General features: G+C 45.3%; 1 protein-coding gene and 1 long non-coding RNA gene across 7 annotated transcripts; both read left to right on the plus strand.

The window, feature by feature from the left end:
• The first annotated feature begins 312861 nt into the window (after positions 1 to 312861).
• STON2 (stonin 2) lies at positions 312862 to 882857 on the plus strand. 3 transcript variants are annotated; one of them, XM_069208355.1, is made up of 9 exons: positions 312862 to 312953; positions 384321 to 384357; positions 573069 to 573230; positions 573344 to 573581; positions 607464 to 607733; positions 629615 to 629809; positions 825284 to 827101; positions 871301 to 871503; positions 882054 to 882857. In XM_069208355.1, exons 4-9 carry the CDS (start codon positions 573494 to 573496, stop codon positions 882129 to 882131), a joined length of 2652 nt encoding a protein of 883 aa, XP_069064456.1. In that variant the 5' UTR covers positions 312862 to 312953; positions 384321 to 384357; positions 573069 to 573230; positions 573344 to 573493; the 3' UTR covers positions 882132 to 882857. The 3 variants fall into 3 exon arrangements, with proteins under 3 accessions (XP_069064456.1, XP_069064457.1, XP_069064458.1); XM_069208356.1 differs by having other exon boundaries at positions 573069 to 573112; XM_069208357.1 differs by lacking the exons at positions 312862 to 312953; positions 384321 to 384357; positions 573069 to 573230; ... (1 more) ...; positions 607464 to 607733; positions 629615 to 629809 and adding an exon at positions 708727 to 708867 and having other exon boundaries at positions 882054 to 882271.
• A 156651-nt stretch (positions 882858 to 1039508) lies between these two features.
• On the plus strand, positions 1039509 to 1046558 carry LOC138260152 (uncharacterized). Of its 4 annotated transcripts, XR_011198818.1 has the most exons (7): positions 1039509 to 1039695; positions 1040025 to 1040096; positions 1040539 to 1041170; positions 1041255 to 1041309; positions 1041923 to 1041946; positions 1044106 to 1044278; positions 1045395 to 1046558. It is a non-coding gene; the product is annotated as an uncharacterized lncRNA (long non-coding RNA). The 4 variants fall into 4 exon arrangements; XR_011198816.1 differs by having other exon boundaries at positions 1040539 to 1041309; XR_011198817.1 differs by lacking the exon at positions 1041255 to 1041309.
• The last annotated feature ends 23620 nt before the right edge of the window (positions 1046559 to 1070178 follow it).

Genomic DNA, 1070178 nt, shown 5'->3' on the forward strand with positions numbered 1-1070178 from the left:
TGAACTAAGAGGCAGTTCAGTAGACATGTAATCCCTAAATGTGGCCTTTATTCTTATTACAGATGGAACAACTTTACAATCTATTAAAGCAAATATAAGAGGTGCTTGTTTAGTGCGCATCCTCAAGTCAAACGTTTAAAAGCAAGTTCATATGTTATGATAAAGAAAAAGGAGTCTCTGTGAAATAACAACTGTGCCTAGGATCACATAATTTGGACAAGCAGGGAAGCCTTTATAGAGTACAAGTTATCTGGTTTAACATTTTGGAATTCAGCCACCAGATGTGTGTGTGTGCTTGTGTGTCTCTCCCTCCCATTTACACACACATTTTCTTCGGTCACAGAGAGAAAAACTGACACAGAAATAGCAGACCTGACTCAGGACTCCCAGACCCAACTAACAAGCCAGAAATGTATTTATTTAAGGGATGTAACACCCCAAGTACCCCCCAAAGCTATGAGGAAAACAGAGATACCCTCCAAAGGGGAGGAATTTGCCATGGACAGAACAGGGAAACAAGATCTCCTCAGTTAAATCAGAAACACCACTATCACCTCTAGATCCTTCCCTGTGTATTCTCCTCAGCAATTAATGTATTAAAAGAAAAGGAGGGAAAGCATAAATGAGAGTATATGTGCATTGAACAAATTGTGCGTCCTTTCTATGTGCTCTTGCTATTAGAAACTGTGTACAGAACATTTCACTCGAAAGCTTTTGTGACAGGTCTATGTTCGGTTCCCTGAATCTGTGACATATCTCCTTGATTTTTCTTTGTGATAGACAGTGCTTAATTTGTAAATAAAAACGTGCTGGTACCCAAAGCCCTTCTCTTAAACATGCGGCTGCTGCAATTAAATCTACGAACACGGAATACCGAGGCGGCGTAATCCTGAAGTCATCTCAGGTCTCTTCAATCCATACAAAGCCACTCCCTGTCCCTTCAGCTCACTCCAGAAGCTTTCTACTTTCTCCCTTTGCGACACTTCTTTGTTTTTCCCTTCCTCTGTCTTTCCCATATGTTTCTTTTGCTTACAGCAAATGCTTGAGGCAGAAGAATAAGACCTGGCCCGCAAAAATAAGTGCTGGTGCTCAGCACCGGAAACAACAAGCACAAGTTAAGCAGTGTCATGGGTCTCAGAATGTTAAAAAGTTCTTGCTCAAGGCATCCTCTTGAATGTTTTCTTTCCTTCTGATATAATTGACTGAAGGAGATAGGAGGCTCTTCTCTACCCAAGCTCCCATCTTCATTGCCACCAGATTCAGAGAGGATGATTTTGAGAAACCTGCCTGTTGAGATAGGCCATCAGCACTTGATTGTCCGTTTGTATTAGGATATGATGAGTTTTCAGTATGTCCTGAAAGAATTTCAAAGCTTCCCGGATCGCTGACAGCTCTCTCCAGTTCGAAGATTATTACCTCTTTTTAATGGATCATTTCAACATGAGCCGTTTGCTTCAACAGCATTACTATCCAACCTGTCAAACTGATATAGTTTGTCAAAACATAAGAGAGGAGAATTGAGTCTGGGAGAAAATCCCCTGGATAATGATGATATTGTTTGCCACCTTAGAACTGAAGTGAAATGTGTTTTGTGAGGGGAGTTTTCTTGTGATCCATTGACAAAGTCTCCAGTACTTCAACAGGGGAATTTCAAAAGGTCCCAGGTGTGGTCTTGCCCAAGGTTCTAAAAACACACAAAAGGCCCTTGCACCCTCATCCAGAGCCTTGCTGTTGCTTCCTTCTGTTTCAGGAGCTAACTTGCTCTGACCTCTAGAAGGTATATTATACCCTTGTTTGTCTTGAAAAGAGACCCTATAAAACCATTCCCTTTGTTGGACTTAATTGGCACTTCACATAGTTCAAAATTGGGCCTTGACTTTTCAGATAGTTTTCTATGATTTCCACTTGCTTCAAAATTCCTTCCTTCGTTAAGCTACCAGAAGCCATTTGTCTAAGTACATAAGTACTTGAAGACCCTGAAGGTGAAGGTGAGACAATTAGCGGGCCATCATTTTCGTGAAGACCCTTGGGGCAGGCTTGATTCCAAATGGCAACAGTTGGAACTGATAATAGGTTTCGAAAATGCTGAATCTCTGAAACTTTTGGTGTTCTTCTGTGATGTGGAAATAGGCATCCAACAAAACCAGGTGGAATTAGAGGGGTTACTTTGTGCAATGAATCAATTTTGAAATTAATGTTTTTTATCCATCTCTTCACTCCCTTTAAGTCTATTACTTGACAAAAAATCCTCATAATATCTTCGGAACAAGGAATATTGTACAGTAGGTGCCTTTCTCCTGTTGTTTTTCTGACACAATTTTATTGCTTTTTTGTCCAGTGGAGCCTGAATAGATGCTTTCATTATATTTCTTTTCTTTTTGTTGGGTGAGTCTTTCATGTAAATCGTCATAGTCCCTGGAACAGTTGAAAGAAACTCTATGATATCTTTCCTCCAGTATTTTCAGGACCTAGGATTCTGAAATAAACCATTCATATTCCTTAAGGAAGCGTGATATCCTTCCTCCAACTGGCCAATCTTGGCCATCTATGGCATAGTCATCACCTTTGCGACTTCCCAGGTAGAGAGGATCTGTTTTTGCTCTCCAACTGAGTTTTGAATAATTTATCTTTTTTGTGTTTTTCCCTCTTGGTTATATTGATGGCTTGAATAATGTCCAAATGAAGATTTATTAGTCTTAAAAACACTGATGATGAAGAAGATCGGATCTCTCTGAATGAGGAGGAATGTTTCTTCTACCTAAATATTCTGTGTAGGTTGTCATCTCGCTTAAGATGTATGAGCTTAGTTCCTTCTTAAGGTCCTTCATCTAGCTCAAAATGTATGAGCTTAGTTCCTTCAAAAGGCATACGTATGGCAGTATTCTGAGCATAGCCTGTATGCCAATCTATTATCAACGCATTCGTTCTTGCTACAATAGTGCCTGTCTCTGATTTCTAATGTCAAATGAAATATCTGATATATATTTCACCTTCTTCTCTAAATTCTTTATCAAGGATGAACAATTCTCACCATTTTGTACTGCCTTAAACAGTTTTTTAACATTAGCATTGATTGTCTATATCATGCCCCATATATTCAGACTTGCATAGCCAGATCAACTCCAGAATACGTTTTTTTCAAAGCTGAGTCTTTCTTTTTATCTGCAGGATCCTTGATCAGGTTCTCTTGTGCCTTGTAAGAAGGCAGCAGGAGGCTGGCTACCAAGGAGTCCACTGAAACTGACTTGGATATCTTTTCTTCCTGCCTTCTAAGGTGTATGGTTCGGGCTTGATTTAGATTCTTGCAGAGGGGTTACTCCGTCACAAATGTGATGGATACCCTGTCTATCTTATTACGATCCTCATAGGCTATAATAAGATCATAATACAGCAAACGGATATTGGTCACATTTGTGACAGAGTAACCCCCTCCGATAGGATTTAAATCAGGCTCAAAGTGTGGTACTATAATTTTATCAGGGTACTTCCATTCCCTTACAACCACATCTATCATGTTAGTGTGTTGGTAAACCAGGTGCTTGTATTTTCACTTATTGCCTTGAGACAGGCTCAGCTGTAGTAGAAGGCACATCATCCTCTGGAAATCCCATGTTATTGCCGTAAATATCCGGAACTAGATCTCTGTTAATGTACTTCCCCTTCATTTTGTCTAGACTCAGCATTTTCACTCTCTAAATAGGATTCCTGCACCATTTGGTTTTCAGATTTTTTGTGAATTTCATGTTGAAAACCCATGAAAGTTTTTAACAAGATCCCTTTTGACTCGTTTCTCAAAAGAGTAATTGTAGTCATGGCTCCTAGACCTCCTTGATCTCTTCGTAGGTGGGGAATCACATCTGGCATCAGAATCAAAAACTGAGGAAGAAGATTCTTCCAAGTGTATTTCTTTTCTGGCATGCTTACCCATAGGAGCAGTACCATTCATCAATCACAACTATTTCTTACATGTTAGTGGTATCTTATTAAAATTTCATAAAAAGTGTGTTGGAACCAAAAGTTGAAATGTGTGATACACATCACGCGTGCTCAAAGTGTAAACAGTACTCCCTTGCACAGGCTGGAGGTGTCAGCTTCCCATATCCACATCTCACATGCGTAAGGATAGGTAATTAAATTCTAGTTGTGCTGTACCGTAACCCTTGACAGGCAAAACACCGCAACATTGCCCCCAAAGGTAAGTGCATTCCTTCACTTCACCATCAAGTCACCTGAGTTGTTGGGGCACGAGCCCGCCGGCCCTCAAGATGGCAGCTTGAACAGACTCATCTCTGGAAGCTGAAGGAACAATATTTGTTACACACAGAGAAATGCAGTAGTAGTTCAACTCAGCATGGCGCCTCTGGTACGAGGAAGCCTTGCTGCATTCTCAAGGAGACTACAGGAGCAAAATAAAGCACCAATCTGCCACTAAGTTCATGGTAGCAAACGTGTGGTTCCGGGAACAAAATGTAGGCCCTATTCATTGGACAACTGCGAGGAGTGAATGTCCCCACTAAAAAACCTCCCCGAAAGTGGAATTTATGTAACTACTGCCACCCCGCCTCCCCACTGTCCCCAACCTGTAAGCATGATATATACTGTAAGAGAAATCCAAGAAATGGGAGCAGATACTGCCTCGTAAGCTGCAACATTGGAGACCGATGGACAGACTGGAGGGGAAAACTGGACACTGCAGCATGGTTACTGCCTACATTAAAACCCAGCCAAGGGAGGCGCTGGAAAGCACAAGAACGTTGCGAGAAAAGAGAAGCGGTGCTAGCATAGCTAGGCTAAGAGACGTGTCTTGTGCCAAGTAAAAAACATGAGTAGGCCACAGGGATGTATGTGAATTAATGTAAAGAAAACTGAGAAACCACTCTGGAGGAAAATAAATCATGGAAAACCAATTTTAAGGAAAGCCAATTTTAAGTAAATACAAAAAAAATCTAAAATTGAAAGAAAAATTTCAAAGGAAAGATAATTTTAGGAAAAATCCAATATTAATTTAAACGTGGGTGGAGTGTAGGACTACTGTGAGATTTTGAGGTTCAGGGATGGGTAATGTTTAAGTTGATGAGTGGTTTATAAGGGTCATGAATAAATGGGGTTCAGGCATAGAAAATGTTTTTTAGGGTTCAGAAATGGCTGGAATGTAGGGATGGTGAGGATTTTGTAGGGTTCATGGATGAGTGGTGTTTAGGTATGTGAGGTGTTTTTATGTTTCAGGGATGGGAGGAGTGTAAGGGTATTGAGTCGTTTTATGGTTCGTGGATTGGGGATTTCAGGGCTTGTGAGGGTTTTTAAGGTTCAAGTAGGGGCAGTGGCTGGGGTGATGAATGTGGTGCAGTTTATTGTGGTGAGGGGGTTTAAGGATTCAGGGATTGGTGGGGTTTAGGTGTAGAAAAGAGATTTTAGGATTTAGGGATAAGTAGTTTAGCGTGATGAAGAGTTCTTACATGTCATGGATGGCTGGTGTTTAAGGGCGGTGAGGTTTTTTTTAGGGCTCAGGGATGGGTGCAGTTTGGGTGTGCTGAAGTGTTTTAAGGATATGGGATACGAGGAAGTTTGGTATAGAAAGCTGTTTAGGGGTTCTGCAATGGGTGGAGTATGGGGTAGTGAGTGATTTTATGTTTTAGGGGTGGCAGAATTATGGGGTAACAAGAGCTTTTAAGCTTCAGGGATGAGTGTAGCTTAACTGTGGTGAGGGATATTAGGGGACATGGATCAATGGTGTTTAGGGGTTGTGAGGGGTCAGTGATGGATGGTATTAATGCATGGTAATGGGTCAGCAAATGAATAGCGTCCAAAGTAATTATTGACAGTGTTTACCTGAAGTAAAGCAATGAAATGAATATCTCAGACAAAACAGTTTCTGAAGTAAGAACTGCAAACATTGCATTTACATTTATAAAATAAGCATTCAAAAGCCAATTTCAACCAAAAAGACATTCTATGAATTGATTTCTACGAAAAGATAAAAGCCATTTGTTCTGACAATTTTCCATTGTACGTGTTAGATGAAATGGTTTCTCGGTAATTGTATTCTGTGAAATCAGTTTTCTATGAAATTACATACAACTAGGCTGCAGCTGAGCAAGTTTTTCACAGAGGGCCCCTGATACAGATGTAGACGGCAAACAGTGGTAAGAGGCCTGGTGAGGGCCGCTGTTGCTCACAAGCAAGTAGCGACGGTAGCGGATCGCGGTCTTCAATAGAGACGCAGGTATTGCCACATGGACACTGCTGATTTGGAAGGCCCCCTTTCATACCTGACAACTTATAAGAAGAGGAAAGTGAGAGATTAAAAAAACGAATTCAGAGAATGTATTTTCCCTCATTGACTTCTATTGAAGCAGAGACAATTTCAAGTGAGAAACAGACAAAATAACTTTTTTTTTTGGGCTTAAATAATCAGGAGTCTTCTGATTCCTTAAATGGTCTACTGCCATATATGCCATTTGGTGGAAATCAAAGGCAGAGCAAGATGGTTAAACAAGATATTTGAGAGACAACCCCCCAAGTAAAAGCAAAAGCTGTCCTATGGAAGTAAGTATCCCCCAAAAACAGCTTAACTCACCCTGTAGAAGCCTGTGCATATATTATACTTCAAATATGGATCATAAGCTAGTGTAAGTGTGTACTGCAACATTTTAGGCCTAATTTATGCCGCCCCAAACGCATAGTGACCACTTTGGACAATTACAGCGAAAGACTCAAAGTGCTCAATAGTCCACCCTCCAGGAAGTGTGTATTTCCCGAGACCCCCACATAGTGGGAAGATGGCAGGTTCCCTATCAATAAAATCTAAGCAACTCCAGGCACTAACACCTCCAAGATTGGCAGCACCACCAATCAGTTGTGCATCTGGTGGAGAAAGTAACACCAAAGGGGACAACACACATATCAATGCTACCTCGCACTAACAAAATGCCCCAAAAAGAAAAAAGTTCACTAAAGAGACTGCATGTGCACGGAGACTCCCTATTGGCAGTCAATGATGGAGGAAACTGGTGGCAGGCAGAACTGCTATTTGAATCAAAAGTGCTTGGAGAGTTCTTGACATAGAGGACCCCCATACAGGCACCAATGCATTGGAACGTAATTGTGCCCCCAGAAGACTCTGAGATGAAAGAACTACTCTGCATTATGCAAGAAATGCTGGCATCTACAGATTATAAAGTAGATGCCCTGAATCAGCAAATAGACACTATGGCTCAAAAAACTGACAAACAGGAAAGGAAAATCAACGAAGCTGAGCAGCATATCTTGATTGTAATTTATCTTGATCATGGAAGACAAATTACACAGCGCCAAGGAAAAATCTGTTGACATGGACACAGTTCTTACTTTTATAAAGGCAAAAAACAAAGATCTTGAAACCAGGTTGAGACATAACAATCTTAGAGTACAGAGTGTAGTAGAATCCACCAACATGGGTTGAATGAAAAACGTTTGTTGAAGAAATGCCGACCGCACTGTCAGGAGCTGACAGCTTTTTCAAGATGTTCATTGTGAACAGAGACCACCACTCTTTTGCCCTGCGCCCTCCACCGGGTGCACAGACCAAACCAACAATATCTAGACTCCTCAATTTTCATGAAAGGGATCTAACCCTCCAACTCCCAAGAAAAAAAAGACCTGCAATAGCAAGGTTGCAGCATATCCTTACATCATGACTTTACACTAGCTGTACAAGTTGCTAGGCAGGCCTACACTAATGCAAAGAAGTCAGTACAACAACTGGACATAACATATGCCAAGCTCTATCCAGCTAGACTGTGTAGCACTTACGTGGATAAACAAATGCTATTTAACACGTTACAACAAGCAGCAAAATGATGAAGCTGCATGAGGAAACACAATGCAGAGAAGCTGAGAGATCTCAAGAACATTCCAACAGCGAATCAGATAGAACCATAATCATTTCACATCTATCCCATGGGACCAATGACTCCTTCATAAAAGGTATAATATTATAGACGGTGGTCAACAATAGATATTCCCACCAGAGTCTGAGATGTAATAGATTATCTCCAGATCCTGTGCTACACAATGGAGTATTCAACTGTGCTCGTGCATACAAATCCCCTAAGGCCATGACACCTACCAAATAGTATATTGAGCTGGACGCAATTGTGTGACCCTACGGTAAACTCTGGGATTTATAGCACATATGATAATTACTTTGTCAGATTGAATATGTTCAGGTAACGGAAAGAAGAGAGGGTCAAAGGAAGTTGGGATGCTGGTGTGGGAGTGGGCACGGCATGTGATGTTCAAATTTGTTCTCAATACATATGATCAAAAACATAAAGGGGGTCATTCTGACCTTTGCGGTAAAAGGCGCTTACCGCCGGTCAGAAGACCGCCATAACGCGGGCGTGGGAAACTGCCACGGTCATTCTGACCCGCAACAGGCAAACCGCCAAAAACCCGCCATCCACAAAAGTCCGCCACACCAACGGCCAGCGAAAAACTGGCGATGACCAAACCTCCACCGTCACGCCAACAGAAATACGCCCATTCCATTCAGGCCCACGAATCCACGCGGCGGTCTTTCAACTGCAGTATTCCATTGGCGGTACACACCGCCGCGGTCAAAATACACACACAGCTCCAAAACACTGCCACATTGGACATTTTGAAATACACACACCTGATACACATACAAACACCACTCCCACACACCCAACACAATATAAAAGACACACCCACATCACCCACAAACCCCTACGAGCACCATTTATTGACTAAGGCCAAAGAGAGACACCACCAGCTAGTACAGAGCATTCACAGGCACATAACACCATCACCCACACAACATCCACGCACAAAACACCACACACCACCACACTCACCACACTCACCACACTCATCACCACAAACACCACCCCACACCTCATCCACACCACCCCATGGCACCCCAAAGACACCCCAGTTTTTCAGACGCTGAACTCAGGGTCATGGTGGAGGAAATAGTTTGGGTATAGCCCCAGCTCTTCGGGACACAGGTGCAGCACACCACCATTGCCAGGAAGATGGAGCTATGGCAAAGAATAGTGGACAGGGTCAAAGCTGTGGGTCAGCATCCACGAAATCGGGACGACATCTGGAAGCGGTGGAACGACCTACGGGGGAAGGTGCGTTCCATGGTATCCAGACACAACATCGCGGTGCAGAAGACTGGTGGCGGACCCCCACCTCAACCCCTAGAATTTACAACATGGGAGGAACAGGTCTTGGCGATCCTGCATCCTGAGGGTCTCGCAGGAGTAGGCGGAGGAATGGACTCTGGTAAGTCTAATCTCAACTACTTCATCCCCCCCCACCCACCGGCATGCCAAATCATACCCCCACCCTACCCCCCCACCCCCATCACACATCCTCCTTGCTAATGTCTCACCATCACAACCCACCCATCCCAACACCAAGCCCTGCATGCGACCACAAACCATGGACACCCATCACCTAAGCATGCCCACTGCACATACCCATCCCCCCCAAACCACCGTCACAACAGCCCCCACAAGGGAATGCCAGCACTGGGGTACACGGTCACCCACCCATTGCACGCTATGGCACACACAGAAGCAATAACCATACTCTTATACCCCTGCAGGACCCGAACGCCACGACACCGCCCAGGAGGGTCCAGAAATGTCCATTCCACCCCCAGAAGAGGCCCACAGTGATGACAGCAGTTCTGTCTCCCTGGACCCAGATGACCAGCCCGGCCCATCGGGGACCTCGGGACAGTCGGTTCCCCTCAGACAGCCACAGGCCACAGAAGACCTACCCCCCTCTGGGAACACCAGCACAGCACCCACCCAGCGGGCCCATGCCTCTGTCTCCAGGACACGTCAATCAGCGGTGTGTCCACCACTACAGGGCACCCAGGTTAACCCACCACCCCAACTACAACAGGGACCTGGGGGCAGTGGTAGTGGGCACACGGTCCAGGGGACAGAGGCCCAGGGAAACAGGGGAACTGGGAGGGTTACTGTGCGACAGGGGGGGGACAGGCCCAGGGAACCCACTCTCCAAGAGGCCCTATCCTCCATCATGGGAGCATACCACCACTCCCAGGAGACGATGGCGACGGTCCTGGCCAGGTTCCAGGAGGTCCAGGTACTGCAGGAGGAACAGTTTATGGGGTTCAGGGAAGAACTCAGAAACATTAGTTCCGCAATGGCCACCATCGTTGTGGCTCTCAATCAGATTGTCAGCACATTGCGGGACCATGTGGCACCACAAAGGGCCCCTGTCACTAGCATGGACCAAGAACAGGCTACCACCTCCGTCGGCGCTAGTGGACAGGAGGCCAGACACAAGAACAACAGGCCACCAGAACCCCACCCCCTGCAGAAGGAGAACCACCCCGCAAGCGGGGCCTGAGATCTAGGAAGAAGACAGAGTAGGATGCCAAGACCCCCGCCAGGAAAGGATACCCCCTGATTGTCATCCCACTGTCCCACATTGTCACCCTGTCCAACCTTAAACTGCCCCTGCTCCACCTTCCACAGGCATATGGACAATGCACCTGTGAGACTGAAAATCTGGACTCTGCCATGGACATTCCTCCACCATCACCTATCACCGAATTGCACCCATTACCCAAAAATGAGCACTTTAATAAACACACTTATTGCACAAAAATAATCTGGAGTCTGCCTGTATTTTTAAACAAATGTATTACACAGAACCGTGCCAAAATGTCCAGTTACATTGTGATGACAACATACCACTGTCACACAGCTGTAGTCCATGGGGAAACAAAGCAGAGGTCACGGAGTGGGGCCCACATCTCTGAAATTGGAAGGGAAAGTCACAACTCAGTTAACATACACTGGGGGGAAACTCAGACAGTAGAGAGGCAGGAGACTTTAAGTAAATGTAAAATGCCGGTGTGGATTCTTACCTGTATGTCATTGAAAATACTGCTGTATTACTGTGTCCCTGTTGTCTGTGTCGTCCTCTTCGTCTTCCTCCTCTTCACTCTCCGCAGGCTCCACAGCTGCCACAACACCACCATCTGGACCATCCTCCTGCAGGAAAGGCACCGGGCGTCGCAAAGCCAGGTTGTGAAGCATACAGCAGGCCACGATGATATGGCACACCTTCTTTGGTGAGTACATTAGGGATCCACCTGTCATATGGAGGCACCTAAACCTGGCCTTCAGGAAGCCGAAGGTCCGCTCGATCACCCTCCTAGTACGCCCATGGGCCTCATTGTACCGTTCCTCTGCCCTTGTCCTGCGATTCCTCACTGGGGTCAGTAGCCATGACAGGTTGGGGTAACCAGAGTCACCAATTAGCCACACACGGTGTCTCTGAAGTAGTTCCATCACGTAAGGGATGCTGCTATTTCGCATGATGTAGGCGTCATGCACTGACCCAGGGAACTTGGCATTTACATGGGAGATGTACTGGTCAGCCAAACAGACCACCTGGACATTCATGGAATGATAACTTTTTCTGTTCCTGTACACCTGTTCACTCGTGCTGGGGGGGACCAAAGCAACATGTGTCCCATCGCCCACCTCAGGGAAAACAATGTAGCTCCGCATGTATTTCAGCAGGGCAGACAACACCTTGGAAAACATAGGCTGAGACATCCCTGATGAAATGGCCACTGTTGTTTGAAATGACCCACTTGCCAAAAAATGGAGTACTGACAGAACCTGCACTAGAGGGGGGATCCCTGTGGGTTGGCGGATGGGTGACATCAGGTCTGGCTCCAGCTGGGCACACAGTTCCTGTATAGTGGCTCTGTCAAGCCTGTATGTCAGTATCACATGTCTTTCTTCCATTGTCGACAGGTCCACCAGCGGTCTGTACACGGGAAGATTCCTCCATCTCCTCGCAAGTCCCAGCGGACGGTGCCTAGGAAGGACAACATGGAGCACAGAGTCAATCAACCCACAGGTACATTCCCACAGCTTGCACAGTACACGATTCTCAATGCATTGACTGGCTTGTATGAGTGTTGATGCAAGGCCTAGGCATGTGTGACGCAGTAGAAATTAAGATATGGGGGCCCTTGAAATGGCGGCTGCCTGACCTGTGAAGTGCGACAGTGGGATGTGAGGTCAATGCGCTGGCGTGGCACACCGTAGCGGTAGGCGGTCAAAGACCGCGGCGCAAAGCCGCATTGGTTAACATTGAACCCTATGGGTTTCAGGAGCCAATGACGATGTGCGCCGGCGGTCGCGGTACGCCCCGCCGCGGTACGCACCGCCGCGGGCGTGACCGTCATTTTCTATCTGCTTAATCACTCGATACCTGATCATCCACAGGAGAGGACCTATACTGCAAGTGCTGCTGTGACCTCGGTCTGGAAGAGACAATGGCTGCTGCGACTGGGGAAAGGGCCCCTGCCTTCACTTCTGAAGAATTGGATGGGGTCCTCCCCCAGTATGCGCTACTCTACGGTCCTCCAGACCAACAGGTAAGTACACTGGGACCATGCTTTGTGGCCAATGCCTGGGTTGAGTGGGGTGAATGAAAGATGGTGGGGAGGGGAGCGAATGAGGCATGCATCAAACGACAGATGAGAGCATGTGCCACATGGCAAGGGTGGGGATGGGGGGCCACTCACATCGAGCATGCAGAAGGTGATGATTTTTTATTTTCTCCCCCTGTACATGTCACATAGGTCAGCGCCCATCAGAAAATCGACATTTGGCGTTCCATCGCCAAGGACGTCCGGACCCTGGGGGTCCACAACAGACGGGGCACCCACTGCCGGAAGAGGTGGGAGGACATCCGCCGCGGAAGCAGGAAGACCGCGGAGGCTCTGCTGGGGATGGCCTCCCTACGTAGGAGGGGTGCCAGTCGTACCTTGACCCCCCTGATGTCCCGGATCCTGGCGGTGGCCTACCCCGATTTGGATGGGCGCGTGAGGACATCACAGCAGACACAAGGGGGTGAGTACAAGCACATTCTGCTGATTTTGCGCACATTGGAGGTGTCTGGGTGGGGGAGGAGGGCTGTGGGTATCCCTAGGCCAGGGCGATTTCTGTAGGCTAGGCCCCTCCGTTAGGCATGGCCCTGTGCTCCCGCCCCCCACCTCTGTAGGTTGCCTAGTACAGCTATTCATGGCCCTGTGTCACCTATGTGTGGAGTTGTCGTCCATAGGCTTGTAGGTCATGTCCCACGGATTGAGTAGTGTACCCCAAGTGCGCGGCGTAGTGCAGGGGGCTTCTGTGTCTGTCCTCTCCTCTCCGCCAACGGTGTCACCAATGCATGCACTCAAAATGTCTTTGTTTCTCCACCCCCCCCCCCCCCTTTTTGGTGGTCTTCCTGTTCATGTGTGCATTAGCATCATCAGGCGGAGGAGAAGTGGCATCGGAGCACGAGGGAGCTGCATCTCACATGGCCATGGAGGGCCATGCAACTGACTCGGATTTCACCAGTGAGGCGGAGGGTGAGGGGAGCTCCACAGCGGGGACACGTGGTGACACCAGCGACACAGACACGTCCTCGGAAGGGAGCTCCCTTGTGGTGGCGGCAACATCCGTGCCCACCGCAACAACAGGTACAGCCGCCACCCAGCGCACCAGCTCCGCCCTCCCAGCAGCCCCTCAGCCTTCGCCCTGTGCCCACTCACCCAGGAAGGTGGGCATCTCCTTCGCCCCAGGCACCTCAGGCCCTGCCCCAGTTACCCCTGCTGCCCTCAGTGAGGAGGTCATTGACCTCTTGAGGACGCTCATTGTTGGGCAGTCTACCCTTTTGAATGCCATCCAGGGTGTAGAAAGGGAGGTGCACCGGAGTAATGCATACCTGGAGGGCATTCATTTGGGTCAGGCTGCCCATCAGCGATCGTTCAACGCTCTGGCCTCAGCACTGACGGCAGCCATTGTCCCTGTCTCCTGCCTCCCTCCTCCAACTTCCTCAACCCAGTCCCACTCCCCTGTACCTCTGCCTATCCCAGACACACCTACAGACCAGCCTGTACACACCTCAACACCCAAGGGAAGCTCATCCAGACATAAGCACCACACATCACACATCACACAAGCATTCACCCAAGCAACATCCACATGCAGACATGCCAACAGCCACTGGCTCCTCTGTGTCCCCCTCCTCCTCGTCTCCCTCCTCCCTCCCTGTGACGTCTCCACTCACACTTGCATGCACAACATCTTCAGCCACTACGTCCATCACCAGCACACCCACCAGAACACTCCGCACACGTGCAGTCACCACCCCACTACCATTTACACGTCCCCTGTGTCCTCTCCCAGTGTGTCTGTCACCCCCTCTTCCAAACCACACAAACGCAGGCAGTCACCCACCCAACAGCCATCCACCTCACAACAGCCTCCAGCACAAGCACCTGCACCCAAAGACACCACACTTCACTCTCCTACAACCACATCCTCTTCCACCACTCCCATACCCACTACAACTACCCGTCCCTGTCTTTCTAAATTGATTTTCCTTTCCAACCTTGACCTCTTTCCAACAACTGACCCACCCCCTCCATCTCATAAGACTCCAATCAGCACCTCAGACACCACAAAACCTGGACCTACAAAGACAATAGTCCAAGGATTTTGGAGTCCACCACCTTCAAGGCCAGCTACTTCGGCTAGGAGTAAAGAGACGGCCAGCCCACCCCCTGAAAAAAAAGCCAAGAAAGCCAGTGCCCGGCGCGAGAGGCCAAAGACAGCAGGCTCCAAAAGCACTACCCTGGCACCGTCAGGGAGTGGGGTGCCACCTGGCACACCGCCAAAGGGAGGAAAGGGCCACAGACGAGCAGGGAAGGGTGGCAAGGGCAGCACGCCCGACAAGTCCGGCAGCAGGCGAGCTGCCCAGGAGGGCCCCACCAGCCCCATTCCAGGTGTGCAGGAGGACACCCACGGGCCCGGGACGGCAGCACAGGAGGGCCCGCAAGCGAGAAGACAGATGTGCACGAAGGGCCCGGCAGCCACATGTCAGGTGGCGAGTGAAATCCATGTAATGGCCGGATCTGGTGACCTGGACACACATGTCAAGCACCGCTGAACAGGGCCCTTCAAGCCAAGCACCGCTGAACAGGGCCCTTCAAGTCAAGCACCGCTGAACAGGGCCCTTCAAGTCAAGAACCGCTGAACAATGCCCTTCAAGTCAAGAACCGCTGAACAGGCCCCTTCAAGTCAAGCACCGCTGAACAGGGCCCTTCAAGCCAAGCACCGCTGAACAGGGCCCTTCAAGTCAAGCACCGCTGAACAGGGCCCATCAAGTCAAGAACCGCTAAACAGGGCACCGCCGTCTCAAGAACCGCTGAACAGGGCCCTTCAAGCCAAGCACCGCTGAACAGGGCCCTTCAAGTCAAGCACCGCTGAACAGGGCCCTTCAAGTCAAGAACCGCTGAACAGGGCACCGCCGTCTCAAAAACCGCTGAACAGGGCCCTTCAAGCCAAGCACCGCTGAACAGGGCCCTTCAAGCCAAGCACCGCTGAACAGGGCCCTTCAAGTCAAGCACCGCTGAACAGGGCCCTTCAAGTCAAGAACCGCTGAACAGGGCACCGCCGTCTCAAGCACCGCTGAACAGGGCCCTTCAAGTCAAGCACCGCTGAACAGAGCCCTTCAAGTCAAGAACCGCTGAACAGGGCACCGCCGTCTCAAGCACCACTGAACAGGGCCCTTCAAGTCAAGCACCGCTGAACAGGGCCCTTCAAGTCAAGAACCGCTGAACAGGGCACCGCCGTCTCAAGAACCGCTGAACAGGGCCCTTCATCTCAAGCACCGCTGAACAGGGCCCTTCAAGTCAAGAACCGCTGAACAGGGCACCGCCGTCTCAAGCACCGCTGAACAGGGCCCTTCAAGTCAAGCACCGCTGAACAGGGCCCTTCAAGTCAAGAACCGCTGAACAGGGCACCGCCGTCTCAAGCACCGCTGAACAGGGCCCTTCAAGTCAAGCACCGCTGAACAGAGCCCTTCAAGTCAAGAACCGCTGAACAGGGCACCGCCGTCTCAAGCACCACTGAACAGGGCCCTTCAAGTCAAGCACCGCTGAACAGGGCCCTTCAAGTCAAGAACCGCTGAACAGGGCACCGCCGTCTCAAGAACCGCTGAACAGGGCCCTTCAAGTCAAGAACCGCTCCGCTGGGCTCTTCAACTCAAGCACCGCTCCGCTGGGCACCGCCGTCTCTGCACCGCTCCGCTGGGCCCTTCAACTCAAGCACCGCTCCACTGGGCACCGCCGTCTCTGCACCGCTCCGCTGGGCCCTTCAACTCAAGCACCGCTCCGCTGGGCACCGCTCCGCTGGGCCCTTCATCTCAAGCACCGCTCCGCTGGGCACCGCCGTCTCTGCACCGCTCCGCTTGGCCCTTCAACTCAAGCACTGCTCCGCTGGGCACCGCCGTCTCTGCACCGCTCCGCTGGGCCCTTCAACTCAAGCACCGCCGTCTCTGCACCGCTCCGCTGGGCCCTTCATCTCAAGCACCGCTCCACTGGGCACCGCCGTCTCCGCACCGCTCCGCTGGGCACTGCCGTCTCTGCACCGCTCCGTTGGGCCCTTCAACTCAAGCACCGCTCCGCTGGACTCCGCCGTCTCTGCACCGCTCCGCTGGGCCCTTCATCTCAAGCACCGCTCCGCTGGGCACCGCCGTCTCTGCACCGCTCCGCTGGGCCCTTCAACTCAAGCACCGCTCCGCTGGGCACCGCCGTCTCTGCACCGCTCCGCTGGGCCCTTCAACTCAAGCACCGCTCCGCTGGGCACCGCCGTCTCTGCACCGCGCCGCTGGGCCCTTCATCTCAAGCACCGCTCCGCTGGGCACCGCCGTCTCTGCACCGCTCCGCTGGGCCCTTCAACTCAAGCACCGCTCCGCTGGGCACCGCCGTCTCAAGCACCGCTAGCTCATTGGCAGAAGGGGCAGGCCCGCATCTGTGTCGGGCAGGGCTGCACGAAGCACTCTGGGCACCATGCCTCCTCCAGAACCAGTGGAGTCTGTAATCCACTTGTGAGACTGTGGCTTTACACTCCCCAGGATGGCACAGTGGGCAATCCACCCACTGTAGAGACTCGTGAGACTGTGGCTTTGCACTCCCCAGGATGGCACAGTGGGCAATCCACCCACTGTAGAGACTTGTGAGACTGTGGCTTTGCACTCCCCAGGATGGCACAGTGGGCAATCCACCCACTGTAGAGACTCGTGAGACTGTGGCTTTGCACTCCCCAGGATGGCACAGTGGGCAATCCACCCACTGTAGAGACTTGTGAGACTGGCTTTGCACTCCCCAGGATTGAACAGTGGCCATGGAGGCCCCTTGTGGATCTGGCGTCGTGGACTCATCTGGCTGAGGTGCCCCCCCTTCCCTTCCCCCTGAGGTGCCTGTAGTTTTGCTATCTGATGCCCCTGCAGTGTTCTCTCCATTGGAGTCGGATATCCTGTGTGGGCTTTGCCTATGTGTTTAGGCCCATTGGCCCACGAACAATGGCTGATACCCAATTTGGACAGGACAATTTACATATGTATATATAGTTATAGATGTTTGATATATTTTTTAACTTAGCCGTACAATATACTTCAAATTTCATGGTCATTTTATTTTGTCTTTGCACTCTTCCGGGGGGTTTGGGGGTGTCACTCTGAGTTGTTGCTCTGCATTGATGTGTATGTAGTTGTGGGTGAGGGTGGGTGTGTCGCGTATGTGTGTCCCCGTAATTTTTTGCCTCCCCTGTGTCGTAGGTGCATTACTCACCGTTGTCTTCTGCGCCGGCGTTCGTGCTCCTGGTAGAGGAGCAGGAAGACAATAGCTGGTAGGATGTGTAGTTCGGGTTCCATGCTGTCCAGATTCCTCGTGGAGTGTGTAGAGGTGAGCGTTTTCCGTTCGTAATGTCTGTTTCCGCCATGTTTTTATCGGCGGGGCTACCGCCCTGGAAAAGGTGGCGGATTGGTGGGTTGTGATAGGGTGGGCGGTACATTGTCTCCCGCCTGTCTGTTGGCGGTGACCGCCGCGCTGTTTGTTTGTCCCGCCGTGGCGGTCGGAGTGTTAAAGTGGCGGTCTCTGTTGGCGGTTTCCGCCGGGGTCAGAATTCCATTTTTTTTACCGCCTGCCTGTTGGCGGGTTGGCCGCCGCTTTAACACCGACCGCCAGGGTTGGAATGACCCCCAAAGTACCATGACAATGCACAAAGCACATACCCAAAGAGGAAACTCCTCCTCGTCTGACAACAGGCAGGTGACATACTCCCACTAGTTGTACATGAGTGACGGAAGTCTGGGTAGTGGATGTTGGAGGGGGGCGGCTGGACACAGGGACAATGGCTGCCATCAGTGCTGAGGCCAGAGCCTGAAATGCTCTCTCATGCCAGAATGAATACCCTCCAGGTATGCATTTGTTTGCTGCAAATGCCTATCGATACCCTGGATGGCATTCAAAATGGTTGATTGCCCAACAGTGAGGGATCTCGGGAGGTCAATGGCCTCCTCACTGAGGGCAGCAGGACTGACTGGGGCAGGACCTGAGGGGCCAGGGGTGAAGGAGATGCTCACCCTCCTGGGTGAGCGGGCAGGGAAACTCGATGAGGGGCTGCTGGGAGGGCGGTGCTGGTAGGGGGGTGGCGGCTGTACCTGTTGTTGCGGTGGGCACAGAGTTGCCCGCCACCACAAGGGAGCTCCCATCAGAGAAGGAGTCGCTGTCACTGGTGTCTGCTCCTGTCCCCGTCGTGGAGCTCCCCTCGCCCTCCGTCCCACTGGTGCCTTCAGACTCCTTAAATTCACCCTCCAGGGCCATGGGGTTGCAGCTCCCTCCTGCTCCGGTTCCAATGCTCCTCCGCCAGATGATGCTAATGCACACAAGGACAGGGTGAGAAAACAAAAAGGGGGGGAAAGGCACAAGATACACACGGTCAATGCCTGCAACACCTCTACTGTTGGCAGACACAACACACAGGGAGCAGCCCTATGCACTAGCGCATGCACTAAGAGTGCAGGGGAAAAGCACATGCCCATGGGGGACTCTGCCTAGATCCATTTCATGCACAGCTGGAACCCATAGGAGCCTGAGTAGGTGTAGAGGGCAACTACCACCTTTGGGGTTGGAGTGGCACCGAGCCAGCAAAACAATGGATGTACCTTGGCGCGTCTGCCCTGGCCTAGGGGAACCCACAGCCCACCGCCCCCACCCAGACACCTTGTCAAGCGCGCAGAGTCAGCTGAATGAGACTGTACTCACCCCCTTGTGGCTGCTGTGATGCCCTCAAGCGCCCATCCAACTCAGGATATGCCACCGCCAGGATCCGGTACATCAGAGGGGTCATGGTGCGACGGGCACCCCTTCCACGTTGGGAGGCCATCCCCAGTAGGGCCTCCGCTGTCTTCTTGCTCCAGCGGCGCAGGTCCTCCCATCTTTTCCGGCAGTGGGTGCTCTGTCTATGGTAGACCCCAGGGTCCGCACTTCCTTGGCGATGGCACGCCAAATACCCTTCTTCTGGTGGACGCTCACCTGGAGGAATAGTGAAGTAAAAATGGATGTTACTCCCCCGTCCAGTTCTTCTCACTCATTGGCCACAAACCTCCTACCCTGGCCCAGAAAAACATACACTCACCATCCTCACATGCTGGCCTGAGCCCCCTCCCTGTCTCTTCCATCCACAACACTCCATACAATCATGTGCCATCCACCATGCACACAGTTTACTCACCTGTTTGTCTGGAGGACCGTAGAGTAGCGTGTACTGGGGGAAGACCCCATCCACCAGTTTGTCCAACTCCTCCGCAGTGAAGGCCGGGGCCCTTTCCCCAGACACTGTAGCCATTGTCGCTTCCAGACGTAGGTCACAGCAGCACTTGCAGTGTAGGTCCTCTCCTTTTGAACCTTAGGTATCAAGTGAGTGAACAGACAGAAAATGGCGGTCACGTCCGCCGCAGTGAGTTCCGTCACCGCCGGCGTACATCGTCATTGGCTCCTGGAACCCATAGGGCCCAATGATAACCAATGCTGAATTGCGCAGCAGTCTTCGACCGCCTACCGCGACGCTGCACAACGCCAGCGCAGTTACCTCATTTCCCCTTGTCCCGCCTTACAGGTCAGGCAGCCCCCATTTCAGGTGGCCACATGGCAGACCAACTAACTGCGTCACAGCACTTTTGGCCAGTAATACGGCCAGACAAAGGCACACAAAGATTATTTCACGATTGTGCCAAACAGCCTTGTGAAACCTATATGGTGTATGACCCTCTGCTCACCCTTCTCCTCCATAGGGCAAATCCGCTGGGGCAGGTGATGAGATGGCGGCATCCTCCGGTGTACAGACCCCTGGTGGACCAGGGATGTGGAATTCCTATCGCCCGACGCCCGGGACATCTTGTTTGGGGTCAAGGACAACAAGTTTTTATGTTTACTTTGTCCTTGGGACAAGTAGGTCCAACCCTCTGTAGCACAAACCCTTTAGCTGCCTGTTTACAGAGAGTGGAACTCTCTGCACTTGAGGTAATGTGTTTCCAAAAGATAATGCTATTCAAACTTGTATTTATGGTTCATTATTTGAAAGCCTTCATTATTAGGGTGAGTGCTGTAAATAAATGTTTTAAGGTCACACTACACTACTGACGTTGGTTCCAGTACAAAAAAAAAAGTGTATACACATGTTTGAAAAGTTTAGGCTACGAGGCTAAGTATAATGCTCCCAGAATGCTCTCTGGTTAGATGCAAATGAAGTGTCATTTAGTAAAATGTTTTGATGCATGCTAGTATTTCCCAAAAATATTTCTAATGGAAAATCAGTGTAACCATTTTCAACACGATTATGGGAAGCATGAAAATAAACAAACACTGACAAAGCCAACTGATCTGACATATTTTTATAAGTCCTTTAGTTTCATCAATGTGTGTCTTGTTTTGACATGGCTTTTGTAACACTTTATTGTTGTGGGAGCTACCAGGCCCTCAACATTGTAACAAACACTGGCAAAAAAAAAAAAAACGTTTTTGAACTCTAAAAGCACACGTTGCCACCAGTGGCATAAAAAGGCCCCGCAGCCGCCCTCCAGGGGGCCCCTTCAGCACAGCACCTGCCCTGAGTGAGTCTGGAGAGGGGGCTACTCCATGTTCTTTGCAAAGGGGCACCCTCCAGTTTCGTTATGTCACTGATTGCCACTGTAGTTCCTGACACTGAACAAAACTACTTTGTGTGCCAATATGCTCCTTGTGGAAGAGTAGAATGCGATCAATCACAGTAAAGCCAGCCGAAAGAGAGAGAAATAGAAGTTTAATAAAAACAAAATGTCTTTGTTAACACCAGACCTAATTAGGGACCAAGACCCACATGTAGGTAGCTTTTTGCATGGACTGCCTGCTCTGAAAAAGTGAAACAAAAACGTTTCATTTTTCATTTTTGTAATGCATCTTATTTTCCTTTAAGGAAAATGGGCTGCATTAAAAAAAAAAAACTGCTTTATTGAAAAGCAGTCACAGACATGGTGGTCTGCTGTCTCCAGCAGGCCACCAGCCCTGTGAGGGCCGCCATTCGCAATGGGGTCGCAAATTGCGACCCACCTCATGATTATTCATGAGGTGGGCATTTGCGAAGCCCTTGCGAATCACAGATGGTGTCAGGGACACCATCCTACTTTCGGATTTGCGACTCGCAATTTGCGGGTCGCAAATCTGAACCTACCTACATGTGGCCCCAAATTCTTAAAGAAAGTCACAAAAGTGCACCCATGGTATGTGTCGTACCCCTATAAAATATTTGTGAACTGTATTTTAGCATGGGTAAATACGCATGTGTAGATTTGCTCATGTGAAAATCTATTGAGTATTTGCAAGTTCATTTTCCCTCCAGCCACTTTCTTCCCAGCCCTGGAAGAAGTTCTAATTCTGCCATTGTCAGGAGTAAATGTCCAACCTTTCTTATTATGGGAAAATATTAGAGAGAAGCTGGTGAAATCTTTAAAACTTGCAGGTTAGTAGGTTTGCAGACTCAAAGGCATTCCAGCCCTGGAACTATTGCTTACTGCTTCCTCCAGCCCCAGTATGCAGATCTGCAGAAAGGTGGCAAAATAAGGAAATTGCTACAGTAGGGATTGAAACTGCAAGTATTCAAGCCCTACTATGGTAGTAGCCCTGGCATAATCAGAGAGGCTATTATCAGAGATCTTACATAATGAGATTGCTGCCATAATTTGGCGCCACACTACATGGCACCAAAGGGACAAGTAGATCTTTTTACAGGACAAGTAGATTTGAGAAGCAACCTGTGCCCTGGACAAGTAGATATTTTAATAAATTCCACACCCCTGTGGACCTGTCGACAATAGAAGACAGACACATCATTATCACTCACAGACTTCATTGTGCCACAATCCAGGAACTGTGCCCAGTTGGAGACAGACCTGATGTCAGCTATCCGCCATCCCACAGGAATCCCCACCCTAGTGCAGGTCCTGTCAGTGCTCCATTTCCTGGGCAGTGGGTCCTTTCAAACAACAGTGGCCATGGCATCAGGGATGTCACAGCCAATGTTCTCTAACGTGTTGTCCAGAGTGTTATCTGCCCTGCTGAAACACATGCGCAACTACATTGTGTTCCTTCAGGTGGAGGATTTGCCCACAGTGAAAGGTGACTTCTATGCCCTGGGACATATCCCCAACATTATTGGTGCCATTGATGGTACACATGTGGCATTTGCCCCCCCCCCCCTCTGCAGAAATGAACAGGTGTACAGAAACCGCAAAAGCTACCATTCAATGAATGTGCAGATGGTGCGTTTGGCAGACCAGTACATCTCCCATGTGTATGCCAAGTATCCTGGCTCTGTGCATGACGCTTACATTTTGAGGAATAGCAGCATCCCTTATGTGATTGGGCAACTCCAGAGGCACCTTGTGTGGCTAATAGGTGAGCCCAAGGTCCCCACACAGTTTAAATAGGTGTCTGGGTATTGGAGAGTCCCTAATGGTTGGAGGATGTCTTACTATTGTCCCTCGATATTTGCAGGTGACTCTGGATACCCCAACCTGTCATGGCTACTGACCCCAGTGAGGAATCCCAGGACAAGGGCAGAGGAACGCTACAATGAGACACACAGGCAAACTAGGAGAATAATAGAGCGCACCATCCGCCTCCTGAAGGCCAGATTCCGGTGCCTCCATCTGACAGGTGGCTCCCTATATTACTCACCGAAGAAGGTGTGCGAGATCATCGTGGCATGCTGTATGTTGCACAACCTGGCTTTGCGACGCCAGGTGCCTTTTCTGCAGGAGGATGGGCCTGATGTTGGTCTTGTGGCAGCTGTGGAACCTGTGGACAGTGAAGAAGAGGAGGCAGAAGAAGAAGATATAGACAACCGAAACAACATCATCATGAAATACTTCCAGTGAGACACAGGTAAGAGTATGGCATTGCTTCTCACATCTCATACTACTGTAGGACATAGCATAAATCTGCCTTTTTACCTCTGTGTATGGACCCTGACATGTCACTTTGGCTTTCCATTTCACAGATCTGGCTCCCACTTGGTGCCCTCTACTATGTTTACCGCGCCCAACAACTGTAACATTGGTATGTGAACATGAACATTGGCATTGCTATATTTCTGAAAGGTTGCAATTACACATTTGTAAAAGTGCAGACTGGCTCCAGATTGATTTGTGATTCAGGGGTCTTTATTTCTGTGCTAATAAGTGGAGGGGGTGTGCAGTGGGCTGGGGTGATGGTGGAGGAATGTCCATGGTAGAGTTCAGTCTCTTGGTCTCACAGGTGCATTGTCCAAGGGGGCATTGGAAGGTGAGCAATGGCGGTCTCAGGTGGACAGGGTGACAAAGTGGGACAGAAGGGTGGCAATCAGGAGAGTGTTATTTCCTGGCGGGGGTCTTGGCAATGTTCTCTGTCTTGCTCCTGGATCTCAGGGACCGTTTGCAAGGTGGTTCTCCTTCTGCAGGGGGTGGGGTGCTGGTGGCCTGTTGTTCCTGTGGCGGGGCCTCCTGTCCACTAGCGCCTGCGGAGGTGGAGGGCTGTTCATCATTCAGGCTAGTGTCAGGGAACCGTTTGTGTGCCACTGTGTCCCTTATGGTGTTGGCCAGGTCTGCCAGCACCCCTGCAATGGTGACCAGGGTGGTGTTGATGGACTTCAAGTCCTCCCTGATCCCCAGGTAGTGTTCCTCCTGTAACCGCTGGGTCTCCTGAAACTTGACCAGTACCGTGCCCATGGTCTCCTGGGAATTATGGTATGCTCCCATGATGTTGGAGAGTGCCTCGTGAAGAGTGGGTTCCCTGGGCCTGTCCTCCTACTGTCGCAAAGCATTCCTCCCAGCTACCCTGTTATCCTGTGCCTCTGTTCCCTGAACCGTGTGCCCACTGCCACTGACCCGGGGTCCCTGATTGTCTTCGGTTTGTGGGTTTGCCTGGGCTCCCTGTAGTGGTGGACACACTGCTGATTGACGTGTCCTGGGGACAGAGGAATGGGCCCGCTGGGTGGGTGCTGTGGTGGTGTCTCCTTGGGGGGAGGCTCTGTGGTGGCTTGTGACTGTGGCAGGGAAACCGACTGTCCAGAGGTCCCTGATGGGCCGGGCTGGTCATCCAGATCCAGGCGTGCAGAGCTGCTGTCGTCACTGTGGGCTTCTTCTGGTGGGGACTGGATATGTCTGGCACCTCCTGTCCGGTGACGTTGGGTATGGGTCCTGTTGGGGTGTAAATGCATAGTTTTAGTGTCTGTGTGTGCCATCTTGTGTATTGGGTGAGTTACCCTCTACTCCTGTGCTTGCCCTGTTGTTTTTGCCTTTGTGTGATTAGTGTTTTGGGGTCTGTGTGCGTGTCTGTACTGGACATGCTTTGGCAATGGGTTGCCATGCTTTGGTGTTGCATGCAGGGCTTGGTATTGGGATGGGTGGGTTGTGATAGTGGGGCATATGTGAGGTGTTGGAGTGATGGGGGTGACTGGGAGGGTGGGGGTATGTGATGGCATGCAGGTAGGGTGGGGGATATAGTAGTAAAGCTTTGCCTTCCCAGAGTCCAATCCTCCTGCTACTCCTGCGAGGCCCTCAGGATGCAGTATTGCCAAAACTTGCTCCTTCAATGTTGTTAGTTGTGGGGGAGGAGGTGGGGGTCCACCACCAGTCCTCTGTATAGCAATCTGGTGTCTGGATACTATTGAAAGCACCTTCCCCCGTAGGTCGTTCCACCTCTTCCTGATGTCATCCTGTGTTCTTGGATGCCGTCCCACTGCGTTGACCCTGCCGACGATTCTCCGCCATAGGTCCATCTTCCTAGCAATGGAGGTGTGCTTTACCTGTGATCCGAAAAGCTGTGGCTCGACCTGGATGATTTCCTCCACCATGACCCTGAGCTCCTCCACAGAAAACCTGGGGCGTCTTTGAGATGCCATGATGTGGTTTGGGTGATGTGTGAGGTGATGTTTGTTGTGCTGTGTGAAATGTTGTGATTGTGTGTGTTCTTTGAGCTGCGTGGATGTTGTATGAGTGTTGGTGTGGTGTGCTTGTGGATGCTGGTGTAGTGTTAGCTATTCTCTCTCTGTGCTTCTTCACAAAAATGTCATTGTAATGGTTTGTGGGTAATGTGGGTGTGTGTTTTTATAGTGGTGTGGGTGTGGTGTGTGTATGTGTATCAGGTGTGTGTATTTTGATTTGTCCAATGTGGTTGTGTTTTGTAAGTGTGTGTGTACTTTGAGCGCTGTGGTGTGTCCGCCAATGGATTACCGCGGTTGAAAGACCACCGCGTTGATTCGTGGGTCATGATAGTGTGGGCGTATTCTTGTTGGTGTGACGGTGTAGGTTTTACTGTTGCCAGTTTATCACTGACCTTTGGTGTGGCGGACTTGTGTGGGTGTCTGTATTGTGGCAGATTACAAGATGTGGGTCGTAATACATGTAGCGGATTTCCGCTGCGGCATGTTGGCGGCCTTCAGCACGGCAGTAAGTGGGATTTACCGCCAGGGTTGTAATGAGGGCCTCTGTGTTTCCAAGACAACATTTTCATTTATGGAGCCACGGAAGAGGAACACAACATAAACTTGAGGAAAGTTCTGAGTAAACTGAAAACAGCGGGACTGACATTAAGGAAGGAAAAATTTCAAATTTGGGTAAGTTCAGTAGATCAGTATTTGGGACATACCATTTCAAAATATGGATTTAAACGTAAAACTTCCCTAGTAGAAGCAGTTAGGAAAGCAGAGGCACCCAAGAATAAAGAAGAACTTAAGTCATTCCTGGGTCTCGCTGAATACATGGGAAAATATGTCAATAACTTCTCAGAAATATCATTTGATCTTAGAGAGTTACTGAAGAATCACATCCCCTACAAATGGATTGAACGTCATGATTGCGCATTCCAAAAGATTAAGCAGGCCATTTTAGCAGCACCATATCTTTGTAACCTTAATCATAAAAGAAAAACTATTCTCACTACAGATGCCAACTGGTTGGGATTGGGGGCAACCTTATCTCAAGTCACTGATGGCAAAGAGAGAATAGTGGCTTTTGCGTTGATGGCCTTAAGCAAAGCAGAATCAAATTACTCGGTCATTGAAAGAGAAGCTCTGGCATGTTTCTGGGCTGTTAAACATTTAAATTCTTTAGCTAAAGAAGGATGGCCAGAATCCAGGAAGGATCTGGATGAGGTCATCAAACGCTACATGGAGGTGAGATACGAAATAAATGAAAATAGGAACTTTGTATTCAGAAATGATAAATTAATACCTCCAGTAAGTTTGAGACACAAAATCATTATGCTTGCCCATGGGGGCCATTTAGGCAGAAGTCTAACCAAATCCCGTGTTAGGGAACAATATCGGTTCCCTAATATGGACTCTGTGATTGAAGCAGAAGTCAAAGAGTGCACCATTTGTGCGCACAGTGACAAAACAAAATTGGTTCGTAAAGCCCCTATTTCTCCTGTATCCATTCCTGACAAGCCTTGGACAAAATTGGCATTAGATATCATTGGGCCAATCAACATGACTGGAGTATTCAAACACTTTGCTTTAGTATTAATTGATTAGCACTCGCATTAGATAACTACAAAGTTAGTCAACCAAATCACCACAGAATCGGTTATTAATTTCCTCAAAGATGTGTTTGCTGTTGAGGGCATACCAGCTACCCTTATTACCGATAATGGTGTTCAGTTGACTTCGTCAGCGATGAAGGATTTTCTCGCTTCCCTCAGTACAAACCACCTCAGTACAGCTCTGTATTGCCCACAGGCAAATGGTCTGATTGAGAGAACCAACCGTATGATCAAGGAGTGTATCCAGTTAGCTAGGGTCAATCAGTTAAATGTTGAAAATGGTATCAGAGACATGTTATGGGCATGTTATACAACTCCAAATTTAGTTACTAAAGTTTCTCCATTTTCAGCGCTAAAAGGCAGGAAACCAAGCACAAAATTCTTTCCTTCCTGGTTAGGTGGAGGGGAGAAAAGTGAACCTGCGCCCCGCATATTAGGCTTAGGTTATCTCTGCACAAAAATGATTATAAAAAAAGGTATGATGTTAAACATGGTACGAAACAGCAACGGTGGGAAGTGGAGGATAGGGTGTCTGTTAAAAAACCCTTTAGGGGAATAGGATCAAATATGAGAGACACCAAATTTATGGGTCCTTTAGGTATTGCTAAGGTGAAAAACAATGTGGTCGTATTGGAAAATGGTCAATGTTGGAGCATGGATAGGATCGTAAAACAGCCTGATGAAGCTTGCGGGTGTAAGGAAGATCCACGGGATCGCGCAGAAGGAGGATATAGTAAAAGAACAAATAGCTGACAAATTAAACCTCCTGTCTGGCATTAAAGGCTATGAGTTTGCCACTTGAATATACATGAACTGCATTTACAATGGTAGTGTCTCCTGAAAATATTCAACGGAAAATATATGTGTATATAGATGATTTGTAACATTTGTTTAGGTTTTGTTGGAAGGGAAGATGTGTTGTATTATACTTTTCTATAAGTGTAAATAATGAAGAGAGTTTATCTGTAAATAAGTTTATCCATGGGAAGAGTTTAGTAGGAAATATGGTAGAAGGTAGTATATTCCATTCCCCTTTTTTTCCCCTTAGAGTTGAACAATCTGACAGTTAGAGGGACAGGAGTTGACAGTAGAATGTTGATGAAGAGAGGTGAAGAGAAGGCTTTGTGGAGAGCTTAAGATGGAGCAGTAGAGATGGAAAATAAAGACTGGCACTGAAGAAACGGTGTGACTTATTACTAAGAGTCTATGGAAGATGTATCACAAGTGAGGGCTGGACAGAAAGGAGGGGAACAGGAAGGTGAATAAGCAGGACAACAAACAGATGAATCAGGGCAAGCCTGAAATGCCAGAGGAAGGAAATGAGAGGGAGAAAATGGGGAAGGAGAGGAATCTCCTCGCAGGCATGAGAACATATATCCAGACTTGACTTGGGCAAATGTTGACAGGTTTAGATCAGATTAGGAAACAGACCAAACTCCGGTACAGGGATGGGCTCTCAAGGATAATAGACCCCTTGTTGATTTAGAAATTCATTGGAAAAGTAGAAATTTTCAAAATGTCCAGGCCTTGGCGGACACAAGAGCGGAGGTCTCTTTAATATATGAAAATCCCCAAAAAGTTCACAGGTCAGCACTACACCATCACAAGATTTGGAGGAAAGAAACCACCCGATGTGCAGACTAACGTTCAAATAAAAATCGGGAGAACGCCAAAAAGAGAATACACTGTTTTGATAGTGCCCATCTTAGAATATATTCTTGGAATTGATATACTGAAGGGAATGACTTTATATTTGGAGGATGGGTGTTATTAATTTGGTTTGAAGAAATACATTTCAGCGGCAGCAGTGAGGGTGGGTCATCTGAAGATACCTCCAGTGAAAGTGCCCCTATCTACCAAGGTAGTTCAGTTGAAACAGTACTGAATTCCGGGAGGGCATGAGGAGATAAGTAAGACCATACTGGATTTAGTAGAGGCAGGTGTGGTGGCCCCGGTCACCACTGCATGGAACAATCCTTTGTGGCCTGTCCATAAACAGGTTGGGAGCTATAGAATGACCATTGATTATCGAGCATTGAACAAATATATACCCCCTTTGACTGCCGCAGTCCCCGACACCATCACTTTAATAGAAAGTATACAAAAACATAAAGGGACCTGATATGCAACCATCAATATTGCTAATGCTTTCTTTTTTATGCCATTGGCCTCTGAGATTCAGGAGAAATTTGCTTTCTCTTACCATGGAAGGTAATTTTAGCTGTTAAGATTGCCTATGGGGTATGTACACAGCCCCACCATCTGTCACCGGCTGGTGACAGAACACTTGGATGAAGTACCTATCATTCCTGGGGTGCAGCTATCTCATTATATCGATGATGTGATGATTCAGGGAGAAATGCAAGAACAGGTGCAGACTTAGTTGGACAGGGTTGTGGAACATTTTCAAAGCAATGGGTTGGTGATAAATCCAGATAAGATGCAATGACTCTCAAAATGTGAAGTTTATAGGGATTCAGTAGAATCAGGGACATAGGGAGGTGTTGCAGCAGGTAAGACAAAAGATACTAGAATTTGCCACACCCCGTAATAAGCAGGAAACTCAGTGATTCATTGGATTGTTTGGCTTGCTTTTGGAGGCAGCTTATCCCTCACGTGAGTCAGATTTTGGCCCCTTTGTACAAGGTGACTCGAAAGAAACATGAGTTTGAATGGGTAGGGCAGCAGCAGTGTGCATTTGAATTGGCAAAGGAAGCACTTCAACATGCTTTAGACTTATGGCCAGTAAAGAAGGGAGACATCGAGTTACATGTGACAGTTCAGGGGCAATATGCAAATTGGAGTATGTGGCAAAAACAAGGAAGAAAGAGGGTGCCCCTAGGTTTCTGGACCAAAAAGTTACCAGACGCTGGAGAGCGGTACACTCCCTTTGAAAAGCATGTTATTTGGCTCTAGTGGATACTGAGCAAATGACAATAGGGCATAATGTGATTCTGAGACCCGAGATCCTGATAATGCAGTGGGTGATGAGTTCACCCAAAACTCACTGAACAGGACATGCACAAGAAGCAAATGTCATTAAGTGGAAATGGTACATACAGGACAGGGCCCGAGTGGGGTCACCAATTTGAGTCCTTGCCCCCTGAGGATAGGAAGAATATATGGTTCACAGATGGTTCAGCAAAGTATGTGGGGGCCAAGAGACATTGGAAGCAGTGTCATATAATCCTGTAACCAAGAAGCTGCTTTCCACTACTGGAGAAGGGAAGAGTAGTCAATACGCAGAAATGTACTCTGTATATCAAGCTCTAAAACAAGAGTTACCTGGGAAATGTCACATTTATACTGATTATTGGTCTTCTGCCAATTGATTGCCCGCTTCGCTTCCCACGTGGCATGCAGAAAACTGGCAAATACATTCTAAGAAGGTGTGGGGCAAAAAGTTGTGACAGGAAATTTGGGAAATGCTAGAGCAAAGTACTGTCACTGTATATCATGTAGATGCCCACTGTCCCACCGACTCACTTGAACAATGGTTTAATTCCCTTGTAGATGAAAAAGACAAAATCTCAGAGGCAGAAGTGGTGACACAGGATTCTGACATGGTGGGGATGGCCAAGTGGGCTCACCAAAACTGCAGACACCAGGGAGAGAAGGCCACTAACAGGTGGGCAGAGATTAGAGGGATGCACATTCCACTAGTTATGATCAAAACTGTTATCATGCAGTGTCCTATTTGTCAACACTCGCAACAGAGATCTGTTCCGCAGACTGTCAGAGGTCAGTTGGGGAGAGGAAAGTTGCCAGAGCATATATGGCAGATTGATTATATTGGGTCACTACCGAATATTCGCCGGTGTCAATACGCCTGCACGATGATGGACACTTATTCTGGCTATCTGATCGCATTTCCATGTAAACGTGCTACTCAGTTCAATGCAATCAACACCTAGACTTGTTGATGTTGTACTACGGAGTTCCACTCCAGGTACAGACTGACAATGGGTCACATTTTAAAGGTAAGTTGGTGCAAGACTACTGTTCACAGCACAATATAGAGTGGAATTATCATATTCCATATTATCCACAAGCTGCAGGATTGATTGAGAGACTGAACGGCTTGCTAAAAGCCCAGTTACGCAAACTAGCTGATGGTGAGTTGAGAAATTGGAAAGATCATTTAAATGAAGCCCTTCAGATCCTGAATAATACACCTTTGACAAATGTAGAGTCTCCTTTAATGCGAATGTTGACCCCAGCTTTACAGATACAACCCGCAGTAGCAACTAATACTATTATGTATTTGGAGACAAAGACAGGAGCGTTAGCTCCTTACCAAATAACACCAGAATCCGCAGGTCTTGATTTACATGCTTTGAACATGTACAGGCTGAAACCAAGAGACATGATGCTCATAGACACAGGTGTTGGGGTACAAATTCCCCCAGAGCATTTCAGATTGATTGCTCCTCGTTCTGGGCTGGCACTCAAGGGTATTCATGTCTTGGGGGGAGTGATAAATGCAGACTAACAAGGAGAGATGAAGATAACTCTATTGAACAGTGGAGAAACTGATTTCATAATACAACCTGAGACAAAATTGCTTAGATTGTCATCATTCCGGTGTATGAAGGAATAGTTAAAAAGGGGACTGCTCCAGCCCTTCTTAGAGTATGTGGGGAGGGAAACCGTGGCTCAACTGACAACAATCTTAGTGCTAAGGTGTGTGTAAAATCCCCAAATCGTCCTCCTGAACCAGAGGAAATCATAGCAAAGGGCAAAGACAACATTCTGTTCGTCATGAAACCAAAACAAAAAAATGGGAATATGTACCAGCCGATAAATGTTATTTGTGAGAATTATCATACTTGTCTCTTTTACAGATCATACTACGACGTGTCTTTGTGCAGACTGCGCTGCATGGTCCGTATTTGGGTGTGTACGAGTGGGGTCAGAAGGGACTAAAAGCCCCCAGCTCCGACATGACTGACCTACAGCACCAATCGACACCTCTACTACACCAGCCAGAAAATGTCTGGATCTACGTAGCACAAACTGTGCTTAACAGATTGGCTTTCTACATGACGAATATGAAAAGCACAGTTGATGTCATTTCCACTTGCTTAGTGGCCATCCCAACTACCACCAGTTTTCTGCTGCAAATATTTAATGCTACCAATAAGGATGAGGCAGTGGAAGAAAGTGACAAACAATAATTTTTTTACCATATGAGTATTGCCGGTTGGGCCAAGAAACCACAGAAGAGAAATGGGACAACCTAAGACAGGTGATGACTTACAATATTACTGCCAGCGTTGTCTGCTACAACCTAACATGAAACACTTACAAAATTGAAAAATGTGATTAAATGCGCCTTGAAGCAACAGTGGAGTCTCCCCAAGTGATCCCATGGGAACAACAAGTACTATGCCAACGAAGAAGTGATAAAATGTGTAAAAATGTAAATAATAGCATGTCTTGCAAGAATATAGGCCCTCATTACACCCCTGGCGGTAAATGCCGCTTACCGCCGTGCAGAAGACCACCAACATACCGCTGCGGCTGCGGAATTCCACTACAGGTATTACGACCCACAGCTCGGAATCCGCCATAATACAGACACCCACACAAGTCCGCCACACCAAAGGTCAGTGATAAACTGGCGATAACAAAACTGACACCGTCACGCCAACAGGAATACGCCCACACTATCACGACCCACGAATCAACGCAGCTGTCTTTCAACCGTGGTAATCCATTGGCGGTACACACCCCCGCGCTCAAAATACACACACAATTACAAAACCACACCACATTGGACAATTCGAAATACACACACCTGATACACATACACACACCACACCCCCACACCCAATCCAATATAAAGCACACACCCACATCACCCACAAACCCTTACTACCAGAAATTTGAAAAAAGGCCACAGGGAGACACTACCTAAAACAACACCAGCATCCATAGACACACAACACCATCACTTACACAATATCCACGCACCTCAAACAACACACACCAACACATCCCCTCACACATCACAACACACACCACCTCACATATCACCCACACCACATCATGGCACCTCAACGACACTCCAGGTTCTCTGAGGAGGAGCTCAGGGTCATGGTGGAGGAAATCGTCCGGGTAGAGCCACAGCTATTCGGATCACAGGTGCAGCAGACTTCCATTGCAAGGAAGATGGAGCTATGGCACAGAATTGTCGACAGGGTCAACGCAGTGGGACAACATCCAAGAACACAGGATGACATCAGAAAGAGGTGGAACGACCTACGGGGGAAGGTGCGTTCCGTGGTCTCCAGACACCAGATTGCTGTACAGAGGACTGGCGGTGGACCCCCACCTCCTCCCCCACAACTAACAACATGAAAGGAGCAAGTCTTGGCAATACTGCATCCTGAGGGCCTTGCAGGAGTAGCAGGAGGACTGGACTCTGGTAAGTCAAATCTTTATTACCAAATCCCCCACCCCACCTACATGCCATCACATACCCATATCCTCCCCCTAACCCCCATCACTCCCAACACCTCACATATGCCCCACTATCACAACCCAGCCATTCTAATACCAACCCCTGCATGCAACACCAAAGCATGGACACCCATCACCAAAGCATGTCCACTACAGATACCAACACAGACTCCAAACCAACTATCACACAAGGACCAAGCCAAGAATGCAAGCACTGGAGTACAGGGTCACTCACCCATTGCACACAGTGGCACACACAGATGCAATAATCATGCCTTTACTCCCCTACAGGACCCCTACCCAACGTCACCGGACAGGAGGTGCCAGACATATCCAGTCCCCCCACAGAAGAGACCCACAGTGATGACAGCAGCTCTGCACAACCGAATCAAGATGACCAGCCCGGCCCATCAGAGACCTCGGGACAGTCGGTTCCACTGACACTAGCACAAGCCACCACAGAGTCTCCCCCCTCAGGAAACACCAGCACAGCACCCACCCAGCGGGCCCATCCCTCTGTCCCCAGGACACATCAATCAGCAGTGTGTCCATCACTATAGGGAACCCAGGCAACCCCACTAACACAGAACAATCAGGGACCTAGGGGCAGTGGCAGTGGCAGTGGGCACACGGTTCAGGGGACAGAGGCACAGGAAAACAGGGAGCTGGGAGGACTGCTGTGCAAAGGGGAGGACAGGCCCAGGGTGCCCACTCTCCATATGGCACTCTCCAACAACATGGGAGCTTACCATCATTCCCAGGAGACGATGGGAACGGTACTGGCCAAGTTTCAGGAGAGCCAGCGGCTCCAGGAGGAACAGTACCTGGGGATCAGGGAGGACTTGAAGTCCATTAACAACACCCCGGTCACCATTGCAGGGGTGCTGCAAGACCTTGTCAACACCAGGAGGGACACAGTGGCACAAAAAGGGGCCCCTGACACTAGCCTGGACGATGAACAGCCCTCCACCTCCGCAGACGCTAGTGGACAGGAGGCACCACAGCAGGAACACAACACCAGCACCCCACCCCCTGCAGATGGAGAACCACCCTGCAAATGGTCTCTGAAATCCAGGAACAAGACAGAGAACATTGCCAAGACCCCCACCAGGAAATGAGACCCCCCTGAATGTCACCCTTCTGTCCCACTTTGCCATCCTTCAACTGCCATTGCTCCACTTCCTATGCCCCTTTGGACAATGCACCTTTGAAACAAATAGACTGGACTCTGCCATGGCCATTACTCCACCATCCCCAGGCCCATTTTACAACCCCCCTCCACTTATTTGCACAGAAATAAACACACTTCAATCACAAAACAATCTGGAGTCAGCCTGTGCTTTCACAAACGTGTAATTGCAATAACCATGGAATATAGCAATGTCAATTTACTTGTGCACATACCGATGTAACACAGCTGTAGGCTTGTAGGAAATATAGCAGAGGGCACAAAGTGGGACCCACATCTGTGAAATGGAAAGGCAAAGTGACAATTCAGGGTCCATACACTGAGTGAAAAAGTCAGACTTATGCTAGCTCCAGAAATTGTATGAGATGTGGGAGGCAGTGACATCTTCTTACCTGTGTCTCACTGGAAGTATTGCATGATTATGTTGTTTCGGTTGTCGATATCCTCTTCTTCTGCCTCCTCTTCTTCACTGTCCACAGGCTCCACAGCTGCCACCAGACCACCATCTGGCCCATCCTCCTGCAGAAAAGGCACCTGCCGTCGTAAAGCCAGGTTGTGCAGCATACAGCAGGCCACGATTATCTGGCACACCTTCTTTGGTGAGTAGTAGAGGGAACCACCTGTCATATGGAGGCACCGGAATCTGGCCTTCAGGAGGCCAAAGGTTTGTTCAATCACCCTCTTAGTTCGCCCATGTGCCTCATTGTAGCGTTCCTCTGCCCTTGTCCTGGAATTCCTCACTGGGGTCAGTAGCCATGACAGGTTGGGGTAACCAGAGTCACCTGCAAATATCGAGGGACAACTGTTAGACACAAACTAACCCTTAGGGACAACCCCATACCCAGACTCCTATTCACACTGTATTGGGTCCTTGGCCTCACCTATTAGCCAACTCGGTGCCTCTGGAGTCGCGCCATCACATAAGAGATGCTGCTATTCCTCAAAAATGTAAGCGTCATGCACTGAGCCAGGAAACTTGGCATTCACATGGGTGATGTACTGGTCTGCCAAACACACCATCTGCACATTCATCGAATGGTATCTCTTCCGGTCTCTGTATACCTGTTCACTCCTGCAGGGGGGTACCAATGCCACATGTGTCCCATCAATGGCACCAATGATGTTGGGGATATGTCCCAGGGCATAGAAGTCACCTTTCACTGTGGGCAAATCCTCCACCTGAGGGAAAACGATGTAGCTGCGCGTGTATTTTAGCAGGGCAGACAACACTCTGGACAACACGTTAGAGAACATTGGCTGGGACATCCCTGATGCAATGGCCACTGTTGTTTGAAAGGAACCACTTGCCAGGAAATGGAGTACTGACAGGACCTGCACTAGAGGGGGTATCCCTGTAGGCTGGCGGATAACTGACATCAGGTCTGGCTCCAACTGGGCACACAGTTCCTGGATTGTTGCACGATCAAGTCTGTGTGTGACTATTATGTGTCTCTCTTCCATTGTCGACAGGTCCACCAATGGTCTGTACACCGGAGGATGCCGCCATCTCAGCACCTGCCCCAGCAGACATGCCCTATGGAGGAGAACAGCGAGCAGAGAGTCAGCCAACACTGAGGTATCCCAAAATGTAATTTGCACAAATTTATTAATCTGCAATGTGCCTGTAACTGTGTGTATTCCAGGCCTACTAGGTGTGACGCAGTTATTATTAATGCCATGTGGCCCCCTGAAATGACAGCTGCCTGACCTGTAAGGTGGGACAAGGGAAATGAGGTAACTGCGCTGGCGTTGTACACCGTCGAGGTGGGCAGTCGAAGACCGCAGCGCATTTCTGCATTGGTTAATATTGGGCCCTATGGGTCCGAGGAGCCAATGACGATGTACGCCGGCGGTGACGGTACGCACTGCCGTGGACATGACTGCCATTTTCTGTCTGTTCACTCACTTGATACCTGACCTTCAACAGGAGAGGACCTATACTGCAAGTGCTGCTGTGACCTCAGTCTGGAAGCGACAATGGCTCATTTGTCTGGGGAAAGGGTCCCTGCCTTCACTTCGGAGGAGTTGGAGAAACTAGTGGATGGGGTCCTCCCCCAGTACAAGCAACTGTACGGTCCTCCAGACAAATAGGTGAGTACACTGTGAGCATGCTGCATGGGCAATGCCTGTTTTGAGTGGTGTGGATGGAAGATACATGGGGGTGGCTGAGGCCTACATGTGCGGATGGTGAGTGTATGTGCGTCAGGGCAAGGGTGGGAACGGGGGGCAATGAGTATGATGGTCCGGACGGGAAAGTAATTTCCTTTCCCCCTGTACCATTCCTCTAGGTCAGCACCGACCAGAAGAAGGGTATTTGGCGTGCCATCGCCAAGGACGTCCGGACCCTGGGGGTCCACCACAGACAGAGCACCCACTGCTGGAAAAGATGGGAGGACCTGCGCTGCTGGAGCAAGAAGACGGTGGAGGCCCAGCTGGGGATGGCCTCCCAACGTGGGAGGGGTGCCCGTCGCACCATGACCCCCCTGATGTTCCGGATCCTGGTGGTGGCCTATCCGGAGTTGGATGGGCGCTTGAGGGCATCACAGCAGCCACAAGGAGGTGAGCTGACTTTGCGCGCATTACGAGGTGTCTGGGCAGGGGAGGTGGCCAGTGGGTTCCCCTACGCCAGGGTGATCTTGGTAGGCAAGGTCCCTTGTGAGGCAGGCTATGTGGCATCCCAACCCCACTAGTGGTTAGAGCCATATACACCTAGTCAGGCTCCTGTGACTTCTAGGTGTGCATCAATTGGGCTTAGATCTCGTACCCCATGGGCATGTGATTAATCTAGGAACTAAAAGTGCATGGCGTAGTGCAGAGAGCAGCTCACTGTCTGTTGTGTCCGCCAACGGTAGTGGTGTTGCATGCACTCAATCAATCAATCAATCAAAAAATTTGTAGAGCGCGCTACTCACCCGTGAGTTTCTCAAGGTGCTGGGGAAGGGGAAACAGGGAGGGGGGCAAGGAGGGTCACTGATCGAACAACCATGTCTTGAGGTTCTTTCTGAAGACCAGTAGGTCTTTGGTTTTGCGAAGGTCGGTGGGGAGGGAGTTCCAGGTTTTGGGGGTGAGGTAGGAGAAAGACCTGCCTCCTGTGGTGGTGCGTTGGATGCGGGGGACTGTGGCTAGGGCGAGGTCAGCTGATCGGAGGTTGCGTGTGGGAGTGAGGAAGTTAACTCTTTCATTGAGGTAGGTTGGGCCGGTGTTGTGGAGGGATTTGTGTGTGTGGATGAGGATCATGAATGTGATTCTCTTGTCTATGGGGAGCCAGTTATTGGATTTGAGGTGTGGTGAGATTCGTTTGTGGCGGGGGAGGCCAAGGACGAGGCGTGCGGCTGTGTTCTGGATTCTCTGGAGTTTGTGTTTGAGTTTGAGTGTGGTGCCTGCGTAGAGGGCGTTACCGTAGTCCAGTCTGCTGCTGATGAGTGCATGGGTGACTGTCTTTCTGGTTTCTGGGGGAATCCATTTGAAGGATTTTTTTAGAGTGCAGAGTGTGTGGAAGCAAGAGGAGGTTAGAGCATTGATTTGCTGTGTCATGGAGAGGGAGGGGTCGGGGATGATGCCGAGGTTGCGTGCGTGGTTTGCGGGGGTGGGTGCGGGGCCTAGGGCGGTGGGCCACCAGGAGTCGTCCCATGTGGTTTTGTTGGGGACGAAGATGATGGTCTTGGTTTTGTTTGAGTTGAGCTTGAGGTGGTTAGTGGTCATCCAGTTGGCGGTGTCGAGGAGACGGCGTGTAGGTTGGTTTTGGCGGTGGTGGGGTTGCGGGTGAGGGAGAGGATGAGTTGGGTGTCATCTGCATAGGAGAGGATAGTGATTCCGTGTGCTCGGAGGATGTGGGCTAGGGGGATCATGTAGATGTTGAAGAGTGTGGGGCTGAGGGAGGACCCTTGGGGGACTCCGCAGGTGATCTTGGTAGTGTTGGAGTGGAAGGGCGGAAGGCGGACTCTCTGGGTCAGGTCGGTGAGGAAGGAGGTGAGCCAGTCTAAGGCTTTGTGGCGAATTCCTATGTTGTGCAGGCGTGTGCGGAGTGTGTGGTTGAAGACGGTGTCAAAGGCTGCGGAGAGGTCTAGGAGGATGAGTGCGACGGTCTTGCCTTTGTCGACTTTGGTCCTGATATCATCAGTGCATGCGATGAGAGCGGTTTCTGTGCTGTGGTTCTTGCGGAACCCAGATTGTGAGGGGTCAAGAGTGTTGTTTGCTTCGAGGAAGTGGGATAGGCGGGTGTTGACTAATTTCTCTGCAACCTTGGCGGGGAAAGGGAGGAGGGAGATGGGGCGGTAGTTGGAGAGGATCTCTGGGTCGGCTTGGGTTTTATTTAGGAGAGCGGTGATTTCCGCGTGCTTCCAGGGGTCTGGGTAGGTGGCGGAGTCGAAAGAGGAGTTGATTATGTTGTAGAGTATGGGGGCGATGGTTGGGCTAGCTTTGTTTTAGGTGCGGTGTGGACAGGGGTCGGAGGGGGAACTGGAGTGGATGGAGTTCATGGTTTTTTAGGTTTCTTAGGTTTCTTCGTGTGTGGTGGGGGTCCATGTGGAAAGTGTGGTGGGGGGTCCTGAGTGGTGGTTGGGTTGGGTGAGTGAGGGGTGTGTGTGGTGGGTGTGTGTTATATGAAGCTGTTGTGGATGTCCAGGATTTTGTGGTGGAAGTGGTTGGAAAGGGCGTCACATAGGGGCTGTGTGTGTGTGGGGTCTATGTTGCTGGCTTTGGGTTTGGCAAGTTCATTGATGATGTTGAAGAGTTCTTTGCTGTTTTGAGAGTTGTTGTCAAGGCGTGTCTTGTAGTGATCTCTTTTGGCGGTGCGTATGAGTTGGTGATGGGTGCGAATGGTGGTTTTGAGGGTGGAGAAGTTGGTTGTGGAAGGTTCTAGTCTCCATATTTTCTCAGCTTGACGGCATTTGCGCTTGGAGTTCAGGGGTGAACCATGGGGCATTCTTGATGTTGCGGGTGGCGATGTGTTTTCTGAGGAGGGCTAGTGTGTCTGCGTAGGTAGTGATCCAATTGGAGAGGTTGTGTGCTCCTGTGTTGGGGTCGTTGGTGTGGGGGGGGTTATGGGCCAGTTGGGAGTTTAGTCATTCTGTGGTGATCCAGAGGTGTTCAGTGGTGTGGGTGTAGGCTATGTGTTGGCTTGAGGTGAAAATTGCAATGAGCGTGTGTCCTGCTGAGTGGGTGGGTGCGGTGATCAGTTGTTTGAGTCCAAGGTTGGTGAGATTGTCTATGAGGGAGGTAGTGTTGTGGTCTTGTGGGTTTTCCAATTGAAAGTTGAAATCACTGAGGATGATTTAGTCTGTGGAGGTGAGGGCGTGCAAGCTGATGCTGTCGGCGATGGTGTCGCAGAAGGCGGGGCGTGGTCCGGGTGGTCTGTAGATTAGTGTACCTCTGAGGGTGAAGTTGTTGTTAATGTGGATGAGGAAGTGGATGTGTTCAGTGTTGTCGATAGTGTCTTGGGAGCTGGTGGTGACTTTGATGGTGTCTCTGTGTAGGATGGCGATGCCACCGCCTGGCCTGTTGAGGCGGTCTTTGAGTTGGAGTTTGTATCCCTTGGGGGTGGCTATGGCTATGTCGGGTTCTGAGGAGGGGTTGGGCAAGGGTTCCGTGAGGAAGGCGATGTCAGGTGAGTGTGATGTGATGAGGTCCCAGAGTTCTATGGCATGTTTGTGAAGGGAGCGGATGTTGAGGAGCAGGCAGTTAAGGTGGTTGTGGTGGGTGGCGTTGGTGTGGTGCGTGAGGGTGTTGTTGCGGGGTGTGTTCTGGTTGTGGGCTGGTGTGCTGCGGGGTTGGTTGGTGGGGGCAGGGTGGGTGAGTCTTGTGTTGGAGGTGTTGTGTTTTTTGAAGGTGGGGTCGCTATGGTTGGTGTGTGGTGTGAGGGATGACGAGCAGGAAAAGTGGCAGGTGTGGCAGGTGAAGGGGCCATGAGTGTGTGTGGGGCTAGATGTGGTGCATGTGGGGCGGGGGCCTGGGTAGAGAGAGTGGAGGGTGAGGGGGGAGTAGGTGTGTCTGAGAGGGCCAGGGGTCCTGGCCCGGACGGGCGCAGATGGGCTTGACTTTGGCGCACCTTCGGCGCGCCAGCGGCACAGCTGCGCTGCGGCTGCCATAAGAGGAGGGGAGGGTGGGAGTGGCAGCTGGGAGGCGGGAGGGCCTGTCGAATGAGAGGGCTTGGGGGTGGGGACGCAGGGGACGCAGTGTCGGAAAAATAGCAAAAGAAGCGGTGAGAAGGAGGGGGGAGGCGGGAGGGGCCGCAGGGGATGCAGCGGCGGGAAAATAGCAAAAGAAGCGGTGAGAAGGAAGGAGGAGGCGGGAGGGGCCGCAGGGGACGCAGTGGCGGGAAAATAGCAAAAGAAGCGGTGAGAAGGAGGGGGAGGCGGGAGGGGCCGCAGGAGACGCAGCGGCTGGAAAATAGCAAAAGAAGCGGTGAGAAGGAGGGGGGAGGCGGGAGGGGCCGCAGGGGACGCAGCGGCAGGGAAATTAGCAAAGAAGCGGTGAGAAGGAGGGGGAGGCGGGAGGGGCCGCAGGGGACGCAGCGGCAGGGAAGTTAGCAAAGAAGCGATGAGAATGAGGGGGGAGGCGGGAGGGGACACAGGGGACGCAGCAGCAGGGAAGGAGTAAGCAGAAAGTGCAGAGTGGAGGTGGCGCGGAAGGCCGGGCGGGGAACGACCTGGCTGCAGTAACAGGGTCAAAGGCTGAACATGTCATTCTTCTGTCCCCCCCCCCCCCTTTTTGTGGCCTCCCTGTTCTTGTGTATAATAGCAGCATCAGGCAGAGGAGCATTGGCACCTGAGCAGGGGGGAGCTGCATCCCACTTAGCCCTGGAGGGCGAAGCAACGGAGTCTGAAGCCACCAGTGGGACGGAGGGCGAGGGGAGCTCCACGGCGGGGACAGGAGGCAGAGACCAGCGACAGCGACTCCTCCTCTGATGGGAGCTCCCTTGCGGTGGCGGGCCCCTCTGTGCCCACCACATCAACAGGTACAGCTGCCACCCCCCTCCCAGCACCCCCTCAGCATGTGTCCCGTGCCCGCTCACCCAGGAGGGTGGGCATCTCCTTCGCCCCAGGCACCTTAGGCCCTGCCCCAGTCAGCCCTGCTGCCCTCAGTGAGGAGACTATTGACCTCCTGAGATCCCTGAGTTGGGCAGTCTACCATTCTGAATGCCATCCAGGGTGTTGTGATGCATTTACAACAAACAAATGCATACCTGGAGAGCATTCATTCTGGCCAGGCAGCCCAACAGAGAGCATTTCAGGCTCTGGCCTCAGCACCGATGGCAGCCATTGTCCCTGTGTCCAGCCTCCCCCCTCCAACCTCCTCCACCCAGACCCAATCCCCTGTACCTCTGCCTATCCCAAGCACACCATCAGACCAGCATGCACACACATCAACACACAAGAGTGGCTCAGGCAAACATAAGCACCACACATCCCTCAGGCACTCACACAAGCACCATACCTATGCACACATACCAACATCCACTTCCTCCACTGTGTCCCCCTCCTCCACGTCTCCCTCCTACCTCCCAGTCTCGTCTCCACTCACACCTGCATGCACTACATCCTCAGCCCCTACCTCCATCACCAGCACTGTCAAAGCCCAGCTCACCTGAGTTCTTGTTCAGTTCTGATGGAGGTTGAAGACAATCCGACCCCACCCTGAAACTGCTTGTTCCAGCACACTAGTTTTTAAAACAGTGCACTAAGAACAGAAGCTCAAGGGAAGGGGGGAAGTGGATAAAATAAAAAAGAGAGACAACACCGTTCTTGCGTTTCCACTGTTGAAGTGCTGCACAAATCTGCGGCCCTTTCTGACTTCTGTAGAAACTGGTGCCTAATGAAATATAAACAAAGAACAGATAAGTGCAACCTATTCCTAAATGGGTTCCTGACTATCCCTTTATTTATTAGAAATTCTCTTCTAAAAGTACCTCTTGGATCCTGGTCTCTAGTTTCCAGGTTTGGAATGTGTTACTGCTCTGGGATGTGTTTTCTATTACTGTAAAGCTTCTAAAACATTAAACAAATACCGTTATCAGAATTACCAATATCAAACATTCATCATAATATAACTAAAGCCTAAATTCCCAATAGCAGACTCACTTTTCCCATATTTCCAGAATCTTTTATAAAACAAATACTGTACTTTTACATCAAAATACAGCATGTAATTTGTGCAAGTCCTTGATTTACTGTTTGCCTTGCTGTTAATGGTTTCCACTGTTCGATTCTTAAAAGTTCCATGAGAAAAAACAATGTTTGCTTCACAAAGTTCTGCAAAATATTCTTGTAACAAAGAGTTTGAATCACAATGTTCGTGGAAGGTATTTCGTTTCAAATTGTCTATACACGAATCCAGAAATTGTTGTCAAAGTTCTTTCAGGTAATAAAAGGTTTTGCACTTACTTGTTGCTGGCAAGAGATACTGATCAGTCTACCCTTGTCTTCTTTCTCTTTTGCAGGTTACTCATAGGAGAGAGGCTGAAGCAAGGAGGAACCGGAAACCGGAAGAAGGAAGAGCCAGAAGCTGCGCCCATTGAAGTCAATGAAAGTCTGTAAAGAGCAGGAGTGCCAGCGCCGAGGAATCTGTTCTCAGGTAAGCGGGAGGTAGACGAGCACAAGCACTGGGTGAGGCTCGGGGGATGCCTTTTATAGACAGGGCTGGGTGTGGTTTGAAGGGCTGGGTGTGGTCCTCACATGCTGCACATGTTCTTGGAAGGTGTGCAGAGCTGGGTGTGGTTTGAAGAGCTGGGTGTGGTCCTCACATGCTGCACATGTTCTTGAAAGGTGTGCAGAGTTTCAGTTATCATACAAATGAGTTGGATTAACACATGGCCTAGGGAGGAGTATTTTAAAGAAGCCTTGGTAAAAGCAAGGCCCAATGTTTAAACAAAACAGCACATTAAACAACATACACAGAAGCCTGGGGGGGGGGGAAGGCGAGATAACAAGAAAGGCTTTCAATAGTAAGTTTAAAAGGGAGCTATTACAGAACCCACTAGTGCAGTGAGAGGGGAAATGCTCTTTGCTGTGTACAAACCCTAACAGTTGCCCCCCTCAAAGGCCCTCCTACAGGACGGGGTTTTCCTGGATTTTTTAAATAAAACCGTCTAATCAGCTGTGGGGCATGTACATATGATGCTGGTTCCCATGAATTCTCAGATTCATCATATCCTTTCCATTCTACTAAATAAAACAGACGTCCACTAATTCTTTTTGAGTCTTTTATGCTTTTCACTTCATATTCCAGATTTCCCTTAATTGGTATGGGTGGAGGTGGTGGTTCAGGTCGGGTTTTTGAGTTGTACGGCTTAAGCAAGGACACATGGAATGTAGTATGTACTGGATATTCTTTTGGTAAATCTAATTTTACTGTTACCGGGTTTACTATGGCAGTTATACTAAAGGGTCCAATGAAACGTGGTTGCAGCTTTCGGGATCCCTCTATGTTTAGGTTCTTTGTGGAGAGCCATACCTTGTCACCAATTTTATACATTGGGGCCTCAGACCTGTGTTTGTCTGCTTGTCTTTTCATGCTTTCCTTGTACTTTAATAAATGTTTCCTGGCTTTGTCTTGTATGTCACCTAACCTCGTTAGTCTATCCGTTACTGTAGGCAACAGGGAATCTTCTAACAAAATGGGTATTGCACTTGGATGATACCCCTGCAAGAAATAGAATGGTGAGCAAAGTAGAGCTGAATGCTCAGTATTATTATAAACAAACTCTGCTACAGGGAGAGCTTCCAACCATTCACTAGAATAATCAGCCAATAAACAACGTAGCGTTTGTAGTAAGGTTTGGTTCAGTCGTTCAGTCTGTCCACCTGTCTCCGGGTGGAAAGCAGTGGATAAGGCCACATCTATTTTCAGTTTTTCACATAATTTTTTCCAAAATCTGGAGTTGAACTGGCTCCCTCGGTCTGACACCACTTTGCTTGGCAAACCATGTAAACGCACAATTTCCCTTATAAAAATATCGGCAAATTCTGCCGCCGTGGGTAATTTCCGTAATGGTACAAAATGTGCCATTTTAGATAAAAAATCCACTATAACCAACACTGTTGTGAAGGATTTTACAGGTGGTAAACCTACAATAAAGTCTACGCTCACAGTGTGCCAAGGTTGTTTGGGTGTTGGCATTGGTATTAACAAGCCGTCAGGAGCCTTATGAGAAGATTTATGTCTTGCACAAATTGGACAGGTAGTGACAAATTGCTTAATGTCCTTTCTTATAGTGTCCCACCAAAAGTGTTTTTGCACATTTTCCAGGGTTTTTACCCAACCAGGATGACCTGCCAACGGTGAGGCGTGATGCCAAATTATCACCTGTGTTTGTAATTCAGAGGTGGGCACTAACAGCATGTTGTCGTGATACAATAAACCTCGTTGTATTGTGTTATGGGAATCCTTTAACCAATCCTGAGGTGCTATTTGCATGTGTGCATTATATAGATCTGTGATGAAATCCTTCTGTTGTACTGGTGCCAACAACTTTTGGGGAGGAATAATGGGTTCTCCTATTTTATCTTGTTCCATGTCTGAGGTATGTCCGTATCTAGATAACACATCAGATTGAATTTGTTGTGCACCTGGTCTATAGGTTATAACAAAGTCAAATGTGCTAAAAAAATTTAACCAGCGCATCTGACGTGGTGTTAGTGCTTTAAGTGATCCAAAAAACTGTAGGTTCTTATGGTCAGAAAAGATTGTAACTGGGTACTTGGCTCCCATTAAATGGTGCCTCCATTCTGAAAAGGCTACTTTGATAGCTAGTAGTTCCCTTTCAGCCACAGTGTAATTTTGTTCAGCTGGCAATAACTTTTTAGAATAGAAGGCTATAGGATGTAACTGGCCATCTACTGCATCTCGTTGAGAGAGAACTCCTCCTAAAGCTACTTGTGAAGCATCCGCTTCAACAAAAAAGGGCAAGTCAGGATCAGGATGTTTCAGAATTGGGGCTGAAGTGAACTTTTGTTTTAGGAGTTGAAAGGCGTGTGCCGCCTCATCAGTCCAAAGAAATCGTTGCCCTTTCCGCAACAAGGTAGTTATTGGGGCCGCAATGTCTGCAAAATGTGCAATAAACCTCCTATAAAAATTGGCGAAACCCAGAAATTTCTGAATATCTTTTACAGAGGATGGTTCTGGCCAATCAGCAATAGCACTGATTTTCTTTACATCCATAGTTATTTCTTGAGGTGACAGGCAGTATCCTAAAAAGTCCACCTTGTTGACATTAAAAGTACACTTTTCTAACTTAGCAAAAAGATGATTTTCTTTTAACTTTGATAATACTGCACGAACATGTTGGGTATGTTCTTCTGAGTTCTTGGAGTAAATGAGGATGTCGTCTATGTATACTATGACACAAACGTCCAGGAATTCGTGTAGGACCTCATTTATAAAGAACTGAAAGGCCGCAGGGGCATTACATAACCCAAAGGGCATTACTGTGTACTCAAATAAACCAAACTTTGTCTTGAAAGCTGTCTTCCACTCATCCCCCTCTTTTACTCGGACCAGGTGGTAAGCTCCCCGCAGATCTAGTTTAGTGTATACAGTAGAATGTCTTAATTGATCCAACAACACAGGTATTAGAGGAAGAGGATATTTATTCTTTATTGTAGCCTTATTTAGTCCTCTATAATCGATACACGCGCGCAGGGATTTATCCGGCTTCGGGATAAAAAAGAGTGGAGATGACACCGGAGATGTGGAATGACGGATGAACCCAGACTGTAGTAAGTCATCTAGGTAGGTTCTTAAGTATTTGGTTTCTTCGTCAGTCAAAGCATATACTCTGTTATTAGGTAAAAGGGCCCCTGGGATAAGATCTATACGGCAGTCATAAGACCGATGTGGGGGCAGCACACTAGCCTTTACTGGATCAAAGACGTCTTTAAAGTCAGAATATTCAGGAGGGAGACTTGGTTCATCTTGTGTAACACTAGCACAGTGTAATACTGTGCTCTGTTCTGTACCTGCTTCTTGATAGCAATTGGTTCTACAGAAAGAGGAATCCAAAGTAACAGTTCTATTCACCCAATAAATTTTTGGGTTATGAGTTGTTAACCAGGGTACCCCGAGAATCAAACCAAAATTAGGAGTATCTATCAGATCAAAGCTAATCACCTCTGTGTGCCCGTTCTGACAGACCATAACAAGTGGACTTGTTTGTTTTGTGATTAATCCAGAGGTCAATTCTGACCCATCCACTGCACATACTGCTTCTGGACAAAGCTTTAGGCACATAGGAAGTCCTAAGATTTCAGCTAACTTATTATCCACAAAATTTCCTGTCGTGCCTGAGTCCAGTAGGACAGGGAGAGAATGCCTCACTTGGGTAGTAACAATGAAAACGACCTGAATTATGAAATGTCTAGGTATGTGCGGTACCCTGAAGGCTGCAGCATTAGAGGTTTGATTAAGATGTTTTCTCGAACAAGTAACCTCTCCCCTTGTCGAGCTTAATCGTTTCCCGATTCAGTTGAGGAGGTGGAGGAAACAGCACCCTTTCGTGGAGTTTTAGGCTTTACTGGACATTCTCTGGCAAAGTGACCTGCCCTGCCACAATATAAACATAATTGAAATTTTCTCCTTCTTTCTTTTTCCTCTGATGTGAGTGGACCTCTGAGTGTCCCTATTTGCATAGGCTCTGGTTCAGGGAGTTTATTATCTGTGTCTTTCTTCTCGTGTCTAATAAAAGTTAACCGTGATTCCAGTTTGTATTTATCTCCCTTTCTTTCTCCTAGTCTATGTTCTAATTTCACAACTAAATCTACAAAGTCCGAATAGTCTTTTGGCAAATCAACGATATGAGCCAGCGCGTCTTTTAACTCGTCTCTCAAACCTTTATAAAAAAGGGAGACACGCTTTTCTTCTGGCCACTGTGTCTCGGTGAGTAAACGATTAAAACTAGTGAGATAGGTCAATAAATCCCTGTTACCTTGTTTAAGATTTAAAAGCTCATTATCACTTGCCTGCATGAAAGTGTGTTTTGCAAAAAGGCTGGTCATGGTACGTTTAAATTGATTCCAATTATGGAGGATGGGATCATCTCTATCCACGAAAGGAATTGACCAATTGGCTGCTGTGCCACCCAAATAAGACAAGACGAATGCCACTTTCGTATCATCAGTAGGGAACTGTTGTGGCTTACAAATGAAGTGTAATTGACATTGATTGATAAAAACATGGAATTTGTTACTATCTCCATGAAAACGTTCAGGTGCTGCTAAGGGCACAACATTAGGAACATTAACAGTAACCTCAACTGGGGAAGGCAAAGTTGTATGTTTTGATGGCGCCCCTGTCTCTGAGGAGGTTTTAAACAAAGGCGTAGAAGCTGTGTTCCACTGAGATCCCCTAAATTTATACCTGCTTAAATCCTGTTTTAAAGAGGTATTCTCCATCTTTAATCTCTCTATTTCCTCTTGCATATGTTGCAAGATGCCAGACACTGATTCATTATGAGCCAAGTCCTCATTTAGGGCCTGCGCCATATCCGTGACGTCAATGCCCTCTATTTCTTCCCCGGTATTCATCGTCCACCAGAACTGAAATTTTTTAAGGCTTGTGCTTCTGTCAAAGCCCAGCTCACCTGAGTTCTTGTTCAGTTCTGATGGAGGTTGAAGACAATCCGACCCCACCCTGAAACTGCTTGTTCCAGCACACTAGTTTTTAAAACAGTGCACTAAGAACAGAAGCTCAAGGGAAGGGGGGAAGTGGATAAAATAAAAAAGAGAGACAACACCGTTCTTGCGTTTCCACTGTTGAAGTGCTGCACAAATCTGCGGCCCTTTCTGACTTCTGTAGAAACTGGTGCCTAATGAAATATAAACAAAGAACAGATAAGTGCAACCTATTCCTAAATGGGTTCCTGACTATCCCTTTATTTATTAGAAATTCTCTTCTAAAAGTACCTCTTGGATCCTGGTCTCTAGTTTCCAGGTTTGGAATGTGTTACTGCTCTGGGATGTGTTTTCTATTACTGTAAAGCTTCTAAAACATTAAACAAATACCGTTATCAGAATTACCAATATCAAACATTCATCATAATATAACTAAAGCCTAAATTCCCAATAGCAGACTCACTTTTCCCATATTTCCAGAATCTTTTATAAAACAAATACTGTACTTTTACATCAAAATACAGCATGTAATTTGTGTAAGTCCTTGATTTACTGTTTGCCTTGCTGTTAATGGTTTCCACTGTTCGATTCTTAAAAGTTCCATGAGAAAAAACAATGTTTGCTTCACAAAGTTCTGCAAAATATTCTTGTAACAAAGAGTTTGAATCACAATGTTCGTGGAAGGTATTTAGTTTCAAATTGTCTATACACGAATCCAGAAATTGTTGTCAAAGTTCTTTCAGGTAATAAAAGGTTTTGCACTTACTTGTTGCTGGCAAGAGATACTGATCAGTCTAACCTTGTCTTCTTTCTCTTTTTCAGGTTACTCATAGGAGAGAGGCTGAAGCAAGGAGGAACCGGAAACCGGAAGAAGGAAGAGCCAGAAGCTGCGCCCATTGAAGTCAATGAAAGTCTGTAAAGAGCAGGATTGCCAGCGCCGAGGGATCTGTTCTCAGGTAAGCGGGAGGTAGACGAGCACAAGCACTGGGTGAGGCTCGGGGGATGCCTTTTATAGACAGGGCTGGGTGTGGTTTGAAGGGCTGGGTGTGGTCCTCACATGCTGCACATGTTCTTGGAAGGTGTGCAGAGCTGGGTGTGGTTTGAAGAGCTGGGTGTGGTCCTCACATGCTGCACATGTTCTTGAAAGGTGTGCAGAGTTTCAGTTATCATACAAATGAGTTGGATTAACACATGGCCTAGGGAGGAGTATTTTAAAGAAGCCTTGGTAAAAGCAAGGCCCAATGTTTAAACAAAACAGCACATTAAACAACATACACAGAAGCCTGGGGGGGGGAAGGTGAGATAACAAGAAAGGCTTTCAATAGTAAGTTTAAAAGGGAGCTATTACAGAACCCACTAGTGCAGTGAGAGGGGACATGCTCTTTGCTGTGTACAAACCCTAACAAGCACACCCATCACCACACACCGCTCATGTGCACTCACCACCCCCACTACCATTCACACATCCCCAGTGTCCTCTCCCAGTGTGTCAGTGAGCCCTCCTCCCAAAGTACACCATCGCAGCCACACATCCACCCAACAGCCATCCACTTCACAACAGCCTCCAGCCCATGCACCTTCACCCGAATTCAGCAGACGTACACCTCCTACAACCACTACCTCTTCCTCCACTCCCAAACCCCCTCCATCTACCTGCCCCAGTGTGTCTAAAAAGCTTTTCCTGTCAAACCTTGACCTCTTCCCTTCACCTCCCCCCCATCCTTTCCCTAGGGCCAGGCTTTCCAGGTCCCAGCACCTCAGCCACCACATCCCCAGGCACAATGGTGCCAGCAACTGCGGGGTCATCAAGTGCACCAACCATCAGGGCTGCCAGTGTGCCACGTAGCGAGGGCAATGACATTCCACCACCTGCCAAGGTTAAAAAGGTGCCCACATCCCAAAGGGAGAAGCCGAAAACACCAGCCACCAAGGGGTCAGCAAAAACGAAAGGGGATAGTGGCAAGACAATTGCGCCACCATCAAAGGTGGGGAAGGGCCAAAAACTGAATTGCAGGTCAGGAGAGGGCATGGTGGCACAGACTGAGGGACCAGTGTCACACCTTCTGTCCACGTCTACGCCAACCTGTACGGTGGCGAACACCTCCACCTGCACCGCCACCACCTCTGGCATGTCTACAGCCGCTGTAACAGTTCCCGGTGGGCAGCCGTCCGAGGCTGCAGGAGACATCCTGCTTTCTCCCTCAGCAGGTGCTGACACATGTCCCACCGCCACAGACCCCGCCGCCAGCATCGCCGCCACAGACCCCGCAGCCAGCACCGCCACCACAGACTCCTGCAGCCAGCACCACCGCCACAGACCCGCACGTCCTCGGACAGTGGCACCACCGCAGACATGCCTACCATCCCCAGTGGTCAGTCGTCCGAGGCTGGTGGTGAGTTCCAGGACCCTGGGCACCTTCCATGAAGCATTATTGTCATCACTGTTGTCACCTGCAGGTGGAATGCGAAGCCGCAGCAGTGTGGGGTATGTCGCTGCCTCCATGGCGTATCATGCTACCTGTACCTCGGCAATCTCGCGGCATACACACCCAGGTGAGGGAATTGTACCGGCCACACTGCACGTGGAGCAGTCTGGGCACAAAGCCCCCTCCAGAACCAGTGGAGTATCACATCCACTACCTCAGTCCTTGGCAGGATGAAGCACTCTGGGCACAAAGCCCCCTCCAGGACCAGTGGAGAAAGGCATCCACTACCTCAGTCCTTGGCAGGATGAAGCACTCTGGGCACAAAGCCCCCTCCAGTACCAGTGGAGTATCACATCCACTACCTCAGTCCTTGGCAGGATGAAGCACTCTGGGCACAAAGCCCCCTCCAGAACCAGTGGAGTATTACATCCACTACCTTAGTCCTTGGCTGGATGAAGCACTCTGGGCACAAAGCCCCCTCCAGAACCAGTGGAGAAAGGCATCCACTACCTCAGTCCTTGGCAGGATGAAGCACTCTGGGCACAAAGCCCCCTCCAGAACCAGTGGAGAAAGGCATCCACTACCTCAGTCCTTGGCAGGATGAAGCACTCTGGGCACAAAGCCCCCTCCAGAATCATTGGAGAAAGGCATCCACTACCTCAGTCCTTGGCAGGATGAAGCACTCTGGGCACAAAGCCCCCTCCAGAACCAGTGGAGTATCACATCCACTAACTCAGTCCCTGGCAGGATGAAGCACTCTGGGCACAGAGCCCCATCCAGAACCAGTGGAGAAAGGCATCCACTTGAGAGACTGTAGCTTTGTACTCCCCAGAATAAAGCAGTGGGCAAACCACCCACTGGAGAGACTTGAGAGACTGTGGCTTTGCACTCCCCAGGATAAAGCAGTGGGCAAACCACCGCCTGGAGAGACTTGAGAGACTCTGGCTTTGCACTCCCCAGGATACATCAATGGGCATGGAGCCCCCTCGTGCGGCAGTGGCGTTGTGTGTTCATCTGGCTGAGGTGCCCCCCTTCCCCTCTCCCTGAGGTGCCTGTTTCATTTTGATCTGATGCCCCTGCAGTGTTCTCTCCGTTTGCAGTCAGGTATCATGTGTGGGCTTCGCCTATGCATTTTGGGCCCAGTGGTCCACCGACAATGATTGGTGCACTATCCGGACTTGTATAGTTGGTGTACATAATTGCGTTTAGTGGATTTTGAACTTTGAAGATGAGATTTCACATGATTACGTTCCTCCAAATCAATTCATTTTGTCCTTGCGTTCTTCCAGGGGTGTGTGTGTGTGTGTGTGTACTGTTGCTGAATGTATTTGTGTGTATGGTGTTGTGGGTGGGGATGGTGGTGTTGCGTGTTGCGTGTGTGTGTCACTCTCTTTTCCCTCTCCCCTCCCCTGTGTTGTAGGCGCAGTACTCACCGTGGTCATCGCCGCCGTCTTTGGTGCTCCTGATAGAAGAGAAGGAAGACCAGCATCAGCAGTATCTGCAATTCGGGCTCCATGGCGTCCTGGTTCCTCGTGGGGTGTGAAGAGAGGAGAGAGTTTTCCCTTCTGTGTACTGTTTCCGCTGTGTTTTTGTTCGCGTTGGTGTTCTGCTTTCCTGCTCTTATCTTATGACCGAGCTTACAGAACCTCTCTGGAATGCACTTCTGAGTTTAAAGAAGACATTTATTGTTATTATTACTTCACCACGAGGTTCTTGAGAGACGAAATTAGTAGATTGGAAACACACGTTCAAAAGTAGTCACAGCAATGAAAGCAAAATATATCAAAGTACTTCTCAGATGCAATGTACACAGCAAATACATGTGATTATATTATAGCATAACTTCAATGCAAAGCATAAAAGTCATCACCATAGGGCAAGGCAGTAGGGCCTATAACTCAGCTTCATCTTTCTGGGGTCTGCAAGTTGATGACTCCGGTTCAACTGCGAGAAAGAGATTTTCTGCCCAAACGGGAGACAGGCAACTGACGTCTCCGTTCCTGTCTGAAGTCAAGATAGTTTCAATCTAACTCTGCTGTAGTCCAGAGCCATCCTTAAAGGCAAACTCAGAGTGAGAACCAAAGAAACTTGGAGAGTGGCCAATCCTCCAAGCCTCACTCGTTCTCAGACTGGATTGAGAGGTAAACACAAAATCTATGTGCTCTTGTCAGCTAGGGTCTGGTGTGAAAAACACAGCTTGGTCTATCATGTGGAAAAACACAGCTTGGAAAAACACAGCTCATCTGCAATGTCTCAACTGCAATGTCTAACTCCACGTTAAAGCCAATAGGCATCCAACCTAAATATCAAATGAAATGTCTAATGTCATGTCAAAGCCAATAGGCAGCTAAACTGAATACAGAATGTAATGTCTAATGCCATGTCAAAGCCAATAGGCAGCTAAACTGAACACAACATGTAATGTGCTACTGGTGAACATTGAGCAACTAATATGCGCAATGGTGAAACACAAAGTCATTGGTCAAACACAATTAATAGCATCCTAGTTGGTTCCGCCCCGGAAAAGGTGGCGGATAGGTATCTTGTGATAGGGTGGGCGGTACATTGTCTTCCGCCTGTCTGTTGGCGGTGACCGCCGCGCTGTTTGTTTGTACCCCCGTGGCGGTCGGAGTGTTAAAGTGGCTGTCTATGTTGGCGGTTTCTGCCACGGTCGTAATCACATTTGTTTTCCGCCGGCCTGTTTGCGGTATTACCGCCGCTTTAACACCGACCGCCAGGGTTGTAATGAGGGCCATAGTGTCTGCTGCTAGTCATATCGAGCATGTCAAGTTACCTGTTAAATGGTTATTTTCTTGTGGAAATATCACATATACTTACATTCCTCCAAATATAACTGGAGGACCGTGTGCTTTCACGTGGCTAGGGCTCATGATGTTTCTATTACACGCTGTATTACATACTTGAGAGACAAGGGAAACAGTTCAACTAAGTGAAGACCGTGATTCTGAAGTTCAGTTATTATCTAGATCAGAATTTGTAAGCTTAGGTTTTTCTATGGTAGGAGTTCTGGGATTAGCTGTTTACAATACTAGAGTTATTAACAAACTAGCATGTTTGATGGTTAATAATATTAATAACACATCTATTGCTTTGGCAGAATTATTTATAGATATGTGAGGCACTAGAAAAGCTGCTTTGCAAAACAGGGCAGCTATTGACTACTTGCTTCTGAAGCACGATCATGGCTGCTCAGAATTTGATGAAATGTGTTGTTTTAACCTGTCAGATCATTCTAAATCTATCCAGTCTAACATTGAAGCCTTGAACGAATTGATGAAGGGAGTGAAGATGTAGACAAAGGGTGGTGGGACTGGCTCTTTAAGTGGCTTCCCAAGTTCGGTTAGCTTCGTCCTATTTTAGGTGGAAAACTTGTAGTAATTTGTATTATAATAATGCTATGTTGCTGTATACAATACATACCTAACCTGTGACTATGTTTAGACCAAAAAGGGTTACTTTCAGACCAGTATGTTATGAGAGACATTGGTCAAAGGGTGGAATGTAATGCTATGTGTATTTAACCACCGACTCCATCTTGACCATTGATGCCATTTTGTGCTCAGCTTCAGTTGCCTTCACAGCGATGGTGCAGGTGTTTACACACAGAGGTTGATTTTCACAAAGAAAGTGTTTTTGCTTTTTTCACCAGAAAAGGGTCATACCGTGTTGGAACATATTACGGGGGATGCAGCCACAATAAGAGGGTACCAGGCTGGGATTGTTTTCATCAGAGAAAGGTACAGCTCTGTCTCTGGAATGCGCATTGGGACCTGGCCAGTTCTTTTGCGTTTTTTGGACACAGACAAAGTACAGCCAGCATTTGATTTTGTAACAGAGGGGAGGGCGTTTTAAAATGCCCTCCTAGCTTGTTTAAGGTATAGAAGACGGGGGAACTTGGTGCTAAGACAGGAACTCACCTGTGGAGCGGACGCACTGCCCAGGAGACTTGTGATCCTATGTGTGGTCTCCTGTCTCAGCTGTCAGAGGGTTCCGCAGCCGTGGTGCTGGCTAGGATGACGGACTTACACCTCATTGTGATGAATTTTAACTTTTGATTATATATATATACCCCAAAATGGTGAAACCCGCTCACCAAACAGCTGCACCGTATCCAAATGTACCATCAACAGAATAACGAGGAAAAATTAATTCTTCCATAAAATTCGTCTCCTTTATTGTAAAATCCGTTGTGAAGAAAACGCTGTCACCCAGCAAAATGTCTACGCGTTTCGGCTAATGCCTTCGACTGGACATTTTATAAATATATATATATATAAATACACATATATTCACTGTTGATGCATTGCACATCGCTGTCTGTGATTGTTTAACTTCTCTGATTCTTCTTGTTTATACACATGTTTTACTTCATTTGAGTTAAATGCTTATTTTCATATATTTGTGTGCTTTGATTTGATATCTGGGAAGTGCCTTAATAAATTAATTACTCAGACCTAGAGTGCTGTATTCTTTGGCATTGCTTCCTCTTAGTTTAAGCAAGAGCTCTACACTAACCAACTCTAGAAAAGCAAGTACTTTCATACGTTCAGTGATATCATTTTTACACCCTTATGCTGCAGGAGGCACATTTCACCGAGGCCACAGACCTAATGCTGTTCAAGAAATGGGCTAACCATTTCTTCAAATTATCATACTCCACATATGCCAGAGGACGTGCAATCCTGGTTAAGAAAGAATCTCGCTCTCTCATCTAATCCAATCAGACACCAACAACATAGGCTGATATGTTATTGTGAAATGCTTGATTGGAGGAAAATATCTTGCAATAGTAAATAATGACAACCCAAAGACTGATGACCCATAATTCATTATTGAATAAAATACAAACAATGTATGAAATCTGTCATATTGGGAGGAAAGTTTCTGGGTGTGGCACAGTTCATAGTTTACAGTTTATATATTTGTAGTTTTTACGTTTTGACAGTAACCTGCCATGCCCAACTCTGAATTGCAGAATATTCCTAATACTGTATGCTATGATATTGTTGAATATTTGCTGCCATGTATAATAACATTATTATGCATTGGCACATCATAATCTGTTGATCATAATCTGCATATTCATGTTGACTTGGCCTTAATGTTATGGACAACTGTACATGGTACTTGTATATGTCACAATTTTCAAGTATACCTGAAACATCATTGCGCAAACAATATGTAATCTCTATAGAAATGACAAATGCCAATAAACTGATTTAAACAAAACAAAATGGGTAGGAGACTTAAACACAATACAAATCCACCGGATAGATCATGGGCCTCATTATGAGTTTGGCAGTCCGAGGACCGCCATGTTGGCAGTGGCGGTGAGACTGCCAACAGGCTGGTGGAGAGGACTGCCAAATTATGAGTATGGCGGTGATGCCAACGGAATACAGCCAAAGCACCGCCAGTGCAGTCAGACCGCCATGGATGATTGGAACCACCAACAGTCCGGCACCAACACACCGCCGATATTTCCGCTGCGGTCGGACCACCACAGAAACCCGGGCGGAAACAAACTGGGTAAAAGGAAACACTCACCTCCAGGAAGCCATACTCGTAGGGAGCCACCATGGATCCACAACTAGACATCATCCTGCTGCTCCTCGTTGAAAAAAGACAACTGAATCATCGCTGACGAGGACAACAGCTACCATAAGTACACACACACTCACCTGTTACATTTATAAAATGTTCAAATCTGTACAGTTACATCACATACCATAGGGAAGATGGTGCGAGGGCTACACACATGTAACAGTACACCAACAAATACACCCACACATACTCAACACGCACACTGCAGCCAGCACACACACACCACACGTCAACAACACACAGTTACACATGGCAACACATTACATGCCCAGCCTCACACAATCCCATACAACATACAAACTCGAAACCACAACACCACAACCGCACAAATATCAACACATGTCTAACACACACAACCGACACTGGCCAGGGACTCGACACACATACAACACAATGTACAACCAGCTGTGATGGAACACACACAATTACAACATCATACAACCTAGCAATCGACACACACATTACAGACATGCATCATATCCGACCTATGATACCATGCAAAATACACGCAGACTCAAACAGTCCAAGCACACAAAGCCACACAGCACAACAACAAACACATATCAACACAAACACAACACAATACCATGACAACATTTATGCTTCATACACATGCTCATCACCCAACACACATCCTATCCCTGGGGGACAAAAGCACTGCACACAACCTCACAGTCTGCTCAAACAATACAGGAAGCATCAAGCCGCACAAACACACAAATATGGGCACACTACCAATGTCAGCCAGGATCAACTCAAACCTAGGAAAAGAAATGCAGGACAATGATGTAAACAGAAACACCAACAACTTGTTGGGTTTAGATTATATAAGTATATAGATAAGATTTAGAAAACAATAGGATTGTTGAAGGCCATAGGCCAGTCCATTTTGCACACTATATGTGCCAAAGGCACTGCATGGTTCCCTACTTGACTTCTGATTGCCATGTAACCTCCACAAGTAGGGGCATCAAGGGGGTAGACAGGCACCTCTGGAATGCGTGGAGGGTGGTGGGGGAGGAGGGGTTTGGGCTTTGGCTTGGAGGAGGCTTGGCTCTTTTGAGAGTTTGACATCTTGGTGGGGGAGGGGCATGGGTACTGGCAGGGGGGGTAGGAGAGGCTTTGGAGTTGGAAGGGATGCCCTTGGGGAGGGAAACAGATCTTTTAGGGGTGTCACAGGGGAGAAAGTAGGAAAAGGTCAAACTCCGCAAGTAAGGTTTTCTTACACACACAGGGACGGTCATAACAAAAGGGTTCGGATGTATAAGGTGTGGTTGTAAGAGGTGTTGGTATGGATGTCTTGGATGCGTTTGTGGGAGGTATGCTTGCGAGTTGTGGGTGTATGTTGGGTGGGTGAGTGAGGGAGGTAATGTATCTTGGGCTGAGGGGGAGCGGTGGAAGTGCTGGGGGATGCCGTGGTGGGCGAGTGGCTGTTGAGGTGGTGACTGCAGGTATGGTGGATGTGCTGCATGTAGGCATGTCTGTGGGTGTGGTGACTGGGGTGGATGTTTAAGGGTCTGCTGTTGTGGTGTCTGTGGGTAGGATAGGTGTGGTGGCTGTAGCACTGAATGTTGGTGTGGTGTCTGCAGGTGTGTCAGGTATTGTGTCTGTGATGCTGGGGGTGGTAGGGGTGTCAGGGCAGGTAGTGACTGTTGCTGTGTATGTTGCTTGTGTGTATGCCGGTGATGTGTCTTGTGGTACTTATGTTTGTCTGCGCTACCCTTGGATTTTGAGGTGGATGCATGTCTGTCTGTTCATGTGCTTTGGCTGGGTCTGGGAAGGGGGAGTCGAATTGAGAAAAGTAAGGTGGAGGAGGGGGACAATAGACAAAGGATGACAGGCTTCCGTCAGTGTAGAGACCAAAGCCTGAAATGAACTCTGTTGTATCTGAGTTGCCAGTCCCTGGATGACATTCACGATGGTCGACTGACCCACAGAGATCGACCTCAGGAGGTCAATAGCCTCCTCACTGAGGGCAGCAGGGCTAACATGGGGTGGGGCAGAGGTGCCTGTGGTGAAGGGGACACCAACCCCCTTGGATGGACGGGCACCGCCAACTGGGTGGGGAGCTACATGGATAGTGGTGATAGAAAGAGAGGTGGCGGACAGAAATGGTGCTGGGGTCGTCCTAGATGAGTCTGCCACCGTCTTGGAGTGGCCACTGAAGGAGGATTCCAGGGATGATGTACAGGATCCGGTCTCCCGCGTGGCACTCCCCTCGAACTCCAGGCCACTGGGTCCCTTGGTATTGGTGTTCTCATGACTGACGGTCCCGTGGACAGAAGCTTCTCCACTCAGCTGTGCCCTGTCTTCTTTGCCTGCAGATGCTGATGCTGCACAACAGAAAGTGAGGTATGTTTATCACATTCTTTACATACCACTTCTATCATACTATACACATCAGTAACATTACATCCAGTTGACCTACACTCTCACCAAGGTAGTACGAGTTAAGTGCCAACATCATGTCACAACAAGATATAATGTATCTCCCTCAATACAAAATATTTTACACACCGGCTAAGATACCTATCTCACACCTACAACCCCATGATATCAGTAGACTTATCACGCTGACCATTCCATGACAAGCTGTCTCCACCTCATGACACAGGGCCCCTAGCTACAGCAACATAGTCAAGCAACAATCAAGCTATAGTTCAGAAATATGACATTGGTTTCCACAATTCATGTACACAAACTCAACACACACTGACAAATAAGCCTAATGTCATGTACCACACAGTTACATATATTGACTAGTGTACTCCAAACAGCCTGGTGTACACAAGCCATAACCACTTCATGTCACTTAGTTAACAATATACAATATGGATATATACAATCATGCAACATCTCTAATTGCCATACTCTAAATCTTTCTAGATGAAAGAGTCTAAACACATGTCACTTACACATGTACCAATAGTGATATATGAAAGCATTGTAAATACATTGTGGACCAAGGCATCTAAGTCATTGTCCTCCTGAAAACAAAGTATATCAGTCATGTAAGGGCCTTATGGGCTCTGAGCATTTACCCACACACAACAACAGCTAGTATATCTTCTGTTTTTAGTCAATGGACATTCTGAATTACCTAATCATGCAATCATTCCATCAATAGCCCAATGACTGACTGGGTGGAAACATCACTATCATCACTATCCACACATCAGACATGACTACCCTTCCATCTGTCTGTGACAAATTTCTGAGGGACAAACCACATCTGATGTTACCATGACAGGTACAGCCACCATGATGCAAGCCAAATGTCTAAATACACATAGCATGCCACTCATGTGCATGTGTACTACCACACATGCACCATATTGATGTCAGTGCAAACAATAGGTATAACCTATTTAGCAACAGAAAATATGTACACAATTGTTTACAATGTGGAATCATGACAGAACCTTTCTATTTACACATGATTTAGGCAAAAAATGCCAAGATGTTAACTGTGAATAAGATTTATTTGAGTATTTATCATGTCTACAACAGTATGGCTGAGCAAAATGCTGAGTAGGCACTTACCACATACTGAACATGAACATGGTACTAACATTCATTGTCCTGACACTAATGTATGTGATCCAATAGGATTCTAGCAATACCTCCATGGTTCCCAACATGTAGGTTGTACACTCAGAAGAGTGATTACAAAGGTCTATGTACACCCCTCTCTTACCAAGGGGGTTCACCTTGTAACAGGTCTGAATAAGTGAAGCAAGTATGTCATGTGAAATGCCAGATGGACTTCACAGCCTCACATGATGTCACTCATCTGTAACCTTTTGAAAAGGAGGAATGACTTCAAATTGGCTGACTCAGTGTTGCACATAGACATGGATCAAAGGGCATTGCAATGGACAGAGAGCAAGGACCTGGACACATTACTAACATGGATAGTGGGAGTATTGGTCTGTAGTTGGGAATGAACAACCACCAGGCTATGAAAAGCTGTATCGTGCTACACATATGATATTGTCACATGTGCATCATTATATGCTTTTGTGCAGAGGGGACAACATAGGTGACTAATATGTCCCTATACACATTAGACACCTGTGTACCATTGTTGGGGACTGTACATCAATGTATCGACTGAAGATCTTTGACCTTTTGCACTTACCACATTGTCAGAGCTAGCAATCTGTTGCATCACACACTAACCTGCTAAAGGGGTAAAATTGTGTTAGGTCTGTACTTAACCCCCTTGTGGCTGCTGTTCTGCCCTCAAACGCCCATCCAACTCCGGGTAGGCAACCACCAATATGCGGACCATTAGGGTGTTCAAGGTCCAACAGGCACCCCGTCCTCGTTGAGAGGAGATCCCCAGCTGGGCTTCTGCGGTCTTCCTGGCCCAGCGTCTCAGGTCCTCCCACCTCCTCCTACAGTAGGTGTTCCGCTGACCCCCATGGTCGTCACTTTTTTGCCAATGGCACGCCATATCCCCGTCTTCTGCTGGGCGTTGACCTGCATGGATGACAAAGACAAGAATAGAATGTCATGTCCACATGCACCACACCAACACAAGCAGGGTGACAAACAAGTTAGTGCACATAGCCATATTCAGACTGCCTTCAACATCCCCTTCAATGATAGATGAACATATGCAGTCAGGCCGTGATTGGTGTTGGAACAGGTATACAACGTGCATAACCAGCAACAGGTGTCAGCCTGTTACATATGACCAGACCACATGCACATCTGCAAAGATGCTATTCCTGGCAAAGGTTGTCATACCACCCTCAGTCATCATGTATTGCAGTCAGTAGGTGGGTCAGGGAACATACCTCACACACTCTCTACTATGTCTACGTACTCACAATCTATCAAAACACATATGCACATGCCCATATACCCACAAATTACCACAAACCTTCATTCTGCCACATTTCCTGGACATCATAACAAACTTTACCCATCATCTATTGCTAGTCATAACAAAGGATGAATGGGGAAATATACAAATGTGCACATGGTGCACTTACCTGTTCCTCTGGTGCACTATAGAGCTGTCCATACAAGGGTATGACCTCCTCCACCAGCTTAGCAAACTCCTCTGGGGAGAAGGCAGAGGCGCTATCACCTGTAAGATGTGGCATGATTGTTCCCAGGGACACTGCACAGCAGCTCAGGATGTGGAGGTCTTGCTGGGAGCAGTGTCAGGAGTCAAGTGAGAGATGAAGTATGAGATGGCGGTCCCGTCAGCCACGTAAGACACCGTCACCGCCGGCGGACATCGACATTGGTGCAAGACCGCCAAAGGCAGCAATGTGTTCCAATGACAATGTCCACCACGGTTGTATCCGGCTACCATCATGATGACTTCCGCCAGCGTAGTTAGGTCATTTCCTAATGTCCAGGTCAGTAGGTCAGGCAGCTGTGATTTTAAGGCTCATAGCTGATCAGAAAAATTGGATCAAAGTTGCGTCACAAGCTGTGAGACATATTTACGAACTTGTGTTCACTGCTGACTGAGCAAACATGTAGGAAAATGCATGATTTATGCACAGGTTGTAAACATTTGGCATCTGTGTCTTATCAATGTAAAACATGGTAAGAATGTCATTATCACAGAAACTTTTAGTGACATCCTTCTCCATTTCCAAATCATGATTGAGGAAAGGGAATTTGATTGCAGTAAGAAGCCATTATTGGTCTAGGTTTGTACTGTGTACAATGTTTCTATAATTTAATGTGGCATGTCCCAGCATTATGTGTAACATATGTATTTTAACACTTACAATGGACAGTATGAGTGAAACACATGCATCTTGTTTTTTTCGTACATAGTTACGCTGGCATGAGAAAAGTGAGAGAACCTCCAGTGTACTGTCCACTAGCAGACCTGCAGACCACAGATAATTTCCATATCATCCAAATCTTCCGCCTGGATAGGCATACAATCATGGATCTCTGTCATTAGTTGGAGCCAGATCTGATGCCTGCCAGTCGTAATCCCTATAGGATACCACCCATAGTACAAGTCATGTCAGTGCTGCACTTCCTGGCCATAGGCTCCTTTCAAAATACCCTGGCCCTAACTGCAGGGATGTCTCAGCCTATGCTCAGTCTGGTTTTGGAGGCTGTACTGTCTGCATTGTTGAAACACCTGGACAGCTACATCAGATTTCCAAAACGTGTAGATTTGGCCCATGTGAAGGCTGATTTTTATGCTTTGGCACCCATCTCACATGTGGTGGGTGCCATTGATGGCACCCATGTTGCCTTGGTTCCCCCAAAAAAACAATGAACAGGTGTTTAGGAACAGAAAGATTTACCACTCCATTAATGTCCAAGTAGTCTGTTTGGCTGACCTCTAAATTTCACAAGTTTGTGTAAGGTACCCGGGGTCAGTCCAGGATGCCTTCATCATGTGGAACAGCAACATAACACTGCTGATGACACAGCAATACACATTGAGGTCCTGGCTGATTGGGAAGTCATATATGTCATGTGTGTCTGCAATCTTTATCTGCTACCAAATGTGTGGATGTCCAAGAATTAAGTTTGCCTCTTTGTAACTATTTCTTACAGGAGGCTCTGGCAACTCAAACCATTCTTGGTTGTTGACACCTATGAGGTACCCAGCCACCTCAGGGGATGTCTGTTTCAATGGGGCCCGTGGAAGGACAAGGCGTGTCGTGGAGCGGACGTTTTTGGCTCCTGAAGGCAAGATTCTGTAGCATGGATAGGTCTGTTGGAGCCCTCTTGCACTCACCCACCGAAGTATGTCAAATTATTGTTGCCTGCCTCATGCTCCACAACCTCGCCCTGAGATGTCTAAACCCATTTATACCAGATTAGTGTGAGCCAGCAGTTCCAGGGGGTGAGAATGTAGATGTTCCAAGTGAGAATGACTATGATGAGGATGAAGCTGGAGACATCTGGGCAGATCTCATCAATCAGTACTTCACCTGACTGTACATATGCCATGTCCCGTAATTTTGCTAACTCAGTGGGGTACTGGGGGCGTTAGGGATGCTTGATAAGGGAGTTAGTATGACCATTAGACAGGTCATTAGTAGCTTCAAAGCACATTACCGAGATGTGCATGCAGAGTACTACATTAAGTAGTGTGCAGCTTTTTGATCGGAATGGTCTAAGTTTGTCACAGTGCACAATCAGTGTTACCCTTGTAAATAGGACATAGCTGTATGACCTTTTACAGTCAATTCCTGCCTTATCTATTACATTATTATTTTGCAGATTATCTCACACGGACATCCTCATTAGGCAATATCTGAAAATGTCACAGGTAGGTGAGATTTGCAAACTGACAAGTGAAGTGAAAATGGGTTGAACCAGGTACTCTCAAACATGAGATTTGTGGTGTGTGAGTTCTATGCCCAGACTCTCGGGGGAATGGGATGGTAGTGTCCTATTCCACACTATAGACCTGTTTGCCAAAGTAGGTGTGCTCAATGGTGCCATGTTTGTGGTCTTGTGTCTCTGACACATGTCATCCTGTGCAATCCATACCCTCAACCATCTAAATGGCTTAATTTTTGTAATACCTTATTTATATGTAGCTGTCACTGTGTTTCCTCATTTCAGGCCACTATGTATGTGTATCAAGACTGACATAGGTGAGTAGCATGCCTACTGATAGCTGTTCATGGTAAGTAGAAGGTTTGATGGCTGGGGTATTTGTACAGACCTCTGTATTATGGGGTATGGGAATTGGGAAGGTATGGTATGGGTATTTGATAAGGCTTTAGCTGATGATACAGTGAACCAGTCTGTTTGACAATTCGAATAGTTAAAGACTGGCATGTTTCTAAATTCTGTGGTATGTGGGGTGCTAGTTATTCACACCTATGCTGAGTCATTAAAGTGAGCAGCAGTACTTTACTGTGTGATCATTTGCATTTCCCAACCTGTAGATAGGAAAGTGCAATGAAAGTGTTAACAAGTTTGTCCATCAGTATCATCAAGTGCAAAATGTACCCTGATTAAACAGTATATGTGAGATTGAACTCTAAAAAGTTGGTAATGTGTGCATTTCTTTTATGTGCAAGAGGTATTGCAGTTAACAGTTACATATAGCAGACAAAATGACGCTCATGCATGATCTGTGGTTTAGTGGTGTTTAATAAGGAGTGCACATTATATGTGGGAATTGGATCAAATCGGATGCTTATAAACAGTGAAGGGTACAGTCATGGTGGATGAAATAATCAGGGTAGCTGCAACAACATTTGGAGTCTCAAGTCCAGTATTCTTATGCCATTGGAAAATGGGTTAGGTAAACATCCACGTTTGTGGGGGGTTCGTCAGCTACAGAGACAGGAGAGTCTGAGGCATGTCCATTCCCTGGCAGGGCCTCCATTCCACTGGCTGCCACAGATGATGAAGGGGCAGATGTCACATTGCTAGTGTAAGGGGCAGCTGTTCTGGACATAACCTACTCAGGGTGGTATTCATGTCTCTGTTTCTCAGCACCCCTGCAATGGCAGCCAAATCAGCATTTTGGGCCTTCCACTGCTGCATCACTTCCTGGTGGTTGCCCCTCTGCAGCTGCTTGATCTCCCCATCATGGTGCGTACCTGACCCATCAGGCTTTGGGGCTGTTGGTAAGTTCCCAAGACTTGGGAAATGGTGTCCTGGCCAGTTGTATCTGTAGGAGCCTCCATCCTCTGGCCCACACCATCCCTCCCACGCACCCTACCCCCACGTGTCTGTGCCCCTTGTACTGTTTACCCACTCCCACTGGTGCCACGTCCATCATTGTCTGGGTTTATGACTGATGACTCAGGTACCTGTACTGGATGGCACTTGATGGTTGACACATGATTGGGGGCGAATGGTTGCCTGAGATGTTTTAGCAGCAGGGCTGGGAGGAGTCGATGTAGGCAGGGTAAGGCTCACAGTTGTTGACTGACCAGGTGTCCCGTATGGGCTAGAGTCGTCCTCAATGTCCACACATCCAGGGGTGATTTCCTCACTGAGGGCTTCATCCAGAGCTCAAGTGTCTGCCTCTGGTGTTCATTCCATTGTCACAATGGTTAGGTTACCTGTAGGAGAAGTGGAATACACAGTTACTGAAAATCATACAAGTGACATCAAACTTTGAACGATAGCCATGATAGGTGACACACACACACAGCATTTACTAGATCAAACAATATGACATTGACACCTGCTTCCAACTCTGGGTTAGAGCTCTATGGTAAATAGAGGTTTCCTATATCATACACCTTGCTACAAGATGTTGGAGTATCTTGCTGGTAAGATATCTGTTCATAGACTCATCTTGTCTGCTAAATAAATTTACATTTTAAAATTATCCCCCTGTAGGGCGTGTCCCGTAGGTTCTCATTATCCTAATGAGACTACTGGATTTGGGCAGCAGAGTCACCTGAATTGTAGGGTACTGAATACAGTCCCACAACATATGACACCTGTCTGCCTAAGCCAGTAGTCTTATTAGAATAATGAGAACCTACATGACATGGTGCCCAACATGGGGCTCCACGTCGCATAGGTTCTCTTTATCCTAATGAGGCTACTGGATTTGGGTGGCAGAATTACCTGAATAGTAGGGCACGGAGTACAATCCCATACTATGTGACGGTCTAATCTGGGTTTTTCCGGCCAACTAAGAGTGCCTCATCTCCACCCAAGAGCGGGGATGATTGTGGCAACCAGGCGCATGACAGAGAGGACTCCTCAGGGGAATCGTGGTCAATCAGATCTCATCCTTTTCGCTCAGTTACATTAGACTCACACAGGCAAAGACAAACAGAAGCAGAGTATACTTCAATAAAGTTTATTGAAGTAACTGCATCTTAGATAAAGTGACATGCATTGCAATAACTAGGATGATAAAACACACTAGAAGCAAAATTGTGACAAGGAGAGTGAAACACAAAAACAGTCCTACCATACTGTCACTAGGGATAATATATATATATATATATCCTACCCAAGCTATGTTAGAGCACAACGTGATAAGCCCTAATCTGCCCTTCAGGTTTCCCCCCTGGGAAGACATCATCCCCATACCTGAGCCAGGAAACCTGTTGTCTAGAAAGACACCGTCCCTAGATAGGCCAGGGATTGGGGAGTCTAAGCAAGCAGCTGTTTTGAAGACGTTCAGCAATCAGTCGCGGTCATCTGGCTGGAATCTCCCTCTAATGTATGGGACAGAGAAGTGTTTTATAATACAACAATGGATGTCCCCACATAAGGATGTGTATATTTCTGTGAATGTCGGATACACAGCATACCACTTTTGCTGGCAACCCGATCTAACTGCAGCCTTGAGGAAAGCACAAGGTGAAATGAATGCATTGCTAAGAACATGATGCTTTCTTAGGCAAGAGAACAACTAGATAGAGAAAATAAAACAACACTGCAAATGTGGCTAATGCTAAAAAAATAAAGCAATGCTGAATAAAATGTAATTGGGCTAAAGTGCACAACGGCAGGCCTAGTTTGCTAAAATAACATGTTTAAAACATTGCTAAAATAGCTATACAACAGGTGTATGGCATCATTGAGTCAACCTACAGCTGGATTATGTACAATGGAAACAGAGCAGGCCAACAGTATGGGAGTAAGCATTATACCTGGGCCTCTGTATGGGTGTAATCCAGGTACATCCAGCTCCCTATATGTGTGTGTGCCCCCCAGGTGAGTGCATTACATCATTTGAATGGAGATTGAAAGACCAGTTTAGCAGGCCACACAGCTGTAGCTGTGCGTTGTATGGTATTGTACTGGCCAATGCCCATAGCATTGCTGTCATTGCCATAGACTGTACAATTGTGGAGCAGTCGGTGTGTTGAATAGTTTGTTAGTTTAACACGCTGGGGAATTTTATTTGTAGTACACTGTTCTGTTTTTCTTTTTGGTGGAACAGTGCCTGCTGGGAGTTGTAGTGCTATCAGTCCCTGTACTATCCATACCATATGCAGATACTGGTGCCCCAGGTGAGTTTAGTTGACATATAAGGTGGCAGAGAGGGGAATTTGGACAGTTAGGATGTCAAAAAGTGATCAGTGATCATGCAAGACAGAACTTTAGGGTGACATTTCCAGTGTTGTGACTTACCCGACTTCACTCCCCCAGGTATTCCAGTCAAGCCCTCAGGATGTCTAAGACCTTCTCCTCCCATGATGTGAATTGTGGGGGAGGAGGTGGGAGCCCACCGCCAGTCTTTCTGACCACCACCTGGTACCTAGCAGCCATGGAACGCACGTTCCCCCTGAGATTGTTCCTTGTGCATGGATAGTTGCCTGTTGAATTGACCACGTCGACTATTCTTTGCTACACTTCCATTTTCCTGGCGATAGATGTTTGCTGGACTTGTGCTCTAAATAGTTGTGGCTCTACTCTGATGATTTCGTCCACCATGACCCTAAGTTCAACATCTGTGAAATGGGGATGTTTTTGTGGGGACATGGTAGTGGTGGAATGACGATAAGGATGTAACAAAATAGGGAAATGTCATTGGTGATGAAGTGTGGGTGCTGTGATGTGAGTGGATGACCGATGGTGTCTAATGTGTGGGGTACTTATTGTTGTGTTGCGCAGGTGTGTGATGTGCGCAATGTGAAGTGTGTAAGGGTGCCTAAGCTGCGGATTTTGATATTTCAATGTGGCCTTTTTTGAGCTGTGTAAGGCGTTCTGGTTGCAAAGGTTTACTGGATGTGAGGGTGTGTGTTTTATAGTGCAGTGTTTAGGTGTGTCGGAGGTGCGTCAGGTGTGGGGTTTTCAAATTATCCAGTGTGGTGTGGTGTATTACTGTGGTGACCGCCACCGCGGTTCGTACTGCCATTGGTCTTCCGCCATGGAAGAACCGCTATAGTGATTCGTGAGTCGTAATAGGTTTGGTGATTTTTTGACAGACTGTGGGTGTGACCGCCTCTTTCCTGTCCTCCAGAGTCCTTGTGGTGTCGGCATTCTGGCTGTCTTTTGGTGGGCTTAGCTGTGTGAGTCGTAATACGGCGGTCTGTATGTCCGCCAACATGGTGGTCTTTTCGCGCCCGCCACCGCAGCGGTCTTACCGTCAGACCACCAAACTCGGAATGAGGCCCCATATGTCCCACAAAAGATGGACCACTGCAGCAGTGGCGACACTTGGGAAAATATGTACTGACCATGAGATATTAAATATATGGAGAACACGGCACCCACAAACATGCGAGGGCACTTAGCACTCAACAGCACACAATAAGTAGTCACGCCTAGACTTCTGGTTGGTAACGTGATATAAGATCATGGGCGAAGAAGATTGAACTCCATCCACAGATATTGCCCAATCACACTCCAATCAGCCTTGTCATCCCTGACTTGCCTGATAGTCCCCTAGGGTGGTCTTAGACTGTGTCTTTAGAGAGGAAGTATACACAGAGATTAAACATTACTTCAAATCTAGGAGTGCTGTCGAGAGTGCTGCCACACCCTAGGAGACTTTTAAAGTAGTGATACGAGAGCAGTGTATAGCTCAACAGTGTAGAGTGCTTAAGACCTTACAGATTCACCTTTCCAGACTGAGGCAAGATACAGGACTGTTCGAAACCAAATTTATTCAGGTAAAAGCAGGAAATATAGGAAAGAACTTCGGAATAAAGTCACTAAATACTACTAAATTTCTAATAGAGAAGCCCACTACCTCTGTACATACACAACTGCATGCTCTTTTGGGAAACGGAGAGGCTGGGTAAGGCCTTAGCTGAGACCATTAAAAATAATCATGGGCAGCCAATAGTATACATATATCAAAGCAACAGATGGATGTCCAAAATATGAAATTGATGTCATAATAGATGTATTCCTTATGTACTACTCCAATTCATAGGCATCCCACTGCTCCGTTAACTACTCACTTGTTAATGAATACCAAGTGGACAAAACAATAGGATGGTTAAGCAATGGTTGCAGAGAGTTCTTGTCAAAACCCATCACAGTTAAGGAGATTAGGGGAATAATAAACACGCTACCTAATGGAAAATCCCCGGGATCAGACTGACTCCTGTCTGAATTTTATGAAGCATGTGCTGCCTCCTGGAAGTTTACGAAGAAGCTCTAGAGACTGGTAGACTCCCATTTTCTATGAGAGACACAGTACTGATAACTCTCCTGAAACCTGGCACAGTTGCAGGAAATTGTGAATTGTACAGACTTCCCTAGTTCATTAACAGTGATACTATAATACTAGCTAAATCACTAGCAAACAGATTGCTCCCACTGCTGCTGGAGATGGCCCTTCCAGACCCGGCAGGATTCGCTCAACATCACATAACATTCACACTCCCCTCGACATACTACACCAAATGAACCCTGAGACTAAGAATATGACAGTCTTCTTAGATGCCACCAAGCATTTGACTCATTAGAATGAGATTATTTTATGTCAATACTATGTTGAATGGGACTACCAAGCCCACTTATGAGTTGGGTACAAGTCCTATATAAAGCTAGGCTATGCATTAATGGCATATCCACTAAAACAATAACCATAGCACGAGGTGCTAGACAAGGCAACCCCTTCTTGCCACATAATTTGTGCTAGCACTCAAACCTCTGGCAGCCAGACTCCTGCTGTGTTACTCTGATTCACTTAGATTTATGGAATTAACTAACCTCCTATTTTTATATGCCAGTGATATAATACTTTTTGTACATGGCCCAGCTCAATGACTGCACCCAATCTTACAAGAATTTATCAAATGTGGCATCTTTACAAGAGTGAGCATAAACTGGAGTAAATACAGTATATTCTCTGACAACCTGTGCGACCATCTTTGATGTATGCTACAAACTTGAACTGTCCGAAGGCCCTAATAAGTACATAGGAATATAAATGTGTCATAACACTGATGAGATTTTGCTTCTCAGTTATGGAACTGCTATCAATAAACTGGAGGAACAAGTCAAGTAATGGATATGATTTCCACTCATGATGGCTAATAGCTAAAATAGTAGGTTTACCAAAATTCCTATTCTGTTTTGTAAATATACATATTCTGTTAAACCCCCCCAAAAAATTCCAAACCTTAACATAATTTCGAGTGACGCTGACACGGGCAGCTAAACATCCTAGATTATCCTTGAAAACGCCGTAACAGCCATTTTGTCGAGTGAGTTTGCTGCACCCAAGATGAAATTGTATTACATATGCACACAGGCTCACTTCACGTACTACTGATATCACCACAGAAATAGAAAAGAATGTTGTAATCCACACCCTGCTAGAATCAATTATCTGTGCTAAGACGCCTCATTCAGCAGAGGAAATAAACAGTATTTTTCACAGTAAAAGCTTGGAATGTACTTAAATCCAAACTCCAGCTGTACATTACATATGTTCCCTCCATTCCCCTGGCACCCCAAAATTTAGGAGGACCGGCGAGGCGAAAGCGAAATCTCAATTAATGAAAATGTACTTAGGAGACCTTCACCCTGATAATGTAGTCATCTCCATAGACTACATTAAAGAACATGCAATGTTGACTCCTTTTCGAATTCATACGTAGCACTGGATCAAACTAACAAGCGGACAGCTAATGATGAGCTCCCACAAGAACCACCTACATTCATACCACTAGACAAACTGATCAAGGTAAATTCTGCTAAAAAACTGATTATGCTGCTGTGCAACAGAACACAGATTGCCGCTCCTACCCACTCTATGCTACCCAGAGCCAATTGGGCATTCTTTAAAGATGAGATCTTTAAACACTGTTGTTCACAAACAGGAGAAATAACACAAAGCCGCCAATTGAGACTAATTCACTATAGATACCTTCAAAGACTCTATTACTCTCCGTCATCTCTATGCTAATGAGGGCTGACTCTCAAAGCTTGGGTCCAACCTGCAGGACACAGGGGCCCTCATTCCGACATTGGCCGGCGGCGGTCGCCGCCGGCCTGTCGGGGGCCGCCAGAATACCGTTCCGCGGTCGAAAGACCGCGGCGGTGATTCTGACTTTCCCGCTGGGCTGGCGGGCGGCCGCCTTCAGGCCACCCGCCAGCCCAGCGGGAAAGAGGCTTCCACGATGAAGCCGGCTCGGAATCGAGCCGGCGGAGTGGAAGCTGTGCGACGGGTGCAGTTGCACCCGTCGCGTATTTCACTGTCTGCGAAGCAGACAGTGAAATACATTTAGGGGCCCTCTTACGGGGGCCCCTGCAGTGCCCATGCCAGTGGCATGGGCACTGCAGGGGCCTCCAGGGGCCCCGCGACCCCCCCTACCGCCATCCGGTTCCCGGCGGGAGAACCGCCGGGAACTGGATGGCGGTAGGGGGGGTCGGAATCCCCTCGGCGGCGCAGCTAGCTGCGCCGCCTTGGAGGATTCCTATGGGCGGCGGTACACTGGCGGGAGACCGCCAGTGTTGCCGGTCCGACCGCGGCTTTACCGCCGCGGTCGGAATGCCCATTGGAGCACCGCCGGCCTGTCGGCGGTGCTCCCGCGGTCCTCCACCCTGGCGGTTTGAAACCGCCAGGGTCGGAATGAGGGCCAGGATTCTTACACTTCGCAGGGGACTGTCTTAAAATTCACGAATTCTGGGACTCTATACAAAAAACTACGGATCTGCTAATTCCATCTATACCACTGACTGCTTTATCGGACTGAGGGAAAACCTAAACATGTGCTAAAAGGGAATTTATTGCCTTAGCACTTTTAACAGCCTAACGGCAAGTAACAAAATACTGATGATGAGAATAGGCCCTAACATAGTAAGCCTGTCTGGCAGATATTATACACTGCAATGAACAACCAGAACTCTATGAGGACCTACTCCCAGCAGCTTCACGTCCTAATGACATTTGGGGCCCCTCTAGCGACTGTTCTTACTGTTGAACAATCCTTTGTTAATAGGTAACTGATGGCAGCTGACTACCACTATATTTTTTTGTACAGGACTAGGGGTCTGATTCTAACTTTGGAGGACGGTGTTAAACCGTCCCAAAAGTGGTGGATATACCACCTACTGTATTACGAGTTCCATAGGATATAATGGACTCGTAATACGGTAGGTGGTATATCCGCCACTTTTGGGACGGTTTAACACCGTCCTCCAAAGTTAGAATCAGGCCCTAGAGGACTGTTTCAGCTCACGTACTGAACAAGATCTATGGCTAACCTTGCTTTAAAGAATAGTTATAACTACTGCTGATACAATTGGCCTGACTTGAAGGGATTAGAGTTTTCATGTGGGATTGGGTGTCGTCTCACTCCTACATATGAGGTGTTTGTCTAATGATGTCACTAGTGTTTATGAAATGTTCGAGGCATGATGCTCACTCACATGTATATTTTCTGACTTTCACTGTGCAAGTTTGAACTGAAAATTAATAAAATCTTTTTTAAGAAAGTCATCTGAGTCTTTGCGTATGGTTCACATAAAATGAGTTCTGGGATCTGCTTATTCTTCCTGGCCTTAAATGCTGTTCTCAGGATGTACAACTTTCCATCTCTGTGCCTGGCACAAAGAGGTCTTATGTTCGTATGTAAGGGATCTGGTTCTGGCAGTGTCCCCTTCTTCCTAACTCCTTGGCTCAGTCATGAGACAGGAAAAAAAAAACAGAAAGGATTATTTACAAACTATGCCTTATAGCACTCTTTGGATAGATGGCCTCCATCATATCCACATGTACGTCTTGGTTTTGTTCCTGTCTTGTGATGGGATACACCTCACAATAATTACTGCAATGAGGATGTAGGGATGATTACATTTCTGTAGAAAGATGAATTCACGAATTTCGGACAGGCTTCACCAACAATCTACTACAATACTCCCCAGTGTTACTGCTCAATCTGGCTAGGAATAAGAAAAGGCCTACTCTTGGACAGCCAACAGATCTTTGCCACTCAGAATTTGGCAAGGACAGAGGCAGAGAGAAAGAATACCTTTGTAAATTTGAGAGAGGTCATGAAACACCTTAATATTACAAATTAGATACTACATCCTGCAAAATTATATACTCAGAAAAAAACCTCTATCCTTGATAACCTGAAGGAACCGAAAAGACATCTACAAAATCTCAAGGACAATGACACAGAAAGACATGAACATTATCAAGATAAACTTTGCTCCATAGATATAAGATCTCACAGACTGCAGTAGTGAGCACTTGAAAGAAAGACCATAAGAAATCCATGGTTCTGTAAAGACCAAAGAAAAATACTTTTTAAACTCCATTGCCATCTATTGTTCTTTCGCAAATGTTCATCGCATTTATTCTTTGGGCATGAATTTTTACCATTCTGTTAAGTAGGTGAGCTGCTGTGGCTTGGACCTGCCTCATCAATTCCTGCTCCACTGACTGTAAATCCTGAGCCTTATTAGGTCTTATACCTATTTTTCCCCGTTGATCATTCGTCTCATCCCAGCCCTCATGTAGCATATACTAGTTCTCTAAATTCTCTGGCTCCTTAGAATATATGTGGTAAAGCAGCAGTCTATTCAAACTGAGGAGTATATTTATTAAACTACAAGTTGATAGGAAATGGAAATAATGACAACCCTCCAAAAGAAGGAAGCATGGACGATCCGTGAAAGAATGATGACGTCGATCCACAATGCTACTTAAAATGGTCCCCTGAAATGTCAAAGGAGTACATCAACTCATCAATCGAAAACAGATTCTGACATGTATGATTGCTGTTATGTTGGCCGTCTGATATCCGCTGCTGTTGCATGGAATTGCCGCATGAGTGAATGGGAAGGCTGGAACGTTTGAGGTCACGGCTGGGTGAGTGAATGGGAAGGCTTGAGCACGTGAGGTAACGTGTGTGCTGAGTGCTGTTTGATGGTTGGCTGAGGGAAAAGAGGTGAAGCTCTGCAGGTGTATCAAAAAAACATTTCTCTTAATTTAACTATGAAGGCAAAAACATAGGCGGTGAAGCTAATGTAGAGTTTAAGCTAGACTATGCCAGTTCTCTTTATGTAATGGAGCCAGATTTTTTGATTCACATATGTTCATGTTGAAAGTCAAACCAACAAAGAAAGCCTTCTGTCGTGTTGTTCACTATCAGCTGGGCTGTTTGGCTGGCAGTTGTATTACAGAATATCTAGAACAACAATATTGGATTACAGAAATATCATGTCAAAATTATCATGTCAATAATATTGTGTACAAAGATTATAAGTAAACTACAGAAATATTTCTTCAAAAATATTGTGCAACAGAATATTGTCAAAAAAATAAGTATATCTTTTTTAACTATGCATTGAATTATAAGAAATATATTTAAAATATTAAATTAGTAAATAATAATATAATTTCAAATAGTTGTAATGGATTATGTTTATTTATATTATTATTTTATAATATATAAATATAAATAAATATCATCCATTATATGAATATATCAAATACTTCCTCTGCCAGCATTTGGACGCTCAGCTGAGACTCCTGTCCTGCCAAGTGGTGCTCTATCCAGTCCCTAGGTCCTTGAAAGGTGGAGCTGGTAGAACTAGGACAGAAATCCACATTCAGGGATCCGTGCAGGAAAAAGTTTGATGCACCACCTGCAACACAGCTACAAAAACAACATGCCACCCACCTCACGGCTGATTTCATCGCATGACCTGCATCGCGGCTGGAGAAACGACACAACTCCCATTTGTGGCTGCTGAAAACGACACAAACCCCATGCAGCGTGTTTTTTCAATCACCATGCGGTCAGATTTCTCACGCATTGTCGCTAGGTTTCAAAGTCATCCTGAACCTGCATGGATCCGAGGTGCCCTGTCCGGAAATCGGCGCATGCCTCTCTTGTGGGAGAGAAAAACGACGCATCGCCTACCTGACTGGAGAAGAAACAATGCATAGCCTCACTTGTGAGTAAGGAATCGACTCATCGCTGACTTTTCCAAAGCACGCTCGTGTGGCTTTATTTTTAACCGCAAACCAGGTACTTTGTGTAAAAACGTTTTCATGGTTTTCTATGGAGTAAGACTCTTTTTCTTTAAAAAAATCATATCTTGACTTGTGTACATTGGATTTTTGTCATTCTGGTCTTGTTTGAGTTAGATAAATATTGCCTATTGTTCTAAACTGGTGTGGTGTCCATTTTGTAGTGTTTGCATTGTATTACTGTCTGTGTTGGCACAAATACTTTACACATTGCCTTTGAGATAAGCCTGACTGCTTGTGTCAAGCTACAAAAGGGGTGAGCAGGGGTTGTCTAAGTGTGTATCTCCAGTGCCCCGACTAGAATGAGGGTCCCTGCTTGGACAGACTGGAAACTGACTGACAACCAGAGACCCCATTTCTCACACTGGTAATCAGTGGTGAGGATAGAACTCGTATTTGTACTTGACATACAGTGATTAAGTTTACACTACTGTTTCCAGCACAGACCATTACATGACCACATACTACTTGATTTAGCTTTTTCTCTTTTTGGACTTTTCTACTGCATTTTTTTGTGATTTGTAAACTTCTCTTGCAAACTCTCTGTTCTTTTCGAAACTTTGCATTCCCACCATGTCTCACTCTGGGGATGCCCTACATGTGGCTACAAAGTCTGTTTTTGAGTTGGAGAAACTGGAGGAGTACACAGTGGCTCAACTGAAGCAGTTTTGTAAGGATCTTGCCTGCCCAATTAAGAGCTCCCCCAGGAAGGAGGAGCTGGAAAAGGCATTGAGGGCCTGGGTGGCAGCAAAGGAGGCTGGGAGGCACACAGCGGAGGAGGAGGAGGGTGAGGAGGTGCCGAGTAATCCAGGTGGTGTAGTGAATGTACCTGTTCTGCCTAGGGTGAGGGTCTCCTGGGCAGGTAGCAGTGTGTCATCCAAAGGTCTGACTCCTGAGGAGTTGCAGGACAGACAGGCAGAGAGGGTGCACCTTTTGGAGTTAGAGAAGCCTTGAGAGTAGCTGTGAGTCCAACTATGACTATAGATTGTCTGCTTGGCTATGACCTGGAGGATTCCCCTTGGAAGGAGGTGGAACACAGGTCTCACTTGGAGATGCTGGGTCTGACTGGGTGTGTGTGTCCACCCAGTCAATGGCAGCCCATCGGGGTGATCAGAAGGCCCTGGAGCCTGAAAGAGTAGCCCAGAAGGAGGAAGGGCAAGGGGCACGGGAAACCCGCCCCAGAAGTTCCCAAGGTGCGGGAGGAGGCTGAACCTAAGGGGGATGCCCCGGAGCCTGCAGGGGAACAGGTGGCTGAACTGGGGGAGGTCCCTGAGCTGACTCAGTGGCAGCAGGAAGGGCGACCCACAAGGGAAGCATTCTGTAAAGCACAGAAGACATGTCCAACTCTGGAGGATTTGCAGCAGCAGGCTGCAGACCAGGCGTCTGGCAAGGAGTCTGGTTCACATCTGATTTATTGAGAGGATGGTCTCCTTTATAGCGAGCCTAAGGTGGCCGAGCCTGGGGCAGCCCGTGTGCTGGTGGTACCCCAGTGCTTCAGAGTCTTCCTACTGGGTTTGGCTCATAATGTGCCTTGAGCTGGACATTTGGGGCAGGACATGACCATTGAGAGGCTTGTCACCCACTTTTACTGGCCCCAAATGCGCAGGCTCTCTGATGCGCACTGTAGGTCTTGCCAAACCTGTCAGGCAAGTGGCAAGAAGGGGGGGGGATATAAGGCTCCCCTCCAACCTTTTCCTGTTGTCAGCACCCCGTTTGAAAGGGTTGGTATTGACATTGTGGGGCCTCTGGATCCTAAGACAGCCATGGGCAATAGGTTTATCCTGGTTTTGGTGGACCATGCCACCCAGTACCCAGAAGCCATTCTCTTGAGATCAATCACTGGCCCTGTGGTGGGACGTGCATTGATGGGGGTTTTTACCCACATGGGGTTCCCCAAGGAGGTGATATCTGATAGGGGTATCAACTTCATATCTACATATATGAAGTCTTTGTGGAAGGAGTGTGGGGTAACCTACAAGTTTACTACTCCTTACCGTCCCGAAGGTAACAGTCTGGTTGAGAGATTCTACTGCACCTTGAAGGGCATGATCCTGGGCCTTTCAGAGCCATTGAGGCATAAGTGAGACGTTTTCTTCCCAAGCTTTCTGTGTACCAACAGTGAGGTTCCACCAAGGGTCTTGGATTTAGTCTTTTTGAGCTGCTGTATGGGCACCCTGTCAGGGGAACTTTGAGTCTGGTGGTTAAGGAAGGCTTGGAGAAGGCCTCCAGTAAGCGCCCCCAGGATGTATTCAGTTACATGCTAGCTTCTAGGAACCAGACAGCCCGCTTTAGGAAGCTCACTCAAGAGAACCTGGAAGCAAGCCAGGAAGATATGAAACGGTGGTATGACCAGAATGCCACTCTGGTGAGTTTCATTCTGGACAAAAAGTGTGGATGATGGCCCCAATGGAGCCTCGCGCTCTCCAGGACAAGCGGACTGGGCCTTTTGAGGTGGTGCAGCACAAGAGTGATGTCACCTATCTGGTGAACTTGCAGACTCCTAGGAACCCTTTGAGAGTCCCTCATGTGAACCGCCTCCAGCCTCACTTTGAGAGGTCTGAAGTGACAATGCTCCTAGCAACATATGATGAGGTGGAGGAAGAGAGTGAGCATCTTTCTGACCTCCTCTCTATTAAGGAGAAAGATGGTTCTGTGGAGGGTGTGAACCTCTCCCCATCACTGACCCCAGAGCAACAGAGGGACTGTCACCAGGTGTTGGGACAGTTTGCCTCATTGTTTTCCTTGATACCAGGGGTCACTCACTTGTGTATACATGATGTGGACACTCTGGACAGTCCATCTGTGAAACATAAAGTTTCAAGGTGACTGACAATGTTAGGACCAACATTAAGGATGAGGTATCCAAAATGTTAGCTCTTGGGGTTATTGAGTTTTCCAGTAGCCCTTGGGCCAGACTTGTGGTCTTGGTCCTAAAAGCAGCTGTTTCTGGTGCCACTCCAGAACTCAGGTTCTGTGTGGATTACCGGGGACTCAATGTGGTCACGAAGACTGATGCGCACCCCCTCCCCCGAGCTGATGAGCTCATTGACTGGTTAGGGGCTGCCAAATATCTCAGCACATTTGATTTAATGTCTGGATATTGGCAGATTGTTCTGACAGAGGGGTTTAAGGGGTTTAAGGGGAGGTCTGCATTTTCTACCCCAGATGGGCACTACTAGTTTTGGGTGGTGCCCTTTGGGATGAAAAATGCCCCTGCCACCTTTCAGAGCTGGTTAACCAGGTGTTGGCTGGATTGGAGGATTTCAGTGCAGCCTACCTGGATGACACTGCTGTGTTCAGCTCCACTTGGGAGAACACCTGCAGCACGTCTGCAAAGTGTTAAAGGCCCTGCAGAAGGCAGGCTTTATTTTTAAGGCAAGTGAGTACCAAATAGGGCATGGTTCTGTGGTGTACTTGGGACACCAGGTTGGGAGTGGCCAGGAGGCACCCATACAGGCAAAGATTGATACCATTCTAGCTTGGGAGTTTCCCAAGACCCAGACTGAGGTGAGAGCCTTTTTAGGTCTCACAGGTTACTATAGGAGGTTTGTCTGTCAAGGGTTATGGAACTATTGTTGCTCTTTTGAATGTGTTAACCTCCAAGAAGCAACCGAAAAACGTGATCTGGACCGAGGCTCGCCAGACAGCTTTTGATACCCTGAAGGCAGCCATGTGCACGGCACCCGTGCTGAAGGCATATAACTTCTGTAAATAATTTGTCGTGCAGAGTGATGCTTCAGAGCATGGTGTGGGAGCAGTGTTGTCAAGACTAAATGAAACGGGTCTAGACCAGCCTGTAGCCTTCATTAGGAGGAGGTTACTTCCCCGGGAACGTAGGTGGAGTACAATTGAGCATGAAGCTTTTGCTGTGGTCTGGGCACTGAAGAAGCTTAGACCCTACTTGTTTGGGACTCACTTCCGGGTTCAGACAGACCACAGGCCCCTCAGATGGTTAATGCAGATGTGTAGTGAGAACCCAAATCTGTTGAGGTGGTCTATCTCCCTACAGGGAATGGACTTTATGGTGGAACACCGCCAGGAACAGAACACGCCAATGCTGATGGTCCGCCCAGATTCTTCCGCCTTAGTGATGAGGACTTCCATAAGGATGGGTAGTTCTACCCACTTTCAGCCGGGGGGGCACGTGTTAGACCTGGCCTCCTTGGCATGGTCTCCCCTGTCTTTTTCCTCTCTTTCCCATGTTTTGACTGTGTGCTGGACTCTGTTTTTGTTGTTTTTTGTTCTCTGGGCACTTTACTACAGCTGACCAGTGCTAAAGTGCAAGTGCTCCCTGTGTAAATTGTATGTTTAATTGTTTTAGCATATTTGATCTACTAGTAAGTCCCTACTAAAGTGCAGTAGAGGTGCCCAAGGCCTGTAAACCAAATGTTACCAGTGGGCCTGCAGCACTGATTGTGCCACCCACATGAGTATCCCTGTAAACATGGCTCAGACCTGCCACTGCAGTGTCTGTGTGTGCAATTTTAAACTGCCAATTCGACCTGGCAAGTATACCCACTTACCAGGCCCAAACCTTCCCTTGTATTACATATAAGGCATCCCTAAGGTAGGCCCTAGGTAGCCCCAAGGGCAGGGCGCAGTGTATGTTAAAGGTGGGACATGTAATGATGTGTTTTACATGTCCTAACAGTGAAATACTGCCAAATTCAGGTTTTACAGTTACAAGGCATATCCCTTTCATGGGTTAACATAGGGGCTGCCTTTAAATATCTTTTAAGTGCCGTTTCCCTTTGGGAGCAGATAGAGATTTGGGGTTTGGGGTCTCTGAACTCAGAATTTAAAAATACATCTTTTGGTAAAGTTGTTTTTTAAAGTGTCCGTTTGAAAATGCTACTTTTAGAAACTGGGCATTTTCTTGCTTAAACTATTCTGTGACTCTGCCTGCTTGTATATTCCCTATCTGGGTCAGATTAACAGTTGGGCTGTTTGTGAATCTCCGCTAGACAGAGACACAAAGGGAGCTGGGGTGTAGTCTGCATATCCCGATGGGCCATGTCTGGGTTAGATTAGAGGAAGGAGTGGTCACTTACACCTGAGTGGGCTGGGCCTACCCTCACACAATGCAGTCTCCAAACCCCTAGTGTGAGTCTGGAGCCTGGCCTAGGCAAGGCAGGATCTTGTGAACAACAGAGACTTTCCTTTGAAGTTTACCAACTTCAAAGGCAGAAAGGGGTATAAGTAGTGGACCCACAACCCTAGATTTTCAGATTACTTCTGGAACCAAGAGGAACCTCTGTCAAGGAGAAGAGCTGGAGGAGATGTACTGCCCCTGTGCTTGTGACTGTTCTTTGTTAGAGTGGTCTGCAGTTGCTACTTCTGCCTGAAGAGGACAAAGACTGGACTTTGTGGTACATTCCTGCTTGTGAAAAATCTCCAAGGGCTTGGACTGAGCTTGCCTCCTGTTTTGAAGTCTCAGGGCCATCAAAGGCTTCCTCTGCCAGCATGTGGACTCTGCTGAGACTCCTGTCCTGCCAAGTGGTGCCCTATCCAGTCCTTGGGCCCTTGAAAGGTGAATCTGGTAAAACAAGGACAGAAATCCACGAACAGGGAGCCGTGCGGAGAAAAATTTGACACACCACCTGCAACGCAACTGTAAAAATGACACGCTGCCTGCCTTGCGACTGATTTCAACGCATCACCTGCATCGCCGCAGGAGAAATGACGTGACACCCGCTTGCGGCTGCTGTAAATGACACAAACCCCACGCAGCGCAGTTTTTCCATCACTGTGCAGCCGGATTTCTCAGGCATCCTCGCTGGGCATCAAAGTCATTGTGAACCTGCGTGGATCTAAGGTGTACTGTCTGGAAATCGGCACATCGCTCTCTTGCATGAGAGTAAAATGTTGCATCGCCCACCTGACTGGAGAAGAAACAGCACGGCCTCACTTGCAAGTAAGGAATCGATGCATTGCTGACTTTTTTGACGTACACTTGCCTGGGCAGCTTTATTTTTTACGCAAACCAGGTACTTTGTGTAAAAACAACATTTCTGTTGTTTTCTGTGGAGTAAGACTCTTTTTCTTTTAAAAAATCATATCTTGACTTGTGTATGTTGGATTTCTGTGGCATTGGTATTGTTTGATTTAGATAAATATTGCCTATTTTTCTAAACTGGTGTGTCCATTTTGTAGTGTTTTCACTGTATTACTGTGTGTGTTGGTCAAATACTTTACACATTGCCTTTGAGATAAGCTTGACTGCTTGTGCCAAGAGACCAAGGTGGTGAGCAGAGGTTATCTAGGTGTGTATCTCCATTGCCCTGACTAGAGTGAGGGTTCCTGCTTGGTCTGAGTGCAAACTGACTGCCAACTAGAGAACCTATTTCTAACAGGTGGTTTTAGAAAAGTAATTTAGGACACTAAGGTTCTGCAAGATTTGAACAGCATATGGTAAAATGTACTCTGTGTCAGAAGTCAGGGTAAGAAGGGACCTGTATCTACAGGAATTAAACAATATCTACATAGACACTGGCAGTAGTGATATTCCTATGATATAAACCAGAGATATTGTAGAATGTATGAAGATATAGTTTCATAGGTTAACCAGATTAAGGTAAGAGACACAGTAGCAAAGGAGGATAGGATGGGTAACCATAATGGGAATTTAAACAATATTTACATAGAAACTCACAGCTTGGCATCTGGAAAAAACAAAACGCTTGAGCCAGTACTTGAATAGAAGTGATACTAAAATAACAGTGTAAGGGGAAAGAAGATAGGGAGCTACAGTTTTCTGAGTCACAATAGTTTTAGACTCAAAAGTTAAAGTCCGAAACAAAGTTCAGTTGGTGAGTCACAAACACTATGAAACCAGAATGGGAATCTCCCAGGACATTGTTCAAGGTTCTTCAGTGATCCTCCAGAGGTTCTTCCTTTTCCAGAATGAATTTCCTCTGTGAAAAAAGCCAGTGTATATAGTTATTGGATTACAGGATGATGTTGGTGCTTCTGGGTATGCTCCTTACTGATAAAAGACAAAAGGTGACAGAAGGAATGCTTGCAATAAGTCCAACCACTGGTAATTGCTTGAGGTAGCTTGTCAACCAAGACTGATTTGCATATTGTTGGGTCGGATCTGAGGTGGCATGGTGGGTAAGATAACGGTGAGTTGGAAAGCTACCCTGAACAATTGCCAGTGGTTAGATTTATTGCAGGATACAGCATTTAAGAGAGGATATCAGAACGAGCTCAGTATTGAAAAGATTTAGTATAAGATGATGTCACATCATCAGTGTTTGAATATTATTGAGGTCTTGGGCTTCGATTATTTTTTCAGGGATTACATTTTCAGCTGTAGTTGAGTGTCATTAGTTCATAAGTGATACAAGAGGTTAAGTTGGTTTAGAATGTAGGACAGAGGTTTCAGGTACAGATTGAAAAGTGTGGGCAAGAGAATTGAGCCCTGTTGCTCCCCTTGTACCGTAGCGAGTTTGGAGAGAGATATGGCTTTTTTAAAGCATTGACACTGGCTATTTGAGTGTGATGAGAACCAGATAAGGGCCACATCATTCAACTACATTCTCTCCTTGGGGATGCTCAGCAGTGTGGTTTATAATGTAAGAGAACCTGACGGGTCATGTAGGATAAATAGTTAGGAGTCTGCTTGTCCAAAATGAGCAGTGCATTATTGACTGTTTTAGAGTTGTGGGCAGCATGCTACATCCTGACCAGACACCTTATTTTATTTTATCAATAAGTTTTCTTTCCTATATAAATATTGTGAGCTGATCCCCACGCAGCCCTTTTCGTCTTTGGCTAGGAAAAACACATTAGAAACAATGTAAACGCTTTTCGTATCCTCTGATTCTGTCTCCCCTCCTTTATTCAGTATAGAGAGACCTGAAATATTTGTAAGCAGTCTAGATTCCTGGGAGAGAGGTTCTCATGTTCATTCAGTAGGGTCTAATAGCAAGGCCGATCTTTTAAAAGTGTGATGCAGACAGTTTCTGATAAATGGATGGATGGTTTGGTCTCAGCAACATTACTGAGTAATACCTCAGGAGTGACCATTCTGAAGTAAAACCAAGCCGCCGTTGATTTCTGCATTTTTTGGGGCTCTCACATCTGTGATCCATGTTTTTGCCTCACTTAACTGGGCTGTGATCTCAGTAAACGCAAACTCTTCTGGGGTGAATTGTATGGAGTGGGCTACTTCCAAGACTAGGAAAGCTGTGTCAATGTTATTAAGGTATCCAACCCATTGCTTGGGTCTTCTGTTTTTTCAGTGTTTACCAATTTAGAGGAATGAAGTGAGTACGGGCAGAGAAATTATCATAAGGACTGGAGTTTAGTCCAAGGAAATCTTCTTTCACAATGAAGAAGTCTAAGAGGAGGTCTACAATGAAGCATTAGGTGTGAGTAGAAATTACACACAATTGTTATCAGCAAAACTATTGCGTAACATGGATCAAATGAGAGATACGGCAGATTCTTTCTGGTTCCTCGGTATAAATTTTAGTGCGTAGGAAAATACTGTTACCAGGAGTCATCAACCTTTTAGTAAAAAAAAATATCAAGTTTTTTCTTGAATGGTTCCTTATCCCCATGTGTGTGACATGCTGCATGGGGTTTTGTAGGGGTGAGTCTAGCATTTTTTTAAATTGGACTGTCAAGAATTGGTAATTTATTTACATTGTTGCATTATATGGAACATTTTTGGATGAGTGCCAACCTTGCAGTTTTTATCTGTTTGATACATGATCCAGTATTCTGGTGGAATCACAAGAAGTAACATTGGTTGAAAAGATTATTTTAGCAAAGTTTCAGTTAGTCAATTGGGCCCAAATTATTTGACATTATTACATCTGCAGTCTCCAAATTGTGTTTTATTGCCTGCATGCTGTTGTGCAAGAGGCACTTCAGTTGGGATTGTTTATTCAGTCAGGTTGTCACAGTGTACACCTTTACCATGACAGTGTGGAACTCATTTTGTTTAGGATCTCAGTGTTGGAGATGTTAAAGAGTCACCGTGGACTGCTGGTTGTTGCTATGTGTGCATATTTTGGAGCAAGTCCTTGATGTCCTTTAGGTGGTCCAGATGTGTAAGGATCTGCTAGTGTAGTGGTCTTGATTATCATGTAATTTTGACTTTAGTGTTGACCTTCTAAGAGAGATTGTATATTGTATTACAACATTGGAATTAGCAATGGCCCATCCGTCTCTGGTAAGAGGTTGTGTTTTGATTGCATTTAGTAAGAGGTTGATCTACCAGCTTTGTTGACTTCCCGAATGGCTAAGCGGTGAATAGTGGAGCTATTTATTTTTGGTTTGTGTTGTAGGTTGAAGGTGTGGAGTAGCATGATTTATCCTATGTGATAAAACAGGGGTGAGGGAAGGTATCTCTACATTTAGGGTTGTGATCCTGGGTTAAGGGAGGACTTTGTTATGATGATTTATCTTTAAGAGGGTAGTCCAGGGAGATCCTACGGCTTGTTGTATGTGCTATGGCCTAATATTAAGACAGGTGGGAGAGTCCTGTATATGATACCTGGTAGTGGATGTTATGTGGGAGTTCAGGTAAAATACAGCATAGGTCCCGCAATGGGCATCCTTCATCATCATTTAGGCCACCATAACAATGAGTTTGTGAATGAGGACACGGGTCCTTATCGGGATGGAGACAGGGAAGGAGGTTGGGGGTTGTTTAGAGGGGTCGAAACAGACTGAATGTGTGATAAGTGTATGTAAGAGGTAGATGAAAGGTAAACTTGTAATTGGACACCATGGAAGAGGGAAAGGGATCAATCAGGGAGAAATGAATATTAAGTTGGGTGAGGAGAGGTCATTCCATGAGGTACTACCAGTCATAAATTGAAAATCAAATAATTCAATATTCTTATTTGTACATTCAGCTATAACCTTGCTGTTATTAAGACTAAGAATGGTATGTTGGCTTTGACAAGACCTAAAGGATGAACAGAGTTTGCAAGTTTACAAGAACTAATATGCATATATTTACATGCATATGTATATGGAGCAAACTTTGTACCTTTACTTTGAGTGGTAAATACACCCATTCCTCTTAAAGAGAAGGCTATGACTTTGCGTGACTGCACATCCTTTGAGAACTTGACATCACTGCACATTACCAATGTCCATTAGTCACCCAGCTGTTTTTATGGCTAGGACGGGCCACTTGGATGTTGATTGCTGATTGGTCAGCATTGGACACAAATGAATGTTTAAGAATTGCTCACAGGTCTAGTGAGTGCGATCACTCCTGGGTCTTTTGCATTGCTCTTTGGGCCCATGAGGCAGGCATACCACATGCTGTATATGTTGTTTAACTTCAATGAAGCTGTTCATAATGCTAGGGATGGGCCACACCATTAATTTAGCAAGCATTTCTCGCATGGGTTCGCTCCATGTCTTACGACAAGAGTGAAGGGAATTGTTAGTGATGGTTGAGACTTAGGCCAGTCTACGATGGAGTGTCCAGTAGGGACAGGAGCTACTACCCACTTTTCGGTGGATGAAGAACCAGGTTGATGGGGGATGAAGGAGACCAGCCGTGGAGCCCAGAAGCTAAAGAGGAGTCCTTGGAGGGATGCAGATGGTGTCCCACATCGTTTGTCGGGTTGCAGATGGTCAGTGGTGTTGGACAACCACCAACAAGGCTTGGCAAATGCAAGAGGAGCAAAAGAAAAATTGCAAGGCTGAAGAGGACCAGCAAGGCCGAGGGGATTCGACCCGTGGAGGGTAGTCCGAGGTGACCCTCAGCAATCAGGAGAGCTAACAGAAGCAGTTGCAGCCCCTCCACAGGCAACCCACTGGCAGCAGGCACAGTAAGTCGCAATGAGGCCCAGTCAGCACACCTGATGAGGAGTACCACGTCGCTGGAGCAGCAGAGAGGAGACTGTACTTGGCAGGAAGAAATGCTGGGGGCCTGGGCTACTCAGAGCCTGAAGATCCCTTGGAGCAGGGGACAACAAGCCTTGGTAACTGCAAGAGTTGCAGTACACAGGGCTACTGTCCTGCAAGGAGAGTCAAGGGCTCACCGCCTCCCAAGTTAGACAGCTGGCACAGAGGACCAAGGGGACTACTCCAGATCATCACTTGTGATGCAGGGTCCACTCATTTCCAGAGGAGAGCAGATCCATGCATTCAAATTGTGTTGCTGTAGGTGCTGGCAGATGCAGGGGAGTGACTCCTTCACTTCAAGGGAGATTCCTTCTTGCTTCTTAGTGCAGGCTGAAGTCTCGGTGACCCCAGAGAATGCGCAGCCAGGGAAAAGTTGCAGTTGCTGGAAGAAGCTGGAGAAACAATGTTGCAAAGCAAAGTTCTCATCCAGAGTTGCAGCTTGTCGGTTCCTGAAGAGTCCAGGCGCAGTTCCTGTGGCCAGAAGTCAAAATTAACAATGGAGAGGAGTCCTGGTGGAGTCTTGCACATCGAATCTGGGGACCCACCCATAAGGGAGTCCCTAAGCAGCCCTAAAAGGGGGATTAGTCACCTAGCAAGGTGACCACCTATCAGGAGGGGGTTGTGGCATCACCTGCCAGACCTGGCCACTCAGATGCTCCCAGGGGCCTCTGCACATCTTGGTTTAAGGATGGCAGAGTCAAGTGGTCACCTGGAGGAGCTCTAGGCACCACCCGTGGGGTGGTGACGGACAGGGGAGTGGTCACTCCTCTTTCCTTTGTCCAGTTTTGCACCAGAGCTGGGACTGGGAATTCTTGCACTGGTGCAAACCAGTTTATGTGAGGAGGGAACCAATTGTGCCCTTCAAAGCATACCAGTGACTTGTGGAGGCTACCCCTCCCAAGCCTTGTAACATCTATTTCCAAGGGACAGGGTGTTGCCTCCTTCTCCCAAAGGAAACCTGTCTGAAGGGTGGCAGCACTGTGGGCTGCCTGGAAAACCCTAGAAGACTGGTAGGAGCAATACCAGGGGGCTCCTCTAAGGAGCCCCCATAGTGCATGGAATCATACAACCATTACTGGCAGCAGTATTGGGGTAGGATTCTGACATGTTTGATACCAAACATGTCCAGATTCAGAGTTACCGTTATGTAGCTGGACACATGTAGCGTGTCCAGTACACGGGTAAAATGGCTTCCCCGCACTTACGAAGTCCAGTGAAATGGAACTGGAGTTCGCATGGGCACCTCTGCTCATGCAGGGGTGCTCTTACACACAGGGACCTGCACGCTGCCCTCTGGGCTACGAGGGTCTACCATAGGGTGACTTACAGTGACCTGGTGTGAAAGGGTGCATGCACCTTTTCACACAGGCTGCAATGGCCGGCCTGCAGACACATTTTGCATGGGCACACATGGATGGCACAATACATGCTGCAGCCCATAGGGAACCCCGGGTTCCCCGATGCCTTGGGTACCTAAGAACCATATGCAAGGGGCCTTTAAGGGGGCATCAGTATGCCAATTGTGGAGTGTACAAAGTCCCAGGCAACCAAATTTAGAGGGAGAGAGCACAATCACTGGAGCCCTGGTTAGCAGCTACCCAGTGAAAACGGTCTAAGCATACTGATAGCAGGCAAAATGTGGGGCTAACCATGCCAAAAAGATTGACTTTCCTACATATCCCCCCACCAAACGAAGGACAATAAGACTAACCTTGCCCAGTTGAGTCCTTATTGTCTAAGTGGAAATAACTGGAGAGTCCATCAGCATTGGAGTAGTTACTCCCAGGTCTATTTTTCCCTGTATAGCCCATTCCCTGTAGGGAGATGGGCCACCCTGTCAATTTGGGGTGCTCTCCTGTTGTGTTCAAACCACATGCCCTCAGATTCTTGAGCTGCAGGTTGCTGCCTCAAGGGTATTAAAGAAGGCAGGATTGTTGTCCCAATGGCTCTAAAGTAGTACAGGGTTGCTGTCCTAAGGGTTCTAGATCAGGACGGGGCTGCTGTCCTAAGGGCTCTAGAGGAGGCCAGGATTATTGTCCCAAGTTCTCTGGAGTAGGGCGGGGTTGCTGCTCTAAACTAGGTTCTACCCAAAAAGTAGGTTCGGCTCCCACAGGGGTGAGATCCTTAATGGGAGGTGGCACAGGGGGTAATTGTATATTCTGCATGTCTCTGTTTTTAGGAGGAGCCTAGGTCATTATTTCAGGCTCCAGTGCTTCTTGTTCCCCTTGCCCTTTAGCCTGTGTTGTGGTTAAGGCAAATGTGTGTTTAGGGATGCCCAGCTTGGCTGCATGGGCTTCCAACTCTACTTCAGCCCATGCTGAGGTCCCCAAGTCATTACCCAAGAGGTACTCTGCAGGTAAATTAGGGGGACACTACAACCTCCTGTGGGCCAGTGACCGCCCCATCTAAAGTCTACCATAGCTATGGGGAGCCACTGAGTGGAGTTACGCACATCTATGACTTGGTACTTGTGACCAAAAAATGTTTTATGGAGGTGACACCAGTTTTTCAGTCACCATTGTGACACTGGCACCTGTGTCCCTGTAGGCCTCAGCCTCAACACCATTTATCAAGGGATGCTGCTGTACTTACCCGTATTAAGGGTACAAGCAGCTAGGGTGGCACAGTCAATGTCACCCTCAAAGATCAACACAGCCTCAGTGGTCTCCATGAATAGCCCAGAGCCCACTACATTCCCCAAGGTGAGCCCAGGTACACTTTTAGACTGACAACTGCTACCACTGTTGTTGCTACTGCTAGGGGCACTAGGTATAGAAGTGGTAGTAGTTGTGGTAGAGGGCTTAGTGCTCTTTTTAGGACAGGTGCTGTCACCAGCCCTATGGCCTTTTTGTCTACATATGTAGCACCAAGGTTTCTTGTGGGAAGAAGAAGAGGACTTAGACTCACCCCAGAAGGGTTTTGTGGGCCTGATGAAGACCCATTTGCTTTGTTTTTGTCCCCACCCTTGTCCTAAATCTTACCTGAATCTTTCTTGTTGTGGGCTCCCCCTGTGGGAGCTTTCCTACTCACCCTGGTGCGGACCCATTTGCCTGGTGCGGACCCATTTGCCTGGTGCAGACCCATTTGCCTGCCTTTTTTCCCAATTCTTGTGGAGAGGTCAGATCAGAGTCCACCGGGTATTGATGCAGCTGATCAGAAATGCAGTTATTAAGAATGTCCGCTCTTAAAATCAGATTGTACAAGCCCTGATGGTCACTCACTTTACTTCCATGCAACCAGCCTCCAGAGTTTTAACCAAGTAGTCCACAAAATCTATCCAATCCTGGGAGGTCTCTTTTTTAGTCTCCCTGAACTTGATTCTATATTGTTCAGTGGTTACCCCAAATCCATCTAAAAGTGCATTCTTATGTGCTTGGTAATCATCTGCATCTTCTTCTGTGACAGTGAGGAGTTTGTCTCTGTCTTTGCCAGAGAAGAAGAGCCACAAGATTGCTGCCCACTGACTCTGAGGGACCCTTTGTACTTTACAGTCCCTCTCCAAGGCAGTAAACCACTTGTGGATGTCATCCCCCACCTTGAAAGGTGGGACTGTCTTACTTATGTCCCTAGAGTCATAGGACTCCTCCCTGACCTTGGTGTCCCTGAAGTTACTGTTGCTGCCACCATAGAGAGCTAGTCCTAAATCCGGTCTCTCCCTTTCCACTGCTAAGGCCTTCCTATCTAGGGCTAACTGCTGCAGTTTCAGTTTGGCCGCCTCCAACCTCAGCTTTCTGAGTTCGCTATCTAGACAATCCTCCCCTGAGTTGGAGTGGTGGGTCCCATCAGACACTGATGAGACATGGGTGTTGACAGATGAGGAGGACCTATCCCCCTCCTAAAAACCCTCTTGGAGTAAAAGTGGGCCTACTTGAGTGACCACCCTTTTCACTACCTAAAGTGCACCTAAGAGGGCTGTGGTGGTCCCCAGATGTTTCCTGGCCCTTCTAAGTGTAGACTAAATCTACCATGTCAGGATTGGAGGGTCAGTTTCTCCTTCTTCCTCCTCCTGGCCGCCTGAGTTTTCCTGGTCAGCCTGGAGTAGTGACCCCAGAAGTACACTCTTGTTGGAATTTTTCCTTGTCTTCAGCTTCCTGGAAGCACACATCTTCCCCAGCTCCTGAAAAGTACAGCTCTCATATTGAGAGTCTGGGACCTGAGTTGTGTTTTCCACTGAAGACATCTTGCTAGAGTGGTGTCTGTGCACTTGAAAACTCTAAGCAACTAGACTCTCTAAAGAGATTGGAGAAAGGGCTATGCTAGACCCCCAACTTACCCAAACTAGGAGACTAGTGATCCTAATCACTAACTGCAGTGTGTTCCTAAAAGACAAGTAGTGGACTTTCCTGTGGAAAATGTCTAGTGACAAGGTGGTAAGGCAATTGCCTTATACCACTGCTGCACCACCAATGTAGGAAGCTGGCCTGGTGTGTGGTGGACACCTATGGTGTTGTTACCTTACACCAGGCACGGGAAACACCCGGAACAACGACTCCTTAACCACAAAGTCGTGGAAAACGAAAGCGCAAAAACGTTTTTGTTTTCCATGACTTCCTGGTTTTCATGCCTTAACCACGCATGTGTGAATCACGTACATGCGTGGTTAAGGCACAGAAGAAGGGAGTCGATGCGGTGAAGGAGGAGGTAAGTTGGGCTGGGACTGGGGCTGTTTTTTTGGGGGTGGGGTGGGGGCTCTGGGTGATTAGGGTTTGGGGGGTCAGGGTGTAGGTTTTAGGGGTGGGTTAGGGGGTTGGGGTGCTTTAGGTTTTAGGGGCGGGGTGATTGCTCGGGGTATTTTAGTTTTTGGGGGGTGGGGGGTTTGGGGTGATTAGGGCTTGGGGGGAGGAGGGGTCAGGGATTAAGTTTTAGGGGTGGGTTGGGGTGCTTTAGGTTTTAGGAGAGGGGGTTGGGGTGGTTGTGGGGGTTGGGGGGGTGTGGTAATTATTAGGGGTGGAGGGCTGGGGGGAAGCATACTGGAACCGTGCATGCTGATCACTAATGCCTTTACCAGGAATGCATTTACAATGAAAAATCGTTGTAAAGGCATTTGTGGTAAAGGCATTAGTGATACCAACAAGTTCGTTGTTCTGAACTCCTTGTTGAGCCATGGGCACTTGAAGCACTTATGGATTTTGAGAATTAACCCCCAGGCACTGATATCTCCTAATAGTTAAGTGGAGGCAGTGTCTATGAAGCCAGGGCTCTCTAGAGGTAGCTGTGGATGAGCAGCTGAGACTTATCTAGGAGACATGTAAAGCTTATGCAATACCACTATAGTCACAGAGAAACATATCACACATAAAAGAACTACACCGTGTTACAAAAAAAAGGTACTTTATTATAGTAACACAACACTAGATTACTTGTAGGCAGTCCCCCCAACTGGAGGTAAGTACACACTATAGATGTGTGTACTGTATATATATATATATATATATATATATATATATATATGTATATATACACACACACAATAGCAATCAGAAATGGGCATAGAAACAACAAGTATTCGCAATACTTAGTGAAAATAGTGAGGGCTCTAGGAGAGGGCCAAACCATATACTAAGAAAGTGGAATGCAAGATACAGTCCTCCACCCAAGGATGTGAAGTTGTTAGAGGGGAGCTGGAAAAACTAGGAACCCCAAGACGTGAGTACCTGAGTGACCTACCTCCCCCTCCCAGCGACCAGGAGAGCAGAGATAAGTACCCGGTCTTCCCAAGGACTAACAGGGGGACTTAGAAAAAGGATTATGCAAGAAAAGGACCAGTCTAGAAGAAACTAGTGGTGGGTTCTGGAAGAAGAGGACCTGCAAAAGAAGGGGGCAGAGCCCAGTCAACGATGGAGTGTCCAGTGGGGGAGGAGGTACTACCCACCACTCGGTGGATGAAGAACCAGGTCGACGAGGGATGAAGGAGACTAGCTGTGAAGACCAGGAGCTGAAGAGGAGCCATTGGAGTGGTGCAGATGGTGTCCCACGTCGGTTGTCAGCTTGCAGATGGTCAGTGGTGTTGGAGAACCACCAACAAGCCTTGGCAAGTGCAAGAGGAGCAAAAGCAGAGTTGCAAGGCTGAAGAGGACCAGCAAGGCCCAGGGGCTCTACTCTTGGAGGGGAGTCCAAGGTGACCCTCATCAGTCGGGAGAGCCAACAGAAGCAGTCGCATCCCTCACAGGCAACCCACTGGCAGCAGGCACAGTAAGTCGTAGTGAGGCCCAGTCGGCACACTTGAAGAGGAGTCCCACGTCGCTGGAACAGCAGAGAGGAGACTGTGTTTGGCAGGAAGAAGAGCTCGGAGACAGAAGATCTCTTGGAGCCGGGGACAACAAGCCTTAGTAACTGCAAGAGTTGTGGTGCACAGGGGTACTGTCCTGCAAGGAAAGCCAAGGGCTCACTGTCTCCCAAGTTGGACAGCTGGCAGAGAGGACCAAGGAGACCACTCCAGACCACCCCCTGTGATGTATGGTTCATGAAGTTTGAGAGGAGAGCAGATCCACACAGCCAGACGTTGTTGCTGTAGGTGCCTGTAGAGGCAGGGGAGAGACTCCTTCACTCTAGTGGAGATTCCTTCTTGCTTCTTAGTGCAAGCTGAAGTCTCGTCGACCCCAGAGGATGCACAGCTGGGGAAATGTTGGAGTTGCTGGAAGGAGCCAGAGAAACAATGTTGCAAAGCAAAGTTGTCACCAGAGTTGCAGCTCGTCAGTTCCTGAAGAGTCCAGTTGCGGTTCCAGTGCCCAGAAGTCAAAGTAAACAATGCAGAGGAGTCCACTTGGAGTCTTGCACATCGGATCTGGGGACCCACCCGCAAGGGAGTCCCTAAATAGCCCTAAAATGGGATTGGTCACCTAGCAAGGTGACCACCTATCAGGACGGGGCTGTGATGTCACCTGCCTGACACAGATGCTCCCAGGGGCCTCTGCACATCTTGTTATCAAGATGTCAGAATCAAGTGGCCAGCTGGAGGAGCTCTGGACCCCAGGAAATCCTTTGTTCTGCCTTCCCCTGTTCGAGCTGGTCATGCGGCAGGAGGCCAGAAACCTGTCTGAAGGGTGGCAGCAGGGTGGGATGCTTGGAAAACCCTAGAAGACTGGTAGGAGAAATACTGGAGGGGTCCTCTAAGGAGCCCCCAGAGTGCATGGAATCATACAACCAACACTGGCAACAGTATTGGGGTATGATTCCGACATGTTTGATTCCAAACATGCCCAGGTTCAGAGTTACCATTATGTAGCTGGACACAGGTATTGACATGTGTACAGTACACATGTAAAATGGCTTCCCCACACTTATGAAGTCCAGTGAAAAGGAACTAGAGTTTGCAGGCTCATGCAGTGATGCTCTCACACACAGGAACCTGCACCCTGCCCTCTGGGCTACGAGGGCCTACCATAGGGTGACTTACAGTGACCTGGTGCAGTGACCTGTGGTGAAAGGGTGCATGCACCTTTTCACACAGGGGCAAATGGCCGGCCTGCGTACACATTTGCATGGGCTCCCATGGATGGCACAATACATGCTGCACCCCATGGGGAACCCCTGGTGCCCGATGCCCTGGGTACCTAAGAACCATATGCTAGGAACCTTTAAGGGGGCATCAGTATGCCAATTGTGGAGCGTACAAAGTCCTTGGCAACCAAATTTATATGGAGAGAGCACAATCACCGGGGTCCTGGTTAGCAGGATATTGATAACAGACAAAAAGTGGGTGTAACCATGCCAAAACGATTGACTTTCCTATATACCGAATCTCAAAATATTGCTTTTTATAATTCCGATATGAATGTCATCTTGTCTGTAGATGCAATCAACTTGGAGGAATTCAAAATAATGTTTGCCCACGTTGGGAGGTTATTTTCTATATTTCAAAACTGGCCACCAATATGATGCCTGTCTTGGTAGCATAAAAAAAATCTTCCAAGATGACGTGCTTCAGAGACATTTTAAGGCATGGGGAAATTGGGCTTTAGCCCAGGGTCCCCACATTTGAAAATGTTCCCTCAAGAGCTTTTCAGAACAGTCCCACACTGTCTAGAGGAAGAATCTTCAAACTGGGGTTGGACCTCCCTAGCCTTAACTGCTCCCATGTTTGTCCGGGGGGGTTTCGACGCCTGGCACTGGCCAAAAGAAGCATCATGCTGATAACCGTGCTTTGTTTTAAGCTGAAAATAATTTGTGGAAGTAAGTCACTCTGGCCCTCATTTGGACCTTGGCGGGCGGCGGAGGCCGCCCGCCAAAGTCCCGCCGTCAAAATACCGTACCGCGGTCGCAAGACCGCGGCGGGTATTTTGACTTTTCCCCTGGGCTGGCGGGCGGCCGCCGAAAGGCCGCCCGCCAGCCCAGGGGAATACGACCTTCCCACCATGAAGCCGGCTCGTAATCGAGCCGGCGGAGTGGGAAGGTGCGACGGGTGCTACTGCACCCGTCGCGTATTTCACTGTCTGCTATGCAGACAGTGAAATACTAGCGGGCCCTCTTACGGGGGCCCCGCGACACCCCCTACCGCCATCCTGTTCCTGGCGGGCGAACCGCCAGGAACAGGATGGCGGTGAGGGGTGTCAGAATCCCCCATGGCGGCGCAGCGAGCTGCGCCGCCATGGGGGATTCAAATGGGCAACGGAAAACCGGCGGGAGACCGCCGGTTTTCCATTTCTGACCGCGGCCAAAGCGCCGCGGTCAGAATGCCCAAGGGAGCACCGCCGGCCTGTCGGCGGTGCTCCCGCCCCCGTTGGCCCTGGCGGTGCAACACCGCCAGGGTCATAATGAGGGCCTCTGTATTGGGCCATCACTATCAACATTTGTCATTTATATCTTGCTGAGAGAATGTGTAAAAAAGAAAGGGACTCCAAATATTACTCAAGGCTCCCTGCCATTTTGGCTAATCACACTGTGGATAACTTTACAGGTTAGTAAGGCCTAGCTAACCAGAATAGTGTGTTTGGCAATCATGCATTTGATTGCATTTTTAAAAAGGATAACAGAATGTTTCATAAGTCTAGACATATTTAAACATTGCCAATTTAATAAAATAAATATGAAACATTCTGGAGGGGTAATTTTTTTTATACACTTGGGGACATGGCATAAAAAAGTTTGAAGACCATGTACCAGGACTTTTAGGTCAGAAATGCTCTCTGTGCTGACTTACTTGAAAGACTTCCTCCTGAGTATGAGCCAGAAGGGCATGCTTCCTTTTTGTACTCGGTTGGATGGAAATGACCCCTTGACCTTTCTCATGGCATTTGTCTTCGCTGTGGGTTTAGGATTCCTTCTCCGTATGATGAGGAGGCAGTATCTATAAAGGAGGTAGCACCTATGTAGGATAACACAGCTCTATATGTAAGAGAGAGTAGTGCTGTGACCAAACCTCAGAAGAAGCTTAAAGGAGTCTTAATAAACTCCAGGTCCCTGATCAAGCACAGTACAGAATTTGCAGATCTGGTGCTCATGTGGGATTTGGATTGGGCCGTTATCACAGAGGCATGGGTGAATTCCTCTTCAGGCCCAGTCCTGGTGGACGCTGTTCCCACAGGTTATGCTATCCTCAGATTGGGCAGGGCAGATGAACGGGGCAGGGTGCTAAGCATTAGTACGTAAACTAAAATATAAGTGCCATATGGAAGTGGTTAAGTATGCAAGTTTATGTGAGACGTTCTATTTTTCTATTAAATCTCAGCTACTGAATTGTTTGTTGGCATACTAGTATATAGACCACCAGGCCGGGTTTTCAATTGACTTTCTTGATTCGATTGAACCTTATCCGACCTAGAACAAAATTACTCTTATGGGTGATTTTAATATCCGTCTCAAAGAGACCAAGTGCACAGACTCTAGAGCACTAAGGGCCATATGTACGAAAGCTTTTTCCCATAGACACAGAATGGGTAAAATCCTTTGGTACATCTGGCCCCTAAGTACCTTAGCCTTCCTGGGACTAGAACAACCGGTGGGATTACCCTAAATGGGGTTTTCTCAAATGATGCTAGGTTGACCATGCACGAAGCAGTACCACTAGGGTGACCAGACCACCTGGCAAGAGTCTTCAATTTGGAACCCTCTTCAACCCAAATTAGTATTTCTGTATCCTCCACTGTGACCCTAAAAAGAAACTGGAAAAGGGTATCAGCAGCAACTTTTGCAAACGCTTTAGGTGGTACCCCTCACTTAAAGTTGGATGATGTGCACTCTGGAGCTAGGAAAGTGGTGGGATGGCTCACTATAACAGCAGAGATGGGTGCGCCACTCAAAAGCAGTACAACTTGTAGGAGGGAGCCCACAGCCCCCTGGTTTACCGAAAGGCTAAGGATACTAAGATTGGGGTGTGGGTGGCAAGAGCGCTGCTGGAGGAAGCATTATGCGGAGTGTGACAAATTGTTTACAAGAACCTCATCAAAGAACATAAACTGGCTGTTAGAAAAAATAAGTCTCTCTTTTATATAACAAATTTAATCTGGCAGTTCCTCCAAAGACCTTTTTAAGCTGATCCAGCAGCTAGGGTCCCCTACTGCGTCCTCAGAAGTTGAGGGCTCAACTGAGATTTGCAATATGTTGGCAGGATGCTTTCAGTCCAAAGCGGTAAACATCTACAAAGAATTACTGTCAAATAAGTAAGAGTAGCTTCCCGACTGTTACAGCTATGCGTCGCAGCAGAAAAGTGGGCAAGTGGGTAGGAAAGGGGAGAAGGCACAGCCTGTATCTTTATTAGAATTCCTTCCCATATCTGTGGAAGAGACGGAGGCTCATCTCCAGAAGTTGAAATCAGGATCTCCCGTAGAGCCATGTTCTACCAAGGTTTGCCAGTTGGTTGGGATTGCAATAGCACCTCCTTTAACTGCAGTCACAAATAAAGCTATCATATTAGGCTGTTATCCTTGGTTGTGGAAAGAGGCAGTAGTCAGGCTGCTCTACAAGAAACCCAGTCTCGATTTCTGCAAATTGAAGAACCATCACCCAATCTCATTGCTCCCTATACCAGCCAAGATTCTGGAGAAGCATCTTAATCATCGTCTAATGATGCATGTGGAGCAAAGGGGACTGTTAGACAACTTGCAATTTTGATTTAGAAGCCAACATGGCACAGAAACTACCCTGATTGCTGCGACTGACAGCATTGGGTGGCTGGTGGACTCTGGCCGGGCCTCAATCTTAAACCTTTTGGATGTGTCTGCGGCCTTTGACACCTTTAACTCCACCCAGATGATAGTGAGTCTACAGGCCCTGAGGATTGGGGGTGTGGCCTTAATGCTACTGGCATAAGTTTTGACGGACAGATTCCAATTGGTAACCATAGGGGATTTTTATTTCTGCCCCGTTCTCACTGCCTTGTGGGGTGCTCCAGGGCTGTTCTCTGAGCCGGACGCTTTTTAATTTATACATTTCTCCACTGGCCAGACTGATTTGGGCATTTGGACTTTAAGCAGTATCATAAGTTGTTGTAAAAAAAAGTGACAAAGTCAAATTCTGAGTCGGGACTTAGAAAAAAAATCAACTTTTTTCACTCAGAAAGTAAAAAAGTGAAAATTCATTGTTTTCTTAAAAAAAGTGACAAAGTCCCATTCTGAGTGGGGACATGGAAAAAATGTAAACTTTTTTTCATCCAAAAGGTACAAAAATGCAAATTCATGATTTTCGTCAAAAAGGTGACAAAGTCCTACTCTGAATGGGGACTTAGAAGGGAATTCAACTTTTGCCTAAGTTGACATGTTTGACAGTTCCCATGTCAGAATTGGACATTTTGAATTTTTTGGATGAAAAGATCAACTTATGTGAAAAAGTGTAAATTTGTCGTTTTCTTCAAAAACGACAAATTTACACTTTTTCACACTTTTTTTTGCAACTCGCAAAACCAAATGCAGAAAGGTTTCTCAGACACCTTCAGAGACTCGCTATGGGGTCGCAAAGACCCACCTCATTAATATTAATGAGGTGGGTCGCAGTTTGCGACCCCATAGCGAGTCCATGCACTCACAGGGATGGTGGCCTGCTGGAGACAGCAGACCTCCATGTCTGTGACTGCTTTTTTTAATAAAGCAGTTTTTTTTTCTTTTTGCAGCCCGTTTTCCTTAAAGGAAAACGAGCTTCAAAAAGAAAAAACTTCCTAAACTATTTGGTTTTCCTGCTCCTATACGACCATCATCAACGCCGGCGGCGAAGACAACGGTGAGTACTGCACCTACGACATAGGGGAAGGAAAGCAAAAGTCAGGGACACACACACGCAACACCCCCACCCCCACCCGACCATCACCCACTACAACACACACACCAATGCATATCCAAACATTACAGTAACAACCCCCAACCCCCCCGGAAGAATGCAAAGACAAAAGGAAATGAGTGGAACCATTGTAATATATCAAAATACAGTAAGCAAATATATATATATATATATACACATTAAACAAAATATACATCACGATTAGTAGTGCAGGTAATGCACCAATCATTGTCCATGGACCACTGGGCCCAAAATGCATGGATGAGGCCCACATCAGATACCTGATCAAAACGGAGAGAACACTGCCGGGGCATCAGATAGAAATACAACAGGCACCTCAGGGGGAAGGGAAGGGGGGGCACCTCAGCCGGATGAGTGCACCACGCCAGATCCACGAGGGGGCTCCATGCCCACTGCTGTATCCTTGGGAGTGCAAAGCCACAGTCTCTCAAGTCTCTACAGTGGGTGGTTTGCCCACTGTTCAATCCTGGGGAGTGCAAAGCCACGTTCTCTCAAGTCTCTACAGTGGGTGGTTTGCCCACTGTACCATCCTGGGGAGTGCAAAGCCACAGTCTCTCAAGTGGATAACAGTCTCCACTGGTTCTGGAGGGGGACTGGTGCCCAGAGTGCTTCATCCTGTTAAGGACAGACGTAGTGGATGCATGTCTCCACTGGTTCTGGAGGGGGACTGGTGCCCAGAGTGCTTCATCCTGTTAAGGACAGACGTAGTGGATGCATGTCTCCACTGGTTCTGGAGGGGGACTGGTGCCCAGAGTGCATCACTCTCCCCGTGATGGTCCCAGTTGCGTCACTGTCCCTGCCGCTCATGGGCTAGTGGTGCTTGCCATGGCGGTCTCTGCCCTGTTCAGCGGTGCTTGCCCTGTTCAGCGGTGCTTGACATGGCGGTCTTTGCCCTGTTCTGTGGTCCTTGCCCTGTTCTTGCCTTGACATGGCGGTCTTTGCCCTGTTTTGCGGTGCTTGCCCTGTTCAGCGGAGCTTGACATGGCGGTCTTTGCCCTGTTCTGCGGTGCTCGCCCTGTTTTATTTTTTTTAAATATATTTTATTAACTTTTCACTGTTTTACATATGTAATACATTTCGTGCCATTAACTGGTTTCCATTAAATTCACATTTGTAACTTGCAGCATAAAAGTCCCAGTATGTTTGATACGCTTATGATTCTTAAATGTTCACTCGTTCCGTGTGTGTACTGGAAACCTAGTTTACTCTTGTGTCTGTTTAACATTTTTAACTAACAAACCCTATTATTTTAACGTGGTGGCGCTATTGTGAGACGGTGCCCTCCATTGCTGGGGTGATTTCTTTTTTCTTCTTATTTTCTTTTTTTTAATTTTTATTTTATTTTATTTTCCCCCAAAGAGGTCGGGCCCGTGCCACCCCAAATCCTTCGTCTCTACCCACTCAGTCTTGGATAACTGTGCCTTGGGACGGATCTGTTTATCCCCTATTGCGTAGTGTTATGCTCGCCTGTTTCCTTCGCTTTTCCATCCCATGTGGTCCCCGACCCTCCTCCCAATCCCTTTCACCTCTAGCGTTACCTCCAACTCGCCCTGTTGCTTCATGTCCCATATCTCTGGTTATTCTGGTCCCACCCCTATCTCCCCTCCTTCTCTTGTCCAATTGTCCCATTCTAATAATATTTCTTCCCAGGCCGGAGCCATAGGGGTTTGGCGCAGGCCCCTCGCTTCCTCGCTCTTTAGCACTTGTAGTTCGGCTCTAGCCCATTTCGTCACATCGCGCCTCCAATCACCCGTTGTTGGGCGCCTGGGGGACTTCCAGCCCAGCATGATCCGTCTCTTATAAAGAGCCAGTGCAAGGTCTAGAAAGCGCCCCCTCACCCTCCCGAGTGGGACACCCAATTTCACACCCAGTAAGCATATAGTTGGGGATAGGGTCAGCTCTACTTCCAATACTCGTGTTAGGTCCGCTAGCGCTGCAACCCATCCCTGCTGGAGTTCTGGGCAGTTCCACACCATGTGATCAAAGTCTGCGCTTACGTCCTCACATCTGGGGCATGTCTTTGGGGTTCCACCGTAAATTAGTGTCAGTCGGTGCGGGGTAAGATATGTTCTATGAATATAATTGTACTGTATGTACCTCAACCGGGTGTTTCGTGAGACCGTCCGGGGGTATGCTAGAGCCCTGCCCCATTCCGTGTCCGTTAATTCCCTGCCCACCGTCCTTTCCCATCTTTCTCTCTGGGGCTGCAGTGCATCCAGTGCTTCCTCATTTTGGGCCCTATAAATTTTAGCAATTAAGTGGGATTCCCCCCCAGATACCAATAGGAGATGTAACACTCTGTGTGTGGGGGGTTCTGCATTAATCGTCCCCCAGTGTTCTTTAAGTGTGTGTATTAGTTTCCGATGTTGGAGGAACTGTCCCTTTGGGACTCCCGCTTCTGTTAGTTCCGTGAATGACCTCATCACCCCCCCTCTGAAGAGCTCCCCCATTGTCACCACACTTGCCTTCTTCCAGGGTCCCAGCCCTAAGCCCACCAGGCTCCTCTCATCAATGTCTTCCCTCAGCACCGAAAGCGGTAGCGCCGGAGAGTATGGCTGTCCTACCCCTACTCTTCTCTCACTTCTCTTCCAGCATGCTGCTGCTACTCTCGTCATCAGACTGTCTGCTTGCTTAGTCCTTTTCATGCTTATCATATGAGCAGCAATCCTCTCTGTTCCAACCTCTCCATGTGTGGTATATCTGTCCAGTTGTCCCCTACCGCTCAGCCATCCTGCAACCCATTGTAATTGGGAAGCTAAGTAATAGAATTCAAAGTCAGGGACTCCCAGACCCCCCAAGTGCGTTGGCCTACAGAGTGTCGAAAGTGCTGTGCGCCTGCGGCCGTCGTCCCATACGAGTTCCCTGATCAGTGTATTGAGTTCGCGGAACCACGTCGTTGGGATCAGTAGTGGTAAGTTTGCAAAGTAGTAAAGTAGGCGGGGCAGTATTATTATTTTAGTCAGTGAGACCCTCGCCATTATGGTTAGCCTCAGGGAACGCCAGAATCTCACAGAGGCACGTAGGGATCGGAGCGCCCTTCCAAGATTACCGTCACGTAGGTCCCCCATCTCATGGAACACCTGTATGCCCAGGTACTTAAAGGTCCTTGGCGCCCAGCCCACATCCATTGGGCACGAGACGGGGCGGTCACAGTTCGTAAGCAAAGGGAAGACATATGTTTTGCCTCTATTGAGTCGCAGTCCCGACAGGGTCCCGAAGTGCTCCAAAGCCTTCAGAGCACAGGGGAGTCCCGTCTCTCCGTCCTTGAGGTAGATAAGTATATCATCTGCATAGAGGGAAACTGTATGTTCTACCTGCCCCCATTGTATCCCTTTACCCGCACCGTCTCTTCGCAGCTGGGCCGCCAGTGGCTCGATGGCCAGGGCGAATAGTAGAGGTGACAGTGGGCATCCCTGCCTGGTACCCCTGTGTATTGGGTAGGTGTCGGACACCGTCCTGCCTGTCCTTACCCTAGCCAGGGGGGATGCATATAGTAGATCCACCCATTTTACCCAACCCTCCCCCAACCCCATTTGCCTCATCACTGCTCTCAAGTAATCCCATCTGATCGAGTCAAAAGCCTTTTCGAAATCTACGGCAAGTAACACACCTGCCTCAGGTTTCACTTCCCTGGGCATATGCAGGATAGCGAATAGGCGCCTTAGATTGAGGGATGTGCTCCGGTTCGGGAAAACCCGTTCTGGTCCTCATGTATCAGCGTGGGTAAGTAGACGAGCAACCGGTTGGCCATGACTTTGCTGAATATTTTGAAATCGTTGTTCAACATTGACAGGGGGCGAAAGTCAGCAACCGACGCCTCTTTAGACTTGGTTTTGGGTAGGGGGATCACCAGTGCTTCCCTCAGCGTGGCGGGCAACTCGCCCCGGCTCAACGCCTCAGAATACATTTTTACCAGTCGGGGGCCAATAAGGTACTGTACTTCTTGTAAAAGTCCATGGGTAGGCCGTCCGTCCCTGGGATCTTCCCGGGTGCCAGTTGCGATATAGCATCACACACCTCCTCAGCTGTCACCGGGGCTCCCAGTCCCTCTCGCTCCTCGTTTGTCAGCGTTGGCAGGGGGAGTCGTTGTAAAAATATATCAAGGGCGGGGACATTCAGTTCACTGGGTTTCCTATATAGGTGAGTATAGTATTCTTTAAAGGCGCCATTTATAGCGCCCGGGCTATGTTTTCTCTCTCCGTCCATGGCTATCACCCTTGTAATAGGCTCACCCTCTCCTCCCGGCCTTGCCAGCCACGCCAGCATTTTAGCTGATCTACCCTCCTCCGAGTGTATTGAGGCCGGGTATTTTTTCATATTATGGCACCGGAGTTGCTCTTCAGCCTGGGAGTGGGCTCTCCTTGCCTGGGCATACCTCTCCTTTTCCTGTTCATCTATTCCCTGTCTCCGTTCCCCTTCATGTATTTCCTTCTCTAGTCTAGTCAACTCCCGTTCAAGTGTACGTCTCACCCCGGTTGTCTGTCCCACACAATACCCCCTGGTTGTTACTTTAAGAGTCTCCCACTCTATGGATCTAGAGTCAGTGGATCCTTTATTAATTTTAATATGGTCAGCTAGGTACATGCGAAGTTCGTCTCTATATGTCTGGTCCTCCAAGGCTCCAGGAGCCAGCCTCCACATCGGGATGGGAGGCCTATCCTCCTTCATTCTCCAGGTCACTAGTAGAGGGTTGTGATCAGATAGCGTACGTCCCAAATACTCAGAGAGGACCATTCCTTGCATTATTGTTGCTGTACAGACCACTCTGTCTATTCTAGTGTGTACTCGGTGGAGTCCTGAATAGTATGAATAATCTTTTTCAGCAGGGTGCTGTTCACGCCATATGTCTAGTAGTCCCCATGTGTCTAGCCATTCCCTTAGTCTTTGGGCTACTTTACATGTCATTGCTCCGGACAGTGGTGGGGTAGAGCGGTTCAGGTCTGTATCCAGTACACTGTTGAAATCCCCACCAATCAAGAGACCTCCCACCCGCTCCCGCGTGAGTTGGCCTGATAACCGTGTCAAGAAAGGGACCTGGTCCTGATTAGGGGCGTATATGCAACTCAGGACAATCGGCAGTCCGGGTAATCTTCCCTCTAAAACCACAAACCTGCCCTCGAGATCGATGTTGGTGGATTCTACTTCAAAGGGAACCCCAGCACGTACCCAGATCAGTACCCCCCTGGCAAATGCCGAATATTCCGTGGCGAACACCTGTCCTCTCCATCTGCGCCTTAGCTTTTCCACTTCCCCTTTTGCCAAATGGGTCTCTTGTAGCAACGCCACTTGAATACCCCTCCTTTTTAGGTAGGACAGTATTTTATGTCTCTTGTTTGGCGTTCCCATCCCTCGCACATTCCATGTTAGTAGGTTATACTCTGCCATGACGGAGGGACAGTCGCACCATTGCTTTCTCGGCCCGCCCCAGTGGTCGGCGTCCCCTGGGTGACTAGATAACTAATCCTGACAAGCCACCTCCCACAATGCGTCACCAAACCCAACAAATATGTAACCCAACTCCCCTTCCCCAGGGCGCCTCTCAAACGGAGGGCTGCCCAAAAAATTGTGCAACCGTGCAACTCAATCAAACATTTAAGTCTAGTTCTCGCCAGTCTGTCGGAAAGGACGAGATTCTGGTTGGGGGGGCCATACCCGGAGAGGCCTCATAATCGCGTTCCTTCCTCGCCTCGGGGTTCCTTTGTGTACTCCAGTATCAAAGTTTGTCCGCCGTCTGCGGGGTCACCCTCGGGAGCATCACCGAGCAGGCCGATCCCCCCGCGGAAGACACCACCGTGTCGTCTGATTCTCCACCTGAGCCCTCCAGAGGTGATTCTTCTCTGCTCATAGAAGCAGCTGCCTCTGTAGCCGCCTTTTTCCCCATCTCCTTCTGTTACTGGGTTGGCGCCAAGCGGAGACGGCCCCCGTTTCGTCGTTTTCCCGAGCCTCGACGGGCTCCACCCCCACTCGGGCTCCCACTCACATGTCGTCCCACCTGGACCCCCCGAGCCTCCAGCCATTCCCACGCCTCCTCGGGGGTCAGGAAGAATGTAGTCTTACCGTCTATTGCCACTTTCAGTTTGGCCGGGAAGAGAAGCGAGTATTGGATTCCCTCGTCCCTTAAGGCCCTCTTAACTGCCAGGAATGAAGCTCGTTTGGTCTGGACGTCCAATGTGAAGTCCGGAAACAATGTCACCTCCCCGTTCGCCACCTTAAAGGGGCCCACCTCTCTGGCTCTTTGTAGGAGGATGTCTCTGTCTCTGTAGTGTAATAGTCTGGCTATTACCACGCGAGGAGGCCGGCCCGGGGCCAGAGGCCTCGAGGGCACCCGGTGCGCTCGCTCCAGAGTGTAGAAGGGGGTCAGGCAGCCCGGCGCCACGACTGTGCGCAACCATTCTTCCAGGAATTTCATCAAATTTGCACCCTCAGCCCCCTCCGGCAATCCCACTACACGCACGTTGTTCCTGCGGCTTCTTCCTTCTGCATCCTCTGCCCTTTGCTCCAGTCGTGCAACCCTGTCCGCAAGGTACGTCACCTCAGCTTTTAGGTCTTTTTGTTGTGGTGCAATTTCGGCCAAGGTGTTCTCTGTTTCCTTTACTCTGTCCACCAGTCTGTGGTGGTCTGCCCTCAGTAGGCCGACTTCAACTGCGACCTGATTGATGTCGCGCTGTAGCGTGGCTTTTGTATCTTCTATTGCACCCAAGATCTTGTCTAAGGTGTCCTGTATCGTGGGTTGTGGAGGGTCCTGTGGCTCCCCTCCTCTGCATTCAACGGGTGTTGTACTGTCCATGGTTTTACTTTTGTGGCGGTTCTTGGGTGACATTAGGCGTTCAGGGGGGCGCGCCGCACTGACCAGGGCGGCTATTGTTATGTTCGCTCTTCCGTTCGGGTCCTCCCCTCCTGATCCAGCCCGGATTGGGTTGTGTCCCCCGGTCTGTGCCTTCACGAACTGCCGGGAGGTCGCCTGTTTTGTTTCTTATGCTCAGGAGGTCCCTTGTGCTCTTGGGGTGTCCCGGATTCCCCCCACCAGTCGGTCGTTCACGCTCACCAGGGCTCAACAGAGGTCCGTATTTCCTGCGTTCTTCCTCACTCAGCGCAGGGTTCTGTTCCACTTGACTTTGTTTGGGGGGACCCCAGTCGGGTCGCTGTTTTTTTTTTTTTTTTTTCCGCCTCCCTCCCCCTCTTTAAGCTTTATTCAGCAGTCTTGATTGCTTTATTTTCTTTTTTTTTTTTTTTTTCCTTCCGGGGAGGGCTCTCCTGATTTTCCTCCTCGTCGTCTGTGTTTTTTTTTTTTTTTTTTTCTTCTCCCAGAGCTTTTCAAAGCTAAGGGGGCAGCGCGCAGGGGGTCCGAAGTCCAGCTCCAATCTGTATTATGGGTTCCGGCCGCCCCTCGACCCAGGGTTCGCCGGCTCCCCTCGCTGCCAGCGCCGAGTCCGGGCCGTGTCTCCGGCCCCGGCGCGCCCCCAGCTCACCTCAAGCTCGAGCTGTGCGCCGAAGCCGCTCCCCGGTCCTCCGCTGCCGTCCCCGGCCGGCCTTTGCCACCTCCGATTCCACCCGCGTAGGGGGTCCGTCTTCTGCAGGTCGCGCGCCTGCACGCAAGTCCCCGGCTTTCCAGGGCGGATCCGGACTCCTGCTCCGGAGTCTCCGACTCCGTCAGGATCAGCACACCAGTGCCCGGAACGGGTTCCACGGCTCCCCTCTGCCTCCTCCGGCTCCCCCGCTCTGTGATTGCGGGATGCCCCGAGGCTAAGTTCGGTATTTGTGAATAAATTGCCGGCCCCTCCGGAGCTCCAGAATCAAGCGTGCGCCATCATCCTTCGCGTGGCCACGCCCCCGGTGCTTGCCCTGTTCAGCGGTGCTTGCCCTGTTCAGCGGTGCTTGACATGGCGGTCTTTGCCCTGTTCAGCGGTGCTTGCCCTGTTCAGCGGTGCTTGACATGGCGGTCTTTGCCCTGTTCAGCGTTGCTTGCCCTGTTCAGCAGTGCTTGACATGGCAGTCTTTGCCCTGTTCTGCGGTGCTTGCCCTGATCAGCGGTGCCTGACATGGCGGTCTTTTCCCTGTTCTGCGGTGCTTGCCCTGTTCAGCGGTGCTTGACATGGTGGTCTTTGCCCTGTTCAGCGGTGCTTGCCCTTTCTGTGGTGCTTACCCTGTTCAGCGGTGCTTGACATGGCGGTCTTTGCCCTGTTCAGCGGTGCTTGCCCTGTTCAGCGGTGCTTGACATGGCGGTCTGTGCCCTGTTCAGCGGTGCTTGACATGGCGGTCTTTGCCCTGTTCAGCGGTGCTTGCCATGGCGGTCCTTCATTGGGCAGCAGGGATGGGGCTGGCGGTCCTTCATTGGGCAGCTGGGCTGCGGCTGCCGGGGCCCTCCTGGGCAGCTGGGCTGTGGCTGGCGGTGGCCTCCTGGCCACTGACGATCGGGCTGCCCTCCTGCGCAATGACTCTGGTGGTGGCCTCCTGGCCACTGACGATCGGGCTGCCCTCCTGGGCACTGACTCTGGCGGTGGCCTCCTGGCCACTGACGATCGGGCTGCCCTCCTGGGCACTGACTCTGGCGGTGGCCTCCTGGCCACTGACGATCGGGCTGCCCTCCTGGGCACTGACTCTGGCGGTGGCCTCTTGGCCAGTGACGTTCGGGCTGCCCTCCTGGGCACTGACTCTGGCTGTGGCCTCCTGGCCAGTGACGATCGGGCTTCCCTCCTGGGCACTGACTCTGGCGGTGGCCTCCTGGCCAGCGGGGATGATGGCAGTCTTCTCCACTGTGCTGCTCCTCCCAGACTTTGGCGATTTCTTCTGCCCCTTCCCCACCTTGGGAGGAGTCACAGCTGAGTGGACACTCCCCCCGGGACCCTTGTGAGCGGCTTTCCCTGGCTGGAGTCTTCCCCCACTCCCGCCGGGCACTGTCCAACTTCTGGTGCTTCACAGGGGGGGGGCTGGCTGTGCTGTGGCTCCGTGTCACACTGGCTGCCCTGGTGCCCGGTGCACTCCACATACCTGTAACAACAGGCAACACTGGTCCCGGAAATATTTTGGCTGAGGTGCTAGTACGGGACCTATGAATTGGAGGGGGGGTGGGAAAGAGGTCAAGTTTGGTAATGAAAAGTTTCTTAGGAACACTGGGATGGGTAGCTGGAGGGGGTCTGGGAGAGGAGGAAGAGGAGGTGGTTGTAGAAGGTGTAACTTTTGTGGCTTTGGGTGCAGGTGCATGCGCTGGAGGCTGTCGTGAGGTGGATGTATGTTGGGTGGGTGTGTGCCTGCGTTTGTGTACTTTGGGAGGGGGTGTCACAGACACACTGGGAGAGGACACAGGGGATGTGTAAATGGTAGTGGGGGTGGTGAGTGCAGGTGAGCGGGTTGTGGTGGTGGGTGTGCTGGTGCGGGACCTAGTGGCTGTAGTGGTAGTGCATGCAGGTCAGAGTGTAGACAAGACTGGGAGGGAGGAGGGAGACGACGAGGAGGGGGACAGAGTGGAGGCAGTGGATGTTGCTGTGTCTGTATGTGTGTGATGCTTGCGTGAATGCCTGTGGGATGTGTGGTGCTTATGTTTGCCTGAGCTTCCCTTGTGTGTTGACGTGTGTGCATGCTGGTCTGATGGTGTGCTTGGGATAGGCTGGGGTACAAGGGATTAGGTCTGGGTGGAGGAAGTTGGAGGGGAAGGCTAGACACAGGGACAATGGCTGCCATCAGTGCTGAGGCCAGAGTTTGCAAGGTTCGATGAAGGGCAGCCTGACCAGAATGAATGCCCTACAGGAATGCATTTGTGTGTTGCAATTCTCTTTCTACACCCTGGATGGCATTCAAAATGGTAGACTGCCCAACAGTGAGTGACCTGAGGAGGTCAATGGCCTCCTCACTGAGGGCAGCAGAGGTGACAGGGGCAGGGGCTGAGGTGCCTGGGGCGAAGGTGATGCCCACCCTCCTGGGTGAGCAGGCACGGGGCGAAGGCTGAGGGAATTCTGGGAGGGCTGTGCTGGTAGGGGGGGGGTGGCGGCTGTACCTGTAGAAGTGGGGGGCACAGATTTTGCCGCCACCACAAGGGAGCTCCCATCGGAGGACGAGTCTGTGTCGCTGGTTGCAGATCCTGTGACCGCCGTGAAGTTCCCCTCGCCCTCCGTCCCACTGGTGTATTCAGAGTCCGTGGTGTGGCCCTCCATGGCCATGTGGGATGCAGCTCTCTCGTGCTCCGGTGCCACTGTACCTCTGCCTGAAGATGCTGATGCACACAAGAACAGGGAGACCACAAAAAGGGGGGGGGACGATAGAAGAAAGACAGGTTGAGTGCATCGCTTACGGCTACCGTTGGCGGACAATACAGACACAGCAGCCCCCTTCACTACGCCGCGCTGTTGGGCTCTACAGATGCAGTACCTGGGATATGGCCTACATGGCTATGGTCGACATCTGAACACATAGATGACACAGGGGCATGTATACCTGTACTTGGCACTCTACAGAGGGGGGGTGGAGTGCCACATGGCCTGCATTACGGAGGGGCCTAGCCTACAGAACTCGCCCTGGCCTAGGGGAACCCACAGCCCTCCTCCCCCACCCAGACACCTTCACTGCGCGCAAAGTCCGCAGAATGATGTTGTACTCACCCCCTTGTGTCTGCTGTGATGCCCTCAAGTGCCAATCCAACTCAGGGTAGGCCACCGCCAGGATCCGGAACATCAGGGGGGTCATGGTGCGACGGGCACCCCTCCCACGTTGGGAGGCCATCCCCAGCTGAGCCTCCGCCGTCTTCTTGCTCCAGCGGCGAATGTCCTCCCATCTTTTATGGCAGTGGGTGCTCCGTCTCTGGTGGACCCCCAGGGTCCGGACGTCCTTGGCGATGGCACGCCAAATATTCTTCTTCTGGTGGGCGCTGACCTACATGAAATGTACAGGTGAAGAAGAGAAGTCATTAGCAACTGCACCCTCGAAGTGAGTGGCCCACATCCCTACCCTTGCCATGTGGCACATGCATTCACAGTCCATCATGCACGCAGAACCGTGGCCCCTTCCTTCTTACAACCAGCCCTCTCCACCCAGGCATAGCCCATACAACTTGCACCCTATGTACTCACCTGTTGGTCTGGAGGACCGTAGAGTAGCGTGTACTGGGGGAGGACCCCGTCCACGAGCTTCTCCAACTCTTGTGCAGTGAAGGCAGGGGCCCTTTCCCCAGACGCACAAGCCATTGTCTCTTCCAGACCAAGGTCACAGCAGCACTTGCAGTGTAGGTCCTCTCCTGTCGAAGATCAGGTATCGAGTGATTGAACGGATAGAAAATGTCGGTCACGTCCACGGCGGTGACGTCCGCGGCGGTGCGTACCATCATCGCCGACGCACTTCGTCATTGGCTCCTGGGACCCATAAGGTCCAATGTTAACCAATGCAGCATTGTGCCGCAGTCTTCGACCGCCTACCGCGACGGTGTACAATGCCAGCGCAGTTACCTCACTTCCCATTGTCCCACTTTAGAGGTCAGGCAGCCGCCATTTCAGGGGCCCACATGGCTTCATTTTCAACTGCATCACACAAACCTAGGCCTAGATTCAACACACATACAGGCAACTTTTTGGATTATGTTTCGTGTTCTGTGTAGACTGTGGGTACATACCTCTGAGTTGTTTGACTCTGTGGTCGCTGTTGTCCTTCCAAGGCACCGTCCGCTGGGACATGTGAGGAGATGGCGGAATCCTCCGGTTTACCGACCGCTGGTGGACCTGTTGACAATGGAGGAACGACATTTAATCATCACCTACAGGTTTGACCGTGCCACAATCCTGGATCTGTCTACCCAGTTGGAGCCTGACCTGATGTCAGCAATCCGCCATCCCACAGGATTCCCCCCTCAAGTGCAGGTGCTATCAGTGCTCCATTTCTTCGCAAGTGGGTCATTTCAAACAACAGTGGCCATGGCATCAGGGATGTCCCAGCCTATGTTTTCCAACGTGTTGTCCAGAGTGTTGTCTGCCCTTCTGAAACACATGCGGAGCTACATCGTTTTCCCTCAGGTGGAGGATTTGCCTACAGTGAAAGGTGACATCTATGCCCTTGGACATATCCCTAACATCATAGGTGTCATTGATGGGACCCATGTAGCTCTGTTCCCCCCCCCACAGGAGTGAACAGGTGTACAGGAACCGGAAGAGTTATTATTCGATGAATGTACAGATGGTATGTTTGGCAGACCAGTACATCTCCCAAGTAAATGCTATGTTCCCTGGCTCAGTGCATGACGCCTACATCCTGCGGAATAGCAGCATCCCTTATGTGATGGATCAACTCCAGAGGCACCGGGTGTGGATTTTAGGGGACTCTGGTTACCCCAACCTGTCATGGCTACTGACCCCAGTGAGGAATCCCAGGGCCAGGGCAGAGGAACGTTACAATGAGGCCCATGGGCGGACTAGGAGGGTGATAGAACACACCTTCGGCCTCCTGAAGGCCAGGTTCAGGTGCCTCCATATGACAGGGGGTTCCCTATTCTACACACCAAGGAAGGTGTGCCAGATCATCGTGGCCTGCTGTATGCTTTACAATTTGGCTTTGCGATGCCAGGTGCCTTTTCTGCAGGAGGATGGTCCAGATGACGGTGTTGTGGCAGCTGTGGAGCCTGTGGACAGTGAAGAGGAGGAAGCAGAGGAAGAAGACATTGACAACAGGGAATCAGTTATCCAGCAATATTTCCAGTGACACACAGTTGAGAATACATTCCTGCCTACTACAAGTACTTTCACACTTCTACCTCTATCCTGTCTGTCGATTTCAACCTTTATATGGTAACTGAGTTGTACATTTCCATTACGGTTTCACAGGTGTGGTTTCTAACATGTGTCATCTGCTTAGATTTCTCATGGACTTGAGATGTGTGACATAGGTATGTTGACATTACATTTGAGAACGCATTTTGTCACTGTCATTGCTAATATACATTTTCTAAATCACAGACTGACTCCAGGTTGTTTTGTGCTTCAAGGGTGTTTATTTAAGTGCCAAATTATTAGAGGGGGGTTGTAAAATGGGGATGGGTGATGGTGGAAGACTGTCCATGGCAGAGTCCAGTCCATGAGTCTCACAAGTGCATTGCCCATATGGGCATAGGAAGTGGAGCTGGAGCAGTTCCAATATGGACAGGGTTACAAAGTGGGACAGTAGGATGACAATCAGGGTGGTCTTATTTCTTGGCGGGGGTCTTGCCATTGTGCTCTGTCTTGTTCCTGGTTCTCAGGGACCGCTTGCGGGGTGGTTCTCCGTCTGCAGGGGGTGGGGTGCTGGTGTGGTGGTCCTGTGGTGGTGCCTCCTGTCCACTAGCGACGGCGGAGGGGGTGGGCAGTTCATCGTCCTGGCTAGTGTCAGGGGCCCCTTGGAATACCACAGTGTCCCTCCTGGTGTTGAGTATCTCCTTCAGCACCCCTACGATGGTGCCCAGGGTGGTGCTGATGGTTCAGAGTTCCTCCCTGAAGCCCATATACTGTTCCTCCTGCAGGCGCTGGGTATCCTGAAACTTGGCCAGGACCGTTGCCATCGTCTCCTGGGAGTGATGGTATGCTCCGATGATGGAGAAGAGGGCCTCGTGGAGAGTGGGTTCCCTAGGCCTGTCCGCCCACTGTCGCACAGCAGCCCTCCCAGTTCCCCTGTGTTCCTGTGCCTCCGTCCCCTGGACCGTGTGCCCACTACCACTGCCCCCAGGTCCCTGTTGTTGTTGGGGTGGTGGGTTATCCTGGGTTCCCTGTAGTGGTGGACACACAGCTAATTAACGTGTCCTGGGGACGGAGGTATGGGCCCGCTGGGTGGGTGCTGTGCTGGTGTTCCCAGAGGGTGGAAGGTCTGTGGTGGGCTGTGCCTGTGTGAGGGGAACCGACTGTCCCGAGGCCCACGATGGTCCGGGCTGGTCATCTAGGTCCAGTTGGACAGAGCTGCTGTCATCACTGTGGGCCTCTTCTGTGGGTGGGGTAGAGATGTCTGGAACCTCCTGTCTGGTGACGTTGGGTAGTGGTCCTGCAGGGGTGGAAAGGCATGATTATTGCATCTGTGTGTTTCATGGTGTGCAATGGGTGGGTGACCATGTACCCCAGTTCTGGCATTCCTATGTGTGGGCTTGTGTGATGATGGTTGAGGGATGTGTTGTGGATGAAAAAAGTTGACATTTTTTATAAGCTCCCACTCAAAATGGGACTTTGTCACTTTTTTACCAAAAATGATGATTTTTACTTTTTCACTTTTTTGAATAAAAAAAGTTTAAATGTTTTCTTAGTCCCCACTCAGAATGGGACTTTGTCAGTTTTTTGAAGAAAACTATGAATTTGCACTTTTTCACTAAGTTGATCTTTTCCTCCAAAAAGTCCAAATGTCCCATTCTGACATGGGAACCAGCAAACACGTCAACTTAGACATAAGTTGAATCATTTTCTAAGAATGGGAGTTTGTCACTTTTTTTTAAAAGAAAAAATTTGAATTTGGATTTTTTTCACTTCTTGGATGAAAAACGTTTGACATTCCCCACTCAAAATAGGACTTTGTCCCAAAAATTACAAATTTCCAGTTTTTCACTTTTTGGATGAAAAAAGTTGAAATTTCCTCTAAGTCCCCACTTAGAATGGAACTTTGTCACATTTTTGAAAAATAAATGATGAATTTGAACTTTTTCACTTTTCAGATGAAAAATGTTTAAATTTTTTCTAACTCCCCAATCAGAATGGGACTTTGTCACTTTTTTGCCGAAAAAGATGAATTTGTCCAAGTTGACATGTTTGCCTGTTCCCATGTCAGAATGGGACATTTTGACTTTTTGGATGAAAAGATCAACTTAGTAAAAATGTGTAAATTCATAGTTTACTTAAAAAAGTGACAAAGTTCCATTCTGATTCGGGACTTAGAGAAAAATTCTACTTTTTTCAATCAAAAGGTGAAAAAGTGCAAATTCATATTATTCATATTTTTTTGCAAAAAAGTGACAAAGTCCCATTCTGAATTCAAACTTACAAAAAATGTCAACTTCTTTTTTACCCAAAAAAGTGAAAAATGGAAATTCATCATTTTTAGCATAAAAGTGACAAAGTCGCATTTTGAGTGGGGACTTAGAAAAAATATTCAACTTTTTTAATCCAAAAAAGTGAAAAAGTACAAATTTGTCATTTATGACAAAAAAAGTGACTAAGTCACTTTGTGAGTGGGTACTTGGAAAAAAATCCACTTTTTTCATCCAAAATGTGAAAAAATGCAAATTCTTCATTTTTTGTCAAAAAAAGTGACAAAGTCCCATCCTGAGTGGAGACTTAGAAAAAATTTCAAATTTGTTTCATCGAAAAAGTGAAAAAATGCAAATTCATGATTTTCATCAAAAAAGTGAAAAATTTGCATTCTGAGTGAGGACTTGAAAAAACTCAACTTTTTTCATCCAAAAAGTGAAAAAATCCAAATTATTTTTTTTTTGCAAAAAAAGTGATACATTCCCATTCTGATTGGGGACTTGGAAGAACTTTTGACTTTTTTCAAAAGTTGAATTTTTTTCTAAGTCCGATCTCATTCTAAGATGGGACTTAGAAAATAATTCATCTTTTACCTAAATTGACATGTTTGCCAGTTCCCATTTCAGAATGAGACATTTTGACTTTTTGGAAGAAAAGCTCAACTTAGTGAAAAAGTCAAAATTCATTGTTTCTTCAAAAAAGTGACAAAGTCCCACTGTGAGTGGGGACTTAGAAAATAATTCACATATTTTCATCCAAAAAGTGAAAAAGTGCAAATTCGTCATTTTTGTCAAAAAAGTGACAAAAGCCAATTGAGAGTGGGGACTTAAAAAAATGTCACCTTTTTTCATCCAAAAAGTGAAAATGTACAAATTCATCATTTTTGTCAAAAAATGACTAAGCCCCATTGTGAGTGTGGACTTAAAAAAAATTTCAACTTTTTTCATCCAAAAAGTGAAAAAGTACAAATCTGTCATTTTTGACAAACAAAGTGACTAAGAGCCATATGTATGAAAAATGGAGTTTGCGAATCGCAAATAGCGATTTTTAAGAAATCGCTATTTCCGAGTCGCAATAGGCCATGTAACAAAATTGCGATTCGGAATTAGCGATTTCTTAAAAATCGCTATTTGTGGTTTGCGAGGCCCATTTACTGAATCACAATTTGCATTATCGCAAATTGCGATTGTTTTGCGATTCAGTAAAAAATCGCAAATTGCGAGAAAGTTCGAGAATGCACACCTGGAGGAGCCTGATGACATCACCAGCAGGAAATGAGTCATCCCTGGCAGTTTCAGGTGCCACACCCAAACTAGCATCCTGAGAGAGAGCAGCCCACCACACAGAGCAGCACTCAGAAGGAGCAAGAACACCTGAGCCAGGATGGACACCCCAGGCTAAGCACAGGAGAAGGCTGAAAGGAAGCGCAAGCTGAAATTCAGAGAACAGGAGCTTGATGTACTAACTGAGGAGGTGGTGAGGAGCCATTACCCCCTGTTTGGAAAAAGCTCACTCCAGGTGCCTGAGAGTGAAAAGAGGAGACTATGGCTGGACATACAGTCCAAAATCTGCACCATTGGAGTGGCACAGCGCTCCATCGAAGACATCAAAAAAAGGTGGTACGACCTTCGGTCCCGTGCAAAGGAGAGGGTGGCAAGGAGACTTGCGGAGGCCAGGGGTACAGGTGGCGGTCCACCAACAGAGGCACCATTAACACCATTGGAGGACCTCGTGGAGTCCACACTCCTCCCTGAAGCTGTGACAGGCGTCACAGAGATCGACACCTCCGGCACACCGAGTACCAGCCAAGGTAGGTGCAATATTGTTTATGTATATGCACAAAAGCCCCTTAGGAATTAGCATGTAATGTGAAACAGTGTGAGAAGTAGTCCAGTCCACATCTTAGAAGCAGCACTACAATGCATTATGGGAGTGGCAGTCCACAACCTAGAACTGAAATTAGCACAACAATGTAATTAAGTATAGTGACACCCAAAGTAACACAACACACACAACACCGTGTAGAGCAGTACCTGTACCTTTATTGCCATAGTCTGACAGATAATGTAACATACAGAACTGACATGCTGCATATTGTTGTTGCAGGTGGGCCAGGCCCAGCAGCCACACCATCTGCATGTGTAGGAGAGACAGACACCCATCAGCCATCAGATTCCAACACCAGTGGGTCCCTCCACATGTCGACTGGACAACGCAGGCCCAGGGCACAGCCACTGCCAGAGCTCAGCAACGACTCTGATGAGCAGCCGGAAGGACCAAGCACACCATCTGCACCAGACAGGTGCAGCCAGATTCCGGAGGGCAGGTGTCGGCCAACCACAGCACCAAGCAGGATTGCGACTGAGTTCTGGGCACAGCAGCATGAGGCAGGTGAGGGTCCCTCCTTATTCGGGGGCCTGGAAGCTGTTATGTTGCAGCAGCAGCGTCTGCAAAATAAGCGGATCCTTGCATTAGACCGAAACCTGCGCAAACACAACCGCAACATGATGGGCCTGCATCGCCAACTTGACTGCCTCAATAGTAATATTGTACAGCTGCGTGAGGGACAGGTGCAGGCTTCACTGGACACCAGGGACCTTACAAGTGCTGTCCGTGAACTGTGCCAGGAGCTGCGCCATGAGAGGGTGAGCCAGCGCAGACAGGAGCGCAGATTCCGTACAATGTTTGGCAGATACTGCCGGTCCTCTAACAGGATGGCAAATTCGACTGCAGTGATTGCCCGTCGCGCAGTGGCTGTGAAATAGCAGCAGGGAAGTTGTCCATGGACTTGTTCAGATCACAAATGTGATTGAACACATCATGGGACCTCGATCAGCCACTCCAAGTGAGCTAGCACTGGGGGACACTGAGGACAGTTCCAGCCTCAGCAGTGTTGCCGTACCAGCAGCAGACACCAGACGGCGCAGTGCCAGGCACAGCACTGCCACTGAAGGTGACAATAGAAGTGCCAGTGACGTAACTGGGCACCCCAGTGGTGTGCGTGGTAGAAAAAAATGACTCTTGCTGCCATTAGACTGCTGTTGCCACTATGAAGAAACAGTGCATAACTCTGGTTATTTGTTGTTTTGCGTTTGTCACATCACCTGTTTCATTTATTACTCACTCGTACATTACCTGACGTAAGGTAATACATTTCTTTCACTACAGGTACAGTTGTCAAAGGATTTGTGTAATTATTACTCACGTCTGAAATGGTTGTGTGTGATGTCGGCACGCCTTTGCCTTCCCTCTGCTGCAGTGGTCCCGTCTGCTGGCTGTAGAGGTGGTATGGGATTGTCATCCTCATCTGATTCAGATTCACATATGTCTTCAGGTATGCCCCTGGTTGTAGCTATATTGTGCAGGATTGCACAAGTAGCCACTATTCTACATGTTGTGCCTGGACTGTACTGTAGTGCCCCTCCACTTTTGTGGAGGCTCCGGAAGCGACTCTTCAGCAGTCCAAATGTGCGCTCCACCACGTTGCGGGTTGCCCTGTGTGCTGCATTGTATCTCCGTTCAGCTGGTGTTGTAGGATTGAGGTAGGGCGTCATCATGTAGGTGCGCACTGCGTACGCACTGTCTCCTGGATGGGACAGAGGGTGTGATGAGTAACTGAGCCATCTGACATGGGTTCGCCATCTATGCACCAGTGTACATAGTGACATTACCTAGTATATATCCTTCACCAAACTCCCCAGCTAGCAGTCTTGTGTGAATCCCGCTGTGGCGAAAGAGGTACGAATCATGTGTGCTCCCTGGGTACCTGGCCACAAGATCAGTAATGATGTGGGAGGCATTGCATTTCACCTGTATGTTCATGGAATGTTGGTATTTTCTGTTGCGGTACACATACTCGGTGGCTGATGGTGGACATATTGCCACATGTGTGCCATCTATGGCACCTAGGACTTGGGGGAACTGTGCTATCTGGTAAAACTCTATCTTGGTCTGCTGTATTTCCTGTGGGGTGTGGGGGAATCTGATGTACTGTTGTAGTTTGTGCAGCATGGCGTTGATGAAAGAATTAAAAAATCAGGAGAGGGTACTCTGTGATACCACTCCAGCTGCTGCGATGACCCCTTGATAGCTCCCTGAGGCGAGTAGGTGTAGGGAGCATAATACCTGCACATGTGTGGGTATGCTGTGAGTCCTTAGTGTTCTGCGCTTCAGTATGGGTTGTAGCTCAGCTATCAGATCAAGTATCATGGCTGAGTTCAACCTATACCTCTCATATATTACCTCCTCTGTCAGGGCAAAAAGTGTAATGCGCACTCTGAAAATGCGCTCCTATCTCCTCCTCCCTCTCCTCAAACCTGCCAAGATCCTCATCCTCCTCGCCATGACGTAGAGTGCAGCCATTGTGAAAAAGAGTCTGAGGCATTCTGGGCCTCTTTATATAGGTTGCACCTGGTTACCACCTGGTTTCAGTTCATGGTATTTTGTATGTGCAAAATGCCATTCTGCGAAAAATCGCAATTTGTGATTTTTTGATGCATCGATTTGCGACTTGGATTTTGCGAATCGCAATTTGCGCCTCACAATTTCCTACTGGAAATCCCGAATCGCAAAATGCGACTCGGAAAACCAGGTCGCAACGCAAAAAATCGCAAAAATTGCGATTTCTTATTTTTGGTCTGCGAATGCCTTTCATGCATCGCAGACCATGTTTTTGCACTCGCAAACGGCTGATTTTTTGCGATTCGCACTGTTTGCAAGTGTAAAAATGTTTCATACATCTGGCCCTAAGTCCCTTTCTGAGTGGGGACTTGGAAAAAAATTCAGCATTTTTCATCCAAAATATGAAAAAGTGCAAATTCATCATTTTTTGTCAAAAAAGGTGAGAAAGTCCAATCCTAAGTGGAGACTTAGAAAAATGTTTAAATTTCTTTCACCCAAAAAGTGAAAAAGTGCAAATTCATCGTTTTCGTCAAAAAGGTGACAAAGTCGCATTCTGAGTGAGGTTTTAGAAAAAATTTCAACTTTTTTCATCCAAAAAGTGAAAAAGTGCAAATTCATCATTTTTGGCAAAAAAGTGACTGAGTGCCTTTTTTCTTGGGGACTTGGAAAAAATGTCAAATATTTTCATCCAAAAAGTGAAAAAGTGCCAGTTCGTAATTTTTGACAAAAAAGTGACAAAGTCCCATTTTGAGTGGGGACTTGGAAGAACTTTTGACTTTTTTCAGAAGTTGAATTTTGTTCTAAGTCTCATCTGATTCTGAGATGGGACTTAGAGAAGAATTCAACTTTTGGCTAAGTTGACATGTTTGCTCATTCCCATGTCAGAATGAGACATTTTAACTTTCTGGATGAAAAGATCAACTTGGTGAAAAAGTGCAAATTCATTGTTTTCTTCAAAAAAGTTACAAAGTCCAATTTTGAGTGGGGACGTAGAAATAATGAGTGAGAAAGTGCACATCATCATTTTCGGCGAAAAGTGTCAAAATCCCATTCCGAGGGGGGCTTAGAAAAAAATGTCAACTTTTTTTGTCCAAAATTGAAAAAGTGCCAAATCATCATTTTTGTCAAAACGTGACAAAGTCCCATTCTGACTGGGGAATTAGAAAAAAATTCCACTTTTTTCATGCAAAAAGTGAAAAAATACAAATTCATTGTTTTCTTAAAAAAAGTGACAAAGTCCAATTCCGAGTGGGACTTAAAAACAATTTCAACTATTTAATCCAAAAAAGTGAAAAAGTGCAAATTCATCATTTTTGACAACAAAGTTACTAAGTCCCATTCTGATTTTGGACTTGAAAGAACTTTTGAGTTTTTTGAAAAGTTGAATTATTTTTCTAAATCCCATCTTATTCTGAGATGGAACTTAGAAAAGAATTCCACTTTTGTCTAAGTTGACATGTTTGCCAGTTCCCATGTCAGAATGAGACATTTTGGCTTTTTGGTTGAAAAGATCAACTTAGTGAAAAAGTGCAAATTCATATTTATTTTTTTTAAAAGTAACAAAGTTCAATTATGAGAGGGAACATGGAAAAAATATAAAAAAATTTCAACCAAAAAGTGAGAAAGTGCACATCATCATTTTCGGCAAAAAGTGACAAAATCCCATTCCGAGTGGGGGCTTAGAAAAAATGTCAACTTTTTTAGCCCAAAATTGAAAAAGTGCCAAATCATCATTTTTGGCAAAACATGACAAAGTCCCATTCTGAATGGGGACTTAGACAAAATTTCCACTTTTTTCATGCAAAAAGTGAAAAAGTACAAATTCATCGTTTTCTTCAAAAAAGTGACAAAATTCGATTCTGAGATGGGGACTTGAAAAATTTCACCATTCTTCAACCAAAAAGTGAAAAAATCCAAATTCCAATCATCGACAATGTGTGTGTGTGTATATATTTATAAATTTTATAAATATATACACACACACAAATTGTCGATGATTGGAATTTAGATTTTTTCACTTTACACACCAAATAGTGAATACGCAATCTTTCCTTACCTGTGCTGTTTCAAAAAAGTGAAATGGTCCTGTGGCAAATACATTTTGAGACGTGGCTCAATATGTCCATAATTATATATAAAGATATTATGTTGGAACAGGACACTGATATGTGTATGAAGATTGAAGATGTCGAACAAGCGTACTATCTGTTGTACTGTGGGGTGGCTGCTATGTAACTGTCATGATGCTGGAGAAGGGTTATCGATTCTGTGTAAGAGTAGTAGTCAAGCCCTTTGACATCTGGGGCAGTGCAATGAAAGAAGGACTGCTTTAAAGACACATTGGTGGAGGCATACAAGTTGCCCAGTCGAAGGAGTAAGTCAGAATGCAATGGCTCCCAGTAGTTGTATGGTGCTTCAATAGTAATAAAAGAAGAATCAAAACACCCTGCTGTGCCTGACTCATGAAACTGACTCATGCCATAAAGTAACTATAACTCACAGCCTGCGCCCATGCCCTCAGCTAACACTGCATAGGCATCCAACCCTATGCCCTGCATGGCGTTTGGCGGTGCATGGCATGGGTTGGCCGCAGGACCTGCTCTGTGGCCTGGCCCTGTGATCAACACCCCTTAGGCACCTAACCCTGCCCAAGTACAACCTTTGCCCTTGCCCTGCATGAGTTGGCCACAGTCAGTTTGCAACATAGAATTGCAGAGGAAACACCTTTGCTTTGCCTTCAATAAGTTGAATAAGTTGTGAGGATTTGTCCTTTACAGAAGCAGAGCTTCAACTGGGGCACCTATTATATTTATATTTGTAAGTGCTTCCCGTTCAGGTTTAATTTCTGTGAAATGAGCATCGTTGCCAGAATGGATCCTCACCTGCTTATTTATCCAAGAAGGGACCACAGATTTGTACAAAATGTCTACCCAACTTTAGGACTTTAAATTGGTTAATTAGTAAGTTCTACCTCATTGAGTAAATGCATAGTGCACATTCTACTCTACCACTACGCAAAGGACCACAAAGTAATGCCTTCAGTGACTATGTCTGACATAATTCTGGTAATTTCACTGCTCATCGAGCGTCTTCCTACTGAAATCTCTCCTAACATGAACCCTGGTATAGATAAGACAGTGAGAAAGAGTTGAATCTCCACCAAACAATTATACTTCCTCTTAAAAACATGAAGTAAGTGCTCCTTTATTTGGTGGAGATGTACTTCTATTTGTCTGCATTACAAAGGTTCGCGGGCCCTTAGGTAAGTTGTCTATCAAGCTGGACATGCGTGGGATGAACTGATCCATACCACTTACCTATATGTGGCTGGGCCAAATGGGCAAAGCTTTGAGGTCATTTTGCACATTTGCATACTTGTAGTGATAAAAAGGATGAATGATGGACTCTGCTTTCACCAGGAGAGCTAATTACATGAACTGAGTGCTTCTTTGTTTGGTGGAGATGTGCTCATATTCCTCTGCATTACAAATGCTTGTGAGGTTGTTTGGCAAGCTGTCCATCAAGCTAGAAAACCACAGGAGAAGCAATGTATATCACTAACCTGTAAGGGATGGGGCCAAACGGGTGGAGCTTCATGGTCATTTTGCGCACTTGCTTACTCCTGGTAATTAAAAAGATAAAGGACACAAGAACGTATTACATGAAGTAAGTGCTTCTTTGTTTGGTGGAGATTTGGTTATATTCCTCTGCATCATGAATACTCGCAGGGCCTTTTGGTAACCTGGGGGGATCTGCCCCACCTGGGGCTAAACTTTAAAGAAGCGCAGGAAACTACTCTTTTTCATTTTTGCTGGGATTCGTGGACCCTCTGAGATTTTGCAGCAATTTAAAAAAAAAAATGCTATTTGGCCCAGGTGGGGTCCATTGAGTCTGCCAGCACCAAGCGTAGGATGTCAGGTTATTTCTACCCTGCCCCCTTTTATTTATTTTTAACTTTAGTTTTGGGGCTCGGCTGAGTCCGAATCACAAAATGGCAGCTAGCGCTTCCTGGTTGAAGTGTTGGCAGCCAATCAGATGTCAGCATGGGACTGTCGAATCGGTAGAGGATCTGCATCCCTAGATATCTATATTGTTTTTCCTTTAATAATTACAAAACTACTGAGCTTGTTTTACACCAAATCACAAAAAAGGGCTCTTTCTGGACCAACAGCTACCTTTCTGCCAAATGTGGTGTAATTCCGTCCAGGGTTCGGGCTGCTCTTTTGTCTGAAACCCCTATGGGAAATTGCATGGGGAAAATGTGTTTTGGGACCCTCCTTTTTCACTGCCCAGGCATGACGGATCACCCCAAAACTTTCAACGCAGCAGCTGTAGTGAGTGCCATACTAGTTTTGAAAATTTCATGAACATTCATCAAACGGTGCCAAAGATATTGGCAAAACAAAAAAACGATTTTCCTATGACAAACTAGCTCCTAACTATAACTACCTACAGGCAACTGCCAGTTGGTAATATATATGAGATATGTGAGGGCATAAGCAGGGCATTGTGGTGGCACAAGGTAGAGTTAACTCAGTAAAGTATAACTTGTGAAGTTTAGTGTATTTTTTATTTTAGATGTGAAGCCATGACTAACATTTTCCCCTAACTAAAGCATCACTTTAACCTTTGCTGTTTTCAGAGATAGATAGATAGATAGATAGATAGATAGATAGATAGATAGATAGATAGATAGATAGATAGATAGATATTTCAATCTTCTCACTCATGTTTTTACACTATACTGGCTACCCTTATTTTTTTACACTACACCATATTTATTTGATATTTTTGTAGTTGACATGCAAAGTATGTAAACTCGAAATTTTGTGTCACAATATTCTTGTCACAATATCTTGTATTGTAGCATTTTTGTTAAATTTAGTTTGCCACATATGCTATGTGGTGGATTTGGAGTGCCAGCTGACCGGCAATTAACTCCCAAGAGTCAATTGCACTGGCTTTGGACTACTAAGGTTAGTGGAAATTGTAAGAGAGATGGTGAGGGTAATGTGTGTTGATAGTGGGATGTGGAACTCCATGAGTGGTCTTCTGGAGGGAGCAGAGGGACGTTATAAAAAGACAAACGGCCTGATTTAAAGTTTGGTGGAAGAGATTACCCCTTCACAAACGTGACGGATATCCTGTCCACATATTTACAATCCCTTAATACCCTATGGGAATCGGAATATGAAGGATGGGATATAGGTGACGTTTGTGATGGAGTAGCCCATCCACCAAACTCTAAATCAGGTCCAAAGTCTTTTAGCTGTAGTGTGAGTGGTGCTAAAGGCACACAGGGGTCCGGTCTGATGGATCAAGGGCTAGTGGTGGTGTTCCTGGAAGAGGCCATCAGGTGTGGTCTGAGAGATCTTAGAAATGCATGAGGATGGTGGCAGCAGGTATGTTAGCTGAGGCTTTCTGAGGTGGAATAGAAGGTGATGGATTGTGAGAGTCACTAGAAGATGGGAGTGGTGAGAGTAATTCTGAAGTTGGTTGAGAATTTGGTTGTTATATGTTGGGTTCTAGGGCTGGTAGGAAGGACAGGATTGGCTCTGATGCATCACATAGGAGCTCTAAGGGCTGACCCTGGTCTAGAGGTAATCCCTAAACATGTAGGATAGTCTGTGATCCAGGCTCATAAGCCAACAGATAGTTTTAAGAGGGTGAGAAGGCTTGCAGAGGGACTCAAATGGCATATGAATATGGGGTTTAGATCGGGTTTTCTAGAAGGACTATAAGTAAATATGATCTAAGAGAACTTGTACCATCAATGAACAGTACACCAGATATTCAGGAAGTATCACCAATTTAGAATGAAGGACATGAGGAAGAAAAGAGACTGACTGAGTTTGAGATGGGTATTAAGGAATCAGATAATCATTGTTTGCAATTCACAAGCACTGTTTTAGAAGGATACGATTTTGGGAGATGGGTGCAGATGGATAAGATGGCAGAGGAGTTTCTAACATACTTAAGGAAACTAGCATACTTATATGTTTGGAGCATCGATAGAGGAACGCATCAAGGACTAATTCCTTGTGCACTGTGAAAGTGACTAGAGAGGATTTGTAGCTAAGAGTCGATCCACCATTGGGGAATGTATTAGCCATGGCCCAGAAGGTGGAACATGTGCTTAAATGTGTCAATTAACTTGTAAAGTGTGCAGAGACAAAAACTGATAGTAAATCTGGGGAAGGATTCAAATGGAGACGTTTCAGATGTAAGCAAATGGGTCACTTGGCAAATTGCAATGGATGTCCAGCTTTCAAAGCTGTGTGTCATCAATGTGGGAATAGGGGTCCTTTGCCATGAGGTGTTGCTGTTCTCCTAATGCCAGTCTCTCACAGTCTGATAAGTCTGGGAAACCTAAGGAGAAAGTTAATAAAAGCTGTGTAGTAAAAGATGTTGGGGAGAAGCTAGTTTTGCACATTAATGAGGGCTGTGTGAATAGCAAAGCACCTGAGAATCACGTTGATAAAGTTAAAGTTACTATTTGACTCCTGCTCAAGGCTCGCTATCATTGATGATGTTTTTTTAAGTAAAATGTTTCCCTGGCACAAGTCATTGCCACATGAATGTCATACCAGGGGTTTATGGAGGGCAAGTAATTAAGGTGCAAGGCTATTTTGAACACTGTGGAGTCTAAAGAGTATCCCATTCCTGCTAAAGTATATGTGGCTTGCAAGGGTGATACTATTCTGGCCTCATCAGAAAGAGTTGGGCATTTACCCGGATCCCAATGTGCAGCCTCAAGTCAGAGTCAGACAAATTATCAAAGGATGTGCTGACTTTGCCAGTGAGTTCCAGGAGGTATTTGCTAATAAGCTAGGGTGGGTCTGAGAATATCTTGATTACATGAAACACAAACCAGCGGCTGTGCCAGTCTTGGCCAAAGCCAGGAAAGTCCCTCAAAGTGTGCAGCAACATGTGTGAAAAGAACTGGAGATTAACAGGAGAAGGATTTATAACCCCACTGGAGGCTACAGCATAGTTATTACCTATAGTGGTGGTAAAGAAACCATCAGGTGCCATTTGCATATGTGTGGATTTGAAGGGTTTCCAATAAGGAGGTGGTGGTGGATACATTTCCATTACCAAACATTTATGTGATGGCTACCATATGTGATGCAATATGTTTTTTACTACACTTGATCTCACATCTGCATATCATCGGATCAGGTTACATCCTGACTCACAGGATCTTACTGCTTTTATAACTCCACTGGGGACATTTACATTTTTGAGGATGCCTTTTAGCCTTATATCAGCAGCTTCTGTGTTCCAGAGGTTGATGGTTTCAGTACTTGGATTGTTGGATGGTGTACAATACTTAGAAAACAAAGTGGTTCACCATGGATGCAATTGGGAAGATCACATTAGAAGAGTTTTTGCCATAATGGATACGTTAAATGAAGTCAGCTTGACGTTGAAGTGTTTGTTAGGGATGACTGAAATTTCCTATTTGAGTCACAATATCACACTTGAGGGAGTTAAACTGCAATCAGACTTAGTAGAAACTATTTCTAAGCTACGCCTCCCAAAGAACAAGGATGAAGTAGTGTCCTTTTTGGGCATGGTTACATTTTATGTAAAATTCATAAATATGTCCAATAAAACGAAGGTGATGCGAAGTTTGCGCTGGAAGGGCATAGAATTTGATTAGAGTGATGATTGTCAGAAATAGTTTGAAGCAATTAAACATGAGTCATGTAATGCTCCCAACTTAAATGCCTTCAAAACACACAGACTAACTAAGATGATTACAGACACTAGTAACAAAGAGTTGGGTGAAGTTCTACTTCAGCTTGATGAAGGGAAGGAGCATACCATTGCCTGTGCATCATGTGCACTGAGAGGGGCTGAGTATAATTATACTATAATCAAAAAGGAGGCATTGTGATGGGCGATCAATAAAGGTCCAGTATATTTTATGGGTAAGAACTTTCACAGTGTGTATAGACCCTAAATCTCTGAAGGAGACTCTTGTGAAAAAAGACTTGACAGTGTTTCAGCCACAAAACATAAATAGGTTGTAGAACTTCAAGAGTACACATTTTCTGTTCAATATGTTCCTTGAGTACAGAATTGTACTGCAGACTTCTGGTCAAGATTGGTTTCAGATGGTCAAGATGCTGATGGTGAGAATTTGGAGGATACCATACTGGCTGATGACAGTGTTTGTGTTGTTACAGATGGGGACATCAGTGAGGAATAATGGAGATCTGAAGTGAAGAAGGATGACACTTTGCTGTCCATTATTTCATACACCATGAATGGGTGGCCTGTAAATAAATAAAATAACTTAGTGGAGGAACTTGATCGTTTTGAATGATCAGGGACAGACTTTCTGTTCATGCTGGGTTACCATTCGGGGGGGACAGCCTGGTAGCACTTGTAAGCATAAGAAGTAGAATTATCAATATGACTCCTGAAGGACATCTAGGGGTCAGTAAAACTGAAGAAAGAATTCAATTAAATTTTGAGTGGCCGGGTTTAGACATCAAGACTGAGAGGATGATTTGTGAATGTCATGAATGTACAGAAAGTGACAAGATACATAAGACTAGGTGTGTGTCCATGGTTTTTTAGAGAACTACCTAGGGGCCCATGGTAAGAAAAAGGTTTTGACCTGATGGGTCCATTGAAGAATGAGAGGGCTATACCCTATTCGTGTATTTTTGTGGATCTGTTCCCAGGTTGGCCTGAAGCAGTGTGTGTGTGTCTGAAATCAGCTCAAGTTCTCTTACAATGACTCTTTAGGAGACAAAGGGTACCAAGCAGCATTTTGACAGACAAAATGGCGTGCAATTTTACACCATGAATGTGGAGGATTTCTTGGTGTCATGTGGGGTGAAACACTAGAAGTCAGCTTTGTGCCATCTCAAATTGAGTGGGTTGGTGGAAAGATTCAATAGGACACTTAAGTAGGGATATAAGATGGGTAAGAAAGAACCCAACTTATATCCCCTTCTTAACCCTCAACCCCTTCTTAAAAAGAATTACAGAATCTCTTAGTTTCATATTGACTCTACCCTAAAAGCATAACAGGAAAGTCCCTGTTTGAACATTCTGGAGAGAGAAAACCCAGTTCTGAGTTTGAACCGCAATGGACAGATTAGAATAAAGGTTGGGTGAATGTCTCTGGTAATGACAACTGGAAAAGCAAAGAATGTGAGCAAATTGTTAAACATAAGATATATTTTGATGCTAGTCATGTTGTAAGAGAAGTGAATGTTAAAGTGGGTGATTGGGAGAAAATAAAAGCTCCATTGGGAGCACTAACTGGATCAAGGTTTACTGTACCTAAGAAAGTTGTTAAACTTTTCATGAATGCCAGCAAAACGAAGGATGGTAGAATTTGAAATCTTAGAAGTGTGGCACTTTTAAAAGATCATAAAGGTGAACACTGAATTTCTGAAACTGAATCTAAAGGTTTTGATAGAATCACAACATCTCTTAGGCATTCATCTAATGGATGTGGTTATCATTCTTCAAGTGTGATGTCAGGAAATTGTAAGTCAAAGAGGTTCTGAAGGATTCCCAATTATCTCCGAAACTATGTAAGAACCCAATGGGACTGTTGGCATAGTGTATAGCATTGTATGTGTGTAACATTAATTGCAGTATTTTCTTGATTATGTTTTTCCTTACCTATATAGGTAAGTCATTTTAAGTTGATTTTTATTTAAAATTGTATAGTTTGTTATTTATTCATTATTGTTCTTCATTTTAAATGGGAAGATGAGTGGTATGGGTGTAAGGTGGAGAACCATTGCTGCATAGCAGTGTTCTAAGTTTTATACACTGGAACACTGAGGGAGATTTGAGTGAGGAAAGTCAGTTTACTGTAAGCTGTGGATAGAGCAGTAATAAACCCTTCTAAACCTGTTACCTACTTCATTGTCCGCGTCAAGTGTAATTTGCTTCAGCACCCTCACCCACCAATGATAACATGCTTCATTATGGGGTCCTATCCTCATTTTGGGAACATATTCTGCTTTAATGGGCTCAACCAACTCAGAGTTTCTATAGATGATGATTCTAGCATGAATCTGAAAACAGTTCTTCTTAAATACTCTAGTGGGCCACCTTACAATTATATTCAGGATGACACTGACAAGGGTAAAAATAAAAAAAGAGGGTGTTAGCAATTCCTGTTATTTCTACAGCTCAAGGTCAGCATTTTCCAGCAACAAATTAAGCCACAATGGGACTGCTGGTTTCTTCAGACTATGGATTCTTTCCACAGACCCCACCCTCAGTGATCTGCACTTCATGTAGGTGTAAAGAGTAATGTTTAAATAAAGAGAAAACATATTTGCAATCTATCAATCAATGTTGATATGAAACACCTAGTGCCTGGTGAATGAAGAATGTAATGCTAGAAATGTAATTGAGAAGACAATAGCAATAACAGAAAAATTCCACGCTGCACGCATGTGAGTCACTACAAATGGAATTGGTGAGGAACAAATCTCAATTTGGGACTGGAAACAATGTACTGTCTTACTCTAAACACAAGGAGACAACATCCCATCGAGGAAGAGGGAAAGCACCATCCTGTAGTCATAACCTGTATGAAAATAAATGCACAAGGGATCGTACACTGAAACTATCAGTACAATGTAAATAAGATGTAATAACGCAGGAATAAGCTCACTTGTGTCATCAAGAAAATGTACTGGTAGTCACACATAATGGCTGTTGTTCCTCCTTGTTATGCTATCCCATTCTTAAACCTGTCTATTTAAGCAGGACCCTGATGTAGACACTGGGAAAGATGTAAGAGGATCACAGATCCTCTCTCAGCCCCTATGGGTGGAAGCTGTCAACTAAAAGGAGACTATCCTTATCACTAGGTTTTTGGTAACTATCAGTACTGTGGAAACCATTGTATGCTACAATTTCATTTTGAGATCTAGATAAACAAATTTGCTATTACTAATTCTGTGAGGTAACTTCAAATAATGTTTTTTAGTGTTTAACCATTGGATAAATTGTGTGACCTGATCTATATTGACCTTCCAGATGATGACTACATTAGGGACATATCTGCATCCCAAAGGTATATGGTAGACATTCCTTAAATGGATTGGTGGCTCCTACAATCTCAAGCATCATGTATAAGATGGTTTATTATAGCCTCAAAATAATTTTTGGTGATTGTTAAATGTGCACATTCTATGACCAAATGAATTTGTGTAATGCACTTCAGTGACATTTAAAAGTATTTAAATGACCCACTATATTTCTTCCTGAGGAATGCTGGTATACAATGAATCTGTGCCAAAGTCCAGCATTAGTTCAGTATCAGGGTCAAAGGAAAAATCAGAGAGCAAGTTGAGCACATCCTTGGTATTTTTGAGATAAGAAGGCAAAGGAACCAATTACAATATCTGAAGCGTGGTTCCAGGACAAATGCCTATTCCAAAAACAATAGGATCTTTGGCAGTGTGCAAAATAAGATATTCCAGGGATTTCTTACCACCAAAAGTTCAGCCTACTTCTTGGTGATCCATCGAGGTCTTACTAGCAACAAGTAAATGATTAGTGCTGTCAGGCTGTAAAATATCACAGTTAAAGATACCTCCTAATATCTAAAAAAACCCTGTCAATGGGCAGAGCTGGACTGTATATCTATGGCTCCATCTCTGTCAGCCGGCTTTATGAACAGATCTGTATTATTCCATAATTCATCCAGTGCCTGTCTCTCCTACCTGGTCATAACTTATAATGTTTTGTACTATGACTATCAATGGATTCAGTCTCCTTGATAAATGCCTGTTCAAATGTGGTCTCCTCTGATGGAATACTGCAGAAAGGAGATTGAAATAAAGTGTTTTTTCTATAATCCAGTGTTAGTCAGGTCTTGTTAGTCAGGAGTTGTGGAAATGTGATAGGTGTCCATGAGAAATGTTAGAATGTGTTTCATGGAACTAGATTGGATTCCATCTTCTTGAGATTGATGTGTGGCACTCCATGCAACAGGCTTCTTATTCTATCATACAAAACCCTATGTGCAGTGTTGATGCAAACATCCAACTCTATAGAAAAGCATGGGTCTAGACTGATGACATACAATGCCAACTCAAGGTCTCAGTTCTTAACTGTGGTCAGATTCTCCATCCAAATTCCTCACACCCAGACTTTTCCCACTGCATACCCCTACCTTTTCTAGTGATTGTATGGATCAACGGTATTCTTGTAGCTCCAAATTTAATCAGCAAATATTCTTCTGCTATACTCTGAACTCATTGGTTAAGGAAGAGACATACAATGTTTTTACTTCTTGCTTTAATGAGTGAAGCTAAATGAATAGATGGATGTTTCACAGGCAAATGCTAATCGGTAGATTCACACAGGATAAAAATAGAAAGTCAGAAATATTTTCCAGATTTTCATCTTTGTAGGGATCTCCATGGTCATTCCAAAATGTTGGAATTACCTGAGTCATTGAGCAACGTGGAGCCCAGTTTGAATTAAAGTTGCACTTTATCAAACTATAAAATAATAGTAGCGTGTGTATCTTTATATATTTCTCCATGGAACCATTGTTCTTCTAGCGAAATACCACTTCATGTACATCCACAATAAATGTTGTGCTATTCCCTTTACTTTCCCTCCCTCGATATTCTCTTACTCCTGCATTTTTACAGTACCATATACGTGTATGTGTGAGGGAAACACTAACTGTTAACGAGTATGTGAATACTAACAAATCTAGGAACTTGAAGATGTTCACTTACCTCTGTGGGATGCCCCATTCTGGAGCACAACAATCCTGCTCTCAGCTTTTGAATATGGCTAATCCATCATACTGGTGAAATTTCCAAATGCATAAGTGGACCTTTTATAGGAAAATTCCCATCTACTCTGTTTTTGTGAATCAAAATGAGGAATTATTGTTTGCTATATTAAAGTAGCTAATTTATACTTGGATGAATAAAAGTCTTCAGGAATAGGACCATCCAAAAGCCTTAGCATTAAGGGTTACTGGTACATGTGCATTCTAATCTAGTTTTTCTTATTTGTAATTTTCTCTGATTAATAGGGGCTGAAGCATAACACCTGTTAAATTTGATGAACAACTTGCGTTTAAGTTTTATATTTTTCTTAATAGTTCTTTTCAGGTCACTATATCCAGGTTATCTGTGACCAATATGTTAGCGATTATATTATTATACTATTCATAATAACAGAATTTAAAAAAGTTTAGGTTTCTATTTTTGCAGCATATCATTTAAAAAACTGGTGATGATATAGCTGGTTATGTGCATAACACATCAACTATATTGATATTTCCAAAATTCTTCCCCAACAATTGAAGTTGATTACAGTGCACAAACAGGCTAAAACCTGGAGAGGAGCCAATAGAGTATAGTATTTTCAGAAAGTATTTTCAATGTTTAATTACCTTCTAAAGAATGACATAATATGCCATAAACAGGCAAAAAATAGTTGGGTCCAGGGAGCAAGTAAGTCTGCCGTTGTGAGCTACACCAAGAGTGTAATTGATTCAGCACTTGGTAACTTTCACAACTATGTGACTCTGTATGCCTAAATGGTGCCTGGGTTATGGGGAAGGTATTCTTGGTCAGATGTGCACACTTTCTCCTGCTAATGGCTCTGTCGGTTACATTAAACAAATGTGTCGTTTTGTACAGTGTAGATGAAGTTATTATGGGAAGTATTACCCATTGTTGTTGTTCTATAAACATTTCATCACCCTTCTGATTCCACTGCTAATGTTTTATTGAAGTCAATTTGAAACAAATAGGTTACCTTTGGCCATTATAAATGCTTGTTAATGTGCAAAGTATCTCATAATCCCAACTGTGTGAAACACATATAGAATATTCTCAATTCCCCGTCGATCTATAGGTATGTTACATTTACAACAGATCATTTTCAATGACTTGCTTATACGATCTATGAATGCATATTCATTTATAACTCATTTAATACCTTTGCATGTGTTGTAAATGAATATGCAAAAAAAGGTTATAAAAACAATTTGTTGAAAATGACCCCCCTGCAGACTGACATCTAATCGCAATTTGGGCACATATCTCCAGGAAAATGCAACTCTGGGTTGTTTTCTGTAAAAAATGATTATTGGCCACCAGAGGGAACTTGTTTATTTCTGTCTGCTTTTCAATGGGGTGAGCAATACCACTCCACAGAGTTATATAAAAACTCTGTGTGATTCTGCAGAGTTCCGCCCTCCGATGTTAGCAGTAAGATTGCAGGACCCACGAAGCGCAATGTATAATTTTTGTAGACTTTTCCCCCTTTTCTTTTCTCTTTTTGGTCAGTTTGAAATTTGTCAAAGTCTGTGCTTCTTCAGGATCAGCGCCCTTTGATATTTCTTGCACTCCATTTGCCACAAACAAGCTGCAAGGCCGCGCTACATGCTGACACCGGCAGAAGTGGCAAGCGCACCATTTGTCTTGCACTGCCAGATGCATTTCCGCTTATTAACTTGGAGTTCACTGCCTCTATTAACCCCCAGACTGGCGGCTTTGTCTTCCCACTCTTAGGCATGTGCGGCTGGGGGCATCGCCACATCCCAGCATAGTGTTTCCAGTGGGGGATAATGTCCCACTTCTGCATCCAGGGGGTGGAGTGATCTAATGGGTCTAAATGGTTTTCTATATGAGCCCCCCCAAGTGTTGCACAGGTTCTCATTATGCTAATGATGCTACATCAACTTGGAGCACGATCACATGGATTGTGGCCACTAAGTATAATTACACACCACATGACGCCTGTCAGCCTAATCCGGGTTCTGTGGCTAACTAGCAGTGCCTCATCTCTGTCTGAGATGATTGTGGCAACTGGGCGCATGACAAGAAAGACTCCTCAGGGGAATTGTGGTCAACAGATCCCATCTCTTTCTCTCAATTACCAAAAGTCTCATATAGGCAAAGACAACAGAGGCAGAATGTAGTTCAATGAGGATTTATTGAAGTAACTGCATCTTAGATAAAAAAACTAGGATGATAAAACACAATAAAAACAAGCAGGTGACTAAGAGTAAAACACAAGAACAGTCCTACCATACTGTCACTATGAGTGATATGTATTTCTCCTACCTACACTATGTTTGAGCACAGCGGAATAAGGCTAGTCTGCCTTTTGGGTTTCTCTCCTGGGGGTACATCATCCCTCATACCTGAAGGAAGAAGCCTATAGTCTTGAGAGACACCGTCCACATGTGGATCAGGGGTCTGGCCGTCTAAGCAAGTAGCTGCAGAGAAGTGATCAGCAATCAGCATACAGTTGTGGTCATCTGGCTGGAATCTCCCTCTAACGTGTCTGGGACAAATGGGTGTTTTTATAATAAAACATCTGACATTCTTAGAAATGTTCCCCACATATGAGTTTGTTTTTCTGTGAACGTTGGAGACACAGCATACCATGTTTGTGGGCAACCCTTTCTGACTGTAGCCTTTGAGAAAGCACAAAGTGAAATGAATGTCCTACTAAGAACGTGATGCTTTCCTAGGCAAAATTATAATGAGATAAAGAAAATAAAAAAGCACCACAAATGTGGCTATTGCTAGAAAAATAAAGCAATGCTGAATAAAATGTAACTGGATTAAAGTGCACAGCAGAAGGCCTAGTTAGCTAAAACAACGTGTCTAAAACAAGGCTAAAATAGCTATACAACACCCTCCCCTTGCCGGTCAAAGGTGGTTTAAAAGCTCAAGATAAAAAAAAAAAAATCTAATAAAACTCATATATATAAAAAAAGAAAATTACATGTATATGTTAATAGTGACAAGTTAAGAGACAGAAAAGGAAAATTTGAACAAGAGATGAAAAAAAATCTAATTAAACAGTCAGTGTCACTTTGGAAATCACCAATTACATCCGGGACAATTAAAGCCAGGAGACATTCCACTTAGGCAGGTAGTAAAAAATACAGATCATATCCAAGGAACGCCACAGAGCACTCGTGTCCAAAGCCTGATCTCCAGCTGAGGCAGGAGCATTCCGTGTCATGCCCACCATAGAGTTAAGAGTTGAGGAATCCACAAAAGGCAACTCATAAGTGGCTTCCCATAACAAACGCACCCTCAACGCGCATGTCTGAGAATGAGCCTTCAACGAGAACATCAACAGATCACCTTCCAATGAAAGTAAGCACTGCGTAGAAAGACAGACTTGCAGTGCACATTCAAAGAGGCCCCAGAGCCATCGAAACACGGGCTGCACACAAATCCAAAACTGTTCGAAATGACAAAGACCAGTCCCACTCTAGTTGTTCCACGAGTGGTGCTCTGAAATACTGCATCATGCGTTCATGACACAGTTGTGCTGGCGGTAGCGCTTTCAGTGCTCCTTGCTGTGATGGGACAGACATTGCACAGAAAAAGAAGCAACAGCAAAATGCCACATATTACAGCCAAAGTAATTGGAAATTCCCCAAAAACACTCAAAAATATTGAATGTATGGCTGATGTTATTAAACAGAGGAGAAGGTGTGAACAAACCCAGAACTAACAGCCTTAAAAAAGTGGGTGATTCCAGTAGTACTGGATGCATGAAATGTTTGTCCCACGAGTTCACCAAAGTGTCGTGGAAAGTTTGTAGTTTGAAGGGACTCAATCTCCGCCAATGACCTCGCAACCTGAAGCGCATAGGTCTAGCGTGCAGATGTAAGTGTGTTAGAAATGGGGTCTTTGGTTGGCAGTCAGGTTATCCCCTGCCCAAGCAAGGACCCTCAGTCTAGTCAGCGTAAAGGATAATCACCCTCAGTTAACCCCTGCTCACCTCCTTAGTAACTTGGCAGGAGCAGGCAGGCTTAACTTCAGAGACAAGGTGTAAAATAATTGAACCAATACACACAGTAAATACAGTACAAAACACCACAAAATGACCCAACACAGGTTTAGAAAAATAGCCAATATTTATCTAAACAAAACAAGACCAAAATGACATCGACATACACAAGTCAAGTTATGAATTTTTAAAGATTAAACTCAAAAAGAGCGTTTAGAAACACAAAAGGCTTTGATGAGATGATAACACGGCGTCGTGAAGGAGTTGTTCCCAACAATCTGACGCCAATGGCGCCAGGTATGGAGTCACACAGACCCCCAGGTACAGTACCATAGTAAAGTGTGAAAACAAGCCAGTGCAGTCGAGGATCGTGATGTCGCTGGATCCGAGGCGGTGCCGGTTCCGGTGCAGCAGGGTGAAGGAGCGGAGGCATCGCGAAGAGGCGTTAGGACATTGCTGCGGAGCGGTGGAGGTGAGGCGGCATTGGTGCGAGACATTGAATCTGCACACTTATGGTGGAGTCGATATACGCTGGTCAAGACGTGGTGCGGTGACGTTCATGGAGTCGCGGACTTCGCGGAGCTGCAGCGATGTTAGGCCTGCGAGGGTCGTCGCACTCCAGCGAGGACCACAAAGTCGGTTGTAGGCAGCATCACGGGATTCGGCAGCGTCGGTCCAGAGTTGTCTGAAGTCGGTTTTCTTGGATTTTCACAAACTTCTCCTTTCAAGCGCCCAGCGACTGGATAGGGCACCACTTGTCAGGGCAGGAGTCTCAGCAGAGAGTCCAGGTGCTGGTAGGGGAAGTCTTTGATGGCCCTGAGACTTCGGAACAGGGGGCAAGCTCATTCCAAGCCCTTGGAGATTCTTCTCAAGCAGGAATATACCACAAAGTCCAGTCTTTATCCCCTTTCACAGGCAGAAGCAGCAACTATAGGATAGCCCAACAAAGCACAGTCACAGGCAGGGGCAGCACTTGTCCTCAGCTCTTCAGCTCTTCTTGGAAGAGGCTCCTCTTGATTCCAGAAGTGATCTAATTTTTAGGGGTTTTGGGTGCTCTTCTAATATACATTTCTGCCTTTGAAGTAGGCTCACTTCAAAGGAAAGTCTCTCTTGTTTGTGAGATCTTGCCTTTCCCAGGCTAGGCCCCAGACACACACCAGGGGGCTGGAGACTGCATTGTGTGAGGGCAGGCACAGCTCTTTCAGGTGTGAGTGACCACTCCTCCCTTGCCTCCCAGCACAGATGGCTCATCAGGATATGTAAGCTACACCCCAACCCCCTTTGTGTCACTGTTTAGAGAGAGGTGCAAACAGTCCAACTGTCAAACTGACCCAGACAGGGAATCCACAAACAGGCAGAATCACAGAATGGTTTAAGCAAGAAAATGCATACTTTCTAAAAGTGGCATTTTCAAACACACAATCTAAAAACAAACTTTACTAAAAGATGTATTTTTAAATTGTGAGTTCAGAGACCCTAAACTCCTCTTTCTATGTGCTCCCAAAGGGAATCTGTACTTTAATAACATTTAAAGGCAGCCCCCATGTTAACCTATGAGAGGGATAGGCCTTGCAAAGTAAAAACCGAATTTGGCAGTATTTCACTCTCAGGACATATAAAACACATTAGTATATGTCCTGCCTTAAACATACACTGCACCCTGCCCATGGGGCTACCTGGGGCCTACCTTATGGGTACCTTACATGTAAGGAAAGGGATGGTTTAGGCCTGGCAAGTGGGTACACTTGCCAAGTCAAATTGGCAGTTTAAAACTGAACTCACAGACACTGCAGTGGCAGGTCTGAGCCATGTTTACAGGACTACTTATGTGGGTGGCACAACCAGTGCTGCAGGTCCACTAGTAGCATTTGATTTCCAGGCCCTGGGCACCTCTAGTGCACTGTACTAGGGACTTACTAGTAAATCAATTATACCAATTACACATAAATTCCACATAGGAGCACTTGCAATTTAGCACTGGGTAGCAGTAGTAAAGTGTTCAGAGTATCAAAAACAGCAAAACAGAGTCCAGCACACATCAACAACCTGGGAAGCAGAAGCAAAAAGTTAGGAGAGACCACACCAAGGATGCAAAGTCTAACATGTGTCCTATCCAGCAGAAAGTAGGGAGCAACTACCCAACCTCATGAGAGTTCTCATCGAAAAGGCGGAAGAATCTGAACAGACCATTTTCATTAGCGAGTTCTGTTCCAGGACGATGTTCCACCGTAAAGTCCATCCCCTGTAGGGAAATGGACAATCTCGACTGTTTTGTATTCTCACCCCTGATCTGCATTAACCATCTGAGGGGCCTGGGGTCTGTCTAAACCCAGATGTGAGTCCTAAACAAGTAGGGTCTTTGCTTCTTCAGTGCCCAGACCACAGCAAAAGCTTCAATGCTTGATTGCACTCCGCCTACGTTCCCTGGAAAGTATCCTCCTGCTAATGAAGGCTACAGGTTGATCTAGGCCCTCTTCATTAAGCTGTGAGAGTACTGCTCCAATACCATGCTTTGAGGCATCTGTTTGCACAACAAACTCCTTGGAGTATTCAGGTGCCTTCAGCACAGGTGCTGTGCACATGGCAGCCTTCAGGGCATCAAAAGTGGTCTAGCAAGCCTCTGTCCAGATCACCTTCTGTGGTTGCTTCTTGGAAGTCAACTCATTCAAGGGGGCAACAATGGTGCCGTACCCCTTGACCAACCTCCTGTAATAGCCAGTGAGGCCTAAAAAGGCCCTCACCTCAATCTGAGTCTTGGGAGACTCCCAAGCCAGAATGGTGTAAAGCTTTGGCTGTAGGGGTGCCACCTGGCCACTTTCTACCTGGTGTCCCAAATACACCACTGAACCCTACCCTATTTGGCACTTGCTTGCCTTAATAGTGAGGCCTGCCTTTTGCAGGGCCTCTAACACTCTGCAGAGCTGCTGCAAGTGTTCCTCCCAAGTGGAACTGAAACCTACACTGTCATCTAGGTACGCTGCACTGAAGTCATCCAGCCCAGTCAACACCTGGTTGACCAACCTCTGGAATGTGGCAGGGGCATTTTGCATCCCAAATGGCATCACTTTAAACTGGAAGTGTCCATCTGGGGTAGAAAATGCTGACCTCTCCTTGGCCCCCTCAGTTAAGGCAATCTGCCATTACCCAGACGTCAAATCAAACGCGCTGAGGTATTTGGCAGCCCCCAACCGATCTATGAGCTCATCAGCTCAGGGGATGGGGTGCGCGTCAGTTTTAGTGACCGCATTGAGACCCCGGTAGTCCAGACAGAACCGGAGTTCTGGGGTAGCAAAAGAAGCAGCAGCCTTTGGGACCAAGACGACAGGGCTGGCCCAAGGACTGCTAGAAAACTCAATCACCCCCAGGGCTAACATCTTAGACACATCTTCTTTGATGCTGGCCCTGACCTTATCAGTTACCCTGTAAAGCTTCTGTTTAATGGGTGGACTTTCCCCAGTGTCCACATCATGTGTACACAAGTGTGTGACCCCTGGGATCAGGGAGAACAGGGAGGCAAACTGACCCAATACCTGGTGACAGTCCCTCTGCTGTTCCGAGGTCAGGGAGGGGCAGAGGTTCACTCCCTTTACAGACACATCTTTCTCTCCAGAAGACAGGAGGTCAGGAAGAGGCTCCCTCTCTTCCTCCACCCGATCATCTGTTGCTAGGAGCATGGACAATTCAGTCTGCTCAAAGTGTGGTTTGGTACCGTTCACATACAGGACCCTTAAGGGTTTCCTGGGAGTCTGCAAGTCCACCAGGTAGGTGACTTCACTCTTGCGCTCCATCACCTCAAATGGCCCAGTCCACTTGCCCTGCAGTGCCCTGGGCTCCACTGGCACCATCACCCACACTTTTTACCCAGGCTGAAGCTCGACCACAGTGGCATTCTGGTTATACCACTGTTTCATATGTGCCTGGCTTGCTTCCAGGTTCTCTTGTGCAAGAGCTCTGAAGTGGGCAGTCTGGTTTCAGAAAGCCAGAATGTAGCTAAATACATCTTGGGGAGGTTTACTAAGGGCTTTCTCTAAGCCCTCCTTCACCAGACTCAAGGGTCCCCTAACCATGTGGCCATACAGTAACTCAAAAGGAGTAAAGCCAAGCCCTTTTTGAGGCACCTCCCTGTAGGCGAACAGAAGGCATGGCAAGAGGACGACCCACTTCTGCCTCAAGGGCTCTGACAGGCCCATGATCATGCCTTTTAGGGTGTGGTTTAATCTCTCAAACAGACCATTGCTTTGGGGGTGGTAAGGAGTGGTGAACTTATAAGTTGCCCCACACTCCTGACACAGAGACTTCATATACATGGATATGAAGTTGGTACCCCTATGAGATACCACTTCCTTGGCGAACCCCATGTGGGTGAAAGCCCCCATCAACGCACAACCCACTACAGGAGAAGTGATTGATGTCAGCGGAATAGCTTCTGGGTACCAGGTGGCATGCTCCACCAAGACCAGGATGAACCTGTTGCCCATGGCTGTCTTGGGATCCACAGGCTCCACAATGTCAATACCAACAGTTTCAAAGAGGGTACTAACCATGGGAAAAGGTTGGAGGGGAGCCTTACATTTCCCCCTACTCTTACCACTTGCCTGACAAGTTTGGCAAGACCTGCAATGAGCATCCGAGTGCCTGTACATTAGGGGCCAGTAAAAGTGGGTGACAAGCTGTTTAAAGGTCTTGTTCTACCCCAAATGTCCAGCTAAAGGCACATCATGAGTCAGAATCAGTAGGAAGTCTCTGAAGCACCACCAGCACTCAGGCTGACCCAGGTTCAGAAACCTTAGGTTCACTATACAGGAGGCCGTTCTCCCAATAAATCAGGTGAGATCTCCTTCCCAGCCCGCTGGTCTGCAGCCTGCTGCTGCAAACCCACTAGAGTAGGGAATGTTTTCTGTGCCTCACAGTAGGCCTCCCTGGTGGGCCCCACTTCCTGCTGCCACTGTGACAGCTCAGGGAATCCCCCAGCGTAGCCACCTGTTCCCCTGTAGGCTCCGGGGTGCCACCCTCAGACTCTGCCTCCTCCCGGACCGTTAGAACTTCTGGGGCCGGTTTCCCAAACCCCCTGCCCTTCCTCTTTTTGGCAGTCCCCTGGGCCACTGTTTTAGGCTCCAGGGGCTCCTGACCACCCTGACAGGCTGCCATTGACCTGGTGGATATGAATACCCACCCGGGCAGACCCAACATCTCCAAGTGTGACCTGTGTTCCACCTCCTTCCAAGGGGAATCCTCCAGGTCATTGCCAAGCAAACAATCCACAGGCATGGTTGGACTCACAGTGACCTTCAAGGAACCTGAAATCCTCCCCCCCCCATTCAAAGGGAACCTGTGCCATTCTGCACAGGCACTCTGAGTTGTCCATTGCAAGTACTTGGTAAAGTACACGGGGATCTATCGGCTGTTCAGACACCAGGTGACTCCTCACCGTAGTCACACTGGCTCCTGTGTCTCTCAGAGCCTCCACCCTCTGTCCATTAATGGTCACCCACTGCCTGTACTTTTTAGCGTGCTAAGGCACAAGGGTTCTCTGGACCATCACACTGTCCCCTACTGAGACAAGGGTCATCTCAGCTGGCTCCCACCCACCTGGAACCAACTCCTCCCCAACCGCTACACTAGCCATACCCTGGGACTGAACACCAATGGGTGCCAGTGTACTCTTGGGACATTTGGGGTCCCCCCTCACATGACCCACCTGGTCACATGCATAAGACTTGCGGGAACCCCCATCCAAAGGTTTCTCTTTGGAGAACCATGGTTTCTTATCACTGGGGGGCTGGGAATCCTGACCCTAGGAACTAGGTTGGGGCCCTTTAGAGAACTCCCCCTGTTTACCCTTACCCCCTCTTTTTTCTGAGAGGGACCCTGCCCACCCTTGGCATGATCTCCCCATACCTCTTTTGGACCCTGGTGCTGTCCCAACAGACCGCTTCCTGCGCAAGCTTCCTGGGGTCAGTCAGCTTGCTGTCAATCAGGTGCTGGCGCAACTCTGGAAAACAAAGACTATACAAATGATCCCAAGCAATCAAATTATACAGCCCCTAAAAAATTGTTACCCTACTGCCCTTCCCCCAACCATCTAGTGACCTGCAAAAAGAATCAACTCATTCCAGCCATGTTTGTGATTCCTTCTTCTTATAGGACCTAAACTTGTCCTTGTGCTGCTCAGGGGTGAAACCATAACTTGTGAGTAAGGCGCCCTTTATGATAGAGTAGGTGAGCCCCTGAGGATCCCCTAAGGATGTCAGAGTATCCCTCCACTTTACCTCAAAGTGCTTCCGCAGACCCACCTCCCGATGTGCTTCAGGGACCAGATTCATATGGAGAGCAGACTCATACCCCTTGAACCACAAGATTATGTCATCCTCCCTCTTGCAATCCTTCACTAGGTCTTTAGGAATGTGCAACCTCCTCTCAGGCTGGACTGTGGTACTGCTGTCACCATCCCTACTGGACTGGCTCCTCTGATCCAGCTCCCTCAAGCTGAGCTCGTGAGCCAGCAGTAATTTTTTCTCTTTTATGGCCATCCTCATCTTTTCCAACTCCAACTGGTGAGCCCTCTCTGCCTGTCTGTCCTGCAACTCTTCAGGAGTCAGACGCTTGGGTGTCACACTGCTACCTGTCCTGGAGACCCTCTCCATGGACATAACAGATCCACCCACTATACCATTTTGAATACTCTGTGCCTCCTCCTCCTCACCCTCATCCTCATCCTCTGTGTGTCCCCCAGCTTCCTTGGCTGTCGCCCAGGCCCTCAGTACCTTTTGCAGCTCCTCCTTCCTGGCGGTGCTCATAATGGGACAGGCAAGATCCTTACAGAACTGTTTCAGTTGGGCAACTGTGTAACTCTCCAGTTTCCCTAACTCAAAAACAACTCCAGTTAGTGCATTTCCATTTTGGGGCATGATGGTGAGTCAAAAAAGTGCAAAGTTCCAAGGCAGAACAAGAATTCCCAAATAGAGTTCAAAGATCACAAGAGATTACCAAAAATATGGCAGTAGGAAAAAAATTCAAAGAGAGAAAAAGCAAAAACAAGTATGTAGTCACGTAATGGTCTACACTGAAAACTGTTGTGTATACTTAATCACTGTATGTCAAGTACAAATAAAAGTCCAATCCTCACCGCTGATCACCAATGTTAGAAATGGGGTCTTTGGTTGGCAGTCAGGTTACCCCCAGAGCCTTTCCCAACAATCCGATGCCAATGGCACCGGGTACGGAGTCACACAGACCCCCAGGTAGAGTACCTTAGTAAAATGTGAAAACAAGTTGGTGCGCAAAGTCGGGGATCGCGGCGTCGCTGGATCTGAGGCGCCATTGGTTCCGGTGCTGTGGGGAGAAGGAGCGGAGGCATCACGAAGAGGCGTCAGGTCCTTGCTGTGGAGCGGTGGTGGTGAGGCGGCGGCGGTGCGAAGCGCTGAATCCACGCACTTTGGGTGGAGTCGATATCCGGCGGTCAGCTCTTCTCCTTGGCAGAGGTTCCTCTTGATTCCAGAAGTGATCTAATTTTCAGAGTTTTTTTTTTTTTTCTTATATCCATTTCTGCCTTTGAAGTAGGCCTACTTCAAAGGAAAGTCTCTCTTGTTTGAGAGATTCTGCCTTGTCCTGGCCAGGCTTCAGACACACACCATGAGGTTGGAGACTGCATTGTGTGAGGGCAGGCACAGCCCTTTCAGTTGTGAGTGACCGCTCCTCCCCGCCCTCCTAGCACAGATGGCTCATCAGGATGTACAGGCTACACCCCAGCTCCCTTTGTGTCACTGTTTATAGAAAGGTGCAAACAGCCCAACTGTCAAACTGACCCAGACAGGGAATCCACAAACAGGCAGAGTCACAGAATTGTTTAAGCAAGAAATGCCTACTTTCTAAAAGTGGCATTTTCAAACACACAATCTAAAAACAAACTTTACTAAAATATGTTTTTTTAAATTGTGAGCTCAGAGACCCTAAACTCCACATTTCCATCTGCTCCCAAAGGGAATTTGTGCTTTAATAATACTTAAAGGCAGCCGCCATGTTAACCTATGAGAAACATAGGCCTTGAACAGTGAAAACCAACCGAAATTGGTAGTATTTCACTGTCAGGACATATAAAGCACATTAGTATATGTCCTACCTTAAACATACACTGTACCCTGCCATGGGGCTGCCAAAGGCTTACCTTAAGGGTGCCTTACATGTAAGAAAAGGAGAGGTTTAGGTCTGACAAATGGGCACACTTGCCAAGTCGAATTGGTAGTTTAAAACTGCTCTCACAGACACTGCAGTGGCAGGTCTGAGACATGTTTACAGGGCTACTTATGTGGATGGCACAACCAGTGCTGCAGGCCCAATAGTAGCATTTGAATTACAGGCCCTGGGCACGTCTAGTGCACTGTACTAGGGACTCACTAGTAAATCAAATATGCCAATTACACATAAATTTCACATAGGAGCACTTGCACTTTAACACTGGGTAGCAGTGGTAAAGTGCTCAGAGTATAAAAAACAGCAAAACAGAGTTCAGAACACATCAACAACCTGGGAAGCAGAGGCAAAAAGATAGGGGAGACCACGCCAAGGATGCAAAGTCTAACAAAGTGCCACATGTTTTTGAAACAATAAAACCTTTAGTCTGCTCAACTTGACAAAATTCACATCAGAAGTAGCAATATCAGGCCAAACGCCTGCTACTCCTTGAAACTGCATGGGGGGGAAAGGACCTTCCCGCAACACGTAACAACTTGAGAGGCCGAAACGACATAAGCTATTCTGGCTCGCATTCCACAAAAGTTCTCACTGTTAAAGAGCACATAGCTGCCATTTGAGAGCACCTGGAACGCAAGTCTAATCAAGGTGACTGGGACTCCCTTCAGATAACAAGCCAAATTTGCCGCAGAGGCACTACATGCCACATGGAAGGACAGCTGTTTACAAACCATCAAATGACTCATAGAAGTCTTGCATTCACCACCGCTAAGAAAGACCTCTTTCATGACATTGAAACATTTGTAAGAGAAAGGCATTTCCCCCATCTCATGTATGTAACTATCTCCAGGCCTTTTGTATCTTCCCACTGGAATGTGTTTCAAACAGGATGTAAATTGAAGTGTTGAAATGGGCAGATTTATAACCCCTTGTATTAGCCATTCAGCAGATGGTATTTCAGCCACAGTAAAAGGCAACTTTTTAATATTCAACATGACATATGCGGCTTCTTTCTTAGCCATTATTTGTTGTTGTTGCGTTAAATTAAATGTTGAAAAAATCTCCCTTGCGCTCACGTGTTGCCAGGGAATGCGACCTGCTTTCAATGTTTGTAGCGTCCATCCTAACTGCATAATGGATCTTAGCTGACTTTGTTCATGTTGCAAGAATGATACATCACTCTGTACTATATCCATTGTAGAGGATACAATATTATTTGTATATTCGGTCGGAGAAGGTGTTAATCCCATTATCTACAACCGCTAATGCTTTCTGTAAAGTTTCCTGATCTATTTGCCTTAACCGGGCAGCCACTTCTTGTTGGGAAAGCTTCCATATTTCATTAAATGCAGCATATTATAAGTTGTCTTCTGGGGCCTCACAGGAAATCTTGTAAATCTGTGTTATTGGACAGGAGACTAAGATGTTCTTTGACAGCATCCAGCGAGGAACCCTTCATCCATTGCTGGCAAAGTTTCCCTACACTATTTGTTGTATACCTGAGTGTTCCGAGGACACATAGCAAGGGTTCTGCCTATTTGTTCTAAGACCCCAGAGGAGTTAACAAAACACCCATTTGTGGCTACAGGCCACAATAACCACCAATCAGGATGCGAAAATGTACCATTCTGGACCCGTTCATTGAACTGATCTCCAGACGCCTTTATATACATTTGACATTTGTAAAATTTAGCAGGGGTGCGAATACTGGGTGCGTTCAATTACTTAATGTTTGCTAAGCCTAAACAACTTGTTTGTTGTACGGTTTCATTTAGAAATATCATTTGGATAGGAATCATGCATGCTCTAAATAAAGCTTCTTTTCCTCTTATTTGCCAATTTTTTGTTCCCCGAACACTTTTTAAGTCTATTGACTTCAACCGGTACTCATAGCCTTCTATAGCCAATCATGAAACAAAGGAATCAGAATAAATCAATTTTGTATCTGTCAATAAAACATGTTGACTTTCCATTTCTGGCAATTTCAAATAATATGACTCAGCATTTTTAACATTGTGCCCAGAAAACTACGCAAACCTTTCAGTATATGTTTTAGAACCGCCTACTGGTGGAGTCGGGCAGTGTTCCCATTGTGTATATTTCAAATTAGTCTTTGGGATATTTGCTCTGTGAATGAAATAATGTCCAAAATAGTTATAACAGAACATATCTCCAAAATTTCCTTTAAATTGGTACACATCTTCATTTTCAAATACTGTAAAATACCGTAGAACAGACATCATAGCATCAACAGTTTTTATATCCCAATCAACAGAAACCACTCCGGGTGTGATTACATCAGTCATAGAGAGTTTGAACACATATTGTGTTTGAATGACCTCAGTAGGCCCATATACATCAAATTATACTTTATCCCAAACAATCCCATCATGAATTAGTATTGCTGTAGTGTTCACTAGGGACAAGTCTCTGCGAATTTTGTGTGAAGAAAAATGTGGTTTTGGTGCCTCTTCCACCCGTTCAACTGCAGAGCGTTCAGGAAGATAATAGCCATGCATAAGGAGAAAGAAAACAATAACAAACCCAATCCATAGGAGGAAGGCAAGTACAGTCAATAAGAACCATAGATAAATCCATGGACGAATGAAATTGTTAATTTTAAGCCAATGTATCAGCTTACGTGCTCTTGACAGTTCTGTTGCAGTAAAGGCAGGTGAGCCACTGAAAGTGTTGTTTACATTTACTAAATACCCAGAATCTGTTTTGCAAAAACTGGGGCTGTGTCTTGAAGAGGAGAACTTGCTGAAGACTCCCTTGGAGGTTCATAGTAAATTATGACATTTGTTTGTGTAGAATTTGTAAGAAATTGCTCAATATTATCATTACTAATTGTAGAAGTAGTTGTTAATGGAACCAATGAAAGCTCATTTTCCACCCTCCCCATGCTGGGAGAGGTGTCAACGTTGCTGTTGAAGACTTGTAGGGAAACATCCTGGTCTGTAGTGGGAGAGATTTGGGCACTACCCAGGAGTTCTCTAGGTCTGCTGTACAGGATCGGCCACAAGGTGTAACTTGACAATATAGATAGAGACGAAAATATTTTCTTTAGAGCAGGCAGTGGTGGTAGAATCAGAGTTCTGGTACTCTGTATTCCCAAGGCTGGAACCGGTGCACTATAAGAAGGACCAAACTCCTTTTTCACAGCAATCTTTTCACGCACTAGATCCCCAAGTTTAGGAATCCAGCCGATAGATGTTATTGGTACATCCCTGATTCCAAAGGAGGCAACATTGGCAGATGCGTTGTCATCACGGAACTGTTGTAAGTCCTGCAAGACAGAGACACTTTCATTTTTGTCAATGGGTGCATCTGCCGCCTTAACGCCAGGACCATCAAGATCTGGAACATACATTCGAGTTCCAAAGAGGCATTCGTATGATGGATTGCCCTCCAGGGACCTTCTGGGAAACTTGTTAAGTGCTCTCTGGACTCCATATAGGTGTGTAAACCAACTATGACCCGTGCCTAATACTCTAGCTGTTAAGGATTGCTTTAAATCTCAATTGTGTTGCTCCACTACACTATTTCCCTCGGGATGAAATGGAGACGAGTAATGCAGTTGGACTCCTAACAAAGCCATGGTGTCTCTGTAAGCTCTTGAGGCAAAAGCAGGGCCCCGGTCCGAGTAGAAAGCCGCAACAGCATATGTGCCTATAAAGACATGCAAATCCTTAATAAGAGTTTGAGCCTCAGCCGAGCATTTTGGCCAAACCCACTGAATTCTGGAGCATGAGTCAACAGTGACTAGAATGTATTTGTATGCACTATCTGAGGTCAAGGGACCACAATGGTCCAAGTACACACATTGCAAAGGTTTGTTGGAAATTAGGAGGGGTGTCAGCGGTGGGCGTTTCACGATGGTCACTTTTATTTGCTGGCAGATGTCACAACAAAGGACATACTGCTTGGTCTGTTTGTAAAGACCTGGCCACCAATAGCGTGAATGTAATATTGAAATTGTATCCGCCACACCAGCATGAGCAGAAGCAACTCCCTCATATGCTGCTTTTATTAATTCAGGTCTTTATTGGGAATCAATCGAACTCCCACACCTGGTACCATTACTTGTGCATCAAACAAGCCTGCCATCCAGGAGGAATATTTAGCAGGATATGCTTTAGGTAGGAGCGTGTCGTCAGCCAAAGCTTCCACATCTGCCAGTGTTTCATCATCCACTTTTAGCTTAGAACGAGGTACTGCTGCAACAGAAGCCAGGGCTACTGCTGATTTGGCTGCTTCATTAGCCAGTGTTGCCTTCAACGTGTATTCCAACATGCTGATGTCCTAGTGTAGGCACAACATGGACATTAGGTAGCATTTCTTTCAACTCTGCTACTTTACCCACAGTAGTCTGTGTTTAACGGTGTTACCTTTTGAATCTCTGAACCCATTTTGGCACCAGTAATGTATGTATTCATTGAAGGACTGGACACAATAATACGAATCACAAACAATCAATGTCATCTGTTCAGGATCCATATGTTCCAGTGCCATCACCAGAGCCTTGAGCTCTGCAAGTTGAGCAGTGCAATTTCCATGAGTCTGCGTGCAAGTATTTTGTGGATGGAACTTGCCATCCTTCATGTAACCACTCACGACTGCACAAGCAGCAGAGTATTGATGTTTCGTTCCTATTGCTGGTTGGGCTGACCCATCAGTGTACAAAATTCTATGATATTGTTCAATAGGCAATGTATTTGCTGTAACTGGATAATCAAGTTCATATTGTAAGAATTCTTTGGTCTGTAATTTGGAGTCAAAAACATAATCAACATCAGTGGCTGCCCATTGGGTCCAACGTGGATGTAGTGCTTTAGCATTTGGAACGCTCACTTTGGTAACAGCCTGTGGGGCTGAAATGGGGGACACTACAATAATGCACTTCCCCTGGGCAAGAGGTCTCTCTTTAAGAACCGCCATCTGGACAGCAGTGAGGATTTTCTCAGTGGGAGCAAAGCATTGTTCAGCTGTAGAGTATAAGTGTGATTTGTATGCAATTGGGACGGTCTCACCCTCATTGAAAGTCACATAGGTGAAACCAATGGCACCAGCAATTACTCTGATGACCAAATGTTTTTTATTGTCACTTGTATGCAAGTGTTTTGCTTCAAGCATGTGTTTTTGCAAAGCTTTTAGAATGAGTGTATGTTCAACTGTCCATAATTTGTTGGTAAAGTGAGTGCGCATTAAGTCGTACAATGGCTTAATGCGTTGTGCATAATCTGGAATATATGTTCTGCCAAAATTTTAAAATCCCAACACTGACTCGAGCTTTTTTATTGTGTTTGGAGGTTGTAGTTGTGTGCATTTTTCTAATAATTACAGGACCAAGATCCTGGCTTCATTGGACAGTTTATATCCCAGAAATAGGACACTAAGGAAGGCTGTTTTCATTTTTTTTTATTTGAAGTTGTAGCCGATTTTGGCACATCCTATAACAATTCGGGCTACCCGTCTTAAATGTTGCATGACGTCTTCGTCTGTGAGATAAATGTCATCCACATATGACAACACCTCAGGGTCAATGTCATGTAGAATAGATGTTACACAAGCTGAGAACAGTCCTGGGCTTTTATTGTACCCATGTGGGAGTCGGCAGAAGTTTTTCTAAGAGCCAAGAACGCTAAAACAAGTTAAGTCCCTATTTTCAGGCACTATGTTTTGGCAGAAAAACCCATTGGACATATCCAGGGTTGTCTTGTATTTTTTGCGCACTATATTGATCATAAGTGCTGTGCTGTGTGCATTTTGTATGGCAAATGTTTTTGTGTGACTGTTTAAATGGCTGTAGTCTAAGACTATTCTAAATGAGTGGTTGGGTTTAGCGACTGGAAATAATGGATTATTCATGAATGAGTCAGAGGGTTCAATATACCTTGGCACTCCAATTAGTTGAGGATTTCCCTCACAGGTGCTTTTGCATCATATTTTATTGGGTATTGAGGTTGAGGTTGGTGTTGGGATTTTATTGGTATTACGTGGTAGGGGGAATCTTTGTCCCACCCTACATGATTGCGATATAACGCAGGTGCCTGTGCCACTGCCAAATCAATGGCGTGCATTTCAACAAGCTTTCTGGAAACAAGGGGTGAGAATGGTTTTTCAATTACATCCACCCCATAAGGGAGATTGCGGATGAATTCTGGCGGCTAATCTTTTTCAGCCAGCAACATATCAGATATAGAAACTATGCGGTCGCAAAAAGATGGTGTCTATCCTACTTTCAATGTCTCCTTCTAACTGAATAGTTATTTGGTACACCCTATCGGGTGTGGAGACACTCATGCCGGCAGTCTCAACTTGTAAGAAGTAATTAGTTGCTTTCACCTCCAGATGCTTTTGAAGAACCTGGTGAACTATTGTGACCTCTGCTGCATTGTCGAGCAGTGCCTGTCCCCACTTCCCGTTCTTCAGTAAAGCCCTCTTCTTGGGTGGCATGTCGGATTGTAACTGCAGCCACCTTTTTCTTTTTGAAATGGGGTTTTTGTTGGGAAAGTTTCTCTTCTTTTTTTAACTGAAACTTCAGACGAGCTATGTGAGTCCTTTCTCAGTTTCACGTATTCAGTTCACTGCTCTGTCCGCCCCCTCTCTCACTGTGTTTTTCTGGTGAGTCCTGAAAGGAACAAGATTAGCGTGTATCAGTAAATTGATATCTGTCAGGTGTTTTTATATTATCCCTATTTCTAAGGTTACACCTATTTTGTGAGGTCTCCGCGTGCGGAGACTCCCCTTTCTTTTTTAGGTGTTTGTTGTTTTTTATCCCAGCGTTTTTTGGAAGCTTCAGGCGCTTGCTTGGTAGTATCTTCATTAGATCTGCCTTGAAAGTGTGGTGTAATCGGACTAGCCCCCAGACTATCTAGACCAATACTAGAATAGGTATATGTGCAGGAACATCCCTGAGCCGCATGCAGACTGCTAGTGTAACTGCTTCCCCTTTAAGGTTACTTATTATGAATGAGGATTCTATGTCAAAATTGCCCATTAATTGCATCCCCCAAATCCAGGGCTGGGGCAGCCCTGTATTCATCTTGAATTAGTTTCAACACCTCTGGAAGACTGGCAAGTGTTGGTGTACCATGTCCGGTAGTATAGAGCGTGGCAAATACTGTGCCCCATGTATTGCAGTTATCAACTGTGGGAACCATCCCGAATGGCAAGCACATAGTGAGAATTCTATGTTTATCCTGAGGACCTGTATGAGGAAAAACTGCTTCCAGCGCATTTATTATTTGAGCTAACCAAAACGGAATTCCTCCTGCTTGGTGGGTACCTTACCCATGATCGAATGTACAGTTGCAGGGTTAATTCCTGGTGTAACTGCATGTTGTTGCACTGGGGCGGCAATGGATTTTCCAGCTGAGTTATCCATTGTGGCACTCAGTCCAAGTTCTATTAGTAATTTTGCTAAGCATTTTTTTTCAGGGGATCTCACTTTTGAATCTATAGCAGACCTATACTAAATTCATTCTAGTGCTCTTTTTTTAGACACTATTACTGTACAGTCATAATGACATGATGCAGTTGCATTGTCTGTACTGATAACACCTTTCATTGTGACCAGTACATTTTGAACATGTTTTTTGAAAAATAGGTTTTGGAAAAAAACAGCCGGCAACAGAAAAACAAGAGAAGGTCACAAATATAGCGTGCATGTCCCAGGACAAAACAAAACGATCTCTAAAGTGTATAAAAATACCTTTAAACAATACCGATGCAGCTTTCATAAAGTTATAGCAAATCCGTAGATAAGGGTTGCCCTGGCCACAAAGTCGCCGGTTTTCCCAGTCAGAAAACCTTGGAAGTCAAGCTTGATTGCACGCCTCCCTTAAAAAGGCACGTAGACTGACGTGTCCGTTCAGCCGCGGTACCCTGAGTGCAGGATAAAAATCAGGCACAGCTGGCCTTGGGCGCAAAGTGCTCTGTAAATCGAAGTTGTTGTGCTTGATTTCAAGCATCATAAAAGAAAAGCAGAAAACAGGAGCCTGGATGACCCGTAAATGGAATTCATTTGTATTTTTATGAAAAGAGATTAACTTACATATATATTGTGCCTTAATGGGATGTGAAAACACACGCTGTGAACAACAGTATCAAACACTGGTACGCTCCAGCCTAAGTTCACTGGTATAACCCATTCAGCTAAAGCATGGGTACTCACAAACATTTCCCCAGGGGCCAAAAGATTTTGACTGAGATGTGACCGAGGGCTGCATTGATAATACAAGGGTGGCGGTTGGGGGGTGGGGGCTTAAAACCAGGAAAGGGGGAGGCGGTGCCTGAAAGGTGGGTGTAGGTAGGGGAGGCGAAGCATATACATCCATTGGCTGGATTGCTTAATGAGAAACCAGAAAACCTGGGATTATTCCGAGCTTCTCTATATTTTGTGATCCTAGGCAATTGTTTAATTTCACTATCCCTCCTTATTCTTCGTTATCATATATAAAAGGACATTGAAATAATTGAAATACTAAACTTCTGTGTGCATTGTACAAAAACTTCTCCTGTGTTTGATTTAATAAACTAATGTTTTATTACTATACTATTATAGGATCCCAGCCCAAAATGTGCACTTAACAACTGACTTGCATTATTTTCAGGGTGTGGGGAGAGAATGAATGTAAATTCATGTTTGAAAACTATTGCTTAAAAAAATACTTCTCAGTGCACTGGTATAAAGTGATGTATTGGGGGAAACGGTTCTTCGTGTTAATGAACTACACTCTTTGAACTTTGAAAATACCTTATATTTTTACACTTTTGCTGCAAGACACTTTAAAACTAAAGTTGTGTCTTAAAGTTAGACTGTGCAGGATAAGCTAGTTACGACCTTTCATGAACTTCAATTAAGCTTTAAATACAGGATTGCCTATCTATTTAACAGTGAAGAAAACAGCAGCCCAGTGCTGCTCTTGACCTGGGGGCCACATGTAAAAGTCAGGTGGGCCGCATGCGGCCCTCGGGCTGTACTTTGAGTATCACTGAGCTAAAGGAAGGTTAAATCCGAGGGGTGTTGAAGGGAGCAGCTCTAGGATGTGCGCCGCACCCACCCTGATAGGGGCCAGCTGGAAAAGAGCATCTTGAGATGTCATTGGCCAATGTGTCTGGCCCAAAAGATCTATAATCGCAGGAACGACCGAAACATAAGTGCCAACACCAATCTGGTTAATATTTTGATAATTGAATAAAGCCATCTGTCACTAAAATCTTCAAAGGATCCCTGAGTGAGATGAGGGATAATTAAATTTTTAAGGCGAAGACAGAAACAATTGAATAATGTGGGAGTTGAACCTTGAGGCAACGAATACTGAGCATCTCAGTGCAAACCTCTCAGCCACGCAGAAGGCTGCACGCAGAACAGAATCGGAGCAGCCTTCCAATTTACGCATTAGCCACGCTAAATAGGAGTTCACTGAGCAAATATACAACTAACGAGGGACTAGCCCAATGCAGAGTCCATGTCACATCACTCGGAACAGGTAGGTATTAAGGCCCATATTTATACTTTTTTAGCGCCGCTTTTGCGTAATTTTTTTATGCTAAAGCACCTTAAACTTACAAAATACATTGTATTTTGTACGTTTGAGCCTGTTTTGCGTAAAAAAAGACGCAAACGCAGCGCAAAAAAAGGATAAATATGGGCCTAAGCGAGCGAAACCACCTGAGGTGAGGGTCAGACCATCTCAGGTCAAACTTCTCAATCCCTAAATTCTTTCATGTGGCTGATAATAGGACTTGCAAACTGCAATATATTAATATAGAGACATATGTAGTTTAAAGAATTATACATTCAGTCTACATTTGAGATGACAATCAAGACTCTCTAAACAGATCATGGATCTCGGTAGAAGCTGTCATTTTTTAAGCCATTCTTCCCTCTGCAGGGAAGATCCCCTTCGCCCGCCATACTCGGCTGAAGCAAGGCCAGTGTATGATATATTATTTTGTACAAACTTTAAGGAGGCCGCTTTGGAGTACATGGACACACTTATCACTCAATGTCAAAAATAATATTGAACTGTTTTGATTTTTGTCTTTTCGGTGCTTTCTTCTGCATTTGGGGAGCACTTTCTTTAAAATGCTTTATTTTAACTGGAGCTGTGTGGTGGTAACGTTTAATATATATTCGTATATATATTTGAAGCACTGATCGCATGACAGATTTCTGTTTACAAAATTACAAACTGTTTAAAAGAAAAACATTTTTTCTGATTGATTAATTCTTTGGCAATATAATTGTTTGCTGGGTCATTTTTTTTAAAACAAAAAAACATGGTAAATGAGTTTCATGTGAATTTGTGCCCCGTTTGTCATTCAACCCAAATTCACGTGAACATTTGGGTTCGCTCTTGTAGCTAGTGATAATCCACCGTGATGCAGGCCCGGGGCAACTGGCAGCATACAAGGACAAGTTCAAAGGCTGCTAGCCAGAAAAACACCCCAGAGCGTTTGTGCCCTTCTAAAGCAGCGCTGCACCATAGCTAGAAGTAGCCCAAGCTACCATATAAACAGTAGTAGCCCAAACTACCATATAAACACACCTATCACCCCCCCCCCCCATAGCTTTCAAAGGCTATCACTATTACACACTGTGGCTGACTTGAGCTAACTAGTAGATACTTGTTTCATGGTCCCTCTTCCTACAAGTGTAAAAGGTGGCTAGAGGTCTTCGCACCCAGCTTCAAGTTCAAAATAAAATAAATTAGGAGTGGTTGTGTAATATTAGTGTGTGGGCGCGTGAAGGGAGCTCGAGCGTTACTCGAGTCCCGAACGCGCTTGTGGAGCGGAAAGACGGTTTAGAAAGTGAGGAGCGGTTAATGAGGGTGACGGCACCGCTTGAGTAGGTCGATTAAACCACGCTTCAACAAAAGCAAACCTGGTTTAATGTGGTTTTTATTACATTCTTTTGGCGACGAAGGTTGGCCTCTACTTATCGACCTACCGAGTGGCGTTTTTTCAGCAGGCTGATATCCGACGAAGGCAGGGTGACGAAGGAAGCTGTTTGTCCGGCCTTCCAGGAACAACGCCTTCTTTCAGGAGAAAGAGGCGTGGCGTGTTATCTTTCTTGAGAGCTGCTGTGTATATTTTTAAAGGGGAGTGTTTTAAAGGTGAAGTCACTCCTGGAACTACCAGTTTCTGCCTGTGATCTTAAAGGAAAAGTCACCCATTAAGCTCCTGCATTTTTACAACGAAAAAGGAAAGGAAAAGGAAAAGTCATTTTGAAGCTACCAGTTACCAAGAATTTAAGGGGAAAGCCACCCTAGAAGTTGCTAGTTCTTGCCATTAGCTGCTGGTTTCCTTAAAATTAAGGAAGAAGTCATCTCTAAAACTGTTATTGTTGGCGGTGAGCGTTTCTGTATATTTTTTTTTTATGTGACTTGATTTTAACGGTGTGCAGTGATAGATATTCTTCGTGTGTTGGAGTCATCAACGTGGATAAGCGTGAAACACTTCACAGCATTGCAAAGATCTTCTTTGCCTGGGATTTGTATATTGCTTCTGAACCTTTATTTTTTTTCTCTTTTGAAGTGTGGGCTCATCTATTTTGTGAGCAATGGAGCACGTCTCAATTACTGCACCACCTTGTTTTCTTATACATCCAGGTACGCCAGCGATCCAGTGGGAGGACTGGATAGACATGTTTGACAACTATTTGTTGGCGTTGGACAGTGAACAGTTTTCTCCTGCACGTAAAAAAGCAATTTTATTGAACTGTCTAGGATCAGAAGCGCAGAGGTTGTTCAAATTTATGCCAGTGGCTACAGACAATGGGGCACGTATTTCTGATGAGTTTAGGGAAGCTAGATTAAGATTGAGCAATAGGTTTGCTAAAGAAACCAATGTGGTTTTAGCAAGGTACAAGTTTTATACCCAACCATAGAGGGTGGGGAAGTCTATTGAAGAATTTGTATCCAGATTAAGGGAATTGTCAGTTAAATGTCAATTTGGAGAGATGTGCGACGAGATGATTAGGGATCAATTAATGGTTCAATGTAAGAGCAGAAAGATTCAAGAAAGGCTGTGGGCTGCTAAAAATCCTTGTTTGAAAGATGCTGTTGACATGGCAAAAGTTGTGGAAGAGTCAGAACTTTGCATGAAAGAGATGGGAAGATATGGCAATGGGAGTAGGGAGCAACAAGTCTTCCAGGAGGTTGTGGGAGACGTCGGAAACAAAAGCAACAGTGTGGCTTTGGTAGAGAAGAAAACACAGGATCTTCTGAAAACCCAGAAAATGAATGCGAACAAGAAGAAGTGTAACAGATGTGGTAGTAGTTTACACAGTAGTGATTTTAAGGGGTGTTTTGCAGTGGGGAAGGAATGTAGAAAGTGTGGGCACAAAGGTCATTATGCGCGTATGTGTGTTGAGTGGTCAAAGTCAAAAGGAGTGGCGGTGTGTGAGGAGAGAGATAAGGTGGTGGACCACATTCTTAGCCTAGGTGAGGTTGATAAAGGTTACTGCGGTAAGAGGGAAAGTAGGCCCAAAGCATGGTTCACTGTTGGAAAGGTGAGTGTTGAGCTGATGGTGGATACTGGATCTAAGTACACAATAATTCCCAAAGATATCTTCATGAAGAATTGGCCTCAGATTGAATTGAAGTCTAAAGACATATGTCCTGGGGGCTACCAAGGGGAGGAAATTAAGATCTTGGGCTTCTTTCCAACTGCCATAGGCTTCAAATCAAGGGAAACCTTCGGCAAAGTGTATGTGGCCGAGTCCGAGCCACCAATTTTGGGTTGGATGCACCAATACGACTTGTATATAATTGTGAATCCCAGAGGTAAGGAACAAATCTTGGTGGTGGATGATGGAGATGTCAATGCGATCCTGGAGGAAGTGGGGGAGGTGTTTCGAGAGGAGTTGGCAGAGTTAAAGGGTTATGTTCATAAGATTCGTATGAAGCAAGGAACCGTTGCGGTGAAACACAAAGTGAGGAAAGTACCTATTGTTGTTAGAGAAGAGGTGAGCAAGATGTTGAAGGATATGTTGAAGGAGGGAGTGATTGAACTGGTTGAATCTCCAGAATGGACTTCTCCATTGGTCATTACGAGGAAATCAAATGGACAATTGAGATTTTCTGTGGATCTCCGCAGTGTCAATCAAAACATAGTGACAGACAACTTCCCTCTACCGAACATCAATGAACTCATTATGTTGCTTAATGGAGGAGTTTTTTTTCTCCAAATTAGACCTCAAAAGCGCCTATCATCAGATACGACTACACCACAATTCACGTGATGTTACAGCATTTATCACCATGGATGGTACTTTCCGTTTTGTTAGAATGCCCTTTGGGTTATCATCGGCTGCAAGTGATTTTCAGCGTATGATGACAAATGTTTTTGAGGGTTTCAGTAATGTCTTATTCTTTCAGGATGACATTTTAATTTTTGCGTCAACTATTGAGGAACATAACCAAATTTTGAGGAAGGTATTAAAGAAACTTTTGGAGGTGGGTCTAACGTTAAGAAAAGAGAAGTGTGTTTTCTTGACCAAAGAGATTGAATATTTGGGACACACCATTTTGGGCGAAGGAGTTAAACCAAAGAAAGATTTGTTGGAGGCAATCAAACTCTCTCCGTCACCAAAGAACAAAGATGAGTTGAGGTCCTTTATGGGTCTCATTGAATATTACTCCAAATTTGTTCAGAATTTCGCTGACTAAACAGAGGGGTTGAGAATATTGTTGCGCAAAGGTTGTAATTTTGTGTGGTCAAAAGTGCAGCAAGAATGTTTTGATAACATAAAGCAAGAGGTGTGTGCTGCAAAGATTTTGGTACCCTTTGAAACTTCTTCTCCCACTATACTGACTGTGGATGCTAGTGTGTCTGGTGTAGGTGCTGTTCTGTCTCAAGTTCACCGTGGTGAAGAGAGGACGGTAGCTTTTGCTTCACGCTCTCTCACTGAGAGTGAGAGGAACTACTCAGTGATTGAGCGGGAGGCTTTAGCAGCTGCATGGGCTGTAGAGTATTTTAGAACATTCTTGTGGGGTATTTCTTTTAAGTTAAGAACTGATCACAAACCTTTAGTCAAGGTCTTATCAGCAGGTGGTGCGGGTAAGTGTTCTGCGAGGTTGGCCAGATTGGCAGCTCGCTTGCAGGAGTATGTATACAACGTGGAATACATTCAGGGTTGGAGGAACATACAAGCTGATGCTCTCTCACGCATGGCTGTGGATTGGAAGTTGGTTGATGGGGAGGCACAATTGTTGAAGGGAGAAGAAGGAGCGGTGGCATTGATGGAGGACTTGATACAACATGGAGTGGCGGCTTTCTCTAAAGAAGAGTGGTTGCAAGGTTTGAGGGATGACTTGGTACTGCAGTGCATGACTAAAATGATTGTTGAGGGAGGAAGAAGAGAGAGTGCTGTGGCAGTGTCTGTAAGGCCCTACATCAAGGTTCTGGATGAGTTGTTGTTTGGGGATGGAGGTGTAATAATGAGGGGTGACAGATTTGTACCTCCGGAAAAGTTACGAAGAAAAATCATACATTTGGCACATGAACGGCATTTGGGACAAACACTGACTCAAAGAAGAGTTAAGGAAAACTTTTGGTGGCCAGGGGTCGATTTGCAAACTGCTCAATGTGGGTGGAAGAGTGTGTTCAGTGTAAGGAAAGTGAAAAAAGGTTAAACCTGGGAAAAGAATCTTGGATGGGACATATTGGGGATCCAGGGGAAGCATGGCACACTATTTGTATGGACTTTATTGGGCCACTGCCCGGTTTGGGCCACGATAAAAAATTTGCTTTAGTCCTGGTGGACGTGTTTTCTAAGTGGTTGGAGGTTGAGTTTATGAGAGAAGTGTCGACAAGAAGTACTATTTCGGTATTAAAGGTTTTTTCCAAAGAGAAGGGTGTCCCCATACACTCATTACTGACAATGGTACACAGTTGATCTCCCTGGAGATGAAAGAGTTTCTGTTAACCCATGGTATCATCCATAGGCGTACTGCACTTTACAATCCCCAAGCCAATGGTATTGTGGAACGTATGAATCGTATGGTCAAGGGTACAATTCAGTTGGCTGTGCAGGGGAACCAAGATGTTAGTTCTGTTGTGCAAGAGGCGATATGGGCTCATCGCACCACGCAGCTGAGAGATAAGGATTGAACACCATTTGAGTTCATGAGAGGGCGTAAGGCCAGATCAAAGTTAGTGCCTGGTTGGTTGGAGGGCGATCGAATCAAACCAGGGAATCAAGTGGAGATCTCACAGACAGGCGGTTACTCTGGTATACAAGATGGTGATTGGGTGAAAGTCAAGGATGGACGTGTGGGTGCAGGTTGGACAAAGTTTTGCGGTCGTTTTGAGGTTAAACACGTAGGAAATGTGTGGGCGCATGAAGGGAGCTCGAGCGTTACCCGAGTCCCGAACGCGCTCGTGGAGCGGAAAGACGGTTTAGAAAGTGAGGAGCGGTTAATGAGGGTGACGGCACCGCTTGAGTAGGTCGATTAAACCATGCTTCAACAAAAGCAAACCTGGTTTAATGTGGTTTTTATTACAGGGTGCTGTTAAACTCTGCCACATGGTGGTTGGCGGAGGCCAAACTCTGCTAACTTTTCAGATGGAACAGAGTTTACCACCCACCCCTACTTTTCAAAAGACAAAAAATGGTGCCACAGAACTCAATCCAGAGCTGAATTTGACCTTGTTTCCACTACAGAAAAAGATATTCACATACAGGTCAGTAAATGCCAACAGGACCACAAAAGGAGAAGAGTCTTGTAACCAGAGCATACAGAAGCAAATAAGCATTGGCACAGCCAATAGATCTCAGCAATACAAGAGCTATTGGCTTTGTCAATTATAAGGTTTTTTAGCCATGTAGTCCAAGAGCACACATTTTATGCAGAGAAACTGTGATTTATCCTCATTTTCTGGATCTGCCCCTTTATTTTTGTAAGTTTTCTATTTAGTACAAAGCTTGTTAAGGCAGCTGTAAAGACACAATTAGACATAACCAAAATGCATATGTAAATACCTAAGCAGATGTTAAGATAGTGCTAAGAGATTGCTGCTGCTTTAATTCAATTAATCCATTCATAAGTAACATGTTTTTCCGTTTACATATTGAAAATAATATTTGCGAGAAACTGTAACCTTCAATGGAGAGGAAGGATAAAGTGTAAAGTTATAGCAGAAACAAAGTCATTTGGTTTCGTGTGTGTGTGTGTGTATGTGTAAGTGTCTGAAGCTTGCACCACAAAGGGTTGAAGAAGAGAATAATGGAATACAATAGGAAAAAAAGCTGCAATTTCATTACACAGCACACATTTGTAGAGCTATCTTTCCAAAGGGTGCTAAACAAATGTATAAACCCTACCTCAATGCAGCATTTGTTTATGATATTACAAAGAAACATCTTTAAAGAACTACAATTAGCTTTTTCTCTTGGACTAAAATAACTCACAGAACAAGAATCTGTCCAAGTATTATTGTAGCTATAAAATATTTCATGAAAACAAATAACTAATGTTTCTTTGTAAGGAAGCTAAGGGAGCACTGTATGCAAGAAACCACTGGGGTGCACACTAGCTGTCTCATGTCAGTGATATTTATGTTGCATCTGTACAAATAAAAAGGTATATGTTAGAAATGGGGTCTTTGGTTGGCAGTCAGGTTACCCCCTGTCCAAACAAGGACCCTCACTCTAGTCAGGGTAAGTCACACACAATCCAAATTATCATGTGCGCACCCTCTGGTAGCTTGGCACTGAGCAGTCAGGCTTAACTTGTAAGGCAATATGTTAAGTATTTGTGCAATAAACCATAAAATAACACCATATAGCACCACAAAAATACACCACAGTGTTTAGAAAAATATATAATATTTATCTGGATAAATGCAGGTCAAAATGATCAAAGATGCAATAAGTAAATGTAGAGATGTCACTGAAAAGTGATATAAAGTGTCTCAAGTCTTTTAAAAGTAAAAAAGTCTCTTTCAAGCACAAAGTACCTGGTTCGCGTGAAAAATCTCCGCAAAGAACCGCAGAAGAGGAGAATCATGGAAACAAAGGGGTGTGCGTCGATTTCTCAAGCCGCACATGGAGATGCGTAGTTTAGTTTCCACGCAGGGACGGCTGTGCGTCGATTTCCAGCGCTCGGTCATGGATCCTCTTTGGGTTGTGGGATTTTCAGACACCCCAGGGATGGTGCTTGGATTTCCTGCACTGGCAGGACGAAGTCACAGGAGCTGCGTCGATCTGGTGGGCGTTGCATAGAATTTTCTACCGCACAGCAGGTGCTGCATCGATTCCTCTCTGGAAGTCGGGCTGCGTCGTTCTGGGTTGGCTGTGCGTTGATCCAGTGGCCCGTGCCTCAAATTTCCAGTCGCTACTCTGGTGCTGCGTCGATCTTCTCGTTGCGAAGTCGGGTTGTGTTGTTCCGGTTTGGCGTGCGGTGACATTTTCACCGCGGTGCAGGCTGTGCGTTGTTTCTGTCAGGCTGTGCGTCAAATTTCGCAGCACAAGGAGTCCTTCTTGAAGAGATGAAGTCTTTTTGGTCTTGAGACTTCAAGGAACGGGAGGCAAGCTCTATCCAAGTCCTTGGAGAGCACTTCTTCACCACAGCCAGAAAGCAGCAAGGCAGCAGGGCAACAGCAAGGCAGCAGTCCTTCACAGAACGCAGTCTGGTGAGTCCTTTGGGTAGCCAGGTAGTTCTTCTTGAGAGGGTGCATGTTCTGGTTACAAGTTTCTTCTCCAGGAAGTGTCTGTGAGGTAGAGTGTCTACCTCAAGAAGTGTCTCATGTCTGTGGTTTTGGGTCCTCTTCTTATACCCATTTTGACCTTTGAAGTAGGCTTACTTCAAAGGAAAGTTTCACTTGTTTGTGAAATCCTGCCTTGGCCAGGCAAGGCCTCAGACACACACCAGGGGGTTGGCGACTGCATTGTGCTAGGGCAGGCATAGCCCTTTCAGGTACGATTGACCACTTTTCCCCTCCCTCATAGCACAGATGGCGCATCAGAATATGCAGGCTACACCCCAGCCCCCTTTGTGCCACTTTCTGGAGAGATGTGCAAACAGCCCAACTGTCAAACTAACCCAGACAGGGAATCCACAAACAGTCATAGTCACAAAAATGGTTCAAGCTAAAAAAATGGCCACTTCCTAAAAGTGGCATTTTCAAACACACAATCTTAAAACCAACTTTATAAAAATATTTATTTTTAAATTGTGAGTTCAGAGGTCCCAAACTTCATGTGTGTATCTGCTCCCATGGGGAATCTACACTTTAATCATGTTTAAAGGCAGCCCCCAGGTTGACCTACGAGAGAGATGGGCCTTGCAACAGTGAAAACCGAATTTGGCAGTATTTCCCTGTCAGGACATATAAAACACATTAGTATATGTCCTACCTTAACCATACACTGCACCCTGCCCATAGGTCTACCTAGGGCCTACCTTAGGGGTGTCTTATATGTAGGAAAAGGGAAGGGCTAGGCCTAGCAAGTAGGGACACTTGCCAAGTCGAATTTACAGTTTAAAAACTGCACACACAGACACTGCAGTGGCAGGTCTGAGACATGATTACAGGACTACTTATGTGGGTGGCACAATCAGTGCTTCAGGCCCGCAAGTAGTATTTGATTTACAGGCCCTGGGCACCTCTAGTGCACTTTACTAAGGACTTACTAGTAAATCAAATATGCCAATCATGGATAAACCAATCGATAGTACAATTCACACAGAAAACATATGCACTTTAGCACTGGTTAGCAGTGGTAAAGTGCTCAGAGTTCAAAAGCCAACAAAAAATAGGTCAGGAAAAATAGGAGGAAGGAGGCAAAAAGTTTGGGGATGACCCTGCAAAAAGGGCCAGGTCCAACAGTATCCATCCATTATTTTAAGATAGACAGGATCCATCTTTCTTAGATAAAAGGTTTTAATGCCCGTATTTTGATTCACGGGTGTCTCAGACTTGTTTTCACTTGTGCCTATATCTGAAAATGCTCATGCTCGCTTTTGACTTCTTCCCATGGTATGACATTCTTAGTGTCATAACATTTGGTTCCAATCATAAATAGCATACACTGAAACATTGTTCCAACAGTAATGCGTACACTCCCACATGGGAGCAATATGGGTAATGAAATGATGAAATATCTCCGGCATGTAGAAATCCAGATAAAGCAGTGTTCGGATGAGAGGGAGATCTGGTTGGGGTTGGGATGGGGCAGGTGGAAGGCCACAGGAGACGGAGGATGGAGCGAGTGAAAACACAAGCACTTGTGTGGCTTGCTCAAACACAAAGAAAAGAGTAGCTCCTAAAACAGGAGCAGTGAATAGACACAAGAATTTGGTCCATGCTCTGGGGGCGGGCGAAACACAAGAAGAGGCATGATCCATGCATGTCATGGACAAATGAGGACAAAGAATATGAGCGAGATGATGGAGCAAGCAAATTATAAGCCTATAGGCAAGGTGTAGCCCACTAAATTGCAAACAACAAGCCTCTTCGAGACAGCACATGCACTGTCTAACCGAGACCTAAAAAGGAAATGCAGTGGTATGTTTCATGAAGAAAAACAAGTTTGGGTAGAGACCATCACTGTGTCAGCCCACTAACTGCTACCAGCTATGCTACAATGAAGCAGGGAATCAAATATAATAAAAAAATATTATAATTGCATTAAAAAAACATTAAACAATGGTGTGTGGTTAATGTAAGCATTTTAAGAGTTCTTATCATTAAGCGTTTAAGGAGTTCTTGTCATTGTAACAGTTTGTGTTGTAAAAACGCAATGTACTTCAATTTGTTGAGTTTGTTTTCATGGTATGACTGATATCCCAACCTTTTAGACAAGGTAATAAAATGTGGCTGGGTTTAACATTCTGACATTCTGGAACCATTAGAAAAATAACTACTAACTGCATTGTTGGCCAATGGCTTTTAATCCCTTACCATTTAGTATACAAAGGGTTGCATATAAAGCCCACAGTTCTTTCAAAAATGAATTGTTTCTGAATCTACTTGATCTGTGTAATGACATTGTACAGACACCGCCATTTAGAATACGCTATGGGCAGAAAAAGACAAATATGTATAAAGATGGGAAGAGAGGTTGACTGGTCCGTCATACAATCTCTCAATTCATGAACCAATAAAAAGGTATGACATGATGGCTAAATGTCTATTATTTAGTCTTGACTGTCCAACCAATGATTTACCAATACATTTCTGGCTCCTACATAGAATAAGACTGTAAGAGACTCCCTTATTAGGATACAGGGTACCCCACCCAACAAGCTGGCATGCTTCATCTTTGGGACCTGCTCCTCATCAAGTGGAGGTACAATACCTGACGGGCATCCTTATAAAGCTCTTTATGGTTAAGTTTAATCCAAAAGTTCAGTAAAGCCAGTTTGGCCTCTTGAACTCCCCCATTTGAGAATTATCCTATTTTGGTTTTGAAGGATGACCTATAAAAGGCCCTAATTTAAGATATTTAGCAGTAGTTGCCTCTCATGGTAAGATTGAAACCCAGGGTGGATTGACTGGACATAATCATCCGTAGAATCTGGTTAGGTCGACATGTTTCTTGCCTCTAAGCCCTTCAGGGACTATGGTGTTCATCAGAACACTTTTAAAATCCCATAATTTAATGATTTGTGGTTGAGGATTATTAAATGGTGGAGGTGGTTCATGTCTTTTTGTGATCACACAGGAAAGAGAAACTTACTTGAGGAGCTGTCCATCTGTTCATGAATGAAGTCTGATTGACAACAAACAGGCATAACATTAAAGATATGCCCAATAAGAAAAAAAAGAAATATGCCCAATAAGAAAACATGATGCTAGCCCACATTAGCATCAAACTTTTAATGACACACAGGCACTGGTATATAAAACAAACACAAAACATCCTGCCAACCCACAGGACACCATGGACCTGCTGCTGCTTCAACTTGGAACCTGCAGATTACGTGAGGGACGTTGCTAGCTACCACCAGCACCACCACATCACTCACCATCACCACCACAGCAACCAGAAAGGCAACGCAGGAGGAGGGAGTGCACATATCGCCAAAGAACAACAATACCTGGGGTCTGAGAAAAAGATATCACAAGATATTACTGTTTGAAGTGGGAGTCCGGCTGCTCCAAGAAATTGCACCAGCTGATACTGCAAGAGCAAGAAGGCATACCAACATTCCACCCCACACAAAGCTCCTGTCTGTGTTGAACATGGTGGCCTCTGGGTCTTTCCAAAGTGGGTGGAATATCCCAGTCCTCATTCTTGCAATTCCTGTTTACTGTACTGGATGCCATCATCCACCTAACTTCCCGCCTCATCCTCTTCCACAACACCCAACAACTCCAACAGGAGATCAAAGATAGGTTCTATGCCATCAATGGATGTCCTCACATTTTGGGTGCCATGGACTGCAAACATGTGCAACTTATCCCTCCTGCTGCTACGGAACACCTGTACCACAACAGGAAGCATACATATTCAATAAATGTGCAGGCCATTGTGGACCATCGGGCCTCTTCACATATGTTCTAACAACATTCCCTGGAAGTTTTCATGATGCCTTCATCTTCAGGCACTCGATCACCAATCATCATTTCCAGGTTGGACAATATGGAATTGGCCTGCTCGTAGGTAAGCCAGCAGACAGTACATAGCACATATAACACATAAGACACATGGGTCAAACTATGCACACAACACACTCTGCACACATTGATAGTCACTCATAGATGACTGCTCAGCAACACATATGCAACATACATTTATCCACAAATCCAATACACATCATAATTTATGGGTCTCCCTGACATTTGCTGCACTAGCATCCAAATCATTGTCCAACTAGTCCAGCTAAAGCACCATAGCTGTGTCATACATTCTGACTCTGTCTTGGTAATTACAGCCATGTTGTGCCATATAGTAAATTCTGCACAACCATGGTGTAGTTAGGAAGGGCAAGGGAGACACATGCCAAGAGATGCATTGAGAGCAATGCACCATGTCCTGATGATATGGCTCTTAGGTGCTCATATACAAGCCCATAGAGCCATTATAATCCCACTGTTTTGTGCTGGTCTGGTGGTCCTGTGAACTGTGCCATATTTACAAGGTGGTGGGCAAGCCACTTTTGTGGCTTTATGCCTCCTTTAAATATGGCCCCTTTTCACGCAGCACTTTCCGTGGAAGGGCGCGCAATGGGTGTTACTGTGGGTGATCCATCCAAAAAAACGATTGCATTTTTGCACTGCCCCACATTTATGGAAAAATTGTAACATAATGCAGCATCTAAAATGTTTACTCCACCCTATGGGTGGGATTACCATGGTGCAAGCAGGAGGAATACCTGTTTTCACTGAATTAATATCCATCTTCTTATGTCTGTTGCTTTCTGTAGCACACATAGGAGTACTACCTATACATCATAGATGGGTCAGGTACAGAAAGGAACATTTCCCTACATATAATTAAGCACAGCCACAACTCAGGCATCTGTGCACCATGGTGCTATGGTGCATATTTGCAGATTGGCACCTTACTCTGTGCCAGTGCAGGGGCTGAGGACAGAAATGCACTGTATCTGGTGGATACGATGCATTGCTGGCTTTTCACCATGGTGCAGGTAAGTTCAGCAACACATTTCATACCTTGCCCTATGCCACAGGACCCTGTAAATCAGCAACAGACTTTGCAATGAATCTGAAGCCACTATGCAACACTTTGCATGATATTTATGCATACACATGCATGTCTACCAGAAAATATAGATAACATCTCTGTGTGCAAAGGAGGTTTACAATGTTCACAGGATGGGGATGGGGACATGCAACACACAGGGCAGAATACCTGTCTCATGGCCCACATAATAGAAACTAGGAGAAAACTCACACAGCATTACTCATTGGAAGGTCCGATGTCATTGGACACACGTACAAGCATCTACAACATCACACACATCTTCCATGGGTGAACTGTCATGCCACACAATTAACACCATCAGCAAGCGCCTAAGCCTGTATCCTTGACTGGAAGGTGTATTATCAAATACAACTATAATTATGCATGGAAATAGGAAACCACAAAAGGCAAGAAGAAAGTCTGTATCCCTACTTCACAGACACATACTAAGCAAGGTCAATTGTTACCAAACTCAAGGACAATTTTGAAATTGTCTCTCTTCTTCCATTGCAGCTGGCCAAGGTTATAGCATCCAGCCCTGAGTGATGGCCCCCATGTACATCCACAGAGTGACGGTGAGGAGGCCTACAATGTAGCGCTAGTCTATACCAGCAATATAGTTGAGCATACATTCGGCATTCTCAAAGCAAGGTTCAGATGCCTAGATGTCTCAGGGGAACTGCTGTACTCATCTCCACTGGTGTGTAAGATCATGGTGGTCTGTGCAATTTCACACAACATATGTGTGCAGACTAATGTCCTCTGGGAGGATCAGGTGGAAGACCACAGGGAGGAGAATGAGGACAATTATAAAGAACCTCAGGATGGGTAAGAACCATATAACACTGCTGGAGCACGGAGACGTGCACACATTGTTGACAATTGTTTCTCCTGAATTTCACACTTGAAATTCAACTTACAAACAACTTATAAATAAATCACTTATTCACACAAGTGTCTTGGAGTATCTGTCACATGCAAACACAACTGCTAATCATACATATTTAGGAAATCAAGACGAGGCCACAACAGTAGGTAAAGAAGTAGAAACATACTCAGGACTTTCTACAACAACACATAAAACAATGAGAATGGAATGTGTGGGTGTAATGTTTGATATGCCAGTGTAACATTCATGTCACACTGAAACATATATGTCACACAGGTCTGTTGGGCTGAAATTTGACAGCAGCCACACTGTCACTCCTTATGAGGAATGTTATCCAAATGTCAGCCCCTGGGACGACAAGAACAGTCAGTGCCCACAATAGTAGGTCAGAGTCAGTAATGTGACAACGTTGTTTCTTCATGTCTCAAGCACAGGTAAAAAAAACATACTAACATGTCACTCAGTGACACACACATGCATGACAAAAAGAGTTTAACATACAGAGGGCACAGCACCAGTATGTCTAGGCCTGTTCCACTCAAATAAGTACTCTTCTCCCTTGTATGTCGAAACATGTTATTATATCACTCATTCCCACGATTAAATCCATGTGTCAATCTGGACACAGACATATTTTCACATGCATGTGTCTACCATAGCTGTCAGGATTACACATAATATCAATCCACACTCATTGTGCATCTCACAAGGGATGTGGAAGCAGCTGTTTGTGAGTGCCCATTTTAAAAACACACCTATTGAAGGGCAGCTGAGACACTTCTGTACTGAACGGGCACAGCCACTTTGTGGAGGTGACTTAGGCCCTCATTACAACCCTGGCGGTCAAAGACCGCCAGGCCAGTTTTGGCGATTGCACCGCCAACAGGCTGGCGGTGCAATCTTGCCTATTTTGACCGCGGGGAAGTGCCGCGGTCGCACCGCCGGGACCGGCGGTTTTCCACCACTGTGGTCTCGGCGGTTTTAATCCGCCAGGGCAGTGCTGCCCAGGGGATTACGAGTCCCCTTCCCGCCAGGAACTGCTATGGAAAGGCTGCCGGGAAGGGGAGTCGCGGGGCCCTTGGGGGCCCCTGCACTGCCCATGCACTTGGGTAGTTTAATTAGCTTAGGATTTTTAGGTTTAGTTTCATAGTTCAATAAATCATTTTACTATTCCTAATATATGGTATACATTCTGATTTTACATTTAGGTGGTAGCATGTAAGTACAGGTCATGTTAGGCACATGCATTTGCAAGTTATAGTTAGTTTATACATGTGACTATGTGTATCCCCTAATGTCATGTACCTGTCATATTGGCAATGGTGTCACATCTTCAACTCCAGATATATTCAAGCAATGTATATGACACTCTGAATGGATACACATACCAGAACAGGCATTCAAACAGCATGTCTCTATATTTTTCAGTAGTGTGACTTGCACTGTCATCATGTCGGAATTGCACTCCTCCTACATCTACATTTTGCGACTGAGACACTCGTGACTGTCCCTCACATCCTTACACATCCATCATTTATCTGTAATGTCAATGGTTTTCCTTTTGCTACCATCTTTGGTAGGCCCAGTCACTAGTGTTGTGATTGCTGTCAGCTATCACATTACATGCATGCTAACTGTCAAATGCCATGCTTAGGATACTCAGGTTCAACTTGCTTGTTCACATCATTATCAGTCATCTCATTCAAGTTGCAGTCAGTGTGTTTGTGATTTTGGGCCTCATTACAAGCTGTCGGTCCTAAGACCGCCAGCCCTGCAGTGGTTGTCAGAGCTGCCACTGCTGTGGCAGTCTGACCGCCACATACAGATCCTGGCGGTCAGACCACCAGGGTTCCGCCATCTCCACCAGGATTGGTGATCCTGACCAGTTGACGGCGGGTGGCCCTGCACTGACCATGCACTTAGTATTGGGCAGTGCAGGGGTCCCCCTGCCAGCACCCTCACAAAGTTCACTGTCTGCTATGCAGACAATGAACATTGCAAGGGTGCTGGTGCACCCTGCATGTGACAGCATTGTCGCCGGCTGGATTTCGAACTGGAGACTATGCTGCTGCTTCTCTTTTTGTGTTACTCCAGTGACACTGTGCCCTTTCACTAATTGTTTACGATGGTATGAAGCCACTTTGGGTCTCTTTGCACCTCACTGTATACGTGGCTCACACCTAATGCAGAGCTGTGTGAAAGAGGGACATGCAATGGGTGTTGCTGTGGACTTACTCATGCAACATCCTTTGCAATTGGTACTGCCTTAGACTTAGAATTGAATGTATTCCTGAGTCAGTGTTTAAACTATGATGTTATCCCATGGGTGTGGTTTGCCTGGGAGAACAGGGAGAAAGACAAATCTTTAGGCTGTTTTTACTTACTGTTTGTGTGCTGTATTTAGCCACTTACATAGCAGGAATGAGGAGTTTTCACTGTTTTATATGTGCAGTGAGGCAGACTTCCTGCTCATAAACATCCAATCCCTGCAATGCAGACGATCTTGCTATATGGTGCAAGTGTGCCTGCATTTGCACTAAACAGGGCATATGCAGACAAAAACATGGTTGGTTATTATCCTATTGCATACAATATTTACATGTGTTTTAGTTATGACACAGCTCAGCACAGCTATCTTGCTTGCGGCACCATGCTGTCCAATTTGTTATGGAACATAGGCCCCTTAGTATATATGCTTGTCACAATGCATAAAGTTCATACAGTTACTGCCTCAGACACAGATTCAAAACAATTGATGTTTAGAGGAAATATATAAGTATGTGAAATTGTGTTATTGGTTGTACTGCATATTATAAGGAGACTAACATTATTAGAGATCTCCAATCCTTAGAAGTCGAGGCATAGTCCAAGGGGAAGCAAGTCATGAGACATTTTTAGGAGAGGAGTGCATCAGTGAGGGGGGTCACAGTGCCAATAGGTAGCAACTGACCAGGATAACAGTTCTCATGTGTGATTCATCAACAGTGGGAGGGTAAAGAGGGGACGTTGATAGATGTTGTAACACTGGCATGATCTTCAACACAGAGCAAGAGAGAAACTGTCCGTGTGCCATGTGGTTTTCATGTGAATGATTTTCCTTCCACATTTTCATCCTCGGATGTATGCGGTACACCTGTGCCATGGGTGATGGTGGTGTTGAAGTTGAGGGAGGCACACACCCATCAGGGGCTGGAGATGTGGATTCAAGGGTTCTGGCAGCTGTCATCTGTAGAAAGATGAAAGGCATCACTGCAGCAAGGAGGTACTGCTGGTTTCGCAACACAGCAGCAATGTCAAAGCGGTAGGCAGCCAGGTTGTCATTGAGGGAGCCCAGCATGGACTCCAGGATAGCTTTCAATTGTTTGATTGTTGTCAATCACGCTTGTGCCACTGTGAGAGGGCAATTATTCAAGCTTCAGCCTCAAGACACCAGCTATGTCAGCCAGGGACTGCTGCAGTCCATGTAGCGGAAAGTGGGTACCTCTCATGGCAGCAGATTTGCACTTATTCGGACTGAGGCACCTATGGGCTACCGCTAGGCTGCTGCCATGGTCTCCATCCCCACCCGCACATGCTGTACCAGCTCCCACTGGACTCCTACCGCTGTAGTTTGGAAGATGATGTCTGGGTCCTGGGAGTCCAGGGCTGTGGATGGGGTGGCAGGTGGTGTGTGCTGTGTGTTGGGTGGTCCATTTGGAGACCACCCAACGCTTAGTGTCCTCCTTGCGACCAGAGATGGTGTCGGAATTGATGCTTTGGAGCTGGTCATCGCCTCCATTGAAGAAGTCCAGGACATGCACCTGGCTGTGAGGTATGGCATCATCCTCTGCAAGGAGATGTAAATATGTCAATGTTGATCTGTGCTAGCTGTTCACGAGTCTTTATGTTGATAAGCATGGCGCACTAAATACACGACTCAGAGCCTTGCAACAGGTCATTTATTTACGGGCCCCTAGCAGCACAATGTACCACCAGGGTGTAAATATTTGGAATGCACTGTTGGCACATTATGGCAGTCCACATTTCCTAGTCTACTCTAAGACATCTTGTGTGTTTTTTTTTCGTGTACTGCTTGTAGACCCTTTTCATGCATTACACTGCATAACAGTTGACAGTTGCGTGGCATAGGTGTTGCTTGGAGTGTTTCCATGCAAACCTCTTGTAAACGTACAGAAACTATTGCATTGCCAGATCTGTAACTTTTAATGAGTGTCACAATCTTCTACCAGCCAACGTGTGTTGTCAGAGTGATTTAAGTTGAACAACTGTCCATGTGCAATCTCCTTCTCACCTCTTATCATGTGTGCTGTATCATTAACCACCCATAGTTTGATGAAACCACCTCTCGCGTATTGGAATGTATAGGAAGGTGTCCCTTTCTACACAACAACACTCATCCATGCAATACAGGCCTCCTTGCAGCTTGGGTGCAAGGGTTCCTGTATTGCACGGCTGAGTGTTGTGCATGAAGGGTCGCCTTCCTGTAAAATCTCATGGAGTTTACACATTCCCGGATATTTGCACCTGGGAATGTTGCAGTTTCATGCACCACCTTAGGGTTTGCGTAGTTGAGACATGGGGTGAGTGTAATATTTGTTTGTCCTACTGATGTCATGTTACCCAATGTGCTGCATTGTGCATCACGCATAGTTAGACACAGAGACCACTTGTGCCTGATGTTGTGCAGGAAGGTCTCCCTTGAAGCACAATAGCAATTATCCCCAAATCACACACACCCCTGCAGCATGGTGCAGGTGTGTCTGTGTAGGCAAATGGCAGCAAAGTTTGCACCAAAAAGACTATAATGATAGAAATGCCCCATATGTTGTGTGTACATCACATTAGCGCCCTATCCCAGTGGTGAAGGTAGGCGTATCCCTGCCCTTTGATGGCCCACCCTGTACAACAGGCCTGGTACATGATGGTCAATGAAAGTTACACATGGCCAGATGGTTCAGTTGCTACAGTGAAGGGAGTTGGAGTGTTGTGATGGTTGTGAAGTGGTCTGTGCATTTGGTGGTGGGGTCAGTGCACATTACATGTGTTTGGTGTTTCGCCACAATTGTGCCTCATGCAACCCTTTCACATGCATAAAAAGCCCCCTATGTTTCTTCCCCTTGCGCCATTAGTTATTAAACACATTTTCCTCCTCGGCAACTTAACGTGTATTTGTTGTTGCTCATCATGTGCCGCCATGTCTTGTCCCTGGACTGCTGTGACCAACTCCTCCGGGATGACCGCTGTCACCATCTCCTTCTGGGGGGCTGGACTTCCACATATGGGATGCAGTGCTACCTTTCAGTTTCTGGCCAGTTTCTCTTTTGTTCTGCGCTTCCAATCGTGCCAACGCTTCTTACAGTCGGTCACGGTCCTCTTCACCTCTGCCACACTGTTGAGTTTATCCACTATCGGCTGCCATATGGCCTCCTTCCTACTTATTGGCACTTTAGAGATGATGAAGAGTTGGTGTTGGGGTTTTATCACCTCTGTGATCAGAATCTGATTCTCCTCCTGACTGAAGTGACACCTCCTCTTCATTTTCCCCTTCTCCGGTGACTCTGCCTGTCCATCCCAGCATACACTGGTCTGATTGGGGTCTCTCCTGTCCTGATTTCTCCATTTTTCTACCTTGTGGCTTCTGTTTGGCGTTTAAGCTGGGTTTTTTTGGAAGCTTTTATGTGAAAAAGTGACGCTTGCACGATTAGTGTAAAAAACCGGGCCTCAAATCATGCTAGTGCCACTTTTACGGCACTACCGTCATTTTTCTTTGTGACATGTCACAAAGGTTAGCGTCACTTTTTTTATGCTACCCATTTCTTACCACCATGCCTCACTGTTTTGTAAATATGGCACAAGCATGGTGGTAAGAAACTACATTAGCCGGCATTCAAATTTTTGACACACAACGGCGCTAGTGCAGTTGTGTACCATTTCTTGTAAATATGAGCCTTAGACAAAAACAACTCTAAAATACAGAGAATATTAACATTGACCATGAATTTAAACAGTAGTTTAAGAAGGAACTAAAAGTTAGCTGAGTATTTTACAGGGTTGTCTACAGGCAACCAAGACAAAAGCTATCTAATATACAGTAACGTTGTTACAGAACCAGGAACTGTAGCCCATCAGAGACCTTACAAGAAACCCGAAGCTTATAGCAAGCTTATACAAGAACAGATTAAAAAGATGCTTCAAGTAGGTGTGATAGAGCTGTAAAAACATGAATGAAGCTCTCCTGCAGTGCTAGAACCGAACCGTGATGGCTCTATACGTTTTAGTATTGTTTTTAGTCATAAACTAAATCTTAACATCTTACTCTTACCCCTTGCCAAGGATAAATGAGATGATTGAAGAACTGGGGGATGCTTGTGTCATAACATTAGATCACACGAAATATTGGTGGAAGATTCCTTCAAACATCTCTGACACATAAACAGGGGCGGCCCCTGCAGGTGAGCGGAGGAACGTCCCCTGCCAAAAAAATGCCCCCTTAATGGGATAATAAAATGGTACAAACTTAGTTTATTACCATTTTATTTTTCAGTGCCCCCTCCTGCCATGCGCTCTTTAAATATCTCTAACCCAGCTGTCTTAAGACAGTTGGGTTTGAGAAAGCACAGGCCTCCAGCGCTCTTGTGAGTGCTGAGAGAGCCCGCTCCCACCAATCCTGATGCTGCTTTTATGCTGGTTACCAGCATGAAAGCAGCGTCAGGATTGGTTAGTGCTGTTTCCTGGTCCCGTGCGTTGGAGCTTCCAGGAGCAGGACGATGCCGTGAGGAAGTCGCCTGAAGGTATATGCCTTTTTTTCATTTTTATTATTATTGTATTCCCCACCGCCCATGCCCCAATGCTGTAAACATAACCTAGCTGCCACTTAACATAAAACAACATTTTTCACTCCAAATGGTCTCTAATAGTCACCTGTACTATCTTTTGAGCTGCATGGAGCCACAGCCACATTTCAGAGGCTTATGAGTTATTTTTTGTCATCTCATCAAGGGTATTTATCTGTCTATTTAGACTTCATAATATTTAGCAAAGGTTGGCAAGAGCATCTTGTACATTTAGATGATACTTTCACCACCTTAAAGAAGGCCCGGCATTATATATACCCTAAAAGAGGAAACTAACTACCACACAAGACCTTTGCTATGTGGATTTATATGATTGTTCTTCCATGAGGAGGAATCAATATGTGACTGACACTTACTACAATAAATGGCAACAGTTGTCTAGCATTTTGTTCCTATCACTGTGTACTGTAAGGGGCAGATTTATGGAAAGTGGCGCTGCACCGGGTGCATTTTTCATGACGCTATTGATGTACTCTGCAGCAGTAGCGCCAAAATGTTAGCGCTGTTCCTGCAGAGTACATAGGGGCCCATTCTAAAGAATGGAAGTCCCCTTTTAATGCCTGCTCTGAGCAGATGTTAAAAATGCTGTAAAAAATGGCGCAAGGAAATATCATAGATTTCCTTGCGCCTTTTTTTCGCATGCATTGCGCCACTCTGTAAATATGGCGCGGGGATTCCGGCCTCGTTGGGCCACATTAACATCATAAATAATGACTTTAGTGTGGCGCAAGGTGGAGCTAAGGGATAATAAAAATATGCCCCTAAGTTGCTATAAAAGACACAAGAACCATAACGTAATAAAAGAGCTGCAGTCCAAAGACTCCGACTACAAAAGGGGGAGCTCATTCCCTTCTTGTGCATGTACAGACATATTGATGTACTTTAGGATGCATTTTGAATTAGACATGACATTGTTTGGGTGAAAACCTGGAGATTCTAATTTTTCCACTGAGCTATCTCGCAATTTGGGAGCTCCCAGAGGAATACGGAAACTAGCGTTTTTCTCGACCATTATTGTCCTTTGTAAGCTATCGAGGAACTAAAGTATCAAATCGACATTGCTTTCCTTCTGGCAACAATACGCTTCTGCTGTGCATTCAGTAATTCTACTAGGCACACTTTTCCCCAGAGGTACATAATCGTATGTTCTGATGTACATAATGCTTTTCCGTACCGTGCTACATAAAGTACTTTAGCTTTTCATGAGGGGGTGGAGAGCTACCTCTACTTCTCAAAATTCCACTTGTAAAGTTTGGGCTCGCTAATCAACAGTTGCTCATTCTTCCAAGCACTATGCAAAAACTAGTGCCTAGTTATAGTCTTGTGTAATTTCAAGCATTTTGAGTTATGCTTGTCACATGAAATTCATAAAAGTACATCGTTGTGCCACGGACATAATTTTAAAGCAGTTCGGGTACAGATCCCACCACAAGAGCACCGCAACAACGTGAACGACAAAACACAGGCGTGGATCTGTTGGTCAGGGCATTTGTCATTTCTGCATTATTTTTAAGAGCAAAATGAAGCTTTGTGTCCAAAATGGAGCGATGGGGCATTTCTCGCTAGATTGCTAAATGCAGATTTGCATTTCACATAATTTGTGTAATGTTTTCAAATTTTCACATAATTATGTGAAAAGGACATTTTAAAAATTGTGCAGATCATTAGCCAATACCATATGATTTGCCTGATTTTACACTACTGAATGTATGCCTATTGTGTATGACAGTTCTGAGCATGTAAGAGGACAGGTCAATGACAGATACATATATGTTTACCAACCCCCAAAATAAACTGTCATTTTCCGTAGCCAATCTGGGTATCTAAATAGAAACAGCTAGAGTACAAAATGTATGCAGTGTTCTATTTTTTCACTGGGGAGGTTGGAACCATGAGGAAAAATAATTGCTTCCATGTGAATGTTTTTATGTGGCATTGGTATTTTTCATATATTCAAGTGTCAGAAAATGTGACTTATGCTACCTGCTTCTATATACCAATATAAAGATATTCTGGACATTGTGAAGATTCCCAATTTGATGATGGGGTAATATTTAAAAAAAGGTGATGCGGCAATGCTCCATGGGGGTTTGAACCTGCCAGGAACTTGTTGCTATTGTTGACGTGGAGAAACCCTAGCTATATTTTAGTCACAAGAGACTAGATAGTGGATTTCACACACTAGATCGATGAACCAAACCTAATCTGTTTTAGGAATAATGTCATTCGAAATACGTCATAGACACATGAAGCATATGATAATCAATTCAACTTCAATAACCACACCAGTTTATTAAGAAGTTAGGGCCAGATGTAGGTAGCCTTTTGCACGTCGCAAAGTGCGAAAAACGCAGTTTGCGACGTGCAAAAGTCCAAACGCAATGCACAACCTCAAATTGCGAGTCGGTACCGACTCGCAATTTGAGGCTGCGACTCGCAAATAGGAAGGGGTGTTCCCTTCCTATTTGCGACCGCATCGCCATGCTGAGTTGCTTTGTGACCGCGAATGCGGTCGCAAACCAACTCGCAGTTACCATCCACTTGAAGTGGGTGGTAACTCATTCGCAAAAGGGAAGGGGTCCCCATGGGACCCCTTCCCCTTTGTGAATGGCAAAAAAAATGTTTTTTCAGAGCAGGCAGTGGTCCTAATGACCACGGCCTGCTCTGAAAAAACCGAAACCAAATGGTTTCGGAAGTTTTTCTTTTTGCAGCTCGTTTTCCTTTAAGGAAAACAGGCTGCAAAAAGAAAAAAAATTGCTTTATTAAAAAAGCAGTCACAGACATGGAGGTCTGCTGTCTCCAGCAGGCCACCATCCCTGTGAGTGCATGGACTCGCTATGGGGTCGCAAACTGCGACCCACCTCATGAATATTGATAAGGTGGGTCTTTGCGACCCCATAGCGAGTCGCAGAAGGTGTCTGAGACACCTTTCTGCATTTGATTTTGCGAGTTGCAATTTGCGCATCTGGCCCTTAGTGATTTATTTCCCTAAATTAACAATGCTAAAGTCACAAAAATAATTCTGAAACCCAAATGATACATGTAGAGAAACAATAGAGGCTGATTCGAATGCCGGATATATCTAAGTTTAATCAATGCAAAAAGGCAAATAATCTCAATGGTTATTACACAAAACCATAGCATCAAGATCTGAGCAAGAGAAATTGAATACATCTGATAATCAATAAGTCACAAGTATCAATGATTATTCATGAGCATGTGAGTAACACCTCACTAACCACTAATTAGCATCAACATGTTGAGCTGCATGTAAAAGTCTTGGTAACACACATTTAGAAAGCATCTCGCTATGGCGCCATCAAAAATATGCAGCAATAATAAACATTTGCAGCTGGTACCTGAAAAACAAAAGACAAATAACAATTTGCAGCTCATATATTTACCAAATCACTACGGTAGTCAGCAACAATGTCTACTTCGTCAGTAGGACACCAACATCAGGCACTAACATCAGTGCAGGAACAGGTATGAGGGTAGGGATAATGGTTTAGAATTTGGACTATGAGATACACTAAACCATGTAAACATAAGTTCAGTATTGAACAGACATAAACTAATGAAGTACCACAATGTCAATAGACTATCTGGAAAACATGAAGTGTCAAACTGACAGATCATAAAATAATTCTCAGGAACTCAGGATACAAGAAAATCCTAAAGAAGAATGAACCTGGATCAATGGTGACTGATCATTAAATTAAACTTGTTAAATGAAAATGATTGGATAAAGTATGAGATGAGAAAGTTATGACCAATCAGAACATTAACAGATATCAAAATTATACAATTTGTTTACTCTTTGCTCTTATATTCGTTGTTATTTCATTGACAAAATCTAAACTAATACATTTGTATCCTGCATTTCCTCTTCTCCAGCTTCATCTGTGGATTCATTGTTGTCACTTCACCAGAATACGAAGTCACAGGAAAACGATTACAAAATATGTTACCACACCATTTTCTTTTCGCTTGAGGAAAGACATACAAGTTAGAAACATAACTACAAACAATGAAGTCAGTCAGACTTCAGAACACACCAGAAACATTTTATACAGCTTACATTGCACAGTGACCTTGCATCTGTGTCTACTTCAGTCCAGCAGAGGCCACTAAATACATGTTTAATTCTGACATTTATTTTAGTTAAGAAACACATTCTGTTGTATAGACAGAATAATTACATCAGCTTAAATTAGCATGGAAAACAAAATATAGGCCTTACATATGATAGTGACTATTCGGTTAGTCACAATTCTCATAAACACAATATTATAATTCAATTAATCCACACATTATTCTGAACGTATAATTACTTAAAGACTAAATAAATTATCAAGAAAAATCTCAGTTCTCACAATCACATTGCGAGGGCTTTGACTAGAGGTCATCTGAGCCCAACACCACTGACAGCACGGTCACATCAATGCTTGTCAGAAGGACTGGCTTCAATGCTCAAGGTGCACTGTGGCAGGATAACGACAAGTGCCGCACATCAGTAGCAGTGGGATAAAAGGGCTGCTCACTCCGCGTGGTGCGGGAAGTACCCAGGCTCTGTCGGGGTTCGAAACCTACAAGTAACTTGTTGCTATTACTATGTGCCTGTACTGGGCCCCTCTAGCAAAAACACCCCAGAAACTGCAGGGAGACCCAACAGAACTAGACAAGTATCAGGACAATCCAAAAAGGCTGTCAATCATCCTATTGGTAGTTGCACACTGTCTAACAGTGCTCCATTAGGGGTCCCACCTACGGGAATACTTAGCGAAGCCCAATTATTCAAACCTGCCTGGGTAGAGCAACTTATAGTGGATTGCCTGACACAGATTAAAGATCTTTTCCAGAATTACTCCCATCTTTGCTCGGCTAGAGGCAACTGAGAAGAAACTAGAAGTTTTAAGAGAGGCCCATACTCGATCAGTGCCAGTAAACGCTCCTGTTCCGAGGAGCTATATGCCCATGCATGAGGTAAGGAGAAAGGCCTTGGGCCCAGCGTCCCAGACCCATGGACAGTCTGGCCCTGACCCCTCCCCTTGTCCATCTCCTATCTATCACCAGGGAAATCAATTGTGTGGTAAGGATGGGAAGTCGACCGAAGGTCACACCGCCAATGGCGAGCACAGCCAGAATAGTAATGTAATTATGTGGGGATTCATATGCATTCAAGGGTGAATCTTTCCAGGGCCTCCTGACTATATTTAGTAATATTAACTAGGGTACTGCACTTGCGTGCAGGACAGAGTGAGACATAGAAAGAGGTTTTTAACTAAAAACCCTTGGGTGGCTTGCGCAGCACAGAGGCTTTCCACTGTCGCCGGCCACCAATATACTTCTTACTAAAGGGTCGTGTGGATAGAGCCTGGTAAAGTGGATTGCGATGGTCACTGCATTATTGTCATCTTTAGATTCCCTTTTCTTGCCCATAAGGTGCTCCAGGGCTGTGTACATAACCTTTTTGTGAGCAGCCATATTGAGTCTTTGCTCTGGTGTACTTTTATAATCCATTTGCTCCACAAAACCACCCTACTCATCAGCAGAAGCAGAAGAGTGGAAACACCTTCTTAATCTCCACTCAGAATTGCTACGAACCACTTGAAAGTGTTGATTGACTCACCAATAGCGAAAGTCAGATATTCCACACTCCTCTGCTTAATCACTCAGTCAGGTCCATCCAGGCACACTGCTCCCAAGTTACAATATGTACCATCCCCTAGTCCAGAGTCAGCAAGGCCTTCTAATCCTAGCCTACAACATGTACCTTCTCCTAGCCTAGAGATAGTTAAGTCTTCTAATATAGCCCCTATTCTGCAAAAAAATGGTATTGCGAGGAGAAACGCCTGCACTGCTCCAAATGCATCAACCAAACTCATCTTTTGGAATGTAGTGGGACTCTCCGCCAAACTAGCTAATCCAGAGTGGTGCAAATTCATAAACAACATGACCTATGTCTTTTCCAAGAAACCTAGTCCATGTTCCCCCTCAACCAGGATATGTAAATGTTGTTAAGCAGGCAGTAACCTCAGTGTTGGGCGGAGGGGGGCTTAGTGATTTGGGTAAAAAACACCATTGCTGGCCACCTGAGGGAGGTCACTGTGAATTCCCAGGATACATAATGTGTCTGCTTCACTGTTTCTCTGGATCCTATCTATTACGTATATGTAATTTATATTACAGGCCACTGGGGAACAAACAGGAATCCACCACTTTAGGCACCTTAGTGCGGGCCTGTCCACTTTACCTGCTACTGCCAAATAAATTGAGGGGTGTGATTTCAACTATCAATTTGAACTCCTCAGTGACAATAGTCAGACCTTTACGGATGATGAGGATGCAGACAGCCTAATGCCTGAGTCATGTATCTCTCCTATTAAGAAAACGTCCCTGGTAGCTTTTCAAATAAATACTTTAACCCTGAACCAGGGATTGCAGACATGCAATGGCAGTGTCAGGAATCCCCAAGGTGCCTCCTGTGTTATCTGTCAGCATCCCCAGGGATTACGGTCAAATCATATCTCTGTTCTTGGTTAAACCTTCATGTTTCTAGGTAAACATAATGTGCTGTGTTGCACAATTGAATTTGTCAATGCTTGTTTTACCAATGCTTGTTTGCTAATGTGAGCAGGTGTAGACATGTACTTCTAATTGGGTGTGGTGTAGACATGTGCTTCTAATTGGGTGTGGTGACTCTTCCATATGTGGAAACTCAACTGCTTTCCTGGTTGGCTATAAATAGCAGAGTGAAGCATGCCTCCCAGCTTGGCTTTGTTTTGCTTCCTGATCTCAGCATTTGATTTGGCAGTCCAGCCCCTGCTGTCATCCTCGTAGTCAAGACTTTTGAGGCAATTCTTTTCTTTGTTCCTGTACTAGCTGACACCAGACATTCCTCCAGCACTCCGGAAAAGACTGCAGCTAAGTGACCAGTATTCTTCAGGGAGTTTGTTCTTTGAGCGCCACGCTTTCCTAGAAACAGCTGGTGTATTTCAGACCTCATATTTTGGCAGAGTGCTTATCTTGAAGAGACAAATGCATTTCTGAAAATACTACATCATTATTATAGTTACTTGCCTAAATGCGCTTCAGGAAATCTGCTTGAGCTCAAGTACTACAAACAGTGACAGTGCAATTTTAAAAGAGCATTTACATGTCTTGTCTTTCTCTAATAGCAAAACTCTTGGATTTAAATTGTGTCATTCATGCCTGTGTTTCAGGTTTGAGGAACTTGCTTTTGAAGGGTTTTTCACACAGTGAAACCAAACCAAACTGTGCCACCCTACCTGTTTAAACCCAGAGTGGACATTTGTATTTCTTGGATTGTTTTTGTTCCTTTTAGTTTAACCCTATGCATGCAGGAAAGTTAAATGTGATATAATTAATGCCCTTGTTTGTCTTTCTTGTGCATGATAAGTGCAACCACAGTTCTAATTGTAGTGTGCAACAGTGAATCTCTGTGAAGCCAGCCCTAGTGTCACAGTATGTATTGTAATGGTACTCAGTTAGGGTTTTCGGTAATGCAGTGTTAGTAATTGTGCCAACAGTTATTATTATCCAAGAAAAGTGCTGGAGCATCCCGGTGTCATTTTACCGCTCCCGTGCCCATATCAGAAAGAAAGATTCAGTTTCAAAGAAGTTGAGTGCACTAACTCTACTATCACTCTGTCAACAATGACCTGACCGTACCCCCTCCCCAAAGATACAGGGTACCTGGCTGGACCGGAAAGATGTAGCAGTGTTTTGTCTCTTTCTCTTCCACTCCCCCTTTCCTTATGGGACATCTGCTGGGGTTTCTGTGTCCACCAGGAAGTGCCGAGAGACGTTCCAGGAGGTCGTGGGCATACCATCGCCCCTGTAGACATCCTGCTTTTCAAATGAGTGGCCCCGTCTCGACATAACGACATGCAGATTGAGTGCTGAGAGACAAGGTAGGCACACATATAATCAGATTAATCACACCAGTGTTGCTCAAATGTGAATTTACCTTGAAAATCAAAAGACAAGAGGTATTTGGCACAACACAAACAGTTGGTTTATTAAACATTACGGCCCGGAGAACAATTACAGAAATGGGGTCTGAGGACTGTCTCAAAGTAGAATCGATCTGAGCAGTGTTTTATACATTTCTCTGGGCACCATAAAATATTTTTAGCATTCCTTTTTAGGTAAAGAATGTGGGCCGTTGTCTTGGAGTCATAAATACAGTCCCTGATAACAAATGCAGGTGGGCCTTGACTATGCATGCACATAATGATTGCCAGTGGGTAACGTGGCCAGATGTCCAGCTTAAGGGGCGCATGATCACTGCATGTTACTGTGCGTGCAATGCTCTGATTATCTGAGTGTTTCTAACTCTCTGTGGCATCTGATTTTATGTGTTTTTGGAATGTGTGCGCCCCTCCGGCCCTGTGTGCTTTATCGGGCCAATTTCCTTGGGCCATTGTGGTGTCACTGAGCCTATCTGTGGTATTGATCAGAGCTTCCTGTTCGTGCATTTGTCTGCTGTCTACGTGCCGCCCCACCTATGACCTGTCAATCACTAACCTCAGGCCTGGGTCTCAGAGCTTGCCTGACCATATGTTTCTTAGTTGGAGTTAATGGAGAGTTCATGATGGGTGAATTCGACAACGGCGATGTGATTTCATTTTTATATCTGAATATATCATTGTGCACATTGACATCAACTTTTCCGATATTTACAGCAGTTTGGTTGATTACATATTGCTGGATATTAGATGGTGGCAGTATTTAATTGACATGGAAGTAATTTCTTGTTCTGATAGTGAACCTAATGCCCTAATTCTTAAGTTGAATATGATTTGCAGTGTGCACCTCAGTATAGAAGTTGAGAACCTGTACAGAAGACTGAGAGTTATTAGCAACAGATGAAGTGTTAAATGATGCAGGGTAAAACTCTCACAGGAGACCATTAGCAGGACTTATAGACTGGTTGCAGATGATATGGAGGGTCTGGTACCCTTGACCTTGGCAGGGGGCACCAATGAGTCTCTGGAGGTGTAGGGGCCCACACTTACTTGTTTAGGAAGCGAAGTAATTACTTCTATATAGAAAGTGGGCCAGCAGTTGGCAGGAACTACCCTCCCACCTGGTATAACACCTCTTGTAGAGTTGTTGAAACAAAATTGGTTGACGCCATCAAGAAGCACCCATCATCAGATGGGGCAGCTCAACAGCTACATAGAACCAACAGGGTGGAGGACAAATACTTTGCAGCTAACTCTCCAAACTCTCTTGACCAAACACACCTGTGATGATTTAGGGCATGATTACGAGTTTGGCAGTCTGTGCACTGCCATGGTGGCGGAGGACCGATCAAAATCAGCTTGGCAGTCAAACCACTGTATAACAATCTTGGTGGACCTATGGAGCAAAGACCATTGCAGTCCCGCCAGCACTGCCAATCATTGCAGACCACCACGATAACGAGGCAGGACAAATGGCCGATGGAGTCATTGTTTCCACTGAACACATTATGATGTTGCACACCGCCAATGTGATTGTGACGGTCCAACCACCATGTCCAAGCTGGAGAAAATGGAGACCATAAAGAAAGGAACTCACCTGCAGGCAGCGTTACGTGTTCTGTGCTGCCATGGAGCCCATCATACATGCCCTGCCGCTGCTGCTCATCGATGGAACCCAAAATCCACTCTGCCATGGATGCAACTGACAGTAAGTAAACACACCTACCTGTGTCATTAACCTTAACAACAGATCATCATGCCATCATCCAGATGATATAGGGCCCACACTACGGACACGAAGTACATGAGTCATTGTATCCATTGTTGGAGTCACAAATAAGGACACATTACCAGCCATTAAATGCCGCCATTGGACAGGTCACTGACACCGCACCGCCACACTACACAAAAACGCACATCTAACCATCTCAGGAATGGGGACAGCGTCACACAAAAGCAACAAAACAGCAACATCACATCTACCAGTACAACTGATACCCTCACATTGCTTATAAGCTATGGACTGTCATCAGTTTGAACATCCATATGTATGGATGTGTCATGGAGAACAATCACGCCTCCCATGAAACAGGCCTGCAATGGACCCACACATCACCCACATTGCAACACAATAGAAGGACAATGGGATGCACAATAGTTAGAGAGACAAATATCCAGCACTCACTATGCAAACAATAGCTGTACAATACGGAGGGCATCAGAAGCACTAATGGAAGGATGCTGCCCTGGGACACAATATACTTTGCACATGCCCCTAGAACAACATTTGCACAGGAACTGGCCCTTCAGGTATCTCAAGGACAAACAATAGTAGAGCTAAGTGGCATGCCTATCTTCATAACGTGGAAGTGCAAGTCAAGAAAGCAAATGCAACTGCAACATCATGGGCCATATGGGCTAGATGAAGTAGCTGCAAGGTACGCACAGGAAATGGACACATACACAGTCAAGTGCAAAGGAGACTAGCACAATTAAACAACCTTCATATCTGGACAATCAAAACTCAAGCCTCCACAAATGAAGCAAATGTACAATCCATATCAGGGGACAAGTCTAACACCATACCTGCTGACATTGGGCAACAAAAGATGAAATACTTACCAAATCAAACATGACACAATGCAATGACACCCCAGTTGGATTAACAAACAAATATCCATACAGTCAACATCTACCTTTGTCTTGGGGAACACCAGCATGTCCCACAAAGTCAGATGTTGCAAACAACAGCCAATGGATCAGCAATCAGGGTGAAACACACACAATTGTATGCATACAACACAAGTTACTCAGGAACAACAAAGGTAGAAAAGGAATTGCAGGACAAATGTGTACCCAAATAAACAACTGCTTGGGTTTATTAACTCAAAATACAGGAGAGCAAAGGCTATTAGCCAGTCTATAAAGATATGTCCTTGCACATTACTGTGCCACATTTGACTCCAGTCACTGCCAGGGAACCTCCACTGGAAGGGGCATTAAGTGGGCAGGCATCTCAAGGATCATCCTTAGGTGGGGTGGGGCCAGATTTGGGATAGGTGGGTTTGGGTGTGGGAGGTTGGGCTTTTTCTTTGGAAGGGTGGTCTTGTTCTGGCAGAAGGGGTCTCGGTGCTTGCTGAGGGCAGGTGTGACAGGGGAGGACTTGGATGTGGAAGGGATGGGTTGGGATGTGGGTGGAAGCCTCTTGGGTTTGGGAGGGTAGTGGGGAAACAGGGGAAAGGGCAAGGTCAAAAAGAAAACTCTCCTTGGGAACACAGGGATGGTCTGCAGAAGGGGTTGGGGATTTGGAGCTGAGGGAGCGGTTGCCTGGTGTGTGGGTGTAGATGCCTTTGGAGTGTGAGGTATGCTTCTGTTGGATGTGTGAGTTGTGTGTTTGGGCGTTTGCATGTCTTGGAGGGCTGGGAGGTGGAGGTGCTGGGTGATGGATGTGTGTGTTTGTTGGACTGGAGTATGTGGGTATGCTGGATGTGGTGGATGTTTGTGCGTCTGTTGGGGTGGTGTCTACGGGTATTCTGGATGTGGGGGATGACTGTGTGTGTTTTGTGCTGTGTCTGTGGGGAGTGTGTGTGTGGTGGATGTGTCACTGGTAGGGGTGTGAAAGGAGCTTTGCTCCACTGGCAGAGCTACTGGAGTTTTTGGAACTCCGCGCTCTGCTTGGAGTGCAGCGTTCATCCAAAAACTCTACTAGCTCCGCCAGCGGAGCAGAGCTCACCCAGTTCTCACTGCAGCCCAGTTAAGGGATGCACAGCACCAGCACAGACAGTTTGCGCTTGCGATGTGCACCAGCCATTACTGGGCTGCAGTGTGCACCAGAGTCCAGGAGCAGGGAGCAGAGGCCAGAGGGAGGCAGTCGCTGTGGACTCAGAGAGGGCGACAAGGAGAGAGGCCGACCCCCTGGAAAACCCAGGTAATTCCTCGTCTCTTCTTTTTCATTGTTTGTGCATACTGGTGCACAAACAAGGACAGCAATGGCAGTTTTCGCTGCCTATGGCCCTGGCCTGAATTCAGGCCAGGGCCGTAGGCAGTGAAAGCTGCCGTTTCAGGCCTCTTGTGCATCTGCCTGTCCTGTGTGCAGTGGACATAGGACAGGCTGGTGCACAAGAGGCCTGGCAGCTTTCGCTCCCTACGGCCCTGGCTGAGTTCAGGGCTGTAGGCAATGAAAGAAAGCTGCTGCTTCAGGCCTCTTGTGCACCGACCTGCATGGCCTGCATGGCAGTGTGGCTTGTGGTGTTTGTGTTGATATGTGCTGCTTATGTGTGTTGAGGTGGGTGTGTGTGTGGATGTGTCTGTGTACTTTGGTCAACTAGGGGAATGGGGGATATGAATTGGGATGAGGTAGGTGGAGGGGGAAGAATGTGGGTGGTGACTGGTAGCCGTCAATGAGGAGGCTAGAGCCTGAAAAGATCTCTGTAGGCCAGACATGGCACTATGAATGCCTTCCACTAAAGTCTGCTAAAGTTGGCTGGCCAAACCCTGGATGGCATTCACACTACCAGTCTGCCCAACAGAGAGGCTCCTCAGGAGGTCAATGGCCTCATCACTCAAGGCAGCAGGGGTAACAGGGGCTGGGGTGGTGCTACCTGTGGCAAAGGAGACACCCACCCTCTTTGGTGAATGGGCACAGCCAACTGGGTGGTGAGCAACAGGGAAGGTGGCGATGGAACTGGGGGTGGTAGACAAAGATGGTACAGGGATAGGTCTTGATGGGTCCACCTCCAATAGAGAGTGGCCACTGGAGGTACAATCCAATTATGAAGATGGTGATCCTGTCTCTCCGTGGGACTTCCATGACTCTGGGCCACTGTGTCCCTCTGTGTCGGTGGTGTCTTGACTGGAGGTACCATGGCCAGATGCTTCCCCCTTGGTTGTGCCCTGTCTCCTTCACTTGCCTGGGCTGATGCTGTGCAGTGAATAGCAAATATTACCATGACGTCAAATAGGCCTGAGCAACAAACTACATCAAAGTGCCTCCTAGATGTACCATACCATATGCATGCATGCCATCTGATATGTCAACAGTTGCCCACAGAAAAGCCAGGATCCCAGACAACTACAATTGCATGGCTGAAGTTGTGCAATCACAGTAATCATTGAAAAAGTAGGAGGCCACATCACCTTCAATGCTTTCCCCCATGGAGCATATCTCAGTTACCTCTTGTGACACAACAGTATGCTGATGCCAACTTCATTCCCACAGATGCCACACAAGGTCATGCAGACATCCATTGGTCATTCACACAGTAACACAACAATACGAAATGATGCTCCTGCAACCTGCCATGTTGCTGATAACAGTATAGTAGCCTGAAGAAGGTGACATGGAAAACTCATGTCACTCTGGAAACAAATCAACAATGCACACATCACCAAGTGAAATGAGTCCTATTGGTGTCATGGAGGTAGTACTAATGTTGTTCAGATACATGATGCATCTAGCATGGAAATGTACACTGTAGACAAAATTTGCTAAAAGTCAGGGAGATATGTCCCTAACATCTACAACACAATGAATCTAAAAGCCCCACGGAAATCACTACTAATGTCTAGCACCCCTACAATGACAGACTATGGTTGCATCAGTAGATGCCATTAGTCCTTTGTATGTTGGAGAGGCACAGAGATTTTAATGTACTTGTAGAAGGCCCTCAACATGTTTTGCCAATGGGAAGCTACATCACTATCTCCATTGCGGTCCAGTAAACCCCGAGGTCTGTGGATGAACAGTTGTGCCCAACCACAAATGACCCCAACATAATTGCAAGTCACTCCATGATGCATGCAAACAGTTAGATAACACACCTTTCCCATGACCCATGTGCAGTGCACTTTTCCATATGATTCCACACCAATTGAACTGAAATGCACATTGTGTATAAAAACACTAGTCCTACCGATCAAGTACCTCCTAGCTGCCACAGCTTCACATGCCAAATGACATGCTATGAAGAGTGAGGGTATGTTTCAGCCAATAATCAATGGTGACACACTCCTGCCTGTGGCACCATATGAAATGTACCTCCATTGCAAATGTCCTATTCCAAACACAGGTTAGCATGCACATCTATGTGAGGGGAATGCATAAATCATCCCATGAACACGGGTAGACAATGCCTGAAACAGCAGTGTATACATTTTGTCAAAAGAGAAAAGGACACATGCTAACATGTAGGTACAAGGAATGTTGGCAACAGTGATGGCACATAAATCATTTCAATGGACTTTCCCCACTTACCAAGGGAAAGTATTGAGCTGTGGCTCACCCAAAGAATAATGCATCCTCTTTCACATGTATGATGGGCATCTTCACATTACAAAGTGTAGTGAGGCACCAGCCCTCATCATACACTGAAGACAAGTGACCTCCGGGGGGCAGATGCCAATTTACACATTTAATCAGACACTTCTTTTCCTTTGGCCTGTAACACTGAGGAATAGTGATTTGTAGCAAACAATTTACACCCACAACAACAGACATTACTTGATTGTTCAATGTACATAGCAATGTGGTGTCCCTGAAGAGAGCAAATTGTTTGTGGAATGTACCCAGTTGTGCCTAGGTCCCTGGGCCAATAGACAAGGCAACTCTGTAAGCACACATTACGGCCCTCATTATGACATTGGCGTAAGTCTTGCTTACAGCCATGCCGACTGTGCCAACATCCCGCGGCGGTATAACGCTACCCATATTATGACCCACACATAGCAATCCGTCACTATACAGACACAAACACAAGTAAGCCAGCCAAAAGGTCAGTGATAAAATGGCGGTAGCAAAACCCACACCGTTACGCCAACAGAACTACGCCTACAGCATTATGACCCACGAATCACAGTGGCGGACATTCAACCGCGGTAAACCATTGGCAGTACATACCGCTGCGCTCAAAATACACACAAACATACAAAACAGCACCACATTGGACAAATCAAACTACACACACCTGACACTCATACACACACCACACCCACACCAGTGTAAAACACACACACATTACCCACAACCCTTTACGACTCAAAGAAATTGACAACTGAGAGAGAGACACACCCACAGAACCAGAGCCAGAGAACACCATCACCCATACACCATCTACGCACCTCACAGCACGCACCCCAACACATCACCCCTCACACACTCACATACACCCCAGGTTCTCAGAGGAGGAGCTAAGGGTCATGGTGGAGGAAATCATCATGGTAGAGCCCTAGCTATTTGGATCACAGGTGAAGAAGACATCCATTGCAAGGAAGATGGACCTATGGCGGAGAATCATGGTCAGGGTTAATGCCATGGGACAGCACTCCAGAACAAGGGATGACGTCAGGAAGAGGTGGAATGACCTACGGGGAAGGTGTGTTCCGTGGTTGCAAGACACCAGATAGCTGTACAGAGGACTGGCCGTGGACCTCCACCTCCTCCCCCCACAACTAACAACATGGGAGGAGCAAGTCTTGGCAATACTGCATCCTGAGGGCCTCGCAGGAGTAGCAAGAGGACTGGACTTGGGTAAGTCAAATCTCTATTACTATCACCCCACCACCTCACATACACCCCACCATCACAACCCACCCATTCCAGTACCCAGCACTGCATGCGCTACCAATGCATGGACATCACTCACAGCCCTGCATGGACACCCATCACCACAGCATGCACACTAGAGAGAGCCACCTGGCCCACAAAATAACTACTCACACAAGGCAAAGCTGACAGGGCACTCAAAACCATACAGGGCAACACACCCATGCACAAGATGTCACACGCAAAAACATTAACACTGCATTTACATCCCCACAGGTCCCACACCCAACGTCACCGGAGAGGAGGTGCCAGCAACAACCAGCCCCCCCAGAAGAGGTCCACAGTGATGACAGCAGCTCTGCTCGCCTGGATCTGGATGACCAATCTGGCTCATCAGGGTCCTCCGGACAGTCTGTTACCAAGCCACAGTCCCATACCACCACAGAGCCTCACCCCTCAGGAAACACCACCACAGCACCCATCCAGCGGGCCCATACCTCTGTCCCCAGGACACGTCAATCAGCAGTGTGTCCACCACTACAGGGACCCCAGGCCACACCACAAACACAGGACGATCAGGGACCTGGGGTCAGTGGCAGTGGCACACAGTTCAGGGGACAAAGGCACAGGACAACAGGGAAGCTGGGAGAAATGCTGTGTGACAGGGGGAGGACATGCCTAGGGAACCGACTCTACAGGGGGCACTCACCAACATCCTCGGAGCATACCACCATTCCCAGGAGACGATGGGCCAGATACTGGCCAAGGTGCAAGAGACCCAGCGGCTGCTGGAGGGACAGTACCTGGGGATCAGGGAGGACCTGAGGGACAGCCGCACCACCCTGGTCACCATTGCAGGGGTGCTGGCAGACTTGACCAACACCATGAGGGAGGCAGTGGCACAACAACGGGCCTCTTACACTAGCCACACTGATGAACAGCCCTCCACCTCCGCTGACGCTAGTGGACAGGAGGCCCCGCCACAGGACCAACAGGCCACCAGCACCCCTCCCCCTGCAGAAGGAGAACCACCCCACAAATGGTCCCTGCGATCCAGGCAGAAGCCAGAGAACATTGTCAAGACCCCTGCCAGGAAATAAGACTCTCCTGATTGTCACCCTTTTGTCACACTCTGGGGGTCATTCTGACCCTGGCGGCCGGTGGCCGCCAGGGCCACCGACCACGGGAGCACCGCCAACAGGCTGGCGGTGCTCCCACGAGCATTCTGACCGCGGCGGTTCAGCCGCGGTCAGAAGCGGAAAGTCGGCGGTCTCCCGCCGACTTTCCGCTGCTCGGGGGAATCCTCCATGGCTGCGGAGCGCGCTCCGCAGCCATGGGGATTCTGACACCCCCTACCGCCATCCTGTTCCTGGCGGGTCTCCTGAGCCGGCGTCCTCGTTGCAGGGGCATTTCCTCTGGGCCGGCGGGCGCTCTTTTGGAGAGCGCCCGCCGGCCCAGAGGAAATGTTAGAATGGCCGCCGCGGTCTTGTGACCGCGGTGCGGTCATTTGGCGGCGGAACCTTGGCGGACGGCCTCCGCCGTCCGCCAAGGTTAAAATCAGGCCCTCTGTCACCCTGTCCACCTTGAACTGTCATTGCACCACTTCCTTTGCCCCCTTGGACAATGCACCTGTGATACAAGGACAATGGACTCTATCCTGGACTCTCCTCCACCATCACCCAAGCCCACTGCACATCCCTATTAACTTGTCAGCAATTAAGCAAACACCCTTTGAAAAAATATAAGTATGTAGTATGTCAAATGATTTAAGTATGTACTCTTTTAACAGTCTGTAGACATTGCAATTAGACTGTACAGTAATGTATACATAGGTATGACCTGTATTGTGCTGCAGTCAATACACCAGGAGCCAGAGTAGGGCACAGATATCTGTGAATAGACATGTCAAAGGGAACAGTAAGTGGCCATAGTAGTGGGAAGAGCAGCCTGCTAGTGGTAATTTACAACACAAAACTGCAATGGAAGGTGAAGTTACAGTGTCTTACCTGTTTGTCACTGGAAGTACTGTTGAATGATAGCTGTTCTGTTGTTCACATCCTCATCCTCTGCCGCCTCTTCGTCACTGTCCATAGGCTGCCACACGCCCATCTCCAGCCTCATCCTCCTGCGGAAAAGGCACCTGGCGTCTCAAGGCAAGGTTGTGCAACATGCAAAGATGATCTGGCACACCTTCTTGGGTGAGTATCACAGGGAACCATCTGTTAGATGGAGGCAACGAAACCTGGCCTTCAGGAGGCCAAAGGTTCACTCTATAATTCTTCTTGTTCGCCCATGTGCCTCATTGTAACATTCCTCTGCCCTTGTCCTGAGATTCCTAACTGGGGTCAGTAGCCTTGTGAGGTTGGGGTAACCAGATTCACCTGCAAATATCGAGGGATACCTGCTAGCCACTCACCCTTAGGGCCAACCCCACACTCATATACCAATACGCACTGGGTGGGGACAATGGGCTCACCTATTAGCCACACCCGGTGCCTCTGGAGTTGAGCCATCACATATGGGATGCTGCTATTCCTCAGGATATAGGCATCATGCACAGACCCAGGATACTTTGCATTCACATGGAAGATGTCCTTTTCCGCCAGGCACACTATCTGAACATTCATCGAGTGAAAACTCTTTCGATTTCTGAACACCTGTTCATTTCTCTGGGGGGGGGGACAAAGGCAATATGTGTACCATCAATTGCCCCAACAATATTGGGGATATGTCCCATTGCACAGAAGTCAGCTTTCACTGTGGCCATATCCTCCACCTGGGGGAATACGATGTAGCTGTGCATGTGTTTCATCAGGGCTGTTAACACTCTGGTCAGCATGTGCCAGAACATTGCCGTGACATTCCTGCTGCCAAGGCCACTGTCACTTGGAAGGAGCCACTTGCCAAGAAATGGAGCACTGATAGGACTTGCACAAGAGGGGGATCACAGAGGGCTGACGGATAGCTGAGATCAGGTCTGGCTCCAATTGGGCACACAGCTCTTGGATTGTGGCCCTATCAAGTCTGTAGGTGAGGACAATGTGCCTGTCCTCCATTGTTGCCAAGCCCACCAGGGGCCTGTGCATGGGGGGATGTATCCATCTCCTATTCATCCTCAGCGGTTGCCATCTAGGGGGCAAAACGATGAGCATCTGGTCAGTTTGCAACATTTACGCAATGTACAATGCATTGCATGTTGTGACAGAAACTGTATGTTGTTGTTTAGTCCCAAAATGTGCTTATGTCTGCTGTGACACAGTTAGGTGCCATGGCCTGCCCTCCCCTGAAATGGCAGATGCCTGTCCTGTGTGGAGGGACAGGTGGAAATGAGGTAATGCTGCTGACGTTTTGCGCAGTTGCGGGAGGGGGTCGAGTACCGCCGTACAACTCCTCATTGGTTATCATTGGGCCCTATGGGTTACAGTAGCCAATGGTGATGCACGCCGACGGTGACGGTACGCACCGCCGCAGACTTGACTGCCATTTTCTATCTGTTCACTCACTTGCTACCTGACCTTCAAGAGGAGAGGAACTACACCGCAAGTGCTGCTGTGACCTGTGTCTGAAAGCGACCATGGCTCGGGTCACTGAGGAAAGGGACCCTGCCTTCATCGCTGCAGAGTTGGAGAGACTGGTGAATGGGGTCCTACCCCAGTACCAATTGCTTTATGGGCCTCCAGACCAACAGGTGAGTACACTGTGTGCACGATGCATGGGGCATGAATGCATGGAGTGCTGTGTGTGAAAGCATTATGTAAGGGGAGGGTGATTGAGGGGTCCTGGGCAACGTGCTGCATGTATGGTGGACAATGTATGTGCGTAAGGGGATGGGAGGGATATGGTGGGCCATGAGTGTAACAGGCTGGACGGTATGACTGATACCATTTTCGATTTTTATTTTTCTCCAGGTCAGCTCCCATCAGAAAAAGAGTATATGGCGTGCCATCGCCATTGCCGTGTGGACCCTGGGGGTCTACGGCAGGCAGAACACCCACTGTTGCAAACGGTGGGTGGACCTGAGAAGCTGGGCAAGGAAGATGGCAAAGGCCCAGCTGGGGATGGCCTCCCAATGAGGAAGGGGTGCCAGTCGAAACCTGACCCCCCTGATGTTCCGCTTACTGGTGGTGGCCTATCTGGAGTTGGATGGGCGCTTGAGGCCATAACAGCAGCCACAAGGCGGTGAGTACAGTTCCCAATAAACTACTTGCACGTGGAGGGGTGGTCTCTGGGTGGAGGATGTGCGTCTGTGGGTGCCCATGGGCCAACCCGGACATTGCAGGGTAGGTTCCATGTTGGGAAGGGGCTGAGGCATTCCACCCCCAAACATGCTAGTGGGCATCCACTACTGGGCAGGGATCTATGGGTCTCAGGTATGTTGCAACTGGCGTTAGGTATTACTGTCCATGGCCTGGCGACTAGCATTGTGACTTGTAGTGTATTACCTAGTGCATTGGGCTGTCCCCTGTGTGTTGTGCATGCCAACGGTGGTGTTGTTGCTGGCATTGACCAAGTGTATCCTCTGTCTCCCCCCCCCCTTTTGTTTTGTCACCCTGTCCTTCTGTGCATTAGCATCATCTGGCGGAGGAGCAGAGGCACCGGCGACGGAGAGAGCTGCATCCCACAGGGCCCATTAGGCCGAATCCACTGACGGTGAGGGCACCAGTGGGAGAGAGGGCGAGGGGAGCACCACGGCGGAGACTGGAGGGGACAGTTCTGAAAGTGATACCTCCTCCGATGGAAGCCGCCTGGTGGTGTTGGACAGCTCTGTGGCCACCCCAACAACAGGTACAACCGCCAACCCAGTACCCGCAAAGCCCTCCCAGCAGCCCCTCAGCAAGGTTCTCATGCCCGCTCACCCAGGAGGGTGGGCATCTCCTTCGCCCCAGGCACCTCAGGCCCTGCCCCAGTTAGTCCTGCTGCCCTGAGTGAGGAGGCTATTGACCTCCTGCGATCCATCACTGTTGAGCAGCCAACCATTGTGAATGCCAGCCAGGGACTGGCAGGGCATTTGCAACATACAAATGCATTCCTGGAGGACATACACTCTGGCATGGCGGCCCAACAGAGATCATTCCAGGCTCTCGCCTCCTCCCTGATGGCAGCCATTGTCCCTGTATCTAGCCTCCCACCTCCAACTTCCTCTACCCAGTCCCATTCCCCTGAACCCCAACCTATCCCAAGCACACATTCAGACCAGCATGTTCCCAGGACAACACACAGGAGTGGTTCAGGCAAACACAAGCACCACACATCATCCCACAGGCAATCACACAAACACCATCCAGAAGCAGACATACCAACATCCACTGCCTCCACTGTGTACCCCTCCTCCTCATCATCCACCTCCCTCCCTGTAGCTTCTACAGTCATACCTGCATGCACTACATCCTCATCCACTGCCGCCATCACGCCTATCAGTACACACCCCTCACTGGCAGTCACCACCCCACATCCATGCGCACGTCCCCTGTGTCCTTTCCCACTGTGCCTGTGCCCCCTCCTCCCAAAGTACCCAAATGCAAGCACTCAGACACCCAACAGCCATCCACCTCACAACAGCATCCAGCCCATGCACCTGCACCCAAACACAGCAGACACCTCCTACAACCACTCCCTCTTCTTCCAGTCCCAAACCTTCACCCTCTTCTGGCCCCAGTGTTCCTAAGAAGCTATTCCACTCCACCCTTGACTTCTTCCCTTCCCCTCCCCCCGTCCTTCACTCCGAGACAGGGTGGGCAGAACCCAGACCAGCACCTCAGCCACCCATTCCACGCCCACTGTAGTTTTGGCAGCTACTGCAGGTGTGAGAGGCTCCAAGGAGACACCTATCAGCACTGGCAGTGTGCCTGCACCAGCTGCCAAGGGGAATGGCAAGGAGGCACCACCTGCTGCCAAGGGCAAGGGCAAGGAGGCACCACCAGCTGCCAAGGGCAAGGAGGTACCACAAGCTGCCAAGGGCAAGGACAAATGGCCTGCCCCTGCAGGCAGGAGGGACAGGAGGCCTGGTGCTGTGATAGGATCTGAGCCCCCACCACCACCATGGCTCTTCAGCTGTCCGAGGCTGCAGGATAAGGGCTGGAGCCTCCCCCCACCACTGGCAGCACCGACACCAGCACCGCCACCTGCACCGACACATGCACCACCACCAGCACCATTGGCAGCAGCCACAGTGGGCAGCCGTCTGAGGCTGCAGGGGAAGGGCTGGAGCCTCCCCCCACCACTGGCAGCACCGCCACCAGCACTGGCACTGCCACCACTGTGCAGCTGTCGTGGCCGGAGGATGGACTGTAGTCCTGCCTCCATGGAGTGCTATGCATTCTGCCCACTGCAAAACTTGTGGGTATGACACACAGGTGAGAGACTGACCTTGCACTCCCCAAGTGCTGCATCACAGGGCACAAAGGCCCCTCCAGAACAAGTGGAAGAAGGCATCCACTTACCCCCTCCTTGCCAGGATAAAGCACACTGGGCACAAGGCCCCCTCCAGAACCAGTGGAAGAAGGCATCCACTCACCCCATCCTTGCCCGGATGAAGCACACTGAGCAAAAGGCCCCCTCCAGAACCAGTGGAAGAAGGCATCTATTAGAGATTGCCCAGGACTAAGCAGTGGGCACACCACCCACTTGAGAGACAGTGGTATTGCACTTCCCAGGACCAAGCAGTGGGCAGACTACCCACTTGAGAGACTGTGGCCTTGCACACCCCAGGACCAAGCAGTGGGCAAACCACCCACTTGAGAGATTGTGGCCTTGCACTCCCCAAGACATCGCAGAGGGCATGTAGCCGCCTCCAGGACCAGTGCTGTTGTACCATCCTCTGGCTGAGGTGCCCCCCATTCTCCTTCCTTTTGTGATTGCATTATTCCTGAGGGGTACGGGGTGGATATGTAATGTTGCATCTGGTTGTGTGTATGGTGTTGGGGGTGGGGTTGTTGCGCGTTGCTCTCATTTTCCTCCCCCCCTCCTCTGTGTGCTAGGCGGCAGTACTCACCGTGGTCGTCGTCGCCGGCGTTGGTATTCCTGGTGTAGGAGGAGGTAGACCAGCATGGGGAAGATCTGCAGTTCAGGCTCCACGGCGTCGTGATTCTTCCTTGAGTCTCCAGAGGTGAGTTCTTTGCCTTCTGTGTACTGTTTCCGTCGTGCTTTTGATGTCATTGGTACCACCCCGGAAAAGGTGGTGGATAGGCCAGTTGTAATACTGTGGGTGGTACATTGTCTTCCACCTGGCTGTTGGTGGTTACCGCCGCAGTGCTTGTTGCTACCGCCGTGGCGGTCGGTGTGTTAAAGTGGCTGTCTGTTTGAGCGGTTTCCGCCGTGGTCATAATTAAATTATTTTTACCGCCGGCTTGTTGGCGGTATTACCACCACTTTATCACTAACCGCCAGGGTTGTAATGAGGGCCTACATATCTACACAAACAGTGATCCATCTACTGTGTCACACATGGATCATCCCTAATCATCAAGGGGAGCTATCAGAACCTAACACATTAACTTGGCAATATGATAGGCAGGGATATGCCCTGTAGTCACCTCCTTGTGGCTGCTGTGCTCCCCTCAAATGCCCATCAAAGTATGGCCGGACTACCAACAGAATGTGTGCCATTAGGGGGGTCATGGTCAAACGTGCAGTCTACCAATGTTGGGAGGACAACCCTAGCTGGACCTCTGCGATCTTCCGTGCCCAGCGTCTCAGGTCCTCCCACCTCTTGTGACAGTGGACGCTTCATGGGCTATAGACCCCCAGGGTCCGCACTTTCCGGACAATAGCTGAGTGACTCACTGTTGCACTTATGTCCTAATACCGTAACAGGAGACTCAGCATATCCAAGCTGACCTTGATTGTTGACGCTGCTGAGGAATCGAACTATGCCAGGGGAAGTCCTCTTGAATGAAGCCCATGGAATAACACAGCAGGCAGTAGAGCCTGCTCCTGAAGGCCAGATTTAGTTGTCTGGACAGGACTGGTGGAGCCCTTGTCTACTCACCCGAGAAAGTGTGCTAGATCCTTGTGGCATGCGGCATGCTTGACAACATTGGCCCACGGAGGAATATCCCATACATGCCAGAGGAGGGGGAGCCTCCAATGCCACTGGGTGAGAACCCTGAAATGCCAACTGAGACAGTAGTGAAGAGGAAGGAGCTGACTTGTGAGAAGATCTCATCCACAGCTACTTCTCATGAGTGTAAGTATGTTATGTGATGTCATAAGTGTGACTGTACAATCAACTGTAGTTGTGAGAATGTGTTTAGTTGAGTGCTTTGGACACAGCTAGGGAGCTGATACTCTGGAATAATCAGCCAAAGGCTGCTTGATAATAGCTTTTGACACATCTACACCTTAACGATGTTACTTTGTGTCAGTTGCTTTGCAGTGCACTTTATTTTCCAGATGCTTGCTATGAGACTTGTGTCATATGTATGGTTTCAAGCCTCAGCTACTTGTTTTGTTTGTTGTACTGTACCTTCACAATGAAATCTTCATATGGGCATTTCAGAGTTGTAACACTGGCAGGTATATGATGCAGTTCTGACATACGAAGTGGACATGGTGTGGTACAGGTAATGTAGGTCACAGAGTTTGGGTGTATGAGACCTGTGCCAAGACCGCTTGCACAGTGTTTGGGTGGAAAGTCAGAAGTGCCCATTGGACTTATTTTGTGTGCTGTGGTGGGCCTGATGCCCATCACGTGTGTCATCATATGGGCATAAAATAGGTAGTTCAGACCACAACCGAGCAATTTTTACTTCACATTGGTTAAACATTCTTTTTGTATGACCTGTATGAAGCTGTAGATGTGTTTCATCATTGTAGACCGCAGTGCCTGTACCACCAGATGCATGGTCTTTGGATTATGGTGGCCCCTGATCAGGGACTGTTGTACTGCCATCTGTCTGTATCTTGGATTATGTGATGTTGAATTACTTTGGTGCAGTTTGTGATAAGGCCAAGCTGATGACATCAACCACATCAACGTTTGCCTATTCTACAGGACAATGTCTGGCAAATCCCTTCCTTCCATGGTCTGGAGGTCTGTACCTGTACATATGTTCATTTACTCTGTATGAGTCAACCATTTATGATTTTCAATAGTTCAGACATATTGACAGCCTATGTTCTGAACACAGTAATAACATTTTTACTTTGGGCAGACATGTGTATGTATGTGCTTGTGTGTGTGGTTGTAATCCTAAACTTGATACTTTGTACCTGCAAGATATCCCATGTTGAATAAATACCTTGGATCATCATTTTATGGTTCAAATGGTCTGACATATCTACATAGCCAGATATGAAATCAAAATCAGCGGACAATGAGTCAGTGAAGGGTAAATGTATTGTGCAGCTATGATTAACATAAAATACACGTGACCATGACTCAACAAAAATTCAAATGTGGAGGCGTCAGTCAAAGTGAATGAAATAATTGGAGTAAATGCCACACCATTGGAAGTTCAGTGTCCAGTATACTCCTCCAATTGGAAATGGTAGGTGGTTCAATATCAGCCCAGAGTGGATCTATGACACACAAAGGAGGTCCTTAAGGAAGAGGGTTATTACTGGCAGTGGTGGGTGTCTTGCCATCCGTACCTCCTGAATTCTTTGCTGGATGTCCCTGCTTGCGTAGGGGGGTGGTGGGAAGTGGATCTTCTGCTACAGAGGCAGGGTTGTCTGGAGATTGTGGTTCCTCTGGCAGGACCTCCCTTCTAGTGGCTGGCACTGATGTTGATGGGCCTGCTATGGATGAGCCCCGGGAAGGGGTAAACTGTTATTGAAAAGCCAGGCTCAGGGTGGTGTGTTTGTCTCTCAACACCCCTGTTAGGGAGACCATGTTGGTATTGTGGCCTCTATCTGTTCCTGCATGTGCCTGTGCATGTCCCTCTGTAGCTGCGTGGTTTCCCGAAGTTCAGTCAACACCAGACCCATCACACCTTCAGACTCCTGAAATACCCACAAGATGTGGCTGATGGTGTCCTGGCCAAGAGCAGCCCCAGTGGCCTCACCGTGCTGGCCCACAGCATCCCTCCCACACACCCTCCCCCATGGGCCTGTGCCCTTGCCACAGGGTGCCCTCTCTACCCTGTTTCTGGACCCTCATTGTTGCACTGCAACTCAGGATCTAGGACTGGGGGGTACAAGATGTTGGACACTGTGCTAGGGACACAGGTTGGTGGCGAATGGTTGCCTGAGATGTTGAAGCAACAGGGCTGGGAGGTGACATTGTGGGCCCAGTGAAACTCACTGTTGCCATCTGACCAGGGTGTCCCACATGGGCCAGAACTGTCCTCCACATCCAGAGATCCAGGAGTGTCATGCGTCATCACTGAGGGCTTCATCCAAGGGAGTAGTGGCAGTTTGTTCTGTGGCCTCTGTGTGTCCACCTGTTGATGTAAAACATGCATTGTTACTGGTTGTACTGTGACATCTACCTACAACGGTGTAGTGTTACAGTAACCAGAGACCTTGGACAAAGTTAAATTGTAGTTAATCCAGTTGTGGTAAGTAACCATAGTATTGGGTGATTTGACAGAACATGTGTAAAGCATGCCAACCCAATTTGACTCAAGCAGCTGCTGAGATGTGCATATTACTCCACTTTTCAGCATGGAATGAAAATGACATCTTGCCACCAGTGCAGCAAACACAGTGTAGAGTCAAGATATTACTTTACCGTTTTGCTGACTAGTTGAGTGGGATGCAGACAGACCCAGGGCTTTGTTATATATGTGACTGGAGTCATCATGTACACAGTACTGTGTCAATGTGTCTGTTGCTGCTGCCAATCTGGTGATGCATCTTGAGCCCTTTTGAATACTTGTAGTACACACTGGATAAGGTGTAATTCCTGTCCGAAATAATTTAATTTGGGGTTACCAAGTCAAGATGGAGCTAAGTAGACAAACGTGTCTCTGATTTGAGCATGATTGCTGCTTGATCACTCCCAGGTGAGTACAATTAATTTGTGAATCATTGACAAATGGGGGTTTTGTAAAAGGGAACACTGTGCTGGTGTTTGGTCTTACAGGAAAAGGGCCTGCTGGGATTTTCTGTCAGGTCACTCCCACTACTCCCAAATGCTTGTCAAATGTTTCTTCCCAGGTGAATAAACTTCATTTGTGCGCTCACTTAAAGATGTATTTGGGCAAGAGAACACTGGGCTGATGATTGGAGTTATAGAAACAGGGCCCATTAGGCTTTGCAGTCAGGTTAGTCCCTCTACTTCCCAATACTTGATAAATGGTATCCTGCCAGGTGAGTACACTTCAATTGGTAGTAGACAAACAGGGGTATTTGGAAGAGTGAACACTGGGCTGGTGATTGGATTAACAGAAACTAGGCCTCCTGGGAGATGCAGTCATGTCACTCCCTCTATTACACACGCTGTATAGATGGTATCCTCCCAGGTGAGTACACTTCAATTGGGAGTTGACAAACAGGGGTATTTGGACAAGAGAACACTTGGCTGGTAATTGTAGTGACAGAAACAAGGGCTCCTGAGAGTTGCAGTCATGTCACTCCCTCTACTACATGCACTGTACACATGGTATCCTACCAGGTATCTTTCCAGGTGAGTACACTTCAATTGGGTGTAGACAAACAGGGGTATTTGGATAAGTGAACACTGGGCTGGTGATTGGAGTAACAAGGCCTCCTGGGAGTCGCAGTAATATCACTCTGTCTACTACATGCACTACACAAATATTGGGTATTACTATCTGTATGCAGACTGCATTTATGTTTGGGCATACAGTTATACGGTGAGACATACCTTGAGTCCTAGAAATATTTATTTGATATTGAGAGACTTACAGGTTCCATTTGGACATATGGTATGGGATGGGTCTTGGTAGCTGTGATGTTGGGTCCAACAATTTGACAGTGTTCACACTCCAATATTCTGGGTATTGAATTGGTGAAGTACATGAACAAGACAGTGGCAAAAGATGAGCTGTGAGCATGCATGATATTGCACTTTTGTGACAGTTGTTGTATTGTGACTTACCAAACTCCATTTCCCCGGGTATTCCTATCAAGCCCGCAGGATGGCGAAGATCTTCTCCTCCCAGGGGAAGAGTATTAATGGGGCGCTGGAGGGCCACCACCAGTCTTCTTAGTATTCAGCTGGTGCCTGAAGGCCAGGGAATGGACCTTGCCCCTGAGTTCGTTCCACCTCTTTCTAATGTCCTCCTTTGTGCACAGGGTGGTGCCTTCCGCATTCATTCTGTCAAAGATCCTGTCCCACATTTCCATTTTCCTACTGAAAAAAGTATGCTGGATTTGTGCTCCAAACATTTTGGCTCTTCCTCCACAGTGACTCTTAACTCATCTTCAGAAAAATGGGGCTTTTTTAACTTGACATGGTAAAAATAAAAGATAAAAGGTGAAAGGTACTTACTTAACAGAACAAGTGCAATAGGGTGTGAATGGAGAAAAGTATGTGCAGGGTGTTCCATGGAATGGTGAAAAAATGGGTGCATGATCCATGTTATTTACAAAAAATGTGCTCTGGCTTTGTTGTCTTGCAGTGGAAATGCAAAGGATTTTGATCTGTGAAGAGGTATGTTTTATAGTGTGCTTTGCAGGTATATCCACTGAAGCAATGTGTGTCAGCTGTGTTGTTTTTTTAATTCATATAATATGCAGTTGTCTGTTACTTTGCTGACCACGAACTGCCATGGTCCTGGCCACCATTGGCTGTCTGCCACGGCACCTGTGTAATTGTAATATGCTCGGTGGTTGGCTGTGGTGCTGACAGTGCTAGACGTTGGACCGCCTATATCCAGGCCGCCGTACCACTGCTGGGCTGTCTTTTTTGCTTGGGGGTCGGCGGTCCTCCTGTATAACTCGTAATAGAGTGGTCTTTTCAGGACTGCCAACATGGCAGTCTGGCGGTCGGACCACCCAACTCATAATCAGGCTCTTAGTGATTACAGTGCAGGAAATACCTCTGCTCATCAGAGGAATTGTCCACAATAAAGTACCTGGACTAGATAAAATTCCTGGCAATCTGTTTTTGAGTGAGATCGGCATTTGAAGAGCTTACTTTTCAGTGGTGTTCACAGCGATTATGAAAGTAGCACCAATACCATCAACGTGGGCAGGGGTTGAAATTATTCCTTTCTTTAAGAGTGGCTTGTGGCATTTGCCCAAAAATTACAGACCAATCAGCCTCATCGATAGTGCTCAGAAGCTGTTTGGCAGTATCATTTTGGATAGGCTGCAAGCATGGCTGTCTACCAAGAAACCTCTATCTCCCTTGCAGGCAGGCTTTAGGGAGTCTGTTAAAACAGTTGACAGTGTCCCACCTTTAGATGATATACTGGAAAGCTGTTAATCTGGGAGGGGGCCATCTCTATCTTGTCGTGGTGGATTTGTGCTCTGCTTTCAATTTAGTCCCAAGGAAGCTCTTGTGGCAGGTTCTTAAAGAGATTGGGGTCACTAGCTATCTGCTGGAGATAATAGTGAGACTGCATGCCAAGATCTATGTGCAAGTGAGGTGCAGCAGCGCAGGCAAACTGACTGACTCATTTCCAGTGACTAGAGGAGTGAGGCAGGGTTGCATGCTTGCTCCAAAGCTCTTCACTATTTACATCAATGGCCTTGTCAACCTTCTAGATCACTGTGAAAATGATGCTCTCAGACTGGCAATCCTGAGGGTACCGGCCCTCATGTTTGCTGACTATACCCTCCTCCTGTCTAAATCTCCCATGGGTCTTCAGAAATTTTCGGACCGCTTTCAGTGCTCCTGCAAATGAAGGGGCATAGAGATCAACATGATATAAACTAAGTACCTGGGCCTGAACCCAGGGCACTCAAATACAGCTAATCCTATGCTAGCAGGGGCTCCCCTTGAGGGCGTGCACACTTTTGGGTACCTTAGCATATCTTTGACAGAGCATTTAGAATGGCATACTCGCATCATGCAGTGCAGGCTGAAGATAGAACAGGTGGTGGGTGGAATTTCCAAGATGTCGCACAGCTCACAGTTTCACCCTGTTTTTCCAGCCCTACAGATTTACAATGGGCAAGCTCTAGGGTCAGCTTGTTATGGAGCAGATCTGTGCGGCCATTTGGGTACATCCACTCTAGTAGCGATAGAAAACCACTTTATACGAGAGGTAGTCAATGTGCCCATAAGCACTCCCCTCCTTCCACTCAGGCTGTGATCATTATCAGATAGATATGGGCTGCCCCCTTCCTTTACTGGCAGAGACTCTGGGCCACACTGGAGCTCCTTCCCTATTGGAATGGGCTTGATGAAATTTTGTGTCTACCAGGTTCGAGCAATAGCATGTGGATCAAATATGTCAAAACAACCTTGCTGGAAATAGTGCTCACTATTATTCTGAATAATCTAGGTGTGGCTTGGGCAGTCACTAAGGGCCCGATTAGGAGTTTGGCAGTTGGACTGCCAAACCGCCAAGGCGACATTCCCAAAAAGCCTTCTGCAACGGTGGTCTCCAGACTGCCGAATTACAATGTATGCAGGCTGAACCGCTGTCTGCCAAACCAAATGGCTTTCTGTCAGCTGTGTGGTGGCATGTAATCTTGACGATTCATACTTCGTGGTTATCATGGCTGTGTGGAACCACTAAACCCACTGCAATAATACAGTCTACGTGCGGTTTCCTTGCGGTGGTCAGCTGACAGTGGTTAGCCGCCACGGTGCCCATTCAGCAAAGTAACAGGCAAGTGCATATTGGATGAATTCAAAAACAGCACAGCTAACATACATTGACTCAGTGGATACACCTACACTATAAATACACCCTTTCCCTGACCATGCTCCATTGTCTCTCGACTGCAAGAAAGAGACTAGAGCCCACCATTTTACTCATCAGTGATAGATAAGGTACCCCCTTGTTCACCAACCCATTTAACACCTTTCATGCACTTCTACCCTTTTATTCCCTATAATACTTTTTTTTTAAAGTAATTCCCTGTCACCAAGTTTAATTTACACCTATGTCACGAGTCAAAAATTCCCTGTTTCTGTAACGCAAACCAACAGACCTCCCTGCAATTGTCTAAATACACCTGTATGTCATTTCTCAAATGATGTACCTTCCCGTGGGAGGTTAGCATTTGTGCAGTGTGGGTAGTCAGTAAGTGACATGACTACAACTACCAGGAGGCCCTCTTCTGTAACATAAACCAATAAGCCTCCATGCAAGTGTCCAAATACACCTGTGTGTCATCTCTCAAATGATGTTCACTTACATTTGAGTGAGCAATCTACATATCATGCTCAACTCAGAGACGTGTCTGTCTACCTAGCTAACTCTTGTCCTGGTATCCCAAATGGAAACTAATGAGGACAGGAATAAAACCTTACCAAGTTTGTACATCAAGTGTTCCTAAGGCATTAAACTGATCACTAGATTGGTAGTGGCAGTTAACACATTGACTCAGCGCTGCTCATATGACGGCTACAGTTACATATCCAACAATGTATCTCACACAACTAGGCCTTTGAATAGTCAAATACATTTCTTCCCTTCTCTGTGTTGGCTTAATTGTTTCTAAGATGTCATATTCATTCCCTCCCCTAAAGTTCAACTGACCACCAAATCTAGGGGCATAGTTATACTCTGTTTGCGCTGGATTTGCGCACATTTTTTTTACGCAAATCGTGCGCAAACTTAACTCCAGAGTTATACATTGGCGCTAGACCCATTTAGCGTCAAAGTTATGGAGTTTGCGTCATTTTTTGGACGTGGAAACCTACCTTGCGTTAATGAGATGCAAGGTAGTGGTTCCCGTGAAAAAATTACTTTTACGCACAAAAATGGCGCACGGGAGGAGGAGGGCCTTAAATAATGTTGCTAAGCCTGTTTAGCGCCATTATTTAATGCCTGGTTCAGGGCAGGCGTTAGGGGGCCTGTGGCCATGTCGGAGACCATGGAAGCAGTCCACAGGTGCCCTTCCCTGCAACCAGGGACACCCCCTGCCACCCTCACCCACCCCTGGAGGACACCCAAGGATGGGGGGACCCATCCCAGGTAAGTAGAGGTAGTTTTTTTTTTTTTTTAAAGTGCCATAGGAGGGACCCACCTTGGGGCCCCCTACATGGCACTGTGCCCAATGACCATGCCCAGGGGACATAAGTCCCCTGGGCATGGCCATGGGGCCGGGGAGCATGATTCCTGTCTATGCTAAGACAGGAGTAATTTCCATGGGGGTTGTGCATAAAAAAATGACGTTAGTCAGGTTAGAGTAAAAAGAAATTACGCTAACCTGACATGCACCATTCTTTAACGCACAACATCCATTCTTCCCTACGCCTCCGCTGCCCGGTTAGCGTCATTTCTTGTGACGCAAACCGGACCTTAGCATCGGTTGGCTTCATTCCTTAAATATGACGCCCGACTGGCGCATAGGAATGTCGGTAGCCGGCGTTAAACTTTTTTACGCAAACCTGCGCTGCACAGGTTTGCGTCAAAAAGTATAAATATGGGCCCTAGTGAGCTGCTTGAGTCAAGTAGTTACGCCAAGCTTCACATATGTCATGTTAACAACTTCAACACCATGGTAACATAGCACAATCAGAAAACCTGCCATTTAAGAGTGTCCAAGGTCTCTACTTGGAGTGACATAAAACCTTTGGATGTAGATTCCACACTTCAACCAATAGTAATGTACTCTATTTCTCAACAGGTCGAACTGGCACAACACCTGGCCAGACATTGTGTACTGACCAGACTCCCAACCCACCTCTGGATAAAGCCCTCAGTGATCGACACTCCCATACATGTGTATGTGGATGACAGTCATGGCCCATTTGGGAAGCCTGGTCAGATGCCAACAGTGAGTCTCACTGTGCCCTCAACACCTCTCACCCCAATTGCTTTAAAATCACATTCAACAATGTGCCCCACCCCAACCTGTGTACCTAGCACAATGGCTACCATATAGTGCCCTCCATTCCTGGATCCTGAGGTGCAATCCAACAATCCTGACACCGAGGCTCCAGGACCCAGTTGGAGAGTGAGACCACTGAGGCCATTCATTACCAGGATTCTTTCAGCCAAGTCTTTGGGGTCTACCGTGAGTCCCAAGGCATGATGGACCAGGTGCTAACCGAACTCCAGGAAATCAAGCAACTGCAGAGGGACATTGAGCCTACATATGGAGGCCCATAACTCCAACATGGCCACCCTTTCAGAGGTGCTGAGGGACATCCAGACAAACCTGAGCAGGGCTTTTCCCCCAACATCTACCCCTTCATATGAACCAACTACATCAATCCCAAGCACATCTGCAGCAGAAACAGGAAGCAAAGCCCCTGCCAGAGGGCCAACCACCATCAGACACCCCTGCTTCTGCAGCAGCGGAACCCCCCCCTTACATTAGCAAGCATGGACCTCCATGTAAGAATCCAGGAGGTGTGGATGGCAAGACACCTACAACTCCCAGCAAAAAAACTCATCCTTAATGTCCTCCTTTGCATGTCACACATATACTCTGTGGACTGATCCTGAACCCCATTCCATTTCTGATGGGGGGAGTATTCTGGACTTTGGACTTGCGATGGTACTCCTATGATTTCATTCACCATAACTGACCCTTTCACTTTTCACTTATGTTACATTTTGCCACAATTTTGTTTTCACCCCTAGCACTGTAATAAATTCATCAGTCATAAACTCATTGTCTGCTGTCTTAAATTTCACATGTAGCAAAGTAGATATGTAAGAATATGTGAACCATACAATGGTAAAATAGCTACTTGTGGAAGCAGGGATATGTTGAGTGCACACAGTGTCCAGCTCAGGATTACAACCATTCCACACAAACTCATACATACAAGTGTCTTGTCAAAGAAGAAATGATATTACATTGTTCAGCTCATAGGCTGTCAATATGTCTAAACATAGCAAATCATACATGATTAAACCATACTGGCTAAGTGATCACATTTATAGGTGCAGACCTCCAGACCATGTAAGGAAGGGATATATCAGACATTTTCTGTTGACTAGGCAAACAATAAATTGGTTGATCTCATCAGCAGGAGCCATACTGCTTACCTCACAAAAGGAATCCAACATCGTATAATGCAAGACTCAGACAGATGGAAGTGCAACAGTTTCTGATCATAGGGCCATTACAATCCAGTGCTTCTGCTTGTGGTGGTCGGACACCAACAAATGTCAGTAATGCACCACAGTAACTTTGGCTTACAATAATAAAACACATCAACAACTACATATAGTTCAGAAGAAAAATAATGTTTAGCCAATATGAAGGGGAACTCACATGAATTTGGCCTAGAACTACATATTTTCTGATCACATGATGACACACATGATGCATGAGGGCTAACACAAAACTAGGAACAAGTCCAATGAAGTCTTCGAAACTTCCATCCTATCACTGCGCAAGCTGTCTTGGCACAGGTCTTGTAGCCCCAAAGTCGGTGACCTATATTCCATGGAACAATTAATTTCCACTTTATATGTCTGAACAGCATCATATCCATGCAAGTGTCACAACACAGAAATGTCCCAATGAAGATATAATGGTGAATGTACTTGAAAAAATGCAAAAAAGGAGTAGAGTTGTGAATTCATACACATGACACCAGCAAATGTCTGGAAAACACAGTCCATGTCATAAATCTCACACTAACAAAGCACCATCTCCAAAATCTGATTGTGTCAAAAGGTTCCTCATCAGGCACACTTTGCCAGTATTTGCCAGAGCTTCAGCTTCCAAATATTTCCAACAAACATACTCCTCACACCATCACAACAAGAGTTCTTTGTACAGTCAAAGTCATTACACCTCATGGCATACTTACACTCATCAGAAGAAGCTGTTGATGAGACCTTGTCTCAAGTCAGCTCCTTCCTCCTAACTACTATCATCTTCATTTGGCATTTCCCAGATTCTCACCCAGTGGCACCACAGGCTCCCCCTCCTCTGGAATTTAAGGGATGTTCCTTCGCAGGGCAATGTTTTGGAACATGCAGCACGGCACAGTGATCTGACACTCCTTCCCGGGTGAGTAGAGAAGGGCTTGCCCAGTCTTGTCCAGAGAGCAAAATCTGACCTTCAGGAGCCCAAAAGCCTGCTTAATTGGCCTCCATGTTCTTCCATGGGCATCATTGAAGCGGACTTCTCCGGGCGTAATTGGATTCCTCAGTGGTGTTAACAACCAAGGATGGTTGGGTTATGCTGAGGGCTCATGTTTTGTAATGGAACATAAATCCACAAAGAGTCATGCGCTTCCTGATTGTAGCGCCTGACTTTGCATACACAAGATCATGACAGAAGTGACTTACCAACAAGCCAGACCCTCTCCGGTTGCAGTTGTGATATCAGTTGGGGTATGGTGCTGGTCCACATACATAACAAAGGAATCATGGGCTGAACTTGTGAACTGGGTACAGACTTTTGTATCGTACAGATTTGACAAGCAGACAACCTGCACTTTGAGCGAATGGAATTGCTTACTCTTGCGATAAATTTGTCTACTGGCATTCAGTGGCTCCAATGCAATATGGGTGCCATCAATGGCTCCCACCACATGTGGGAGGTGACAAAATCCATAGAAGTCAACCTTCACACTGACCAAATCCTCACATCTGGGGAACCTGCTATAGCTGTTAATGTGTTTCATCATTGCTGATAGCACATCTTTTGAAGCACCACTGAACATAGGACCAGATATAGCCACTTCATATTAAAATGACCCTGTGGCCAGGAAGTGTAATACTATCGTGAGTCTCACAATGGGTGTTATATTTGTTGGATAAGTGTTTTGAGGCATGAGATCTGGCTCCAACTGACAGCGTAGATCTTGGATTGTTTGCCAATTCAGATGGAACTACTTTATTATGTCACGTTCTTCCATGGTCTGGAGGTCTGGGAATAGATGACATACTGGAGATTGTCACATACTCCCCCTCCCAGGGTACCTATTTGTGGAATTAAATGAGTTAGAGTATTAGTCACTGAGTCCAGGCCAACATATCCGGTGAATAAGACCAAAGTCATGTGGCACAACATTGCTGACTGGAACTATATTATACCCAGTACACATCAAAACTGCCAACTACTTAAGGTCCAGCTATGATCCCCATGGTTGTCAAGAAATGTTTCTACAACATATATGTGCTCATAACACACCTATCTACTCCTCTTGTGTACCATGATATTGTAATGTATGTTTTGAATGCCAAATAGACCGTCTCCAGCAGGGTACAGTGCACCATGGTTAGATGACATCTGTGGCCAGCAATGCACTACACTGCTGAATGTGTAGGAGATTTGACATATCAAGGGAGCTATACATCTGTTGAGATGTTTCTACACATTAATAGATGTTGTGACGTGATTAACAGCCACCACAACTGTTGTTGAAACTCCCAAAATGGTGGATGCCTGACCTCGTTCTTTGGGCTTTAGGAACCTCCCTCCACAGGCAAAAGTCAACCTCGCAGTGTGTGGTTCCTTCTGCGGTGGACACAGCCATAGGCTAACGTTGTTGACTATGATGGTTGCGGCCCAATGGCTGTGCACCTTGGCAAACATGTAGGCCGCGGTTTGAAAAATAACTCACTTGCCTCCTGCTGCCATCAACACCTTAGCTGCTGTGTGCCACCTCTGGTAGCCATCAAGCCAAGCCAAGTAGTAAAAGCACCCCTGTCTTTTCTCCATAAGAGCTGGAGAAGCGTGTTGAAGAGGTCTTTCCCCTGTATGGTTGGCTCTATGGCTCACCAGAGGAGCAGGTAACTATCTCAAAAACATATTTGACTATGTTCCAAACTATCCTTCCCTTCCTCACAGGCTAAAATGTGCTTCTTAGTCCCAGTGAGTAATTTGGGTGCCTGTTGTCAGAATCTGTGGTCCATACATAGGGTGTACAGGTTGTGGATTGTAGAGCCCTGTACTTCATTGTGTGATGTATGATAAGCCCTAGATCCTACTTGAGTTGCATAAATATATTGTTAGCAATGTGTAAAGTCCGACAAATCACTCAGCCCAGATGAGGCCTTGGCGAACTGTGGTATGAGAGCAATGTAAAACTCATTGAACTCAGAGTGCTACATAACCCTGAACTCACATATATGATGGCCACAGGATATATTGTCCTGCATTGGAGTGATGAAAATGTTCTGTCTATGTAGGTCTTGTATGCTTAGCCTGCAGAGAGCAAGGCTGGTCAAAGTCTTTTCACAGTAAGGGACAAAGCCCAGGCTGGTGCATAGTAATTGTGGCTATGCAAATGTGGCACTGGGCCATTCCCTGTACAACTTCTGATCTTTGGATGTGCCCACAATGAATCTTCAGTTGCAAGATTTGGCCTTAATGCTTTTACATTGACTACATTATGAATGGGACTGCGGTAACATCCTGACATGGTACTCATTTCCATTGACCCTCATTGTCAATGTTTGTCATTGCCTCATAACAGGCCCTTTACTCCCAAACGTCTGTTGTCACCTTTTGACAAGGCATGTTGGTACAGTACAGGAGTACAGGTCTACTGCACAAGTGACAAACCCACAGTGCAGATAGTTAGTTAATGCAGGGGAGGTCATGACATGTGAATCACTAGCTTTGTTACATGCAACCAATCAGACCATACAGACCTTGGTATGTTGAGTGTCATCTCTCTAGGAGTGCCACATGTGGTAAGAGGTGTTTACTGTGATACCAGTCCATACCGCACAAACCCACTTAGAAGTGGTATGAGATGCCATTATGTAGACAACACTTCCACATATCCACAGAGAAGAATCTTTTAGCGACACCCATGACAGCCCTTTCATTATTACCTAAGTCTTAGGGTGTAGTCTGTGGCATGGAAGTCGCTTGTATGGACCGTATGCAGCAGAGAGTCATTTTGCCTGGATGTAAAGGTGCCTGTACAGTCATGCACAATTAGTTTACCCTTCAGAAGGTAACAATGGAGTGTTTCCAAGTGGCTCACATCACAGTACATGTTGCTCGGCCCTAAGCCACATGATGTCAGTGGGCTTGCTAGGTCAGTGTAGACAACAACCAGGTTTGTGGTTAGTGAACAGATGACTACAAAAGTGTGTATTTATGTCCCTATGCTTATCACTAAGTGTGCTTTACTCATGTTGTGGGTTGATAAATGTAAAATGCTTGTGCTAGGTGTTTCTTAAATGTGTGTAGCAATTGTGACCTCTTCATTTGTCTATTGCATCCATACAGGTCAACGACCATCAGAAGCAAGAGATTTGGAAAGCCATCACCCAGAAGGTGCAGACCCTCGTGGGTCTATCACAGGTGGAGTGTCCTCTGTAGAAGAAGGTGGCATGACCTGAGATGTTGGCCCGGAAGATTGCAGAGGTCCAGTTGGGGCTGTCCTCCTAACATGGGTGTGGCGCACGCTGGACCTTGACAGTCCTGATGGCCCACATACTGGCAGTGGCCTACCCCGAGCTGGATGGGCATTTGAGGGGAGCACAGCAGCTACAAGATGGTGAGTCCTGGGCAGATTCATTCCTGTTGCATTGCTAGGTTGATGTGTTAGAGGCAGATATCTCCCCACGAACATTGGAAATGGCCAATGTGCGATACACAAGATTAGTCATTGTTTGTGTAGGTATGATAGTTGGTGCATTGTGCATTGCTTTGCTTCTTGTCCTAGTGACCAGGGACACAACAGAATACAGTCCATTGCCAATATACTCTCTTATGGAGACACATGGCTGAGTGCAGTGGTCAATCATCTCATGTTGTTTGATATTGTGGGTGTCATTATTACCCAACAGTCCACTTGTCTTCTGTGTATCAGCCCCAAACAATATGAGGTAATAGATTACGGTACTCAGCCATGTGCGTGCTCGAGAGTATGTTGGCATCTGTACCCAACATGCCACTTGTATGCAGTGTTGCAAGAGTGCTGGTGCCTCACTACTGTCTCTCACGTGGGGGTGCCATCATACATGTGACATAGCTTACATTGTCCTTTGTGTGCAGTCACTGAGCAATACTTTCCCTTGGCAAGTAGGGAATGCATTTACATTATTTGGGTTACATCACTGTTGGCATCAATAATAGTGCCTACATGTTAGCATGTGTACCTTGCAATTTTGTAGTATCGTGCCCACTACTGTTTCATACATGATCTATCTGTCTTCATGGAATATGTTACCAAGTGTCACACAATATTGGCTGTTTTTACAGGGTCACCTGGTGAAGAGCCAATATCACATGGTGCAACACAATGTGATCTGGAAGCCTCTACAAACAGTATGTTTACAGCTAATGCATGGTGGCCCTATGATGCTAAGATCCAGCAAGGGGTTTGCCACATCCACTGGACATCATTCACAGCCTTAGCAGCTTTTCTTTGTTTTTTGGGGGAGGATAGGAGTGGGTTTCTGTCAGTGGCCAGCCCCTCGCAGTGGCCCCGCCCCCCTCAATCTCGCTCATACGGTGAACAATTCTTTTGAAGCTCGCAGGTCTAAGAATGCTCTCATTTGTAAAATGAGAGTATCTTAGGAAACAACCTTCCTAATTTTGAAGTCATACCAACAATTTCCAAAGCAAATTCAGAAAAATCGAACATAAAATTATACAAAACTCGGAGTGATTGCAGAAGCCAGGGCACGCTTGCGGCTGACGCTAGCTTCAGAGATTCCAGTGTAGCGGCAGGTACACAAGTGCTCAAGGTCCTTGTTTGTCAAGATACTGCGCTCTGTAAGCATTCTCCCTTTATATCTGTAACTTCCCAAAAGTTGTTAAACATCAGTTCATGGTAATTTAGTTCGTAAAAAAGCTACTCTCTGAAGAATTCCTGCTATCCACGAGTTTACATAAAAATCCGCCCTGTCCTCTCACTATTCGTGACGTATGAATGTAATTATTATAACTCTGATACAAGATTTTGTTGGACCACTAGATGGAGCCATAGACTCAAGCATGGTATTCTTTGTATTTGTGTTACTATTACCAGACAGATTCCTAAAGGAAGTACTAGGCAGGGCCCAAGTTCATTAAGGGGAAACAGAGTTATGGTTTCCACACATATTAGTGTAAACAAGATTCACACGAGGCACGGGCGCTTGTTGTAATTCCCAATATTATTTCTGAAATTATAACACAAACAGTCAGCCTTTTTTCATAAACTACATTTTGAAGTTCTTTAGCCGTACTACAGTAGTAGTACGGAAGCACTACGAAATGCTATTCACAGTCCTATGAGTGAGGATCTCCATCTCTCCTGTCTTTTCAATGGGGAGATCCTCACACTTAAAAGTGTACTACTTAGTAGTAAACGAGAGAGGGATCCAGTTCAAGGATTATAAAGTGAAGCATATTACAAAATAGGTGGGATTTAGGAAGTCATAAAGAGGGTTTAAAGGAGGGTTAGGAAGGAGTTAAGAGAAGGAGAAGCACCCATGCAAAAAGGAGTACGTCCATTGCTAAGAGTGGTAAATACACTCCATTTCAAAGCTAGAGTAAGTCCAACACCAAACATGGCCAACCACTGGGTCTACATCACTCTCTCATAGAAAATAATGGAGGGAGGGTCTTAAAAACCATAGGAAATAATTATAAATTAATGTAAATTATTTACAATAGTTAAAAAACTAAATACAGTTTAATATAATGTTAGCTAATGTTTGATTGTTATCTAAAAATAAAACATTTTTATTTTGATTTAACATATTTTAATAAACTTGTTTCATTTGAAAAATAAATGTAACAATCATTTTGATTACAATATAATTGAGTTGGTGTAATGTCAACAATTTGATAGAGGTTCTGCTCATTCTGCGACTTTTGTTCGTTGCTAGTTGAGGAATGCCCTAAAGGATGTCCTACTCTTGGTAAAGCTCTTGAGCCAATGGATAGGGCTCAAAAGTGGCATTAAAATCCCCTGCAATTAGCATAAAGTGAGTGGTGAATCAGCTGGATAAAATATTGTCTAAAGCAGTTAACTATTTAACTATGTGGTTTGGACGGTGCTTTAGAACTGATTTCTTTTAGATAGTACATGGGCAATTATCTTGTGTCCCTGTTACTTCATCACCAGTGCTAGCTGTAAAGGGTTATTTTTATGCATTCGTTTAGTGTGTGCGCTATTTTAACATGAATTTGACAACTGTTTTAAGTTACGATATATGCTTTTTGTCACACTGCGCACGAGCTTCCAATGATTTGACCGTGCTTAAATTATGTGTTTTTTAAATGTGAATCCTGTTCTCCACTTTCTTTGCTGTACGATTGTGCAGGCAGTAGGCTCTTTTTTTGCCAAAGTATGTTATTTGATTTAATATGAAATTGTATTAATTTACAGCACAATCTCAGCATTTTAGATCCTGGGTCGGACTATTTGTTTTTATCTTGATGATGGTAATAACCGTGAAAACTAGAACCTGTAACCACTTTTATTTTCTTGTTGGTTCTTAAATATTTGTATAATCTTAACTTTGTGATGCTGATGATTTAGTAATTTTGGTACCTAAATTTTAAACCATGTACCGGGAGTGTTTTGGCCTATTATTGACCTTTTAATCCCAGTGACTATGGCCTTAGAGAAGCTATTCTTATTTAATGTAAACTCTATTTTAAGTCAGTGTGGTGCTTTGTAAAGCACAATGATAATGAATGCACTTTTCTGTTTTGTCGTTTTATGTGTAAACTTTTATGACCTATGGTCGAAATAAAGTATGATTTGAACTGTAATTGAGTTGGTTTTAGTTACGTCTTTGCATCACTTTTAATAAAAATGAATACACATTCTTTTTACTTTTGGTGGGATGTGAAAAAAACTAATTAAACTTTGGAAAATTGATTGTAATTTAGCATAATATATTCAAACTAATTACATTATACATTTGAATTATTATTAATACAGTAACATTGTTGTGTATTATTCTACATTTAAAATAAATATAAGTAAAACTTACATTCATTTTTAACATAAAAATATTTTACTAATTGTTTTAGTTTATTAAAGTACCAGAACTGAGCTCTTCTTACCGAAAAATAGAGAAAAAGAAGGCAAACTAAAAAAGCTTATTAAACATGAAAAAGTTGGCACTAATAATTTTATGTTAAATATTAATGTAGTTTATTTCGAGATATTCATTTTAAATGTACAACAACATAAAATATGCTATAGCAGTATTAACTTAATTTTGGATTAAATGGTTAATCAATGTAAAAATATTGAAGTAAATTAACCTTGTTTTTTACGATGTATTTAAAAAAACGAAAGTAAAATGTGTATATTCATTATGCATTTAAAAAATCACAAAACGTTATCTAACAAATTTATTTAAAAACATTATGATAATAATTAAAGTTATGTTTACTTTTTACATTATAAAGGTTATTAACATTTTTTATTATAAATTAATAAATTATGTTTACATGTTTCCATTAAATTTCCTTTTGTATATAAATGTAAAAAGTCAAAATAAATACATTTAATTTAACATTATTTTTATTGGGTTCTATTTAAATTTTGGAGCCAATTACGAGTTCGGCGGATGGGAAGACCTGTCCACCAAACTTACAACGGGGACCTCCCTGCTGGCCCCATTACGATTTTCCCACGGACAGAAATCAAGGCTTCCACCCCTCAGCCCAGGGGGAATGTGGTGGTTGCATTGTCCCCGGTTCATAATCGAGCCGGCGGCAATGCTGCCTCCCTCAGGGGGCACTAGCCCTCGTAATGCGCACTGTCTGTACAAACAGTGCACATTATGAGGGTGCTGGGCAGGGGGATCCGTGCACTGCCCATGCTAAAGTCATGGGCAGTGCATGGGCTCCCCTGTGGCTCCCTGCACCTGTTCTCCGCCAGCCTTTTCATGGCAGTGAAACCACCATGAAAAGGCTGGTGGAGAACCAGGTTGTAATCAGCAGGGTGGTGATGAGTTCAGCGCCGCCCTGGCTGATTCTAACCTGCACCGACATCACCCCGTCTGGACCATTGTTCCCGATGGAGATGGCGGTGGTTTGGCGGTCCAACCGTGAATCTCCTAATTTGGCGATCAGATCACCAAACCAGTGGCGGTCATGACCACCACAGCAAGTCTGGTTATCTCTTGACCGCCAGACTTGTAATGAGGCCCAATGCCTCCATTATTTCCTTTTCACGGGTGTTGCAGTATGAGTGTTTGGCCATGTGTGGTGATGGACTTGACACTGCTCCTTTTTTGGCAGTAGCAACTTTCACTTGTTAATTTGGAGTCACCCCCTGTTTCAGGAGGTGGTAACGAATAAGTACACACTCTTGAGCAACTTTACACTCCTAAATGCTAAATGGCCAAAAATAATGCAGTCACTCATATGTGTAAGAGTAGGCTTATATGTGTAACTTACAAGTGTAAATTACCTTTGTGAGGTTTTTAAATAGCACATATTTCTAGTGGTTATCCCGGGTCAGACATACAGAAGGTAAATATACTGTAAATGTCTAGGATCACACTGTACATACCTGGAGGCCGGGGGAGTTGAGACTAGAATGTAGCCTCATTTTTGCAGAGTACTAAATTTGGGCTGTTTAAAAATGTACCATTGGCCTCCATGCCCATTTATTGTTTTGAGGCCAACATTAGCATGACTGAAATATTGTTTACTTGAAAGACTCTGCTTCAGACATACAGTGGCTCAAACACGGCTTGCACATCATCTAGACCTGAATGTCTGCCAACTACCTGAAGCTCAACCAGATCAAGACAAAATTACTGTTAATTGCCAAGAACAATAAACAAGGAAAAAAGACTGTAGGCCTTTTCCATCCATTCACCCCGGATCTAGAACAATGACCCCATAGCCATAAGGACCTCCCCAATTCTGCTTCAGTTTAGGAAGGAGTTGAAAACTCACCTCTTTAGAGAACACCACATCACAATACATTAAACACCCTGATAACAGCTTGCTCTCCTGTTACTAGTTGACTTTGTGCTTGTCTTTGGCCACAAACAGTGATTAGCTATCTTTTGGCTGGGTATGCGCTATATAAATACCATATACATATATAGATACATGCATGGATGCACACATACATACTTAAATACATACATAAATACATACACAAGTGACAAAATTAGCTTTGAGCCTGCTGACATTTTTCGACCAATGCCCTACAGACTATAAAAGACAGTCACACCACATTTCTGTATTTTCACTATGCATAATAGCTGTGCTTGCACACATCCTTTACATAAATGGCTGTATTCAGAATCCCCTTAAAACAATCTAGAATGCAACGCAGTCACGCTTGTGCCAAGGTGTAAGGGTGCCTGTGTTGGCGTGGGGCAGCCCATTGTGCACCAGCACAGGGGAAATGGCAGGAATTTGTCATATTACCTTAAGTATGGTGCATTCCTGCCCTTTCCCTGTGATGCAGAACAGCACAGCAAGGTGACTTGCTGCACTGCGTCACATTTTCATAAATAGGCCCCCATGTTTATCATATGTAACAGTACCCAATGGAAATATTCCAAATGTATTGTTTACATTGTATCAGTATTGATGCAGCTGGTATTCGCCAAAATCCTGCTTCAATCTCTTTCTTTGGACGCTGATTTACATCACTGTGTACTTACCTTTGCTGTTTATTACTCACTGTGCACCTTTTACTTTTAGGGTTTCATCCTCTGTAACGTTATTGAAACATATTTGTCTTGAAGTGCTCTTGTAAGACATCCCTTATGTAAAATGCCCAGTCACCCATTTTTGGCGTTATATAAAACTACTCGTAAATAAAAACAGTAGCAGCAAGTTCCAGAGTTGAAGAAGCTGAATGAAATCAGGCATCCCGCTCGCACTTATAAATAATTGGGAACATTAGATTGACACTGCTTTTACAGCACAGGTGTTAAGGTTTACCTTTAGAAGGCAGGTAGCCAGAGGATAACTGATGAAGATATTATAATACAGGTCACAGGGTTTTTAGAGCAATACATTCACAGAGTGGAAGCCAGTGCCTAAATCTAGATGCTGATCAGATATGGCCTTTTTATCTGAGCCTGAAGACTGCTCCCTTCTGGGTCATTTGCAGCTGATCGACAAGAACCTTAAGAAGGCAGATTTACAATAGATTGCATCAGGATGGCCTGACTTTTATACCCTCCCTATTATCGAAGATCGATTCATCTGAGTTGTTGAGTGCCACATTTACATGACCCTAAACAAATGCCTCCGCATCAAACACAAGACCCCATTTGTTTTCCTCTCCTGTAGGAGTCGAGTTCAGCCGAAAGATGTTAGGCTTTTCAGGAGAGGGCAAGGAGGACGTCCCTTTGGTGACAAAAACTATTAGCACAATTTTGGAATGAGTAAGCTGGATATAGCTGCACTTCATCCAGCTCTAACAGCTTGAGAACCTATGTAAATCGTGCTATTTGTCTGTGTGTCATCTGTCTAAGATAGTGTCAATATTTAGTAATCTGCAACTGGGTAAAACAAGGGACATATATGTTAAAGAGGGAAAAGGGCGAGGCTGACCCCTGTAAAATGTCAAAGTCGGATGTGACGAAATCTTACAGAAATGCACCAAGCTCATCTTGTTGTGATCTCTGTTCCAAAAAACAATAGAATCCATTCTTTTTCAGAGGAGTCTAAAAGTGTGGACAAATGATGCAGAGGAAACTGGTAGTTCACTGTGTAAAAGGATGATGACAAGTCCGTCATCACCAGAAGCAATGGTGCCTACTCATCAAATAACGGAAGGATGTCATCCTTAAACAAGCATTTGCAATGCAATAGGTCTCGCATTTGCTCGACTTAGAGCTGTTAGCATTGTAAAGTCCTAACCAGACTTTTATTGCCACATAGAATGAAAAATAATACAGTTTTACATAATGAGCCAACGGCCACCATGAGCATGAAGGAGACACACAAAAGGAAACAGAAGTTTGCTCGCAGTCAAATGTATTGGCAAAAGTCCAATTATCCATGTAACAGGGTCAATGTCATGCAAAGCGCTAGACTACTGCCCAGCCAGATCATGCTGCATAGCAAATAAACAGAAAAAGTAGTCCAAAAACAATGCGGAAAACATGGTGCCTCGTATGTTTTCAGTAGTTGGCTGGTGCTCTTGAAGAGGGCTAAACACCGGAAAAGGCATAACGTATGCATGCCTTTCACAAGTGAAATCAAGTGCTTTTAAAAGGTAAGCCCACAAACCAACAAAACTGATGGGTGTGGTTAAAAGCCCCCAGAGAGATAACAGCAGCCTACGGCGCTGCACCCTCAACCCAAAAATGAGGGGGACACTTGCAGTCACATGCTGCGCTTTAAAACCGCATTGGCAAGGACACCATTGAGAGGGGCTTGGAAGTGAAGAAGACCACACCCAGACTGAAAATACATGGGTGCCCTCTACGTTGGAGATTTGGAAGCACTGAATATAACAACTAGGGATAGTACTAAAGGCTGTGCGATGGAAGTGGAAGAAGCAGAGGAGAAGAGCAAAACAAAAGAGGTGTGAAATCTCCTGAGACCAGAGAGAGCAAGTGAGGGTGCAAAGAGCACTCTGATGATAGGTGGCAAAAAGCCATCAAGGACAGAGGGTCTTTGAGAGTGTGCATCAGAAGGCCCTTTGTATCAGGAAGGGTAACAAGTGGAGAGGCAGATGTCTAGCACTATTCTGGACTCTTACAATTGCCAAGGAGGAAATCCACAATGAGAGGCTGAGTGTTGCATGTAGTGAATACTGAGAATAAGCGACACACAGCGCAGGAGTCACTGTGATCAGTTTAGTCAAAGAAAAGGCCAATGTGTTGAAAATGTAGACAGTAAAGGGAAATGAACAAGAGGGCGAGAGGGAATTCAGTAAAGCAAAAATACTGATATGTAATTACACATCTGATGTAAAATGATCAATTAAACTCCATTTGCCACAAAGCAAACAATAAACTTCCTACTGACAATGCCATATCTGGGGAGCAACTATCCAGCACCATGTCCTAGGTCAGACAATGTGTAAATGTGAAGCAGATGTAAATGTCTCTTGTTTCTGTCCACAGGTACCACTGCTAATGTCAGCCGGCAGCAGGTTCCACGAACACCCAGTCCTCCACCAGAAGAGGGCCAAAGTGATGACAGCAACTCTGGATGGTTGGATCAGGAAGATCTCCGTGGCCCATCTGGCACCTCTGGCCAGTCACACTGCCCAAGCCGCGCCCAGGCCACGCCAGAACCCCCCTCTACTGAGGCAGATACAACACCAGTCGCCCAGTGCCCCCAGACCCATTACCACAGGATATATCAATCAACAGTGTGCCCACCTGTAGAGGGACTTGAGCCAACACCTACCAGGCAAGACGATGAAGGATCTGGTGCAAGTGGGAGTGGACACACAGTTCCGGGGACACATAAACAGGGGGGGGGGGGGTGAGGGCCAGTGGGAGGTCATCTGTGGGCCAAGGGGTGGGGCAACCCAGAGAACCAACTGCCCAGGAGGCACTATCACAAGTCCTGGAAGCCTACGAAAAATCCCAGGACAGGATGGGCCTGGTACTCACCACTTTGCAGGAGAACCAGAGCCTGCAGAGGGAACACCACCAGGAGGCCATGTAGCAGTGGCAGGCCCACAATACCACCATGGCCTCCATTGCAGGGGGCTTAGGGATATAGCCACCAGTCTGTGTGTGTCCTCCACCCATCAGCAGGCTCCTTCCACTGGCCAGAGTCATGGCCAGCCCTCTACATCTGCTGCAGTCAGTGGACTGGAGGCCCTGCCAGAGGACTCATGGGCCACCAGCTCCCCCCACTCTGTAGCTGAGGGACCCCCCCAGAAACATTTCCTGTGAGCCGGACATCCAACAGAGACTGTAGCCAAGACCAAAACCACTGCCAGGAAGTGACACCCTCCTAACAAGTCTCCAATGTGTGCCACTGACTCACCTTGTTGATTTTGAACTGCCATTGCTTCATTTTCCTATGGCCCCATGGATACTGGACCTGTGCTACCAACTGCTGGGCCACTACACTGAAGACGTCTTCCACCATCAGCCCACTCATTTGCTCTATCCCTTCCTGTTTGTTATGACAATAAACACACTTAAACACAGCTGATGTATTTCTGCTTTCATTCAATCACTATGCAATGTCTGTACTACAATGTGACACTGTAAATGTTACAGGACATCAGTTTCCAACCAAAATATTGACAGCTTCTTGTAATGTTTCTCAGTGTAAGTGCATATTACCATTCACCATCCACCAATCTCAGTGACAGCAGTCAGCAGCTATTCCATGGGCACCCCCTAGTGACCAGTACAAGAATTGTAAAAAGGGTAAAACGTCCATGTCATACACACTGGAGATGGATGATTGTCATAAACATGATCCAGTGTCAAATACCACACTAGATTCACAGGCATCATGCCCTACAAATACAGCGCTGTAATGAACTATCAACATTACTACACATATGACACAACCTCAGTAAGGGGCTTAGGACACTCACCAAGAATAGAGCAATGCTTTGTTGTCTATACAACACTCTCCCCAGCATGGCATCCAGTGCTGTGGAACTGTCAGGCAAATCCAATCACTTAGGTGAAATGTGAGCCCATCAGTACAGCCATTACACCACCAACAGCACTTCCAGACTACAGAGGCTCTCTGACATGTAAAAGTGGTCTGGCCAAACCAATCTGGGCAAACATACAGTCAAAACATAGCAAAGGCAGGGTAACAGTAACCCCATATATCCCTCCTGCACCACTAACCACAATGAGGTGACTGAGCCACAGCAACCCATGTACTACTGAAATGAATTTGAGAGCTGCCACACTGCACCTCACAAGGTGACTGTAAGATGCTCAACCACAAACCTACCTGACTGTCATTGGAAGTACTGCTGAATCAACTGAGTCCTGATGTTCATATCATCCTCCTCCCCACTGTCTTCTGTTCCTTCTGCTCCAGGCCATGCATTAGAAGCCCCCTCCTCTTCCAGTAATGGCACATGCCTTCTGAGTGCCAAATTGTGCAGTATGCAGCAGGCCACGTCTATCTGGCAGACTTTTTCAGGGGAGTACACCAGGGATCCACCGGACATGTGCAGACACAAAAATCGTGCTTTCAGAAGGCCAAAGATCCTCTCTATCGCTCTCCTGGTCCTTCCATGTGCCTCTTGTAGCGATTTTCAGCCTCTGTCCTCGGATTCCTCACGAGTGTCAACAGCCAGGATAGGTTACTGTAACCTGAGTCACATGGGGATGGTGGAATGACACATAAGATATGTACAATAATATAGATGAGAAGGGAAAGGATAGAGGCTGTGACAGAATGTGAATACAAACTTCATACCCACCTATGAGCCAGCCCCTCTCTGTCTGTAGTTGTGCCATCAGGTGTGGGACAATGCTGTTCCTCATAATGTATGTGTCATGCACAGATCCAGGGAACGTGGTAGTCACTTGTGAGATATACTGATTAGCGAGGCATACAATCTGCACATTAATGGAATGATAACTTTTTCTGCTTCTGGATACCTGCTCATTTATCCTGGGAGGCACCAAAGCTATATGTGTACCATCAATGTCCCCAATCAAATCTGCCTTAACTGTGACCAAATCTGCACCATGTGGAAATTTGATGTAGCTATCAATGCATTTTAGCAAGGCAGATAGAACATCCTTCAACACTAAACTGAACATTGTTTGAGACTTACCTACTGCCAAGGCCACTGTCACCTGAAATGAGCCAGTGGCCAAAACGTGGAGCACTGAAAGCACCTGTACAGTAGGAGGAATAGCATTTGGATGACGATTAGCTGGCATGAGATCTGTCTCCAATTGTGCCCACAGTTCTCTGATTGTCACACTATTCAGACAATGGGTTAGCAGTACATGTCGTTCTTCCATTGTAGCCAGGTAAACTAGGGGCCGGTGCAATGGTGCATTCCTCTGCCTCCACGTTGGTCGGTATCTACACATAGCAGACAATACAAGTGGAACAAAATGAATACTTATTGAGCACCCATGTAATCAATCAATCAATGCAGAAATATCAATCTCACAGGCAACCTATTTGCCATCTCTAAACTGGTTGCTCCTACATACTGACGGCCATAAGATACAGCATGTCTACAGCTGAAATGTACAATTAATGGAGACGTGAAGATATGAGTAACAAAACCATATAGTAGTCCACTGTTCCATAGGTCAGACAGTTTTGAGCAGAGCATCAATTACGATGCAAACAGTGTAAGACATTATCATTTCAGATGAGTTGGATCTGGCATGTAGTGTGCCAGATCACACTATGACACACATATTATTGGATACAAGGATAAATTACAGTGTAAAATGGCAGCAATCTGTCCTGCATGCAGGGGGCAGATGGAAGTGATCTCACTCCGCCGGCGTTGTTTGTCATGGTGGTGGGCGATCGGAACCGCCGTACAACACCTCATTGGATAACATTGATGGCTATGGGGAACAGGGACCAATGAAAATCACCGCCGGGGGTGACGGTGAACACCACAGCGGCCGTGACCGCCATTTTCTAGATGCCAATTCACTTGACTTCTGACTGTCCAGCTATCAAGACCTCCACTGCGAGTGCTGCAGTGTCCTGTATCTGGAAGACACAATGGCACGTTCTGCAGGGGATAAGGCCTCAGCCTCCACACTGGAAGAACTTGGGAAGATTCTGGAAGGGGTCCTACCCCTGTATGAACAGTTGTATGGGCCCCAGATAATCAGGTAAGCAGTTTTACTGTATAGTATATGTGACATGGTTGCATGTAATTGCATGAGTGTGCATGCAGTATGTCCTTTTGAGAATGTTGTGTCGTGCAACCTTAATGTGCACATGAGTACGTGCAATGTGTAGCATGACTGTGATATGTATACAATATGTTGTCCTATGCTGTAACTGGTTTAGGAGTATACATAAAATGTGTCCTTATCTCTGTTTTTCTCCTGTAGGTCAGCGCCCATCAAAAGAAGGGTTTGTGGCAACCATTGACAAGGAAGAGCGGACCCTGGGGGTCCATAGCCAGCAGAGCACCCTCTGCAGAAAGTGGTGGGAGGACCTGACACGTTGGGCCGAGAGGACTGCAGAGGTCCCTCTCGGGATGACCTCCCAACAAAGGAGGGGTGCCTGTCGGTCCCTGACCCCCCTGATGGCCCGCAAACTGGCGGTGGCCTACCAAGAGTTGGATGGGCTCTTGAGGGCAGCACTCCGGCCACAAGGGGGTGAGTACTCACAGTGTTCTTCATGTTGGCATTGAGTTGCATAGTGATTGTTTGGTTAGCTAATATCTAGTAGAAGCCCAAGTAACCTCAGGATGGGTTTGTAGCTAAGGTCCTCATTGTAATGCTAATTGCTCTGCCTGATAGGTAGTCGTAAGTAACAGACATGGCTACATATGTTGAGGTGTACATCCTGGGACTAATGTGAAAATTGGTGACTTTCATGTACTCCTCTTTGAACTAGCTATGTGGTATGTTCAGGCAAATGAAGGTTGGACACACACTATCATGGGCTGAGTGTAGATGTCTGTAGGAGGCTGGACTGGCTTGTAGTGAGTACCAAGGGGTACTTGCACCTTGCACCAGGCCCAGTTATCCCTTATTAGTGTATAGGGTGTCTAGCAGCTTAGGCTGATAGATAATGGTAGCTTAGTAAAGCAGCTCAGGCTGAACTAGGAGACGTGTGAAGCTACCACAGTACCACTCAGTGTCATATGCACAATACCATAAGAAAACACAATACACAGTTATACTAAAAATAAAGGTACTTTATTTTTATGACAATATGCCAAAGTATCTTAGAGTGTACCCTCAGTGAGAGGATAGGAAATATACACAAGATATATATACACAATAGCAAAAATATGCAGTATAGTCTTAGAAAACAGTGCAAACAATGTATAGTTACAATAGGATGCAATGGGGAAACATAGGGATAGGGGCAACACAAACCATATACTCCAGAAGTGGAATGCGAACCACGAATGGACCCCAAACCTATGTGACCTTGTAGAGGGTCGCTGGGACTATTAGAAAATAGTGAGAGTTAGAAAAATAACCCTCCCCAAGACCCTGAAAAGTGAGTGCAAAGTGCACCAAAGTTCCCCTAAGGACAAAATAGTCGTGTTAGAGGGAGAATGCAAGGAAAACACAAATCAGCAATGCAACAACGATGGATTCCTGTCTGAAGGTACCTGTGGAGCAAGGGGACCAAGTCCAAAAGTCACAAGCAGCTCGGAGATGGGCAGATGCCCAAGAAATGCCAGCGGTTGGTGCAAAGAAGCTCTTACTAGGCTGAAGAACTGTGAATACTGCAGGAACGACAAGGGCTAGAGACTTCCCCTTTGGAGGATGGATCCCCCACGCCTTGGAGAGTCGTGCAGAAGTGTTTTCTCGCCGGATGGACGCCAACAAGCCTTGCTACACGCAAATCGTGCGTTTGGCGTTTTTGGACGCTGCTGGGGCCCAGGAGGGACCAGGAGGTCGCAAATTGGACCTGCAGAGAGAGGGGACGTCGAGCAAGACAAAGAGCCCTCACCGAAGCAGGTAGCACCCGGAGAAGTGCCAGAAACAGGCACTACGAGGATGCGTGAAACGGTGCTCGCCGAAGTTGCACAAAGGAGTCCCACGTCGCCGGAGACCAACTTAGAAAGTCGTGCAATGCAGGTTAGAGTGCCGTGGACCCAGGCTTGGCTGTGCACACAGGATTTCCGCCGGAAGTGCACAGGGGCCGGAGAAGCTTGCAAAGTCGCGGTTCCCAGCAATGCAGCCCAGCGAGGTGAGGCAAGGACTTACCTCCACCAAACTTGGGCTGAAGAGTCACTGGACTGTGGGGGTCACTTGGACGGTGTCGCTGGATTCGTGGGACCTCGCTCGTCGTGCTGAGAGGAGACCCAAGGGACCGGAGATGCAGCTTTTTGGTGCCTGCGGTTGCAGGGGGACGATTCCGTCGACCCACGGGAGATTTCTTCGGAGCTTCTGGTGCAGAGAGGAGGCAGGCTACCCCCACAGCATGCACAAGCAGGAAAACAGTCGAGAAGGCGGCAGGATCAGCGTTACAGAGTTGCAGTAGTCGTCTTTGCTACTATGTTGCAGGTTTGCAGGCTTCCAGCGCGGTCAGCGGTCGATTCCTTATCAGAAGGTGAAGAGGGAGATGCAGAGGAACTCGGCTGAGCTCATGCATTCGTTATCTAAAGTTTCCCCAGAGACAGAGACCCTAAATAGCCAGAAAAGAGGGTTTGGCTACCTAGGAGAGAGGAAAGGCTACTAACACCTGAAGGAGCCTATCACAAGGAGTCTCTGACGTCACCTGGTGGCACTGGCCACTCAGAGCAGTCCAGTGTGCCAGCAGCACCTCTGTTTCCAAGATGGCAGAGGTCTGGAGCACACTGGAGGAGCTCTGGACACCTCCCAGGGGAGGTGCAGGTCAGGGGAGTGGTCACTCCCCTTTCCTTTGTCCAGTTTCGCGCCAGAGCAGGGGCTAAGGGGTCCCTGAACCGGTGTAGACTGGCTTATGCAGAATTGGGCACCTCTGTGCCCAACAAAGCATTTCCAGAGGCTGGGGGAGGCTACTCCTCCCCTGCCTTCACACCATTTTCCAAAGGGAGAGGGTGTTACACCCTCTCTCAGAGGAAGTTCTTTGTTCTGCCATCCTGGGCCAGGCCTGGCTGGACCCCAGGAGGGCAGATGCCTGTCTGAGGGGTTGGCAGCAGCAGCAGCTGCAGAGAAACCCCAGGAAGGGCAGTCTGGCAGTACCAGGGTCTGTGCTACAGACCACTGGGATCATGGAATTGTACCAATAATGCCAGGATGGCATAGAGGGGGCAATTCCATGATCATAGACATGTTACATGGCCATATTCGGAGTTACCATGGTGAAGCTACATATAGGTAGTGACCTATATGTAGTGCACGCGTGTAATGGTGTCCCCGCACTCACAAAGTTCAGTGAATTGGCTCTGAACAATGTGGGGGCACCTTGGCTAGTGCCAGGGTGCCCTCACACTAAGTAACTTTGCACCTAACCTTTACCAGGTAAAGGTTAGACATATAGGTGACTTATAAGTTACTTAAGTGCAGTGTAAAATGGCTGTGAAATAACGTGGACGTTATTTCACTCAGGCTGCAGTGGCAGGCCTGTGTAAGAATTGTCAGAGCTCCCTATGGGTGGCAAAAGAAATGCTGCAGCCCATAGGGATCTCCTGGAACCCCAATACCCTGGGTACCTCAGTACCATATACTAGGGGATTATAAGGGTGTTCCAGTAAGCCAATGTAAATTGGTAAAAATGGTCACTAGCCTGTCAGTGACAATTTGGAAAGAAATGAGAGAGCATAACCACTGAGGTTCTGATCAGCAGAGCCTCAGTGAGACAGTTAGTCACTACACAGGTAACACATACAGGCACACTTATGAGCACTGGGGCCCTGGGTTACCAGGGTCCCAGTGACACATACAACTAAAACAACATATATACAGTGAAAAATGGGGGTAACATGCCAGGCAAGATGGTACTTTCCTACACAACCCCCCCCCAAACGAAGGACAATAAGACTAGCCATTACCTGATGAGTCTTCATTGTCTAAGTGGAAATATCTGGAGAGTCCATCTGCATTGGAGTGGCTACTCCCAGGTCTATGTTCCACTGTATAGTCCATTCCCTGTAGGGATATGGACCACCTCAACAATTTAGGATTTTCACCTTTCATTTGTTTTAGCCAAAGTAGAGGTTTGTGGTCTGTCTGAACAATGAAGTGAGTGCCAAACAGGTATGGCCTCAACTTCTTCAGAGCCCAGACCACAGCAAAGGCCTCCCTCTCAATGGCAGACCAACGCTTTTCTCTAGGGGTCAACCTTCTACTAATAAAAGCAACAGGTTGATCCTGGCCCTCAGAATTAAGTTGTGATAGGACTGCCCCTACTCCTAATTCAGATGCATCAGTTTGGACATAGAATTTTTTAGAGTAACAAGGGCTTTTTAGGACAGGTGCAGAGCACATGGCCTGCTTCAGCTCCTCAAAAGCTTTCTGACAGTTTGCTGTCCATAATACCTTTTTAGGCATTTTCTTGGATGTGAGGTCATTAAGAGGGGCTGCAATGGAGCCATAGTTCTTAATGAACCTCCTGTAATACCCAGTGAGGCCTAGAAAGGCTCTCACCTGAGTCTGAGTGGTAGGGGGAATCCAATCAATAATGGTTTGGATTTTCCCCTGAAGTGGTGCAATCTGTTCCCCACCAACAAGGTGTCCCAGATAAACCACCTTACCCTGCCCTATCTGGCACTTTGAAGCCTTGATAGTGAGGCCTGCCTTTTGCAGGGCCTCCAAAACTTTCCAAAGGTGGACCAGGTGATCATCCCAGCTGGAGCTAAAGACAGCTATATCATCCAAATATGCTGCACTGAAAGCTTCCAGCCCTTGCAGGACTGTGTTCACCAACCTCTGAAAAGTGGCAGGTGCATTTTTCAAACCAAAAGGCATTACAGTAAACTGGTAATGTCCTCCAATGGTAGAAAATGCAGTCTTAGGTTTAGCATCTTCTGACATTTTGATCTGCCAATACCCTGCAGTCAAATCAAAAGTGCTTAGATACTTGGCAGATGCCAGTGTATCTATTAGCTCATCTGCCCTGGGTATAGGGTGAGCATCTGTTTTGGTTACCAAGTTGAGACCTCTATAGTCTACACAAAACCTCATTTCCTTCTTTCCATCTTTAGAATTGGGTTTTGGTACCAGTACCACAGGAGAAGCCCATGGACTGTCAGAGTGCTCAACCACTCCTAGTTCCAACATCTTCTGAACTTCTTGCTTTATGCAGTCCCTGACATGGTCAGGCTGCCTATAGATCTTACTTTTGACAGGTAAACTGTCTCCAGTATCTATAGTGTGCTCACACCAAGAAGTGGTGCCTGGCACAATGGAGAAGAGTTCTGAAAATTGTCCTAGGAGATTTATGCAATTATCTTTCTGCTCAGCAGTAAGACAATCAGCCAAAACTACACCTTCCACAAGAGCATCTTGTTCTGTGGAAGAGAAGAGATCAGGTAGAGGATCACTGTCTTCTTCCTGTCCCTCATCTGTTGCCATGAGCAGGGTGAGATCAGCCCTGTCATAGTAGGGTTTCAGGCGGTTGACATGGAGCACCCTAAGGGGACTCCTGGCAGTGCCTAAGTCAACCAAGTAGGTGACTTCACCCTTCTTTTCAACAATTGTGTGTGGACCACTCCATTTATCTTGGAGTGCTCTTGGGGCCACAGGCTCCAAGACCCACACTTTCTGCCCTGGTTGGTACTGAACCAAAACAGCCTTCTGATCATGCCATTGCTTCTGGAGCTCTTGGCTGGCCTGAAGGTTTTTACTGGCCTTTTTCATGTACTCAGCCATCCTTGATCTGAGGCCAAGTACATAATCCACAATATCCTGCTTAGGAGCTTTTAAAGGTTGTTCCCAACCCTCCTTTACAAGTGTGAGTGGACCCCTAACAGGGTGTCCAAAAAGAAGTTCAAAGGGGCTGAAGCCCACTCCTTTCTGGGGTACCTCCCTGTAGGCAAAAAGGAGGCATGGTAGAAGGATATCCCATCTCCTGCGGAGTTTTTCAGGGAGTCCCATAATCATGCCTTTGAGAGTTTTATTAAATCTCTCCACCAGTCCATTTGTTTGTGGATGATAGGGTGTTGTGAACTTGTAAGTTACACCACACTCCTTCCACATGGCCTTTAAGTATGCAGACATGAAATTGCTTCCTCTGTCTGATACTACTTCCTTTGGGAAGCCCACCCTGGAAAATATTCCCAGGAGGGCCTTTGCCACTGCAGGAGCTGTAGTGGTCCTTAAAGGAATTGCTTCAGGATACCTTGTGGCATGGTCCACTACCACTAAGATAAACCTATTGCCTGAAGCAGTAGGAGGGTCAAGGGGGCCAACTATGTCAACCCCTACCCTTTCAAAGGGAACCCCAACCACAGGCAGTGGGATAAGGGGTGCCTTTGGAGTGCCACCTGTCTTGCCACTGGCTTGACAGGTTTCACAGGACTTACAAAATTCTTTTGTGTCCTCTGACATCCTAGGCCAATGAAACAGTGGTACCAATCTGTCCCAAGTTTTCATTTGACCCAGGTGCCCAGCTAAGGGAATGTCATGTGCCAGTGTTAGGAGGAACTTTCTGTACTCCTGAGGAATCACTAATCTCCTGGCAGCTCCAGGTTTAGGATCCCTATGCTCAGTGTACAAGAGGTTGTCCTCCCAGTAAACTCTGTGTGAGTCACTGACATCCCCATTAGCCTGTTTGACAGCTTGCTGTCTGAGACCCTCTAATGTGGGACAGGTTTGCTGTGCCACACTCAGCTCCTCTCTGGCAGGCCCCCCTTCACCCAAAAGCTCAGCAGTGTCTGCTTCCAGCTCCTCTGGTGTAGGTTCTGCACAGGGAGGGAATTCTTCTTCCTCAGAAGTAGAATCCACTGTAGAGGGAGGGATAGTAGGAAGTGGTTTGCTTCTACTAGCCCTAGCTTTAGGGAGCACTTGGTCCATTGTTCCAGGATCCAAGCTTCCCTGTCCTTTTTGCTTTTTGGCCTGAGCCCTTGTCAAAGCAAAAATATGCCCTGGGATGCCCAGCATTGCTGCATGGGCCTCCAACTCCACATCTGACCAAGCTGATGTCTCCAAATCGTTCCCTAATAGACAGTCTACAGGTAAATCTGAAGCTACCACAACTTTCTTTGGACCAGATACCCCCCCCCAGTTGAGATTTACAACAGCCATGGGGTGGCTTTGTGTTATGTTGTGAGCATCGGTTACTTGGTACTGGTGTCCAAGTATGTGTTGTTCAGGGTGCACCAGTTTCTCAATCACCATTGTGACACTGGCACCTGTGTCCCTGTAGGCCTGGACCTCAACACCATTTATTAGGGTTAGCTGCTTGTACTTCTCCAAGTTATGGGGGCAAGCAACCAAAGTGGCTAAGTCAATAGCCCCTTCAGAGACTAAAGTAGCCTCTGTGGTCTCCCTAATCAGACCAACCCCAACTAAATTACCAAAAGTGAGCCCAGCTACTCCCTTGGATTGGCTATTAGTAGGTTTGCTCCCACCACCACTGCTATTAGTAGGGACACTAGGTGTAGCAGTAGGGGTTGTAGTGGTAGGAGCTGTGGTGCCTTTCTTTGGACAACTGGGATCTGTTGTCCAATGGCCTTTTATCTTACATAAATAGCACCATGGTTTCTTTTCCTTGTTCTGATTAGAGGAGGGTTTGGGCCCACCACCCCCACCAGAGTGTTTTTGTGGGCCTGATGAAGACTCATTTTTAGATTTGTCCCCACCCTTGTCAGAAGACTTACCATCCTTCTTTTTGTTGCCATCTTTGTCACCCCCTGTATGAACTTTTCTGTTCACTCTTGTTCTGACCCATTTGTCTGCCTTCTTTCCCAATTCTTGGGGAGAGGTCAGATCAGAGTCCACCAAGTACTGGTGCAACAAATCAGACACACAATTATTAAGAATATGCTCTCTCAGGATTAAGTTATACAGGCTGTCATAATCAGTAACTTTACTGCCATGTAACCACCCCTCCAAGGCCTTCACTGCCTGGTCAATGAAATCAACCCAGTCTTGTGAAGACTCCTTTTTGGTATCTCTGAACTTGATCCTGTACTGTTCAGTGGTTAAGCCATAACCATCCAGGAGTGCATTCTTAAGAACTTGGAAATTGTTAGCATCATTTTCTTTTACAGTAAGGAGCCTATCCCTACCTTTTCCAGTAAATGATAGCCATAGGATAGCAGCCCACTGCCTTTGAGGGACATCCTGTACAGCACAGGCCCTCTCAAGTGCAGCAAACCACTTGTTAATGTCATCCCCCTCCTTGTAAGGGGGAACTATCTTATGCAGATTCCTGGAATCATGCTCTTTTGCAGGATGACTATGGGGAATACTGCTGCTGCCACCATGGGTATCTAAACCCATTTTCTGTCTTTCCCTCTCTATTTCTAAAGACTGTCTATCCAAATCCAGCTGTTGCTTCTTGAGCTTCAGTCTGGTTTGCTCCACTCTCAATCTATTGAGCTCCCTTTCCAACAATCTGTCATCAGGGTGGGTGGGAGGGACATTTCTAGATACAGAGGTATGATGGGAATGAACAGAAGGAGACCTGTCCCTTACAGAGGGCACCCTAACAGCTTGGCTACCAGTATAATGTGAGAGCACATCATCAGTATGATGTGATTCAACCTCTGTACCAACTATGCTAGACTGTCTAGTAATGGGCAGGCTGAGAAGTTTCTTTCCTGAACCTTTTCCTGGGGGAGTCCCTGGATCAGATTGAGAACCATTAGCTACTTTTTCTACAGATTGGGCACTTATGGCCTTATCCTGTACTCTAAGCATATTAATTAACAGTTCTAAGGAAGGATTCTTCCCTACACTCAAACCTCTCTCTATGCAGAGACTCCTTGCTCCTTTCCAGCTAAGGTGATCATATGCCAGTTTGGACAGTTCAACTTTTTGGCCTGTGCCAGACATTTTTAGAGAGAGTTAAAGTGATAGACAAAGAGAAAAAAAAAAAAAAAAATTCCGAACTTTTTTGGAAAGACAGAAAAACTTTTTAAACTTTTAAGAACTTTTTGAAAGTTTAGAAGTACTTTTCAGCACTTAGAAAAGAGTGAAAAGAGGAAATGCAAAACTTTTTGGCTATGTGTATATACACTGACCTTGTTTTGTATATTTTTCTCTTATGAAAAGTACAATGACAAGAGTGGTAAGTAGTCTCAAGCACTTATCCCACCACTGCACAACCAATGTAGGAGGCTGGACTGGCTTGTAGTGAGTACCAAGGGGTACTTGCACCTTGCACCAGGCCCAGTTATCCCTTATTAGTGTATAGGGTGTCTAGCAGCTTAGGCTGATAGATAATGGTAGCTTAGCAAAGCAGCTCAGGCTGAACTAGGAGACGTGTGAAGCTACCACAGTACCACTCAGTGTCATATGCACAATACCATAAGAAAACACAATACACAGTTATACTAAAAATAAAGGTACTTTATTTTTATGACAATATGCCAAAGTATCTTAGAGTGTACCCTCAGTGAGAGGATAGGAAATATACACAAGATATATATACACAATAGCAAAAATATGCAGTATAGTCTTAGAAAACAGTGCAAACAATGTATAGTTACAATAGGATGCAATGGGGAAACATAGGGATAGGGGCAACACAAACCATATACTCCAGAAGTGGAATGCGAACCACGAATGGACCCCAAACCTATGTGACCTTGTAGAGGGTCGCTGGGACTATTAGAAAATAGTGAGAGTTAGAAAAATAACCCTCCCCAAGACCCTGAAAAGTGAGTGCAAAGTGCACCAAAGTTCCCCTAAGGACAAAATAGTCGTGTTAGAGGGAGAATGCAAGGAAAACACAAATCAGCAATGCAACAACGATGGATTCCTGTCTGAAGGTACCTGTGGAGCAAGGGGACCAAGTCCAAAAGTCACAAGCAGCTCGGAGATGGGCAGATGCCCAAGAAATGCCAGCGGTTGGTGCAAAGAAGCTCTTACTAGGCTGAAGAACTGTGAATACTGCAGGAACGACAAGGGCTAGAGACTTCCCCTTTGGAGGATGGATCCCCCACGCCTTGGAGAGTCGTGCAGAAGTGTTTTCTCGCCGGATGGACGCCAACAAGCCTTGCTACACGCAAATCGTGCGTTTGGCGTTTTTGGACGCTGCTGGGGCCCAGGAGGGACCAGGAGGTCGCAAATTGGACCTGCAGAGAGAGGGGACGTCGAGCAAGACAAAGAGCTCTCACTGAAGCAGGTAGCACCCGGAGAAGTGCCAGAAACAGGCACTACGAGGATGCGTGAAACGGTGCTCGCCGAAGTTGCACAAAGGAGTCCCACGTCGCCGGAGACCAACTTAGAAAGTCGTGCAATGCAGGTTAGAGTGCCGTGGACCCAGGCTTGGCTGTGCACACAGGATTTCCGCCGGAAGTGCACAGGGGCCGGAGAAGCTTGCAAAGTCGCGGTTCCCAGCAATGCAGCCCAGCGAGGTGAGGCAAGGACTTACCTCCACCAAACTTGGGCTGAAGAGTCACTGGACTGTGGGGGTCACTTGGACGGTGTCGCTGGATTCGTGGGACCTCGCTCGTCGTGCTGAGAGGAGACCCAAGGGACTGGAGATGCAGCTTTTTGGTGCCTGCGGTTGCAGGGGGACGATTCCGTCGACCCACGGGAGATTTCTTCGGAGCTTCTGGTGCAGAGAGGAGGCAGGCTACCCCCACAGCATGCACAAGCAGGAAAACAGTCGAGAAGGCGGCAGGATCAGCGTTACAGAGTTGCAGTAGTCGTCTTTGCTACTATGTTGCAGGTTTGCAGGCTTCCAGCGCGGTCAGCGGTCGATTCCTTATCAGAAGGTGAAGAGGGAGATGCAGAGGAACTCGGCTGAGCTCATGCATTCGTTATCTAAAGTTTCCCCAGAGACAGAGACCCTAAATAGCCAGAAAAGAGGGTTTGGCTACCTAGGAGAGAGGAAAGGCTACTAACACCTGAAGGAGCCTATCACAAGGAGTCTCTGACGTCACCTGGTGGCACTGGCCACTCAGAGCAGTCCAGTGTGCCAGCAGCACCTCTGTTTCCAAGATGGCAGAGGTCTGGAGCACACTGGAGGAGCTCTGGACACCTCCCAGGGGAGGTGCAGGTCAGGGGAGTGGTCACTCCCCTTTCCTTTGTCCAGTTTCGCGCCAGAGCAGGGGCTAAGGGGTCCCTGAACCGGTGTAGACTGGCTTATGCAGAATTGGGCACCTCTGTGCCCAACAAAGCATTTCCAGAGGCTGGGGGAGGCTACTCCTCCCCTGCCTTCACACCATTTTCCAAAGGGAGAGGGTGTTACACCCTCTCTCAGAGGAAGTTCTTTGTTCTGCCATCCTGGGCCAGGCCTGGCTGGACCCCAGGAGGGCAGATGCCTGTCTGAGGGGTTGGCAGCAGCAGCAGCTGCAGAGAAACCCCAGGAAGGGCAGTCTGGCAGTACCAGGGTCTGTGCTACAGACCACTGGGATCATGGAATTGTACCAATAATGCCAGGATGGCATAGAGGGGGCAATTCCATGATCATAGACATGTTACATGGCCATATTCGGAGTTACCATGGTGAAGCTACATATAGGTAGTGACCTATATGTAGTGCACGCGTGTAATGGTGTCCCCGCACTCACAAAGTTCAGTGAATTGGCTCTGAACAATGTGGGGGCACCTTGGCTAGTGCCAGGGTGCCCTCACACTAAGTAACTTTGCACCTAACCTTTACCAGGTAAAGGTTAGACATATAGGTGACTTATAAGTTACTTAAGTGCAGTGTAAAATGGCTGTGAAATAACGTGGACGTTATTTCACTCAGGCTGCAGTGGCAGGCCTGTGTAAGAATTGTCAGAGCTCCCTATGGGTGGCAAAAGAAATGCTGCAGCCCATAGGGATCTCCTGGAACCCCAATACCCTGGGTACCTCAGTACCATATACTAGGGGATTATAAGGGTGTTCCAGTAAGCCAATGTAAATTGGTAAAAATGGTCACTAGCCTGTCAGTGACAATTTGGAAAGAAATGAGAGAGCATAACCACTGAGGTTCTGATCAGCAGAGCCTCAGTGAGACAGTTAGTCACTACACAGGTAACACATACAGGCACACTTATGAGCACTGGGGCCCTGGGTTACCAGGGTCCCAGTGACACATACAACTAAAACAACATATATACAGTGAAAAATGGGGGTAACATGCCAGGCAAGATGGTACTTTCCTACAATGTCCCTCAGTTGACTCCCAAACATGGTATGCTGAGTAGTCACAGTCTGTTGCTGTATCAGTTTAGTGTTGTCAATGGAGGATTGTAAGGGCTTCAAATAGCAAGGTATTTTGTTTTCAGTAGCCATTCCTTTGGTCTGGTGTTTGGCACAGCATACTGTATATTGCTTGTGTATTGTTGTAAAGTGTGGCTCATAGGTGGCGTGTGTGGATATTGACCCTATGCTCCTTTTCTTTCTCCCCCACCCTTGCTCCTTGTCTACCTCTGTCCTTGTGTGCATTAGCAGCATCAGGTGAAGGAGTAGGGGTACCGGTGAGTGGGGAGGCTGCAGCCCACAGAACCCCGGAGGCAGAGTCTACCGTGGCTGAGCGGACCAGTAGGTTGGAGGGCGAAGGGAGCACCACGGGGGTGACAGGAACTGCTACATCTGACTCTGATTCCTCCTTTGATGGAAGCTCCCTGGTGGTGGTGGACTCCTCTGGGACTACCCCAGCAACTACATCATCTGCCACCCCCATTACCAGCACCACCCTCTCTTAATAGCAATGGTATTCTGCTGGAGGACTCATTGATTTATAGACCACCGGGCCCCCTTACAAAATTTGTTCAAACTTGGGTTAATTTGGTAGAACCGATGGTTTTGTCCCCCAAAGCTATTATTTTAGGAAATTTTAATATTCATTTTGATGAGACCTGCAATCCAGTGGTTAGGGAGTTTTTAGATCTTATGGAGGCCCTGGATTGGACTCTTAGGGGGTTATTACAACCCTGGCGGTCGGTGTAAAGCGGCAGTAAAACCGCCAACAGGCCGGCGGTAAAATAAATGGAATCACGACTGTGGCAGAAATCGCCGACATAAACAGCCACTTTAACACTCAGACCGCCACGGCGGAACAAACTAACACTGCGGCGGTAACCGCCAACAGACAGGTGGAAGACAAGGTTCTGCCCACTGTATTACAACAGGCCAATCCGCCACCTTTTCCGGGGCGGATTCACCGCGAACAAAAACACAGCAGAAACAGGACTTGGAAGGGAAAACGCTCACTTCTACACAACCCACGAGGAACCAGGACGCCATGGAACCCGAGCTCTAGATACTCCCAGCCTTTATCTTCCTGCTCCTCTACCAGGAACAACAAAGATGGCGGCGAAGACCACAGTGAGTACTGCACCTACGACACAGGGGAGGGCAAAAAGAGTGACACATACACGCAACACGCAACACTCCCACCCTCACCCACTACAACACACACACAAACCTACATGTAGATACATTAAATTTACAACCCCCAACCCCCCCTGGAAGAATGCAAGGACAAAAGGAAATGAGTTGAACGTTTGTAATCTATTCAAATACAGTAATAAAAAAAAAAAAATGTATATATATATATATATATATATATATACATATATATATATTTACACTATAAACAAATATATACACCAAGAATACAAGTCCAATGTATTCCACCATCATAGTCCGTGGACCACTGGGCCCAAAATGTATGGGCGAGGCCCACACTCGATACCTGATCAAAACAGAGAGAACACTGCTGGGGCATCAGATAGAAATACAACAGGCACCTCAGAGGGAAGGGAAGGGCGGGCACCTCAGCCAGATGAGTGCACGACGCCAGATCCACGAGGGGGCTCCATCCCCACTGCTGTATCCTGGGGAGTGCAAAGCCACAGTCTCACAAGTCTTTCCAGTGGGTGGGTTGCCCACTGCTGCATCCTGGGGAGTGCCAAGCCACAGTCTCACAAGTCTTTACAGTGGGTGGGTTGCCCACTGCTGCATCCTAGGGAGTGCCAAGCCACAGTCTCACAAGTCTTTACAGTGGGTGGGTTGCCCACTGCTGCATCCTGGGGAGTGCAAAGCCACAGTCTCACAAGTCTTTACAGTGGGGGGTTGCCAACTGCTGCATCCTGGGGAGTGCAAAGCCACAGTCTCCCAAGTCTTTCCAGTGGGTGGGTTGCCCACTGCTGCATCCTGGGGAGTGCCACACAACAGTCTCTCAAGTGGATGCCTTACTCCACTGGTTCTGGGGGGAGGGGGCTTTGTGCCCAGAGTGCTTCATCCTGCCAAGGACAGAGGTAGTGGATGCCTTACTCCACTGGTTCTGGAGGGGGCTTTGTGCCCAGAGTGCTTCATCCTGCCAAGGACTGAGGTAGTGGATGCCTTACTACACTGGTTCTGGAGAGGGCTTTGTGCCCAGAGTGCTTTATCCTGGCAAGGACTGAGGTAGTGGATGTAAATCTCCACTGGTTCTGGAGGGGGCTTTGTGCCTAGAGTGCTTCATCTTGCAAAGGACTGAGGTGGTGGATGTAAATCTCCACTGGTTCTGGAGGGGGCTTTGTGCCCAGAGTGCTTCATCCTGCCAAGGACAGAGGTAGTGGATGTAAATCTCCACTGGTTCTGGAGGGAGCTTTGTGCCCAGAGTGCTTCATCCTGCCAAGGACTGAGGTAGTGGATGTAAATTTCCACTGGTTCTGGAGGGGGCTTTGTGCCCAGAGTGCTTCATCCTGCCAAGGACTGAGGTAGTGGATGTGATACTCCACTGGTTCTGGAGGGGGCTTTGTGCCCAGAGTGCTTCATCCTGCCAAGGACAGAGGTAGTGGATGTAAATCTCCACTGGTTCCGGAGGGGGCTTTGTGCCCAGAGTGCTTCACCCTGCCAAGGACAGAGGTAGTGGATGTAAATCTCCACTGGTTCTGGAGGGGACCTTGTGCCCAGAGTGATTCTTCCTGCTTGTGGTGGCTTCAGTAGCGTCGGAAGCTTTGGCGCTCATTGGCCTGCGGTGCTGGTGGCGGTGGTGTCCTTGGCTGCGGTGGTGTCCTGTTCAGCGGTGCTTGTGGCGGCGGTGTCCTTGGCAGCGGTGCTGGTGGCGGCGGTGTCCTTGGCAGCGGTGCTGGTGGCGGCGGTGTCCTGTTCAGCTGTGCTGGTGGCAGCGGTGTCCTTGGCAGTGGTGCAGGTGGCGGCGGTGTCCTGTTCAGCGGTGCTGGTGGCGGCGGTGTCCTGTTCAGCGGTGCTTGTGGCGGCGGTGTCCTGTTCAGCGATGCTGGTGGCAGCAATGTCTTTGGCAGCGGTGCTGGTGGCGGTCTTGTCCGCTGTGCAGGTTTTCGCCGACTTGCCTGTTTTTCTGTGCCTCTTCCCCACCTTGGATGGTGGTGCCACTGTCTTCCCACTCCCAACTGTACCCCTGGGAGAGGCTTTGGTGGTAGATGTTTTGCCTCTCTCCCGCCGGGCACTGGCCACCGTTTTTGTGCTTTTGAGGTGGGGGACTGTCTGTGGTCTGGCTCCTTGGCACACTGGCTGCCCTGCTGCTTGGCGCACTCCAGAAGCCTGTTACTACTGGCACCACTGTTCCTGCAGATTTTGTGGCTGAGGTGCTGGGTTGGGACCTGGAAAGGCGGGCCCTAGGAGACTGAAGGGGTGGGGGAGGTGAAGGGAAGAGGTCAAGATTGGACAGGAAAAGTTTTTGGGACTCACTGGGATGAGTAGATGGAGGGGGTTTGGGAGTTGAGGAAGAGGTAGTGGTTGTAGGAGGTGTACGTTTGCTGACTTTGGGTGAAGATGCATGGGCTGGAGGCTGTTGTGAGGTGGATGGCTGTTGGGTGGGTGGATGGCTCCGTTTGTGTACCTGGGGAGGTGGGCTCACAGACACACTGGGAGAGGACACAGGGGATGTGTGAATGGTAGTGGGGGTGGTGACTGCACGCGAGCGTGGTGTGGTGGTGGGTGTGCTGGTGATAGAGGTAGTGGCTGAAGATGTAGTGCATGCAGGTGTGAGGGGAGCCCAGACTGGGAGGGAGGAGGGAGATGAGGAGGAGGGGGTCACAGTGGAGGCAGTGGATGTTGGTATGTCTGCATGTGTATGATGCTTGCATGAGTGCCTGTGGGATGTGTGGTTCTTATGTTTGCCTGAGCTTCCCTTGTGTGTTGAGGTGTGTGCATGCTGGTCTGATGGTGTGCTTGGGATAGGCTGAGGTACAGGGCTTTGGGTCTGGGTGGAGGAAGTTGGAGGGGGGAGGCTAGAGACAGGAACAATGGCTGCCATCAGTGCTGCGGCCAGAGTCTGAAAAGGTCGCTGTTGGGCTGCCTGACCAGAATGAATGCCCTCCAGGTATGCATTGGTCTGTTGCAACTGCCTCTCCACACCCTGGATGGCATTCAAAATCATAGACTGCCCAACAGTGAGGGACCTGAGGAGGTCAATGGCCTCCTCACTGAGGGCAGCAGGGCTGACTGGGGCAGGGTCTGAGGTGCCTGGGGCGAAGGAGATGCCCACCCTCCTGGGTGAGCGGCCACTGGGCATACGCTGAGGGGCTGCTGGGAGGGCGGTGCTGGTAGAGGGGTGGCGGCTGTACCTGTAGATGCGGTGGGCACATAGCGGCCCGCCACCGCAAGGGAGCTCCAATCAGAGGAGGAGTCTGTGTCGCTGGTCTCAGCTCCTGTCCCCGCCGTGGAGCTCCCCTCGCCCTCCGTCTCACTGGTGGCTTCTGACTCCGTTGTGTCGCCCTCCAGGGCCATGTGGGATGCAGCTCCCTCCTGCTCCGTGGCACTGCTCCTCCGCCTGATGATGCTAATGCACACAAAAACAGGGAGACCACAAAAAGGGGGAGGATGACAGAAGAAAGACATGTTGAGTACGTCCAATACCGCTACTGTTGCCGGACACCACAGACAAAGAAGCCCCCTGCACTACGCCGTGCACTCAGAGTTCCCTAGTTAATCACAGGGACATGGGTTACATGGCCTATGCCTGATTGCTGCACACATGGAAGTCACAGGAGCCTGAGTAGGTGTAGTTGGCTCTGAACACAGGTGGGATGCCACAGGGCCTGCCTTAAGAAGGGACCTTGCCTACTAAACTAGCCCTGGCCTAGGGAATCCACTGCCCACCTCCCCCACCCAGACACCTACAATGCGCGCTGAATCAGCAGAATGAGAGTGTACTCCCCCCCTTGTGGCTGCTGTGATGCCCTCAAGCGCCCATCCAACTCCAGATACGCCACCGCCAGGATCCCGAACATCAGGGGGGTCATGGTGCAACGGGCACCCCTCCCACGTTGGGAGGCCATCCCAGCTGGGCCTCCACCGTCTTCTTGCTCCAGCGGCGAATGTCCTCCCATCTTTTACGGCAGTGTGTGCTCTGTCTGTGGTGGACCCCCAGGGTCCAGACTTCCTTGGTGATGGCACACTAAATATCCTTCTTCTGGTGGGCGCTAACCTACACGAATAGTACAGGGGAAAAGGAGAAGATATAACCATCCGCACCGTCACAGTCACTGGCCCGCATCCCTACCCTTGCCATGATGCACATGCACTCACAGTCATATCATGTACGCCTCATTCTCCCCCCCCCTATCTTACTTCAACACCACTCTACACAGGCATTGCCCATTCGGTATGCTCACAGTGTACTTACCTGTTTGTCTGGAGGACCGTAGAGTGGTGTGTACTGGGGGAGGACCCCATCCAGTAGTTTCTCCAACTCCTCCGTGCTGAAGGCAGGGGCCCTTTCCCAAGACACATGAACCATTGTCTCTTCCAGACTGAGGTCACCGCAGCACTTGCAGTGTAGGTCCTCTCCTGTCAAAGATTAGGTATCAAGTGATTTAACAGAGAGAAAATGGCGGTGACGTCCATGGCGGTGCGTACCATCACCGCCGGTGTACATCGTCATTGGCTCCTGGGACCTATAGGGTCCAATGTTAACCAATGCAGGATTGCGCCGCATCTTCGACCGCCTACCGCGACGGTATACAACGCCAGCGCAGTTACCTCATATCCCCTTGTCCCACATTACAGGTCAGGCAGCCGCTATTTCAGGGGGCCACATGGCATTAATTTTGACTGCATCACACATATCTAGGCCTTGCTTAAACACTAATACAGCCATATATATAAATTTTCAAACAGTTTGCTATAAAGTTGTGTTTACGTACCTCAGTGTTGGTTGGAGGAGCGACATGTAATTGTCACATACAGACTTGATCGTACCACAATCCTGGAACTGTGTGCCCAGTTGGAGCCAGACCTGATGTCAGCTATCCGCCATCCCACAGGAATCCCCCCTCTAGTGCAGGTCCTGTCAGTACTCCATTTCCTAGCAAGTGGGTCTTTTCAAACAACAGTGGCCATTGCATCAGGGATGTACCAGCCTATGTTCTCCAACGTGTTGTCCAGAGTTTTGTCTGCCCTGCTGAAACACAGGCGCAGCTACATCATTTTCCCTCAGGTGGAGGATTTGCCTACAGTGAAAGGTGACTTCTGTGCCCTGGGACATATCCCCAACATCATAGGTGCCATTGATAGGACACATGTGGCCTTGGTCCCCCCCGCAGGAGTGAACAGGTGAACAGAAACCGGAAGAGTTACCATTCTATGAATGTGCGGATGGTGTGTTTGGCAAACCGGTACATCTCCCATGTAAATGCCAAGTTTCCTGGCTCAGTACATGATGCTTACATTCTGCGGAATAGCATTATCCCTTATGTGATGGGGAACTCCAGAGGCACCGTGTGTGGCTATTAGGTGAGGACATGGACCCAATACAGTGTGACTAGGTGTCTTGGTCTGGGGATGTCCCTAAGAGTTAGTGTGTGTCTAACAGTTGTCCCTCGCCATTTGCAGGTGACTCTGGTTACCCCAACCTGTCATGGCTACTGACCTCAGTGAGGAATCCCAGGACAAGGGCAGAGGAACGCTACAATGAGGCCCATGGGTGAACTAGGAGGATTATAGAGAGGACCTTTGGCCCCCTGAAGGCCAGGTTCCGGTGCCTCCATATGACAGGTGGTTCCCTATTTTACTCACCAAAGAAGGTGTGCCAGATCATCGTGGCCTGCTGTATGCTTCACAACTTGGCTTTGCGATGACAGGGGCCTTTTCTGCAGGAGGATGGTCCAGATGGAGGTGTTGTGGCAGCTGTGGAACCTGTGGACAGTGAAGACGAGGAAGCAGAAGAAGAGGACATAGACAACAGGAACACAGTGATCCAGCAATACTTCCAGTGAGACACAGGTAAGAAGACAACACTGCCTACTACATCTGATTTAATTCTTCTACCTCTCATCTGTCTGTCATTTTCACCCAGTGTATGGACACTGAGTTGTCACTTTCCCTTTTGATTTCACAGATGTGGGTCCCACTGTGTGACCTCTGCTTTGTTTCCGCATGGACTAGAGCTGTGTGACATAGGTATATTGACATTACATTGGATATTGCATTTTTCCACAGTTATTGCAAATACACATTTTCGAAAGCACAGACTGACTCCAGATAGTTTTGTAATTTAAGGGTGTTTATTTAAGTGCTAAATAGTGGAGGGGGTTGTACAATTGTCAGGGGTGATGGTGGAGGAATGTCCATGGCAGAGTCCAGTCTATTAGTCTCACAGGTGCATTGTCCAAAGGGGCATATGAAGTGGAGTTAGGGCAGTTTAAGTATGGACAGGGTGACAAAGTGGGACAGAAGGATGACAATCAGGGTGGTCTCATTTCTTGGCGGGGGTCTTGGCATTGTTCTCTGTCTTTGTCCTGGATCTCAGGGACCACTTGTGGGATGGTTCTCCATCAGCAGGGGGTGGGGTGCTTGTGTCGTGGTCCTATGGCGGTTCCTCCTGTCCACTAGCGCCTGCGGAGGTGGTGGGCAGTCCATTGTCCAGGCTAGTGTCAAGGGCCCCTTGTTGTGCCACAGTGTCCCTCCTGGTGTTGACGAGTTCCTTCAGCACCCCTAGAATGGTACCCAGGTTGGAATTGATGGATTTGAGTTCCCTGAACCCCAAATACTGTTCCTCCTGCAGCCGCTGGGTCTTCTGAAACTTGGCCAGTACTGTTGCCATTGTCTCCTGGGAATGGTGGTAGGCTCCCATGATGTTGGAGAGGGCCTCGTGGAGAGTGGATTCCCTGGGCCTGTCCTCCCCCTGTCGCACAGCAGCCCTCCCAGTTCCCCTGTGTTCCTGGGCCTCTGTCCCCTGAACCGTGTGCCCACAACCACTGCCCCCTGGTCCCTGGTGTTGTTGGGGTGGTGGGTTAGCCTGGGTTCCCTGTAGTGGTGGACACTGCTACGTGGATTCGTGGGTCGTGGTAGTGTGGGCGTATTCCTGTTGGCGAGACGGTGTCGGTTTTGTTATCGCCAGTTTAGCACTGACCTTTGGTGTGGCGGACTTCTGTGGGTGTCTAGATTTTGGCAGATTCCGAGCTGTGGGTCATAATAGCTGTGGTGGAATTCCACTGCCGTGGAGGTGTATTGGCGGTCTTCTGCACAGCAGTAAGTGGCTTTTACCGCCAATGTTGTAATGATCCCCTTAGACTCTCGGCAGCCACCCATAGCACGGGCATATATTAGATGGGGTTTTTGCTCGCCCATCTCTACAGTTGGCTGTAACTAATACGCAGCTAAGGTGGACTGACCATCACATGTTAAGCTTTAAAATTGACATCACTCACTTCTCTGCTTCGCATGAATCGGAGAATAAAGTACTGAGGCCATGGAAGCAGATTAAAGTGGAATAACTAGTTCCTGCTTTAGAAGAAGGTTGGGACAGGGCTGAAAAGTTGGCTTGGCCCTTGCTTGATATCTTCCACCAAGGTGTTGAAACGGCTATGGCCCAGTTGGCCCCTCCTAAAGTCCTGGGGCCCGGCAGCCCGAAGAAGCTTAGTCAACCTTGGTTCACTAGTGAACTTAACATTTTTGAGAGAAATTACCAGCAACAGGAGCGCCGGTGGAAATTGAACTCAGTCCCCCCAGAGGAAAGGGCGGCGTTAAAGTCCATCCTTAATGCTTACAAAGCGGCACGTTTTACAGCTAAATCTAACTTTTATACTGCTAAAGTCAAGGAGGCATTAAACGCTCCCCGAAAACTTTTTAAAGTGATAAAAACATTATGCACTCTGTAGGAAGTTGGCTCTGTATGCACTATTTCAAAGTAAGGAATAGTATGCACAGAGTCCAAGGGTTCCCCTTAGAGGTAAGATAGTGGTAAAAAGAGATAATTCTAATGCTCTATTTTGTGGTAGTGTGGTCGAGCAGTAGGCTTATCAAAGGAGTAGTGTTAAGCATTTGTTGTACACACACAGGCAATAAATGAGGAACACACACTCAGAGACAATTCTAGGCCAATAGGTTTTTGTATAGAAAAATAACTTTTCTTAGTTTATTTTAAGAACCACAGGTTCAAGATTTACATGTAATACTTCAAATGAAAGGTATTTCAGGTAGGTACTTTAGGAACTTTGAATTAGCAAAATAGCATATACAGTTTTCACATAAATAATTTCAACAATTTTCAACAGTTTCTGGGGGAGGTAAGTGTTTGTTAGTTTTTGCAGGTAAGTAAACCACCTACGGGGTTCAAGTTTGGGTCCAAGGTAGCCCACCGTTGGGGGTTCAGAGCAACCCCAAAGTTACCACACCAGCAGCTCAGGGCCGGTCAGGTGCAAAGGTCAAAGTGGTGCCCACAACGCATAGGCTTCAATGGAGAAGGGGGTGCCCCGGTTCCAGTCTGCCAGCAAGTAAGTACCTGCGTATTCGGAGGGCAGACCAGGGGGGTTTTGTAGGGCACCGGGGGGGGGGACACAAGTCCACACAGAAGGTACACCCTCAGCGGCGTGGGGGCGGCCGGGTGCAGTGTGCAAACAAGCATCGGGTTTTCAATAGGTTTCAATGGGAGACCAAGGGGTCTCTTCAGCGATGCAGGCAGGCAAGGGGGGGGCTCCTCAGGGTAGCCACCACCTGGGCAAGGGAAAGGGCCACCTGGGGGTCGCTCCTGTACTGGAGGTCGGATCCTTCAGGTCCTGGGGGCTGCGGATGCAGTGCCTTTACCAGGTGTCGGGTCTTTGAAGCAGGCAGTCGCGGTCAGGGGGAGCCTCGGGGTTCCCTCTGCAGGCGTCGCTGTGGGGGCTCAGGGGGTTCAACTCTGGCTACTCACGGTCTCGCAGTCGCTGGGGAGTCCTCCCTGAAGTGATTGTTCTCCACAAGTCGAGCCGGGGGCGTCGGGTGCAGAGGGCCAAGTCTCACGCTTCCGGCGGGAAACGCATGTTGTTTCAAAGTTGCTTCTTTGTTGCAAAGTTGCAGTCTTTGGTGAACAGAGCCGCTGTCCTCAGGAGTTCTTGGTCCTTCTAGATGCAGGGCAGTCCTCTGAGGCTTCAGAGGTCGCTGGTCCCTGTGGAAAGCGTCGCTGGAGCAGTGTCTTCAGAAGTAGGGAGACAGGCCTGTAGAGCTGGGGCCAAAGCAGTTGGTGTCTCCGTCTTCTCTGCAGGGTTTTTGAGCTCAGCAGTCCTCTTCTTCTTAGGTTGCAGGAATCTGTTTTCCTAGGTTCTGGGGTGCCCTAAATACTCAATTTAGGGGTGTGTTTATGTCTGGGAGGGCAGTAGCCAATGGCTACTGTCCTTGAGGGTGGCCACACCCTCTTTGTGCCTCCTCCCTGAGGGGGGGGGGCACATCCCTAATCCTATTGGGGGAATCCTCCATCTGCAAGAGGGAGGATTTCTAAAAGTCAGAGTCACCTCAGCTCAGGACACCTTAGAGGCTGTTCTAACTGGCCAGTGACTCCTCCTTGTTTTTCTTATTATCTCCCCTGGACTTGCCGCCAAAAGTGGGGCTGTGTCCAGGGGGCGGGCATCTCCACTAGCTGGAGTGCCCTGGGGCATTGTAACACGAAGCCTGAGCCTTTGAAGCTCACTGCTAGGTGTTACAGTTCCTGCAGGGGGAGGTGTGAAGCACCTCCTCCCAGAGCAGGCTTTTGTTTCTGTCCTCAGAGAGCACAAAGGCTCTCACCACATGGGGTCAGAAACTTGTCTCTCAGCAGCAGGCTGGCACAGACCAGTAAGTCCTGCACTGAACAATTGGGTAAAATACAGGGGGCATCTCTAAGATGCGCTCTGTGTGCATTTTTTAATACATCCAACACTGGCATCAGTGTGGGTTTATTATTCTGAGAAGTTTGATACCAAACTTCCCAGTATTCAGTGTAGCCATTATGGAGCTGTGGAGTTTGTTTTTGACAGACTCCCATACCATATACTCTTATGGCTACCCTGCACTTACAATGTCTAAGGTTTTGCTTAGACACTGTAGGGGCATAGTGCTCATGCACATATGCCCTGACCTGTTGTATAGTGCACCCTGTCTTAGGGCTGTAAGGCCTGCTAGAGGGGTGACTTACCTATGCCACAGGCAGTGTGAGGTTGGCATGGCACCCTGAGGGGAGTGCCATGTCGACTTAGTCATTTTCCCCCCACCAGCACACACAAGCTGGCAAGCAGTGTGTCTGTGCTGAGTGAGGGGTCCCTAGGGTGGCATAAGACATGCTGCAGCCCTTAGAAACCTTCCCTGGCATCAGGGCCCTTGGTACCAGGGGTACCAGTTACAAGGGACTTACCTGGGTGCCAGGGTTGTGCCAATTGTGGAGACAATGGTACATTTTAGGTGAAAGAACACTGGTGCTGGGGCCTGGTTAGCAGGGTCCCAGCACACTTCTCAGTTAAGTCAGCATCAGTGTCAGGCAAAAAGTGGGGGGTAACTGCAACAGGGAGCCATTTCCTTACACACTCCTTTCAGGCCATCTGATTTGGAAAATTCCCAGCAGTTTTGCGATAAGGTTGCAAGGCACTTTGAGAACAAAATTCTCCAAATACATGCCAATTTTGTTCCCCATGAGGTTTCTAGGGTACGCCCCTCTGTGGTGTCCTCTGATTCTAAAGCTAGTTGCAAAGTCTTATTGGACTTTCACGTCCCAACTCATGACAATATAAAAAAAAATGATTTTAGAAATAAAGTCAGGCTCCCCTTTGGATCCGTGCCCCCCTCCATTTTTAGACTGGCCCCTGACCTGATGGCTTGGGCCTTAGCCCCTATTTTTCAGGAGGTTTTAAATTCTGGAATGTATCCCTCCTTATGGAAGGAGACTATAGTTGTTCCCTTAAAGAAGAAAACGGATGGCGATAGTCAGGATCTAAGCAATCTATGGCCAATAGCGCTTCTTCCTTTTTTGGCAAAAATGTTAGAGAAAATCTTGAATAAGGAATTGGTGAAATTTTTTGCGGAAGGGGGAGGCCTGCACTCCTCTCAACATGGTTTTAGAAAGGCGTACAGTACTGAGACTGCCATGATTTTATCCTCTGATGCGATTCGGAGATTGGTTGATGAAGGTCAAGGGTCCATTTTATTATTTTTAGATCTATTGGCGATGTTTGATACGATATCCCCTTACTTATTGACGTCTCACCTTAGTCAAGCAGGGATCAGAGAACGAGCCCTTAAGCTTCTAGAATCTTTTCTGTCAAACAGATGGACTATTGTAAGTTGTGGCAACTTCAGATGTACGCCTTATCTATTACCCTGCGGGATTCCCCAGGGCTCTTCTTTAAGCCCTACTTTGTTTAATCTTTACATTGCCCCATTAGCAAATATCACCCGATCGTTCAGATTTATCCCGACCTCCTATGCTGATGATACTCAGCTCATCATCCCAATTAAAAAGCCCTGGGAGGAGGTTGCGGATAGGTTCAATAACTGCATGCAAGAAGTCAGTAATTAGATGAAGACAAATTGGCTGAAAATGAATGCCACCAAAACCGAAATTCTCTGTTTTGGGTCGGCAAAAGAGTTATGGAATCCACGTTGGTGGCCTTCAGATTGCGGTATCCTCCCTGTTACCACCACGGTTAGTAGGAACCTGGGCATTTTTTTTGATGACCACTTATCTTTTAAAAATCAGGTAAATCACACCTTAAAGACATGCCTCTGGCTTATTAAAATGCTCAGGAAAATGTTTCCTTACCTCCAGCATGAATGGAGAGTCTCTGCTAATTTAGCATTAGTCATGTCCAAAAGTTGATTATGGCAATGCCTTATTCCTTAATTTGGATAAGGCATTGATCAATAAGCTGCAATTGGTCCAGAATTCAGCTGCTGGAGTGGTACTGAACCTCTCACGGTGGGCATCAGTTAGTGGGAGCCTCAAACAATTACACTGGCTCCCAGTGGCTCTGTGTATTATTTTCAAATCGCTCTGCTTGACTCACAAAGCAACCCACAGGATTGGTCCTCGTTACCTCACCACCAGGCTCTGTTGGCATGCTCCTAAGAGAAATTTGAGGTCTTCCAAAGCCTACAGAATCCAGGTCCCCCGTACTTACAAGGCTAAATGGGGTGATAAAGCCTTCACTGTGGCTGCTGCAAAATGCTGGAATTCGCTGCCTCTGAACATTAGGCAAGAACCCGGTTACTTAAGGTTCAGGAAACTGGCCAAAACATGGCTCTTTCCTCGATAGCCTTTGTTTTGGCTTTTGGTTTGTCATTTTAAGTAAGTCTTCTCGCTTTCCATCGTTTCTGTTCTTTTGGGGGGGGTTTCCTGGCTTTTTGTCTTTTCCCCTTTCTTTCACCTTCTACACTAGTGCTTCGATGCTCTTTGTGAGACGGAATGCGCTCTACAAATATGATATACATACATACATACATACAGTAGCTCCCCACCGAGTTGCCCTTGCCCGCTCACCTAAGAGGGTGGGCATCTCCTTCGCCGCAGGCACATCTGCCTCTGCCCTAGTCAGCCCTGCTGCCCTCAATGAGGAAGCTATTGACCTCCTGAGATCCATCTCTGTGAGGCAGTCAACCTTGGTGTGAGAAAACAGGGCTGATTGCAGAGGCCCCATAACTTTTTGCCCCCATTTTCCTCTTTTTGCTGGTGTTTTCCTGACTTTGATGGTGCCCTGGGTACTGCTAACCAGTCCCAGGGCCTGTGCTCTGAGTAAAATGGATATGCAAATTAGGCTAATTATAATTGGCTAAGTTAACCTACCTATAAGTCCCTAGTATATGGTAGGGCATGTAGGTTTAGGGACCACAGCATAGGTGGTGCACACCTAGGTGCACTGCTGAGGTGCCCAGTGTCATTTTAAAAGCAAGCCTGCCTTGCTGGCTGCTTTTAAATTAAAGTTATATGCAAATTCTACTTTGGAATTAAAGGTACTTCCAAAGTCTTAAACTACCTTATTTTTACATATAAGTCACCCCTAAGGTGTGCCCTATGTGCCCCTAGGGCTGGGTGCCATGTAACTATAAGCAGGGACTTTATAAAAATAGATTTATAAGCCCTGGTGAGGTAAAAACAGCCAAATTCGTTTTTCCCTCATTGAAGTAAATGGCCTTCATAGGCTAGAATGGGCAGACTTTATTTTACATTTTAAAGTCTCCTTAAATGTTACATACCAAGAATTTGGTATCAAATTAATTGTTGTAATAAATCCCACAACTTCCAGTTGTGGGATTTAATATAACTTGTTCAGGTAAAAAGTTTAGACTTTACCTAAAAAGTTGCCAATTTCAGCTCTGCATTGTTTTTGCTGCTGTGCTCTGATTGGCCAGCCTGCAGCAGCTTCTGCCAGGCTGCCTTGATGAGGTGTGAAGTGGCCTGGCTTCACACAAAGGAATGTGCTTGGGGGAGAGAATCTCCCCTCAGCAGATGGTGAGGCAGCAAGGGGGAGGGCTGCCAAACTGGTTTTCAAAGGCAGAGAAGGACATCTGGAGCACCCAGCAACACCCCCACATCCTGCAACCCCAGACAACTAGGTGCCCCCTTGATTAGATTAGGAGAGGGCAGGAGAGGGGTGTGTTTATGATTTTTAGCCACACCAGTGGGTGGGCTCAGCCAGATGTAACCTCCAAAAATCAGGAAGTGGTCATCACAGGGGGACGACCCTGTACCTGATTGGAGGACCAGGACCCCCCTGCTTTTCACCCAGGAGCAAGGATAAAACTGGCAGACCTGCCCCCACACCTCAGATCCCCACCAAATTTCAAGAAGAAAGAACTTAAGGAGAAGAAGGACTGCCCTGCTGGACCCCTGGCCTGCACCTGGAACCTGCACTCAGAAGGTCTGCACCAGCTGCACACTTGGGCTTCACCACAAGAAGGACTTTGCCTGGTTTCAACTGGTTCAAGGAGGGACTCCCTGTTTGCTACAGGTGAAAAATTGCTAACCAGAGTCCCCTGCACCAACTCCTGAAGAAAGCGACCAGCTGACCACTGTCCAGTGGCCAAAAAGGAGTTTGCGCCAGGTGCATTCTGGGAGTTGAAGTCCGCACCCCCCAAGGACCATCACAGAACTTCTGGACCCTTGGGGTGAGCTGTGGACCCCAAAAGAACCTTAAAAGAACATCTGGGTGAAGCCCCAGAAGTTTGGAAAAGATTTGAGAATTTTTGGAAAAAAGCTCCAGAGAGGGACCGACCCGCCGTGGAAATTCTAGCCGGCTTGCCTCAACCGTGACCCGGCCTGACTTCGTGGTTCGTCCCGGTAAAGAAAAACATCCAAAAAAGAGACTAAGTCCGAAGGTAAAAAGTTGACCGGGACCTCCCAGCCATCGTATCCGAGAAGGGCTCCATGGACGTCGGATCAAGATCCAGGTTTACCCCGGTCGAAGGATTTTCATCTCCAAAAAAACGACTAAGTCCGAAGGTAAAAATCACCACCGAGGAAACCGACTTCGCGTATCCGGACAAGGGCTCCAGGAGGTCGGATTCAACTGGCAGGTTCGTCCCGGTGAAGAAAAACTTCAAAAAAGAGACTAAGTCAGAAGGTAACTTTTTAACCGAGGCCTCCCGCGACTTGTAGCCGAGCAGGGCTCCATCGCGGTCGGCCTGAAAGTTTGACTTTGCCCCGGTCCTGGTGCAACCAGATGACCCGATTGGCGCTTTTTGTTTCTAAGCGCTAGAAAATAATAATACTTTAAAAATTCATATCTCCGGTTCCCCTGAACCGATTTTATTCGTTTTTGTGTCATTTTAAAGATAAAAATATAAACTATTTTTATAAATTGGTTTTGGATTTTAAACTGTTTCCTGTGTTTTATTTAATTACTGTTTTGTGATATTTGAATGCTTTACACTTTGTCTCCTAAGTTAAGCCTTAACGCTCGTTGCCAAGCTACCAAGGGTTGAGCTGGGATTAATTTACTGAGACCTAACTGTACCAACGTGGAGGTTAGTGGCTTGTTGCTAGGTGTAGGTACCTACCTGCCCTTACCAATAACCCATTTTCCAACACTTGGTGAATGCCATCCAGGGGCTGGCTTCCCAGATGCAGCAAAGCAGTGCCTACCTGGAAGGCATTCAGGGTGCGTTGGCTGGCCTACAGAGATTGTTTCAGGCTCTGGCCTCCACTTTGACGGCAGCCAGTGTCCCTACTTCTTCCGTCCCCCCTACAGCTACCTGTGCTCAGTCCTAGAGTCCTCTCCCCAACCCATTCCAAGCACACCATCAGACCTACATGCATCCCAGACAACAGACAAGACGTGCAAAGACAAACACAAGCACCCCAGGTCACATCACAAGCATGCACACATCCAACACACACCAGCAAACACAACAACAGTCAATGCCTCCACTGTCTCCCCACCACATCTTCCCTCACAGTCACATCACTACTCACACCTGCCAGCACAGCATCCACACTTGCATGCAGACAGGCACCCTATGCACCACATCTGCACTGACCTGCATCACCATCACCATCACATCCACATGCAGCACACCAACCTCACTTGCAGACACCACCTCAACATACATTCACACAACCTGCCTGTCTTCTTCCAGCCTCTCTCCCTCCTCTCCTCCCAATACACATAAATGCACCCACTCACCCACCCAATAGTCATCCACCTCACACATGCACACTTTGCATCCACCTACATCCATGTCCGGCACACCTACATATCCTACAGGCACTCCCTCTACCTCCACTCCCAAACCTGTTCCCACAATCCACCCCACTGTTCCTAAGAAACATTTCCTTGCCCACCTTGATCTGTTCCCTCCTCCAGCCCAACCCTGTGTTGTCCCTAAGTGTCATGTTCCCCACTCCCAGCCCAGTCTCTCCAGCTCCCACTCCTCCCATGAACCCCCTAGTGTTTCCCATGTCACTCCACCAGCCAAAAAACCTATAAAGCCTCCCTCGAAGGCAGGGGTCTTCAAACTGAGGGGCGCCCCCCCCCTAGAGGGGCCTCAAGTGATCCCAGGGGGGCGCCAGGCTCTGGCCAAAAGAAACATTACACAGATAACAGTGTTTTGTTTTAAACAGAAACATGTTATTGCATTTTAAAAAAGGTAACAGTATTTAACTGCAATGTTTAAATATGTCTAGACATATTTAAACATTGCCATCTTTATAAAATATTTGTGAAATATTCTGAGGGGGGCCTTAATGATTTTTATTTTTCAACTAGGAGGCGCGGCATTAAAAAGTTTGGAGACCACTGCTCTGAGGCAATGACTATAGCCATTCTGCCCCCCCTCTCTAAGATCACTCCCCCACCATCCAAGGCTAAGGCCAAACCCCCCACCCCTTCCCAAACCAAAGCCCAAGGGCCCCTCTTCAAAACATAACCCTCCGCCACCACCCCCACTCCCTGACACCTGAGGTGCCTGCCTGCCCCATTGATGGCCCTGCCCAGTGGAGGCCATAAGGCTGTCAGGAGTCATGTTGGGCCCATGTGTGCATTTAGCAAAAGTTGGACTGGCCAATGGCCCATTCTTGTGAATAGTTTTAATGTTGAAGATTTCCGAAGAATACATCTGCCCAACTGATGACGTTGGTGTTGATTTCAGTGATTTGGCCAGCCTTCAATTTAGTGTGCTAATGTTATTTCTGTATGTTTGGAGCCGTTTTTGAACCCAGTGTATGCTATGGGTGTGCCGTGTGTGTTGGGAGTGTGTGTGTGAGTTTTGGTTGTGACTGTGATTTGTGTGCGCTACCCTGGCCCCTCACACAGTCCTGGATTGTCACCCTCCAGCAGCCCCACCCAGGACACCACTGACACCCCTACCACCCAGTCACCAACATCAGCTCTTGCCAAATGACCCCACACCAGTGTATCCAGGCCACAGACTGGTAGAGCACAAGCACAGAGGCCACAGTCTCCACCTACCAACAGGCAGGATGACGATGGCCCCAGTACATGTGGTACTGCCAGAACTGTGCAGGGGACACAGGCACAGGGGCTAGGCAGTGGGAGGGCATCAGGGGCTCAGGAGGGAGGTCAAAGGATGGATGTTGCTTCCCAGGAGGTGATCTCTGAGGTCCTGCGAGGATACAACCATACACAAGACAGGATGGGCCAGATCCTGGCCATCCTGGAGCAGAGTCAAAGGCTGCAGATAGCCCAGCATCAAGAGACCATGGAGCAGTGGAAACAGCTCAATGCCACCATGGCCACTTTTGTGGGGGTGTTGTAGCACCACTGCCCAACCCAGCCTGCGACCCCCACAAACCAGGAAGCCCCTACCACTGCCCAAGACACAGACCAGACATCAACATCAGCAGCAGCAACTGGACTGGTGTCACTGTCTAAGAACACATAGAAGACCAGCACCCCTACCCGTACAGCCCAGCACCAGACACTCAAATGGTCCCTCAGACCCAGATATGGCACTGGAACACCTGCCAAGACCAAGGCACCCTCAATGAAGTGACTTTGACACAAACTGTCTCCCAAGTCTGCCACTGTGCCACTATCCTCACCGGCCAATAGCAACACAACAATGGACATATACCCACTGCCACCAATCGCTGAGACCATGTAGCCAATAGGGACATCTACCATCAGCCCCCTCCCTATCACTGTAAAGAGCACCAATGCATCTCTGACAACTATTAAAACACATATACACCAATGTCAATGCCCCCTGTCATTATGTTGAATCAATTGTAAGTGTGAATGCATTTGCCAGTTAAATACAAAATCTGACCCTTATTGCAGGAATGGTACCCCGCGCACAACATTGTGTGGAGTGAACAAATATGTTATAAAGTCACATGGCACCTGAAATTCATGTAACAGTGTCAATGGCTACAGACCCCACATCCCCATAGTGAATAAGTCAGACTGACATTATGCAGTGCTGACAACATCATCAGTGAACAGTACCTCATAGTCACTGGAACTATAGTTGGATCAGTTGGCTCCTGGAGTGAACATCTTCCCCCTCTCCATCATCACCATCACTCTCATCCACTCTCAGAGGAAGCTGTCTGGATGTACAACACCCTCCTCCTCCAGTAGGGGGATAGATCTCTTCACAGTCACGTTGTGCAGTATGCACCAGGCCACTACTAATCTACACACCTTCTCAGGGCCATAGCACAGGGACGGTATCTAGCCTTCAGGAGACCTATAGTGCGCTATATCACCCTCACAGTACGTCCATGGGCCTCATTGTAATTCCTCTCAGCATCTTTTCTAGGATTCCTCACTGGTGTCAGGAGCCAATGCATGTTGGCGTAGCCAGAATCACTGGCAAAAGTGTGTGTAACAGGACTGTAACTAACTACCCTCAGTTGCAGACAGCCTGGCTGTCAGCTATGTAAAGAAAATGTGTCAAACACACTCATCTATGATCCATCCTCTGTCCCCTTGTAGTTGTCCCATCATGTATGGCACACTGCCAGGACAAATGAATCATGGACTGATCCAGGGATCATGACATTCACATGTGAGATGTACTGGTCTGCAGTACACACCAATTGTATGTACACCTGTTCACTTACTCTTGGGGGGATGAGATCTATGTGGGTGCCATCGATGGCACCCATCACATGGGGATGTTGGTAAAGGCATATAATTCTGACTTGATGGCAGGGAGTTTAGCACTTTGGGGAAACTTCACATATGTCTGCAGGTGTTGTACAAATTCATCCAGGAATGTGGATAGGATAAGGCAAAACATTGGCTGTGAAAACCCTGCACCCATGCCCACTGTCACCTGAAATGAGCCTGTAGCCAGGAAATGGAGTACAGAGAGCACTTGCACTTCAGTAGGGATGGCATTCTGATTCCGATTAGCCTGTCTCAGTACTGGATCCAGTAATGCACAAAGTTCATGGATAGTAGCATGAGTGAGTCTGTCATTGATAATGATGTGAAGTTCCACCGTGGTCTCCAAATTAATTAGAGGTCTGTACACAGATGGGGCCCTCCCTCGCCACATGGGTCTGTACCTAGGAGGAGTATCAAATCAAATCAAATCATTAACATTTATAAAGCGCGCTACTCACCCGTGTGGGTCTCAAGGCGCTAGGGGGGAAAGGGGGGGTTATCGCTGCTCGAACAGCCAAGTCTTTAGGAGTCTCCGGAAAGCGGAGTGGTCCTGGGTGGTCCTGAGGCTGGTGGGGAGGGAGTTCCAGGTCTTGGCCGCCAGGAAGGAGAAAGATCTCCCACCCGCCGTGGAGCGGCGGGTGCGAGGGACGGCAGCAAGTGCGAGGCCAGCGGAGCGGAGGGGGCGGGTGGGGACGTAGAAGCTGAGGCGTCTGTTGAGGTATTCCGGTCCCTTGTTGTGGAGGGCTTTGTGTGCGTGGGTGAGAAGACGGAAGGTGATCCTTTTGCTGACTGGGAGCCAATGCAGGTGTCTCAGGTGTGCGGAGATGTGGCTGTTGCGGGGTACGTCGAGGATGAGGCGGGCCGAGGCGTTTTGGATGCGTTGCAGGCGGTTTTGGAGTTTGGCTGTGGTCCCGGCGTAGAGGGTGTTGCCGTAGTCCAGGCGGCTCGTGACGAGGGCGTGGGTCACGGTTTTTCTGGTGTCGGCGGGGATCCAGCGGAAGATCTTACGGAGCACTGTAGTGAACACAAATTCATTTGCACAACCTGTTGTGTATGAAACACTGCTGTCAAACATGTAGGTTACACATAAGCATTGTAAGATGTAAAACTGGAGTGACATGTCTTAACTGATACGTCTGGACTATTGTGGTGAGTAAATAGTCATTTGGGCATGCAAATGAGGGCTGGAGTCCACAGGGCCTGCATGGAGCCCATGACCAGGAAATATCGGCGTCGTACTTGCAAAATGGCAGCCCCCTGTCATCCAGATATTTAGCAGTGGAAGTGACCTCATACCGCTAGCAGTTGTTGTGATGGCATAAGGCATCATGATAGCCGGCGGCGGTGATGATGCACACCGCCGCGGAGCGTACGCCATTTTGTCACCCCAGGTTCACTTGACTCCAGGATTCAGTGCATGCAAGTACTCCACTGAGTGTGCTGCTGTGTCCTGACACTGGTTACTCAAATGGCACGAGTCAGGGGAAAGGGCCTCGGCCTTCACCACGCAGGAGCTAGAGAAGCTGGTGGACTGGGTCCTACCCCTGTATGCCAAGTTATATGGGTGACCAGAGGTGCAGGTGAGTAGGCGGATGGGGTGCATGGATGCATGTGATGGTGGTGGATACCTGTATGCATGTGTGCATGATTTGTAACTGCACAGGCATTGAATGTATGACAATCAGCGTAAGTGAGGTGGTGGAATGATGTTGATAAGTGTTCGTCCCATAGGGGACGTATAGCCAGCGGTATCAAATGGGCATTGTCTGACCTCTGTTTTTCTTTTCTTTGTGTCCCCTGCAGGTCAGCACCCATCAGAAGAGGGGACTCTGGTGGGCCATCGCTAACGATGTGCGGACCCTGTGGGTCTACAACTGGCGGAGCACTCACTGCAGGAAGCGGTGGGAGGACCTGTGGCACTGGGCCCGGAAGACCTGCAAGGCCCAGTTGGGAAAGTCCTCCCAATGAGGAAGGGTTGCCCGTTGGGCCCTGACCCCCTAATGCACCACATGGGCGCTTGAAGTCTGCACAGCAGACACAAGGGGGTGAGTACCGAGACCATTGTGTGCCTCCTTGATGGATGGCTGAGTGTGCTGTAGTATGTATGCTGTTTAGTGGCAGGGAGTCTGACTGATGTCTTATAGCAATACGGCCCCCATGGGCAGTTAGATGATAAGGGGCAGGTCTGCAGTTCCTCAGGTCCTTCTGTAATGTGGGAGATGGTTGTATACTAAGGTTGTGGCCAATAGTCAGGGGCATAGGCATGACTATAGCTGTAGGTGCTGCATGTTGGTGTATTAGCTGGGTGGGAGTATGAGTGTACCAGATATGTACATCCATTCATTTGTTAAAATGTTTTCTCCTGTTTTGCCTCCCCACCCCTGTACTTTTGTGTCGTCTGTGTTCATCAGCATCATCTAGTGAGGGAGCAGTGGCACCGGCGAGTGGAGATGCAGCGGCCACAATTCCAAGGAGGCAGAGTCTACCTACGCCAAGGGGACCAGTGGGTTGGAGGGCAAAGGGAGTACCACGGGGGAGGCAACTACCACTGTAGGTAGTGACTGATACCTTCTCCGATTGCAGCTTCCTGGTGGTGGTGGATCCTACTGAGCCCACCCAATCTTTGCCATCTTCCACCACCCCCATACCATCACCGCCCTCCCAGTTGCGCCCCACCCAGTTGCCCGTGCCCACTCACCCAGAAGGGTGGGCGTCTCCTTTGCACCAGGCACCTCAACACCGGCCCCAGTCAGCCCTGCTGCCCTCACTGACAAGGCTATTGACCTCCTGAGGACTATCTTTGTAGGGCAGACAACCATTGTGAATGCCATCCAGGGGCTAGCATCTTTGATACAGCAGTGCAATGCATACCTGGAAGGCATTCACAGTGCCATGTCTGGCCTACAGAGATCTTTTCAGGCTCTGGCCTCCACTTTGACGGCAGCCAGTGTCCCTGGTCTTTCCGTCCCCCCTCCAACCACCTCTACCCCTTCCAGCACCCCACTGCTTTAGCCCATCCCAAGTACACGTTCAGACAGCCATGCACACACCTCAACACATAAGAAGCACACACAGAAACACAAGCACCACGCTTCCTACCACAGGCATACACACAGCCAACATACAAAGGCATACACAACAACATCCACTTCCCCCACTGTGTCCACCTCTTCCGCCTCCCTGTCTGTCACCTCTACATGCACACTCACAAGCACTGCACCCTCATTCACTGCTTCTGACTCCATTCTTGCAGTCACCACAACATCAGACATCCAGTCATGCACCCCAGACACCACACCTGAACTCACCACAACAACTTGGAGTAACACTTGCAGCACACTCACCAAACTTGCAGACACTCAGACTACATCCATTTACACTGGCAGCGTGTCTTGTTCCACTGCGTCCACCCCCCCTCCCATTACACTCAGACGTTCCCAGACACCCAGTCAACACACATCCACTACACCTCAGCATACTGTACAGGCACCTGCATCCACGTCACGCACAGCTACACCTGTTACAACCACTCCTCTACCTCCACTCCCACACCTTCCTCCAGGTCCACCCCGACTGCCCCTAAAACCTTTTCCTATCCTGCGTAGACCTTTTTGAACCCACTGGCCCATGCCACCTCCTTGCCTTGTCCACTCCTTCCACGTCCAAGTCCTCACTTCCCATTCCCATGCCCTTTCTCCAGTGAGCTAGAGGCCCCATGCTGGCCCTGGTCCATCTGCCACCCCCAGGTCCAAGCCCACTCTCCCACCTTCCAAGGCGAAATCAAAACCACCTCCACCTCCCAAACGGAAGCCCAAACCCCCCTCTCCCAAACGTAAGTCCCCACCCCGCCACTCCCTGCCCCTGTTCCCTGAGGTGCCTGGCTGCCCCATTGATGTCCCTTTATGGTGGAGTACCATGTGTACATGTGGGAGTCAAGTTTGGGGCATTTAGGCCCATCAGCCTTTTTGATTTGGACTGTCCAATGGCCTTATTTGGACAATCTGTTGTTCCTGGAGCTGTAATAAAAGTTTGTGTGCTGAGTGTTGGTGTTGGCACACTCTGGATACGTGGTTCTTTCGGTTCATTGTTGGGGGGGTGTTGTGCACATGTGTGTACTTTGTGCAGGTTTTCTTGGCCTTGTGTCAGGTAAGTACCTCTTGCTCTGGGGTGTATGGCTTGTGATGTTGTGAGAGGTTGTGGGTGCATTGCGGGGTGGTTGGAGTGGGTGGGTATGTAACTGTGCCCTTTCTTCCCTTGTTTAGTAGGTTGCAGTACTTACCGTCATCGTCTTCGTCAGCGGTCGCGGAGGTATGTGGCAAGGAGCAGCACTGGCATGATTTCCAATTGTCTCTCCATGTCTGCTTCGGCGTGTTGTGTGTGCCTCCGGTGAGTGTTTCCTTTTTTTGGTTTGTTTCTGCCAGGCTTTGAATGGTGGTGGTTCCTGCCCCAGAACTGACGGCGGTCTAGTGCTTCATTATTTGTTGTGTGGGTAGAGCCTTTCCGTCCGGCCTGAAGGCGGCCTCTTCCGTCGTTGTTGACACTCCACTGCTGGTGGTGAGTGTTTTTCAGGTGGCCTGTTTATAATGTGCTTCATTATTTGGCAGGCCGGACCAACAGCCTGTTGGCGGTAGTTACTGCCACCGCCGGAGGTGCGGTCTTTCCCGCCGTGTTCATAATGGCCTTAGTATCTATCTTTATGTTCACTAAGAAGCTGGGGTCATCGGCCTTTGAGTGCGATCCTCTTTTATCTACAAGGCTAGATGCACTGCGACAACCACCTACTGAGCAAACATATGGGGATTGCAAGACCATGTATTTTTACAATCTGCTGAAAATATTTTTCTCCATAAGTTATTATGCTTACCAGGATGTGTAACCTCCACTATTTGTCAAGAAGAATTAGGGAGTAGATATCTTGTGACACTGTTAAGCTTGTACTAATCATGTTATGGCTGTCTACCTGGTACCTCCGTGAAGCTGCACTGAATAGAGCGGTGATTAAGGGCTGCTTGGCCCTTGATAAGGCCTGTAATAGTCAGTGGCTGCAGTTTGTTAAAGATCAACTGACTAAAACAGTCCACCAAGAGCTTTTTGATAGGTTGCAGAATAAACAAGGGAGATTAAATTGACTATCAAAAAAACACTCCTGGACCATATGCGAAGGGAGAGAGAGGAGGGGGAGTATGGGAAACGGGCAGTAGGAATGCATGCTATGTTGGTGACGACTAGTGACATAGAACCTTATTGACTTATCATTCCTAGCGCACAGCGTTTTTATTTGGTAAGGTTTCGCCTCAAAAGGGCACATTACCTGGTTTAATATGCAGCATTCGCCCAACGTAATAATGATCTAGTAGTATGCCCAGGTGACTCATACATGACCCATTCACAATTACACTTCTTCTTCATTGTCATTTCTTTCTTTTCTTCATTTGTGGCCTTAGTAGTGCACCAAGAAAATCTATAATCAGGCTGTTGCTTAGGACTTTAAATTTTAACAAATGTAGGCCAGCGCTGTTGTGTCTGCAACTGCTGCAAATTGAGTTAGTTTGCAAGGTTTATAGATATATTGCAGGCTGTGTTAAGCTTTGCAGAATTGTGGGCAAATAATGCCTTTGACAGCTGTCTAATGCAATATGAACAATGTATTTCTTGTCTCCATTTCATCCCTTTAGGCGATAGAACTTCAAATGCTTATCTGCTTGTAGCTTATCAACATGATGCATCGTTTTATTATTCATCGATTTTTGCTGGAATCATTGCTGCTATGCACAGTTTGTACATTTATTGTGATATGCACTTAAGGTACTGGACATGCACTTTTCTTTTATGGTTTTCTAACCGAATAAAGTTTTATATTACCACTACCACGTTGAATTTAAGCCAGTAGGTCCATGAAATATCAATGAAAGCAGCCTGACAGACAACACTTGAAGAAGGCTGGCCCACAAAAGGACTGGCGGTACTCTCTTTTATTTACATATCCATTTGTCTAACATGGTATACATGGGGCCAAAACAAAGTTGGGAGCTAATTGGGAAAGCAAAGAAGAGGAGCGATAGCTTTCTGCGTATTCTACTGGAATATTTCGTTTTTTATAATGAAGAAACCCAAATATTGTGTCCAAGATAACATGAAGGTAGCTGTATATAAGTAAATATAGATTTAATATTCTTAACTCCAAAGCTATGTAAACTACTGATATCTATCTAGCTAGCTATCTTCACACACACACACATGAAATCTTCACGATACGTAGATGAAGGCTATGTACGAGAATAATGACTGATTTATAATAAACCAATTGATAGGAAATATTCAGTGTCAACTCCATCAGGTTTGCCACCGTTTCTGCTGATAAGTGGTGCTAAAACCACCAAATACGGGAGTGGTAAATCGGGAAAACCAAGAACTGACTGTGATATTTGCAGATCTTTTACCACTATTCTATGTCATGTAAACACAGCAGAAACAAACAACCACAGAGCAGGTCCTTCTCATCTTGGATGGGGACACTATATATGTATTTCTGGTATAACTGCAGTGCCTGCACACAGTAGTGATCAATCCACTACCAACATTGACCATCATAAGAAGTTAAAAACCACACTGAAACTTACTGCCTAAAGTGAAATTGGAGAGAAGAATCACGGGATAGATATTGTACCATTTCACTATGGAAGCCCTCACCTTACTCTTGAAGTGGCATGTTTCATCCTCAGGCCCCTCTTTTTCAATGGAAAAAATCCAGTGTCAGCTACAACCCAATTGATTGATGGGGATCTGCTTAGGGGATAGTCTTTTGTTATGACTGACAGGATGAGTAGTGATTCCACTCACTATAGGCACCTGGACACCGAGCCTGCCACTTGCCTGCTGTGGCTTTCAGTTTCTGCTAGTTTCAGACTGATCCATTGACACTACAGCTGCCTGTGTTTTCCCGCTGGGGTTTTCCCGACTGGTCTTTCCCATTCACCGTTCTTCCCTTCAACAGAAGCCCCACTCACCCTAGGATCTACTTAAATGCAGGCTGCAGTGCACCTGCACAGTGGACAAGCACAGCGGGCACGCTGTTGGTGCAATGAAAGCGTGCCTAAGGCAAGCCCATCTGAACTCGTCCAAGCATGGAGCAAGCCCAGCACCTCGACCTTTGGCCCTCCCTCCCCCTGGAGATACACCATCGCCGAACTCTACACCTTCAATCCCAGACACCACAACAAACAATGCCACTGCAGTGACCCACACTTCACTTAGGCCCTTTCACCTGCGCCCACTGCCACTTCACGTGCCAAAGCACACACACCAGCCCACCTACCAGCCCCACCCAAACACAACACAGACACCACCTAAACAAAAACACCAACAGGCATTTGCCCTTCACAACATACACTCACTATGCAAGCATTCCACTGAATCATGGGTCCTCATCGCTACCCTTACACCCGACATTGTCTTCCTCACCCAGACCTGGCTGAACCCCACGTCTGCCACAGTCATTGCCACAGCGATCCCTAATGGATATAAAATTACTCTCCAGGACTGAACCAACAAGCTGGGAGGGGGAACAGCCATCAAACACAAAGAGACCATACAGTGCACCACCACCACCGACAACACCACTACCCCCATGGAACATCTCAACTTCAAGCTCCACACAGATGACAAAACAACCATCAGAGGCACCCTCACATACCGACCTCCAGGCCTGCGCTACAGCTTCTGCAACACCATCGCAGACTTCATTGCTCCCGTAGCCTTAGACTATATCCCAGGCATAAGATTTTTTAAAAAAACAAAGGGATAGTTCCCCCATGATAAGAGGTCATTTCATGTTGGCCAGGCTATTATGCTCCTTGTTTATTGTTATGATTCTTGGTCCCCTGACAAACATTTGTTTCATTGCCTGATATGTAACATACCTTAATTGCATACCTCGCCTGGTGGTCTTTTTGTTGTATTTGGGTCTGGTGGCAAAGAGGAGTAAGCCCTCAGTCAATATCCTTACATGGAACAAATTGGCTATCTCTCAGGCTTTTCTGTTTCTGGTGTTCCTCTTCCTGTCCTTATGTTACACTGATCTACTCTAAATATGGTGGCTTCTTGGAAATCAGTAAAGGGTGTGTCTTGGACTAAGTGGACAACATATTGCAAATCACATTTTCACAATCCGATATACATCATTACACACCATAAAAATATCGACAACCCACAACTGCAACATTACAATACACAAATATGCATATACATACAACTTTGAAAGTGTTACAACCACACTTTTAATACAACAATAAACAAATACAAACGTATTACCAACACTACGTAATATAAAAAACAAATACACCACTCAAAACTCTAGAAAATTCAACCATAAACCAAATCAGTCAAGCAATTAACAAAGTAGTATAAAAGGGGGAATCTTCTTCACGATTCTTATGGCTGCACCCAAGTGAGAAAAAATAAGCTACCCGTGCTACTATGAAGACCGACACAAAGCAGGAGAAAATCCAAACCAAAGAGGAAAATCTTATAACCAAAGCAACCAACCCGAAAAAAAGAAGACTGTATCCACATAAAAAATTCAAACAGATGGAAATAAATTGTTTACATTATTAATATAACATCGAAAACATGACAGATAATATATTATATATTGTTTATATTTTTATATCCAAAAAAAGAGTACAATATGTCCAAAGTTGAAACATACATAGATTCCAAGAAAGCTGAATCCCTGCTATTGTACCTAAGCTACACTTACAGCAAAGAATGTAGAGCAGAGAATGTGGCCACCAGAAATGCACCGAATACTACTCACATGGGTGCCATGGGAAGCCAGTTGTAAACGATGAAGTATAAAAGCACCTCTGAACATAATCATCTACCAATTATGGTAGAAATAGAGGTCAGAGATATAGTTCAAGACCTTAAAGAAGCTTCCACAAGTTCGAGTGCTCCAAGTGGAACAGTACAAAATCCCAACATACTGCATAGAACAACTACAAAACTTTATATAGCTTAAAACCTATCTAGTAAGAGATGCTCTGACAAAATGCTCTGAGAAAATATTAAACCCAACCCCAAAGAGAGAGATAAAAATCCCCAATAACTTACTACTTACCCATATAAAATATAATTTCCTACTATGTGACAATCACAATAACAAAAAAATACTAAGGGGCAGATTTAAGAAAAGTGGCATTGCACCCAGTGCAGCGCCACTTTGCTTGCCCCCCCCTTAGTGCCCCACTACCTCCATCATGTGTGTGTCATATTTAAAATACAGCACACCATGGTGCAGAGTAGGGGGCAAAAGCGGCAGAATTTTCCACGATATTGATGTACTGTTCAGAGTTAGCGAAAAAATTCTGGCGCTAACCCTAACAGTACATAACTGCCCATTATAAATAATTGTGTGCCCCCTTTTAATGCCTGCTCTGAGCAGGCGTTAAAAATGCAGAAAATCTTTTAGATTTCTTTGCGCCATTTTTTTTCAGCCCCCCTAACAGGGAAATTTGGCACAGGCATAATGTGGCACAAGGGGTTACAAAGATTGTAAATCTGGTGTGGTGTTTTTGGCCATCTAACGAAACATTAGTGTAAAAACATTACGTTAATGGGCCGTTAGATAGTGCTAGGCCCTCTTAAATCTGGGTCTAATTTTAGTGTTCACCACCTTTTTACCAAGCAAATACCTTCCATGGACAACTGGAAAACAATATTATATCATTGTTACTCTTTTTACTTCTCAATAAACAATGAAATGTTTAACAAAATATAAGACAATGTACTAACTATGAACCAAATACAGTAATCACAGATTCTGAGTATGTTATGATGCATCCACAAACCTAAATCTATCCAAATATACAACTACAAGGGTGCTATTTCTATTTGTAGATTCTATATTTTACAAAGAAAATAAAGATAAACACACTCTTGCAATACTTTGAGGACTCCTTGTACATCATCTCCACCATGCTAGAAACAGAGACCAGGCCAGGTTCCACATTAACTAATGTGTATGAAAGCTCCCTAAACAACAAAACCAAAGCAAACAATGGAGCAGAAGGGTGGTACAACTCATTGAAGCCACAATTTGTCAGACAAAATCCAACCATATGACAATTAATTGTACAAACCTTAAGAACCTAAAAATCCCTATCAGAAACACTAAAGTCAAGAGTAGCCAAAGAAATACTACAGACACATACAATTCTTTGTAAAAAGGTAAAGCTGTAGAAAGAACTACAACTTTTGGAATACACAGATTTCCTAGTATATACACTACTAGAAACAAATAAAGCACACCAAAGTACACAATCATCCTTTTTTTTCTTGAGTGTATAAAGTATATTTCAATCAACAAAAAGAAAAGTACATCACAAATTAAGCACCATACACAAAATAAATATGTTGTTAAAAAACATCGGAATTCAAATACATTTAAACATAATATTAAAATGCAACAACATATTAAAATAAAATAAAACATTCCCTCCCACAAATAAAAATAATGATAAGTAATACTCACAGTTCAGCCACAGATGGGTGACCTTCACACCAATATAAGTACACAAAAGATAACCCCAAAAATAATGTTAAAAAAACACCCAAAAATTAAATTAAAAAAAAATAACTGCATCAAAAATATACTTTAATGTAGTTGTACAAATCACTAAAAATCTTGAATTTGTTTTAAAAAAGCCCCAAATCAGTGATAGCAAAAATATGAAAAAACAGATATTAAAACATATCTCTAAAATTAAAATAAAAAAACATATTCAAAATAAAAATAAACAAAGTAAAGCATCATCTCTCCTGTAAAAGAAAAAGGAAAAAGTACAGAAATAAAATCCACCCATTATAAGCTCAAGTAACATTAAATAAAACTATTAAATAGGATACACATATTAATTTAATACAAATTGCACATATACTAAATATGTGATAAAATACAAGATGTCATGAAAATCCACATAGACATTGAAATCCAGAACATAACCTACTACAAACCAAAACAACAGTAACTAAACATGGCACAGTAACCCCATACATATTGACACTTTTAAAACAGTGCAATTAACATGCATCTCTGGCACAAAGTTATTCCAAACCTACAACTATATTTTATACAGTATGTTAAATAACACTACCTTCATCAAAAACACAACTAACTACCCTAGAAAACACAATCATAAATACTAACAATAAACCTTGAAAGTAATAGTAGCCTTAAAAAGTCTTACCTTAAAATATGATAGGCTCAGACGATGACTGCTCCAAACTTGAACTAAAGAAAAAAGGCTAAAATCATATAGACACTGTCAAAAATGGGTTCTGACTAGAAATAAAAGATAAACTACCCTCCATAGAATTCAAAGGAAATAAAATCTAACTACAAAATATATTTTTCAAAAATGTTCTTCAATACAAAAAAGTACCACAATGTTTAAAATTAACCTAAAAATGTACATTATTTGCTCAGTACAATTTACAAGAAATAGCTAGGTTGCATGTGTGAAATCATTACTATTTTACAAATAACTAAATAATTAAGAAATGTGGTAAAAAAATATGGTAAAGAAATGTTAAAAAATGTTAATGTGTATAATAAGGTAATCACATGTGGAAACATATTCTACATATCATAAATGTTCATGTAAAAATACAAATGTATTAACATTTAAGTGTTATCAAAACATTTCATTTAAAAGTGTGAATATTATGAATATATTTATTTATTTACATGTGAAAAGGATGGGATTTTATAAAAAAAGGTAGCAGAAAAAATAGTGTACTTTAAATAAATAAATCAAGAACAATTGAAAACATAAAGGCCTATTTTACTGTAAATTATATAACAATGATACACAATAATATAAAAAACAGAAACAGGCAGTACTAATGAAGATGCTCACTCGTGCCACTAGGCAGTTAAACATAAAGTTTATTCCAACACCTTCATGACACGGTTCGACTGACTAGTGATCTTGCTCACATCCTAAATTACCCCAGCAAAGGGTGTACATAAAAACAAACAGTGAGATAGTCAAAGGACACAGTGCTTTAAATGTCACAGCGAGTGTGGCAAGTATGACCACCATTTTGAAAGGGGAACCACAGGCCTCTAGCACCCCTCTCTCTGTAGCTAAAGCACCCCCCGCAAACATAGACCTCCATCCAGACATCCGGCTGGATCAGATACCAAGACCAAACCCACTGCCAGGAAGTGACCCTCTCCTGATTTCTCTCCCAAGGGTGCCACTGACGCACCCTGTTGACTGTTGTTCTGAGACAGAACTTCATTTTCCATGACCCTACCCATCACCTGTTTGTCACTCTATGCACAATAAACACTTAGATCACAGAAACTGTATATATGTCTTTATTTGTACATATACATAAGTTTGGGCATCAAAATGTTATGTGGATATGACCCCCTTAAACAACAGGTAGTGTGATGGACAGCAGAGGGAAGCATCCTCTGCAGGAGACACAGTACAACAGACATGTCCCAGGGCAGATGTAAGGGAGTCACTAGTCCAGGCACACACCAGAGTATATCTGCTTATCCAACCTGCAAAAAGACCATAACAGAGACTTCCATCAGGATAGTAGGCATTGTGGCACACAAAGCACATATGCAGTTCATAGTTGTCATGCGCAGTGTAGATTGTCAACTAAACAGGGCACAACAGATGTCACTTTTGCATCACCAGTCTCAGGAAATACATCACAAAACATTGTAGCTGGCACCGGTCATGGGCAAACCTCTACTCTGTAAGCAATTACCAAAGGCTAATGAACATGAATGCCTTAAGCAATACTGTAGATAGGAGAGGCAAAGATTCACAGTACACAGTTACTCTCTGGAATGACATGAGACCAGGAGATTGCAGGACATATAGCACTATACAGGCCTGTCCATAGAAGATGTGATTCTTGCAACCTGCATAGAATACACATGTTAGAGCTGAGATACTTTAACTCTTCACCTTACATGCAATCAGTTACCTTCCACAACACACACATAGGGATAGGAACACATCACACCACCACTGATGATCCAAATCAGGATGACCATTGACACCAATCAATGTGGAACTACAACACTTGCAAATACCCACACAACATACCTCTATGTTAATGTAAGTACTGATTGATGAGCTTAGTCCTAGGGTCAGCTGCACGTTCCTTATCTGCCTCCTTATCACTTTTCATGTTTGCATCACCAGCCACTGGTCCACCTGCCTCCCCATCATTAGCTAGTAATCATATCTGACATCTCAGGGCAAGATGGTGAAGCATACAGCAGGCAACTATGATCTGGCATACCTTTTGGGGAATGTAGAGGAGGGCACCTTTAGAGAATCTGGCCTTCAGTAGGCCAAATGTCCTTTCAATTACAAGCCTCGTCCTGCCATGGGCCTCATTGAAACAGAGTTCCCCTTTCGTGGCAGGGTACCTCACTGGTGTCAACAGCCAGAGAAGGTTAGGAAAGTCAGAGTCACCTGTGTGCACAGAGGTAGGACCTGTTACAATACAGGTACAGCCACAGGGAAGATAGTGATGACAGGTGCCATAACAGAAACACACACATCCAAATGCATACATACCAATGAGCCAAGCCCTCTCCCTGTGTAGTTGTGCCATCATGTGGGGACATTGCTGTTCCTCAGGGTGTAGGAGTCATGCACAGATCCTGGACACTTGGCTGTCATTTGGGAGATGTACTGGTCTGCCACACACACCACCTGAACATTGATGGAGTGATAGTTTTTCCTGTTCCTATGCACCTGTTCATTGGCACTGGATTGAACCAAAGCAATATGGGTGCCTTCTATGACCCCTATCACATAAGGGATGTGTCCCATATCATAGAAGTCTGCCTTCACATAGGCCAAATCAGCACGTTGGGGGAACCTGATATAGCTGTCCATGTGTTTCAAGAAAGCACATAGTACATCCTTCAACACAAGACTGACCATGGGCTGTGACATCCCTGTGCCCACGCCCACTGTATTCTGAAAGGAGCCTGTGGCAAGAAAGTGTAGCACTGACAGGACTTGTACTGTGGGACGGATAGCATAAGGATTGCGTATGGCATGTAATAGATCTGGCTCCAACTGGGTACACAGATCGATGATGGTCAGATAATTCAGACAATAGGTCATGACTATATGCCTGTCGACTAGTGGACGGTACATTGGTGCATGTCTCAATCTCCGCATGACAGAGTATCTAGGATAGAGAGGAGAGAATGTACAATGTGATAGGCACTCCACACATGTTAGCTAAATATGTCCTTATCGTACACACCTAACACTGTAGACATGCTTTGCACTGCTGACACATACTATATTGGGCATGCTGAAGCAGCATGGACACCATCCTTACTGGACCTTGCTGGCCCTGATCAATAGTTTGTGACAGACATTACATGTGTGGTACAAAGACCTATCCTGCACTGACCATATATGTACTCATGCTATATACCCATGTGGTTACACTGCCTATGAGGCTTCGAGTATCTGGACATGCATTTCACCTGACAATCGGCCATATAACGTCTCTGTGTCATGCATGTCACATGTATAAGCCTAACCATGATGGCACAACTTAGGCCTGCTCCACATTCTGGATAAAAAACATGTATGGCGCACTTATTTTGCTGCAGCAAGCCATGACATGTGCATCAAATGGCACCACCTGTCCTGCATGCACTGGACAGATGGAAGTGACCTAAGTCCGCTGGTGTATGTTGTCATGGCGGTAGGCGGTCGCAACTGCCATGCAACTTCTCATTGGTTAACATTGCTGAATATGAGGGACTGGGGCCAACATGATCATTGCCGGTGGTGAAGGTCCTATACGCGGTGGACTTGACCACTATTTTCTGCATCCTTGCTCACTTGACTCCTGACACTCTTGCAAGCAACACCTCTTTGACGTGAGCTGCTGCGTACTGTCTCTGGGAGCCATCATGCCATGTCCTGCAGGTGATAGGGCCCAGCCTTCACACAAGAAGAACTGGAGAAGCTGGTGGATGGGTTCCTACCCCTGTATGGACAGCTGTATGGGGCACCAGAGGAGCAGGTGAGCCCAATGCCATTATCATGTGTGATGGTGTGTGTGTGTGGGTGAATGGCGTAAGTACATACATGCAGGGGGCTTGGAGGTCAATCGTGAGAACCATGTTGATGGCCATGTGTGGGTATGTGTGGGCATTTGGTGAGTCTGATGTTTATAGTCTACTACTGTTGGCATGGTGCCTTTCTCCTTCTGTCTGTGTCACCCATGCAGGTAAAGGCCATGAGAAGAAAGGGATATGGTGTGCCATCGCCAAGCAAGTGTGGATCCTGGGTGTCTATAGCCGGCAGAGCACCCATTGTCGCAAGCTGTGGGAGAAGCGGAGACACTGGGCCAGGAAGACCGCAGCAGCCCAGCTGGAGATGTCCTCCTGACGAGGAAGGGGTGCCCATTGGACCCTGACCCCCTAATGACCTGTGGCCTACCCTGAGGTGGATAGGCACTTGAGCCACAAGGGAGTGGTACTGACTGTATCCAGGGACTTGGCAGGCCTTAAATGGGATTGGGTCCCTCACTGCAGGCAAAGTGACATTGTTGTTTATGATTCATGTTTATCGACAATTGGAAATGGGTATTAGGCACCTTGTTAGAGTATCTTTTGTAGATGTGTGTCCATGCTTTATTGTTAGTGGATGTACATCTCCCATTTCCATACCTTTCCATGTCTGTAATGAGGAGAAGCACTAATGACATAGGCACGCGGGGCTCCATCCTGGCCACATAATGGATGTAAGTGTCTGGATCACCTGAAGGATTGTGTATGACCAGCTCCATTCATCTGCATTAGTGGCTCTGAGGTGTCAGTCCACTCCCATTTGTGTAGCCTACCTGTATATTCTACTGTGTGACTCTCCATTATATCACTAGGACCATATACATCATGCACTGTAGCTGTTATTGACCGATTGTGGGGCTGGCATTACAGTTCCACCCCATGAATGGCCTTCATGGGACAGGAGTATTGGCCTGATAGCTGACTAGGCATATGCAGGTGACCTGCTGACTGTAGGGTATGTGTGGGTAGCCAACCTGGTATACTGATACATGTAGAAATTATGAGGCCTGATTGCACTGTTAATGACTTCCTAGGAGCTATACTTGTGGGTATGTGGCCTTTAAACCTATTAGATGGTACTAGAGGTGGTAAGTGTCCTAGGAGATCCCTAATTTGTCACCATAGTGTTTATATAGCATGTATCATAAAGCCCTAGCAATCCTATGCTGCAATGCTGTGTAACTGCCTACATCATGCCATAATGGACAACTGGGGGCTCAGCTGATGGCCTATGACTATTACAGCTTGACTTGGGTAAAAGGTAGTGGCAGATTAGGAGTGATTTTGGTATAGCATGACACATGGTGTGTTGATGGGATTCACATTTTGTATTCAGTCTCCTCAGGCTGCCTTATGTAGTAGTGGGATGGGTAATTGGTGTACAGCCAGTGGTGTCTGTCCATGTGTGCCTCATGAATGCAAATGTTTCCCTCTGAGATGTATGTTGTCTGGGCTCAGTGACAGGTTTTGCCATTTGTGGAATGGTGTGTGTGAGGCTGGAGTTGTCATGGTGTGTAGTACAACTGGTGTACCTGCATAAGTGGTGGCAATGGAAGTGGTCAATGATGTGATACGTGTGTTCCAGAGGTACATCTGTTGTGACACTGCACTCAGTGGATATGTGATATGTGGTACATGGCCCATTGTAGATGCACTTAGCAGTATGCTGAGTAGTGATATATGTGTTGGGTGTCAGTTTCTCTGGCTATGTGATAGGGTCTGACTGATCACATGGCTATACCACAGATTCACATAGTACATATCAGATGTGAACTATTTGGGTGTCTGACTTGTATTAGCTAAATCCGAGTTGTTCTCCATAATGGCATCACTGTACTGAGCGGCCAGTCGTGACATTTAGGTGATGTATGGTCTATTAGTGGACTTGTCTTCAGTGTAATTGACATATTACAGAGGACATGGACTAATCAGGTGTTGTTACTGTAGAGGGCTGAAGTGGTGTGTTCAGTCAGCTGCACAACCAATGGGTAAAGGGGGGGTGTAGAGAGGCAAGATGTGTAGTTAGACATACTATTGAATCAGCATCCAGGGCATGCTGTGTCAGCTAAAATGGCAATGGTTGGCGTCAGGGGCATGACTCTACTAGTGCAGTCCTACTTAGGTATTGATGTAGGTATAAGGGTTGGCATACAGGTGTGGGTAGTAGTGACATGTAATGACATGATGTAGATCATGTGTATTGGCAAATGCAATTGCTTAGCCATGATATGTATTGTCACAGATGAACATGTTTAGCTGTGTCTATAGGAGGTATATGCTGACCGTTTCATTCCTATCTGTGTCTCCCTTCCTCCCTCTCCCTCTTTTTGTGCACCAGCATTGTCTGGCGAAGGAGAAGGGCACAGGTGAGTGGGGAAGCAGTAGCCACAGGACCCAGGAAGCTGGATAGCCCGGCAGAGGCACCCAGTGGGATGGAGGGTGAGTAGAGTGCCACGGGGAAGACCAGATCTATCACCTCTTCTGCGGAATCCTCCTCCGTTGGACACTCCCTGGTGGTGGCGGACCCACCTGGCACCACCCCAGCACCAAAACACACTGAGAGAGAAAATGTGGGATAGGGGGGGAAACCGAGAACACAACCGTACTCAGCTCCCAAAATCAATACAAAAACACAACTGGGAGTATGGGGTTCTTGTAACGGGGGTGAATCAATAGTATATCAATTATAACACTAGGCCCCTCGTAATCCTCAACTAGAGGAGAGACATGGGTGGACTGTGGTGTGTGGTCAGGGAGGGAAATTTCCTTTACGGACTAGGTGGTCTCACACACTCTATGGTGTCATGCTTCATCATATGACCACCTAGCCCCACCCAGGTAGGACAATGCCACCTGGGCAGACTCAACCTCACTGTTAAAGGAACAGGAGGGAGTGCGTAAATAAATTCTGGTTCTGGAAAAGGGATCCAGCTAGACTAAGAAATAAAAACACCTAAACAGATGCCCATGTGAGAGTTTTTTAATAGGAGGTTCTGTTTGGCGTGATTAAAAAGAAGACTGGGACACCAATGTGAGAGCAATGACTCACTGGGTCGCCTATCTAAAAGGAAGAAGCCGACATGTTTCTGCTATCAAAAAATGAGCTAAGGAAGGTCTCGGTCATTCATCAGGGCGAAGGATCCCTGCTACTCATGCTCAGTGACCGCTGAATCATTAAATAACAATAGTGTAGGAAATAATAAGTGGGTGATACCCGAGTGGGCGGAGGGGCCTACCTTGCCAAGGAAATACCTGGGGAGGACCTAAAGGAAATAAAACAGATCAGACCGGTACTGTGGGTGACAATGTGACTCCGCAATACACAACACACGTGCGAGGGTTCATGCAAGAGGCAGCAGTTCTGGGTACATAAGGCTTAAATCACATGAATAATGGTATGGCACGTCATTGCGTGGAGGAAAATAAAGGGAAGCAATTCTTACCCTATCACAAGAGGCTACTGGCCTCCGGTGTCCAGGAGAGGGGGCGTCCCCTTATAGTCAGACTCTAAGGTTCAGGTTGAAGAAGACAAGTGAAGAAGCCACATGAGAGGGAAAACGGGGGTGAGAAGGGATGGAGGCACCTAAGGATAGGAGGGCAAGACCCTGGAAAATTAGACCCCAATTGGGGTCTAAAAACCAAGAGTAAAGGTTGAGGCATAGACAAGAAGTAAAGGTTGAGGCACAGAAAAAAAGGCACATGCGAAGTAATAGAAAAAGGCTTGTAGTAAAATTGGGGAGAAGAAAGGAAAATAAAGTAACAATAAAAATTAATTAATAAAAACAGAACAGAAACAGAAACAAAAACTAAAACTAGAGGAAGCAAGAGAAAGAAAAAGTAGTGAAAATGTAAGAAGGGGAAGGAAGGCAGCCAGGAGTAGGGAAGGGGAGAAGTGAGGAAGGGAGGGGGAGAAGAGGGAAAGATGAGAGAATTCTTATCTGTACGTCCAATGATGGCCGGCTCACTCACTGCATCAAAGGCGGGCGCTCTCTATGCGCCTAAACCGACCTCTCTCAGGACCGCTTGGATAAAGTGGCCCGAGAGAGACGGGTAGATATAGTAGTCATAATGGGTGGAAATGAGGTTCAGCTGATGGTGCTTACCGTCGCGGCCCGAGGTCTGGGCCATAATTGGATGCGGCGGGCGGAAGTGCGTCCGGCGTCCCCGTGCCACGATACTGTGAGGACAGGTGCCCGGAAGGATTGTAGAGGCTGAACCCGGTGGAGCTACCACTCGGGGCGACTGAAAGAATGGAGGAGAAACGCCCTCGCGCGGGGACAGTGTCATAGAAGGACGCGGTCCCCGCAGAGGCCGCCGGGAAATGTAGTTTCCCGGCGCAAACGATGGGGAATGTCCCCAGTAGTCCTCCGCCTGGAAAACGGGTAGGAGGCAGAAACAGGGAGAGAGAGAGGAGAGGCGGCTAGGGGGAGAAAGGGAAACCGGCAGGGGGGGAAAAAACCCCAGCACCATCTTTGTCCGCCCCCCCTTACTACAACCACCCTCCCTGTAGCTCCCCACCTAGTTGCCCTCTCACCCAGGAGGGTGGGCATCTCCTTCACTTCCCCAGACAGCCTTGCTGCCCTCAGAGAGGAGGCTATCGACCTCCTGGGGTCCATCTCTGTGGGTCAGCCGACCATTGTGAATGCTACCCAGGGACTGGCAGCTCAAGTACAACAGAGCAGTGAGTTCCTGGAGGGCATTCACTGTGCCATGGCTGGCCTACAGAGATCCTTTCAGGCTCTTGCCTCCACTCTGACGGCAACCAGTGTCCCTTTGTCTGCCGTCCCCCCTCCACCTACCTATTCCCAATCCCAAACACCTCTCCCCAAACCCATCCAAAGCACACCTACACACATCACACACAGGCATGCATTCACCGCAACAGACAAGGGTAGCTCAGACAAGAACAAGCACCACAAGACCCACCACCAGCATGCACACAAGCAACAGTCACCTGCAGACACACCAACATCCACTCCTTGCACTGACTCCCCCGCCACCCCCTCCTTCACAGACATTACATCAGACACACCTGCAGCCACCACACCATCATTCACTGATCCAGCCACCAGTCCTATCTTACCCACAGTCAGCACAAGAGCAGACAAACAGACTTCCACCCGAGTCACCACATTCGTAGCCACCACAACCACCAACACTCCCACATGCAGCACATCTAGCATACCTGCAGACACCACCCCAAAAGACAGTTACCCATCCACCATGGCATCTCCCAGCACCTCCTCCTCCCTCCTCCCAAAACACCTACATGCCCGCATTCACCCACCCAAGTGACACCCAGCACCCACAAGCATTCCACGCATGCAATTACACCCAAGACATCCACTAAGACACATCTTATAACCACTCCCTCTCCCTCCACTCTCAAGCCCTTTTGCCATGTGTCTATGAAGCATTTCCTCTTGGTGTTTTCCCTGTTTCTTGCCCCGCTCCCACCCCATGATACCCCCATTCACTCTGAGTTCCTCCCCAAGTCAAGCCCTTCCACCTCCAAGTCCTCCCCTGCCCTCCCGGAGGTGCCCATGCCCATCCCCCTGCCAAGAAGTCTACCCCTCCCAAGCCCAGGCCCACGGACTACCCTCCCAAGCCCAAGGGCCCCCTTTCAAACCCAAGCCCAAGGACCACCCTCCCAAGCCCAACTCCCCCCACCCTTGAGGTGCCTGCCTGCCCCCTTGATGCCCTTTCCCTGTGGAGGTCATTTTGCAGACAGGAGTCAAGTAGGGGCACAGTGAAGTGCCATTTGTGCCATTGGCAGCATGAATATTGGACTGGTAAATGGCGTTATGATTGGAAACAGTTATTTGTTTTTATTCTAGTTCACCTTCTTAATACATCTGGGCCAACCTGGTGTGTTTTCGATGGAAACATACTTGGCCTGCCTTTCTTTCTACATGACTGTTTAGTGTTTGTGGGCTTTGGTTTGTGTATGTGTGACATGTGTGTGTGTATTGGTTGGGCTAGCTGTTGTGCCAGGGCTGCATGTGTATATATGGCCATGCCATTAGTCCCGCTGTCATTGCTGTGTATTGTGTGTAGGATATGTTTGTGTTTAGTACATGCATGTGTGTACCTAAATTCTGTATTGTTGTGCTGCCATGTGTTATGATGGTGTTGTGTGTCCTTTTGTGGTTGTTGTGTGTGTGTCCGTGTGTGTGGTGATGGCTATGTCATCTGCATTGTGTTGTGTGGGCGTGGTGTGCCATATGGAACCTTATATGGCAGTGTGATAGTGTTGATTGATTGTGTGGTGTTGTTATATGTTGTTGGCAGTATGTGTTGTCATGTGTATGTGTGCAGTGAAATTGCTTGCCAAAGCGTTTGCATAGTTGCGGTTGTGATGTTGTGTGACTCGGTGGTGTATGATTGGTTAGAAAGTGGCAGTGTGTGGGCTGGTGTGTGAGTATGGCACATGTGTGTTGGCTGTGGTGTGTGTAGTTTGGGTGTACAAGTGTGTAGTATGTGTGTGTGTGTATGTAGGTGTGTTTGTGTTTGTATGGGTGTGTGGTTACGTGTGTGTGTGTGTGTGGCTGTCGCAAGCCATCCCGCCTGTGTATGTTGTGTGTACGTGTGTACTAATGCCTTTCCCTCCAGTGTGTGCTAGGTGGGTGTACTTACGGTTGTTGTCTTCGTCGCCATCGCTGGTTCCGGAGTCATTGTGTGAGCAGGAGCAGTGGGAGGACTTAAGAGTTCAGGTTCCATGTCAGCTCCGAACAAATATGGCTTTTTTGAAGGTGAGTGTCTCCTTTTATTCTGTTTGTTTCTGCCAGGGTTCTTGTGGCAGTGTGACCGCGACAGAAACCTTGACGGTGTGCAGCCTCATGGTCCCCCCTGGTCTGAAGGTGCCTACTGACATCCACGGTGGCCTGACCACACTGGAGGTACTAGCGGTAGTTTGTCTGTGTTCTGTTGGGAACACCGCCATGGTCATAATTAGGTGATCTTCACCACTGGGCCGTCGGTGGTACGACTGCTGCCGCCAACATGATGGTCCTGAGACCATCAAACTTGTAATGACCCCCTAAACCTTAAAACCGAATAAGAGCTTAAAAAGATTAACTAAGAAAAGTTTGCCCTAATCAAAGAAATACTGTTGATGCATTTTCGCACTCCAAGCCTGGATTATACTAACCCCAGCCTCTGTAGTTGAAGAACCCCCCCACCCTCGCAAGCATGGATGTCCACCAAAACGTCCAGAGGGAGCAGATGCCAAGACTCCAATCACTGCCAGGAAGTGATCTTCTTCTTCCTCGTTTCTTTTGTGTGTCACAGATACACCCTGATGACTGTTTTACAACCACTCTCCATTTTCCAATAGCACAAGGGCATTGGACATAATACTCCAAATGTTGTAGCAGCTACCCTGATGATTACATACACCATGACTGAACCCTTCACTGTTTGCACGTTATGATTTGATTTCATTCCTTTAATTTTCCTGTGCACTTGTAAATAAACACAACTAAACCACATACCTTGTTTGAGATTCATTTTTCAACTATAGTGAACATTTAACTATGAAATTTGTTGCTTACACATGATATTCCCATATGTACCAAATCTTTTAAGTCCCATCTCGCATGTACTGTTGAATCTGCCTCTGATATATGTACAATTACAGAAATGCACAAACTACTATTCCCATTTATTGCACTTTCCTGCACATAGGCTGACAACATGCCAAATATCACACAGTGTAGTGCAGCTTCACAATTTAATGCTTCAGCATAGGGTTGAATAACAAGTACCCAGCACACTAATAAAGTAAGGGACATGTCAGTCTTAGACTATCCAAATAGGCAAACAGATTGGTTCAATGTCTCATCAGGTAATGCCTTATTACATACCCATACCATACCTCCCAAAGGACCATACCTATAAAACAGAGGTCAGTACAACTGTCCCCAGTCATGGAACCTTCCACTTACCATGGTCCGGTATCTGTAGGCATACTACTCACATATGTCAGTCTTGACACACATGCACAGTGGCCTGCAATGAGGAAACACAGTAACAGCTACATACAAGTTATATAGTACCGTCATCAAACCAACAAGAAGATTGAGGTTATGGATTTCACAGGATGACATGGGTCAGAGACACGAACCCAAAGATATGACACCACTGGACCTAGATAACGTGGCACACAGGTCTATTGTGTGGAACAGTACACTACTATCCCACTGTCCTGACGGTCTGGGCATAGAACTCAGACACCACCAATATCATACCATACAATACCTGGATCTATCCATGTTCACTTAACATGTCAGACCTGCAAATCCCACCTGCCTGTGACACAATTCAGAATTGAACACATGAGGATGACCTTGTGAAGAAATCTGCAAAGTAAAAATGTAATACAAAAGTGTAGGCAGGTAATGGTAATGAAGACCTATAAGGACATGTCATACATACACACTGATTGTGCAGTGTGACAAACATTGACAAAGGAGATCATCACGATAGCCACAACTCCATGTACAATTTAGCATGCATACCTTATCTTCGTACTGCTAAGCAACTAAAGAGCTTTCAGGGGGTCATAGAAAGACCCTTCTCAAACATCTCTAAGATCCCTAATAACCCACTGAGGCAAGTATTTTACAGCACAACACATACCTACAGTCAGTTGAAGTATTGGTTTATGAGATCTGCCCGGCTATCTCCACCTTCGTCCTCATCACAGTCATCCTCACTTGGCATTTCTGCATTCTCACCCACTGGACCTGCTGGCTCCCCCTCATCTGGTATATATGGGATCTGATGTCTCAGGTAGAGGTTATGGCACATGCAGCAGGCAACAATGATATGACACCCTTTGGCGGGTGAGTAGAGGAGGGCTCCACCAGACTTATCAATGCAACAAAATCTAGACTTTTGGGGCCCAAAAGTCTGCTCCACAACTCACCTTGTCCTTCCATGGGCCTCATTGAAGGGAACTTCCCCTGGAGTGTTTGGGTACCTCACTGGTGTCAATAACCAGGGACGGTTTGGGTAGCCAGAATCCACTGTAAGAAATTGTTACATGTGTGCAAACACAAATCTTGGACATCCTTACATTTGGCAGCAAACATAAGATACTGACACACATCACATATATGACTTACCAACCAGCCAGGCCCTCTCTGTGTACTGTTGTGTCATCCGCAGTGGGATATTGCTGTTCCACATGATGAAGGCATCATGAACAGAACCCGGGTACCTTGCACATACTTGGGAACTATAGAGGTCCGCCAAACAGACTATTTGGACATTTATGGAATGGAAGTTCTTCCTGTTCCGATACACCTGTTTACTGTCATTTGGGGAAGCAATGCTACATGGGTACCATCAATGGCTCCCACCACACGTGGAGTGTGTGCCAAAGCATACAAATCAGCCCTCACATGAGGCAAATCCTCAAGTTCTGAAAATCAGATGTAGCTGGACAGGTGTTTCAACAGTGCTGAGAAGACATCCTTCAAGACCAAACTGAACATAGCCTGTGACATCCCCGCAGTTAGGGCCACGGTATTTTGAAAGGAGCCTTTGGCCAGGAAGTGCAGAACTGACATAACTTGTACAATGGGTGGAATGCTACTCGGATGACGAATGGTGGGCATCAGATCTGTCTCCAACTAACAACAGAGATCCATGACTGTCTGCCTATCCAGGCGGTAGATCTTTATGGCATGCTGATCCTCCATGGTCTGTAGGTCTGCTAGTGGACGGTACACTGGAGGTTGTCTGACCTTCCTCATTCTAGGGTAACTAGATGAAGGAATATAAGATGGTATGTCTATCAGTCATTGTGTACATTGTAAGTGTGAAAATACATATGCCACACTTGATGCTTGGACATGTCATATGAAATAGTAAAAATATGGTAGACAGGAAATACCTAGGGAAATAATGGCTTAGTGTTGCAATGTTATCCCCTTACCTCAATTATGACTTGAAAACGGATATGCTTGTCACTGAAAGTCTCAGTGATAATGACATTCTTAACATGTTTCACATATAATAGACACAAATACCATCTATCAAAGTGCCATGAGAGTGGAGACTATACCATTAATGATAAATTACCCACATATCATGAATATTACAACATGTCTATTCATTCAGATTTTAAATACATGGTTGCTCAAGACCAGGACTGAAAACTTTGGCGTAGATATGTTTCTGACCTCATGACGCATCTTTAATTTAACTTTTCCGACCATCTCAGGACTTAAAATTGCAGCTGCCTGACCTACTGTACTGGACAGTAGGAAATGACCTACATCTCTCATGGAAGTTGTCATGGTGGTAGGCGGATACTACTGCGGTGGATATTGCCATTGGAACACACTGCTGCCTTTCATACTTCATCTCTCTCTTGACTCCTGATACTACTGCCAGCAAGACCTCCACTACTTGAGCTGCCATGTACTGCCTCTGGGATCAATCATGCCACGTCCTACAGGTGATAAAGGCCCTGTCTTCTCACCGAGGAGCTGGAGAAGCTGGTGGAAGAGGCCCTACCCCTGTATGAACATCTCTATGGTGCACCAGAGAAGCAGGTAAGTGCACCATGTGCACAAATATTTTATTAGCTCAACTATACTTTGTTCTTCTAAGTAAAGGCTGATGGTCAATGTTTCTGATTCTGTCCTTAATGTCTGTAGGGTGCCAAAGTTGTTATATAATGGGATGAGTTCCTGGTCATGTACTTATGTTTGGTGACAGATTTTGAGTCCTGAGACATTGTGGAGAGTGTTTGATGTATATTCCCTGACCCACCTTGTGACTGTTGTACAAGGTCAGTGGCGTTGGTATACCAGCCTCCTCCTGAAATACCATGTTTGCAAATGTGTTTGTGGTCTGGTCATATGTGATAACATGACAGCTGGTGCTTGAGATGCATGTTGTCTGCCTTTTTCCATCTCACATATGGCCTGACTGCATATGCTTATCTATCACTGGAGGGGATGTTAAAGACAGTCTGTGTTTGGCTTGTACTAACTAGTTAGTAAGCATGCCTGTTTTAGTATGGTGCATGTGGCCATGAACATACTTTTTATCTATGTCCTCCATGCAGGTCAACACCCATCAGAAGAAGGGGATTTGGTGTGCCATCACCAAGAAAGTGTGCACAGCTGGCGGAGTGCCCACTGTCGGAAAAGGTGGGAGTACGGACCTGGAAGATCACAGAGGCCCAGCTGGGGATGTACTCCGAACGAGGGCGGGGTTCCCATCGGACCATGACACCACCTAAAGGCCTGCATTTTGGCGGTGCCCTACCCTGAGTTGGATGGGCGTTTGAAGACAGCACATCAGCCACAAGGGGGTGGGTACAGACCTAACTCATGTTTGTCCATTTACCAGGTGATTGAGTGAGGGAACTGAATGTTGGCTCTGACAATGTACAGAGCTGCTGTGTACACATTCATGTACCATGGCCATCTATAGCACACAGGTGTGCACATACAAATGTATTTAGAGGTATGTTACGCAACTATATTGTCCCCTCAGTACAATAGCATATTATGGTGCACATCTGACTGTGTCACATGTCCCCTCAGTACAATAGCATATTATGGTGCCCATCTGACTGTGTCACATGTGTACCACTATGCAGCACTTTCTACTCTGATGATTGTTAAAACACACCAGCAGGTCAATCCTCCCAATGGCATGGTGGTAAGGTGTGTAGGTCCTTGATCTCTGTCCTCTGAAATGTCTCAAGATTCCTGTCTATGTGCAACATGGAGTCAGACATAATCAAGTCACCTCTAGTTTTCTCATGCTTTCTGATAAGTGACAGCAGCATGTGAGGCTGTGATGTCCATCTGACATGTCACTTGACATATAAGGTTACTATCTTCACACCTGTTACAAGGAATTCCCCCTTGGTAAGTGGGGGATGTACAGAACATTTGTGAAGTCTCATCAGAGTAGACAGCATGCATGTTCGATACCATTGAGGTGTTGCAACATTTCTGTGGGCACACATATATTGGTGTCAGAGGCTAGGAATGTTACTGCTGGGCTAATGTTCTGTTACTGGAAGGTGGCCACACAGCATTGTCGTAGCGCATACTGTTGTAGGCATGACACATAGGCAATGGTAGCAGATTCACTGTTATATTCTTGGCAGATGGCATCATCATGTATAAATTGAAAGGTTCAGAAATGAATCAACATTGGAAATAGTTATGTCTACTTGCTGTTGCTATGACGGATGTGGCAAATTAGTCCTGGCTGTTTGGGAACCTAATGTTGGCAATGTCACCGAGGTGGTGCAGGTGTGATAGTTCACATACACATGTTTAAGTGTATCTAGGTTTGTGGCTTGCATCATGGTAGGTGTACCTGTCATGTTAGCAATGCATGTGCTTTGGCCATGAGAATCCTCCATAAATAGATATAAGGCTTGCCATGTCTGATGTATGTGTAGTGATGTATCCACTCAGTTAGTGGCCCATTGATGGACTAATTGCATGATGAGGTAGGTTGGATTGTCATCTTTCTGCACAGTGTAGTAGCCCATATGTAAGGTACACTCTTTTTAACATCTTTTGGTTTGTGTGTGGGACATAGGTCTGACCTTACTGGCCCTTACTTGACTGGTAAAGTTTGTTTTTAGAAGACCAGTGACCTAGATGAATTGGTCGCCAATGTATTTTGAATCCTTGATATATCACCATTGGTGCATGTATGTGTGATGTGTTCTGACTCCTTAACCTAAAATTGAAATATATGACAATTTGAGTTGTTACAGGTTTGCATATATCCATTGTGTATGGTTGTAAGTATGTGAAATAAAAAAGGTATGGTTGTCTGCACTAGGCTTGCTTGCCTTTACTTTACAACGTGTCATAGCCTGGTACATGACATTAGAGTAAAATATTTGTATGTTTTGAGTATATGTTTTTGATTAGTGAAAATCAATTTCACATTCCTAACCTATTGCTTGATTGGTGCTCGACTATGTTGTTGCGACTAGTGAACCTGTATCATGTGGCAAAGATACCTTGTCATAGTATGGTCAGTGTGATTAGTCAACTTCATTCATGGAATTGTAGGTTTCTGTTAGGTAGCTTAGCTGGTATTTAACAATGTTCATATTGAGGGTCATACATCATATTTTGTTGTGACATGAAGTTGTCACTTTACTGGCACTACCTGGGGTTGTTGGTGAACAGGATGTAATGAGACATATGTGTACTATATGATGGAAGTGCTATCTCGTGAATGTGATAACCATACCTGACTATTTGTTTTTCAGCATTGTGAGAGGAGGCCACTTTTTGCATGGTTACCCCCACTTTTTGCCTTATGTTGATGTGTCCTAGACGTTGTAGTGCCCAGGGCTAACTAGGTTCCCTGGGCAGGAGCTCCCTAAATCTGTTGTGATAATTGGCACAGTTTGATACACACTTTAATATCATTGTAAGATCCTAGTAAATGGGCACACCTAGCCAGGGCATGGGATATTAGGGGTAGGCTCCTGAGAGCAGCAGCACTAATTGTGCCACCCTCTAGGGCCCTGCACCCGGATGCACCCAGCACTGCCATTGCAGACTGAGTGATCTTGGGCAAACCTAAAAAGACAAATTCGACATGGCACACTCTCTGTGTGCCCTGTCCACCCTACACTCCATATGTTATGGGTAAATCACCCCTCTGGCCGGCCTTTCAGCCCTAAGGCAGTTTGCACCATACTATATTTGAGGGCATAGTTGCATGAGCACTATGCCCCCACTGTGGCCTTGCCAAACCTGGGACATAGTGAGTGAACAGAGCAGCCATTTTAAGTACATGTAGTGCACACTGGTCAAACTTGAGTTTCCCAGCTATATGATGGCCGCTCTGCACCCTGGGTTGTTTGGTATCAAACAACTCAGGATGATAAATCCAAACTGGCACCAATATTGGATTTATCCCTAAATGTACCCAGGGGTCACCTTAGAGGTGCCCCCTGCAAAAGCTAACCTAACACACATGGTTGCTGACTGGTTCCATCCAGCTTGCCACCTCCAGACAGCCAATATGCAAACCTTGGGGGAGACCCCTGTCTCTCTGGTTTGTAAGACAATGCACTTCCTGGGTGGAGGAGCTAACACCCACTCTCTTAGGAATGTGCATTCCCCTGGCAGTGAGCTTCAAAGGGCTACTGCCCTTGAACCTCGAGCTCCCAGGCCTGCTGCTAGCAGAAGATGGTGTCCCCTTTTGCCAACCCCCATGTTTGGCTGGAGCAAAGGCAGGAAACCATACAAAGGGTAGGAGGAGGGGTCTCACTGAGCATGCACCACCCCTAGGGGCTTGCAGGCGAACTGGAACCTCCATTTAATTTCCCTCCATGTTGGATGGCAGGAAAATAGTCAATGAGGTTTAGGCTAGCCACCCTTCCCACAGAAAGTGGTCTCTGTACTGGATGTAGCCACCCAAGGTAAAGAGTCTCATTGGACACTACCAGGTTCCCCCCAAAATTCCCACTAAATTCAGTATTTAGTGGGCTTCCCTAGACCAAGAAATTAGATTCATCAAGAAGAAAAGAAGACAGCACGAAAGAACCCAGCAGCATGAGAACAGAGAACCTGCTGCACCAGATGAGGCTCCAAAACCTCTGCTTGCTGCACCAGAGTCCCAACCATCGCCGCTGCAGAGGAGCTGACCACTGGACCAACCTCGAAAGACCCAGAGGACTTCCAGGTTTTGCAAATAGCTGAGATCTCCCTCCTGACTGGAGGCACCACTTAAGAATCAAAAGAAACCTGCAAAGAACCAGCAAACTGTTGAGAGTCACTTCACCGACTGGCCGATGTCTCTGCAAACAGGAGTTGCAGCTGGACCGATAACACAACAATGACAGCCCTGATGAGACCACAAAGGGTGCCAACTTTGGTGGCACTGCACCCTCCCGTGGCCGAGCTGTGCTAATACCCTAGGTACTGGCCAGTGCACGTTGGACTACAGGAAAACAGCTCTTGCAGAGCTGCAACTGGACCAGGGGAAGCCTCAGTTGAGGGACTTAAGGAACACCCTGGACCTCCCACCAGAATGCCCTCATTGTCCTGCAAGGCCCCCAGAAAAAGACTTAGCTCCAGCTCCAAAGGGTTCCATGGCGCACAGTATCCTAGACCTCACCCTGCATCTGGCCACCCTGAGCCCTGCATTATGGAACCAGCTGTGTGCCATGGATCCCTAACCCCTTGTGACCTCAACAGCCCAAGGGGACCCTGAAGCACCACTTTTAAATCTGCAAGCCACCTGCTTTTCCAGGTGGCCCCTCCAAGTGGCCCTGTGCCTGTTCCAAGAGACTTTCCAGATCTGCTCCCGCTGGAGCCGCCTGAGGCTGTCCAGCTGGCACAGTTTGCCCGCCATCCTCATCGACCGTCCTGCAAAAGAACAGACTGCTAACCCAACTGTACAATTTTATTTACATTTTTACAGGTGGCCTTCCATTGTTTCCTATGGTGCGTAATTACACACAGAAAGACTAACTTTATTAAAACGTTGAAAAATCATAACTCAAAAAGTACTTAAAGTATCTTAACCATTTTGGTCTTAAAAATTATATAAAACTCTGAAGTATTTTTATAAATTCTGGTCTTGAGTTCCTCATCGAGTATGTGTGGTGCATGATTGATACTGTGAGTGCAACACATGCTTAGCATGTCTCCTGGATTAGCCTAACTGCCCGGCCAGCTAACTTAAAAAATTGGAGCATTAGGTAATCTGATTTTTACCTCTGGAATCCAACATGTGGTTGCCTGGACCCCCTGGACAGTGTGCCTAGCTTTGCACACTACATAGAGGGCCAGCCTTATACAAGCATCAGCACTGGCAGGTGAATGAGACAGGGTACAGCTGAGTGGGGAAGCTTCTGGCCACAGGACCTCCAGTCATGAGAACACCGACAGTGAAGGACCCAGTGGCCCGGAGTTCGAGGGAAGTGCCATGTGGGGAGACCGGATCCACTACATCTTCTTCGGAATCCTCCTCCAATGGCTTCTCCCTAGTGGTGATGGACCAATCTGGGACCACTCCAGGACCATATATGTCCCCCACCCCCCATTCTATCACAGTCCTCCTTGTAGCTCCCCATCCAGTTGGCCTTGACAGCCCATCCAAGAGGGTGGACATCTCTTTCGCCATAGGACCCTCTGACCCAGCCCCTGCTAGCCCTGCTGCGCTCAGTGAGGAGGCTATTGACCTCCTGGGGTCGATCTCTGTGGGTCAGTCGACCATGGTCAATGCCATCCAGGGAATGTCAACTCAAATCCAACAGAACAATGTGTTCCTGGAGGGCATTCATGGCGCACTGGCTGGCCTACAGAGATCATTTCAGGCTCTGACCTCCACACTGACGGCAGCCATTCATCCCCTGTCTACCATCCATTTTCCTCTTCCCAGTCTGAATTCCCCCTTCAGTGACCCAACCAAAGCACACAAACAGACAGGCATGCATCCACCTCAATATCCAAGAGTTTTGCAGACAAACATAAGCAACACAAGACACACCACCGGCTTGCACACAGACAACATCCACCTACAAACACAGCAACCGCCACGACCTGCCCTGACACCCCCACCGCCCCCAGTATCACAGATACAACACCTGACACTCATGCAGACACCACGCCAACATTCACTGATCCAGCCACCACTCCTATCCTACGGGCATACCGCACCCCAGCAGACCCTCAGACATCCAACCCAGTCACCACACCCCCAGATAGCACAATCATTGACACACCTACATGCAGCACCTCCACCATACCTGCACTCACCACCCCAACAGACAGCCACCAACCATGGCATCCCCCAGCACCTCCCCCCTTTCAGCCCATGACACAAAAACACCCTCACTCACCCACCCAACAGACACCCACCACCCACAAGAACACCTCCCACAGACATGCACCCAAGACATCCACACCTAAACACCAGACAACCACTTCCTCACCCTCCACACCCAAACCGCCTTATGATGACCATCCCTGTGTGTCAAAAAATATTTCATTCTGAGTTTGACCTTTTCCAAACTCCTCCCCCATGACACCCCTAAAAGAACTGTTTCCCTCCCCAAGGCCATTCCTTTCACCTTCAAGGCCAACCCTAAACTCCCTTCCAGCACCCAGGCCTCTTCCCCACCAAAAATAAGTCCACCCCTCCCAAAAAGATCTGACCCACTCCCAAGCTAAAGCCTGTGTAAGTAGCTGAAATGTTGTTGTCATGGTGGTGTGTTGTGTTAGTGTTGATATGTGTTTGTTGTAGTGCTGTGTGGCTCTGTGATTTTAGACTGTTTGAGTCTGTGTATTGTGCATGGCATAATAGGTTTGGTGCACTGTGTGTGTGTGTCATGTGTATGTTGATTGCTAGGTTGTTTGATGGAGTAATTGTGTGTGTTTCATCACAGATGGTTGTATATTGTGTTGTATGTGTTGTATGTGTGTGGAGTCCCTGGACAGTGTTGGTTGTGAGTGTTTGACATGTGTTTATATTTGTGCGATTGTGATGTTGTTATTACGAGTTCGTATAATGTATGTAAATTTGTGAGGCTAGGCCTCTGCTGTGTTGCTGTGCATAAGTGTGTGTTATTGACCTCTGGCGTGTGTGTGCTGGCTGCAGTGTGTGTGCTGTGTATGTGTGGGGGTATTTGTTGCTGTATGTGAGTGTGTGTGTCACTGTAGTATTACGTGTGAGTATAGCCCTCGCACCCCTTCCCTACTGTATGTTATCTATCAGTTCAACTTTACATATTTTACAAATGTGACAGGTGAGTGTGTGTACTTACAGTTGTCCTCCTCATCGGCGATGATTCAGTTGTCTTTCTGCAAGCAGCTAGATTACATCTAGCTGTGATTCCATGTGTATGGCTTGCGGAAGGTTAGTGTCTCCTTTTATACTGTTTGTTTTCACCTGGTGTTCCGTGATGGTCTGACCCAGGCGGAAATTTTAGCACTGTGCAACCTCGTAATAAGTCCTGCAGAAACATGGTCTCTTTCGGACTGGTGGTGGCTCTAATCAACCGTGGCGGTCTGGCCACACTGGCAGTGATTTGGCGGGATTCTGAATGGATCACCGCCATTGCATAATTTGGAGGTCTTCTCCGCCAAACTGTTGCTGTTCGGACCACCAACATGAGGCCCTAAGGCTGTGAAAATAGGTCTATCAAGTGAACTCAGCGGGAGTCAATGAATGTGTTTTGTCACTTTAGTGATCTCTGGCCTTCTGGCAAATTGTCATCTATTTAATTCTCCTTGTCCCCTCTTCCTTACCTGTAATCCTCCAAATGCAACAATCAGGTCCTTGTTCCCCCGTTACGTGAGTTATATGGTGCATAATACATCGTAAGAGTAAGCTTAACCTGCCAGATCCAGCTCATACCTTTAGAGTCCAGATGAAGTAGCAGTGACAGTCTTGGAGAATGCCCACACTTCATTAACAGGGTCCTTCCAGAGAAGCCTCACATTACTGGAGCACTATAGCACTGCAGAGCACTATAAGGCATTGTTTTTCTTCCACAGTCCCTTGTTTCTCCCAGTTGTTGAAGACCTTATCAGTGATGTGAACCCATTCTTGTGCGCACTATCCTATAGTCCTTCAGCACAGAGAAGACATTGCAAGAGGACAGCTCACATGGCTGGATTGGTATAACAGTGAGAGGACCAGCCGTCCATACTATTTGAGTCCTACAGCACTGATATAGCACGGCAAGAAAAAGCTCACTGTGCCGAAGTCTTATCGCACTTACAGGACCAAGACACTTCTTGGTGGAAGTTTGTGTCGCTGGAGTTCTGTAATACTCTCTGAGACATTCAGGGGTAATTTCTGCTGCATGTGCCCTGCGGGACCGACAACGCACTTAGCACTGCAAGAGGAGGTTCACACTATAGATCACACTAGGGGGGTCATTCTGACCGCGGCGGACGGCGGTCGCCGCCCGCCACGCGGTTCCCGCCGAAAGACCGCTCCGCGGTCAAAAGACCGCAGCGGTCATTCTGGCTTTCCCACTGGGCTGGCGGGCGACCGCCGAAAGTCCGCCCGCCAGCCCAGCGGGAAACACCCTTCCCACGAGGACGCCGGCTCAGAATTGAGCCGGCGGTGTGGGAAGGTGCGACGGGTGCAGTTGCACCCGTCGCGAATTTCAGTGTCTGCTAGGCAGACACTGAAATTCTTTTTGGGGCCCCCAGGGGCCCCGCGGCACCCCCTACCGCCATCCTGTTCCCGGCGGGAGAACCGGCAGGAACTGGATGGCGGTAGGGGGTGTCAGAATCCCCATGGCGGCGGAGCGCGCTCCGCCGCCATGGAGGATTCTCAAGGGCAGCGGAAAGTCGGCGGGACACCGCCGACTTTCCGTTTCTGGCCGCGGCTGAACCGCCGCGGTCAGAATGCCCAGCGGTGCACCGCCAGCCTGTTGGCGGTGCTACCGCCGACCTCCGCCATGGCGGTAATTATCGCCAGGGTCAGAATGACCCCCTAGGTCTTTAAAGAACTGAGGGAAATCGGTGCCTGACGGGAGTTCACATTACTGGATTTATATAATCAGTGCCACTGGAATTAAGCGACAAGGGAGAACCAAATCATGCTGCAAGGATGACTAAATTATGTGTCAAGAAAAAGCAAAAGATGCATTGTAATGCAGCACCATTTTTGTAGTATTACGTGATTGTTATGTATGGTTCTCACGGAGCCTCTATCCTTAATATCAGTTTCTGAATGTATTAACTCCTTGCCATGCCATCGCAACAGTTGATAACAAGAGGTTATCAACTGTTGTGATGTCATAAAGGCATTGGAGGCCAGTTGACAGGGCTTTCTGAGAGCCTTACAGGGCACCACTGCCTTTCTGCTTGATTGAGAAAGGCAGGAAAGGAAGTGGGTTTTAGTTAAGGATAGCAGCAATATATTTATTTTTCACATTTACATCAGGGAGGAGACGGACTGTTATGTATAGCTCGTCCATTATCCTCTGCCCTTGTGCAGCAGTTGAAGTCAGTGATTTTGAAGGCCATACATAACATAAAAGTATAAATAGGTAAAAATGAATTTCAGGGATTTTTTTTACCTGGGGGTTCTGAGTGACATCATAGACAACTCAAGCTTCGCTCTTATTGTTTTTGATGTCATTCAGCAACCCTTGGTGAATAAAATCACCCTAATTCAGTGTTACCCATCTCTAATTCTATATATTTTGTCATATGTAAACATCTTCACACTGTCTGTGCAAATGTTTCACCTCATTAGTACCTGTTTAACACTTGGGTACAGCAAAAAACAACTGGAAAGTGAACGTTTAAACCATGCAAAAGCCTTTTAAAGCATGGCAACATGTGTCACTATCTTTTCCATACCCTTTATCTGTTTGAGCTAGAAACTGAATTTTATGTTAAAATATATAACTAATGCAGGCGATGGAGACATCTGTGGCAAATCTGGCAAATCCTTAATTGTGCGAAACATAGCGCTGCTTCAGAAAAACATAATTACAGTGGCCCAGTCTATAACACTGAGGATAATAGGGTGAAGTTCACACCGCTGGAGTCCTAAAAACCTGACTGGACACTGCAAAGGATATTCAGAACTACTGGAGTTTATAATAATACTGAAGGAGCAGTGCAAGAGGAACTCACATTGCTGGAGTCTTATAGCACTGAAGGGGTAGTGAAAGGGGAGCTCACACTGCTAGAGTCATAGTACTGAAGGGGGAGTGCAAGTGGAGCTCACACTACTGGAGTCCTTTAGCACTGAAGGGACAGTGCAAGGGGAGTTCACGGTACTGGAGTCCTGTAGCACTGACAGGACTCTGCAAGAGGAATCTCACTACCATAGAGCGCAAAAGCACCAACAGGGCAGTGAAATAGGAGCTTCACACTAAGCATTGACTGTATTGCAGGAAGAGGCTCACAATAACAAGAAGAAAGCTTAGAGGAAGCCCCATGTACTAGAATCATTTGGCCCTGGCCAAGCACCGATAGAGAATGCTGACAATAATAGAGCCCCCTGAACCATTAGGGTAGTGCTACTTAGGTGATAAACTTTACAGTGTGCATCTCATGGCAGGAGAACTGAAAATGAAATAATATGAATGCCACCCTCATGGTATCCCTTGCCCACTCCTTTGTGGGCCTGTCCCTGACGTCTGGCTCAGGAGAGTAGTGACAGTGTGCCATAGACAAAAGCTCACAGAGCATCAGTGCAGCAAACGCACAGGCTTATCAGTTCATTACTGTTACAGACCGCACGGTTATTCATCAGTTTCACACTGTGAGTCTCAGGGCCAGCTTTAGGGCGGAGCGAGCGGTGCGGCTGCACCAGGTGCTGGCCTGGATTAGGAGGCGCTGTGTTTAGGAATAATTTACGAAACGTGCGATTTAAAAGCACCTGCTGAAAAGATCCTTGTGCGTCCAGCCTTCAGAAAGCAATTAAAATGCCTAGATACCTCTAGTGATAAATGTCCCTGCTAGGGAGAGAGATGAAAGTTTTGTCTAGTAGCAACTTTGACTGGGGTAGAGGGTTAATATGCCTGCTGCAGAGAACAGAACTATATTTTATGTGGATAGACGAGTGGGTTAGTAAAGCCAGCCTTTGCAAGCTTTTTAAAACAGATTAATGTATGTGAAAAGGGGGCTATGGAGAGATGAAGGGCATATTTGCCAGGTGGTAGTGAGGGAATCCGATGAATTGGTAATGTGGTGGGGGTGCCAAAAAAGACTGTCGCACAGGTCTCTACCAGCGCTAAATCCGGCCCTCGTGAGTCTGATAGCTGAGGAACCAGACAGGGCCTGAAATAGACCCCTCACAGAACACATGTGCATCGACTATTTCCTTCTCTAACCCCAACCTCTTGAGAGCTTCATTCTTCCTCTTTTCTCTGGGTTTTGCCACGTACTGAAGAACAAAAGCATCACATAAGTGCATAAGAAAAGTTTAACCTACTAGGTTGAAGGCATGACTTACTGAATTAATAGAAATTGGTGTTCTCATGGTTTAAATTTCTGCAAAATTTTCATAAACCACAAACTGTGCAATAATCAGAACCTTTAAAATGTGTTCAGGTAGAACATGCTTTTATTCTGCAGAAGTGTTATTGTTTTCTGCCCAGTCTGTGAGATCCTGACACTATAAGATTTTTCTAAAGATTGTTTCTATTATGACATGTGGGAGAAAGTGCTTAGAAATTTCATAGACACAAGAAGATAGTGTTTTTCCCAATTTAATAGATTTGGGGCCTCTTAAGAGTTTGATGGTCCCACTGCAGGACCACCAAACTTGCGGGGAAGATGCGACCGCCATGGTGGTGGCGTCCCCCCACCCTATTACAATGTTCTTGTAAGTCAGACCAGCAGGATCACTGCTACAAGATAGCACTCTGCTCCCTTAAAGGAGCCGAGTGCTATCTCATTGCACAGAGGGGGTCAGGCCGCCATGAAAAGGCTGGCGGTGAGGGTAATCAGCCAGGCGGCACAGAGTTTAGCTTCACCCAGGCTGAGTACAACACTGACCACCATAGTGCTAACGGCCCCCTAATAGGTACACCTGCAGGGTTGTAATTGGGCAGTAGGACCACTTGGAGTGCAGCGGTCTGACTGTCAATGCAAGTGTGGTGGTCCTCAGACCACCACACTCATAATGAGGCCCTTGGTCTAGAGAAGAAGTTTGGATTTTAAACCAAAGTATTCATGTTCAGTTATCTAAATATTAGTGAGTTGATCACACCTCCTGGCTACTGGAATTGGGTAGGAAATGAGAAAGTGATAATATGAACATATGTGCTAAAATGGCGCAAAAGATATGTATGAGCTTTACCTTATTAACCCCGAGACTAACGCTTCAATCTCCCTGCACCGTTTCAACCGCTATCATTTTTCCATAACCCCTTCTATCTGTCCCCCCGAACAGTGGTTCTCGCAGTGATGATATTTTAAAGTTCAAGGGCTATGGCTCTTTCACAAACAGTCTTACAATCTGCTTCGTGTAGGAGAGAAGAATCCAAGGAATGGAGAGATGCTGCCTGGTCGCGTTCGCCAGGCAGCACGGCTGAGATGTGACTGTTTTGGGACTGTACTTCTGCCTTGTAGATCGCACATGCATTAGGCAAGGGTCTAGTGAAAATGGGCGTATGTTCTGTCTCTCAGTGGGAAGCCCCCTCATCACATCTTGGGTTTGACCCTAAATTCTCCTACAGCTTAGAACCGAGCTGGGGAAAACATTAGGCTGCAGCTAGGCAGAATATATGAGGTTTTGCTTTGGCACTTGAGACTGTGCATGGACATTTAATGCTATGCCTGGGCAGTTAGGGCAATGTCCGGCCATTTACTATGTTATAAGCAATCTGAGACTGTAGTTGGACATTTGAAGTTCTAGTGTGACATATGTTGAGTGCACCCGAGTAAGTAATCACTGCCTCACTGAAATATCCTGGCATGTGAAGGCTCAACCCTGTCAGATCATCGCATCCCCCCAATATAACATTGGAGAACTAACTACGATAAGCTTAAAACTGCTTTAATTATTGTATTGTTAATCTCTTCCTTTTTGTAGTTTTTTATGTCACTGATGTCAGTTCTGTGATGCTATCGAGAGCAAAAGCCATGAGCTATCACATTATGAGAAGTCAAGAGACAAACTAAGCTCATATTATGTCACTTCCTATGTTGTTATCGGAGTTCAAAGCTTGCATTTTGGTGACTGAATGTTCTTAGCAAAACATTTGATGCTGAATTATGAGATTATCATCTTGACCTCATATCATGTAATGGTATGAAGATGAATAACCAATGTAAACCTTCCTTCTTATAGATACCAAACACTGTGCCTGCAGTCATTCTCACCTGAATACATGTGCAGGCATGAGGCGTGCTTGCGTTCGCACTCTGAAAGAGCACCACCATGTTAAGAGCACAGATTGGTACTGAGGATGGCCATCACGGTTTCTGGTGGACTTCTTGATGTTCCTCACTCTTTTGGAGTGTCGATAGGAAACATAGATATACTTTGAGTCTCAACATGTTACAAGCTTAATTTCATGCTCAATGAAAAAAGTGTGTAATTTGTGAACCCCCCATAGCAAATTATGAATGCAATGGCTTCTGACACTAAGTACACAATGCAGCCTTGTGTAGAGCAAGCATCTCACTCCAGAATATTCAGGACGCTTTCTTCAGTCTTGAACTTTCACTAAAAATCATTTTTTACTGCTGTATTAGTGTAGTTAATTGAATTAAAATAGAACAAGACTGCAATGTCCAGAATGCATTAAATTATTACATCAAAGTCCAGGACTGGAAATAGTGTGTATGATTATTAGGAGCCCTGTGCCTTCTAGAGTGTGAAGATGAAGAAACAGATGTACCTTGGGACAAATCAACATTTTCTAATTCAAAAGTGTGACACTAGTCAAGGGTGCATATCACAATGTCCTAACCTGTAGAGCACAGGATAATTGAACATGTAATGGATCCAGTTACCCACTTCCTTACACTTTTCTCAAGGGGTGGGACTTCTGGTTGTGGCTATGTGTGCATTTGATTGCTCCAGAAGCTGCTGCTACATCCAAACGGCCGCACCTGGATCAACAGGTACTAATATTTTTACTATAGGAAATTGCATCTACTAATGTTTTAATTAAAGAATGTTGGGACACGTAGCCTTTTGCACGTTGAAAACAGCGAATCGGGCTGTTTGCGATATGCAAAATGCACTTTCCCATGTACCACCCATTTTTGCGATACTGTACATGATTTACCGAATCGCAAAAAGGGAATGTGACTCGCAATTAGGAAAGGGTGTTCCCTTCCTAACTGCGACTCGCAGTCCCATGTATGATTGTTTTGTGACCGCAAATGCAGTCGCAAAACAAACGCAGAGAGCACCAGTGTCACACTTGTGCTAACCCATCCTCAAACAGGAAGGGTCCCATGGGACCCCTTCCCCTTTGTGAATGTCAGTGAAAACCGTTTTTCAGAGCAGGCAGTTGAAATGCATCTCGTTTTCCTTTGAGGAAAACAGGCTGCATTTAAAAAAAAAAAAAAATGTCTTTATCTAAAAGCATTCACAGACATGGTGGTCTGCTGTCTCCACCAGGCCACCATCCCTGTGAGGGCCGCCATTCCCAAGGGGGTCGCAAATTGTGACCTACCTCATGAATAATCATGAGGTTGGCATTTGCAACCCCCTTGCAAATCGCTAATAGTGTCATTGACACTATACAACATTACGTTTTGCGACATGCAAATTGCAAGTCGTAAAACCAAACGTTGGTACATGTGGCCCTTAGTGTCCGTCGGCTGATTCTGTTCACCAAACATTGTTCTACTTTTTAGGTTAAAGCCTATGAGACAGCACAGCTGTCTGATTTACTAACAACATCTCGGGGACATTCAGAAAGATTCCCTGGGAATGCATTCTGCCCATTGCTTACCATTGCCTTTATGGTTTGTAACTCACATTTGCTGGCTTTCTAGTTCCTAGCTTTGTTTTAGGCTGGCCAGCGTGAGTTCGTCTTCCCAAGGAGTAGAGCCTTTTCACAATACCTCTTCTTGTATTCTTCCATAAGTGCTTCATTCCTTAAACAGGTTTGTAAGTCTTGTTCTCATTTTGTCGCATTTGCTGTGCTTTCAAAGACAGAGGTCAAATGTCATGCTCTGTCTTGTGAGGGAGCTTGGTATTTACTTTTCTTTCTTCAAAGTGACAGGATTTATGGGACAATCTTACTGGATACTGGGGGTTGGAAAGGAGTTTTTTCTAGCACCCAACAGCATTTAAATTAATCGTGCAAGTAATCAATAATGTATCAGAATTAGGAAAGCAAAAATGAAGCACATTCTTGCTAACTCTAAAGTGCATTGGAAACAAATACTTTCATACGATCAAAACAAATCAATATACTAGATAATACCTGTTAGAAATGGGGTCTTTGGTAGGCAGTCAGGTTCCCCCCTGTCCAAGCAAAGGCCCTCACTCTAGTCAGGGTAATAGAGAATCACCCTCAGCTAGCCCCTGCTTACCTCCTTGGTAGTTTGGCACAAGCAGTAGGCTTAACTTTAGAGTGCTAGGTGTAAAGTATTTGTACCAACACACACAGTAACTTAGTAAAACCACTACAAAATGATACAACACAGGTTTAAAAAATAGAAAATATTTATCTAAACAAAACAAGAACAAAATGACAAAAATCCACAATACACAAGTCAAGTTATCACTAAAAATGCAAAAAGAGTCTTCATGTAATTTTAAACACACACTAACGCTGTTAGCGTGAAAATGTACCTTGGGTGTGTCAAAAATAACCCCGCACGGCGAGTGTGCGTTAAAAAGGGCTTTTTATGCATTGATTTCACTCACGAGCGGGATCTTGTGTCGTTTCTCCTTTAGTCGGGTCGGCGTGCGTCGTTTCTTTTTCTCTGCAGGAGAGCGGTGCATCGATCAGGTCAGCACTCTCGGGTCCGAGCAGGCAGTGCGCCATTTTTACACACCCGCGGTGTTTGCATCGGAAATTGATGATCAGAAAACCACGCAGCATGGGTTGCGATCTCACCATCCTCCGTCAGCGATGCTGTGTGTCGTTACTCCAGCCCCGGGCATCGCTCTTCAGGTCACGTTGCAGGCGAGCATCGATTTTCAGCCGCGAAGCCAGCGGCGTGTCGATTTTTCAGCCGCAGATTAGAGCCACGTCGACCTTTTCCCCGCACAGCGTTCTGTGCGTGGATTTATTACTCTTGGGCTGCCAGCTTCTCATTTCAGGGTCCCAGGAACTGGATGGGCACCACTTGGCAGAGTAGGAGTCTCTCCAGAGACTCCAGGGGCTGGCAGAGAGAACTCTTAGCTGTCCCTGAGACTTCAAATAACGGGAGGCAAGCTCTAAATCAAGCCCTTAGAGATCTTCACAAGAAGGAAGGCAACACAAAGTCCAGTCTTTGTCCTCTTAGCACAGGCAGCAACTGCAGCATAGCTCCACAAAGCACAGTCACAGGCAGGGCAGCTCTTCTTCCTCAGCTCTTCTCCAGAGATTCCTCTTGGTTTCCAGAAGTGTTCTAAAGTCTGTGGTTTTGGGTGCCCTTCTTATAGCCATTTTGCCCTTTGAAGTAGGTTTACTTCAAGGAAAAGTCTCTCTTGTTTGTGAAATACTGCATTGCCCAAACCAGGCCCAAGGCACACGCCAGGGGGTTTGAGACTGCATTGTGTGAAGGCAGGCACAGCTCTTTCAGGTGTGAGTGACCACTACTCCCCTCCCTCCTAGCACAGATGGTTCATCAGGATATGCAGTCTACACCCCAGCTCCCTTTGGGTCACTGTTTATAGAGAGGTGCAAACAGCCCAACTGTCAAACTGACCCAGACAGGGAATCCACAAACAGGCAGAGTCACAGAAATGGTTTAAGCAAGAAAATGTTCACTTTCTATAAGTGACATTTTCAAAACACACAATCTTAAAACATCTTTACTAAAAGATGTATTTTTAAATTGTGAGCTCAGAGACCCGAAACTCCACACGTCTATCTACTCCCAAAGGGAATCTACACTTTAATCACATTTAAAGGTAGCCCCCATGTTAACCTATGAGAGGGACAGGCTTTGCAACAGTGAAAAATGATTCTATTTCACTGTCAGGACATACAAAACACATTACCATCGCCCTCATTACAACCCTGGCCGTCGGTGATAAAGCGGCGGTAATACCCCCATCAGGCTGGAGGTAACCAAAATGGAATTATGGCCACGGTGGAAACCGTTCAGACAGACAGCCACTATAACACACCGACCGCCATAGCGGAATCGACAAGCACCACAGCGGTAACTGCCAACAGCCAGGCAGAAGACAATGCACCACCCACACAACATATTACGACCCTATTACGACAGGCCTATCCGCCACCTTTTCCGGGGCAGTACCAATGACATCAAAAGCATGGCAGAAACAGAGCTCAGAAGTCAAAGGACTCACCTAAGGCGACTCAGGGAACATCCACGACGTCATGAAGCCCGAGCTGCACATATTTCCGATGCTCATCTACCTTCTGCTGCATTATGAACAGCAACGCCGGCAGAGATGACCATGGTGAGTACTGCTGCCTAGCACACAAAGGAGGGGGGAGGAAAAAGAAAGTTCGACACACAAGCAACACACAACTCCTCCACCCCCAACACCATACACACAACTAGAAGCACTAACAATACATATTCCCCTCATACCCCTCAGGAATAATGCAAGAACAAAATGATTTGAAGAAAGTGAGTGTAAAACGATAAAATAACATGAATAAGTGCATCAGTATACAAACGTATATTCATATTTACAAATGGAGGGACACTGCCCAGTCCTCAATGTCCGCGGGCCACAGGGCCACAACACATAGGCCAAGGCCCCACCTCACTCCTGCAACAATACGGAGAGAACACTGCAGGGGCATCAGGTCGAAAATACACATGCACCTCAGGGGGACGGGGAATGGGGGGGCTCCTCAGCCAGAAGATGGTACAACACCACTGGTTCTGGAGGGGGCTGCATGCCTTGTGCAATGTCCTGAGGAGTGCAAGGCCACAGTTTCTCAAGTGGGTGGTTTGCCCACTGCTTGGTCATGGGGAGTGCAAGGCCACAGTCTCTCTAGTGGATGGCTTCTTCCACTGGTTCTGGAGGTGGCATTGTGCCCAGTGTGCTTTATCCTGGGAAGGACGGGGTGAGTGGATGGCTTCTTCCACTGGTTCTGGAGGGGGTATTGTGCCCTGTGATGCAGATCTTGGGGAGTGCAAGGTCACAGTCTCTCACTGGGGTGTCAGACTCACAGGATTTGCAGGGGCAAGGATGCACAATGGAAGCAGGACTACATTCTGTCTGCTGGCAGTGATGGAAGTGGAGGTGCTGGTGTCGGGGCTGGCAGTGGTGGGGGGAGGCTCCATCCCATCCGCAGCCTTGGATGGCTGCCCACTAGGGCTGCTGCTGCTGGAAGTGGTGCTGGTGGCAGTGCTGGCGGCGTGGCTGGCGGTGGTGTAAGTGGCGGTGCTGTCAGTGGAGGAGGGAGGCTCCAGCCCATCCCCTGCAGCCTCGGATGGCTGCCCACTGGGGCTGCTGCTGTTGGCAGTGGTGCTGGTGCTGGCAGTGGAGGAGGGAGGCTCCAGCCCTTCCCTTGCAGCCTCGGACTGTTGAACCACCATGGTTGGTGGTGGGGGCTCCGCATGAGTCCCAGCACCAGGCTTCTGTCCTTCCTGCCTGCTGGTGCAGGCCTCTTGCCCTTCCTGTCAGCAGCCAGGGATTTCTCCTTGCCCTTCCCTGTCGCAGCTGGTGGTGCCTCCTTGCCCTTCCTAGACGCTGCTGGTGATGCGTCCTTGCCCTTCCCTGTCACAGCTGGTGGTGCCTCCCTCCCCTTCCCTGTCGCAGCTGGTGGTGCCTCCTTGCCCTTCCTAGGCGCTGCTGGTGTGGCACCCTTTCAGTGTTGCTGCCTGGTGCCCGGGATCCTCTCCCACCTGCAGCAGCTGTCAACACTACTGTGGCACTGTGGCTGTGGACTGGGTGGCTAAGGTGCTTTCCTGGGCTCTTACCACCCTGGCCCGACGTGAAGAATGGGTGGGAGTGGTAGGGAAGAGGGAAACGGTGGAGAGGAAAAGCTTCTTAGGGACATTGGGGCGGGAAGAGGGTGAAGGTTTGGGAGTGGAGGAAGAGCAAGTGGTTGTAGGAGGTGTCTGTCTGCTGATTTTGGGTGCAGGTGCATGGGCTGAATGCTGTTGTGAGGTGGATGACTGTTGGGTGTCTGAGTGCTTGCGTTTGTGTACTTTGGGAGGAAGGGGCACGAACACAGTGGGAGAGGACACAGGGGACGTGTGCATGGATGTGGGGGTGGAGTGTGGGGGTGGTGACTGCCAGTGAGGGTGATAGCCATGATGGTGATGGTGGGAGTGGATGAGGATGTAGTGCATGCAAGTGTGAGTGTAGATGCAACTGGGAGGGAGGAGGACGAGGAGGAGGAGGGGGACACAGTGGAGGCAGTGGATGTTGGTATGTCTGCATCTGGATGGTGTTTGTGTGAGTGCCTGTGGGATGATGTATGGTGCTTGTGTTTGCCTGAACCACTCCTGTATGTTGTCTTGTGTGCATGCTGGTCTGCCTGTGTGCTTGGGATAAGTTGGGGTTGAGGGGAACGGGATTGGGTAGAGGAAGTAGGAGGGCGGAGGCTAGAAACAGGGACAATGGCTGCCATCAGGAAGGAGGCCAGAGCCTGGATTGATCTCTGTTGGGCCGCCATGCCAGAGTGAATGCCCTCCAGGAATGCATTTGTTTGTTGCAAATGAGCTGCCAGCCCCTGGATGGCATTCACAATGGTTGACTGACCAACAGAGATGGATCGCAGGAGATCAATAGCCTCCTCACTCAGGGCAGCAGGGCTAACTGGAGAAGGGCCTGAGGTGCCTGGGGCGAAGAAGATGCCCACCCTCCTGGGTGAGGGGGCATGGAAAACAGGCTGAGGGGCTGCTGGGAGGGCGGTGTTGGTACGGGGGTGGCGGCTGTACCTGTAGTTGGGGTGGGCACAGAGGTGTCCGCCACCACCGGGGAGCTTCCATTGGAGGAGGTATCACTGTCAGAACTGTCCCCTCCAGTCTCCGCCATGGTGCTCCCCTCGCCCTCCGTCCCACTGGTGCCATCACTTTTGGTGGATTCAGTCTCCTGGGCCCTGTGGGATGCAGTTCTCCCCATCACCGGTGCCTCTGCTCCTTCGCCAGATGCTGCTAATGCACATAGGGACAGGGTGACAAAACAAAAAGGGAGGAGAGAGACAAAAGATACCCTTGGCCAATGGCGCAACAACACCACCGTTGGCGTACACAACACACACACAGGGAACAGCCCTACGCACTAGGCAATGCACTAACAGTCACAATGCTAGTCACCAGCCCATGGAGAGGGATACCTAATGCCAATTGCTGCATACCTGAGAACCACAGACCCCTGCCCAGTAGTGGATGCCTACTATGCTGGTTGGAGGAGGTTTACATCAGACCCTGCCCAACATTGGACCTACCCTGCAATGTCTGTCCTGGACTAGGGGCACCCACAGGCCCACATCCCCCAACCGGAAGCCACCCCACCACGCACAAGTAGTATATTGGGGCACTGTACTCACCCCCTTGTGGCTTCTGTGATGCCCCCAAGCGCCCATCCAGCTCCGGCTAGGCCACCGCCAATATGCGGGTCATCAGGGAGGTCAGGGTTCGATGGGCACCCCTTCCTCGTTGGGAGGCCATCCCCAGCTGGGCCTCCGCCGTCTTCCATGCCCAGTGTCTCAGGTCCTCACAACGTTTCCGACAGTGGGTGCTCCACCTGCCATAGACCCTCAGGGTCCGCACGTCCTTAGCAATGGCACACCATATACCCTTTTTTTGATGGGTGCTGAGCTGCAGAGAAATACACATCAGAAAAGGTATCAGTCAGACTGTCCTGCCTGTTACACTCATGACCCTCCATAGGCCTCACATCCCCTTATATACAGACATTGCCCACCATAAATGCACCACGCTGCCCAGGGCCCTTCCACCAACCCCCCCCCCCACACGAGGTCCTCACACACAGCACTCCATGCATTCATGCCCCATGCATCGTGCTCACAGTGTACTCACCTGTTGGTCTGGAGGCCCATACAGTATTCGGTACTAGTGTAGGACCCCATCCACCAACTCTGCAGCAGTAAAGGCAGGGGCCCTTTCCCCAATGACACGATTCATGGTCGGTTTCAGACACAGGTCACAGCAGCACTTCCACTGTAGGTCCTCTCCTGTTGAAGGTCAGGTAGCAAGTGAGTGAACAGATAGAAAATGGCGGTCATGTCTGCGGCGGTGCGTACAGTCACCACTGGCGTACATCACCATTGGTCACTGTAACCCATAGGGCCCAATGGTATCCAATGAGGAGTTGCACGGCAGTTCTCGACCACCTCCCGCAAAGGCGCACAACCTCAGTGGAATTACCTCATTTCCACAAGTCCCTCCATTCAGGACAGGAGGACGCCATTTCAGTGGGGGGGCAGTCCATGGCACCTAACTGCATCACAGAACACATAGGCAACATTTGGGCCTATCCAACAATATACTGTTACAGTCACAACATGCAATGCAGTGTAGTGTTTGTAAATATGGAATACTGACCAGCTGCTCACCGTTTTGACTCCTAGACTGCAACAGCTGCGGATGAATAGGAGATGGAGACATCCCCCCACTGTACAGGCCCCCTGTGGACTTGGCAACAATGGAGGACAGGCACATTATCCTCACCTACAGACTGGACAGGGCCACAATCACAGAGCTGTACGCCCAATTGGAGCCTGGCCTAATCTCTGCTATCCGTCAGTCCACCGGGATCCCCCCCTCTTGTGCAAGTCCTATCTGTGCTCCATTTCCTGGCAACTGGCTCCTTCCAAGTAACAGTGGGCTTGGCAGCAGGAATGTCTCAGCCAATGTTCTCAATAGTGCTGACCAGAGAGTTGTCTGCCCTGAATAAACACATGCTGATTTCTATTCAATGGGACAAAACCCCAAAATTACTAGGGCTATTGATGGTACACATATTGCATTTGTCCCCCCTGGAGAAATGAACAGGTGTTCAGAAATCGAAAGGGCTTTCACTCCCTGAATGTGCAGATAGTGTGCCTGGCAGACCAGTACATCTCCCATGTGAATGTAAAGTACCCTGGGTCTGTGCATGATGCCTTTATTCTGAGGAATAGCAGCCTCCCATGTGTGATGGCTCAACTCCAGAGGCACCGGGTGTGGCTATTAGGTGAGCCCTGATTCCCACCCAGTTGGTGTTGGTGGATGGGTATGGTGTGGGCCCTAAGGGTTAGTGTGTGTCTAACAGTGTCCCTCGATATTTTCAGGTGACTCTGGTTACCCCAACCTCTCATGGCTACTGACCCATGTAAGAAATCCCAGGACAAGGGCAGAGGACCGTTACAATGAGCACATGGGCGAACAAGAAGATTCATAGATAGGACTTTCGGCCTCCTCAAGGCCAGGTTTCGTTGCCTCCATCTAACAGGTGGATCCCTTTACTACTCACCCAAGAAGGTCTGCCAGATCATCGTGACATACTGTATGTTGTACAACCTTGCCTTAGGTCACCAGGTGCCTTTTCTGCAGAAGGATGAGACTGGTAATGGCTGTGTGGCAGCAGTGGACTCTGTGTACAGTGAAGATGAGGAGGCAGAGGATGAGGACAACAGAAGTGCAATAATACGACAATACTTCCAATCACACACAGGTAAGACACTGTAACTTTACTTTTCATTGACAGTTTTGTAGTTGACATTGTCACTGGCAGGCTGATTTTCCCACTTCTATGGCCACTTACTGTATCCTTTGGCATCTCTATTTGCAGATATTTGTGCCCCACTATCGCTCCTGGTGTGTTGACTGCAGCCAACTACAGGTCATTCCTATGTATACATTACTGTACAGTTCTATTGCAGTGTTTAAAGCTTGTTAAACTATTACATAGCTCAATCATTTGACAGACTCCAAACTTGTATTTATTCAAATGGTGTTTATTTAAGTGCCAATAAGTAGAGGGGGATGTGCAATGGGCTGGGGTGATGGTGGAGGAATGTCCAGGATAGAGCCCAGTCTATGTGGATCACAGCTGCTTTGTTTAAGGGGGCTTATGAAGTGGAGCAATGGCAGTTCAAGGTGACAGGGTGACTGAGTGGGACACAAGGGTGACAATCAGGAGAGTCTTTTTTCCTGGCTGGGGTCTTGGCAATAGTCTCTGGCTTCTGCCTGGATCACAGGGACAGTTTGCAGGGTGGTTCTCCTTCTGCAGGGGGAGGGGTGCTGCTGGCCTGTTGGTCCTGTGGTGGGGCCTCCTGTCCACTAGTGGCAGCGGAGGTAGAAGGCTGTTCAGTAGTTTGGCTAGTGACAGGGGCCCGCTGGTGTGCCACTACCTCCCTCATGGTGTTGGCCATGTCTGCCAGCATCCCTGCAATGGTGACCAGGGTGGTGTTTATGTCCTTCAAGTCCTCCCAGATCCCCAGGTACTGTCCTTCCTGCAGCCGCTGGGTCTCCTGCAACTTGTCCAGTATCTGGCCCATCGTCTCCTGGGAATAGTGGTATGCTCCCAGGATCTTTGTGAGTGCCTCCTGGAGAGCCGGTTCCCTGGGCCTATTCTCCCCCTGTCGCACAGCAGTCCTCCCAGCTTCCCTGTTGTCCTGTGCCTCTGTCCCCTGAACCGTGTGCCCACTGACCCCAGGTCCCTGATTGTCCTGGGTTTGAGGGGTTGCCTGGGGTCCCTGTAGTGGTGGGCACACTGCTGATTGACGCATCCTGGGGACAGAGGTATGGGCCAGCTGGGTGGGTACTGTGGTGGTGTTTCCTGAGGGGGGAGGCTCTGTGGTGGTATGGAACTGTGCCTGGGTAACCGACTGTCCGGAGCGTCCTTCGAAGACAAACCATGAATAGTTACCAGTCGTCAAGGATCAATGATTGTGGCAAAGAGAGGGCCTGAACAAGTTGCGCGGAACATATCCTGATTCATGAGGTTTCAAGCTCCAAGAGAGGCACCTGACGTCAGTCTGGAACATAACACCCCAGCAACAGAAATGGATGGGTCTGTAGAGGATGAGGTGCTGGAGCACTGTTCGATCAACCCAGCCCCAAACAACACAGAAAGCATATGTGAAAGATATGACAGTAACTCTGACACTAACCCCAGGGACACCGAATCATTCAACGGAAGAAATTCCCGATCAAGATACCACCTGAGAAGCAACCCTGCACCCTCGACGAAGTTGGGTGATTTCCTGCTATAATTCAGCGGAGCTGATTCATTAGTAGACTTTGCCTTTAGCTAGTTATGTCGTTTTTGTTTATTTGTTGTGAAATTTTGGGAGGGATGTAGTGTTGTGCCCGTCAGTTAACGAGAGTGCGGCCACTACCAAAGAAGGTATGTTGATAGGGGTGTAGCCACGGCAACCCCTATACTGTACTTGTGTTTGGTTTAACCCTAGCTCACAGGAGCCAATAGGAATAAAGTGATGGCTGTGACAGAGGAGAAGTCAGTGAAGACGCGGAGAGTCATACGGGACGGACCTCTCCCTCCGAAGCAGGGTCATCAGGCGACACAAACAACTTGTTGTATGAGTATTCTGTTCATCGCGCAGCACGTTAAAACAGAATACCACATGGAGGTCCCTGATGGACCAGGTTGGTCATCCAGATCCAAGCGTCCAGAGCTGCTGTCATCACTGTGGGCCTCTTCGGGATGGGGACTGGATGTTGCTGGCACCTCCTCTCCGGTGACACTGGATGGGGGACTTGTGGGGATGTAAATGCAGTTTTATTAATTCTGCATGTGACATCTTGGGCATGGGTATGTTGCCCTCTATGGTTGTTATTGCTCTGGCAGCTTTGCCTTGTGTGAGTGATTTTTTGGTGGGCTAGGTGATTGTGTCTAGTGTGCATGCTTTAGTGATGGCTGTCCATGCAGGTCTGTGATGAGGGTCCGTGCATTGGTGTTACATGCAGGGCTTGGTATCAGGAGAGGTGGGTTGTGGTGGTGGGGTGTGTGTGAGGTGGTGGAGTGATGGGATTAAGGGTGGGGGTATGTGATGGCATGCAGGTGGGGGGATAGTAATGGAGATTTGACTTACCAGAGTCCAGTCCTCCTTCTCCTGCCAGGTCCTCAGGATGCATGATTGCCAAGACTTGCTTCTCCCATGTTGTTAGTTGTGGGGGAGGATGGTGGGGGTATGTGATGGCATGCAGGTAGGGGGGTTGATAGTAATAGAGTTTTGACTTACCAGAGTCCAGTCCTCCTCCTACTCCTGCCAAGCCCTCAGGATGCATGATTGTCAAGACTTGCTCCTCCCATGTTGTTAGTTGTGGGGGAGGAGGTTGGGGTCCACTGCCAGTCCTCTGTACAGCGAGTTGGTGTCTTGCTGCTGTGAACGCACCTTCCCCTGCAGGTCGTTCCACCTCTTCCTGATGTCATCCCTTGTTCTGGGGTGCTGTCCCACGGCATTGACCCTGTCCACGATTCTCCGCAATAGCTCTATCTTCCTTGCAATGGATGTCTGCTGCACCTGTGATTCGAATAGCTGTGGCTCTACCTGGATGATTTCATCCACCATGACCCTTAGCTCCTCTTCTGAGAACCTGGGGTGTCGTTGTGGTGCCATGGGTGTAGTGTGAGTAGTGTGGGTGAGGGTGTGTGGGGTGATGTTTTAGGGTGTGTGATGTAAGGTGTATGAATGGTGTATAAGTGATGGTGGTGTGTGGCTGTGGTCTTGTCTGTGGTCTTGCTATCTCTCTTGTGGCAATTGTTTTTAGTCGTAAAGGGCTGTGGGTAATGTGGGTGTGTGTTTTATAGGGTTGTGGGTGTGTGGGTGTGTGGGTGGGGTGTGTGTATGGGTGTCAGGTGTGTGTTATTCAAATTATCCAATGTAGTGTTGTTTTTTAGTGTGTGTGTATTTTGAGCACGGCGGTATGTAGCGCCTATGGTTTAGCACCATTAAATGTCCTCCATGGTGATTCGTGGGACATAATGCTGTGGGCGTAGTTCTGTTGGCGTAACGGTGTGTGTTTTGCTACCGCCAAGTTTATCACTGACCTTTGGGCTGGCGGACTTGTGTGTGTGGCTGTATAGTGACTGATTGCTATGTGTGTCATAATATGGGTAGCGGAAATCCGCTGCGGCGGTGGTGTGTTGGCAGCTGTCAGCATGGCGGTAAGCAGTACTTACCACCAATGTCATTATGAGGGCCCAAAAGTCCTACCTTCACCATACACTGCACCCTGCCCATGGGGCTACCTAGGATCTAACTTAGGGGTGTCTAACATGTAGGAAAAGGGAACGGTTAGGCCTGGCAAGTGGGCACACATACCAAGTCGAATATACAGTTTAAAACTGCAAACACAGACACCGCAGTGGCAGGTCTGAGACATGATTACAGTGCTACTTATGTGGGTGGCACAACCAGTGCTGCAGCCCACTAGTAGCATTTGATTTACAGGCCCTGCGCACCTCTAGTGCACTTTACTAGGAGCTTACTAGTAAATCAAATATTCCAATTATGGATAAACCATTTACTTACACATTTTGTATAGGAGCACTTGCACTTTAGCACTGGTTAGCAGGGGTAAAGTGCCCAGAGTAACAAAAACAGCAAAATCAGAGTTCATCACACATCAACAACCTGGGAAACAGACGCAAAAAGTTAAGGGAGACCACGCCAATGATGAAAAGTCTAACAATGCCACTTCCACACATTATTGTTTGTGCAGTGTGTACTTTTAGCACTAAAACTGTATGTCTGTGCAAATGTAATGGTCATTTCAATTGCAAATGTGTTGTCTATAATGGCAGCCTGCCACTTCACCAAGCATACTCCACTCTATGGCTCTCCACTCTTCTCTGCACCACTCCATGACACAGCCCTATACTCTGTGCCACTCCACTTTACACCACTTCACGCCACTGCACTCCAGAGAAATGCACTCTAAACCACTCTGCACCTCTCCTCTCTATGTCATTACACTATCCCCCAATTCACTGTACTCCTCTCTACTCTATGCTGCACCACTCTATTCTATGACAATTCACTCTACACCACTCTATTCTAAACTGCACTCTTTACCACAGCTCTCCAGACCAGTCCAGACTAGACCACTCCATTTTACTCTGCACAACTCCCCTCTATGCCACTCTGCACCAGTGCAATCTGTACCCATGCATTGTACACCAATGCACTCTACTCTGTGCAACTCAATTGTATGCCACTGCACTCTACACTAATTCACTGTACATCACTCTAATCTACTCTGCACTACTGTACATCTATACCACTGCACTCTAAACGACTTTACTCTATGCCATTACACTCTACACCACTCTACTCTGTGCCATTGCACTCTACCATGCAGCATTGCACGCTACACCACTTCATTCTACCCCACTTCAATGCACTCTACTCCACTCTGCACCACTCCACTCCACTCCATACCACTGCACTCTGTCACTCTACTCTAACCCAATGCATTCTACACCACCGCAATCTACCCAATACACTTTATGTCACTGCACTCTCTGCCACTGCACTCCATGCCACTGCAATCTACACCACTGCACTCTACTCTGCACAACTGTACTCAATGCCACTGCACTTTACACCACTCTTCTCAACACCACTCTACTCTACACCATTGCAGTCTACTCCAGTGAACTCTTCACCATTCTGCACCACTGCACCTACAACGCTCTACCCTGCAACATTACACTGTACTATCTCTACTCCACACAGCTGCATTCTATGCCAATGCAATCTAGGCCACTGCATTTTACACAACTCTACTCTGCATCACTCCACTCTACGCCACTGCACTCTACAGTAGTCCACTCTACGCTATTGCACTGTATGCCACTGCACTCTACGACACTTTATTTTGCAACACTACACTCTAAGCCACTCTACTCTGCAGTACTGCATTCTATGCCAGTACATTCTATGCCATTGCACTATGCATCATTCAACTCAGAATCATTTCACTCTATGCCACTGCACTCTGCAGCACTACTCTGCACCACTTAACACCGTTGCTCTCTTTGCCACACTACTCTACTCTACTGCACTCTAGATGACTGTACTCTACACCACTCTACTCTACATCACTCCACTTTGCACAACTGCACTTTATACCACTGCACTCTACTATGCAACACTTTAGTGTACACCACTGCATTCTACAATGCTGCATTGTACCCCCCTGAATTTTGTGCAGCGGCACTCTGTAGGAAGTTGGCTCTGTATGTGCTATTTCAAAGTAAGGAATAGCATGCACAGAGTCCAAGGGTTCCCCTTAGAGGTAAAATAGTGGTAAAAATAGATAATACTAATGCTCTATTTTGTGGTAGTGTGGTCGAGCAGTAGGCTTATCCAAGGAGTAGTGTTAAGCATTTGTTGTACATACACATAGACAATAAATGAGGTACACACACTCAGAGACAAATCCAGCCAATAGGTTTTTATATAGAAAAATATCTTTTCTTAGTTTATTTTAAGAACCACAGGTTCAAATTCTACATGTAATATCTCATTCGAAAGGTATTGCAGGTAAGTACTTTAGGAACTTCAAATCATCAAAATTGCATGTATACTTTTCAAGTTATTCACAAATAGCTGTTTTAAAAGTGGACACTTAGTGCAATTTTCACAGTTCCTAGGGGAGGTAAGTATTTGTTAGGTTAACCAGGTAAGTAAGACACTTACAGGGCTTAGTTCTTGGTCCAAGGTAGCCCACCGTTGGGGGTTCAGAGCAACCCCAAAGTCACCACACCAGCAGCTCAGGGCCGGTCAGGTGCAGAGTTCAAAGTGGTGCCCAAAACACATAGGCTAGAATGGAGAGAAGGGGGTGCCCCGGTTCCGGTCTGCTTGCAGATAAGTACCCGCGTCTTCGGAGGGCAGACCAGGGGGGTTTTGTAGGGCACCGGGGGGGACACAAGCCCACACAGAAATTTCACCCTCAGCGGCGCGGGGGCGGCCGGGTGCAGTGTAGAAACAAGCGTCGGGTTCGCAATGTTAGTCTATGAGAGATCTCGGGATCTCTTCAGCGCTGCAGGCAGGCAAGGGGGGGGTTCCTCGGGGAAACCTCCACTTGATCAAGGGAGAGGGACTCCTGGGGGTCACTCCTCCGGTGAAAGCCCGGTCCTTCAGGTCCTGGGGGCTGCGGGTGCAGGGTCTCTCCCAGGTGTCGGGACTTAGGATTCAAAGAGTCGCGGTCAGGGGAAGCCTCGGGATTCCCTCTGCAGGCGGCGCTGTGGGGGCTCAGGGGGGACAGGTTTTTGTACTCACAGTCTTAGAGTAGTCCTGGGGTCCCTCCTGAGGTGTTGGATCGCCACCAGCCGAGTCGGGGTCGCCGGGTGCAGTGTTGCAAGTCTCACGCTTCTTGCGGGGAGCTTGCAGGGTTCTTTAAAGCTGCTGGAAACAAAGTTGCAGCTTTTCTTGGAGCAGGTCCGCTGTCCTCGGGAGTTTCTTGTCTTTTCGAAGCAGGGGCAGTCCTCAGAGGATGTCGAGGTCGCTGGTCCCTTTGGAAGGCGTCGCTGGAGCAGGATCTTTGGAAGGCAGGAGACAGGCCGGTGAGTTTCTGGAGCCAAGGCAGTTGTCGTCTTCTGGTCTTCCTCTGCAGGGGTTTTCAGCTAGGCAGTCCTTCTTCTTGTAGTTGCAGGAATCTAATTTTCTAGGGTTCAGGGTAGCCCTTAAATACTAAATTTAAGGGCGTGTTTAGGTCTGGGGGGTTAGTAGCCAATGGCTACTAGCCCTGAGGGTGGGTACACCCTCTTTGTGCCTCCTCCCAAGGGGAGGGGGTCACAATCCTAACCCTATTGGGGGAATCCTCCATCTGCAAGATGGAGGATTTCTAAAAGTTAGAGTCACTTCAGCTCAGGACACCTTAGGGGCTGTCCTGACTGGCCAGTGACTCCTCCTTGTTTTTCTCATTATTTTCTCCGGCCTTGCCGCCAAAAGTGGGGCCTGGCCGGAGGGGGCGGGCAACTCCACTAGCTGGAGTGTCCTGCTGGGTTGGCACAAAGGAGGTGAGCCTTTGAGGCTCACCGCCAGGTGTGACAATTCCTGCCTGGGGGAGGTGTTAGCATCTCCACCCAGTGCAGGCTTTGTTACTGGCCTCAGAGTGACAAAGGCACTCTCCCCATGGGGCCAGCAACATGTCTCGGTTTGTGGCAGGCTGCTAAAACTAGTCAGCCTACACAGATAGTCGGTTAAGTTTCAGGGGGCACCTCTAAGGTGCCCTCTGGGGTGTATTTTACAATAAAATGTACACGGGCATCAGTGTGCATTTATTGTGCTGAGAAGTTTGATACCAAACTTCCCAGTTTTCAGTGTAGCCATTATGGTGCTGTGGAGTTCGTGTTTGACAAACTCCCAGACCATATACTCTTATGGCTACCCTGCATTTACAATGTCTAAGGTTTTGTTTAGACACTGTAGGGGTACCATGCTCATGCACTGGTACCCTCACCTATGGTATAGTGCACCCTGCCTTAGGGCTGTAAGGCCTGCTAGAGGGGTGTCTTACCTATACTGCATGGGCAGTGAGAGGCTGGCATGGCACCCTGAGGGGAGTGCCATGTCGACTTACTCGTTTTGTCCTCACTAGCACACACAAGCTGGCAAGCAGTGTGTCTGTGCTGAGTGAGAGGTCTCCAGGGTGGCATAAGACATGCTGCAGCCCTTAGAGACCTTCCTTGGCATCAGGGCCCTTGGTACTAGAAGTACCAGTTACAAGGGACTTATCTGGATGCCAGGGTCTGCCAATTGTGGATACAAAAGTACAGGTTAGGGAAAGAACACTGGTGCTGGGGCCTGGTTAGCAGGCCTCAGCACACTTTCAATTGTAAACATAGCATCAGCAAAGGCAAAAAGTCAGGGGGCAACCATGCCAAGGAGGCATTTCCTTACACACTCTATGCCACTGCACTCTGCACCACTGTACTTTGTAACACTGTACATCAATGGACTCTACACCAGTCCACAGTATTCTATGCCACTCCACTGTAGGCCACTCTATGCTCTTCTCAACTCTTGCCATTCCACGCTATGACACACCACGCAACTCTCCTCCAAGCCACTAACTTTTAGCCATTCTCCATTCTGAACAGCAGCCACGCTGGAGTACAGCGTAGCTCAAAACACAGGGCAAAGCCAATAGCTTCTCCAATACATGTTCGGATGTGCCATCGCTGTTGCTTTTATCCACTTCCTAAAAACTTCTTTCAAGGGACGAGTCTTTTGGTTGTGGGTAGGTATACATTTTGACTAGTATAGAAGCTTTTGCTGCGTCCAAGTGGACGCACCTGTATCACCAGGGGCTATTATTTTAACCATAAAAAATTGTGTCTACTACTGTTTTAAATAGAGAACGTTGCGTCTGTCTGCTGTTTCTGTTCACCAAACATTGCTCTGTTGGATTCGGGATCCCAATTGTTTGGACATCTGTCTTTCTGAAATTACCATTATGGAAAACACGTGGAAACGCTTAACAGTGCTTAACTAAAACAAGGGGCATGGCTTCACGGGGTGTTTGGGGTGTTGCAACCCCCTAATAAATCTATTCTGTAGTAAATAGTTGGCTACAGGTATTTTCAGTCAGGTATGGTAAAGAGTCTGTCGGATTTCTCCAGGGATGTGTATATACACACAGATAAAAGCACACACATACTGCCACATCTGTTATGAAGGTCTTAAGAATGTTGGTTATTTTTCCAAACTATTATGTTTTAAGTACCCTCTACAATCTGATCTCTGGTACATGTTCACTGCCCCTTAAATTCTGCTTCTGCACTGCTTCTCAAATACGTAAGAACATGATTTGCCAGCATGGTGTTGGAAAAGTTTAAACTCCCACCCTTCTGATATTAATGACCCTACCACCCTTCTGACTAAAACCTGGGAACCTGAATGCTATGAAAGAACAGTCTAGATGCATTTTAATTTTGTCATTTCGAACATAATGATCAGTGATTTTGTAGGTAGGCAAAAGGGTCGAATACGAGGTTCTCGAGACCTGCGTGACACGATGCTGCAAGCAAAAAAGCGTCCCCAAAGCATGTCAGAGGCAGCCGAGCATTGTTTACTGTGGGCTCGATATGAGTCCAATGAATGCAACCCGCTGCACTGCTCCGCACGGAAGGCGTAGGGCAGCTATTTCATCTCGTGCAGTTGAAGCCGTTGCATTTCACATCTGGTTTCATTGTCCGCTAGCATCGGCCAGTCAGGAAGCGACTTTTTATGGAGCTCAACAACCAATCAGCGAGCCTTCCGCTGGGAACCAATGGAAGAACACTGGGAAGCGAAGGACTTCGCGCATCCTGTACATACACAAACACACCATAAGGAGAGGCAGCTGCTGCTTGCTGTGCTGGAGTCCGGAGCTTGAGGATGCGTCGCTGAGTGACAGGTGAGGCGCGCGCTCGGTGGTTGCAGCTGGAGGCAGGGACAGGGCTCAGAACTGGGAAAGGTGCATGCCCTGTGCTTTCCAGCACCGGACAAGGTGCGTGCAGAACGCTACACCGTGGTTGGTGGCTGACAGGTGGGCAGTGATATTGTGCACCACTACCAGCTGGGGGAGCTGCTTCACTTCACTGTGAACGTGCCTGTCAGCTCCGTGTAGGTTGGAGATTAAATGTATTCGCACCATTTTAAAGCACTTTTTAAGTAAGCTCAGCTGGACGCACAATAGAGTATTTTACCGGTCCAGCTTTCTTTTTAAAAAAAGTGCCGACTTCGAAGTTTATTTATATTTCCGATTACACACGTTTAAAAATGAATTTCACATTTAAAAAACATACCTACAGAAATGGTGTCCATGCACTTTAAAAATATCACGCCTTTTTGAAGTAATTAAAATATGTTTCTTTATAAATAAACAGTTGCATTTATGGTCTCTAAAAGACGCTGCAAGATCATGCTAAATTAAAAAATATGTATTATTAGTTCGTTCAGGTTATACTGATGCGTAACTTATGTTTGAGGTGCTTTCTCTGAGACTTTTTTGGTTAATTTGATTAGTGTTTGGCACTGAAGTGAATGTACTACGCCTGATGAGAGGCGTTGACAATGTTTATAGTATTAATATCAAATGATATATCTCTGGTGAACAGTACTTTGCCTCATTGCCACCACGCTTCTTGCTGAGTAGCACTGGCAAATCCAATAGGCTTCGCCTTCTGTACCTATTGGCTTTGCTAACGGTTAGTCACACTGCATAGCATCCTCGATGCTCTGCAGTATGGCTACAATTTTAAAAAGAGAAAAGATTTTGACATGGCTGCCTGCGCTATTTTGAAGGGGCCAGCACATATGTGCGCGTACTTATAAAGTGACACAGGCACTTTTTTTTTAGTTACCGATTCGAGTTGATCAGCAGCTACAAAGTAATTAAAACACAAAAGTGTATTTTTTAAGCCGGTAGAGCGCAGAAGCAACTCTAGGGTAGCAAGGGGGAAGCCAATGAAACGCTAGGGGGGGGGGAGAGGGGGAGGGGGAGATGCTGAAGCAACACAAGATGCATCATCAAAACAGGAGAAGGCACTGGGATGCAGAAGCAACATGGGGTGCAAAAGCTACATGGGAGAGACAGAAGAGGGGGTAGAAGCAACGAAGGACATGGAAACAACACTGGCAAAGGTGGGAGGGGCAGTAGAAGCAACACATGAGTGAGGCAAAAACATGGGCACAGGCGGGGGAAGCAACAATGGGGAGAGACATGAAGGGTGCGGAGAGCATTGTGGAGAGCCACAGGGGTGAGCAAAACAAGGAGGGAGCAGGAAGGAGCACATGGGTGACAGGGAGCAAGGCAGAGTGAAGAGGGAGAGAAGTACACAAGAGAGACAGATCAAAAACACATGCACTCTCATGGAGTGCTTAAGACACAAGAAGCAAGCATTTGCAATGCAACGGGTCTCGCATTTCTCCGAGTTAGAGCTATTAGCAGTTGTAAACTCTCAACCAGACTTTTCTTGCCACATTAAATGGAAAAAAAGAGCGCGATCGTGCTGCTACAGTTCACTTGTAGTGAAACCTATCGGCAAAAGTGCAATTACCTACGTAACCGGCAAAAGTGCAATTAATTATGTAACAGGGTCGATGTAATGCAAAGCACTCGACTTCTGCCAAGCGAGATCGCGCTGTGAAAAAGGATAAAAGGTAGTCCACAAACCGGATGGAAAACAGCGAGCCTCGCATGTTTTCAGAACTTGGTCGATGCGCTCAAGGAGGGCTAACCACCGGAAAAGGCATGACGTATGGATGCCTTCTACTAATGAAAGCAAGCAGATTTTAAAAGGCAAGCCCACGAACCAATGAAAGACACTGACGTGACATGGACAGGGCTCCGAGCCTTTTTCTAACTACTTAAGCATCTCGCAGGCAACACGCATGCGCAAGCGCATGCAACACAGGCTCAACCCAAAAAGGTAGTGCTTGAAAAGCAAGCAGTGTAATCAAAAATGCCAGCCAATCAAAGAGATGGTAAAGAGAGTCAATTCTGCATGCAAGGAACAAACACAAATTTGACAAGCTATGGCACTGATAAGAAGCAGGCAAATGAGAGTGATAGGAAAGCCAGCAAGTTGTAATCAATGGGATGGCTCCAAGGCCCTCTCATTTCTAGACAATAATAATACAAAAGGTAGCTGAATAGTACTGGGATTTCTACTGTTGAGACACGCACATTGTGCCTTTGGAAAATCAGTCTTTTTGAATAAAAGTAAAGCTTTTGTCCGAAGAGTCTTGTTCGTTCATATAGACATATAATGATATGATATCATCACTCTATACAGAATATAACAGATTATTTACCATTTGTGAGCAGTTTTATGCTGCAGACTTTTTGAAAGTGTTATATAAATAGCGCTTTTGTGAAAACGCCAATAGTTCATGAATATGCTTATTACTTTTCTGCATATGTGAGTTACTTTGATGTGTTGTATTTTAATGAATATGCATTTTACAGTGCTGATTATTCCTGACATTTAGCTGTTGTATATGTATGTGGAATTATGGCTTCTTTTCGGGTAAATCGAAATACCTAGTTTTTAAAAAATGTGCATCTATGCATACATAATCCTGGTAAAATGTTCATAGTTGCTTTCATTGCATGCATTTTGACAGTGATCGTCATGTTAACTTGAATTGTCTTCTTTTGGTTTCACCTACATACAGTTTTTAGTTGTCTGTTGTGGCAAGACGTATTGTGTACACCACCAATGCTCAGAGGGGGCTATATGGCAGCCCACTGCTTAACATTGATTGAGTTTGTTGTCTGTCTCATTACACTGCGTCTTATTGGATGGTTTTCCTGCCGGCTCATGTGTTTGTCCTCCCTGCAAAGCATAGCTTCTTAATTTCCTTTTGATGGACGATTTCTGACCTTCAATTACTAACTCTCATTGTCTTTTGCTTTTGACACTCCACGTGAATACCTTTGTTTTTGTTTTCTTCCTCACACCCCCGTGTGTCGCTTCCCCTTCACATTCTCATTGCCGCACTCTCTATGTTGTTCTTCTCACTCTGACCCAGCTCATCTGCTGCTGCTCGGTGGTGTTCTGTTGTTCACATCAGTCCCCCAGTTCCCTGTCCCTCTACTATACACATGACCCTCTCTGCCCTGTTTAATTTTATTTAGACCTGGCTCTAGCCAAGACATTTCGATTTTACTACATTACTTGACTACATACTTATATAGGCTTTCAGCAAGCACTGTTTATACATTGGTCTGTTATTGTGACATTCACATTTTGCTTCTGCCCGCTATAGCAGTTTTTTTGTTTGCCGCTCTACAGTGCCCTATATTTATTTCGAAACTGTAAATTGAAAAAGCAAAATGGCCACCACAATGTAATGATTTAGGTGTGCGTCTGTGGTGCTGGTGGTACACACACAACATCTCGCTGCTGCTTTTTTTGCACCTGCTGAACAACATCAGTAAGAAGCCTTGGCAAAGCCAAAAGTTTAGCCAATATCTGTGAAAGGCAATACCTGTTGCCTTTGCCAATATATTTCTTTATTATGTTGCTGTATTTCACTACCAGCTGCACGTCACTATCAACTGGTTAAACAGAATACAGAGACAATGTAATTGTCTCTTGCCAGTGACGTGATAGCTGTTATCATTAATTAGCCAACAAAGTGGGACTTGTTCCTATTGTTCTCTGAAGAATAAATGGTAAATTATCCCCACTCACATTAAAAAATGTTAAACAAACAGGTTAGCATTTTTTTACAGGTTGTTTGAAGTTAAAGAAAGGATGTAACTAGGTTGTCTTGCACCACTTCACTTTGGGAACATCTTTATTTTGAAAGACATCTTGCAACAAAAGTGTAAAAATGTGATAAGGTCTCTTCATGATTCCAAAAGTGTATTTTATTAACATGCAGAACTGTTTCACCCTAATAAATCAGATACTATCAGTACATTGACAAGTTTGTTTTAAAAAGTGATCATTTTCAAACATGAATTTAGATACATTTATTCTCTCCCCACTCTAAGACAACGACAATAGTGAACTTAGAGACAATTCACTTAAGTGACCCTTTGGCTGGCCTGGGTTTCTATTATACATGAACAACATTATAGTTTATTAAATGAAACACAGGAGAAAGTTTTGCACAGCAGGCATCCCGAAGCCATGTATTTCAAAGTCATCATATGTGATAATGAAGAAGGAGAGAAATTAGAGCAAAACAATTGCCTAAAATCACATAGTATAGTAAAGCGAGGAGGCCAGGATTAACCACACGGTTTCTGGTTCCACATTGTGCAATTCAGCCACTAGATGTATGTGCTTTGCTATCCCTAAACCCACCTCACCTCCAACACACCTTTCAACCACCTTCCGCAACCCTGATGACCACCCTGTTGGCATCAATGCGGCCCTCGTCACAGCACAGAGCAAAGTTTTGGCCTCCGGGAAATTTTTTCTGAGTACCCATAATCTATAATGTACTGGTGATTTATAGACATATTGTTCTGTCTGGGACAGCCACAGCTTTTCACATACAATGTGTGACCCACATGGGAATTAAAAACAACCCTAAGGTTCAAATTTCCATGTGCATTTGCTTGTTTTAATGAAACTTTACAAGATCTGTAATGGTTAATGCATAAGCATTACTTACTGAACTTGGTATCCTCAGCTTCCAGTCGACTGAAAAAGTGCAGATTCTTTGGCTAAAAGTTCTTGCTGTCTACCTGCTTCCTTCTTATGCAGTATGCTGGCTCAATTCACAAAGGATTTGGGTGCAGATTTCCATTTTGTGGGGATTCAAAAACCTTTCCAAAAGCACTTCTAGAAAATTGCAACAAATACAGAATTCAAAGCATAGTCCATGGAATATACCTTCGAATGCTTTACGAGTTCCTAATTAAGTCAATTTGTGGGCCTTTCCTCATGCATATTTTTACATAGTGTATAATTGTCTATGTAGAAATGTGTTCACATGTGTGCAATTGCACATTTCCCTCTTCAGTTTTCAGCACAGGAAAAATACGTGTGTCTGCATGAGAAATTCCTTTCTCTGTGACCTCACAAATTTATGGAGTGTTCCAAGCCTAGAAAGGGATTTAGTCCTGCTCTTGACAAGAGTAAATACATCTATGACCACATCTGTGTGAGGATGGGTCAGATAAAAGTTTGTGAATACTCTCAAGCTTGAGGGATTGTTGGTATTTTCAAACCTTTTAAGGCATTCCCACCCGGGAATGTCGGACTTGCATTGTCTGATATTACCCCATTATGGTGTGATATTCCGCATGGATACATCAAATTCACACTGCGAGATTGAGTAGTGGTTGTTTATGGTGGGACTGCCCGGAAACGTTGTGCACACCAACAAATGCACTTGTTTGTGTGTGTTCACTTTTTCCTGACCCATTCTCCCCTGGAAACACTTGGATTTGCTCTTGTCAAAGGTGATGTGGGATGATATCTGCCCATTACCAAGGTAGAAGTAGCCAGAGATGATCCTCAAAATTGGTGGGTAAATGGAGGTTTCTTCACAGGTCATGCAGAGTGTCAGCCCACCACTGTGCCTGCACTTTGTCTTCTTACATTTGGAGTAGCTTCGTGATCTCGAAGTTGCATGGTATTATTCAGGGCCACTGGAGTTATGCAGCGGAGGACGAAATTAGACTGCAGAACTGATTAAATTACGCAGCTAGAAGAGACACATTTTGAAGCAGCACTACTTCACTATTTTGCAATTTTTACTTGTTAGCACTGTAGGCACAAAACGTTCACCTCCTTAATATCTGTTTTACTCCTAAACCCAGCAATAAGCATCAGAAAGGCGACCTGCTTCTGAGTGGCATAAGGTGTGCAACTGCACGGCAAGAGAGTTGGTAGGGATTTTTTTGTAACATTTGATCTGTATAAGTTAGAGGCAAAATATGTTTAAACAATCTGCAAATTGTTTTGTCGATGATTTTTTTATGTGGCAAGTTCGTCACATCCATAATTATCTGGAAAACCCCATCGCAGCAGAATCAGGTAATTCCTTTATACCTGCTATTGATTTCGGAATCCTATCTACAATAGCGACTATATCCTGTTAGATGAATTGGCTTCCAGATTTCTGTTTGTCGAGGGTACTTCTAGGGGAATCTTCCATGTAAACAATGCTGGTGTTAGTTCATGAACCTGTCCAGATCCAGGATGGTAAAGATGCCAGATTTCCAAAGTATTTGCCTGCACACTTTGATTGGTTAGCATGCTTGGATTACTTGTGCTCTGACCTCGATAATGGTGTCTTCATATATGCACATGCTGGGCACCTCACTCAGTCTAGCATGGAACACATCAATGGTTTCCTTTCTGTGGCCACACCCATTTGATGAAGCATTAGGTATCTCTTGTTCCTGTATTAGCATCTATATTTGCTGGAAAAATAAGTGGGCACAGGGTAGGCTTCAAAGTCTGAGAATCGGCTACTAATGGCCATGAGAAAGGACCTGGACTCACTCTTCTTTTCCCCGCCAGAGCCGGGCAAGCCATGTATTCCACCAGGCATTTCTCTGGTGGGAGGAAGCCCTAGAAGGTCAGTTTTGAATGCCCAGGACTGCTCCTGGCTCCTCTGTCACTTTTCTCAGATCTCCTTAGTTAATAGCAGCAGGTACGGGTGGATTCAAGAGAGAGGAAGAGAGAAGGAATGTGGAGAGAAAGTGTTTAGAGACTGAGACTGCAGAGAGGACAGAAAAATAGAGGATGGATGGAAAGAAAAGGTAGGGCAAGGAAAAGAAGGGAGTTTGGCTGGTCTGAGCATTTTTGCGAGGGCTGCTTCAGTTCCCCAGTCTGATCCTGTTTAAGGCTTGTCAGAAGCTTTTGCGAGGCACAGGTCACAAAGGTCACAAACGTGATGCGGGGTCTTTACCTGCTGTATATCAAGAACATGTCACAAAAGCCTGCTTCTCCTTTGTGATGGCTTGGCCGTATTGCCTTCACATCAACGTGCAGATTCCTGCTTCACTGGGAGTTTTTATCATCCCATCAGAGGAGAAGGAATGGTGAGTCAGATCACAGAAGGAGACAGGCAGTCTTAATGCTGTGAGCTCACCCCCGCCCATGCTCTGGAACACCCCCTTTTATTCTCATGGCACGTCTCATTCACGGATATTTTCTTGAAGCACTCAGTCTCCTTAAAGAGACAGAAGATTACATATCAGCTAAAACAGCATTAGTCTATTAGCAGATCACTGTCGCAGGCTCTCGATCCACTGATTTATTTTAACCTTAATGTGCACATTGGTTTATGTCAAATAGTGGGGCTCACTAATGTTAATGTCCATTTTTTAACTCATTTTTATTTTGTACCCTGGGATGACCCAGTGATTTTAATTTTTGCGACATGCCTTGTTTTACGTTCAATTTCACTGCTGACAAAACCAATGCACGCCGCACATCTCACCCACCTGTGGTTACTTATCAGTTCTTGTTACACCAGAAGGCACATTGGCAAGTAAGTGCACCCACTTTTCAGCTTCATTGATTGTGGGCAAAATGCCAATTTATGTACCGTGAGGGCAGTGTTCCTGCAAAAATGACTTCATCTGGCTAAGTTAGGGTGACTAGATGACTCCATGTCACTAGGACACTTCATTTCCATTACTGGATATTGCTTTGCATATCATTATCAGGTGTATTGGTCTATTTCGCTCAGTTAAAACGAACCAAGACTAGACCTCCCAGAATGCAGTTATATGTAAATGCAAAGTCCAGGGACGGAAAAGCTGTGCCCAGTGATATGGAGCCACCTGATCTCCTTAGGTGGAGGAGACTGCCCTGAAGATCTTAGAGATTTGCCCTTGGGCTCATCCTGTACCATTTACACTTGCAGCCACACCTATTATTGTTTTTGTCTGACGAGGCATCTTGTGTTTTGTTTTGCCATTTATAGTCGGAAAAGCCTGGTGGTCTGTGGGAATCACATATTAATTTCCACACATGAAAAAATGAAAATATATGCCCACCAAAACAAGAGCTAGAGTTTTCTTCTAATTTTGCAGGTATGCTTCTTTGCGCTTGTAAGATGTGATTGACATATGCAGCGTTTTTTAGAACTGTTCTTGCCTTAAGCCAACTGACCCAATATAGCACACATATTCACCAGGCTGCTTTCAACAGTAAGTTTAATTTAAGTGAAGACTCGAAGTCAGACGTGATTTGCTATGAATGTATAATTATAGCATCTAGTACATTCTGACACTCCTTTGACCAGGAGAATTCCTGCCATATCAGATGAAATGTGAGAGGAAGGGAAATAAGGAACCAAAGTCCTAAATATAGTCATCAAATTAGAACAATCATCAAAATGTCACAGATCTCCTCTCCGCCACCTCTCGGTTCTCCTACCTCTTTAGAAATTGGAACTACTTAGCTGGTCTTATTGTTAATTAAAAAACTGCAGTTGGTACATTCACCTTAGGATTGCATGAGTGTGTCATCAGAAAGTCCACTCTGTTCAAGGAAAGCCTGCCCATACTAATTGTCCTTGTTCTCGGCCCCCAGGAAAACCACGGGATTCACAAATAGGAAAAAGCAACGATGCCCTACACAAGGTGAAAGAAAGCTAGCATGCGTTGTTTTATTGTCCAGAAATAATCTCCTGCTTTTGGTGAATGTATTGGTGAATGTCCCATTTCCATCGAAAATATGCTTGCCCTGTCAGCAGAAGCAGGCTTTCCTGCAAATCTATAAATGGCGCTCACAGTTGTTTAGATTTGATCAGGACATTTCTGTTCTGTCAAGTTTCAGCTAGTTTTAATGTTGTTTGCAAAGGTCTAAGCTGTACATTATTTGCGATATATTGCGGCTATGGATCATTACTAGGCACCAGATGTTGGTTCAAGGATGACATGATTACTCCATATTGATTTTGATTTACGTTTGTCTGACTCCCTCTTTCGCATAAGAATGATGGGGAGAGGCCATAGGGTTGGTTCAGAAGCTGGTTCTATGATGTCCTAATGGACAAGCGTTTAATTTTATTCTCCACCTGTATATGAATATTCAGAGACACTTCTTTGTTGCGCACAACCACTATCTAGAATAACTTGTAAATATGGGGGAGATTTTGTAGTTTATCACTCTGTCTAGCCATGGGACCAAATAAAGAAATAGATTTTCTGTGTCTTAGCGCAAAGACTTAAAATATTGTATTAGTATATGATGTAGAGGAACCCTATTAGTACTGCTGACTTAAAATTATTGAAGACGTATTCACTGTCTGCTGATGACCGTATACCAGTGACTGAGTTTAAGTCATGCATTCCTCCCATAATGTTATTTTTCCTCAAGTTCGACACTCTGGTTGGGTCTCCTGCTCAATGTGCTATAGAAATCAAACCATACTTCATTGCTTAGGCCTAAAGAAAGTAAAATCGATTTGGAGTTGATGGTGTTCCCATCTGAAGAGGACCTGATCGGGCATTTTAGGGTGGACTGTTTCTACTGTAGCAAAAGACCTGTGGCTGAATTATTAAGAACTTTCTCAGGAAGGCAAATATGGACGTCAGTTCTAGAAATGGGAGCCTATGTTTTATTTTCAGCAGCCCTACGCTGGCAGGCATGGACCGAAAGCAGCCAGGGAGGACAGACAGGAACATCTGGGAACCTACAGACTGAAAGCAGAATGATGCTCACTGGGTCCTCGGTTTTTCTTCTTACCGCACCGTTCTGTGTTTGGTCACAATTAAATCAGAAAGCGTTTTTTTTCACTATTTCTGAACTGCTGTGCACTTTCACCTGTTAATGTACAAGCAGAAACCCTATCCCTAACTGCCGAGTGAGGAGTTACATCGATTTGCTGCCTCAATGTCTCTCTTCTGCAGTGTCCTCCTTTCTTGTCTCCTCCCTTTGTGTACCCATCCATTGAGATGACAATACTAGATGCCTGGGGATACATTTGACACCCCTCCGGTGTCATGGCGTGCTGGTCATTTCTCCGAAGTCACAATTCCATAGTTCAAATTGTAGCAGCTTAATTTCAAACCGGAATGCGGTATCTATAAATAAAATAGCATGCTTTGCTTTGCTAATACTGTATTCGAATTCTTAAATGGCAACAAATACTTTGAATTTGATATTTAGATTCTACAAATTCCGTATTGATTTTGTCATCATTTATTACTAATAACATTATTGTTATTATTATTATTATTGATACTATTAAAAATAATTGTTATGCCTACCAGTATCGCAAAATACTTTCCTGGGCTGCGGGAAGCAGACTGGGATATTTTTTTTAACGAAATTAGCCTCAACCTAAAGAGTCAAACAGAAGTAAAAGGTGTGGGGATAAGGCAGGGGTGGGGTGAGTAAGAGGGCGCAAGATATCTTTGTGGCAGAGATGTGCCACTTGCTGAGGCAGCCACTGCAACCCCACAGGCAGGGCTCAATTTGTGAAAAACATAAGTGCTGGGGTCCAAATGTTACTGGTAAGCGCGAGAACAAAATGCTATTGAACATCTTCGTGCAAAATACCCAGGATGTGTTGCACCTCGTGCTGATTCAGTCCATCACAAGACACTTCCTGCCCATTATTCCTACTCTTGCAGGTTCCTGCTTTGTCCCTTTTGGTGCAGTTGTTCCATCTTTCTCTTCTACCTTTTTTACCCCTTTTTTTTTTTCCTTTCTTGCTCGTGTTCAAATTCTGATGAGTAAAAATAAGTGGCTGTGTCCAAAATTGAGCGCTGGTGGGATCCACCTGCAACCAGCAGCTCAAACTAAGCACTGTCTACAGGCTACATCATTAACATGACATCAAGGTAACAACATCCGAATATCTGCAGGGTTTCCAGGGGGTTCATTGCACCAACCAGGACCTCCATTGGTGAATGGACAGTGAGCAAAGCAAGGAGAGATGCTGGGAATAGTGATCACTGCTCCAGGATCTCAATAGGCCTAACCTCTCTCAGATCCTCAGGTTTATGGCTTAGGTGGCACAAAACTGGAGCAATGTGTGTTGACAGCCCCAGCTTTAGTGCTGGTGGTGCCTGATGCAACAGTGTTTTTTAAATCCCCTCGCCCTCATGACCTTCTTCTTGGATTCCCTCACTACCACTAGGCAAAAGTGAACCTCATCTCTCAAAAGGCCTTCTCACACATACATTACATTTGACATAAAACGCTGGCACTTCCTGGTTTTATTAATCCACTCAGCTATCCACATATAAACCAGATCTGTTCTTTGCAGCAGGTGCATTAACCCTCAGCGCTACCTTATGGTGAGTCAAAACTGCCACTAGGTAAAAAAAAACCTCAGATCTCTCTCTCTCTAGCAGGAATATTAATCTCAAGAGTTATCTTGACATTTTATTGCTGCCTGAATGCTGGACACACAGGGAACTTTGCAGAAGGTGTTTTAAAGTCGAAAGCTCAACACAGTGACCCCCCCAGAGGTTACTGCCCCCTCTCTAGGTCAGCACCCGGTGCGGCTGCCCCAGTTGCACCCCCTAAAACTGGCCCTGTGTGTTGATCCCAACTTCTTCCACTCCCGATGATGTTCACCTAGCTAGTCAAGTTACCTTCATTAAAATGAACTGGAACTAAACATTCAGTCCCAGTTCAGGACTGGCTGAGTACCTTTGCGAAGAGAGAATCTAAGCAAATACAGTAAACTTTAAAAGGCACGGACTGTAGAGTTAGACTCAAGGGAGCATATGGGCTATATTTAAGACTCTTAACTGAAGTATTCTCGTTGACAACTGCCACAATTGATCTTGCCAACGCTGGTGACTCTGGTGCTGGAAAAGCCAATAGCAGCTACTGCGGTGGAAAGGGGCACCACTGAACAGTGCTTTGGGGCAACCTTCAGCCATCATCAAGGCCCTGTCTTGTGCCTGAGCACTGTGAAAGAGCATAGGAAGGGTGGGATGGTTAGAGACAGGGACATCACCAAGGGTGCTATCAGGCACTAGGCACACCGCCAAGGTGCATCTTGAGTAAGGGTGAGATGGAATTGGTATGGAAGAGCAATAACTAAGGCCTGCATTCTAATGTAATGCTAAGCAAGCAATGATTATAAAAAAACACTAGCTCCGTTATGTCAGCAGTGGAAATATATACCCTATCCAATCAAAGGCAATGGCAAACAAGCTATGCTGCAGCAGAAGACAAGCACAGAATGGAGGAGACATCGAACTGAGAACCGTATTGGCAAGAAAAACATCTAATCATAAGCAAGTGCTGGGGCTGTATGGAATGTAGATCATGACACAGACAGCTGGAGATTTATGTAGCAAGACTACAACCGACACATACAGTGCATAGCTTGATGATTTTGTGGTGCGCTCTCTGCAGTAGCAATCCTCAACAAAATTGAACCCAATAATTGTGGCTTAATATTTGACTGGGGGAGACATTGTAATTCAGGGAAGGCCTTTTTAACTGCTTTAGGCTTCTTACTGTTCGTTTTTCACCTTTGTAACTGAAATCGAACTTTTTTACTCACTTCCTGGTTTTAGGAAGTCCTTTTTAGAGCCGCTATTTTGGTTCTCTAATCTTTAGAGTCTTTGGGCATTCTCCTATTTAAAGCACCCCATGACGCGGACATGCAGTGGACGCAGGCAGCGGGCGTGCACTGGTGCACTGAAGGCAAGCCTGTCTGCGCCCGTCCGTGACCGGATCGTGACCAGCACCAGCCCTGGTGCCCTCTTTCCCTAGGTATTACTATGTCTGCGGACTTTTTAAAAACTTGTATTAAGGGTATTTCACACTGTAATAATACCTTATCCTTATGTGATATTGAGGGCCCGGATCTCTTGTTATAAATATAAAGTATATTTTGGGGTTCACCTCCGCGAGCCGCCAGGTTGACCCTTAAGAGATAGAAATTAGAGGGCGGTCTGATTAATGCTTGATCATTTAGTAAACATTTGAAGGAAAGTTTCAAACTTATTTCTGAGTCTCAGTTTGATTTTTTATCCATCACTGTATCCTGGCTAAATGATTGGTGTGACCCTGATATTGCCCTTGCACTTCCTACAGGTTATACCATCTCCAGGACGGACAGACCTGACTGCCAGGGCAGAGGTCTGGCTCATGTCTTTAGAGAGTCATTTCTGATGGAAACCTTTAATTTGTTCTCCCTAATAGGGACAGAAAGCCTAGGGTTTTGTCTTAGGATTAGTCCATCTCATTCCTTTGCAGGGCCTTGATTTATCGCCCCCCTGGGTCAGGTTCTTCTGTCCTGGCCTCACTTGGTAAAGCTTTAGCTCCCCTAGTGCTCAGATATTCTAACTTCACTATTTTGGGAGATTTTAGTTTCCATCTCGACTGTGCTAATGATCCAGATGTAAGAAACTTTTTTTAGACCATGAGCTCCCTAGGACTACATAAGCTGAGCCCTGGACCCATGCATGAGGGGAGAGGTGCTTTAGATTGCATCTGCTCCAACAACCCTAACCTAGTGCTCCCATTCAGCAAAGTTGGTCAGATCAATCACTAATCCCTTTTAAAATTTCCTAGGAGTAAGGCAATGTATTGTCTTTGACTCCTGATTTGGTCCCCTCACTGGTATTTATGTGGGGCAAGGTATCAACTGATTCTATATTTTTAAAAATGTTATGTGAATCTACCCCCAAGCTACAAGGATATCCCACGGATGATGTAGAGTCCTTCAATATGTGGATATCTCAAGGAGGGGCTAGATTGTTGCTAGTCATATCAACTAGGAAAAGGGCTAAATCTCAACCCCCAGCCCCCAAATTTAATCAAGCACTAAGAGATAAACATCTACGCTGTAAGCAATTGGAAAGGAGATGGCATAAAGCCTACAATTCAGATGACCTGACTTAATTTAGGGCAGCACTTAAAGTCTATCACAAACAGATTAAGTCTGCTAAAAAGGACTACTTTTCCACCCGGATAGAAGAGTCTCAATTTGACTAAAAAGCTAATTTTTAATATCTCAGATTCGTTCCTTAAACCTAGGGCACTGGAAAAACAGATCCTGCCATCCCAAGTGTTATGCAATTAGTTCTCCTTCAATTTTAAAGAGAATGTACAGACTATCAAAAGGGAGTTTGGATCTGCGTCTGCTTCTGTTGACCAACGGGTGGATGAATCTTCGACAGCATGGGCCAGTACTAGGGCAGCCTTTCAAGTCATATCACTGCCCCAGTCTCGTCAGGCTATTTTAGCCTTTAAATCCAGATCACCCTTTGTCCACCTCATGTGCTTCATAAGGTGGTGGAAATAGTTAATCTAGTGATTAATTATCTTCTGAACAATTCCTTGATAACGGTAGAGGTCCCAGCAGACTGGCAAATGGCAGTGGTCAAACCCTTGAAGAAAAAAACCCTAGCTCATTCTGCAACTTTGTCCAGTCTATGTCTGATTTTGCTATTGCTGTCAATGAGCAAAATCATTGGAAAATTGGTTAACTCCCTGCTAATAAAGTACATAGAAGGTGCCCTAAGCATTCCACAGAATCTACTTTGTTGGAAGTCGTGGATACTCTAAAGCTCATGTTGGATTAAGGAAAGAAGGCTGTGTTGAACTTATTGGATCTATCAACAGCACTTGACACCATTTCCCATAATATCCTTTTTCAGCGTATCAGAAATTGTAGGATTGAGGGCATGGTCTTTGCTTGGTAAACAGATGGTCAAGTTGGGCCCTATACTTCGGTTGCAAACTCTGTCACCTCTGGGTCCCTCAGGGCTTATCTCTGAGCCCAGTATTATTTAACATATACATGGCTTCTTTAATCTCCTAGATAACATCTTTTGGAATAGACACCATGTCTTATGCTGATGACGCCCAGCTGGATCGTCGCTCGGCTCAGAGTTAAATTTAAAAAACTGCCTAACTGCTATCACCCATTCGAAGCAAGCCAATCATTTGCAGTGCAATACAGAAAAGACTGAAATGATGCTTCTGGGGAAGTCAAATGGCTTTTTTCCCCTCCACATGGTGGCCTGATATGCCTCCCACCACCCCGCTACTGTGGACGTGGTCAAGAATCTTGTAATAAAATTTGATTCTTGACTATGGTTTCGATCACAGGGCCTTTTGGTGGCAGAGACCTGCTTCCATCTAATAAAATCTTTGAAGAGATTTTTCGATTTCTTGTCTCTCCCTGCCAGGAAAACAGTAACCTGTGCTCTTCCAGTCTGGACTATTGCACTAGCTTGTATGCTGGATCTTCCAAATAGGTTTTGCATAAGCTTACCCAAAAAAGCATCTGCATCTGCAGTTTTGAAAGCTCTGCCCCAGCTGCTTATCCAGAAAAAAGAGTCCCCTTTAAAATCCCCCCGGTTACCTTTAGAGCATACAAAGAAACTGGACCAAATTTCCTTACTACAGGCTTCACCCATTGTACCACGTGTAGATCCCTCTTTTAGACTGAAAACCAGAGGGGGCAAATCCTCTACTGTTCTGGGAGATAAGGCCTGGAACTCTCTTCCTAGCTACTTAAGGTTTAAAGACTCGGAACAAGCTTTCAGAAACTTTTTAAGACATGGATATTCGGAATTTAAGACTTTCTTTGCTATTCTTTAATCTTGTGAATTTTAGTTCGTACCATAAATTGGGTATCCTCACTCCCCTAAGTAGACCTCCCCTCACCATGCTCTGCAATAGCATCAGTATGCTCCTATGGGGGTAATAGTTGCACTCTACAAATAACAAATACAATTCAGATTCAATACAGTATTTCCCTTCTATCTCTCACGAACATGAATATATCTCTGACCGCGATAAGTCCACAATTCTTCTCAACTGGGTCTCCTGGCTGTAGAGGTATGACATCTGCATGGTTGCACATACTTTTCTGACCTCTGCATGCACGTAAGTGATGGTTCTCTTCAGTTTTCCTATAGAAATATTTGCACATTGTAAGCAATCTATTGGCCGCAGACCGTTTTGCTTCTAGTTGGAAGGCTTGTAGTGCTTGAACAATGAAGGACGTCTGTGTTTTATGCAAGAAATATGAAATATTCGTCAAAGTTTCTTGGAGAGCAAGTGAGGAATGTGCCCCTCCCTTCCCTGACAGATTCTATGGGTTTGGGAAAATCAGAAATGTATGTCTTGCCTTATTTCTCTGCAGACACATGGCGCTCGCCAAAGCAAGGAATAGACACTATTTGAAATCCAATAGAATATTTGAGTGAGTAGGGAGCAAAGACTTGTGCAGCTGAATGCCAGAATACCGAATGACTAAGGAAGTCAGGTATCCCCCTTGCAGGAAATGCAAGCTTAAGTTGACCATTTTCTGAATGAAGGAGTGGTATCAGAAAATTCACGTGCTTGAGAATTCCATTAAAATACACAGGAAGTGTGGTTTCAACATGTTATTTTGGCTAGCCAATCAGGAACAACATAGAGTCACACATACATTCTAAAGGCCCTGCAGAATCAGCAAATTTACAGTTTGCCATGTTTCCGGGTGGTGAAATAGTTGTGTACAAAATTAACAAAGGTTTTTGGCATATGTAGCGCCGAAATAGAAGTGAAGCATTAGAGGCAGATTAAGGTCAGAATTCAAATGTCTGCATCTGCCTTGCAGGTTTTGCTACAATTAGGAACCCTTGGATAGGACATATTTGGACCATTCTGTCAGCTAAGATTTTTTCTGTACGAGGGCATCTGATACAGAAGTCACTACAGTGCTGTTGAAATTGTACGGGGCTGCATTTTTAGCAAGTAGTAATAAAGTACTACTGTCAAAGATGGATCCTTTAAGGCGTAGACCATGGAGATTCTGAAAATACATAGGGGCATATTTAAGAAGCCCTTAGTGCCATCTTGTGCCACATTTATGCCACGTTTGCACCATTTTTCTTTTACATATATGTGGCCTTAAGGTGCCATTTCACCCGTGCCATATTTTACAAAGTTGTGCAATGCTTGCATTGCGCCACTTTGTAAACCCTTGCACGTCATTATGCCTGCGCCAGTCATAATGTATGCATGGGGAGCGATGCGGCTCTAGGAGGCTGAAAACAATGGCAAGGTGAAATTTAGCAGATTTCATTGTGCCATTTTTCCCGTCATTTTTAATGCCTGCTCATAGCAGGTGTTAAATTGATGCGCCCACTAAAATCAATGAGCCTCCTTGCACTTTGCTACACTAGTTTTCCATACATCTGGGCCATAGTTTGCCTTGCTTCATTATGGTCCTTGTTTTGTTGTGTTTAGCAAAGAAACAGAAGAATACCAGCAATAGAGTGCACAAAAGAATATTTCAGATAGAATGGGAAATCAACGATTTTATGTAAGTGGAGACAAGATACTTCTTGTACAACTCTGCATGCCGAGCATCCCCACACCGAGTAGACCTCTTCTAACAGGTATCTCACATTCTCGTTGTTAAATATAGGCACATTCTTTCACACAAATAAATCTGAAGTCAAGTGTCATATTTTGTGTAATGTGTAAAGATCTGAAAATAACATTTTCTGCACAATTTCATAGTACCCCTGGGCATCAACAAATCCTTTAGGGTGTTCAGATGTTGGAAATATATGGAGATGGATACATGTGACAGAAGGACATGACCCTGAAGTTACATTTCGTCTTGGCTTCTTTTAGAAACTGGCCACATACATTGCATGAGGTTTTGCAGTTAAGGACGTCACAAACACATTGTCAAAAACGATGTCCCATGTCCTATGTCTTCAACTCAGGAGACCGGGGGAACATGGTTGTATATTCAGCTTTGTCACAAGTACTCTCTTAGAAGAGGGTGTCCGAAAGGAAGTGCCAACTTTTTAATAAATAAAATGTGAAGATGGCCATCTTGACCTCTGATTCTTTGTCAGCCAATCAGGCTGGGGCACATCTACCCATTCACTGCTTGTTTTTTTTTAGTATGTGCAGAGGTTGAAAATAAATAGTCCAATATTGGTGCTGTGGTTGTTCCCACTAGGATCTTTGTGATGGAGAAGTGGATTATCACCTTTATATATTACCCTGTGAAAAAAATAACAATGCAAGAAAATGCATTATGTTCATAGTCTCCCCTATCCTGAAAGATGAAGGAGGTGGTGGTGCTATTAGCAAATTCCTTAACTTTTTCAGAATTAGGAAATATGGGCCTATATTTATACTGTTTGCTGCAAAACTGCACTAATGCAGTTTTGCGGCTAAAAGTTTAGCACCGGCTTGCGTCATTTCACGACGCCAGCTGGATGCCGTATTTATACAATGGCACAAACAGGCACTACGCTTGGGCTAGCATCTAAAATAAAAAAAGCTGCTAGCCGGGTGGGGGTGGCGGTAGGGAAGGAGGGGGTTGTGCCCAAAAAAATACACTAGCCTGGTTAGAGGCAAAAAAATGCTGCTAATCAGACGAGCGTAATTTCTTGGTGCACAACCACCAAAAACATGACTCCTGTCTTAGAAAAGTCAGGAGTCATGCCCACCACCCCAATGGCCAGCACAGGACAGGGTTCCTGGGGCTTGGGGATGGCACCTGTGGACCCATTCCATAGTGTTTAACCATGGAAATGGGTCCACAGGTCCCCTAACGCCTGGTCTGACCCAGGCGTTAAATAATGGTGCTAAGAAAGCTTAGTACCATTATTTATCCCCGCCTCCCACCCGCACATCATTTTAGCACGGGGGATAAATATGGCGCGATGGGGATAGCATCATTTTTTGGATGGGAATGCCTATCTTGCATCTTATTGACTCATGGTACCATCATGCATCCAAAAAATGGTGCAAACTCCAATATTTTGATGCTAGAAATGTCTAGCATCAAAATATAAATATGGAGTTAAGTTTGCGCCAAATTTGTGTAACAAAATGACCGAAATGTGGCGCAAAAAAGTATAAATATGGGCCAACGTTTTTCTATGTGCTTGAGTTTTTTTTAGCTGCCAACGCACTATTAATAGAGATTGTGTGTCAATTTACTGGTATGAAATTGCCCCTAATTACCTATTAATTATACTGCCCTATAAAAAGCTATTAAAATCTACACGTATTTATTATTTGCTGACACGCGCCATTAAAGTAGTTGGAGCGTTTGTGTTTTATGCTTGTCTGTTTGAGAAATTTAACATAAGTATTGAGAATTTTTTATTAAAAATGTATTGACAATTTCAAATCTTCTACCTTGAACGCACACACAGACATTAACATGGAGATTGCATTCATATCTATAATTAGACCTGAATATGTGCCAAAAATCAGTATGTATAGGTGCACAACTAGTCGACATCGACAAACACTTTCAACGTCCAAGTGGCAACCTTTGTAAATAGAAAACAATAGTTCCAAGACAGGAGTCGGTGAATTCCTCGAGGGTGAAAGGGTTAACTGCGAGTGTACGGGTGATTTGGCTCTGGCATTGTCGGATATCCCCTTGGTTGGGACTTTTCAGTCCTGGCTTATCACTCACACACCACGTAATCTTAGGTAGGGCTCTCTGAAGTGTATTTACCCCTTGATGATGCACTGTACAAATAAAGAGTGGAAATGGCGTGAGAATGCTATTATCACTATTAATTATTAATACAGCTGCCTGAGGCTGCTTTCACGCAGAGCTGTTGCCTTTAGTACCTGTGGCACCCAGTATGAACTGCACCAGGCGCCCGTCTCTCTCTCGGGAGCGCAGCTGTCCCTCAGAAGGGTCTGTTGAGCTGTGTGGGAGATGGAGATTGGAGTGGTACCATGGCAACGGGATGCAATGTGGAGACAGACAGAAGAAAAGACAAAATTCAAAAACATGATTCTAAAGTCAATACCCGTTCTTTTATTCCATCTCTACTCTCGTATCTCTTGTTTCCTTGTCCCTCTATCGCACTCAGTCTTTATTCATCGCTGTCTCTTGCGCTCACACTACAATTCTCATCTGAACACTTTCTCGCTTATACATTGAAAATATATCTCGGATGTGAGATAAATAATGCTGGCCAAACGAAAACATGAAAATAAGCTGTGGTATGGGGCTTGTGATGTGCAGTTCTCTGAAAGCTTGAACCTGGCTCTCTCTTGACTGATTTTCACCTCATTGTCTCTCTGACGTTCTCCACTACTCACTTTCTCACTCTCTTTTGCTTACTCTCAATGTATCTGGGTAGCTATTTTTTGTCTCACACTGGTTATTTTTTTAGGTTTGGCCTTAAGACCCATAGTAGTGGACTAGTCTGTCTCCATTTTTCAAGAAGATCCATTATAATATATACTTAAATATATGTGGATAGAGGGGCATCCCTTCAGTGCTCTTCATCAATTGTTCTGGTGAAGTGTCATTCACATTTTGCTTCCTATTACCACAGCATGGGGCAATGAGTCAACCAGTTTCACCCATTTGTCTGATCACATGCACCGCAGAATGTAAAGGAATGCTCTTTCATTTAGATTTCTTTGCAAACAAATGCCTCGCAACTTTTGGCTGCATCTTACATACCCGTAGCAGGCTTTTTAAAGGGCAGACCTAATGGCTTTGCCAATGCATGATTTTCTTTCTTTTTCTAGCTCCTTCTTATAAACACACACAACATAATTTGTAACATACAATTGTGTAAATGTAATTAATAAATATAATTGTGTATTTTGTACCACAGCACTGTTTAACCCCTCCTGTATTAAAAAAATGTCAGTCCAGGGTAGCCGAAACTTCGCAGAAATGTTGGCGGGATTCAGCTCTTGGTCGCAGCCATGTTATTTTCCAGCAGGCCCCATCCTTCCATGGGTTACTGTGTTCATGATGATGCCATCAATAACGCCCAAGGTGGTTAGTTAAAATTTTGTTTCACTTGAAAGTTCTACTTGAAAAGTGTCTTTAACCCATATTCTATTGTTTCACTTAGTTAAGATAATAGAATTTTGGAAATATGAAGCATTATGTGAGAGCACCTTTCAAAGTAAGGGGATGGCCAATTACCTATATAGTTGTATTTTTCTGCCCTTTATAGGTTTTCAGTGTTTTGAATGGCATATGGACGAGAACGGAAAGGCGCAATCACCAGGAGTAATGGAATGCACTTTACCTTTGTATATTCTTGTTAAGGTGCATGAGCTTCATGGACAGTATGGGGCTAAGCTATTGCACCACTAGTATCAAACAGTTTAAAAAAATATTTTGTTGATTATTCCTTTGATAAATTACAGTTATGAACTTGTAAGTCCTATAGTAATTCATGTTTTTATAATGTACAAATTCAGAATTAATGTAATGTGTATTTTCTCATCAGAAAAATAGCTAAGTCTAGGAGGGGATAAGTAAAGTGACTAAAATATCATACAATGACATTTTATATGTATCTATGTCTTAGCATGGAGAAAAGGCTGACAATTTACTACATATGGCATGTCGCTGAGCAGTTATAGCATGAGTTTGGAGCACAGTACATAGCTGATCTCACGGATTGACTGATCCCTAGTGATGTCTCACTGTGTTTGTTGGGGTTAATGACTCGCTCAAAAAAACATAGACAAGTGTCGCAGTTTATTGATCTGGCATTGGTTCCTGCTAAGCAGCACTTTGCAATGTCAAGGAATGCTGCATTAGCACCAGCACTCGGAGACCGGGTGATGGATCTACATAAATGGGCAAAGCCAAGATCAATGCCATGTCTGGTCCAGGTGATCGGAGGGGGTAGGGGGCGGGAGAGGCATGCGGTATGCTAAATAAGACACTTACCTGGAAAAATTATTCCCCAGATCAGGCATGCGCCCTCCATGAACAGCAGGTACAGTGCAGTGGTAGATCAGACTACAGACTGCACAGAAGAAGATGGTGGGTGCTCAGAAGGGGATCGTTGAATGAGGGGAGATGGCATCACAAAATGGATCGCGACTAGGGTGACCACCTGGCATTGAAGCAAATTCTGGACAGGACTGTAAAAAATTCAGGACAAAGGGTCAAAATTCAGGACCAAAATTCAAGACAAAGGGTCAAAATTCAGGACAGAAATTCAAGAACAACCGTCGGTTTTACAGACACACACAAGAGAGGCCATGCCTCACTATTTTGTCAGTGCATTTATTAACTGTTTTTTACATAACACTATTTATTAACTGTGGTCTTTTTGTGATTGCCTCCTGGTATGCTACACTCAGGTGTCGCATTACGTCCTTGTTCAGTAGCGTAGGCCAGTCACCAGGGCCATCACCCCTACCCAAATCTACTGATTCTTTCTTGAAGAGAAAGTAACAGCAACATTTTGATTATGTTTCTGAACATTTTAAAACCCCTGGCAAACAGTGTGGGAAACATTAAGGTAATAAACCTTATGTTAGTTTAAACAAATTTAACAAAAACATCTGGCTTACCCCAACCGCCCATGGACTTTCAACCTAATTTTTTTTTAAAGAGTCAGGGCAGACGGTGTGTGCGACAGTCTCACACCTAATGTCAGGATGTGAGGTACCCACAACCTGTCTGTAGTCTCACAGCACTAGAGTGTATGTCTGGGGCTACATTTATCTCAGAAATGGGAGCTCAGACTGCCAATCAAAGATAATAAAAGAGGAGGATGAAATTGAGATCAAATGGGAGATCCACGGCAAGTGATTCAAAGGGTTGCTGCTCAGAACTGGATAGATAAGGAAGAGAAGAACAAGGTGGGACAATTCCTAAAATCAGACAAGATGGATCCACCAAGACTATCAGAGGTATTGGGTACCTAGGGAGTTGTCTCTGCACACAGGTGAGAAACAGAAGAGCCACTGTCAAGTGGTTGAAGAAGCAACACCCATCCACCTTGGCAAACTCTTCTGGTGCAATGGTCTGCTGTTCGTGCTGTGAAGTGTGAGCAGGGGCCAGACCCCTTGCAAGGTTGTGCAAGGCAATTGCCCGCTTTGTCCATGTCTTTAAATGGTTTTGAAATTGAGCAAAAGCCAAACTAGTGATCTGGGTTATCCCTAAGTGTCAAGTACACATAGAATCTTCAAGATATTTGGGACGTAAATTGCACAAACAAACTGTAAAAAAATGTAAAATATAATTTGTGTTTCTTTAACGTATGGCACTGTTTTCCCCTTTATATAGAATTAGATCTCAGATTGAATTGGGAACCAGTTACGTTTCGATACCTAGTGATTAATATTTACCATTCTCCCACTGATTTCCAGGATCGAAATCTCAGCAGAGCATCACGGTCCATCCAAGCCCAGTTTGCTTTTAGGTCTTCTCTTCTGCTTTCTGTAGTGAGCCAAGTGGCACTAGTGAAGATGGTGTGCTACCCCAATGATAGTATTATTTTGCAAACCTTCTCCTGCTCGTCCTTCATTCCTTCTTCAGCTATGCCACACATCTGATTTGGTTGCTGCAGTGCCATCGGGTAGCTCTTTCCACTATAAAGCTACCTGTGACTGGGGGTGGATCAGGCCTTCTGCACTTAGAACGCTATTATTCAGCTGCACAGGTCCAATGGGTGGCTCGCTGGCTTTCTGCCCACCTCCCTGCATGAGATGGGGTTTATCAGTAAAGACTTTTAAGGAGGGCTTAATGCACTGCTCATTGTTTCCTACTGACCATTCTACAGATCACCATCCGGGGTTATCTTGCACAGCTTTCTCTTGCCTTGCTGGAACCTGTAAATTCACTGACACGAAGAAACCCTGTGCTCTTGCACTACCTTTGCTAAGCCTTCCCACTTGCACAGAACGGCTGTGCTCAGAGCAACTCCATCAGTGGCATGCTGCAGATATATTAAAATTGGGGGATTTGTTTCTGGATGACGAGCTACTAAATTTCCAAACCCTTATGGCAGACTACCATCTTCACCCAGGTCAACTCCTTACTTACAGCCACCTTAAATAATCATTAAAGCCCTATTTCATGTCTGCCACCTAGCACTGACCCTACAAGAGGTGTGCCAGAAGGTCTACACCATAGGTACTGGTGGCAAACTGATAGAATAGATATGCAGACCTTTGCTGCAACATGGAAACCACTCCAGGTCTTCTCGTCATACTACCTGGGTGATTGATTTGGCCAAACCTCTGCAAGGTACGGACTGGAGTAAAATACTGCACTTTCCCCACAATGTATCCCACGGCTGTCACTTTAAGCACATTCAAAGTGCTTCCTTGGGAATGCACTCTGCCCGTTGCTTGCCATTGGCCTTGTGGTTCGCAACTCACATTTTGTTGCTTTCAATTTGCTGGCTTTATTTGTTTTAGGCTATGCAGCTTGAGTTCATTCCTTCCCTTGCGCAAACCTTATTTACAGTATCCTTCCGAGTGCTCCCTTTCGGTAAACAGGCCTGTAAATCCTGTTCTTATCTCATCACATTTGCTGTGCACTCAAAGAACAAAGTCAAATGTCAGGCTCTGATTTCTGTGGGAACTTAGGGGGTTATTCTAACTTTGGAGGAGGTGTTAATCCGTCCCAAAAGTGACGGAAAAGTGACGGATTTACCACCAGCCGTATTACGAGTCCATTATATCCTATGGAACTCGTAATACGGCTGGTGGTATATCCGTCACTTTACCGTCACTTTTGGGACGGATTAACACTCCTCCAAAGTTAGAATAACCCCCTTAGTGTTTACTCTTCTTTCTCTGACTTCAAGGTGAGAGGATTTATGCGACAATCTAGCTGGATACTGGGGTTAGTAAAGAGTTTTTTCTATCACATGACAACATTTAAATAAACTTCAGATATATCAAAATTAGGAGTACAAATGAAGCACATTTTTTTTAATCCTTAACTGTGCTGGAAACAAATACCTTTATATGATTAAAACAAATCATTGCATTAGGTGATGTAATTTCCACACATCATCGTCTGTGCAGAGTACAGTTTGATTTGAAAAACTGTACGTCTGTGCAAATGTAATGATCATTTCAATAAAAAATGTGTTGTCTGAAATGGCAGTGTGTTACTACACTCCACTCTGCACCACTCCACACCACTGCACCCTACTCTGTATCACTCCACTTTACACCACTCCATGCCACTGCACTGCACTCTTCTCCATTCTGAACCACTCCACATTTTGCCACTGCACTCTGCTACTTCACACTATGCCTCTCTACTCTACTCTGTACCACTCTACTCTATGCCAATGCACTTTCCGCCTCTCTACACCACTGCGCTCTGCTCCTCTGCACGCCATACCACTCCAGTCTAGGCAACACCAATCTAGTTCGCACAACTCCACTCTATGTCACTCTGCAACACTGCACTATATGCCACTGCACTCTAAGCTAATACACTCTGTGCTAGTGCACTTTACTCTGTAACACTCAACTCTTTGCCCCTGCACTCTACATCAATACACTGTACGTCACTTTAATCTAATCTGCATCTCTGCACTCTATGCCATGGCACTCTACACCACTTTACTCTATGCCATCACACTCTATGCCACTCTTTGCAACTCCATTCTACCCTGCACCTCTCCAAGTCACTTCACTCTACTGTGAAACAATCTACTTTACGCCACACTGCACTCTGTGCCACTGCATTCTATGCCACTGCACTCTACCCTGAACCTCTCCACTCTATGCAACTGCACTCTACTCTGAAACAATCTATTCTACGCCACTGCACTCTACGCCACTCTGACCAGTGCACTCTAGTCCAATACACTCTACACCACTGCACGCTGACACTTTACTCTGCAACACTTCACTGGCCTCTACTATACTCTACACCACTCTACTTTGTACTACTACATTCTGCACCAATACACTCTATTCCACTTCACTCTATGCTACTCTACTCTGCCCCATGCCACTGCACTCTGTCAGTGCACCCTAAACAGCTGCACTGTATGTCACTGCCCTCTACTCTGCACCACTGTACTCTGCCACTGCTCTCTGTGCCACTCTACTCCACTTTACATCACTGCACTGATACTCTACTCTGCAACATTGCACTCTCCGCCAATGTACTGTACACCAATCTACTCTGTACTACTGCATTATACGCCACTGCAATCTATGCCACTACACTCTATGCCACTACACATAAATTGTGATTATGAGCAAATCCTACAAGTGATTTGGGCGGGCAAATTATTATGAGCTTGAGCTGTGCGGTCATGTTTCCATGGTTAAATCGAACAATCCTTGTCAAGTGTCTTTTTGTATAAGCCCATTATTTTGGCAGAAATGATCCGATCCTTGTGATAGTACAAACACAGGGGCTTATTTACATCTTCTGACACTTTGGCAGCGCATTGTGCAGGCCCATGTCTTCAAGGCCACGCAAAGCCACTTTATGTGGCTTTTCATGGCCTTGTAGATATGGTGTAAGGCAAGGCAGCACAAGTCGCTGCGTTGCCGTACACTGCGTTGGGGGGACGGTTCCATGGGCATTGCAGTGGGTTTTCCCACACAACACCCTTGTGTTTTGATGCATTCCCAGATTAACAAGAATCTGTAAACCCTGGGAATGCGTCATAATCTTACTCCTCCCCAGGGGAGGCACGACAAAGAGAAATATCTTCATTTCTCCTCGTTTTTGACTCATTCTATGTGCGCTGCATTCTGAAGCACACATAGATAAAAAAAGCCTCCTTGGATTGTTTTTGTGTAGGACGGTGTCTCTTGCTGCACAAAAACAATCCTGTCTGGGAAGCAGACGTGCCTGCACCATGGTGCAAGGGTGTCTGCGTTGGCGCTAGGCAGGCCACTGTGAGCCAGCGCAGGGGTAGAGGACAGAAATGCACCATATTTTGTAGATACAGTGCATTTATGCCCTTTCTCTGTGGCTCAGGGCAGCGCAGCATGGTCACTTGTTGCGCTGCCCTGCGCCATGGGGTTTGTAAATAAGCCCCACAGTTCACTGGACTCCTGCCTTGCAACAAGGAAGATTGGGAAAGGTTGGTTCTGCTATAAACAATTAACGTCTAGTCCACTGAATATGTTTACTAAACCACTGTGCGATGTTTGCCTAAAAGAACAGTGAAAAAATGGACATATCTAACTTGTACCACAGTCAGTAAAATCTCATTAGTGGCAATTCCCTTTAATTACGTTTTTTAATTTGACCCTCCCGTATTTTAAATGAATGTTGACAAAACGCCTCGTCTCTGCTTGTCTTTCTGTCATGCTTCCAGTGATATTACTTCTTTTCAACAGCATGAACTGCACACTCCTAATACAAAAGTTTCCTCACTTATTCCACAATGATGCTTGTGGGCTATGCACATATGTCCATGCTTGGGCATGTTTTTCTGCATTCGTGGCCTCATCATGGTCCCTCCCTACATACGGGCGACCAACTCTGAATACTGTGGGCATTTCATTCAATTACGATGTCCAGTTGAACCATAATGGTGAACATCCTTATTTATGTATTACAACCGTTTTACTTTACTATCTCCGCCATTGGCTTAACGGGGGGCAACCCAGAAAACAGTTTGACATTCCTGACATGGTGTTGGTATGCCTGACATTATTATTTTCATTGTTTGCACAATGGTGAAATATTTATTGTAAAGGGGACCCAGTGATATTTACCGCTTTGTTCCATTTAATGAAGTCTCATACTGCTAACTATGCCTTTCTTTTTATATCTATGGTTGATCCATACCGTGCTTTAAAAGCTGCCAGCCTTCTTTTGTGATCAATAACTTATTCATATGTATTTATCACCATTTGTAAACTTACACAATAACTAATAATTTGATAAAGATTTCAAAACTAATTGGTACATTTACAATTGTGGATTCAATGTGTACTTTGGTTTAAAACAATATTCATTTCATGTTTGGCAACTATTGCTTTGGGACCCCTTCATTTTTTTTGGTTTAATTTTATAAGCCAGAAAGGTTGCTCAGTGAGTCAAGTGCTTATCGTTTACATCTGCTGAAGTATGAAAGTACCAAGTTTAAATTCTCCCGCTCCTTCCTTCTGAAGTCAGCAAGTTAAGTACTGTTAAACTGTTCTATTTTAACAGCTGTTATACACAGCCTTTGCACATTGCAAAAACTGCAGTATGAAAAGGTATATAAAATATGTTATTGTTCTTTTGTCCCTTCTCAGATTATTTCACCTCACTTTTGGTCTATCCACAGGAATTAGCTGACTCCTTTTGTTCTTGTTTCTTACTATTTATGTCAACTTCCTAAACCCCTTAACAAACCTATGGTTCCTACCATCATTAGCTGTACTCCTGTTTTCTCACCAATGGCTGCTATACCTACGTCACTCTCTGGTCATCAGCCTTCCTTTAAAAATCCACTTGTTCTTTTCCTGTCAATTCTCTTTCTTAGCACCCTTTTCATTCATCTTTAGGCAACAATTTTCTTTAAAACTGTTGATGGACCTGGCCCTTTTTGAGGGTTCATCCCCAGACTTTTTGCCTCCTTCCTCCTATTTTTTCTGACCTCTTGTTGTTAACTCTAGGACTCTGAGGACTTTATCACTGCTGATCAGTGCTAAAGTGCAACTGCTCTCCCTACTAAATTATGATTGGCTTACACCTATTTAGCACAGTTAATTTACGTGGAAGTCCCTTGTACAGTGGTATCCCTAAATCCCAGGGCCTGTAAATTGTAAAATGCTACTAGTGGACCTGCAGCGCTGCTTGCGCCACCCACTGAAGTAGCCTTTCAGACCTGTCTCAGGCCTGCATGCACAGCAGGCATGTTTGGTATGGTTGTAATGGTAGTGAGAAATGCTGCTTACTGGTGTAGGAGGATTTTTTATTACCATTACAGAAATGCCACTTCTAGAAAGTGAACATTTATCTGTGCTAATTACTCTGGTGTTTTTTCAGCTTGACTCCAATCCACGTCTGGGAAGAGTGACAGTTGGGCTTTGTGCATACTTTTCATACAGCCTGTACACAGGGAGGGTGGAGGTGTCACAGAGCTGCATCTACATTTTGAATGGTCTTCCTGGGCTGAGAGAAGGGGAGGCGAGCACACTTGCATTTGTAAAAGCTGTGCCCTGGCCTCCCACAAAGGGCTAGTTTACCCCCCACTGATGCCTGGAGCCTGTGCTGGAGGAGAGAGTAGACACCCCTGGAACCAGTTGTAACTGGTTGGAACCTCCACGCCCCCTCTTTGTTAAACTTTTCAAAACTGAGTATAAGTACATGGGGATTTTCCCCTTCAAAATGAGACACAGAGACATTTTTAACATACTTGGAACTGGACACAGAATGCTGCTGGAGGGACTCACCAGGAACTGCTTTGGATTGCTGCTGCTTTGCTGACCTGTGACCTGCTGGGTCACTAGGGGGAACTGCCACAAACTGCATCCTCCTTGTGCTGGCCTGCTGCTGGGCCCTGGTGCCCTGTGCTCCACTTGTGTCCTCCTCGGGCTGGGTGCTGTGGCCCCTGACCCCTGACCCCTATGTCTACTTGCTTTGCAGCGCAAAGCAGAGCTTTGCCTGTGGTACAGAGTGCCTGAGGAGCACTCCTATTCATTCTTCTGAGTGCCTTGTGTTATCTTCCAAAAGCGCCTGGATAGCCCTCATCATTTTACTTATCCAGCGCCTTGAGCGCGCTGATAATGCTTCTGGTTTGAGCGCTTTGCGAGCGATTCCCATGGTGTGGATGAAGGAGGAGATCACTGCTGGGGCACGTCCAAAACATGCTCCCAAAAGTACCCCCGGAGCACAAAGGAGCAAGAGCTAAAGCAAACATGCTCTTGGAGGTGCCCCCAGGGCAAAGCGCGATGCGAGGAGCACCCCCGGGGCACAAGCAGGCACCTGCCTTGGTGCCTCCACCGCTGCGGCCCGGAGGGCTGCAGAGAGGCTCGCAACTCATGAGTGGGGGGACGCCTCATCGGAGGCCCCCCTCACCACCAGGAACCTTGTGGGTTCACGGGGGCCCCCGTTGCTGTTGGAGGCCCTCGCAATGGCTGTGAGGAGCATGGACAGGGAGGAAGCCTTATTGGACGCCCCCCACTCCACTGGGCACGGTGTGCCTCACAGGCGGGGCAGTAGCCTCATTGGAGGACCCCCCACCACCAAAGGTGTATTGAAGACACATTGGCAGGCCGGGGTAGTGACCCTCGACAGAGGTTCCCGGCATTGCCCCTGAATATCAGAGCAAAGAAGCTCCATGGATGGGACACTGATGTCCCCGTTTTTGAGCCACATCGTTCATGCACCTAGTGGGTATAGCAGATGGTTCTCCCTGACCTGGGTGAGGATATTGTGTCCTGATAGGGGCATTGATAATGTTAATGTGTTTACTGTGACTTTATGCCTTTCTGGTGACATCTGTTTGTACCAGGATATGTGTATTCTTTTTAGTAATGTTCTCCTGACTACTGCTTATGTTGCAGAATAATTAGTAACCTATGTGTGTAATGTGACTGCTGCTGGCTTTTGCAGGGTACTAATGCTGCTATGTTCTGACAACTGCTTGGGTAGTAGATATTACCGACGTTGTGTTTGGTCTAATCATGTTGTGTACAATACAGTTTATTTTTATATAACTTGGTGTTGTGTTTCCTTTGTGGTGGGGATAGTGCGCCACATGTGTTGTGCAAACACTTTACACATTGCCTCTGGGATAGGTCTGACTGCTCGTGCTAAGCTACCAAGGGGGTGAGCAGGGGTTATCTTGGATGTGGAACTCCCTCACCCTGACTAGAGTGGATGGGTTTTTCCTGGCTTATGTACATACCCTAGTGTTAGAAATTGGGTTTTTGGTTGGCAGTCAGGTTACCCTCTGTCCAAGCAAGAACCCTCACTCTAGTCAGGGTAAGTCACACACAATCCAAAATCAGCCTGTGCCCACCCTCTGGTAGCTTGGCACGAGCAGTCAGGCTTAACTTAGAAGGCAATGTGTAAAGCATTTGTGCAATAAATCACACAATACCATAATATAACACCACAAAAATACACCACACAGTGTTTAGAAAAATATATAATATTTATCTGGGTATTTGCAGGTCAAAACGATCCAAGATGCAATATGAATTTGTAACTATATCACTGAAAAGTGATATAAAGTGTCTTAAGTCTTTAAAAAGCAAACAAAGTCTCTTTCCAGCACAAAGTACCTGGTTTCTGGTGGAAAATCTCCGCAAAGGGCCGTAGAAGAAGAGATACGTGGAAAAATGGTGTGTGCGTCGATTTCTCCCCAGCACACACGAACTTGCGTCGTTATTTTTCACGCGGGGAAGTCGTGCGTCCTTTTCCGGCGCGTGGACAGTCTCTTTCTGTGGATCGCGGAGATTACCAGATGTCCCAGGCCTGTGCGTGGATTCTCCTGCTTGTTTTCCGGCTGTGCGTCGGTCCGCGGGGCGGTGCGTTGAAATTTCTCTCTCACGGCAGGCGTCGCGTCGATTTCTCCTTGGAAGTTGGTCAGTGTTGTCCTTGCGAGGCCGTGCGTCGAAGTTCCGGTCGTCCCGAAGGCGTCGCGTCGATCAGCGTCGGTGTGTGGCGTTTTTCTCACCACGGAACAAGCTGTGCGTCGAAAAATATCGGCGCACGAAGCGTCCAAGTGAAAAAGAGAAGTCTTTTTGGTCCTGAGACTTCAGGGAACAGGAGGCAAGCTCTATCCAAGCCCTTGGAGAGCACTTTTACAGCCAGACAAGAGTTCAGCAAGGCAGCAGGCCAACAGCAAGGCAGCAGTCCTTCGTAGAAAAGCAGACAGGTGAGTCCTTTAAGCAGCCAGGAAGTTCAGCAAGGCAGCAGGCCAACAGCAAGGCAGCAGTCCTTTGTAGAAAAGCAGACAGGTGAGTCCTTTGAGCAGCCAGGCAGTTCTTCTTGGCAGGATGTAGTTTCTGGTTCAGGTTTCTTGTCCAGCAAGTGTCTGATGAGGTAGGGCAGAGGCCCTATTTTATACTAAGTGGTGCCTTTGAAGTGGGGGTGACTTCAAAGAGTGTCTAAGAAATGCACCAAGCCCCGTTTCAGTTCAATCCTGTCTGCCAGAGTCCCAGTAGGGGGCGTGGCAGTCCTTTGTGTGAGGGCAGGCCCTCCACCCTCCCAGCCCAGGAAGACTCATTCAAAATGCAGATGTATGCAAGTGAGGCTGAGTACCCTGTGTTTGGGGTGTGTCTGAGTGAATGCACAAGGAGCTGTCAACTAAACCTAGCCAGACGTGGATTGAAGGGCACAGAAAGATTTAAGTGCAAAGAAATGCTCACTTTCTAAAAGTGGCATTTCTAGAATAGTAATATTAAATCCGACTTCACCAGTCAGCAGGATTTTATATTACCATTCTGGCCATACTAAATATGACCTTCCTGCTCCTTTCAGATCAGCAGCTGCCACTTCAACAGTGTATGAGGGCAGCCCCAATGTTAGCCTATGAAGGGAGCAGGCCTCACAGTAGTGTAAAAACGAATTTAGGAGTTTTACACTACCAGAACATATAACTACACAGGTACATGTCCTGCCTTTTACCCACACAGCACCCTGCTCTAGGGTGTACCTAGGGCACACATTAGGGGTGACTTATATGTAGAAAAAGGGGAGTTCTAGGCTTGGCAAGTACTTTTAAATGCCAAGTCGAAGTGGCAGGGAAACTGCCCACACAGACCTTGCAATGGCAGGCCTGAGACAAGGTTAAGGGGCTACTGAAGTGGGTGGCACAACCAGTGCTGCAGGCCCACTAGTAGCATTTCAATCTACAGGCCCTAGGCACATATAGTGCACTCTACTAGGGACTTATAAGTAGATTAAATAGCCAATCATGGATAAACCAATCAATAGTACAATTTACACAGAGAGCATATGCACTTTAGCACTGGTTAGCAGTGGTAAAGTGCCCAGAGGTCAAAAGCCAACAACAACAGGTCAGAAAAAATAGGAGGAAGGAGGCAAAATGTTTGGGGATGACCCCGTCAAAAAGCCAGGTCCACCATGACCCCCTACCAGCCTAAAGCCAGGGGAGAACAATCACTATCCTGATGTACTTCCCTGTTTGAGGCGACAGAACAAGGACCCAGGCCCACAACAGCAGGGGCATGCTCCAGTTCTTCGCCTTCCTGACTCCAATTGGATCCCTCTGTCCATACTCTCAGGGCCCACTAAGCCAACCCATGGGGAACCTTTCTCCTTACCTGCGGATCCCATCTGTGCAGCACCTAACCTTACTTTGCTCACATATGTATCCCAGGAGCAGGATAGTACCGCCATGACCAACACAGTGGTGTTGCCCACTCTACCCCCGGGGTGTGACACTTGTCCCCACCCCAGGGATTACTCTGTCCACCCGGACAGCAAGCCACAGTGGTTACTGACAGCTGCCAGGGATGAGAGTCAGGCCCCAGGCCTCTCAAAGCTCTCCCACCACTGTGACTGTGGAGAGTGGGGGGCAGAAGCTCCAGGTGCTGGGCACCCTTTAACCACTCTCCCTTCCACCAGGTCAGGGATGACAGCCTGAACCTGGTCCTCCCCTCTGGGGCTCTGTACCCTCCCTCCTGGAGCGGTACCCCCAGAGTCCAACATGGCCAGGGTGCTTATAGAAGTTGCCCTGTACCATTCCTCCACCAGTGCAGGGCTGTTAACCTGCAACTGGCCCTCCAACCTGGGTTCTGTACCTTCAGGTTGGACTAGGGCCCGGGGTGAGGCTTCCCTCCCCCTGCCCTCCCTTCTGGGGTCCAGCACCCTCCAACTAGGAGTGGCCTCTTCAGAAGACAACATGGTAGGGGCACTGTTATTAGTAGCCCCTCCCTCCAGGTCCAGGGGGACACCCTGAACCTGGCCTTCCAGCCCAGGGTCTGTACCCTCAGACTGGATCACTACCTGGCAAACCAGGACTTTCTGGGGGGCACACCTACCCCCCACCAGGTCAGAGTTTAACCTCTGCACCTGACTATCCAACCCAGGGTCACCACCCTGAGGTTGGGCAATTGCCTGGCACACCAGGACTTTCTGGGGGGCACACCTACCCCCCACCGGGTCAGAGTTTAACCTCTGAACCTGGTTCTCCAACCCAGGGTCACCACCCTGAGGTTGGGCAATTGCCTGGCACACCAGGGCTTTCTAGGGGGCACACCTACCCCCCACCAGGTCAGAGTTTAACCTCTGATCCTGGCTATCCAACCCAGAGCCATCACCCTGAGGTTGGACCATTGCCTAGCACACCAGGACTTTCTGGGAGGCACACCTACCCCCCACCAGGTCAGAGTTTAACCTCTGAACCCGGTTATCCAACCCTGAGTCACCACCCTGAGGTTGAACCATTGCTTGGCATGCCAGGACTTCCTGGGGGGCACACTCACCTCCCACAAGGGACACACGGTCCCCAAGGGCCACACAAGAGTCTTGTTGGCGTAGGTCTCCTGACCTCTGCCCATCCAACAGAGTCTGGATCTCCCCCAAATCAGAAACGGTTTCACCTGGGTAATTCCTGGGCGGCTCTGCTCTCAGAGCTAACCCCTGACTCTCCAGGTCCTCCACTGGGGTCCGCAACCCCCTCTCAACCCTCTGTTTGGACTTCTGCACCCCTTCACTAGGAGTGGTACTGCCAGACACCAGAACTGTTGGGATGCTGGCTACAGTCACCCCCCAAGTTCTTCTGACACTGCGGGGCTTCCCTCAACAGCTGGCCCTACGGTACAGGCTAGGCTCTGGGACCTATCTGGTACACTACAATCCTCTCCCACCTCACTTGGTTGGGAAACACCTAGACCACTCCCTTCAGGAGCACCCCCAAATGCCTCTTCAGACTCTCTGGTACTCACCCAGAAGTCTGCCTTCATTGTAAGCTCTCTGGGGTCAGAGAACTCACACTCCACCGGGTGTTGGCGTAACTCTGGAAAATAAGGACCAGACATATGCTCTCTAGCAATTACATCACTCTGCCCTTTACATGTATTAACCACAGTACCCTTCACCCCACCATCCAGTAACTCAGCCTTGGAAAAGCACTCTACCTCACCCTCCTGAGACTGGTGAGACAGTATCTGACTGTCCCTGACACTCAATCCATACTCTTCTGGGATGTCTCTACACTCTATGTCCAGGACGTCAAGCAGGGGGAGAACCCTTTTCTCTGTCACTCTCTGCTAGAGCCAGTAAAGTGTCCCTCCCTCCAGTAGGAAAATGACTCCCTGTGCCAGTTCCGCAATCCTTCTCAGGGACCCCGTGCATAACGGGAACTACCTCATACCCTTGAACCACCTGGGGTGTGTCAACTCCCTTCTTCAAGTTGGGCACCACATCTCTGGGCTTGTGCCCTTCTTCAGCAGTACTGGATGCAAGATTTTTGCTGCCACCATCTGAACTGGACTCAGCCCTTCCGGCCTCCAGTTTCAGTTCTTCACAGCTCAGCTCTTGAGCTGCAATCCTTTCTTTTTCCAGGGCTAAGAGTCTTTTTGCCTCAATCCTTCCAAGATACTCCTCATACTGTTGCTCCTGCCGCCTTTGACCTCAGAGCCATTCATCTCTCTCTGGGTCTCTTTCCTCATCTGAGTAGTCTTCCTCCTCATGTGAGCAGTCTTCCTCCTCATGTGAGCAGTCCTCCTCCTCATCTGAGGGGTACTTAGTCATTTAGTTTCTCTGCCCATCTTTCTTCCCCCCAGACTATGTAGTTATGTAGCATTTCCATCTTAGTAGATCTCCTTGCTACAGGAAGGCCCCATTTTCTGCAAAGCTTCCTTAGGTCAGCCTTAGTGAGGTGGACAGTAGGTACAAAGAATGAGTAGGTACACAATCCCATTCTGATAAGATCTTACCGGCAAAAACCGAAATCCAAAGTCCAAAATATCAATAGTATATCCAGGAGGACATCAGAGAAACAAAAGCAAAAAGATGAAAAATCAAGTTGACCTTCAACTGTGGGTAGGTAGTGAAAGACTTAGCTACTGTATGTCACTGCACAAACACAAGTCCTATCCTCACCGCTGATCACCAGTGTTAGAAATGGGGTTTTTGGTTGGCAGTCAGGTTACCCTCTGTCCAAGCAAGAACCCTCCCTCTAGTCAGGGTAAGTCACACACAATCCAAAATCAGCCTGTGCCTACCCTCTGGTAGCTTGGCACGAGCAGTCAGGCTTAACTTAGAAGGCAATGTGTAAAGCATTTGTGCAATAAATCATACAATACCATAATATAACACCACAAAAATACACCACACAGTGTTTAGAAAAATATATAATATTTATCTGGGTATTTGCAGGTCAAAACGATCTAAGATGCAGTATGAATTTGTAACGATATCACTGAAAAGTGATATAAAGTGTCTTAAGTCTTTAAAAAGCAAACAAAGTCTCTTTCAAGCACAAAGTACCTGGTTTCTGGTGGAAAATCTCCGCAAAGGGCCGCAGAAGAAGAGATACGTGGAAAAATGGTGTGTGCGTTGATTTCTCCCCAGCACACACGGACTTGCGTCGTTATTTTTCACGCGGGGAAGTCGTGTGTCGTTTTCCGGGGTGCGGACAATCTCTTTCTGTGGATCGCGGGGATTACCAGATGTCCCAGATCTGTGCGTGGATTCTCCTGCTTGTTTTCCGGCTGCGCGTCGTTCCGCGGGGCTGTGCGTCAAAATTTCACTCTCACGGCAGGCGTTGCGTCGATTTCTCCTTGGAAGTCGGGCAGCGTTGTCCTTGCGAGGCCGTGCGTCGAAGTTCCGGTCGTCCCGAAGGCGTCGCGTCGGTGTGCGGCGTTTTTCTCACCGCGGAACAAGCTGTGCATTGAAAATTTCGGCGCACGAAGCGTCCAAGTGAAAAAGAGAAGTCTTTTTGGTCCTGAGACTTCAGGGAACAGGAGGCAAGCTCTATCCAAGCCCTTGGAGAGCACTTTTACAGCCAGACAAGAGTTCAGCAAGGCATCAGGCCAACAGCAAGGCAGCAGTCCTTCGTAGAAAAGCAGACAGGTGAGTCCTCTAAGCAGCCACGCAGTTCAGCAAGGCAGCAGGCCAACAGCAAGGCAGCAGTCCTTTGTAGAAAAGCAGATAGGTGAGTCCTTTGAGCAGCCAGGCAGTTCTTCTTGGCAGGATGTAGTTTCTGGTTCAGGTTTCTTGTCCAGCAAGTGTCTGATGAGGTAGGGCAGAGGCCCTATTTTATACTAAGTTGTGCCTTTGAAGTGGGGGTGACTTTAAAGAGTGCCTAAGAAATGCACCAAGCCCCCTTTCAGTTCAATCCTGTCTGCCAGAGTCCCAGTAGGGTGTGTAGCAGTACTTTGTGTGAGGGCAGGCCCTCCACCCTCCCAGCCCAGGAAGACCCATTCAAAATGAAGATGTATGCAAGTGAGGCTGGGTACCCTGTGTTTGGGGTGTGTCTGAGTGAATGCACAAGGAGCTGTCAACTAAACCTAGCCAGACGTGGATTAAAGGGCACAGAAAGATTTAAGTGCAAAGAAATGCTCACTTTCTAAAAGTGGCATTTCTAGAATAGTAATATTAAATCCGACTTCACCAGTCAGCAGGATTTTATATTACCATTCTGGCCATACTAAATATGACCTTCCTGCTCCTTTCAGATCAGCAGCTGCCACTTCAACAGTGTATGAGGGCAGCCCCAATGTTAGCCTATGAAGAGAGCAGGCCTCACAGTAGTGTAAAAACGAATTTAGGAGTTTTACACTACCAGAACATATAACTACACAGGTACATGTCCTGCCTTTTACCGACACAGCACCCTGCTCTAGGGGTTACCTAGGTCACACATTAGGGGTGACTTATATGTAGAAAAAGGGGAGTTCTAGGCTTGGCAAGTACTTTTAAATGCCAATTCGAAGTGGCAGGGAAACTGCCCACACAGGCCTTGCAATGGCAGGCCTGAGACAAGGTTAAGGGGCTACTGAAGTGGGTGGCACAACCAGTGCTGCAGGCACACTCGTAGCATTTTAATCTACAGGCCCTAGGCACATATAGTGCACTCTACTAGGGACTTATAAGTAGATTAAATAGCCAATCATGGATAAACCAATCAATAGTACAATTTACACAGAGAGCATATGCACTTTAGCACTGGTTAGCAGTGGTAAAGTGCCCAGAGGTCAAAAGCCAACAACAACAGGTCAGAAAAAATAGGAGGAAGGAGGCAAAAAGTTTGGGGATGACCCCGTCAAAAAGCCAGGTCCAACACCTAGCCAACCAGAACCCCCATTTCTAACAACTGTAATCACTAGGTCCTTGCTTTTTTTATTTCGTCACATTTCCCCCGCTTTTTGCTTTACCCATATCAGCACCTGCATACATTTTTACCTATATTTCTTAGAGCTATTTTCACACTTTGTCTACAATCGGTTTTATTCAAAGTAGATCGTTACCACCAAAAATCATAGTCTTTGTTTGATTATGCACTATACACAACCATATTTTTTTAATCACTTCTTTGTACAAGTCCATTTCCTTTTACTGACCCCTTACTTTGGAACTCTCTCTCTAGTCATTCCTCACTGTATGTCACTTTTAAAATTGTTTCACTTATAAAAATGTTACTCCCCATTCATCATTTTCTTCCACTCCTCCTCTCCCTAATTCCCCTTCACCCAGTCTCCTCTCTCCCCATCACATTTCACTGAGTATAGTCTTCTGTTGCGTCAAAATGCTATTACTACTGCAACATCATCTAATCTTATTTCCAAGTATTTTTTGCATATTATTTTACTTCTGCTTTTGTTTCTTAATGTATTTTCCAACCACTCATCTACTACCCCTTTATTTCCCATTTAGGCCCACTTTCGCCTCCTTCCATTATGTAAACTTCTTGGATTACTCATTCATTTCCAACCATCAACTCATCTAAATTAGAATTCTATTCTATCACTTTTTCAATCTGACTTTCTGCCCTTTTATCTATGACAGACTTTCCATATCTGTGAGGAAGTGGAATGTTGGTTGAGGTGGGATGAGAACCATTCTCAAGCAACAGCCATAATCCTTGTCAGGATGAACCACAAAAGTCACTAAATTAATCTGTGCTTAGCCCTCTGATAGCTCGGCACAAAAGCAGTAATGCTTAATTGAGAGGCAATGTGTAAAGTATTTGTGCAGCACACAAACAGCAACAAAGTAAAAACACAACACAAGGAAAATCCCACATTAACTTTAAGAGATAGAGTAAATGAGTTAAATAAAATGACACCAAAGTAACAAAAATCCTATTAGTAGAACCTGAGAAATGCAATTTGAAAGATTTAGGGTAAGTATATAGCTAAAAAAGCATAAAGCGCCACTCACGGTTATCTGGTCATGCAAGATCAGCTGAAAGATGTAGCGGGATGCACACTGGGACCACATTAGATCTGCTAAAAAGTTACCTTCTAAAGTCAAGTGCAAAGATGTTCATTATGGTGGAGCCCTTGTAAAGCAGGGAGAGCATTGAGGATGGGTGTCTCGGACGGATGTTGCTGGAGCTTCGTGTTGGCTGTCACCACAGGATGTCGATGCTGTAGATCAAACTGTAGGTCTCACATTGCCGGACATCACTGACGGTCACTGTTATGTGAAGAATCATGTTCACCAGAACTGTCACTTGGATGGGCAGCAAGATCTTGGTGCAAACTGGCCCGTTTTTAGTCGAGAAGGGCCCTCTCCTTTTCTTTAAGAAATAGCTCACCTGATGTCACACCAAGGGTTCAGATATGTCCAGTTGTAGCTACTCAGGTAGGCAGTGGCAGAGGGGCTTCTAGAACTTGTGTCCCTGCAGCTCAGAACAGGTGGACAGCCAGCTGACCCTTGGAGTTACTTCAGCCTTGGGATGAAGGGTACAGTTCCAGTCGTCCTACTCAGAAAGCACAGCAGGCCATCCCGTATTCTGTAGTATCCACAGGTCCAGGAGTGTACTCAAGAGTTGGCTTGAGAGTGCCCTGTTTATACATGGTGCCCACTTTGGAGTTAAATAAACCTCTGGAGTTTCCCCCCCTACAGAGGTGTCTGTAATTTCCTGTCTGCCTGTCCTGCTCCCGGTCTGTCTGGGGGCACATTATGCTAGTGTAAAGCCCTTTCTGTGTGAACTAGGCCAATGCATTTGAAGTGCAAATTTGGTAGGTGGCAGCTTTGCTTCCCCCCATCAAGTCAGGATGGCCCATCATGTTGACACCCATACCCTCAATTGTGATACTGTCTGGGAGTAATGTACAATGGCCATCTATCAACTACCCCTAGTCATGTGACCCAGGAACAGGCTTCAGGCACAAAATGATTAGGACAATAACATTTCTAAAAGTGGCATTTTCAGAATTGTGACTTAAAATCTAACTTTGCCATTAAGGATGGTTTTAAACTACATTTCCTCTGACAACAAACATGACATTCCTACCTGCTTCCAACCAAACGTTATCACTTATTAAATGTAATAAGGTAACCAAGTTATCCTATGTGAGAGGTAGGCCTTGGAATACTGAAAATCAATTAAAACAAATTCACAGCCAGGACATGTAAGATCTAAAAGCACATGTTCAACGTTTTCAGTATAACACACCGTGCCCCATGGGGCCTAGCCTAGGGGTGACTTATATGTATTAAAAAGCAAGGTTTATGTTTGGCAAAAGGTTTATCTTGCAAGGTCGAAATCGCAGTTTGAACACCGCACACGCAGACTACAATGGCAGGCTTGGCTTGAGACATGTTTAAAAAGGCTACTTAAGTAGGTGGCACAATACATACTGCAGGCCCACTAGTGGCATTTCGCTTACTGGACTTGGGTACATGTATTACCTCCCAAAATACCAGCCTATTGAAATGAGGTTCAGAGTTAGTACTTTGTGTGCATTCACAAACATTCCCAATCAAATTACAAACTATTTTTCAACTTGCATGAGTTAGCGTGCAAATCGGTTGTACCACACGCTTTCATAGATGTAGGGGGCTTAGGGAAAAACCTTTCTGCACATGAAAATGAATGTTTTAACACTTTGGTGTCTACAGTGCTGCATGAAAGACTTTATTGTATCTTTCCATGTAACTTTGAGACCGACTTCAAAAGCATACTGCTATTACATTATTGTGGATACGTGTGTTAGGTTTTAGCACAATTATGCTGGAAAACTATGAAAGCAGTTTATTTTCAAACATGAACAATCTATGTTTGTCTGCTGAAGCCCGCTGCACCTGCCGCTGCACAAAAATAAATTGGATGAGGGAAGGAATTTTCAACTGTTCTTGCATATACTATACCTTTTCATGTGTGCACGTGGTAAACAGTATGTGTGTGTGTGTGCTGGTCACCTTCCCTTTATGTTGTTGTGAGTTAGTGAAGTCTGTAAGAACTGTTCCATTATGAAAACACAAATAGTTATAGACACTGGTGGCTACCCCTTCTCCATAGCCTGACATGCCAATGGTGTCCACTGTACCCTGTGGACCTCCTGACTCAGGCGGGCCACCTGAACGGATGCTCCCTCGTGCGTTAAGGCTTCATTTACAGACAAGAGGTGCTTATATCTTCTCAAAGGAGGCTAGTAGGCCTCACCTTTATGATTCCCTGATTTGACTTGTATTCAATATTTTGGAGGGGTCATCTTATCTTCCACACATGATCTTGCCAGAGGAGAACGTTCAGCCTGCTTGCCATGATCGAAAGTGAAGGAGGACTCCATTCACCAATTGAATCCTGAAAGGTCTATTCTCTCTTTGACTGACCCTACGAAAAACTGGAGTAGGACTATAGCCAATACACCTTTTAATGGAGAAGCACATCATCCTTGTATCAGTCCTTTTCTCTCATGAGACGTCATCTGGATGCCAACATGAGGGATATGCTGGTTGGCGCATTTCTTCCTTCGTAGAAACCAGTGCGTGACAAGGTCAGTGAATCTTTGGGCCAGCATTAGCGTGTGGAGAATAAATCATCAGAAAACTCAATACAAAGCTATTCTGTTACACAATATGATCAATGTGACCATACAAGGAAAACTCCAGTCAGGAATAAAGTTAAGGGCTTTCCTACAAACTTAAACTTAAAGTCATGTAGACAACTCTCAAGACAAAGTTATAAATATAAAGTATCACCAAGGGTTGACCAAGGTGATGAAATAAATTCAGGCAAACTAACATTAAGAGAACTAGGCATTCCACAAATGGGTTACAAAGCATCAGCAGAATTACCTGATGTAAAGAAAACAAGTGTTGCCCAGTTTTAATAAGCATTAAGGCAATTTAAACCATCTGATTACAGCTAGTTTGGCCTACAGAGTGGCCAATCAGAGATTAACATGTGCCGGTCAGAACAGATAGTGGCGAAAGACAAAAAGGAAAACAAGGACAGGATCTTGGGCAACAAGTCACTAACTAAAGTGGCCAAAAGAGAAATAAAAAGTGGCAGGCGTTAGCATTTCAGTAGCTCAAAAGACTGCCTGCCTCTTTGGGGTGAGGAATAAATCTCTATGTCGCCGGCAAAGCTCTTCAAAGGAGCAAGGGTAGAGAGGACAATACCTCTCAGAGTCCAATGGGTTCAGCAAGCAGAATGGGATAGGGCAGACAGCTGGAAAGGACAGCTCCTCTCCTCATTGGGTTCTCCTTCCAAGTCCAGCCGGGGAACGATATATTAAAGTTCATAGGGCAAGATGATTCATAAATCCATCGCTCCATATGATGTTGAAGTTGTAACATCCAACAGAAATTCTCAGGGTTTTCCTGACAACAGTGTCCATCTGTGCTCTTCCATGCAGGATTGCAACAATTCCATATTTTGTCAGTCCTAAATGTTCCATCCTCAAGGACGACTTCCCAGGCTAACAATGCATAAAACAATAGACATCTATGACCAACCTAGCATTCTCATGAGAATGAAATCTGGAAGAAAAGTTCACGTTAATAAGATGTCTAAACATTTTCTGCACAGTCTCAAATACAGTACCTAACAGGCCTCACTTAGGCTAATGCAAATTTATTAAAACAGAAAACTAAACCATGCAAATAAAAACATATAACATTCAAATTATTTAACGTTACACTTCCATTAGCATTCATGTTACAATAACTTTTGAATGGGAAATAGTCTGTTAATACATGTCTATTAAAGTGGTGCAGAACTGCATTCCTCTATCTTTGTATACAAAGTTAAAACACTTCTCATTGGAAATCTAATATCCTTTTAATGAATACAATTAGTTTACTCTCTAAAATATAACATAATGACTAATTACATTTTCAAACGTATTTTAATCTCTATGCAACGTGGGTTTCATCAGTTAGTCTAGAGTGAATGCATCTAATATGGCTTCTCAGTGCACTCTTTACAATCAAACTATCAGTACTTTAATTAACATAATGCATAAACTGTCATGCATAGATGATTAATGTGACATGAGCGACAGCACTAAAATTTCTGCTAAATCATGCGCAAAACATTCTGTTAATCCTCTGATTTCCAGGAGGATGGATGTGTTCGCCTGTTACAGAGGTCTCACTGGACAGCAGGCCATGGCTTCGCAAATCTATGCAGCTTAGCAAACACAACTTCTAATATTGACGCTGTGGGAGGTTCAAAATATACAGATCAGGTTTTATTTGGGCATTAGCTGTGGGGTCAGTGTCAACCCGATTCCCCTCCCCTGTACAAGCACCAACTTCTATACTTGTGTTAAGGACAACACTCTAGCGCGTGCTCTTCTTACTGTTCTGGTTTTCTACTTAATAAATATGTCCCTATTACTGGGTTACATGAAGCAGAATGTTCAACCCTATTAGGAAACGTTTTAAATCGGTAAAGTGTGTTGTGAGCTATAATTGCAGCATTTTTGTCCATCAATGTCCGAAAGCAGTCATGCTTTACTGTTTTTCCAGCAAGGGAGTATGTCTTTCAGCAGACTGTTTTCTTGCTTGATTTACTGCTCCAGATTAAGGGAGAAGTGCTTCACAGACTGGGTTCTGATCAGGTCCAGCTGGCCTTTGATCCGGTGACCTTCCCAGTATCTGGGAAATTGAAAATACATTTATTTGAGCTGGTGATCGTGCAAGGGTATATCACCGAAACATGCTGTAATATCGTTTCACACTCAAAATATAAGTAAAAACTACAATGAAAATTAAAATAGCCAGAACTATAGAAGGGGGGGTCAGCTCGCTTGTTTGTGGGGCACATTAAGCTATGGCCTTTACTCTGGCTGGAGTCTATCTTAACAGTATGTGTGCTCCCTACCTGCAAGCTCCTGGAAAGTGAAGTGAATATACTTTTACTAGGGTGATACTATGGCTTCCCTGATCCTTAAATCTCCCCCAGCTCACAAATGATGTGTAATCAGCCCTACTAATCCCCATTAATTAAATTATGGAAGTGATTCAACTCACTTGATCCATCTAATAACGCTCTTAGGCTAACCTACCCAATATTCATTCCAACTACTGAAACCTGTAAATTGGAATATTTTAGAAAATAAAAGGAGGCTTATTTCTGCTGACACAAGATTGCTCTTTGGCTGAGAGTTTCTGCACCCATACTGCTGTGGGTCAAAGAAATTCTATCAACCATATCAAGAGACCCCCTGGTCAAAGAAGATCCACAGTCACAAGCAATTACCTACTCCTGAACATTTCCAAAACAGGAACTATATATCTCAAACACATGATCCTTAAAGAACACTGTGAGACTGTCAATGAAAGTTACTAATTCTGCAGCTGTAGCACGAAGTAAAAAATGGACATAATATTACTTTCAAATAACACATCAACTTGGAACAAACAATTTCAACATCCTGTACAGGTTCCATAGATCCAAAAGCCCTTATTGCCACAAACCCATTGATGCATCATTCCTCTATCAAAATGAAGCAGTCAATCTCCTTCTTAGACAAAGATTTAGGCCTCTGACTCAAGGCTGAAACTATTCAATAATCGCTTCCAGGTTCTCCTAAACATCTTTAGAAACATTTAGACCCATAAATCCACATCTTCCTCTTCCCCACTGCATTAACTCTTGCAGTACCACATATGAGGTCAAATTACCATCTTATTTAGAACCATCCATCCTAGTGAACACATGGCACATCACTCCTGTGACCACAGTCACCACCACCTAAGGGATATGAGACTCCAACACCAAGTTTCAACATTGCCCCCTGACTTCACCACCTAATCACAACAACCACCTGGACCCCCTCTCACCATCAACCAAGAATTAGAACCCTCTGTATCACCCTCCCCCTTCTCAACTACACCCCGCATGGCACATCAGTCTCGAACCTCCGCATGTAGTTCACTATCAAATTGCAGATTTCTCCACCCTGCACCTGGGCCACACCCTATGCACTGAACAACCCCTAGAGTCTCCCATTATCCATCCAAACCCTCATGTGATTGTTCTATGAGCCCATGTCTAGAGTCCCGTAATACAACCCAGGCATCAGATTCATAGCACCCTGGAGGAGAAACTGGGCTCTTTCCTGAAAGAGTTTAGATCACTCTCAATGACTCCTCCACACCAGCTCTTATTTGGCTGCTTCCCATCTCTGTTTCATCTCCAAGGAAATCAGATCAGTTTACTCAAATATAAATGCCCTTCATCTCAAATCTTAATGGTACCCTGCATCAACCACCCCCAATGTATGGGTACGACCAGCCGTCAATAACCAGCAGCTAAATCTCTGACCTACTAAATTCATATAAGACAGGTGAATTAATCAAAACTTACCCCCTAAACCCTTGACCATCCATAGCATCATTAATCTGAGTAGCCGTATTACTGGAAACTCAAAAAAATTGGAGTCTACTTTAATAATGTGATCAAAGTATCCTTCTTCTGTGGTAGTTTTAAAGAGATCCTAACCTACCCACTAAAATGCACCTTACAAAACAACAAATCATCAAGGAAACACAGATTAGACAAAGATAGCTGACTTAGGATGATCGGAAACCTGGACCTTCTGTTCCTCACGAAAACCTAGCTCAATAGCTTTTAATCACCTCATCCCTCCTGAATACTCCATCTTCATCATCAACCCAGAATGTAAAAGTGGAGGTGTGCTGGCCATCATACAAAAAAGCTCTATCCTGAAAACAGACCTGGCAAAAACCTTCAAATTACTTTCGGTTAAACTAAGGATGATGGCAAACACCACCATTAAAAATCACCTCATCTACAACCATCCTAGGCAAAACTTTCCTTTCATGAAAGAGGTATTGATTCTAATTATTAGTCACTCTCAATCCATCTCCAACAATATCTAAGTGACTTAACTTACGCTGGGGAAAACTCCAATGGTGCTTTTGTCTCTCAGTTATTCACATTCCTCACAAACAACAATCTCCAACAGTTTTGTGATTCACTAACACACACCAAAGGTTCGACGTTGGATCCCATAATAGCCAAAGAGGGAATGATCAGATGTCGGGGCTCCCCTTTCCTTTAGACTGCTCAAATCACCTTGTATTTCTATTCACATATTCTATCTCCAGAATCATAAATACTGGGCAACACAAAAGACGTAACATATGGATGAAAGCTACTAAGCACAATGATTCCTCCTTTCTTGCAACTAGTCTCTTCAGCCCTTCTCTACCCTCCTAGTTACCAAGAGATCAACTCCATAACATCACATTAAAACGAAACCATGTCTGTAATAATAAACAAACTTACCCCACAGAAAGCACAAAAACCTAAGCCGAAGAAGTCTGGTTCCTTGTACTACAAATATCGCAATGAAGCAAAAAGTCCCCTTAAAAACTCAGAACACATCTGGCAAAAATCTCCTCGACTACTAATCTTGAACTCCTGTGATTAGAATATACAGTCTACAAAAAGTTAATCTTTGAAGCAAAATCTACTTACTTTAGAACCGAAAATGAGCAAGCCAAAATCAGACCGGAGAAAACAGTGGAACTAGTTGGACAGAATATTAAGCTTTGAAATGTCGCCTGATTAAAATTCCAAAGAAAGGAGTGAAGAATTTAAACCATTCTTTGACAAGCAGCCATTCACACTGCAACTCCACTCAGGGCTAGACCAAATCGTTCAGCCACATGTAAGTGGGAGCGCTGGGTGCTTCAGTGGGGTCTTCGCCTGTTCCTCTCAGTGAGCAGTGCAGCATGGCCTTAGACAGCGGGAACATTGTGGACGGTCCTGTGAATGGGCATCTGGCCTGGTAAATGGACCCTTGGCCGAGGCCATACATGGGTGCATGCAGCTCTGCCCTTCAATGGCCTTTCTGCGGTGGTGTCCACTGCAGCCTGCATCACGTGACACATTGTTTCTGTAGATCTTCAGCTTAGCGGCTTCAGGTCCAGGCCACAGGCTGTAGTATGCCGAGCACCTCTGCTGTGCACAGTACTCTCCATCTGCATAAGGCCTGATGCTTGGTTCCTTTTACTGTCTACCACTCTGTGGACCTGGCTCCTGCCTGGTTTTCACACCCTTAGCCCTGCAGCTTTCTATACCCCTTCGCACCCATCGCAGCCTGGCAGCTAATGCTCTTATATAATCCTGCATAGAGGGCATGTGTATGTGCTCATGATTTGTCCCACTATAATATCAGTTTCAAAAGAAGATACATTTTCTATGTGGGTTGAATAATTTGAACCTGTTTAAATATGCTTAATACACAGCAAAATACCATGTTGAGGTGGCGGACTGATCTTGCCAGTTGCTGGGTGTGCATTGCGGCTTGTTACTGTATGGATCTGGCCCCACATGAGAACCTGAAATGTTGCATGCTCAGAAGTGGCTGTGACAGCATCACTAGCAGCAAATGCCTTTGTTACATGGGAGTGCAAGGAAGTGTAGGTGATATTGCAACATGTGCAGCTGCTAAACTGCACACTGTAGGCTACCAGGCTTTCACACTGTTGGCTATCAGACTCAAGGATACTTATTTTTTCCTGGTTTTAGGATGGAAAATATGCATATGAAAAGAGTATTTAATAAAGTAGGAAAAGGGGAAAGCTCCTTTGTGCCATAATATCATTTTGAAAGGTTAACTATATGTCTTCATCTAAAAACCCACGATTGCTGGGCTTGTTTTTGACTTGTGTCCAGATCAGGAGCCCATAAATAAAAGGTCCATAGTTTTTATGGTTCCACTGTCAATAGAACTCAGCCAATTATCAATAATTGCTGTTCAGACATGCAAATGGATCCTCCTCTGCTTTGTAATTAATACGGGGAGCCAAATCTAAGGAGGAACATCAGAAGATACAGCATTTACAGAATCTCCTTTTCAAATGTACATTATTTCCCAAGTATTTTCTCAAACTATGATCTTGAAATTAATGTTTCATCTGTGTGCAGCTTAAAGCTCTTGATATTCATTGACATGTAAACCAAGTAAATCATGTAGTTTGTTTCTCCCATCTTGCATCCTCAAGCTGTATGGTCAACTTCTGATTTATGCCTCTCCTTTTTTTCCTTCTTTCTTCTCTCTTTCAAATGTCCCATGCTTCCCTTCTATCCTTTGCACATCTGCTCTTTCTGAGCACAACCTACTCTGACACATGCATGTTTGCTTTGTTCTCTATTATTGTGTTTCTGCAAATTTCCCATAACTCATTTACAAGGTGACAATCTTTCCTGCTTCCTCTCATAGTCATACCTATGCAACCTAACAATGCCTAATCTCCTCTAACTCGTTTATTGATCCCACCAGCCTTGTGCATGAGCTCACACGCCCACCAGTAATGATTGCAACTAATCCATAATAAATTAGTTTAACATAAAGAAAGTGGAAAGGCTGCATGGAATTGTTTGCGTGAGCACACAATACTCATCCCAATAACTGGCAGTGACCAATAACACTGGACTAACCAGTAACCTTGGGTGCCGGAGCAGCATACTTGACAGGGGGTAGTAATTGTTGTATAAATGTAATTGCAATTAAAATGAACTACTACTTTACTAGGGACAGACAAGTAAACTGAGAGTGCTAATTGCTGTGTATGCTAATTTCACCCTGCTTAAAAGAGAGACCACAAGCACCTTAGCAATGGTTAGTAGTGGTAAAGTGGACAGAGTCCTGAAGCCAACAGCAATTAATTTAGCATAACATTTGGGGGGGAGGGACTGCCACCTAAGGATGTGAGGCCCAACAATATCTTTATTGACCAGCTTTCTTCTAGACACTCAAAGGTTTCAATCTTGTAAGTCTTTCAGATCTTTTTTCTGCATTAGATAGGACTGCTCATTCAATCTTGTCCCACCCCCTTTCCTATGTTGACATTTCTGATTTGGCTTTTGTGTAGTTCATTTTTTATCCTTCTACTAATGTCTACTTGTTACTGATTGGATCAGTTTTGCAACTTAATCCCTGTTAATTTTGATTTCCCAAGTTGTTTTTACTGTCAATGTATACCACATTTTTCACTTAAAATACCATTTCCATGCAGACATTCCCAAATGCCTACTTCCTTTCTTCATCTTCCACCTCTGGTGACTGAAATTATGGTCCTTTGATATCAAGTCTTGGATTTCCTCCCTCGTCCTTTAACTTTTTTGGTTCAGAATTGTCTGTTAAAATTTTCAAATGAACAAAAATACAACAGAAGGTACAGGAATAAACAAGAATGCAATGTGGCGTTTGAGGAATAAACTGGAGGAAGTAATCAGCACAAAGCATATAATATCCGCCTGTAGAGGCGGCAAATCTGTGTTTCCATTCACTATATGCATTTCAGCCAAACTTGAATTCCAAATATACATAAAACCCTGTAAAACAGAAAATCGGTTCTTTTCGATTGTGGACTGTCATGCTGCTTAGGGCTGCTGCTATTTTGTTTACACCGTCCTTCCTCTCAGTTCTGCACAACACCTTACTATTATTTTAGGCGCACCTCTGCCCTTTCCTGATGTGTGCACCTTTTCTTTCTCAAATCATGTATTATTATGTTTTACCTGAAATTCCGCAGTCATGTTACCTCCCATTTACCTAATCGCTGACTGTAACATTGATACCTTCTCATCTTGAATATTGCTTCTTTTTTCTTGGGCTTCCCACCTACATCGCTCCACAGCACTCTGCTTTTATGCTCTTCCAGAGATTTCTATTCCCTTCTTATATGAGTTAGTTGACTGGCATTTGTTCCCCACCTAAATCTGAGGCTTTGTTTTTTCTTGACATTCAGCTATCATCATGCTCCTTTGTAACTATTATCACTTGTTATTGCACATTCTCCCAATATCCCTACTTTAATCCTCAGTTCCTTTTAGTGTTTCCCTCACTACATTTTGCTAACTATCCCTAGTTCCTTTTAACTAAATACTGAACTCTGCATTCTACTACATCTATTGTTACTTTTCACTGTTGGTTTAAACGCCACTTGCTGAGGCCCTCAACGGAAAATCATGTGATTCTGGGCAAATAACTTGTTCCTCCTGTGTTTAAAAATGTGGCTATGTGAAATAGAAATATAGAAATATGATAAATGTATTGTAATAAGCCAATGTGAATCCTTCTTGATTTATATTATCTTGTATTACCTTCCTACTCCCACAGGAGGTGCATTGCTCCGTTGCTCCCCACCTAGATAGGTGCGATGTGCATGTACTTTAAATACATGTGAATCATTTTTCCCTGTGAATTGTTGCATTTCCTTTGTTCTTGTACATTGTATTATCTGCAGTTGTAAATGAATACAACACTGGAAATGAAATAAGCAGAAACCGTGCAGCGCAACCCAACAGGACAGCAGCGCCAACAGAAAATATTCTTTGCCCATTTATCAAAACACTGGGAGTGCCAAGTTGAGATCCTCTATGAATATATTTTGGAGGTATGGAATGGGTCTAGTCTTATGTTCACAGATGCATTTTATGTTGCATTTTCCTCTGTCTTGTTGAGAGTTTTACTTCTGACGCAATGAAGCAGAGATTAAACTGAAAGTAATTTTGTCGGGAAACGGCCTTAAAAACGCGGCTTGAGTCACGTTGTGCCTTTAAAATGCGGCCCGAACCACGAATGCGTCTTTACCACTCATACCTTTACCACTCAAGTCATTACAACGACTTGCCTTAGGGAAAGTGTTGTTGGACTGTTGTTGGACTTTAAGTCCAACACTTTCCCTACTGTGGCGCTGACTGGAGTTGGTATAGTAAACTATACTATTCCAAAGTCCAGCGCTTTCCCCAAGGCAAGTCGTTGTAACGACTTGCGTGGTAAAAGAATGCGTTGCAGAGACACATTTGTGGTTTGGGCTGCATTCTTAAGGCAGGCACGCTAAAGACCTGCGTTGTTCTGACACACAACCAATTTTGTCCCTTGTGAAAATCATACCTGCCTTCAGTGAGGTTTATTTTCTTGCTCTTTAAATAATGAACCCTAAATGTTATCCAGGTCCACTTTCGACTATTTTCAACCCACCGATCGCCTAGTACCCGAGAAAAAAACTGGACGTGGAAAGGGAATTTTCCCACATTAAGTCCAACAGCTTGAGGATCCAAAGTGTGCACCTTCGCCTTCGACTACCTCAGGGGTTCCTCTTGATGCCAGGTTCTGGTTACGTAGACCTGTGGGGTAACTCTGTTTTTAGTAATAGACTTTTCCTCCACTTTCATCAGTTTTGTGTCTCATTTAGAAACAACTCTTGCAGCTTCCCCTTCATCAATGTTTTTGTTTCCTCCAAGTATTTTAACATTGTTAGTTTATCATGCTTCCCCTCTGAATGGAAGATAAACTGTCCAACAAGGGGGGTTGTGTCAGTGAGTACTGTCTCTGTGGCTTCTGGTCTAGAGTGCTCTGCCTGCACCTTGAACCACTTGGGGTAAAAAAGCCTGTCCTCATTGTGTTCTCTTTTTTGCTTTGAACCATTTGGTCCTTCCACTGGCATTGTTAGTCTCCCTTCTACTGAATCCAGTGAGCTTGTTTTGTTTCCAAGATGAGGACAGTGAGCTTGTTTTGTTTCTAAGATGAGGAGCACCATCAGCACTTCTTGTTACCGCAAAATCTCCACCCTTTAGCTGTGTGGTTTGGAAATCCTCTTTTTTTTATCTGCTCAAAGCTGTAATTGATGGCTCACGGTTCATGGTGCTTCGCAGCTTTCTTGAAAGATCATCCGTATTTGAGAAGCATGGATGCACTGCAAGCATAAGCACTTCAACACTTTCTAACACTATTGGACATCTGACTGAGAAACGATATACCCTGCAGAGCCTGAAGCAATACGTCCTCCCACCTGCTAGCGTCTCACACAATCAGAGACAGGATGCCTGGGTCTTCAGGGGTTACTCTTCCACTATAGAAATATGCTAGACCCTATTCACAAAGGAAAGTTTTCCTGTGTAGATCTCCTTACATGTAGACCTATACCTACCCCCAGGTATAAATCTCCTCATGGATGGACTTCACCTTTTCTATGTGTTATTTTACACCTAACTGAAGATTTATGGATCTGCATCCTCTCAAGTAAGGGGATGGAGATTCCTATGAATCCATTTATGGCGTAAAGTTACTATTAGCAACTTTCTGCCTATTTTGGACATCTGTGCCCACTGGCACAGAGCTCCCTCTCAAAAGTAATGGGGAATTTTAAGAACTATGGGGCAAATTTACAAGCACCTAGCGCCACCTTGTGCTGCTCTAGCATTAAGGAGACCTTTCTCCCACACCGTATTTACAAAGTGGCGCAATTCTTGAATTGCACCATTTTGTAAACCCTTGTGTCACATTATGCCTGCACCAGGCATAATGTATGCAACGGGGGCCGGTCCGACGCAGGGAGGCCCGAAAAAAATGGTGCAATGAAATTTACAACATTTCGCTGTGGCATTTTTCCCATTATTTTTAACGCCTGCTTAGAGCACCTTAATCAATGGGCCTCCCTGTGCTTTACAGCAATGCACCACAATAATGTACAAAAATGTGATGCTATTGTCCTAACAACTTCCATGGTGTTCCGTATTGTAAATATGGCGCAACCATTGTGTTGTTGGGGGGGTGGGGCAGGGGCGACGCAGGAAAAGTGGTGCATTGGGACCGATGCGCCACTGTCTTGTAAATGTGCCCCTATGTTTTATAATGAAAAAATAAAGATTATTATTTAAAAAATACTGTTAAAACAAATTTCCCTAACCTGCATTAAAACAAAAAGCAGTAATGCCATCGATTATGTGATATGATTTTTCATATTGTGCTGTTTCTAATGTGATGAGTATTATCTTGAATGGTATTCTTGTTTACTCTTCTTCTCTTTTCCCCATCGGTGATGTCACCAGAGAGGAGTTACAGTTGCTAACATTTATTTTAGACAATGAACTAAATAACGAAATTCTAATAAAACTAAATATTTTTTACATGATTAGTAAATCGTGTACAAATAAACTTTAACTTAAATGTGCTGATAAAATGATGTGGCTGTGGACACCATTACAGTAAAAAAACACTTCAAACACCGAAATTGCAAGCCATAAACTTTGGTGTGCACGCTGTCATTTTCGTGCTACCTTACTGTATTATTCCACTGAAAGGCTTCAGTTGATGGTTATGATTACAAACTAAAATAATGTGAAATGTACGAGTTGCATATAGCTGCATACCTTTAGCTAAAGCCCCCGAGCACTGCTCGTGCGGCTTTGGCAAGGAAGCAATGAAGTATAACTAGTTTCTATGTCACTGGAGAGTAATGCTAGAGAGAATCACAGGGGCCATGATGGGTGTAGCCGTTTGCTGTCATTACTTCACGGCATACCTGGGTGATAGCGTAATGATGTGTGCTTTTCTGTTTCCAGAACACAGCATTGTTTCAGAATAAAACTGTTCATTTTTTTAAGCAAAAATGCTGCTATCTGTCTCTAATTACAGATAAATCATGTGCAGACCAAAGAATGACCAGAAAACAATTGCCTCTAATTCGTAACCACAATCGCAACAGAAACTGTACCAGAATATTATTAGAGAGAATTAAAAATCCATTCAAAGCGGCGAACAAAAAAAGCATCAACATTGGAAATTACACATGAATATTTCTTAATTTTCAACAACTCACCCAACTATCCATGCGTGGATCCCCATCCATCAGTTAGTTCATATATGTACCTACCGGAGACTCCTGGATATGTTGATTTATCAACTCAGATACTCAAACATCTATTCATCCAGTGTTCAATGTATATAAGCCTACCGACAGAAGGCACCTTCTTAATCTGTTAACCCAGTAACCCATGAGATCGTTCTCAACAATGTGGTTTCCTATAAAATGTTTCCCTTGACAATTTCACCATGTCAAATGCTGTGTAATTCGTACACAGACTTTCTTAAAGAAGCCTTATTACATTTGGCACATAATGCCTTTCTACTCTCTGTACTCTCTGCAGAGAGGCCAAGGAGCGGATGAGCACGTAGTAAGAGCACCTTTAAGACACTTAGGCGCTCGTGCACAAACACACTCACATATATTCTTCACAACTCGCTAGTGCAGGTTGTAGGTAATTGCAACAGTATTTGTGGTACCCATCCCTTCGAAATTCTCCTGGACCCCACGTAAAAACATTTCTAGAAACGCCACTGCTGCTAGGAACAGAGCCAAAGAACCCATTGTAATTTTGACCTAATGTAGCCTGAATTCAATTACATCAACGCTGTAAACTGAAGGCTAAATGCACCTATTTTAATTTGACATCCACGGGCAGTATCCTCCAGGAGAGTGATGTCCGCAATCCTTTAACGAAATTCCACTACTCATAAACGTATTGCTCATTAGAAGATTGAGCGGCCATCCAAGAGACGCTGTTAGAATATCAAATGATGGCTCCATTGTTTTGCTTTATGTTTTTCAAGGCTTTGCAATTAGATCCCAAAGTTAAAATTTGTAAATGTTGCCACTGGGCCAGTGCCAGCCTCTTTCTGGAATGTATTGCCAGATGTTTGTTTAGTCTTTTCAAGTGTCCATTTAAGAATAAACTTTACAAAGCATTCCTCTGGTTAGGAAAATACTGCTTTGTGGGTAAAAAGTAATGAGGTACGCTTCATTGTGGCCCTCCATTGCTGCCCTCCTCTTCTGCATAGAGAGCGGGCAGTAGATGGTGGTGTTCTGTCAGGACTCGTTAAACCACTCATTCTGATCACCCGAGAGCAAAACCTAATTTCTGTAATGTATTTGAAGACTATTTCGTTCTCTTCCTGAAGTTTTACAATCTAGAAAGCCTTACTTAATTATGGATATTCATGGACTTTCAGATCTCATTTCTTCCATTTATCTGAAATAGAATTTATACATTTGTATTTAAGCTAATCCGGGGTAGGTTTGCAAATTCAAATATCAAAGAAAATTTACAAAACATGCTCATAACGAAAGGGTGTTCTTGAGCAGCGAAGATGCATTATGAATTAGTGATGCATGAAAATGTTATTTCACATTATTTATTGACGTTAGAAGAAATATTTTTGAAATCTACTTTAATGGATCATAGATTACACTAATTTTGGTTAAAACTGTCCTTTCTTTTTTTCTGGTGCATTTTAGAAATTCGTTTTTGAAATATGTGAAATGTTTTAAGATTTGGTCTTTATTTTTTGATGAAATGTATCTTTACAGATCTTAGCATATTTGTATTGAATTGATAAGTCTCCATATCGTAAAGATACATTTACAAATAGACTAACTAGTATGAAAATTAATCGTCAGGTCTGGTCAATCTGAAAGCGTCTTCCTTGCTTCATGTGCCAGTAACACTTTTCCAGGACGTGAATGCGGTTACATGTCAGAATAGCAACAACAAAAATGACATCTGACATGAATATTATAGGTGAAATATTTACACACAATAATTTCATTGGGTGCAGATGTTATGTTATTTAATCGAGTGGGGCAGTGATTTTAGGTTAGGGCACATTATTTATGTCAAGCATATTTAGGACACAATATTGTGGTTCAATACCATGTGGGATTCCCTCAGACTTGCATGCCTTTCTCTGTTACACTTTTTTGGAAAAAAAGATGTCCAAATGCTTTATGTATTATATTAGCTGCTTGTAAAGTAGGTTATACTATCTCAGGTGCCTCAAAGAGCTAGAACAACAAAAGGTGTCTGTTCAGCTTCACAGGAAGGAGGAAGCAGGTGAGGCAAGGAGTGGCAGGACTGTCTAGGAGCTACAAATAGGTGGGAGGAATCAGGGCCAGATAGGTACGAAATTGTCGTAAGTGGTTGGGTGGCAATGGAATGAAGGCTTGGGAATTTAGTGAGTTTGAGATATGAAACAAGACCTGCCTGATGCTTAGTAACAATAGCATCCTTTTTGTAGGAAGGAATGAGAGGTCAATGGAGAGTGTCAAGGTAATAGGTGATATTACTGGGAAAAGCCATTGAGAGTTGCTTGTAATAGCCCAGGTGGGCAGGAATGATGAGTGACAAAAGAAACGACAACCCAGGAATTAGGAGTTAACATTTTTATTTTCAGAGCACCCAAAGTTACAATCTCCTTTTAACTGTCACAAATGGATCTGCCCTCCCCCCCCCCACTCACGCCCCCTCCTTCCTGAGCCTCACACTCGACGATTCCCATACAAACATACAGGCACAAATGCACAATTACATCAGGCCATCCCGCATTTTCCTCCAAGGCCAAGATGTATTGCCACATTTCTCCACTTATTTAAGACAACATTCTTCTGTCTAACCAATGCACACAACAACCCATCTAATACACTCTCACTCTGTGAACCACCCCGGAGAACTGCACACACCAAAGACCAGTAACCTACAAATCAAGATGACCATATAATAAAGTCATTAAACAGGAGTGGTAGCCTTACTTCAGTCGTCTGCTTGAAATGTCATCATCCCTGTTGGACTTTTTGCCTTACGCAGGGACATCCCCAGTCTTTTTGCCTCCTTCCTCCTGGTTTTTCTGACCTCTCGCTGTTGGCTCTAGGACTCTGAGCACCTTATCACTGCTGACCAGTGCTAAAGTGCAGGTGCTCTCCCATCTAAAGTTGGTATGATTGGCTTGTACCTAATTGGCATATTTAATTTACCTATAAGTCCCTTGTACAGTGGTATCTCTATACTCAGGGCCTGTAAATTAAATACTACTAGTGGGCCTGCAGCACTGCTTGCGCCACCCACTGAAGTAGACTTTCAAAACCTGTCTCAGGCCTGCTAGCGCAGGGCCTGTGTGCGCAGTTTTCTGCCACAGGGACCTGGCATCTAAACTTACTTGCCAGGCCCAGAACTCCCCTTTTACTACATGCAAGTCACCCCTAAGGTACGCCCTAGCTAGCCCTATGGGCAGGGTGCCATGTATGTAGAAGGCAGGACATGTGCCATATTGCATGGCCTGTCCTAGTAGTGACAAACAGCCTAACTTGGTGTCTCACTGCTGTGAGTGCTGCCTTCTCATAGGATTGCATTAGAAATGCCCTGCCTTATGTGAGGGGTATTGTCTGATTTATGAGGGGTAGCGTAGGCGTGTTTGGTATGGTTGTGATGGTGATAATAAATGCTGCTTATTGGTGTGGGTGTATTTTTTATTACTATCACAGAAATGCCACTTCTAGAAAGTGCGCATTTATCTGTGCTTATGACTCTGGTGTTTTGCAGCTTGACTCCAATCCACGTCTGGGCAGAGTGACAGTTGGGGCTTTGTGCATACTTTTCAGACAGCCAGTGCACAGGGAGGGTGGAGGTGTCACAGAGGTGCATCTGCATACTAAATAGTCGTCCTGGGCTGAGAGAAGGGAGAGGCGGGGCACACCTGAATTTGTAAAGCTTGTGCCCTCGCCTCACACAATAGGGTCGTTAACCCCCCACTGATGTTTGGAGCCTGTGCTGAAAGGAGAGAGGGGGCACTCCCAGAACCAGTTGTAACTGGCTGGAACCTCCTCTCCCTACCATTGTAAAACACTGTAAGAACTGACTATAAGTACAGGGGAATTTTCCCCACAATTTGGAGACTCTTGGAATCATCTTGGAACTGGACACCAAAGGCTGAAAGGACTCACCAGGAACCGCCATGGACTGCTGCTGCTATACTGACCTGTGACCTGCCTGGTCACTGTGAAGGACTTGCCACTTGCTGCCTTTCCCTTCTGCTGGCCTGTAGCTGGGCCCTCCACCTGAGGACCTTGTCTTAAGATTCTGCTCTCCAGGGGCAGGGTGCTGTGGCCCCTGACCCCTGCATCCATTTCTTCACGGGGGGTGCTTCTCCGTGGTTGCGGCTGCCATAGCGCTGATTGCAGCGCGCTTATGGAGCCTTGGGAGCTCGTAGGCTCCTTGCTGCATTGTGCCCCTTTAAATAAGATCACCGCAGCGGCCCGGGAAGCTGGAAGAACACTCGAGCACCGCATCGGGTGCAGGCGAGTGTCTGCTCGGGCCCCAGGAGGGGTCCGATCTTTTTGTGGCTTCACGGCAGGACCAGGGGAAGGCGCGGGGAGTGCCTCCTTCCCCCTGGCCTCTGCGTTAGGAGCAAGACGCTCCTTTTCTGCTGTTAGGTAAAACGGGCATTATTGTGGGCCTACCCCTTGGTGGAAGGGCCCGTGGAGGCCCGGGGGGCCCCCAGAGATCGCAGGTCCCGGGAGGGGCCTGTCATTAAACCAGAGGGGGTGCGTGGTGCACCCCTCCTGCCCTAAGTTGTTTTTGCTGGCTTTGGCCCCCCTCGTGAGGGCCGGTTGAGGCCCTGGGGGGCACCCCGTAATCACGGTCCCCGGAGGGGACTGTCTATATTGTTGGCCTTCTAGGCACTGGAGGTGCCTTCATCCAACCAGGTACTGTTTAAAGGACCAATATAGTTGCAATCCAAAGTTCTTTCTACAGACTTTTGTTTGATTCATATATTACCTACCTGCGTTTGATGTTTTTACATATGTGTATGCAAATGTTCCTTTTATGGACATGCTTGCTAATATGTTTTTCTAACTTGTCATATGTTTTCTAATGTTCCTACTATGGGCATTTTATGATATTCTTATGACAAGTGCTGTGATGTAATAACGTGTTTTCCTGACTACTGCTTATGTTACAGAATACTGAGTAACCTGTGTGTTATGTGTGACTACTGCTAGGTTGCAGAGTAACTAATGTGTAACATTCTGACAACTGCTAAGGTAGCAGGATAGTACTGATATGTGATGTTTGGTCTGATAATTGCCTTGTGTACAATACAGTATATTTTCATATAATCTGGTGTTGTGTTTCCTTTGTGGTGGGGATATTGCGTCACATGTGTTGTGTGTGTTGTGCAAACGCTTTACACATTGCCTCCAGGTTAGGCCTGACTGCTCGTGCCAAGCTACCAAAGGGGGTGAGCAGGGGTTATCTTGGACTTCTAACTCCCTTGCCCTGACTAGATTGGGTAAGTTCTGCCTGGCTGAGGTGCATACCCTAGCCAACCAGAAACCCCATGTCTAACATTGGTCGTCAGCAGTGAGGATAGGACTTGCGCTTGCACAATACCATTGTGACTCATTATTTCACTACAAGGATTACGTTTAGACCATCACATGGTTGACTTCTCTTAACTTTCTCTCTTTGGTCATTTTTCCTGTTTTCAGTTCTCACGTTTGGGTATTGTGGTTGTCACATTTGAGTTATTTGTACCTTTTCAAGATGGGACTTACCTTTGATTTAGAGGACCTGCCGTTTTACACGCAGGAGGAATTAGAGGGGTTCTGTAGAGAGAGAGGGCTGCCTGTAGAAGGGGACCTCAGGAGATCTCTGAATTTCTTTGAAAGGTTTGTGACATATACCCAGGGAGGGAGTGTGCTTAGGGAGTACCCAGAGGATCCTGAGTGTAGCGAGGGTTCCCAATGGGAGGGCTCCCAGACCTCATCCCTAGAGAGTGGTAGAGAGACTGATCAGGAGGGTGAGAATGACCGGTTGGGGACGCCAGTTGACAGGGAAGGCCCCAGTGATAGGGAGTCCCTTGCTGGGTCCAGTGTAAGAAGCAGGGCTACCCCTCATTCCTTGACGCCTGATGAGCTGAGAGATAGGCGGGAAGAGAGGGACCTGAAGTTACAGTTAGCGCGCCTAGCTGTTGAGGAGAGAAGGGCTGAGGTAGAGAAGGCCTTAGTACAGGAGAGGATGGCAGAGGTGGAGAGGGCCTTTGCCAGAGAAAGACTCGCTCTAGAGCGCAGTCTGAAGGTTCTGGAGTCACCAGCGCTGCAGGTGAAGTCCAGTTGTGGGAGCAATGTACAGTGCTGTAGCAAAGATGTTCCTCACATACCCATAGATCTGGTACCTAGGTTCCAAGAGGGGGGGGACATACGTCAGTGGTTAAAGGAATATGAGAGGGCTCTGGTAGAGCGCAGGATCCCTGAGAAGGATTGGGGAACTGGCCTAGGGAGCTTTATTCCTGAGGAGGGGAGGGATGCCCTACTGACTCGAGAAGAGAGTAACAGGGAGGGGTACTCCACTGTAGAAATGCACTGATTGTGAAGTATGGTTTTCCCCCTGAGGAATACAGAAAAAGGTTTAGGGGTGGTAAGAAACTGTCCCACCAGTCTTGGGAGGAGTTTGTGGAGGATTGCTGCATTGCAGTAGATGGATGGGTGAAGGGTAGCACAGTAAACAATTTTGAAGGGCTGTTTAATATGATTGTCAGAGAGCACCTGCTTTGTTGTTGTTTTTCAGAGTTACGCCAACACTTGTCAGTGTGTGAGCTCTCTGACCCCAGGGAGCTTGCAAAGGAGGCAGACTCCTGGTTGCATACCAGAGGGTCTGATGTGGCATTAGGCGGTGTTCCTAATGAGAGTGGTCTAGGTGTTTCCCAACCAGGTGTGGTGGGAAAGGCTTGTGCCCCAGGTAGGTCCCAGTGTATTGGGGCGGGTAAGGCACCCCATGTCCAGTCTCAGAGGAGAGGGAATGGGGTTGGGCTGAGGCCCAGGGTACCCGAGCTCCAGTCCCAGGTCCTGGAGGGTTCCATGAGTGAACGTCAGGAGGTGAGCCTAGCCTGTGCCGTAGGGCCAGCTGTTCAGAAGGATCCCATTTTGTCGTTAGCACTTGGGCGGGTGGCTGGTGATAGCGTTCCGCCGGTCCTAGTGTCTGGTAGTCTGGCTCTACAGCGGAGGAGGCGGAAATCCAGGCATAGGGTTGAGAGGGGGCTGCGGGCCCCAGTGGAGAACCTGGAGGGTCAGGGGTCAGCTCTGAGAGCAGAGCCCCCCAGGAATGACCTTGGTGAGATCATTTCTGGGCTGGGGGGAATCCAGACTCTGTCAGATGGGCAGAGGTCAGGAGACCTGCGCCAGCCAGACTCTTGTGTGGCCCTTGGGGAAGGTGTTTCCCTGGTGGGGGGTAGGTGTGCCCCCCAGGAAGTCCTGGTGCGCCAGGCAACGATTCAACCGCAGGGTGGTGACTCTGGGTTGAATGATCAGGTTCAGGGGGTAAACTCTGACCTGATGGGGAGTAGGTGTGCTCCCAAGGAAGTCCTGGTGCGCCAGGCAGTGGTTCAACCGCAGGGTAGTGACTCTGGGTTGGATTGCCAGATTCAGGGGGTAAGCTCTGATCTGGTAGGGGGTAGGTGTGCTCCCAAGGAAGTCCTGGTTCGCTGGGCAATGGTCCAGTCTAAGGGTGTCGTCCCTGGACTAGATAGACAGGTTCAGGGGGTAAACTCTGACCTGGTTGGGGGGGCGGTTATTGTGCTCACCTCCCCGTGTGAAACTTCTGGTGGCTTCTCCCGAGGTGGGGAGACGGAGGACTCTGGAAGTGGGGTTCAGGGAGGGGGAAGCCCGCCCCAGACCCCAGTGCAACCCAAGGGTGTCGTCCCTAGGTTGGGTGGTCAGTCGACAGGTAGTGATCCTGGGCTGGCGAGAGAGTTGTGCAGGGCTGCTGTACCCAGCACCCTGGCAAGTGTGGATTCTGGTGATACCCCTCCTAGGAGAGGAGGGCGGGATCCTAGACGGAGGGGTAGAGGGAGGAGAGCCTCGCCTCTAGCCCCTGTAGAACCTATCGGTGCGGACCCTAGGTTGGTGGATCAGTGGCAGGGGAGAGCCCCTGAACTGATTGGAAGTGGAGTGGAGACAGGTTGCTTTGCACCTGGGGCTGCCGCCCCCCACTCGTTATGGTTTCAGAGACCAGAGGCTCCTAGATGACCTGGTTCTGGCCATTGGCAGCTAGAGAATCCCCGTGGGTTGGTCTAGGCTGCCTGGGAAGCATTGACAGAGAGATCCAAGTGGAGTCAGGAAGGCGTTGAACTAGAACATGCCCCTGCTGTTTTGGGCCTGGGTCCTTGTTCTATCGCCCCAATCAGGGAAGTACATCAAGGTATTGATTGTTCTCCCCTGGCTTTTGGCTGGTAGGGGGTTGTGTTGGACTTTTTGCATTACGCAGGGTCATCCCCAGTCTTTTTGCCTCCTTCTTCCTGGTTTTTCTGACCGCTCGCTGTTGGCTGTAGGACTCTGAGCACTTTATCACTGCTGACCAGTGCTAAAGTGCAGGTGCTCTCCCATCTAAAGTTGGTATGATTGGCTTATACCTAATTGGCATATTTAATTTACCTATAAGTCCCTTGTACAGTGGTATCTCTATACCCAGGGCCTGTAAATTAAATACTACTAGTGGGCCTGCAGCACTGCTTGCGCCACCCACTGAAGTAGACTTTCAAAACCTGTCTCAGGCCTGCTAGCGCAGGGCCTGTGTGCGCAGTTTTCTGCCACAGGGACCTGGCATCTAAACTTACTTGCCAGGCCCAGAACTCCCCTTTTACTACATGCAAGTCACCCCTAAGGTACGCCCTAGCTAGCCCTATGGGCAGGGTGCCATGTATGTAGAAAGGCAGGACATGTGCCATATTGCATGGCCTGTCCTAGTAGTGACAAACAGCCTAACTTGGTGTCTCACTGCTGTGAGTGCTGCCTTCTCATAGGATTGCATTAGAAATGCCCTGCTTTATGTGTAAGGGGTATTGTCTGATTTATGAGGGGTAGCATAGGCATGTTTGGTATGGTTGTGATGGTGATAATAAATGCTGCTTACTGGTGTGGGTGTATTTTTTATTACTATCACAGAAATGCCACTTCTAGAAAGTGCGCATTTATCTGTGCTTATGACTCTGGTGTTTTGCAGCTTGACTCCAATCCACGTCTGGGCAGAGTGACAGTTGGGGCTTTGTGCATACTTTTCAGACAGCCAGTGCACAGGGAGGGTGGAGGTGTCACAGAGGTGCATCTGCATACTGAATAGTCTTCCTGGGCTGAGAGAAGGGAGAGGCGGGGCACACCTGCATTTGTAAAGACTGTGCCCTGGCCTCACACAATAGGGTCGTTAACCCCCCACTGATGTTTGGAGCCTGTGCTGAAAGGAGAGAGGGGGCACTCCCAGAACCAGTTGTAACTGGCTGGAACCTCCTCTCCCTACCATTGTAAAACACTGTAAGAACTGACTATAATTACAGGGGAATTTTCCCCACAAGTTGGAGACTCTTGGAATCATCTTGGAACTGGACACCAAAGGCTGAAAGGACTCACCAGGAACCGCCATGGACTGCTGCTGCTATGCTGACCTGTGACCTGCCTGGTCACTGTGAAGGACTTGCCACTTGCTGCCTTTCCCTTCTGCCGGCCTGTAGCTGGGCCCTCCACCTGAGGACCTTGTCTTAAGATTCTGCTCCCCAGGGGCAGGGTGATGTGGCCCCTGACCCCTGCATCCATTTCTTCACGAGGGGTGCTTCTCCGTGGTTGCAGCTGCCATAGCGCTGATTGCAGCATGCTTATGGAGCCTTGGGAGCTCGTAGGCTCCTTGCTGCATTGTGCCCCTTTAAATAAGATCACCGCAGCGGCCCGGGAAGCTGGAAGAACACTCGAGCACCGCATCGGGTGCAGGCGAGTGTCTGCTCGGGCCCCAGGAGGGGTCCGATCTTTTTGTGGCTTTACGGCAGGACCAGGGGAAGGCGCGGGGAGTGCCCCTTTACCCCTGGCCTCTGCGTTAGGAGCAGGACGCTCCTTTTCTGCTGTTAGGTAAAACGGGCATTATTGTGGGCCCCCCCTTGGTGGAAGGGCCCGGGGGGCCCCAGAGATCCCGGGAGGGGCCTTTCATTAAACCGGAGGGGGTGCGTGGTGCCCCCCTCCTGCCCTAAGTTGTTTTTGCTGGCTTTGGCCCCCCTCGTGAGGGCCGGTTGAGGCCCTGGGGGGCCCCCAGTAATCACAGTCCCCAGAGGGGCCTGTCTATAAAAGAGAGGAGGTGCATGTCGCCCTCCTCTGACTGCAGAGTATAAGGGAGGCCCCCGTTTTGCGCATAGGTGCGCCGGGGGCCCCATTGTTCGCCTTCTAGGCACTGGAGGTGCCTTCATCCAACCAGGTACTGTTTAAAGGACCAATATAGTTGCAATCCAAAGTTCTTTCTACAGACTTTTGTTTGATTCATATATTACCTAAATGCGTTTGATGTTTTTACATAAGTGTATGCAAATGTTCCTTTTATGGACATGCTTGCTAAAATGTTTTTCTAACTTGCCATATGTTTTCTAATGTTCCTACTATGGGCATTTTATGATATTCTTATGACAAGTGCTGTGATGTAATAACGTGTTTTCCTGACTACTGCTTATGTTACAGAATACTGAGTAACCTGTGTGTTATGTGTGACTACTGCTAGGTTGCAGAGTAACTAATGTGTAACGTTCTGACAACTGCTAAGGTAGCAGGATAGTACTGATATGTGATGTTTGGTCTGATAATTGCCTTGTGTACAATACAGTATATTTTCATATAATCTGGTGTTGTGTTTCCTTTGTGGTGGGGATATTGCGTCACATGTGTTGTGTGTGTTGTGCAAACGCTTTACACATTGCCTCCAGGTTAAGCCTGACTGCTCGTGCCAAGCTACCAAAGGGGGTGAGCAGGGGTTATCTTGGACTTGTAACTCCCTTGCCCTGACTAGAGTAGGTAAGTTCTGCCTGGCTGAGGTGCATACCCTAGCCAACCAGAAACCCCATTTCTAACAATCCCTTCTGCAAACACCCATATCTCTTCTTCCCTCCATTGCTTCCTCATTCAAATTCTCTATACCCAGCATCTCATCACTAACACAACACTACACAAAATGGCGCATTTTGCGACTATTAAAACCCCAGTGCCCACTTTTTATTTGCATTCAGAACACTTCCACTACACCCTACAAACTCTTAATTATTCTAATTCAACTACTGTTGCTTCACGTCACTATACCACACGCTCTCCACATTAATCAGATCAGACCACTTTGGAGCTTCCCGAGCACAAACCTACTCACCTACAGGGACTTGACATTCTAAGCCAATTTCTCGCAGACCGCATATTTCTTGCACCTTTCCTGACATTGGTTCTCACTTTTCTGTGAAATTCTGAAGCGCTTGCTGTCCCTGAGTGTTGTCTGTTCCAGAATCCAACGAGCGTGGACTAGACACCACTTTTCTATGGTAAGCCCGATTTCACAGCCCCTGAATCGACTGTAGAATAAACCTATCCATACGCACTACCTTCGGTTTAGTATGGTGCAACACTGTATTACATTGAACACGACTTTTCTCCAAGAATTTTCTCATCCCTTCTGACACTGAACATAATCTGTTGCCAATCATCTGTTCACTAAGCACAACCTTCGTACAACAACTAGACCTCAAAATGCAATAGCCACTTCCGTTGCCACCACAAACTACATCTCTGACCATTGTGAAATAATTCTCTGAAACGTTAAACATATCTCTGACTTTCTGGAAATACCATGGATGGCCTCATGATGTCTATGACTGGATTCTGTCATAGTTCAGGTGGCAGCCTCACAAACCATTATGTGACAATAAAGAACCCCCTCCCAAATGATATACACACTAGCCCTTCTGACGTTTGTTCACAAGTAATTTTGATGAACATATTTTCCCAATTTGAACTTCAGTCTGCCACGAGGTCATCTCTGTCTCCCAGCGGCCCAGGTATTTTTGCGCTCCTTAGGACAATACAGCAAGTTACTATTCATTCTCCTCCATTTTGCTAGTTAGTATGACATGAGTACACATAGCTGTCAACTCGAGACCACCATTGTTAGTCGGCTTGTCTGTCCTTGCTCCTGCACCAGCGTTTGCCGTGTTAACTTACTGCTCTGTCAGTAGCTGCCGTTTCTGCTGCTTATTATGTTATTACTCTATTTAACAACTGCAGCATTATTGGTATTTTTATGGAATGTGTAATTTGTTTGCCTTGTAAAGTACTGTGATACTAAATTGACATATTCGCACTTTAGAAACGTCGTCTCAACACAACATTTTATGAAGAAAATAGAATGAAAAAATGTGAAAAATAATATATATTTATATTTTTACCTCTAATGTTCATTCATAGGATTTATTGATATATGACGCAGCACCTTTTTGGGTGAAAGTTTCATTAAAATTGAGTTTTCAAAATTTTGAATGTAAGGTCTTCTTATATTGGAATGTTTAAGATTTTATTGCTTTTTGCTATTATTGCTGAACCCATTTACAATTCCGATTGCATTATGCGTTATTTTTACTATTCCTGTTTAAGCTTCTTAGTTAAACTGGTTTTGGAAAAAGACATTTACATTTTGGGAGTAGTACATTTATGTGGCTTGCGCTGGGGTGTCATTTGCCAGGAGGAATCATTCCAGGAACAGAAAGGACTTAAGCAATGTCCACAACCATTCGTAAGTATGCCCAGACCTTAGAGAGACTGGCAGATTGTTCCATAACTTAGAAGCCAGAGCAGAGAAACTCTTCCTTCTCATCAAAGCAATTCTTGCAGAGAATTACTGCAAAAACCATAGTGGATGTGCTTATCTGGTTTTTCTCTGCATTTGCCTTGTTGATCTGTCCAAGGTCACAAAAGTGAGCAAGATTATCCACTTTGTAACCTGCATAGCTCTCTGGACAAGGCTGTGGGACACTGATCAGTATTCAGGTTTCCTTCATATTATTTGGACAGTTAACTCTTTAGACCTGTAGCCAATTTTTAGTGAGAATGTGTTGGAAATGCATTGTTTTACTATTCTTTTCAGTTTCCTGGAAACTGTGTAGGCCTGTGGTGGCACACCATGGAAACATTGAAATATTTTATTAGTGACCTTTGTGAACCTCTGAATTCATAACTAATGTGAGTGAAAATGGGCTACAAAATACACATTTGGCCCCGTCTTTTTCCAAAATATTGTTAGTGAGAAGACCACACTCCTCGCCCCCGATCCTCCCTCCATGAAGTCTGGCCTGCTTGCTTCACTCAGATGCCTAGTGCAGGACAGATACTTAGGTCCCACCACAATGAGGCCCATATTTATACTTTTTTAGCGCCGCATTTGCGGCATTTTTTGACGCAAAAGGGGCGCAAACTTGCAAAATACAATTGTATTTTGTAAGTTTCCGCCGTTTTTGCGCCAAAATGCGGCGCAAATGCGGCGCTAGAAAAGTATAAAAATGGGCCTGAAAGTTCACCGTCATCAATGGTTTAAATAGTTACTTCTTTGAACTTGCCTGTGTGGAGCTTACAAGATCTAGGAGCGCTTTGGGAAACTGATTAAGTGAATGATTTAATGAGTGAGTTAATAAATGAATACAGAACAGAACACTCCTAATCTTCTCTTTCATATGTTTTTAACTGGTGGTAAGTCAGTAACAGCAGGTAATCTGACAAGTGTAACATCCAAAATGCTTCCTGACGTTACCACTCTTTAGTCCATAACTGTGAGGACAGGTCAATTATAGACACAATTTAGTGCCAACCAAAGAGAGCGGATGTGAACCCTAGCTTGACCTTTGGTACCCTTAGCACTGCCCTTGCTACCTTTGTATTTAGGGTACATAAAGGCTGCAACAGGAACAGAAACATTAAAGGGTTCTATAATCCCACTTTAATTTCGGAACCTTTCACCTCGCCATTCCTCTAGCCGCTGATCTGCAAATAGAAGGCTTTGGAGAGAATAGGGAAGGGACAATGGATAAACCAAGTGACAAAAGGGTATGATCCTTTCACTATAGTGCTGGATTGAGTTGCACAGTCAGCAAGATATCTCCAGAGGGCCTGGCCATTGAACACTAGAAGATTGAAAAGTGTACACAAAGCCGTTTGTTGGTTTCTCAGTGAGGGATTCCACCGGATAAGTAATGGGGAGAAGAGGTGGGTATAATGCTCAGTGAACATTTGTGTGACTCTTCACCTGTATGTGTGTGTACATGAATGCATGAAAGAGCAAATTTGCGTATGTGTTTGAATGGGAGGCATGGAAACTCACCCGTACCAATGCGGCCCACCCACGACATAATAGGGGCAGTATTATGACATCTTTAATAGCACTGGGATTCCGGGCAACATCTAACCTAGTGGACACACGCTTAACCCATCAGTGACATTCTGTGGGTTTTTGTAGGTAAAATTCTGGCTGCCCAATGATTTACATATTTGTAGGCATTCTTGGCAAATTCTATCACTGGCATAACAGTAGCTATTCATCTTTTTATTATGGAACGCATTGACATAATTCTGGCTCTCTCTGCCATACCGGTGGTCATATTCTTACTATAGAATAATACCACCTTGGAATTTGATGATGATGACTGGACATACAGGGCCGAATCTGTTAATGTGCTATAACATATGTGAATGTTTTGTGAAAATAAAAATCTGATATTTGGATGCAATTTTTTTTCATTAAACATGAAAGTCTGATATTTTAAGACAAAGCTATATTTTTCAAGGCAAATAGAGAAGCTTGGGTCCAAAAATGAAAACTGTATTGAGATTTTCAATATTTCAAAAAATGGGTTTGGCATTTGATTGATAAAAGTAGAAAAAGCCAACAACTGTTTTGTAACGTAGAAGGTAATTCAGATGCTTACTCATGATGTCCATGTTTCTAGGATTTATAAATATTAAAACGTAACAGGAATGTGAGTAACTATTGAATGATTATAAAAGGTTAAATTCCAGAAAGCAAAAAATATTGTCAGATGCCATCTGAATTATTGAAGGAAAAACATGCTGAAAATTAAGGAGCGCCACGAAGAAAATCCAAGAACAAACAGTAAATGTTTTACCATACTAGAAAGATTAAGTATAATTCCCACATAAAACACAATGTGAAATCTAAATTTGATACACATATTTTACGAAATTGCTCTCAGAACAGATTCAAATCTTTTCCAAATCAAATGATCTGCAGTCTTTTTTCTATTATATATCAGCTTACCAATGTTTTAGTATTGATTTTTGTTGATGCTTTGTGGCAGACCCTGCTAATAAATTATTTATTTGTAAATATGAACCTAGCCTTTTCAACTATTAAGTATTCAATCAACATTCCTTATTTAGTTTCTTCAATTCTTATATCGTACATTAAAGTTTGAGAAAATTAAGCCTGCAAGTTGCAGATACATTACTAGTAACGGAAATAGGGTGAAATAGCTTTCACCTCTCACTTTGTCATATGCCATACAGAGTACCCCGACATGTGATTTTTGAAAATGAAGTCACATTTTCTCAGTTCACTCGTGATAGAATAAGTAGGAAATATCCCAGTTTTACACAAACTAAATGTTGGGTGATCTCTCATAATATGCATGCAAATTTACAACAGCAAGTTAAGTGAGCTGAATTGTAGTTAAAGGATGAGCAACATAAAAAGCAAAATAAAAAGAGAACAGTCATTGTTTCATCAGGCTAGCCGTATATGCTTGGGGTTTGAGGAAATCAGGGCCCAAAATGCATTAAACATGTTGTATATTGCATCATAGAAAGTGCATGTAAAATAACATCCTTTTCGGATTTGCATTCGTTTTCAAGGTTTGGGAGATGTGAGCTTATTTATATCAAATGAAAAGTATATTTGTGTTGGTATATGTCTGTAGTTTCAAACTCAACAAAACTGATATTTTTGACAAGATGAATGCAAATCTGAAATAGGTTTAAAGCTGATATTTGAGTGATTGTAGAGTTTGGGAGACTGGTTGCTGATTTTGATTGATTTCATTGTACTAGATGGCATTTACTTCTCCTTGCTTCTATAACTTGTGCAGAGACATTTTATCATTTACACTGTTAATTCATTTTGATGTTTTCACTATTGCTGTCTGAGGCCTGCTCAAGATTTCTGTAACCTCTCTGCGAAATGATCCTTTGATTTCCATGTAATTGAGAAGTACAATTATTCTCTGAGCTTGTTAGATATGTCTAAGCCTGCTTTCTGCACCTGTGATTGTGCATAGTAGTGCAGCATTTATGTAGAACATCATGCACCAGCTGAAGTGGCAAATTGCTTTCCGATATGTGTGGCATTTGATTTGTTTAATCAGCCCCTTCCATGTAGATTTTACATCATATGTCTAAGAATCCACTTGGAAAGCGTTAAATTGTAGTCAAGAAATTAATTTTGAAAAAAAGTCAGCCATGTGTCCCATCAATCCAGATTTTTTACCTACCTATAATGCACATAGCTCTTTAGCCAAATGTCAGTGGTCATTGTCTTGAAACACTTTAATGTTATGCCACAGGTGTATTGGCAAAAGAAAGACTTGCCTGCCACACCCCAAAATTATTGGAGTATTTGATTAAAGTGATTTTAGAATCTTTTACTTTTTAAGCAGTTTACTTTAAAAGTTTGATGTAAAATACACGATCTGGCCAAGACTTTTTAACAAACATAATCCATCAGGGAAGCGCTGCAAGCAGTGCTGCTCTGGGAATTACGACCTTGTTCTCCGCCAGCCATTTTGTGGCGGTAGCACCGTCATGAAAAGGCTGGCGGAGAATGGGTGCAGAGGGCCCCAGGGGGGCCCCTGCACTGCCCATGCACATTTCATGGGCAGTGCAGGGGCACCCTGGCCAGCACCCTCGCAATGTTCACTGTCTGCTTTGCAGACAGTGAACATTGCGAGGGTGCTGGTGCACCTTGCACCCTACAGCATTGCTGCTGGCTCGATTATGTGCTAGAGACAATGCTGTAGGCTGTTTCCCGCTAGGCCAGCAGGCAGAAACTCAGGCTTCCACTGCTGATCTAGCGGGAAGCTGTTAATGGGTCTGGCGGGGAGGTAGTCACTATGGAGGCAGTCTCCCTGTGGGAAGTTCCGCAGGCAATCTAAACTGTCTGCCGAACTCATAATGAGGCCCAAAGTCTGACTTTACTTACCTTAATCACACCTTTTCTCCTCTCCTGATCACTGAGGGCAGTGGGATGGAGAGGAGAGAAGTAGCTACTTTACATATGCAGTTGCCACTGGACCATGCCAGAACACTGGGGCACAGTTGTGTCACAGCAACAAACTATTGCAGTCTCTTGAAACGGACACACTATGTAACAATAGGAGGGGCATTCAAACTAATTGGTGAGGGAAACACAACAAGCACTTTCAAATTAATAGACCTATTTATTGTTGTTTAATTTTTTCATGCTAAATTATAAGAATGAAATGTGATTCCATATAGTACTTCAGTGTTCTCCATTGTAGTTTGTATATATCCACCAAATTTACAACACAAATTCACAAGAAACAGCTACAGTCTTGTTTTTCATTCAAGCCATGTCAAGTGTATATGCTCCCACCTCACCTTCAAAAGCAATAGGAATTTCTCATTGTCAATTTCACCCTCCTACATCCCTCCACCAAATTTCTGGTTTTGCTTTTTGGGACATTAGAGAAGAGGAAACTGGTATTCTTTGTTTAGTTATGTGCAGTAAATTGTTGGGTATACTTTTTGTAAATTATTTTATTAGATGTATTTTATTTTCTAGGTGAATATATGCCCCTGAGGAAGAGATTTTCGTTCTTGTGAGTATCCATTGTATTTTCTCAAAAATATTTTGTGTACAGTGTAGCTTGTATTGTGTAGCTTGTATTGAATGTGATCTAGGACTCCACCAAAAAGCCAATGAATTGATTTTGGTGGCGTTTTTTAATGAAACCATGTAGCTGAATGGTTTAGCTGCATCTGTGGTCTTTCGATCAGGTTTTCTGAGAGCCTAATGTAGATGAAACTACAATGTTATAGCCATTACATAAAATATCTCTTGTCATCTTACCTGGTGAATAATCTCAAGTTATAAAAGGTGTTTATGCACTTTTGCACTGAGTTGGGATAGATACTTGAGTTCTTCATTAAATAACCATCTATTGTTTTTTGGCTCTTCTATTTGCTTGGTGGTAGGTAGACCAAGACCTGTGGGCCTTGACGAACATTTTGTGAGTGTCATTGGTATGCATTTCGAAGCATACCTGTGACTGAGGGCATTTATAGAAATTGTGTTCAAGGCATTTGGGGGTTGTGGGGGATGCTATCCACTCCATTAAGTGATCTCTGCGGTGAAGATAGGGAGGACTTTCTTCAAGTATGAAGCTACTGGGGCTATGAGTATATTTCTGGAAAATGTATTAATAAAGAATAATAATGGGCATTTCAAGTAGGATATTTTAGTCAGGACTTTTGTAATACTAGGTATTCCCAATTGGATGCTATTACATTGGGGTGCACACGGCTGTGTCGATTTACCTTCCATTAAAACATGTATTTCTCACAAAATGGCAAATGTACATGACTTCTATGTCAGACTATAAAAGGCATGGAGCTTAGACAGCATTCTAGCTTCTACAACACAGTTGTACAGTGGAATCATCAAGTTGTCTCAATTTTACAGAGGACTCCATTTCTCATAGCATATATGTTTTTCTAACTTATAGGCTTTCTTAATTTTAACTAACCACATTCGAATTCTTGTGGTGCCCTCTGTTTCCAGTGGTCTGTTATAAAAGATCTTGCAACTAAAAGGATGACAAGCCCTCGTTTTTGTTGTAATACTTAAAATTGTCCTGTATTCACAAAACTTCATGATAGCACAGGAAAAGGATTAAGGGATACCTTCCTCCCTAGCCATTTACCTAGTTTCTGAAGAGACCAACCCCCTATCGCAGTTCAATTGCCAGAACTGTTCAGATGATATGAATCTATTTCCCAACACTGGCTCCTTGACATTTTGGACCCTAGTCCTGCCTATTTCTATTAGGCCCATGCAATAAGGCAGTGTAATAAACCATCCAAGAGGTGAAGACCAGCATTCTCAAATGTTTGCTCCTCTAATTAGGCTTTACTAAATGCAGACTCTTCTTTTAATGTCTTCAGTTTATTATCATATTAAACTGCCACTTATGCAAAATTACTTTGACTTGGAAATTATTTGCCAACACAACATTTCATTTTCATATACCATTATAGGGAGATTTCTTTGGAAGCCATTTATAAATCTCGGTAGGGTTTAAAAACACACTTGCTGTGGCACCTCGGTATCTCTAAATGTGTCAGGTGGTCTTTAATTAGAGGGTGTGGAGTTGAGGGCCTCTATTGACCTAACAGCATGACAGACATCCTGAAGGCCTTTAAATGATGTTGTATGTCTCAGATGCACTTTGATACATGAACACAAAGTCAAGATTGTGCCTGAAAATGAAGGTGGGCCACTCACTGCTTGATAATAGCATATGGACTCTAAGCAAAGTAGGGTTCTTTGTTGATAGTTTTAAGGTATACCTGACAATCTGCCAATTAACAACTTGAAATGTCGTCCATAAGAGCTTTAAACACAATGATTTAAAGATGTTGTGACAAACTTAAAGTTTGTTCAGTAAAGTAAGTGGGATTGTATGCTGGTGTTGACATACCATACTTGTAATAAAGCAGCTGTTTGGTGAACAGCCACAAATGCAAAGATGAATAAAATGTTTAAGGCATTATTACGCAAGTCAATTTTTCAGTGCCCAACTCTGCCCCTTCCCAATAGCCCTCATGTCTCCAGGTGTTTTTATTCCTGGAAGAGTATTTTGCCAAAAAATGTAACACAAATCTGGTTTCTGTTAGCCTAATTAAGATATTTTAATTTTTAACAATAAACAATAAGATGTGTGTGTCTAAAATGTTCTTGAGGGTTAGATGTGGTGAACACACGCTTTGTAAGTTGGGCATATTTGGATGTAGCTTTAGGTTGTGTTGAAGGTGGGACTAGATAGTTCTGAAAAAGTGAAATGCTTATTTTGCATACGCCAGTCTAGGACTTAAAGAGATTATTCATCAGAAGGACAGGAGGGTCCACTGGAGAGGGCTTTGGTGGAAAATGTGTTACAGAGTATGATCCGACGAGACTGGTGGTGCAAAATATTTTGACCTGATGATGTTCGGACTTGATTCACCCCATGCTGAGAAATAGGTGTGACACAGGGGCACAGTTACAACTCTAGGTCGTCACATGCCAGTGCTTAGTAGTGGCATTCTTGTATTTCGCTTAAAGACTGTTGGTGGTCTGACTCATCGTTTTTGGGTTGGGTGTCAGAATTTACTTTTTTATATCTATTTTGTAAATGTGTAAGATCATTTTTGAGGCTCATTGGTTTATGTCATTGGTGATGATCAATTGTGTGCCAGTGAGTAGATATTTTTTAGATCATTCTTGCAATTTGTGGTACCACAGTAAATTATTAAAATGAGTTACTTTTTGATGACTTGTCCTACAGGCTCTTGCAGACACAACAGGTAATACCATTGTGTGACTAAGGTGGTATATCTGGCAGTGGGCCAATTCAGGCTGGATCTGCAGCTTTAGGTCAAGTTTATATCATTTCAGATGGACTTGGTGGGTGTGAAGCAGGATGGTTCTAATGTAAAACAGCAGCAGGCCAGCTAATGCTTAAAATCAAATTGAAGGCCAATTACCATGAATCTGTGTAGGAGTATGTTTAATTCAATAATTTGACAGCCATGATTACAGGATTATTTACAAATACGTTTTGTGTTTAGAAAATCCCTAAATGGCACTGCAATTGGGTAATTTACTTTGTCATCTGCATGGGAAATTGACTTTTATAGAATGGTATGTCAGTTGGATTTATGGCTGGTGATGTCGTGCAATCTCTGAAGCATAAGTCTCTTGATTGGCTATTTGCGACTCGGCTGGCTAAAGAGAATGTTGAGAGAATTATCTTTGTGTGTTGAAGGGGTTGTTTGGAGTACAACGTATTAGAATGCCTGATGTTTTTTCTTTGTGGGCAGAGTACAGGACCGATCTACCAGAGGTGGATTATTATGCCTCTACGTTTGCTGTTGAGTCTCTTTACTGTTACTAAGCAAAATACCAACCGCCCTTACCCTCTCCCGTGAACATCGCCGTTATATCTTGATTCTCATTTGTCTAGCCCTCCAGGAGACCTGGAATAGATGCTATATATATTCTGTGATAAAAGTACCTCTGGTGGGCTCCAGGACCCCACAGTGGTCAATGGATCATGAAGTTGGCACACAGTTACTGGGATGTTGACAGATCTGGTTAGGTGTCAGAACCTATTTGGAGCCACAGGCAAACAGGAACTTCTGGGCGATTGTGGACATATTATACCGATGTCCCAGGGACTGGCCTGCTATGGCGCAGCAAACTGGGCACTAAATACACCCTTTCCACATTTTATTCCGAAGAATTAGAGCATTCAAAGGTTTCTCAGGAAATAGCGTGAGGGATAAAGACTGAGAACCACTGTGTTTCTAAAGTTGCCCATACTTTATCCTCTCACCATTCAGTGCCTGATGCTACGTCCTTCTCGTCTGGAAATTTAACAAAGCGCTATTGCTGTCTGGAGAGGCTATACCACAACCTCCTTCTCATGCTATTTGTATTATCATGCTTAACAAAAATTAACCCTACTGGTCTCTGTAATAGCATTGGGTCCCCTGCCAGTCACCATACATACAGCATCAACATGACAGACACATGGAGATGTCAGAGCAGAGTCTGAGCATTCCATTCAAGCAAAACCTTACTTGAGTGGGGCCAAAAGGCACCACACTCTTATCTAAACAGGAAAGAATGTCTCTTTAGTATTATCAATCAGGCGAATGGTACACTGCTACCACTGCTTAATCAGTATGTATCAATAAATGGACAGTATTCATGTGACGACCTGAGAGTGTGTTTCATGCATCTCTAAAGACCTCAGTGCAAGATCCTGGGTATCATGGTCAGTTCCAACGTCTTTGCCCCAGCACACATGCAGATTATTGTGTGTGTGCTGGGCCAAGAATATCAGGACACCATGTAACCTGCAACTGAGGTCACTTAGAGCAGGGGTGAACCTCTGCTCTACCATGACTGGGACATCCGTGTCCCAACGCTATGCTAGCACCTACATGGAGAATGTTTGAGCACCTAAAAATGTCCTTGAATTCATTGCAGCCAGATCGAGTTGTACGAAAAACGTCCTCCCAAAAAAGCAGACCTTTACAGGACTCAACATCTTCTGAAAGAAAGAAAGATAATTGTTCTTCATTTCCGAGGTGCACTTTCTGTTCAGCATCAAACTCGCTGGCTGAATTGAGGTACTACATTGAGAAATTGATATGACATTAATCACTGGGTATTGACAAATGCATGGCAGGTAGACTGAGAGGTTACTTATATGCAGTATGTATAGCCTTCAATGCTGTGCCCTGAACAGATAAAGAGAGAATCTCTTACAGAATGTGAAGGGTTTAAGGGTTGCTTCTGGCTTCAGGTGTTTCCATCTAGCAGAGGCAATTGTGATTCAGTTTGCTTAAATCTCCTAATTCATCATTAGTGTGGTATCCACTGCTGACTTCCGAATAGAAGATTAACCTAAACTGCATGATCGCAGTTCAGACCAAATTTTTGAATTACAACATTCAGTTTCATGTAGGCATATCAGTCACCCAGTTGTATAAGGTCATTGTCGGGCGAACTGATATGTGTGTGGAATCTGCTTGAGTTAATAACATTTAATTTTGCTTCTTTTAACACACTTGTAATATGTATTCGTCGCCCATTAATTATGTTGAAACTGTAAAGTGTCTGATCCTGGGATGGCAGAAGCAGCTAAAATAGTTTGAGAGAATGCACTTACCAAGTATTAAAAAAATATCATTTGGGGTTTGCAAAATCTGCAAATTTTCTTTTGGCAACTTTGTGTTTTTTATTTAAAACTCTGCTCAGACAGATGGTGACGTTTAAAAAAATTGTTATCGGGAAGTTGTAGATTATAAGGACAATACCTTTATTTGAAGAACAAATCTGATGTACACATTTTTTCAGGAAAAATCTTCATGCAGGGGGAGATCGACAAAAGTGATAACATTTGCAGCTTTGCGAAAGTATGAAGTTTTTCACTTCAAATGTTGATCGCCCCATAAACGAATTTCACCATGCATTCAGGGTTGCGAGGGATAGAATGCCATCTCATAATAAATAAAGTGTGTTACGATTTAAAAGCTTCCTTATAAATAATGCAGAGCTCGCAAGCTTCCCCGGCACTCTCTTGAGTAGATCATTTGCTGCAGGTATTTAGTTCGGATTCAGGGACTTTCAGTCCTGGCATCCACATTATAGGATAGGCGCTATAAAAACAAATGGACTGGATTAGCTTCTCACTGGTTGAACCGGAAAACTCGAAGCTGCTGCTATTCTTAAATTGTAATTGCTGGAGATTATGTTGGTGAAGCCTTTATCACCATGTCTCAGATAGTAACTCTGGAACCCTTGGTGCTCGTGTGTGCAACTATACCTTGCAGATAAAAATGAATACGTCATCTTGACCCAGATACTATGGGTTGCTTTTTCCACCGAAGCCTTGTACTTTGCTGGTCATGCAAGCGAACCTGTGGAAATGCCACAACGACGATACAATATTGACTTGTAAGTCGCACGTCGCACGTCGCACCACAAGTGCTGCAAATGACATACTTTATTGTTACCCAATTTGTGTCAATTTACCGTGCTAAGAAGGATGGAAGGGTAGGTCAGCCTTGTAGGATGTTTTTTTTAAACTTTATTTTTATTTTAATTAGTGCTTGTAACATTCCGGGATCAAAAGGGCAAACTCACTTACTTCAGTTCTTATACAGTACAGGTTCATCAAAACTTCACAAAGCACCTGTAGCCCAGTTGCCCTTCCTTTTCCTGGTGCAGCCGTAAACCCCCGCAGCCTCGCAGGGTTTGAGCACATGCATTCAGGCACCTCGCATTTCGGCAGCAGCGAGGAACAACTCACTGAGCCTTCCTGCCTGCATGTTACATTTCTCCCTCCTTGCACGCCTATTCGCTGAAGTATATTTGCTGCTGAAGGAACTCTAGCCAGGGAACGTACCTTCACTGACATGTTTCTGTATTCTCCTACAGAACGCTCAAAGAGTTTATTGTATAAAATATAAACACAATTTGTCACTGAAAGACACACAGGGCAGCTATATCACAGCTCTGTGATTTATTTTGCGCGTCTCAGAGTTTCAATCTAAATTGCATCAGTGCCGATGCAGTCGGTTCCCGTAATACAACTGTAATTAGACTCAGCTGGGGGCTCCGAAAAGCAGCAACAAAGTAACTAATTGCAGATGCAGACTAATGAGAGCAATTAGCGCGCCAGTGGCAGCGGTTCTGCGCAGCACATTCACGGATGCCACCAAAGGTTCTGAGCTGGGGGAACTGGCAGCGTCCTTTGAAGGGCTATGGAAGAGCTTGAACAGCTGGTCCCCCCCCCCCCCCCCCCCCCCCCCTATACATGAAGGTCCTTAAGGTACCAATGAGCAAACAAAGAAAACCGGAAGTGTTTTGGGCTCCATCCCTCTTTATCACCACATTGGGGAGGGACTTAGAGATAAGGTAGGAGGGGTTTGCGTAGAACTTTCTGATTGCTTCAGGATGGGTCATGTGGTGCCTGAGTAGAGGATGGACACCGCATAATAGTAAGTATTGGTACAAGAAAAGGGGTTGAGGAGGTAAACCACTTTACAGTCTGTCTGCTGGGCCTGCTCTCACCCCCAACCCCCATCTTCCGCCCAGGTGGAAATGCATAGCCCAAGGCCCTAGTCGGATTGCTCCGACAGGGGACCATACCTGGGCAAGTGGGAGAGTAAAGAGAGTGCTTCCTCACAGAAGGGAGAGGACGACCTCAGACGGAAAACAGATCCCACCACCCAGCAAGAAAGTGAAGTGCTCCATCACCCTCTTGAAGTGATTACTCCAAATGTGACTTCCTTTACTGAAGGGCTGCATTTTAGGAGGATGTAAACATGAGCCTCCTTACCACAGATTAAGCATTAATATTTTTATCTTTCTATTCCCTAGAGTCGTTTTATCTTCTTCAAGAGCATATGACAGTTCTGCCAAGAGCCTACTGCACAGTTGGATTACTTAACAATACATAGAATGGAACAGTAGTTGAAACATGCTAGTCATATCTGGTTATGCCATCTCTGTAAGTTCATTACAACTAGGACCACCATGGTCTCAGCTTTACCTGTGCTTGTACACTATGATTGCTCCTGTATGTCTTTATACTGGAACTAGTTGAAACAATATGATTTACTCCTTTACCTCCCTTCCTTTTGGAGGTAGTCATTTACATACACAACCTTGGGTTCCAGAGTAGTGTGCTACTGGCCTTAAAGCTCTTTAATGCTTCCTCGGGGGTACAGACAGGACCGCCTTAGGGCAGTGCGACTGGTGGGGCCTTACTGGGTGCTGACCTGAAGGAGGGCACTGACCTCGTGATCTCGGAGGGCACTGTGTATAGCAATAACCTACGATTTAAATGCAGCATCTGCTGAGTTCCTTGTGCATCCAGCTTTCAGGCAGCAATAAAAATGTCATGAAAACTCTTCTGATTAATGTTATTGCTAATAAGAGAGATCAGAGTTTTGCCTAGAGGCGGTTTTGACTCACCATAAAGTAGTGCAGAGGGTTAACACTCCTGCTACAAAGAACAGATCTGTATTTTATGTGGGTAGTTGAATGGATTAGTAAAGCCAGCCTTTATCAGCACTTTACAACAATTGAAATGTATGTGAGAGAGGGGCTATGGAGAGATCGAGGTCACTTTTGTACTGTGGTAGTGAGGTAATCTGACAAGGAGTCCATCGTGGGGGTGAGAGGGGTTCGCCAAAAAAGACTGTCGCACCAGTGCCACAAGCACTAATGCTGGCCCTGGGTCCAGAGCACTATATAACACAATCACAGTTACATTTTCCATAACTGCAAGTTCCAGTACTACACCTCTTTTAAGGGTCATACTGCTCAACTAATTCTAGGTGAATAGTTCTATCAAACATGGAAGCTCCTTTTGTGTGTCAATCGATCAGTGATAATCAACAGTACATGCTCATATGTGTTCTATGTCCCTCAGAATATCTCACTGACTGGACATATCTACCATCAATAATTTAGCATTCCCTATGGCATGTTAGGGTGTGCTACTCATCACTTAGTTCTCAGGGCATGCTCAAATCTGTCTCATTGAAATTCAGAAAGTGTGCTCTGAATAATCAACATAAGTTTGCAGGACTGAGGGCATGCTTTGACTTGATGCCAATCACTGAATAATTCCTCCTGATTACTAACAAGATGAAAACTTAAAATACCGAATCTCCCATATCGAACAATCTCTGCAGTCAAGTACAGAAAAAAATATTTTTTTGCGATACATCATTAGACTTTAATATTATCATCATAGAATTTGTTTAGAGAACATAAAATTATGCCATTTCTTGAACTCAGAAAATAAGAAAAGTTTCTAGAAAGAAAGTACACTTCTGTATTTAGAAAACAGATAAGGGGTGGTCGGGCAAAATAGCAGTGCTTAGTTTGAAATAGAATGAATGCCACAGCCGGTGCCTTTACACGTGGACACACCAAATAGCAAACTGTGTTTTCTTGAACTGACCTCATAACTCTTCTATTCACTGCCCTTTTATCTCTCTCTTGCAGGTGCCTGTTTTATCCCTCTGCAATGAGTTTTCCATCTTTCTCTTCCTACTTCTTTCCCCTATGTGTTTTTCCCTCTCTTGCTTTCCTTACATGTCTGATGAGTTAAAAGAAGTGCCGGTCCCCAAAAATGAGTACCGGTGGACTAGTGGTGCGGGAACAATTTTCAGAGTGGGTGTGCTGTCATCAATGTTATAGCAACCAAATCACAGGGATTGTGAAAAATCCAATCTTACTACAAAGTGTAGCAAAGGAGCTGCATTCATACTGCAGGGTAAAAGTGTGGTACGTAGCTGGTGGTGCGTTTTGGAGCAAACTGTCACAAATGTGTTACTAAAGCATGGTGTAGTAATGCACTGCTATTTACAGGCAGCACTTTTTTCAATGACATGGCAAGTACATTTGCAGAGACATGCAGTTTTACTGATAAAATGACAATGTGTGGAAATTAGGTTTCAGTGTAAAATTATCAATTGCACATAACATCTCCCAGCCTGTCCTTTCACAGACCCTGTACTGCAGCGAAATTGTCACATTCCCTCACTTTATAGTCAGAGAATGAAAAGTAAACACCAATCTCCATGTGAAAGGAATAAGCAGCAATTACTCAGAAGACACAGCTTGACATTGGGCCACTGTCTTTGAGATTACAGAAGTGTGACAAGATAATGACACAAAAGAACAATAAAGATGCATCTTTACCGCTATTCACTTTCTGAAATTTAGCATGGTTATTTCTGGGACGTTGAACCACTCCCACATCGCTACATCCTGTGACTAAAGAACAAAAGTCTGAGATGCCACAAACAAGCTATTTGCGATATCTCCATCACAGCAGTTCCTGCCAGTGTTGGACATGTTCGAAGGACAGCACCATCAAACATGATTTTTGGCTATCAAATTTTTCCAAAGTTTTTGTATTTTTTAAAAACAAACTCCCAAAGCTGGAGTTTGTTTTCGAAAAAAAAACCCTCTGATAATGAAGGGTACAACTGCCAAATCTCTTACATCTAGTTAGACAGGCAGTCAAGAAACACCTGTTAGCATACTAACGGCGCCTGGTTAGAAGGTGAGGGGACAAACAGTTTTGTGAGAATATACTTTAATTGGCCATGAAGTTCATTATGAAGTAGGCAGAGTTTTTTTAAAGTTGATCTCTCTTTTACAGAATGCACATGGATGGTCATCACATTTGGTGTGATTTGATCATAATATTTCAAACCACACACCAAACAAGCAATCTTTTTTGACATCTTTGGAGTTTAAAAGAGAAGCATTGCGGTTTCCAGTTTGTAAATTGATGCAGTAATCCAGCTGGAATATGACCACAGCAAAAAGTAGGGAGATTTGCTGGAGGCAGTTTGGGGGTGAAAGATGGATGAATGAATGAATGAATAAATTAAATTTATAGACCGTGAACAGCTGTTCCAAAAGGAGCATCCCAGCGATAGCTAATAGGAGAAACTAAAAGGAAGTGGATCTGACCAGATTAGGTCTCTTTAAAAAGGGTGGTCTTCAGAAGGATCATGAAAGAATCCTCTGACGTAACACTTTTAATATGCTCAGGTAGAAGGTTCCAGAGCTTGAGGCTAGATAAAAGAAAGAGCACCCACCAGCTCTAGATATTTTTTTTTTTTTTACCCCCTCTTGGGATCTATAACTGTGTGCTGTGTGCACCCTCACCTCAGATCTCAAAAGAAAAAGGGATAGCAGGCCCCCTGCTCAGGGCAAGCGTTGCTGTATCTTTGGTGTACCACAGCCTCTCTGCCCAGTATCGAAGCACAAAGCAGCAAACAGGTGTAGTCATAGGACTGCACGCTAACTCCCACAACTTGCTGGGCTCTTGCAGCATCCATCTTCAAATTGTAAATGAGAGACTACAGCCAATCACTATACGTAGGTGGAGAACAACTAAGACACCTTCTGCAGATCTCCCTCTGAGGGAACAAAATCATGTAGATAAGTAATTTAGCTCTATCACTCCTCAGCTCAGCCTGGTCCTGGAGGGTCTAAAAAATAACAAGGAATGAGCTTACCTGGAATTTGATACTGAAAATATCTTACAGAGCCTTACACACATCTTCCCCAAAACCACAACTTCCTGGGCAATACATGAACATATGAATATTGTTTGCTTTCTCAAGCCCGCTTTTTGTATAAGTCACCATTCCACTTTTCCCCATCTTCGCCAGCCACTCCAGAGTCCAATATGCTCTGTGAAGGGAAAAGAGATGGTTTATCCTTAAAGAGGAATACTTGACAGTGCTGTATAAAAGATTAATAGATTGCCATAAAGCTCTTGTCTGTGCTCCCGGCAAGTACCTTCCCCACAGCTCTCCTGACAGTCAAACATTTCTACCTCCTCCATCAGCCAATACATCTCTCAATCTCCTTCTTCTTTAATTTACCTTGAGTTGGAACCTCTTCCCGTTCATTTGAGCCCTTCATCCCAGTGCTCGAACTCAGTGACCAGCTTTTGACTTGCAAATACTTAAATCTTGATATTTGACTTCCCACCCTTTCCTGAAAGTCATCCCAGGACAGCAGCGAGTCCTCTTAAAATAGGTGGCCCCATTTATGGAAACCCACCTCCCTTAGTGGGATTACCAGTGTATCCTCTGCCCAGTCTGGGGAACCAGGGGAATCCCATATGTGTGCATATCTACTAAAATAAGGGAGGTTGGTATACTTTCTAACATGATACCATAGCTCTGCAATGTCTTGCATCATCTTCAACCTCACCTTCTTGTAGAATTTGGGGTCGCCAAACTTGTACTTGAAAGAGGACTTCCCGTTGTTGACATCACTCAGCATAGCCCTCATCAGGTCCCCTATCTCTGAAGTATCCGGGTTAGTTAACAACATTTTATTGTTCTTTAATAGAAAAGCCCACGCACAATACGGAAAATCTGGATTGCCAGCTCCCTTGCTCTCTTTTTCTTTGCAGCTTTTTCCAGGCAATAAGTGCCCCTTTTGAGGCCCATATAAAGCTATTTACCTTACCCTGTAGCTCATTTAGCCATTCCCTCTTGAACATCAGAGGGATGGAATTGAAGATAAACATAAATTTGGGTAGGGTACACATTTTATCGAAATTGACTCTGCCTAGTATAGTGAGTGGAAGGTGTTCCCATCTCTTCATCAATCTGCATCTTTCCTTCATAGTTTTAAGGAAATTTACTTCTGAAAGGTTCACAATATCCTGTGTGATCCTGACACCCAGATATCTAATTTCTTCTTTTGATAGTTCATTTCCCTTTGGTAAGTTCCAAACTATGACCTCTGGTTTAACATTATTAACCAGGTACTCTGCAACCTGTCCAAACTCTGTGGTCTGCCTCTTCAAAACTGAGAGAGTTTTCTGTAGATGCAATGTGTAAACCATGTGGTCGTCTGCATATAAAGCAACCTTTTTGTTGCCAACCATTGCACTTGAAAGGGAGAATACCTTCTCCTTTCTGATCTTGCATACCAGAGATTCTAAATACAAATTGCACAATAAGAGGGATAATGGACACCTCTGCCTCGTTCCCCTAGTTATCCTAACAGGTAAGGTCAAACTTTCATTCACCAAATCTCTGGCAGCAGAATTTTAGTGGATGATTTGTAGCATTTTGCAAAAGCTCTGCCCCAGGTTAAAGATCTTGAACACAGTCTGTAGGTACATCCAATTCACTTTGTCAAATGTTTTCGTAGCATCCAGCATTATCATATCCAAAGCCATGATACAGGTTGTTGCCAAGTTAATTCAACCAATCAGGCCATACGTCATCTCATGCCAAGCTTTCCTCTTGAGAAACCCTTTTTGATCACCATGCAAAAGACCACCAACCACACCATGAATCACAACTCTTTGGGCACTTCCTTGATTTCAAGATTAATGTGACTATGGCCTCATTCCAGGATGGGGGCAACAGAGTACCAGCTTTAAAGATTTCCCTGTATAGCCCAGTCATGACTGATAATATGATGTCACCCAATGCCCTATAAATTTTAAGGGGGGGGCCATTTGGGCCTGCTGGTTTGCCTGATTTGCTGGCTTTAATTGCCTGCTCAACCTCAGCTTGCTCAACTTGACTATTAAGGGTAAAGTTCTGTTCATCACTTAGCATGCTCAAGTCTTTGCCATTTAACCACTGTCTCACCCTCTCCTCTGTTACTACAAAATGTTCTCTATTAAGGTCCTCAAAGGACTGACGGGAAGCATTTTCTATATCTCCATAGTCCCAGTCTTGTTACATTTCAATTTGCTAATAGAATTCCTCCCCAGGTCTTACTTTATCTTCCAGGCTAATAACATCTCGCAGTTTTCCCCATACTCATAATGGGTGGATCTGCTAGCCTCCTATCTCCTGCTAACTCTGCCTTCCAAAAATTCCACCAATGTTTCTTTTGCTGCTTGTAGTGACACCTTCAATGACTCTGTCTCACTGGCATCTAGCAGCTAATGGATTGATTTTCCCTCCACCTCCTTGATTATTTTCTCAAATTCTTTAATCTCCTTGTTATAGGCCTTCCTCTTGAAACAAACTAGGCGAGTGAGTCTACCCCTTAAAAAGCCTTGAAGGAATCCCAAGCCACACTCAAAGATGTCAAACCTTAAATTGATACAGAAAAATACTCTGTTTCTGACCGCAGCTTCTTTACTGCTTTTTCGCCTAATAGAAGTGTGTAATCTAACATCTACCTCCACTGTTCAATTTCCCTATATGGTTTAAGATCGAAACAAATTGCTGAATGATCTGACAAATTAGTCCCAACATGCTGGATATCTAGGGCCAGATGTATCATCAAGGCCATTTGCGATTGGGAAATAGCGATTTTTAAGAAATCGCTATTTCCGACTCGCAAAGTGCCATGTATCACATTTGCGAATCGGTAATAGCGATTTCTTAAAAATCGCAAATTCTATTACCGAATCGCAAATTGCGATACCAGCCCCAATCGCAGCTATGGGCCTGTTGGCCCATATCTGCAAATTTTTAGCATTTCCAAAATTGCGATTTCTGAACCAGAAATTGCAATTTTGGAAATGCAAAACCCACGGGTGCTGGGGGGCTAAGGCCCCCTCTGCTGCACCCAAAACATTTTGGGGGGACATGTAAGGTGCACACATGCCAAAAGGGCACGTGTGCTTTACATGTACAATTTAAAAATGCATGTTAAATGCATTTTTAAATTTTGCACATGGTTACCACCAAGTTCAACTTGGTGGTAATTAGCGATTCCTAAATGCCAAAATCGCATTTAGGAATTGCTTCATACATGTGCTAAGGAATCCTTATTTGCGATTTCTAATTTAGAGACTCCCTATACAGGGTCGCAATTTTAAGGAATCGCTATTTTAGCGATTCCTTAAAATTGCATTCAGGATGTATTTCATACATTCTGAAATGGCATTTTGCATTCGCAAACAGGCATTCGCACCGTTTGCGAATGCAAAATGCTTGCATACATCTGGCCCTTAGAACCTTCTTCCTTAGAGCCTAATCGACTAGGAAATAATAAATTCTTGCCTCATGTCCATATTTTTTGTTATTATAAGAATATACTTGACTTTGCCCTGCCCTTTCTCTCCATACATCACATAACATTAACTGCTTTATTATAGTCTTTAGCAGGGATAACATTTTCTCATTGATTTTCTACTTACTTTTAGACAACCTTTCTGAGACATTATTCAGCACTACATTAAAGTCTCCCGCTAAAATGATGGGATCAGAGAAACCTAATAACTTTGAAAACCTTTCCTTCAAAGGTTCCACATCATCAACATGGGGACCATATTAGCCCACAAGAGTATAAGACTGTTCATGCTCTATCAACTTCGAAATGATCTACCTCCCCGACCTATACATAACACTCGCTTTAATTGACAAATTTGGATGCTTTTTGATCAAGATAGCAAGCCCTTCATTCCACCATTATGATTCAGTTAGGTGTGCCTCCTGTAATATAACAAAATGGGCCAGGGAATCCCTTAAGTATTAAAGCAATCTTTCTTGTATACCCTGTAGCCCAATTATATTGTGCAATATAATTTTTATCGGAGTAGTCATGTCATGGCTATCTTCCACTCACCCAATAAATGCTCCCCCTATGCCTTAATTCCCTTGGTGCACAATCTGAGAGTCCTGAGATATCTGAGATAACTGAGGTTCCTAAGGACCTTTTTCATTTTTTTTCTCTCATATGTTCCCAACGCAGCACCCTCACCTCTACCCCTAAACCCCCATTTACCCACTCAGCCTTAGAGAACCCTTCCTAACTTCCTCATCGCCTAATGCTGCACCCTCCCCTGAGCACACATACTAACAAAGCCTAAAGAATACCAGAAGAAAGAAGACATGAGAACTCTAGCAACATCTGTATAAACATGACAGAGTCCAAACAGACCATAAACAAAAAACACAGTTAACAACCGGTACAGAGACATGAGAGCTCCTGATTGAAAAAAGACAAGACAGCTTTGTCTCAGCTAGTTTTGCCTACACCCCAACCTGCACCTTTCACCTGTACCCTCAATCTCACTGACTTTTATTAATGTCCTTTATTAAGTCATGATCCTCCTTATACTCTCTAAAGTTATGCATCTTGTTATTGTGCATTACTGTGAAAGTAGCTGGAAACTTCAGCTGAACCGTGCCTCCAAGTTTCCTCACTGGATCAATCCTTTTTTCTCAGCTTCCTCTTCCTGTTAAGGATAATTTGGGACACATCTGATCTAACTTAAAAAGCTCCCCCATCTACACTCAGTGATTTGTACCTCAGTATACTCAAGAAGATGTGTCCCTAATTGATATAGGTGTGGAAATTCACTAGAATCTTTCTTGGTTTGCTACTGATGGGAATTTTCTAAAGGGGTCACAGGGGACTCTTTGAATATCTCTAAAAATAACCTCCTCGGGCTCATCCACTTGTACCCCAACCTCGATCATTATCATGACAAAGGCTTTCAGGTAATTTCCATGTAGCCCCTCAGGAGCATTTATTATCCTCAGATTATTCCTCTTTTGGTTGTTTTCCAAATCTGCTAGCTTCACCTGGCACTCCTCCTCTTTTGCTTTTAGATTGTGAATTTCTTTCTTTTTAAGATCAACTACAGTCTTTAAATCACTAAATGCTCCCTCTAGAGCAGCTGTCCTGTCTGCCAAATCATCCACCTTCTTTCCCAGATCCTCGCACATACCCCATATTTTCTTTTGGTTAGACTCAGAAAAGTCAAATCTGGTCGTAATATCTGCTGATAGGGAACCGATCATCGCTTCTATGGACTGTTTTGCCTGTTCTTCTGCTTCTCCTTTTTTCATGCAAAAAGAAGAGATGGTGGATAGAATATTGAACAATGCAAACATTCACCCCCAGTCACAAAGACCTGGGTTTAATCCATTGCTTTTTTGCTCACCACACCACCCCAGTTTGGACCTAGCCATATGCAAATTAGTCTTGATCCTGTTCCTCATGGGGACAGTCCAGCCTAAACTGCCACGCCAGGTCTTCCCTGGACCAGAAACGAAGCATCCTAGGACCGGTTTCGGGTATCACCCTTCATCAGATAGATTAGCTCAAATCCAGTGGCGCAGTAAGCACGGGACCAATGTCTGGGCATACCCTTCCCACTTGGGCGACAAATGATAAAAGAACAGATGATGGACAGAATGCTGAGCAATGCAAACATTCACCCCTAGTCACAAAGATCTGGGTTTAATCTATTGTTTTTTGCTTACCACTCCACCCCAGTTTGGACTCAGCCATATGCAAATCAGTCTTGACCCTGTTCCCCATGGGAACAGTCCAGCACGAACTGCCAAGCCAGGTCTTCCCTGAAACAAGCATCCTAGGGACGGTTTCAGGGTATCACCCTTCATCAGCTAGGCTAGCTGGAATCCAGTGATGCAGTGAGCACCTTTTTCATAGCACCAACAGTTGCCTTTGGGGAAACTGTTTTAGGAGAGTTCTCACTCAAAGATGTAGACTCCTCTACCATAGTCAGGCATTTCTGCACAGCATGATTACCCTCCCCGGGTTCTCGGTCTCGAGAGCCTGAAACCTATTTGGACTAGTAAAGCCCAAAAGTTCCCCAAAAGCAATACATCTTCTTAGTGGAGCAGACCTTTTGTCTCCTGTGATCCTCTGAGGACCTCCCTCTCCCTTCTCCTCCTTACCTCCTAGTTTAGAACATGTGTTTTGGGGAAAACTTTAAAGTAAGTCCTAGGAGATGGGGTAACTTTAACTTTCTGTGCTGGCTCTCTGGAGCACCCCTCTCTACCTGCAAACCCCAGCTTTTTGGAGAAGCCAGGCACTTTATGCCCCTCCTGATGCACCACAAAGCCCTTCTTAGCCATCTGTCATCAGTGGGTCTCCTTGACGCACTGCAAGTCATGGTCTTTCTACACCACTACCTCTCTCTCTTTTGATCTTTCTCCCATGTGTATGTATGCATGTGCTTGTAGTTGTGTATGTGTATGGAGGATAATATATGGTGAAACAAATGGAGTGTAGTCAACCAAAGTCAACAATCAAGGTGTCACGCTATCATGAAATTGTGAAGATAAACTTCACCAAATGGCTGAAATAGTCAAGCAAACAGATGTACAGCAAAGTCTTTGCATATGGTATGCTACAATCACCAAATAAAGCACATGCAAACATAGCAGAACAAAAACATCCATCAGAATGTTTTTCCAATGCCACCCCTGAAACTGTACTTGAACATTAGTGCATGAGTATGAACTCACTTTTGTATGGAACTACAAAAGACACGGAACTACACTCTGGGGAAATCATTATGTATACACAAGTGTGCGAACACAGAACCAGCCTTAAGCAATTTTGATTTGAGAAAGCTGTCCAGCCAAATATATTATAGGTTCTGTACAAAATATAATATAATACATGCCATACATGCACACACTTATACATGCATATCTGCTTCCACACAAAGCCAACAAATCCCCCCCTAGCTTCAAGATGCAGCTAAAATATGGGACAGCAATCAAAGGCATGATAAAATCCAATACACACAACACACTCACTACTGTCCTAAAAATATTGCACAGTATAAACTCTTGGAAGACACCATGCCAATGTGATTCCCACTAAGTCTCTTCTCCCCAAACACACAAACACTTCATGCAATCTAAGCCTGCTACAGTATTGTTTGCACTGCTCTAGCTTACGTTATCAGTAACAAATAGGTAGTATTATACAGTCTCCACTGCATTCTGCCCATTCAATTTACAGAATGCCCCAATCATTGCTTTTGTAATCAACCTCAGCTTTATAGTCCTGCCACACAATTCTTGCTCACATTTATGTAGGTATGTCTGTGGATAATATTTCTATAGTGTGAGCCTAGACCAAAGGCAGTGGAATGCTATACATGGTTAAAGACAAGCATAAAGTCAGCAAGCAATTGGAGCTGAAGATAACTTGTGGACGGTTAAATCATTATGACGTAGTGTTCTTTAAAGAGGTGAGACTGCAGCGCTTCCCTAAATTGGAGCACTGTTGTGTGGTCCTGGTGGATATGCAGATGTTGCTTCAGATCCTGGATGTATAGGTGGAAAATACCTGCTGTCTTGATTTTAGTTTTTTACACTTCTTAGTCTGCATTCTGATGGTGTCCTAACAGTTGGTGGGTTGAGAATCACCAACGATGGTGATCTTGTCTACAAGATAATCAGGGTGATGGATGTGATGGCTTTGTAAGGTTTCCTATTTTCAGTTTCTATTTGTTGAGGATTCTGGTGGATTTATTCACAGTTTTCGATATGTGTAATCATTGCTGGTTATCACTATCTACAATACAACATTTTGTGTCATGCAACATTGTGGCGATGTTGGTTTTCCAGAGCTGACAGATGTTACTTTTTATTACTGTTTGAATGTACAACAATATTGCATGATATTCTTGCAGTGCACATATGGCTCCTTAGGAGTGGTGTGCTTTAAGTCACAGCTGCCTTTTTGGAATGATTTGATGATTAATTTAGGACGCATATAATTGAAATGGGGGGGAGGCCAGTGGAGTACTGTATTATAAAGTGATCCTATACCTTTGGAAAATGGATTAAAACAAATGCATCTAGAAATACACTGGCAATACCTTGGGTGGTCTATGGGCCTGGCAGCTAAGTTCAATAACAACCAGTTAAGTGGCTGTTAAGCGTGAAAAAGGCAAGTTTGAACCTAAAAATAAGTATCAGACAAGAGGTTCAAATATATATAGTCTACAGAAAAGCATGTGTAAATAGTACGAACATAAATATGACAGGATCATGATGTGAGTGGATGTTGACATCATGCCTATAATTTCCATAAGGACGGACTGGACTGAAAAAAACACTCAATAAACATCCAACAGTAGTACGTAACAGCTCGATATGATATATAAGACATTCTATACAGTTTGGGTCGATTCATAGTTTAGAGCGAGGCTGGGTTGTTTAATAAGTACGGATTGGCAACATAAAGGGATGAATTAAACAGTCACAAGACAAACACCGCATACGTATACTTACTCTTGGTGATTTAAAGAGTTTTATTAAAATCCACGTTCAGGGCTTTAGGCCCAATACTAATATTTAAAAATGCTAATAGAATCATTATAGGAATACGTATTTGCTAAGTCATCTCTCCCAGGTAAGCCCTGAGCCCATTAGTTTAGTATTAATGTGAATACATTTGAATTCCCCTGGCGTACAAGTGTCTCACTCAATATAGTCTACAATATAATACAAAATGGGGAATAGGTGGAGTGTCACACTTTATAAGGACAATTATTATTGAACTATTCGAGCACCACAACTGTTGTCAGATTTTGATCCAGTGTTGTATGTATTAATCTAATCGGAGCAAGAGAGGGGAAGCTCTTTCAAGGACCACTCGATCGAGGCTTTTGAAAGCCTGAGGTAAAATTTTAGAAAAGAGTTCAACCCAGACTGACTGATAATAATGTGAGGCTCTAATACCACAGCGATGCCACCCCAAGATGGCTGGCTAGACAGTGACCATAATGGCTTTCATGGTTGTCTCATTGCAGCACATTCAGCTCTAAAAGCCACAGGGTCACTCCCAAACATTTTGCCTTCCTCCTCTTACTTTTTTGCTGAATTTTCTTTTGTTGGTCTTAGGACTCTGTGCACTTTACCACTGCTAACCAGTGCTAAGGTTTGTGTGCTCTTCCCTAAAACGTGGTCAAATTGGTTTATACCCAATTGGAATATTGAATTTACTTGTAATTCCCTTTTAGAGTAGTATACCATACTCCCAGGGCCTCTGAATTAAACGCTACAAGTGGGCTGGCTTCTTCACACAAGGGGACAGCCCAAAATACCCTTGTGTGTTTGGCCAACTATAATTAGAAAGATAAAGGTGCCAACAAGGGATTTGCTTGAAAACAATATTTTAAATAAATTTGTTATATGTTTATGGTGCCCAAAGTGGACATCACAACAGAATTTAATAGTTATTTAGCTTATATAAAATAATTGAAAAAAAGAAAGAAAAATGTAGATGCAGATGTAAATGTTTAAAGCTTATATTTCAAATCGATCAAGCACTCAACACAAAATCCAAGGGGTTCAAAACATAAATCTCAATCCAAATTGACCGTATAAATATAATACAATTCAAATCTTCTCCAGCATATGTCGATGTACAAAATACCCCCTTTCAAACATTCATCTAGAGATTGTCTTTAGAAATAATACAAGACTCCTCATAGATGATAACAATGTTTTTCAAAAGAAAGTTGGGTTCTGCGTCAATGTTTCAGTCTTGGTTGGCTTGCATCAGTGAGACCGTCTTCAATACTGTGTCTTTTTAATGAAGATGAAAGAACCCAAATAAGGCCAGCATTGAACTGGAGTTAAGTTGGCGCAATACCCAGAAATATGTTAAACGTTTGGGAATGCTCAAGGAAGGAAGATGGTATTACCACTTCTACTTTGGGGCACATTTGTCCTCTGAGAGTCTGCTGATTTCTCGCTAAGACTTTAAAAATATATTGACTTTTCAAACATTATATACAACATTAAAGATAACACAAAAATATCTGAAGTGTATTGAATCCCTCAGGATTCAAAAATATTTCTGAGCATTGTGCCATCTTAACACCAGTTCTATATTGGACATCAGAAACAAATAACAAATTTATTTAAAAGATTGTTTTCAAGTAAATCCCTTGTTGGCACCTTGTGAGAAAGTAGCCTCTTTCTAGCCTTGTTATCCCCACTTTTGGACTGTTTGTGAGTGTGTGTCAGGGTGTTTTCACTGTCTCACTGGGATCCTGCCAGCCAGGGCCCAGTGCTCATAGTGAAAACCCTATGTTTTCAGTATGTTTGTTATGTGTCACTGGGACCCTGCTAGCCAGGACCCCAGTGCTCATAAGTTTGTGACCTATATGTATGTGTTCCCTGTGTGGTGCCTAACTGTCTCACTGAGGCTCTGCTAACCAGAACCTCAGTGGTTATGCTCTCTCTGTACAAATTGTCACTAACAGGCTAGTGACCAATTTCACCAATTTACATTGGCATACTGGAACACCCTTATAATTCCCTAGTATATGGTACTGAGGTACCCAGGGTATTGGGGTTCCAGGAGATCCCTATGGGCTGCAGCATTTCTTTTGCCACCCATAGGGAGCTCTGACAATTCTTACACAGGCCTGCCACTGCAGCCTGAGTGAAATAACGTCCACGTTATTTCACAGCCATTTACCACTGCACTTAAGTAACTTATAAGTCACCTATATGTCTAACCTTTACCTGGTAAAGGTTGGGTGCTAAGTTACTTAGTGTGAGGGCACCCTGGCACTAGCCAAAGTGCTCCCACATTGTTCAGGGCAAAGTCCCCGGACTTTGTGAGAGCGGGGACACCATTACACGCGTGCACTACACATACGTCACTACCTATGTGTAGCTTCACAATGGTAACTCCGAACATGGCCATGTAACATGTCTAAGGTCATGGAATTGCCCCCCAATGCCATCCTGGTATTGGGGAGACAATCCCATGATTCCACGGGTCTCTAGCACAGACCCGGGTACTGCCAAACTGCCTTTTCAGGGGTTTCACTGCAGCTGCTGCTGCTGCCAACCCCTCAGACAGGTTTCTGCCCTCCTGGGGTCCAGCCAGGCTTGGCCCAGGAAGGCAGAACAAAGGACTTCCTCAGAGAGAGGGTGTTACACCCTCTCCCTTTGGAAAACGGTGTTAAGGCAGGGGAGGAGTAGCCTCCCCCAGCCTCTGGAAATGCTTTCATGGGCACAGATGGTGCCCATTTCTGCATAAGCCAGTCTACACCGGTTCAGGGATCCCCCAGCCCTGCTCTGGCGCGAAACTGGACAAAGGAAAGGGGAGTGACCACTCCCCTGACCTGCACCTCCCCTGGGAGGTGCCCAGAGCTCCTCCAGTGTGCTCCAGACCTCTGCCATCTTGGAAACAGAGGTGCTGCTGGCACACTGGACTGCTCTGAGTGGCCAGTGCCAGCAGGTGACATCAGAGACTCCTTCGGATAGCCTCCATCAGGTGTTGCTAGCCTATCCTCTCTCCTAGGTAGCCAAACCTCCTTTTCTGGCTATTTAGGGTCTCTGCTTTGGGGAATTCCTTAGATAACGAATGCAAGAGCTCATCAGAGTTCCTCTGCATCTCTCTCTTCACCTTCTGCCAAGGAATCGACTGCTGACCGCGCTGGAAGCCTGCAAAACTACAACAAAGTAGCAAAGACGACTACTGCGACATTGTAACGCTGATCCTGCCGCCTTCTCGACTGTTTTCCTGGTGGTGCATGCTGTGGGGGTAGTCTGCCTCCTCTCTGCACTAGAAGCTCCGCAGAAATCTCCCGTGGGTCGACGGAATCTTCCCCCTGCAACCGCAGGCACCAAAGAACTGCATCACCGGTCCTCTGGGTCTCCTCTCAGCACGACGAGCGAGGTCCCTTGAACTCAGCAACTCTGTCCAAGTGACTCCCACAGTCCAGTGACTCTTCAGTCCAATTTTGGTGGAGGTAAGTCCTTGCCTCCCCACGCTAGACTGCATTGCTGGGAACCGCATGTTTTGCAGCTACTCCGGCTCCTGTGCACTCACCGAGGATTTCCTTCGTGCACAGCCAAGCCTGGATCCCCGGCACTCTAACCTGTATTTTGCACGACCTCCTGAGTTGTCCTCCTGCTTCGTGGGACCCTCTTGTGCAACTTTGGGTGAGCTCCGGTTCACTCCACTTTGTAGTGCCTGTTCTGGCACTTCTGCGGGTGCTGCTTGCATCTGAGTGGGCTCTTTGTCTTGCTGGATGTTCCCTCTGTCCCCTCACACAATTGGTGACATCCTGGTCCCTCCTGGGCCACAGCAGCATCCAAAAACCCTAACCGCGACCCTTGCAGCTAGCAAGGCTTGTTTGTGGTCTTTCTGCGGGAAAACACTTCTGCACGACTCTTCACGACGTGGGACATCCATCCTCCAAAGGGAAAGTTTCTAGACCTTGTCGTTCATGCAGAATCCTCAGCTTCTACCATCCAGTGGCAGCTTCTTTGCACCCACAGCTGGCATTTCCTGGGCATCTGCCCACTCCCGACTTGATCGTGACTTTTAGACTTGGTCCCCTTGTTCCACAGGTACTCTCGTCTGGAAATCCATCGTTGTTGCATTGCTGGTGTTGGTCTTTCCTGCAGAATTCCCCTATCACGACTTCTGTGCTCTTTGGGGAACTTAGGTGCACTTTGCACCCACTTTTCAGGGTCTTGGGGTGGGCTATTTTTCTAACCCTCACTGTTTTCTTACAGTCCCAGCGACCCTCTACAAGGTCACATAGGTTTGGGGTCCATTTGTGGTTCGCATTCCACTTCTAGAGTATATGGTTTGTGTTGCCCCTATCCCTATGTGCCCCCATTGCATTCTATTGGGACTATACATTGTTTGCACTGTTTTCTATTGCTATTACTGCATATTTTGGTATTGTGTACATATATCTTGTGTATATTTGCTATCCTCATACTGAGGGTACTCACTGAGATACTTTTGGCATATTGTCATAAAAATAAAGTACCTTTATTTTTAGTATATCTGTGTATTGTGTTTTCTTATGATATTGTGCATATGACACTAGTGGTACTGTAGGAGCTTCACTCGTCTCCTAGTTCAGCCTAAGCTGCTCTGCTAAGCTACCTTTTCTATCAGCCTAAGCTGCTAGACACGCCTCTACACTAATAAGGGATACCTGGGCCTGGTGCAAGGTGTAAGTACCCCTTGGTACTCACTACAAGCCAGTCCAGCCTCCTACACACCTTTACTTTTCTAACCTGTGGGCAGTAGTACTTATTGTGCCACTCACCTCAGTAGCCCTCTAAAACTTGTCCCAGGACTGGCATTTCAGCCTGAATTTAGTTTCACACTGCCATGTCGAGCTGGCATTTAAAGCCCCTTGCCAAGCCTTAAACTCCCTTTTTATTACATTTAAGTCACTCATAAATTAGGCACTAGGCAGCCTATAGTGCAAAGTGCAGTGTAATTAAAAGGTAGAGCATGTACTTTTAAGTTTCACATGTCCTGGTAGAGAAAAACTCCTAAATTTTGTATTTGTTACAGTGAAGCTACCCCTTCCGTAGAATAACATTGGGGATACTATATTACATTTAATAAGCTGTAATTCCTAAATGAGAGGAGGTGGATATGCCATGTTTGGTATCTTTAGAATTGTATTGATAAGCCCTCTTTAATTGTAAACCTAGGGCATGAGTTATACTTACTTGAGATAACTATAACTATAAAAGGTGAATTTCTATGGTTTTGTACGTTTAAAAAGTGAGCTTAACTATGACATCCCTGTAACCTTTGGTTTCTTTAAGTGACTTTGTATGTTCTTAAAAAATGAAATTCCTAGCTATAATGTACCTGTAACCTTTGTTTTTTTTCAGTGAATTTCTATTTTTTTAATGTAAAGTCATTTTTATTACTATATGCTAATTCAACTACTTCCGTGAATGGCAGCGGTTGGCCACAGGACCTGGCCCGTAGCCAGACCCTGCGGCCAACTCCCGTAACCACCCAACTACCCACGCAGCGCACAGCATTTGGCCAATGTCTCTGTAGTGTGAAAACAGGTGTGAGAGGGCATACCTGGGTATGAGAGTGGCTGTGAGAATGTCTGTCTGGGTGTGAGGCTGGGTGTGTCAGTGTCTTGGTGGGACTGTGAGTGGGTGCATCAGTGTCTGTGTGGGTTGGCAAATGAGTGAGTGTGGGTTTCAGTGAGTCTGTGAGTGTGTGAGAGTCTGAGTGGGTCTGTGAGTGGGTGTATGACGGCCTGAGTGGGACTGTTAGTGAGTATGTAGGGGTCTGAGTGGATCTTTGAATGGGTGCATAAGGGTCTGAATGGGTGTTTGAGTGGGAGAAAGAGATTGAAAGAGAAAAATTGAGAGAGAGAGAGAGAAAGCGAGTGAGAGAGATAGAGAGTTTTTTGGGCTTTGAGGAATGACATGCTAGAATGAGATATTTCTGGACAAATTGAAAAGAAAAATGTATTTGTCAATTAAAAAGAGTGAGATCACTTTTCAGTATGAAACTTAAACTTCCAAAGTTTAAAGAAAACTAACATGGACACACCCGAAGTAGAACCTGCAACTTTCAGTGTGAGGGTCTGTGACATTAACCTTTAAACCATAAATGACTCTTTACTGTGATGCTTCTAGACATACCTATGGCAGTCAACCCGCGCATGCCATTGGAAAGAAACATGAATGTTCCATCACTAGGAAGATTTAACAGTCAAAACACTAGCAAATAAACATATACACTTCCAAGCGATACTAGGATTTGAACCTTCAGCCTACTGTGTGACAGCACAAGACCTTGACCATTAGACCAGAAGTGACTCAGTTCCACTCTGCATCTAAACATAACTATATCATTCATACCAAACATCTTGTTAGTCTGACTCTGTGAAGTAATTGCATGGAGAGACCATTGCAATGACTAACTCTCTCTCTCTCTTCCATCCGTTTATGGGATGGAAGAGAGAGTGACAGGACCACGGGGAGAGCCTGAAGGCACCTGCAGTCCTAGCCAGCTCCCAACATCTTGCAGGAGCCGACATTGCTCCCAAAAGCAGGGAGCTGCTTTAATTAGCAGCTCCCTGCTTGTGAAAACAATGTTTTCATCTGTTTCCCTGCACGCATATTTGCGTACAGGGAAACAGATGAAAGCTGTACTTTCTGCAAATGAGAGCTGTTTGACAGCTCTCACTTGCAGAAAGTGAAGTGTTTGCTCTGACTTAGTGCAATCTATCAAAGCTCAAGCCAAGTCATAGCAAACAGCTATATCCCTAGGGGGAGACTCCTGGACATAGAAGGAGCTGGCCCTGGGAGGGGGGTGGTCCCCAGGGTCATCATTGGCTCCACAAGAGGGACCACGTGGCTCCCCTCCAACCTGTACAGCCCCAGGGAGGTGGTGGTCACAGGGGCTCCAGGAGACACAACGGACCCCTTGCATTCTTTTGTTGGAGCCCCGGGAGGTGGTGAGGCCTGGAGCTCCAGGAGGGGCTGTGCAGCACCCCTGCTTTTAAGTAAACCTTGGCCCAGGGATGTGGCAGTCCTGGGGCTGTGGGTTGAGCAGCCCCCTGCATTCTGTTTGTGTAAAGCCCTGGGGAGGTGGTGGTCCCCGGGGCTGCATGGAGCCAACCCGGCCCCCAGCATTACATTTTATGAAAGGCTTGGGAAGTTGACAGCCCCTGATTTTAATTAAACATTAGCCCTGGGGTTGTGGTGGCACTCGGGCTGCGGGGAGGCCGGATGGCCCCAATGCCTCCCTTATTTAGCCCTGGAGAGGTGGCAGTCCCCAGGGGTTTGGCAGGCCCATGGGACTAGGCCCACCCTGGGCTTCATTAATAGGTGGAAAAACACTCATTAAAAAAAAAAATATATCAAAGAAATCCAAGGATCCATCCAAGCATTTTTATGATGTTTAAAAAATATATTTTTAAGCCCTGGCAGGGTCCCTCTTGTACCACAGCACCAGAGCTTAGGGGTCAGGGCGTCCCTACCCTGGCTCCTTTTCTTTTGTAAATCTTTTTTTCTCAGATTCAGCTGAAGTCGAGTCCTGAGATGGCTGCCAACACTTCCTTGTTGAAGTGTTGACAGTCAATCAGATATCTGCATGGGGACAGTCAGATCCATAGAGGATCCACGCCCATATATATCTATATTATTTAAACTCTAATTTTTCCAAAATTACTGAGTGGATCTAGACTAAATCACAACAAGTGTGCTTTTGGGACCAATATCTAGCTTTCGGCCAAATTTGGTGCAATTCCATTCAGCAGTTCGGGCTGTAGTTGTGTTAAAAAAATTGAAAAATCCCATTGACATAGAATGGGGAAAAAGTGTTTTGCAGCCCCCTTTTTCTCTGCTCCCACTTGACAGATCACCCCAAACCTTTCTAGACAGCAGCTGAAGTGATCAAAGTATAAGTTTTGAATTTTCGTGAAGATTCATCAAACGGGCACCAAAGTTATTAACCAAACAAAAAACGCTCCGTCAATGGTAAAAATGGTCCTAACTATAACTACTTAGTGGTGACCGCCAGGTCGTATGAGTATCCCCATGCATTTGTGTAAGCACTGAGAGAGCGCAGCCCTGCCCCTCACTGCATAAGAGTATAAAAGCTTTGTTGTAATCTGCATTCTTAGTGCCACAACTCAACAGAGATATTCTCTCAGATGTAGGAATGCAATCAAGCAGTTGTTGTCCCATAGTAGCGGAACAGACACATCTTCATTTAAATATTAGTTCCTGTGCATGGCCACCTCCTCTTCATTAAAATATGGGTCCTGGGAGATGGGTCCCTATAGTCTCTTGGAAGCTTGGGCAGGGGATCCATGGGCTCCTCTGCCTAAATGATAAATAGACCACTCCCCTGGCCCACCCCAGAGTTATTTGTTTATTGGAAAGGAGCCCACATTTTAAAACAATGCTTACCACAGATCCTCCACAAATTGGTGGCACATTTTTTTAAAAAAAGGTCCTTCTGGGACACCACTACCAGGTCTAGGAGGTCAGGGTCTACCCAACCCCCCTATGTCTTTGTATAAATGTATATGGTATATATTTCAGACATGCGCTCTCCATATACATGGAAAGAAGGTAGTGCACTCTCAACTTGGTAATGTAAAAGGTTTATTCATCCTTGCTAAACAAGCAGCCACAGAGTTTAACCAAGAGGCCTTGTCAACTTGGATGTGAGTTCTCAGTTTCCATTTTTAATAGTACAAGTGCTTCACAAATAATATAAAAGACATACTCCCATATACATATTGGCTTTGCCATCTTAAAGTGTAGATTTAAAGGATGTAGAGAAAATATTATACATTCTCTTTTCTAAAATCGAACTATGGAGGATTATGGTACTTAAATGTTATTTACATATGAAAATATTAATGTTATTTCATAATGTTTTCTTTCATTGGGGTATACATGGTAAATTCAAACATATGCTAACCCCCCTATCGGGATCCGGTTTAAGGATGTACAAATTAACCTGATTGTCAAGGTTCCAAAACCAGTAATATAGTCATGCCTCTGTAGTCCTAGTGCGCATTCTCCAGTAATTCAATATTCATACACAAATATTTAAAAAATATACTTAGCATGTTATTTTGCATTTATCTTTCACTGTAGCATATACATCAGTATGAGCCCCACAGTTCCTCGTGTTTTTGACCCAACTGCATATTATCTATTCCATCCATCACCTGCCATTGTGTCTTATGATATCCTACTCTATCAATATTACATACATAGCTCTTGTGGGCTTTTGTGAGATGCACTTTAACAAAATGGGAGAATCTCCACGCAGTGTCCATGCACAGTTTTCTCATCAATATTTTTTGGGCAAATGTTGCAGTGATATTATCAATTATGTCATTGAAGATATCATGAGCGATGTAAAATGTGGGGTAATTAGCAGTGCATGGTGAGTTGTAGTTACCTTAGGGAACGAGTTACAGTTACCTGAGGTAACTATAACTATAACTGCTGAATATCTATGTTTTTGTGTGTCTAAATTTTGAACCTAACTATAATGTCCCTAAAACCTTTGTTTTTTCATTGAATTTCCACTGTTTTTTAATGCTATTTCCTAACTATAACATCCCTGTAACCTTTGGTTTTTTAGCGAATTTCACAATTTTTTACTATAAATTGTACCTCGATTTGCCCCATAAGTTCAGTTTACTAATATACATTTTCTCAGGTTTATAAACACATTTTATTCACACATGCATTCCTATTATTTATTTTAAAACTAAAAATGTAAGAATTAAGGCAAGGTAACTTATGTAGTCTTTCTATAAATGCAATGCACAAAGTTTTTCTTTTTTTAAAATTCATTGTATGAATCAGCAGATCCGTCTCAAATTCTTGGACAAATAACAGGTCTGCTGTTATATTGTACACTTTCAATACTAAAACAACAACACATTTAATACAAACATATAATATTGCAATTTCTATAAGTGTATCTGTGGGTGGGTGTGTGAGTGGCTGTGTGAGTAACTGCTACATGGGTGGGTCAGTGGGAGTTGGAGTGTGAGTGGCTGTGTGGGGGTGTAAGTAGGCATGGGAGTGGCTGTCTGAGTAGGTGTGTGTGTTGCTGTGTGGGTGTGGGAGTGGTTTTGTGGGTCTGTGAGTGGGTGTGGGAGTGGCTGTATGGGTCTGTGAGTGGGTGTGTGAATAGTATTGTGGCCTGTGAGCGTTTATGTGAGTGGCTGTATGTGTGTGCTAGTGGAAGTGGGAGTGGCTGTGCGGATGTGTAAGTAGGCATGGGAGTGGCTGCATGAGAAGGTATGTGAGTGGCTGTGTGGGCATGTGAGTGGTTCTGTGTGTCTGTGAGTGGGTGGGTGAGTGGCTGCATGGGTATGTGAGTAGTTTTGTGATCTGTGAGTGGGTATGTGAGTGGCAGTATGTGTGTGAGTGTGTGTATGAGTGGCTCTGTGGGTCTGTGACTCGGTGTGTAATTGGTTTTGTGGGTCTATGAGTAGGTATGTGAGTTGCTGTATGGGTGTGTGAGTGGTTGTGTGGGTGTGTAGGTGGTTGTGTGAGTTGCTGTGTGGGTCTGTGAGTGGATGTGTGAGTGATTTTGTGGGTCTGTGAGTAATTGTGTGAGTGAGTGTGTGAGTGGATGTGAGTATGTAAGTAGGATAGTGAGTGTGTGTCAGTGTTTGAGTAGATGTGTATCTGTGAATGTGTGTATGTGTTTTATTTAATTGGGGTCTAACCCAGGGATCCACCCAGATCTGCCCAAATCGATGAGGTTCCAGAAAGAGCCAGGTGGATCTGCTGGTTCTCACTCACTCAAAAAAAAAATTTTTTGGGACAATTTCTTTCCAAAGAGGGGTCTCTCACAGGCCCCTCCATCAGACCCCGTGGAGTCAGGGTACCTGTACTCTGACCCCTTCAATCACTTTTACATTTTATTTCCCACCCTAGGAACCATATCCTGATACACAAAATGGTGGGCGTAACTTCCTTTCAGGTTGCGTCCACTCAATTACCGCATTGCTGTTGGCACGTGGATCAACCCGGATCTGCTGAGGATCCGTGGCAGATCCTGCGTCTCTAGATATACATGAATCTTTTTACTTCAATAACTCCAAATCTACTGAAAAGATTTACACAAAATTTCAAAAAGTACTCTTTCTGGACCAAGATCTAGCTTTTTGACAAATCTTGTGTAAATCCATTTATCAGGTTAGACTATAGCCGTATCTAGAGTGTCTACAGGAAAATGAATGGTGAAAATGTGTTTTGGGAACCCCCCACCTTTTATCTCGGCTCCCACTCAACAGATCACAACCCGAAACTTTCGGTGCGCAAACTAGGCACAAAAGAGCACTTTTTTGGAAAGTTGTGTGGAGAATTAAAAAACGACGCCAAAGTTATTAGCAAACCAAAAGATGCATTTCCAAAGGAAACATGCTCCTAACTATAACTACCCAGTGCTGCCTGCGACTGGGTAATATCAATCTATCTATCTATCTATCTATCTATCTATCTATCTATCTATCTATCTATCTATCTATCTCTGTCTATCTATCTAGATATCTATCTAGATATATATAGATATAGATACATTTTTTCTTGAATGTTTCATGTGATAGATAGATAGATAAATAGATAGATAGATATATAGATAGATAGATAGATTTCAAATTTCATAAACAAATCCATTTGCCACTTTTTTGTTTCTAACTCTTCATTGAGGTTGAGGCATACAAATGTTGCTGTGCTTCTCTAAAGGGGAAACGTGCATGGAATTCTTCATGAAATTTTAAAAGTGATTAACAGGGTAATGCTGGCACACAACAGGTGACAACGCTGTTAAGACAAATTCCATGAAACTGCAAAGAGTTGAATATACATACATGCATGCATGTGTGTAGATGTATATATATATATATGTGTGTGTGTGTACACGTATTTGTGTGTTTGCATTGAAGTGTATATATGTGTGAGTGTGTGTTTGTATGTATGTACATGCACAGACATTTATAACAGATAGAGTATTTTTTGTTTTTTCACAAACAAAACAATTTTATTAGAAAATAATTACTGAGAAATCATATATGGGAGTATACTACTGTTTCCCATTGTTAAAATGTATTCAGTTACAGTTTTAATGTACTTTCTAATTTCTATGAGCAATAGAATATTAATGGTTAGTTATTCTTTTTTTATTTCAATGTATTTGAAGATTTAATTGTATTTCCTTGAAATTATTTTTCGCTCCAAATGTTTCCTTTCATTTTTTATTTCTTTGTATTTCCTTAAAACTGTCTTTTCTTAACCCCTTCGGTGCCATGGAAGAGCTGGTCTCATCCTCGGCTACAGCGCTGCTATGCTGAGGGCGAGATCACCTCATCCTGCACCTGGCCCACAGTGGGAGCGCTAGCGCCCCCCCTGTGGATCACCCACCCCCCTTCCCTATCCCCTTTTCATGTCTCTCTGAGCATTCCTACAGCATGATTGTAAAGCGATCGTGCTGCAGAAATGCCCACTAGACACAAGGGATGTTTAAAATATTTACATATAAGGGGAGTGACCCCTTAGGCATGGGTCGCTCCCCACCGGGGGGCTTTTTCTTAGGCCGTTGGCGGATCGGCCTATTTTAATTAGGCCGATCTGCCCCCGGGGGGGAGGGGTGGGGGCGTTACAAACAACTAGGCACCAGGGATTTTTTAGAAAATGTATTTACAAATTTACAGATGGGGAGTAACTCCTTAGGCAAGGGTCACTCTCCTGGGGGGCAATTTTATTTTAGGCCAATTCTGCCCCCCTTGGGGGCAGGTCGTCCTACTTTTATTAGGCCAATATGCCCCCAAGGAGGGCAGAAACCACTAGACACCAGGAATTTTTTTTCTTTACTATTTTACGTAATGGGAGCGTCCCCTTGGGAAAGGGCCGTTCCCCATGGGGGCAAATTATTTTAGGCCATTTTGCCCCCCTTTTGAGCAGAACGGCCTATTTCTATTAGGCCCATCTGCCTTCAAGGGAGGCAGAAACCACTCACGCACCAGGGATTGGTGTGAGTGTGTTTTGTTTGGGGGGGCAGCCCCTTGGGCAAGGGTCACTCCCCATGGGGGCACATTACGGTTGGCCATTTATGTCCCCCTAGGGGGCAGATTGGACTATTTTGGTAAGGCCCATCTGCCCCCAAGGGGGACGGAAAGCCTACTAGACACCAGGGAAGATTTTTTTTTTTAAAAGAGGGTGAGGGGATAGCCATTCCCCCACCCCAAATAAATGGGGGCAAAGATGTTCTGCCCACCGGTGGGCAGATGGGGCAATTACCACTGATCCACTCCCAGGGGGGCAAAAAGCCTACTAGATGCCAGGGAATTAAAAAAAAAAAAATGTGTGGTGGTGGCTGCAAACCAGTATGGGCATGGTTATGCCCCCACCCCAACTTAAGGGGGTAACAGTCTTTCAGCTCTCCCCCTCACACTAAAAGATCTTATCCCAATGACAAACAGGAGGACATTTGATTATTTTGGATTTCGATTTTATATTTGGGCCATGTGAGCTTGGCTAACTCTCAAAATCGTCCCACTTGGAATGGTGAGGGCTGCACTTTTTGAACTTTGGGACACTGCCATCCAGAAAAATCTACGAGACCTAAACTCTGAAAACCAAGCATCTAGGTGAGTCCAGTGTGGGTGCTTCACATGCACCCGCACCATTTTCTTACCCACAACGCCCTGCAAACATCCAACTTTGCCTGCAATCACACATTTTCCTCACATTTTTGTGATGGAACTTCCGTAATCTTCAGGAAGCCACAAGATTCCTACCACCCAGCATTGTTGCATCTATGCCAACAAAAATTCTGCCCTTAAAAACATTTTATTTCAAACTGCCCTTTTGCACCCGGTTTTGGTTCCCCCTCAATTTTGACATGTTTGTGGCTCTTCCCTGTCACAGGCACTTGGCCCACCTACACAAGTGAGGTATCAATGTGAGGAATAAAGTGGTATTTTTGCTAAATTTTGAGGTTTGCAAAGGATTCTGGGTAACAGAACCTGGTGAGAGTGCCACAAGTTACCCCATCCTGGGTTCCCCTAGGTGTCTAGTTTTCAGAAATGCCCAGGTTTTCTAGGTTTCCCTAGGTGCTGGCTGAGCTAGAGGCTAAAATCCACAGCTATGCACTTTCCAAAAAACACATCCGATATGAATGTAAAAATGTGATGTGTCCATGTTTTTTTGGGGGGCGCTTTCTGTCGCGGGTACTAGGCTCACCCACACAAGTGAGGTGCCATTTTTATCAGGAGACTTGGGGGAATACAGAATAGAAGAACAAGTGGTATTGCCCCTTGTCTTTCTCTACATTTTTTCCTTCCAAATGTAAGGCAGTGTGTAAGCAAGAAGTGTTTTTGAGAAATGCCCCGTAATTCACATGCTAGTATGGGGACCCCCAAATTCAGAGATGTGCAAATAACCACTGCTTCTCAACACCTTATCTTGTGACCATTGTGGAAATGCAAAGGTTTCCTTGATACCAGTTGGACCTGGCCCTTTTTGCGGGGTCATCCCCAAACTTTGTTTTTTCCTTCCTCCTATTTTTCCTGACCTGTTTTTGTTGGCTTTTGAACTCTGAGCACTTTACCACTGCTAACCAGTGCTAAAGTGCATATGCTCTCTGTGTAAATTGTACTATTAATTGGTTAATCCATGATTGGCATATTTGATTTACTAGTAAGTCCCTAGTAAAGTGCACTAGAGGTGCCCAGGGCCTGTAAATCAAATGCTACTAGTGGGCCTACAGCACTGATTGTGCCACCCACCTACGTAGCACTGTAATCATGTCTCAGACCTGCCACTGCAGTGACTGTGTGTGCAGTTTTAAAATGTAAATTTGACTTGGCAAGTGTGCCCACTTGCCAGGCCTAACCGTTCCCTTTTCCTACATGTTAGACACCCCTAAGTTAGACCCTAGTTAGCCCCATGGGAAGGGTGCAGTGTATGGTGAAGGTAGGACATATACTATTATGTTTTATATGTCCTGACAGTGAAATACTGCCACATTCGGTTTTCACTGTTGCAAGGCCTATCTCTTTCATAGGTTAACCTGTGGCTGCCTTTAAACATGATTAACGCATAGCTTCCCTTTGGCAGCAGATAGACATGTGGAGTTTGGGACCTCTGAACTCACAATTTAAAAATACATCTTTTAGTAAAGTTGGTTTTGAGATTGTGTTTGAAAATGCCACTTTTAGAAAGTGGGCATTTTCTTGCTTGAACCATTTTTGTGACTCAGCCTGTTTGTGGATTCCCTGTCTGGGTTAGTTTGACAGTTGGGCTGTTTGCACCTCTCTCCAGACAGTGACACAAAGGGGGCTGGGGTGTAGCCTGCATATTCTGATGAGCCATCTGTGCTAGGAGGGAGGGGAAGAGTGGTCACTCACAGCTGAAAGGACTGTGCCTGCCCTCACACAATGCAGACTCCAACCCCCTGGTGCGTGTCTGATGCCTTGCCTGGGCAAGGCAGGATTTCACAAACAAGTGAGACTTTTCTTTGAAGTAAGCCTACTTCAAAGGCCAAAATGGGTATCAGAAGAGGACCCAAAGCACCAGAGTTTAAACACTTCTTGAGGTAGATACTCTACCTCACAGACACTTCTGGACAAGAAACCTGCTGGTGGAGAATCTCTGAACCAGACCTGCCAAGAGGAACTGCTTGGCTGCCCAAAGGACTCACTGGGATTGCTTTTCTGACAAGGACTGCTGCCTTGCTGTTGCCCTGCTGCCTGGCTGCTCTCTGGCTCTGCTTAGAAGTGCTCTCCAAGGGCTTGGATAGAGCTTGCCTCCTGTTCCCTGAAGTCTCAGGACCAAAAAGACTTCACTCCTGCAACTGGACTCCTTGTGCGGTGAAAATTCGATGCACAGCCTGCTAAAAATGACGCACAGCCTGTCCTGCGGTGAGAAATTCATTGCACGCCGAACCGGAACAACGCAGTGCGACTTCGCAAGGAGAAGATTGATGCAGCACCTGCGTTGCGACCAGAATTTTGACGTGAGGTGCACCGGATTGGCGCACAGTCGACCCGGGACGACGCAGCCCGACTTCCAGAGAGGAATCAACGCAGCGTCTGCCGTGCAGGAGAAATTTCCACGCAATGCCCAATGGATCGATGCAGCGCTTGTGACTTCGCTCCGCAAGCCCAGGATTCCACGCACAGTCCCCAGGGCACCAGAAACCCTGCAACCCGAAGAAGAACCAAGTCTGCGTGCCAGAAACTGATGCAAAGCCTTCCCCTGCATGGAAAATAACGACGTAAGTCAGTGTGCGAAGGGGCGAAACCGACGCACACCTCCCCGTTTTCCACGCATCGCCTCCTCTGCGGTACCTTGCAGAGATTTTGCACGCGAACCAGGTACTTTGTGCTTGCAAGAGACCTTTATTGTTTTAAAGAAACATTTACATGTTTTACAAAGACTTGAGACACTTTATATCACTTTTACTGTGACATCTCAACATCTACTGATTGCATTTTAATAGTTTTAACCTGCATCTTATCAGATAAATACTATATATTTTTCTAAACACTGTGTGGTGTATTTTTGTGGTGCTATATGGTGTTATTGTATGATTTATTGCACAAATACTTTACACATTGCCTTCTAAATAAAGCCCGACTGCTCAGTGCCAAGCTACCAGAGGGTGGGCACAGGATAATTTGGATTGTGTGTGACTTACCCTGACCAGAGTGAGGGTCATTGCTTGGACAGGGGGTAACATGACTGCCAACCAAAGACCTCAGTTCTAACAATACCTATTTTTCACTCTTTATATTTTACCAAATGAATTGCTGTATACCCTGTATACAATGAAACCCTATTGCAATGTGCAGCTCATTTAATGGCTATGGGTACCTAGGGTTCTTGATATACCTACAAGCCCTATATATTCCCGCAACCAGAAGAGTCCAGCAGATGTAACGGTATATTGCTTTAAAAAATCTCCAGTAGCAGGAAAAAGTTACAGAAGAAAACGTGGACAGAAATGGCTGTTTCTTTAGCTCAATTTCAACATTTCTTTTAATTCAGCTGGTATTGTCTGTAGGAAAACCTTGTAGGATCTACCTAAATGACCCCTTGCTGAATTCAGAATTTTCTCTACTTTTCGAAAATGTTTAGCTGTCCGGGAACCACTATTAGTTTCATACCCATTTCTGTCACTAACTGGAAGGAGGATGAAAACACACAAAAAATGTAAAATGGGGTATGTCTCAGTAAAATGCCGAAATTGAGTTGAAAAATGTGGTTTTATAATTCTAGTTTGCCTGTTCTTGAAAGCTTGGAAGATGGTGATTTAGCACTGCAAACCCTTTGTTGATGCTGTTTACAGGGAAAAAACACACACTTTCTTCTGCAGCCCTTTTTTCCAATTTTTCAAAAAAAAAAACATTTTAGGTGTATTTTGGCTAATTTCTTGGTCTCCTCCAGGGGAACCCACGAACTCTGGGTACCTTTAGAATCCCTAGGATGTTGGAAAAAAGGATGCAAATTTGGCATGGATAGCTTATGTGGACAAAATGTTATGAGGGCCTAAGCGCAAACTACCCCAAATAGCCAAACAAAGGCCCAGCACAGGAGAAGGAAAAGGCCTTGCAGCGAACGGGTTAAAATAGTTTTCCAGGGATTGTTTTCCTCCATTGTGTTTACTCAGTTTTCGTGTTTCCTTTAGTACATATACATATCAAAATATAATATCATGTGGGTGGAAATTTTATCAACATTTAGCAGAGGTTGTCACCAGTGATACAGCTACTGAGTACCCTCAAGTCAGAAACAAACTTATATTATCAGCAGCTTCCTTGTCAACACTATGTGCGATTTAATAATTTATTAGGTGACCTCAGTGTCAGTTGTACCCTGTCCACATATACTGCATTACGTGGCCTGCTGCCCCTTCCATCCTCAATTAACAAAGCCAAATCATGCTAACTCTCATCAACTTCACTCGCTGTGTTGGTTTGGTTCTTACTATAGTTCTTGCTCCACTTTGAAAAATGCCTTCTCTTGAAACACATCCTGACACCAGTACACTCTTTTATACTGGCAAAGGGTTGGTCATCAACACACCCGCAGCACAACCTCCTTTCCTATTTTCCCCTTTCTTCTAAATTAATCCATTTACAGGCTCACCCCAGTGTATGCTGTCAGCAGGCCCTTTGGGCAGTCGCTTGAACATCCCTTTGTTGTGCCATCTATGATGCTGTTCATGTTTAGATACTACATAGAAAATGGCCAGACGACTACCACTTCTACAATCTCGCTCATACATATGATGTAGTAGCACATTGGACTCTTCAGCAGGCTGCAAGACGGAAGACTGCCCTCTTAATGATAGACCCAAAGAGCACTAATTAAACAGCATCTACTAAGGGTGCAATGCACAGTTATATCCACGTGTCCAACCTCAGGCATATGAAGTTTAGGCATGTGTTTCAAAAGTGGCTATTTTCTGTCCCAAGAGGCAACTGACCACTACTTAGGGCCAATATTAATGTACATTTGAGCGCCTCAAACGGCAATGACAGCGGGTTCGTTGTTAAATGCAGGAGGCCCATTTTTTCATTAACTCAGCAACTGGTCGACAGTGTGAAAAATGTATCAAAGCAAGTACTGCAGATAAATGTTAAGAAAATAATTTCTAATGAAACCTTTTCATTGAGGTGAATCTGCAGAGGTAAACACCCTGCCCACAATTGCAAAACTAGGACCCAGAACACATAAGATAAATTGAATTCTAGCAGCACTCCAGACACAAGAATACTGTACACTACTAACACCTATGCACGCACTCAGACACACCAGATTCAGTCCTTCTCCTTGTAGCTCATGTGAAAAAGAGTTGTTCCTCTTAAGTGTTGTGTTACCGGCCCGACAGTAAGCACGGGTAAAACACTAAGAATGACCACAGGACACCAGTTTGGTTTGTGACTGACTGGCGCCAAAACCACAGCCCATATTTATTTGCTCACCCCTTACGTCTGGGGAACCTTGGCATGGACTTGGACGGATTCTCCTCCCAGTTGTACCAGTTGGACAAGTTTGAGGAACAACTTTACAACCAAATATGTGTACGTCTATGGGGAGCACCTTTGCACCAAGTTTGGCCTGTCTCCATATGTATAATTTTGAGGAACAATACGTACTCAAAGACACTAATGCTTTCAAGACCAACATCAAGTTGTGGCGTAGATACATTGATGACATCTTGATTGTATGGCATGGCCCAACACAAATAGGGTTCAGTCACAGCTTGGCTCAATGGACTAGATCCATTTTTAAGGTTCTCCTCCACTGTCTCTACTACCCAACTTCTATTCCTTGATCAATTGATATCTATCAATCACGCTAAACTGGAGACCAGTACTTATCACAAGATAACTGACCGTATCAACCTTCTTCTTTATGAAAGTCATCACCCAAAAGTACTGCGGGATAACTTACCTTACAGCCAGTTCTTACGTCTTCGACGCAACTGCAGTAACAATTCCTCCTTTGCATCTCAAGCAGAAGACTTAACTGCCAAGCTGCTCGACAGACACCATCCATGACAGATTATCAATTCGGCCCGTAAACGCTCTCTATTGGCAACTACACTTAACCTTTCAGAACCCCAACTAATGTGTGTCTACATAAACCCCCCTGTCCAATACCATTAAAAGATTGATCAACAAACGGTGGTCTTATCTTGTGCAGCGGTGGTGAGGTCATTCCAAAACCTCTGTTTGCTTTCAAACGAACTAAAAATATTAGAGACCTAGTAGTTCATACTCGTCCCAGGACTTTGACACCAGAATCGAGACAAACGGCATTGTGGCAACTCCCACCTGTACAAGGCCACCACCCATGTGGGATCTGCAACATATGTCCTCTGACCTCATGTGTAGAATCTCTGGACTTAAAGCCATTAGGTAAATGGCATCTTCTCAAACACACTAATTGCAACACACGGAATTGCATTTATTTGATCACATGTCCATGTCAGTTACGTTATGTGGGCATGACCACATGACCGGTCAAAGTCATAATTAATGAGCATCCCAGTAAAATCAGATGTGGACACACCACAACTAAATTAAGCGTCCACTTCCTTGAAACCCAACATAGTCCCAGCGATCTTTGGTGGGTGCTTCTGGAGGCCACTGGTAGTTTGCACAACGGGTCCAAGAGCTTATTTGACAAAGAGCAACAATGGGTGTTGAAATTAGGGACCCATGTAAAGGGGCTGAACGACAATATACCATGGATGAGTTTTTTCAATGCTTAACTACTAATTTTATTTTATAAATACAAATGCATTGCCACATTGCAGTCGTTTTTGGCAATAATTTTGTTTGTAAACCTTCTGAATGATTTCCCTTCTCAATAGGCCTAAGAGATTTGGCATTCATTAATCATACTAACATATTTATATTTTTTTGTTTTCCCTTTTTCTATGAATTTCTCTTTTATTTACTCCTTTTTTTGGAGCCTGTTGTCTGATTTAAGTCTACTCTGTTGTGACCGTTTTCCTTCTATACAGTCTATCTTGTGCACACAACAACTTGTTGCCCAATTTAAGTTTATATCGTAGTGACTGTTTCCCTCTAACAAAGCTCTTAGCGTGCATACAAATGGCCACCTTTGGGGAACACCTACGGGTGCGATGACTCACGAGTGCTTGTTTCTGTGAGTGGATTGGTCCACGTCAGAGTGCCGTGACCTTTTTACCCAACGACCGCAGCCATCCCGTCACTTCTTGGATTGCAGGCCGTCGGGTAGGTCTCCGGTGGTGGGTGACTCTCAAAATGTGAGTACATTTACACGCCCGTAGTTGTACGGGCTGTTTGATCTGCTATTTAGCTTTAGTTTTTTTGCTATACCTATTCTATTGTTTCTGGCTCAGCGCTCCGTGTCCATCCGATACTTGCGGACAGATCAGTTATCTTCCTAAACCGTGACGTATGCACGGACCTCCACTCCGTTTTTCCACGGGTACGGAGTGTTTAGTCTTACACACTTATGGTTTCAGTCATCCTGTCCTTATTGTTGTGTTTCGTATATATATTTATACAAGTCGTCTTTTTTGTTTTCTAATATTTGACCAATAAGTATGTATGACCCATTTGGCCTTGCCTGAACCCATTTCTTAGAAGAACTTTCCTTATGTTTTTTTTTAACTTACTGTCCTTACAGTTGTAATTAGACACTGTTTTCCTAGATACAATAGATGGATGTGTGTTTGGCTTTTTCCTTCTTTGCAATATGACTATTGCTGGGAAGCGCGTTGTGTGGCGAGGAGGGGGCAGGAGCCCTTTAAACTTGGATCGCGCTCCCGCCGTCGCGGGAAGCGCGTTGTGTGGTGAGGAGGGGGCAGGAGCCCTTTAAACTTGGATCTCGCTCCCGCCGTCGCGGGAAGTGCGTTGTGTGGCGAGGAGGGGGCAGGAGCCCTTTAAACTTGGATCGCGCTCCCGCCTCGCGGGACGCGCGCGGGCGGCACCCGGGCAAAGCCCGGGCCAAGGACAGGCCCGTCCTTGCCCGTCATTGCCAGGAAGAGGCAGGGCAGGGCCACCCCCCTGACATCCATCTAAAGACGTCTGGATCAGGCAGCCCAAATTTACATGGCTACCTGAAGGTACTGTGTCGGTGATTATTCTCCAAATAAAAGGGGGTTTTCGGGAAGTGCGTATTTGACGCGCTCCCGCCTCGCGCAAGGACTGACATAGGCGAATTACGCGCAAGGCATAAGTCAGGCCTACTGCTCTACAACTGCAGGGGGCTCCGTGTGGCAAAAGGCTGTGACTGGACATTTGAACCAAGTAGGGTCTGAGTATAATTTGGTTCTTTTTTTTTCCCCCAGTCAGGGGATCTGAGTCTGATATACCCGTTAAAGAAATATACGGCGCCCTATCTTGGATAAAGGGACTAGCCTGTTAAAATGGGAAAACGTAAGGGAGACAATGGGGGAAGGGAACCCACTCAGGAGGCCCCCCCACCTAGGTTAATAACAAGTTACCTAACGTCTGTAATGGGTGCCATTGAGACAGAGATAGGGTGGGTAGAAGCTACTCTAGAGTCGTCTCTTGAGAAAGCAGGAAAGGCTGGGGAGGGGGGAAGGACTCTGACGGCAACATCACTGCCGAGTAAGACTAAGAAAAGAAACCCTTGTGTAATAACAGAAATTGATTTAATTACTCCTACAACTCCAGAGAGTCCACCCTAAAAAAAAGCAGGCAAATAATTCCCCCCATATGGCAGTAACCCCCATACACCAAGTGGGACCCCCTGCAGATAGGGATGGCTTTGGAAAGTCCTCATCAGGAACTAAGAAGACCAAGAGTAAATGTCTTTCTAAATCCCAAAAAATAAAACAAACTATAGGGAAACAACCAAAAGACTGTAAAAATTCGGATCCAATTAAAACTTGTTTTTTGCAAATTGAAGATCAACTTAGTGACATTAAAAAGTTATGCTCATCAGTTCTGGAGAGAGTGGCCATTCTCGAGCAGAAAGTTGAATCAATAACGAATATAAAACCCAAACCACTGAAGGCAGAATCTCAGAACATTCATCCCATTCCTGAATGTTTACCAGCTCCATCTACTCATCAGCATCAGAACTTTAGAATATCTCCTGCCCAGAACCCAATCCCAAAACTCCTGAACGTAGAGGCTTCACAGGATTCTACAAACCTACAGTATCAGTGGGGTACAAACAAACGGGAAGGCCGGTTGGGCCAGGAGACTATAAATACTCAGGTAGCCTGCCCAAGGATACCATTGGCATGTGCCCCCTATGTTTTAATCTTGGAAAATGCCCCTACATTGGAAAGCACCCACCCCGAGTCCCACATGTCAATGCTGAATAAGGTGACTCATTGGGTAGGAAAACACACAGGAGGGCGGGTTGATTTCCACAGGGACATTCGAACTGTAAGAAGGGTACCTTGGGTTGGCTCATCCCCTAAAACATCACCTGGGGACTGTATTATAATAAATTGTAGGACCCCCTGGACTGTTAATGCTTTGTATCACCTCCTCTCAACTATGAGATCATCTTTAGGGCCTATAAGAGTCCAACGTCTGACTAAGTTTATCCCTCTGTTATCAAATCCATGCTATCCTGATTCAACCTACTCTGGGAATCAGAATCCCAGCAACCTTGCTCTCTCTAACCTCCCTGACACTGCTTTGACATTATCTAATAGGTATGAGACCCTGACCTCACTAGAGCAGTTAGATTGACCACCAGTAACTGAGCCCTCCTTGCAAGGCCCCTTGGAGACAAACGTACTCCCACAGTCCCCCTTAGCATCCAAAGGAGTCCCTGATATACGTGATATACAGGGTATGACACCCCTAGGGATTATTTCATGGAATGTTGCAGGTCTAAAATCAAAAAATCCTGATTGGATAGATTTAGTGATGGGAAACCTTATCATTTGTTGTCAGGAGACCTGGCTCACAGAATCACCACATATTAATGGCTATACCACATATTATGTTCCTGAAACCAAGGCACCCGCAGGTAGAGCTAAGGGTGGTCTGGCCACCTTCTTATCTGTGGAGGCTGGAGGGATGGAAGCACGTGTTGAGGGTAAATCGCCTTTTTTTCTGGCCCTATCTCTGAAATTAGAAGAGCCATTCGATATACTACTGATCAATTACTATAACAATACCTTTGATAACTCGGACATTAGCGTGGTCAGTAGCTTGGAGACCTTAATACATAAGGTAACAGTCTCCAGGAAAAAGGACATAAGAATAGTCTGGGTTGGTTATTTTAATGCCCATCTCTGCGAGCCAGAGTTCCTTGACTGCTGTGGACTCCTGGACGAGAATGACAATCCCATTCAACACTTCAAACATTCCCCGTATGGGAACGCCCTTAATTCCTTGATAACAGTAAACTCTCTTTCCTTTCCCACACCCGCTATTAGAGGGATACCAACATTTGTAAGGGGGGACACTCACACCACTATTGACTATATTATTTATTCTAGAGAACTGTCCCCTATTACAGGACAATTCAGGGTTACCCCGACCTGTTTTAGTGACCATAATCCCTTGTCCATTGTGATTAATTTAGATCTGACAAGTGATTCAAGAAGAGGGAAGTGACACACTGCCATGAAGCTCTCATCCCAAAAAGGGCTCACAATCAAATGAGGGAAGATAAACAGTAATATTTTTTTTAGAGATTTATTTTTGAATAAATAGCCAGACGTTATGACATCTCTGGATGAAAATAAGGCCCCACATGAAATTATTTGTGCATTCTCCTCTCTGACAAAATATATGGCGGAGAAACTACAGCCTCCACGAGCTAATAAAGTCCATGGTCCAAGATGGTTTAACCACGCATGTACCACATCCCTAAGCAAGCTTAAAAAAACAATCAATGCATTTCCCAAAGATCCACAAGCAATTAAGATTGCCAGGAAAAACCATAAAGAAGTTCTTGCCAAAAGGAAAGTTGAACTAAGTGAATCTGCGTGGGAGGAATTGATGGCTGCAAGCAAAATCAAAGATACAACTGCATTCTGGCGTGTGGTTAACTCTTCACTATTGAGCGATAAATATGAGACGCCATGGACACTGTCATTCCAGCCAAGACTTGGGTGGACTATTTTAAAAAATCTTTCACAATAGAGACAAATATCCAATCTGAAATGCTAAATTGTCTAAAACCTGCAGGAAATGATCAGCTAAGTTCGGCTTTTAGTAATATTATAAGCGTGGATGACGTTAAACAAGCAATTCAAGATAGTCCATCTGAGAAAGCCCCTGGCCCAGACAGAATTCCTGCTGACTTAAATAAAGCACTCCCAGATTTCTGGGGTCCACTGCTAACCAATGTCATGAGATCGGCTGTGGTAGGCCCTCTAGTAGACTCTTGGAAAGAAGCGATCATCATCCCGATTTTTAAGAAGGGAGATAGGGCAGACCCCCTGTGCTATCGCCCAATCTCTTTGCTGGACAGTTCAGTCAAAATTACAGGCCGAGTAATTTTAAATAAGTTAGAACAATGGGCGACTGATACTCCCTCTCAGAAATACAATTTGGCTTTCGCCCAGGGGTGGGCACAGTCGAACAAACTCTTAATTTGACACTTATAGTCCAGAAATATACTAAAGCCAAAAGGGGCTGTGTACACTTAGCATTTATGGATCTCTCCTGCGCCTTTGATACAGTTAGCAGGGAGAAATTGTGGAAGGTAATGCTGGGTATGGGCGTGGATAAAGACATAGTTATATTACTTAGTAAACTTCATGCCTGCACAGAGGCTCGGGTCCGTTACTCCCGGGAGGGAGGCCTAACAGAGAAATTCCCCTCACAAAAAGGGGTCAGACAGGGATGTGTTCTTGCCCCTTTCCTCTTTCTCCTGTATATAAATGGGCTGGAGAAATTTCTTTGTGAATCAGGGAAAGATTCCCCATTTATTAATAACTCTCGAATCCCTGTACTTTTATATGCGGATGATGCAGTACTAATTTCAAGGACAGCAAATGGCCTCCAGATTTTATTGGATGCTTTTAATACCTTTATGAGGAAACTTGGTCTTAAAATTAACAGAACTAAGTCATTTGTTATGAAGTGCGGTCCTAAATTAGCGAAAACAAAAAGAATTACTTTAAATGGGCATGAGATACTTAAGGTCCCACATTTTACGTATCTGGGGGTCCCCATTGATGTAGATTTTAACTGGAAGTTTTTAGTTAATATACGCTCAATACAATTCCAAAAAACCATTGAAGCTGTTTTTAGGTTTGCAAGAAGTCTTCGGCATAAACCTGTTAAGGAAATGATGACTGTCTTCACTTCTAAATGCCTCTCTATCGCGACATTTGGAGCTGGGGTCTGGGGGCTAGCAGAATGTACAGGGCTCCAGATTATAGAAAATAAATTTCTAAGAAGGCTACTATCAGTCCCCCAATCTACATCAGTAAAGTTCTGTCATAAAGAAGTAGGTTTGAGATACATATCTAGCTATATAAAACTTCAACCTCTCATACTGTGGGTGAAAATCTGGCCTAAGCCTGAAGCGCTTCTATGTAGAAAGGTGATACAGGACTGTCTCCTTCTGTCACGATTTCTAGATATACCCTGGCTTAGATATGTTTATCTCTCTCTCCTATCATTAGGATTAGGAGATTTTTTCCTCAAACCAGATACTTTAACAAGACAGGACATTAAGAAGGTTAAAGACATATTCTGGCAGAAAAATCAGGACATGGACCCACCCTCTAGTTCAATGAGACTATGGACAAGTTTTGAGACACAACAACTTCAACCAAAGCTGTATCTGACCATCACTAATCATGAGCGACAAAGGTTTTTACTCACAAGAAGTCAAACCAATCTAAGACATTGCAGGCAGCATTTCCAGCTGCTGGAACCTGGTTTAAGAACCTTCCTCCTTTTTGCTGCGATGAAAAGACATCTCAAAGTACATTACATTTTATGCTTTTTTGCACTTTATATACTGCTCCAAGAAAAAGGTTTTTACGTCCGCTATTTCAGTCTAACAGTATTAGAACTAGCCAACTTGCTTATTCCCACTTACATGATTTGGGAAACATGGATATAATCCAGGCTGTGCTAAATTTTATACATGCTGCTTATGGTGTTCGGAAAATGTATCAACAACGTTTTTAGAAATTTTTATGACTGTGAAATCTGTATGTTATTTATTCATTTTATGTCTTTTATGGTCTTTTTGCACCGAATAAAGTAAACTAAAGGAAGAAAGAAAGACTATTGATTTTTCTATGACCTTTAGAGAGTGACGTCAAGCCAGTGGTTCACATATTCCCAAGGAACCTGAGGCCATATGTACGAACACATTTTCCCATTGACACAGAATGGGAAAAACCCTTTGATACATCTGGCCCCTGGTCCCTTATTTAGGAGGTTAAGGTAACATTTTATTGGGAATTTGATCACATTCAGCATGGCAGCACTTTCTCACTGATTGCCACAGCATTGGTAGGTGAGCAAAGCACTTTGACGGTATACATATTGTCCTTTTTCTTAACATATTTTTCTTTTCACAGGTTTTCATCTACTCAGGTTTTCAATAGTGTAGCATGTGATGTAAGTTATTTTTTGTCCTTTATACTCAATCATGGACTAGTATTGTAGCTTAGGAGTTCACTGTTTTGGTCCTGATGAAGCGCCACTTGATCCAGATGGACATTTTTAGGCGCGAAAACATGCTGACCTCACACTATAGCTAGAGGAAGAGTGTCCCTTTTTAGCTGTCTTGGATTGTAATAGTGGTGATACATTGTTTCCTTCCCACTCTCTTGCATTTTTAATCTTGACCAAGGTCCTCGAAGCCCCAATTAAAATGAATTTTGGTTGAGGTTCTTGAGCGAATTTTACCCCTCTTCACTCCTGCTCTTCTTACGGTAGACTTACTTTATCCCCACTATGTCCTATCACAGCACACATTTTTCAAGATATCCAGGAAAGAGCCCCCTTGTGGGGCCGGTCAGACATTGCAGCGCCTTTCTGATGAGGAGCTGGCCCTATGATGAAGCATGATATCCAGTGGATGTGTGAGGGCTCTTGCTTCTAAATTTAGAAGTGCCCTGAGCACCTTTGCCCTGTTTTTTCTTTTTCTTTTTAGGAACAGTGTACCTTTTTGATTTTTTCTATTAGTGCCACCACTGGCTTGCCTCCCACCTATATGTTGCATTTAGGGTTGCGTTTCCTAGGACGGCCTCCCGGTTGATTGGCATGTATTACATGGATGGTGCCTTCTGATTCATCGTCATCCATATCTCCATCACCTTCGTCTGATGTGTGGATCTGTGCTGCCTGCACTGTCTTAGATTGGTTTGACTTCTTGGAGGATGCGGATCTGCACACCTTGGCGAAGTGATTTGGTTTGTTACAATTTGTACACCGTTTCCTCTGGGCAGGGCACTGTACTTGATGCACATATAGCAGGCCTGTGTCGCTGTGCTTGACTTTGTGCATGATTTCTTTTGATCCGCAAGGGCAGTGGTAACTGCCTTCGGTGGTTCAGTTTTTACCGGTCTTTGCAGGGCTGCCCCCATATGAGCTGTGCATACGTTTGATAGCTCCTTGGATCTCCCCAGAAAGCATGTTAGCCAGGGACATCCCCGGTACTTGTAAAATGTTCTCCCTCAGCTTAACCGACTGACAGCCTTAGATAAATTGGGCCCGAATCTCGTCCTCTGCATCCAGCAGGGTGCAGGTGCTCGCAATAGAAGGTGTCCACTGACTCCTCAGGGAGCTTTTGAGCTTGAATTAGGAGGAACCTTTCGTAATCCGGGTTGGCTAGCGGCTCAAAATAGGCTGTGAGGGCTCTCTTTAGTGACTGGTACATGAAAGGCGGCCCTTCTTCTGTGATGGTCTTACTGATCTTGTGGATGGCTGCCCCTCCTAGATGTAAGAGCATGGGGCGACGCCGGTTATTGTCCAAAGCGAAGGCTGCAAAGTATGTTTCCAGTCTCTCCACCCATTCTTTCCACCTAGCCTCCTGGGCTGATGGTGGGCCGTCAATTATGAAGGGATCCAGCGTCAGTACGGACGACATTTCGCAGCACAGGTGATGTCAGCGCCCCTCTCAGTGATCTGTCGCATGATTAGTGTTCTGTACACCTGTGTATTGAGGCCCCTGCGCTCTGTTTGTGATTTACAGGTGCCTCCTTGTAGACCCTCGGGAAGGGTAAACAGTGGGTGGTGACTTGGGTGATATTGACTGGAGGAGGTGTGCTCCTGAGCAAAACAACGGTTGTGTTATTGTCCTGTGGTGTGCTTCACTCACTTGTTGCTTTGTTGAGGAGCAGCAGCTTAGCAGATGCCTGTCCTCTGACAGACTAGTAAACTCAGGCGGTAAGCACGGGTAACACGCTAAAAATGACCACAGGACACCAGTTTGGTTTCTGACTGACTGGCGCCAAAACCACAGCCCATATTTATTTGCTCGCCCCTTACATCAGGGGCTCACCACCTGCACACCTGCAGGCAGAGGGAAACACAGCCTGGACTGGGACAGATTCCCCTCCCAGTTGGACGAGTCCATTCTGCAACATAACATTAAGGACGTCTGTAGTTTTATTTCCTTTGTCGGTTTCCATGTAATGTGCTGCAGAAATTACATGTTGTAATAGTACACATAGAATCCTTGTCTCCTTGAAAGCTGGCAGCCTGATTGGCACATGTTGCTCAGCCTTTTCAGAGTGCTGGCGGAGGTGAAGCGGAACTCTTTCTCTGGGCTTAATCCACGAGACAACAGGGCCCTTCAGGGAACAGACGCTGCTCCTGCTGCCACTATTTCATTAAGTGCAAGAGGAGACGGGCTCTCTGTGTGTCTGGTAAAGGTCACCTCCAGTTACTCTAACATTCAACATATTGTGAGTTTATTTGTCATTCTCCTCGGGAATTTCTACAGAGATACATTTGCCAATTATTTGGACTCGGAGTGCTTTAGTATACAGACTTAAAAAAATTGTTGCAGTTTTTTTGCCCCGTGGCGTTCTCTGCAGGGGGTAGGGGTGGATGAGGCCTTAGGTTACCTAAACTACGTTAGTGCCGACCTTAGTTAGTAGTGACGTGATTTTGAGGGTGAGGGTTAGCCCACTGGAGATGTTCAGTTCTTGCGACCTTAAAAGCTAACCCAAAGACTGGTGTGTGCCCCTGCATGGTGCTTAACAGTTGTGGTTGGATCTTGCACCACACCCTCCTTCCTTTTACAGCTATGTCTTGCTTGTAGGGTCCAAATAGGTGGCAGTTTTGTTGAATCCCTAGTCCTCTCAAGGATTAAGACAGCTGGCACGTGTGTAGCATGTAGATCATTCAAGTTGATGTCAAGGGTAGCAATCTTGGATGTTCTGACAACTTCCCCACATAAGGAGATCGAGAACAAGTCTGATATTGCCAAATTGGATTTTTTCTGGAACATTTCTGGGTAGATTGTTACTTTGTTGGATTAAGTAAGGGATATACTTTGGAGTGTGAATGGGGGCAGCAAAGGAGTTTATTATTATTATGTGGTATGTGGAAAACACTGAGGGCCTGATTTAGAGTTTGGTTGATGGGTTACTCTGTCACAAACATGACGGATATCCTGTCCTCCATAATATGATCTCCTTAGGCTGTTAACGGATCGTAATATGGCGGATGGGATATCCGTCACATTTGTGACAGAGTATTCCCCTCTGCCAAACTCTAAGTCAGGCCCTGAGTTTGGAGGTATGGCTAGTTGAGGTGTATGTTGAGGTGTACTTTGTTGGTTTATGGAAGACTGGGGGACTGTGGTACTTATCTTGAAAAATAACCTGTGTTGAAAATCCATAGAGTCATGGTACACAGAATTTGATAGTGGGGCAGGAATCATGATTTGAGAGATAACTTGATGTTGTATTGATTGTTGAGAAGTTGACTAAGATGGTAGCAGGTCGAATGACATAGGGACACATAGGGGGTCATTCCGACCCTGGCGGTAAAATCCGCCAGGGCCGGGGACCGCGGATGCACCGCCAACAGGCTGGCGGTGCATCCCTGGGCATTCTGACCGCGGTGGTACAGCCGCGGTCAGAAACGGGAAACCGGCGGTGTACCGCCGGTTTCCCGCTGCCCTGAGGAATCCTCCACGGCGGCGCAGCTTGCTGCGCCGCCATGGGGATTCCGACCCCCTTACCGCCATCCTGTTCCTGGCGGTTTTGGCCGCCAGGAACAGGATGGCGGTAAGGGGTGTCGTGGGGCCCCCTAACAGGGCCCCACAAAGATTTTCAGTGTCTGCTTTGCAGACACTGAAAATCGCGACGGGTGCCACTGCACCCGTCGCACCCTTTCCACTCCGCCGGCTCCATTCGGAGCCGGCATCCTCGTGGAAGGGGGTTTCCCACTGGGCGGGCGGCCTTCTGGCGGTCGCCCTCCCGCCCAGCGGGAAACTCAGAATAACCGCGGCGGTCTTCTGACCGCGCAGCGGTATTCAGGCGGCTCCCACCGGCCCTGCGGTTACCGCGGCCGGCGGGAGTCAGAATGACCCCCTTAGTGTGTGGTACAGTGTATTGGGTAAGAAAGGCTGTGATATATTCTCTACAGGAAACAGCCTTTTCTACGTGGGCAGTGCAATGCGTAGCGTAGCCATGTAAACATTACCATGCTTGCCTGAACTAAGTATTTGCCTGATCCATTCAAATGTGTGGTTGAGGCACCATGCATATGCATGGTTCAGGCACACAGCAGGAACAGCTGAGAGAGGAACACAGCGGCTTGGTAAGTGCGGCTGGGGCAGGTGGAGGTATTTTTAAAGGCAGGGCGGGGTATGTTTTAGAGATTGGGGTGGGTGTAAGGCGTCTGGATAGTTTTTAGGACAGAGTGGGGTATGTTTTCAGGACAGGTTTTAGTGTTTAGGGCAGGGTGGGTTTTAGGGTTCAGGGCGGGGGGTGAGGGTAGGTTTTAGGACAGGGTAGGTTTTAGGGTTTAGGGAGGGTGGAGGTCGGGGTCGTTTTTAGGACAGGGCAGGATAGGTTTTATGGTTCGAGCGGTGGGGCGGGGTAGTTTTTTGGACAGGTTAAGGTAGTTTTTAGGACAGGGTAGGTTTTAGGGTTTAGGGCGGGATGGGGGTTCAGGGTAGTTTCTAGGACAGGGCAGGGTAGGTTTTAGAGTTCAGGGTGGGTGTGATAGCTTTTAGGACAAGGCGGGGTAGTTTTTAGGACAGGGTAGCTTTTAGGGTTCAGTGGGGGGTCAGGGCAGTTTTTAGGATAGTGCGGGTAGGTTTTAGGGTGGGGTCGAGGTTGTTTTTAGGACAGGGGTTTGTTTTTAGGACAGGGTGGGGTTAGTTTTAGGGTTTAGGGTGGGGACAGGGTCAGGGTAGATTTTAGGACAGAGCTGGGTTTGTTTTAGGTTTTAGGGCGGGCTTGGGGGTGGGGTAGTTTTTAGGACAGGATGGGGTAGTTTTTAGGACAGAGTAGGGTTTAGGGCAGGGGTTGAGGGTACTTTTTAGGACAGAGTGGGGTGGGCTTTTGGACAAGGTAGGTTTTAGTGTTTGGGGTGTGGGGTTTGGGTAGTTTTTAGGACAGGGTGGGGTAATTTTTAGGACAGGAAAGTGTAGCTCTTAGGGTTTTAGGGTGGGGGGTCAAGATAGTTTTTAGGACATGGTGGGGCAGGTTTTAGGAGAGGGAAGAGTAGCTTTTAGAGTTTAGGGTGGGGCTGGGCGGTTAGGACAGGGCAGGGTAGGTTTTAGGGTTTAGGATAGGGTCAGGGTAGGTTTTAGTACAGGGTGGGGTAGTTTTTAGGACAGGTTAGGTTTTAGGGTCTAGGGCGGGGTTGGGGTAGTTTTTAGGACAGGGTGTGGTAGTTTTTAGGACAGGGTAGGTTTTAGGGTGGGGCAGGGTAGTTTCTGGGTCAGGGAGGGGTAGGTTTTAGGACAGGGCAAGGTAACTTTTAGGGTTTAGGGCAGGGTGTGGGGTCAGGTAGTATTTAAGACAGGGCAGGGCAGGGTAGAGTTTAGGGTGGGGGTCGGAGTAGTTTTTAGGACAGGGTGGGGTAGTTTTTAGGACAGGGTAGATTTTAGGGTTTAAGGCGGGACACAGGGGTCGGGGGCAGGTTGTATCACACAACCACACATGGTGTTACCACATAGACCTTTACTAAGCATGCTTTTACAACAAGATTCGTTGTTAAGCCATACTTTGTTCTGCCATGCATGGTTCTGTCACACAGCCATTCTCTACTGGCATAACGACATGTCGTAATGCAGTACACAGATGTTTTAGTGAAGTGTGTTACCAAGAAAGGAGGATAGATGTGTAGCGTACTGTGTGATGGTGCATTGTGAGTAATTTTCGGTGACTGTTCAAAATGTTTGTTTTCTACTCAGTGGGAGACATTTGGTTTGATATGTGATGTTATGGATTCTGCTGTATGTGTTATATTGTAGAAGATGTTAATCAAAGTGTCAGAAACATATAGGTGAGTGTGCACAGAGAGTGTGAATATGCTCAAACTAAATTTGAAGGAGCACGCCAGATGTAGTGAGTGAAGTGGTGGAAAGCAACATTTTTAAGGAATAGTCTGCATGTGTGATAGCACTGTGGCGAAAGGATTAAGGAATATGGTGTGAAGGCTTTGTTTTGGGCATCAAATTAAATGTTGCGTGGAAGGTGGTTGTTCACTTGAAGAATGTGGTGTGGTATGCTGCTGCCTGGTGTGAATTAGAAAAAGGTGTGTCATGGGAGAATTGTTGCCTGAATCTTGGATACTAATGTTTGTTTGATGTTCTTTTTCGGTTGTGATGTGTTTGAAGTTTTGCTCTTCATGTGATTTTAGATTTGCTAATTTTAAGATTACATGTTTGTGGCTTTGTGTGATACATAATATTGTTGGGTGTTGTGGCCTGGAAAATGGGATGTGGTGAGATGATTAATTTTCTAATGTAGTCTGAAGTGTGTGTTTATAAATCTGTGATTCGGCCATAATTGCTGCATCTGTTATGCAGTCATGGTTCGTGGGGATTAAAAGGGGTGGTGCAGCACTTGGCAGTGGGAGAATGGGGGGAATAATAATAAAAACAGTTAAAAAATATAAAAAATAAAACTTACCTGCTCCGCTCCCATGCCGCGCCTCTCCTCTCTCCCTCGGGGCTCCAGAAAGGCACAGGTTCCCAGCCTGCCAAGCACCGATCCCGACGCTGCTCAGAGCAGCGTTAGGATTGGCTGGGAGCACACAGCCAGGGTGCTCCCAGGCAAACTCGGAGCCTGTGCAGGCTATCTCCAGCCCATCAACTGTGTTGCTAGGCTGGAGAGAGCCCTGTGCGCATGTGTGTTTGGCCGGCCCGGGATGTCCGGCCAAACACACATGTGCACTGAGGGGAGTGCACAGTGCACTCCCCTCATCCTCGTCATACCCCATGGCCCCGCCCCTTTAACAGCCAAATGATAATAAACATAGTTTATTATCGTTTGGTTGTTAAAGGTTTGCAGAGGCTGCTGCTGGCAGAGGGCGACGCTCCTCCGCCCTAATGGAGGAGCCACCCCTGCTGTCATGTAATTTTGGGAACTTCTTTTTTACGTCACATAGAGTTTGTCAAGTAGGTATCTGTTTGATTCATGAAAGTTTGTTTTGACCTTCTGTCTATGTTTTGTAAGGTTTGTACTACTGTGTTCCAGGTGGCTTGTTTCATGGCTTTGCTCAATCAGACCCTTAGTATTTAATGCTGTGTGCCTTTGTAAGTTGTCTTCATTGTGTTCTAGACACTTTCTAATGATGCTTTCGACATTTACGTAAAACTCTTTCTGGAAATGGCTGTATCTATTTACCACAATTTTTCTGATTTTCCTCATGTTCAGATAGGATTTAATCACCTTCCGAAAATCTGGTGACTCTTCAGTGACCTAGTGGTTTCAATGCATTTTTCAGTGGCTAGCTGGTCAGGCGTACCTTACAGCAAGTTTAAATTCCATGGCAACTAATTTCCCAGATGCCAGTCTCAGTGAAAATAGCATGTCAGTTATAAACAAAATATCTTAAACTAGACCATTATCATAAGACTCATAGCCTAGCATACAAGTAAAACAGTGAGTGCTATTGCAAAACAGATATTCTCTTCCCGGCTCTGGGTGTTTTATATGCTAAACCATTAGATTACAATACTAGTACAACAGGCACAGCTGAAGTCTGCCAAATGTTCAGATCACAGAGTGAAAAATGAAAAGTACAAGTCATGGATCATTATGTCCCAGTGACATGGAGCCCATTGGCAACCCTAATGACAGGCCATCTCATAAGAAGTCATTCTAGCACTGTGGCCCTCGTTGTGACATGCTTGGAATAAATGGGAGGAGATAGTAGGACTGGAGATATTGATTCCAACTGGTGACTCATCCCATAATTCTAGGTATCAGGTGTTAAAGTACCTGGATTGATGAACATGTAGACCCTGGAAGTATTGGTTCTTTTCCAAATGCAGATTCCCAATCTCAGGAACTTAGTTACAGCTATTTTCCACCTGATATAAGTGGAAAATGTCATTCCACCCATGGGTGGCCTTACTGGGTGCAGAAACGCACATAGTGGAATCAGACCCAGTCAGTACTTAATGTGTAAAAGAATGAGTGTCAGTGCCTAAAGCTCTGCTCAAAACCCTGCGACCAGGGCTATCGACAGGTGAAGAACTGAATATCATGATTGCATAGTTTAGCACAACATATGGCCAACCACTGGTACTGCAATATGTTCCCATACAAAATAATGGACGCAAGGTCTTACAACAAAACTGTAAGTTACTATAAAAGTGTAAGTTACTACAGAGTGCAATTTGTAAATATTGAAAAGTAATAAATGTACTCAAAAGTGTAAGTTACTTCAAAGTGCAATCTGTGAATAGCACTTTCTAGTATGTTTTATAGAACTACTGTAGTTCTGCAAAACATAATACAAAGTGAAATTTTGTGAATCTGGCCCACAATGTGCACACTTTCTCAACCACTACTTAGTCCCTCCAACATTACAATTGGATTAAGGTACCCTCTGCCACTCTCCAGACTTTGGAGGCGATTATGACTTCGGCGGATGGAAAAGCCCATCCGCCTAAGTCCTGACGGGCAGGTTGGAGCCAGAGCGGCCGCCTCCCTGTGGGCTGCATTATGAGTTTCCTGCTGGGTCAGGAGGCGGAAAAAGAGTTTCCGCTCGCTGGCACTGTGGGAAACGGCCTACAGCATCGTCTCCGGCTCAAACCAGAGCCGGTGGCAATGCTGTAGTGCATAGGGTGCAAAGCACACAGTGAACATCGCAACCGGGCTGGCCAGCAGGACCCCTGCACTGCCCATGACAAGTACATGGGCAGTGCAGGGGCCCCCTGCACCCCGTCTCTACCAGCCATTGCATAGCAGTGCTATCACCATGAAACCGCTGCCGGAAAGGGGAGTCATAATCCCTAGAGCAGCACTGCCCTGGTGGATTAGGACCACCAGCACTGCCATTCTGTCCTGTGGTAGTAAAGTGGTGGTGCTGGCGGTCAGACCGCCACATTGTCAGAGGTCCGACCGCCACCGCAACCTTGGCGGTCTTAAGACCACCAGGGTGGTAATGAGGGCCTAAGACATAGATGGGTGCTGGGGACTGGTAGCTTTCAAGCCACATCTGTGGGGACTCACTTCTCAAATGGAAGTGGAGACTGTGGTCCCTGTCTATATGATAAACTCTTTCAAACAGAATTGAGGAACAGTGCATGTTTACCTCGCTGTCCTCAGTGTACCAACTAAACCATCATCTACATTTATATAGGCGGTCATTACAACATTGGCGGTAAAAGCCGCATACCGCAGTGCAGAAGACCGCCAACACACCGCTGCAGATAACTGCCACAGCCATTATGACCCACTGCACGGAATCCGCCAAAATGCAGACACCCACACAAGTCCGCCACACCAAAGGTCAGTGATAAACTGGCGAAAACAAATCCTCCACCGTCACGCCAACAGAAATACACCCACACTATTACGACACACGAATCCACGCGGCGGTCTTTCAACCGTGGTATTCCATTGGCGGTACACACCGCGGCACGCAAAATACACACACTCTTACAAAACACAACCACATTGGACAATTCAAAATACACACACCTGATACAAATACACCACTCCCACACACCCAATACAATATAAAACTCACACCCACATCACCCGCAAACCCCTACGACCAAAAATCACGAACAAAGGCCAGAGAGAGACACCACCATCAACAATACTAGCATCCACAGGCACACAACACCATCACCCACAGAACTTCCACGCACCTCACACTACACACCACTACGTATCAGCACACTTATCACCCCACACACCACACCACACATCACCTACACCACCCCATGGCACGGCAAAGACACCCCAGGTTCTCAGAGGAGGAGCTCAGGGTCATGGTGGAGGAAATCGTCCGGGTAGAGCCACAGCTATTCGGATCACAGGTGCAGCACACCTCAATTGCAAGGAAGATGGAGCTATGGTGAAGAATAGTGGACAGGGTAAACGCAGTGGGACAGCACCCAAGAAATCAGGAGGACATCAGGAAGAGGTGGAACGACCCACGGGGGATGGTGCGTTCCGTGGTCTCAAGGCACCACCTGGCGGTTCAGAGGACAGGCGGCGGACCCCCACCTCCTCCCCCACAACTAAAAACATGGGAGGAGAAGGTCTTGGCGATTCTGCATCCTGAGGGCCTCGCAGGAGTAGGTGGAGGAATGGACTCTGGTAAGTCAAATCTTAACTATTATATCCCCCACCCTACCTGCATGCATACTCCCACCTTCACCCTCACCCCCATCACTCTAACGCCTCACAAATGTCAAAACATAACAAACCACACATCCTAACCCCAAGCCCTGCATGCAACAACAAAGCATGGACACCCATCACTAAAGCATGCCCACTGCACATACCCATACACCCCCCTAAACCATCATCACACAAGGTCCAACACAGGAATGCAAGCACTGGGGTACACGGTCACCCACCCATTGCACACTATGGCGCACACAGATGTAATAAACATCATTTTATACCCCTGCAGGACCCCTACCCAACGTCACTGGACAGGAGGGTCCACACATGTCCACACCACCAACCGAAGAGGCCCACAGTGATGACAGCACCTCTGTCCAACTGGATCTAGATGACCAGCTCGGCCCATCGGGGACCTTAGGACAGTCGGTTCCCCACACCCAGTCACAGGCCACCATAGAGCTTCCCCCCTCTGGAAACACCAGCACAGCACCCACCCAGCGGGCCCATACCTCCGTCCCCAGGACACATCAATCAGCAGTGGGTCCACCACTACAGGGAACCCAGGCTAACCCACCACCACAACAACAACAGGGACTTGGGGGCAGTGGTAGTGGGCACACGGTCCAGGGTAAGGAGGCCCAGGAAAACAGGGGAACTGGGAGGGCTGCTCTGCGACAAGGGGCAGACAGGCCCAGGGAACCCACTCTCCACGAGGCCCTCTCCTCCATCATGGGAGCCTACCACCCCTCCCAGGAGACGATAGCAATGGTACTGCCCAAGTTTCAGGAGACTCAGCGCCTGCAGGAGGAACAGTATATGGGCTTCAGGGAGGAACTCAGAACCATCAATTCCACCCTGGGCACCATCGTAGGGGTGCTGAAGGAAGTATTCAACACCAGGAGGGACATTGTGGCACTACAAGGGGCCCCTGACACTAGCATGGACGATGAACTGCCCACCACCTCCGCCGGCGCTAGTGGACTGGAGGCACCGCTACAGGGCCACCCCACCAGCACCCCACCCCCTGCAGAGGGAGAACCACCTCGCAAACGGTCCCTGAGATCCAGGACAAAGACAGAGAACGATGCCAAGACCCCTGCCAAGAAATGAGACCACCCTGATTGTCATCCTACTGTCCCACTTTGTCACCCTGTCCATACTTAAACTGACCCAGCTCCACTTCCTATGCCCATTTGTGCAATGCACCTGTGAGACTAATAGACTGGACTCTGCCATGGACATTCCTCCGCCATCACCCCTCACCATTTTGCTACCCCCTCCAATTTTGAGCACTAAAATAAACACCCTTAAAGCACAAAACAATCTGGAGTCAGTCTGTGATTTCGGAATACTGTATTACCAATTACTGTGGCAAAAAGCTCTTTCATTTGTAATGTCAACATACCTATGTCACACAGCTCTAGTCCATGAGGAATCAAAGCAGATGTCACACTGTGGGACCCAGATCTGTGAAATCGTAAGGGAAAGTGACAACTCAGTGACCATAAACTGGGTGAAAACGACAGACAGTAGAGAGGTAGTAGTGTTTAAGTACATGTAGTAGGCAGGTTTGTATTCTTACCTGTGTTTCACTGGAAATATTGCTGGATCACTGAGTCCCTGTTGTCCATGTCTTCTTCCTCTGCTTCCTCGTCTTCACTGTCCACAGGCTCCACAGCTGCAACAACACCGCCATCTGGACCATCCTCCTGCAGAAAAGGCACCTGTCGTCGCAAAGCCAAGTTGTGAAGCATACAGCAGGCCACGATGATCTGGCACACCTTCTTTGGTGAGTAGGATCTGGAACCACCTCTAATATGGAGGCACCTGAACCTGGCCTTCAGGAGGCCGAAGGTCCGCTCAATCACCCTCCTAGTTCGCCCATGGGCCTCATTGTAGCTTTCCTCTGCCCTTGTCCTGGGATTCCTCACTGGGTTCAGTAGCCATGACAGGTTGGGGTAACCAGAGTCACCTGCAAATGGCGAGGGACAACTGTTAGACACACACTAACCTGGAGGGATATCCCCAGACCCAGACAACCATTCCCACTGACTAGCTTCTAGGTGCTCACCTAATAGCCACACACAGTGCCTCTGGAGTTGACCCATCACATAAGGGATGCTGCTATTCCGCAGGAGGTAGGCATCATGCACTGAGCCAGCGAACATGGCATTCACATGGGAGATGTACTGGTCGGCCAAACATACCATCTGTACATTCATTGAATGATAACTCTTCCGGTTTCTGTACACCTGTTCACTCCTGTGGGGGGGGGACCAAAGCCACAAGGGTCTAATCAATGGCACCTATGATGTTGGGGATATGTCCCAGGGCATAGAAATCACCTTTCACTGTAGGCAAATCCTCCACCTGAGGGAAAACGATGTAGCTCCGCATGTGTTTCAGCAGGGCAAACAACACTCTGGACAACACGTTTGAAAACATGGGCTGGGACATCCCTGATGCTATGGCCACTGTTGTTTGAAATGACCCACTTGCAAGGAAATGGAGCACTGACAGCACCTGCACTTGAGGGGGGATTCCTGTGGGATGGCGGATAGCTGACATCAGGTCTGGCTCCAACTGGGTACACAGTTCATGGATTGTGGCACGGTCAAGCCTGTATGTCATTATCACATGTCTTTTCTCCATTGTCGACAGGTCCACCAACGGTCGGTACACCGGAGGATGCCGCCATCTCCTCACATGTCCCAGCGGACGGTGTCAATGAAGGACAACAGCTAGCACAGAGTCAAACAACTCAGAGGTACGTACCCACAGCTTACACAGAACACCAATCATAATCTAAAAAGTGGCCTGTATGTGTGTTGAGTCTAGGCCTAGGTATGTGTGACGCAGTTGAAAATGAAGCCATGTCGGCCCCTGAAATGGCGGCAACCTGACCTGTAAAGTGGGACAATGGGATGTGAGGTAACTGCACTGGCGTTGTACACCATCGCGGTAGGCGGTCGAAGACCGCGGCGCAATGCTGCATTGGTTAACATTGGACCCTATGGGTCCCAGGAGCCAATGACGATGTACGTCGGCGGTGACGGTACGCACCGCCGCGGAAGTGACCGCCATTTTCTATCACTTCAATCACTCGATACCTGATCTTCGACAGGAGAGGACCTACACTGCAAGTGCTGCTGTGACCTCGGTCTGGAAGAGACAATGGCTCGAGTGTCTGGGGAAAGGGCCCCTGCCTTCACATCCGAGGAGTTGGAGAAACCCGTGGATGGGGTCCCCCCCCCAGTACACGCTACTCTACGGTCCTCCAGACAAACAGGTAAGTACACTGGGAGCATGCTGTATGGGCTATGCCTGTGTGGAGAGGGGTGGATGTAAGAAGGAAGGGGGGAGAGTGCGGTGTGCATGAAACGACGGTGAGTGCATGTGCCACATGGCAAGGGTAGGGATGGGGGCCAATCACTTTGACTGTGCAGTTGCTAATAAGTTTCTCTTCCCCCTGTACAAATCATGCAGGTCAGCGCCCTCCAGAAAAAATATATTTGGCGTGCCATTGCCAAGGACGTCTGGACCCTGGGGTCTACCACAGACGGAGACCCACTGCTGGAAAAGATGGGAGGACATTCGCTGCTAGAGCAAGAAGACGGCAGAGGCTCAGCTAGGGATGGCCTCCCAACGTGGGATGGGTGCCCGTCGCACCATGACCCCCCTGATGTTCAGGATCCTGGCGGTGGCTTACCCGGAGTTGGATGGGCGCTTGAGGGCATCACAGCACCCACAAGGGGGTGAGTACACTCTCATTCTGCTGATTTTGCGCGCAGTGGAGGGGTCTGGGTGGGGGATGTGGGCTGTGGGTTTCCCTAGGCCAGGGAGAGTTCCGTAGGCAAGGTCCCTCCGTAAGGCATGCCATGTGGCACCCCACCGCACCTCAATAGAGTGCCAAGTACACCTAGTCATGCCCCTGTGTCATCCATGTGTGCAGATGTCGTCCATAGCCCAGTAGGCCATTTCCCAGGAATTGAACAGTGGAGCCCAAGAGCACGGCGTAGTGCAGGGGGCTTGTGTGTCTGTCGTGTCCGCCAACGGTAGTGGTAATGCATGCACTCAACATGTCTTTCTTCTGTCGTTCCCCTCCCTTTTTGTGGTCTCCCTGTTCTTGTGTGCATTAGCATCATCAGGCGGAGGAGCAGTGGCACCGGAGCACGAGGGGGCTGCATCCCACATGGCCATGGAGGGCCACACTACGGAATCGGACTCCACCAGTGGGATGGAGGGCGAGGGGAGCTCCACTGCGGGGACAGGATCTGAGACCGGTGACACGGACGAGTCCTCTGATGTGAGCTCCCTTGTGGTGGTGGCAACATCTGTGCCCCCCCATCTACAGGTACAGCCGCCACACCCCCTTCCAGCACTGCCCTCCCAGCAGCCCCTCAGCCTTAGCCCCGTGCTCGCTCACCTGGGAGGGTGGGCATCACCTTCGCCTCAGGCACCTCAGCCCCTGCCCCAGTCACCCCTGCTGCCATCAGTGAGGAGGCCATTGACCTCCTCAGGTCCCTCACTGTTGGGCAGTCTACCATTTTGAATGCCATCCAGGGTGTAGAACGGCAGTTGCAACAAACAAATGCATTCCTGGAGGGCATTCATTCTGGTCAGGCCCTTCAGCAAACTTTTCAGACTCTGGCCTCAGCACTGATGGCAGCCATTGTCCCTGTCTCTAGCCTCCCCCTCTAACTTCCTCCACCCAGACCCAATCCCCTGTACCCCAGCCTATCCCAAGCACACCTCTAGACCAGCATGCACACACGTCAACACACAAGGGAAGCTCAGGCAAACATAAGCACCACACATCCCACTGGCACTCACGCAAGCATCACACACATGCAAACACACCAACATACACTGCCTCCACTGTGTCCCCCTCCTACTCGTCTCCCTCCTCCCTCCCAGTCTCGTCTACACTCACACCTGCATGCACTACCACTAAAGCCACTACTACCATCACCAGCACACCCACCACCACACCCCGCTCACGTGCAGTCACCACCCCCACTACCATTCACACGTCCCCTGTGTCCTCTACCAGTGTGTCTGTGATGCCCCCTCCCAAGATACACAAACGCAGGCACACACCCACCCAACAGCCATCCACCTCACAACAGCCTTCAGCGCATGCACCTTCCCCCAAAGTCAGCAAACGAACACCTCCTACAACCACAACCTCTTCCTCCACACGCAAACCCCCTCCAGCTACCCGTCCCAGTGTCTCCCAAAAACTTTTCCTGTCTAACCTTGACCTCTTTCCCACACCTCCCCCATCCCATCCGTCTCCTAGGTCCCGAACTAGCACCTCAGCCACAACATCTCCGGGACCAGTGGTGCCTGTAGTCACCAGAATCTGGAGTGCATCGGCCACCAGGGCAGCCAGTGTGGCACAGAGCCACAACACAGACAGTCCCCCACCTGTCAAGCATCAGAAGTTGGCCAGTTCCCGGCGGGAGAGGGGGAAGACTCCAGCCACCAAAGCCGCTCCCAGGGGTACAGGTGGGAGTGTGGAGTCAGCTGCGACACCTTACAAGGTGGGGAAGGGGCACAAGAAACTCAGCAAGTCTGGGAAGAGCAGCATGGCGGAGAAGATCGCCATCATCCCTGATGGCCAGGAGGCCACCGCCACCAGACTTGCTGCCCAGGAGGCCACCACCAGCACCAGCCCAGCTGCCCAGGAGGCCACCGTCACCAGCCCTGCTGCCCAGGAGGCCACCGCCAGCACCAACCCAGCTGCCCAGGAGGCCACCGCCACCAGCCCAGCTGCCCAGGAGGCCCCCGCCACCAGCCCTGCTGCCCAGGAGGCCACAGCCGTCATCCCCGCTGGGACAGAGAGTACCGGCAGCACAAGCCCCGCTGGGCCATGAAGGACCGCCAGCACAAGCCCCGCTGGGACAGAGAGTACCGCCAGCACAAGCCCCGCTGGGCCATGAAGGACCGCCAGCACAAGCCCCGCTGGGACAGAGAGGACCACCAGCACAAGCCCCGCTGGGCCATGAAGGACCGCCAGCAGCTGAGTCACTGCAAAGGAGCCCGCCGCTCCAAGCACTGCTGAACGGGGCACCGCCGTCTCAAGCACCGCAGAACAGGGCACCGCCGTCTCAAGCACCGCTGGACAGGGCACCACCGTCTCAAGCACCGCTGAACAGGGCACCACCGTCTCAAGCACCGCTGAACAGGGCACCGCCGTCTCAAGCAACGCTGGCCCATGAGCGCCAAGGGCACTGACGCTACTGAGTCCGTCACAGGCAGAATGAAGCACTCTGGGCACCATGCCCCCTCCAGAACCGGTGGAGAGATCCATCCACTACCTCTGTCCTTAGCAGGATGAAGCACTCTGGGCACCATGCCCCCTCCAGAACCAGTGGAGAGATCCATCCACTACCTCTGTCCTTAGCAGGATGAAGCACTCTGGGCACAATGCCCCCTCCAGAACCAGTGGAGACTGTTATCCACTTGAGAGACTGTGACTTTGCACTCCTCAGGATATGGCAGTGGGCAACCCACCCACTGGAAAGACTTGGGAGACTGTGGCTTTGCACTCCCCAGGATATGGCAGTGGGCAAACCACCCACTGGAAAGACTTGAGAGACTGTGGCTTTGCACTCCCCAGGATATGGCAGTGGGCAAACCACCCACTGGAAAGACTTGAGAGACTGTGGCTTTGCACTCCCCAGGATATGACATTGGGCAACCCACCCACTGTAGAGACTTGAGAGACTGTGGCTTTGCACTCCCCAGGATGGAACAGTGGGCAACCCACCCACTGTAGAGACTTGAGAGACTGTGGCTTTGCACTCCCCAGGATTGAACAGTGGGCATGTGGCCCTCTTGTGGATTTGGCGTCATGCACTCAACTGGCTGAGGTGCCCCCCCCTCTCCCTCCCCCTGAGGTGCCTGTTTTCTTGCTCTCTGATGCCCCTGCAGTGTTCTCTCCGTCATAGTCGGGGATCTTGTGTGGGCCTCCCACATACCGTGTGGGCACACTGTTCCAAGGACTTAATTGGAGCACTCCCTGGATTACTATGCTTGGTGTATATTTTGTAAATGGTGTATATATATATTTTTGCCTACTTGATTTTAATATATTACAATGGTTACACTCATTTTCTACTGCCTTTGCATTCTTCCGGTGGGGTTGGGGGTGTGACTGTGATGTATCATTATGGATTAGTGTGTGTGTTGTCGTGGGTGAGGGTGGGGGTGGGGGTGTTGCGTGTGTGTGTCCCTGTTTTTTCCCTCCCGTCTCCCCTGTGTCGTAGGTGCAGTACTCACCGTGGTCTTCGCCACCGGCGTTCGTGCTCCTGGTAGAGGAGCAGGAAGACTATCGCAGGGAGAATTTGGAGTTCCGGGTCCATGGTGTCCTAGTTCCTCGTGGGGTGTGTAGAGGTGAGCGTTTTCCATTCTGAATCCTGTTTCCGCCGTGTTTTTATCCGCGGTGAATCCGCCCCGGAAAAGGTGGCGGATTGGTAGGTTTGTGATACTGTGGGCGGTACTTTGTCCTCCGCCTGTCTGTTGGCGGTGACCGCCGCGCTGTTTGTTTGTACCGCCGTGGTGGTCGGAGTGTTAAAGTGGCTGTTTTTGTTGGCGCTTTCCGCCACGGTCGTAATTGCAAAATTTTTACTGCCGGCCTGTTGGCGGTCTTACCGCCGCTTTAACACCGACCGCCAGGGTTTTAATGACCACCATAGTGTGGTAGCTGTGGCATTAGAGGAACTTGTGAAGCATGTTATCTGAGCCATTTTGTGGAATTGCTTTATTGGGAGCTTGATTGAACCTTGCATTCTGCGTTCAATAGAACGTTACTGAAAATTGCACAAAGTGTGCATTATACCACATTAAAAGCTTGTTTAATGCCTTAACCATGGTATTATGGAATATTAGAAAGGTCGCTAAACAGGTTCATGAACATTGCAAAAATTGCTTATTGGGACTGAGCTTCCCTTAAATCTATCACTTTTAACAAGGATACTGGCATACTGATATTTAAAATATCATAACATTGCTAAAATATTGCTGGCAGGATAACCCTAATACCCACTTCTAAGACAGTCTGTGGATTTAATTTGTGTTTTGACAAATGTTACAGGCAAGGAAGTAGCCAGAAAAATAAAATACGCCCTATTCGATCCACATCTGAATTAGTACTTAGCAATTAAGTGATGCCAGCAAGGCCAACACTAACTTAGGGGATTGTCCTCTTTCGTTCCTTGTACCTCTCAATTATTTTTCCTGTTTTTTTTTTTACATCTATTCTCCATCCATCTATCATTCTTTTTTCCAACTATACATCTGACTCTGAATCCACCCTTTGTCCTTCATTCTGTCCATCCATCAACCATCATCCACACTTTTTGCGTTTCTCCATTCAGATAGCAATCTCTCCATTCCCCGTAGCTATCCTACCTCCCTTTCATCCTTCTCTAAATTCAACCTATCCTTCAAACATCCTTCTCTCCAATATCCATCGATCTGCCCTTTTTTCTTCTACCCAGCCCACCCTCTCTCCTTCCACCCAGCCCCACATCCATACTTTTCTTCATCATTCATCCCTGACCCCAAGATTCCACTCTTCACTCCATCCATTACTCTTCTCTCCTTCCTTGTCTCTGTCCCCCTTTCCCTCGATTGTTCCTCTCTTGTTTTATTTCTTCCCACAGCGTCATCACACTCATCTTCTGTTTGGAAACCGGAGTCTCGATTGAAGAACACCAATTTAAATGTTCTGCATTACACAAAACATTCCAGTCACACTGGCCCCTGTTCAAACTTCTAAATTGCGGGGTTCATGACGCTACTGGTTATAGGCACAGTGTGGATAAAATGCACCATTTGCCTAGAAAGTCCAAAAATAGTTCATTGGCAATGATTAAACTAGAGAAGATGAGAAAAAGATAACGACGGGGAAGAGGGCAGGTTTAGGAGAGGAGTTTGTGACACCAGAGAAATGTGGATCTATTTGCTAAGCCACCCCAAGCCGTAGTCGGTTTTACTATCAAGGTCTCTTCTATATTTGTCCTAATTTTTCTTTCTCTCTAAACACCTTCTCTCCATACAAACACACACACACACCTGCAGTGTTGGAAAAAATCCTGTTGTTACTAATGTTCAGGTAAGTATTGAATACCCCGTTACATATGTTCAGCAAATAAAATACTTCTAATTAGCCTTGCTTTTATACACTCCATCAAAATCTTTTACCAAAACTAAGGAAAACAAAGAGGTAAAAAGTGAACGTGCGTTCTGCTAACAGGGGTAAATCTTAATGGCATGGGGGTGTCTCTTTACAACATCTCCATTTATTGCAAGAGTGCAGCTCAGAGAGAAGAACCCACTGCACCACAGTGCCTGCACTGCCCTATGCTTTGCTTTAGATTTACTGAGGAGATGGAGCTTGTGTTTGTGATGCTTACTGTAGAACAAGGTGTTCCCCTTGCACTGGGTCTTGCATAGGGGCACATGCTTTCAATTTTTCTCAGCTGACAGGCTGGGAGTTCTTGATAAAATGCTAATTACAAGATTATTAATGGAATACATTTAATGCATTTGCATTTGTCACCTACCCACCTTATGTCTCTATGCACTGCAGCCTATAATGTGGAGGATATGGCTTCCTCATTTGCAAAAGTCTGTCCAGCCACCCCCAAACACTTCATCTACAATACCTTTGCCAACTTCCCCATCATTCAAGAAACATTTGTTGTGCATCAAGGCTTACTATTGTCTATCTCAGCCTTACATCCACTGCCATCAACGGCTGGGCTCTTTAAGAATCTCTTATAAAGGCATAACTTACAGGAGAAAGTGGATAAGGAATGGATAATGGAAGAATAAGAAGCTGAACAGGAAGAAAGTACCATATTAGGCTCCTTGTATGCTAGGCCAAATTGGTGTAGTCTTTCTAATGAGGAGACAAAGACTTTGATAGTCAGAAGGTAGCAATGCATTTTTCCCTGCAGCTACCCTCATCAACAGCAACTATTTTTTTTATTTAACACATGTAATAAGCCAGGGGCTAATGAATTTTGTGACCTCCGTTACAGAGGACTTCTGATGACTATTTCTAGAAGTTTCAAGGAGCAAGCTCCCAGCTTTTAGCCCAGCCACCGGTCTTAGCACAGCTGTTAAAAGTTGTAATACCAGCCCTAGAACATCTGGTGCCTTCCAAATTACTTAGTCTTAGCACCCAAGGCTCAGCCCAACGTTAACCTCACAAAAAGACAGGCCATTTATGAGTGAGGACAATTGAAAAGGACAAACAGTGAAGATGAGTGGGGAGGATACCAATCATTAGCAACCACACTCAACTGAAGACGAATGGGACAACTGTCATATGACTAGTGAGGCCTTACAACCACACCACCAGTTGACATCTCAATATGTCTCTATCTAATTGAAAGGGAATCCTCAAAATGTGGTCTTCCTGTGATTCAAAAGGAAAAGAAATGTTTCTTTCACGACCTCGGGAAAAAACATAGAGGACAGTAAAGAAAACTTCTATTTTGGACCACTTTCAGGAAGTACATTTCTAATGATGCAGTTGCTGCTTTGATCCACAACATCTATCTGGAGAATGGAAAAAAATACAATCCCTAATGTGCCTCAGTGGACAATCAAACCCTGATGTGTCTCATTGGAAGTACAAGCCCTATTGTGCCTCATAGAGCAATCAAAACCAGACTCTGTGATAACAGTCAGAAAGACGAGTTCCAGGAAAATGCCTTGCCCTATATTCCCCTCAAGCACAGACAGGAAAAGACATCACATTGCTTTATATTTGCAAGGAAAGTGAAATCTTCACCAGACATAAGTTAATGCTTTGAAGTCGCTTACCATACTAGGCAGATATGGAAGACAAATGGGCAAATGACTGCACCATTTCTAGATTTCTGCCTGAGGACAGAAAGGCAAAAATGAAGACCATCTTGCGTGAGTGGCGTGTCCCTCATAGTTCCTTATTGACATTACTGTCAACTTGATAATTTCTAGATTCATGCACTTGACCAACCCTACAATACATAAACAATGAGTGCTTAATTAGCTTAACCTTTCAGCCCATTGTTCAGGCCTTGATTCTGAATAGGCCCTTCCTGGACAGTGTTTTATTTAACAAACACATCAATGGTGCCTTGCAGCGGATAAATGAAAGTCATGGAAGCAGCCTGATCCTAAACACTGACATAAATCATGAGGCATTACTACTTTCGGGGCACAAGAGAAAGGGCAGCCTTGATTTTCAGAGGATCTTACCAAAACCCCTCATACCAACCTTTCCCTGAAAGGTGGAGTGTAGTTCCTGTCCTGACCACCTCATTGACTGCAGAGGAAACCCAAACAATGAATACCGTTTTTAGGTTGAGTATAGCAGTGTGCAAGCGCTGCTTTTCCGACATGTTGGTATGTATCTGGGCTTTTAACCACACCCATAGCACACCCATCACTATCACTTGTTCTTGGGCTTGCCTTTCAAAAATCCTTTGTTTTCGCTGGTAACTGCCTTATGTTTGTCCCTCCTTAGGGCGGTTTTGTTAATGCCTTGGCCATCGATCCTGTTACATGGATAATTGCACTTTTGCCGATAACTTTGATTGCGAGCCAACTTCTTTTTCCTTTCATCTCTCTCTTAATGCTCACGGCGGCGCTTTGAATCGTCTTACTTATGTCAACTGTTTTACTTTTTATTTTTAGTTTGTGTGGCAAGAAAAGTCCGGTTAGGAATTTACAACGCTAATAGCTCTACCTCGAGCAAACGAGAGACCCATTGCATTGCAAATGATTGTTTATTAATTGTGATCTATTTGACACAGACAACTCACACCAACTGAGATGCACCAGATAGTCTAGAACGTGTGTTTTTATAGACTGTGGTTATTAATCTTTGATTCGCCGTTTCACATCAGATTTTGTTTCCTTTAAAATTGTGTAATGAATTTAAGTAAAAAAACATGAAAATAAAACAGCTAATCAGCACTAATCATGAAGGCATACATTATCCAAGGTAGTGCACTGGACAGGTTAACAGGTTGAATATCTATAATTCCATCAGTTGATTTCAGCTGTGCAAAAGAAAAGTTGAAAAGGAGCCACATACTAAGAAGTGTGGCCCTCACCTTAGGACTGAAGATTGTACTTAGTGGGTGTGTGTGTGTCGTGGGGGGGGGGTACCTGCCTTAAGCAGTTTCGAACAGCAATGATCTGTACTGTGTAAAATCCTCAATACACAATTGAATGGCTGCAAGTAGAATATTGACTGGAAGCAAAAGATAAAATGTTGCTTTAGTACACAATACATTTATGACATAACACATCTAATGTGTGATGATGCACGTAACTTTAAGGGAGGTGGAATGGCACACCAAATAGCCAATTGCATAAGGTGAGAGGATAATACTTGAGTGGAGTGGAACCAAAGGCCACTCTATGAATATGCTACAAATTTGTTAGCACAGGGCCTTGGAGACAGCTATGCTAGCAAGCCAGACCCAAAAGGTGGAAAGAAAAGCAGAGATATGGGGAAATAGAGAAAACTGACAAAAGATGAGAGATGAAACAAGATAGAGAACGAACGGAAAAAAAAATGGATGTTGTAGACATAAAGGGGGTCATTCTGACCCCGGTGGTCATGGACCGCCGGGGCCAGGGTTGGCGGGAGCACCGCCAACAAGCTGGCGGTGCCCCGCAGGGCATTCTGACCGCGGCGGTTCAGCCGCGATCAGAAAGGGAAAACCGGCGGTCTCCCGCCGGTTTTCCGCTGCCCTGTAGAATCCTCCATGGCGGCGCAGCTCGCTGCGCCACCATGGGGATTCTGACACCCCATACCGCCATCCTGTTCCTGGCGGCTCTGCCGCCAGGAACAGGATGGCGGTATGGGGTGTCGTGGGGCCCCTGGGGGCCCCTGCAGTGCCCATGGCATGGGCACTGCAGGGGCCCCCGTAAGAGGGCCCCACTTTGTATTTCAGTGTCTGCTTTGCAGACACTGAAATACGCGACGGGTGCCACTGCACCCGTCGCACCTTCCCACTCCGCCGGCTCAATTCTGAGCCGGCGTCCTAGTGGGAAGGCTGTTTTGCACTGGGCTGGCGGGCGGCCTTTTGGCGGTCGCCCGCCAGCCCAGTGCAAAACCCAAAATACCCTCAGCGGTCTTGCGACCGCAGAGCGGTATTTTGGAGGGGGGAACTCTGGCGGGCGGCCTCCGTCGCCCGCCAGGGTGAGAATCACCCCCAAAGTGACAGAATAAGAGAAAAGTAGTGAAAGAACATTAGGAAACAAAAATGGAAACGAGACAAAATGATAACAGAAATAAAACGGCCAAAAAATGGTCTGCCAATGTATGATACTGTTATGTACATGCAAACTGCAGGTCAGTGACTGCATTGTTTGCGAGATAGTTCAATTGATTTATAGATGTACTTCGGAGAACCATGTGTACAGACTGTAGGCCACAGGTTGAACGTCGGTCAGAAAACTCAGTGGTTAATGCCTACTATTGAGATATTTGTTAACCAGCAACAGATCTTAATCCCAATGAGAAAGCTCAGTGGGATAATGCACCTAATGAAAAGTTTTATGAATAATGTATTGGTCACATGTTCCAATCAAATGGAGAAAGAACTGTGGGGTAGTGCACCAACTGCTAAGATCCGTGTGCCACATATATGTAATAATAGGTTCCAATTAAAGAAAGACAGCTCCCTCCTGGATAGTGTGCAACAAACGTTGGATACTGAATCAAATAGCAAACTTCTCATCTTTAGTGTGTCTGTTTTATATGCCATCAATCTATGCTTTAGAAATCATCTGCAAATATGTTTAATTATCCCTCAAATGTATTAATGGACCAAATATGTAGTTATATAAAGTTACTTATAGGTAAAAGGCCAACAAAAGATTAGCAGAATATTTTTGTCTTTCAGCACCATCTCTGTCCCTTGCCCGGGCATGGAAGAGCGCTACGAACACTAGATCAGTGGTTCCCAACCTTTTTATTTCTGTGGACCCCCACTTTAACATTAATGGAACCCAGGGACCCCCACTGAATCATCATGGGAATCCGGGGACCCCCGCCTGAGTCATTACTGGAAGCTGGGGACCTAATTTGTCAATATTTGTTAATATGTTTTAATTTTCTAGGCTCTCGCGGCCCCCTGAGAAGGCTTCGCGGACCCCCAGGGGTCCCCAGACCACAGGTTGGGAACCACTGCACTAGATCAAGGAAAGAAAATGAGCCCATCTACCCTTGTTGCATAGTATGAGATAGCCATGTTTGGGGGAGGTGCAGAGCGCCCTCAATCCCTTGAGTCAGGTTACCACAGCACCCCATACACTTCTGGAGGCTATCCCTCTGCTCTTGCTGAGGCAGCTAACAACCCCCATTACTCTCGAGATCACAGTTTACTCAACTTTCTTTACATGATTTGAACATTGGCTCAACGTCTGTATTATCATTGCTTAATTTGTACAAAGAAACAAAAGCGTAGGGGCCAAAAGATTTTCTTAGGAGCCTGTGGCCTGCGATGCCCAATGCCATTTTAGCAAAATACCAAGGTTCCCCAGTCTAGGTTCTATCTCTTGCCTCTTTTTTTCCACCGCCCTCACTTCCTGCCTCTTTATCTCCATCTTGCAAGGTATTTTTTTAAGATCTCTGCTTTCTTTCTTTGTCATTCTTTTCCGATTTTTCTCTTTTACCATCTTTCTCCCTTTTCTATCTTTCTTTTGATCTGGGTCAAATTCTGATGATGAAAAATAAATCCTGGTTCCCAGAAAATGATTGCCAGTTCCCACCACTTGGAACCACTAGCCCAAACTAAGCACACAAGCAAATTACACCTATCTTCAAAGCTATTTTGAAATCTGAAGAGGTTAAAGAGTAAGAAGTCACTGTGGGAAGTTGTGGAAAGTAGCTCGTTTTCTACGTTTCCATACTTCCTGTTATCGAATTGCTGTGTCGATGTCACAGCGGCTCTGCGAAGCACCACCTGCACGTGGCCTGTGATTTGAAGCGACAGACTGTCTGCTTGATGGAAGAAAAACACGAAAACTGCTGCTTCCTTTTTCCCTTTTAAACCCGACATGCTGCAGAACAAAGCTTCGCGTTTCAGGCAGCTACTGTCCCACACAATAGGCGTGTTTCCGCTCTGGTTCTTCCGAGCTCTGGTCCAGACACCACTTTTCGGCGCATCCCTTAACAGCGTCCCTAAGGCACGGAGCAGTTGTAGACTTGAAAGAGGCTGAGGCTTGTACCCGTTTGAGAATTATTAGAGCGGCTCTTATTTTTTGTTAATGGATGTAATGCTCCAGATTTTCTGTAAAAAGGTTCTTGAAAAAAAACACCTCGTGTTTATGGATGGAAAGAGGCTGGATTGTACATGGGGTTCCATGTGGCCCCTTGTGATGAGTGACACTTTTGGCAGTCCTAGCTAGTTATCTTTATGTCGTGTATTGTTATGCTAAGTTTAACAAATTGATGTTTTAGTTGAAGAGGATAACCCACTTCAAGTAATAATCACAATCCTTGTGAAGGGAACCACCAAAGTCACAAAATAAACTTATGCTTAACCATCTGGTAGCTTGGCACAAAGCAGTCAGGCTGATTTAGAGGAAAAGTTTAAAGTATTTATGCAGTTCTCCAACAGAAATTATGCAGTCAAACAGTAATAAAGTGAAAGTGCAATGCAAGAAAAAATCCAAACCAATTTAGGAAAACACAGAACTTTTTAATAAATAAAAGGCATCCAAAATGACATAGGCCCAATAAGTAGATTGAGGTATAGGGATTCAAAATGGCAGGAAAAAAGCACAAAGCACTAACCGCAGTTATCTGGTCGTACTAGACTGGGTCAAAGTCAACCGTTATGGCTCACTGTGATGGAGCAGTGGTCCGATACAGCGACCAGGTTTGTACTAGTGTAAAGTTTACGTTCTGACTTTTAGGGTCTGATGCACCAAGGAAAACGTACACTTTTGCATAGTGTAACACGTGCTGTAGTAACTTTACTACCATTTTGGTATTCACAAACTACGAGCATAATTTTCTTACTAGTAAAATTACAAGTAGTTTAATTACACTCATAGGGCCTGATTTATAAGGTATACACACTTTTGCGTAAGTTTATGATTGTTTTCTATTTACAAAGGTATTTTACGAGTAGTATCTTTATTACTGCAGAGTGTCCACACATTAAAAGTTAGGACAGTTACATCCGTTTTATGTGCGGATATTCCGCAGTCCTAGAGATGCTACTCGTGAGATATCTTTGTAAAAAGCAAACAATCATAAACGTGCACAAAAGTGTATGTTTACCTTTGGGAATCAGGCAAGAGGCTTATGAATACCAAAATCGTAGCAAAGGTTCTACAGCAAGTGTAAAGTGTAAACTTGTATAAAGTATAAATTTACCTTTGTGAATCGGCAACTTACACTTTTTTGTAAATTTACCTTTTTTTGGTATTCACAAACTGCAAGTTTAATGTGACGAAGGGTAGTTTTATGACTGTAGACACTCAACATGTAAAAAAAGCGAGGACAAGCCAATCATTTCATTTGTGGAGTCTCCACTGTTGTAAAATTATTATTAGTGAAAATAAACTCACAGTTTTTGAATTAAAAAAGATATAGTAAAATTATACAAAAGTGTAAGAATACCTTTGTGAATAATGCCCACACAGACTAGTGCAAGCACTTCGGCAGACGAACATCCACCCACTCACACACATAGATCACAGCTGCCCAGCTCATGGCCTTGAATGTCCCATCAAAGATTCCAAGCCAAGTCTACAGTATATGAAGCATCCTAGCTGCTGGGTAGATAGACCACTGGACGTACAGTGTTAAGGAAATAAAACGAGATCTGTACTTGAGAGAAAAGTGATTTCCTATTTAACTTCATTGTTGTTTCCGCTTCCCTCACACAATCACTATTATTTTCACTTCTTAGCATGCACTTATGTACACATAATATTCAAATCATGCCACAAATTTTCTTACACAGAAAAGTTGAACTTTTACAGAGCAGCGGATAGAGAGTTCACTTTTTCACTGATATTGTTCTTAGATAGGCAACTGTAGACCGTGTTTATTTTTGCACTACAATAGCCCAGTAGTTAGTGGTGTAGCATGGGTGCTTTAGGCTATGGTGGAAGTAAGTCACATTGGCCCCTCTGCTTTCAATTGGATAGTAAAAGATAGCCAGAATTAAGGTGCAGAACACTCCGCACTACCAGGCTCTGGTGCCATTACACTAGCTGCACTATTGATAGCTATAGCTCTGCTGATATTGACATTACCAACTATGAGGAGATTTTTTACATGATGTTTGTTACAGGATTTATTTTTGTAAGGGTTTGGTTTGTGCATGGGCTTTTAGTGCAAAGCCAGACCCTTGGCATGGTTCTCCCAATTTTTTGTTGTTGGCTTGTGCACCTCTAGGCAGGCACCAACAGTGAGTGGGTACCTACATATTTCAAAAACATACCTAAAGTTCTTGATAATTGTATGCATCCAAACAAACACTCATACACATACACATACTGGTTCATGCCGGCAGACACACATGTAAACATGCATTTACACATACACACTAGGTGGAAGCTGCTGCAAACAAAACTTGCATGTGGTAGTCCTCCGCACATACTTGTTCTGCACCTCAAAGACTCAATACTCCAAATTTCCAGCTCCAGAAAACAGAAATCCAGAACCAGGTTCTCAAACTAATGCCCAATCAGACCCTCGGATAGGACAGGAGGGTGCACTTTTTACTTTATCATGGCTCCTGATGGAGTGTAATGGCGCATTATCTGGCATGCTGAGCTGCCTGAAGTAACTGCAGCATGTCAGATATGTATTGTGTCTGTGTAAGGTTGGGCTGTAACAGCCAGGCCTTACACTTAGGCATTACAGCCAGTGGAGCCCTCCTTTTCAGCCATCCTAATGTTACAATGATTTATATGTAAACAAATGTTCAATGAGATCACGTGTTAACGTGTAAAAGCTGTAATATTTCAAGCAATTAGCTGCAGAGTGATGAGGGATGTTGTGGTGGGTTGGTGCCTAGCGCATCATATGGATGAGCTGCCACCAATGGTATGTCTCTGCTTCGTTAAGGTATTTTGTGGCATTTGTCAAGTGAATGCTTTCCACTGGTGTGGCCTCACAGTCCTATTGGTCCGATTAGGAGAATTTGGTCCACTTCTTCTAAGTTTCAAGGAATGTACATTGCTGCGCGGCTCTGGGAAAATTCCAAACTGGTTTAGCTATCCCAGAAGATATGGACTCAACCCCTCAATGGAAGTGCTGTGGGCTCAAAGCCAGGATTGGCTGAAAATGTCAAACATGACATGGGGCCATTTGACAGCAGTGTGCACTGTAATTGTGAAACGCAGTGCCTGATGGTAGATCATTGTCTGCAAATGAGTGTAATGGAATTGATATTTTTTTAGATGTAGGGTTAACTGAGTACTCACGGTGGAAAGAGACTGTAGGGTGGTTTAATTTAGAATACATGTGCTATCAGTGTGGTGTGGCCCTGTTTTCCAATTGTTGAATATAGTACAGAGGTGTCCAACATTGGTTCTGAAGGCCTGGAGCCGCAAACGATTTTTACATGAAACTTTTACATTGAGGTTATATTGAAAACATGGCATGGCTCTGTGTCTTGTGGGCCAATGGCGTACACTCCTGACCTGAGATCCTACCCTTGTTATGCACATTTTTCTTCAACAAGAGATATTTCATTTGGGTACAGAGTTTGTCCACTGTTTTTTTTTTTTTGCAACTTTCCAACAGGGTATTAAGGAAGTACAGCGCTAACTGTTCTTTTTAATCACGGGGGAATGCCCTTGCCCTTGCCTCATATTACCGACATGGACGAAGAGGCAAACAGGTTACTAGGAGGTCACACTCTGCAGGCACCTGTCTTTAGATTGTTGTCACGTCCACTGCATTGAAAGGCAGGCCTGTGGTTTCAAAACGCCGGTCCATCTTCCATTGTTGTACTCTCCCCAGTTGTGTTTAAGCTGGAGAAGTGTAAGTCCACATATGTAATAGCTTTTACTTAATACATCCCCAGGTGCTTGTATCATCATTACAAATTGAACTTGCTGGGACACAATCATGTAACTCTTGCAGCGCTATGGGTCCATGAAGAGTTGTTTCTTGAAACTGGTAGATCTTTGTTGAGTGTTGACCCTTATGTGCATTCTTGAGCTCTTTGGTCCACTGGTGATGGTACAAGCTGTTACGATTACAGATATCTTCAGCAAACGCGGTACATCCTCTTTTCCAACACGTAGGGCATCACTTGGCATGTCAGATGCCCGTGAACATAGTTTAACTACTAGGCCTTTCAGTGATGAGTTTATGGGAAACCTTACACCACACAGATCTACAGAGTCAGCTACCTCCATTCTGATCAGTCAGCGCCCTGTCATGGTGTAACTTAATGATGTGTTCCCGGTAGAACACTGTCAGTAAGAAACACCTCTGATAATGAGCATTTGTAAGGAAACTATACTTACCAATGTGTAATGTGGCAGTTTTGGTACTTTTTTCCATTTTGAACTTCATTTTTTTGCAATACTATATTAATTTTCCTGTATGCATTTAACAGTTGTGGTGCACTCATTTTACCTTGTATAATGGTCATGCCTTTAATATTTAAATATTTAAACCAATTGTACCATAAAGCTTGTGGTGTATTCTTTTTTTTGGGACATTCTGAGTGTGTTGAGGCAGTTATGACATTACATGGCCGCATCGGTTTCTGGATCTGCCATTGCAAAAATTAACTCAATAGAAAGAAAAAATAAAAACAAGTTCTATTTGTTTGTCTTTTATATATCTTTTTAATATTTAATTTTAAGGAAAAACTGAAAAAAACACATCTCATCAAAGAGCACAACCACTGCACAGAAGATACCTGTTACCAACCTTGTAAACGACAATGAATTGAATGGATACATTTATATTCGTGAGTAATTTGTTGCTACCCAGATAAGTTAGTTCACTGGAAATAACATCCCCAAACGCAATGCAGTACATTGAAGTGCTATTAGCCACCTGGGGGCTTATCCCCAAAATATAAAGTTACACATGTAAGTGTAGCTATATGTTAATCTACTCATGTACGTAGGTGTAAATCTACATTTTTGTGTTGTTCATAATTTTTTAGTTTAGATTTAAAGCCTAAGTGTAGCCTTACATGTGTCCAGCTCCTCAGTTCAGGGGATGGAGACCTCTGAGACTGAATTTTCGAGTTTAAAAGTTACTACTAGTATTTCTTCACACATACTTGGACATATAGGAGTCTAAGGAAAATTATTAAAGTTTACTATTCTTTGATAATATTGTTTAGAAAAATCTAAATCTAAATGTAAAACAATGTAAACATTTTATTGTTGATATAAAACTAATAAAATACGTTACCACATAGTAACCCATTAAATTAAATGTGTATTAAATAATTTACTATTCTTTGATAATATTGTTTAGAAAAATCTAAATCTAAATGTAAATTAATGTAAAATATTTATTGTTGATATAGAACTAATAAAATACGTTACCACATAGTAACCCATTAAATTAAATGTGTTTTAAACAATGTATTTAAATGTATTTATTTAACTTCTAAATAATATGTTTGATGGAATATTTTTTTTGAAAATCCCCTCACCCTAAAGTTTTTATGTTGATTTAATATGTACTATTTTTGTTTAAAAGTGTATAGAATAATTAATTAATTACAATTATTTTAACATTTTCAACAAAATATTAGAAGTATTTTTTGAATTAAGTTTAAGTCATTGTTTTAATAATTATGTATGTCATATATGTGTGTGTGTGTGTGTGTATATATATATATATATAAATATATATATATATATATATATATATATATATATATAAAATCAGTGTTGTCCTTTCACAAATGTGGCAGTCACTCCCAGCTGTTTTTGTCATGAACAAGGTATCTGCAATATTACAACATACAAATGAAACACCACACTCCAGGAATTCCAGAGAACGTGCTTTTTTTTAACCCCATAGTCAGCACAACCCACTAAATTTGAAATACAAAATTGAAAATAAAATATATATATATATATATATATACATATATAATATATATGTATGTATAATATATACTTTTTCAATTTTTTTTCAAATTTCACTCGTTTTGCCTTCGCAGATGTATAGATGTACCACCAGTGGAGATGGTGCCTGGTAGCTAGACATTGGTTTCATGTTACACCCTTACCATCTTCTGCAACAAGGAAAAGATATGGTGCTACTACAAAGCTGCTTCTTTTTCTTAATGTAGGTGATGTGTTTTGACATAAAATGTTTTTTTCAGGAGATAAGAAATTGAACAAAGTGTAGGGACATAAAAAACACACACATCAACAACAGATTTAGAAAGCATTTAACAAGCCTTATGTCTAATCTATTTTCTAAACCAGGATTAATACCACGATATTTAAAACACACATACTAAATCATCAATGTGTACATGCTACTTAAAATAATAGTTCCTTACTCAAAAGCCATCCTGGGCAATTAATGTGTTATAGTTCAACGGGTTTGTAAATGTATTTGTCTACACAGATTCATATGAATTCCTCCTTAAAATACACTGGAATGACAACGGTCATAGCTGCATAAAACCATAATAAAGTTATGTAGAGTTGCATACCTACCATATCTAACTAGGTTTGAGTCTCAGGGCCGGATTACGAGACTGGTGGGCCAAAGACCACCAGACTTGCGGGGGCTGTTGAATCGCCGAACCTGTGGTGGTCCGACTGCCACATTATAAGGTTGCTGGGCAGACCCGCCAACCTACCGCAGTCTCCGCCAAGATCTCAGATCCTGACGGTCTGATGCAGGTTGCAACTAGTCAGGGCGGGGCTGAATTCTGCACTGCCCTGCTGATTATATCCTTGTTTTCCGCCAGCCTTTTCATGGCGGTGCAACCACCATGAAAAGGCTGGCGGAGAACAAGTGCAGGGGTCCCCGTGCCCAGCTCCCTCGAAATGTGGACGGTCTGCTGGTGCCTCCTGCATGCGGCAGCATTGCCGGCGGCTCTATTATGAGCTGGCGACAATGCTGCTGCCCCTTTCCCTCTGGGCTGACCGGCGGAAACCTTTCCGCTGGTCAGCCCAGTGGGAAAGTCATAATGGGGCTGGCAGGGGAGATCGACCACATGGCAGCGACCAACCCGTTGAGAGTTTGGCAGACGAGTGTTTCCATCCTTCAAACTCTTAATCAGCCCCCAAATCTCCTCGTGCTTGCAAAAATGAATGTGTCCCTGTGTAATGTAATTGCTGCTCATGTAAAAGCGTTCCAATACCTTCGGGTTAAGTTCACACTATATAAAACTGCAAAAAAAAAAGTTGAGTCAGAAGTTCTATGCATATACCACAGCGCAGTATGGTTGCATGTTATAAACCTAAGTATTTCCCCAGTGGGTTAGTTGTTGCCATTTGCTAAATAGAAACCAAATTAAATGAATACTTGGCTGGCAGCACATTTCTTTAAATTAAGTCAGTACCATTGCCGGCAATATTCACAAAATTATATTTCAAGAATATCAAGTGTACTTTAAGACAAGCTAAGATCTTCTTACTATGCCTAACTATGAAATATCTTCATCCTTTGGATTTTTTGTGAATTTGAGTTTTTTTTTAATCATATTCAAAGTTGAGTATTTGCTCAAACCCCTCGGGCTAAATACAACCAATGTGTCTGCTGAGCACAGGTCAAGCCCCACCACCCCACTGTGTATAGCGGTGGCATTCACTGAAGTGCCTACCAACCCTGTGTGGAGAGCAAAGTTTCCTACAGAAATTAACATGGGAAATCAACATTTTATGAATCCTTCTTTTACTTGGTCTCTGCCTGAGCGATCGACTCCCATGAAGGAGCTGAGGTGGATGAACATTTTTTTGGAAAGCTTTGTGCAGATTCTTCAAATGGCACCAAAGTTATTAGTGAAACAAAAATGCTTGTCATATGGAAAGTTTAGCCTAGCTATAACTACACAGTGGCAAGTGCCAGTGTGTAAAATAAATACTTTTTACACAGTTGCTGGAACGTGGGCAGTGGAGGCATGTCTGCTCCCACTTGGCAGGAGCTATGAAAATGGTTCTGCTGGGTGGGAGAAGACTATTTTTTCTCTGCTGGTGCTGTTGCAGGCAAAGAAATACAGATTGCTTCCCCCTAGCGGGAGTAAACAAAAACAGCTGCTCCTGCAGGCGGTTGCCCTGCTCCAGGGTGGGTGCATGGAGAGAGCAGGCTAGGGCCTCGGAGGTCCTGGGCCTCAACCCATGTCCCCCAAAATGTTGTTTGGGAGTGCCCCAAGTGGGTGACCCACGTCCTGTTGTCAACCCCTGCCTGAACGGACGAAGGCTTTATGTATGGTAATAAAATATTCACTGACAAAAAACAGAAGTTAAAGTGGCTCTATAGTTAGGTTAAAACTTCAGTAACAGCGTATTATTTTAAACTCAAAAACCTGCTAGAATTGACCAGTTATAGTTATCCCATGTAACTATAGTTTATGCCTCAAGGCTATAGCTATAACTAATTTCCTCACCATGCACTGCTTATTGCCAACATATTACATCACTCATGACGTGTTCTATGACATCATAAATAACATAACTGCAACATTTAAAATTACATCTTTGATGACTGAAGTCTGTGCATGGTGAGGGCACGAGTTATAGTTACCTTAGGGCATGAGTTATAGTTAATTGAGATAACTATAACTGGTGAATTTCAGTGATTTGTTTTAGTTTAAATTTTTCACCTAATTATAATGCCACCCTTTGGTTTGGTCAGGGGATTTATAATTATATTTATACTATAGTATAATTATGATACATATGAGTTTCCTGGTACCACCAAACCACTGCAGACCCTAGGGGGAGCATGCCTTCATCCGAGATGGTGGAACATATATGGTTCTTCCAACAGAAATAAGATAGACACCTTAGTCAACCACATAGACACGTTTCAGCAAACAGCCTTAGTCAGTGTTTTGTTCATCGTGTATCCCTTCCCCTATATACAATATTGAAATATGAAATCATTGACAAAGAAACAAATCAATCTTTGACATAGATAAGGGCCAAATGTTAGCGATGGTGGAGGTAGGATAATAGGCAGCTGTTAGAAATGGGGTCCTTGGTTGACAGTCAGGTTACCCCCTGTTCAAGCAAAGACCCTCACTCTAGTCAGGGTAAAAGAGAATCACCCTCAGCTAACCCCTGCTTACCCCCTTGGTAGCTTGGCAGAGCAGTAGGCTTAACCTCAGAGTGCTAGGCGTAAAGTATTTGTACCAACACACACAGTAACTCAATGAAAACACAACAAAATGACACAACACAGGTTTAGAAAAATAGGAAATATTTATTTAAACAAAACAAGACCAAAACGACAAAAATCCACCATACACAAGTCAAGTTATTAATTAAAAATCAAAAAGAGTCTTTAAGTAGTTTTAAAAACACACTAGCGCTGCTAGAGTGAAAATGTACCTGGTGTGCGTCAAAAATAACCCCGCACGGGCGGGCGTGCGTCGAAAATAACTCCGCACTGCGGTACTCGAGTCAAAAATCCAGCCGCACGATGAGTTGACGATCCAGCCGCGCAGGTTGCGATCTCCCAGCCTCCGTCAGCGATGCTGCGCGTCGTTTCTCCTGTTCCGTGCGTCGATTCTTCGGTCGCGTTTCCTGCGAGCGTCGTTTCTCAGCCGCGGAGCTGGCGGCGCGTCGTTTTTCAGCCGCAGATCGGATTTGCGTCGATCTTTTCCCCGCACGGCGCTCTGTGCGTGGATTTTCTTGTCTTTAGGCTGCCAGCTTCTCCTTTCAGGGTCCCAGGAACTGGATGGGCACCACAGGGCAGAGTAGGAGTCTCTCCAGAGGCTCCAGGTGCTGGCAGAGAGAAGTCTTTGCTGTCCCTGAGACTTCAAACAACAGGAGGCAAGCTCTAGATCAAGCCCTTGGAGATTTCTTCTCAAGATGGAAGGCACACAAAGTCCAGTCTTTGACCTCTTACTCTGGCAGAAGCAGCACTGCAGGAAAGCTCCACAAAGCACAGTCACAAGCAGGGCAGCACTTCCTCCTCAGCTAACAGCTCTTCTCCAGGCAGAGGTTCCTCTTGATTCCAGAAGTGTTTCTCTAGTCTGTAGATTTGGGTGCCCTTCTTATACCCATTTTAGTCTTTGAAGTCACCTTTCTTCAAAGGGGACTCACACCTACTTGTGAAATCCTGCCTTGCCCAGGCAAGGCCTCAGACACACACCAGGGGGTTGGAGCCGGCATTGTTAGAGGCAGGCACAGTCCTTTCAGATGAGAGTGACCACTCCACCCCTCCCTCCTAGCAGAGATGGCTAATCAGGAAATGCAGGTTACACCCCAGCTCCCTTTGTGTCACTGTCTGGTGTGAGGTGAAAAACAACCCAACTGTCAAACTGACCCAGACAGGGAATCCACAAACAAGGCAGAGTCACAGAATGGTTTAAGCAAGAAAATGCTCACTTTCTAAAAGTGGCATTTTCAAATGCACAATCTTAAAATCAACTTTACTAAAAGATGTATTTTTAAATTGTGAGCTCAGGGACCCCAAACTCCACATGTCCATCTACTCTCTAGGGGAATCTACGCTTTAATCATATTTAAAGGTAGCCGGGGGGAGGAGCCAAGATGGCGACCGGGAAGGACGCTTCGTAAAGCGCTCCGTCTCGGGCTCGCCTCCAAAACGATTGCGGGGCACCCTGGGGTCGCCAATATCCTCATACAGAGGAGTAACCCACTCTAGGAGCCTCTCTCCCCTTGCTGACGGCCACGGGGGCGCTGGGGCGGCTGAGTGGAGGAGCCGCCGAGGGACAACATCGCCTCAGGACTGCGGCCGCCATTTTGCCTCGGCGCGAGGCTCGGAGCTCCGTCCCGGAGCCCCTGAGGTGAGGTGGGGGTGCGGCGGTGGGGGGATCCCGTTGCGGGAGGGCAGCGGACCTGCCTCGGGGCTCTCCCCCCCCCCCCCCTCTACCGCTGGACAACCCTCTCCAATGCCGTGGTGGGGAGGGGCGGTGGGACGGTGAAGCCGTGATTGGGGACCTTGGGCGGTTCCCCCCCCCTTGGCCTGCGTTCTGGCTGCAAGGCGTGCCCCCCCCCTTCGATTTAGGGGGGTCGCGCAGTAAAAGTCACGGGGCTGAACGGAGGAGCCGCCGAGGGACGACATCGCCTCAGGACTGCGGCCGCCATTTTGCCTCGGTGCGAGGCTCGGAGCTCCGTCCCGGAGCCCCTGAGGTGAGGTGGGGGTGCGGCGGTGGGGGGATCCCGCTGCGGAAGGGCAGCGGACCTGCCTCGGGGCTCTCCCTCGCCCCCCCCTCTACCGCTGAACAACCCTCTCCACTGCCGTGGTGGGGAGGAGCGGAGGGGCAGTGAAGCCGTGATTGGGGACCTTTGGCGGTTCCCCCCCCCTTGGCCTGCGTTCCGGCTGCAAGGCGTGCCCCCCCCTTCGGCTTAGGGGGGTCGCGCAGTAAAAGTCACGGTGCGCATCTGGAGCCCTGGCGGTTTGCTCTACACGCCCCCCTGGTCACTCCTAGTGGCTCCTGCAATTCATGAACATCTGCGGGCTACGAGTGGGGCCCCCCCGAAGTATATTATGACTCCACCATTCCCCCGGTAAGAGGAGCAGAACCCTGCATGGAAGCCCAATTGGAAGTGAGTGCATATGGCAATTGACCTTGTGAGGGTGGGGGACCCACGCCCAGGCCCTGAATCGTTGGAGCCGACATGATGGGCATATTGGATTGACTTCGGAGATCATCCCGCTATCCGTCGCCCCCCGCTGGCGCCGGGTGAGGGACCTGGAAACGGGCAACCAAGCAGGAACTCATTTCGTGGAATATTAGGCAGTTTGTAATCCAAAAAACTTAAAGCGCATGACGGTGGGGATCCGTGAGTACACACAGCCCTCCATATCCGTCCAACCTGGGGCTCGAGGAGCTCATGTAAGCGCAGTAGAAACAGAGACCCATAAATCGAGTCAAAATGGCCGGGAGATCAAAATCAGCGAGGAATCAGGACCGGGGCACGCAGGGACCAGCGCCTGGGGACCAACAACCTACTCCTACCTTACAATCACTGGAATCTACACTTTTGGCCCATTCTACACAATTCGAGAGAGTACTCCAAGCAATTATGGACACTAAAATTTAATTAGAAAATAGAATAGATACGGTATCGCAAGATCTAAATATTCTTAGAGCGGACCACCGCAAATTATCCGAAAAAGTGAAGTCAACGGAAGAGACGCTAAATGACATGAGCCCCAAAGTAACGGACAACCAAAAACAAATTCTCCGCCTGGACCTAGAGGTAAAAACACTGCTGAGGAGAGCAGAAGAGGCGGAGGGAAGATCACGCCGCAACAACATACGGTTTCTTGGTCTCCCGGAAAAATCAATAGAACAAAACACAGAGATTCAACTGGAACAGTGGTTAGCCAAAGAGGTCCTGAACGGAGCCCCGTCGAAATTCTTCTCAGTAGAAAGAGCACACAGGACTCCCGGGCGCCCCCCAGTACCGGGCCAGTCCCCAAGACCGCTGATAGCCAGGTTCCTGAACTTTAGAGACCGGGATGCGATACTGCAACAATTCCGCAGCAATGGTCCATTTCAATATGAGGACTCCACTGTTCACGCTTACCCAGACTTCACTCAGGAAGTGCAAAGACAACGCAACTCCTTTGCTCAAATTAAGCAACGTCTCCGTGAACATGACATAAAGTATGCTCTGCTATTTCCCGCTAAATTAAGAGTACTAACAGATGAACGCACCCACGTGTTCACATCTCCGGAAGACGCTTGGACATGGCTACATGCCAAGGGGTTTGCCCAACCCCGAGAAGAAACCGGTATTAACGACAACTGGTCCACAGCATCCAATCGGAAACGCCCCAAAAGACGACCCGGGGGTCAACCTACGGAGAAACAGGCTGCGGAAGAGAGAGCCAGGGTCCTGAAGGAAACTCCCCTGCTGACACAAAATGCTTTTGAGACACTCAGAACCCATCCGGAGGAGGGTTCGGAATCGGATTCAATAAGCTCGGATTCCACACTGACGGGGTCGCTGAAAGGCCCAGAGATTACTCCCCGGACTGCGGACATACTCTGAACAACTGATGCTGACCCACCACCAGGGCGGGACCCGCTGCCACAGAAGGAGAACAGGATTGAATATTGTGTGTCCCGCCGACAGCGGCTGGATATATCGCTTGAAATTATGTATCCTTGTTTCTCTGCTTTCAGAGTCAACTCCTGTATTTAGCCTGCGTGTAATTGGAGGTGACGCGCGGCAGGGGAGGGTTGGCTTGCTGCGCCCCGGGGATGCCCCACACAACTTGCAGGCTGAATCTGCAGAAGGATGCGAGCCCCTATAATGAGCCGCACCCGGATAGTATTATAGCTCCCCCGCAGGCATCCACACGGACACTGCCTAGGTCGCACCTCTCTGGGGTGTGCGTTTGTTTTTTTGTTGGTTCACAGTTGGGGTTGGGATCCAGTTGGGGAGGGAGGGAGGGTAATTACCAGTTTGTACACCGCAGGTCTGCGCATAACACAAGACACATAGATGGAGGTTGGGGAACGGGCTGTAGTGGCGATGGGGAGGGGGAGGACTGCTTGGACCCCATCAGGGACCAGACTGTTAGATGCACCACTACGAAACAAACATGGCCCAGCAAACAGCCCACAACGTAAGCAAATATATCATAGTCACCTGGAATGTCAGGGGTCTAGGGAACCACAGAAAAAGGTCCAGGGTGCATGCAAGACTCAAACGCCAGGGCACACACATTGCAATTTTACAAGAAACCCACCTACTGGACCCAGACTTACAAGAACTGCGGAATAGATGGGGAGGTCAGATCGTAGGCACATCTTATTCAACCTTTGCGAGGGGGGTCCTGATATGGATGGCAGGGAGTGTTCCATTTCTTCTAACATCATACAGGATAGACCAGGGAGGTAGGTACGTGGTGGTGGAGGGTAAATTAGACGGAAAACAATTGTCACTCATAGGAGTATACGCCCCGAACACTGCGTTGCCTGTGTTCCTGAACACGCTCACCCCAGCTCTATTGACTAACCCTGCAGCACCTGCAATATGGGGTGGTGATTTCAATAATACGCCGGACCTGACATTGGATAGGTCAAGCCCCCCCACACATTCAGCGGCCAACAGACGCCCCGGGTGCCCACTGGTGACATGGGCCAGTGACATGGGTCTCTGCGATTTGTGGCGCATGAAGCACCCGCAGCGCAGAGAATACTCATTTTACTCAGTACCACACAAAGTATACACTAGGATAGATCTGCTATGGGGTACCCGGGACATTTGCACAGTAACCAACGGGATTGAATACTTAGCTAAGTCACTATCAGACCACTCACCGCTTAAAATAACTTTAGATTGGGGCAGGAGGCGACAAGCGATCCCAACCTGGAGATTACAAGTGGAAGCGTTGCAGGACCCTGCATTTAAAGACGCTTTGAGTACAGCGCTCAAGCAGTACTGGGAATTGAATGCTGGCACTACAAGCTTAAGAGCAGTAGAGTGGGACGCACATAAAGCAGTGACCCGCGGGCACTGCATTTCCACTACATGGGGGGTAAGACGCACACTCCATGCAGAGGTTACCAAACTGGAAAAGAAACTAAGAGCACTAGAAAACGCAGTGGCCCGCAGCGAAACACCATATACGTCATTAAAAGATGCGCGCGCAGAATACGCAGCTGCAGACGCCACACTACGCCTACATGACTACAAATATCACTTGACCAGATTACAAGCGGAAGGCGACAGATCGGGTAGGCTGCTCGCATGGCTCCTGCGGGAGGAACGGCAATGCCCCCCAATAGGGGCAATAGTGTTAGGCGTAGGCGCAATAGCAACCACACAGGATGAAATTAATGATGCGTTCAGGAAATACTACACACAGCTATACAGCACACGCACATCATGCACCCCCCAACAACTCGAGTCCTTTTTGGTGGAATCCTCTCTGCCCCAACTCACACAAAATGACAGGGAGACATTAGAGGCCCCCATCACACTAGGAGAACTAAATAAGGCTCTTGAACAACTACCTAGAAATAAAGCTCCAGGGGCAGACGGCCTGCCATCAGAATACTACTCCACTTTTGCAACACACCTGGTCGCACATCTCCTAAAAGTCATGGAAGAAGCAGAGATCAAGGGAAGTCTCCCCCCCACAATGAGAGAGGCAATGATAGTGGTCCTCCCGAAACAGGGGCGAGACCCCACTGACGTTAGGTCCTATAGACCCCTGTCTCTACTAAATCTAGATTGCAAACTACTTGGCAAAATACTAGCCAACAGGCTAGCTCCTCATATGCACACTTTAGTACACGAAGACCAGAATGGATTTATCCCAAAACGCAACACCTTTCTCAACATTCGTAGGCTACTAAGCGTAATGGGCGATACCCCCCCGAGTGCATCTGAGGAAGCAGTGATCTCGCTAGACATCGAAAAAGCATTCGACACACTAGAATGGGACTTCCTGTTTGCCACCATGCAGCGAATGGGCATAGGCCCAAAATTTATAAGATGGGTACGCATACTGTACACCAACCCGCAGGCCAGGGTGAAGACAGGAGGAGTCATATCAGAGAGCTTCCCAATTAGCAGGGGAACAAGGCAGGGCTGTCCCCTTTCCCCCCTGTTGTTCGCCCTGGCGATGGAACCACTGGCCGCGCGTGTCCGTGCAAAAACAGAAGAATGGGGGGTGGTAAGGAACGGCACATCCCACGTCATATCATTGTATGCAGATGATGCTTTGATCTATATACGCAGTGTTGGGGAGGCACTGCCCCCGGTGATGTCATTGCTACGCGAGTTTGGAGAGATATCGGGCTTGATAGTTAATTGGGGGAAATCCTGTATATTCCCACTGGTTGGCCGGTCCCCAGCGAGACGAGAGAACACTTCACCAGGCCCATTAAAATGGTGCTTCGACACATTCAAATATCTCGGGGTTAACGTCTATCACAGTGCTGAAGACCTCAGGGATGGCAACCTGGGGAGAGCGGTGACATCTATAAAGAGCTCATTGCGTTTCTGGAATAAATTACCGCTCTCACCATTGGGAAAAGTTGCCATAGCCAACATGCTAGTGCTGCCCAGGCTGCTATATCACTTTGCTGCCCTGCCGATCATAATTCCTAAAAGTTTCTTCAACAGTTTAAACTCTGCATTGGTGCAGCTGGTATGGGGTGATGGCAGAAGGCGAGTCGCACTCAACACACTATATCACCCAGTGGCGGCGGGTGGACTGGGAGCCCCTAACTTTGAGCTCTACTCTGTGGCAGCACAGCTGCAGTGGATCTCAAATTGGATTCATAACTCGGGGTCGGCGGAAGCTGCCTGGCTGGTAACCCGACTCCGGGGAGTCCCCCTGCTTGAGTGGCTCTCGAGCAAGCAAACTAAAAGCACATGCGCAAACCCATTGATGGCAGCAGCACATGCATACTGGAAGAAGTATATTCAAAAAGATGCCAAAAAAATTCCCTACTCACCTCTCATACCACTAGAACGAATCCCTGGATGGGTGACAACTGGTTCTCACCTATCCGCAACCTGGATAGAAGCGGGCATAAGCACGGTAGGAGAATGCTTCGAGGAAGGAAAACTAATGTCCTTCGAAGATATACAGGCCCTCACAGAGATCAGCCCAGGGCAATTTCTGACATACCACGCTATATGTCATGCAATTAGAGGTACATGGGGGCCCGGGGACGCTGAGCCAGACATCTCAATAAACCTACACCATATGCTGAGCTACGACACACGTGAAAAAGTAGTCTCAAATACATACAAACTACTAAATAAGCCCCCGGAGTCTAATCTGCAGAAAGCCCGAGAAAGGTGGAATGCCGTACTGCCTGACCCGATCACAGAGACAGAATGGTCAAAAGCCCTGAGCCACACACGCGAGGTCTCAAGGAACCCCAGATTCCGATACACACAATTTAATTACTTACATCAGACTTATTTAGCGCCAGCCAGAATTAAACGTATGTTCCCTGGATCGGACCCAACTTGCCCTAGATGTAAAACCCCAGCAGCACAGTTTTATCATATGGTCTGGGAGTGCCCGCAGGTAAGGGGGGAGTGGACCGCGCTGACCACTGCACTGTCGGAAATGACTGGCCTGGGCTTGGACGCGAACCCCAAATCCTGTCTACTTGGCCTCAGGACCAGAACAAAAAGGAGCAAATTTATGCACAGATTCGTAGACCTGGCTTATGCAATGTACAAAAGACTAATAGCCATGAACTGGAAGGCCTCTAAGGCCCCTGACCATGGAGCTTGGCTCGCTCTTACGCTTCGCTGGACACGTGCTGAATATCAGGTACTAACGAAACTGGCGCGAGGTGGTCCTCGACACTCGGGCTGTGAAACCTGGGGCACATTGGTCTCCAAACTAGAAACAAAGAATGACGAAAAACCTCCCTGAATAGCAGTCAGACGCGATAACATAGACAATTGTAGGTTTCACCCCGGTTGCAATACCACAGTAATCATGAGTAGCGCACACACCTGCCAATGGTGCCTAAGCACAGATATAAATACACTGCACCCCCAAATACACACTAGCCAATTAATACACACAGCCCATCGTCCCCAACTAGTAAACTCAGGGTCTTCAGAAGTTAAGTTGCCCCTTCCCCCGCCCCCCGCTCTCTCCCGTCCATCTTAGGGTTCGCCCTGAACTAGAACTCTTGCAGGCATCGAAACCTCCGCACGAAAGATAGTATCAAACGCGCGAACTAGCAATGCCTGTAAGTACAGACATAAAAGCGTGGATCTAGCGGTGTACGAAAGTTATTGGTTGTTTGTTAAATCTAATAAATAAGCGCCCAGCAAACTATTGTAACTGTAAACATCCTATCACTGCTGCTAAATGGATGCATCGAAATGTTTGATTTTATTGAAAATTTAATAAAAATATGTTAAAAAAAAAATATATATTTAAAGGTAGCCCCCATATTATCCTATGAGAGAGACAGTCCTTGCAACAGTGAAAAACGAATTTAGCAGTATTTCACTGTCAGGACATATAAACCACATTACTATATGTCCTACCTCATCCATACACTGCACCCTGCCCTTGGGGCTTCCTAGGGCCTACCTTAGGGGTGCCTTACATGTAAGAAAAGGGAAGGTTTAGGCCTGGCAAGTGGGTACACTTGCCAAGTCGAATTTACAGTGTAAAAATACACACACAGACACTGCAGTGGCAGGTCTGAGACATGATTACAGAGCTACTTATGTGGGTGGCACAACCAGTGCTGCAGGCCCACTAGTAGCATTTGATTTACAGGCCCTGGGCACCTCTAGTGCACTTTACTAGGGACTTACTAGTAAATCAAATATGCCAATCATGGATAAACCAATCACATACAATTTCACACAGAGAGCATATGCACTTTAGCACTGGTTAGCAGTGGGAAAGTGCTCAGAGTTCAAAAGCCAACAGCGACAGGTCAGAAAAAAATAGGAGGCAGGAGGCAAAAAGACTGGGGATGACCCTGCATAAGCAAAAGTCCAACACGACCCCCTACCAGCCTAAAGCCAGGGGAGAACAATCAATACCTTGATGTACTTCCCTGATTGGGGCGATAGAACAAGGACCCAGGCCCACAACAGCAGGGGCATGTTCCAGTTCTACGCCTTCCTGACTCCAGTTGGATCCCTCTGTCCATACTCTCAGGGCCCACTAAGCTAACCCATGGGGAACCCTTCTCCACATCTACAGACACCATCTGTGCAGCACCTAACTTTACTTTGCTCACAGATGAATTGCAATGGGCAGATAGTACCACCAGGGCCAACACAGTGGTGTTGCCCACTCCACCCCCGGGGTGTGACTCTCGTCCCCCCCCCCAGGGGCAACTCTGTCCACCAGGACAGCAAGCCACGGTGACCCCTGACAACTGTCAGGGATGAGAGCCCGACCTCAGGCCTCTCTAACCACTGTGACTGTGGAGAGTGGGGGGCGGTAGCCCCAGGTGCCTGGCACCCTTTGACCACTCTCTCTTCCACCTGGTCAGGGATGACAACCTGACCCTGGTCCTCCCCTCTGGGGCTCAGTACCCTCCCTGCAGAAGCGGCACCCCCAGAGTCAAAAACTGTCAGGGTGCTTGTAGAAGCAGTCCTGCACAATTCTTCCACCAGTGCAGGGCTGTTAACCTGCAACTGGTCCGCCAACCTGGGGTCTGTACCTTCAGGTTGGACCAGGGCCAGGGATGAGGCTTCCCTCCCCCTGCCCTCCCTTCTGGGGTCCTGCACCCCCCAACTAGGAGTGGCCCCCTCAGAGGACAACATGGGATGGGCACTGTTAGCAGTAGCCCCTTCCTCCAGGTCAGGGGGGACACCCTGAACCTGGCCTTCCAATCCAGGGTCTGTACCCTTAGATTGCACTGGGGCCAGGGGTGAGGCTCTTTCTCCCCTGCCCCTACTCTCAGGGTTCTGCACCCCCCCCTCAGGGAGAGTACCCCTTGAAGTCACACCAGGGGGGGTGATTGGGCAAACCGCCCACCCCTTCAGGTCAGGGTTTACCCCCTGCACCTGATCCTCCAGTCCAGGGTCTGTACCCACAGACTGGACCACTGCCTGGCAACCCAGGACTTCCTGGGGGGCATACCTACCCCCCACCAGGTCAGAGTTTACCCTCTGAACCTGGTCATCCAACCCAGGGTCACCACCCTGCGGTTGAACCACTGCCTGGCGCACCAGGACTTCCTTGGGAGCACACTTACCCCCCATCAGGTCAGAGTTTACCCCCTGAACCTGATCATTCAACCCAGAGTCACCACCCTGCAGTTGAACCACTGCCTAGCACACCAGGACTTCCAGGGGGGCACACTTACCCCCCTCAAGGGACACACTGTCCCCAAGGGCCACACAAGAGTCTGGCTGGCGCAGGTCTCCTGACCTCTGCCCATCTGACAGAGTCTGGATTCCCCCCAACCCAGAAATGGTCTTACCAAGGTCATTACTGGGGGGCTCTGCTCTCAGAGCTGACCCCTGACCCTCCAGGTTCTCCACTGGGGTCCGCAACCCCCTCTCAACCCTCTGTCTGGACTTCTGCACCCCCTCACTAGGAGTGGTACTGCCAGACACCAGAACTGGTGGGACGCTGGCTACAGCCGCCCCCCCAAGTTCTCCTGACACTGTGGGGTCTCCCTCAACAGATGGCCCTATGGTACAGGCTAGGCTCCCCTCCTGGTGTTCCCTCATGGAACCCTCCAGGACCTGGGACCGGATCTCGGGCACCTTGGACCTCAGCCCATCCCCATTCCCTCTCCTCAGAGACTGGACATGAGGTCCCTCACCCATCCCACTACACTGGGACCTACCTGGGACACTACAATCCTTCCCTACCTCACCTGGTTGGGAAATACCTAGACCACTCCTCTCAGGAGCACCCCCAAATGCCTCTTCAGACTCTCTGGTACTCACCAAGAGGTCTGCCTCCATTGTAAGCTCCCTGGGGTCAGAGAACTCACACTCCACCTGGTGTTGGCATAGCTCCGGAAAATAAGGACTAGACATATGCTCTCCAGCAATTACATCACTCAGCCCCTCACATGAATTAACCAAAGTACCCTTCACCCAACCATCCAGTGACTCTGCTTTGAAAAAGCACCCCACATCACCCTCCTGAGACTGGTGAGACAGTACCTGACTGTCCCTGACACTCAACCCACACTCTTCTGGGATGTCTTCACACTCCATAACCAGGACTTCTACCTGGGGGGAACCCCTCTCCCTGTCACTCTCACCTAGAGTCAGTAGAGTGTCCTTCCCACCAGTAGGAATATGACTCCCCATGCCAGTTCCCCAATCCACCTCAGGGACCCTGTGCATCACTGGAGCTACCTCATACCCCTGAACCTCCTGGTGTGTGTTAACTCCCTCCTTCAAGTAGGACACCACATCTCTGGGCATGTGCATTTCTTCAGCAGCACTAGATATAAAATTGTTGCTGCCACCATTCCAGCTGGATTCAGCCCTCATGACTTCCAGCGGGTTCAATTTAAGCTTGTAAGCATAAATCATCCTTTGTATCTCGAAGTCCCTTTCCCACTTGTCATACTCCCTTTGCATCCTCAACTTTTCTGCCTCCAACCGGCGAACCCTTTCTGCCTGTCTGTCCTGCACATCTTTAGGAGTCAGACCCTTAGACGACACCCTGATACCCCTCCTGGGGACCCTCCCCCCAGGCGTAACAGGTACCTCCACTACACCACTGTGTATCCTCTGCACTTCCCCACCCACATTCTCCTCCTCTGTGTGCCCTCCAGCATTCTTGATTGTCACCCCGGCCCTCTGTGCCTTTTGCAGCTCCCCCTCCCTGGTGGAGCTCTTAGTGGGACAGTCAAGATCTTTAAGGAACTGTTTCAATTGAGCAACTGAGTACTCCTTCAGTTTCTCCATTTCAAACACAGCTCCAGCTGTTGCATCTCCAGATTGAGACATGATGGTCACAAGTGCAAAGTTCCAAAGGCAGAAAATAAGTTCCCAATGAAGTAAAAAGAATCAGTCAAGGGATCAGCAAAATCATGGAAGTAGAACAAAAAGGAGTCCTTAAGAGAAAAAGCAAAAGATCACCAAACAAGTAGTATGTGGTCACGTAGTGGTCTGAGATCAAAACAGTAGTGTACACTTAATCACTGTATGTCAAGTACAAATACAAGTCCAAATCCCGACCGCTGATCACCAATGTTAGAAATGGGGTCCTTGGTTGACAGTCAGGTTACCCCCTGTTCAAGCAAAGACCCTCACTCTAGTCAGGGTAAAAGAGAATCACCCTCAGCTAACCCCTGCTTACCCCCTTGGTAGCTTGGCAGAGCAGTAGGCTTAACCTCAGAGTGCTAGGCGTAAAGTATTTGTACCAACACACACAGTAACTCAATGAAAACACTACAAAATGACACAACACAGGTTTAGAAAAATAGGAAATATTTATCTAAACAAAACAAGACCAAAACGACAAAAATCCACCATACACAAGTCAAGTTATTAATTAAAAATCAAAAAGAGTCTTTAAGTAGTTTTAAAAACACACTAGCGCTGCTAGAGTGAAAATGTACCTGGTGTGCGTCAAAAATAACCCCGCACGGGCGGGCGTGCGTCGAAAATAACTCCGCACGGCGGTACTCGAGTCAAAAATCCAGCCGCACGATGAGTTGACGATCCAGCCGCGCAGGTTGCGATCTCCCAGCCTCCGTCAGCGATGCTGCGCGTCGTTTCTCCTGTTCCGTGCGTCGATTCTTCAGTCGCGTTTCCTGCGAGCGTCGTTTCTCAGCCGCGGAGCTGGCGGCGCGTCGTTTTTCAGCCGCAGATCGGATTTGCGTCGATCTTTTCCCCGCACGGCACTCTGTGCGTGGATTTTCTTGTCTTTAGGCTGCCAGCTTCTCCTTTCAGGGTCCCAGGAACTGGATGGGCACCACAGGGCAGAGTAGGAGTCTCTCCAGAGGCTCCAGGTGCTGGCAGAGAGAAGTCTTTGCTGTCCCTGAGACTTCAAACAACAGGAGGCAAGCTCTAGATCAAGCCCTTGGAGATTTCTTCTCAAGATGGAAGGCACACAAAGTCCAGTCTTTGCCCTCTTACTCTGGCAGAAGCAGCACTGCAGGAAAGCTCCACAAAGCACAGTCACAGGCAGGGCAGCACTTCCTCCTCAGCTAACAGCTCTTCTCCAGGCAGAGGTTCCTCTTGATTCCAGAAGTGTTTCTCTAGTCTGTAGATTTTGGTGCCCTTCTTATACCCATTTTAGTCTTTGAAGTCACCTTTCTTCAAAGGGGACTCACACCTACTTGTGAAATCCTGCCTTGCCCAGGCAAGGCCTCAGACACACACCAGGGGGTTGGAGCCGGCATTGTTAGAGGCAGGCACAGTCCTTTCAGATGAGAGTGACCACTCCACCCCTCCATCCTAGCAGAGATGGCTAATCAGGAAATGCAGGTTACACCCCAGCTCCCTTTGTGTCACTGTCTGGTGTGAGGTGAAAAACAACCCAACTGTCAAACTGACCCAGACAGGGAATCCACAAACAAGGCAGAGTCACAGAATGGTTTAAGCAAGAAAATGCTCACTTTCTAAAAGTGGCATTTTCAAATGCACAATCTTAAAATCAACTTTACTAAAAGATGTATTTTTAAATTGTGAGCTCAGGGACCCCAAACTCCACATGTCCATCTACTCTCTAGGGGAATCTACGCTTTAATCATATTTAAAGGTAGCCCCCATATTATCCTATGAGAGAGACAGTCCTTGCAACAGTGAAAAACGAATTTAGCAGTATTTCACTGTCAGGACATATAAACCAGATTACTATATGTCCTACCTTATCCATACACTGCACCCTGCCCTTGGGGCTTCCTAGGGCCTACCTTAGGGGTGCCTTACATGTAAGAAAAGGGAAGGTTTAGGCCTGGCAAGTGGGTACACTTGCCAAGTCGAATTTACAGTGTAAAAATACACACACAGACACTGCAGTGGCAGGTCTGAGACATGATTACAGAGCTACTTATGTGGGTGGCACAACCAGTGCTGCAGGCCCACTAGTAGCATTTGATTTACAGGCCCTGGGCACCTCTAGTGCACTTTACTAGGGACTTACTAGTAAATCAAATATGCCAATCATGGATAAACCAATCACATACAATTTCACACAGAGAGCATATGCACTTTAGCACTGGTTAGCAGTGGGAAAGTGCTCAGAGTTCAAAAGCCAACAGCGACAGGTCAGAAAAAAATAGGAGGCAGGAGGCAAAAAGACTGTGGATGACCCTGCATAAGCAAAAGTCCAACAGCAGCCATCTTAGAAACAATTCACAAATAACATTGTATTACATGCTCAATTAATTACAATGCAGATTTCTTGGTCTTTGATTTTCATCATCAGTGAATACATTTTCATCATGCATGCACTTATACTTTGCCAATCATTTCAGAATCTATAAATACAATGCTCTATAGGAGTGTAGTTGAGTACCTGTGAGCTGTGGTGTTGCCATGGGTGAAGCGTTGTGCTTGACTTCAAGGCTGGACTAGAGTACATTAATTACTGTTTTGTCACATTGAGGGCTGGAGTAACTTTAGAAGTGTAATATGTGAATAGGAATGTGCCTACTGTGTTTTGGGAGGGTAACTGTACTCCCTAAACTTCTACTTAATTTTCCTAAACCCATCCCATTTTGTAAAGATAAGAGACATGGAGGTGGAGATGTCCACCAATAGGTTTGTGAATTAGATTTTGTAGCAGGAAGTATTATTGTGATACTGCTTTGTATACTACAAAATGCAGTTTGTGAATCAGGCCCTGACTGTTGCTCCTGCACCATAGAAGCACCCTTAGAGGAAATACAGTAGCTTAGTTGATTACTTTGTGTGAATCACAGAGTAGCATTAATGGCTGTGTACAAAGTAGTTAAAGTTAAAACCTACAGAGAAACAACATCTCCCCATCTTTGTGGCTCTCTACATTGGGATTTAATGCTAAGACCTGTAGCTTACAATTTTCTTGGAAGTAGCGATTCGAATAAGTATTTGAGGAGTACTGACATTTAGCCACACACCTCCTTCAAACTTGACATTTTGAGATCTCTGAATACGCATATGTCCATCCCATTGCTCATGCACTCTAGTCTTCACTAACCAGAACTGCCATTTAAACATTGTCAGAATTAGTCAGCCCATCCGCCGGAACAAAGTGATAACTGGGTCATGCCTGGGCATATCTACTTTCAGTATTTAAACAGGAACACCTATAAGGCAACATCTCTTCATCATGGTTATGTGAACTTTGAGAGAGTGATCTGGAATTACTTGTGTGGTCAGCAGCAGAAGGCAAGAACCCTCTGGTGGGGAGAACACATATGTTGATAGATGAAAATGCCATTGGTAGCGGCAGTGACAACTCACTATCTGACTCCTGATTACTTCATAGCTTTCTTTTTAAATTGCTCTTTAATTATAGTTTACTCAAATCCATACAACACAGAAGAATGTGTTGGTATACAACAGTTAGTCCTAATCAGCCACTTATTTGTTGCTAAGCAGACAGACAAAGGGAAACAAGCTCTTTCTGCTGAAAGTAAGGAGTTCCTGACAGGCCCGCTTGCCTTCTGCTCTTGCCGCTCTCCGTAATCTGGTGTGAAGGGTAAGCAAGCACCTGTTGCTCCTGGCTGCGCCTACTGGCCTCGGTGGATGTGCAGTGTGACAGGCACGCTGTAGCTGAGGAGGCTGGTAGAGGAGAATGGGAGTCTGTAAGAAATTGTGCTCCTGCCTTTCACTTAATAAGATCCAATTGGAAACATGCACATGATGTTTCTTTTCAATCCTGGTAGTATGCTATGTTGCACTCACAGACTAGACACTTTGGCCCTTATTTATACTTTTTGGTGCAAAACTGCACTAACTCCGTTTTGCACCAAAACATTTTGCCCCGGCTTGCACCATTTGTTAGCACAAGCTGGGCACCATATTTATGGAATGATGCAAGCTGGTGCAAAGGGTAGGCTAGCTTAAAAAAAATGACATTAGGCAGGTTAGAGTCAAAATAAATTACTCTAACCAGATTAGCATAATTTTTTGACGCTCAGGGGCATATTTACAGTCTGTTTGCACCGAATTAGCGTCATTTTTTTAACTCTAATTCGGTGCAAAACTGACTCCATATTTATACTTTACTGCTAGACCCGTCTAGCGTCAAATTTATGGAGTTAAAGTCATTTTTTGGAAGTGGAAAACTACCTTGCCTTGATGAGATGCAAGGTAGGCATTCCCATGCAAAAAATGACTCTATGGCCTTAACGCCATATTTAGGGGCATATTTATACTATAGGACATATTTATTACTCTGTTTGCTCTGTGACATGATAGATTGGTGCAGCTTGCCTGTAGGAGAATTGATCAATTGTTGCTGATAATCACTTGATGTAGTGAGGATCACTTTTCTGAAACTGCTGCATGTCAGCAGCCATCGCATGGTGTGTAGAAGCATCTTTGGGAGTTCGAAGTGTTTATCTGTTTGAAAAGCATGGTGTTTCGCTGTCTTTGTGCTACTGAAGCAGAACAAAGAGAAGGGAGATGGGGAAGAAAAATCCATTGCATCCATCCTCCCATAGGAGAAATAACAACAAATATATGATTATTTTACTGTTTCATGCCACACAATTACCAGTAACCTGCTCAGTGACAATCATGTTAAGCAGGCTGGATATGTTCAGCTACCCTGATCTTCCTTTAAATCCAATATTGAATTCCAAAACCCGTGAACACAGATAATCTCACTGTTGGTTGTAATTCCAGTTCTGTGGGCAGATACATTGATTTAAACATTGCAATAAATGTTTTACATTCACTGCAGGTTTTATATTCAGCATATCCGTATAATGACTGGCTTCTCACTAAGTGTCATCGTTAGCAGCATCCTTTCATGCATTATGTTACTTTTCGCCTTGGTACTCTACGGTTTTTGTCTGGTTTTTTTCTGTTTCACGTCATTATTCTTTAATTGGTTGCAAAGCATTTCGGGTAAAAGAGCTAATGTAAATAAAATAAATAAATGAATACTTAACATGGCCCCATTTTCGAACTACAGCTCTAGTGCTTTTCACAAGTTTATAGACACAACGACTCAGGAACATGTTATGCTCCTACAGTGATAGTTTATAAGTCCAAAACTGATTCTAATTTCAGGCACATAGAGACACGAAAATTCCAAACAACGGAGGGAAGTGGGTGTGAGCTGAAGTTCCTACCTCTCTTCTTCTAGGATTTGAACTGTTTACAAAAGTCACAAACACTTCTCTGCCTTCCTTCCTGGTTCCAGAACAGGTCCTTTATGTTTCCGAAAATGGATAATAACTATCTCAAATGAGTCGCCAAGAGCTGAGATTAATGTATGTTTTTGTGTTTCCTGTAAATCCGAGATGCTAAGGAGATTTCCTTGAGCCTTTGGTGAATGGGAGGTTTTTATTTAGAGGAAAGGCGAGCAGTAATATTTCTTTGTTGACGCTCATCCTTTCTTAAGCCCACTCGTCTTGCTTATTCACATCTAATACCACAGCCTGCCTTGACTTCTGGCTCCAGCTGGAGTAACCGCAGGTCTATTGTGAAAATCATATCACCCCAAGGTCTGGTTTGCTCAGTACTGGGGAGAGTGCCTGATCATGGCCAGTGGCTCTCGTCTTGTCTCTGTAAAACCTATGTAAGTGCTAGATCCTGTCTCACAATGAATTCTGATCCACACTCTTTTTTATTTGTCCTTAATGGCTATGCTCGAACTACTTACAATTCCTTCCTTAAACACACCTGTACTCTGGAGTCACATGATTTTGTAAAATATCTAAATAATTCTTGTTGAAGGTTTTAGAGATGAGTAGAGAGAAAGTCGTCTTGGGCCTGTGTTGTCAGAAATAAGACTCACTGTGTTCTTATCAAAACTCTAGTCTTTTTACGTTCCATAAACCTTGTGAGAGGTAGGGTTTCAAATTTCTCTGTCAAACATTCACTGACTGTTACCTCTATCAGGAGGACAAAAGCTAATTTTGGAATTACTTTTGTGGTGAAGGTGGCCGTTGACAAAAAACATATTCACATCTAAAAACAATCTGCCTTCCTTCTACCGCATGTCACCTAGGACATATTTTGGGAATAAAGTGAAAGGAATGTAATCCTCCTGTAGAGAAAATTGCTTCTGACCAAATGTGCTAGAAAAAGTACGCTAGAACATGACATTTGTGCGCAGAACGTCTTCTAAACTCATCAGCAGAGATATTTAAAAAAAATTCATTTAGATTCAGCTTTTTCCACAAGCAAAACATGCTTTAGATCAGTGGTTCCTAAACCTTTAGAACCATGACCCTGTTTTTGGAATGACAAACGTTTGTGACCCACCTACCTTTAATGGGCACGACGAAGAATAGTTTTCTAACGTAACACAACCTTGTGTGGTAATGCATTGTCATTTACAGACAGCACATATTCCATTGAAATGGACACTAACGATGCACACACATACATTTTAATGATAAAACCACACAGCACCCAAATGATAATGTGTGGAAATTAGGTTTCTGTGAATGTTGAGCATTTGTGCATTACCAAGTAAAGTGTCTTGATTTGTTTTGAATTAGAAAAATGTGCTTCATTTTTGCTTCTCCTTGTGCTGAATGCTTGTAGTTCATTTACAGGTATTTACATTTTCTTGCGTGCTGCAAACATAATGACATCCTGCAGCCTTTGCTTTCACTTTCGAGATTGTCACATAACTCAACACAACGTTTCTCACTTTGCAGTCAGATAGTAAAGTAAACACCAATCCCATGTTAAAACAATAATCAGCAATGTGTCATAAGACATACCCTGACATTTGACCTCTGTCTTTAGAGCCCGGGGGGGGGGGGGGTTAATGTGACAAATACATAGAATTTGAGGGTGCACGTATTTATTGCTCTGACTTTCCAACCCACCAAAACTGTTCTCACGACCCACCAGGTTGCCACCCACAGTTTGGGAAACACTGCTTTAGATACTTCTTGGTCATTAAGTGGAGAAAAATCTTTGGCTGATGGTAGATACCAACAGATTTGGCAAGTGAGAAACATTGAAAGTTTTTGAGCTTTCTTGGAAAAAGAGACCTTCCAAGCATAATTATTTCCATGAAGCTTACTATGACATTCAATTGAGAAAGAAACAGACAGTTTATGCGATCAAAGGATTGATTTAGAGTTTGGCAGAGTAGGTTCTCTATAACAGTGGCGACGGAGTTACCTCTCTGCCAAACTAAAGGTCCCTCCTCCTCTTAGAGAAGTGTGGACCTTCATTATGTCAACGGCAGAGACTACTCCATCTCCACGCCAACCTAAACCTTTGATGGCCTGCCAGAGTAAGGCCCATTGGAGGTTTTGCCATGTGCCCACTGAACCAATTTAGAGTGGGTGATCACATGGCCAGTTTTCACTGTCCATTTCTGCCAGGTAAAACCTGGTGGTAACAGGCAGCGGCAACTACAAAATGCCACCTGGCCATTCGAGAAAACTCCAAAGGTGGTGGGAGGGGGCATTGGTTTTCCAAAACAAAATACCACATCAGGTTTTTCTTTAGAAAAAAAACAACAAGATGTAAATTTGCTGTGCTTCTCTGTGATGTTGGTAGAGCTTTTGCAAACTTACAATGCATTGACGGAACTGTAGTGAAGGGATTCTTGCCAAGGCTAGCAATATCTGGTGGGCTGGCAGACATCTCAGAAGATGGCAGATGGGGACTTCGTCCAGTGGATAGAGTACTTTACTCCGTCGCCCTGACTGTGTAAACACCCATCCACAAAACTCTAAATCAGGCTACATCAGAGTGCTCTTTTTCGTACCTGAGTGAATGTTATTTATTTTTACTTAAAAACTCATAATATTGCCCCCCAAGAAATTAACAATGTTTATCTTTTTATCTGATAATGGCTGGCTAATAATAGCCTTCTTACTGCTGAGTTACCTTAAAGGAAGGCATCAAATCATGCCATCCAGTTACTTAATAACCAAGGATTCTCTGTTAACTAGTGGAAATCATTTCTTATTTCAGTATTCTGATTCCATTTCAAGGATCTATTTTCCTATATAAATGTCTGTGTGTGTGCTCAAACGAAGCCAGTATGTAATCTATTAATAGAGTGGTAAATAAACACCTTCAAACTTGGAACGTTGTGTGTAAGCTTACTCCTAATTCCTGTTGCCCTGCATCTTTTTGGAAGAGCAATATTGCTACGGGATGAGACAGCAAGTGGCATGACAGTATCTTGGTCAAATGTACAAAGTTCCTTCTGGAATCTTTCTGACGGGCATGTGTCTTTCTATAAAGTTTTTCATTTCCAATCCTTGTGAAACTCAAGGAGAACTAGACAAAATTTGTGACAAGTATTGTTCCAGGAAATACAGAAGTCAGATGCTATTTCGAGCTCACTCTAGAACCAAGTACCCTTTCTGCCTAACAGCGCCTTGATACCCTACAGGGGATTATTCGCACTTTACAAATCACTGATTGATTGATTGATATGCCTCTATGTCACTTTCAGGGGTAGTTGTATGACAGAATATTGACTACATAAATAACATGCTTCAAGAATATGCAGCAAGAATATTTACAGCAAATATATCTAGAAGGAAAGCATATAGTGGTTAGTATAATTTTACTATTCTTAACGCTACATACATATTTCCAGGGTACAAAATTCTGAAGTTAAGTACATTAAGCCTATATTTACATAATATACTTACCTTGTCAATATTTTGTTCTTTGATATTTTTGCTATGATATTGTTGTAGTACGATATTTCAAACTCAGTATTCGGATACTTTACTCCAGGTATAATGAAGATGAACAATCAAGGCTTTCTCTTGTAGGTTGGTTGCGGGGCAGAACTGTAACTTCGAATATCATAGAGATGAGCAAGGAAAACAAGGGTCAGGTTATATGATTGGCTTTGACCTGGCCATTGTCCTTTGGGGACTGCTGAGCCACAACAGTGCCAAGCAGACCAGACGCAGCCCATTTCCCTCTTTAGTGCATTTAAAATACAAACACAGCTCCATTCAGGACATCTGAGGGCATGAATTCTATAAATCTGCTTTTTCTGCTATAAGTGTATGTTTGCCTACAGCGAGCATGCAGTTCAAAGCTGTGGGATGAGTCTTCTTTGTTTAGCTCTTTGCCGTCATGGTAGTGATGACCATATAGTGATATAAAAAACATTCATCCAGTGGTTACGTTGCAGTGGTCGTAACAGGGAAGCCTGGTCTGAAATCCCAGCCTCTCCACTTGAGAAAATGTTGTGACGCTAGACAACTGTACACAATTGTGCCTCATTTTGAATACATGATCATTGTGCCTTTGATTAAATGACAAATCTGAGACCACAATGAAGTAAATCACTTCAGGACGCTTCCCTGTAGAACAACATCTCCTGAATACGGATTAATAGACAATAGGGCTGCTTGACTAATAATAACAATATTTAGAATATATATACAGAGCACATTGACGCACTGGAATCTCGTGGTTCACTCCAGGAAGCATCATCAACGCCTTGAGGGTGGGGATTCTTACTCATTTCTCAGCTTATTTTAAGAAGGTGTTACTGTCTTTTAATGGCTTTCGATGCATTGATATAATCTAATGTAATAAATTGAAACGTAGCATTAAAAAAATGTTTTTTTTAAATTTGCATCAGCCTTATATTATTTTTCATGATGCTTGTTGTGTAATTAACATGCACACCTTTTTTGTGACTTGGTGTGTGCTTTGGTATTAGATCCAAGCCAGATCCTGGCTCGGCTCTCTGACTCAGTTCGAGTTTTAAATTTGTTTACTTGACCATCTCTAAAACAGCGCATGCATCATTCATGATCAATCCAACGTCCAGGACCTTTTTAATTTTTAAGAAAAATAAACTTCTATTAAGTATCACATGCTTAGTAATATAAATCTATAACCCAGAGCCATCAGTTTCGTAATAAGGGCAGCCAAATTAATTGCATTGCCTTTGTGCTCTGGGAACTAAAAGTGTCTTCCCCTTGTCTCATTTATCATTCCAGTAAAAAAGTAGACAAGATAAGTATCTGGATTCAAGGAGACAGAAAGTGGCAGCATCTTTAAACTGTTGCTCACTTCTTGGTCTGTGTGCATGTGCTCATCACAGCAGTTGTCTTCAGTGCAGGGAAACTTCAGCCCACTGGCACAGTAATGTATGGCACACAGGCCGATAATGAGCATGTCACTTCGGGGAGTGAGGGCCTTTGTCCTTTTTAGGGAAGACGCCCCGCTGGGACTCTTCCATCAGGGTTTCAGGCACCAGGTACTTTGTTGTTACATGTTAACTGATGGAGGGTTTACCTCGACACATTGTAACTCTTCCTTGCCTTCTCCTCCTTCTTTGTCTGTTTGCCACACAGCCCCAGTTTGCAGAAGACATGTATGTGGTTAGACACAAGAAGCCACTTCATTTGAGCAGATTCAGACTCTGAGCTTGTAGTAGAGGTCAGACTCCCTTAGGATTGGTTCCTTTAGATAGGCTAGTAGTCCTTGCAATGGCATCAGCATTCAGCTGGTCTTCATCTTAGGGCAGCCAGTGGCCCGAGAGAGGCACACAGGTGCTCTCAGTTCTAGCACCGGGACACCTTGCAAATGTTCGCTACGTATAACATCCTATTGGGAAATCTCCTAAGTTTTCTATTGGGCAGTCCCTGAACTGTGATAGTCGATTTTCCATTTAGAATATTATTGTAATAGAAAGGCCAGTGGGCAAAAACTCCCCCAATAAACACCTGAATACTTTCTCTCCTGCACACCGTTGAACCTTTTTGTCAACTATTCTATGTCTAATGTAGGAACGTAGAAATTAGGAGCAAACAGTACCTGCCCACTATGTTGTTTATCTCAATCCTTCTACTTATTCTGCTGTTGAATGTGGATAATGTGGTCGCTGCTGGGGTCACTGGAAGGGCACGCCGCCTTCCCCATTAGAGCATTGGTGACTACCACATATGGGTGACTTTTAATTCAGGGATTCATTAAAGGAATTGAGGGAGAGAAGATGTCTACATCAGCCCAGGTTTGCTGCCGACCTATAAAAAGTGTATCTCCTCTTGCAGAAGTTGGAAAATGGTCCTGTGTCAGTTTCCTGGCTCCTTGTGTGGCTCTGGGACATTTTCAAAGGACGTCAGACCTTTGGAACTCCTTACAATGCCAGATCTGGCAACTCATCATTCTCCTCCAATGGCTATTTTTCCTCTGGATCAAGTTAGGGCCCATGTGGTCAACCCATGTGAACTTTCGCATCAGGTATTATTGGCTGCTTTCTTTGGCCATAATGAAAGATATAGAAAGGCTAAACATTGCATACAGTTCTGACCAATTCCTTTTGTTAGAGAACAAAAGTGACAAGAATAGAATTATACAATTTTAGTTCTTCACAAAATCTTACTGCGCCACCCGCTTCTGAAACCTGGATGATTGACAGCACATGCAAAACGTGTTCAAAACGTTTGCAAAAGATATACACTATTCATGGCAAGTACAATCTGAGTAACACTCCCATTGTATTTACACAACTAACAAATAAACAAACACAGTCATATACGGAATTATTAACAGATTCAAGAAGGAAGTGCACAATGTATTCCTTAAATCTAATTACAGACTTGGAATAGTCTATGCTGCAAGTGATTTAAAAAAAAGCTAACAACTCAAATTCAAGGTTGTTTCTCCATTGAAGGTGACCTTCAAAGACCTGGATCGATACGTCCACCAAGATACTTCAGCACCTTGGTGAAATTGCTGCCAGAGTCAGGCAGGGTCAAGGTCATGCTTAAACAAACAACGCTGTAGAGGGGTGGCATCATGGCTTCCAGCCAGCAATAGGAAATACCTCCCTATTGTTTACCCATTTTATAAATTCTACAAAAAGTGAAGCCCTTTTTTAAGAAATGTGACACAAACCTTTCAACAACCCTAATACCAAGTGTTACCAAAACAAGTCAAAGAAATGAAGGCATCAATGCAGCAAACTGTACTTTCTTTTGTAACGTAAAAGGTATGGAATGCCTGAATATTCCTGTATACAGCCATGAATACTAAATCAGGATACCTCAACAATCAAAAACTAGTAACACATTTTTAAATAGTGCTTACAGTTATTATGTCTTTTTGAATTATTGGTCCAGCACCCAAATTAAATCTAAGACCCATAAATAGAAGTACTAAAAATATGGATAGTGCAGTACAACTCCTTGCGACGGCCTTCTACTGAAAAAAAATAAAAACAACATTGAAAAATTACTCTAAATACAGTCAAAGTACAAATTGAGTTCCATTACCCAAGGCCAGAAACATAAGGGAGATAGCACAATTTGACAACAGGGTGTTCCCTTCAAAGAGAAATATTGTCTGGTAAAAAAATACCCTAGACGCAAATGCAGTTTTTCAAAATCCCCCCCCCAAAATTAATAAACCTTTTATGCAATAATAAATAAAAACCCTATGAAAGAAAAAGAGAGCATTCCACACAAAGAACACTACCACCTACTCATTGCCCACTTCCCTAAACCCCAAAGCACCCTTGTATCGACCACTACACCCAGTGTAAAAGAAACTTAACCCCGACTCTGAAACCTAGGGCTCCCTCAACCAAACGGACTCTAAAAATGTACCACGCCTTTACTTTTATAAATGGGACCAAAAAGCCCCAAAACTAGTCCTTGTCCCCATTCCTGAACCAACCACGTGAGTAAGTGAGACATGTCCCTGAAATGTGAAACCCCACCCTTACATAAGTGAAAGTGATGTCTGAAAATCTGACTCTGACGTACAACCAAATTTACTATTTATAAATACAGTTTAAAGTTAAAATTTCAGTGTACCCGTCTTCATCATCCGCATCTTCCAAATCTTCCAATAACCTCGACCACCAAAAAAAAGGAAAATCCTTACCATTTAATATACATTGGAATTAAAGTGTGTATAAATTATTAAAATGCAATCCACATTTTTAAAGAAGTGCTTTGTTTTGTAAAAATAAATTGGATGTTCATGTTAAATAACATGTTTAAAAATAAAATGTTATTAATATTTAATGTTTTTGAAGTTTCTATTTGAATTAATTATACTAGAAAATGACAAAAACTGATTTACACTTTAAAAACCTTATTTTTTTTAGAAAAATATTTAAAAATATATAGTTTGTTAAAATTATGTAGAACACACAGAGGCATGCACACAATTAAATATATTCACTGGAAAATCTAAGGTTAAAGTGACATTATGGTTTGGTGTTGAAATAATACAAAAAAGGATTTTTAAAATCTAAAAAACAGAAACTAACCAGTCAAAGTTTGCTTAGCTCACTAGTACCTGCACGATCGCGCTGCACTGTTTATGATACATATTACATCACTCATGACATGTTCAACTACATCATTGATGACATAAGAGGCCCTGTGCCCAACTATCAACAAGATTCAATCCCCCCAGCAGACTACCGCATGGCCTTCAGCAGTGCCCGGCGAGGGGCTGGCGGCTGTTACTCCATGATGGTAGTGCATGGGATGTTTGCCCCCACAGAATGCCAACTCCCCCCTGTGGCGAGGTCCTATAGGTGCCATTCTCCCACCACTCACGGCATGAGTCGCAGGGTAATAGCCACAGGGCCTGCACCCAACCCCCCACTGATAGCTACACAGCCATCAGCAGTGCATGGCAGAGGGCTGGCCACAGGAACTGGCCACAGTGCAGGCCCTGAGCCCAACACTCTCCCTCCCCCCTGCTCCTCCCACCCCCCCTCTAGAATGGCCAGACCTCAGCTGCATACAGCTTTGGAAAGGCAACCTTCGCAAGCAGCCAACCCCCCCCATGCACAGCCACTCCATATTTTTCCCATTTACCCCTATCAACTATCTCCTCTATTGCAGCACGGGACTGTGCAAGCTTCACTGGGTGAAACATGTACAATCCCATGGTATGGCTCCTGTGGGAGCTGCTTTTTCTTTTTGACCCCAGGGAGCCCCCTCTGGTTCCCCCCAGAAGTGCCAGGGGGCAAGGTATTTCCGGGGGCAAGATATCCCTACCCTGCCCACTTATTTTTATCTTCCTTAAACTTCAGGATATTGGTCCAAGGCCATGTCCTATAATGGTGGCTGCAACATTCTGTTCAGTTTGCAGACAGGAAAGCAGCTCAGTCAGTCCTGTGTGTCTAGTACCAGTTCCAAGGGACCAATATGACCGATGGGGAAAGGAAGCGCCCTTGCCCAATCAGATCACTTTATTTTTTAATTTAGAGTACCCCATGACCAAGGGTCTAACCTATTTTGTTATCCTTTTATACTCAACCCAAGGGCTTCTGTGAATGAAAATTTCTCAAAAAAGCTGAATGGTTTTACATCAAATTAATGGAAAGCATACTGTCTGAGTACAATTCTAACTTTCTGCCAAATTTAGTGTAATTACTTTCAGTCTTTTTTATTGTATTGCTTCCCAAATTTTTCTGTGGGAATTAACATGGAAAATCAAAATTTAGGACCCCCATTTTCTCAGCCTCCACTTAATGGATCACCTCAAGGCTTTCCAGGAAGAAATTGAGATGGATGAACTTTGGCCCATATTTATACTTTTTTAGCGCCGCATTTGCACCACTTTTTGACACAAAAACGGCGCAAACCTGAAAAATACAATTGTATTTTGTAAGTTTGCGCCGCTTTTCCGTCAAAAAATTACGCGAATGCGGCGCTAAAAAAGTATAAATATGGGCCTTTATTTTTTAGAACGTTTCATAAAGATTCATCAAACACCCCAAAGTCATTACCAAAAAGAAAAAGGTGGAGAGCAGCCCCTTTATAGGAAACACTCTACCACATCACAATGCTCCAAATCTGCTCACCATAAATGTCTATTTTACTGCTCGCTTTTATGCATAGAATTAGCACAGAGCCATCCATGCTAAGCTAGAAAATGACATCGCTTTTTGACATTTTTACAGCAAATTCTTTAAGCATAGGATAAGCAAGTGCTATCCACCTTGAACTGAAAAATGACAAAAGCTGTTTATCATTCCAGGCATGGATAGCACTGTGATAATTTTGTGCTTGAAATTTCTGCAAGAAAAACAGACATTTGAGGTGAGCAGATTTGGAGGGCTGGGATGTGGTAGAGTGTTCCCTACAAAGAGTCTGCTTTCCACCTAAACCTCAGGAACTACCCTCTGTTCTGTGCTACCTTTTTTGCATAATTAATTCAATACTCTGCATTTGAAAGAGCATTGTATTGACTTATGCTCGTTGCTCTTTTGTGTCTGGACAAAGCGATACCTCTCTGATGAGCTCCAATAAGAGTGAAAACCATGTCTTGGGTTGCTTTTATACATTGCAGGTTGGCTTGGATGGTATTTTACTAATACTGAGGTAGCATGCTGTGCCTGGAATGTCAAAAGTCTTTGGCCCATATTTAAAAAAAGTGGCTCATCATAGATGATGTGCCACTTTTCTTGTGCACCCCCACCCCCACCTACCGGCACCTAACAACACCATGGTTTCGATGTATTTATAATAATGTGCACCATGTTGGTCGTTAGCACAATAGATTCAAAATGTTTGATGCTATTGTGGCTCTTTACTACACTAGCTTCAAAAATGTTGACGCTAGTGCAGCAAAGTGCAAGGAGGCCCATTGATTTGAATGGGTGCTTCATGTTAATGCTTGCTCTGAGCAAGCGTTAAAAATGACACCAAAAATGGAGCAGTGAAATCTTTTGCATTTCACTGCACCATTTGTGCGGGCCTCCTAGCACCAGAACGCTCCCCCTGCATATATTATGCCTGGCGCAGGCATAATGTGGGTAACGGATTACAAAGTGACGCAATGCATGCATTACACCACTTTGTAAATATGGCACGGCAGAAAAGCCACTTTAGTGCCGCCTTAGCATCAAAACAATGACGCTATGATGGCACTAAGGTGGCGCTACGGGCTCTTAAATATGCCCCTTTATTTCTTATCTTGTATCCAATGTCAGGTACTCCGAAAAAGTGGTATCAAAATTTTGGTCTGAGGTAAAACTCCTGGAGTCGACCAATCCAAGAAATAGGTACATCTGATGATGGAAATCAAATGACAGTGTTGTTCAACCAAGAAAATCAAATTAAACAGTAGAACACCAAAATAAATTCTGAACCATATTCTGATCTTTCACTGCATGGTACACAAAGCCATGATGAACCAAGCCTCAATGACGCAAGCCCTCTCTAGAAAAAAGAAAGTACTGACTGACATACTGACAAGCTGATCCAAACCTTATGCAGCTTTTCAGGATGTGTGAAGAAAAGGTTCTTCTAACTCATACATTCACAGTCCCCAGGTATAATATTTCAGTATATACTGGTCTAACCAATTCTTATTACCCACTTTCTCCTGAAGGAACTGCAGGAATGCAGGAGTTTATGAGAATAAAGCTTTACAAGAACTTATTCTTAAGTCTACATGATGTTATTTTGGTGAAGTGTGACTTGCAGCTGCTAGTTGCACTCTCGAAAGTAAAATGAGCTTGATATAGGAAGATCATTTTGGTCTTTTATTTAGATAGGTGAATGAGTGTGCCGAAGGACTTTTCTGCTATTGTCTCACTTGCGGAAATGAGTGTCCATTATTCGGCAATAGTACTTTATATATAAATGCCATGTTGTGTGCAGGAGGGTGTGTTACATTTATGCTGCTTTTCAGTGGACTTGAAGTCCGTTGGCATGACCATGATGGCTCTGGTACATAACCTTACATTTTATAAGAGGCTTGGGAAACTGTTCAGTACACTCACCAATCGATGAGACTATTCTCCTGTCTAATCTTGCATAGTTTGCTCACACATTGTAAGATGGAGGCTCGCAGCCAATCCCAAGTGTTGGAGGATGAAATGTATGCAAGCGTTCCACCAAACACCTTTGTCTTTTCCTTAATGTGACACCCAAAGTGTGATGAGTGTGCCCAAACATCAGTAACTGTGCCACCAGACATAATATATACCTCACTGATGAGATCTAACTAGCAGGGTCGAACTGGGTCAGAAAATAGGCCTCTGCAACAAAATAATGGCGCCCCCGTTAGGCAATCAGATTACTTAAAAAACTGGCCCACATTTGCAAATTGAGGCAGTTTTGAACTTGCAAAGACACTTAGGATTGGTATTTTGCAAGGCATTGGAGACAGCATGCATTTGTGCTTGGTGCAGGCAGTGTTTGTGGTAATATCAGGGAAATCAACAAAAAAAACTGGCCTCAAACAGCAATAGCCAATACTGGCCCACTCACTGACCTGTTTGATCAGCCCTTTGGCAATGGCTGATTTCCCTATAGACTAGTCCGACCATCCTAAATAGACTAAAACCAATCTGAGTTGCTTGTGTTCCTGTTCAGAGGAGACCTCACTTGGCAATTCAAGCCGGACTGTTTTATTGGAGCAGGACATAAGATGATTTGTATATGCTTTGCCTCGATAGACTGGACTCTGACCTTGATAAATTGCCATTGGATAATACTTTTGAGATGAATCCACCTATCATCTCTATGGTTTCCTCAGTTAAATGTCCAATGTGTTACAGGTATGCCCAGACGTGCATCACAAGCTCACTGTGCCACAGTCATCAAGGTGTTCCTCACTAATGGGGTTTCACTAGGTGGAAATTGTTTGGAGGGTTTCTTGTGTACTCAAGTTAGAGGGAGTCCTGACCGGGAAATTCATGCTGGGTTGTTCCTTTTAGAGCAGGATCAAGGCTCATTTACATATGGGTGGTCACTGTCTGAAGTGGATTAGTAGGACTGTAATGCAGCCTTTTCCCCTGTTTTCCTTGACCTCACACCAACTGAAGGCAATAAAACATCTTCACCAAGAACTTTTTTTTTTACACTTGCTTGCTTGCTTTTTTTGTAGAATCTGGCAAAGGCTTCTGTAAGGACTTCATAAAAGGCTCAACTGGATTTTTTTGCAGGACTAAAGTGCTTTAGAACAGCCTTACTGGACCTCCACTGGGAACATGTGAAATTGGGCTTCACATTTAAAGGCCTGATGGTCACACTGCCTCCAGAACCCCATCCAGCTTGGCCTCTGTCCTAAAACTTCTGAGCACCAAAGACACATAATGGCCAGACAATAATGTCCTTCTTTTTAGCATTTCGTAACTAAAATAGTTTAAACACACATCCAGCCTTTTTCGTGATCGGTTTTTCACCGAGATGTATGCCCACCTGACATATTTAGGATGCAAATGTATTTAATGGCTTTTCGGGATGAAACTAAATGTGTATATGCTACGAACAATGTAATAAAGGAGTTACTTATAATCCTAGGACTTTAATAAATTCTCCCTATTTCATGAACTGCAACAATGTTCTTTTGGTTTTCTCTTTTCATTCCCCTTTTGAATGCGGGCGAATCTATGCACCTCTGGCGTAGATCATACAATAAAAGATAATTTCAGTGAAACACATTACACAATAAATCAAACATCCCCAGCAAAGTATACATGCGTTCTATCTATGTGTAACTTCTGATATTAAAGTTTAAACATAAAGGTCACTTTAAAAACACACCAACTGGCAGTGCAGCAAAGAAATGCGTCACCCAAGACTGTTTGCTCTTATTGCAGGGTTGTGTGTTCAGCCAGCAGGAAATGAGCGAACTGGAAAATCAGTAAATGAATGGCGCTGTCTATTGTTTCAAAGGTTGAATTTGATTGGCCGTACCATTCTAGAGTGATAAATTGGTTAAGAAATACGGATGGTGCTTTTGATTCATACAGAAAAAATGGTAGAAAACTGTTCTGGAGAAACATTCCTCACAAACCTGGTTCCAAAAGATTTTCTTGAAGGCGTTCTTGAAACCAATTCTAGTGAACGTCTTTCATTTAAAAAATGTATCTGCAGTGCTGTGTTTGAATGGATTGTGGTATCGAAGGTCTTGACTACATGGAACCTTTTGCTGACTTGTATGGGATGAAAACACCCTATCCTCATATCCCTACTTTCTGGGTCTTGCTATGGGGACCTTTAGTTGCGTGGAAAGGCCTTTTGTCACCATTAAAAACCCTCCACACAGCACATACACACATACATCTATACATACAGAAAGTGGCTTTTGGTCAGCCTCCTCCAGTCATTAGCTTGCTTGCCCCCCTTCTGGCCCTGATTCAATGGGCTGCCTGTCACCTTTTCCACCAGCCTTCAATATCTTGCAGATGTTCTCATTGACTTTAATAGTTCTCCTTAAGAGCATTATTTTTTGGTAAGTGTGGTATGACATATAAAAATAATTATACTATTTCGGGTGTAGGGTTGCTTGGTGAGGAGGTCCCTTGCACCCCTCCTTTATTGCTGCTCGTGCTGCATTAGTTGCCCCCCACCAGGAAACTGCTGGCCACTGCTAATGGGCTCAAAGCTTTGAGACCATTACATCTTGGCCGCCATTCATGCCTGTTGTGTATTGCTGACAGCCCATGATTGGTGGCAATATTGGAATATCCTTTCTTTATTGTCCAGCAAAACCAGTCTAGTCATCAGCTCTGTGCTTGACTTAAAGTTTCAGGACCCCTATATTCGTCACTGACTTTCAGACCAGACTCTTGCATCCAGGACACCGTTCAGCTGCAATCACAATAATCAAGAACCATGGTCCAATGTAGAGATTGCGTCTCCTCCACAGCCAATCACACTTTGATACCTATTCACCCTGTAGGACAGGTGATCAGGTCATTGTCTGCATGGCCCCTCGGATCACAGAACGCTTCTTGATTTGTACTGATTTACTGTAATCGAGAGGATATTTTGGAGATATTGCTTTTAAATAATATCCTAAATTAATAATGACATGGCCAGTGGTCTTCCAAAGAATATCAGACATAGGTCAAATATTCCTTTTGAGGATTAGAGTATGTAGAGGCACATAAACAGATTACACACATCCTGGACACCTGCTAGTCAAATTCCAATCATTCATACAGGGCAGACACAGGCCTGGTCATAAATGGTGCAAAAGTCTGTGAAATATTTAGCACTGCTCCAATATAAATATTTCACAGACTTTTGCACCATTTATGACAAGGCCTGTGTCTGCCCTGTATGAATGATTGGAATTTGACTAGTTCTGGCATTCATTTGTGAGCACATGCTGAAAGACATGTTCAACACGTGCTTTGCTGTAAATGTGGCATACTAAGTATTGATGAAGCCTTATTAGGTTGAGCATATCAGCGCCCATGTGCAGTTTTTCTGACGTGTTAGTATGTATCTGGGCTTTTAAAAATGCCCACCTCACGCCCATCACTATCACTCGTTCGTGGGCTTGCCCTTCAAAAATCCTTTGATGACATTGGTAAATGGTTTACTTTTGTCCCTCCTTGGGGATGTTTTGTTACCGCCTTGGCTATCACACTCTATTACATGGCTAATTGCACTTAAGCGGATAAGTTTGACCTCAAGCAAACTTCTTTTTCCTTTTGTGTCTCTCCTTATCGCTGATGCTCATGGCGGCCATGGTGCTGTGAATCGGCTTGCTTATATGAAACTGTTTTACTTTTGATTTTCAAGTTATGTGGCAAGAAAAGTCCGGTTAGGAGTTTACAACGCTAATAGCTCTAACTCAAACAAATGGGAGACCCATTGCACTGCCAATGCTTTTTTCCAAGGTAAGACTGAATGGAATGGGGGAGCGAAGGTGAGGAGTTAGGACTTTTTAGTGCTTAGATTTCTGGCTTTCTTGCGGACAACAGCAATTATACACAAGATCCAAACCTGCACTATTTATACACCTCCAATCAGCTGTATTTTCTGATTTTACTCTTACTTGAGTAGGCTTTTAGGACCATACCTACCCATCATACTCACCTATATAGCTGCCTACATGACTTACCACACCTTACTTACCATATCTTACCTACAATACTTTAGCTATCATACCTTAGCTACCACACCTACACACGTACCTAAACTACTTTCACTCCCTACCATGCTTAACCTACCAAATGTATAAACCATGCGTACAATACCATACCTACCTACTTTTTGTCAAGATTCACTAGACTAGCAATTTCAAATACAACGGGTGGGATGGGATTTTACACACTTAGCTGAACCCACAGTCATCTTCATATTACTACCCCGTAGGTAGATCTTGAAAAAGAGGAACGGGATGAGAAACAGGGACACTTGATGTCATTGGATTGCCTGGTTGCACTGCTTACCTGAACTTACATTGCAGGAGAGCTAATGTCTGAAAACAACTCTTTGTAATTCCCACTTTCTATATTGAGATGAAACTTGATAACTCGATATGCCTTCTGAGCTGAAATGCGGATACGGTTGATATGTGAAGTGTCAATATTACTCTGGGTTATTATATATTGTTGACTAAAAAAAGCTACCTTCAACGTTATGTAATAACTTTCTCTGGTTTTATTTGTATCCAATATAACTGGTTGACAACTGTAATATGAAAGACATTCATTAATATCTTATAACTTGCTCGTATTTGTGGTATATTTGTCAATATTTTCCTACCATGCATTTCTAACAACAGCGTATCTGTGCCAATATGATTCAATTGGTTTCTCCTATGAAAGTCTTGCTTTGAAAACCAAAAACACCTTGTGGAAATAATATAGTGCAAATTACATGTCCTAGTTCTCATTGATGGTTCCTTGTGTACTGAACAACATTGAAATTCTTTATAAACGATTTATGGTGAAAATAGACAAGATGCAAAATAGTGTCCATAATACTCAGTCCTGATAAAAATAAACAAGTGCAAGTGCAAATCCTTTGCAAACGTGGTCTGAGAATACTTCACTGATTTTAAAAATGTCTTTCGCTGATTTCCCAGAATAACGGGTTACAAGAATCCTAACCTCATATACCAGTGGCTATAGCATCTACTGTATATATCTTGGCCATAATACACTTATAGTCTAGCCCTTCAAGATGGCCTCCACCTCCTGAAGTCTTTTGAGTGCCCTGTATCTCCGGGACACCTAGGGGCATATTTATACTTGTTTTGCTCCGAATTTGCGTCATTTTTTTTTAACGCAAATTTGGTGCGAAACGAACTCTAGATTCATACTTTGGCGCTAGACCTTTCTAGTGCCAAATTTATGGAGTTAAAGTCATTTTTTGGACGTGGAAACCTACTTTGCATCAATGAGATGCAAAGTAGGTATTCCTGTGCAAAAAATGACTCTGTGCCTTACCGCCATATTTATACCATGTGCTAAAATCACACACGGGGAGGAGGGGTCAAATAATGGTGCAAACTTACTTTGCACCATTATTTAATGCCTGGGTCAGGGCAGGGGTTAGGGGACCTGTAGGCCTATTTCCATGGTAGAACACCATGGAATGAGCCCACAGGTGCCCTCCTCAGTCCCCAGGGACGCCCCCATCAACACCAGAGGGACAGCGGAGGATGGGGGACCTCATTCCAGGTAAGTATAGGTAAGTTCAGATAAGTACTTTTTATTTTTTTCAAGTGCCATTGGGGGCCCTGAAGTGGGCCCCCCTACATGGCACTGGGTGCAATGGCCATGCCCTTTAGGCCCAGGTCCCATGTGCTGGCCACTGGTGTGGTGGGCATGACTCCTGTCTTTTCTAAGACAGGAGTCATGTAGTATGGTTGGTTTTGCGTCAGTAAATGACGCTAAGCTGGTTAGAGTCATTTTCTTTACTCTAACCTGCCTAATGTCATTTTTTGGTGCAAAACCAACTTCTTCCATACCGCCAGCTCCACCCGGCTAACATCATTTTTTTTTTTTACGGTAGCCTACCCTTTGCACCGGCTTGCACCATTCCATAAATATGGTGCCCGGCTGGTGCTCAGAAAAGGTGCAATACGGTGCTAAACATTTTGGTGCAAAACTGCGTTGGTGCAGTTTTGCACCAAAAAGTATAAATCAGGTCCTTAGTCCTTCTTGCATTTACCCAGATGTTTAATTTAATGCATCACTATGATACTTCTGTCTAGAAATCATCTACATTCTGTACACCCCTCCAGCTTTTTCGTCTCCTGAAGACATGCAGGTTCATGAGTAGTGCAATTCATGGTAACGGCAGGCTGAGATAAGCATCGCCAGCACCGCATCCTGACAGTGCTCTGCCCCAAAGACTGACGTCTCAGCAACTGGGCTTCTGGTTTATTCTGGTGAAGATAGTTACATTCCCTTAGGGGCCTGGTTCTCTTGATCACTATTATGGATAAACCACTTTCAATGAAGCAAATACTGCAGTTGTTTTCTAACAATTTGTGCATCCAGAAATGTATGTACTTCAAAATACTTTTCAACTTTATCATGAATTCGTACATTATATTGGGCAAGGTAGTTTTTCAGAACAAGGTTTAAACAAAGACACATGCCATAAGATGACTTTTTCTGGACTTGGACAACGTCAAATGGGTGTCACAGGACTCACAATATGTTCAGTGGTAAATAGACAAATACGCTTGTGTATGAGTGTATACATTTTCTTCAGATGTACATTCTTATTGTGTAACTGGACTTTGTCACCAACTATATAATTGGGTGCTTGAATTTTTTCCTTCCTGTATATAACGTACAGCTAGCCTTTGCCTCCTTTAACGATTCTTGCACTGAGTTCTGAATTTCGTGGGGTATATGCAAGACTTCTTGTTCTCAGGGCTGTGATGTAGAAGAGGGAAAACGTCATGGTTACATTTTAGACAATGACCACATATAAAAAAGAAGGATCACTTCCTGTTGCAGAATGCTCATTCTTATACATTATTTCTTCTAACCAGAACCCTTTACTACAATCTTCTTGCAACAGTGCCTGATACCTCAAATATTTGTTCAACACATTGATTGAAACGTTCTGTCTGCAAGTCTGTCTGAGGATGCTATGAACTTGACAGAAACATTTCCATATCAAGTTTTTTCCAACATGTTGATCAGAATTTTGAAGTACATTGATAACCCCTGTCAGTTATCAAAACCTGCAGAAGTCAGTGAAGATAGCTAATTTGATATGCATATAATTGATACTAACTCCTTAGAGAAGGGCAACTCTACTTATATAATACATATTTTCCTGAGATGATCAACTCCTGGAACTGCAGTGCAAATGTGACTTTTTGGTAGCTCTACAAGAATGTCCAAAGATATTTCATGCCAAGGTTTAAGAGAAATAGGCAATGGTTTTGAAAGTACCATAGGTCTAGTACATGAACCTTTGATTTTGACACAAACAGAACATGTTTAACATACTGATTAACGTCTGTAAATATAGTTGGCACCAAAAATATATGTTGACTGCGGCGTTTTAGCAATTCCAGGTTGCAGAACAGTCCTAGAGTCATGAAGCCAGGTCATATTCTTTTTTCGTAGCTGGAAGGTAAGTGCAAATGTATGCCATTGATAAAATAATTCACCCTTTCCAACTGCGCCTTCCCTTTCTATAATCCAGACTTCCTTATCAATATGACCCTCCATTAAAAAGGGACCTACGTTACTCACTGGTACTGAATTAAAGTTTCATGTCTTACTTGGTAGTATTAGAGAGGATTCCCTAAATGTTGGATCTTCATATAGAGCAAATGTCCTGGCTGATTTTATAAATTGTCAATTTCTATTGTGTGTTTAGCTTCCAATATATAAAACATTTATGCTTCAAAGAATAGTTTTAATGTTAAGTGTTCTGTTTGTGATGCATAAATCAACACCGCTGGAGAAAGCGATTTTAAAAAGTAGACCACTAGATACACAGGATCTCTCTAGACACCACTTCCCCCAGAGCATTATATGATAAATCGGTTTCTAAAATAACTGGAAGTTCCACATTTGGTGCTGTAAAATGTGACACTAGACAAAGGTTCTTGAAAAAGCACAAATGACCTGATTAGGAGTTCAGCGGATGGTATGACCTGTCCTACAAACTTCCAACCGGGAAGTTGCGGCCATAATGTCTACCATAAGGGTTTCTGCCAGTCAGCCTGGCGAGGAAGTAATCGAGCCGGCAGCAATGCTGTTGCCTGCAGGGTGCACCAGCACCCTCGCAGTGTTCACCGTCTGCTCAGCAAACATTGCAAGGGTGCCGGGCAAGGGTGCCGGGCAAGGGAACCACTGCACCTGTTCTCTGCCAGCGTTGTCATGGCGGTAATACTGGTATGAGAAAGCTGGCAGAGGACCAAGTTATAATCAGCAGGGTGGCACTGCATGCAGCGCCACCCTTGCTGATTCCGACCTTCACCACCGTCAGCCCGTCAGGATCATTGATCCTGATGGAGACGGTGGATGGTGGTACCCTGGCGGTCAGACCACCAGGGCCTTAATGTTGTGGTCAGACCGCCACATCAGTGGCTGTCTTGACTGCCACCACAAGGCTGGTGGTCTCAAGACCACCAGTCTCGTAATGAGGCCCAAAATGCTTGGTGAGCTTTTGTGGGCCATGCAAAAGTAATCCCTTTGTAAAGAAGTTTAATAATTCTTCTCACAATCTAAATACAATGATAGATGAATCTTCTATAAAAGTTAGCGAAACCTAGGAAACGTTTTATAGCCTTTATAGATGTAGTGGTGGGCCAATGAAGTATCACTGACACTATCTTCTCACCCATTTGAATACTCTGATTCATGATTATATGCCCCACAATGTCTACGGTAGTAGTGTGAAATATACATTTATCCATTTTAGAAAGATGATATTTCCTTGATCTCTGCAGCACTTAGTTACCATGTTGTATGTGTCTACAAGTCTCCAATTAATCAGAATTAACCAGGATGCCATCAAAATAGATCACAAAATAGAGCATATAAAACGATCCAAAATCCTCCTCAGAACATCATCAGTAATACTGGGAGGCCACCAGAGCATTCCAGACTCCTATGGAAATAACTTTATATCAAATAAATGAAACTTAGTGTGCAGTCATTCAATTAGCCTCACACAATCTGACCATATGATAGGCTTCCCATGAGGTCAAGCTTAGAAACGATCTTTGCATGTCTGATCTGACCTAAGAGGACAGACATCATAGATAAATGTTCTGTGTATTTTATAGTAACTCTATTGATTACAATCAATAAATGTTCTTGAGTCGCGTACCTTTTTGGCAGAAAAAATGGGTGAAGAAGCAGGGACTATGATGGCCTGTTGAACCCATTAGTTACATTTTTTATCTATAGATTTTATAAGAGGTCTGTGGGTTCATATACTCGAATTAAGCATATATAAGCTAAAAGTTCTGCATCAATCTTGCAAACATAGTACCTTTGTGTAGGTAATAAAGTTGCTTTCGATGTAAAACTATGAGGTAATGTGATTACAGAACCAATGACATGAGGTCTTATAATACCACTTAATGCTTTGTATGATAGATTATTGGACACTTCCCTGTTTGGTGAACAATGGTTGACATACTAACCAGAATTCAATTGTAATGTCCTTCCTCGTCATCAGAGTTACAATAATGCAGAGTCAACCATGCAATGCCCAGAATCACTTTAAATTGAGGTGCACCAGTCATGGGAAAATCTAATCAATCTCCTAACAGTGACTTTTAAAATATAACAAAGGAGTCCGATGTGTATGAAAACATGCAGGTCCTAAATAAAAATTGAACCATCTACTTCCTTGGTGAGCTTTTTCTTAATCACTAAGATGACTATGCGAGTTTAAAGTCAATATGATTGCCTTAAGCTTCTACTACAATCTTTTTATGTCGACCTGGCAAAGTCATTTTCATAGAAACTAACAGATGAGCTACTGAAGACTCCATAGTACTCAATGCCCAAGCTGGAGCTGACTAAAGTTCTTTGCTCAACAATACAGCTTCCTCTATTGTAAAGGAAATCAGTTTCCATGCATCCAAGGGAGTAGTCAGAAAATCAAAGTACTCGCAGTTTAAACCGAAGCCCCTTTGACACCAAGCAAGTGAAGCAAGTCATTGTGACCTTCCCAAGAAGAGCGTAGTAGTCTATGACATGTAAATATATGTCCATTCATCTTTTCATCCTTCCATCCACCTGCTGATATCCACCATTTCATCTTTATATTCCATCTTCCATTCAGTCTTTCACCCATCATTCAGTCTGTCACCATTCTATCCATATCCAGACCTATCCATCCATCTTCCAACTTATCCATCCATCCATCCATTCACTCAGTCACCCATTCTTTCACTTACCCATATCCCATTTTATCCAGCCATTCATCCTTTTAAGCATCCATCCATTCAATCATCCATCCATCCACTCATCCATTCACCAATTCACTCCATCCATCCATCCATCTACCTTTTCACTCCATGCATCCTTCTATCCATCGACCCTCCCTTTCACTCAGCCATCCACCCTTTCACTCATCTATCCACGCTTTGAGCCATCCACTTATCCCTCCATTTATCTTTTCACTCACCCATCAATTCATTCATTTACCCATTCACTCATCCATCCGTCCAACCTCTCATCCAGCCATCTATCTATTCTACTTTTCACTCATTCATCCATTCTTTCACTCATTCATCTCTGCATCCATCCTTTCACTCATCCATTCATCCATCTTTTCACTCATCCATTCATCCGTTCACTCATCCAGCCATCCATCTGCCAATGTTTCACTCATCCATCCATCCTTTTACTCACTCATCCATCCATTAATCCACCCTCTCCTCACCTATTTCCCTTTCAGTCAACCATCTATCCATTCACTCTGTCCCTCACCCATCCATCCATCCATCCCTCCCTTACACTCATCCATCTTAACATCATCCTTCCACTCATTTTTCCATGCATCTATCCATCTTTTCACTCACCCATCTATCCAAAATTCCATCCACCCAACCATCATTCCATCCTTCCTTTCACTCACTTACCCTCCCACCATTTGTCTTCAAATGCAGAGCTGCAGACAGAAGAGACCCATCAAGTAAACTAATCCCTCTTTAGCTGCTAAAGCAGGGGGTTCATGACACTCCTTGCTGTACCTTCTTTACCTGCAAAATTAATACAATTTGATTCCTAGATATCTTAGGCTTACTTTGACAGTATTTCACAAAATGTCCACAATACATAGATAAAATTTGTGCGCATCTTCTTTCCTTTTGTTCTTTAGAGAATGAACCTTTAACGTTACCTAATGGGGTTAATGCATTTCAGAATGTAAAGCCTATTCTAGAATGTACAACAATCGTCTTAGTATCCATTTTGTTTTTCGAACGATTGACTACCTGGGCGAATACACCTTTTAGGGCCTGATTTAGAGTGTGGCAGAGGGATTACTCTCTCACAAATCCAACAGGTGTGATGGGAGTTTATACACACAGCTAAATATTGGATATAATGGGATATATGTTTTGGCGGATGGGATAGCCATCACAGTTGTAACGGAGTACCCCTCCGCCAAACGCTAAATCTGGCCCTTAATCAGGCCCTTAATTTGCTTCATCACCTATGGTTAAATAAAATGGATTTTTTTCTGCAGGCCACATGGTCTCAACTGCTAAATGATTAAAGGTGACTAAAGGTGGTTATTTAACTTACTAAGGGCCTCATTACAAGACTGGAAGACTGACTGTTGGCCCGCCTGCCCCATGGAGAAGAGACTCTGTGGAGCTGGCTGTCTACCCCCGGACCAATGACAATGTTTTCACTGGTCTGACCGGCAGGAACCTCCATATTAGAAGGTTTCTGCCAGTCATCACATGGAAACAGTGTGGTAGCATTGGCCTCGGTTCCTCATGGAGAAGAGGCCAATGCTGTTGCACTGGGGTGCCCCCAGCACCCTCGGAATGCGCACCTCCTGCTGTAGCAGACAGTGAGCATTCTAAGGGCGCTGGGCAGGGAGGCCCTGCACTGCCCGCAATGTGGCGTGGGCAGTGCAGGGTCCCCCCTGTGGCCCACAGCACTGGCTTTCAGCCAGCGTTTTCATGGCAGGTACCCTGCCATGAAAAGCCTGACTGAAAGTGAAGTTCCTATTAGCATGGCAGTGCTGAACTCACCACTGCGTCGTTGACCACGCAGTGGCTGACCACAACTTTGATCAATGCCAACCCAACGGTGGTGACAGTCCAATCTAAGATCCCCACTAAACCTCTCATTTGGGGCTAAAGGTATTATGGATGCGTGGAAGGGCAAACAAGGCGAAAGAGAAAACCTTCTGAGCTGAAATGCAATTAAATTTGAAATTGCATTTGTGAATATTTATCTTAGTTACTACACATTTTTTGCTCAGCAGGGAAATGGTTCATTTAAGCTTAACTTCCCATCATTCTGTTTGCATTCAATAAAACTCGTACAAAAATTTATTATTATTGGCATTCAATATTGTCATATAGTTCAGTACATACTTGGGATTTATATAGTCAGTATTGTCTATATCCTTATACCACAGTTGTCTAAAAGCACTTCTTTACCTATATGATTCAGTCGATTTGTCTTTTGAAATGATTGCTTGAATTATTGAGTTCTCTGTCAAAATGGGAAGCTTCTTATGTAGTGATCAAGTGTGTGAAGTGGTTGCAATCCTAATGGATGACTCCTTGTGAAATGAACAAGTGCAATACGTTTATAACCCCAATGGAGGATTCCTGATAAATGCAGACAAGGTGCAAAATCAGATGAGGGCCTAGAGAATTGCTGCCAGTTCTCTCCTGTTGTAGAAAGGAGAGGGTTCTGATAAGAGCCATCTTCCTTTTGCCAACAGAGACTTCAATGCTGCCACCCATCCTAGCTTGTTCGGCTCTGTGACAACCACCACCACAGGAGCTGGGAGGGACACAGGAATTTTGTTCTTGATGTTTGCTTGAAGTAACCACACCGGTAGATCATCCTTTCTTTGAAAAGTATTTTTTTATTTAATTATGTTAAACCAGACACTAAACATAATCAACGTATCAGCTTTTTTGCATATCTTTACTCCACGTATATAACTCTTTGTATATTTTGCACTACACTTCTTGCTTACATGTCAGGTACCTACTATCACGTGCAGTGTCTTCTTTCATATCCCTACCCACACCTTTCTTCATTCTCCCTGACTTAAACTTGCTGTATGCCAAGTATAGTGTACCCACTGTCCCACACCTCACTAGTACAGTTTCGATCTCCCTCTTCCTGCATCTCCACCCAGCCACCCCATATTTTCTCATATTTTTTGGGGCATCCCATGTGTCTGTAAATCCATCCCTCTATACCAGTCCCAGATGTGGGGTAGCTCTACACCACCCCATTTTTGTGCAATATATTTCTTCACCACTGCATATCCCAAATTGATCAGCATTCGTCTGTAGCTTGTGGCACCCGTGGGTCCCCATATTTCAAATAATTATCAGAGTTCTCTACCTCTAGAAGGACCTCCATTCTCACAGTCAATTAACTTGCTATTACCTTCTAATGGTCTTGGATTTCTGGGCAGGTTTCAAATAATAAAATAGAAATTGCCCTTTTGTCCGCATCCTGTAGGGAAAATTGTAGAACATCCTTGATGCTGCTGTAGACTGGTATTGGGATGTTGAGTTTCTGACTGGAAGGGAGCCAGTCCTAGAGAAGTTATCAGACAAGGCGACCCAAGCAGAGGCATTCTCGGGCATCACAAAAACTCAGAACAATACCTGAAAGAGAATATAGATCCAAAGATTGTCACAACAAGACTGGCAACACACCCCACACAAAGCTCCCTTTGCCTTGTTATAACATGCCACCAAGCCAAAGACAATCGCTGCTGGCTGGGTGCTCTCCAGAGCCAACAATGTGGAGAGTCGATGCCTGAGTATGGCAACCTCCAGGGCTGGAAGAAGCACAGTCGTGCGAGATAAACTCTTGACCTTGGGTTGGCATGAAATGGGACTTCTTGATATTAGTGAGGACTTGTTGCTGCATTAGATGACAAACCCTGTACGTTTCCAGTGGATTCTCCAGAAGTGGCTGGAGACTGAGGTAGCCATCATCCAGATAAGGAATCACATAGAACTCAGCATAGTGGAGGAGGGCCCCTAAAGGAGTCAACATCTTGGTGAATATCCTTGCTACAGATGACAAATTGAAGGGTAACACTTGGATCTGCAAATGCATCCCAGAAGAAAAAATCTCTGGAATCACTAATGAGGTATATGTACGGAAGTATGTAAATAGGCATGTTTTATATCAAAGACCATTGGCTATTCTGTAAGGGAGATTAGAGGAATGATGTACTGTAAAGTTTTCATTTTGAAATGCAACTTCTTGATGAAGCAGGTTAGACCTTTGAAATTTATGCTCATTCAAAGTTTCACTGAAACCTTCAAAACTAAGAAAGGGCAAGAGTAAACTCCTAGACCAAATTACACCAGGGAAACAAGCACAGCAGCCTACTTTTGAACCAAGTCCAGTATCTATTAAAGAGGAACTTGTTGTTGAGTGTGGTCCCTGGGCATGGGCCTGGGCCTATGACCTACCAATGAATCTGTAGAAACCTCAAAAACATTTAGCCGGCTAAATTAGCTGGCCTAAGATCCATGTTGTCAACCTCATGTTATGAAGACCTGAAACAAGGTATGAATGAGGATTTTATAGGGTTTTGCAGGAAAGAAAGGAAAACCTTGGTAACACCTGGCGGAAAGGAAGCCAATGTGTCACATTATGAAATGGATACTAATGCAGCCTGTATAGGAAAGCACCACATTTTCAAACAGAAAGTAAGGGATCAGGGAAAGGACAGGAAGGATTCTGAAAAGTGTAATTACTGAATGAAGTGAAAGTTCAACAAATAGTGTTGCATTGAAATAGCACTAACACATGAAATATTATTAACTCTGGAAACAAGTATACACTGTTAAAGACCGTGGGTTCATGAAACAAGGACTTGCTATTGCATAGGTATCTGAAACCTCTAGAGACAAAGAACCAGTCAGGCATACAGAAAAATTACGATTAATCATGGGGGTAAGCAAATAAGAGCAGTGCGAGAACTCACTTGTGGTAACCTGCCCCAGGTGTGTCAAGCTGGCATCTTATAGACACTGCTGTGATCCCCCTTACATGTGGGACACAACTGGATAGATATCTATATACCCAAGGGGGTATTGACTTATCCCTAACTCATTTGGAGAAAAGGAAAACAGGCAGGTATCTCACTGTTCTCTTTAACAAGTTAGGCTCATATAGATTTAGAGTGTTGTGAGTTAATCAACCCTGCCAGAAATAGTCTTATTATGTAGGGGTTATTTGCAGTTGGGCAGACCCTTAACCTGATCCCTGAAAGTAGAAAACGCAGACACATCAACTGGTGTTTCTAATGATTAGTTGCGTATTATATAAGTCATCACCCAAAGCATGTGTATTATCATGATAAATGGTATTATTTCTGCAGCCATCATATAAAATATGGATATTAGAAAAACCAAAAGCATCTTATATCGCACATTCCTACTGTTTATAGCAATTTGTCTAAACCTTTCCTATCTTTATACCTGTATTTCTTTCAGCCTCCCAATTAAGATATTTTTGCTGAATTGTTACATCATCTTTATTATGCCAAGCCTTGTATTATCCCTGCATACCTCTGAAAACTTTGCAGCTGGGTACAACCTCTCCGACATTCTCCCCAGGAAACCAGTCTTCATGTCGACCCCTCCATAATTCTTATGTCGACCCCTCCATAATTTTTGGTATCTTTATAGCTTCTTCTTGGTTGATTCTCTATGAAGGGGGGAGGGAGTAGTGTGCGCAGCTTCTTGCATCTATATTGATCCATGAACAATGCCTCAGTAAGGAACATATCTGAAAGGCAGACAACTGTATCCAACCATAACAAATGATTTACAGAAAGAATGAGGCACCAATTGTTGCCCCTATCTTTGTAGGTCTACGTATCAACTCTAAGGGTGCACATAACCGGAAGGTCAGTCCTCCTCACTTCCTTGTAAGACAAGAATAACCCATCCATACATAAATGAAATGTAGTATTGCAACACCCCTCTTCATTTTTTTCAATTTCTGAATATCAGGATTGAAAGTTTATAGTACTCAGAATTCTCGATTACTCCATTTCGAAAAACAGCAACATGAAGTAAAGACTCCTCAGTCCATTTCTTTCTTTTAAAACGGTTACCCTTTATTTATAGTCTTCTTCTTAATTAAATATCTTTAATTCTTTTTCTATCCCTGGAACAATGTATTTCGTTCTTTTCAATGACGTCTTCAAGGCTACAAACATGACACCAAATATTTTTTTTTTGGTAATAAAAACCAACCCCTTAACATCCACATCAATTATTTAAAACCTTTTATCCAGTGAATGCTGCATGCAAAATCAGGCCTTATATTACAACTGAGATATCTGAGTACTATGAACTTTAAATACTTATATTCGGAAATTTTTAAAAAGGGGGGTGCTATAACACTATGTAAAATTGTTGTCATGAGCGTCATGAGCGACACATAGGTATTCGAATCCGTGGTTCCTCGGTTACGAGTTCAGGTGTTAGGTGGTGGAGAGTCGCGTTGGATGGAAATTTGTTACCAAGGGTCTGTAATTGTATTTTTTAGAAATAAATACTTCTGAAGATTCAACACATCGTTTAGCTTATTACATACCTTTTGTTGGCGACAAGTGGTGACCCTCGGGAAACGTGCCCACAGCATACAGACAGTGGATTACGGTCGGTGACGACGTGTGGCGCATATCCGTTGGAAGCAGGATTGCATCGTCAGAGCAGAGGTGAATCACTCTCGGCGACGACCTGTGGCGCTCATCGTGGCAGTCAAGTTCGGATCGGTGGAACTTTTATTCACTTTACTGCTGTTCAGCAATCAAACGAAGTTCATCAGGAGCAGGACCGTTTTGTTGGTCTGTGATCACATGTTCAATGGAGCTTTATGGGAAGTTGACGAGTGGAGCTTTTATGTGAGACAAGCTCACTTGCCTTTTCAAACAACTAATTTTGGCAGCCATCTTAGATGAGTATTTAAAAAAAACTGATAGAATTGGTTCTTTCTTCATTTGATGGTTAATAAGGTTAAATAAGTGATTAACTGTAGGTTGAGAGGTTGTTACCCATGGGCAAACATACAGACTACAGATTTGTTTATTTATTTAGTTTAAACAAAATATATTTAGGATACATTTGTATATGTATGTGCATTTGCTAGACTAAAGTTTAGCATTTTGCAATTATGCAAGCTGTAAATCCTCCACCTCCATTTTTAGAAAGCCCAGGTGAACCACAAATTGCATGGAGGCATTGGTTTGATGCATTTGAGACTTTTTTAGGAGCAATTGGAGCGGGAAGATTCAGACCTGAACGTAAAAAGTGTATATTGTTACATTCCATTTGGTTTGAAGGTAGATCAATTTTTAAACATCTACCAGACATACCTAATGACGAAGAGGAATTGTATGATTATGAGTCCACTGTGACGAAAATGCGTAACAGATTTGATGCTTCACCAAGTTTAGTTGTGTCTAGACGCAAATTTTTCAAGAGGGTTCAGTAAAATGGTGAAGATGTGGACACTTAAATTTCTGCATTAATGTTGGTGGCTGCTGATTGCCAGTTTGGTGAGCTGGGTAATCAATTGATCAATGATCAGCTCATCGGTCAAGGTCTGGATAGGTCCATTAAGCAAAAGTTGTTATCTTTGGATAATCCGACACTGTCTGAATCTATCAAAATTGCGAAGAGCGTAGAGTCATCAATCAAATCGACAAAAAAGATAGAGAAGTCCTCAGACACTCGGGAAAAAGTTGGGGTTGTCCGAAGTAAAATGGATAAAGGAAAATTGGAAAAAACTATGAATTTTTTAAGTTGCTAATCAAGGACATAAGAACAGTAGAGATAGTAGTTCAACTGTGTTTTTTAAACAACAAAATGTTTGTTTCAGGTGTGGATATGCCTTACATGTGAAGGGAGTCAAAGCTTGTCCGGCCTTAAATGTTCAATGCAGAAGTTGTGACAAAACTGGCCATTTTGTGAAAGTGTGTCAGAGTGAACGGTCCAAAAACAACACAGTAACGTCGGTTGTTGAGGACAATGAAGGGTTGGTTGAAAATTTGATTGAAGAAGTTCAAGATATGGTGTTAGCGGTTAATGACGTTGTGCTGAAATGTGCTGACCCTGAGATTTGCATTTGTCCCATATGTTCTCGTTAGAGTGGGGGACAAGCATTTACGCTTGCTAGTGGACTCAGGTGCGAGAATTACAATGATCATGCAGGAGCTGTTTTATCAAATTGGAGAGACTGTACATTGCTACCACCAGATAGAGCACCAGTTTCTTATGAGGGAAGAAGAATAGACCTTCAGGGATATTTAGAAGATAATATGGAATTCAATGGAAGACAGATTCAAGGAAAAATATACTTTGCAGCTAAAGGTTTAAATATTTTGGGTTGGTTCCATCAAGGTCTGTTTGGCATGGTATTTCGACCTGATACTAGAGATCAAGTAACAGTGATTAGGGATGCTAATGCTATTGAAGAGATATTAAATTAATATCCTAAGGTTTTTTCAGGAGAATTAGGAAAAATAAAAGGATTCAAACATAAGATTAAGGTTAAAGGTAACGCCGTACCAGTCAAACATAAACTCAGGAGTGTCCCATTTAGCATCAGAGAGGAATTTGAAAAGGAGCTTATAGGGTTACGTGAAAAGGGTATTATTGAGCCTATTGGGTTTCTCCTTAGGTTGTTGCAAAGAAGAAGAATAGTGATTTTAGAGTGTGTGTGAATTTAAAAGCATTGAACAAAGAGATTTGGGTAGATACACATCCATTACCAAAAATAAGTGAATTGTTGTCTACGGTCAAGAATGCAAAGATATTTACTAAACTTGATCTAGCCAGTGCGTACCATCAGGTTGAGTTGGATCCAGAATCAAGGCATCTGATGGCATCTGTGTCACCTATTGGGATTTTCCAGTACTGTCGCATGCCATTTGGCGGCTTCAGTTTTTCAAAGGATAATGAGTTCTTTATTGAAAGATGTGCCGAATGTGTTAGTTTTTCAAGACGTTGTGCTGGTATATGCAGGTGATCGGACTGAACATAACAGAGTATTGAGACAGGTTTTGGATAAGTTTTCGTCTTGAGGAATTGTTCTTAAAAGAGAAAAGTGTTTGTTCATGAAACCATCTGTGCAATATCTAGGCCATGTAATTTCAAATGATGGAATTTTACCTAAACCAGGATTGATAGAAGCCATCAAAATTGCCCCTCCTCCCAAAGATAAGATGGGTGTAAAGTCATTTTTTGGAATGTGTGAATTTTATTCTCGTTTTGTGCCACATTTTGCCATCAAGGTAAGGCCAATTTCTAATCTTTTGAAGAGTGGTGTGTGTTTTAGTTGGGACGTTGAATGTGATAAAGCATTTGAAGCCATAAAAAAAATACTGGTTAGTTCTGAGGGACTTAAACCTTTTGATCAAGATTTTCAATGTTGTTTAACAGTTGATGCAAGCAATGTAGGGGTTGGAACAGTGCTAACACAGTTGAAGGATGATGTAGAAAACACAATTGGATTCGCCTCCAGAGCGTTAAGACAAGTGGAAATTCATTTTTCGGTCATTGAAAAGAAAATGTTGGCGTGTGTATGGGTGGTTGAGAAATTCAGAAATTATATTTGGAGCAGACATTTCATATTGAAAACTGATCACAAACCTTTGGTTGCGATCCTCAATGGTACAAATAATAAAACTGGGACACCCAGAATTGCAAGGTTTACAGCAAGACTGATGCAATATGATTTTGAAGTCATGTATATCCAAGGAGGAAAAAATGTCAGGGCAGACTATCTATTGCATTTCCCAGCTCATATTGAAAGTGCGAGTGATGATGATTTAACGGATGAAAGTTGCTTAATTGCCACTATTGAAATTGAACAAGTGTGTGTGTGTTCAGAAAATGTATGGAAGGAGAAATTTTATGCAGATAAAATTTTGTGTGAGGTTATGAAGAATGTCAAAGAAGGGTGGCCTCATGAAAAAGGTCTGGCATATGATATTCAACCGTTTTGGAAGATTGCTGATGAATTGACGATTGAGGATAATGTTCTTTTGAGAAATGATAAATTAATTCCACCAGAAGAATTGAAGTGTACTATCAAGGAAAAGGCTCATGATGGGCATTTAGGTGCAACGAGGACCAAGAGAAGGGTACGTGAATGTTTTTGGTGGCCTGGTATGGATAATGAGATTGACAGCCCAGTGAAGAATTGCATTGTGTGTTATAATAGTGATAAGACATTTAATACACGTACTCCTATGATTCCCATTGAATGTCCATCTGGTCCGTGGAAGAAGTTGGGGTGGATTTGGTGGGACCTTTCCATTCTTTTAATTGTAATATCAGGTATGTAATAGTTGATTATTACTCGAAATGGCCTTATGTGAAGTTTGTATAAGATCCTAATGCAAGATCATTAGTAACATTTTGAAGGGAGGTTTTCATGAACGAAGGCTTCCCTGAGGAAATAGTTACAGATAACGGAGTTCAATTTATGTCTGAAGAATTCAAAGTATTTCTGAATGAAGGATCAATTAAACATTTGAAGTGTTCATTGTATCAACCCCAAACAAATGGTTTGGTGAAACGTTTCAATGGTGTACTGGGTGAGTGTATCAGGTGGTCATTGAAAAACAATTGGATTGTGAGTACATCTGTGCAGGCTATGCTGTGGTTTTATAGAATGGCACCACACTCTACCACCGGTGTGTCTCCTTTTGAGGCTCTAAGGGGTAGAAAGGCTTGTATGCAAATGTGTCCAGGGTGAATGTCTAGATTTTTCAAGAATATGCGATTGGAAGATTGTGCAAATATTGTCCAACAAAATGTTAAAGAAAAACAAATTGTACAAAAAATGCATTTTGACAAACGGAAAGGTGTTAGGAAAATTGATTTATCAACAGGAGACTGGGTGTCTATAAAGCTACCTACTTTTTGTCAAGAAAGGAAGTCCGAAATTCTCTGATCCAGTAAGAGTAAAATTGGTGAAGGGAAATGCAATAAAAGTTTAAAGGAACAAATGGTGGAATAAGTCAAAAGTTGTAAAGTTACAAAATGGGCAGAGAGAGTGCCTTGACAATTGTGAATTAAGTACCAGATCAAATACACAGGATTCAAGTGCTTTCCAGCAGCCTGTATTTCAGGTACCATCAACACGTAAAAGTGTAAGGATACGGAAAGTACCTTGGAAACTCAGAATGTAATGTCACCATTTAGAAACAAAACTGTTGTGCGAAAAACTGTTTTAATTATTCAAAGGAAATGTTCAATCCAAACCTCTTTTGTTTTGAAGGGATGTTTGAATTATTTTATTGTTGTTTGAGTAAGGGTTTCCAAAGTTTTGTGAAGAAAAAAGAAGAAAAAAAAAACCTCAATGTAATATTGTTGTCACGAGTGACACATAGGTATTCGAATCTGTGGTTGCTAGGTTAAGGGTTCAGGCGATAGGTGGTGGAGAGTCGCGTCGGATGGAAATTTGTTACCGAAGGTCTGTAATTGTATTTTTAAGAAATAAATACTACTGAAGATTCAACACATCATTTGGCTTATTACACACTACTTGTCAACTGTAGCCAAACAGGCTTCCTTTCACATTAGCTCTTAACTTGGCGGGAGAGTCTTACAGTGTTACCTTATGTACGTAGCGTACTAAACAGCTAAATGAAAGATTTTCTCTTTTCTGCATCCTGGTGCTGAGCAGGTTTGAGTCTAGGCACACCTAGGGCCTAGTGGGACTACTCGAAAAGCGGGGCCCTCAACTTCCTGTGGAATTCAAGAAATAAGGAGGTGGGTCTTAAGTGTTGAGGCCAACCGTACAATGCTTTAGGAGTGATGTACAAGCAGGCTTGGTTGCCAGACCTGGTTTTCCATATGTGCCGGATTTGTAAAAATAGGAGTCCGTACGAGTGTCGTTGCCTGGAAAGTATGTGAAAAGGGTGTATTTTGATTTCATGTGTGAAACCCAGAGAGTTTTCGTGAGACCTGGACCTAGATGTTGTAAGGAGTATGTAGGCATTTGTGTGGCTCTACACCATTTTGCGCTTTGTCAACTGGCGTTTATAATGGTGAGTAACTAATGTAGTGCTTTGTACCTCTTTGTGCCATGCAAGTCTTTTACATCGTCCTTTACATGGAATGGTGCAACTAAGATCTCAATGTTCTCAAATCATTAATTAAATGACGCCTAGTTATACTGATTTGTATGGGCAGCATAAGAAATATCAGTTTTCTAGTTAGAGCACATTAGGAAAGTAAATATTGCTTAGACTAAGGAAGTCCACTGCATGTTTACCTCTATGATAAACCCCATGCGTTTTACTTTTTGGTGCAATGAGGAGTTTTTCAATATGACATATAATCACTGGAATATGATCTTGGGTGGCCTTTTCCTTCCCCTTGAGTAGGATCACTTTCATCTTCACAGTGCATTTTGCAATTGGGTGAAGGATCCAGTTAACACCTGCAATTAGACTCGTCAAAGGAGGCGAGGGAGGGGTAAATATTCCCCGAGCCTCCTGCTTTTTCAGAGCCCTGCCCTCTTGTGTTGCCACGTTTTTTTTTTAATCTCAAAGCAAGCCTTCCCTGTTTATTAAAGATGGTGCAGCCAACATGGCTTATCCCAGTAGATGGCACCAGATGATGGATAACATATGCCTTCTCTGTACCGGCAGGATCATTTTTATTTTCAATTTTTATTTTCTTCTGTTTGTTGAGATAGGCACCACAAAACCTTTTGACATCCCTGCTTGGAGTAATGATTGGATATCATCAACTCAGGAGAGAAGTGGGCTTTAACTTCTTAATATCATTGAATCAGCTGCGGCGGAATCATGTATACGTTAACCAAAGAGATGACCCCTGTAGACTCGACCTGAAAAACAGCTAGTTCAGATAGAACATGGCTTTCTTCCACCAACTGTGTCCAGCATATAAGTAAATCCTGCAGCAATATTAATGAGTTGTGCGCAGCCCTTGCCAACAGGGCCAGTCTGTCAAATGAAACAGAGTGGTCCATTGCATCAAAGGTCTCAGGATTTTCAAGGATGACAAAGATCATAGTATTACTTTCATCAGTATTCCAAAGTGGTACTACATAGGCATCGGCTGGAATGACACTCCTTGTATAACAGCCTCGAGTAAATTAGATGGCCTCCTATTGCACAGCAGGTTGTATGGGAAAAGCGATCATGGCACAGCAACCAATGTTTTAGTGGTTCTTCACATGTTTGTAAAATTACATAATATTAACAAATGAATAAAGCATACCTAAAATGCTAAATCGTTTTTAAACACTGTAAACATGAAGGGGTTTGAAGTTGGATGGTAAACATTAAGTTGATATACTTAGCTTGTTTCTGGGAGCAGCGCTAGCACCGGACGTAGACTCTAGAATGGAATAAGAGAGCATGCATTAGGAGTAACAACTATGGCAAAGCTTGTGACATCTATTGGCTTTGTATGAGTGGAGGGAAGTGGAGAGAAGTGAAGTGGCGCGGCGTGGCGTTGTGTAGAGTGGCATTGTATGGTATGGAGTGGAATAGCACAGTGTGGCATGATGTAGAAAGGCCTTGTGTGGCATGGGTTGATATAGAGATGTGTGCCATTTAGTGGAATAGTGTGGAGTGGAATTGTGTGGCATGTAGTGGAGTGGAATTGTATGGTATGGAGTGGCATAGTGTGCTGTGGAATAGAATTCTGTGGGATGGAATGGAATTGGGTGGAGTAGGGTAAGGTGGAATTAAGTGGAGGGGAATTGTGTGACATCATGTGATATTTAATTGTGTAGTGTGCAGTGGAGTGGAATTGTGTGGAGTATAGTCGAACTGTGTAGCATGGAGTGGATGTGTGTGGCATGGACTGGAATGGAATTGTGGGTGGAGATTGGAATGGAATTGTGTAGGATGGAGTGGTGTGGAATTGTGTGCCATGGAATGGAATTCTGTGGCGTGGAGTAGCATTGTGTGGTGTGGCATTGAATTGTGTGTAGTGGAAGGAAGTGGTGTGGTGTGGAGTGGAATTGTGTGGTGTGGAGTGCCTTGGAATTGTGTAGCGTGGAGTGCAGTGGAGTGGAATTGTGTGGAGTGGAGTTGTATTGCATGTATGGCATGGAATGGAGTAGAACTGTGTGGCATGGAGTGGAATTGTGTGGCATGGAGTGAATTGGAATTGTGTGGTCCGTAATGAAGTTGTATCTTGTAGAGAGGATTGGAGTGGAGTGCCATGTAACTTTGTGGTTTGGAGTTGTGGGGTATGTAGGGGAGTGGGTTTGTGTGGAATGGAATAGAATTGTGTAGAGTGGATTGGAGTTGAATTGTGTGGCATGGAATGGAACTGTGTGGCATGAAGTGTAATTATATGGCCTTGAGTGGAATTGAATGGAATGGCATGAAATTGTGTTGAATGGAATTGTGTGACATGGAATTGTTTGGCATGGAGTAGAACTGTGTGATGTGGCATGGATTGGTGTGGCTTGGAATAGTGTTACAAGGAACTGTGTGGTGTGAACAGGAGTGGAACTGTATGGCATGAAATTGCACAGAGTGGACTGGATTGTGTGATATGGAGTGGAACTGTGTGGGGAGGAGTGGAATTTTGTGGGGTGGAGTGGAATTGTGTGGTGTTGAGTGGAGTGGAGTTGAGTTGAATGGAAAAGGAGTTGTGTGGTGTGCAAATGTGTGGCATGGAATTGTGTGGCATGGAATGGAATTGTGTGGCGTGGAGTGGAGTGGAACTGTGTGATGTGGAGTGGAATTGTGTAGTGTGTTTTAGTGGACTGGACCTATGTAACACGGAGTGGAATTGTGTAGCATGGGATAGTGTGGTGTGGAGTGGAACAGATTGTTGGACGTTTAAGTCAAAGAATTTCCTGAGTTGAAAATAGGGGAGCTCTATTGCAATTCTCTCAAACAATGGGTAGGGGGATTAGAGGGGAAGAAGCTACATGGAAATGGGTTGGGTGGTAGGAGGAAGAATCACCACGGATGAGCGGGAGGAGAAGGGAAGAAGAAATAATAGCTCAACCACAGTGCAAGCAGAGGATGGATATTAATTAAGATGATTAAATCTGTGCTTGGTCCATGCTCTGCAGAATGAAAATGAAGTGATGCTCGGCACTAGCTCGGAAATTAGGAGGCAGGAAAGTAGAGTGACGATGACGCCAATGTATGGTAGGCAATGGGTGAGTGCCAAGCCTTTTGTAGTAAATAATAGCCCTCACAATGCAACAGCTGACATGCTGTCAGCAGGCACAACCTAAAAAAGACAAAGGTGCTGATTACGAGTTTGGCAGACGGGAACACCCGTTCACCAAACTCCAGACAGGATGGTTGCCGTCCTACCCCTAGTACTCCATGCCCTGGGTACCTAAGTACCCATTTACTAAGGACTTATAGTGGCATTTAAGGGTGTATCCAATTGTGCCAATGCATCACAACAGTTTTAGGGAAAGAGCTCTGGCCCAGGGAACCTGATTAGCAGGGGCCTTGGGCACTACAACTTCTAGGCTACATCAAACACCAGGCAAAAAGTGGATGCTAACCATGTCAAAAAGAGGCCTTTTCTCACAAGTTGGAAAGGTGTGGCTGCATTGTCCCTGGCTAATAATTGAGCAGGCGACAATGCTGCAGCACGCAGGCGGCACCAGCACCCTTGAAATGTGCACTGTTTGCACAGCAGACAGTGCACATTTCCAGAGTACTGGGCAGGGGGACCCCCTATGGCCCCCTGCACCTGTTCTCCACCATCCTTTTTATGACGGTGGTACCACCATGAAAAGGCTGGCGGAGAACAAGGTTGTAATCAGTAGGACCGTGCTGACTTCAGCGTCGCCCTGGTTGATTACAACCTACACCGACACTCAGCCTATCGCAATCGAAGATCCTGGCGGGGACAGCGGTAGGTTGGCGGGTCTTCCTGTCAACCTTGTAATGTCAAAGTCGGACCGTGATTGGCGGTCCTCGGACCGCCAATGTCATAATAAGGCCCAAAGTGAGCATATAGGGGAATAAAGCCAAATTTTGAAAGAGCTTCAACTTTCCCATTAAAAATAAAAATGTGATTACCATATAGTTTTTGTTTATGAATTAAAAAATAGTTCAAGGCAGTGTTTTTGCTTTGTGAGCACTTGTTTCTGTATCTTTGAGATTTGAGTTATAGAAATTGCTTAGGCTGGGGTCCCAGCTGTCCATTAGTGTTTCAGAGGGAGTCCAAAAAAGTGGAAAGGTTTCAAAGCGCTTCTCTATTTCATTGGCTTGGCGTGTATTTCATGGAAGGGTGTATTTAATTTCACAAGCACTTATTAAGAGTGTTATATCTAATGTCGAGTAAGTCTCTTTGCCTAGCACTAGGTATGTAATTCTGCCCCTCTCACTTATTCCCTGCAGCCAGGGCAGTGCCAAGGGGCTGGTCTGATGGGTCAGTATGAGGGCCATTGTTTGGACGTTTATGGGTCTGTTTTATCGGCTGGTGTTTACTGTTGATTTCCCTGAGATAACCACAAGTACTGCCTGTAGCAAGCACAAACGCCTGTAGCCTCCCATACTTTGCAAACTACCTGTACATCATGCTTTTATAAGTTCAAAACTTCCCTATTGGCAAATGTGGGCCACTTTTATAGGTATCTGATCGCTAACGGGGACCACTTTATTTTGGTGCTCGGGCCTATTTTTCTGTCCTAGTTCGCCCCTGCGCCAGGCCCCAAATCCGTAGAATTTCTCATTGATAAATCACAATCTGCGCCATCACTCAGTCATTCATTCTGTGAGGGGCTGTAGTGTTGAATGTTACACTGAATTCTTGCAACATTTGACTCGTACATGTTGTTTGAAGGTAAGTCCCGTCTGAAGTCCTTATGTTTGCCAGAGGGTCCTGACTTGTTGTGAAGCCTCTGGCAGGAAGTGCGCTGAACAGGAACCACCTGGGTGCGGTGCACTTCTCATGGAATACATCTTGCACTTTCTGCTTTCCAAGGTTATGACTTATGAGTAATGCAGTTGTTCGCAGTACACACCCCTCGGCAACGGGAAACACAGGGTGTATACATCAGGCGGGAATCCATGGCTTCGTTTTCTTATTGAAAAGGCACGCTTTGCCCTCGTCTCCGACCCAATTTACAATGTAATTAACAGAGTTGACGTTTTTGAAAGAACCAGAGTGACCTTACATGGAGTCTCGTCTTATGCCTATCGGAGCACCGGCAAGTTTACACAGAGACAGTTAGTTATGTTTTACATAATTTCAAGAGCAAGTCAGATATTGAAGCTCAGTGGTCTTTAGGTTCAGATGTGTGTGCTAAGGTAATATTAGAACTATACACTGACATAGCCGGCTGGAGTCTAAAATCTAGACCGGATTTTTTTTTCTTTTAGAAAATAATTAAAAATCAAATAATTTAAATTCTTGTTTAAAACTTTCAACATATCAAACATGGCATTCTACGCTACTTCGTTATATTTTTGACACTGTAATAAACCATCATTGCTCATGCCCTCCGACGGATTAATACCATTATTTCAACTAGAATTTCAGCCAAATTAATGGAAATGAAGAAAAAAGCATCATTTGTGGACAAAGAGAGGGCTACTGCACTCAAAGGTACTATTAGTAGCATCACACGTAAGCGGCACACGGTTTCTTCACAGGTTGGCCGACCACATAATCAAACAACGTGGTTGCCTAGGGTGCCAGGCTAAAAGGGGCATCACATTCGCGTAAACAAGACATATGAAACAAATTAAAATGAAAAAAATAGGGTGCACTTACATGGATCGTCTAGGGAGCCAGTTTCTGGCAGCTGCTCTGTGCTTCCGCTAGATTAACAGCGTAACTGCACCCTAATTCTTTACCTCTAACCTCCCTGCCCAGAAAGCACAATAGCCAGGGAGATCATACCAACAGTAATATACACTAAAGGCCTCATTACGAGTCCACCAAAGTCTCAGGGACGACGCCATCTCCATGGTGGTGGCGTTCCCCTACCCTATTACAAGATTATCACCAGTCTGACTGGGGATGACTTGTGGAAACATTGGAATAGAGCGTTCGCGCTGGTCAGACCAGTGGGAACACTGCTACCTGATAGCACTCCAGCCGAGTGATATCTGGTAGCACAGAGGGGGGCCGACAAGCACCCTCGGAATGCGCATTGTCTGCAAAACAGACAGTGCACATTCCCATGGTGCTGGGCAGCAGGGCCCCTTCACTTGTTCTCCGCCAGCCTTTTCATGGTGGGAAACCACCATGAAAAGTCTGGTGGAGAACAAGGTTGTAATCAGCCAGGTGGTGCTGAGTTCAGCGTCACCCTGGCTCACTACTACCAAGTCTGCCGTCACCAGTCGGGCTCTTTGATCCAAGCGGGGAGGGGGTGGTCTTTAGGCTGGTTCTCCCATCAAACTTGCAATGTGGCAGTGGACCGCCACAGCTGCGGCAGTCTGAACGCCACCGTGGAGCAGGCGGTCCTAGGACCGCCAGTCTTGTAGAGAAGCCCTAACTGACCCATTCTACAACACTACTCATCCCACCCTCAATTGGTTCCTGTATAATTGAAGATCAGCAGTTATGCAGGGCATCTAATTACAGACTTAGGGCCATATTTAAGGAAAAGTGTTGGAGTGCAGCGCGGCATGTCACCTTGCTACACAGTATTTAAAAGAATACACATCCCTGCCTTTTACCCTGCGCTGTGCCCTTTTGGCAGCCTAGCGCCAACACAGGCACCCTTGCAACATGGTGCAAGGGTGCCTGCATTGCATGCAGGGTTGTTTTTATGCAGGAAGGACACCTTCCTGTCTGAAGCAATCCAGAGAGGCATATTCCTCTTTGTATGTGTGTTGCAGAATGCAGCACACATAGAAAGAGGAAGTAACCAGGAGAAATAAAGATATTTCTCCTCGTTATGCCTCCTCTGGTAAGGTGAAGCATTTTGGCACATTCCCAGGTGTACAACTTCTTGTAAATCTGGGAATGCATCAAAATCCATGGGAGGAGCGTGGGAACACCCATGCAGGGTCCATGGAACACCTTCCCAGGGTAGAGTCACACAACGCAGCTCTTTTTGCTGCGTAGCATTACTCCAGATTCATGAAGCCTTGTAAGGCCAAATAATCTGCATTTGGAGTTCGTCGCTCTTGTACCACGTTATGTGGTGCAGGAACAACGCAACCAGGGTTGTAAATATGGTCGTTAGGGCCCGACTTAGAATTTTGTGGATAGGTTTGTCTGTCATAGTCCATCTTCCTTATTACAAGCGCATTATATCCTTTGGTACAAAGGCAGATGGGATATTTCTCATGTTTATGACTGAGTGCGCATCTGCTAAACTCTAGATCAGGCACTAATTACCTTAGACAATGTAAAACTTCTTTCTGGCTACAGTATGACTCAATGAATCCTCTCAGCATCTGTATATTGCATTGCCTAACTTATCAATTCTGTAAAACATGTACCCAAGCAAAAGTTGCCATTTTGAACCTTCTCGTAGCTAACGAATGCAGGATAAAGACTGGCACTGTAATTAAAGTACAATGGTCAGATCTCTTGCTCATCCTTTCTTTCTCCTTGCTTCAAAAGTAATTATGGCTTGGCAGCCCAAAAATGGAGCAAATGGATAAAGGGTGTTAGGACCTTGCACACTCCATGCTTGCTTGAGAAGTAGCAAGGATACTAGAACACACTTTACTAGAACAAGATGTCAACAATCGAAAATCCCAATACAATAAAAGCATGATTTGGAATTTAGAGAATATGGCTACAAAAACAATTATTAGACAAAAACTCATGAGAACCATTAAGAGAAGGAAAGGGAGAAAATCAACATACTTGTCTTGAAAATAACTGAATGCAAGCTGGAAGACACTTATAGACCCTGAACAAACATTCTCTCTCGAAAACTCAACTTCAAGCCGAAAGAACAAATACACAAAAAATTGTGAAGTTTGAATCTACCCACATGAAAAAGAAGAGAGACCAAGCAAAAAAGTCCAAAATAACTCTTTGAAATTGTCAAGCCAAACATCCTACCTAGATCAGAGTACCAGTGCAACACCCAACAAGAAAGGTGTGAGGAGTTCCCAAAATACTTTGTGGACAAGGCGAGGAAGATTGAACAATCCTTCACACTGGCTGTGAGTACATATGTCCTTGTTAACATAGCTGTAACAGCTAAAGCCACCTGTTCTAATTCTCTACATTGGAATTGGTTAAATCAGTTGCCAAAAACAAATACTCACCTCACTTCTTTGAGCCCATGTGCATGGCTGTCTGTAATACTTATAGCTCAACAGGAGGATATAGGGAGGGGAATGGAGGGATTTAGGGAGGGATGTGCAAATACAACCACCCATTCACAAAAGAGTGAACCCATTGCTATTACAATAGTCCCAAATGTCCCAAAATAGCTCAGCACTAGAGTAAGTCCAGCACCACAAAACACCACTCACAGGTACGGCAACACATTCATTCAGAAAACAATGGAGGGAGAGATATCAAAATAACACCCCATGGAAACTAATATTGAATACATATTTTTTACTTTTAACATAAAAATAAATATTTTGCTTAATATTAAAAAAGGGAATAAATAATCATGTTATTATAGAATTTAAAATAACAGATTGTAATATTAAAATTACATTAAACATTGTCCAACATTTTTAAATAATTTAACTTTTAATCATTTTGATAGATTTTAATGTATATTAAATTAAATAAAACTGTAGGTGGAATTTGAAAAAATATTTTAAGAAATAATTAAATATAAAACAATATATTTTAATTAAATACATTTTAAATTATTTAATATGCGATGAAGACAATAATAATAATAATGATTATTATTTTAGGATAACATATACGATCATTTTGCATTAATATTTTATATTAAAATATCTGTAATATTTTTACAAAGTAACCATGAATATTTTCCCCTCTGCTTTCCCAATAGGAAGGACATCTCCACTGTGGTGGCAAAAGTCTCCACATAGGTGTGAAAAGTTGCAAGGAGTGACTTAACACTCATAAATACTGGTGTGTGAGGTTCCACCACTGGGGTACAGAAAACCAAGTCTGCATATATGTAAAACTTCACACTCGTAAATAGTGAAAAGTATAAAGTTACTTTTAAGGTAATCTGTAGAATTGCACATCAGTAAATTTACATGTGTAAAATCACCTTTGGGAACATGCCTCTTGATGTCATGATAATTGTTCTTCCTCATTTATTAACCACCTGTCACATCCCTTTATAAATAGACCTTTAATTGATACGGTATTATATTCCTATGTTTGTATTATTTGTTTGTTTTATACCATTGACTACCTGTACTAATCTGCTGCTTTGTAATCCTCTCCTCTTCTTTCTGAGTCTTTCCCTGTACTATATAAAAAATAGTAATACCTAAATATATTAAATAAATATGCATGCTGGAACTTGTAGGCCCACAGTATTGACTGTAAAGTGAAATTGTAAACCTTAGAATCCAAAGTCTAATTGGCTAAAAAGCGAACACTGACTGAAGGTCACCTGCATCATATGGGACCTGTCAGCAGCTATCATGTATCTGCTCATCTCAACTTCTCATATAGTTTTAGTGCATGTGTGCAGTGAAAGCATTCTCCTCAATTTATCTCTTTAAGACTCTCCATTCTATAGCATTTAAAATGTACAACATGCCGTTTTAAAATCACTTTCGGATTTTTTTAAATCAAGTTAAGTAGCGCCAAATTCATTGAATTTACCTATAGTAGGTTCTGAATGAAGTGGCTTGAAATTCTGGGACTCCTTTGTTGATTTTATGGCTCAAAAATTGATGTTCACCAGTTTCAGAGTATAGTTAAAACGATTTGTAGACCTTCCACTAAATGCTGATTTGCAAATATTTGTGAAGAAACTTCCTATATTCAGTATTGCAAAGCTTACAAAGGGAGCAATTACATTTTTAATTTGTACCCAGTTGCAGATTCAATCATCAGGCATATGAAAAATGATTTACATTTAAGCATGGAGGGACTGTTTAGGAAATGAGGACATGGATGGTTTATAAAGTGAGCTCTAAAACTTGTAGGTTATGTAATCAGGGTTTTGAAATCATGTATCATTTGCTATGTAATTGACCTGTACTTTATTATGCGCTATGAACCACCATTACCTTTGCCTTGAGATGTTTAGACGAACATTGTGGTTCTTGAAAAGATAAATGTATTTATGGATGCATGCAATGTGTTAATTATTAGGGCTTTATTTTCAAAATCCAATATGTTTTGTGTATTTCTGTAATTGGTTACGACTTATATCGTTAGGATTACCTGTAAACTATTTTAAATATGTGTGTGTGTGTGGATAGATAGATAGATAGATAGATAGATAGATAGATAGATAGATAGATAGATAGATAGATAGATAGATAGATAGCAATGAACATAATTATGGCCTGATAGACCATGTTACTTTGAGCAAGTGCATTAGTAAACACAGAGTCCCATACTTACTACTACACTGTAAAGAAAAATTAGACCTGTCTAACTAATGGTCTATACAGTGGTCTAACTAATGTGAAAATTAATTTATCCACTGTGCTTAACTCCTTCAACCAAAGCCATGGATCAATGCTCTCAAACAGGGAGCTGTCACCCAGTCATGAATCTTCCTGGGCTGGCACTATTAGGTATTCTGTAAACTACAGCTGATAGAGTGACTATTTGTAACAGTAAACAACATGAAATGTGACAAGGAAATACAAGCAGTGTGCTATTCCTTTTAATTATATAGCAGTGAGGGAGAAATATCCACTCAGCTGTTCAGAGCCTTCGTTTCACAGAGGTAGTGTGAGAAATTGCCTTTTGGTTGGGAGGGGTGTCGACCCTTCTCAAGCAACAACCACAATCCCTGCCAGGGTGAACCACAAAAGTCACTAAATTAACCTGTGCTTACACCTCTGGTAGATTAGCACAAAAACAGTGAGGCTTAATTTAGAGGCAATGTGAAAAGAGTGTATGCATCACACCAACAACTTTGGAAAAATAAAGTAGAAATTACTTAATAAATGAGAACAAAAATTCAATCTGTAGAGAGATATGCAATTTCAAAGATTTAGGTGAGTATAGTGCCAAAAAGCACAAAGCTCCACTCTTGGTTATGTGATCATGCTAGACTGGACAAAGCTCATAATAAAGGCTGACTGTGAAGGAGCACGAACCAGATACAGGCACCAGGTTACTCCCACTGAAAGAATTGCCTTCAGGAATCAGCCTATCAGGAAAGAGGAACACCAGTGAAGTTTAGGAGCGTGGATGCCGGCTTCGAGCAATCTTTGGATAAAAATGGGTGGGAAATGGTGACTCTCCTTGTGCAGTTGTAGTGTGGTAGATGTAAAGCAGTTATTTAGCCACAGATGGAATGCCGCGCTTCCATTTAATATATTATAACTACATGTAACATAACATAGGTACATTATAATGTTTTTACATATTAAAGCAGGCATATCAGCAGAGTGAGATGATTATTTTGGTAAAGAACTGAGGAGACTGTGGAGAAGCTAAGCCGAGGGTGGGAGCTCCAGCTGTAGATTCGAAAATATATTGTTTAAGGGATGGGGGAGGTAGGGTGGAGCATGAAATTGGAATGTTAGGCTGGTAAATGTATGTTGAGCAGGAGGATTTTTCTGAATAATAGGATATTTGGGTTATGTCTCATGGTTTTACAATGATAGCACAAAATATAGGGCCTTATTACGATAATAGAGATCCGACAGCTGGACTGCCGTATTATGACCACCCGACTGGGCTGGTCGGTGAAAACAGTGCAGCAACATTGGCTTGAGCTCTCAGGGAGAGCAGCGGCCAATGCCACCGCACTGTTAGTGCGCCAGAACACTCGGAATGCGCACTGTCTGCCATGGCAGTCGGACCACCACCACGGGTACTGCGGTCCATTAGCCACTGCACTCGTAATCAGACCCATAGAGTTTTTAATATTACAATACCTAAATATTGATTCAGATATATTGGTAGTACAAAAATATTGCATCAGAAAATATCTTATTTATGGTATACAATATTGTTTTCGTTACTATTGATTAGCTGAATATAGTTGTACAAAATATCATTTTTTAATAATTGATAAATATTAGTAAGGGTGTTAATTTTAGGTGTTAGTATGGTTAGTATAAGTGTTATTAATTCTTTTATGTATAGTCTGTAATTTAAAATGTTTTGTCAATTAAACCATTATTTACATTCTAATCATGTAAATTGATAATAATAATTATATGTTTTTATTTTTATTTGGTCATTTTAAATTTTTATTCAACTGTTAATATTTGTATTAATAATTTATATTTTAGTAACATGTTTTTACTTTTGTAGAGTAGTACGGTGGAAATTTAATTAAAATTAATTACAAATTATTATATATTAGTGCTAATGAATTTGTAGTTGTTAATTATTTAAGTAATTGGTTAATAAATATATACATTTATATACTTTTGGTTGTTAGATACATTTTTTTTTCAATTTTACTCTATATTTTTATGTTTATATTTTTGTTAATAATTTTTCATTTAGTACTGGGTGGTTAGTACTGTGGTGGAATAGGGTTGGAAGTTAAGTACATTACAACTAATTTTCTATTAATGCTAATAAATGTTGATTAATTATGTAATTGAATATCAATTATGTCAGTTACTTTATTTTTAATTGTTGTACTAATTAGTGTTTAATTTTATGATATATTTACATTTTATATTTTTGTTAGTAACTCATATCTTAGAAGTGGGTTTTGGTTTTGTTGGAGAATAGGGTGGAAATCTATTGAAAGTATAATATTTTTTCCAATTAATGTCAGTAATGTTTAACTGATTCTTTGATACATGTTTATGTATTTTTAATGGTGGACATTTTAAGCATATTATTTGTTTATTTATTGTTGTGTTTTTATCATTAATGTTTGTAAAAGGTGTTTTTAATTTATTGCTTTTAAATGTTTTCTGTCTAAGTCACATTTTGAATTAAATATTTGTACATTTATTATGCAAGTCATTTTTTTGTCTGTTTTCTATTTATTATAAGTAAGGAAATATATTTTAGTTTAATTTGGTATGAACTTTTTGTAATGTAATTTTATTATGTATTTTTTTAATACTATATGATATTTATTCATTATATACAATATGATTGTAATTATTTCTGATTTTAGGTATTTACATGTTTTGTACAAAAAGATTTAGAGATGGAATTTTATTTGTAGTCCCTCCAAAGTCAAGTATTTTGCGTACAGCTTAGATAGGGGAGACCAACACTTTCCCTACGGTTGCATAGCCTGGAGTGGGAAAAGTAAATAAACCCTACGGAGTCCAAGACTTTCCCTACTATTACTTAAACTGAAGAGGGACGTGGGAATGGCAAATATAACACCTCAAGTCCAACACTTTACCTACTGTTGCATAGACTTTTCGTACTGTTATGTACACTGGAGTGCAAAGTCCAACACTTACCCCACCGATTCATAGAATGGAGTACGAATATTAAAATAACCTTGTGCAAGTTAAATGCCTTATGTAATGTGTATTAAACCACTTTCATAGTATTTTTGTACAGTTTTTTTATTATTGTACATTTTTTATTTTTATTGCTTATAGTGCATTTAGAAAAAGATTTTGATTGATTTATTGATTTTTATATTCATTGTATTGGTTTTATTGGTATATTATTTTTCTATTTTATTTTTATCTGTATATATATATATATATATACATATTTAGATATAGATAAATAGATAGATAGATCTAGCTAGAAACTGATAATGTATTTTGCCATTTGTACAGTAAAACCTATTTAAGCAGAGGACTGGCCCATACCATCTTTGCCAAGCTGTAAAAAATTAAAAGCCCTTCACCACTCCAGGCACAGTATTACAGCTTTTGACAGGAAAAATACCATCCAAGCCAACCTGGAATGAGCAAAAGCAAGCTGTGACACATGTTTGATGTCATTACTTCTCTTCAGAGAGGTTTAACCTTGTCCAGACAAAAGGGAGCACCCGGTATAAGTCAAAACAACACCGTTTCAGGGTTAGAGTGCTGCATACATTATGCAAAAAGCGAGAACCTGGGGTAGTTCTCAAGTTTAAGATGAGTGCAGCTCTAGTGAGGAGCATCTTGCAACACCAGTGATGCTCTAGTTTCTCTCACCTTGAATGTCTGGTTTTTCTAGCATAGTTGTTAAGCCTAGGACTGGCACAATGCCATCCACACTGAGCTAGAAAGAGACAAAGTATTTTGCTATTTGTAGAGCAAAAAATCTTTAGAAATAGAATTGGCCTAGTGTCATCCTTGTCGAGCTGCCAAATGGCAAAAGCCTTTCACCTCTCTACGTACAGTATTACAGCTTTGGACTAGTAAAATACCATCCAAGCCAACCTGGAATGAGTAAAAGCAAGCCCTGACATGTGTTTCTATGTCATTACATTTCTTCAGAGAGGTTTAGCTCTGTCCAGACACAAGGGAACACCCAGTATCAGTCAAAACCACACCCTTTTAGGGTGAGAGTGATGCATAATTATGCAAAACAGGAGAGAGAACTCTGGGTAGTTCTCAATGTTAGGTGCAGAGCAGCTCTAGCCAGGAGCACCCTGTAACACCGGCAACACTTTAGGTTTACTCACCTCAAATGTCTGTTTTTCTAGCAAAGTTTTTAATCATAGGATCGGCAAGTGCCATCCACACCGAGCTAGAAAGCGACAACGTATTTTGCCATTTGTAAAGCAAAAAATCTTTAAGCATAGGATTAGCCCAGTGCCATCCTTGCCGAGCCGTAAAACGGCAACACCTTTTCTCCACTCCAGGCACAGTATTACATCTTTGGACTGGTACAATACCATCCAAGCCAATCTGGAATAAGCAAAAGCATCCCCTGACATGTATTTTGATGTCATTACATCTCTTCAGAGAGGTTTAACAACAGCCTTTCGGGTTTAGAGGGACACATAAATTATTCAAAACAGAAGAGAGAACTCTGGGTAGATCTCAAGTGTAGGTGCAGACCAGCTCTAGTGAGGAGTACCCTGCAACATAGGTGATTCACCTCAAATGTCTGTTTTCTAGCAAAGTTTTTACGCATAGGACTGGCAGAGTGCCATCCACGCCGAGCTGTAAAATGGCAAAAGCCTTTCACCACTCCAGGCACAGTATTACAGCTTGGTACTGGTAAAATGCCATCCAAGCCAACCTGGAATGAACAAAAGCAACCCCTGACGTGTTTCAATTACATTACATCTCTTCAGAGAGGTTTAGCTTTGTCCAGACACAAGCGAGCACCAAGTATAAGTCAAAACAACACCCTTTCTGGGTTAGAGTGATGCATAAATTAAGCAAAACAGAAGAGAGAACTCTGCGTAGTTTTGAAGTTTAGGTGGAGAGCAACAGTCAAGTATTTTATTATATATATTATCATAATTGAGCCGAGGCAATGCTGCAGCACGCAAGGTTCACCAGCACCCTTGAAATTTGCACTGTCTGCACAGCAGACATTGAGCATTTCAAGGGTTCTGGGCAGGGGGACCCCTGCACTGCCCATGCCTGGCCCCTCTGTGATTCCCAGCACTTGTTCTGCACAGCCCTTCCTGATTACAACCAGGACCGCCATCAGTCCATTGGGATCTTGGATCCTGACGGTGACAGCGGTAGGTTGGCAGGTCTGCCTGCCAACCTCATAATGTGGCGGTCGGATAGCCAGAGCCACAGCAGTCCGGGCGACCCCGTGAGTCTGGCAGTCTTGTGACCAACAGATTCGTAATCAACCTGATTGTTTTTTTGGGGTAAGAATACTTCCACCTCCTGTGGTGTGTAGTTTGTTCTTTTGTAGGGCAGGGGTTTGTGTTGAAGAACACTGTGGGTTATATTTGTTACTGGTGAGTCCATGCAAGCCTCTAAAGATAACAATTGCAGTTGTTGTTTTTGAATAGGGAGATATGGTTAGAGATTTATTTTCATTAGACAGCAGGCATATTGTTGCATGAACTTTGACCTTGAGAAGGATGATTGTAGATTTTTGAAGCCCAACAGATCATTACCTTTGCCTGGATAGGAAAGCACCATAACATAGACTGCATTCCTGATGCATGTGGAGGAGATGGAAGATTTGAATTCCCTAAACTTGTGAAATTGATATGAAACTGCTTTCAAACTTTTATTGACATATTTCTTCAGATTAGGTTTGCTTTTATAACGAACCTCGGAGGTTTGGAGAATGGTAAGAGGCCAGTTGTAGAAAGGGTGTTGAGCCATTTTTGAACTGGAAGAGGGGAATCATTAGAGTAGATGGGTAAAGATTCAATGCTGTTTGGATTCAAGTTTAGAGAGAGTGTAACATCAAATTCAATTGTGACTCTAGAAAGTTTTTATGGGATGATATGTTGAGTGGGTTCCAACATTTTGCTGAATATTGTTAGCATATTAATAAATGGAAATGCTCCTGTCTTTCAATCTCAAGGTCGGAGACTTCAGGAATACGTGAGGAAAGAATCTTGTGTTATGCTTCAGTTTAGAGGGTTTGATGAGGGACTGAATTCACAAACTGTGATGGTGAGGTGAGGAAGGACAGGAACCAATTTAGCACTTGGTAGTACATCCCATGCTGCAGATAGAACCAGTAACAGCAATAGTGGTGTCCACTTCATCCTGGATGTTGTCTGGGATTTGAATTGTGTCAGTATCCCTGCTTCGTGGTTTGGGGAGCACTTTTTGAATAATTCTTTCTAAGCATTGTAGCCTAGTCCGTTCTCTGAGCATCTGAGGATTGATTGGGTCTAGGTTTGATTTCTTGAGTAGGCAGGAGACAGTGCCAGATTTTTGAATGGGTGGGAATATGCCCTAATTGAGTAAGGTATGAAATATTTTAAGTATTAACAGTTAGAAATCTCCTGGCCAGTTTTTATATAAAGATATAGTAATGTGGTCATAAGGCAAGGTGATAAGTTGGTGGTTGCCATGGCCTGGCAGAATGTTTCCACTTCCAATTGTTAGAAGCAAGACCCTTAGTGACAAAGGTTACTGCCATGATAAGAAGGGGTTCTTGGGAGAGCTAATTTCTTTGGGAATTTGTTTTATATTTTCAGAGTAGAAATTTGTGATGTTTTTGTTGATGGGGACTGAACAGTGTTTTTTGGTTGACTGTTATTATTCATGTATTATTTTATTGTGTAAAAGAGGATCCTTAGATAGTAAGATATTTCCTTTTCAGTTAGTTAAAAAGTTGACTTGGGTTAGGATAAGTTATTTGATGAGTTTCTGTTGTTTATTTAGTGCTAGGAGAACGTATGTGGTATGTTTCCTTCACCTTTTCATAAGCTTTCTTGTTGCTTTCTTATTTGGGTTGAAGTATTTTATGTAACTTGAGGCATGAGGTCTGTTCCTGTTACATATTAGGGTAAAAGGGATAGGTTAATTATGATGTTTGCTGTTAATTCAAATACGAGTTTGTGTGGGAATCAATTGCATTAGCAATGTTGTTGTTACTTGCAATGGACTTTAGCAGTTATGAGAGGTCTTGGATGGTGATACCTTTAGATGTCTTCTCCATATTTTGGTGGGTTTAGATTTGCCTAATTTCAGGACGTCATGTTGGGAAATGTGGAAAGGAACGGCATAGTGGTTGGAGCAGTTCAGTATTAGAGGCTGCTCAAAAAAGAGAAAAGTTGGCTTGGCTATTTTCAGTCAGAGGGTGTTGCTTCTGATTTTTTTATGAGGTGCCACCATATGTGTGTTAATGTAGATAGGCTTGTGAGCAGTTTTTCATGGGAAAAATGCTGCCTACAATATAACAGCCTCGAAATAAGGTGGCTAATCTTGGGAGACGGCCGTTGCTGTAGTCATTAATGAGTAGCATATTGTTTCCTTAAGGTGAGTTTGTAGTTGGGTTGTTCTTTCTGAGATGTTTTACATGTGATTTGCCTCACATACCCAAAAGAAAAAGATATGGAAAAAGTCACGAGCATTGTATTGTAGTGCAGGTTGTTTTCACAGCTGCCGAGCTTTAGTCTGCCATTTAATGTATTACAAACAAGTTTTGTACATGACATTGTTTTAGAGGTGGACATGCCACTGAAACTCGAGCCAGATCCCTGGATCTGGCTCAGCTCAAGGTCCTCTTCGAACCTCGAGCCCAAAATGAGACGAGTTCTCATGTGACTTGATTGCCACCCAGGCCTCTAACTTCATGCATCAAGAGTTAAAGACAAATGATTAACATGCCAGGAGAGTGAAAGCTACCCATCTAGTGGCTGAACCTTAAAAACTTGGCCTTCTCATATGACAAATTGTGTGATCCTGCACAGATATTTATTTTCACTGTGAATCCTTTTTCTTCACTATTAAATATTAGAGCTTCTTGAAATACTCAGTACCCTGTTAGTAGGCTGTAAAACAGCTGTTTTGGAACCGATTTCCTCACGACTTGATTATTGTAATGTGCTTTACTTAACCATCAGTAAGTTATCTCTGAACGGGTAGCAAACTGTTCACAATGCAGTAGCTAGACTGATATTGGGAATCCCCAAATTTCAGTCAATCTCAGCGGAATTGAGCAAGCTTCATTGGATCCCAGTAAGGAAATGCGGCCTTGTGCATTGCACACAATGCCTTCCATACTCAGGGCCTTAAACCATAAGAGCAATGTTTCGCTGGTACCTAAACTATCTTGGCACTTAGTTCAGTACTAGTATTGTCATCGCGGGGAGGGGGGGCAAGAATATTTGTAGGTTTACGCTTCATAACTATAAATTTTAATAAATGCTTCTCGGTGCAGTGACAAACTCTTCCACAAGATTAAGAAATACACTTTTTTGAATTTAGAAGAGAGTAATCATACTTGATGTCTGTTGCATGAATTACGTGATAAATATTCTCATGTCTCAGCTGGTGCGTGGGCTTTTAAAGAAAATCTAGATCACTGGTTTGGCTCTCTATGTTAATTTGATGGCTCCCCCACAACTACACTGTGTGTGTGTTTGTTAATAATTTAGGGTGTTTGTCCGAACTGCCTGGCGATGTAAAGTGAAAGTGAGTGCTGCTGCACCTCTGTTCAGTTATGACTCCACTCCGAGCCTTCACTAGGCAGATGTCTCTCGGCTGTCGGCCATGCGCCATTGAGGAACATAGCAATGCTTGCCAAGAACCTTCACCGACATTCCCAAGCAAGTGGAACATTTTCGCTTCACTGTTTGCCAGCACAGGACATCAAGATGTGAAAAGAACACTTGAGATCTTGGCTGGTAAGATTCCAACTGCATGTTCAAACAAATGGGGCTCAGATGATAGAGAGTTTGTCAGTTCTTACATGAAGCATGAAATATATTTGGAAAATTAGGTTTAAGTTGCAATGGTGCTATTTTGGGTTAACGACTTTTTTTTTTGAACTGCTGCAGAACTTTTTGTTAATTTTATGCCATTCATCTGGCTCAGTTACTTCCTGAAAGTCACCTAGTTAGTGCTTAATTTGTACAAAAATATGGAGAGTTTCAATGTTTTTCTTAAGGAGCCTCCCACTAATGCTGCCAAATTAGGGAGACCACTTCCTTGCGGGTCATTACAGACAATGGGCCTGATTATGCGTCTGGCAGTCTCAAGACCACCAGACTCGGGGTGGTGGTCGGACTGCCGCGGCTGTGGCGGTCTAATTGCCACATTACGACCCAGGCGGTCAGGCCTCAAGGGGACCACCATCTCCACCGGAATCTCTGATCCCGACAGGCTGATGGTGGTCTTGGTTGTGATCAGCCAAGGCGGGGCTGAAGTCAGCACCGCCCTGCTGATTACAACCTTGTTCTCTGATAGCCTTTTCATCGCAGTTCAACCACCATGAAAAGGATGGCTGAGAAGAAGTGCTTGGGCCACAGAGGGGGAGGGCTCCTGCTGTGCTTATGACATTGTTGTGGGCAGTGCAGGGCCCCCCTCCTCAGCACCCTTGGAATGTGCACTGTCTGCTGTGCAGTCCAATGCTGCTACACGTTTTCCACTGGGCTGACTGGTGGAAACCAAGGATTCCACCAGTCAGCCCAGTGCAAAACTCATAATAGGGGAGGTAGGAAGACCACCAGTACCGCTGCTCTGGAGGTCGGGTATTCGGACTGCCAAACTTGTTATCAGACCCACTGTCTCCTGTCTTCAACTATTCATCTACAAATCATTTAATTTTTTTTATTCATGATCAATTACTTAAAACCAGTACATGGCAAAACATGCAACCCTTAAATTGCAAAGCTTCAGTGCACTAACAAATAATTATTAAAATAACTAAAATCAGAGTGCATAAGAGTGGGTAAGTAGGTAAGAGCAGTATATCTATATATAATGACATAGGGTAGTAGAGGATTTCATGGCTACCAGGGCAGTGTAATTTATATACGATTAGCATCAAACATTTTATAGGGTTTAGAATTAGATCCAAACTTACTAGTATTTTTTGATTCAGTTATTTAAAATCATTAACAAGCAAATAGGATTTAAAAAGAGACATCATATTATCAGTGTGAGGACACTGTTTAAAAATGAGTTCAAAGGTTTGGTTTGTAATATTTGTAAATCCTGAAAAGTCCGGATTGAGAAAGTGTTTGTGCTTAACAATGCAGCAGGCAAGAATACAACAATAGATAGATGTTTGCTGGAGTGTGATTTGGGCACCTTGACAGGCGTTGCGATCAGTTGCGGCTTGTTTAACTGTTAAGGGGTGGGGCGGGTGCAGCGCGTGGGGAGGTTAACATTTAAATAAAAAGTAAATAAATAAAAACTTACCTCCTCCATTGCTGTGCTGCTCCCTTGTCATCGCTGCAGACAGGCACAGGCTCCCAGCCTGCCCTGCGGCCAATCCTGATGCTGCTCAGAGCAGTATCAGGATTGGCTGGGGGTGCCCAGCCAGGGAGCTCCCAGGCGGACTGTGAGCCTGTGCAGGCTCTCTCCAGCCTGACAACTGTTTGGCGGGCTAGAGAGCGTACAGCACATATGTATTTGACCGGCCCGAGACAGCCGGCCAAACACACATGCGCTCTGAGGGGAGTGCACAGTGTACTCCCCTAAACTCGTCACCCCCTATGGCCCCACCCCTTTCACCACCAAGGGATAATAAACATAGTTTATTGTTTATTATTTTGGAGGTGAAAGGTTTGCAGCTTCTGCTTCTGGCGGCAGGCGATGCTCCTCCGCTCTAATGGAGGAGCTGACCCTGGTTGCGATTGTAAGCGGGCTTTTTGGGCATCACAGATTAGCTAGTTGAATGAGCTGTTGGTGTACAAAAATTGCTTGTCAGTGGCCAATGGACAAATTGACCGTTGGGGCATGTCGTTGAGGAGTTCAGTTCTGAACAAATGACATCGGTGAATTTCCCAAACCTTGCTAGGATCACAGGGGAAGATTAAGAGATGTACAATTCTTTTGCTGCTTTGCAGGTGCATATCCTGTGGGCTTTTAATATTGGGGCTAAGAGGCATCTACGTTCAGTATTTAATTTAGGGCAGCAACACAGCAGATGCTTCCAAGATTCATTATCGTACCTGCACAGTCTCAAAGATCTTCCTTCATCTTCCCTTACACAGGAGGTGTTAAAGCCTGTTATTGGTAGGGCAAGAAGTCACATCTATAAGGTTTTGCAACAGGCGTGGGTACCTATTGCTTAATGCAAGTAGGACTATGCTTTCCCTTCTGCGTAATAGTAATTAAGTACTTTCGAGACTATGCAACTGCGTAGACTATGCGTCTCTTGCTCTAGTGAGGTATATCTTACCTGTAGGTTCACGCTTTTTTTCCAAACCAAGAAAAGAATTACAGTACGCTGAAGGCTGCTTCAATTTGTAGGTTTTTAATTGCTTGAGCGAGATAGCCATGCCACAATTTGTTTGCCACATTGAATATTACTTGAAGCTCGACCTTAAGGGAGTTCTCTGGTGCTTTTATAATCCTGATGTAATATTTCAGGAGTGCTCCTTGGCGCTCTAATTTTTGGTTTGCAAGGCCTAACTCCGGGCTGAGCGTCGATCTTTGCACATGCCAGGGTCTGTTTACGATTTTCTTGTATTATGCACATTGTATGGAGTCCAGCAATGGGGCCAGCACACCTGTGAAGGCTTGGTGGTCATAGTTTAGGGATAGTAGCAATTTGGTCTTTAGGACTCTCAGAATGGGTTCTGCAGAGGGGCTTGTTAAGCAACTGTTTAGATGTTCTGAAAACCAAACACCTTAATAGTTATATTTTGTTGGTTTAGAGATTGCATCTCCCCATGCAGCCAATGTGCATGTTTTTTTGCAATTGTTTGCCAAAGATGATGACTTTTGTTTTGTCTTGATTTATTTTATGTTGTTTGTCACAGTTATACCTGTGGAGTGCATGGAATGTTCTCTGTAGGCCTGACTTTGTGTGGTTCATCAACACAGTTCGGGCTGGACTGTTTCCATCAGCAACTGGGTCAAAACTGATTTGCATATGGCTGGGTCCAAACTGGGGTGGCATTATGAGCAATAAAACAATGGATTAAACCCAGATCTCTGACTGGGGGTGAGTGTTTGCATTGTTCAGAACTCCGTCCATCATTCTTTTGTGTTGCTAATGTTGCCCTAAGTGGGAAGGGTATGCCCAGACATGGGTCCCGTGCTTACTGTGCCACTGGATCCAAGATAACCTGGTGATAAAGGGTGATACCCTGAAATTGGTCCCAAGATGCTTGTTTCCAGTCAAAGGAGGACCTGGCTTGGCAGTTCGGGCTAGACTGTTCCCATGAGGTACAGGGTCAAGGCTGATTTGCATATGGCTGGGTCCAATCTGGGGTGGCATGGTGAGCAAACAAACGATGGATTAAACACAGATCTGTGACTGGGGTGTTTGCATTGTTCAGCACTCCATCTATCATTCTTTTTTATTCCATCAACACAGTGTCATCAGCATACTGCAAGATGGGGAGTCTTGATGTTCCCAGACTCAGGGTAGTTAGGCTGGCACCTTCTAGAACTTTTTTCAGGTCTGCTGTGTACAGGTTATTAAGCAGGGGGGGCAGCACACACCTCTACTTTAAACCAGTGTTGGTTGGGAGTTTGGCGGTTGCAGTGGAGGAACCAGTTTTTATGTGAACACAAGTCCTCCGGTGTAAAGATATTCTTGCCTTTAAAAATAGGTTCGGGCCCCCTATGTCTGTAAATTCCCTCACAGCATCCCTCAGTCCACCCTATCAAATGCAGCGCTGTACTCAATAAAACAGCAAAATACCAACGTTTGTGTTTTTTCCCAGAGTCATGATGTTTCAGAAAGGCAAGCGCCATTATATTATCCACAGTTGAGGCGGCCGCCCTGAACCCTCATTGAAATAAGGGGAGGATGTCTTTCTCTTTCACCCAGGACTCTAATTACTCCAGCAGTATATGAGCATAGGCCTTGGCTTACAGGTATAATAGGACAATAAGCTTATAAATGTCATGGCCTGAACGTTTTCCCTTTTTATGTATAAGAAACAGGATAAAACACAGTACGGGTAATTGGGAAGATTGATTTGATGCTAGCTCTATTGACATTTGCAGGGGTCTATGGTCACTTACCGTCCATGACGTTAGTGTGTGGTTGATTAAGATGTAATCGATGGTCAACAAATCCCTAAATGCTTGGAGGAAAATACGGTGTGGCTCACTTGTTTTCTTAAGATTTTCCACAGAAACTAACTTGTACGTATTAATGAAGCTCTGGAATAATCTGTCAACATATGGCTGGGTGAGATCGGGTGACCAAGACTGCGGATATCGGAACCGCCCAATAAGTTGGTCTTGTAGGTTGAGTAAGTGGTTAAGCAGATTTTCAATTATTTCGTACAACTCCTCCAAGGCCCGCCATTTTTGTTTCTGTCTCACATTGAGATAGCAATTTAGGAGCAGCTTCAAGTTTGAGATCATGCTTCACATAGACCGAGAGACCACCTGATGGGCGGCTAAAGATGTTACATTTGATAGCTTGAGTAAAAGATTTACAGAGTCCTGGCAGCGTTGTCATACCTGTGGCCCAGGTCTCCAGCAGGCATAGGATATATCTTGGTTCAAGTATGGTAAAACTCTATCTCCTTCCATGATTTTCTTGAGACTGGCCATGAAATTATTGTTAAGTGCGCGCTAGAAGTTGCATAGTCTAGCTTATGTTCATTTTGCACGCTAGGAATGCTGGTGCTTTTGGACAGTTAAACACCTTGCTATCCATCCAAGTCATTTATTAGTTCCTGCGAATGCGCCACCATCTGCTCATTGACACATGATATAGTAAGTGTTTTGTTTTTGCCACAGCATAGCTAATGTTCATAGATAAACTGGGTACTATTTGAACCTCTTAAGATGGTGTCAGCTCCATCCTTTGTGTGCTGGGTCAAAAGCACATAAGGGTATTTTCCAAGTTGGCTTTTCTTCACTGATATTCCCCATTCAGCGAATAAGGCTGTTTCCTCTAGCATTATGTCCTGGTGGAGTTTTTGACGCATTCCTACAATGATTGACTCATTATGAGTGTTTTTGGTGAGTCTTTAAAATCTAACCCAGGACAATCTTCTGTGCGCAAGTGGGTTAGGGATGAGACATGCTTAAGAAGGCATAGAATGTTCCCTCTTTTAAGTATATCTGGGTGGCCACTTGTGTATTAACATGGGGTTAACAGAAGCTTGGAGATATGAGCTCAGGGTTCTTCAGGGTATGATTTTAATGGCCTTACACAGGGGCCCACCTGCACGTTAGTTGTGATTGGTCCTCAAGTAGGTGATGTAGCTGGGCTTGCTAAAACACTAACAAGAAGAATTGACTGTCCGTTTGAGGGTGGAGGCATATTGCTGTTCTCAGTCTGAAGGATCCCAAAAATATCAGTACTTGACTCTTTACTCACTTTAACTTGAGTGCTTGCATCCACTTTTTCATTGTTGGGAGTGAGAGAGTTGTCAGTCTCATGCTTCTGCTTTAATTAAGCTTCTTGTTTGGCCTCTGAGCTCTCCTTCGGGCCAAATATTGGATACAGAGTTACGGCTTCACAAATGATTGAATGTTTAGACAGCTTTCTTGCAATAGGCGCTTATGCTACCCCTTTCGCTGTTGAAATTTTCTTTAGTTCTTTCCTTTGTTTTTTCTTGTCTCTGCTTGACAAAAGCTGATTGTTTTGATTTGGAAGGGGTTTTGTCCCCTTGTTGCCATCCTCAACAGATGGGATGACATTATGAGTGGCGTTAAGTAGGCCATTCCCCCACGCCATATTTACAAAGTGGAGCAATGCATGCACTGCACCACTTTGCAACGCCTTGTGCTACTTTAATCCCGCACCAGGGGGCTGGAGAGCTGTAAGTTTATGGGTGAGGGCTCACTTTCTTCCCATAATGGCTCTTGTGGGCCCTCCCTTGCCTCAAGTGATGAAATAGGACTCATTTGGGGGTTTTGTCTCTCTTCCTTGAAGATGATATTTGCTGCTATGTATTTGACAATAGCAACCAAATCCGAGGAGAACTTCTGGTAGTTAACTCAATTTATTAATGATTGGGGTGCATAGACAGAGGCCTCCTTCCACCTTGCCCTGGATTTTGGCTTCAGTGAAATCCAGTTTGGTTCCCAGATCGGCCAATGATTATAGTAAGTCAATTTGAAGCTCCATTTTAGATGACTGCCATAGCAGAGCTCTGTACACCGCATTTTAGGAGGCACTAATAGAAGCCAAAAATGGGTCAGCAGCTTGAGAAGGGTTAGAAGTTTCTTGTTCTGTTACATCAAGTGCTCTGTATGGCTTTGGGGTTAGCTCCAGAATTCTTTTGATTTGTGATTTGATGTTATAGAGGAAAGTTGTTGAGAGGTTGCCTAGTTCATAATTGAGCCCCTCCTTACAGAGGAGATTGCTGGCTAGGATATACAGTCAGAGGGGTAGTAAATTGATTATTGTGAATTTGGGCGACTGTCATGCTTAACTGTAGATGATCGGCTTGTGCTGATTTCTCTAGTAACGTCATTCCTGGTGGCTGTATGTTGCTTAAATGGTGCCATAGACCCTTGTTTGCATCCTGTGCCTATAACTTCTGATTGGTTGATTCCTGTACAGATTTGTGGAAAGAGCTGGTTGGAGCAGCTGGTTAATGCACCACTTAGCCTTGGGCAGGAATGAGTCCGGTGCCTCTCAGGTACATTAAGGCTCGATACTAGTGCATTATTCAGACACTTGTGGAAGTTTTCAACACTTTTATTACATACTGTGACTGTGTCTGGTGAAGCCTGAGCATACTGAGTGGTGGGTCCCATTGAGGCTAGAGGAGCCCAGGGGACTTGCATGGCCAAGCATGACTTGGTACAGCTCTTTGTTGATCCCAGAGATTCTTCATTGTCAGAAAAGGTTGTAGGGGTGACTTTTCCCAATACTAACCCTCTACTGCAGTCTTACTATGGCTTGGTAGCTTCCTTCTTGGCATTCTGATTAGTGCAAAGGGGCCGGTTTGCTGTGCCGAAGCTGGTTGGTGAGCCAACGGAGCTCTTGGCAAAGATGCAAGCAGAACGTAGAGTGGGAGGTTGTGTGAGAAGCACAAGCCACACCCTGACCTAGTGGGGCAGCTTCGGCAGTGCCGTGCTCCGCCCTACGCTGGGCATCTAACACCACAGCTCTCTGACTGCACTTATTACTGCATTGCTCCCTGTTATAAGGTCCTCGGACTACCAGACCTCTGGGACCTCCAAAGCTTCCAGGCCCTGCCAAATAAACGGCATGAGGGGGAAGTACAGGAGACTGTTGTCTGCCGCAGTGGCTTGGCTCCTTCCCAGTCCTTCTTGGTCTCGCCTACTGCTTGCAGCTTCGTGCATCGAGGTGTGTGTATGTTGAGAGCTGAACTAAATATATTTTCTTAGCTTTCTTTAGTTGGTGCTCAATGTTTGACCGTTTGCCCCTAGCTTTGTTTGAGCAGCAGAACCAAAGTGTCCTTAAGTGTTCTGAAGTAACCTCACTAGCATTGGAGTTGCAATGTGGTTACACTTTAGTTACAACAATCTTGCTAAAGGAGCGGTTGAAGGTAATTAGCTGCGTAAACGTTTGCAGATTGCAGAGAAAGAACAGAGGGGAAGAGAGGGGCAAGATAGTGGCGTGAAGCAGACGCAAGCTGCACCAACTGCTTCTGCGACCTGACTTGGCACTCAACCCTGGTCCCAATCTAACACTGACCCCCACTCGCGAACATACTTACTTGAGCACCGGAGCCTCGATTTCCTCAGTGTGTTCAGCGTCCTTCTGGCCTCAAAAGTCGAACCTCCACCTATTTTTCCACGAGGGCCACACAGCCTACCGTGCCAGTGGATGGTAGTAGCGAGAGGTGGTGGCAGCGGAGGAGTAACAGCAGCGTGATGGTAGCTCCGCTCTGATTTATCAGTCCACCTGGGCTGTCCTCTGACCTGCTCCTGCGCTCACAGGACTGGCTCAGCACTGGGTCGGTGCTCCATAACACTTAGTGCGCCTGATCCGCACTGCTCTGCGCCTCGGCTCCTCAGCTTCTAGGCTCCTCCCCTTCCAGCGTGCATACAATCACCTACACATCATTGATACCAGGTGTGTTTGTCTGCGTATTGGGAGGAAAACTAGTACAACACACAGAATGCATGATGTTATATTACATAAATTTGGGACGGACTTGGAAGAAGGCGGTCACTCTAAGCAGAATACAGGGGTTGATGAATACCAAAGCTGTCTATTCATGATTCCACCTAATGACTCTTTCTTCCATTATACACGTCTTATTGTGTTGCCTCATTTGTACAGGTTCTTTTTCGTCCCTGCTTTCCCTCATTGTCAGTGCTTTCCTGTATTTTTTCCTTCTTCTTTTCTCCCTTTTCTGAATCTCTTTCTTTGTCTGGGTCCACGTTTTGTGATGAAACTTATGTCCAAATCCTCAAAAAAGAGTTCCAGTGCCTGACGCCTGCAACCACATGCACAAATTAATCACCTCTCCTAGTCCATATTGTGCTCATGATAACTGAGCTGATAGACTATGGGGCAGATTTGAAAGCCCCTAGCGCTGCCTTTGCACCGCCTTAGCATCATTTTTTTTTTACAGTAAGGTGGCGTTTAGTAGGCCATTCCCCCACGCCATATTTACCAAGTGGAGCAATGCATGCACTGCACCACTTTGCAAAGCCTTTTGCTACTTTAAACCCGCACCAGGCATAATGTATGCAATGGGGGCATTCCCCCAAATGGTGCAGTTAAATTTACAAGATTTCACTGCACCATTTTTTCCATCCTTTTTAACACCTGACCGAGGCAAGCGTTAAAGTGACACTCCTGTTTTGGTCTATGGGTCTCCCTGTACTTTGCTGCACTAGCGCCAACATTTTTGGCACTATTGCAGCAAAGTGGCACAATAGTGTCAAAAATGTTGACGCTGCTGTGGTAACAACTGCTGTGGTGCGCCATATTGTAAATACGGTGCAACCATTGTTTTTTTACGGGGGGCGCAGTGGGATGCAAGAAAAGTGGCTCATCTGGACTGATGCGCCACTTTCTTGTAAATATGCCCCTTTGTGTGGCTTCCGGCTGGGTGGAGTCTACTGTTCTTCAATCGCCATCTCTGCCGTTCGGTCACAGCCTTATGCAGCTGAGACTAAGTTGAAGAAACAGGCAATATTTACTCCTCTAACAAAGCATCCAGCATGTCCCTAAAGAGCTTGATCCAGTCACTCAGGCTTGATTGAAGCTTTTGTGGGGCTCAGGTCACAAACGAGGTGCGTAGTTCTTCTTCGATTTTATGGCAACACTTACTAGAGACCTAGGGCCGTATTTATACTTTTTGGCGCACAACTGCGCCAACGCAGTTGTGCCTCAAATAATTTAACGCCGGCTAACGCCATTCCAAAGCACCATGCGGGCACCTTATTTATGGAATGACGTTAGCCGGCGGAGCTGCCTGGTGTGCGCAAAAAAAAAATGACTTACACCAGGCAGCGCCGGCGTAGGGGAAAATGGAGCTTGGGCGTCAAAAAATGGGGCAAGTCAGGCTGAGGCAAAAATTTCGCCTCAACCCGATTTGCGCCATTTTTTTTTACTCCCAACCCCCATTTAAATGACTCCTGTCTTAACAAAGACAGGAGTCATGCCCCCTTGCCCAATGGCCATGCCCAGGGGACTTATTTCCCCTGGGCATGGTCATTGGGCATAGTGGCATGTAGGGGGGCACAAATCAGGCCCCCCTATGCCACCCAAAAAAAAAAAATAATAATACTTACCTGAACTTACCTTAAGCTCCCTGGGATGGGTCCCTCCATCCTTGGGCGTCCTCCTGGGGTGGGCAAGGGTGGCAGGGGGTGTCCCTGGGGGCATGGGAGGGCACCTCTGGGCTCCTTCCGAGCCCACAGGTCCCTTAACGCCTGCCCTGACCAGGCGTTAAAAAAAGACGCTAAAGCGTCTGGATGTCATTTTTTTTGACCCGCCCACTCCCGGGCGTCATTTTTGCCCGGGAGTGTAAATACCGCGCACATGCCTCAGAGTCATTTTTTAGAAGGGAACGCCTACCTTGCATATTATTAACGCAAGGAAGGTGTCCACGCTAAAAAATCTCGCAAACTCCAAGATCTTTGGCGCTAGACGGGTCTAACGCCAAAGTATAAATATGGAGTTAGTTTTGCGTCGGATTTGCGTAAAAAAAAAAGAAGCAAATCCGGCGCAAACAGAGTATAAATATGCCTCCAAGGTCGCCTGATTGTCCTGCATTTAGCACAAAAGCAGGCATAAGCTGATTTTGTCATTTATGAGTAGGTTTAGCAGTGTTTGTATGGGGGGTCTTGATTGGAACATAGCCAGTCCAAATAATCATTGCTGCCCCCACCTTTGGCGGCCCTCCTGGCACAATTAAAGGTGATGTGAGGGGAAAGTGCATTGGCTGTGGGAAAGTGATACCAGAAATGCAGTAAAAAGATGAGTAATTATGCCACTGCAGAAGGGCGCAAACCTATGAGAGCACACAAACACACATAAAGTTAGCAGGGAATGTTTCTTGCTTTTGTCTTTGCGTTCACTTTAGGTCCGGTTACCAACCCTTATGAATGGAACCCTCTTTTAGAAGGTTTCGGGAGTAGGTAAAGATTTGATGGAGCAGGACACATTACACTGTATCAAACATCGGGTTATTCTGTTAACCTCAACGTTTTAGGCTCTGAGATTGAAGGGAGTCGGAAGCAGCATTTGTCATGAATCGCGACTTTATCAACCACGTGGGAAATTTAAAGTTACCTGTAAGTATACTTCTCATTGTTTGTACATAAGCTATCAAATGAAAAATCCTTTGCACCCGGGGCGAGTTTGGATATTTGGGCCTCGTTTGTGAATGTGAGAAAACGCGAGGCTACGAAAATATATGAAAATACAGCACTTAGCTAGCACACGCCATGGCTGTCTCCCATCCGCAGGGTTAGGATTCCTGATTATTAATTACTTCCATCTCCGGACACGATGAACTCATGCATCAGCCCTGGAGCTCCCAAGGGCACGAAGCAGCGCAGGCACAGGCCGCCATTGTTGCTGAAAAGATGCCCTGCGCTCACGTAGGACTTCTCGCACAATCACAAAAGATCAGAAGTGGTTACATACAAAAATGCGAGAGAGACCCTGTTTTTTTCGTCTATCGCGCTTCTGTCTGACTGAGTGTTTGCTTTTGTATGTTTTTAAGGGGCAACATTGAGTGTATTGAGGAGCTTCCAGCATCAAACACATATTCTGCCAACGGCACTCGAGCCTGCGTCCCAGTAGCATACCGCATGTGTCAGACTCTGCATGAATAGGCCCACCTGATGATAATTCTTTTATGCTTCCGTTGCTTTCAGAAGGCCTGAGTGAAAACCATTTCACAGTGCACATAACATGCAATCGGCCCTACCGACCATCCGAAGCACTGACTGACGCAAACAAGCATTGGCGAAGCCAATAAGTCTCACCCATACGAGAGCTATTGCCTTTGCCATTGTGTTTTATCCATGTTATACACCAGCGTGGAGGCTGCTCGGCATGGCTAAACGTTAGTGGCGTAGAGGAGAGTGGCATGGAGTGTCATACAGTGCAAAGCCAAAGAGTGGAGAAGAGGGTTGTAGAGTACAGTTGCATAGAATGTTGTGTATAGAAGTGGCATAGACTGAAGTCACATAGAGTGGTGTACAGTGAAGTAGAGTGGACTGGTGTACAGTCCATTGTCATAGAGTATTGCAGAGTATAGTGACATAGACTCCATTGACATAGAGTGCAGTGGCATAGAGTGCATTGGCATACAGGGAGTGCAGAATTATTAGGCAAATGAGTATTTTGACCACATCATCCTCTTTATGCATGTTGTCTTACTCCAAGCTGTATAGGCTCGAAAGCCTACTACCAATTAAGCATATTAGGTGATGTGCATCTCTGTAATGAGAAGGGGTGTGGTCAAATGACATCAACACCCTATATCAGGTGTGCATAATTATTAGGCAACTTCCTTTCCTTTGGCAAAATGGGTCAAAAGAAGGACTTGACAGGCTCAGAAAAGTCAAAAATAGTGAGATATCTTGCAGAGGGATGCAGCACTCTTAAAATTGCAAAGCTTCTGAAGCGTGATCATCGAACAATCAAGCGTTTCATTCAAAATAGTCAACAGGGTCGCAAGAAGCGTGTGGAAAAACCAAGGCGCAAAATAACTGCCCATGAACTGAGAAAAGTCAAGCGTGCAGCTGCCACGATGCCACTTGCCACCAGTTTGGCCATATTTCAGAGCTGCAACATCACTGGAGTGCCCAAACGCACAAGGTGTGCAATACTCAGAGACATGGCCAAGGTAAGAAAGGCTGAAAGACGACCACCACTGAACAAGACACACAAGCTGAAACGTCAAGACTGGGCCAATAAATATCTCAAGACTGATTTTTCTAAGGTTTTATGGACTGATGAAATGAGAGTGAGTCTTGATGGGCCAGATGGATGGGCCCGTGGCTGGATTGGTAAAGGGCAGAGAGCTCCAGTCCGACTCAGACGCCAGCAAGGTGGAGGTGAAGTACTGGTTTGGGCTGGTATCATCAAAGATGAGCTTGTGGGGCCTTTTCTGGTTGAGGATGGAGTCAAGCTCAACTCCCAGTCCTACTGCCAGTTCCTGGAAGACACCTTCTTCAAGCAGTGGTACAGGAAGAAGTCTGCATCCTTCAAGAAAAACATGATTTTCATGCAGGACAATGCTCCATCACACGCGTCCAAGTACTCCACAGCGTGGCTGGCAAGAAAGGGTATAAAAGAAGGAAATCTAATGACATGGCCTCCTTGTTCACCTGATCTGAACCCCATTGAGAACCTGTGGTCCATCATCAAATGTGAGATTTACAAGGAGGGAAAACAGTACACCTCTCTGAACAGTGTCTGGGAGGCTGTGGTTGCTGCTGCACGCAATGTTGATGGTGAACAGATCAAAACACTGACAGAATCCATGGATGGCAGGCTTTTGAGTGTCCTTGCAAAGAAAGGTGGCTATATTGGTCACTGATTTGTTTTTGTTTTGTTTTTGAATGTCAGAAATGTGTATTTGTGAATGTTGAGATGTTATATTGGTTTCACTGGTAATAATAAATAATTGAAATGGGTATATATTTTTTTTTTGTTAAGTTGCCTAATAATTATGCACAGTTATAGTCACCTGCACACACAGATATCCCCCTAACATAGCTAAAACTAAAAACAAACTAAAAACTACTTCCAAAAATATTCAGCTTTGATATTAATGAGTTTTTTGGGTTCATTGAGAACATGGTTGTTGTTCAATAATAAAATTAATCCTCAAAAATACAACTTGCCTAATAATTCTGCACTCCCTGTAGAATGCAGTAGTGCATAGCAGAGTGGCGTAGAGTTCAGTGTCATAGAGTAGAGTGCAGTGGTGTAGGGTAAAGTGGTGTTGAGTAGAGTGGAGTAGAATACAGTGGAGCTGAGTACAATGGTACAGAGTGGAGTGCAGTAGTGTAGACTGTAGTAGTGGTAAAGCGTCCTTTTATGTTAATTTATTACACATTAGGACTCGTTTTAGGCCAATGAATCTTGTGACCCAGTGGAGAGACACCGTAGGACGAGATAACTAATCAATATGTCAAGCAATATATCAATAATGTCATCAATATTTATCACAGCAATGCACTTTACTTTGGTTAAAGATATTAATCAATTTGTCGATGCAACCATGGCCTTTCAGCCATGAATAACCACACCTTTTAATAGAATTTTATGAATTTTATTCCCTATTGATTACAATCTACGAGCAAAAGAGTTAATCTCAATACCAAGAAGCATAATAGCATAGTCACGATATGGCAACTGTGATAAGATTTCATTAATGCAAGAATCGCAAACATCAGAACATAGCATGGCGCAAACATAGATCAGAATACAGCAAATGTCATATACATATCAATTCAGCATAGCGTAATGTCAGTCATTTGTCTATTTGCGTCAGTCTAAGTGAACTCCTGTCCTAACCACTGATTAGCATCAGCATGTTGGGCTTCATGCAAAACAGTTTAGAACACCAATTTGGAAAACATCTAGATATGGTCTCTGTCAAAATGAGCAGTTGGTACCTAGAAAGGAAAAGCAAACAGACAAATTACACATTGCATTGTCATAATTACCCTCCAAGGATTAGGTCAGCACACAGGATCAGTCTTCGTCTTCAGGACATCAGTCAAAACGCCATCAGTCCAAGCTCGACTAAGGGACATAGGAACACTTCCCTCGTAAGGAGGAGAAGCGTAAAGAGGGCAGTCTATGGGTGAAGATGGTTTTAATAAGTCTCAAAGTCACCAAACAGAGTGACAGAGTTTCTGGATAAAATCAATAGCATTCCCTACCTAGTTCTAATGAACCTTCTGTGACATGGGTTTTTATCCCTTTTTCGTAGTACATTCCCCCAAAATTCTATTGGACATTTACTATACCCCACTATCTTTAACCTATCAAATTAAACATTAGGTAATCCCAATTGTCACCCCACGATTATTCATAACACTTTGGTCTTCACAATTGACGTCTTCGGAGGTGGCACGTCCGGTGTTACTTCATACCTTGGCACGTCTTCTCGGGTCAGCAGTTCCATTGTCCATTGGTCTAAACGTCCTTGTACATTACATTAATCTACATTTGTTTCAATTTGTTATACAAAACTTAAACCAAGGCACCAAATGTGCGCCTGGGAACAGAATCACAAAGATACATTCATCTTCCAAGTTGAAGAAAAAGAACATTTGCAGGGTCATGGCCCTTTGCGAGTCAGCACACTGGAAAACAGAAAAAATGCATTTAATATGAGAGCTGGGCAGCTAAAACCTGCAGCTCACGCTAACTTAAGGCCTATAAGATTTTCAATATGAATGTAATATCATAAATGTTAATATAAACTTGATTAATCGTAACATGAACAATTTTACTCATCATTATTAGTTTGCGTATACATTGGTAGTCACACACTGTAATCACAATTCAAGTGCACGTTAAGCAAAATCACTAGCATTGTCGTTTTCTATGTAGCATTGTTTTACATTAATATGTGAATGTTTCATGTTAATATAGATTATATAAACTACGCTCTCTCAGTCCCTCCTCTGATGATGTTCGTCATCACACAAACCTTTCCCTCTGACCTTTCACTTTTAATTTTTCACTTTACGCATAATGCGCATTTCAACACCTTGTCCCTTATGTGAACTTTCCCAGATTTCATTGAACATTTTCTCTCTTTCACTTTCTTCATTTCTTCTGGTTCTTTTAGCCCAGTTTCTCTTAATTTTATCATTGATTTTGCATGCCCCCCATAATACTAATAGACAGGCCAGAACAATTAACAGACCCATTAATATTTTAGCAAGTACCCCATTCCAAATGTTGGTAAACCAGCTCCCTACTCTGGCAATTCCCTTTCCAAATTTCTCCCAAACTCCAGGTTCCGCCAAATCATTCAAATCTGCACTATCTCTAGTTAGGTTAGTAAGCATACCTCTAATCTTTTTGCTATTGTCCGGAATGAACGAGCAACAATGATGCTCGTTGAGCATCTTGCAAACCCCTCTACTCTTTGCTAAAAGAATACCTAAAGCAAGGCGATTTTGAAAAGTCATAGCTCTTTCTGCAGCAAGTTCAGTATCCATCAGGAGTATAGCCCCTGTAAAATTCGTCAGCATGTTATCCACAATAGTAGACAACTTTTGAATCTTCATAGAATTCAAGATAACCCCTACTGAAGGGATTATAGCTCCAAATATATCACCAATGACAGCAGCCACTGATTCTCGTTTTTGCCTAGGATGTTGTAATTCAGACGTTTTAGGTATTTGTTTTAAGTCATCAATCTGGTAAATCTTTGGGAAAACTATTCCCAAATAACATGTCCCATACCATCCCTTAGGGAGACGGGAATAAGCATTAAGTCCGCAAATATATTAGATCCCAGGGATCGCTGGATCTTGTCCATTCAGCATAAATGTCCACTTACTCTGAAACAAAAACACATGTCTGCATTCACTCGTTCCCACAAACAAATTGTCCTGCTCAGATTTTGGCCTATATATACAAAGCCTACCTACATGTAATGCATCTATAGCTAGTTTGCCTTGTGTTTTGATTGCGGTGTAAGCATAATCATTTGCATATGTGCGTTTCTCTAGTCCCTTTTCTAATCTCTCTTTCAATGCCTTGCGTCTATCATCAGTGTGATCTAAAAAGCTTTTCTCTACAGGTGATAGTAAGCAAGTTAGATTGTTGGGATGGGCATAAGCAGTTCCAAATGTAAGCGTCGGCTCAAAGAATCCTCTATCTTTATATCATGTTCCTTAGCTAATTTGTTCAGGAATTCAATCACAGGCACAAAAGAAAACACAACATCCAGATTTGAATAAAAGTATTGCACATGTTCTTGATTATAGAATCTTGTTAGTAGTAAACTACAGCTAATCCCGTAGGTTCATGGAAGGCTATTGTAGGTAACCCCTTCTTGCACAGATGAAGGAATTTTGGTGTACACATAACAGTCTTTCGCATCCATGGTTTCCACATACTCATTCAGCAAGCGATAGAAGACATTAGTAGAAAGTTCCCCCTTTGAATTAGTTCCCTCATGCAAGTGTCTTGCATCCTGCTCAAATCTTTCCCACGGTATTAGTGTTGTAGTTTCAGGCTTTGAAGTAGTGTTAATAGTCTTTCTCTCCAACCACGGCATTCCCACAATCACTCCCACAATTATTATTGCACATACATTTATTATAAGACTCAACCAACCACACACCTTACTCCACTTGTTACTACCTCTATTATAAGCCATGTCTGTATAGAATCAGATAGCAGAATAACAATCAACTTTGAGGATGATTTAGAACTTTTCTCTTGCTCTCTGCGTGTATTTACAGCGTCTTCACTCACTCCAGGACCCCTTTGTCAAATCAGGTTAGCAGCTTGTCATAATCAGGTTTCTCAAAGTCGAATCCGGTTCTAGTGTCACATTCGGGAATTTATAAGTCTCTTTATCAGTTTTCAATTTTCGATTTTAACCAGGTCTCTCCTTTTGATTAGTTCAGGTACCGTAGTATTGGCCTGGTACTTCTCGATCAAAACAGAATGCTAGGAATTCTTGTTGCCATTCAGATGTTGTAGCATATGCCCATTCAGGACCTGTACATCTTCTGTTTGCGACTCTTTTTCTTTTCAACCTTCGTTCACTTTGCTGTTCTCCTTCACTTAGGTCTTCCACTCGGGATGTATTGGTCTCCTCTATAATTGTTTCATCTGGTATGTTTCTTATTCTTAGGAGTGGTTTCTCTGGCCAGTTATCATCCTAATGCGTCTTCTTTCGATGTGTCTTTTCAGGACGTTGGACAGCACCCTCCTCTTGTGATATGGTGTTTTCACTTGATGGACCTGCAGCTGGCTCAGGGGATGCTGGCACACTCTGATCTCTTTCTATTATTTCTCCTTCTTCTTCTTCCGGATCTGTACCGGGTTCAAGTTCTAAACTGTATCTGTCTACTTCTGGGAGAACCTCTCCTTGACTTAGTTCTCCTGCTGCCTCTACTGAGATAGGCACTCTGTCACCTCTCTCGAACTCATTCACTGTTTGAGGGACAAGGCTGTTCTCAGTGGGCTCTCCTGTAGTCTCAGTTCCTTCTTGGCTGTTTTCTGGCCCTGAGACTTCTCTTCCTGGAAATGTTGTGCCGGAAACTTAAAATTCCTCATCAGCAGGACACGTCACTTTCTTCGTGTGACTGGCATGTATCCAATTTGGAATTCCTGCACACTTCACGCCAGTAGAAGTTGTCAAGATTACTTGATACGGCCCTTTCCAGCGTGGTTCCAAACACGACTTTCTCACGTGCTTCTTGACAACCACCCAGTCACCGGCTTGTAGGGTGTGGCCTGGATCTCCAATCGGTGGCAATGTGTTAGCTTCTACCTGGTAAGAGAAAGAGCGAATCACATCAGCCAAACTTTTGCAGTAGTCCAACACCATATCATCTGTGATATTCCCTAGAGCATTTGCAGGTACTGCTGGCAACCTCATAGCTCTACCCATGAGGATCTCATGGGGGGACAGTCCTGTTTTCTTGTCAGGGGTGTTCTTCATTGACATCAGCACTAAGGGCAACGCATCTGGCCCTTTCATATTGGTAGCTGCGCACATTTTTGCCATTCTCGATTTCAGAGTACCGTTCATTTGCTCTACTAGTCCTGATGCTTCAGGGTGGTAGCTACAATGCAGCTTTTGTTCGATGTCTAGTGCAGCACACAGGAGTTTAATCATCTCATTGTCAAAGTGTCTGCCCCTATCTGACTCTATATAGACCGGAAACCCAAAACTTGGTATTAGTTCCCTAAGTAGCAGCTTTGCAACTGTGAGACTGTCATTTCTACGTGTGGGGTAGGCTTCAATCCAGTGACTGAAAACACACACAATCACCAACACATATTTCAATCCTCCACAAACAGGCATTTCATTGAAATCCATTTGCATTTTGCTGAACGGACCACCAGCTCTCCCAATGTGGCTCAAAGTTACCACAGTTCCTTTTCCAGCATTCATCTGTTGACAGATGATGCACCTGTGACAGATAACCTCGGCAGCATGTCTGAATTTTGGTTGAACCAATCGATTTTAAATGACCTGATCATTGCATCTCTCCCAAGGTGAGCCTGTCTGTGGTATAGCCTGGCAAACTGGGACAGAAGGCTGTTTTGTAAGACTAATTTCCCTTCTTCTGAGACCCACAGATCATCGGCCCTTTGTACACATTGCATTCTTTGCCAGGATCGTTTTTCTTCTTTGCTAGCACAACCTTGTAATGTTTTTAACTCATCTAGGGTATCGACCACCCTTAATGCAAGGTTCAAACATGTGTCGTTTTCAGTTTGCGGTAACAATTCCCACTGTTCCTTGAACGATATACAGTTCAATGCGCAAAATCTTGCGACTTGACCTGCATAACCATTTCCCATGGACACAAAGTCTTGTGACTTAACATGAGCATTGCATTTCACCACGGCAATTTCAAGAGGTAACTGAATTGCATGTAACAAATCCTTTATTTGTTCACCATTTTTCACAGGAGAACCAGAAGAGGTCATGAAACCTCTCTGTGACCATAGTTGGCCAAAATCATGTACAATTCCAAATCCATATCTGCTGTCAGTATAGATAGTGACTCTCAAATTCACAGCTGCGTGGCATGCCTTAGTAAGGGCAATTAATTCTGCCACTTGTGCGGAAAACACTCTCTCGAGCCAGGAAGCTTCAATGATACCAGCTATGGTACACACAGCATAACCAGCTCTCAGTGTTCCAACAGAATCTCTTAAACAGGACCCATCGACAAACATGATACAGTCATTTACTTTCAGTTGTGTGTCCTGAATATCTCGTCGTGGTTTGGTACACAATTCTGTTACCTCAAGACAGTCATGTTCGAATTCTTCCTCATTGTTAATTTCAGTATTCTCAACAGGAAGTAAAGTTGCCGGGTTCAATACAGTACATCGTTTTAGTGAAACATTCGGTGACCCCAGTATGATTGTCTCATATTTGGTAAGACGAGCATTTGTCATGTGCTGAGTTTTGGTTCGGGTCAACAAGATTTCAACTGAATGTGGAACCATTACTGTTAAGGGATGTCCAATGACTATGCCTTCACACTGCGTAAGGCTCTGACCAACTGCTGCAACTGCGCACAAACAACCCGGTAAGGCTGCTGCGACTGGGTCCAAAGTAGCTGAAAAATATGCTACAGGGCGATTTGCACCTCCATGGACCTGTGTCAAGACAGACAAAGAACAAGCATCAAGTTCATGACTAAACAGTAGAAAAGGCTTCGTATAATCAGGCATACCCAACGCTGGTGCCCTGCACATGCACTCTCTCAATTCCATAAATGACTCAAGCTCTTCTTTGGACAAGGCTACGGTATATGGCTCATCCTTGATCTCTTTTCCTGTCAGTTTTATCAAAGGTTTTGAGATGATCGAGAAGTTGGGTATCCACTGGCGACAGTAGCCCACTATTCCCAAAAACATCCTGACATCCCTTTTTGTCATTGGAGGGATCATTTGCAATATGGCTGTTGTTCTTTCTTTTGATATTCTCCTGGACCCTCTTTCGATTAGATGCCCTAGGTATTTCACCTCTTTTTGACAGTATTGCAGCTTCTTAGGTGACACCTGGTGTCCATTCTTTCACAAATGATTCAGTAAGGCAATGATATCATATTTACAGTTGTCCCTTGTTTTGGATGCGATCAGCAAATCATCGATGTTCTGCACTAGAGTCGAATTGAAAGGCAGTACTAAGGATTCTAAATCCTTTTTCAATATTTGATTAAAAATGGACTGTGATTCAGAAAAGCCTTGAGGAATTCTGCACCAACTGTACACCTTATCCAGGAATTTGAAGCTGAACAAAAATTGGCTATCCTCATGAAGAGGTACCGAAAAGAAAGCTTGTGACAGGTCTATAACGGTGAACCACTCAGCATCACACGGAACCTGAAACATGATCACTGCTGGATTGGGCACTATGGGGCAACATTTTACCACAATCTCATTTATTTTTCTCAAATCCTGCACAATTTGGACTTTCCCACAAGGCTTTTTCAAACCCATTGTGGGAGAGTTACATGGACTGCTCAAGACCTCTTTCAGGACTACCTGTCTCAGAAAGTCTGCAATTATCTGAGACACTTCGATAAGAACATCTTGTGCCATATGATATTGTGGTACCTGTGGAAACACCGCATTCGGCTTTACCTGTACTTTAACTGGTTCCACACCTTTTATTAGCCCTACTTCTTTTCCTGTCAGATCCCACACTTTCTCTGTCATTGTCCCCTGTAACTCGACAGGTAGATCGATCATGGTAAGCATCGGGAACAAGGTAATTAAAGGATAATCCTCATTTGTTGTTCCTGTCTCTTACTCTGAAAACTGACCTTCATCTCCTTCATCGTCATTATTTGTCTGTACTTCGATTCCATCATTGGAACAGGTAATTGAACATTTTGTCTTGCACAGTAAGTCCCTTCCCAGTAGGGATACTGGACTTGAATCGCAGACTACAAACCTATGTAGCCCCTGGAAGTTGACGATCTCAACCTGTACTGGATCTGTAATCGGGTTTGTTAGATATTGGTTTGCTACTCCGACTACCCTTATGGTACGCCCTGAAAGTGGTAGTTTTGGAAACTCTGCACTTCTGACTGTAGAGCGTGTAGCTCCGGTATCAACCAGAAATGAGACTTTGTAGCCCATCATCTTTCCTTCCACATATGGACCCCTCCGATCCACCTCTAAAGATGCTGCAAGCCTGCACTCTTCGCTAGCTGAGCTATCATCTGACCATTCCTCATTCATGCCATTTTCACCTCGTAATGGTAATTGTTGTACTGTAATATTTTGACTCATTACCCGACCTGTGACCTGTTGAGGAAGCATCACCTGTTGCTGTCCCATCGGAGCCATTGGTAATTGCATTTGCTGTCTAGGTACCATGGGAACCTGCTGTTGTACTGGTTGCATTTGCGCTGACTGGAAACGCGGCATTTGCATCTGCTGCATGGGCTTTACCTCTTGCATCTGTACCAGGTTATTTTGAAAATTCGGGTTTTGCTGTCTCAATTTTGGACCTCTCACATTTTGCAATGTACCAACATTAGTGCTTTGCTGAACAACACCATCCTGTACCACATTCGGGCACTCCCGTTTCCAGTGCCCCACACCCCCACACGCGTGACATGGTGACATGTTTTTCACCCCTTGTACGTCATTTTGAACCACAATGGTATTCAGATCTGGACCGAGATTCATAAACCCTCGGCCTCGACCTCTCGGCTGTGTCTGAAACACACCATTCATTTGCGGTTGTTGCTGTATCATCTGTTGAACTCCATTTCCCTGTATTCCTGCCTGAGCAGCCCTTATCTGCATTACCATCCCTTTCTCTTTCAGCTTTTTCTGCTTCAGCTCAATCTCATCACTACATTATTTTGCATACTGCAACACTTCATCAATCGGCTTCGCTTGCCAACAAATCAAATGATTCTTAATCATCTGACTAAATTCTGGTCTCAGCCCTTCAACGAGTCTAAACACAAGATGGTTCATGTCCTTTGGTTCAATAGTCTCAGTACCACTGTAGTGTTTGAATGCCTTTAACAATCTCTCATAGTAAGCATGTATTGATTCCTTAACCTCTTGAGAGGTCCGGTAAATCTTCTGCCAATCAGTCACCTTCGGCGACACCTTTTGTTTCAAAAACTCAATCACCTTATGATAGTACTTCATCACCTCTTCAGAGGGTGCCCCGGTCACCTTATCCCTTGCTGGCTCCTTCGTCGGCCAATCTACCCCTCTCTTGCACTCGAGCCACAAATCAGGTGGAAGAATGATCTCAAACAAGGTATTCAAGTCTTCCCAGAGACACTTCGCAAGTTTCACAAACCTGTCTGTTTGCTGATACCATTCCATCGGTTTCTCCCTCAATCTGGGATAATCATTGGTAAAATATAGGATGTCTCCTCTGGACCACGGTACATGAACTAAGACACCACCAGCTGTTTCTCTCATGGGTAATATTTTTACCGATTCTGCATTGGGTGAAGTTTTGGCCTGATTCGACCCTGGACTGTCACCTTTTTCCTCATCTCTTTTCTTTGCCCATCTGCCCTCCCATTTTTCCAGTGCACCCCAAATTTGCGCACTTTGTAACAATTCTTTTAAATGTGCTTTCATTCCCGCAGACCTCATGTGCTCGAAATCTTTGGAGTCAAAATCTAATCTGTATCTTCTCTTCAAATGTATAGTGTTTTCAATATAAATATTGTATTTATCTGCCAGGTTCGCTAATCTTTGATGTACCTTGCCTACTTCTTTGGTAATCTTAGGGCACAGGAATCTCAATTCTGCTTCCGTGTATGACTCCAATCTATTTACTCCCATTGTACCTTCCACTAATTCAGCAGCTTCTGCTCCCAATCTTACAAGATTTAGGTACTCATCTTGCCTCTCTTTTTCTGGTTCGACTGTAGTCACTGTAGTCTTTTGTGAAGTATAAGTCTTTTCCAACAATTCGTTTAGTTGTTGCACTGTAAAACCCTGCAGTGAAATGTTCCCTGCATGTATCATTGGCGAGTGTGAAGCGTTCGTGCTCATCGTCTGTGGAGTTAAAACCCCTAGCCCTGCTTGATGCATTGCTTCTATGGGTACTCCCACCGGGCTAAGGTGTATTAAAGACCTTGGCTTTTCAACTGCTTGTTCTCCCGGGGCCATTATCTGGGGAGTTCCTATAGACCCTCCTCTTATCACATCTTGGGTCATTGCTCCCTGATCACATACGCCAGTTTTGCCTTGAGCATACAATGGCACTGGTGGACCGACAGTAATTGGCAACGATATGGCGGCAGGTGTCTGACCTGGATCCAGACTCCGTGGATCAGTAACTCCATAGGTCTGTTCCAAAGTGCCTGGGACAGGCACCAATGGCGGACCAGCTACTGGGTTGTACCCTGGTATCAGTTGTGGTTGCGGCTAGAGTTGACTCAATTTGCACTAACTCTGATTTTGTATATATCGGGTCTGGCGGCACTATCAGATTTGTAGTAGTCTCAAGTACTGGTACGCCTGGGTAGATTCTCTGTATCTGTGGTGGAGGTTGCAACTGTATCGGCATGTCTGGTGCAGTGGGTACACTGACACCATTCTGTATCAAAGCCGTATCACTAGTCTGTACCGTATCTTCAACCCTTCTCCAGCGTCTGGTTCCCAGGATCCATGCTAGTGCTTGGGGTGCTATCGCTCACCGCATATGGTGGCGGGCGATCATGTAATAATCTGTCCATGAATTCATCATCATCTGAATCATCTTCCTCTTTCCAAGGTCTTTTATACTCTTTAGATTTGTTCGAGTCTTTATCTGTTTTACAGGAGGCTTTCTTTCCCTGTGTTTCTTCTCCCTGTGCTATCGCTGGGAACAATTTAAATCCGTCAACAATTCCCCATCTCCACATTTTACTCTCGTCATCCCATCTAGCCCCTGCATAAGATTTTTCTGCCCTTTTCAGTCTTCTCTGAATCTTTTCTTGCCTCTGTTTAAGAGCCATTAGATCCCAAACCGCTAAAGCCTCAAACTGAGCTGGCCTCGGAGGTGGTTTCTGTACGCTTAACATCCACCTCAAATTCTCTAGCACCCTCGTATTGAAGGTCCCATGTCCATAAACATGGCACAACACCTTTCTCTTCCATTACTATATAAGCTGGAGTACCCTCAGGTGGTGTAGGCTCCCCATCAGTTGCTATAATATATGCGTCTCCTTTCAGAGCGCTCTTAAATGCTTTGACAAAATTCATCTTGCAATTTTCTCTTATTTGTATTTAATCAGGAAATGACTTATTTCCCAGGACAATCTTCACCCACCATTCTCAACCTATTGCCTCTCACGGACGGCAGCCAATCCGTGCGCGACCCCTCTCTACAACTGACCTATCTCAGCGCAGCACCACTGACGTCACACTCACACACACTGCAGCTGACAAAGTCTTGCAGCTCGTCCGCTCCTCACTGAACCCACACAAACTAATGCAAATTATTGCAAGCACCTTAAATGACAACACAAACCTGCCGGTTTACTACAGGAAGGGTAACACATTTGCTTCAGAACCTTACAGAGATTTCACTTGAAGCCTCAGCCGCTACTTTCTCCTTATCAGTTCCCGCATACGCAAGCAGAATTCAACCTGCAAATTCTACTCTCGACTTGTCAATGGCTCGTCCTAGTGCACTTTAGAATTTGCCAAATCTCCATCGAAGGTTTCACACATACTTTTTGACTCCAACTTGACTTGTCAACCACGCCTGATTGACCTATTAAACCGCACAGATTACAACATAAATCCAAGTGTCTCCTACACTTGTCAACATACTCCGGAGTCTTAGACCCCGACAGGTCCGTACATAAACAACCAACCATGTGGATAATTTTGAGCACCAAGCGCCCCACTCATATGAAGTACGCCGACTTCCCTGCTCTCATACTGCGGAGTACGCCCACTCCTACTAAAACAACATTTACCTGGCCTAAAACACACAGATTTCACGATCACCTGCAAAAAGGCATAAGCTGAGCAAGCGCAAAAACCCTATACCACACACGCTATGACGCCAAGAACATTCCCAACTCACTTAGGTAGGCTCCGAGATCCCGGGAAAGTCATGGTGAACTTAGAAACCCATCATATCTCCAATTTGCATTATCACAGAAAAACAAATTAAACAATGATTCTCCGTCCTAGGGCCCCCAAGGGCCAAAACCGTCACTCTGCTACCAGAACTGGTAACGCGCCCTTTTATTTTAATTTATTACACATTAGGACTCATTTTAGGCCAATTAATCTTGTGACCCAGTGGAGAGACACCGTAGGACGAGATAGCTAATCAATATGTCAAGCAATATATCAATAATGTCATCAATATTTATCACAACAATGCACTTTACTTTGGTTAAAGACATTAATCAATTTGTCGACGCAACCATGGCCTTTCAGCCATGAATAACCACACCTTTTAATAGAATTTTATGAATTTTATTCCCTATTGATTACAATCTACGAGCAAAAGAGTTAATCTCAATACCAAGAAGCATAATAGCATAGTCACGATATGACAACTGTGATAATATTTCATTAATGCAAGAATCACAAACATCAGAACATAGCACGGCACAAACATAGATCAGAATACAGCAAATGTCATATACATATCAATTCAGCATGGCGTAACGTCAGTCATTTGTCTATTTGCGTCAGTCTAAGTGAACTCCTGTCCTAACCACTGATTAGCATCAGCATGTTGGGCTTTATGCAAAACAGTTTAGAACACCAATTTGGAAAACATCTAGCTATGGTCTCTGTCAAAATGAGCAGTTGGTACCTAGAAAGGAAAAGCAAACAGACAAATTACACATTGCATTGTCATAATTACCCTCCAAGGATTAGGTCAGCACACAGGATCAGTCTTCATCTTCAGGACATCAGTCAAAACGCCATAAGTCTAAGCTCGACTAAGGGACATAGGAAAACGTTCCTCGTAAGGAGGAGAAGCGTAAAGAGGGCAGTCTATGGGTGAAGATGGTTTTAATAAGTCTCAAAGTCACCAAACAGAGTGACAGAGTTTCTGGATAAAATCAATCGCATTCCCTACCTAGTTCTAATGACAAATATAAAGTACAAGAGGCACTCATTATAACATGAAAAATAATAGTACTCATAAGTCAGTATACATAGGTAATGTTTTGTCATATATTTCTGAAAATTAATAGGATTATTTCCAACATAATCCCCAATTACAGTATCACTGTCCAAATCCAAATAGTAGAATTAATTGATCTGTTGTTCCAAGATTGCTATGATCCAAAGTCCAAGTCCAGATTTCTCTAATCAAAGTTCAATCATATTCTTCAAAAGATGATATAGCTTATTATTTAAACTTTAGCAGCCGCATCCAAATTGATAACCAGTCCAGATTTTCTCAAATCAAGGTTTGTTTTTTTTTGTTTTTTTTTGTGATACTTCATTGATACACATGCGTACTCGCGCTTCACATTTTGACTCATTGGAAGGTGGATTGATATAACTGATATCAGCAGATAAGTTGCTTAACGGAATTATTCTGGGATTCGCTTGTAAGGAATACTTATGATATAGGACGCATCTACATATATGTTTAGCCCTGATGAAGTCATTGGGAAACTCCCGGACGAAACACGTGTTGGCTATCTATTTGGATGCGGCTGCTAAAATTTAAATAATAAGCTATATCATCCTTTGAAGAATATGATTGAGCCTTGATTTGAGAAAATCTGGACTGGCTATCAATTTGGATGCGGCTGCTAAAGTTTAAATAATAAGCTATATCATCTTTTGAAGAATATGATTGAACTTTGATTAGAGAAATCTGGACTTGGACTTTGGATCATAGCAATCTTGGAACAACAGATCAATTAATTCTACTATTTGGATTTGGACAGTGATACTGTAATGGGGATTATGTTGGAAATAATCCTATTCATTTTCAGAAATATATGACAAAACATTACCTATGTATACTGACTTATGAGTACAATTTTATTCATGTTATAATGAGTGCCTCTTGTACTTTATATTTGCAATAGTGCTTTTAGCATCTATCAAGACCTTTTGGGTGTGGTCTTTCAAGAGTGCACCATTTCGAAATTCGACATTCTTCGTTGATATTCACCTCGCTACCCAGAACGCCTAGTTCTCTCCCAGTACAATACACCCACACGTAGTTAGAGTACTAGTTCTAATGACCCTTCTGTGACATGGGTTTTTATCCCTTTTTCGTAGTACATTCCCCCAAAATTCTATTGGACATTTACTATACCCCACTATCTTTAACCTATCAAATTAAACATTAGGTAATCCCAATTATCACCCCACGATTATTCATAACACTTTTATTGGTCTTCACAATTGACGTCTTCGGAGGTGGCACGTCCGGTGTTACTTCATACCTTGGCACGTCTTCTCGGGTCAGCAGTTCCATTGTCCATTGGTCTAATCGTCCTTGTACATTACATTAATCTACATTTGTTTCAATTTGTTATACAAAACTTAAACCAAGGCACCAAATGTGCGCCTGGGAACAGAATCACAAAGATACATTCATCTTCCAAGTTGAAGAAAAAGAACATTTGCAGGGTCATGGCCCTTTGCGAGTCATCACCCTGGAAAACAGAAAAAATGCATTTAATATGAGAGCTGGGCAGCTAAAACCCGCAGCTCACGCTAACTTAAGGCCTATAAGATTTTCAATATGAATGTAATATCATAAATGTTAATAGCAACTTGATTAATCATAACATGAACAATTTTACTCATCATTATTAGTTTGCGTATACATTGGTAGTCACACACTGTAATCACAATTCAAGTCCACGTTAAGCAAAATCACTTGCATTGTCGTTTTCTATGAAGCATCGTTATACATTAATATGTGAATGTTTCATGTTAGTACAGATTATTGGGGTTATTACAATTTTGGAGGAGGTGTTAATCTGTCCCAAAAGTGACGGTAAAGTGACGGATATACCACCAGCCGTACTACGAGTCCATTATATCCTTAAAGAGTGCAGCCAAAGAAGTGTAACTAGGAATACTTTCCAAGCGGTGTGGGTACGTAAGTAAAGGTGTGACTTAAAAAATGTGAACTCAAATTCTGTGCTTCATAGAGCATGCCATCTGACCAGTATTTCTTTGCTTCTCTCTGAATATCTTGTTACTGCATGCTGAAAAATGGCACAATCACAAACACATGCACCTAAAATAAGCCAGACATATTGGCTTTGCTAATGCTTGTTAGCAGTGTTATCTAAACGAATAACAACAAATATATTGTTGTGAATTATTAGAACTGAAAATATTTCAATTCTGAAAATATTAGAACTTGAATTAATCGTTATAAAGATCTGTGGAACATGGGTGTGATCATGTGAGCCCTCACAGTGGGGCTAGAAGTAGGGGTCTGGTGGGTGCTGCAACACCCCCGATAAATTGTAGACAGGTGGGTGGAATATGGTCAATAAACAAGCTGTCTATTGTCTTAGCACACTTTTAAAGGCAGGGGCTGGAACTCTTTGCATCATACTCCTGTAAAGTTCTATTGCTATTCATAGCTAAGGGCTCTTATAGTCTTTGTTGAGAAAACGATTAGTGGTTTTGCTTACTCACACAGGAACAGTTAATATAGGATTGGTTAAAGAACCATTTTAATGACAGGTTTTAACTATTGCCGGGTCTGACTAATGACAGCATCCACCCACTTAAAGTCCCGCAAATAAGCTCCACCTTGTTTGGGACACACTGTGATGTACCTGACATGCTTTGTGAACAATGGGCCACATGCACTAACATTTATGTTTGTGATTACCAAATAGCAAATTTTTGTGAACTGCTATATGGTCATTATAACCACTAATGCATTAAAGTGTGTTTAACACTCTTTGCAATTCCCAGTGGGTCGCAAATAGACCTACCTCATGAATATTAATAAGGTAGGTCTGAGTTTGAGATCGATTGGAAATTTTAAAAATCACAGGAATGATTGACTGCAGGGGTCAGCAGTCCAATGTGTCTGTGATCGGTTTTAAACAGAGAAATTGTTTTTTTCCAAAGCAGCCCGTTTTCCTTAAAGAAAAATGGGATGCGTTCAAAAGAAAAAATGAAAAGTTTTCTTTTTATTTTTTAAGAGTAGGCAGTGGTCTGTTGGACCACTGCCTGCTCTTAGAAATATTTAACAACCATTCTCAAAGGGAAAGGAGCCCCTTGAGGGCCCCTTCTCATTTGCAAATGGGTTCCATCATCTTTCCTTTGTTGGTAAAATGTTAATGTTTTGCGACCGCATTTCAGTCGCAAAACATTTGTACATACCAGTGTATACCAGTGTGAACGGTATAAGAAAGGGTTGCCCTAAACATGCCCCTTCCAAATACTGATTCACAATCCCACATGGAATTCAGTAACAGATTACTGAATTGCAATTTGGGCTTGGTACATACAAAAAAGCCTTTTTGCATTCGCAAAAGGCCTGATTTTGCAAGCCAGGCCGTTTGAGAATGAAAAAAGGCTTAGTACATGTGGCCCAAAGAAGCTTGAGTAGATGTAAATATGCAATGTTACATTTTACAATATGGCACTCTTTCTAATTAGTCAGAAAGACAAACGGTTGTAGAGTGTTAACCATGTTTGTGTAGGGCGAATTCTGTCATTATTTTTACCCCTCAGTGATAATGAAACCCAACATATTCTGCTCCTATTTTCAAGATTTCTTCACATGTCAATATCTGATTTGGTATTCCAAGTTGTGTCATCAATTGATTGTGATTTTGATGTTGTTTACAGTTCGTGTTTTCCAATGTATCGATTATTACTGGTAGGCTGCCAGTGATTAATTTGTAAAATAATGAATGTGGGCTGCTCAAAAACCTGAAACTGGTACTAATAAATGTCAGCGCACTGAATACTAAGGCTAAACATTCTTGTATCCCATTAAGGCCTTTTCAATCTGCTACCAGGTACTGTTGGCCCTTTATCCCACTCCTGCCTGTCCCTACGTTCTCCCTTTGTGAGGGGTTTTCCGTCTGTCCCTTCCGGTTTGTGTGTTTCCCTCTCTTCCTATTGGTAGATGTCTTAGGAGGATAAATAATTGCCCGCCCCAAAAATGAGTGTTGGTGGTCCCACCAGCAAACACAGGCTCAAATTAAGCACTACTAGCCTCCAAAAGCACTTTCAGCTACAACATTTATTTATTCCGAATTAACCACTTACTGATAGGTAAAGAAGTCTGAAAAATAGTCTTTCCAGAAGGTTGAGGTGCTGTCATTCCCTTACGTAAAATAATCATGACTTAGAAAAACTTCTTACCCGATATAACTTCCTACAGCAAACACAAAATTAGCTTCTGAGATACAGCTGACACAAAACAGCTACTGCGTTACAGCTATCATGACATTTGCTTCTAAGCTACAGCTCACACAAAATAGGAACTGAATTACAGCTGACATAAAAAATAGAAACTAAGTGGAAGCTTACACAAAATAAGCTGCTTAAACTATTACTTTAAAGGAAATACATCTGAGATCCAACTCACGCTCAATAGCTACTGAAATACAGATGACGTAAAACAGAAACTGAGTTAGAACTCACCAAAATGGGAACAGCGTTACAACTCCCACACAATAGAAAGTAAGTTACATCTCAAATAAATTAGTAACTGGGTTACAGCTCATGGACATTATCTACTGAGCTACAGTTTTCAAAATATCTTCTTCTCAACACATACTCCTCGAAGCTGCGAAAACACAAAGTTCCTATTTCTTTTAGTAAAGTGGGTAATCCATCCAAACCTCTCCACTCTCCTTCACAACTCACACTCCTCCCTCCTCATTTTATATTTAGCCAGCTTATGAAATGTTTTGTTCGCTGGGAGTTCAGATGAGATATGCTAGTCACATAATATTAATTTTTTGGATGTTTTGTTTATGTCTGCAAGTGGGGCCTGATAAGTATTGCAAAACCTAGTCATATGTTATTTTTCTTAAGCTGGATCTGTTTTTGTTTATGCTACATATTTGGAATTCCCTTTTGTCTAGTGCCATTCATGTTGCTTTGTTATAAACCTCTCACATCATCACTAAGGTTGACTTATAGAGCAATTGGGCATGGCAGAAGAGAGGAGTATCCAAGGGCGACAGGGGTGGAGGAAAGAACAAGTGCATGGAGCCGCTAGTGAGATAAGGAGGGAGGCAGCAAAAGAAAGGCAAAGGAAAGGGAATGGCTGAAGAGGAATGGGAAAAAGATAGCACGTGCAGGGTGAGGGCAGTGCCTGTTAATATCTGAATAATGATGAAGTTGTTCACAGGAGCACATTGTGTTGGCTTCAGAAAGATGAAAGCCTGTTACAGTTATACCCCAACCAAAGACTGCCCATGCTCGATAGAGTGAGCTATCTGACCAATGAAAATCATGGCTATGAGACCAATAATAGAGAACTCCTTTCCAGATAGAGGCCTGTCTCCCATCTTTGCCCTCCTCTCCATTACTGATAAGCTTCAACCAGCGATGTTTTCACAACGAGCCACCCCATATAAAGGTGCAGTCACTTGGCTAATAAGGCTTGGAGTTAATGAATCCAACATGTGTAGCATGACAATGGGATCTCTGTTTCCTCCTGTCGTCTGCAAGAATTAATATTTCAGTTATAAATGAAAACATTTCAAGGACAGGCCAGGAAGAATCTACAAACGCAGTACCCACTTTCCAATTCTCAAACAGCTGCTCAAAGCTGTTTCTAGGGCAATAGGTCCAGGGGAGAGTCTCTCTCCTTTCACCCATGGAAAGTGAAAAACCTGTGAAATGAAAGACGCAACAACATCCCTGGGCCTTGACAAGGTTTTTAGCAGCCTTGTTTAGAGGTATATTGCAACATTCGTAGTCTGGCAAACAGAAATATGATCCAATGTAGCGTATATTTAGGGCTTTTGTAAGGCTCTTCTCTGTAGCTGGATACCTGCGGTTAGCCCTCATCCCATCCCCATCCTTATGTACGCCTGCATCCATCAAACTAAAGCAATAATATGTCAACTTTTAGATTCCTCATATTTTCACTAAAATACATACCTCCATGTGCAAGCAGTAGCTGGTTTCCACACTATCAAACCTCAAATCGGAGTATAACAGATTTAATGAAATGGCTGTTTATTTAACAAAGCCGCCACAGCTGTCTGAGTATATTTAGGGAAGTAAAGAAGGGTCCAGTAGACCCAGCCCTCTCAGATAGGTGGATTCTGTTGGGTACTGTGCGCTGGTCTGTTGCGAGTATATAGGGATATGGTACCAATGCATCTTAATTCCTTCATGGAAATGGCCACTACTCTAGAACAGCCAAGCTGGTCGAGTCCAGTCCTCTCACCTTCCATGTCATTAACTGGAGGCGTTCTGGACCTCCACGAATTACAGAAAGGACCTGAGACTCAAACAGGTCTAGCCATGCTTGTCTGAATAGTTAAACCATCTAGGGAAAAGGTGGTTAATTCAAGTGATAAGTTACTGATGATGGGATGTTCCTGCTCAGGCTATCCGCCTGATAATTGTCCTTTCTGGAATGTACCTTTCTCTCAGAGATTGTAAGCGCATTTCTGACTGATAGAAAATGGCGGTCGCTCCCTTTATTAGGGATCTTTCTTTGGTGTCACCTTGCCAGTCTACATAGCAATGGACTACATGATTCCCGTGCATAATACTACTCCTTCCTCTACCACCTGGGAAGCAAATTTTTGCAGAGACTTTACAATCACCATAAGCTCTCTCCAGCTTGAGGTCTGACAGATTTCTGTTTGTGACCACTCTCCCTTCATCGTGAGGTCCCGTAGCTCTGCTCCTCCCCCGAGAGTTGCATCTATGGTAATTCAAATTGGAGTGTTAGATTGTAACAGAACCCATTTCTGCGTGTTCACTAGTATTAGCCACCATTATTTTTTAATATTGGTATCATCCTTTTGAAGCCTTAAAACTCTAGATACCACTGACTTAAAAGATGAATCAGAAGAGGTCTGAGGTGATGTTGAGCCTAGGGAACTTCCACCATTGTTGCCAGCATTAAACTCTGTGCCCTTAGCCAAATGCTGGTCGTATACTTGTTGACAGTTTTTCATTTGTAAAAGAATAAAAGCCAGGGCCTCAGGGTGCCAAGGCCCAAAGTTTTGTTCAGAAACCCACGGCCGGCACTCTCAAACTTTTGGACAGGGGCGGCTCCTTGCTATGGCGAAGGAGCATCGCCACACTGGCTGTGCCAGAAGCAGAAAAATAAAACAATAGTTTACGCCTGTTTTATTTTTATGTTTCTGGCACAGCCAGCAGTGCAGGGAGGGGCAGGGCTGGGCCGTGGGAGAGGGGAGGAGGGGAGAGTGCCCCTAAGTGTGCATGTGTGTTGGGCCAGACGTCTGAGGCCGTCCAAACACACATTCGCACTTAGGTTTCTCCAGCCCGGTTATGTTTAACAGCCTTGCTGGAGAAACTGCACAGGCCCGAGGGCTGTGTCTGAGTGGCAGTCACTTCCAAACATACCAATCTTGGCACTTCTTTCATGCAAGATGTTGCATGAAAGCAGGGCCAGTATTGCTGGGGAGCCAGTGCTGGTGTCCCATAGAGGAGCCATAGGCGGCAGGAGGCAGTAGACACGGAGGCAAGGTAAGTGCTTTTTAATTTTTGTATTTTTACCTCGTTTACATTGCAACGACCCACCCTCCCCCCACCCCACCCCTTGAGTTATGCGGTGGCCGCCGCTGGTTTTGGATCTCAATACCTAAGATGCATAGTCCTGATTTCACCTCATACCTCTTTAATCCATCACCAGCCTCTCCATGTCTTATCTCGCTCTTGCAGGTTCGTTTTTATCCTTGTTTTTTTACTTTGACACTGTTTTTATGTCTCATTCTATCTCTTTATGTCTGTCTTTTGTGCCTTTCTCAACCTTTCTCTACATCAAAATTAGCTGAGGAAACATAAGTGCTGCCTTACAAATACGTAGCCTTGGGACCCACTGGCTCCAATTAAGCACTGCTTGTTGAAGAGAAAGAAGGTTTGACAGCTATCTTTGTAACACCATCCTTTTTGTTTCTTGGAGATGCACTTTCCTTTCCTCTGAACTGAACAGTGCTCAAGTGAATAGTGTCTCCTGAGCTGCTATCAGATTCGATTTCTTCAAATTCAGCAAACACCCCTGATTCTTCATTTCATGCACTCTTGTAACATCCTTCTGAGTAGTTGAGATAGGGGAAACATTTAATTCCTTTCAGATATAGCAAGGCTTATACTAGTGCTAGTAAATTGCTGAATACCATGAGTGCTGATGAAACTCCAAACGGAAGTGCTTTCAATAGGTGCTTTTGTCTCATCACTGCAAAGCGAAGTTAGCCTTCGCTCTAAGGATGAATGGGTCTACAAAAACGCATTCTGAAGATCTAGAGTGGCAAAATGGAGCACAGGAAGTGTGGTTCTTCATATGCCTATGAGGATGTAGGTACCTGAAACATGAAAAAATGAACAAATGAATCTCAGATTATGGGGGTCATTCTAATCTTGGCGGGCGGCTGGAGCCGCCCGCCAAGCGGGAACCGCCAGAAGACCGTACCGCGGTCAAAAGACCGCGGCGGTCATTCTGAGTTTCCCGCTGGGCTGGCGGGCGACCGATAGAAGGCCGCCTACCCGCCCAGTGGGAAACCCCCTTCCACGAGGATGCCGGCTCCGAATGGAGCCGGCGGAGTGGAAAGGGTGCGACGGGTGCAGTTGCACCCGTCGCGAAAGTCTTTGTGGGGCCCTGTTAGGGGGCCCCTGCAGTGCCCATGCCATTGGCATGGGCACTGCAGGGGCCCCACGACTCCCGTTCCCGCCAGCCAGGTTCTGGCGGTCAAAACCGCCAGAACCAGGCTGGCGGGAAGGGGGTCGGAATCCCCATGGCGGCGCTGCCTGCAGCGCCGCCATGGAGGATTCTTCAGGCCAGGGGAAAACCGGCGGGAAACCGCCGGTTTCCCTTTTCTGACCGCGGTCAGAATTGGCCTGGATGCACCGCCAGCCTGTGGCGGTGCATCCGCGGTCCCCGGCCCTGGCGGTCTATGACCGCCAGGGTCGGAATGACCCCCTATGTGTTCCCCAGAACCTACTTGACAGAGGCAGAAACAGAATGAAACTCCAGTAACAGCAACATGGATGTTGAATAGCAAAAGTTCTACCCCACCCCAAATTCATTCACAAGACTGACTTCTTCAATGATCCATGCATGCTGTATATGCCTGTGTGTTTTTGTTGTGGGGGTTGTGGGTCATTTTGTGAAAAAAAAACTTTGTTATGTTATGTTGTAGGTGTTTATACTTTTGGCATTTACACAGCATCAAGGTGCTTCAAAATGTCACTGTTAGTTGTGGACACTGCTACGAGGTGATTTAGAATAAATGTATACATTAAAAAGTCATTGATTCAAAATGCATCGTTTGAGCGTTTTTAGGGTTTTATTGGTGAGGCATTTCACCTTCCTCATTTTTTTTTTAAAGTGTATTTCCCCACTTCCCCCACCATCACCCTGTGGCGCTGCTCTTTTTTGCTGCCTTTCTCTTTCACCTTTCTGATACTTTCCTCAATTCTCTCCATCAATTTCCAACATGGCTTCCCTACCTATTTCTATTTTTTAATTGGAGCACTTTTGCCCAATCTTTCCCATTTTCTGCCTCAAAACGCCAAGGGCCAGATGAACAAACATTAAGAATACCAATTTCCTTTTTGCGATTCTCTCTGATTCGCAATTGGGAAATAGGTATTCCTAATATATTAAACTCATTAAGGTTTAATTTCGGTATTGCCTGTGGGTTGCAAATCGACCTACCTCACCAATATAAATGAGGTAGGTCGCAGCTTGTGACCCTTTAGGAATCATAGCCATCACAAGGAAGGTGGCATGTCGAGCTCAACAGACCACTATGTCTGTGATTACTTTTTAATAAAGCAATCTTTTTATTTAATGCAGTCAGTTTTCCTTAAAGAAAAATGGGATGTATTTAAAAACAAAAAAATGAAACCTTGAAGTTTCATTTTTTACGAGTAGGCACTGGTCCATAGGACCACTACTGCCTGCTCTTAAAAAATATTATTATTCAGATTTGCAAAGGGGAAGGGATGGACCCTTTCTGCTTTGTGAATGGGTTACCACCAGTTTTTTTGTACTGCTGTTTTGTAGTCAGAATTCGGTTGCAAAACAGTAATACATACCATATTGATTCGGTATTTTAAAGGGACACCCTAAACACACCTCTTCCAAATACTGAATCGCAAATGCAAAATGCGATTCGGTAACAAATTGTACATTAGAAAAAGCATTTTTCCGGTTGCAAGCGGCCTGGTTCTGCGAATCGGGCCATTTAAAACCAGAAAAATGCTTTGTACATTTAACCCTAAATTCGTATGGTCAGTTAAATTCCCTTTGTACGATTATTTTTGTTAAATTTGAAAATACTTTTCTAAAGTTGTGGTCTATGAATCAGCAGTTTAACCAAACGTTCTATTTTATTTTGATCAAATGCTATAAATTATTCATGTAAGCTCTTATAGTTGTGTAATATCCACCTCCTTGTCTCTGTAATGAAGCTTGCAAAATACTAATTGCCATTGCTCACTATTATATATAATTTTGGTTCTGTGGTTATCTTTGGTAGGGTGGATAATGTATTTGTTTGGAACTTTACGTTACAGTATTGCGAATCTATGGAGGAGGATTACACATCGCAACTTGGAAGGTGGGTAAGAATTACCTGAAGGCTATCTTTGTGAATCCTTTTCCCTGGATCCCAAACAGCTTAAGGAGAAAACTGTTTCTAAAGCAATATCCTTGTTGAAATGTGATAATAGGCTTGGGTGAGAAAATAAATATTTTCTAGCAAATTTCAGAATACTAAACAAAATTAACATGATAGTCGTCTCAAAATAAATTCACACTGTTTTTGTTTATGTCATCTCCATATTACAAGTCTGACAGGTTGCCCACTGCAGTACAGCGATTAATGCTTGGCAAGAAAAATCTAAGGTAACTTCGTGGAGGCCTCAACTGTCATCAACAAGTCTCTCCTGTTCCTATATTGAAGCCATCCCCAAGAGAGGATGCACCAACCCCTGAGAGGATGACATCACTGGCTGGCACCATCGCCACCGCACAATCGGAGTGGGTTTCCTTCCAGGATGAGGAGCCCTTTACTGGCTCGCCTAGAGGTATTGTAAATGCTGACCATTGTCTAAAGTTATTGAGATTTATTGTCTGGATAGAATGGTGGCAAAATATAGGCTGAATTCGAGTCCCAAGATGGCTGCCAACATTTCCTGGTTGAAGTGTTGGCAGCCAATCAGAGCTCTGCATTTCCCTGCACGAGCTCATGATTATCTGCAAAGTCATTGCAGCCACAGGTACACAAATTTGGTTTACTTAATTTTCTCAACATTTACTGAACGGATTTACACAAAATAACAGAATCACAATCTGTGGAACAAAGATCCGTCAAACAGCGGCAAAGGTATAGGCAAGTCAAAAAACACTTTTCCTATGAAAACATGGTCCTAACTATAACTACCTACTGGCGACTGCCAGTAGGCACATATGTATATATATATATATATATATATATATATATATATATATATATATGCGCAAAATACAAGCAAGAACTCTGGGTCGTTCCCAAATTTAGGTGGAGAGCAGCTCCAATAAGGAGCACTCTACAACACCAGCGACACTCTAGATTTTCTTACCTCAAATGTCTGTTTATCTAGCAAAGTTATTAAGCATAGGATCAGCATAGTGCTGTCCACGCCGAGCTAAAAAAGAGACAAAGGGGGTCATTCCGACCCCGCGGGGGTCATTTCAACTTTCCCGCTGGGCCGGCAGGCGATCTCCAAAAGATCGCCCACCGGCCCAGCGGGAAAGCCCCTGCAAAGAGGAAGCCGGCTCCGAATGGAGCCGGCGGATTTGCAGGGGTGCGACGGGTGCAGTGGCACCCGTCGCGATTTTCACTGTCTGCTAAGCAGACAGTGAAAATCTTTGTGGGGCCCTGTTAGGGGGCCCCTGCATTGCCCATGCCAGTGGCATTGGCAGTGCAGGTGCCCCCAGGGGCCCCACGACACCCGTTCCCGCCAGCCTCTTCCTGGCGGTGTAAACCGCCAGGAACAGGCTGGCGGGAAGGGGGTCGGAATCCCCATGGCGGCGCTGCAAGCAGCGCCGCCATGGAGGATTCCCTGGGCCAGGGGAAAACCGGTAGGAAACCGCCGGTTCCCCTTTTCTGACCGCGGCTTTACCGTCGCGGTCAGAATGGCCCGGGAAGCACCGCCAGCCTGTTGGCGGTGCTTCCTCTGCCCTCCACCCTGGCGGTTTGAAACCGCCAGGGTCGGAATGAGGGCCAAAGTCTTTTGCCATTTGTACAGCAAAATCTTTAAGCATAGGATTGACAGTGTCATTCTGGCCGAGCTGCAAAATGACAAAAAGTCATTTACCACTCCAGGCACAGTATTACAGCTTTGGACTGGTCAAATACCATCCAAGCCAACCTGGAATGTGTAAAGCAATCCCTGAAACATGTTTCGCTCTCATTAGAGCTCTTCAGAGGGGTTTAGGTTTGTCCAGACACAAGGGAGCACCCAGTATAAACCAAAACAAGACCCTTTCAGGGTTAGAGTGACGCATAAATTATGCAAAATACAAGCGAGAACTCTGGGTAGTTCCCAAATTTAGGAAGAGAGCAGCTCCAAAAAGCATATATATATATATATATATATATATATATATATATATATATATATATATGTATATATATATAAAAACAAAAGTTATCTGGCCAGACGAAGCATCTTATCTTGCTGTGATTGAAAATAATGAGTCTCCGTCACTACACTTACTTGAAGTGAAGTTTTAATGAGCAAAAAAAACGCAACGCGTTTCGGAAACAAAGTTTTCCTTGTGAACAAAAAGTACAAAAAGGGGGAGACATAAATTTCACCTTCTGTCAGCTCAAAGTAGCCATAGTACAAAAATCCAAAACTAAATATACAAGGAATTTTGATGTCCAATAATAATGCACAAATAACATTTATTCTTATGTAAACTCATGCTACCCCAATTATTAGATGAGACAAAATATAGATCGGTAAACCAAAAGTTTTGTATATATATGTGGAAGTCTAGTGTCATTCTCAAAGAATAAAGAGAACATCAAAAATCAATACTCCCATTACGTAATTATTCATAACAAAATGTAATACAGGGGTATTGTAAAAAAAAGAGTCTCTTGAACATACTAATAGATAATAATCTTATCCAACATCAACAAACAAATCCCAGATAGCCTCACTTCACTAAATCATTCCAAATGGACATGGAGCTTCTCATCCATGTTCATCTCCATCAGAATAAGGGAACCTGTTTCTAAAATGAACTTTGAATCTAATCTTCTGAGAGAAGTCACCCTATCCCCACCTCTTGTGTTCCTCTGCATTGTCTCCAAACCAACAAATTTGTACTGCCCCCAATCCCCATCCCCCGGGCCTGGCCTTATATGCAAAGTGGAAAGGGGCCATGTGGCCCCCCATTCTTGAGCCATTAATGGCCCTAGGGACCCCATCCCTGGGGTCTGGCTGTGCAGTAAAAGGGGAGGAAGGTGTGCACCCTCCTCAGGCTGCTTTCAGCCCCAGGGACCCCTTCTCCTGGGGTCAATCAATATCTGTAAAAGGAGAGGGGGGGTCAGGCATCCCTTGAACTGGGCTTCATTTGGCTCAAGGGGCCTAGCCATATATGAGGCATTAATGGCCCTGGGGACCCCATCCCACAGGGCTGGCTCATATGCTATGTCCCAAGGTGCCTTCTCCCAGGATATAGCAATATCCCTGCATGCACCGGCGTGGACAGGGAAACCAGTGTTTGATCTTGCTGGGTGGCAGCAATTTCAAATCTCCAGCAAAGCGGGAGCAAACACGAAGTCTTATCCCACCAGGTAGGACCTTGAAAAATGCTTCCACCCCCTGCCGCCCATTGGGAGTGGACTTTAGATCTTTAGCTTCCACAAGATATGGGGAGTTGGCCAGGCCTCGGGTGTGGGGTTTCCGGGGCCAAAATCAGCCCAGTGAGGGGGACACATCTCCCCTCCACCATAAATATAGTGCCAGACCCTGAGAGATGGAGTCCCCAGGGCCATAATCAAACCTAGGATGGAGGGCATAAAATGTTTTACCGGGTCTCAGGAGATGGGATCCCTAGAGCCATAAGCAAGTTGAGGACAGTTGTCACTTGCCTCCTTCCCCCCAAAAATGCACTAGGTCCTGAGGATGACTCATCCAGGTCAAAAGCTGCCTGTGAAGGGGATCAACACTCCCCCTCCCCCCACAAAATGTGCTGGTCCTTGGAAGATGGGGTCCAGAGCCCAAAATAGACCCAGGGAGGGCAGGGTACCTTTGGGGGGGGCAAAGGGCCTGGTCAGGACCTGTGGCCAAACCCCTCCCATACCATGCATGTCCAAATGTGCTGTGGAGTGTGCGGTTGGCTGTATGCAGGTGGGTTCGCTGCAGGTCCTGGCAACCATGCACTGCTTATGACCTCACATAGTACATCACACATGACATGTTCTATGACATCATTTATGACATCACTGATGACTTCATTGATGACATCATCTAAGCTTCTTTTTTGCGCATTACTCCGCAACTTAGCATGGCATTAGAGGCATGAACGTAAGTACAAAATAGCTCAAAGTATTATGAAGTATCATTATTGCAATCACAGATAAAACTCCCTTAGATATAGCAAAGCAAGCATGTGTTTTGTGCAACACTGACCACATACGATACATTCATGGGTAGCCTAATTCACATTAACAATCAATCACAGATATACGGAGAAACCCTCATGCCACACAGTGTTTAATCTGTATACTACTGTTCAGAGAAAGCCAAGTTCCTCAGGATACTCAATGTCTGTTCCAAAAGTAATGCCCTATTACAGACAATCAATCAGTCAATCAGCGTATTTGTAGAGCGCACTACCACCCGTGAGGGTCTCAAGGCGCTGAGGGGGGGGAGGGTGCTGCTACTGCTCAAATAGGTGGGTTTTGAGCCACTTCATGAAAGTCAGTAGGTCTTGGGTCTGTCGTAGGGGCAAGGGAAGGGTGTTCCAGGTCTTGGCGCCGAGGTGGGAGAAGGATCTGCCTCCGGTAATCGCTCTTCGGATGAGGGAGACGGTGGCGAGGTTGGCTGAGCGGAGTTGGCAGGACGGGGTGTAGAAGGTGAGTCGTCTGTTGAGGTAGGCTGGGCCGGTGTTGTGGAGCGCCTTGTGTGCGTGAGTGAGGAACTTGAAGGTTATCCTTTAGTTGACGGGGAGCCAGTGTAGGTCTCTCAGAAGGGGAGTGATGTGGCTGTGGCGGTGGGCATCGAGGATCAGGCGTGTGGAGGCGGTTTGTATGCGTTGCAGTAGTTTGAGGAGTTTGGCCGGGGCTCCTGCGTAGAGGGTGTTTCCGTAGTCAAGTTTGCTGCTGACGAGGGCTTGGGTGACTGTTCTTCTTGTATCTGTGGGGATCCATCTGTAGATCTTGCGAAGCATGCGGAGGGTGTTGAAGCAGGTTGGGGAGACAGCGAAGACTTGCTTGGTAATGGAGAGTGTTGTGTCGAGGATGATGCCCAGGTTGCGTGCATGGTTGGTGGGTGTTGGGGCTGCTCCCAGAGCGGTCGGCCGCCAGGAGTCTTCCCAGGCTGAGGGGTTGGTGCGGAAGATGAGGACCTCCATCTTATTTGAGTTCAACTTCAGTTTGCTGTTCCTCATTCATTCGGCGACGGCCTTCCTTCCTTCGTGGAGGTTGGATTTGGCGGTGAAGGGGTCCTTGGTGAGGGAGAGGATCAGTTGGGTGTCCTCGGCGTAGGAGATGATGTTGAGGTTGTGCAGCCGGGCGACGCAAGCGAGCGGGGCCATGTAGACATTAAAAAGTGTAGGGCTGAGGGAAAAACCTTGGGGAATGCCGCAGATGATCTTGGAGGCTTCAGAGCAGAAAGGGGGGAGGCGGACGCTCTGGGTTCTGCCGGAGAGGAAGGAGGTGGTCCACTCCAGAGCTTTGTCCCGGATCCCTGTGTTGTGGCGGCGTGTGCGTAGGATGCGGTGGCAGACGGTGTCGAAGGCGGCCGAGAGGTCCAGGAGGATGAGGGCCGCGGTTTCGCCGTTGTCAATCAGGGCCCTGATGTCGTCGGTGGGGTCGATGAGGGCGGTTTCCGTACTGTGGTTGCTGCAGAACCCTGACTGGGATGGGTCCAGGATGTTGTTTGAGGTAGTGGATCAGTTGTCTGTTGACGATCCTCTCGATGACCTTGGCCGGAATGGGAGCAGGGATGTGGGGCGGACGTTCTTGAGGTCTCTCGGGTCCGCTGTGGGTTTCTTGAGTAGGTGTTTGATCTCAGCATGCTTCCAGCTCTCGGGGTAGGTCGCGGTCTCAAAGGAGATGTCTACATGGCCCCGCCATGCGGAGGTGGGGTACGATGGTGGCGCTTGCTTTGTTAAAGATGTGGTGCGGGCATGGGTCTGATGGAGATCCAGAGTGGATGGAGCCCATGGTTTTGATTGTGTTGTCCTTGTTTACGTTGGCCCAGATGAGCAGGGGGTCGTAGTTGAAAGTGAATGGTGAGTCTGAGGAGTCGGTGAATGGCGGGGTGGTCAGGCTGTGGAAGCTGTCCTGGATGTCTGTGATCTTGTGGTGGAAGAAGGCGGCGAGGGAGTTGCACAGGTCTTGTGAAGAAAGGATGTCATTTGTGCTGGAGCTGGGGTTGGAGAGTTCATTCACAAAGTTGAAGAGCTCCCTGCTGTTGTGTGCGTTGTTGTCCAGGCGGTCTTTGAAGGAGGTTTTCTTGGCAGATCTGATGAGGTGATGGCGTTCTTGAAGGCGGCATGGTTGTCCGGAGTATGTTCGTGGAGCCACTTTCTCTCGAGTTTCCGACAGATTTGCTTGGAGGCTTGAAGGTCCGAGGTGAACCAGCTGGCTCTCTTGTTGGCACTTCTGTTGGAAGGTTTATTGAGTGGGCTGAGAGTGTTGGCACAGTCGTCGATCCAGCGCCAGAGGTTGCAGGCTGTGAGGTCTGGATTGGTGGGTTCGGTGGGTGGTTTTCGGGCGAGGCTGGTGTTCAGCTGGTCTTGGCTGATTTTGCTCCAGTTGAGGCGGGGGATCTGTTGGGTGCGGTGGTACGTGGTGGGTTTCTGGAAGACAGATCAGGTGCTCAGACAGACAGCTCTTAACAGTATGAAATCCCCCACAGTTTCCAAACCTACATTGAGGAATGAAGTTGATATGAGTAGAACAATGGGTACTGTAAACAGTGTTAACTCTATGGAGTGAGTTTACACTATACGACACTGTTTGCAGACAGTGAAACTCTCATGAGGAATACCCCACATAGTATTTGAAAAGTATCTATTTAGAACAGTGTACACTCAAAAAATACACTATTTGCTTTAAAAAAAACAAAGACAGAAAGTATTAAAGATCATACTGCCTGCAGCCTTCAAGCTGTGGTGAAAACATTTCCATCTTTTGAAGCTAAACAACCACACGTACAAGGGTTAGTACCTGGTGCACACTGTCTTCTTTGTTATGTAGAAACTGTCATTCCTTCATTCTGTCTAATAACTCTAGGCTGCTTATAGTAGTTTGTATCTACTAGACATTTTGCACTATTGGAAACTTTTTATACTGAACCAAAAAACTGGTGTAGAACATAATGAACACAAGTCGTCAACTGTCATCAGCACACAGAGTTCAATATACAGGGAGTGCAGAATTATTAGGCAAGTAGTATTTTTGAGGATTAATTTTATTATTGAACAACAACCATGTTCTCAATGAACCCAAAAAACTCATTAATATCAAAGCTGAATATTTTTGGAAGTAGTTTGTAGTTTGTTTTTAGTTTTAGCTATGTTAGGGGGATATCTGTGTGTGCAGGTGACTATTACTGTGCATAATTATTAGGCAACTTAACAAAAAAAAATATATACCCATTTCAATTATTTATTATTACCAGTGAAACCAATATAACATCTCAACATTCACAAATATACATTTCTGACATTCAAAAACAAAACAAAAACAAATCAGTGACCAATATAGCCACCTTTCTTTGCAAGGACACTCAAAAGCCTGCCATCCATGGATTCTGTCAGTGTTTTGATCTGTTCACCATCAACATTGCGTGCAGCAGCAACCACAGCCTCCCAGACACTGTTCAGAGAGGTGTACTGTTTTCCCTCCTTGTAAATCTCACATTTGATGATGGACCACAGGTTCTCAATGGGGTTCAGATCAGGTGAACAAGGAGGCCATGTCATTAGATTTCCTTCTTTTATACCCTTTCTTGCCAGCCACGCTGTGGAGTACTTGGACGCGTGTGATGGAGCATTGTCCTGCATGAAAATCATGTTTTTCTTGAAGGATGCAGACTTCTTCCTGTACCACTGCTTGAAGAAGGTGTTTTCCAGGAACTGGCAGTAGGACTGGGAGTTGAGCTTGACTCCATCCTCAACCCGAAAAGGCCCCACAAGCTCATTTTTGATGATACCAGCCCAAACCAGTACTCCACCTCCACCTTGCTGGCGTCTGAGTCGGACTGGAGCTCTCTGCCCTTTACCAATCCAGCCACGGGCCCATCCATCTGGCCCATCAAGACTCACTCTCATTTCATCAGTCCATAAAACCTTAGAAAAATCAGTCTTGAGATATTTCTTGGCCCAGTCTTGACGTTTCAGCTTGTGTGTCTTGTTCAGTGGTGGTCGTCTTTCAGCCTTTCTTACCTTGGCCATGTCTCTGAGTATTGCACACCTTGTGCTTTTGGGCACTCCAGTGATGTTGCAGCTCTGAAATATGGCCAAACTGGTGGCAAGTGGCATCGTGGCAGCTGCACGCTTGACTTTTCTCAGTTCATGGGCAGTTATTTTGCGCCTTGGTTTTTCCACACGCTTCTTGCGACCCTGTTGACTATTTTGAATGAAACGCTTGATTGTTCGATGATCACGCTTCAGAAGCTTTGCAATTTTAAGAGTGCTACATCCCTCTGCAAGATATCTCACTATTTTTGACTTTTCTGAGCCTGTCAAGTCCTTCTTTTGACCCATTTTGCCAAAGGAAAGGAAGTTGCCTAATAATTATGCACACCTGATATAGGGTGTTGATGTCATTAGACCACACCCCTTCTCATTACAGAGATGCACATCACATAATATGCTTAATTGGTAGTAGGCTTTCGAGCCTATACAGCTTGGAGTAAGACAACATGCATAAAGAGGATGATGTGGTCAAAATACTCATTTGCCTAATAATTCTGCACTCCCTGTAAAGATTTATAACATGTTCAACAGCTTTACACACATGACATTTTAGAATCACATGCATTTTGTGGCATTTTGAAGACACGTTACACCCATTAGCTGGATAGAGACTGTGCAAAATTAGGTAGAAATGTAATATGGCAGTTACGGTCCACTATGAAAATGATAAAGTAAACTAGCACACTTATTGAATGATGTCATAAGTTATACCATAGAACATATCATGAGTGACGTAATATGTGAGGTCATAAGCAGTGCAGGGCAGGGATGAAAGTTATAGTTAGTTCTGCTAACTATAACTGGTGAATTTCTGCATTTTTCTTTTTTAGTTCAAAATGTTAATGTCAATGACTTATTCATCCTTTGACGAAGTTAACATTTTGATCTCAATAACCACAGAAATTCACCAGTTACAGTTAGCAGACTGCATGGTATTCCACTCTACCCCACCACATTGTACACCACTCCAATGTATGCTATTACACTCTAATCCACCCCACAATAGACCACCCCAGTCTAAACCACTCCACTGTACACAACTCCACTGTACCCTACTACCCTATACGCTATTACACTTTACGCCACTCTATTGTACTCTACTACACTATATTAAATTACACGCTATGCCACTCCACTGTTTGCCACTCTGCGCTGTGCTACTCCACTCTATGCAATCGCACTGTATGCCACTCCACTCTACATTACTGCTCTCTATGCCAATTCAGTGTACTGTCCTCCAATCTAGATAACTCCACTCAACAAAACTCTACTACACTCTATGCCACTCTACTAGATTCTACTCCACCCTATCCCAGTACACTCCACCCTCCCAATTTGCACTCAACTACACCCTACTGTACAACTCTCTACTTCACTCTATGACAGTTTCCAATACTGTATGACATAGCACTCCACTCTACTGTAAGAACACCTCTCCAGTTTATAAGTTTCCACCACTCAATGCTATGCCACTTCAGGGTATGTCACACCGCTCTACACTAATCAACTGTACCCTACCTCACTCTATGCTACTTCACTGTACTCCACTCCACGCTATTCCACCCTATGCTATTTTACATTATGCTACTTCACTTTATGGTAATCCACTCTTAGCCACTACAGTGTGCGCTATTCCACTCTACGCTGCTCTTTGTATGCACTCCTCCACTCTATATAACTCCACTTTATAAATGTCTACCACACTTCATGGTACTATATGACTCTACTCCACTCAATCCCCATACACTTCACTGTCAAGCTCTATACTACTCTATGCCTGTACACTCCAATGTACAACATTGTATTCCACTATACAAAACTTTTCTATACAGCACAGCACTCCACTCTACTGTACAAGACCCCACTCCAGTTTATAACAGTTTATTACCTACACTATGCCAGTACCCTTCAATCCATGCCACTCTACTCTACGACACAGATATACACTGTATTGTCCTTTACTCCACACCATGTTACACCACTCCACTTGACCCTACTCCACTGTATGATATTTTACCTCACTCTACACTACTATACAACAATCCACTCTATGCAGCTCCACATTTTTCCATATTACAGTAGACTATGCAATTACACTTTATAACACACTACTGCATTTTATGCCACTCTCTGACATTTTACTCGTATGCTTACCTCTTCATTCCACTGTACAAGACTGTGTTATACTATATGCCACTGTTCAACACTCTACTCCACTCTACTCTATGGTACTCTAGTCCACTATGTGACACTGAATGCAACTTGCATGCCACTGCACCCCACTTTATCCCATTCTACTCTGACAGTTCTACTCTACACCACTCAATGCCATTTTACTCTATAACACTGTATGCTAATCCACTTTACCACCCTCTTTAACACCGTACTATACTGGACACAACTCTACAAAAATCACCTAGACTGTTTGCCCCTTTACTCCACTGTAGACTGCATCGGTTTCCAATACTGTATGACACCCTACTACACTCTACTGTACAATATGGTACTTCAATTTATGACACTTTACTCAACTGTATGCTACGCCACTCCACTCTACCGCACTCCATGCGACTAAATTCCATAACATGCCACTCCACTCTATGACACTTTACTCCACTTTACACGATTCCACTCCAGTGTACTCTACTCCACTATACTCCACTCTAGAACACTTTATCACACTCAACACTATTGTACTATACCCCACTCTACGCTGCTTCACTGTCTGACACCCTTGTCTAATATATGCAACTCTACTCACACAGTACTACACTGTATGAAACTCAACAACACACCACTCAACTTCTCTCTATGATATGCCACTCCACTATATGACACAGCACTCCACTCTACGATACTGTCCTCCACTGTACTCTATGACACTCCACTTGACAATAGTCCACTCTATGACACTCTACTTTACCATATCCCACTCTAAAACTCTATACCCCTATCTATGACAGTCTACAATACCCTACTCTGCTGTTCAACATGCCACTCCACTGTACAACTCGCTGCTCCAGTCTATGATACTTGGCTCCACTATATGAGACACCATGCCACTACACTATATAAAACTTTACTACACAGTACGGTATGCTACTGCACTCTACTCAATACTATTCCAGTCTTCAATGCTCCAGCCTATGACAATAGACTTTACAACACTATCCTCCACTGTACTGTACAACACTCCACATAAGAACTCTCCCCTTGCTGCACTGGACTCTACATATTTTTTATAAAAAAAGAACTGTTGGCTAAAGCTTAGTTATAGTTAGGAAAACTTATTTACCCTATACAAACCGAGTTTAAACTGCACAAACTTTAAACATTCTAAAGTTATAGTTATACCTTTCATTTACAATGTATACACCACCTTCAAATTATTATAAGTAGCAGACCTTGTTACACACTCTTTTCAGCTCGCTAACCAGATAACACTAACTATAACTCCCCGTTCTACCATGCACTACATTTTCACAATCATGCTCCACTGTACGACACAACACTGTAAGAGACTCTCCACCACTCTACTGCACGACACTACACTCGCTAGCACTGAACTATATGACACTTTACTCCACTCTATGCCACTACACTGTACAGCACTCTGCTACACTCTATACCAGTGTACGACACTCTACTTACTGACACGCCACTCCACCACACTCCATTTCATGATACTCCAGTCGATGAGACTCCACTGTACAAAACTGAGCTCTACTATTTGAAACGCCACAACACCTTACAACACGCCACTCCACTCTGCAGTACTACACTCAACTCCACTATACAACATGCCACACCACTCTACTGTATGACACTTTATTCCACTGTACACTACGTCACTCCATTCTACTTGACTTCACTCTATTCCACTCTATAATACTCCACTCTACTGCACTAGACTCTATGACACTCTCCTTCACTGTTCTGTACTACGCTCAAGTTAACAACACTCCAATCAATACACTTAAAACTGCGATTTGAAACAGATTTTAGTTAAAAAATAAAATCTATTAACATACAATGAAAAAACACAAAGATTAAGGATAATTTATAGTTAGAAATACGTCATGTATTCTTTCTATACAAACCCAACTTAAAATACACAAACATTAAAGATTGTAAAGCTATACTTAAAATTTAAATTAATAATTTACTCACCACATTCAAATTGCTATAAGCCATGCACCTCCGAACACAGTCTTGTCACTTCACTTGCCACGGTATATTAACTATAACTCATGCTTTCTCTATGCCATGCTTACTACATCACTTATAGCATGTGAAATCATAGCATTCATAACAACACTTATAACTTCTCCGATAAAATTACTTGTCACAACAGAGTGCATGGTAGAATGGCGAGTTACTGTTGTCTGGTTAGTGAGCTGAAAAGAGAGTTTAACAAGGTCAACTACTTATAATAATTTGAAGGTAGTGGATAAATTGTAAATGAAAGTTATATCTTTAACTTTAGAATTTTTAAACTTTGTGTCATTTAAACTTCGTGTGTTTAGGGAAAATAGGTTTTCCTAACAGTAAGTCGCTTTAATCTTTGCTTTTTTTCATTGAATATATACATCTCTTCAATGAAAAAAACAAAGGTTAAAGAGACGTAATAGTTAGGTGAATGTGTAAGATAAAAAATGCCATATTAAACATACAAAATCACTGAAATTCACCAGTTATAGTTATCTCAAGTAACTACAACTTGCTCCCTCGGGTAGCTAGAATTTTCACCTCCCCCTCTTGGGCTGTGAAAAGATGGTGTCCCAGGTGGTGGGCACCCTAGAAGACCGTCCCTGATCCATCATTGGGAATGGGGACACTATGCCCATTAGATAGCTGTGGGAGGGGGAGGCGCACAGACCCCATCCCCATCTAGTGGTTTTCGGCTCCAGGGGAATGGAGTTCCCAGGGGCTCTTCAGGCTCGGAGGCTGAAGTGTGACCTCCCCAACCCTTTATTAAAATGACAACCCTGGTCGATGGGGTCCACAGGGTCTCTTCAGGTTTAGGGAGGGGAGCCATGGTCCACCCTTCTAATGACAATCTCGGCCCTGGAGGATGGGGTACCCAGAGCTTCTTATAGGGGGCCACACGCTTCTCCTCTTTATTTATGACAAGGCCCTGGCAGAATGTGGTTCCCAGGGCCTTTTTAGGCTGAGGGAGGGGGGCCACATGCCCCCCTCCCCTCCAAGACAATATCCTCCTTGGGGGGGGGGGTCCCTGGGGCATCTTTGAGGTTTGGGGGAGGGGGATGCACGCCCCTCTTTATAGAAAATGCAACGCCACCCCAAAGCCCCAGCCCAACCCCAAGGAATTTTTTTCACATGTGCATTTTTTTAATTTCACTGTGGATTTGTAGATCCTCCAGAAATTTGTGGCAAAATTAAAAAAAAAGAACATTTTTGGCCTCAGATGGGGTCCAGACCTTGGGAGGCAAGATATTCATTCCCTGCCCCGAATATCTTTTTTTTTACTTGAGTCCCAAGCCCTAAGACAGCTTCCGTGGTGGCAGTCAATCAGATCTCAGCAGAAGATAGGTTGGCTCCACAGATCCTTCACGGTGTGGAGCTGAGGTTAAAATCTTTTTGGGGAAAGTTTCATGAAGATTTGTCAAACTGGCACTGCTAAATTTCAATATTAACATAACTATTAATCATAATACTATTGCAAGTGCTACAATTCTGACTACTTGAGGCCACCCAAAGGCACAAGAAAGGCCTGGACTTGGTGTTATTATCCATTCTTAATGTATTTTATTTGTTAAACAATATGCTGATGTTTTCAGTTCAAAAGTTGACAAACAGTGCCACTATGTGGTGAACTGTCATAAGACCTGGTGTTGACAAATTAGTACTGACAAATACCATCTCAAATTGAGCACAGGTTTTCCTTCTAGCACTTGCTTCACTCTAACAAAGAAGACCGCTGTGATACTTAGACACATTTCTCTCAGTGCGTGTGTCAAGCAGGATTTGTAAAGCACAGCTAATCACCCGCAAGGCTACCGGCGGGTCAGGTAGCTTATTTGAACTGCCAGGTTGTGAGGGCCTTACGGAATTCCAAGTGTGAGGTGAGGGTCTGAAGTTGCATAGGAAGGCAGTTCCAGATTTTTGCTGCTATGTGGGAAAAGAATCATCCTCTGTTTCTGCTTTGGTGGATTCAAGGGGTGTGGGCAAATGATAGGGAGGAGGACGGTAGTTTTCTTGACAGTTGGTGGAATTTCAGGCGGTGGTTAATGTAAGCAGATCTTTGGTTGTGTATAGCCTTGTGTGCATGGGCCGGCAACTTGAATTGTCATGTCCTCTGCACAAGGAGCCAGTGGAGTTGGCTGAGGTCTGAGGTGATGAGGGATCATTGGGGAAGGTCGAGGACAAGTCTGGCTGTGGCATTCTGTATGGTCTCAAGCCTTTGTAGGAGGTGTGTGCAATTGCTACATAGAGGGTGTTGCTGTAGTCCAGTCGGCTGGTGATGCGAGCCTGAGTCACTGTGCTTCTCGTGTGCAGGGTTAGTCACTTGAAGATCCTGTGTAACATACGCAGTGTGAAGAAGCAGGCGGAGGAGATGGCGTTGATCTGTGTTTTCATAGTGAGTCTGTTGTCAATTATTCCAAAGTTTCTGGCATTTTCAGAGGACCCTAGTTCTTAGTGCCACCAGAAATTGTTCCATGTGCTGCTGCTCTTACCGAAGATCAGAACTTCAGACTTGCCTGTATTCAGCTGAAGGCAGTTGTCTTTCATTCAGTTAGTGATGTTTATCAAGCATTTATGAAAGTTTTGGTGGTGGTGGGGTTTTCGGTGAGTGAGAAGATGAGTTATGTGTTGTCTGCATAAGAGATTATATTGAGACTGTGGGATCTGACGATGCTGGCTAGCAGGGTCATATATGCGTTGAAAAGTGTGGGGCTGAGGGATGATACTTGGATGAAACAGTGGGTAATATCTTAGGGTTCGGAGGTGAAAGGAGGTAGGTGGACACTCTGGGTTGTCCCAGTGAGGAAGGAGGTTACGACATGCTTTACAGTGCCCACAGGGAAAGAAACCCTGTAAGCCATGTTGTCTGAGTTGTAACCTAGTGGTAATATCATTAGATCTTAACATATCCTGTAAGCTACGACCTCTTCTGTACGTAATCTGAGGTCTATTTAGTATTGAATCCCCAATAACGGGGTCACTTTTCAGTATCTTCCAATTTTTTGTAATGATATTCTTAATTTGTTTTGTATCATCACTGAAAGTCATAATAAGTCTAGTGTCATCATTGTCATCCATTTTTTGTTTGGGAGTATTGTCAAATAAAATATCAGTTCTTTTTGTTCCCTTGATTTTATCAATTGCTTTTTTGATAACACAATCAGGGTATCCCCGCTGTTTAAATCTCGTAATTATCTCTTTCTGCTCAATTTCAAAGGCTTCATTGGTCCTGCTAACTCTTTTAGCCCTTAGCAGCTCTCCATAGGGGATACTCCACTTTACATTTTCTGGGTGTCCACTTGAAGCATGTAATAAACTGTTGCCTGCTGTGCACTTGCAGAAGAGTTCAGTATCAACCTTGTGTTCATCAATCTTTATAAGAGTATCCAAAAACTCAATTGAAGACCTACTCACTTTATACATCAAACCTATATTCAAATCATTATTGTTTAATTTATAAACAAAATGAGAAGCTTCTTCCTCAGAGCCTTTCCAAATAATGAAAAGATCGTCAATATATCTTAACCATAAGATTGCCTGACTAGTTTCTGGATATTTTTCTTCATCTTTAAAGATATTCTCTTCCCACCAGCCTAAACAGAGGCAGGCGAAACTCGGAGCAAAGCACGTGCCCATCGCAGTCCCAAGGATCTGCTGGTAAAGGACCCCATTGAACAAAAATAAATTATTCATCAAGCAATATCTTATCATATCTATTATCATTCCAGTATGTGCCAGATATTTAAGTGATCTAGCATCTAAAAAGTGTCTGCAGGCTGCAATACCTTTTTCATGGTCGATAATAGTATACAGGAAATTGACATCCAAAGTTAATAATAGGAAATCATCTTCCCATACAATTCCTTCAAGCTTACCCAGAAAATCCTTAGTGTCACGGACATACGATGGGAGATTGACAACAAATTCCCTCAAAAAGTAATCAACATATTTGGAGACATTTTCCAATACACTACCATATGAGGATACTATAGGTCTTCCTGGTGGATTGGTCCTAGTTTTGTGAATCTTAGGAAGAATATACAGTACCGGTAGTTTGGGAAAGTCTCTTTTTAGAAAACAGTACTCTTCCCATAATAGTAAGCCCTTGTCTTTCCATTCCATGAGTAGCTGCCAAATCCCCACAATGATATTGGTGTAAGTTTCTTTGGTGGTAACCTTATAGAAATGTGTGTTATTAAGTTGACGCATAACTTCCTTAATGCACTTTTGTTTCTCCATAAGTACTATATTGCCGCCCTTATCCGCAGGGCAGACAATTGTGTCTGTATCACTTGCCAAAGTTGTAATTAATTTTTTTTGCGATTGTGTTAAATTATAGTTACATTTGGATTTAAACCATGTTTTATGGCGAAATTGGATCAAATCTTTTACCACCAAATCATAGAATGTATCGATATTATCGTGGTTCATGATAGGAAAGAATGTAGATCTCGGTTTAAAGCCAGTGGGAACAGATAAATCATACGTAATATTGAAATCATCAAGGATTTGATAAACATTCCTAGTTGTGGTAGAGTCTACAACATTGTTCTCCAATTCATACAATGCAATCAAAGAGCCCACATCACTAATATTAAGCACATCATGGGAAACATCCCTATGGGAACCTGCAACCCCCACGTCGGGGGAAATCTTTTGTTTAAACCACTTTCTCAACTTCAGTTTTCTAATAAATTTAAAAAAGTCAATCCTAGTCTCAGCATAGTTAAAACGTTCTGTAGGGCAGAAAGAGAGGCCTAAGCATAATGTAGATTTATCACTATCATATAACACAAAGTTGGATACATTCACAATAGTTTTATTCACCATATTTTCATCCATTATGTTTGTAGGTTGGAGCTTCTTGTTGTTTTTCCCACTTGCCCCATGTCGAAATTTGTTCTTGTTACGATTTCTGACTCTCTCTCGCCTCTTCTGATTCCGCCCCGTCTTCCTCTTCGGCCTGCTGCCCTGCCTTTGTAATTGGAGCTCTGTCCATGTTGGTTCTTGGATACCTGCCTGCTGCGTCGCAGCAGGCGATATTCGTCTAAAAAAGTTGCGGGTTTGTTGGTGACTTCTTCAATAGATTTCTCACTCTCAGTAGAACTGGGGGTATCGGATTCCTTTGCACTTTCCACATCGGTTTCCAAGGAAGATTGTCTCTCCTCCATAGGAAGACAAACAAGGGATGATTTGTATATGTGATCATATTTCCTGTTGAAAGTAAAAATTCTTCCGCTTTCATAGTACCCTATGTCTCTATGAAGTTTTTGTTGTTTTTTAATTTTGATTTCCTCCTCATATTTCTTCAATCTAGTATTCATTGTCTCCATAAATTGTAATATTACTTCCTTTTCAGGCTGTGAGTCCAAATCATCTTTTATTCTCTTGATATCCCCTAATAAGATTTTCCGGTCCTACCACGCATATTTTATAAGTATCTGAAGCATATGTCTGGATCTCAAAGCTGAATTTTCTGCCCATTCCTTTAACATCTCAGGGTTGGGTGTCTCATATGATGGTGTAATAAAAATGCGTAGGCCCCTTGGAACCATCTGTTGATCTACATAATTTTGCAAAGATGTAGCATCCCACCATTTGGACATTTCAGCTTTGCTCAATTTCTCCAATTTCTGTAGCGTAGCATTTAAATCATTGTTACTTTCCTGACAATGTATGTAAGGACTCTTCCTAATTATATCCTTGGAAAATAATGTTTGTGCTGCCAACCACCTCTCATTCCCTATATCATCATCCATTATACAGAATTACTGCAATGAATAAGATCAAAAATGAAAAACACAAATGCCGTGAATCCCCTAGGAAGGTTCCTAGTTCCCCTTGCCTAAATGAGCCAGAAAAATACTAATATAGCTGTATTGAAAGTCAATATAAGTTGTGACTGTATTATAAGATAAGAAAAACAGCGAGGAGAGTCACATACCTCGAAAATACATATGAGTCCTTCCAAGTCCATCCGACATCAGTAGAAAGTAAAATCACATGTGTATACAGTCTACATTCACCGATGTTAGGAAGGCGGTCAAACCAAGCAAACCTCTCCGAAAAGAAAAAAGAAGAAGAAAAACGGGTCTTAAGAATATATGCCCGTTTCACACTCCTCCACGTACAACCGTGGCTAGAGTGCTGCTCCGGAGGACATTAACCACGAGGAAGCCCATTACATGTCTATATATATATATGGTCATATGATTGTATAAATATAAAATTGTATAGTTATATATTTGTATATTTGTATATTTATATATTTATATATATTTATTTATTTATTGATATATTTGACAATTGTGTGTACTGGTACAGATCTTATCAGCTGTTATAACCCAGACGTAATAATATTTATGAGGATGTAATTTTAGGTTTTCTATCTTGTATCTGGTATCTGCTGTTTGTCTTATTTATATGTCTATGAATGAATAGTATTTAATAATGGTGGATTGGTGGTGAATATCACGTGACCAAGGCTGCAGTGTCAGCCGAAACGCGTTGTGCTTTTATTAAACATGTTTTTCACTTTTCCTGAATCCTGTGCTTGCTGTTCTTATTTTTTGTTTTCGTTGGATTTATATTTACCGGCTTGCTCGTGCCGGTCTCAGCACCACCTCTCTTGGGCCACATGCGTTCATTTCGAGCATTTTCAGTTTGTTATATTACGAAGAACTCCGAGGCCGGCCGCCAGAAATAGACGCTGTATTTTCATTGACTTTCCCCTTAATCGCCAGCACTTTTCCTGACTTCGGTGTTTGGTAAACAGACGCAGCTTTTGTATCCGCGTTTGTTTGAAGTATTGTACTTTCTACCCTGTGGCTGGGCAGCGCCTCTTGGTGATTTGCCGATATTTTGGATAACACTGTGGGTGACTGTTTGGATTCCTTCGGTCCTCTGCCTATGCGGTTGCTGAGCTCCAGTGTGATTTACTCCAGCAGTTTTCATCCGTGGCGTTATGACTGGGCTTCGTCGTGGTTAATGTCCTCCGGAGCTGCACTCTAGCCACGGTTGTACGTTGAGGAGTGTGAAACGGGCATATATTCTTAAGACCCGTTTTTCTACTTCTTTTTTCTTTTCGGAGCAGTTTGCTTGGTTTGACCGCCTTCCTAACATCGGTGAATGTAGACTGTATACACATGTGATTTTACTTTCTACTGATGTCGGATGTACTTGGAAGGACTCATATGTATTTTCGAGGTATGTGACTCTCCTCGCTGTTTTTCTTATCTTATAATACAGTAACAACTTATATTGACTTTCAATACAGCCATATTAATATTTTTCTGGCTCATTTAGGCAAGGGGAACTAGGAACCTTCCTAGGGGATTCACGGCATTTGTGTTTTTCATTTTTGAACTTATTCATTGCAGTAATTCTGTATAATGGATGATGACATAGAGAATGAGAGGCGGTTGGCAGCACAAACATTATTTTCCAAGGATATAATTAGGAAGAGTCCTTACATACATTGTCAGGAAAGTAACAATGATTTAAATGCTACGCTACAGAAATTGGAGAAATTGAGCAAAGCTGAAATATCCAAATGGTGGGATGCTACATCTTTGCAAAATTATGTTGATCAACAGATGGTTCCAAGGGGCCTACGCATTTTTATTACACCATCATATGAGACACCCAACCCTGAGATGTTAAAGGAATGGGCAGAAAATTCAGCTTTGAGCTCCATACATATGCTTCAGATACTTATAAAATATGCGTGGCAGGACCGGAAAATCTTATTAGGGGATATCAAGAGAATAAAAGATGATTTGGACTCATGGTCTGAAAAGGAAGTAATATTAAAATTTATGGAGACAATGAATACTAGATTGAAGAAATATGAGGAGGAAATCAAAATAAAAAAACAACAAAAACTTCATAGAGACATAGGGGACTATGAAAGCGGAGGAATTTTGACTTTCAACAGGAAATATGATCACTTATACAAATCATCCCTTGTTTGTCTTCCTATGGAGGAGAGACAATCTTCCTTGGAAACCGATGTGGAAAGTGCAAAGGAATCCGATACCCCCAGTTCTACTGAGAGTGAGAAATCTATTGAAGAAGTCACCAACAAACCAGCAACTTTTTTAGACGAATATCGCCTGCTGCGACGCGGCAGGCAGGTACCCAAGAACCAACATGAACAGAGCTCCAATTACAAAGGCAGGGCAGCAGGCCGAAGAGGAAGACGGGGCGGAATCAGAAGAGGCGAGAGAGAGTCAGAAATCGTAACAAGAACAAATTTCGACAATGGGGCAAGTGGGAAAAACAACAAGAAGCTCCAACCTACAAACACAATGGATGAAAATATGGTGAATAAAACTATTGTGAATTTATCCAACTTTGTGTTATCTGATAGTGATAAATCTACATTATGCTTAGGCCTCTCTTTCTGCCTTACAGAACATTTTAACTATGCTGAGACTAGGATTGACTTTTTTAAATTTATTACAAAACTGAAGTTGAGAAAGTGGTTTAAACAAAAGAATTCCCCCGACGTGGGAGTTGGAGGTTCCCATAGGGATGTTTCCCATGATGTGCTTAATATTAGTGATGTGGACTCTTTGATTGCATTATATGAATTGGAGAACAATGTTGTAGACTCTACCACAACTAGGAATGTTTATCAAATCCTTGATGATTTAAATATTACGTATGATTTATCTGTTCCCACTGGCTTTAAACCGAGATCTACATTCTTTCCTATCATGAACCACGATAATATCGATACATTCTATGATTTGGTGGTAAAAGATTTGATCCAATTTCGCCATAATACATGGTTTAAATCCAAATGTAAATATAATTTAACACAATCGCAAAAAAAACTCATTACAACTTTGGCAAGTGATACAGACACAATTGTCTGCCCTGCGGATAGGGGCGGCAATATAGTACTTATGGAGAAACAAAAGTACATTAAGGAAGTTATGTGTCAACTTAATAACACACATTTCTATAAGGTTACCACCAAAGAAACTTACACCAATAGCATTGTGGGGATTTGGCAGCTACTCATGGAATGGAAAGACAAAGGCTTACTATTATGGGAAGAGTACTGTTTTCTAAAAAGAGACTTTCCCAAACTACCGGTACTGTATATTCTTCCTAAGATTCACAAAAATAGGACCAATCCACCAGGAAGACCTATAGTATCCTCATGTGGTAGTGTATTGGAAAATGTCTCCTATTATGTTGATTACTTTTTGAGGGAATTTGTTGTCAATCTCCCATCGTATGTCCGTGACACTAGGATTTTCTGGGTAAGCTTGAAGGAATTGTATGGGAAGATGATTTCCTATTATTAACTTTGGATGTCAATTGCCTGTATACTATTATCGACCATGAAAAAGGTATTGCAGCCTGCAGACACTTTTTAGATGCTAGATCACTTAAATATCTGGCACATACTGGAATGATAATAGATATGATAAGATATTGCTTGTTGAATAATTTATTTTTGTTCAATGGGGTCCTTTACCAGCAGATCCTTGGGACTGCGATGGGTACGTGCTTTGCTCCGAGTTTCGCCTGCCTCTTTTTAGGCTGGTGGGAAGAGAATATCTTTAAAGATGAAGAAAAATATCCAGAAACTAGTCAGGCAATCTTATGGTTAAGATATATTGACGATCTTTTCATTATTTGGAAAGGCTCTGAGGAAGAAGCTTCTCATTTTGTTTATAAATTAAACAATAATGATTTGAATATAGGTTTGACGTATAAAATGAGTAGGTCTTCAATTGAGTTTTTGGATACTCTTATAAAGATTGATGAACACAAGGTTGATACTGAACTCTTCCGCAAGTGCACAGCAGGCAACAGTTTATTACATGCTTCAAGTGGACACCCAGAAAATGTAAAGTGGAGTATCCCCTATGGAGAGCTGCTAAGGGCTAAAAGAGTTAGCAGCACCAATGAAGCCTTTGAAATTGAGCAGAAAGAGATGATTACGAGATTTAAACAGCGGGGATACCCTGATTGGGTTATCAAAAAAGCAATTGATAAAATCAAGGGAACAAAAAGAACTGATATTTTATTTGACAATACTCCCAAACAAAAAATGGATGACAATGATGACACTAGACTTATTATGACTTTCAGTGATGATACAAAACAAATTAAGAATATCATTACAAAAAATTGGAAGATACTGAAAAGTGACCCCGTTATTGGGGATTCAATACTAAATAGACCTCAGATTACATACAGAAGAGGTCGTAGCTTACAGGATATGTTAAGATCTAATCATATTACCACTAGGTTACAACTCAGACAACATGGCTTACAGGGTTTCTTTCCCTGTGGGCACTGTAAAGCATGTCGTAACAGTGTTATGCGCAAACAATATGCACTATGCAAACCCGGTAAAAACAGGTTAATTAATCAGTTTATAACATGCAGTACCCCATTTGTGATCTACATATTGGAGTGCCCCTGCCAAAGATGGTATGTTGGGAGTACTAAACATAGGGGGTCATTCTAATCTTGGCGGGCGGCTCCCGCCGCCCGCCAAGCGGGAACTGCCAGAAGACCGTACCGCGGTCAAAAGACCGCGGCGGTCATTCTGAGTTTCCCGCTGGGCTGGCGGGCGACCGCCAGAAGGCCGCCCGCCCAGCGGGAAACCCCCTTCCACGAGGATGCCGGCTCCGAATGGAGCCGGTGGAGTGGAAAGGGTGCGACGGGTGCGGTTGCACCCGTTGCGATTTTCAGTGTCTGCTATGCAGACACTGAAAATCTTTGTGGGGCCCTGTTAGGGGACCCCTGCAGTGCCCATGCCATTGGCATGGGCACTGCAGGGGCCCCCAGGGGCCCCACGACACCCGTTCCCGCCAGCCAGGTTCTGGCGGGAAGGGGGTCGGAATCCCAGGCAGCGCCGCCATGGAGGATTCTTCAGGCCAGGGGAAAACCGGCGGGAAACCGCCGGTTTCCCTTTTCTGACCGCGGCTTTACCGCCGCGGTCAGAATTGGCCTGGATGCACCGCCAGCCTGTTGGCGGTGCATCCGCGGTCCCCGGCCCTGGCGGTCTATGACCGCCAGGGTCGGAATGACCCCCATAGTGTTAAGAAACGGATTTTGGAACACATGCGTGCAATAACTTCAGTCGATGATCATTATCCAGTAGCTAGGCACTTTAAAGAAAAACATAACTCTGATTGGACCCAGTTGTCTTACTTTGGCATTGAACATGTCCCTCCATTCCATAGAGGGGGTAATAGGGAACTTACATTGGGGAAAAAAGAGTCTAAATACATTTTAGACTTGGAGACTAAGATACCCAAAGGATTGAAAATTGGGGAAGAATTGAATACCCATTTATATGATAATTGAAAAACAATCACAACAGGGTATAATTATGCGCAGTGATTACCATCAATGAATTCATAAGAAAATAAAAGTATTCAAAAGAACGTAAACCCCTTTTTTTTAAGCCAATAGACTGTGTATATAGGAGATGCTTTTCTCAGTCCTTTCAATTTCTGTAATTAGTATGATTTTTATGATAATGTTTTTTAGTAGTTGATTAGATTGGGGGAGATATGGTCATTTATTAAATGTATTTATTTATTTATTTATATGTCTTTCAGATTTAATGGGTCGGATGGAATTAATGCTGATTTCCACTTGCCCCCGCTCTCTTTCACATTGCACGTCATTGGGTGTTGTCAGTGCAGATTATGAGATATGAAAATGTTTAATAGAATTCCTTTTATATAGTTGGTCTGTCCCATTAATATTAATTGTGCAAGAAGCGAAATAGGGGTGTTACTATCGCAGTCAGTGTGGTTAAGGTTTAATTATTTGAATTATTCTTTACATCACGTGATTTTGTTCACCGTTGGGCTTATAAGTGACAATATTTTATTATGATATATTAGTCTGGTGGACTGCCATTATATGGTATGATTTTTCCTTCCGCCTCTGCCTGTTAGTTCACCCCATTACATGTCTATATATATGGTCATATGATTGTATAAATATAAAATTGTATAGTTATATATTTGTATATTTATATACTTATATATTTATTTATATATATTTATTTATTTATTGATATAATTGACAATTGTGTGTACTGGTACAGATCTTATCAGCTGTTATAACCCAGACGTAATAATATTTATGAGGATGTAATTTTAGGTTTTCTATCTTGTATCTGGTATCTGCTGTTTGTCTTATTTCTATGTCTATGACTGAATAGTATTTAATAATGGTGGATTGGTGGTGAATATCACGTGACCAAGGCTGCAGTGTGAGCCGAAACGCGTTGTGCTTTGATTAAACATATTTTTAACTTTCCTGAATCCTGAGCGTGCTGTTCTTATTTTTTGTTTTCGTTGGATATATATATATTTCCATTTAACATCATCCTCGGTTGTGGCAAGGGAGTATTTTCATTTGGAGTTTTATTTCTGTGAGGAGACACTTAAGATTTTAACTGCTCCCAGGGGGATAAGTGGTAGCTAATATAGGGCGAAATTGTGGAGGAAGGACTGGGTAGCATCAACCATTTGTATGTGTTTGAAGTATGAACAAGTATCCTGATCTTCTTTTGAAAATGCCTATCCAAGGCTAGACCGTTTATTCAAATGTATGTTTCTACGCTATTTTTAAAAGCATGAGTACTACCATTTGGAACCAACTAAATATATAACATACAAATATAGTGTCCATGTATGGAGTATGAAACTGAGATGACAGCAGTCATCTTTGTATGTTTATGCTTAATCCTCCAATGGGAGCGTGCTTTGAGGAATTTAAATGGAACAATTAGAATGGTGTCTTTTTTACCGATGTGAGCATTGAGAAAGGGATGTTGCTGAAATGTGTTGTAATAAATGCTATAAATGCTATAAATAAATACCTTGAATATTGGACCCCCTGAGCGCCAGCTTTCCCTTTTCTTTCGGAGGAGTTCTGATTATATATAAATATTTCTGTGTGTATACATATATATATGTGTGTGTGTATATATATCAATCAATCAATCAATCAATCTATTTATAGAGCGCACTACAAACCCGTTAGGGTTTCAAGGCGCTGAGGAGGGAAGGGGGGGTGAGCTGCTACTGGTCGAAGAGCCAGGTCTTGAGGAGTCTTTTGAAGGCGAGTAGGTCGTGGGTCCGTCGCAGGTGGGTTAGGAGAGTGTTCCATGTCTTGGCGGCCAGGTGGGAGAAGGATCTGCCGCCGGATGTCTTACGGTGGATGCGGGGGACGGTGGCGAGTGTGAGGTCTGCGGAGCGGAGCTGGTGGGTGGGAGTGTAGAAGCTGAGTCTGTTGATGAGGTAAGCAGGTCCGGTGTTGTGGAGTGCTTTGTGGGCGTGGGTGAGGAGCTTGAAGGTGATACTCTTGTCAACGGGGAGCCAGTGGAGGTCTTTCAGGTGGGGTGTGATGTGGTTGCGACGGGGTATGTTGAGAATCAGACGGGCGGAGGCATTTTGGATGCGTTGGAGGCGCCGCAGGTGTTTTGTAGGGTTGCCTGTGTAGAGTGCGTTGCCGTAGTCTAGCCTGCTGCTGACGAGGGCCTGTGTCACAGTTTTTCTTGTGGCTGTTGGGATCCACGTGTTGATCCTGCGGAGCATGCAGAGAATGTTGTAGCAGGAGGAGGAGACTGCGTTGACCTGTTTTGACATGGAGAGGGAGGAGTCGAGGATGAAGCCCAGATTGCGTACGTGGTCGATCGGTGTTGGTGGGGTTCCTAGAGATGTTGGCCACCAGGAGTCATCCCAGGAGGAGGGGTTGGGTCCGAGAATGAGGACCTCCGTTTTGTCCGAGTTCAGTTTCAGGCAGCTGTTTCTCATCCATTCGGCAACGGCCTGCATTCCTTCGTGGAGGTTGGACTTGGCGGTGTGCGCGTCCTTGGTGAGGGAGAGGATGAGCTGAGTGTCGTCGGCGTAGGAGATGATGTTGAGGTTGTATTGGCGGGCTACTTGAGCGAGGGGTGCCAGGTAGATATTGAATAATGTTGGGCTGAGGGATGAGCCCTGGGGTATGCACAGATGATTTTGGTGGCTTTGGAGCGGAAGGGAGGGAGGCGGACTCTCTGGGTTCTGTCGGAGAGGAAGGATGTCGTCCACTCGAGGGCTTTCTCTTGTATTCCGGCTTCGAAGAGGCGGGTTCTCAGTGTGTGATGGCATACCGTGTCGAAGGCGGCTGATAGGTCCAGGAGGATGAGGGCTGATGTTTCGCCGTTGTCCATTTGGCGTCTGATGTCATCTGTGGCAGCGAGGAGCGCGGTCTCAGTGCTGTGGTTTTGTTGGAAGCCGGACTGGGAGGGGTCCAGGATGTCGCTGTTTTCGAGGTGGCGAGTCAGTTGTGCATTGACGATTTTCTCAATGACCTTTGGAGGGAACGGGAGTAGGGAGATGGGTCGGAAGTTCTTAAGGTCCTGGGGGTCTGCTTTGGGCTTCTGAAGGAGGGCGTTGATTTCGGCGTGTTTCCAGCTTTCCTGGAATGTTGCTGTTTTGAAGGAGATGTTGATGACCTTCCGTAGTTGGGGAGCGATGGCTGCGTCTGCTTTGTTGTACACGTGGTGGGGGCATGGGTCTGACGGTGATCGGAGTGGATGGAGTTCATGAATTTGCGTGTCTCGGTGTCGCTGACGTTGGCCCAGGAGGTTAGGCGATCGGAGCGGGTTGTGTTAGCGGGGGTGGTGTCTGGCGTGGTGGGGGCGGCTGTGGTGTTGAAGCTGTCGTGGATGTCGGTGATCTTTTGGTGGACGAATGTGACCAGTGAGTCGCATGGCTCTTGTGAGGGTGGAATGTCGTTGACATTGGTGCTGGGGTTGGAGAGTTCTTTCACGATGTAGAAGAGCTCTTTGCTGTTGTGTGCGTTGTTATCTAGGCGGTCTTTGAAGGATGATCTTTTGGCTAGTCTGATTAGTTGGTGGTGTCTGCGGGTGGCATCTTTGTGGGCCGTGAGGCTGTCAGGTGTGTGTTCGGTGATCCATTTATTCTTAAGTTTACGGCAGGTGCGCTTGGAGATCTGGAGACCTTCGGTGAAAGAGGTGGCTTTCTTGGTGGCTCGGTGGTTGGAGGTCTTCTTTAGTGGTGCGAGTGAGTTGGCGCAGTCGTTGATCCACTGTCTGAGGTTGTGGGCGGCAGTGTCTGGGTCGGTGGGGTCGTTGGGCGGGTTCTGGGCAAGGGTGCTGGTCAGCTGGTCTTGGGTGACTTTGCTCCAGTGGCGGCGGGGTGGCTGTAGGGTACGGTGGTGCTTGACCTGTTTCTGGAAGGTGAAGTGGATGCAGTGGTGGTCGGCCCAGTGGAGTTCGGTGGTGTGGTTGAAGGTAATGTGGGCGCTTGTGGAGAAGATGGGGTCAAGCGTGTGGCCGCTGCATGGGTGGGTGTGGTGACGAGCTGTCTGAGGCCGAGGTTGGCAAGGTTGTCAATCAGGGTGGTGGAGTTGACGTCATTGTTGTTCTCGAGGTGGAAGTTAAGGTCCCCGAGGAGGATGTAGTCTGTAGAGGCGAGTGCGTGGGTGCTGGTGAGATCTGAGATGGAGTCGCTGAAAGGTGCCCGTGGTCCGGGGGGTCTGTAGATGAGCGTTCCTCTGAGGGTGGTATTGGGGCCGGTGTGTATTTGGAAGTGCAGATGTTTGGCGGTTTTGAGGGTGTCATCCGTGTGGGTGTGGACCTTGAGGGTGGCCATGTGGACGATGGCTATTCCTCCTCCAATTCCATTTGTGCTATCCCTGCAGGTGATCTTGTAGCCCTCCAGGATGGCTATGGCGATGTCGGGTGCTGAGGAGTTGTTCCACCAGGTCTCGGTAAGGAAGGCCACGTCCGGGGCTGAGGTGTCGAGCAGGTCCCAGAGCTCAATGGCGTGCTTGCGTGCAGGGCGGGTGTTAAGGAGTATGCAGTGGAGATGGTTGGTTCTGGTTTTTGGAGGGTAGGTGGTTCGATCGCAGGTGTATCTGCAGTGGTGGCAGGAGAATGGTCCGTGGGTATTTCTTGGTGAGGACTGGAAGCATGCTGTGGGGCGGCCAGGGTTGAGTGCGTTGAGGTCGCTGGCGGTGTAATGGTGTCTGGAGGTGCAGGGGTTCCGCAGACCGGGGGTGGTGGCGCTGGGCGCGGTCCAGGCGCAGACGGGCTTGCCTATGGCGCGCCTCCAGCGCTCCAGCGGCACGGTCGCGCAGCGACTGCCATTAAAAGGGGAGGAGGGAGGGAGGAGCAGCTGGGAGGCGGGAGGCGTGGACGAATGGGGGCTCGAGGGGGGCGGGGACGCAGGGACGCAGCGGCAGGAAAAGGAGACGGCTCGGGGAGCCGAGGCGCTGGGGGTGGCAGGGGGTAAAAAAGCAAGCGAACGTGGAGAAAAACAGCTAAGTCAAGGAAGACGAGAATACAGCTAAGACCAGGTAATCACGGGGTAACAGTTAAGACGAGGAGACACGGGATAACAGTTTAAGACAAGGAAACATGGAGTAACAGTTGAGAAGAGGAGACACGGGATAACAGTTTAAGACAAGGAACATGGAGTAACAGTTAAGACGAGGAGACACGGGATAACAGTTTAAGAGAAGGAACACAGAGTAACAGTTGAGACGAGGTGACACGGGATAACAGTTTAAGACAAGGAACACGGAGTAACAGTTAAGACAAGGAAACACGGGAAAGCAGGTAAGACAAGGAAACACGGGATAACAGTCAAGACACGGCAGACACGGCAGGGTAAAAACCCACAGCGATTCCAAGAAGGCACTTACCACTAGCCACCAGGGATGGCCAGCAGGGAGCAGCGAGGGCGGGGAGGGGAGGACACGGGGACAGCTGGGTGTCGCTGTACGAGCGGGGAGCGATCCAGTGGCCACAGAGGTCAAAGGTCACTCTCCGCGTCGCGCAGCGACCGCCATTAAGAAGGGGATGAGGGAGGGAGGAGCAGCTGGGAGGCGTGGACGAATGGGGGCTCGAGGGGGGCGGGGCCGCAGGGACGCATCGGCGGGAAAAGGAGACGGCTCGGGGGAGCCGAGGCGCTGGGGGGGCAGGGGGTAAAAAAGCAAGCGAACGTGGAGAAAAACAGCTAAGTCAAGGAAGACGAGAATACAGCTAAGACCAGGTAATCACGGAGTAACAGTTAAGACGAGGAGACACGGGATAACAGTTTAAGAAAAGGAAACACGGAGTAACAGTTGAAACGAGGAGACACGGGATAACAGTTTAAGACAAGGAACACGGAGTAACAGTTAAGACAAGGAAACACGGGAAAGCAGTTAAGACAAGGAAACACAGGATAACAGTTAAGACACAGCAGACACGGCAGGGTAAAAGCCCACAGCGATTCTAAGAAGGCACTTACCACTAGCCACCAGGGATGGCCAGCAGGGAGCAGCGAGGGCGGGGAGGGGAGGACACGGGGACAGCTGGGTGTCGCTGTACGAGCGGGGAGCGATCCAGTGGCCACAGAAGTCAAAGGTCACTCTCTATATATTTATATATACACACACACACACATATATATATATATATTTACATATATATATATATATATATATATATACATATACATATATATATATATATTCTCACAGAAAAAGCAAAAGGTTAAAGTAACGTTATAGTTAGGTGTGATAAAAAGATCTGCTTTTTTTTTTAAACTTAATAATTCACTGAAAAACCAAAGGTTAAAGTAACGTTATAGTTAAGTGACTATGGGCCTGATTTAGAACTCACAAGGCAGGTTACTCTGTCACAACCGTGAATGATGTCCTGTCTGCCGAAATCGAAATCCAATTGGATAGAATGGGATATAGATTTCGGTGGATGGTATATCCGTCACCGTATTTCTGGAGTAACTTATCAGGCCCTAAGTCAGTGATTACATTTTTTTAACTAAAGAAACACAGACATTCACCAGTTATAGTTAGCAGCCTATAACATGGGCCCCAAGATGCACTGCTTATGAACTTTCATATTACATCACTTGTGGTATGTCCTATAACATCGTTTATGACATCAATGGTGACATCTCAAATGATATAATTGATGACATCACTGATGGCATTACTGATGACATCAACCAACCTTCTTTTGCATACATTGCTCTATAAATGGGTATAGCTTTAGAGCCCTGAAAATAAGTACAAAATACCTCAGAAGAATATGAGGCATCATTAATTGCATCACAGAAACAACTCTATTAGGTGTAGAAAGTGTGAGTTATCTGCCACATTGACTCTATACCATACACTTCAGGAGTAGAATATTTCACATCAACCACAGATATATGGGAAACCCTCCTTGCATATAGTGTTCATTCTGTATAGAACTGTTCAGAGAAAGCCAAGTTCCTAAAAGTACTGCACGTCTGTTCCAAAATAAATGTCCTATTGTGGACGGCTTTTACCTATATCGAACCCCTGACAGTCACCAAACCAACAATGACTAATGAAGTTGATATGAGTAGAAAAGCTGGAACTGTAAACAGTATTCCCTCTATGTAGAGAGTCTACCCTGTACCACACTGTTTGCAGACAGTAAAACTCTTATGAGAAATACACTACAAGCTATTAAAAAGTATCTACTCAGAACAGTGTACACTCTCTTGACATTTGGCAAGAATACACTGCTTGGTTAAAATAAGCAACATCTGAATGTGCTAAAGAATAAACTACCTGCAGCCTTCACACTGTGATGAAAACTTTACTGACACACCATCTTCAGAATGGAAAACAAGCACATCTACGTAGCTTAACACCTGTTGCAATCAGTTTTCTATGTTGAGATGATGTTGTCTAATAATTCAAGCATGCTTACAACACTTAGGGCCTCATTATGACCCTGACGCTTTTCTGACCGCCAGAGTAAAGGTGGCGGTTTCACCGCCAACAGGCTGGCAGTGAAGACCACCACATTATGAGTGCCAACTGGCAACCCGCCACATCTCCACTCATACTGCCAGGGCTGTCAGAGCCACTGGACCAGAGATGAGCATCTCTGACCCGGCGGTCCAAAGAAGGTGGTATTATGAGCCGGCTTTCCACCAGGGTTTCCGGAGCGGTAACACCACCACGAAAACCCAGGTGGAAATGCTACCGGTGACAGGGAATTTCTTCCCTGACACCAGAAGATGACTCCCCCCAGCAAGCACAATACGCCTCTCCCCCCACCACCCCACCAATGTACAGCGACCACCGAACCGAACCTCCAGGTAGATCAACCCCCTCCCCGCATACATACACACACAGACACCCACAAGCACCAGACATAAACTCATTCACCTACACTTACATACATGCATTCACTCACATGCCTCCATACTGGCATTCACCTCAGCACTCATACACACATTCAACCACGAAGGCACACACCCTTCTAAACATGCATACATACACTAAGACAAATATGCATTCATCACAACCCTCATACTCGCATACACACACGCATACACACTTACATGCATACACACACTCACTTCTACATTCAGACACGCATTCAACCACACATTCACACATTCATGCATGCACACAGACAACACACACTCACACATGCACACTCAACGCCCCCCTCTCCTCCCCTCCCCTGTTGGACGATCAACTTACCTGGTCCAGGGAGGAGGTCATCCAGAAGGGAAGGGGCGCTGCCACCTCTGGCAGTGCCCTGCCATCAGGACACCACCAGGTCGTATTATTGCTCATAGTACAGCAGATGGTGTCCTTCTGGTGGGGCCGGTGGAGGAACCGCCACAGTATCTCGGCCTGCCAGCACGACTACTGCCAAATTTCCGCCCATAGTGTGGCAGAAATCCAGCAGTACTCATAGTATGGTGGGCAGAAGATCGCCAGCACTGGCAGTCTTCTGGTGCCCGCGACTTTGGTGATCTTCAGGAAGACCACCAAAGTCATAATGAGGGCCTTAGTATATTTTACCTTTGCCCTGTAGCAAGTATTTTCTACAGAGCCTAAAAACTGGTGTAGAACAATCTAAACACAAGTTCCCAACTGTCATCTTCAAACTTGTATAATGTGTTCAATAGCAGTATACAGCTATGGTATATTAGATGCACATGCATTTTGAAAACATTTATACCCCTTAGATGGACACAGGCTGTACAAAATTAGATAAATAGGTACTATGGTAGTTATGTGCCACAATGTAACCTATAAATCAAACTATCACACTTGTTGGATTATGTCATCATTGATGTAATCAGTGATGTCATTAATGCTGTCATTTGAGATGTCATTAGTGCTGACATAATTGGTGTCATAGAACGTGTCATGAGTAATGTAATATGTGAGGTCATACGCAATGATGGCAGGGACGCAAATTATACTTAGCGTTACTAACTATAACTGGTGAATGTCTGTGGTTGTTTTTTAGTTCAAAACATGAATGTTATCACTGATACATTCACCTAACTATAACATCACTGTACCCTTTGTTTTATTCAGTGAATTTCTAGGGAGTTCGTTTTTTTACTGTAAAGTAAGGCTTAATTATCTTACATATATGCAACCCCCGCCATGCACTGCCTTCGGACGTGTGCGTGGGAGATTGGCTGCAGGGCTGCAGCTGTCCCTCATGCAGCTAATCCCACGCTGTGCACTTAGTGGGGTGTTGGCCATAGGGGTTGGCCCTGGGGACCTCATCCATAAGGGCTATCTGATTTTAATTCAAGGGGAGTGGGGCTGCATGCCCCCCCTCCCCAAGCAGTTATTGACCCCAGGGACCACATCCCCCAGGGTCATTTATTTAAATAAAGAAGAGGGATGCCCCACTGTCCCCTCCCCAAGGCTCTTTAAGTCGTAGAGACCCCACCCCCAAAGCTGTGAATTTTTTAAGGGGTGAGGAGGCCATTACTAAGAAAATGGGTGGCGGGCATACAGCACGCTCCATGAGCATTATTAGGCCCTCAGGACCCAATCCCCCAGGGCCACTCATATTAAAGAGAGGGTGGCGTGGACCCCTCCCTCTGCCGATTTCGGCTGCTGAAACCCTATCCCCTGGAGCCTGGTGCATTTATTAGGTGGCACACTGCCTACCTCTTCAGGCCGATATCAGCCCCAGGGATAATATCCCTTGGGGCCTGGGGCATTTTCCCCCTCCTCGAGCTGCTTTGGTCCCCAAAGACGCCAACCCCCGTGGCCCGCACTCTGAAAGATGGGTGCCCTGGTGTCCACCCAGGGGACCCATCCATTTACTCAGGGCCATGGCAGTCTTAATGCTGCTCTCTGTGGATGGGAGCAATATTCAAACCTGTTTCCTGTCCACATCAATGCAGGCAAGGACACTGATATAAAGTCTACTCCCAGTGGGCTGGAGCATTTATGAAGTTCCTGCTCACTAGGAGTGGACTTGGTGTTTGCTCCTGCTTGCCAGGAGATTTGAGAATGCTCTGGTAGGCCAGTTTTTCCATCTGTGGAGCAATTTCACACAATTTTATCCGAGGGGCAAATTTTTTTATCTTAAAACATTCCAGTGAACAGACACAGGCACCGTTCACAGTCAGTGTTACACCATTCATCACGATTGTCTTAGGGGCTCTGACAACAGAGGCACGAATTGGCCCGAAATTACACATTATGAAAAGTAACACAAGAGTGCCAACATGAACCAGACAGTATTCAGCACTGCAAGAGTGAATTTCTCTGAGTTTGCTCGTTCAGGACACACGACTACTTTAACTTTTTCAAGGAATATTCCTCACATAAAATACTCCTCTTCCCAGGGCATTCGCACATTTATGGTTGTCCATCTTGTTTCTACCGCCGCACTGTATTACTCCTAATAGCTTAAGCCCTACTGTCTTGGGTAATTATTGCAAATCGCTCTCATTTGTTCTCTATGCAATGAATCACAAAACACCATGATGACTTTATAACTAATAAATAATAAACACAAATAGTCCAGAAAGCAAAAATATGTTATTTTGAATTGCTGGTCTTTTCGAATATTGGTTGGCTCCTATATCAGCCTGTGATTTATGTCCTTTTCAGTTTTCCCATCACCATTGTGAATTTATTGTGCCTTCTTAATTGATGAACAGATAAGTGCTTGCCTGTTTCTGATTGCTTCACACAGTGATCTTCTGAATCACTCTCTTCATTCACAGCTCCAGGCATTGGCGAGAAGGCCCTCGAGAGATCTTTTTCATCCTCCGTGAGCTCTTCCGAAAATAACCCAGGTCAGGATGAGGGGCATTTCGAGAGCACCGTCTATATGGATCTCGGCATTTCCATGGACCAGGCTCGAGCTGGCTCTTCAGGAACCCCACCGACCACAGATTCTCAAAAATCAGATCTTCCTTCCACCATGAGCACTTGGGTGCAGTTTGAAGAAGAGGCACCGTGGAGAAGCCCATCTCACACCAAAGGCCAAACTGGTGAGAAGCTGTTTTTGCCAGTCACAGTGGCGTAACAAAGGCCCCTGCAGCCCCTGCGCTGAGTGGGGCGCCGAGATCCAGGGGACCTCCACAGCACACTGGCCCGAGAGCTGATGAGTGAGTGCGTAGGGGGCCCTTCCATGTTCTTTGCAGGGGGCCCCAACCAGTTTTGTTATGCCACTAGCCAGACAATGTTTGGGGTAAAGTGGAAATTCTATACTCAGGCTACTAGATACATTTTTATTTCCTCTGTAAAGCTTCTGTCCACACCCAAACAAGATCGTCCAACCATTAGCTCCTAAGAAGTTCACTTTGGACTAGGAGCTGCGAAAAGCCCATTCCTTGCATATGTCCCATCACATAGGCCAGTGGAGTCAGTTTCTATAAAGGGTCAATTCACTGAATGATGCTACAGTACATCTCAAAATTCAAACTGACATCCTCAAGCAAAGCAACGTTGTAGAATACCTGCTGTAGGTGATTGTGAAGATGCAGACTGGGTAAAGAGAAGTGTTTTTCCTACACTGGCTGCCCGCTTTAACAGAGCCCTGTGTCTAATCTGCACATAACTTTAATTCCTGGTAGGACTGAAAAAGCCTTTCATACTTCGGTGGTATGTATGAGCACATTGTGATTAATGGACTATTCAGTTTGTCGTGGGGGAAGCACAACTGTTAACCTCTGTTATGGTCCCAAACTGTTATCAAGGGTCTCCCATGTGACAAGTTGGACTGTTAACAGCATGGTGTAGTAGTTAGCAATGCCGTCATTATTAGAGGTGTGAGGTGTAAACACATCGGTAATCCTGCACCTGGAAGTGCCAGCATTTTAGGGATCTGTATTTCCTTGATATAGGATTACTGGGTAATTACACTTTTTGACTCATAGATTATGAATAATTTCAGCAATTAGTGCGTCTGTACCAAGTCTCGCAGTTTTTCCGCAATGGAGCCTTTTTTACATTTCGACATTTCCTGGAAAAATATGCCTGGGAAAAGAAACAAAGCAGAGAGACTTAAGTGCACAACTTGTAATTCCGATGCAGGAAGGAACTCATGCTTCTACCTTCTTGAGAATTACAATGTAAACCATGAGATAGTACAAGCTTCAATGTCATTTACAGAAGACAAAAAAGCATCAATATTCAACAGGAAGTAAATATTTTGCCCCAAAAAAAAACAATTGCAGCTGTTAAATCTAACTTCATTTTAAGCTGCAGGACAGTATTTTTTTAGACAAAGGTCCTAGTAACTTGAAAGTGATGGTACTATGCAAGGTAACTTGGGCTTGGTGTCATACATGTGTCACGCATTTAAATGGAAAGTCTGTTGTGTGAAACCATGACTTTCTATCTTCTCAATGTAGTAGCAGTACCTCAAACTCCTTTTGTCTTATACCAGTCATTACTTATGAGATGCGACCCACCTTTCTCAGACGTTCCTTGACCTCATCCAGTCATTCCTTACTAGGTGTCCCACCTTTCTGAGACTGAAAAACATGCTGAAGTACCGGCCCCGCCCATCCTCAAAAAACCATCAGCTGACCCACACTCTCCAACTATAATGCACACACAAATAACGCATACTTTTATACAAATTTAAATACCAAGATCACCAGAATCAGTGGAGTACTTTTCTAGATATAGATTTTTAGAGTTGTCAAAAGTTGATACAATGCATTTTTCTGTAGCTTCAATACTACTCTATTGGAGAGAAAACATGCACGCAAACAGGTGCTTCACAGCAACTTACAGGACCAATCGTATGGACTTGAAGTGAGTACAGGCAGGGTCCTAGTCCACACCAACAGGTCACCTTGGGCAGCACTGGGGCTGCCGGGGGCAGTTGTGCAGTTCAGCGTCAGGAGCCCATGTAAGTCAATGGGGATAGGTCCAGTCTCAAAGATGCTGCAGGGGTGGACTGAGAGTCAAGCCCTGGTGAACCAAATAGGGAGTTCAGTTATGATGCTTGGGGATTTAGGGACCTAGTGGTCCTGTTCTTCTTGCCCTGGGGGAGCAGAGTGCAGAGCTGGTTTTGATCATTGTGTTTCCGTCACGAAGAGCGGTTACAATAGAACGGGCCTGCAGAAAGAGGCTGCAGGCATGGACTGGGGTCCAGTATGACCTAACCAATGAGTTGGCTCAGGTCTCATAATTCTCAGGGATGTAGGGACATCAGTGATCCCCATTCTCCTCATCTGGTTGCAGATGTGCAGTGGATCGTTGGGTCTCCGTCATCATAGGAAGTTGTGGTAAAATGTGGTCTGCAGAATGTGGCTGCAGACACTGTCACAAAGTCCACAGTGGGTGAACTCAAGGTGCAGAAGTGACCAGGTGGCAGCCCTTCTCGCTGCCCAGTCAGAGGCTTGCCCGACAAGCACCCCTGTGCCTTGGCTGCAGCTCCTACGTGACCCCTGGGTCCGCCCATTGAGTTCCAAAGGGAACCTGACGCCCTGTTTGCACCCTGCCCCCGGCCGCCCCAGTGCCGCTGAGGGTGCGTGTTTGGCACCTACATGGGGCCCCCCCAGTGCTCCTCTAAACCCCCCTGGTCTGCCCCCCAACAATGGGGGTACTTACCTGCAAGCAGACCGGAACCGGAGTACCTCCTGTCTCCATAGGTTCCCGCATTATTTTGCCTCCTGTTTGACCTCTGCACCTAACCGGCCCTGTGTTGCTGGTGCTGTGTGTTTGGGGTTATCTTCAACCCCCAGTGGTGGGCTACCTATGTCACGGAGACTGAGTCTGTAAGAATTTTACTTACCTCCAAAACTGTACTGTATTTTCCTCCCCCAGGAACTGTTGAAAATTGCAGTGTCCAATTTTAAAATAGCTTTTTGTCATTTTAAAGAAAACTGTATGTAATGTCGATTTGATTCAATGTACTGAACTTACCTATGCAAAGTACCTTTCGTTTAATGTACTTACCTGCAAACTGAATCTTGGGGTTCTAGAAATAAATTAACAAAAGATACTTTTCTATATAAAAACCTATTGGTCTGGAGTTGTCATTGAGTGTGTGTTTTCACTTATTGCTTGTGCGTGTACAACAAATGCTTAACACTACCCACTGATAAGCCTAAATGCTCGACCACACTACCACATATGAAGCATTAGTATTATCTATTATTGTTTCTGTAAGGCCTCTTGGGGAACCCCTGGACTCTGTGCACACTATATCTAATTTTGATATAGTTTATACAGAGCCAGCTTCCTACACCTATGTACCAGAGGTACCACTTATAAGGGCTTACATAGGTGCTAAAAGCCTGGCCACTTGGGGATCAAGTGACTTGGGGTCTTGTTTTTGGGGAAAGAATACTGGCACTGGAGATCTGATTAGCAGGAACCCAGCGCACGTCTGTCAAAGTTGCATCAAAAAACAGACGCAAAGTTGGGAGGTACTGCAACCAAACCCCAGTTTCCTACACTCCGTGCTACCATACCTGGCCAAGTTTTTAGAGCAACTAATCAAGTGATGTCTCACCTACTACCTCAGCAACCACCAGCTCTTCGACGCTATGCAGTCACCACTCACCACCGCCAGAAACGGCATCTGCATGATCCTTGACAGAGGAGACACAGCAGCCCTCATTCCACTGGAACTCTGTAGCATTTGATACAGTCTCACACCCTATCCTTTTTAGGTGCCTGCACAATACTGGCAAGAACATGGTCTCTGCTGGATCTGCTCCTTCTTAAAGGATAGAACACAAGCTGTCAGCTTGGCACCTTACTTTTTGGAAGCCACAACTCATCTGCGAAATCCTTCAAGATTCATCACTCTGTCCCACCCACTTCAACCATACATTATCCGTCAGGCCAAAGTAATCTATGCATACAACATCAGCATCTCCTCCTATGCCAATGACATGCAACTCTAATTCTCCCTCTCAGACAAGACCCCCACACAAGAAATAAGTTCACTGCTGGCATGACTGAATTCACTAACAGAATGAACGGCAGTTGTCTCAAACTCAACATCAACAAGCCAGAAGCAGTGATCTTCGGCAAGAACACCTCACCATGGAACTCCAACGGGTGGACTGCTGGACTAAGACCCACACCCAGCACCCACTCCAAGAGTCTCAAAATCAACATCAAACTGGGCATGACTACACAAGTCAGTTCTGTCACTGCATCTTGCTTCCACACCCTGAAGATGCTGAGGAAGATCAAGCACACAGTTTCCAAACATCCCCATAAAAACTATCACTCATGCCTGAGTCACCAGCAAGTTAAACTACCAGAACACCCTGTGCGCCGGGATCACCAAGCAATTCACCAGAAGTCTACAAACCATCCAGAACTCAGCATCCAGATATACCCTCAAACTCAAACACAGAACTCCCATCACACTAGACCTCAGGGATCATGACTGGCTCCCGATACACAAACGCACTAATTTCAAACTCCTCATACACATTTTCAAAGCATTACACAACGTAGGCCCCAATTACCTGGACAGTCACATCTCCCTCCACCAACTACCCAGACTCTGCCACTCCGCAAGACTCCTACTCACACACATCCCATGCATACATAGATCCAGATCAGGATGGACATTCTCTTATATCACTCCTAAAGCGTGGAATGGCCACCCACTCCACTTCAGAGCTTCCATCTCTCTTCTTCGGCTTTTGATTGGTCAACCTACTCTAGGCAGGACTAGGCACACACTTCTGTTCAGTGCAGGGTACCCTTGCGGGTGATAGTGCAATATAAATACACATAAAATCACGCTTTGCAAATACACATAACAATCCACCTCAGAGCAATAACAGGTCTGGCATCATTCTGTTTTTTTCTGTCTCTGAATGAGATGAAGACTAAGGAATGTAGAGATTTGAAGTCCTTGCTGGGTTTGAACTTCTGTCAGTATCTCCCTGGGCCTTTCGCTGGCGTGTTTGGTTAGTTTGGGGAGATGTGTTATAACTTTCAGGAAATGTTTCAGTTAGATTACAGTATCATGAGGAAACAATCTATGCTATCACAAAGTTTCAGTGGAGGTGAGATTATTGAAGGCAGGATAGATAAAGAGCATGAACATTTTACCAGTTTGAGTGTGGCGTTTGTAATTTGTGATTTATACTTGCTTGGTGTCCTTCTGCTGACAGTCCTGGTGGGCAAAGAATGCCTGTGTGTAGCCATTCAGGAAATAAGTTACAGCATATACACATCCTTTCATTTCACTGACAATCAAAGGAGATGGAGACGATTATGTACGGAAGCAACATTCAGACTGATAAATGGGTTACTGTTTGTGAGTTCTTCTTTGGTTTATGTCAGATCTAAATATGATTCCGGCAAGAAAGAGAGGCTAATTAGAGGAGACCTTACCCTCTATAGAGAAAACAACTCATAAATCCCCTTCTTCTGGATCTCATCTCCTAAATTAAAGATCCACATCTATGTCCTTGAGTTCTGAGTTTCTTCCAATGATCAGACTGGCAGGCATAATACCAAGGATTTGTTGCCAGAAATGTTGGTTCACATTCAAGAGAACATGTGGTTCCCTTTTCTAGGGACTCAGGGAATCTTGCTTAGACAGTTTAAGGTATCTCAGTTGGACTTAAAAATTCATGGTCTTATGATGGATGAGGTCCACAGGAAATGAAAGAATCCAGAAAAAAATCAACACTCCAATATGCATGCCAAAATTGTAACCACTGCAAGGAATGGAGGGAATGTTTCCTGATATGGTGCCTGTGGACCTAATGATTGCATGTCTAGTGGGAAGAATATAAGTGGTACAGAAATCTATTCTACAATATTCTGTGACATAGTAGATAGACTCTTCCCTTCACAGAATAAATGAAAGATCACATTTGGCCATTAGAGCAGGTATTGATGCACTCTATACGAATGAAACTCCCATTTCCACCTTTAAGGCATTGGTCAATGCAAGTAAAAGTGGGCACGAATGGGCAGTCCTGATAGAAGGGATAGAAACGTATTGAGTTCTTCTCTGACATTTATTTTGATGTGGTAAGGTTGTCAGCAAGTGGAAGCATAGATTAAAGTATGAATAGATTTGTTGCTAAAATGATGGCATACAAACTCAGTTTAAAGGGTGACTGCTATCAGAATGTTAGGTTTTGTACCTGCCTTTTTAGTTTGGAAGTAGAGGAAAAAATGTATAAAATTGTCAAATAAAAAGCATTCTTCATTCTTTCATCAGCAGCAGCTGTCATCATCCCGTTGGAAGAAGTCCTTTCACCAGCCATCCGGCCAGCAATCTTTATCTTCTCAATTTAAAAGATCCAAAGGAAAGTAATTTAACAATCAAAGTCCTTGAAGACAAAAGTAGGGTTCTCCTGGGAAGTAGTGATCCTGACTATGGTGAGGACAGTTGCAATATACCATTAGGAGACTACATTCGGAATTTTCAAAGGACTTGGGAAGTCTCTAAATCAGATGCGTGGGTACTGCAAGTGATAAGGAAAGGGAATGTTATCAAATTCCCAGGGGACTCCAGATCAGACCAAATCCAGGGCAGCATTCTCAAAGGCTCTGCAAACCTTGATGTAGAAAGAGGCCATTTTCATATCTCAGAAATGCAGAAATATATGTTGTTATTCAGTCTTTCTTCTAATGCAGAAAGTGTCAGAAGGCTTCAGGCCGGTAGTAGTTTTGAAACTAATGAACTGCTGGGTTCTGAGTTTCAAAATAGAGACACACCAAAAGATAGTACATCTAATCCAGGGGATTGTATACACATGATAAATCTTCTGGGTGCGTAGTTTCTTATTCCCATAGTGAAATAACATCAGAGCTTCCTCAGATTATATATTCAGGACAACCATTATCACTTACAGGCCCTTCATTTTGGATTGAAGTTGGCCACTCAAGTGCTCACAAAGGTGGTTGCTCCAGTAGTGACTTAGGAGTGGTCAGTATGCATCTATTTGGAACACTAGTGTCTTCACTCCCCCTGAGTTCAAGAGACACTGGAAGAACTGATAAAGATGAGACATTGCCTCTTTCATCACATCCTTTTACTCAATTTCTCAAAATGCCAGATGACTGCATTTCAAGAAAAACTATTCATAAGGGTGCTCTTCAGAACAGATCTACAGAGGTTTGTTTCACCCACAAGGCAGGGCTGTTAGACCTGGCATCTTATGGTGTGTTTCCCCTGTCTTTTTGCCTTCTGACCTCCTGTTTTTATGGTATGCTGGACTTTGTTTTTGATGGTTTATTGTCTCTGCGCACTTTATCACTGCTGATTAGTGCTAAAGTGCAAGTGCTCCCTATGTAAATTGTATTGGTGATTGGTTTATCCATGATTAGCATATCTGGTTACTCATAAGTCCCTAGTAAAGTGCACTATGCATGCCCAGGGCCTGTAAATCAAATGCTGCTAGTGTGCCTGCTGCACTGTTTGTGCCACCTACCTGAGTAGCCGCTTTGATCAAGTCTCGGACCTGCCAATGCAGTGTCTATGTGTACAGTTTTAAACTGCCAATTCGACCTGGGAAGTGTACCCACTTGCCAGACCCAAACCTTCCCTTCTACTCCATGTAAATCACCCCTAGGGCCTAGGTGTACAGTGTATGTTAAAGGTAGGACATCTAATTTTTGCTAAAGTTGGTTTTTAGATTGTCAGTTTGAAAATGCCACATTTAGAAAGTGGGCATTTTCTTGCTTAAACCATTCTGTGCCTCTGCTTGCTTGTGTATTCCACATCTGGGTTAGACTGACAGTTGGGCTGTTGTGAATTCCTTCTAGACAGTGACACAAAGGGAACTGGGGTGTAGCTTGCATATCCTGATGCGTCTCCTGGGCTAGAGTGGGGGGGGGGGGGGCTGACACGTAAACCTGAAAGGGCTGTGCCAGCCCTCATACAATCCAGTCTCTGACCCCCTTGAGTGTGTCTGGGGCCAGACCTGGGGAAGGCAAGATCTTGTCAACAACAGAGACAAAGGCAGAAAGGGTTATAAGTAATGGACCCAAAATCCGAGACTTTTAGAACACTTCTCGATCAAGAGAAACCTCTGCCAAGGAGAAGAGCTAAAGAGCTGGAAAAGGAGTACTGCCCCTTTGCTGTGTGTGCTTTGCTGGGTTGGATGAACTTTGCTGTGTATCCTGCTTGTGAAGTTTCCCCAAGGGGTTGGAGTAGAGCTTGCCTCCTCTTGGAAGTCTCAGGGCTATCAAAGACTTCAGCTTCATCTGCCTACAGCACTGGGAACTGTGTGTTTTGTGCAGCAACAGAAGAAAAAACACTGTGGATTAGTCAACGATGATGCTGACTGCACAGTGACCTGATGACTCCACATGGAGCCGTGCCCCATGTCGCACCGCAACCCTGGTCTCACCGATGCCACAACCTGATGTGCTTGCACCCTGACCTGTGGGCCCGCACTCCGCATCACCTTGCTCACACCACAGCCTTGGCATCCCTACCGATGATGCCCAATGCTGACACCAACGCCGCTGCCTGCTATGTGGTCTGAGGACACCTTTTTTGAGGTACACAACACACTGACCCGTCCTGCACCACAGCCCGGTCAATTGACACTAGCACTATCGACTCCAGCATCATCAACAGATGCCCTTGTCTGCAACGCGACTTGTGGGTGCCGTACGAGGTTCCCCCACACGCTGCACTGCCGCCTTGGCCCACCGATGACAGCGCTTCAGCAACAATGATGCTGCTGCCTGCAACCGTGGCCTGGAGACATTGTACGTCGCACCACCCTGCTTCACACTGCAGCCATGGTCTCACCGATGCCACAGGATGCTGTCACCAAGCCGCTGCCTGCACCGAGCCTGTGGGCACCACACGTCGCATCGTCCCGCTTTGCTCTGTAGCCCTGATGCTGTCAATGCCAGTGTTTGTGACTTCGGCGTCAGCCCGGAGTTCGTTCTGCAAAGTGTGTGACTTCAAGAGGCCAACGACTCGTGCACTGACCTCCACAATCGACACCTGAGACGCCAGTGATGCTGCACTCCAGATCTCATCGCGAGGATCACAATGCCCTAGACTTCCAACGTACTGTTTGTGGGTCTTCCCGGTAGCGTAGCTGGCTGCGACACCGTGGCTGGCCTGAACTGTTGGACTTGTTGTTCAGGATGCCGTGATAGCCCCAGATGGAGCTATCGACTTCAAGGAACTGTTTTTAAGTTAATTCTTTAAAAATGCATATCTTTATAATTGTATGTTGGCTTTTTCTCGTCTTGGTCTTGTTTAACACTGATAAATATTGGCTATTTTTCTAAAACTGGTGTGGTGTCTATTGGTAGTGTTTTCACTGTATCACTGCATGTTATGTGTAACTTCTTCACACATTGCTTGTGAGATAAGTCTGGCTGCTCATGCCAAGCTACCAAGGGGGTGAGCAGGGGTTATCTGAGCTGGGTATCTCCCTTACCCTGACAAGAGTGATAGTCCCTAACTGGACAGGGTGCAAGCCAACTGCCAACTAGAGACCCCATTGCTAACAAGGGCAATCAGACTACACACCTTTCTGTCCTCAATTATAGAGATGGGAGCACCCCCATAAAGAGATGGCTGAAGACGCAAGGGCATTTGACATAATGCATCTTCAGGTTCCGTGGGGGCATCTACATCTATAAGCATTGATAATTCATTTGTATTTCCATTGGAAATTGGCTTCACAGGACTTTGAGGTGATTGTACTAATTGTGTAGATCGTGAGGGATCATCTTCAAGAAGAATCCAATATCTTTATCAAAGGGTCTTCCATTCTGTCCAGGGATTTCAAAAGTGATAATGATGGATGCAATCATCATCGGGTGGGGAGCCACATTGGGTGATCTTTTGACACAAGGTTTTTGAATGGCAAAGGAAAGACAAAGATTTTCGCACTGGTGAGAACTGATGGCAGGGTTCAGAGCCTTTTGTTTTTTCCTCCAACAGTTTCAGAATAGTCACGTTCTAGTAAGATCATATAATATGGCGACGGTACACTACATCAACCAGACAGGGACACGGTCTCCATCTCCAAACCCCCCAGCAGCACAACTGGGAGTTTGGCCAGAGTTTCATCATCTTTCTCTCAGTAAGTAAGTAGAGAATGTTATTGTTTTTGTCTATTTAAAGCTGTAACAATTTCACATACAAACAGCAAAAGAAAGTCCAAGAAATCACAAGTGTCAATCCTAAAATAAAACATCAATAAACGTTTCCCCTTAAAATCACTTAATTCTAGCATTGTAATCATAAAACAATTTCACATACAAACAGCAAAAGAAAGTCCAAGAAATCACAAGTGTTAGTCCTAAAATAAAACATCAATAAACGTTTCCCCTTAAAATCACTTCATTCTAGCATTGTAATCATAAAACAATGTGCAGAATGGTCCATTAGCTGCTCTTTCAGGGGGTATAAAGTATAAATGCTGATCAGGCCAATCTCATCGTACATGCACCAGTTATATTGCCTATCCTCAGACCCGTATTACTTGCCGGGGACTGTAAAAGTGCAATAAGGACAATGAAAAGTGTAATGTGTTGTGGAAAATCTCAACAGTTAAATTATACGTCTAAATGCAATAAAAGCCAAAATTTTGTATTGATCCCTTCTAGTCACCCACCCACTGTTATAAAGAAGCATAAAGCACTGAATTCAGAGTTCTATACAAGAAGTTTATAATGGATCATGACTTTAAAAGACTACTTCAGGAATCTAAAAAAGAATTTTAAAAATCTAGATTTTAACTGACCATGTGAACCACAAAGACATATTTCTTTTGACTAACAGGCGAAATACAGGTTTTAGCCAAAATTGCTTCAAGACCTTCATTTTGTTACAAATGCAGATTACATGCAACAGTGATTCAAGTGTATAATTACATAGTCTACGGTTAGGTGACTCTGACCCTTTCTATTGTCCGGATTTATAGGCCTTCATTGGTATTATACCACGAGGGAGGCGGAGCTTGCCTGCCAGCAAGATGGTCGGCACTCCGTGAGGCTCTGCTCGGCCTGGGACTTCGACGGAACATTTCTCCTTCAGGACAGCGAATCTTGCGTCCTGCTGGCCGGGCGGCGCAGCGGAGACACAGGTGCGGCCGGTGGCGGCGGTGAAGGTTGCCCCCCTGCCGCCGCCATTAAGAGCTGGCGGTGGAGGTGAAAGGCCTGGCTGGGCGGGGCCGGGAGACGCATGGCGTTTGGCCGCCGGCCCTGCTGGCCTGATCGGCGGCCCAGCAGGAGGGATAGGTGCTGCCGACGGTGGAGGCACGCTTGTGGCTCCCATTGGTTGGCGGCGGGGGCTGGATCGGTGGTAGCATCGTACCGCGGCCCCCCTGTGTTTCTTGGCGGCTGGGTACTCCTGGGGCTGGGATGGTCTGGCGGAGGCCCTGGGCGCCGGGGCCTACCGGGGAGCGGGCCTGGTGTGCTCTGCAGGATTTGGCGGCCAATGGTAGAGGAGGCCAGTCGGGCCCCAGCTGTGAGCTGGGAATTGGCGTTTTTGGAGTGGCGGTGGGGTCCCCGCTGTACTTTGTGGAGCTGTGCACCTTGGTGGCTGCTGGCTGGTTGGCAGCTCGCTAGCCCTGCGTTGGTGGAGACCTGGGCGGCTTGGTGAGAGGGGCTGCGGTGGCCGGGTCAGGCGTGGTGGCCACCTGAAGACGTGCACTGGAACCAGCGGTACACATTTCTGGTCTGGCGGGGTCGGTTAGAGGAGGACTGCGCAATTGCTGGGCCCGGCTTCCCGCCTCGGCTACTGGCACCTTGGCTGGTTGGTGATGGACTGGGACTGGGGACTGCCGGGCCTATGCTGGAGGGGGTCCGCTGGCCGGAGGAAGCTTGCTTTGGAGAAGGAATTGCTGGCTGGCCCTGGGAGTTCGACTGGGGCCTTTCCTGCCCGGGCTTGGGATTCTGGCCGGGGTACCCAGGTGCTGCAGGATGGAAAAGGTGGAACAGAAGCAAGCGAAGATTACCTTTGATGGGACGGAGGAAGGGGGGACCCCTTCAACACAACTGGGAGAAGAAGCGTTGGAGGCCGTGTCGAGTGACATGTCAGTCAGGGCCATGTTTCTGGATTTGAAGTCCAGTCTCACAGGAATTGACGCCAAGCTCGACCATTTAACGGAGCAGCTTGATCGCATTAAGACAAGGGTAGATGACCATGATTCTCGGTTGGATCGGTTGGAGGCGCGTACTTCGGATATAGAGGACCGGTGTCAGGGCGAGCGTGCACAATTGTTTCAAATGGAGAAGGTGTTAGAGGTAATACGCAATAAGAATGAAGATTTGGAAGCTCGCTTGCGCCGCAACAACGTCAGACTGATTGGCCTTCCTGAATCTACTGACATGGGCAGAATGGAAGACTTTATTGAAAGCATGGTCTCTGAACTCTTTGCCGGTCAGCTCTCCCATTTGTTGGTGGTGGAGAGGGCACATTGGCTTCTGGGCCCTCTGCCTCCACCTGGCACCCCTCCTCACCCCATCATTATTCGACTATTGAATGACCGTGATCGAGACACTATCCTCCGGCTGGCTCGGGAGCGGTGCCAGGTGCTGTATAAAAATACTGAGTTGCAATTTTTTCCGGACTATGCCCCGGGAGTGCAGGCTGCGCGCAGGGCCTTCTTGTCGATCAAGCGCTTGCTCGTTCAGACGGATGCAGGGTTTTCCCTTATCTACCCCGCAAAATTGAAGGTGCAGCATGGAGGGAAACTGCACTTTTTTACGGACCCAAAGTTGGCGGCAAAGTTTGTTAAGGCTCTCCCTCGAAGATCTGCGGATGTGGATTTGGGCGGGCCGGGTGTGGGGCGTGAGACGCTCAGCGATAATGACTGATGGTTCTGCTGCGGATGCATAAACTGATCACACAGTTACATTGATACAGAACAGTTTGTCGTCCTAATGTTTATTCACCTTTTGGCCCCATGCCTCCCATTCCTGATCTACTTCTGGGTTTGAGTTGGGTGGCTAGCTGTTCGCTCTGTGGATGAGTCTCGTGGGACAGTTATCATGTTCTTTTTTAGTTTTCTGGGTAAAGAGGGGAGGGTTATTTGACTGGTTGAGGGGTCTGCGTGGGAGGGAGGTGGGTTTATGTGCTGTTTTGTTAGTTCCAGTATATTGGATGTTTTCTTCCTTTTTGCTGTGTCTGCGTTGGCTGGGTTGGCTGGTGGGGGCGGTGTTATGTTCTGGTACTTTGCTAGGAGTGTTTGGATGAAGCAGGACGGGGTGACAATGGTCCGTTGCCTTACTTGGAATGTGTGTGGCCTGAACATTGGACGCAAGGCGCAGCTCATGTCTGCATACGCTAAGCACCAGAATGTAGATATTTGTATGTTGCAAGAAACTCACTTGGTGGCGGACACGATGCATCGCTTGAAGGCTGGATGGATTGGGGAATGCCATGGAGTGGTACATTCGAGGTATGCCAGAGGAATGGCAATTCTGCTGCGCAGGGGACCGCAATGGTGCACTCGGCGAATTATAGTAGATCCCAGCGGGTGCTATGTGCTGATGAGTGGTGTGTTGCTGGACAGGCCTTGTAGATTAGTGGCTGTGTATGGTCCTAACACAGACTACCTGAATTTCTTTAGCGAGGTCTGGCGGTTGGCTGAGTCATTGGGAGGTGGGGCTGTGATCTGGTGGATGATTTTAATGTAATTCTAGATGCGGAGTGAGACAGGGAGAGTTTGGCCAGGGTACAGCATGTGGCAGCGGCTCAAGCTCTTACTGAAGTTATGGAAGATGGTGCATTGGTAGACATCTGGCAGATGAAACATGGAGGCGCTAGAGAGGGCACGTGTGTCAAGTATGTGCATAACAGTTGGTCTCGCATTGATCGCTGGCTGGGCTCGCTGGACGTGGCGATGTGGATGCGTTCGGTGGAGCACATGGCGCGTACGTTGTCGGACCATTCACCGGTCAAGCTTGATCTGACAATTCCGGGCGGCCCGGGACGTGCATTTATGTGGCGTTTGCCCCAGGGGGCCTTAAGGGATGAGAAGTTCCGGGAGGAGATTCGTTGGGATATTGTCCTCTATTTTGAGGAGAACGGTGGCTTTGTGAGCTCGGCGGGCATGATGTGGGAGGCCTTTAAAGTGGTTATCCGCAGGAGCTGTATTTCGAAGCAACATGGCGTGCTGCGAGGGTTGCGCCGGGAGTTGGCCGACCTGGAGGCCCGAATTACAGAACTGGAGGCCTGGTTGGTGGTGGATTGGTCTGGTGGCACTCTGGCAGAAATCTGGCGTATGGTTTCCTTGTATGAGGAGGCTTCGGAGAGGGAAATATGTTTCTTGGGACGCTTTTCCAGGGCAAGGCGGTACGGAGAGGGAGAGAGAGCTGGATGTACTTTGGCTAACTTGCTGCGCAAGCCTTGGGCCAGTAGTTATGTAACTGAAATAGATAATTCGAAAGGTGAACGTGTGATGGGGACAGATGGAGTCATGCAAGTGTTTAACAAGTTTTTTTGGGATTTGTATTCTGTGCCTGACCTATGGCTAGCCGAGGGTATACAGGCTTATTTTTCAGAGATTAGTTTACTCTGGTTTGAGGCTGCCCATAGGGCATATTTTGATGCACCTTTTTCGCTGGAGGAGGTGAAGACTGCCATTCGAGCCCTGCCTGGAGATAAATCCTCTGGCCTTGATGGCCTGACCCCAGCGTTCTACAAAGAATACTCTGATATACTAGCACCTCATCTGCTGGAGGTATATGCAGAAGCTATTGAGAGTGCAATTCTTCCAGCCTCTCTTTGGGAGGCAATGATAGTTACAATCCCTAAGCCGGGCAAGGACCCCCTAAGTTGTGACTCCTATCGCCCACTCTCTGATTAACGTTGATAACAAGATCTTTGCCAAGATGATTGCTGTGCGGTTGCAGCCGCTGATGACGAGGTTGGTGCTTCCTGATCAGTCTGGGTTTGTCCCGGGGCGGTCCACTGGGCACAATTTGCGGACGTTCTTTGCGGTTGCTGGGTCGATTACTGCTGATGACGACGCTGCAGCAGTGTTTTTAGACGCCACAAAGGCCTTTGATTTGTTGGTTTGGGAAGATCTGTTTGCACTCTTGAGTCGGGTGGGCTTAAGCCTGCGTTTCGTGGGCTGGATCCACCTGCTGTACACAGAGCCTGTTGCTCGACTTTGTCTGAATGGAGGCATATACGCCCCATTTCGGGTGGCTAGGGGGACACGGCAAGGATGTCCTTTGTCCCCGTTGCTGTTCACGGTAGCGATGGAGCCACTCGTGGCCTGTTTGCGGCAGCGCTATAGTGACAGAGGGATACTGTTTCGGCAGCGGCCCATCTTGATCTCCATGTATGCAGATGACATTGCCTTGTATGTGCGAGAGCCCCGGAGAAATCTGGATGTTTTATTGGATGAGATTGTACGGTTTGGTGAATTATCGGGTATAGCGATCAACTGGTCTGTCGTCGGGTGCAGTGGGCTTTTTGTCCCAATATCCTATTGCATGGGCTGACGGCCCGGTAAGGTACTTGGGAGTCTGGCTGAGCTGTGACGTTGAGACACTTTGGACGGCTAATTATGGTACAGTCATGTCCTGGCTGGAAGATAGGATTGAGATGTGGTGCCCCTTGCCACTGTCGCTGATAGGACGAATAGCCATTGCCAAAATGATTGTGCTACCCAAAATATTGTACTTGTTTGTAAATCTCCCCCTTGTCCTTACAGTGTGTTTTTTGAGGCGTCTCCGCTCTGCCATGATTCGTCTGGTCTGGGCGGGACGCCAACCCAGAATTGCATGGGAGAAGTTAACGCTTCCGTTTGAACTGGGCGGACTTGCAGCTCTGGATATGGAGCTTTATTACTACTGTGCACAAGCACATTTTGCGTATTATCGGATCCGCCCTGTTCGTTATATGCCGCATCGCGATCCTGAGAATGACGCGGTTTGGCCGGACGACCTGATGCGAGTGTTCGGGGGTCTGTCTCGGCCTCGACCTCGGGGGTGGATACTGTGGCGTGCACTGTTGGGGCATGGCGGGCACTTTTGAAGCGTTCTGGTATGCGTGAGCCATTTGCGCCGTCGATGGAGGTGGCTGCTGTAGCTGACGAGTGGCTGTTTTGCGACTCGGATTTGTCCCTCCTGGGGGACTGCTTTGTGGATGGACAGCTGATCTCTCCGGAGGTGGCGCTGAGACATGGTTCTGATGGTGCCCTGCATTGGCTATATGTGCTGCGGGCGTGTGCGATGCTACGGCGCGATATTCAGGGTCTCCGGCGTCCCAGGAGCTGTGTCGAGTATTGGAGGTAGTATGGAGTGCACAGACGCCAAGGAAGCTAGTCACCAAGCTATATGGATGCATGCAGGATCAGAGGGATGCGCTTGCAATGTCTGCTAAGGTTAAATGGGAGGCGGATGTGGAAATGGCAATCTCTGACGAGACATGGAAGAAGTGTTGTGCACATATGAGGGCAATCTCGCCAAACTATTGTCTGCGATTAATCCACTTCAAGTTTCTGCAGCGTCTTTATTACACCCCCTGGGGCCTGTGTGCTATGGGGTTGCAGACGGATGCTTCCTGTTAGCGATGTCATGCCCCAGATGCCGACTTTTTCCAGCTGGCGTGGCAATGTGGTGAAGTGCATGATTTCTGGCTGGAGGTTGCGCATGTGAATGGTGAGATGACTGGGCTTAAGCTTGCTCCCTCCCCTGTGCTGGCGCTGCTGGGCAGTGAGGACTCGGTGCCGCCGGCTCAGCGGAAACTGGTGGGCATGCTGTTGCTTTTAGCAAAGCGCAGAGTTGCGATATGCTGGGGGTGCGGCCGCCCTCATCAGGTCACTGACTGGCTGCGTGATGCTGCTTATTGCTGAGAACAGGTGGAGACGTTTTGGGAGTTGGCGCCTGACGGCTCTAGACCGCGAGATATTTGGGCGCCTTTGCCTGAGTAGCTGGAGACGGCTTATTGAGTGACAGGAGTTATTTGCAATGCACTTTGGGAATGGTTGTGTCACCCTGACTGAAAGAAGATGCGAATTGTGGACGTTTGTCAGTGTCGCCTAGCCTGCTCCAGCCGCGTTGCTATATTGATGTTGGTTGTATTTGTTTATTCCCCGAATGCAGACAGCTGTGTTTCATGGCTCCTACAACTTACCTATTGTGGCTTATTAGTTTATAAAATTGCCGAATTCTGATGCACTAGAGTCGGGGTCTTTGGTGATGTTGTTGTTATAGAACAAGGGATTGTTATTCTTGTTGTTTTTCTAAACTGTATAAATAAATAAATTTAAAAAATGTTATTATACCACATCTTAATCTAATTAGGTCTATTTTCTCCTCTAAACTCATCTGGCTAGAATGATAGAAGAGCGAGCCACCCATTGGACCTGTAAAAGGAGATACTTAAATTAGCATGAGCCTTAGTTGACAGCTCCTGACAATCATCCTCCGCGGACTTTAATCTTGCATTTTTTGGTGTGCATTTTGGCACACAGTTTTTGTGGAAGGGTTTAGTCGATGATTTCCTGGACGCCCGTGTCATTCATGGAATCCATCGCATATGATTCCGATGCGAGCTTGCTGTCCTGCATGCTTGTCCATATTAGCTCCCTCAGCGAGCCAGGCAAGGCTGCCTTGAGTTTATATTTTATTTTGTATAATATTTTAATCCTGTCCAGGCTGCACCAGACTAAAATAGGATAAGTGATCAGCCTGAGTCAGTTTTAGATATTTTGTTGTTGTTCGTTTTTGGTCCCTGAACCATAATTGTTGGTCTTGTCTTTCGTGCTTACATATTCCCCCACCCTTACTGCTCCACTCCAAAGGGGATTTATATTTTTGGAGTGTGTTAGCAGGGCCCAATGATGAAGCATGCCACAATTTGTGGGTGAGGGCCGTTTTTTTCAAAATATTGTTGATATTTGAATCAGTCGGGTCTGGATACTTAGTCCAACTTATCCCAGTACCAGTCATTCCGAACCATCCTCCTACCCTTGGATGGTCCAGCCTACAATGTAAGGTTTGAAACTCCGCAAGGATGCTGGGATGCATCCCCTTTTGTGGCTTTCAGGTGAAAGAGGAGTAGCCAGAATTTTGTCAGACATTCCCACAGTTCTCCTATCTCAGTGGTAGTTTACACCTCATTAATAATGACTGGCATATGAGGACAACCAGGAATAAGAATAATGAAGATTATGATTATCAGAAAGTAATGGTGGCATTAATTTGTAATGTAATACATTTAACTTGAAGAAGCTGATAGGAATGGGGTACAATTACTTCAGTGGGCAAACAGTAAGACTTTGGTCTTCGCTGAATAACCAGGCATCCTAGAGTCTCATCACTGGTGTCTTGTTGTTACTGAAATCAGGATAACAGGCCATATATGTTTCTCTTGCCTTCCAGTTGTCTCCTCATTCAGCTATGGCTGGTTAGTGGCACACCGGTTTGAATGACTAACTACAGATATCACTATTTATGCGTTATCATTTATAAACTTGACTCTATGCATGTATTCTTGGTGTTAGTACTCTTGCAAAGTTAAAAACAAATGCTGTAGTTAGTAAGACTCACTATCACCCAAAATATAACTGGGAGTTTTAGGTAGGTGACCCAATGGGTACATCTTCATGAATTACACTATGGTTTGTCAGGACAGAATGCACTTGTTCTTTAAAATAATAAGTGCATCTGATTTAGCAAGCCACTCTCTCCCCCTGCATGACCTCCCCACTCCATGAGGTCTGTACTGGTCAATAGCAAGAACAGTCTGAAGTAGAACTGCCAGCCTCACCTGTTTTCGAAACATGCCATCTCACCATCCAGCACTGCCTAGGCTCACAGCTCTCTGCCATGCCATTCATTACTTTTAGCTGGGACATTCCATGCAATCAACCTGCAGACCAGCAGATGATCAGTATGGTCTCAGGTCAGTTTTTCTTCCCTTCCTCGTCACAACATTATTGACAATAGGAATATTTACTGTGCACGTGGTTAGAAGTAAACCTCCCTGCTGAGCGAGAGGAGGAGCCTGCTAACCCGGCCGTTGGAGTGATTGTCCAGAAGGAGGAAGATGCAATGGGTCTTCAGGAGCAGAGGACTACAGAGTAAGAGATCTATGCACCCTGGTATTGGTGAGCTGCAGACTCTCCTGTGGTTACTCGTCAGAATCCTGAAGACATAGACCAGCATAGCTGCTACGCTTGAAGTTGGTTGGTCCACTCTTGCTATGACACTGATGAGTTAAACAAGATTTAACACTCTTCAACCAACTAATCATGACATTGCTCTCGAAAGGAGCAATGAAATCCAAACTGCTAGGCCATAACGTCTTTGCATGAGATAACAAGTAACTCAGAGAATTCTTTCTTTCACAAGCATCTTCATTACTTTTTTCGTATGTTCCCAACAAACGTGATAAATGTTAATGTGTTCATCCTGTCTAGGGACTTCAGTTTCAACTCACTAACGACACGCAAGGAAATTGAAAGACGCCTAGGGTTGCTTGTTACCCCATGCAGAGAGGATCTCTCCAGGTACTAGTGACACTACTTCTTGTAGAAAGGTGGATGAGCCTTGGATAGACCATCTTTTGAAAATGTGCAAATAAGCTAAACAAATATGGAAGGCTGACTGTGACAAGTGCTCAATAGGCTCCTCCTTAACGTCCTCGGGGCTGGGTGTCCTCCTGGGAGGTGAACCATGACTCCTCTTTAATTTAGAGAGCGGGCTCACTCCAGTTGCTCCTCTTTTCTTTATGATGGATCGGCCATCTTGAAGGTCCTCTGTGGTCAAAAAGGAAGGGCATGGGTGCATTTTGCATCTTTGACCGCCCAAAGGGACTTTTTGAAGATTTGTCAGTTATGCACAATTTTGTACACTGCCTCTACATTTACTTGTTCTGATCAGTCTGTGTTTGACAAGCTGCCAAAAAGTGCAATCCATTGTGAATTAACTGCTGGGGGCTCTGAAGGTCCTTCGCGAGCACACCGCCTCCCTTCATCTGGCTACTCGCTAACACTCTATGTTAAGTCGATCAGCAGCTCAGGAACCGAGCATGGCATTTCCTGTAATTTTAATGCCATAAGCGTAGATAATAGCTCTGCTATTTCTTTAATCTTTGTTATTGTGAAAGCCAAACACATTCCAGTATTATTCATTTTGGCAGGCAATTCTTGTGCCTGTCCCAGTGCCCAATATTTCTTTAAACTTCTCCTTAAACTCGAGTCTGAGGTGTTCGACCTACAACCCCCCTCGTAGTGCCAGGCAACACCATTCGCACAGTTTATCAGATCCCCCTTCCCTTTTCCCTGCTCACGATATATTACGAAATCTCCCCAAATATGTAAAGAATCTAGGCCAGTCTCCCTACTCTTCTATCCACAACTGGCATTGATTGCCTAGCTGTCTGTTCCGTTATTCTATGTTAGACAACACACTGAAAAAAAGAAATGCTAATAGCTAGTCTTTCTACACCAAGAAATGAGAAATGGCATTGTTGTTTTTTATCTCTAAAAATGACATGTATTATTACCTAGCTTCTGCTCCTCCGTGAATGGCTGAATTGACTCTGCCGCAATTCAAAACAGCGGTCTCCAGACTGGACACCGATCTAGGTAGCAAGTGTATTAACTCACTGAGCTACCTTGGCGACTATCCACTTTCACAGTGCCCCTATCTGCCACCGAAGGCTACAAATCCAAAATGATGAGCACCAACTTGACTACCCAGCAAGAAAAGGACAAGAGGACAAGAAGGATATGAAAATGGCTCAAGATTACAGGTTGTAGGACTGTTAATGCGGACGAAATATCGGGGTATGGGCCGGAGTGCAAGTACTAGAAGTACTAGTGTGTATGGAGAAGAGGCTCTAGTTGTTCATTGCAGAGGTATTACAGTACAGGTAGGGGGAGATGTACACGCGTATAGGCCGAGAAGAGATAGTTGGCTATAGGCAAGAGTAAGGGTACTATGGCAGAGGACGGGCGAAGATACTATGATGCAGAAACTGCAGAAAAACTGTAAAGCTAGTGGCAGAGTACTAGCTCATACGGAGGGGTAGAGTTGGTGGAATATTGGTAGGTATAGAGGAACAAAGGTGTAGGTAGAGTAGCTTTTCAAGGAGCATAGATGGAGTAAGGTACTAGAGTACTGGCAGGGGTTTAGGTACTATGGTATAGGGCTGCATAGAGGCATATAGTTAGAGATTCTCGGGTATAAGTAGGGATAGAGGTTAGAGTGGGGATGCAGGGTTGTCGGTAGGGTTAGAAGTACTAAGATTTAGGTAGGGAAAGAGTAGTGTAGGGGTAGAGGCACAAGCGTATAGGGAGGGACACAGGTACTCGGATATAGTTATTGGTAGATAAACAAAGGTTCATGTATAGATGTAGATGTTATAGGATAAAGGCAGGAGCAGAGGATACGGGAATGAAAACCACATAATTGGGTGGCTCCAGTGTAAGAAAAGTACTGAAGGCAGGATGAAAGAAAAGAGCAAGTAGTCTTGGGGGAAAGGATGGTGGGGAGAGGGCGGAGGAAGACGTGGATACTGGGTGCTTCCTCCAGTAAATGAGTAGTTAGTGATCTCTATGAACTTGTCAAAAAACACAGACTGCAGGAAGTGAAGGGAACTCACCAGAGGTTTCACCTCCTGCCAATCACACCCAGCTGAAAAAATCGAAAACGTGTCTCTAAAACAGCTTTCCTTAAATTTGTTTTTCTCCATAACTCATTGTGGAATCCCTGGGGAGCCCAGTAAGTCTTGAGTTGTTTATTTAAAGTGTGTACTTGTTTCAGTTACATTTAAATAATAGATATTTTTTGGCTAAACAACTCATCAATTTATACAAGTGGAAAGTTAAATTTTTTTACAATTTGCCACTATAATTTGGAGCTTGTATGTTGCTATCCACACATAGATTTGAGTAAAGCATTTAGTTGTAAAGCAAAGACTTTGAGAGTTCTTTTCATTCCAACCATATCAACATTAGATAATTTTTTTCAGCATTTTCCTTTAAAGCTGTGGACTACCATGAACTTCCTGCGTGCTCCATTAGGAGGCATCCACTTCATTCTGAAAGTAGCTGGACAACCCCTTCCCAAGACACCAGTAGCCCAAGCATTGCTCCTTCCTACACAGACTTTCATTCATTCACTATGGAGGACATTCCCGGCCGAGCCTCAGCAACAGGATCCGCAGGTAATGTGTTTAGTGGTTCTACTGCATGTATGTCATTTCTGATATCTCTTGTTATGTTGGAGGATTGTCAGAGTTTAAGAAGTAGCATGGATCCTTCTTTCAAAGTCTGTCCAAGGAATGGCTTCTCCCCAGGTTAGAGTTCAATTAACTTTGGTGTTATAGATTAAATTACTAAGATTTGATTTTGTTCCTTCGAACGATTAAATGGTTAATGTCTCTTTGATGTGCAGATGGAGGGTGTATTATTTTTGCTTCATTTGAGATGGTTTAGTGCAGTGCCTGCACCGAACCAGTGATGGGATAGTTTGTAGTAGAATGGATGCTGCCCAGAAGAAAGCACACTTTGCAATTTCTATCTGTTAATGGAATTTGATAGTGAAAGGTATGGAACGATGGATGGCGAAATCTCCGTCACAGTACCAGGCTGTTTGAGAGCCCCACTGCACTTAGATGTTAAAATGATCTACTAGAGTGAGGTTGCTCGGCAAAGAACTCTTTAAAAATGAGCAAAGTTGATGAAACCATATCAAGGTTAAGATTTGGTTGTGTTGATCGAAAAGGAGATGGAGTTGAAGTTGATAAGTAAAGAATTGCTTGAGGCATTAGTTAGGACTGAATATTCCTTCCAGAGAGAGGTTGGATAATGCATATTTTGGCCAGAGTATGTCTCTGTAATTGAAATCATTTCCCAAGAGGGTGCGGGCACCGAAGATCTCTCTGACAGCAAAATGAAGGGGATTGAGTTGAAAACTTTGCTTACAACATGTTCAGTGATGGTGAACTCTTACAATGTAAGGTTATGTGTCGCAGAACTTCTCTGGAGGGAGTTTGAGTGTTGGAGAGGTTGTTCAGGTTGAGGAAAAGGCAGACAGATTCTTTGGAGGATGTATTCCAATTCTCCATTCGTCTATGAAATTGTAATGGGAGGATGTCTTCCTTTACAAGTGAGCTAGGATGATATGCTACAGCTCCAAATTTGGCACCACATATTCATTGCTCTCCTTGAGCAGCCTGAGAAATATTCCCCAGCAGGTTCAAACATCAGAATGTGTTGTACAGGTGGCTGGAAGGGAAGATTATTATAACTCTAAAATAATTCAAATTGAAACAGAGAAACCAAGAAGAGAAAACAATAATTGATTGGCCCAATACAGCTTAGACACTTAAGACACTGAGATAGTGTCTAAAGATGACATATGTTCTTGATTGATACTCATTGCATGTTTTTGTTGCAAAGTAATTTTGGAATTCCTGTATTTCTGTCTGGTCCGAAAGTCACTGACATAATTTTGCAGAGGACATCAGCATAGTGAACCCTCTAATATGCACACTTCCTCTATCACTTCTTTCATCTGTTTCTTAAATAATAAGATACTGTGCATACCTTATACATACTTCATATAACAGGAAAAGAGTCACTGCATGCTTACCACCCAAATGGAACCCAGTAAGTTTAATCAATGGCATGACGGCTGGGTCGACGAGACACGTTTATACAAAGCGGGATAGAGTCAGGACTGAGCCTGCGGTCCCTCAAGCATGGGAGAAGAGCTGGGAGCACCTCTGTGGGATGAAGAATGGAGAGCGTCTTGTGAGGTGGTGAAGAGGGTTTTATGTAACACTATTTTCAAGCTAGCGCACTTCAACTGTGCACTGTACAAGATCCCCTTCCTCCAAATTATGTTATTAGGATGTTATTGAGTGGGTGCTGGTGGAGGAAGTTTCACGTGAAACTCAATTGTCAGGACGGCAGGGTGCAGGAAGACCTAGATGATTGTGTTGCACTGTTGGAGGGCCTGCAGAGGGCAATGGCAGGAGGGAATGAGCAGGGCTTGCAATCCCAGGGTATGGAACACACTCTCACTCAGGTACAAAGGTCGGACGATATTAGAGGGGTCGCAGCCATACCGGGGTAAGTCTGAGAGGTTGGCAGTCGAGAGGGCACACCCACCTTGGTTTGGAACTTGAGTCTAGATGAATACATGTTTAGGAACTGCTGATGTACTGCTTGTAGCACAGACTGTGGGGGATGATGGAGTTGAGACTGAGGAATGGGGAAAAGGGCTTGAATGCCTTGATATATGCACTACATTTTACTTACCGCTATTTGTTTTATTTTCTTTGATTATTTTTTTTTTTTCCATTGCTGCTTTAGTTCTTCTTTTGATTAGTAGTGCTGTACTTGCACAGTACAGAACTGATTGATTATTACTGTCGCCCTGGCTCAGGGCCTGTTCTCAATATTAATCCCAATAAAAAGAAAAAATGTTTAATCAATTACAAAGAAAATCTGACTTCTTTGTGTCACCATAATCGCTCAAGTTTTCACATTTCCCATGACCCATTACACAAAATTTGGACTAAAGGGTACACTGAACCAAGAAAAATGTAGCAGAAATGTGTAAAGTCTGGTGTGCACACCCCGCAAATGTGTCTAAGTTAAGCAAACATCCTCCGAGAAAGAGACAACATGGCAACTACAGTATCTGGCACCATGTGATGGGTTTAGCGTTATTGGTTGCAGTGAATAAGCAGGCCAGTCTTGCTCCAGAATCTACAGATAGATTTAGCAGTATGGAGCCCAGACAAAGCAAAGGGTGAGTGTAGGAAAGTACCATCTTGCCTGGCATGTTACCCCCATATTTCACTGTATATATGTTGTTTTAGTTGTATGTGTCACTGGGACCCTGCCAGCCAGGGCCCCAGTGCTCATAAGTATGCCCTGTATGTGTTACCTGTGTGATGACTAACTGTCTCACTGAGGCTCTGCTAACCAGAACCTTAGTGGTTATGCTCTCTCATTTCTTTCCAAATTGTCACTAACAGGCTAGTGACCAATTGCACCAATTTACATTGGCATACTGGAACACCCTTATAATTCCCTAGTATATGGTACTGAGGTACCCAGGGTATTGGGGTTCCAGGAGATCCCTATGGGCTGCAGCATTTCTTTTGCCACCCATAGGGAGCTCTGACAATTCTTACACAGGCCTGCCATTGCAGCCTGAGTGAAATAACGTCCACGTTATTTCACAGCCATTTACCACTGCACTTAAGTAACTTATAAGTCACCTATATGTCTAACCTTTACCTGGTAAAGGTTGGGTGCTAAGTTACTTAGTGTGTGGGTACCCTGGCACTAGCCAAGGTGCCCCCACATTGTCCAGGGCAAATTCCCCAGACTTTGTGAGTGCGGGGACACCATTACACGAGTGCACTACACATATGTCACGACATATGTATAGCGTCACAATGGTAACTCCGAACATGGACATGTAACATGTCTAAGATCATGGAATTCCATGATCCCCCGAGTCTCTAGCACAGACCCGGGTACTGCCAAACTACCTTTCCCGGGGTTTCACTGCAGCTGCTGCTGCTGCCAACCCCTCAGACAGGTTTCTGCCCTCCTGGGGTCCAGCCAAGCTTGGCCCAGGAAGGCAGAACAAAGGACTTCCTCAGAGAGAGGGTCTTACACCCTCTCCCTTTGGAATAAGGTGTCAGGGCTGGGGAGGAGTAGCCTCCCCAGCCTCTGGAAATGCTTTGTTGGGCACAGATGGTGGCCATCTCTGCATAAGCCAGTCTACACCGGTTCAGGGATCCCCCAGCCCTGCTCTGGCGCGAAACTGGACAAAGGAAAGGGGAGTGACCACTCCCCTGACCTGCACCGCCCCTGGGATGTGCCCAGAGCTCCTCCACTGTGCTCCAGACCTCTGCCATCTTGGAAACAGAGGTGCTGCTGGCACACTGGACTGCTCTGAGAGGCCAGGGCCAGCAGCTGACGTCAGAGACCCCTTCTGATAGGCTCTTACCTGTGTTGCTAACCTATCCTCCTTCCTAAGTAGCCAAACCTCCTTTTCTGGCTATTTAGGGTCTCTGCTTTGGGGAATTCTTTAGATAACGAATGCAAGAGCTCATCAGAGTTCCTCTGCATCCCTCTCTTCACCTTCTGCCAAGGAATCGACCGCTGACTGCTCTGGATGCCTGCAAAACTGCAACAAAGTAGCAAAGACGACTACTGCGACCTTGTAACGCTGATCCAGCCGCCTTCTCGACTGCTTTCCTGGTGGTGCATGCTGTGGGGGTAGTCTGCCTCCTCTCTGCACTAGAAGCTCCGAAGAAATCTCCCGTGGGACGACGGAATCCTCCCCCTGCAACCGCAGGCACCAAAAGACTGCATCACCAGTCCTCTGGGTCCCCTCTCAGCACGACGAGCGTGGTCCCTGGAACTCAGCAACTCTGTCCAAGTGACTCCCACAGTCCAGTGACTCTTCAGTCCAAGTTTGGTGGAGGTAAGTCCTTGCCTCCCCACGCTAGACTGCATTGCTGGGTACCGTGTGATTTGCAGCTGCTCCGGCTCCTGTGCACTCTTCCAGGATTTCCTTTGTGCACAGCCAAGCCTGGGTCCTCGACACTCTAACCTGCAGTGCACGACCTCCTGAGTTATCCTCTGGCGTCGTGGGACCTTCTTTTGTGACTTCGGGTGAGCTCCAGTTCACTCTTCTTTGTAGTGCCTGTTCCAGCACTTCTGCGGGTGTTGCTTGCTTCTGAGTGGGCTCTTTGTCTTGCTGGACGCCCCCTCTGTCTCCTCACGCAATTGGCAACATCCTGGTCCCTCCTGGGCCACAGCAGCATCCAAAAACCCTAACCGCAACCCTTGCTGCTAGCAAGGCTTGTTTGTGGTGTTTCTGCACGGAAACACCTCTGCAAGCTTCTTCACGACATGGGACATCCATCCTCCAAAGGGGAAGTTCCTAGTCCTCTTCGTTCTTGCAAAATCTACAGCTTCTACCATCCGGTGGCAGCTTCTTTGCACCCACAGCTGGCATTTCCTGGGCATCTGCCCACTCCCAACTTGATCGTGACTCTTGGACTTGGTCCTCTTGTTCCACAGGTACTCTCGTCCAGAAATCCATTGTTGTTGCATTGCTGGTGTTGGTCTTCCTTGCAGAATTCTCCTATCACGACTTCTGTGCTCTCTGGGGAACTTAGGTGCACTTTGTACCCACTTCTCAGGGTCTTGGGGTGGGCTATTTTTCTAACCCTCACTGTTTTCTTACAGTCCCAGCGACCCTCTACAAGCTCACATAGGTTTGGGGTCCATTCGTGGTTCGCATTCCACTTCTAGAGTATAAAGTTTGTGTTGCCCCTATACCTATGTGTTTTCATTGCAATCTATTGTGGCTGTACATTGCTTGCATTGCTTTCTATTGCTATTACTGCATAATTTTGGTATTGTGTACATATATCTTGTGTATATTTGCTATCCTCATACTGAGGGTACTCCCTGAGATACTTTTGGCATATTGTCATAAAAATAAAGTACCTTTATTTTTAGTATATCTGTGTATTGTGTTTTCTTATGATATTGTGCATATGACACCAGTGGTATAGTGGGAGCTTTACACGTCTCCTAGTTCAGCCTAAGCTGCTCTGCTAAGCTACCTTTTCTATCAGCCTAAGCTGCTAGAAACCTCTTCTACACTAATAAGGGATAACTGGACCGGGTGCAGAGTGTAAGTACCCCTTGGTACCACTACAAACCAGGCCAGCCTCCTACAGTGAGGTCAAAAATGGCACCTAAGAGTCACTCTTCTGATGGCCCTGGTCACATCACACACTGTTGGTGAGGAGGCATCATCTCACCTTGTGTGTCAATTTTCTTTTGTTTCCGACCTGCTGGCACAACTGGTTACCATCAACCTATGGTCCCACAAGAACTACTTCTCACTCATGATCCACTTTGCCCAGAGTATCAGGCAACAAATTTATCAGAGGGACCAAAGAGACACTCCTTCAACACATGTTGTGTGCGCCCTATCACAAAATGAAACAGTTTAAGGGCGGACCATGAAAATCCACTCTGCAAGTCGAGTGCTGTGAGCATCTCAAACCCCACACTTTTACCATATATTTAAAGAGCTTAACACAAATTCAAGAAAGCCACACTCAAGTAATACTCAGAACCCCATATCGGAGACGTACACAAGCATAAAATGAAGCACAACCAGAAAAAACTCCCATTCTTCACAAACAACACCAGGCAAGGAATAATGAAAACATTCAAGACAGAAAATGTTCACATAAATAGCTCAGCGGTCTAATGATGATGCAAACATGACAAAGATTTACTCAGATAGTCACAGAACGCATAGTATAAATGTCAATGTCAAAGAAACTGTGATACCCCAAACTAACAATAAAAATCTTAGCGTCCCCAAAAAGATCTTTTGACATCTCCAAAAGAACCAAATATAGGCTTGTCATGACAGACAGTCCTACAGTGACAACATCTAAAAATGCCACAGTCATGCCAGAACTGCAGTAAATCTATCACTTCCAACAATTCCACAGAGCATCACACAGAGAATTACTAACAGCATAGTTGAGTCCAGAATGGGATCAGCTCTAAAACAGCACCCACTGGAAACTGTCCTGTTCTTGGTACATCTGACAACAAGCATTCCCTCATCAGGCACACAACAAGATACTCTACACAAATCACATTGGCAGCTAAAATTTAAAGTCTTCAATTGAGATGTTCTGGGACCACAACCATGCAACTCAAATACTGACAGAACCGCTCTCCTGAAGAACCGCTCTCCTGAAAAGATGTTGACAATATGGGCCGTATTGATGCACATCTTACTAGTATCAAATCTTCACTGCTTGAGAACTATTTGCCAAAAATGAATATCAAGTGTTTGGACTCAATGAGAATAGTTTTAGATACATCCTGGTCACAGATAGACCTGGGCAGAGTTCGCCTACTTCTGCTATGTGGAACTCTGCCATGTGTCCAAAAACCTCTGATGCACTACGAGAAGTTACTTGAGCTGCAGAGTTTGGGTAAGTTGCGGTGTTCACACTGAATTTCAGCACCAGGAGTTTCTCCTGTGCTGACAAATCAGGGCAAACTGCATCACGTGGAGTGCCAGAGGGCACTAACTTCTTTCTGCCGCTCAAGTAGATTTTCTAATCGTGCGCCAGCCTTCTCAATGTAAGCGGTAGCTACCTGCTGCGACTGCCAGCATTCAGAAATCTCACTCGTGCTCGCCAACTTAGTGATTTCTTGCACTCGCCAAATTAACGTTAGTGAGCCGCACAACAGAAAAAAACTCCGCCCTTCGTCGCTTCATGGAGTTTTTGGAACTCCGCTGAGTGGAATTCTTCACCCACTCCTAGTAACAAACTTTGACTGGGTGTCCCACCACTGTTTAATGTGCTACACAAAAAGCAGAAATGCAAAGAGACTGGAAGGAGTACAACTAAAAGTGTCCACTGAGCTAACAACTTAAAATCCACTTTCCTTAAAAAAAATAACAATTTTCTCTTGTACCTGTAGACCCTGTCTCATAACACCTTGCTAATTAGGAAATTACTGAGTGTTGACTGACCAGGCTCAAAACCAAATAAGGATCTTACCAAAACTCCTAATGTCCTGAGATTCATTCAGTTGTTGTTTCCCAAAGCGCTCCCAAAGCCATATGCTGGACTTTGTGTTTTCACACAGTGTTGAAACCACATGCATAGTGATACAACCACCGATGTATTTGGCTAGTTCCTCAATTACTTTCCTTCACTCAAACAAGTCATTCAAACAACTATCTCATCGTGGTGTGCTCTGAATAGCCATTCCAGGCACCAGAAATACAAAATGACATACAATGGATTAACAGCACACCTACTGAATGCCTCAGTTTCAGAGGCCTTGTTGTCAAGCCCGCACAATAGAATTGCTAACACAAAAAACAAGCTGACAGGTCAAAATGAGACAGCTGAAAATTGAATAGAACTGGCCAAAATTGAATGAGAGTGCCATGTGCTGGAATTCCAGTAACACAAATCACTGACTGCTGTAAACATGGCACACTGTGAGAGATGCAAAAAAGCTAACACAAAGGCAGCAAACAGACAAAAAAGTTACAACACCAAACGTATCAAAATGCACCAGATTAAATAATTTGACTGATTTAGCATCTTCGAGGAAATGAGGAATCCCCAGAAAACTCAAAGACCGTTCTATGCAGTTCCAGACAATATTGCAAACACATTGGGGTAATTCAAGAACTACTTTCCAAAAATCTGGCAACTCATTACATTCGATAATGAGTGGTCACTGTACTCCCTACACTCTGTCTACCACTACGTACCTTATCCTGGCTCTAACTTTAACTCACTGTGATAGATCAGGTGTGAAATGTATTCCAAAAAAGAAAGCTTTAAACTTGGCAGCAGACCCATGCCTTGAAGCCTAAATGAAGCAAGTTATCTCTTCTACTGTGGCCTATGCCACAGCTCTACTAAACACATCCCTCTCCAAAGGAATTGCCGAAGCACCCATAACTCATCCCTATCGCACCCTTGCTGCAGGAAACACCTTCCAAACCAAAACAAACGTGGATAACAAACCATCTGTAACATTTATTATCCCAGAGAAAAATTTATAAGAATTGTTACAGAGATAGGTGTGATAAAGCCATCTCCTACATGACCTACAATTGGATCTCAACCCATTGAGGAGAAGAATGATTGTGCTTGCAAACATCAGGGGAGACCACCTCTTCACCTGAGAAGAAAGTACAGAAGTTATGCTGATACTTAACCTCTGTCTCAGCTGTCTATAACAGTATAGGCCATGATGTCTTAGAGAAAACTGAATGAAAGGATGGGTCTGTGTAGAACGACCTTAGAGCGGAATCACTATGTTAGTCACAATATGTGCTTGATGTTAGAGGAATCACTTGATGCAAAGAATACAATTCATTGGCACACATAATAGAGCATCATCGGCTTCACCTTCAAATGTACATGTATCCAAATTACCAATGAAACAGGGAGCCAGAAAATCCTTAATGATTGGTTGGACCACATGTGCCTCAGGGTGAAAGAAAACACCTGTGCTTTGACAGACAAATAACAGAAATCCCGTTTCAGGGAGGTCACAACAAGTTATGCTTTGTTTGGCCCACCAGTCTCGAATACCCCCAACCATATCACAGAAAGCAAGCAATCAGGTGCTACTGATGAAGACACTGCTCATTTCCATACTTCTTTCCAATGCCATAGTCAAGGGCGTTGATAGGTCTTCAACTCTTTATGACCAGAAAAACGCCTCAGTTCCTTCAAACCAACCAGTGAGTAGGGTTGACAAGGGCCCTTGAGATGTATTGTCTGCACTACTCTAATATAGTTTAAACAGGCAGATTGACAAAACTACAAATTATGCTTCCAAGCTAACTCCTTTACCTTTGGAAGAGTAATCACCTGAACCTTGAATGGGAGCTATGGGCTGCCCATGGAGGGGTAAAATTCAGATTTTGTGAATGGCTCAAACATGTTTTGTGACTGTAAATGGCTTTGTGAATCGGGCTAGGTTGAGAGTAGAGTTGCAAAAATGGGCTTGGTGATCCCAGAGTTCCTTTGTAGGTTTATAATGGACAGTTTGTTTGGAAATCAGTACTTAGGAATGTGGATCAGTCATCCAAAGGGGACTTCAGTTTATACTCATTTGAATTTCGGCTCTAGCAGACAAGCCAGTCTCTTGCTTGGTCACAGTCCAGGGGCTGTAAAGATCCTTTGTGTGTTCTTAATTTCAGTATTCGACTTGTTGCAGCTACGGTGCCAAAAACGTCATTCTGTGGTCTGACTGTGGTTTTTGAAGAAAAAAAAAAAGAAAGATAAGTGAGCCTGCATGGGCGTTCAAGCTGCTGTCACCATTTGTTTAGTTCTGGGAGAGTAAAAATCTGGCCTAGGCTCCGGCTGTGACTGTGTGAAGTGACTGTTCAAAACCTTAAAATAATGGAGATTATAGGGAAGAAACTGGCCTGTCTGGTAAGATGAGTTGCTGGAAGAGGAGTGTGGAAATGTTGGCGTGCAAGCAGCACATATTTCAAATGGGCGTTATTCAAAAATATCGAGTGTGCTGTGCTGCTTAGTAGAACGCAAGGCCAAGTGCATAGGTAAATTGGCCAAGACCAACATGTGACTGACTGTGCCCCAACACTTCCGACCTCTATGAACTCTTCCTGATCCCCCTGTAAACTGTGTACAGTATAGCTTTTTTCCTCTGTGTCATCTACTCAAAAGAGCTCTAAACATGTCTAGCTGTCCTTCTACCTGCCTTTTCACAAATCTGATTTCTATATTTTAGCCAGGGTCACTGGAATTATGGTATTGTGCGGCTGCTGCGACTTTTGCATAATTATAGATTTGCCGCCTCTGTACATAATTCATCATCATCTGAATAATCTTTAGATTGTATCCAAAAAAATGTTGTTTTTAGCTCAAACAGTTCAAAAGTTACTAAAAAAGCAGTGACACGGTTTGCTGAGCAGTGGAAGGCCCTTCACAGAGTTGTACTGGTCACTTTTCTTTTGCTTATTGCTATAGGTGTTAAACTGGTTCTAACGAGGTGAAACCAATGCCCACACAGTGCTACTAAGTTTAAAAATTACGAAATAATGAAGTAATACAATTACGAAATGTGCTGCATTATGCTGCATAATTTGCCTTTTCTTGCAGCATGATTGCAGTGGCCCTGGTTTTAGCCCGGTTATTACCCTTTTTTGGTAAAACTTGTATCTACACCCACTAAGTGACATTAGGTTTAATTTTGCAATCAAATGTTCCCTTATTATTCTGTTCACTTGTTTATTTTCTGTATTTGGTTTTGTAACTCAAATTTGCAAGGCCTGAGGCACAAAACTCTGCTCTTGGCACAAATATTTGCTTTCTGCTGTAAGGAGAATCTTCCCTTGTGCTCCAGGGGATTCTCACAACCCTCACACCAAAAATAGGCTATCCGTAATGAGGCCCCAACTGCCCCCATCCTTCTACTGTGGCCACCTTCCTTAGAACAAAATATTGCCCTTTTGTGTACGTTTTGCTATTCTGGAATAGCCGGGTAAGTGAATCTGTGTAAAATTATCAGGACTCTTTTGCAAAATGGCTTGTATCCCTCTGTTTTGCTCTAAATATTCATTGTGAAACAATTTAGACAGCTCACAAATACTTTTTAACTGATTCATTTTACGTGTTTGCTGTTTTAAATGTATGTATCAGTAGGTAAAAATACCGTATTTCCTTGCCTTTTGCAATGTGTTTTGTCGGCCTGGACTTAAAAATACACGCCAGGTCGGTAGAAAACTGGGCATGCATTAAAGGGGCAGATATCGACTTGCGTTTCTTTGTGAACACTTGCGCATGCAAGGACGGAGGCCTGCATGGGACAACAGACTTCAGCCAGGCATTCACAACGTTCCGCCATTGCCATTGTCCCTCAATACAGCCAGGCCAGTGCTATCAGAACAGGGGCACACTGAATTTGGCATCTGGGTGAGCATGCAAGATGGGCTGCTGTTTTCTCTTGGTGTCACTAAGCTGCTCAAGAACAGTGTAAACTGTCAGAAATTGCCAGTTTACGTCCTGCCCATGACTAAGGCCTTTACTCGATAAGCACCGACCATTCTATGCTTAACCACCATGATAATGTTTGCAAAGAATGTATGAGTACTCTTTGAGTTGCTATAAATAAACAACCCTTGGACCCTCTTGCTTCTGACTCGCCGGGGATGGCAATTAGCGTCTTGCCACCGGACTGGTTTTTCACTGGCACCACCTGGTACACAAATGAGCAACATCGCCAAAAGCCGGTATTTTTAGCTCTTATCTGTAGATACTTCAAACGGAAAACGTAAATAGAAAGCACATTTAAATGGGTTGTATGTCTGTGATAATCATTCCTCACTACTAATTAAAGGAAACAAAAGCAGGAAAAGTAATGTAACAAATAAATATATACGATTTATTATCATGACCGTGCCTTTCCGGACTGTTAAAGCAACAAAAGATCTTGAGTTCTTCATTCATCTCCTGGGAAGTGAAATTGTATAATTCCTCCTTTTGGTCTGTGCTCTTTTCAGGGTAATATGTTCTTTGCCACTTCAATGTAATCAATCCCAGCAGCACCCTCAGTATAAAGCTACTTACTAAGTGACAGCTACAGTAGCTTAACATAACTTACTACGCTTCCAAATGCAAAAATCCTTAGCACCATTGAAAATCGACCCTTTAAATTCCAGATGTTAGGGTGACCACTTAATGTTAATATGGACCCCATCTGTATTCCCTGTGCTTTAAATACAGAAATCCTTGCTATTAAGAGTATTAGTCAAAGTAGGACAATGGAAGCAAATCAAGACTCCAACGTCTAAAATGTATGAGGTTGTTCCATTACAGCCCGCGAGTGAAAACATTGCTCATGATGATCTAAAGGTAGCTACCCTACCTAAAGTGGTCTTCCTTAGTACAGCAAAGCATCAGTGGGGCCATTTAGGGTCTCATTTACAAGGAAATGATGCAGCATGGTGCTGCAAGCCAGCGTGCTGTGCTGCATCATTTTGAAAATTCAGGGATTCGTCATATTTACAGAAATGTGACGGATCCATGTACTTTCCTCTGAGCTAGCGCACAAACTGCTGCCTAGCACCAACACGAACACCTTTGGGCCATTGTGCAAGGGTGCCTGCATTGCAGGGATGATTGTAAATAATCATTAATGGCATTTTCCTCTTTCTATGTGTGCTGCAGAATGCAAAATGCAGCACACATAGAAAGAGGAAAAAACAGGGAGAAATAATGTTATTTCTCCCCATCGCACCACTTTAACGCCACCCTTGAGATGGTGTAGGAATCTGATGCAATAAAGCTTTGTAAATCTGGGAATGTGCAAGATTCCATCAGGTTCCATGGGTGCTGCGTAGGACCACCCACAGCAAAACCAATGGTGCGCCCCTTTCAAGCAGAGTTATGTGTGAAAGGCAGTGGTGGCCCGTCCTTTAGGGTGGAGGGGCCACGCCCCCCCCACCTTTTGCCCCTCATGAAGAGTGTCTGTCAGGCTGAACAAAGGTCAGCCTGACAGACACTCTCCATGTTCAGCTCAGGCAGCCAGGAGCAGACATGCGCGATTTGCGCACACTCCTTGCTGCTGAGCTGAACTTTGCTGGGCTGAGGAGGTCACAACACCTATGGGCGTGACCTCCTCAGCTCAGCAAAGGTGCCTCGAGGCGCTCCCCTGGGTGACGAGGAAGGCGTCACCAATTGACACTCTCCCTAGGCGCTTCAGTTTAAGCCCTGAAGTGCCCAGGGCGAGTGTCAATCAGTGACACTTCGTCACAGAGTGGGGTGGGGTCAGCAGTCTCACTGACCCCATCCCACTCTGTGACGAGGCTGGGACTGCTGCCTTCCCTCATTGGCTGACTTAAGGTCAGCCAATGAGGGAAGGCAGCAGTCTCTACCCTCCTGGGACCTGGAGGCTGAAGGTAAGTGTGTGTGTGTGTGATGTTTTAAATTGAATGTTTGGTGCGCCCATGCATGTTTGAGTGTTAGGAGTGTTGTTAATGGATGTGTGTGCGTACGTGTTTGAATGGTATGAGTGTTGTTAATGGATGTGCGTGCGTGCATGCGTGTCTGTGTGTGAAAGAATGAGTGTGTGTGTGTGGGTGTGTGTCCCGCCCGCCCCCCTCCCTCCTAAAGCTGCCGGCCGCCACTGGTGAAAGGGGGCCATATTTACAATGCCATGAAAAGCCACACAAAGTGGCTTTGCGTGGCCATGTAAATATGGGCCGGGGCACTGCGCTACCGAAGCGTCACAAAAATGAAGCTCCAGTGGCGCAGTGTGCCGCTAGGGCCTTGTAAATGAGGCCTTAGTATCATCTCCACGAAACTGCTCTTTATTCCTGCGCTTTTTCTTTCTTTGGAAACAGAAACTACTCTCGAGTTCCCAGCCTTTCAACCCTTCCCTTTCTACTTCCTTCATTAGTATTCTTAGTGTCTCCTGCTTAAAAGTCTTCTGTCCCTGTTTTTGAGCTGTACTAGCACTCCTGGTTCCTCCTATTGTACCCCTGAACAGTTTCCCTATGTTACTTTTTATACATAGCCAGGGGCCAAAAATCCTTTACTTTTCGACGTGTGTCTCTACAGTCATGGATTTGCCCATGTAGGGTCTTTCGTGGGGTTGTCAGTGGACACGCTATGCCCCATAGAGTAAGAGGTATTTTGTGACATGCCAATCAAATCCAAACCCCTGAAGTGTTTTTGGGATTGCCTCTGTGGGGTGTACCGTAGTAGGGGCGAGGGCCTTTGACCCTCAAATCTATCCCGTGCCAGCTGTACTCGTACATTATTTGTAGCATGAAAGCAATACCGCGTTCACCAGGAGAAAGTACAAATAAAATGTTGCATTACCACCGGGCTCTTTTACGCTTCTATTTGAGACACAAAACACATGCAACAAAAATATTGCTCGATGTCACCATCACTTATGTTTTTCATTTTTGAAACAACATCACCTCTAGCTTTTGCAGCAATGGGTCCGCACAGCTATAATGCATCTGGGATAAATCGGGGTTCATGGCAACACATCTAAAACAAATTGTAAGCACAAACATTAATGTTTCCTTGAACAAAACAATAAATAGTCCTTGGACGTGCTCATTGCCTGTTACAGAGAGTGCCAGCTTCCCTCGTCTTCCTGAGCGCGAAGAATTACCGAATATGGCACACTGAGAATAGCATGGCCTTCAGAGGACGGCAGTGTACAGAGCTCATCCCAGCTTTTCCTCACTTCTAAAAGTTCCTCGCTTTTGTATCCCTCTCCCTGTGGAAAGGTCCTCCCATGACAGGCCTGGTGGATGTTAACAGATCCGCTGGCACGGGTTGCAACATTAAAGCAACAACATTTGTGGAGGTTACACGGTGTTGCCGCTGATATCCGCCTCACATGTATCCTTTGTTGCAGGAAAATAAAGCCCGCCAGCAGAAGGCGAAACCACCTGGGATTGAGAGGCGTGAGAGCCGGAAGAAAAGAACGTTCAGGAGATTTGAGCATCAAATGCAACTGTATATTCTTGAAATATTTAGCAGTTTATATATTTGTTTATTTATTTAGCAAACCTCTGGCTTGTGTTAGCTTGCCACTTTGTAGCGCTGGTAATGCTGAGACGGTCCCGATTCCTACCTCATGCCTCCTTCTTCAACCACACTACACCTCCTGTCTCACTCTTGCAGGTTCTTTTTCAACTCTGATATCTCCCTTTTCACTGTTTTCCTATCTTTCCCCTCCTTCATTCTACTTCTCTCACTCTTCCTTTGGGCCAAAGTCTGAGGATGAAAAATAATTCCAGGTTTCCAAAAACGAATGCTGATGCCCCCACCTAAAATCACTAACACAAATTAAGCACTGGCATTAAGGGGCCCAGAGACAGCCAGCCTGGATATTAGGGGCTGCTTCTTTAATAAGATTGTTCGCAAGTATTTTTTGAAACTTCTCAAGTTAAATCATTTCTTCAGTTTTGGACACAGAAAGTTCCAGAATGGGGCTACCACCAAATGCACCCACTTGCTGCTATTCCTTTGGCTGAACAAGTAGATTTGCAAATAATAAAGAACTTTGTCAAATATGTCGACAATACAAGGCATTCCACCCACTAATAAAGCACTGGTATTTAACCAGCACGAATTTGTCTCTGCAGGGCAAATGCCACATGCACAGCAGGATATTCCCACTTGATCTAGTGTATGTTTCCATTATGAAGAACTCGTTGGGCCAAGATGTCTCCTGACGAAAGCTTACAATGCAGGGCACACATGCTGTAGACCACTTTATTGGCTGATGTATTCATTTTAAGGTTGAAGCCTACCAGACAGCACAGCTGTCTGGTTCGCTAACAACTTCTTGCGAGCAGTCTGTAGGCTTCCCTTTGCCTGTTCTGTTCTGTTCTGTTCTCCCCGGTCCCGCCGCTGCCTCCCCTGCGGCCCCGCCCCCTCACGCCCCCATTCGCTACCACCTCCCGCCTCCCAGCTGCTCCTCCCTCCCACTTCCCCATCTTAATGGCAGCCGCTGCGCGGCGCGGAGAGTGACCCCTGACCTGCTTTGAGGCCAGGCACCACTCTACATGCCGAGCAGCTCCACTAGCCTGCCCTCGTGTCCCGACCCCGCCCTCGCTGCTGCCGCGAGTTCGAGGCCCTCCACTACCCACAGGCACCCGCCTGCACTTCATCCCTGGTGTCTAGTGGTTGCCATAGGTATTGTGTGTGTGTCTTGTTAACTGTACTAGTGCTTTTTGTGCCGTTTTTCTGTGCCTTTTTCGGTTTATTGCCTTCTTCGTTGTACTGCCTGTTTACTGTCTTTTTTATTGCCTGTTTTTGACTGTTCTGTTCTGTTCTGTTCGCCCCGGTCCTGCGGCCCCACCCCCCTCGCACTCCCATTCGCCACCGCCTCCCAGCTGCTGCTCCCTCCCACCTCCCCTTCTTAATGGCGGCCGCACGCAGTGAGAGCGCCGCTGGTGCACCAGAGGAGCACCAGAGGCAAGCCTGTCTGCGCCCGTCCGCTCCTAGACCGCGCCCAGTGCCAGTCCCCCTGCCCCTCGCACCTCCCACGCCGCCAGATGGCACTACACCACTTCAGAACTCCTCGCGTTCAACCCCGGCCGCCCCACCGCTTGCGTCCTGTCCTCCCCTAAGCACACCCACGGACCCTTTTCCTGCCGCACATGCCACTTCACCTGCACTCAAGCCACCAAGCACCACACCAATGCCACCCACCTCAACCACCTCAGCTTCATCCTCCTCAACACCCGCTCCGTCCACAAGCATGCCATCGAACTCTGGGACCTGCTCACATCAACCTCCCCAGACATCGACTTCTTCACCGAAACCTGGATGAACCCGTCATCGGAACCAGACATCGCCATAGCCATCCCTGAGGGCTACAAGATCACCCGAAGAGACCATACCAACAAACCAGGAGGAGGAATCACCATAGTCCACAGAAGCTCCATCAGGATCTCAACCGACACCCGCGACACACTAGATGCCGCAGAACACCTGCACTTCCAGATATACGTCAACACCACCCTGAGAGGAACCCTCATCTACAGACCACCGGGCCCCTGCCTTGAATTCTGCGACACCATCGCCGACACTATCAGCACCCACGCCCTTGCCTCCACGAACTACATGCTCCTCGGCGACCTGAATTTCCACCTGGAGAACACCGGCGACAGCAACTCCTCAGCCCTACTGGACAACCTTGCCAACCTCAGCCTCAAGCAACTGGTCATCTCGCCCACCCACTCAGCCAGTCACACACTCGACACCATCTTCTCCTCCAGCAGCCACGTCACCTTCACTCACATCACCGAACTCCATTGGACCGACCACCGCTGTGTTCATTTTTCCTTCCAGAAACCCACCCCCAACAGCATCAGATCCCTCACCATAAGTGGAACAAGATCTCCAACCTCGCCCATGCCCTACCACCCAAAACCAACGACCCCAACACCGCCGCCCCCAGCCTCAAACAATGGCTCGACGACTGCGCCAACACCCTCGCTCCACTCAAGAAAACCACCAACACCCGCTCCAGCAAGAAAGCTCCCTGGTTCACCGCAGACCTTCCCGCCTCCAAACGAGAATGCCAGGAAGCCAAGAAGATCTGGTGCCAAGAACAATCAGAAACCAACCACGCCGCCCTCAAATCAGCCATCCACAAACATCACCAGCTCATCCGGACCACCAAAATATCTTTCTACAAAGAACGAATTGACAACAACGCACACAACAGCAAGGAGCTCTTCAGCATCATCAAGGACCTCACCAACCCCAAGTCCTGCTCCGCCGACCCACCCCACTCGCAAGACCTCTGCGACTCCCTTGCCAACTTCTTTCACCGCAAGGTCACAGACATCCATGGAAGCTTCGCACCGCCGTCCCCCACCACCACCACTGCCAAGGTCGACCCCAACGCACTGTGCCACACTAACGTCCTGATGCCTGGACCCTCACCAATGATGAGGAAACCACCAAGACCATGAGCACCATCCACTCCAGCTCTCCCGCTGCCCTTAGCCCTCACCACATCTTTAATAAAGCCAGCCAATTCATCGCTCCCCAGCTCTGGACTATCATCAACAACTCCTTCGAGACCGCCATCTTCCCGAGAGCTGGAAACACGCCGAAGTCAACGCCCTGCTCAAAAAGCCCAAAACCGACCCCGAAGACCTCAAAAACTATCGACCTATCTCCCTACTCCCCTTCCCTGCGAAGGTCATCAAGAAGCTAGTCAACAACCAACTATCCTGCTCTTGGAGGACAACAGCCTACTCAACGTCTCCCAGTCTGGATTCCGCAAGAACCACAGCACAGAGACCGCCCTTATCGCCTGCACCGACGACATCAGGAGCAGGCTCGACAAAGGTGAAACCGTTGCCTCATCCTCCTTGGCCTTTCCAAAGCCTTCGACACCGCCTGTCACCACACCCTTCGCACATGCCTCTTCGACACCAGAATTCGCCACAGAGCCCTGGACTACTTCCTTCCTCTCTGGAAGAACCCTAAGAGTCTGCCTCCCCGTTCCTGTCTAAGGCCACCAAGACCATTTGCGGAGTTCCCCAGGGATCCTCACTCAGCCCCACCCTCTTCAATTTCTACATGGCTCCGCTCGCCAACACCGTCCGATCCCACGGCCTCAATATCGTCTCCTACGCAGACGACACTCAGCTCATCCTCTCTCTCACGAAGGACCCCTCCAACCGCTAAGAACAACCTCCAAACCGGACTCCACGCCATCGCCAACTGGATGAAAGCAAGCCGCCCCAAGCTGAACTCGGAGAAGACCGAGATCATCATCTTCGGCCCCTACAGATCAGTATGGGCCGACTCCTGGTGGCCTGCCACTCTAGGGTCGGACCCAATGCCCACCACCCATGCACGGAACCTCAGCTTCATACTGGACTCTTCGCTCTCTATGACCCAGCAAGTCAACGCCATCTCATCCTCATGCTTCAACACCCTTCGCATGCTCCGCAAGACCTTCAGATGGATCCCCGTGGAAACCTGAAGAACGGTCACCCACGCCCTCGTCAGCAGAAGACTGGACTACGGCAACGCCCTCTACGCGGGAACAACAGCCAAGCTCCAGAAGAAACTCCAGTGCATCCAGAACGCCTCAGCACGACTCATCCTCAACCTCCCTCGCCACGAACACATCTCAGCCCACCTCAGAGACCTCCACTGGCTCCCCGTCAACAAAAGGATCATCTTCAAACTCCTGATCCACGTTCACAAAGCTCTCCACGACGCCGGACCGGCATACCTCAATGAGCATCTCAACTTCCACATCCGACACGCCAGCTCCGCTCCACCAACCTCGCCCTCGCAACCGCCCCCCACATACACTGTACCACAACCAGCGGCAGATCCTTCTCCCACCTTGCCACCAAAACCTGAACTCCCTCCCCGTCAACCTATGTCTGACCCAGGACCTCCTGATCTTCAGGAAGTGCCTCAAAACCTGGCTCTTCGAGCAGTAGCAACCTCCTCCCCCCCCCCCCCCCCCCCCACCCCAGGGCCATGAGACCCTTCTGGGTGAGTAGCACACTTAACAAATTACTGATTGATTGATTTACTTCAAGTACTCACTTTCTGTAAAAAGGTCTTCAAATCTTGGTCTTACCCTTCACATTTGCAGTGTATTTAAAGACAAAGGTCAAATGACAGGCCCTGTCTTTCTAGGGAGCTTGGTGTTTACTTTTCTTTCTCTGACTTCAAAGCGAGAAAATTTATGTAACAATCGTGCCGGGTAATTATTTGATAGAAGAGGATTTAGGATGGGTTTTTTTCAGCACACAACAAAAATGAACTGTGCTGATATTTTAGAATATATCAGACTGAGTAAACTACAAATGAAGCACAGTTTTTCTTAAGTTTGAAGTGTAGTGGAAACAAATATTTGATTAAAATCAAAACACATCAATACACTAGTTGATGACATTTCTACACATTATGGTTTGAATGCAGTAAAACCGTATGTCTGTGCAAATGTAATGGTGATTTCAATTGAAAATGTATTGTCTGTAACAGCAATACACTACTACACCATGTATACCCCACAATACACCACTCCACTTTACACTACTCCACTCTACAACACTCTACTTGACTGTATGTACTCCCACTCTATGCCATGCCACTCCATTCTATGACACTCCTCTCTATGACATGCCACTCCACTCTACGTTCCTCCACTCTAAGACACTCTATGACACACCATGCCACTCCACGCCATTCCACTCCATGGAACATGTCACTCTGCTGTATGCCACTCTACACCTCTACAATGTATGCCCCTCCAATATATGCCACTCCACGCCATGCCCCTCCACTCCACACTTCTTCTTATGCCCCTCGACTCCAAACCAATCTACCCCAACCTACCCCCATTCCATTCTATCCCTCTCCCCTCCAATCTACCCCACTCCACTCCAATCTACTCAAGTGTACCTCACAAGTGTACCTCACTCCATTCCAAACTACCCCACTCCACTCCAGCCAAACTACCACACTCCACTCTGAGCTCCCCTACTCTACTCCAATCTACCCCATTCTACTCAATCTACCACAATCTCCCCCTCTCCATTCCAATCTACCCCACTCCTCTCTACCTCAGTCTACCCCCACTCCAGTCTACTTCACTCCCACCTACCCACTCCATTCCTCTGTAATCTACCACAGTCTACCCCACTCCAATCTACCCCACTCCACTCCATTCCACCCTACTCCACTTCAGTCTATCCAAATCCACCCCACTTAACTCCAGTCTACCCGTCTCCACCCCAATCTATCCAACTCAAATCTACCCACTTGAATCTACTCCACTTCACACCAATCTACCCCGCTCCACTCCAATCTACCCCACTTAAACTACCCTGCCTTACTCCAGCCTACCCCACTCTAATCCACAGAATCTACTGCAAACCAATGTCCCCCAATCTACCCCATTCCACTCCACTGTACCCCAGTTTACCCTACTCCACTCCATCTCTACCTAGGTTTACTCCACTGTAATAAAATCTACCCCACTCCATTCCAATCTGCCCCACTCCACTCCAGTCTATCCCACTCCACACCAGTCTAATCCAATCTAACATAATCTATTCCAATCCACCCAAATCCAATCTACCCCACTCCACCTCTTCTCAATCTACCCCCACTCCAATCTATTCCACCCCACTCTAATCTACCACACTTCACTACACTCAACCCATAAACCCTGAATTCTGACATGCCTTCACAATGTGTTATATAGCGCTGACGCTGTAGATGAAAGACTGTGCAGCTCCAGTAAACCAGTTGAAAAAAGCATTTGCAAAGCCAATATGTCTTGCCTATGCCAAAGGTACTGGAGTTGGTAATGTGTTTTAGCCATGTATCCCAGTCTTCCCCACTCCATTCCAATCTACCCTTCTCCAGTTCACCCAATCTACCCCACTCCAAGCTACCCCACTCCACTGCTATAATCTACCCCACTTCACCCTAATTTACCCCTGTCCACTCCACTCCAATCTATGCTACTCCACTCTAATCTACCCCAGCCCATTCCAGTCTGCCCACTTTACTCCACTCCAGTCTACCCCAATCCTCCCCACTACAGTCTGCTCCAGTCAACCCCACTCCACTCCAATCTATTACACTCCACTCTACTTCAATCAAGCCCAATCTAGCCCACCCCAATCTACCCCAATCCACTCCAATCGATCCTACTGCACTCCAATCTGCCCCAGTCTAACCCAATCCAACGCACCCCACTCTAATCTACTGTGCCAATCTATCTCACTCTGCTCTACTCCAATCTAACCCACTCTACTCCACTACAATCTATTGCAACCTACTCCACTCCAGTCTACCCACTCTACCCCAATATTCCCATTACAATCTACCCTAATCAACCCAATTCTACCCCCACTCTACCCTAATTTCCCTCTACCCTAATCTATCCCACTTCACTCTACCCCAATCTACACTTTTGCACCCTACCCCAATCTACAACATGTCAATCTACCCTAGCCTACCCCACCCCACCCTACTCCACGCCATTAACTTTTAGTCATGCTGAACAGCAGTCACATTGGTGTACAACATGGCTAAAATACATTACCAACTCCAATACCTCTTACAAAGGCAAGACCTATTTGCTTTGCCAATGCTTGTTTCAACAGGTTTAGTGGAACTGCAGAGTCTTTCATCTACAGCCAGTAGTACTGACCTTCTCAGCCCACCATCAGGTCTGCAGTAAAGCATTAATTTTACATCTACAGGCCAATTACCATTTGATTTTCCATAACTGATTGAGACATAGACTCAGGAGGAATGTCATTCAATGTAAGATTTTCTTTCTCCCAATAATACTGCACTGCTGGACGAGAGATATAAAGATTATGTGTGCTTCACATATTTGATGACTTTCTAGATTTCAAAATCGATAAAACGATTGGCAGTGGCATTTATGATTTATGATTTTACAAAAGCACCTAGTGATGAAATCCATAATGGGTACTTCCTCGCTCATGTAGCTACCATACCATATCACCCAAATGCAAGTAATTCCTCATTTCCAGCACCAATACATTATTTAATCTGTCACAAAATCAATTTACTTAATAAAACCTTATCGATGTTTCAGGGAGCTGCACCCTTACAGCAATGATCATTTGGATATTTTTGTTCTGAAGCTCTAAGAAGACATTGGAAATCATGGCTTCACTCAACTGTTTCAAACCATCCAATTCCTTGACATGGAAGTGATTTATTCTACATCTACACTCTTCAAAAAACAAATGGGGGTGTGTTAGGGATGCATTGGCAAGCTCAAGATCACTGAAGACAATTTATATTTGCATGTTTAGAATTGAAGCGATCAGACAGCTCTTCTTAAATACAAGAATAAGGTCCTCGGCTCTTGCACTTTTGTCTGTGTATAAATCCCTCCACCACATTTTCACAGGTGTGAACAAGCCAACTTATATGTTTTTGGAAAAAATTGTCTAACGATTCAGGACATATTATAATTGCGTGTCCTTTTTAAGTTCAGATCTTCAGTGTAAGAAGTAATGCCTAACACCCTGCTTTTACAGAGGACTGTGTTGATTACCAAATATCTACATAATGTCGCAGAATCCTATCGCCAGTAGTGTCAATTTTCATTGCTAAAACAACACATGTCTCAACCCCTCCTTATCAGTAACTGGCCTGCACCGGGCAATTATTATTTTACACACTTTTACACTTTTTCATCTTGGATCCTCAGATTAATTAAAATGCGTGTGATTTCAGGACACATTTCTATCATTTTAAATCGTTTGGTTACTACAGGTTGCAAAATGAATGCAAAGGAATAGCAATCAACAAAAGCTGAGCATGTGCAAATACGCCTTGGGTCACTATGGCTAATGTATTAGAAAAACTATCTCATAAATAACTCTGTTTCAAGTTAAATTCAGTATGATTTTCAGATAGGTTCCATTACCTTGCATGGGGTGCATCAAGCAATAACGTCTACACGTCAGAGACAAGGGTGAGCCACTTTTTGTGATATTCTTAGACCTTTGATATGCCCGTTGCAACATAAGCCCTCATATTGTGCATAGCTGTCTCCAACTGCAGATGAATATAGGAAAAGCTGCTTTTAGATGGTTTAACTAATTTCTTAGTAGTTTAGAGTCACTGGGCTCAATCGTTGGCCATGTTCAGCACACCCTGCACATAACACCTCTACTCCTTGAACTCATAAGACTTGGCCTTTAGCTGGCTCTAGCAAACGTTGACCACAAGACCTGGCATTCAGATTAAGCATCCATTTATTCAGAACATGCTGTCCTCAGACTTGAGCTAGGGATGGGTGGACAATGTGTGCACTAATGTGTCCACCAGAGCCTTCTGGCCTACAGGTGCTGTAGTCAACATCCTTTCCGGCAGAGCCTAAAGAGCATGACTAATGGTGTAGGCCTTTCAGTATTTCTATGTCATTATAAATGATGCATTTTTTAAATAAGGCTACGTTTGCTCTATCAGACAGCGCAATCATTTGAAGATTCAATGATGTCACTGGCAATGTCAATGCTCATTTGATAAGTCATATAATAATCGAGGTCATTGAGTATGCCATTCACGATGTTATCTGAGACATTTTATGTGAGGCCATGAGGAGGGTTTCATCTCTCCAAAGGTGGCTACAGTTTTACAAACCAATGTGTCAGAAACATTAAGGGCCTGATTTAAATATTGGAAGATGAGTTACTCAGTCACAACAGTGACAGATATCCTGTCTGCCGAAATATAATCCCATAGGATATAATTTACATTTTGACGGACGAAAGCTCCGTCACCATTGTGACGGAGTAGCTTGTCTGCCAATTTCTAAATCTGGCCCTAAGGCTTTGTTTAATAAAATTGCATCACATTTTGGATACTGTCTTAAATTCGAGTAACTTAATAAAAGTTAGCCAAAATCACAGGACGGTCTCTGGAGTTCCAGTTTGATGGATCCCTGCTCTGGTGTGCCTTTGGGGTAAGTTTATTTTCCTTCTAGCGAGCTAGCATGAAAGATGTAAAGAATTAAGACTGCTGGGTTAGAAGATATTTCCTTTTTATACCCTGCCCTCCCTGCTGTATGGTAGATGGGAGTAGGGCCACCCCTTCTTTTGGTGTGGATTGGTTTCTTTGAATTTTCCAATGAATGGGCCAGATCAGCATTTTCCTTTTATGGAAAATGTTTCTGTTTCTTTTGCTATTCATTGCTCAGAGCCTTTCCTCTAAGGAACATGGCTAGGACTTTCTCTTTTCATTCTTTCTCCTGAGGCTGTGTTCCGTTTCCTCTTCCCTCCCATCTTGGCTCCTCCTTAGAAATAGGGCCTTGATCACAAGGAAAATGCTATTGGTGCCGACATAAGAAGCTGCATGTGTCAGGGAGGCTGAGCAGGTGGTCACGGTCTGCTATCAGATACACTAGAGTGGAAGACCTTGAGTACATGTTGAAAGATAGGGATGGGGGAAATGTGACTTTCATTGGTGCTACAGAGAGCCGGGTATGTTTACCTGCATTAGTTGGGAGCCCTGGAGCATGACTACCTTATATACTGGGGGGTTCTGGAGCATGTTTATTCGCTGTGGCAAGTAGAACTTGAACTAGGTTGCAGGGGATAGAAAGCTGACCCTGGCAAGGTTTGCTTACCCCTAGTAGTGAAGAGGATGGCCGGGATCAGGAAGGCTGTGTTTTCTGGGCCAGGTTTTGCAGAGAGTGGAGAGGCTATGAGATGCAAGGAGCTGCTCTGAATAGGTACCACCCAATTACATGTGCATTGCAGAGTTATGGTTGTGAGCTACCCTTTACCAGTGGTTACCATTAACTCGGTGATCCAACATGCCAGCATTAACCTTCACAAGCAATTCAGTGCTGAGGAATGAACAAGGAGCAGAGCCATTTTCAGTCTTATTTTAATCAGGAACCATGAAGCAACCACTTTGTCAGCATGCCATTCTCTTCCCCGTAGAAAAGTGTGCAGCACTCCTAATTCTTTGAGGACATATTTCTATGGTGGAAAAGATCAAATCACAGCAAGAATGAGAAAGAGACTTTATTGTTTTTGGATCATAACATAGTGCAGAGCAAGCTGAGGTGCAGGCATTTTATAGACAGAATTTGCATTATGAAGGCTATGTTGAATATGAGATTCAGTGCATAGAATATCATGGTACACGGTCTACACTTGAAACTGTTTAGTCAAAATCAGGATGTGGTGAGTAGTATCAACATGGAATTGGGACAATATGTTTTTATAGCTATTGCTATAGAGCAAACGTAGATGAAAGCAACATATTGTTGTACATTCACTGAGTGTGGTAGGGGCCGCATCCCAGTCCATCATTATTCTGCACACCGTGCACCTCAGTTTGGACCCAGCCACATGCAAATCAGTCTTAACCCTGCTCCAATGGGAACAGTACAGCCCGAACTGCGCGGCCAGGTTCTCTCTGAACAGGAATACATGCAACCCGGGACCGAGTTCATCCTAGTTAGGACTCATCAGCCAGGTTTAGTGTGACTCTAGTGACATAGGCCCTCATTACAACTTTGACGGGCGGCGGAGGCCGCCCGCCAAAGTTGCGCCGCAGGAATACCGCACCGCGGTCTGAAGACCGCGGCCGGCATTCTGAGTTTCCCGCTGGGCAGGCGGGCGGCCGCCTTAAGGCCGCCCGCCAGCCCAGCGGGAAACAACCTTCCCACGAGGACGCCGGCTCGGAATCGAGCCGGCGGAGTGGGAAGGTGCGACGGGTGCTACTGCACCCGTCGCGTATTTCACTGTCTGCTATGCAGACAGTGAAATACAAGCGGGGCCCTCTTACGGGGGCCCCTGCAGTGCCCATGCCATTGGCATGGGCACTGCAGGGGCCCCCAGGGGCCCCGCGACACCCCCTACCGCCATCCTGTTCCTGGCGGGCGAACCGCCAGGAACAGGATGGCGGTAGGGGGTGTCAGAATCCCCAAGGCGGCGCAGCATGCTGCGCCGCCTTGGAGGATTCTGACGGGCAGCGGAAAACCGGCGGGAGACCGCCGGTTTTCCTGCACTGACCGCGGCCAAAGCGCCGCGGTCAGAATGCCCTAAGGGGCACCGCCAGGCTGTCGGCGGTGCTCCCGCCAACCGCGAGCCTGGCGGTCACAGACCGCCAGGCTCGTAATGAGGGCCATAGTGTGCACGGGACCCACTCCAAGGCATAGCCATCTCACTTTGGGTGATGCTTTAAAGTATACAAAAAAAAGTGATGATAGAATGCTTGAGGTAATCTCAGCCACTGGTAATTACTGACACCACATCCCAGTCCATCATTATTCTGCACACCATGAACCTCACTTTGGACTCTCTGAACTGAAATACAAACAACCCAGGATTTGATTTCACCCTAGTTTGGGCTCATCAGCCAGGTATAACTAGGTTCCAGTGACACATTGTGCATGGGACCCATGTCTGGGTTACTCGTTTCAGTTAAGGCGACACGTTAAAGTATACAAAAAAGAAATGGATGGAATGCTTGAATTAATCTCATCCAGTGGCAATTATTCGGGCCGCATCCCAGTCCATCATTATTTTGTATGCCATACCACCTTCGGTAGGACCCAGTCATATGCAAATCAGTCTTGATCCTGCACTAGTGGGAACACTCAGGCATGAACTGGCAGGCCATGTACTCTCTGAATCGGAATACAAGCAATCCAGGACTGGTTTTGCCCTAGTTAGGACTCATGGGCCAGGTATAGCTTGGATCCAGTGACACAGTGTGCACAGGACCCAAGTATGGGCATACCCTTAGGGGGGGCACAATAAAGTATACAAAAAAGTGATGAAAGAATCTTGAACTAATCTCTGCCTGACTGCAGCACATTATCTGTAAAGGGGTGCGCTGTCCTTATTTTCACAATGTGCTTCTTATTAAAGATGTGCCAAGGCACAAACAGGAACAATGCCCTATGTATAATGCAGCCCCTGGTTTCCTGGATCTGAGGCCAGCGATTCATACACTAAACACCGCTCCAGATCAGTGACTGTGGTACTTTAATCTATTGCCTCTGAACCAGGAATGGTGCCAGGATATTACCTGATATGTGATCCCTTTCGTGTGACTTGGTGGTACCAATTGCTGGTGTCCCAAAGTAGAAGCATTACCTTGACCTACAAAAGTGCTTATCCTGTTCTCTACAATGTGCAATACATAAGCGTTTACTCCTACTTTCTTTAGGACAAATTCAGGTTCGGACATCTTCTTGCTTTGTCACATAGATAGGTGTTGTTTCTGTGGGCATAATCGCAGGGCCTGATTGAGATCTTGGCTGGCAAATTACTCTGTGACAATGATGATGGATGTTCTTTCTGTCGAAATATAAAACCCATTTTATCCTACGGAATTTATATTTATATCAGGCCCTTGGAGATGGATAGAAAAGGAAAATCTGCCTATTTCTGGAAGAAGGCTTACATTTGGAGGTAATACAATGGTAGGGTTTGCTCGACCATAATACCTCCACAGAGGGAAAAGTTCCACTGGTGATTTTCCTATATTTCCTCTAAAACATGACGATTTTACCGCTAAAAACTAAACAAGGCCCTATGTTTTTAGATATTGCTTCTCAACGCAGCTGATTGTAATAATTCTTATTGTTGCAAATTCTTTAACATATGCACAGAGTAGGATAGGGGTTGACTCAGAGTAGGAACAAATTCCTCACACTATGCTATTGGTTGTTTAGTTGTTTGGTCAATCATTACACCGCCTATGGAGTGCTTGCATTGCAATACATGAGGGACTTTTATATCGAAAAGCACCAAATCATCACACATTGAATTCTTTGTCTTAAAGATGCATTTTACTCCGAAATTGATCTTTTTATTTAGTTTTTTACACTGCAGCAGACATTATTTATGTTTAATCAGGATCCAACATGTAAGCCAGAACTATTGGATTTGTCAATGCTTGTAAAAGAAGCAGGATATGTTAGTGGGAGAGTCATAATCTCCAAGTTTCATCCTCTCTTTGGCAGTGTTATCTGATTATTATGAAAAAGATAGATAGCTAGGGGCCTTTGCAACATTTGGAATATTAAATTTGAAAGAGAATTTAATTTCCTGCTACTGTCTTTGTCAAAGAAGGAGGGCAGAGGACAGACATTGCTATGAGGAAATAAAAGAGCAGTGGATAACAGCCTAGTGCTCGAGCTGTCTGCATTCTCGCAGTCTTGCTTAACACATACATTACCAGTAACTTCTGATACAAGCAGAATTGGTGCAGAAACCATCAATAGTGCATGGAATTCCTCATTTTACAGAGGAAGCCCGTGTACTAACCAGGACCTTATCCTCACCATTGGTGGTACCACCCATACAACTATACACTTCACAAATGATTCTGGTGTAACGTGAGCTTCTGCTTTTACAGTCAGTATAATGTAATAATTGACTTGCTTCAGGTTTAGCAACGATGCTATGGGTCCTGACAAAAGCAAGACAAAAGGGCCTCTCTCTTCCCGAAGTGGGCAGCAAAACAGCCATAATTATGTGCAGTGAGATCTTCTTACCTCTGGGCACCTTTGCCAGCATACTTGCTACATTAATGATTGCTAAGCACTTTCCCTTACTCCGTTATCTGTCTCAGTTTGTGCCATTGCACAACTTTAACTGAGTGTGAACTTTGGCCATTTACGCCTGTGCTGAGGAGAGTACATGGGTGAAGAAAAACAGATCTGTCTTCCACTTGAAGCAGACAAGGGGCGAGGCATTCCCCTCACAGGTGCGTGCAGTGTCTTTGTGACACTTGACCTGGCGGGTTTGAGGGACCACTGCAGCTCCATCCCATGGTGGGCCCTCTGTGGTGCACTGACAGTGCACCACCTTCACATATGGCACATGTGCAATGGCAAAGTGTTCCTTCATTTACAGTGAGACGTGACACTATGCAAATGAGGGAATGCCCTCATTTCATCACACTGACACGTCTTGCACCAGCACTATCCATATTACAGAAGTAGCCACACAAGCTTCTGGGGGTCCCTTTTACAATAGCACCCTGCCCCAGTTGTGCAAACAACAGCCCCACAGTCCTGTTGCACCCCCAAGGCCCCTTGCATAATGTGACCCTTGGCACTTTCTGCAACTTATGCTTTCCTATGGACCGCGCTATGTATCAATTAGTAATATTCCATTGGACACATTGCCAAGGCCTCTGTGAGTGGATAATTGGGCCAATTGATTTACAGTGTTCTTCTCCGGATACCCAGAAGATACAAGACATGTGCATCCATTCAGCATCTCACAACTCCCAGCTTACAGCATATGTTATACTATTTGTTATTGCTGGGGGTGCCCCTGACATCGCTGCTGAAGACTGCTTGTCCCATAAACCCTGCACTCTGCCACGTCTTCACAATGTGTTACATAGCACTGATGGAGCCCCGCTCCTTGGGGCATTTGTTTCTGCTGGAGGAGTCACTGACATCATAGCTGGGGACTACAGGTCCCATAAACCCTGCCTTCACCCACACCTTCACAATGTGCTATATAGCGCCAACGCAGCCCCTCTGCCCGGGCCGTGCCTGTGCAAAGCCTGGGCCGCCGGCTGGCCCCTCCTGTGCCCGTCAATGCCAGAAGGGCCATGGCAAGTCCACCCCCCTTTGTTTTTTCATTTTGGGCTATTACGTGTCCAGGTCAGCAGGTCCTTTGATCAACTGAGAGCATTTCAGTTCACAATATGGAGAAAAGAAGACCATGGAGCATATAAGGGGATTGGGGCCTAGGTCCAAGACAGCTAAAAAACATGCTGCAGAAAAGCGCACGCTGGCAAACATTGACAATTTAATAAAAGAGGTGGAGGGTTTGTTAAATAAAGGAAAAGTGCTGGATGAGAGCAAGGATGAAACATCTAAATTAACCCATTTTTAAAAAAAAATAAAGAAGCCAAGAATAGCAATTTCTCTAAAAACCCTGGCCCGAATTCGGCACTTCTGGTTGCTAGAGACTGATTGTAAAATAAATCCTGTACCAACCCAGTCACTTATTACTAATGATCAACTACACTTCCAGATCCTATAGCAACCCAGTCACCTATTTCTAATGAACAACTACCACTTCCAGAGATCACAGACAATCAAACAGCTCTGCTCTCTAACATCACGTGCAGTAACCGCTTTTCTCCATTAGACGACTTAACAGATGATCAGCCTCACCTTTCCCTGCAGAAATACAACCATCATCTGACTGTTCAGAGAGCACAACTTTGATTATGGAAAACCTACGGAAATAAATTGCCGATTTAAGACCACCCTCAAATTAACAAATCAAAGGGTATTAGACCTCTATGGATTGAACTCTGACCTTCTATGAGAATAAAAAAAAACACCTAATTGGAACAACTGAACTACAGCAGCACTGCCAGGACTGCTGGTCTTGTCCGAAGAAGATGGGAGATGTTAACTGTAAGTCGCAAGACATTTCCACTGTACCCAAAGTTCCTCAACTTGCAAATGTGACTGATTATGTAAATGACATAGAGCACCGAAGCGAGAGGGAAAGGCCAAAAACCACCAGACCGCCTGTTGCGCTCCAAGGACACGAGTTTAACCAAAGGCCTTATCATATCCCATCACATACTCGCAAGCTCTGCTTCAAACAAGCCGCTGTAAACGATCCCCAAACTATTCATAACAGACACTTTGAAAGAAATTAGGACAATCCACCTATGATCACCAACTGGTAGCTTCCTTCTTCATGTTGGCACAATAGCCCATGCCAAGTCTTTATGACCAAAGTCCCAGCTCTCAAATCAGACCAAAAGGAGTCTACTGAATCTTTGGTGAATAAGGTGATCCATTGGATCATAACATGAAGACAGTGTCTTTTAATCGTGCTCTTTGCCCAGTGCTCTCCCAACCCCAAGGATCTTTTGGAATCAATTAAGTTATCACTGAGGAACATTCCACTAGTTAACAGCCTAGTGGTACTGTATGTTCGATCTTACTCACCCGTGGGCTCCAAGACTCAATTCAAGATTTCTATAGGCTGCTAATCTAATTGATTCTCCTGTCACCACTGCCTGCACATTTTGCAGCCTCAAGCTGCGAATGCACTGGGCAGAGCGAATGGGTTTGCCCAAGATAAGGCAACTAACACAAGGAGAAATGAGATGTCTCCCTTGAATGAAATTGACTGACTAAATGGTACTCTACCCTTTGCCTGTACCCCATGTTTGAACTCCCCTTGACGTCAATTTGTAAACAATAATGCACCAGCACCGTCCAGTCGTATACATGCTTTTTCTACACAAATGCACACTAAGAGCCATGCAGTTGACACTCCCCAGCACCAGCAGCCACCTTTGACACCTCGTATACCTGCTTATCAACCTGCCGCTGATACTTACCTGTGAGACTCCATAACGAAAAGCCCTAGTCATGGCATTGTAGATCTAATTTGACCACAGGAATAGAACACTACATCCTTTGTACTATTGCCATGGAATGTGGCAGGCTTACACAGGAAACTAGTAGACCTGGAAAGGGGTGCTTTTATCAGTCATTTTGAGGTGGTTATACTACAAGAGACATGGGCTTTAGAAAAAAAACTTTAAGCAAGGCTTCACTAATTATAATATAGAGACAGTACCATCTAGATCTGGCTGCCCAAATGGCCGGCTATTGGTCTGGGTTAAAAACATGCCCAATGTTACTGTAAAGTGGTTACAGCTTGACAGTAATGACGTCTTAGGCCTGAGTATTAGGGCCAAAATGGGTGCAGTGCAAAAGTGTATAACATCTACAATTGCTCTACATGTAGGAGCAACGACTCACCCGCACTAGGACTGCAAGCCCACCACCTCAAAGAATGCTCAGTTGTACTCGCAGGTGACTCTAATACCATGTTTGCGGCACTTGAATCGCTAACAACTATCACAAAAGTGGAGGAAGAGGCAAGGAGCAGCCAGAGATTGGAGGCAAAGCCACTTAGAAATTGGTCTGCCACCGCTCTACAGCTATTGTCTCTTACTATGACTTTTGGCCTGTGTGCCTGCAATGGCAGACTAATGTCAGATTACCAACTAGCTCCCACATTTACACGAAGGGAAAACCGGAGTCGAATTGACTATGTAATCTTAGATGTTTCTCTATGGCACCTTGCTTTAGATTTTAAAATTGAGTTCCAAATTGACAGTGACCATAATGCCCTCAAGCTGACAATGAAAAACATCTTGTTTATAACTAGTCCAAACCCAGTCCTCCCATCTGAAGTAACCTTAACTCTCTCTAACAATAGACAAGGTATTAAGTGGTCCAAGTTAAGTTTCAATTCCCATATACTAAAACAAACATATATTGCATTCAACAACATTCTGAGGCAATTTGAAACTTTTCCATCTAACAAGATCCCATTGGGTATGCTACATAATGAACTGTTTGGGGCTTTACACTCCCTGTGCACCAAAGAAATGGCAAAAAGAAAGGAAGGAGTAAATCATCAATCACCTTCCTGGTGCTTTGTAGAATGCTAGACAGCCAAAGAGCATTTATGTAGAGCATCAAACTGGGAGATCACAATCAAATTAAGATATCCCGTGCACATCATTAAAGCACTATTGCTACGAATAAGCAGGAATGGACTGACTCGAATTGATTAGCTCTATTACAAGCACCTAAAAACAAAGATCATAAATCTTTGTGGCAGATCTTTTCACATGGTGATCTAATAACCCAAAGTGCCATTGAATATGCCGTTCAACCACAGAAATGGGTGGAACATTTCTCAAAATGTGTGCCATTTTTCCACAAGCGGCTTCTCCTCTAGCCAAGCAAGACACTGCATTATGCGATCAGGACGCCACAACAAGTGACAAATGTTCCCCATTTACACTTGAAGAAACATCCATGGCCATTCGATCTCTGCACCCAGGCAAGACACTGGGTCGAGATAAGATTCTGGGGGACCTTTTTCGCATTGAGCCTGAGGTACGGGGTCCATCTATTAATTAGGCCTGGGCAGAGTGAATGGAGTCCGGATTCGTGGAATTCCACGGAGTTGAAAATAAACTCAGTGGAATACCGCAAAGCCGGAGATCTGTGCCCCACGGAGTCCTCCAGAATGCACCCATCTCGCTTCTAAGATCGGGCACATTCAGGAGGGCTGTAGGCAGTGAAACCTGCCAGGCCTTTTGTGCACCGGCCTGTCCTGTGTGCTGTGCCTTCAATTCAGGTCAGGGCCATAGGCTGCAAAAGCTGCTGTTTCAGTCCTTGTTTGTGCACCAGTGTGCACAAACAATGGCAACCAAAGAGACAAGGACTTACCTGGGTCTTCTGGGGTTCCTCCTCTTCTCGTCGTCCGATGGCGACAACAAGTCCTCCTCTTCAGCAGCTGCCTCCCTCCTCTGCTCCGGTGCACCTGCAGCCCAGTTATTGGCTGCACAGCGCAAGCGCAAGCACAGACTATCTGCGTTTGAACTGTGCAGCCCATACTGGACTGCAGCACTCACCGGGTGAGCGCCGCTTCTCTGGCGGGGCTAGCAGAGTTTTTGGACTAACTGCAGAGATCCCAAAACTCCACTAGCTCCGCCAGTGGAGCGTAACTCCCCGCATACCCTAATATTAATGCACTTTCCAAAAATATCCTGGCAGGTGTCAACATACTCACTTCTTGGCTAGGTGCATAATACCTATCTATAAAAATGGTGAAAGAGCATTTCCAAGAAATTACAGACCAATCAGTCTAATAGACAATCATCAAAAGGTTTTCTGTTGCCAAGCTCTTGATCGGTTGCAAGTTTGGTTAGATGAACCTATGATCCTATCCTCGCTCCAAGCTGTGACTCCCTCTTAAATAAGCTCCTTAGGTCATGTCCTTTTTCTGAACCTAGTAGTTTGGAAATATGTGAGACTCCCATCAGATCGTTTCTACACAGCTTTTGTAGGCTTGAGGGCTGCTTTTGACCTAGTCCCTAGAAATAAACTGTGGCCAACTTTGGCAAAAATGGGTGCAGATCCAACTCTAGTAGATGTCCTTATCAAGCTCCGTGAAGGTAACTTCACCCAAGTTAGGTGGGGGGGTTGGGCAGGTGATCACAGACGGTATACCTATTGCTCACGGTGTGTGTAGGAAGTTGGCTCTGTATGTGCTATTTCAAAGTAAGGAATAGCATGCACAGAGTCCAAGGGTTCCCCTTAGAGGTAAAATAGTGGTAAAAAGAGATAATACTAATGCTCTATTTTGTGGTAGTGTGGTCGAGCAGTAGGCTTATCCAAGGAGTAGTGTTAAGCATTTGTTGTACATACACATAGACAATAAATGAGGTACACACACTCAGAGACAAATCCAGCCAATAGGTTTTGTTATAGAAAAATATATTTTCTTAGTTTATTTTAAGAACCACAGGTTCAAATTCTACATGTAATATCTCATTCGAAAGGTATTGCAGGTAAGTACTTTAGGAACTTTAAATCATAAAAATTGCATGTATACTTTTCAAGTTATTGACAAATAGCTGTTTTAAAAGTGGACACAGTGCAATTTTCACAGTTCCTAGGGGAGGTAAGTTTTTGTTAGTTTTACCAGGTAAGTAAGACACTTACAGGGTTCAGTTCTTGGTCCAAGGTAGCCCACCGTTGGGGGTTCAGAGAAACCCCAAAGTCACCACACCAGCAGCTCAGGGCCGGTCAGGTGCAGAGTTCAAAGTGGTGCCCAAAACACATAGGCTAGAATGGAGAGAAGGGGGTGCCCCGGTTCCGGTCTGCTTGCAGGTAAGTACCCGCGTCTTCGGAGGGCAGACCAGAGGGGTTTTGTAGGGCACCGGGGGGGACACAAGCCCACACAGAAATCTCACCCTCAGCAGCACGGGGGCGGCCAGTGCAGTGTAGAACCAAGCGTCGGGTTCGCAATGTTAGTCTATGAGAGATCTCGAGATCTCTTCAGCGCTGCAGGCAGGCAAGGGGGGGATTCCTCGGGGAAACCTCCACTTGGGCAAGGGAGAGGGACTCCTGGGGGTCACTTCTCCAGTGAAAGTCCGGTCCTTCAGGTCCTGGGGGCTGCGGGTGCAGGGTCTCTCCCAGGCGTCGGGACTTTGGATTCAAAGAGTCGCGGTCAGGGGAAGCCTCGGGATTCCCTCTGCAGGCGGCGCTGTGGGGGCTCAGGGGGGACAGGTTTTGGTACTCACAGTATCAGAGTAGTCCTGGGGTCCCTCCTGAGGTGTTGGATCTCCACCAGCCGAGTCGGGGTCGCCGGGTGCAGTGTTGCAAGTCTCACGCTTCTTGCGGGGAGCTTGCAGGGTTCTTTCAAAGCTGCTGGAAACAAAGTTGCAGCCTTTCTTGGAGCAGGTCCGCTGTCCTCGGGAGTTTCTTGTCTTTTCGAAGCAGGGGCAGTCCTCAGAGGATGTCGAGGTCGCTGGTCCCTTTGGAAGGCGTCGCTGGAGCAGGATCTTTGGAAGGCAGGAGACAGGCCGGTGAGTTTCTGGAGCCAAGGCAGTTGTCGTCTTCTGGTCTTCCTCTGCAGGGGTTTTCAGCTAGGCAGTCCTTCTTCTTGTAGTTGCAGGAATCTAATTTTCTAGGGTTCAGGGTAGCCCTTAAATACTAAATTTAAGGGCGTGTTTAGGTCTGGGGGGTTAGTAGCCAATGGCTACTAGCCCTGAGGGTGGGTACACCCTCTTTGTGCCTCCTCCCAAGGGGAGGGGGTCACAATCCTAACCCTATTGGGGGAATCCTCCATCTGCAAGATGGAGGATTTCTAAAAGTCAGAGTCACCTCAGCTCAGGACACCTTAGGGGCTGTCCTGACTGGCCAGTGACTCCTCCTTGTTGCTTTCTTTGTTCCCTCCAGCCTTGCCGCCAAAAGTGGGGGCCGTGGCCGGAGGGGGCGGGCAACTCCACTAAGCTGGAGTGCCCTGCTGGGCTGTGACAAAGGGGTGAGCCTTTGAGGCTCACCGCCAGGTGTCACAGCTCCTGCCTGGGGGAGGTGTTAGCATCTCCACCCAGTGCAGGCTTTGTTACTGGCCTCAGAGTGACAAAGGCACTCTCCCCATGGGGCCAGCAACATGTCTCTGGTGTGGCAGGCTGCTGGAACTAGTCAGCCTACACAGACAGTCGGTTAAGTTTCAGGGGGCACCTCTAAGGTGCCCTCTGTGGTGTATTTTACAATAAAATGTACACTGGCATCAGTGTGCATTTATTGTGCTGAGAAGTTTGATACCAAACTTCCCAGTTTTCAGTGTAGCCATTATGGTGCTGTGGAGTTCGTGTTTGACAGACTCCCAGACCATATACTCTTATGGCTACCCTGCACTTACAATGTCTAAGGTTTTGTTTAGACACTGTAGGGGTACCATGCTCATGCACTGGTACCCTCACCTATGGTATAGTGCACCCTGCCTTAGGGCTGTAAGGCCTGCTAGAGGGGTGTCTTACCTATACTGCATAGGCAGTGAGAGGCTGGCATGGCACCCTGAGGGGAGTGCCATGTCGACTTACTCGTTTTGTCCTCACTAGCACACACAAGCTGGCAAGCAGTGTGTCTGTGCTGAGTGAGTGGTCTCCAGGGTGGCATAAGACATGCTGCAGCCCTTAGAGACCTTCCTTGGCATCAGGGCCCTTGGTACTAGAAGTACCAGTTACAAGGGACTTATCTGGATGCCAGGGTCTGCCAATTGTGGATACAAAAGTACAGGTTAGGGAAAGAACACTGGTGCTGGGGCTTGGTTAGCAGGCCTCAGCACACTTTCAATTGTAAACATAGCATCAGCAAAGGCAAAAAGTCAGGGGGCAACCATGCCAAGGAGGCATTTCCTTACACAACCCCCCCCCAAACGAAAGAGGATGAGACTAACCTTTCCCAAGAGAGTCTTCATTTTCTAAGTGGAAGAACCTGGAAAGGCCATCTGCATTGGCATGGGCAGTCCCAGGTCTGTGTTCCACTATAAAGTCCATTCCCTGTAGGGAGATGGACCACCTCAACAGTTTAGGATTTTCACCTTTCATTTGCATCAGCCATTTGAGAGGTCTGTGGTCAGTTTGAACTAGGAAGTGAGTCCCAAAGAGGTATGGTCTCAGCTTCTTCAGGGACCAAACCACAGCAAAGGCCTCTCTCTCAATGGCACTCCAACGCTGCTCCCTGGGGAGTAACCTCCTGCTAATGAAAGCAACAGGCTGGTCAAGGCCATCATCATTTGTTTGGGACAAAACTGCCCCTATCCCATGTTCAGAGGCATCAGTCTGCACAATGAACTGCTTAGAATAATCTGGAGCTTTTAGAACTGGTGCTGAGCACATTGCTTGTTTCAGGGTGTCAAAGGCCTGTTGGCATTCCACAGTCCAGTTCACTTTCTTGGGCATTTTCTTGGAGGTGAGTTCAGTGAGGGCTGTCACAATGGATCCATATCCCTTCACAAACCTCCTGTAATACGCAGTCAAGCCAAGGAATGCCCTGACTTGAGTCTGGGTTTTTGGAGCTACCCAGTCCAGAATAGTCTGGATCTTGGGTTGGAGTGGCTGAACTTGGCCTCCACCTACAAGGTGTCCCAAGTAAACCACAGTTCCCTGCCCTATCTGGCATTTGGATGCCTTGATAGAGAGGCCTGCAGATTGCAGAGCCTTCAAAACCTTCTTCAGGTGGACCAGGTGATCCTGCCAGGTGGAGCTAAAGACAGCAATATCATCAAGATAAGCTGTGCTAAAGGACTCCAAGCCAGCAAGGACTTGATTCACCAACCTTTGGAAGGTGGCAGGGGCATTCTTTAAACCAAAGGGCATAACAGTAAACTGATAATGCCCATCAGGTGTGGAGAATGCTGTTTTCTCTTTTGCTCCAGGTGCCATTTTTATTTGCCAGTACCCTGCTGTCAAGTCAAAGGTACTTAAGAATTTGGCAGCACCTAATTTATCTATGAGCTCATCAGCTCTTGGAATTGGATGAGCATCTGTCTTGGTGACAGAATTGAGCCCTCTGTAGTCCACACAAAACCTCATCTCTTTCTTTCCATCTTTGGTGTGAGGTTTGGGGACTAAGACCACTGGGCTAGCCCAGGGGCTGTCAGAGCGCTCAATTACTCCCAATTCCAGCATCTTGTGGACTTCCACCTTGATGCTTTCCTTAACATGGTCAGACTGTCTAAAGATTTTGTTTTTGACAGGCATGCTGTCTCCTGTGTCCACATCATGGGTACACAGGTGTGTCTGACCAGGGGTTAAGGAGAAGAGTTCAGGAAACTGTTGTAGGACTCTCCTACAATCAGCTTGCTGTTGGCCAGAGAGGGTGTCTGAGTAGATCACTCCATCTACTGTGCCATCTTTTGGGTCTGATGACAGAAGATCAGGGAGAGGTTCACTCTCTGCCTCCTGATCCTCATCTGTTACCATCAACAGATTCACATCAGCCCTGTCATGGAAGAGCTTAAGGCGGTTCACATGGATCACCCTCTTGGGGCTCCTGCTTGTGCCCAGGTCCACCAGGTAGGTGACCTGACTCTTCCTTTCTAGCACTGGGTAAGGGCCACTCCATTTGTCCTGGAGTGCCCTGGGAGCCACAGGCTCCAGAACCCAGACTTTCTGTCCTGGTTGGAACTCAACCAGTGCAGCCTTTTGGTCATACCAAAACTTCTGGAGCTGTTGGCTGGCCTCAAGGTTTTTGGTTGCCTTTTCCATGTACTCTGCCATTCTAGAGCGAAGGCCAAGTACATAGTCCACTATGTCCTGTTTAGGCTCATGGAGAGGTCTCTCTCAGCCTTCTTTAACAAGGGCAAGTGGTCCCCTTACAGGATGACCAAACAGAAGTTCAAAGGGTGAGAATCCTACTCCCTTCTGTGGCACCTCTCTGTAAGCGAAAAGCAGACATGGCAAGAGGACATCCCATCTCCTTTTGAGTTTTTCTGGGAGCCCCATGATCATGCCTTTTAATGTCTTGTTGAATCTTTCAACCAAGCCATTAGTTTGTGGATGGTATGGTGTAGTGAATTTATAAGTCACTCCACACTCATTCCACATGTGCTTTAGGTATGCTGACATGAAGTTGGTACCTCTGTCAGACACCACCTCCTTAGGGAAACCCACTCTGGTAAAGATACCAATGAGGGCCTTGGCTACTGCAGGGGCAGTAGTCGACCTAAGGGGAATAGCTTCAGGATACCTGGTAGCATGATCCACTACTACCAGGATATACATATTTCCTGAGGCTGTGGGAGGTTCCAGTGGACCAACTATGTCCACACCCACTCTTTCAAAGGGGACCCCCACCACTGGAAGTGGAATGAGGGGGGCCTTTGGGTGCCCACCTGTCTTACCACTGGCTTGACAGGTGGGGCAGGAGAGGCAAAACTCCTTAACCATGTTGGACATATTGGGCCAGTAGAAGTGGTTGACTAACCTCTCCCACGTCTTGGTTTATCCCAAATGTCCAGCAAGGGGAATGTCATGGGCCAATGTTAGGATGAACTCTCTGAACAGCTGAGGCACTACCACTCTCCTAGTGGCACCAGGTTTGGGGTCTCTGGCCTCAGTGTACAGGAGTCCATCTTCCCAATAGACCCTATGTGTTCCATTTTTCTTGCCCTTGGACTCTTCAGCAGCTTGCTGCCTAAGGCCTTCAAGAGAGGGACAGGTTTCTTGTCCCTTACACAGCTCCTCCCTTGAGGGTCCCCCTGGGCCTAAGAGCTCAACCTGATAAGGTTCAAGCCCCAAAGGCTCAGTTCCCTCAGAGGGCAGAACTTCTTCCTGAGAAGAGAGGTTCCCTTTCTTTTGCTGTGTTGCAGTTGGTTTCCCAACTGACTTTCCTGTTCTCTTGGTAGGCTGGGCCATTCTTCCAGACTCCAGCTCTACTTGTTCACCCTGTGCCTTGCATTGTGCTCTTGTTTTCACACACACCAGTTCAGGGATACCCAGCATTGCTGCATGGGTTTTTAGTTCTACCTCAGCCCATGCTGAGGACTCCAGGTCATTTCCAAGCAGACAGTCCACTGGGATATTTGAGGAGACCACCACCTGTTTCAGGCCATTGACCCCTCCCCATTCTAAAGTAACCATTGCCATGGGATGTACTTTTCTCTGATTGTCAGCGTTGGTGACTGTGTAAGTTTTTCCAGTCAGGTATTGGCCAGGGGAAACCAGTTTCTCTGTCACCATGGTGACACTGGCACCTGTATCCCTCAGGCCCTCTATTCTAGTCCCATTAATTAAGAGTTGCTGTCTGTATTTTTGCATGTTAGGCGGCCAGACAGCTAGTGTGGCTAAATCCACCCCACCCTCAGAAACTAGAGTAGCTTCAGTGTGGACCCTGATTTGCTCTGGGCACACTGTTGATCCCACTTGGAGACTAGCCATACCAGTGTTACCTGGATGGGAGTTTGGAGTGGAACCTTTCTTGGGACAGGCCTTGTCTCCAGTTTGGTGTCCATGCTGTTTACAGCTATGACACCAGGCCTTTTTGGGATCAAAGTTTTTACCCTTGTACCCATTGTTTTGTGAAGAGGCTCTGGGCCCACCCTCCTGTGCAGGTTTTTGGGGGCCTGTAGAAGACTCTTTACTATTTTTAGTTTTGGTTGTCTCATCACCCTTCCCCTGGGGAGTCTTTGTGACCCCTTTCTTTTGGTCACCCCCTGTTGAAGTCTTGGACACCCTTGTCTTGACCCAATGGTCCGCCTTCTTTCCCAATTCTTGGGGAGAAATTGGTCCTAGGTCTACCAGATGCTGATGCAGTTTATCATTGAAACAATTACTTAATAGGTGTTCTTTCACAAATAAATTGTACAGCCCATCATAATTACTTACACCACTGCCTTGAATCCAACCATCTAGTGTTTTCACTGAGTAGTCTACAAAGTCAACCCAGGTCTGGCTCGAGGATTTTTGAGCCCCCCTGAATCTAATCCTATACTCCTCAGTGGAGAATCCAAAGCCCTCAATCAGGGTACCCTTCATGAGGTCATAAGATTCTGCATCTTGTCCAGAGAGTGTGAGGAGTCTATCCCTACACTTTCCTGTGAACATTTCCCAAAGGAGAGCACCCCAGTGAGATCTGTTCACTTTTCTGGTTACACAAGCCCTCTCAAAAGCTGTGAACCATTTGGTGATGTCATCACCATCTTCATATTTAGTTACAATCCCTTTGGGGATTTTCAACATGTCAGGAGAATCTCTGACCCTATTTATGTTGCTGCCACCATTGATGGGTCCTAGGCCCATCTCTTGTCTTTCCCTCTCTATGGCTAGGATCTGTCTTTCCAAAGCCAATCTTTTGGCCATCCTGGCTAACTGGATGTCCTCTTCACTGGGGCTATCCTCAGTGATTTCAGAGGTGTTGGTCTCTCCTGTGAGGGAACCAGCATCTCTGACTATTATTTTTGGAGTCAGGGTTTGAGGGACCCTGTTCTCCCTAGATAGGATTGGTAGGGGGGAATTTTCCTCCAAGTCACTATCCTCTTCCTCTGAGTTGCCACCCTCAGAGGGGTTGGCCTTTTCAAACTCTGCCAAAAGCTCCTGGAGCTGTATTTTGGTAGGTTTGGGGCCCATTGTTATTTTCTTTATTTTACAGAGTGACCTTAGCTCCCTCATCTTAAGATGGAGGTAAGGTGTGGTGTCGAGTTCCACCACAGTCACATCTGTGCTAGACATTTTGCTTCTAAAAGTTGGAATACTTTTTAAGAATCTACAACTGGTTCTAGAATCTAATTCAAACTTTTACAAACTTTTAAACTCTAAAAGAAATGCTAAACAGGATCTAACACAAGGCCCTAGCAGGTCTTTTAAGAATTTAGAAAACTTTTCAAATTGCAAAAATCAATTTCTAATGACAATTTTGGAATTTGTCGTGTGATCAGGTATTGGCTGAGTAGTCCAGCAAATGCAAAGTCTTGTACCCCACCGCTGATCCACCAATGTAGGAAGTTGGCTCTGTATGTGCTATTTCAAAGTAAGGAATAGCATGCACAGAGTCCAAGGGTTCCCCTTAGAGGTAAAATAGTGGTAAAAAGAGATAATACTAATGCTCTATTTTGTGGTAGTGTGGTCGAGCAGTAGGCTTATCCAAGGAGTAGTGTTAAGCATTTGTTGTACATACACATAGACAATAAATGAGGTACACACACTCAGAGACAAATCCAGCCAATAGGTTTTGTTATAGAAAAATATCTTTTCTTAGTTTATTTTAAGAACCACAGGTTCAAATTCTACATGTAATATCTCATTCGAAAGGTATTGCAGGTAAGTACTTTAGGAACTTTAAATCATAAAAATTGCATGTATACTTTTCAAGTTATTGACAAATAGCTGTTTTAAAAGTGGACACTTAGTGCAATTTTCACAGTTCCTAGGGGAGGTAAGTTTTTGTTAGTTTTACCAGGTAAGTAAGACACTTACAGGGTTCAGTTCTTGGTCCAAGGTAGCCCACCGTTGGGGGTTCAGAGCAACCCCAAAGTCACCACACCAGCAGCTCAGGGCCGGTCAGGTGCAGAGTTCAAAGTGGTGCCCAAAACACATAGGCTAGAATGGAGAGAAGGGGGTGCCCCGGTTCCGGTCTGCTTGCAGGTAAGTACCCGCGTCTTCGGAGGGCAGACCAGAGGGGTTTTGTAGGGCACCGGGGGGGACACAAGCCCACACAGAAATCTCACCCTCAGCAGCACGGGGGCGGCCGGGTGCAGTGTAGAACCAAGCGTCGGGTTCGCAATGTTAGTCTATGAGAGATCTCGGGATCTCTTCAGCGCTGCAGGCAGGCAAGGGGGGGATTCCTCGGGGAAACCTCCACTTGGGCAAGGGAGAGGGACTCCTGGGGGTCACTTCTCCAGTGAAAGTCCGGTCCTTCAGGTCCTGGGGGCTGCGGGTGCAGGGTCTCTCCCAGGCGTCGGGACTTTGGATTCAAAGAGTCGCGGTCAGGGGAAGCCTCGGGATTCCCTCTGCAGGCGGCGCTGTGGGGGCTCAGGGGGGACAGGTTTTGGTACTCACAGTATCAGAGTAGTCCTGGGGGTCCCTCCTGAGGTGTTGGATCTCCACCAGCCGAGTCGGGGTCGCCGGGTGCAGTGTTGCAAGTCTCACGCTTCTTGCGGGGAGCTTGCAGGGTTCTTTCAAAGCTGCTGGAAACAAAGTTGCAGCCTTTCTTGGAGCAGGTCCGCTGTCCTCGGGAGTTTCTTGTCTTTTCGAAGCAGGGGCAGTCCTCAGAGGATGTCGAGGTCGCTGGTCCCTTTGGAAGGCGTCGCTGGAGCAGGATCTTTGGAAGGCAGGAGACAGGCCGGTGAGTTTCTGGAGCCAAGGCAGTTGTCGTCTTCTGGTCTTCCTCTGCAGGGGTTTTCAGCTAGGCAGTCCTTCTTCTTGTAGTTGCAGGAATCTAATTTTCTAGGGTTCAGGGTAGCCCTTAAATACTAAATTTAAGGGCGTGTTTAGGTCTGGGGGGTTAGTAGCCAATGGCTACTAGCCCTGAGGGTGGGTACACCCTCTTTGTGCCTCCTCCCAAGGGGAGGGGGTCACAATCCTAACCCTATTGGGGGAATCCTCCATCTGCAAGATGGAGGATTTCTAAAAGTCAGAGTCACCTCAGCTCAGGACACCTTAGGGGCTGTCCTGACTGGCCAGTGACTCCTCCTTGTTGCTTTCTTTGTTCCCTCCAGCCTTGCCGCCAAAAGTGGGGGCCGTGGCCGGAGGGGGCGGGCAACTCCACTAAGCTGGAGTGCCCTGCTGGGCTGTGACAAAGGGGTGAGCCTTTGAGGCTCACCGCCAGGTGTCACAGCTCCTGCCTGGGGGAGGTGTTAGCATCTCCACCCAGTGCAGGCTTTGTTACTGGCCTCAGAGTGACAAAGGCACTCTCCCCATGGGGCCAGCAACATGTCTCTGGTGTGGCAGGCTGCTGGAACTAGTCAGCCTACACAGACAGTCGGTTAAGTTTCAGGGGGCACCTCTAAGGTGCCCTCTGTGGTGTATTTTACAATAAAATGTACACTGGCATCAGTGTGCATTTATTGTGCTGAGAAGTTTGATACCAAACTTCCCAGTTTTCAGTGTAGCCATTATGGTGCTGTGGAGTTCGTGTTTGACAGACTCCCAGACCATATACTCTTATGGCTACCCTGCACTTACAATGTCTAAGGTTTTGTTTAGACACTGTAGGGGTACCATGCTCATGCACTGGTACCCTCACCTATGGTATAGTGCACCCTGGCTTAGGGCTGTAAGGCCTGCTAGAGGGGTGTCTTACCTATACTGCATAGGCAGTGAGAGGCTGGCATGGCACCCTGAGGGGAGTGCCATGTCGACTTACTCGTTTTGTCCTCACTAGCACACACAAGCTGGCAAGCAGTGTGTCTGTGCTGAGTGAGAGGTCTCCAGGGTGGCATAAGACATGCTGCAGCCCTTAGAGACCTTCCTTGGCATCAGGGCCCTTGGTACTAGAAGTACCAGTTACAAGGGACTTATCTGGATGCCAGGGTCTGCCAATTGTGGATACAAAAGTACAGGTTAGGGAAAGAACACTGGTGCTGGGGCCTGGTTAGCAGGCCTCAGCACACTTTCAATTGTAAACATAGCATCAGCAAAGGCAAAAAGTCAGGGGGAAACCATGCCAAGGAGGCATTTCCTTACAGTGTGCAACAGGGATGTGTGTTTGCCTTCACCCTGTTTTCTCTCTACATGAATGATGTGGTTAATCTTTTATCTTCTTGCATTCATGACAGTCCCTAACTTGGGGGGCTGTCAGTTGCCAAACTATTATCTTTGGATAATACTGTGTTACTACATTGTACTACATTTGTTCTGGAAAACCTTTTAAATTGATTTGCAGATTATTGTGACTCCTGCACATTGGAAGTAAATTGTTCCAAAATAAAGTTAATGGTCCTAAAAGTACACAGATCCTTTGAAGGACATTTTCATATGAGAGGGTCTTACCTACATCAAGTAGATCAGTTTGACTACCTAGGAGTTAGGATAGATAAATGCTCTAAATGGAAGGCTCAACTTTTGAAATCAGAACTGTTCTTCCTTCATAGCGCTTCTGCAGTCACCAAGCACTAAAATACCACCACTCTGAAAACATTCTCATGGAGGTCTACAGGGCTAAGGTGCAATCTTCTTCTATTTGTGGCACACAATTATGGGGGATAGGGGACCTGAGTGGGCTGACTTCCAGGGAGAGTAGTTTTATAAAATCCTTGTTTAAGCGAAGTAGAAGTAGTCCAATTGAAACTGGCCTCAAATGGATTAGAAATTTGGCCAGACTTAAGCTGTTAGGTTTTTGGCTAAGATAAAGGTCCACCCTAGAATTGACCTTGTACAAATCAGCTTTGAAGGAAGTTATCAGTTTAGGGAATAGTAGTTTTATTCCCTGGCTACATTACATTAAAGTACAACTGGGGACTTTCGGGCTGTGCATGTACTGGTCAAACCCTTCCCTAATAAACAATAACACAAAGTCATTTGTCAAAGAGAGGTAGTGGGCTAATATAATCCGCTCTTACCATCAAAATACTAAGTCAGGAGGATTGATTGAAGAGTTTTTGTTCTTCAAACCTTCTCCTAAACTTGAGTCATACATGGGTGCATTTGTACTACCTGTAGCACGCACCCTGCTCTTAAAACTTAGGTGCATATTTATACTTTTTGATGCAAAACTGCACTAATGCAGTTTTTCATCATAAAGTTTAGCACCAGCTTGCGCCATTCTACAGCGCCAGCCGAGCACCATATTTAAGGAATGGCGCTAGCCGGTGCTAAGCTTGGGCTAGCATAAAAAAAGACGCTAGCTGGGTGGGGGTGGCGGTATGGGAAAAGGAGGTTGTGCAGCAGAAAATGACGCTCGGCTAGTTAGCGGCAAAAAAAAATGCCTCTAACCAGCCTTACGTCATTTCCAGACCATCCAAAACCATGACTCCTGTCTCCTCAGAAAAGACAGGAGTCATGCCCACCATCCCAATGGCCAGCGCATTGGACCAGTGTCCCCTGGGCATGGTCATTGCACCCAGTGCCATGCAGGGGACTCCATGTCAGGGTGCCCAATAGCACTTAGAATATTTTTTTAGAAATACCTACCTATACTTACCCTACTTACCTGGGATGGGGTCTCCAATCCTGTTGTGTCCCTCTGGTGTGGGTGTGGGTGGGGGTGTTCCTGGGGCTTGAGGTGGGCACCTGTGGACCCATTCCATGGTGTTTGACCATGGAAATGGGTCCACAGGTCCCCTAATGCCTGGTCTGACCCAGGCGTTAAATAATGGCGCTAAGCATGCTTAGCGCCATTGTTTGGGTCCGCCTCCCACCAGTGCATCATATTAGCACAGGGGGATAAATATGGCGCTATGGGGATAGCGTCATTTGTGGGATGGGAACACCTACCTTGCATCTCATTGACGCAAGGTGGGTTGACGTATCCAAAAAATGGTGCAAACTCCAATATTTTGACGCTAGACAGATCTAGCGTCAAAATATCAATATGAAGTTAGGTTTGCGTCGCATTTTCATTTAAAAAAAAAATAACGCAAATGTGGAGCAAACCGAGTATAAATATGCCCCTTTGAGTGGGCACACTCCTAGTGAATAATTTCACTTGTATGTGGGACCCTAACCACCCCAAGCCATGAAACTGACTGCTCCTTCTGTATCCATAGAGTAGAAGATGTAGAGCACTTACTATTCCTCTGCCCTGTCTATGCCAAGCCCCGGAGGCTATGGCTTAGACCTATCTGTGTTTCATTGGGCAGGAGACACTTTACAGAAGCCTATCGCATTATAAGGGCAGACTATGGGTCTTCGATTGCATCAGGCCTCGGCAGCTAGTTACATGCTGTTTGGCGAATAAACAAAGCAGGGGAAATCTTGCTAATGGATCAAAAGCTACTGAAAATTTTGCATGTGGAATTTAATGCAGCTAGTGGCATATTGTAAAAGTTAAATACCCACTTTTCACATGTTGATTGTTGTATTCAAGAATTAAAGAGGTGGGGTTTTCACACTATGGCCCTCATTACGACCCTGGAGGTCCGAAGACTGCCAGGGCTGCGGTGGCGGTCTCACCACCGATGGGCCAGTGGTGAAGACCGCCAAATTACAAGTTTTGTGTAGCCAAACTGGCGATACACCGCCCATCCCGCCACTTTTCTGCGGTCCACCAGGCAGGATTACGATGTAGGAGACCTCCAGCATTTTTCCGGCGGTCGCACTGGCAGAAAAAGCAGACGGTCTTGTATCCTGGTGACAGGAATCTGCATTCCTGTCACTGGGATACTCACATGCACACGTCCACATACCCGCACACATACACCCACATATTCCCACACACAAACACACCCCCACTCACTCATGCACTTGCGTCATACACCCCCATTCACACTAACATACATACACAAACACCGCACTCACACACGCACTCACTCCCCCAGCGCATGCCTACTTCACCCCCCTCTCCCCTTGCACTGCATACACGCACTCACCCCTTCCATCCGCTCAATCTCACTCACACAATCGCTCACACCCACACACAGGCAGTCACCCCCCACCCTAATCCACTTACACACACACCCCACCCCAAACCACAAACACTTACACACACACCTCACCCCGCCCACAATCACTCACACATGCAGACACGCACCCACAAACACCCCCTCCCCCGCATTCATGACATTCACACACGCACTCACACACACACCCAACCCCCTACCCAGTGGGACGATCCACTTACCTAATCCATCGAGGAGGTCGTCCGGGAGGGAACGGGTCCTGGAGCTTTCACCACCAGCAGCACCATGCCATCAGGACACCACCAGCGGTGGAACCCCCTCTTCAGAATTCTAAAATCAATCGTAATAGGGTGGTCTTAAGACTGGCGGTCTTTCGGCGCCCGCGGCTAGGCGGTCTTACGAAAAGACTGCCAAAGTTGTAATGAGGGCCTATATCTAGCAAACTGGCTGAGGCAATTGCCTCTGATATGATGGAAAAAGAAAAACCTTTCATATGGAAATATATTACAAAAAGGCAGGAAAATATTATTTACCCATTGTCAAGAATTCTTTTGCGTTCTTTCTTCTGCTTTCATGACAGTGTTCTCAAACCTTCAGTGATTTCAAGTAGGCACTCGCAGGTTTTGAGGAATCCCAGATATTTTCACCTCTCATAAGATCTGAATTAATTAATTTTAGCAAGTGCCTTCAGGTCAGGGATCAGTTTCATAATGAATAGGGAATGTTCAATGGTGTTTCTTGGGAGAACTGTTTCCTTTTTTGGAAAGGAGTGCTGCAGTGGGCCCTACTGTGTGGATAAGAAATAAATTTAACTAATAGCTGCAATGTGCATAGTAAAAGAAGTGCACCTTTTAAAACAAGAATAGTTGTCATATAAACTTGTAATTTGGTGAGTGCAAAATCCGAATGTTTTACACAGAAGATTTCAATGTGATAAGTAGAAATGACTGAATTAAAAATGGCTTACCTCTACTTGTAAGCTAAAGAAAAACTTTGTATTTTGCATACAATGTTTTATAGAATTAGTTGGATGTTTATCGTCTGAGTTGTTTAAAAACACACATTGGGGAAGATTTATGAAAAGTGGCGCTGCACATAGTGCAGAGCCACTTTTCTAGCGCCACCTAGCGCCCCCCCCCTAACGCCAGCATGTGTGTGCTGTATTTAGTATATGGCACACCGTGGTAGTACTTATGGAACTAGTTGTAGGAAAGTACCATCTTGCCTGGCATGTTACCCCCATATTTCACTGTATTTATGTTGTTTTAGTCTATGTGTCACTGGGACCCTGCCAGGCAGGGCCCCAGTGCTCATAAATGTGCCCTGTATGTGTTCCCTGTGTGATGACTAACTGTCTCACTGAGGTTCTGCTAACTAGAACCTCAGTGGTTATGCTCTCTCTGCTTTCCAAATTGTCACTAACAGGCTAGTGACCAATTTCACCAATTCACATTGGCATACTGGAACACCCTTATAATTCCCTAGTATATGGTACTGAGGTACCCAGGGTATTGGGGTTCCAGGAGATCCCTATGGGCTGCAGCATTTCTTTTGCCACCAATAGGGAGCTCTGACAATTCTTACACAGGCCTGCCAGTGCAGCCTGAGTGAAATAACTTCCACGTTATTTCACAGCCATTTACCACTGCACTTAAGTAACTTATAAGTCACCTATATGTCTAATCTTCACCTGGTGAAGGTTGGGTGCAAAGTTACTTAGTGTGTGGGCACCCTGGCACTAGCCAAGGTGCCCCCACATCGTTCAGGGCAAATTCCCCGGACTTTGTGAGTGCGGGGACACCATTACACGCGTGCACTGTACATAGGTCACTACCTATGTACAGCGTCACAATGGTAACTCCGAACATGGCCATGTAACATGTCTAAGATCATGGAATTGTCACCCCAATGCCATTTTGGCATTGGGAGACAAGGGGGAGACAATTCCATGATCCCCCGGGTCTCTAGCACAGAACCCAGGTACTGCCAAACTGCCTTTCCTGGTTCTCCACTGCAGCTGCTGCTGCTGCCAACCCCTCAGACAGGTTTCTGCCCTCCTGGGGTCCAGGCAGCCCTGGCCCAGGAAGGCAGAACAAAGGATTTCCTCTGAGAGAGGGTGTGACACCCTCTCCCTTTGGAAATAGGTGTGATGGCTGGGGAGGAGTAGCCTCCCCCAGCCTCTGGAAATGCTTTGATGGGCACAGATGCTGCCCATCTCTGCATAAGCCAGTCTACACCGGTTTAGGGATCCCCCAGCCCTGCTCTGGCGCGAAACTGGACAAAGGAAAGGGGAGTGACCACTCCCCTGACCTGCACCTCCCAGGGGAGGTGCCCAGAGCTCCTCCAGTGTGCCCCAGACCTCTGCCATCTTGGAAACAGAGGTGTTGCTGGCACACTGGACTGCTCTGAGTGGCCAGTGCCATCAGGTGACGTCAGAGACTCTTTCTGATAGGCTCTTACCTTTCTTACTAGCCCATCCTCCTTCCTAGGTAGCCAAACCTCCTTTTCTGGCTATTTAGGGTCTCTGCTTTGGGGAATTCTTCAGATACCGAATGCAAGAGCTCACCAGAGTTCCTCTGCATCTCCCTCTTCACCTTCTGGCAAAGGATCGACTGCTGACTGCTCAGGATGCCTGCAAAACCGCAACAAAGTAGCAAAGACAACTACTGCAACCTTGTATCGCTTCATCCTGACGGCTTTCTCGCCTGTTTCCTGTTGGTGCATGCTCTGGGGGTAGTCTGCCTCCTTCTTGCACCAGGAGCTCTGAAGAAATCTCCTGTGGGTCGACGGAATCTTCCCCCTGCAACCGCAGGCAACAAAAGACTGCATCACCAGTCCTGGGTCCCCTTTCAGCACGACGAGCGTGGTCCCCGGAACCAGCAACTCTGTCCAAGTGACTCCCACGGTCCAGTGACTCTTCAGTCTAAGTTTGGTGGAGGTAAGTCCTTGCCTCCCCACGCTAGACTGCATTGCTGGGTACCCTGTTATTTGCAGCTGCTCCAGCTCCTGTGCACTCTTCCAGGATTTCCTTCGTGCACAGCCAAGCCTGGGTCCCCAACACTCTAACCTGCAGTGCACAACCTTCTGAGTTGTCCTACGGCGTCGTTTGACTCCCTTTTCTGACTTCGGGTGGACTCCGGTTCACTCCTCTCCTAAGTGCCTGTTCCGGTACTTCTGTGGGTGCTGCCTGCTTCTGTGAGGGCTCCCTGGCTTGCTGGGCACCCACTCTGTCTCCACATCCAAGTGGCGACATCCTGGTCCCTCCTGGGCCACAGCAGCATCCAAAAACCCTAACCGCGACCCTTGCAGCTAGCAAGGCTTGTTTGCAGTCTTTCTGCGTGGGAACACCTCTGCAAGCTTCTTCACGATGTGGGACATCCATCCTTCAAAGGGGAAGTTCCTAGTCCTCTTTGTTCTTGCAAAACACTAAGCTTCTTCCATTGGGTGGCAGCTTCCTTGCACCCTCAGCTGGCATTTCCTGGGCTCCTGCCCACTCCCTACACTGCCGCGACTCTTGGACTTGGTCCCCTTGTCTTACAGGTACTCAGGTCCGGAAATCCACTGTTGTTGCATTGCTGGTGTTGGTTTTCCTTGCAGAATCCCCCTATCACGACTTCTGTGCTCTCTTGGGGTTGTAGGTGCACTTTACATCTACCTTACAGGGTCTTGGGGTGGGCTATTTTTCTAACACTCACTGTTTTCATACAGTCCCCACGACCCCCTACAAGCTCACATAGGTTTGGGGTCCATTCGTGGTTCGCATTCCACTTTTGGAGTATATGGTTTGTGTTGCCCCTGTACCTATGTGCTCCTATTGCAATCTATTGTAACTTTACACTGCTTGCATTACTTCCTTTTGCTATTACTGCATAATTTTGGTATTGTGTACATATATCTTGTGTATATTTGGCATCCTCATACTGAGGGTACTCACTGAGATACTTTTGGCATATTGTCATAAAAATAAAGTACCTTTATTTTTAGTATATCTGTGTATTGTGTTTTCTTATGATATTGTGCATATGACACCAGTGGTATAGTAGGAGCTTTGCATGTCTCCTAGTTCAGCCTAAGCTGCTCTGCTATAGCTACCTTCTATCAGCCTAAGCTGCTAGAAACACCTCTTCTACACTAATAAGGGATAACTGGACCTGGCACAAGGTGTAAGTACCTCTGGTACCCACTACAAGCCAGGCCAGCCTCCTACACTAGTGTCATAATTTGTGACGCTAGTTCGGCGCTTTGCAGGTTTAGCGTTAAAAATGTTGCTGCTAATCCTGCAAAGCCTATTGCGGCCTATTGTAAACAATAAACAATGGTGTGCCTCCTTTTAACGCCTGCTCTGAGCGGGCGTTAAAAGTGCCAGAAAATGATGCAAAGAAATCTAGATTTCTTTGCGTCATTCTTTCGCCTCCCCTAATGTAGGAACGCCCCCTTTGTATACATTATGCCTGGTGCAGGCATAATGTACCACAAAGGGTTACAAAGTGGCGCCATGCATGTATGGCGCCACTTTGCAAATTTGGCGTGACAATTTTGGTCTTGTTGGACCACATTAGCATAAAAAAATGACGCTAATGTGGCGCAAAGCATAGTCCTTTGACCCCTTATCTAGCAATCTCTACTTGAATTAAAATGTCCAGAAATTTATAAAAAGTGGCACGTGATTAGTCTTTAATCATAATATGGTGGAATATCACTGAAATTGAATTCGTTAATAATAACATGTATTACTTAAACAACAAAAGTCAGCTTTGTGTTTTCGAAATGGTCAGTACAATTATTTTGCTGGAAACCACAGACATAGCGCCTCCCTGGATCCTCTGGCGCACTAATGTTCACAAAAAGTGCCTGTGCACTTTGATGTTATTGCGCTGCTGTGCTTCTCCTTAAACCAGAACTGATCAGACTGGAGACTAAAAATAAAACAGTGCAACACACTTTCTCCGTGAATGCACCCAAGAATGTAATGTATCCATGTGAGCTCCCCCAACCCTGTTCTAATTTAGGAAGGAGCTGAACGCGCCCCTCTTTAGACAGCACTACAGCACAATGCTATAACACTTACAGTCATTCATTGTCTTATCTTTGACTTTGACCTTATACAGCACTCTGCTGTTTTTTTACTTGGTTCATGATATTCCTAAATCAGATTCAGGCATACATACATGCATAACACACTTTGGGGGTGATTCTGACCCCGGCGGTCAGAGACCGCCGGGGCCAGGGTCGGCGGGAGCACCGCCGACAGGCCGGCGGTGCCCCGCAGGGCATTCTGACCGTGGCGGTTCGGCCACGGTCAGATGCGGAAAACCGGCGGTCTCCCTCCGGTTTTCCGCTGCCCTTGTGAATCCTCCATGGCACGCTCCGCCGCCATGGGGATTCTGACACCCCCTACCGCCATCCTGTTCCTGGCGGGTCTCCCGCCAGGAACAGGATGGCGGTAGGGGGTGCCGCGGGGCCCCTGGGGGCCCCTGGGGGCCCCTGCAGTGCCCATGCCAATGGCATGGGCACTGCAGGAGCCCCCGTAAGAGGGCCCCACCTTGTATTTCAGTGTCTGCTATGCAGACACTGAAATACGCGACGGGTGCCACTGCACCCGTCGCACCTTCCTACTCTGCCGGCTCAATTCTGAGCCGGCGTCCTCGTGGGAAGGATGATTTGCCCTGGGCTGGCGGGCGGCCTTTTGGCGGTCGCCCGCCAGCCCAGGGCAAATCCCAAAATACCCTCAGCGGTCTTTCGACCGCGGAGCGGTATTTTGGTGGGGGAAGTCTGGCGGGCGGCCTCCGCCGCCCGTCAGACTTAGAATGACCCCCTTTGTCATGCCTGTTTCCCTCATAGGACCAATAGGCCTGAATCAATGCCAGTATTTTTCAGGATGACTACTGACTCTATAAAATATTTCAAATTGGAGTTAAAAACATGTCCATAAATGTATTGTATGTGGACAACTGGAAAATCTGGCATGGATCTGGCCCTACATTGGGAACCTTTGCTCTGTGTAACATGTGCACATGTGCAACTTTTTGGTGAACCTCCGTCTGCTATGCTGTTCGTGGGTCTGGACTTGACCGACCTGTCCGATCCTTAGTCATTTAATGGAATCAAGTGAACAAGCCCTGAGTAAGATCACCAGTTTGGTTTCCATGTCCTTTCATTCTGGAGCTATCAACCATGGTGCCGATAAATGCTACAGAGAACGGCTCAGGATTTAAGCAACAATTGACAATTCTTCACACAGACCTGAAGACAGACCACAGACTGATTTCACCCATAATCGAAATGATGTCTTTCAACCACTGAATCAGTGGTGGCTGTAGATGTCAGACATTTGCAGAACTGCACAAAGAACAGACAACTCACTCATGGTGCATGTGGGAGTTTGAGGATGGAGGCGGTGAAATAAGAGGCCATTACCATTGTGGGCTGTTCCATATACCACACATGCCCGAAGGGAGTTGGACGAGGGGTAACTTGATCGCAAAGCCCAACTTAGCATTGTGGCTCACTGCATGCAGTGGATGTGTTCCTATCTAAACCTGCTTTACGGGTTTCACTCACACCTTCTGTTATCATTCAGAGGTTCTGGAACTAGGGGTGCAGCTCATGCTGCCGCATCCCCAGACATGGAGGGAGAGTTGATGAATAGTGGAAATCAAGGCAGCTTTTGAATCAGCCTTCAGTTTTTGAAGCATTAACTGTTTGTTCCAGTGCAGTATTAATTCAATGACGATTAAGAACAGCACTGATAACAAACTTTCAATAAAACACTGCACATTTGCTTCCTAGCTATATCTAAGTGTGCACTACGTGACTGCAAACTTTCGTCACTCTTGTGAGCAGGTCCTATGAAGAACAAATAAAAGAGGTACATAAAAGGCACCACTGTAAAACATAGCTTATTTTTAAAGTTTACAAATATTAAACATTTGGCTCATATGGATTTGGGTATTTTCATCCTGGAATGTGGTGTAAGGCAGGTTTCAAACGGCAGTGAAAAACAAGAAACCAAAAAACATTTTTTTTACCCTCTTGTGCATGCATGGTTAAAATCACTCTGATTTGTTAATGGCCAATTTTAAATACCTCCAAAATGGGCTCCAGGCCAACTTGTCCTTCTCAGGCTGTGAACTGCCTGTGATGCTCCCAGTTTCCTGGTAGAGGCCAGGCTAGTCCTTAATTCCCCCCATACAGGCATTTTTGATGCGCCCTTGCAGGAACACAATAGTTCCATTTACCCCCTTTGCCACACAAATTGAACCTTTACAAATAACTGACTTCAAAGGCTTGGATCCAACCCTTTTCCTCCTGAGATGACGAATTGGACATTTTTTGAGGCGTCACCACCGGCCAGTCTCCTGGGATACAGAAAAACTCTCCCCAGTAATTTGTGGTGAAAGGCTGCCAACTCTGCACAAAGAACCCTGCCGCCGGACCTGATGATAAACTTAGCGTACAAACCTGTGTTTTTCATCTTTTGCTATGGTGCTCTCGACTAGAACTAGAATATGTAGCAAATGAAGTGCACAAAAGCATAATATTTTGGGAACTGGGGACGCCTAGATGAGAACCTCGGTCTTTTGCTTCCTCATCAATTGCTTGTCCACTAAAAACTTCATGTTGTCTACGACTCCACACCCTTAACTACCTCTTTCTCGTTTCATGTTGGCACACACGTGCCCACGAGAAAAGAGAAGCCGACAGAAACAAAAAGTCTTGAAATTTGAATTTATTAGTGTTTGGGCCCATTGCTTCGAATGCCGAGAATCCTAGGACCCTTCTGGCACGTCAGGCACAAGGGAGCACCCAATGGGTGAGAACAGGTCACGAGTGCCGGGCTGACCAACCTTCTAGTGGCCACGTCAAACGAGATACATCGTGGACTGAGACTTGCGTGGCCGACGGGATGCCTTGAACCAAAGACTCGATCACCATTGGAAAAAAACCCAGAAATGACAACAGTCCCCCGACTGCACGCAGGCCAGTGCGGCTTTAGAGCAGTGCGACTGGTGCGGCAGCACTGGGTGCTGACCTGTGGGTGGCGGGGGTGGGGGGCGCTGACCTCAGGGGAGGAGGGAGGACTTTGTGTTCAGCAATAGCTTACGATTTAAAAACACATGTGGCAGAGTTCCTTGTGTGTCCAGTTTTCAGGTAGTATTGACAATGTCAAGATAACTCGTGTGATTATTGTTTCTGCTAGAAAGACAGAGATTGGAGTTTTGTGTAGTGGTAGTTTGGGCTTGCCATAAAGTAGTGCAGAGGGTTAATACGCCTGCTGCAAAGGACGCATACTGTGCAAATCACAGATCTGTATTTTTTTTTATAGCTGCGTGGGTTACTACTTTTGTCACAGAGATCATTTTGTTACAGCAGTTCACAAGATACAACTCTGATACAAAACAGTGACTGTTACGAACTGTCATCAAATAAACAGGTTAAGATGTTATGTTTTTTCCCCAGTCTTTCATTATCTATTCCTAATGTTGCTGAAAAGAGGTTTGTTTTGGTAGATATGCATTCTTATTAGTAAAGCCAGCCTTTACCGGAGCTTTGAAGCAAATAAAATGTATGTGCGAGAGGGACTATGGACAGATGAGGGGCACTTTTGTTATGTTAAAAAAATAAATACCATAAAACTGGGAGCCCTAATTATAAATCAATCTACAGTTATTGACCAGAGAGCATTTCTATGTTACAAAATAAATATTGAAATCCAGCTTTTCCATAGAAGGTGACACATTAGATTAAAAAACACTACTAAGGCATACAGTGCTGGATTAATCTTAGTATATTTTGGATTGATGTAACATACCTACAGGGGCACCTACATGATCAAGGAGAAATGTACCAATTCAAGAATTGAAGAGACCCCCCTCTAAGTAATTACAGAGCCAGGTGACAATCAGAATCCATGGTGCAGTTTAAGGGGAATCTGTGGTTAGATTTCAAAGATTTATCGAAGACACAGAAAAAAACTCTATAAGTGAAGTGCCAAAGATTGTACATAAAATCAGGACTCTCACTTATTAACTGCATAATTTAGTGCACACCAAATTAATATGAAGGCCTCCTTTACAAGCCTCATGCTTTCATTCATACATATGAGGAATAAATCTTTTTTTTCTCAAATAATGATGTGTTGGACAGTAAAAGAGCATGACATTTCCAAGAGTCACCTTGTCACGTCTGCAAAGCAGAGGATGGACCATACTTCCTCTCAGCTGCCAGTCAGAAGATATCCCAGGCTGACAATGAAGCAGTAGCTTTGTTGCCTCGGCAGGAGGGCCACACCTACTTAATATATATGCAAATAAACATAAGTTTAGTATATTGTATTTCTGTTCATGTATACACCAGTTATACATGTCTATTAGCTGCTTTGTCTGTCACTTCAGAGCAGCAGTGAATGTCTGGCAGGTAATAAAATAAGTTTTAAGGCATATAAACTTTGGTGTGCCCCATTTTTTAGGTCCCATTTAGACAACACATGCACTGTCTCTTTGAGACGATTTCTTTTCTAACAGAGGGCTTTGGGGGCGCCCATTACATATTATTGGATGGCTTCTTTGCATTCTCATTTGCTTACTTGTTATTGATCAGCTGCCGTATGCTTCCTTCCTCTTTGTGGGTTTGCCACTCCCCTGGAACATGGGTGCATTTCTTGTCTAATTCCATTGCTCATATTTTAAGGCACTTCTTTTTTTGTTAGTGTTTATGCACTCTGCCAAAGTGTGTCTCTGGCTCCCCCATGTAATTTTCCCCCTTCCGTGTTCCTCCAGACCGGCCTCATCTGTTTCGTTTGCCTCATGTGCCCACGCTCCCTTGTCCATGTTGCCTGCCCCCACCACCCTCCTTCCCTTGCTCCCACATTTGTGTTGCTTGCCCCAATCCGCACTCCCTCATCTTTGTTGCTGGCTTCATCAAAGTGCTTTTTTCCACTTTCAGCCCTGATGCTGTACAACATGGCTAAACATTGACAAAGTGTCATAGGAAGAGCTATTTATTGCCTTTGCTTGTTAAACCTAGCATTAGCCAAGAACTTTTGCTAAAATCACACATGTATAATATACTTCTTATAGGGGCTACGCACTACACTTCTTCATCCATTGGTCGGTTATTGTGTCATTGACTTTCTTCTTCTGCTCACTCCAGCATGCAGCATAGGGCAGTGAGTCAGACCATGTCAGTCACTGCCTAACTTCACTGTGAGTGATAGCATTCTACCCCTTCACAAGAAGCACACACAAAGGAGTTTCCTAAAGTGCCAGGAACTATTATGGCAATCTGTGCTTTTTGAAACCAAGAATATATGTTATGCTTCTAGCCATTATTTTGTTTTTACATTGACGAGGGCCTAGCAGCTTACCGAAGAGTAATGTTTTGCAAAAACCATGAGAAAAACAAAACAAGCATTGCAAATCTAAAAGGCTGCTGGCCAATCCCAAACAGGTCTGACAATGCACGTTTAAATAGGGATCTCATTAAGTAATGAATCAATGATGTCTCATGTTAAATGCATGTATATATGATGCACTAAAGTGGGTGTACCATGTGGGGTCTATGCAGTTTGTATCCGGACATTTATATTTTGTTTTTCTTCGTTCTCTGAAGTGTTCTCTTAAGAATGTGAGCGCCATACAAAAAAAAAAAAAAATGTGTTAGATATTATCGCACAAAGAATTGAGAAAAATAACTTTTAAAAGCGAATTTAGCTTCATAAAGGTGCGTACATTTTCACATATCAAGAGGTATTTTAACAATGAAACCCATCACTGCCTATGTGTTTGTGCATGGTGGTGGGCCTAACAACAACCAGAGGTCTTTCAGGAATCAAGCTGCACCTGAGTGAGAAGAGCCTGAGGTGAAAGGATTTTCCTTTGTATCAATCCTTAAAGAACATTATGGTGACAGCAGACAGCATATATGTAAACCGCCTCTCTCAGCAGGGCCCTCATGTGGAACCTAGAAGGTGCGGCCATGCTGGAGGGATGTGTTATAGGCAAATGGAGGGCAATAGGACAAGGAGAGGGAAAGTGGGGTGCAAAGTGGGGCTGCAGTTCACTGTATAATAATGTTGTAATTTTTCAGAACTCGAAGAAAACATATATTTTTTTCCCCAATCACCGGAAAGTGTGTTTTCCATGCACTGCCTGGTATTCTAGCACCACTAATATGTGGTGACGTATTTCCTCATCTTAGGGAAGCAGCAGCCTGGCCATGTTGTGGTCTTCAGACCTTCTATCACAACAGGACACACAAATCATCTTTTTTTTCCAGAGTTCCAATTTTCCAAAATACTCTTTTCTTTGATTTTTGAAAAAGTATCTGCTGAGAATGCTAGTAAAAAAGAATAGCAGATAAGAAAATAATTCCCAGCAGACAAATACCTGTTTTCTTTATTACAAGCAAGGAAAGTAAAATCTAGGTATAAACATTTGCTGATCTCCCTTACATGCCTGTCTATAAGCTAAAATAAATTGTTTACTTATCATGAAACACTTATTTGGTGAACAAAAGAATGAAACTTTTGTAAGGTTGCAATTTGCTGCTGAAATATGGAGAAGTTTTTGAGCTTTACCGACTCCTAAAATTGGTTTACAAGGGACACCAAATGGTAATTCGGGAGGAGCATGTTGTGGGCATCCCTTCCAAATTATGTCTTTGGATTAGTGCCTTACTACCAGAATTCAGTCTCAAACAACTGATGAGTTACTGACTCTCAAAGCTAGGGTAGTAACGGATTTGCAAAGAAGAAGGGGTCTCCTGTTGAACCATTTTTCTTTTCCGATTTAGGGTGGCAGCTTCCAGAGGAGCGCTCACAACTCTCACTGAAGTTTTTCCAAGAGTGAAAACATTTTTGCAAAGCAGTCCCATGATCCTAATAAAGCCGGCTGCTTTAATAAAAACACTTTTGAAATGCCAAAACATTGATAGTTCTCTGGTGACCCTTACAGGCCACCATCCCTTCATTGCAGCCACTCGGACTTAGTATGCGATCTGCCGAATTAATGTTAAAAAGGCAGGTTATTTTGCGAGCCACTCTGAATCCATGTTTTGCGAAATTATCTATTTGTGCTTAGTTCAGCTCACAAATGTAGCCACTGGTTACAAAACCGCAAGTTGCAAATTGTGACTACTTTTTCCAACCAGGATCTTTGTACATCTGTCCTTTAAATTCAATAACGTACACAAACCTGCTTGTCGGGTAGCCAAAATAAGATCCTTTCTTTTTAAATCCCACCTGTGGTAAATTCACACACGAAAAAGCACAGAGGGTGCCACAAGTGCATATCGCGGACATCTCAGTGCCGATTAAATGCCAGAGGTTCAGATCTCTGGCCAAGATTCTCATCTTTGTGATACTGAAGCAGCATAGTGCTAGGAACACCTGGTATTTACATTGCTGCAACGCTGTGGTAACAAGCGCTACAGAAAAGAACAAGCAACTGTCAGTGGGTTGAAAGTAAGCCAAGGGGCCATCTCTGCACTTGAAGCCAATGCATGGATGACTTTTCCGTTCTTTCAGAGTTTTACTGTGCTGTCTCCTGTTTTAGCTGATCTTGTGCAGCTGTGGGTGGCCATTGTGTTGGTGAGTTTGTTTGTTCCAGTCAGTGAACGTACAAAGTGGCTTTTTGTTCTCTGGCACAACTGGGGCAGAAGCTTGCATTGTCCCTTATCTCTTTGTAAGGAGCTTTGTCTCATAGTGACGAGGGAGGGGGCTGTCCTCGCGCATGAGTCATGGCCTCATGGGGCGAACCGAGGAGGACTCATGGCAGGTGCAGACAGACCCCTTCAGAATTACGCTGCACATTTCCTGTGTTTCTTCACAAGTGCCTCAATTTCACTTTGTGCCCTGACATCTTTCAGTTTCTAACTATGTGCTATTTTCGCTTTTCCCCGGACCCTCCACATAGGTTAACCGGAATGTGTGACATTTTCCAACAGGCATGTGCCTCTGAAAGGTTAGAATAGCTGGGTCAGAGTCACCCACATGCCTGCGCTTTTTCTGTTCCTCGTTGGGTTGGAATTTCAATGTCCCTTAAGGAGTAAAACGTGCTACAGAACCTGGGACCCATTTAATAGAAGGCAATAAGGCCCAGGTTTATGGTGGCCTAGCGCTATTCCAACGCCACATCAGCGTCATTTCTTTTACGCTAATGGGGCATTGGAAGGGCAAAAACGCTGCGCCATATTTACAGAGTGGCTCAATGCATGCATTGCACCACTTTGTAACCCCTTGTGCCACATTATGCCTGCGTCAGGCATAATGTATGCAAGGGGGGCATTTCGGCGCTAGGAGAGCTGTAATAATAGCACCAAGGAATCTATGAGATTCTTTGCTGCAATTTTTATCTGCATTTTTTTAACACCTGCTAAGTGCAGGCGTTAAAAAGAGACTCTCGTGTTAAATGGGCCTCTGGGTGCTTTGCAGGATTAGCGTCAAAATGTTTGACGCTAGTCCTGCAAAGCGCCGGACTAGCGTACAAAATTGTGATGCCAGTCCCCCTGACTACCGCCATGGCGTGCCGTATTTTAAATACAGCGCACACATGGTGGCATTAGGGGGACGCTAAGGAGTGCTAGAAAAGTGGTGCTGCAATTTGGGCCTAAATGCCTTGATACCGCACTTCTATTTACAGCCGAGTGGGCCTCGTCAGGACTCGGACATGTGCCCTGCAGGTGTCTGCTCCGAGCGTTAAACTCGTAGTTTGATCCTCAGGGATATGGCTGCATTTAGTACCTGAGCACAGCTCACAAACATCTTACGCCCTCATCCTGCCCCACGCCGCTGGGCAAATCAAAAATCAGTACCTTCCGGTCCGTCTGCAGCTGTTCTTCGAGGGTTTTCAGCCGAATAAAAATACACGCAGAATGCAGATTCTCACTTTTAGGGCACCCACTTTGTAGCCCCCTTTGCTCTGAGAAATGTCCCTCTTTAAATGAAGTGTTTGTACAGTTTTCCAGTCCAAGGCAACCACCTCACATGGGTGCTCTAAGTCACGCACAGGAAGTAAGAAATCTCGATGGCTAATGATTATTAGCCACATTGTTGTTGTAGGAACTGTTTTAACTCACCCACTCCCTTCCTCTGACCTTACTAATTCCCCTCTTTGAACCCCCATGCCAATAACCTTCGTCCAAAATCCGTGTTGATGCAATGACATGTTTCAACTACACTCAGATTTGTAGGCATGGTTGCTTAGGCTAAGTTTTGTGAAGCGTTTTAACAACCTGTGGGAAGAGCAGCGCTACATAGGAACCGTAAATAAAATAAGAAAATACTCATGTAGAAGCAGAGTAGAAAAAATGGGGAAACTCCATAATAGAATACAAACCTTCTACAATAAAATCTTGGACATCTCACGTGCATCTGCATTTCTCTCTATCGGCAGATTTCACCACAGCATTAGTCATAAAGGGAACTTTGGGGGTCATTCTGACCCCGGCGGGCGGCGGGAGCCGCCCGCCTGGAGGGAACCGCCAGAAGACCGTACCGCGGTCAAAAGACCGCGGCGGTCATTCTGGGTTTCCCACTGGGCTGGCGGGCGACCGCCAAAAGGCCGCCCGCCAGCCCAGTGGGAAACAGCACTCCATGAGGATGCCGGCTCCGAATGGAGCCGGCGGAGTGGAGGATGTGCGACGGGTGCAGTGGCACCCGTCGCGTATTTCAGTGTCTGCAATGCAGACACTGAAATACAAAGTGAGGCCCTCTTACGGGGGCCCCTGCAGTGCCCATGCCATTGGCATGGGCACTGCAGGGGCCCCCAGGGGCCCCACGACACCCCTCACCGCCATCCTGTTCCTGGAGGGCGGAACCGCCAGGAACAGGATGGCGGTGAGGGGGTCGGAATCCCCATGGCGGCGCAGCAAGCTGCGCCGCCATGGCGGATTCCCATGGGCAGCGGAAAGTCGGCGGTACACCGCCGACTTTCCGTTTCTGGCCGCGGCTGTACCGCCGCGGTCAGAATGCCCGGCGGAGCACCGCCAGCCTGTTGGCGGTGCTACCGCCGACCCCGGCCCCGGCGGTCCTTGACCGCCGGGGTCAGAATGACCCCCTTTGTGTCTGCAAATGCAGGCCTTCTTACCTGTAGCTCTACTCCCCCCCCTTCTTACCTCCAGCTCTACTCCCCCCTTCTTACCTCCAGCTCTACTCCCCCAGCCTTCTTACCTGCAGCTCTACTCCCCCTGGCTTCTTACCTCCAGCTCTACTCCCCCTGGCTTCTTACCTCCAGCTCTACTCCGCCAGCCTTCTTACCTGCAGCTCTACTCCCCCCTTCTTACCTCCAGCTCTACTCCCCCTTCTTACCTCCAGCTCTACTCCCCCAGCCTTCTTACCCGCAGCTCTACTCCCCCAGCCTTCTTACCCGCAGCTCTACTCCCCCGGGCATCTTACCCGCAGCTCCACTCCCCCGGGCTTCTTACCCGCAGCTCTACTCCCCCAGGCTTCTTACCTCCAGCTCTACTCCCCCTTCTTACCTGCAGCTCTATTCCCCCAGGCTTCTTACCAGCAGCTCTACTCCCCCAGCCCTCTTACCTCCAGCTCTACTCCCCCCTTCTTACCTGCAGCTCTACTCCCCAGCCTTCTTACCCGCAGCTCTACTCCCCCGGGCTTCTTACCCGCAGCTCTACTCCCCCAGCCTTCTTACCCGCAGCTCTACTCCCCCAGGCTTCTTACCTCCAGCTCTACTCCCCCTTCTTACCTGCAGCTCTATTCCCCCAGGCTTCTTACCAGCAGCTCTACTCCCCCAGCCCTCTTACCTCCAGCTCTACTCCCCCCTTCTTACCTGCAGCTCTACTCCCCCGGGCTTCTTACCAGCAGCTCTACTCCCCCGGGCTTCTTACCCGCAGCTCTACTCCCCCAGGCTTCTTACCTGCAGCTCTACTCCCCCAGCCTTCTTACCTCCGGCTCTACACCCCCTGCCTTCTTACCTGCAGCTCTACTCCCCCAGGCTTCTTACCTCAGCTCTACTCCCCCGGGCTTCTTACCTGCATCTCTACTCCCCCGGGCTCCTTACCTCCAGCTCTACTCCCCCGGGCTCCTTACCTCTAGCTCTACTCCCCCCTTCTTACCCGCAGCTCTACTCCCCCAGCCTTCTTACCTGCAGCTCTACTCCCCCTTCTTACCTGCAGCTCTACTCCCCCAGCCTTCTTACCTCCAGCTCTACTCCCCCAGCCTTTTTATCCACAGCTCTACTCCCCCAGCCTTCTTACCTGCATCTCTACTCCCCTGGGCTCCTTACCTCCAGCTCTACTCCCCCCTTCTTACCTCCAGCTCTACTCCCCTGGCTTCTTACCTCCAGCTCTTCTCCCCGAGCCTTCTTACCTGCAGCTCTACTCCCCCAGCCTTCTTACCTCCAGCTCTACTCCCCCAGCATTCTTACCTGCAGCTCTACTCCCCCATCCTTCTTACCTCCAGCTCTACTCCCCCCTTCTTACCTGCAGCTCTACTCCCCCAGCCTTCTTACCTCCAGCTCTACTCCCCCAGCCTTCTTACCTCCAGCTCTACTCTCCCCTTCTTACCTGCAGCTCTACTCCCCCAGCCTTCTTACCTGCAGCTCTACTCCCCCAGCCTTCTTACCTGCAACTCTACTCCCCCAGCCTTCTTACCTCCAGCTCTACTCCCCCCTTCTTACCTGCAGCTCTACTCCCCCAGCCTTCTTACCTCCAGCTCTACTCCCCCAGCCTTCTTACCTCCAGCTCTACTCCCCCAGCCTTCTTACCTGCAGCTCTACTCCCCCAGCCATCTTACCCGCAGCTGTACTCCCCCTGCCTTCTTACCCACAGCTCTACTCCCCCGGGCTCCTCACCTCCAGCTCTACTCCCCCCTTCTTAATTGCACCTTTACTCTCCCAGCCTTCTTTCCTCCAGCTCTATTCCCCCAGCCTTCTTACCTGCAGCTGTACTCCCCCAGACTTCTTACCTCCAGCTCTACTCCCCCCCTTCTTACCTGCAGCTCTACTCCCCCAGCCTTCTTACCTCAAGCTCTACTCCCCCAACCTTCTTATCCGCAGCTCTACTCCCCCAGCCTTCTTACCCGCAGTTCTACTCCCCCAGCCTTCTTACCCGCAGCTCTACTCCCCCAGCCTTCTTACCTCCAGCTCTACTCCCCGAGCCTTCTTACCTCCACCTCTACTGCCCCAGCCTTCTTACCCGCAGATCTACTCCCCCAGCCTTCTTACCCGCAGCTCTACTCCCCCGGGCTTCTTACCCGCAGCTCTACTCCCCCGGGCTTCTTACCCGCAGCTCTACTCCCCCGGGCTTCTTACCCGCAGCTCTACTCCCCCAGCCTTCTTACCCGCAGCTCTACTCCCCCAGGCTTCTTACCTCCAGCTCTACTCCCCCTTCTTACCTGCTGCTCTATTCCCCCAGGCTTCTTACCAGAAGCTCTACTCCCCCGGGCTTCTTACCCGCAGCTCTACTCCCCCAGCCTTCTTACCCGCAGCTCTACTCCCCCAGGCTTCTTACCTCCAGCTCTACTCCCCCTTCTTACCTGCAGCTCTATTCCCCCAGGCTGCTTACCTGCAGCTCTACTCCCCCGGGCTTCTTACCCGCAGCTCTACTCCCCCAGGCTTCTTACCTGCAGCTCAACTCCCCCAGCCTTCTTACCTCCGGCTCTACACCCCCAGCCTTCTTACTGCAGCTCTACTCCCCCAGGCTTCTTACCTCCAGCTCTACTCCCCCGGGCTTCTAACCTCCAGCTCTACTCCCCCAGCCTTCTTACCTGCAGCTCTACTCCCCTAGCCATCTTACCTGCAGCTCTACTCCCCCAGCCTTCTTACCTGCAGCTCTACTCCCCCAGCCTTCTTACCTCCAGCTCTACTCCCCCCTTCTTACCTGCAGCTCTACTCCCCCAGCCTTTTTACCTCCATTTCTACTCCCCCAGCCTTCTTACCTCCAGCTCTACCCCCCCCCCAGCCTTCTTACCTGCAGCTCTACTCCCCCAGCCATCTTACCCGCAGCTGTACTCCCCCTGCCTTCTTACCCGCAGCTCTACTCCCCCGGGCTTCTTACCTGCATCTCTACTCCCCCGGGCTCCTCACCTCCAGCTCTACTCCCCCCTTCTTAATTGCACCTTTACTCTCCCAGCTTTCTTACCTCCAGCTCTATTCCCCCAGGCTTCTTACCTCCAGCTCTACTCCCCCAGCCTTCTTACCCGCAGCTATACTCCCCCAACCTTCTTACCTCCAGCTCTACTCCCCCAGCCTTCTTACCCGCAGCTCTATTCCCCCAGCCTTCTCACCCGCAGCTCTACTCCCCCAGCCATCTTACCTCCAGCTCTACCCCCCCCAGCCTTCTTACCTGCAGCTCTACTCCCCCAGCCATCTTACCCGCAGCTGTACTCCCCCTGCCTTCTTACACGCAGCTCTACTCCCCCGGGCTTCTTACCTGCATCTCTACTCCCCCGGGCTCCTCACCTCCAGCTCTACTCCCCCCTTCTTAATTGCACCTTTACTCTCCCAGCTTTCTTACCTCCAGCTCTATTCCCCCAGGCTTCTTACCTCCAGCTCTACTCCCCCAGCCTTCTTACCCGCAGCTATACTCCCCCAACCTTCTTACCTCCAGCTCTACTCCCCCAGCCTTCTTACCCGCAGCTCTATTGCCCCAGCCTTCTCACCCGCAGCTCTACTCCCCCAGCCATCTTACCTCCAGCTCTACTCCCCCTTCTTACCTGCAGCTCTATTCCCCCAGCCTTCTCACCTCCACCTCTACTCCCCCAGCCTTCTTACCCGCAGATCTACTCTCCCAGCCTTCTTACCTCCAGCTCTACTCCCCCTGGCTTCTTACCTCCAGCTCTACTCCCCCAGCCTTCTTTCGACCAGCTCTACTCCCCCTTCTTACCTGCAGCTCTACTCCCCCACCCTTCTTACCTGCAGCTCTACTCCACCAGCCTTCTTACCCGCAGCTGTACTCCCCCAGCCTTCTTACGCGCAACTCTACTCCCCCAGGCTTCTTACCCGCAGCTCTACTCCCCCATCCTTCTTGCCTCCAGCTCTACTCCCCCAGGCTTCTTGCCTGCAGCTCTACTCCCCCTGGCTTCTTACCTGCAGCTCTACTCCCCCAGCCTTCTTACCTCCAGCTCTACTCCCCCAGCCTTCTTACCCGCAGCTCTACTCCCCCAGCCTTCTTACCTCCAGCTCTACTCCCCCTGGCGTCTTACCTCCAGCTCTACTCCCCCCTTCTTACCTCCAGCTCTACTCCCCCTGGCGTCTTACCTCCGGCTCTACTTCCCCCTTCTTACCTCCAGTTCTACTCCCCCTGGCGTCTTACCTCCAGCTCTACTCCCCCCTTCTTACCTCCAGCTCTACTCCCCCTGGCTTCTTACCTCCAGCTCTACTCCCCCTTCTTACCTCCAGCTCTACTTCCCCAGCCTTCTTACCCGCAGCTCTACTCCCCCATCCTTCTTACCTACAGCTCTACTCCTTCTTACCTACAGCTCTACTCTCCCAGCCGCCTTACCTCCAGCTCTACTCCCCCGGGCTTCTTACCTCCAGCTCTACTCCCACGGGCTTCTTACCTCCAGCTCTACTCCCCCTGGCTTCTTGCCTCCAGCTCTACTCCCCCAGCCTTCCTACTTCCACCTCTACTCTCCCACTACAGAGAAGAGGGATCGTGGCACTACTCCACCCGCTGGTTTAGACGCTGGAGTTCTTGATCCTCGCTGACTGTGAAATCCCTCTGCTGAAATGCGTTAAAAAATTGCTTTTGCTAAGAACTCCGTAAATTAGATGTATGCTACTATCGGTACATGTATTTGACTGCGTCAGATGAAAAATAACAAGGGCAACTCGAACCATGATGCAGAAGAGGGCCAAATTATGCGGGAGGGTTGAGTAAATTATGCGACAATAAAAGGGAAATTATGCGCCGTAATGCGGCACATTTTAGTATAGTATTCCTACATTATTTGGTCATTTTAAAACTTGGAAACATTGTATGGGCCTTCGTTGCACCTCATTAGTACCAATTTAAGGCACAAATAGAACAGCAAGCAACAGAAAGGTGACCAGTCTAGCTTTGTGACGGGCCTTCAACCACATAACAACACGTGCCACTTTACTTTTAGCAACTTTTGAACCGTTCGGTGTAGAAACTAAATTGATGATGAATAATGTGGCAAATGTGGTGAATTATAATTAGGCGAAAATCTCCGCGGCCGCAAAATTGCATAGTTCCAATGGCCCTGAAAATAATTAACCTCATGGAAATGGTGACCAGGTTTGGAAAACAAAACACCGGGATGTTTCACAAAAATAGACGAAGCACAACAATTTTACGTCATCCGAGGGGCACAGAATGGCAGCACTCATACACACAGTAAGTCAGACACCGAGGTACTAGAAATAAAATGCATTTTTTAAATCACAGTATCTTACCTGCTCATTAAATCGCTTCTGATAACAGCTGCTAACTGGTGTTGCTTTGAAACACATAAATGTTGCCTCCCGTTGTTTTCATTTCACCCTTTTTGAAAACCCGAACATGAGCCAAATTTACTGAAATCTGTCAGGACAGCAGGTGAAAAACGGGGACGGTCCTGATAAATCCGGGATACCTGGTAAGCTTATTCATAAACCCCTCAATCCTGTCAACCAGTCGGCAGATGATTTCTAAAACACTTTCCTCCTCCTTTCCTTAATCAATCAAACGTGGTGCACCACAGGACTGCGATTTCTCAGATATTCTTCATCATATATCTCCGACCACGCCCCTACATCATCAAGTCACTTGCCTTAACTTGCAACCGCCGCGCTGACATGTCCCAGATGCTGCGGAAAGTGTCAGCTGCTCAGACGCCAGCTTTAGCGCAGTGAGGTCTTTTCCTGGGTGTCCAGTCAGCATCTGAAGCTGGACAGGGTGATGCAGGGGCCGCAGGCACAGCACAAAGCTCACAGCTTGGTGGACCACATCTTAGAGTTCCTTTGAATAATGGTCTCAGCGTGAGTCCTGTATTAGCACAGTCATCAAGGCATCATTGGTTTCACCTGGATCCCTAAGGTGAAGACAATCCCTCCTTACATGGAATTACTTGACTTGGTCCAGGTGCCATTATGGTTGTACATTCCCGGCTTCATGAGCTACAACCAATTCACAGCACCGCCCTCCTCAGTAATGTGCATCACGGGGACAGCATTAGCTTATACTCCCTGCCACGACGTCCATACTCAGGCTTAATTCCGATCAAGGCCCTCTGTGTCACCCATGGAGCCTGGTATGGAAAAGGACCCCTGTCCTCCAGTGGACAAGTTTCTCATTCCAACCCAGATGAAGTCTCACCTCAAGTATCATCTTTACGATTGAAACACTAACTTACAGTAAACTCTGATTTTGGGGATCAGTCTGTCCTATCAAGGTTGCTAAGTGTCGAACACACTCACTGATTAAAAAAAAGTCTTTAACACCATTCATCTTTCCACAAACAACTCAAAAATGGATCTTTTCACTCATTTGAGCCATATGGTGTGACCATCGCTGTATCATGGACAATGCCTACCCCTCAGACCTGCCTTAACAGGTGTGGCTTCTGCCTCACAAGAGCACACACTTGAGCACCCAAACAACAGAATTGATCCTTTGTGAACAATCTGATACATATTATGTACCCTTTCTACCTTAGTTGGGCTCCCTACTCAATGGCCATGACTGGAGTACATTTGTGATGTGATGCACAAACATGTCACCAGCACACACATATTTACACTTGTCACCAGTGTATACACCTATCACCAGCTCCTAAATGGGACACCAATAGTATACTACGAAGCTGTGCAGCCTCTACACTTATTTATATACCCTGAGTCACCTCTGATGAGTCTATACACCCCACGACCCACATATAGGGTGCCAGGAATAATATCCTTCTCATCCACACTAGCACATACCTGCATGGCATTGAAGGGTGAGGTAACAACATCCCAGGGCCACACTAGTGGCTGCAGATCGCTTTATAGATGCAGTGGCCCTTTTCAAGACACACACTTTACCTCCCGTCCCTCCCTCACCTTCCTTTAGACCAATAAGGCTCCCTGCCTCCCCATAGACCCTCCCTTCCCCTTAAAAAAAAACCCACCCCCACTACCTCCTGTTCTTTTTTGTCTAGCCCCACTAGAATTACCTTCTTCTTCGTCCTCCACGGCGGGGCCTGGGGGTCTTCGACTTTGCTCTCCTCGAGGCGCGGAGCTCCTCGGGGAGGGTTCCTGGTGGTCGTGTCTTTGGAAGGCGGGCGTGGCTGCCTAGAAGATGCGTCCTGGGAGTCGGCTGATGAGGTCGGTCGGCTCTTTGCAGCTGGGGCTACTACCTACGGATCTTCGGCTTGCAGGGACCGGCTGATGTGCCGGTTTAGATTTTCGCCATTTTTGGCAGTAGGACGGGCGTTCTGCCCGCGTTTTGAAGATTCTGGCTAATTGTTTGTGCATTTCCATTTGCGGTTCTTTTTTTTAGGGGGAGGACTTTTCTCCTTTATTTAAGGGGGTTGGGTCCTATGGTTGGCATTTCTTGTTGGTAACATGCCGAAGGTACCTGCCAAAAGACGCAGGATTATTTCCTCTTCCTCTTGAGATCAGGAGAGGATGTTAAAGTTCCCCTCTCCACGCCTGGGGGTCGCCAGGTTCCGGTGGGGGCTTCTATACCTCTCATGTCCAGAGAAGAGGTTCAGGACATGATTGAGGTGGCTGTCTCTCGGGCTCTCCAAGCAAGGGTGGCCAGGCCTGGTCGTTCTTCAGCGGCCCGTCCTCCTGGGACTGCGGAGAGGTCCTCTTCTGGGGATGATGATGATGATGCTCCATCTACTTCTTCTGGTGGGAAATATGTCTCCAGGGAAGAGATGTGGGAGGTGATGTCTCATGTTCAGAACAATTTAGGTTTTCCTGTGTTTCAGCCTACAGGGACGGATTCACATTTGTTCCCTCAGTATCAAACACCTTTGATGTTTGCCATGCCTTTTCAGGGCCCTGTGAAGGATATGGTACTCCGGGAGTGGAAGGATGTGGTTAAGTCTCAGGTACCGCGGTTCCTTCAGAAACTGTACTTGCTGGAAGGGGAGGATGTGTTACCACCCTCAATTAAACTGGATTCCATTCTGGCAACCCTAATTGGCAAGACGGCGGTCAGTCCGGAGGATTGTGTGCCTGCGGATGCCACTGACCGTAAGGTGGATTCTGGTCTTAAGAGGGCATTTGCGGCGGAGAATTTGGCCCCAGAGCGGGTATATTTTCTGCTTATTCTGCACAATCCTTGGCAAAGGATTTTGACAAGCTGGCTGTGGCTGTTCAGGAAGGTTCAGAGTGCTCAGAACTTCTGGCTGTTATGGAGCAACAGGCCAGGTTGCTGGCAGACATGTCTTCTGATGTGGTCCGTACTTCGGCTCTGGCATCAGGAGCTTTGATTGGGGCTCGTCGGTCCCTCTGGTTGAGGTTGTGGAAGGCAGATCCTGGGGAGAAATGTGCTCTCCTGAGACTGCCTTTTGAGGGGCGTAATTTATTTGGTGATCAGTTGCCTTCCATGCTTTCCAAGGCCTTTAAGGAGAGGAAACACACCTTGCCTTACAAAGGTGGTTCTTCTTCTGGCAAAAGGTGGAGGAAGCATTCGCTCTCATCTCCCAAAATGGATTCCAAGGCTTTTTCTTTCAGGAAACGTCGTTTTCAGCCCCGTTTTTCTCCTAAGAAGTCTGCCCCTTCGAGCCAGGGTGGGTTCAAGAAGGGGTCCTGACAATGATTGTGGGCCTGGCATTGGCCCGGTTGGGGGACGGCTGAGGCACTTTCTTTCAGTGTGGCAGGAGAGTGTCAGCGATCGTTGGGTGCTGGGCATTGTGGACAATGGCTACGCCATAGATTTCAAAGTGGTGCTTCCAGATTCCGGGGTGCGTCCCACTCCTCTGCCTGCAGTCGGGGCCCAGAGACAGGCGTTGTTGGAGGGGGTCCGGGACTTGCTTTTCAAAGGGGCCATCTCCCAGGTTCCTGTGGGGGAGAGAGGTCTGGGCACTTATTCTGTCTTGTTTCTGGTTCAGAAGGTGTCAGGGGTTTTTCGGCCTGTCCTCAATCTGAAAGGGGTGAATTCCTGGATCAGGATTGTACATTTCCTTATGCTGTCCATTCAGACTATATTTCCTCTGGTCAGTCCGGGGGATTTCCTGGCATCTCTGGTTCTGCAGGATGCGTACCTACATGTTCCAGTGGCTCGATCTTCTCAGCGATTCCTATGCTTTGCGTGGGCCTGGACCATTATCAGTTTTGTGTTCTACCATTCGGCCTCAAGTCCTCTCCCTGCATTTTCACCAAAGTGCTGGCCCCTTTGGTAGCTCTTCTACATTCAGAAGGGGTATTTATTCATCCTTATCTGGACGATATTCTAATCCAAGCGTCCTCTCAAGAGCTGTTGAGGAGGCATGTGGCTCGGGTTCTGGTGGTCCTGCATAACCACAGGTTTTTGGTCAACTGGGGGAAGTCAGATTTGGTTCCTTCCCAAGATCTAGTTTTTCTCAGGGCTCGGTTCTGACTCTTCAAGGCTTGGTGACTGTGTCGGAGAAGCGGTTATTCGTCCTCCAGTCTCTGGTGAGGTCGATCTTGTTGCAGCCTGCTCCCAGGGCCCTTCAGTGGTTGCGTCTGCAGGGTCATTTGGCGTCGGTGATTTTTCTAGTAACCTGGGCGCGGTTCCATCTTCTTTGCCTGATGAACTGGTTCCTGGTTCATTGGTCTCCAGGGTCAAGTTCTCTACCGGTGCGGATTCCGGTGTCGGAGTTGGTTCGCAGGGAGTTGGGTTGGTGGCTGGTGCCTGCTCATCTTCGGGTAGGGGTGTCTTTATCTCCTCCTCTCCCGGTGGTAGTGACGACCAATGCCAGCCTCTCAGGTTGGGGGGCTTGGATGGGGTCGGCTCAGATCCAGGGGTTTTTGTCACCTCTGGAAGCCAGACGTTCCTCGAATTGGCGGGAGTTGAAGGTGGTACTTCTAGCTCTAATTCATTTTCAAGACTCCCTGAAAGGGGTAGCGGTTCTTATTCGGACAGACAACTTGGTGACCAAAGCTTACGTGAACCGGCAGGGGGGGGCCAGATTGTGAGCTCTGTTCCGCCTTGCCAGGAAGATTTTTGTTTGGGCTCAGGAATGGGTTCTTTCCCTGCGGGCCACCTACATTCGGGGGGTGGTCAATGTTCGGGTGGATCTTCTGAGCCGGGTGATTCCTTCCTCTCAGCTTTTCTCCCTCCGGTGGTCTTTGTTTCATCATCTGGTTCACCTATGGGGTCTTCCGGTAGTGGATGTTCTTGCGTCTCCAGAGAATGCGAAACTCAGTCGCTTTTGCTCCCGGTTTCGTTGTCCTCAGGCTTGGGCGGTGGACGGGATGTCGTGTCCTTGGCCTCAGGGTCTTTTGTACGCTTTCCCGCCCTTTCAGTTGCTCCGTGCGTTTCTGTTGAGGGTACATCTTTTGAAAGCCAGGGTTCTCTTGATTGCTCCACATAGGCCGAGGGCAAATTGGTTTCCGTTGCTTCAGTTGATGGCATCGGGTCACGTGTGGTCTCTTCCTCTTTGCCCGTCACCTCTGGAGTTTCCTTACCTCTCGATGGAGTCATTGAGGAGGTTGCACTTGACGGCCTGGAAGTTGAACGGCGGGGATTGAAGGGTTTGGGAGTTCCAGTAGCTTTGAGTTCTACTTTACTGGCTTCCCGACGGCGTTCCACTTTGCTGTCTTATAGTTGGCAGTGGAAAGTTTTTTCTTCTTGGTGTTTCCGGCATAAGTTGGATCCTACGTCTGCTTCTCTTTTTGATGTGATGCAGTTTTTACAGGATGGCGCCCAGTTGGGTTTGTCGGTGGCTTCTCTACAGGTGCAGTGGGTGGCGATTCAGGCTTTTAGGGGTCCATGGCGTAATCTATCTGATGAGGGTCGTTTGATGCCTCGATTTTTCCAGGGTCTTCTTAACTTGTTTCCTCGCCCGGTGCGTTCCTTTTTCTTCCTGGGATCTTTCTTTGGTATTGGATGCATTGACGATTGCTCCCTTTAAACCTCTGGGGACCTGTGACTTGCGTCATCTTTCTTTGAAAACTTTTTTTCTGGTGACCATTACTTCGGCCCACCGTTTAGGGGAATTGGGGGCCTTGGCCTGCTCGTTTCCTTTTTGTAAGGTTTTTCCGGATCGTGTGGTGCTTGTTCCGGTTCCTTCATTTGTTCCTAAGGTGAATTTGTCTTTCCATGCTCGCCAGGAGGTCATTCTTCCTTCGTTTTGTCTGGATCCTTCCTCGGATGAGGAGGTTCGGTTGCATTCTTTAGATGTGCGTCGGGCCTTGTTGGAATATCTGTGGGTAGTTGCTCCTTTCCTTAAGGGTGATGCTCGATTTGTGAATTTCGGTCCAGCTCGGAAAGGTGAGAAGCCATGCACGGCTTCCTTGAGTCGGTGGGTTCACTCGCTGATACTGTTGGCTTATTCTTTGAAAGGGGTGGTTCCACCCCAAGGGATTCAGGGCCGTTGTACTAGGGGTATGGCGGCTACGGTGGCGGAGCTTCAGGGCGCTTCTGTGGTGGAAATTTGCAGAGCCGCGACTTGGGCCTCACCTTCGACCTTTGTTCGTCATTACAGACTGGCGGACTTGGGTAATTTGGAGTCGGTGTTGGGTCACCGTATCTTGTCCTCTATGATGTAATAGGGGGTGGGGACTCAGTGGTCTTTATTGGTTATGATTAAACTTGTTGCAACTCAGTGTCTGTCTCCTGTTTTCTCTTGCTATGTCTCATTGGTCTAAAGGAAGGCGAGGGAGGGACGGGAGGTAATGCGTCCATTACTTACGTTAATGGCATTACTCCTAGTCCTACTCCCTCGCCTTCCTTTCCGTTCCCTCCCGCCCTCCCGGTACGGACTGCCTGAGTTGCTGCTTGGGCTTGTTTTTGTACAGGAGGTGGTGGGGGAGGTTTTTTAAGGGGAAGAGAGGGTCTATGGGGAGGCAGGGAGCCTCATTGGTCTAAAGGAAGGCGAGGGAGTAGGACTAGGAGTAATGCCATTAACGTAAGTAATGGACGCATTCCACATCACATCTGCTTAGGTGACTAGGCAATTTACTATACATACCCATTAGATGACCATTTAATATGATAGGGCACTCATTCATGAAATAATATTAGGCTGTGGGTAGAACTGAAGTAAAAATACATCACAAGCTAATCACTGTTACCACGTTCTATGGAAACCACTGTCCTCTGTGCAATTACAAACAGAGCTGGTGTATCCCTGCAAATAATTTACAGAACATAGTGGAGTTACTATACCAGGACCTACCTGACTACAGCATCCACGGCACCGTGCTGCTCCTTCAGTGGGCGGATTTAATGGGCAGTACAACAGAACATTTCACGCACACCACCCCCTGCATTCACAACTCCTTTTTACAGTCCAAATAACGAGTTCTTGAATGAGTGATTTCCGAGCTACCTCGGGTAATAAGCAGTGCCAGGTATTGACATAAACATAAAGGGAGGCTTTATTAGAAAAGCCTTTCCTGCCCTAACACTATCTTTGCTTCCCGTTTTGTAGGCTTCCAGGGCTTTATTTGTAAATAAACATGCCGGTGCCCAAAGCCCTCCTCTTATACACGCGGCTGCTAGAATTAAATGTACAAACAAGGAATACTGAGGCGGCGTAATCCTGAGCCATCTCGGGCCTCTCAATCCATTTAAAGCAAATCCCTGCCCCTCCAGCTCACTCTTGCAGCTTTCTGCTTTCTCCCATTGTGACGCTTTTTCGTTTTTCTCTTCCCCCGTCCTTCCCATACTGTCTTTTGCTCGCAGTAAATGCTTGAGGCAGAAAAATAAGTGCCAGCCTTCAAAAATAAGTGCCCGTGCACCGGAAACAACAAGCACAAATTAAGCACTGGCCTGAAGACATAACATAACGTAACACAATATAACAAAAACGATTATACAGCTGGGAGAAGACTCTCTTACATGTTTAGGTTGGTTTTTGGCTACGAGGTTGTCATCTTTGTATACAAACCATCATGAAAAGTATTTAAATAATGGATCGTATTATAAATACCAAAATGCTGAGCGTAAGATGATGTGATTGAAGGACCAGGTCTGCCTCCACTCGTCCGGGCACACACTATGAAAGAGAGATTACTGTTTCTTTAAGTGAAAAAACTCAACTTTTTCAGCATATCACCAGTATCCTGAACGCACGATTCGTGGGGCCCTTCAACCCTGAACGGGGTGGGGAAGGCTAGACCTCCGAATCCCACTGGTGCTGTGGCCCGGAGAAAGCGCTCCTGCCTGTGATCTCCGGCCAGCTCTTTCTACGACGCCAAAAACACAGAGTCTTATATGTCAACTACACTCTCTGTGCTGCGACATTCTAATCAATTAGCTGTGCACCGCCGACCATGCTCATATCTCATTGAGAGTAACCATTCCTATCCTGGGGTTATCAGAGTCCCACGCTAAATTATATTTTGCTGTTTGAGCACTCCCTTTCACCTTGAACTAAGGCCATTTGTTTCGATAGCGCTGTAAGGCAGCTGCCTACAACGGCCTTAACTTGGCACCGGCCAACGGCACATTTCACCAACCAATTGCCAGCCGTCAAAATCCCTCTGACAAGTATATCTCCAAGTTATGCAACAACATCGCAGATATAGCTTCAAAGAACAACGATGGTTGATTTGCACCAGAAATGACATTCATGTCGTCAAACTGCAACATCCAGTACATTCTGCACACCCCTGCTTAGTTCTGCCCACCTAAAAGCATCCCAGGAGACTATTGTAGGAGGCAAATTCCATTCCTGGCATCTTAACACGGTGGCAATATAAATGTCACTTTTGTCGCAAACGACACGATTTCCCTTTCTCAAACGTGTTCAACAATCACATACTGGTTTTGTCCTGTTTGGGGCCTCGTCGCTGCAATGCAGTCGGCATGTTTATAGGGTGATCTGTTAGGTAAGCAGGCATTGCCCTGGCACAGTAATGTTTCAGGTAGTCTGAACTAGGGAACCGAGCTAATCATTTGCAGTGTATGTTAGAAACCGAATTGTGTCTTGGCGTCTACTAACGGATGACGTTAATTCACACCTCGGCTCACGTACTGTATTGCCCTCCTAATGATGAAAATCTGAATAATCTGCCAGAATTTGAACCCGCTGCAGTGGGTTACGCAGAGGCGTGTGCAACTGGGTACCCCACCCACTGAACTTTATACTTACAATGGCACTGACAGCTCCCTTGGTGACTTCTTACAGTCTAATTACACACAGCTGGAGGGTTTTTATTGTCCCTCTCTGTATAATGGCACTTTTATTATGATTAATCTGCCCCAGCTGTAAAGCCGTATTACACGGCTGTGCGCGTCTCATCTGGTTAAAAGACGCTTCTCTCTGGATGGGCTCACAGCTGTGTCTTGGTTTTAATGTAAATTGTGTTTCTGCAATGCTTTACGAAAAGCAATCTTGATGATAGGCAAATAACAACATGGATACGGGACTCCCACTGCAGTCTGCAATAGAAACCCATATTACGCGTGCCCGGGGCACTGGCTGTGGTGTTTGTTTCTTTTGAGAGGGCACTGAGGTTGGCTGTGATTGACAGTACAGCTGTGTCCACAAGGCAGAAGTGTCTTAAGAACTGAAAGCAGGAGGGAGACTGGAAGCAGGTGCGGGGGAGGGGCTGGCCTCCTCCCACTCTAAGGAAGCGGCCATCCAATCAGAGCCCTCCGCTCCGGCGAGGCGATTGGCACAATGTGCGCACAATAGGAGGCGAGGGGAGGGCTGGCTTTGAGAGGAACAATTTAGTTTGTGGGACTGCCCTCCCCCAAGGGTCTTTGCAGGGGCTGTTAGTTGAACGTTAACCCTTTGCTACTGAAAAACTTCAATTAGAAACAAACCGACTAGAAGACATGTGGTCGCTTGACTTGCCTCCTTGCGGAAACTAAGTTGCATCCGGCAGCTCTGGGCATCAGAGGCGCATCTCTGGCGCTCGGCCTGGCCATAAGGGAGGACGGAGACACTGCAAGACAGGATACACCATGAGGATCTGGACAGGTAGGGCCTGCTTTGATCAATTTGTCCTTTTCTCCTCTAGAGGATTTAGCAAGGACTTCTACATGAGTTGGCACTGTTGGATATTGCTGGGCAGTGTGCGAAGATGGCACTCTTAGAAAGTCTGTGAAGCTCGCAATATTCATTTATATGGAAAGTTTGCATTGCAGGGATGCATGTTTTGCTATTGTGTGCAAGGAGAAGGTGGCACTTGTGAACAACGAGGGGGCTCACTGGTGGGCAGCGGGAGAAGCCCGCACTGGTGGTAGCCTGAGAAGCTGGCACCAGTGGCTGTTGCTGGACACTGTGAGAGCCTTGCACAGATGAACAACATGTGAAGCTTGCACTTGTCATTAACAGGCAAATCTGGCTCGGGCCGCGTGACAAGCACCCACTGGTTGGCATTGTGGGAAACTGACAGGTGTGGGCAGTCCTGAAAAGCTAGCGTTGTGCCCAGTGTTAAAGGCCTACACTGACTGACAAATGTTTGAACCTGGCACCTGCGAGCATACTGAAAAGTCCGCGCTAGTGGACATCCGAATGAGCTTGCGCTGGTGCACAACGTATGAAGCGCGCGCTGGAGGATCACGTGGGAAGACCGCTCTAGAAGACTGTCCGTGAAGCTTGCACGGGTGGGCAGCTTGAGGGTCGTGCTGCATTGGGCTAGGAAGCTGATGCTAGTGGGCAACCCGAGGATGTGGCATTGGTGTGCACAGTGGGCAGCTAATCTAAGAGGCACTAAGGGAAACTCTCAGTGGCGGTCTCAATAAGAAACTGGCACTGATGCAGTGGCACTAGTGGGCAGCATTAGAAGCTGGTGTTGGAGAGTCCTACGTGAGAAGCTGTCACAGATAGACGACCTAAGAACTGCGATAGATGTGTGAGAAGCGGGCACTGAGGTGAACTGAGAGCATGGCACTGGCACTGGACAGGGTGCTAAGTTGATACTACTGGTTTACAATGTGTGAGATGCTGCCACAGATGGACAATATGAGCAACTGCACTTGGGGGATGGGGTGGGGGCAAGAGAAGCTGGGAGGGGCACGTGAGAAGCTGGCACAGGTCTGAACTGTGAGGACGTGGCACTGCTGGACACTGTGAGAAGATGATACTGGTGGCCAATGTGAGAAGCTTGTACGCGTGGATAATGTGGGAAGCTGGCACTGGTGGGGAACATTCGCTGCCGATGGAGAGTCCTACAGGAGAAACTGTGCCAGGTGAGAAACTGCACTTGAGGGACGGGTGGGCTGTGGGACCATCTGCTGGTGGGCAATGTGGGAAGCTGTCACTATGGTACAATGTGAGAAGTTGGTACTCGTGGACCGTGTGAGAATCTGGCAGTGGTGTGCCATGTGAGAAGTCTCACTAGTGGCTAGTGTGAAAAGCTGCCACAGATGGATCATGTCACTGGTGAGAAATGTGAGATGTCACTGGTGAACAGTTTGAACAGCTACTACTTGTGATTGTTTGGCCATGCAAGAAATTGTCACTGGTGAACAATGTGAAAAACTGTCACTCATGAGCTGTATGAGAAGTTGTCAAGCATGTGCCATGAAGGAAGCTGTCACTGGTGAGCAATAAGAGAAGGTAACACTGGTGTGTTGGAAGTTGTTATTAGTAGGGTGAGTAAGAGGTGTTCATAGTGGTCAGTGTGAGGCACGGTCAATGAAAGACTATGTAAGAAGCTGTCACTGGTGAAGAGTGTGTGAGACGCTGTCATTGAAAGACTACGTAAGAAGCTGTCACTGGTGAGGAGTGTGTGAGAAGCTGTCACTGAAAGACTACGTAAGAAGCTGTCACTGGTGAGGAGTGTGTGAGAAGCTGTCACTGAAAGAATATGTAAGAACCTGTCTCTGGTGAAGAGTGTGTGAGAAGCTGTCACTAAAAGAAGAGTGTGTGAGAAGCTGTCACTGAAAGAATATGTAAGAACCTGTCACTGGTGAGGAGTGTGTGAGACGCTGTCATTGAAAGAATATGTAAGAAGCTGTCACTGGTGAGGAGTGTGTGAGACGTTGTCACCGAAAGACTACGTAAGAAGCTGTCACTGGTGAGGAGTGTGTGAGACGCTGTCATTGAAAGACTACTTAAGAAGCTGTCACTGGTGAGAAGTGTGTGAGAAGCTGTCACTGAAAGAATATGTAAGAACCTGTCACTGGTGAGGAGTGTGTGAGACGCTGTCATTGAAAGAATATGTAAGAAGCTGTCTCTGGTGAGGAGTGTGTGAGACGCTGTCATTGAAAGACTACGTAAGAAGCTGTCACTGGTGAGGAGTGTGTGAGAAGCCGGCATTGAAAGAATGTGTAAGGAGCTGTCACTGGTGAGGAGTGTGTGAGAAGCTTTCACTGAAAGAATATGTAATAAGCTGTCACTGGTGAGAGTGTGTGAGAAGCTGTCACTGAAAGTACATGTAAGAAGCTGTCACTGGTGAGGAGTGTGTGAGACGCTGTCACTGAAAGAATATGTAAGAAGCTGTCACTGGTAAAGAGTGTGTGAGATGCTGTCACTGAAAGAATATGTAAGAAGCTGTCACTGGTGAGGAGTGTGTGTGACACTGTCATTGAAAGAATATGTAAGAAGCTGTCACTGGTGAGAGTGTGTGAGAAGCTGTTACTGAAAGAATATGTAAGAAGCTGTCACTGGTGAAGAGTGTGTGAGAAGCTGTCACTGAAAGACTATGTAAGAAGCTGTCACTGGTGAGGAGTGTGTGAGAATTTCTAACTAAAAGAATATGTAGGAAGCTGTCACTGGTGGGAATGTGTGAGAAGCTGTCACTGAAAGAATATGTAAGAAGCTGTCACTGAAAGACTATGTAAGAAGCTGTCACTGGCGAGGAGTGTGTGAGAAGCTGTCACGGAAAGACTATGTAAGAAGCTGTCACTGGTGAGGAGTGTGTGAGAATTTGTAACTAAAAGAATATGTAAGAAGCTGTCACTGGTGGGAATGTGTGAGAAGCTGTCACTGAAAGAATATGTAAGAAGCTGTCACTGGTGAGGAGTGTGTGTGACGCTGTCATTGAAAGAATATGTAAGAAGCTGTCACTGGTGAGAGTGTGTGAGAAGCTGTCACTGAAAGAATATGTAAGGAGCTGTCACTGGTGAGGAGTGTGTGAGACGTTGTCACCGAAAGACTACGTAAGAAGCTGTCACTGATGAGGAGTGTGTGAGACGCTGTCATTGAAAGACTACTTAAGAAGCTGTCACTGGTGAGGAGTGTGTGAGAAGCTGTCACTGAAAGAATATGTAAGAACCTGTCACTGGTGAGGAGTGTGTGAGACGCTGTCATTGAAAGAATATGTAAGAAGCTGTCTCTGGTGAGGAGTGTGTGAGACGCTGTCATTGAAAGACTACGTAAGAAGCTGTCACTGGTGAGGAGTGTGTGAGAAGCCGGCATTGAAAGTATATGTAAGGAGCTGTCACTGGTGAGGAGTGTGTGAGAAGCTTTCACTGAAAGAATATGTAATAAGCTGTCACTGGTGAGAGTGTGTGAGAAGCTGTCACTGAAAGTACATGTAAGAAGCTGTCACTGGTGAGGAGTGTGTGAGACGCTGTCACTGAAAGAATATGTAAGAAGCTGTCACTGGTAAAGAGTGTGTGAGATGCTGTCACTGAAAGAATATATAAGAAGCTGTCACTGGTGAAGAGTGTGTGAGAAGCTGTCACTGAAAGACTATGTAAGAAGCTGTCACTGGTGAGGAGTGTGTGAGAATTTCTAACTAAAAGAATATGTAGGAAGCTGTCACTGGTGGGAATGTGTGAGAAGCTGTCACTGAAAGAATATGTAAGAAGCTGTCACTGAAAGACTATGTAAGAAGCTGTCACTGGTGAGGAGTGTGTGAGAAGCTGTCACTGAAAGACTATGTAAGAATCTGTCACTGGTGAGGAGTGTGTGAGAATTTGTAACTAAAAGAATATGTAAGAAGCTGTCACTGGTGGGAATGTGTGAGAAGCTGTCACTGAAAGAATATGTAAGAAGCTGTCACTGGTGAGGAGTGTGTGTGACGCTGTCATTGAAAGAATATGTAAGAAGCTGTCACTGGTGAGAGTGTGTGAGAAGCTGTTACTGAAAGAATATGTAAGAAGCTGTCACTGGTGAGGAGTGTGTGAGACGCTGTCACTGAAAGAATATATAAGAAGCTGTCACTTGTGAAGAGTGTGTGAGACGCTGTCACTGAAAGACTACGTAAGAAGCTGTCACTGGTGAGGAGTGTGTGAGAAGCTGTCACTGAAAGAATATGTAAGAAGCTGTCTCTGGTGAGGAGTGTGTGAGACGCTGTCACTGAAAGAATACGCAAGAAGCTGTCTCTGGCGAAGAGTGTGTGAGAAGCTGTCATTGAAAGACTACGTAAGAAGCTGTCACTGGTTAAGAGTGTGTGAGAAGCTGTCACTGTAAGAATATGTAAGAAGCTGTCACTGGTTAAGAGTGTGTAAGACGCTGTCACTGTAAGAATATGTAAGAAGCTGTCACTGGTAAGGAGTGTGTGAGACACTGTCACTGAAAGAATGTGTAAGAAGCTGTCACTGGTGAGGAGTGTGTGAGAAGCTGTCACTGAAAGAATTTGTAAGAAGCTGACACTAGTGAGGAGCGTGTGAGAAGCTGTCACTGAAAGAATATGTAAGAACCTGTCTCTGGTGAAGAGTGTGTGAGAAGTTGTCACTAAAAGAATATGTAAGAAGCTGTCACTGGTGAGGAGTGAGTGAGACACTGTCATTGGTAGTCAAGTGAAAACTGCGCCAGTGACGGAGCAGGTGAATCTGTCGCTGACGAGGTGTGTGAGAAGCTGTCATTGAAAGACTACGTAAGAAGCTGTCACTGGTTAAGAGTGTGTAAGACGCTGTCACTGTAAGAATATGTAAGAAGCTGTCACTGGTAAGGAGTGTGTGAGACACTGTCACTGAAAGAATGTGCAAGAAGCTGTCACTGGTGAGGAGTGTGTGAGAAGCTGTCACTGAAAGAATTTGTAAGAAGCTGACACTGGTGAGGAGCGTGTGAGAAGCTGTCACTGAAAGAATCTGTAAGAACCTGTCTCTGGTGAAGAGTGTGTGAGAAGTTGTCACTGAAAGAATATGTAAGAAGCTGTCACTGTCATTGGTAGTCAAGTGAAAACTGCCAGTGACGGAGCAGGTGAATCTGTCGCTGACGAGGTGTGTGAGAACCTGTCACTGAAAGAATATGTAAGAAGCTGTCACTGGTGAGGACTGTGTGAGACGCTGTCACTGAAAGAATATGTAAGAAGCTGTCTCTGGTGAGGAGTGTGTGAGACGCTGTCACTGAAAGAATACGCAAGAAGCTGTCTCTGGCGAAGAGTGTGTGAGAAGCTGTCATTGAAAGACTACGTAAGAAGCTGTCCCTGGTTAAGAGTGTGTGAGAAGCTGTCACTGTAAGAATATGTAAGAAGCTGTCACTGGTTAAGAGTGTGTAAGACGCTGTCACTGTAAGAATATGTAAGAAGCTGTCACTGGTAAGGAGTGTGTGAGACACTGTCACTGAAAGAATTTGTAAGAAGCTGTCACTGGTGAGGAGTGTGTGAGAAGCTGTCACTGAAAGAATTTGTAAGAAGCTGACACTGGTGAGGAGCGTGTGAGAAGCTGTCACTGAAAGAATATGTAAGAACCTGTCTCTGGTGAAGACTGTGTGAGAAGCTGTTACTGAAAGAATATGTAAGAAGCTGTCACTGGTGAGGAGTGAGTGAGACACTGTCATTGGTAGTCAAGTGAAAACTGCCAGTGACGGAGCAGGTGAATCTGTCGCTGACGAGGTGTGTGAGAACCTGTCACTGAAACAATATGTAAGAAGCTGTCACTGGTGAGGACTGTGTGAGACGCTGTCACTGTAAGAATATGTAAGAAGCTGTCTCTGGTGAAGAGTGTGTGAGACGCTGTCACTGAAAGAATACGGAAGAAGCTGTCTCTGGTGAAGAGTGTGTGAGAAGCTGTCATTGAAAGACTACGTAAGAAGCTGTCACTGGTTAAGAGTGTGTGAGAAGCTGTCACTGTAAGAATATGTAAGAAGCTGTCACTGGTTAAGAGTGTGTAAGACGCTGTCACTGTAAGAATATGTAAGAAGCTGTCACTGGTAAGGAGTGTGTGAGACACTGTCACTGAAAGAATGTGTAAGAAGCTGTCACTGGTAAGGAGTGTGTGAGAAGCTGTCACTGAAAGAATTTGTAAGAAGCTGACACTGGTGAGGAGCGTGTGAGAAGCTGTCACTGAAAGAATATGTAAGAACCTGTCTCTGGTGAAGAGTGTGTGAGAAGCTGTCACTGAAAGAATATGTAAGAAGCTGTCACTGGTGAGGAGTGAGTGAGACACTGTCATTGGTAGTCAAGTGAAAACTGCCAGTGACGGAGCAGGTGAATCTGTCGCTGACGAGGTGTGTGAGAACCTGTCACTGAAAGAATATGTAAGTAGCTGTCACTGGTGAGGACTGTGTGAGACGCTGTCACTGTAAGAATATGTAAGAAGCTGTCACTGGTGAAGAGTGTGTGAGAAGCTGTCACTGAAAGACTACGTAAGAAGCTGTCACTGGTGAGGAGTGTGTAAGACGCTGTCACTGTAAGAATATGTAAGAAGCTGTCACTGGAAAGGAGTGTGTGAGACACTGTCACTGAAAGAATGTGTAAGAAGCTGGCACTGGTGAGGAGTGTGTGAGAAGCTGTCACTGAAAGAATTTGTAAGAAGCTGACACTGGTGAGGAGCGTGTGAGAAGCTGTCACTGAAAGAATATGTAAGAACCTGTCTCTGGTGAAGAGTGTGTGAGAAGCTGTCACTGAAAGAATATGTAAGAAGCAGTCACTGGTGAGGAGTGAGTGAGACACTGTCATTGGTGGTCAAGTGAAAACTGCCAGTGACGGAGCAGGTGAATCTGTCGCTGACGAGGTGTGTGAGAACCTGTCACTGAAAGAATATGTAAGAAGCTGTCACTGGTGAGGACTGTGTGAGACGCTGTCACTGTAAGAATATGTAAGAAGCTGTCACTGGTGAAGAGTGTGTGAGACGCTGTCTTTGAAATACTACGTAAGAAGCTGTCACTGGTGAGGAGTGTGTGAGAAGCTGTCACTGAAAGAATATATAAGAAGCTGTCACTGGTGAGGAGTGTGTGAGACGCTGTTATTGAAAGAATATGTAAGAAGCTGTCACTGGTGAGGAGTGTGTGAGACGCTGTCACTGAAAGAATATGTAAGAAGCTGTCACTGGAGAAGAGTGTGTGAGACGCTGTCATTGAAAGACTACGTAAGAAGCTCTCACTGGTGAGGAGTGTGTGAGAAGCTGTCACTGAAGGAATATGTAAGAAGCTGTCACTGGTGAGGAGTGTGAGAAGCTGTCATTGAAAGAATATGTAAGAAGCTGTCACTGGTGAGGAGTGTGTGAGACGCTGTCACTGAAAGTAAATGTAAGAAGCTGTCACTGGTGAGGACTGTTTGAGAAGCTTTCACTGAAAGAATATGTAAGAAGCTGTCACTGGTAAGGAGTGTGTGAGAAGCTGTCATTGAAAGACTGTGTAAGATGCTGTCACTGGTGAGGAGTGTGTGAGATGCTGTCATTGAAAGACTACGTAAGAAGCTGTCACTGGTGAGGAGTGTGTGAGAAGCTGTCAGTGAAAGAATATGTAAGAAGCTGTCACTGGTGAAGAGTGTGTGAGACGCTGTCACTGAAAGTATATGTAAGAAGCTGTCACTGGTGAGGACTGTGTGAGAAGCTGTCACTGAAAGAATATGTAAGAAGCTGTCACTGGAAGAATATGTAAGAAGCTGTCACTGGAGAGGAATGTGTGAGAAGCTGTCATTGAAAGACTGTGTAAGATGCTGTCACTGGTGTCCACGTGACAAGCTGACATGAAAAACTATCTGTCACTTGTGAGGAGTGAGAGCAGCTGTCATTTGAAAGACTATGGGCCTGATTCTAACTTTGGAGGACGGTGTTAAACCGTCCCAAAAGTGGCGGATATACCACCTACCGTATTACGAGTCCATTATATCCTATGGAACTCGTAATACGGTAGGTGGTATATCCGCCACTTTTGGGACGGTTTAACACCGTCCTCCAAAGTTAGAATCAGGCCCTATGTAAGAAGCTGTCACTGGTGAGGAGTGTGTGAGACGCTGTCACTGAAAGAATATGTAAGAAGCTATCACTGGTGAAGAGTGTGTGAGACGCTGTCACTGAAAGTATATGTAAGAAGCTGTCACTGGTGAGGTCTGTGTGAGAAGCTGTCACTGAAAGAATATGTAAGAAGCTGTCACTGGTGAGGAGTGTGTGAGAAGCTGTCATTTGAAAGACTATGTAAGAAGCTGTCACTGGTGAGGAGTGTGTGAGACGCTGTCACTGAAAGAATATGTAAGAAGCTATCACTGGTGAAGAGTGTGTGAGACGCTGTCACTGAAAGAATATGTAAGAAGCTATCACTGGTGAAGAGTGTGTGAGACGCTGTCATTGAAAGACTACGTAAGAAGCTGTCACTGGTGAGGAGTGAGAGCAGCTGTAATTTGAAAGACTATGTCAGAAGCTGTCACTGGTGAGGAGTGTGTGAGACGCTGTCACTGAAAGAATATGTAAGAAGCTATCACTGGTGAAGAGTGTGAGACGCTTTCACTGAAAGAATATGTAAGAAGCTATCACTGGTGAAGAGTGTGTGAGACGCTTTCACTGAAAGAATATGTAAGAAGCTATCACTGGTGAAGAGTGTGTGTGAAGCTTTTATTGAAAGTCAATGTAAGAAGCTGTCACTGGTGAGAGTGTGAGAAGGTGTCATTGATGGAGCATGAGAAGTGTATGCTGGACTGAGCTGTTAGAAGCAGACATTGGTGGGTTATATGAGGATGGGGAAATTACACCTGTTGTCTGCATACAAATCTGGCACAGGCCTGCAGTGTCGAAACCGTCAGTGGTAAAGCGTGAAATGCTGCCACTGGTGAAGCACAATAATATGACACTAGTGGGCAGAGTGAAAAGATGTATTGTTGAAGCATGACAAGCTACGACTGGTTAGCCAAATGCAGGGGCGGAGCACAAGGTTCCGCAGCCCCAGCAGTAAGGTAGGCCTACATCCTTCAGGTGCCCCTCCCGTCACTCTAAGCAGCGGCGGCCCCTCCACATGCGCAGAGGAGCGTTGTCCTGATTAAAAAATGCCCCCATACCGGAAAAATAAAATGGTAATAAACTTAGGCCCTCATTCTGACCTTGGCGGTCTTTTCGCAAGACCGCCGAGTTACCGCCGCGGTGAAGACCGCCGACCGCGGCGGTATGCCGCTGTGCGCATTCTGACCGCTGGGAGCGTTCCGCTGGAAAACCGCCAGCAGCCACACTGGCGGTCGGCGGGAAAGTGGAGACTGGTCAACCTCCACCGCCACGCCAGCAGAACACCGCCCACAGAATTACGACCCACATTTCTGTGTGGCGGTCTTCTGTTGGCGGTCTTCTGTTGGCGGTCACCTCCCCATGGCTCCCGTCGCCTCCCGGAGGACCAACGCACAAGGTAAGTTGACCGTCCGTGAGGGGAGGGGGTGGGGGGGTGTTGTGTGATGTGGGCGTGCATGGGGGTGTGCGTGTGAGTGTGTAGAGGGGGTGTGTGAGTGCGTGTATGCGGGCGGGGGGTGCTGCTGTGTCTATGGGTAATGTGTGCTGTTCGGCAGGTGCGCATGTCTGCATGTATGTGTGCGGGTATGTGTCCCCGTTGTGTATGTGTGTGTAGGGGGTGTGTATATGTGCATGTTGGGGGTGTGTGCATGTCGGGGTGCATGTATGTGCATGTCGGGGTGGGGGTGGGGAGGGGGTTCGTACCACCTCTGGGGGGTGGCAGGGGGGTGGAGGGTGTGGGGGGAGGACTCGGGTGGGTAGTGGGGGGTGGGGGAGACCCCTATCAGTGCCAGGGAAGGAATTCCCTGGCCCCGATAGTGCTTACCGCCATGGTTCGCACGGCGGTTCCCGCCCGCAAGAAACCGCGGCGGTAGGCAGGGTCATAATACCCTTGGCGGTCTTGGGACGACCGCCGGGCCGGAGTGCGCAAACTCCAGCCCCGCGGTCATGACCGCCGCGGCGGTCGGAGTGGAGAAGTGGCGGTCGGTCGCGGCGGGGACCGCCGCGGTCAGAATGCCATTTTTAATACCGCCGGTCTGTTCGCGGTCCGACCGCCGTCTCTCCGCCGACCGCCAGGGTCAGAATGAGGGCCTTAGTTTATTACCATTTTATTTTTCAGCACCCCGTCCTGAACCAAGTGTCAGGACGGGGCAGGGAAATTGCTGCTGAGTGGCAGCAGAGAGCTCTGCACTTGTTTAAAGTGTGCATGTCCCTTTGGCCCGGCGTCATGCATCAGCCAGCCTGACATGCGCACTTTAAACTTCTCTAACCCAGCTGTTTTATTTTATTTTTATTGTAACCCCTCTTTCCCCCCACCCAGTGTAAGTACGAGCTACCCGCCAGAGTTTAAGGCATTTAAATGAATATGACATATGGAAATCCAAGGCACCTCTTATCACATTCTACAGAGGATAGCATCAGTTTATAGGATGCCACTGGCATTGTGGTATGCTTGTACTGGTGGGCTGTGTGAAAAGCTGTCACTTTTGAAGTCTGAAGAAGCAGCCCCTGTTGGGCCAGGCAATAAGATGCAGCAGGTGAGCTATGTGAGAAGCTTGCACTGGTAGGTTCTGTGAAAGCACTCACTTCCGCAGTGTAAAAACTGCCACCGTTGGGCCACAGCCTGAGAAGATGCCACTGTTGATCCATGTGAGGAGATGCCACTGTTGTGTGACATGAGAAGCAGGAACTGTTGGGCCACGTGAGAAACTGCCACTGTTAGGCCACGCAAGGAGGTGTTGAGCTATGTGAGAAGCTTGCACTGGTTGGCTCTGTGAAAGCTGTGCCCCTGAAGAGTGAGAAGCTGCCACTGTTGGGCCACATGATGAGCTGCCACTTTTATGCAATGCTATGTCACGATCTTGCACTGGTTGGCTCTGTGAAAGATGTCCCTCCTGCAGTGTGGGAAGCTGCCACCGTTAGGCCACAGTGTGAGGAAATGCCACTGTTGTGCAACATTAAAAACTGCCACTGTTGGGCCACGTGAGGAGATGCCACTATTGTGGAACATGAGAGGCTGTAACTGTTGGGCCACGTCAGAAGCTGCCACTGTTGAGCCACGTGAGAAGCTGCCACCGTTGTGCTATGTGAAAAGCTTGCATTGTTTGGCTCTTTGAAAGCTGTTAATTTTGAAACAAAAGATACTGTTTGTGGTGAGTCGAGAAGCTGTCATGGTGCTCTGTCTGAGGAACGTGCACTGATGAGAAGACTGACAAGGTTGTCCACCCTGAAGGCTTTCATGGTCCAGCCCTTTCAATGGGGCACTTTTCACAAACGCCGAATAAACACCTTCAACATGTCCACGGGTCTGAAGGGACAGTGTGCGCAAGGCAAGACAATGCCGGCTCACTCGCGGCTTCACTGCTTAGTCCATGCCTCGGAGAAATCACATTCCACGTTGAAAGTTTTGCAACATTGTCTCCCCCCCTCCCCACCCCCCTGCACCCACACTGGCAGGAAGCAGAGCCTTGTTGTGCTGGCAACTTTTCTAACAGCTGCTTCCTGTGTCCCTTTCCCATGGGTGCGAGTGAAACCATGGAGCGCGTGTCAGACCGAACCACACGACAGGCCGTGCAGGGAAAACGGGAAGAGAAACTAGAAATTCACCGAAAGAATAGTTCAAGCAAAGACGTGCTTTTGTGCACAACTAGGAAAGAGGCAGTTAGAGTGTACGTGTAGGCAAAGTGACGGGAACAGAGATACCTGCAACAAATATGATTACCAGTCATACCAAAATACCAGGCCTCATGCTCATTCTATACTTGTGCCAGTATCCGTGCCTCGTCAGTGAGCGTGCCAATAAACGAGAACCATTAGTTATCACCAGGGCTTAAACTGTGAAAATGAGTAAGTGACCCCCCCACCCCCGCCCCCAAAGCTTTTCTTGTGATCCCTGGGGTTGCCGAATATTGTGCCTAGTCTTTATATCCCTCTTACATCCTCCAGCAAATACACTCCTTTCTCTTGTACGTCACTTTTGCAGATTCTTTCTCATGCTCGCCTTCTCCCTTTGTCACCGTTGTCCTGGCTTTCGGTTCCCACAAGTGTTGGTGCCCTCTATCGGCAACCGATGGATACATTAAGCACTATTAATTCTACTAGTGATCATGCCCTGAGCATGTGTGCTGGAACCAATGCTTTTTCTGTTCTTTTCTGAGTTTTCATTTCCCTATTTCTTATGTAGAAGTAGGACTCCTAGTTTTGTGGTTTCTATTCTTTGTCATTTTGTCCGTATTTACCCCATGTATTTTTTTTAAATTCGTATCGTATTTGTCCATATTTAGTTTGTGAAGAAGTGAAGCTGCAACTACTACATGTTCAGGTTTATTTACCTAATAAATAAACGCTGACACTTGGATACCTGAAGGTTTTAGTGCTATAGGCAGCCATAAAATATACTGATCTGAAAACACTTGCATTGTAGTACAAACAAGCATATCTGCAGGTATTTAAACTTCATTAAAGACCCTTGCAGCTTTTTTTATACTATCCCCCCCAGCCTGTCAAACTAGATATTTATATGCCTGGAAATCATAACTGACAGCCCCGAGAACCAACCAAATTATAATGCATGTGCCATTTTCAAAAATCAAAAAATACAGTAATGAGAGCAGATGGTTGTATGCAATTCTTTAAATGGGCCGGTACTGAGTACCGGCACTTCTTTATTTTGAGAGGGCGAGTACTGGCACATCTGAAGGAAAACTTAATTATTTTAATTGGAGAGTACCGGCACTTCTCAGAAACAAGCAGTCCTCTGGTACAAAACCTGTATGTCTTGTTTATGTTTAAAAATCAGTAAACACGGAAAGTCGAGAGCATTATTTATAAGTAACCCTGCCTCTTATGCCGAACATACATTTATCAAATAGGTATTATACTGGTAAACCACCGCCATCATCTTGCGGGACAGGTGGGCCGCTGAGAACATGACTTCCTATTGCATTTGTTTTTTTTTCAAAGAAACAAAAACACACAGTGACAGCAAAACAACACGCACCCTCCCCCCTGACTGCAATTGTGTATTCATCCATTTAAATAGAAACCGTGGGCGGCTCATTAATAAGTCATTTTTGAAATATTTAACTCCATCCACACTCCCCGACATTCAGAGCATGTTGAAGGCCTGGTGTTGTGCAGGCCCTGCTGTTCTCCGCCTGCTGCCCTGATTTCCATCCTGAGTTTAATTATGGGCTCGCACTTAATCTTCTGTACTGGGGATTTGAAGGTTTTATAGAAATGCACACACATTGACTGCAAGGGATGAAGGAGGTAATTGTTTGTTTTTGTCCCTACCGAGGCTCGGGCCCTGTTACTGAGTGGTGACAGAAGTTACAGAAACCCTCCTCCTCAGCCGGCAATAAATCGCAGGGCTCATAACTTCTCCTCGGCTGCTGCCTTGCTTAAACAAGCACTTACACAAGTCAGTTAATTAAACTGGCATCAGGAAAACAGCTTTAGGAACAGGCACATAAGTTTAAAGCTTTTTTAAGCTGAATAGTTCTCTGAATCTGTTTACAGGTATGATGGACTGTAAAAAGAAATCAAATTTGACTGCTTTGATTAAATGTATCGATGTTTAACCGGCATTGTTAGCTCGTAGAGTATTTTATATGTTTTTAAGTGTTTATAGGGTTGGTTTCAGCCACTTGCAAGAAAAAAAGAACTGAATAAATACATGTCTGAAGAAGTTGCATTCAATTAAAGCAAAACACTAATAAAAGCCGACTTGGTGGGCAGACGTTGAAGTCTTAGAATATCTCATTAGGTTGGTTTTCCCTCAGTCTGGCTTCCCGGTGTTGTGGGAAAGGTCCCTTTATGGCCTTGTAAGTGGTGATTGAGTGTAGGGTGGCTCCCGAGCACCTGTTTCTTCTTCTCCATCATCATCCTACAGAGGGATTTGCTGTTCCATGGGTGGAATCCTTTCTGCGGGGGTCATTTACGCTGCACTTAGAAGCCGAAAAATCCCCAGCGACTAGCACTTGAAAACAGAGACTGCAAAAACACCGTTTACATACACACTCACTCCAAAACACAGACTACCACAAACTCCACCTTACCTAAACATCGCCTGAAAAATAGTTTCACCTGCACACGATTCCACTATGAAGTACTTGTCCCAGATATGCTATGACTGGGCTGAGTTAATAAATTAACTAGAATTTGTGGGAGGTAAGCTTGGTTGGTTTTAAGAATTAAATAGAAATACTTTTTTTCGGAGAAATGTATACAATCTTTATATGTTTTCTTCTGTAAAATGGAGTTTATATTTTTGCAAATTGCAAAATATGTTTTGGCAGCCAGTTTCAACCGGAAGCCCCCAAGTGAGCCTCAGGTGGGTGACATCTCACAAGTGGCTTGTGGTTGTTTATTACAAGCAGTGCCTATGTGGGTGGGGTGCTCATGAGAAGAGCTGTCCCGAAGAAGCCATATCTGCTCTGTGCACAGTAGCTCGCAGTGCCAGGACAAAATTGGTAACTGAAAATCAGGCATTGTGCCGCTTGCGACCAGGTCACTTTTTGGAACAGACAATGGGATTGATGCTTGCGTGTGTTCAGAAATCTGTACAAGCTTAAGTGGCCTTTGCCACAAACCCAACTCCCAGACTGACATAGGTAGTTCATACATGTTACGGGTACAGACAAGGTACAGTGGCTTCTCCATTAACAGCAGGAACTGGCAAAGCAAATAGGCCTTTCCTTTGAAACAACGTAGCTAACCTTTGTGGTTTTCCAATGTTTGTTGGTGTCACTGTGATCTTTGGAGTAGATAATGACACCATTGTGAAGGAGCAAGAGCCAAGGATTTAGGCTCTGTGGGGGAAGAGTAATTGTGTGACTGTGAATAATTAAGAATAAAATACCCTCTGTAGTGCCAGGTCGAATCAGATATCCTAAGTATGTTTCAAACCTCCTCGGTGAGCTGTGACCTTCTAAAAGCTCTTGGCTTTCAATAAATTTCCTCTGTATGGTCACGGATCTCCTTGGTGACTTGTACCAGCTTTATAAGATATACAAAAGGGTATTTTATCCCATACATGGTTTGTGACGGGGCTGAGCGGCAGGTTGGGGCAGCGTCAGTGAGCCTAACACGAGTGTTTCTGAATCAGCCCTATCTACCTTACAGAGCACTGGCCCATTGGTAAATCTCTTTCCCAGTTTAAGGCTTCCTTCAAACCCAAGAAGTATATGAAGAATTTCGTCCAAATGAGAGCACTACTTTTGCAGGCACCTGTCACACAAACGTTTGCCACCCAAGCACACTAAGATGTGCAAAAAGTGTTCCCTGCATGTGTAGGACAGGACATATTTCACATATTCAGGGTGTAAGTATACATTTACAAATGCAGGTGGAGCTTCCTACGGCCGAAATTCTACCTGATGCAGTAAAATGATGGGAAATGGGAAGAAAGGGAGGGTTTGGGGGTGATAGATGGAAATGCTGGGAACACCTACAGAGTCCTAACCACATCTGGATTCACAAATACTCCCAAAGACTATTCCCACCCTAATTTCACACTTAACTTTACTAGGAAGGCATGTTGAAGTAAATGTGACATTAGGTTGGGAAGGTTCACCCACGCCCCATCAGCTATTTTGGAAAGGGAAAGGTGCAGGAGGGCTCTCTCAATAGGTACAATGATGTTCACGTGGAGCGAAAAAAAAGAGTGAAGAGTTCATCCATCCCGAACCATAAAATTGCACATTTCGGTCAACCTGCAGGAGTAGATTTAGTGGAATCAGGCACGACCCCCAGAAGTCTGTGATTTTTAGCAGATTCATGCTCATACACAGGATATTGTCAGGGCCACTGGAATTCTGAGAGTGCGGCTGCAGCTTTTTTTTTGTTTTTGCATTATTGTGGATTTGCTGCCTTTGCCACATAATCCATCATCTGCTCAGTCATCTGCAGATTTTAACAAACATGTTTTTAACTAAATGGTTAAAGTGCAGCAACATATTTTTTGTGCAGTGAAAGGCCCTAAGCAAAGGTTGACTGGCCACCGTTTTGTTGCTTACTGCTAAATTTGAGCATTAAACTGTTACTAATAAGGTGCAATTTACATCAACAGTATTAAGTGTAAAATTGACAAAATAATGAAGAAATACTATCACTAAATGTGCATTATTAAGCTGCACAATTTCCCTTTATGTGCCATATAATTTAGACAACCATGCCACATAATTTTTCCCTACCCTGCTGTATAATCCCAGTGGCCCTGGATATTGTGATTATGAAACAGGAGTCATTAAAAAAAAATCATATGCATGAGCTTACGAATTGCAGAAGTGCTTGTCATTTTGTGACTCGGGTTCTCAGTTTCCATACACCAATGCCTCTGTAGACGAGAGATGGAGTCATCAATAGTGCAGCAGGTTCAGTGGCACCGGGGACAAGGAGTGGGAAGAACCGACTGCTGCCCGGTTGCTGCTCTGCTTCCTTAGCCCTGGCACACCTACTCCCACTGCTGAACGGTGGTCATGACACAGCCCTGCAGAGACAGAGTCCAGTGCTTTACAGAGCGAACATGAACATATTCCACATAGCTGGTAAACCGCATAATAAATGTGGCGAGCTCAGCGGTTTTATCCTCAAATCTACCACTATTCCACGGATGCTTTCTGATAGCATTGTTCCCTGGAAGAGCTCCTTGACTGATGGTTTAAACTCATCGATAGTGTGAGTACGAGATTATCTGCGGACATACTGGGCATGATTTCGATCCAGCGGAGGGAATACTCTGTCACAAGCGTGACGGAAATCCCGTCCGCGGTATTACCATCTCCATTAAACTATTGGGATCGTAATAAGGTGGACGGGATATCCATCACGATTGTGACAGAGTATTCCCCTTCGCCCAGAGTTAAATCAGGCCCATTGACCCTTTAGTCATTTGTAGAGAAAACAATATCAACTCCATCAAATCTAGTTCTCAAGTAACAGATTTTACCAACTTTTCAACTCAGTGACGCGCAGGTCTCAACCCTGGAAAGTTGAAAGTCCGTGTCATCCCTGTGGGCATCCGCACCTGCTGCCTTCAGATTACGAACATCTGTGCAGCCAGCGCATTAACCACTGAGCTGTCCTTCCAGCTGAAGAGTGCTCGCTTCTAGTCTATGACTTGTGGCTAGACAGAGGTATGCTGTCTGGATGTGTCTGACAGACGGGGTCATTCACCGTCTGGCAGCCGCCGCAGGCATCCGACCTGCATGCCTTGCTGGAAGGCTGGACTGTAAACACTGAGATATAGTTTATGATAACCGGACTGGCGTGCAAATCTAATTTTCTCAGAGCAGGCGATGAGCCAGGCCTGCTTGCATTAAATCCGTTGTTTACTCCTCCTTTTCATCTTTACATTATGAAAATGTGTCATCTTTGCCCATCACAGATCTTTGCAGGTGTGTACCATTGTGCAGGTATGAGTGTAGACAGCAGAGGTGCCTGGTAAGGATGTCAGTCTCCATTCAGCAGGCCTGGATCGATCCATTGCAGATCCTCAATCTAGCCACTGATTATTAAATGAGTTCAATATAAATTCACTGCAAGTACATTTATTATTTGCAGATATACTGAAACTATGGCATGGACAAGGACAGCTCCTTCGCAATGGCGAAGGAGCTTCGCCATCTTGGCTAAGCCAGGAGCTAAAAATAAAACAATATATCATTATCAGTTTATTTTTCTGCTCCTGGCTCAGCCAGCAGCATGTGAAGGGAGGGGCGGGGCCATGGGAGGGGTGAGGGGGAGGGGTAGTGGAATCTGCGCACTTAGGTTTCTCCAACCCGGCTGTGTAACTGCACAGGCTCCAGTGCACTGCCTGAGCGGCTCAGACTAATGCTGGTGCAGCTCTCATGTTAGGTTTAGCATGAGAGCAGCACCAGGATTGCCGGGGAGCCTGTGCTGGTGTCCAAGTGAATTCTGGGATAGCAGAAGAAGAGCTGAGGAGCGAGGTAGCAGGCGGCGGCAACGGGAACAGGTACGTTTAAAAAATATATATATTTTATTTCAGCCCACCACTGTCCCTCCCCCGCCTGCCCCTTCCCTTGAGATTTGTGGCTGTCGCCGCTGGGCATGGATCCAGCCCTCCTGGGCCTCCATTGGACATTCCCACATTACAGCATCTGGTGCAGTGGCTCAGTGGCAGTGGCAGTGGTAGTGGTAGTGCTGGCAGTGTTTCCACAACACAGTACACAACATAGTAGGATCTAGTATGTGCTCTGCAAAAGTGATCACATTTTTGGGAGCCCTTAGTGATACAACTCCTCTTCAGCGAGGTGCACATACATATTTATATCTATGTAGTGCTCACTGCTGAAATCTGTATCCAGGTGACCTGTGTTTGCCATGTAAATGGCCAATAAAGCTGTTACCAAAAACAAACCTTTTGAACCCACTCCTGAGTGGAATCTACTCCAAATGTGTATATAAGTGGCAAGTGTCTTCATTCCTAATTGTTTTTTCTACTTCACCACTGTGGCTAATAAAACCTAATATTTCTTAGCCACAAAGCACGTTTGCCTGCTACTTTTCTATCTGTGTAGCTGTCTCTTAGGAGAGCAGTATAATCACCTTAGTGCTTTATTAACTCTGAAGACAATATTTTTTTCTCTGTAATTTGCAATGTGTTTATTTTAAAGATTATGGACTAGTTTATAAATAGAGCCATGTGTTCTCCTTCTACTTGCAGGTGGAAAGACTAGTTATTGGGCCTCGCCCTCTCGGCAGGATCACCGCCAAAAGTTTTGCCTTCACCACTCTTGTTTTTATAACCTGTTTTTGTTGGCTTTTAAGAGTCTATACACTTTACTGCTGCCAACCAGTGCTAAAGTGCTTGTGCTTCCTTCTTCTTCAACATGATAAAATTGACTTACACCCAATTGGCATATTTATTTACTTATAAGTCCCTAGTAAAATGGTACTATGGGTACCCAGGGCCTGTAAATTAAATGCTACTATTGGGCAGCAGAACTCTTTGTGCCACCTATTAAAAGTAGCCTTTAAAACATGATCCAGGCCGCCATTGCCACCTGTAGCGCAGTATTAAATTGTCAATTCGACCTGCCAAAATAAGCATTTTGCCAAGCCTAAAACTAACTTTTAATACACATAAGTCACCCCTAAGTTAGGCCCTAAACAGCCTAGAAGGCAGGGTGCATTGTTTTAAAAAGTTGGACATGTACTTTTAAGCTTTACATGTCCTAGTAGTGAAAACTCCTACATTCGTTTTTTACTGCTGTGAGGCCGACCTTTCCCATTAGATAACACTGGGTTCCCATATTACATTTAATAAGTGAAGTGCTAACTTGTGATTGGGAATAGGTAGAAATATCATATTTGGACGTAAATTAGTTGCGATTTAAAATCCTCTTTAAAGGTATGGTCAGATATTAGATTACAATTTTACAAATGCAGCTTTTACAAAAGTGGCACTTTCCTGCCCTAAGCTTTTTGAGGCCTTCTAAGGGATTCCAGCTGCCTAGGCCTGGTAGTTACTCCTCTATCATCAATGTGTACTGGCCCACACAGGGAACAGTAAAATCTAAGTGTAGCTGGGAGAGGGTCATCCTGCTAGTAGGGAGTGGCGGTGCTGTTCTCACCCCACTTATATTTTGAAGAAGCTGCCTCAGTACACTCACAAAGAATCTAACACCAGGTTTTTGCACCCCAGATATTATGGGACCTGGGAAGGGAGGTAGGAAATTTCAGAACCATCCGTAGAGGGAAAACATCAGAAGTTTCTTCCACTCCAAAACTGGCACCAGGTACAAATAGTGGACCCTCAGACCAGCTCTTCAAGTACACTTGTTGACCTGTCTTGCACCATGTGCTGCGCTGCTTGAGAGCTGCTTTGTTTCTTAGAGGAATGCACTGCTGCTTGAGACATGCCCTGCCTGCTGATAACAGAGGACTGCCCTGCTACTTGAAGCTTGAAGCCTGTCTTGTTCTTCACAGGCCTGCCTTACTACTTGAGGTCTGCCCTGATGCTTGAAGGAGAAAGGAACATCTCCTTTCAAAACAGGACTATTAGTCAGACTCCATGAGTCAGTTGGCTGACCTCATGTTCTGGACTCAGGGGCACAACAAGATCCAGAGATCTCCTTGCAACTGGCCCTGCCTGGACCTGCAATTGGACCTGCCTGGACCTGCAATTGGACCTGTCTGGTCCTGCAAATGGACCTGCCTGAGCCCTGCTGGTCTCTGCTGGAGTGAGTGCCTGATCCCCAAGAGGTGCCTTAGCAAGTCCTGGATCCTTGGCTGGCATCGGCTGAGCTTTATATCCTGAAGTTCTGAACTTTTTGTGTCAGACTATGAAAAGGGAACTTTTTCAATGGGACTAACCTGGTCCTCATTTACAGCCTATGCTGTTACTGTCAGCCTGACCATGTGACTTTGTCCATGTCCAGCACAACCAGATGCCCACAGTGAGTGCCTTCTGCTTCTTGGTACTATTTCTACTTACATCTTTAGAATCTAAAATATTGAGTTGTACTGATTGGATGTGTGTTGATTTGGTCTCATTTTATTTATTAAAATGGACACTATTTTTAAAAATTGGTTTGGGATTTTTTTGTTTTCACTTTATTACTGTTATCACAGTCCCTATAAGCTAAGCCTGACTATTTTTATACCAAGCTACAAGAGGGATAAGCACACGTTAATTTAGTGCCTTTTGTGGTCCATCCTGACAAGGATTATAGTTGTTGTTGAGAATGGGCTCACATCCCCAATCAAAAATCCAATTTCTCACACTAGTCTATTCTCAAAATGAGTATTATTTTTAAAGTTCCACTTTTCTCTTTTTGTTTTCATGTTTACACATTACTAGAAAGTGAAAACCATCTATGTCTTTGACTGGAGTTGGTTACATGTATGGAACGTACGGAAAATGTATATCTTCTTTTGAGTGGTCCTCACCTCTGACAATGAAGTCCTCTTGACCCATACATATACAGAATAAGGGACAGGGAAGGTAAAAAATGGACAAGGTTTTTTCATATATCTATTTGTGATACTACCACTTGTCATGGCACATGTCTTCTGCCAACATGAATGAGTACCAAAGATAAGAAGCCCTAGGATACAAAATCTGATTCATTTAAAGTCCCATGTTGCTCCTGTGAGGTGTCTCCTCATTATTACACAGGAACTACTGTATCTAAACCTTACTGCTTTTGCTGGGTGATTGCCGGAAGGTGCACTACTTACCACCACAAAGCAATGACAATGATATCCAGGGCACTACTGTATATGGGATATAGTACCCCCTCCATACATAATAAGGATATTAGAAGCCAGCAAAGGTTCTATAACCATATAGAAGAACCATGCCTCATAATACATGGTGGCACCATCACCTTTCCTGGAAACCACTTAAATCCTTGGCACGTAGCTTTTTCTTCTAAGAAAGACAGCATGTTTGCAAACAGGAAGAATACAAATAGAATATTTAGTGCTAAATTAAATGCATCAAGAAAGCTCTGAGATATTTGTTGCAAGAACATATTAGAATTTGTTTAATACAAGTCAGCTTAAGAAACATACATTAGCACCTCAGGATGTTAAAAACTTTCAGAAAGATTCTAACTTTTCTATATTTACCCAAGGAGTGCAAAAAATAAACATGTTACCATAAATATATCCTTTCTGGCTGTCACCCTACAGATGAAAAAACAGAGCAGAAGAAAGAAAAGTAATGTTTTGTTTTTGTTCTATAAACAACTGCTTCAGTTATGCTCTATGACTTTGCCTGTTTTTTCTCTCGGCTCTTGGCTTTGGCAGCGTACACTGTGATGTCAGAACTCAACTGTAGTAAGTAACTACTGTTGAGGCCTGATACTTTTCCTTTATAATCGGCGACTACAAGTCGCTTAATATTTAAGAGATAAAGTACACTTTGCCTTACATTATAAGGATATTGCAAGTCAGCGAGGAGTTTCATAACCATATAGAGGAAAGAGGCCAAAGGCTGAGTTTTTCTCTAAGGTTATGCAACTCTGAGGTGACTTGCAATATCCTTATCATGTATGACAGGGGGACTTTATCCTATATAATACATGGCCACACCATAAGCTTTCTAATAATCCTCTTGAAAAAAGGGTGTGTATCTCTTTCATGTGAAAGAGAAAGCATGTTTGCAAACATAAAGAATAAAAATAAAACCTATAGTGCAAATTAAATACATCAAAAACCTGTTAGATATTTGTTGAAAAAAGATACTAGAAAAAGTTCAATGCAAGTCTGTTTTTTAAAAAAAAGCTACAATATTTCAGAATGTGTAGAAACACTCAGAAACGTTCTAACTGTTCTATAATTATCTATGCAATGCCAAAAAAATAAACATGTTATATCGGCTAGTCACTGTCAGCTAGAAAAAAACAGCATAAGAAAGAAAAGCAATATTTAATTTCCCTTGCAATATGCAGCTGCTCCATGACCTGACATGCCTTTCACCTTGGCTGCTGGCCCTGGCAGCAGGCATTTTGACATCAGAACTCAACTACAGCAACTTATTACAGTTAAGTTTGGACGTTACAAGTCATCGATTACTAGAGACAGGGGTTTATACAAGGATTGCAGAATCTTGTGTATTTTATAAGTGGTAAAGTACCCCTGCCTATAAGGATATTGTAAGACACAGAGGAGTTTCATAACCATATAGAGGAACCAGGCTTAAGGCCAAGTTCCTGCATAAGGTTATGGAACTCTGGGGTGACATGCAATATCCTTATTATGTATGCCAGGGGACTATTTTATCCCATAAAATACATAGTCACACATCACATTTTCCACAAACCACTTAATGTTTCCAAACATGAAGAATAAAAATAAAACCTCTAATGCAAAATTAAACACATCAAAAACGTGTTAGATATTTGTTGCAAATAGATATAAGGGACAGTTCAATACGAGTCAGTTTAAAAAAAAAAAGCTGCAGTAACTCGGAATTTGCAGAAACATGCAGAAAGATTTTAGCTTTTCTCTATCTAAGGAGCGCAATAAATTAACATACTCTCTCTGCTTTGCATTTTATGATATTAAAATAGAGCAGAAGAAAGAAAAGCAACTTTCAGTTTTTGTTGCTTTGAACTGCTGCTTCATTTATGCGCCATGACCTGACCATTCCTTTCACCTCGGCTGCTGGCAGCACTTATTGTGACGTCAGAACTTGACTGTAAAAAGTATAATAGTTGGGTTCTGCTGTCCTTTCTTTGTAATTGGCGACTTGGTGCATCACAAGTCATTGACTATAAAGAAATGAGAGACCTGCATTTACACAGGGATTACAGAATCCCATGAATTATAAAGTAATAAGAAATTATTTTTTATACAGTAAATAGAGCATCTCATGTACTATCATTCTTATTAGCAACATCTTGAAGGTCTAAGATGTATCAAGGTTGTTCTGTAATTAGGGTGAATGGTGTCCCAGCTTTTATCCCTCTCGGTTCCTTTGTATTATTGCATACTTATTTCTTGCCCAACACTGATATTTGCAAGTTTAGTGCAACATGACAAAAAACTAGAATGGTTCCTGCAAGCTGGATCTCAATATCAGTTTCAGTTACCATCAATTCTTCTATTACAATTGCACACTAAATTCCAGAGTAGGGAGACATTAATTAAGGTTCTCCATATAATCTCAATATTTAATCTTCGCCTCCCACTTTTGGTAAATTATGTTAACTTTTAGTATTTATCCAGTTCTCTGAAGTTTGACAAACAGCCAGTCATACAAAAGAAATGTATGTTCATAATAACTAAGTAAAAGGAAGTTTAAACCCTCATTTGCTGATTCCAATTCATTCAATATTTTGTTTTACAATAATATTGTTGAAGGTTGTCCAGAGACCTGCATTAATAATGTCTATTTCTTATTTAACTTAATTTCTGTTCAAATTTGTTCACTGTATTCCATTTAACGTAACTCTCTCCATCTCATGTCAATGCATTTTGGCCTCCAAGTACTTATAAGAACTTCTCCCGGACAAATGGACCAATATGTTTTGACATGGGGATAACAGTGTTCTGGGTTTACAACAGTGTTCTGCAATAACATAACAGTGTTCTGAGTTTGAAAATCTTCTCTAATTTTCTTTTAAAACTTTAAACTTATGTAAGGGATACCTTAGAAGGGAAAAGGTGTTTGGGGAAAGCTTATTTTATGAACTCATATACTTACCTTCTAAAATTCTCCATGTTGCCTCTTCTACCCAAATTTCTCCAAGAAGAGATGAAACTAGATTAGATTATCAGTCTCAAGCCCTGATGGTGGACACGGTAGATACTTATGGTTGCCTCCAAATCCAAGATTGCTTCTGTACTTCTTGTGATGTTCCTAGCTGTTTCTTTAGTATACAAGGCCACTGAATTCAGGGCAAAGTGTGCTGCACAGTAGCAGGTAGTATTTTCCACTGCATTTTTGCCTCTTGCTCTGAATGTTTGCCTCATTGTTTTTTCCTCAGAATTTTCCTTCCCTTCAAGACTCTTGTGGTTCTTCAAGTCTACTGATTCCAGAATCGTCTCTATTCAGTATTGGGTTGATTACCCTCCTGATTCTCATCTTTGTACCAACTTATGATCTGTTTCTTTGAATAACATCTTCCAAATGCCTTTGGGTTTTTTGGCTTTAGGGTTTTTCCTCCGTTATGACCCAACATAAAATCACCTGCTTGCCACACATTGCTTGCTCTGTAAGGATGGCATCCTAGCTACATGAAGGTATCAGGCTAGTATTTGGCTACATGCAGTCAAGGCAGAAGCTTTGGACCAGTCCAGAACCTGATACAATAATTGCAATCATGAGCTGACAGTTAATTAGCTATATGTTTGCTGCTTCATTATATTTACATTATTTTTTTCATTTGTGTTTGAATGTTGTTTCTTAGAATTTCCAACTTAACACTCAGTGGTGTATCATTTTTACTGAAATCCTTAATGTAGCTCTTTTTGTAAGTATTGGTCATTACTTACATGGCGCCATTCAGTTTAAGAATTATGCAGATCATGCCATCAGTGTGTATCTCGTGTTTGAGAGCCAGTCTACCTCCTGGTGCACTGTTGTCTTGTTATTCTTTTGCTGTGAAATAAGGATTAATCTGTAACACTAGTGTGAAGTGTTATGGTCAATAAAGCATTTTAGACTGTGGTCTTCAGCCCAGTAGCTCCTACAGACTAGTGGTATCACCGGAGGCTCTTGCCGGTGGTTGTTTCTAAAGAACACAGGTACCCAAACCTTCAGGTATCTGTCTTGACACCAGTGGAAGGCCACACTAATGGCAATAGAGCGATATATGCATTTCTTTTAGCATAATGGATCATAACATCACTATACATCATTGAAGAATGCAAACAACATGTACATGCTTGATGCAGTGTAAACACACACCAAAGACGTGAAGGGCACCATGGAAGGGTAGACATTTTCTTAGCAGAAATGTTCCACACCTATGAGACTGTAATGAAGCAATCATTCCATAATCATTCCAGGAGAAAAGAATGGGGGGAGGACACACAATCTACTATCACTGAGGATCTAGAAGTGAAAGCCCTCAACTCTTGTGTGCCAAGAATGCCTCTCTGGGTTAGCTGGATATTTAGTTGACATCTACAAATGCTGACAAACAAAAGCATAATTCCATAATTCTAGTAGTACTGTTGCCCATACAAGCTTAAATCTGCTCCAGCAAGTGGAGTTAGTCATATACCACACCTGGCCACTCACAAGTATTGCAAGGGTATACTGTGGAAATTAAAAGAGGTAGAGGATAGCACTACCAATTGATAATTGTCCAATGATTAAAATAAATAAAAATAAAAACAAGAACAAAATGATAACATATCTTTACAGATTACATACAGCGATGCAAATTGTTTTGTACACATAAAAAAAAAAATGGTCACATGGCATACAGATGGTATACAGTGCAGTCATTTTTTACAAATCACATAATAAAAATTGAAACACAAGAAGTGCACATACATCGAAAAATATAAATATGTAAATTGGTAATGTATTCAATAAAACCACATTACTCATCCGCCCTCACACACATGCACATATAGGTATACAAAATAAAGCCATAGCTGGTGTCTGGCTCCACAATGCCTTACAACCCAAGGCACAAGAGAAAGATGACAGAACCAAGGGTGTGAGCTCTATTTAGGTGCTCCCAGTATTAAAGTTTGTCAGATATGTATTATTTTCCTCAGGTGATGTCTGTTTCCCTGCATTTTTAGTTTATAGAACTAAGTAGCAAGTTGGATAGCTCCATCTAGACTATGAAAAAACTACATTTGGCCGATTTAGCCCTAAACTTACTAGTAACACATGGTTATATATACACAGTTGTGTGTGTCCTTATACCCTCATATAAGGAGCTGGGAACACACACTGCATTACTAAATCTCTGTCCAGACTTGCCAAGTTGTATGTAGATGAACATTTCAGCCCAGGTGAAGAAATAAATGTATATGTGCAGAAATCTTCACCCATGGACTTACATTTCTGAATTCAGCTCACTACTATTCATCCAGGGAAGCTCAACATATTTGCAAGCCAGCAAGCATCATCCTTACCCTCTCATGCATAGTGGTGGCAATATGCACTGCTACTTCTAGGAGTAAATTGACACTCAGGGTTGCTGAGTAGTATGTAGGTGGAGATGTACATCCAGGAAGAAGCATAAGCATACATGGGTAGCAATCCCTTACCTTTCTTAATTCGGCTTGGTATGCCTCCAGGGAACACTCAGAATATTTGCAAGCTAGCCAGCATTGTACGGCTCAGAAAATTGCACCTCAATAAATTGATGCCAAATTTCCCAGGTTGATACGTTATGTGCCGCACCAGTCCAGGGTTTCTTCTTTGAATTCTGGGACTTATACACTTGGTTTATAACAGAATAAACAGGACTACAAGACCACAATTCGAATTAAAAACCTAGACTGGAGCAGACCATTAAGCATGGAACTGGGAAACCCGACAGGACTGCTAACAGCACCTTGCGGTCTCACCTACCACATGTCAACTTAGTGGTCATGTTAACAGAAAGGGTGGGTGGAACTCATGGAGTTTTTACTCTGTGTAATTCCTCGAAGTTACAAACAAATGTCATGAGATTCTGTGGAGTTCTGCAAGCGGGCTGAGTTGGACATATTGTACTAATATTTAGCCCTGGCAGCTTCAACTACATTGTGAAATCAGCCTGAATGGCACCACATGGCTCTGTTTCTTTCTGCCGCTCGAGTAGATTTTCTACTCTTGCAGCAGCTTTTTTTAACATAAATCATTGCGACCGGCTGTGACCGCTCCCATTGAGAAAACCTGCGCCTGAAAATTGCGCTAGGGGATGCAATTTCTCTCTCACGCTCGTCAACTCAACATTGGTGAACCATTTGCAAGAAAAAACTCTGACTTGCAGTGGTTGGTGGAGTTTTGCCCAAACTCAGTGCTCCAAGCAGAACGCATAGTGGGCAAAACTCTGCAAACTCCACCAGTGGAATGGAATTTAATGCTGCACAGTTTGTAGACAGTGCTTGTTGCTCAACAAGAACTCCACGGTATATGCGTTTTTAAATGTAATGAAAAATGAAAGATGTGCAAGCAGACCATACACAACACAATCACCCATGAAAGATGCAAAGATCTTTAGCAACAGAGTACCCCTCAGTGTCAAAACAACCTGATTAAGAAGAAAGCTTTATGCTAACCGCAAGGCTGTAGCATAGCAACAGGACCACACTGCGCTCAGCCCGGGCTATTCAGTGATGTCATCCATGTCATTATACCTCTGTGCAGTTTATTAGTTTGTTGATACAGACAGTGAGTCTGCCAGCGCAGCAAGCAGATGACAGCAAACGAAAAATTGGAAAGAGCGTTGGGGATTACTGAAAAGTATCTCTTGCAACACTTCATCCAGAGCAGCGATGACATTTAAAACAAGCATTTGCAATGCAACGGGTCTCGCATTACGTCTAGTTGAGCTATTAGCGCTCTAAATTCCTAACCGGACTTTTCTTGCCACATTAAATGAAAAGGAAAAAAAAGAGCGCGATTGCGCTGTTTGAAACACAGCGTGATCACGCTGCGAAATAAAAAGAAAAAGTAGTCCAGAAATCATACGGAAAACATGGCGCCTCTTATGTTTCCAGTAGTTTACCAGTGCTCTCGAGGAGGGCTAAACACCGGAAAAGGCATGACGTATGCATGCCTTTTACGAATGAACAGCAGATTTTAAAAGGCAGGTCCACGAACCAATGAAAGTGACTGATATAACATGGGCGTGGTTAGAATCCCCCTAAAGAGAGATTAGAAGAGGGACGGAGCGCTTTGTGCTCACCCCTAAACACTGCTTGCAGATTTGGGCTTCCCATGAAGCCGTGCAAAAGTTCTTAAACGTAGCTGATATTTTTAAATGTTTTAACAGCCCCTGGCGACCAGGTAGCCAGAAACTTGCCAACTTGCCAAGTGTACAATTCCTGTATATAAATATCCTGAAAATATGTCATGATCCAGCCTTCCGGGGCCTGCGTTGAAGAAGCTTGCACTAACAGATGTTATAATCCAAAGATGTGAAAAATTGTGTTTTGTGACATTTTTGTGATATTTATTATGGAAAATATAGTTTTTTTAAATCTTGCCTGGCTTATTTTCATGAGTGGGCATTCCTAGGGTAAAAAATGAATGCGAAATACTGGCAGGGCTCATTTTAGCCGAATATTTCTCTTGGCAAGTCATTTCCTACTTGAACTAGTCCCCTGCGTGTGAAGAATTATGAAAAATTGCGTAGTGCAGAATTTCTAGAAAAGTTGCACCTATTGTGAAATTTGTGACACATTTTAAATTTCGCCCAAGCCTACTGGTAGGCACAACTTTTAGAAAAAAAACATTCTCACTTGACAACAGAATGTCACAGAGCATCACAGTAGTGAGGAGCTTCTGGGAGTGAGGGCAGTGTAAGTGGTCAGTGTAAGGGGTGGGATGACCAGGAGCAGGAGAGTGCAAGTGAGCAAAGACTATGGACAAGGAAAGAAACCGATGACCCTGCAGAATTTGGCCCAAGGTCTGCACCATTTGAGAGCCAACAAGTAATTCAAATGCAAGTGTTCTTTGTGTTGAGGTTATTTAAGAATAATATGTTCAAATATAAACATTTTCATTCTTATCGAACTAGATGCCTAATAATGGAAAAATAATTAAAATAATTATTGAAAACAGGTACTTAATTTATATATAAAAAAAGGCCTGGTGCCAAAAGGTGGAAGTATTCAATGTTAACATGGTAACACAAGTCGATTTCCAAAAGGCACGTTTTTGCACATCAGTTCTCAGTGAAACCTCCATGTAAATGACGACGGAGAGAGGAGTCGTAATCCCCAGGGCAGCGCTGCCCTGGCGGATTGGGACCGCTGGCTCCACCAGGCCGTCGGGCGGTCTGTGGTTGCAAACACAAGAAGGAGGTTAGATGAGAGGAAGCGAAGAGATGGGAAAAGGGGGTCTTTGAATGCGGGATTAACTTGGTATTGAATCTGTTAACTAAGGTTGCAGGGAATATGAACATGGCTCAGGGGAACAGGGGCAGTACTATACTACATTCTTTTGACTTCAGTAGTAAAAATCATATTTTTAGAGCACACAAAAGCAATTCTCATTTCCTATGATAGCACTAACGTGCAGGAAATATTTATGTTTCAAAATATAGCTACTCTTAATAAAATATATTGTTTTCCTGTTGCTTGTTTGGCACATGAATACATATTTTTCTTTTTGCTTTACAGGCCTTCGGTCTGGTAGCATTAATAGCAGAGCTATTTTAGCACCCACCTGCAGGCAGCATCATACATACCAGCAGACATGGGTATAGCCAGAAAATTAGGATACCTCGTATTATGACCATATTCCTATATCATGGATTAAGGGGGTCATTCTGACCACCGCCAGGGTCGACGACCACGGAAGCACCGCCAACAGGCTGGCGGTGATTCCTTATGTATTCCGACCGCTGCTGTGGAGCCGCGGTCGCCCAGCCGGGTCCGGCGGTTTCCCGCCGGATTACCCCCGGCTTGGAGAATCCTCCATGGCGGCGCTGCTTGCAGCACAGCCATGGGGATTCCGACCCCCTTCCCGCCAGCCTGTTTCTGGTGGTTTTCACAGCCAGAACCAGGATGGCGGGAACGGGTGTCGTGGGGCCCCCTAACAGGGCCCCAGAAAGATTTTCACTGTCTGCATTGCAGACAGTGAAAATCGCGACGGGTGCAACTGCACCCGTCGCACCCCTGCAACTCCGCCGGCTCCATTCGGAGCCGGCTTCATTGTTGCAGGGCCTTTCCCGCTGGGCCGGCAGGGCGCTCCTTTGGCGGGCGCCCGCCGGCCCAGCAGGAAAGCCAGAATGGCCTCCGCGGTCTTTTGACTGCGGAGCGGCCAGTGGCGGTTCCCGTTTGGCTGGCGGCTACCACCGCCAGCCAAACTCGGAATGAGGGCCTAAGTCTCTCCACCTGTTGAATTTTCCTCTAGGGGGTGTATGTGATGAGGTAGCGTTCTCCCCTTAAGACTTTCTTTATTTGTTTGAGGAAGAGAAGATCCAAACGTGCCCAAAAAGCAAAACATCTTTCAGGTAGTTCTGAAGAGGTACTATCAAAAAGGTAAATTACCACCAATGTGTTGGGACTGACCTACACTGAGGGTGAAAGGGGATTTCCTTCCCTATGTCATCCAGTTCTATCTTTCTTTCTTATCAACTTGTTTTATTTTGCTCACCTCCATCCTTTTTCTCTTGCATGTCTCTCATTCACTCTATTTGTGTATCCCCCTCTTTTCCCGTTTTCATAATTTCCATTTATTTTCTTCCGTTTCTGTAGCCCCTCTGCAGGCCCTCCATCCCAGCCTTTAGCTCTTTCATGCCATTCAAGTCAAGTTTTATTTAAGACCTATCTCATGAATAACAGAGCCTAGTGGAATCCCCCATTAGGACTGCTTACATTAGTGTCACCTAGGCAGCTTACTGGAGCTCTTCTGTTGGGTACAGAAGACGAACTCCTCTTATCTATAACTTCCTAGTTCTTTTGTTGGAAGTATCATTACTGCCATTTTTGTTGGGAGCATTGGCATGACATTATGTTGTAAAACAGACCAGCGTGCCAACTGTCTGGACCCCATGTCGTGCGGCAATGATAGGATAAGACATCCATTGTGAATCTGGCATGTTTGACACCTTAAGTGATAGATTACATTTCTCATGCAGAAAGTTCCTTTAATGTCCAGGGATCTGTGGTGTGGCTTGTCAGTGGGAGTGTTACACGCAGGAAACAAATATTCCAGAATCTATTATAGATCTGGAGTTGTGGGCATGTATGGACAAAAGACGAGTTTTGTGCAATGACTTGTGCAACTCCACTCAGGAACTGACGCACACTTGCAGGTATAGATAGGTGCAGGGTCTAAGGGTCAAGGTCAATATTGCAGTGGGATGGTTACGTTAACATGAAGTCCACTACTAACATGAAGGAGTTGCAGCACATTTTCTGACAGCTGCAATGCTTCCTAGGGTGGAGCTCATCTTTTTTTAAATGATCATTGCTTCTGTAACAGCACAAGAGAAATGTTGATCTCACATGGGACTGATGAGTGGTACAAGGTTTTGGAAGCAATTTATTTGCTATGTTAAGGGGATAATTGGTTGAACAGACTTTCGTGTGGGCTAGCTAGGATAAAATTGTAATAAATAAAGTATACAATGATAAGCCCTGCACTGATGCCACTGAGAAGGAAAGTTGTCACTGAAGTCCACTCTCCTCACAGTGGCCAGACTCACCACACTCAAATTCTGACCAACTGCAGCCAGATGCCAGTTCAAACTAGCCTTCGTCGCTTTCAGAGCTCTCCACTCAGACTTTCCAAAACCCCTGCCCTGAAAACTGACCATCTCTCGCAGCCAGTAGTCTAAGACCAGAACAAACACCCTGCTTCTGTACGTGGCTATATTAAAAAAATAAAGCCTGAGCAATCTCCTTCTGGGAGTGCACTCATGTTCTGGAAAGCTATCCCACTATTAATCAGAACACTGATTTCCTACAGATCTCTTAATAAGGAGCTAAAAGTCCTACTGTTCATCCTCATTTAGCCCTGAAATAGTTTTATCTTGAGTCTAGTAATCAGAGGACAAAACCTGTGTAGGAGTTTCTACTAATGGAAATATAATAACATGAATAACTACACTTGAGTCCCTTGAGCTCTTCCTGTTTTACACATTTGATTGGCTCAGTTTTATTGCTTTGTGAAAGATTATTTCTCCATTCTATGTTACTATCAATTGTTAACCTATGTAAAGCTGTACCTCGCCTTTATTGTTTTAGTTTGATCAATAAAAAGACAAAGAAATAAAAAAAATTGGTACATGAGGTGGAAACGGGCGAGGGTGGGTAAAAGCAGCTATGGTTAAGTATTTAAATGTTCATTTGGTGCTTAAACATTTGATTAAAGAAACGTTCAAGCAAAAGCAAAATATTCCATCAGAGGCAGTGTATCATGTATCAATGACAATAGTTTATATCATTAGTAATGGTAACTTCTATGACATGCAGTGATAACATGTTTTAAAACCAACATTTTGTGTCAGAGCTTGATGCGACCGTGTATCAAAGGCAGTGATTTGTATAAAAAGGCAAGGGCAACTCGTATCAAGATTCAGCGCTAGCAGCATCGTCTGGGGCTTTAATGTAATGTTCCTTTTGTTGTAATAAGAAAATGCAAGTCTTGGTGCAAACTATTTTCAAGAGACTGTCCCTTGTCCTTTATACCACAGAAGCAGGGATCCTTATTCTCGGCTCTTTCCATTGGGGTTCTTGTAACATTTCCCCAGCCTTCTGTTCTAACCATCTAAGTGCCTTAAATTGATGTTCACTAGTCGGAAAAAGAACAACTCCACGCAAAATGACACATAAACATCAGGTTGTTGTTTTTGTAACTTTAGGGTGTGGCCTCACGCTTCATCCAACGGTGTGAGATACCTTGAGTTCAGTAACACAGAAAAAGGCTGCCCCAGCGCTCCTCTCAGCGGTACACAGGCTTCGCCAGAACACACAAGTTATATCCCCATTCCTCACTTAGGACCGTCCATCCTCAGGAATGCCTTCCTGGATTGACAGCCCTTAGCTCAATAGCAGTAGCGAGTGCGGCGTGAAGGCCCCTCTCACAAGTCACCGGTCCCTACAGACCTATCCCTGCAGACCCTGCAGCTCCAGGAACCACCTTCAGGCCACCTGTGGAACTGCAGCTTTCCACGTCACTTGTACACTTAATGTGAATTGAGCGCCTCTCCAGGTCACAGCTTATACCCCTTTTATAGGCCCAGGAATTGCTACACATGTGCTATAAATTAATTAAAAATACTTGTTTGTAATATGTGTAAAGTTTACAAAGGCTGATGAAAAATGACAGCAAGAGGTGTCACAAAACAGAAAGTCGAATGTTAAAGAGGTCAGCGCTACGAAGCGACCGTAAGGTAACGTGGTAGTACGCTAGAAAACACACAAATATTTAAATTAATATATCAGTATGGACTAAGTACTATTCGGCATAGTGAAATCACTGCTGCGAGTTCCCAACCAGCAAATTCCCTCAATTGACTTAGCTTTACAAGCAACTTCCACTTTCAATCTAGCAGTGTTTCAGCATAGTCCCCCCCAATCTCAACCCCCATCCTCCCCTTCTAACATTCTGTTTGTTCCCGTAAACAGGGGATCAAGCAAACAGCGGTCGCGTAGGCCTCATTTGAAAAAGTGTACACGCCAGTCACACTTGCATCTAGTAAACTAGTTGGGAAAATGACGAATCGCTAAAGACAAAACCATGGATCCTCTGTGGTGAAGAAGAAATTCTAATTGCGCAAAGCATGAACTCTTCAATATAAGAACGACATCAAGTGAAAATTAGATGAGACGAGCTGGTCTCATAAAGTGCGGGCGACATGTACAATCGGGACAGATTCAAACACATGATCTGTGGGTTGTGCAATAGTTTAAAAAAGGAACCGAATCAAATAAATTAATCAAAAGCAAACCAGGGTGCTGAGATAAAAAGATCCAGCGTTTGTCCTGACCTAAAAGGCCCTTTTGCCAGCTTTACATTTTCTGAGAGCCTGGACCTCTCGCCAGGTTAGGGTCACTGAGCGAAAGTCCTGCCAGGCCAGTGGTGCTGAAATCCCCTCAGAAGAACTGCACTTATGATAACAAACAGCACTTTAATGTTAATGCACTGGTCCACTGGTGATGGCTGAAGAAGTGTGAAGATCATGCAGTATCCTGATGTCAGCTCACGTCCATCTCTCGCCTGGTCGTGGTATTCTGAAGCCACTGCTTCTGTGTAAACTAATATTGCCAGGTACCACCAAGGCCTCCCGACACAAACTCCCACACCACTCCCCCAAGGATACCCCACATAGACCTTAGCTTGTTTTGCATTTAACCACACATCTTTTGGGTTTAGGGGACGTGAACCCCCAGACGTATTTTTATTGACAAAACACAAATCAATCAACAGGCATTAAAATTATATGCAGAACCTCATCATATTTACATGATATTTACAGTGTTTCAGATGCCTAGCCTTAACTGAGTACTCTAATACCTCTGAATTCCTATCACTGACTAAAATAGTTCATTCCTGCGTACCCCAATGTTGGTGGCTGTGAATGAGATCATGACTGTTTGGCTAGTACACCCAGTCCCTGCCCCTCCTCCTGCTGTGATGCCCAGATGTAGGATCTCCATAAGGGATTCCTATCCCTTCCCAAACCCACTTATGGGTACACCCTGTGGAGGAGGCCTGTCTGCCCAACGGGATACCTACCTTGGGCACCCCAACACCTCATGCTCGACCCCCCCATCAAGGGCCAGTGCTTGCTTCAGGTCTTTGCGCATGCACCTGTGGTTGGCCCTAGGGACCAGATGTCAACAACCGCTCGCAACTCCCTCGCCCCTCGATGACATCCTCACTTCCCAGCCAGTACCCCTTGGATGGTCCAATTACCTTGCTATCCTGCTCCTGTAAGAAGAAGGTCCCTAATTGTCCTCCCTATCATGATCTCACTCCTTGACAGGCCAGCATAGTTGACCTACTATCTGGATTCCTCCACTGACAGGCTTCCCCCTACCAAGTACGATGAACCAACCAAGCAAGAAAGCTCTCCAAAAAACATGTCATAGCCAAAAAGAGAAAGATACACCACGTCCTGTAGGAAAAAACCTTCTCCATGAATGCAGCTGTGTGAGATAACTGCTAACCTCTGAGTCCGAAGCAACTTGGCCAACTTTTTATTAATTCTCCTCACAGAGTCATTGAGGGCCTTAACTGAAAGACTACCCCTTCACTGCAAATGAGGGATCATGTTTGACCAAGCAAGTAGCAGCTGTGCAAATTTCTTGACTAACCAACTAAACTCTGAGACCACCAACTCAAACAGCTGCCGGCAACCCAGTTGGACCAAGTCATTACCCCCAAGATGCAATATGATGACGTCCGGTGGCGGGCACCCTGAAGGAAGCATTGAGTCCAGCACTAGCCTTAACTGAGTGAGGTGCAGCCTGCCCTGGTCAAGGAAAGAAAAACGGTCCAGCCTGCGATGCATGTAATACTATGGCACTCCTTACATACAATTCACCTGCCTGTCGGACAAGAGAGTGGCCAATGATCCACACATCAGTGACCCCTGCAGCTCCCGCATGTACCAGAACCTTTGGGACCATCAAACAGCTGTCTCGGCCACCTAAAGAGAGTACAGGAAAGAATTAAAAAAGGGTAATCGACAGATACTCACAGCATATGCAATCTCACATACCTCTTGAAGCAGTCACAAGACCACCTGCTAATTCTCCTAACCGCCGTGTCTGAAAACCCCATTGGCACTGATGCCATGGCTGCTCCAATCCTAAAGGAGTGAGTACCAAATTCAGAAGCGCCAAAACCTGCCGCTGACAGGGCGCGCTTGGGTACGTATGAGAATTGGCACCTGGTCAGTGGCGTGCAGTCAGCATGCACCAATGCCGTACCCGCTGTCCCCGGAGGGCGCTGCGCTAGGAGGACCCCTAAATTATGGACCGGACAACAGAAACTACCCGGGGCTCTTTGCAGAAAAATATGATCACCCCTCCCATCCTGGTCGGTCTTAGAACGAGGGATGTTGATCACCAAGGACCTAGACCCTTCCGGCCAATGAATATCACCCAACCGCAGCCCTCCTGTGATGTCCCTCTTGTTCCTTGCCACCAATTCTCGCAGGCTGAGGGCCCCATAAAAAGCCAGGGTAAAGGCTGACCTAAATAAGGCGACCTCCCAGGAAGCGGTACAGATGTGCTACAACAAACCCAGTATGGATCCCAGCTTTACCGCATCAATGGGATGCCTAAAATCTGATTTGGTGCCCTGGAGCCGCTGCCAGCCTTTGAGGGCTCTTCTCACTAGGAATGATTTTGTTTTGTCAGGAACCCCCCCCCCCTAGTTGTGCAACGAAAGAAATGGCAGCAGTGTGGCACCTAGCACAAGCAACGGACCTCCCTTTCTCCCTCAAAATTTCCAAAACTGACAAGACTGATGACGCATCAAAACAAGGAGACTAACTCACCCCGCCAAGGAAATTAATATAGGCTGCAAACGCTCCCTCATAAGCCTTCCTTGTTCTTGGTGCTAGGCTGGCTGCCACAAGGTCCAGTATTCCTTCGCACCAATCTGCCACAGAAGTTCCGGGAAGGGCGTTGGAAACTTGTCTGCTCCCAGGAGGTGGGAGCTGAAAACTTGCATCTTAAAATGGGGCAGGGTATCAGAGGCGTTATTCAAGACACTAGGTACATGCTTTGCTCTGAAAGTCACATTCAACTTCAAACACAGCAACACAATCTCCTTCAGTAGCCTCCGGATCATCTTACACCTAGCTGCTTGCTGGTTAATGCATTCCAACACTGACATATTATCAGACCAGGAAATCACAGACCGGTTGCGAAATCCCTCTGGCCAGATTGATAATGCCACCAGAACTGGAAATAGTTCCAAGAAACCAATATTAATCACTTGGCCCTCTTGGACTTATTCCAAGGGCCACCTTTGTGCACCACCAAATATAGCCTAAAAAATTTCACTGCCTGCCACATCCGTAAAAAGTCCCAGGTCTCTGTTGGATCTAGGGGAACTCAGCCACATGCCTGTCCCATTAAAGCATGTAGAAAAGACTCTGAAATCCTCATACCCTGCCTGACCTCACTGGAGAGCCTGGTGTGGTGATGTTTGACCTTCAATTCTGACATAGCCGGAGCAATAGACCGAGAGAATTTTCCCATGGAAGTCTAGACACCCCTGCTACCGAATCCAACTCAATCCTTAAGAATTCAATTGTGGTGCAGACCCCCACCATCTTGCCACCTGCCAGTGGGACTCCGAACTTGCCCATGAGATTCCGAAATACCCCAAACGCACCAGCACACTAATTAGACCCAGAGGGGTCAAGAATGAGGAAATCATCGAAGTAGTGAAGTACCCATTGATGCTGTTTTTGGTGCCTAAAGATCCACTCCAAGAATGTACTACATTTCTGAAATGAGAACAAGACATGGAGAAGCCCATTGGAATAAATAGTCAAAATAGTACTTCCCCTCCCTCTGGAAACTCAAGGGATTGAAGTCATCAGGATAGATGGGTAACAGCCGAAAGGCCAATTAAATGTCTTACTTTGCCATCTGAGCTCCAGGCCCCAGCTCCCAAAACATCTGAATTGCTTGATTCAAAGAAGCATACCTGAAAGAACAAAGTGCTCCATAATTGGCTTCATTCACCAATTGGTCCCTCGGCGCAGACAGGTTGTGTTTTTATCTAAACTCACCGGGTTCTTTCTTGGGGACCATTCCTAGCGGAGAACAGACAAAACCCTGCATGGGTACTTCAGTGAAAGGTTCAGCTACCCGCCCCAACTTCAGCTCCTTTGGGGCCTTAGCCCTAGCCAACTCAGGATTGGACTGCAGAGACAGCTAGCTCTTGTAATGGGGTGTACCTAGGTAGCCTTGAGCTGTGATCCTGAAACCATCCCTAAAGCTCTGATAAAGTTCCTGCGTGGCTGCCTGATTGGAGTAGGAATTAAGCCAAGGGACCATAGCCAATAGATTAATGAGGGATGAGCCCTTAACAAAAACCGAAACACCATGCCCAGTTCATGCTGAATCATCATAACTGCTTCTTGCCACCTTTATCTCATGATTTCTTGAAACAGTTGAATTTGGGGTGGGGGGGCTGGCCACAAAAAGAACAGCAGTGTTGGAAACTCCAGGTCCCCGGGGACCGAGAGCACTTATGATGGTTGAAATTCAAGGAGGCCCCTCTCCTGGCTATATCCCCCTGTCCCGGCAGGCCCAAGGCAGTTCCTGAGGTCCCCCGAAAGGGCTGGCTTCCCGACCCCTGTGGTCCATTCGCGTTTGGTGCAACGCAGTTTTCCACCAAATAGTTTAGCACTGGCTTGCACCATTTCTGAGCACCAGCCGGGCACAATATTTATGGAATAATGCAAGCCGGTTCATAGGGTAGGCTAGCGTAAAAAAAAAAAAAATGACGTAGCTGGGTGGGGTTGGTGGTATGGAAGAAGGGGGGTTTTGCACCAAAAAATGATGTTAGGCAGGTTAGAGTAAAAAAAAGTAAATAAAAAGACTAACCTGCCTAGTGTCATTTTCTAACGCAAAACCAGCCATACCGTGGACGGGTCTAGTGCCAAAGTATAAATATGGAGTTTGTTTTGCATTGAAATGACACAAATTCAGCACAAAACAAGTATAAATATTTTTTCAAGGGAAACTGTTGATTGAATAACAGGCATAACATATTTATCTCAAACAGGATAGCGGAGTTCTCACTTCACGAATGTGCTAACTATTTCTTTGTAAGTTCACTAGAGGCAGAATCCTCCAGCTGGGAGTCAGGCGTGTGTTTGGACTGATTCTTGGTTTGAGTTATTTCATATAGAAGGATCTGCTCAGTCTCAGATCCTTGTTCCACTAATTCCCAGAGCATTTTACAACATTTACAGTAGTGATACAATTTATGCCAATGATTTTTGTGATAACATGGTTGTTTTGAGTACATATGACAGGAAAAAGAGCCTGCAGCTTCACTGATTGATATTTCCAAAGATTATTTTTTGCACCAATATTTCTAAGGGCACACAAAAGGCTGATTTTTTTACAATATGAATGTAAACAGCATTCAAGATAATACGCTATGGATAGATAATTTTATTTCACAAGGTAATGTTTAGGTCTTCGTAAGACATTTTTGGTTTTACTAGCACTAGATATAGATTTTATACATATTTATGGGAGCCTTCAGCCAATCCTTTTCATCCATTTGGCTGTTGTCCTGTCATTCACATTTTCTTCTGCCCACTAAAGTGTATGGCATGTGGCAAGAGCTCTGTCCACTTCCTTGCGTAACTTCACTTTGAATGAAATGTATCCAGCAAGAAACGGTCTTAGCCTTACTCTGTCCTACAAATGTAATGATGTGTTTATAGTGGTGGGCAACAACATCACACGAGTGAGCATACTGTCGATTAGTGCACAACATGAGATGTGAAGCTGAGTTTAGTGTCAAAAGGAGAAGTCCAGGGACTTGGTACTGTTGACGAGTCAGGAAACTGAGATGCAAGATTCCTCTCTTAGAATCAACCATGTATCCATTTTTGTTTGCGATCTTTGAGTATGGTGAAATATTACACCATGGAAGTGTTCAGTTTGAGACAGGCCTTGGAACCCAGGCTTTAATGATGTGTGGAGAGATGCCCTGGTTTCTTATGGTACGTTGACCCGTGGAAGTATTATTTTTGTCTGCCATTCACAGGAGAAGCAGACCTGTTCTTCAGTAGGTTTGGTAAGGAACTTGTGTTTTTTTCCACTTAGGAGTTGGGTTCAAGAAGCATACAAGGTATCTACAACCAGCTTCGACTTGCAAGAATCCATGAAGAGCAGAGCAGACAATATGGATTTCAATCTAATTGAAACAGTTCTGATTTCAAAAAACAGCATGTAGGGTTCAGACTAGTGGTAGAGGCCCTGGCTAGTAAAAGAACAGATTTCCAAAACTGGCAAAAATGCAGAAATCCATGTAAAATATTTGATAGTTTAAAAACTACTAACACCTTAGGCTGCTGAAGAACTTCAAAAACTGTGTACCTGAGACTGACTTAAAGTTGGTTGTCTAAACTCGGGTACTGCCAATATTGTGATTCTAACTGATTTATCTCTCTACATTGCTGTCAATACAGCAGGGGATGTGTTTCCTGGGATATGGCACTTTCTTCACATAAACCTTGTCCTTAACTTTCTACACCGGCTCTGCCTTGGTGCCAGTTATATGATTATGAAGGTGGCTCCCAGGTCCACACGGATCTACACAATGTTCACTTTAATACCTGGCTGAGAAGCAGATAATCTGCTTGGGGCAATCATTGCAAAATATTGAGATGCCATGTGTAAAGTCTACATGTTTTAAGAAACAACAAGCCCTGATCCAATCCTTCTAAAAAATGCTTCTATCGCATAGAAATCCCTCCTGTTTAAAAAACTGTTTAAAAAAAAAAGAACTGAAATGAGTACTCTTTAGGATTTCTCACTCAGCCTTTGTTTTCATAAGGCCCACATTCTGAGTTTGTAGTAGTTTGGTCTCAAGTGCCCACCTTAATCCAGATCATCACAGATATTATTTCCAGTCTTTGTCATTACATGTATCAAAGTAAAGTATTCTGGGTGTTGTAGTTTTGGTTTGCTTCAATTTAACAAATTAGACTAACACATTTTAAGGTGAACTATCCAGGCCTGGAGATAGTAGGTTGGTTGCTCTTTTCTCCTCCACTCTCCTAATTTATTCTTCCTTTCCCTCTCCAGCCATCACCTTGCATTTCTTCCCCCATACTATTATTCTCTATCCACCTTAGTATTAAGAATGTAATCCATATTTTCCCCTTACTACTCATCTCCCTTTCCCCCATCCTTACTATTTTTGTAGATCTATTCTTAATAATAATGCTGTTATATGTACATGTGCCTTCGTCATGGAGGGTATGTTACCTCACTATTATTTTTTTGCCTTGACTAAATACTGCTTGTTTGTTGTCGAAATACATATTCAGTACTTAGTATTAACTTTGGGTTAGCCCATTGCTCATTATTGTTTGGCATTTTGTCAATCTCATTTGTTTGGTTGCCCCTTCACCTCCATTGCTTTACCACCTCTCCCTTCCCCTTTCTTATTAGGTGTCACCTGAGACAGTGCATGCGCTGTTGTTGGTGACGATCTATTGTTTCTAAAAAAAAAACTTTAACTAAAGGTTTTTAGACTGACCCATTACTTACCATTGGTTGACTTCATTTTCAATCTTATTTTCATTCTTTTCATTGGTGAGTGTATGTTGGAGTCACTTAGTCTCAGTGTGTTTGTATTTTTTCGCTGGTGCATGGACCAAGTATTGATTGATTTTTCTATTAGTTCGCTTCCGCACTATTTACTCCCAGATTGTGGTATTGTTTTTCTTTGTGCTTTTGATTGCAACCATCAGAGTTGGAGTTTGCACTTCCCAGTTTTTCAAAGAGCCGAATGCAACTAACTAGCAATTATGAAACTTTGTGGCCTGTGACCAATTTCAAAAACATACCGTTTTTGCTGCCTGTGCCCAGATGTCTTTCTTCTGCTCTGGTGCAACCATGACCTCACCTTGCCTTTCGGACTCATGCTGTTGCCTGTCTCCTGCTGTTTTTCCTGTTAGCTGCTCTTTCTGCCCCCTGACTCAGTAACTACTCTTTCTTTGTTTTTGTCACCTATTCTATATGACCCCTGACTGTTTAACTGCTCCTTTTTGCATCCTTTGTTCCTCTCAACTGCTCCTTTCTGCATCTTTTACGCTTCTTACTGTTCTGTTTTGCTTCTTGGTCTCTTCTGTTAGTTTTTGTCCCTGACTTGCTCTGCAGATCACATTTTTCTGCCTTGCCACGCCCACTGGACTTTCCTGCTCTCCCTCCGGACTTTCCCCATCTTGCTGAGACCATCCACTGCCCACATGCGCCTCCCACTCTCCAATGCCTTACTTAATGGAGGTTGCAGCGTGGCCGCACCACCAGCGGGCCAAAGGCAAGCCTTTCTTTGCCCATCCATGCCTGGATAGTTCCCAGCACCAGGAACCCCAGTCTAAACACCTTCGAGTTCCACCTGCTCAACCATGGATGCCACCACATCACTGCTGCAGAGACGCACCTCAGTCCAAATTGGCCCCTTTCCCTGTTTGTAATGCCACTTCTCATGTCTCCACACACACACTGCACCCCTCACCAAGTTAGAGCTCAAGACCCACACTCGCACAACACCGCAAACCACCCTGCAGATGCATGCTCCTCAACGTATGCTTACTCGTAAAGCACTCTACCAAGATTTGGGACCTAATCGACTCAAATGAACTGACCCTCCTCTTCCTCTCCGAAACCTTGCTCAACCCCACTTTGAGCTGGACATCGCTTCAGCCATCCCTACTAGATACAAAATCCTGCACCAGGACTGGCCCCATGTACCTGGAGCAGGACTCGCCATCATTCACAGAGACACCATCAAGTTTCCTTCTTATACTGACCCAGAAGCCAATTTTATGGCACACATGTTCTTCAATCTTCAGACAGATAGTAAAAACACTATCAAAGGCATCCTCATATACTGGTCCCAAGGACCTTGCACCCACTTAATCAGTTTCCCCACGGACCTCGCTGCACCCCTTGCCATGAGCACCAAAGATTTCAAACTCGTAGGAGATCCCTACTTTTATTTCAACGACTCCATGGACTCTAACTCTACAGACTTGCTCTAAAGTCTACAGAGGTCTGCCTCATCCAGCTCATACAAGGCCCAACCCACATCTCTGGACAGACTCTGGACCCCATCTTCTCCTCCAGCGACTAGGTTAGGGTTAGCCACATCACCCCAGACACATGGACAGACTACTCCATCATCCACTTCTGCATAACCGTCGACACCCCAAGCTGCTGCCAGAAGAAAGTTACAGAAACATAATGGCTCAACACCCTCCAACTACACTACCCAGACCCCGCCAACGACCTTAATGAATGACACAAACAACTTCAACAACTGGATCACAACTTTTCACCATCATCAAGGAGTTCACCGACCCAACTACCACAACCAACAGCACCCTTACACAAGAAATCTGCAATAACCTCTCCGACTTCCTCCATAAAAAAATCACCAAAGTCTACAGCAACTTCAAACCCCAGCCATTACCTATCCACATTCCCAGCCTGCTAATCTCATCAACCAAACACTACCACTGACAGCATGGAACCCACTATCTATCAAGGTCACAGCAGCAATAATGAAGACTGTCCTTTCAGGGGCACAAACAGACCACTGCCCCCACCATATCTACTAAATGGGAAGAGCCATGATCAGCACTGCACTCACCTCCATCATCAACTCCTTACTCAAGACAGCCATCTTGACAGATAGCTGGAAACATGCAGAAGTCACCGCCCTCCTCAAAAATCCCTCAGACAACCCCGAAGTGCTCAGCAACTACTGACCCATTTCACTGCTCCACTTCCTGGCAAAAATGTCTTTTAGAAGACCATCAATAGACAACTCTCTGACCACCTAGAATGCCACAACCTTCTGGACAACTCCCAATCAGAATTCCTAAGCAACCACAGCACCGAAACAGCCCCCATCGCTGCCGTAGACAACATATGCACCATCCTCCACCAATGACAAACCACCACCCTTATCCTCCTTGACCTCTTGTAGGAGGCTGGACTGGCTTGTAGTGAGTACCAAGGGGTACTTGCACCTTGCACCAGGCCCAGTTATCCCTTATTAGTGTATAGGGTGTCTAGCAGCTTAGGCTGATAGATAATGGTAGCTTAGCAGAGCAGCTTAGGCTGAACTAGGAGACGTGTGAAGCTACTACAGTACCACTTAGTGTCATATGCACAATATCATAAGAAAACACAATACACAGTTATACTAAAAATAAAGATACTTTATTTTTATGACAAAATGCCAAAGTATCTTAGAGTGTACCCTCAGTGAGAGGATAGGAAATATACACAAGATATATATACACAATAGCAAAAAATATGCAGTATAGTCTTAGAAAACAGTGCAAACAATGTATAGTTACAATAGGATGCAATGGGGAAACATAGGGATAGGGGCAACACAAACCATATACTCCAAAAGTGGAATGCGAACCACGAATGGACCCCAAACCTATGTGACCTTGTAGAGGGTCGCTGGGACTATTAGAAAATAGTGAGAGTTAGAAAAATAACCCTCCCCAAGACCCTGAAAAGTGAGTGCAAAGTGCACTAAAGTTCCCCTAAGGACAAAATAGTCGTGTTAGAGGGAAAATGCAAGGAAAACACAAATCAGCAATGCAACAACGATGGATTCCTGATTGAGGGTACCTGTGGAACAAGGGGACCAAGTCCAAAAGTCACAAGCAACTCGGAGATGGGCAGATGCCCAAGAAATGCCAGCGGTTGGTGCAAAGAAGCTCTTACTAGGCTGAAGAACTGTGAATACTGCAGGAACGACAAGGGCTAGAGACTTCCCCTTTGGAGGATGGATCCCCCACGCCTTGGAGAGTCGTGCAGAAGTGTTTTCCCGCCGGATGGACGCCAACAAGCCTTGCTACACGCAAATCGTGCGTTTGGCGTTTTTGGACGCTGCTGGGGCCCAGGAGGGACCAGGAGGTCGCAAATTGGACCTGCAGAGAGAGGGGACGTCGCGCAAGACAAAGAGCCCTCACTGAAGCAGGTAGCACCCGGAGAAGTGCCAGAAACAGGCACTACGAGGATGCGTGAAACGGTGCTCGCCGAAGTTGCACAAAGGAGTCCCACGTCGCCGGAGACCAACTTAGAAAGTCGTGCAATGCAGGTTAGAGTGCCGTGGACCCAGGCTTGGCTGTGCACGAAGGATTTCCGCCGGAAGTGCACAGGGGCCGGAGTAGCTTGCAAAGTCGCGGTTCCCAGCAATGCAGCCCAGTGAGGTGAGGCAAGGACTTACCTCCACCAAACTTGGGCCGAAGAGTCACTGGACTGTGGGGGTCACTTGGACGGTGTCGCTGGATTCGAGGGACCTCGCTCGTCGTGCTGAGAGGAGACCCAAGGGACCGGTAATGCAGCTTTTTGGTGCCTGCGGTTGCAGGGGGAAGATTCCGTCGACCCACGGGAGATTTCTTCGGAGCTTCTGGTGCAGAGAGGAGGCAGACTACCCCCACAGCATGCACAAGCAGGAAAACAGTCGAGAAGGCGGCAGGATCAGCGTTACAGAGTTGCAGTAGTCGTCTTTGCTACTATGTTGCAGGTTTGCAGGCTTCCAGCGCGGTCAGCGGTCGATTCCTTATCAGAAGGTGAAGAGGGAGATGCAGAGGAACTCGGCTGAGCTCATGCATTCGTTATCTAAAGTTTCCCCAGAGACAGAGACCCTAAATAGCCAGAAAAGAGGGTTTGGCTACCTAGGAGAGAGGAAAGGCTACTAACACCTGAAGGAGCCTATCAGCAGGAGTCTCTGACGTCACCTGGTGGCACTGGCCACTCAGAGCAGTCCAGTGTGCCAGCAGCACCTCTGTTTCCAAGATGGCAGAGGTCTGGAGCACACTGGAGGAGCTCTGGACACCTCCCAGGGGAGGTGCAGGTCAGGGGAGTGGTCACTCCCCTTTCCTTTGTCCAGTTTCGCGCCAGAGCAGGGGCTAAGGGGTCCCTGAACCGGTGTAGACTGGCTTATGCAGAATTGGGCACATCTGTGCCCAACAAAGCATTTCCAGAGGCTGGGGGAGGGTACTCCTCCCCTGCCTTCACACCATTTTCCAAAGGGAGAGGGTGTCACACCCTCTCTCAGAGGAAGTTCTTTGTTCTGCCATCCTGGGCCAGGCCTGGCTGGACCCCAGGAGGGCAGCTGCCTGTCTGAGGGGTTGGCAGCAGCAGCAGCTGCAGTGAAACCCCAGGAAGGGCAGTCTTGCAGTACCAGGGTCTGTGCTACAGACCACTGGGATCATGGAATTGTACCAACAATGCCAGGATGGCATAGAGGGGGCAATTCCATGATCATAGACATGTTACATGGCCATATTCGGAGTTACCATGGTGAAGCTACATATAGGTAGTGACCTATATGTAGTGCACGCGTGTAATGGTGTCCCCGCACTCACAAAGTTCAGTGAATTGGCTCTGAACAATGTGGGGGCACCTTGGCTAGTGCCAGGGTGCCCTCACACTAAGTAACTTTGCACCTAACCTTTACCAGGTAAAGGTTAGACATATAGGTGACTTATAAGTTACTTAAGTGCAGTGTAAAATGGCTGTGAAATAACGTGGACGTTATTTCACTCAGGCTGCAGTGGCAGGCCTGTGTAAGAATTGTCAGAGCTCCCTATGGGTGGCAAAAGAAATGCTGCAGCCCATAGGGATCTCCTGGAACCCCAATACCCTGGGTACCTCAGTACCATATACTAGGGAATTATAAGGGTGTTCCAGTAAGCCAATGTAAATTGGTAAAAATGGTCACTAGCCTGTCAGTGACAATTTGGAAAGAAATGAGAGAGCATAACCACTGAGGTTCTGATTAGCAGAGCCTCAGTGAGACAGTTAGTCACTACACAGGTAACACATTCAGGCACACTTATGAGCACTGGGGCCCTGGGTTACCAGGGTCCCAGTGACACATACAACTAAAACAACATATATACAGTGAAAAATGGGGGTAACATGCCAGGCAAGATGGTACTTTCCTACACAACCCCCCCCCCAAACGAAGGACAATAAGACTAGCCATTACCTGATGAGTCTTCATTGTCTAAGTGGAAATATCTGGAGAGTCCATCTGCATTGGAGTGGCTACTCCCAGGTCTATGTTCCACTGTATAGTCCATTCCCTGTAGGGATATGGACCACCTCAACAATTTAGGATTTTCACCTTTCATTTGTTTTAGCCAAAGTAGAGGTTTGTGGTCTGTCTGAACAATGAAGTGCGTGCCAAACAGGTATGGCCTCAACTTCTTCAGAGCCCAGACCACAGCAAAGGCCTCCCTCTCAATGGCAGACCAACGCTTTTCTCTAGGGGTCAACCTTCTACTAATAAAAGCAACAGGTTGATCCTGGCCCTCAGAATTAAGTTGTGATAGGACTGCCCCTACTCCTAATTCAGATGCATCAGTCTGGACATAGAATTTTTTAGAGTAACAAGGGCTTTTCAGGACAGGTGCAGAGCACATGGCCTGCTTCAGCTCCTCAAAAGCTTTCTGACAGCTTGCTGTCCATAATACCTTTTTAGGCATTTTCTTGGATGTGAGGTCATTAAGAGGGGCTGCAATGGAGCCATAGTTCTTAATGAACCTCCTGTAATACCCAGTGAGGCCTAGGAAGGCTCTCACCTGAGTCTGAGTGGTAGGGGGAACCCAATCAATAATAGTTTGGATTTTCCCCTGAAGTGGTGCAATCTGTTCCCCACCAACAAGGTGTCCCAGATAAACCACCTTACCCTGCCCTATCTGGCACTTTGAAGCCTTGATAGTGAGGCCTGCCTTTTGCAGGGCCTCCAAAACTTTCCATAGGTGGACCAGGTGATCATCCCAGCTGGAGCTAAAGACAGCTATATCATCCAAATATGCTGCACTGAAAGCTTCCAGCCCTTGCAGGACTGTGTTCACCAACCTCTGAAAAGTGGCAGGTGCATTTTTCAAACCAAAAGGCATTACAGTAAACTGGTAATGTCCTCCAATGGTAGAAAATGCAGTCTTAGGTTTAGCATCTTCTGACAATTTGATCTGCCAATACCCTGCAGTCAAATCAAAAGTGCTTAGATACTTGGCAGATGCCAGTGTATCTATAAGCTCATCTGCCCTGTGTATAGGGTGAGCATCAGTTTTGGTTACCAAGTTGAGACCTCTATAGTCTACACAAAACCTCATTTCCTTCTTTCCATCTTTAGAATTGGGTTTTGGTACCAGTACCACAGGAGAAGCCCATGGACTGTCAGAGTGCTCAACCACTCCTAGTTCCAACATTTTCTGAACATCTTGCTTTATGCAGTCCCTGACATGGTCAGGCTGCCTATAGATCTTACTTTTGACAGGTAAACTGTCTCCAGTATCTATAGTGTGCTCACACCAAGAAGTGGTGCCTGGCACAATGGAGAAGAGTTCTGAAAATTGTCCTAGGAGATTTATGCAATTATCTTTCTGCTCAGCAGTAAGACAATCAGCCAAAACTACACCTTCCACAAGAGCATCTTGTTCTGTGGAAGAGAAGAGATCAGGTAGAGGATCACTGTCTTCTTCCTATCCCTCATCTGTTGCCATGAGCAGGGTGAGATCAGCCCTGTCATAGTAGGGTTTCAGGCGGTTGACATGGAGCACCCTAAGGGGACTCCTGGCAGTGCCTAAGTCAACCAAGTAGGTGACTTCACCCTTCTTTTCAACAATTGTGTGGGGTCCACTCCATTTATCTTGGAGTGCTCTTGGGGCCACAGGCTCCAAGACCCACACTTTCTGCCCTGGTTGGTACTGAACCAAAACAGCCTTCTGATCATGCCATTGCTTCTGGAGCTCTTGGCTGGCCTGAAGGTTTTTACTGGCCTTTTTCATGTACTCAGCCATTCTTGATCTGAGGCCAAGTACATAATCCACAATATCCTGCTTAGGAGCTTTTAAAGGTTGTTCCCAACCCTCCTTTACAAGTGTGAGTGGACCCCTAACAGGGTGTCCAAAAAGAAGTTCAAAGGGGCTGAAGCCCACTCCTTTCTGGGGTACCTCCCTGTAGGCAAAAAGGAGGCATGGTAGAAGGATATCCCATCTCCTGCGGAGTTTTTCAGGGAGACCCATAATCATGCCTTTGAGAGTTTTATTAAATCTCTCCACCAGTCCATTTGTTTGTGGATGATAGGGTGTTGTGAACTTGTAAGTTACACCACACTCCTTCCACATGGCCTTTAAGTATGCAGACATGAAATTGCTTCCTCTGTCTGATACTACTTCCTTCGGGAAGCCCACCCTGGAAAATATTCCCAGGAGGGCCTTTGCCACTGCAGGAGCTGTAGTGGTCCTTAAAGGAATAGCTTCAGGATATCTTGTGGCATGGTCCACTACCACCAAGATAAACCTATTGCCTGAAGCAGTAGGAGGGTCAAGGGGGCCAACTATGTCAACCCCTACCCTTTCAAAGGGAACCCCAACCACAGGCAGTGGGATAAGGGGTGCCTTTGGAGTGCCACCTGTCTTGCCACTGGCTTGACAGGTTTCACAGGACTTACAAAATTCTTTTGTGTCCTCAGACATCCTAGGCCAATGAAACAATGGTACCAATCTGTCCCAAGTTTTCATTTGACCCAGGTGCCCAGCTAAGGGAATGTCATGTGCCAGTGTTAGGAGGAACTTTCTGTACTCCTGAGGAATCACTAATCTCCTGGCAGCTCCAGGTTTAGGATCCCTATGCTCAGTGTACAAGAGGTTGTCCTCCCAGTAAACTCTGTGAGAGTCACTGACATCCCCATTAGCCTGTTTGACAGCTTGCTGTCTGAGACCCTCTAATGTGGGACAGGTTTGCTGTGCCACACTCAGCTCCTCTCTGGCAGGCCCCCCTTCACCCAAAAGCTCAGCAGTGTCTGCTTCCAGCTCCTCTGGTGTAGGTTCTGCACAGGGAGGGAATTCTTCTTCCTCAGAAGTTGAATCCACTGTAGAGGGAGGGATAGTAGGAAGTGGTTTGCTTCTACTAACCCTAGCTTTAGGGAGCACTTGGTCCATTGTTCCAGGATCCAAGCTTCCCTGTCCTTTTTGCTTTTTGGCCTGAGCCCTTGTCAAAGCAAAAATATGCCCTGGGATGCCCAGCATTGCTGCATGGGCCTCCAACTCCGCATCTGACCAAGCTGATGTCTCCAAATCATTCCCTAATAGACAGTCTACAGGTAAATCTGAAGCTACCACAACTTTCTTTGGACCAGTTACCCCCCCCCAGTTGAGATTTACAACAGCCATGGGGTGGCTTTGTGTTATGTTGTGAGCATCGGTTACTTGGTACTGGTGTCCAAGTATGTGTTGTTCAGGGTGCACCAGTTTCTCAATCACCATTGTGACACTGGCACCTGTGTCCCTGTAGGCCTGGACCTCAACACCATTTATTAGGGTTAGTTGCTTGTACTTCTCCAAGTTATGGGGGCATGCAACCAAAGTGGCTAAATCAATAGCCCCTTCAGAGACTAAAGTAGCCTCTGTGGTCTCCCTAATCAGACCAACCCCAACTAAATTACCAAAAGTGAGCCCAGCTACTCCCTTGGATTGGCTATTAGTAGGTTTGCTCCCACCACCACTGCTATTAGTAGGGACACTAGGTGTAGCAGTAGGGGTTGTAGTGGTAGGAGCTGTGGTGCCTTTCTTTGGACAACTGGGATCTGTTGTCCAATGGCCTTTTATTTTACATAAATAGCACCATGGTTTCTTTTCCTTGTTCTGATTAAAGGAGGATTTGGACCCACCACCCCCACCAGAGTGTTTTTGTGGGCCTGATGAAGACTCATTTTTAGATTTGTCCCCACCCTTGTCAGAAGACTTACCATCCTTCTTTTTGTTGCCATCTTTGTCACCCCCTGTATGAACTTTTCTGTTCACTCTTGTTCTGACCCATTTGTCTGCCTTCTTTCCCAATTCTTGGGGAGAGGTCAGATCAGAGTCCACCAAGTACTGGTGCAACAAATCAGACACACAATTATTAAGAATATGCTCTCTCAGGATCAAGTTATACAGGCTGTCATAATCAGTAACTTTACTGCCATGTAACCACCCCTCCAAGGCCTTCACTGCCTGGTCAATGAAATCAACCCAGTCTTGTGAAGACTCCTTTTTGGTCTCTCTGAACTTTATCCTGTACTGTTCAGTGGTTAAGCCATAACCATCCAGGAGTGCATTCTTAAGAACTTGGAAATTATTAGCATCATTTTCTTTTACAGTAAGGAGCCTATCCCTACCTTTTCCAGTAAATGATAGCCATAGGATAGCAGCCCACTGCTTTTGAGGGACATCCTGTACAGCACAGGCCCTCTCAAGTGCAGCAAACCACTTGTTAATGTCATCCCCCTCCTTGTAAGGGGGAACTATCTTGTGCAGATTCCTGGAATCATGCTCTTTTGCAGGATGACTATGGGGAATACTGCTGCTGCCACCATGGGTTTCTAAACCCAACTTCTGTCTTTCCCTCTCTACTTCTAAAGACTGTCTATCCAAATCCAGCTGTTGCTTCTTGAGCTTCAGTCTGGTTTGTTCCACTCTCAATCTATTGAGCTCCCTTTCTAACAATCTGTCATCAGGGTGGGTGGGAGGGACATTTCTAGATACAGAGGTATGATGGGAATGAACAGAAGGAGACCTGTCCCTTACAGAGGGCACCCTAACAGCTTGGCTACCAGTATAATGTGAGAGCACACCATTAGTATGGTGTGATTCAACCTCTGTACCAACTATGCTAGACTGTCTAGTAATGGGCAGGCTGAGAAGTTTCTTTCCTGAACCTTTTCCTGGGGGAGTCCCTGGATCAGATTGAGAACCATTAGCTACTTTTTCTACAGATTGGGCACTTATGGCCTTATCCTGTACTCTAAGCATATTAATTAACAGTTCTAAAGAAGGATTCTTCCCTACACTCAAACCTCTCTCTATGCAGAGACTCCTTGCTCCTTTCCAGCTAAGGTGATCATATGCAAGTTTGGACAGTTCAACATTTTTTCCTGTGCCAGACATTTTTTAGAGAGAGTTAAAGTGATAGAAAAAGAGAAAAAAAGTTTTCAGAACTTTTTGGAAAGACAGAAAAAACTTTTTAAACTTTTAAGAATTTTTTGAAAGTTTTAGAAGTACTTTTCAGCACTTAGAAAAGAGTGAAAAGAGGAAATGCAAAACTTTTTGGCTATGTGTATATACACTGACCTTGTTTTGTATATTTTTCTCTTATGAAAAGTACAATGACAAGAGTGGTAAGTAGTCTCAAGCACTTATCCCACCACTGCACAACCAATGTAGGAGGCTGGACTGGCTTGTAGTGAGTACCAAGGGGTACTTGCACCTTGCACCAGGCCCAGTTATCCTTTATTAGTGTATAGGGTGTCCAGCAGCTTAGGCTGATAGATAATGGTAGCTTAGCAGAGCAGCTTAGGCTGAACTAGGAGACGTGTGAAGCTACTACAGTACCACTTAGTGTCATATGCACAATATCATAAGAAAACACAATACACAGTTATACTAAAAATAAAGGTACTTTATTTTTATGACAATATGCCAAAGTATCTTAGAGTGTACCCTCAGTGAGAGGATAGGAAATATACACAAGATATATATACACAATAGAAAAAAATATGCAGTATAGTCTTAGAAAACAGTGCAAACAATGTATAGTTACAATAGGATGCAATGGGGAAACATAGGGATAGGGGCAACACAAACCATATACTCCAAAAGTGGAATGCGAACCACGAATGGACCCCAAACCTATGTGACCTTGTAGAGGGTCGCTGGGACTATTAGAAAATAGTGAGAGTTAGAAAAATAACCCTCCCCAAGACCCTGAAAAGTGAGTGCAAAGTGCACTAAAGTTCCCCTAAGGACAAAATAGTCGTGTTAGAGGGAAAATGCAAGGAAAACACAAATCAGCAATGCAACAACGATGGATTCCTGATTGAGGGTACCTGTGGAACAAGGGGACCAAGTCCAAAAGTCACAAGCAACTCGGAGATGGGCAGATGCCCAAGAAATGCCAGCGGTTGGTGCAAAGAAGCTCTTACTAGGCTGAAGAACTGTGAATACTGCAGGAACGACAAGGGCTAGAGACTTCCCCTTTGGAGGATGGATCCCCCACGCCTTGGAGAGTCGTGCAGAAGTGTTTTCCCGCCGGATGGACGCCAACAAGCCTTGCTACACGCAAATCGTGCGTTTGGCGTTTTTGGACGCTGCTGGGGCCCAGGAGGGACCAGGAGGTCGCAAATTGGACCTGCAGAGAGAGGGGACGTCGAGCAAGACAAAGAGCCCTCACTGAAGCAGGTAGCACCCGGAGAAGTGCCAGAAACAGGCACTACGAGGATGCGTGAAACGGTGCTCGCCGAAGTTGCACAAAGGAGTCCCACGTCGCCGGAGACCAACTTAGAAAGTCGTGCAATGCAGGTTAGAGTGCCGTGGACCCAGGCTTGGCTGTGCACGAAGGATTTCCGCCGGAAGTGCACAGGGGCCGGAGTAGCTTGCAAAGTCGCGGTTCCCAGCAATGCAGCCCAGCGAGGTGAGGCAAGGACTTACCTCCACCAAACTTGGGCTGAAGAGTCACTGGACTGTGGGGGTCACTTGGACGGTATCGCTGGATTCGAGGGACCTCGCTCGTCGTGCTGAGAGGAGACCCAAGGGACCGGTAATGCAGCTTTTTGGTGCCTGCGGTTGCAGGGGGAAGATTCCGTTGACCCACGGGAGATTTCATCGGAGCTTCTGGTGCAGAGAGGAGGTAGACTACCCCCACAGCATGCACAAGCAGGAAAACAGTCGAGAAGGTGGCAGGATCAGCGTTACAGAGTTGCAGTAGTCGTCTTTGCTACTATGTTGCAGGTTTGCAGGCTTCCAGCGCGGTCAGCGGTCGATTCCTTATCAGAAGGTGAAGAGGGAGATGCAGAGGAACTCGGCTGAGCTCATGCATTCGTTATCTAAAGTTTCCCCAGAGACAGAGACCCTAAATAGCCAGAAAAGAGGGTTTGGCTACCTAGGAGAGAGGAAAGGCTACTAACACCTGAAGGAGCCTATCAGCAGGAGTCTCTGACGTCACCTGGTGGCACTGGCCACTCAGAGCAGTCCAGTGTGCCAGCAGCACCTCTGTTTCCAAGATGGCAGAGGTCTGGAGCACACTGGAGGAGCTCTGGACACCTCCCAGGGGAGGTGCAGGTCAGGGGAGTGGTCACTCCCCTTTCCTTTGTCCAGTTTCGCGCCAGAGCAGGGGCTAAGGGGTCCCTGAACCGGTGTAGACTGGCTTATGCAGAATTGGGCACATCTGTGCCCAACAAAGCATTTCCAGAGGCTGGGGGAGGCTACTCCTCCCCTGCCTTCACACCATTTTCCAAAGGGAGAGGGTGTCACACCCTCTCTCAGAGGAAGTTCTTTGTTCTGCCATCCTGGGCCAGGCCTGGCTGGACCCCAGGAGGGCAGCTGCCTGTCTGAGGGGTTGGCAGCAGCAGCAGCTGCAGTGAAACCCCAGGAAGGGCAGTCTGGCAGTACCAGGGTCTGTGCTACAGACCACTGGGATCATGGAATTGTACCAACAATGCCAGGATGGCATAGAGGGGGCAATTCCATGATCATAGACATGTTACATGGCCATATTCGGAGTTACCATGGTGAAGCTACATATAGGTAGTGACCTATATGTAGTGCACGCGTGTAATGGTGTCCCCGCACTCACAAAGTTCAGTGAATTGGCTCTGAACAATGTGGGGGCACCTTGGCTAGTGCCAGGGTGCCCTCACACTAAGTAACTTTGCACCTAACCTTTACCAGGTAAAGGTTAGACATATTGGTGACTTATAAGTTACTTAAGTGCAGTGTAAAATGGCTGTGAAATAACGTGGACGTTATTTCACTCAGGCTGCAGTGGCAGGCCTGTGTAAGAATTGTCAGAGCTCCCTATGGGTGGCAAAAGAAATGCTGCAGCCCATAGGGATCTCCTGGAACCCCAATACCCTGGGTACCTCTGTACCATATACTAGGGAATTATAAGGGTGTTCCAGTAAGCCAATGTAAATTGGTAAAAATGGTCACTAGCCTGTCAGTGACAATTTGGAAAGAAATGAGAGAGCATAACCACTGAGGTTCTGATTAGCAGAGCCTCAGTGAGACAGTTAGTCACTACACAGGTAACACATTCAGGCACACTTATGAGCACTGGGGCCCTGGGTTACCAGGGTCCCAGTGACACATACAACTAAAACAACATATATACAGTGAAAAATGGGGGTAACATGCCAGGCAAGATGGTACTTTCCTACACCTCTCCACAATTTTTGACACCATTTCCCAAAACTCATTAATCACCAAACTACATACAGTAGGAATACAAGAACTAGCACTCAAATGGATAGCTTACTTCCTCTCTGGAAGAACACAACAAGTCAGGGTCACGCCACCCATCAGAACCCAAGGAATTCATCTGCGGAGTCTCACAGGGATCATCACTCAGCCCCACACTTTCCACCATATAAATGACTCCTCTGACCAGCATCATCAGATCCCACTGAAAAATCATAAACTACACTGATCGCACCAACTCATTTTTTCCCTCTCAGACGACACCGTCACCACCAAGTTAAACAGCAAACAATGCATGACCAGCATGGGCAATTGGATGTAAAAAAACTGCCTCAATCTCAACACCAGCAAAACTGAAGTGCTGATACTCGGGAATAAGAGCTCACCTTGGAACTCCACCTAGTAGTCTCCCAAACCCCATTGTAATGGGGTGAGGTGGACTGCAGTGGGGGTATGGTGGATTAGACTGGTTTGGGGTGGGTGGATTGAATTGGAGTGGTAGGACTGTGGTGGGGTGGATGGGATTAGAGGAGGATGGTGTGGAGCGGTGTGAATTAGAGTGGAGTGGGGTGGATTGGACCTTACTGGAGGGGTTGGATTGGATTTGAGTGGGGTGGATTGGAGTGCGCGCAGATTGGAGTGAGGCAGATTGTTTTGGACTGGATTGGAGCTAAGGGGGAGTTGTTTGAGATTGCAGTTGGGCAAATTGGAGTGGGGCTGATGGTTTTGGATTAGGTTGGAGAAGATTGTTTTGGACTGAATTGGGGTGGATTATATTGGGGTGAAAGGGTGTGGGAAGATTGTTTTTGATTGGAGTGGGGCAGATTGTTTTGGATTGAAGTGGGCAGACTGGAGTGGGGCTAATTGTGCTACATTGGAGAGGGGCAGATTGTTTTGGATTGGAGTGAGGCTGACTGGAGTTTGCAGATTGTTTTGGATTGGGTGGGCAGATTGTTTTGGATTGGAATGGGCAGATTTGAGTGGGGCAGATTGTTTTGGATTGGAGTGGGCAGATTGTTTTGGGTTGAAGTGGGGTCGACTGGAATGGGGCAGTTTGTTTTGGAGTGGGCAGATTGGAGAGCAGAAGATTGTTGTGGATTTGAGTGGGGCAGATTGGAGTGGGCTTGTTTGGGATGATTGGAGTGTGGTGGTCTGGAGTGGATTGAATTGTGGTGAGTGGTCTGAATTAGAGTGTGGTGGATTGGATTGAGTAGGGTGAATGGGGGGTACTGAACAATTATATGTTAAAGCATAATTTCAGAAATTACACATAAGAAAGAAACAATGTAGCTTTGCAATATTTAGAACAAGATAATCCTCATCATTTCAGAACAGCACTCAAGAGCAAGAACAATAGAAAACATGAGTGCAAAGTGAAAAAACAAAGGACTTGGCAAAATAAAAGAAAGTCAACTATAGAAAATGTCTTAACAATTTTGTTTGTCCTGCTGGGCACATTTTTGACAGTCATGCCTTCTGCTTGCATGGCAGTGAAAGTTAAGAAGGACAAAATAGCACTGCAGTCACGTAGGGAGCAGCAGACGAGCACTGATTAAGTTGAATGAATCAGTGCTTGGTCCCTCCTCCACAGAGAGGAATGGAAATGATGCTAGGCCTGTGGGAATTATGAGGCTGTAAAGAAGAATGCAATGCAATCCAACAAATGGTAAACAGTGGGTGGACTCCAAGCCTTTATTGTTAACAACAGAGTTTTTCAGGCTCTACCCTAAAAACGGATCACTGTTCTTCTCGGTCAGCACTGGCTGTATCATAGCACTTTTATTTCTAACTTTCAGTTATGCTGCAGAGCAGCCGCCCTGCTGTCCAACGTGGACAAAAGAGACTGAGAAATTGAATAGCTCTTCAAAAGGTGAGAACTATTGACTTTGGCAACGTTAGTGTCAATCAATATTTTGTTTTTTATGATGGGCCAGGAAGTGGCAATTTCCTACTGGCCACTCCTTATGAGACTACATGTTTTGCCACCCTTTTTATTTTGCAGTTTACTGCTCAAAGGTTGTTGTCTGCCATCTTGGTGAAATAAAATACACATACATCATCATGCTGGAGTAGGCAGTTTTGGATTATTTCTTTTTGATGATGCTGTACGATAGCAAAAAAATTCTTTTTCGATATGCTTTGCAACATTGGCAAAAACCATTAACAAACCTTACAGGCCAGCTAGCACATTTTAAAGGTGAGATCTTTTGGCTTTGCGAATGGTGTTATTCTCTTGCATCACCATGTCTGCAATATGTTTTTCCTACCTCTACTGCGCTTTCCTTCATGGCTTCTGGTCTGCGCAAAACAGGATGTGAAAAATAAATACAAGTCACTCACATATTAGGTGAGCCTGCTTGTGCATTTGATGAGATCTGGTTTTGCAATAACATTTATGCAGTGCTTTACACTCCTGACGAGTGACCAAAGTGCTTTTGGTGGGTCAGTCGCATATTGTTCCTTACATTTTGGGTCATAAACGAGAACTCAGTGAGATGACTACAAACTATGAGACTAAAAAAAGTGGCACAGTAGGTCATTAGAGATAGATAGTGTCCAGGTACAGAGACTGGAGTGTGATTAGATTTGAGAATGTCATGTTATGTAGATTTGTAGAGTGTACTACCACCCGGATAGGTATCCTCATAGTGAAACCTAACCAAACCAAGTGGGCCTACTTGAAAAGCCAGGTCTTCAGCTTCTTGTAGAATTAAAGAAGTGAGGAGACTCGTATGTATAACAGGAGGTCATCCCACGCTTTTGGAGCAGTGTCGCAGAAGGCTCGACCATCAGATCTGGACTTCTGTATGCATAGAATGTGTGCAAGAAGGAGTACAGACAAGCAGAAGTGTCGGGAAGGTTTTTAAAATCAGATGTGATTGTTGAGTTATGCTGAGCCAGTGTTATGTAGTGCTGTGGTTCCCAACCTGTGGTCCGGGGGCCCCTAGGGGTCCACGAAGCCTCCTCACAGGATCCGCAACTGCTTCGAAAATTAAATAATATTAACAGATTATGTGCCCAGCTTTCAATAATTAATTAGTGGGGGTCCCCCGATTCCAATAATGATTAAGTGGGGGTCCTCGTGTTCCAGTAATTGTAAAGTGGGGGTCCACAGATGTCAAAAGGTTGGGAACCACTGATGTAGTGCCTTGAAAGTGTGGGTGATGAGTTTGAATTGTGCTTGCTTCTGTATGTGGCGCAGTATAGTTCTTTCAGGTGTGGTATGATGTGAGTGCGACATCGGAGGTGTAGAGTTATTCAGGCCGCCGAATTCTGAATCGTTTGCAGCGTTCTTGTGAGTTCTTGTTAATTCCCGCAGAGAGGGTGTTCCTGTAGACCAGCTTTCTTTTAACCAGGGCATGCATGACCATGTTTAGGGTGCTGGTTGGGAGCCATGAACCTAATTCAGGCCTGTCCTTTCTTTTTCCCCATCTCCTGTGCATCTTACTATTACCTAGCGTCAGGGCGTTCCTTTTGGAGCAGCTGGTCATGCTTTATAAATTGTACTCATTCATTCATTTGAAAATCACACTTTAGAATGCCTGCTGAGCTGAATCTGCTTTTCATCCTTCTGAGGTTGATAAAAAATACCAAGAGTTGAGCAACAGGACATGGTGTTCAAGATACAAATCGGTCTGTGCTACCTACGTTTCATTATTTCATTGCCTGCCTTCTCTCTTTGCGGCTCTCGTGTTATCTCTCGCTTCCTCAGCCTGACACTCTCCCCCTTCCCGTCTCTTTATGTCATTCTCTCTGGCTTGGACGGAGCCACAAAGGGTCGTTACCTGGAGGCTTTTCTGCCGCTTTGCCCCTCCCACTCAGACAGGAGCTGGAGAGGCAGGCGGGCACAGCTACTGCTCCTGCTCAAGCATGCACGGCGCATACCTCGTCGGACAGCCCTCCCTCACAGGCAGTGCATACCTCGTCGGACAGCCCTCCCTCACAGGCAGTGCATACCTCGTGGGACAGCCCTCCCTCCCAGGCAGGCAGCGCACATGCACTCCGCGCAGTCACGCCCGGGAAGCCGGCCGAGCAGAACTCACTCGAGGGCTGCACACGCAGTAAGTCTTGTTCGTAGAGTTTATTCAGGAAACCAAACCGCCCCTTAAAGGGCAGAATTTGTAGCGCGGGTACAAAATGCACGGAGGTTGCATGAGAGCGGGGTGAACAGTTGCAGTTTGCTTTTCGTGCCACCCTCTATAGCGATGGAGCATGTGTGAACTTGTAACCGGAGAGGATTGGCCAGGGATAGAGCGAGACATGACTTGCAGATTGATATGATAGGAGACGGCGGCTCGGGGAAGGGGGGGAAGGACCTGGGAGATGTGAGGGCTGAAAGTTCAGGCGTGGAGAAAAGTTGAGCTGTTGAGAGTTCCTAGACGTGGGAAGAAGTGAAGGGTGTGGAAGTGTGAGGGAGTTGGTGGGTGGACATGGTGGTGGGTGGAAGTTGGATGAGGTTGTGGCCTCGAGGGTTGTTCTGATAGGTGGAAATTGGCTGCCCAAAACAGTATGAATAGAAAGTGCCTGAAGTATAGAGATTGTGTAGGAGATGGATGTAGTGTTGCAGGGTGTGTTCACATCAACGGGTGTATGACACGGGGATGGTCAAGAATTGGGTAGAAGGTTGGGGGGGTTGGAAGTCCATGGTGATGGAGAGAAGATTTGGAAGTAGGAACCCTGGTGCAGGTAGTGGGCAGGAAATGGAGGATGTTTCGTTTCTTGTCTGATGGGAAATCCTGGTGCACTGAATACATAGGTTTACACGCACACTACAGGTTACAAAGGTTCGAATCGGTCGGGGCTGACTCTGTGTTTCATCCTGTTAATGTTTTTAATGTATCGTATTTTGTTGTTTTAGAAAGCTTTAAAGTTTCATTAAGTGCTTCAAAGCACTTTGTGTGGACCGGGAAAGGTATAATCCTTTACCAACCATAGATTCCAAGTTTTTTTAAAGCTGTTATGGGAGTTAATTCTCTTCTAAATGAGAGGGCAGTAACTGTATTCTCTCAGGAAGGAGTTGGACAAAATTATTTTTATGAGGGTCAAAGAAGCTTATTGCACGTTTTTTAGAAACAGGTGAGGGACATGCGTGTCGGTCCCTCTCGTCTACGAACTCTATTAACGTCGTTTGTGTGTGTTGTATGAACACAGAGGGTGTAGGGTAGCGTTCCATCCCCGTGGAGAATACGGTATTTGTACTGTTCATGAGTAAAGTGGCCTTAAGTTACGTCATTGCGTTTATGTCAAAACGATAGCGCTTTTATGTCGGTATTTTGTTAGACTATATTTTCGTTTTAAAAAACGAAACTGCGATTTCTATAATGCAACTAACTTCCTTGTAGGCTAAAATGCTAGGCAGGCCTGAAAATGTCGTGCAGGACAGGGGTCTGCTCAGAAGAACAGTTATTACTACGCCTAATGCTGGTGCGTTTTTCAGCACTTGCTACCCTGAAAATTAAAACAGCGGACGTTTTTCACGTAAAAAGCCGATGACACTGGAGTGAGATGTGCGTGAGTATTTAACTCCCCCCCCCCCCCCCCCACACACTCTCCCTCTCTTCCCACCAACACACACACTTCTTTCTGGGTCGCGCCGCGCCCCTTTGGCTCTCCCCCGCCTTGTTTTCACGCTGTGGATGGGGGAAGTCGCTCTGCCTGGGGTCAGGGAAAAGTTGCACTGGGTCGATGAACGGCGAGAAGAGTTTCCGGGACGGCGCATTGTGCAGGTGCACCCTTCCGTGAGTAACTCGTTCATCTGAACTGCACACGCCTGTTCTTTAGAAATGTCAGCCCCTCAGAGAAGCGCCCGTCGCTGCCACGTACACAAGAGTGCCTGTTGTGTGTATGTCTAAAACTTAGACTGCGTGACGCAGCACATTGGAAGCCAAGGTGTGCTCAAGGCAAGTCTAAACACACATGACTCACCCAGAGGCAGGGGCTGTCAGTCTAGCGTCAGTTGTGTTTGAACAGCTGTATGGGTAAGATACAGGACGCGCCGTACCAAGATCTGGACCTTCCTTTAACAACTGTACACTACAAGGGGGCACTTGCATGCCAGCGATTAATCTGTCATCAAAACGATGTAGGATTTAAATATTCTATACCAACATATTAGCTTAGTGGCAATATTAATGGAAACGAAATCTCATGACCTTTGACCCGAATCAGAAATCTGAACACATTGGACGCTGATAAAGTGACGCTGTGCCCTCTGACCCAGATGACATCATGCGAAGTGACATGATTTAAGCGCCTGACCTTTGCACACAATACCAGCCCTAACCTCACAAGCACACCTCTCAGTGAGCGAACAGATCTGTGCAGCACAGTCAGTCTCCCATCTGCAGCTTTCTGAGAGTTGTTTGCCTCTGTGTTTTTGCTCAGGGAGCTGGTGTTGCCTCTAGGATGACTCGGGTGAAGATGTAGGGTGTGATGCATTGCAGAGTGGAGAGAGCAAACGGGTTATCTTGATGCTAAAGTCATTACCGAGGGATGCAGTAAGACCCGCCAGAGTCTGAGCGGGGAATTTGTAGGTAGGCAGTGCTTCATACACCCAGTCTTGTGTCCACTGCTCTTCATCGTGCACTACTCTAGCGCAAAACATGTGTAGCACGATTATTGTGGTAATGGTTATACTACTCGCAAAGGCACACTTTAGAAAAGCTGATAGAAAGCACTTATTATGTGTAGCCTTAGTGAGAATCTCACCTGTCATAGATTCGTACGAGAAACCTAGCCTTGGTGTGTACGTGGGACTTCTATAGTGCAGAGTAAGCCAGAAGGCAGCAGAGCGCTATAGAGGGTCAAAACTAAGCATAAAGTCAACCAGTGATTGGAGAGCTAGTTTGTTTGTGGACAGGTAATACCTTGTGATGTCGAAGTCTATAAAGAGATGCGTCTTCAAGTCTTTCCCAAATTGGAGAAGCATTCCGATGGTCCTGATGGATACAGGATGTTTTTCCAGATCCTGGTTGAATAGATGTATAAGGGCTGCTGCCCTGTTTTTTCTTTTTTCCATTTCTTAGTCTGTCATCTGGTGGTGTCTTGGCTGCACGTGTGAGAAGAATCACTAGGGATGATGACCTTGTCTGTAAGATAGGCGGGGTGCTGCGCATGATGGATTTGTAAATTATGGTAATGGCTTTGAAGGTTGTGCAGGTGGCAAGTGGAACCAATAGGATTTCATCAGGATTGGAGTGGTCTGATCATAGTTCTTTTTACACTCTGGATGAGATGTGATGTGGCATGTAGGATGCCCATACGGAGTGCCAATATAGAGTTTGTGAGGCCTAAATACGAGAGTACGAGGCAAAAGCAGTTCTGAAGTCGCTGTGGAAGAAACTGTTTCGCTTTCATTAGAAGAGAGCTTGTATGAGGTTGTCTGGTTTTTTGGTAGTGTGTTCCTTGAGAGTGAGGCTGGGGTCCAGGGTGAATCCAAGTGACATAGTATTCAATGAAAGTTGAGTTGTCAAGGTTCAGTCAAGGTTCAAAGACTGGCCAGGCATAAATGTGTTAGGGTGAATGCATCCCCTGCAAGAGATGTCCATCGGTGTCCATAAGCTGCCCATTGTTATAAGATAAATGTCCTTCATATCGTTTCCGGGGTGAAGATCTTCCTCTCTGCTCATTAACAAAATAACGTGGCCTTTTTTTTTTTTGCTCACGTGAGATAAAACCTGTGAAGAGAGGCTACTGTCTTCCTATACGTGGCTTATAAAAACATATGGGGGGACATGCACAATATGCTGAAGGGGTCCCACAAGCTCACACCGGTAGGGACAATGTTTATTAAGTGTCTTGAAAAAGTAAGGTACCAGACTTGTTAGAATGCGTTGGGATTTATCTGTTGTCAGCATAAGATGCCACCAGAGAGAAGCATCCAGTAGAGAATCTCACTCTGCAGCAATCCAGTTGTCTTCAAGGGACACCATTTCTAAACTTGAAGGACCGTCAAATCAAATGAAACTTTGTGCAGTTTCCCCACACAACCTACCTCCCCGACGCACCACTGATGTGATCTAGGCTGGATTAACACATGGTGGATTTTGGGTGACCAGTGGTTGCAGGCATTGTGCATTCTGAAGTCATCCTGGTCTCGGCCGTGACTGACTCGTCAGGACGCAAGCCACTTTCCTCTTTGGTCCATAAAATCACGAAGACACCAGGCAGGTTAGTCACAGTTCTAAAAATGTAGCTCTGAAAATAGTCCATGATATCCGCCATGCACAGAACAAACCTTAAAGAATGAAACAATAGCCTTAACTGCTGTGCACGCCTACGCGGTCATCCTTTACCTATAGTTCTCATCAAATTACAACCATTGATTATCTGTCATGTCAAGTGCATCTATTCGTGAAACATTTAAGAAATTGTCCCATCGAACATGAGTGCTGCTTTTCACGAGGGTTTTCCGAAGTTTGTGGCGATGTCCTATTTTTAATATTACTCTGAAGCACTTCTTGACTGTGTGAGCGCTATAAAATAGGAAATAAATAACATAATATCACTCGTTGAAATGTGAACAACGCTCTTAAAATGTGAACAGAACTTTTAAAGGCAAGTTTATCTACTGTAAAGTTGTGTTTTCAACACAATAAGGGGGTAGTTTACCTTTTAAATTACAGAGGGGAGGTAAGATTGTTTGGTTTATTTAAAAATGTCTGTCTTCAGATAGCAAAAGTCATGGTGATCCTATTTGTTGAAAGTGAAAATGCTAATGTTCTGATAAGTTCGAATATGGTTTTTGTAATTGCTGCAATATATGCATCTTGCCTGCAGCCTGTAAACACGAAAGAGCTTACTTTTGGCTGCCTCAAGAGTCTCGCCCAAGTTTCATCACCTTCGGCTCTCAAAGAGATACTGGTCTCCTTACCTCGGCCTCCTGCAGGGCTGACAAGATTTAACAGCCAATTACCTGAGTTATTGCTGGGGCCCCAATAACCTGGCTTTAAGTGCCTCCAGCACCTAGAAAACTAGGGGTCACCTCAGTGGCGGTAGCAGCTCCAGGCTTCATGCTGTCCCTACCCTCAGCGTCGTCATTGTTTTGCCACTCAGACTAGAGACATGGGTAATTTAGAGGTCGCCAGGGGTCGCTACTGCGACCCCTGACTTGCCCCTTTGCGACCCCTGGCACTGCCTTTGCAACCCCTAACCTCAGAGGTGGCACATCAGTGTCCTGAACACGGGGCAGCTCGTCCTAATAGACTTCAGTTGAGGCTTCATTTTCCTGGTTTTCTATCATTTTTGTTACACAAATAGTGAATAATAGTATTAATTATTAGTGTCATAAAGATAGAGTACAGTTAGCTGGAATAGGGCACTGTCTGGCAGCCAAGGTAAGTAGAAATGCTTTTAAATGTATGTTGTTTGTGCACTTGTGAGTGAGAGTGTGCTGATGTGAGGGAGAGAGCGTGAAAGTGTGTATGTATATGTAAGAATGTGTGTGTGAATCAAAGTAAAGGTCAAATGGTGTGTGATGTCACTTCCGCTACCCCAGGCATTTTGGTGAATTGACACCTATGACTAGAGACCACTTAAACAAGGCCGTTCTACAAACAATTCCAAGCCAATCGCTTTATCGTCTTACAGTGGTGGCTACCGCCAATCAAGGGTGGTGAGGCGGGGGGAGCTTAGTGGGGTGTCTGGTGTAAAAAAAAAAAAAAAAATTACCTGCCACTGCTGCTCTGTCCTGATGCTGCTCTCGGTCCTGCTGCCGGCCGCTCCCTCTCTTCATGGCAGTAACCATAGGCTCCCCATCCAGAAGCTCCTCTCGTGCTAAAAAAAAAGCATGAGAGCAGCACCAGGATTGGCCTGAACGATCTGGTTTGACGCTTGCTCAGGCACAGGGAGCCTGTGGCATTTGTCCAACCCGGCTGTGCTACACAGCTGGGTTGGGAAAATGTAAGTGCGCATGTCGGTTTGGCTAGATTAAGATGGCTGGCCAAACCGACATGCGCACTTTCCAATGCCCACCACTCCTTCTCTCCATTGCCCTGTCGCGCCCAGCATTATACATTCCAAGTTGTCAGAGAGACAGCGACAAATGAAATCATAATAAAACTGTTTTATTATTTTATTTGTCAGTGCCTGCCTGACTCTGAGCAGGGGGGGCGATTCTCCTCCGCTATTACAGAGTAGCCTACTACACTGCTGTACTCATACTGTTATATTCTAGAATATTCTTTTACGCTCCTTATAGTAAGGGCAAGGTGTCATGCCCTTTACAGTGATGAGACCTCTGCAGCATGTTGATGAACTCTACCTGGCTCTCAGTGAAGAGGCACAACTCTTTCCCTCCATCCACATGACGATGCGGCACAGCAGACAGCTTCTAGCATTTTGGGATTGTGGGAATATGGGAAGTGGTGGGCAGACTCCGAAATCAGGCTAGTTTTCAAGCTTGTAAATGAGAAGTTTTTTTTAACAATGTTAACAGTTAACAGTTCTGTTCTGCTCGTTGTATTTGGCTGAGAAGGGTCAGGGTACCTGGACTTTCTTTAGGCAGAAGTCCCATAGAATGCCGCCTGTGATGCCGCTTCTGCCGCTTGTAGTGGGTGCCACCCATGAACTTTTGGGAAAGTATGTAGCATTGCTAATGCCAATATGAAATAAGCGTAGGGCAAAATTGTACTTCACTTAAGCCACTACTTCCAGAGGGCCCTGCATTGTACAGGAAGTTAAGTTATTTTTTAAATACATCTTGTATAAACCTATGTGTGTATATGTATATATATATATATATATATATATATATATATATATATATATATATATATATATATACACATACACACGCAGAGTACTGTAGAAGTGGCCTTTGAAAATGAACACAGTAGGCTAGGGACTTAATCATGTTGCATAAACTTAGTAGTGTTTCCACCATTGAAGTGTTCGCTGTTTTATCTACATGGCCAGTGATGTAAAAAGTGTTTCTTCTTTTCAGTCTGTCACGTTAGTGATCGTTACTGTGTTAACACCTGTGTCATGCAGTGCAGTGATGTCATATGAGCAACAATCACATGCTTTTAAAAAAACTTTCAAATGTATTTTTATATTTACTATAAGCCTTTTCAAGTGTGCTTTGACTCTTCAACTATAAATTACAAATATTCGGCTCAATTAGTTCGTCCAAAATGAGTCTGCTCATTTGGAATTTCCTTGTTGAGATTCTGTTAGCCACCCCTTTCAAGTTTCTTAACCTGCATCATGTTGTAATGCGCATTCGAAGTGTGCCAGCGGTTTGCCAAAGCTCACAACTTCTGCATTCCAGCGATACTTGTTTGAATTGCTGTGAACTTCCAAGTTGTTTTTCGGTGATCAGTTTAACAGTTTGGTTTTCTGTTTACTATTTGTCGCGTATTTGTCCTTAGTATGCTTACCGATTATGTGCTTTTTACATTTACCGTACACATGATTTTTTTAGGAAAAGAGTGATTGTGAAGGACGATAAATGGTACATCTGTGCGTGGATGGGATGATGGTAATTTACATGCTTCTCTCTCTCAAGTACACCCCTTTATATTTATTTTTTCCCCTTTCTCTGCCACATAATGTGTCTCATTATGTTAATACCATTATACAACTAGTCGATATATTATGGAATCATTTTTATTGTGGTCCAGTTATGCCCTTGTGGTTCTGGTGACAAAATGAACCATACGGCCAAAGTTTGATTGGGTTCTTAATTCCACCTGACAACTTGGGTGGCTATACATAATCTATTATGATTTTTTATACGATATAATATTTTTATGCAGTTCATTAAAAGAACTCCGGATAGTATTTTTTATAATCCGAATTGTATTTTTCAAACAATCAAATGCTAGAGTATAAGGTTTGTTAGTCTTCAGTAAAAAAGAAAATACTTAATTACATAGTTCGAAAGGTTACTTTTAGGAAAAACATTCTGCCGGTAAATGTGAGTGGGTTTGGGGGCAATGTCTAACTACAGTTAATGATGGGCCATGACGGGAAATTAGAATTTCAGGCTTTGTATACCTTTCATGAAGAGGATTCTGATTAAACACTGCTACGTGAATCTGGAGTCTATGGTTTATGTACTTTAATTTGTTAATGGGTGCATTACATTAATACAGTATTTTCTCTTTCGAGCCTTTAATGTAAAGTTTTCGTTTCTTTGAGTTGATTCATTTTTTTTTCTATCTTTTGGAAACAATTTAAGAAAGCTTGATTGTAATTTTCTTTCAAGATCAAATCAATATTATTTTGATCCGTTGTCACGGGGCCCCTCAAAGGAGTGAGGCCCATAGGCCGGTGCCTACTTTGCATATTTGGTAATCCAGCACTATATGGCCGGTAATCCATTGTACGGAATCAGGGAGACAATTGATTTGTTTGCTGAGTTCATATTGTGCTCCTGAGCTAACTTTTCATTCATCAGGATAAGTATCATTCACCAAGTACGAGCTGAGTTTGTTCAACACTGTGTGGATCCTATTCATCCTGCATCATTTTACCATATTGGCAAAGGCGTTCCACTATGTCATGCTTCTATGCATCAGATTTTAAATTTCTTCCCAATTTTTGAACATTTTATAACACTGTGGACAATATGACCTCTCTACGTAGTAAACTGTTCTATTTTTTCCATAAGGGACATCATGGGAATATTTTTTGTTTTCTTGCAATTTGTTGTAATTTTTCTATTTTTCTATAATGTATGACTCACCCTTTTTTCTACTAGCTGTAGAACAGGCTTCTCCAAAGGGTAGCTTGTGAGCTACTGGTAGCTCACTAGGACCCTGCAAGTAGCTCTCCTGCATGCAGTCCAGCCTACTAAATTTAGAGCGTTTGCTTGTTGAATTAATATATGTATCCTAAAATAGAAACGCATGTATTCTGGATGAAAGCATATGCTCATAAAATGAAGTTTTAAGTAAAAGGGATTTCCAAAATATATTTAAAGCTGATATTTTTGTGATAAATTATGCAGTTTGGGGGAGACTTATTACAGATGCTATTAACTTGGTGCTAGGGGCATTGCATTTGTGGCTGTAAAGTATAACTGACGTAGACGCATTCCAGACTGATAAAGCCTGTTTTTATATTACTACAAGCAAATTTGCCAGATCCACTGAGATCGCCCTTACAGTAGTCTTGCATTGTAACCGTGTCTGACCTGGGCGCTATTTCAACACTAATAATAAATAGTAGCTCTGAATGATTTTCATTGAACATAAGTAGCTCTTATTACAGAAAAGGTCGATGATCCCTGCTGTAGAATATCAACTTATTTGTATCTCTTGTTCCCACCCTTAATTCACTTACTTTAGGGAAGCTGGGTAGTTACCAGAGATTGAGCCTTTTGAGTGTTGCTTGTGACATGCTGCTTAGCAACATGCAAAGTGATCACACTGGCTAGTCTCCTCCCCTCACAGGCAAACCCCATGCGACTTCTGGTGATATAAGTAAATTCTGGCTGTGCGGATCTAACAGAAAATAGCTTTGCTGGGATATTTTCAAGTCGAACTAGGTACGAGCAGGGCACACAAGACAGGACCAACTGTGTCTGAAAATATCTTTAGTAGCCCAGCTAGACGAGAGCATTTGTTTCCTTGTTGTCCTTCAGAATTATTTGTATAGGTTCATAGAGACATGGGCAGTGACAAACTGTCCATGTGTGCTTGTAATGTAGTCCTTTTCATACAATTACCCTCTGCTGCACAGCAAAGGCAGAATCGACATCATCAAATTACATCCATCTAAACTGGGTAGCGCCAGCGGGATCTTCTGAGCGCTATAGCCCTTGTAAAGGCAGTGTATGCTGCTCATCAACAGTGAGGCCTGAGTTTGTACAAATTGCATAAAAGGAAAGTTGTGTTGGTTTAAAAAGGTGCATATAAGTCAAAGGTCTGGCTGGGACACGCCTGAGCCAGGTGTCATGCCAATGGCGTAGCAGAAGACGGTGGGGCCCTCGTGCAGAATGTAATCAGGGTCCCCGAGTATCCCATATCGCACAGATATTCTTCATGCACCTGGGGCTAAATATGTTTGTGTGTCGGGAATGGGGGGGGGGGGGACTTCAAGGTTTGGGGATCTCACTGAATAGATAACTCCCCTCCCCCCGAGCCACACACACCCCCTCCCGTCGCAGCGGCCTGTGTTAGGCCGAGGCTCTCTCGGCGCGGAATCCAGCGGATTAGTCTTGGCAGGCCCGATGCTCGCGCGGTGCGCAGCTCCGGTGCCGCGTGCACGGCGCTACTATAGCAACAGGTTGAAACGCGCCAGGCTTTTGTGGCCGCCTCCGCTCGGAGCGGCTTTGAGGCGAGGCTGCCTCATTGTCTCCCACACAACGGGCGCCCTATTCTCCCTGAACTTTAAATGAAGATATTTTCTTCGCGCTTGACGGGCTGCGAGAAGGACAAAGGCGGGCTCCGGTGAATGGCGAAAGTATTGATATAAAAAGTTCCAGATTCTTTTTTATTGACAAGCCTCGGGGTGGGAGCCCGAAGAACCCCAAAACCAAGGCCTCTGAGTTCCACACGCACCCAAGCATGCTAAACAGCCCTTAGGAATCAATGCTCTGCACACCTAGAGGATGTTTGCAACTTTCAGGAAGCTTTGAGCCGGAATCCAGATTATTGTGTATGCAGCATGTAATTAATTCTTACCCAATTGTGATTTAGTGCCCTTTGCTCTGCATTGTTCTAATTTGTATTATTATACTACAGACCATTAGTGGAGAGTGAAACCAAGGACAGCAGAATATCGAAATGATAATATGAATCTTGTTTATATATTGGAATCATATAGGGAATTATTTTACTATGCTTTAATAGTAGAAGTCTGTTTGGTCAGTGGGCCTAATACTATCGCTGCTAGAAGGATAAACGGGTGAGTGGTCCCTTCTACCTTTGAACCTGATGCAGCACTGAAATCTGAAAGCGACTACCATTCCCTCCAGAAGATACACCCTCTTATTGAGAAATTTGCGTTTTACGTTTCTGAATGCCGTTTAACTGCAAACTTTCTAGAATCACTGTTACATTGTGCATTTAGCTATGGTGGCATCTTCTGCGAAAATTGTCCCCTCACTAGCTAAAAATGTCCAAAGTGTGAATGTGTCATACAGGTCTGAGGAGAGAATGGGGGAGGATTTTGAAAGAAAGGTCTGTTCGAATTTTTTTTTTTTAATGACTGTTGTTTATGCCACGATATAAGTTAGCGTATAAGAAGTGAGTCTGGGTTTTAAAAATGGAAACATAACCTTTGCCTTGGCAAAGACATTGGTGGAAATGTCGAAAAATTCAATGTTTAGGCACCAGGGCAAAAAATCTGAAAGGTAGGTAAGGTTGGGGACAGTAAACGACGTACCAACCAGGCATCGTGACGTGCCCATCTCTGCGCCCTCCCTCTGGCCATTTCATATGCGCCGCCATGGTATAAAATCTATCAATTTTTCAGCAGGCCAAGCAATCACTAATGATCAAAACACAGAGGAAAGACGCCACGAGATAGCTTTTCTCCTGTTTCCGACACTTCAAGACCTTGCTGCCCTAACACTATGACGGTAAATGAAGGCAGGTTAATGTATAGCTCCCAACAACTACAAGTGTGCCTAGGAGTGGTTTCATTCGTGGACATGTGATCGTATATCCGGTTCCTTCATTGTGTGTCCATCCCAAATAAACATTTTCACTTTGCTTCTCTTCCCAAGCTCCCATCTTCTTAGCTAAAATGCTGCAAAGCAGGGGAACGAAGGGAAAGCTGCACATCACTTATGCCTCTTGTTTGTTTTATACAGTTTCACCAGAGCTCTTCTAGAACAGAGCAAAATTTGAGTAACAGGAAAAATATATTAAGACCACAACAGCCTCATGGATTACCACAAACATAACGTGTTGAAGACTACACCCCCCAACAAATGAACTAGTACATAACTACACTTTACATTTTTATTGTGTTTCTACATTTATACAAACCTTGTTAGCCACATCAGCTTCATTTCCTATTTTGACTATCCACAGTGCATTTTTTCAACTATACGTGCAGGGGCCCAGAGTTTGCCTTAGGAGCATAGACATAAAGGGCTCTTTACATTTTTCACTTAAAGGCATAGGAGTAGATTTTTTAGAGGCGCAGAAAGCTATGTCCAGACATCTCATGTTATAATGAATAGATTTGTTTTCATATAGTAAGTGGGGCCCCTTGAATTAGCTGGTAATTGCACACTACATGGATAATAGGTGACTAAAAAACGGCATCCACAGCAAACTTGGACCAAAGAGGAACCATGTCAATCAATGCAAATCAAGGCAGCCCTTACAGGTTTAAGCACAGCTTCCAAACAAACAGTCCAGATGAAAGAAAGAACTTGGGAATAGAGGTAACAACCAGTGGGAGGTTACAGAGAAACGGAAAAAGAATAGAAGAACAGAAGAGCACAATTCACCATCTCTTGTTGATAGAACCCTGCGAAACAAAACACTTTTGGAAGACTGTCCGTGGTCACCTAAGTGGACAGGAATTCATGTAATTCCAGGAAGCCAAATCAGTCACATAACAAGAGCTAACGCGTTTCATCATCAGAAATATGAATGAGCACAAAGCAAACTTCAACAAATTAAAAACAGTAATCAAAGATTTGAGTTTATAGCAAGCAGATTTACAAACAAAACAGGCATACTATTGATTAATCAATGGGGCATAAGTAGAAGAGACAAGAACATTATATAAACAAGGGCAAGAGCCAAAAAAAGCCTACAAAAAGCTGGAAAACTATAGCTGAAATAAATTAACAAAATTAATAAGCTGAAAAACACTTCAGACAGTCCAAAGAAAACCATACGCCTCTGCAAAAGAATAGAAGAAACCAATCACAAATGAAAAATCTGAGGAAATTAAAGCTGGAATTACATATTCCAAGTGATGGAGTTGTCAATCCAATATTCTTCCTCTATGTTAAGGAAGTCTTGGGCCTGGTAGTAGCCATTTCTATAATACATGGGACATTGGCCCACTTGAAAGCACACACCAGCTGTTCTGCAAGCGACTGTTGAACAGCCACAAAAAAAAAAAAACAATATCTGCTGATTAGATGTAGGATAACACCCAGAAATTCTCAAGAGACCAAATCATTTCAGACACATCATAGGCAAAGTGATATTACATATTTTCACCTCTGAGCCCTCCAAAGTAGCAAAGTCTGAAGGCAAATGCCCTGGTAGCATGGTTTGTGTACACACCAATGGATTAGAAATACACTTCCTATAGAATTCTAAGAAAATTAGAATCACACAATCTAAGCCAGTTAAGACAATACACAGAACAAAGATACACAACCCACTGAAAAACACAGATAAGGGCAAACAGGAAAATAAAACGGTACAGAATGCTAGTTAGAAATGACTCTCAATGAGAAAATCTTAGTGAAGAACCTCAAAGGCAGTTGTGGATGGCTCTGTCCGACTAGAAACCCAATGAATGTGGTGCAGACAGACTGTGAAACAGCCTGGATGCACTAACCGGTGTTGTTAGTGCACTCTGCATATCAACATAATATAACATAACAGACATGAGCCAGATCAAGCTTATCAATAAGTAAACTGGGCATTGCGATAATTGAAACACTTGCTCACGCACTACTCCAGTAGCCAAGAGACTTCACTATGAGTAATTCCTGTGCAGAAGCATGGAAAGTGCAAGGTTGAAGCTCAGGACAATTTCTTCTTTTGGCTATGGGAAATCCCAGAGCTTGATTAATACCCCCAAAGAATACTTGTCAGCTTGTGACACCATGAGAGACACAAAAATCCTTCCATAAAAGTGTGGCAAACTACTAGCATTTGCACAACTTTGGAAATGCTTGTAAACCCCCAAGTTATTCCAATAAAGCATAATTTTATCGTATTGTAGTTGACATCATTTGAAAGGCATTTATCGACTCCCCGTCCTTTAAAGGCATAATGTAACACCCCAGCGAGTGGTGATGTTGCACCATTGGTTGTATGTCACCTTCCGCTCTTAGGCTGATTCCATATTTGACAATTACTACACCACTTATGACTATCTTTTTCCTCTTGTCATTCAGAAGGTCTGAGGCAGGAAAAAACATCTCAACTCCCTATTTCAACAGCTGACAGCACTTTTGGCACTGAATCCTTTGCTGACTTAGAGTGAGCACCTTCAATATTCAAGCTCCAGCAGCTGTTCTTATGCCATGTCTGGCTACAAAATCATCCTGTGTCTAAGTGCGGTGCGCCAACACCAGAATTCACAATGGCAAGAGATACTGTGGCGCCCACACACTTTCAGTGTATGCTCTGCCAGGCTAACCAGTGGCCCACGGGACCTAGGGGATAGAAGGCTTCTTTTCCCTCGGCAAGTTTATCAGCTTTAAATTCCTCACTTGAAGGTTGTGTCTTCATTGGGAGCAACTTTTGGAATTTAAAGACTGTCCAGATGGATCATGCTGAGCCCCTGCCCCAGGCCCATCCAACAAAACATTGAGACTCCGCATTTCACTTCAAAAGTTGGTTATGTGATACCTGGAAATATAAAAGCATTCGGCTCTCTTAAGCACTGTTCGTTCCCAGTTTGTGTTTGTCTAGGTGTGTAATTGCACTCAATACAAGCTCAATTGTCATTCGGTATTTAACAATATCTGTAAGTCACTTCCCAACTCAATGCTATTGGTTTTATCAACCCCAGAAAGACGAAATATTGAGTTAAAATCGACAAGGATTCTACCTTTTGCCTTGCAGTGTGACTGCAGCCGTTTTCAGTGGGTCTATATCCCTCTGAGCTGCTATTTTACCAGGATTTGAACTTGATACCCAGGGATTAGACAGCGATCTCTGCAACAAACAGATTAACCAACTGACCTACTTTACTAGGATAGAAACCTATGACCTGCAGGTTACACGCAGCCTGCTGCAACAAGAACATTAACTCGCAATTTTGCTATCACATTATGAGCAAAGCGCCTGGATACCATCACTAGTGATCAGTGCATTTTACAAATCTACTTAACATAACTTAACATCACATTTCAACCTTTCAGGAGCAGATTGCATACAGACCTCTGCTGCAAGTGTACTAACCACCTAACCTATTTGCTAGCCTTATACCTCAGATTTGCTGGATAGACATAGATATCCCTCTGTGGCTGGTGACATAACAGCTTAAGCTATTCAGGGTAGCTACGACCAGTACGAGATCTTCCTTCTCTTAAGCCTGGTAACGTCCTGTCTGGGCTAATGTTGGGTATTTATAAGGGCTCACACTCTTGCTCGCTAGTGTTTAATTTGTAAATGAATGAGTGCCTGTGCCCAAAACTCTGCTCCAACAGTGCTCTTGAAAATTGACACATCGAATACCAGGGCTATGTAATGCTGAATTCACCAGAGGCCTCTTCAGTCCACTACCAGACACTGCTGCCCCTTCATTTCACGCCTCCTTTTTCTTTTGTTTTTTGTCTCTTGCTCATGGTTAATATCTGATGAGGAAAAATAAATGCTGGTCCCCAAAACTGAGTGCCATTGGACCCCACCGACAACCACTGGCTCAAATTTAGCACAGCTGCTCGCCTTTGGCAGTAGTGGATGGGACCAACCTCCCACTCACCTGCATATTCTCCAGTGAGTAAGGAATAATCTATCTGTTTCTTCTCAGCATTTCAAGTGAAGTTAGTGGTCGATCATAACACATGAAAGGCGAAATCACTCCCAAAAATAGGAGATGGGACTGAAAACTTAGGGCCTCATTTACGAGGCCCTAGCAGCACACTACGCCACCGGAGCGTCATTTTTTTTAACGCTCTGGTGACGAAGTGTGCCTGCCCGTATTTACAAGGCCACGCAAAGCCACCTTACGTGGTTTTTCATGGCCTTGTATATATGGACCCCTTTCATGCATAACACTGCATGAAAGGGGCATTCCATGGGTATTGCTTGGGGTGTTCCCGTGCAGCATCTATGGAACTGGGCGGAACCTGTTGCATTCCCAGATTTGCAAATCTGGGATTGTGTTAGATTCCTACGCCACCTCAGGGGTTGCATAAGAATGACGCAACAGGGAGAAGTATCTTTATTACTCCCTGTTTTTCATCTTTCTATGTGTGCTGCATTTTGCAACACACATAGAAAGAGAAAAACACCTCTTGTGATTGGTTTTCTGCAGGAAGGTCTGCCTTCCTGCACAAAAACAATCATCCCCACAATGCAGGCACCCTTGCACCATGTTGCAAGGGTGCCTGCGTTGGTGCTAGGCAGCAATTTATGCACCAGCGCAGGGGAAGAGGACAAAAATGTGCCAGATTTTGTAGATATGAGGCCCTTCTGACCTTTACCGGTGGTGCCGAGCAGCGCAGCGAGGCACTTCTGCGTCCCCCCGCGCCACGAGCCTCGTAAATGAGGCCCTTAATGTCTTCAGGCCTTATGGGGTTTTAAAAAGAACATGACAGTGACCCTTTTATCGCACATAACAAAGTTCGTATTTTGACAACTAAGAGATTTCACAACTAAGAGACTGTTGACACAGGTGCCGCAACCTGAGCATTTCATGGGGCTGCAGTTCCAATGTGAAACCCAAGCATCAGATAGAGAAATACTACAAATAACTATGGTTCCCAGTAGTTGTAGTTTCGTTACAGGGTGTGTTGAAGCTTTTAGTCTAAAATAGCACTGAATACTTGGATCACTCATAAGTTAACCATACCTGTTCTCTGCTAAAATGTCAACAGACTTGCCACAGTTTTCTCCCAACAAATGAGCGTGTAGTCTGTTTTGAGATGTATAAGCTGTGCATCTTCACAAAAGCACAGATGACAAGGGGTTATAGATGCAAGTGCGAAAACGTTTGGGAATTATTGTCAAAAAGGGGTGAAGACAGGGCAGAGCCATTTACGCAACCACCAAGAGCTAAGCTGAAGCAGCCTGTATGGATAATGGGAAGCAGTGCATTGGCATCATGTCCGGTGACACACTTCCTGAGTACTCATCATACCCATTCCAATATTAGCACCACAAAAAAGACGGAGAAAGGAAAAACATCTCTCTAAATGTCTGGCTAAAAGATAAGAGTCCAGTTATCTGCTGCTTCTTGTTTCCTGCAGTTGTTGGACAATGCGGTGTGGGCAGAAGCTGTCCGGCTTTTGCTGTTGCCCTGTATCTGTGAAGGAGACAATGTGCAGGAGGACTTTGTGAGCGCTGGGCCAAAATCGGAGAGAGAGAGAGGCTGCTCAGAGCCCCCTGCATTGAATTAGACAGCAAGGCATTAATATAGCCTCATAGTCCGCCGTAGCGAGCTATACCGGCTATTATAGTCCTGCTCTAACATTGCGGACCAGAGCCGAAGGCGAGGGGTTTTAACAAGGGAGCAGGCCTGTAATGGCCGGTATAGCTCAGCTACAGCGGGCTATAAGGCAGTTAGAACATTCCACCCCTAGAGGGCAGAATGCTCTAATTAGTAAAACAAATGCTTCACAGAGCCTGAGGGGATTGAAGTCCCCTTGGGCTCCATGAAGCCTTTGTTCACAGCAAAAGGCAAAAAATTGGAATGTTGGAGCTCTGGGCTTTTACCAGCCATTAGAAGCTCGGAGCTACTCCATTGTCTTCAATGGCGCGCTCCACATTCTAATGTTCTAATATCAGTTTTGTTTCATATAAACAATTTGTTTATCACAAAAAGTAATTGAAATGCATCCTGGGTCGGATTGGCCTGTACAACAATTTGGCAGTGCCCAAAGGGCTGATCTTAAAAATCAGTGTATGTGCTAGCTTTTTGGCTTTTTATTAGGTTTTTTTTGGTCTGGCTGGGCCAGTTTTTACTGTTGATTTATCTGATATTACCTCAGCTATTTCCTGTAGCAAGCTCAAATGTATGTAGTCTCCCAGTGCCTAATTTGTAAAATAAAGAGCTCTGTGCCCAGAAGGCCACTGCTGGTGCAACTAATTGTCAGAGCGTGGAAATCCAAGGCTGCATACTATAAAATCCATCTCAGGCCTCTTTAATCCACTACCAGACGCTGCCGGGCACTTTATCTCACTGTTGCTAAGTGCTGCTTTCTCTCTTAGGAAGGTTTCTCTGTCTTTCTCCACATCCATCTTTCTGCTTCATATGTTTTTCCCTCTCTTGCACTTGGTGAATGTTTGATGAAGAAAAATACGTGCTGGGCTCCAAAAATGAATGCTGGTGGCTCCCACCAGGAACCACCAACTCAAATTATGCTCTGCAGTCTTCAATGTCTTGCAAAACACTTATAGAGTTCATTTTCACAAGTTCAAAACTGCCCTGATATGTAAATATGGGCAACTTTTATTGGCTATCGGTTTCACTAATGAGTGCCAGAATGTCGATTTTTGTGTTAAGAATACATAATTTGTGTAGTCATTTAGCCAGGATTTGAGCCCCAATTTTCATTTTCAGAAGTCTGTAATTGAACCAATCATTTGACCACATGCTTTGCTGCTTCGCCGGATGCTGTTTATTTTGCTAGCTGAAGTTAAAGAGGTGTTACACCTATGAGGGTATTCATAAATAAGCCTCTCTCCTCTACAGAATTTAAACCAAGACCCTTAAAATGGCACTTAGGTTGGCCTCAGAAATATATGAAAGATTTGTACCGAGCGGGGACAAGAGTGGTGGGATCATGCGTGCACTGCAGGTGGCTGCATTACACTCCATGTCTGCTGCAGCTAATACTTGTAGAAGGATGCTAAGTCACGTTGTGGCAACGTCACATGTTTCAGAGGAGACAACCACTTCAGTTCTATAGCCTTCAATTATGCCACATCACTGTTGATTTATTTGTATTTTGAATTGCACTGTGTTATTTTGGAGATGTTTTGGGTGATGGTTAGGAACAGAATGAAGAGGTGAGCTTTTAAAAACATGTAGATTAGCTAAGAATTACAAACACCATCCTTGTTTCCACTGTAGCAGGAGGTGTTGATTACGTGGCAGTGTCTGCATGATGGGAGAAAGGGAAGATTGCCACCTTGGGGTACCCAAGGTCTCAAGCTTATCTTTATTACTTTAGGGCCTGTGAGTGGACAGGCTTAGTCGCACCTGCAGAAGTGTGACTCCGATTAGTTAAGAATCAATAAAGGATCAATTTGGGGAGAATTTAGCAGTAGATGAGGGACTCTATAATCTCGCTGTGTCTGCTCAGGGTTTGGTGCTAGTGAGCACTCTTTGTAATATAAAACCTTCACAATGCTGTTTATGGCTTGTTTGACTTTGATATATATACCACACTGAAAGAAAACAATAGGATACTAGTGTGGGGTGGGGAGAAATGACACAAGAGGGCATGAAAGGAAGGACGGATGGAATGATGGAGCAAAGAATGTGTGGCTCGAGAGATTCACGCACGGTTGTATGTATGGATGGGTCGATGGACAGGTAGCAGGTTTAATGAACTGAGAGAAGGAAGGAGGTGGGTGGAAGAACGCTGGCAGGATGATTGGACGTAGAGAAGTAAGTGTGGATAATGCAGAGAAAGAAGAGTGTATGATAGAAGAAAGGGTGGGTGAAGAGTAGGAATGATGCATGAAGGGAAGGAAGGGTGGATGGAGGAAGGGAAAGGAGAAGAAAAGATGGACGGATGACCAAATTAGGTGCCAAGTGAAGTGTGGAAGGTACGATTTAGTCATGTGTTCTGAATTCCCTTAGGAAACAAGTCTAACAAGTGCCATACTCCCACACTAGCAGGGGAATAGCTTATTCAGTAAGATTAGGGGTGGAGGGGGAGCTTCATATTTTACGACAATCAGGCTGGCATATAATGTTTAAATAGATTATATCACAATCAGGGTTGATAAGAGAGTCTTAAGGGGCAGTGGAAAGGGAGAGGAATGTGGGTTGGTAGGAGGACTAAGAGATAAAAAACTATATTTTGTAAAATGACTAATATTTTTGAAGACTTTCAGCAGAGGGAGAGAATGCGTGTATCTGTTTTTGTCTGTATGTATGTAAAAATTCCTGGTGAAATCTGACTGACAGCTCACAATACCCAACTGAAAGCACTTGTACCAACTATTTATCGGGGGGCGGTTAATACCCCAAACATATCCTCCCCTCTCCGAAGCTACACTCCTGCATGCTAGAGACACTAATTTATTTTCCTCTCTACGTCCTTGTCAGAATTTACAAGATTTTAGGACGGTGGCCATCTTGTGAAAGCAAACAGTTAGGCCCTGGTGTGTACAGTGGTAAAACACAAAAAGTCGACCCGTCTTAAGGATTTCCACATAGGGGTTTTAATGTATTTTTTTCTCCCGTCTGAAATGGAGTAGGGATGACATACTAACCCTACCAGCACTAACATTTGCTCCAGTGCCAATTGAGGGTAGTCGAGTGACAAAAATCCTAGCACCAGCCCCGCAAATATTTTTTTATTATAACCGAACATTCGCACTAGTGTTCTGTTTCATTTTTGCAATTAAAGCACCGAGACAAAACATACATTAGTATAAAAAAACAAGAGAGTGAAATTAATTTGTAAAAAGCACACTAATGAGCTGAAGAGTTTTCTTTCACCTAAATAAAAACCCAGTATCTGAATTATGGCTTAGTCTTGGCGGCATTGCTTGGGACACATATCAGAGCATCTCATACACCCAGTGGTTTCCCTCGTCTTGTCTCCTGAAGCAGACGCCTTCCTCCTGCCCTTGGCCAGTGTCTGTACTTGCCCGGTGACGGAGATGGCCTTGGGTGCCTGAGAGGTAAACACAGGGCGAAGAGAAAGCGAAGCGCGTCGCTGTAATTATGGGCCAGTTTTTATGCAGCAGATTGTACTGCATTGTGGGCAGACATGTTTGCTTAACAATTAAAATTTTCCAAAATGTGTCCCCTCCTTGGCGCGCGCGGTGAGGCAATTCTATGATTGTCTGGATTGAAGGGATCCGTCAAACCAGCAGTTTGCCACGGCCCCAAATTATTATACTTCCAAAACCGCAACCATTTTGACTTGTCAGACGTGTGACGGAGACACCGGTCTGTATGTAGCCTAGCCCATTCCCCCCTCATGATACTTGGCCAGCAGAGGAGGTTCTAAGTGCCACATCTTCAGGTGATCTAGATAAAATGTGACTACAATGACCTCAGTCAGAAAGATATAAGTAGTTCTGCACTAGAGGGTTACAGCGGTGCTGGCGAAGATTTACTCGTCTTCTTATTCACAATTGCAAATTTTCAGCCATATTTGTGGGAAAAATTGTGAACTGGCAGTTGCAACGAGCACAGGCACCCGCACAACTGTACTTCGATTCAAATGAGTTTGAGGACTGCCATTGATTTTGTCACACAGCCCTTTCCATGAATAGTCTCCGTCATAATTTATGACTGACAATCTACTTGGAAGAGGCTGAATATAAAAGTGAAGAAAGATATAAAAACTATTTTGAAAAACAATAAGGCACGTAACCATGGAAAGCCCAATTTTCTTCAGTGTCTGCACTACACTACATACATCGCTTTAGTAACTGTTATGTTTGAGGACGGACCACCGCACACCACCCTGTCACGAAGGGGTATTTGTAAAGTGAGACCCGTTTATAGGGCTAACATGGTTGTGACCTTGACGTCACGTCCGAAGTAAATAAAAGTACTCTGGACCCGGGCTGTGGTCCTTCGGCATTTACTAATTTGAATTAACCTGTTTGTGCCTGGATTATTTGAAAAACGTGCCACGTGGCCCACCACACATAAGAAACTGGCAACGAGGGGGTAAATGTCCGCCCATCTTCATGCTCCTGAAACCAGCGTGCCCATCAGAGACCCACAGAGTGTTCCCGGTCACTCTGCTGTTCTCACTGTAGTCCATTGCGGCTGTGGTGCATCTCCCATTTTGGCTCTGCTGACCACAGCTGGCCTGCTCCTATTTTTACCATGCGCTGCACTGTGCTGCGCTGTGCGCGCGCGCTCTTCAGACTACACAAAGAGTGGAGCGGTGTGTTCTGTCTCGCTCCCCTGGCCTCCTGCCTGCAGAATGTCCATGTAGCCGTGCTCCTCACCTGCAATTCCTATCCCAGGAGCCAAATTGAAGGTTCAAGGGAGAGATGCCTGGCAAGTACTGCAGCTCTGTTTTGCCCCAGGAACTGAGGGCCTCTCTGGAGGATATTGTACACATTGGCCACAGCATTGGATGCCCCCTGTCTTGGTGAAATTCGTCAGGAGTAGGGTGCTTTTCTGGCCTGCCACTGTGCACATCATCTGACTGCCTGGTGAGTTACACAAGGCTTACCGGCCACCTCCTGCCTGCACCTTTGCTACCCCTATCATGTTCTCATTTCAGGCATGCCTGCCCGGCACATAGGATACTGGGCTCCACTCCTCTGTTCTGTGTAGGTTATTGGCTGTCCAAGCTACAGCGCTCCTGGGACTAGTGCATCACCCTCTAGGACTGCACCAATGCATGTGTTGGTGCCATCTCCCACCTTCCTACAACTGCTTCTCCCCAACTGCACCACTGGAAGTTGAGGCCATCTTCACTTAAGGTCTACACTAACCAGCTGCTGCCATCCTCATGGCCTCTGTACCCGCTCTGGAACTGTTTGTGGTGGACGGAACCCCACCCGCTCAATCGGCGAGATGGAAGGACTGGGTCTAGTGGCCAGAGACCTATTTTGCAGCAGTGGACCTGGAAAATAATCGACGACGCCCATGCTGCTACATTTAGAAGGGGCAGTCATTCACAAACTGGATAAGTCTGTTGTTGAGGATGGTTCTCCATACACCTATGCTAAAAGGGTTTGACTGCTCACTTCGAGCCCCTTGGAAATCCTCACTATGAGAGGTTCTTGTTGCACCAGGCCTGTCTGCTACCTGAAGAATCAGTGAACACTTTCTATGCTCGTCTTAAAGAATTGGCAAGCATCTGTACTCTGCTAGATGCCAATGATGAGATTCGTGCCCAATTGATACATAGCCTCTCTTCTGTCAAGCTCAGAGAGAACATTCTCCAAGTTCCAGGGATGTCCATGGCTGACCTGTTGGCGATAGGTCGCTCCAAGGAGCTCTCTAAAGTGCGTTCCGCACATATGGAAGCTTCTCTACAACACCAGGTGAAGACAGTGCTGGTCAATGCAGTGAGTACAAATAAAAACCCCGTCTAAATCCAGCTCAGCTCCTAAGACAAGTTACAGATGTGGATGGTCATATCGACACCGCGGACCCTGCCCTGCTCAAGGTAAACAGTGCTCAGCATGCAACAAACCTAACCACTTCGACAAAGTATGCCATTCATCCACACCCAAAAAAGGACAGAAACCCAAAGCAATCAACACTGTGCAGTCTCCCACAATAACAGAAGATGAAGATGGCATGGATGATGATGACCCAGCGGGAGCTGTTCATGTCATCCATGCACTGCAACCTGGCGGATAGCCACGGAGACGCATTCCCAAGTGCAGGATTCTCCTGGCAGGCCATCAATTGCCAGCGTTAATCGATACAGGAACTTCGATTAATATTATGGCACACAATGTCCTAAAGACACTCCTTTTTGAACTGGTCTTACGAACCACTGCCACCCAAGTTTTCGCATATGTATCATCCACACCACTCCCACTGGCTAGTGTGCTCAGGGCAGAAATAACACATGAGTCTTACTTAACTTGTGCCAGAGTGCATGTGACCAAAGGTGGTTCTGGAATGCTGCTGAACTGTCGGGCGACAAAATCTCTTCAACTTGTTGCTTTTGCTTTCAGCATCCACTTAGGAAGCGTGGACGACCTGGTGGCTGAATTTGCATCTCTGTTTGAAAGTATAAGGTTTCTTAAGGATCATCTGATACTTGTGCACATTGATGATGCTATCAAACCCGTTTCACTGAGGTATCGAAGGGTCGTTTTTGACCTATGCCCCAAAGTAGAAGCTGAGCTGCAGAAATTCAAGCAAATAGACATAATTTAGAAGGTTGACGGTCCTATGCCCTGGGTGTCCCCAATAGTGGTGGCACGGAAGCTCAAGTAACCAGGAGAGGTTAGAATTTGTATCAATATGTGTCTGGCCAATCTGGCCATCCGACGTGAAAGACATCTCAGGCCCAATGGCGATGACATTGTAGCTGAAATCAGTGGCTCCAGGTGGTTTTCTAAAATGGACCTCCCTGCGGGGTACCACCAGTTAACACTGCATCAGAATCCAGAGCGATAACTAAATTTTCCACCTATGTAGGCCTGCAGAAGTACAGTCGCCTCAGTTTCAGTGTGTCGAGTGCAGCAGAAGTCTTTCAGGACACAATCAGAGGGGTTATGGCTCTCCTCACTGGCGTCATAAATGTCAGTGATGACATTCTGGTATATGCACCAGCACTGGAAGAACATCTTGACCGTCTATGAGCCACTTTTCAAAGACTAAAGGACAATGGTCTCACACTCCACAAAGAGAAGTGTGCATTTCTTCAAAAAGACATAGCATTCTTGGGATACTGTTTCTCGGAGGAGAGGGTCATGCCTGATCCCACAAAAGTTTACAAAATCCAGTCATCACTGGCACCCACTACTGTCACCGGATTGCGCAGCCTCTTGGGCATGGTTATATACTGCAGGCGTTTTATCCAGAACTTGACAGCCCTCACTGCCCCACTTCGAGAACTGACTAAGGCCAATGCCATGTTGAGCTTCCCAGGAAAAAGCATTCCAAGCAAGCAAACTGCTGACACCACACTGTTCTACTTTAAACCCAGATGGGAGTCAGAATTATCAGTAGATGCAATCCCTACTAGCTTAAGGGCTGTGTTTTCACAGAGACAATCCAATGGTGAGTGGGCCCCTGGGGCATATGCTAGTCGTGTCCTGACTGAGACTGAGCAGCGCTGTTCTCATATTTGAATAAAGAGGCCATTGCTCTACACTGGGGCTGCCTCCATTTTCATATTTACCTGTATGGCCAACCATTCACACTCCATATGGACCATACACCACTAGTTCCTCTCTTCAGTGGGTCCTCCTATAAACTGCCTCCAAGAATTGAGAAATGGATTTTTCAACTTCAAGCATACCGTTTTTCTGTGGTATATCGCCCTGGATCACAAAATCCAGCCAATTATTTGTCCAGGCCTATAAGGCCCACCACGGCAGAAGAGGAATCTGATGCTGAGGAGGTGGAGGAATATGTTCAACTGGTGGTGGAATGATCCAGGCTGCTCCCCATCTCCTTGGCGGATATTGTTAAAGCCACCACTGCTGATGACGTATGGAAATTGGCACACCCTCACTCAAAGTGTCTCAAATCACACAGAGGAAGGTAGACTAACCGTGACTCCCCTTCACAATTTTCCCATGGAGAAAAGGGTGCTTGATGAGAGGATCCCGTTTGATAATTCCAAGAACCATGTGACAACAGGTAGTCGACCTTGTTCACCTGTCAGAACCAAATCCAGACTGCGATACAAGGTATGGTTCCAGAATCTTGATGATCTTGTGGAGCTCATTGTCAAACAGTGTCCATTGTGTCAAGCTGCTGGACCTGCAGAATCATCAGCACCCATCATCACTTAAATCATACCACGCATCCTATGGCACAGAGCCAGTGCTGACTTCAGAAGTCTACCTAATGGGAGGCATATGTTGGTCGTTATAGATGATATTTCAAAGTATCCTGAGATTGAAATCATCAAGTCAATGACAGCCATCAAACAATTCCCCTTTTGGAAAAGGCGATGGCTACAATTGGTTTGGTGAGAGAACTCCCTACCGACAATGATCCCCCATTTCCCGGTCAGGGGTTCACTGAGTACCTACAGTCCTGTGGCATCCGTCACAGACCAATCACTCCATGCTGGCCCCAAGCCAATCGAAATGGCCAGGAGGTTCATGCGGACTTTTAACAAGATCCTCAGAATTGCCCTGGCAAATGAACAGAACATGAATGTGATCTGTATACTTTCCTGAGGGAATACCAACTCACACCACAAGTCACGACTAAGGTGACCCCCAGCGCTGTCTGCATGAATCAAGCCGTGGATGATACCATTCCCCATGTGGAAGAACCCTCATCTTTAAAGGACCAAGTGGATAAAGCGATGCATCAAAGTCAGTTCCAGAACAATCGCATCTCTCAAATAAGGGGGGCCAAGAGGCGCATCATCTGTGTTGGTGATATGGCTCCAGATAAGAACCGACGTCCCCAGAGCAAATTTCTGCTGCCTTTTGAGGTCGATCCGTGGAGAATAACCTCTGTAAATGGCTCTATGGTAACGGGTTATAATCGAGGCTCGACTGTCCTTAGAACTGTGTCCTTTTTTAAGCTCTACTGACAACCAGCTGCCAGTCTGGCTGACTACTCATCTACACAAAACTGGGGTGTGTTACCACCTGATGAGGATTACTCTTTAGACGGAGGTCCAAGGAGCCTTATTTCTTCCCCTTCGCTGACACCATCTAAAAAAAATGATGAACATCCAGTCCCAGTGACCTCGTCCAAGTCCAGCGTAAGAGCGAGGAAGAACAGTTTGAAGTTGCATTCTGATCCTGAGGTGTGTCAGCCACAAAAAAGTGTGGAACCACAGTTGAAACTCCCAGGTGGCAAGAGACTGAGAAACATCACCTCAGGTGACGTCCAATGAAGCCTACCCGTTTGAAAGCCTTTGTATTAAACTGATTTCATATGCTGACACTGGATTCAAGCATATGTTGTGTCTCTCTCTCTCTCTCTCTCTCTCTCTCTCTCTCTCTCTCTCTCTCTCTCTCTCTCTCTCTCTCTCTCTCTCTCTCTCTCTCTCTCTCTCTCTCTCTCTCTCTCTCTCTCTCTCTCTCTCTCTCTCTCTCTTCTCTCTTCTCTCTTCTCTCTTCTCTCTCTCCCTCCCTCCCTCCCTCCCATTTTTCACTCATCTCATGGTGTTTGTTTGATTTTGAGTGGCCATACCCCATCCTTTCATTGGGTGGTGTTCAAGTGTTATTCAGGTATTCACGTCTCAGTGGTTTTGATGTCTGGATAAAGGAGGAATGTTATGTTTGGGGACGGACCACCGCACACCACCCTGTAATGGAGGGCTATTTGTAAAGTGAGTCCCATGTGTAGGGCTAACATGGTTGTGGCTGTGAAGTCAAAGCCGAAGTAAATGAAAGTACCCGGGACTGGGGCTGGTGCTCCTTTGTCCTTCACTAATTTCAACTAACCTGTGTGTGTCTTGTTTATTTAAGAAGTGCAGTACCCCCCACACACAACAGTAACCTTTTAAGAGAAACTGTGTTGAAAATTCCATTATTATTTTATTTCATTATTTTGCTACAGTTTTTCAAATGTTCCTTGTCAAAGGCAAATCTTAACAATCCCGGTGAAGGTATGGTTTGCTTGCCACACCAAAAATTATTCAAATATTTTCATTTGTTCGAGTTCAGAACTGACTGTATTTAAACAATTTTCGTCAAATTACGGTGTAAAATGACACATGATCCTGCCTTTTTTCATTGTCTTTAGAAATCACACAAATGTTTTTAAATAAGTTTATGCTTGTTTCAGTCACTAGCTCCGTACAATTTGGGTAAGACACTTACTTCCCACCATTTTCAATGTTCAACAGCTGCCATCTATTGTACGCCTACCAAAGTTTATCCTTCATTAGGAATTAGGCTAAAGTTCAGACAAAATTCAAATATTCTGCATGAGGGAACTATTTTATAATTATTAAGCTACAGCTGTAGAGTTGAAGGTGATATTTGTCAAATTCTGATTTAATCTAAAATTAGTTTTGTTCCGAAAACAATCATTTTTACTAATGGAACTGAAACTGTTGCTTGTTGATTTTCCGGATGTAAGACACTAAGGGCCATATGTACAAACACATTTTCCCATAGACACAGAGTGGGCAAAACTGCTTGCTACATCTGGCCCTAGGTTTGTTCAGTTTTGCCAGTAAAAATTGGAAGACAAAACGAAACATGCTGATAAAAATGCACAGTTGTGATTTTAATTACTCATTTTAAGAATGTTTGGAATTTTTGTTATTAAAAACAACAAATTGTCTCAGGCCTCAGCTGAATATTTTTCAATCGATTAACTCTTCTGCAGATTCCTTTATCGTGCTATTGGTACAGGTCTACTGGAGAAAACACTTACTAATTCAACAAAATGAGTACATTGGTGGTAGATTACATTACCTTTCGAAATGTAAAGTAACAAAAAGCCAATGTACTGCACCATATTTTTGCTTTCAGCATTTCTGCATGTAGGTGGGAGTTAAGAGCTTTTTTACACAGCATCCCATATTTTTTTTTACATTATCTGTATCCTTTTTGTAAGCTTTTAGCTGGTCCAATAAAATATTTTACAAGCTGCAGTATGAAAAACAAAAAAGTGATGCATGGTATGGTTGAATTAGTTTCAGTATTTGGTAATTACTCTTGCCACATTATAGTCTCTGTTTTTTGCTGACTGTGCCACAATAGTGTTGGACCAAACCTACACGTGTCAGCCTTAGACTGACATTAAGTGCAGCTCCCTTGGGTCCCCTGGATCTTGGCGCACTAAAACCATGGTTTTAACCTGATCTGTGGGAAATGTGTTGGATGCTGAGAGCCGGAGTACTATTTTTAGGAGTTAGTTTGTCAACAGCAGAGAAGTTAAAGGGGTGGGAGAATTGAGGGGTCTAGATTATCACGCCAGGAAGTTCCTTGAACCAGAAATAGATGCACCTGTCCTGTGCCCTTCTGTCAACGGTAACACTAGGATTGGAGGATTTGTCTTGTTAGCTTGTTTGTTTGTGAGCTCAATAGAAAAACAGCATTGGCCTTATAGATGCTTAAATCAATATTTAAAAGAAAGAAATACAGAAAGGATTTTAAGTTGGTAAACTAGTGCAGTGAGTCGATATAGCTGCTTCAGATCTGGAGGTCACCTGCAGAACATATGTTTAAATATCTGTAGGGCCACTGGAATGATGCAATTCTGTGGCTGCGGTGTTTTCGCATAATATTTGATTTCGCGCTTTTGCCACGTAACCCATCTTTTGTTGCTTAATCTGCAGATTTTAACAAAAAATTGTTTATAGCCTAAAAGGATCAAAAGTTAGTAAAAGCATGGCAACGCGCATCTGCATAATGGAAAGCCCTTTGTAAAAGGTTAACTGGGCATATTTACAAATGCTTAATGGTGTATTTGGGTCTCGAACAGGTGCTAAAAAGGTGAAATATTTGTTGTGCATTGTGCAGCATAATTAGTCTTTTCTTGCCACATAATTTAGTCAACCCTGCCTCATAATATGGCCCTCCCCTACTTCATAATTCCAGTGGCCCTGAATATCTGTCTTCCAAATTATCCATTGGCTCTTGGGAAGTTCATGAAAAGTACTGAGTAATGTAACAGTAATTCCTATTATTTGAATGCCGATGTAATTCAGGTATTCAAGTTGTAGAGTGTGTTAGTTAATGTTCTTGACATTTTTGCGGGCTAACATACAGTTCCTCTACTCAAGCTTTGATTTGCTGTTGCTGTGAGGTACCAAGGAAACCACAAAATCCTCTTTTGCCAGCACAGTCCACCTCTCACACTCAGCTATAGCTATGCAGCAAAATGCCCCATAATTCCTAACAGGGACCTTCGAGACTCCATCTACCAAACAGTGAAACCATACACACTCAAGTATGCTGGGAGAGGCAGGAGGGTAGCTGCTATTGGTGCAGCAAGCACGGTAGCACCAAGGATCAGAGACCTGCGGAGCTCAATGAACCCTGATTATTGATGTATTTCACAGTTCAAACAGTGGGCAGAGGCCACCAGACAACTACGTGAGAATCATCACAAGAACTGACTTGGGGCCGCCCACATGTTGGGAACCAGGAGTACGTCTTTTTATTGGGCAGAAGCTGTGTCCTTCCAAAAACAGTTCAACTGCCTGAGCTTGAACTTTGATGACAATGTAATTTTATTAAAGTAACTTAGATTGCTAGATAATTTATGGAGTCTCTACTTTGTGTTAACAGATGATAATGGCCCTGCCCTAGCTCATACCCATTTAGTAAACCACGTGACTAATATTTTATAAAACTACAATTGAATACATAAGCAAGGGACAAAGTTTTCAATCAATTACCTCTTTCCATTCAAAATATTGTATTGTATTGTATTGTAATCGTATTTATATAGCGCTTACTACCCCTGACGAGGCGTCGAAGCACTTTTCGATGAGTAGCACGCTACTCCGGAACCCAACAAGAATTAGTGATGGATTAGTATCATTTAATAATGATTACAGTTTTAGTATTATTATGAGTTAATTTGAGCCGCGGATATGAGAGTTTGTTAGTTAGATTGACTGGAGTAATGGAGGGGTGGAGGAGGAAAGAAATCCAGAAGTGTTAATTGGGAGTATATCCTTCATTTACTCAATCCAAAGGCTTGGGATGAATAAAGGGGGGCGGAGGGGGAAGAGTATGTGGAAGGGTTAGGGAGAGCATAGTAGCAGGGTGAGATGAATGCAGGAGAATTTAGTAGGGTTGTGTGGGAGGTCACAGAGGTAAAGTGAGGTTTGGTGAGTTAGATGTGGAGGTGGAGGGAAGAGTATAGGCAGAGATATTTAGGAGATGAAAGTGGTTGAAGGGATTTGGGATGAGTCAGAGTGAGAATGGAGGATAGTTTGATAGAGACATGACATAAGAGTGATGAAAAATGAGAGCAGAAATTCATAGATATCTAGTATAACAACCCAAAAACCAGGAGCCACGCAATGATCCACAAACATGCCAAGCACTGAAACAACATATACACATACATACACATATATAGATATATATATATTTATACACACACACATGAATACACACACATATGCACATACAATACATAGTTAGAATCATGGGTAAAAAATACTTAGTCAGACAGGTTTAAAAGAGTGTGTGTGTATTTTATTGTTATGACAGTAGCAATACATATTTTCCAAAGAAAACTATAAATAAATAGAAATATACATATAATCTGAAAAAATATTTATCCACATAGGCATATGCAGTTCATAGTTGTTTGAAAAAGGTGGTTATGAAGGAAAGAGCCAACTCTTGAGTAGTTTTCTGAAAACAAGAAAGTTATCTGTGGCTCTTATAGTTGGGGGTAATGAATTCCAAAGTTTGGCTGCTTGGACGGAGAAGGATGTACCACCTACAGTCTTTTTCTTGTATGGTGGTGTTCTAAGGCGGGGTGCCAGTCTTGAGCGGAGGGTTCTTTGTTGGATGTATTTGGTAATTTTCTTTCTGATAAAAAGCGGTCCTGTTCCATGTATAGCTTTGTGGGTGATACAAAGCAGCTTGAAAGTGCATCTTCTGGCAACGGGTAACCAGTGTAGTGCTCTCAAGGCAGGGGAGATGTGGGCTTGCGGCTTTATATGTAGTAGTAGCCTGGCTGCGGAATTCTGGATACGTTGTAGTTTTTTCATAACAGATAGAGATGATCCATGGTAGAGGCTATTGGCATAATCCAGTTTGGATAATACAAGTGAGATAGTAGCTTGCACCTTGTGTGGAAATCCGAGGTGGGGGAAGATGCGTCGTAAAGTCTTTAAGGTGATGAAGCTTGTGCGTGCTAATTTGTCTACTTGGGTATTCATAGTTAGCTTGGAATCCATGGTGATTCCTAGGTTTTTCACTTCCTTGGATAATTGAGGAGGTGGTCCGAGATCTTCAGGCCAGACGCACAGAGGGTCATAATTTTTCCAGTCACCACATATGAGTATTTCTGTTTTGGAGGTATTTAGTTTGAGATGGCTCCAGGTCATCCACTGATCAACGGCTCTGAGGCAACTGAAGATTTGTGAGTTTTCAATGTTTTTGGGGTCTTCTAATTGAAGGAGTATCTGTGTGTCATCTGCATAGTTGTAGCATGTGAGATGGAAATCATTGATCAGTTCTGGCAAAGATATCATGTAGATGTTAAAAAGCAAAGGTGAGATGATTGACCCTTGGGGGACCCCTGTTTTTGTGAGGTAGGGTTCGGACGAGAAGGGGGGCGAGTGGATGATATTCGCTCTTTTTTGGAGATAGGAAGTAATCCAGTCGAGAGCAATCCCTTGTATGCCGGCTTCGTGGAGTCTTTGAGTTAGGGTGTCATGGTCAACCGTATCAAAGGCAGCTGAGAGGTCCAAGAGAAGTAGTGCAGCAACTCCATTTCGGTCGACTGTGTTTTTAAGATCGTCCCAGATTGCCATGAGTGCCGATTCAGTGCTTCTTCCTGGGCGGAATCCAGTTTGGAAGTCTGAAATTATAGAATTGTCTTCAATGAACTGTGACATCTGGGCGAATGCTGCTCTTTCTATCAATTTGCTCAGGAAAGGTCCATTTGTGATAGGTCTGTAGTTGTTGGGGTCTTGCGGGTCTAGGTTTGTTTTCTTCAATAATGGTCGTATGTATGCCTTTTTCAGGTCTGTAGGAAAAGTTCCTGAAGTTAAAGAGTTGTTGATGATTCTTCTTACAGGTGTGGCAGCAGAAGTAGATAGCAGGATGTTCTTGAAGATTTGTGGTGGGCAAGGGTCAGAAGGGCAACCAGAAGGTCTGCTTGCTTTGACCAAATCCATAAATTCATCCTGGGATATTTGTTTGAAAGACTGTAGAGGTTGGGATGGTTTATTCTTAAAGGGTATTTTAGCAAAGGGGTTGGTGCTGATGGTTTTCTTCTGTTTTAAATAGGAGTCCAATGTGTCTGCCTTGGTTGTGTAGTGAGTTGCCAATTTGTTTGTGAAATCTTGAGTGGTGGGATGACTTCCTTTCATGCATGTGGGTTTTCGAAATTCATTGAGAATTTTATAAAATTCCTTGGTTGTAGATTGAGCATTTAGAATTCGGTCTGAGTAGTATCTTTTTTTAGCTTTTTTGATTGATGATTTGTATATCCTGTTAAGTTTGTGTAGCTGCAGTTTGTCTTGACTGTTGTTTGTTTTGAGCCAGGTCCGCTGCAACTTTCTGATTTGTTGCTTTATCTTTTTAAGTTCTGTGTTTCTCCAAGGTGTTGGTTTTCTTTTGTCATGTTTAGTTTTTCTGAGTGGTATTAGGACATCAAAAGCTTCCTGTAGCCACTTATAAAGTTTTGGTACAGAATTGATTGTATCTAGATCTGTGTTTGCTGTTAGTTGTGTTTCTAAGTGATCCAAATTGAGTTTGCTCCATGGTCGATAGGTGTATGTATGTAAGTGGTTGTGGGGTGTGTTGATTTGTGGAGTTGTCTGTCGGAAAATATACATTTCATTCTGTTTTATTATCTTCATTAAAAGTATATATGCTTGTTTCAAATTTCTTGAAGTCACAAACATTTAGTACAGTCACTAAATGTCACTCTTGTGCAGTTGATTATAGCATAATTTGAAGCCCAAAACGTCCACATTTTGCATTTGATCCATCACACCCTAACGGAATTTGTATAATATTCAATTTATCAATCATATGAACCGTATTCTCCAGTTAATAAAAATCCACTCTGATTAATACAGCCACAACCAACATCTGTTTCGCTGTAAAAACAGTTTTTTTCAGGGCTCGAGAATGATATTGGTATTCCTTCATTCAGTTAATCATTGAAGGGTTTCTGTCTGATTTTACACTGTTCCGGTCTTTTTGTTGTTGGCCCTTCGCAGGATTCGATTTTCCCCATTCATGTGCCTCATATTCTCCTCTCAGTTTCTACCTAGACTGTCTCTTTGGTGTCCAGACGTTCTTTGAATCGCTCACCAAGTGATTTGCAAATCACATACATATCCGTCCCTCTTTCTCCTACAAACATCAGTACCAAAGAGAGCACCTCAGGCGGTTAATTAAGGGATTAAGACATTTGGATCATTGCCGGAGTGTACAGATGTGCTTATTTAAACATTTGTTTGCATTCATTCACACATATTAAGGGAGTTGCTTCAGTAACTTTTAAAAGCAGGAGGTGGAAAATGCATATAGGCATTTAAATGATACATTTTTAAATTGTGAACTTTTTTTTTGGTAAAAAGAATTCTCTCAGAAAACACGAAACGCGGCCCTTCTGTATTCAGTCTTGCTAAAGAGATGAGGAGTGATTTTTTTTCAATTTTTTTTTAAAACTACAATTATCTATTTTTATATAACTTGCACCCTTCCTCCCGCCATATATAGCAAGCACATTTAGATGAGAACAGCCTGTCTCTGGCACACACATTCCCTGCACCCACACATAGTGACACAGAAACCTGTGCTCACATGCGCACTCCCTCACACAGGTGCATCCTTGGCAAGTGACAAGAATTGCAACTTTCAGGCAGAGGTAGGGGTAATGACCTCAGGGTGGAGGTTCTGCAGTCAGCATGAACCAGCAGCAGGCAGAGGGCAAGGACTCAGAACTGTTAATGAGGACATGAAGGCATGTCCCTTCCTGTGCCATCATAGAGGTTGGTACTTCTGAAATTATTCCAAGGCTGGAGCGTGCTACGTGAATGACTCTGTCCTGGCCGTGGCAGCGTTCTGGAGCAGTGACCAGCCTGGAAACCGTTTAGGCGTGTTTGCCTGACTAGACTGCTCTGTTTCAGCCACACAAGCATTAAAGTGACAGTGGCCTGCAGTTAATAAGGCTATCACATTGGTGTATTTCACTAGTGATGTTTTGCTCTAGTCCTGTGTTTTCGTTTAACTATCCAGTGCACTCTTGAATTGTTATTCTTATTCCCTTCCAGTGCTAGAAATTGATCTGACACACCTAAAAGCAATGAATTTTAAAAGAAAGGTCCAAAGCTGGAGCATTGCTTTCTTGGTAACATGGAATCATCTTGTAACCTCAGATTTTATGTAGAGTAACCTTCACTGCCAATTGGAGGCTCCTTGGTGCAGAGGACAGAGGAGGGATACTGATCATGTGTCAAAGGTGCAAGGAAAACTGTTGTTTAGGCGGGACCGTGTTGGTGGGAGTGTATTCGAAAAATGAGTCTGCCAATATAGAGAATTCCCGACTTCCTCCATGTGTTTTTCATAGTTGAGCATGCCCCTGAGTGATTGCAGCAGTGGAAAAAATTAATGGTGTGTGAATCCAGTTGCCCTCACTATCGTGGAGGTTCTCTTGATGTGGCTCTTCCACAACCCTCCAGGTCTTTTGGAGGAGAAGGTCTGTTGAGAAACCTCTAGACTTCCTCATAACCAAGTAAAAGTTGGCAAACATTGGGCACAGCAAGACTAGGGTAACACGACACCTGTTGTTGAAGATTCCCCCGGCAGATCACATCAGTTGAAAAGGTGACTGATTTAACAGTATCACAGACAAGCAGTCTTTGAATTAAGGAAGCTATGGAAAATACATCCTATAAGAGATGGAGACCAGTTAGTGTCTACAAGCATTCTGACCTGTTACTAATTGCAGAACCTATTTATTTGGAATATCATTACTTGTACCATGCACATGAGTGAGGTTGTCTGTAGATGAAGAATTGAAAATCAATAACACTAGGATATTGGAGCAAACACAATGAAAACCACAAAGCCCTTAAAAAAGTACATTTTATTGACTTATGGTGCGGGCTTTGTCCGATGTTAAGTGGCTGTCCATATCATCAGCCCAACCCAAAGCTGAACGTGTTTGTGGATGGAAAAGCATTTTGATAGTTGTCATGACTGCACCAGGACAACACTACATTAATTATCACTTATTGTCTGCAGCACCCCTCTGCTCACTGTCCCACTCTCCCTTTGTTCCACTTTGTTCCCTGCAGTTTTCCACTCAACTTCCTGCCTCTGTATTCTCCCTGTTGTCAGTTACCTGATCCCTACAGTCAACCTACTCTCAGTTACCCAATCACGGAAATCCCTCACTTTTCCCGTGATATCCTCCCTGCAGACCAGTAGGTGGTCCCTGGCTCTATCTGCTGCTTTTCATATCCCTGACCATCTTCCCACTGTCAGTTGCCCACTTCGAGTGCCAGGTGTCACTCAGTGCCTCCCTAACCTGTGCATTATTCCCAATATCAGTGGCCTAGTGGCTGTCTATGGTAACCCAGTTGATCGCACTGCTGCCCCAGCCACTCATCTGCAGCTATATACTTCAGAAGTTTTGCCTTGAATGTAAATACCATTAGTAGGTGTCCAACTTCTACGTTTTTGATAGGCTTACCCATTCCAAAACATCTTCCATGTGCTACTCAGCAGTGTAGCTCGCTTGCCAGTACATTAACCAAAGATAAATGCCCACCTCACAATTATGAGCCCAAACTCAAGGTGGGGATACATATTAAAGGGGAAAGTTTAATTACCAGCTGGCAATTTCATATAGCACTTGGGCATCAAGCCTATTTCTATCAAGCTCCCTAATATAGAATCAAAGCAAAAAAAAAAAGTCCTTGCCAGAGTTTTAATCATTCCGATTGCTTGAGCCAATCACAAACTTTCTTACAAGAAGCTGGCTAACTTGACAGGCACAATTAATAGGGGTGGGTTGTAAACTCCGCTCTGGCGGTGGAGTTTGTTTGCAGAGTTTTGCCACTCAGCGGTCTGCTTGGAGCTCAGCAAAAACTCCACTAACTGCCGTGTGGCAAAGTTTACCAGCACCCACCCCTAGATTTTGGGTTTTTGTGCAAAAACATTACTGCTATTTCAAGACGGCAAACGCGGTCAATGCACAGGTAGAACTTGTGGCCCTTCTCAGAAGGCAGGCGTACTACTCTCAGGTATCTCTGTCTAAAACCTGCCCCAGAAATGCCCAAGGTGCTGGGGTACCCATGCAAGGGGGGGGGGGGGGGGGGGGTGGCAGCAGTACTGGGAGCTAGATTTGGAAAATCAGACTGAGAAGAAACTGATCGACAGAAGAAGAAGATGAGTTGTGGTGCAGAGACTGACAAACCTTCAGGTGAGAGCAAGAAAAATAGCTCAGCAACCATGATTCCTTAATACCCCATTCAGTTGTTTGCTATTTGCCCATTCTCAGGATCTGTTCTATACGTTGTGGGACACCTTACCCTGGCTCTGGGCGTGCTGCTGCGCCAAGGCCCTCAACAGTCATCCTCAGGGGGACCAGACCCGAGGACGGGACGGCCGAGTCTGAGCGAGGGCTGGTGCGTGAAGGCAGGCCACCCTCCTCCGTCTCCGATCGGTGGACCATGTCTGATAGCAGATGCCTTCTCTGCTTCCTTCTTCAACTCCCAGGGATGGATCGAGCATGAGGGCGTGTCCCCCCTCTGCGTTCCCACTCGGACACTGAGCGGATCGCGTCTGACGGCAGGTGCACGCCGATTCTGTCCTTTCGAGAAATCCACCTTCGCAGCGGTGTCTTCCACCCGCAAGGTCAGGGACGCCTCAAGGGTGCAATTTAAGAAATATTTTACTGGTGTAGCAAGATTGTAACATAAGATATGGGCAATGCTTGTTTTCTCCTGCTTTCTTTTTAAGTGCTCTGTAGGTTAACACGCCTGCTTAAAAGAAAACATTAATTTTAGCAGCAGAAAAACAAGCATCACTCACACCTTCTGTTACAATCTTGCTACTTCAGTGAAATATTTCTACATCGGACTCAGAGTATCGCATCCTCGCGTCGTCTCTGACCTTGTGGGCAGAAGTAGGCATGGGTGGAACTCGTGAGAATCTCACAGTGTTCATGTAAAACTCTGCGAGTTCCGCCCACCCATAGTAATTCATAGAAAACTCTATGGTGGCAGTTGTATTCATCTGAAAAAGATAAAAGGTCGAGTAGCCATGTGATATGCAGATTGTACACAGACCCCTATAGCAGGTGCACACACCGTGAGTTATCCTACTTCCAGGTGATATATTTGTTTTAAGAGCCTAGTATGTGTGTTACACAAAGATCACTTGCTCTAATGAGAATGTAAGTTCTCAAACTATGTGAGAGGAGGTGGGGCCCTGGGAGGTGGGAGCAGAACCTGCTGTCACTTTACAATTCTGGGTGACAAGGGGATGCCTTTCCTTTCACCCCACATCAAGTCGTTCTCTCTATTTATTCTGCGCGTCTTCACACACCTCTCTTGGGTACTGCAGCTCACTGTTCCCCGTTAGAACAATTGAGAGCACGAGTGGGGACTCCATTTTGCATTATTTATTTTTTCTCTCATACTTCTCTTCCACACTGATACTCATAATGTGTTGTCGCTGCAACCTGCAAAAGGTCAGTCCATCGTCAAGAGGAAGGCCATGACCTTTGGCACCAAGGAAGTAGCCAGCAAATTAAAATACCCCCTATTTTGAACCAAAGGTCTGGTGGCATCAAGCATGCAGATCAAGTGAGCCTGACCATCCTTAGATGAGCTCCCCTTGTCTTCCGTCTAAGTGTCATGCTTTCATCCCTCCCATCCATGCATTAATATCCATACGTTCCCGTTTCTGTTCTGTCATCCATTTATTCATTCATCCATAATTCATCTTTCACCATTTCATCCAACATAGGCCATTCCATTTATCGATCACCTACACATGCATTCATCAATATAGCCATATAACAATCCACCCACGCAGTCATTATTTCACATACCCATCCTTCAATAAAGCCTTTCATCCATCAACTGATCATTTTGTCAATCCATAATTTCTCTCAGATTTCCATGTTCCCTACCACTCATCCATCCTCTTAAATTGTCATTTATTCTGCCATCCTTCATCCACCCATCAAACTACCCAGCCTCCTAGGTTTCCATTTACTCTGCTATCCTTTCACCCAACTCATCAATTCATCCTCTCAGATTTCCGTTTATCTGACATCCTATTTCCCACCCATCCACCCAACTTCTTACCCACATTCCCATCCATCCACTTACTCATTTACACATCCTCTTACCTACTTATCTATCCATCCATCCTTTCACCCACCCATCCATTCATCTTTTTATCCACCCATCCTTTTACCCACTGGTCCATCCAGCTTTCACCCCTCCCATTCTTTCACCCAACAATCCTTTCACCCCTCATACATACATCCACCCATATATCCCTTCTTCGTTCCCATCAAGCCATCTTTCTTCCTACTAGCATTAATTATGAGCTTTTATCTGCCAATTGTCAGACAGAAGAGGCCCATAAAGAGCCCCAGCCTCGCAGTAGCTAGAAGTGGGTGGGTTCACAATGTCTCTTCCCGATGTATGCCTGATTTTAATATTTTTGCTGAAATTCATTACAGATTTAGTAACTATTTCAGCATATTGATAAGTCTGTCCCCTTGAACAGTACTTACGGTATGGTAATAAGAAGGGTGACATCAGCGCTAACATTGTCTCTGGGTCATGTGACCTTTAGGACTACTGCACATGTTCTTCTCTTCCCTTCTGAACTTCTCCTCAAAGTGCCTAGTTCAGGGCATCTAGGGGAAACAGAATGATTAAGAATGTCTTTCTATGGTGTCTTCCCCGGACCTGCACCTAATTTCATTCGTACCTACATAATTCTTATCACTTATGTTTTTGTGCTTTGACCAGAAGCCTTACCTGGAATAATCCAGCCATTTTAGTACAACTAATTATTCACTGTACATTCTTGATTTCCAACATCTCTTGCTATGCCAATACTGAGACTGACATAGCTCTGCCAGTGTATTTAAGTACACCTGCATTTCCACGCCATGCACAGCTCTGCTAATGCGCCTCATCTCTGACATGAAGCACCCTATACTACTACATTAATGTATTCCTACGAGAGCTGCACCAATATAGGCCAATTCAGGGTTTACAAAACGTAACCAAGCAGAAATATCAGTATGTTTCAATAACAATGTTTGCAGTAAGGCAAAGTAAGTTAAAACAAGCATTGGCAAAGCCAATAGGTCTCGCCTATATGAGCTATTGGCAATGTCCTGTAGCCATGCCACTCACTCTGTACAGCAGCACAAATCCTTTACAGTGTGACTAAAACTCATTCAAAAAAAGTGCTATGTGTCAACTAGGGCTAAAAGCCTCAGAGGCGCGTCCTATTGGCTTGCCTACGCTTGTTAGGTCTTGATACAACACCCCGTGATTCTGAGCAAACCAGTTAATCTACTCATACACAAAAAAGAAAAAAAATATGCCATGTGACTAAAGATCCTGTCCCATAAAGAAAGCAATTGCTTCCATGTCTTAATAAAAATAAATTTGGAAGCAGATTACATCTGTTGTCACAATAAACATCCATTTCAAAGGAGAAAATGGCTTCTTTGAAGTGTTTGTGGCATAGTAAAACATAGATATAAATGGCCAGAGGTTCAGCAAGGAAAACAGAGAAAAAAAAGTAGAGCCTCAGTCACAGTATGAGGACAGCAATCAAGCAGAAGTAATTAGTACTTGGTCCATGGTCCAGCTGAGAAAAGAGGCAGTGAATCCAGCATGCCCTGGCCAATTAGAAGACAGCAAGGAAGAGTGGCAATGAAGCCAGCAAATGTTATGTAATAGATGGGCTGCAAGTTCCTTGCTGTATAGGATATCTCTTGCAAGTGAGAGCACATAAGGTGCACGTGCTATCGCAGGCAAGACCTAAAAAAGAAGTGGCAGTGACTCATTACTTATATCTGGCAAACTGCACACACTCTACAGAATGCACTCTCCAAGGAAAATCCCCCAAACACTTGCTTCACAGACGCACCGACAGAAAGGCCTTCTGGTTTACCGCCAACCTCCACGGATCCAAGCAGATATGCTGAAGACTCGAAAATAAGTGGTGCCAAGATCAGACACTGGACAACCACACAGCCTTCAAAAACGCCATCAGTCACCACCAACTCATCTGAACTGCCAAGAGAACCGCCTTCAAAGAACGCATCAACAACAACGCACACAGCCACAAGGAACTCTTCAACATTGTAAAGGAACTCTCCAACCCCCGCTCCATTGCCAATGACATCCCGCCATCACAAGACCTCTGCAACTCCCTAGCCTCCTACTTCCACCGCAAGATCGCAGACAACCACATCAGCTTCAGCACTCAGCCCCCCTGGCAACCACCAACACCACAGACTCACCCTCGACCAGCCTCCTGCTCTCCTGGACTCCCGTCAATGACAACGACACAATCGAAATCATGAACACCATCCACTCCGGCTCAACATCCGACCCCTGCCCTCACCACATCCTCAACAAAGCAAGCTCCATCATCGCACCCCAACTCTGGAAGATCATCAACAGCTCCTTCAAGTCCGCCATGTTCCCGGAGAGAGCTGGAAACACGCCGAGATCAACGCCCTCCACAAAAAACCCAAGGCAGACCCAAAGGACCTCAAGAACTTCCGGCCTATCTCCCTGCTCCCCTTCCCAGCATAAGTAATTGAGAAGGCTGTCAACAGACAACTGACCCGCTTCCTCAAGGAGAACAGCACTCTGAACCCTTCCCAATCCAGATTCCGCAGCAACCACAGCACCAAAACTGTCCTCATCGTCGCCACTGACGACTTCAGAACCATACTGGACAACGGCGAAACCGCAGCCCTCATCCTCCAGGGCCTCTCAGCCGCGTCTTCCACCACTCCCTACACACATGCCTCAGCAATGCAGGAATCCGTGACAGAGCTCTGGACTGGGTCACCTCCTTTCTCACCGGCAGAACTCAGAGAGTCCGCCTCCCTCCATTCCACTCTGAAGCCACCAAAATCATCTGTGGCATACCCCAGGGTTCGTCCCTCAGCCCGACCCTCTTCAACATCTACATGGCTCTGCTCGCTAACATCGACCGATTGCACAATCTCAACATCATCTCATACGCTGGCAACACCCAGCTGATCCTCTCCCTCACCAAGGACTCCGCCAAGACCAACCTCCACGAAGGAATGAAGCCCATGCCTGAATGGATGAAGAACAGCTGCCTCAAACTCAATTCCGACAAGACAGAGGTCCTCATCTTCGGCTCCACCCCCTCCGCATGGGATGACTCCTGGTGGCCTATCACTCTCGGATGCGTTCCGACTCCCACCCACCACGCACGCAACCCAGGATTCATCCTGGACTCCTCACTATCTGTGACCCAGCAAATCAACGGCATCTCCTCCTCCTGCTTCAACACCATCTGCATGCTCCGAAAGATCTACAAATGGATCCCCACAGAAACCAGAAGAACAGTCACCCAAGCCCTCGTAAGCAGCAAACTGGACTATGACAATGCCCTCTACGCAGGAACCATGGCCAAACTCCAGAAAAGGCTGCAACACATTCAGAGCACCTCTGCATGCCTCATCCTGGAGAACCCCTGCCACTGCCACATCACAGGCCACCTGAGAGATCTACACTGGCTCCCCATCTACAAGAGAATCTCCTTCAAACTCCTCACCCACGCTCACAAAGCACTGCACAACACCGGACCAGAATACCTCAACAGACGGCTCTCCTTCTACACCCCGACCTGACAGCTTCGCTCCACCGCCTTTGCAACCATCCCATGCATTCGCAGAACTACAACTGGTGGCAGATCATTCTCGCACCTCACCGCTAAGATGTGGAACACTCTTCCCACCCACCTGCGTCAGACCAAGGGCCTCCTTACCTTCAGGAGACTTCTCAAGACCTGGCTGTTTGATCAGTAGCAGCACCCCCACCCCTTCAGCGCCTTCAGACCCTCCCGGGTGAGTAGTGTGCTTTACAAATTCCTTGATTGATTGGTTGATTGATTCACAGGCCCATCAAGCATCTGTTCCCGATGGCTGAAATCAAAAGCATTCTATGCCTTGTTTTCCAAGTTTTATTGTAAACTATTAATTCGCTGCTTGTTTTGTGATGAACTGAGAAGCCCTGCATAAGCAGTCTGTCTCACTCTTGTTTGCTTCAAGTTCACACACAGGTGCAATACAAAACAGCATAATAGCACAGCTCAGGCCCTCATGCATAACGTCATTTCTGACAGCAGTCCCACAGGTTTATGTATCACCCACCCACAAATTCACTTCTGGGCCTGGTCTAAGCTATGTAGCCCCATACAAATGCAACAACAATACAGCCACACTGGATAACCATGCCTTTACCGCTTCATCTTTCATTCTCACATTATTGTAGCCTTGACTGAGTTAGTTTGGACTCAGTGGAGTATCACACTTGAAATTTATGATTTGTAAAATGATAAAACAGACAATAGAACAGTCCTAGTGACATATAGTCCTAGGCTGATCTAATTTTTCCACATGACCGGAATTCCTGAATTACAGCATTTCACAAAACAGGATGTCCCAGGATACAGCACTCTTTCCTGCCTCCATGTGTCTCCTTGCAGTAAGAACATAATAAAAGCGTTACAGTGTTTACAATCTGTCCTCGACTGCAGTATACAAATAGTACAGTGCTTACAGACTGTGCCTAGCACCATAACCAGAGCATTGTTCAGTCTCTTTGTCTGTCTGTACTAAGCCCAGGACAAAAACTGTGCACTGTTTACGGGCTCTTTGTCGGGTGCAGTAAGCAAAGCATGCAACAGTGCCGTGCTTACAGTCTGACCTTAGCTGCACTCACCACAAGGTACAAACAGTGCAATGAGACACTGTGTGCCTGCATACAGTATATTATGGAAAGTGTACAGTATTTACAGTCTGTATATACACTAATCACATGCTACACATAGTCGATTGTTTGAAGACTGTGCTTAGAAGCATAAACAGAGCTTTGTCTGCACTGAGAACATGATACAAATGATGCACTGTTTAGAGGCCATGTTTCTGGCTGCAGGAAGGGAAGCAAAGCATGCAGCAGTACGGTGCTTACAGTCCTACTTTAGCTGCACTTATCACATGGTACAAAAGTGCAGTATTTCCAGACAGCCTGTCTTCCTGCACGAAGTACATCATGCAAACAGTGCAGTGTTTACAGGCTGTGTCTGCACTAATCCCATTGTACAAATAGTGCAGTGTTTGCAGACAACCTGTCTGCTAGTATGAAGTAGATCATGCAAAGAGTGCAGTGTTTAGAGTCTGTGTCTGCACTAATCACACTGTACAGACAGATAGTACAGTTTTACAGACCGCCTGTCTGCCTGCATGAAGTACCTCACGCAAACAGTGCAGTGTTTACAGTCTGTGTCTGCACTAATCCCATTGTACAAATAGTACAATGTTTACAGACATCCTCTCTGCTAGTATAAAGTATATCATGCAAAGAGTGCAGTGTTCACAGGCTGCGTCTGCACTAATCACATGATACAAATAGTACTAAGTTTGCAGACAGCCTTTCTGCTTCCATGAAGTACATTATGCAAAGAGTGCAGCGGTGACAGTCTGTGTCTGGTCTAATAATACTGTACAAATAGTACAATGTTTACAACTTTTCTTCCTGCATGAAGTACATTATGCAAAGAGTGCAGTGTTCACAGTCTGTGTCTCTGTGTCTGCACCAATCACATTTGCAGACAGCCTGTCTGCCTGCAGGATATACATTATGCAAAGAGTGCAGCGTTTACAGTCTGTGTCTGCATTAATCACATGATACAAATAGTGCAGTATTTACAGACAATCTGTCTGCATAGAGTACATTAAGGAAAGAGTGTAGAGTTTACAGTTTGTGTCTGGACTAATCACATTGAACAAATAGTACAATGTTTACAGACAGCCTGTCTGCTAGTATGAGGTACGTAATTCAAAGAGTGCAGTGTTTACAGTCTGTATCTGAAATAATCACACGATACAAGTAGTACAATTTTTACTGAAAACCTGTCTGCTAGCATGAAGTACATTAAGCAAAATGTGCAGTGTTTACAGTCTGTGTCTGCACCAATCACATTGTACAAATACTGCAATGTTTACAGATTGTCTGCATGAATTACATTACGCATGGAGTGCAGTGTTTACAGTCTGTGTCTGCACCAATCACATTGTACAAATAGTGCAATGTTTACAGATTGACTGCATGAATTACATTATGCAAATGGTGCAGTGCTTGAAGTCTGCACTAATCACACTGTACTGGTAGTACAGTGTTTCCAGATAGCCTGTCTGTCTGCATTAAGTACCTTAGTAAATAGTGCAGTGTTTACAGACTGCGTTGGCACTAATCGCATTGTATGAGTTGTACAATGTTTACAGACAGTGTGTCTGCATGAAGTACATTATGCAAACAGCGGTGTTTACAGTCTGTGTCTTCACTACTCACATGATACAAATAATACGGGATTTGCTGCTGAAGTACAACATACAACAGTGCAGTATAGTCTGTGGTTCTTGGCTGCACTAATCGCACCACACAAGCAGTGTGGTTCACAGCATGAGCGTCTGCCCATTTTGATAAAGTATGTTAAAGCTGCCATACATAAAGTCTGGGTGGGAGACTGTGATATAAAAAGCAGTTGCCAGGACTCAGTGGGACTTATTCCTGAAAAAGTCACATTTCATGGATTTTGCATGATTCACAAAATATGCACGGGTTCAAACTGTACATGTAAATAGCACTTACCTAGTGCACAATCACAGTAGTTTATTGATGCTTCTCATTTGACATCTGAGGCGAAATTAAAGGCCAAAAACAGAAATATTAAAAGAGTTAAACATTACATCGAAACTTTTTTCAGAGATTGCCTAAAGAGTAAGAGGCTGGTTTCTCCAATGACAAGGCAGCACGCACCAGAATCTACAATCACAGCCTAATGACAAGGCGCTCTCCACCCTCGTGGAAGGATTCAACTAAACAGGACTGTAGTGATTAACCAACGCCAGAGACCCAGCTCTGCAACGCGGGGGAACAAGCAGACCGGAAGTAAATACTGGAGAAGTTTTGACCGCCCCAAAAAAATCTCTCTCTCTCTCTCTCTCGCTCTGTCTCTCTCATATCCTGACTATATTGTTTATGTCCAGCAACAAGAAGCCCTGCCCAAGATCAGTTGAGATCACCGGGGGGATCCACAGAGTGATGGGACTAAGGTGAAAAATACAAACATATATGCCCATTCCAAAAACGACTTCTTCTTCTTCTCTTCTTTTTCTTCTTCTTTTTCTTCTTTTCTTGCCTGAAGGAGACACTAACAGGCCTGTATGACACCACATTTTATATAAAAAAATATGTGTTTAAAAGAAATATACACTCCGCAATAAGGAGCAGTCATATAATCCCCTTACCTTCTAGCTTTCCTCATGTTAATCTGACAGTTTGGGCCCCACAGAAGATCTCATTGAATGAATGCCCCACAGAATGATGATCGAAAGGTAGAGGCGTCTCTGGGGACTGCCTGGGACCCACATGAACTTAAAGGCTCCTATAATTATGGATACCTAAACCGTGCCTAGTCACCACTTCAGCACATTCATATGCACGTCAGTGAATGAGGCGCTCACATATTATTTGAAAGTGTTCTAAAGTGATTGAATGATTAATAAATGTAAGTGATTCAGAATTTTTGATGTTATATCTGTCACATATATAATATACATACATACGTGTTTTTTTATTCGAACACATGTTCGATCACATATGTTACATGGTGTTTATTTAATGGCAACACACCATCCACATTATTGGTGACAAATTCATTGAGGAGCCAATGTCCGATGGATTTATTTGTTCAGTGATCTGAGGGCGATAACAGTAGAACTGAGAAACAATTAGCAGTTGTCATTCAGCGCCAAGATGCACTTCAGGGTGAACCAGGGCTTTAAAAATAAACATGTTATGTCATTGTAAATCATGCCTGATCCGTTCACCACTGCCGGTCTTTTGGTACTAATTTTTGTTCTTCCCCTTCCGGTATTTTATTATGATATCGCTTGACGCCTGTTTTCAGCTGGGCAGTCGTGACTTCTGGGATAACTTTTCCACGAGGGAATGTTGGGTTGGGAAGCCTCAGACACAACAGGTTTCCAACACAGCAGTACTGCGGGAAGGGCGCTTTAAGACGGGAGAAGGGCATGCCGGGACTCGCTCTCTTTTGGAAGAGAATCTCTGGGATGAGTTCTGGGGAGGGCCTAGTGAGGGGGCCTAGACACCTGGGCACGGTGGACAGGTGTGGGAGATGATCAAAGGAGAACAAGTGACTCAGAACCCCCAGGCCTCTTTTTAAGGCGTCTCGTGAATGTCTTTGTCTGACCTTTTGGTGTTTTCAAGGTTATCGAGCACTTCGCCCGGGAGGGCCGGTTTAAGGTGACTGTCTGTAAGAAATCAGTACAGCTGTGACACGATGTGGCTAGCTTGTGAGTTTAAAGACCCGTGTTGTAATCCAAGATTTCGAAATTCTTCAAAATATCTTGGAGTACTCGACAAACCACGCCATTTCACGGTACCTCAAGTTGTAAATATGTATTATTTAAAAAACAACTCTACACTGCTTTGTCTGGTATTGTCTCTCTAATATAACCCAAACGATCCTTTTCTTCATTCTGAACTCCGCACTCCGTCATATGTTCATCACCCCATATTCTAGTTTCTCCTGCACCATCATACATGCCAAAGGAACCGATCCAGACGGAAGACCCGATTTTTGAAGTAAAAAATGATTTTTTAGGTGCCTCCTACCCAAAATCGCCCCTGCTTCAATGTTAGTCAATAAGGAAAATACACTTCCCACGACTTTTTTTGAAAGTCACATACTTCGCAGTTTTTAAATGTTGGCATGCACCGTAGATACTCCTAGTAAAGTGTTGGGTGGATCCTTGACCAAAGACAAATAGTTCAAATGAAAGCATTTGTAAGATTCAATCCTGTTCTTCGAATGGCTCTATATAGCAGGGAAAATGGTAAATATTCTCTGTATTGCGTGTGTGACAACATATCTAGTACTGCAGAATTCTGCCCCTCCTAAGTGGAACATTTGCTGACTGAACCCTTGCCTCTTGCCCCAACTCGGCAAATAGAGCTGCCCTACTTTTGGCAGATTCAGAGAGGCTCCTGACCGAGGATGAGACCGTTTAGGACCAGGTGTCCGAAGTAGTTTCTGGAGGGTCGGACCCATTGCAGATCTTTAGAACGACCACTCAGTATGTAAACGAGGTCCATGTATCTGACAAAAATGGTATAGAGATAGCTATCTCCTCTAGAGCTAAACTGGACTTAAGAGGCGGTTAGGAAGGGAAATCCTGCTCTTAATTAGGGAACCCTGCTGAGAATTAAAAAACCCAGATCGGATTTAGGAAACTTGATCGGAATTAGGAAACCCTGCTTGGAATTGGACTGTTCTCTGAAGGTGACAGGATTAGACTACATGTGATAAACAGAAGCATCCCATTGTGAAGTAACAGATCCTCACCCAGAGATCCGGGCCCAAAAGGATATGTGAAAGCAATCCTGTACCAAGGTGTTAACTGTTACTGCGAGCATTCAGGCCTGGCAGAAGAAAGGGTAAAGGTGGCTGTACAAAGCTATCTGTCGGGTCCTTCACATGGTATATAATGCGCTTGTGGGATTCATTTACTGACATGTCCTACATCCAGTCAGTGTGCGGGGGCGTTAATCTTTAGTTCCTTCATCTTAAGGACAAAGACTAAACTGGCATCTAAGAAATTCAAACCTTTGACTTGCAGGATACATGAGCTGTGGGTACTTCACCCTGCGGGCTATTTAATGCCTTAGGTTATATATTTATTGCTTACATCTCCATGAGGGTGTTCAAAATATAAGAGTAGAAAAGAGGAAAGGGGCAAGGGGCAAAAAAGAAAAGGCAGAAAAAAGTAAGAAGCAAGGGTGTAACTTGGTCAGTAAGATTGGGGGGGGGCTTTAGATTTCGCAACAATCATGCTGGCATTCAATGATAAAATACATTATGCTAGAAACAGGTCTCATGAGAGGGTCTTAAGTGGCAGTAGAAAGAGAGAAGAATGCTAAGTACTAAGTGAGAGAAACACAATATTTTGTAAAATAGCCAATATTTTTCAGGACTTTCAAAACAGAGATGAGAGAGAGTGTGTGTGCTTTTGTCAGTGTGTGTGTGCAAACACCCCAGATGAAGTCCGACAGACAACTTACCATACCTGACTGAAAGTACCTGTACCCAACTATTAATCAGAAGATACATTTATTAGGAGATTGTAACACCCCAAATACTCTCTTGAAGCTACACCACTGGGAAGAAGGATCTTAGAGGGCAGGTGGGAACAGTGTATGTGCAGTGAAGAAAGTCTGCAACTGTATATCACAGCTGTGAAGCAATACATGTATCCCGAGGTTTCTCTGTTTGGATTATTTCGTGGCCCCCCACACCTAGGAAGGGAAACACATCCCCGTCCAGTACTTTCCAGCAGAATACTAGAGTTGTGTGAGATGAAAAGCCCTCCGAAATTGGCCCACTTCTATTGGATGGAGAGATCCTACCTCAACACATGCACAAGGTGGGTGCTTAATTGGTGGGCAGTGATTTTGATATTTGAGGTTACATTCCTTTTTGGCTTTGAATGAATGTAACATTTAGAAAGGGCCGAGTGTTTTTAAGCTAAGGTTTCAGGCTTTTACTGTCTGTCCGTAGTCAGGGAAAATCACATAAATTCCCGCCAAAGTTACTCTCTACCAAAGGTGTGGGAAGAAGCCCACTAAACTGACAGAGGAATTGCTCCTTTTACAGCCCAGCACGATTTCTGTTGTTCAGCTCAGGATAAAAGCTAGCCAATCAGCTCTCTCCACATTGGGTTGTCACCCAAACTTTGAACAATGCTCCTGTGCTGATTATTCCTGGAGCCCTTTCCAGCTTTCCTAGGACCCACACATAATTGTCCCTTCAAGCCAATACTGAGAAGCCTAATTTAAATCAGATATAGAACTGGGTCATCCTAGATCTTGGACATTAGTTCTCTGTTCCCCTACTTTGGGACCAACCTTTACGATATCCATCAGAGGCCCTGCTGTTAGGCCTACCTGCCTTGTATGGGTGCTTGCCTGAGGGCAGTGGACACCCAATAGTGAACGGGGACAATCAACAGAGCCCCCTGTAATCACACTGCTGCGCCTGTCACTGCCCTAATGAGCCATACAAGAGTCTTAAGGACTCCAGGAGCAATAAGCAACGTGCAAACAAACAGCCGCATGTGATGACCTTGCCTTGTCCATTGGGTACTGAGATGAATGAACAAAGTTTTATTCGGTTTTTAAATTAGACTGTGCATTATTTCGGAAATAGTTAAAAAAGAAGCTAAGTCTCGAGGGGACCATGGAAACAGAACCTGGCCAGGTCAATGGATTCTTCATCTGGCTGTGGCAGTGAGCCTCTCAGGATACTACCTTGGGCTTTGTGTTCAAATGTTTCAACACTAGGGACAGATCTGACACTACCCATGGGGCAGACCTTTCATGGGCTAACATTGATGCTTTAAGTTAAGCACAAGTTGAGCCTGGTAAAATGTTTCTGAAATACAACTATTTCCTTGAAAATCTTGAATTGATCGGACTCCAGACTGTAATTCTCAATATTCTTTTTCATTTTGATTGCACTTTCTAAGGCATTTATTACATATATTTTTTTAAAGTAATAACCTAGAAAGTACGTGGATTATGGGGTTTATAATTTGCGTTTTTGCCACATAATTTAGTGAACCCTGCTGCATAATTGGTCTGCGACTGCTGCATAATTCCGAGGACCCTGATTATACCGAACGTTCACACCACTACAATATATTAGGTTTTGACTGCTCTACCCATCGGCTGGAGACCCAGAAAAAGCACCCAGAATCGTAGACATGTGTAAAGCGCCTCCTGTCTCATTTGGATGATGCTATGTGGTACATGCAAAGCAGAGGCTATCTACCATCTTCAGTGAAAGACAATTGACTCGGGCTTGCAGACAGGATATGCTTTGGGAGGAAATTCGATTTTTTCAGGAGCTCAGGACATGTCGGGCTGGGGCAGAGTAAGTCACATGTCGGACAACCTCTTATTTAAAATAATTTGCCATTACAGGAACTCGGCATTTGTTACCTGGACGCGCACTGAGAACAAACGAGATAAGTGCGGCACGAGGTAGTCTTGGTTGGTGATGTTCACTTGATATTCTGTAATATTCCTAATGAACGTGCTTTCAGCGCCCCACCCCTGTAGAAAGCTTTAGGAGACCGAACTTAGCGGCGCCACAAAAACACACGAGCTCGCTTTCAGCGCTTCTTCACAACAGTGGGAGGTGAGATGTGTGTAGGAGAGATGGATGAACAGTTGAAATAACCTCAAGTGGGCTGAAGACACCCGACCCAAATATATCTGTCTCCTTGCTAAAGTCCAAAGGAAGAAACAAGCAATGGCAGCACCAATAGGTGGGCAAGCTGGCGCGCTGCTCGTCTTTATTTATTCATTAATTTAATGCAAGCAGATGCTACAAAATCAGAGAGAAGCCAAAAGAAACCATGCAACTACCTAAAACAGTGGTTCCCAACCTTTTGACTTCTGTGACCCCCCACTTTATCATTACTGGAACCCAGGGACCCCCCCCCCTGAATCATTATTGGGATCCGGGGATCCCCCCACTGAGTCATTACTAGGAGCTGGGGATCGAATCTGTTAATATTATGTAATTTTCTGAGTTGTCGCGGACCCCGAGAGGAGGCTTCGCTGACCCCCAGGTGTCCCCAGACCACAGGTTGGGAACCACTGACCTAAAACATTGTAATTAAAAATAAAGTAAATGGTTATAAATTTAATAGAGCAGTACATGTGATTCTTAGCTGTCAGGTGTACTTTGAACGAGTATAAAACTCCTTTTTATTTTTAATACCCTTGACATGAAGATGTCGTTCTTACTGTTGCAAAAACGGCACTATTAGCTTTGAGTTACTGTTACCTACAACTTATTTTAAACATACGAGGCCTTGAAAAAGGATGAGAATGGTACGTAAACACATTGGCAAAGTAAAATAGTAGCCCAAGGTCCCTGCCACTGAAGACTCCTTCTTATTAGATGGATGCGCACATGTGAAAAGGGAAAACGCAGTCACTCACAAACGAGAGATCCAACAGCTGAGGTAGGATGACCCATTGCTCCAGGCTGCATGCTGTGGGGAGCAGAAGTAACATGTGGATGCAGCCCAAAGTCCTGTACAGCTAAACAACTAGTCCGTTTTAAACAGAGTTTGAGGTTGGCTTATAAAAGATTTGTAGTGGTATACAACAATGTGCGTCTATGCACTACACCGTCAGGCACTCTCTCAAAGAACAGCTCTTGTGTCTGCCACTTAGTGAGTCTGTGCTCCATACTGTACACCGTAAGAGTGGAGCTGCTCAGGTTCGTCCCATAGGAGATGGGTGCGCAGACACACTCATCCTCAGGAAATACAAAGACTCTAGTCCATCAATAATGTCCAGGGCCCACAATGGCATTCTTGCCCCCTACAGGACATCAGAAGCCATTGCTTGACACTTCTCTAACTTCAGTCACCATTGTGGGTGTGCTTAAGAGAGTGACAGTGCCATCACTTTCAATGAAGTCCACCTTAGGCCTTAAGAAAGTGGGCAACTGTTAACCAAATACTGGATTGATGTGGCTGCACGGATTCCTGGGAAAGTGAAATTAATTGGGATGCAGGCTTTTTTGAAAGAACAAGACATCCAGGATCATTGCAAGTCTGGCTTTAGATCCAGACATTGCACAGAAATAAGACTTGTGGATGTGTGCGATGATCTGTTTGCTATTGCGATGAGAGAGTGACATTGCTTTTGATAATGTTGGATCTCTTGCTGCCTTTTGATACTGTTGAACAATGACTGTTGCTTGAGCCCCTGAGATATGTCAGTTGGGGGTTGCCGACAGGGCTCTTTGTTGGTTTCCTCATTGTTTTATGACAAAGGGCTAAAGCACAAAGTTGGGCAGCTTTGTTCTATCATCTCAGGGAATATTTTGTGAAGTCCCTCTATGCTCTACCCTTCTGCCGTAGTAGTCTAACGTTTACATGAGACTAATGCTCCAACTGATAATTATAGAGGGGTTAAATGTCACTCCTGTGCTGACATCAATCATATATGCTTGCAGGTGGCTGGCCCATTGGGCATCTTTGAAGCATTGTTGACTGGTTGAGTGTTTGGTGGATCTACTATGAAAGTCACGCTGCAATGAACAAAACATATATGCAAATAGTCAATGATTTGTCCTTTCCATCTCCACACTTAATGTCCCTATGACAATTTCAAATGTAGCCAAAAATCTTGGTCCTTCTTAGACTCTAACATGAGTCTCACTGCCCAGCTCAATATTATAATTAATCAAGAGCTGCCTAAGATTAATTATTTTCTTAATTTGGATTCATGCAGAGTAATCGTGGGAGCTCCAATCAACTTGAAAGTTTACTATGGTAATACCTTTCAAGTGCATCCACTGACATGGATGCAGTTCTTCGGAAAGTACTATGGTACCTCTGATGTTTGAATTCCTCAAAAGGATCATCTTTCCTGCCTTCGAAAACTAATCCATTGATCCTGTGAAAGCTAGCATTTTGATATTGGTTCACAAGTGTCTCTGAGATGTGGCTCCCTGGTACCATATACAATAATTAGTTAATACCTTTGCTACAGATCCTTACAGTCAGATTCTCATGTGCTAATAATACGCTCCCAAACAAAGCGCAAGATGTTGGGGCTGAAGATTTTCAGTGCATGATCTTAGGATGTGCAATTCCCTTCATCTTCTCCTTTTTAAAAAAAATGCCTTAGTCTCTTTTTCACATGATGATGGATGTGTGCCCTAGTCTTGAGTACCCCAATTGCTATGATGTCTGGATCCCTGGTGCTGATGTTTGTTGTCATGGACAAACATGGATTATACATGTGCACCCTGACATAGGCCTGTCTTATGGATTGTTTTTTTTTTACGACTGGGCAGGGCACCCAGAGCCCTACCCTCATAGTGGTGAAAGGCTGCTGCCTTTACCAGGACTTAAGTAACACAAACACAGTGGTGGTGGCATACAGTGTAGTGATCAGTAGGCATGAACAGGTCTTTTTACCTGTGTTCCTGGAGTGAGTCCTACAGGCTCACCTATTTAAAGTTCCACATGCTGTTTGATTAACCCACCTTTGGCCTACACTGGATTGGTGTGCAGTGCTGGGCGGTCCATATATGTTATATACATGTGCTGGGGGTATGCATGCCTGTGAGCAGTAAAATACAGGGATGATGCGGTGCAGGTGTGTAATCTACACATGCTGATGTATGTGTGCCTGTGAATGGTATAATACATGGAAGATGTACTGTGCAGTGCATGTATGTTATTTGCATGTGCTGGGTGGAATGTGTGCTTGTGAATGGTACAAAACATGGAGGATTCTTGATTCCATTTTTGGGAGACCTAGGGCTAACTGGAAGAGCATAAGGAGGCAGGGGAATCCCCCAGATTTGTGGATTTCTGCATTACTGTGAGCTGGATGGGACACACTGGAGGAAGGGAGAGCCAAGCTCTTCAGTATACTCCACAGGGTGCTCTTTGATACACAGAAAGGTCACTGGGAAGGAGCCTAAGGGCGTCCCAGGAAGGAGAATCATGAAGAGTAGGGCTGTGGTCCTAGGGTAACCTTTTGATTCACATATTACTGTGGTTGACATCCAGGTAGAACCTCTATTCACTCTCATGGTCTGTGTTGTAGAGCTATCAGATTTGTAGTCTCTCTTGTGGCAGACTGCTTTTTGGAGGAAGAGCAAGGCAGAGGGCACTTTCAAAAGGAAACATACCCCAAACCTAAATGTCAGAGATTCAGACTGTAGAACCCATTTGGTGTCTAAAAATGGAGCCTGAATCCTCCCAAATTGTCAGCTGTCAGGCAGTCAGTCAAGCTGTGCAAGGAGGAGAAGGTCAGCAAGAATTCTGCCCGTGACCTGGACTTGGGGCCAAGGCGTACCAGTCTCCCAACTTAGGTGAGCGAAGATCACTCAAGGAATCCAAGACCACTTGCCATGGAGCCTGGAACACTGGTTCCTGTCTGCTTGCCAATACCGGTGTGCACTGTGAGGAAGAGAAGAGCATTTGAGGTGCAAGGTGTAGAGGGAGATCCCTGTAGCAAGGTGTGAGAAGACGGCTTCAGCACTGATTGAGTCATTGCCTTTGTGCAGTTTAAAGTCAGCGGCCCCTGTATGCGATAGGAGAGCTGCTGTGAAGTGAACTGTAAACTTTGCTGCACCAATTGCGTTGTTGCGCCTGTGTAGGTTTGAGTCAGTGACTCTGTATGCCAGGTGGGGCCTCCGTGAAGATTACTATGCATGCCAACATTTAAGAAGAGAAAAGTGGATGATTTTGAAAACAAAATTGGAGGAATTTATGTTCCCCATTGACTTAAATTGAAGCAGAAGCAATTTTAGGTGGGATACAGGTAAAATAAAAAAATCTTTAGCTTAAAAAATTGTGAAGCTCTCACCCTAATGACATCTGTTGGCGTGTATGGATTACTGCTGTAGCTCATGTGTGGAGTGAAGTTGGCAGTCCCTTATGGCAGGTGGTGAGGCCATGAAGAGTGCCACCATGACAATCAGGCTGTAGCCCTTGTGACAGAGGTCTTTCAGGCTACCAATACATTGTCTGTTGTTTCTCATTGAAGTCAGGATCCAACAGGAACACAAACTGTCATTCCTTTGGAATAGGCCAATGTATTGGCAGCCTCCAAGACCTTTGTCAGTTCCTAAACCAGCAGATATAATAAGGTGTGTGAACTGCGCCGAACAGACAGGTAATTGAAAATGCCCCTTTAAGGAGAAATGTATTGATTGCTAAGATCTGCATTACCATAGCAGTGGTCTTGCTTGGGGCATGAAAGGAACAGTAGACTTGTTAGAGTTTACTTACCCACCTGAAATTTGAGCTGATTGTTTTAAAATAACAAAGTCTCAAATACTAGTTTTTTAACTCATTGGGAAAGAAACAAAAAGTTCATATTATTACTGGTGAAGGACAGTAAAAGCACTGCACCTTCAATATACATGATATAAAATCCTGAAAAGTATTAACGGTTTTAATTCAGTTATTGGTCCTGAGTAAGGTGTGATAAAGGCCAAGAAGCCACTGAAACCCCGCATAGACACTCTAACCTTTTTTAGTTCTTGATTGTATACAGTTGTTTTTTATGTTTTATAGAATAGACCTTTTGGAGGATGCATCTGTTCCAATGGATGATAGATTATATCAACAAATGTCACTAGTATTTTTGTTGCATTTTTTAAAACTATTTAAGAGATTCTAAATATTGTGGTTGGAGCATAATTGGTTACTTTGGATACAAGGTTATATCTGTTGTTTTTAGGTGGATAATTAAGTATCCACATAGAGAAATATTGGATTTTAGCAAGTCCAAGGGAAAAACGTTTGCATTGGTAGAAAAAATGGTGCAAACTGGTAAAAGTCTTTAACATATATGAAGTAGTTAAATGAAAGACTTAGGGAAAGGGTTGTTTATCCTATTCCCGATCAAAGTAAATGCTCCAGTTCCGTGTTTTTCCAGATGGGAGGGGTGCGGTGTCCTGTCTGATAATCAGTTACTGCCTGTGGATTTGTTAAATGTCTTGAAGCCATGAAATTGGTTAAACTATTAATCCCGAACCACAAGAAGAACCTTAAAACAGACCTTAGTGATTTCCCTGGAGGGAGGCATAATATACCTCCTAGCAGCCTATTTTCACAACTTCCCTACACATGGGAGCACACAGCTTTCCATCTCTCAACTACTGACAGCCATCTGCGCAGCAGATACAATTTGAGCAGTTGCACAAAATATGATAGGCTATTTCATTTACTGGGTTGTTATGGAAACCAGTTGCTTGTACCAGGCTTCGTCAATTACTTTTTGCCAAGTCGACTTGGCGAGTAATCAAAGTGCTCTCTATATTTAAGGATAATAGAAATAATCCATCATACAGATCGCCACCAGCATCTGGTCCATCCCCTGCCCATTCACTACCTGTTTATTTAATAATTAATCTGGCTTGAGCATCATTCAGCAAAGCTTAGTGAACAGTCGCATAATGACGGCACGACTGTCACAGCAGCATTAGACACAGGGAATTGGGGGTTCACAGCTGCTTGCTATAGACCTTTAGTGGCAGAAGCTGCAGCAAGTGAGAGAGTGGGAGGAACCGTAGAATAAGGGGAGGTGCATGACTGGAGTGTATGTTCAATTAGTGTAGTACGTTCTTACGTCAGATGGACAGCAAAGAGGGGTTCCATTTACAAGTCCCTCTTATAAGCTGCGTAAGCCCAAGCTGATGCTTGCAGTGGTGCTTGTTTTCTGACATAGTGGCTCTGACTGTGGATGGCATCCTAGATGATAGTCATTCAGACATCTTGGATTAAGGGTCAAGTCCAGCCGAGATTGCTCCTGAGGTTACCTAAAGGGTCTTTTGTAAAGGGGATGGTGCATCCGAGGTGATAGGTTTGCAGCCAGAGGCTCCCCTATGTTCATTAGAGAAGATATGATGATTTACAGTCATTGGTATGAATGTGTTGACGGCAGACATGACACTGTTATGCCACTGGTGCCATGTGATCTTTCAAATTCTCTTGCATTTGAATAACCAATTAATGTGGGCGTTATTCAATTAAATAGGGCATCTGGCAATATTTTCAGTCTTACACATTTTGGCTACTCTGAAGCTCAGGTCTGCCCTTGCACTCTCTGGCCTGCATATTTCTACTGAACTTTTCAAGAAAGACCCCTGAATGAGCTGTTATGCACGATATGTTGGCCTATTTTGCAGTGTCATCACACTAGAGCCAACCAGTCAGAAGCTGCCATTCTCAAACACTGGGGTAAAAGGTGAAAGCTTTTCTATGTCCTACCACATTTCTGCCACTGACTATGCCATCGTATCAGGGCGGTACAGTTGCAAACTGTGCCCATTGGAAAGTGGCATCCACTTGTGTTGATTCATTAATCATTCTTCCAAAAATACTGTAATCTAATTAATTTATCTGTATTTCCTTCATTCTCTAAACATTCACCTTTGGTTCTGATGTATCAGCCACCAAAGGCACCGTCTTCTTAACATCATTGCATTCCGTCAAAGAGTCAAGCTTACACCATTTAGTGCACTTGAAACACCTACGATGTTGCCTCAGGAGAGTGATAATGACATAGATCTCCCTGCTTAAGACTGACCCTCAGCCTGTTTCTAAGAGCTTCTTGTTCCTGCATGTAAGCCAGATCCCTACTGACTTCCTGTACATAGGCTACTACTCGGATTTTATTGAGAGAAAGTGAGTCCTTGGACAGTGCACCATGGGAGAGAGGGCTGATGCTACTTATCCTCTTGACTTGCGCACTCCTAGTTCTAACTGAGAAAGTGCCTGCCTGAGTTGTGAACTGAACGCAGGTGCATTAATGTTGGAATAGTCTGAAACTGAAATGTGGTAGTCTTGTGTAGCATGATTTAGACACCCACACCATGTTGAATGAGGCCATTTTGATTTTGGTGTATATTATTTTGTCAGAAGGATATTTGACCTTGACATGGGCATTCCTATTAGAAAAAATACTAATCTGGAGAACTTTTCAGTGGGTAATTAAATTGTGTCCCTACTGATCACATGAATATGTTTATTATGTGTCTTTTATTTTTCATAGAAGCACAAAACAATATTAATAATATAGATTGATGATGAATACCAAAGTATGCATATTGACAACACCCACTGATCATCTTCTAAAGCAGTGCATTTTACATACTAAAAAAGCTTATGTTTTTTGGTTACAAATGAGTAAAGATTAACATGTTTTCCCACTTCATCACAGGTTCTTACCATTTTATGCTTCTAATTTTCAGACAATTCCTCATCTTTTCAAGAAGATGATGAGGTAGATATGGATGCTGTCAACTGGCCGATCAACGGCGTACCTGTTAATGGGCATGTGACTGCCCCACGATCAGCCCCTTTTTCCAGCTGGGTCACTTTTGAAGAGGATGACACCCCCTCCTCACCCCTCAGAAGTGATCTCTCTGGGAAGCCTGAGAGTCCCCAAGCTGCATCAGTGCCAGACGCCAATCAAAACTTTGTTGGATCATTCAAGAAGCGGGAACGGCCTAAAAGCATGCTTGTGGACCTCTCAAAAGTTCAAAAGCTTGATCTTGCATCACTGAAGAAACCTCTGTCCCCAGTGAAGGCCACAAATCCATTTCTTGATGAATCCTTGAAAGATGTCCTGCCATCTCCCATAAATCCTTTCAGTTCATTCTTTGAAGAACAGGAGAAACGCACTCAGACCTCCTCAGTCACCAGTGCACCGGGGAGGGACCAGAGAGACTCCTTCTATGTCATCTGCCAGGAACTTGACACTATCAATTTTGAGGACTACAATAAAAAGCGTTCCCAGTCAGAGGCCCTTGAGCAACTAAAGCAGCTCCAAATCGGGGATCCAGATCTGCCAGGAAGTCCAACATTGCCCGATGACCCCATAAAAACTGATAAGCCCATTGGCCCTCCTTTAACTTTTGCCAAACCTCAGCCTAAAGATGGTTGGACTATGATGCTGAGGATACCTGAGAAGAAGAACATTATGTCCTCTAGGCACTGGGGGCCCATTTGTGTCAAGCTGACAGAAGCTGGATTTATACAACTTTTCTACGAAAAGGGACTTGAAAAACCTTTCCGAGAATTTAAACTGGAGATCTGCCATGAGATTTCTGAGCCAAAGCTGCAGAACTATGATGACAGTGGGAGGATACACACTGTTCGGATTGATCGAATATTCTACAAAGAGAAGAGAAAATACCAGCCAAAGCCTATGATTTCACATGCAGCAGAGAAGGAACAAGTGATCAAATTGGGCACCACAGACTATGAAGAATTTGTGAGTTTTTTAAACGTGGTTCGTGATGCGCTCATGAGCTTGCCAGCAACAATGGATCTCAGTACTGTTGGCTTAAATTACATTGAAGAAGAGATTACAGTAGATGTCAAAGATGAGTTCCATGGCATTTTAGCTAAAAAAGACAATAGAATTCTCCAGCATTCTGTGGTGACGCACATCTATGTGCTAAGCTTTCTTTCTGGTCTTGCCTACTGCAGGTTGGGTTTGAACGATATCCTCATTAAAGGCAATGAAATTGTCTCCAGGCATGACATCATGCCTACCACGACCAGCAGGTGGATCAAACTGTATGACTGCCAGTTCCACGGATCGGTGGATGAAGAAGTGTTCCACGGTGCTAGGATGGTTGTCTTTAATCCTCTGGATGCCTGTAAGTTTGAACTGATGCGATTCAGAACGGTTTTTGCAGAGAAGACACTGCCCTTCGCCATTAGGACTGCAGCTTGTGTGAAGGGTGCTGAAGTGGAGCTCCAGAGTTGGCTGGTGATGTCAACTGGATTCTCCTCAAATCGAGACCCCCTCACTCAGGTCCCTTGTGAAAATGTCATGATCCGTTATCCTGTGCCTACTGAGTGGATAAAAAACTTTCGCAGGGATAGCATGCTGGGGGAGAAGTCCTTGAAAGCAAAAGTGAACAGACAGGCCAGTTTTGGCTCAACTAGCATTTCTGGGTCAGAGCCAGCCATGAGGGTGACTTTGGGAACTGCCAAATATGAACATGCCTATGGCTCCATCGTATGGAGGATAAACCGACTGCCTGATAAGAACTCGGGTGAGTAACCTTTCAACAGTTTGTTTTGTTTCTGTGTTCATGTTTCTAAGAAACCTCTGCTATTTGGAATTGATTAATGAAGTTGCTTTTTGGATTTGCCTGCCCTACATGTCAATGATACTATTGCCGCTCAGATATTATGTGCAAGTCTGCAGAATAATATGACACTAGCAAGAACGCATGAAATTGCTTGTAGAAGCATTACATATGGGCCGCTTGACAGGCGTGTCAAATGTAATTTCGCCAAAAATCCCTAAACCGCAACTGTTCCCACCCTTTCGTGCTGCACCCAATCCCAAACGGTGATATGTGTGCTGCTCCCTGTAACATTTTCGTCCCAGTACTCCCAGCCATTGCTTATTTGTAAATCTGGTGTACACTTTAATAAATTTGCACACAATTTACAATGTAAAGGTATGTTTCCTCTTTCTCGCTGTATGGAGTGCAAAACCTTGAAAGGAATGGCGCTATTTTGTTGCTGACTGTCCAGGATGGGCTAAAAACAATGAGACTGTGAGCCGTTGCTAATCAGGAAGCACTTTATTGGATAGTTGGGTACATTTTTACTGCTGTCAGTGTGCGCATCCAGCAGGCTGAATAGGGGTGCCTAGATGAAGTGTATGGTCTCGGTGTACAGCATGGAACCCCTACTTACACCACTGCTTGCACCCCATGTTGTCACACCCCATCCATCTTTCTCATTCCCTCTGTCCCTTCAGGCTCACCACTCATTCTCTTTGCTTTACAACTATGGTTCCTCAATTAAACAAAAATACTCTGCGGCACTTTAAGGTACAAACTTTCTAATTACATGCGTTTCTCTGGCTCTGAATATGTTTTTATGTTATGTTGTTTAGCTTAGCTTAAGTGCACATGCTCCAGCTGGTTTCTTGACCCTTATATCAGGCTGCATACAAGAATGTGTCTTCTCTGCTGCTCAAACAATCCACACTTCCTTAATTTTTACATTTGCTACTGACCTTTCATACCCTGTTAAAAACCAATAAGGCCCACACAAAGATAAACCACTGTGATCTGGTAGAGCTTGAAGGCTGGGGGAAGATAAATATTTTGTGTTGAACTGTGACGTATGTAGTAGGGCTTTATGAGGGAGTGATGGTTTGTACACTGCTGTTTTGAAGGAAAGTGAATGGTTCCCACAATCTGCATATTCTGGCTTCTGACCTTTGCTCCGGGGAAGGATATACCATTTGAGAGAAACTGATAAGTGATGAAATGGAATTTCCTCCGGATTAAAGGCCGTTTAAACTGTTTAATAAACAGATGTCTGAACTGCAAGAACAATATTGCGACTTGAAAAAACACACAGTAAGTGCAGTTCGCGAGAAGACCATCAAAAAAAAAAATCGTGCATTAAAATAAAGCCACACAATGTACTTTAAAACTTATATTAAGTATACAGTAAATATAAGTAAATGTGACCATGGCATGTCAAAAATGAGGTAACAAGAGCGCAGAGCCTGAGCTGGATACCAGCAGCCAATAAAAGAGGAAACTCAGAAGCAAATACAGCAAAATAGTGCCCATTCCCACCACAGGGGTGATTGGTCACACACATCAGCCTATGAATGCTTAAACAATTTAATGAAACATGCTACTATTCTTTTATTGATGATTATTTTATTGATATGAATACACACATGAAACGTAAATTTCTTGAAATTCGGATTTAAACTGGTATTAGGTAATTTATTGGCCCTGATGAAGTGACCCTAATGTGCGAAACACGTGTTGACCCATTCTCTGTTGAAGCTAAAATAAAATTGAGATACTTGAATCAATAGTGATTTTTCCTTTTTTTCTGAATGAAGAATTAAAATATTTCAGCTGCCTGTATTCAGAACATTACTGAGCAGTAAACTGGATAGACGTTAAATAACATTGTACTGCTATCACCCTGCAGACCTCAGACCGTCTGTCTGTGTTGCATTTATTTGTGAGTGCTAAGATTAAGGCATCACATACCTTCGAGGTCTGACCAGCCTGATAATTAGAGACTTTTCCCCCTGCTGATACAGTGACAAAAGTGCTCATACCAGGATCAGGGTCACCAGGCTAAGGCCTGCAAAGACTGAGGAGCTAGACAAAGCAATAACCACACAGTACAGAGCCAACACAAAGTGTGGTAGGAGTCCAAACGAAGAGGAAGGGGACATGTCAAAGAAGCAGGCAGAAAATTATGAAGGGTCAGCAACCCAGGTTACCAGGCACCTGAGCAGGTAGAAGCTCGAAATAGAGAAGCCCAAGAATGTGTCTTTTAATGTAAGAATGCTTCACTATCCCCTGAAGAGATAAGATGTGTGGGGAACAACCCAGCGTAAAAGGCTTCCAGGAAACACATGGTGCCAGCAGTCTTACCAGGGAGCACAGTGACCACCCTTAGAGAAGTAGAGAAAGCCAATCCTGAGGAAAACACATGGACACTTTGAAGCAAGCAACCGAAAAACTGTGATCACAACAGTAAGCAAGGAGAGCATCCCAAAATAAGGCCAATCAGTGCACTTGCCTGTGTCAGGATACTGGTACCCAAAGTTAGGTTCAGACTAAGCCACACCATAAGCACAGGGAACATCCAAATAGCAGACACCACTCAAAATAAAAGGGTGCAAAACGCCATGCCATGGGTCACCAACCCTACACAAAGATGTGGAATTCCCAGCAGCCAAAGAGGTGTGATACATGCATCCCACATCCAAAGCAGGCCCAACCTGAGCACATGACACAACAGGGCAAACTCGGCAGCCACAAACAACCCTTGTACCAAACAGTAAAGGTAACTGAGCAGTATATCCTGCAGGCAAACGGGGAATTAAGTTCTTCACTGCAAAATCACTAAACAGCAGCAGAGTGCAGAGAAGGAAGACCACATTCAGCTCCCTTCCCCCTTCTTAGTAAAAGATCATAAATGGGGAGGATGACCAAGCCAGGAGTTGGACATGCATAGCTGATCCCATGTAGTACCAGGAACAGCAAGGGTCACAGAACGCAGCCCACCACAAATGACCACACCAAACACAAAGGGGCCTCAGGAAGCTCCATGGTCCACGGTAGTGGAGCCAAAACCCCCACCCTTACATAATGTCCAAGGCCAAGCCTCTCAGGGCACCAGAACAGCCCCACTCCACACCCTGAATCTCATGAACAAAGGATTGAGGGGAGAGGAAATCCGGACAACACAGTCGTTCAGAGATGGAGCCGGTTAATACAACTCACAAGCTCCAAACCCAGCAGAGAACAAAAGAAGACATAAGTCCAGCATGAACCCAAGGGAAATAAAAACAAGCATTTACACATGCAACAGGGTTTGCTTTGTTCCAGTGCTTAATTTGTAAATAAAAACGTGCCAGTGCCCAAAGCCCTCCTCTTAAAAACGCAGCTGCACACATAATACTGAGGCAGCATAATCCAGAAGCCATCTCGGGCCTCTTCAATCCATTTACAGCCACTGCCTGCCCCTTCAGCTCACACTTGCAGCCCTCTGCTTTCACCCATTGTGACGCTTTTTCATTTTTCTCTTCCTCCATCTTTCTCATATGTGTCTTTTGCTCACAGTAAATGCTTGAGGCAGAAAAATAAGTGCCGGCCCTCAAAAATAAGTGTCACTGCTCCGCACCTGAAACAACAAGCACTAATTAAGCATCTGCTTTGTTCTACCCTCTAATCAAAACGTGGGTATTGGCAAAGACATAGGGTTTACCACGTATGTAAACAAGTGAACACCTAAAATATGTTCACTTGCAACAGTTCTTCTGTTCCCTGAGACCGTTTAGATTTTAATACACTCTAAATGTTTACATTTGTGCCTTGTCACCATCAATTTCCACCTTTAATCCAGGGCCAGCAGTATTCCAGGGAAGGCATCATCTTGCAATGCATGTTGGCAATATGTCATGAATTACCACCCTAATGCTAGAGTCAGCTTTAAAGCAGGTTTGGGCATGATAAGACATGAATGACCACAATAAGACAATAATGATCACAATTGTGCAATTGATGGCAGCAACCTGCCAATCTGTCGAACCTCCATTATACCATCGGTGTCCACAATTTTGCATGAATAGCCACCATTTTACCACAAAACTGCCAGGATAGCCAGTATCTCATGGGTGAGTACCATTGTGCTAAAAATGTTCACAGTAAATAAGAGAACTTTTCAAACAACTGCTGGCTACCATCCTGTATCAAAAAAAGGGTGTGCTGGCTATTATGGAGACAGCAACCTCTGTTAACACATCACAGTGCCTTCCCCTCTTTTTTGGGAAAGGTGGCAGCGAAGCGCACAGAAAATGCAGAATGTTGCTTGTCACTCAAATTTATTTCAGCCACTGAAATACCATCTAGTGCAGTGGTTCCCAACCCTTTCGACTTCTGTGGACCCCCACTTTATCATTACTGCAACCCGGGGACCCCCACTGAATCATTATTTGAACCTGGGGACCGCCACACTGAGTCCTTACTGTAAGCTGGGGACCAAATCTGTTAATATTATTTAATTTTCTGAGTAGTCACAGACCTCCTGAGGAGGCTTGCAGACCCCCACAGGTCCTCGGACCATAGGTTGGGAACCACTGATCTAATGCTTTTCGGCTGAACTGCAGCCTTGCTCACAGATAGGGAGGTGCCATTTTCCCAGTACATTTACGTGAACACAAACATGATGCAAACAATGCGAGTAAAAAAATGACTACAGAAAAAACATACATTTCATTTAATTTTCCTACAACCCGGGATTATATTTCATCAACTACTGAAGCAGAAAAATAAAAAAATAATACATGAATAATAACTCCCATATAACACCTAATGTGAAATACAATTACAGGATTAACATTATCCTTCGTGGCTTTGTATCTGAATATTATCTCTCAATACTTCACATAAAAATTACAACGCATATATATTCAATACATTCATTCCTTCACAAAACACAAATCGCTGTGCACTCATATTGCAAACATAACTCCAATTCCAAGTGGGTGCAATGCTCCATACACTAACCATGCTTAGACCCCCTCACAATCTACACAACCTTATTTCATAATAGTAATCCCAAGTGGATGTAATTACTGTCATATATTGAATGTACATAAGGGATACCTGATTACTAGGAAAAAGCCACATACTTTCCCAAGCTGATCCTCAGGACTTAACTCCCCAGTGTCTCAACAAATTAGTCCACCCATAGTGATATCAAAACTTTAAAAAAAAATACTATTACATATCAGGTTCTATGAGAGAGGGAATCACCTATGTGTGTGCGTAAATCCTCCTCTATATTGAGACCACTGGGGGTCTTGGAATTCAATTCCAAGGTATACTTTGACTCGAGCTGTCTCAATCTCTTTTCTCTGTCACCTCCTCTCCTGTGAAGGGGACAGCCACAATGACAAAATATTTCAACAACTCTACATTAATCTGATGTTTTTCCTGAAAGTGCCTGTCAACTGGATATGTTCTGTTGCGTGTCCTAATCGCCCGAAGATGCTTTAAAATTCTTTTGTGTACCAAGTGTACAGTGCTACCCACATACATCAACTTACATAGGCATTGTAGGACTTACACTGCAAAGTTAGTTTTGCAATGATGACTGCCAGAAATTGGTTTACTCTTTTTGGCAAGATATGTCTTGTAAGATAACATGTTAGTCCCATGCCTACATGCCTTGCATCTCTCACATTTTCTGAACCCCTTCTGATTACTCGGCCAAGTGGCCCTAATTGGCTTTCTAACTTCAGGGCAACTCATGACTAATTCTTGCTGCATTGATCTTGCCTTTCTGAATGTTATCCTTGGCCTGCGGGTTGCTACATTTTCCAAAACTGGATCATTCTTGGTTAAATGCCAATATTTGTGAAGGATCTATCTTATTGCCACTTTCTGTATCTTGTGTGTAGTCATAAATCTGAAATAGGAGTCCATCATGTCTTTTTTCTTGACTTTAGAATCTCTGGATTTCTCAAATAACACCTGCTCCCTACATTTCAATCAAGCTCTTCTTTTTGCATCAATATTAGTTTGTGGATACCACCTGTCGAGGAATCTGCTTGTCAGCGCATCTAAAGCTTTGTCCTCTTCTGAGACCTCACTGCAATTACATTTAATTCTTAAACTCTAACCATACGGAATACTGAGGTAGGTTTCCTGAACAATTTAGACTGCAGTCTATTGTTCTTAATATGTACAGTAAAGTCCAGGAAATTCACCTTGGGAGCAACTAGTCGTACTGGTAAACTTCAAATTAAGATTGTTGTCGTTAATCTTATCTAGAAATGTTTTGGCACTAATTTCTGTGCCTTTCAATATCAAGAAAAAGTTGTCTATATAGCGAATCCAATTTACGTCATGCTCTGCCCACTCCATCTGGTACTCCGTCTGGATTACCTACTCCTCTCACCAGCCAATATGCAAATTAGCATAGCTGGGGGCGAAGCAGGTGCTGAGTTTTTGATTAAACAATTCATTGCAAAATAGAAAAAAATTACTTTTGAGGCATGTTTGTGTCAGTGCTAGTAACATTTGTGTATGTTGTCATAGCTTAATAGGTCTAGCTCCCCAAAAATGCCTCACGGCTCTAAGGACATCTGAATGTCGTACACAAGTGTACAAAGCTGTTACAACTATGGTAATCACCAGATAACCCTGTTCCCAGTGTATGTCATAGATCTTTCTGAGGAAATCCCCATGTTATGTATATGTGAGGGCATGCTTTTCACAAAATCTCGTAGAAAGAAATCCACGTATTTCGAAGTATTTTCAAATGCACTCCCAAAGGCAGAAATAATTGGGCGCCCTGGAGGATCATCTTAATCCTTGTGGATTTTAGAAATCAAATACATAATAGGTGTTCTCGGATACTCAACTTTCAGAAATCAATGTTCTTCATAGCTTATCAGGCCTGAATCACGCCAATCAACCAAATGCAAATTGAAATCCCTATGCACATTCTTCATGATGGTTGGAGACACTTTACTGTAACATGCTATGTCATTCAAATGTCTGAATGCTTCCTGCATATACCTCACTTTCGGACACAACACAAAATTACCCCTTTTATCAGAGATCCTAATAATGCACTTAGTGTCTGTTTTCAACTTTCCAATCAAGACTCGATACTGTCTGCCCATTCTCCCTTTGGTAGTCCTCTTGTTGACATCAGTATACAACTTCTTGAGTTCTTCTACCACTAAATCACTAAAAGTGTCTAGTGCATCTTTTGGCACAGATGGTATGAAGTTGGATCTTGGCATATAAATTGTAATTGCTTCACCATAGATATCTATATTTTGACTGTATCTGCTGTAGTTATTTAATTGAGACACAGATTTTCATTTTCCAACTCCTGTAAAACCATCATCAGTTCCATGTCTGCTGGCGACAAGCAACGTTTAGCATTTTCTGTGTGCGTCAACTGCACCTTTCCGGTGCATAAGAGAATGATACAATTCTGTCAAGACCAGCATTATGCCAAAGAAGGGCATGATCACACCATGGATGCCCCTAATATGCTGGGGGTTACGGCCATTATTCCAAGCCCAGCATTATACCTGAGGGTAACACCACCGTAATATGGATTTTTACAACATGCCAAGAATTGCCACCATTCTACCAGGACCACAATGGATGCCCACATGTTACTATGAACTACCACCATTGGGCAAAGGTCAGCATGTTACCAGGGTTGGACATCATGCAGTGGATGCCACCAAGATGTCAAGACAGATTTGCATGTAGTTGAGTCAAAACTAAGGTGGCATGGTGTGCACATTAATGATGGATTGGGGTGTGGCCCCAAGTGTTTAACAGTGGCCCCTATCTGGAACAAGTATGCCCAGACGTAGGTCCTGTGCACAAGGTGTCACTGGAAGCAAGCCGTACATGGTTGATGAGCCAATAACTAGGGCGAAACTGGTCCTGGGTTGCTTGTGTTCTGGTTCAGGGAGTACCTGGCTTGGCAGTTCAGGCTGGACTGTTCCAATTGGAACAGGGGCAAGACTGATTTGCATACAGCTGGGCCCAAACTGAGGTGGCATGGTGTGAAAAATAACAATGGATTGGGATGCGGCACAAGTGATTTACCAGTGGCTGAGATTATTTCCAGTACTCCATCCATCACAGTTTTGCATACTAATTATGCCAGTGACAGCATTTACCAGTAAATGGAATCATGCCATGAGCTGCTAAGAAGTACCACCACTGTGCCACAGCCAACATTATGCCAGGAGGGAGGCCATCACACTATGGCGGTCATTCTGACCGCGGCGGGCGGCGGTCGCCGCCCGCCATGCGGTCACCGGTCGCCGCCCGCCATGCGGTCACCGCCGAATGACCGCCCCGCGGTCAAAAGACCGCGGCGACCATTCCAACTTTCCCGCTTGGCCGGCGGGCGACCGCCAAAAGGCCGCCCGCCGGCCCAGCGGGAAAGCCCCTGCAACGAGGAAGCCGGCTCCGAATGGAGCCGGCGGAGTTGCAGGGGTGCGACGGGTGCAGTGGCACCCGTCGCGATTTTCACTGTCTGCTAAGCAGACAGTGAAAATCTTTGTGGGGCCCTGTTAGGGGGCCCCACGACACCCGTTCCCGCCATCCTGGTTCTGGCGGTGAAAACCGCCAGAAACAGGGTGGCGGGAAGGGGGTCGGAATCCCCATGGCGGCGGGATTCCCTGGGCCAGGGGAAAACCGGCGGGAAACCGCTGGTTCCCCTTTTCTGACCGCGGCTTTACCGCCGCGGTCAGAATAGCCCTGGAAGCACCGCCAGCCTGTTGGCGGTGCTTCCGCGGTCCCCAGCCCTGGCGGTCATGGACCGCCAGGGTCGGAATGACCCCCTATATCTCTAATTCTGTGTGCAATATGTAATGGGATAAATCCATCATGCAGTGCAGAGCATTTTACTAGGGATGAGCATCATGTCGCTAGATTCCTCAATTTGCTACAATTTACCACTATTGTGTTATTGTAACAGAGAATGGCATGATGCATTGGATGCCCGCAAGCTGCCAAAAAACCCCTCCCTTTAGTGAGGGATAACGTTTTATTGTGGATGAGGAATTTGACATTCTATCACAGATGCCTATAAGCTGCCATGAAACATCACCATTTTGACAGTGTCTCTTGGTTTCTGGATGATTATGTGTTTTGGTATGCAGGTGTGTATAGCAGGCTGCTCTGATTACAGTATGCATTACTTTTTGTAGCTGTCTGATGGTGGGTGTCACAATGCATACATGCCTGTCAGTGTAAGTAGCAAACTGACACAAACACCCCACGCACACCTTCACCTTGCAAAATTCTCATCGTAATGTCCTACGCATTGCACATCATTACAGCGCCTTACCATGCAATGGCCATTCTCAAAACTACCTTCTTCTAGCATTGTGGCCTTCTCAGTGCAACTGACTAGCGTTCTACGTCTGCTCTACTCACCTGCAGCACATCCCCATTTCACATTCTTTCATTTACCAGCCCACAACTCTGCTCCATATACCAAAATAAAATTTTATTCCCTACTGATTAAACCCCTACCACCACTCGATATCAGAAACCAGCCACTAAGAGCTGTTGCCTCGAGAGAACAAATGCAGAGTAAATAGCCGCCAAGCACCACCATCTTATGCATGCATACATACATACATACATAAATGCAGCAGCGGCCGCTGCAAATCTGAAGGGGAGGTGTGGGGGGGGGGTGGTACGGAGACAGTGGGGGAAAATAAAAAAATAAATAAACATACCTGACAGCCTTCTCCCTCAGTCTCCTGCCTCCTTGTTCCTATTCCCTCAGTATGGTGTCCCAGAATTCACTGGGACAACAGGGCAGGCTCCCCAGCAACCCTGGTGCTGCCTTCATGCTAAACTTAGCATGAAGGCAGCACCAGGATTGGTTTGACAGGCTCCGACTGCCACTCAGACACAACCCTGGGGCCAGTGCAATTTCTCCAGCCTGGCTGTTGAACACAGGCGGGCTGGAGAAACCTAAATGCGCATGTGTGTTTGACCGGCCTGAGATGGCTGACCAAACACACATGCACACTTAGTGCACTCGCTCCTCCTTCTCCCTCCCACCTCTCATGACCCAGCCCCGCCCCTCCTTGCACGGCTGGCTGAGCCAGCATCAGAAAAATAAACTATAGTGGTTTTATTTTTCTGCTTCTGGCTCAGCCAGGGGGGCGACGCTCCTCCACCATAGCGAAGGATCCGCCCCTGCATATATGTCATGTTTGATACTTTTTGCTATCCCAAGCTTTGTAGATAGCTGCACTTTGCATCTTTTCAGATCGCAGTAAAAAAGAAAGCAAAACTACAAGTCCCAAATGCATCACGCTAAAAGACCAAATGTGCTTGCACAAAATCTGACTTCTGTCTACTTCCTAGCGTTCTATCAAACTCCACAGGCACTTTACAGAGAGTCTAGCAGCCTTTCCTTCCCTTCACTTTTTCTACCATTCTGCTTTGCTATCAGTAAATTTTTTCAGGAGGGATTTTTGCACTGTTTTGGTTTAATTTGGCACATAACACATAAAAATACTTGAGCATTTACAAGTGCCCTTTGGGAGCAACTGGTATTTTTAGCTTTTTTATATAACTCTTTTTTATTTCGCAGGGTAATACAGTTATAGGCTCGTGACATCACAATTATGAACGAAATCATGTTGGGATATAGATGAATGCATGATCCACGTATAAAATATAACGTCAACATCAAAGTTGTAACTAACCGAACCCCATCAATGTATTCACATCATAATATTCAAATAGCCAGATTTTCAGTAGTATGCCATGTTTCTCAGACAATTTTTCTAGAAGTTCTTTATTTCAGGGATGGGCAGCCCCCACCAGCACACTGTGAGATTTAGGGAGCAGCAATGCTCCAGCTGTTATTTCTATTAATACATGAATTTATACCGTTTGATGTATACGCAGCTCGATTACACACAATACATCGTATCAGCTAATTGTGTATTCGGATTTAGGGTGGCCTTGTGTCCGATTTACCCATCAATTCAAGCAGTACTTCATCCCAGTCATTGCACGTATCGCCTGTACCCATTCATTTTCAATTAGCTCCACGTTCTGCTGTTTCTGCTCCCATCAGCCAAGCACATGTGACCATTGCATAGTCAGCAAACCTACATCTACTTTTGAGTCTCTTTGACCTGGGCCTTTGGCCCAATGGGCATTGAATGGGGGAGAAGCCAGATTTTTTACCCGTCACATCTGACACTACAGTGATAATCTCCTTCCAATATTCTTTAATCATATCACATACAGGGGAAGTTTAAGGATTCTGGGGGCCCTGGATCAAACGTATTTTAGGGGGCTCTGTTTAGAGCAACTTTTAATTTATGATCCAGTTTCAGCTCTTCCATGCCCTCTTTGGCAAGGACATTGACAAAGTACAGGCACACTGATCCAAATTCTAAATGTGTTTGCATCTAATATTCAGGGATAATGACGGGTGTTTTCAATAGTGTAACACAGCAGCAGCAGCTCAGTAATATTACTGCAAATAATATCTGTGACACCCCCTAATTTCACGTACGTGGGGTCCTCTTTTGATCTAAAACAAACTTTTTTATGAATTCTGCATGAGAAATAAACTCAACATTTGTCTGCAAGATGTCTGTAACAGACTCCCACACAAACCCACATTAAAAATAAATTAGAGGAACATGCCACTTAAAACAATCTGTTTAAATTGTGTTCAAGGTCATCGGGGCAAGACTTTCTCCAGGACAGTACTGGCTGTCCGAGTGGCCCCTTGACTGGGTGGGGACCTGGGCCAGAGCCCACTTTCCCCATGCCGTAAAAAATCTCTGATTATATTTGTATAGCATAAAAAATTCATCCCCTTCCCAATAACATCTGGGACATTGATCCCTCGCATTTGGAAATATAGGCACTGTCTTGACAGGGTGAGCTAGATCTGGTGTAAATTACTGAACTGTGTATATTTGGTCTTTTTAACACATGCCAGAGCCACAGTCCACTCAGTGCCTGTCAGCTCCCTACTAATTATTTGATCCCATTTTATTTTCAGTGTAGCAGTATCTGGGTAATAGGCAAGAGCCAGTCCTCTGTGTAGCATGGTCACTGTGTGTTTGTAGTTCATGCATGTCAGGATAATGGTTAATGTCTCTACTCTAATCGGTTATTTATCCCCCGTACTGATTAATGCATTATAGGAGGGAAACAGCCTTTTCCACGTGGCTGGAGCAAAGCATAGCGTAGTCAGACAAGCGTTGCCACGCTTGCCTGAACCACTCATGTGCCTGAATCACACAAATACGTGGTTAAGGCACCATGCACATGCGTAGTTCAGGCACACATCAGGAACAACCAGGAGAGGAATGTGGTGGCCTGGTAAGTAGGGATGGGTGGGAGCAGGGGGCTGGGGTAGCTTTAGGACAGGGAGGGGTACTTTTTAGGACAGGGCAGGGTAGTTTTTAAAGTTTAGAGCGGGTGTCAGGGTAGTTTTTAGGACAGGGTAGGTTTTAGGGTTTAGGGCAGGGGTGAGAGCGTCAGGGAGGGCTGTATCACACAACCACGCATGGCGTTACTACATATACCTTTACTAAGCAAGCTTTTACAACGAAATTCATTGTAAAGGCATGCGTGGTAAAGAAGCAGATGTGGTTCTGACCACGTTGTTAAGCCATGCATGGTTCTGCCATGGGTGGTTCTGTCATACAAGCTATTATAAGGGATAAACTGCCCTGGTCCCAGCCCATAGTACTCTTTTAACCTTTCATATGTAGGCAGATACCCATTCTTATTCTTAAAGGTCTTTAATACTGCATATACCCGCTTCTCGCCAGGGGCATCTATTATGTACATCTGCCATCAGCTGAAACCCAGCTAGACACCTCAATGAGATGGATCTCAGACACATAAACTGCCTTCGGCATTATTTGCTTCAAGAATCTCTGTAAACAATATTGTGTGCCCGAACAGCTCTGGGAAGTCTTTGTAGTGCACTAACTGTCCCAAACAGCACTTCATATATAGAGCTACCCCTTGTTGTAGTCAGGCATTGCACCCCATCCTCACCTTCACTATCCCCCATTCAACGTATTGCCCACTGTAGTTGAGCAGCCATTTAAAATATCTCATAATTTGGGGCCTTCAGACCTCCTCCATCAATAGATCTCTGACCTTTCTCACATAAACATGTTTATAAGACCTGCCTCATATCAAATCAGATAAAGGTGAGTTCAGTTCTTTGCAAAAAAGTCTTGTAGTTGCTCAGGGCAATTCCATATTCCGTATAGCATTTGAGGCAGAACATTTTTTTGCTTGGTCTACTCAGCCCTTAGGAGAGAGAGGGAGCCACAATCGAAAGGATATGGACTGCAGCACTGCTGCCATTGCCCTACCCAGATTGCCTGCCATTAACTTCTCATCGGAATGGTACACTTGCTCCATTAAGTATCTGAAGGTCTCCGGTTACCTTTTTAAACATTAAGGTATATCCTGGGGTATCTCTGGAACATACCTGAGTGTGAGCGGGAGCAAACAGGACTCCTCCGAAATGACGTGAAATCCAGAGATCCTATCACGCTCTGCCAATTCAGTCTTTGGTATGGAAAGGCCAATAACAGGGTCCCTTAGAAAGAAGAATACATCACCCTCATATAATGACACAGCATGGAGCCCATTTGGCAGTTTACTCCAGCCTCTGCAGTAAGCACAACAAGGGCTCTATTGCTATAATGTATTGGATGAGGGGGAGCGGGAGCTGACAGCCCTGCCTTGTCCCTCTACCTATGTCTCATTTTGCTGACATGACCTGCCGTATTCCTACCCTTGCCGGGCATAGAGCAATGCAATCCGTTTTCTAATCGTTTGTCCTAGCCTCATCCCACAAAGAAACTAAAACCGATAGGTCCAGATAAGAGTATTGAATGCCTTCTCGTTTTCAATCTAAGCCACCAAGACATGTTGGTATAACAGTGGTGCCTTCTCCATCATTAAGCACAGATGCCACAGGCTGTTGTGTGTAAAGCATTCGGAGATAAATCCATTTTGATCCTGATGGATCAGCTTCTTAATCATTGGCAATAACCTGTTTGCAAATATTCTCCACAATCTCTTGTATTCAGAATTTAACAGGGAAAGTGACTTGTAGGATCTAACATAGAGAGGATCCCTGCCCTGTTTTGGGGGGGATAACCATCAGGGTCACTCTTGTAGACCTTAGTAGCATTCCATTTCCAAAGGCCTCAATATAGGCTGCTAATAGCCTGGGAGCAAGTCTCTCTTGATAGGTCCAATAAAACTCAGGTGGTGTGCCATCCAATCCAATTTAAATCCAAGATTTGCATGTTGCCAGCTGATCAGTGGCACTTCACACCTCCTGCATCAATAAAGGAGAGTCTAATTGTGCAGTCTCTACATGCACCAATCTAGTCACAGCAATGCTCTCAAGGATGCAGAAGTCGGGGCATACATCTGAGGAGCATATAGGGTCTGATAAAATGTAGTGAATGTTTAATTAATTACCGATTGTACATTAGTTCAGTTGGATCATCTGATGTGAATGAGGAGTTCAACTTCTAGAATGCATTAGTTTGGTAAACTACAGCTTAGCAGTGGAACATTACATCTTTGGTAACATTGGTGTCACCATTTTGAGACTAACCAATTATGTGACCATTACAAGTGAGGGGCTTTGGCTCCACCAACATGTTGGGAGCCAGGAGTACATGTTTTGACTGGGCAGAAATTGTGTGCTTCTACAAATAAGTGATTGTCCTCCACCCAGTTGTGATCATTTTGTTTATATATCCAGCTGCCTGAGCATGAATTTTCAGGAGCAGTCACATGACATTGTAATGCTAGTAAAGTGTCTTAGATACATAGATAATCCATGTTTCTTTTCTCTGACATGGTCAGAGGAGGGCAGCCATTAATCTACGTGGATTTGTAGGTCTGACTTGACAATGCAACTGTCACCTGACTGTTTAACCTACACCAATATTATTCTAGAGTTCTTTGCTTCCACAAAACACAATCATTCCCCTGCTGTTTACATATAACACTTTACATTAGCATACAAATTTCTTTTGAAGCTAGACCTACTTGATATTGACAATGCTTGTTTTGAATCTAGCCTTTTCTCTTTGATAAAACTGTGTGATCCTAGAATCATTGTTTTCTATGTGAGACAAACATGTGTGTTGTTTTGGTATGGAGAGACTGATCTGGCACTCTACACTAATGTTGATCTTTCCCACAGCTGGTCATTAAGCAAACATGTGGAATGTGACTAGAAGTAAACAAATACTCTGTCAGTTATGTCTTGTTGCTGTACAGAGTGTTTTTTATATAGAGATCCCCTATACCGATAAAGGTACGGGGTACATGTATATCAAAAAACAAAACTCCCTTTATGGATGATTTGAGATATTACCTAAAGAATATGTCTTGCTGACACTCCTCTATTATATCCAACATATGGTACAACAAATATATTTGTAGCCCTGTTTTAAACGTTTTCTGTAGTACTAATCAAAAACCTCTTAAAACTCCTTTTCTTATTTCTTCAACAAATGTTTTTCTTATATATATATACATACACAGATTCATAACAATAAATATACACATATATTTAAATACAATCCCCTCTGGACCTATGTCGCAAATTTCTTATGCTGACCTTTTAAAACCTTACATAGAAATGACACTAACTTGTCTTTTCTCAAAATTATTAAGAGTATTCTAAAAAAATGTTTATGATCATTAATAACAATTATCTAAAAACATCCTGTTATCAAAAATGTATTCTTCAAAAAGTTCTTCCTAAAATAATTTTTCTGTTGACGGTGCGTTTGAGTGGATTCTTCAGTAATTCACCCCACCTTCTTCAGGACAAAATTCTTTAAAAACAACAGATCTCTAAAGGGAATACAATTTTTTTTTCAGTATTAAAACCAATCCATACAATCTCATGGTTTAACATTGGCTAGAACTATTTCAGAAAGCTATATTCTTTGACATCATCTCTTTCTGACAATTAAACTAATATCAACTCTAAAAATATTTTGTTTTCAAATTTGAAATTTAAAATTATTAAAATTTATGAAAGTTTTTTTTATTTTATTTTACTTCGAGTGCCAGCAAACAATATTGTCACACTTACTAATTCATTATCTTATTGGTGGACTTGATTTTTCAAGTTATTTCTTGCATACATTTTGTATATATGTTTTATGCTCTACAGGGGAAGAAAAAATCAATATGTTCAATTACTTTATTTTTAATGCCCCGATATTTCAATATTACTGATAACATTTATAAGTACTTGTAAGTTTCCTACTGACTGATTTGTATATTTATGTTTTCCTTTTATTCCGCTCCCCCCCCCAATTCGCTTCAAGGTCAAGTTTCTTATGATTTCTCCTCTTTTTTATGGCGATATATTAATACCATATATTTTCTTCAACTTTCAATATGGGATCTATAGAGACAGAAATGGGTAACCTTTTACTTTCAATTACCTCCCACATCCTGCTTCTCTACATTAAAAATAAACTTCCTTAACAATCTCACCTTTATGCTTTAAAGGTCTCTCCTAGGTCCCTTTTGGCTTCGTCAGTGTTTTTAGTCATGTTGTACAGCAGTGTGGCTGATGTGTAGCATGGCTGAAAGTTAAAATATAAAAAAACATTATGAGGAAGCCAGCGCTGGCTGTGTCATACTGCTTTTTTATTGCCTGCAAGGGCAACACTGATGAAGAGACGGAAGGATGTGTGGAAGGAGGGAAAGGTTGTGTGGGGGTGCAAAACATACAATTGAGGGAATGGGGAAAAAAGTGCTATGAAGCAAGCAATAACAGATAACAGGAGAGTGGGTGGGGCAGGCAGCAATGGAAGGAGGGAAAGCGGGGCAAGAAACACAGAGATAGGAGAAGTACACGAAGACACAAGTTGAAGAAGACCCACTCTGATAGTGTATTTAAACACTAAGATGTATGCATAAAACAATGTGCAGCGAAAGGGCACAAGTAATTTGTCCATACTCCAAGTGAGTGACAAACACACAAAGAGGAAAGAAGCCTTTGCCTGCTGACCACTAGAAAGCAAGCAAATGAGAGTGACAATGAGGACAACCAATGGTAAGCAGTGACTAGGCAGGAAAACCACTGATAGAAAACAAAAGGTCTCAGGTGCTGAAATCAGCGCCCTCTGTGCGCTCACAGCTCCGTTTGCGCAGTAGGAGCAGAATGTTTAGCAAAATGCCTCAGGGAGGTACATGTGTAAGTGAAACACCTTATTACCAGGGGCACTGGAATTCTGCAATTGTGTTGCCATGGCGATTTTTCCATAGTTGCAGATTTGGCACATGGTCCATCATATGCCGCATAATCTGCAGATTTTAACCAAAAAATGTGTTTCTTACTCAAACGGTTCAAAAGTTTCTAAAAGTGCAGCAACACATGTTGCTTTAAAAAGACCCTTTGCAGATTTTTTTTTTGCTTATTGCTATGTTTGAGTATTAAAATTGTACTAATGTGCTACAACCAATGCCCAGACAATATTATCAAGTTTAAAAATGTCAAAACAATGAAGTAATATTATTACACAATGTGCTGAATTATGCTGCATAATTTGCCTAATCTTGCCGCATAGTTTACTAAACCTGCTGCATAATTTTAGCCTCTCATGCCGTATAATTCTAGTGGCCCTGCTTATAACCAAGTAAAGAATACCAGTGATTACATACAAACGCCTATGTATACACACACACACACAGAACTCTGAATACACTGAAGCTAAATATTACAAATGTAATTGTCTCCAACACTTGCTTTTACAGGTTGCAGATTAGGTAATAACATCGGCCCTATTACTTGACGGTTAGAACCTAAACATGACATAAAATAACAAAGCATAAGGTAACATAACATGACGTGTATGTGTAAAGTGCCCACGGGTGCCTTGGAGATATATGATAAACTACCATTGTTATCCTTATCCAGAGAATTCCGTTTATTTACACTGGGAGGATGAAAGGCAAAGTTTCCCTACCTGCAGTGGATGCATACATTATATCACAAAAGCAGCAGACCGGTCGCTCTATAGAAGGCTAATTAACCCTTTAACCCAACTGTATCCCGAGACTTCCCAAGGATTCCACGAACACATAAAAACTGGGTTAGTGCAAACGGATTTCACAATAGTTGTGAAGCTACACTAAAATGGTGAAAGCTGAGTTGCATTCGCCGTGTTGGAAAACATGACCAGAAGATCAGGCAGACCTCTGCAGAAGTTCGGTTTACCCACAGAGTTCATGTTACCACAATAACAAATCCAACCACTGCCTCTTGTTTGTTTATAGCGATTATTGCCTGTGCGCTACAGTAAAATGATAAAAGCTTCCCCCGTATTCTAATCTGTGGCCTATTGTTAGCACACAGCCCTTCGCAGCAGGCGCTTTTTCTTACTGAACGACTTTACTTTCAGTAAACGTAGATAGTCAGCGGCACACAGCAGAGGTGCTTCAGACACCACCCAGAGTCTGAGGACTCAAACTCACCAACGTATAAACTTCCCCTGATCATCCGTTCAAAGCGCTTGGAAACCCTCGGCATCAACAACGGTGCAGAAATTAACCTATGAGCCCCACTTGCCGTTTACTATATGGCAGTGTAATTTTTCTGCAAGCCTCCCATCGGGCACAATTACATAGATTGACAATTGTCAATAGGTGTATTCAAATGTTTTTGGGGCAAATATTTCTAACAAGGTTGCAATGTCACGCATCCCAATTTGCATCCCATGACGGCGTGAACTAAAGAAGGTGTTTGGTGCAGGAGTCACTAAAAGTGCTGGACTTAAATTGTGCTGTCAGCCTCAGGTGTATTTGGTACAGACTTCCGGTTTGTATGAGTTGATGGAGCACATCATGGTCAAACAAAAACAAGCTTCAAGTAAAAAAACAAAACACTCTTTCGGTTAGTTCCAGTGCTTTAAATGGGCCGGTACTAAGTACCGGCACTTTTTTATTTTGAGAAGGAGAGTACCTGCACTTCTCCAGAAAAACGTAATACTTTTAATTGGAGAGTACCGGCACTTCTCGGACACAAGCAGGTACTCTGTACCTGCACTTCCATTTTTCCATTTCAAGCACTGGTTAGTTCACCACCTGACTGTGAGGTGGGACTCATCCATGTTCTTTACAAGAAACTAAGCGTTTCTTTAATCAAGTTCATGACATCAGTTTCCTGAAGCGAACATAGTAGCAGTGTGAACGGGAACAGCTCTTCTACTAGATGAGAGAGTGAGAGCAATGCCCTGGCAGTGTCGACACACTACAGACCAGCGGCACGAGAAACAAGACCCAAAAATAATGAGAACGCTATGAAGGGAGCAGCAGCAAGCAGTGGCAGCCGGCAGCTTTAGGAGGGAGGGGGGCGGCGGGAAGCACACACACACTCATTCTTTCACACGTACGCACATCCATTAACAACACTCATAACATTCAAACATGCACGCACGCACCAAACATTCATTTTAAAAGATCAAGCACACTCACACTCGTTCTTTCACATTCACACATGCATGCACACGTACATCCATTAACAACACTCATAACATGCAAACATGCACGCACCAAACATTCATTTTAAAAGATCTCACACACACACACTCATTCTTTCACACATACACGCCGCACCACATCCATTAACAACACTCATAACATTCAAACATGCACGCATGCACCAAACATTCATTTTAAAAGATCACGCACACTAACACTCATTCTTTCACACTCACACATGCACGCACATCCATTAACAACACTCATAACATTCAAACATGCACGCACCAAACATTCATTTTAAAAGATCAAACACACACACTCATTCTTTCACACACACATGCACGCATGCACCACATCCATTAACAACACTCATAACATTCAAACATGCACGGACGCACCAAACATTCATTTTAAAAGATCACACACACACTTACCTTCAGTCTCGGAGGTCCCATGAGGGTCGGGACTGCTGCCTGAGGGAAGGCAGCAGTCCCAGCCGCGTCACAGAGTGGGATGGGGTGAGTGAGACTGCTGACCCCACCCCACTCTGTGACGAAGTGTCACTGATTGACACTCGCCCAGGGCGCTTCAGGGCTTAAACCTGAAGCGCCCAGGTCAAAGTCAATGGGTGACGCTTTCCTCGTCACCCAGGGGATGGCCTCGAGGCACCTTTGCTGAGCCGAAGAGGTCACGCCCATAGGAGCTGTGACCACCTCAGCCCAGCAAAGTTTAGCTCAGGCAGCCAGAAGTCTGCGCAAATCGCACTTGTCTGCCCCTGGCTGCCTGACCTGAACATGAAGAGTGTCTGTCAGGCTGACCTTTGTTCATCCTGACAGACAATCTTCATGTGGAGCAAAGGGTGGGGGGCGTGGCCCCTCCGCCCTAAGGGACGGGCCGCACCTGTCAGCCAGAGAGAGTGGGAGTGGAGTAGAAATTGTACCTCAATCACGTTGGGAGCAGCAGATGGGCACTGATTAACTTAAATCAATCTGTGCTTGGTCCCTGTTCTGCAGCAATTATCGGAAATGACGTTCCATCAACACAGGCCAATTGAGGAGGCTGTAAAGAAGAGTGAAGTGAAGCCAACAAATGGTACTCAATGGGTGGGCTCTGAGTCCTTTTTAGGTCGAGCCTAGCAGCGCGCAAGCTGCTTTTCCGGTGTATTGTTATCTATTTGGGCTTTTTACCACGCCCATCACTATCGCTCGTTCATGGGCCTGCCTTTCAAAAATTCTTTGTTATCATTGGTAAATGCTTTACATTTGTCCCTCTTTGGGGCAGTTTGATTACTGCCTTGGACATCAACCCTGTTACATGGCTAATTGCACTTTTGCCAATACGTTTGACTGCAAGCAAACTTCTTTTTCCTTTTGTGTGTCTCCTTCACGCTGTGGTGCTTTGAATCGGCTTGCTAATGTGAAACTGTTTTACTTTTCATTTTCAATTTATGTGGCAAGAAAAGTCTGATTAGGAGTTTACAACGCTAATAACCCTAACTCGGGCAAATGCGAGACCCATTGCATGGCAAATGCTTGTTTGTATACAATAGTGACCCTCAAGCGAGATGCATGTGCTAGCGCATCCTCTCGCAGGCTTAACCCTAAAAAATGAGACAGCCTTGCTAGGACGAGTCTCAACTGTCATGTATTAAAGGTTGCAGAGAAAAGACAGTACCGTTCTGATAAAAGTGTAACCACTTTGCGGGTAATTATTTTATTGTTAAATGAAGGGGTAGCAGCAAGCACGGAATTGACAGTAAAAGTATACCAGCCTTGTGTAAATATAGTCATGTGTGGCTTCTCCACGGTGGTCACTTGCCGTAGAGCCCTCCCAGCCCAGAAGGGAGGAGTTAGTTGTCAGAATGGTCTGCAGCCCTCCTAGTGTGAACTCTAGCTGTGAAGTGCATCATTATACGCGCACCCACACACGCACACACACACTCTCTTTCTCTTTTTCTTCTTTCTTTCTTTCTCATTCTCTTTTTCTCTCTCTTTCTCTTCCTCTCTCTCCCCCCAAAAGCTTTTTTGACAGCATTATAGAAATGCCTGGCTTTATAGTGCCCATTTCCTGGTATAATGTTGGCATTCCTGGCAACATTTTAGCCATTCCTACGTCACTACCGGTACATCCAATGCATACTGTGGGTATTTTTGAGACTATTCTGGCACATTAGCGGTGCGTCGTTGACATATTTACACCACAGTGGTGGTGGAAGGTTACTACTGTGAGTATAGCCCCATAAGTTGATCATTTTATTGTTACTATTGTGTGGCATGTGTTTATGTTGTTCCAGATGACGTGTAGACTGTCTGATCATAAGTCTGTCAGGTGCGTACGCCTTGATGATGATGATGTGTAGTGTGCAGTCTGCTTCCCAAAATGCCATTCACTAATCAACAACAGAGCACACTATCCAGGCAGAGACCACGACTCACACATATTTTCCCGTCTTCTTAAAAGTGCTTACAGATCGACCGCCCATATATCCCTGTATTGACAATCCTTGACATACTGTGGGCATTCTGACCTTAATTATGATTCTCAGTGATGTAATGGAGTCCTGTGTGGCAGCAGGACATGAGCTGGGGTTCAAACGTGTTTGGTCAAAATTAAAATCTGGTATTTCAATACAAATATAGTTTTTGTGCAGTGACAGGCGTTTGTTTGGAACAATTACAGCTATCCAAAGTGTAAAGTGTGTTGTGTTTTTACCGGCAAATCTGCAGTACCAGAAACTTATGTTTGGAGACAACATAGTTCCATTCCTAAAATACGTTTTAAATCGTTAGTTTATTATTAATTTTCTGTTTGGGAAATGTATTTCTAGCCTATGTTTCCTGTTACGGAGTAGAGCTCATGGCTTCGCTACCACTGTTACTTTATTACTTAGATTGAGACATTCCATCATCTGTATTGATAAACTATTTTATGATATTATCAATACTGTTGGCTAAACATGTAAAGCTTGTTTAACCCGCGTGCTTACTTTATCCTGTAAAGTCTCTGTAACTTGAGAGGCAGCGCTGTTGTATTAGTCTCCATGAGATGTCTAGCATGTATGTTTGTGGCCTATGGTTAAGAGATCTGTATAGCCTTTGATTTTAACACCCACCCCTGACAAGTGGATTGTCGGTGACAAACATAACCGGGAAACTATATGGAGGGTAGGGTGAAAAATAAAAGGAAGTGAGAGGTAATAACTGAAAAAGATGCAAAATATGTTTTCTAAAATTATAGGCCATGTGATATATGTAATATCTACAGGCCTGCAATACATTTATAGGGAAATCGTGTTGAAAGAGGCATAGTTTGCCACAGTTTCTTCAAAGTTTTCTTCGTGAGAGTGAATCTCCAGTACTCATGAGGTGGTAAGGCTTAGCTTGCACACTATGAATGTAGGAGCTGTAATGTAATGTGGTGAATATCAAATTTACTTATCAATATAGTTTGACACGTATAGAATTCTTAGATGTAGGACTCTATATAGAGAATAATAATATAGAGAGTAAACTATATTGGAAACCGACATCCTGTAATTCAATACTGCATGCTACGAGTGCACATCCGATATGCCAGATAGAAGTTATACCTTTTGGAGAAATGATAAGAGCGAGACAGAACTGCAGTAGAGATGAGGACTTTGTTGAATGTATACAAGACATGGGAAGACACTTTACAGCGAGAGGATACAAGGTAGAGCATGTGAAAAAGTCATTGAGTAAGGCAATTTGGATACCCCGACAACAAACCTTAGGTACAAAGACTAGGATTGAAGACAGAGAAGAGAAAATCAGAATAATGTTGGACTATACAGAAAACACTGCCTTACTAATGAAAAGTATGAGAAAACACTGGGATATTCTATTACAAGATCAGATAGTAAGGAATTATATTAGGTCAAAACCAAAGGCATCTTATCGTAGAGGGAAAACATTGAGTAATATTCTATGTCCCAGTTATCCAATCAGAGGAATGGAAACAAATTTGTTAGACACCCATAATAAAGTTTTCTATAAATGTGGAAGTTGCAGAATGTGTAAATGGACAAGGCCAGCGAAAAAAGACTTTTATGGCTCTGGAGAGAACAAATATACAATTCAGATATAGATCAATTGTAACACAGCATATGTAATATATATGTTGGTTTGCAAGTGTGAACAAAAATATGTAGGTAGTACCATTCGTCCTCTTAGAATTAGAATCGCAGAACACTGGAGGGCTATTAGACAAGAAGATGACCGGTATCCTATTGCATTGCATAAGAAAACGTGTATTGCACAAAATGTAAAAAAGGAATTACATTATTTTAGTTTTGAACATGTAGGGATGAACCCCCGGGGAGGTAATAGAGAGTTAGCATTGAGGAGAAAATAATCTATTTGGATTATGCATTTGAGAGCAGTGGAATGTGGATTGAACTCAGATTGTGAACTTGAGTATTTCTTGTGTGAGAGATGAAAGGAGAGTAATTTAGATATGAATATAGTAGTTTAACTACAACAAATAGATGATATGTATGTATTTCGATAATTAAGCAATGTATCTAAGAGTCAAATATTAATGTATGATATTAATACACATGATAAGATATATGTAAGGATTATTCAGAAAAATAACATTAAGTGTACTTCGTTGTGGAATCCGTGTGGTACAGTTAACCCTAGGAAGCTTAGAAATAGACATTGAGCGGATTATAATAATTGTGATACTATTATATAATAACAATAGGACAAACTATGACCATTGATTTGTGCTACTAGAAGCGGGATATAACACAATAATGCCTAATCAATAAATATAGAGAGGATTAGGTTCAGTAAACACGGTACACACAAGTCGCACTTATGCCTTCAATATGTAAAAGATATGGAATTTACATATCATCCGACACTGAGGAGTCGCTTAGGAGTGATTCAATATTAAAAATCACTACAGTATGGTATTAGCTATTATAAGGAAGTTATAACAACTATATGATATTGGTTTACATAGTAGTATATTAAACACTTCCTGTCCTATCTCTATTTTTAGTAATAGTGGTTTCACGAATAGAAAAATTAATAACAGACTCTAAGAGTTTACACACTCGTGATGATATAAAAACAAAGAGTCCCCTTTCTATCTCTATGGATAGAAAGAGAATATATTTAAACGATGAGACTGAAAACAGACTCCGTTTGGGAGCCATATATAGCGTACTCGCGGTCCAAACAGTAACACACCATAAAATATAGGTGAGTGAGAGAGTTACGAGTAACCAAGAATGGGAGTGCTAAAGTTGATTCGTTGTCCCGCAAGGGATACGCTGGTAATAACTGAGTGCATATTTATATTTAGGATACACTTCGACTTCTTGAATGGGAAGCCTCCATAATATACGAGAACACTCCTTATAGTAGAGGTGAGTGAGAGGGCTACGAGCAATGAGGAGTGAGAAAGTCGAGGGTAATTACTATCCCGCGAGGGGTGCACTTGGAGTAAATAGTCATTTTATATTTAGGATACATTTAAACCTTTTGGACGGGAAGCCTCTTTAAAAAAACTATATTTCTAAGAACAGTAAAGTAAAAGGAGCAGATCAGTAACTACAAATAAGATACTACGGATGAAACAATATCAAATGAGGAATACCGGAGAGGAAAGGTAACAACTAAAGATAGGTAGAGGGGTTGGTTGTACAACACGGATTCTACACGAATAATTTTAGTGGATCCCCAAATTTGGGGTTGTAAGTTCACATGTAAACGCATGCAGCCTACACCAGGGTGTGGTAGAGCAAACACATGATGTGTAGTTTTGATAAGATAAAGATGAGATCGAAATATGTCATGTGGTAGAACTAACAGGGGGCCCAAGTGGCAATACACAATGAAATAGCTAAATGCTTGGTCTCCACCTAATGTACATCGAGTGACTAATTTTAATGCACAAGACTGATTGGTGGCACATAGAAATAGTTATTTTGAACACTGTATTAAAGAATATACATTATGTATTGTTTACAGCCGTAATAAGCCCTGAGGAAGTTGTGGGGTGACACACCCCAGATGAAACACATGTTGGCTTGGCTTGAGTGATACCAATAAGAAGGAATAAAGAAGAAACTTTGGATTCTGTTGGGACTGAGTCTATTATATTAGGAATATATTTCAGAAGACGTGTGCATAGATTATATATATATATAAGTTTAACAATCCTAGGATTGTCAATTTTACCAGGTTTATTAGGGGAGGGACTTTGCTGAGCACTGTCGGGTGTAAATAAGATTTGACTTGTAACGAAATTATAATATACTTTGCAAAGGTGAGCACCAATTCTCCACTTAACTACCCCATTTCTGTATTAATATACTTTTAAGATACAACACAGGTTCATTTATTCCTCATAATACATGGTCATGTCATCACCCATCCCACAAACTGGTTAAAACCATGACATCTTGCTTCTGCATATGAAAGAGATAATAAGGTTGCACACATGAATAGGAGTTGAAAGCAAAATGTATTACGCAAAATTATACAAATGAAAAGCAATTAGTAATTTGTTACAAAAATGTATTAGAATGTATTCTATTCAAACAAAAACTCAAAAGGATTGTAGCTCAGAGAGATTATTTATTTCCTTTAATGAATTATAACGTCAAACACGTTACCATAGGTCTCTCTTTTGCGCTAAACACTTTTATTTAAAAAAAACAGATCATACAAAGAAAAGTTAGTTCTTATTTTTTAGCATTTAAACAGCAGCTGTGTGATGCTCTGTTACCTGCCTTTCCCCTTGGTTTCTGCTTCATGATCTGACAACTAAACTGTAATAAGCTGTTACAGTTGAGCAGCCATGCCATTTTCTTAATATAGGTAATTTGGCACAACTTGACTGTAAAAAAGAAATTAAGGTCCGTTTTTTGTACTGGAATTGCAGGCTTCCTTGTATTATAGATTCATATTATGACGTGGAAGATAATTCTATTTTCGGGGTCCATGTGGCCAATAATGTATTTGATATTGTAGCTAATGGTTTATGGGTCCAGTGCTCTGGAACAATAGTTACTCATAACAAGGAACTTTATTATTAATTCTCTGGATGAGGGTGTGATGTTTATCTCATGCCATAAAATCAGACACTGCAATGTTCAGAATTTATTGAGGGCGAGAAAAAGCACCAGTTACAAGTTCTTTGTGCACTCAAATTCGCAAGTATTGGGTTTGCAGAGCATTTATTACCTAGAAAATTTCAACAGGTTTGACCTGCAAAAATTTACCATTAGAAAATTACTGTTTTGCAGTGTTTGCCGTGAAACTCGTAAGTCTCTGCAGACAAAGAAGTTATCACACACATTGGAATTTATTGATGCATTAATGATCCCGGGCAAGTTGTTACACCCATTCCCAAAGAGGTGTGTGACATCAGTGATCTCCAAGATGACCTCAGTTCCTTTCCCATTCATGGTACAAACTCTGTGAATGATGATCAATGTGCCTCTGAAACCTATGGGCCAGATGAAGCAGGAATTAAAGGTAGCTGCTTGCATGAGAGGTTGTATGTTGGAACAGTGCATTCCGTTGCAATGCATGCTGTTACAACACATGTGTTACAACGAGAATGCCATTACCATGCATAACCTTTACCACACATGCCTTTACAACAAATTACGTTGTAAAAGCATGTATGTTAACCGCTTTAGTGCGGGCGGCGGCCACTGGCCGACGCCCGCACTACCTCCCTGGTGCGGGTCACGACCAGTGGCCGACATCAGGGAGGGGGTTCTAAAATTCTCGGGTGCGTCGCACCCGAGGATTATCTTTTTTTTTTTTTGTTAGCCCTGGGAGACACGGAAGAGCTTCTGTGTCTTCCCCGCCCCCACCCACCCCTATGTGACATCAGTGAACCGCGAGGCGCGCTGACGTCAGTGTTGTTTTCCCCATCGGAGCAGGAAGCGCCCATAGGGCTGCTTCCTGCTCCGGTGGGGAAAACGGACCCAAACAGCCTTCCCCACGTTCGGGAAGGCCTCGTATGAAAGGGGAGACTCTCCCCTTTCATACAAGGCCTTCCTGAACGCGTTTCCTGGCCCTCGATCGCAGCACAACTGCGATCGAGGGCCAGGAAACGCCACTAGACACCAGGGATTTCACTCGGGGGATCAGCCCCCCACGTAAAACGGGCTGCCCCCACCCGCCGGGCCATATTTTTTAATTTCAAGTTTGGGGCCCCCTAGTGGGGGCGCGATCGCGCCACTCCCAGGGGCTAATTTTTTTTAACAAAAATTACGAATTTGACTGGGGATCACTTTTGTCAGTGCATGTGTGGTTTCCCTGGGGGCTGCAATCAGCCCACAGGAAAACCAGACCCACATATAAAAGTGATCTATATGTGTATATATATATATATTTGCCACCAGTTGTCTTGCAGTTGCAGCTTGCGTCTTCAAAGCAGTGCACATACTTCAACTGATGCATTTCAACTGTAGCTTTTAGGCAGCAATAAAAAAATCTAGTAAGTCTTGTGATTATGTTTCTGCTACAAAAGGATCAGACTTTTGTCTAGTAGCAGTTTTAGTGCAATAATGAAGTGCAGAAGGTTTATATGACTACTGCAAAGAGCAAATCTGTATTTTATGTAAATAGCTGAGTACATTAGTAAAGTCAGACACTACCTGTGCTATAATACAAATGAAATGTATGTGCGGGGTGGCTATGGAGAGATGAAGAGCACGTTTGCTGGGTGGTAATGAGGGAATCCGAGGAGGAGGACAAGGGAGTGGGAGCACCAATAATGATTGTTGAACTGGGCGCAGGAGGTGCTAAATACTGTGACGAACGGTATGTGACAAGGTGTTTGAGTGTCTTGTAAGAACGTGCTGATTGAGGGAAGAAGCACAGGTAAGGTGGCCTCTACTGTTGCACGTATCACACACACACACCAGCAATTTTGTGACTGTCTATGTAGGCTAGTGTTTTAGAGCAACAGTTTAGCCAATAGCAGAGATGGCATCTTGATGGATGACTGCTGCTGACGTCACTCGGGTTATAGAGGACAGTTCTGACATAGGATCAGAGACTGAGACAGCAGATACTGAGACAGCATCTGAGGGATAGGACAATGGCGCAGACTCGGAGTGATGTTTCAGTTGGAGGAGTCCCATTGGATAACTCCTTCCAGTAAATTGTGAAGGAGGTGATGAGGGCAGTCCTGTTGCCCCTTCGCAAGCACAGTCTGTGCAACAGGGCAATAGTGGGTTAGCCCAACCCAGAGAGTAGGTGAATACGGGGGCAAGCACAGAGAGGGTGCTCTCTTGGGAGCTCCCCAATTTAGTTCAACCCCAAATTCCACTGCCCAAATTGTATTGTGGCGACATCAAAATTATCTATCACAAAACAAACTGGTTTTGTAAGGCAGGCACCTGGGTTTTTGGTCCTGGGTTCGGCGGCTATATAAGGAAACATACTAAACCCAAACATTTCTGGAAACTAGACATCCGGGGGAGTCCACAGAGGTGTGACTTGTGTGGATTCCCCAAAGTTTTATTACCCAGAATACCCTGCAAATTTGAAATGTTGAATAAAAACTCTATTTTTCTTGCATTTCTGTCACACAAACTACAGGAATATGCTGTGATCCACAAAATCCCTACCACCCAGTGATTCCTCACCTGTCCTGATAAAAACACTACCCCACTTGAGTGCCTATACCTAGTGCCTGCGTAAGGAATGGATCACCCCAGGGTCAACAGTTGCCTCATGTAAGTACCAACATTGACCGTTGTGTGATCTATTACTGTCGTGGGCACTAGACCTACCCACACAAGTGAGGTACCATTTTTATCGGGAGACTTGGGGGAATGCTGGGTGGAGGACATTTGTGGCTCCTCTCAGATTCCAGAACTTTCTGTCACCGAAATGAGAGGAAAAAGTGTTTTTTTGGCCACATTTTGAGGTTTGCAAAGGATTCTGGGTAACAGAACCTGATCAGAGCCCCACAAGTCAGCCCATCCTGGATTCCCCTAGGTGTCTAGTTTTCAAAAATGTGCAGGCTTGGCAGGTTTCCCTAGGTGCCGGCTGAGCTAGAGGCCAAAATCCACAGCTAGGCACTTTGCAAAAAACATATCAGATTTCAATGTAAAAATGTGATGTGTCCATGTTGCCTTTCCTGTCGCGAGCATTAGGCTTACCCACGCAAGTGCGGTACCGTTTTTATCGGGAGACTTGGGAAACACAGAATAGCACAACAAGTGTTATTGCCCCTTGTCTTTCTCTACATTTATTCCTTCCAAATGTAAGACAGTATGTAAAAAAGACATCTATTTGAGAAATGGCCTGTAATTCACATGTTAGTATGGGCACCCTGGAATTCAGAGATGGGCAAATAACCACTGCCGCTCAATACCTTATCTTATGCCCATTTTAGAAATACAAAGGTTTTCTTGATACCTATTTTTCACTCTTTATATTTCAGCAAATGAATTGTTGTATACCCGGCATAGAATGAAAACACAATGCAAGGTGCAGCTCATTTATTGGCTCTGGGTACCTAGGGATCTCGATGAACCTACAAGCCCTATATATCCCTGCAACCAGAACAGTCCAGCACACGTAACGGTATATTGCTTTAAAAAATCTGACATTGCAGGAAAAAAGTTAGAGTAAAACGCTGAGAAAAATGGCTGTTTTTTCAGCTCAATTTCAATTTTCTTTTTTGCAGCAGTTATTTTCTGTAGGAAAACCTTGTAGGATCTGCACAAATGACCCCTTGCTGAATTCAGAATTTTGTCTACTTTTCAGAAATACTTAGCTGTCCGGGATCCAGTGTTGGTTTCACACCCATTCCTGTCACTAACTGGAAGGAGGATGAAAGCACCATAAATAGTACAAATGAAGTATGTCCCAGTAAAATGCCAAAATTGTGTTGAAAAATGTGGATTTCTGATTCAACTCTGCCTGTTCCTGAAAGCTGGGAAGATGGTGATTTTAGCATGGCAAACCCTTTGTTGATGCCATTTTGAGGGTAAAAACCACAAGCCTTCTTTGGCAGCCCTTTTTTCCCATTTGAAAAATAAATAAAGATTTTTTAGGTGTATTTTGGCTAATTTCTTGGTCTCCTCCAGGTGAACCCAGAAACCCTGGGTACCTTTAAAATCCCTAGGATGTTGGAAAAAAAGGACTCAAATTTGGCATGGATAGCTTATGTGGACAAAAAGTTATGAAGGCCCAAGCGCAAACTACCCCAAATAGCCAAAAAAGGGCTCAGCACTGGGGGGGGGGGGGAAGGCCCAGCAGCTAAGAGTTTAAAGGCACATGTGTGGTAATGCTTGCCTGCGACCCCTGCCCTGACTCCTAAATGATGTGAAAACCCCAGCCCCCACTCTTCTAGAAACTACCCTACCCCTTCCCTATTCCCTAAAACCGGACCCAAGCATGACCACCTCAGCTGCCACCCTTCTAAAAACTACCCATCCCCTGCGCTCAGCCAGCTCCCACCCTTCTAAACACTACCCAAACCATGCAATAAAACCGGACCCCGGCATGACCCCCCTGGCCCTCACCCTTACATAAACCAACATACCCCTGCCCTAATCCCTAAAACTGGACCCAAGCGCAACCCCCGCAGACCCCACCCTGGTAAAAGCTACCCAACCCCTGCCCTAAAACCAGACCCCAGTGAAACACCCCAGCCCCCACCTTTCTAAAAACTACCCGACCCCTGCCCTGAGCCCTTAAGCCAGACCCCAGCGTGATTCCCGCACTGGCCCCCAGCCCTTCTAAAAAATACCCGTCCCCTGCCCTAAACACTAAACCAGTACCCCCGTAAGCCTTGCCCTGAGCCCTAAAATCGTCCGCCTTACTCCACCCGCACCAAGCCCTAAAAGGATCCCTGCCTCAAAAAAGTATTCCCCCTGCTTCAAGCCCTAAACTTGCCCCCGCCGCCATTCTGAACCCTAAACCAGTACCCCGACCCCTTCCCCGAGCCCTAAAATCGTCCCGACCCAAAACAGTGTTCTTCACCACCCAAGCCCTACAACAAGTCTCCCCCCACCCCCAGCCTAATCCCCCTTACCTCACTCATAAAAAAGAAAGAGTCAGTTCCTCTGAGGCACTGCGCAGGTCGTTTTGAGGAAATGTAAGGATCTCTCCGTTTCCTCTAACGATGCCGATAGCCTTTGCCATCATTACCACGCATAGCCCTTACCATGCATACCATTACAAGATAATTTGTTGTAATGGTATGCGTGGTAAAGGCTATTCGTGGTAATGGCACATGCGTTGTAATGCATCCGTGGTAAAAGCTAGTTGGGGAAACAGCTGTGTTGTAATGGCTGTTCCTGTAATGTGCTTGGTAATAGTTCTGAGAGTTTCAGGATTACTCACTCCTTGTGTGTGACATGGAGAAGATGGGAAGTTCTGCTGATATCCCTCCCTGATGCCAGTGGTGAGAAGGTAGGTAACTGTTTCCATCCCCATGATGAAACCTGTTAAAATATTGATGTGCATTGGAAAAATTATATGACTAACGGTGGCACCCTTAATGTCTCTGAGGCCATTATGAGAATTAGAATGCCTCTATTGAGGTTCATGAGGAAAGTGGTGGAGTACCAATAAGTCATTTTTCTAAGCTTTCCTTATCTAGAATATTAAAAATCAAGGCCAATGTGTGGCCTACTAGAGGTGAAGAGAATATATTTGCAATCAGTGACGAGGTGGTGAAAAAATAGGTGTCTTCCAAAGGATGCCTGCTCAACCAAAGATGAGACAAGATGGCTTCCTTTAAGGTTTACTAATCCAGAATGAGCATAAGATTCCATTGCTAGGCAAAGGATGAGAACATGTTCACTTTTGCTGTGGTCCCTATTTTGTCAAGTATTCGAAAAGGGGTGTCTCCAGTGAGGTTCTGGGACAATGATAGGAATAAGTTTGCCTCTAGAATGAGCATCTACCAATGATGATGAGCAAGTAATTACCACATTAAAATAAGCTTGGTCAGTCATCATAATAATCACACCTTTACTGAAGTCACAAGATCATTGATGAGCGCAAGCATGTATCCAGCGAGGCCTGCTGGGTTATCAATGAGAATATGTCTCCCATAATGGGAGCTACTGTAATGATGAGAATAAGCATGCCTAAAATAAGGTCCATGAAGGCCGCAATGACAATTATCATGGCCAACCCAAGTCAAGGACGAGAATAAGATTGCCTCCATCTAGGTTTGCCACATATATTACTAGAGTAGATTTGTGCTCGAGCAGCGCAATAACGAGAATTAGCACTGTTTAGTAGAAATTCTGGATAGGCCATTTATTTTTCATTCGGGGAAAGGATATGCAAATCATGGAGCTAATTCGCCTTTTTTACAGGATGAGCATCCTCCTACCGCATCTGTCAAGTGCAATTACACTCACAGTCCTCTGTGCTCACAGTAAACTGCTTTCACTTTCATTCTCATACTGGCAAAGGGAGATATATTTTTGTTCCAGTCCAATTCAGGAGTGGTTCCCATGTTCCACTGAGAAAAGTGGCCTGATGGGTGAGCCATAGTGGTTCACCTACGTGTAGTACTTTCAATATGCCCAGTACATTTACTTAACTCATCCGTGAAAACCCTTCCAATTTTACGCCATAACTTCTCACTGTCATTGCCATTGCCATCTGTGACTTGGACAAGGAGTTGGCCTTAATGCTCAATCTGGAAAGGTTGTCCAGGCATCTTTCTTCCACATCCGATAGTTTCACTCACTGACAGGACACAGGCAAACATGTCATTTTGGAGCTACAAGTTTGACTATACCAGCGTTCTGCATCTAGGATGTCGGTCTACAGTTAGATCAATTACAGTATGCTCACAATTGTACAGCTCTTCTGGCCTGGTCATCCGGAAATGTGCTTCCATTTCACAGGGATTGAGAGGGCTTCGTTCTTTCAAGAGCCTTCATGACTCTTTCCACCCATCTAGCGGAAAAAAACCTTTTCCCACAGGGGGCGTGATTTCATATCAAGCCATAAGCTGCCTTTTTAGATTCCTAAATCCTAGTTCAAATGGATCCACTGTCCCCGTACCACAGTTGCAGAACTTGCCCCATATTCACCTGAAACTGCTGCTGACTTTATTGAATGTAGCAGAGCTGTTTTTTTTCTTTATGGGTGTTTCTGTACCTGTTGTCTCCCTCCTGCCAGTCTTACGACTCTGCTGTTTCTTGATTCGTCCTTGTGGTACGGAGGGCATCAAGAAGAAACACATTTCATGGTGTAAACCTTTTTAAAAAAATTTAAAGTCCCCCCCAGAAAGTCTTCTAGGCCAATAATTGATGTAAGTGGGCCTCTCGGAAGGTGCTCTGTGGCACTTATTTTTAGCATGCCTCATCGAGTCTCGTTGAAGGTAGCAGTGAGAGTAAGGGTGGCTTCACTGACTGTATTCTCTTTGTCAGTGATGTGAATATGGGTAGCATCAGTGAAGTCTGATGCTCCTAAAAAAGAGGAAATAATTAACTATGTAGTTTGATGATTGTGATAATATGTGCCAGTGTAGGTATGTTCCTTGAATTAAGTGACAAAAGAAACAGGAGAAGGGTATTCAAAAGATTTATTAAGGCTAACTACTTGGATGGCACACAGCTTTTTTGCCAAGGATTCATAGCAAGATACCTGATGTTGCTGGATATGAAAGCTAGGCTCTTTCCTTTCCTTTCAAACAGTTATTCATTCATTTAATATGTTTTATGTTTGCAAATTCAAAATGTGACATCAGAATGCCTCTCTGCTTTATAAAATCTTGAGAGTAGTTTGGTGGCCATCTGCTACACGTTCATGTTTTTTACTACACTCATGCATTCCATATGGATATCTTTGGCAGGCAAACGTGCATGTTCAACCTTGCACCATCTGTGTCTTTATGCCGCTCTGCCTTCATGATTTGCAGACACAGGCCCAATGTGCTGATTTTTCACTCCCAGGTACTTGTCATGTCTCCTGTTCGTAAATATCTGCTTTTCATGGCAATCCCAAGCATATACATTTGCTGATGAAAAATAACATTATCTGGTGGCAATCCCTTGAAAAAGATATTGCTAATATTGTAAAACTTGTCTAACCTAACACACTCCTAAGAATGTAATTTCTCTAATATTGTAACAGTATTCAAGCTTCTGACAGTCCCATAATGTATCCCTAAGACAGAAGAATACATACAGCAAATGGTGATCTCAGGATTATACATATAGTACAATACCTGCATCCTATGGCACACCCTTTTTATGCCATATCTGATGCCATAAGGCACCTCCATACGTTTCACTTTCCATCAATCTGAAACTCCTAATCTTACTAAAACGTCTCTGTCCTGTGACATGCCCAGGATGATATCTCCAAGAGATCAAAAGTATTCTAGTCTACTGCCTTCCACATACTGGCGATATCTTATATGGGGATATTCCTTTATACTGTGGCAGCCCTATCAGTGTGATACCACTAGTATTGTGAAATACGTTTATTAATCCCTGATATATGCAACCTGTATTATTGGGACAAACCTCCACCCTATGGAATCCTCATGATTAGGTCTTTAATATCCACAATTGACTTCATTTTGTGACCAAGCTGTGAGTTTGATATTGCAAATAATGTTGAAGAAGCTAATCTTGTTGCAATATTTTGCAATATTGTCAGTATGATCTTTATAATATAGTAAAATACCTATTGCAATGGTTGCTCCTCTATTTTTCATGTCTATATATATATATATATATATATATATATATATATTACACAAACTCTTATTTGCATATTCAACATCCCACACGGGGCGACAACAGCATGCAGAAAAAACAGAAATGGACTGATTATCGGCAGTCACTTGCTCCTCTTCCACCAAGAATGAAGGCTGTTGACCACAACTGGTGTCATGTGTATTATAATTTATTATTAGCGGCAAAAACTGACCCAACATCGAGCTTTTCTCACTGATGGGTGTGGTTTCTCCTCAGACAGCTTTTAAGGAGAAAGTACCCATGTGCTAACACAGAGAAAAACATAAAAGAACTACTATATAAATTGGTATTGTGTTACTGCCATTTCAAAAAATAGTAAATGCACATAAAAAAATAATATAACTAGAAAAGGGGCTCATTAACCCCAGTTCAAATTTTACAAAGAAAGGAAACGTAAAAAAAAAATTCATTCAACATTGATACTCACCATTTTATGGCATAAAGTACCCATCGTCCCCATCATACATCCCCTTGATTGAAGCCCTAGTGGGCAAAAAAATCATTCTTATCATCAAGCAAAGGAAACCTGATACTCCAATGTTTCAAATAAAATTGACTTGGATGGGTATATACAAACAATAGTAAAGCCAAATCTTAGTCAATGGTGAAAAAAGTGAGAGATATATATATATATATATCGTAATGAAAGGTGTTATAAACTTACATTTCACTCTGACTCTAAAGACTGGGCAGATCATTAGGTGGAAGACAACTAGTGAATCTGTACTTGATACTTTCAAATGTATGGCTTGTTCCTCAGTGATAATCAACCGTCCTGTTTCAATTACTCCTAAAGTAATAATGTACTCTGATTCCAAGATGCTTAATCTGAGGTATTGAGCCCGCCCGCATTGATTTATTTTTATCTTACCTTAGGCCAATGAATGTCATTGTTGTCTGTTTTTCATGGAAGTTGTCAAGTCACCAGTTATTTGGGATCATCATTTGTGATTGCTCTTGTGTTTTCAAAAATGTGTTTCTTTACTTGAAAGATCGGACTTCCTTTTTTTTTTTATTCGGAAAAGAAAGGAAATTCATTACATTAGTAAGTCCCACAAAAGATTTAGTCAATAGTAGAAAACGATCCAGCATACATGACAATCATGATCAAGTTCAAAAATAAAAAAGGAAAGAGAAAAGTGGTTCAGATATCAGTGAGAGAAGTTTGGAACAACCCCCCAATAAACATTAACGGGACCGAAACCAATCTTGAAACCGCCCCTATATCACCTGCCCTTGTCTCCTAGCCCGTCTCCCCTTCCGTTCGTACAGGGCAATTTCAAGATGATACACAGATAGCAATTTGCCCAGCCACTGTTGACAGGAAGGGGGCGAGGAATCCAGCCATGCAGATGCAATACACAAACGATAGACCGCCACGGCCATAAATATAAAAGCCCTATCCGTTTCCCTCACTTTCTCTGCGATACCCAAAACCATAAACTCAGGGGTAAGCTTGACTTCATATCCCACTACCCCTTTTAACACTAGCTGGACCCCATCTTTCAACGCCGTCAGTTTCCCACAGTTAGCAAACATATGGGTGATATCTGCCCCAAACATCCCACACCTCGGACAATGTATCCCTTCCTGACCACCCCATTTAGCTAAATGAGCTGGGGTATAATATAGATCATACAACGTCTTATAATGCTGCGCTTGTAGCGCTGAGGATAATAACATGGTACACCCAAGCTCTAGTGATTTAAGAAAGATAGTACCGGCATTCTCATATTTACCCTTCCACTTTTCACTATATTTCTCTAAGTCATTAGGCTGTTCTAACATAAGCATTGAGTAAATTAATCTTGTTGTTATATTAGGTTTTTCAATTATATCCTCCAGTAAAGGAATATTTACAAACCCATGTGCCCCCCCAGCCTTTTTACTTAAGAAATCTCTTATCTGTAAATATTTTAAAAAATCTCTCCGCTCGAGTCCAAACTGCTCTCGATGATCCTCGAATGACTTCACTCCAAGCTCATCATAAAAATCTCCTAACTTTTGTATACCTAAAAATGTCCATTTTGCAGCATACTGATCCTTGAATATTACAGGCAGGGACGGGTTATTATTTATTAAAGTATAGTAAGTAAATCTTCCAAGCCCAGTCTTTTTCCGCCATGGCCGCCAACATCCATATGCGGCCTCAAGTACCTTAAATCGTACTTTCTTGTTGTACCCAGGTTCATGAAAAACAGGAAACTTCCATTAGCTATTGGTCATGTCAACAACTTGGAAATGTGTGGACAATATTCTATCCCCGTCTCGCCTTGTTTTTCCCCCAACAATGGGCGCATATACTGAAAAGCTGCTGCAAGCTGATATAATTTCAAATTCGGAAGAGATCACCCTCCCGAGGTAAAGACATAAATTTGCCCTTCTAGATTTACCATATGCCCTTCTAGATTTACCATATGCCCATATAAATCTCATTACTAACCGATCCATCTCTTTAAACCGAGAGTTAGGAAAACTCAGTGGTATAGCTCGAAAAATATACAACAGCCTAGGGAGAAGGATCATTTAAACCATATTGCACCTTCCCATTATAGACATATGAAGATTATTCCATCTATTCAAATCCTGTTTTGCTTTAACTAATATCGGGTCCAGATTCAGATTAACAATCTCTCCTACCCTTGGGATGATATCAATACCAAGATATACTGCGTGATCTACTCTCCGAGTGTCCTGTGGCTATTAACCAACAATTGGGTTTTCTCTTTATTTAGTAGATACCCGGAGAATAATCTGAATTTACTCGTCACCTCTTCTATTTCTCTCAGTGATACATCTGGGCTAGAAGGTATAACGGCTATATCATCCGCATATGCCAGAACTTTCTTATCCCAGCCAAACCTGGAAACTGGCCGGATAGTAGAGTTCCCTTTTACCTGTCTAAGCAAAGGATCTATATAAATTGCAAATAGCAATGGAGAGCATGGGCACCCCTGTCGGGTACCCCGTTCTATTCAGATATACTCAGATTGTTCTTCCATCAGCTGTATCCGAATCCCAAGGGATCTATAGATGGCTTTTATTGCGAAAATGATTTTTTCCCAAAACCATACATTTCCAATACCTGCCACAAATAATTCCAATTCACCCTATCAAACACCTTCTCAGCACAACAGCCATAGGTTCTTTCGCCACCTCTGTAGCATCAAAAAGAGTAATGACTCTCCTGATATGTTCCGTGGTATTTCTCCCGGGGATGAACCCATGTTGATTTGATACTGCTAATTTCTCGATAACCATAGAGAGTCGAGCAGCAAAAATGTTTGAATACATTTTAAAATCGCAATTGATCAATGTGATTGGTTGGTATGAGCCCGGATTCTGTGGGGTCTTCCCTTTCTTCAAAAAGACCACTATATTGGCCAAGTCCCAAGATGGGGGAGTTTTGCTGCCATTTTGCACCTGAATAAATAATTCCATCATCAGAGGTAACAAGAGTGTTTTGAAACACTTGTAAAATTCAAGAGGTATTGCATCGGGACCAGTAGCTTTCCCCATGGAAAGATCGCTCATTGCCCTCTCTAATTCATCACTGTTAATAACTTCCTCCAGAATCGAGTGATCTTCATCTGATAATTTACTGGTATTAATAGAGTCAAAGAACTCGAACATTGCTGCTTCTGCACTTAAAGATGTCGAGATGTAAAGCTCGGTATAATATCTTTGAAATACCTCCCTAATATCATCAGTATCTACTATGATTCGTCCTTATTGATCCCTGATTTCTCTGATAACCCCAGTTGCTGCAGAGGCCAGACCTCTCCCCATAGTCATACCATTCTCTACGATTAGCAAGATATTTTTCCGCAAATTTTCTTGCTGTCACTTCATTTATTGCTGCCTTTGCAATAGCGATCTGCTCCCAAATATTATTTGTGTCTTCACCACTCTCTATAACCGAAATCAGCTGGTTCTCTACCGCTCTAAGTTTGGTATATGAGACCTTCATCGACTCCTGAGCACATCTCTGTTTCCTGTTTCCTAAGACTAAAACTCAATGTTTCCCCCCATCCTCCAACCTTTAAGGCGTCCCAGACCATCTCAAGCGAGGCTGTCCCCCGATTAAATTCTAAAAATTCCATTATCCAATTCCTCATATAAGCGCAATATACGGGGTGCTTAAGGAGCCCCCTCTCAAAACTCCATTGCCTCATCTTATGCTCAAAGCCATCCAGGTCGAGATCCAATATTAATCGGTTGTGATCTGACATAAACCGTGGGTATAATTCTATACCAGCTCACCCTAACCACTCAGGAGATGCTAAAAAATAGTCTAATCGAGCCAGCTTCACATGAGGGGATGAGTAGTATGTATACCCAGGGTCTGGTGCACACAGCTTTACCTAAGCGTCCACCAACCTAACTCCTTCTGTAGCCCTACAATAGCTTTATATACCCGAGGCTTGCGACCTTGGTATCCCTTAGATGTGACAACGAGCAAATCTTGCAGCCCATCCCAGGATCAATTGAAATTGAAATCCCCACAAAGAATATAAGGAGAGGGCCATCCTGCTAACTCCACTGCCAGAAAGTCCATTACGGCAGGTTCGTCCGTTATTACACCACATATAGAACATAAAGTGAAACGCCCTTGCCTGTAGTGACATTCCGTTACCACCCATCTTCCGTTCTTATCTGCCATCTGCCTCATGTATTTTAATCTATTACTCCGATCCAAAATCGCGACCCCTTTGGTCTTGACGCCTTGTTGAGAACAAACAATAACCCTCATACCAAGTGAGCCTAAAATCCCTTTATTATTATACTCCACATGTGTCTCCTGTAAACAATATATATCAGCCCTAAGGACTTTCAGATCTTCTGCCTTTCTCGGGGGTCGTTTAATCCACAGATATTGACTGATGCAATTTGGAGTCTCGTCATTTAGCCCTTAGCGCTTCTCTGCAAGTATAACCACTTTTTTCTTTTCTTTTTTTTCCCCTCACCCCCCTTTTGGATATCCTCTCTCTGCTTTCATCGTATCTTGAGCTTTTTTCTTCTTCTCTTTTTCTGCTCCATTAATCATAAACAATACGTTACTCCTTTCTTTTCCATTTTTTCTCAACCCTTGTGCCCGGCCACGCATTCCAGCCCCCCTTCTCAGAACCCCATCCCCCACACGTGCCCCTCCCTTCCACACCAACTTCCCCCCTGACCCCAACTCCTACCCCGACCACCCCTCAGCCCCCCCAACATCTGAGCATTCAGACCACTAATGGCCTGAATGAAGGTGACAGAATTGCCAACCGGCTACTCCCTCCCCATGACGCCACTTCCCTACGACTAACCCTCTTGCATCCCCCCCAGCTTCCAACAAGTTAATCTTTTACTAAGATCACTTATAGCTTCAATTCCATCAAGTACTCCTTTGCTTGAATTTCTGATGTGAACATCCTGACTTTACCATTAACTACTTTCTTTAATCTTGCAGGAGCCAACAGAAAAGCTTCCCCTCCCTTATCTTGGAAAGGCTTAACCAGCTGTCTTAGTCGCCATCTGCGCTCCACTGTAGCGTGGCAATAATCAGGTCGTACAAAAAAGGTCACATTCTCAGCGCAGCGGGGGGCATCCGGACGGGCCTTCTCAAATATGGCTTGCCGCAATAAGAAATTACCAAAAAAACCCATAATAGCGCTAGGAAATTTGGAATCAGGATTGCGATCCCCTCGTTTGCTCAAAGGAAATCTGTGAACTCTTTGAATCTCTGACTCCCAATTCCAGTTTGCAAGTTCTGGAAAAGCAGCACTCAATAGCTTAATCATGAATGTTCTAAAGAAAGATCGGACTTCCAATGTATCTTTTAGAACAGGGACATTTGGTACAATACACTACATGGCCTGTTTTGCATGCTATGTGTTTCCATGCATTGGAGGGTGTTGGCCACAATGCCTGGCCTGTGCTCAGGCACTGGGGCCAACCCACAGCATGCAGTCAACCTCACGCTGCACACGGTCTTTGGCTGTGCGCGGTGGAGGGTTGGCCGTAGGACCTAGCCTCTGGCGAGGTCCTGCAGTCAACCCCCTTTATGCAGACAAGCTCACACTGTGGGTCTGTGAGGTGTGTGAGTGGCTTTATGGGTGTGTGACTGGGTGTGTGTGGTTGTGCGGATTTGTAAGTGGGTGAGTGAGTGTAAGAATTGGTGTATGAATGGTGTATGAGTGGCTGTATGGGTCTTTGAGGTTGTGTTTGAGTGGTTTTGTGGGTCTGCGAGTGGGTATATGAGTGTCTGTATGGGTGTGTGAGTATTTGTGTGGGTTAAAGTGTGTGTGTGAGTGGGATATGTTTCTGTGACTGGGTGTGATACTGGTTTTGTGGGTCTGTGAATGGGTGAGTGAGTATGTGTGTGGGTCTGTGAGTGGGTGTATTACGTGGGGGAAATGCTTTTTGGGACCCTCCTTCTTCTTGGCCCCTGCTTGACGAATCACCTCAAAACCTTCCAGACAACAACTGAATTTACTGGTACACTTGTTTTGAAAACTTCATGAAGATTCATCGAATAGTGCCAAAGTTATTTGCAAAACAAAAAAGCTTTTCCTTTGGAAGCAAGGTCCTAACTATAACTACCTACCTGTGAAGCCATCTCTCAGAGAGAGATTTATGTATATATAGTTATAGATAGATATATATATAGCTCTTATGTTTTCAAAAAGCTCAGCCTTTTCTCAATGCCATCACATTTCTCGAAGAACAGAAAATGCACATCTTATGGCATCTTTTCTTTTTGACGGTCGGATGTGAACTTGGACTACCGGTAGTTATATTTCAAGGGATAATTTTGAAGCGATTGGCTGGAATGAAGGTGGAAGGAGTAATATCTCAGTAACCTCAGATGTGACGTGAGGCGAGGTGTTTTCTTTGAACAAGATTGAGATTGTAGTAATGGCATAGCAATAAGTGCCCATATCGTTTTAGTCCTGATGAAGACCCGTGTGTGAGCCCGGAATTAGCCCGAGAGCCGGAGGGGTCGAAACGTCAACAATATTGTTTTGAGCCTGGATGTATTTTCTCTTTTTTATAGTGAAGGGTGGACTTGAATGAGGATTTAATACTTCTGTATTTATCTGAATGATTCAATGAGGGAAAAGTTGAACTAGCAGGCTCCTCTTCTATGAATCTATCTGTCTATTGGATGGACTTATGGTCCTTTTCTTTACTGAATCACGTGCACTTTATTTCTTAGCACTTTCTTTTGTCCTTCTTATGTCTGTGATACAGGTTGTTTCTTATTTTTGTATGTGATTTAATCTTTTGTATATAAATAAATGATGGTTTTTCTAATCTGTTTTTATTATGCTGCATGTTAACGATAGGATGTATGTTCCAGAGTGGGCATTGTAGTCTTTTGATAAATCCTACCCAGACCCTCTTGGGTTTACAGGGATACCCTCTGTGGTTTGTAATATCATCTTATGGCAGTGGCAGGTATATGATTTTATAGATTTTTGGACTACAACCACATATATTAATCTAATGATATAGACTACATAAAGTGCATGACAATGCAGCAAGCACGATTTATTTTTTTAGGAGAATGTGCTTCCAGCTCCTTGTATCATATTGAAACATGTTAAAAAGCACATTTTAAAAATGTCTCCATTGATCATAAATACCATGTCTATGTGAGCTCTAATAATCTCAAAGTACCAAGTTTTACGGCAGAACAGGGAATATCAGTTTATCTAGGTAAATTTACTCCAAATGCTCAGCCTACTTTAGATGGTATTCACACTACTTCAATACTTAGGGGCATATTTATACTAGTTTTGCCCCGAATTTGCGTCATTTTGTTTAATGCAAATTCGGTGCAAAACTAACTCCATATTTTTACTTTGGCGCTTGAACCATCTAGCACCAAATTTATGGAGTTAAAGTCATTTTTTGGACTTGGAACCTGCTTTGCATCGATGACATGCAAAGTAGGCATTCCCGGGCAAAAAATGACTCTGTGGCCTTAGCGCCATATTTATCCCCCGGTGCCAAAATCACGCACTGGGTGAGGAGGGGTCAAATAATTGTGCAAAGCTTATGTAATGCTTGGGTCAGGGAAGGGATTAGGGGAACTGTGGGCCTATTTTCTTAGTGGAACACCTTGGAATAAACCCACAGATGCCCTCTGCAGGCCTCATGGACACCCCCACCCACACCAGAGGGACAGAAAAAATGACTCTAGGCAGGTTAGAGTCATTTTTTTTACTCTAACCTGCTTAACGTCATTTTTTGGTGGAAAACCCCCTTCTTCCATACCGCCAGCCCCACTCGACTAACGTCTTTTTTTTTACGCTAGCCTACCCTTTGCACCGGCTTGCACCATTCCATAAATATGGTGCCCAGCTGGTGCACAGAAATGGTGCAAGCCGATGCTAAACTTTTTGGTGCAAAACTGTGTTAGTGCAGTTTTGCACCATAAAGTATAAATCAGAGCCTAAATATCACTTTAGTGGGGTAGGGTTCTCAGTGCATGTCACAGGTGGTAGACCGATTGCCGTCCCTTTGTGAAAAAGAAATCTTAGATGTTGTACGGATAAACCTGTACCATTCTCACGAATTCTGTACTATTATAACGTCACACAATCCTGTGCCAATCCGGTGAGCAGATCATTGTTCATCACCTGAAAAAAACAACTTGTCTGCGAAATGTCTTCTATTAATCTAAAAATATTAAATAAAAACGAATTAAAATTAAAAAAATTGCAGGTTTGGGGAAAATCAGTTGTGTTTCTAGTACTTAGCGTTCCTGAATGCTCTGCACAATTGCCACGTTTATCTCTTGTCCTACCTTTTTGCATTTTTGTTGGTATGTTGAGTCTGTGTCACCCCGGAACCCTCATTTGAGACACCTTTCTTTCTTCCCTATCATCTGTATAAAGCTTCAGGTCACCCGCACTGCTTCTTCTGCCACCTGGAGCTGGGCTCTGACCGGGAAGTGCCTTCCAGCTTCGTAGGCCATGTGGAAGTAGAATTCGACATGCCCACGACCTCCGCATCCAAAGCCACTGTGAGGTCCATCTCTGTGGAAGACAAGACCGATGTCAGGAAATGGGTCAACTATTCGGCGCACTACAACTACAAGGTACGGTTCAAGGAGTGATTATACAAACATCCAACTCTAGGGTCCAGTGTTCACAAGCACTTAGATGGTCTATACTCCTGCAAAGTTCAGTGATAATGCTAGCAGTGTATGTGACCCAAACTGAAACCAGATATGGGATAATATACCTCCGGTTCTATTCTAAAAATGGTGGTGCACCCGGCAGAACATACATAATCGTCCCGGTGGGCGCATAATTCTGTCTAACAGGGGGAATCTGCTCGTTTTGGATTTAAACGTGCACAGCGTTGATTGGAGCATGCTCCAGTCCCTGCTGAATCAAATTCAAAATACCCATAGTTAATACGAAAATCAAAATTTTTAGCCGTGATAACTGCATTCTGCATGGTCCTGTAATCGGTGAAGTACAACAAGCACAACGTGCAGTTTGCCCCATGCTAGCCGCAGGATTGCAACATGGATATGGCTAATACAATGATCTGAGCGTTTACTGTTTATCGTGCCTCAAAGTCGTTAAACAATGCAAAGACGCCCTCTTGTGTTGTCTGTCCAGTACTACAACATGATTATTCAAAATCTGAGTGAGGACTGATAGCAGTATCCACTGCCAGGCAAGCGAAGGTGGAGACACATAAATAAGTAATTAGATAAACAAGCGACGCTTCGAACCGAAATAGGATGATAGGAAGCCGTGAAGCAAATGCTGGTCATATAACTTGAAATAAAAAATGGTAACTTGTATTTTGGTCTAGCGTGCAACGCCGTACCTGCAATTCCTCGGCGCTAGTTATATAGTTTTTTACTATTACCCATGTTAATGGCCCTCAAATGTCTTAGTGCCAGTATTTATGTGTGCGGGGCCTGAATGTCCCCGCAGATGTCCACGGCGATCATTTAACTCACTGCACCATTTACCATAGCATAATTACACTGAATTTAATTTTCTTCGGTGATATTAATGTTTTAATAATACTGACAGATAAATAATTCGTTCCATTCTCAAAGCAGTGATCTCACTCCTTGAAATCTTAGGGACCTAGCCACAAAGATAAATATACATGTGACATAATATGCACGTATGAATGTACTCCTAAACTGTAGTACATTTACTACTTTCACATGGTTAATATTTTCGAGTGTAAACGTACTACAAAGTGTAGACTTGCATGTCTTCACCCCGTGAAGCACGGGGTGAATCCAAATTAAGGATTGTAAAGTGACTACTAGTACCTTTTCACATGTAGGCAAAGGTCTCTCTCTGTCACTGTGGCATAGTTCTCCGTATAGTGAGTGTAGGTAATATTAAAAAATTTATTACATTGAAAAGAAAACTGGAAAACTATTTTTATGCTAAGTATTATTGACCATTATATTTATATATTTAATTTAAATGTAAAAAAAAAAGATATAGCACTATTGTAATTAAATATTTAATTCATTTAAATATATTACATTAATTAAAAACTTTATTAAGGTTTTTTTAAATCCCACCTAAAGTATAATTTTTATATTTATTTTTATGTACTACATAATATCAACAGTTTAATTCAATGTGAATTTATTTGTATATTTAAAAAGCTATTAAAATATTTTCTTATGAATATTTCATTTTTTATTTATTTGTAAATTTAAAAATTAAATCACATTTGTACATTTTTAAAAAGTCAAAATAAATTAATTTATTTTATCACTATTTCCTATGGGGTGTTATTTTAAATCCCTGTTTCTATTATTTGCGAGGGGAGGGTGTGCAGTACCAGTGGTCAACTATGCGTTGTGCTGGATCTACTCGTGTCTGAGTTGGAGTACTTTTACAACTGTTTTGGGACCGTTTGGCTATGATACCTATAGAGATGAAATTTGTGAATACCAATGGGCTTAGTCTTTTGTCGGTGGGTGTTAGTCCCTCCTTAAATCCCCCCATAATTTCCACCTTGAACTCCATTTACTCCTTCTTAAACCACCTCCATTTTTGGAAGGTATCCCCATTTTCCAGCCACCTCTCCCTATCCCTCACATATTTAGTACAAAAATGTAGACCGCATAGAAAAGATTAGAGAGGTGGAGGCGTAGGTTTGTGAATACCATTTTGTAGTACGTGAGTAGTACAACTGTAGATCTACTAACCATACTACAAAATACAGTTTTTGAATAGGCCACTTAATTTTCAATATTTTTGCATTAACCCTAAATAGGTTTCTCTAGTCTGGAAATGTGACAAGTGGAGAAAGGGAGGGTATGCGTTTCATTTCAAGTAAATATAACTTCTTTCAGGAAATGGGATTTTTTCTTAGACCAGACATCAATGACCCTGGCTCAGATAATTAATGCATTAAAGTACTAAGGGGCATATTTATCAAATTTTAACAAAGCGCAGTGCAGCAGGCCACCTTGTTGAGCTACTTGAAAGGGAAAGGACAGGAATGTGCTGTATTCGCAATAATATGGCACATTCCTGCTTTTTCCTTGTGTTGGGGCCCTTTCGGCTGCCTAGTGCCAACATAGGCACTCTTGCGCCATGGTGCAACGGTGCCTGAGTTGCAGATAGGATTATTTTTGTGTCTGACGGGGCACCATCCTGCACAAAAACAATCCTCTGAGGCATTTTCCTCTTTCTGTGTGTGCTGCAAAATGCAGCACACACAGAAAGATGAAAAATGAGGAGAAATAAAGATATTTCTCCTTGTTAATGCCTCATTTGGGGAGGCGTAGGCTTTTGACACATTCCCAGGTCTACCTGTAATGTAAATATGGGAAATCAACAAAATCCATAGGTGGATGCGTGGGAACACCCACGCTCCACCCATGGAACACCTCCCTGGGGCAGTGTAATGAGGAAATACCGTCAAGATCTAAATCAGGCCCTGCGTTCAACAGAAGGGAGATTGAGCACACTGCCCTACTCAAAGAATAGGCCTCACAGCTGCAGAACGGTGAATTAGTGATACTGGATAGGTAAAAAAAGATATTGATTGCCCCAAAATGAGGGCCCTAATAAACGGTGCTCTTGGGTCTGCCTCCGTGTTACACACAGCAACACAACACAGAACCAAACATACTCAAAAATAGTAGACCTATAGGCAGGTGTCACACATACAGACACAACCACATCACCCACTCCAGCTCCCTCCACCAGTCCAATCTCTCACGCACATACATGTACTGACTCACATAAGCAACAGGAAACACAACTTCACAGGTCAAGGTACTCTAGCAATGGACACACCTGGACTTAGTTGACAAGTGTAATTGTCTTGTCATTGTGGTGCCAGCATTTATTGGGCAACAAATACTAATACCAAAATGACGTTTTTGTATGTGTGCAATATGTGTCTTAAACCAGTGTGTCCCTATTCATGTGTGACACAGTCAGGTTTCCGACATATACATGTCACAGTAATTAAAAAAAGCATTACTGTGACATGTTTATGTCTGCAGTGGTAATTAATTTAAAAAAGCATTACTGTGACATGTTTATGTCTGCAGTGGTCCCAAGCACATGTGCAGTGACCAGGCAACGTACACTAGCAATGCAGGTTCCCTATCTTCGAGTTCGGCAATGGGGGGTTGTATTTTCTCCATGGTCCAGTGGCAGCAACAATGGAAGTTCTTGTCCAGTTGTGTTCAGTTGAAAACGGAAATGGAAGCAGGAGACAAGGTAAGTTTTGACCTCTCTTTGCCTCCAATTAGCCAGCTCAGGTATGGTGGTTGGACCGCCACAGTTTGCTTGGCGATAAAGCACACCCAAATCAAAATGGGGGTAAAGGTGGCTGAAGACCAGCTGGCAGACACTATTTCCAATTATGCTGTCGATGCAGGTGAAGTTTCTTGGTGGGACGGTGGAACTTGGGCGAGCTTTTGCCTATGGGACTGGCAGCATCTAAATTGGGTGGGTGGGCTGCCAAGTTGGTGAGCAGGTTTTCAGTCAGAAGACCAATGGCAGGACTGTTACCGCCAAGACCTAAATCAGACCCACATTTTGCTAATGCTCATTTCCGACTGCCTCTCGTCTGGCAGTTACCAGTGAGTCCAGCCTCAGGTCTCCAGTCTTTTGGAGTATGGCTTCTCTCTCTCTCTGGTGGAGGAGAGTCTTGTAGGCAGGGCCTGTGATGGGAAAGGAGTAGGAGTTTTTACACCTGCTCAGGTAGTACTAAAGTATTATGGTGTGCAGATGTGTCAGCATCTTGTGCAGTTTAGTCCAAGATACCTGACTGATTTTGGATTGAGGATGCCAAAATGGGTTGACTAATTGATTAATTCTCATTAAGTGATGACACCGGAACAGTTTAAAGAGTAGCTTTTTTAAGTCTACCACTTTCAAAAAGGTTTCCCCTTCCAGGCTTGTTTGGATGAGCAAGGATTGATCCTAAGAGACTTGTATTTATTTGCATTCATTTATAAGCAGTTTTGCATTGCGGGGAGAAGACCCAAAGGACATTAAAGCGATTTACAGGTGTACAATTCTGTGCATTTCAATGGGCAGATATAATCAGATATCTAATAAATACACAATAAGAACATCTATTGCAACATGAAATAATATAAATCAATATCCGGTATGAAAGACCGTTGTAGGGATTGAAAAAGACAATATATGGAGCAAGAATGATGGCAGAGTCCATCAGCCTTTCTGACATATTCTGTCAAGAAAGGTGAAAGTGTTGTGGAAACTGCCATCTTTACAGTCATTTTAAAAGTGACACAGGTTGTTCTAGTGTCTGGATGGATGGAGTTTCACACAGTGCTTAATTTGTAAATAAAAACTTTCCGGTGCCCAAAGCTCTCCTTGACACACGCGTTTGCTGCAATCAAAATTGCGAGCACAGAATACTGAGACAACGTAATCCTAAAGCCACCTCGTGCCTCTTTAATCCCTAAACGGCCACTCCCTGCCCCTTCAGCTCACTCTTTCGTCTTTCTCTTCTTCCATCTTTCCCATATGTGCCTTTTGCTCACAGAAAATGCTTGAGGCAGAAAAATAAGTGCCGGCCCTAAAAAATAAGTGCCGGTGCTCAGCACCAGAAACCATTGGCTCAAATTAAGCACCATTTCACACCCTAGATGCATATCCTGTCCGAAGCTATGCAGGAGTGGAGGATGAGCATTGTGAAGCGAGAGTCGGAGACACTACAACTTTCCACTCAGCAGCAGGAATCCCCAGGTAAAACTTTAAGGTCGGCAGATTTACCACAGACCTTGAAATTCACTATGAGGATATCTGTGGTACCGGCCCCACCAGGAAATCCAGGGGCCTTGTAATCAGCCACTGTGAGCCTCATTACAATTTACCCTGAATTCAGAGTGGGAGACATCAGTGCCAGAATTAAAGGTTCCAGGCGATATTTTCATCCCTGAATCTGGGCATTATGAGTTGAAGGCCTCAAAATGGGGAGTTCCAGGTGGGTCCACAATTTACCATATCCTTTACTACATCAAGTATCTGAATCCAGGCCCTTTATTGCTGACATTTGGCATTTGTTCTAGACTGCTGAAAAATGAAAGCCTACTCCATGGGAGTTGTCAGAAAAATAAAATACCCCATTGGATCCCTATCTCTAACGTACTGTGGGTTTGAATGAGGCAAGCAAGCCCGGCACTTGTTCAGTTGCTTCCTTGAGGGATTCTGAAAACAATATCTGTGAATAATGCTTTGCATCTCAATTCTAAATTAATTTGTCCATCCATCCCTTTTTCTATCTATTCATCCGTCCTTCTCTTAATCCATCTATCCCTCTATCCATCCATCCATCGTCCATCTGAACATCATCCTTCCATACTCTATACATCCTTACCTCTATTTATCCATCATTATTCCTTTCTCCGCTCATCCTCTTCTGCATCCATCCATCTCTACTTACCATTATCCATTGATCCATCTATCCATCCATTCATCAAACCACGCTCCTTTCATCTATATTTCCATCCATCATTCCATCTTCCCCTTTCCCTTTCCTGTTTATATATCATGCTTTCTTGTTTTGTTTATTCCTCTACCCGACATACTGTTTTCTTGCAGTTATATCTTTGTTTGGAGACAGGTGTCTCCGATCAAAGTCACCGGAGCCACAAACAAAACTTTAAAGGTTTGAAATTACACACAGTGACCAGTGGAAGTCCATCCCAACCCCACCAACCCCAGCTCAACCTTCCACGGTGGGGGAGGTTCATGGAACTCCGGGTAGATTCACTTTTTGTTTGTCTTACTGGATGTGTCTTCATACATGGTCAAAGCTGCCAATTTATCAGTGAACATATGCGTGACATTTTTATATTTATGGAGTGCCTAGGTGTGACATTTACATGCATCATGGGTGACATTTCGAGTGACACTGATCACAAGCAGTGCATTGCAGTACTTGTCTTGAGCACCGACCAGACCCGTGATCTCATTTATGTGGGCCAGTATGTGGGCGGCATGCATGTGTTGGCCAGCCTAACTGGGGCGATGGACTAAAAAGTGCCACATGTGTCAGTCTGCCTCTGGCCAATCAGACCCTGTCCAGTCACTATGGGGCAGGCTCCTTGACGGAAAAACAACAGCAGCCAAAATGCTGCACCCCAGTGTTATGTTATGGGCCCTAGGCCCACATGCTGGACAATTAAGACACAGACACGGATGGTAACTGTACTCAACGAGCCTCGAGCACATGCACTCCTGCTCTTTTATTTGCAAGGTCACCTGACTGGTGACCCCTGTGCTGGATGGGTGTGGGATGGGTGTTAATGTCTAGCCCCCAAGGAGTGGCTGTGTGACAAAATACTAGAATGTGCCCAGCAGGACACTAAATTCCTCCTTACATTTCTCCCAAACTTTAATAAAAATAAAAACAAGTCCAACCTGCAAGAATAAAACAAAACACACAAGACACCAACTAAGTCTCTCAGCCTCGAGTGGCAGTCCACAAGAAGGGAGTGGACAGGTGCTGCTGGGAGCACCTGGGCATCTCTGCACTGGTTTAACCAGCTACTGCTGGGCACAAACACTGGGCAGATGGAGTCCAGATGCGTCAACAGCCAGTTGGTGGGGTCAGTGTCCATTCTCGCACTGTTGGTCAGTCCTACGTGCTCTTGAGGAGATGCGGTTGGTGTCAAAACAGTTTAAACTTGGTGCATCACGAGCATTGGCGGAGTCCGCTGCAAAGATTTCCAGTGAAGCATCCTGACTCTATGATGGCCAATCCTGCGAAGACTGGGAAGACTTCTGCAATGATTTGATGCCCTGCTCTGAAACTCTGGTGCGGCCTAGTACCTTGTTGGTGGAGCAGTTTCCAGACCACTTCTCGTTTAAGGATTCCCTCACTCAAGGATTTCATTAAGACCCTTTTCCCTGTATTGCCCCGGGATCACATGGGCTGTGCTGGGCTGCTTGTGGGCCATCTGCAGACCACTGCAGGCTCTCCGACAGGAGCCACAGTCTAGTCATTTGTGCATCCACTAAGGGTGGGTGTCTCATTATCTGTGTGCTCTTTGCCAGCAGGACTCAGGTGCACATGGGGCCAAACAGATAGTCTTTAGAGAATTGGACTCCCACGTTGCGAGGGGTGCCTTGGTGGTCTCTTTATGTTTGCGGAGTAATGCTCCACCCTGGTGATGAGGTGCTCCTTCATTGGATCAGATGATGCATGTGACAATGACGGTGTTTCTCATTAGATTACCTGGGCAACAGATGGTGAGGTCTTGCTGAAGTGAGGGTGACTGGGGGAACTTCGCAGCCACGTGACTCGTCGCATAGTTAGTGCAGACTTTATTCTTCGGCATGTGTGGTTGCTAGTACTTAAGCCATCTGCTTCAAGCTGCCGTGACATGTGGCTGGATGGTCGCACCGTGAAGCATGGGGCAGGTATGCTGTTCACACATGCAGGCAGCTTACGTTCGGTACCCCTGTTGGGCTGTCTCCAGTGAAGTCACTGCACCCCGTTGGCTGGCTTGTGCTGATAGGTGTACAGGTACTGGTACTAGTCCTCCATTTTTACACCCTGTGATCTTTTGCCCTTGCACAATTGTGGTAGTCAGGTCTTTCAGTGTGACAGGTCTTGTCACACTCTTCTCTTTCTTCCTCGGATCTTCCTTGTGATGTGGCATCCTGCCACGCTTCTCGCCTGTTCTTTTCACCTTCTGCAAGGTGGCATCAGGCCATGTTTCGTCCGTTCTGCTCAATGGGACCTCCTGCTAGCCCTGTCCTGTCCGTAGGACTGCCCATCTTCTCCTATCTTGGTCCACTCGCAGGTCCTGTCTGTGGGACTGGGCATCTTCTCGTATGTGCGACAGCCATTTTGTGGACAGCGGTGCAGGTAGGTTCACTTTGATCGATCCAGTCTGCAGCCTCTTCCATACCTTTTTTTTCCAGACAAGGCATTCAGGGTGTGACTCATGATCTCTGTGGGAAACGAAAGTCTCCTTTCATTTGCAGTGGTGGCAGATTGCCAATCAGAGATTTACGACCCTCCTCATGCCTGAATTGGTTCTCAATCTTTAGGCATTGTGAGGGAACTCCCTGAATAGTCTTGGCCCACTGCGGGACAGTGTTGGGGCAGTTAGGATTTAGATGCTCTCTTTGTTCATTCAGGCCACGCTAGAGGTCTTCTCCCCCCTCTTGTCTCTGGGGAGCACTGGGCATTAGCAGCATTTCTATTGCTGGCTGGCAACCAGGCTCTTACTCTAACTGGAATTGTCTCTTCAAAGGTGGTCCTCAGCTGGCTCCTTGTTTGTCTGTGTCTACTCTTGCAGTGCTGGCCCCCACGAGAGAGAGAGGTAGACAGCTTCTATTTTCTTGCCAGTAGACAGTCACTATGGGCCTCGCCGTGCCTGGCTTCCCTTCTCCCTGGCTGGGGTGTATCACCCCTCACAAGGCCACAGGGACGGATGCAGAAGGGGGATATGGGTGCACTCAGAACAGTTTAGCATTGCCCCTCCAACTGCCGGCAGACGGCTCATGCAGCAGGATGCCTCTCGTTGGGCCGCAGCACCTGCTTATGCCGGCATACCCCACTCCTGAATCGAGTGAGTGACGATGAGGGCAGGAAAGTATTCACGGCAGGGCTGTTGCTCCGCATTCACATTGCCCTCAGGTTCCCCAAGCTGGAGCTGTCGCAGGTCATCACTCCTGCCGGCTGGGTTTCAGACCTGTCAGATAACAGCAGGTGGCAGCCACTTTGTGCCAGGCTTGTTCCTGGGCTTTGCCTCACTTTGAGGTGCCACGTCCACCTGACATCTACAGCCTGCCAATGGCCCTACATGGCATCTTTGCATTTCTCGCCCAGTCACCCAGCCATGCAGCAGGTGTACAGCAGTGGTACATATGGGACATAAGAGATGAGTAGTCTCCGTTCTCTCCTCTTCTCCTGCCATGCCAAGGGTCACCCTCTTCTTGGGGTGGCATACCCACTTCCACAGGAGGGCAGCAGTACTTATGGAGCTATATCTCCTCCTCCTTCACGGCAGTTGAGGCACTAAGTGGCACAGCATGTGGGGTCAGACCCCTCGGCGCCAATGTTATATTGTGCACCCTGGGCCCACATCCTGGACAGTGAAGACACAGACATGGGTGGTAACTGTACTCAACTAGCTTCGAGCACATGCACTCTGTTATTTACAGGGCCACCTGATTGGTGAAACCTGTGCTGGATGGGTGTGAGGTGGCTGTTAAGGTACAGCCCTCAAGGAGTGGCTGTGTGATGAAATACTAGAATGTGTCCAGCAGGACTCTACACCCATATATATATGCTGGGTTGCGAGCATATTCTGTCTCTTGGTCTGTATTAATTGTTTGATAACAACTGTGGCAGACCACATAGTTCACTCAGCGTCAGTTTGGTGATGATATTTGCACAGAGGTTGTGATCAGAGTCAGTGAGTTAAATAAGTGTTAAAATTTAACAAGTACAGAATCACCCTCCATCCTAATGCTGTGCAACTAACCTCCTAGATAGTACAACAACTGCTGGGTGGCCTGCCAGGGATTAATATGTAGAATCAATCCATCAACAATAACACCTGAATCTGGACAATCATTCTATTTTTATCTTATGTTATTTATGATCAGTTGAACTCCAGCTCTCTCTTACAGATAGTGGGAACAGGTTTATACATCATCATAGTTTATAATACACTGTATGTTCATTACATAATACACACACATATATTTACACACCACTACATTATAAGAAAAATGCAGACACACTTTTGGCAAATTTAAAAAACAAAAATGAGGTGCACAGTGCTCAAAGTCTTTTTTATGATTTTGGTGGTCTAGTCCATCTATTGTTATGTGTGTCGACCCGAGGTAGTCCAAAAATGATTTGATGAATTGATTGATGGATGGATGGATGTGTGGGTAGATAGTTGAGCAGAACTGGGTGTACTAAGGAAATAAAATTATTGCAGGTGGCTATAAGGGTAGACACATGGATAGATGGATGCAAATGGATTCTGCTGCGATGACTAGCATAATTATAACATGAGGTCAGGCGTGAATGATGACCCTATTGCAGCATACCAGATTGTAAAGAGATCTGTATTAGAAATCAGAGTGACTCTTCTGCCTGTTCATTGCTTACCATTTTGACTTTTAGGTGGAGATCGAGCAGAAGAAAAGCTTGGACCTTGAGGTTGACGATGTCGACAATCCTAAGGAGTGTGCCATGCAGTAGTTACGAAGCACTGAAGAACATGGGTGCCTTTGCTGTACGAATGGAGTAGTCTGCCACAAAATCAGATCTGGGGATTTTCTCATTGACTTCTAACTGAAGCCTGGACACATAAATTGCTGAGGTGAATCCCGATTCTGGGATTCAGGGCAGGCAATGAATTTGTGTGCCTGCTCGATCGTACCTGCGGTGCGAAATTATGGTCTGTGGCGGTGAAGTCTATTTTCCCTTCCTTGGACACTCCTGATATCCTGTTCCTAGACTTCCCTCCTTCCATGTTCCTCTCTTGTGCCCTACACCTCAACAAGAGGCAGGACTGGCCTTGTAGAAAGCTTAGAAACCTCCTCGAGGTCTAGCAGACAGTAAAGAAGGCTGTGACATGAATTTAAGATGTCGTAAGACAGTCTCTGCCCTTACACACATATTGTTCCCTTCAAAAACATACATCTGCAGAATGATGAGTAGATAACAAACAGTGATTCATCTACCAGTCCTCCTTAGATGATCCCATGTCATCTCAACCACTGGAAGCACTGGACATCCCAAAGCCCCATGCATTGTAAGCCACACAGGTACAGAAATTCCTATGGAGTTTGAGACCCAAGAAGAATAAAAGGTGTCATATTGCTCTTTATGGATATTAAAAGTAGTGCATGCATTATGATAATCTACACACTACTAGAGGTGGGTGAAACATTTACCACAACATTAAAGAACTCAGAATCTTTACCCTTTTTATCTGTCGAGTCAATTCCAACAAAAAATTGTTTCCTGCAAATTGTTTTTATTCCTGGTGATTTTTCTTTATGGAGCAGGCAACATGGAAACCCATGTACATTTCCAACTTATTAGAAACCCCCAATTTTAAAATTCCAAAATAACCTTGGGAATATTTTTTTATCACTTGACCCAACGTTTTTGAAACCCCTACGTACATTGCATAACTTTTTAGAATTTGTTGCTGTTTAAGGGTCTTGCTTATCAGATCTATTTAGAAATTTTTAAAAATGCAATTTTTCCTATTAACTTCTTAATACTTTTCTAAATGTGGTAAAGATTGTCTTTATTTATTATAAGGCTAAAGAAGTAATTTCAGAGTTTTGCACAAAAATGGGCTACTCTGTTGAAATCTTGCCCAAAGCCTTATCACCCGCTGCTCAGGGCTATACCAGTTGCTAATGGCCCTGAACCTGAGTTTAAGGCCTAAGCTGCAGGTGAGGGCCTATAAGGAGGAAGAGGGCCTTTAACACCTGATAAGGCATAAGGCAAAAGAACTATAAGGCAATTAGAGAATTCTACCCACTGTGGATAGAATGTTCTATATTGAAAGTAAGGCATACAAAGACAGATATGGGAATGTTGTAGTAAGAGGCTTATACAAGCCATTATTCACCCCCAAACCACTTCAGTGGAACTCACAACATTCCAATATTCACTTTTTCTAACTTTCAGTCTATAGCAACTACATCACAACTACATTACATTTTCCACACCATCTTCCTAGGGTGTGCATGTGTTCTGAATTTCCCTACAATGTGCTGAATGGGTTGTTCAGATTTTCATGGAGAACATGTATTTTGTACCATAAACGTAATTTGGAGGGTTTCCTCCATTTTATTTACTTACAATTTCATGGAGGTAGTTTGGGATAAGAAATTGGAAATGAGCTGTGATATGTATGTTACCAGGCATGGGTAGTTATGTTAGCAGTGTGTGCTTTATTAAGTACACCAGTCATTATTAATGTTGCAGGGTACTCAGATAAATATACTGATAATGCACTGATTTGCTTGAATGATACCACTCAGACATGTGCCTCCCAAGAATGACATTAAGGCCCTCATTCTGACCCTGGCGGTCTTTGACCGCCAGGGCGGAGGACCGCGGGAGCACCGCCGACAAGCCGGCGGTGCTTCAATGGGGATTCCGACCGCGGCGGTAAAGCCGCGGTCGGACCGGCACCACTGGCGGGGTCCCGCCAGTGTACCGCGGCCCCATTGAATCCTCCGCGGCGGCGCAGCTTGCTGCACCGCCGCGGGGATTCTGACCCCCCCTACCGCCATCCAGATCCCGGCGGTCGGACCGCCGAGATCCGGATGGCGGTAGGGGGGGTCGCGGGGCCCCTGGGGGCCCCTGCAGTGCCCATGCCACTGGCATGGGCATTGCAGGGGCCCCCGTAAGAGGGCCCCTAAATGTATTTCACTGTCTGCTGCGCAGACAGTGAAATACGCGACGGGTGCAACTGCACCCGTCGCACAGCTTCCACTCCGCCGGCTCGATTCCGAGCCGGCTTCATCGTGGAAGCCTCTTTCCCGCTGGGCTGGCTGGCGGTCTGAAGGAGACCGCCCGCCAGCCCAGCGGGAAAGTCAGAATTACCGCCGCGGTCTTTCGACCGCGGAACGGTAACCTGACGGCGGGACTTTGGCGGGCGGCCTCCGCCGCCCGCCAAGGTCAGAATGAGGGCCTATATTTGCTCTGGGTCTTTGGCTCGTCCTGCAGAATATCTCTGCAACACAAATACCAACGTAGTCCCAAATCTAAAATTACGAGTGGTATACTAAAGACGTGCTTTCCTCCAGCACACCTGCACCACCAAGGACGCTGCTGTATCTCAGTCACTGCCTTTTATGGTGACTTTGGAGATGATGTCTTTGAAGGTGGTGAGGGTCTGCAGTTGGAGCCAATAGAGTCCCATCACAATGGGGAGGCAAGATTCACCACACATGCAGCTCCACAATGGAGGGGGACACCTCATTCACACATACTCACATGTGGCAATTATCACTTATTACTTCATGTTCCTACCCAGTTAGAGAAGCATTTGACAAAGACAAACATGACATTGTGAATCCAGGCACCTCCAAGCCCTTACTAGATATGACAGTCATCTCTATGTTGAAGCCACTCACTAGATCAGATAGTTTTGCAGACTAGCCCTGGAGCTGAAATTAGAGGAGCATAGCTTTCAATAATGGGAGGATTGTTCCACAATCCCGGGCACACCTATCCACTCTAGAAGGAAAGTGGTCTTTCTTTGCTCAGTGTGTGCATGTATGTGTGTGTGAGTGCAAACGTGCATTTTGTGTATGAGCATTGTAAATTTGTGCCTGTGACTGCAGTTGGTGGGCACTGGTAGTCATTTGTGGGGTCCAGGACTAGTTTTTCATCTTTAAACTCTGATCCAGAGCTACAGAGAGAAAGACAACTAAAAGAGAAAAAAGAAACAGCAGGAGAAAGATAGGGAAAATGACAAAGGGAAACATCAGGGATGAAAGGGATCCTGCAAAAGCTAGATAAAGAACAGAAAGTATTGGGTGCGAACTATAGATGCATGAGGTGAACTCAAAAACTGGAAGCCTTAGTGTTCAGCATCCACAGAATTGAGCAGTGATGGTAGTGGGCTCCTAAAAAAACCTTTGTGTCCCTTCTCTTCTTACTTTACAAATTAGGCACTGCATGTATCAGAGGGGTAGGATGTTCTGCACTGTTAACTGAAGTCCTTGCAGCATTCGTAGACTGTACATCATGGGCATGTTAGTGCAACCTTCCAAGGTAGACCTTCTCTCCTTTCTACTGAAGTCACTTTTCCTGCCTATTTGAATCAAGGGTTAGTGATTAACTCTTGAAACAATTTTATTAATTGGTGTCAAGTGTGATAGTGTTGTGTATTAGTGACACATTATCCAGGTGCATGGGTTGAAGACATCAACCCCGGTATTTAGTCCACTCAACAAGGATGCAGACTTATGGTCTGATTTAGAGTTTGGCGGACGGGTTACTCCATCACAAACATGACGAATATCCCACCCACTGTATTAGAATGTCCATAGGATATAACGAAATGGTAATATGGCGGAGGGGATATGCGTCACGTTTGTGACAGAGTAATCCTACCTGCCAAACTCTAAATCAGGCCCCAAATGAATTATGGTCAGTACCATCTTGATCTCAAGTTGAACCAGATAACTGGAGGCTTGAGGTTCTGTAAATATGTGCCAAAACCGAGACACAGCCACTTTCACTGTTGACTTATGTCCATTACAATTTAGGTGATGCCTTAAGAATAGTACCTCTCATGTCTGGCATTTCCCTCAATTGCCCCACAGTTGACACTCAGCTGGAGAGACAGACACTTCCACCGTTGGCCCGCGTCCATTATAATATAGTTGGCGGCTTAAGAGTCGTACCTGTCATTTCCAGCATTTCCCCTAATTGACCCACAGTTAACACGCAGAACTTTTGTTGATAGCAGAAATTGCTGCTTTTACACAAAATGCCCAACTGTTCCAAAAGATAAAAATAATATGATGATCTTTAATGCTGGTTTTGTTTTGAAAAATCACCCTGAGAGCATTGTTTCAAGTGTGCACCTATATAATTTGACACTGTCTTTCCGCAGGGTTCAGAAAGAATTGCTGCTCTCTTTGTGCTCTATTCAGCTGGACATGAAGCCTGCAGAACAGATCCCTTACTTGCTGTTCCTGCGCCCATTACTGTAACACCTATTGCACTATTGTAATTGATTCTCGGTGGTAACTTTTGTACTCAGTTGTGTCTTTATTTTACAAGGTGGTCGTCACACTGGCTAAATACTTGAGGCAGTTCCCAAGTGGAACAGTGCTCTTGTTTATGTCATTTATACTGAACTGTAGAGAATCTATGAAATAAAGTGTTGTTTTCCATGTAAATTGTAAATTTTTCTGTTAATGGCGTAAACTAATACTACGAGGAAGTCTCTGTAGAAGTGCGCCTTGCCTTGACAATAATGAAAATAATGTAAGTGTTGGGATATTAGTATTGACTGTAAGGTCAGCAAATAGAAAGATGGTTCATTGGACCAATATCATGTTATTTATAGATTGTGTGACCTTGGTCTAAGCCAAAAAGACATTAACCAGCTGAATATTATGAATGACTCCTGTACTTGGATGTGGGTTTATGTTCGGCTTCAGTAATAGAGGGTATCACAGCCGTAAAGAGGACGAAAGACCAACTGCATATACATTGGAAGTACACAGAAGATGAAGGTGTTTCACAGTATATGGAAAACTGATAGCATTAGAATTCCAAATAAAGCACTGAATTTGAGGTATGTTGAGAAAGAATGTAACAAATACAGACAAAGGTAAAACTTGCACAACAGTCGTTCTTTAATACCAACACTTTATCCAATTCAATAATCCACTGTCTTCTCTGCGCTGCGCTAGGAAAAAAAATAAACACATGGAAATAAAATCTCACTTGTGTAGCATACGTGGGGGTCAAGAAGTTCTAGCGAAATTTTATGGATGAAATAATTTTCAATTTGATCGGAAATGTATACCTTACATTACTTAGTGCTTTTGATTGTTTTCTGTGAATACATTTAATTGAAAATGTAGCTTATCTTTCCACAAGGACAAAAGGGGTTAGATAAATCATCATTCTACCTCCAGCCCTAAATATTGTGCCAAGATATTTGCAATGAATATTCAGAATAGTACCCTATATTGTTTTCAAGGACTGGACACTGATAATGTCTATTATGTTGCCTTCTTTGTTGCCCGTAGTGGCAACTTCTCTCAGTATCGTGAAGACACGTGAAGACACAGTGTTCGCAGAGAACAGTATACATGGAAGGTGTGAACTGTCCCCTTAAGAGAGCTCCATTCATGAGGACAACACTACAAAGAGATGTAAACTCGTTGCCAATCTTGCGGCTCTTTTTTGAAGACAGACAAATCAACAAGGCACCAAACTCCTCCTGACACCAGAAAGCAGAAAATAGCCAAGCAGAATCCGAGTCCAGGTCTAGACATCCAGAAGGCCAAAACAGCTAGATAATGAAAGTAGGGATGAAAGTAGCAGCGAGAGGTGATGAACACAAAGAAAAATAAGGGAAAAAATGCACTGCAATACATTCAGTACTTTGAAATGACCCCTGGTTTATTGCATTAAGATATCACAGGAAAGAACTCTGTCCCATCTTGGATTGAGGTAATCTGTTAACATTCAATGGGCACCTCACCTTTTTAGGCAGCCTGGTTATCAGGCCTACCGAAGCCTGCTTTCTAGAAACCATGGTGCTCATCTGGTAGATGAAGAAGAAGCCTAAATTTGACATCTCTAGACCACGGCTAAAACTCTGAGGCCTGCCGCCATCATATGTGCTCACTACTTCGCCTACCTCAAGGAACACTGCTCCAGGCAGTTGCTTGTGCAGGTACACCATGACGATTCAGGTGGCACGCCCCCTCAACAGCACTCCACGTATAATATCTTAGAACACCTTGTCAAAGCGACTTTGTTCTTGTATCTTTGTCCTGCGCAAGGCTTCTGCAAAGTTCCCCGATCCATTCTCAACACAAATACAGCAATTGTAATGTGGAATTTTTTTGAAATGTGCTTGTTACAGTGTCCTCAAGTATAAAATAATGTTATTAATATTGTGGTAGTTAGAGTGTCCAGAAAAGTCACAGTTCTAACTGGCTTCAGTCACAGAATGTCGTAGTATAAGATGCACTTCACCTATCCTTGGCACCGTATTTTCACTTACTCGCAGTCCATAATAAAGTATCATATTAGGTTTTTAATAATAATAATTTTAATGATAGTGTAGAGTGACTATTATATTCAACCAGTGTTTTGGTTTGTATGTAGTCTTTTAGCAAAATACTTTATACTATTTTAAGTTACTCTCTTTTTTGGCCTTATGTGAACATATCAGTTTATGGTAAAAGACCAGAAATTGCTGCAAAGATACTCAAATGACCACTGCATCCTTTATCATAGGATCCCAAAAAAACAAGAGATCCATAAGAACGATATGTATATGCCTTAAGACGTTAGTCATTTAGCATTAATGCCAACACCATCATGTCAGACTGAGAACAAGTAAAAAGGAAGTGACAAAGCAACAATCACCTCCTGTTAGAAATTGTGTTTCTGGTTGGCAGAGGTATGCACCCTGTCCAATCAGGAACCACAATCCTAGTCAAGGTGAGTCAGATACACACCCTAAAGTAACCTGTGCTCACCATCTGGTAGCTTGGCACAAAGCAGGCAGGCTTAACTTAAGAGGCAATGAATAAAGTATTTATGCAACACTTCAAACATTAACACACTGAGAACAACACAAAAAACTCCACACCAAACAAGAAAAACATAATATATTTTTTCTGAACAAAACAAGACCAAAACAACAAAAACCCAATAAGTTGAGATATCAATTTTTAAAGAATAAATGAAACTGTAGTGCTTAGAAGCTTAAATCGACACCTAGAGACACATTAGTCCGAGACAAAGGCAAGAGTCCAAGCCTCCTGCGATGGAGTGCAGGCCGACAACGGGACCCACGTGGGGCCCGCTGAGCAACAGTAGCTTAATCGCTGTTGCAGAATGGGATGCATTGATGATCCCTATTAGACCTGGCATCCTTGGTGTGGTTTCCCCTAACTTTTTGCCCTCTTACCCCCTGTGTTACTGACCTCGTGTTTCCTGACCTTAGGGCTCTGGTCAATTTACCACTTTTGACAAGTGCTAAAGTGCATGTGCTCTTTCCCTAAAACATGATAACATTGGCTTATTCACAACTGGAAGGTTTAATTTACTTATAATTCCCCAGGAACGTGCACTACATGTGCCCAGGGCCTGTAAATTAAATCCTACTGTTGGGCCTGCAGCACCGATTGTGCAACCTACTTCAGTAGCCCTTCAAACATGACTCAGGCCTGCCATTGCAGAGCCTGTGGGTGCAGTTTTCAACTGCCATGTCGACCTGGCCAGTTAACCCTCTTGCCAGGCCCCAAACTTACTTTTCATTATATATAAGGAACCCATAAGGTAGGCCCTGGACAGCCCCAAGGGCAGGGTGCAGTGTATTTGAAAAGTTGGACAACTACATTTTGGTTTTACATGTACAGGTAGTGAAAAACCCCTACATTTGTTTTTCACCACCGCAAGGCCTATCTCTCCCATAAGTTAACATCAGGATTACCTTATTCACTTTTATAAGTGTAATTTGTAATTGAGAAGAGATGGCACCCTCAAGTTTGGTGTCTCTGGAATCACAATGTAAAATTACAACTGATGGTGAAATTGGATTTTAAATTGTAATTCTGAAAATGCCACTTTTAGAAAGTTAGCATTTCTGTACTTTAAATCATCGAGTGCCTTCTACCTGTCTTGGATGTCTTGGTGGGTGACAATGGGGCTCTTGTGCATTCCATCCAGACAGCCACACACAAAGGGAGCTTAGGTGTTACTGAGTGGCCTCTACATGTTGATGGCCCATCCTGGGCAGGAAGGGAGGGAGAAGCTGACATATCTGAATGGGCTGTCTCCTGAGCCTTTATTAAGGGCTGCATAACCTGCTGTAATGTGTCTAGAACCAGGCAGGAAGAAACAACATTTCTGCACCTCAAAGACTCTTCTTTTAGTTCAACCCCACTTTAAAGGCACAACTCAGTATATGTACTGGACCTCTGACCCTTCCAAATCACTATACTTCTGGATCTGTGAAGAACTCTGTCAGGAAATATAAAAAATGCTACACAAAAAAAAGACAGATAGAAAATGGAGCCAGTATTTAGCATATGTCAAAAAGGTTTTGTTATGGCAAGTCGAGGTTCCGGTTCAATCTCTGTAGCAAGCCATTTTGAGTGTCAGTAGAGGCACTCATTTTGTTTTACTCCACCATTCTGACTGCAGTGGTGGGTGTGCCGAAGACATTTGGCTAACTGAAAGATCCAACTAAAAGAAAGAATATTTACCTTAATTTGCTGGGACAGCCTTGTCAATTCCAGATTCAATCCAAAAATGATGGTGACAAAGTTGTGAAACATTACATATCCCGTTATCTGTGAAAACTGATTCTATCCCAATATTCTGACAATAGAGGACACGTTTATAAACATTAGGCATGTTTGACACCATTGACATGGCTTCAAAAGCCACACTTTCACTGATTAAGCTTAGTCATTTTATGTAGAGTGTAGTATCAATGACATACCTTAAATAATTTTGCATTGATACTTTGTCTGCCAATAAGGCAAGTTTCATTAGGCTAAGGGATTGTTCAAATACCAGTCAGTTTGGTACATATTTTCTTTCAACAAGCTTCTGTGCAATTTTGAGTTCAAGAGAGCTCATGACAGTTTTATATAATAATGATTGGAAGTACCTTGTTAAGTTGTGTTTTAGAGCTTGGTGATATGGACATCCACCTATTTTGAATTGTTTAAAACATTTACAAGTATGCATTGTTGGAAAATGGGCTATTGGTAAGGGCAGGTAAGTACCCACCCTCAGCAATAGGCCACTAACCTCCACTTAGGTCCAGGTAGGTCTCAGTAAATTAAACCTAGTTCAACCCTTGGTAGCTTGGCAACAAGTGACAAGGCTTAACTTAGGAGACAAAGCGTAAAGCATTCAGATATCACAAAACAATAATTAAATAAAACACAGGAAACAGTTTAAAAATCCAAAATCAATTTATAAAAATACATTATATTTTTATCTTTAAAATGACACCAAAACAAATAAAATCGGATAAGGGGAACCGCAGATATGTATTTTTAAAGAATTAATGCTTTCTAGCGTATAGAAGCAACTAGAGCTCAAAGGGTTAAAAAAAGGTCACGCTTGAAAGGAACAAAGTCCAGAGTTCAGGCCACCCAGGAGGTAACACAGTCACATTTACTTTCAGAAGTGTTTGATTCAGGAAAGTGGTCCACAGCACCAGCCAAGGGTGCAGAGGCTCTGGTGTGCCTCTTGGGGTCTAGGACTCCAACTCCCTCTTCAACTTATGGAGTTGCTCCAAATGTCTCCAAAGTTCTGGATCTTCTTCCAGAGATCCTTTTTGTGCCCTTGAAGTGTCCACAATTTGATCCAAGGTTCCAGAAGCTCTGAGTTGCTCCTTGGGAGTTGGGACTACAATTCCCAGAATGCACCTGGTCAGAATCCTCAAATGGCCCCTGGACGCTGGTCAGCTGGGCTCTGCTTGCAGGACTTGATGCAAGGGACTCCGGGCAGCTCCTTTGTACCTGTAGCAAACAGGGAGTCCCTTCTTGAAGCAGTAGAAGACAGGTAAAGTCATTTTAGTGGTGAAGCCCAAGTGTGCAGCTGGTGCAGTCCTCCAGAGTGCAGTTTCCAGGTGCAGGTCAGGGGTCCAGCAGGGCAGTCCGTCTTCTCCTGTACTTTTACCTTGTTGGAATCTGATAGGGATCTGAGGTGTGGGTGCAGGTCTGCCAGTTTTATCCTTGCTCCTGGGTGAAAAATTGGGGGGTCCTGGTTCTCCATTCAGGGGCAGGGTCCTTCCCCCTGTGATGACCACTTCCTGGGAAGTGTGGCAAAAATCAATCCCAGGGAGCAACATTCCTCAAAAATCCATCATGGCTGAAAGAGATTTTTGGAGGTTACATCAGGCTGAACCCACCCACTGGTGTGGATAAAAACCCTAAACACACCCCTCTCCTGTCCTCTCCTAATCTAATCAAGTGGGCACCTAATTGTCTAAGTTTGCAGGATGTGAGGGTGTTGCTGGGTTGCTCCAAATGTCCTTCTCTGCCTTTGAGGACCAGTTTGAAAGCCCTCCCCCTTCCCGCCTCACCATCTGCTGAGGGGAGATCTCCTCCCCCAGGCATATCTCTTTGTGCTGAGCCAGGCCACTTCACACCTCATCAAGGCAGCCTGGCCAGGCGGCCAGAGGCTGGCCAATCAGAGCACAGCAGCAAAAACACTGCAGGGCTGAAGTTGGCAACTTTTCAGGTAAAGTTTAAAACTCATACCTGAACAAGTTATATTAAATCCAACAACTGGAAGTTGTGGGATTTATTATAACAATTCATTTTGTACCAAACTTCTGGTATCTGTTACTTAAGGGGACTTTTAAAATTAAAATAAAGTCTCCCCATTCCAGCCTATGGAGGCCATTCACTATAATGAGGGGAAAACGAATTTGGCTGTTTTACCTCACCAGGGCTTATAAAACTATTTTTATAAGGTCCCTGCTTATAGTTACATGGCACCCAGCCCAAGGGGCACATAGGGCACACCTTAGGGGTGACTTATATGTAAAAATAAGGTAGTTTAAGACATTGTAACTACTTTTAATTCCAAAGTCGAATTTGCATGTAACTTTAATTTTAAAGCAGCCAGCAAGGCAGGCCAGCCTTTAAAATGACATTGGCCACCTCAGCAGTGCTCCTATGGGTGCACTACCTATGCTGGGGTCCCTAAACCTACATGCCCTACCATATACAAGGGACTTATAAGTAGGTTGACTTAGCCAATTATAACTAGCCTAATTTGCATACTGAGTTTACACAGAGCACAGGCCCTGAGACTGGTTAGCAGTATCCAGGGCACCATCAGAGACAGGATGCAGGATGTGAGGGTGTTGCTGGGTTGCTCCAAATGTCCAGCAAAAAGGGGAAAGAGGGGCACAAGGTTAGGGGGGCTCTGCAATCAGCCCTGTTCTCCCACATGCATATATTGAAAATTGAAGCAATGTATGTCTACTACTTGTTCCTGTGTTTGAATAATAGCTTATGAGATAAATCAACGCCATAAAATGATACAAGTTAAAAAGGAAAACCATAAAGCACATCAATACAAACATATAAAATGTCTTGCAAGTATTGCAGCATAAACAAAAATAAATTTGACATACCTTACAGTAGATCTGTACAGAAAGTAATTTCTTTCATGGCTATGTACTTAAATCATCTTCATTGATATGGCACTCTGATTGCAGCCAATCTGCTATTTTGATACTGGAACGACATGAATGGCACCAATGAAACTTAGTTTTGATCCCCCTACTAGGCACTAGTGCACTGAAATGGAAACAAACAATCAAAAGAGAAAACAGAATATAATAAACAAACGTCTCATCTCTTGATGAAATTCCTTACAGCAGCAATTATGAAAGACTGGAAACTTCAAAGCCACAGAAAATTTGTAATTCTGAGGCTGTGTTGTTTTCCACTTGATTATGGATTTGCCACACTTGCCACATAATCCACCATCTGCTACATACTTATCCGAGGTCAACAAATAATTGTTTTTTGCCCAAACAGATCAGAAGATACACAGTTACAGACTCTTAGCAAACATTATCTGTTACCTTTCAGTGCTGATGGATGCATTTTGATGTTAAACTGCTTCTAGTGATGTGAAACATTTGTTTTGGCAATATTAATGTATAATAACATTGTACAGATCGCAAAAAAATACTGCCACAGTATGTGTTGTGTTATGTCTGATAATTTGCCTATTCTTGCTACATAATTTGGTCAACCCTGCCAATTAGTGTGGCCCTCCTTTGCTGGCACTCCGACATAAGCCTAGTTGCCCTGCTGTTTATCCAAATGAACCCTGGCAAACATTTTCAAACATGCCCTAGCTTGCATGAGGTCGTGACTAGACTGTGGCCATGGAGACATTGCTAGGCCATGGCAGCCCATACTACTCTGAACAGAGCCCCTTAACAATGCAGCCCACTGGAAAATGCCAAAGTGATAGAATTTAGAATCTGGATCTGGTGAAGTCTTTTGAGTTGATTAATCTTAGCATGTAGCGTGGCTTGCGTGTAACCTTCATTTTAGAATCAACTCTCTAAGCTGACACCTCTTTCCGTGGTAACCTTTTCCACACTTTAATGTGTTAATGTGCTGTATGCACATTTCTGATAGGCACTGACACCCTGTAGTTTGCAGAGCTAGTTCCACGGTCGTACATTTCAGAACACAATGCCATTGTTTTGCTTTCTTGCTGTTCCTAAAAGGAGCAACTTCATTTTAGTTACACAAAACGAATGAGCTGTTCTGCTCATCTGTCACAGTATGATAAGAATGCTACTGTATTATATAAACAGCTTCCATACTGGGGCTCTGCTAGAGGGGCACTTCTAGGCTGGGATTGTCACAGAACCTCTGCGAGCTGTGACTGAGATGCAGCACGGCTGACTGCAACCTCCATCCTGCAAACGAAGACAACCTGTACTGGGCTTCTGAAACCAAATACCAAGATTTGAGGGTTAAACTATCCTGTCTGATCTGGCAGAGGGTACTCCCGCTATGCTCTCTTTAGTTTAGTATTAGATACAGATAGGAGTATGCAAACATTAGCAACAATTACCATGGTTGAATTGTTAATATTATTTACCATTCTAACATTGCTGTTTACAGTAAAAATTGGGAACTTCGTGTTGATCTAATATACAGTCATGCTAAGCGCATGCTTTTCAAATGCAATGGATCAATGTTAAGTGACCATTGCTAATTTTGTTTTGATTAGTTGTTTGAAACAACTTTCTAAGACAGAGGACTTCAATTTTTTTTAAAGCAAAGGACAATCCACCCACCAGTTTGAGAAAAACTGCTGATGTTTTTGAAGTTGGTATTGAATGGGCTCAGTAGAAATCCCATGGGAATATGAGAGATGTCAAATACTATATTCTTCAGGAACGGGAATGCTATTGCAATAGCTGAGCACAGCACAAATGTCCTGTACTGGGACCAACTGGCTAATACTAGTAGCCTTCCACTGTAAGCTTTCTTCAGTGAGGGTAGGCCAACAAATAACTGTTTTGCAAACATTTGAAGGATTGATTTTTGCTTCCTAGACCTCGTTCAGAGGGAGTAATAGTACATGCCTGTTGGATATACCAAACCTAATTAATGCTGCAATAGTAGTATTGTGGCCTGCCATTTGCTGTTGTGCATCAGGTCAAAGGTTGCTGAGAGTCCAATGGGAGGCCTCTGTACAGATGTTCTTAATCCAGTTACGGCTCTTTCCTCAACAGGATTTCAAGCCTAGCTGCCAGCCAAACTTCATAATATTGGATTGTCTCAAAACTATCCAGGGATTGTTATTGCAGCACTGACCCAGTGTGTTAAACGTAATAGGCCCTTTACCTTTGGGATTCACATTTTCATATTTCATTATATAACTCTGTCAATTGACTCGAAAGCAGACACGAGATAATAAATGAGTAAATGTGTTGAAAACCTATCCGGCAAATGAGGCATAACCTAATCTCATAGTTCCATGTCTTTAAATTGGTAAGGATTAATTTAGAAAAAACCTGCTTGATGAGCTATATGCACCCCATGGATCAAGCAGTAGTTGAATCAATGTAATAGCTGCCCCGCTAGATATGTTATAGTTATAGAAATGAACATCTTAAGGGAAGTAAGGATTGCTCCAAATAGCAGTTTAAGTAAAAATCACAGGTATACTACATAATGTTCCTATATAGTTTATACTTTATGAATGAGAAACAGTATTACATTTTTTCATTATATTGGGCTGTTTAGATAGCTCATTGCTGACCTGAGGCTCTCTAGTGGCAGTGAAAGTGCTTCTGTGTACCCTAGCTGCGCTTTAGGTTGAGGAAAAATGAGTTTGTGAGAAAAAGCTTTACAATAATACCGCTCAGGCAGAAAGCACTCAGGCCACCTTTCAACACTGTTTATTAAGCTTTACCTATTTTTAAACCATGTAGGTAGCTCTTTGGTTTTATATGAAAGACGTATTAAAACATATGCTGGCACATGATTAAATAATAAGAGAAGCTGTAGGAGTATTGACCTTTAAATAAACTCTGTTCTCCCTATGACTGACTGCAGTAGAATTGACTAATATCTAGAAATGTCTGGATTTCTTTCCATATTGGCAGACTGACTGTAATTGAATATTTAAATTTGTGTTCGACTGGTATTCCAAAGTATATAAAATGAAGGCTTAGTTGCAGCTCAGAATTACACATGCAACCCCAAACAATGAATATTAACAGCAAATCTACAATTTCTTGCTGAAGACTAATCTTTCCTCATGGTTATGAACTCAATAAACTAGACTTAACTTCCCAGGGCCACAATCAGAGTTCATACATACTACCAATTGACACAGCCAAAAGCATTTTTCTTTGTTTGATGTAAACATTTCTATTTGGATAGAGAAAGAAACATCGAGTTCTGTGGCCACCCATATGTCAGGGATGCTGATTAAAAGATTTGTCTCTCACAAATGCCGATTTTGATGATCGGTGGTATAATAGATATTGAGTAAGCCAGTTCACTAGCACATTAGCAAAAATTTTAATATAAATTTATCAGAGGTATACAACTGAATTTTGTACTTTCAAGTATGCATAAAATAATATTAAAATCTTTTCCGTAATCATAAGTAACTTTCTCTTTTTGAATCTCTTGTAAGACGTTTATGGTACATGTCTAGATATTTGTAGACGGTGCATGTGATATTCTGCTGGTACGAAATCTGGATGGAATCCTTTTCCTTTGAAAGTTTGTGAGCGGTTCCGGCACATTTTTGCAGTAGAACATTTGGGCCCATATATATACTTTTTGACGCAAAACTGCGCCGGCGCAGTTTTTGCGTCAAAAATATTACCACCGGCTAACGCCATTTTGGTGTGCCGTGCGGGCGTCATATTTATACTTTGACGCAAGGCGGCGCAAACAACAGGTGGGAGTCATTATTTTTGACGCACACCGCGGCGTCAAGTCGTAAAGGAAAAAGACGTTAACGTGGCAGAAATGACTGTGGGTCGATTTACGACACCGCAAACCGGATATGCGCCGTTTTTTTTTTTACGCAATAGCGTCAAATAACACAGCAAACACAGCCATTTCACCAGAGGAGAACCAAAATGGATCCCAGATGCCACTACAGACCCCAGGAAGATGACAGCAGACCAGGAACCAGCCAGGAGGAGCCACACAAGAACCAGGACACTTTTAAGAAGAAAATAAAGTGTTGCTTTAGTGCAGAGGAGCAGGATATTCTGGTTAAAGAGGTGACAGAACACCAGCTCCAACTGTTTGTCACATCACAGTTGCCAATCAGTAGCAGAGAGGCAATATGGCAACAAATTGTCGACAAGATTAACAGTGTGGCTGAAGTACGCAGAACAGTGATCGAGTGCAAGAAACGCTGGCATGACTGCAAACGCAGGACCAAGGAAACAAGCAAGGAACAGGAAGGCAGCACTGCAGACTGGAGGGGGGAGTCCAGCACACCAGGAGGCCCTGGACCACATGGAGGAGATGGTGGCAGCCGTCATCCCTGAGGAGATCGTCACAGGGATTCAAGGACAGGACAGCGCAGACTACCAGGAGACAATGCACATGCAGGCTAAGTTGCATGGGGAATTAAAATGCACAAATGTTAACTGCAAGCGGGGGGATACCGACCACAAAATACATGGAAGTCAACATATACATGGAGTGGCATGGGTAAAGGGGCATGGCATTGGGGCATGGCCTGCACAGACAGAAGCTGGGGCACACCAACAACAGTCCCATGGGGGCATGCTGTCATGCCAATGATGGAGCAAAGGGAAAGCCACGACAGGAGGGAAGGCCACTACGTCAAACTTACATCCTGGCACTCGTCAGCCAACATCCCTCCTACATTAACTAGGGCCCTATTAGCAATCCTCTAGCCAAACCGACAACTGCAATGTAACTGCGACAACATTTGCCACTACCACCTCTGATCTGTGTGAAGCTCAAGTAGCCAATGGCAGTAACTTCCCCATGGATCATACACACCTAAATTAGAGGGTTGAGGATGACATCTGCAGCAATCCCCAGAAACAAGACAAAGGCCCCAGTACACTCAAATGTCAATGCCCATAGTTGTCACAAACATCAGCCAAAGTAAACAACAATAGAAGCGACACAGCACTAAGGACACACCCATGCTGCATATGTCAGGGTCCATCCTGTGCCTGGGTAACAAGGCAACATCCCAAATGTCATACTGCTCAGACAACAGCATAGAGGAGGGGACACATGTAACTGGTCACTGAAATACACCTGCACAGTCAGAGGATGAAATAGGAAACTGATATGACTATCAGGGCAATCCAATGTAACACACATTACCCAACATCAGCAGGGCCCATTAACAATGTCAACATCCATATCGGATCATAACATTGCCATGCATAGGATATGCCACATGTCAATTACATTTAAGTCGATGTGAGCGATCAGGGATTGGGGCAGGTCCAGATTGTTAAGTGTGCTGCCAGGGCCATCAGAACACCCACAGCCAGTGAAAGGTCTCACCATGAGAATGGATGTACACGGAGGGGCGAGTAGGAAAAGAAGGTGGCAATTCTAGAGATGATGAGGCTGACAAGTCTAATAACTCAATAACATACATGTGACACACAGGTGGGCCATAGGCCTGAAACAATGCCCATCTGAAGGACTGCAGATATTAACACAAAACAAGATCACAAAGTGAATTCATCAAAAGGCAGGCACGTCACATCAAAATTACCACAACACAGACACACTAATTGTACCCTGTTTCATTGCAGAGGAAGATGGATCTCCTGCCGATATGCCTATTCCAGATTTTCCTGATGACATGAATGACGAACCGATAAACATTCCCCAGGAGACTATCCAAAAGGTCCTTGAAACCCTCCAGACCCCACATTCTGTCACAAGGAGGAGCACAGAACAAGCAGCCATCGCAGAGGAACCACCCACCACCCCAATTGTAAGACCTGCCAGCTCCAATACAGCTGAGGACTCAGGCGACACTGGCACCAGCTTTGAGATAGCTGTAGTGGGAGTACAGCGGGAGCTGGCCAAGGTGGTGCGGGTGGGGATGCAAAACATGGCAGTCAGCCTAGAGGGGGTGCGTTAGTGCATGATGTCATCTGCAGATCAGGCAGCAGCTATGCAAGCCCTAACATCTATCTTGCAGGAATTGCAGAAAACCCAGAAGGAAATCAGCACAGCTGTAACACAGTTGACCCAACACCTACAACAGCAATCCTGTCAACGCGTACACGAATGCAACATTGAACCCCTCAGGGCCGACCTGGCTGCCTACCATCGAGATGTGGCTGCTATTCTCAAGAACCAGCAGGCCCTCCTTGCAGTAGTACTGCCCTTAAGACCTTCACAGGGAGCAGTGACCGGGATGTCTGACTCCACGTCTTCTAACACTGAGGTTTGTGTTGCCCCTTCACAACCAACAACAACAAGGACAAAGCAGGCAACACACACATCAGAAGAAGAACACATGGAACAGATCACATTCACAAGGAAAAGTACCCGGAAGCACTAGTTCCTGCCACATGGCCAACTATTACCAAAGTCCTGCGTTTTGAAACATGACAGTCTTACAACAACTGTACTCAAGCACTGTTCTGCTAACCACTGTATATCTTGTCACCCAGCCCAGTGATTGTCTCTCTCCTACTCATTGGCTAAGTCTGTCCCTCTGCACTGTCTGAAACAGCAACCCCAGCATGACAAAAGCATTTTGGTAAACCCTTGTGTTGGATCACAATGGAAGATGTCACTATAATGGACTCACAATCATGGACAATGTACAGATAGCACTACAGCACTTTTCAATAAACAGCACTTACACAACAAATCTGTCTCTGGGTAATGTGACATATCAACTGTGCAGTAGATAACTGAAATGTGCCTATTGTCAAATTACGTAGCTTGTCAATACAACTGTCCTGATATTATGTGGTTAGAGAAATCTGCACAGTGACCATGATTGCATCATACTCTGCCCATCCTGAGGGACACATCTCATGAAGTGAGAAAACATACACCATCATGCTGTGTTGGACAGAAGAATGCTTCCTCAGGGGATAACTAAGTCATCAAATAGTGCCTGCTAAATGTTGTCAACATGCAAAAATAACACAATAAACATGCCGCACTAATCTAAGTAAACACTAATAAAACTGCATAAATGAAGGTGTCTGAGTTAACATACAAATAGGTAATTATGCCGAACTGTGTCACAATTGATGTATGAGGGTCATGAAGACAAGAATACAATATTGCCAATGAGAACTCATCTTATAAGGGTGTGCATGATCATCACACTGCAGTCAGACCTAAAACTGTTTCCCCAATATCATGTCTAGAAGCACTGTTAGTGACTTTGAAAACACACTTATCAACAGAAACACATTGGGAACCATATTAACTGTGATTGGTGGTTGCAACAAAGGGTAGACACTTTGCAAGGTAGCTCTGGGCTAGCTGCCAATCGTACAGCTCAGTTGGGATTTGTTTGTAGCATAGGACACAGATGTTATAGTACAAAATTGATGTACACTGAATCCAAACCCACGATCAAGTACCATTCATCACATACTATTAAGGGGTAACCAAATATTTATTAAAAGCTAACCATAGATGAGGAAACTGAAAGAAAAATCTTACCTACACTAATCTACCCTGATTACTCATTACCCACAACTGTCCTTAACTAACCTAAGCTACACTTACTAATCACATGTAACAAAACGTTCTAAACATCTACCCCCCCTTATGAGACAGACACATGGAGGACAACACATACTAACCTAAACACATACTATACTATCCTAAACAAATATATATATTTTGGATTTTTTTTTTTTTTACACACAAGAACCCCAACATAGCCCCCCACCCACCCACCCACACATGTAATAAGTCAAAAAAAAAACAAGCAGGTCCCCCCACCCACTAACACTAACTAAAATAACAGCCTATACTAACCTAACACTAAGCCCCCTAACTATAAGAACAAGGAAAGAGGAGGGAGGGGAGAGGATCATGTCCATCAAATCAACTGTCTAGAGGTTGGCCCTCCGGAGGGTCCTCTTTATATCCTTGACCTGCCGTTTAATGTGCTGCACGTCCCGGCTCAGGTGGCTCACCTTGCGCAGCACTTTGTCCATCTTATGTTCAAGTCTATTGAAGGCTGCAGGGTCAACAGCTGGAGCAGTGGCAGTCTGGGTACCGGTGGAGGAGGTCTGTGTGGGCTGTCCTGCAGCGGTGGCAATGCTGGGGCCAGGAAGTCCAGCAGATGTTGGATCTACAGTGGCAGCTGTGGGTGGGGCCACCTGGCTTGGATTGGTGGTTGTTGCTGTAGTGGGCAAAGTAGGCCCACCCTGTGGGAAGGCTCGCCATGCCCCGGAGGCACGTTCATGGCGATATCGCCGGGCCATCCTCCGGAACCCCGACTCCACCAGCAGGATGTGCTGGTATCGCATGGCCCGATGCTGAAATTCACGGACCTGGTCTGGATTCATGTTAGCTGCTGTGAAGACAAATGCAGATATGCTACATTAGTAACTGCATTGTGTGAAACGGCACAGCAAGTTAATCAGACATTATGGGGGTCATTCTGACTCCCGCCGGGCGCGGTCACCGCGCGCCCGGCGGGAGCCGCCAAAATACCGTACCGCGGTCGGAAGACCGCGGCGGGTATTTTGAGTTTTCCCCTGGGCTGGCGGGCGGCCTCCAAAAGGCCGCCCGCCAGCCCAGGGGAAAACGACCTTCCCACCATGAAGCCGGCTCGTAATCGAGCCGGCGGAGTGGGAAGGTGCGACGGGTGCTACTGCACCCGTCGCGTATTTCACTGTCTGCTATGCAGACAGTGAAATACAAGCGGGGCCCTCTTACGGGGGCCCCTGCAGTGCCCATGCCATTGGCATGGGCACTGCAGGGGCCCCCAGGGGCCCCGCGACACCCCCTACCGCCATCCTGTTCCTGGCGGGCGAACCGCCAGGAACAGGATGGCGGTAGGGGGTGTCAGAATCCCCAAGGCGGCGCAGCATGCTGCGCCGCCTTGGAGGATTCTGACGGGCAGCGGAAAACCGGCGGGAGACCGCCGGTTTTCCTGCACTGACCGCGGCCAAAGCGCCGCGGTCAGAATGCCCTGCGGGGCACCGCCGGTCTGTCGGCGGTGCTCCCGCCGTCAGAATGACCCCCTATATCTACTGTACTTGTAACAGCTCATATCACGATACAGAGCATTGAATGTCCCTGAGGAAGTATATGGCAGGCCAGACAACAAAGGTGACATCACACAAAGCACATCCATAACCCACAAGATGGGTAACAACTGGCTTTGACTTGCAATCTGAGTTCTGCCAGTTAACATCTAAGAATCATGCTGCATATCCTCCACCAAGAGCTGGGCTACAAATGTCAGTGTACGGAAAGCAAAACTAAAGCCACATGGTTTGCAAGTTGTAACTGGACTTTCCAGTATGGTACCAAGTGCAAACCTGAGTGTGTATACTAGTATGCAACCAAACCGTCACTTATTCACAGGCATGTGTAACATACTGGTAGCATCAATACTAGGTACCCCATTCACAAACCCATGGCCGTGTTTTAGGGGGGGCGGTGGATACACAACTATAATTTGCCAACAACATGTACACCGAGGAGTGTATAGGCAACTCCACACATGTTTGTCTCTACAGACACACCACAGGTAAGGTCTATCTACAATTTGGAGTCAGGAAACCCTAGAGCACTCATAGGGTCAGACATGTCAGGAAATGCAGAACTTAGTACACAACATATACTTCCAGTGAGGCGTGGCTTACATCAGACACAGAGTTGATAGAACACCCATGATCCTGAATTGCATGCACAACTAGGCCATTACACTCAGGGTCCACAGACTTGATGCACTACATGTGGAAGTACATGCTGCTAGGAAGTGCTACCTACTGTTTCAAACTTACGTAGGTAAATAGTGATGCAGATGTCTATTGCGAAGCTATTAGCTCCACCAATCTTAGAGAATGTGGGTCTGACAGGCTGACTAAATAGGGGCTGACTTCCAGTGCGACTCTTGGTGATACAAGTGTCAGACACATGACTATCCCCTGTACTCACAGTCGGGCCTACAGGGATGTCCTACAATCCCTACATGATACCATTGGATACGCATTGGCAAACTCAAAACATGTGAGAACTGCATTCCCACTCATGGAACAAGTGAAAAACTTGCCCAACGCATCACACCTTGCTATGCGTCCAACTCACACGAGTCCATAACCACCAAACACAACACATAACAGACATATCAACACTTACTGGAGTGGTCAGGGTCCTCAAATGTCGCCACCTCTCCCACAGTGTAGGGTGCAGGTACACCCGTAAGGTATGGAAGGAAGAAATGTGCTCAAAATCTGTGCACAGTGCAACAATTTCATAATCATTTACAATGTGTAGTCTGAATAAGGACATGGCAGCCATTCAGACATGATGGTACTGCATCTGATATTTCACGGCCAACTTGTACATAGCATGGGTCTCCTGTGACAGTTACACACATATCTGCACACATACATTGGCCCTAACTATCATGTGGTTACAAACTTGTTCCATAATTGGTGAGCACTAAAAAATATGGAGTGTAATCGTCTCATCATGTGCATCCAAGAGAAACATCCAACGCCTGGTTACTTGAGGACTGCATTACCAGTCAAACATGCCTTGTGGCCATGACACATTTGTTGCACATAGGCCCAATGTACAGAGGGAGGGGCAGGGACTCCTGTAAGCCATCCTGTTGTTACAGTATAGTCAAGTGATGTGGGCCAGCTATGGTGATTTGCACTAACCATGGAGACGTGAAGCCATGTGCATACACTTGGACTGTCATCCATATTTGGATTGTGGCTCAACTAATTCCAACAAACATCTTAAGATGTTAGCCGAGGGCACCTTACACCTTTTCACAATGTTTTAAAATCCTGAACTGACATGTGTCCAAAAAGATCAAGAAACCAAATAATCCCACACATTCATAGTACTTCTGTGAAAGCTTTCCTTCCACACTCACCAGACTAACATGAGACCAAAGTTTGAGCCACTTTGCTATTATCAATTGACTTGAAGGCAGCACTAATTTTCAGCATCATGTAGTGATTCTAAAGTCAGTCTAGCAATTGCGTCAACATAGTTGGCCTAAATGTTGGTACATCTGTACTTCTCTGTCAATAATACCCTATATAGACATTATTGCCTCCTATTTTGTTAGCTGTGCTGACAAAAAGGCCACACCAATTTCCTTCATGGTAAAGTTATCTGTAAGTTTGCTGAACACGTGCTACCTGACAGCTAGCAATTGTGATCCTTGCCATAGTGCATCAATGATCCCCTTATACTTCCCCAGCATTACACACAGTCATCAAGTTAGCTGGCAGACATTGCACTAATCCCCTGATGTCACTACAGAGCATTAAATCGTGCACATTAACAATTGCCGTACTCACCAACAGTGCCACCAATCATGATTCCCAGGTGGTCCGAGAGATCCTGCTCCCTGGTGATGAGGTCAGCCCACCGGTGCTTCAGCTGGTGGTCACTCCTCTGGCTGGCATACACACGCTGCAGGTGATGCAGCACCTTTCCCCACCGGATTCTGCGTGCCTCTGTCGGGTACCCTTGTATGACCCTGCCTGGATCATGAGCGGCAAGAAATGTGTCACCAGCCAGATGAAGCCCCCCAACTCCTCTTCCCCCATCCTGCCAAGACGTGGCCTACAAGACGTACTTATAGTTGAAGATACGGAATAGGGGTAAAAGAAATAGAAAGGGGAAAAGGGTGAAAGTAGGGGTAAAAAGACAGAAATAAAGTAAACCTAAACACTAAAAGACCCCAACTATCACCAAACTAACACTACCCACAACAGACTCCCACAAACAAGAAATACACAAGATAAATGGACAAATGTAGACAAAACACAGTAGTACAGTATACACAAACAATATTTAATTCACAAAAGGACTTTACAGATAGCACACAGGACAAATACAGCACAAAATCTCTGGACAACACTCTCTACACAGCCACACAGTCTAGAAGGATCATAGACTGCAAAGTGAAAGTGAAAGTACACCCACTGTACATGATCTGTAAACAGGATATCCTATTACATCACTTCCTGTATGAAAAGTCCTGTCTTTTTCACGTTATGCGTTATTTTTTGTTGCACAAAACTGTATTTGCGTAATTGTTTTTGACGCACAGACGTGAATATTAACCCGCATCCACATAATGATACATGGATGTACAAATATCTGGATGCGGGCTCAATTTCACTCCTGTGCGTCAAAAGAAATGACGCAAATACAGTTTTGGTAAACAAAAAATTACGCACACCGCTAGGGACGTCAAAATTAGAGTACATTAAATGGTTTGGGGCATTTTTACTTGTTTTTTGGTTATTTTACATTTGGAACACATCAGAGATTGGCTAATTGAAGACAGTATGGTGTTGATGGTGTATGTTCACATGTGTGACATCATACTGCAGCGGAATATGATCCACTACACCCTTCACAGTATGTTCACAGTTGTCTGACGTCATAGATGGTCATAAGTGTGGCCTACATGTATGCGTGGCACAAACTGTGCATGTTTGTCATGAGGAGAGGCTAGCAATGTGACGCACATATGTACAATACCTAAATGCCTTTGGCTCAAAGTGTGTGCTTTGACAACTAATGTGTTGGCTGACCAAGTGTGTGTGTATATCACTTGAATCATTATTGTACATATGGTTGTATGAATGTGACGTCCATGTGTCCAATCCTAAGATGCAAGTCAAATTTGGAATGAGCAAGGGCATGTGTTGGTCATACATGTAACAACACCCGTGAAGTATACTTCCAAGTTTTAGGGTCACGTAGACACCACATGTGACATAGCATGCACCAGATGGATGGCAGACGCATGTTCATGTCAATGGTCCACATTTTCTACATCCTATGTCCTAGAGTATTGGTAAGATCTCCCTAGGCACTAGTTGATGAATCCCACAGTGAGTCATACACATGCATTGAGGAAGTGGGTACCATGTTGTTTGCACAGACAGACAAGGGTCAATCTCATATGTATGATGACACCACAGTTGAGGCCATAGAAGTAAGCGCCAACTATCAAGTGGCTGTGGTGGACCAGCATACAAGACATCACATGTCCACATATTTCCAGTGATCAATTGCACAGAGGTGTCTTGTTCATGTGTGTGGTCCAATGATGATCCTGTAGATTGTTTGGGGTGTAATTTGTCACAGTTCAGACCAGGACTCATCATGAATCAGTGGCAGCTATTCCTGTAACTACTGAGTATCCTTGGTTGATCAATGTGAGTAAAGTAGATGTGGACATGTGAACCAGCATGTGGATGGTCCCACCCTGTCACTAAAGACGTGTAATGAGACAGTCAACAGGGCAACCTTGGTGTGCTCAGTGAGATAATGTCTCAGTTGTCATGTTCCGGCAGGTGTCATTACAACATTTGTACACAGGTTGGCCTCTGCACTTCCCACTGCATCTGGGAACATCATAGCCTCTGTGCTGTTTATTCTCGCAGCTATTCACCACACACGGCCCATCACTATGTTGTGCGCACTGTGATGCTGTGTGTGAACTGTCATGGTTCTGACATTTGTGTATTATTCACGGACATTATCAGAGGTTGCTGGTGGTGCTGAAAGCCCCGTACCCAATCCCTGCCTATGACCCTGGGACACTGTCACACTTTGTCATTCATGCATATATGCAACCCAGACAAGGGATGGGCCATGGATTTAGCATTTCCAAGAGGATGTAACTCAAATGGTACATTTAAAAGGCAGATGATGCTATACAATGTATTTGGGTATGCATGGAAGAAGCCCATGCCCAATGCCCCCTGAAGAATGGGAGGTTTTCTTACGCACGTGTGGTTCATATGTAGACACAGGGATACTTTAGTGTGATGCACAGACAGTTGCCAGTCAGGCTGACAGAATGCAAGGTGATTCAGGAGCCAGCTACTGGACAAGTTACATAATCAGTGGTCTGACTGAGACTGTTTGGAGGACAAACTAGACAGTTGACATGTCAAACTGTGTACGTCCTGTGTTTTTGAAGGTGACAAATGAACCCAGGGGCTGTGTTACACGGCTTAATAAGTATCAATGGTTGATGGTGTATTTGACATAATGGCAACTCCTATGCTGTTCCAGGCATCATCAGGGGCAGTGCTTTTTGAAATGGGTGGTGTGCATGGAGGTGATCACAGGTGAGGGCTGCATCTGTTTCTCACCAGTCCTGTAGGTGAGACTTGCATTCTAAGGGCCAACAGACATTTTCACAAGGGGAAGCAATCTACATGTGCTAACAGGGCTTTGAAACTAGAAGACAGTGTATAAATTGACCTGACGTCCATGCAGTCAGATGTTATATGACAATGGCATACCTTAGGAAAGGGTGTAGCACACTGGTTTGCTAATGTTGGTCTGTGTGTGTAGAGGAGGTATTATCAGGGTACACATCTTAGTATTCCAGGGACCTCTTCCGACAGGTGGGTTGTGACCAGGTACATGGGTGTGTCAGGAGTTAGGAGTTAGGAAATGGGCTGACATGTGCATGGAATGTCATGTGCGCAATGCATGTCATATGTGTGGCACTTGTGATGTCTATGTTCCGCTTCTATGGAACTCTAGTCACAGATATTCTTTGCAAATATTGTATGCAGTTGGACTAACTGCTGTCAAGGGCCTTGTCAGACATTCCTGTTAGTGATGCCAAAGCACATTGACTGCCTCATGTATGAGGCTTGTTTTCCCCTTATTGAGTGATGGTGTCATAGTTGTGTGCCATATGCTGCATTGGACCTTGCTTTCAACATGTATGTGTGAAATAGTTGTGGTCCTCTGCTATTGGCCTTCAAAGGAGATATGTACATGATATATGTCATTAAGAGTGTGTGTGTGTATGTGACCATTGTATGTTAGGCATCACATTAGCTCTGGGATGTTCCGTGTCCTACTCAGTATCTCAGCAATGCTCCATGAGGCAACACTCTTATTCTGATAAGTAGAGATGAAGGTGTGCAAAAAGGAATAGCCAGACCATGATATGGTGAATAGAATAGGTGTTTATTTAAATTAGTTAACTAAAGTGGTGAAGGTGATCATATTCAAAAGAAATTATTTACAATCTGTTGCCGCCTGTGTATACCAGCAGCTGTGTTCTGTAGTTCCCCCTCCTGTTGCAGGCCAGCATCCCCCTCTTCCTCCTCTTCAGGCATGTATGGCTCTGGTTCCAGGAGGGGAATGTTTCTTCTGATGCAAATGTTGTGCAATATTGCCCATGTGAGGATGATCCTACAGACCATCTCGGGGGAATATAGGAGGCTACCACCAGTGATGTCGAGGCAGTGGAACCTTGACTTGAGGATGCCGAAAGTCCGCTCGACAATGCTGCGTGTCCTCCTATGGGCCTCGTTGTAGGCACGCTCTGCAGCTGTACTTGGGTTGCCAAATGGTGTCATAATCCATGGCTGGATCCCATACACCTCATCAGCTGCAAGAGAAAATGAATGGGATCATGTTGATGTAGCTGGCACTATTGAAAAGACCTTTCATGGCAGTAGTTGTCTTGTGTTGTCTGTGACTCTTTTGTGTACTAATGTGACATCCTATGCTTGTAAGCTGTACCATCTGCATTGTGTTGTTTCCTTGGCTGAACGAGTGTTTGTCTGCTAACCGTTTGTCAGCAGTATGTTTTGGGATTTGCAGTACAATGTGCCCTCCCTAGCATTGTGACTTGTGATACAGGTGTCCGTGTGTCTTCACTGGGGGTGAGATGATAGTTCCATGCACAGTTAAAATTGAAAGTGTTGTTAACACGTTCATATCAAAGTACCCTGGACATCCCATACCTTGAATCTCCTATGCAGTGGATTAATGTAAAGGTCATTGGGACACTTACAATTTGCAAGGTGACATTTAGGCAACCACACTCATTGACGTTTTAACATTAGGCTGTACAGTAATTTCCGATGTGTGACAGGTTCAATGGTGACTTAAGAAACATGGCTAGTGATGTCAGGACCTCAGTGTGTTCCTGTTGACATGTTGCTGTTGTGGTGTATGTGTTGTGTGTCCTAGAGGGTTGCTGTGCAGTGTGTATATAAGTAGGTTTTTGTACTTACCAACAAGTAGTCCATTGCCATACCGTCCATCCTGGAAGTGTTCATTGATGGTGCAGTGACGGAAGATGTATGAGTCATGTACACTCCCAGGATATTTAGCCACGATGTTGGTGATCAATCCCTGGTGATCGACTATGGCCTGAACGTTGATGGAATGTGTGTGCTTCCTGTTGCGGTAGAGGTGTTCAGTTGCAGCAGGTGGCACAAGACGTACATGTGTGCAGTCGATTGCACCAAGGACGTGTGGGAAGCCACTGATTGCGTAGAACCCCTGTTTTGTTTCCTGCCGCTTCTGCAGTGTGTTAGGGAAGCAGATTTGGTGGGGTGTCAGTCGAATGATGGCATCCAGTACTTTGGGCAAAAAGGCGGAGAATAATGGTTGTGATATTCTGCCAACCAGGGCACCAGTTGTTTGGAAAGAGCCACTTGCCAGCATGTGAAGTACGGCAAGCAGCTTTGTTTCTGTTGGGATGGTGTGGGGTGTCACCAAAGTGGGGGCCAACTGCTGTTCAATGTTTCGCAGCAGCTGCTTAATGGCCTGCCAGTTCAACCGGTACCTCTGTATGATGTTGTGTTCCCTGAGGCCCTGAAGGGTTGTTCTTGGGCGGAATATCCTCTCCTGCCTTCTGCGCTGCCTTTGAGGTCCCTGCTGGTGTTGTTGTAGCTGCTGTTGTTGCTGCTGGGCTCTGCCTCTGCGTGCACGCTGGATTAGAATCACCTCCATGGCTCCCTGCTGCTGCTCTGCTGCTCTGCTGTTTGTTCTGTGTGTTCTGATTTAATACAGGTGTGTTTGCTCCATTTTAACGGCTGCCCTGACCCAGGCATTAATTTTTGACACAAATCGGGCTGTGTGTCATTTTCTGGCTCAGCCTCCCGGCCGCGAGTCATTTTTGCCCGAAAGCATAAATACGACGCATGGCCCTTTAAGCCATTTTTTGGACTGGAACGCCTAGCTTGCACATAATTAACGCAAGGCGGGTTGCCGCATCCAAAAAATGACGCACACAGTGGAATTTTGTCGTCCGCGGACTCGGGCGTCAAAGTTTAAATACGGGGCAACGTTTGCGCTGATTGTGCATGCACTCTTACAAAGCAGCCTTGACACAAACCCCCCCTTGAGAACAAAGTGAATTGGTAGGCTATTGGTGTTCAACAGTGAGAGAGCTAACCCCCAGAATAAAGTTTATGGAAGTGGGTATGCAGTACTTCCAAACTGTCAATTTTTGTTTTTTGAATTTTCTCTGTCAATATAGAGTTGGAGCATTAACAGTGCTACAAAAAAACTTTCAGGGTTGGTCCATAACTATATGAAATGAGTGTATTCAGTATTAATTAATAAACAAAAGTTTTCTATCTAATTTTAATTGGTGCCTCCAGATCCTGAGTGCTAGATTGTGTACTGACAATTTGCTCACACCCCTCATAGACTATCAGTCGTCCACTTCGGAGGGATCTCACACACATTACTGACAAGCATCAGCTCAAGCACTGACACTCCTCACAGAGTTGCAGTCACAAAATATAACAAGCAGTTTGTACCACATCCCAGGCTGTATTTTTACTGGCAATACCCTCACAGCCATCAGAGTAATAGCAGAAGCACTGTCATACCCATAACAGATTAGCTATCACATTTACTGAAGCGAGTGTCACACCTCTCACAGACTAACAGTTACATACTACCCGTAGCACTTTCACACCCCTCGAATAGTAGTAGTCTTGCATTACCAAGAGTACTCTCAAAACCTCTCACTAACTAGAAACAAATTAAATAGGTGCTTCATATAAACGAAAGTGCCTCTTTTTTGACTGGTCAGAAACAGTCTTGGCGGATGAATAGATGAATGATAGCAAAGGATGAGTGACTGAATGAACAGCTGATGAATCAGTGACTGCAGTGATGGATGGATTAGTGATTACATGGATGCAGGCATCCAGGTACTTTCAGTTAAAATCCCGAGCTATTGGTGTTTTCCCAATGCTTGCTATTACAAGGTTTGCCCTCAAATGAATTCAGATTGGGCAAAAATGTGAGACAAAGCTGTTCTGGCATATGGGGTCACAAACACACATTTGGGGTCATTACGACCCCGGCGGTCGGCGATAATGTGGCAGTAAGTACCGCCAACAGGCTAGCGGTACTTACCTCCACATTTTGACATTGGCGGGTTCGTTGAAGCCAGCCCTCCAATGTACCACTCCGACCACCATGGCAGTAATAGCCACCGGGCTAGAGATATCCATCTCCAGCCCGGTGGCCGCCATTGTGCCGCCTGCGGGATTATGGCCCCGCCTACCGCCATGGGTTTCGTGGCGTTCGTAGCGCCATGAAAACCATGGCAGTAGGCCATACCAGTGACAGGAACTTCCCTGTCACTGATAGGGGTCTCCCCCCTTCCTCTCCAGTTACCACCCCAGCCCTCCCACCACTTCAAATCCCTCCACCCCTCCTACATGCACACCGCCCCTTCATACATACGCACACCCATTCCTACATGCTTACACACATGCATACATACAATTGCACACACATCCGCACACACTTCCAAACATACACGCAGACACGCATTGACATTTCAGAACATACATGCACTCACACGTCCATACATGCACACACACATTCAACACTCAACACACACCCCCATTCACGCAAACATATACATTCACACACCCCCACACGCAGACACGCATTGACATTTCAGAACATACACGCACTCACACGTCCATACATGCACACACACATTCAACACTCAACACACACCCCCATTCACGCAAACATATACATTCACACACCCCCACACACATACAAAACACACCCACCCCCCTCCCCTGTCGGAGACCCGACTTACCTGGATCCCTGGGGTCCTCCGGCAGGAGACGGAACGGGGCGCTGCTACTGCCATAATGCGGCTGGTGGCGGTCTACTGGTGTGGCACTGCTGGTGGTGGCAGCGCCACCTTACTGCCATCCGCCGGCATGGCCGCAGCCGGATTTCTGCCATTCTTGTGGCAGAAATCCAGATGTGGTCATAATATGGTGGACAGCTGGTTGCTGCGGCGACGTTATTTTGGTCGCCCGTCGCCACGGCAAAAGGAGTTTTTTACCGCAAAAGTTATAATGAGGGCCATTATCTTAGTTTAGAGGTATAAAGCACATATTCCAGGGATCCATGTGTATTAATAAAATTGCAGGCTATAACCCTCAAAAGGAAACTTGGAGGGCTACTGCCCACATTGAATAGGCAAACAACTGTGTGCAACTCGCATGGTATTACTTTGGATCCTTTCAAGTTTTTCTCAGTATTTAATTATTAGGAAGTTTATAAACTTCATTAAGTTTTGTAGCAACAACACATAATTAAGTACCAAAAATCATTTTGTAACATGCGAAGTGAAAAGCTGAGTGGATTTTTGTTTGCCCTGTTGAACTGCTCAGTCTGATGTTAAGGTGTGAGCGTCTGGCTAGGCTACATGTGACCTCCAAATGCCTTTAGCCAGGCACAACTCGAACAAAGACAATTACTGTGAGGCATTTTTAGTTAAACTGCACTGCAGCTTACAGTAAGAGACCTACATTCCTCTAAAGCACATATACTAAGAGGCACATTTACCAGCTCCTTGCACCACCCTAGCGCCATTTTTTTATGCTAAGGCGGCGTTAAGAAGGCCTTTCTCCTGCTCCGTATTTACAAACCTTTGCACCACATTATGCTTGCACCAGACATAATGTATGCAAGGGGGCGTTCCAACGCTCAGAGCAGGTGTTAAAATGTAGCCCTCATTTTAGTCATTGGGCCTTCCTGTGCTTTGCTGCACTAGTGTCAAGATTTTTGACGCCAGTGCAGCAAAGCGCTGCAATAGCATCAAAATGTTTGATGGTATTGTCCTAACAATCGCTATGGTGTGCCGTATTGTGAATACGGCGCAACCACTGTGTTGTTAGGTGGGGTGATGTAAGAAATGTTGCATATCGGAACCAAAGCTCCATTTTTTTGTAAATATATCCCTAAATGTATAAGGGTGTGTCACTGCATGTTATGTGTTAACTTGTTGAGGCTTATACACAGGGGCCCTGGAATCAGGCAGCAGGGGACAGCAAGATTATGCAACTGGGGACAGTAAATTATGCAGCAAGAAAAGGCAAATTATGCAGCAGTATGCTGCACATTTTGTGATAGTATTATGTTATGTTTTCATGATTAAACGTGTTAACAGTGCCTGGACATTAGTTGCATCTCATTAGTACCAGTTTAATACCAAATATAGCAATAAGCTACAGAAAGGTGACCAGTTATCCTTTGCAAGGGGCTTTCCACTGTGTAGCAACACGTTGCTGCATTTTTAGTAACTTTTGAATCATTTTAGCTAGGAACAAAATCATTTTGTTACAATCCGCAGAATATGAGGCAGGTGATGGATTATGTGGCAAATGCTGCAAATCTACAATTATGTGAAAATCGCCACAGTAGCACTATTGCATAATTCCAGTGCCCCTGCTTATAGTTGTTGTGAGTATATATATATATATATATATATATATATAGATATAGATATAGATATACCAAGAATCTTTCTTAGTTTACAAAAAAATTCCAGTCCAGCACCTCAATCTTGCCATCTGGAGACTGTGGTCATTACCCATTTACTAGCTACCGTAGACTTCCTTCCCATTTTTCAGTTGAATACACCTTGTTGCTTGTTGAGAAAGCTAAGTCTATCATTATTAACTAAGATACGTCCATGAAGATGAACTATATTTCTGAGTCAGAGAGCTGATGGTGAACAAAGCTTTCCTTTCAAAAACTTTGGCCCTCATTACAACATTGGCGGTATATACCGCCTATCTCCGCGGCAACGGCCACCAAATGACCGTCGCCACGGCTACCAGCCATCTGCCAAATTATGACCGTAGCCGGAATTACACCAGAAGGATGGCGGAAATCCAGCTGCGGCCATTAGCGCCATGCCAGTATATCGCCGCAGACCATATCATGACACATGATACGGCCTGGCGTGTTCTGATGGCGGAAGCTGCTGCTGGCAGCAGCACCCCATCCTGTCTCCTGCAGGAGGACCCCCTGCAATCAGGTAAGTTGGGTGCTTCGACAGGGGAGGGGGGCGGGGGTGCTGTGTGTGTGTGTGTGTGTATGTCTGTGCATGCATGTATGCGACTGTGAGATACGGGTTGTCCGTGTGTGCATGTATGGATGTGTGAGTGCGTGTATTTTGTGTTGTGTGCATGCGTGCGTGCATGTATGTATGTCAGTGTGTGTGTGAATGGATGTAGGCATGCGTGGATGAATGTGGGTATGAGTGTGTATATGCGTGTGTTAGATGGTGCGTGAAGGTGCATGTATGTCATGGGGGGTGTCTGGAGTAGGAGGGATGTGGGGGAAACCAGGGGAGGGGGGAAGAACCCTATCAGTGACAGGGAAGGAGTTCCCTGTCCCTGATAGTGCCTACCGCCATGGTTTTCGTGGAGGTAAGGAAGCCACGAAAACCATGGCGTTAGACGTGGTCATAATCCCGCAGGCGGGCTAGTGACGGCCGCCCGGCTGGAGACTGCAGTCTCCAGCCCGGTGGTCGTTACCGCCGTGGCAGACGGTGTGGTACATTGGCGGTTTGGCTTGAGCCAAACCGCCAATGTCATATTATGGGGAAAAGAACCGCCAGCCTGTTGGCAGTACTTTTCTCCATTTTACCGCCATCTGCCAGGGTTGTAATGAGGGCCTTTATGTTCGACCGCATATCAAACTTGTCCAGGTTTCATGTGCCTCCAAGCAGAATGCATTAAAAACAGATACCTTTATACATGGGAGTAGCCAGAAAAATAAAACTTCCCCCAGTTTATGACTGAATATATGGCTGCTACTGATTCAGTGAAGTATAGGATCCCAATCTTTTCAAGGAAGTAAGGCGGGAGTTGTTCCTCTAAGAAAAGTTTCTTTAATTCTGTCTTTCTTTTCTACTATTTTCTTTGTTTCTTTTATTCTTCCCACTTTTTCTTTTATGCATTGTAATGCTCTAGTCCTCCTGCTTTCTTTTTCATCTTTCTTTCCTTCTTTGCATTTTTCATTCCTTCTCTCTTGCGCTGTTACTCCATTTCCCTATAAAAATTTATCTGACGTTCATTATTTTTCTTTCTCTTTGCAGCCCTGTTTTCCGCCCCTTTGCCCCCTCTCCACGACTTTCTCATGGGGTCTTCTTCCACGCTGTGTTATTTATTAGATTATGCTTCCGACCTGTCAGTAGAGCCATAAAAAAAATCTGCACATTGACACCCCCGCTGAAGCTGGGGTAGCAGGTTCTTTACTACGCCCTTGCCTTTACAAACATAACATGAGTTCGATCCATTCAGTCTTTTTGTACAAACAGGGGGGGGGGGCTGTTCCCTTTAACAATTACATATACCAGACACACACCGTCATCCTGTGTTCTTCCACTAAAATGTACATCAGTGCTTCAGCCCCGTCTAATGACACTAATTCGTTAGTACTTTCCAGTTACCACTGACTGAAAACGTGGAGAAATGCTAAAAATAACTATTGGCAAAGTCCCCGGTTTCCCCTTTTAGAATCAGGCTGAACCGTTGGGTTTGCTAATGTTTTTTTAGCCATGCTGTTTTTAAAAAAGAAAACCCAGTGTGGGTAGCAATGGAATAGCTCTGGTGGAACGGCGGGGAACACAGGGAGTAGATGGAAGAACTTGAAGGGGAGGAAGCACATGAGGAAGAGAGCAAGAAAACATAGGAACAGTACTTAAAGAAAAATAAATAAATATCTCTTTAATTGCAAGTATTGGTAGGACACAAGTCAACTTATCAGAAAAATGGTAGCATGGCAACGCTTCAGAGGCAGGATAAAGTATAGAGAGGAAAGTCACTGAAGAAGATGCAAGGATTTGACGTAGACAAGAACGTCATTGAATCAAAAGCAAGGGATAGATCGAAAGATATATATTAATATATAAGTGCAAACTGACAAATCATTACACGAGCAAAGCATACACCTTGGACTGCTATTTAAAACAAAGGGAAACCACCAGCATCCACCCATTTCCAAAAATCCCCTCCAGGAGTAGACTAACCCAGCCTCTGCATTCCTTAAAACAAATATCACAAAGTGAATTTATGTGAATTTATGGAGCTGGTCAAAGCAAGCAGGCCCTTCTGATCCTTGTCCACCACAAAACTTCAAGACCATTCTTTTAACTACCCCTGCTGCCACACCAGTAAAAAGAAAAATCAGTAATTATTTATTTTGGGAACTTTTTCTGAGGACCTAAAAAAGGCATACATACTCTCATTATTTAAGAAAACAAAGCTGGACACACATGACCCCAACAACTATAGACCGATTACAAATGGGCCTTTCCTGGCCAAACTGAGAGTAAGTGCAGCATTCACCCAGATGTCACAATTTATTGAAAATAACTCCATACTTTCAGACTACCATACAGGAATCCGCCAGGAAAAGGCACACAATCTGCCCTCATGGCCACCTGGGATGACCTTAAAAACACAGTAGACAGGAGTGGAGGTTGCTGCACTACATCTCTGGGACTTCCCAGCTGCCTTTGACACTCTTGACCATGACACTCAAATACAAAGGGGGTCATTTTGACCTCAGCGGTCTTTTGCCAAGACCGCCGAGGGACCGCCTGCGGAAGACCGCCAGTGGTGGCGGTTTGCCGCTCGGCGTATTATGACTGTTGGCAGTTCTCCGTCCTTTTTCGGACGGAGAGCCGCCAACAGCCATACTGGCGGGCGGCGGGGAAGTGGAGGTTGCTCCACCTCCACCGCAACGTCAACAGAACACTGCCCACCGAATCACGTCCTGTGATTCGGCGTGGCGGTGTTCTGTTGACGGTGTGGTGTCGGCGGAGCAGCCCCCATGGATCCCGTCCCCTCCCGGAGGATCGACAGACCAGGTAAGTCGATCGTCCGTTAGGGGAGGGGGGTTGGGGGGCGTTGTGTGTTGTGTGCGTGCATGCGGGTGTGCGTGTGTGTATGTAGAGGGGGTGTGTGAGGGCGTGTATGCTTGCGGGGTGTTGTGTGTTTGGGAATGAGTGCGTGTATGTCTGTGGGTATGTCTGTATGGATGTGTGCATGTATGTTTGAATGTGGGTGTGCGTGTCTGACTGTGTGTGTGGATGTTGGCATGTATGTCGGTGTGTGTGCGTGTATGTGTGTTGGTGGTGCCTGCGTGTGTGTCGTGTGTGAGTGAGTATTGTGATGTTGGGGGTCGGGGTGGGGGGCCCTGCCACCTTTGGGCGGTGGCAGGGGTGGTGGGGGGGTAGGGGAGGGAGTCGGGGTGGGGGTGGGGGGTGGGGCGACCCCTATCAGTGCCAGGGAAGGAATTCCCTGGCACTGATAGTGCTTACCACCATGGATTTCATGGCAGTTTCAAACCGCATGAAATCCATGGCAGTTAGCCGTGTCCAAATACCGCTGGCGGTATAGTGACGGCCGCCGGGCTGGAGACCCAGGTCTCCAGCCCGGCGGTCGTCTCCACCCTACCGGGCGGAACGGAGAACCAGCGGATGACTATGGCGGTAACTGCCATGGTCACAATTCCAAAAAAAAGACCGCCAGCCTGTTGGCGGTCTTACCACCGCTTCTCTGCCTTCCGCCAGGGTCATAATGACCCCCAAAGTCTCTGTGAAGCCAGCACAGAGGGGACTAATGTTGACTGGATCACATCCTACCTTCGAAAAAGAACAAATATCTATACTCCTCCCTTCTCATCCAAACCATATCTCAAAAATAGGGGCTTCTCGTAGCTCTATCATCTCACTCATGCTTTTCAACATCTAAATGAAGTCCTTACTGACAATGATCAATTAATTTCACATGCTATGAAATGCAGAGGACACACAAATACTCCTTAAACTGGAAAGCCCCAAAGACATTGGAGACTTAAAAAACTCTTCAGTTGCCTCAGAGCCGTTGATCAGTGGATGACCTGGAGCCATCTGAAAGTGAATGCTTCCAAAACTGAAATACTCACATGTGGAAACTTGAAAGGTTATGACCCCTCTCTGCACCTGTCCTGATGATCTGGGTTCACACCTCCTAAAGTATCTAAGGAAGTAAGAAACCTTGGAATCACCATGGACTCCAAGTTATCAATGAATGCCCAAGTGGACAAATTAGCAAGATCAAGCTTCTTTGCTATGAAAGCTCTACAATGCATCTTCTCCCACCTGAGATTTCCACACAAGGGCCAGGCTACTATCTCTCCTGTACTGTCTAAACTGGATTATACCAATGGCCTCTACCAGGGATCATCTTTATCAAATATGGAAAGACTACAACTGATTCAGAACTCTGCTGTCAGACTACTCCTACATGTAAAGCAACAAGCCCATATCTCCCCTGTCTTGAGGGCCCTATATTGGTTTCTGGTTGCCAGAAGATCCACCTTTGAGCAGCTTTGAATCACCCACAAAGCAATACATGAAACAGGATTGCTTTTCATCGTGAATAAAATCACCAAATATATTCAACAAAGGAACCTCCATTTCAGATTGGCAGAGCACCTCAAAATCCCACCATACAAGAAAAAAACACAGGTGGTACATCCTTCTCTTTTCAAGCAGCCAAACTATGGAATTCATTACCCCAAAAATAACATAACTATGGAATTCATTATTCCAAACATAACATCCACGGATAACAATTTTATCTTCCGAAAAATACTGAAGAGTTGGCTCTTTCATATATAACCACCATACTCAAAAACTAATGTACAGCATAGTTCTGTGTATAAATCCATGTGTAACATTTATAATTTGATTATATGTATCTATCTAGGGACGTGCATTTCTTTGTGCAAATATGTAGCATCATTATGGGTTTTAAAATATATAGATATTCTTTAGGTCTGCTTAATAAGCGTATATATTACTTAAATATTATATATATTATTCTATGCTTAACGTACATAGTTCAATGCATAGTTTTCATATAAGTTGTTTGAATAGCTGCTTCTGGGTCTCTGTTTTATTTATCTATCACAATATGTAAATATTATCATGGCATTTTTATTTACAAGTGCTTCACTATTGAAATATTGAAGAAAATATAAAATTAAAATATGATAAAACAAAATTAGTTATTAAAATACATAAATGAATTAGCTTAAAGTTCAACAACACTTGAAAGTCTGCTCAAATTAACTCATATTCCCCTATATTAATCCACCACGAATCCTTTTTTGGGTTCCAGAGTAGTGTGCTACTCATCGAAAAGTGCTTCAGCTCCTTGTCAGGGGTAGTAAGCGATATATAAATACAATTATAATTACATTTACAATATAAAGCTTTTCAACATCATTAAAGCACTTCGAAATGTCACTAATGTAGTCGCTAGTACTGGTGGACAAGGATGTGTCCTTCACACTAAGGATTTGTGTAGCACATCCCTTGTCAGGATTCCGCTTTGAACGAGGTCAATAGATTTTTTCATACAGTATAAGGCTGTGGAAGTAGAGGCATCAATTTCACAATCAATCAAATTAGAATGAAAGTATGACCAACGAGGCCACAAAAGGAAAACTCCCGTCTAAAATAAAGTCCAAGGGAGTTTATCACAAATTAAGGTTCAAAGTAACATAAATTAATCTCAAAACAGGACTGTACAAATAAAGAATCATTATACGCTCTCAGTATACCCTTGCATAACTCTGCACCGTGCCAAAAAAATGACTGCCAAACTGAAAGACTAGGAGAAAGTGGCTCTCCTCATGCAACGGTATCGAGAAGAATGCTTGACAAAGCTCAATCATAGTGAACCATTCTGCTTCACATGGAATTTAGAATAAAATCACTGCTGGATTCGGTACCATCAAACAGCATGGAACAAAAATGTCATTCACCGTTCTAAGGTCCTGGACTATGCAGTATTTTCCATTGGGCTTCCACAATCCCATAATGGGAGTGTCTCATTATCTCTTTCAGGATACCTATTCAATTAAACAGTTTATCAAGGGAGTAATTCCTGCTTTTGTCTCTGGTGTCATGTTATCTGGGGGAAATTTTGGATACACTAAATTTGTTTTTTGTGTTTCTTTTTACAAGCTCAACTCCTTTAAAGAGTCCTATTTCTTTTCCTGTAAAATCCCAAACTTCAGGTGACACAGTGTCTATCAGATTAAATGTCAGCCTTGGATACAATGTGACACTCGGGCACTGTTTTGCAATTTTACATGGCATCTTCATCATGCGTTTGAATTTTTTTCTACGAGGCATGCAGCTAATGGTGCAATTTAACTTACGCAACAGGTCACATCTTAGCAAATTTACAGGACTAGAATCGCAGACCACAAACTAATGCTCATCCTCAAGAGAATCTATTTTTACAGGGACAGATTCCGTTACTGGGTTGGACAATTGTTTATTTATTGCTCCTACAACCTGATTTTTTTTCCGGAAAGGGATAAATTCAGTAATTTTGCTGTTCTGACAGTGGGGCCTGTAACCCCAGTGTCAACCAGAAATGGCACATGGTAACTCATTACATAGGCTTCTAAGTTGGTCCCCTGCTGTTCCACTTCTCATGAAGCATCTAACATGCAATCTTCATCATCTGAGCAATCCACTTGGAGGATCCTGAAAACTCCTCATCGCTCAAATCCATTAAGGGAACCTGTGATGCCAACTGATTCACATCTACAATTTTCCACCCAATTTAACAACTGTCTGCTGATGAGCAATTGGAGCTTGTGGTATCTGCATCTGTGTCCTTGGGGCACATTCACATTTTACTTTCAGGGTCTTTGAACTCTCTGTGTTTGAACTTGATTGTTACCTTGTGGCTCTATTACACCTCCATTTTGCATCTGATTATTATTCACATTAAGGGGACACTTCCTCCTCAAATGTCCTAAAATTCCACACGTGTGACACAGGTTAGTTCTTCTCAAAGTCTGGACGTCAACAACACCATTTGTTTCAACTTGAGCACCATGTCCTCTACCTCTGGGTGGAAAACATTAGTTCCTTGCTGTTGCACTCCTTGCATACCACAGGTATTCACCACCGTCCACAGACTTTTACTATCTTTCTTTCCAGGTTTGAATTGCATATCCATTACCTTTTCCTTCAATTTCTTATGCTTCATTTCCAACTCATCACAGTAAGTATTGACTTTGTGTACCACAGGGTTTCATCTACTGGCTTGTTCTGCCAACAAATAAAGTGCTGTTGAATCATTTCACTTATTTCTGGTTTCAATTCTTGCACAAATCAGGACACAGCATGACCCATATCTTTAGCTCCTATAGTTTCTGTACCAGGATAATTTTTGAAAGTCTGCAACAATCTCTCATAATAGGAATGAAATTAAATGTCTTTCGGAGACACTTTGGCTCATATTTATTGATTTTCCCACGGATGGCGGGAGGGGAAAAGACGTTAGCGGGTCAGAAATTACTCTAGGCTGGTTAGCAGCAATAAATATGCAGTTAACCAGCCTAGCGTCATTATCTGATGCACTACCATCCAAACATGGCTTAGTAAAGACAGGAGTCATGCCCACCACCCCAATGGCCAGCCCATGGGACCAGTGTCCCCTGGGCAAGGCCATAACACCCAGTGCGAGGCAGGGGGCACCATGTAAGAGGCCCCCAATGGCACAGGAAAAAAATACATACCACTACTTACCTAGGATAGGGTCGCCCATCCAATGTCATCCCTCTGGTGTGGGTGGGGGTATTCCTGGGGCTTGGGGTGGGCATCTATGGGCCCATTTCATGTTGTTTAGACATGGAAATGGGTCCATACGTCCCCTAATGCCGAATCATACCCAAGCGTTAAATAATGGTGCTAAGCAGGCTTAGCGCAACTATTTGGATCCACCTACTCCGTGCGCGTCGTTTTTGTGCCAGAGTATAAATAAGGCATTAGGGGGTTGGTTAGCGTCATATTGTGGATGGGAATGCCTACTTTGCATCTAATTAGTGCAAAATAGTTTGTAGCATTCACAATATGATGCTAAATCTTATATTTTGACACTAGACGGGTCTAGCGTCAAAATATAAATATGGAGTTAAGTTTGCTCCGTTTTAGTGTCAGAATAAATGATGCTAAAATGGCACAAACCAAGTATAAATATGCACCTTTGTCTTTCAAAAACTCAGTTACTTTGTAATACTTTTTCCATCACCTCTTCAGATAGCGTGCCTGTAACTGGATCTCTTGGAGGCTCACTTTCAGGCCAGTCAGCAAAAAACTTGCATTCAGTCCACAAGTCACTTGGAACCACAATGTCAAAGTGTATTCAAATCCTCCCATAGCCATTTTGAAAGTGTCACAAACGTTTCTGTCTGCTTATACAATTCCACTGGCTTTTCTCTCAGTTTTGCGCAATCATTTGTGAATGATAAGATATCACTCTTTCTCCAAGGTACATGAACATAACCTCTACCTGGAATTTCTCTCATGGGAAGCATTAGCCTCAGCCTGATTTGCTCCTGCCAGAGGCACATGTGGTTTTGTTTTCTTCTGATCTCTTTTCTTCACCCATCTACCTTCCCACTAGTCAATCGCTCCCCATTTCTGGATGTATGTGATTAATTCTCTAATTTGCAATCCCGTTCCAGGAGGTCTCGTGTTTATTATATCCTTGTTACTACATTCCAATATGGAACTTCTCTTTAAGGAATTTGATATCTCTAAATCCACATCATATTTTTCAACACCTGCATGTGTGGTAATGTCTTTGCACTTGAACCACAGTTCATCACCTGTGTAAGTCTCGAATTGGGCTGTGTCTTAGCGTCCTAATATCATTTAATTTAATTCCAATTTCAATCTGGACACATTCAACTGTGATTCTCTCTTGAGAATGTGGTCTGCTTTTGCACTGTCTTGCACTACACCTGTTGCACCATCAGGACTCAATTTATTTAGCCATTCATTTAATTGTTGTGCAGTGAAACTTCTCAAACTCACTTGATTATTCTGAGACAATACTGTTATCAAAGGATCTGCAATTTGCTGATTCTGGGTACTTTGCAATAGACACGTTTTCTGGTGTGTTTAAAGGTATTCTTCCTTGTAGGGGACTGCAATTAACATTTGGCATCTGCTCTGATCTGGGCACAAAATAAAGTGAGGATCTCTAAGGAAACCTCGAATCAGAAGTTAATCCTGTCTGACTTGTCATTAAAGTTGGATTTGAAATCTGGGTAGGGGTTAATGGTCTCAGAAGAGAATGAATTTCCTCTATCACTGAATCATTTAAATATACTGACCTCTATTCACCGATTGTGAAACATGTGGGACATTTAATGAATGCACATTACTTCCAGACGTACCGGAAGTGTACAAAGGAACAACTGGACCTATAGTTACAATAACTGTTAACACATCTGGACCAATATACTTTGTATGGTTCTGGGATACTGTCATTCCTACACTTTGTCCTGCTAAGGCAATACTGAATCTTTGTCCTGTTTGAGTCAAACATTTGTATGGGGTGATTTGGACTGAACATTTGTGCAGGTTGACTCAGACTAAAATGTTGCCCAGGCTGATCCTAGTCAACATCCTGTGCAGGCGGATTCACATAAGGTGCCTATACTGACTGGTTCATGAATTCAGTACAATCTGATTCATATTAGGACTTTGTACAGGCTAAAGTGTGGTGAAGCTCTGAAATGGTTGATTTGTAAGAGAAATGTGTGTCACTGAGCTTGCAGATGTATCAGGCAATATCTGATTTGGAGTTTGTGCAACTGGAGCAGTAGGCACATTAGTGGTTACATTTCATGCAGCTGAACTCGATGCTCCTACCTCTACAGAATGGTATGGAGACAGATGATTTAGTAATATCCATTTTATGCATTCATCATCTGAATCACTCTTGTAGGTCTCAGCCTTTTCCTTTTCATTATCTGTTGTTGTTTCTGTTCTTCTGTCAAGTTCCCTCAATAACCTCCGCTCTCTTAGCTTTCTGCTCACCATCCCATCTTGCTTCTGCAAATGTCTTTAATGCTCCCTGCATTATATTGTCATGCTTGTTTTTCAGTTTCTAACATATTATGTGTTCCCAAATATTAAGTGCTTCAAATTGTGAGGGTCTCCGAGGCAGTTTCATCTCATAAAGTAAACGCCTCAGGTTTTCAAGAATTCTTCTATTAAAAGTTCCATAGAGAGGAAATGCAAATGCACCTTCTTCCTCTGTAATTTTGTTTTATTGCTCAAGCCACAAACATGCATAAAAAACATTTTCGGACATAACAGTACCTTTAGGTGGGGTATCTATACCCGTTCCCACTGGAATAAATTCATCTTCCCTCAATGCACTTTTTAATGCTTTAAAGAACTTGGGGCCTGATTCAGACCTTGGCGGACGGCGGAGGCCGTCCGCCAAGGTTCCGCCGCCGAATGACGGCACCGCGGTCAAAAGACCGCGGCGGCCATTCAGACATTTCCGCTGGGCCGGCGGGCGCTCTCCAAAAGAGCGCCCGCCGGCCCAGCAGAAATGCCCCTGCAACGAGGACGCCGGCTCAGAATTGAGCCGGCGTAGTTGCAGGGGTGCGACGGGTGCAGTTGCACCCGTCGCGTATTTCAGTGTCTGCAAAGCAGACACTGAAATACTTTGCGGGGCCCTCTTACGGGGGCCCCTGCAGTGCCCATGCCATTGGCATGGGCACTGCAGGGGCCCCCAGGGGCCCCGCGGCACCCCCTACCGCCATCCTGTTCATGGCGGGTTTCCCGCCATGAATAGGATGGCGGTAGGGGGTGTCTGAATCCCCATGGCGGCGGAGCGCGCTCCGCCGCCATGGAGGATTCATTGGGGCAGCGGTAAACCGGCGGGAGACCGCCGGTTTACCCTTTCTGACCGCGGCTGAACCGCCGCGGTCAGAATGCCCTCGGGAGCACCGCCAGCCTGTTGGCGGTGCTCCCGTGGTCGGTGACCCTGGCGGTCACCGGCCGCCAGGGTCAGAATGACCCCCTTAATTTTCAATCAAATTCAATAAATTGCAATAAACCTTTCGCTCGAAATCAGGAAGTAACTTCAAACCCACAATCCTCTATTTGAAGTTCTCAACCAACATTAACGTAGCACTGTCCACCAATACCACAGCTCCTTCACACCAATTGGCCTATACCAGAGAGACCCACAATGACGTCAAACTCACTTTTTTGCAGTAACTCATTCGCTTTGCAATTGTCTCTCACACAATCACTGTCACACACACCTAATGCAAAACATTGCAAGCCAAAAACCAACAACCTGTCAGCTCACTACGGGGTAGGGTAACCAAACCCTTCAAATTAGTATGGAGATGCGCTTTCCGACTATGGCCTTCACAATTACACAGCAAATGAAACTTGACCAGCAAATCTCACTTCGGTTGATACAGATTGTCCATGTGCACTCAGGATTCACTTAGGGCCATATGTATGAATACTTTTTCCCATAGACACAGAATGAGTAAACACCTTTGCTACATCTGGCTCTTAATACCAACCAAACCCAAATTTATTCAAGGAAAATTATTGGACCTGTCGATGATGTTTCACGACAAGCACCTCACTGCAGACAATACATTTACGAAGTGTCTTCTATACTTGTGCTTTATCCCAGGATCTTAGGCCACGGCGGACCCGTCAACAACAACCATGGACATTTTTTTGCAATAAGCGTCACAACCACACAATTGCAGAAACTCTGCAAAGCACTGTGCAACGTCACACTTTACCGCAATCCCAGGCTAAAAGCAATGCAAACACAAACCCATACTCACACACCCGTCTTTTTCAGGAATGACTCTGGAACATCGTCAATCTTCGAACCATCCATGGAACAGAATTTGGGGTGGGCCAATTTCAAATGAGCAGATAGCATGGCAATAATCCTATCTCCCTAACAATATACATAACTCTATCTTCCTCCCCTCATTGGTGGAAGCATCAATCTGCTACTGGATTTGCTGTAGAAGATCCCTTCTCAGGATTCTGCTCTGATCTTTTCACCCTGTATAAGGGTGTGGAGTTAGAGGCATCAGTTTCACAATAAATCAAATTAAAGTGACAGAATGACCAATGTGGTCACACAAGGAAAATTCAGGTCTGAAATAAAGTTGAAGAGTGTTTATTACAAATTAAGGCTCAAAGTAACATAAATTATTCCCAGAACAGGACTGTAAAGATACAGAATCGTTATAGGCTGTCCAAACATCCTAAACAAGTTCAAACTAACAATCTTCAAAAAGACAAGACATTCAATTAACCTCACACATAAAAACAATAAGAAAAACTAAAAAAGAGGAACCGAACACTGTCTAATTCTGTTAAACATTTATTTGTTAAATCCTAAACTTCAATAATCTGGACAAGGGGTAACCCTATGAATTAGCAAATCCTTATCATTGGTGTGCTGGGTCAAGTACATGTGGGCAGAAAAAAGCCAAAAGCACAAAAAGGGCAAAAAAGAATTTGGAAAAATAAAATATGGGGAAACATATATCTAACTAAGGTGGGAAAAAAGTAAGTAAAAAGAGACAGGTAAGGCGTCAACATTGCAGAAGCTTGGTCAAGAGTCTTCTTCTCTGGGTCAAGGGAAAAATCTCTAAATCTCAGCAGAGCATCTCAAAAGGGCAAATGACTATACCTCTCAGAATCCAAGGGGTTCAACAAACAGTGTAGAATGGTATACAATATGCTGGGAAACAGTATATTAAAGTTCAGAATGCAAGATGATTTGTTCATCTATCACTCCACATGACACAGAAGATGTAATTATCCAACGGAAACCAGCCATGCAACACAGATTGCAACATCACTGAAAGTTCTCATTGCCAACATGTAGATGACATTTCATCTTGCCTCATCTGTGAGAGTTGAAACAAATGTATAACGTTTCTGTTCCACAGTTTCTGAATGTACTGTGCTCAAGGTTGGCTTTCCAAGCTCACTATGTGTAAAAAAACAGAGCATCTATTGCTAAGCTAACAATCTCATTAAAAAGAAATGTGAAAGAAAAATACACTTTAACAAGAATGACAAAACATTTTCTTCATAGACAGGCCTCACTTAGGCTACGTAAAGTGAATTAAAATGGCACATTCATTTATGCAATTAATATGCAGTCAATATTCAAAATTATGAATTCAGCATTAATAAGCATTAGCAATGTTCATGTTACAATAAATTTAAAACAAAATGATTCTGTTAACCCGTTCATGTAACTACAGTGCAGAACTACATTCTTCTATATTTGCACATTGCTTTCAAAATACTTTGTTCATAAAAACTAAAATCAATTTAAAGCAAACTGTTAATTAACATGATAAACTATAACAAGGAAATGAGTTGATCTGTTAAACATAACATTTTAAGACCATACCACATGGCTTTCGACTAAGAACCTATTCTACAGTGAATGCACTTTGATAGGGCTTTCAGTGCACCACTTTACAACAAAACTAATAGTACTTTGGTTAACAAAATACATAGATTGTCACATATAGATGATCACTGTGACTTGAGGGCAGTACTAAATTTCTGTTATATCACACTAAATGTGTATCTAATTATAGGGTTTTAAAGCAACAATGTATAAAGCTCACACAAGGGACATTACAACCAACAATCAGTTCAAATGTTGTTTTCTAAATAAAGAACAAAGCATGTGGGGATAGGGTTGCTTTCACACTTCAGCATATTCAAAGCATGTACAGCATAGATTGGTTTCATGAAAGTTTGCCGACCATTACCGCTCAGACACACAGCACATTACAAATAGGTGTTTTATTGGTTCACTAGGTAAAACATATTATTAAAAGTATATCCAATCTGCTCTAAGCCAAATAGGGAAAAATAACAATGCAGCAAAATATGGTAAAGTACAGCCTCTATAGGTTGACGTTGGGTAGGGATCTGCGATGTAACATTACCATGTCAGCTCCCAAACATTTTCAGCTTTTAGAAAAACAAGTAGTAGTCCCAACCCAACCAACAGGTGTGGAGAATAATGTGATGCATGTTATCTGTCAAACTACAAGCTCCAGACAGTGTGTTACAGATAAGTAACTTTTTATTTTTCCGTCCATTGTTCAAGCCACAGCTGCACCCTTCGTAGGGCTTTAGCTTTGTAGGATGTTGAAGAAATGTGGGAATGCCTGTATCTTAAATGTATAGATAGCAGCCTTCAGCACCATGGGCTATAGTCTGTCTATTGAGAACAACCAGTCAAACAAAGCCTTCCAAATTAAGGGCCAGATTTGAGGAAACGCAGGGATGTGCTGTATTTAAGTGAATACAGCACACCCCTGCGTTTCCCCCCGCGCTGGTGCTAAATTTAGCTGCAAGCACCAACGCAGGCATCCTTGTACAATCGTACAAGGATGTCTGCGTTGAGGATTGTGATTGTTTATGTGCGGGAAGGTGTCCCTTCCTGCACATAAACAATCACTAATGGTGCTTTGGCACTTTTGTACAATGCAGCACACACAGAAGTGCCAAAGCGTAATTTTCAAATGATTGTTTATGTGCAGGAAGGGACACCTTCCCGCACATAAACAATCATTTCTGGCATTTTGCTCTTTCTATGCGTGCTGCAGAATGCAGCACACATAGAAAAAGCAAAAAACGAGGAGGATTAAAAGTACTCCTCCCTGTTGTGCCCTGCTATTGCCACCTCTGGGGGTGGCGTTAGATTTTGGCGCTGCCTCAGGTTTACGAAATTTCATAAATCTGAAGCAGCGTCAAAATGCAATGGGTATTGCGTGGCATGCCCACAGCAACACCCATTGCACGCCCCTTCCATGCACAGTGCTGCGTGGGAAGGGGCCGTATTTATTTACAAGGTGGCATTAAGCCACAAAAGGTATCCTAACGCCACCTTCTAAATACAGTGCTTAGCACCACAGGAGCATCAAAAAGTAACGCTCCTGTGGCTCTAGGGGCCTATAAATATGGCCCCCACAGTTTTGTGAAATCTAATATCGTTTGATGCATTGCATCATATTCAAAATTCACTATGACCTTCAAAGGTTGATTGGACTACATGTAGTAGTAATGAAAGAACGTTACTGGATGAAAGCAAAGCATGACTTGCCAACATGTTCTCAGCAATAATTCTTCTCCCTTAAAGACCAGCTAGCCTCTTACTCAACTTTTCCCATTCTCTTAATTTCTGACTCAAACCAAGAATATGTAAGCCCTCTTAAAAGGGACGTACATCTTTTAAAGGAAGTGCAAAATCTCCCTGCAGCCTGCTGTTCTGCTACCTCCTGGCCACCTCTTCTTAAGTGCTTGCCTGAACTAGTTACGGTGACACAAATGACTCCTGAAATGTTTTAGTCAAACATTCTTTTCAGCTTCTTCACTTCAAACCACTTTCAGATTCCAAGCAAAGACCTTGAAATCCATTTTTGAAAAGTATGCTGATTTACCTCATTTGCATTCTCTCATAAATTGGCACCTCCTCATACATGGATTACAGTATTTGTCAACATTCAGACAATTTTTTTAATTCCAAATATTGGTACTAATATCACATCTGTAACAAGACATGTCACCCCTTTTCTTGAGTTCATGGAACATTTTATTCTTCTTCCTAGGTTTGTCCTTATAATCCATTTATTATTATGTATTAAATTCCACATTGTGTGCCCACCCTAATAACAGATCAAGTATGCCAAGTTGCATCTAAATCGGTCTAAGCATTAAACAACGCTGCCTGATTTGGACTTGAGTAATGATGCAAGTCTGATGTTCAGAATGTTGCTCAACATCTGCCTGGGCTTGAGTCCTCTTGCTGTGACGTGCACATGATATAAAAACATAAGGCCAAACACCATTGTGGGCCAAGGCTCAGTTTTCTGTATTTTTGCAAAATCATCATCATGTCTACCTTTGACACAGATGTCCTCTGACCTTGTTTTTCCAAGCACTGTCAAATTATCAAGTCATTTGGATATAGACATCAACAAAATACCTGAAATGACTTCAGTTTGGAACAAGCACATTGTATCTCAATTTCAAGGTCAAACAAAGAACAATAACCAAAACAGTGGAGTCTGAATTATCGTACTTCCACCTTATATGTTTAAAGTAATTTGTCTTAGATTAGCATATTGATGCTTACTGGTTATACCAAAAATTCCTAAGTGATGTTGGAAATTCCATTTTAGATAAGATATAGTATAAAAAGACTTCAGTTGGACAGCTTGTCAGGAGGGGCCCTTCACTCCAGATTATCGTGCAAGATTCCACCAGAGAAGATTACTCTTGTCAGAGCTGCTGCTGCCTCGCACTTTCTCCTGAAAGCTGATATCAAGCCTGAGCCTGGGAGAAGCTGATGCTGAACACGTATTTGCCTTTCGCAGGAAACACTGCCCTCTTAATGACAATGCTCTGCTGTAAATAGGTATGCAGTGTGCTCATCCTCCCTAAAAAAGCCTAGTTGCGAATAATTCTACTCTCCATGCTCTCAAAGGAAAGCGCATAGAAGTAGGTCCTAGGGTGTTAGGTTTTTTAGATTACATTTTAACCACAGTAGAAAACTTAATTTTATTCTCATTGATTTCAACGTGCATGTGTGCTGTTTTAATTGTATTCTGTATGATTATTTTAGATGTGTTGAGCAACAGGGTGCAGCTGTTAAAACAAAGAGGCTTATTAGTTAAAGTGTCTCTTTCTAAGTGCATTTTATGTGTGTGTGAGTGAAGAAAATGAAAAGGATTTGTTTCTGACCACCACTGTTTCTGGATCCCTGTTTAAGGACTGTTTGTAACCCAAAAGCATTAACATCACTTCAACTATGTATTGGGTGGAGGTCTGCAGGCCTCCAAAATAATGTCTTTCGTATTCAAGCTTTGGTGCATTGATCTAAGTTGACTCGTGTCACCAGCGGGTGTGAAAACAAACCTTGTAGAGCTGAGCCAGAGACTCAGTTTAAGCAACGCCTAATGCTGTGTCCATCAAAAATGGCGAGAATGGTAGAGGAACACCCTGATTTCTTAGATGATGGATATCTTACTTGCAGCAGGTAGGTGGTGCCGCCTACAAAATTAAGCCAATCCACTGTTGGTATGAACTTGTACCTGTCACACACTTCTATTACTTGTGGCAGAATAGATTGCTACTGGTGGTTACAGTAGATACACACAAGGCCTTTGATCTAAGGGCTCTAGCTGCCAGTGCTCCAAGGTAAATAACTGTGGCAGACGTGAAAGAAGAGAAGTATAAAGGCAGTGGCAGAGTGGGCAATTGCCCAGGACCCCACATTCCAAGATGCCCCCTGAGAAAGCGATCGTTCTCTTTAACTCACATCTGTCCAGTGTTATTCAATATTGTTTCGCTTCTTAGGGCTTGAACTAGCAGAAAACAGGTTATAAAATGCAAAGTTGTTTCGGAGGGCCCCTAAGGTATGTCTTAGGCGCACCGCCCGCTCCCAAGTGACGCAACAAAGGCCCCTGCAGCTCCCTCAAGTTTCGTTACGCTACTGGGGCCCCCAAATATTTTAGATAACACTGTTGGGAACGGGATTTTATCGAATTAGGAGTAGAAAAAAAGCGTTTTAAGTGCGAGGCCGCAGTCTCAGATTCCCCTAGACACCAGCAGTATCCAAGTAGACCCCCACATCTCCCTCTCCCTCTCTCTCGCTCTTTTCTTTTTATCTGTGTTTCTGGAGTCCCTGCTTAAATAACCAACACAATGAAAGTGGGCGCTTACATGACGACTATAACGATTTGGCCAACATAACGTTCTACTGCAATTAATAAATGGAATTGCAATGAACGGAGGTATGCCAATGTATATTTTCGTGCTGCTCTGTTCTAGGAGTATACGGAATTATCAGCTAAGCAAAGACATCCGAAATCGGTTTTAGTTTCAAAAGTTTTAGATACAATACATGTATTATAAAGTATGGCTCAAAAGATGTGCGTATTCACTTACTCTTTACAGGAAAACGAAAAAATGTGTAAACGAACACAGAATGTTAAATCTCACAAGGTCTGGTTTCAGAAGGTTGCTTGATGGTTCTGTCCTGCCATCTCGTGGTCATGTGTATTACATGATTTAGACCAAGTGATGTGAAAAAAACTAAGCAGAGTTCCTTTACTCCCCCATGAAAAAACCTCACAGAGGATCCACAAAAGTAAACCACTTACTGTCTCATCTCCAAACTCCCTTTTCTCAGAAAGGTAATTGGAGAAGACAACAAATAGCAAATTTAGAAATGTGTGAAAACCCACCCAATCTTCCATGAGCGTGGCTCAATTTCCAGACCATTAACGGAACTGAGAGACCCTCTACGGGTACAAGGTAGGTAGGGGTGGGCGTGACTGTAGGGGTGGGCGTGACTTGGGTAATTCAATTTTGTGTAATAATGTGGAATTACTTAAACTTTCAGCAGGATTATGTGGAATTTCTTGAGGAGAGTAATTCTGCATTTAGTGCTATTTTCTTAGTGTAAAAATGCTCCCTCACACCAAAATAGATATGTGGGTGCATTTTAAGCCAAGAAATAACACTAAATGCAAAGGAACATGTAGGTGAATACGAGCAGCCACTCGTGCTCCATAAATGTGTTCTCACAGAAGAATTTCCCCCCACAAATTAATCTTAATTACGCAAGTGAGTGAGGTTGTGTTATTATCGTTAATTCCACATCAAAGAGTAACACAGAATTACTGAAATTACACTGATTACTCTGGCATTCATAAAATTACTCTAAAATAGTGATACTCAAAGTACGGCCCGGGGCCGCATGCGGCCCTCCTGACCTTTACATGTGGCCCCCTGCTGAACAGAAGGACTGGGATGCTGTTTACTGAGCTCTGCAAAATGATTAAAAATATGTTAAATTAAAGGTAAGCCTTTATTTAAATGTTAATCGGAGGCAAAGATATTAAGTAACTACGTTGTCCAGCACCTGTAGGAACACCTTCATTTTTAAAGACATGCTACACCAAAATTGTAACGATATAATAAGGGCTCTTCAAAAATCAAAAACTGTTTATCACTAACATGCAGAGTCGTTAAAACATAGTACATCAGATCATATCAGTGCATGGAGAAGCATTTTCTTTGTAAGTCATGGTTTTCAAACATAAATCCAGAAACATTCACCCCCTTGAAAACAATGCCAACACTGAACTAAGAGGCAAATTGGTTTTCATATTCACTCTTTGGGTGGCCTGGGTTCCTATTACACATGAACATTATTATAGTTTATTAAATCAAACAAAGAAGAAGGTTTTGTACAGTGCACATCCTGAAGTCATGTATTTTGAGATTCCCTTGTATGCTCTAATGAAAAAAGGAGGGAAAGTGAAATAAAAGAATTGTCTAGGATCATACATTTTGTTAAAGGGGGAAGCCAGGATTCATAGCAGGTTTTCTGGTTTCACATTATGCATTTCAGCCACTAGATGTATGTGCTTTGCTTCTCCTACACCACCATACTGCACACCCCCCTCTGCCCCAAACCCCCCCCCCCCAACCTCCGGGCCGCCGCCCGCCACCATGCTAGCATCAATGCGGCCCTCGGTCACATCACAAACCAAACTTTGTGACCCCTGGGAAAAAGTTTGCGAGTACCCATGCTCTAAGACCTAGTATTAACAAGAGTCCCTCACATGCACTGACATGGACTATTCTGAAGCCCAGATTCTGCTCGACCTGGTGGCATTGTGTGTAAAGGTAGACCACAATATTTTACTTGAAGCACCTGGAGAAATTCCAAGAGGTGTTATGTTCTGCCTTGAAGTGGACCAGGCACTCCCCTATGCAATAGAGGTTTACCCAGCACAAAATATTGTGACCGTTTGGTATATTCCTCTACCTCCCCTCCATTGTGAATCGTTGCATAGGACCATGCAGTCCCTGCACCGTTGACTCATTATTTACTCTATTGACATAAAATGTTATTTAGAATGTCACCTAGAAAATACCTGGCCTAGATTCCATCCGTGCCAAGTAATGCAATGATTTTTTGTCAATGACCCTCGTACTATTTTTGAAAAAGAATACGTTTACCTGTGGAATTTTAATGCTTTTTCGTAACGTTTTGCATGTTAAGCTTGTCATCTGTATTTTCTCATTTTGCAGAAAACTTTCTTCAACAAATATTCTGTTCTAGAATTTTACTGCAAGTTCCTTATGCCCTGAAAATGTCCATTCTGATTTTTCATCCTGGCTTCAACGAATGGGTTGTGTTCTAGTTCATGTTTTTAAATGTCACTTTGTACGTCTTCGTGCAATTCTAGATTTCGCCTTGACTTTAAGTATTGCTCTTAAGCACCCTACAGTGCCTTGTTGCTTAATTATAACACCTTAAAGTAAACACATTAAAATATCCTGATTCATCTTCTGCTGCTGGAAAATCTTATAGAAATGTGGGTTTGGTTGTGCACTCGTAGGCGGCCTTAAAGTTTAATACGAACTTCGAAGATGCATTTTGTTACGTAGCAAGGAATGCATCTTGCCACCCTGGATCCCAGAGGAAAGTACTTTGCGCCTTTGAATAATGGCTTATCAATATAAATTAAAATGTGAAAATATAGTTTTTTATTCGTACATTATTCTGCATTCCTGTTGTTTGTATATTCTTCTTCGGCTAACACCGACATAGGCCAGATCAGAAACATACTAACTCGGACACACAGCTTCTCTATTAGCTTGCAGCGGCCTATCTAAAAGTGTCATGACAATGCATGTGTATGAACTCAAGCACTTTCAGCGTCAGCTACATAGGGTGTCACATAATGTAAGCCCCGAGAAAGCTCAATTGAATACGAAGACTAGAGCGAAACACTTGTTTGCTGATCGTTAAAGTTAAGCAATTGGTATCTGGAAGAATATACCTACTAATGGAATACAGCAACGCCATGCAGGAATTTAAAAAAAATGAAAGTTTCCATTCTTTAAGATCTATTATTAGGCAATTATTCGAGATAGAGCATTGCATTCCTTTGAAAACCCACAACTTGAACATTCAGCTATGAACTATGTAAACACAGGGTGAGAGTTTTACTGCACCTGCGTTGAGCAACAGGAGGAGTTGTCCTACTTAGATACCAATTAAAGTAGTATGACCAAGCAATTTACAGTGGTAAGTACCTAATTTTCTTTTCAAATGAGTTTAGTTATGCAATACATTCTTGCTTCAAATAAGCAAGTGACTTTAAATGAAACCCACTGAGCTTAGGTAAATTATTAATTAAGAAAGGTTGTTTTGCATGTAAAACCAACCATGGTCCGTGTGCTTATTGCAGGGTGAAATAATTCCATGAAATATTGCCTTCAGACTTGAAATTAGTAACCAAGTGCCGAGGTCGGGCAAGCAGACTGCATAAGTTCCATGGTGCAAGAAATTACATTGAGAGGTTGTAAATATTGGCGTAAATCCTGAACAATACCTTACCAACAAAAAATGTGAGTTTGGGTTGATTTAAATGTATTATTTTCAGTAATTAAAACTTTTAAAAACATTATTATGAAATTTAAGACTATGCTTTCATGCTTTTAGCTTTTTAACCCTTGGGACAAAAGGTATCAATAATATTATTAAAGTTTAGGTTCATGTGGAATTAATTGAACCCAAGAGAAATTCACAAAAGTGTAATCGAATTTAACGTTATAATTTTTTGTTAATTAGCTCGTCGTTTCTAAGTGCAGCAAATGACAGCTATTACAGTTATTCATTTTAATTGTATCCAGTTTTTTAAAAAAAATACATTTTATACGCTACAATTAGCATATTATGTACACTTAAGTGTGGAAATCAATGAATACTCTGAAATGACAGGTACATATCTTTGATGTAAAAATAATAAATACCGAAATATTCCAGAGTTGTGAAGTGAAGAGAGGAGATATGACAGGTATGTTTAATCACCGCATGGAAGCAAGCTCTGATGGAGGAGTCAGAAGAAATACAATCTGTGACACTACGCCTCCTGTGAATTAACATTTATCACCTTTGATTTTTCCTGGAACTTGTGTTTTAAACCATCAACTAAAGAGAGGCATTGACCAGGGGATGGGCTAAGCTGAACTACGTGGCACAGTGGAGCGTACTTTCAAGTCCCACAGACAACTCACCAAGTGAATAATAAGGTGAGGGAGTATTAGTTACAATGAAGAGAAGGCTCTTTAGCAAAGACTCAGAATCTCTGTGTCAGCTCCCTTTAGAATCCAAGTTGCACAATTTTGGGGCACAGGGAAATCATGTGCTATTTTACTGGTACTGTGCTGTAAATCCGCCTAGGTACTGTGCAATTCCATGTTAATCCTTCTGGAGTGGGCATTACTGTGTGGGACAATTTTTTCAGTTGTAAAATCACACACAATTTCCAATTCCCTTGGGTTTTATGCTTACACCTACCTCCTCCTATAAGCAGAATTTGCTATAAGCAGGTGGTAAATGTATGTGAGGACCTATAAGCAGGGTGGAAGTGGGCCAAGAGGCTTAAGGAGAGTATGGAAGGGGAAGGCGTTTTCTGACAGAAACATCCGGGGGGACAGAGGTTTGGCTGCGGAGTTACTGGAACGTCTTCCCTGCAAAATCAAATCTGGTTCTCACACACCCAGAAAAACTGTAGAAAAATCAACCCACTTGGTACCAGGTGAGCATAATTCTAAGTGGTAATTCGTATTCTACCTGTCTTGTAATCAGCCCCAGTGGATTGAAATGTGCAAGAAGGCTAGAGCAGTGTTTCCCAACATTTTGACTCCCGAGGACCCCCACTGAATCACTACCGGAAGCCGGGGACCCCCAAGAAATTTGTACAATTTAAATTTCAAACATTAAAACAGTAATTCGCAAAAAATACATAAACAAGTACATTCCAAACAAATACTCAAATTAGTAAAGATATCATTATTTTATATCGGAAAAAATTGCAAAAACTGGAAAACTTTAATGGGAAAGTTGGTGCTGCATCTCGGCAACTAACTTTTCAATGTTTGGTTTTATTTAGGATAGCTGAATACTCAAGTCACATTCTACATTTCCCAAGTGATTCTTGTTTTTATTTTTTTATATACATGAACTTTTTAATTTAATGTGTGGTGGGCAAAGGAAGTAAAACCATAAAGACCTCTCATCTTCATAGCCTCTCTATCACATGTATTTAATTTGATTTATAGCACCTCTTATACCAGCGAAGGGTGTCAAAACACTTTGCAGGGGACTACAAGGTGTAGAATTCACCTCATCCATACTGTTAGGCATTTTCTAAGAGTACTTGGTCTGGAGAAACACAAACTCAGGATTCAGAACATAACACAGTGGCTGGCCTTGACTTCAATAATAGCGTACTCCTATGCAAGCAAACCATTTTATTTAGCAGTAATGAAAGAACTGGAAAAAAATATAATTCTAATTTGTTCCATGTAGTTCTTTGTTGGCGGTTCATAACTCAATGTGCTAGATTATGATTGTGACTTATGAACTGCACAACAACAAAAGAATCTCTGTGACAAAAGTGGTAACCCACTGTGCTATATAGATAAAATGTGGTTCCTTGCATGAAACACATTCTTTGCATATGGCATATTAACCATATGCTCTACCTCCAATGAGTCAAAACTGCCACTAGACAAACTCCCATCTCTCCAGCAGGGACATTAATCACCAGAGTTATCTTGACACTTTTATTTTTGTCGGAAAGCTTACACTGAACTTTGCAGTGTTTTAAAGCTGCTGCACAAATTAATAAACAGATAAAAGAGCATGCACATGTTTCTGTAGAGGGCCCAGCTGGAGAAGTGCCTTCATGCCGGTCCAAGCCTGCAGACCCTCTGGGAATGTGTCACAGACCCCTGGGGGTCCGTGGACCACAGTTCGGGAAACGGTGGGCTAGAGTATACAGTTAGAGTGTAAGGCATTACATTTAAACATAAACCATTAAGTACACAGTACATTTCCATCATTAACCTTTAGCTTGTATTAGATGGAAAAACACTTTGTATGTGTACCAAAGATTACAGGGATGTTATAGTTAGGCTTACAATTTAAATGTATAAAACCATAGAAATGCACCTGTTATAGTTAGAGTTATTTCAAGTAACTATAACTCGTGCCCCAGCCATGCACAGTTTTCTCAATAGTTTTATTACAAACATTACATTGATATTATCAATGATGTTATCAAAGGTTTTGTCAGTGTTTGTATGTTTGAGGTAATAGCAGTGCATGGCAAAGGCATGAGTTATAGTTACCTTCCAGCACGAGTTATAGTTACTCGAAATAACTCTAACAGGTGAATTTTATGGCTCTGTACATTTAAAATGTGAGCCTATAACGTCCCTGTAACCTTTGTTTTTTTAAGTGAATTTCAAAGTTTTTTTCCATTCTATTTCCTACCTATGACATCCCTGAAGCCTTTGCTTTTTTCAGTGAATGTCTATGTTGTTTTTAGCGTAAAGTATTTTTAATTACTGTTAAACCAACCACTGTCATGCACGACCTTTAGCCATGTGCCACTGAGGTTGCCCACAGGGCATGGCCATAGACCAACCCACTCTAACCACACCAACACTGCACCACGTACAGTCTTTGGCCGTGCACAGCGGGGACTGGCGACAGGGCCTGGCTTGCGGCCAGGACCTGCGGTCAAACCCACTTAAGCTAAAAACCTAGCACCACACACAGCCAAAGGGGTTTGGAGCTTAATGGGGCAACATTAAATATATATATTTAGAAGGGCTGCTTGGCCCCCCGGGGACCACCACCTCCCAGCGGCTACATAATAAAAAACTTAGAAGTGGGGTCGCATAGATCAATCCCCAGTCCCAGGGACCACCACCACTCTATGGCTTCACATTAACAAAAATAAGTGGCGCTCCACAGAACGACCACCTCCCTGGGACAACATCTACAAATATATGTGAGGGTGCCTGGCCCCCCCGGGCCTCAAGGCGCACCACATACCTGGGGATACATTTGTGCTGCCCTGGAGACCCCCACCTCCCCGGGGCTACTATTAAAGATATTTGTAGGGGGACCACAAGGACCTCCCGGGCACCAGGGCCCACCACCTCTCCAGGGCCAAGTACCTTTTCCAAAAGGGATGAGGGCAGTGTTCCCCTGGGGCCTGGCCATATCTCCAAGGGTGCCAAGGGCACTCATAAAAGCCCATAGGGACCACAGGGGAGCCTTAAGGCCCCCATGGTTCTAGCCTGCTCCAGACTCCTGCAGGAACCAGCACTGCTCCTGCAAGCAAAGAGCTCCTTTAAAATAGCAACTACCTTCTGAGTGGAACAATGTTTTCATCTGTTTCCCTGCATACATATTTGCATGAAGGGAAACAGCTAAAAACTCAGCTTTCTGCAGGCAGGAGCTGTTTGACAGCTCCCGCTTGAGAAAACAGAATTATATTTGCTCTTGCTTGGTGGGAACTATCAACTCCCACCAAGCAAATGCAACAGCTACCTCAAAAGGGTGGGCACCTCATTATGTAACAGGAGCCATCCATGGGTGGTGGTGGTCCCTGGGACCATCTATGTATCCACAAGGGGGGGCTATGAGGGCCCCCCAACATCTTTAAAATTTAGCCCAGGGGAGGTGGTAGTCCCCAGGGCTCGGGGTGGGGGGGAGGTCCTGCAGACCCCCTATTATTATAAATGTATCATGCACCAGAAAGGTAGTGGTTCCTGTGGTACAGGGGGCGCAGCTCACCCATATATTTTTTGTATCATCACCCCGGGGAGGTGGTTGTCCTCGGGGCTAATTTAAGCCCTAGAAAGTAGGTCCCCTTTACCCCTCCCTCCTTTTTTAAGCCTGGGACCTGTTCCACCCATGGGAAAGAAAAGGAAAAGCGCAGGAGACAGTGGGTTTTTTAATCTTGGAAAAGTCGTCCAAGATATATTTTTAGAAAAAAATGCTTTTTAGCTCTGGCGGGCTCCCTGGTGGTCTTCTAGACCAAGGCTTGGGGCTCAGGGTGTCCCCACCCTGGCACCTTTTCTTTTTTTTTTCTTTTGTTGGTGGGACTTGGCTGAATCTGAGTCCCAAAATGGCTGTCCACACTTCCTATATTTTTTTAACTCTGAGATTTCAAAAACTACTGGACAGATTTACAGCAAATCACAAAAAGCACGCTTTCTGGACCAAGAGCTAGGTCTCTGCCAAATTTGGTTTCATTCCTTCCAGCGGTTCGGGTTGTAGTCCTGTTCAAAACCCCTATGGGAAAATGTAGGGGGAAAATGTGTTTTGGGACCCCCTTTGTTTCTCTGCCCCTGCTTGACGGATCACTCTGAAACTTTCAAAACAGCAGCTGAACCGACTGAAGTGTAAGTTTTGAACATTTAGTGAAAATTCATCAAGTTGGCCAAAGTTATTGGTAAAGCAATGAACACTCTTCCTATGGAAACTAGGTCATATATATATATTTATATATATATATATATATATATATATATATATATATATATATACACACCAGAACCCGTGCTCAAGAAAATGGGACTCAGCACCCGTGGGGGTGGAGTGTGAAGCCAGTTGAGGTGAAAGGGTTTACTTCAACATGACACGTTTTAGCAGCCTTGCTCACATAAAGAAAATAGATGCAATGTGGTGTATTTACAAGGTGAACTCATAAAAACAGACAAAGGCCCTCATTATGAACTTGGCGGCAATCACCTCCGACTGTGGTGCTGATGGTAAACAAAAGACCGTAAGTGGCGGTGGACTGCACACCGCCGAATAACAATGCCAAAAACACATTCTGCCAAAAAAATTACAACCTCCACTCACGGCCAGGGCCAATGACGGAGGAAAGGCAGGACACAGCAGCTGCCACCGCCATCCCTACACACCTCCAGTCCAGCAAATAATGATGCACAAATCAGTGCGGCGGACAGTGAATGTCGAATGACTTTTGGGGATAACGACCGCCATGCTCAGAAACGGGATCCGCCAATAACAGAAGCACACATTGGCACATTTGAAATGCACACACCTGACACACATCCACACCACCATAAAACACACATATACACAACCCACAATCCTTTGCAACGCCAATAGCACCACAGAAATCTACACCACAACACGCATACAGTCAAACAACCAACAACTAAGGTTACACACACAAAACCACCACCAAAAATCAAACACAGCATACACACCATCACAGACCACACACTCAACCGTGCAACAGCACCGTCATCAACACACCCACAAAACACCACCCGCAACACACACCATGCCACCCCCTAAGCACTTCTGTTCACCAATAGAGAGGTGAGGATCCTGGTGGACAAAGTACTCAAGGGCGAGCCGCAGCTATTTGGGGCACAGGTGTAGCAGACGCCCTTGACCAAGAAGATGGAGTTATGGCAGATGATTGTCAACAAGGTCAACGCTGTGTGGAATCCATCCACGCACAAAGGACCACAGCAAGAAGAGATGAAACGACCTGCGGGGGAAGGTGAGGTCCATGGCATTACAACACATCTCCGTACAGAAGACTGGCGGTGGTCCCCCACCTCCTATTCTGAATACACCAACAGGGAGGAGAGGGTCTTGGATATCCTGCACCCGGAGGGACTCACTGGATTCTCTGGAGGACTAAACTCGGGTAGCTCAACTACACCTGGAATTCATGTATCACCCATCCCTCTCACTACCACCATGCCACCATCCCCTACCCAGCCCACAACACCCAGATACTCCTACCCATGTTTCCTGAATGCCCCCCCACCACAGATCACTATCTAGCCCCCTGTGCACAGTCACCAACCCAGGCATGAAATGGCAAGAGCACTTAACACCCAGAACGTAACACCCCGCCTCACTAAATGCATCCAAAAGAACATGAAGGGACAATGCATGCTACCATATGGGAATGGAACCACCAATAACTTGTAAGCAATGCTGCAAGGGACAAATAAGTGCAGGCCACCCACATCTCCATTCTCTCACACTCACACACAGGCACCACGCCCTTGCCACCCGGACGGAGATGTCAAGGAGTGCCAGTCCTCCACCTGAAGATGAAGGCCCCACTCAGGAGAGTGCAGAGGGATTCCTGGACACAGAGGAAACCCCTGGGCCATCCCACAGCCCTTGTCAGTCACCCTCCAGAAGCCCCACCCAGGACACCACTGACACCTCTACCACTCAGCCACCACCATCAGCACTGGCACAACGCTCCCACACCAGTGTTTCCAGGCCACGGATTGCCTGCACACAAGTACAGAGGCCCGAGTCTCCACCCACCACCGGGCAGGATGATGAAGGGCCCAGTGTAAGTGGGACTGCCAGACCCAGTGCAGGGGACACAGGTACGGGGCCGAGGGCCAGTGGGAGGGGAGCAGTGGGTTGGGGGTGGCCCAAGGAGAGATGATGCTGTCCAGGAGGCCTTTGCTGACGTCCTGGAAGCATACCACCATTCCCAGGACAGGATTGCCCAGATCCTGGCCACGCTTGAGGAGACTCAGAGGGTGCATGTAGCACACCATCAGGAGGCCATGGAGCAATGGAAACTGTTCAATGCTACCATTCCCACCATTGCAGGGGTGCTGCAGCGCCAGTACCACAGCCAGCCTGAGTCCTTCACCCACATGCAGACCCCTTCCACTATCCAGGACAATGCCCTGCCATCCACATCTGCAGCTGCTAGTAGACTGATGGCACTGCCAGAGGACTCACAGGACTCCAGCACCCCAACCCCTGCAGCCCAGCTTCCCCCTCGTAAACGTGGCCTCAGACCCAGACATCCCTGTGAAACACCAGACCAGACCAAGCCCACTGCCAGGAAGTGACTCTGCCCTGAACTGTCTCCCTTATGTGCCACTGAGCTATATTGTCGACATGTCACTGCCGTATTACCATCTTCCAATGGCCCCATGGACTATACCCCTGTGCTACGAACAGCCTTGGAAATGTACCTGAGTACAGTGTTCACCATGTGCCCACTCCATTCCACTGTCCCATCACTCATGGATGTTGTGTCAGAGTAAATACACTTATGCACTCAAAATATCTGTCCTTCATTAATATGAGCAATCAAATGTAAATGTAAATATATTAGCCAGTTACCATCATAATGCCATTTTCATTTCATGAGTAGGTCTAACAGACTGCAGTGTTTGTAGTATGTCACACTGTGCATTCCATTGCTGTAACACACATCTCCTCCTTCATTCATGAAGTTTACACATCACTGGTAAGGGACACCACAGCACTTTGCACATGAGTCACCCTGAAACAATGCAGTAAACCCATTGGCATCATAGAACAGTACCTGAGAGTCACTGGAAGTATAGCCGGATTAGATGGGTCCTGGAGTTTATGTCTTGCCCCTCTTCTTCCTCATCATTCTCATCCATCCTCTGAGGTGGCAGGGGTGGTTGGACAGCATCCTCCTCATCCAGTAGTGGGATAGCTTTCCTCAAAGCCAAGTTGTGCAGCATGCAGCAGGCCACCACTATCTGACACACCTTGTCAGGGACATAGAACAGGGATCGCCCAGAGAGATGGAAGCAACAAAATCTTGCCTTCAGGAGTCCTATCTGACTAATCCAGTGTCATCCACACTCACCTATGAGCCAAGCTCTTCCCTCCTGTAGTTGTCCCATCATGTGTGGCACACTGATGTTTCTCAGGACAAAGGAGCCATCGACTGATCCTGGGAACCTTGCATTGACATTAGTGATGGACGGATCAGCAGTACACACCAATTGGACATTCATGGAGTGAAAGGTTTTACGATTTTTGAACACCTGTTCATTTACTCTTGGGGTTATGAGGACTATGTGGGTACCATCAATGGCACCTATCACATGGGGTGTTTTGCAAAAGCATAGAATCCATATTTGATGAAGGTGAGATCATCCCTTTGGGGAAACTGGACATAACTTTGCAGGTGTTTCACGAAGGAATAGAAAAAATTAGACAGGATATTGCGGAACATTGGCTGAGATACCCCGGGTGCCATGCCCACTGTTTCTTGGAATGAGCCTGTGGCCAGAAAAGGGAGCACAGATAGTACCTGCACAGTTGTAGGTATGGCATGGGGATTCCTATTAGCTGGCATCAGAACAGGCTCCATTTGTGCAGAGAGTTCCAGGATTGTGGCTCGATTGAGGCAGTAAGTGATGATGATGTCACGTTCCTCCATGGTAGCCAGGTGTCTGTAAACAGATGGGGCCCTCCGTCACCACATGGGTCTGTACCTATGGGGGGGTGGAAGAGAGACGCATTGAGTTGAGACAAACACTTCAAGGACGTTGTTCCACCATTCATCTTGTACATGCTACACTATTTTCCCTCACATAGACGCAGAGAACATTGTAATCCTGTCAGGGTAACGTCTGGTGAGGTGTGTATGTTTCATTGCATCACAGTGTAGGCACACTTCCCACTATGATTCTAAGAAGAGGATCACTGATCATACCAGTAATCGACGAAGGGGTGAGGTAATGGAGCCATGGATTAGGACTCCGGACAGACTATGAAGGTGTGGTGGATGCAAGATGTCAGCCCCCTGCCCTAGGGGTAGTGTAGTGTAGGAAGTGACTTCATGCAGCTGGCATTAGTCGTCATGGCGGTAGGCAGTGTTCACGGCCGTGCACCTGTTCATTTGATATCATTGGCGTCTATGGGGAAGCAGGGTCAATCATGATCACCGCTGGCAGTGACAGTAAATACTGCCATTTTGCTTTGCCCTTGCCACTGGACTCCTTCACCTCGAGAGGGACGGAACTCCACTGCATGAGCTGCTGTGTTCTGACTCTGGTCCTTAAGATGGCAGGTGCTTCGGGGGAACGGGCCCAGGCCTTCACCACAGAGGAGTGCGAGAAGCTGGTGGACGGGGTCCTACCCCTGTATGCAAAGCTGTATGGGCGACCAGAGGCTCAGGTAACTTGTTACTTAACATCCATGAATGAGGGTGAATGTGGTGCATGCCTGTAGGTGTTTCTGTTGCCTGTGTGGATGCTTACCCCTAATGTGTCTGGCAGTTGTTGTCTTGGCTATTGTCAATATATGTGTCTCCATGGGCCATGTCGGGTCGAACTGGCATGGCATTTGTGTATGGGGCACCCACACTGACGTCTGTTTCTTTACTCTGTGTGTCCCATGCAGGTGAGCACCCATCAAAAGAAAGGATTCTGGCAAGCCATCACCAAGGAAGTGTGGACCCTGGGGGTCTATAACCGACGGAGCACCCACTGCAGGAAGCAATGGGAGGACCTGCGGCACTGGGCCAGGAAGACCGAAGAGGCCCAGCTGGTGATGGCCTGCCAACATGGGAGAGGTGCCCATCAGACCCTGACTGCCCCTAATGGCCTGCATACTGGCAGTAGCCTATCCCAATTTGGATGGGCGCATGAAGGCAGCATAGCAGCCACAAGGTGGTGAGTACCAACACTATTGTGATGCTACTATGCTGAGTGTAGTTAGGTGCCATGGGGTGCATGCAGTGTAGGCCAGGCCTATAGACAGGTGTGTCCCTGCAGTCCTGCCTCCGTCTACGTCCGTGGGATGGTGTCCTTAGGTAGATATGGCTGGGAATATAGACCAGTGAGGGGTTCCCTGTTTGTGTTATTGGTTTAGATGTAGCCTCATGGATTTGAAGATTTGTTGTCTTGTCATCATCTCTCATTGTATCCCAAAGGAAAGTGTAAGGGAGTAGAGGGCCATGATGGTCATGTAGTGTACTGTGGGATCATGCCTAGCAGTCGGGGGCACATTCATGTCAACTATTGTCTCTGCTGGGGGCTAGTGCCTGAGATGGGTGGGGGTGTATGTGTGCAAACAGGAATGTTTGACATTGATTTGGCATACTTCTTTCTTGTTTTGCCCCCCCCACCCCTCTGTGCTCTTGTGCCCTTGTGTGCTTTAGCATCATCTGGCAAGGGAGCTGAGGCACCGGCGAGTGGGCATGCTACAGCCCACGGTTCCCAGGAGGCAGAGTCCACCAACGCCAAGGGGACCAGTGTGTTGGAGAGCGAGGGGAGTACCACGGGGAGGAAACTACCACTGGAGGTGGTGACTCCGACTCCTCCTCCGATAGCAGCTCCCTGGTAGTGGAGGACCCTACTGGGCCCACCCATTATTTGTCATCTTCCCCCACCCCTCATACCATCACCGCCCTCCCAGTAGCTCCCCACCAAGTAGCCCGTGCCTGCTCACCCAGGAGGGTGGGCACCTTCTTCGCCCCAGGTACCTCATCTCCTGCCCCAGTTAGCACTGCTGCCCTCCATGAGGAGGCCATTGACCTCCTGAGGAGCATCTCTGTAGGTCAGACAACCATTGTGAATACCATCCAGAGGCTGGCATCAGAGATACATCAATACAGTGTGTTCCTGGAAGGCATTCACGGTGCCATGTCTGGCCTACAGACATCCAGACAGCCATGCACCCAAATCAACACCTAAGAAGCAGGTAGATAAACACAAGCACCTCATGTCCCACCACATGCAGGCACACACCCAACATTCAAAGGCAGACACAGCAGCATCCACCTCCCCCACTGTGTCCACCCCGTTTCCTCCCAGGACACAGAAACGCTCCCAGTCATCCACTCCACACACATCCACCAAACATGGGCATTCTGTACAGGCACCTGCATCCAAGCATAGAAGACCTACACCTCATACCACCACTCCCTCAACCTCCAATCCCAAACCTGTCTCCAAGACCCATCCAACTGCTCTTCTGAAGCTTTCTCTTTCCCATGTTGACCTGTTGAAACCCACTGGCCCACCCCATCTTGTCCCTAAACGTTCCCTTGGCCTCCAGAAACCCACTCCTTCCTCATCCAAGTCCTCCCCAGTCCGCACTACCCATTCCTGTGCCCCTTACCCTGGTCCCTCTGCCACCCCCAGGTCCAGGCCCACTCCTCCTCCTCCCAAGGGCAAGCCCAAACCCTCTCCTCCTCCAGAGCCTATGCCCAAGACCCCCCCCTTCTGAACCTGAGTCCCCACCCCTGCCACCCTCTGCCCCTGAGCCGTGAGATGCCTGGCTTCCCCATTGATGCCTCTTCTCAGTGGAGTATTCTTTTCATCGTAAGATCAAGTGTGGGCTATAATTGCCCTTCCGGGACTTTGAAATGGACTGGCCAATGGCCTAGTTTGAACAATTAATTTTTGTTAGTAATAAATTCTGGTGCCAGCAGGCATGTTGGTGCTATGTTGACCCACTGTGCAGCGTTACATTGTGGGGGTGTGGTGTGCACAGGTGTGTGCATTGGTACAGGTATTTGTAGGTTTGTGTCTTGTAAGTACATTTTGTTAGGGTATATATGGCTTGGAGTAGTGGGAGGGGTTGGGTGTGCGTTGCGGTGTGGGTGGGTAGGTGTTTAATTGTGCCCTTTCCTCCCATTTGGTCTAGGCTGCAGTACTTTCTGTTGTTGTCTTTGTCCGCGGTCACGGTCCTGGAGAAATATGGCAAGGAGAAGCACTGGCATTATTTCCAACTTTCGCTCCATGTCGGCATCAGCATGTTCTGGGTGCCTCCGGTAAATGTTTCCCTTTATATGGGTCGTTTCCACCAAGCTTTGCGTGGCGGCAGTTCCCGCCCCGGAACTGATGGCGACGTGGTGTACCATTATATGGTGGTCGGGTTGGGCCTTTCCGCCGGGCTGAAGATGGCCGTCGTCTGCAGTGCCACCAAGATGGAGGTGAGTGGATGGGCCGCTTGCTGTTTCTCCTATGCTTCTTTATTTGCCGGTCTGAACCGCTGGCCAGTTGGTGGTAGTTACCGCCACCGCCGGCAGTGCGGTCTTTCCGGCCAGGTTCATAATGACCGCCTTAGTCTGTGCAACCCATGACATGACAAATGCGGCAAGTTGCCATCTTTGAATAGTATCAAAAGTAAGAGCAGAGTATAGCTCTTTCCGAACATCACAGAAGTAACAAAAGTGCAAAATATTGCTCATAATCGAACATGACAGAGTAAATAAAGGAAAAATGTAAGAAGGAATCTATTCTGCTTTGGTATCGCCAAGTTGGCCTTGTAAATACACTGCGATGCATCTATTTTCTTGTGTCGGACGAAACACGTCATGTTGGAGTAAACCCTTTCACTTATCACTTATGCAAGGAGTCCTGAGTGAGCATTTTTATTTCTTCTTAGAATTATATATATACCTGTACAAATAAGGTGCCACAATCCGTAGTCCCAGGTGGGGGTGGCACGCAATGTCGGGCTCAGCTGCTGACACCAAGTAAACAAACCAACTACAGAGAGAAGATGCTCGCAATCAGGAGGAGACGTCAGGTAATTTGTTGCTCCAACAAGCAGCCCTGGCAATGCGTTTCTGCAACTAGGCCTTGATCACGCACATATATGTATATATAAACATACGTTACCAGCTGCTGTTGTTGAGAACTGTCTGCATCTCCTAAGGGTGAGCATCGCCAATGCAAGGTTGAAACCATTCCTTGCTCAACTTGGCAGTAAACCCTACGCAGAAACACAACATAAAACCAGTGACTTATACTACCTTTGCTGCCCAGCGTTTCTAAAGAAGAAACATGACGTAGGCACAGTTATCACTCATTGATGCTAGCATAATGGATGGTGCTCATGTTGTATTTACAAAATAGAATTGTTAGCAGCCCTAGTCTATATATTACTACATCACATTCTATTTACCATCTCCACTTGCTGTTTCTTCTCTTTGGGTTCTACCCCCTAAGTACTCCTTGCCACCAGGCTGTACCATCCAGTCAAGCAATCAATCAATCATTCATAAAGCGCAACTTATCACCCGTGGTGTCACAAGGCGCTGTTGCGGGTGTGCTGCTTACTCGAAAAGCAAGCTCTTGAGATCCTTCCTGAACTGCTTCAGTGAGGTGACCTGTCTGAAGTTGAGTGGGAGCATGTTCCATGTCCAGGCTGCGAGATAAGAGAAGGATCGACCTCCAGCTGTGCTCTTCCTGATTCTGGGGATGGCGGCAAGGGTGAGTTGGGATGATCAAAGCTGCCTGGTGGGGGTGTAGAAGGTTAGGCAGTGGTTGAGGTAGGCCGGTCCTATGTTGTGGAGTACCTTGATGTGTGCGTCAGTAGCTTGTAGGTGATGTGTTTGTCGACCGGGAGCCAGTGCAGGTCTCTGAGGTGGGCGGAGATGTAGCTGTGCTGGGGATGTCCAGGATGACTCTGGCTGCTTTGTTCTGGATTCTCTGTAGTCTTGTTTGGAGCTTCTTTGTGATGCTGGTGTAGAGTGTGATGCCGTAGTCTAGTTTGCTGCTGACAAGTGCGTGGGTGACCGTCCTTCTTGTCTCAGTGGGGATCCACTTGAAAATATTCTGAAGTAGGTGCAGGGTGTGGAAGCAAGACAATGAGACGGCATTGACTTGGCGGGTTATGTAGAGCGTGGAGTTCAAGATGATACTCAGGTTGCATGCGTAGTCGTGAGGTGGGGGCATTTCTTAGGGTGGTTGGCCACCAGGAGTCATCCCAGGTGGAGGGGATGGAGCCGATTACGAGGATCTCTGTCTTGTCCAAGGTGAGTTTGAGGCAACTGGTTTCCCCAAAGGTGGTGACTGCTCTCATTCCATCATGGAAATTTCTCTTGGCTGCTGATGAGTTGTCAGTTAAGGACAGGATCAGTTGGGTATCGTCGGCGTAGGATACAATGTTTAGCCTGTGCTGTCTGACGAATTTAGCGAGCGGGGTCGGACTTAATGAAGATCTCTGGGGTACTCCACAGCATGTTTCCTTGGGTGCTGAGGTGAGCGGTGGGAGTCTGACACTCTGAGTTCTTCCAGTGAGGAAGGACCCAATCCATTCAAGTGCTTTATTGTGGATGCCAGCTTTGTGGAGTCTGGTGCAGAGGGTGGAGTGGAAGAGTGTGTCGAACACGGCGGAGAGGTCGAGGAGGATGAGGGTGGCCGTATCTCGATGGTCCAGTATGGCATGGATGTTGTCGGTGGCAGCAAGAAGGGCTGTTTCGGTGCTCTGGTTGCTCCTGAATCTGGACTGGGAGGGATCGAGGACCTGGTTTGCTTCGAGGAACTCCGTGAGTTGCATGTTGATGGCCTTTTTAGTTACCTTGGCTGGGAAGAGGAGCAGAGAGATCAGAGGGAGCAGAGGGAATCAACATAATGTCATTATCGCAACTCAAATCTACTTTTTCTTGCATTATGCATTAATCAATATTCATGGTAAACTCCAAAATGAACTCTAAAATCATTTAAACATCACCAAATGGTACAAGTGAAATCATGAAACATAAAAATGGATGCAAGACAATGAACTTGGCATTACAACAGACTGACCATCACCCGGTCCCATATGCATGTTTGAGAAATATTGCCTCAGTCACCTCAAATGCATATACATATGCATAGATACCCATAATTGTTTTTTAAAGGAACACTTCAATCCCCCTCCCCATTAAAAAAAATACATTGATTGTATTTTTATGGTGGGGGAACCCCACAAACCCACTTTTACTAATTACCCTTACCACCCAATACCTCTACCCACCCCTAAATCCTAAAAATACCCTTTCCACCAATACCCATATCTACCCCTAAACCCTGAAAATACCTTTAAAACTCAATACCCTTACCCACCCATAAACCCTAAAAATACCCTTTCCACCCAATACCTTTACCCCCAAACCATAACAAATCTTTGCAGCCCAATGCCTTACCCACCTCTAAACCCTAAAAATACACTTACAACCCAATTTCCATATCTACTCTTAAGCACTAAAAGTACCCGTACCACCCAATACCCTTACCTTGCCCTAAACCCCAAAAATACCCATACCATCCTATACTCCTACCCACCCCATAACCATAACAATACCCTTAGCACCCTATGCCTGACGGTTGGGTCTCTAAATCCTAACATCACTCTTACAAACCAAGACCCTCACCCACCCCTAAACCCTGAACATTTCCTTAAAGCTCCATACCTTTCCCCACCCCACGCCCTAAAACTATCCTTTCCACACAATACCTGCACCCACCCATAAATACTAAAAACACCCTTACAACCCAATACCCTTACACACCCCTAAACCCTCAAAATACCCTTACCACCCAATATCCATATCCACCTCTAAACCCTAAAAATATTCTTACCACTCAACCCCCTTACCTTGCTCTAAACCCTAAAAATACCCTTACCACCTCATGCTTCTGCCCACCCGGAAACCTTTAAATGTATGTCAGTCAGTCAGTCAAAATTCCTTTATTCAGCAAAATGCCATTAAAGTACAAAAACGTTTCACATAAAATAAGAGACACAAATTTAAAACATTTAAAACAAAGCATTATTCACATAGCTAAAATCTTGTTATCCAAAGAATATACCTTAAAAAAAAGAAAAAAAGAAGGTATAACGTAAAAAATAAGGAAGGCAAGACAAAATTTAAATCTTAAGCTATTCCGCTACTTTCACCAGTTCATATTGTTTTCTAATGGCACTAGCGGATCTGATCAAATTTAAAACTGCATAACAGATTTGTATAGATGGCAATTTTTTAATATAAAACAGTGAGTACTTATGGGAAGTACTTTGTAGTTTGCGTAAAAGAGGTAATATAAAAATATATCTAAGAACAGAATAAAGTGGGCAAAATAAAAGAAAGTGAGACGTATTTTGCATCACAGGGACAATTCGGGAGCACTTTCTGCCGAATAGATTGTTTTGGAAAGGCCACTCTAAAATGTATCAAATTCAATCTGAATAAAACCAAGTGAGAATAAAATGAGGAGCACGAAAACCATGTTAAAAAAGATTCCATTGATCTTGTAGTTGAAATCTGGACATAGGGTTCAAAGGATTTTAAAGTCAGAGCCCCAAGGAATCTAAGTTTTGAGGTGACTCCAAATGCGATTTTTTAACCAATAGCTTTGCATTAATAGGCAGGCCCTCTGGATGAGTGAACATATTTTCCAAACCTAAGCTCCGGAAAGAATTTTTCAAAAATGTAAGCCACGGAATTCTATGAGAATTGGCCAATTGTATCCAATCGGCCATACAATCTTGAGTCAGTCTGGCCGCCGGATTTGACAACATTTTTACCCAAAGCAATAGAGGGGCGACAGAAATTAGGTCCTCAATTTGTCGTATTCCCAGTTCCTCATGACAGGTAATATTTGCAATGTTCTTGGGTACCATCAATAATCTGTGCAAGAATTTGTTTTCAGCCCATTGGAGTGAGTCTGCTTTGGTCTGTCCCCACAGACCCGCCCCATATGTAGCTGCTGATACACATTTAGAATTATAAAGCATAATAATCTGATGGACTGGCCTGTGGCCTAATTTACGCACAAAACGAAATATCGCTTCCAGATTTCTCACCATTCGTTGGGTTTGAAAAATAAGGTGGGAATTCCATAACATAGAAGAGATAACATGCAGACCTAAGTAACAAAAGTCTTTTACTTTATTTATAATGTTCCCTCCCATATTAAAACGTTTAGATCTAGTATTTCGAGGGCCGCAAGTCATAACGTATGACTTCGTAAAATTTACTTTCAAATCTAAGTCTTGCATAAAATTTTAAAATAAGTCCAGCAAGATTTGCAGGCCATTTGCTGTGCGGGCAATTAAAACCGCATCATCCGCATACAAAAGGACCAGGAGCTGTCTCATGCCCATCCTAGGGAAATCCTTACAATTTTTTACTAAGAAACCATAAAGACCATTTATATATAACAAAAACAAGAAAGGGTCTAAAATACAGCCGTCTCACTCCTCTCCTAGATGAAAAAAGGGAAGACCTCTCTCCATACCGCCCATACTGCACCGAAACCATAAGGTCAGTGTATAGGCGTTCGATTAGCTCCAACAAATTCAAATCAACCCCCAGAGATTCCATGATCAACCATAACTTCCCTCTATTCACCAAATCAAAAGCACTTGATAGATCAATAAAGGCCAGGTGAATAGATTCTTTCCTAACAGTAACATATTTGCTAAGAATGAGGTGCAAATTTCATGTTTGTTCAATAGTACCTAGACTGGGTCTGAAACCATATTGGATGGGGAGAGGATCTCTGCCTCCACCACCCATTCCTCTAACCGAGTTAGAATCACACTCCCCAATATCTTAGCAGTTGAATCTATGAGAGATATCGGCCTATAACAAGTTGGATCTTGCCTATTACCCTTTTTAAAAATGGGAATAATTATGGCCAATATCCAGGAAGATGGAATAATACTTTTGACTACACTCCTTCATACATTTGTAACCAGAGGGCCCCAAAGATCTGGCATAGATTTAAAGAGATCAACAGGGACCCCATCCAGGCTAAATGTATGTCTTTGTATGCACTTCTATTTCATTAAAGAGTCTACACAGGTCTCACCTCCATTCACTCTGGGGTTACCCCAGTTGGCATTCACATAGCATCTTCACAATTGCATGCCTTTCAACTACTTCTTTCCCCATCACACCTGTTCCAGGTCACCTTATATCAATTTGAACCTGTCAACCAAAATATGAAGGTTCACCCTCTGACACATATGCATTTTCCAAACACCTCCAACCCTTGAATCTCATAGGTTCACACCAACACATCTTTATGGTAAATCATCTAATTTCAATTTTTTAACTCCCCCCTCTTCCATGACTTTGTAAATAGGTTTATACAAGGAACCCCCAAAAATACTCACTCTCAGACCTTCACATACCTTCACTTCACCTTTGTAGGAAATCCATCATTTTGTCATGTTCCTTCTGATGCTTTTATAGTTGTATGCTGGATATGTGGTCCTCTGGGCCAAGTCAGTAGCTCCTGTAGCTCCCGGTCTGTGGGAGACCCTAAAATTGAAAAGGTATTTTTTTAGTGATTCAGTTTATATAGTTGAGACTTTAGTAAGGGCCAGATGTAGGAAACTTTTTGCATGGCACAAACAGCGAATTTTGCTGTTTGCGACAAGCAAAAAGCACATCGCGATGCCAATTCCCATTTTGCGAGTCGGTAACCTGGTTACCGACTTGCAAAATGGGAATGCGAGTCGCAAATAGAAAGGGGTGTTCCCCATCCTATTTGCGATTCGCATCGTGATGCAGAATTGCTTAGTGACCACGATCGCGGTCTCAAAGCAATTCGTAGTTACCACCAGTGTCACACTGGTGGTAACGCATTCGAAAAAGGGAAGGGGTCACAGTTGCTGAAGTTTCTATTCCTTTTAACTAGTTTTCACACAGATAGTAGCTAGGACAGATTCCCTTGGACTTTGAGGGGTGCAGACCTTTCTGCTTCCCTTTATTCTTGCAATTGTGAAGCTTCATGCTAAACACTTAGGCCCTCATTACACCCCTGGCAGTTGGTGTAAACGTGGCGGTAATACAACCAACAGGCTGGTGGTAATTGTCGCCAAATTATGACCATGGCGGTGTTATCTCCAATAGACAGCCAATGTACCACACAGCCAGGGCGGAAACAACAGCCACCACGGCGGGAGCGGCCACAGCCAGACGGAAGTCAATGTTCCGCCCACCATATTAAGACACACGATTCCGCCACCTTTTCCGGGGGCGGTACCAACGACATCAAAAGCCTGGCGGAAATACTGCACAGAAGTAAAAGGACTCACCATTGGAGACACAGGGTACAACCTTGCCTCCATGGAGCCTGAGTGGTACGTCTTCCCCATGATTTTCTACGTGCCTCTCCACCATGAACACCAACGCCGGTGAAGGCGACCACAGTGAGTACAGATGCCTAGCACACAAGGGAGGGGGGAGGAAAAAGAGAGCGACGCACACATGCAACATTCCCCCCACACCATACATACATTCAGCTGCAGTACTAAAACATCTGTACCCTGTACTTCGGATGAATAATGCAAGGACAAAACAAGTTTGAGAAACTGAATGTTATGAGAGAAACACATCAAGATAAATAAGTGAGGCAAGACAAGAGATATATACATATGTACACAAAAAGGGACATAGCCCAGTCCACAATGTACACAGTCCACATGGCTACTGGCCAAAGTCCAAGGCCAAACATGGCACCTGCCTCAACACAGAGAGAACACTGCAGGGGCATCAGTTGGTAAATAGGCAGGCACCTCAGGGGGTTGGGGGGGCACCTCAGCCGGGAGACGGAACAACACCACTGGTTCTGGAGGGGGCTCCATGCCCTGTGCTTGGTCCTGGGGAGTGCAAGGCCACAGTCTCTCAAGTGGGTGTCTTGCCCAGTTGCTCTGGAGGGGGCAACATGCCCTGTGCATGCTCCTGGGGAGTGCAAGGCCACAGTCTCTCGAGTGGGTGACTTGTCCACTTGCTCTGGATGGGGCAACATGCCCTGTGCTTGGTTATGGGGAGTGCACGGCCACAGTCTCTCAAGTGGGTGACTTGCCCCCTTGCTCTGGAGGTGGCATCGTGCCCTGTGCTTGTGATCCTGGGGAGGCTGGGGTAGGTGGGTGCTTTACCCACTGGTTCTGGAGGGGGAAATTGTGTGCTCTTGATCTTGGGGAGGCTGGAGTAGGTGGGTGTCTTACCCACTGGTTATGGAGGGGGCATCGTGCCCTGTGCTCGTTATCCTGGGGAGGCTGGGGTAGGTGGGTGTCTTACCCACTGGTTCTGGAGGGGGCATCTTGCTCTGTGCTCGTGATCCTGGGGAGTGCAAGGTCACAGTCTCTCAGGTGGGTGTCATACCCACTGGATTTGCAGGGGGCAGGCCGCACAGCAGCCCATGGAGGCAGGATTACATACCGTCCCCCAGCAGTGATGGCTGCTCACTGGACGTGGTGGTGGTGGTGCTGCTGGTGGGGGAGGCTCTTGCCAATCCCCTGAAACCTCGGACGGCTGCTCACTGGAGGTGGTGGTAGTGGTGCTGCTGGTGGGGGGAGGCACCTGCCCATCCCCTGCAACCCTGGACGGCTGCTCACTGGAGGTGGTGGTGCTGCTGGGGGGGGCTCTTGCCCATCCCCTGCAACCTCGGACAGCTGCTCACTGGAGGTGGTGATGCTGCTGGGGGGGCAGGCTCCTGCCCATCCGCTGCTCACTGGAGGTGGTGGTGGTGCTGCTGCTGCTGGGGGGGGGGGGCTCCAGCCCATCCCCTGCAACCTCAGATGGCTGCACAACCATGGTTGGTGGTGGGGGCTCCATCACAGTTCCTGCCCCATGCCCTTTGCTCTTCCTGCCTGATGGGACAGGCTCCTTTCCCTTCTTAGCAGCAGCTTGGGATGACTCATTTTCCTTCTTGGTAGCAGCTTGGTCAGGCTCCTTTCCCTTCTTGCAGCAGCTTGGGCAGTCTCCTTTCCTTCTTGGCAGCAGCTTGTGCAGGATCCTTTCCCTTCTTTGCAGCAGGTTGGGCAGGCTCCTTTCCCTTGAGGCTGGCTCGTGCGGGCTCCTTCACCCTCAAGACATGTGCCCTGGATCCTTCTCCACCACGAGTGGGTGTGGTGACGACTGGGCCCCTGGACTGGGTGGCTGAGGTGCTTGGTTGGGTTCTTCCCACCCTGGCCAGACATGCAAGACGGAGGGTAGTGGTGGGGAAGAGGTCAATGGTGGATAGGAGCAGCTTTTAGGGACACTGGGCTGGGAGAACGTTTGGGAGTGGAGGAAGAGGGAGTGGTTGTTGGAGGTGTCTGTCTGCTGATTTTGGATGCAGGTGCATGGGCTGGATGCTGTTGTGAGGTGGATGGCTGTTGGGTGTCTGAGTGCTTGCGTTTGTGTACCTTAGGAGGGAAGGACAGACACAGTGGGAGAGGACACAGGGGACATGTGCATGGCTGCTGTGGAGGTGTCTGCCAGTGAGGTGTGCGTTCTGCTTGGTGTGGTGGTGATGCTGGTAGTGGATGATGATGTAGTGCATGCAGGTGTGAGTGTGGACAGAACTGGGAGGGAGATGAAGGAGGAGTCGGAGGGGGAGATAGTGGAAATAGTGGATGTTGGTATGTTTGCATCTGGATGGTGTTTGTGTGAGTGCCTGTGGGTTGAAGTGTGGTGCTTGTGTTTGCATTTACCACTCTTCTGTGTTGTCTTGTGTGCATGCTCTTCTGCCTGTGTGCTTGGGATGGGTTGGGGCTGAGGAGAATGGGACTGGGAAGTGGAAGTTGGAGGGGGGAAGGTTAGAAACAGGAACAATGGCTGCCATCAGAGAGGATGCCAGAGCCTGGATCAATCTCTGTTGGGCTGCCAATCCAGTGTGAATGCTCTCCAGAAATGCATTAGGCTGTTGCATCTGGGCTGCTAGCCCCTGGATGGCATTCACAACGGTTGACTGCCCTACAGAGATGGATCTCAGGAGGTCAATAGCCTCCTCGCTCAGGGCAGCAGGTCTAACTGGGGTAGGGCCTGAGGTGCCTGGGGCGAAGGAGCTGCCCACCCTGCTGGGTGAGCGGGCACGGGCAACTCGATGAGGGGCTGCTAGGAGGGCTGTGCTGGTACCTGTAGCTGGGGTGGTCATATAGGTGTCCACCACCCTGAGGGAGCTTCCATCGGAGGAGGTATCTTTGTCTGAACTGTCCCCTCTAGTCTCTGCCATGGTGCTCCCCTCCTCCTCCGTCCCACTGGTGCCCTCAGCGTCTGTGGACTCTGCCTCCTGGGTCCTGTGGGATGCAACTCCCTCAATAGCTGAAGCCTCTGCTCCTCCGCCAGATGATGCTAATGCACATAAGGATAGGATGACAAACAATAAGGGGGGGAGAGACAAAGGATAAACTTGGTCAATGGCTCCACCAACACCACAGTTGGCGTACACAGCACACTCACACACAGGGAACAGGCCTACGCAATATGCCATAGCATTATCAGGGAAAATGTTAGCATCAAAGGCATGGGGAGGGGCACACACCGCCAAATACTGCACACCTGGGACCCACGCAGCCCTGACCAGTAGTGGATGCTTACAAGCTAGGTAGCAGGATTATCCCCTCAGAACCCTAGCCACCAGGGGAGACAGGACAGAAGTTTCTTTATGGAGCATCTATTTCTTATTCTCAGTTTCTGTAATGGAGTGGCTGTTACTATCTGTACCTTTTTTTGCTCCGGCTGAACCTATTCAAATATTTCAGCTTGCCAGCAATATTGCTGTACCTTTTGCATGTATTCTTGGCATGTTTATAGGATTGGATTGATCAATCATTTGAAATAAACCCTTGTTAACTACAGTTATCAATTTCTGGTCCTTATTGTGAAGTCACATTGGCTTCACAAGTCTGAAATGTATTACTGATGTTGAATCTGTTTCAATGCTTCATGTCGACTTACAAAGGTCCATAAGACCAATAGGAAACAATCTTTGATGATTTTACTAAGAGACTGTGGTTTACTTCCCTGTTCTCTCTTACCCTCATCAAGAGTTTGTCAGAATTTGGTAGGGGTACTTAAAACATGTGGTAAATACCATTACCCCAGGGTGAAGGCTTTCACATGTGGCAAATACTGAGTTTTTAAAAGGAAAAAGGGGCATAACATGCAGAAAGGAAAATTGGCATAACATGCAGAATCTTTTTTTAATACATCAAATTCTAACTGGTTTGGCTTTTTCTGGGCTCCCTTCCTAAATTACGAGAGGTTCAGGATGTGGGATTTGTCAGAGGAAAACAGTGAGGGTTTGATAATTATCACACACTCTGATCTCTGTGCAAGCAAGTTTGTCCCGGGATCGGAATTTTGCCATTCACTTGGAATGAGGGCCATAATATTCAAATATGAAATACTAATCCCCAACATTTGCACAGGGGCAACCTGGACGTACGTTCACACATTTTCCAAGCACCACTGTGTTGACTCTGACTCCAGACCAGGTACCCTGAAGATCGGGCATTCTACCATAATTTTTTTGCTTAGGAAATATTTTATTTTTCGCTTATACCTCTGAAACCTTCCTCTGGGGTTCAGCCGGCCAGTTTTTAAATATCATAAAGTATCCCTTGAAGAGAAAGAAAAGTTACTTATCTGTAATTCTTGTTCTCTACCCTGGGTGTGTTCTCTGTATCCATAAACAAGGATCATGCCTCCCTATTTTTCAACTGCATTGGCCAAATGATGTAAATATAGTGATTTTTCCACTCTAACTCATTCAAAATGTCCTAACTCAATGTGGCTTGCAGCTTCTGGAATTCTCAAAGATGCAGTGCCAGTTAGCACTGTACGTGCTAGGCCTATTTAAGACTGTATTTTCCCTTTACGTTTGGTAAAAATAGTGGTGTTTTCAGCCAAATATGTTGTAGTATTAAAATGGTTAACTGGATACGCCTTTTAAAACCAAAAACATGCGCTAGAAAGTGTTGCCTCTTTTAAACATGTTTTATTTGATTTTAAAAATGGTTTGGAAAACGAGATCCAAGGATGCTACATATGTGTGGAGATATTCCCCTGCCCATGGATTGAGAGACAATACCCATTGCAGAGAAGCAGGATTTCAGTTAAATAAATGTTCTTTTGAGTCTTTGAAATTGTAGCATTTCCTGCTCCGAGGCTCTCCAGTCGAGGTGCATAGGAAGTCTCAAGCCGATTACACAGCCCAAGAGGTTCAGTATGGTGCTTGGTGACCACAACATTGGCTGGGCTCTTCTGGCTGGTATGCCTTCCTTCCTCACTGGTATCACTCCAGCTAAAGTTCTCAACCCGCTATGGCCCAATGTCCCTGGATCTATCCACCGTACCTTCTCTTCTCCAATTCCCCCCCATAGTCTTTATCTCACCTCCACAGTCTGATCTGCTGGTCCCACTGGACTCTTTCCTACTTTGGTCAATGGGCCTGATACTTTCCTACCCACACCATTGTAAGGTATTCCTTCTCTCCTCACTGGTGGTCTCCATCGCACTGAGGCAGTCATGATCATACCTGTTCAAATATTTCCAAAGTCTCATACCTTCACTGTCTATGTACACTGTTTTCCAACCTCTTTTCCATCCCACATATAGAGCTCAGTGGTCTTTGTTTTGATGGTGAAGGTTGCAAGTCTGCCTGATCAGGTGGATTACTGGGGATTTCCGTAGCTCTTCGCTGCTTTCCCCCCTAATTGTCTTATGAAGCCCCCTCCACTTGTGTCATTATGGGTCTGCTTCACACCCGTTCGCTCACTATCTTGTTCACTGATGTTTCCTACTCACCCTGCCTCATCCCTTACACTACCCTTTTGAGTCAACTCCGCGTTTATGTGTCTGTTGCGCCTAATGGTTTATTCTTTTCCACTCATGCTCTGTCCACTCTCCTACACTCTTCCCATTGCCTTCCCTCCCTCTCAGGGCACTGAGCTGAGTCCTCTCCCTTCATGCCATCATACGCTAACTTGTTCCTCTTTGCTTGTTTTGTTGCATTCCCTATGAGACGCATGTTCATGTTCATTGCCGATCTGCTCCCCAAATCAAGATCCAATAATGATGATCAAACTTGTGGAGGTGTCCATTCTGGGGCCATTTGCACAACTATTGTCTTCCTTATTTCAAATGTTTTTATTTATGAAAACCAAGTAGACTTCCATGCCATCACTTTTCTGGATAGTCCCTATAAAAGAAAAATTTCACACCTAATTGTTTTATTCTTTCTTTCTTTTCCATGTCAGAAATCCAAGAGGACTACTCCTGCAACCAGTCTATCAACACCTGCCTCTAAACTTTGTACACCAATCATACGTTGTCTCCACATTTACCAATGGATTTTCTTCCAGTACTATTCCTCACTTGCTTCTCAGGGTCTTCTACTAACCCTATTTACAGTTTGTTCATAACTGTCAGATGCTACATGGTCTCCAGCTTCACTTTTCCTCACTCAAGTATGGTCTCACAGGCGGTTCCTCTATAATTATTTGCTTTTGTCTCTAAAAGTGAAAAGGAAGTGGAAAAAGAGAAAGGGCAGAGGGGAGACTGAGAAAAAAAGAGGAAGGTAGACAAAGAAGACATAGGGTGGGAGAGGGCCACGGATGGAAGACAGGTGAAGGGAAAGTATCAAGATAAAGCACGGATAAAGGGAAAAGGAGAAGCCAGGATGAGAGCGAAAGACTGAAGAGAGGATTATATACAACAGGAGATAAGAGAAGAAAGGGAATGTAGTAAGGAGTAAGAGAAGGGGAAAGGAAGCATGAAAGGAAGAAGACAAAGGTAAGAATGGGTGAGAAGAAGAAGACAGTGATAGAAGTGGTAACAAGAAAGAAGAGTTTAAAAACATGGTAGCAATGCTATGTTAGAAAAAGGAGGAAGAGCAGGATCAAAAGATAGGATGGCAGAACAGGAAGAACTGTGTGGGGAAACAATGTTCTTAGTACCTGCACTTCTTTAATTTGAAAGGTAGAGTACTTGCACTTATCAGGGAGGGTTCAGTGGGAGAATACGCCGCTTCTCAATGCCACACAGGTACCCTTGTTCAGTAAGTTCCTACACCTCAACCACTGAGTATTGGGGTCGGATGACAACATTTGCTAGGGCTGCTTTTGGTTTCCAGTGCAGTCATACCTAGCATACACTCTTTACATTCTATCCTGTTAGACCTGTCAGCTCATTGCAAAGTTTCCCCTGTCTTTTTACTTCTGACCTCCTATTCTTGAACCTGTGCTAAATTTCATTTTTGATGGTTTTAGGACGTGGACACTTTACCATTGCTGACCAGTGCTAAAGCGCAAGTGCGCTCTGTCTAAATTGTATTGGTGATAGGTTTATCCACGAGCGGCATATTTGATTTACTAGTAAGTCTCTAGTAAAGTGTACTATGTTTGCCCAGGGCCTGTAAATCAAATGTTAGTAGTGGGCCTGTAGCACTGATTGTGCCACCCACACGAGTAGCCCTGTAGACACTGCAATGTCTGCAATATAAACTGCCCTATCGACCTGGCAACTGCACCCACTTGCCTGGCCTAAACCTTCCATTTTACTACATGTAAGTCTCACCTAAAGTAGTTACATGTCCTGATAGTGAAATACTTTTAAATTTGTTTTTCACTATTGCAAGGCCTATCCCTCCCATAGGGTAACATGGGGATTGCCTTGAAATATCTTCTAAGTGTAATTTCCCATTGGGAGCAGATAGAGGTGTGGAGTTCGGGGTCACTGAACTCACAATTTAAAAATACATATTTTGCTGTTGTTGTTTTTGAAACAGTGAGCTTGAAAATGGCACTTTTAGAAAGTGGGCATTTTTTACATAACCATTCTGTACCTCTGCCTGTCTGCTGAATACACATCTGGGTCTGGATGACATTTGGGGTGTTTATGCATTCACTCTAGACAGTTACACAAAGGGAACTGAGGTGTGCCCGGCATATCCTGGTGGGTCTTCAAGAGCTAGGGTGGTGGGAGGAGCTGACACTAGAACCTGAATTGGGCTGTGCCTGTCCTCACACAAAGTAGTCTCCAACCTCTGGAGTGTGAGTGGGACTAGGGCAGGGAAAAACAGGGTCTTGTGCACTACAAAGACTTCTCTTGAAAGTTTGCCTACTTCAAAGACAGAATGGGTATAAGTAGTGGACCTCTAAAATCACATAGTTAGAACACTTCTGGACTGAGGACATTCTGCCATGAAGACGAGCAGGATGTTGTAATAGGGACTGCCACTCTGCCTCTTGCTTTGTTGTGCTGGCCTGCTCCTTGCTGCTTCTGTCCTGGGAGTAAAAGGACTGGACTTTGCTTTCTTCATCCTGCTTTTTAAGGTTCTCCAAGGGCTTGAACTGAGCTTGCCTCCTCTTAAGAAGTCTCAGGGACATCAATGACTTCATTTGCCGGTTCCTGGGCTCTTCTGCTGAGAGTCTTGACTTGCCAAGTGGTGCCAACTCCAGGCCCTGGACCCTCAGTAGTGTAACCTGATGGCCTGAAAGAGAAATTCCATGCACGGATGCACCACGGCAGAAAAATCAATGCAGCAGCTGCCCCACAGCTGGAGAATCGACACAGCTCCTGTCTCGTAGTTGCAGAATTGACACAGCACCTGTTTCAGTGCAGTTCCATCAACACAGAGCATCTGGATTTTGCAAACATCATACTTGGGCAACAAATTTTCATCGACCCCGCCCCACAGAAAGGAACCGAGGCTACATGTCCAGAAATCGACTCATCACCTTTCCTGCGAGGAAAGAATCTAAACATCACTTCCCTTGCTAGTAAGGAACAGATGCATCGTTTCACCTGCCAGGAAAGAACCAATGCATAACCTTCCCTGCCCAGTAAAGAACCAGTGCATCGCTTTGCTTTTTCAGTGCCTAACCTCCCTTGTAGCCTGCATCATCTTTGTTTTTTAACGCATCCCAGGTATTTTGTGCTAAAAAGATACAACCATTGATTCCTATGGTTTAAGACTCATTTAGGCTTCTAAAAGGTGTTACCTTTACTTGTGTATGATGGATTTTTGTCATTTTGGTCTTGTTGTACTCAGATAAATATTGGCTCTTTTTCTAAACTGGTATGGAGTCTGTTTGTAGTGATTTCACTGTTACTGTGTGTGTGTACAAATACCTTACACATTGATTCTGAGATAAGCCTGACTGCTTGGGTCAAGCTACCAAGGGGGTGATCAGGGGTCTGTGACTCCTTTACCTTGACTAGAGTGAGGGTCCCTACTTGTACAGGGTGCAAACCACTGCAACTATAGACTCAATTTTTAACATAGCCCTTTTTTATCTTTCATATCTTGCCCTCCCTTTCAGTTCCTTCGTTTTTCTTTCTCATCTATTCATTCTACCCTCATATTATCTTGTCTATCTAATCTGATTCTTGTCCTTCTATCTTCCTTCTTCCATTCTTAATACTTTCTCTCATATTTTCCCCACCTATATCTTCCTGTTATGTTTTTTGCTTCTATTGCTTCCTATGCATTCTTAGACTTTCTTGCTGCTTCCATATCACCTTTATTTCCATCTTCTTTTTTCTTTACTTTTTTTCCCAAACTTATTCCATGATTATTTCTTTTTTCCATTTCTTTTAACACTGTTTCTCTGTTGTTTTCCTCTTTCATCACATAAATCCTTTCCCTTTTTCCCTATCTTTCCTTTCTACTACCTTCTGCTTCTACACTCTTCCTCTATACATTTTCGGTACATTCATGCAGCCCTATATCATAGTTTCACGTTCGTATCCTCATTACTCATGTTGTTGCTTCCTTCTTGTCCCTTCTTTCTGTCTTCTTACCTTATCTTCCTCCTTTTCACTTCTCTGCTTTCTTAAGTTTCTCTTCTTTCTGTTATTTTCTCTATTTTTTATTATTTCCCACTTCCTTTTTATATTACTTTTCCTCTGCTCATTCTCCTTCTCATCACTCCAAAAACTTGGATGTTTACTGGGCTTCATGAAAATCAGATGACATACCAACAGATTGATGCATGGTTGCTTAGTATGGACAGTAGGGTTGGAGCTGAGTCCAAATCAGGCTCTGCCTTACCCATTTTGCAATGCTATTAGGCCCCAAGAAATGGACCCAAGTTCGCCTCCTCCTTGCCTGCCTCACTTTGTCCTCAATGATTGCCCTTTAGGTCAGGCAAATAAAACTGTAATCACTAAACTAATCTATCAGTATATAAGTGTCATTCATTGTTTAATTGATACTCGTTAATGACATATGAGGACCAGTTTGCAAAAAGTAGTAAAGTGTAAGAGGAAATCTTCACTTCCATTTGAATGTACTTTTTCTAATTTTTTATCATCAACATACAATTTCCAGCAATATGCCTAAAAAGCTGCACTAGGTACAGGTTTTCATATATATTCTTAGGAATCTCCAGTGACTTATCTAGCAGAATCCTATCCACACTTTGTGGAGTTCTTAGTAGTGAAGAAGCCTGCAAAGGGGAATAGGATCCCCTGTGCAGTTACACATTGGAGCATATTTACATGTCCCTAGCGCCACTGAAGCATCACTTTTTGTGACACACTGGTGGCGCAGTGCACTGTGCCATATTTACAAGGCGGCGCTAAGCCTCTTTTTTTGGCTTAACGCCACCTTGTAAATAAAGGCCCCTCCAATGCAGTTTCCAGGGGCGTCGAATGGGTGTTGCATTGGGCATTCCACCACAACACCCACTGCTTTTGACACTGGCCCATATATACAAGAATTCATAAATCTGTGGCATCGCCAAAACTGATACCAGAGATGGCGGTAGCATGGTGCACTGAGGAGTAATACTTCTATTTCTCCTCATTTGTTTCAACGCCATGAATTATTGTTTATGTGCAGGAAGGTGTTAATTTAATAATGACGATTTGCTACTACTGCAGCACACTAAGAAGTAACAAATCACCATTGTACACTGTTTTTGTGCAGGAAGGCACACCTTCCTCACATAAACATTAATTCCCTTCAACACAGACACCTTTGCACTATGGTGCAAGGACATCTGCATTGGTGCTGGCAGCTACATTTAGCGCCAGTGTTAGGTGAAACACAGGGTTGCACCGTATTTGTGTGAATAAGGCACAGCCCTGTGTTTCAGAAGTGATGCAGCACAGCACTCCCCAATTTTGGCCAGCGCTGCTCCACTTCTGTGTAAATGTGCCCCATTATCTTTTCTCCAAAGGGAAAATATATTTCCCAATGGAGAAAGCCTTTCCTGTACATCTGGAGCAATGCTGATGATCATCCTTCCTCCTCCCCACCCGGAAGCAGAGTTAAACTAGCCATGTGCTGGAGTAAATATATGACCATTTCCAAGGTGGAAGGGGGATGGAGAAGAGTTGGAGACTGCCAACAAATTTACATGTATGTTTCCGTTACCAAGTTCCAAGGCAAACCAAATTTTGGAATGCCCACTTCCCAATCCTTGAGTCTAATTTACGGCTCTGGAAATCTCTGCACTTATGGCGGAGATCTCTGTGAATTCCTGGAGGCATAAAAAAAGGTAAACGTGAGTTTGACTAGATGTATTTTTGTGGCTAGGGACCATATATACGAAAGCTTTTTCCCATAGACATAGAATGGGTAAAATCCTTTGGTACATCTGGCCCCAGGTGTTTTAATATCCCACTAAAGTGCTTGACTATTTCATTGGTGCAGTTCAGAGATGAGTCCACATGGGGAGGTGTTTCCACATTCTTTGGGGAAATTTACAAAGGCATTTATGGGTGTGTGTAGTAGTACTTCTGTAGTACTTATTCATACATTCTTAAATTCAATTTACATGTGTAGAAGTGTGGATCGAGGCCTATGTCACTAGCATGTTTTATATGTGGAATATGGGAGTGGCAAAGAGATGTAGGTGAAAAAAGGGTAATATCTACAACAAAGACAAAGGAGGAACAGGATAATTAAGGCAAGCCATAAGAGAAAGCATGGAAATGCAAAAACACACTCAGTAACTCAATTGCAATTCACAAACGTTACACTCACATCAACTACAGTAATACTACAACCCAAATCGGCTCATATGAACTCCAGCCCAGCTTTGGAAAACGTCACACCGCAGAAATGGCCACTCATTCACACTGGAAGGGCAATGGATAAATATCAAAGAAGTATAGGGATATTGGTTTAGTTATTGCATATAGCACTGACTATCACATTTGAAAAATGTAAACATTACATATTGATTGATTTATCTATTGATGATGAAGGTATTTATAAAATGCTTCCTACCCCTATGTGAGGAGCTAAAGTGCCTTATGGGCTAGCAGCACACTACTTATGTGGGAATGTGTGGCTGGTAGAGTGTTGCCTTAGTTCTAAGCCTGTGTGGAAAATATTTTTGTGGTTTGCATGAGTGTCCAGAGACTGCTCTTGTCTTGCCTTAGGATACAACGCTTAGCAGTGTGATGGGTGAAAATTCTGAGATAGTGCACCAGTTTAAGGAGTGCTGGCCGGTGGTCCTAGTTAGCTCTGCCTCTCCCTGCAAGTTGCCAATTTTCCATCAGTGTTTTACAGTGTTAGCTGCAGCAAAAGGTCACACACTTAACGTGAAATGACTCAGATGGGTGTGCCAGTTAAGATAGGAAGGGAAGGTAGAGTGTCACCTGGATTACTTCTGCTACTACCATCCTTTGTACACTAGGAGTAAAGACAGAAACTATCTAGTATGTGTAAGAAAATTAGATATTAGTTGAGGAGGTAGGTACCCAACTCAGGCAATAACCATAATTGTTGTCACGGTCAGCCCTCAAAGTCACCAAATTAACTTGAACTTTACCCCCGGCACTAGTTATGGAACCGAGCAGATAAGCTTCGATTAGAGACAATGTGTAAAGTATTTATATGGTAATAAACCAGTGCAATTTAATAAACAAATGACACTGTGGGCATGTCCAGCCCTATATTTCTTTTGATATTTTATTTAATAGGTGACACGGATAGGGTAATCATGTATTAGCGCTCGACCTGAACCTTTTGACTCAGACAGGAGAATGATAACATCCTAATAATCAACAATATCAAATCAATAAACATCAATTTAAATTTTAGAGTCAATAATTTGTACGCATCATGACCAATGTGGCCAGGAATGACCAAACCAGTTTAATAAAGTTCAAACTATTTGATTGGAAAATAGCACATAAGGAGAAGTGCTGGGAAAACTTGATGGAAGCAATCGAAACAAAAGACAAAAAAAAGTTTTGGAAGCAAGTACAGGAAGGTTCAGGTACAGAACCGGGAGCTATGAATTGTGTGGTGGAAGAAGATGCATGGGTGGATTATTTAAAGGTAATACACATGGGAAGATCAGAGCCCAGACGTAGGATTGCATCCCAGTGGAGGGGGGAGGATGGGAATTTTAGGACTTAGTCCACATTGGGCAACATTAGGAGCACCATCTTCAAGCTGGTTCTGACCAGAGCCGCATGACCAGATAACCTGCCGACTGTGGTAATAAAAACTAGGCTTGATTGGGGGGCAGAGTTTTTTCGCTGTATGTTCCATGTTGTATTAGGCACAGTTTATTTTCCTGATAATTGGAGAGGCGTGTTCATCAGACATACACATAAGAGAGGGGACATAAATGCCCCAAAGAATTATCGGCTGATTAACCTGTTGGATGTGGCGAAACAATGATTCGCAAAAATTATATTAGTGAGACTTAAAGCATGGGCAGAATTGAATCACATAATACCCCCGGAACAGGGGGATTTTAAGGAAGGCCATTCAACGATATACCACTGCTTTTGTCTATGGTCTTTGGCATGGAAGAGCTGTGGAGCAAAGGTGTGGTTTATTCTGCTGCTTCGTAAACATCCGGCTGAAATAGCAGAACAGAAATGATTTACTGACCTTTCAGCCAAATATGATAACAAAAAGTATCACCATTTGTAAACCTGCCTCAAAGGAATCTGGAACCCTTTCACATCACCAACTGATTCATCTTTTCTTGTATGCATACTTGATGACCAATCTTGTTGGATAAAGACTCCAGCTTGTTGAAAATTGACTGGCACACTCCAACATCTCCTGAAACCCTCCAAGCTACAAGGGACGAGTGTTGAGAAAGAATCAGTAGGTGTAGATTCCCCATGGGGCTTGCAAAAGAGTTGGGATAAGTGAACGCTGAGATCACTCGTATTGTAATACTGCCACGGCCACCAATGCAGTCTTAACTGAGGGATTGTATTAATGGTCCTCTACTACATTTTCTTGTCTGTCCTCACATGCCTATTGCAAATGGCATAAATCTACAAGGTATTGAATTTGAAAGATGTTTCCGATTGGAATTCAAACACAATGCAGTGTGCAACATGTCACTGTCAAAATAACCTCAATATGTTTACAGAAGCCCTAAAGAAGTTTCAGAAGAATGAAACACGTTTGCTCTTGTAACTTGTTTTAAATTTGGCTACAAGCAAATCAATTTTATCTGAAGAATGGATAAATAGAGCATGTACTATTGATCTACATCTTGGACCACCTTTTGTTTCATAAACTGACTTGTGTGTTGGATACAGGTTCACCTAATGAGACTACTGGTTTAATTAAATTATATATCTCAAATGTGCTGAGTAATACTACTTTGTTTTAATTTGGGGATATTTTCCTTGCCTGAGGGTGTGTGGTGGTTCTTCACTCTTACTCATGCACCTGTTTCTCCATCTTACTGCTGTGTATTTACTGACTTTGTAAGGTGTAGCTTTAGGACATAGTTGTAAGTCTGGTTTGATACATTGTTGCCTCAACCACCTATTGTAAATTCCTCTTAGCAATTTATGCAACACAGAGTGCTCTCCAGCCAGATTACCATCCACTGGTCGATGGCCAACTGAAATTGTAGAAGGGGACTTCTGTTACCACTCTTTAAGCTGGTCCTTGCTCATCCAAATATGATTAAAAAAACTATCACCATGTGTGAGCCTGCCTTCATGGGATCCAAATCATGTTCACAGCACCAACCCATCCACCCCAGGCAGAAGAATGTCTTGTATGCTTACTGGATGATCAGGCTTGTTGGCGGTAGACTCCGGCTTGTTGCAAATTGCTTGGCACACACCAACATCTCCGGAACTCTTGCAGCCATGAGCGACAGGTGTTTAGAAAGGATCAATAGGTGTAAATTCTCCACTGGGTCTTGTAACAGACTGGTGATAAGCGGCAGTCTGACTAGAGAATCTCACAACATTTCCAGCAACAGCAGAAACCACAGTAGGGCCTGTCATATCAGAGTCACTAGAATCAACTCCACTCTCTGCTTCAAACCCTAGAAAGACACAGAATCATCACAAATGATAAAATGTCATTATGGAGATTTCCACCCCAATTCGTAAGAACAGTATTTATCGCTAAGGCCGCCTGGTCCAGCCACCACCTGAAGACCTCTCTCTCTGTTCAGCCTACAGCCAAACAGATCCGACTGTTATGTGCCCCGTTTAAGGTTTAACACTGAGAACACTTGTGGAAGCAGCCTCCATTCGCTGTCATCTCAAAGATCTCTTAAGTTCCTGTTGGCCACTACATTCCATTGATCCACAATGTATTTCACTAGTACCAATATCTGATGCTAGAGACAATAATGCCAAAAAGTCATTGGCTATCTCGGACAGCAGGTGGTAACTTGTTCCTCCCAATCACTAAAAACAGTGCATAGCCAAGATATTGTCTGTCCTTAAGAGGATACAACAGTTTGCTTTCTGAGGAGAGAGTGTATTGATTGGAACGATCCTGCCAAGAACTCCAGACAATTGATATGTAAATCCAACTCCAAGCTGGATCACTTCCCACTTGTGGTTTACTCCCCAGCATCATCTGCTGTCATTCGATTCTGTAATTATGTCCCTGCCATTTTATGCCTCCTTGTGGGTGGGCCACCAGGATAATTTGTTCTTGACTTCCTTCGATAGAGGAACTCGATCCGTGCAGAAAAGACCCTTATGAAGGTGTTCAATCTTAAACTGTTCAAGGACCTGCAATGTAAGGGCACGGGAAATATTGGCTGAACTGACAAGGCCAGAATGCCCATAATCCTGGCAAACAACTTCAATGATACAATGTGGCTGTACAATACTGACTTCAATTCTCTTTTGATCGTCTCCACATGCTGCATAAGTAGCTGCACTTGTGCCATTGTCGAATCCATTCAAAAACCTAGGAACTCTGTAGTCTGTGTCATCATCAGTACAGATTGGATTTGCACTGATCATGAAACTGAGTTCTTGAATTAAGTATATCATCCAAGACAAACAGAGTATCACATGTGCATTTTCGCACCATTATTTTGAGATTGTCAAGGCACACAATCAATCTAACTCTCTTGGCCCTGAGAGTGTCAACTACTGGCCTCATTAGTTTGGTGAAACAACATTGGACCAATGACAGGCCAAACGGAAGGACCGTGAACTGGTAACAAGTTTTCCTCCGGAAAAACTGAAGAAAGCACCTTTGAGGAGGAAAATTAGGAGTGGTCAGTTAAGCTTCTTTTAAGTCTAGGCTGTCCACCCAGTTCCCTTCATTTAGCAGATTGTTCAGAAGAGGGATTCCTTCCATTTTGAAATGCCTATGTACAATTCAATTGTTGAACTCTCAAGGATTCAAGACAAATCTGTATCCTCCCCCTTTCTTCGTCAGAAGAAAAACATTGCTGATAAAACCTTTGTGATGACGATGTTTTACACAGATCGCCTTCCTTGCAAGAAAGTATTGCATGTTGGTGTGTATAAAACGTGCTCCTTTTTGGAAGAAAACAGTTGTATGGGAAAGACATGCTGATTTGAGGTTATGTAAAACTCTTGCTTGAACCCCTGAGAATGCACTAATGCTCACCAGGAAAGCCAAATCCTACATTGCTGGAGGCTCCTCTATAGCCATGACCACCTCTGTTTCTAACTGGGAAGAAGATGTCTAAAGCTCTTACTCCATCTTACCAGTACACCAGTCTATGGAGAAATCCTCTTTGGGGACCTTGCCATGAGAACTGGCGAACAATCGTCCCTACAATCACCCGGTGGAGCCAAAAAAGTTGGGATTAAAACTTTCTTGAGGGACATTTGGGCCTTATGCAAGGTCATAAACGTTGTCACAAAACACCCCAAATCTTTCACAAAAGGGGATCACCAAAAACTAAGCTCTCACCAATGAGTCCTGCTTCGGTGGTAGCCAGCTCAGTGAGCTTTGGGTTGATGCACATCAAAACTAATTTTCATCTCTCCATGGAAGTTGCACAATTAGCATTCCTTGGGTGACATATTGGGCGTTATGCCCAGCCTACGAGTATATCCAAATAAATAGGATTTTTGAAGTCTTTGGTCCGGTATGCCAATTCCAGCATGTTTGTCAGAGGATCAGAAAGAGCCAAAAGTTTCTCTTGAATGCATGCCAGGAGCTGTTTGTGCACTGATTTTGATCTTTCGAAAATGTTCTCTTAAAAGTGGCAATGTTAGGGCCTACGTCAGGAGTTTTGGCCACTTTGCCTTCGAGAACAGGTATAGGGCACTCTGGTTTAAGACGTGCTTAAACCTCTTTTTAAGAACCTTTTTGAAGTCTTCACTTCAGAAGTAGGCATCCAATCTGAGGACCTGTGGTGCACTATGTCATCAGGATGGAAGCTCAACAGTTTAAACTGTTCTTCAAGAGAGGCCCTCGATCAAGAAGCAAAATGCTTCTTTTTTTACTCACGTTAAGTGTCAATTCATCAGAATCCAAATTGGAGACATTTAGCTATGATAAGTCATCTTTGTCAACTCATTTAGGGGATTGTCTGCCTGTTGTATCTGGTTGGAAGATTGACGAACCATACCCATGCTTCGATAAAGTCTGCAACAGTTTTCCAATCTGAAGTTTTTGCTGTGGTCTTGCTAGAGTGGATATTAACCAACATATTTGAATGGAAAGACTAAAGCGGGCCCTAATCATTCTCCACATACAGTGTATAGCACTTCAAGGGCTTGATGAAAACGAAAGCGCATTGTTTAAAGCTTTATTGACTGATTGTTGTACTGAGTTATCGGGTGATTCTACAAACCCCTTCGCCAAAATTCATCAACAGAACAGGCCTCTGCATACTTATATGGCTGATATTCAGGCATAATGCTACCAGGTTGTCCAGAGCAAACATGTCTCACCTTAAGAGTTGTTAGAGTGTGAAAATTACTAATAAAATTGCTTGATTAACTGAAACAAAAACATGCGTTTAAAAGTGCAAGGCTGAAATGAAAATGAGGCCTACACTGATAATTGACACAGATATTTTTAAAACGAAAATAAATCACTGTCTAATTAAATGTATTTTATGTTTTACTAACTGAAAGCAATGAAAGTTCAGAAAATAAATAGCTTGAGTTTTATTAAATGTTGTACAATGCATATTTTACTGCGTTTTTAAACAGGCCTATGTTAAGCTAATTCAGAATGAAATCAATGTGAATCTTAGAAAATGCTGGTGGCAGTGGCAAGTTTGCTCTTCTTTGTGAAACATCCTGTGTGATGACCTAAGGCCTGAGAGAAATGTTCTTGTGCTGTATATTTTGAAACATTTATTTAGTTCCTGTTAGATAGTGTTCCACAGAAAACAATGGCTTTCAGTAGTTTTTTGTAGTTTGAAACATTTTATTTCTGCAACGGAAATTGGTGATGGCAGTGAAGGGAGCTTAACCAATGAGGGATTAAGGAACACAAGAATTGCAACATGAAGAAACATGCTTGAGTTTTAATTGGTTCTGTCAAAAACCACCTTAGAGTCTAAACCAATGGTAGAGTACCCAGTTATTTTTCGGGACTTTAATATTGTAATGTAAGCTCATACTTTGTGGGAATTTGCTTAGTCCTTTTCTGGGTTCAAATGTGCTTTTATTTCTGCTAGTGAAATACTGTGCTATGTGCCACTGACAGTTCAGATGCATTAAGGCCAAACATTACTGAATTGTTCCTATATATGTCGCTGTCCACTGAAGATGACCAGAAGATGCTCCACTGAAGAAGACTTTGCTGCCTGCTGAACCCATCAGGGGAGGTACAATATAGATTGTGCCTTTGTATTTCTTGCAGGTTTTCATGTTTTTCACTTCTAGAAACACAACCGGCATTTTTGCTAACTCCATAGATACATGATTTCCAAATGGAGGGGAGTGGCTAACTGAGCCATCATGGTGGACGCTTAATCTATCAGCCCCCCGAGGCGGCCCTAAGTAATCCTGATTTAATCGGCCCTCTCCGCGGACCATGCACATAACCCAGGTGTGGAGGAGTTGGGGTACATAAGAGAGGACGCCCGAATTTATTTTTGCTGATTGGGGAACGACCCAGGTGTCCCCCAGGAGCCGGCCTGGGCAGAGACCTGAGTCCGGCGGAGACGGGCCTGCGCTGTTTTGGATGCGCTTGGCTGAGGAACGGAGGATTTGGCAGTGGAGGAAGGACTGGTCCCCGAGGTGTCGCTGGACGAGCGGGAGCAGTCGATGAGGTCAGAGGCCCCCTCTGCTGATCGTGGCTAACGGCGACCCACCATTGTTGGACCCTGGGTGGCAGCATCTCGGGGTGATCTGGGTGTGGCCCGGGCATCGTCCTGAATGGGGCGGTGGAGCAGTGGAGCGCGTTGCCGTCTGACAGCACCACGATTCGGCTGGAGGAGAGGGTTGTATCCCCGGACACAGCTGACCTGCCACATATTGCCTCCAGCCGGGGAGGCTGGCCCCGTCTGCCCTCTGCTTGCCAGCGGCTGCTTCGTTGACGGCCCACCTGTGAGGAGCGGGATTGCGGCTGGCGGTTGTGCGAGCAGACAACTGAATCCTGACCTACGGGGACTGAGGTAGGATGTCCTCCCCTGCCCCCCCTTGCCGCCTGGTGAGCTGGACCCTGCGTGACAGTTCTGGACCACGGAAGGGAGTTGCGGCCAGAGGAACCCTAACATGTTGGCCCTGTGACGGGGCTGGCTATTGCCGTATATGGGCCACTTGGGACGGTCGATCCCTAAAATGAACAAAGACTATGCAAGGCATAGTCACAGGACACCATTTATTTTTTGAATGGATTTTGCTCTTGCCCACATGTTACCTGAGCACCGGATTCGGGCGGTCAGTGGCGCAGGTGGGTTCTGCTGAGACGGACTGGTGCGCATGTACTGTGAGCTTTCCGCCCGTGAGTGCCCATTATCTGTCTGCTTGGTGGAGTCATCTGCTTCAACATCCCACGGGGACTCTCTGTCCCAGGATCCACTGCATCTTGTAGGGGGCGGCCTATTGTGTGAGCGCTAGTGGATGCACTGCGATGTCCCACAGATTTTCTTCATCTGCATCAACATCCTGCGGGGACTTCCTGTCCTAGGAATCTTCAGTTCTCCTGGAGGTATGCTCTTAGAAAGTGATTATTCTTGACTTCGTTAGGAGCGGATTTGTAGTCGCACCATGGATGTTCTGTGTTGTGCTTGAGCTGCGATGGAGCACCTGATTTGGGATCGACCCTAAATAAAGGGCGCAGGAACAGACATTGTGCTATAAACTGACTTGTGCTCAGAGGTGAACTCCTATATGTTCACGGTGAAGCGGTGAGTGGTCTACTACCTTGACTGACGTTTTGAGTATAGCACGGTAAATTCCGAATGAGTTCCAGGAGTAAACCCAGAAGTAAGGTACCAAACCGCAGATCTACTATTGATCACGGAAAACAGATCATGGAGGATCTCACACAGCCTACAGTGCAGGCCACCCTCGAGAAGATCCTGGGCGCCATTGAAGACACGAAAACCACTTTGAGGCATGACATTAATCAGGTGGCGGTGGAGTTGGGGTTACTGAGAGCTGATCATCACAAACTGGTGGACAGGGTGAAGGAAACAGAAACAATAATATCCGAACTCACACCGAAACATGATAACCTCGCAGCCACGGTCTCACATCTGAGTGACCGGGTACAGCGCTTGGAAAGACGAGTAGAAGATGCAGAAAGGAGGAACCGCAGGTATAACATACGGGTGGTGGGTCTCCCGGAGGGTGTGGAAGGGACAAACATGGTGGAGTTCTTGGAGGGGGGGCTGCGCAGGGTGGTGGCGCCAGACTGCCTTACGCCCTATTTTTCCATGGAAAGGGCATATTGAGTCCCCTCTAGGCCTGTAGCACCAGGAAGACAACCGCGGGTAGTGGTAGCGAAGTTAATGCACTACGGGCACAGAGACTTGCTACTCCAGAGAGCCAGAGAGGTTGGGCCTTTTAAAGTGGAGAACGGAGTCATGACGCTGTTCCCTGACTTTACCTTGGAGGTCCAGATGAAGCGGGCCTCATTCCTGGCTGTGAAAAAGACCCTCCGGGAGGCAGGGATTCAGTACTCACTCCTCTTCCCGGCTAAACTGAAAGTCATTCTGGATGGCAAAGCCACGTTCCTACAGACACCGGAGGAGGCGTGGGTCTGGATAGAGGCGAGAGGTCTAGCAGGGAATCAGCACGGCCAAGGTAGACGGGGCGGTCGGACGGGCCATGGAAGACAGAAGAGATGGCGTAACAGTGAGAGACCACCGGTGGACCTGACTATCACCGAAAAATAATTGGCGAGAAAGGAGGCCCTGGAGGCAGCGGCCTCAGTTTGCGGGGGAACTCCCTCGGTGGACAACAGCGGGAAAGACTCAGATAATGCATCTATCTCCTCCGAAGAGGGCTCTAGTTATTCCAGAGAGGCCCCTAGGGTGACTCCACAAACAGCTGATGAGCTGGCCTGAATAACAAATGACTTCTAACGCTGGTCCTGTGGAGCGGAGGGTTTTCACTGGTATGGTCTTGATGGACTCACAACCACCCCCCCTTGGTTTCTTGCCCACTCGACGCAGAATGGCGAGAACTTTAACTAACTTGTTGTTATTACTGCACTGTTGCGATGTTTACTGGGCAACCTACAGTTTGAGAGGTGCCCTGGGGATTGGGAGTTGGGGTTTACGATTGTGTTTAGTGATGGTGACATGGGTGCTAGGATTTGTCCATACAAAGTCCATTGAGCGAGGAGAGGATGCCAGACTCTTGAGGGAGTGGGGGAGTTGGCTTAATTTTTTAATTCCGAAATGGCTGAATATAACTTCCTGACTTGGAATATTAGGTGTATGGGTTCACCCTCCAAAAGGCTTAAGGTGTTATCATATTTGAAAAGGAGGAGTGTACATGTGGCCATGTTACAGGAGACCCACCTCACTGCCCCTGAAATAGATAAATTGAAACGCAGATGGAGGGGACAAATATTTGTCACTAAATATTCTGCATATGCTAGAGGAGCGATGATATGGCTACCATCAGGAGTTCCCTTTGAAGTTAAATCTACTCATGTTGATCAAGAGGGCAGGTTTGTGACTGTAGAGGGACAACTTCACAGAGTTCCAATTGTTATAAGTAGTGTGTATGCCCCTAATCAGGACCAGATCCCCTTCCTGCAGCGTTTGTCCGGTCATTTTACACGCCAATGCGGAGGGGAGCTGTTACTTGGTGGGGACTTTAACAATGTAGCAGATGTAGACCTGGACCGCTCCACTCCGCCTCTAGTGGGCGCAGCTGCACATAAAATAGCTAAGCACTCACTTGAATGGATGTTGGGTTGGGGTTTGATAGATGGCTGGCGCGCTCAACATCCGGTTGACAGGGACTTTTCATATTACTCACACCTGCACCGATTACACACTAGGATAGACAGGATCCTTTGCTCCACAAATATCTTACAGAATGTAACTCATGCTGAATAATGGGGTGTACCCTGTCGGACCATAATCCCTTACTCCTCACATGGAGGGCAACAGAGGATAGACCTCCCATTCCATTATGGAGATTAAATCCGTCTGCCCTGGAAGACCAGGCTTATAGAGAAATACTCTGTTCCTATCTTGCCGACCACATTACCTTTAATACAGGATCTGCATCGTCCAGAAGTGTAGAATGGGAAACCCTTAAGGTGGCAGTTAGAGGCCATTGCATGAGCCAATCAGTCGGGATTAAGCGTACACTAGAATGAGAGCTGATAGCACTAGAAAAAATTATTCATAAAGAAGAGAGGAACGAGAATGGGGCAGGAATGTCAGGAGATAAACTTAGAGAGGCAAGAATCGCTTACGTCCAAATTGAGGAGCAACTGCGGTGCCATAGCATGCAGAGATACCTGACCTCACTACAGGCGGAGGAGGGCAGATCTGGAAAGATGTTGGCGTGGTTGGTGAGACCGGGAGGTGAGGGGTCCCCTATTGTGAATGTGCGAGATCTGGGGGGGGGAGCTTAGGTGCACACCTACAGAAGTTAATGGAGCCTTCAGAGAGTACTATACTTTTCTTTATAGACAACCGAATGTCATGGGGGCTGAGCAGTTCCAGACATATCTACCCGGTGACCTTGGCGGAAGTGCAGGATGCCATTTCGCAACTAGTGGCAGGGAAAACCCCGGGTACCGATGGCTTACCAATGGACTTCTATAAAAAATACTCTACTCTCCTGGCTCCCAGGCTGGTGGAGATATTCACAGAAGCATTCCAACGGGGTCTTCTTCCTGACTCGACGAGGGAGGACTTAGTGGTCCCCTTACCCAAGCGGGATACCGGTGAGGTCTCTGTGACGGACTTTAGACCGCTATCCATGTTGAATTGTGATTTTAAAATTCTAAGTAAACTTCTGGCTAATCGATTACTCCAATACATCCCCAATCTAATACATAAGGATCAAAACAGCTTTATCCCAGCACAAAACACCTCCTTGAATTTAAGATGCCTACTCACTATTCTACATATGCCACGAGCTGAGAAGCCCCCTGGGGCGACCCTATTAGCAATAGACTTTGAAAAGGCCTTCGAATCATTAAGATGGGACTTCCTGCGCACTGTGATGCTCCGGATGGGATTGGGTGAGGATTGGGTGCCCTGGGTAGACTTGTTATATGCAGCTCCTTTGGCGAGAGTGAGGACTGGAAGATCAGTCTCGGAGACGTATACGGTTTATAGGGGCATATGCAGGGGTGTCCACTGTCCCCATTATTGTTTGCCCTGGCTATCGAACCCCTTGCCGCCTGATTCCGATTGGATGGAGGAGGTAGGGGGGTGCAGTGGGGACAGGTTGAGCATGTAATCTCGTTAAACGCAGATGATGTCCTAATATACCTGCAAGACGGTGAGACTGGATTACCCTGGGCCCTGGGGGAACTGGATAATTTTGGAACCATCTCTGGACTCCGCCTCAATAGGGGTAAGACCTTTGTCTTCCCTCTTTTGGCGGGTGGTATGTGTCATTCATCATGCCCCGAGGATGTGGTGTGGGCTCCTCACACTTTTAGATACCTAGACATACAGGTGTTCCACGACTTGAAGGATCTCCGTGAGGGCAACATAGGTAGAGCGTTGCATTCACTCTGCTCTTCGGTGGGATTCTGGAGATCTCTTAGATTAACTATATCTGCTAGGATATCATTGTCCAAGATGATTGTGCTCCCACGCCTCCTGTACTTCTTTACTAACTTACTACGGTATCTGTGCCGACGACATGGTTCCACGAGTTAAATACGTTACTCAGGGATCTTATATGGGACAGTGGTCGTAGACGTACCTCGCTCCCTGTTCCCTGTAGGCCAGCGCTCATGGGGGGCCTCAGTGTCCCAGATTTTGAACTTTATTACCTGGCTTGTCCGCTACAGTGGATTGCCAGATGGTTCACTGGAGAAGATCAGTGGGACAGATACACTAACAGTGGTGTGAAGGGTGGAGACTGGATACTGGCACGTATGATTGCTGGGGGTACCTAAGGAGGGAAATGTCCTATTGAAAGTTGCAATGGATTGTTGGAGGCGCTGTTCACGTCGAGTGGGAGTGGGGGTGGCCTACTCCCCTTCCATGCCTCTATCGATGCTGGTCCAATACCCTGTGGCGGGGGTCGGTACCGCGCTGCGTCCCGGGGTCCTGGGGAAGAACAGGGGTGGATACTCTGGGTGATTTTTTCCAAGATGGAGTATTGAGGTCGTTTGCAGACTTAGTAGAAAGGAACGGTGGGCCGGCTGGGCAGTTTCTGACTTATCAATATTTGTCTCATCGTATTAAGGCATGCTGGGGGACGATTAATGCTGAATCCGACACGCACAAGATTTTACACCTCCTCTTGACATCGGGTGAAGACACTCATTTGGTTACTAAATTGTATAAGGCCCAGATAGAATGTATACTGACCCCCTTGGAGCCCTTGCAAGAGCGATGGTAAAAGACATTGGAGAGCGACCTGACAGAGGCGGAGTGGAGGAGAGTACTTGCATATCCCAGGGTAGTCTCACGGAACACACGTTTACTTTACATACAGTATAACTGTTTACACAGGACATACCTCACTCCACATAGGTTAAATATCATTTATGGGGGTGATTCCAGAGCATGTCCCAGATGTACTGAGCAGGATGCGAATCTGGACCACATGCTATGGATCTGCCCGGGAATACAGCAGGCCTGGGTGGGGGTGCTGGGTGACTGGGAAGCGTCACTGGGAGTTGGACTGGCCCTTACCCCTGCAGTGTGCCTTTTGGGTCTCTACTCCAGGGTACCTGCTAGAACAGTGACTACCCGGTTCCTAGATCTGACATTAGTACTTTATAGAAGACACATTGCATTAGGGTGGAGATCACCTGGGAGCACCCCCTAGAGATCTGGAGGCGTGATGTCACGCGGTGGGCCAGGACCGGATTACAGGTCCTAAACTGTGAAGAGTTGAGGGGAATGCGCCGGACACCCATCGCCCCCCTTTGGGAGGAGATTTTAGCAAAATGGGAGCAACGCGATAGTGAAGGGGAAGCACTTCAGAGCTAACCTTAATGCCTGTGACTTGGGAGGGGAGCGAACCGGCAGAAACATAGAGGTGATAACAACGACCACTGACAGGCCCGGTGAGGACCACCCACACCCAGGGATGTAATAATGGACAAAGTGGATAACGACACTCTATGCAGTTACACCTACCCAGAAGTGTTCATGATTATGCCATAACACACATGCTTTCATTATTGGGGGCAGCTCCCTAAACAGGTGCGAATTGCTGTAAACGAGAATGCTGGGGGTTGTACCCACTTAGCACCATGCTCTCATCCCTATACGACGGACAATGACCCCATGTTAGACACCATCGTGTACATAGTTCCCTGGATATTAGACACGTTTTATGTATATCGAATGCAACCGGAACAGTTAATGTTTAAATGCTTTATTGATACCCAGAACCAAATACAAAATATTCATTAGAGGAGCAGCGCATGGATGATCCTGTATGTCATACTAATTAGGGGGATTTATTAACGTTCTTAAAGTTGCAACTAGCATATTTGTGATGCTGTTCTATGAGAGAAAATTGTTAATAAAAATATCTTTAAAAAAAAAAAATGATTTCCAAATGTGTTTTTCTCTTCTTTTCCTTTTTGCATGAAGTCCACCATGCTTAATCTAATTAGGGTAATAGCTAGAATGTCACATTCTAAATTTGGCTCAACTGGTGTGGTGATTCATGGCCAAATAGGTCATGGTGTGTTTAAATTACTGACTCGAATGTTCATTAATGATGGTATTGTTTAGTTTTGTTTATTGTTGACTTTGTTCTGTTCAGAGCCAAACACTCACACCTATCTGACTCCAAAGATTCAATCAACCTTATCAGAGTAGATGGTTGGTTACCTTACGTGTCCCCTTTTAAAATAAATTATCAAAACAAATATAAGGTAGGACTCGCCCACATAATTTGGTAGTCGCAGAGGATGGTTATGTCTCAATAAGGAGAGGTTTGGCTATGTCCCTGTAGGTGGAGATTGATTATATGTCATGTGGAAATATTCTGAGATTTGGTTTTACCAATGCTTGTTTGAAAATTAAAAAGTCTCGAATTTGGTTTTGCCAGTGCTTGTTTGGGTGGAAATTGATTTTGCCAATGATTTTTTGAAGATGTTCTTAGCGTTCCTAGTGTGATTTGTGATTGAATAGGGTTTTGCGCTTGCACTGCTTAAGCAAATCGCAGGTGAATTTGTGAGAATTAGGGAGTTGGCGTACTCCAGTGTAGTTTGTTAGGGAGTGTGTGTACTCCAAAGGTTGCATGTAGGGACAACCTTCAATTGTGTGTGGTGCTTTGTGCTCAATAATTGCCCACATGGTTGTTGATGTACGCACCCTGCATGGGCTAAGATTCCAGAATACTGATATAAGTTTATGAGATACTTGGGTTTTTGTTGTAACTTGTCTGTTTTAGTAGGTCGATTGGGCGTGATTGACAAAATTCCTAGAGTGCGTGTTAAAGAGGAGTGTTAGTTTGACCAATATTGGTGATTCCTGAGTGCACAGACAGGATCTAGTATTGGTCAAGGGTTGAATTTGCTGGTTGAATTTTACTTACGAGTCAGAGAAAGCTGAAGTTGAATGAGTAGTTGTCAGAGCTAAATGCCGCTATCGAAAATTCCATTGGGCTTCCAAAGTGTTTGTGTCCTCTACCTGTAGCAAGCAGACAAGTTGGTGTTGATTTTTTTATTAGTGATCACAATATTTTGCATTAGTTTTGTGAGATTTGAGTCTCTGTAGGACAAACCACAAGACTTTGTCAGCTTGTGTGCGTAAGAGTGATGTCATATAGGTCTGAGCTGGAATAGGTTGATTGGCAAAAGAGAGCTCATGAACGAATTGGTGGATAACTGTGAATGGCTTTTGGTCGAGAGAGGCAAGCAAAAAGGATTTTGGGATTGAATTACTTCCTGTTTTGAACTTAAATTGTAGCTTTGGGTCAAATTTGAGTAAAAATGAAAAATTTCAAAGCCTTAAAGAGTGCGCTAATGGGAGATGAATATATTCCAGCTAGAGTAGGAGAAATTTGCCCGCAGAAGGCACTCCAGCATACATCGTAATTGAGGAGAAAGGTACAGGAGCATGTCTTTGGCTAAAACACAGGTGCAAACCGCCAACATAGACAGACACTTTAACACTCCGAATGCCACGGCAGTAGAAACAAACACCGCGGCGGTAAACGCCAACAGACAGGCGGAACACAAGGTTTCGCCCACTGTATTACAAGACGCCTATCTGGCACCTTTTCCGAGGCGGTACCAACGCCATCAAAAGCATGGCGGAAACAGTACTTGGAACGGAAACCACTCACCTTTCGACCCTTTACAAACAACCAGGACGCCATGGAGCCCGAGTTACAGGTCCTGCCCATGCTGGTCTACCTCCTCTTGTATCAGGAGCAGAAAAGACGACGACGGTGAGTACTGCACCTGGCACACAGGGGAGGGGGGGGAAGGGGAGGAAAAAGCGAGTGACACACAAACACCCCCACCCCCACCCACAACAACATACCCACAAATACATGCAGCAACATTACATATACATCCCGTCACCCCCTGGAAGAACGCAAGGACAAAAGGAAATGATTGTAACGAGTGTAATCATTGAAATATCAGATAGGCCAAATTCAAATATCAGTATATACAAATATGTACACCAACTACACAAGTCCGGATATGAATGAAATCATTGTCCGTGGATCAGTGTCCCAAAATGCATGGGCCAAGCCCACACAAGATACCTGGCTCGAAATGGAGAGAACACTGCAGGGGCATCAGATGCAAAATAAACAGGCACCTCAGGGGAAGGGGGCACCTCAGCCGTATGAACGGAAGACGCCACTGCTCCACGAGGGGGCTCCATGCCCACTGCTTTATCCTGGGGAGTGCAAAGCCACAGTCTCACAAGTCTCTCCAGTGGGTGGTTTGCCCACTGCCTTATCCTGGGGAGTGCAAAGCCACAGTCTCACAAGTCTCTCCAGTGGGTGGTTTGCCCACTGCATTATCCTGGGGAGTGCAAAGCCACAGTCTCACAAGTCTCTCCAGTGGATGGTTTGCCCACTGCATTATCCAGGGGAGTGCAAAGCCACAGTCTCACAAGTCTCTCCAGTGGGTGGCTTGCCCACTGCATTATCCTGGGGAGTGCAAAGCCACAGTCTCTCAAGTCTCTCCAGTGGGCAGGTTGCCCACTGCTTTATCCTGTGGAGTGCAAAGCCACAGTCTCTCAAGTGGATAACAGTCTCCTCTGGTTCTGAAGGGGGCATTGTGCCCAGAGTGCTTCATCCTGCTAAGGACTGAGGTAGTGGATGTGTATCTCCATTGGTTCTGGAGGGGGGCTTTGTGCCCAGAGTGCTTCATTCTGCCAAGGACTGAGGTAGTGGATGTGAATCTCCACTGGTTCTGGAGGGGGCTTTGTGCCCAGAGTGCTTCATCCTGCCAAGGACTGAGGTAGTGGATGTGAATCTCCACTTGTTCTGGAGGGGTCATTGTGCCCATAGTGCTTCACATGCAGTGTGGCAGGTCCCATTCCCTCACCTGGGTGTGTGTGCCACGAGATTGCTTGGGAGCAGGTAGCATGATACTCCATGGAGTCAAAGACACACTCCACCCTGCTGGGACTTTGCCTGCCACCAGCAGGTGCAAACAGTGCTGGGAGTCATGCCTCATGTACGCTGGGCATGGTCCAGGACGTCTCTTGCAGCCTCGGATGGCTGGCCACTGGTGATGATTGCCATTTCAGCTGTGGTGGCACTGTCTGAGCACGTCGCGGGGCTGGTGGCGGTGGTAGTGGCGGTGTCTGTGGCGGAGGTGCTGGCAGTGGTGCATGTGTCTGCACCTGTTGAGGGACACAGCAGGACGTCTTTTTCAGCCTCGGACAGCTGCCCACTGGGGAAGATGCTGGGGACTGTTGATGAGGCAGCAGACGTGCAGGTGGCGGTGCAGGTGGCGGTGTGCACCGCCGTACAGGTTGATGTTCTGGTTGACAAAAGGGGTGAATCTGGTCCCTCAGCCGGAGCCTCCGTGCCCTGTCCTGACCGGCTCTTTGGCTTGTGTCCCTTCCCCACCTTTGATGTCGCTGCTGGTGCCTTGCCACTGTCCCCTTTTGGCTTGGAGGAGCCCTTGCTTGCTGGTAGGTGCAGCTTCTACCTCCGGCATGTGGGCACCTTCTTCACCTTGTCAGGTGAAGGAATGGCCTGCTCCTTGGCCTCGCTAGGTGGCACACTGGCAGCCCTGATGGGTGCCGCCCGCGATGTGACAGGACTTGCTGAGACCACTGTGCTGGATGATTTGGTGGCTGAGGTGCTGGGCTTGGACCTGGACAGCCTGGCCCTAGGGGAAGGACGGGGGGGAGGTGTAGGGAAGAGGTCAAAGTTTCCGAGGAAGAGTTTCTTAGACACATTGGGATGGGAAGATGGAGGGGGTTTGGGAGTGGAGGATGAGGTAGTGGTTGTAGGAGGTGTACGTCTGCTGAATTTGGGTGAAGGTGCATGTGCCGGAGGCTTTTGTAAGGTGGATGGCTGTTGGGTGGGTGTGTGCCTGCGTTTGTGTACTTTGGGAGGAGGGCTCACAGACACACTGGGAGAGGACACAGGGGATGTGTGAATGGTAGTGGGGCGGTAAGTTCCCGTGAGCGGTGTGTGGTGATGGCGTGCTGGTGATGGAGGTAGTGGCTCAGGATGTAGTGCATGGAGGTGTGAGTGGAGACGAGACAGGAAGGAAGGAGGAGGACGTGGAGGGGGGACACAGTGGAGGCAGTGGATGTTGGTGTATCTGCATGGGGATGGTGCTTGTGTGAGTGCCTGTGGGATGTGTGGTGCTTATGTTTGCCATGTCCACTCTTGTGTGTTGATGAGTGTGCATGCTGGTCTGATGGTGTGCTTGGGATAGGGTGAGGTACAGGGGATTGGGTCTGGGTAGAGGAAGTTGGAGGGGAGAGGCTGGACACAGGGAAAATGGCTGCCATCAGTGCTGAGGCCAGAGCCTGAAATGCTCTCTGTTGGGCCGCCACGCCAGAATGAATGCCCTCCAGGTATGCATTTGTTTGCTGCAAATGCCTCTGAACACCCTGGATGGCATTCAAAATGGTTGATTGCCCAACAGTGAGGGATCTCCGGTGGTCAATAGCCTCCTCACTGAGGGCAGCAGGGCTGACTGGGACAGGGGCTGAGGTGCCTGGGGCGAAGGAGATGCCCACCCTCCTGGGTGACCGGGCACTGGAAACTCAGTGAGGGGCTGCTGGGAGGGTGGTGCTGGTAGGGGCGGTGGCGGCTGTACCTGTTGATGCGGTGGGCACAGAGGTGCCAGCCACTGCAAGGGAGCTCTCATCAGAGGAGGAGTCGCTGTCACTGGTGTCTGCTCCTGTCCCCGTCGTGGAGTTCCCCTCGCCCTCCATCCCACTGGTGCCTTCGGACTCCGTTACCTCACCCTCCAGGGCTATGTGGGATGCAGCTCCCTCCTGTACCGGTGCCACTGCTCCTCCGCCAGATGATGCTAATGCACACAAGGACAGGGTGACAAAACAAAAAGGAGGGGAAGACAGAAGAGACACATGGTCAATGCCTGCAACACCACTACCGTTGGTGGACACAACACACAGGAAGTAGCCCTATACACTAAGCCATGCACTGCCAGGGCAGGGGAAAAGCACATGCCCATAGGGGACTCTGTCGAGAACCATTTTATGCACAGCTGGAAGCCATAGGAGCCTGACTAGGTCCAGAGGGCAAATACCATCTTTGGGGTTGGACTTGGAATGAGACTGCAAATCAATGGATCTACCTTTGCGCGTCTGCCCTGACCTAGTGGAACCCACAGCCCACCTCCCCTACCCAGACACCTCGTCAAGCACGCAGTCAGCTGAATGAGAGTGTACTCACCCCCTTGTGGCTGCTGTAAAGCCCTCAAGCGCCCGTCCAACTCCGGATATGCCACCGCCAGGATCCGGTACATCAGGGGTGTCATGGTGCGACGAGCACCCCTTCTGCGTTGGGGGGCCATCCCCAGCTGAACCTCCGCCGTCTTCTTGCTCCAGCGGTGAAGGTCCTCCCATCTTTTCCAGCAGTTGGTGCTCCTTCTGTGGTGGACCCCCAGGGTCCGCACTCCCTTGGCGATGGCACGCCAAATACCCCTTTTCTGGTGGGCACTGACCTAGAGGAAAAGTGAAGTTGGCCACAAACCTCCCACTCTGGCCCAGAAATACATACACACACCATCCTCACATGCTGGCCTGTCACCCACCCCTGTCTCTTCCATCCACAACACTCCATACAATCATGTGCCGTCCACCATGCACACAGTTTACTCACCTGTTTGTCTGGAGGACCGTACAGTTGCGTGTACTGGGGGAGGACCCCATCCACTAGTCTGTACAACTCCTCTGAAGTGAAGGCAGGGGCCCTTTCCCCAGACACTGTAGCCATTGTCGCTTCCAGACATAGGTCACCAGCAGCACGTGCAGTGTAGGTCCTCTCCTGTTGAAGGTCAGGTATCAAGTGAGTGAACAGATAGAAAATGGCGGTCACATCCGCGGCGGTGTGTACCGTCACCGCCAGCGTACATCGTCATTGACTCTTGGAAACCATAGAGCCCAATGATAACCAATGCTGAATAGCGCTGCGGTCTTCGACCGCCTACTGCAGCGGTGTACAACACCAGCTCAGTTACCTCATTTCCCCTTGTCCCACCTTACAGGTCAGGCATCCGCCATTTCAGGGGGCCACATGGCAGGCCAACTAACTGCGTCACACCTATTTAGGCCAGGAATACGGACAGACAAAGGCACATTGAGAAAATGTAACATTTGTGCTAAACAACCTAGGTGGTGTCTGGACGTCTGCTCACCGTTCTCCTGCATAGGGCACGTCCACTGGGGCAGGTAATGAGATGAGACCTCTGGTGGACCTGTCGACAATGGAAGACAGACACATAATTATCACTTACAGACTTGATCGTGCAACAATCCAGGAACTGTGTGCCCAGTTGGAGCCAGACCTGATATCTGCTATCCGCCATCCCACAGGAATCCCCCCTCTAGTGCAGGTCCTGTCGGTCCTCCATTTCCTGGCCAGTTGGTCTTTTCAAACAACAGTAGCCACGGCATCAGGGATGTCACAGCTAATGTTCTCTAACGTGTTGTCCAGAGTGTTATCTGCCCTGCTGAAACACATGCGCAGTAACATCGTTTTCCCTCAGGTGGAGGATCTGCCCACAGTGAAAGTTGACTTTTATGGCCTGGGACATATCCCCATCATCATTGGTGCCACTGATGGTACACATGTGGCATTTGTCCCCCCTTGCAGGAATGAACAGGTGTACAGAAACCGCAAAAGCTACCATTCTATGAATGTGCAGATGGTGTGTTTGGCAGACCAGTACATCTCCCATGTGAATGCCAAGTATCCTGGCTCATGGCATGACGCTTACATTTTGAGGAATAGCAGCATCCCTGATGTGATGGGGCAACTCCAGAGGCACTGTGTGTGGCTAATAGGTGAGCCCAAGGTCCCAACACAGTTTGAATAGGTGTCTGGGTATGGGAGATTCCCTAATGTTTGGAGGATGTCTAACAGTTGTCCCTCGATATTTGCAGGTGACTCTGGTTACCCCAACCTGTCATGGCTACTGACCCCAGTGAGGAATCCCAGGACAAGGGCAGAGGAACGCTACAATGAGGCACATGGGCAAACTAGGAGGATAATAGAGCGCACCTTCGGCCTCCTGAAGGCCAGATTCCGGTGCCTCCATCTGACAGGTGGATCCCTATACTACTCACCGAAGAAGGTGTGCCAGTTCATCGTGGCCTGCTGTATGTTGCACAAATTGGCTTTGCGACACCAGGTGCCTTTTCTGCAGAAGGATGGGCCTGATGGTGGTCTTGTGGCAGCTGTGGAGCCTGTGGACAGTGAAGAAGAGGAGACAGAAGAAGAAGAGGTAGACAACCGAAACAACATCATCATCTAATATTTCCAGTGAGACACAGGTAAGAGGATGGAACTGCTTTCCACATCTCATACTATTGTAGGACCTAGCATAAATCTGCCATTTGACCTCTGTGTATGGACCTTGACTTGTCACTTTGGCTTTCCATTTTACAGATCTGTGTCCCACTTTGTGACCTCTGCTATGTTTACTGCTGGCCTACAACTGTGTAACATTGATATGTGAACAAGTACATTGACATTGCTATATTTCACAGATGTTGCAATTACACATTTGTGAAAGCACAGACTGACTCCAGATTGTTTTGTGATTCAAGGGTGTTTATTTCTGTGCTAATAAGTGGACGGGTGTGTGCAATGGGCTGGGGTGATGGTGGAGGAATGTCCATGGCAGAGTCCAGTCTCTGGGTCTCACAGGTGCATTGTCCAATGGGGCATAGGAAGGGGAGCAATGGCAGTTTAAGGTGGACCGGATGACAAAATGGGACAGAAGGGTGACATTCAGGAGGGTCTTATTTCCTGGCGGTGGTCTTGGCAATGTTCTCTGTCTTGTTCCTGGATCTCAGGGACCATTTGCGGGCTGGTTCTCCTTCTGCAGGGGGTGGGGTGCTGGTGGCCTGTTGGTCCTGTGGCTGTGCCTCCTGTCCACTAGCGCCGGCGGAGGTGGAGGGCTGTTCATCGTCCAGGCTAGTGTCAGGGGCCCATTTGTGTGCCACTGTGTCCCTCATGGTGTTGACAAGATCTGCTAGCACCCCTGCAATGGTGACCAGGGTGTTGTTGATGGACTTCAAGTCCTCCTTGATCCCAAGGTAGTGTTCCTCCTGCAGCCGCTGAGTCTCCTGAAACTTGGCCAGTACCGTGCCCATGGTCTCCTGGGAATGGCGGTATGCTCCCATGATGTTGGAGAGTGCCTCGTGGAGTGTCGATTTCCTGGGCCTGTCCTCCCCCTGTCGCACACCAGTCCTCCCAGCTTCCCTGTTATCCTGTGCCTCTGTCCACTGAACCGTGTGCTGTGAGAAAGTAGCCTCTTTCTAGCCTTGGTACCCCCACTTTTGGCCTGTTTGTGAGTGTATGTCAGGGTGTTTTCACTGTCTCACTGGAATCCTGCTAGCCAGGGCCCAGTGCTCATAGTGAAAACCCTATGTTTTCAGTATGTTTGTTATGTGTCACTGGGACCCTGCTAGTCAGGACCCCAGTGCTCATAAGTTTGTGGCCTATATGTATGTGTTCCCTGTGTAGTGCCTAACTGTCTCACTGAGGCTCTGCTAACCAGAACCTCAGTGGTTATGCCCTCTCATTTCTTTCAAAATTGTCACTAACAGGCTAGTGACCAATTTTACCAATTTACATTGGCTTACTGGAACACCCTTATAATTCCCTAGTATATGGTACTGAGGTACCCAGGGTATTGGGGTTCCAGGAGATCCCTATGGGCTGCAGCATTTCTTTTGCCACCCATAGGGAGCTCTGACAATTCTTACACAGGCCTGCCACTGCAGCCTGAGTGAAATAACGTCCACGTTATTTCACAGCCATTTTACACTGCACTTAAGTAACTTATAAGTCACCTATATGTCTAACCTTTACCTGGTAAAGGTTAGGTGCAAAGTTACTTAGTGTGAGGGCACCCTGGCACTAGCCAAGGTGCCCCCACATTGTTCAGAGCCAATTCCCTGAACTTTGTGAGTGCGGGGACACCATTACACGCGTGCACTACATATAGGTCACTACCTATATGTAGCTTCACCATGGTAACTCCGAATATGGCCATGTAACATGTCTATGATCATGGAATTGCCCCCTCTATACCATCCTGGCATAGTTGGCACAATCCCATGATCCCAGTGGTCTGTAGCACAGACCCTGGTACTGCCAAACTGCCCTTCCTGGGGTTTCACTGCAGCTGCTGCTGCTGCCAACCCCTCAGACAGGCAGCTGCCCTCCTGGGGTCCAGCCAGGCCTGGCCCAGGATGGCAGAACAAAGAACTTCCTCTGAGAGAGGGTGTGACACCCTCTCCCTTTGGAAAATGGTGTGAAGGCAGGGGAGGAGTAGCCTCCCCCAGCCTCTGGAAATGCTTTGTTGGGCACAGATGTGCCCAATTCTGCATAAGCCAGTCTACACCGGTTCAGGGGACCCCTTAGCCCTGCTCTGGCGCGAAACTGGACAAACGAAAGGGGAGTGACCACTCCCCTGACCTGCACCTCCCCTGGGAGGTGTCCAGAGCTCCTCCAGTGTGCTCCAGACCTCTGCCATCTTGGAAACAGAGGTGCTGCTGGCACACTGGACTGCTCTGAGTGGCCAGTGCCACCAGGTGACGTCAGAGACTCCTGCTGATAGGCTCCTTCAGGTGTTAGTAGCCTATCCTCTCTCCTAGGTAGCCAAACCCTCTTTTCTGGCTATTTAGGGTCTCTGTCTCTGGGGAAACTTCAGATAACGAATGCAAGAGCTCATCCGAGTTCCTCTGCATCTCTCTCTTCACCTTCTGATAAGGAAACGACTGCTGACCGCGCTGGAAGCCTGCAAACCTGCAACATAGTAGCAAAGACGACTACTGCAACTCTGTAACGCTGATCCTGTCGCCTTCTCAACTGTTTTCCTGCTTGTGCATGCTGTGGGGGTAGTCTGCCTCCTCTCTGCACCAGAAGCTCCGAAGAAATCTCCCGTGGGTCGACGGAATCTTCCCCCTGCAACCGCAGGCACCAAAAAGCTGCATTACCGGTCCCTTGGGTCTCCTCTCAGCACGACGAGCGAGGTCCCTCGAATCCAGCAACTCTGTCCAAGTGACCCCCACAGTCCAGTGACTCTTCAGCCCAAGTTTGGTGGAGGTAAGTCCTTGCCTCACCTTGCTGGGCTACATTGCTGAGAACCGCAACTTTGCAGCTACTCCGGCCCCTGTGCACTTCCGGCGGAAATCCTTTGTGCACAGCCAAGCCTGGGTCCACGGCACTCTAACCTGCATTGCACGACTTTCTAAGTTGGTCTCCGGCGACGTGGGACTCCTTTGTGCAACTTCGGCGAGCACCGTTTCACGCATCCTCGTAGTGCCTGTTTCTGGCACTTCTCCGGGTGCTACCTGCTTTAGTGAGGGCTCTTTGTCTTGCTCGACGTCCCCTCTCTCTTCAGGTCCAATTTGCGACTTCCTGGTTCCTCCTGGGCCCCAGCAGCGTCCAAAAACGCCAAACGCACGATTTGCAGCTAGCAAGGCTTGTTGGCGTTCTTTCGGCGGGAAAATACTTCTGCACAACTCTCCAAGGCAAGAGGGATCCGTCCACCAAAGGGGAAGTCTCTAGCCCTTTTTGTTCCTGCAGAAACCTCAGCTTCTTCTGTCCAGTAGAAGCTTCTTTGCACCCGCAGCTGGCATTTCCTGGGCATCTGCCCATCTCCGACTTGCTTGTGACTTTTGGACTTGGTCCCCTTGTTCCACAGGTACCCTAGATTGGAAATCCACAGTTGTTGCATTGCTGGTTTGTGTCTTTCCCGCATTATTCCTCTAACACGACTTCTTTGTCCTTAGGGGAACTTTAGTGCACTTTGCACTCACTTTTCAGGGTCTTGGGGAGGGTTATTTTTCTAACTCTCACTATTTTCTAATAGTCCCAGCGACCCTCTACAAGGTCACATAGGTTTGGGGTCCATTCGTGGTTCGCATTCCACTTTTGGAGTATATGGTTTGTGTTGCCCCTATCCCTATGTTTCCCCATTGCATCCTATTGTAACTATACATTGTTTGCACTGTTTTCTAAGACTATACTTCATATTTTTGCTATTGTGTATATATATCTTGTGTATATTTCCTATCCTCTCACTGAGGGTACACTCTAAGATACTTTGGCATATTGTCATAAAAATAAAGTACCTTTATTTTTAGTATAACTGTGTATTGTGTTTTCTTATGATATTGTGCATATGACACTAAGTGGTACTGTAGTAGCTTCACACGTCTCCTAGTTCAGCCTAAGCTGCTCTGCTAAGCTACCATTATCTATCAGCCTAAGCTGCTAGACACCCTATACACTAATAAGGGATAACTGGGCCTGGTGCAAGGTGCAAGTACCCCTTGGTACTCACTACAAGCCAGTCCAGCCTCCTGATATCTGCTATCTGCCATCCCACAGGAATCCCCCCTCTAGTGCAGGTCCTGTCGGTACTCCATTTCCTGGACAGTTGGTCTTTTCAAACAACAGTAGCCATGGCATCAGGGATGTCACAGCCAATGTTCTCTAACGTGTTGTCCAGAGTGTTATCTGCCCTGCTGAAACACATGCGCAGTAACATCGTTTTCCCTCAGGTGGAGGATCTGCCCACAGTGAAAGTTGACTTTTATGGCCTGGAACATATCCCCATCATCATTGGTGCCACTGATGGTACACATGTGGCATTTGTCCCCCCTTGCAGGAATGAACAGGTGTACAGAAACCGCAAAAGCTACCATTCTATGAATGTGCAGATGGTGTGTTTGGCAGACCAGTACATCTCCCATGTGAATGCCAAGTATCCTGGCTCATGGCATGACGCTTACATTTTGAGGAATAGCAGCATCCCTGATGTGATGGGGCAACTCCAGAGGCACTGTGTGTGGCTAATAGGTGAGCCCAAGGTCCCAACACAGTTTGAATAGGTGTCTGGGTATGGGAGATTCCCTAATGTTTGGAGGATGTCTAACAGTTGTCCCTCGATATTTGCAGGTGACTCTGGTTACCCCAACCTGTCATGGCTACTGACCCCAGTGAGGAATCCCAGGACAAGGGCAGAGGAACGCTACAATGAGGCACATGGGCAAACTAGGAGGATAATAGAGCGCACCTTCGGCCTCCTGAAGGCCAGATTCCGGTGCCTCCATCTGACAGGTGGATCCCTATACTACTCACCGAAGAAGGTGTGCCAGATCATCGTGGCCTGCTGTATGTTGCACAAATTGGCTTTGCGACACCAGGTGCCTTTTCTGCAGAAGGATGGGCCTGATGGTGGTCTTGTGGCAGCTGTGGAGCCTGTGGACAGTGAAGAAGAGGAGACAGAAGAAGAAGAGGTAGACAACCGAAACAACATCATCATCTAATATTTCCAGTGAGACACAGGTAAGAGGATGGAACTGCTTTCCACATCTCATACTATTGTAGGACCTAGCATAAATCTGCCATTTGACCTCTGTGTATGGACCTTGACTTGTCACTTTGGCTTTCCATTTTACAGATCTGTGTCCCACTTTGTGACCTCTGCTATGTTTACTGCTGGCCTACAACTGTGTAACATTGATATGTGAACAAGTACATTGACATTGCTATATTTCACAGATGTTGCAATTACACATTTGTGAAAGCACAGACTGACTCCAGATTGTTTTGTGATTCAAGGGTGTTTATTTCTGTGCTAATAAGTGGACGGGTGTGTGCAATGGGCTGGGGTGATGGTGGAGGAATGTCCATGGCAGAGTCCAGTCTCTGGGTCTCACAGGTGCATTGTCCAATGGGGCATAGGAAGGGGAGCAATGGCAGTTTAAGGTGGACCGGATGACAAAATGGGACAGAAGGGTGACATTCAGGAGGGTCTTATTTCCTGGCGGTGGTCTTGGCAATGTTCTCTGTCTTGTTCCTGGATCTCAGGGACCATTTGCGGGCTGGTTCTCCTTCTGCAGGGGGTGGGGTGCTGGTGGCCTGTTGGTCCTGTGGCGGTGCCTCCTGTCCACTAGCGCCGGCAGAGGTGGAGGGCTGTTCATCGTCCAGGCTAGTGTCAGGGGCCCATTTGTGTGCCACTGTGTCCCTCATGGTGTTGACAAGATCTGCTAGCACCCCTGCAATGGTGACCAGGGTGTTGTTGATGGACTTCAAGTCCTCCTTGATCCCAAGGTAGTGTTCCTCCTGCAGCCGCTGAGTCTCCTGAAACTTGGCCAGTACCGTGCCCATGGTCTCCTGGGAATGGCGGTATGCTCCCATGATGTTGGAGAGTGCCTCGTGGAGTGTCGATTTCCTGGGCCTGTCCTCCCCCTGTCGCACACCAATCCTCCCAGCTTCCCTGTTATCCTGTGCCTCTGTCCCCTGAACCGTGTGCCCACTGTCACTGACCCCAGGTCCCTGATTTTCTTGGATTGGTGGGTTTGCCTGGGTTCCCTGTAGTGGTGGACACACTGCTGATTGACGTGTCCTGGGGACAGAGGGATGGGCCCACTGGGTGGGTGCTGTGCTGGTGTTTCCTGAGGGGGGAGGGTCTTTGGTGGCTTGTGACAGTGGCAGGTGAACCGACTGTCCAGAGGTCCCTAATGGGCCGGCTGGTCATCTTGATCCAGGCGTGCAGAGCTGCTGTCATCACTGTGGGCCTCTTCTGTGGGGGGACTGGATATGTCTGGCTCCTCCTGTCCGGTGAGGTTCGGTATGGGTCCTGTTGGGGTGTAAATGCATAGTTTTGTGTGTGCCATCTTGTACATTGGGCGAGGTACCTCCAGTGCTTGCATAATTGTGTTTGCCCTTTTGTGATAGTTGGTTTGGGGTCTGTGTGGGTATCTGCACTGGACATGCTTTGGTGATGGTGGTCCATGCATAGGTGTTGCATGCAGGGCTTGGTATTGGAATGGGTGGGTTGTGATGGTGGGGTATATGTGAGGTGGTGGAGTGATGGGGGAGACGGTAGGGGTAGGAGTTTGTGATGGCATGCAGGTGGGGTGGGGGATATAGTAGTAAAAATATGACTTACCAGAGTCCAGTCCTCCTGCTACTCTTGTGAGGCCCCGTCTGGATGCAGTATTGCCAAGACTTGCTCCTCTCATGTTGTTAATTGTGGGGGAGGAGGTGGGGGTCCACTGCCAGTCCTCTGTACAGCAATCTTGGGGCCAGATGTATGAAAACGTTTTGCACTCGCAAATGGTGCGAATCGGTAAATTAGGCCGTTTGCGAATGCAAAACAGTGGTCTGCGATGCATGAAATGCATTCGCAGACCACAAATAAGAAATCGCTAAAATTGCGATTTCTTGCGTTGCGACCTGGAAATTGCGAGTCGCAATTTGCGATTCGCAAATTCCAGGTCGCAAGGCTATGCTGGAAAAAATCGCAAATTGCAATTTTTCCAAAAATGGCATTTTGCACTTGCAAAATACCATGATATGCAACCAGGTGGTAACCTGGTGCAAAATTTAAAAATGCAGTAAAACTGCATTTTTAAATTGAACATGTAAAGCACACATGCCCTTTTGGCATGTGTGTACCTTACATGTTGAAAAAAATTATTTTGGGGTGCAGGAGAGGGGGCCTTAGGCCCCCAGCACCCTGGCCTTTTGCATTTCCAAAATTGCGATTTCTGGTTCAGAAATAGCTATTTTGGAAATGCAAAAAATTCGCAGTGGGCCGGTATCGCAATTTCCGATTCGGTAATAGCATTTGCGATTTTTAAGAAATCGTTATTACCAATTCGCAAATGTGATACATGGCCCTTTGCGAGTCGGTAATAGCAATTTCTTAAAAACCGCTATTACCGAATCGCAATGGGCCGTGATGATAGATGTGGCCCCTGGTGTCTTGATACCACTGAACGCACCTTCCCCCGTAGGTCGTTCCACCTCTTCCTGATGTCATCCGTGTTCTTGGATGTTGTCCCACTGTATTGACCCCGTCGACGATTCTCCGCCATAGCTCCATCTTCCTAGCAATGGAGGTGTGCTGCACCTGTGATCCGAAATGCTGTGGCTCTACCCGGATGATTTCCTCCACCATGACCCTGAGCTCCTCCTCTGAAAACCTGGGGTGTCTTTGAGGTGCCATGATGTGGTGTGGGTGATGTGTGAGGTGCTGTCTGTTGTGATGTGTGGGGGGATGTGTTGGTGTGTGTTGTTTGTGTGTTGTTTGAGGTGCGTGGATGTTGGATGAGTGATGGTGTTGTGTGCCTGTGGATGCTGGGGTTGTGTTTGCTAATCTCTCTCTCTGGGCTTCTTCCAAAATTGTTCAGTGTAAGGGGTTGTGGGTAATGTGGGTGTGTGTTTTATAGTGGTGTGAGTGTGTGGTGTATATGTGTGTCAGGTGTGTGTTTTTTCAATTGTCCAATGTGGTTGTGTTTTGTAAATGTGTGTGTATTTTGAGTGCCGCGTTGATTCGTGGTTCGTGATAGTGTGGACGTATTATTGTTGGCGTGACGGTGTAGGATTTGCTATCGCCAGTTTATCACTGACCTTTGTTGTGGCAGACTTGTGTGGGTGTCTGTATTGTGGCGGATTCTGAGATGTGGGTCGTAATACCTGTAGCGGAATTCCAGAGCCGCAACGGAATGTTGGCGGTCTTCAGCACAGCGGAAAGCGGGATTTACCGCCAGGGTTGTAATGAGGGCTTAAATGTTCATACAAGAGTTATGACTCCAATGAACCAGACTTTTGAAAAAACAGATCCACTAATAATAATAATGTTTTGTTACATGGTTTGACAGCTCAGCAATTAACAGACTAGTCAGAAAAGATGGGTGGAACAAAGACGAAGGCAAATACTGAGAGGGAAAATTGATTGAACTTGGCAATGCTTAAATTAGACATAAACTAAATAACTGAGTGAAAAATGTATGTAAATAGAATAGATTCATATAATGAGGATGACTTACGCTTCACATGTAAAATTATTACACACAGAGCAGGACAGGCACACCAGAAATTAGCAGTCCTTGCAGCAAAATATGACATAGATCTTGAGAAAACAAAGCAACTGAGAAGACGTTATAGATTAGAATTTGATTCAAAAGATTTTGAGAACATGAGAATACCAGTTAATGAAGATTCATATTAAAGAATTAATTCAGAAAATCCAATTATGAGGCGCATTAGATAAATGGGAAGGCTGATGGGTGAAGAAAAGAGATCAGAAGAAAAAAGGTGTCTGCAAATTCGAATACTAATGTACAGCAGACTGATAATATAGTAAAAGTATTTCCAATGAGAGAAATTCCAGGAGGGTATTTTGTACATGTCCCTTGGAGAAGAAGTGATATTTTACAATTTACAAATGACTACCCAAGATTGAGAGAGAAACCAGTGGAATGGTACCAGCAAACAGATAGGTTTGTGAAGCTTGTAAAATGCCTGTGGGAAGACTTGAATACCCTGTTAGAAATAGTGGGTATGGGTTGAATGCAAGAGGAGTGTAGACTGGCCAACATAAGAGCCTCCACGAGATCCAGTTACAGGTGCACCATCACCTAATGCAATGAAGTACTATTACAAAGTGATCTAATTTTTTAAAACAAGAATTTCACCCAAAATAATTGATTGGCAGAGAATTGATAGGATCACACAGGAAGTGAAAGAGTCAATACATGCATACTATGAGATATTGCTGCAAGTGTTTACACATTACAGTGGTACAGAAGCAATTGAGCCGAAAGACATTATTAATTTTGTGTTTCGATTTGTTGAAGGTTTGAGACCTGAAATTGGAGAGAAAAAACTTAAGAGTCATTTGATTTGTTGGCAAGCAAAACCGGTTTGATGAAGTGTTACAGTTTGCAAAATAGTGTAGTGACAAGATTGAAATGAAGCAGAAGAAATTGAAGGAAAAGGCGATGGTAATGCAGATTAATGCGGCACAATCAGGGATGCCGGGAAATTATCCAGAGCAGCAGGGAATCTATCCTCAGCAACAAGGAAACATGTTGTTTTAGAATCAAGCAAGAGGTAGAGATGGTGGTGGTAATGGAGGTGGTAATCGCATCAATTTGAATGTGATGGTCAATTCAGGTGATTTGCAGACAATGAAAAGGATGTTACCTTGTTACAGTTGTGTTTTTTTGGAGCATTGAGTGTCCAAAATTGGTACACAAAGGCATGGTTACGCTGATGAATGAAAACAATCAGTTTCCATATTTGAGAGGTCAGAGAATGAGGGGTCCTAATTTAAATGTCCAAAATAATCAGATGCAGATTCCTCAGCAAATGCAAAGTTCTCAACCAATGCAGCAAATACAAATGCCATGTTTTCAGGTGCCACAGTCACAGTTAATTTAGTCTCATGTACAAATTGTACCAAAGCAACAAATCCAAATACCTCAAGCTCCAATGGTGCAGCAGCAGATGATGCTTCCTCAGCAGAACACAGGTCAAAAGTTAAATCACAATAATCATACAGTTCAACAGTTCACACTTCACAGTGAGGATGAATCGAATGATGAAGGGATGAGTGATGGAATGATGGGTGAGTGAAAGTTCGGATGAAGAAGAATGCGTGTCAGCAGCTTTGTTAGAAGAGGATCAAGGGGGTCCTTAGGTGAATGGAAAGGTAATGGGCCATGATATCTCATTCCTAGTTGATGCAGGAGCTACACGCTCTACAGTGATAACAGCAGAAGTTCCTAATGTGCCACTTTCTGGGAAAACAATGCAGATTGTAGGAGTTACAAATCCGTTTCTGACAAACCTGATTACTGAGCCAGTCCCTGTTAAAATTGGAAACTTTGAAGGACTACACAAATTTGGAGTTTGCGATTCAAGCCAAGTTTCCTTGTTAGGAAGAGATCTATTGTTTAAAACAAAAAGTTTGATTACCTGTTCAAATGATGGAATTGCTATTCAGACGCATAGTGATGATAATGATGATTCATCTATGCAAACTGAATTTGATTCAGTGAATGAAGAGTTTCCACTGATTAGTTTCTATCCTGCTTTCACAGTAAAAGACCTGCCGACTGATTTACAGGATACAGTTAATTTAAAAGAATGGAATTTTTCTGGAAAAGATATTGGTCTGCTCAAAGGAGTTGAACCAGTTAAAGTCACAGTCATATCTAATGTAGTTTTTCCACAGATACCACAATATCACATGGCACCAGATGTAATTGAAGGAGTAATTCCTGTAATTTAAGATTTGTTTTTAAACAGAGAGTTCTAAAAAGAAGTGCTGAGCAGCCCATGTGATTTGCCTATTTCGGGTTTGCAAAAACCAAGTGGCAAAGTTAGAACTGTCCATGATTTGAGAAAAATTAATGATATAGTGGTAAAATGTTGTTCAGTGGTACCGAACCCAGCAGTCATTTTCTTTTAGATTCCATGTGATGCAGAATGGTTCACGGTGGTGGATTTTTCACAAGCATTTTTCTCTTTGCCTCTTCATGAGGGCAGTCAGTTTCTTTTCTGTTTTAAATTCTGTAATAAGGTTTGCAGTTGGTGCAGAATTCCACAAGACTTTTCAGAGTCACCGTCAATATTTATTCAAGTGTTGAAAAAGAATTTGGAACCATTGGAAATCCCTTTCCAATCAGCATTAGTTCAGTACATTGATGATCCTTTGGTTGCTTCGACAACAAGACTAGCATGCAGGCAATTTACGATTGCTTTATTGAATCATTTGGGAGAGAATGGGCATAAAGGGGGTTATTCCAACTTTGGAGGAGGTGGTAATCCGTCCCAAATGTGACGGATTTACCACCAGCCGTATTACGAGTTCCATAGGATATAATGGACTCGTAATACGGCTGGTGGTATATCCGTCACTTTACCGTCACTTTTGGGACGGATTACCACTTCCTCCAAAGTTGGAATAACCCCCAAAGTGTCCCCAGCAAAATTATAGTACTGTCAGAAGGAAGTGAAATATTTGGGACACCAAAAATAAAAGGGTGCGAGAAACGTTTCAAAAAGAGAGTTAAAGCTATTTTGCTGATGAAACCTCCAATCACACAAAGGCGGTCTTTCCAACCCTGGCGGTCCGAGACCGCCAGGGTTGGGGACTGCGGGAGCACCGCCAACAGGCTGGCGGTGCTCCCATGGGCATTCTGACCGCAGCGGTACAGCCGCGGTCAGAAACGGAAAACCGGCGGTGTACCGCTGGTTTTCCGCTGCCCTGGGGAATCCTCCATGGCGGCGCAGCTTGCTGCGCCGCCATGGGGATTCCGACCGCCATCCTGTTCCTGGCGGTTTCGGCCGCCAGGAACAGGATGGCGGTATGGGGTGTCGTGGGGCACCTGGGGGCCCCTGCAGTGCCCATGCCAATGGCATGGGCACTGCAGGGGCCCCCTAACAGGGCCCCACAAAGATTTTCAGTGTCTGCCATGCAGACTGCACCCGTCGCACCCTTCCACTCCGCCGGCTCCATTCGGAGCCGGCATCCTCATGGAAGGGTGTTTCCCGCTGGGCTGGCGGGCGGCCTTCTGGCGGTCGCCCGCCAGTCCAGCGGGAAACCCAGAATAACCGCGGCGGTCTTCTGACCGCGCAGCGGTATTCTGGCGGCTCCCGCCGGCCCTGCGGTTACCGCGGCCGGCGGGAGTCAGAATGACCCCCAAAGAGATGTCAGGATGTTTTCTGGGAATGGTGAGTTATTGTCGCCAATGGATTCCCAATGTTTCTGTTATTTCAAAGCCATTACAGAGACTGACCCACAAGGACTTAACATACCCAGTACCCTTTGATGAAGATTGCATGAAAGCTTTCACCGAGTTGAGAGAGAGTTTGTGCAGAGCACCAGCTTTTGGAATGCCTGACTACACAAAACCATATATATTGTTTTGTCATGAATGACATTTCTGTGCTCTTTCTGTCCTCAGACAGGTACAGGGTTGTATTAATCAACCAGTAGTATATTTTTCTGCTACTTTGGATCCAGTCGCAGTAGCTTTATCTGGCTGTTTGCGAGCTGTGGCAGCGGTTGGTTTGTCACTATCCCAATGGGAAGTTATTGTGATGGGACATCCTTTAACTGTTTTGGTCATTCACTCTGTTGAAATCTGGTGACCCGTACGAAAACACAGTACCTGACAAATGCAAGGCTTACTAAGTATGAGCTGAAAATATTGAGTTCTCCAAATGTTACCTTGAAATTATGTACAGTGCTCAACCCAGCAACCTTACTTCCAATAGACAATGTTGCAATTGAGAATCTGAGAGAAATTGAACATGATTGTCTACAGGTTACTGAATTGTGTACGAAACCCAGACCTGATATTAAGGATACCTCGCTAAACGAGAATGATGAGATTATTTTTGTTGATGGCTCCTGTTTAAGAGATAGGGGGAACACCCTTCCCACGAGGACGCCGGCTCAGAATTGAGCCGGCGGAGTGGGAAGGTGCGACGGGTGCAGTTGCACCCATCGCGAATTTCAGTGTCTGCTAGGCAGACACTGAAATTCTTTTTGGGGCCCTCTTACGGGGGCCCCTGCAGTGCCCATGCCAGGAACAGGATGGCGGTAGGGGGTGTCAGAATCCCCATAGCGGCGGAGCGCGCTCCGCCGCCATGGACTTTCCGTTTCTGGCCGCGGCTGAACCGCCGCGGTCAGAATGCCCAGCGGTGCACCGCCAGCCTGTTGGCGGTGCTACCGCGGTCGTTCGCCCTGGCGGTTTTTACCGCCAGGGTTAGAATGACCCCCATAATGTGGGAATATTGAAAGCTTGCTATTCAGTGTGCACAATTTCTGGTATACTGGAAGCTTCATGGCTTCAAAGAGTATTTTTTGCACACATTTCTCCATTAGTTGCCCTTATAAGAGCCTGTTGTATTAGAACACAGCTTAAAATTACAATTTTTATGGATAGCCAGTATGGATTTGGAGTTGTCCGTGACGTTGGCCAGCTGTGGTTACAGAGAGGTTTCTTGACCTCTTCTAGTTCACCAATTAGAAATGGTGATAGAATTCATGATTTGTTACAAGCCCTACACTTACCTGAAAAGATTGCTGTGGTCAAATGAGGTGCACATCAGAAATCAAATGATTTTGTTTCAAAAGAAAATGCTTATGTAGATCAGGTTGCTGGATATTGTGCCTTGAATTGTATTTCAATTAATGAAGAATGTCAGAAATATGAAAATGATGAAATAAATGCAAATTACTTGTTAACCATAATTGATACGTAGGATGAAATTTTGGGCCTCATTACAACCCTGGTGGCCGGCGGTAAGCTGGTGCTAACACCGCCAACAGGCTGGTGGTGTTTCACCAGCTATTATGACCGTGGCGCATTAGCCATGGCCATACCACCGGCCCCTCTAACATACCGCCAGGCTTCTGCCTGGCGCTGCCCTGGGGATTATGAGTCCCCAACCGCCAGCCTGTCCACAGCAGTAAACACCGCCATGGAGAGGCTGGCAGTAAGGGGGACTCAGGTGCCCTTGGGGGCGTCTGCACTGCCCATGCGCTTGGCATGGGCAGTGCAGGGGACCCCAGGCACATCCACATCGTGCATTCTATGGGTGCAGCTGCACCCGCTGCATATCAACATTGCCGCCAGCTCTATCATGAGCCGGCTGCAATGTTGATGTGACTTTTCCGCTGGGCCAGCGGACGGAAATGCTGTTTCCGCCCGCTGGCCCAGCGGAAAAGTCATATTAGAGAGCCGGATATACCGCCCGCACCAGCGGTATAGTGGCGCCCACACCTTCGGTGGTCTTTTGAAAAGACTGCCAAAGTTGTTATGAGGGCCTAAATCTCTCCAAGAAAATGTGTCTGATGAAGAGAAGAGAGAATGGATCAAATTAAAATGTGTTCAAAGAGATGCAGACAATCTTTGAGTCTCAATTGAAGGAAAGGTAGTTTTGCCAAACTGTCTACTGACGCAAATGGCGAGACATTATCATGGTCAAGCACATATTGGCAGAGATGCAATGAATCGAACTTTTCAAAAATTGTGGTTTAATCTGAAGTTTAGACTGGTTGCCGAAGCAATTTATCACAGATGCATCACCTGACAGCAGAATATTGTGGGGAAAAGAACAGGTGTCAATTTGAGTCATATTGGAAGAGCAGGAGGACCATTTAACAGAATGCAGATGGATTTAATTGAGATGCCTGTGTGTGGTGGTTTGAGATACGTGTTGGTGATTGTTTGTATTTTTAGTTGCTGGATTGAAGCTTACCCTACACTTAGAAATGACAGTCTCACAGTAGCATAGCTTTTGCTTAGAGAATTTATACCATGTTTTGGATTTCCAGCCTCTTTTGAATCAGATGGAGAAAGTCACATCAATTACAACGTGATATAATTACTATGTTCCGCATTAAACATTCAGCAGAAGTTGCACTGTAGCTTTTGACTTGAAGCATCTGGATTAGTAGAGCAAATAAATGGTACACTGAAAGCACAACTTGCAAAGATGTGTGCATCTACGAATCTGAAATGGCCAGATGTGTTGCCTTTGGTTTTGATGAGCATGAGAAACACACCTGATAAGAAGTCAGGACTGTCTCCCCAAGAAATCCTCATGGGGAGAGCAAGAGGTTGCCAGCTGTTCCTGCAAATGCTCTTGTGAATATAACACATGATATGGTGCTGGACTACTGCAAGAATCTAGCTGATGTGGTTCGCTCTTCCTCTCATCAGCTGGAAGCGATAAGTGTGCAGCCATTTCAGGACCAGTGTCACAGTCTGCGGGCTGTCGACTGAGTGGTGGTCAAGAAGCATGTGAGAAAAAACGTGTCTGGAACCTAGGTGGAAGGGTCTGTATCAAGTTGTACTTGTGACTATGACTGATGTGAAGTGCGCTGGGATCCCGAACTGGATTCATACCAGCAACACGAGGAAAGTGCTCTATCCACTAGAAGATGAAGATGAGTTGTTGAGAGTACCGACAACTATTGAGCAGTCTCAAGAAGTAAGTAGAGCGGCTGTGGAAACAGATTCAGAGACAGTGCAAACTGGTGAAGATCCAGGTACTCCTCTGAGAGATAAAATATAGGTTTCTGAAGTTGCTCATGCATCAGCAAATGAAGCAGAAGAGTTAAGTCAGAGGAGAACTCTCCCGGAAGCAGGTGAGTGGGAAGATCAGTTGAAACAAATTACGTTTCCTGAAGAAGGAGCTGATGATGGAGTTGAGTTAAATCTAAGTCAAACAGATTTGACTCATCCTGAATTGGCGAATGATGCAGGTACATCAAGTCAAAGTGAAAATCCTGCTGAAGCAAGAAGAGCTATAAATCCAGTTTTGCAAAAGATGCTGTCAAATAAAACTGTGAAAGGAGACAAGTGGTTTGAATTACAGGCAAATGAAAAAGTTCCAGATGTACTGCACACAATAAATGAAGAGCCAGAAACAACAACAATAGCAAACACAAATGAAGATCTGAATGAAGGAGAAATGAGTGCAAATTGAAGATTGAAAAGAAAAAGAGTTGCAAGTCGAAGATACTCTGGTCCTGAATGGGCATTTAGTGCAACAGATGAGTGGCTACGAGAATTTTTGTCTTTTTGTTTTGATCTTGAATTTCCAGATCAAGATTTTGGAACTTGAATTAGTTTTTTTAATTGAAGTTTGAAACTAAAATGCCAGCTGTACAAGAAGAACATTACATGCTAGAAGTGCAAATGAAATTTGTTGTTTAACAGACTATGATATAGTGAAAGAGACTTTAAAACCGATTTTTGACAAACTGAACTGATTTTGACAAGCTGCTAAACCAATTATTTTGTCAACATTTCTAGAGAAGAGTACGAAAGCTGTAAATAACTGAAAAAAAATATTTTTGTTTTTGATTTTTGGCTGCATAGTTAAATATTTTTCTTTTTATCATACTTTCTGATTCTTTACAGGATGGATAACAATCACAATAGAGTGAAAACTAATAGGTGTTGCAAGTGTATGTGTATTGCCTTGGGAATTGTAGGTGTTCTAGTGTGTTTGTTGTTGATTGCGATAAGTATTAATCACACACCTTAAAGTAGTTATATTAGGTCTGTAGAGACTACTAAACTTTCAAAGTTAGAAAAGTTTAATAGGGACGAGAAATACTTCTATTTAGACCACTCACAAGGAGATCTTTCTTCTAATGTTTTCTATCGTTTGTTATATGAATATGTTGAGACGATGAATGTGAGAGTCTTATGTTTGTACGCAAATTCCTTCATTAGTGCAAGAAGGAGTAACATGCCATAGCTTTCAACTAACACACAGAATTAGTTGTAGGGTTCTATTAACAAGGCTTTACAGCCAGGAATACATTCAGTATTTCTACTCTAACTTAGACGTAATATTTTCTTTTGTTCTGCTTAATCAGCATTTGAGTAACACTGCCAAAGAAAGAAACGCTGAAATTGTGGGAGGTTTCTTTGAGCCTACACTAACATTTGGGACTGCCTATGCACATCGCAACAACCTTACATGCTTACTTTCACCAGTAGAACAGTCCTTTTTAGATCAAACTGGTGACAGGTAAAAAGGTTTCAAGGAGAAAATAGAGAAATGGTTAGTGAAGAGAACATTTAGAAATGACTACGCATTTAGTGAAACTAAAACCCAAGGGAAGTTAGCTTTAGATGTGCTTTGCTTTTTTAGACCACAATCTAGATTTGACACTAACTTTGTTGGTACGAGTGAATGCAGACATGTATTTCTTTTCAAGAATACATGGGACTTTATGCTAAATGGCGAGGACCCTGCTATTCCAGAAGTTTATTACATCTGTGGAAACAATGCTTATTATCGTCTCCCAAGGAGATACTATGGAACTTGCTATTTGGGAGTTGTATTCCCGAAAATTTACCAAGTTGACAACATAGATGACACACACAATTCAAATGAATTGCAGAAACCAAGACCAAAAATAGAAACATATTCTGGAACAATTGGGGATATATTTGGAGCAAGTATTCCTTCTGTAGGAGTTGCTCTGAATGCTCTGAAAATTAGAAAGTTGTCTACTATTGTCGATAACATGCTAAATGATTTTTCTGGAGCTGTAATTTTAATGGATACTGAAATGGTTGCGGTCTGTTCAATGGTTCTACAGAACCGTCTTGCATTAGACATAATTTTAGCAAAAGAAGACAGAGGGGATCATTACAACATTGCCGTAAAAGCCGCTTACCGCCGTGCAGAAGACCGCCAACACACCGCCGCGTAATCCGCCAAAATCCCGACACCCACACAAGTCCGCCACACCAAAGGTCAGTGATAAACTGGCGATAACAAAACCGACACGTCACGCTAACAGGAATACGCCCACACTATCACGACCAATGAATCCACGCCACGCTCAAAATACACACACATTTACAAAACACTACCACATTGGACAATTACAAATAAACACACCTGATACACATACACACACCACTCCCACACATCCAATACAATATAAAACACACACCCACATCACCCACAAACCCTTATGACAACAATTGCGACAGAAGGCCAGAGAGAGACACCACCAGAAAGAACAATAGCATCCACAGGCACTCAACACCATCACTCACACAACATCCAAGCACCTCACACAACACACCTCTAAATATCACCCCACACATCACAACACACACCACCCCACATATCACCCACACCACACCATGTCACCGCAAAGACATCCCAGGTTTTCCGAGGAGGAGCTCAGGGTCATGGTGGAGGAAATCATCCGGGTAGAGCCACAGCTATTCGGAGCACAGGTGCAGCACACCCCCATAGCTAGGAAGATGGAGCTATGGTGAAGAATCGTGGACAGGGTCAATGCAGTGGGACAGCACCCAAGAACTAGGGATGACATCAGGAAGAGGTGGAACGACCTATGGGGGAAGGTGCGTTCCATGGTCTCAAGACACCAGATTGCGGTTCAGAGGACTGGCGGCGGACCCCCACCTCCTCCCCCAGAACTCACAACATGGGAGGAGCAGGTCTTGGCCATACTGCATCCTGAGGGCCTCGCAGTAGTAGCTGGAGGAATGGACTCTGGTAAGTCAAATCTTTCACTACTTCATCCCCCACCCACCTGCATGCTATCACATATCCCCACCCTCGCCCTCACCCCCATCACTCCAACTGCTCACACATGTCCCAATATCACAAACCACACATCCCAAACTCAAGCCCTGCATGTAACACCAAAGCATGGACACCCATCACCAAAGCATGGCCACTGCACATACCCATACACCCCCCAAACCATTATCACACAAGGTCCTACACAAGAATGCAAGCACTGGGGTACAGGGTCACCTACCCATTGCACACAATGGCACACACAGATGCAATAATCATGCTTTTACACCCCTGCAGGACCCCTACCCAATGCCACCGGACATGAGGGTCCAGACATGACCACTCCACCCACAGAAGAGGCCCACAGTGATGACAGCAGCTCTGTCCAACTGGATCTAGATGACCAGCCCGGCCCATCTGGGACCTCGGGACAGTCGGTTCCCCTCACACTGGCACAGGCCACTACAGAGCTTCCCCCCTCTGGAAACACCAGCACAGCACCCACCCAGCGGCCCCATACCTCTGTCCCCAGGACACGTCAAGCAGCAGTGTGTCCACCACTACAGGGAACCCAGGCTAATCCACCACCCCAACAACACCAGGGACCTGGGGGCAGTGGTAATGGCCACGTGGTTCAGGGGACAGAGGCCCAGGGAAACAGGGGAACTGGGAGGGCTGCTGTGCGACAGGGGGAGGACAGGCCAGGGAACCCACTCTCCACGAGGCCCTCTCCAACATCATGGGAGCCTACCACCATTCCCAGGAGACGATGGCAACGGTACTGGCCAAGTTTCAGGAGACCCAGAGGCTGCAGGAGGAACAGTATTTGGGGTTCAGGGAGGAACTCAACTCCATCAATTCCACACTGGGCACCATTGTAGGGGTGCTGAAGGAACTCGTCAGCACCAGGAGGGACACTGTGGCACAACAAGGGGCCCCTAACACTTGCCTCGACGATGAACTGCCCACCACCTCCGCCGGCGCTAGTGGACAGGAGGCACCGCTACAGGATTACGACACCAGCACCCCACCCCTTGCAGATGGAGAACCACCCCGCAAACAGTCCCTAAGATCCTGGACAGAGACAGAGAACAATGCCAAGACCCCCGCCAAGAAACGACACCACCCTAAGTGTCATCCTTCTGTCCCACTTTGTCACCCTGTCCATCCTTAAACTACCCCAGGTCCACTTCCTATGCCCCATTGGACAATGCACCTGTGAGACTAATAGACTGGACTCTCCTCCACCATCACCACTGACCATTTTACAACCCGCTCCACTATTTAGCACTTAAATAAACACCCTTATATCACAAAACAATCTGGAGTCAGTCTGTGCTTTCAAAAATGTGTATTTGCAACAACTGTGGCAAAATGCTATATCCAATGTAATGTCAACATACCTATGTCACACAGCTCTAGTCCATGCAGAAACAAAGCAGAGGTCACACAGTGGGACCCACATCTGTGAAATTGAAAGGGAGAGTGACAGCTCAGTGTCCATACACTGGGTGAAAATGACAGACAGATGAGAGGTAGAAGAATTAAATCAGATGTAGCAGGCAGTGTTGTCTTCTTACCTGTGTCTCACTGGAAGTATTGCTGGATCACTGTGTTCCTGTTGTCTATGTCCTCTTCTTCTGCTTCCTCGTCTTCACTGTCCACAGGCTCCACTGCTGCCACAACACCTCCATCTGGACCATCCTCCTGCAGAAAAGGCACCTGTCGTCGCAAAGCCAAGTTGTGAAGCATACAGCAGGCCACGATGATCTGGCACACCTTCTTTGGTGAGTAGAATAGGGAACCACCTGTCATATGGAGGCACCAGAACCTGGCCTTCAGGAGGCCGAAGGTCCTCTCTATAATCCTCCTAGTTCGCCCATGTGCCTCATTGTAGCATTCCTCTGCCCTTGTCCTGGGATTCCTCACTGGGGTCAGTAGCCATGACAGGATGGGGTAACCAGAGTCACCTGCAAATGGCGAGGGACAACTGTTAGACACACACTAACTCTTAGGGACATCCCCAGACCCAGACACCTAGTCACACTGTATTGGCTACATGTCCTCACCTAATAGCCACACACGGTGGCTCTGGAGTTGGCCCATCACATAAGGGATGCTGCTATTCCGCAGAATATAAGCGTCATGCACTGAGCCAGGAAATTTGGCATTCACATGGGAGATGTACTGGTCTGCCAAACACACCATCTGCACATTCATAGAACGGTAACTCTTCCAGTTTCTATACATCTGTTCACTCCTGCATGGGGGTACCAAGGCCACATGGCACCTATGATGTTGGGGATATGTCCCAGGGCATAGAAGTCTCCTTTCACTGTAGGCAAATCCTCCACCTGAGGGAAAACGATGTAGCTCTGCATGTATTTCAGCAGGGCAGACAACACTCTGGCCAACATGTTGGAAAACATAGGCTGGGACATCCCTGATGCTATGGCCACTGTTGTTTGAAAAGACCCACTTGCTAAGAAATGGAGTACTGACAGCACCTGCACTAGAGGGGGGGATTCCTGTGGGATGGTGGATAGCTGACATCAGGTCTGGCTCCAACTGGGCACACAGTTCCTGGATTGTGGCACGATCAAGTCTGTAGGTGATAATTACATGTGATAATTACATGTCGCTCCTCCATTGTCGACAAGTCCACCAGCGGTCTGTACACCGGAGGATGCCGCCATCTCCTCACCTGCCCCAGCGGACGTGCTCTATGGAGGAGAACAGTGAGCAGAGAGTCAACCAACACTGAGGTACGTACACACAACTTAATCGGAAAATGTTTTCAAATCCACATATGGCTGTATTAGTGTTTAAGCAAGGCCTAGATATGTGTGATGCAGTCAAAAATAATGCCATGTGGCCCCCTGAAATGGTGGTTGCCTGACCTGTAAGTTGGGACAAGGGGATATGAGGTAACTGCGCTGGTGTTGTACACCGTCGCGGTAGGTGGTTGAAGACCGCGGCGCAATCCTGCATTGGTTAACATTGGACCCTATGGGTCCCAGGAGCCAATGACTATGTACGCCGGCGGTGACGGTACGCACCGCTATGGACGTCACCGCCATTTTCTCTCTGTTCAATCACTTGATACCTGATCTTCAACAGGAGAGGACCTACACTGCAAGTGCTGCTGTGACCTTAGACTGGAAGAGACAATGGCTCGTGTGTCTGGGAAAAAGGCCCCTGCCTTCAGCACGGAGGAGTTGGAGAAATTAGTGGATGGGGTCCTCCCCCAGTACACTCTACTCTACGTTCCTCCAGACAAAAAGGTTAGTACACTGTGAGCATGCTGTATGGGCAATGGGTCTTTGGAGTGGTGTGGATGGAAGATGGGGGGGAGAAAGAGGCATGCATGAAACGACGGTGAGTGCATGTGCGTCATGGCAAGGGTAAGGATGCGGGCCAATGACTGTGACGGTGCGGGCAGTTATATCTTCTCCTTTTCCCCTGTACTATTCCTGTAGGTCAGTGCTCACCAGAAGAAGGAGATTTGACGTGCCATCGCCAAGGAAGTCCGGACCCTGGGGGTCTACCACAGACAGAGCACCCACTGCCGTAAAAGATGGGAGGACATTTGCCGCTGGAGCAAGAAGACGGCGGAGGCCCAGCTGGGGATGGCCTCCCAACGTGGGAGGGGTGCCCGTCGCACCATGACCCCCCTGATGTTCAGGATCCTGGCGGTGGCATACCTGGAGTTGGATGGGCGCTTGAGGGCATCACAGCAGCCACAAGGGGGTGAGTACACTCTCATTCAGCTGATTCAGTGCGCATTGTAGGTGTCTGGGTGGGGGAGGTGGTCTGTGGGTTCCCCTAGGCCATGGCAAGTTTAGATGTTTAGTAGACAAGGTCCCTTCTTAAAGCAGGCCCTGTGCCACCCCACCCCACCTGTGTACAGAGCCAACTACACCTAGTAAGGCTCCTGTGACATCCATGTGTGCAGCAATCGGCTATAACCTTGTAATCCATGTCTCTGGGATTGATTAGGGAACTCCAAGTGCACGGTGTAGTGCAGGGGGCTTCTGTGTCTGTAGTGTCCACCAACGGGAGCGGTATTGCATGCACTCAACATGTCTTTCTTCTGTCTCCCCCCCCTCTTTTTGTGATCTCCATGTGCTTGTGTGCATTAGCATCATCAGGCGGAGGAGCAGTGGCACCGGAGCAGAAGGGAGCTGCATCCCACATGGCCCTGGAGGGCGACACAACGGAGTCAGAAGCCAGCAGTGGGATGGAGGGCGAGGGGAGCTCCACGGCGGGGACAGGAGCTGAGACCAGCGACACGGACTCCTCCTCTGATGGGAGCTCCCTTGCGGTGGCGGGCCCCTCTGTGCCCCCCTACCAGCACCGCCCTCCCAGCAGCCCCTCAGCCTTTGCCCCGTGGCCGCTCACCCAGGAGGGTGGGCATCTCCTTCGCCCCAAGCACCTCAGCCCCTGCCCCTGTCACCCCTGCTGCCCTCAGTGAGGAGGCCATTGACCTCCTCAGGTCCCTCACTGTTGGGCAGTCTACCATTTTGAATGCCATCCAGGGTGTAGAGAGGCAGTTGCAACAGACCAATGCATACCTGGAGGGCATTCATTCTGGTCAGGCAGCCCATCAGTGAGCTTTTCAGACTCTGGCCTCAGCACTGATGGCAGCCATTGTCCCTGTCTCTAGCCTCCCCCCTCCAACTTCCTCCACCCAGACCCAAACCCCTGTACCTCAGCCTATCCCAAGCACACCATCAGACCAGCGTGCACACACCCCAACACACAAGGGAAGCTCAGGCAAACATAAGCACCACACATCCCACAGGCACTCACGCAAGCATCATGCACATGCAGACATACCAACAGCCACTGCCTCCACTTTGTCCCCCCCCTCCTCATCTCCCTCCTCCCTCCCTGTCTCGTCTCCACTCACACCTGCATGCACTACATCTTCATCCACTACCTCCATCACCAGCACACCCACCACCACACCCCGCTCACGTGCACTCACCACCCCCACTACCATTCACACATTCCCTGTGTCCTCTACCAGTGTGTCTGTGAGCCCACCTCCCAAAGTACACAAACGCAGCCACACACCCACCCAACAGCCATCCACCTCACAACAGCCTCCAGCCCATGCACCTTCACCCAAAGACACCAAACGTACACATCCTACAACCACTACCTCTTCCTCTACTCCCAACACCCGTCCCAGTGTGTCAAAAAAACTTTCCCCGTCCAACCTTGACCTCTTCCCCTCACCTTCCCCACTACCCCTTCAGTCTCTCAGGGCCCGCCTCTCCAGGTCCCAACCTAGCGCCTCAGCCACAACATCTGCGGGAACAGTGGTGCCAGTAGTAACCGGCTTCTGGAGTTCAGCAGGCAGCAGGGTAGCCAGTGTGCCAAAGAGCCAGAGCACAGACAGTCCCCCTCAAAAGCACAAAAGGTTGGCCAGTGCCCAGCGGGAGAGGAGAAAAATATCTTCCACCAAAGCCACTCCCAGGGGTACAGTTGGGAGTGTGAAGACAGCTGTGCCACCATCCAAGGATGGGAAGGGGCACAGTAAAACAGGCAAGTCTTGGAAAACCTGCACGGCGGACTAGAAAGCAGCAAGCACCGCTGCCAAGGACTCCGCCACCACCAGCACCTCAGAACAGGACACCGCCACCACCAGCACCGCTGCCAAGGACACCGCTGCCACCAGCACCGCAGAACAGGACACCGCCTCCACCAGCACCGCTGAACAGGTCACCGCCGCCACATGCACCGCTGCCAAGGACACCGCCGCCACGTGCACCACAGGCCAGTGAGCGCCAAAGATTCCAACACTACTGAGGCCACCACGAGCACTCTGGGCACCAGGCCCCCTCCAGAACCAGTGGAGACTGTTATCCACTACCTGAGTCCTTGGCAGGATGAAGCACTCTGGGCACAAAGCCCCCTCCAGAACCAGTGGAGAAAAGCATCCACTACCTGAGTCCTTGGCAGGATGAAGCACTCTGGGCACAAAGCCCCCTCCAGAACCAGTGGAGAAAAGCATCCACTACCTGAGTCCTTGGCAGGATGAAGCACTCTGGGCACAAAGCCCCCTCCAGAACCAGTGGAGAAAAGCATCCACTACCTCAGTCCTTGGCAGGATGAAACACTCTGGGCACAAAGCCACATCCAGAACCAGTGGAGACTGGTATCCACTACCTGAGTCCTTGGCAGGATGAAGCACACTGGGCACAAAGCCCCCACCAGAACCAGTGGGGAAAAGCATCCACTACCTGAGTCCTTGGCAGGATGAAGCACTCTGGGCACAAAGCCCCCTCCAGAACCAGTGGAGAAAAGCATCCACTACCTCAGTCCTTGGCAGGATGAAGCACTCTGGGCACCAGGCCCCCTCCATAACCAGTGGAGAATGACATCCACTTGAGAGACTGTGGCTTTGCAATCCCCAGGATAAAGCAATGGGCAAACTAGCCACAGCACGGACAGTCCCCCACCTGTGAAGCATCAAAAGTTGGCCACTGCCCGGCGGGAGAGGGGGAAGACTCCAGCCACCAAAGCCGCTGCCAGGGGTCCAGGTGGGAGTGTGGAGTCAGATGCGACCCCTTCCAAGATGGGGAAGGGCCACAAGAAAGTCAGCAGGTCTGGGAAGAGCAGCACGGCGGAGAAGACCGTCATCATCCCCGCTGCCCAGGAGGCCACCCCCATCATCCCCGCTGCCCAGGAGGCCACCGCCATCATCCCCGCTGCCCAGGAGGCCACTGCCAGCACCTGCACTGCTGCCCAAGAGGCCACCGCCATCATCTCCGCTGCCCAGGAGGCCACTGCCATCATCCCTGCTGCCCAGGAGGCCACCGCCAGCACCTGCTCTACTGCCCAAGAGGCCACCGCCATCATCCCCGCTGGCCAGGAGGCCACTGCCACCATCTCCGCTGGCCAGGAGGCCACCGGCAGCACATGCCCTGCTGCCCAAGAGGCCAGCACAGGCCCCGCTGGGCTAGAGAGGACCGCCAGCACAAGACCCGCTGGGCTAGAGAGGACCGCCAGCACAAGCCCCGCTGGGCTAGAGAGGACCGTAAGCACACGCCCCGCTGGGCTAGAGAGGACCGCCAGCACAAGCCCCGCTTGGCTAGAGAGGACCGCCAGCACAAGCCCCGCTGAGCCAGAGAGGACCGCCAGCAGCTGAGTCACTGCAAAGGAGCCCGCCGCTACAAGCACATCTGAACGGTGCACCGCCGCCACAAGCACCGCTGCCAAGGACACCACCGCTACAAGCACCGTCGCCACAATCACCGCTGCCAAGGACACCACCGCTACAAGCACCGCTGAACAGGGCACCGCCGTTACAAGCACCGCTGAACAGGGCACCACCGCCACAAGCACCGCTGAACAGGGCACCGCTGCTACAAGCACCACTGAACAGGGAACCACCGCTACTAGCACCGCTGAACAGGGCACCACCGCTACAAGCACTGCAGGCCCGTGAGCGCCAAAAGCTCTGACGCTACTGAGGCCACCACAAGCAGGATGAAGCACTCTGGGCACAAGCCCCCCTCCAGAACCAGTGGAGATTGACATCCACTACCTCAGTCCTTGACAGGATGAAGCACTCTGGGCACAAGGCTCCCTCCCGAACCAGTGGAGAGATACATCCACTACCTCAGTCCTTGGCAGGATGAAGCACTCTGGGCACAAGGCCCCCTCCAGAACCAGTGGAGAGATACATCCACTACCTCAGTCCTTGGCAGGATGAAGCCCTCTGGACACAAGGCCCCCTCCAGCACCGGTGGAGATTGACATAGTGGGGGTGGTGAGTACACATGAGCGGGGTGTGGTGGTGTGTGTGCTGGTGATGGCAGTAGTGGCTGTAGATGTAGTGCATGCAGGTGTGAGTGTAGACAAGACTGGGAGGGAGGAAGGAGACGAGGAAAAGGGGGACACAGTGGAGGCAGTGGATGTTGGTGTGTCTGCATGTGTGTGATGCTTGCATGAGTGCCTGTGGGATGTGTGGTGCTTATGTTTGCCTGAGCTTCCCTTGTGTGTTGACGTGTGTGCATGCTGGTCTGAAGGTGTGCTTGGGATAGGCTGAGGTACAGGGGATTGGGTCTGGGTGGAGGAAGTTGGAGGGGAGGCTAGAGACAGGGACAATGGCTGCCATCAGTGCTGAGGCCAGAGTCTGAAAAGCTCGCTGAAGGGCCGCCTGACCAGAATGAATGCCCTCCAGGAATGCATTTGTTTGTTGCAACTGCCTTTCTACACCCTGGATGGCATTCAAAATGGTAGACTGCCCAACAGTGAGGGACCTGAAGAGGTCAATGGCCTCCTCACTGAGGGCAGCAGGGGTGACTGGGGAAGGGCCTCAGGTGCCTGGGGCAAAGGTGATGCCCACCCTCCTGGGTGAGCGGGCATGGGGCAAAGGCTGAGGGGCTGCTGGGAGGGCAGTGCTGGTAGGGGGGGTGGCGGCTGTACCAGTAGATGCGGGGGGCACAGATGTTGCCACCACCACAAGGGAGCTCCCATCAGAGGACGAGTCTGTGTCACTGGTGTCAGCTCCTGTCCCCGCCATGGAGCTCCACTCTCCCTCCGTCCCACTGGTAAACTCCGAGTCCGTTGTCTCGCCCTCCTGCTCCGGTGCCACTGCTCCTCCACCTGATGATACTAATGCACACAAGAACAGGGCGACCACAAAAAGGGGGGGGACGACAGAAGAAAGACATGTTGAGTGCATGCATTACCGCTACGGTTGGCGGACACAACAGACACAGAAGCCCCCTGCGCTATGCCGCGCTCTTGGGCTCCACTGTTCAATCCCTGGGACATGGCCTACAAGGCTATGGACGACATCTGCACACATGGATGACACAGGAGCATGCCTAGGTGTACTTGGCACTCTACAGAGGTAAGGTGGGGTGCCACATGGCCTGCCTTACGGAGGGAACTTGCCTACTAAACTCGCCCTGGCCTAGGGAAACCCACAGCCCACCTCCCCCACACAGACACCTCCACTGCATGCAAAATCAGCAGGATGAGAGTGTACTCACCGCCTTGTGGCTGCTGTGATGCCCCCAAGCGCCCATCCAACTCCGGGTTCGCCACCGCCAGGATCCTGAACATCAGGGGGGTCATGGTGCAACGGGCACCCCTCCCACGTTGGGAGGCCATCCCCAGCTGAGCCTCCGCTGTCTTCTTGCTCCAGCGGCGAATGTCCTCCAATCTTTTGTGACAGTGGGTGCTCCGTCTGTGGTAGACCCCCAGGGTCAGGACGTCCTTGGCGATGGCACGCCAAATATCTTTTTTCTGGTGGGCGCTGACCTACATGAATTGTACAGGGGGAAAAGAAAAGTTATTACCAACTGCACCGTCACAGTCATTGGCTCCCATCCCTACCCTTGCTATGTGGCACATGCACTCATCGTCGTTACATGCTCGCCTCAATCTCCCCCCCCCATCTTTCATCCCCCCCACTCCACACAGGCATAGCCCATACAGCATGCTCCCAGTTTACTTACCTGTTTGTCTGGAGGACCGTAGAGTAGCATGTACTGGGGGAGGACCCCATCCACGAGTTTCTCCAACTCCTCTGATGTGAAGGTAGGGGCCCTTTCCCCAGACACTCGAGCCATTGTCTCTTCCAGACACAGGTCACAGCAGCACTTGCAGTGTAGGTCCCCTCCTGTCGAAGATCAGGTATCGAGTGATTGAACAGATAGAAAATGGCGGTCACATCCGCGGCGGTGCGTACTGTCACCGCTGGCGTACATCGTCATTGGCTCCTGGGACCCATAGGGTCCAATGTTAACCAATGCAGCATTGCGCTGCAGTCTTCGACCGCCTACCGCAACGGTGTACAACGCCAGCGTAGTTACCTCACATCCCATTTTCCCAATTTACAGGTCAGGCAGCCGCCATTTCAGGGGCCCTCATGGCTTAATTTTTAACTGCATCACACATACCTAGGCCTAGCCTCAGCACACATACAGGCCACTTTTCGGATTATGAGTCGTGTTCTGTGTAAGCTGTGGGTACGTACCTGTGAGTTGTTTGACTCTGTGCTCGCTGTTGTCCTTCATAGGCACCGTCCGCTGGGGCATGTGAGGAGATGGCGGCATCCTCCGGTGTACAGACCGCTGGTGGACCTGTCGACAATGGAGGAAAGACATGTGATCATCACCTACAGGCTTGACCGTGCCACAATCCAGGAACTGTGTACCCAGCTGGAGCCAGATCTGATGTCAGCTATCCACCATCCCACAGGAATCCCCCCTCAAGTGCAGGTGCTGTCAGTACTCCATTTCCTTGCAAGTGGGTGATTTCAAACAACTGTGGCCATAGCATCAGGGATCCCAGCCTATGTTTTCCAACGTGTTGTCCAGAGTGTTTTCTGCCCTGCTGAAACACCTGCGTAGCTACATCGATTTCCCTCAGGTGGAGGATTTGCCTACAGTGAAAGGTGATTTCTATGCCCTGGGACATATCCCAAACATCATAGGTGCCATTGATGGGACCCATGTAGCTTTGGTACCCCCCCCCCGCAGGAGTGAACAGATGTACAGAAACCAGAAGAGTTATCATTCCATGAATGTGCAGATGGTGTGTTTGGCAGACCAGTACATTTCCCATGTGAATGCCAAGTTCACTGGCTCAGTGCATGACGCCTACATCCTGCGGAATAGCAGCATCCCTTATGTGATGGGTCAACTCCAGAGGCACCGTGTGTGGCTATTAGGTGAGCACCTGTGAGCAAGACAGTGGGAATGGTTGTCTGGGGATATCCCTACAGGTTAGTGTGTGTCTAACAGTTGTCCCTCGCCATTTGCAGGTGGCTCTGGTTACCCCAACCTGTCATGGCTACTGACCCCAGTGAGGAATCCCAGGACAAGGGCAGAGGAACACTACAATGAGGCCCATGGGCGAACTCGGCGGATTGTAGAGCGGACCTTCGGCCTCCTGAAGGCCAGGTTCCGGTGCCTCCATATGACAGGTGGATCCCTATTCTACTCACCAAAGAAGGTTTGCCAGATCATCGTGGCCTGCTGTATGCTTCACAACTTAGCTTTGCGATGACAGGTGCCTTTTCTGTAGGAGGATGGTCCAGATGGCAGTGTTGTTGTAGCTGTGGAGCCTGTGGACAGTGAAGACAAGGAAGCAGAAGAAGAGGACATGGACAACAGGAACTCGGTGATCCTGCAATATTTCCGGTGAGACACAGGTAAGAATACAGAGCTGCCTACTACATGTACTTTAACACTACGACCTCTCTACTGTCTGTCGTTTTCACCCAGTGTATGGTCACTGAGTTGTCACTTTCCCTTAGGATTTCACAGATGTGGGTCCCACTGTGTGACATCTGCTTTGTTTCCTCATGGACTAGAGCTGTGTGACATAGGTATGTTGACATTACATTTGAAAGAGCGTTTTGTCACTGTAATTGCTAATACACTATTTTGAAATCACAGACTGACTCCAGATTGTTTTGTGCTTCAAGGGTGTTTATTTAAGTGCTCAGTATTGGAGGGGGTTGTAAAATGGTGAGGGGGGGATGGTGGAGGAATGTCCATGGCAGAGTCCAGTCTATTCGTCTCACAGGTGCATTGCCTAAATGGGCATAGGAAGTGGAGCTGGGGCAGTTTGAGGATGGACAGGGTGACAAAGTGGGACAGAAAGATGACATTCAGGGTGGTCTAATTTCTTGGCGGGGGTCTTGGCATTGTGCTCTGTCTTTTTCCTGGATCTCAGGGACCGTTTGCGGGGTGGTTCTCCCTCTGCAGGGGGTGGGGTGCTGGTGTGGTGGTCCTGTGGCGGGGCGTCCTGTCCACTAGCGCCGGCGGAGGTGGTGGGCAGTTCATCGTCCATGCTAGTGTCAGGGGCCCTGTGTTGTGCCACATTGTCCCTCCTGGTGTTGAATACTTCCTTCAGCACCCCTACGATGGTGCCCAGGGTGGAAGTGATGAATTTGAGTTCCTCCCTGAAGCCCAAATACTGTTCCTCCTGCAGCCACTGGGTCTCCTGAAACTTGGCCAGTACCATTGCCATCGTCTCCTGGAAGTGGTGGTAGGCTCCCATGATGGAGGAGAGGGCCTCGTGGAGAGTGGGTTCCCTTGGCCTGTCCTCCCTCTGTCGCACAGCAGCCCTCCCAGTTCCCCTGTGTTCCTGGGCCTCCGTCCCCTGGACTGTGTGCCCACTGCCCCCAGGTCCCTGTTGTTGTTGGGGTGGTGGGTTAGCCTGGGTTCCCTGTAGTGGTGTATGGGCCCGCTCGGTGGGTGCTGTGCTGGTGTTTCCAGAGGGAAGAAGCTCTGTAGTGGCCTGTGACTGTGTGAGGGGAACCGACTGTCCCGAGGTCCCCGATGGGCCATGCTGGTTATCTAGATCCAGTTGGACAGAGGTGCTGTCATCACTGTGGGCCTCTTCTGTTGGTGGTATGGACATGTGTGGACCCTCCTGTCCGGTGACGTTGGGTAGGGGTCCAGCAGGGGTATAAAAGGATGTTCATTACATCTGTGTGTGGCATGGTGTGCAATAGGTGGGTGACCGTGTACCCCAGTGCTTGCATTCCTGTGTGGGACCTTGTGTGATGGTTGTTTAGGGGTGTGCATGGGTATGTGCAGTGGCCATGCTTTGGTGATGGGTGTCCATGCTTTGTTGTTGCATGCAGGGCTTGGTGTTGGGATGGGTGGTTTGTGATGTTGGGACATTTGTGAGGAGGTGGAGTGATGGGGTGAGGGTGGGGGTATGTGATGACATGCAGGTAGGATGGGGGATGTAATAGTAAAGCTTTGACTTACCAGAGTCAATTCCTCCATCTACTCCTTCGAAGCCCTCAGGATGCAGAATCGCCAAGACCTGCTCCTCCCATGTTGTTGGTTGTGGGGGAGGAGGTGGGGGTCCGCCGTCAGTCCGCTGAACTGCAAGGTGGTGTCTTGAGACCACGGAACTCACCTTCCCCCGTAGGTCGTTCCACCTCTTCCTGATGTCATCCCGATTTCTTGGGTGCTGCCCCACTGCGTTGACCCTGTCCACTATTCTTCGCCATAGCCCCATCTTCCTAGCTATGGAGGTGTGCTGCACCTGTGCTCCGAATAGCTGTGGCTCTACCCGGACGATTTCCTCCACCATGACCCTGAGCTCCTCCTCAGAGAACCTGGGGTGTCTTTGCCGTGCCATGGGTGGTGTGGGTGATGTGTGGGGTGGTGTGTGTGGTGATAAGTGTGGTGATATGTAGTGGTGTGTTGTGTGAGGTACGTGGAAGTTCTGTGGGTGATGCCATTGTGTGCCTGTGGATGCTTGGTAGTAGTTTGTAGTCTCTCTCTCTGGCTTTCTCTCTGTGATTCTGGTCGTAGGGGTTTGTGGGTGATATGGGTGTGTGTTTTATATTGTATTTGGTGTGTGGGAGTGGTGTGTGTATGTGTATCATGTGTGTGTATTTGGAATTGTCCAATGTGGCTGTGTTTTGCAAGAGTGTGTGTATTTTGAGAGCGGAAGTGTGTACCGCCAATGGAATACCGCGGTTGAAAGACCGCTGCGTGGATTTGTGTGTTGTGATAGTGTGGGCGTATTTCTATTGGCGTGACAGTGGCGGATTTGTTATCGCCAGTTTATCACTGACCTTTTGTGTGGCGGACTTGTGTGGGTGTCTGAATTTTGGCGGATTCCGTGCTGTGGGTCATAATAGCTGTGGTGGATTTCCGCGGCGGTGTGTTGGCGGTCTTCTGCACGGCGGTAAGCGTTTTTTACAGCCAATGTTGTAATGACTGCCTACGTTTTAGGTTAACATAAATGAATTAATACATTAATTAATATAGTTTTGTGATGACATATGTAGTCATCAGAGGAGTGATTATTGGGGTGTGAAAATTACTAATAAAATTGCATGATTAACTGAAAGAAAAACGTGCATTTAAAAGTGCAAGGCTGAAATGAAATGAGGCCTACATTGATAATTGGCACAGATATTTTGAAAATTAAAATAAATCACTTTCTAATTAAATATATTTTATGTTTTACTAACTAAAAGTAATGAAAAAAAAATAATTACATGTTCAGAAAATAAATAGTTTGAGTTTTATTAAATGTTGTACACTGCAAATTTTACTGTGTTTTTAAACAGGCCTGTCTTAAGCTAATTCAGAATGAAATACATGTGATGCTTAGAAAATGCTGATAGCAGTGGAAAGTTTTCTGTTCTTTCTGACACATCCTGTGTGATGATGTAGTGTCCGAGAGGAATGTTCTTGTGCTGTATATTTTGAAACATTTATTTAGTTCCTGTTAGTGTTCCATATAAATCAATGGCTTTCAGTAATTTTATGTAGTTTGAAACATTTTATTTCTGCAGCGGAAAATGGTGATGGCAGTGAAAGCAGTTGAACTAATGAGGGAGAAAAGAACACAAGAATTGCAACATGAAGAAACGCGCTTTAGTTTTAATTGGTTCTGTCAAAACCATCTTAGAGTCTGAACCAGTGGTAGAGTATCTAGTTATTTTATTGGACTTTATTATTGTGATGTAAGGTCAGACTTTAGGGGATTTTGCTTTGTCCTTTGCTGTGTTCAGATGTGATTTTATTCCTGCTAGTGAAATAATGTGCTATGTGCCACTGAAGTTCAGATACATTAAGGCCAAACATTACTGAATTGTTCCCATATATGTCACTGTCCACTGAAGATGACCAGAAGATGCGCCACTGAAAAAGACTTCACTGCCTGCTGAACCCGTTAAGGAGAGATATAGCATAGATTGTGCCTTTGTCTTTCTTGCAGGTTTTCATGTTTTTCTCTTTTAGAAACCCAACCGTTATTTTTGCTAGCGCAATACATAGATGTTTTCAAAATTCATTTTTGTCTTCTTTTCCTTTTTGCACGAAGTCCACCATGCTTAATCTAGGTAATAGTTAGAATGTCACATTCTGAATTTGGCTGCACAAAATATCTGATTGTGAATAGTACATCTGTGTTAACTCAAGGTATTCAATCTCAACTGTGCATCTGATATTGCTGTTATTCTGTATGGTGATTCTTGAGTGCCTAATGATTCATATTCTGTCAAAGTTGAGATTCTTTAGACGGTTTGGTCAACCTGTGTTATTCATATATCTTTATAACTTGGTTTTACTCTTGATTTACATGATCTTAGCATTGTTAATCTAAAGGGCAATAAATGTTTGAGCTTTACTAAACTGGTGTGGTGATTCATGGCCAAATAGGTCATGGTGTATTTAAATTACTAATAAAATTAATGATGGTATTGTTTGGTTTTGTTTATTGTTGACCTCGGGTTGTTCAGAGCAAACACTCACACCTATCTGAGTCCAAGGCTTCATTCGACCTCATGAGGGTAGATGGTTGGTTACCCTTATGTGTCCGCTTATAAAATAAATTATCAAAACAAATATAAGGTAGGACGCGCCCACAGGGTAAATGGGGAGCCGCAGACAAGCACAATAAAGTATTTCAAATGTGGAGGGAGTGGCCTTGGCTCCTAGACGGGGACCTCTTTTCAATAATTATTGCATCGCCCAAGAACAATTGTTTCGGGAGTGGGGGTACAAAAATCTAAAGCAATAAATCTTGCAAGTAAGCGATCACTTGTGAACTTATCAGTGATAATCGAATCCTGTAAACCACGTCACTGGATGCCTGTGGGTCAGCATGCATGCGCATCAGGGCACTGATATAAAAACAGGCCGCACCCATCCGACCTCGGCCGAGCGCGTCCTTCGACCCACCTTCCTGTCTATGAGATGAAAATAAATCCTCGACAAAGAGGTCACAAATGTTACTGGTACACAAGTAATCAACGAATATCTAGCAAGGTACATAACGTCTGTAAAGCATACAGCCAAATACAATAGCAATAGCAGAAACACCGGGAAGGCAAAGAGGAATGGTGCATTTAACTTGACCATGAGCAGCAAAAAATGAGGCAGAAATGTGGTGCGGTTCGTATTTAAGAAAGGGATGGTCAACGTGATTGATGGAAGGAACTGTTGTAACGTATAAATCATTGATTTCAAATGTAATGTGTAATTTAGAACATTTTTGTTGACTGCTGAGTTTTCAGTTAAGATTTGAGAAGCATAATTGGAGCCTCCACTCATGACAAATAATTGCATTTTCTGGTGCCGGTTTAAGTACAACAATTATACATAAATAATTACCTAATAAATTAAGTGCATAGATTTTAAAGTTCTAGTAAGTGAAAAAACATTATATTACTCACACTGGGAGGAATGGTTTGGCCCAGTTCTTTAATCAAATGTTAACGAAAAGTTTCCAGATTACTGCATAATTATGTATCTATGTGATATTTGTATACTGTAAACCTGAAAGGCAGCATAAATCTGGGCATGGTCAAAGCCAATGACAAGGTCAACATGTGATAGGAGCGGTAGCTGGTTTGAGAACTGCTACTACATTGTGATGTATTGTTCTTTGAAGAGTTAAGAATTCAGATATCTCCATATTTGAATCTAGTTGGGGCTGTCTAAATGGATATTGGGGAAAGACGTTTTACCTTGTATATTTTCTGCACTCCTTGATCTTCTACCTGAAAGTGTCCTTGCTGCGGGTGTGCAGAAAGCCACTAGAGGTGAAGGGGCTTTTTATCCAAGTAAGCAGAGAATGCAAACCTAGCCAAAAAGCAGCAGTGTGTTGTACAATGGCAAACATAACGTGAGTGAGTCATAGGAGAGCTGGCTGATTTGTGGACTGTTAATGCATTATCATGGCCAGCCACGATGGCTTTGTCACTAATGCAGGGGGTTTTGAATGTGGTGCGTAGTGGCAAGTGCAGCCTGTGGAGCTGCATCAGTGTGGGGTGATGTGGTCATATGTATTCATGCCCTAATGAGGTGTGCTGCTGCATATAGTATTCCCTTACAAGGGGCCAGTGCAGATTAAAATACCGAGTTGGTTTCTCGGATACCCAGTGCGACATAGCATGTGTGGCACACAAGAGTTTTGAGCAAGAAAGTTATGAAAGCAAACAAACAGTTAATAATAGCTTGACTTCTATTGAAGGCAGAACACATTACTCAGGTCATTGTAAAATGGCAGAAACAATCAGAATATAATGAGATGTAGGTTTGGATTAGTGGCTTGTGCCATGGACAATGGCAACAAGGCTCCTTTAAACATCCTTTGCTACCTTTAAAATTTCTGAGTCTAATTATTAGTATACTCTTTGGTGATTCCAACGTATATTTCCTTTTGCAAATTAGCATGATCCGGATTCATTTAAGAGTTTTGGGATGTATCTCCTTTCACCTGCATGCAACCATTTTTCCCATTTTGGCAGCACACCTGGAAAGCATAAGTCCAAATACAATTAAATTATGCTACAAGCCTTGCTCACTAAATGGAAACTCGGAAACATGAAACCAGGAGATGGGGTTCTTTATCTCAGCCTCCCATTTGGTTGAATTGTGTACTCTTGGGCATTTACTTATGTGAACTTATCCCTTTGTTCCCCTTTTAGCAAGACTGAGGCCCACATTACGAGTGTGGCAGTCTCAAGACAGGGGTTTCACATCATAAGTCAGGGTCACACACTATTTAACCCTCCCTCAAACTAAAGGTGCCTTTTGTTGGATTAACATCAGTTTGAATGCATTGTGAGCAAGCATTGTTAGATGGTGTTATTATATTTGCCTGGAGATTTCAAGGTTGCTTTATTCTGATGTGCTTTTATTAATCTGTTTGTTTCAGGACAAGCAATTAAAGTGATTTATACTTCAGTGCAGCAAGTGGAGGAGTGTTCTCTACTCTGTAAAGAAGATTGAGATTACATGTTTATAAGCAGAAATGGAATGGCATTTTGAAATGGTTTTGCTTTTGCTTTCCAGGCTGGATTATTATTATGGATTTAGTTGTTTGATTTATGGCAAGTGAAATCTGTTTGTGATTTAGTTTTCATCCAGCTAGGTTTAAAATGATGCCTTAACGCTCTTTGGCTGTAAATTATTTTGTTACTATTCATTTTTTCACTGTGGCTTCGGTGTTGGATTCATGGTAAATGGATTTCACACGTAACTGGTGACAGTTAGCAAGTTATGTTTTGAATTGATGTTTTCAATCAAAGGAATTAGTATTGTGTCGCAATGAATAACAGTGAGGCCATCCATATTTTTCAAAGAATTTGTGAAACCCCTGCTTTGGTGGTAAGCCATTCATAAAATGGCAGTTCTTCTAACCAGGTATTTATAATGGAGTGTGTTATGGGCAGAGTGATGAGATCTGTTGGCAATTTTTCTTTTAGTAGTATATGTGATTTTCATTTTTCTTTTAGTAGTATATGTGATTTTCATTTTTTGTTAACAGTTGTGGTTTGGTGTTCTGTGTCCTGAAGAGAACCCTTGAATCCAGTGGGTTCGAAATGTGTAGACAATAGGGAGCAGCGGTGAGCGCAATTAAATAAGATATGGCCTTTTGGGAGAACTCAAAGCATTGGCCCTCATTATGACATTGGCGGTAAATCCCACTTACTGCCATGCTGGCTGCCACCAACATACTGCCACCCCGGGGGATATTCATTCACCATATTATGACACACACACACCAATCTGTCAGAATTCAGCCACAGACACAAGTCCTCCACACCAAAGGTCAGTGATAAACTAGTGGTATCAAAACCCACACATTACGCCAACAGGACAACGCCAAACGCATTATCACCCACAAATCACCACAGCAGACATTCAACCGCGGTAAACCATTGGCGGTACATAGCACTGCGCTCAAAATACACACACACATACAAAACAACATTACATTGGACAATTTAAATAACACACACAACACCCATACACACACCACACCCACTCACCCACACCACTATAAAACACACACCCACACTACCCACAACCCTTTACTATTACAAATAGTTGCCACCAGAGAGCGACAGCAAGAGCATTCACACAACCAGAGCCACTCACACCTAAACACCACACATGCACACCACATCACACACCCCAAAACATTACTCAACACACCCTCACCTACACACCTTATACAACAACCATAGCAACACAAAGAAACCTCCGATTCTCAGAGGAGGAGCTAAGGGTCATGGTGGAGGAAATCATCATGGTCAAGCCACAGCTATTTGGAGCACAGGTGCAGTAGATATCTATAGCTAGGAAGATGGAGCTATGGCGGAGAATCGTTTATAGGGCCAACGCCGTGGAATAGCACCCAAAAACCAGCGATGACATCAGGAAGAGGTGGGATGACCTACGGGGGAAGGTACGTTCCATTGCAGCAAGACACCAACTCACTTTACAGAGCACTGGCGATGGACCCCACCACCTCCCCCACAACTAATAACATGGGAGGAGCAAGTCTTGGCAATCATGCATCCTGAGGGCCTGGCCGGAGTAGGAGGAGGACTGGACTCTGGTAAGTCAAATCTATACTACTACTATTACCCCCCTACCTGCATGCCATCACATACCCCAACCCTCACCCTCACTCCCATCACTCTACCACTTCCCACACAGCCCACCATCACATCTCACTCATCCCAATGCCAAGCCCTGCATGCCATGCCAATGCATGGATACCACTCACAGCCCTGCATGGACACCTATCACTAAAGCATGCACACTAGAGAGAATCAGCTAGCCCACCACATACCAACTTACACAAGTGAAAGCTGCCAGGGCAAATACAACCAAAGAGGGCAACCCACTGATGCACAGTATGTCACACACAGAAACAATAACACTTCATTTACATCCCCACAGGTATCCCAGCCAATGTTACCGGTGAGGAGGTGCCAGCACTATCCTGTCCCCCAACTGAAGAGGCCCACAGTGATGACCGCAACTCTGATTGCCTGGATCTGGATGACCAACCTGGCGCATCAGGGACCTCTGGACAGTCGGTTACCCAGGCTCAGTCACACACCACCACAGAGCCTCTGCCATCTGGAAACACCAACACAGCACCAACCCAGCGTACCCACACGTCTGTCCCCAGGACACGTCAATTAGCAGTGTGCCCACCTCTACAGTGACCCCAGGGCACACCTCATACCCAAGACAATCAGGGACGTGGGGTCAGTGGCAGTGGGCGCACGGTTCAGGGGACAGAGGCACATGACAACAGGGAAACTGGGAGGAGTGCTGTGCGCCAGGGGGTGGACAGCCCAGGGAACTGACTCTCCAGGAGCTACTCACCGAGATCCTGGGAGCATACCAACATTCCTAGGATACGATGGGCCAGATCCTGGACAATGGGCAGGAGAACAGGTGGCTGCAGGAGGGACAGTACCAGGGGATCAGGGAGGACTTGCTGGCCATCAACACCACTCTGGTCTCCACTGCCGGGGTGCTGGCAGACATGGCCAACATAATGAGGGAGGCAGTCTCACAACAGAGGGCCCCTGCCACTAGCTAGACATCTGAACTGCATTCCACCTCCGCTGCCGCTAGTGGACACAAGGCCCCACCACAGGACCAACAGGCCACCAGCAGCCCTCACCCTGCAGAAGGAGAACCACCCTGCAAATGTTCCCTGCGGTCCAGGCAGAAGCCAGAGACTATTGCCAAGACCCCTGCCAGGAAGTGAGACTCTCCTGATTGTCACCTTTGTGTCCCACTCTGTCACCCTGTCCACCTTGAACTGCCATTGCTCCCCTTCCTATGTCCCCTTGGACAAAGCACCTGTGCTACAAATAGACTGGAACAATACCCTGGACCTTCCTCCATCATCACCCCATCCCCTTGCACTTGCCCTTCTTCTTCTTCTTAGCACTTCAATAAACACCTTTGGAAAAAAAACAAGTATGGAGTTAGTTACATTTTTTAAGTATGTATTCACTTAACCAGGTTCAAACATTGCAATTCAACTGTACAGTGATTGTGCTCATAGGAAAGACCTGTATTTGGCTGCAGTGATCACCTCAGGAGCAAAAGTGGGGCACCAACATCTGTAAAATTAATTGCCAAAGGGTACGATAAGTGGGCATAGAAGTGGGAAATAACAGCATGCCAGTGCCAAAGATATACAAATAATTGACAATGAAATGTGAAGTAACACTGTCTTACCTGTATGTCATTGGAAGTATTGTCGTCTCACTGCTGTTCTGTTGTCCTCATCCTCATCCTCTGCCTCCTCATCATCACTGTCCACAGGCTCCACTGCTGCCACACGGCTATCTCCAGCCTCCTCCTCCTGCAGAAAAGGTACATAGCCTCTCAAGGCAAGGTTGTGCAACATGCAGCATGCCACGATTATCTGCAGACCTTCTTAGGTGAGTAGTACAGGAAGCCACCTGTTAGATGGCGGCACCTGAACCTGGCCTTCAGGAGGCCAAAGGTTCTTTCGATTATCCATCTTGTTCGCCCATGTGCCTCATTGTAACGTTCTTCTGCCCTTGCCTGGCATTCCTCACGGGGGTCAGCAACCACAAAGGGTTGAGGTAACCAGAGTCACATGCAAATATCGAGGGACAACATTTAGCCACACACTATCCCATATGGCCAACACCGTACCCATAAACCAACACCTACTGGGTGGGAACTAGGGCTCACCTATTAGCCACACCCTGTGCCTCTGTAGTTAGCCCATCACATTTGGGATGCTTCTATTCCTCTGGATACAGGCATCATGCACTGACCCAGGATACTTAGCATTGACATGGGAGATGTACTGGTCCGCCAAGCACAACATCTGTACATTCATGGAGTGAAAACTCTTACGATTTTGGTACACATGTTCATAGTGGCGGGGAGTTCCATCAATCGCCCCAATTATGTTGGGGATATGTCCCATTGCATAGAAGTCAGCCTTCGCTGTGGCCAAATCCTCCACCTGGGGAAATACAATGTAGCTGCACATGTGTTTAATCAGGGCAGACAACACTCTGGTCAGCACTATTTAGAACATTGGCTGTGACATTCCTACTGCCAGGCCCACTGTCACTTGGAAAGAACCAGTTTCCAGGAAATGGAGCACTGATAGAACTTGCACAAGAGGGGGGATCCCAGTGGGGTGACAGATAGCAGATATCAGCTCAGACTCCAATTGGGCACACAGCTCTGTGATTGTGGCCTTGTCAAGTCTATGGGTGAGGATGATGTGCCTCTCCTCCAGTGTTGACAAGTCCACCAGGGTTCTGTACACAGGGGTATGTCTCCATCTTCTATTAATCTGCAGCGGTAGCAATCTATGGGGCAAAAGAGTGAGGAACCGGTCACAAACTGAACATTTGAGCCACAACAGTGCAATGCATGATTTCAATTTGTATTAGGCAAGGGGGATTTGTCCTGAATGTGCAAATTTTAACTGTGACACAGTTTTTATCCAGGGCCTGCCCCCACCCCGTTATGGCATCCGCCTATCCTGTATGGAAGGACAGATGGAAGTGAGGTAATTCCGCTGACATTGTGTGCCGTTGGAGGCGGTTGTGAACCGCTGTGCAACTCTTCATTGGTTAACATTAGGCCCTATGGGGTACAGTGGCCAATGGTGATGTACGTTGGCGGTGACAATATGCACCACCACGAACGTGACCGCCATTTTCTATCTTATTCCTCACTTGCTGCCTGATCTTCCACAGGTGAGGACCTACACTGCATGTGCTGCTGTGACCTATGTCTGGACCCTACCATGGCCCGTGTGACTGGGGAAAGGGCCCCTGGCTTCACCTCAGCGGAGTTGGAGCGACTGGTGGATGGTGCCCTACCTCAGTACGGACTGCTGTGTGGGCCTCCAGACCAACAGGTGAATACACTGTGAGCACGATGCATGTGGCATGAATGCATGGAGTGGTGTGTGTGAAGGCCTTGTGTAAGGGTTTGGGTAGATGTCCTCTGGGCGGCGTATTGGCTGTGTGCTGGGCTATGTGTGTGCAAGTGGTGATGTGAAGGGGTATGGTGGGCCATAAGTGTAACAGGCAGGGCTGTTTGACTGATACTATTTTCCTGTGTGTATTACCTCTGCAGGTCAGCGCCCATCAAAAGAAGGGTATATGGTGTGCCATCGCCAAGGACATGCGGACCCTGGGTGTCTATGGCAGATGGAGCACCCACTGTCGGAAACAGTAGGAGGGCATGAGACACTGGGCACAGAAGACGGTGGAGGCCCAGCTGGGGTTGGCCTCCCAACAAGGAAGGGGTGTCTATCGAACCCTGACCCCTCCTGATGGCCCACATACTGGCAGTGGCCAATCCAGAGCTGGATGGGTGCTTGAGGGCATCACAGCAGCCACAAGGGGGTGAGTACAGTGCCTATCATTACAACTTACACATGGTAGGGTGGTATCTGGGTGGGGGATGTGTGTCAGTGGGTGCCCCTAGCCCAGGCCTGAAATTGCAGAGTAGGTCCCTTGGTGGAAATGGTCCTGAAGGGATAATCATACTACCTAGCTCGTAGCCATCCACAACTGGTCAGGGCTGCATGGGTCCAAGGTGTGCTGCATTTGGCAGTGTGTGCCCCTCCCCATGCCTTGGTGGCTAGCAAAATAGTACAATGGTAGTACAATGCATAGTGCGTAGGGCTGTTCCCTGTGTGTGAGAGTGGTGTGAACACCAACGGTGGTGTTGGTGCAGGCATTGGCCAGGTGTATCCTTTGTCTCTCCCCCCCCTTTTTGTTTTGTCACCCTGTCCTTATGTGTATTAGCATCATCTGGCAGAGGAGCAGAGGCACCGGCGAGGAGGGAGCTGCATCTGAGAGCACCAGTGGGACGGAGAGCGAGGGGAGCACCTCGGCGGAGACTGGAGGGGACAGTTCAGACTCTGATACCTCCTCCAATGGTAGTGGCAGACACCTCTGTGACCACCCCAGCTACAGGTACAGCCACCACCCCCGTACCAGCACCGCCCTCCCAGCAGCCCCATAGCGAGTTTCCCGTACCCACTCACCCAGGAGGGTGGGCATCTCCTTCGCCCCAGGTACCTCAGGCCCAGCCCCAGTTAGCCCTGCTGCCCTGAGTGAGGAGGCTATTGACCTCCTGAGTTCCATATCCGTAGGGCAGTCAACCATTGTGAATGCCATCCAGGGTCTGGCAGCCCAAATGCAACAAACAAATTCATTTCTGGAAGGCATTCACACTGGCTTGGCGGCCCAACAGAGATCGATCCAGGCTCTGGTCTCCTCTCTGACGGCAGCCATTGTCCCTGTTTCCAACCTCCCCCCTCCAACTTCCTCTTCCCAATCCCATCCCCCTCAACCCCAACCTATCCCAAGCACACAGGCAGACGAGCATGCACACAAGACAACACACAAGAGTGGCACAGGCAAACACAAGCATCACATTTTATCCCACAGGCACTCACACAAACACCATCCAGATGCATATATACCAACATCACAATTTTCACTGTCTCCCCCTCCTCTTCCTCCACCTCCCTCCCAGTTGCGTCTACACTCACACTTGCATGCATTACATCCTCATCCACTACCAGCATCACCACCATACCTAGCAGAACCCACACCTCACTGGCAGACACCTGCACAACAGCCATGCACATGTCTCCTGTGTCCTGTCCCACTGTGTCTGTCCCCCTCCCTCCTAAAGTACACAAACACAAGCATTCAGACACCCAACAGCCATCTACCTCACAACAGCATCCAGCCCATGCACCTGCACCCAAAATCATCAGACAGACACCTCCTACAACCACTCCCTCTTCCTCCACTCCCAAACCTTCTCCCTCTTCCCAACCCAATGTCCTTAAGAACCTCTCCACCATTGACCTCTTCCCCACCCCTCCACCCCCGTCCTTCACATCTGGCCAGGGTGGCAAAAACCCAAGCAAGCACCCCAGCCACCCAGTCCACGAGCCCAGTAGTCTCCACACCCACTCGTGGTGGGAAAGGATCCAGGGCACTTGTGCAGAGGGTGAAGGAGCCTGCACCAGGCAGCCTCAAGGAAAGAGTGCCTTCCCCAGCTGCTGCCCGGAAGGGCAGGCAAGGAGCCAGACCCAGCTGCTGCTAGGAAGGGCAAGGAGCCAGCCCCAGCTGCTGCCAGGAAGGGCAAGGAGCCAGCCCCGCTGCTGCCAGGAAGACCAAGGAGCCTGCCCCAGCTGCTGCCAAGAAGAGCAAGGAGCCAGCCCCAGCTGCTGCCAGGAAGGGCAAGGAGCCGGGGGCAGGGACTCAGACGGAGCCCCCACCACCAACCATGGTTGTGCAGCCGTCTGAGGCTGCAGGGAACGGGCAGTAGCTTCCCCCCACCACCAGCAGCAGCACCACTACCACCACTAATGGGCAGCCGCCTGAGGCTGCAGGGGATGGGCTGGAGCTTCCCCCCACCAGCAGCAGCAGTAGCACCACCACCACCAGTGGGCAGCCATCTGAGGCTGCAGGGGATGGGCTGGAGCTTCCCCCACCACCAGCAGCAGCAGCACCACCACCACCAGTGGGCAGCCGTCCAAGGCTGCAGAGGGTGGGCTGGAGCTTCCCCCCACCACCAGCAGCAGCAGCACCACCATCATCACCACCAGTGGTCAGCCGTCCGAGGCTGCAGGGGATGGGCAGGAGCTTCCCCCCACCAGCAGCAGCAGCACCACTACCACCACTGAGCAGCTGTCACTGTCGGCGGACGGTATGTAGTCCTGCATCTATGGGCTGCTGTGCGGCCTGGCCCCTGCAAATCCAGTGGTCATGACACACACCTGAGAGACTGTGACTTTGCACTCCCCAGGATCAAGGGCACCGTGCCCGATGCCCCCTCCAGAACCAGTGGGTAAGACACCCACCAACCCCGCCTCCCCAGGATCAAGAGCACACGGCACAATGCCCCCTCCAGAACCAGTGGGTAAGAACCCAACAACCCCAGCCTCACCAGGACCTAGCACAGTGCATGTTCCCCCCTTCAGAGTATGTGGACAAGTCACCCACTTGAGAGACTGTGGCCTTGCACTCCCAGGACCAAGCACGGGGCATGTTGCCCCCTCCAGAACCAGTGGTGTTGTTCCATCTCCCGGCTAAGGTGCCCCCCGTTCCCAGTCCCCCTGAGGTGTCTGCCTATTTACCAACTGATGCCCCTGCAGTGTTCTCTCCATGTTGGTGCAGGTGACAAGTGGGGCCTTGGACTTTGGCCTGTGGCCCTGTGGCCCACACACACTGAGGACTGGGCACTGTCCCTTAAACTGTACATTTGTATATACCAGTTACATTGCATATTTCTTATTTCTACTGTGTTGACTTTATTACACTCACTTTGGTAAATTCATGTTTTTCATCCGAGGTACAGGGTATATATCTTTTATTACTGCAGTAGATTGTGTGTATGGTGTTAGGGGCGGGCGGTGGGTGATGCGTGTGAGTGTCACTCTTGTTTTTCTCCCCCCCTTCCCTTGTGTGCTAGGTGGCTGTACTCACCGTAGTCGTCTTCGCCGTTGTTGGTGTTCGTGGTGGAGCAGCACGTACAAGAGCATTGGGAAGGCATGCAGCTCAGGCTCCACGGCGGCGTGGTTGTTCCCTGTGTCTCCAGTGGTGAGTCCTTTCACTTCTAATGGTCTGTTTCCGCCAGGGTTTGGATGTCGTTGGTACTGCCCTGGAAAAGGTGGTGGATTGCAGGGTCTTAATACGGTGGGAGGAACATTGACTGCTGCCTGGCTGTAGGCGGCTACCGCGGGGTGGCCATTGTTTCCGCCCTGGTGATTGGTGTGGTAAAGTGGTTGTCTATCTGAGTTCTCACCGCCATGGTCATTATTTGGCGGTAATTACCGCCAGCCTGTTGGCGGTATTACTGCAACTTTATCACTGACCGCCAGGGTTGTAATGAGGGCCATTGTCTTGTATTGCACATCATTCCTGTTTGAGCTACCACATAGGCCCTCATTACAACATTGGCTGTAACTACTGCCTACCGCCATGGCGCCGCCGCCAACATACCACCGCCGTGACTACCAGCCATCTACGTGTATCATTACTGCCGACGGTATACTGCCAGAATGCTGGCGGAACACCGCTGACGGTCATGGCGGCGGATGGCGGTAAGGCGGCTGACAGCAGCACAGCCACGCCAGCAAAACACCGGCGACCGTATCATGACCAATGATACGGCCTGGCGGTGTTTTGCTGGCGGACGCTGCTGCTTACAGCAGCGCCGCGGACCGTCTCCAGCCGGCGGACCCCCTGCAAGCAGGAAAGTCAGGTTCTCCGACAAGAGAGGGGCATGGGGGGTGTTGGTGTATGTGGGGGGGGTGTATGTTTTGGAATGCGTGCATGCGGGTGTGAGTCGCATTGAATGTGTGCGTGAATGAGTGATTGTGAGTGTTGTGTGTTGTGAATGCATGTGTGTGACAAGGCATGTTGGTGTGTGTTGCAGTGTGTGGGTATGTATGTGTGCATGTGTGGTTGGTGGTGGGTATGCGTGTGTGCATGTGAGTAAATGGGTGTGCATGTGGGTGTGCATATGTGCGGGGGCAGCAGAGAAATGGTGGGGGAGGAGAGGGGGATGGGAAGGGGAGCGGGGGAGACCCCTATCAGTGCCAGGGAAGGGATTCCCTGGCACTGATAGTGGCTACCACCACGGTTTTCGTGGCAGTAAGTTTGGCACGAAAACCATGGCGGTAGGTCGGGTCATAATCCCGAGGGTGGGATTTTGACGACCGCTGGGCTGGAGACCAAAGTCTCCAGCCCAGCGGCCGCTACCACCCTGGCGGTCGGTGTGTTAAAGTGGTGGTCTTTGATGGCGGTTACCGCCAGGGACAAAATCACATTTTTTTTACCGCCGGCCTGTTGGCGGTATTAACACCGCTTTAACACCGTCCGCCAGGGTTGTAATGAGGGCCATCGACTTATATTTAGCGCCTCCGTGCCTTTCTGCTCTTTAAGGAGGAGCCTTAAAATTTTGCGAATGAGTTAGGGTCTGAGTTCTTTTTCATTCAAGTTGGTGCAGAACCTGAATTTTAGGTAGATTTTTTGTCTCAATTTTTGTTCTTCAATTTGTACATTGTCATATGCTTTTGATTTAAGTAATGTGTGTGCAGTGCCAAAAAACATTTTATATATGAGGTAATTGCTCACTTTTGTATTTCTTCTTCTGTGTGTGATAAATGTTGTTCAATTACAATTGTTCTGGATAAATGTCATGTATTAATGCGAGGGAGAGGTAGTTGGTTTTGTCTTCTCATTGTAAATAATAATCTTTTCCAAGTTAATTACAGTAGTGGCTCATGCTATACCTAGCATTAGAGCAGCGTCAGGATTGGTCTGAGTGGCTTGTTCTGACGCTCAAACAGTGCACCGGAGTCTGTGCTGTTTCTCCAACCTGGTCATGCAACAAAATCCTTTGGCTTGTTGGCAGTTACCTCTTACCTAAATACTCATCCTGCTGACCACTATGCCCATAATCAGATGCTTCTAGAAATGATTGATATTATTTTGTCCAGGAACTACTTTTTGCACAACACCAAGTGGTTCCAGCAAATACAAGGGACGGCAATGGGTTCCAAATTCGCCCGTCATATGCCTGTCTCTTTATGGGCTGGTTCGAAAAAACACTTGCATGGGGAAAGCACGCTTCCCCCTGGATGGAATTAATTGTATTCTGGGGAGGTATATTGATGATATTATTGTGATCTGGAATGGGTCCATTGAACAACTTGCCTTGTATCATGCCTTCCTCAACGATAATCCTTATAATGTAAAACTCAGTCTTCATTACGGTAGGACACTGTCGATTTTTGGGACACAAGATTTTTCATACAACATAATTCTATACAAAGTGTTCTCTACAGGAAATCCACATCTTGTAACAGCCTTCTACACACGACTAGTGCACATCCATCTTCTGTAATGAATAATATTCCTTTTGGTGAGATGACACGTGTGCGACGTAATTGTAGTACTGATGACCAATTTTGTGAACAACTTGGACTTGTCAAACAGAGATTTACCAACAGAGGTTATAATTGCAAGACCCTTTCTAAAGCAGAACAACGCATTATGAGCACATCCAGAAAGGACACTTTGATTTTAAAACCTAGAGGAAAAAATAAAAAACACACTGAACATTTGTCCTTTGTGACTAGATACACGGTCCACAGTCAGGGTATTTATAAAAAACTTAAACATCACTGGCATTTGCTAACCGACTTGCCTGGACTTAAAGGGTTCCTCCCCAGAGCACCCCATATTACGTATCGGAGAGGAAGGACACTGAGGGACTATCTTTGTCCTAGTTATGTTTGTGTACCTAACGCAACTACATGGCTCTCCACAAAACCTTCAGGTTTCTATACATGTCGTGAATGTAATGTTTGTGCCTGTGGTTTGGATAAAACCAGTACTTTTTGCTATAATAATACAGGGACTCACACTATTAAGAGTTTTATTAATTGTAACACCAAATTTGTGATTTATATCTTAGGGTGCGCATGTAATAAAATATATGTGGGTAGCACCATAAGACCTCTCAAACACAGACTACAGGAGCACGTATGTGCCATTAAGAATAATGATAACAGGTACTCACTGTCATCACACATGACATTGGTTCACCCTCATGACAATTCGATTTGGTTCCAAGGGATTAACCACATCCCACAAAATCCCAGAGGAGGAAATAGAGAACTGCAATTACGCAAAAGGGAGGCAGCTTGGATATGCCGTTTACGAGCAATTGAGCTGGGACACAATACAGACCACAAATTTCATTATTATTTATAACACTATCGGTCTACAACATAATTTCATAATTATTTTTATTTGACTATTGAATGACATGTCTCTTGAGAGCTCTGTACAGGCCTTTCATCCAAAATTGCCTCTTCATAGTGATCCTTCTCATAGTTATTTTGTTTGATTATTGAATGTTGGAGTCACTTTCAATTGATTCACTTGATCATGATATGCCTTTGTGACGGGCTGGCTGGGACCCGCCCGCACACTCTGCCTGCTTGTGCTATCGCTGCCTCTGTGGCACCGGAACACAAAGGACTCTCAACCAATGAGAGCAGCACATCCTGGATGACGCAGGAAGGCGGGACCTTAAAAAGGTCGGCCGCAATGGAGTCAGGAGAGAAGGAGCGGAAAAAGGAATTGGGAGGAGCAGCAGACGACGGAGAGGAAGAACGAGAAGACGGAGCAGGAGGCCAGCAGACGGGAACCCCGATCGGAGGATCTTGGATCCAGGATAGGAGTATTCCCGCGACCGGAGGAATCCGAACCAGGAAGGGCAAGGAGGAGACCGGAATGCCACGGTGACCGGGAGGCAGAACGCAGCAGCCCGCCACGCTTCCGGAGAAGCGTGGCAATCACAGGTGTGTGACACGTTGTGGGCTGGGGACGGGAGGACGGGTGGTGTGGTGAAAAAGGTACAAGGGAGGAAGGGTGGGGAAATGTAAGAAGCAAAGGGAGGGCCGATACACCCAAATCAGGAAGGACGGGTGAGGTGAGGGGTATTACAGCACAAGAGATGTAAACGCCGCAAGAAAAGCACCAGGTCATACTGATAGAAAGAAAAGGAAGGTGTGGATAGAAGACAGACGCCATTATTAACAGAAAGATCCAGAAAGAAAACAGGGAATTACTGAAGGAAAACCCGTTGAAACACAGGGAAAGAAAAGAGAAGGTTGAGAAAGAAAGAAGGAGAACACAGAGAGACAGAAAGAGAGAGAGAATAGAAAGACGAGACAGAAGAAGAGGGACAGCAAGAAATAGTTAAGGAAAAAAAGAAAACAACCGAAACACTTACGGTTATATCTCTTCTTCTTCCCGCATGCGCTTCCCGGGAGACCCATGAAAAAGAAGAGAAGCAAGGAGACGGTTAAAGAAACAGGAACTGAAGTAGACCCACAGAGACAGACGGAGGAACCAAGGGCCAGATGTATCAAATGATTTTGCACTCGCAAACTGCGTAGTCTGCAATGCAGCAAAAGCATTCGCAGACCACAAATTGAAAATCGCAAAAATTGCGATTTTCTGCATTGCGACCTGGATTTTGCGAATCGCAAATTGCGATTTGCAAAATCCAGGTCGCAAGGCTATTCTGCAAAAAATCGCAAATTGCGATTTTTCGCCGAATGGTATTTTGCACATGCAAAATACCATTGTCTGCAACCAGGTGGTAACCTGGTGCAAAATTTAAAAATGCAGTAAAACTGAATTTTTAAATTTAATATGTAAAGCACACATGCCCTTTTGGCATGTGTGTACTTTACATTGTAAAAAAAAAACATTTTGGGGTGCAGGAGAGGGGGCCTTAGGCCCCCAGCACCCTGCCCTTTTGCATTTCCCAAATTGCGATTTCTGGTTCAGAAATCACAATTTAGGAAATGCAAAAAATTCGCAGCTATGGGCCAACAGGCCCATAGCTGCGAATGGGGCCAGTATCGCAATTTGCGATTCGGTAATTGCATTTGCGATTTTTAAGAAATCGCAATTACCGAATCGCAAATGTGATTCATGGCCCTTTGCGAGTCGGTAATTGCGATTTCTTAACAATCGCAATTACCGAATCGCAATGGGCCAGAATCATACATCTGGCCCCAAGAGAGCCAACAAACAAAACACAACCACAAGCACAACTAATAAACATCCCTCAACTTGTGGAATACCGACTCCTGTGTTGTCCTTTCCACTGCGTTTTGCTTCAGCCTTATAAGATCTTTATTTATGTATTTGTCTATGGCTATAACACAAAATGCTAAATGTATCCTTTATGCCTACTTGGGTTGGAGTTTTCCACAATTATTTATTCAATCTAATGTTGTATTCTTTATTAATATGTAAATAGGTTTTCTCATTGAACATTAAGATTGTACTATTGTACTGTTACTTGTTATTATTATTTTCTATCCTTTAATTGTCTTGTATGCCATTTCGTAACAGCATTCTTGCCCCCTTTGGACTAGTACTTGCTTATTTGTATATCACACTTTTTTATCACTCTGCACTTTCCCCTATTTGGGTTTTCACTGTGTTTTTTTCTCCCCTTCCCCCTCTTTTCCCGTTCTTTTTCTGTCTCGCACTCTATTTTTTAGATTTTTTGCATTTTTAATCAAGTTCCTTATAAATACCAGGTTTGTTTTCCTTTACACAGGTTTTTCTTATTTTAAGATGGCCGCCGCACATGACAACTAGGGAATTGACTCTAACACGACGACTGCTAAATACAGTCCGTCGCTTATGTCTATACTTGTTTTCCCCGCCACGGCGGGATTTCCAGCAACTGGCGTTCTCCCCTCTTAAATCCTCCAACTCGGGCGCGGAGTACTTACACAACTAGTGGGACGGGCGGCATACGGCCGGGCCCGTCTTTACTTTTGGTCACCGGCCCTTTATAATAATTGGATCGCCGCGCAGCAACCTATTGCTATACTCTTTTCAGGTAAGGCTGATATAGCCTTTTTTCATGAGTGTGGGAAAACCTAGTACTTTTAATTTATCTTCAAGGCTTTCCTTTTAATGTACTTCGATTGGCCAACACTGGGGGACATATATTTCATGTTGGTCCCCTAATTAAACACTGGGACATATACATGCAATGCTTATTTTTGTCCTCCCTTTTTGTTTTGTTTTAACTTTATTTACTACATGGGAGGATAATGTAATATTCTTGGTCTATTTGTCTCCTTGTAATGCAACTAGTGCCCCCTGCTTTTGACCTTACACATCGTCATGTGCTCCTTCTTTCCCCTTTTTTTTTTTTCCTATCAGGATTTCCTGTCAGGTCTTTGTGCACGTGCACATCGTGAATAATATTTTCGTTTCAATTGGAGTACTACTTTGGTATGTTTTTTTACCTGAGAGAATTTATGCTATTTCACGTTGCTTTTTGGTCACTTATGGGAGTTCTGGCTTATTGGCAGAGGGATTTTTCCTTTTGAGTCTCTATAACTTTATGCGCACCTGTTTTTTATGAGGAACTCACTCTATCACGTTCCTGTGCACTTTCTTTCACATTTTTTTTTTGGATTTTATCTCTGACTCTTTGTATTGACCGTTTCTCCTTGCCGATTCTGTTGACTATGCATGACTTGATATTGGTCTAGATTAACAAATTATCTATATTCTTTCTTTTTGTATTATTGTTGTATACTATTACAAAGTGACTCTGTTTTTGCTACATGTATGTAAAATAGCTTCTTGTATGTTAATATGTTTTGTTTTTGGTGCTTTACTTATGTCATTATATTATCTTACTTTTTCATGGTTATATGTTACTTTGCAGCCCTGAAGAAGCCCAGCTGTATAGAGCGAAATGCGTTGGCTGCTTCTTTTTCATGAATCTTATGTCGCAACAAGTTCTTTACACCAATTAAAGTCTTCAGGAAGAAACTAACAGAAGCTTTGCACCATTATTTACTTAACAGTATTGGACTTTTTCTATTCACTGCGTCTTATTGGATGTTTTGAAGTGGTGCACCCCCTAAATGTTCTGTATGCAACACAGCCGGGTTGGAGAAACCGAAGTGTGCATGTGTGTTTGGCCAGCCTAGGCCAGCCGGCCAAATCCACATACAGACTTACGTGCACTCCACTTCCCCTCCCCTCTCCACCTAAAACTTATTTTATTTTTCAGCTGCTGGCTTAGCCTGGGGGTGACGCTCCTTTGCCATTGTAAATGAGCCGGCCTGTTCTTTCATGTCTCTGTAACAAGTGGGGCCTTTTCTCCTTGATAATAGAAAGCTCCCAGGCTGATTTTTTTGTTTTTCTCCACCTTCTTTATTTTGTGTTACCAAAGGGAATCACGACGTTAGTTCCTTGAATCCGTTGGTGCAATCTTGTGTTAACCTTTTCTTCTTTAGACGTCTCTTCGATTTGGACTGGAGCCATTTGAAAAAGAATAGAAATAAGCAGCAGGTATGTTTTAAGGGGCACTTTCTCACCACTGTCATGCTTTCCGTTTTTTTCCCTTTCCCCCACTTGTCTTTCTTTATATTATAGAAACTTCTCCTGTCCTTATGTGAATTAGACTTCATGTCAAACAAAAATAGAAAAGGTAAAAGTTTCTTTCTTCCAGAGTTTGGGTAAAATTTTCCCCTTTTTCTATATACTATTTACGGAAGCTGTCCATCAACCTAGTTAACTTAACATCAAAACAAAACCAAGTTTCCTCCCTATACCTAGAATCTCTCTCTCTGATTCCTCTAGAACTTTCTTTAAACTACCCCCTCCTCACTGTGCTCTGGTCTCCACCACCACTCAAGATTGCAAACCCTGACCTGCACAAGCCATGTTCCCTGTTGAGCGTGGCTTGAGCAGAGTGCCCTCCGGTTTGGTTTTCTGCTTGGACATGCTGTGGGTTTGGTATTGCTTATCTCACTGATAGATGTCTTCTTTCCACTTTGGGTGAACACATCCCCAGGGTTTCCCACCAGAGAACAATCCTTCTCACTTCTCTTCCACTCCCTTGCAACCTTGCTGTTTGTCTCCTGTCCGTCTTTCTCTGTCTCCTCCTCATTGCCTGACTTTCATTCTGATTTAGCCTCTCCTTCCTGTTCTGTCTCTTGTGGGAAAAACAGAAATCCTTTTTCTGTTTCTTGTTTCACTCCTTTTTGTTTCCCTGTTAGCCTTAAATCTATTTTTAATGTTTTGGGTTTTTTAATTTCTAGGTCAATCGTAAGCTACTATGGCAGGTGGGTGTGTCAGAATGACCGGTTAAGTTCTATAAATGCTCCGCCTTCCCCTCTCTGTCTCTTAAAATATTTGATTAATTTTGTTATTGTTGTAAATGTTTGGCTCACTCTCAATTCCTTTTCTCTTTCTCAGCCGATGCCTACATTTTACAAACAAATACTAATCATATTAGACAATGCCTTGCTATTCCTGTTCTTACAACTGTAAAATTGAAGAGTAATGGCACACATGAATAATTTGAATATCAAACGAAAGTCTTTAGAACACCTTCTATTTACCAATTAAATATTTAATACAGCACACAAATACAGTTAGAACATAGTAAGTTCCTTAATTCATCTTCAATTAAATTTCTAAGCTAGTGTCCAACTCGATTGTTCAAATTCACAATAATATATTTTTCCAATTGTCCATTCACATAACCACCATCTCCAAATTTAATTGTGGGTCGTCCACTTCACAATATTATAATTAGTCCAATTGTCCCATTCGGATAACCCAAAAACTCCAAATCTGCTTGTACGTTGTGAACACGTGTTTCATCCGGGGGAGTACCCCTTGGATTTCCTCAGGACATTCTTGTTATAATTCCTATTCTCCTAGTACTGTCAGAGTATCTCTCGCATTCCGTTCTATAGTTCACTCGATCAAATCTAAATTCATCCCTCCACATATACGTCCCGTAACATTGTATCTGCATACCGATTCCAAAAGTGCGAGTACGCTTTCCGAACATGTAAAAAGCACCATGTTAAATTTATGTAATTGAATGGTATAAAGGTAAAATAATTGTGAAATTGGAGTGCCAGTCACTCACTACCGCACCCTCTTTTTGTCTGTATTCTGTTCTTACAACTGTATTGCTCTATCCCTTTAAGCCATTTTCTACCTCACTATAGAGTTTTGGTAGTCCATAGTTTGTTCCCCAAACAATTGGTCTTTAACTTGTTTGAACTGGACTCAGGGCCTGATTTAGATCTTGGTGGTATTACTGCTAAGCCGTGTCGGCGACGTCCCCGAAAAGACCATCATGTTGGCGGTCTCCTGCCCACTGTATTTAAATGTTTTGCGGCTAAGCCAAAGACCGCCAAGACGGAGTATATTGTGTAGTGCCACAGCTTCCCACAGCCAATACAGCAGAATTCAATGCCAACGAGTAGGCCCTCCTTACGCATCTTGGCGGCAGCACCCCGCCAAGCCTATTTAGATTACACAGTTGTGCTGGTGGTGTGTCAGCGGCAGGCCTATGATTGCGGGAGTCCATCGTGAGACCGTTCAGCATAATACGATGGCTGTGGCAACCCACACCTGTTGTAAGTTGGACAATTGTGAACACCTGCAAAACACACTATAAAACACACTCCATTTCAGACCATGATCCTTTTCCATTCCACTGCAGCAGAACATTTTGGAGCTCACAACAAGGACACAGGATATTTTCCCATTCTGGGTTGCTCTCACTCTGTTTTTTTTGTACCCATATTTATGATTTTTTCACCCCATCTGCTCACTCTTCCAGTTCTCACTATTTTCACAATGGCAGGAAGGAGAAATCCCCGTTTTTCAGAGGGTGAGTTGTCTGTCATGGTGGATAAAATCATTAGAGTAGAGCCATATTTGTTTGGATCACAAGTCCAAAATACTAGAAGTTCCCAGAAGAGGCAAATGGGGGGCTGAATAGTTCACTGAGTGAATGCTGTAGCTAACAACCTGCGCACACAGGAGGAGATTAGGATGAGGTGGAACTACCTGTGGGGGAAGGTTCGTTCACTGGTCTCCAAGTGTCACCGGGAGGCCCAGAGGACTGGTGGTGGTTCTCCCAGCCCCTCATTATAACTTTTTCTCAGGGAGGAGAAGGCCTTTCAAATCCTCCATCCTGAAGGCTTGGCAGGAATTCCTGGTAATAGCTTGCATTCCTCTGGCAAAGACGATGTTGTAAACCTGATCAGGTAACATGAGAAACTAGAAAGTATTGATGGTGCACACAAGATCACTGCAAATCAGTATTTCCGAACTACCTGTAACATTTTGATGGCAAAAAAATCTAGTAACTGTTCGATGAATGTACATGTGAATATCCAAAATGTAATGTCACAGCAGTACTGCCAAACAGAAACACTGAATTTTCTTTTCTTGTTCTTTTATGTCATTCATGCAGTCAACACCCATCAGAAGCAAGAAATCTGGAAGGCCATCACAAAGAAGGTGTGGACCGCTGGGGTCCACAAGCGGCGTATCCTACCCTTTCAGAAGAGGTGGGAGGACCTGCGTCAAGTGACACGCAAGTCAGCTGAGAGCAAAGTCGGGCAGTCCTTCTACTGATTCAGGCAGGTGCGCCACACCCTGACCCCTGATGCTGTGGTTTAATGGGCAGTTGAGGGCCCAAAAACAGCAACAAGGGGGTTAGTCATTGTCTGTAGATATTGCTGGGATTTGACCTCTTTACTTTGCAGCCATGCTGTATGCCATCATCAGTGAGTTTGACACACATCCAAAGCTCGTGAGGATTTCTGGAGATGTAAGTTGATCAGACAGTGTCTGATGCTGTGTGTGGTATATTGCTTTGTGCTGAAGGATGACATTTTATTCTTCCTCACAAGACAAGCATTAATGTGGGCCGACACATGGCTGCATGCAAACAAAGGGCTTGGCAGCATTTTCCCAATGACATGAGGGACAGGTTCACAAAACATGCCCCATGTCGTGATTGGGTCAGGTGGGTGGTACATCACAAATGTGTGTAGTGATGTAGGCTCCATTACTGGTAATTGTAGAAAACTGCACAATAAAAATGCAGTTGATATATCAGAGTTGACATTGTTAAGTTGTTGCTATGACATTATGAGAACGTGCTTCTGCACCAAAATATTGGTATTCTGTGTACAGTGGCATCACTCCTTATCTGACACATGTTTGAAAGTAGTTTGTACTGCAAACTTATAGTAAATTAATGTGAACAGTAGCAGGTAGACCTGAGACTTTAGTCTTTCACAAGTGTGCATGTAATCCAATCCGTGATTACCAACTTGAAATTTGTCTTCCAAACTGTATTGATTGCAATAGACAGGGATGTGTCCACAGTGGTGAGAGAGTGTATGTCCCACAAACAACATTTGTGTGTCCTTAGTTCTGCCCAGAGGAGAAATTGATGATGGAGAGCAATGTGATACTGAAAGAGACAGTTGCATATGGAAGGTTACATCACATAGATGTTGTGGCGTCCCATCTTGAGCAGACAATTTCAATCCCAAAAACGTACCTTTTGGGAGAAGCAAATTGAAACCTTTTGTCATGGATTGAGCTATATGTGTATAAATGACAAAGGCATACATGGTATGGGAGCTGAGATGGGGGATTACTCAACTTGTTGCAAATGTTGTGTGATGTACATTGATGTCCAATTGTATTCTCTCACATACCCTACAACTGTTGTATCTGTTCTTTCAGCATCAGCTGGGCAAGGGGAATGTGACAGCGGCCACATTGGTGGGGATGAAGCTGGCCACTGGGTATCAGGTGTGGACACCACTGACACTAAGGGACTCAGTGTCATGGAGGGTGAGGGGACTGGCCTGGAGGGAACAAGTGATTCTACATCTTCGTTGGAGGTCTACAATGAAGAGCAGTCCCTAGTGGAGATGGACCCTGGAGAGACTGTGACACCTGCATCTTTATCCACCCGCCATTCCAATCTCCACCCTCCCTCTTGCTCCCCCAGTTTGCTGAAGCCATCCCCCTAAAAGGGGTGGCGTCACCTTTGCTGCTGGCACCTCTGGCCCTGTCCCAGTGTCCTAGGCCACGCTTACTGAGGAGGCTGTAGACTTATTATGGACAATCGCTGCAGGCAACACTGCACTTCTGAATGCTATCCAGAGGCTGGCTGGCCAGAACACACAGATGCCAGCTGACCTGGATGATATTCGTGGTGTCCTGCCTGGCCTACAGTGGTCATTCCAGGGTCTGGCCTCCTCATTTGCCGCAGCCTCTCACCCATCCCAACCTTGTGCCCACACCCCCACCTCTTCTCCATCCCAAATCCCTCAACCTAGCCCTACCCAAAGCACACAAAAACACAAATCTAAAGATACAGACCAGACCCTGAAGCACCCACACCTTCAACACACACATGCACAACAGAAATGTCCACTCTCTCTACCTCCCAAACCCAACTCCCTGAAGACCACCCTACCCATTTTCCAATGACGGGCCTTCTTCTTTCCTTGGCCCAACACCTTCCACACCCAAAACCAGGCCTTCCAAACGTAAATCCACCCCTTCCAAATCCCAGCCCACCCCTTCCAAATACCAAACTACTCCTTCCAAATTCCAGGCCACCCCTACCGAACCTACCCCTTCCAAACCCAAACCCACCCCTTCCAAACCCAAGGACCCAACCTCTAGTAATATCATTGAGGTGTCTGCTCTTTGCCCCATAGATGCCCCTTCCAAAGGAGGTTTATTCGGGCAGTGAATTTAGGAGGCAAGTGATGGGCCTGAAAGCCATTGTGGCCCACATAGGCTAACACCTTGCTGTATTTATTATGAAAGACTTTGCATAATTGCCATTGAGTGACTTAACTCTGCCACATATAAAGACTTTTATCTTAAGAATACCTTTGCCCTAGCCTTATTTTTTAATTGTTAATAATTGTTTGCTGATTATGTTATTTCTGCATATGTGTGAGCCATGCACATAGGGGGTTATTACAACTTTGGAGGAGGTGTTAATCCGTCCCAAAAGTGACGGTAAAGGGACGGATATACCACCAGCCGTATTACGAGTTCCATAGGATATAATGGACTCGTAATACGGCTGGTGGTATATCCGTCACATTACTGTCACTTTTGGGACGGATTAACACCTCCTCCAAAGTTGTAATAACCCCCTTAGTCTCTTTTGTGACACTGACAAACACAGGTTATATATTTTAGTTGTTTTTTTAATGCATACATTAGTGTTGAACATCAGTGATGGGCATATTAATTTTGGTGGAAGCATTCATGTTGTTACTGGACACTTACATCAAGAACGTGACCTGCCTTCAGAATTTGTAGTGTCCAACCCAACTACATAATGGACCTTAGTTGACTTTGCCCGTGGTGTAAAGAAGACATGTCACTTTGTATTATGTCTATTGCAGAAGAAACAATGTTGTTTAAGGTGTATATCCGGTCGGATAGAGTATTAATCCCATTATCTACAACAGCTAATGCCTTCTGTAAGTTTTCCTGATCTATTTCCCTTAACTGGGCAGCAGCTTCTTGTTGAGAAAGCTTCCAGATTTCATTATAAACTGCGTATAAGAAGCGCTTTCTGCGATGCTTTCTGGGGCCTAACAGGAAATCCTGTAAGTCAGTGTTATTAGACAGGAGACTAAGGTGATCTTTAACAGCATCTAGTGAGGAACTCTTCAACCATTGCTGGTATAGTTTCCCCTACACTGTATGTTGTTACTACACTCACATGTTCAGATGACACATAGCGAGGGTCAGGGCTACCTGTTCTAAACCCCCCAGAAGAGGAGTTTATAAAATGTTTATGACACCCGTTGGTATGTATTGGCCACTATAACCACCCACCAGGACGTGAAAGTGAAGCACGTGCCGTTCTGGACCCATTCATCGAGCTGAACTTCAGTTACATTTATATACTTTTGCCATTTGTAAAATTTTGCAGGGACAGGAATACTGGGTGCATTCAATTACTTAATTTTTGTTAAGCCTAAACAGCTTGTCTGTTGCACTGTTTCATTTAAAAATATAATTTGAACAAGTCACAGGCATGCTCTAAATAAAGCTTCCTTCCCTCTTATTTGACAATTGTTTGTTCCCCACACACTTTTTAAGTCAATCGACTTCAGCCAGTATTCATAGCCTTCTATCGCCACCTGGGAAACAAAGGAATCCAAATAAATGAAATTCGTATCTGTCAACAATATATGTACACTTTCCATCAATCGCAATTTGAAATAATATGACTCAGCATTTTTAACACTGTGCCCCGAAAAATATAAAAAAAATTCAGAATATGTTTAAGAACTCCCTTGTGGTGGAGTTGGACAATGTTCCCATTGTGTGCAATTAGAAATAGTCTTTGGGCTACTCGCTCTGTGAATGAAATGGTGTCTATAATAATTATAGCAAAACATGTCACCATAGTTTCTCTTTAGATTGATAAACATCCTCACTTCCGGGTATTATTACATAGTTCATAGAAAGTTTAAATACATATGGTATTTGAATGACCTCTGTGGGGCCGTATATATCAAATGTGACTTTATCCCAAACAATGCCATCAGGAATTGGTATAGCGGAAATGTTCACAAAAGACAAGTCCCTGGGGAACTTGTGAGAAGAAAAATTGGGTTTTAGGACCTCATCCACCAATTCAACTGTCGATCTTTCAGGAAGGTAATGACCATGTATTAATAGAAAGGATGTTATGACAAAGCCGATCCAAAGAAGGAAAGCTAATATACTCAAGGAAAGCCACAGATAGTTCCATGGGAAAATTAAGTAATTTGTTTTAAGTCAGTTAATCAGCTTACCTGTTTTTGGCAGTTCAGATGTAGAAGAGGCAAATGAGTCAGAGAAAGTGTCATTGATGTCGGCAAAGTATCCAGAAGCAGTTTGTGCAAGAACTGGAGCCGTATTTGTAGGAGGAGAACTGATAGGGGTCTCCCGCTGGAGTTCACAGTAATTGATGCTATCCGTCTGTGTAGAAGTTGTGTCAAATCTATCGGTAATTTCTATATCGTTTGTTGTAACAGATGTTATTAGAACTAATGCAAGATCATTTTCCACCCTTCACAAGCTCGGAGAGGTGTCAGCATTGCTGCTCAAAACTTTTAGAGGGACATCTCGGCCAGTAGTGAGAGGGATTCGGGAACTACTGGCTGCTCCTCTTGGTCTGCTGTGCAGGATCGGCCACATGGTGAAACTTAGCATTGTTGATAGATACTAAGCGGTTTTCTTTAGCGCCAGGCAATGGTGGTAGAATGACAGCTCTGGTACCGTCTATTCCCAGGACTGGGACTGGCGCACGATAAGAATAACCGAACACCTGTTTTCACAGCAACCCTTTCACGTACTAGATCCCCAACCTTTGGAATCCAGCCGGTGGATGTTATTGGTACATCCTTAATTCCTACGGAGACAGCACTGGCAGAAGCGTTGTCGTCACAGAACTGTTGCAATTCCTGCAAGACAATTTCACAAGGTGTTTCTGCTGCCTCCACGCCAGGACCATCAAAATCTGGAAAATACATTTGAGTTCCAAACAGGTACTCGTATGAAGTACAACCCCCCCAGGAACCTTCTGGGCAGATTATTAAGTGCTCTCTGGACTCCACACAGGTGACTAAGCCAACGACGACCCGTACCTAGTACTCCGGTTGTTAAGGATTGCTTTAAATCACTGTTTCGTCCCTCCACAACACTATTTCCTTCGGGATGAAATGGAGACAAGTAATGGAGTTGGACCCCTAACAAAGCCATGGCGCCCTTGAGGCAAAAGTAGGGCCATGGTCCGAGTGGAAAGCGACAACTGCATATGTGCCGATAAAGACTTGCAAATCTTTAATACCATTCCGAGAGTCAGCTGAGCGTTATGACCACACACATAGAAATCTGGAGCAAGAGTCAACAGCTCTAAAATGTATTTGCATGCACTGTCCTGTGTTAGGGGAGCACAATGGTCCAAGTCAACACATTTTAAAGGTTTGTTGAAAATTAGGAGGGGTGTCTGCGGTGGGAGTTTGACAATGGAGCCCTTAATTTGTTGGCAGATATCACAACAAAGGACGTACTGCTTGGTCTGTTTGTCTAGACCTGGCCACCAATAACATGCTTGCAATAATTATATTGTAGCCGCCACACCAGCGTGGGCAGATGCAACCCCCCTCATGCGCTGCTTTAATCAACTCTGGTCTTATGTCTTTATTGGGAATTACTCGAACTGCCACTCCTGGTATTGTTACTTCTATGTCTAGGAAGCCTCCGATTCGGTAGGAATATTTAGTAGGAAATGCTTTTGGAAAGGGCATGCCTTCAGCCATGGCTTCCACGGCAGCCCATATGTCATCGTCCGGTTTTGTTCCAAAACAAGTTACTGCAGCAACAGGAGCTGTAGCTACTGTTGATTTGTCTGCTTCATCAGCCAGTGTTTTCTCAGCAACGTGTACTCCAACACGCTGGTGTCCAAGTGTATGTACAACATGGACATTTGGTAGCATTTCCTTTAGATCCGCTACTTTCCCCCACAGAAGTCTGTGTTTGATGGTGTTGCCTTTGGAATCTCTGAACCTATTCTGGCACCAGTAATGCAGGTATTCATTGAAGGACTGTACACAAAAGTACAAATCACAGACAATCAGTGTTAGCTGTGCAGGATCTGTATGTTCCAGTGCCATCACCAGGGCCTTTAGCTCTACTAATGCTCTACTACTGCTGTGCAATCCCCTAGGGTTTGCGTGAATGTATGCTGGGGACAAAATGTATTATCCTCCATGTAACCACTTACGACTGCGCATGCACAGAGTATTGATGCTTTGTGCCTATTGCTGGTTGTGCTGAGCCATCGGTGTACATGACTCTTTGATATTGATCAGTAGGCAGTGTATTTGCTGGAACTGGATTTTCTAGTTCATATTGCAAAAATTCCTGAGTTTGTAATTTTGGGTCAAAAATGTAGTCGACATCAGTGGCTGTCAAAAATGTTTTCCATTGAATCTAACATGGATGTAATGCTTTAGCGTTTGGAACGCTGGCTTTGGTAACAGCCTCAAGGGCTGGAATTGGAGCTACGACTATAATGCGTTTCCCCTGGGCTAGTGGTCTTTCTTTAATGACAGCCATCTGAACAGCAGTGGAATTTTCCCAGTGGGAGCAAAGCGTTGTTCTGCTGCTAAATACACATTTTTCCAAGAATTGTGGCGCTAGGCTCTTTCCTTCACTTGATAGCTAGTATGCCAAAAACAGGACACTAAGGAAAGCTATTTTTGTTTTGTTTTTAAATTGAATTTGTAGCCGAATTCTGCAAATTCTACAACAATGCGGGCAACCCGTTGTAGATGTTGAAGTAATTCATCATCCATGAGATAGATATCATCTACATAGGACAATGCTTCAGGGTCAATGTCGGGCAATATTGAAGTCACACGAGCCGTGAACAGTCCTGGACTGTTCTTGTACCCTTGTGGTAAACAACAGAATTTTTTCTGGGTGCCTAGTGCGCTGAAACTTGTTAGGTTTCTACTCTCAGGTGCTATATTTTGGCAGAAGAAACCATTGGACACATCCCGTGTTCTTTTGTATTTTTTACGCTCCATGTTGTGCGTGAGTGCTGTGAGAGTTTTTTTATAGCATATGTGTGTGTATGACTGTTTACATGTCTGTAGTCTAAGCCTATTCTGTACAAATGGTCAGGTTTAGCTACTGGGAATAACGGATTATTCATTGGTGAGACGCAGGGTTCGATTACACCCTGGTACTCCAGTTGTGTGAGGATTTCCCTCACAGGTGCTTTAGCATCATGTTTTATTGGATACTGGGGTTGAGGTTAAGGTTGATTTTTAATTGGAATTACATAATACGGGGAGTCTTTATCCCACCCTATGTGGTTGCGATATAACGCGGGTGCCTGCCTATATATCATATATGTTTATGACGCGGTCCCAAAAGATTGCGTCGATTGTGCGTTCAATGTCTCCTTCTAACTGTAATGTTACTTTGTACACCCTATCAGGCGTGGAGACTCGCATGTCCACAGTTTCAACTTGTAAGAAGTCATCAGTTGCTTTCACCTCCAAATGCTCTTGAAGATTCCGGTGAACTATGTGACCTCCGCTGCGCTGTCTAATAGCGCTAATGCCCACTTCTTGTTCTTCAATAGAGCCCTCTTCTTTAGTGGCATGACGAATCGGGTTTCTATTGGGGAAGTTTCTCTTCATTTTTAACAGAAACTTACATTCACCCCTTTCTTTTTTGGTGTTTGTTGTTTTTCAGCCCAGCATTTTTTAGATCCCTCAGGAGCTTTCTTGGTAGAATCTTTATTAGATTTACCATGAAACTGTGGTTTTGTGGGTCTGGCCCCCAGACTATCTCGACCAATACCAGAGTAAGTCTCTGCGATAATCTTTGGCAGCTCACGTTCTTGATCCTGTGGGGGAACGTCACGGAGCTGCATGCGCACTGCTAGTGCAACTGCTTCCCCTTTAAGGTTACTCAGTATAATTGAAGATACTGTGGCAAAATTGCTCATTAGTTACATCCGCAAGTCCAGGGTCAGGGCAGCCCAGTAATCATCTTGAATTTGTTTTAACACTTCCGGTAGATTGGCAAGTGTCCATGCACTGTGGGCGGTAGTATAAAGCGTAGCAAATACCGTGCCCCAGGTATTGGAGTTGTCTACTGTGGGAACCATCCCAAATGGCAAGCACATAGTTAATATTCTATGCTTATCCTGAGGTCTCATAAGGGGAAATACTGCTTCTAGTGCATTTATTTTTTAAGGTAACCAGAACAGAATCTCTTCTCGTTTGGCGGGTACTTTACCCATGATCGAATGTACAGTGGCAGGATTAATGCCTGGCATTACTGCATGTGGTTGCGCCAAAGCAGCATCTGCTGGGTTTGAATTTAATGTTGCATTACAAACTGTACTAATCATCTGTATATTGCTGTAAGCTCAGCTTATAAGCGACAGACTTCAGCTACCGTTACGTTTGCTACAGCAGGGTGAGGTGTATATGTGGCCAATAAAGGGCAGGTAGGACCATCATTACTTAGAGAACCTAACCTAACATGTAGAATTGTATGGGGTAGGGCGATATCAAGCCAATTATTATGTTCTTGATAAGATAGAGGTATGTCTAGATATGCATATGCTCTGTATTGTGCGGGTGTATAGTGATGAAATGTATTTGTGTTCCCATCAGTTGCTGGAAATGTGACCCAAAAATAGAACATTTCTGTTCTATAGTCTCGATGAGCCTCAACAGAAAATGTAACTGGACCCCCCAGGGCCATTAGGCCATGTGCCAATAAATGTGCAGTAAGGGGTGGTTGCATATTGACTGCAATTGCTACTCGTTGCGGGTTTACTATGATGAATGGTACATTTTTGTTCAGAGATAAGCACACCAAATGGGGATTATCGTTTTAGAGTTGAAGCTTGAACAACCTACAGCGTTAGTTAGGTACTCCCTACTTAGCTGAGGAGGAAAATCCTCAATACCACGGACATCTCCATATATGGTACTGAGGTGTCTTTGCATGTAGTGAGACAGAGATACTCAGGAGGAACCAAAAAATGAGTGCCTGACCAAACGTTGGCAGCGCCGTGTCACGTAGGCTCTCATTATCCTAATGAGACTACTGGATTTGGGAGGCAGAATCACTTGCACTGTGGGGGACTGAGTCTGAATCCACTACAGGTGACACCTGTCGGCCTAATCTGGGTTCTGTTCCGGCTAACTAGCAGTGCCTCATCTCCACCCAAGAGCAGGGATGATTGTGCAACCGAGCGCATAACACAATTGACTCCTCAAGGAAATTGAGGTCACTCAGATCTCATCCGTTTGTCTCAGTTACATTCGTCTCACATACGCAAGGACAATCAGAGGCAGAGTATAGTTCAGTAAGGTTTTATTGAAGTAACTGCATCTTAGATAATAAAGCATGTATTGCAATAACTACGATGATGAAGCATGACAGGATGAAAGGTGTGATAAGGAGAGTGAAACATAAAAATAATGCTATCATATTGTCACTAAGGGGCATATTTATACTCTGTTTGCGCCGGATTTGCGTCGTTTTTTTGGACGCAAAGCTAACTCCATATTTATACTTTGGCGTTAGACCCATCTAGCGCCAAAGATCTTGGAGTTTGCGTCATTTTTTAGCGTGGACACCTACCTTGCGTTAATGATATGCAAGGTAGGCTTTCCCTTCTAAAAAATGACTCTAAGGCATGTGCGCCTTATTTAAACTCCTGTGCAAAATGACGCACGGGAGTGGGCGGGCCTGAAAAAATGACGTCCAGCCACTTTTGCGTCATGTTTTAACGCCTGGTCAGGGCAGGCGTTAAGGGACCTGTGGGCTCGGAAGGAGCCCAGAGGTGCCCTCCCATGCCCCCAGGGACACCCCCTGCCACCCTTGCCCACCCCAGGAGGACGCCCAAGGATGGAGGGACCCATCCCAGGGAACTTAAGGTAAGTTCAGGTAAGTATTTTTTTTTTGGTGGCATAGGGGGGCCTGACTTGTGCCCCCCTACATGCCACTATGCCCAATGACCATGCCCAGGGGACATAAGTCCCCTGGGCATGGCCATTGGGCAAGGGGGCATGACTCCTGTCTGTGCTAAGACAGGAGTCATTTCAATGGGGGTTGGGAGTCAAATAAAATGGCGCAAATCGGGTTGAGGCCAATATTTTGCCTCAGACCTGACTTGCCCCATTTTTTGACGCCCAAGCTCCATTTTCCCCTACGCCGGCGCTGCCTGGTGTGGGTTATATTTTTTGACGCACACCAGTCAGCTGCGCCGGCTAACGTCATTCAATAAATAAGGCGCCCGCATGGCGCTTTGGACTGGCGTTAGCCGGCGTTAAAATTTTTGACGCACAACTGCGTTGGCGCAGTTGTGCATCAAAAAGTATAAATACGGTCCTAAGATCGTTAAAAATAGCTCTTACCTAGGTTATGTTAGAGCACAGCATGTTAAGCTCTAATTCTGCCCTTCAGGTTCCCCTGAGAAGACATTATCCCTCATACTGGAGTAAGAGGCCTGTAATCTACATAATCAGCTGCAGCGAAGCACTCAGCAATTAGCATAGAGTCGTGGTAATTTGGCTGGAATCTCCCTCTAATGTACATGGGTCAAAGTAGTGCTTTTATAATAAAACAGCTGATGTTCCAAGAAAGGATCCCCACGTAAGAGTGTGTATGTTTCTGCGAACATTAGAGACAAAGCGTACCACTTTTGCAGGCACCCTAGCTTACTGCAGCCTTGAGAAAAGCACAGAGTGAAAAATGTCTTGTTTAAGAATGCACTGCTGGTCTAGGCAAAGAACAGCTAGGTAGAGAAAATAAAACAAGACCCCAAATGTGGCTATTGTTAAAATAAAAAAGCGAAGCTGAATAAAGGATGTCTAGGTTAAAGTGCACAGCGGCAGGCCTAGTTTGATAAAATAACGTTTGTAAAACTATAACTAAAATGGCTACACAACAGATTATCCTCTAACATAACTTCATCTAGGCAACCACCCACACTCACAGTCCCATAAGCTGGCAGTACCTTTTCACCACTCATTCCTATTTTAACCAAAGAACCTGCAGTACTAACACAAGGTGCAAGTTCCTGCACAGCATTACACCTTGCCAACCTTCTCACACTATAAAACATTTCCATCCTGTGTAACCACACTCTAATGAAACACCTTTACCACTTATATAGCTCTGCCAAACTTGGACATCCATTTCCTCACAAATCCTGGTTTGAGTATCCTGACCCAATCTCCTACTACAAATGAGGGTTCCTTCACTTTCCATCTGCTGTCATACGCATCCTTATACTTCTCCTGCTTTACTCTCACTCTATCCTTAATTTCCTCCATACACACTTTCTCCCAATCTTTCCGTTGCTTTTTTAAAACCACCATGGACAAAGTTTAGAGACAGGATGTCTTCCTCTTAGCAACTTGAAAGGACTCCCTTCAGTTCTACACTGAGGAGTAATACGGTAATCCCATAGTTTTTCTCTCAACTTTTCCTTCCACTGTCCACCAAAACCTCGTGCACAGCTAATACTTTCCTTCAAAACTCGGTTGAATCTCTCAACTTGCCCATTCCATTGGGGTTTGTATAGAAGAGTGTAACATGTTTAATATTACTATATCTGAAAAATCCTTGCATCTCTTTGGCTACTAACTAGACACCATCATCAGATATTAGCATTTCAGGATACCCTTCTCTTGCAAACACTTCTTTGAAGAATTCAATAACAGTACTCGATGAAACTTGAAGTACTAATTTCGCCTCAGGCCATTTAGAGTGATAGTCCACCAATACTAAAACATAACGAGCTTCAACAGGCAAAGAATAAAAAGGGCCAGAAATGTAAAACCCTAATTTCTACCATGTTGATTCAGACCACAACACCGGACACAAAGAAGCTGGCACCGTCCTTAACATTTTTTCAGCATTGACACACACACACAACATTCCCTCACGACTCTCTCCGCCATTTTATCCAGACCTGGCCACCAAAAACACGTTCAAATCAACCTTTTCTTTGAGGACATACCAGAATGACCTTCATGTGCATGTTTTAAAATGGTGGCTTGCATACCTCTAGGTGGAATACACTTTTCCCTCTTGAACACCAGTGCATTCTCATTCTCCAATCCATCTCTTACTTTATAGAAGGGTGCCATTCCAGAATCCTACTCTTACTGGGTCAGCCACACCTCACATACTTCCTGACTTCTTGTAATACCAAATCTTCTTCATTGCATTCTGAACACTTCCCCTCTTCTACACTATTGAAATCACAAATCATATACTCAGACACAACCGACACAACATCCAATCCCAACCCACTGCTACACATATCAACATTCTTTGCCATAATTTGAGGGAGGCGCGATAAACAATCGGCTACAGCATTTCTTCCTTCCAGGTACATACTCAACCTGGAAACAATATTTTTATAGCCTGGAAACCAACCTTGCCATGCGAGTGGTAGCATTCCACCCTCCTCCTGGTGAAAGAATACCTATTAAGGGCTTGTGGTCTGTCTGGAGTACAAAACGTGAACCCCAAAAGTAATTCTTCAAATGTTCAATTGTCCAGATTCATGCCAACAATTCCTTCTCTATGACCACATACCTCCTCTCAGCATCCGATAAAGTACAGGAGGCAAAAGTAACATTCCAAACTTCCTTACCACATCCCTGAGACAACACTCCCCCTATACCATACATGCTAGCATCAACCGTCAACATATACTGTGCTCTCACACTAAAGGGCTTAAGAATAGGAGCTTCAACAATCTCTTGCTTGATCATCTCAAAAGCATCTCTCTGTCCACACATATTCTATCCCTTTTCTTGTCAGTTCTCTCAGTGGTTCCCTGTTTGTAGCAAAGTTTGCAATTAATTTGCTGTAATACTCACACAACCCAGCAAATGACAACATGTCGGACTCTGTGCTGCTGCTTGGGGCTGGGACTCAAGGCCCCTTTAAATGTCAGCGCTCGCCTGCTTCGCGGGTCGCGCCGGACACTGTGCTGCTGCTGGGGGCAGGGACTCGAGGCCCCTTTAAATTTCAACGTGCGCCCACTTCGCGGGTCGTGAAGGACTCTGTGCTGCTCCTGGGGCAGGGACTCGAGGCCCCTTTAAATTTCAGCGCACGCCCGCTTTGCGGGACGCGCCCGGGCGGGCCCATCTGCACCTGTCAGAGACCGACTGAGGCTGGGCCCCCCCTCTGGGCCCTAAGGTACGATACTGGGCCATCCTGCTTTGTGTTGTCAAAGTGTTATTTGAGTGCTGGCTATTTTATTTAACATAATTAAGTCGTTTGTGGCGGTGCTAGATCCTTTTAGCAACAGAGGCTTGATAAACCTGTCTACTCTTCTTACACAATAAGTGCTTTAGGCAATTTTTATAATTTCTGGTGCTGTGACCTGCATATTGTCAGTATCTCACAATGGAAAAACGCAAAGCCGTGGACGTTCCACCTCGACAGAATGGCACTAAAAAATTGAAAAAGCATACCAAAAACTCAGTGAGTCCCGCTAACAGTAAAGGCTTCAACCCCCTTCATCAAACTAATTTGCTATTTAAGAAGGTTGATGAACTTTTGAAAAGCAATCCCCATCCACCCCCAAATAAGTGTGAAACCTTGGGGATGGGGAAAATACCAGAAATATTCGCCAGGAAGAAGAAGACACAACCAATACACTCTTCAGTTTTGACCTCTCCAAGTGAGGATTCTCTTGCCCCTAGGGGTGAAATTGCCCATAAGACCGTAGCCATTCCCTCCAATACTGTGGATATTCCATTTAGTCACTCGGATTCTTCTCCCATGGGCACCATGGCTATCCCACCCTCACTAAGCCCTGAGATTGTAGTGATTCCTAATATCCCATGCACTAACCGATTTGGACTACTGGAGGAAGAGGGAGATTTCCTACCAGTGTAACACACATTCTGCATTGAGATGCTACTGAGAATATTAGTCACCAATAGAAAGTGCTCACTTCAGATGGCGCGCAAACTTTGCACGAGAATGTCAATCTAGCCCTCGTTTTACAAAAAGTGGACGAAGTAAAGACCTTGGTTGTATCCTTATTGGGGTTGATGAAAGAGAACTTGGTGTCAAAAAATGGTTGTAGCTGCCAGATAACAAAAAAGAAGGTGGGGTTGGGATTGGGTGGGGGGAAAACTGTACCTAAGTGGATTAAAACCAGTAATTTCTTCCCCTAGGATAGTGATGAACCCCCTCCCATCAGATTCAACCTTGCCCCATGCAGAGAGCAATCAGACTGAATCTGTAAGGTCACACCAGATGTGTACTGGAACTTCTAATATTGGGGGCGCCTGGGAGGGTGTTCACACTGCAACACGGCCCAGCCCGGCAGAAGATGCACTTGTGGGGGCTGTTACATCTTGTGGGTTAAGTGGAGCAGTTGGCCCCCATGGGACCCCCAGTGGATCAGGTATCTCCCCGACCGGTATGTCACGGCAGGCAAGACAGGTACAACACCTGGGCCAATCAAGTAGAGCCAGTATTATTTTTTTGACTAACGTTCCTAAACTGCTACCTGCTTCCTTCGAAGATCATGAATCCCTGACCAATAAGGTTATTCACTGGTTGCGCTTTAGATGTGATTGTCTCTCAGTTATTCATTCGGATATCCGTGAGGTAGGAAGACATGGTCAACCAGGGCTAAATCATGATTATATCTCTGTCTGCTTTATTAAAAAAGCTATGGTGGATCATCTCATGGAATTTATAACTCGAACACGTGATTTGTGGGTCATGAAAAGGGTTGGTATTAACCTTTCTTTAAAACCACCCTGCATTCGTACAGAAAGGATTACTAGTGAGCGAGCCCCGGCCCTGGAATATGAATCCCCCATGGACCACAAGTCCTCCCATTCATTGAACCCAGTTGATTGACTAAATAGCAATCTGGATGTGTGGTCAGGTGCTATCACTGGGGATAATTGCATGGAAGAGGGACCCAGCCCCGATAACGGCAATGATCTAGCCAACCCCGAGATTTCAATTTTAACATGGAATGCAGCTGGTCTTCGTAAGAAGCTGGGGGACTCAGAGTGGGCTACTTTTATTAATAAGTTTCATATTTGCTTGTTCCAAGAGACCTGGGATGATGAGCACATTTTTATTGATGGGTTTCTTTCATATAATATTCCTGCCCAGCCTTCGGAGAAGGGTCATGGCAGTCTTAAAGGGGGTTTACTAATGCTTATTAACAAGGACTTGCAATGTGAACATTGTTGGTTAAAAATAGATTCTGTGGATCTAATGGGAGTGCAATTTACCCTGCATCGGGAATTCAAAATTATTGTTATTAATATATATGCGAGATCCACTCCTAGGGGGCTCGAGTCTCAAACTCTGATACAGTTGACAGAATTTCTTTACTCCCTAAATCCCCCATTTTATTTAATAATAGAAGGAGATTTTAACTGTGTGTTTGAACCCTCCCATATGATCACTGGTTTAACAGATGAGGAAGACGAGATGTGGGGAATCCCACAGCTAACTAATAATTACCCGTGCACTCGCTCTCATGTAGCCCTCCAGCTACCTATGTTATGTTTAAAGTATGGTCTCAGGGCTTGTAATGGACGGACACCTTCAGATTAAAATTTGGCACCTACCTTCAAACGAGGGACGTCCTCAAGCGTAATAGATTGTTTCTTACTTGATATTAGGTTATGGCCTCTACTAAAGGACATGAAAGAAGAACTCCGATGTGAAAGTGACCATAACCCCTGTCATTATCTATGGATGGGGATGCTTTTAGGAGAACCTCGAATACACAGTGCACAGTGGTTCCCTCTCCACTGTTGAATAATAACTACACTAAGGTCTTAGGCCAAAGGTTTTGTCTAGTCCTCACTTGATGGTTGGGATTTATAAGTTGTTTGTAGATGAGTTGGCAATCTACGAGGAACATGCAATTGACAACATCCCTATTCTAGACATTCACCAAGGAATGCTTAAGGGATTGCAGAGGTTCTTTTATAAAAAAGACTAGAGCCAAAGTGGGTGATGATCTTTCCAAGGCTGACAGAGGATGGTACAATGAGGGCTGCAGTAGGGCCAAATCTGAATTAAAAGGTGCTATTAAGAAAGGCTCCCCTGTAGAGATTCAATTAGCTAGGCGATCATATGAGAAGGTTCAAATATTAGCAAAAAAGCTATGGGAAGATTCGATTTGGCAGGGTCTGATTTATGCCTCGGAAAACAATAAGAATGTGATGTTTTGGGAACTATTGTCCAGAGGGCAAGGAGGGGGCAGGAGGCGCATATGGAATCATATTCAACCTGAGATGTGGGTAGATTATTTTACCCAACTCTATGCTGCCCCTCAAAACCTTTTAGTTGGACATCCCGCAGCACATGATTCCAATACCCCATGGCTGGGCAGCCGGGGTGACTGTTCTGAACCACTCGTCTTCTCTTTAGAGGAAAGTAAAATCGCAATTACTTCACTAAAATCAGGAAAAGCGCCTGGGCCTGACAAGATACCAGGTGACCTATATAAATCAGAAATACCTATCTGGTCCTGGTACATTAATTTGATTTCAAATAGAATCTCTGCTGGTGGTCCAATTCCAAGCACTTGGAAGGGTGCTGAGATAATTCCTATCTTTAAAAAGGGTAATGCAAATTCCCCTACCAACTATAGACTCATTAGTTTGATTGATAATCTGCAGAATTTTTTTGCCAAATAACTGCTAGAGAGGTTAACTAGCTGGGTCCAAGATCACCAGTCCCTTTTCATGTTGCAAGCGGGCTTTCGTTCTAAAACTAGCACGATAGATCAGGTCTTCAGATTGACTCTTCTGTACTGGAAATATGTGGTCCTCGCAAAACAACCCCTTTTTGTTGTCTTCGTGGACCTCAAATCCGCCTTCGATTTGGTTTCCAACGAAAAGCTTTGGGAAGCACTACTTCAGATGGGCGTCCCCACCGATCTAGTTCTTTTGTTACAACGGCTACATGATGATACATATGCACAAGTGAGCTGGGGCGACCAAGGAAAACTGACTGACAAGATCCCTAGACGGAGGGGAGTTTGTCAGGGCTGCGTTTTGGCTCCTACACTATTTACGCTATTTATTAACAAAGTGATACAAATTCTGTCCTCATGTAACAATGATGCTCTCACTCTAAACGAGCAGAAGATCCCAATACTGTTATTTGCTGATGATTCGCTTCTTATTTCCAAGACCCCTATGGGCCTCCAAATCCTTGTGAATAGATTCAAGTCCTTCTGTGATGACCATGGATTGGAATTGAATGTTACCACAACAAAATTGATGGTGTTCACCTCTGGCTGCAGCCAAAGATGCACCATCAATTTGGATGGGGCCCTATTAAGTAGAGTTAAGACCATAGACTACTTGGGCGTGGGGCTCTCAAATAACTTGCATTGGGAGGAACAAATCGGTAAAAGTGTGGGGCTTCTTCAGCACAGAGCGGCTGCTATTCTGCGCCTATATAAGAATTCTGTATCCAAAGCTGTATCTCCAGCCATCAAAATTTATTTGGCAAAGGTGCAGGGTGCAGCCACCTATGGCGCTGAACTATGGGGATTCTCAGAGAGTAAAAGATTAGCAGTAGGAGAAAACAACTTTACTAGGGCCCTACTGGTGTGCCCCCAGAGTACTCCTCTGATCCCCATGTTTTTGGACCTAGGTTTTAACCGTATAGCCAATTTGATAGCCCTAAGACCCTTGTTATACTAGGTAAGGATTTGGACTGTTCCGGAACTTATTGTATATTGAGATTCAGTACTTGATATTTTAAGGAGACCAGGAGCGGCCTCCATACCCTGGGTTATGCATGTATCTAACTGGTTCTCTGCTCTGGGTCTATGAAGGTTTTGGGAAGAGCCACACAACTTGGAGAGATCTGATACGACCCTCCTGAAGACAGTATTTTGGTCCCATATAAAGAGTGACTTGGTTCAATGTACATCCCATGGTAGATTGACAAATGTATTCATTGACTTCAAGTGGTATCCCCAGTTTGAACAATATCTTCATTTGATTCCTGACTTACTGGGGAAGGGTCTTTATGCACGCTTCCGCTTTGGAAGCCTCCCGCTGCTATCCTTAACTAAGAATTGGGGAGGGCCCTCATCTACTGATCTCTGTCCAGCTTGTCTTGTTTGCACTGAAACCACTGAACACTTTATGTTCATTTGTCCTGCTTATATGGCTCTTAGATCAAAATGGATCCGTGCAATCTGTTGAGATCTGGGCCTGAGGCAGTGATTTACAGCTATGAGGATTTTAAAGAGCGACACTTTAAAAAAAATTATACATGCTGTCAGCAAGTTCCTTGCGACAGCTTGGGGAATACGACATCGCTCACTGAAATACATTTTTATTTTATGTCAATATTTATTTAGGAAGTAGGAATTAGAAGGTATGAAGAAAAGGGATATTTTCCTTCTGTTATGTTTTAATCCATGTATGTGTAATTCGAGTTGTTAAGTGAGTTTTCATCCTTTTATTGTATGTTTTTTAAAACTTTGTTATTAATGTATTTTTCTATGCTTTGATGGCCTCAATGACCGAATAAAGCTATTATTATGAGACAGACAACAATTTCTCCTGATTATCAGGAGCAGGAGCATTAAAGATAGCATCTACCAAATATTGCTTTGGTATTACTCCTTGTCCTGATACTGTATTTCCTAAATAATCCACAGATTTAGCAAAGAATTGGCACTTCTTCTCCTTTAAAGTTAAACCACTCTTACTGAGCACTTCATACACTTTTACTATATGATCCTTGTGTTCCTTCTCATTCCATGAATAAATGAACACATCATCTTAAAAACATTTTACAAATGTATCCATTTCTTTAAACAATTGAAACATTGCTCTTTGAAAAACTGATGCCACAGAGGCTAGTCCAAACGGCATATGTTTAAATTGAAACAGCCCCTGCTGATGAGGAAAGCTGTGAGATGCCTAGAGTCCTCAGTAAGTTCAATCTGGTGATACGCAGATCTTAAAACTAAAGTGAAAAAAATCTTTGTGCCCTCCAACATACTGACAACTTCATTTATGTTGGGTAAAGGATAGCAGTTAACAATAATGTTTGCATTAACAGCTCTCAAGTCCACACACAGCCTTAAAGATTTATCCGCCTTACGGGCCAAAGCAATCGGACATACCCACTCAGATGACTCAATCAACATCTTACTTCACCATTTCCGCCAAGATGTCTTTCAGCTCTTCTCTCACACTGATAGGAACATTTCTCAGTTTCTGTACTACTGGTTTAGCATTTTATTTAACTCTAATCTTGTGACTGTAGTTTCTTAGTCTATCCAACTCATTTGTAAACATTTGTGGAAATTTGGACGTGACCCATACCCTCTCTTCACAACCCTCAATTACTAAGACCGATTCATGACTCCTGGGATTCAAAATAATGCCCAATTTGCCTTGATCTCTCCAGCGTAGGACATCAACTTCTTTTTCAGTAACATATTAATTAATACTAGTAGATCTACCTTAAAAAAAAATCTCAGTTTCAATATACCTTATAATATTGATTGCTGTTCTATCAAACCACTCTGCAACAATGTCCAGAGTCACCAAATCAGTAATTTCCCCACACACCCCTGAACCTTTGAACAAGATATGTGATAATGGGCCAATGTGACCCTGAGTCTGCCATGATCTCAAGTTCTACTCCTTCATTATGTACTTTACATTTAGGTTGACTTATAACACCACCATAATTATTTTTACCACTGTCTTTGAGATATAGTGCCACCCCCTTTTCCTCATCCTCTTTGAAATCACATTTATATTAACCTTTCTCACTCCTTCCCCTGTTCATATACACAACTTTCCCTCTGATATTACTATTATTCCTTTTAACATCTCTACAAACTCGAGCAAAATTACCTATTCTGCCGCATTTTTTTACTCTTTCCCAATAACCGGACACTGCAGTGAACCGGCTATGTGGTTATCATGACCACAACGAAAACATGACATACGTTCATTTTATCATACCTGTCCTATTTCTTGCTACACATAGCACTTTTAGTATTTGAATTACCCCCAGAGACATTACCTCCCACAGCACCTACAGCATCAAAATCCGCATTTTTAGTTTTATCAGATTCTTACACACGCTTCTCTGACTATTCCAATGCCTTCGCCGTAGTGATCACATCCTTTAATTTGCCACAATTGTTCCTGGATTCTTCTGCTTTTAACATGAACAATAATCTGATCTCAAATCATCTCATCAATAATCAGTCTAAAGTTGCAATGCATAGATAACCCATGTGAGTCTGTGACATATTCGTCAAAAGTCTCTATTCTCTAACCACAACAGTGGCTCTTTAAATACATCAAATTCCACATCCTGTAATTCTTGTACGGTCGCTTGCAGTAAAGTTCTAAAAATCATTTGACGTTCTGAACCTAGACAGTGTGGCAAATTATTCTTCTTTCTTTTCTGTGACATTCCATCCTCACTAATGGCTTTCATATATGTCAAAAACTCTTCTTTCCACCTGGCCCATGGTATAGATGGATCACCTTTGTTCCACAGGAATTTACCAGGAGGTTCAAATTGCATATTTACAGCAACTTTTAGTTAGATAAATAATGTGACTGTAAATATAACCAGGCTTCAAACAGGGAAAGTAAACAAAATAAGAAAAGAAAAAAACAGAAAAAAATATGGTAGATTTATTGGTGTATATCTTTATTAACCTCAAATCTTATGATAATTGCCTCATAAGTCCTCTTTTGTTTCCCTTATGACAGTCTTGATACGCTTGTGTATGAAATTCCAGTACCGTAAAAATTGCCCTTTAAATACTCTCTTTGTGCCTAATATAATTCCTCTCTTTATTTCTTTCACAAGTCTTTCTTCTCTTTCAACCAGGAAGTGCTTTTGCCACAAAAGTAGTTCTGGGCAATGCTCTGTGCCGAAAGCCGAATGTAAAAAATTAAGACAAGACGATATTTATGGTACGTCAGTTCAAAGAGTTATTAACAAGCACTAATGCATTTACTTTATTTGCAACGGGCGTAGTGTGATCAATATCACACATGATCTCACGTCTCCAAGCTACATGCTGAAGCTTGAGCTACGCGCTCAATCCATGATGTGACTCAGTGTCCTTTAAAATAAACAGAGCTATGTAATGCAACATTCCATAACAATGCGCATTACAAATCGCGTCTTTTGAGCCATGCAGGAATCCAGAAAAGTTTAAATAAATCCACCCAATAAGCCACAGACTGTCACGAAACACAGTTATCACATTGCCAGCACTGATCCAATGATGTTCATGATTAATTTACCACTGCAGCTGTATGTGGGGTATAGGTAGAGTAATGTCTCCTTTTTGCAACCTAGGAATGGAATATGCAATGTGGAGATGAAGGGAGAGGCATTAAGCTGGAAGGAGACAAATAGGAAGGAGTACTGTGCTGTTGCTAAATAAAATACATCTGTTTTCCTCATTGGTGTGGATGTGGATATGTTACAAATGGGTGACAAGTTGGAGGAAAGAACACTTGCTACGAAATTCTGATGGAACAGCACAGGAGCTGTGTCACCTTCATCAAGAACCCAAAGATTAAAGCTGTAGTGGTAAATTAACCACAAATATCTTTGGATCAGCACTGGTACTGTGACTTGGGTCATAAGTGGAAAATGAAGGCCTATGCTGTGTTTGTTCATCAACCACGACGATGTAATTCTGATGCTCCCTTTGATGCCGACCGTTTTTAAGTTGTAACCAGCAAATGGCACATGGTAATGGCCCAACATCCAGGAAAATCTATCACACGAGATTCCTCGCACTTCAAAAAGGTGGGTAGATGCTCATCGGACGTTAATATCAATGTAGAGACTAGATAAGAGAATGTCAATGGAGAATCCCAAACCACCATTACTCCTACATCACCAACGCAGATCAGGGACACTCCGATTATTGATTCCCGGCTTCCAAAGAAACGATCCGGACGAGTCATAAAAGCAGCAAGAAGACTCATTGAAGAATTATAATGTGCACATGTTGTAAAAAAATTAAATTTTTTATTTAACAGGGGGTGGGTGTTGTAACCTTTTTGAATTCTGATGGTCTCCGTAGTATGATGAGGTAAGTATTAGAACGTGGTACAGTGAATGCAAGTTTAGAATGCTGAGTTTGCAGTTAGACGCTGAAGAATAATGATATGTAATACATGTAACATGTGGCATATTCATTGGCGGGTACCCAAGCTGGGGAGGACGCAACATCCTCTACCTAAATGAGGGGGTCTTTATGCCGAAAAGTGAGTGGGGCTGATGCCTCAGTTCATGTGGATCGATTACATCCCCCACCCTCCAACCACCAGCCACTGCAACCCCATGGTGTTAGACAAGGGGTCTTTGGTTGGCAGTCAGCTTACCCCCTGTCCAAGCAAGGACCCTCACTCTAGTCAAGGTAAAAGAGAATCACCCTCAGCTAACCCCTGCTTACCTCCTTGGTAGCTTGGCACGAGCAGTAGGCTTAACTTCAGAGTGCTAAGTGTAAAGTATTTGTACCAACACACACAGTAACTTAATGAAAACACTACAAAATGACACAGCACATGTTTAGAAAAATAGAGAATATTTATCTAAACAAAACAAGACCAAAACGACAAAAATCCCCAATACGCAAGTCAAGTTATCAATTAAAAAGCGAAAAGAGTCTTTATGTAGTTTTAAACACACACTAACATTGTTAGCGTGAAAATGTACCTTGGGTGCATCAAAAATATCCCCGCATGGGTGAGTGTGTGTCAAAAAGGGCTTGCGATACATCGCTTTCACTCACGAGCGAGACCTTGCGTCGTTTCTCCTTTCCTCAGGTCGTGGCGCATCGTTTCTTCGCTCCGCAGGACAGCGATGCGTCGATCTGATCAGCACTCTCCGGTCCGGGCAGGCCTTGCGTTGTTTTTACATGCCCAGCGGTGCTTCCGTTGGAAATCCAGTGTTCTAAAGTCTGTCGTTTTGGGTGCCACCTACCACCGTACTGACGCCTGCCAACATACTGTGACCGCGGCGTATTCCGCTACGGGTATTATGACCCACACTGAGAAATCCACCACTGTACAGACACCCACACAAGTCCACCAGACCAAAGGTCAGTGATAAACTGGCGAAAGCAAAACCCACACCGTTACGCCAATAGGAATACGTCCACAGTATCACGACCCACGAATCACCGCAGCGGTCATTCAACCGTGGTAAACCATTAGCGGTCCACACTGCCGTGCTCAAAATACACACACACTCACAAAACTACACTGCATTGGACAATTCAAACTACACACACCTGACACACATACACACACCACACCCACACACCCAATCCAATATAAAACACACACCCACATTACCCACAACCCCTCATTGCGAAAAAGAAGATAGCAAACAGAGAGAGACAAGCCAGGAGCACCCACTCAATCAGAGCCACAAAACACCATCACCCATATACCATCCACGCACCTCACACCACACACCCAACACAGCACCCCACACACCCTGACACATATCACTCACACCACATCCATGGCACCCCAAAGACACCTCAGGTTTTCCGAGGAGGGGCTAAGGGTCATGGTGGAGGAAATCATCCGGGTAGAGCCACAGCTATTCAGATCACAGGTGCAGCAGACGTCCATTGCTAGGAAGATGGAGCTATGGCGGAGAATCGTGGACAGGGTCAACTCTGTGCGACAGCACCCCAGAACAAGGGATGACATCAGGAAGAGGTGGAACGACCTACGGGGGAAGGTGTGTTCCATGGTTGCAAGACACCAGGTAGCAGTACAGAGGACTGGCGGTGGACCCCCACCTCCTCCCCCACAACTAACAACATGGGAGGAGCAAGTCTTGGCGATCATGCATCCTGAGGGCCTGGTAGGAGTAGGAGGAGGACTGGACTCTGGTAAGTCACATCTTTACTATTATATCCCCCCAACCTGCATGCCATCACATACTCCCACCCTCACCCTCTCTCCCATCACCTCACATATACCCCACTATCACAACGCACCCATCCCAATATCAAGCCCTGCATGCCACAACAATCCATGGACCCCCATCCCAGACCTGCATGGACACCTATCTCCACAGCATTCCCAGTAGAGAGAATCACCTACCCCACAAAATCACCACACACACAAGGCAAAGCTGACAGGGAAATCACAACCATACAGGGCAACACACCCATGCACTAGATGGCACAAGATGGCACATGCTGATACAATAATACTGCATTTGCATCCCCACAGGACCCCTACTCAACGTCACCGGAGAGGACTTGCCAGCAACATCCAGTTCCCCCCCCCCCAGAAGAGGTCCACCATGACGACAGCAGCTCTGCACTCCTGGATCACGATGACCAACATGGCCCATCAGGGACCTCTGGACAGCCAGGTACCCTGCCACAGTCCTACCCCACCACAGAGCCTCCCCCTCAGGAAACACAACCACAGCACCCACCCAGCGGGCCCATGCCACTGTCCCCAGGACACGTCAATCAGAAGTGTGTCCACCACTACAGGGACCCCAGGCAACCCCACAAACCCAGGACGATCAGGGGCCTGGGGTCAGTGGCAGTGGGCACACTGTTCAGGGGACAGAGGCACAGGACAACAGGGAAGCTGGGAGGACTGCTGTGTGACAGGGGGAGGACAGGCCCAGGGAACCCACTCTCCAGGAGGCACTCACCAACATCCTGGGAGCATCCCACCATTCCCAGGAGACGATGGGCCAGATACTGGCCAAGTTGCAGGAGACACAGCGGCTGCAGGAGGGACAGTACCTGGGGATCAGGGAGGACCTCAAACACATCTACACCATCCTGGTTACCATTGCAGGGGTGCTGGCTGACATGGCCAACACCATGAGGGTAGCAGTGGCACACCAACAGGCCCCTGACACTAGCCACACCGAATAACAGCCCTCCACTTCCGCTGACGCTAGTGGACAGGAGGCCCCACCACTGGAACAACAGGCCACCAGCACCCCACCGCTGCAGAAGGAGAACTACCCCGCAAATGGTCCCTGCGATCCAGGCAGAAGCCAGAGAACATTGCCAAGACCCCTGCCAGGAAAACAGACTCTCCTGATTGTCACCCTTCTGTCCCACTCTGTCACCCTGTCCACCTTGAACTGACATTTCTCCCCTTCCTATGGCCCGTTAGACAATGCACCTGTGATACCAAAAGAATGGACTCTAACTGGACATTCCTTCACCATCACCCCAGCCCATTGCACTTCCCTCTATAATTATGAGCACTTAAAAAAACACCCTTGGAACAAATACAAATCTGGATCTGTCAAATGATTCAAATATGTATTAGTACAACATTATCAAAGCATTGCAAGTCATATGTACAGTTAAATTTACATTGGAATGACCTTTAGTGGGCAGCAGTAAACATACCAGGAGCCGGAGTGGGCTACAGAGATCTGAAAATAGAGATGCCAAAGGGTACAGTGAGTGGCCATAGACATAGGGAAATCATGCTGCCATGTACAATGTCCAACAGTAAACTGAAATGTCAAGTAAAGTTACAGTGTCTTACCTGTGTGTCACTGGAAGTACCGCTTGTAGGAGGCTGGCCTGGCTTATAGTGGGTACCTTGTGGTACTTACACCCTGTGCCAGGTCCAGTTATCCCTTATTAGTAGAATAGAGGTGTTTCTAGCAGCTTAGGCTGATAGAAGGTAGCTATGGCAAAGCTTAGGCTGAACTAGGAGACATGCAAAGCTCCTACTATACCACTTATATCATATAGCACAATATCATAAGAAAACACAATACTCAGAGTTACTAAAAATAAAGGTACTTTATTTTTATGACAATATGCCACAAGTATCTCAGTGAGCACCCTCAGTCAGAAGGTAAGTAATATACACAAGTTATATGTACACAAACCCAA

Source organism: Pleurodeles waltl, chromosome 9 (genome assembly GCF_031143425.1).
Source record: "Pleurodeles waltl isolate 20211129_DDA chromosome 9, aPleWal1.hap1.20221129, whole genome shotgun sequence".
NCBI lineage: Eukaryota > Metazoa > Chordata > Amphibia > Caudata > Salamandridae > Pleurodeles > Pleurodeles waltl.

Coding starts and splice junctions, on each gene's coding strand:
- STON2 (XM_069208355.1), top strand. CDS start 573,494: ATGACATCACTGGCTGGCACCATCGCCACCGCACAATCGGAGTGGGTT. Junction 573,582..607,463: donor CTTTACTGGCTCGCCTAGAG/GTATTGTAAATG, acceptor CTTCATTCACAG/CTCCAGGCATTGGCGAGAAG. Junction 607,734..629,614: donor TCACACCAAAGGCCAAACTG/GTGAGAAGCTGT, acceptor AATTTTTTTCAG/CATTTTCCTTTAAAGCTGTG.